Source organism: Nycticebus coucang, chromosome 6 (assembly GCF_027406575.1).
Source record: "Nycticebus coucang isolate mNycCou1 chromosome 6, mNycCou1.pri, whole genome shotgun sequence".
In the NCBI taxonomy this organism is placed as follows: Eukaryota; Metazoa; Chordata; class Mammalia; order Primates; family Lorisidae; genus Nycticebus; species Nycticebus coucang.
Window position 1 is genome coordinate 124,741,064 of NC_069785.1, and position 1,153,433 is coordinate 125,894,496.

The following is a 1,153,433-nucleotide window of genomic DNA, read 5'->3' on the forward strand; positions in this document are numbered from 1 at the left end:
CACAGCAACCTCAAACTCTTGGGCTCAAGTGACCCTCTTGCCTCAACCTCCTAAGTAGCTGAGACTGCAGGTGCCCACCACAACACTCAGCTAGTATTTCTCCTTTTAGTAGAGACAGGATCTGGCTCTTAACTCAGGCCGGTCTCGAACTCCTGAGTGTTACCCTTCCTCATCTGGCATTGTGAGCACTCCAGGAGATGATACTGGCAAAGCCCTCAGTGCGGTCCCCACCCAGGATCACCCAAGTGATCCTCCTGCCTCGGTATCCCAGAGTGCTAGGATTACAGGCGTGAGCCACCACAGTAGCCTCCTCTGTCTATTCTCAGAGGAAAGCAGATGGTGGGGGAAATGCTCCCAGGGAAGAGGGAGGTGGGATGTTCGATCAAAGGCTCTGTGGGGCTTTCCGACTGACCTGGAAGGACTTGGCTTGGCATCTACAACTAGAAAACGTAATTGTCTTAGGACCAGAAGCCTCCTCTGGGCATCCCCCTGCTTCGTGCTTTTGCAATTCCCTTCTGTCTCCCTCTGTTGGAAGGATGAGAACCCTCTGTGTCTCAGCTAGCTGGTGTTAGGATAAGCGTTAACAAGTTGATTCCTTCTCAAGAGCTCTGGTTTCTGGCCTGCACCCTGGGACATCCTTCCTCCTCTGGCTATTGTGAGCACTCAGTGAGATAATGCAGCAAAGCCCTTGGTTCGATCCCCACCTCCCCCAGGAAGAGCTCAGCCTGCATTAGCTGTTACCACCTTGCATCTCTTTCCGAGTTTCCTTTTCCCCACTTGTAAAAGGAAAGTAAACTTCTTTCTTAACACCTTCTCATCCATCCTTCTACATCCAAATCAACAAGCAGCCTTTCCCTTCAGAACACCTGTACCCACACGATGTCACTATGTCCCTCTGCCCTCTTTTTCCCTCTTTCCCCATCTCTAGCCCTTGGCTCCTTTTAAAACATTTCTCCTTTTGCTCCTGTGACCTCTCTTTCCAGCCCTCGCCACTGCCCCTACCTCTTTTCCCAAGTCCTACCTTTGGCCTCTCTGTCTCTCCCTCCCTCCCCTCTTCTCCTTTGCCGCTCATTATAAAGAAGAAATCTTTCTAAATATGCCAAAAATGCACTCATCCCCCAGGACCCCAGCCCAGCACAAAGAGCTGGTTCTTTCTGGCTGCTCCATGGGCCTCCTTCTTGCCCACTGCCTTTGAATCGTGGCCTCATTCACATGACTGGAAGGGCCAACAGGGCATTTTCCCATGTGGCTGGGCGCAGAGGAGGACCGTGGCAGGGACAGTGGGGGATCAAAGATGATGGAGACGGATGGCTTAGGATCTTCCCAAAGTTTGGCTTATCCTCAGAGGGGAAACAAACTGCTTACTTGATATCGTGAATAACTCCTTGGGCCCTAAAGGATCCTGTTAGATATGTGGGAAAGATTCAGGTTAGGAAGCAGGAAGATGGCAAAGCAGAAGGATGGCCACCCACATGGAACATTTGGTCTCAAGGACATAAAGATTTCACCTTCTTCCTGGGATGGGTTGGGATCCCTTTGGCACAGAGGTACAGGTGGGGCTCCGTGATCCCTGGGAGACTCTCTGGATGTGAATACCCTTGATTCTTAAGTAAGCCTAGAGCTCCCCTCTCTGCGTCCCCTCCATGTGCCCTCTGGCCAAGTCTCTGGTCCACAGGAGCACTGACCTATGGCATGTGCAGCTCCTCCCCTCAAAAGCCAGGATGACCTTGCTCCAGCTCAGTGCAGGAGAAAACACGTTCAGATGCAGCCCGGGGCTGGAGGAAGGAGAGTGGGGTGGAGGAGGGGAGCACCCAAGGCCTTGTGTCCCACATGAAGTCCAGCCTTCTCACAGAGGCTGAAGGACAGACACAGCAAAGCCAGCACACAGGCTCAAGAGGATCCTGCTCGCGCCTGTGGAAACTTCCCTTGGGGGGCAGGCCAGTGGGAGAAGGTCTTGGCCTCAGCTTTCCCTGCCCTTCTGTCCTCACGTCCTGAATTTCCCAATCTCTTTCCTGCATGTTCGCTCAACAACCTCCCCTCCCTTCCACACCCCACCCCACAGCAGCTGGGCTGTTGGAAGCTGGTGGTGTTTCTGAGTTAATCAAAAACTCCTGTACTTTGCTCTTGAATTGAGGCCATCGTTCCTTTGTCTCAGGGCAATGGGGTCAGCTTGTTCTTCCCTGGCTTAGACTGTGTTTAGAAGAGAAAAGGGGAAAGTAGGGGAAGGAGAAGGGCATTAACATTTATCAAGGCCCCTCTGCTAATCCTCAGGCCCTAGGCTGGGGGCTTGGCAAAGGCTGAGCTCACAGCTGTCCTCCTAGGTGGGCGAAGGTGTGAGGCCATAAAGAAACTTGTCCCAGATCTCATAACTAGGAAAGAGAACTCCTTGAGGCTTTCAGTGGAGTTTAGAGGGTGTTCCTCACCCATGATGGGGTTGCAAGAGTCCTTGAATGTCCATAGAATACAGACAGAAAGCTGAGAATAGCTGTGATGTTCCAGCTGGGAAAGAAGGCTGAGTTGGGAAGGGTTGAGGGGGGCAGGAACTGCTACAGCCTGGGCTCTTAACCAGAGGAAGAGCCCCAATTGGGATTTGAGAGGCCTTGAGATTGAAAATTATGGCTGGAGGGTGTTAAAGAGGAGGCCTAGAACTCTTCCCTCCAAAAGCCCTGGAGAATCCTGGTCTGACCAGAGAAGATCAGGACTTTGGAGGACATTGCTGGAGAGGTCAAGGACAAAAGTCTTGTCCCCATGTAGGCCAGGCGTGGCCTTAAAATGGGTGCCCTGCAAAGCAAGGGAGTCTTCTGTGCCTGCTCCCCTGGGCCTCCCACTCCCTGGGCATCCAGTGCCATGGAGGTGAATCTGCCTTCTTCCCTCCTAGACCCCAGTAAACACCAGTTCATTTTGCTTCCCTCCACTTCCTCCTCTCTCTTGTCCTCTGTCCCCATCCCTTGCCTCCTCCTCCTGCCTCTGCCCTAAAGAGCAAATTCCTATCCTGACCACAGCAGAGCTGGAATCTGGGAGGCCTGGGCCTGAGGGACAACAGGCCTGAGGGCAGTAGGGAGGCAGAGCAGGGGCCAGCAGGAGGAGGAAGAGAGCTAGAGAGATCGGCATCTCGGAACTTACAGAAAGGGGTGGGGTACAGGAGCAGAAGGAGGGAAAGAGGTAGGTCAGGACCCAGGGCACTTGGGTCCCTTACCCTGCCCTACAGAGGTAGCACCATGGTAGAGTGGAGGGGCAGCCTCAGTCAGGGAAAAGGCAGGTGGGGCGGAACAGAGCCATTCCTAGGCTACTACCCGGGTCTCCCAGGGGAGGGCAGGCCTTGCCTGAGGTTGGGGATTGGGGTGCTGGCTGGCTTAGAGTGGTTTCTGTAGGTGGCTGGAAGTGAATCACACCTTCTGTGTGTGTTGCATGTTTGTGTGTGGGTGTGCTGAGTCAGCATGCGTTGTCCTGCATGTCTGGGGACGTGGGTGTTACACGCAGGTGACAGGTTTAAGCATGTACGACCCGGGGACCATGAATGTATGTATGTCCTCTAGAGCTCAAGGAACTCCGCATCTGCGTAACTTTGCTACCAGACATGTGTGCGGGGTATCCTTACCTGTGTATCCCGCTGCGGTCAGGTGTATGGGGGAGAGTAGGTCTGTATAGGTGGGTGTGTCCACACAGGGACCAGGGAAGGATCATCGGAAGCAGCAGGAGCGAGTCTGGAATGACAGTTGTGCAGAGATGGGGAAGCACGTGGCGGGGGCATGTCCTGTGTGCACCAGCGTGCTCCGAGTTTCAGCAAACTCCAGTTCCTGAGTTTCCAGCTGTCCCAGCTAAACTGTGCACAGATGTGTGCTGCTTTGCTGCAGTGGTAAACAGACCTCCCAGGATTTTTCCAGAGCAAACGCAGAAATATTTTGCTGCCTGCTTTGGGCAATAGGAAAAAGACTGGGGATAGGGCTTGAAGCTAAGATTTCAAATCTGAGGGACCACAAATCAGAGAGAAACTGAAGGGGTGAGAGCACTCCCAAAAGCTCCAATGGCCTCCAGTTGTGGGGTCCTCCCTAGGGTTGGACCAGTTGGGAGAGTGACATCCACATTACCAATGTAGGGGCAAAAGCCCAAAGCTTCCCCCTTCTCCCTCTGAAGGTTCGCTGGAAATGAACTGACAAGAGGCAGAGAAACGGGAGAAAAGGCAGACAGACTCTATTTAACGTGCACAGCAATCTCAAGAGAATGATAAGCCAACAACCCAGAGAGATCCAGATGACTCAGGACCCTTCTTTCTTCCAGGGGAAGTGGAGATTGGGTGTAGGAGTAAATGATTTTTAGGGGGAAGTGAACAGACCCAGGGGAAGAAAGACATTATCTTACGAATTGTTCCTTCTGGAAATTGTATGGGGCCAGAGAACAAACAACCGTTTGGGACAAAGTCTGTCTGGGTGTGGTGTTCAATCTCTTCCTCTGTGATGAGTTTTTATCTCTAGTTAATGAAAATTCCAGGGCAAGGATGGAAGGCAATTATGTTCACCTTTGGTGGTCCTGTTTCTAGTTAGGTAAGGGGGCTTCAGAGAACAGCCTCATCCTATCTTTTGGGACAGGGAAGACACTGAGACCCAGGGAGACTTGGAGGTGGGGATCAGAGAGAACTTGAGGCTGCTTCTATGGTTCAGCATGTCTAAGTGCCATATTTGGGGATTTGTGTTCTGAGCCCTAAAACCAGGTATATAGGTCCCCCAGAGCCCAGGCCCTGTTGCGTCATCCTTCCGTGTCCCCCACACCACGATATGCCCTGGAACATTACACACCTATCCCCACAAACAGAGTGATCTCACACCCCACACACACTTCATCAAAGTACGCACACCGAGACAGATTACCCCTACCTCATCCCATCCCCCTACATTGTTCCAGGCCTTTCTAGACCAAGGAAGGGTCATGATACTGTTCTTAGGCTCCTTGTCAAAACAAATTATTTAGAACAGCAGTTCTCAACCTGTGGGTCATGACCCACAGGAACATTAGGAAGGTTGAGAACCACTGATTTAGAAGTTTAAAATAATTGGATCAGAGTCAGAAAGAAAAATAAAGAATTTGATGTGTTCCTATCCAACAGGATTGCCTTAGTTAATTTAACCCCTGTCCTCTGGGAATGAACTCTCCCTTTCCGACTATTCCCCTTCCTCTGTCCCTCTCCAGGGACAGAAGTGGCTCTTTTCTCAGCAAATGACCATGGGGGTGGGCCCTCGTTTCTCTTTGCCCTCTGAGGTAGGAGAGATCCTTGCATTTTCCTGACTTTCATTGAGTGATTACCCTATGCTAGGCAAGTGGGAGGCACAGGCTAAAAAGAGATGCTTTCTCTCCCCTTAGGGAGTTTATAGCTCAGCCACAGGAAAAGGACACAGACCATACTACAAGCTACTCTATGCCCATCAGGGGAGAGAAATACAGTGCACTAGAGTCCAGCAGTGGCAGAGTTCACTGCCAAGTGGGCTTCCTGGAAGAGGTGGCATTTGGACAGGCTTTGACAAATGGGCAACATTTTTACCTGTTCTAGCCATAGGGGTTGGTAGAGGAATGCAGCCTCTCTTCTACCCCATACAACTCTCTGGCCCATTGTCCTGGTTTATTGTATTCATAGCATATGCCTGAATTTATCTTACTTGAATATCTGTTTTCATCTGTCCCCGCCTCTATAAGGTAAGCTAAATGAGAAGCAAGGACCACCTGGATCTTGGTCGGGTCTTGTTCACTGTACTTAATGACAGTGCCCCTAGCATGTAGGATGGTGTCTGGTGCTTTCTAAGTGGAGGAAGGAAGGAATGAGGGAAGGAGGGATAGAGGGAGGAAAAAATAGGAAGGGAGAAAACCTCATGTGTCGAGGCACAGTACATGGAAAGGTCAGTTTGGCCTTGAAAGTTAGGTAGAGGAAGTAGATTGAACATACAGCCACGGACAGCCTTAGGTTTCTGAGCAGGACAGTGCCCCTGGGCCAGCCATTTAGAGTGCAAAAGTCTTGACTGTGAGACATCTGGGTCTCAGATGTAGCCCTAATACCTAATACCTAATATAATTGATAGGTAAATACTGAGAGCAACAGGAGTCAACTGTATGACCTTGAGCATTATACACACATGTGTAAACCTATTATAGCTTTATAACTTACACGCTAGGGGCAGAGTCAGGTAAAAACAGATATGCAGATAAACAAGATAAATTCAGAGAAGGCTTCTCTAGCTGCACCCTTGACCAGCCAACTGGAACCAATTCTAGGTGGAAATGGGTTATGGTACAAAAGTCTTGTCTTTGAGAAAATACATTCTCTATTTTTTTTTAATGCGTTCTCATAGAGCGGCCATATCATCCGTGCCTTTGTCTAAAGTACACATGAAGGGGACTATATAATATGCATCAGAGGGAAGCGCCTTAATCACTCACCCCTTCAGAGGAGCCTCCTCCTACCCCTTAGAGCTGAACCAAGCCAGTGCCTCAAGTCTTACTCTTGCTAGAAAACAGGCAACTTGATTTTAGGACCAGAAAGGTGGGTGGCTTTAGCAGAAGGGAAGGGAAGCCAGGGGCTGAATGAGAATCCTTTTGTGAGCTACCTGCCCACTTTCCAAAGCTAAGCGGGATGAAAGTTATGGGGATGTTTCATTATAAATCTCTTCTAGTTGGAGGGAGCTTTTTATCTCAGCAAAGGAAGACTCACCAGCCTTTCTGCCTCTGGGCCTCCGAGGAGAGGCTGCACAGTCTGCAGAGCCCTGGCCTGGGGCTGGGAGGAGGGATCCTGGGCTGTGGCCTTGACTCACAGAGACAAAGCATCTGGGGCCTTAAGACAAGTAGAGTCAGACACCTCAGGTCTTGGAGGGCAGGGGCAGAGTAGCAGAAGGACCTGGCCAGGAGAGTGTGGTGGGTGCAGGCACAAGCTTGGGCTCCGAACTCCAGCCTTGACTTTTCCACTGGGCAGCTCGGCTATCTCAGGCAGCTCAGTTCTACCACAGTTCAGTTCCACCACAGTGGAACTCAGGCTATCTCAGGCAGCTCAGTTCTACCACAGTTCAGTTCCACCACAGTGGAACTCAGGCTATCTCAGGCAGCTCAGTTCTACCACAGTTCAGTTCCACCACAGTGGAACTCAGGCTATCTCAGGCAGCTCAGTTCCACCACAATTTCCTCACAATTTCCTCACAAGTTCCTCCACAATTTCCTCATCTGGAAAGCAAGATCATTCCCACTCTGCTACTTCAGAAGGATGCTGTGGGGGTCAAACAAACTGAAAAGGAGAGGAAAGACGTTTGTGTGGCACACTTGGGGATGGCGAGGCTTTCCCTCCACATGGGCCAGAAAGGTCCCAGGCTCAGAATTAATTAGGAGGCACTTGCTTCCCCACAACTGCCCATCTCCACTGCTCACCACCTAGGTGACCATGAATCAGACATTCAGCTCTCTGAACCTCACTGTCCTTGTCTTTGAACCGGGAGGGAAGGAAGAGTCGGTTTTAATAAATAACAAGGTGCTTTCAAGCTCTGCACTTGTTCCCTGGTGCCTCCCCCATTTCCAGTCTCCAGCGTTCTGAATTCTTCCTTCTGTCCCATCTTACTGTCAGCCAAGGGGAGACTGGGGGAAAGGAAACTGACCTCCCAATTAAGGCACCTGCTGGCTGGCAGCTAAGAGTGCCTGCAGATGGGGACAGAGGATAGCACGTACCAAGTGCCAGGGACAGCAAAGGACCCAAATTGTACTTACAACTGCTTCTTTTTTCCTTTTGTTTTTGCAGCAGAGTCTCACTTTGTCACCCTCTGTAAAGTGCTATAGCATCATAGCTCACAGCAACCTCAAACTCCTGGGCTTAAGTGGACCTCTTGTCTCTCTCGCCTCAGCCTCCGGAGTAGCTGGGGCTACAGGCACCTGCCACAACACCCGGCTATTTTTTTCTTTTTTTTTTTTTTTTTTAGAGAGGAGGACTTTCTCTTGCTCTTGCTCAGGCTGGTCTTGAACTTGTGGGCTCAAACGATCCACCTGCTTCAGCCTCCCAGAGTGCTAGGATTACAGGCATGAGCCACCGCGCCCAGCATATAACTGCTTCTTACGTGAATCGGCAGGAGCTGGAGGCTGGGGCCACTGAAGGGAGGCTGGCTCCTCCTGCACGTTCTTCATTCATTCATTTTCATTCATTCACCTGCTTATGCAGCAAATACTTGTAGAACCATGACTATGTCTCAGCACCATCCTGGGTGTTGGGAATACAGTTGCAAGTATGTTCACAGTCTCACAGGTGGCGACAAGAGACGTAAACAGATGATTCCCACAACAGATGAGAAGTGCTGGGACAGCAGCTGTGTTGAGTGTCCCGTGAGTGCTGGGTGCTGGGGGTCTGTACCCAATTGGGGGGCAGGGGCAGTCCTATACTTAGACATCACAGTCAGCTTGCCGAGATGACGGGGAAAACACAAAAATTGCTTGGTGCCCAACAGCTTAGGAGGTGGTAAAGAAAAATGCCTGAGAAAGGTTGCCAGGTGGGATAATTAATGTTTTTGCCAAGGAGGAAAATATTCGTGTGTGTCGCTCAGCACGGAAGCACCTCAACTAACAAAGCAGCTCACAGAAAACAAGTGAAACTGCAGGGTTTTCCTCACAAAGATTTTTTGAAAAAAAAGGAAAAAGACAGCAGTCACAAACACACTTCCTCCAGGGGCTGAAAGATTTCCCACCAGATGAGGATATCAAGGCCCAGCTCAAAAGAATCTTGTTGCTCGCCCTTCCTACGTGACAAGGGCCAGCCCAGCTGATACGCAAACCCGGAGCCCCAGCTCCTGCCCCAGGTTGCTGCTTCAACATATGCACCCCAGATAAAGAGGTTTCTGCACACCGTGGCGGAGCAGGTTAAGGAATGAGAGGTTTCTATTTATTATTATTATTTTATTAATTTTTTTTTTTTTTGTAGAGACAGAGTCTCACTGTACTGCCCTCAGGTAGAGTGCCATGAGGTTACACGGCTCACAGCAACCTCTAACTCTTGGGCTTATGCAATTCTCTTGCCTCAGCCTCCCAAGCAGCTGGGACTACAGGTGCCCATCACAACCCCAGGCTATTTTTTTGTTGTTGTTGTTGTTGCAGTTTGGCCAGGGCTGAGTTTGAACCCGCCACCCTCGGCATATGGGGCCGGCACCCTACTCACTGAGCCACAGGCGCCATCCGAGGTTTCTAATTGGTTAGGGTGCACTCAGCAAATGTTACTTCTTTTTTTTTTTTGTAGAGACAGAGTCTCACTTTATGGCCCTCGGTAGAGTGCCATGGCATCACACAGCTCACAGCAACCTCCAACTCCTGGGCTTAAGCGATTCTCTTGCCTCAGCCTCCCAAGTAGCTGGGACGACAGGCGCCCGCCACAACGCCCGGCTATTTTTTGGTTGGAGTTCAGCCACACATCAGCCTCCTATTCAGGAGTCTCACTTTCTCAGGGAAGGTAACAGTTTCAGAAGGTTACAGTGTTACCAGTGGAAGGGCCAGCTTACTATGGGGAGATAACAGGGTTATTATTATTTTTTATTATTATTATTATTGCAGTTTTTGGCTGGGGCTGTGTTTGAACCCACCACCTCCGGCATATGGGGCTGGTGCCTTACTCCTTTGAGCCACAGGACCACCCTATTATTTTTTTTTTGAGACAGAGTATCACTATGTTTCCCTGGGTAGAGTGCCATCACAGCTCATAGCAATCTCCAACTCTTGGGCTTAAGCGATTCTCTTGCCTCAACCTCCCAAGTAGCTGGGACTACAGGTGCTTGCCACAACACCTGGCTATTTTGTTGTTGTGGTGGTGGTTGTCATTGTTGCTTGGAAGGCTGGGGCTCGATTCGAACCCTCCAGCTCTGGTGTACGGCTGGCACCCTTAGCCACTGAGCTACAGGCGCCAAATCAAAGGCAGGGTTATTTTTGTTTCTACTTACGTGAACTGTAAGTGTGTATTCCGAATCTCCAGGTGGCAGAAGTCTGAGTGAGCCACTTTCCAAAACTCATTGCCAAAGATTGACAGGGCTGCCAGTAAGTGCTAAGAAAGTCCCTCCAAACCAAGGCAGTTCTGTCTCCAAACCTGCTGCTCTTCCCCAGCTGTGAGTCCAGGGGCACTGGCCCGCGTGGGGGAGGGGGGGTTCTAGTCCTAGGCTTCCCTCTGTAGTTGGAGACATCAAGGGTCGCACTGGGCCAGGGCCCCCAGAGATGAAAGTTGAGGAAGAGTCTTCTTCCTTGTTGTTACCTCCAAAGTGCCATGGGGCTGGGGCCTACAGGGAAAGCTACAGGCAGGCTTGTGGCTGCTGACCTTGAACTCATTCTAAACACAAACAGATCATCCTCAGAGCCCAAGCAGAGCCAGTCCTCAGCAGTTAGGGGACGAAATGGAGCATGATAGAGCCACAGAAGTCTGGGGCTTCCTCATTCCTGACTGGAACAGGATGAGGCCTGGGTCTTGCCAACCAGCTTGGGCACAGGTGACTCCTCTTTGTGTCCCCAGGGCAGACTCAGCGCCAGCGGTCACCACTGCACGGGGCCTGGTGAGAGAGGGTTTGGATTTGCCACAGTGGCTGCCTCTGGCAAGGGCTGCTGGTGTTTGTGGCTCCAGCTCTGAGACCTGTGGTCACCCTGAGGGCTTTCTTCACTACTGCTGCCTCCGCCTCCTCGCTTCCCCTGTTTGCACCCAGATGTGAACACCCCTCTTGAGGTTGTCTGCCTCGCTACTTGCACCCCACAGGCGAGTCCTTGGCGGGCGAGCTCTTTTCCACTGTGGACCCCACAGGTCAGGGCTGGGGCTCCTCGTGCTGCCTACAGTGAAGAGTGGTCAGAGCACGTGCTGTCAGGGTGAGCCTGGACCTGAGTCCCAGCCTTGCCGATACTATTTACTCTTGACAACTTCTTCAACCTTTCCTCAATGATAAAATAGCAAAAATGTTTAGTTCACCGATGTGTTGTATTAAACAAGACCATCTGGGGGAAAAAGCCTCCCACTGATGTTAGCTCTTTTCCTTTTATCTTAAGCCAGATTCCTTGCAAAAAGACTCTGAGAGCTATATATGAGTTTAGTGGGGTGCTTTAGGGTTGAGCCCCTGTGCAGGAAATACAGGGAACAGGCTTGGGTTGAAGAAGACATTGGACATTGGACATAGGCCTCAGCCAACCCGAAGGGCTCTAGGGACTAGGTGGCCCTGCAGAGACATCCCACAAAGGAGCCAGGACTTTGCAGCCCTCACCAGCCTTTCACTGGATACAAGCTGTCCCTCTTACCTCAAGAGGGGGCATTACCCTGGGCAATGCATCTCCCTTGAGCTGAGGTCAATTTCAGAGGCACAGAGCTGTGGTCTTCTCAGCCAACACCCAGGGCAGCTGGGGCAGTGAGCCCTGAAAAACACTCTGGGCCATGCTCCGAGGTACTCACCATAACCTCTTGTCTCTCCCCAGACCCCAAACCTGATACCAGTTTAAATAAGTGAGGTAAATTTATTTATTTTTATTTTATTCATTTTCTTTTTCTGTAGAGACAGACTCTCACTTTATCGCCCTCAGTAGAGTGCGGTGGCATCACAGCTCACGGCAACCTCCAGCTCTTGGGCTTAGGCGATTCTCTTGCCTCAGCCTCCCGAGTAGCTGGGACTACAGGCGCCTGCCACAACGCCCGGCTATTTTTCTGTTGCAGTTTGGCCGGGGGCTGGGTTTGAACCCGCTACCCTCAGTATATGGGGCCAGCGCCCTACTCACTGAGCCAAAGGCACTGCCTCCAAGTGAGGTAAATTTAGTTGAAAAGAGAGGCGGGCAGGGAATGAGAAGACTGAAGCTCCTATTTGGGCCCAAACTCTTCCTTAGCTGTGGGATTTGGACAAATCTTCTACTTCCTCTTCTTTTCTTTTCTTTCTTTTTTTTTTTTTTTCCAGACAGAATCTCACTCTGTTGCCCAGGCTACAGTGCAGTGACATCAGCCTCCCTCACAGCAACCTCAAACTCTTGGGCTCTAGCAACCTTCTTGCCTAATCCTCCTGAGTAGCTGAACCTACAGGTGCCTACCACAATGCCCGGCTAGTTTTTCTATTTTTAGTAGAGATGGGGTCTTGCTCTTGCTCAGGCTGGTCTTGAACTCTAGACCTTAAGTGATCCACTGGCCTTGGCCTCCCAGAATGCTAGAATTATAGGCGTGAGCCACCATACTTGTCCAGGATTTGAACAAACCTTCTAATTTCTTTTACCGTAGTTTTCCTATTTTTATTTTTATTTACTTTATTTATTTATTTATTTATTTTTGAAACAGTCTCAAGCTTTTGCCCTGGGTAGAGTGCTGTGGCATCATAGCTCACAGCAACGTCCAACTCTTGGGCTCAAGTGATCCTCTTGCCTTGGTTTTTCCATTTTTAGTAGAGACAGGGTCTCTCTTTTGCTCAGGCTGGTCTCGAATTTGTGAACGTCAGCAATCCACTCACCTTGGCCTCCACTGCGCCTGGCCATAGCTTTCCTATTTTTAAATAGAATCTAATAATGTCTATGCCTTCCTTATGGGGTTGTGTGGATGACAAAATGCCAAGACCCCAAACTGGGAAGTGCACTGAAGCCCATGGCATTGATAGTCCATGGTGATACACAGGGTCTAAGTCAGTCCTCATTCCAGTTCCTCTTTCTTATGCTCCCATAATTTCACTCCTTTCTGTTAGGCTGTGTGTCCTTTTGTGAGGTGAGGAAAATAGGTCACCATAGCTGTGGCCCACCCAGAAGGCATTGGGATGCTCTGCTCCCAGGGCTGGCCAGAAAGCTACCATTTACAGATGACAGTGGGTGGGGTGTGCAGGCAGCTGGGGCCTGAGCCCAGGGAAGCTGTCCTTTGAGGGGGATTTGGACTCAAGCCTGGCTTTTCTAAGAGGTGGGAGGAAGTGTCGTGGCACCAGGACAGGAGATCGGGAAGCCAGGGCGCTGGAGTTTCCTTTGAGCGCCTACTTTTTTGGCTGACCGTGTCCCAGGGGTGCACCCTCTCGGCCGCCTTGTGCCTCTGCCTGTGCTTCTCAGGAAACCTCCACTGACACGCTGACCCACCATCAGCCTCCCCTCGTGGGCAGCGAGTATGCCCAGAAACACCCTTTAAATCAGCTGCTGCCTTTACCAGTGCACGTCTCCTACTGGCCCTTCGCAGACAAAAACCACGTTTCCTTCCCGGACCCCAGCATCATCCCTGGGTGTTTACAAAGCCTGGTTTTATTGCTTTTCTTTTCTATCGATCATGCCTCATTCTTTGGCCTAGAGATCATTTCACCCACTTTAATTCCTGCTTTTCCCCTCCTCACTCCCTTTTTCTCTACGCCTTTTTGGTGGGGAGGAGTGAGGAGAAACCCTCAAAGGAGACTGAATTTCCACTACCCTCTATGTCGGTGGTTATCAAACAGAGCTGTGCAGGAGAATCACCCAGGGAGCTTGTTAGATGCACAGACGTCTGTACCCCACCCCCAAGAATCCCTGCTTTACTGGGCCTCCACCCCCACCCAGCAGCTCTTTGCACAGCTGTGAATAATGGCCCCTGAGAGCCCAGTTGACTTAGAAGTCTACACTCCGGCATCCTGGAGTTTGCCTGAGCCAATTTGCTTCAGCTGTGTGTGTGCAGTAATGGAGGAAAGGAAGCCAGAATTCTGGCAAGATCACTCTAGGGAAGTGGTTCTCACAATGTGGCCCAGACCCAGTAATATCAGCACAACATGCAAATTTGTTAGAAATGCAGATTCTCAGGCTATGTCAGTCCTACTGAAATATAACTCTAGGCGTGGGGCTCAGCAATCTGTAATTTAATAAGCCCCAGGCCACTCTCACATACACTGAGATTGGAGGACTGGGAGGACTACAGCAGGAATTCTCCAGCCCCCATCTCCTTCATCCACACCTCAGAAGAGCAGGGAAGACCTTGACCCTCCCTCAGAACAGACCAGCCATTCCCACCACTGTCACTAGGGCCAGAGAACAAAGGTGAGGAAGCTTCCCAGCACAGGGACCAAAGTCGAGGAGGGAGTACAGAAGGGCCCCAGGGAAAAGTTCTAGAATGTAACCTTCCTGGAGTTCATAGAGACTGGAGACTTGGGTGACTTCATAGATCCCCAAGCAAAGGAATGGCACCTCTTCCATGCACAGGACCATCCACCCTAGAGGCAGGCTCCTACAACAGCTTCAGTGGAAAAAAACAAACAAAAAAAAACCCCACCAAAGTCCTGGAAAGTTAAGTTGCTTTTCCCAGGGCCTCTTAGCAAATGAGTGGCTAAACCCAGACTCTGGCAGAAGAAAAGTGATCTGAAAGAAATTTCCACCGTCTGAGATTGCAGTGGTTTATTGATTCCTTTAGTCAATCAACAAACAGGACGTACAGAAGGTCAGACCTGTCCCGTGTTTGTCTACCTGGATTCTCACATCAAGCCTGTGTGGGGGAGTTGATCTTGCCATTCTTCTGTTGGTGGAAAACTAAGATTCCCACTGATGAAGATGCTCTCCCAAGGTCCACAGCTGGAAGCAAGTAACAGAGTCAGGGTTTGAATCCAAGTGACCAGCTGTGAGCCCAGAGTTTGCCCCACAGCTGATTTCTCCCCTGAGAACTGACAAAATCCTAATGACCAAAGCAACAGCTCCTCTTGTCCCTGGGAAAGCCTGTGAGTGGTGACGCACCCCCAACCATTCCCCCAGGGACACAAGCCAACCCTGCTCCTAAGTGCCAGCCTCAGGCCAAGAGGATGCGCAGAAAGGGCAGAGGAGGCGGCACTGGAGGGAGGGGCGTAGGCTGTGCCTCTGTGCCTCACCAGGCTCGGGGCCTGGCTCAGGACCCCACTCCTCCTTGGGCCTCTAGCTCACTCCTGGCCCCACCCCTGTTCAGCACAGTCTTGGGCAGGGCCCCACCATTAGTTCCAGACACCACGTCGCCTCTATTTATGGGCTTTTTCTTTGCTTCTGCAGTTCTCCCTGGATGAATGCCCCCTTTCCCTGGATTTACAGCATCCTCCTGCAGTGGGGTTGATGTCACTTTAATGAGAGTTACAGCTGCCTTGACTGTGACTGCCACATTCCAATTTATTGCTTGGCCTGTGGGAGCCCAGCAGGGCTGCTCTCTAGCAGAGAGGAGTGAGTGGCTGGGCTCTCTGGCCTGGGACTGGGGTGGAGAAGGGAGAACTGTAGTCTGCTCCCTGACTCCTGGAATGGAGCCCAGCTCTGAACTAGGGCTCCAGGCTCCCTGGTGGAGCCTGAGCAATGGAGAACACTGAGGGTCAGGGTGATGGGGGTGGGAAGGGGGTGCAGGCTTAAGTCAACCCTATGGGTTTGGGAAAAGAGAGCTCAAAACTTTCCCAACCCATTCTCCCCGACTTACACTCCAGTGAGGACCAGAGGAAGGTGGGGCATTCACAGAAAGCCGTTGTTCTCTAGTTAAATCCAGATGTGGAGGGCGGGAGGGAGAGAGCTGGTGGCAGGCTGGGAAAGGGGAGAGGAGGAAGGGAACTGAGAAAACAGAACGCCAGAGATACCTGAATCCCTGCTGGATTTCCCTGCCCTCTCCTTGGAGTCCCAAAGTGTCACCCCAAGTCTACTTCCATTGTCTAAAATTAATAAATTTGAGGCTCCAATGCCAGTGGCTGAAGCACATGTGGAAAAACTGCTACCACTTGTAGAACAAGGATTAGACACCCTTCACTGTGCAGCAAGGCCTCCGTCTCTGGGTGGCCTTTTCCCTCTGCCCAGCGCCTCTGCCAGCAGCAGAACTCCAGCCCCCACCAGATAGACGCGTAGGGTAAGCAGCCCTGGGCATTGAATACGATACTTTATTTAATTCCCACAACAACCAGATAGGAATCATTATACCCATTTTGTGATAAGGAACTGAGGCTTTAAAACTTACAGCTTTATTTAAGTCACTTGCCCAAGGCCACGCAGCTAGAACATGACAGCCACAATTCAGACTTAGGGCTGGCCCATTCCCCAGCCCTTGCTATACTACCCATTTTGGAGCTATGACATTTGCCCATTTTTAAGAAAGCCAGAAGTTTGTGGGGAGTCTGACTGATACCATCAAATGACCAGGGGCCTACCACTTTGAGCAATCTGAAGTTTGCTCAACCTTGCCACAGTCGTGCTGGAGACAGACTCCTGGGAGCAAGACCCCAGCCATGTGTCTGTAGTATCCCTTCCAGCTTTGCCCACCCCTTTACCAGCTCTCCACTCCCTCCTCAGGGGTAGGAAGAGTCCCACTAGAGGAGGCCCACAGTGTCCTGGAGGATGTGGGATGCAGGTTACCCCAGAGGCTGCTGACCCCAGAGAGGGAAGGGACCTGTCCCTGCTGTGCCTAGCTCCCCATTGCCTCATCCTCCCCAGGCACAGGAAGTCCACCATCAGGTTCAAAGGTGCAGCTGGGAGAGGGAGCCAGGGGCTGCAGCAGTGTGGATGTCTCCTGCCGCCAGCAACTCTGCAGTACCCAACATGGAGGGAATACCTGGCCCTGGCAAGAGTCCAAGGCAAGGTGGGGACTCAGGCCTATGTGGGTACAGAATGCTCTGAAAAGCAGGAGCAGGAACTCAGACTTTGGAATCACATGGCCTGGGTGTGGTCCTAGTTCTGCCACACTCCCTACCTGACCTTGCAGCAAACCCCTCGCCCTCTGTAGAAGGAGGGAAATACAGTGTTATCCCCTGTAGCGCCAGTGGTATGAAGTGCGAGGCTGCATTTAAAGCATCTGGGCCAGTGCCTGCTATGGAGTAAGCACTCAAGAAACCTCAGCTATTGTTTTAGGTTCCATTTCCCAAGACGGCACTAATTTCAAGCGTCAGTCTCCTTGTGCTTACTATGCTAGAAAGATTCCTTTTGGATGAAACCACTGGGTTCCTGCAGATCTCCCGAAACCTCTCATTCTAGGGACCTAAGGGGCCATAGAAGTGTTAATTAGCAGAGCCTCTATACAGGCCCAGGCAGAGAGGGAACCTCATTAACATTAATTGGTGCTCTCAGATCTTTGCCCAGTCAGGAGCGAGCAAGCACAACCCAGGATGGCCTCTCTGCCCAGAGCAGCTATAGTGGACAGCACAGCAACCCCAGCCTCACAGGGCCAGGCACATGAGAGGCCAGGGTGCCCCAGGCCAGAGGAAGGGAGAGGGTTACCACCTGCTACTAAAAGGGCAGGAGCACGTTCCTGGCCACAAGGAGGGCACTTTGCTACATCTCAATGTCAAGGGCATGTCTAAGGGTAATTGCCAGTCTCTAGCAATGTCTCCCAGTCTAACTTAATGAGCCCATGAGGCCTATTTAAAATGCAAAGTCCCAGGCAATACTCTCAACAGTGATCCAGAAACCTGTATTTTTAACAAGCACACTTTTTTTTTTTTTTTGGAGACAGAGTCTTGCCCTTTCACACTAGGTAGAGAAAGTGTCGTGGCCTCACAGCAACCTTAAACTCCTAGGTTCAAGTGATCCTCTAGCCTCAGCCTCCTGAGTAGCTGGGACTACTGGTGCCTGCCATAACGGCTAATCTTTCTTTCTTTTTTTTTTGCCAGGGGCTGAATTTAAACCCGCCACCTTTCAGTATATGGGGCTGGTGCCTACTCCTTTGAGCCATAGGCACCGCCCTAATATTTCGATTTTTGGTAGAGATGGGGTCTTGTCCTTGCTCAGGCTGGTCTTGAACTCCTGAGCTCAAGCAATCCTCCCACCTTGGCCTCCCAGAATGCTAGGATTATAAGCATGAGCCACCATGCCTGGCCTCTGAACCACACTTTAATGAACACAGGTGTGATGTTTGCATGTCCAATATACTAAGTACAAAATCAGGTGCACAATAGGTATACGATAAATGCTGGTTGATGAATTGAATGAATAAGGGAGAGAGCGGAATATGAACAGACTACTAGAATCTGAGCAAAACATCTGCCTTCCTCCAGGAATTCCCCCCTCAGGGAAAAGATGGGCCTTTCATCTCTGGTTCTCTCCCTTTTGTACATAGGACTACCCTTTTCCTCCTGACCTTGCAAGTTGCTATCTAAATTCTATGGGAATTTTACTCCATGCAGAAGAAACCCCACAGAGTCCCTCTCCCTCCTCAAATCTGTCCAGAGAGATCAGGGATCCCTAAGGACTTCCAGAAAAATGCGAATGCACACAGTTTTGCCTATGTTGCAATGTCCAGAGTTCTAGACCCCGAAGCGATTCCTGATTGAGGAGTCCTACAGGGTGTCCTTTGACCTGCTCACATCCCAGATGTGGACGAAGTCACAGGAAAGACAAGGAGGAGGGTCTGGGCGAGAGGACAGGCTCTGGCCCTGAGGCTGGAGGCTAAGGTTTGGCTCTTAGGTTTCCTGCCCATTCTGGAGCGAGCCAAGAGTCAGGGCAACAGAATTAGGGCTGGAGGTCTGAGGGTCTTGTAGCAGGAAGCAGCAAGGTGACCCAGGAGTGTCATAAAGCAAGACTCCAAACTTGCTCCGGGACCTACAAGATAGTAAAGACAGCAAAGGGAGGCAAGAGAAAGAAGTTTTACTGAACCCTACTTGGTGTAGGCGCAGTGCTAACTGTACACTCCATCACGTTTAGTCCCCATCGTAGGCCATTAGAGTAGGCGTTAACATCGCCTCTTTAACATGAGGAGGGAGAGACTCACCAGTGTGGGGACGGGGCTACCTCTTCTTCTTCACTGGCCCGACTTCACACAACAGCCAGCAAACTGCAGAACCTAGCTGTCAAGATCAGGCCTTACAAACACCAAAGCCAAGATCCCGTGCCATCCTCACGCATGGGACTGGGAAAGGTGCAAACTCTGCAAACCCACTCCCTCCTGAGGGATGCTTCTTAGGCTGTGTCCTTAGTTGCTGCTAACAGCCCTTGTACATGTTCCATTCTGTTATTTTCTTCGCCCCACCCCCCGCAACCCCCGTGAAAGAATCTCACTCTCTTGCCTTAGGTAGAGTGCCGTGGCATCACAGCTCATAGCAACCTCAAACTCCTGGGCTTAAGCGATTCTCTTGCCTCAGCCTCCCAAGTAGCTGGGACCACAGGAGTGTGTGTGCCACCATGCCTGGCTAGTTTTTTTCTTTTCTTTTTTTGAAACAGAGTCTCACTTTGTTACCTTTGGTAGAGTGCCGTGGCACTACAGGCACCTGCTATAGCACCCTGCTGTTTTTATTTTTATTTGTTATTATCATTATTATTATTATTTGAGACAGAGTCTCACTTTGTCACTCTTATTAGAGTGCTATGCTATCACAGCTCACAGCAACCTCAAACTCTTGGGCTCAAGTGATTTTCTTGCCTCACTCAGCCTCCCAAGTAGCTGGGACTACAGGCGCCTCCTGAAATGCCTGGCTATTATTAGAGGCGGCGTCTCACTCTTTCTCAGGCTCATCTTGAACCTGTCAGCTCAGGCAATCCACCTGCCTTGGCCTCCCAGAGCGCTGGGATTACAGGCATGAGCCACTGCACCTGGCCTATTCTGTTATTCTCTTTTTTTTTTTTTTTTTTTTTTGCTTCATCAGCTGAAACAGCAGAATGTATGATTTATTGTATACTGGTTACACTCAGCCGCAAGCGAGAACAGAACGAGTCCAGGATGTCAGGTCCAGGGCAAGGGACCAATAGGACTGTTTTGGTGTGAACAAGGTGGGTCTCTTAGGGGTGGTCTTGGTGATTGGATGGCGATGAAGTCTTAGATCCTGTGAGAGCAAGTTCTAGACAGTAGTGTGCAGTCCAGCAGCTTGTACTAGCCTCCTTAGCCTCTTGGCGTTCCATGTTCCTTCTCTTGTGGCCTTCACGAGTGCACAACCAGGCGGTTTACTTGGACCTCTGCCTCATCTTTCTCCTTTTGCGCTTCAGCCTGCTCATTCGCTTCTTCCTCCACTTGGTTCTCATGGCGTGGAGGTTTCTAGAAAGATGGCGCTAAGGCCTAGAGAAAACCAAAGTTTCCCATTCTGTTATTTTCAAGAAATGAGAGAGGAGTCCCGAGCAAGTGGTAAGAACCAGATTCTAAACCCCTCTGCCTGCCTTATCCCTGATGGTCTCAGTCAGGTACCCTACCCCCAACCACCACCACACAGGGTCTTGGGGTCGAAAGTTGCTCTGGTTTTCTCTGACTTGTTCAAAGCATCTAGGGCAACCGTGAGCATGGAGAGGAACTTGGAGAGCTAGTGTCTGTGTACGTGTTTAAGAAGGGCGGCAAGCACAGCCCAGAGCTTGAGTTAGACTTGGGTTCAAGATCTGACCCTACCTCTTTCTGATGTGACCTTGGACAAGTGCATTCAGTGTCCAAGTTTATGTTGTTTTTTTTTTTTTTTTGTAGAGACAGAGTCTCACTTTATGGCCCTCGGTAGAGTGCCATGGCATCACACAGCTCACAGCAACCTCCAACTCCTGGGCTTAAGCGATTCTCTTGCCTCAGCCTCCCAAGTACCTGGGACTACAGGCGCCCGCCACAACGCCCAGCTATTTTTTGGTTGCAGTTCAGCCGGGGCCAGGTTTGAACCCGCCACCCTCGGCATATGGGGCCGGCGCCCTACCGACTGAGCCACAGGCGCCGCCTCCAGTGTCCAAGTTTAGATAGCTTGTCAGAACAGGGCTAGGATCCTACAAGTACCTCTCTCCCTTGGACACACACATTCACTTTTCTGAGACTCAATTTTTCTACCTATTAAATGAGAAATAATATCTGCCTCCCAGAGATATTATAAGAATTAAGTAAGATAATGAATCCAAAGTTCCCAGGCTCCACAGTAAGCAATAGATAAACAGTGACATGATTTCTCACCACTTCATTTTTAATAAGTGGGGTGTTTGGGGAAAGTAATTTGAAATTCCAAATAGAAGACATAGAATACGATAAATAATTTTTTCAAGCTGGGATGTGATTGAAGCATCTTTTTTCATCTCTCATAGAAATCAGAATAGCATCTATCTCAAAGGGTTGTTCAGGATTAGATGAGAGTTCATGAAAAGCCTATGATAGTCTCCTGCAGAATATTATTAGCACAGATAAATGTTCCCCATTATTGGCTATACTCCTGATGTGCACACACTATATGCTGGTGAGAGAAACTGTTCTCACTGAGGAAAAGGTGGAAAGTTTACATTCAAGTCAAGGAGATTTGTGTTGTACATGAGAAAGAACTTTCTAGTTGAAAGCTAGCGCTAAGATCCTGTATTTGCACAGTAGTAATTGAATCCCCTCAGGATATGACAGGGTCTTTTCCCTTCACAGACATTAAAAGAGAGAGGGGACACTCTGAGAAGCTGCTAGGTAGCTGGAGGCATGAATTAAAGTTTATGTGCGTAGCATTTGATCTCTGCAAAAAACATCAGAATCACAATTTGTAGTCTCCTACAAATCTTTGCTAGGAGATCACATAGGAGAAAAATAACAACAAACAAATGATTCAATGATTAGAATGAACTGTCAACTGTTTACACTATGGGTTGCTCTATGACTATTAAGATGTGTGTGTGGCAAGGCATGGTGGCTCACTCCTGTAATCCCAGCACTCTGGGAGACCAAGGCAGGTGGATTGCCTGAGCTCACCAGTTCCAGACCAGCCTGAGCCAGAGCAAGACCTCATCTCTAAAAATAGCTGGGCATTGGGGTGGGCACCTGTAGTCCCAGTTACTTGGGAGGCTGAGACAAGAGAATCACTTGAGCCCAAGAGTTTGAGGTTGCTGTGAGCTATGATGCAACAGCACTCTACCAAGGGCAACAAAGCTCAAAAAAAGCAAAAAAAGGGAAGAAACTATTAAGATGTGTGGACTATGGGTGGCACCTGTAGCTCAAAGGAGTACGGCACCAGCCCCATATGCCGGAGGTGGCAGGTTCAAACCCAGCCCTGGCCAAAAACTGCAAAAAAAAGACATTTATAAGAGTGGTGCCTGTGGCTCAAAGGAGTAGGGCACCAGCCCCATATGCCAGAGGTGGTGGATTCAAACTCAGCCCCAGCCAAAAAAAAAAAAAAAAAATGTGTGGACTGTGTCAATATATGGAAATACATGTATAAAGTAATATTGAGAAAAGCTGAACATAGGAATGCAGTAATAATTTCATAAGAGCCACAAACCTCAGAAGATAATTTGAAATAATTATTGATCAGATTTTATTTTCTTTCATGTGGCCTAAAACCATAATAATGCATCTTTTAAAAATGAGATGAATAGGTGGAGCGGGAAACCTTCAGGCCAGTGAAATCATCTGTATGATACTGTCATGGAATATTTATCCAAACCCACAGAATGCCCAACACCAAGAGTGAATCGTCATGGAAACTAGTCACTGGAGTGATTGTGATGTGTCACTGTGGGTTCATCAATTGTAACAAAGTTACCACTCTAGTGGGGGACGTTTTGTTTTGCTTTTTTTTCTTTTTTTGAGACAGAGTCTCAAGCTGTCGCCCTAAGTAGAGTGCAATGGCATCATAGCTCACAACAACCGTAAACTCTTGGGCTTAAGCAATTTTCTTGCCTCAGCTTCCAGAGTAGCTAGGACTACAGGCGCCCACCACAACTCTCAGCTACTTTTTTTTTTGGTTGTAGTTGTCATTGTTGTTTGGCAGGCCCAGGCTGCCCAAACCGGCCAACTTTGGTGTATGTGGCTGGCGCCCTAGCTGCTGAGCCACAGGCACTGAGCCAACTAGTGAGGAATGGTGATGGTGAAGGAATCTGCGTATTTAGAGGCAGACATATAGAAACCACTCAATGTTGCTGTGAACCTAAAACTGCTCTAAAAAACAAGGACTATTAAAAAAAAATTTTTTTTTTTTAGTGAGTCTTGCTCCGACACATGGGCTAGAGTGTCATAGCCTCAGCCTCGCTCACAGCAACCTCCAACTCCTAGGCTCAAGTGATCCTCCTTCCTCAGCCTCCCAAGTAGCTGGGACTACAGGCCCCAGTGGCTGTACTTGGCTAATTTTTCTATTTTTAGTAGAGATAAGGTCTCACTCTTGCTCAGGTTGGTCTCAAACTCCTGAGCTCAAGTGATCCTCTTGGCTCAGCCTCCCAGAGTGTTAAGATTACAGGCATGAGCCCTATCTATTAAAAATACTGTAATTCTTACTGGGATGTTAATTGGAAATCCACTAAATGTATATATTTTTATCATTTTGTTTTCCCATCAATAAACATGGTATATCATTTATTTGTTCAGAAAAATAAATCTTTAAAAAATAAGTTACAGTAGTGGGTGGTTCTGAGATCTGCAGCTTGGGAGAGGGAGGTGTTCCTTTTTCCATTAGATAAGGAACTGGGCCCTGACCCTCCCTCTCTGAGAAATGCTAGGCCCTTCTTAGACTTGCTGGCCTAAGTCCTGATGATACTATCAGTGAGATAGGAGCCAGAGATTTAAAGATGCTAAAAGGACTTGCAACAGCTGTGACAAAGAAAGAGAAACCAGCTAATGGCTCAGGGCAAAAATGGCCCCTATCCTGGTCCAACTTGCTCATATTCAGCCTCTTGATAAGAAGGTAGGGTGTCTCATGCCAAGCTATCACAGGTACCATCATTTAGCAAGAGCAATAAATCACTAGGCTAAAAACCCACCTGCTTTTTTTTCTTTTGAGATACCCAACTGCTTTTTTTTCTTTTGAGATAGTCTTACTCTGTCACCTCCTCGGTAGAGGGCCATGGTGTCACAGCTCACAGCAACCTCCAACTCCTGGGCTTATGCAATTCTCTTGCCTCAGCCTCCCAAGTAGCTGGGACTACAGGCACCCGTCATAATACCCAGCTATTTTTTGGTTGCAGTTGTCATTATTGTTTAGCAGGCCGGGATCGGACTCCAACCCACCAGCCTCAGTGTATGTGGCCAGCGCCCTACTCACTGAGCTACACGCACAGAGCCTACCAACTGCTTTTTTTTTTTTTTTTTTTTTTTTTTGGTTTTTGGCCAGGGCTGGGTTTGAACTCGCCACCTCCGGCATATGGGACGGGCGCCCTACTCCTTGAGCCACAGGTGCCACCCCCAACTGCTTTTTTTAAGGAATACATTTTATTTTTATTTTATTTTTTTTTGTGTGTGTGATTTTTGGCTGGGGCTGGGTTTGAACCCGCCACCTCCAGCATATGGGACCGGCACCCTACTCCTTGAGCCACAGGCACTGCCCAAGGAATACATTTTCTCAGGGCTTTGCACAAAGGAAAGGGTATTTACCCACTAAAATCTAGTCAACACAGGGCACACTCACCCCATCAGATCCTGCCCTCTTGCTGCAGGCATACTGTGTAAGGGCTCTGCAGACCAGTGAACAACCTCCTCCTTCTCTGAGGTCTCTGAGTGTGTGCCTTGGCAATGGAACTGTCAAGGCATGAGTGAGTGGGTGCAGGGGCATAGAGGGACAGATATCCGTGTCTCCCATGGTCTACAGCACGTTCTGGGATTCTCCAGGGTGTGGGAGCAGCACTGACACAGGAGAACAGAGCCTGTGGTTGGTATGTATACAGGTATGTATGTATGTATTTTTGAGACAGAGTTTCACTCTGTTGCCCAGGCTACAGTGTCATGGCCTCATAGCTCACAGAAACCTCACACTCCTGGGTTTGATTCTTCTGCCTCAACCTCCCAACTAGCTGGGACATACAGGCGCCTGCCACAACACCTAGTTAGTTTTTCTGTTTTTAGTAGAGACAGGGTCTTGCTCTTTCTAAGGCTGGTCTCGAATTCCTGAGCTCAAGCAATCCACTCACCTTGGCTTTCCAGAGTGCTAGGGATACAGGTGTGAGCCACCCTACCTGGCTCGATGTGGTCTTCCTTTATAATGAGGTAGCCCAGTGGGCTCTGGGAGGTCCAGATTCTCTGTGGACCACATGATTGGCAGGATTCTTGAGGCGAGGGACTGTGCCTTAGAGTCTGCCCCCCACAACATAGCACCAGGTGCACAAAGCTACAGTTAATAGCATTGAGCAACCTCTGTGTAGAAGGCACTCGTGCTGGGCAGCAGGTGGTTCAGGACACGGAGACTCTAAGGGCAGACAATGAAATGGAAACCCTATGTGCTGTGAAAGAAGGAGACTAGGCCTGGCTTCAGAATGCCAGGCTTCTCACTGGAGTGGTGCCACTTATAGCTGGCCCCGGTTCTTTTGTGTCTTCCTGTTTCAAACACAAGTGCTATGAAACTATTGTAATAAAAGGCAGTGTGAAAAGCACCTGAAGAGCTACCAAAAAAGTCATCTAAGGGCTTCTTTACCAGGCTTCCCAAACTCAACTGATGGTGCTATCCACTGCCCAAACCTGAACGAGGGGATATCCTTGACCTTTCCTTCTCACTTACACCCTAGTCCAAAGAAACATCCAACACTGCTTCCAAAACACAGCTGAAGTTCAGCACCTCCCTATTCCCCACAGCCACCACCACAGTTCAGATCAACTCTCATCTGGATGGCTATAATCCATGTCCAGAGTGATTTTTTAGAATACAAGTCTGATCATGTCACCTCCTTACGTAACACCTTTCAACGATTGCCTGTTGCTCTTAGGAAAACAAAACAAAGCTAAACCCAAACATCAACCTTGCCTATAAGGCCTTGAATGTTTGGCCCTTGCTCAACTCTCCCCCTATATCAAACCCAGGATACTTGGTGAAGTTTCTGGGAAGCTCTCCAGAATCAGTTCCTGTTTCCTTTGCCTGGAACATTCTCTTTGCTGATCAATCCTGCTTCATTTTTATTTTTTGAGACAAAGCCTTAAGCTGTCACCCAGGGTAGAGTGCTATGGCATCACAGCTCACCAGCAACCTCCAACTCTTGGGCTTAAGTGAGTGTCTTACCTCAGCCTCCCAAGTAGCTGGGACTACAGGCACCCGTTATTTTTTGGTTGTAGTTGTCATTGTTGTTTGGTAGGCCGGGCTGGATTTGAACCTACCAGCTCTAGTGTGGCTGGCGCCTTAGCTGCTTGAGCTACAGGTGCCGAACCCTGATTCATTTTTTTAAAAGTCTACACTGTACTCAGCAAAACCTCCCAAGAAGGCCTCCTGGTCTAGGCTAGTGTCCCCACTAGTTCTCCATAGTACCGTTAATGAGAGCTGCAGTTTAATTTTTGGTTTTGCCATCATTTATTTAAGGCCTGCTTAAATTTGGGGTTTTTTTTTTTTTTTTGCAGTTTTTGGCTGGGGCTGGGTTTGAACCCACCACCTCCAGCATATGGGGCCGGTGCCTTACTCCTTTGAGCCACAGGTGCCGCCCAATTTTGGGTTTTGCCATCATTTATTTAAGGCCTGCTTTTCCCACAGCTACAGATTTCATCTCTGGGTTAAAGCATTGCTGCGCCTGCCTTGTTCCACGGCTGTGCCCACAGGATCTAGCACAGTGACTCACTCTGCGTGTGCTAGATGAGTGACTTGAGGGATGAGTGAATAACGGAGTCTCCGGGTGAGTAGGAAAGGCCTCACGGAGGAACTGGCATGGAAGAGGCGATTTGGGACCTTCCAGAGTCATGGGCCTGGAATTCTGAGCTGAGATCTGCCTTAACTTGCAGCCCTGATCATAGAGGCTTCCTTTCCCTTCCTGAAAGTCATTGATCCAGCCCATCTCCAACTAGCTTCCCCTCTGCTGGTTTTCTGCCTGGGGCCCCAGCCATTCCCACTTCTCATCCCTTTCCACTCCCTCTCTGTCCCTGCCAGCTCTCTCTCCAATCCACTTTCCCACCACACCCTTCATTGATGTAACTGCATAATTGGGTGATGTCAGAAAGCTAATTTGTACTTCTACTAGGGCAATGAAGTATCTGGAGCTTTGTGAGTGGCCTTGAGAGGCAGAGGGAAGTACCCCTGCCCCACCTCCGTTCTCCTTCAGGCTCAAAGCACAAGTCTCCAGCCCTACCCAAAAGGGAGGGCTATAACCTAACCCAAACCAAACAGCTACCCACAAAAAGAAACGGGAAGAAAAATCTTTCTCCTGGTGCAAAGACAAGCTCCTCGTGGCACTCTCCCCATCGGTTTAGTTTCTCTGTCTTCTACAGGGTCCTGTCAGCACCTGTTTTCTTGGGCACAGACCGAGAGATGGTATGACAGTGTTCTTCCTGCCAAATTGAGGCAGGGAGGGGAAAAAAGCAAAGGGCAGGTGCTTTTCAAGGTTTTGATGTTCATTTCCCAGTTTCAGACATCTCAAGCCGCACAAAAATGAAAGACCTATAGGATAAAGAGAAAATGTATTTCCGAAAGCGTACATGTACGTGTGTGCATATGTATGTGTGCTGGGTAGGACCTGTGCAATCAAACGAGGATTTAGTATTTGAGACAATGGGAAAGCAACAGTATTAAATGATAATAACTACCATTTCCTGGGCTTGTGCTATATGCCAGACACTTTGTGAAGTGTTTTATGCACAATATTTCATTTAATTTTCAAAACAACTCAATGAGGGAAGCATTCATGCGCCCATTTTACAGATGAGGGAACAAGCTCATTGCATCACACACCTCAATAGGGGACCAAGCTCCAAGACTGAAACCCTGCTGCCCTTGCCGGGAACCACTACTGGCAACTGCTTTCCAAGAGCTAGAGCTGAGAAAGGAAAGGATATTGGTTTATGGTGTGGCAGAGGGCTTGACATTAGACATAGAGAACTTTCTGACAATGAGGTCTGTTTGGTTGTAGTCAGGGTAATTAGGCTTTTTAGAACTCTTCCTCTGTGGGCCTTTACATTTAAGATGAATGGATGCTTCTAAGCCTGGATGGTTTAAGGGAAGTGCTCTCTGTTCGCAGCATGGGGCTGGCCTGGCTGACCTAACCGACAGCCTCACTGGGACACAGGGCTGGCCTGTTTGACCTAACCGACAGCCTCACTGGGGATACGAGATTGCCACACTTGAAACCGTTAGATAACAGGAGACGATAGCACAGAATGTGTGCCCAAATGGGACTAGAAGAAAGCAAAGGCTATAGACAAGCAGACTACTGTGGTTAAAGGCCAAGGGCTTGGGCTTGTGGGGTGCCCATAGTTCAGTGGGTAGGGCGCCAGCCACATACACTGAGGCTGGCGGGTTCGAACCGAGCCTGGGCCAGCTATACAACAATGACAACTACAACAAAAAAAATAGCTTGGCATTGTGGCAAGCGCCTGTAGTCCTAGCTACTTGGGAGGCTGAGGGAAGAGAATCACTAAAGCCCAAGAGTTTGAGGTTGCTGTGAACTGTGACTCCACGGCACTCTATCCAGGGTGGTGACAGCTTGAGACTCTGTCTCAAAAAAAAAGCCAAGGGCTTGTGGTCAGGCTGGCCCACTTGTGTTTGAGTCACTGCTGGTTTTACTACTTTTGTGACCTTGGTAGCCTAACCTCTCTAAGCTTTGGATTCTTAGTCAGTAAAAAGAGGCTAACAATAGAACCTACTTTGGGTGGTTACCATGAGAATTAAATAAGATGAGCCATATGAAATAACATGGCACAGAACCTAGAGATAATAAAAATACAGTGAGTGGTAGCTGCTGTACTAATAATTGTTACTGTTGGAGTCCAGAGGCAAGAGAGAGCAGTGCCCAATAGAGCTCTAGGGAGGTAAGCAGCTGAGCAAGTCTTCTCGGGAAACCTGAGCTTCATCCAACCTTTTTTCTTCTCTCCTGCACATCGGAAGAATAAGAGTTGTCTTGGACCATACATTAAGTCTACAAGCACTAATGAAAGCTGATGAGTAAAAGAAAAGGTCCATACATACTTCTCACAATATCTGACATCACAGATAAGCAAAACAATCCTCGAATAATCTGCCCCCAGCCCACTAGCCTCAGGTTTGACACCCCTGGGTCTAGAGCTTGAAGAGCAGGTTAGAGGCAGATAGTGCTCATGTAATGGAGTGAGATTTCAAATTCCCCAGAATTTTAAAAGAAAATTCAGGGGCAGGCGTAGTGGCTCATGCCTATAATCCTAGCATTCTGGAAGGCTGAGGCAGATGAATCACATGAGCTCAGGAGTTTAAGACCAGCCTAGCAAGAGTGAAACCCATCTCTACTAAAAATAGAAAACCTAGCCAGGTGTTACGGCAGGTGCCTGTAGTCCCAGCTACTTGGGAGGCTGAGGCAGGAGGATGGCTTGAGCCCAGGAGTCTGAGGTTGCTGTGAGCTAGGCTGAGGCCATGGTGCTGTAGCCTGGGGAAACAGAGTGAGGCTTTCTCTTTAAATAAATAAAATAAAAATCTGGTTTGATTTATGGTTAAAGTAGAGAAGGAAGTTGATTATGGGAAAGAGGTGGGGAAAAGAGATGAAATCTTCCATCCGTGTTTCCGAATCCAAAATTTGAATAGCAACAAAGACAGCCTCTAGGACCTGAAAAAGACATCCAGAGCTTTTTTTGCCTATTTCAGGACTCTTGTTGGAGAGGGACAGGTAGGGGCCTGGGAACATGGCTGAGGGCAGAGCTGTTTATGGATGGGGGACAGGACCTGCAATGGGGGAAGTTAGGAAATGTGGGTGAGGCCCTCAGTGACAGTGTGGGCTGACTCATGCGGGAAGACCTAGCTAGAAGGCTGTATTGAGATCTAGCATCTGATGAGACAGTAGACCAGTTTTGGGACCCTGGGCATTTCTAACCTTCAGTGCTGCCAGCTAAGGGTGGGAGTCCCTAGGGTAAGAAATCTTAGTGCTAATCTAATTATTCTCTACTAGCCAGCTTTATCTTCCTAATGTGAAGATAAACTCCTTAGGGGCCAGGTGGTTCCCTAGGAAAGATGCTGTTTGTTTTAGATCCTCTATGCTTAAGCCTCTGACAAGTGCCTACTATCAACCTCTATATCAAGCTTGGAGTGGACCCTTGTTAAAAATGCTAATTCTCAGTTCTTTTCCCTAGAGAGTCTAATTCCCTAGATTTAGGGACCCAGGAGTTGTGTTTTTAACAAGTATTCGTATTCTTCAGGTAAGGCAAATTTGGAAAATCCTGAGTTAGATAATCTCTTAAATCCCTTTCCATCCTAAATTTAGGCAGCAGAGTGTAAATAGGAGGGGTCTGCGTAGATTCTAGCTGGACCCTGCAGTTCACAGTACCCTGTGCTGGGAATGCCCTAGAAGGGAAGGAGACTGCAGAGCAGAAGGGAGTTTCCACCCAACTGTGATCCAGACCCTTTCATAAAGGAAGTAAAAAGGAACATCAGGGAAAAATGGTTCTGAGCATCCTCCTGGGGCTTCCTGGTGCCTGGGTCTGGCAGAACAGTGTAGGTCTCAGCAATTCTCAGGAGGACGCTGAGAGGAGGACGTTGAAGTCCAAAGAACTTCTAAAACCCGCCTACATTGCACAGCTAATCAGAGGAGGCAGGAATCCTCATCTCCTGGTCTCCATCAGTTCACTGTTGGGCTGCAGGGCAGGGAAGGCATATTTTCTTGTGACATGTGGGAGACAGCCCTTGATGGTGGAGCGCCAGTGTCTCGAGTCTCTGGAAAGTCTCCGGGGTGACCTGGATTCTAATAGTTCCCTGCTTTTGCTCAGTCTGTTCCTGGAGGAAAACAAAACAAAATAAAACAAAAAAACGGTTCCTGGGGAGGTGAGCAGGGCTGCAGAAAGGCCTGAACGCGGCAAGTGAGGGACACAGAACTGAAAAAGAAAGCTACCCAGAGCTCAGGAACTCTGAAAGCCCGAGGGCCTAGCGCGGATCGCTGGGCTGACTTCACTGAGTGACCAGGGCGATCTGATGGGTGTGAAGGCCCCACAAGAACCTCAGCTCCCTGCTCTTTCCAACACAGGAGGAAGCAGGCGGAGAGCGCAAGGTAAGGCCTAATTTTGCAGAAGGTTTTTAGAAATTTCGCTGTGTCAGAGAAACTAAAAGCCCAAACAAAACCCCTAAAAATTCAAGCCCGGATGATTTCATCCACGTGGCACAAGAACCAGCCAAAAAAGGGGGGCGGGGAAGAGTCACCGGTCCCGCCCCCGCTGGGAGGAAGGGATTTGCCAAGAGTACGAGCTTCTGCCACAGGCCTGGCGGCGGCCGCGGCCGGGAGGGAGCGGGTAGGGAGGGAGGAAGGGATGGAGGGGGGAGGGAGGGAAGCCCTTCCCCACAAAGCCGCTGCGCAGCGGGGCCCTCTCCCCGCCCCCTGCCCAGCCGCCGCGGGCCCTTTAAGGGCCGGGAGGTGCGCGGTCTCTTTAAGGCAGGTCCTGTTGGGTTTTGTTTTCTGAAGGAAGTGACGGGGGGTAGGATTGAATGAAAAGTGCAAAACAGAGGCTCTGAGCGCCAGAGTCCGGGGCCGCGGGAGCCGCGGCGCTGGGCGGGCGGGGAGCGCGGTCTCCGATCCGAGCCTCCAGGGCTCGCGGCCGAGCTCAGCCCCGGTGAGTCCGCGCCACATCGCGGTCCTCTGGCGGCTGAATCCCCCGCGCTCAGACCAGCCCCCAACTTCGGGCCAAGTTTGCCGGCATCGCTCCCCGCCCCCAGGCAGCGCGCGGGGGCCGCGGAGGGCGGCGGCGGCGGCCCCCGGGGATGCGCCCGCCCGGCCGCCGCGGGGTCCCCACCGCGTGCCCCACGCTGCTGCTGCTGCTGCCGCTGCTCGCGCCGCTGCTCGGGGCGCCGCGGGGCGTAGGCGCGGGGACCGGCGCTCCCGCCGAGCTGCGGGTCCGCGTGCGGCTGCCCGACGGCCAGGTGACCGAGGAGAGTCTGCAGGCGGACAGCGACGCCGACAGCATCAGCCTCGAGCTGCGCAAGCCCGACGGCACCCTGGTCTCCTTCACCGCCGACTTCAAGAAGGTGAGGCACCGTCGCTCGCGGGGGGGGGTTGTGCGGGGCAGGGCGGGGTGGTCGCGGGAGCGCGGGGGTCCAGAGGAGGACGCGACACACGCGACACCTCCACGGTCACGCTTCTTTGTCCCGCTCCCCGGACCCAGACCCGCCCCCCTTCAGTCTATCCTAGGAACTTCTATGCTGCCCTCTCACCCACTGCTCCAAACTTTCAAACCCTGGTTCAAGATACCCAAACCCCTTCTCGCTGGCCAGCAGTCCCTTCCCCCAGCTCCTCCTTCCTGCGCTGGACCCTCCTTCGGAAGAGTTAAGGTTAACAACCCGAAAGCCCTCCTTGGAGTAATTTCTGTGTGCTCTGGTGGGAAACACCCTGGGCTAGCTGTAGCTGGTCCCGCATTCTCGCTGTGTTGCTGTGTGGTCTACAGCAAGTCCCTTTCCTTCTGGGGGCCTTGTTTTCTCACCTCTGTACAGGGCAGTGAGGTGACGGAGGCCTCCCAGCCCTGACACCTTAGAGCTTCTGAATCACCTCTCCCTGTTTCACTTTCTTGGGCAGACCTAACTGTCTCTGGTTCTTCCCAAGCCCCAGAGACGCTTTCTTTCCTCTTTGGTCTGGAAGGCTGGGATGGTTGATGGAACCTACTCCAGGAGAGACCCCTCCCTCTAGGAGAAGTGCCACCCTTTACCCTGCCTGGTAGGGGGGGAAGCAGACACCCTCCCATGCCCACCCCTTTTAGCCCAGATTGGGGGTAGAGGGTTCTGAGACTAGCCTCTACTGTGTGTGTGTGTATTTTGTGGCTAGAACCTTGGCCGGGCTCCCAAGGGGTTGGGGGAGGGTGGACTGTTCTGGGGGGTTATCAGGAAATGAGCCTGGAAGGATGGTGAGTGACTAAGAGTGACCCAGCCCCAGGAAACCTGGAGTAAAGAGGGTGGGTGAGTCCTGCTCCCAGCCTCTCTCCCAGTACAGAGGTCTGTGAGGCTGTGTCTCTGGGGGAGGACAGAGGTAAGATAGATTATTTAGCTGGGGGAGCCCAGAGCCTGAGCTCCCTGTCTCTCCTTCCACCTTAGGGACTGGGCGCTTGAGAGGAGAGGTCATGAGTCTGGGGAGTCACCTAGGGACCCAACAGATTGCCATAGATAGCAGGGGTGGGGGGGATTGCCAATGGACTGTGTGTGGGGGGGTGAGGCTTGTCTGCTGGTCTGTCCTAGGGTCTCTCAGTTTCACTGAGTAGGACTCAGGTGGATCAGTGGGGGATGAGGGGGGCAAGGGGATGAGCTTACAGATGGGGAGACTCTGTGGCCGGTTGTTACTCAACAGGCCTAAGCTAGGTTCTCAAATGCAGCTAGAGACAGATTAGTTTGTGGAGAGACAGAAGCTGATAGGGCCAGAACCCCCTCTGCCTTCCCCCCTAAACTTCAGAGGAATTTTATCTAGTGTGTTCTGTTCCTGAAAAATCTAAATTAGTGGCTGGATCCATCTAGACTTGGGGATCTAGTCATCCCCTCCCAGCTCTGTGGCCTTGAAAGTTAGCCTCAGGCCAGCCTGTGAGTGTCCTACCCTCCTGTCCATTGGCCTTCCTCCTGTGGCTGTACTGAGCCCAGGAGAGAGACTTCCCATTCCTGGGACCTCTGCAGCAGCCAAGGCTGTGGCCAAGACTGTGGAAGAGGCAACGGGGCAGGGCTGAGTTTTATAGCCTTTGGCTACAGCTACAAGTTTTTTATTGTTCTGATCTGAAGGCTGCCTCTCAGAGGGAGTCCCCAGGTGGCTGCTGGGGTGGGGGTGGGGTGCTGGGGATTGGGGCTGAAGGTACAGAGGGTGTCTGACTGCCCAGTTAGAGAATGCACTTGGAGCTGATTCCAAGTACCTCCTTTGAACCCCCACATTGGTTCAAACCTCCACCCAGGTTTCCAAAGTCTGCTTTTCAGGTTAGCCTCTGACCCAGAACCTGGCATTTCACACCCACCCCTGGCATCTCCAATTTCATCAGTAAGGGAGGGATTTGGGAGTGGAAGGCAAAGAAAGGAAACCAGCTCTCCAAAGTCCCCTCAACCTCAGGTTTCTCAGCTGGCCTGGGACAGAATGAGGTTGGAGATTACAGGAGTGGGGAGGAATGGCCTCCACCCATACCCAGTACACCATCTACATTGGCCAAAGCCACTTTTGTGCTAGAGTCCCTCTGGGGTGGGTCACCTCTCTTATGGCCCAATTAGTTCTCATGCCTCATATTCCTTGAAAGATTATCACAAGAAAGTTTTTTTTTCCTGGCAGTAATGGTTTTTTCCTGTAAGAAAAAGGCTTGGATGTTGTGTTTTTGTGTTTTCTGTACCAAACCCATTTGGGCTGGTTTGGGAAAAGTCCCTAATTTACTTGAAAAGAGTGATGCTTGCCATTTGATTGCCCTTGGGAGAAAACAGACCTGGTTTACCACTTAATAGCTCGTTAACCCTGGGCAAGCAATTTGATCTCTCCCAGTCTTCATTTCTTCATCTGTAAAAGGGGATAATAATAGCACATATGCTGTGGTTATTGGGAGAACCACACAGGCCAGTGCATGGGAAATACTCTGTATTCCAATTCTGTGTTATAAGGGCCTAAGAAATAGAAGCAGTTGGCTTTAATAATTGTGGCTCATGTTAGCATTTCAGCAAGGATCCTTTCTTTCAGCAAGGATCCTTTCTCTAAAGAGGTTGAATGATAGACCCAAGGTCACACAGAAAAGTCAGCACTGAACCTGGAAGGGCCTTGAGTCCTTCTTTGCAATCTCCTCCTTGAAGCTACAAAATTGCTGGCCAGGCCCCCAGAGCAGGAGCAGCCAGCCTATCCCAGGGCAGCAGGGAGTCCCCCAGGCTGGATGGAGGGAAGCCCGCTGTCTCCATGACCCCCCACCCCGAATCCCATGCTCTGTCTCTGGCCCTTCCCACTCTCCCTGTTTGCCTCTACCCTAGGCAGTGATCCAGCATAGTCTGACTCTCACTCTGGACCTAAAGCCAGCAAAGTGGCCAAGGTCATCAGCCCATTGTAGGACACACAACCTGGAGCCCAAGTGAGGCCTGCAGACTCCATGAGTAACTTGAAGCTATCAAACATTCATCCTGCGGTTACTGCAAACCCTGCCCTATGCTGTAGCCCACTGGACTGATGGAGCCCCAGCTCTGAAAGAATGCCATAGCCATGAATGCCGTAACTCAGTGGCTCCTAAACTTTGCTGCACATCAGAATCACTTGGGGAGCTTGGAAACATCACCACGCCTGGGCCACATAACATACTGATTAAATCAGAATGTCTGAGGGTGGGGTCAGGCAACAGCATTTTTTTTTTCTTAGAAACAGTCTTACTTTGTCGCCCTCGGTAGAGTGCCGTGGCGTCACAGCTCACAGCAACCTCCAGCTCTTGGGCTTAGGCCATTCTGTTGCTTCAGCATCCCTAATAGCTGGGACTACAGGCACCCTCCACAATGCCCGGCTATTTCATTTTATTTTGTCTTATTTTATTTTATTTATTTATTTTTTGTTGCAATTTGGCTGGGGCTGGGTTCGAACCTGTCACCCTCAGTATATGAGGCCTGCACCCTCCTCATTGAGCCACAGGCGCTGCCCAGGCAGCAGCATTTTAAAAGCACCCCAGGTGATTTCAGTGTGCAGCAAAATTCAGGAACCACTCCAGTAGCTGCTCCAGGGAAGAGGAGGGACTAGAACCAGGTTAGATTGTTCAGTGAAGATAGGACCCAAACTCAGCACATATTTAAAACCTATCATTCTACCCACCAGAACATAGTCCCAGTTTTGAACAACATCTCTACTTTAGTACTAATTCTGCCTGCCCTCACATTGAAAAGGCAATGTGCCAGGCAGCGCCTATGGCTCAGTGAGCAGGGCGCCGGCCCCATATACCAAGGGTGGCGGGTTCAAACCCAGCCCTGGCCTAACTGCAACAAAAAAATAGCCGGGTGTTGTGGTCGGTGGCTGTAGTCCCAGCTACTTGGGAGGCTGAGGCAAGAGAATCGCCTAAACCCAGGAACTGGAGGTTGCTGTGAGCTGTGATGGCACAGCACTGTACCGAGGGCGATAAAATAAGACTCTGTCTCTACAAAAAAAAAAAAGGCAATGTCCTGTACGTATAATTAGACTTTATACATATAATCACTGGGCATATCAGTAACAGTGACATCGCCATCTGCAGTCTGGCTGTGTGAGAGCCCTCTCGATACCCCACCCACCCACCGCAAGCTGGTGTCCTTGTCCAAGCTCTTTTCTCCTCTGCCCCCAGTCAGAGTGTCCAAAAGCTGGGGAGGAGATGAGTCATGTTCCAGGCAGCCTGGCTTAGTACTGACCAGATGGGGAGGGTGGGGCTGAAAGATAAGAAGAAAGTCATGTGTGACTGCATTGGGGTGGTGGGTACATCGGGAGGGGAAAGAAGGCTGCCTAGACTCTGAAAATGGGGAGCAAAGAGACCATGAGGGTCTACAGCTGGAGCCTGGGTGAAGACAGCCAAGATAAGAGGAGCCCTGTGGCTGCATGGGTCAGCTCAAGGTCACCCAAAGGGATGAGGACCCAGGGAGTGTGGAAACACAAGCCCTGTCCTGGGCACTTGTGGGGGAGTGGGAGCCAGAGGAAGCCAGAGGAAGGAGAAGTCCAGAATGCTGGAGTCCCTGCTCTAGAGGTCTGGGCTCAGGGTATGGGATTAACAGAGAAAGCCTGGAGACCCAGTGGAGATGCCAGAACGGGCACGTGGCCATGCTGCTACCTCAGGCTGTTGTCCCAAGGGATTACCACATCTCACAGATGTGGGACTGAGAAGCTTCTAGAACACAGTCTCCAAATCTGTGTGTGTCAGGTCCCCTGAGATTCGGCATGGAAAGTCTTCTTGGGGAGTAGAAGACGGTAGAGGCACTTTCAGGGGAGGCTCAGACCTTTCTGCAGCTCAGAGCATTTCCTCAGAGGCGTTACAAGACGTCAGAATGGTCAGGCTCTTGCACATGGGGCCCTTGGGTCTGACTCAGTCCCTTCTCTGCATCTGAGGAAATCCTCATTGGATCAGGGATGAGCAGCCTGAGGGTTCAGATGTGCTCCCTGGAGTTTGGCCAGCATCTCCCAGCCCTGAATGCCGTATCCGGGTGGAGTTTCTAGCAAAAGCGCCCAGGCTGGGGGGGCAGTTGAGCGGCCTGCTAGGAAGTAGTGGGGAGGGGTGGAGGTGGAGTTCTTTCCTGCCAGGGTTCCCTAGGCACAGAGAGGTGCCAGTGGATAAACTCAGGACAGACTCCTGTCTCCCTACGGCTATGAGGTGAGGACTGCATAGGTGTCTGGAGGTCACCCATTGAGGGTCACTGGATCACACACGTGCCTCCTTTCCTCCCGGCTTCTGCACACACCGTGAAGCAGGGAGGGCCTCTGTTTTGCAGACATGCAGACTGAGGCCAAGTTCTGAAGGGATTTTGACAAAATAAAACAGCTAACGATCAGGATTAGGACCTAGGGACCCTCCCGCTATGTCCTGACTGCCTGCCTGTGCTACCACGGTACTGAGAGTGGGTCCCTAGCAAAAGGCTGAAGAACCCTGGGAAGGGAAGGAAGCTGAGAAAACCCTCGATGCAGAGGGAACGGGTCTGCAAAGAGACCCAAGCAGTCTCACACTGGGTCCTTTCCCCCAGCCCATAGCTGCAGGTAGCAGATTGGAGTTCAAGACTCTTCCCTCCCCTGTGTGGCCTCTGCAGGAGTAGGGTGAGGGGGATGATTTTTAAAGTCTCATAGGCACTGCCGAGTACTCACTGTACATTTTTCTGCCATTTACCAGCTATGCGACTTGACAAGTCACTTAATGTCTCTGAGCCCAAGCTCTTTGCCTGTATAACAGGGGCAGTAGTTTGATGCCTGGAGCTTGGTCTGAGAAGTGACTAAGAGGCCACGTGAGAAGTGAGACGCCAGTGGTAACAGGCCCCGGAGGTACCTCGCCCCAGCTGTCCTTCCTCACACTGTTAAGAATATTGTCCCCTGGGCTTAAGGAGTAGGGCGCCAGCCCCATATGCTGGAGGTGGTGGGTTCAAACCAAGCCTCTGCCAAAAACTGCAACAAAAACAACAGAAAAAAATATATATATTGTTCCCGGGTGGTGGGTGGCGCCATATACCGAGGGTGGCAGGTTTGAACCCGGCCCTGGCCAAAATGCAACAAAAAAATAGCCAGGCGTTGTGGCGAGTGCATATAGTCCCAGCTACTCAGGAGGGTGAGGCAAGAGAATCTCTTCCAGGGGTCCTCAAACTGCAGCCCGCGGGCTACATGAGGCGGTGTGATTGTATTTGTTCCCATTTTGTTTTTTCACTTCAAAATAAGATATGTGCAGTGTGCATAGGAATTTGTTCATAGTTTTGTTTGTTTGTTTGTTTTTTAACTATAGTCCGGCCCTCCAATGGTCTGAGGGACAGTGAATTGGCCCCCTGTTTAAAAAGTTTGAGGATGCCTGGGAGGAGAGCGATAAAGTCAGACTCTGTTTCTTAAAAAAAAAAAAGAATATTGTTCCCAGCCACATTCTCCCATTCTGGGGACCAGAGCATCATTAGGAGCTGACATTCTCTAAGGTGGCAAATGGTTGCGTGGTTGCCGCTGAGGATTCAGATAAAGGGCAGGGAACAAGGGAGGTATCTGGGCTGGGAATCTGGGTGAGGGGGAAATTTGGAGCCGTGTCTTAGGGGCCCTGAGTCAGCAGGGCAGTGGGGTGCAGTTGATCCACATAAAGCCTCACATTGTTCCTGGGGCAGCCAGGACAGTGGTGACCTTTGGGGTTTGGCTGACAGAGCACTAGAGGCTCTGGGGGAGGTCTGAGGGCAGGGGCCACTGTTCCTGGCTAGTGATTGCAGTAATGCCCCTTAACAAGAGGCCTCAGTCTGGGGTCTAGCCCTGAGGGTATGCAGGCATCTCTTAATGGGGGCAGCCCAGGATGTGCTGGGCCTGGCTATGGGTTGAATCCCTCCACTCCATTCCTGCTGAGGAGCCTGGGCAGAGCAGCCAGGGCGCTCCTGGCTCTGCCGATGGGACTAGGACAGCCCTGCTTCTAGGCTGGCTCTCCAGGCCAACCCTTTCCTCTCCCCCTCCCCAGCCAAGTGAAGCTGGCCCCTTCTCTAGCCATAAACAGCCCCAGCCAGGAGCAGAGGAATAAATATTTAGATTGGCTCCGTCTGGGCCTCAGAATCACATACTCTGGTGTGATGGGAAAGAGACCAAGATAGCAGAGGAAACTCTCAGGGGGAGTGAGGGGGGGCAAGTGCTTCACAAGGGTCTGAAGGGATGGCCTCAGCTTGGGCTGTAACCAGCCTTGCTTAGGCATGGAGGGAAGGGGCAGCTTCATTTCCCATCCCCCTGGGTGGGGGTAAGGGATGGGGGAGGCCGGGCTGGTTGCAGAGTCTGAGACCAGCGGGCCTCCCCTCCCCTGCCCTCAAGGCTTCTGCAGAGGGGCTGAGGAAGGGCACCTCGAGAGTGGGGCAAGCTGGGGGCTGGTGCTGGAAAAGGCAGTGGGGGTGGTGGGGCCGCAGGGCTAGAGAGGGCGAGAGGAGACTGAGTAGGCTACAGCTGAGGACGGGTATGGCTGTGTACGCACAGCTGTGTGTGTGTGAGGAGCAGGGCTGGAGACTCCACAGGAGGAGAGCCGGAAGCTGTGAGTGAGAAGGGTGTGAGGGAATGTGTGTGGTGTCTCTGTGAGGTGGCTGAGGAGGGAGGAAGCAAGCTCAGGTGAGTGCCTGTGGCAGGAGAAGGGGAAGCTGAGGGACTGTGGCAAGGAGTGAGCATTGGAGACCACTCAACAGTCCAAGTCTGTGTGAGGAGGGGAGAGGAGCCCAGGAGCGGGAGACGGGGTTCGAGTCGCCTTGGCTGGAAGTAGACCTGCCCCGGGTAACGGCACTGATACCATTTCCACCGTTACTTCAGTGTGGCTGCCGCCATGCAGAGCTAGTGTGACAGCTTCGTCATCCCCAGAGTTCCTTTAGCCAAGCCTTACCAGGCCTGCTCCTAGCTGTCTGCCGCCTCTCAGCACGTTCACCCGGAGCCCTGGCACAGCTGGGCCCGAGCAGCCTTTTCTCTGGAAGACACAGCAGGTCCCAAGAAGACCGCGTGGCAGGGATGGACGCAGAGGATTGACTACCTGGACAAGGCTGAGGGGCGCTTGGGAGAACACGAAGATCACCAGAGTCAGGAGGTCTGGGCTTGTGGTCCTGGCTCTGCTGCTGTGTGACTCAGGAAGGTCACTTAATCTCCTCTGCTGGAAGCCCACTAGGCCATGAACTAGATGATCCGCTAAACCTTCTGGAAGCCGAAATAGCAGCTGTGGGCCTGCCAGCCTGTAGGAACCCAGCTACAGGGAAAATCAGGACGAAAGAGCTGTCTTCTTGTTGGAGATGCAGGGGCTGATGGAGGCCCCTGGATCACTCCTTCCTTCACGCAGCTAAGTGTTGAGCCCCAGCTGTGTGCTAGACGATGGGGCTATTGATTGAATGAGCCAGGGGCAGGTCACAGAGGGCCTGGATGACATGTTGCCTGGACAGAAGATGCTGGGTCCTGAGGATAGGGGCCTTCTGCCTGGACATTTAGATTTGATGCACTCTTGCCTGGGCACAGCCTCAAGCAGAATCCGATTCAACTATAAACCACAGATCTGTTCATGTCACCCCCAGGCTCCAACTCACCGATGACGTTCAGTGATGGGCAAGATAAAGTTCAGACTCCTTAGCCTGAGTCCTCAGACCCTGTGTCCTGTGGGTTCTGGTCCCCTCGCCAGCTACTTATTCAGTCACTCACTGTCTTCCCCTATGTCCCTACTACACTCACCACTTTTCTCAGAAAAAGCCTTCCGGGCTCTTGTTGGTTCACTCTTCCTCTCTTTATTAGCAGACATTGATCCAGTACCTGCTGTGTTTGAGGCAGCAGGAATGGCTGCAAATCAGATGCTATCCCAGCCTCAAGGGCTTGAGTCTAGAGGGAAAGACGAGATCATTGTGAACACAGCAGGATTTCTGCTGCAGAGCTGGGGCTGGGACTGTCCGACTCTGAGGGAAGGCTGGTAAGGGCAGCTGAAGAAGGGGTGCATGGGAACTGAGCCCTGAAGCATGGTAGTTGGATGGGCACAGGGCATCTGGCAAAGGATTTGGCTTATGGAAAGGCCCAAGACCTGGCATCTCCCATTTTGGGAACTGCAAGCTCTTCAGTTCAGTGCACAGGGAGTGCAAGAGGTGCTGTGGGCATGCATCTGGGCATGCATCTGGGGGTGCACTGTTACGTGAGGACAAAGAGAGCCTTTGAAGGACATAAGGTCATCAGAGGACAGTACCATGGAGGGATGATTGGTGGGGGTGTTAGGAAAACCTCATGCCTCCCTGTCTCCTGTAAATACCTCTTTTGCTAGAATGCCCTCTGTTCTTTAACTGTCAAGGATTACTGAAAATGTCCCTAACTCTGGGAGGTCTTCCCTCCCTCACTCCTAAACCCATCCCTAAGGGACGGGAAGTGGTCCCTCATCCATCCTTGGCCTCTATAGCACTTAGCATTACATCAGCTCAAGGCTGTATTGTGGTGCACTGACTTTGGTCATCAGGCATCAGGCTCCCTCTGAGCCCCTTGAAGACAGGGGCCTTTGTCTTGGCTTTGACCAACCCTCTGCCCAGCCCAATGCTTGTGAAGGCCCTGCCCCGCAATGGTACAAATCAGTGCCCTCCTGATGATTAGCTAATGACCTGCAAGCTCCAGAGGAGTCATCTGACCTAACTGGGCAGCAGGTGCATCTCTAAGAGAAAAATCATTGCTCCTGCCTCCTTGGTTCTGGAGTAGATTACAGTTGGAGCAAGGCAAACCTAGGGCCAGGAATTACAGCAATAAGATAGAAAGTGAGAGTTCAGCCCTCTATGGTGTGAGACCTTTCACTCATTTATTCTTTGCAACAATCCCTCAAGGTAGGTACTATTGATCAACTCATTTTGCGGATGTGGAAACTTAAGGTTGCAGAGAAGTTAAATAAATTCCCCCAAGGTTATGTGACTAGTTGCCACAAAGCCAGGATCTGAATGCAGGTGATACTGGCTCCAGAGCCCTTGTCCTTAACTACCATGCTGTCCTAGAGATTATTCCTTACTTACCACTGCAGGCAGGACGTTAACACACAATGACTGGCTCCCGGCATGCTTGCCACATCTCTGAGTGGCCAGGATTCTAGCCCTGATGGCTGTACACTCTAGTTCTTTTGGCAGTCTGCTCCTTTGGGAGAAGGAGCTTTATAGAAACCAGCCGTCTTGGGAGTCCTAGCCTGCACCTTGAGCCTGAGAAGCTGCCTCCACTCACTGCCATGGGCTCTTCCCCAACTGTGCCATCGCTTTGTGCTTTAGGCAAAATCCAGGAGTCATCCCAGGGGACTAGTGGGCAAGGAGGAAGACCAGGAGTCAGGCCTCTATCTGGCCTGGCTTAACATCTGGCCAGATGTTCTCTGAAGATCAGAGGAAAAGAGGGTCTTAGAACCTTTTTAGTGAGTCTGAGGTGCAGGGAGTAGAAAGTTGGAGGGAAAATATCATTTTACCATAAGGACATTTGCACTAGAGTGTTTATCGCAGCTCAACCCACAAATGGGTAAATCAACTATGGTATGTGTAGACCATGGAATACTATTCAGCCAAAAGAAAGATGGAGACTTTACATCTTTTTGTATTTACCTGGATGGATTTGGAGAAAATTCTCCTGAGTATCACAAGAATGGAAAAGCAAGCATCCAGTGTATTCAGCACTAATATGAAACTACATGCCTGCAATTAAAAAAAAATTAAATTACAGTAGGGGGAGAGAAAGGGAGGGAGGGGGAGGAGGTTTGGTGTGCTTTCACCCAACAGGTGCCATGTAGGGGTATATGGCACACCTCTTGGGTGAAGGGCTTAACTACAACCTGGACTTTACCTAACAGATGCCAACAACGTAGCCTGATGGTTGGTACCCTTATATTAATCTGAAATTTAGAAAAAAAGAAAGTTGAAACTTTTCTAAAAAGAAAAAAAGAGGCCTGTTAACCAAATCTAGAAAGTAGGGGCTGGCTGCTCCTCCTCAGGGGTCAGCAAGTGGGACGTAGTTTTCTGGAGAAGTAGAACCAAAAAGACCAAAGAATTCAAAGAGGTCCATGGCAAGGCAGGCAGGTCAGAAGGGTATTCTCGCTTCATCTTCCATGCTGTTAGTCACAGGAACAATGACTGGAGCTTCCACATTCTTGGGCCAGGTATATAGAGAACTTAGAAGCAGGCTCCTGCCTGATGACCACGACTGGGAGAGTGAACCGAATTCTAATCCTGCCTCTGCCGCTGGCTAGCAGGGGACCAAGGGCAGGGCTCACTACCTTCGAGTTCTGGTTTCTGTAGCTGAACATCAAGGGAATTAGACTAGCTGATTTAGGAGACACTTGTGCATTCTGGTTAAGAGAGCTCAGGCTTTTGCCTTGGCACCTGTAGCTCTGTGGCTAGGGCGCTGGCCACATACACTAGGGCTGGCTGGTTCAAACCTGGCCGGCCTGGGCCTGTGAAACAACAATGACAACTACAACAAAAAAATAGCTGGGTGTTGTGGCAGGCGCCTGTAATCCCAGCTACTTGGGAGGCTGAAGCAAGAGAATCGCTTGAGCCCAGGAGTTCGAGGTTGCCATGAGTTGTGACGCCATGGCACTCTACCGAGGGCAGCATACTAAGATTGTCTCAAAAAAAAAAAACACCTTACAACAGGAGGTAAGGACCATGCTTGTTACTGACCTTGGATTGGGTAACTGCACAAAGTCGTGGACTATGAAGAAACACAACCAGGATTTGAAAGCAGGCAGCCTGACTCAAAGCCTGAGCTCGCTCTCTCTCTTTTTCTTTAGAGACCGGGTCTCGCTCTGGCTCAGGCTGGTCTTGAACCTGTGAGCTCAGGCAATCCAGACGCCTTGCCCTCCCAGAGTGCTAGGATTATAGGCGTGAGCCACTGCACCCAGCCCATACAGTCTTCTCGACCTATGATAGCAATGATTTGTCCCTAGTTATAAACTTCAATAACTGTGTTCCCCACAGATAGGAGAGACAGAGGAAAGCTTCTATCTCAGTGACAAATCTTATTCCCTTTCTTTGACCCCTGGCCCTAGTCAGGTTCCCATTTTGGTAGCATTTTGTTGTCATTGACATTGTTATTTAATATAAAGCAGGGGAGAGGGGGGGAAGCTGCAACAGTTTCCTTTCGTCCTCTTGATCTGGTTTAAAAGTTCACATACCTCCTGCCATGGGACCCCTTAGCACCCCGGAGACTGCAGGGTACTGTGTGTGCCTGTGGTATCTGAGAAGATGCTGTGAATATCCACAGAGGCCATTTTCCAAAGAGTCAGCTGAAAATACCAGGGAAGTGGATTTCAAATCCTGCCTGGGGGATCCTGCCAGGGACATTGCCTGACTCAAACTCCTGCAGGGAAGTCTGAGATCAAGTCTAACCTGGCAGGAACTGAGCCCAGAAGGGAATCTGCTATGAGCAGACCAGCCTCCTGTCTCCTCTTGGCCAGCCTGAGTGAAAGATCAGATAGCCCGAGCTGGCGGTACCAGGAGATTCCAGCATCATGACCCAAGAAGGGATTTCCTCCTGAGAGGAAGCAGGGGTTACCATGAACTCTGTTTCTCACAGGTCTCTGGGATTATAAGGAACCTCATGGAACCGTTCTCCCTAGCTTGACCTCAGTTTCCCCTTCTGGAAAATCTCCCTACACGGTCCCACAACACATTGTTCTAGAGGTCATTTACGGCAACAGGAAGTAGGAGGAACTTCCTTGTAGAGTTAAAGGACTGCAGGAACACACAGGGATTACGAGATGACCGGCCCTCATGTGTCACTGATCACCTACGACAGTCATCACAGCCGGGGCTTCCTGAATGCTCTTGTGAGCATTCTTCTAAGCAACTACTCTGTCGTCCTCACCACAACCCTATCAGACAAATGTGTAACAATTCCTATTTTACAATTAGGAGAAGTTGAGGAAAGCCTGGGGCACCATAATACATTGCAGCTTTGGGCTGCAGCCGTGGGCCCCTAGCTGCCTATATCTGGACCCCAAGGAGAATACGCAGATTCTTCTAAAGGGTTTTTACTCTAGCAGGCACACAGTAGGCACTCAATGAATAAGGGCTTCTAGTGGGGGCAGGTGCTGGGGCACAGGCTTTGACAGGTGAGTAAGCACCCAGGGCTGCATATGCTAAGTACCAGGGCAGAGCCTGAGGGGGTCGTAGCAGAGAACAGCCATTGAGGCCAGGGTGCCCCGTGGTGGGAAGGCTCTTGACAGATTTAGATGCTAATTTCTCACTGGGAGTAGAATTAAGGTACAGAGATGGGTGAGAAGGCGGAAGTGGGGCGTGGTGAGCAGTGCAAGTGGGCAGAGCCCAGGGATCCAGCCCCAGGATTGAGAAGGGACCGCTATCCCACCTTACGACCCTTCTCCCTCTGCCCTGCTCGGAACTCCACCATCATAGTGTGAGTAACAGGAAGGAGATCTTGGGCTTTGGACATTGCCATTAGTAAAAACCCATGGGGGAAGGGGAAGTGGGGAGGGAAAGGGAAAGCTGAGCCATCCAGCTCCCTCAGGCTGGAAGCCTGGTGCCCCTGACCTTAACCCCATCCTGCCCCCACTAGCCTAGGCAGTCCCTGGTGGTGGCCAGGAGCCCAGCTGCAGAAGCACCAGGGATATCTTGAGGCCTTTCCCCAGCATACTGAGTAAGACTTTAAAGACTTACTGCACGCCTCCAGCATCATGCCCTGGTCAGGTGGTTGTGGGTACCCAGCCCTCCCCCCACCCCACATCACCTATGAATAAGCAAGCTGCCAAAAAGAGGTGCTGTTTTCTTTAAGGTGAAGCTCCATACCTCTGAAGATTTTTGAATTTTTGAAAATTTCTCCAGTGGTTCACTTTATCACTTTTCCAGGAGGCTTTGGAGCAATTTGTGTGTGTGCTTTTAAGTCAAGAGTTTAAATGGAAAAGATAAAAATTCCTAGACCAGCAGGAGGGAGATGTCTGTTGCCAGGCAGCTCTAGCCCTCCTGCCAAGGCCCAAGCTGAGCACAGGGGGGCTGGCAGGGAAGCCTTGCTCCCTCCAGCTGTCTCCCATCCTCCTACCCTCTCCTTCAGGATGTGAAGATCTTCCGGGCCCTGATCCTGGGGGAGCTGGAAAAGGGGCAGAGCCAGTTCCAGGCCCTCTGCTTTGTCACCCGTCTACACCACAATGAGATCATCCCCAGTGAGGCCATGGCCAAGCTTCGGCAGGTGGGTGCCTCCCCGGGACCTGCTCTGACCTGGTGCCCTGAGACCTTTACCCAGCCCGGGCCCACCCCAACCTGAGCCTCCCACCTAGCTCTCTACCTGCTGTTGTTGGACAGGTGCCTTCTCCCTGGGCACCCACCCACCCTAGAGCCCTGAGCCCTCCTATTTTGCTCCAGGATAAGCCTGACTTCATAGTCCCAGATCTCCAACTGAGCCCCAGCCCCCAGATTTCTTCAGTCCCTAGTCCCAGCTCTCTCCCACTTACACGGAGGTTAGGGAATTGGCCTCTGACATCAGATCCAGCACCACATTTCCTCCATCACTGATTAGCTGACATTGAACAAGTTACCTTGCCTTCAAAGCCTCGATTTTCTTCTTTAGAAAGTGAGTTTTGAGAGAAAATTCAGTGAGATAATGTATGAAAAGTGTTCAGCATAGTGTTCAAAACCTAAACCTGCTGAACTGCCCCTGCTTAGAATCTAGGCCTCTCCCCAGCCTCATCTAAGCTCCCCACCCTATCCAGCAGGGCCTGCCCTGGCCTCCCCACCCCCCGGCCCCTTTTCCTGCCCTTCCAGAGAGACTCTGTTCCCTGGATCCTGATCCAGAGGTCAGGGAAAATGGGCAGAGAGCATGCTGAGCCCAGGTAGGAGTGGCTCCTTTGCTGCACACAGAAAAACCCACGGGCCGTGCGGCAGGCAGAGGAAGTTCGGGGTCTAGAGCAGCTGCACATGGACGTCACTGTCAACTTCAGCCAGGGGGGCCTGCTGAGCCCCCATCTTCACAACGTGTGCGCTGAGGCGGTGGATGCCATCTATACCCGTCAGGAGGACGTCCGGTTCTGGCTGGAGCAAGGTCAGCCGGGTGCTGGGCACTGCTGGGTGCTGGGCAGAGGGGAAGTGGACAGGGGAGTCAGCAGGGGAGGAGGAGAGGGGAGTGATGGTTAAGTGGGTCTTTCATTCAAGAGGCATTTATTGAGCACCTGCAGAGATGTTTTGACATTGGGATCAAGAGATGTGACACCCAGTCCCTGTCTTCCCAGAACTTCCTGGGGGAGAGGTCTACAGCAGGCGTCCTCAAACTTTTTTTTTTTTTTTTCTGTAGAGACAGAGTCTCACTGTACCGCCCTCGGGTAGAGTGCCGTGGCGTCACACGGCTCACAGCAACCTCTAACTCTTGGGCTTACGCGATTCTCCTGCCTCAGCCTCCCGAGCAGCTGGAACTACAGGCGCCCGCCACAACGCCCAGCTATTTTTTGATTGCAGTTTGGCCGGGGCTGGGTTTGAACCCGCCACCCTCGGCATATGGGGCTGGCGCCCTACTCACTGAGCCACAGGCGCCGCCCATCCTCAAACTTTTTAAACAGGGGGCCGGTTCACTGTCCCTCAGACTGTTGGAGGGCCAGACTATAGTTTAAAAAAAAAAAAAAAACTATGAACAAATTCTTATGCACACTGCACATATCTTATTTTGAAGTAAAAAAACAAAACGGGAACAAATACAGTCACACCGCCTCATGTGGCCCGTGGGCCACAGTTTGAGGACCCCTGGTCTACAGAGTTAAATATGATATAGTGATGAGCTAAAGCTAAGAATTCTCCTAAACCAGGATGCAGTGGGCCAGGGAGGGCTTCTTGGAGGAGGTGGGACCTATGTGGCTATTCAGTGGAAAGAGTCAGCCAGATGAAAGGGACCTATTGCAGGTAGGGACACAAGACTGTGTTAGGCTCTGCAGAGGGAGAATCCTAGTCGCTTCCCCTCATCCCTGCCCTTAGTGAGGACACAGAAATGGGATATTCTATCACGGGAGCAGGGCACAGGCACCCATTCCCCGTGGCCGCCTCTCAGAAATCAGCTTCACACTGTTCTGATGCCAGCATCTCTCCCCAAGATCCTCAGGAATCCTCCTGGTGTGGCCCAGGCCTTCTGACCTCTATGCGGGCCCATCTCTGAGGACCTTTCCCAGGACTGCTGGCAGGCCCTCTGTGTAGAGGGGATAAGTCACCATTCCAATTCCAGGCCCCTGGTCCTTCTGCCTGGCCAGCTGAGCACTAGAGAAGTTCCTGTCCCTCCCAGGGCAGGGCTGGATTTAGAAATGGCCAGCAGAGCTGTAGTCATGCCCCCTTGCACCCCCCTGCAACACACTCCCCTGTGATCTGCATCTCATACCAAGGTGCAGGTTTTACGAGCACCCCCAAAGCTGGTCCTTCCCACAGCCACTGAGACACACCAGCTAGGTCCCTGCCAACACCTGTCACATGCACACTCTCCTGTCCACCCCAAGCCCTGGCCACCCTGAGCTCCCCTCTGTGGACAGGTTTGTGCTGTCCCTTCCCTGCCTGGCCCTACTCAAATATCGCCTTTTTTAAAAGAAGGCTTCAATTCCCTACTCTGTCTCCTTATGCTTCCATTTCAGCACCCTCCAGCATGGTGATTTTTTTTTTTTTTTTTTTTTGCAGTTTTTGGCCGGGGCTGGGTTTGAACCCGCCACCTCCAGCATATGGGGCCCGTGCCCTACTCCTTCGAGCCACAGGTGCCGCCCCAGCATGATGATGATTTTTTTAAAGCATTGTGTGACAGTTTGGCTGAGTAGAGGCCCTGAAGTCAGACAGACCTGGATTCCAGTCCTGACTTCACTTACTGTGAACCTTAGACAGATCATAAAACCTCTCCAGGCCATTTTTGCATCACTAGAACTGGGACGGCAGTATCTTCAGGGTGATAGAAAGCCGTACAATAGGTAGGGTCCCTGGCACACAGTTGGGACTCCATAGATGAGGGTCATTGTTATTTAATCTGTTTCTCCCCCTAGCCTGGTGAGGACCCTGACAGCCAGGTCTTACTCCTGGGTCCTTGTGGCAGCTAGGGGACAGAGGCATCTATAAATGCCCGTTGAATGACTGAAGAGGCCAAGTAGGGGACAGCTCCCATCATCCCCCCGCACTGATGCTTGTCTCTCTCCCCCAGGTGTGGACAGCTCTGTATTTGAGGCTCTGCCCAAGGCCTCAGAGCAGGCGGAGCTGCCTCGCTGCAGGCAGGGAGGGGACCATGGGAAGCCCTGCGTCTGCCACTATGGCCTGAGCCTGGCCTGGTACCCCTGTATGCTGAAATACTGCCACAGCCGCGACCGGCCTGCGCCCTACAAGTGCGGGATCCGCAGCTGCCAGAAGAGCTACAGCTTCAACTTCTATGTGCCCCAGAGGCAGCTGTGTCTCTGGGATGAAGACCCCTAGCTGTCTGGGGAGAGGGGTGGGCCTGGAGGTGGCTGCTCTGGGCCCACTGCTCCTCTCCCAGCCAGTAGAGGGGTGGCAGCCCCTCCTGATGCCTTACTTCCCTTTCTCCGCTGCCCTGGCCCCGAGCTTGGCCCCCTCTGGCCCCATCCTGCACGACTGTGAAAGGGGTGTGGCCCAGCAGGGGGTCACGCATGAAGGCAGCCCCCTCTCCCACCCTGTGCCTTCTTTGGGGACAGAGAAGAAGAAAAGGGCTCTCCAAACTTGGACCCCTCCCCTCCATCATCTCCCCTGACATGTTCACTTTCAAGCAGCCGGAATGTGATGGTCCATGAACTCGTCAAAGGTTTTAGACCCTAAAAGGAGTCTATGCCTATTCCGCCCACCTCCCCACACACATCTGGAAGGTGCTGGCCTCGCACCTTCCTTCTCCCCAACAGTGAGGGCATCTTTACCCTCCAAGAGGGAGTTGTTGGGGACACAGCCCCCATACCCAATAGGTGCATTCTTTTCATTTCCGCCCCTTAGGCTGCCTGTGGGGCAGGGGGACCCCCACCACGGAGACAGCTCACATGTGCCTTTCAGCAGACCTGGACTTCTCGAGAGCAGGCACCAGTGCTTTCCCCTCAAAACAGAAATATTTTTGTAAGCTTCTGGGGTGGAGAGGGAGCATGAAGTATGAGGAAAACTTGAATTCCAGATTTTTAATGCAAAGTATTTATCATTTGTACCAGAAATAAAAGTTTTAAATTTTTACTTGGCTGACAACGCCAGATGGGGAGTTTGGACAGACCTTTTAGCCAATGCTGCCACCTGGTGTCAGAAGTGTCCCTGTGGCCTATCTTGGCAGGACTTCTAGAGCACCTACTGAGTGCTCCGTCATTTGGGGGAAGGAGGAGGAGAAGCCTTGGGGAAAGGGTATTAAAATGTCTACTCTCAAGAAGACCTAGATGTAACCACAATAAGCCTGCTCAAAGGCAAGAGATAAGACTGAAACTCTGGGACCAGCCTTCAAGCATTCAGATCCAAGCCCCCCTGCTTTCTGGCTGTGCAGTCTGGGGTCAAGTTACTATACCTCTCTCTGCCTCAGCTCTCTCAGCTATAAAATTAGCTTCCTTGTGACACTTGAGTGAATTCTTGCATGGCAACTACCTAGCACACATTGAATGCTCACTGTTAGCCAATGTTAATATTGTTACTATTAGTGAAAAAAGCTGACATTCCTCTATCAAAAAACCCGAGACAACTAAATCAGATATCTGCAAGGCTCTTCATTCCAAAGTATCTTTTCAGTGTAAAGAGGCTGTAATAGGAAATGCTGGAGGGTTAAAGAGGGAGGTGCAGGTTGCATTTATTAGGGAAGGCTTCCTGGAAGACATGGTGTCTGGGCTGAGGCTGGATAACAGTTTGGCAAGGTAGAGGCTGTTCCAGGGGCTGAGAAAGTCAGAGGTCCTCAAACTGCGGCCCACGGGCCACATGAGGCAGTGTGATTGTATTTGTTCCCGTTTTGTTTTTTTACTTCAAAATAAGATATGTGCAGTGTGCATAGGAATTTGTTCATAGTTTTGTTTTGTTTATTTTTTTAATTTTTTTTTGTGTGTGTGTGTGTGTAGAGACAGAGTCTCACTGTACTGCCCTCGGGTAGAGTGCCGTGGCGTCACACGGCTCACAGCAACCTCTTAACTCTTGGGCTTACGCGATTCTCTTGCCTCAGCCTCCCAAGCAGCTGGGACTACAGGCGCCCGCCACAACGCCCGGCCATTTTTTGGTTGCAGTTTGGCCGGGGCTGGGTTTGAACCCGCCACCCTCGGCATATGGAGCTGGCACCCTACTCACTGAGCCACAGGCGCCGTTTTTTTTTTTTAACTATAGTCCGGCCCTCCAACGGTCTGAGGGACAGTGAACTGTCCCCCTGTTTAAAAAGTTTGAGGATACCTGCTCTAGTGGGTTCCACAGGGAACTCCTTTATCTGGAAGGAGGAGAGGAGGGAGTCACATCCTTCCTCAAAGATCTTAGAGAGGGAAGGGGCATGCAGGATAGTTCCCTTTACTCTGCCCCCAGCACCCCAGAACAGGCTGCTGCCATCCCTTGAACCCATGCAGGCCAGAGGGTTGGGGGAGCCAGGCTTGTTTGGCCTTGGTCAAGTTGAGGGTCAATGGGGAGATGGCCCTTTCAGATGGGCATGCCTCCCTTCGAATCTGTTTTCAAGGACCAGCTTCAGCCTTGCTGGGGGATCTGGGAGGGAGGTGTCCCTTGCCACCCCTGGCCTTTTCTTCCCTGCCCTGTCTAGGGCCTCAGTCCTGAGCTTGCTTCTACTCCAGGTGGGGGTGGGGATCTCCCACCCTACGTGTGCCGCTTGCTGAGTATGGAGTCCTTACATTTATATACCTTCTCTACTGACTTGCAAACCAAAAATAATGCTTTCTTAAAAAGTAATGTTTCTTCCAGAGTTGGAGTGTTGTTCTGATCTTGCTTGACTCACACCTCCCAGCCTGCCTATCCCCGGCGGTGAGGAAACTCTGGACACTGTCACTGGGCATCTCTGCCATCAGCCTTTTCCTGGTCTTAGAAGATGAGGAGAATTAAGCTTCCCTGAGACTTCAGGGCTGACCCTACACTCTGCAAAGTAGATGCCTCCCAGGGACCACATTCCAGAGGCTGTGATAAACCACCCTCCTCCCAACCCCCTCAACCTCACTCTGTCATACCACCTGAAATTCTGTGACAGTCACTTTTCTGCAGAGATTCTCAAGTTGCAGCGTGCACAAGAATCATCTGGGACTTGTTAAAAGAGATGTAAATGATCAGCTATTTGAGAAGCACTGAGATGAGGCTTTACTAACCCCAGAAGGCCTTTGCAGCCATGTTAGAACACCTCGGGGGTAATATCTGTACCCCTTTCTCTGGGTGCTTTAGGGCTTGCAAAGCACCTTCATGCAACTTAGCCCACTAGTTCCTCAAAGTGATCCTGTAACATTCTATAGATGGGGCTCACCTGTAAAAGCATGTGCCTTGCCCATTTAGATAGCTCGTCGGAACAGGGCTGGGATCCAACCCTGGGCCTTGTCCCATGCCACCTCCTACCCCAGACGGTTTTGTCAGGTTGGCCAGCCCAGCCTTGGAGAGCACAGATACCTGCAGGTTTGGGTGGGATAAGCAGTGTGGCACCCTGGCGGGGCCAGTCCCTATAGTAGCACTGAATTTGGGGGTGGGGAAGAGAGTGTCCAATGCTTCCCTGTGAACAGAGTTGTCAAGAACAGGCTCCTGATTGCCCCCTTTGCCAGGTACATAAGGTACCCTCGAGAAAGACGAGGAATCTAACCCCCGAGAGAAATGCTGGGCCAGGCCCCGCTGGCAGCCTCACCCAGGTTGGGCTGGGCCTCAGGGACTTTCTGTGGTTTTTCTTCAAGCTTCTCTCCCTTCAGAATTGTCAGCCATGGGAAAACTTAGGTGGGAACTGGGGCCCCACAGATGGGGCCCTCTATCCCAGTGTCATCAATGGACCTGGGAATAGTGGGTCTGGCTTCAGCCAATGAGAAGTGCTCACAGATGGGTGGCCCCCAGCGCATACCGTGTGCTCCCCGCTACTTGTGGCTTCAGCACTCCAAGGCTCTAGCTCTTCTGGAGACCCAGGGGTCCATCACCCTGCCTCCACCTCCCTCCTCTTTAGCCCTCGCTTCTTTCTAGCCTTCTGCACCTCTGTCAATAAGCAACACTTTCATTAAAGGCGCATAGCTGAGTGGACTCTGGTTTTCTGCAGAGACCCTAACTGATATCCACACTGGAATGTAGAAGGACGCACAGGAGAAGGGAAGAGGACACGAGGGAGGTGACAAGTCCAGGCTCTCTCAGCAGGGACTCAGTGAAGAAGGGCCGGACCTCAGGGGCTGCTGGTGGAGCAACTCGGGGAGCTGGGCCCAGCATTTCTGGGTGGTATCCACATCCCCTCCCCTCCGGGAAATCTAACTCCCAGGCCCTGGCTCCTGGTGCATGTCACGCTGTGAAAAGTCTTGATTCCTGAGCAGGGAGAGGCAGGGTGAAGGGACATTCCACTCCCAGCTCCCTCCTCTCCTGTATCACAGAAAGCAGAAGCTGAGAGGGAACACCAGGCTCCTCTCTGACTTCCATCCACACCTATCTTTCTGGATCCCTCCTGTCATAATGGGAGACTGTCCCTGTCCTCCCCTTCCCTCCGCTCTCCCCTCCCCCTTCTTCAGAGATGTGCCCCCCGGGGAAACTATTCCCCCTCTTCCATCTCTCTTTCCTGCTTCTTTCCCAGCAGCAGGGAGGGAATTCAGATCTTCCCATCAAAAACAAAATGAAGGCCAAGTGCCCGTGGCTTACTCCCGCACTCCTAGCACTCTGGGAAGCCCAGGCTGGTGGATTGCATGAGCTCCGGAGTTTGAGATCAGCCTGAGCAAGAGCGAGACCCCATGTCTACTAAACAGAAAAATTAGCCAGGCATTGTGGTGGGCGCCTGTAGTCCCAGCTACTTGGGAGACTGAGGCAGGAAGATCCCTTGAGCCCAAGAGTTTGAGGTTGCTGTGAGCTGTGATGCCCCAGCACTCTACCGAGGGCGACATAGTGAGACTCTGTCTCAATTAAAAAAAAAAAAAAAGAAAAGGACAAAATGAAGCAGAGAATACTTCAAACCCGGTTGCTTCTCTACCTCTACCCTATTGTTCCTCACTCCTTGATGAACTTTTTTTTTTTTTTGCAGTTTTTGCGATTTCTGGCCGGGGCTGAGTTTGTACCCGCCACCTCCAGCATATGGGGCCAGCACCCTACTCCTTTGAGCCACAGGCACCACCCATTCATGAACTTTTTACCAACACTTTCCTCCCCAGCAACCCCCAACCGTGGAATTGCCATTTAAAGCTATGCTGCAATCAGCTGTGATGTTTGTCACAAGTTACCTATTACTGAAACTGGCAAACTATATCCACCTAAGTCAGGCAGTTTCAAGGTCCTCCCTGTAAGACCATCATCCCCCACCCTCACTCACATGGTCCATCTCTTCTACTCAGCCCCTGCCTGTACCATGTGGGGCACTCTGAATGTCCTACACAGCTACCTGGCACTTGCTGATGGTTCCCTTTGCTTTCCCCCTATTAGCTGGGATCCCAGCTTAGACATCCTTTCCTCCAAGGAGCCTTTCCTGATGTCCCCAAATCCAGGTAAGGTGTTCCCCCACAGCCCATGGCACCCCCTGGTTTCCTGTTAGATTACTTGCTCAACTGGTCCACGGACCTCAACAGACTGTGAGCTTTCTGTGGGGGGTTCAGTGTTGGTTACTCTCCTAGCCCAGTGTATGACTCCAGTGGGCACTCACAGAGCTTTGAATGGATGAATGGCCACTGATCTCCCACGTGTGTGGGTGCAGACTTGGCATGGAGCTCAGCAGCGTCAGGTGCAGTATGGGAGGCAACCCCTTTTAACTGGCAGAGCTGTCTAGCAACAGGACAATAGGACAGACAACCCCACAAGGTCAGGAGCTGCTGTCACTGCAGTGACTGGGCAGAACACAGCTGGCTGACTCCAACTGAGATTCCATGGTGAGCTCTGCCCTTTGATAGTGAACAGGGTCTAAAAGACCCAACAATGTTCACATCTCCACCTTGCCAGGAACAGGGCCCTCACGTGTGGTTCCTGCAGCCATGGATGGGTACTCCTGGTTGGGGAGACCTCTTTAGTGTCTTGTGAGCAGGGGAGCAAAAGTCAGGGTCACACGCCCCATTACCACAAGAGGGCGCGCTGAGCCTAGACTTGCCCAGAGAGGGCAGGCGCACCACCAAGGTCTGAGGTGGACTGGGAGAACCAGGAAAGGGCTGGTTGAGGCAGGGCTCTGTTGAAGGTAGGGCTAGCAAGGTCCAGCCCAGGCCTAATGCTGGTCTCAAGGTCAAAAAAAGGTGATTGAAAGACACCATTGTTATTATGCTGTTTTTTAATTAAATGCATATTATTATCTATTCTGAATCTTTACGTGCAAAATGAATTTGTGTATTCTCCCCTCTCTCGTTTTCTTTTTTTTTTTTTTTTTTTTTTTTGTAGAGACAGAGTCTCACTTTATGGCCCTCGGTAGAGTGCCGTGGCCTCACACAGCTCACAGTAACCTCCAACTCATGGGCTTAAGCGATTCTCTTGCCTCAGCCTCCCAAGCAGCTGGGACTACAGGCGCCCGCCACAACGCCCGGCTATTTTCTGGTTTTTTTTTTTTTTGCATTTTGGCCGGGGCCGGGTTTGAACCCGGCACCCTCGGTATATGGCGCCGGCGCCTTACTCTCCCCTCTCTCAATGTGCGGGAAGGCTGGATATTGGATGGGGAGAATGTACTTGTTATGGGGGCATTCAGTATTAGGGATATCAGGGCAGGGGATAACTCTGTATCCTGACTCCTGTGTCCTTTCTCATCCATTCCCCAGACACAGTTGCTTGATCCTGGTTTCCAGGACACCTCTTATTTTGTCCCCTTCACCTGTGTTCTGCAAATGCCTACTGGCAATGGTGCCATCAAGATTTACTCTGAGGTGTGATTAAAAACAGTCCTGGCCTCTACTTTGCTTCTCTCTGCTTTAGGGGGACGCCTGAATTAGGATCTACTCCTTTTGATCATTCCAGGGAAGGGAGCCGACCCCCATATTGCACCCTCTTGCTCTGGGCCCCGTGGCCCATCTAGCAGAAGGAAGAAGCTAGGAGGGACTTGTTGCTTGGTGGCCTTCCAGGAAACCTCACTCTCCACCTTTCTCCCAGCCCTGACAACTCAATCCAGCTGATGACAAGAAGTGGGAGTGAACAGCAGGGCTTACAGCCAGGAAAGCCACTTTCCTCTGCTGAAGTCGGGAAAGGCCCACCTCCCTTCCTGCAACACCTTCTCCAGGGCTATAGACCATTTCCAGCCAATGCATCTAGAAGGGGAGGCTTCACAGATAGAGCCCTCTGTCCTTGAAGTAAAGGAAGATGAACATATGCTCAAGTAGAAATGGAGCCTGGGGAGCTAGTGACTCCCTAGAGGTGCAGCCAAGGGGGTTAGATGCTACTCCAAGAAGACCAGTTTTGGAACTACAGCATCCTGGAGTACAGTGGCTACTCGCTGCTGAAGAAGCCCTCCAGCTGTCCAGAAAGGGCGGGGTAAAAGAGGGAGGGATAATTTGCATTTTATTTGCATTCATTTGCATACAGCTCTTTTGATGTCCAAAGGCACTGAAATTTCCTGTCCTTGCTTCTCTCTCCCTTTCTTTATTCTGTTCCTTTCTAACCTCCAGGCAAACTTCTCTCTCTCTTCCCCATAGCTTTTCCTCTCCTAAGCAAACAGGCACATGGAATATCAGGCCCAGGAAGTTGGCACCTTCCTCATCACCTTTCTCCAACTCAGAACTCAAAAAGCTAGTTTCATAGAGATTATGAGGCCTGGGATAAAGGGATCTTTTGGACTCTCATTCTACTTGTCTGGTTGAAATGGAGCAGCAAACATGTCAGAGAGAGAAAGAATGAAAATTGTTTACCTTCCTCTTCTTCTGCCCCCATGCGTGATGCTATTTGCCTACCCAGCATCTTGAGGGGGTCAGAAGTGTATCTAGCTTCTTTCTATTTGAAGTTATCTGATAAGAGAAGGAAGGAGAAGAGAAGGGGCCAAGTTTAGAAATTGGAGAGCAAGGTTAAGAGCACTGACTTTGGAGTCAGGCAGATTTAAGTCTAAATCCCAACTGTGTCAACTGCATTAGCCTCCTTGAACCCCAAGTTCCTATCTTTAGAAGGGACTAATAATTGTTACCTCCTGACTAAATTAGATGGTGTGTGTTCAGCACGTTGTACAGTTCTTGGCACATAGGAAGCATTTGCTCTGTATTTATTCCAAGAGTAAATGAATTTCTGAGACCACTCTTTCCCCGCCTCCACTCCTTCCACATTTCCATCCTCTCACCTCCCCACCCCATGTTTGGAATCCAAAGCTGTGTTTTCGAAGCTGTGCCTCAGTACCCCCCCTCCAAGAACTCCATCTCCCCCTTCCCCCTGGGGGCCTCAGAATCCTAGGCTGCTGGAGCCAGAAGTCCTTTGGAAATGTCAAATACAGCTTTTCTGGCTTTTGGAAAACTAAAGCCCAGGGGAAAAATGTGACTTTGCACATAGAAAAGAGCAACAAGTCCCAGATATGGTGGTCAGAAAAGTCAGACCCTCTGCACATATGGCCATGCAAATGATATGCAAATAGAGATATGGAAATCACAAGCACACGAGGGTATATAAACTGTGTGCAGGCATTTTTCTAGGGTGATGGCAGGTGAGTGAAGTTGTAGATAAGAAAGGGACCTCAGGGAAGGGGCTAAACCTGAAGTGGGGGAGGGGAAAGAAAGATGGGGGAAGAGGAAGGAAGAAAAGGACAGAGGCTGAGAGTGTCCTGAGAGGAAACCTAGGAGTCACTGGGCCTCCAAGAAGCCTTTGCTGACCCCTTTCCCCAGCCGAGAAAACAAGAAGCTCCTCTCCTCCTTTCTTGCCAAGTGTGGAGGTAGAGAAGGTCAATGTGACTAGACTGGGATGGTGACTTGTAGGAACCTGAAGAAGCACTAAATACTTCTTATTCCTGGGCGGCGCCTGTGGCTCAGTCAGTAGGGCGCCGGCCCCATATACCGAGGGTCGCGGGTTCAAGCCCGGCCCCGGCCAAACTGCAACCAAAAAATAGCCGGGCGTTGTGGCGGGCGCCTGTAGTCCCAGCTACTCGGGAGGCTGAGGCAAGAGAATCGCTTGAGCCCAGGAGTTGGAGGTTGCTGTGAGCTGTGTGAGGCCATGGCACTCTACCGAGGGCCATAAAGTGAGACTCTGTCTCTACAAAAAAAAAAAAAAAAATACTTCTTATTCCTCCAGGGCCCCTGTGGCATCCAGTGAACCCTTTCTGATAGCTGTTGTGTGCCCAGCACTGTTCTTTGTAGGTGGGGGTTAACAACCAGGAGGGTAAGTGGTAAGAAAAGGCCCACATAACCTGCCACACAAGCTGTTAAGAACATTGAAGTGTCAGGCAGGCCAGTGGCTCATACCTGTAATCCTTGCACTCTGGGAGGCCAAGAAGGGTGGATTGCTTGAGCTCACTCAGCCTGAGCAAGAGTGAGACCCTATCCCTACTAAAAAAAAGAAAAAAAAATAGAAAAACTAGCTGGACATGGTGGCACAGGCTTGTAATCCAGAGAGGCTGAGGCAAGAGGATCGCGTGAGCCCAAGAGTTTGAGGTTGCTGCGAGCTCTGACTCCATGGTATGCTATATTCTACAGGATGATAGAGTGAGACTGTCTTAAAAACAAAAAACATTGAAGTGTCATGGCAATTTAGTAAAAGATCATTTACAACTTCAGAAAGGAGGGGGCATTTAATTGTTCATATATGGAATATAGCACAGAGCTTTAGGGCAAGAGCTCTGATACTTACTGGCTATGTAACATGGGCAAACTCTTAGGCCTCATCTTCTCCATCTGTAAAATGGAAATAATAATAATACCATGTACAGGGTATTATGAGGACTAATTGGGACCTAAAAGCACTGAAGAGTTGGTCAGCACAGAGCCTGGCACATAGTGAAAACTCAATAAACTCTGGGTGATATATAATAATAGAAATAATTGGGGCGGATAATGGACATACAAGTGGAAAGAGTATTGTAAACAAGGCAGACAGAAAAGCCTAGAACTTGTTCTGTGAGCAAGAAACAGTCCTTAGGACTAAGGTGAAGGTATGTTGACAGGGAGTCCTATCTGGAAAGGAAGACCAGGCCAGGTTCAGTGGCTCACACCTGTAATCTCAGCGTTCTGGGAGGCCCAGGCAGGTGGATCACTTGCACCCAGGAGTTCGAGACCAGCCTGAGCAAGAGTGAGACTCTGTCTCTACTAAAAATAAAGAAACTAGCCAGGCATGGTGGCAGGTTCCTGTAGTCCCAGCTACTCGGGAGTCTGAGGCAGGACAATCACTTGAGCTTAGGAATCTGAGGTTGCCGTGAGCTATGATCTCATGACACTCTACCTAGAATGATGGACTCAGTCTCTAAAAACAAAAAACAGAAAGGAAAGGAAGGCCAGACCCTGCCTTCCTGCTTGTCTGCACACAGTTTTCTGGGCTTCCATGGAGGTGGTCCCTCCACTTCTGAACCATATACTGGAGGAGAAAGGGATGAGCTGGGGCTCAGAAGATAAGTCTATGATGAGTGTTGTAAAGAGCACTTGAGTGGGAGTCCAGAGGCCTGGTTTTAGAATATCACCAGGAATTTTGTGCCTTTGTTCAAGTATTTTTTTCCAGCTCTGGAAGGTGGCTGTCTCCTCCAGCACTTGTAAATAATGCATCCACATCCATCCTCTCAAAGAGCCCCACAGCAATTTGGTAAGGGGGTGGGGGTGGGGGCCAGGCAAGAAGCAGTCGTCTTCACCTAGAAAATGTGCTAATAAGCGGAGACCCATCTAGATCCCACAGTGTGGTGAGGATGCCATGGGGGCTTGGTGAGCTTGGCCACCTGCTTAGCCCGGTATATCAGCCAGTTATGATCAGCACCTGTCCGTTTTATAGGGAAGTGAAATGAATTCAGGGAGGTGAATTGTCCCATGCCGCACAGCTGGGAAGCGGTTGAGAACTAAGATTGCAAAACTGATTCTTTCCAGCACACCTCCACGACTTCTCCAAACACCCCATGTTGCTTGCAGCTCTTAACACTTCAGGAGGCTGTCCAGAGGGAAGCTCCGGCTCGGGCTGGATACCTTGCCCGGTGTTCCTAAAAAGGGCGAGCTGGACAAGGAGTTCGGGCGCTGCGGCGCCATGGGGAGGGGATTGCCCTGCCGGGTTGGGGTGGACAGGTGTTCCGCGGGGTCGGGATCCGCCCGGGTTGCACCCCCGGCCCCCTCCCCAGGCCCCCAGTTCCCTGTATGCAAATCGCTGCTTTGCCTGGGCCCGGGGCCAGGCGCGGGGGCCCTGCCAGGGGGCGTGGCCGGCGGCCCCCGCCCCGCGCCGCGTGCTCACCTGGGGAGTGTGGCAATCCCGGCCGCGCCGAGTGCTGCCCGGGCCGGAGCAGCGGAGCGCGCGACGGCGGCGGCGGCGACGGCTCCGGCGGCAGCTCCCGAGGCGGCTGCGGCCGGGGGCGGGAGCAAAGAGACCCTGGCTTCCCAGGGGGCCCGGCTGGGACAGACGCGGGAGGCCTGGGGGGGCGCTGGCTTTGGCCCCGCCTGGGGCAGGATGGTGAATCTGGAGCCCATGCACACAGGTGAGGGAGGAGGGCATGCGCTCTGACAGGTGTCACTGAGCGCAGCAGGGGGCGAAGGAGGGGGACACTGGTCCGGGAGGGAGGGGGTCTTGCTTCCCAGCGACCAGGAGAGGGCGGTGTGGATAGCGGGTCGTCCTGGGGCGGGCGCGGGTAAGTGTGTGCCGGACTAAAGGGAGGGAGTCCGGGATAACAAACCTCGGGAAAGAATGAGGTGGGGGCTGACGGGGGTGATTCTCAAACCCCCGATCTGGGGAGCAGCAGTGGTCTAGGACCTGGGTGTGCTGAAGTATTGTAGTCTGGGGAGGTTGCAGGAGATGGGCGGTTCACTCACTCACCCAGGGGTGTGGACCTGGGAGTGTGTAAGTGAGGAAAATACGTGTATCCACATGTTAGGTGTTTGGTGTCCAGGCAAAATGTGTGAAGTGGAGGCATAGTGGACCCTGCTGTCAGGGGAGGGGGCTTAGCAGAGCGGGTGGGTGGGGCAATGACAGAGGCACACCTGGGGCAGGTGCTGAGCCGCCCATGTATTGATTAGGGCTTGTGCAAGAGGTGTGTCTGTCGTCCCCATGCGCGTTGGCAGAGGTTGTGAGGCAGACCCCAGAGGGGGCCGTGCTGTGGGCGCTGAAGATGCCGCACGCGGGTTCCAGGTGTGCCTAGATGTTTGGGAGGTGTGCCCACCCACTCGCTCTGTGGCTCTCGGCAGTGCCAGAGACTCAGGATACGGTGGGAAGTGCTTCTCTTCCTACACTGCCCATCAAAGAGGCCAGAGTTCAAAGGGGAGCAAAGCGCTTCAGAAAGGTGGACCCCAGAAATGGGTGGGAAGTTCTTTAGGACCAAGATCAGAGGCTTCCTGGGGGTTTTCCACCTCCTTGCCTCCTGGAGGCTCCTGCTCTGGGGGAAGTGGGAGGAGGTGGGACTGCTGGGACCCACAGGGAAGCAGCCTAGCCCCTGGGGGCTTGGAGGATGTAACAGAGAGACTGAGGGGATGAGGTTGAGGAGGGAGGGCTGAGCCCCTGGGTGATGCTTCTCAGAAGCCCAGACACCACCTCCACCCCATCATGTGGGCAGGGAGGAGGGATTGAACTAAACCCAAGGTGGGGTGTCTCCTGAGGATGGGGTCTCCATGTATCCTGGGCTACATTTCCCGATTCCTCTCCCTTCATCTTCCTGCCACCCCTCCTCAGCCCAGCTCTTCACTCTGCCTCCCCTCAGGGACGTCTGGTCCTCCCTATAAGGGTTCTCAGTCTGGGTCCCTTCAGTGGCACTTCCAAAGTTTGGGACTTTTCCTGTGGTGTGTCTCTGACTGGACCTCTATTAGAGGGGTCTCTGTGCTGGGTCCTCCTGGAGGGCTTTTCAGTTTGAGGTCTTGATAGGGTCTTTCACCTGGGCGCTGCTGCTGTGGGGACTGTAAGGGAGGGTCCCTCTTCCCTTGATGGAATGTGTCATCTTGGGCCCCTCTCTAGGGGGATGCTCTTTGCAGAAACTTGGTCTTTTTTGAGTCCTGTTTCCCCACCCAGAGTAATCCTATATCCTGCTGATTCTTGATAAATAGCACTTCTCCTGTGAGTTCCCAGTCCTGAGCCCTTAGGGACACTTCTCCAATTGATTTACTGGAACAGTTTGGATGAGGGTAGGAGGAGGAATAGGAGCATACAAACTAGGGTGCAGGCTTCCTCCAAGTCCCCCATTCAGAGGGCTCTGCTAACAGTGAGACCCTGAATCAGCCCTGTCTTTTTGCTCTGCTAACCAGAGTGTTAGCCATAATTCAGGTCTGCCTGGAGCCTCAGCACTTTGTATCTTATAGAGCATCTCTCAGCTCACACAGCGTGAAGATATGAGCAGACCTGGGGGCTCCCCAACCAAGGAGGGGCGCCCTCTACCCAGGCTAACACCAGGCAGAAGGGTACACAAGAGTCAGGGAGGGAGAGAAAGGACCAAGGGGAGCAGCAGGAAGGCAGCCAGAGGGGGAACACCTGCTTGGCTCCACCTCTTTCTTTGCCCCTCTCCTCAGTCTGAGCTGTTCCCCACTCAGCATTAGGAAAGAAGAGCTGAGTCTCACAGTGGATGCCAGTCAGAGCTCAGGAATGCTATTTGGTTTGGTCTGGTTTGGAAGGCTTGATTGTAACAGGGAAGAGAAGACACAGAGAGCCTCCCCTGGGGGAGAGCTGGGGTGTTGGCTAGCTCAGAAGTGGGAATGACGGGTCCCTTGCTAGAAGCGCCCCCCATCAGCAGGTATGTGAGGGAGGACCCAAAAGTCCCTTCCAAGACGTGAACATGGACACTAGGAGAGAAAGGGGTGGGGCCTCTTCTTTCCCAGAGTAGCCTGGACCCCAGAGGTCCGAGACACGTGGACACTCAGCCTGCAGCCCAGGGGAGGTGCCTCTGATGCTTTCCTCGGCGGTTCACAGATATTTAGAGAGGGGCTGCGCCTGGTCATGCCAAGGCCAAAAGCCCAAGGAGGCCAAGGCCAGCTTCAGGGTATGATGGTGCCAAGTGAGGAAGATGGTCTGCATCTGGTGTGTGAGCTCTTACACAGAGCAGCTGAGCCTCCCCAGGGAAGGGAGTGATGGCAAGGAACCTACTCAGTCGCTGGCTGAGATAAGAACCCAGAGAAGCCTGGCCCCACCCACACCTCTCTTGTTCACCCCCCCACCCCGGCAAGTGCTGTTGGACAGGTGAAGGGTTACAGCGTCTCGGCAAGTTTCGGTGTTGGCCCATTTTTAGGCTGAGACCCAAGAGCTCATCCCACCCATCAGTCTCAGCCTCCTACCCAACAGGAACAGGTTCTCACTATCTTAGCATCCTATAGGACTCGAGAAGAAGTTTTACAGGTCATCTCACCCTGCCCCTCCAGGTCAGCTCAAACCCCTGTCCAATCCTAACGTGCCACCATAATGCAATGGGTACATCAAATGGGTAGGTGTCATGGCACAGTGGGGGATCTTGGACTCATTCAAAATTTACTTTTAGAGATGACTGCGACTAAATTTTAAGCTAATTTTTTTTTTTTTTTTGGCCGGGGCAGGGTATGAACCTGCCACCTCCAGCATATGGGACCGGCGCCCTACTGCTTGAGCCACAGGCGCCGCCCAATTTTAAGCTAATTTAAAAGACAAATGAGATAGCTTCTGGAGGTATTTTAAAGGTGATGTAGGAAATGGGTGTTGGAGGAGAGTTTGGGTTCTAGGCATAAAGTTCCTTTCAGCTAAAGATTTGCCTTCTTAATTGTCAGCAGTTTAAAATAAGTTGATTCAGAGCCTGATCATCATCCCAGCATCACCACCTCTTAAAAACTTTTTCTGTCCCCATGAACACTTTTCCTATGAAATCAGAATTTGGAGAATGTTAATGGCTTCCCAGGTAAAGGACAAATTGCAATGGGGCTGAGACAGAAAACCAAAGCTATTCCTTATGATGGAGGAAGGGGTTAAAGGAGGGGCATGTGAAGGGAGCAGGAAGGGAAGGGGACCAGTATCTAAGCCTAAGTGTTTAATTAGTTCATTTATTAGGTGCTTACTTTGTGCTAGGAACTGTGCCAGGCAGTTTTTGTTTAGTATTTAATGTAGTCCTCACAACAACCCTGGTAAGTATATACCTTTATGCCCATTTTTTAGTAAGAAAATTTAAATTCATATTCAAATATGTAGCTGAGAACCCCCAGCTGGTTAGTGATGGCACTGAGATTAAATCCAGGTTTGTCTGATGTCAAAACCCATTCTCTGAATTCCAGCACTAGTGAAGCAGGTTAAAGCCACCAGTCGGGGAGAACTTCCTTGGACCTTCCCTGCAGTCTGGCAGCCTCTGACTTCTTTTTCTCAGCACTGTTGAAGAACCCCTGTGGCCAAGTGTGAGTGGAGCAGATCTGTGTTAGAAAATGCCCAGCTCCTGATGAAGGACTTCATGGGTGGGACCAAGGGGAGCCCATTGGAACAGAAGGCCAGCCGTGGCACAGACCTTTGCAAATGTGTCCAGGGGTGGCCCACACTGCCACTTTCTGGCAGACTATCCAGAAAGTTCGAAACTGCAGCAGGAAGGACTGAGGTTAGGCTCAAGAGATGCTTTCCTAAATGCAATGGGAGGCGTGGCAGGATATGGTTGCAGGGTCTCCCCTAGAGCTCAGTAACCACACAGTGCAGGTGGATTGTCTGGGGAGGGCCTCGCAGACCTCCAAGTATTTACAGAAGTGTCTTCTTTCAATTTGGCCCATCTCAAAAAATTTCTTAAACCACCGTGATTCCTAAGGTTGTCTTACATACTTCCTCTTCTTCTAAGTCTTTGGACCACCTCCCTTACCCCTGTTGTGCTTGGCACTGCAGCCACTATACCCCAGAGAAGTAAATCTCTGCCAGAGCCACATACGTCATTGCCTTAAAACAAACCACCACGACCAACAACAACAACAAAACCCAAACCAAAAACATTTTCTTGCCCCCTTTCCTGGGGCAGAGGAGGTCCACCCAGTACCTCATCCTGATCATCTGCAGATCTCTGGTGTCTAGACTGCCAACTGCCTGATTACCTGATGCAAATTAAGACTGCCTGCTTGACTGGGATTGGCTGGGGAGCCGAGAATGCAAATTGACTTTATCTGGTTAGAAAGAGTTAAAGTGCTGCCCCAGAGAAGGGGAGGGGGTGGAAAGGGGTCAACACAATTTGAATAAAATATTCTTCTGTCTTTAACACTTCAGTCTTTGGGTGATTTAATAAGGAGAGAAGCTGAGAGAGAGTGAGTTCAAAGTTGCCTCTTTCCTTCCTTCTGCTGACCCCAGAGGAGACGGGGGTCTAGGTGGTAGCAGCTGTCTGTTAAGGGTAAATGTTTAATTTATTAAAATGAAGCAGGGCAGAGAGGCCAGAGCAGCTGCACTTGGGGCTTGAGAGTTGGGCCTGGAGTAGGTAAGCTCTTTCTTGGCACTGACCCACTGCCATCCCTTTCTCACGGAGCAAGTTGAAGGAGTAGAAGAGAAGGTAAGGGTCCCCAAAAGATAGGATCTTCAAGGAGGAACATGGGAGTTAGGGTTTGATCTACAGCCAGTGGGCTGACCTCTGAGAACCAGACAGAGAGCTGAGGCAGGAACTGGGGGAGACAAGTAAAAAGGGCAAGCCTTGGTTTAGGGGTACTCTTGCCTGCCGGGCTGGGGTTATCATGAGACATAGAGCTGGGGAGGAAAGGACGGGGTAATTCTTAGGCTAGCTTAAAAAAAAATAATAAATTCCCAAACCTGAAAGGAAATGAGGATTGGGAATGAGAAGTGTCTCCCTCCACCCCTCCCCTTGCTAAATTTTTACCAGTTAAATCCTGGGGACAGAAGCGAGTGGCAATGAATGATGCAAAGGATGAGAGACCCTGCAGTGGCCCTGGAGAAAGGGGGAAAGAAAGGCTAGGAGAGGTGGCGAGCACGGGAGGAGGGGTGGGCTCCCCTGCTTATGAATATTCTAATGGTTGTATGTTCGGGAATCAGGAATTTGAAAGTCTGATGGTTGTTGTAATTACACATTCATCTTTGCTGTTTCGTTAAAGCCTCATATGTCATAGCAAGAAAAATTGTGACCTGTTATTAAAATCAGTTGTGTTTTCCCTGCAGATATCAAGATGAGTGGGGATGTAGCGGATTCCACGGATGCTCGCAGCACTCTCAACCAGGTGGAACCAGGTAAGGCAGGGTCTTCTTTTCTGGAAAATGGAACAGGAAAGCAGGGGATTAAGAGAGAGTCATTGGAAATTGTTGAACAACGTGGTATCTCTTCTTGCTTGGTCTTTCACCCACAGTCCGGTTGTCACAGAACTGGGTATTAGAAACTAAAGGAATTCCCTGGAGACATGGGATGTGACCCCGGATCTTTGAACAGTAGATATTAGTCTACAGAAAGACAAAACCTCTGGAACTAAGGAAAAGGCCAGATCCTAAAAGCAAAAACAAAACCCAAAAAAAGTTCAAGGTCAGTCATATTCCCAGCTTCTCTGGACAGGACAGATGCAGAGCCTGTCTTTAGTAGATAGGGGGACCAGGGCCTTTGAGCCCCAGGTATTTCAACTGTCCCACTCCAGGAACTAACCAAAGAGGACTGTGTGCAAAGGTTCCCCTTCCAAACAAAGTGCATGTGGGTGCTATGCAGGCTCAGAGGAGAAGGCTTGGTGCCTGGAGATGACTTCGCTTTGTAAAGGAGAGAAAGAGGACAGAAATAATAGAGAAGAAAGTTTCATAGCTCTTTGTTTTTAACCTCCATAGTTCAAGCCTTGCTTTGAAAGCTCCATATAATTAAAAAGAACTTAAAGGAAGATGAGTATAAATTGTAACACCACCAAATAACTTTAATAGCATCCCAACTAGTCCTCAATTAGTCTTTCATCTGGATCATTAGAGACATAGAAATTAGAAGTGGAAAAGAATCGATGTCCCCCAGAGCTAAAATCTTTTTTCAAGTTTTCTAGTGCAGTCTGGTTCTATACTTTCTTTCTTTTTTTTTTTTTTTTTTTTGAGATAGAGTCTTGCTTTGCCCCCCAGGCTGGAGTGCACTACTGAGATTATACCTCACCATAATATGGAACTCCTGGGCTCAAATAAGCCTCCTGCCTCAGCCTCCCAAAGTGCTGGGATTATAGGCAAGAGCCACCAGCTAGTTCCATTCTTGAAGCTAAAACACTCAGGATCAGGAACAAGATAATTGGGGGTCTCGGGAGGGAAGGCGTCGGCAGAATGCATTTACTACAAACTTTTCTGCTTCCCAATTTCATATTGAAATGGCATCTATGCTCACAGCAATATACGTGCATAGAGCTATAGTCTTGAAATTCTGCTTTGTGTACAGAGACAGCCGGACTGTGGGGAGCGTGGGCCAGTTACACTTGCGTTTCAGTTGATTTATTAGTTGAGTATGTTTTATTAAGGGCCTGTGGAGGGGGGTACCTGTCCTTCCCAGCTGAGAAGAAAATTCCTTTTAATTTTGAAAACCCGAGCAAGACTTTACCATTAGTTCAGCCACAGAGAGATGGGCACAGTCCCTGTGCTGACATTCTTCCCCAGAGAAAAATTAGAGTCCAGGAGCCATGATACAAAGTGGGGTTGCCCTTTCCTAGAAGCAGGCTGGCTAGTGCACACTCTGTTCACCTGGGCTCTATTGCCCCGGGTGTGGGGGACACAGCTAAGAGAGTGTCCATGAGGGAAGAAGACCATGCTTAGCCAGTTTGCTCTGGTGCTCTCGTTAGTTACCATGAGCAAGTCAGGGTAATAGTGTTGGGAGTGAGCGTAAGCCAGGAAACAAAGGGAGTTCAGACCTTGGTGAGGCTTAGGAAGACAGTCTGTTGTTGTAGACAGTCTGAGCAAATTCTGGCCTCCTATCGGGGGACTCCATAAGCTATGTACAGAGTAGGTTAAGGGAAAAAAGATGCAGACATAGTATCTGTCTTACCCAGGATTACTACCAGTTCAATACCTGACCTTACACCAACCACTTTGTTTCCTAGAAGGCAGGAACAGATGACCTTTGAAAAGTATAGATTTAGAATCAAACACACCTGAGAAGTTGGGCATGGTGTATTCTTAGCACTCTGGGAGGCTAAGGCTGATGAATTGTTTGAGCTTGGGAGTTCAAGACCAGCCTGAGCAAGAGCAAGACCGCATCTCTACTAAAAATAGAAAAATTAGCCAGGTGTGGTGGCAGGCACCCATAGTCCCAGCTACTACTCGGGAGGCTGAGGCAAGAGGATGACTTGAGCCAAGAGTTTGAGGTTATTGTGAGCTACAATGCCACAATACTCTACCCAAGGTGATAGAGTAAGACTTTGTTTCAAAAAACAAACAACTGATCTGGGTTAAAATTCATAGCTCTATCCACCTGAAAATTTATCCTTATCCCTTTTGTAAAGGAAGAAAATGATTGCCCAACTTAGAGGGTGGGTTAAGAGTTACTTGAGCTGATGTCAAAAGCCCTTAACACAGTGCTTGGCACATGGTAACTGTGATCATCATTATCCCTAATGGCATCATTCGAATTCTGTGATTCTTTAATGTATAGAATGGCCATCACTTCAAGCACTTCTGGACCACAGGTAGCTGGGGAAGGTTCCCCTTCACTCAGGCCAAGAGTGTCAGCCCTGGAGACTGGTTTTGTCCCCTTTGCCTTTCAGGAAAGGATTTTTTTTTTTTTAGACTTTAATCTTTTACAGGACACTGCAAGATATGAAATTCCACATAGAAATAAGAAACCCTTTCAGAGGATAGGCTCCATATAGTATGTATGTACAGTTTGGAACTGTTCAAGTATAGTCTTTGTGGGTGGAAACGGTGCTACCTGGGACTTCATGCTGTCTGGCTCTTCATCACCACTAGGTCTTTCTCTTTGGGGCTCTGTAGCTGGTAGCATCAATACTTAGGTGATCCTCAAATTACTGCGTTTTTAAGGGCAAGAAAAAAGAAGTAGCTAATTAAAGTAACCAAACTTCCTGGAAAGTCGTTCTGACTCATTTTTTTTTTACAGAGGAAAGCTCATTATGAGTCACAGTGGTTACCAAGTTAGTTAAATGGCTTCCTTTGGATTGTTAAAAGACAGATTTGTCTTCCCAGCAGCAGCTACATTAAGAGGTGGTTTGTCTCTGGGTTTTAAAGGAACTATACAAAGGTGACTTAGAAAGCCCCAGCTCCCTGAGAGCACCCTCTGTGCTGTATGAAATCCCCAAGGGGAACAAGGGATGGGTACTGGGGAAGGGAAGTGAATTTCCCCATCCACGCTAGCTAGGAAGGCAAGGAGGGCATTCTCGCCCAGACACAGACTTCCTGGCTTGTGCAGACCTGGCCGGCAGCTCATCCTTCCCTTGCTGTGGTCTGCAAGGAAGCTGAGGCACGGAGGATAGACTGCCCAAAACCTCGGTGTCCTATTGGCAGCACCAGGGACAAGACAAGGCTCAGGGCCCTTGTCCACTGCTCTTCCACACTCTGGCTTCTAGGACTCACGCCAAACTCCTTCCAGATTTCTGAACTATCAGCTATTCTCTCTTCCCTATCTCCCTACTTGTTGGTAATTTTCCTCCACTCCTAAGGCTGACAGGTTTTTTCTCCTCTTAATTAAGTGGTGGAAGAGAATATAGCCTTACCCACATTTAAAAAGCCCCCAGCAGCTCTGTAACTGACAAGTCCCACATGGCAATGTAGCCAAGCCTACAACTGCTCACCACTCAGTCAGATGGTAGCTGCAGTCCCAAGGGAGGAACAATGGGAGGCTCAGGAGGAAGGCAGGGAAGAGCTGTAACATTTACTCGGGCTCCTCCCCACCACCAGGCACTTGTAGGCAACTTTATATCCATCATCTCATTTAACTCTGACAGTAAGCTTATGAGATACAGACATTATTATCCCCATTTTTACTGATTAGGAAATTGGGGCTCAGAGTGAAAGATGAACTTGCCTCAGTCACACAGCTTGTAATCAGGAATAATCATACTCAGGCCTAACTCCATCAGCTTTTTTTTTTTTTTTTTTTATAGAGGTAGAGTGCAGTGGCTCAGAGCAACCTTCAACTCCTGGGCATTCCATCAGGTTTTATCTTGGGTCTGCCGTTAACTCCCTGCGTATTACTTTGGCAAGTGTTTCCCCACGTGGACCTTACTCTTCCCATAAAGGGGAGGTTTGGACTAGATAATCTCTAAAGGCTGGATTTTAAAGAATGTGTATGCAGTTCCGCTTTTCAAAAGTCCCCATCTGTTTCCACATCTTGCACTTTTGTGTAGACTTCCTCAGTGCCCAGCCTGCAAGCGCAGGCGTGCATGTGAAATCTCTCTTTCCCTTCCCCTCTTACCTCCCCTCCCTCCCCCACTTCCTTCGCCCCTCCCTCCTTCCCCCTCTTCCCTTCTCCATCCCCCTCCACCCCTTTCCCCTGGCTCCTCCCCATTCCATTTTTTCCAGTTTCCCTTTCAGTCCTCTTTCCTCCAACATTTCTAGCTGTCTCGCTCTGTTTGGGCTCCAGTCCTCTTCTCTGACCCAGTGTAACTAGCTAGGTAGTCATATAACCAGTATCTATGGAGGACCACTTTGTATTAGAACCTGAGCTCAGAAAGGAGAAGAAAGAGTCCCTTCTCTCCAGGGGCTTGCCTTTGATGTGGTTGCATAGATAACAGTGACTACTTGTATGTGTAAGGCTCCCTCGGTGCCTTTGGCCTTTACAGTGACTGTATCAGAGTAGGTGTTATTATCCCACTTTGCAGATGAGGAAATTGAGGTGGATGATGAAAATGTTCAGTGCTCTTCCCTAGGTCCCATACTTAGCAAATGATGACACTAAGCCTGAGTCTTTCTAGTGACTTCCTACCTAAAGACGGTGGTGGGAAGATGCGGGTCAACTTGGAGAACCAGGGACAGAGGACACCTGAGTGGCAGCATGGGGGCAGATGCCAAAATTATGGGGAATGGGCAGTGCCCGTGGCTCAGTGAATAGGGCGCCAGCCCTATATGCCGAGGGTGGCGGGTTCAAACCCAGCCCCGGCCAAACTGCAACAAAAAAATAGCCAGGTGTTGTGGCGGGCACCTGTAGTCACAGCTGCTCGGGAGACTGAGACAAGAGAATCGCGTAAGCCCAAGAGTTAGAGGTTGCTGTGAGCCATGTGACGCCATGGCACTCTACCCGAGGGCGGTACAGTGAGACTCTGTCTCTACAAAAAAAAAATATATATATGGGGAATGATGGAGAGGGGCTGGAGGGGAGCTAGGTTCCCCATAGGTAGACTGGTCTAATCCCAGAAGCAGATGCCCTGTCTGGGGGCAAAACATGCTGGACAGAGAGGTCAGCAATTCTCTTATGGTCCCAGAGAAAAAATGGGACCCTACTAAGTCCCCAAGAAACAAGCTGAAAATTACAACTAAGGGCTGAGGTTCTTCTAGGAAGGAGCAGGCTTATAGAGATGAGTGTGGTTTTCTGTCCAAATATTTTTTTGTAGAGACAGAGTCTCACTTTATCGCCCTGTGTGCCATGACGTCACACAGCTCACAGCAACCTCCAACTCCTGCGTTTAGGTAATTCCCTTGTCTCAGCCTCCCAAGTAGCTGAGACTACAGGCGCCTGCCACAACTCCCGGCTATTGTTTTTTTTTTTTTTTTTTTTTGGCCAGGGCTGGGTTTGAACCCACCACCTCCAGCATATGGGACCAGCGCCCTACTCCTTGAGCCACAGGCGCCGCCCCCGGCTATTGTTTTATTATTATTAAATCATAGCTGTGTACATTAATGCAATCATGGGCACCATACACTGGTTTTAAATACAATGTGACATATTTTCATCACACTGATTAACATAGCAATGTTAATAGTTATTGTGTTAAGACATTTATATTCTACATTTAGTAAGTTTCACATGTACCCTTGTAAGATGCACCATAGGTGTGGTCCCACCAATTACCCTCCCTCCACCCATCCTCACCCCTCCCCTCCCTTCTCTTTCCCCCTTCCCCCTATTCTTAGGTTATAACATTAGTTTCATAGTAGGGATGAGTACATTGGATACTTTTTCTTCCATTCCTGAGATACTTTACTAAGAAGAATATGTTCCAGCTCCATCCATGTAAACATGAAAGAGGTAAAGTCTCCATCTTTCTTTAAGGCTGCATAATAGTCCATGGTGTACATATGCCACAATTTATTCTGTCCAAATATTAATAAAACTATTCTTTTTTTTTTTTTTTTGTAGAGACAGAGTCTCACTTTATGGCCCTCGGTAGAGTGCTGTGGCCTCACACAGCTCACAGCAACCTCCAACTCCTGGGCTTAAGCGATTCTCTTGCCTCAGCCTCCCGAGTAGCTGGGACTACAGGCGCCCGCCACAACGCCCGGCTATTTTTTGGTTGCAGTTTGGCCGGGGCCGGGCTTGAACCCGCCACCCTCGGTATATGGGGCTGGCGCCCTACCGACTGAGCCACAGGCGCCACCCAATAAAACTATTCTTTAAATGGCAACAAGGACAAGAGGAATCTAGGAAGTACTTGACAACTGTTCCTAATTGAGGCACTTAAGTAAGCCTGAGTACACACACACCCCTCCCTCTACGATTAAATGACAGAGCCCGTGGGAAAACACTCACTACCCAGCAGAAGGTTGACACTTACTGAAAGCATTCAGGGGACACAGGAGATCCGGGACAAGTCCCCTTGCACCTGGGACTTGAGTTTCTTTATCATAATAGGGAGAAGAGGGAGCTATGGGAGTAAAATGAAGGGATAAGCTACATTGTCTTTAGGGTCTGTGCCTTAATTTGCACCTGCTGTATTCCTTACCTCTCTGGAAGTAAAGGATGACACCACAGGCCTCCAGATACCAAGGCAGAACTGATATGAATTCCTAAGGATGTAAGAATGCGGAGAAGAGGCCGGGCATGGTGGCTCACGTCTATAATTCTAGCATTTATTCTGGGAGGCCGAGGTGGGAGTACAGCTTGAATTCAAAAGTTTGAGATCAACCTGAGTGAGAGTGAGACCCCATCTCTACTAAAAATAGAAAAATTAGCCAGGCATTGCAACGGGTGCCTGTAGTCCCAGCTACTTGGGAGGCTGAAGCAGGAGGATTGCTTGAGCCCAGGAGTTTGAGGTTGCTGTGAGCAAGGCTGATGTCAGGGCGTTCTAGCTTGGAGCATCAGGTCTAAAAAGAAGAAGATGAAGAAAGAAAAATGAAAAAAGAAAAGGTGTATCACCCACACCTCTCTCTTCTTTAGAGCAGTGTTTTTCTGCTTTTTTTATCTCATGGCACTCTTGAGCCTATAGTTAAACTTCTGTGGCACACTTAAATTACGTTGATCAAAAAAAAGAGTGAGAAAATGGAATAGACTTGCTGTGCTTTGAACTTCTTTCAAAAATAATTTAATTAGTGATCTTTTAAATTTTTTGTGGCACATCTAACATCTTTTCATGGCACCCTGGTTGAACATCAATGCTGTAGACACATTTCAAAACCATTTCTGGATGGGCAGCGCCTGTGGCTCAATGGAGTAGGGCGCCGGCCCCATATGCTGGAGGTGGCGGGTTGAAACCCAGCCCCGGCCAAAAACTGCAAAAAAACATTCCTGGAAAACTAAATTTGCTATTCTTTTTTTTTGTGATTTTTGGCCGGGGCTGGGTTTGAACCTGCCACCTCCGGCATATGGGACCGGCGCCCTACAACTTGAGACACAGGCACCGCCCTAAATTTGCTATTCTTAAGAGATTTTTCCTCATCTAGTTGCCATCTCTGAGAAAAGCCAACCCCACAATTTCTCATGGTTACCTATTCTCATAGGACACTGTCCTCCGTGCCTGAAAGTCCCCCGTCTGTCACCTAAGAACCTCGTGCTGCTGTGTTAGGGTAGTGCCTCTTGTTCTGGCCTTCTCCAACCTTCTCCCATTGCACCTCGTTTCTGCCTTTGTGACCAGGGAAACTAGAAGCTACTGATTCACTACCCAGGCCTCACACTGGGGCGCATGTGCAGGTAGAATGGCTCCTGGTGCCAGGAATTGTCTGTCTGCCCCACTGCACGCAGGGCACCCACCGTAACAAATCAGACAGCCTCCACCGCAGCTCACGCCTGTACAGTGACAGCACTGCAGATGCTGTCTCGGCTACAGAGTCCCAGCCCACACCACAGAGTAGGCAGGGAAGGGTCATACTACTTAGGTGAGCCTTAAGTCGCCAACCCAGTCCTGACTGATGCCATTCTCTTTTCATCCTGGAGACCTCATTAAGGATATGGCTCTCTCAGCCCCCGCTGCCAACTCTGTAGCCACCAAAAGGACATGGGCTTCCTTTCTTTCCAACATAAGAGGGTATAAGCATGAGGGAGCCTGGGGCAGAAGGCACCCACCCATGAGCCATCCTTTATGGTCCGGAGCTCCTCTTAGTTTAGCAATGGTCCTTCCTTACAGCACTGTTTCTCAACCAACGAGAGGGTGGAAGACTGTTTGAGCTCCAATCCTCTTCTCTTCATAACTAGCTAGGTAGTAACATAACCAGCATCTATGGAAGACTGCTTTGTCCAGTCCTTCTGTGCTTGACAGTACAAGCTTGGACCTTTAACAGCACCTGATTCAACAGGAAGATCCCTCTGCTAGAGTGCTTAGACGTGCTATTAATATACCTGGTCTTGAACCTTAATAAACAGTACACAGACTAGCCTTGGTTGTTGGACTTCACCTTGAGCTGTACGCGGTAGAGGAGTGTGCATTGTGTATAAGGATGCCCCTTTGCTTTGTTATCCTGTGAACAGTGGATACATCTGACCCTGGGTACATCTTCCTATGACCTCCTTCACAATTCCCCCACTCCTGTTCTGGAAATGGTAGGGGGTGATGATGGGTGTCTCTGCAGGAGAAGGGATCTCAATTCATCCTTTGCCAGCAGGGGCAGAATGGTTAACCCCCCCCCCCCCCACACACACACACACTGTAGCCTGGGAGGCTGCGTGTGAGCAGTGTCCAGAGACTCAGCCCTGCACTAAGGCAAGTTTCCCCACCCCCAAGCTGGGAGTAATTGATTCTGGTCTCTTGGGTTCACTCTTCTCCTCAAAAAACAATTAGGGCAATGAACACCTGATGTGGAAAAGTGCTGAACAAGTGGAAAAGGAATTGTAAAAGAAATGTGTGACCAAATTAGGATAAGTCTTAGGGGCTTGAAGAGCAGCCAGAAGGCAGACAACTGAACTACAGTTACCATCTGTCCTGCCCCATCCCCAGCACACGGTCAGGCAGGGGAGGAGGAGTGCACCCACAGGAAGTTTTCCTTCCTCGGGGAGGGTTGCCAGGAGGGGCAGGGAAATGGGAAGCTGGAGTTTGGGGCCAGCATTTGCTAGTGGATCTCCAGAAGGGCTTGCCTAGGACAACCCACCCCTAGAAACTGTCACGGAGTGGAAGAGAGAAGGGGGTGAGGGAGAGGCTCAGCTCCCCTTTCATCCCTACTCCCCACAGACTCTGTTTTGGAGGAAAGGGACAGAGTCCCAGGGAAACTTGAAAGAGAAGTTGCATGAGGTCATTGGGCTGGGGCTACCTTCCCCCCTCATCAGAGCCTAAGGGTCTGACTGGAGGGACAGGACAGGGTAGGGGTTACAGCATGATCAGAGCCCTCAAAAGTGGTTAAATTTCATTTCTAGGGATTTCAGCCACCAACAGTTCGAAGTTCCCACCAGGGTTCTCTGCAGACTAGTGGGCTCAGACTGGTGGGCTCTCTGGTGGGCCCTCTTGGGTAACAGCAGGGGCCTGGGAGACTCTAGGAGGGCAGGCCCTCCTGCCAAGCCAGGAGCATGGGAAACAGCTGCAGGCATCTCCTAAAAGCACCAGTGCTGTTGTTGACTCAAAAAATAATAGGTGTTCATTTGCATGGCATTTTACATACAAGTTCCACGCAGCCTTTCATCTCTCCTTCCACTGGCACTGCTGAAGCCCCCCAGGTCTCGTCTCTTCTGCAGCCACTTCTGGGGGCTTCGTTGCAACCCCCAGACTCCAGATCTTCCCTGCCACCTATCCTTGTCTTAATCCAGCTGGAAAAACCAGCGACTGGCTGGTTTGGGCCAGGTGTCCCACTGGACACCTCAACTGGGGACACCTGGCTTGCCTTAGCAGGGGCTATGCCCACCCCCACCACCAACCCTGGGTGCTCTGTCTGGCTAGGAAAAGGAATGAAAAATCGAAGCCAGGGAGCCCAGAGAGGTGCTGGGAAGAGAGGAAACTGGGTGGTTGCTATGACGATGGAGTCTTGGTGCCCAATTTGCATAGGGTGCTGATTTCCATACTGCAGGGTGAATTTCCATATTCCAGCCTCAAAGCCTGGTGGGGTGGGGAGAGGGAGAGGGGAGAGGTCATTTGAAATTCAAATGAGGATGATTAAGGTTTTCTTGAGGAGGGAAGCGCGGACAAAAGGGGTTAAGCCGGCTGGCAAATGTCGGCTCCAGGGCTCAAAGTTATCAAAGGGAGGCGTGCACTTGGCTGGCTCCCCTCCCACACGTCTCAGAAGGCCCCTAGAGACCTGCTGGTGTTAGGACGCCTGCCTCACAGGAGAACCAGCTGGGTCTCTATCCCCTCCTGCACCAGGGCTCAGTTTACCCCCTCAGTGTCCTGAGGATGCTGAGCTCAAGGGCAGGAACACTGAGTGAGTTCTGGTCTGGTGTTCAGGTTTACCTCCCTCTGGTGACTGAGGACTGGTCGTCCTCAGGTTGTCTCTCAGTGAGGTGAGAAGAACAATTTCTGTACTTTCTTGTTTGTTGAGTGGGTGTAAGGACAGGTGGATTAGTCACCAACCTTAGCCGAGTCACTTTCCCTCTTGGGGGCTGAGTTTGTGTATCTGATGAAGGGTCCAAAGCTGAGTTTCTATGACCATTTCCAGCTCTGAGATGACAGCAGACACCCTCGGGTCCTTTTTACACACCGGTTAGCATTGGTAAGGCTCTTTGGGTGATGTGAATTGCTGTCCCCCTAAGATTCTCTAACGTGTTAGGAAGCACTCCCCTGCTCCTCCAGCCTGCTCTGACCTTGGGGTAGTTACTTAAAGGCTCTCTGCTCACTTTCCCCATTTATAAAATAGGAGGGGCTGGGTGCAGTGGGTCACACCTATAATCCTAGCACTCTGGGAGGCTGAGGCAGGAGAATGGCTTGAGCTCAGCACTTCAAGACCAGCCTGAACAATAATGAGGCCCCACCTCTAGAAAAGTTAGCCAGGTGTAGTGGTGCTCGCCTGTAGTCCCAGCTCCTCGGGAGGGTGAGGCAGGAGGATCATTTGCATGCAGGAGTCTGAGGTTGCTGTGAGCTAGGCTGAGGCTATGGCACTCTAGCCCAGGTCACAGAGCAAAACTGTCTCGAAAACAAAACAAACAGTAACAGTGCTGCAGTGAAGGTTAAATGAGTCAATATTCATAAAGCACTTAGGACAGTGCCTGTCAGATAATAATACTATTTGCTGTTACTAGTATCAGGAGGACGAAGTGTCCACATAGGGGGTACAGTGACTCATGAGCCATTCCAGGGAGTCTCAGACTGTCGCCTGTCTCCCGAGAAGCCTTCCCTGTGATATACTTGTACTCAGTACACTCTCGTGTCCACATGTGTCCAGGACTCCCAAGTTGAAAGTGCATTTCAGTGATGAACGCCCACAGGGAGGCCTCCCCGGTGAAGCATCCCTCAACCCATCGCAGACTTCTTGTGTTGATCCTAACTCAAGTTTGTCTTCACTGCTCAGAAAGTAGGGACATGGCAGGAAGCGGAGAGGGAGCCAGTGGAGGGGGTCCCTCCTCCCAGGACCGGGCGCTAAGAGATGGAACAGATTCACCAAGACTGCATGATTTTATAGTTCCAGAAAATCAAAAGTTCCTTTTTTTTTTTCTTAGAGTTTCTGCAGCAACTCCACATAAGGTTTTATTTGGAGATGACACCGTGCAGTGTGGACAGCCTTTGCTGGTAGGCAGATGTGGGTTTGAGTTTCTACTCAGTGGTTTATTAATCAGTAACCTTGGGCAAGGTAATTAACCACTCTGAGGCTCAAGCTTCCTCATCTGTAAAATGGGGATAATAACACCTACTCATAGGGTGGTTGTGAGGATTAAATGCTGTCATGGATATAAAATGTTTGTTTACTGCAAAGCTTCGTGCATAATAAATGCTCAATAAATGTCAGCTACTAATTAATCCTTATTATTTGAAAACATTGTTCTACTGCCAAAATGTTTGAAAATTCTCTGATCTCACCCTATTCTCCTATTTTATGGGAAAGGAGACAAGGTCAGAGAAGGGGGATGATTTTCCCAAGGTCACAGCAGGAGTTCAAACCTATCTTTCCGTAGGAGCCCCTTCCCTGCCCCAGAAACTTTTTTTTTCATTTTGTTTTTCTGGCTGTTTTGTTCTTTCCTTGGACAAAACCTCTCTTCTCACTACAACCTTCCCCTCAAAGCCCAGCACCAGACCACCTGCTGCTACCACATCTTAGAGGTCACCATTCTCTTCAGCTCTCACTTTCAGGGGGCTCTGTGACCCCAGCCTGGAGTCCCATGGCACTAGGCCCCTCGGTAATGGGGTATTGGCGCCAATGCAGGGCTCTTGTTCTGTCTGCTCCAGGCCCTTAAGTGTACACTTCCCCTGCGTCCCTAGCCCTGGGAATACCAGCTCTAGCAGGGAAGGGAATGGGTGACCCTGGCAGTATTACACCATGTGATGGAAAGGACATGGTGTCTCAACTTGGAAGGCAGCTTTGTGACATCTGAGGAGCCCTACCTGCTCTGAGCCTCACTTAACTTTCTAGTACCATTGGAGTTCTATACTTCCAGCCCTGAGATGTCATAGGCAGGGGCAAAATCAAATAAGAAATGGACTTGAGGCCCAGGCAGGTAGATTCCTTGAGCTCAGGAGTTCGAGACCAGCCTGAGCAATACCGAGAACCCATCTCTACTAAAAAATAGAGAAAGTAGCCTGAGGGTGGGCACATGTGGTCCCAGCTACTCAGGAGGCTGAGGCAAGAGGATCGCTTGAGCACAGGAGTTTGAGGTTGCTGTGAGCTATGACACCACAGCACTCTACCAGGGCCACAGAGTGAAACTCTGTCTCAAAAAATAAATAAAATTACTTGAAAGTGTGCTGCAAAGTAAAGGGTCCACAGCAGGGCATGGCATTGTGAGCTCTGCGTGTTGGCAGCACGTGCCCTTGGAGCCCAAACTTGGAGATCTGAATTCTTTCCTTCCAGTTCTGGCACGAGTGACCTTGGGTAATTTACTTAACCCCTCCCAGCCTCAGTTTCTTTATCTGTGAGACGAGTTGCGAGGAATGAATGAAATGAGAGCCTATCTGTAGCAACTTTCCAAAGTGTGAGTTGTTCTACAGAAGTGAGATAGCATCTCCCATCTAAGCTTTCTCGCTGCACAAAGGATATCTTTGTGCCCATGTGGGAGCCGGAGCCCCACTGCGTCCCCCCCCGCCCCAGGTAGCACCTCCTGCTCCTTTTCTCCCCATCCCTCTCCCCCCCATTTCTCTCAGCCCTGGGATGAGGCTAGCATAGAGGCCCCAAGTCTCCTACTGATCGGAAACCTCTGGACCTCTTCCCCTCCCGAGGCTGGGGTGGGGCTGAAGTGGTGCTGAGTTGGAGTAAATGTTGAAAGAATCACATGGGCAGTCATGGAGAGAGTAAATTCCAGGTAGTGGAGCTCTGGGATTTTGTCTCTGCTTTGCTTATCTCTTGTCCTCTCTGGGACTCAGTTTCCTCACCTGTAAATATCAGGACCAGGAGTCTCCGTGGTTCTCCTCTGGCACAAAAAAGTTCTGGTAGAAAGATAGCAGCTGCCAGGCACAGTGGTATGCCTATAGTCCCAGCTACTTAGGAGGCTAAGGTGGGAGGATCACTTGAAGCCAGGAGTTTGAGCCCAGCCTGGACAACGTAGCAAGCCCTCTTTAAAAAAAAAAAAGGAAAAGAGAAGAAAAATAGCAGCTGGGTGGGGTGCTTCTCTGAGATGTGCTTAGTGGGTACAGCCAGAACAGAGCTCTTATTCAACAGAGCTTATTTAATTTCCTTTGAAGTTGGGTTTTTATTGTTTTTCCAAAGTCAGGGGACTATGAGTCGAGATCCTGATGGGGAACTTGGATATCCTGGCTCCATTTCTTGACGCATAGCCTGAATCTCTAGACTCTCTTTCTGGAACCTGGTGCCATCTGCCCAGGATACTCCTTCCACTGACCCCTGACCAAGCTGCCCACTTTTGCCCCTGTGGTGGAGATGAAGGGGCAATGCTATAGCTCAGACTAAGAAGAAGTTATATTATATATATTTTTTGATTTGTTTATTTATTTTTTTATCAAATCATAGCTGTGTACAATAATGCAATCATGAGGTACAAGGTGCTGGTTTTATATACAGTTTGAAATATTTTCACCGAACTGGTTAACATAGCCTTCATGGCATTTTCTTAATTATTGTGTCAAACCCTTATACTCTATCTACACTCAGTAAACTTCACCTGTACCCATTATATTTCTTAAAAAATTAGGAGACCTTGGTGAGGAGTCTTTCCTTTATCAAAGAACAGCAGGAAAATTTGCAGTGGGAAGCTGGGAGGCTGCTGGGCTTCTCCTAACAGAGGGTACAGCCGAGCTCTTCTGTCCCCCTTGGCATGGTCCCAGGCCCCTGGTATCTGTGGCAAGGGACAGGAGAGCAGGCTTTGGGGTTCAACTTCATGACCATGCATGTGAAAGAAAGTCACCAGGACACTCACGAGGCCATGTCCCAGGAAGCCCTGAAGTTGGTCGTGTTGACTCTCCACTTGGCATAGAGAAATAGAAAAAGCTTTTTTTTTTTTTTTGTAGAGACAGGGTCTCACTTTATGGCCCTCGGTAGAGTGCCGTGGCGTCACACAGCTCACAGAAACCTCCAACTCCTGGGCTTAAGCGATTCTCTTGCCTCAGCCTCCCGAGTAGCTGGGACTACAAGTGCCCGCCACAACGCCCGGCTATTTTTTGGTTGCAGTTTGGCCGGGGCCGGGTTTGAACCCGTCACCCTCGCTTTAAATCATAAAAATCTCCAAATCCACAGACCGTCAGAGGTAAAAGGTACATGAAGGGCACCCAGTCCTAGCAGGTGGGTGTCCTCAGGAGAGTACCAGCCGAGGTTGTCAAGCCCTGAGTTTTAAGGGAAAGGAAAAAGATGCCAGGATCCACTAGTGATCCTGGGCGTGGCGGCACCTTTGTGTTTCCCATCCACACCCTGACACTTGGCTAGAGGAAAACTGAGACTCAACTCCTCAACCAGCACTCTTCCCACGCGCCATCCTGGGTCCACCTGGGTCCTGCTCTTCAGGTGGCTTTGAGAGTTGGTGTCAGGTTCTTCCAAGGTATTTCCTCGCACCTCAGAAGGAAATGGCAGGAATGGGCTCAGAAACTTTTTAAGTATTTAAAGAAATTGAAGGCTATGGAATTAAGCTATTTGCCCAAAGTTCAGTATGAAACAGCCTTTGGAGTGACCTTAAACTTAGTGTAGTTTGCTGTGTGTTCTCTGGACAGAATTCTGACCAATAGGCCACACTTGCTAGCTCCTTGGAGGAATCTCAAGTACCAAAAAAGGTTGGGCAGGGGCCTGGAAAAAGATGTTTTGACTAATTTCAGTGACCACACGGGATGTCTCTAGGTGTGCTCTGGTGGCTGGCTGCTCTGGAGGGTATCCAAAGTCCTGATGCCTTCATGACCGCTATCCCAGAAGTGCCAACAAGTCCCCAAGTGGTCATAAAGTATAATCGTGTTATACTGGAAAGCAGAGATGGTGAAGAGAGAACAGTCCAGAAATGGGAGAGGCTCAGCCCCATTGCCGGTGTTCTCTGCACTGTTTACCAGACAGAAGTGAACAATCCTGCTGGAACAGTTCTTGGTTCTCGTGCTGCTACCTCCCTCACCCAGAGAATTGCTCCCCAGGCAAACTCACAACCAGGGCTGCCAAAGCTATGCAAATCAGCCAGGCCTGCAAGGCTGGGCTGTTGGCCCTGCTCAGAGGTGGGAAAGCAGGCGGCCCTTCTAGGGGGCTGACGTCCAGCTCCTGGGGTTGGAGGCCTGGGCAGGAAACACAAGTCTCTGTTGTCCAGTGTCCTCAGGGTGCCGAGGGAAGAAGAGAGTAGGGATGAAGGCTGCTTTTGGCACTGGTCCTCTCCTGCACACTGATCTTTGGACTTTCTCCTTGCAACTCCATTGTGTATTATGGCAATCCTGGCTTAAAGAGATTGTATCAGAATCCTGGGGGGGGGGTCCCCCCCAATTAAATGTGCCTTTTAGTCTTTTTCAGGGACAAGAAACAGAGTCTTACTCTGTTGCCCCGGGCTAGAATGGTATGGTATCAGCCTTGCTCACAGCAACCTCAAATTCCTGGGCTCAAGTGATCCTCCTGCCTCAGCCTCCCAACTCTCAAGTTTTAAGATTTCATGCAGTTGATTGAAATGTACCAGGAATTTTTCTTGCCCTCTTAGAATCTGGTAGTACCGAATAGCTGAGACTGCAGGCTCCCACCACAACGTCCAGCTAATTTTTCTGTTTTTTTGGTAGAGATGGGATCTCACTCTTGCTTAGGATGGTCTTGAACTCTTGAGCTCAAGTGATCCTCCTATGTTGGCCTCCCAGAGTGCTAGGATTACTGATATGAGCCACTGCACCCAGCCCCTTTTAGCCTTTTTTGATCACTTAATTCACATTCTATGGACTGGGATATTGTCTTTATATTAATCCAAATGCCTTCAACCGCAGCTCTGCTTCTTGCTAGGAGATCTTTGGTAGAGATGAACAGTCCTGAGTCCTATAGGACCAAGGAAATGCTGCAGTTGGGGCCTTGAGTGAGTCCTCAGACCTTCTCCAAGTTTAAGAGGTGCCAACAGTGGAGTCATGCTAGAGTGGGAAGAACACATTACATTAGGGTTGGAGAAGAGGGTTTTTATCTCCCCTAGGGGTCATTCCCTATACACACCCATACTTTAAAAGCTCCATTGCTTTGTACAATCACCTACCCTTGTTGAGACTCAGTTTTCTCACCTGTAAAATGGGGTGAATAATAATCCCTCATCTTCCCAAAGGCCAGTAACTTGCCTGGATGATGGTATAAGGACCTTTTCAGCCCTATGAGCCAGAGTTCCAAGGTGTTTGTGCCCCTGCCGGCTTTCTTGCCATGGAGGCCTCATGATCCAAAGATTCCTGGGGATCTATAAGAACCAAAAGCGGCCTAGGGAGATCCCAGGCTGGTGGCCTTGCCAACTTGGCATGGATCTCACTCATTTACTCCAAGACCTTCAAATAGGGGATTTTGATGTATCCTTTGAGCCCTTTCTGTCTTCCCCTCCCCTCCCCTACCTTCCCCTCCCCTCCCCTCCCTTCTGTGTACTCAATCTTTTATTTGTGTGCAGAGCAAACAAGACAGAGGGAAATGGCAGAGAGAGTGCTTTGGTCCTCCCTGGGCCCCTCTTTGCAGGTGCTATAGGCCATGACCAGATTCCCAGAGGGGTAGAAAAAGCCCTGGTACATTTCAATCAACTCCATTGAATCCTAAAACTTTCGAGTCAGGGCAGGGTGGGGGACAAATTTTAGAGGTCACTTGAGATCCCCCTTTGATACTATTAATTGCCCCATTAATTCAAAAACTACCTCTGTCACAGCCCTGAAATAAACAGCCTCTGCAGGAACTTTCCCAGGGACTGGAAGCTCTGTCAATGGGAATCTCCAGGTTTCACTGTGAGATAATTCCAGTTGTCACAGAATTCTTCCTTATACTGCGATGAATCCTACTTCCACCATTGGCCTTTGTTCTGCTCTTTGGAGCTGCAGGCTAAGCCTACTTCACTTCCATGCCAGAACGTGGGGCAGAAGGAAGAGTCCATGGATATTTATTTTATTTTATTATTGTTTTTTTAAACTTTCTTTTTTTTTTGGCTGGGGCTGGGTTTGAACCCACCACCTCTGGCATATGAGGCTGGCACCTTACTCCTCTGAGCCACAGGCACTTCCCTGACATTTATTTTCTTTCTTTTTTTTTTTTATTATTATTTTTTTTTTGTAGAGACGGAGTCTCACTTTATGCCCCTCTGTAGAGTGCCGTGGCCTCACCCAGCTCACAGCAACCTCCAGCTCCTGGGCTTAAGCGATTCTCTTGCCTCAGCCTCCCGAGTAGCTGGGACTACAGGCACCCGCCACAACGCCCGGCTATTTTTTGGTTGCAGTTCAGCCGGGGCCGGGTTTGAACCCGCCACCCTCGGTATATGGGGCCGGCGCCTTACCGACTGAGCCACAGGTGCCGCCCCCTGATATTTATTTTCATACTAACTGTGCGCTGGGCAAAATGCCAGGTGATTTTAAATGTTCCCTCGTGAATTTTGTAAACTTTTATTTTGAAAAATTCCAGACATACACAAAATAGAGAAAACACTTTAACGGAAGAGCCACATATAGCCATGGAATGATTTAATCTTTAACATTTTGATTAACTTGCTTCGTCCATAACTTGCTTCATTCATTTTTCTGAAGTATTTTACTTATAACTTCATTTTTTAAATAACTTTATTATGGACACACACAAAAAAGGGAAGTGATACAATGAGACTCTATATACTTGTCACCTGTTCTCAGCAACCATCACATTTTTGTTGCTGGAATATTGTCTTGTAAACTGTAGACACTGTAATGTTTCAGATACATAGATATGGATGTACGCATCTCTAGAACATGAGGACATTTTCCTTGAGCACAATATCATGATCACACTTAACAAAACAAATCCCTTGTTTAATGCTCATGGCAATTTTGATGATAAAGTATCTTCAAATATGCAAACAAAATTTTTTTTTTTTTTTTTTTGGCCGGGGCTGGGTTTAAACCCACCACCTCTGGCATATGGGACCAGCGCCCTACTCACTGAACCACAAGCGCCGCCCTGCAAACAAAATTTTAATCACCTTATGTATCAAATATCTTTTTCTATTCTTGGTTCCAGTTGGAGGTTGGTTATTGATATCTCTGAAGAAAGGCATGGTCAGGCTTCACATTGTACCAAATGGTCATAAAAGTGGGGCATATCTGGGTAATTTGACTACTTTAGTTGATTAATATGAAGTAGAAAAGCGGGGTTACATTTCACATGATTGGTCAAAATAGAATTCCCTAACTAAAAAAAGTCGTTGGGTTATTTAAGAAAAATTTTTTTCATCACAGTAAAAAAAATGCATAATATAAAATTTTCTATCTTAACCATTTCTAAGCATATAGTTCCACTTCACTTATCTTTGATTTATATAGTTGATTTTTTTTTTTTTTTGAGACAGAGCCTCAAGCTGTCACCCTGGGTAGAGTGCAGTGGCATCACAGCTCACAGCAACCTTCACCTCCTGGGCTTAAGCAATTCTCTTGCCTCAGCCTCACAAGTAGCTGGGACTGTAGGCACCTACCACAATGTCTGGCTATTTTTTGGTTGCAGTTGTCATTGTTGTTTGGCAGGCCCGGGCTGGATTTGAACCTCTGCTATATGTGGCTGGCGCCTTAGCTGCTTGAGCTACAGGTGCTGTGTTTTTTTTTTGTTTGTTTGTTTTTGTTTTTTTGAGGTAGAGTCTCACTCTGCCATGCTAGGTAGGGTGCTCTGGAGTCATAGCTCACAATAGCCTCAAACTCTTGGGCTTAAGCAGTCTCTTGCCTCAGCTGCCCCAGTACCTAGGACTACAGGCACCCGCCACAACACGTGGCTAATTTTTCTATTTTTAGCAGAGTTGGGGTCTCGTTCTTGCTCAGACTGGTCTTAAACTCCTGAGCTCAAGGGGTCATCCACCTTGGCCTCCCAGAGTGTTGGGATTACAGGTGTAAGCCCGACCTATATAGTTGATTTTTTTTTTTTTTTTTTGGCTGGGGCTGGGTTTGAACCGCCACCTCCAGCATATGGGGCTGGTGCCTTACTCCTTTGAGCCATAGGCACTACCCTATATACTTGATTTTTTAACCTAAAAGCAGGGCTTTACATTTATTCCTGTTACATTTGATCTTACCGGTTTTGGCCTCCTGGGAGTCGACTGAAACATTTTCTAATCCTGATTCTGTCATCTACTTTTAGATGACTTCATTTATGTATTGCTTTATGCTCTGCTTTGAATCATTTCCAAATTTGATCAGCATCTATCCTGTTTATTAGCCTAAGTGGTTGATTAAAGTCTAAAACGATAGTCACCTTTTTCTGTGTCAGCCACTTGATACAGTGGATTTATTGGGAAAGATGTGTAAGTTCAGTCACAAGAAATCCAACTTTTTGTCCTAGTTCAGGTTCTCTGGGGCTATGTAACCCCAGAAAGGTGTTTTCCCCTCTGAAGTTGGACTGCAGTGTTGGACTCTGAAAGAAGTGCCCCTGGCAATATGTGTTCCGTCCTGTTCTGTCTTTTCTGCAAGTGACAGCCGTCTTCCAAGGAGGGAGAGAAGCCTTGGAAATAGAATGTGTTCAGGTTTTACAGATGGTGATGCTTGTAGTGTCTTAGTTCTGAACAGGTCAGCAATTTTTTATAGCAATTTCTTAGTGATTTGGATCAGTTACACGCATAATCATTCAGCACCAACTATGCATCGGACACTTTTTAAAATTTTATTTATACTTTTTTTTTTTTTGAGACAGAGCCTAAAGCTGTCACCCTGGGTAGAGTGCTGTGGCATCACAGCTCGCAGCAACCTTCAACTCCTGGGCTTAAGCAATTCTCTTGCCTCAGCCTCCCAAGTAGCTGGGACTACAGGCACCTGCCGCAATGCCTGACTATTTTTTGGTTGTAGTTGTCATTGCTGTTTGGCAGGCCCGGGATGGATTCAAACCCACCAGCTCTGGTGTATGTGGCTGGCGCCTTAGCGGCTTGAGCTTCAGGCTCCAAGACTATACTTTTTTTGAGGCGAGGTCTTTCTCTGTTGCACAGACTAGAGTGTAATGGCATCACCATAGCTCATAGCAACCTCAAATCCTGGGCTTAAGAAAGCCTTCTGCCTCAGTTTCCTTAGTAGCTGGGATTACACAGGCATGCTACCACACCTGACTTCTTTTTTTTTTTTTCTATTTTTTTGTAGACAGAATGTTTCTGTACTGCTCAGGCTAGTCTTGAACTCCTGGCCTCAAGTGATCTTCCCACTCGGCCTCTCAAAGTGCTAGTATTACAGATGTGAGCCATTGCACTTGGCCTCAGACAGACACTGTTTTAGACACTCAGGGTCCAAAGATGAATAAGATATAATAACTCTGGCCTCTGGGAACTCACAGCCTCTTGAGGGAAACAGACATACAAACCACTGACTCTAAAAATCTGTGATATGTGCTGTGAGAGATATAAATAAAAGATGAGGAAACAGAGGTGGGATTCCTTTATTTTGCACTTGATCTTAGCCAAAAGGCTGAGAAGCGATCAGGGATTCCTTTATTTTGCTTTGGCTAAATTTTATGGAGGATATGACAGTTGAGTTGGGTCTTGAAGGATAAGTATATGTTTTCTAGGTAGAGAAAAGGGAGAAAAGAGCCTTCCAATTAGAGGGAACAGGCCCTCACATAGTTAGAGGCCCTCACACAGGACCAAGCTCCACCTTTTGAGAAAGGGACTTGGATGTCTGGAACCTACCTCTGCAGTTGTACAATGCTTCCCAGTTTAAAAAGGATGGTAACAGCTTTATCTCACTCAATTCTCTCTGTATTCTTGGGAAGGGAATGAAGTGGAATTATGACCTTATTTGACCATTGAGGAAGCCTGAGCCTTCAAGAGGTCCCTGTATTGACTGAAGTCACTAGCTTAGGGGTAAAGGAGCTCAGACTTGAACCCCAGTCCTCTGATTGCAAGTACAGGACCCTTTCTAAGTGTGTCCTACTGCTCTGCTACATGACATCTTAAAGAGGTAGAAAAGAAGGGCAGAGCCTGTGGCTTAAAGGAGTAGGGCGCCGGGCCCATATGCCGGAGGTGGTAGGTTCAAACCCGGCCCCGGCCAAACACTGCCAAAAAAAAAAAAAGAGGTAGAAAAGAAGTTTCTGGTGACCATAGACCAGACCAGTGTTAAATACAATATGATCATTGCCTCTCTTGCTTTCTCTGGGGAAAAAAGCACCTTCCTTAGGGTTTCAAAAATGAACACATTTAAACATTCTGGGAAGTGTGGAGCAGGGGAGCAGCAGCGAACCCCAGTAAGCCAGATCACAGCCTGCAGTCTTTCCAGATACTACCTCCCAGGCCTTCCTGTAGGCTGGGTGGGGAGAGGTGCCCGGTGCAACAAGTCCAGCAGACCATGGGAGGAAAGCAGTAACATGAGGGCTGAGACAGTTTCCCCTCTGCCAGATCTGGAGGGAGAATCAACAGTGTCATCAGATAATATAATGCCTCTATTAGACTATGTCACCAGGTCTCCACTCAGACATCCAGAGCTGTGCAGGGTTGGGAGCCATGAGGGAAGCTGTGCTTCCTGAGGTCACTCTTACCTGCTTTGTAGTGGAACTAGAACGAGATAGGAAAAGCTCTGGAAACTCAGCCCTCACAAATGCCGGAGGCTGAGCTACTACACTCTGCTGTCCTGGGGGATCAGGGGCCAATCTCTTGACAGGCTCTGGCTGGCCCCAGCACGTCCAATAAGCCAGGGGAACAAGGAGAATTAGACAGAGACGCTGCTGCAGGTAAGAACAGATTCGGCGAAGTGGGGAAACTCCATTGCCCGGCTCCGAGCACAGCAGGTGCACCCTCCTGGGGATGGGCCTCTTGAGAAGGACCACTGAAAACTTCTGGGCAAAAGAAATTGTTGATTTTCTTGGCTGATGAGTTTTAACATTAACCTCTGAATTCTGTCTGGTTACCTTTTTTATTTTCTGGATGTAACATCATAACGGCCATTACAGAAATCAGAAGTGAAGCAACGTCTTAATTGCTCACAATCTGATGAGCTCCTCCAAACCAAACTGGCCTCCCTGGTGTTTTTCCTCCCTTCTGCGTCTCATTCCCATGTGTGTTACTACCTCCTCCTGGACGTACCTTCCCTGACTCCCAGGACACGCTGCTTTCCCAGTCCTCCTTCCACTTGAGTGCCCACTCTTTCTCAGCCTCATTGGTTGGCTCCTCTTCCCTGTCCCAACAGTGACCCTTTTCCCTCTTCTTCTGGATTCAGTTCCTTTGTCACTTGAGTCCTGTGGTTTTTAATACCACCTATAAGCAGATAGCTACCCAGTTTTTACTCCTGACCTCACATTTCCCTGAGTCCAAACTCATGTCCCCACTTCCACTGGGATATCTGATCGCCATCTCAAACTTAACACGTCCTCAACATTGTGGTTTCCCGCTCCAGCCTGCTCATCCTGATATACCCTTATCTCAGTAAATGGTGTGACCGCACATACCCTCGAGGAACTCCAAGCCCTAGGGATCTCCCTTGACTCTTGTCTTTCCTTTGCCCTCCACAACCTTCCGTCAGTCAGTCCTGCCCGCTCTTCATTCAAGTAGATTCTGAATCCAGGCCCTCCCTGCCTCCTCTGCCACCATTCTTTCCAGTCCACTTCCCTTTCACCTGGGCCATAGTCACAGCACTCCCATTGATCTCCCTTCCTGCTCTCTACCCTCACAAGTTTAAAGATTTAAGTCAGACAATCTTCCTCCTCTGCTCAAAACCCTCAAATCACATCCTTGGAGTGAAAGCCAAGGTCTTGGCGGTGCCTGTAGCTTAGCGGCTAAGGCGCCAGCCACATACACCCAGGCTGGCAGATTTGAACCCAGCCCCAGCCAGCTAAACTACAAAGACAACTGCAACAAAAAAATAGCCAGGCGTTGTAGCGGGCACCTGCAGTTCCAGCTACTTGGGAGGCTGAGGCAAGAGAATCGCTTAAGCCCGAGAGTTGGAGGTTGCTGTGAGCTGTGATGCCACAGCACTCTACGAGGGGGACATAGTGAGACTCTTTCTCAAAAAAAAAGAAGAGAGCCATAGTCTTCACCATGTCCCAACCACCAAATCCCACATCATCTTTCCTGAGGTCATTCACTCCATCCATACTGACCACATTACTACCCCTCTACAGGCAAGCCTGTTCTTGTCTCAAGGTCTAATCCTTCCATCTGGAGCCATCTTCCCCCAGACCTTTGAAAGGTTGGATCTTTGCTTTGTTCAGTGAAAATGTCACCTGCCCCGAGTGATCTTCCCAGACCATCTTACTCAAGAATAGCCCTGGACACGCCTTTTCCTCTTACCGGGCCTTACTGTTCCCCACAGTAATTATCTCTACATTAAGTTATATATTTGATCACTTATTCCTTTTATGTCTTATGTCTCCTAAACTACAAAAGAAGCTCCATGAGGCCAGAGACTTCTCTGTCTTTGCCAATATTGCATCCCCAGTGCCTGGTACATAGAATGTGCTTAGTAAATACTTGTTGAATTAATGAATTTGTTCTTTTTTTAGGTCTTTGAGAATTGCTCCTGGTTAGCCCAACTTCACAATGTCACTAAAGGATTCTTTAGTAATTTTGTCTGTCAGGCTGCACCCCTTTAGGCACAAGTATTGTAGTGTGGGGGCCCTTCCCATCTTTAGCTGCCCTCATGGATTTTATTTACTGTCTCAGCAAATCTGAAAATCAGGCTTCTATTCAGAGATCACTTTGTATCTCCCTGTGGCCTTCTTTGCCAAGATCCCATAGCTCTTCATCTCTTCTCATCATGCCAGGCCACTTGCTCTCAGAGATGCCACATGACCATACAGGACAGGGCTGTGTCTCCCTATCATTGTTTAGCACAGAGCAGAAGAGGAAGGGTTAAAGATTCAGAAGATTCTCTTAGATCTCACTCATTCATCCCTCAGGTGACTCTCGACCTTCTGATCTGTTGGGAACTGTGGTCATTTCATGGCCATTGAGGACACAAAAATGGATGTCGCTGTCTAGTTGTGAAGGAATTCATAGACTAGTGGGAGAAACACACAGATGGCCCATGAGTGCCATGTGACCAGTAGACGGGGCTCCCAGATTCCAGAGGGGAGAGGGACTAACCCTGTGCAAGGAAGCAGTGCACGGAGACCTGGTGATAGGAGCAGCGTGGCGTGTTTTTCTTTTTCTTTTTCTTTTCTTTTGAGACAGAGTCTCACTATATTGCCCTAGGTAGAGTGCAGTGGCATCACAGCTCACAGCAACCTCAAACTCCTGGGCTTAAGCAGTTCTCTTGCCTCAGCCTCCCAAGTAGCTGGGACTACAGGTGCCCACCACAATGCCTGGCTATTTGTTGTTGTTGTTGTTGTCATTGTTGTTTAGCTGGCCCGGGCCGCGTTCGAACCTGCCAGCCCTGGTCTATGTGGCTGGTGCCATAACCACTGAGCTACAGGTGCTGAGCCAGCGTGGCATGTTTGGACATAAGCACGTTTTCAGTGTGGCTGGAGCTTGGGGTACCTGGGAGGTAGTAATACCAAAAAGCTTTTCTGTTAAACACATATTTACTTTTTTAGCCCTATTTTTTTTTTTTTTTTTTTAAGACGGAATCTCAAACTGTAGCCCTGGGTAGACCGCTGTGGTATCATAGCTCACAGCAACCTCCAACTCTTGGGCTCAAGCAATCCTCTTGCCTCAATTTTTTAATTTTTAATAGAGGTATGGAGTCTTGCTTTTGCTCAGGCTGGTTTCAAATTTGTGAGCTCAAGCAATCCATCACCTTGGTCTCCTAGAGTGCTAGGATTATAGGCATGAGCTGCCATGCCTGGCCACCCTACAATTATCATAAAAGAATAAAGCTGAACAAAATAAAAAATGAAAGTTGAGGGAGGGGAGAAAACAGGACAGACACCTGTCTATCTGATAAATTAGGTGTCATCAGCCCTAGAGGGCTGCACTGGTGGGGACATCTTGCTGCAGAGAAATTCCTTTAGGATCCTTGGCTGGTCTCCTCTTGGTCTCTTGGTCCAGGTGGGGATGTAACGGCTGCTGCCTGCAGGGGTGCAGCATAGGAACCAGGCAACATCAGAGCACGCACTCTGGTCGGCGTGGCAAGCCCTTCTCCCACTGAACTCTGATTTGCCATGTACTTTATTTTAGTCAGCCTCCCCTCCAAGGTGACTCTTTTTCTGGCTGTCCACTTCCCTGGAGGGGACTTGTGAAAGACATTTCCAGGAAAGAGGAGGAGGATCGTGGCTACAGGGGAAGTTGATGTGTTCTTTTTTGAAAATAAAGACACACTCTTTTCAACATCCTATTTTTTTCTCTAACCTTCACCTTCTTCCAATCCCGCTAGCAACTAATGTTTTTTTTTTTTTGTTTTAATCTCTTCTAGGAAATGATCGAAATGGCCTAGATTTCAACAGGCAGGTAAGAGCTTGCTTGGGTCAGAAGAAAACATTTCTTCTATAAATTTTGGGAGTCAGGCGTGCAGCATACAATTATTATGTATAGTTTGGGGGTGTTAATTTGTAAACTCCAAGCTTTCAGGATTAAAGGACCCTGAGTCCAACCTCTTACCCCAACCCATGATCCAATATCTCTTCAGTGTCCCTTCAAAAATGTTCTGGGCGGCACCTGTGGCTCAGTGGGTAAGGCGCCAGCCCCATATACCAAGGGTGGTGGGTTCAAACCCAGCCCTGGCCAAACTGCAACAAAAAAATAGCCAGGCATTGTGGCGGGCACCTGTAGTCCCAGCTACTTGGGAGGCTGAGGTAAGAGAATCGCCTAAGCCTAAGGATTTGGAAGTTGCTGTGAGCTGTGATGCCACAGCACTCTACTGAGGGTTAGTAAGTAAAAAACCTAAAAAAAAAAGAGTTCTGATAAGTGGAACACCTGTTTAGGGTGGACTGCATGCTGGCTGTGAATCAGAAATCTAAGAAAACAGCTCTTTTCCTGTCGAAGCTTAGGTAAACTGTGTGCAGAAGAATTTATGGAGCCACAGAGGATGAAGTGCCTGGGTGTCCTCAGGGAAGTCTTGATTTAAAGGAAGAAGTGAGGGAGCAAAACAGGAACAAACAGAGCCCAGAAAGATGTATGAAGCCAGGCTCAGGAAGACAGTGTAGTAGACACGAGCTTGGTGCTTTGAAAGGAAACCAAATTGGGTGAGGTTAGTTTAGTAGGGAGAGCTGTGGGCAGGAGAAGGTGGTGTTGGAAAGATTGTGGGGTGGGTGGAGATGTATGTGGAGAGAGAAGGGTGAAGCCAAGGAAGAGAACTTGCCCCTTGAGGTTAGAGAGTGACGGGAAGACAAGGGGGTGGGAAGCAGGACAGGGTGTGATGTCTGAAGCAGACAGTGGGAGGAGGAGAGTGCTGGAAGAAGAATGTCAAAGCTGAACCCAAGCAGTCATAGGTGATTCTAGAATAAGGGAGATGGGCAGGAATTAGATACAGAGCCAGAAAGCCTGGATTTTTGTCCCATTTCTGCCACTAACTAGCTGTGTAACCTTGATCAAGTTATTTAATATTTTTGATCTGAGTTTTCTCAGCTGGAAAATTAATTTATTTCCCTAATTTGGCAGGGGGAGCACCTACACTCTGCCAAGTGTGGGAACAGAAGGAAAATTAAGACATGGTCTCTACCATGGGCGTATAGGAAGAGGTGGGGAGAGACTCTCAGGGGAATAATTACAATCCAATCTCATTTCTGCTTTACTGGAGATGTGTAAAAAGAGCCTGGAATCAGACAGAAGTGGGAATAGTTAATTCTTTCTGAGAGCTCAGAGTAGAGGAGGTAATATTTGACTCTAGCTCTGAAAGATGAGTAGGAATTTGTTAGGAAGAGAAGAATGGGACAAAGGGGGGCGATAGGGAGACAGCAAGAAGGGCAGAATGAAAATCCCAGTGTAGGGTGCACCGGGTAGTCACTAGGGTCTGATATGCTGAGTTCAGGTTTATTTTTTTTCTATTTTTTTTTGTTAAATCATAAACACATAGATCATGTATACATTAATGAATGGATGGGGTACAATGTGCTGTTTTCATATAAAATTAGGTGTGTTTACATCACACTGGTTAATATAAACCTCCTCTCGTTTACTTAATTATTGTGTTCAGACATTTATACTCTATACTTAATAAATCCGACAAGTACCCTTATGGTTATGATTATGGTTATGGCATTATGGTTTAGATGGAAGTCTAGGATGGGGCTGTCGGGTCATGTGAAGTCAACATTTCCTAAAAGGCTGTTAGCTCTGGATATACCCTTGAGAGTCAGGGAGAGGAAAAATCTTGAGTCCTAGGCCAAAACCTTTTAGGCAAGAAAATTTCATAATTTTGTTCTTGAGGATGCCGGAGAAGTTTGCTAAAAAATGAAGGGCAACTTCTCTCCCTCTCCACTTGAGACCTAAAATAGAGATAGACTTGAATTAGGGAAAGAGCTAGGTTAACTACACAGAAGGACTTCCAGTCAATAAAGTTTATTAAATACTGGAACAACTCCCGAGGGAGGAAGACTATAGCATCAGCTTCTCACTCAAGGTCTTTCGATGGGTGACATTCTTATCTCAGGGGTGATTTTGCCCCGTATGCTTCAAGGCAGGGGCATGAAGGAGGTTCCCAAGGATTCTATGCGCCTGAAGGATTGATTCTGTGATCCTGATCCTTGTGCTATGTGCTTTCTGCTCTGAGGACTCAGGATTCCCCAGCTCAGGGTCCACCTGTCCCTGCCCCAGGCCCTTGCACAAGGTACATGGGGAGGAGCCTGTGCCACACCAAGACCTGGGTACAGGGGGTGTCCCATGCCAGGACAGCCTAGCCAGGAGGTGTCCAGGAGGTGTTTGGCCACCTGTGTGACGCTGCTTGAGAAACCCTCGTGCTGGAGATAAGGCTGAGAACTGCCCTCTGGACCCGAGCAGTCTGCAGGGAGGCCCCCGACCCTTTGAATGTCTTTGGAGGTGTGGTTCACCCACAGATTAGCTTCTGCTGGGAGTGGGCCCCACTCGAGTTTGTTTTCTTTGGATGAGCTTTCTAGGGTGGGTTCTTCCCTCTCTCTCCTGGGAGGGGTTTGGAGTTCTCATCACCAGCAAGAACAGACATGACAGCTCTTTCCTTTAAAGAGGGTGGGGGGAATTTTGGAGGAAGAGACACTCAGCCCAGTCACACTCATTTACACACTAGGCTGGGGCTCTCCTCTGCTCACCTGTGTGCCAGCTCACCTGGTGGGCGGCCAGGACTTCTCAGATCTGGCTTAACAGTCACACCTTCACAGTCCTCAGCAAGGGAAGCAAACCAGTACTGGCTGACTGCCAGGCTCTGGGCACTGTATCTCATTTAATTCTCATGGTAAACCAGAAGGAAAGTATGACTATCCCCATTTTACAGATAAGGAAACTGCCTCCCAGGCAGTCCTGCCTTTTTCAGCAAAGGATTTAAGAGATGAAATAACTCGATGGAGGTCACACAGTTGGTCAGCTGGCTAGGCCAGGATTTTTGTTTGTTTTTTGTTTTGGGGGGCCTCTGGTGGGACATGAACCTGGGCCAGGATTTGAACCCACGTCTCTTTGACTCCAGAGCCCGTTTTGCCCACGATGCCTTGCTGCGCCCTCCTCTTTCCCTGCATGTGCACACCGTCCTTGGGGAGAGGCCTGGGAGCCAGAGCTTGAGTGTGACCTCACCGTGACTAACCGGGAGGAAATGGGAGGTAGAGGGAGTGGAGGGGGGAAGAAAGAATGGTCGCGTGGGAGCAGTCTCCGTGTCTGACACAGACAAGGGGTTGGCAGACACAAGGGAACAAAGGAGAGCCCATCTCAGTGAAGCTCCCTTTGGAAGGCCCCAGACACTGGTGCTACTCAGAGTTGCAGCCTGATGCTGGGTAAGCTGCAGTTTCAAAGTTGCATGAATGAGGAATGCTGGCTCATGGGGAAATTTCCATGCAGAGCCTGTAAACTTCCAGGTCCCAAAGTACCAGCAGGACCAGGGAGTCCTGATCTCCCAAGCAGCCTGAGCCTGTTTGGGAGATCACTGTGGGACGATCAAGGGACACTCAGTCCCCAGGACGATGAGGCAGAGATGAGGGGCAACAGGCAGCTCCCTGGATAGTGACTCAGAGTCTTGGTTCCAGCACCATCTGCCCCTCACTAGTTGCTGTCCTCATACAAACCTTTCTGAGCCTCAGTTTTTTCCTGAATAAAATGAGGTTTGGCTGAGCTGATCAATAAGGCCCTGAACAATCTGTGTGTCCGAGTGCTGTCTTTGTCATTCTTCTGCAGTATTTTGACTCGTTAGTTGGACTCTGAGTTCCACTCTCTCTCTCTTTTTTTTTTTCTTTGAAGAGAAATGAGGAAGAGAGTCACCCTGAGACACAGTGAGGGGGACTATGTCACATGGACTCTTTCCTTTATGACCTTGTGTGATCCAGTGAAAAGAATACAGGGGCAGAAACAGAAGGACCCAGCAGTCCAGATTTGGGTCCATCTATCTATTCTTTTTTTTTTTTTTCTTTTTTTTTGTAGAGACAGAGTCTCACTTCATGGCCCTCGGTAGAGTGCCGTGGCCTCACACAGCTCACAGCAACCTCCCACTCCTGGGCTTAAGCGATTCCCTTGCCTCAGCCTCCCGAGTAGCTGGGACTACATGTGCCTCCACAACGCCCAGCTATTTTTTGGTTGCAGTTTGGCCGGGGCCGGGTTTGAACCCGTCACCCTCGGTATATGGGGCTGGCGCCTTACCAACTGAGCCACAGGCGCCGCCCCCATCTATCTATTCTTTGAATGTTGAGCCACTCTTAAGGGCTGGATACAGGGGCATCATTTATAAGAAGCTAAACTGCATCACTACATAGTGAATTGTGTAAGAGAAGAAAGCTGAGTTCTGGAATTCTGCACAAGGATATCGCAGAAGGGCTGGTGTCTCAAGTGGCTGGCAAGGGAAGAGTAGGGCTTTGACTGGCAGAGAGGGTTGGCAAGAATATTCCAGGCCTAGGAGACAGTGGATGTGAAGGTTCACTGTTGTAAAAGGGCATGGCTCTGGGGGCAATGTGAGAAGATTAGCATGGTGTGAGTTGCTGGACTAGGAGGCTGGGGTTGTGGCTTGGGCCAGGTTATAAAGAACTTTGGACACTCAACAAAGAAGTTTGGAGCTTATCCTGTGGGCAGTAAGGAGCCACTAGGCGTTTCCAAGCATGACTGGTTTCATTTAATGGAGCACTGGAGGGGGTGTGGGTGAGGAAGGAAGGAAAGATGAAGGAAGGAACATAAGAGAAGCCCGATGAAGTGCTGGGGTGGCAGGCCAAGGGCGGGCAATGCTAAAAGCAAGGATACAGCAAAGAAGTTATGCACAGAGAGAGAGAGAGAGAGCCAGGCTGCCTGGGTTTGAATCCTGGCTTCTGCACTACCTGACTATGAGAACTTAGGCAAGATTGTCAACTTCTGTGTACATCAGAAGTTGTAAAGTGGGGAGAATAGCGGTATCTATCTCACAGGTTGTTGTGAGGGTCAGATGAGAGGGGGAGAGAGAGAGAGCGTCTTAGACAAGCGTCTAGAACATACACAGGAGAGAAGTATTTCCTATTATTAGTATTATTAGTACCATGTCAGTAGGTGTGGAGCGACCCAGCTTTGAAAGAGATTTCCCAAATAAGATCAGGGGGCTTTTGGGCGGCGCCTGTGGCTCAGTGAGCAGGGCGCCAGCCCCATATACCGAGGGTGGCGGGTTCAAACCCAGCCCCGGCCAAACTGCAACCAAAAAATAGCCGGGCGTTGTGGCGGGCGCCTGTGGTCCCAGCTGCTCGGGAGGCTGAGGCAGGAGAATTGCCTAGGCCCGGGAGTTGGAGGTTGCTGTGAGCTGTGTGAGGCCATGGCACTCTACCAAGGGCCATAAAGTGAGACCCTGTCTCTACAAAAAAAAAAAAAAAAAAAGATCAGGGGGCTTTTGGCAACAGATTGGCTATCAAAGGAGAGGGACAAATCAGACATGATCTGAGATTTCTCGCTTGGGATGTTGAGCATTAGTGGAACCTCAACCAGAGACCAAGTCCCATTTCACTCAACCTGAAACCCCACAGTTGTGTTCTAGGGTATCAGTCTCTAACAGCCCTCTTTTCTGTTTTTGTTTGTTTTTTTTGTCCTTTCAAGAGACCAAGCATTTGTCCGGACAATGGGAGGAAAAAGAAGGGCAGATAATGAGCTATATGTGCTCAGAACACAGGGAGAAACTTGGCTCAGGAGCCCGGGAGAGAGGTCAGGACTAAAGGTGCATATTGGGGAGTCATTACTGAATCACATCACATGAAGGGATGAGAGAGAATGAGGTCACCCAGGGAGGATGTGCAGAGTGGGAAGAGGACCAAGGACAGACGTGAAGGAAAAGGAACACTCAAGCGACAGGCTGAGGAGTAGGTGTCTATAGATGAAAATAAGGAGGAACAATTAAAGAGGCAGGAGGAGAGCCACACCCACACAGGGGAGAGTTCCATGAAGGTGGGGATAGCCACCTACAGGGCAGGGTGAGAGTGCATGGACATGCTGCCCTGTCTGAAGTCTAAAAGTGGGTTCGTGGGTGTGGCAGTGAGGCCAGCAGCTCTGGCCTTATTCTAGTGTCTGTAGGGTCCTCAGGGAGAGTCCATGCCAGGTTGCTGCAGTTGAGAGGTAAGTAGGAGTTAAGGAAATGATGGAGACTTGGTGGCAGAATTCCCTTTCGAGGAACAGGATGGTAAAGGGATGATGATGCTGGCCTAAGATGGAGAGTGGGTGAAGAGAAGGCTTTTGGGGATGGGGGAGGCTTGAGTGGGTCTGGGCCTGGGAGAGACAGGAGGTGCAGCATGGGGAAAAGGAAAGAGGATGTGGTGGGGGCAGTGGGAGGGACCGAGTGGAGGGTTTAGACTAGAACAGGAGGAGGGCTCTTCTGAGAGGAAGGAGGGCTGAGTGCCTTGCTGGTAAGCTCAGGTGCACAGGGGTAGCTCCCCTGGTCCTGGAGTTTCTCCACTGTATTTCCTGCTCTTTGGGGCAACAGGTACCTTCAGAACATGGAGAGGTAGGATTGGTGTAAAGGGCGTTGGGGAGTCCTCGGTGACCGGTGCACATCTGGGCAGCCTCACACCCACTCTGCTGTGGTGACTTCCAGATCTATCATCTACACCCGTGGGTTTCCACCAGACAGATCAAGGCAGCATTTCATGCATTTTGCTGAATGTTCTCTTCAAAGTCTTCAAAAGTTTTGTGAGGTGCGGTGGCTCACCCCTGTAATCCCAGCACTCTGGGAGGCCGAGGCAGGTGGATTGCTTGAGCTCAGGAGTTTGAGAACAGGCTGAACAAGAGTGAGACCCTGTCTCTACAAAAAATAGAAAAATTAGTAGGGTGTGGTGGCATATGCCTGCAATCCCAGCTACTTGGGAGGCTGAGATAAGAGGAAGGCTTGAGCCCAGGTATTTGAGGTTGCCGTGAGCTATGATACCACAGCACTCTAGTCTGGGGCAACAAAGTGAGACTCTGTCTCAAAAAAAAAACAAAATCAAAAACAAAAACAAAAGTTCCGTGAGGCCAAAAGAGAGTCTGAAGCAGTCCTTGTCCCCAAGATTGCTGCCCCTGGAGCTGCGAATCTGTAGTCTGAAGTTTCCCCTCTGTCTGAGGCTCGGCAGCAGGGAGCTCACCAGTGAGTGCCTCTCCCTGGATGCACACCAGCGTAGCCAGAGCAGTTGCTGCATAGGCCCCTGGAATAGCATTTAGTTTTAAAACATCTGGGATTTCCCTTCATTGTTTTCTCAAATGTGACAGAGCAACCACCATAATTTTCTGGCTGCTCCTGTTAAGCATTGATTTGTTGTATTTAATTAGCTCAATGGGGCCTCTTCTGTAGGATCAACAAAATTCAGCCTAGGATTTTGCATATCCAGAATGATGGCGAGGCTTCTCCAGGGAGGCCCATGAGGGATACATGGGGCAGCAGTGAGGGTCTGTAGTGATGGCTGAGGAAGCCTCCTCCCCCAGGGACCCCCAAGAGCAGCCTCTGGGGAGCAGGAACTGAAGCAGCTGAGCTCATACTTTCGCTTTGCTGGGTATTGGGAAGTCAGAGAAGAGCGTCCTATGGTCCCTGCTGCGGAGGAGAGGGAGGCCCTGACTATGCCAGTATCAATGGGTCTGGGTCAGGAGTCTGAGGGAGTCATGATGGTGTGTAGAGCCTCAGGGCAGTGGGTCCAGTATGCTGGGGAGACTCTGAGACCTCCCGTGCGAGACCTGCGCAGATGAGCATTAAGGACCACAAGACTGTGGATGGTTTCCTTCTGTGGCAGGATCCAAGTTCGGCTCTGCACTTTCGTGGGGAGGTAGGATTTTGGGGGGTGGCAGAGTGGGCTAAAAGAGCAAGGAGGAAGAAGAGCCAACAAGTCACACTTCACTCGACCTTAAACCCCACAGTTGTGTTGTAGGGGGTTAGTCTCTAACAGCCCTCTTTTTTTTTTTCCCTCCAAGGTACCAAAGCAATTAAAAAATAGGTATAGGAGCCTGACAGATAGTGCTATGATGAAGAGAGAGGGTTTTTTTTTTTAATTTTTTCATTTTTACATATACATGTGTTTATTAGGTTTCCATTTCTTTTAAGAGAGAGTTTTTTTTGACCCTAAGAACTTTTTTTTAAATCATAGCTGTGTACATTAATGCAATCGTGGGGACACCATGTGTTGATTTTATATACAATTTGAAATATTTTCATCAAACTGGTTAACATAGCCTTCACAGCATTTTATTTTATTTTATTTTATCATTATTATTTTTTATTAAATCATAGCTGTGTACAACAATGCAATCAGGACGTACAATGTGCTGGTTCCATGTACAGAAAAATATGGAACGCTTCATGAATTTGTGTGTCATCCTTGTGCAGAGGCCATGATAATCTTCTCTGTATCGTTCCAATTTTAATATATGTGCTGCCGAAGCGAGCACAAGAGAGAGTTTTGTACAATGGGCTTTCTAAGACCGCAGTGCAGAATTAAACATGCATCCACTAGGCACAGACAGATAGACCAAAAAGTACGCTCATAGTCAACAGGCAAGTCTGCAAAGAAGACCCAGAAAGGGCCAAGCCATGCCGCCCCCTAATAAACCTATTCTCAGCCTTATAAGAGCCACTGTCTCTTGCAACAAAGATTCCATAAAGCTGGAGCCCATAGCACAGTGGTTACAGCACCAGCCACATACACCGAGGCTGGCGGGTTCAAACCTGGCTTGGGCCAGCTAAACAACAATGACAACGGCAACAGAAAAAGAGCCGGGTGTTGTGGCAGGTGCCTGTAGACCCAGCTACTTGGGAGGCTGAGGTAAGAGAATCACTTAAGCCCATGAGTTTGAGGTTGCTGTGAGCTGTGTTGCCATGGCACTCTACCGAGGGTAGCATAATGAGACTCTTGTCTCAAAAAAAAAAAAAAAGGTCCATAAAGCCCCTTTAAAATCCTAAAATGAAATTTATAGAAAATGTAAGTGAAAATCAGTAAAATGCTCTAATTTGGATTTTTTTTTTTTTTTTTGAGAGAGAGTCTCACTGCATGCCCTGGGTAGAGTGCCATGGTGTCGTCCTAGCTCATAGCAACCTTAAACTCTTGGGCTCAAGTGATCCTCTTGCCTCAGCCTTTCAAGTAACTGGGGCTACAAGTACCCACTACAATGCCCAGCTAGTTTTTGTCTACTTTTAGTAGAGATGAGAACTTGCTCTTGCTCAGGCTAGTCACGAACTCCTGAGCTCAGGCTATTCACTCATCTTGGCCTCCAAGAGTGTTAGGATTATAGGCATGAGCCACCACACCTTGATTTGGATTTTTTTTAAAAAGGAGAAAGCAAAGTAATTTATACACGTAATAAAGTAATACATATTTTGGCAAGTAAATCCTTGGACATACTTCCCTAAAAGGTTTAACAAGATAGTAGGATGCTTACGATGCTGTGATAGTGAATGTGACAGACAGACTGATATTGGTATGCTATATTGGCAGCTCAAAAGCCATGATTTTCCAGAATGTTACACAACTCTTGGTAAGGCTTGAAACAGAATATAATCTTTCCTCATTTAACACAGAAAATGGTATCTGTGCCAGGAACAGTGGCTCACGCCTATAATCTTAGCACTTGGGGAGGCCGAAGCTTAACCTAGATTGGTTAAGCTCAGGAGCTTGAGACCAACCTGAGGAAGAGCAAGACCCCATCTCCAAAAATAGCTGGGTATTGTGGCGGGCACCCGTAGTCCCAGCTACTTGGGAGGCTGAGCCAAGAGAATCACTTGAGCCCAAGCATTTGAAGTTGCTGTGAGCTGTGAGGCCACGGCAAAGGGTGACAAAGTAAGACTCTGTCTCAAAAAAAAAAAAAAAAAAAAAAAGGCATCTCTGGACAAAGTGTATATTAAAAGTAAGCAAAAGGTATTTTATGTTAACATAAAAATGGAAGTAGGTTTTGGGCTTATATGATTATGAGCAAACTGTTCACCAACTCAGATGTCCCATTGAGACTTTGGAAGTCATATAAAAGTTAGAGGGGCATGGACAATGCTTGTCATTTGGTACTGCCTTCTGCAGCACGAGATGTCTAGAATACCTGCCCTCTGCCCCCAAAATGCGAGCTGAACCTTCAAATTACTAAAGCAGCTAGAAAAACCACCTTGCAGATTTCAGAAAGCATCTCCCAGAGTGGCTGCCATCCCCAGTGAGAATGGCTGACCTTAACCCACCAAGGAGATATAAGTCACTTCTCCTACCAAGAGGCAGAGGGCCAGATGTGACTCTGGCTGGAGACCTTCCATCTAGAAATACAAGGTGGTAGAAAATGGAAGCTCATCCTGGCACCTGGAAAAACACCCCAGGTGTTTTAGCGAGACCTTACTTGCTACCCAGTGAAGGAGACAGGTCTGAAAAGTTCCTAAAAATGGCAGAGTGGGGTGTGTAAACCAGTGCCACCTCTACAGGGAGTGTGCTGGGCTGAAGGCATCGACTGGTAGAGATCCCGCAGAATTTTCAGGCAGGAGAAAATCGGCCAGATGAAATGATTCTGTTCTCGAAAGTGATTTCCCCATTGTAACCGATGCAATAATGACATACTGTGCCTGTAGTCCCAGCTATTCAGGAGGCTGAGGCAGGGGGATCACTTGAGCCCAAGAGTTTGAGGTTGCTGTGAGCTAGAACACCACAGCACTCTACCCAGGGCAACAGAGCGAGACTCTGTCTCAAAAAAGCTACTCGGGAGGCTGAGGCAAGAGAATCGCTTAAGCCCAGGAGTTGGAGGTTGCTGTGAGCTGTGTGATGCCATGGCACTCTACCGAGGGCCATAAAGTGAGACTCTATCTCTACAAAAAAAAAAAAAAAAAAAATGACTGAAAAAAAAGTATTTACTGAACCCTGACTGCATGCCAGGTGCTGAACGTGAAATGTATTAGATACAACCTTTCATTTCTAACTCGCAGCAACTCAATGAGGTAGGTCGTATCTTTCCCCTTCTATAGATGAGAAACTGCTGCACTAAGGAATTGTCCTATAATCACACTGTTCATAAACAGAGAAGTGTGGATTTAAAGCCAGGCTTGCCAGACCTCCAGGGTTCTCCCCACTCCACTGCCCTGCTTGTCTTGGGAGGAGGCCGTGTGGTGTAGTGGTTGAGCCAGATTGCTGGTGTTGACCAACTCCACCGAGTCTCAGATTCCTCCTCTGAAGATGAGAATAATAATAGTATCTGCTTCCTAAGGATGTTGCAAGAATTAATAGTGTTCAGATCTATAAAGAACTCAGACTAGTGTCTGGCCTATAGTAATCAACCAATAAACATTAGCTCTTATTATTTTCTGATGAATGAGAACCCATAATTTTTTCTACCTCCCTTCTCCCTGTGTGGCTGCTCAGCTAACCTTGCACCAGGTTAAAGGGCTGTGGATGTTGCTAGAAAGGCAGTTTTTTACTGAGATCTCCCAAACTAAGCCCTGCCACCTTCCTCCAGCTCAGGCGAGAAAGCAGTTGGTAAATGTATTTGTTTGTGGGAAGGTGGGAATTTGTCCTCCTTTGCCAGCCAGGCTTAGTCCTTTGGCCTGAGGCTCAGGTATCAACTGTTTCCTGTTTGTAGCCCGGGCAGCAGCCCCAGTACTGGGTGGACCAAGTCTTGTGGAGAGGTAGATTATGAATAGCCAGGAGGAACAGGCAGAGATGTCTGGCTCTCTACAACCCTGTCCCTAACACTTGCTAGTTTGCCAGACATCGCCAAACATGACCAAAAAGCCCCTCCATAGCTTGGGATCTGGGGCCTGGCTGCTCTGTCCCCAGCACCGGTATGAGTGTGTACATGTACTCTGGATGGGGAGTGAAAATGGAATGTTCTTTGCCCAGGTGTCAGGTGAAGAGAGGTAAGGATGAAGAAGAGAGATGGGGGGTATCCAGGTCCTTTCCCTGATTCTGCAGACATCAAAAAGTGAGTTCTCTTTGGAGATCTCAGTGAGTTGGCGAGACTAAAATCAGGCCAGCTGATCCCCTTCTCACTCAGGAGTCTCTTTGGAGTAAGGGTCTTCAAAGGGAAGCTGGATTGGGCCCCAAACAGTAACAGAAGTTAATACCATTTATTGCAGCTTTAGTTTATAAAAGCCACTGGGCTGAAGGTTTTACAAGCAGTATCTCATTTAAGATACCTAAATTCATCCAGAGCAGTAGATTTTCTCATTCCCGTTTTCACCGATGAGGAATCTAAGTCTGGAGAGGTCAAGTGACTTGTGTAGAGCTAGGATTCAAACCAAGGCTGATGGGATGTGCCAGGCATTTTACAAAAGTTGTATCTTATTTGACATTACTTAATCCTTATAGCCTGGTGAGGTAAGCATGCGTCTTTGCATTACATAGCTGAGGAAACTATAGCTCAGAGAAGTTAAGTAACCTGCCTAAGGTGGAGCTCAGATGGCAGACGGGCTGTTGTGACTTTCCACTGTACAAGGCTGCTTTTGCGAGGAAAGAGCATGTGTAAGAGCTCCTGCACGTGAGACATGACCTCCTGTTACCTAGAGCCCCTCGTTGGACATGGGTCCATGTTTTTCCACGTTTCCAAAGCCCTCTCCCTCGTACCAACTCCTGCGGCCCTCTCGTGGCTGGGGCTTGCCGCCTGGCCTGGCAGAGATGGTATCTGCCAGCTCCGGGAGATAGTTGCCAGGGGAAGGGTGGGGTGGAGAAGGGTCTCCACCCAAAGAGGGTTCCCCTGGCCCTGGGAGAAGCCACCTCCCTGGGCCTGGGCCTGAGCCTGAGAAGTGTCTGGAGAAGAGAGTGGTGTTTGCCTGCCTGTGCCTGCAGGGCCGGGGTGGGGCCTGGCTTCTCTGTGCCTGGAGTCAGAGTGGGCTGTCTAGGCAGCTCCAGCACCAGAGGCAACTTCTCTCAGAATCCCAGCTTCAGCTGAAAATAAACTTTTTCTACCTCCAAATTCCTTCCCCCCATTCCATCCCCCAGCAGCTCAGGAGGCCATTCTCAAGACACAGGTGCTGTACCTGTGCAGCTCCTTAGCTGGTACCAGCTCACATTTGATTTTGTGTCCCTCTCTGCTTGATAACAAAGGATTTCTTGAAGCCCATAGGCTTTTTGCCTCCCAAGAACTGTGTGAAGTGGGTGTTACTCCCCTCACTTGCAAGCAGGAGAGCTGAGGCTCAGAATGGTGAAGTGACTTGCAGTCCAGCAGTAGAGCTGGGACTGACTCCATTTGTCTTTACTGAGCACAGGCACTGCTGGTCTGTTGTCGCTGAAGCCAGCTTGTTCTACTAATGACCTCTGCCCTCATTGTCCCCGCAGCCCCTGACCTCTGCTCCTTGTGTTCAGATCAAGGGTCGAGACTTTCTTCCCTCTCCCATGCATGGCCACCCAAAGCCCCTTGGCTCCCTACCTGAAGATCCTCAGTTCACATCCTGTTTTGCTTTTCTTTCTTAACAGCCCCTCCCCTGTGCTGGCATCTTCTGACATTGCCTCCCATAGACTTTGTTAACATGGACTGCCTCAGGGTGACCCAGCTTCCAGCCCTGCACAGGGCAGTGTGGTGGTTGTAGGTCTAATGCCGGCATCACACAGACCTTGATTTGAGCTCAACTCCAGCAACAGGATCTATGTATCCTGGTCACTTGATGCTCACCGAGCCTTAGTTTTCCCCTCTTTAAAATGGGAGGAAAAATAGCATGAACAGTATAATGATGTTAGGAGGAGGATGAGATGATCCTGTGAGTGTTAAGTGTCTGAGATAGGTCAACACTCAGAAACGTGAGTTATCTCTGTTGGTACTGCAATAATTTTGCAGCCATTTTAGGTCCAGTTGCCCCATTTCACATCCATCTGACTCTGGTTTGTCCTTTCTTCTTAGCTTTGCTTTTTGGCAGCTCTAGAAGAGCTCTGGTTCTTTCTTTTCCAGATGAGAACCCTGCTCAGATTCCCCACCATCACCCCCAGATGACCTTCCTCTGGGTGTTTTTCCCTGTGCTGTTGTGTTTGACTCAGCCCATTACTAGAGCGATAATAAGAAAGACATGCCAGACTTGGACTGTGCCAGGTAAACACAGGCATGCCTCGCTGTACCTAACAGCGTGGTGTTTGAAATGTACACAAATCAAAATTTCGTAAATGAAATCTTATATTCCTTCACCAAGAGAACCTGCATTTAAAGAAATATGAATCTTGTCAGAGAACAAAAAATGCTTTTTCAAGGGCAGTTAGAGCCAAACGCCATCTTAAAGTGAGTTGTATGTTCATCTTTGTATGTTTATATGTTTGTCCCCCGTGATGACATCTCAAAGCATGTGTGATCTTAACAAAGGACCCAGGCCATTGCTATGGCTAGACTCTTTAAGGGCTTTGAAGGAGGTTTTACAGACCACTTATGTAGCTAGGGATCTAGGCCTACAAAGATCTGGACTCCCAGTCACTGGGGGTAACTGGTGGTGCCAGCAGACACCAGTGTTAAGGCGCTTCTGTGTTCCTAGCTAAAAGGAATGATCAGGCCAAACTTAGACTCTAAGGCAAGCACCACTAGACCAGAGAGGGTTAACTAACACTACTCTGTCTGGGAGTGGGGAGCAGTGAAGCTGCCTGAAGGCAGAGTTGACCTCTGACATGAACTAGAACCAACTTCCTTCCTGAGCCTTGGTGCTTCCCCTTTCAGTTGACCTGGCAGGATGGGAAGAGAGCAGCTTCCTGGTTGAAGGGGCACTCCCCAGTGCCTGGCCATGCCCACGTGGCCTAGGAGAGGTGGGTACCTTTCTGGCATAAAGCACGGAGGGGAGCAGAGGGGCCTGTGGTTCATGACTTTGCCCGGGATATGGCAACTCAGCAAGAGCCTGGTGTATGTATGGTGGACTTCCCCCAGCCCTCCCTCAGGCAGGCCTCTGAGGGCATAGGATCTGGGGAGACCCACTTCTCAAGGGACCTCTAGTTCTCCTCTTTCCCTTGGTTCTAAGGACTTCCAAGTAGAGCCTAGTTGCTTATAAGAGCCAATGAAAATCCTCTTGGGAATGATGGAGGCAGAGAGGAACAGAGAAGTAGGTGTCTTGACTCTGGTTGGCATGAACCCTGACCCTGGCCTTCACCTTCCGATCTCTCCCTGTCAAGCACAAGTTCATCTTTCCAAGCTCAACTCAAAGGTGTCATTCTCAGGTGGGCCTCCAGGACCACCTTCTCCACCTTTGTACCTTGACAAGCTTCTACTATGTGTGTATATATGTAAGTGCGTGCACATGGGTTGGTGGCTTGGGGCCACCAACGCCCCTCTGCTTTTCGTGCTGCTCTAATCCTGTCCTATTTTCTTGTAGCCAGTGATCTTCAAAAACTCACCTTTTTTTTCCAGAAAGACAAGCTTGTTGGCTTTATGCAAATGAAGTGTAGAGTGGGCTCCATCCAGTTGGCTCTGGTAAATATTTCTCAACTGCACCCATTGCTGGCTGGGCCTGGGAGCTGTTTACCAAGGTAGCTCAGCCATTGGCTTGGTGGGAGTTGAGGCCCTACATCTCAGAACACAGAGTCTGTGTATAGGAGTCTGACCAACCCAGTTTGATGTTGGTAGTTGGTTCAGCTAACTATCTTAAAAGCCAGAACAGGGCCTTTTATAAATGCCCCTTAGAAGTAATGTGGCTGTCCTGGGGCTGTCCTCTCCTGGTTGTTTTAATGGAAATAGTGTGGCTAGGGACAGCTAGTGAGTCCGGATATCACTATGATTTTATTTACCTTTTTTTTTTTTTTTTGAGACAGAGTCTCCCTCTGTTACTCTGGATAGAGTGCTATGGTGTCATAGCTCAAAGTAATCTCAAACTCTTGGGCTCAAGTGATCCCTCTGCCTCAGTCTCCCAAGTAGCTGGGATTATAGTTGCCCACCACAATGTCTGGCTAGTTTTTCTATTTTTAGTAGAGACAGGGTCTTGCTCTTGCTCAGGCTGGTCTCAAACTCCTGACCTCAAGCAATCTGCATGCCTCGGCCTCCCAGAGTGCTAGAATTACAGGTGTGAGCTACACCTGGCTGTGACTTTATTCTTCAGAAACTGTGGAGACAAGTTTGAGTTGAGTGTGTAACACTGAGGTGAGCCTCATTCATGCAGACTCAGGGTCCCCAAGGCCATCTGTCTATTCCTCTTAGCAATGTCCCCCTAGATCCCCACTGTGCTGGCACAAGGGCGTTTTTTCCTTCCTTTTATCCTGTGTGTAGATACGTTTATGTGTCTGTAATACAATGTCTCATGACTCAGTCTTCACTGTCTGCAGTAAAATTTAAAAAGGAGAAAATGTTGTGCATTTTTACAATATTATGATATAATTCTTTCACAACTCAAGATTTTGCTTTTCTTGGTATTAAAATATTTATTGTATGTAATGAAATGATGGTCAGAGTAGGTGATATTAGTTGTTTTAATATTCTTATTTGGCAAAATAAAACAACCCTTTCTGATCTCTCAAAAGGAAAAGATTTATGGGTGGTGCCCGTAACTCAGTGGGTAGGGCGCCGTCCACATACACCAAGGCTGGCGGGTATGAATCCAGTCCAGGCCAGCTAAAATCAACAATGATAAATGCAACAAAAAAATAGCTGGGCGTTGTGGCAGGTGCCTGTAGACCCAGCTACTTGGGAGGCTGAGGCAAGAGAATCGCTTAAACCCAAGAGTTTGAGGTTGCCGTGAGCTGTGATGCCACGGAATGGCACTCTACCGAGGATGACATGCTGAGACTCTGTCTCAAAAAAAAAAAAAAAGATTTACTTGTCATGAACTCAAAAGTCCAGGAACCAATGATGTCAGTATCACCTATTCCTAATGTACAAATTCTACCGCTGACACCCCACTTCTCTGCCAAAGCTCTTGGAATTTCAAGCTGTCTACCTAGAAGGCAGCCCCTAGGTCAAGTGGGTTGAAATGTTAAGGCTGCATCGCCTCCCTGTGATCACTCTGCCTGCCTCTACTTCAGGGCTCAGTCTAGCCCCTGCATTCCATATTTGAAAAGGGTCATCACCCCAAATTCTTCCCCTTTCTATGTAAATATCCTGAATTCCGTATGTTGTACTTCTGATTGCCTTTCTTAAAACATTATAATACATGAATACTTTCTTGTTGTACAACATTTACTAATAGAGTTAAAAAGGAAGACTTCTTATCTCTACTTAATCTTAGTCCTCTTCCCAAAGGTAGCTCATTTTATCAGTGTAGTAAAGATATGTCTAAAAGACTTACTATACTGTACAATGGAAATGATGTTTGTGGAGTTTAAAAAATACCCACACATATATAAATTATACTTCATGTATTCTTTTGCAACTTTCTTTTGGAGCTTAAACATTATATTTATAGGCTCGGCACCTGTAGCTCAGTAAGTAGGGTGCCAGCCATATACACTGAGGCTGGTGGGTTTGATCCTAGCCTGGGCCTGCTAAACAACAATGATGACTGAAACCAAAAAATAGCCAAGCATTGTGACGAGCACCTATAGTCCCAGCTATTTGGGAGGCTGAGGCAAGAGAATTGCTTAAGTCCAAGCGTTTGAGGTTGCTGTGAGCTGTGACACCACAGCACTCTACTGAGGGTGACATAGTGAGACTGTCTCAAAAAAAAATTATATTTATAGATTGTTTCATGACAGTATATATAGAATTACATGATTTTTGTTAATGACCACATAATATTCCATTGTTTTAACATAATTTTACTTTTTCATTCCTCTATGGGTGGATATTGAGTAACTTCAAAACTTTTTTTTTTTTTAGCGGTAGAATTTGATTCTTTTTTTTTTTGGCCGGGGCTAGGTTTGAACCTACCACCTCTGGCATATGGGACCGGCGCCCTACTCCTTGAGCCACAGGCGCCGCCCTAGAATTTGTATATTAGGAATAGGTGATATAATTTCAAGGAATCACAATTCCTTGAAATTGTGCCTTTTTACCTTTAGGTGCACATACTTGGATCTGCCAATCACCCTAACTATGACATCCGCATGTGTATACAAGTATACATGTAACATTCAATACTCAGATGAGATCTGGCTGGGCCAGAGCACAGCGTGGTGATTTGTTGATCACATTTCCTCATCCAACACGTTTTCAGTGAGCAGGTACTATTTCTTTATTGTGGTGCTGTTGTGCCAGCCTCAAAGGCAATAACAAGATTTGCCTTCATAGAATGAATGTGGTCAAGGAGGGGAACTTCCTGCAATTCAGATATTCTGCTTCTGTTAATACAGCCTATCCCACGGATTTTCTAAAGATAATTATGTTGCACTGTAGTCAGTTAACACCTCTTAAGCTTTCTTTAATATAAACTGTTGCCTCGACTTGTGCAGTTGATTTTTACATTTAAAGTAAAGGATTTTTACATTTGATCCTTTATTTTATTTTGTGACTTTTTTCCCTTCCTGCCATATTTCAGGTTTTATTTTGAATCTTGATGTCCTTGTGAAGAGGACTAGCTGGCTCTGCCCCTCATGCAGAGATTTAATAAGTATTCATGCTTCATCCAAGTCACTAATAACATTCTTCATAAGACCAGGCCACGAGTGGGGTCCTATGGCATGCCTTTGGAGACATCCCCCTGGATGGCAATGACTCATTGTTAATCAGCCCTATCTCAGCCCACATGACCCCATCTTGACCTCCAAGGATAGTACCTAAATGCGTATATACATACTACAGTTACAGCATCTGGCTGATTCCCCATTCTAAGAAACACTCTATGAAAGGAAATCAGCCTAGCTTGGCATGACTTTTTAAGTCATGATGTAGTAGAAAGAGTCTGAGTCTGGATTCAGTCAAATTCAGATACTAGCTCTGCTAGGCCTAGTTTCAGAATCTAGCCCTACCTCTGCCTCTCTGTATGGCCTTTGGGAAGTAATTTGACTTTTCTGAGACCCAGTTCCCTATATTTTAGCATTGTTGAAAGTATTTATGCATTAATTCCACATCTATTGAATAAGCACTTGCTAAGTGGTGACTGTTACACTCTATGCTGGGTGAGCCATAGTCACTAAAATAAGTATGCAAAATCATTATCATGGTACAATTTTGTGACAGCAATAAAGACAGACCTCCCTAGAATAGGTTTTATAGACATTTAGCTCTAACCCTTGATACCTTGATAGACGTTTAGCTCTAACCCTTGAGACCTTGACAAGTATTAGATATTATATCCTACTTGTTTGTTTGTTTATTTATTTAGATAGAGTCTCACTCACCCTCGGTAGAGTGCTGGGGCATCATAGCTCACTGCAATTTCAAACTCTTGGGCTCAAGTGATCCTCCTGCCTCAATCTCCTGAGTAGCAGGGACAACAGGTGCCTGCCACAATGCCCCAGCTAGTTTTTCTTTTCTTTTCTTTTTTTTTAAATCATTTATTTTGGCATCACCACATTGATCTTCTATTTTTTTTTTTTTTTAATTGTTGGGGAATCATTGAGGGTACAATGAGCCAGGTTATACAGCTTGCGTTTGCTGGGTGCTCCCAAGACGTGTGTCACACATTGTGGCCCCACACCCCCCTCCTCCTTCTCTTTCTCTTCTCCCTTATTCCCCCTCTCCCCACCATGGACTAGCATCAATTGTCCTCATATCAGAATTGAGTACATTGGGTTCTTGCTTCTCCTTTCTATGTGTTCAACGCCATCCAAATTAATACAAAAGATGTAAAGTCATTATCCTTTTTAGTATTCCATGATATAATATATCAAAGCCTGTAATCCATTCCTGGATTGGTGGGCATTTAGGTTGTTTCCACAATTTAGCAATTGTATATTGAGCTACAATAAACAGAATGGGAAAGGATATTTGCAAATTATGAATTAGACAAAAGCTTGATAACTAGAATCTCCAAAGAACTCAAAGTAAGCAACAACAACAAAAAAAGCCAACAATCCCCTATATAATGGACGAGTGAGATAAATAGAACCTTCTCTAAAGAAGACAGATGAATGGCTTACAAACATATGAAAAAAAATGCTCATCATCCCTAATTATCAGAGAAATGCAAATCAAAACCACCCTGAGATATCACCTAACCCCAGCGAGAATGGCCCACATCACGAAGACTCAAAGCTGCAGATGCTAGGTGGTTGTGGAGAGAAGGGAACACTTTTACACTCTGGTGGGACTGCAAACCAATACAACCCTTTTGGAAGGAAGTATGGATAATCCTCAACTCAAACTAGACCCCCCATTTGATCCTGCAATCCCATTACTGGGCATCTACCCAGAAGTGTTTCTATTTTTAGTAGACACGGGTCTCATCTTGCGCAGGCTGGTGTCCCAACTCCTGATCTCAAGTGATCCTCTTCGCCTTGGCCTCCCCAAATGCTAGGATTACAGGCATGAGCCACCACACCTATCTTTATTATTTCCATTTTGTAAGTAAGGAAGCTGATATGTACCATTAGAGAGTCCCTTGGCTCAGATCCACTCAGCCTTTTGGTAACAAATTTGGTAGTGGCAGCCCCAGCTTTATAGAGTTTAGCTTAAACTGTCGTGTAGGTTCAACCAACCATGTGTGTAGGGCCCTGTCCCAGGCTAATAAGGGTATAGGCTAAAAAAAAAAAAAAAATTAAACCAAAGGGCAAGCCCAGTGTTAAAGAGAGCTTCATAGAGGTGAAGCTTATTGCCTCCTTATCTGAAGAACCAGCAACCTCACCTATTTAGATAAAACCCCACTGAGAGTAAGAAAGAAACAAAACCTCAAGACAGGCCCTTTCTCAGAGCCTCAAACTTCTATTTTGGAGACAAAGTTATACTGAGTTTAATGATTTAGTTTTAAGATTAGCCCTTAGCAAATAAAAGCTGCAAATTCAAGCTGGAAGAGGGATGCTAGAGGCAAGCATACTAATAAAAGCAGAGAAAATCCTGATTATGAGGAGGGAGGTAAAAGTAATCCTGGAAAAAGCAAGCTCAGAGCTGTAAAAACTAGTAGTCTGGGGCCATATAGTGCATACGCCAACAGAGGTCAAACACTTCAGTATCCCCAAGGGCATGGTTGCTTTTAAAAGGAGTTTGAAATTATAATTCTGAGTCAGTGACTAAATTATCTTTCAGGTACTCTTTAAAGGTAACTAGAGATGTATATAATACCTTTTAGCAAGATCGTCATTCAAAAATAAACCAATAAACATCTACCCAAAACTGAGATAAAAGGCTCTGGTGTTTCAAGGGATAGATTTCAGTGACTTTGAAAATTTATTTATTTGGGAAAGCTGTCTCAGAAAATCCTAGGCGTCTGAAAGGCAAGCTGAATTTTAAATTAGATGACTTGGGTTCAGATTGCAGCTCTCCTGCTAACCAGCTGTGTCTCTTGCACACACCTCTTACCTTTCTTGTACTGTGTTTCCCTCAAGTACAAATAACATTACCTGCCTTTTCAAACTCATGGGAGTATTCTGGCAATCCATGGAAGTGATGTGTTTGAAAGTGCTTTGTAAACTGTAGAACAGTGGTTCTCAACCTGTGGGTCGTGACCCACAGGAACTGTAGTTAAAGGGCCACAGCATTAGGAAGGTTGAGAACCACTGCTGTAGAAAGTCGTGGAAATTTACAAGTGAGGCCTAAGGGCCACCTCCCAGGTATTGCCTGTTGGGAGACAGTGACTCAAGGTGGTGAGACAGGTAGATGGATTCCCAGTTATTGCTTTAAATATACATGTATTATATATACATATGTGATATATGTGTATATGTCTGTTTATTTAAATGTGCCTTTAAATGTCTCAAGACATCCTTTTCACCAAGCAAAGGAGGAAATTCTACAACTGTGATGCCTTGTAAACCATAGTGTTATATGTAGACATGTAAAATTATGAACATTTACTGATTTTAATCTTATTTTTTCTAAATAATTGGCTTTTAAAAATCAACACTGCAGAAATATATGGCTTAGAAAGTGTCTACCTTCTTTTTCTTCCCGCATTTTTTTTTTTTTTTTGGCCAGGGCCGGGTTTGAACCACCACCTCCAGTGTATGGGGCCTACTCCTTTGAGCCTCAGGAGACAAAGTCTTTGTCTTTTTCTGAGATAAAGTCTCACTTTGTCACCCTGGATAGAGGGCTGTGGCATCATAGCTCACAGCAAACTCAAACTCTTGGGTTCATGCAATCATCTTGACTCAGCCTCCCATGTAGCTGGATCTACAGGTACCTGCCACAATGCCTGGCTACTTTTTCTTCCGTTTTACTTTCTTTTCTTTATTTCTTTCTTCTTTTTTTTTAGTAGCAATGGGGTCTCACTCTTGCTCAGGCTAGTCTCAAACTCGTGAGCTCAAGCACTCTACCCATCTTGGTCATTGCACCTGGCCAAAAAAATGTCTATCTTCTAGAGCCCCAAAGATTCTCTTCCCAGTCTACGATTAGCAGTTTGGTTTAGGGGCCTTCACATTATTTTCTGTGGCAGTTATTTTAGTCCTGCAGGCATTCAACAGAGAATTCCTGAAATAAATAGTCCTTTGCTGTAAAAGATAAAACTTTAGGGGTAGAAATATATTTTACATCCTAAAAGCTCTCCATTCTGTCTCCTCGGTTTCCGCTGCTTCAGCCTTCAGCGTGTCCTCCAGAGTTCTTGGTTAGACTATGGCAATGAACAGCTTTTTAACCAAATGCCCTGCTTACTCTCTTCAAATCCATAATCCACATGTCTGTTAGGATAATTGGGTTAAAACTAAAATCTCTCCGTGCCACACCCCTTTGCGCTAGTCACACTTTGCCCTCAGAGTCCAGGCTAAACCTCTTTGCACACCACGCAAATCTTCTGTCCTTGGATAGCAACGGTCCTGAATGGCTTAGCTCCTGAACAGGAGGCACTGTCCTACCCTTTGTGACTTTGGGCACACCGCTTCTGCTTCCTGAGTTGCTTTTCTTTGCCTTTTTCTGCCTGGTGAGCTCTTCATCCTTCGGGGCTGCCCAGAGGGACTTTTCTTCTGCAAGCCTGTCTCATCTCCTTCCCTCTTCTTAGCTCTCCTCCTCCCCTAAAATCTAAATCACAACCTTTCCTGCGCTACCCTGTACCTCCTTCTGACTGTTAGAATTATCACACTGTGAGACCGGGCCTGTAATCCTAGCACTCTGAGAGGCTGAGGTGGGAGGATCCCTTTGGCTCAGGAGTTCAAGACCAGCCTGAGCAAGAGCGAAACTAACTGTGTCTCTACTAAAAATAAAAAAACTAGCTACTCAGGAAGCTGAGGCAAGAGGATGGCTGGAACCGTGGAGTTTGAGGCTGCTGTAAGCTATGGTGATACCATGGCACTCTACCCAGGGCAACAGAGGGAGACTTTGTCTCTAAATAAATAGATAGATAGATAGATAAGTCAGTATATCACACTGTAGGAGATAACGTCTTGATTCCCATGGTCTCCTAATTAATTTGGGAACCCTCTATTCATGTTCGTGTCCCTAGTGCCTGTCCTGGCATGTGATAGATGCTTAATAAATGTTGAACTAAACTGAACTGAGAAGGGGACCTTTATGGGGCAGGACACCTCTGTGTTTAACACATGCCACGCAGAAGGCCACCTGCTCCACTGCTGCTGGAGCAGACAAGAACGCTTCACTTTATTTAGGGTGTCATAAGAATACAAGGGTCAAGGACCTCACCTTTCCCAGAGGATCACTCCAAAAGATGAAAATTACCATAGAAAACCATTGTTTTCATTTATCCAATACTCAGACTTAAAAGGGCAAGCTTCCAAGTCACACAGAAAATTGCAAAGAGAATCCCCTTCAGGGCTGTTGGAAACGCCACTTTCAGTAAGAAAAGTATTTACGCCACACCCGTGGAGGTGCTTACCCCGACTCTGTACCATACATGAAATCAAGGTAGCACACAGAAGAGGCAGGAGTCAACCAGCACATCTTAGTCGCTTCCAAGAGTCTAGAAATTCTGGGTGGGAGACCCAGTGGAGCTGCCTCACACAGGCAGAGGAAGGGGTCTGGAGCTCAAAAATCCGAGTACAAAGTCGGCCTCTCCTCTTCCTAGCTGTGTGATACAGGGAATGCTGCTTAAGTTCTCTGAGCCTTGGTTCCTACATCTGTAAAAATGGTTGGGTAAGATTACTTCCCTCACTAAATTGTCGTGAAGAATAAATGTGCATTTGAAAGTGCTTTTTTGTCTCTAAAATGCTTGAAATAATAATTTCTGTTTTTCTTGAGCTGATGTTCATGAAACTAATCTCTGTAGGGCTTTATAACCACGAGCTGCTCCTGCACGCGTGCGTGTGTGTGTGTGTGTGTGTCCAGAAGTGACGGGCTCCTGTACTTCATTGTACTGATTTCATTTGGAACCGAATAGTAAAATACACAGTGAAATGGAGATTTCGTGGCATGCATGAGCTTTCCCCTTCTGCTCTTCACCTCTGAAACCGCAAATATCAAACCCCTGCAGTCAATTCGTATATGTGAGAGTCAAGGACATACAGAATGCTGGCTCCAAAGCCAAGTGTGTTATTTCCGTATCAAGTAGACATGTGCTCCATCTGTATTTGAATCTTACCCTGCAGAGTTATTGAGAACTCTGAGTGAGGACCATTCTTTTGACTGAGACTAATTCTCCTTAGGGCAACAGGATGAGGGCTGCTACTGAGTTACTACCAAGTAGTAGAGCCAGGGTAGACACCAACATCAAAGGCTTTCATGGAAATAGCCAATTGGCGGCACCTGTAGCTCAGCAAGTAGGGTGCCAGCCATATGCACCGAGGCTGGCGGGTTCAAACCCAGCACGGGCCAGCTAAACAACAATGACAACTGCAACAAAAAAATAGCTGGGCATTGTGGCAGGCGCCTGTCGTCCCAGCTACTTGGGAGGCTGAGGCAAGAGAATCACTTGAGCCCAAGAGTTTGAGGTTGCTGTGTGTTCTGACACCATGGCACTCTAACCAGGGTGACAGCTTGAGATTCTGTCTCAAAAAAAAAAGGAAAGAAATAGACAATTAGACCTACACCACAGTACAGTAGAACTGAGTATTGGGTGGGGAGTTAGGAGAACTGTCCTCATCAGCTCCTGACTTGGTCTCCAGGCCTAGCTTGTGGGCAACTCTAGCAAGTTACTTTCCCCCTCCAGGCTTCAGAAGTCATATTTGTAAAATGAGCCCAGTGATGCCTATGTTTCCTTCCTATTCCAATGGGGAAGGAAGGGAATCAACACTTTTTTGAATATTTGCTATGCCCCTGACACAACCTGCCCCAAGCTACCTTGCGGAGTCTATAATTCTACGACCCCGTCACACATAGTGAGTCAGCATGGTGCAGAAGAGCTACAGAGTCAGGCAGACAGACTGAATCTCAACTCTTATTTACCAGCAGTGTGACTTGAAGCAAGTTTAACATCTGTACGCCTCAGTCTTTTCATCTGTAAAGTGGGTCTAGTAACATAATAAGCATACTTAAATGCTTATAAGTCTACTCCCACTCTCTCTTTTATACATTATAAATTTCTTAAGTAGATTCCACCTAGGCTTATTTCTCTTTTGTGGAGGAATAATCTAGGCCTAGAGAGATGAGTTAAGTAACTTAATATTAGATCATGCCACTAATTAGAGGCTGGGATGGGACCCAAAGTTAGGGCTCCTGATTGATTCTGAGCCTTGCGCTTTTTTCCTGGATGTCTTTGTATCATCCTCAGCTGGGAACAGCAAAGTGTAGCCTTCTGATTTCATGATCATTCCTTTTTATACACGAATTCAGGAAGCAAGAAAAGCTTCATCTTTCTTTGCTGTACTCTTTTTAACAAAAGGATTTGTCATACAAAAGTTGGATTCAGTCAAAAGACTAACTTAAAGACTAGGAAGACCACAAGGTTCCTTTAGGCTGAAAGTTCTCACTCCCGTGGTGACACTTCCCAAGAAATAGCCAACAGGTTTGGAAACAGTTCTCAAGAGTGTGATGTTTATCAAGTTACCCCACCTTCACCCTACCTCCTGCCATTTCAATTTATTTGGCTGCAGAACAGCCCTCTGTGTGGGCCAGTCTAAAGTTCTGTCCAAAGAACCTGAGAAGGTAGCTTTGTCCTCTGTCTACAAGGTAGGTCATCGGGAGAGCCACCAGACTGGTTCAAAGGGGATCAGAGTCAAAGAAGGCTTCCCTAGATACAGCTCCCCAGCAGAGGGGACACTGCAGATGTCCCAGGAGGGCTCCGCCACAGGTGCACTGTCTAAAATAGTTCAAGTCCTGGGCACCAGAAAACATTTGTGACCATGATCTGCCATGCTCCCCCAGCCCCCAGCCTCAGGACTTATATCCCAAAGGGAGACGAAAACTGTATAGGTTTATAATAAAGGGGTTTTTCACATATGTGTTAGCACTAGCAGTGCCATCTCCTAAAAACTGAAGCCAGAGCGTTAAATACCATGACTGTTAAGCTTGTAGCATTTCCAGAGCAGATGCAAGCAGGAAAAACGAAGATGTCTCTTTAGAAAGCTACTTGTCGGGGGTAGCAACTCCAAGTGGCTCCAGCCTCTGAAAAGAGGCTCTCTTCCATCCTTCCTTTGCGTGGAAGTTTGATGTTCTCAGGGTCATGGTCCCAGATTATATGCACATCTGTGCTGGTCTTCATTGATTTGAGTAGAGAATAGGGACTGGAGGAGGCCGTCTGCCTAGACACTATTTAGAAGCATCTCAGGATGTTTCTAAATAGTGTCTAGGCAGACGGCTTCCTCCAGTGGAGTCTCTCTCTCCTCCTGGCAGGAGTCTTGGGCTCTTAGGGACTAGCCAGGAACCCTGGAGAGAGGAGAGTCCCCCCAGGCAAAGTCACAGCCAGCATCTCTTGGGGCACTTTCAGCCCTCACACTGTTCACCTGGGGTAAGTTCCCTGCCTGCCCCATGCTACTACTTGGAATATATTTTTAGAATGTCTTCATGAGGAATGCATCTGCCAATCCTTTATAGATCAGTTACAAAACAGAAACTCTTCCTTATTGCTAAGGAGAAGAGTTGAAGGAGGGGGGGAGAAAAAAAGTCCTGCCTGTAATTGAAGGCAGGTTGGGAGATGTTCATGCTTTGAAACGCGCCTTCTTGTGAAATGTTTATGAAACACTTTCCACAAACGAGTTATGCAACTGGGACAACAGCTTTGATCATTTTCATCACCAGTGATATATTCATTAGTGTTAGACTGTTTTCCCCCAGAGGGGGCTATGTGAGAATGTCATGGGGAGGGGACTAAAGACAAGTCCCCCAACCCCACCAGGTCCCCAAAGCAGATGATCAGTGAGGTCCAAGTGTACTCCTGGGCCAGAACACCTCCTTTTCTGTCACCTGTTTTTCTGTCCCTGGAACATTTGTAGTATTGTTTGATAGAGAGGGCACCAGGGGAAGGTCATTGTCAGAGTTTTGCCAGTGCCAGTATAACTTTATATCCGTCTCTGGAGCTGCCTGGGCTTCTGTCCTCACACCGCCTGGCTGGGAGTTAAAGCCAAGTAAGAATGTATAAACGGCTTTCACCTCCTCAGAAGTTGCTCGCCTTCCAGAATGAGGCTGCTGCTCTCTAAAGTAGGCAATGTCAGAGAGTTCACTGGGATTAGAAAAGATAATCACTCATGATACCTTTTTACCTCCCTGGTCACTTCCCAAGACTCAGTATAATACCTTTGCACAGCACAGTGGGTGGAAAAGATCCTAAACTAACAAACCTTGTCTGGTAGGTGGACAGGACGTCCAATGGCTGTGACAAGGCAGAGCACTGTGGTGGCTCATGCCCCCACGGCTACCCCGAGCGAAGTCTGGAGAAATACTCCGCTTGCGTGAGAAGAACTGCCAAAGAAACCCTGGACATGATCTTGAGGATTCCAGGCAGGCTGGGTTTTGGTTGGGTTTTCACAAGTACGGGGGAAATTGGGTTTTTGTCCAATTTGCCTCCGGTTCTCACATTAGAAGTTGATGAGATCCAACAGAAGCCTCTCTGTCTCATCTTCTAGATCCACAGCCCACACCCAGTTGCCTGGAAAGGTTCCAAGCTTTTCCCCTCAACAGCTGCGGAAAGGGACTTTTTGGATTTGGGGGGACTTCAGTTCTCAGTTTCTTAGTTTCTGTGTCCCTGAGAGTGTCAGAGAAGTCTCCTGGAGGCCTCAGCACTTGCCCATTCGGCTTCCCCCCCTTCCTACATAGCTTGGAGCTTCCCCAGGCCATTGACCCAAGCCGAGATTTTAGAACTTGTCATCGAGAAAGAAGTTTCCTTGAATGCTTTTCAGTTTGTTTTGTTCAGGATTGTCTTTTGGGGGTGGGGGTGGGGCCCTACTGTCAGCACCTCATACCCAGGAGTGATGAATTGTGAAAAATGAAAGAGTAAAAGGTTGGTGATGCCAAAAGAAAAAACCAGAAGAATCATACATAGAAAAGCGCCAGACTAACACCCAAAGGACTTTTTTGTTATAAAATACTTCTTATTCACCAGGGGGAGATCTTGAGTGCCCCCAAACAAATTTGGAGGGCAATTGATTCAGGAAGCAGATGAAAGGGTGAGTTTTCTTTTATGATGGCGCTAGTTTCTGAAATTAAGTGTTGCAGGAAGCTCTGGCACGGATTCTAACAGATAGCACCCAGGTTGGAGGCAAAGCACATGTTTTCCAGCTCTGTCATAGCTGCCTCTCCTTATCTCTCCATTGTGCATAATGAGTCTATAAAGGAACCCTGCCACTTGCCTCTGAGCTGGAGCTGGGCCAAGCTGCCAGGGGCGGTTGTACCTGCAGGATTTCACCTCCAGTTTTCCATCCTCTCCCTCTGCAGCCCTTCCTCCACCCTGCCTCCCACCTCCCCTCTGGGATGGCAGATGCCCTGGGGCAGGAGGGGGATAGAGAGGGGCAAGGTGGAGTGGGAAAGATGTCCAGAAAAGATTTGCTTCAGTAAAATCTGCTTTTAGAGTAAAACCTGAAAGTGGTAGTGGTTTTGAAATAAGTTTATTGTCTATTTCTACTTTTTGAAAGCCTGCTAACAAAAGTTTCCCTGGAATCTGGGATGTGGAAACTCTTAATTTCTGGGGAAGTACTAGGATTCCGGAGTTTCTTAGACAGAGGTACTTACTAAGTGTGGAAAGGCAGAGCCAAAGGAGCATCAGGAGAGGAAAGGGGGCTCCCTGGAGACCACTTCTGGGGGGGGCAGGTCATGCTGTCACTTTCTGCCCCCACAGTGCTATTTTCCGTCTCTCTCCTTTTTTCCTCTTTGTTTCTAAAGCTGCAGACAGATCTGTTTAAGTGAGAAGAATGGTTTGCAAAGACTACTCCTGAAAGAACCATCTTCTTACCAATTTCTGTACTACAGGGCTTCATGGTGTTAGCTAGGTCTGTTTTACCTAAGAATGCTGCCGCAAACTGGACTGGCCCCGCACACTTGGGAATTGGTATTTGTAATACCATTTTAGGACTAATAGGGAGGAAAAAAAACTTACAGTATCATACAACACATGGGGAAGCTGAGTCCCATAGAGGCTGAATGATTGTTTGAGACTACATAGTGGCCAGGCGTGATAGCTCATGCCTGTAATCCTAGCACTCTGGCAGGCCGAGATGGGAGGATCACTTGAGTTTAGGAGTTCAAGACCAGCCTGAGCAAGAGTGAGACCCTGTCTCTACTACAAAAATAGGAAAACAAGCTGGGCATTGTGGCAGGTGCCTGTAGTTCCTGCTACTTGGGAGGCTGAGGGAGGAGGACCACTTGAACCCAGGGGTTTGAGGTTGCTGTGAGCTAGGCTGATGCTCTAGCCTGGGGGCAACAGAATAAGAGTCCATCTAAAAAAAAAAAAAAGACTACATAGTAATTTAGAGTCAGAGGACTGGAAACAGGATCAGCATAGCTCCCTGTTTAATATTTTCCTTCCTGTACCGCATGGGAGACCATGGGGAGAGAGGTTTTACTCACGTCTCTTATTCAATTAATATTCACTGGTTTCCCCCTGTTGAAAAGGCATTTCAGCTCCCTCCTCAGTCTCCAATGTTACTCAGTGGGATCTTCCTAACTGTTCTAGCAAAGTGTTTCTTTAATGATCCAAGGTACCATTTCCCCCTTCACAGGGATTAAGCACAAATACAGCTGTTAATCTGAAATTTTGACTCAGGTTAAACGAATACAGACAGGAGCGATTCCAGGGTTTCAGTGGTATTCCCAGCATGGATTAGGAAAGTTATTTAAAGTAGTGTGTCTATGGCCAAGGGTTTCCATCTGGCAGAGGACAACCAGATGTCCCAATCACAGGGCTTCTCCAGTATCTTTTGTGACTTCAAGGTCACTTCTCCCAGTGGACTTCCTGAAAAGCTGCAAGAGGGCAGTCACCCCTGGGGAGGCAGGAAGGTGGGCACAAGCAGTGCTTCCTGCCCTGCCTTTGGACACCTGGGAAGTTCACGAATGGGTGGTTTGTGCTGCCACTGAAGAGTAATGGAGATTGGAGAAAGTTTGGAAACCACCAAACTCTCAGGCCCCTCAGGCTGCAACTGCAACACTGGTTGTGAGGGAGACTTGTCCCCACCTGTAGGAATATAGGCAAAGGCTGTCACCAAAGCCACATAGGCAAAGACGGCCAGCTGCAGGGGTAGTTTGGCACACAGATGACGAAGAGGGTTGGAGAACAAAGGAGAATGGGGAGTGAAGGACAGTCCTCCAGGTCAGTGGTTCCCAGACTCTGGGGTTTCACAGACAGGGTTCCATGCAGGAAAATAAAAAACAGAATTTGGGGGAAATCAATAGAGCATTGCCTATTTTTTACTCTGCAAAGTCAGGAGTCTTTTTCTTTTTTTTGCAGTTTTTGGCCGGGGCCGAGTTTGAACCCATCACCTCTAGTATAGGGGGCCGGTGCCCTACTCCTTTGAGCCACAGGCGCTGCCCCCAAATTCAGGATTTTTAAAAATATGCTTTATTTTTGGGCGGCACCTGTGGCTCAGTGAGTAGGGCGCCGGTCCCATATGCTGGAGGTGGTGGGTTCAAACCCAGCCCTGGCCAAAAACCACAAAAAAAAAAAAAAAAAATATGCTTTATTTTTAAACACCATCGTTTTCTAAAAGAAATTTTAACACCTCGTCCTCCGAAGGGGAAAAAAAAGCATCATCTCATAATTTCTAGGAATTTAATCCATTAAGCTTTATTTTAAAAGTCACTATTATCTCAGTGAAGAAAGCAAAACCATGCTAGGTAGCAGCACAGCCCCAGGATGGTGTTTGGATAGATTTAAATGGGCTCCCCGTGTTGCAGATCAGCGCCCCACAGTGGCGCTCACGTGAGTTTCTGACCAGCTGCCCTGGCCCAGAGGGTACCCACAGGCAGGAGAATCAGGCTGCAGCCCACGAGGCCCTGGGCCAGCTCTGTCCTCTCCCAGCCTGTCACTCATCTGCCTCCATCTTCTGGCCATTTGCATTTCTGTCTGCCTGGGGACATCCAGAATTGACAGTCTCCTCCTGCCTCCACTTGCAGATTAAAACAGAAGACCTCAGTGACTCCCTGCAGCAGACCCTCTCCCATCGGCCATGCCACCTGACTCAACCTGCCATGATGTCCGGAAACCAAATGTCTGGGGTAAATGCCAGCCTGCATCATGGAACCCTGATATTCTCAGTAGGCCAGCGAATTTAACTCAGTCTCTCTGTGAGATGCTACACCTCCGCACTTGGCGCTGTGTGGATTCATATTGGTCCAGAGAAACCCCCGCAGGCCATGTGGGAAAGGAGATTTGGAGACCCAGGGGAGGGGAGGAGGTTCCAAAATAGTCCTCTTAAAGGTGAAGCCTGGCTGGGGATGTAGAGAGGTAGGTCTGTCTCTATTTCCCTGGGATAAAAAGGGACCAGTCTTGCCAAAACGAAGAAGCTAGCAGCTGTGCTGCTGGTGCCTGCCAGTCACGTTCATGGGAATCCCGTGAGGACAGCTACTGCTACCTCTAGGAACATTCTGACCCCAGTGGGCCCACTCTGCAACCCCCAAGTTTTGTGTCAAAGCCAAACTAGAAGGGTGAGCTGTGGAAGAAAGACACTTATCCTGATTCAGTGACAGCAAAGGCCTGAGAGGGCATTCACATGGTGAACCCATTTCTGGGGAAGAAAGAGCCACCCCATCTCCGGAAAACCATTCCTTCAGCTCTTCACTCATAAGGTTTACCAAGTCTTCTCTATATGCACAGACCTAGGCTCAGCCCCACGGGGGTACAGAGCTCTGGGTCATGGAGGACTCCCAGATGCCCCAACACGCGCATTATTATTCCCATGTTCTGGGCTGGTGGAAGAGACTCCAGTAGAGTGACTTTCTGTTTAATCAAATTGGTTTTATCAAGAAGAAATGGTTTCCTCCATCCTCTAACTCCCACCCCAAGGAAAAGTTCAGGCATAAGAAGTGGCCAAGCCATGGCTTTTAGCTTAATCAAGTGGTATGAAATTTTACCAAAACATTGGACAACTGGGATTGCACGTCATTTCTAGGATAAACCTTTGAATGATGGGAAATACCCAGTCTCTTTCTTCAGGGCATTTTTAGTCTAGTTGCAAGACAAGACTAAAACATACTGATTAAATCATAAGGCAGGGGTTAAATAACAATATGTTGCAAGGACAGCTTGGCTGAGTGCAGAAGCTGTAACAACACCAACATTGATGGAGTAGCTACTATAGGCCAGATGCTGGGGAAACACAGTGATAGAAGGCAAGGTCACTGCCCACAAACTCTTACAGTCTGGAGACCCATGGGACAGATGGGCAGCAGGCAGATGGAGCTAGTGTCCCCAGCTTGTAAATTCTGTGATATGTGTATATCTCTCTGTGTAGGACATGGCTTCCCTCCATCCACTCCAGCAGCTTGTGTTGGTTCCCAGCCACTTACAGTCCGTATCCCAGTTCCTGCTATCTCAGACCCCGCCTGGGCAGCAAGGTAAGAACCCTACAGGGGAAGGGGGTGTCCACAAAACCAAGTCCAGTAAAGTGCCGCTGCTGATGTTCGCTGGGGAGGGACTCAGGTGAGTTGTCACAGCCCTCTGGTATTAAGACCAGCTTGGGGGCAGGGCCTGTGGCTCAAGGAGTAGGGCTCCAGCCCCATATACCAGTGGTGGTGGGTTCAAACCCGGCCCAGGCCAAAAACTGCAAAAAAACAAGACCAGCTTGGCCTCCTCAGGGTTTGAGGAAGGGACCCCAGCAGCGCTCCTCTAGGCCCCATCTCCTTCTCCGCATCCTCTTCCCAGCCTCCTGCTCAATCTCATGGAGAACTGAGATGGAAGGTGCAGGAATAGTAGAGGGCTGGGCAGTACAAAGAAGGAGAAGCATCCTGGGAAACGCAGCACAGACACATCCCAATTCTTCAGCAATCTCTCCTGGACAGGGATTCAGGCTTAGCTCCTGGAAGCCTGGCTGCGATTCTATTGGGATAGAGCAGTGGTGCCACCCACAGGTTGTGGAATGGGTTTTGGGGTTTTCTTTGGCCGGGGAAGTTACTCCCTGGCCAAGAGCAAACAGACTAAACTATTAATAACAATAGCTAGCATTTCTTGAGCACAACCTGCCAGGACCTCTGCGAGTGAGTCTCCTGACATTTCCCAAAATAACCTTGTGTAGTCGCTGGTCATATTATGTCTCTGGTGACCTACTAGAAAGTTCATGGAGGACTCCCGGATGCCCCAACATTGGCGTTATTATTCCCATGTCCTGGGCTGGTGGAACAGGACCGTTTGACTGAGACAGGTGCTCGTGACCATCATACTGTGCAGCTTCTCCCACTCCCATCTTCACCACCTGTGGCTGAAAGTGATGGAGAAAATATAAACTCTCCTCTGTTACACAGATCCCACATAGAAGCTTTGGAAATCCAGAATCCAAACAAAACACAACTCTGCCTTCCATCCTAGCACCTACCCAAACTACAGTTTTTGTCTTTATTTTTCAAGGCATCTCAGAATATTAGTATGATGAAGGAGAAGATATTATTTGAACCATAACGCATTTATTTTGGCTAAACACCACACATCATACACCTGGCATGGGGAGGGAATAACAGTGTATTCAGTTTGTTTTTGGAAGACTGGAGAAGGATGTGGAATGGCTCAAGCATATAAGCAGTGAGGTCAGTGTGTGACACGGGGAAAAAAAATTCAGAATTTGGAGTCAGAAAAACTCATTGATTAAAAAAAAAAAAAGAAAATTCACTAAGCGCGTGTCCTTAGGAAATTTACCTCTCTGAGCTTTCATTTGCTCCTCCGTAAAAATGGAATAATAATAAAACTCTACTTCTCAAAGTGGTTGAGGGTTACTTGAAATAAAGTATGTGAAAAGGCTTTGTGCGTTTTAAAATGCAATACAATTTAGAATTGCTATTAGTACTCAAGCCTCTGAAGTCCTAGTCTGAGGTTCCTTACAAGAGCTTTCTTGCTTATAAATTTTAATAATGAACAATTAAGGCCAAACTTTTTGAGACCAATGAGCATAAAGGTCAATGTCAGAGGAGGCTGTACATCAGTGACCCCAGAGCAGCCTGGGGACAACAGAGGTCCCAAGTGCTCTTTTGCACGGAGAGATTAGGGTTGGCCTGCCGCACTGTCTGTTTGGGTGGTTTGATGGCTGCTGGGAGAATGAGAGGCCCTGTCGGTGGCCCTCTCAAGAGGGAGCCCATTTGACATGGCCACCAACCTGGCAGAGGCCTTTATGAGCAGCTTTACTGGAGGGGGAGGTAGAGGGAGATCCCCAGACAGGTGCAGTCCCCACTACTCAGTGGAGCTCCCAGAATTTGGCCCTTCCTTCCAAGTGCAGAATGTACTGCTTGGCCATGAGCCTCTGGCCAGTGGCTCGCTGCCCTTTAGAGCTGTGTGACCCCACATGTTTGGTCTGACATCTTTGCAGACTCGACTGGGCTTTTGTCACCATCCCAGCTACTGCTCCTACTTAAGCCTTCTGTAGTCACCCCTGCCCCCTCCTCTCCTGGGTCCCCTCAGCCCTGGGGATCAGATCCTTAGCCTTTGCCCCTCTCCAGACAGGCAGATAAGCAGGAGGACTGGTTTGGGGACTCCCGTTTACATCTCTGTTTATCCCTGTGTCTGATTTGCCTCCACCTGTATGTGGCAATGCCTGGCAGTGCCATGGGGGCCTCTCCACAGGCTTGATGTGGGTTGAAGGGCCCAGATTAGGTAGCAGGGGGTGGGGACAATTACCATGGTCCCAGAGTTATAGAGCTCTGCTTTCAGATGGCCTGGATTTTATTCCTCTGTTTCTTTGTCCCTCCCCTTTCACCCAGGTCTGCAGCCAAATCTCCTCCCCTTTCCGCAGCAGCAAAGCAGTCTCCTCCTCCCACAGACCGGGACTAGCCTAGCCTCCCAGGTAAACAACCACATTCTTCCTGTTTCCTCTAGGGATATCTTGTCTCAACAGAGTTTAGCCCACTGGTTTTCACCCGACCTCTTTAACAGGGCACAAGGGGCAATCCAAGCTACAGACAGGGAGACCGTTTACCCAGCAGCACAGGTGGAGCAGGATTAGAGCCCAGAGATCCCAACTCTCAGGCTAGTCTTTTCCGTGCCACAGATACTGAACCTGAGCCCTGAACAGGCCCCAGCATCACTCCCCCGAGAATCAGGGGTCAGCTAACTTCCCAGACATACCAAAGTGACCACCAGCTGTGCCTAGCTGCTCTCCAGCTCCAAGGGCAGGACTAGAATACCATAGCCCTGACGTCCGTACCACAAAGTCGGTATCTCTCAACTTTGGGCCACTATTCCAGACCACCTCCTGCAGTGGGGATGTGTGTAGGTCTAGTGGGCTGAAGTCTCAGAGAAGGGCTGCTTGCAGAGCTGCCTTGGTTCCACATAGCACCTTTTTGCCAGGGTGTATGACTTGGCGACACAGGCATGAACTATATTATCTTAGCTGCCACCTCTCCCCAGATCTAGGTGACCCCGTAAACAACCTGCACAGTTGCGTGAGATGGCTCTGCACAGGAAGATGTGCGGAATCGTTGGGAATGACTGCAGAGATCAGACTGTCTCTTCCACGTACTAAGATCTTCATGGCTCACTAAGGGCCCTGGCTTTAAGAGAGACCTGGAGAGGCCAAAGAAAACACCTGGAAAGGGGAGGGCGCCATCTAGTGGTTAAAAGAAATAAGGACATCAGAGTGGAGCTGCTTTTCACCTCCTCCTGGCTGCCCTCCCCAGAATCTCAAAATCATAGATTAAAGCTGGAAGAAATTTTAGAGAGTATTCAGTATCAATGCTCATATCTTACAATATTTGAGCATGGTGAAACTGGTAGCAGAGAGATCATGTAAACAATTATTAAGATCATCCTGGGGAGGGGTGATGAGGGTTCAGCTTAGTGTGGTGGGGATAAGAATGGGGGATGAATGAGGAGGTTTGGAAAAGTTGAATCAGTGCAATTTGGCCACTGATTGGATGTGAATGAGGGGAAGGAGAAGGTCTAGCAGAGAACTCAATAAGCATTTGTGAAATTAAGCACAAATAAATTCATGGAAAGGAAGTTTCACAGAAGACTAAAATTTTATTCTGAGGGTCTGGTCTATGTCCTCTCCTCCCTGAAAAACAAGACTAAATTTGCAGTGGTTTCAAATCCTTCTGTTCTAAATGACCCTTCACTAGGGAAAAGAGTCCTTTATGTCTCTTTGGTCCTTTTACCATCTTCATCCTAAGACTGCCTATCTGAATAGTAAATCTGCATATCTTAGAAGAGAGAAAAAGTAATATACTTTTTTTTTTTTTTGAGACAGAGTCTCAGTATGTTGCCCTTGGTAGAGTCCCATGGTGTCACAGCTCACAGCAACCTCAAACTCTTGGGCTTAAGCGATTCTCTTGCCTCAGCCTCCCAAGTAGCTGGGACTATAGGTACCCATCACAACGCCCAGCTACTTTCTTGTTGTTGTTGCCATTGTTGTTTAGCAGGCCTGGGCCAGGCTCAAACCCACCATCTCTGGTGCATGTGGCTGGCACCCTAATTACTGAACTATGGATACTGAGCCGAGAAAAACTATTATTAACCCTAGTCTAGGAAAAGAGTAAACTGGGGAGGAGAAAAGAGGGTAAATTTAGCCCAAGTTATCCACATGGGCAGTAGCATCTGAGCTGGACATAGTACCTGGACTCGTAGGCCTGGATTCCACTTTGTGTAATGGTCAGTGTCCTTAAGATTGGATTCATTCTTGATCCCACTGGGTACAACATGATTCTAGCTTTAAGGGTACATTTTCCTATGAAAATAAACTCAAGAAGAAATTTCTTATCAACTACAGATGAGATCAAGGTGCATTTAGACAGCACAGATTAAAATACTTTTAATTAAAAATAAAGCACTTTCATGAAGGAAAATGGTTTAGAGAGTAAAATGGCACTCATAAGATTTTGAAATTTTATGGAAACTCTGCTAACTTCTTGAATGTCTTCTGCTATTTTCAGTTAAGGCCTAGTGGACATCTTAGTTACCTTACTTTGTGGAAAAGAACAGACAAAACAAAGAACCTTTTCCTGGTCCAATTCGGAGGTTCGTTTTTGGAATCATTGTAAATAACCCTACTCACTCCTTTCATGGCGGAAACCTGAAAGAAGGAAGTAACCTACTCAGAATGAAAGAGTGAGTCATAGACTAAAACCCAGAAAGCCACCTCCCTATGGTGCTCCTGCTGTTTCTATTCCAGATATCTTAGTTATTTACAATACCTGCACAGAAACTCCAACTTCCGCTTCCATGCCATTGAAAAAATAGGACTCAAATGTATCTATACATAGGGATCTGTCATCCTCTATGTTGGTCTATTAGTAAAAAATATCAGAAAATGTCATTCAATCTGTTGATCTTTGTGCATCTGCTTGGCATGTGTTCCCTCTTAGGCAGTTGGGTGTCCGGGGCTGCCAGGATCCTCTTTAGAACCCCACCTGGAAGCATCCCAGCATCTCCCAGTACTGAAGCATCTCCCCAACTCTGGAGGGGCTGATGAGCCCAGAGACCTCGAGGAGCTGGAGAAGTTTGCCAAGACCTTCAAGCAGAGGCGCATTAAGCTGGGCTTCACACAGGTTTGGTTTGGGGGGAGATAGAAGAGATTGAGTTGAATGAGTAGGGAATGGGCTTCTCAGGGGCAGGTTTCAAGAGCGACCCGAGGCTCAGTGTATTTGGGGCTAGATTATCATGTCCCTGAGTTCCTTGACGATAGAGCACAGTTGCCATTGGTAGGGAAACGGAAGACATTGCTGGTGGAGGTGAGAAGACTAAGAGTCAGGCAGGGGGCTGGCTCTCCTGAGCACATAGACATGGTCTACTTGGAGTCTAGAGAGAAATAAATCAATTTTCTAGGAAGACTTGGAAAGAAGCTGAGGGCCTGGGAGAGGGCTAAGAGGTTCTGGTTGGGTATGTGATGGGTGCTGGCATGGTGGGGGAGTGGGCACAGAAGAGGAGGAGGCTGTCTCTCATGTCCCCGCTTCTCGGTCCCCATGCACAGGGAGACGTAGGGCTGGCGATGGGGAAGCTGTATGGCAATGACTTCAGCCAGACTACCATCTCACGATTTGAGGCCCTCAATCTGAGCTTCAAGAACATGTGCAAGCTCAAGCCGCTGCTGGAGAAGTGGCTGAATGATGCAGGTAGGCCTTGGGGAAATGAGGATGGGAGGAGCCCCGGAGGACTCCGGAGGGGAAGGGCTAGTTACCTGACGGTACTGGGGCTGATGCATAGCACCCTTTTCTTCTCCTCCTGAGTCTGGAACCAAGTGACAAATAAGACACAGGAGACAGGCAAGTGGAGATGAAAGCATCAGCTTTATTACTGAGAAAGCCCTTTGCAGGACATGGCTTTAGGTCTGTGGCCGTGAAGATTTGTCCCCCTCCCCTATTCCATATCCTACCCCAGACCCACCCAGCATAGACTTTAGGACAGCTCAGAGTCAACATTTGGGTCTACAGAGCAGACACCCAAATTGCCTATCAAGGAGATAGGGCAGTTGACCCTCTGAGGTCTCACAGAGAAGGGGAGATCATAGGCACAACACAAGGTCTTTTCTAATATTTGCTATGAATTCTTGAGTAGGTGTTCAGTGGACAGGCAGTTACTGCAATCCAGACTGGTCGGGAAAGCCTTACAATAGGAGTGGGGTTTACAGGAGGATTCAGTGAGGTTATGGTGGCTGGAGGGCTTTCCTGGAGGTCAAGGCTGTAAACCAGGGGAAGAAGCCTTTGGAATGATGAATGGATGAGTTTGGTGTTAGGATGGGGTTTTTCAACTTCGACATTATGGATATTGAGGGGCCATGTAACGTTTTGTCGTGGGGGTCTGGCCTTTGGATTGTAGGGTGTTTGCAGTGTTGCTGGTCTCCCCTAATTGCCAGTAGCACCTGCCCCAGTTGAAAGACCCCAAAATGTCTTTAGACGTTGTTTAATGTCTCCGGGGGAATGATGGTGGAGTATAATCACTCCTGGTCAGAAAGCACCAGCCAAGGCGAAGAGGGTGGGAGTGAGCCTGTCCCCAGGGCCGAGCTCTCTCCAGTGGATATCTGAGGGTTAGTGGCTACTGTGGAGGGGAGAGGGGCAGGTTGAGCAGCCAGTGGTGTGATCCCGGCAGAAGCAGGGGAGTGGGCAAAGACACTCCCCTAACAGGCCATCCCTTAGATGACTTTTATCAAAGTACCAAAGTGACAGATGTGATCGGAGGGTTGACTCTTTGGGAAAGAGCCTTCTAGATCATTTCTTGTATGATCCCCATCTGATGCTTGAATCTGAATCCTTCCTAAGGGATATCCCTCCTGTGGATCCTACAGACGTAGCCAACATTTGCCCTGACAAGAAAATGGCTCCAGCACCAACATTCTGCCACCAAGTGGCTCAGAATGGCTTTTGGCTCAGAAGTCCCTTTCACATGTTACTCTGCATTCACATCCAGGCATAGCTGTAAAAAACAGTCTCAGAAGGCTGCTTGTAGGAGCCCTGCCAGCACCCCCTCCCACCCACGCATGCGCTGATGTCTGGGCACCCCTGAACCATGACTGCAAACTCCGGGCGGGCTGCGGTGCGGGGCATGCAGGACCTTTGCCCAGAGCACCGAGACACAGGATGTTCAGTCTGTTCTGGGTCCCTTGCTGGGGGTGGGGCTGCTCCTGAAAATGCCACCCCAGAGCCGACTGGGAGGGGTTGTTGGACCTCAGGTCCATTAAGCAGGCCCTGGACTTGCCCCTTGCCCCCTTCTCTGAGCCTCCTTTGTTCCTCGCTTCCCTACAGAGTCCTCTCCATCAGACGCCTCGGGAAGCACACCCAGCTCGTATCCCACCCTCAGCGAAGTATTTGGTAGGAAGAGGAAGAAAAGGACCAGCATAGAGACCAACATCCGCCTGACTCTGGAGAAGAGGTTTCAAGATGTGAGCAGCTCCTTTGGGTGGAAGCGGGTGGGCCAGGCTGCACAGCACAGGCGCCCCACCCCCACCCCAGGCATCAACCTCTCCAGCTCACTCCCGCCCTGAGAAATGGGTGGAAAGTACATTGTTCCTTGCTGGCACCCAGGTATTTGAGGGAAAGGTTGCCCTTCCTCTCGGGTTCCAGGAACTTCTTCCCCCACTGACCCTTCTTGCCCTGACGTCTATTTAGGGCCCATTGTTTTCCTCACTGGGAGATTTAAAGAATGGGATCTGGGGTCCCAGAAGACCGTGTAGGGAGCAAAGCCAAGGCATTGTATATAAATTGTCTATTTTCTAGGCCGGGCTCAGTGACTTACCCTATAAGGACGAAGTGCATGGATTACTTGAGCTTAGGAGTTTGAGACCAGAGTGAGACTCCATCTCTACTAAAAATTGAAAAATTAGCAAGGTGTCATGGTGGACACCTGTAGTCCCAGCTATTTGGGAGACTGAGACAGGAGGATCACTTAAACCCAGGAGTCTGCCATTGCTGTGATCTAGGCTGATGCCACCACACACTAGCCTGGGCAATAGAGTGAGACTGTCTCAACAACAACAACAACAAAAGTCTACTTTTTATGTGATATATTTTGTATTTTTCTAATTATAAATGTAATGTAATAAATCCCCATTGTAAACAATTTGGAAAGTATGAGGAAGTAGAAAAAAATCCACCACCAAATGCCATCTGAATGCATCTCCTTTTCTTCCTTTTTTCCATGCGCAAATACTGTGCCTGCACATTTTTTTGAACTTGTAGCACAAGCTTATTCTTGAGCCTGCATGTGGAAGCTCTGAGTCCCGTGGGAGCCAGGGGGGAGAAGAGGGAGAAATCGGTGTGCTCTAAACAGCTTCTAGTCAGGCCATCTGACAGCGCCTCCATTGGTACCGTGTACCTCTGAAGACCCTCAGCAGATCCCCCAAGGCATCTGGCTTGAGGACTTGGTAGCCACATCCTGCTGGCAAGAAGACAAGAATGAGTTTTTCCTTCTTTTTAGGCTTCTCAGAGTGGTGAGTTTAAGGGAGGGTGTAGGAGTAGGAGAAAGGGGCCCAAATCAAAGGCCAGTGGGAGGCCTCAGAACAAGGGAGTGACCACCTTATATCTGCCCCAGGTCCTGGTGGGTCTCCATGTTTCAGCTTTCTCATTTCCCATTTTGAGGCAGGAGAGCAAGAAGGAATGACAAGGGAGAAGGGTATCAGGGCATGAGGAAGGAATATGGAGGAGAACACAGGTTCTGGAGATTCTGCCCACCCCACATAATTCATCCACAGGCTCCTCTCCTCACACGTGCTCCTGAAGGACGAAGTGGGGGAAGAGCTGGTACCTTTATGGAGCCTATACGCTGTAGCAGGCCTTGCACTTGGTAGTATACATACATTTTTTTCATTTAATCCTTACAATAATCCTATATGGTAGTCATGATTATTCTCATTACATAGATGATAAGACTGAGGCTCAGAGAGGTTAAGACTCTTTCCTGAGGACACACAGGAAATAACTGATAAAGCCAATATTCCACCCTAGATGTGACTATAAAGCTTTTGATCCATATGTTTTATCCTGCTTCTTTAGAACACTGTCCCCCACCCCCAGTTCCCTTGTCTTGACCATACTCTGTCCCTTTGGTCCCTGTAGAACCCAAAACCCAGCTCAGAGGAAATCTCCATGATTGCAGAGCAGTTGTCCATGGAGAAGGAGGTGGTGAGGGTCTGGTTCTGCAACCGACGCCAGAAGGAGAAGCGAATCAACTGCCCAGTGGCCACACCCATCAAATCGCCTGTCTATAATTCCCGGTTGGTGAGTGATCAGGAACCAAGCATCTGCCTAACATCTGGGGGACAAGATGCCTGGAGGGCAAAGAGTCTTCCCATCCTGTGAAAGGTGGTGGTTGGGGGATAAAGAGAGGCAAATAAATAACCAAATAAATGCAGTATATAGAATATATATGCTATGAAGACTAGAGAAGGGTGAAAGGATAGAAAGTGTTGGTGGGGAGATGCTCTTTTAAAGGGAGGTCAGAGAGCACCTCCTTGATAAGGTGGCATTTGAGCAGAGACCTGGAGCTGTAAAGGGACGACACAGATGGCTGTCTGGGAGGAGAGTGCTCTAGATGGAGAGATCAGCAAGTGAAAAGACACAGCATGTTTGAGGAACAGCAAGGAAGCCAGTGTAGCTGGGGCAGAGCAAGAAGGGGCAAGCACCGGGAGAGGATGTCAGGGGAGTAATAGCGAGCAGACCACCCAAGGGCTCAGCAGCCACTGAAAAGACCTTGGCTTTTAGTTTAAGTAAAATGAGAAGCCACTGGATAGCTGTAGGCGGAGATGCCTGAGCTGGTGACAGGGCAGCTGTGTGAAGTATAATCTGTGTGTAAGCAGACCAGCCAGGAGGGCTGCAGTAATCAGGCAGGGTAGGGGAGGCTTGGCCTAGGGTGGGAGCCTGTGGAGGAGGAGGAGGAGGAGTTGCATTCTGGATGTACTTTGCACAGCTACAAGCCGCACTCAGGTGGGGACTATGAGAAATGTGGGTTTTGGTCTGAGCAACAGGGTGGAAGGCACTGCCATGTTTTGAAATGAAGAAAACTGCAGGAACAGCAGGTTGGAGAGGAAAAGCTAAGAATTTGAGGTTGCTCATGTTAAGCTGAGCAGGCCTTTTAGGCATCCGAGAGGAAGTATCAAGGAGTTCTGTGACTCTGGTGTTCAAGGAAGAAGCCAGGGCTTGGAGTAATTTGGAATCTCAGGCAGACGTGGAAATTCGTGGAGCAAGATGTATCTTGAGATGTAGGGGTAGAAGGTTCTCCTTCTCTGAGGATGAAGATGGTTGAAGGTTAAGTTGGGAATAATGAAGTTGTGCTTGAGTCTTCCACACAAGGCTGAATGGGTGAAATTCAGTGTTGTCAGAGTGAGACATAACTGTCTCATAAAAGCTATATCGCTGTTGGCTGGGCACCCATAGCTCAGAGGTTAGGGTGCCAGCCACAGGCACTGAGGCTGCTGGGTTTGATCCCAGCCCGAACCTGCTAAAACAACAACAATAACAACAACAAACATAGCTGGGCATTGTGGTGGATGGCACACAATGCCCTCCCTCAGCTGCTAGGGAGGCTGAGGCAAGAAAATCACTTAAGCCCAAGACTTTGAGGTTGCTGTGAGCTGTGGTTCCATGGCACTCTACTGAGGGCAACAAAGTGAGACTCTGTCTCAATTTAAAAAAAAAAGAAAACTATATCACTGTTGATTCTTTCACTATCTAATGACCATCAACCATATATTGTTTTTTGTGCTGACTATTGGGGAATACAAGGATCAATACTATTTGTTCCCCGTCCCAGAGGACTTCACTGCCTAGCAAAGGAACAGACAAATAAATGGATGACCAGCAACATGATTGCTCATCTCTCTGCAATGTTGTTCAACTTTTTTTATCTCACAGCACACTTGAACCTATAGTTAAACTTTCACAGCACACTTAAATTATGTTGATTAAAAAAAGAGTAAGAAAAGGAATATACTTTCTGTGCCTTGAACTTCTTTTGAAAATAATGAATGATCTTTAAAAGATTTCATGGCACACCTAAGATCCTCTCACTATATACCAGTTGAAAATCACTGCTCTAGGAGAATTTTGGCACAGCAGGTGACAAAGGGCAGGTGGGAGGTGATACTTAGGGCAGCCTTCCCCAAGGTGATAATTTAAAGGTGGTGCTGAGTCAGAAAGGAGTGAGAGGCAGACAGGTGTGGGGTGGAGCCCTCACCAGGAGAAGGCGTGAAAACAGTGGCGTGGAGCAGAGAATGTGCCTCACATTCCCGAGACTGCATGTGGTTCCGCGTGGAGGAATGTGGAACGTGAGGCTGGACAGACCAGCAGGGGTTCAGCTAGGAAGGCATTGTGTACAACGTTGAGGAACCCAAGCTTTGCAAGAATCTCTAAAGGATTTCAAGGAGGGCATTGGCATGATCCGATCTGCTTTTTCAGTTGATCACTCTGACTGCAGGATAAAGGGTGGACAGAGTTTGGTTGCAGGGAGACCAGTTAGGACGTGAACTGCAGTTACCCAGGAGTAAAATAATGAGGGTGCAGCAAACCCACATGGGAAGAATGAGAGGGATGGGAGAGATTCCAGGGATAATTAAAAGGTCTTGGTTAATAAATTGAAAGTTGGGCGGGGGCAGGAAGAGCTATAATGAAAAGATAATCCTCTGAGATGACTCCCAGCATTCAGACCGGGCCGACCGGGGAGATGGTAGTGCTGTTTATGGAACAAGCAGATGGAGAGGAGCTGATTTGGAAGTGGGGAGGAGTCATGATTGCAGTTTTTTAATATCATTATGATGTACAGTGAGGCCTGCAGGATGCTCAAGTGGGAATGTCCCTGGGTCCCTGAATTATGGATCTGGAGGTCAGGAGGGAAGGCTCTGTCTCAACACAGCCATAGATGAGGAGTTACGAGCATACAGCTGGTGGCTGAAAGCCTGGGTGAGGAGGGACTCAGCTGTGGAGGAAGCAAGGAGGAAGGTCTGCGTCCAAACCCTGAGGGACACCAGCATTTGAGAGATGGGCACAGGAAGAGGATCGGGGAGGAGGCTGCAACCCAACAGGTTTGAGGGTGTTGGGCAGGGATGAGCCGTACGGAAGAGCTAAGGGAACGCAGAGGAAAGACACTGAGATCAGAGCAGGGTCTGGGTGGGCAGGGCTTTATTTGCTTGGAGAGCAGCTTAAGAATCAGCAAGAGTAGTATACCAGGCAGAAGGAAAAGCCTGTGAGAAGGCACGGAATTATAAAACAACAAGATGCATTTGGGGAATCATAAGCATTTCAGTCTGGCTGAGGCCAGAGAGGTTGCTGAGAGCTGGTTCATGGTGGGCTACGGAGGCTAAATCACCCAAAAGGCTGGAAGGAACCATTGACCATTTCAGGTTGGAGGCAATGTGCTATTCATTCATCATTCCTTCCTTAAATATTCATGGAGCACCACCAAGCACCCATGCTTGGTCCTAGGGATAGAGTGGCGTACGACACATGTGCAGTCTCCACTTACAATCTAGCCGAGAATACAGATGCCGAATGTGCTATTTGTGATGAAGTCTTCAGGGAAGATAAGCAGGTGTTTGAGAGACCTCACCTAGTCCCGGGTTCAGGGGCTTCTCTGATGAATGATGTTGAAACTGACACCAGGAAAATGAATGTCACCATTTGTGAGGAGAAGAAGCTGAGGTGGGGGTGGGGTAGGAAGGAGGGAGTGCGAGGATGAACATTCCAGGCAAAGGAAATAGTGTGTGCAAAGGCTCTGAGGTTGGTGACGGGGTGGGGTGGGGCGGAAGAGGAAGCATAGATGGCCGGAATGGGCTGGAAGCCAGGGGCTGAAGGTGAGCATGAACGAGGCAGCCAGAGCAGGAGGCAGGGGATTATCTGGGCATTGTAGGTCATGTTAAGGAACTTGGACCATGTCGTAGGAGCCGTGGATATGTTCAAAGGTGGGGCTTTGTTTAGAACTAATGGGAAATAGGTACTTGCCTTTTGGTTCAATTCCGACCCAGGATGCCAACATGGAGGGGAAAAGTGGGAGGCCTCGAGGAGCTAATGAAGGGGCCCTGTTGTCATCAGCATTCATTCAACACACGTTTACTGAGCACCGGCAAAGTTCCAGGCACCGCAGGAGGCACTGGGGATGCAGCAGGGAACCCCGTGGGCATCAGCCCGGCTTCATGAAGTCTGCAGGCAAATGGCGAGAAACATTAAATAGTTACACTAATGCTCGTGGTGCCAAGAAGGAAGAGCATGGAGAAAATTCCATAATCCCGTCTTCTCGGATCTCTTTGAGACAGTCCCTTGGAACTAGTACATAGTTTCTTCTGCTGCTGGTATAACATGATTTCCAGGATATAGAATTAATTTAGAAAAAAAAGGCAAAATGGTACAGATCAATGTGAGCAGAATATAAATACCATATATATAAAGTGTATACATACCATACCATACACTATACGTGTATAGTAGATAAATACCACGTATCTGTGTGTGTACATGCACACACGGTAAAACCTCTGTAAGTTGACCACCCAAGGGACTGTAACAAACTGGTCAACATATAGAGGTGGCCAACATAAGGAACTGGGCCTACTGTATTGGTATGTACATCCGGTGCATAACTGGTCCATGAAAATGAGGTCAACTAAAGGAGGTGGTCAATGTAGGGAGGAGGTCAACTACAGAGCTTCTACTGTATATAGAAAATTAAAAAGGGGGCTGGGCGGCGCCTGTGGCTAAGTGAGTAGGGCGCCGGCCCCATATGCCGAGGGTGGTAGGTTCAAACCCAGCCCCAGCCAAACTGCAACAAAAAAATAGCCGGGTGTTGTGGTGGGAGCCTGTAGTCCCAGCTGCTCGGGAGGCTGAGGCAGGAGAATCGCAGAAGCCCAAGAGTTAGAGGTTGCTGTGAGCCGTGAGATGTCACGGCACCCTACCCGAGGGCGGTACAGCGAGACTCTGTCTCTACAAAAAAAGAAAATTAAAAAGGGGGGAACCATTTATATGGATGTTTGCATATGGACAGCCTGTGTCCAGAAGGAAACAGAAGCAGCTGGTCACAGTGACTCAATACATTATTATTTCTTCAAAAACAAGAAATTTCTTGGGTGTGGCAGGAGGAGCGAGGGAGAGCAGAGGGAGGGAGAGTATTGATAACATCTCTTGCTACTCTGCCACCCTCCCAAACCATACCCCACACCCGTCTCCACCCTCACCCCCAGCCTACTGGCTCGTTGTATACGGAAAGGTAAACACAGGCGAGGAGAACCACTGCTGATTCACGGGGAGGTGAATACATGCTGGGTCCTGTTAGGATGGAATCTTCCAAATCGGGGAGGAGAGGAATATCAAATCCTAGGTCCCTGAGCAGAACTTGCCTTTCAGTATCCCTTGACGACACTGGGCTGAGCTTCCCTTGTCAGCAGGAGAAGAATGAGAGGGAGTGAAAGTGTGTTGATCTCAGCTCAAAAGAAGAGTTGAGTAACATCTGGAGATAATACAGCGGTTGATAGCTTCTTACTTCAGGAAGGAAAGGAACATACATGTCGCAAGCTGGCACTTATTACCAGCCCTTAGGTGGGACGCTTTATGGATATTATCTCATTAGATCTGAATTAGAAGAAAATATACTATTTTATGGATGAGAGAACCAATCTCAGTGGGGTTGAGTAACTTGTCCAAAGTCACAGGGATAGCAACTGGTGGAACGAATCCTTCTCCCCGATCTATTGGGCTCCAAAGTCCATCCTTTCTATTTCATATATATATATATATGAATGAGCCAGCCAGCATTTCATATATATGTGAAAGTCTCAGTCTGTTGGCCAGTCGCCCGGGCTAGAGTGCCATGGCATCAGCTTAGCTCCTAGCAACCTCAAATTCCTAGGCTCAAGCCGTCTTCTTGCTTCAGCCTCTGGAGTAGCTAAGACTACTACTACCAGTAGCTGTGGCACCTGGCACCACACCCAGCTAGTTTTTCTATTTTTAGTAGATATGGGGTCTACTCTTGCTCAAGCTGGGCTTGAACTCCTGAATTCAAGCAATCCTCCCTCCTCGACCTCCCAGAGGCAGGCATGAGCTACCACATCCAGTCTCTTTTATAGCTTACCCTGAGTTGTCCTAGGGTAGTAAAAGTGCAGGGGAGATTTGCGAATTGACTAGGAGGTTACATCAAATTATCTCAGATCCCTTGCTAATCTCAGAGCTGCTGATGCTATGAGGCCTCCAGAGGAAAAGGAAAGGTATCAGAGAGCAAAGTTACCTCCTCCAGCAATCTCTGGAGAGATCCATGGTCCATTCATTCATCAGGTGGGGAAGTCCAAAACAGAGTTTTGAGGGCTGGGCACTCTGCTGCTCTGAGCAAAATCAAGGTTTATTTTAGAAAGGAAGGAATGGAGGCCAGCAAAGAGGCAGCCAGCCTGCAGCACCGGCCGTAGCATGGTCCAAGAAGAAGCTTGCTCTTTTCACTGCCAGGGCACTTGGGCAAGGCAGCCTTTGGGCTGGCAGTGTCAAAGAAACCTTGCCAGAGGACACATGGCAGGGAGGGGAGGGCTTGGCATCAGCACCAGGGAGCTTCCAGAGCAGACTGGAACTAGAGGTGGGTGTCTGTATGTGGTCCAGAGGCTGTCCTATAAAAAGGAGGATGGAGTGGAGGTTTGTGACTAGGAAATTACTAAGGAAGCCAAGCCCTGGTCTCTGCAGAGTCTGAGTCCAGCGTCAGACCAACCAGAAGTTGGATAAGGGAGCAGGAATGGCCATTTACAAGCTTCTGTTGTTTTTCAGGTCTCCCCCTCAGGGTCTCTGGGCCCCCTCTCTCTCCCTCCTGTCCACAGCACCATCCCTGGAACAGGTGAGCTTTCAAATGAAGTTTCTGACTAACACTAGAATTGCTTTAAATGTGGGATATTAGAACCGAAAGGTACCTGAGTCAGCCTTTCCTAAATGTATTTCAAAGGATATTAAAATCCATGTTGTGAAAAAACGATTCTATGATCATTTAAGTTAGGGAAATGCTGACATAAGCCAAGTTCAGACAAGTGTGTGTTTGTTTTTTTGTTTTAATCGCAGCACTTCTCAGCACTCAAAGTGCACGGTGCATTCAGGATGAGCCATGTGCAGCTGAGGGGAGGCAGGGCTTTGCATACAAATTTTCTACAAATGAAATTTCTCTATTTTAAAAAACTGCTTGTAGAATTTCAAAGAAACTCAATGCAGGTAACCGTACATCCAAGGGTGCCCAGGACAGTTTCAGCGTCTGCCTGATGTCCTGACATAATTATCAATAGCATTTCCTTCTACTTTTCACAGTGTCTTAGTTTGGATGGTAAAATATATGTCACCCTATCCACAGAACACAGTTGGGGAGACACAAACACAAGAATGAATCCAAACCTGCCATTTTACAGAGGATGCAAATGAGTTTCAGGGAAGTAAAACAGGTCGGCACAGGCCACAGAGCTGTTTAGTGGCTGGCTCGGAACTGAGACAAGGCTCGGTCCCTTCACTCTGGGTTCAGTGCTCTTTCTAGAAGACTGTGCACTTTTTCCTTGTGGAGATGGGAGCACTGGGCAGGCTGGAGGTCTTTAATTGTGCTCCCAGGTTCTCTCTCTCCCTGGGCACTTTCCTTCTGTCCTCCTTTCCCCTTTCTTGTTCTTTCCTCCTCCCACCTCTTGGTCTGCGGCTGCATGTGCCCGGCCCAGGGTGTGTCCTAGAGACAGATGATTTTGGCATCTGTCCTTCTCACATTTGGCAAGTCTTGGACTTGCAGAACCAGCCACTCCACTCTCAAGGGCCTGGGACGCAGAGAGCATATGTGATGACAGCCCCTCTGGGGACAGGCAGAGGTTGATGTAAACAGGGTAGGAGGTGGGCCGATGGGTGGGGGATAGGAAGAGGGTAAGGCGACTTTGGGGATGCACTGGGAAATCAAGTGTCTGAAGGGCCATGTCACGAGGTCCCAAGACCCAGTAGCATGATTTTTCCCCTTGTTTTTGCCTCTCCTTGTCCTCAGTAACGTCATCCTGTTCCCCTGGGAACAACAGCAGGCCTTCGTCTCCTGGCTCAGGACTCCACACCAGCAGCCCCACTGCATCTCAAAATAACTCCAAAGCAACAGTGAATTCCTCCTCCAGTTTTAACTCTTCAGGGTAAGATGGAAGGAAGCGTACACAGACAGCCCAGCAGGGCCACGGGACATGTGAGAGGTGGGGTCAATGCCTTGGGAAATAAAGCTTGTCACAGAGTTGGAAAAAAGGAATGTGGGGGTAGGAGAGGGCTAAGTAGAGAGCAGCCTGGACTTCATCCCTAGGGAGTGAGGATTTAAAAAAGAAGCTTCAGCCAGTGAGCAGTCCTGGCAAAGAGCTGATGTCAACAAAGCCAAAATTTCCATCCTCACTTCGAAGGGTGGAAATTTCCAAACGCTGTAGGGAGAAAGGGCCAGTTCCTTCCCTGGGCTTAGGAGTGTTCCATTTCATGCCAGGAACCCAGTTCTTGGGATGTTCTGATGGACTCTAGTGCTGAGGCACAGAGAAAAGCATGGGCTTCAGGCATGGCTGACATGGGGGAGAGAGGAAGGTGGTGCTGCCTTCTGCTCCCACCTGGAATGTAGTGGGCAAAGCAGCCTCCTGGGCCTTAGTTCATGAAGGAAAGAATTTATGCTAAAAAGTATTTTGAGAGCTGATGCCTTGAGAGAGATTCTGCTCTCATTCTGAACAAAGCAGAGATTTGAAAGTTAGGCAGTCAGTTATAGACCTTAGCCTGTTGGAAGAGATGAATCCACTTATCCAAATCCAGGCAGTTCAGCAAGGCAGCCAGCTCTTACTGGCCAATGGTTGAGAGCCCAGAAAGTTGGGCGTCCTCACTTACTTTCATGGAGAGATGGAAAGGGAAAGAGGTGCAATGGAGGGGGAAAAGAGAGAAACAATATATATTAGTAGCTTTAAAAAATTGTTTTATGCCTATAGGCCCAGCTATTCGGGAGGCTGAGGCAAGAGAATCGCCTGAGCCCAAGAGCTGGAGGTTGCTGTGAGCTGTGATGCTATAGCACTCTACCCAGGGTGACAAAGTGAGACTCTATCTCTAAAATAAAGAAAATAAAAAAATTGGTTTTGAGACATTCATCACTTTGAAGGGTACAGTTCAGTAATTTCTTTTGTTTGTTTTTGTATTTTGTTTGTTTTCTGGTTTGAGACAGGATCTTGCTCTGTTGCCTGGAGTAGAGTGTAGTGGTATCTTTCTAACTCACAGCAACCCCATACTCCTGGTCTTAAGCGATCCTCCTGCCTCAGCCTCCCAAGTATCTGGGACTACAGGTGCCCACTACCACGCCTGGTTAATTTTTCTATTTTTTGTAGAGACAGTGTCTCACTCTTGCTCAGGCTAGTCTTAAACTCTTGGCCTCAAGTGATCTTCCCACTATGGCCTTCCAGAATGCTAGGAATATGAACATGAGCTACGGTGCCCAGGCTGCTCAATAGTTTTTAATATAATAAAAAAGTTATACAGCTATCACCATTATATAGTTCTGGAACATTTTCACCACCCCATACAGAACCCCTCCATCTGTTAGCAGTCACTCCCCACTCTTTTTTTTTTTTTTTTAAGAGACAGAGTCTCACTTTGTGGCCCTTGGTAGAGTGCTTGACATCACAGCTCACAGCATCCTCCAGCGCTTGGGCTTAGGTGATTCTCTTGCCTCAGCCTCCCAAGTAGCTGGGACTACAGGCGCCTGCCACAATGCCTGGCTATTTTTTTGTTGCAGTTTGGCTGGGGCTGGGTTTGAACCTGCCATCCTCAGTGTATGGGGCCGGCACCCTACTCACTGAGCCACAGGTGCGGCCCCACTCCCCACTCTTACCTTCCCACATCCCATTGGTAGCTTTATGATTGACCTGTTCCTTCCTTCCTTCCAGATCTTGGTACCGATGGAATCATCCCACCTACCTCCACTGAGACCAAAAAGTTTCTCCTACCCCACCCTGCCCTGTATTGCCACTGGAAGGAAGGGAGTCATGCCTTCTCTGTATGGACAGATTGTTTTCAGAAGAGTGAAAGAAAATCCCCATTATCAATGAAAACCCTTCTTCAGGAGCAAGGCCCTCCACAGATGCAAACTGTGATTGAACCATGTTCTGACTCTGAATGCTCTTGATACATAACCCTTCCTAGGAGTTTACCATTTTCACCTTCCTTGCCTGTGCCCTTACTTTCTAGTTTCAAGTACTTTAGACAGCTTCACTGTGGCATAGTCTTTCAGAGAAAGGACTTCTTGTTATTATTCTCCAACTCACCTCTGAGCTTTTGGGGATAGCCATTTGCCTGGCGTGCCAAACTATTAGAAGGTGAGACTCTGAAGTTAGCCATAAGCTCTGGACTGATCCCAAAAGCTGTGAAAAGATTTGAATCTGATATCTCCCCCCAAAGCCTTCATGTTTTCTCTGTTCAGAAAAGTTTTCTGGATGAATCTTCATTTCACTCCATTTTTTTTTTCGAGACAGAGTCTCAGTATGTTGCCCTCAGTAGAGTGCTGTGGTGTCACAGCTCACAGCAATCTCAAACTCTAGGGCTTAAGTGATTCTTTTGCCTCAGCCTCCCGAATAGCTGGGACTATAGGTGCCCACCACAACACCCAGCTATTTTTATTTTATTTAATTTTATTTTTGAGACAGAGTCTCACTATGTCGCCCTTGGTAGCACCCAGCTATGTTTAGAGATGCGATCTTCTTGCCAGGCTGGTCTAGAACTCTTGACCTCAAGCCATCCACCCACCTTGGCCTCCCAGAGTGCTAGGATTACAGGTGTGGGCCACCTCTCATGGTCTTGATTATTCATATTAGTTGTTATTTAGTGGAAAGAACACTAGATTTTTTTTTTTTTTGAGACAGAGTCTTATGTCATCATTGGTACATCAGTAGAGTGCTGTGGCGTCACAGCTCACAGCAACCTCAAACTCTTGGGCTTAAGCAATTCTGTTGCCTCAGCCTCCCAAGTAGCTGGCACTACAGGCACCTGGCACTATGTCTATTTTTTTGTTGCAGTTGTCATTGTTGTTTAGCCGGCCTGAGCCGGGTTTGAACCCACCAGCCTTGGGGCATGTGGCTGGCGCTGTAACCACTGTGCTATGGGAGCCGAGCCTCACTCCATTTTCTTTTTAACCTTGCTCCTTTCCTACATATGAATCCATCCATTAGTGTGTCCTCCTCTCCCCAAGTTCATTGCTCCATCCACCAGGGCTCCTCTATCTACTTCTGCCTGCATCTGTCTGCCCAGAGTTCAGGCGTGCTTGCTCTTTCCCTCTCTGTTTCTCCCTATCTAGTCCTCTCTCCTATCTCTTGGCTGCCGGAAAAGGAAGAACAGAAGAGCAAATACACAAAAATTATGCTGGCAAAATACCTGTATATAGCCCTTTCCTGTTTTTGCATTATGTTCTTCTTAATGTGGAATTTTCCAGCACAATGTTTAACTCAGGTGTGAATTTTAAAAATGTCTCTGTGATATTTTACTTTTTTTAAAAAAAAAAAAAAAAAAGGAAAAAATACCAAAGTGTGAAATACTGTGCTAGCTTCCACGGCACTCCCACGTGGGCTGGGAATCTTTGTTGACTTTTTCGAGAACATTGTCACTAGCGTCTCCTTTTCTGTGGGCCAGTGTGTAGAGGAGTAACATAAAGCCATTTCAGAAATGGTAACTTCAAATAGAAAAGACTGCATATCCAGGAATCTGTTGAGATCCAAAGGAATCTCTCTGTTCCTAAAAGAATTTGTATAGTGATTATAAAAGCTATTCCACTCTTGATAAGAAGAGGTTTAGATTTTATTGTTCTGTGCCTTTTTGTTGTGGAGGGAATATAAGAACATGGAATGGGACGGGAAAAATGCTTCAGATTGGTTCATAAAGTGTATGACTCCTACATTAATATAGGGCCCTGAAGAGTTCAGAGTTCTTACTCTTTGTGACAGAACAACCTTGAGGGAAGACTAGGCAAGAGATTAGTTTCCTCAGTTTTGGAAGGGAGAGAATGACGATTGTTAAAGGTGAAGTCAGTTTAGAGACTTAAGAGATGGAGGCTGAGGCTGATATCCTAGCTCAGCTATCTCAAATGTCAATTATTATTTACAATGCAAAACAATAAATATTTAAGGCAAAGGATAATTTCACAATCCTATATATTGGGCTTTGGACTGTGCTTTGACTTTTGGCAGGAGGTTGAGGGGCAGGGAAGCTATACTTGTGGTTTCCCTTAGATTAATACAAATTTGAATAGTTAACTGTTGCTGACTTAACATTGATCTTGGGAAAGGGAGGCCCTTCAAGCAGGTAATGGCTGAGGGGGAAAAATTAAAATCGGGTTTAAACATTTGTTGCAAATAATATCCACGTAAGGAATCAATACACAAATAGTTAAGAGTTAACTGTGTCTGATGCTTGAATGGGGCTGATGTTAAGGCCTCTATTTCATGCCATTACATGGAAGAAGGCCTATTGGTAGTGATTACTTTCTCAAGATCTAGTTTAAAGGGGCTGGGTGTGTAGCAAAGAGATAGAAGAACCTTCAGCAGTAATCTCAGCATACAAAGGGACTACTACAGCACCCGTGGGCCCATCTGTGCATATGTTTACATACATGTGTGTGTTTCCCCTGTATACTCACATGCTAGAGCTGAGCCTTTCCTACAGCAATCCTGGCTGCCTTGACATCCTGCTCAGGTGAGTGGTGAAAGTTGATCCCCTGCACTGTCCAAAACTCTGGTTTTCATGCATTTGCCTATGGTTTTATGAAAGAAATAGAATTATAGCCCTAGTGGTACAGCCTCTGGTAGCTTCCCTTCCCTGTTAACTTAGTTGCTGAACAGAGTCAAACTTGAAAGTGGCACAGATTCACTTTAATGTCTGTATAATTCTATAAAATCCATAATTCCAGGGATTAGCTTCTTCAGCATCTAGTTAGGGTCAAGAAAGAACATCTGGGTGCAGTGGCTCACACCTGTAATCCTAGCACTTTGGGAGGCCAAGGCGGGTGGATTGCTTAAGCTTAGGAGTTCGAGACCAGCCTGAGCAAGAGTGAGACCCTATCTCTACAAAAAATAGAAAAACTAGGCGGGTGATGTGGTGAGTGCCTGCAGTCCAACTACTTGGGAGGCTGAGGCAAGAGGATCTCTTGAGTGCAAGAGTTTGAGGTTGCTGTGAGCCAGGACACCATGACATGCTACTCAGAGAGACAGAGTGAGACTGTCTCAAAACAAAAAGAGCATCCAGGGGCAACAACCAGTCATTGCCAAGGGAGAAAGAAAAGGGAAAAAAGATTGCTGCTGCTGCTTTTTAAATGTTCTTTCTTTTTTTCAAATTTTCTTTTATACTCTGATGTTTAGTTGATTCAAAGCTGGAGGGCCCAATTCTGGGTTTCTAAGACAAAGTAAAGACTTTTGGTCTGACTCAGAGAATTCATTTATTAGTCTATTAGTTTATTAGTCCCATGACTCCTGATCCCCAGGTTTCCAGGGCAGTGACCTCCCTCCAGGTGCATCCTGCAGGCTCCTGTCATATTGTGCTGCCTCTTCTGCCGCTTCTCAGTGTAGAGGGGACTTCTGTGAAATTGAGACTTTTTGTACCCCCATACCTAACATTATGACTGGCACATATTAGCCACTTCAGATTTTAAAACATGGGCTAGGCATGCTGGCTCACACCTGTAATCCTAGCACTTTGGGAGCCCAAGGCAGGTGGCTCACTTGAAGGCAGGAGTTTCAGATTAGCCTGAGTAACAGTGAGAACCTGTCCCTACAAAAAATAAAAGTTAGTGGGCGGCGCCTGTGGCTCAAAGGAGTAGGGCACCAGCCCCATATACCAGAGGTGGTGGGTTCAAACCTGGCCCCAGCCAAAAACTGCAAAAAAAATAATAAATAAAAGGTAGCTTGGCATGGCAGTGCACACCTGTAGACCCAGCCACTGAGGAGGTTGAGGCAGGAGGATTGCATAAGCTCAGGAGTTTGAGGTTGCTGTGAGCTACGATGACGCCACTGCACCTCTAGCCCAGGCAAAAGAGAGACTGTCTCAAAAATATACATATATTTTTAATGGAATTCCTTCCACCCCCCCCACCCCCCAGCAAATAACTTCTAACACCCTTCACTGAGGTAGAAGCTGTGAGTACATAAGAATATAGTAAACATCTGTAGGAAATTTTATTTGTATGGACACAGCATATCTTGGTGTTTAAGGACATGACCTCCAGAGTTGTATTGCCTGGGTTTGTACCCAACTCTGTCTCTTAATAATCATGTCATCTAGGGAAATTCTTGAGTGCTCTTTGCCTCAGTTTCTTACCTGTGAAATGGGGATAACCTAACCCATCCGTAGAGTTGTGAGAATTAAATGAATACACACACACACACACACACACACGTTATATTAACACATATATAGACCAATGCCTGGTACATTCCACTCGGTGCAATATAGGCGTTATTTGTGGTCATTGTGATTCTTTTTTTTTTTTTTTTTATTTGTAGAGACAGTCTCACCCTCAGTAGAGTGCCATGGCATCACACAGCTCACAGCAACCTCCAACTCCTGGGCTTAAGGGATTCTCTTGCCTCAGCCTCCCGAGTAGCTGGGACTACAGGCACCCGCCACAACGCCCAGCTATTTTTTGGTTGCAGTTCAGCCAGGGCCGGGATTGAACCCGCCACCCTTGGTATATGGGGCCGGCGCCTTAGCAACTGAGCCACAGGCGCCGCCCGTCATTGTGATTCTTATCAGGAAAGTGAATTGGTGGAGAGTTTCCTATCCCCTGCTCTTCCCCAACAGCCTAGAACTTTTGGGGGTATACTATTGTTTTTTTTTTTTTTTGGTTGCAGTTCAGCTGGGGCTGGGTTTGAACCCGCCACCCTCGGTATATGGGGCCGGCGCCTTACCGACTGAGCCATAGGCGCTGCCCCGGGGGTATACTATTGTTGATAAGGATCTCACTGGGTGGGACAGGGATTGTGGCCAAAGATATATACATTAATAAAATTTAATCCCAGGTAATAAAGCTTGAACCTGAAATCCCAGCCACTCCAGATCAGAAAGGCCTAATATCCTAAGAAGAACTGGCACCTTCCCTTATCTCCTCAGCCTTTAGACTCCTGTATCTAAATACTAAAAACTGTCCTGTTGTGGAAAATGATGACAGCTAGAGGAAAGTCCCAGATTCAAATACTGGAAGGAAAAAAAATACGGCAATAAAAACAAATGGGGAATAGGTCAAGATTTGCATACTATCCATTTACTGAAATAGAGCCTTCCATGTTTTCTTTCTTTAGACCAGCAGTTCTCAACCTGTGGGTTGCAACCCACCTTGAACTATATTAAAGGGTCGCGGCATTAGGAAGGTTGAGAACCACTGCTTTAGACTATCATTACTTCTTACCTGGTCCATCTCAACACAAGTCTAACATGTCTTCTCTAATTCATTTTACATGAATTTTAGTTGACTGGCCTTGGAATGGAGATTCTCAACTTTGGTTACACACTGGAATTATACAGGGAGTTTTAAAAATGATTGATGTCCACACAGAGATTCTGATTTACTTTGGGATGTGGTCTGAACATCAGTTTTTTTTTTTTTTTGGGACATGATCTCAACTTGTCACTCATGCTGAAGTGTAGAGGTGTGACCAGAGCTCATTGCAACCTCAAACTCCTGAGCTCTAACAATTCTCCTGCCTCAGCCTCCTAAGTAGGTAGGGCCATAGGCACATGACACAATACCTAAATTTTTTTTTTTTTTTTTTTTAGAGAGAGAGTCTCACTTTGTCACCCTTGGTAGAGTGCTGTGGTGTCACAGCTCACAGCAACCTCCAGCTCTTGGGCTTAGGCGATTCTCTTGCCTCAGCCTCCCGAGTTAGCTGGGACCACAGGTATATGGGGCCGGTGCCCTACTCACTGAGCCATAGGCGCCACCCCAATATCTAAATTAAAAAAATTTTTTCATAGAGGTGGGGTCTCACTGTGCTGCCCAGGCTGGTCTCAAACTCCTGGGCTCAGCTGGCATTGGGATTTTCAAAAGCTTTTCAGGTGATTCTACTGTGCTATCAAGGATAAGGACTACTGTCCAAATGTGCACAAATCACTAAGAATTTTGTTAAAATGTAGATTCTGGGCCCAACACGGTTGCTCATGCCTGTAATCCTGGCACTCTGGGAGGCTGAGGCAGGAGGATTGCTTGAGCTCAAGAGTTCAAGATCAGCCTAAGCAATTGTACGACCACCATCTCTACTTAAAAAAAAAAAAAAAACCAGAATAATTAGCTGGCCATTGTGGTGGGCACCTATAGTCCCAGCTACTTGAGAGGTTGAGGCAGGAGGATCACTTGAACCCAGGGGTTTCAGGTTGTTGTGAGCTGGGCCTACACCATGGCTCTCTAGCCTAGGCAACAGAGTGAGACTCTGTCTCAAAAAAAAAAAAAATGCAGATTCTGACTTAGTAGATCTGGGATTAGGGTCTGGGAGTCTGTGTTTCTAACAAACTCCCAGGTGGTGTAGATTTTACTAGTCCGTAGACCATACCCTGAGTAGCAAGGGCTTGGAGAGCATGATCACACAATCCCCGAGCTCTATAATGTGGGATTTCTCTTATTCACATAATAGCAGGCCTTATCCTGGCATCACAGACTGGCAACAGAGGCATTTAAGGCCCTCTAACAGCAGTGGTAGAATGTGACTGATATCTGAATGGTTCTTGCATTTAAAAAAATGCATATTCCGGGCGGTGCCTGTGGCTCAGTGAGTAGGGCACCAGCCCCATATGCCTAGGGTGGCGGGTTCAAACCCAGCCCCGGCCAAACTGCAACAAAAAAATAGCCGGGCATTGTGGCGGGCGCCTGTAGTCCCAGCTGCTTGGGAGGCTGAGGCAAGAGAATCGCGTAAGCCCAAGAGTTAGAGGTTGCTGTGAGCCGTGTGACGCCATGGCACTCTACCCGAGGGCGGTACAGTGAGACTCTGTCTCTACAAAAAAAAAGAAAAAATGCATATTCCTAGGCTCCATACCAGACCTACTAAATTACAATATTCAAGTTACAGCCAGCACAGTGTAGTTTGAAAACACTTTCTAAGTGTTACAGATGATTGCCAAGCTTTAGGAACTACAATATGCTTCCAGTATAGTTTTCCAGGCTCATTTCCCACTATTTCAACCAACAAACATTATTGCACCTGTGTCATACCATATACTATGGAAACAAAGATGAAAACGGTGTCATCCTCACCTTTGAGGAATTGGCAAGATAAATGACTAAAACTAGAATATTTACTATTCCCCAGATATTGTCTAAACACACATCTGCTAAAGGTTTTCTCTTTCTGAGAGTGTCTGGGTTCCTCAGCACCCGATCATTGCCTGTCCTAATTAACTTCAGACACCCTCTTTATCCCATTTGAGCCTGCACACTTCTCTCTTCAAGCTTACTCTCCTTGGTATTAAAATAGACCCAACGTGAAACAAAACAGTAGTTGACATTTATATAGTGACTTCTAGGTGCCAACCCATGTTCTAAGCACTTATATATGTAATCTTTTAAAATTCTCCCAATAACCTATGAACTTGGGTTTTATTACTTATTACCATTCTGAGAAAAGGGAGAAATGCAAAGTTAAGTAACTTGCCCAAAGGCATACCAAGCAAGGTTTACCCTTAAGCCTATGCTTTCCTGCCAAGTTAGTGACAGAGCTGAAATTCAGAATACTGTAACATAATTCTCAGTGACCCTGGCACTTTCCCGGTTATCACTTATTTCTGTGCTTGTTTCACAATATAGATTCAAGTACCAGGGCAAGAATGATGTTTTACATCTCCTACGGTGCCTGCTTATTGTGTATGCACTTAGTAGGCATTCAATAAACGGTTATTGGCTAGGCTGTCCCACCGTGGGGAGAGGAGGAATGGAAATGGACTTAAACTAACAGACAACAGATAAACAAGATAACAGCCTGCAGGTCTCACGTCACCACTAGATCCCTCTCATCCTTCCCCGCCAGAAGGAGGAGGACCCTCCAGGCTTTCCGAAGGTCCAGCGTCCAGCTCTGGCTCTGCGCTCCCTCCTCCCGGCCAGCAGGTGCCCTCAGACCCCCGGCTTCGCTGCCGCCGCCGCCGTCACAGCCTCGCTCGCTCCCGCTCGCTGCGCCGCTTCCTGTCGCCGCGATCCGGGCCCCGAGCTGTGGGCGAGGGTTCCCGGTTCGCTCCTCTAAATAACAGCGCGGCGCCAGCCGTCCAGCCGCGGTGGGCGCGGACCGGTGGCCCCTTGGTGGGGAAGGAGGCGGGCAGACGCCCTGGCCTGGCTCCCGGGAGGGGACAGGGCCTCCTGCCTCTGGGCGCCCGGGGCCGCGGGCTGCCGGGATAACGGTCTGGCCCCGGGCTCCCGGGCCGGGCGCGGCCGGCAGTGGCAGGCACGCCCGCGCGGAGGTGCCATCGCCCGCCCTGCGCCACGCCCGAGTCTGCCGCTCGCCGCCAGCCACGCCCGCTCCCAGGCCAGGAGCCAGGTGAGCCCGCCTGGCGCTCCTGCTCTCGCATCTGGAGAGGAGCCCGCCCAGGACTTTTGAGCTGCAATGGCCATCTAAGTACTCTTCCATTCTTTTGACAAAACAAGAGCGAAAAGCCGAACCTCAGGAGTTCCCAAGGTCACAGAGTTGTATCTGCCATTTACAAATATTCTATTACTTGTTTGTAAATGGGCCACTGTTTGCTCCATTCTGCCAGGGAATTACGATTCAGAGAAGAGGACTCTAAAAATACTAATCGGCATATCCAAATGAGCTGATCCGCATTACTGGCCAGTGACCCTGGCATTTAAAAGGAAGTAAGGGCGGGCAGTTTTTTTCACTCTGGGTACTTTGTATTTCTGTCCCTTTTTCTGAAAAGTGGCCTGGGTGTTTTACAAAATGTATCTCAGAACTCCATGTCAAAACTGGACAAACCATAGAGTTCTTCAATCCTTTTTTCTTTCTTTCCTTTCCCTTTCTCCCTCCCTCTCTGTCTTCCTCGCTGTCCCTTCTCCTGCCTCCATTTTTTTCCTAATTTTTTTGTAAAACCTGAGGCTCTAGGTGAAAGTAATTTGCCCACACTCTTCTGGTTAGTTAGGGGCAGAATTGGTACTCAGGTCTATTATGGAAACCTACTAATTTCTTGAATGGAAATTTGCTTTCAGATGAAGGCTGTACAGAACTTGACCTTGATAAAGCCCTTTGTGGATAGCATTCTTGGGAGTGGTTTGTGTACTGAAGTGTGTTGGTCCACAGATACTATTTCACTTGTCAGATTAGAGTTAAGCAATTAAGTGTAGCCATGCAGAAAATTCCTGCTGAAATGAGACAGATATCTGAAATGTTTTTGACTTTTTTAATTTGTAGTTTCAATAGAGGAATCGCAATTGGTCGTTTTTAGATTTTAATCTCGTATGACTACATTGGCTCAGTTATAGTTGTTCTTGTCCTCATATAGTTGTCACCAGTAAAAATTCCAAAGTGTAGCTTTCTGACATGGTTTCATTTTTAACTGAATAATTGCCTTAAGCCCATTTTTGTATTTCAACAAAAACTCCCCTCTTTTACCTCAAAATCCTGCTGCTTTCCTCCTTGGTAAATCTCTGAGTTAGATGTCAGAACTGAATAAGACTAGGATCCCTTCCCCCTCTTTCCAAGAAGTCTGGATTCTTTGTTTAGTTCTATATTTAGATTTACCCCCCAAGTTTAAATTTTGACTGATAAACCTGTGGCCTGACTCCAAACCTCAGCTGAAGTTAGCATGACTTAAAACCACATTAAACCATCATGTGACCTCCAGCAGAAACCAAGGTAGTGGTGGTGTGTTTTTTCATGAGAACTTCTCACTAGGATCTATGTAATGCAAAGACATTGTGTAATATATGTGTTTTATTATCCATGTATTACCATCCAAGATCAGTCATCACTGGAGGGTTGTTAATGACATTTACTTATAAATGTGATGTCAGCCTGTCAACTCAGAATACAGTTCCCAGTTTCCAGTGTACAACTTCTACCAGTTGCCAACATGCTATCTTTAAGGAACATACAGTTATAAATATAGCCATACTTAAAATAGAAGATGCTTGGCTGTGTAGATAAGGAGGAAGTATTTCAATAAAAGTAATATGTTTATGCTATTCTGCAGGAGAAATGAGGACATATATACATAGTGACCCAAAGCTGTTTTCTTAGGGTGCATCCTTTGTTTTTCTGGTTTTGGTCTTTTCATCCTAGGATGGCACTAGCTCTGTGTCTGCAGGTGCTGTGCAGCCTGTGTGGCTGGCTTTCGCTCTATATTTCTTTCTGCCGCCTGAATAAGCATCGAAGCTATGAGTGGAGCTGCCGCCTGGTTACTTTCACCCATGGAGTGCTCTCTATAGGCCTCTCGGCTTACATTGGCTTCATTGATGGCCCATGGCCTTTTACCCACCCAGGTAGGTAGGGGATGATAGGGGATTTTCTCTTAGGGGTTTATGATTTGAGGGTAGTCTTGGATGGAATTTTTAAACAGAGTTTATATAACATCGAAGAAGAATTCCCATAAAACACCCTTTTGGTTTGCTTGTTTGTTTTTGAGACAGGGTCCTGCTCTGTTGCCTATGCTAGAGTGGTGCTGTCATAGTTCACCTCATACTCCTGGGCTCAAGCAAACCTCCAGCCCTAGCCTAAGTAGCTGGGAAACTACAAGCATGTGCCACTACACCTGGCTAATTTTTCTATTTTTTATGGAGACAGAGTCTTACTATGTTGCTCAGGCTGGTCTCGACCTGGCTTCAAGCAATCTCCCCATCTCAGCCTCCCGAAGTACTATGATAATAGGCATAAGCCACCATCCCCAGCCTTAAAGCAAATTTTAAACTGCTTGTTACTATTTAGTCAATCAGTATTGTACAAAACATAAACCCAATATCAACATCTTCTACTATCAACCCAAACACAAATAGAACTGTATTTTATCTTATTTTTATTTTTATTTTTTGAGACAAGAGTTTTACTTTGTTGCCCTCAGTAGAGTGCCCTGGTGTCATAGCTCACAGCAACCTCAAACTCTTGGGTTCAGGCAGTCCCCTTGCCTCAGTCTCCCAACTAGCTGGGATTACAGGCACCTGCCACAACCTCTGACTGTTTTTAGAGATGGGGGTCTTACTGTTGTTCAAGCTGGTCTTGAACTCCTGAGCTCAAGCAATCTACCCGTTTCAGCCTCCCAGAGTGCTAGGATTATAGGCGTGAGCCACCTCATCTGGCTAGAACTGTATTTTACATATTTTTTTGTAAATCTGTAATTTATGCTCTGTCGTAATTCAAAGGATATCATCTTTCCATGTCTATGTAAAAAGGATAAAGTCTTTTTTGTCCTTTTTAATTGTTCCATATTATTGTGTTTTATGCATTTACTATCACTGATTTAACCAATGCCTTATCTGGGGTAACTACATTAATTTTTAAATGACTAGATGGTGTTAAGTATTACTTCTTGAGTATACAAAAATTGCACCCCCTGGGTACAAATGTTGGCTGAGCCTGCCACGTTAAAATACTACAGATTGGGTGACCTTAACAACAGAAATTTGCTTTTTCACAATTCTGGAGGCTAGAAGTCCAGATGGAGAAGGTATTGGAATGTTTGATTCCTTCTGAGGCCTCTCCTTGGCTTGCAGATGGGCGCCCTCTCTCTATGTCCTCATGGTCACCCCTCTCTGTGTGTATCTATGGTCCTAATGTCTTCAGAGCCCACCCCAATGATCCTATTTTAACTTAATTACTTCTTTAAAGACACTTTTTCCAAATATAGTCACATTCTGAGGTCCTTGGGTTAAGGGTTTCATGATATTAATTTGTGGGGAGAACACAGTTTGTCTCATAACTTCCGTTAGATCCTTTTTTTAAAAAAAAGCTTCCCTAGATTTACATATTGAGCTTTGGGGTTTTCCTCAAAACTGTCAAACTGAGATGAAAGCAATTCTTTGGTTTTGTGTTGTATCTGAAGATTCTTCATGGTTTCAAACATAGCAGGTCCTTGTCACCTATGTTCTTGGACGTGGGAACACACTAACTTTTGGAGTTCTCTGCAGAGTCTACTTTCAGGGTAGGTTAGTACCACCAATCTCCCATTAAGCTAAGAAATTAATCTGATGTTCAGGACAGAATGACTAAAGACTCTGGAAATAGACTTTTAGCTGGTTTAAAAAGCACATGCCTGCCATTGTTTTTATCTTCTTCACTGATTCAGTAAGATTTGAAAGACCACTTAGGGGCCCTACGCAAGGCAGCACAATACTCAGTCACTCAATTTGCTTCTGTCTTGGTTTATTTCAGGCTCACCTAACACACCCCTCCAAGTTCATGTTCTGTGTCTCACCTTGGGCTACTTCATCTTCGACTTGGGATGGTGCATCTACTTCCAGTCCGAGGGGGCCCTGATGCTGGCTCACCACACGCTGAGTATCTTAGGCATTATCATGGCACTGGTGCTTGGGGAGTCAGGCACAGAAGTCAATGCAGTCCTCTTTGGAAGTGAGATTACCAACCCCTTGCTACAGATGCGCTGGTTTCTCCGTGAAACAGGCCACTATCACAGTTTCACTGGAGATGTAGTAGACTTCCTCTTTGTGGCTCTGTTCACTGGAGTGAGGATTGGTGTGGGAGCTCGCCTCCTTTTCTGTGAAATGATCTCACCCACACCCAAGTGGTTTGTGAAGGTTGGCGGAATAGCCATGTATGCGGTGTCTTGGTGTTTTATGTTTAACATCTGGCGCTTTGCATGGAAGAAAAGCATTAAGAAATACCATGCTTGGAGAAGAAGGCGGAGTGAGGAACGGCAGCTAAAACATAATGGACATCTCAAGACTCACTAGCTAAGACTTGCTTCAGACAATGGACTGGGTTAAGTCAGCTGTGGGAACCAGGTTGGAAATTAAACTTAAGACAAACTTAGGTTTCAACAAAGGGCTAAACTTTTTGATCAATTTGGTCAGTCTTCAAGTTGAGCATATGTCAGTATTAAGACAGTAACTTCTACAGTGACACACTTGTAGAAAGTGAGAATACTTAGTGGTAGTTGGGAATAAGGACTGGCATTTGTTTTCATTTGTAGTAACCCTGGGTCCTCTTGCCCTTGGGAGGTTCGATGTTCAGACAGCTGAGAAAGGAACTTGAAAAAGGTTAATGGTGTTTCTTGTTCCTTCAGGAAGCAACTCCTTTAACAAAAACTTATTCCTGCTTTCCATGTAGTAATTTATATAAGTTCACCCCCCATTTACTAAAAATGAGGGACTTTCAGGAAGAGCCATAGCTTTGGCAAGGTCAGGGAATTGGGTCTACTTAATTAAACAAAGGAGGTTAGAAAGATGAGAGTTGAAATTGTGGCAGTGGTAGGGAGTTACTTACTGAACTTCCCTATTCCAACTCTTTTGGAGGTCCCCAAGACCAGGACTAAAAGACTCAGAGAACTCAGCGTCTAGTCTTTCATAGTTTTGATTTATTATAGTGAAAAGATACAAAGAAAAATCAGCAGAAGGAAAAAAATACCTAGGACCAAGGAGAATACCTAGGAGAAACCAGGCACAAGTTTCCAGAATCCCCTCTCAGTGGACTTACTCAGGATGTGCTTAGTTCCGCTAGCCATAGTTCCTGACGACGTGTGAAATTGCTGTCTACTGGGGAAATCATTACAGCTTTGGTGCCAAGGTTTTTATTGGGGAAAGGTCATGTAGATAGCCTCTGTTGGGCACCTAGAAACATCAAGACTCTCAAAAGGAAAGCAGGTGTTCAGCATAAACCATATTGCTTGCACAGACAGTTTAGACCTCGTGAGCCAGTCTTATCTGTTAATGGCAGGAACTCTCCCAAAGTCGGTGTTCCCAGATGTCAGCTAAGGGCCAACCTTGCAAGCAGGCCTTTCCAAAGATAGCAGTTCAGGCCTGCTATGTTAACTCTCATATGCACAAAAACCACAGAGCTAGGGGTTTGGATCCCAGATAAATGAGGTGTGGGTAGATTTACCGAGTCCTGTTATACGGGTTCTGCCCTAGCAGGAAAACTGTGCCAGTTCTCAGGGCTTTTGTGTATTAATCTCCTAGGCATTTGAGGCTGTGACTAAATTCCATAGGGATTTACCATGTGGATTCCACTGGGTTTGAGATGGCAGTTCAGGTTTCAGCTCGGCTGTACGTATTACAAACTAAAGCCAAAGACTTTTAAAATGTGTACTGGCCTCAGGTTGATGGGGCTAATTTTTTTTTTTGTTTGTTTTCTTTCTCTTTTCATTTCAGATACATTCCCTTTTAGTTTTTCTTCTTTCTCTTAAAAAGGTGCCACTCCATGGTCAGACTAACATGACAAAGTCAGTCTTGGAAGGAAAAAATTTTTTTCTTAGTGTGATAATCTCTAGTCCCATGTACAAGAAGTAAGAATAGAAGCTTAGAATAAAGGGTTAAGAATCAAGAATTCTTGGGTTCTTGTAATTAATTTTGCTTTTCACTTGCCAGATCATTCGGGGGCAGGTTGTGTAATCTCTGCCTCAGTTTAAACCTATTGTGAATTGAATGAAATACCTTGTTGCGTATTTCAAGAAGATATTGTGCAGCACTTTATTAATGGAGGTCTTTAGGGCTTGTGTGAAAAAATGATTATGTATTTATTATTTATTTATTTATTTTTACCATGTTATTTAGACCAATAGTGATTCATTAGCTTAGCTGGTGAGCAAGTGTATGGTGCTATTGAAGTCAAGGCTGAAGGCCAGTAGGAAAGAGGCCATTCTACGGTCACAAGTATTGCTAATCTAGTGAGTGGCCTTGAAAATGGATGTCATCAACTACGGAAACCAGGCATGAGAGAGTGGTTGGAACTGTGTAAAGCCATTACTGTTAGGGGAAAAGCAACTTTAAAGGCATGGGTCTTTAAAAATAACTGTCATTTGGTTAAAAACTTTTGCCGGGCATTGAAATAATCTGACAGCGTCTCCACCAGTATCCCTAAAATACTGATGAGCTTCTTTCCAACAAAATTGTGGTCGAAGTAGGATGCTGGGGAATGCTGATTTTAGCAAAAGCTTAGTAGAAAAGAGTGGCTTGGCGCATGAGCTTAAAAAAAAAAATAGAAAAAAAAAGAAAAAGCTGGCTCTTGAATTTTGGCACAGTGCAACCTGTTTCATACTGGACAAATGAATAAGCTTAATTTGATACCAATTCTTTTCTCCCTTACCCCTCAGAAGTGAAGGGATTGCAGATCTTGCTATTTTGAAACACTATCATGGGAATGAACATAGTTTCTTTTTTTGAATTATGAGAAAACCGAATAATTGATAAGGGGAAGGGAATCCCACATTTCCCTGATAGTGTAACTCATAGCTATGAATAACCGTGAGAGAAAAATATGAACTGAAGCTGACTCAGCAGTTAAGATGCTGAGTCTTTACAGATAAACGAAGGGCTAATTAAGGTGTGGTCTGCTCAGACAAAATGAAGTACTAATTTGCACTTGGATTACTATGTAATAATAACTAATGCTGTTAAGGAAGGATTTGTATTTCAATAAGATTTGTACTAAATTTTATAAAAGTAAAACAACTTTTTATAAATCCAGAGTCTGTCTTTATATCTTTATTTTATATCTTTATTGTGGTTTGTCAAGAAGTTAAGGAAAAAAAGCCTTTTGGCCTGTAGAATGTTGAGCCATATTTATACTTACCATTGAAATTATCTGTAATCTGTTATTTATCATCAGTCATTAGTATTTTTTATTTTGGGGGTAATAGCTGACATACAGAAAATGGTTTGCAAAAAGAGGGGGAGAACTTTTGTTTTTTTTGTTCTGCCACCTGTTTGGGCAGTTGCCTTGATGATGATGTCAAACAAGTTATCAGACACATTATCTAAAGACAGGGTTCCTGTCTTCAAAACTGGACTTCCAATGCTTAAAATAATCTGGAATACATAGCTGGTACTTAATAAGCATGGATGAGAACGTGAGAATGTTTTGAATATCCCCACTGGAAAACCTCAAAGAGCATTGAGTCACCAATGTCACCTTTCTAGGGAAAGGACTACTGACCCTGGGGAGGGTGTTCTACCTAGATTGGCTCAGCTCTTCCTAAGGTACTCTATAGATTGAGCCTTCAGAACAATTTAGCTCCTAGCAGCTGTAAGGAGGCTTTCAGGAAAAAATTTTTAATGCTTTGTGGGTGACTACAGAGATTTTCATCATTTAAAAAAATTAGTTCTGAAATGAATAACCACTGGATTAATTCAATCCTTTGTTTACCATCTTCTGAAGCTTTCCCACAGCAAAATGCCCTCTTTGCTCACAGTTAGAACCTTGGGTCTGTTTAAGTTTGGAAGGATCTTGAAAACAGCTTGCCAAGAGGTTTTGTATGCAAGGAAGAGAAGGTGAATTAGGAAACTTTCCCAGTTCGTTTTTTTCCTGAAGCTTAAGTATTGAGGCATTCTTGAAGGAAAGAGGCGAACTAATTTTTGAGATGCATGATTTGATGAGTCATTGGGTCCAATTAATTTGATACTTAACACTGTAGCATTACTAGAACAGGGGAAAATAAGATATTTAGTACGTTTAAGAAAGGTTGACTACATTTGGTGGTAAGGTTGCATTTTGATCATGGTATACAGATGAATAGAATTCGTTCCAGTTATATGCAGACAACACAATTTAACTGGGATTCTTCAGGATAGAATCGTCATGCTAGGATACACCAGCAGGTGGCAATATGTCCTGATTTGATCATTAGGAAAGTGTCTTGGAACCCTAATCCACTTCCATTCTTTCCAAAAATAAACATTACAGAATTAGCTGGCTGTGCCCTGAACTGAAAAAAATCAAGCAATAAAGAGTCATCTTTGGCCTCTGTTTATCTCCCCCCGCCCCATTTTACCCCGTTCTAACGTCAGCCTTAGCTCATGCGTCTATTCAGGGATAATGATCCTTTCATTAACTGTTGTGGAATGACTTTTAGAAACAGTATTGTTAAGAGGTAATTGTTTCCTCTCTCCACATCCAGTGTTCATTTGATTTGATTTGCTACTTGATTTTTACAAAATGGCCGAAATCCCTTGCCACCCACACAGCTTTAAGCTCAAACGTCTGAAAAATAGTTGGATAAAAGGGATAGGAGGCGTTTAAAGACAGGATTGGAGAACTACGTTGAATTATTCAATCATAAAACTAGATGGATGTCTAAGTCTCTCTACCCAGTAGGAAAACAAAAGCCGAAAAAATATCGGGGAACTCTTCAGAGAGAACCGTAATGCTATTTGCCGGATAACTTATACTTTTTCTTCTCCCATTTCTTTCCACAACAAGCTTGCTAAGTCTCTATGGAAAGCACCATACTTTATCAATTTGGCAAAAATACATTTCATTTTGCCAAGGCAGCCTGAAAGCAATATTTGTACCAAGAAATCATGGCCCCGGTTCCCAAATCCTCTTCTCCCTAACCCTACACGCCTTCCTCCCCCAGTCCACCCGCGTCCTCTCCCAGGACAAGGCCAGCAGGGGCCTCAGGTGAGCGGCCACCGCCAAAAGCTCTCTGTGCTGGGCTCTCCTTCGCCAGGACGCTGGCCCGACCCTGGACGCTGGCTGGCTCGCGTCTCGGTCAGAAGCGCTAGATACGTGTTATCGGAAAATAAGAACGAGCACTTTTCCTTAAGGAATAAAAGTTTCCAGGACGAGGGGGGCGGGTAATTCCCAAAGAGCCTCTCGTGAATTCCTCGGGATCTGGAGGGTGCCTGGTGAAAGCTTTCTGCGAGCCACACGCCAACGCGCACATCTCTGGCTTTCACCGGGGCCTGGAGGTTGGTGGGTGGCCTCCAGGGGCTGCAGGTTTCCACCTCCTTCCGCCCCGCAGAACTACTTTTCGCTCCCCCCCCCAAGGCTCCGCGGAGGCGTCCGCGCGGGGGCGGCGCGCGGGGGCAGCGAGAGCCGGGCGGCGGAGGGATCGCGGGTGAGGCGGCTTCCCGAAGTCAGAGGGGAGGAGGCCAAAATAGTCGGCGGGGGAGGGGAAGAGCGAGCTCGCGCTGGACGCCGCCGGGGCCGGGAAGACAGAACCGGAACCGGAACCCGTGCGCGCGCCCGCAGTGGTCGCGCGGCCCCCCCACCGCTGGCGGCCTCCGACGCCGTGCACGCGCGCTCCCGCGAGGGCCCCCAGAACCCGGCGAACCGGCCCTGCGCGGGGAGTAGCCGCCGCCGCCTCCGGGGCCGAGGCTCCCAGGCCGGGCTGGACTGGAATCTCCCGCCCCTCGCGGGAACCGCCGCCTACCGGAGCGTTGGGGAGGAGCCGCCGCCGCCTCTCCCGACTGCGGAAGAGTCCGGGCCTGAAAGGGATGGGGAGCAGCCCACGGCGCTGAGAGAGCCGGGTCCCTGTCACCTCGGGCTGCAGGACCCCTCCTCTGGCGCCCGCAGGTTGTCTCGGCGCGCGGAGCCTGGTGGGGGCGGCGAGGAAGACTAAAGGGGTCCCTGGGCCGGGGGATATGGAACCGCGCGGGCCCGGCGCGGGACGTCCCGAGACGCGGCCGAGGCTGCGGCCACGAGCTGCCGGCAGCCCCAGATAGACAGCCGGGACGAGCGGGCCCCGGCCCTACCGCGGCGGGAGATCGAGGTCCCGAGACCCCCGTAGAGGAGCCGACACCCGTCCCTGTGCTGATCCCGCCCCAGCCACGGAGGGATTCCCGGGTCCCCTTCCCACGTCTCGCGGACTTCTCTTACTCTGAGCAAGTTTTCTCCGCGTACCTTCTGGAGGATTTATCACTGGCTCTGGGACTTGCTTTCTGGCTGACTTTATCAGCTCGTTTTGGGCGATCACTTGTTTTGCTCCATCCCGCATCCTTTGACCCCTTCCAATCGGATGTTCTAGATGACTGAATGGAGTTTTGAGTTGGACTTTTGTGTCCCTGACGGAGTTGGGCCTGATCCCAGAGCACTGGGGGTGGGGTGGAGGAGTTACTGTAAAATGCAAGTTGGATAAAAGGAGGACCTCTCGCCAAGGGCCCCAATGAGTGGCACACAGTCTACTATCACCGACAGGTAGGTATGAAGTTCCTCTTTCTCTTAGCCTCCCTGGATTTGACCTGATCTAGCAGGAGAATCTGAGATTGTAGATTGCTTTTGGCCAGTGAAGTTAGTTGACAGGCGTAGGAAAAGAGGGTTGTTTCGGAGCCATGCGATTAGTCTAGGGTTGCTGCCAAGTTATCCAGTGGATTGAATTTGGAAATGTAGTTTCTTGGAGAGAAACTTTCCCCTGGATTTTCAGAGAAGGGGTAGGTAAAACCATGATTGTGCATTGCTGTTCTGTACTCATCGTGGAACCAGGGGAAGGTCATTTTGGGTGAAGGTCAGTGCCTGAAGTTGGCTGGGTATTGGTGATATCTGTCATTTTTAGTCCTGCCTCGTAGTAGTTCTACACAGTTGCATTTTAGGAATTTCTCCCCGTGAACTTAATTTGGAGCCTGCTGCATGGTGATTTATGAACTTGATCTCTTTTAGGTGTTGATCTGCACAATGTTTAATTATTATCTAATAATTTTCCGGAATGTTGACATTACCAGTAAATCACAGGCCAGACTCTTGATGGAGCCAATATCCTCGAGCTGAAAGAAATGAGGGAAAACCATGGGTTTGCTTTTAAATATTGTATTTTAATATTTCATCTTCCAGAAATACTTGACGTTCAAGGAATATAAGACTTCTGCTTAGTATAAGTGTGGCAGGTGGATTTGTTGAGTTCTTTGTCCCTTAAAATACTTAACCAATGTTGCATAGTGGTGTGTGGTGAATTGAGCTAGATCGTATGTGGTTCCCTTACTTCTAAGAACTATTCTTTTGAATAGGTTAAGCAATGAGGATATTGGTTCCTTGACCACATTTCATTTCTCAGTTTAATTATGACTCTGTGTACTAATCCCAAATTTCAGTCAGCTTGCTTTATTTTTAAGTCAGCCCTCAAAGTATTACATCATAAGAAATACATCAAATAACTGAATGTAGAGGGCCAGAACTCTTTGATGAAAAGTGTGACAACACTGCAGAAAGAAGTTTAATTTCCTAATAAAGGAGTTTCACCCAGTTGAAAGACTCATTTGTTGATTTTAAAAGGGCCAAAATTCCATTATCATACCAGAAACAGAACTACTCCAGAAACAGAACTTCCTCTTCCTGTTGATGCTTTACAGTGTCACATGAATGTTCACCTAGAAGATTCCATAAAGTATTTAAACTATAATTATTATTTGCATGTTTTTAATAAGTAGGTTTTCACTTTTAAGAAAATAATTTTTAATTTTTCCAATACATAACATAAGTAGCAACAGTGGTTGTCCTGCTTTCTAGTAGTTAACTCCATTCCTTTCCTTTCAGGGTATTTTCATCTGAGAAGTCATTTTCATGAGTGTGTGGATACTTGTTTTCCTGGGTCATTCAATTCTTGCCCTTTCTGTTGAGCCCGTAGACAAGGAACTAATGTAATGTTGGTTTTCATTGAGATACTGTTGAGTTTAATTTGTAGAACAGAATTTAGGAGTATGAACTCTTTCCATACAAAAATCACTTTAAAAGTGCTCAAATAATAATTTTACTTTAGCATTGCTTCTCAGAAATTTTCTTCCTCTCTCCATTACCTTAGAAATAAAATCTTGGGATTTGTGTCCTTTTTATAACTTGGATGGCATGTAAATATTCAATAAGCATGCAATTACTAAAAGTCTGTTCTTTGCCAGGCACTGTACTAGGCACAAGAGATTAAAAGATGAATACTGTTTTTTTTTTTCTGTAGAGACAGAGTCTCACTTTATGGCCCTCGGTAGAGTGCCATGGCATCACACAGCTCACAGCAACCTCCAATTCCTGGGCTTAAGCGATTCTCTTGCCTCAGCCTCCCGAGTAGCTGAGACTACAGGCGCCCACCACAATGCCCGGCTATTTTTTGGTTGCAGTTTGGCCAGGGCTGGGTTTGAACCTGCCACCCTCCGTATATGGGGCTGGTGCCTTACCGACTGAGCCACAGGCGCCGCCCAAAAGACGAATATTTTTAATTGTTCTGTTTTGCAGTTTGTGGTTAATCTGCAGATTGATTTGGACATTGGATTCTTGAACTGGTTCAAATGCTATCTAATTTTACATATTTTTTTTTTTTTTTTTTTTTTTTTTGCCGTTTTTGGCCAGGGCTGGGTTTGAACCCACCACCTCTGGCATATGGGGCCAGTGCCCTACTCCGTTGAGCCACAGGCACAGCCCTACATATTTTTTTAAAAAGGAAGAAACTTATCTGCTTAATGTACTACTGAAACCTATTTCTTAGGAAGTTATTACTAGGTTATTTTTAAAAAATAAGAATTATTCTTATTTGAATACTTGATAACTCTTCACCCAAGAGTTCTGGTCCTTCTTATTCTTGCTTTTTCTTTATACATATTTTATTCTGTGAATATAAAGCATCCATTTGTTCTTTAGTAGAGTACTTGTTCCTGATTTGATTATATGTTGGGGTGAAATCTGGAAGCACTGGTTTAGTAGTATTTCTATGCCAGAGTGCCTTAACAAAGTGAAGAGTGCAGAACAGTTTCTAGCTTTCTCTCAGCCCCACCGCGTTCATCTTCTTTTTTCACTGTCTGGCTCCAGTATACTCTAGTACTCTAGGTATACTTTGCGGCTCTAGAAGTATTGGCAAATTAACAGTGCCAGGGTAGCTTTTTAGAGATCCTTTCAAGTTTGAAGTACTGTATGTGGTATAGCTTTGTTTTGTAGAGTATGCAGAATCACCAGGCCAGCTGTGTGAGTTAGACTCCTTTCATTGTGGTGCTTCTGACTACAGAGTCTGTCTGTCTTCAGTTGAAATCAGACTAGCTGGTTTTGGGCGTTGTTCTGTTTTGCAGTTTGTGGCAGGCGACACATGGCTGAACAAGATAAGAAGGGTTTTATTCTTGTGTTAGGGACGTGCTGGGGCTGGGATGGAATTCAACTATGTTTAGGCTCTGATTGGCCACTTTAGATACTCTGAACTCTTGTTATATCCTGTTATTATTTTGCAGTTAAATCAACACATTTACTGGCTCTTGTCTCTTTTTCTTCATCTGCTACTCCTCACTCCCTTTTCTAAAACTTAAAGCTGTTAACATTTTTAATATTTATTTTTTACTTTTTTAATTATAGTCGTTCTATGGCATTTAAAACTTAAAACTCAAACTATATTCATGGTTGCTATTGTTTTTGTGTATTGTATCTGAACATCTTTGAAAAAATCTAAGCGTTTGTGAATACCTTCCAGTCTCTTGCTTTGTAATTTCTGTGAGACCTGGAGACTATAGCTTTCAGTGTTTAAAATGAGCACCTCAAAAATGGTAGAATGTCTGATAGCTGTTTTTCATTCTGCATTATTGCTTCATTCAATCCTAAAATAAATCCTGATTGTTTCCAATTCTCCTGGATGTAGTCTATCCTTGAGACTTTAGGGATCCTGCGGCAATTGGAATTGCTTTTCTTTTCTTTCTTTTCTTTTTTTTTTTTGAGACAGAGTCTCACTTTGTCACCTTTGGTAGATGGCGGAGGAGTCATAGTTCACAGCAACCTCCAACTCCTGGGTTTAAGAGATTTTCTTGCCTCAGCCTCCTGAGTAGCTGGGACTATAGGCACCTGCGCAAAGCCTGGCTTTTTTTTTTTTTTTTTTTTTTTTAGAAATGAGGTCTTGCTGTGGCTCAGATTAGTCTCCTACCTGTGAGCTCGGGCCATCTGCCTGCCTTGGCCTCCCAAGTGCTAGAATTACAGGCATGAGCCACCCGGCCAGCCTGGGCAATTGGAATTTCTTCTGAGAGGTAGAAAGGAGGGAATACTTTTCCATTGGACTTATTGAATAATTTCAGGCCAGATTCTGTAATACTGATTTTTCTGGGACAATATAAGTAGGAAAGTTATAAGGGTTTTCCTTGAAATAGACTTTTGTTTTTCCTAGGGCTTTGAGATTTTGTTCTTATAGATTTATAGATAAACAGGGTTTTAGATACAATAAAGACATTTTAGCACTGAGTTGAGCGTCAAGTGATTTAAACAAACTTTTAAAATGAGTGTGGGAACCTGTGACTTTATAGCCTATTCCTGGTAATTAGCATTTTCATTCATTATACTTTTTCTATCAGAATTGCTATGTAAGTCTGTGATTAAAAAAGAACTCATGTTTATATGCTATTTCAAGTTTGCATCTGTAGTGTAGAATTTTTTGTAACTTTTTTTGTAAAGTCAGGCAATTGATAATTACAAAAATTGAAATTGGGGCTAAGGATTACAATGCTAGCAAAATTCAGTTTTGTCTTTTTTTTTAGTTTAGTATAAAATCTTGATTCATGTGAGTATACAATAGTACATTCACTTGTACAGTTTTATGTGAGTTAACATGTAGAGTCTAAATTCTTTTAAAAAACACAAAGCTATAGTTTTCCTGACTAATGATACATTTTAATATGTTCACTTCGTTCAGTCAGATGACAAGAGAAGCTTTATTTGAAATCTTTACAAAAATATGTTAACCTGGTGATACCACTTAACACACTTGTAGTTTATAGTTAATGATGTGTAGTTTTTTTTTTTTTTAAACGGACTTTCAGTTTAAAAAACGAAATTTGAGGTAAACATTCATAGAACCTGTGAATGGTGAATTTTACATATATACATGATTTTTTTTTTTTTTTTTTTTTTTTTGTGGAGCATTGTGATTCCAGGGAAAACACTTGGAAAATATTTGAGTGTACACATGTGGCTGCCTCTTCTAAAAGTAATCCAGAAACGGGTATGAATTGACTGCTGACTGATACAGGTCACAGAAACAGCACAATATCATAGTGGTTTTCCAGAGCGGCAGTCCCCAACCTCCTGGTTGCAGTGGTTTCTTATGGACCAGGCTGCACAGCAGGATTTTGAACAAATTTCAAAATCAAGTGCAACTTCATCTGTATTTACAGCCACTCCCCGTTGCTAGCTGATATCACCACCTGAGCTCCACCTTGTCAGATCTGCAGTGGCATTAGATTCTTATAGGAGTGGGAACCTCACTGTAGACTGTGCATGCGAGGGATCTAGGTTGTGTGGTTCTGAAGAGTATCTAATGCCTGATAATCTGAGGTGGAGCTGAGGTGTGATACTAACACTGACCAGCTGCTGCAAATACAGATTATCATTAGTAGAGAGGTTTGATTGCATGGAGAACATAATAAATCAGTTGCTTGCAAACTCATATCAAAACCCCCATCCCATCCCAGCCATGGAAAAATTCTCTTTCCTGAAATCAGTCCCTGGTGCCAAAAATGTTGGTGACTGCTGCTCCAGAGGTAATTGAGGTACTCTTGTATCAGGGCTATCTGACAAGGTTACCAGAAATGTTTCTTATGTATAATTGCTTATTTCCTAGAAATTGTCCATGACACAGTTTTAGGAATAGAAAGCTTAACTGCATTTGATCTTATCTGTAAAAACTTGATTTTGATGATGTTTAAAAGCTTTATTTAAAGACATGGTCCTTTCCCTTTTAATAATTAGGTGTTTTCAAAATAGTGCCATTCGGACTAAGTCTAAATCAGCAAAATTATAAATATTTTGCTTTTTTAGCAAAATACCATCATGTATGTAACGATACTCTATGGTAGTGTAATTCTTTAACATTTACAATATTTCACTTTTAGTATAGGACACATTACATTGCTATCATTTACACTTTTAAATTAACTCAGGAAGTGTAAGTCAAGATTATAAAATTAGAAAGGACAGACTCAAGATTTTAACCTAAATTTTCTGGCTCTCACGTCCTCAACTTTTTCACTTTAAATTATTGTCTTTCTATGTACTGAATATTATTTTTCTGTCCTACTTTACTTGAGTAAATTTCAAACTTGACCAAGTGAGGACTGGATTTTTCTCTTACAGGATACCTTCTAGTACCTCATCCATTCTAATTTTAAATATCTTTGGACGATAAAGCTCTGTCACTTCCTTAGGAGACTGAACAACAGTCTGATCTTGTCAGGAAGTTTTTCCTGATCTTTAGCTCAAGCTTTTCTTTTAAGTTGTCCTGTTACTTGTGTATATTTGCTGTACCAGGCTAAATAATGCTCTCCCCCCATTTTATGTTTGTGACTATAAATGGCTCAGACAGTTATCCACCACCTTTTCATTCTCCTATACTTATTCCTTACTTAGCCAAGTTATATGTTGTCTCCATCTTTTGTCTAAAAATCAGCCTCTCTTAATATTTACCCAGTCGCTCTCCTAGTGTAAAAAAATTTTTTTTGTTAGCTGCTCTCCCAGTACAAAACATGATATTCTGCATTTTATCTTGACCTATAGTGGAGAAGCAAGTTCCAATTTTAGTTTTATTGTGATTCAGGGGGATCTTTGATTTTATCAAGGCACAGCCCAAAATTATAGGTAAAGAGTTTTCAAGATCATTTTAATTTTAGTTTTTAGAATGGTGTAAGAGATGTCACAGTTAAATGAAAGAAATTTATACAAACAATATAATTACCAAATCAACTAATTACTAACATTATAAAGACTTCTTTACAAAGTGAGTTTTTCAAATATTAGTGCCCCTCATGTAACAAATATTATTGAATATGTGACAAAAGGGTAAGGCCCAGAAATACTAAATGTTAGAAGCCATTATTGATTAAAAAATCAATCAGAAGTGAAAATAAAGTATCTCTGAAGAAAGTGAAGAGATGTAATTGTCTTAAAGTACAATATCTATTGTAATATGGTAAGGTTCATCTGGAAGTTGTTACTTTGTTCCAGTGGTTTTTTTAGTCTGTGTTACTTTAAATTGCATGTCATTTTTCCCCATTTTTGTTTATTAAGTTTTACCTCATTTTTTGGGTTTCCTCTTATTTCCCCATTAGTAAAAAGAAATAGATCTATAATGTTTAGCAGTATTTTTCCCAGTAAAATGGACTGTGGCTAAATTTGGAATACTTTACTTTTTTGCCATTGTATTTACAAGAATTTTTATAGTGACAAGAGGCAGTAACAGAAAAGTACATATTTAAGTTATTATAAAACACATAAGGTTTTAGAGCTCTTAATATTTTATTACTAAACCTTTTTTATTTGGTACTAATTTAGTTTAAAATTCTCTAAGTAGATGTCCTTGTTCATTTGTATTTTGCTAGTAACATGAGCATTTTGGAAACATGACAAATTTAGAGCATTACTTTTTTACTCTAGAAGATAGGCATATATGAAAGCCAGTTGTAAGACAGCTTCTAACGCCAAAAGAAGTCCGTGAAGCTAGGTGCCTGGGATAATTTTCGCTTTTTGATTCTGTAGAGGCAATACATGCTGGTGTAGAGGTCAGAGGCTATGCCTAAATCTCATAAGCTTGTGTTGTTGACTTTGAGTACAAGAAGGAATGCACAGTTCACCTTACTGAAATTAGCATGCACCAGAGCTGCTGATAGATTCAAACCAAAACAGCATCTTTTACTAATTCAAATGGTGAGTCCTGGATTTTGAAATTGTAGTCACCTGATAGACCTGGCTGGCTTCGTAGTGTCTAGGGACAATCAAATCTATGGCCAGTAAAAAATTAGGTTTCCTGTCTTGGGACTGTGAGTAACAGTTCATGGAGAAATTGGATATATATAAGAAAACATGATTTAGTTAATTCTTAAAATTAGTCACTTGTCACTGCATTTTCTTTGCATTATATAGCATGTTATAGTCATTCAAATGTTTCGCTCTGAGACTGTAGTTTTGGTCAAATATTACATATAAATGCTGATTTTTTTAGGTTTATAGACCCAAAAGATCAAAGAAGATTTTCCAAGTCTTTCACGGCTTCAAAATATGTAGATTATTGTATTGTAGGAAAATTAGAGACAGTCAGCATGTGGAAGAAGAATTATGTCAGAAATTGACCATATAATGTAGAAAGTGCTATGTTGTCCAGAATAGTAATAGATCCCCCAAATGCACCTAATACACATAGGAATAGACATATCTTTCCATAGATTTTATGGTGGATTATCTGCCTGTGTTCTAGATACAAGCTGATATATTGTGGTTTGCCCAATACAGTCTCTGTGGTTTACTCAGAGGAAGTGGTTCTTGTGGGTGAAGATCTGATCTTTTCAGAGATTGTTGGTGGCACATGCGCTGTCAGCTGTTTCCTGTTTTATTGGCTGTTTGGGCAAGACCTTCTCAGGACTAGTAATGGTGAAGGGTTACTTAACTATTTTGTAGCAACAGGATGAATAGCTATAATGCTGTCTATCTGCTTCTCAGGTGATATGAGGGTTAAATTAATGCTTACTGAGAGCTTTAAGATCCTAAGATGAAAAGTGCAGACATGTTCCTAATCATTTGCAGGTTATTGCTCTATCAAGATAATTGCTTACTTGAAATAAAAAGATGTTCATAGTAAACTTGATTTCTGTAGCCATTCAAGTGTGTATGTTTTTTCTTTTAAATCACCACAAGGGTCATGGTTAGAATTTTTTCTTTTTTTTCTTCTTTTAATTCTCCTATATAATTTTACTTTGCGTGGGTTAACTTCATGGAGTAGATGCCTTGTCTCTAGTACTCGTTAAGGCTTGTTCACAAAACTTAACACTTAGAGCAAGCTACATACTTAGTAGCATACTTAACTGGCATACTAAAATCAGGAAATTGAGAGAATTTTGTTTTGAGATCAGTAGCTGCACCATCCATATAAAACCCTATGTTTGCTTTGCTGAAAGTGAACAAACTGATAGAATTGCATGTCATAATGCCTCATTTTTTGTTTTATTTTGCTTTGCATTTAGCCTTTGATATTTAAAAAAAATTAACTGAATATTTTGGGGGCAGAGAATTTCTTTAAAGTAAAATTGTGAACTAATATTTGAGTTCCTCAAGGGTAGGAGGATAGTTCTCATTAACTTTTAAGTAATTATTATTGGTTTTATTATATTTTATTCTTTTTTTTAATACTGAAAAGCATAAGAAGAAAAAAAATGGCCCAAATGATCCGCTACCCAAATGTTGCTGCTCAGGTTAAACAAATACAACACATAAGCATAATTCAAATCATATATAATGGTATAAAAAAATCTTACTCCTATTTTACCTCTATCCTTATATACTATTAGTTCTCAAAACTTCTGTCAGAGGTAAACATGGATTATTTTTAAAAATTTATCTTCCAGTGCATTTTTAAAGAATACCAGCCGATAATTTTAATATTCTTTGCATCTATCCCACAGTCAGTATGTGTGTCAGCTCTCCTAGGTTATGCTGTCATAGTAACACCGTCAAATTTCAGTGGCTTATACCACTGGTCCATCTCTTGCTTATGTTACCCTTCATGAATTATGGGGGTTGACGCTGCAGCAGTGCTTCATATGTCTTACTTTGGAACCTTGGCTGGAGGAGCATTTCTTGTCTGATACAGTGCCACTGCTATAGAAGAGAGAGAGAGCAAGAAAACTGCTGTAAACATGTAGAAGCTTTTACATGTCATCCTTGCGCAGAGGCCATGCTAATCTTCTCTGTATCGTTCCAATTTTAGTATATTGTGTATACTAGTATATTTAGTATATTGTGCTCCCTTCAGCAGCACAACATTTAGTAGCTTTTAAAGCTTTCACTTAGTCATGGTGTATAGCACATCAACTCATCTGTCATTGGCCAAAACAAAGTCACACGGTCAAGCTTATTGTCAGTGGGAGAAAGATGTGGCAGAGTAAGTCAAATGATAATAATAAAGGCTGTGTGATCCTCTTAAGGATGCAAAACGGGATTGAATAATTTGGAACAGTAAATATAGTCTGTCACAGAAGGTGCTCAACACATCGTTAAATGGAGTCTGTTACATTTGAGTCTGTGAATTTTTTTTTAATGGAAGATTTAGAACATGTCCAGAATATACATAATGGTATGATGACCCTCTATCTTTCCATCTCTAGCTTCAACAATTATCAATGTATGGACAATCTTGGTTCATCTGTTTTCTTTTCCCACTTCACATCCTCAGTGGATTATCTTGAAACAATTTCTGGGTATCATAATTTTATGCATAAATAGTTCACTAAATATCTTTAAAAGATGAAGTCTGAAAGTGTGATTTTTTTTTATTTTTTTGTAGTAGAGCATAACTGTCTAATAGTTTGAGGTAACAGTACTGGGGACCACAGGTGTCAAGTAGGAGAGGATGTTCATGGTATCTATCTAGAATTTGACAGCTAGAACTTGTTTTGATTTCATTTAGAGTATTTCTGGAGGAGGCTTGGAACAAAATGTTATCTACTTCTCCAACCTCTCCTTTGCTTTATTTCTCTGTGTGTGTCTAAGTGTGTATAGCAGAAGCAGGTAATTAACCTTTGGAAAAAATAACATTGCAACAGATTTGATTTGTAGGAGGTTTCATTTCTCTGTTGGAATGACACCAGTTGAAAGGAATCCCAGCTCTTAATGGCTCCATGTCTTTGGGGAGCTCTTAGTGATGTTATTTACTCTGGAGAAAAACATCAGAATCATTTATAAAAATCTTGTGTTCATGCTATTTGTTGTGCACAAGTTTGTATTATATCTTTACGATGATTTCTAAGCTGTAAAAGTAATGAGTCAAATTTTAGTTTAGAAATCATTAAAGCCACTTTCAGCTGCTCAGATTAGTTCATTTTGAATGCCTGAAAGTCTCCATTTTGACTCAAGATATTACAGATTTTATTAGCGTTCAGTGTAATCAATAAATCTGTCATTTCCATGGCTGGGAGTGTTAGTGTTGTAGATCTAGGGTCATCAGTTTCATAAGATATTCTTTTTGGGGATGGGGGTGTTATATAATAAACAGTGGGGGCTTGGCATCTGTGGCTCAAGCAGCTAAGGCGCCAGCCACATATACCTGAGCTAGCGGGTTCGAATACAGCCCGGGCCCGCCAAACAACAATGACGGCTGCAACCAAAAAATAGCTGGGTGTTGTGGCAGGCGCCTGTAGTCCCAGCTACTTGGGAGGCAGAGGCCAGGAGTTGAAGGTTGCTGTGAGCTGTGGTGCAAAAAAATAATAATAACAGTAAGAAAAAATAATAATAAACAGTGGCAATGGCTGAGTAGTGCGTTGGCTCATGCCTGTAATCCTAGCACTCTGGGAGGCCAAGGAGGGTGGATTCCCTGAGCCCAGGAATTCTGAGACCATCCTGAGCAGCCTCAGTAAGATGGAGACATCCCCCCACCCCAGTCTTTACTAAAAACAGAAATAAAAACAGAAAAACTTTCCCGGTGTTGTGGTGGCTACCTGTAGTCCTAGCTACTCTGGAGGCTGAGGTAAGAGGATCACTTGAGCCCAGGAGTTTGAATTTGTTGTGAGCTGTGAAACCGTGGGACTCTACCCAGGTGACAGAGTAATGCTGTCTGAAAAACAAAACAAATAAACAAAAAAACTTGAGTTTTCCTTGGCATTGAATTGATTCTGACTTTGTTACTTGGGACAGTATAGTCTATTTAAAATCAAAATAAGTATATTTTCACCATTAAGAATAACTTTTTGACTTGCCATGGGTTGTTATTTTCCTATTGTTGTATCATAGTTTAAATATTATTTTTCAGAGGTAATAGTTTGTCAGTACATGTTGAGTATTCCTAACCCAGAAATCAGAAATGCTTCAAAAATTCAAAACTTTTTAGGTGCCAGCATGCACCACAACTAGAAAATTCTGCACATAAGTACTTAACACAAACTTTGTTTCATGAACAAAATTATTTAAAATATTGGGCGGCGCCTGTGGCTCAGTCCGTAGGGCGCCGGCCCCATATACCGAGGGTGGCGGGTTCAAACCCGGCCCCGGCCAAACTGCAACCAAAAAATAAATAAATAAATAAAATAAAATAAAATATTATACAAAATTACCTTTAGGCTAGTGTATAAAGAGTATATGAGACATAAATGAATTTTTCCCCAAGATAATCTCATTATGTATGTGCAGTTACTCCAAAATCTGAAAAAAATCCAAACTTTGAAATGTTTCTTGTTCTAAGCATTTCATTTATTTCTTTTTTTTTTTTTTAGAGACAGAGTCTTACTTTATTGCCCTTGGTAGAGTGCTGTGACGTCACAGCTCACAGTAACCTCCAACTCCTGGGGCTTAGGCGATTTTCTTGCTTCAGCCTCCTGAGTAGCTGGGACTACAGGCGCCCACTACAATGCCTGGCTATTTTTTTTGTTGCAGTTTGGCTGTGGTCAGGTTTGAACCCGCCCCCCTTGGTATGTGGGTATGTGGGGCTGGTGCCCTACTAACTGAGCCACAGGCGCCACCTCTAAGCATTTCAGATAAGGAAGGGCTACTTAACCTGTACCTTTGTCGGGATAATATACTTGTACTTTGGTTGCGTTTTTCTAGTTACTGTATTTGCCCAAAAGCTGTATGTGATTAGAATCCAACCCTCCCCCCCTTTTTTTTTTCAGATAAAGTCTCACTGTATTGCCCTTGGTAGAGTAGCATGGCGTCATAGCTCACAGCAACCTCAAACTCCTTGGCTCTAATGATCCTCTTGTCTCAGCTTTCAGAGTAGCCAGGACTACAGGCTCCCGCCACAATGCCTGGCTAGTTTTTAGAGACAGCAGGGTCTTGCTCTTACTCAGGCTGGTCTTGAACTCCTGACTTCAAGTAATCCACCCTTCTGGCCTCCCAGAGTGCTAGAATTAACAGGCATGAGGCACTGCACCCTGCCCATGATTCGAATTCTTGAGACAGTGTGGTAAATTGGACGTGTTGTTGGATCGTGAACCCGGAAAAAAAAGAGAAGCTTCTTACCATGCAGTTTGTAGCTTAAAAGTATACAAGGACAATTCTGGTTCCAAAAATAGAAATTAAGTCAAATATTATATGGACAAACATTAATAATTATATTGATTTTGATTCCCCTGGTAGATTTTTTTTTTTGAGACTATCTTATGTCAAAGATAAAAGTAAATTGTAAAGGAAAAGATACTTCAGCCTTTTAATTTTGTGTGTATATGGGTGGGTGGGTGCGTGTGGGGTGGGGGGTGGGGCGGAGAGGAACAGTAGAAGGTAACTGAAGGAGGATGATAGAAAAGAGCTGGGTTTTGGTGTGTCAGACTTGTTCTAATACTTAATAGCTGAGAGAGGTTTGGAAAATTTATCTCTCTGAATAGCAGTTTATTTTTCTCTTCTGTAAAAATGGGAATAATAATACATGATTTGCAGAGTTGTTGTGAAGATTAAATGAGAATATATTTAAATACCTAGCTCATAGTAAGAGGGATCAATTAGTTATAGTAATTATTATTGTTTAAACCCAGAAGTTAGCTGCGTTTTTCTAAACTTTTATCTGTGTTTATAAAATGATTTTGAATTTACATGTACTTTCACCTGCTGCTGCAGCTAAGATAGTTTTTTCTTTCCTTTGCTGTGATAATATACCTTAACTTTTGTATTTCAAATTATTGGCTATTTTTAGAATTAAGATGTTTGACTAGATTTGAAAGAGATAGTTCAGACTGTGAACAATAACATCTCTAGTCACAAAATGAGTAAGATATTTATAATTGGCAATAAACTTTTAACCCTTGCCTTTGATCACTCAGAATTTTCCCAGTTCTATATTTATCAACATTAGTTCATTTGTTTATTTATTCAGTAAATATTGAATGCCTGCTTGTGTAGGTCATTGTCTTGGCAGTTATTTTGAGCCCTTGCAATGTGCTGAATTATATGTAAAAATTAAGACATTTACTGGACAGAGCAATGTTTACTGATCAGTATTGAAGGTTAATGTGAGAAGTCATTGTATTTCAGGGAAGTTGTGGTGTGAAATCATAATGATTAAATTGATCTTATTTTCCAAGTTAAAAATCACATATTGTGCTTTTGTTTCCTTTTTCATTTCAGTTAAATTATATTTTAGTGAGTTAGCTAGATTTAAATGGAAAAAACATTTCTGTACGTTGGAAATTAAAGAAGCTTAGATGTCACTTTTAAACAGAGGAAGTCACATTTTGTGGATTAGGTGTTGCTGTGGTCAGTATTTGAAGGAGAGCCTCTCTGCTCATAGTCAGCCTCTCTGAAGGTAGCAGCTGGTTAAGCATATACTTTGTGCATCCCGGGAAAATGTGGTGTAAGTGTGGCGATGATTTGGTAGGGAAGGACTCTGGAAACTATAGTAGTTTGATTAGCAAGATGATAGTGTTTAAATCATGACTTGTTGCTCTAATATTTTAGACTTTGAAAGATGGCAAAATTTGTTGTAGTTGATAATGAGCATTTCGAAAATAGATGCATTTAATTATATAGAGAAACTTGGAGTAGTAGGAAAGGATCTTACGTTTATTGAGCCCATATTAGACATTGGGCACTATCTTTTAAAATCTTCTATGTAAGTTAAATATTATCCCCATCTTATTTGATTTTGCTTTGTTTTATTTTTTGAGACAAGGTCTTGCTGTATCTTCCAGGCTGGAGTGCTTTGGGGAGATTAGGCTCACTGCAGCCTTGAACTCCTATGTTATCCCCATTTTAAAACTGAGATAAATGATGCTCCAAGAGGTTCACTGAGTTACTTAAGCTCACTTAGTTTCAAAACAGCAGGAAGGTTGGAATTACGACTCCAATGCCTTTTCTTTGTTGTTCAGGGAACTCCTGGTCTCAGACATGCCTGCATTGATTGGGCTCATCAACCTCATCTAGATTAGTCAGTTGATATTTTCAATCAATTGGATGAAAGCTGGAAAGTGGATTTTGTCATCAGCAACACTGTTGAAGTGGTTGTCTTTGCATTATAATTTTGTATCTTATTCTTTCTACTCTTAATCTCCTGTTTACCTATTTCCTTTTCCAGATTTTTTAGGAGGGATTTTTGTCACATTTCCTGTAAAGCCTTGACTACTTTATGTTTAGGTTTGTTATTCATTACTTTAAATATATGCACATTGTAAATGTGATGTCTCATCTGTGTTGCCTATAGATCATTTTCTATCTTAATTATTTTAAAGTTTTTTTTAAGAAGTGTAAAGCATATCTAAGTTATATATTCTCTGGTACTGTAAGAGCACAGTGCAGTAAGAAGTGACTTCTCAAAATTGTTACACTGAACCTGTAAGGGGAGAAAAGGGCAGCAAATGCGTACTAGGCAACCAGTCAAGTATAAATGATGTAAGTAAACGGGGTTACAGTTTTTTCTTTCTTTTTTTTTTTTTTTTATTAAATCATAGCTGTCTACATTAATGTAATCATGGGGCACCATACACTGGTTTTATAGACCGTTTGACACATTTTCATCACATTGGTTAACATAGCCTTCCTGGCATTTTCTTAGTTATTGTGTTAAGACATTTGCATTCTACATTTACTAAGTTTCACACGTACCCTTGTAAGATGCACCGCAGGTGTAATCCCACTCATCACCCTCCCTCTTCCGCCCATCCTCCTCTTCCCTTCCCTCCCTCTCTCCCTTCCCCATATTCTTGGGTTATAACTGGGTTATAGCTTTCATGCAAAAGCCATAAATTAGTTTCATAGTAGAGCTGAGGATATTGGATACTTTTTCTTCCATTCTTGAGATACTTTACTAAGAAGAATATGTTCCAGCTCCATCCATATAAACATGAAAGAGGTAAAGTCTCCATCTTTCTTTAAGGCTGCATAATATTCCATGGTGTACATATACCACAATTTATTAATCCATTCGTGGATCGATGGGCACTTGGGCTTTTTCCATGACTTAGCAATTATGAATTGGGCTGCAATAAACATTCTGGTACAAATATCTTTGTTATAATGTGATTTTTGGTCTTATGGGTATATACCTAGTAGAGGAATTATAGGATTGAATGGCAGATCTATTTTTAGATTGCTAAGTGTTCTCCAAACATCTTTCCAAAAGGAATGTATTACTTTGCATTCCCACCAGCAGTGTAGAAGTGTTCCTTTTCTCCACATTCACGCCAACATCTCTGGTCTTGGGATTTTGTGATATGGGCTAATCTTACTGGAGTTAGATGATATCTCAAAGTAGTTTTGATTTGCATTTCTCTGATTATTAAAGATGATAGCATTTTTTCATATGTCTGTAGGCCATGCGCCTGTCTTCTTCAGAGAAGTTTCTCTTCGAGTCCCTTGCCCAGCCTGCGATGGGACCACTTGTTCTTTTCTTGCTTATACGTTTGAGTTCTCTGTGGATTCTGGTTATTAAACCTTTGTTGGAGACATAACCTGCAAATATCTTCTCCCATTCTGAGGGCTGTTTGCTTGCTTTACTTACTGTGTTCTTGGCTGTGCAGAAGCTTTTTAGTTTGATCAGGTCCCAGTAGTGTATTTTTGAAGCTGCTTCAATTGCCCGGGGGGTCCTCCTCATAAAATACTTGCCCAGACTGATTTCTTCAAGGGTTTTCCCTGCACTCTCTTCTAGTATTTTTATAGTTTCATGTATCAAGTTTAAATCTCTAATCCAGTGAGAGTCTATCTTAATTAATGGTGAAAGGTGTGGGTCCAGTTTCAGTCTTCTACAGGTTGCCACTCAGTTCACCCAGCACCATTTGTTAAATAGGGTATCTTTTCCCCACTGTTTCTTCTTATTAAGAATCTGTGTTTGGTTAAGTGGCAATGGAGATAATATTTTCTTTTGCCTTGTTATAGTAGTGATTTTTCCTTTGTTATCATTCAGTTTATATTTTCTGCCATTTAAAGAAAAAAGCAATAGTCCTACTTATAGCTATAGAATCATCTTTTGAGCAGCACAACATTATTACTTCGAATCATTTCTTCTTCATAAATTATTTTTTCTGGTACCGAAACTCTGTGACACGAGTCTTTCTAGTCTAGTCACTTTTTATGGTGTAACATGGAGAGAACTTTCTTTTTTTTTTTTTGTAGAGACAGAGTCTCACTTTATGGCCCTCGGTAGAGTGCCGTGGCCTCACACAGCTCACAGCAACCTCCAACTCCTGGGCTTAAGCGAGTCTCTTGCCTCAGCCTCCCGAGCAGCTGGGAATACAGGCGCCCGCCACAACGCCCGTCTATTTTTTGGTTGCAGTTTGGCCGGGGCCGGGCTTGAACCCGCCACCCTTGGTATATGGGGGCGGCGCCCTACCGACCGAGAACTTTTTAAAGAGATATTTAGGTGTATATATTTTTTAACCTAACCCTTTTTGGCTATACATTGCTTTGTTACATTGTCTTAGGAACACTAGACCATCTAGAACAGAGAGAGGAAGATAATTGGTTTTAAAAGAGCCCACAAACTCTTTTATTGAGTAAGTACTATTTCTAGGTAGAAAAAGGCTAGAAAACTGTAATTTGAGACTATTACTATGTTTAAGATTTGCAAAGAGGCTGTGTACAAAAGGCAGCGGTCTTTGGTCTTTGAAGCATTCTTATAGATGCAGAGACTTTATAGCCCTTAGGGAGATCTACAGATACCCGCTACCAGAGCTGGGAAGCTGCTTTTTCCCATGCTTACAGCCTCTCTGTGGGGTAAAGGTCTGTGAGTTTTGCATAAATATTTACCATATCTTATTTTAGCTAGTATTGCTTCCTCACACTATAAGCAATGAGACCTTTGCTCGTCCAGCTTGAAAAATTTACTGTTATTGATGTGACTAATCTGGAGAATGTTCTGTCATCTTTGAGGGTTGATGAATTCAAAAAGTTAGATTGGAAAAATATTATGAGAGGATGAACAATTCATAGTCGATGAATAATTTGGTTATTACAGAAATATTTCCCCATATTCATTCTTACATTTTTTAATGAAGTTTTTAGTACACAAGCAGCATAATCACTGTAGTCTTGTCACACCTAACAAATTATGGTCACTTTTATATATTTGTATGATGATAATGGTAGTTTATGTTTGCATTTACTATACTTTTACAACTGTTTCCTCCTTTGGTAACAATAATAACCAGCTTCCACATTTAAAGCAGCATTCTAGGTGCTTTATAGATGTTACATTTAATAGATACAGTAATTGTACAAGGCAGATATTACTCCTGTTTTTACAGATGAGAACAAAAACTTAAATTCAGAGACATTCATTTACTGATTTGGTATTTCCCAGTAATAAAATTTTTGGAACCAGGTTTGAAATCCAGGTCTTTTTCCTCTTGGTTCTTTATATTTGCTAACTGTACCCAATTTTAGATAGTTTTTTTTTTTTTTAAGAAGTGAGAATTCAAACACAAATAGAAAGTATAAAATTCAAATGAGAAGATTCAGCCAAATCTTCAGCCATTATTTATTTAGTTTTAAAAAATATAAATTACAGGAGCAACTTCTGAATTGGGCTCTAGGGAATATCCAGGGCACTTTCATTAGAGTGTGGTATATTGTAAAATGAAAATAATGTGTAACTTCCAGACTTTGATAGTATGATTAAGAAAATTCCATTTAATATGTATTTAAACACATCTAATCTGTTTTATTAGTCAAAAACAGTCCAATAATTGCAGTTTCATCCGATTCAACCTAGAACCAGTCTATCGATGATTTTGTCATTACTTGGAGGATTCTCATTTCAAAATTTTGGGTTTTTCCCCCTGATTTCTACTGCTCCTCCTCATACCCTTTGGCATGTATTCTGTGCTTTCATTATTATCACTAGGCTTCTAACTCTTGTGTCTTACCTCATCTGGATTCTCTAATTTTCCTCAATCTTTTATTTATTTCTGGTTGAGTTCTTTGCTATGCTCTGCAGTTTTCTGACCTGCAGTAGGCGTCTTGGGTTGTTTATGATTTTTCTTTAGAGTAGCCTAGCAAAAGATATTTCAAGAGGTACCTTCTATTTTGACCTTTCTTACCCTTTCTTTACTTGGCAATAGTAACCCAACCGTTAAACTTCCCATTCAAAATTCATTTATTGAATAAAAATAATGTGCTAGGCACTGTAACATTTTATATATATTGTTCTACGTAATCCTCACAATGACCTTGTGAGGGTAAGGGATTCTGCTATATAATCATTTATAGCTAAAGAAACAGGAACTTAAGAAGTTTAAGTAGCCTGCCCAGTGAGTGGTAAAACTTTGGTTCTGGTCTGAATCTGACTTCCCAATCTGCGCGCTTAAACACTATGTTGTACTGGTCGGTAGATACAGTCAGGGGTAGGTACTGTTGCTGCCTTCTAGGAACTTCTGGTTAATAAAGGGAGGGAGACAGTTAAGGTGCAGGGTACAGGGAGGAGAATAATTATTAACTTTTTGGACAGATCAGAAGCAGCTCCATAGAGGAGATACTTTTGAATCTTGAAAGGTAGGATGTAGGTATCAGGCAGATGAGGGATTCAAGAATGTTTCAGGTAAAACGAGCAGTATGAATATGGATATGGAGGTGAAATAGCTCACCTTTTCTAGGAACTGCATGAGTCCAGTGTGACTGCAGTATGGAAGTTGACGATGGGCACAACAATTGGTAAAGTTGGAGTGATGGATGGTACTGGATTATGGAGAGCCTTTTGTGTCATTCTAAGGAGTTTGGATTTTAGCCTCTGTGTTGGTGGGGAACCACTGAAGGCCTTCAGTCAGGGAGATAGTAAGATCAACATTGTGTTATGGAAAGGTCATTAAGGGGCAATGTAAAGAGTAGATTAGTCTTGAGAAGCCATTTCAGGTGCAAAGAGACCAGTAAGGAGACATTTTTCAGTAATCTATCTAGATGAAAAATGATGAAATCCTAAACTGAAGTTGTGACATTTAAAAGAGACAAATAGAATTTTTAAGAAGATACTACGAATGCAGTAGGATGAAGAAGTAGGTGGTGAAAGCATGGGACTTTCTGGCTTGTGTGCTTGGGTGGGTATTGGTTTCATTTGGCAAGAAGGGGAACGTAAAAGGGAGGAGGCAGGGTTTGGTTTTGTTATTTTTGTTTGGTTGATGGATTAGATGGAGAATAGAGAAGAGAACAGATGTAGCAGGGGACAGATTTAGTTTAAGGTACTATATTATCTATTGATGTTTAACTGATTATCCCAAAACAATAAACTTGTACTATCCATTATGATAGCCACCAAGTAAATGTGGTTGTTTAAATTTGAAGTAGTTAAAATTAAAGAAAATCGAAAATTCAGTTCCTCAGTAACACTAACCACAGTTCAGGTGTTCAGTAGCCATGTTTATTCAGTGGTTACTTACTGGCTATTGATCATAAAATGTTTTAATTACTGCAAAAAGTTCTTTTGAACATTTCTGCCAAACATTTATTATTTCATACAATTTATTATGATCAGCTGAGTGGTTTTGATTCAGAGTTTCTCTTAAATTTTCAGTAAAGATGTCTGTTGCTAGAAGCAAAGGCCTCATTCATCTGAAGGCTCAACTTCTGAGGTGACTCATTCATGCTGGACACGTGAGTGTTGGTTGTTAGAGGGAGGCCTTAAGTGCCTCTGTTTGTAGGTGGACCTTTCTACAGGGATGTTTGGGGCAGCTGGCTTTGCCAGAGTGAGTGATTGCAGTCAGAGAGGGAGGTGGAAGCAGTAACAGCTTCTGTGAGATGATCCTCTGAAGTCACACTCCATCATTTCTGAAATACTCTATTGGTTACACAGATCAGCACTATTTATTCACTGTGGGAGGGAACCATACAAGGGCATGAATACTAGGAAGCAAGAGTCATGGGGGTCATTTTGGAGCTTTCCACCACAGATAACTTACAGAATATCTGAGTGCAAATGTCAAATGGGCAACTAGATGTATAGGGTGACGTCTTGGCTACTGCTGTTATTTTTGTGATGGTAGTTGGAGTAATTTGAATAGGTGAGATCAACAAGTGTGAGATTGCATCAGAAAGACAGTTAATAGAGTATCTTGGATCACATGTTTGAAGAGGACAAAGGCTCCTGAGGAGCAATTAGAGAGAAGCAGGAAGAGAACCAGGAGAGTAGATTGTAAAGGAAACATGAAGGTATAAAAGTTAGAAGTAGAATGTAATTAATGTTCCTAAGTAAAGAGTAAAACTTGAGAAATTCATTCTTCCAAAAAGTATTTCTTGAATACCTATGGTGGAAACCAGAGAATGATTGATAGATGAGTAAGACAGTCTCTAATAACATAACACAGCCTGTTTGGAAAAGTTTCTTTAAAGAAAGTAATATCATAATGTAGAGCCTCTTTAAAGTATAGGAAGGAATTGAGTTGGGTATTTTGGGGGGGCGTGTGTGTGTCCAATTAGTATAGATATTAAAATGGACATTTTAGGCTATGTTACATGGAGGATATTGCTAGGTCATGCAGTTTGTGATGAGTACAAGTGGTGAAAAAAGAGGCTGAAAGTTCAGTTAGAGTGGTGTTGAATGCTTGTTGAGGAACTTGCCTTTATCATATAGGCTGCTTTCTGAATACTACCTTAAGGATTTGCCATACTCTTATAACCCCTGAACTATCAGTTACTTAACGTTTTTTTTTTTTTTTAATTTTTCTTTTCCTTTTTTTTTTTTGAGACAGGGTTCCAAACTTTGTTGCCCTTGGTAGAGTGCTGTAGCATCATAGCTCACAGCAACCTCAAACTCCTGGGCTCAAGTGATCGTTTTGTCTCAAGCCTCCCGGGATTACAGGCACCTGCCAGAACATCTGGCTATTTTTTTTTAGAGACTGAGTTCTTCTTGCTTAGGCTGGTCTCCAACTCCTGAGCTCAAGCAATCCACCTTCTTCAGCCTCCCAGAGTGCTAGAATTACAGGTGTGAGCCACCATATTTGGCCCTACTTAATGTTTTTCTTTAACTAACATTACTTTTTAATTTCCAAAGGAAACTTCATTCACATGAATAGAAAACCAGTAATTTTTGCCACATATAGAAGCAACAGAAAAAAAATACGAACTATTGTTAATATTATTTTTATTGTTTGGGGTTCATTGAGGGTACAAAGAATTAGGTTATACTGATTACATTTGTTAGGTAAAGTTCCTCTTATAATTGTGCCCCACCCACCCCCAGAGGTGAGCTATCCACCGTAATCCCTCCTCTTCTCTCCATCCCTCGTTCCCCTGCCTCCTACCTTGAATTGATCTGAGTTTTTCTTCCATGTGGGTATATATTGGATGCTTTACTGGCTTCGTTATTAGAACTGAATACATTGGATTCTTGCTTCTCCATTCTTATGGTACTTTACTAAGAATGTGAACTAGCAATCCAGTGAACTGTTACTGAATTTAGAAAAAGCGTGAAATAGTCTGAGGCGGGTGTATTGCCTGAGCTCACAGGTTCAAGACCAGCCTGAGCCAGAGTGAGACCTTTTCTCTATAAATAGCTGGGTGTTGTGGTGGGCGCCTGTAGTCCCAGCTACTTGGGAGGCTGAGGCAAGAGAATTCCTTGAGCCCAAGAGTTTGAGGTTGCTATGAGCTGTGATGCCACGACACTCTACCAAGGGTGACAAAGTGAGACTTTCTCCCCACCCCCCACAAAAACATGAAATAAAACAGTGCATCCTTTGATTTACAGAAATGCCTACCTGAAAATAAGTTCCTCACTAAGAAGACTGCTTTTGTTCAGTTAGCAATTAAGGGGGTTTTGTTTGGGTATTGTTTGATTTATAAGTAAGATATGATTTAAGGTCATTAGCACATTTAAAAATTTTGATATTAACAAGTGCAAAGAATCTTAACTTTCAAGTATCCTGCTTGAGTACTTGAGCATAATACAGTTAATGGTCAGTTTTAGTCTACAAGCAAACACTAATAAAAATTAGTTCTTTTGTTCCAAGAAGCCATCTAAAGTAATCTGTAGAATCTGTTCTTCTGAGGGTGTCAAGTTATTTAATAGACGTCCATGACGTGGAAAAGGGGGTTTCTCATCTACTCTTTGCTGCCATCCACTTTGGGAAAATTCTTGGAAAATCTTGAAATTGTTCAAGCGTGTTTTATAATATTCACAGTATTTCCGTGAGTTTTTATAGGAAGCCTTAGTAGTCCTTTCAGAGAGGACGAAGAATCCAGTTTACCTACATATCCCATAGTTCTAGTTTTTTGTTTGTTTGAGACAGAGTTCTATGACGTCATAGCTTATACCAAACTTAAACTCTTGGTCTTGAGCAATCCTCTTGCCTTAGCCTCCCCAGTAGCGGGGACAACAAGCACCCACCACCATGCCCAGCCTAGTTTTTCTGTTTTTAGTAGAGACAGTCTTACTGTTGCTTTGGCTGTTCTCAAACTCCTGAGCTCAAGCAATCCACCTGCCTCAGCCTCCCAAAGTGCTGGGATTACAGGCGTGAGCTGCTGAGCCCAGCTCACAGTTCTAGTTTCGCAGTTATCTCGTTCACTTTGTTTTGTGCATGGAATACTTAAACTTGTCAAGATAAATTTACGTTGTTCACATGAGCAGATGTATTGTCAAGAAAGGCTTATTTGCAGAGCTTGTCTCAGTCATGCATATGATCCCACAAATTGAAAATTTCTTCCAGAAATATTTGAAATTCTTCCTGTAGCTCAAATGGTTGTATGAAGAGTTTTCCACTCTTTTTGCCAAACTCCAGTAGAACCTCCATAGATGACCACCTCCCTACTTTGACTACGTTCCTAAATTGACCTAATTTTCATAGACTAGACAAGCACTACATGTACGTATCTGTACAGTAGGCCTCATTCCTTAGGCTGACCACCTCTGTATGTTGACCAGTTATAGTCCCTTGGATGGGTCAACTTACAGAGGTTCTATTACTATTATAAGATTTGTTTTTTTTTTTTTTTTTGGGTAGAGTGCTGTGGCATCACAGCTCACAGCAACCTCCAACTCCTGGGCTCAGGTGATTCTCCTGCCTCAGCCTCCCAGGTAGCTGGGACTACAGACACCCACCACAATGCTCGGCTGTCTTTTGCTTGCAGCCGTCATTGTTGTTTGGTGGGCCCAGGCTGGATTCAAACCTGCTAGCTCAGGTGTATGTGGCTGACACCTTAGCTGCTTGAGCCACAGGCGCCAAGCCTGTTATAAGATTTTTAATGAATGTTCAGAGCTAAAATGACTGACAAAAGCCGTGCAGATAATCATGTTAGAAATGCTGCTGAAGTGCCAGGAAAGAGTATCATGCTCCATGTTAAAAGTTGTGAAGTATCTCAAGTTGGTTCAGTACATTGAAGAAGCGATTGCAAGAAGCATGTGATAAAGAGATGGTAGTTGTTTAGGAATTCATGGAGTCCTATAACATTAAGGGAAGCTAAACGTTGTCAGTTCTCAGAGGAAGTGACCAATATGTATTTAGGAAAAAGAAGGGGAGAAGCAATAGTTGAAATCACTTAGCAAACCTCAGTTAAGGCTCAGTGCCTGTAGCTCAGTGGTTAGGGTGCTGGCCACATACACCAGAGCTGGCAGGTTCAAACCCGGCCCGGGCCTGCTAAACAACAATGACAACAACAACAAAAAGATAGCTGGGCGTTGCGGTGGGCCCCTATAGTCCCAGCTACTTGGGAGGTTGAGGCAAGAGAATCACTTGAGCCCAAGAGTTTGAGGTTGCTGTGAGCTGTGATGCCATAGCACTCTACTGAGGGCGACATAGTGAGATGCTGTCTCAGAAAAAAAAGGCATATTATCTGCTTTAGGAGAGTTACTTCAAATTCCTGCCATGCTGTGGGTAATAAAATAATACAGTGAATGCTCTTTATGGAGTTCAAAATGGAGTTCCTTATTTTTCCATAGAAGTATTGACTGATCACCTTTTCTGTACTTGATCCTACCCAAAAGTTCAAGAAACACTGATCACCTTTTTTCTGGTTGTGAACAATAGGTAAAGTAATGTGACCACAATCTGACCTCAAAAACCTGCCTCAAGTTTCTTAATTCTGAATGTGCTCATCTTCTCCCGAAGATCACTTTTTCTAACATAGGTAGCTAAAAATAAGTAGAAAGGAAAATATATTTTATCAGTCATTGATAGACTGTAGCAGAGTAGAGTTGGGTAATGTTAAGCTGAATTGCTGTCCAACATTCTTATTACATCTGATTCTTGTAGTGCTTGCTTACACAAGTAGGGAATCACACAGCATGGGAAGGAAAGAGAAATCTGTGATTCTACTGTTTACATCTCAGAACTGTTGTTGTAAGTGATAGCTTTTAAAGTTTTCTGGTAGCTGGGTATAGTGGCTCACACCTGTAATCCTAGAGGCCGAGGCATTTTGAGCCCAAGAGTTTGAGGTTGCTGTGAGCTGTGTTGCCACGACACTCTACCCAATGTGACAAAATGAGACTGTCTCAGGAAAAAAAAAAAAGTAAAATAAAAACATAAAGTTTTCCTGTAGTTTTTGGAAAAATTTGCTAATAAGAGTTTTTTCAAGAGTTATAAAACAGCTCAAAAATAAATTTTTTTTATATGTTTTTAGCAGTAAATTAAGACCTAAAGTTTCTCATTGTGGAATAGAGAAGAAAGCTTATGTGGAATTTCAGATAGTATTCTTATATTTGAGTAGTCTTTTTATTAAAGGAAATCAGCATTTGTTTATTGCCTGGTACATCCTAAGTACTGGGCTGTGTGCTTACCACATTTAATTTTGACAACATTCCTGTAAAGCAAGTACTTAGTTTAATCATTTGTGAGAACTGAGGTTCAGTGAAGTTCAGTAAGTTGCTCAGGGTCACACAATCCATTTAATGGTTTTTCGAGGGTTTTACTTCAGTCTGACCAGTATTAAAAGCCATTCTTTTCTATATATGCTTGCTTTCCTTTTAGAAAGGTTTTTTTATAAATAAATGTCATCTGGCCCTTAAATTATTTTTGTTTGCCAGGATTTATAATACCAGTCATTCTTACACTGCTGAAAAACAGTTGGTTTTGTCCTTATTGTCTAGCTGTCTCTGTAACAGCATCATCTCATATTTTATGACTAACGACCAAAGTAATGTAGACTAAAATGTTTTATTTTTAATTAAAAACTTATAAATAAATTTCAGAGATAAAGGGGAGCTATTTTAGAGTGGGTGCTTATTGGTAAGTTTCAGAGATTTTAGTTAGTGGATTGGTGCTATAAGTCATTGAAACATTACGTTTATGGGAGGAGGGGAAATAAGGGAAGAGGGGGAGATGTGTGCTCCCACTTAATGGGCACGATGTAGGGGTGTACGGCACACCTTTTGGGTGCAAGACACAACTACGAGAGGGACTCTACCTAATAAATTCAAGTATTGTGACTTTGGTTGTTTGTATCCTCACATTAACCTGAAATAAAAAAAAACAAAATAAAAATTAAAAAAACATTACATTTATCATTTTCTAGAGATTCATTGGAATGATACAGTGTCAACAAAAGTAGTTAATTCTGGGGGTATACAAGAATGTTTTAATTCTAAGGTAATTAATTCTAAATTTAAGAAAAGGGAAAAAACCCCAAAGCTTTGCTTTCTTGGTGGTATTAAACAGAAATTCCAATTTAGCTGCAACATCTAATTTTAAGTTTTCTTTTTTCTCCCATTTTATTTCATTGTGAAATACTGTAAACAGAAGACAACAAAGAAAATACTATAATCTGTGTACTTACTACTTAGCATCATCTTTTTGGGGGAGAAGTGAAGGAATAAAAATTATAGATAAAAGTTGAGGCTTTCCTTAGTACTTTTCCCTGATTTTAATCTCGTCTCTTCCTCTCCAGAAGTTAACGCTGTGGTAAGCTTGATGTTTATTGTTCCCATGAATGTTTTTATACTTTGCCACATAGTTATGCAAATTTAAACATCATGGAATTTTTTACCCATTTTAAACTTTATAAAATTTGAATTCATGTTATATATATTCTAGAACTTATTGATAAAATATTAAAATATCAACAAACATCGCTAATTATAATAAACATTACTAATTATTAATGATAAATATTAATAAAATATATGGTATGAGGTAGGGATTGAGTTTTATCTTTATTTGGATAATTAGTTGTCTTGCTCCATTCATTGTAATTCCATCTTCCCCTGTTGATTTGCTAGTGCCCTCTTCGTCAGGTCTAGTGTTTCCATAATTTGAGTTTGGTTCTGAGCTTTCTGTTCCACTAGTTATTTGACTCTTTCTATACCAGCACCAAACTATGTAGGTTACTTTATTTAACTCTATAAGCATAGTAAGTCCCTTTACCTAGTTTTTCTTCTTCAAAATTTTCATTGCTATTCTTGGTATTTTCTTTTTCCTTATGGATATGTTTCCTCTTTTGTGACAAAGAAACCTAATATTATTAAATTAAAAAAATTATTGTTTACATGGATTTCAAGACAGTATTGGGGACAGTGTCCATAATAGCAGTTTCATAAGTGAAAGAGCAATTTTTTAAGGCTTTTCTGATGACAGTAAAAAACTGAGGGGATAATATAAAGCATCACTCCCTCTGAACTGATTGGGAAAACTAAGTTGATATTACTTAGATAGTTTATGATCTAATTTGTAGGGCACTAACTTGGATTATAACCTAGAGCAATGATGTCGTCAACCTTTTTATGTTAATGAGTATGAACTTTTAAATATTGGATATTTTGGTGAAACCCTTAAGGCCACTAAAACTTTCAGGGGAACATTAGATTAGTAATAGTAACTATAAGTAGTAGTGAAGTGAATACAATAAAATACTATAATAAAAATGCCTTATAGTTGTACATGAATCCACAGTTATCTCTATTTTGCTAGTCACATTTAACACTACAATCTGAGTTTGAGTAGAACTGTTTACTCTCTGATCTGCTCTGTTCTTTTTTTTTTTTTTTTTTGAGGGCCGTGTTTCACTTTGTCACCCTCAGTAAAGCGCTATGACATCATAGCTCACAGCAACCTCTACCTCATGGATGGACTCAGGCAAACATCTTGCCTCAGCCTCAGGAGTAGCTGGGACTACAGGTACCTGCCACAATGCCTGGCTAGTTTTTTTCTATTTTTAATAGAGATGAGGGGTCTGATTTTGTTTAGGCTGGTCTCAAACTCCTGACCTCAGGTGATCTGCCTGCCTCAGCCTCCCAGAGTGCTAGGATTACAGGCGAGGGCCACCCTGCCTGGCCCCTGTTTTCTTTTCTATTCAGGAACCAAGATATTTATGTGTTCTCAGAGATATACCATCTTTAACATCGGCTTGAAATTATTTAATACCTCTGACTTGTAGTTCTTTGTGCTTTACTATGCATAGTGTCATATACTGACTCAGCGTAAGTTCTTTCTGACAGACATTTCTATCAATACCAATGTGTTTTTTGTTTTTTTTTTTTTCTTTGCAGTTTTTGGCTGGGGCTTGGTTTGAACCTACCACCTCTGGCATATGGGGCCTGCGCCCTACTCCATTGAGCCACAGGAATACCGATGTGTTTTTAAGCAGTTTACTTGGCAGGATTCAGGTCTGCTCTCAAACACATCTAGGCAAGTGACCAGTGGAGTATGGGAATCCTTCCTTGGTTAACTTTCTGTATTGAGAGATTTGTTTATGGAATACTGGAGCTTATGTTTTAGATGTAAGATAGGTGCTTGAGTGCTTATCGTAGATGTAAGATACATGCTTTTCCCCACAAAATTTCCCAGTATTTTATAGTGAGCAGGCAGCATTTGCCATCATGTAGGCCTGAGTTCAGATCCTGGTTCTACCATTTGTTAGCTGAGTTACCTTTAAAAAGTTGCATGGCCTAATTTAGCTTTATTCTCAATATGTACTATAATATCTACTTCATGGGAGTTTTTTTTGAGACAAAGTCTCAGTCACCTTGGGGTTGAGTGCTGAGGTGTCATAGCTCACAGCAGCCTGAAACTTGGCTTAAGTGATCCTCTTGCCTTAGTCTTTGGAGTAGCTGGGACTAGAGGAGCCCGCCTGGCTAGTTTTTTTAATATTTGTAGAGATGGGGTCTTGCTCTTGTTTAGGCTGGTCTCAAACTCCTGAGCTCAAGCAACCCACCTGCCTCAGCCTCTCAAGTGCTAGGACTACAGGTGTGAGCCACCTTGCCTGGCCGTAATTCATAGGATTTTGAATGATAGTTTTGGTTATCGAATTGCAGCATATTGGTAATTTTTTTGTTTAAGGACAATCTAGCTGAGGGATCTAGCCCTAGAATTAAAAGTAATGCAGAAAAAAGAAACTATTCAGATTAAACTAGGCTCAAACAAGATTTTTTTCCTGAGAAGTAGTATTTTCTTAAGTATAACAATACTTTAAAATAACTGTTAAAAAAAAATTTTTTTTTTTTTTTTGAGACAAGAGTCTCAAGCTGTCGCACAGGGTAGAGTGATGTGGTGTCACAGCTCACGGCAACCTCAAACTCTTGGGCTTAAGCCATTCTCTTGCCTCACCCTCCCAAGTAGCTGGGACTACAGGTGCCCACCACAACGCCCAGCTATTTTTTTGTTGCAGTTGTCATTATTGCTTTAGCTGGCCTGGGCTGTTTCGAATCCGCCAGCCTCGTGTATGTGGCCCGTGCTCTACCCATTGAGCTATGGGCGCCGCCTAACTATTAAAATTTTAACTGTAAAATTGTAAACATACATAAAAGTTAGAATAGCATAATAAACCTTCAGTTTAGATTACAGGCAGTCCCAGGTTACACATGAGATAGGTTCTGTAGGTTTATTCGTAAGTTGAATTTGTATATTAATTTGAAACAGGCATTTACCTATTACTTGTAATAGCCTCTTTTCATAAGTGCAAGTTGTATGTAAGTTAGATGTTTGTAATTCGGGGACTGCCTGTAATCTTTTTCAACCATAAAAGATGTAAAGTGGCAAGTCCACTCCTCTCTCCCACTGTCTAATCTGATATACCAGAGGTAGCCACTATTAAGTTTCTTTACACAAATGAAATTACCCCATAGAGGTACTGTTTTGTTATTTGAAATTTTCATTTAGCAGTATACTTTTTATATGTTTTATTTCTATGTGATACCTATGCTCTGTGGCTATACAATTGTATAGCTGTATAATAATTTATTTTACAAATAGAATAATCATGGGTGATAGGACTTAGGGGCTTTTCCCTCCATAATTCTCTTCAGTGAGCAACTATTATTTTGATAATGGTGGCGATTAAAAAAATACTTTGAGAAAATAATTACCATATAAAAATTATTTTTAGGGATAACCATAGCTAGATGTCTTTTCTTTATTCTGAGTCTTTATAATTTAGTGGCCTGCATGGTTCTTCCTGCATCCTTCTCCTGTGATCATTTCAGATTGGAACCATTGTTAAATGTAGGAGGGATGCTATGACTTTTAAATATTTTTTTCTCATAAAAAGGAATTTCCTAGCTGGAACGTCTTAAAAATATATCTTACAGTTGCATTGCTGGGAGTATTTTATCCTTAGATAGGGAAGAAACATTTATTCCTTTTGATTTGATGACCTGTAAAGAGTAGGTACTTCTTCGAGATATGGTTGTGTTGCTGTGTATGGCTAAGTATGTGTGTGAACATTACAACACTTGCTAGAAACAGCTTCATTGAGCTACTAAACAGCTCTTGCTGATTTTTCTGCTTGGTTTACAAAGTTAAAGATCAATTTTCTCTTGAATGGATGGCCTTATTTTAGCTAAATATGGTCTTTATGTGTTGTGATAAAGGTGATTTTCCTTTATCATTAGCAACATAGCACAAAGTAACTTCCAATATGTAAAACTGACCTTGTGAATTTTAGTTTAATGATCTCAATTCTCATTTAGATGCAAACTTAAAAAAATGTAATATTTCTTAAATCTTATTTCTTTTTAAATTGTTAAGGATATATATGATAGTTACAGCAAAGAAGATGGTTTTGTAATTAACTGATTACCTTTAGTCATATATATTAAGGATTCAATTCACTAACATAGTTATATTAAATTCACCATACAATATATACATGTTTTAATACTTTGAAATTTCTAAGTATAAAAATTAGAAATTTTTAATTAGAATTAAAAATTCATAAAAACTATGAATTGGACATCAATTCATATAGTTTTAAAGGGTACACTAATAATTTGCTCTTGCCCACCACATCTTTTTCAGATTTGTCAAAGAAAGGAAGGAGATTGCTAATTTCACTTTAGTTTCTCAATCGGGATTAAGAATGAGAAGATAAATGGCCTAAAGAGCTAAAAGAATACCTAATTTAAACTTTAGCATACTTGTAATAACCCTATTTCTGCCCTTCCTCACCTATTGTTAGCCACTATATGTCTCAGATTTTAAGCAAAGTTAGTCTCTTCATCAACTCATTCTACTTTGAAACTTATAGAACAAACACCAAAGAGTGAATTGTTGCTATAATCCATGGGGGTCTTGAGATTGACGTCAAAACAGCAGTACAGCTGTATAAGCAGTGAGAAGAATATTTTTAACATCCTTGTTAGATCATTTTTTTGACCTTTCTTTTTATGCTTTCTTTACTTCCATTAAATAGTTAAAAAGAGCTTTATAATATTTTATCCCAAAGTTGTAATGACAGTTTTAATTTTAATATCCATACAGTTATTTTCTTGATTACTTTTTCCTTTGCAACTTTCCTTTCTGTATAGTGTTCTAAGTTCTTCTGATGAGAAGAGGTTTTGTTTTGTTTGTAAAAAGGGTTTGTTTTTTTGAACAAGGTTAGATTTACAGAAAAATTGAGACACTGGCGAGGAACATATACACCATATTCACTCAAATTCCTCTGTTGTTCTCATGGTACATTTGTCACTGTTAATGAACCAGCATTAACATTAATATTAACTAAACCTGCAGCTTAAACTTAAGTTTTTACCTATTGCTCTTTTTCTGTTCTGGGATACTATCTTATATTTAGTTGTCATATCTCCTTAGACACCTTTTGGCTGTAATAGTTTCTCAGACTTTCCTTGTTTTTGATGGTCTCAACAGTTCAGTGGAGTACTGGCCAGCTTTATTGTAGGATGCTCCTGTATTGGAATTTGATGCTGTTTTTAATGACTAGCATACAGTTACGGGTTGTTGGAAGGAAGATCACAGAGGTAAAGAGCCTTCATCATCTCAAACCAAGGGTACCCAATGTTAATAAGATTTGTGACTGTTGATGATGATCTTATCATCTGGCTGAAGTATTGTTCATTAAGTTTCTCCTTTGTCGAGTATTGAAGTGTTCTTTTGGGAATATCCTAGTGAGGCAAATTGGTCTGGTAATTGCTGGTGCCTTAGTTATTGAATAAGTTATCATAGCGATACTTCTCATTGAAATGTTAAATATTTTTACAAATATGTTCAGAGCTGAGAATTAAATGTTTAAAAAGTTCAGCCTTTCAGATTTTATTTTTGAAATAAAGGTTTATTTTCCTGTGAAATTCTAGATTTTATTTATCTAAAATAACAGGTTAGGTTTTAATTTTTTAAGTAGAAAGTTAAAGAAGCTGGTTGATTTATTAGTTATTTAAATTCTAGACACTTGGACTTACTCCTTTTATCTTTTAAAAAATAAACTTTATTTTATTTGAGATTCAGTTTAAGTATAGTAAAGTTCACCCATTTTAAGTGTGCCTTGATGAATTTGACAAGTGTGTTTACTTTTAACCACAACAACTGCAATTAACATATATAACATTTCCGTCATCCCAAAAGCCCTCTCTTAACACTTTTTTGTTCAGTGCCCTGAAACCACTAACCTGCTTTCTATCACAAAAGTTTTGGGTTTTCTACTTCAAGTAAATGAAATCATGTATAGTGTGTAGTCTTTTTGTGTCTGTCAGCTTTTTCATTAACCTGTTATTTTTGAGATTCATTCAAATTGCTGCATATAGCGGTAGTTTGTTCCTTTTTCTTAATGTAGCATGTATGCCATTGTGTGAATACACGAATTTCTTTATCCATTAACCTGTTGGTGGACATTTGGATTGTTTTTGGTTATTTTGAATACGTCTGGACGTTTACTTATGTGTTTTTGCACAGCATTCATTTTCGTTTCTCTTCAGTAAAAACCGTGAAGTAGGAATGCTAAGTTGTATGGTATGTATGTGATTTACTTTAGAAGAAGTTGCCAAATTATTTTCCAAAGAAGTGGTGTTATTTTACCACTAGCAATGGAATCCTCTAGCAGCGTAGAAGAGTTTCAGTTGCACTACTTCTTTAACACCCTCATAACACTTGGTATTATGAGTCTTTTTAATTTTATTCATTGTAGTGAGAGTGAACGGCATCTCATTGTATTTTTTATTTGCATTTTTTAATGACTAATGATGTTGAGGACTCCTTTTTTTTTTTTTTGAGACAAGAGTCTCCCTGTCACCCTGGGTAGAATGTTGTGGCATCATAGCTCACAGCAACCTCAATCTCTTGGGCTCAAAAGATCCTCTTGTCTCAGCCTCCCAAGTAGCTAGACTACAGGTGCCTGCTAGTTTTTTTATTTCGAGTAGAGATGGATTGTTGCTTTTGCTCTTGCTCAGGCTGGTCTCAAACTCAATCCACTGCCTTGGCTTCCAAGAGTACTAGGTTTATAGGAGTGAGCCACCACACCTGGTACTATCTTTTGTTTTCTTTTGTGAAGTGTCTGTTCAAATCTTTTTAAAAAAGTTTTGATATAAGATATAATAAATCCTTTATCAGGTATATGTTTTGAAAAATTTTCTCCCAATTTGTGGCTTGTCCTTTTATTTTCCTGTCTTTCATAGAGCAGAAGTTGTTGACTTTGATGAAGTTTAGAATCAGCTGTTTCTTTTATGTTCATGCTTTTGGGGTTCTACCTAAAAAATTTGACCTAACCCAAGGTTGCAGATATTTTTTTCGAAAAGTTTTATAGTTTAGCTAGTACTTACGTTTAAGCCCATGATTCATATCAAGTAAAGCCTGTATATGGCGTGAGGTAAGGATTAAGGTTTGTGTGTTTTGATATGTGTTCCAGTAGCATTTGTAGAAAAGGCTATCACTTTTCCCATTGAATTTACTTTGGCTTCTATGTTAAAAACTTAATAAACCATCTTTGCATAGTTCTTTTTATCAGCTTTCTACTATGTTCTGCTGATCAGTATGCCTATCTTGATTACCTTACCTTTATTTTAAATTTTGAAATAAGGTGATGTAAATCCTCCAACTTTGTTCTTTTCCTAAATATTGCTTTGTTTCTTTTTTTTTTTTTTTTTTGGTTGGGGCTGAGTTTGAATCCGTCACTCCCTGTCATGTGGGGCCAACACCCTACTCCTTGAGCCACTGGCACCACCCTGCTTTGTTTCTTGTACATCTCTGCTTTCCATGTGAATGTAGGGTGAGCATATCAATTTCTACTTAAAACATAATCAAAACATTTTGATTATGAATGTGTTGAATAAAGTGGGGAGAATTGATCTTTGAAATTGAGCCATCCAATTCATTGCCATAATTGTCTCCATTTCAGTGATCTTCATTGTCTCCATTTAAATGATCTTCAATTTCTCTAAAAAGGTTTTATAGTTTTTAGTGTCTTGCACATAGTTAAACATATGTATTTCATATTTTTTGATTTTGTAAATGGTATTTAAGAATTTTTAATTATTCATTACTAATATATAGAAGAAGTACCATTGATTTTTGTATGTTGAACTTGTATACTGTTTATTTATTTATTTATATTTCAGATTAATATAAGGGCACAATTAGGTTCCAGTGTTTACATTTGTTAAAGTCTCTGTTGTAATTGTGTCCTGCACCCAGGAGGTGTGCCATACACACTTACCATTGTGCCCTTTAGGTGGAAATATACCAGTCCTTCTCCCTCTTCACCCCCTCCCAACGTGAATTGAATTGAGTTTTTCTCTTGTGTGGGTCTGTATTAGTTTGCCTACTGCCTTCATATCAGTGCTGAGTACATTGGATACTTTACTAGGTAGAATGTGCTTTGATTCTATCCAGGTTAATACAAAAGATGTAAAGTATCTTTTTTATGGCTGAATAGTATTCTATGGTCTATATACAGGGTGTCTATTTATTAGACAACTATTTTAAATTGCACACAAAGTTTATGGACACTGCATGTTTTATTAATCCATTTCTGAGTTGATGGGCATTTAGGTTGTTTCCACATATTGGTGATTGTAAATTGATCTGCAATAAACAATCTAGTACAAATGTCTTTATGATAAAATGATTTTTTTTTCTTCTGGGTAGATGCCTAGTAATGGGATTGTGGGATCAAATGGAAGGTCTATGTTGAGTTCTTTGAAGATTCTCCATACTTCTTGCCAGAGATGCTATATTAGGTTGCAGTCCCACCAACAGTGTAAAAGTGTTCTCTTCTCTCCACATCCATGCCAGAATTTGCAGCCTAGGGACTTTGTGATATGGGCTATTCTCACTGAGGTTAGGTGGTAATCTCAGGGTGGTTTTAATATGCATTTCTCTGATGATTAGGGAGGATGACCATCCGTTCATATGTTTTTAGCCATTCGTTTTTCTTCCTTTTCATGTTGACTAATTTGAGTTCTCTTACAGATCCTACCTATAAAAGCCTTTGTCAGATTCATAACATGCAAATATCTTTTCTCATTATGACGATTGTCTATTTGCTTTAATTGTTGTGTCCTTAGCTGTGCAGAAGCTTTTCAGCTTAATCAAGTCCCATTTGTTTATTTTTATTATTGTTGTGATTGCCAATGAAATCTTCATAAAATCTTCCCCCAGGCGTACATCATTAGGAGTTTTTCCCATGCTCTCTTCCAAGGATTTTTATCGTTTTATGTCTTAGATTTAAATCTTTTCTTTATCTTGAGTCAATTTTTGTGAGTGGTGAAAGGTGCAGGTCCAGTTTCAGTCTTTTCCATGTGATTATCCACCTCTCCCAGCACCATTTATTGAATGGGGGCTAAACTTAGATAACAGTTCTATTTTTTAAAAATAGATTCCTTTGGAGTATTTACATTGCTGATATCTTTTTTAGACAATGTCATTTGTTATTAAAGACAATTTCACTTCTTTTCAATCTGTAAGCATTTTATGTATTCATTTTAGTTGTCTTATTTATTTGGCTAAATTGTTAAAAAAAAAAAAAGAAATGATGAAAGCTGACATGTAGACATATTCCCTTGTTCTCGATCTTACAAGAAAATATTCAATATTTTACCATTCAGTATGGTGTTAAGTGTCTTCCTCCCTCCCTCCCTCCTTTCCTCTTTTCTTTCCTCCTTTCCTTCCTTCCTCCTTACATCCATTACCCTGGGTAGAGTACCCTGGGTAGAGTACCCTGGGTAGAGTACCATGGTGTTCTAGCTCATAGCAGCCTCAAACTCTTGGCTTAAGAGATCCCCTTGCCCCAGCCTCCCAAGTAGCTGGGACTACAGGTGTCTGCTACAATGCCTGGCTAGTTTTTTTCTATTTTTAGTTGAGATTAGGTCTCGCTCATCTCCAACTCTTGAGCTCAAGAGATCCTCTATCCTCCCCCCTCTGCCTCTCAGAGAGTCAGAGGCGTGAGCCACTGTGCCTGGCCAGGTGTTTGTTTTCGTAGGTGCCCTTTATCATTTTGGTATATAATCTACTATTTCTAGTTTATGAGAAATTTTATAATTAACATGTATTGAATTTTAAGAAATACTTTTTTCTGCATCTGTTGAGATGATCATAATGGTTTTCATTTTTAAACTCATGATCTGGTGAATTACATTGAATTTTTAATGAACTATCCTTGGTTTCTTAGGATAAACCCCATTTGGTCATTATCTCTTATTCTTACTTTGTGTTGACAGATTTGTTTTGCTGATGTTTAGACGAAGATTTTTACATTCATGTTCATGAGGGATATTGGTGTTTAGTTTTCTTGTAATGGCATTGTTGCATTTTGATTATCAGAATAATGTTGACCTCAAAAAATTTGAAGTGTCATCTATTTTTATTTTCATCTGTCTTAAGTAGAATTGTTATTCTCTTCCTTTAACTGCTTGTAAGAATTCACCTGCAAAGTCAGCTGAGTGTGGAGTTTTCTTTGTTGCAATGTTTTTAACCAACAATTAAACTTACTATACGTTGAGAGCAACCAGTATTCTGACTTCTAACACCATAGACTATTTAATTAATTATTCAATAATTTATTTTTAATTTTGGAACAATTTTTGATTTACAGAAAAGTTACAGAGATTGTGCAGAAAGTTCCCCAATACCCTACGCCTAATTTTCCTTATTGTTAACATGTTACTTACATTACAGTGGTACTATGTTAGTACACTAAACTCCAGATTGGTATTAACTGAACTACAGGTTGTTATTTGGATTTCAGCAGCTTTCCCATTAGAGGCCTCTTTCTGTCACGTGATCAAGTCTGAGCCCACAGTTCATTGCTTTTGCGCTTCCCCAGTCTCTTCTGGTTTGTGGCACTTTCTTATTAGTCTTTATTTTTTATGACCTTGCCAGTTGTGGGGAGTACTGGACAGGTAGTTAGTAGAATGTCCTCCAGTCTGTATTTGATACTATATTTCTTAGACTGGGCTTATGCATTTTTTGGGAAAGAATTCCATAGAGGAGAGTGCCCTTTTCATCACATCACATCAAGGGTACATGAAGTTCTCATGATTATCACTGGTGATGTTAATCATGACCACTTGGTTAAGGTAGTGCTTGCCAGGTTTCTTCACTTTGAAGTTATTCATTTTTTCTTTCCATATTTTGATTTTTAGAGACAAGTCACTAAGTCCAACCCACACTAGGAAGGGGGAAATATCTATATGCATGATTTGAAATTCTTTTGTAAGGAAGATGTATGTCTTTCTCTCCATTTATTTATTTCAGTCATTTATATCAGTATGGACTTGTGCATTTATTTTATATTTTGAGTTCTAATACTGTGTTTTTGTGTTGTTGCTTACATTGTTCCAAGATTGAATATTATTGGAGGTTTTCAGATTGGTGCTTATGTCCTTTTCAGATGCCCCTATCCTTTTGTTTTTTAAACACTTCCTTGTGTTGTGGTACTACAAGATGCTGAAGCTCATCTTGCATTTTCTTTGCCCTAGCTATAGAATCAGCCATTTCTCTGAGGAGCTGTAGTTCCTTTAATTGGGGGATGGTATTTAAAAACCAAAATATAGGTGGTGGGTTTGCTCATTGCTATTGGGGTGCTATTGCTTTTAGGCCTTTTCATAGGGCAGAGATAGGTAATATATGTTTGTATACTAACTTGTATACGTGTATACATGTACATAATTGTTTCTGTATCTATCCATTTGTGTGTGTGTGTATATATATATTTATAATAAGTTAAGCATGAGTTCATACTGATGTCTCTGGTTATAATCCAGTACTACAGGGTTCACTCTTCCCTCCTTCCTTCTTTCCTTCCTTCCGTCCTTTTTTTTGAGACAGAGTCTCACTATGGCACCTCAGTAGAGTGCTGTAGTGTCACAGCTTACAGCAACCTCAAACTCTCAGGCTTAAGAGATTCTGTTGCCTCAGCCTCCCAAGTAGCTGGGATTACAGGTGCCTGCCACAAAGCCTGGCTATTTTTCTATCGTTGTTGTCATTATTGTTTAGCAGGCCTGGGCCAGATTCGAACATGCCAGCCCTCGTGTGTGTGGCCAGCGCCTAACCACTGAGCTACAGGCACGAAGCCATTCCTTTCCTATTCATTTCTTATTTGTGATTTTCCTATCTTGACAGTGAGAATCCTGGTTCCGACCACTCATGATTCATTCACTTATTTGTTCAACCCAGGTACACGTGAAAAGCAGTTTTCGAATTGTTAACTTACCCTCTGTGAGAAAATTTCCAACTGAAGTACAGTATTGTACAGTTTCTGTTATCATTAGTCTTACAGTTTCAAGTCAAAATACTATTTTACAAAGTTAGTCACCTCTTTTTTGCTGTTCCTTCAATGCAGTTAGATTCATTTGTTACAGTTCATATTTCTATCTTGGGTTCCATCTTGGGACTTTCTGACATACTAGTTGATGTTTTTTGTTGTAGTTGTTTGGTAGCATTTGTTGAAGTTCACTTTCTGTAGTGGGCAGTTCTGTGGATTCAGACAAGTGCCCTGTAATATATAGAACAGATACTGCACCCTAAATGTTCCCCTTCCCCAGTCCCTTGAAACTACTAATCTGTTTTCTGTCTTTATACTTTTGCGTTTTCCACAGTGTCACATGAATGGAATGATGCAATCTTTGGACTTTTCATCTGGCTTCGTCCACATAGTAAATACACTTAAGATTCATTTGTGTTGTGTAAATTAATAATTCATTCTTTTTAAATCATTGAATAGTATTTCATTGTTTGGATGAATCATAGTTTGTTTTTCCATTCCCCCATTAGAGGACATTTTAGTGGTTTTCAGTTTTTAGCAGTTACGAGTATGAGTTAAAGCAGCTGTCAATGTTCATTTGCAGGTTTTTGTGTGAATGTAAATTTTCAAATTATTTGCGTAAATAACCTAAGAGTACAATTGCAGGTTGTGTGTTAAGTCTGTGTTTAACTTTTGACTGCTTTTGTTCATTATAAAAATGGAATCCTGCAATATGTGCTCTTTTTAAAGTAATCTAGATTTTTTCTCTTAAAGTACTTACGACATTTATTTGTATGTTATATGTTCATTCTCATTGTTGATCGATATTATGATGTGTGTATATGTTCCTTGGAAGCTGATTCTTCATAGATCACTAAATGTGGTTGGTTGTAAGGTTCTGTGAATCCCTTCATAAAGTCACAGAACCCTGGGCTGTAATTTACATGAGTAAAGTGATTACTGGAATTTAACTTAAAATGAGATATATTCAGATGTTTTAAGGAATATGTTTTATAAAACTGAGTGCATGTTTCTCATTCTTTACTAATATATTGTTCCTATAAATTATGTGCATGCAAATTGTCAAGTTGGGTTGATAGTTCAGAAAAGGAAAGTACAGGCTGAGTCTTTTCAATATGGCGGTGCATTTGTTAGAGAACAGTATTTGAAGCAAATAACTGTTTTAGCAAAATTACATGGCTTCTAGGGATTAGAAAGAATGAGTGTGTCTCTTGTCCCTCATTCGACTGGAAGTGGCAAGGATACTAGTTAACAGAATGCCAGACATCATCATGCCTTGGGCATAGTCAGAGACCTGGGAAGATTTACAAAAGTCAAACACAAACCGACAGAGTAGCATGAAGAAATTTCAATCCTCCCAGCCTTGCTTACAAACCTAATTAGGCTTATTGGGGCAGAAAATATTTTTCCCTCCCCCATTTTTTATCTGTTTCTCTTCCACTCCCCACTTCCTGTCCCAGATTCTCTTTAAATGGGTAACACTAGCAATAAAAGGAGACCTTTTTGTGTGTATGTAAATCTTATTTGGTTTATTTGGCTTTATGGAACAAAGCAGGATAACAAAGAAATTTTAAGATATTTGAGGTACTCCATTTTTAGTATTATATTTAGAAAATTGCCAGTTTAAAAAGTATGCCATATTCAGAAAGAAAATCAGGTGGGTTTTTTTTTTTTTTAACTTTATAATTGGATCTTGTACAAGTATATTCCATTTCATGGGTGCTGTTTGGCCTGCTCTCCTAAAAAATTGTCAGCTAAACCTTTTCTTTATCATTTTTACCTATTTTTTCCTATGTGATCTTCTAGGGAAATGTACATGGATGCTGTTCTCTGTCTTTCCATTAGCAGTGCAGTGTTGGGCTTTGAATGGTAGATGATTGGGGGTGGGAGAAGAGGTGGGGTTTCTTCTTATCATCCCTCTTGTGGTCAGTAAAATCATCTGACAAATGCCTTTCCAAGGATGTCGAATGTATATATAAAGGAGAAGCTTAGGATTGGTAAGGGAGTAAGTAGTATTTTGGTGAGGATTTCATTCTCCTCTCCTGCGTGGAAACGAGGCTTTTGAGCTTTTACTCCTCTGCTGATTTGTCCGGTGATCCAGGTAATCTATAGCAGTCTTTGTTTTCTCGGCTGTGTATGAAATGGAACAAAATGGTAGAAAAATAGCTTCAGTGAAAGGGATATACATATGACAGGAATAAAATTTAAAAGGAGAAGGATAATTTTATATCCTTTATTATTTATTATTTCTTACAATAGTATTTAAGGATTTTTATTTTCATATTTTAAAATGCTTAATTTGACCCTAAAGGAAGAAATTCCTAGTTTTGAAAACCTGTGCTTTAATTGCTTAGCTTGAGAACAAAGGTTTTACCACCCATCATTGCAGGGATATCTTTATTCAAAGATGGGAAGCAGTATCCTTCTGTTACCTTTTTAGAACTGAATTGGCATATCGTCTCTTGAATCTTACTAGGTACTTTCACTTATTCTGTGAATTGTGATTTAATTATCTTGAGCTTCAGGATGATTTTTTTCCTTTTAATACTCAAGGGACCATAGATAGGGTATGGGGGGCAGGGATTAATCTTACAGTGGAGGAAGGGAGTGTTATTACAGAGTAGTCTTCCTGATTTTTTCCCATTTGAAACTAAATTGAAATATATAATCATTTGGAAAAGGTGACGGTCATGGCACCAAACACTCTTAGCAGTTTAAATTATTTTGTCCTTTGTTCGGTTTGTGGTATTTTTGCACTTGTCAGCTAAAATGTTGACTATAAATTTGAAGAAGCTGCCAAATGCTGTAATGGCATTAAAGCTGCATTCTGCTCTTTTCCTCCAATTATAGCTGTGAATACAGGAGCAGAGGCATGAATATGGAAAGAAATGATACGTGATATAAAATGCAGAAGGTATTTTTTTCTTCTGAAGGTGTTTTTGATGGCAGAAATTAATTTTCTTGCAGACAGAAAGACTTAAGACCATAATTTACAACATTAAAAAGTGGTGCTGCAGACTTCTCTGTTTAGAAAAGATATACAGAAAACATTCTGAAGCCTGCTATGAAGCTTTCAGTTAATTTAATTATCTCTGTCACAATGATGTGAGTTGTCACACTGTTTGTCACATTTTGAAGGCTGATTGATTCCTCAGTAGTAAGAAATTAACAAATGCTTACTGAACATTTACATCATGCTAGGTACTTTAGATATACAGTATATGAGGTTTCTAGCCAGGTAGAGGATATAACAACTCTTGCATTTGAGGTACCATTTTTGGTACTACTGTGTAAGTATTGGTTATATAGTTAGGTACCGTCATGTAGGTGTTTTACATAAGCTGCTACTTTAATCCTCATAACAACCCAGTCACAAAATTGTCATCTTCTTTTATAGATGAGAAAATTTACATTTTAGGAGGTTAAACAATTTATGATATTAACAAAGCCATGAAGTGATGAAGCCCAGGCTAGTCAGACTGCAAAGCTCTTTCCACTGTTTCCATGTGAGCAGATGAAAGTATTTTGTCATAATTATTTGATGTTATAGAGTAATACTAATGGAGTGAATAGGAAATAGGCATCCTAATTTATGCTGGGAACTGATTGGTAAATCATTATTATCATTTGTAGTGTGTGAGAGTCAGACTAGATAACCTAAATTTCAGTTCTGGCATTTTATGACTCTGGTGTGAGAGACTTTGATGTGTAACTTATGGAAACAAGTCTTATTACTTTAGCATTTTTTATTTTTTATTTTTTGAGACAAAATCTCACTATATTGCCCTCAGTGGAGTGCTGTGGCATCATAGCTCACAGCAACCTCAAACTCTTGGGCTCAAGTGATTCTTTTGCCTCAGCTTTCCAAGTAGCTGGGACTACAGGTGTCCGCCACAATGCCTGGCTATTTTTTGTTGCAGTTGTTCTTTAGCTGGTCCAGGCTGGTTTCGAACCCACCAGCCTTGGTGCATGTGGCCGGCTCCATAACCACTGTGCTACAGGTACTGAGCCAACTTTAGAGTTTTTATTATAAATATATTTAGTTTCCACTACTGATCCTGCAAATGTGCTCTGCTTTGGGTAGTGGTGATACCTAGAATGCTTATCAACTTCTAACATATTATATATAGCATACATTTATTTATTAAGATTATTGTTGTCTGTTATTTCTCTCCTCCCAAATACATCTATAGGACCTAGTGCCTCGTTACATACTATGCAGTTGCAAAGTATTCATCTTTTGAATGAATAATAGACTTGTATGGTACATTGGCAAATATATACAAATAACTTCAAACTTTTTAACACCAAAAGATTCTCTTGGGATTAAACTTATTTATCTTACTATTACAGTGATACTTTAAGAAACTAATGCATGTAAATGTCTTGAAAAGAAAGAAATATCTCAAGTTTGCTCAAATTTCCCCATACAAAATTATTGATAATATGGAACTTGGTAATCACGATTACCCAGTATTCTGTTTGAAAATACTTTACTAAAGCATTTTTAGATGTTTCCTCATGTGCAAAGTAAAATAGCAAATTTCCTTTTTGGTTTACTTATGTGTTGATTTATGTATACTTTCAAATGCTGTAAATTTACAGTGGGTAGAAAATATTCATACCATTGAATCTTTTACTTAAAAGATATTTCGGTGGTGTCCGTAGCTCAGTGGGTAGGACACTGGCCCCATACACCAAGACTGGCAGGTTTGAACCTGGCCTGGAACAGCTAAACAACAAGGACAACTGCAACAAAAAAATAGTTGGGTGTTTTGGCGGGTGCCTGTAGTCCCAGCTACTTGGGAGGCTGAGGCAAAAGAATTGTTTGAGCCCAGGAGTTTGAGGTTGCTGTGAGCTGTGACGTTACAGCACTCTACTGAGAGAGACATAGTGAGACTCTTGTCTCAAAAAAAAAATAAAAAGATATTTCATGAATTATAATTATTGATAGTTTTATTTTATTTGATTTAAGCATTAGGTTTTTTGAGATAACAGCTTTATTGAGGTATAATTGGTATATAATAAACTACATATGTTTAATGTATACAATTTGATAGGGTTTGATATATGTATACAACTGGGAAACAATTCCCATAATTAAGAAAATAAAGATATTCTTCACCTCTAAAGTTTACTCATACCTTTTTATATATACTTCCTCTTATCCCTCGTCATCAATCCCCAGGTATCTACTTATCTGCTTTATGTTGTTGTAGATTAGTTTGCATGTCTTTTACGTAAACGGCTTCTTTCACAGTGTGTGATTATTTTGAGATTTGTCCATGTTGTGGTGTGCATCAGTAGTTTTTTTCTTTATTGATGAATGATGTTCCATTGTATGGATGTATCACACTTTGTTTATCCATTCAGTGGTTAGTGAATATTTGAGTTGGTTCAAATTTTATACTATTAAGTTTGCTTTGAACATTTGTGTACAATTCTTTGTATGTACATGAGCTTTCATTTTTCTTGGCTGGAATGGAATGGCTGGATCAAGTAGCAGGCGTGTATTGTAACTTTTTAAGAAACTGCCAAACTTTTTCAAAGTGGCTGTCTCTGCAGCCTCACAGATGCTTGGTATTATTAGTCTTTATAATATTGGGCATGTTATGGGCATGTTATGATACCATATTGTAGTTTTTATTTGCATTTCATCTAATGCCTAATGATTTTGAACATCTTTTCATACGTTTATTTACTGTCCACATGTCTTCTTTGTAAATTCTCATACCTGTGGTCCTAGGACAATGGGAAGCCTGAGCTCAGGAGTTCAAGACCAGCCTAAGCAAGAGCAAGATCCCATCTCTAAAAATAGCTGGATGTTGTGGCCGGTGTCTTAGTTCCAGCTACTTGGGAGGCTGAGGCAAGATGATCACTTGAGCCCAAGAGTTTGAGGTTGCTGTGAGCTATGGTGCCCCGGCACCTTATTGAGGGCAACAAAGTGAGACTGTGTCTCAAAAACAAACAAACAAAAAAACCCCACCAAAAATAAGTAAATCTTGTTTTTAATTGAGCTTTTTATTATTGGTTTGTAAGAGTTCCTTAACATAGTCTGCATACAGTCCTTTATTAGTATATGATTTAGAAGTATTTTCTCTTGTTTCTGGCTTGTATTGTATTTTCTTAGCATTTTCTTTCTCTCTTTTGAACAACTTTATTGAAATATAATTCACACTTCCAAGTTTAGATAGTTTTTAACTTTGAATTCTAATTTCTGATTGTTTCTTTTATAGTGCTTTTGTTATATCTAAGAAATATTTGCATAACACATAGTCACAAAGTTGTTTATATCTTCTAGAAATTTTACAGTTTCAGGTTTGACTTTTAGGTCTGTGATACATTTTCAGGTAGTCTTTCTATATGGTGCGAAGTATAGATTTTTGCATATGGTTATCCAAATGTTCCAACACCATTTGTTTAAAGACTGTCTTTTCTTCATTTAATTGTTTTTGCACCTTTGTCAGAAAAGTTGTCCATGTATGCAGGAGCTTTTATTCTGTTCTATTGATCTACTTGTTTGTCTTGACCCAAACACTAAACTGTCGTGACTACTGTAGCTTTGTAAGTCTTGAAATCAAGTAGTGTTAGTCTTCCAACTTTGTTCTTCTTTTTCAAAATGATTGGCTCTTCTAGGCCCTTTGCATTTCCTTACGAACTTTAGAATTAGTTTGTTAGATTTCTGGGGGGTGGGAGGGGAAGCCTTTTGGGATTGTGATTGGGATTACATTAAGCTCAAGGCATCCCCCTGCCTTGGCCTCTCAGAGTTATTAGATTACAGGCCTGAGCCATTGTGCCTGGCAAAATATGAACTTTAAAATAATAAACTTGTTTTTCTGAGTTTATGGATAAAAATCAATAAAGAGTAAAATCATATAATTTTAGAGTATATTTCAGATTTAGTCTGAGAAAATACTAAGCATATCCCTGGGGGACTCTCATCTACTTTCCTGATTTCTGCTGTCTTTTTTTTTTTTTTTTTTTTTTAGTTTTTTAGAGATAGGTTCTTACTCTGTGGCCCAGGTTGGAGTGCATCATAGCTAACTGCAGCCTTGAACTCTTGGGCTCAAGGAGTTGAGCTTCTACTCCTCAGCTTCTACTCTGCTGTCACGTTGATATCCTCTAAATCTGAATTTCCAGATCAGACCTCTCCTCTGAACTCAAGTTCTCCACCATGGTGTCCTACAGGCACCTTGACAAATGTAAAACTGCTTCTTTCTCAAACCTGCTCTTGCATTTTTTTTTTCCCTAGTGAGTGGCATAATCAAATGTTTTGCCATCTAAACCCAAATCTTGGGAGCTCCCTTCAGTGCTTCATTATCTACGTATACGGGAGGTTCAGTGCTTACTTTCACAATATTATTATTTATTTTATTTTTTTTTTTTATTGTTGGGGATTCATTGAGGGTACAATAAGCCAGGTTACACTGATTGCAATTGTTAGGTAAAGTCCCTCTTGCAAACATGTCTTGCCTCCATAAAGTGTGACACACACCAAGGCCCCACCCACCTCCCTCCTTCCCTCTTTCTGTTTCCCCCCCATAACCGTAATTGTCATTAATTGTCCTCATATCAAAATTGAGTACATAGGATTCATGCTTCTCCATTCTTGTGATGCTTTACTAAGAATAATGTCTTCCACGTCCATCTAGGTTAATACGAAGGATGTAAAGTCTCCATTTTTTTTAACGGCTGAATAGTATTCCATGGTATACATATACCACAGCTTGTTAATCCATTCCTGGGTTGGTGGGCATTTAGGCTGTTTCCACATTTTGGCGATTGTAAATTGAGCTGCAATAAACAGTCTAGTAGAAGTGTCCTTATGATAAAAGGATTTCTTTCCTTCTGGGTAGATGCCCAGTAATGGGATTGCAGGATCAAATGGGAGGTCTAGCTTGAGTGCTTTGAGGTTTCTCCATACTTCCTTCCAGAAAGGTTGTACTAGTTTGCAGTCCCACCAGCAGTGTAAAAGTGTTCCTTTCTCTCCACATCCACGCCAGCATCGGCAGTTTTGAGATTTTGTGATGTGGGCCATTCTCACTGGGGTTAGATGATATCTCAGGGTTGTTTTGATTTGCATTTCTCTAATATATAGAGATGATGAACATTTTTTCATGTGTTTGTTAGCCATTCGTCTGTCGTCTTTAGAGAAAGTTCTATTCATGTCTCTTGCCCATTGATATAAGGGATTGTTGGCTTTTTTCATGTGGATTAATTTGAGTTCTCTATAGATCCTAGTTATCAAGCTTTTGTCTGATTGAAAATATGCAAATATCCTTTCCCATTGTGTAGGTTGTCTCTTTGCTTTGGTTATTGTGTCCTTAGCTGTACAGAAGCTTTTCAGTTTAATGAAGTCCCATTTGTTTATTTTTGTTGTTGTTGCAATTGCCATGGCAGTCTTCTTCATGAAGTCTTTCCCCAGGCCAATATCTTCCAGTGTTTTTCCTATGCTTTCTTGGAGGACTTTTATTGTTTCATGCCTTAAATTTAAGTCCTTTATCCATCTTGAATCAATTTTTGTGAGTGGGGAAAGGTGTGGGTCCAGTTTCAGTCTTTTACATGTAGACATCCAGTTCTCCCAACACCATTTATTGAATAGGGAGTCTTTCCCCCAAGGTATGTTCTTGTTTGGTTTATCAAAGATTAGGTGGTTGTAAGATGTTAGTTTCATTTCTTGGTTTTCAATTCCATTCCAAGTGTCTATGTCTCTGTTTTTGTGCCAGTACCATGCTGTCTTGAGCACTATGGCTTTGTAGTACAGACTAAAATCTGGTATGCTGATGCCCCCAGCTTTATTTTTGTTACAGAGAACTGCCTTAGCTATACAGGGTTTTTTCCAGTTCCATACAAAACGCAGAATCATTTTTTCCAAATCTTGAAAGTATGATGTTGGTATTTTGATAGGAATGGCATTGAATAGGTAGATTGCTTTGGGAAGTATAGACATTTTAACAATGTTGATTCTTCCCATCCATGAGCATGGTATGTTCTTCCATTTGTTAATATCCTCTGCTATTTCCTTTCTGAGGATGTCATAGCTTTTCTTTATAGAGGTCCTTCACCTCCTTCGTTAGGTATACTCCTAGGTATTTCATTTTCTTTGAAACTATGGTGAAGGGAGTTGTGTCCTTAATTAGCTTCTCATCTTGACTGTTATTGGTGTACACAAAGGCTACTGACTTGTGGACATTGATTTTATATCCTGAAACATTACTGTATTTTTTGATGACTTCTAGGAGTCTTGTGGTTGAGTCTTTGGGGTTCTTTAAGTATAAGATCATGTCGTCAGCAAAGAGGGAGAGTTTGACCTCCTCTGCTCCCATTTGGATTCCCTTTATTTCCTTGTCTTGCCTAATTGTATTGGCTAGAACTTCCAGCACTACGTTGAATAGTAAAGGTGACAGAGGACAACCTTGTCTGGTTCCAGTTCTAAGAGGAAAAGCTTTCAGTTTTATTCCATTCAGTAAAATATTGGCTGTGGGTTTGTCATAGATAGCTTCAATCAGTTTTAGAAATGTGCCACCTATGCCTATACTCTTCAGTGTTCTAATTAGAAAAGGATGCTGGATTTTATCAAATGCTTTTTCTGCATCTATTGAGAGGATCATGTGGTCTTTATTTTTGCCTCTGTTAATATGGTGGATAACGTTTATAGACTTGCGTATGTTAAACCAGCCTTGCATCCCTGGGATGAAGCCTACTTGATCATGATGAATGACTTTTTTGATGATAAGCTGTAATCTATTGGCTAGGATTTTGTTGAGAATTTTTGCGTCTATGTTCATGAGTGAGATTGGTCTGAAATTCTTCTTTTTGTTTGGGTCTTTTCCTGGTTTTGGTATCAGGGTGATGTTTGCTTCATAGAATGTGTTGGGGAAGATTCCTTCTTCCTCAATTTTTTGGAATAATTTCTGCAGTACAGGAATAAGCTCTTCCTTGAAGGTTTGATAGAATTCTGGAGTGAAGCCATCTGGACCAGGGCATTTTTTGGTTGGAAGATTTTTTATTGTTTCTTTGATCTCAGTGCTTGAAATTGGTCTGTTCAGGAGCTCTATTTCTTCCTAGCTGAGTCTAGGGAGAGGGTGTGATTCCAAATATTGATCCATTTCTTTCACATTGTCGAATTTCTGGGCATAGAGTTTCTGGTAGTATTCAGAGATGATCTCTTGTATCTCTGTGGGATCAGTTGTTATTTCCCCTTTATCATTTCTGATTGAGGTTACTAGAGATTTTACTTTTCTATTCCTCGTTAGTCTGGCCAATGGTTTATCTATTTTATTTATTTTTTCAAAAAACCAACTCCTTGTTTCATTAATTTTCTGAATGATTCTTTTGTTTTCAATTTCATTGATCTCTGATTTGATTTTGGATATTTCTTTTCTTCTACTGAGTTTAGGCTTAGATTGTTCTTCTTTTTCCAATTCCATAAGATCTCTTGTGAGATTGTTGATGTGCTCTCTTTCTGTTTTTCGAATGTAGGCATCTAAAGCAATGAATTTTCCTCTCAAAACTGCTTTTGCAGTATCCCACGGTTTTGTAGCTTGTGTCTTCATTGTTGTTATGCTCAAGGAAGTTAATGATTTCCTGTTTTATTTCTTCCTTCACCCATCTGTTATTCAACAGAATATTGTTTAGTTTCCATGCCTTTGGGTGGGGTCAAGCATTTTTGTTAAGAGTTGAGTTCCACCTTTAGTGCCTTATGGTCTGAGAAGATACAAGGTAAAATTTCAATTCTTTTGATTCTGTTGATATTTGTTTTGTGTCCCAGGATATGATCAATTTTGGAGAATGTTCCATGGGGTGATGAGAAGAATGTATATTCTTTATCTTTGGGATGGAGTGTTCTATATGCGTCTATCAAGCACAGTTGTTCTAGGGTCTCATTTAAATCTCTTATATCCTTGTTTAATTTCTGTTTAGAGGATCTGTCCAGCTCTGTAAGAGGAGTGTTAAGGTCCCCTGTTATGATGGTATTATGAGATATCATATTGCTCAGAGTGAGTAAGGTCTGTTTCAAGAATCTGGGAGCATTTAAATTGGGTGCATAGATATTTAGAATTGAAATGTCTTCTTGTTGTATTTTTCCCTTGACCAATATAAAGTGACCATCTTTGTCTTTTTTGACTTTAGTTGCTTTAAATCCACATGTATCTGAAAATAAGATTGCGACTCCTCTTTTCTTCTGAATTCCATTTGCCTGAAAAATTGTCTTCCAACCCTTGACTCGGAGCTTTAATTTGTCTTTTGAAGCCAGGTGTGTTTCTTGCAGACAGCAAATGGATGGCTTGTATTTTTTAATCCAGTCAGCCAATCTATGTCTCTTCAGTGGGGAATTCAAGCCATTAACATTTATTGAGATAATTGATAAGTGTGGTAGTATTCTATTCGTCTTATTTTGTGAGAGTCCATTGCTTAGTTTGATCTTTTGCATCAGCGTGGAGGTTTGGTTCTGTCCTTTAATTTCTGAGTTTTTACTTTGCTGCTGATCCATTGTGGTGGTCAGTGTGCAGAACAGGTTGAAGTATTTCCTGTAGAGCTGGTCTTGTTGTGGCGAATTTCCTCAATGTTTGTATATCCATAAATGATTTGATTTCTCTGTCAATTTTGAAGCTTAGCTTAGCAGGGTACAGAATTCTGGGCTGGAAATTGTTCTGTTTAAGTAGATTAATGGTAGATGACCATTGTCTTCTTGCTTCTTCATTAGAGAAGTCTGTGGTCACTCTGATGGATTTGCCCCTGTAGGTCAACTGGCGCTTACTCCTGGCAGCTTGCAGAATCTTTTCTTTTGTCTTGACTTTGGACAGGTTCATCACAATGTGTCTTGGAGAAGCTCGGTTAGAGTTGAGGCGACCTGGGGTCCGATATCCCTCTGAAAGCAGTGTGTCAGAATCTTTGGTGATGTTTGGGAAATTTTCTTTTATAATATTCTCTAGTATGGCTTCCATTCCTCTGGGGCATTCTTCTTCCCCTTCTGGAATTCCTATAACTCGTATGTTGGAACGCTTCATAAAGTCCCATAATTCTGACAGTGAACGTTCTGCTTTCTCTTTCTTCTTTTCTGCCTCTTTTACTATCTGAGTTATCTCAAGAACTTTGTCTTCTACCTCTGAAATTCTTTCTTCTGCATGGTCTAACCTGTTGCTGATACTTTCCATTGCATCTTTAAGTTCCCTGATTGACTGTTTCATTTCCTTCAGCTCTACTATACCCTTTTTATATTCTTCATATCGTTCATCTCTTATTTGATTCTGTTTTTGAATTTCCTTTTGGTTATTTTCCACTTTATTAGCAGTTTCCTTCATTGTTTCCATCATTTCTTTCATTGTTTTCAACATGTGTATTCTAAATTCCCTTTCTGTCATTCCTAACATTTCTGTATAGGTGGAATCCTCTGCAGTAGCTACCTCATGGTCCCTTGGCGGGGTTGTTCTGGACTGGTTCTTCATGTTGCCTGGAGTTCTCTGCTGATTCTTCCTCATGAGTGATTTCTTTTATCTGTTTCCTTGCCCTAATTTTCCTTTCACTTCCTCTTGGTCTTTAAGTTCTCATGCCTGTGGAATTTGCGGGTGGGTTTAGACGGATTGAACACATGTGACCACTTGCCGGTTTTCCACTGTTTTAGTCCTCCTCTTGGGGTCCAGAAGTCTCTCGCTGACTCCCTGTATCCTCTCAGAGGTGATGATAGGCAGATCCCACCAGCCAGAGATGCCTGGAGTCCTGTATCCCCAGACTCACGGTGCCCAGATGCAAGGAAGCTGTTACTCGGCTGCCATCTTGCTCCGCCTCCCACAGTATTATTTTTGATATTTATCTTCATTTCTTTGTTGCCTTTGATACGACTCTCATTTAGAGCCTTACAATTTTTTTTTTTATCTGTACTGTTATAATTTTCTAATTGGCTTTCTGGCCACTAGTTTCCTACCTTTGCCACCCATATCCAGAATAATTGTTTGCAAAGCAGTCTTTCTAAAATGCAAAGTGGATTGTATTACTGCCTGCTGTAAATCCTATCAGTGTTCTTGCATTGGCTCTAGCTTTGGTTCTTTGAGGTAGGAGTGTTATTTGACTATTTTGAGATGCTAGCGACTCCTCACCACCAAAATTTCAGTACCCATAGAATATGAACCCTAGGTTAAGAATGTTTCTTTCTACATACCAATATCTTCTGGTGTATGGAATCTTATTATGGATAAATCTTGAGGCCCACTCAGTTGTTCCCACTTTTACGTTTTTATTAGTAACTTACATTTTTTTTATTTATCTAGATGCTCCTATAGCTCTTTATTTTAAAATTTTAAATTTTGATGACTTTAGCGATATGTGTGTTAGTGTTGATTATTTTGTATCAGTTTTTCTAGGGTACCCTTTTAGCTTTCAGATTCAAATTATTATGAATTTTGTATAATTTTACTTTAACATATTTTTTAATACTTTTTATTCCAGTAAAGCATCGTTATTAAGACTCTAGAGCTATAAGGTCTGGGTTCGTATGTTAGCTTCTCTACTTACTCTCTGACCTTGGGCGAGTTCTTTAACCTTTCTGTGCCTTAGTTTCTTCGAGTATAAAATAGTGATAATAATAGTACTTAGCAGTAAATGAGTTAATATAGGTAATGAATTTTAAGAGTCCTAGCATATATAGAGTATGCAGTGACTGTTAGCCATTTGTCACTGTCACATTTTCCTGTCACTGTTCTTCTCTGTCAGTGTTCAGAAGGCCTGTGTGGTTCTCAGCTAAGTACTTGAGGTCACTGGGTTCCCTATGTTGTGATTTGGTGACATTTACTCTGTTTTCCCGTCACTATTTCCAGTTTATCTCCAGTAAGTATCCTAAATCTGGGAATGTGCCAGTATGTTATTTTTTCTTTATTTGCATTTTACCTCCTCCTGCTGTTCTGGATCTGTACAGAGTCCACCATTCCCCTTTTCTATCCACACACTTGGATATTGCCTACCTCTTCAAAGGATCAAAGGATAGTTGGGTCTGCATTTCAGGCCTGTAATCCTTATGTTTAAGTCTATCAAGACTTTGTTGGTATTGATCCAGAATTTAATGGATTTGGGAAGTATGTTTTGTAGTTAGTGATTTGAAGTTAGACTCGTGTCCTTCCTTCATGGAAGATAGATTTCTCCTCCTCTTTTTTTGTTTTTAGTGTTGAGAAAGATTAGCAGAATAGAATTACTTTTGCTCTCTTCCATCTTTACCTGGAATTTAGCACGTATTTACTGAAGGAACAAGTGGGTTGCAAGAATAGTGCCATTCAGGTAGAAACATGTTTCTCTTTAGATGTATAGCTGGCAAGTTGCCCATATGGCAAATAGATGTGCTTTGGGATTTGGGCATGCAAATTCTGCAGGATTGGGAGTTCTTTTTTAATAGTTTGTATTGGGTTATCTTTTCCTAAAACCATATAAAAGAGTTTGACTTTCTTTCTAGCTAAATATCTTATTATATTAAATATAGTTTTCTGAGTCTCATTCATGTGAAAACTTTTATTTAACTATAAAAACTCATGTAAAGAGAAGTCAGTAATGTTTTTGTTGTAATATGGTAGGTAGTCCAGAAGTTGAGAGCAGGGGTTCTAGTTAGACTATGAGGTTTTGAATCTAAGCTCTTTCATCTACCAGTTATACAGGGTGGACATAAAGTTCATGTGCAATTTAAAGTAGTTTAATATAGTAAATTGCACACAAACTTCATGTCCACCTTGTATAACTTGTTTAAGTTAACTTAACCTCTCTAAACCTCACATCTCTCTACAATAAAACAAGGATAAAAATGTTACATATCTTACAGAATTATTGTTAGAATTAAATGAATTAGTGCACATAATATTGTACTTAAAAAAGAGACCTTAAGTATGCAAGTAAAACCACTCACATACTAGCTATTATTGTCATGATTTTAATTATTATTATTATTATCATCATCATGGATAATGGATGACATATGTTTGGAATAATCTGCTTAGCTTGGTTTTTGACTACCAAATGCTACTTGAAGCTTTTGAGTGTTCTTCAACTAGCCATTCTTTCCAAATGAGTATTTTTCAGAGAAGCTAATTCTAGGAAATATGGGCACAGCTTGCTGCATTGTTCTCTACCTCTATAATTGATATTTATTCTAGCCAGTTCATCTCTTCTTTATATACATGTTCAACAGATTGGCTTTTCTCATAAGAGTTAAGAACTTTGTCCTGATGATGAGTCTATTTAAATTTGGGTTTAAGCACTAATAGAAAATCAAGCTGGGTTCTCATAATGGGGAATCTGACTATTCATCATCCTCCACCCTCCCAGGGTATATTCTTTTTCATGAACTTAATGGCTCTATCTAGCAGGGTCTTCCTGCTTTTGGCAGTGGAGGAGTACAAAGGCCACATTGAGCATAGCTGCTGGGGAAACCCTTTTTCCTTTTCTGGCCTGTAAATGCTTTTCTGTCTCTGTGAAAAGCCCTGACATCAGCACTTGGAAAAATCCAAATACTTGTGTTGGAACAGGACTGAAACACTTGCCTGGCAGAGACTAATGGCTGAACTGTGGTTCTAAGTTTACCAAATGCCTCTCAGTCATATTATAATTAAAAAACAAAACAAAACCTTCCACAAAACCTGGTGTGGCACAGTGGCTCACACCTGTAATCTTAGCACTATGGAAGGCTGAGGCAGGAGGATCCCTTGAGTTCAGGAGTTCGAGACCAGCTTGAGCAAGAGTGAGACCCTGGTTAGTAGAAAAAAATGTCCACCTTTTGTGGTGGACACCTGTATTCCCAGATACTCAGGAGGCTAAGACAGGAGGATCCTTTGAACCTAGGAATTTGAGGTTGCTGTGAGTGAGGCTGATGTTTTGATACTTTAGTCTGGGGCAACACAGTGAGACTGTCTCAAAAAGAAAAAGAAAAAAACCCTACAAAACCCTAAGTTCCAGATATTGTATACGGAAATTAGGGTAGAAAGGGCAACTTAACAGCTACCTCTCATTTTTTGCCTTTTTCCCCCCTCCTAAATATAACCTACCTTAAAGGTAATGAGAAGTTCTTGCTTGATGGGTGAGGTAGAGAAAATTTATCAACATTATAAACTTTGTATAGTGTTTTCTACATATTAGATGTTTCATAAGTATTTAATGATGTTTGGAGCAAAACACACATTGTAAACATAGACTGAACTTGACTTTCTTAGTGTTCAAATTTGTGCCGTATAAAGGTTTATTTATTTATTCATCAGTGTGCCCATTTAAATCAGATCATGCATCATACGTGGTATTCTGAATAAAATTTAAACTTGTTACCACGACTCACATTCTGATATTATCAGGCCCCATCTACTCCTGTCAGTCTTGTCTCAGTGCTTACTCTCTTTGTCATTCCTTATGCTTCAGCTGCAGTGGACTTTGTATTTCTTTTCTTTTTCTTTTTTAATTTTTTTATTGCAGTTTGGCTGGGGTTGGGTTTGAACTCACCACCTTCAGTATACTAAGTAAACTAAATTAACACATTTAGTCAGATCACATGTCTTATTTTTTTCATAGTGCTTATCACGATTTGAAATTCTATGGTGAAATTATTTGTTTGTCTAGAATTTACCTTTCTCCTGGGGAATGTAAGCTTCTTGAGAGCAGGGGCCTTACTGTGTTCACTGATGTAAGCTCCACTGTCAAGAACAGAGCTTGGCACAGGTTAGTGTTTGTATAATTTAGTGTGCATTGACTGCCTGTGGTACGGGACTTGGGTCAAAGTGACTTAAGCAGTAACACATTTACTGCCTGACCTAAGAAGTCTAGAGGTAGGCGTCATAGATTTGAGTAAGTGGCTTAATGGTATCAACGGCTCAGATGCTTTCTGTTCTTTTACTCAGTACCAACTTCATCCTAAACTAGGCCTTAAGGATGTTGCTTGCTTCTACATTCCTGTACAGTACAAGGAAGGGAAAGAAGTTTCATGTGAAGTTTCTTCACTCTTAAGAAATACTTTCATAGATACTGCCAGGTGTCCTTCCTTTCAGTTCTCATTGCATCTTTTCAGAACCAGTCACTTACCCAAAATGGAATTATTAACAGGTCAGGCCCATTACTGCTACTGAATAGGGAGTCAGCTTTTGCTGAGTCTTGAAGGGAATAGTAGATAGCTGAATAAAATTTTCTCTTAGAAGGAAGGCTTTGGTTTCTGGATTGGAAATAACATATCTTCTGTAATTCTAAATAAAATTTGTTGAATTCATATAGTTAACATATAGTAACCACATTAAAGATAAATGGACTGAACACCCCAGTTGAAAGATAGAGATTATCAGGTTGGTTGAAGTAGCAAAGCTCAGTTATATGGCCATAGGAAACGCACCTTGGAAAAAAGTTATGCCATGTTAATGTTAATCAAAGGAAAGCTACAATGACTACGTTAATACCATTTAAAATATATTTTAGAGTGGTAAGACTGTTACTACTAAGGATAAAGAAAGTCATTTCATAATAATAAAAGGATCAGTGAAAAAAATACATTACATTTCTAAACTTTTATGTATCTAATAATAGAGATTCAAACTTCACAAGTAAAACACTGACTTAACTGCCAGGGCAAATAAACAAAACCACAATCATTGTCATTGATATCAGTATCCTTCTCTCAGTAATTGATAGATGAAGATAATCAGCAAGGATATAGAAGACTTAACCAACGTTATTGATCAATTTGATCTAATTGCATTTTTGGAACACATAGCCAGCAACACAATACATTTTCTTTTTGTTAGAGTATATGGAAAATTTGTCAAGATAGACCATATTCTGAACTACGAAATAAATTTCAACAGAGCAAAAGGATTCAAGTCATACAAAGTATGTTTTCTGATTACTATGGAAATAAATCAGAAATCAGTAAAAGAAAGATATCTGGAAAGATACTGCTAAATAATTGGAAATTAAACAAGACAATTCTAAATAATCCATAGCTCAAAGTAGAAATCAAAAGGTATATAGAGAAGAATTTTGTGTTGGATGAGAATGTAAATACAACATATCAGAAGTTGTGGGATGCCACTAAAGCATTAAGTAGAAACTTGTAGCATTAAACATCTATCAGAAAAGAGGGAAGGTCCAAAATCAGTGGAGCTTCATTTTTAAGAAACTAGGGGGAAAAAAGCAAATTAAAACCAAAGTAAGTAAAAGAAAAGAGATATAAAAAGATCAGAGCAGTAGAACTAAAGTAGAAAACAAACAAAAAAAACAAAGAAAATTAAACCAAAATATAATTCTTTCGAGGAAATTAATGAAATTGTTAAACCTCTAGCCAGGATGATGAGGAAAAAAGAAGACAGTCATTAACAGTGTTAGAAACAAAAAGAGGTAACAGGATTACAGAGTCTACAGATATTAAAGGATAATAGAAGAACATATGATCAGTTCTATGTCAATGAAGTCAATAATTTAGATGAGATAGGGATGGAAATTTTATAAATTGCAACATATATACAATATATAAATACCAATATATAATGTTATACATGCATATATACAAAAATAGGAAAATATATAAATATATATCATTATGTGTAAAATTGTGTGTGTGACAATAGGTTGGGGTTTATCCCAGGAGTGCAACTGGGTTTCTTCCTGTCAGGGGAGTTCAGCAAGGAAGGAAAACTGAATGAGGTGTGTTGGTACTAGAACCAAATCAGAGATTAATAATATGAACTCATGTTTAGCTTAATATAGGTAGGTGGATATCTACAGAAACAATTACAGATATGTGTACATACACCAGTGAGTGTATACATATAAATTTCCTAGCTCTTTGACTGCTGAGAGGACCTAGAAGAAGTGGAGAAATTCCAGTAGCAGTGAGCACACACTCAGCCCTGGACCTGTGTTACTAAATACTATTCTCTAATAAAATGGCTCTTTGCAGAAATGGTGATCCCATACCTGGAATATGGAAAATACAAAATGAACCTAGAACACCTTAACAGTGCCCCAAACAAGGAAGTGCTTAAAAATTCCCAGAAGGGTAGGGGCATGCTGGTGGCTTAAGATGGACCAATTTCAGTGAGAAAATAAATGATACAGTATTGGATTATAACTCAGAATATAAAATAAACATACATAAATCTATACTAATATAAAATGATTGTATAAATACCTGGGTAAGAAAACACAAATCTTCCTTACCGAAAAATTCCAAATAATATATGTAGATTCTTTTCTAGGACATGGAGCTTAATGCTGTCAACTCCTGGTGTGGATTGCAATCAAGTGACTTGCTTCTTCCTGGGGTAGGGAACCTGTGGCCTTCTGGATCCTTGAGTACGATTTTTGGCTGAGTACCAATTTTACAGAACAAATCCTTTTAATACAGAAATTTGTTTCATGAAGTTTGGATTTGGTTGAGAGGCCATACGTGGGGATCAGGAAGGACACATGTGGTCTTGAGACAGCCTGCCAAACACTACCTTAACCAAATGACTGAGGTTAACATTACTAGTGATAAGTCATATTGGTAGCTTGTACCTTCATAATAGGTAATGAAAAGTGAACTTTACCTCTGTTGTATTCCAAAAATAGACCCACACACTTGTGGTCAACTGATTTTCAACAAAAGTACAAAGGCAATTCAGTGGAGAAAGGATGGTCTTTTCAACAAATGATGCTGGAATAATTGGATATCCATAAACAAAGAAATTAACTTTTATTCATACTTCATACACTGTACAAAAATTATTACAAAATATATTGTAGATCTAAAAGGAAAATAGAAATTCATTAAGTTTTTGCAAGAAAATGTAGGGGAAATTTATGTGACTTTGGGTGAGGCAAAATTTCTTAGGTATGAAACTAAAAATGTGACCAAAGACCCACTTTCTGCATAAGGTTGCATTGACATGTACTAGGAGTTAGGACTTCTACACATCTGTGGCGGGGATGTAGTTTAACACGTGATAAAGGCAGTGGTTCCTGATTTACAGTTGCCTTCATGTTGAGTACAGGAAAGCTGAGCCTCTCTGTGTGTGCTTGGTGCTTTGCACTTACCAATAAGACACACATCTGCTGCATCTGTGTAAAGCACATTCATCTGGAAATAGTAATAATTCTTACAGCTTTTTAGTGCTTATTCGATTTTTGGATAGTATACCTATAATTGCTGTTATGTAGATCCCAGAGGGTCTGTTATTTATTTATTTATTTTTTATTTTATTTTATTTTATTTTTTGAGACAGAGTCTCAAACTGTCACCCTGGGTAAAGTGCTGTGGCATCACAGCTCACAGCAACCTCAAACTCATGGGCTTAAGCAAGCGATTCTCTTCCCTCAGCCTCCCAAGTAGCTGGGACTACAGGCACCCGCCACTATGCCTGGCTACTTTTTTTTATTGCGGTTACCATTGTTATTTAGCTGGCTGGGTTTGAACTCGCCAGCCTTGGTGTATGTGGCCAGCACTCTACCCACTGAGCTATAGGCGCCGCCCTGTTTTTTGGTTTTTGTAATTTGCTTTTCCTTTAACAGAAATACAGTGAAAATCTTTCTCACTCACTTTGTGCCACACTTTGTCACTTGGGCACCAAAGTAATGTTATCCTACTAGGGGTAGGGAACCTGTGGCCTCAAGGCCACATTTCTCTACAGATCCTCAAGTGTGGTGCCTTGACCAAATACAAACTTCACAGAATAAATCCCTTTGTTAAAAGGGGTTTGTTCTGTGAAATTTGGATTCAGTCAGAAGACCACATGCAAGGATCCAGAAGGTCACATGTGACCCCCAAGGCCATAGCTTCTAGCTTCTTCAGATTCTGATGTTGTCTTTTCCTGAATGTTAAACTTGAGTCAGTGGAATTAAGATAGGAGATGTGTGTCCTCTTCTCTGTTTACCTAGTACCCACGCAAACTCCCATCTGGATTCCTTACTATAAATGAATTCATCCCAAGTGTGAAATCGGGGGGAGTGTAGAACTTGAATTGCAAGAATATTTGTCACAAAATTGTTTATTATGCCAAAAACCTGTACACAAAGCCTAAATATTTACAGAAGGGGACTGGGTCAAATTAATTAAATCAAGAAGTGTTTAGACCTCTGTTTCACAAATCTTTGTCTGATTTGGAAGTTCAATATATAAATAAATAAAAACCAAGCAGCTCTGATACATGGGGAGTCTAGAGCCCCATCTGTGCACTCTTGCTTTGTGAGTCCCTAGAATTGTATGGAGCACAGTTTGTTTTTCTCTCAGTTGCCCAGGCTAGAATGCTGTGGTATCAGCCTACTTCATAGCAACCTCAAACTTACGGGTTCATCCTGCTTCAGCCTCTTAAGTAGCTGAGAATACAGGCACCCGCCATGGTACCTACTATATTTTCTGTTTTTAATAGAGTTGGTGTCTTACTCTTGCTTAGGCTGGTGGTGAACTCTTGAGCTTAAGGGATCCTTCTGCCTCAGCCTCCCAGAGTGCTAGGACTGCAGGTGTGAGCCGCTGCACCTGCCTTTTATGGAGTGCAATTTAAAACCAGTGCTGTGGCTCGGCACCTGTTGCTCAAGCAGCTAAGGTGCCACGAACATACACCTGAGCTGGTGGGTTTGAATCCAGCCCAGGCCTGCCAGACAACAATGACGGCTGTAATCAAAAAATAGTTGGGCGTTGTGGCAGGCGCCTGTGGTCCCAGCTACTTGGGAGGTGGAGGCAGGAGAGTCACTGGAGCCCAGGAATTGGAGGTTGCTATGAACTGTGATGCCACAGCACTCTATCCGAGTGACAGCTTGAGGCTCTGTGTAAAACAAACAAACGAAAAAACCCCACTGCTGTGTGAAATACTAACTTTTGTAAAAATATGTTGATGTTTACTAAGTTGAAGTTATCAAACAACATGTCTAGTGTGGTATAATTTTTATGAAAAGAAATTTCATATATTACACACAGAAATCTATATATTGAGAAAAGATGGGGGATATATGCATAAAAATGGATATTTTTTCCCTTTATTTTCAGTTTCTGAAATTTTATACATGTACGTGGGTCATTATGAAAGGTTTGAGACACAAAAATCTAGAAATGTAAAATCCACCTGGATGGAAACTCAGGAAATGCTCCTAGTAAACACCAATAAGCCGAGCAAGTTGAAACTTGCACAGATGAATCAGAAAGGATGCTATTGGTTATGTATCACGGAAGTGAAATAAGGATCTCAAAACTTTCGTAGTAGCCCACATATTTCTTCTGAGAAAGAGACGTTCTTCATACTACAAAGGTAAACAGAACCATTGGTTTATAGGAAAGTTCATATTTTGGAGAGAAATAATCTCATTCTTCAATCCCTTGAGAGAAAAATTATTTTGAAAATGTTATAAAAGTAAGTCTAGGTTTTGATTCTAGCCTAGGCAACATAACATGACATGTCTTAAAAATGTGTGTATGTGTAATGGATCTATTTTGACATTATTAGAGCCAGTAGTCTTTATGTGTTCATTTGTTAGGGTAGCCACATTTTAGTAGTTAAGGGAGAAGATAAAACTGAATGTCAGTCCATTACAGAGTGAACTTTGTAGAGCCGTTATTGCCAGTTCTGAGATGTTTTAAGATGTTTTAATTTATTATTTTGTTTATCAAATCAAGTAATGTGTGGCCAGGTAATAAGAGAGCTTTCCTTACTCTAAGGGTCTGTCGCATTTTAAGTGCTTCAGTAAGAGGTGGTAGTATCCTAAGCTGTATTTAAGAAGTTAATTTGGGCTGGGCATGGTGGCTGACGCCTGTAATCCTAGCACTCTGGGAGGCAGAGGCCAGTGGATTACCCTGACTTCACAGGTTCGAGACCAGCCTGAGTGAGAGTAAGACCCCATCTCTAAAAGTAGCCGGGCAGGGAGGTGCCTGTGGCTCAGTGAGTAGGGCGCCGGCCCCATATGCCGAGGGTGGCGGGTTCAAACCCAGCCCTGGCCAAACTGCAACCAAAAAAAAAAATAGCCGGGCGTTGTGGCGGGCGCCTGTTGTCCCAGCTGCTCGGGAGACTGAGGCAAGAGAATCGCGTAAGCCCAAGAGTTGGAGGTTGCTATGAGCCGTGTGACGCCACGGCACTCTACCCGAGGGCGGTGCGGTGAGACTCTGTCTCTACAAAAAAAAAAAAAAAAAAGTAGCCGGGCATTGTGGTGGGTGCCTATAGTCCCAGCTACTTGGCAGGCTGAGGCAAGAGAATTACTTGAGCCGAAGAGTTTGAGGTTGCTGTGAGCTACGACCTCACACCTCTCTATAGATGGCAACAAAGTGAGATTCTGTCTCCAAAAAAAAAAAAAAGTTAATTTGAGATCTTACATTACATTATAGGGAATCATATTTTGATTTTACGGCAGAACTGAGCTCCTTGGTCCTTGTCATTCTGTGGTTTGTATTGCAAGGTCTAGAAGTTTAAACTTTTATAATAACACCATGAAAAATTCTCCATGAGTCATTCTGTCAGCTGTAGCTTCTGCTTTAGAGTCCTGATAGAACTAACGTTTTATTGCCAGCTCTGCTAACCACTTTTCATACTTTGGATCTATATGCTAATAAAAAAAGTACATCAGTCAGTTTATGGCATTGTGTAGATAATGTTCAAACCTTTTCTAATTTTTAGTTCTTTTAATGACTCTTAAGATAGGTAGACTAACTATAAATTCTAAGTGTTAAAAGAATTTATGACAGGTGGTTTTTTTGTTGTTGTTGGGATCATTTTCTACTTCTGGTTCTGTGAATCTTACTGTCTAGAGAACTAAAGATTAAACTAAGAGTTAAGCGGGAGTCAACTCCATGTAAATCCCTGTACTTAAGAGCTGTTACGTGTTGTAGACCAATGGTCTCTTAACTATTTTGATTATTATTTTGCGAAAAATAATATAATAGTAGAGCAAACTGATTCAGATTCATACAGTTTCAGATTTTTAAGTATTATGCTTTAGGCCATTTACATTATTTTGTAGAGATAGACAAATGAAAAGCTTGATTAACATGCAGCTCACGGAATGCCACATCACTCTGACATTGAGAAGGATATACGAGGCAATAAGAAAGTAATGGACTTTCTTGCTAGTAAGTGGGGCATATGTATGATCAACCCAGTTTCACTAAGTTTTGAAAAAAATCACTGACCCTACTTGCCAGGAAAATAGAAAGTTTAGATTGTAACCTGATCTTTTTTCTCTGTAGCATCTGAGAAGTTTTTTAACTTGAGTATTGATATTAATTTTATATATTAACAATACAACTTAATGAGTTAAATTGATGGTTTCATCACTGGATTTGAATTATACATTTCTTTGCATTTTACTGAGCTAAAAACCTCTTGGAATATTGTTAGTTTTTAAGTTTATCCTTTTTTCTTTGTCTCCTCTTCCTCCTTTTTCTTTCTTTCTTCTTCTTTTCCTTTTTCTCTCTTCTCCTTCTTCCCTCTCCACTCTTTCCTTTTTCTTTGTCTCTTTGTCTCCCTATTACCTCACCCAGGCTAGAGTATGGTGGCATGATCATAGCTTACTACAGCCTTGAACTCCTGGCCTCAGCCTCTCCAGTAGCTAGGACTATAGGTGTCTGCCACTGCACTCAGCTAATTTTTTTTAATTATAAAGAAAGTTTTTTAGAGATGGGGGTCTCACTATGTTGCCAGGGCTGGTCTCAAACTTCAAGCCTCAAGTGAGCCTCCTGCCTTAGCCTCCCAAAAGGCTAGGATTTCGGGCATAAGCCACAATGCCCAGACTTTATTTTCTTTTATATTTTACTTGAACCCTCACCACTAATGTTAAGATTTTATTTTGTTCTTCTTACTAGCTGATAATAATTGAGTGGTTACTATTTGCTAGGCAGTACTTCTTATTTCCTAATTTAAATCTCAAATTTGTGAGGGGGACACTAGTATCATCTCTGCTTTACAGATGACACAGAGGTTAAGCAACTTCCCAAGTTAAAACAGCTGCTAAACTGTGAAATTAGACTATGAACCCAGTTACATATTGTTTCGAAGGAGTTCCCTACTCCTATGGCCTTAAAATTATGTGGAATTACCATTGACTATAACAATCAATAATAATATTCCCATTCAACCCTGCCCATTTCTAATTTGGAGTAGTGTTATTTTTTGCACTGATGTTTATCATCATTTTATTAGGGTTAAGCCTTAGAATTCTCTTAATTGTTATTTAATTTGCAACGTTCTTATTCTTTGTCTAGTAATTCTCACTAGAATGGATTCCAATAAAATCGTGCTATATTTCATTGATTCCAAGGTGCAGGGTCCTCCATTTCCCTCACATCTTCATATCACTAAAATCAGGGGCTATCTACCCATGAGATTCTTGAACATCTAAATTTAGTAACAAACATTATTTGGCAGTTAATAAAATTTTGACCACTATTCAATGCAGGTAAAATTCTCTTAACCTTCTTCTTTTTTTTGAGACAGAGTCTCACTTTGTTGCCCTGGGTAGAGTGCTGTGGCCTCATAGCTCATAACAACCTCCAACTCTTGGGTTCAAGTGATTCTGGTTTTTTTTTTTTTTTTTTTTTTTTTTTTGAGACAGGGTCTCACTGTGTCACCCTTGGTAAAGTGCAGTGGTGTGACAACTCACAGCAACCTCAAATTCTTGGGCTTCATTCTCTTGCCAGATTCTCTTGCCTCAGCTTCTCAAATAGCTGGGACTATAGGTGCCTGACACAACGTTGAGCTATTTTTCTTTTCTTTTTTTTTTTTATTAAATCATAGCTGTGTACATTGATATGATCGTGGGGCATCATTCACTAGCTTCACAGACCGTTTACCAAGTCGAGCTATTTTTCTGTTGCAGTTGTCATTGTTTTTTAGGTGCCCTGGGCTGGGTTTGAACCTACCAGCCTTGGTGTATGTGGCCAGCAGCATAACCACTGTGCTATGGACACCAAGCCATCAAGTGATTCTCTTGCCTCAGCCTTCCAAGTAGCTGGGACTACAGGTGTCCGCCACAATGCCTGGCTGTTTTTAGAGGTGGGGTCTTACTCTTGGTCAGGGTGGTCTTTAACCTGTGAGCTCAGGGCAATCTACCCTCCTCAGCCTCCCAGAGTGCTAGGATTATAGGCGTGAGCCACCACGCCTGGCCCTTAACCGTCTTTCCTTCATTTTAATGATTTCTTATTTCTTATCATAACTAAACCCAGGGGAAAAAATATCTAATATCTTGGAAGAAAGGGAGAAGAGTAGGAATTAAGGTTTGAGTGTGATATCCCCATTTCTTCTCATGTGGTTTCAGAAGACTTCTCATGGGAATATATGTATTATTATCACAGTATAGCTCTTTTCTCAAGAAAATCAGTAAAAGAAAAATGTGACTTCTAGTAGACTATTTATTATAATCAAATATGTGATAACACAAAACTTTGGTGATCCTTTGCCCTTTTTTTTTTTTTAATTCGGAAGATAATTCTGTTTTTTAACAGTCCTAAAGGAGTATTTATGTATGTTTGTGTGTTTATTAGAAAAGCTAAACCTGGCTAAAATGGAAGTCTTTCTCTAGTATATTAATACATTATTTTTTAGTTGGGGGTACTTAATTACCAAGTCACCTTTCCTTCTATAATGTAGTAACATATTGGAAAGGTTATGAAGATAAAAATTTGGGGAGGGTTCTGGATGTTGCTACATAAGGCTTTAATATTAGAGCTCAGAACTAATTAGAGAAGGGCATTCTGAGTCAAATGAATAAATATATTGTGAACATTTATTAATAAAGCACTTATTAATAAAACCCTTGGTTAGGATTTCTGGGATATAAATGTGCTTAATGTAGGAAATCAAAACAAGGACTAGTCACTTTATCCCAGTGACTCAAATTCCTTATAACGCTGTCCTTTATTCATCATCAGTCTTCATATTGGTACTTTGAATTTGTCTGATACGTAGAAAAATACACACAAATATATTTGTTGGCTAAATGTTCTAATCATCAATATGATATTTTTCAAAAGCCAGAATTTCATTAGGTGCCTCTCACATTACGTTAGCATGCAAATATATAGCTGTTCTACATAAATATTTAACTAAAGGAGATTGTCATGATTTCACAGTTAGATCGTACAGTGGACAGAGACGTGAAAATAGAGGTTTTGTTCACCAAAATTTGTGTCATCAGACTAAAGTTGAACTGATGTGCTTAGAACATGACCACCTCTTTGCCTTCAGACCTGCCTATGTGCAGCAGCTGACACACACTGTGGATTATCTCCACTTCCTTGGCCTTCCTCCTTCCCTGAGTCAGCCCTTTCTGACTCAGTCTCCTTCATTGGTTGCTGCCTCCATTCTCATCATGCAAATTTCAGTTTTTTCCCCAGGATTTGAACCTTGGCATTTACTCTACTTGATGTTGTAAATTTCTGTGACCTTCAATAGATTGACTCAAATCTACAACTCTAGCCCGAGGCTTTTCTTTGGGGTTTTGACTTCCTATTTCTCTATCTCAATGTTTAGTTTATGGTAGTGGTTTTACAAAACTGTAGGATTATCAGGCGGTGCCTGTGGCTCAAAGGAGTAGGGCACCGGCCCCATTTGCCGGAGGTGGTGGGTTCAAACCCAGCCCCGGCCAGAAACTGCAAAAAAAAAAAAAAACAAACAAACAACAACAAAAAACCTGTAGGATTATCGTGGTGATTTTCTTAGCTGAAGCAGAAGGAACCAATGAAATACCCAGGAAGATTCTTGCATGCATACACACACACACACACACACACACACGTCATTATGAAAATTTTGAGATACATGAAAATCAAGACACATAAAATCTTTGAAATAAACAAATGAAGCCCTCCCAGCAACACAGTTAAGCAGAGCAGAAAGGATACTATTGACTGTGTTTCTTGGAAGGGAAATGACAGACCATAACACAATCTGTCCCAAAGCTTTTGTATGCCAAACACACACATGCACACATATACACACTCATCACATGCACACACACTCATATATATTATACACACACATACATGTACATACATATTTGTTTTAGCAAATAATTCAAAGTGAAATTCAGTGATTAGAGAAAAAATATTACTTTAATATTTTTACTTGAGAATTTCATCTCTTCTTTATGAGTATAGTAAGTAGATTATGATAAGCAACTGTGGAGGAGATCCTTGTTCATTCCAATTTTGTCCTTTTCTTTCCCCTCCTTTTCCATTCCCTTGTAAGAGAAAACCAGCTCAGGAAACTGGTTTACAGTCAGTAGTCTGTGAACTTCTTGGATTCTTCACCAGAATCCCCCTGGATGTTACAGTCCCTGAAGCAGCAGCATTATTTTGGGGTAGGAGTTTTTAGAATGGCTGTGAGGCAGAGTGGCTAAGGTTGGTAATTGCAGTTGTTATCCTTTGCAGAAACTCAGTTGAGAATCCTTTTCTGACAACTTTTATATTTATTTGTAAATTTAAAAAATTCCCATTTTCTCTTATCCTAAAGAGTCTGGACAGACTAGGAAGTCCTGTTTCTGAAGATTTGGTAGTCTTTGTAATATCTCCAGAGCAGTGTCCTCCTGTTCCCGAACCCCCTTATTGTCACTAACTATTGTGAGGTCACATGCTGTCATTGTTTAGGGAAGATTTTTGGGTTCTTTGTTTTTTCCCTGTGGATTAATTTCAATTTAAATAGGAGTAAAAGGGAATTGTAATTACTCTTGTATTTTAGAGTTATTTTTGAACTAAAACTACCTCCATGCCAAATATAATAGTTATTCAAGTTATCATTCATTGTTTGATTTCTTACTGTTTTTACTCATTGCCATTTTTAAAACCCCTATTTTACTAATGTTCTTAATAAAGCACTGCTGTTATTACCAGACTAAAAAGTCTTTACATAAAATGCTGTAGGTTGATATAATCTAAAAAGGACAGGTATCAATTGAAGAATAGAAGGATATTTGAGACCATTTTTCTAATCTTAGATTAGCATTTATATATAGCATCTAACTCTTACCAAGGAGCTTCCAGTAGTATTTCTTTAATGGAAAGATGAGGAAGAGATGGCTGTAGTCCATTCAGATTATGGAACCCACAAAAAAACAGTTAAAAAGAAAAAAGTAACTGGTTTTTTTACTTTTGGAACATATTTTTTAATAACTGATAGTACTCCAAAAGTATTTCTTTCTAGATTTCTTTTCTCATTATGCTTATGTATGGAATGAGTAGATTTCTGTTATTAAAGTTAAATATAAATAATCAAGGATTATAGTGACACAAATCAATAGCATAATAATCAGCACCTAGATATTTGGAGAAGTTGGGAGGGGTGATGGGTAGGAAGGAACTGTCCTTGCTAGGGAAACAGTTAAGTATAATATTTTAATGGTAAAATTTTTGTTTTTGCCTTAGTTTCTGAAAAATCTATAAAATGAAAATTTCTCTTCATAGAGTTATTTTTTGAGGATTAAATGAGCTAATATATGCGAAAAGTTTAGAATAATGCATGGCATTTCATAAGCCCTCAGATTTAGCAGTTGGCTATCATTATTTGGGTTCTTACAAAGAGAAGCCATACTCATGGACAAGTGATGGTAAATGCACCCCTAATTTAAGATTTAACAAAAAATAGTTAAGCTATTGTGATGTCCAACTTATTCTTCTTATTTGTTAAATCTTTTTTTTGGCAGTTTTTGACCGAGGCCGGGTTTGAACCCGCCACCTACTCATTGAGCCACAGGTGCGGCCCTTGTTTGTTAAATCTTGCTTTGGGAAAGTTAGCATAAGATTTAAATCTCTTATTCAGGTTTAGTAGAATGAATTGAATAATTATCTTGTAAGTAAAATAACTACATCTGTCTTTTTTTCTTCGTTTCAGGTTTCCCCTCAAAAAACCTATAAGGTAAGTTGTTTATTTGCACTTTGTACTAAAGTGTATGTTAAATTTTAATTGGAGGCATTCCTTTCAAATTATGGTAGATTTTTGTGGTTTTTGAGAACAATACATTTAAGTAGTTCAAAATTACAAAACATTTTCTTTTCTTTTTTTTGGGACAGCCTCACTTTGTTGACCTCAGTAGGTGCTGTGGTGTCATAGCTCACAGCAACCTCAGATTCTTGGGCTCAAGCGATTCTCTTGTCTCACCCTCCAGAGTAGCTGGGACTACAGGTGCCTGCCATAACGCCCAGCTGTTTTTTAGAGACGGGGGTCTCTCACTTGCTCAGGCTGGTCTCAAACCTGTGAGCTCAGGCAGTCCACCTGCCTCGGCCTCCCAAAGTAGTAGGATTATAGGCGTGAGCCACCGCACCCGACCTCAAAGTATTTTATAAAATTAAATATAAAAGGCGTTCCATATTTTTATTTTCTGGAAAACAACATTTTTAGTATAAAATGTTAGTTTTAGTATACTACATACTAAAAACAGTTTAGTATACTAAAAATAGTTTATCCTGAACAGTTTAAACTGTTTAGTATACTATATACTAAAAACAGTTTAGTATACTATATACTAACAATATTTTTAGTATAATCATCTTAATAGCTTCTTCAAATTGATATTTAAGGTCATTCCCTTAAAGAAATTTAAATTTTACTCGGGAGGCTGAGGCAAGAGAATCACTTAAGCCCAGGAGTTGGAGGTTGCTGTGAGCTGTGTGTGGCTACGGCACTCTACCGAGGGCCATAAAGTGAGACTCCATCTCTACAAAAAAAAAAAAAAAAAAAGAAATTTAAATTTATAATCTGTGATTTGAATTGTGATTGTCTTGGGAAGTGAAAGTGGATTGTTAGGTTTTGATGTTTTATAATTTGTGTGACTGTAACCGCCTTTAGTTAATAAGCTTTGACAATGGTTTTAGTCTTAATTACTAAAGAAAAAAATTCAAAATGTTCAAATATGTCTGTGTCTATATCCATATGTCTGTATTCATTTCCTAGGGTTAAATGCCTGTTCCTCAATATGCATGCTCCAGAATTTCTTCTCTTTCTCATCCTGATTATCACAAATATTATTTAAATGTGTGGAGTATGCCATTCCTTATTATTTTAGTACTTTTATCATTTTTGTGATAACATAGTCCAGTATACCATTGCTAAGCTTGGCATTTCAATCAATAATTAGCGTATTATAGTTATGATCTAACTTGTTGCCCATACATTATTGGATCAGCGTATTTGGCTAGGCCAGAGAAGAAATGATTAGTTTAGTGTCATCAGACCTGAAGATGATTGGCTAAGACTTCTGTGGCTAGAACTGTATAGGCAGGCTTAAAGTGAAGCTTTTCCAAGGTTTTTGTTTATTTTTTAAATTGTTCTTATACATGCTATATTTGTACAGTGATTTTGAACTTGACTATAGTATATGGAGGGTTGGAAAATGCACTTAAGTCTTTTTAGGAACTGTTTTCTTATCTGGTAAATGTAAATGATAGTATTGACCTGTAAAAACCACTAAAAAAAAAATAAGCACATGTCTAAGAATAAAATAGACTTTAATACTGAATACTATTTTTATTACTTTAAGGACTTTTTATGATCAAGTAAATAGAAGGTATCACTAAAACTCCTTGAAAGTTATAAATTAGAGATGCTTATGATACTATGTAAGATAAAATGATCTCCTGGTTTCTTTTTGTAAGACATACTTTCAGGATTTTTAAGTTTTATTCTCATAACTTCTTTTGTTATAAACATTTGATTGCTTTGATTTAATTTAGGCATGGAAGTATTTTGAACCGAGAGTCACCAACAGATAAGAAGCAGAAAGTCGAGCGCATTGTATCACATGATTTTGATCCTGCAGGTAAAACACTGTTTATTCTTCTAAAGAATATTAAGAGTAGTGAAGTTCAGAATAATAGACCTTAATCTACCTGAAACAATAAGTAGATGTTTAATCTGTTTTAGGACTCTCCCTCCCCTTTGCTGAATGCGAAGGGTTTATATGATTTATATTATATAAATTTTCCCTCCCCTTTATATTATATAAATCCTTTGCATTCAGGAGCAGTGCAAGTGTTTTGAACTTTCACATTATTGATTTCACTATAGAAGTATTATTATAGAGTGTATTATCTTTTAAATTAATGATAATAGGTTCAGCACCTGTAGCACCAGCTATTATGGCACCAGCCACATACACCGAGGGTGGCGGGTTCAAACCCGACCTGGGCCAGATAAACAACAATGACAACTACAACAAAAAATAGCCGGGTATTGTGGTGGGCGCCTGTAGTCCCAGCTACTTGGGAGGCTGAGGCAAGAGAATCACTTAAGCCCAAGAGTTTGAGGTCACTGTGAGCTATGACACCATGGCACTCTACCGAGGGCAACATATTGAGACTCTGTTTCCAACAACAAAAAAATGATAATAATAATAATTACAGTTGAATCTCCATAGTTGACCACCTCCCTACATTAATCACCTCAACTTGATCTAATTTTCATATATTACACATGCATCCCATGTACTCAATGGAAGTTTCTTGTGGTGACTACCTCCATATGTTGACCAGTTTGTTATAGTCCCTTAGGTGGGTCAACTTTCAGAGGTTCTACTGTATATGATGATTAGAGATTTTGGTCAGACCAAGGGCTTAATATTAAGGTAAATCATGGTATGAGCATTAAGTAGTATGTCATAAAATCAAGCTGTAACAATTATAGACGTTTGTAGTCATTTAAAAATTCAGTTGTGATCATGGTAGAGTATTAGATAAATTACAACTTCAAAAATTAGTGATTGTCTCATTTTAGAGTGAACAAATGAATAGATTTTGCCATCTTTAGTCTTTAGTCAAAAAGTATTCTAAATTCAGTAATCCCATATTCAACATATGTAGTGTTGATCTTTCTTAGAGTTTTATGTTAGCGGACTTTTAACTGTACGTTCTTAATTTTATGCACATAGATTGAATTCCTCTTACAAAATATAGGCTTTTTTCCCTTTTGCTTTCTCATTGTAAACTGACTCAGTATTTAATTTAAAAATGTTGCTTGGTAATTGAGACTGATACATGTTCTTTGTGTACTTATAATTAAGTTGTATGTCCCTGTGACAAAAGATAAAGTAAGTAAATACTGCAATCTCAGATGTATAACATAATGCATCTATGTTTAGACATTTTTATGTAGAAATATTTTAGATATTTAATAGAGAATAATGTTTTATATATTTAATTAAGATGTTTCATACTTTTGGTATTAATTGATCTTACATTTTGAAAAAATATTATAAATAATATCTAGGAAAGGAAAACTAGGAAGTAAATAGCTATAATTTTCTGCATCTTGAGTAGTTGGTAAAATGAAATCCCAATCATCAATTGAAGAGGCTTTAGTGGTGGAAATACATAACGTGTCACCTAAGGATCTCCACGAAGACAGAATTCTCTGATGCCGTAATCTGAATCCATGGGGTTCAGAGGCTTTCATTTATATGATTAGTTACTGTCTTGTTAATAAGAGTCACAGTTTCTGCCCTATATTCGTAAAAATATTATAATCTTGTTAAATTTATTCTGTGATGTACAAAGACAGATGTAGCAAAGTGGTATGCAGTGCTTCATAAGGAGATTATTATAGCTTTTAGTACTTCGGTCATCTCTACAGTTATCAGGTGTATACTATTGTAATAGTATACATACTATTTGTATACTATTAATGTGTTGTTTGAATGTGTTTTTATTGCACTGTCTTTTCTTTGATAAATCTTTAAAATATGTCATTGCCTGTGCTGTTTGTGACTGTTCTAAGTGCTATCATCTATGATGTTCATACTTTGTGTTTGCACGATTTAACTTGATCATGATTCATCCTTTTTCCCCCCATAAAATTTCCCCCTTCCATTGGTCTCCATATTTTCTATATCTCTCTCCTTTTCTCCCGCTCTTGTGCAGATAGCTCCTCCAAGAAGACAAAGTCTAGTTCAGAGGAGAGTAGATCCGAGATATATGGTAAGCTAATGTAGCTAACTCAACCTTGCCCTTTGGAACTTGCTTCATGCTGTTTCCTCCTTCTTCTACTTCTTCTTTTTTTGTTTTAAATAACTGCAGCCTTTCTTATGTCTGCTCTGCATGGCATGATCTACTGCAGGGAAAGGGAGCCTGGGGTTTTAATGTGGCTGTGATGTGGAAGCTCAAGGTTGCTAGAAACTAACATTTATAGATTAAGACTAGGCCACAGTACCCATCTTCTCTTTCATCTTATTTGTGTTAGGAAAGTGATTGTCTCTAATATGTTTGGGTCAGGTTCCTCCAAATAACATGGATGGGCTTTGAATTCTTGTCATCTTCTTCCCATGTCTCATTTGCAGTTTGGATTATGTAGAATTTAAGCAATTAAGTCTTTTCCTCTAAGTATAGTACTGGTGTAATTTAGATATATTAGCAGTTCTTTGGAATTTTTGTTCTATTTTTTGTTTATTTTTAATTGCCTCATCATCTGAAAAAGTCATTCTTGTATGATTTATTCATGATAGCAAAAATATGTAAGTATTTTATTTTCATAGCTTGAAGAATTTGTCTATGCTTTTCTGAAGTTTCCCTGAAGCTTTTTCTGAATGGGAAAATTTTTAAATGGTATCTTTAAAAAATAATCTTCACAAAGAGCAAGGTCAACATTAGTGGTCAACTTTTGCAACAGATGATTGAAATGCTAATATTTCTAGACGGTATCCTATCTTCCAAAGATAGAATAAACCATGTTTGTGAAGTTCATATATATTTTGCCTTTTAAGTAGTTTTACTTGCCCTCTTCCTTTCTTTTGGCTTCTAATTAGTATTTGAAAAAAGTATTTAGGAGAAGCATTGCCTGGAGCCAAGACTTTAAAATAATCTCTGAATAAATTACTTCTTTTTAATAAGATTCCAATTTGGCTTCAATGGAAAATCAAGTTTTTTTTTGTTTTTTTTTTAAGTAGAACCACTATGAAGTGTGTGTTTCCCCAGGTGTCAGTGTTTGCTAACTTTATATATATGAGAGGGAAAAAATATATGGAATTTCCTCTCCCACCTTTTAAGACATTTGACAATTTATATCTTCTGGTACTCCAACCCATAATATCAGATCCTTTTTTTTTTTTTTAAGAGATGGGGTCTTGCTATGTTGTCCAGGCTGGTCTTGGACTCCTGGCCTCAAGTAGTCCTCCTGTTTTTGTCTTCCCACAAATGTGAGGATTATAGGTGTGAGCCACCATGTCCAACCCTCAGATACATTTTAATATTCTGAAGTCTTGGTGTTTGGTTCTAAATCAGTTAATGTTGTATGTAGTATACATGTACATAGTTCTTTACTTGGGTTTTTATAACCAGTGCTTTTTGTATGTAGTTATACCTTTTACAGTAGTTCAACAGGAAATGTTGCTTGTGGCATTTCAAATGTATGCTTTTTTCTTTCCTTCAAAGTATTTGACTCTTTATATGTAAGAAATAGCTTTTTAATTCCTGGAGACTGTTTCTGTTTTATATAAAGAGCTTTGTATAGTTAATTCTTACCTTAGGAATGTGAACATTATCCGTATAGCTCCATTCTTTTCTAGTAGCCTTTGCAGTGTTCTATTTAATCTCCTTCATCATTTTTCTAGATCTGTGGAATATATGCAGAAGTTTGTGTGTGCTTTGACGAAGACTAACAATATAGGAATCTATGACTAGAAATAGATGATTTTTTTTTTTTAACCAGTGATAGGAATATTAACACTAGTTTAGACAAGTTCATTGGCTTGGTAGTAACAGAAACATTTTAAATGGTAATCAGGAAGTAAGGTGTGGCTTCTCTGTGTTTTTGTTTCTTGAGAGCACTTGAGATACCTTTTTTGGGAGGAACTGAGCCCATGAGTCCTTAGAAAGTACTATTCAGAGGGATGAGTTGACTATAACAGCGTTAGCATGCTAACATAAATCTCTTTGACATTATAAATATTTTACTACCTGTGTGAATAGGCTTCTTTAGATTGTGTGCAGTTAGCACAAGTGAAAAAGACTCTCTAAAGAGTCAATAGAAGCTTGGCAATACTGAAATAAATGTATGACTGAGTAGAGTCATAACAACCAGTGTCATTCTGCTTTATTAGAGGGTCTTATTATAAGCCCACTTCAAACTTTTAAGATTATACATTGTCTTCTCTTGGGGTAAAATTCATTAGCTGGGTATTGTGTGTGTGTGTGTTGGAGACAAGAGTCTCACTTTGTTCCCTGAGCTAGAATTCCATGGCATCAGCCTAGCTCATAGCAACCTCAAACTCCTGGGTTTAAAAGTAAGCAAATCTCTTACCTCTGCTTCCCAAATAGTTGGGACTATGGGTGCCTACCACAACACCCAGCTAATTTTTCTATTTTTAGTAGAGATGGGGTTTCACTCTTCTTCAGGTTGGTCTCAAACTCCTGAGCTCGAGGGGTCCTCCCACCTCAGTCTCCCAGAGTGCTAGGATTACAGGCGTGAACCCCTGCACTCAGCCCTAATACTGGATATTCAACATACATATTAGTTACTCACTTAGAAATTATTTATTTTAAACTTTCTTTCATTCTATTTTTTTTTTTTTTAGTTGCCAGTCAATATTTATTCCATTTGCCTCCTTCCCCCACCCCCGGACCTTTTGGAGTCTGTTGAATATGTATGAATGTGCTTTCTGATCTGCAGTTTTAATAATACTTCATTGTTTGTTTTTCTTACTAATGTAAGAGAGAACTCTTGTGGGTTACTGTGGGAAATGAGAGATTTAGCAAAGGGACCTTCCTAACTTCTGTCTTAGTGTCTTAAAGAGATTCCCACTGATAGTATTACATTTAAGAAAATAAGCCATGTCTTCTTAAAGCTGTCTTAGCATTCTGGGGCTGCCATAACAACATACCGTAGACTGTGTGGTTTAAGCAACAGAAATTTATTTTCTCACAGATCTGGAGGTTGGAAGTCCAAGATTTTGGTGCCACTGTGGTAGAATTCTAAGGAAGGTTCTCTTGCAGGCTTGCAGGTGACTGCCTTCTTGCTTTCTTTTCAAGTGATCTTTCCACAGTGCATGAAGGGATAGAGAGAGAGAAAAAAAAAAAAGAAAGAAAAAAGTAAGAGAAAGCTGTCTTGTGTCTTCTGTAGTCCTGTCATGAGGGTTCCACCCTCATGAACTTTTTCTAATCATCCTTGAAAAGGCCTCAGCTCCCAATACCATCACATAGAGGGTTAAGGCTTCAATATATGAACTGGGGAGTGAATCATTTGTCCCTACCCAGGGCAGGAGGACAGACATTTAGTCCATAACAGGAGCAAACTGCTAGTACTTGAAATATCCTGGTTTGGACACTTCAGTATAATTAAAAAAAAATCATATCTTTTCTTAGTCTTCTCATATCTTTAAAAAGAAAATTTTCTGGAAAAAAAAAAAAAAAGGAAAAGTTTCTGGTTTGATTCATGCCCCCACCAAGTTGCTATTTCTGTTTTCTTTTTTCAACCTTGCAAAGAGCATCCTACATGAACCTTGTGTGTCCTCATAAACGATTCACTTCTTAATCTCTTGTAATCTACCTTCTGAATTCATATTATAATATCTGAAAGGCGAACCAAAACATCCTACTTGAAAATCTGTTAACTTTTTTTTCTCAATTCTTGCCTTCCTTCTGAACCATTTGGAAATGCGAGTGTCCTTTCTTTAGTTTATTGTATTATATAAGCCTTTTTCTTTTCTCTTTGTAATTTTTGCCTGTTTCCTTGATTGCTTTTTCCCCTCTTATGTGTGTAGCCATGGTCCAAATTTCTATCTCCAATCTCCAGTCTTACACTTTTAGCTGTTTGCTGGATATTTTCATTCTGTGTGTTCCACGAACTCATAGTGATTAACATTGTTCCCTTCAGGTAGAAATCAATTTTTCTCTCGACTTCCCTCATTTGTCTTTTTAAAATTTCAGTAGATTTAGGGGGTACAAGTAGTTATGTGCATGGATTGTATGCTGGTAAAATAGGTGCTTTTGGTGTAGCCATCATCCGAATAGTGTACATTGTACCCAAGAGGTAGTTTTTCATCCTTTGCTCCCCCCTTCTGAGTCTCTGATGTCCATTATACCCCTCGGTATGACCACTCTTTATGCTCATAGTTTAGCTCCCACTTATAAGTAAGAACATGTGGAATTTGTTTTTCCATTCCTGAGATACTTTACTTAGGATAATGGCTTCCAGTTCTAATCCAAATTGCTGCAGAAGACATTATTTCATTCTTCTTTGTGGGTGAATAGTATTCCATAGTGTCTGTATCCCAACATTATCTACTTATCAGCTGATGGGCGCTTAGGTTGATTCCATGTCTTTGCACTGGTGAATTGTACTGCAATAAACATGAATGCACTTGTCTTTTTGATAAAATGATTTATTTTCCATTTGAGTAGATAAGCAATAGTGGGATTCCTATATTGAATGGTAGGTCTACTTTTAGTTCTTTGAAGAATCTCCATAATTCACCAACAGTGTATAAGAGTTCTCTTTCCACTATATTTGTGGTTCCAACATTTATTGATTTTTGACTTTTTAATAATGAGCATTCTGACAGAGGCAGTGTGCTATCATTGTGTTTTAATTTGCGTTTCTCTGATGATTAGTGATGTTGAGCCTTTTTTCATATGTTTATTGAAAAATGTCTGTTCATGCCTATTATTCCCCCCCCCTTTTTTTTTTTGGAGACAGAGTCTCAAGCTGTCACCCTGGGTAGTGTGCCATGGCGTCACAGCTCACAGCAACCTCTAACTCTTGGGCTCAAGCGATTCTCTTGCCTCAGTCTCCCAAGCAGCTGGGACTACAGGCACCTGCCACAACACTTGGCTGTTTTGTTTTTGTTTTTGTTTTTGTTGTTGTTGTAGTTGTCATTGTTGTTTTAGCTGGCCCAGGCCAGGTTCGAACCCACCAGCCTCAGTGTATGTGGTCAGCCCCCTACCCACTGAGCTACCGGCACCGTCCGCCTTTTGTCCCTTTTTAATGGGGTTGTTTTTTGTTTGTTTGAGATAGAGTTTCACTCAGTTGCCCTAGGATTGAGTGCCGTAGTGTCATAACTCACAGCAACCTCTGAACACTTGGGCTCAAGTGCTTCTCTTGTCTCAGCCTCCCAAGTAGTTGGAACTATAGGTGCCTACTACTACACCTGCTAGTTTTTCTGTTTGTAGAGATGGTCTCGCTTTGCTAGGCTGATCTCAACTTCTGAGCTTAGGCAGTTCATCTGCCTCGGCCTCCCAGTGAGCCACTGCACCTGGTCAGGGTTGTTTTTTTCTTGCTGATTTTTTGGAGTTCCTTGTAGATTGTGGATATTTAGTCCTTTGTCGGGTGTATTACATAGTTTGTGACTATCTTCTCCCAGGTTGTCTCTGTTTATTATTTCTTTTGCTCCATGACACTGTCATTCTTCCATTTATGTGTTATTTCCTCACAGTTGTCTTCGACTCCTGTTTTCCTTGTCCCCTGGGAGTTAGCTGTTTGTTAGGGCCCCTTGATTTATCATCACAATGCTGTTGGTGATAAACAACAGTTTGTTGTTTTCTCCCCACTCTCTTTGTTTTCTCTCTTTGTTTTCATCCCCACTGCCTTGTTCAGTTTTCCATCGTTTCATTATTGGACTATTTTAATAGACTCACAACTTTATTTTACTTCAACTTCACATTGATTCATTCCCTTTTTTCCATTCTACTAAATTCTGCCTTGGCCTCTCATATTAATATTACTAAAGTAAGGATTTTTACTTGCTAGGAAAGTACAAATAATTGTTAACATTTGCCATAATCTGTTTCCAGTTTATTCTACCTTAAACTGCTATTCCACTTAAAGGCTCCAGATTATCTTCTAGAATTTCATATCCCAAATATATCTTGGGCATTCCTCCTCCTATTACTTAGAATCCTATTCATCTTACAAGGCTCAGTTCAAATACTGCCTTTTTCCTAGGGCTTCCCTAGCTTTGTGTAGCTACTTTTGTTTTTGAACTTCAACATCTTGTTTTGTGTCTCATTATCTGTATTTATATTCATCTTTGCATGTCTCAAGATGCTTGACACATTGGAGGCACCTGTTAAGGGAGTTTTGAATGAATGAATGTTGAGATTGAGATGAGGTTTAGTAGAGAAAATTGATGGAATTAAGATGATCTTGACTTATCTTAATAGGATATCTCTTCCCTTTTGAAAAACTTTAAGGTAGGAGAAAATGTAACTTAAAAGAGAGACTTATTTCTGATAGTGGTCTAAAACGATGAAATCAGCATACTTGGAATATAAGGCTCCTCTTTTGGCAGGATTGTGCATTTAAAATCAAGAAGCTTCTTAATCAAAGGATTATCTGAGATCTTACTCATAAAACATGTATGTCTGGCACCAGTTTAAAAATGAGCTGTTTTTATGAGGTTGCACATGGTCTTTCTCCACACCCTTCCCTGAAGCTAATTCTTAAGAGGTGAGACTTGAAGAAGTTTGGTCATGAAATAAAAGGTAAAGCAAGACTAATGTGATTTCACTAAAGTAAATGTAGTATAAAAGGTTTATCATGTTGCTTTACATGTTTAACATTCCATTTTCATTAATATACTATCTGGTACTACAGTTGCAGCCTTTTTAAAAAGACTATATAGTGAAACTTTTTTCAGAATACTTTTTAATCATTTCCTCCCTCATTCCTCCAAAGTATTATAAATACTTAATCAAAATACAACCATTGCTAATTGTCTGTTGAGTAAGAAACAATCTCTTTATGTTATATTTTAAAATGCCACATTGTTATTCACAGAAAATAATGACTTGTTTTTAAGGGAAGTACAGTTTAGAAAGGATAGAATTTATATAAATTTAATAGAAGATCTTTATTTCACTGATGAGATGAAACATAATACTGATTTATCAGCTTCCAAGTGAAATATCACGATCCTTAAAAGACAAGAAGTAGGGCGGCGCCTGTGGCTCAATGATCAGGGCACCGGTCCCATATGCCAGAGGTGGCAGGTTCAAACCCAGCCCCGGCCAAAAACCACAAAAAAAAAAAAAAAAAAAAAGACAAGCAGAAAAAATTTCTTTGTAACTAGAGAAGTTATTTTGGGGTAGACGGGGAATCAAATTATTGCAGTTGGAATTTTGCCAGGGCAGAAAGTTAATTAGTGTTCTTATAGACATATTTCTGTACTTTGCATAGTCTTTAGTTTGCGTCCACCCTGGGCAACATAGCAAAATCCTGTCTCTACAGAAAATAAAAAATTAGCAGGGTATGGTGGTGTGAACCTGTAATCGTAGGTACTTGGGAGGCTGAAGCAAGAGGATAGTTTGAGCCCAGGAGTTCCAGGCTATAGTGAGCTATGATTGTGCCATTGTACATCAACCTGGGCAACAGAGTGAGACCCTGTGTCCAAAAGAAAAAAAAGAATTTTTTTTATGTAAAATAAATGCAATTTATTTAGTAACTAATTTATGAGCACCTATTATATGTCAAGGACTTTATAGTAATGGTAGAGATTCAAAGATATTAGGAGACTATACCCGCTTTCTAGTTGTTCACAGTCTAGTGCAAAAGGAAGAATTGCAATATTGATTAGTACAATGTACAGATACGCATTTGTTTATTGTTACCCTGTATGCACTTAAAAACAAATAGCTGTGAAAAAATATCTTCCTATGATACCAAGAATAATGAAAATGAAGATGTGTTACTATGACTAAGTTTCAAGGAAGTTTAAGCCACCTTCTGCCTGTCTTCATATAAAGTGCTAGGATACAACTCCTATCAGAGTGATTTTGTTATCTTATAGAAATCATATTGAGGTTTGTATACATTTGTATGGTAATTAGGATTAATAATCTTATGCCAGACAATAAGGGATTTAGCAACAAAACAAAACTTTGGACTGTATGTGTTGTAAAACCAGAAAAGGTAAAAATAATGAAAGCTATTTTTTTTTTAAATTTAGTGAAATTTGAATGTGGCTATTTTGGAGCTAGAGTCCACGTTTATCTTTTTCTTCTTTTATAACACACAGGGCCCATTATATGTACCACAGTCCAGTTCTTAGACATTGTCACTCTTTATCTGTTTGCTTTTCTATTGTTCTTTCCTGCTAAGATTTTATGTTCTTTGAGGAGATGCTAAGTAATTTTGTATTCTTCACAGCATCTACAGACTGCAGAGTTAAATAACTGGTATAGACAGATGTTCAGTGCAAATTTGCTAGAACAAAAGAAGTAGGGTTTTGGAGAGGGTCAAAAAAGATGTTCCAAAGATACGATAATTTAGCCAGTATTGGTGCTTTCAGATTATAAAGGGTAGAATTTATCCCTCTATAGTAGGTTTTAGTAGCTGTGGTCTACAAGTAGAACATTTCTCTCAAGAAAAAGGAAAAACAGTTTATTTGATTTTGAGTAAGAGGGAGCCTATAGATTTGAGCATTTGAGAAACTGGATTTCTGGATTTTCAATGGTAAGATGGCTTAGTTTGCAGTTAATTATTACCACAAATTTGAATGTATGCAGACAGCACATATTGATAGGACAGTATAGCATTATTTGATTTAATTTTATAGATTCCATGTTTAAGGTCTGTTTGTTTTTATATTGGTATGGTAATTCTCACATGTTAAACTATATGAGAGTCTCAGATTTGTAAGCAAACTTAGAATAGTAAGTGTGGATGACCTAGTGGAATTGGAGGGAAGAGAAAAATGAATAGTGCTTGTCTTTTTTTCTCTTTATCCTTTGTTCCTCATCTATTTTTGATGTAGAATTAAAAGGGAAGTTTATCAGGCTGAAACTATTATGAGTGAAGAAAACATGTTTGCAGTATTTGGCAGTAATACTAATATATTTTCCTAATCCAGTCTGTCAGGACCCTAGGCATATTTATAAAATTGTACATGATGGTATTTTTTCCTCTCTGATCACTTCCCTTTCAGAGCTTCTGTCCATCTTCAGACTCTTCTACTTTTCTGAATTTTATTAATTTATTAGCAATTTCTAAAAGTGTCCTTATGTGTCAGAATATATGCAGAGTTCTGATATTGTAAATAAGATACAGTCACTGCACCCTTGGAACATAACATTTAATAAGGGGATAAAAACAAAACCAGTTAATATGACCGATACTGTTAAGATTGGAATAAACAGAGGGTGTTGTGGAATTCTATAAAGGGGGAGCCAAGTCTGAATATTTAGGAAAAGCTTTTAAGAGCTTTAAGAGGGGGTGATTTATTTCTCAAGGATTTCTTGTCTCTCAAGAAGCTTGTTACAGAGGCTATCTGTACCAAGAAACTGTGCTCTTTAAATTTCCCTTCTCTGTTCCTTCTCCATCCAAAACTAATTTCCTTGTTTATTAAAACTTACAAATAAATGTCTAAGACATTCATTCATAAGGGTTGATCCATTTAAAGATCATTTGCATTAATGGTAGGAGTTTATTAACATAAAGTACTTAAAATTGATTTTTTTTAATGGGGATGGGGATTTGTATTTTTATTTATTTGTTATACTGTATACTTTTTGAGATGGAGGGTTTCTCTGTTGCTCCTGCTAGAGTTCAGTGGTGTGATCATAGCTCACTGTGACCTCAAACTCCTAGGCTCAGGCAGTCAGTCCCCTTGCCTCAACCTCCATGCCCCATCTAAGTTTTTCTGTGTTTAGTAGAGATGGTGTCCTGGCCTCAAGCTATCCTTCCCCTTTGGCTACCAGGAGGAGTGTGAGGGTTACAGGCATGAGCCACCACACCTGGTTTTGTAACTGAGTTTTAATGGGTGGCATAGATAGATGAGAAAATACAAGGTCAACCTCTCCCCAAGCATAATAAAATAATTAACATCTTTGAGCCCTATTCAAGTGAAATGTACCAACATAGCAAACTCTCTCTTTTTTTTTTTTTTTAGAGACTGTCTCACTCTGTCACCGTGGGTAGAGTATTATGGCATCATAGCTCATAGCAACCTCAAACTCTTGGGCTTAAGCAATCCTCTTGTCTCAGCCTCCCAAGTGGCTGGGATTACAGGCATCCATAACAACGTGGAGCTAGTTTTTCTATTTTTAGTAGAGACAGGGTCTTGTTCTTGCTCAGGCTGGTCTTGAGTAAACTCTTTAATTCACCTTTTATAGGCACTTGTAAAAAAAAAGTCTGCTTAAGAAACAGTAGCTGAATATCAAATCAGCACATTGTACTCCATAAATGCATTAATGTACACAGTTATGATTTAATAAAGAATTTAAAAAAGAAACACAGTAGATTAGCATAGTAACCACCAATATTAGGAACCTTTAATTCATTAATTTTCTGCTTTTGTGAGGTGGGGTGGGAGAACTGGGAAACATGGATAATAGCATGAAAAAATTTATATTCAGTGTTACAGTTGCCTTGATTTTTATTTTAAAGTCACATATCTAATTTATTTTGAAATCTCAAATAACTGTAAAGGAAGTCACAATTATATTTCCAAAAGTGAGCATGGATTTATAATATTTTTATAAAATACTGATTTTATTCTGAGGTTCTCTGATTTATTCATTTATTTGATTATGTGCTAGAAATTTATAAAGAATGTTTTTTTAAACTTGATTTTATATGTTTATGCCCATCCTATATAATAGTTTTCCTAATTTACTTGAAGGAAGCAATTTTGAACAGTTAAAAAAGATTGAGTTCTGATAGATTATTTTTTTTGCCCCCATTATATTTCACTGCTTTGTGGGAAGGGCCAGTTGGGAAATTCAAATACTGTTTGAATTTAGTAATCACTAGAATTGTGGTGTAACACATTTTTAATGTTCAAAATCAACTTTTTTTGTGGCAAAATTTACATAAAATAAGATGCACTAATTTTAAGTGTACAGTTCAATGATTTTTTGACCAGTGAATATACATATTTATGTAACCATTACGTCAGTTAAGAAATACAGACAGTGCCCCCAAAATGCATATACATTTTAAGAAAGGAAAAAACTGTTAAAATTTTAATACTTGATATGTACCAATAAAGTTTGTCATCGATATTATATCTTGTATTTCTTGTAATTGCAGAACTCAAGTATGACTTTAAGTATTCCAATTGTAGTAAAGATTTTTCCTTTCTGAAAATATATATACATTTTTGGGGCACCCTCTGTAGGCGTTTCCATTATCTCAGAAAGTTTTTTCTTTTCTCTTTGCAGTCATTCACACTCCCCTTCCATATTCCACTCCTAGGCAATTGCTATTCTACTTTTTGTTGATATAGTTCAATTTTTCCTCTTTTCTGTTGGAATTATGTAGTATATACTATCATTTACATCTGGTTTCTTTTGCTTAGCATGATATTTTTATGATTCATCTATATTTGTTGTATGTTTGAGTAGTCTTTGGTTTTCCTTCCTATGTAGTATTTCACTGTAAGGATGTATTACAATATGTTTATCCTTTCATCTGTTGTTGGACATTTGAGTTGTTTCTACTTTTCTACTTTTATGAACAAAACTGCTATTAACATTTGCCTAACAGTTTTATTTTTGGGGTAGTAAAATTTGTGGGTCATGTGTAAATGTTTGCTTACCTTTGTAGGAAATTTCCAAACTGTTTTCCAATGTGTTTGCACGTGCCCACCAGCAATGTTGTGAGAGTTCCTTTTGCTTGTTACTAAACTGTAGAGTTGTTTTAAAAAATATAATTTGGATACAAATCCTTTATCAGAGATTTGTATTATCAATATTTTCTCTTAGTTTGTGCCTTTTCATTTTTTTATATGTCTTTAGAAGAAAAAATGTTTTAAATTTTTGTCCAGTTTACCAGTTTTTTTCTTTTATGGTAGATACACTTTATACCCTAAGCCTGCGATCTGTGCCTACCCTAAGGTTTGGAAGATTTTCTTCTGAAAAGTTTTAGGTTTTATGTTTAGGCTCATGATTTGTTTTTGGTAATTTCTGTGTAGGGTATGGTTCAAGGTTCATGTTCTCTATATGGAGATCCAGTTATTCCAGTCTTTTATCTGCAGTAGTCTAACATTTTCATTATATGGTATCAGTAGGACTATATATATTTTTTCATTAATATACAATCTTTAACGTATCCTTTGATATATTAGACTGATTTGAAATATTGTGGCTCCTTATATAAAAATCTTTATTTAGAGGCCAGGTATGGTGGCTCACGCCTGTAATCCCAGCATCTGGGAGGCCAAGGAGGGTGGATCACCTGAGTTTATGAGTTGGAGACCAGCCTGAGCCAGAGCGAGACCCCACCTCTAAAAGTAGCCGGGCGTTGTGGCGGGTGCCGTAGTCCCAGCTACTCAGGAGGCTAAGGCAAGGGGATCATTTGAGCCCAAGATTTTGAGGTTGTTGTGAGCTGTGAGGCCACAGCACTCTACTGAGGGCAACAAAGTGAGACTCTTGTCTCAAAAAAAAAAAAAATCTTTATTTAAAAAAACTTTTTATTTCCTACCCATTATTATATGTTTTACATATTGACTTTAGGGAAATGGTTAGATTCTGCAAAGCTGAAAGTATGTGATAAGTTTCTGGCAAACACAGAATTTCAGGATCTTTATATCTGTTCTTTTTTTTTTGAGACAGAGTCTCACTTGGTTGCCCTCAGTAGAGTGGGATGGTGTCATAGCTCACAGCAACCTCATATTCTTGGGCTCAGGCAATCCTCTTGCCTCAGCCTCCCAAGTAGCTGGGACTACTTGGCCCCTGCCACAGCACCCGGCTATTTTTAGAGATGAAGTCTCATTCTTGTTCAGGCTTATCTCGAAATAGTGAGCTCAGGCAATCCATCTGCCTTGGCCTCCCAGAGTGTTGGGATTACACTTGTGAGCCACCATGCCTGGCCTTTTAGATCTTTTCTATGATAAAACAACCCTGGGTATTAATCGGGGTTCTCTTATACTTTGGGACATTTCTCTCCCTTTGGTTAGGGTCTTCCTTCTCTCACCTTGCCTAGGCAGTTTTTATTTGCATATTCTCTTGTGGAAATCTGGTAAGTATATGAAAAAGATGAAAGAATTGATTGAGCTCTACAGGCTCTTTCTTCATCTTTCCTACTTGTTCCTCCTGTTTATTTCTTCTATGAGCCAGGGTTTTTCTTGCCCCAGAACGCTGTCATTTCCCTTTTCCTTCCAGAGTAATAGTTGCAGGTACTGTGCAAGCACCTTCTTTCTTTTTACAGTCTATTTTCCTGAAAAGATTTGTTTTCTCTAGAATTTTCCTTGGGATGTTCCTACCTTTATGTCCTAAAACCTTTGATTTTCTTGGGTTAAGCACCAATTAGGGCACCAACTGGGGAGGATTTTATAATACAAATAAATAGTATAGATGTGAATGGGCTTTCCTTTTAACTGTTACATCTCTAATACTTTTGTTTTTTCTAGTTTGCCATAGGTGTTTTTTAATCTTGGAGCAATTTTGCTTTCCCAGTGAGAAACCAATATATGCAACTCTGTGATCTTCTTTTGTTTATTTTATCTATGGGTTTCTTGTGCTCCATGTGTTTCTCCCGATGGACTATGTATACTGTTCATTATTAGTACATAACTATTGTCTTTTTGTTTTCTCTTTCCTTCTCTCTTTACCCTGTGGTTCTTGTGCAGGTCTTGTTCAGCGTTGTGTAATAATCCAGAAAGATGACAATGGATTTGGGCTGACGGTCAGTGGAGACAATCCAGTCTTCGTACAGTCTGTCAAAGAAGGCAAGGCATTTTTGAAAACAATTTTGTCCCTCAGGAGCAAATAGAGTAAGAGTGGAAAAGCTTACTGGTGCCTTTTGCCCGGAATAGATTGTCAGTCATACAGACCGTTGTGCTAGGTTAGTCCGTAGTGTTATAGTTGTAAGAATGAATTTATTCCCTTTGATTTTCTTTATACTTCATAAAAAGAAACAGTTTTTAAAATAGTTTTCAAAATCATATGACAGATTACAGAGATGATATAGGCTCCAAAATATCATCAATTCTTTCCCCTAAGTGACATTAATACTCTTTACTGCTATAACCATATAATGGATACATCCTTTATGTTGGGTACTGTAATTTGAGGTAGGCTTTTTAAATCCCTATTTTATAGGTAATATTGAGGCTTAGAGTAAAAAAAAACAAACATAAAATCAGTCTGAGGTCACATAACTATTGAGTGGCAGGGGCAGAATTTGAACCTCAGTCTGTCTCATTTTATAGCACATGTTTTTAACCATTTTATTACACTGCCTTTCTTTTAAAATGATTATCAGTAAATGCCAGTGAATAACATTTTCAGTAATTAATTTCTCATGTAGATGGAGCAGCCATGCGGGCTGGAGTACAGACAGGTGATCGAATCATCAAGGTAAGGAAAAGAGTACTAGGGAATTTATGGTAGGATTAAAAAACAACTTGTATGATATTCTGATTATTATCACTTTGATTTTTACAGAAAGCAACATATCACATATGGTAGATCTATTGACTAAAAATTTCATTTGTTTTAAAATTAATATTACCTTTTACTGAAGGGCATAATATGAGGTTGGGAAAAAATGGAGTAGTCACTTATGTTCTTGAGTAGGAGAGTAAGACCCTATTGTAAAGATTATTTCTCTCCAAATTAATCTGTTAGCAAGACATTCTCATCAAGGTACAGGTACCCCTAATCTGAGATTCAAAATGATCCAAATGCTGAAACTTTTTGTGAGCTGACATGATACTACAAAGGGAAATTTCACACCTGACCTCATATAATGGGTCATAGTCAAAACTTTGTTTTGCTGGTTTGGCACATGACTGTAGTCCCAACTACAGAAGAGGTTCAGGTGGGAGGATGGTTTAACACTGAAGTTTGAGAAGTTTGAAGCTGTAGTGCACTGTGATCATGAGTGTGAATAGCCACTGCCACTCCCGCCCGGGCAACATAGTAGGACCTCGATTTTTAGAAAATAAAAAACTTGGTTTTATATACAAAATTATGAAAAATTTTGCATGAAATTACTTTCAGTCTATTTATATAAAGTGTATATGAAAAACAAATGAATTTCATATTTAAAGTTGGGTCTCGTCCCCGGTATACACAAACATTCCAAAATTCAAAAAAATCCAAAATCCCATACACTTCTGGTCATAAGCATTTCAGATAAAGGATACTCAACTTGTATGTGAATGGAATTGGAGTGATGGGTGTCAATCGTATTATTCTTCCATGAATGTTGCAAAGGTGCAAGAATAGCTAAAGAAAATTGGGTTCTGTATATAGGTATGTATAAGAGGAGATGCTGTGGTTTAAAGTTAAAGGCAATTGAATGTAGATATACAGACTTCCTAGTGGATCACAGCAGGTAGGGAGTCTAGAAGCAGGTCTTGGATTCTGATCAGTATAGAAAGATTAGGTTGGTAACTGTTTCTGAAACAGTTGACTAATTTGCTTATTTAAAATCAAATTATTATATAGGAAAAGATACCATGAACATATTTTACAAATAATAATTTGGAAGAAATGTTTGAAACTTATTACAGAGTATGATATCCTTAATTGTTAAGAGACTTACTAAGAAAAAATATTTTAATAGGAAAATATTTTTCTATTAAAAATTACATTTTTAAATTACAAATTTTAAAAATTACATTTTTAATAGAAAAGAATTTTATCAGGCATTTCCCCAAGTAATTGGAATAAATTACATATTAATGAGGATATGCCCTACCTTACTGGTAACAAAGAAGTAGACATTAAAATGATAGGTGAAAATATATATGGTTGTCAAAAAATTTAAAGATAAGCAGTACACCTTTGGTGTAGTTTGGGTTCAGTAAAATGGCTACTCTCATAAGTTTGTTGTGAGTATAAGGTAAAATCTGTTTGTGAAAATTTGTGAATTAGTATCAAGTCTTTCAGAAAGAATATAACCTTTGACTGGCAATTTTACTTTTAGCAATTTAAGGAAATAAGTGTGAATAAATATGAAATAATAAGAGTATGGGGAAATTGGTTTTGGCTCTGTTGCATTGAAAACTTGTGAACAATCTTTAATGTGCATAAACTGGGAGCTAAAGAAATTATTTATATTTCATCTGCAGCTTTGAATGAGAATAGATTAGGTCTCTGTGTACCTATATTGAAAGATATCCACAATGCGATGTTTGTTTTTGCAGAGAAAAAGGCAGATGTAATGTTTATGTTTATGTGTCTGGCTAAAAAAGTGTCCGAGATTAAATGTCATAGTTAACAGTGATTATCTCTGTTCTTCTGTTTTATATGATGTATTTGAAATGTAAGTATGACTTGCATCAAAAAAAATACAATTCATATTAAGTTCATGTTTGATGTTTTAATTTGTTTGCTTTAGTGGAGAATTTGGCTAACATTTCCTGTATTCAGTCTATCTGAAAAATAATTTTCTTTGTAAAGATTAGGCGTGTTGGGCGGCGCCTGTGGCTCAGTGAGCAGGGCGCCGGCCCCATATGCCGAGGGTGGCGGGTTCAAACCCAGCCCTGGCCAAACTGCAACAAAAAAATAGCCAGGCATTGTGGCGGGCGCCTGTAGTCCCAGCTACTCGGGAGGCTGAGGCAGGAGAATCGCCTAAGCCCAGGAGTTGGAGGTTGCTGTGAGCTGTGTGATGCCACGGCACTCTATCCAGGGCAATAAAGTGAAACTCTGTCTCTACAAAAAAAAAAAAAGATTAGGTTGTGTTTGAAAAACTAAAGGCAAATTGAATATTACTGTGGAAATACTATCTTTTCATCTTTTTTTTTTGTTTCCACAAATCAATGAACTAGTAATTAAAACCAAAGAGGCTTTTATCTTGAAGGATTTATAAATCCAAACCATGGTATGTTTTGTTATTTGTCTTGGCGAATAACATCATATTATTATATGATAATATCATATAATTATCATATTATAATTGGTTATATTATGTATGATAATTCCTGAAATTAATTCATCTATTGTCTCAATGGAATGTATCTGACATACTCTATTTTTATTTTCTCACAGGTGAACGGGACTCTGGTGACTCATTCAAACCATTTGGAGGTGGTGAAGCTAATCAAATGTAGGTGCATCTTATCTTAATTTTAATTGTTTTCTGTAACCCTTAAAGCAGTGGTTCTCAACCTTCCTAATGCCGTGACCCTTTAATACAGTTCCTCATGTTGTGGTGACCCTCAACCATATTTTGCTGAAAATAATTTTATGGTTGGGGGTCACCACACATAGGTAAACTGTATTAAAGGATTGTGGCATTAGGAACGTTGAGAACCACTGCCTTAAAGCAAGGTTCAGCAAACCTTTTCTGTAATAGGCCAATTATATTTTAGGCTTTGTGCATCCTGTGGTCTACTACTGGACCTTGTCATTGTGACATAAAGGCAGCCTAAGACAATATGTAAATGAATGGATGTGGCTGTTTCTGGAAAATTTTATTTACTGAAATGGTTGGTCTGAGGGCCTGATTTAGCCCCTTGGCTAGTTTGCTGAGCCCCACAATGATGAAAAGTCAGAGGTGAAAATTAAATTTGCTAATAATTATCTTTTGTCAACCCCATTTATATGGCTGATTATAATATCCTTGTCATTCTTGGTAATGTTGAATACATGTATGTGAAAAAAATACTGAGTCACCAGAGAGGAAGCAGGTTAAGAAATCAGGCACAATAGTTTGATGAACAATAGAGCCTTTTTTTTTTTTTTTTTTTTTTTTTTTTAATTTTTCTGAGACAGCGTCTCACTTTGTCAGCCTGGTGTCAAAGCTCACAGCAACCTCAAACTCCTGGGCTCAAGTCATCCTCTTGCCTCGGCATCCCAAGTAGCTGGGACTACAGGCACCTGCCACAACACCTGGCTAGTTTTTCTGTTTTTAGTAGAGATGGAGTCTTGCTCTCGCACAGACTGGTCTTGAACTCCTGAGGTCAAGTAGTCCACCCACCTAGACCTCCCAGAGTGTTAGGATTACAGGCGTGAGCCACCACACCCCTCCCCACAATAGAACTTTAGAAATCATCTAGCACAGAGATTCTCAACCTTCCTAATACTGCAATGTATTTTCATTGTTAAAAAGGGGTCACAACCCACAGGTTGAGAACTGCTGATTTGGCACAATCCCTTTTCCTCAGGTAAGTAAATGATTATATAATTCAGGATAATAGTCTTGTCTTAATAATATCTTCAGGCTTAAGAATTTATGATCTCAGGGACTTTATCTAACAAGTGCAACATTATAACCTAATCATTTGTACCTTCATATTAATCTGAAATAAAAAAAAGAATTTATGGTCTTCAGGTTTGTAGTTCTCTGGGGAGAAACTGAAGCTTAAATCAGTAGTAGTCTGCACCTAACCTCCTGTCACCTCAGAGCCAAAGTGGGCAGGCCAGGCCTCAGCTGCTCATAGGGCTCAATTTTCCTGTCTGTAGAGGGAGAAGAGAGGGTTCAGTGGCCCTGGGAGCTTTACTTGCAAGCGATGATAGGGAGGGGTCTTCTGAATCTCAGAGTTGCGTGAAGTTCAGACACCACACCTTCGTCTCTCTGGGCTTCTGTTGGACTTTATTGTTAATACTTTAAATGCATCTGCTTTCCAAAAGAGATTTTCTATTTTCTTTTTTTTGCAGTTTTTTGGGCATGGCTGGGTTTGAACCCGCCACCTCTGGCATATGGGGCCGGTGCCCTACTCCTTTGAGCCACAGGCACCGCCCGAGATTTTCTGTTTTCTAATTGCTTCATTTATTGAATGGAAAATAGCATGAGAGAGCAGAAATAAAGAAAAGAAGTCACATGAATGTCCTTCCACCTAAAACATAAATTCCTTTTTATTTGTTCTGGCCTAATTTGGGCTTTATGTATTTGTTACTGTATTTTTTTAAGGAAAAAAAAATGAGGCATCTTAAAATAAACAAAATACAATAAAAAAGACTTTGTGATCTTTTGTATCAGATTATTCCACAGCGAAGTAAACTACAAATGAGAGATAGTTGTTTGTAGCTACACAGAATCACTGTTTTGTTTTATTCTATTTGTTTCATTGAGTCCGTGGACATCTTTAGAATAAATTCAGTAAACTAAATTTTTTTCTTGGTCTTCTTAGTACTTAAGCAACTTTGAATTTTTTTCCTTTTATTTGGAGTACCAGGACTAATGGTCACTTTGATTACATAGTTATTAACTTAGTGTATTTTAACGGAAATGCAATGATGAAAATTAGATCCCTATACTGGAATATATTTGATTACTTACTTAACGAGTTGTTGTTTAACTTGTCATGTGCTAATAAGTATGTTCCTGTTGTCTCCTGTTGAGTATGAAAGGATTATGCAGGGCTCAGTGGCATATGCCTATAGTTTCAGCAACTTGGAAAGCAAAGATGGGAAGATCAATTGAACTCAGGAGTTTATGGCTGCAGTGAGCTATTATCATGCCACTGTGTTCCATCCTAGGTGACAAGAGCAAGACCTTCTCACTAAAAAACTTTTTTTAAATAATAAAAATGAAAAGTAAGGCCAGGTATAGTGGCTCACGCACATAATCCTAGCACTCTTTTTTTTTTTTTTTTTTTGAGACAGAGTCTCAAGCCATCGCCCTGGGTAGAGTGCCGTGGCATTACAGCTCACAGCAACCTCCAACTCTTGGGCTTAAGCGATTCTCTTGCCTCAATCTCCCACATAGTAGGGACTACAGGTGCCTGCCACAATGCCTTGCTATTTTTGGTTGCAGTTGTCATTGTTGCTTAGCAGACCCAGGCTGGATTCGAACACGACACCCCATGTGTATGTGGCCAGCGCCCTTGCCAGCTGAGCTACGGTGCTGCTGATCCTAGCACTCTTGAAAGGTCGAGGCGGGAGGATTGCTTGAGCTCAGAAGTTTGAGGTTGCTGTGAGCTAGGTCGATGTCATGGTGTTTTAGCTTGGGCAACAGAGTGAGACTCTGTCTCCAGGAGAAAAAAATATATATAAAAATAAAAAGTAAGATTATTTCTTTAGCTATGTAGTTATATATTATTTTCACCATTCTGATATAAATTTTATTAAAAAATTAAATACTAGGATTATAGCAAGAGATTATTTGGGCGTAGCTAAAACCTTAAAGTTAAGTATAAAACACTCCGAATATCCAAAACAGATAAAAATTTGTCATGTCTAAAACCTATGTGCTATACTTATAATAGAGCTCCCACATTTAGAAATACTTAACAAAGGGAAGAGCAAGGAAGGTATTTGGCAGACATACTCGAACAAGGAAGACTTGTTTAATAAATGATTTTCTGGTACAAAGTGATAAGATTGAAAAGCCTTAGAAAGTGTTTATACTTAAAATTCCTCCAAATCATAGCACCTGTAACTAAGTTTAACAAAAGCAATTTTTAGAACCCCACAATTCTGTAAAATAATTGATAATGAATTCTATGGGACAGTTAAGTTGGGAGAGAGTATGAAATACATTTAAAAGTTCTATTGAAATGTTTCAGAAAAAGATTTTGTCATTTAAAGGTCAGTTACCCAGAAAAGTCACTTATTTGAAACATCTTATTTCTTTTTAATGCTAGATAAATAGTGAGTATCTGTTGTTAAGTTTTTCTGATTAGGATGAATTTTGCTGTCTAGATCCTGCCCCCGGTAATATGTCTACTGAATTTCTGTGCACTTCTCTAATTTTTTAAATGAAAATATTTATTGTTTTTTCCTTTTTTGTAGAATATATTTTGGTCATACTCATTTTCTAAAGTTAATTTAAAATTGCAGTAGAATATTGATTTAAACTCTGCCTAGTTAGTATATCCTAAAATATGAAGATTTTTAAAAATTTATGTTTAAGAAATGAATGTATCTATTGGTAGGTGGTCTTCTCTAAGAAAATGTATTCTAAAATAAAAAATAAAAGAGATACTGTATTCTTAGTGTTATAAGTTTTACTTGCTTTTAAGTAATATCTGATCCTATGAGTAGTAGTTTGCTATCTGAAAATGGTATTCTTCTTTTAAATATTTTAGATTTAGTGCAGTCATAAAAGAGAAATGACAAATTGGATTGTTTTTCTGTGGAGACATGATTAGTAGCTGATGGAATTCTCATGTAACTAGATCTTTTAGAACTGTCAAGATCAAGTAATGAAATGCTATAAAATGTTTCCTAACAGTGCTGTTTTCCCTTCCCTTTCCTTTCTCCCATCTCCTCACTCCAAGCTGGTTCCTATGTAGCTCTCACTGTTCAGGGACGCCCACCTGGGTCGCCCCAGTTTCCACTTGCTGACTCTGAAGTAGAGCCATCAGTCACTGGACATATGTCTCCCATCATGACATCCCCTCATTCACCTGGAGCATCTGGGAATATGGAGAGAATCACTAGTCCTGTGCTTATGGGGGTAAGAGTAAGAAAATTTCCTAGTAAATGCTCAGTTGTATATGTAGGGGTGCTTTTGCTTTATTTTAAGAGTTTTGAAGTATGGGGCTGATAAACATTTTAATTTTAAGATTCTAGAAAATGACTTCCTAATGGAAAAATTATTTGATAATTGGGAATAATTGCACAGTGTTGTCATAGCTGATTTAATTTAACAAATATTAACACCTACCATATCCAAAATAATGTGCTGCCTACAAAAATATAATCTTGTGTTCAAAGTTCCTAGTCATCTTAGACAGGGGTTTAAGGGGGGGTTATTTTCTTTACTATGGTGTCCCCAATGTCTGAAATAATTGCTTAGCATGAAGTAACTGCTTAATAAACCTTTGCTGGTTGAAATGTAATTGAGATTATACAGGTAAATATAATACAAAGACTGAAACTAGATAAGTTCTATGAGGTTTCAAAGGAGGAAGAAAGCATATCAGGTTGTGATAAGAAAGGCCTTTTTTGGAAAGGCTTTATTTGAATAGGCTTTATTTAGGTGGTAGTGATGGGAAGGAAGGCAGCCCAGATAGAGAAAGTAGAATAAACAGAGATAAAGAGCCAAGAAAGTGTCAAGTACATATTTTCCGGAAGTAGCCAGGATTTTTGTTTGGCTGGTGCCCAAGGATGTATGTAGTAGGAGATGTACTTTAAAAAAGTAGATTGGGGTGGCGCCTGTGGCTCAGTGAGTAGGGTGCCGGCCCCATATACCAAGGGTGGCGGGTTCAAACCCAGCCCCACCGAACTGCAACAAAAAAATAGCCGGACGTTGTGGCGGGCACCTGTAGTCCCAGCTGCTCGGGAGGCTGAGGCAGGAGAATTGCGGAAGCCCAAGAGCTGGAGGTTGCTGTGAGTCCTGTGATGCCATGGCACTCTACCGAGGGCAAGAAAGTGAGACTGTCTCTACAAAAAAAAAAAAAAAAGTAGATTGACTACATATTTTGAAAAATCTCAACTACCAGTTTGATTTACCTGTAACTGGATAAGTAGTAAAGAGGCCATTACTTTTTTTTAAATTTTTTTTTTGAGGAGGAGTCACGTTGTGAGAGGACTCTAGGAAGACTAATGTGGTAAAATGCTCCATGGTTGTGAAACAAGGAGAAAATGGTCGGAGATGAGTTAGGGGACTGTCTTCATAGTCCAGCTAGGAAGTTCTGGGAATTTGAGGCATGCATGGGGATTGATAGTAAAGATCCAAATGAGGGAAAGTGTTAAGATATGATTTTTATACTATGACAACTTTATTTGTTCAACTAACATCACTATTTAATGTTCTCTTGATCCCCACTGAGTAAAAGTGAAATAGGAAGGCAGAAATTTTCCTTTAACTTTTTACCTTTGTCATGTCTGAAAGCCTGTCCTGTTAACCCAGGAATAAAGAAAATCCCAGTAGGTACTGATACTGGGAGCTGAGGCAGAACATTATATATATTTTTTCTCTATTTATTTTAGCTTCATTTTCCCTATATTGGTTGTCGTTTGCTTTTATCTTTTCTAGGAGGAAAACAACGTGGTTCATAACCAGAAAGTAGAAATTCTGAGAAAAATGTTACAAAAAGAACAAGAACGGCTACAGGTACTAAATTAATTAAAAATGGGACTATTGACAGGCCAGTAGAAACAAGACTGGTTATTGTCGAGTTGGTGTTTATAATCACATTCCAGCAGTATTGTAATTAATACTATTAGTTATTTTATTAAGAATGGACGTTTTCTATATTTTCTTGACATAAGTAATTCTCTAAGTATTTTTTATAACTTTTCAGTTATTACAGGAAGATTACAACCGAACACCTGCCCAAAGATTGCTAAAAGAGATCCAAGAGGCCAAGAAACACATTCCTCAGCTGCAAGAGCAGTTATCCAAAGCCACAGGCTCTGCTCAGGTAGCATCACGATTAAAAGTGCTACCCGACTTTTTGCAAGAGAATATTCTTATGGGAATGTGTCAGAGAATGTTGCAGTTCCTTTTTTAAAGTTAATTTTTCTAGCGTAGGACCTATGTCCTTTGTAGGATGCTACAGAAGTAATGATTAATGAAATAAATGTGGGCGTTTGTTTGCTTATTCATGATAATGATGTTTCTTGGTTTCATAATAATGTAGAAAAAAAGAATTGAGCACTTTTGCTTTGATGTGACAAGCTACTAAAATGTATTTAGGTACATATATTTACATTTATGTTTACATTTTTGTGGTTCAGTCTGCTATCTTAAAGTAGAATGGCAGTTGACATGTTTTTAATAGGGATATAAGGTTTTAAAATCACAGGCATTATGCTAAATACATGGACGAGCATTTTATTATTTAATCTGCGTGGCAACCCTCTGAGGGGTACTGTTGTTTTCCTCCATTTTTCGTATGCATTTAATGGAAATATAGACAGATTAATCAACTTAATCTGAGATTATGTAGCGCAAATGATAGAACTGGAATTGAAACTTAGAGAATTTAAAAACACACTCATACTCTTAATGACTGTATTTTTATAATTTTAAAATAGATTTCAATAGAATTTGCCACACAGGTAAAAGTTATGGAGATAATGGTCTCAGAATAGCTCAGCATTTTATACATGTGTATCAACCAGTCTTACATTCTATAATATTCAGATTTGGGATATGTAAAGCTCCTTATACTTTATCTTAAAGCAAAATGGACACACTGCCTATACATTTAAAGTAGGTAAAAGCTGTTGATTTGTCAACATAAGTAAAAGCCATGTATTCATAGAACTGAACATATCTCTGAGAGGTCCTCTAGCCTAATCTGCTCATTTTTAAGTTTAAAAATCAGGGCCTGAACTGGTTAAATGATTTATACATGGCCATGTAATGTGTAAGGCCTTGTGACATCCTTGTTTAGTGTATTTTTCATTTCACTTATGTTTTCATTACTTTTCAGTAATGACTATGGCTATGTTACGTATTGAGTATTATGCCTCAGTAATGTTGACCGTTTCATCTTACTGCCAAGTAAAGACAACATTCTTAATCCTGTTTGAATAGTAAAAGTGTGTCCTGATGGAAAAGCGTATAATAATTTATGTCATTACATTGTGTTTCAAAATTGGCAATTTATTGAAACTCTCATGCATTGGAAGATAGTTAACCAGAAATTACAACGTAATAATCTTAACTAATGGGCAGATAATATAAATCATATAAATTCACAAACAGTTGTATCTTTCTGCTATATTTGGAAGCTTGAACTTTTACTCTCTTCTCTAAAATATCACCTTCCCCATCTTCAAAGCCATGCCATTTTAGCAGTCGGAGAATCTAAAGTAGAATCAGAGCAGTTATTTATGGATTTTACTCATAGAACTTTGAGCATTCTTGATTGTATCAGAGTATCTAAGTTTTGGCAGTGTCCACGTAGATTGTCAAGCTACTCTTTTTCTTTATGCAATCACTAATGAAAGTTTTCTTTTGTGTGTTTGTGTGTGTTATGTGTGTACGTCTATATTCTGTTTTAGGATGGAGCTGTAGTTATACCCTCGAGGCCTTTAGGTGACACCCTAACGGTGAGTGAGGCAGAAGCAGATGCTGGAGATGGACTGGGCAGGACTGACAGTAGCAGTGGGGATGCTTCTCGGCCCAGCAGTGACAATGCTGATGTAAGCATTAAGTGTTGTGACTCTTTATCTTATTGTAGTCTTCCTTACAGTCTCTTTCCAGATTTGATTTTATATACATGAATTAGAGATGTGGTCTTATTACTTAATTTTTACTATCTTCATCTTTAGTATACCAATTTGTTGAAGAAATTGCTGTTATATATTGTATATGAACTTTTAATTCTAGAGCCCTTTCCTTTGAACTTCCATTGCCACCTATTTCTTTTACAGGGATGGAATTACCTAGCAGGCATATTGTTTGTGGGTAGAGAAGTTAATAATACCAGCCCTTTCTTACTGAATGGAGAAACCAACTTTTGATATCTTTAAGAGCGTGTTAATGTTCCATTTGTGGTCAGAGTGACTCAGTCTTGAATCATGGGGCACTTTGTCATTACAAAGAGGAAAAGCCTTAGTCCTGTTAGACAGACTTCAGTTAATAGCCCAAGTTTAGTAACAGCATTTTCTTTGTTAACCCAGAAACTGCCAGATGAACATGGGTATTTGTTAGAAAGATGATAATAACGTGTTTTTTAAGATGAATATGGTATAGCACTATAGTCATGTGAATATGCAAAAGCCGAGTTCAGTGTCATTCAGCAATACTTTGTAAGTAGCATACAATGATTGCAATATATAAAATATAAATAGAGATCACTCTCTATAAAAGTATTAAAGTATCACTCTTTATAAAAGTATAAACAGTGGTCTGAGCCACTGTTTCATAACTGTGGATCATGCATTTAGTAGATTGTGGCTAGTTTTTTTTTTTAATTTTAAAGAACAGCAAATAAGAATGCTTTCCATATAGAGGAGGCCTTACTTCTTGTGACTTTTTGTCATACACACGCATGCACGTGTGTGCTGTTAAAAAATGTGAAGTTTCTCTTTTATCCAAAGTTGTGGTTAAAAACAACCTTGACAGCCACAATCTAATGACTTAGTTCCTCATATAAGGAAAATTTGAGTGTTTTTTTTTTTTTTTTTTTTAATGAAAGATGATAAGAGTCTTGCAATTGGATTAGCTAAGGTTTTAATGGAAATTTTCCATTTTGGCTCAAGAAAAAATATTACAATGGCTAACATTTATTGGATATACATATCATACATTATGATAAGAATTTCACATTCCTTATTAGTTGAGTCTCAAAATAGACTTATAAAGTTGTCCCTAGTAATTTATAGATACTCTTTTTAATTCTCATAATCTTAATGAAGCAATGTCACCATTTAATTGATGAGGAAACAGGCCAAATAAATAAATGAATATTAGGGAAATTCGGGTGAAAAATGATTAAGTCCAGACTAGTCTGTAGCAAACTTGTTTAACTCCCACAAGTGTCTGAGGCTAAAGATACATCTTTTGAGTCAGTGCTTTTGATTTTTTTCATTTTCTTATTTTTAAAAAATAGTCTTTTGGTGGTATTTGTCATATTATTTTAAAAATCCCTACTTCGCATTTCTTGGAGAAAGCTTTAAAAAATGTTGATATTTTTGGTTGATATTTTATGTCTCTGTATTTTATAATTGTTCTCCCATTTTTCTTTTGCCATTTCTTTTACTTTTTTGCCAAAGAAATTGGGTCATATGTCCAGTAAAACAGCCATTTTCTTTTCTTTTCTTTTTTTTTTTTTTTTTGAAGAGACAGAGTCTCACTTTATGGCCCTCGGTAGAGTGCCATGGCATCACACAGCTCACAGCAACCTCCAACTCCTGGGCAAAACAGCCATTTTCTAATTGTATTTTCATGAGCTTGTCTAATATGTTCCTCTGTCTTTATTTCCTGAAAACTGATAGTTCTGTCTAGAGTCCTGACAAGATTAAGGTTTGATAGTCGTTTGGCAAGAACAGTTTATGGGTGGTACTGTGTACATCCCATCATATCATTCCATGATATCGTTATGTCATCAGGATGTGAATTTTTGGTTGACTTATTGTGGTCTTAAGTATATTTAAGGTGTTCAGGTGATGTCAACATGATTCCTTCATTATCAAGTTTCTTGCCAAGCCTTTATGTAATGTTTTTACATGCCATTGATGATCAAAATGCATTATTAAGATTTCAAAAGTATGACATAAGTTTGTCATTTTTTCTGTATTTATTAGGTGGAATTATTTTATAAAGAAGAATGTTACTTTACTAGCTATTAGGTTACCCTAAATTCTAGCTTATACAGGAACTGCAGGATTGTTTTTCTTCTAAAGAATCTTTTGGGGTGGCTCAGCGCCTGTAGCACAGTGATGACGGCGCCGGCCACGTGCACTCAGGATGGTGGGTTTGACCCTCAGGATGGTCCTGGGCTGGACCAGCTAAACAACAATGACAACTGCAACAAAAACATAATCAGGCGTTGTGGCGGGAGGCTGAGACAAGAGAATCACTTAAGCCCAAGAATTTGAGGTTGCTGTGAGCTGTGACACCACAGCACTCTATTGAGGGTGACATATTGAGACTCTGTCTCAAAAAAAAAAAAAAAGAAAGAAAGAAAACCTTTTAGGGCTGGTGTGTGATATCTTATGCCTGTTGTCCCAGATTTGGGAAGGCTAAGGCAGGTGGATCACTTGAGCCTAGGAATTTAAGACCAGCCTGTGCAACATAGCAAGACCGCTGTCTCTACAAAAAAATTTAAAAATTAGCTTGGTGTGGTAGCACATACCTGTAGTTCCAACTACTTGGGAGGCTAAGATGGGCAGATTACTGTGTGCAGGCTACAGTGAGCTATGATTGCTCCACAGCACTTCAGCTTGGGGCAATCATAAGAATAAGACCCTATTTCTTAAAAAATTAAAATTAAAAAGATAATAAAAATCTTTATCTTGATTCTTTTCAGGAGAATTCATACCCTAACAAACTCTAGAGGTGATAAGTGGCCCAAGTGAGGGAGGGGAGTATATGTTTAATATTTCAACTCATAACTTCTAATGTGAATTACCCTTTTCTAGTCCATTGAAGCCACCTCATGTCGTCCCCTGTTCTTATTGGCCTGACTCTTCAGTATCTTTGATAGCTTCTTTGCTTTTTGTGACCAGATCATTCCAATCTTATCTCTCTTGTCCACAACCAAGCGTCATCCATTTCTCTAAGGTGGGGCATACATTGACACTACTCTTCTCTCTAGCCTGCCTGTGTTGGTGTAGGGTTAGACAACATGTGTCTTTCCTATTGGCATTTATGCACAAGTCTCTGTTCCTCAGTTTTATTTGCTCTGAAGATTGGCTTCCATTGCTTTGGGGCGTTCCTCAACCCTCAAAAGTGAATTTTCTGCATGTCATATAGAGTGTATTTTATACACTTGGTTTTCTGTATTTATGATCGTATCTGTGAATTCAGCCAACTACAGAATCCATGTAGCACCTTTCACATGAGGTAGCAACAGAAAAATAGAAACTTAATTTTATTTGTATAAATAGAACAAAGTACCTTTTTACTTGAAGGGGTAGTTTGGGAAGGTAGGGTTAGGGAAGATAGATAAAGATAGAATTTGATTTTGATCTCATGAGTTTGTGATACGGGTCTACTTAGAGTTACTTTGTAGAAAAGTAACCCCTCAGTCCTGGAAACTGGGTAAAACTGTTTTGTTGGTTCTGTGTTGTTTATTAACATAAAACCGAAAAGCTGAGAGAATAAATGACTTGCTAAAGACAGAGGGAAAAAAGTCAGTGGCAGAGCCAGGTATATGAAAGATATTTAGTAGTTTTAAATATAATAGGAAATTCAGAACCTTATTTTTTCACATTAATTTTCATTATCATTTTTTGTGTGCCTGTTGAAGTGAACTGAAGATCTTTTTTTATTAGAGTCCCAAGAGTGGCCTGAGAGAGAAGATTTATCTAGAGGAAAACCCAGAGAAAAGTGAAACCATTCAGGACACTGTGAGTATGAGGTCTGCAGAGCTAGTGCTGTCTTTAGTGTTCCCTTACACTTCAGGTATGGTAAACAGATCTGATGTTCCTATATTCTATTTCTGAGAACTAGATATTTTTTAAGGAACTTAATGAAGATTTGAATAAATGGAGAGTTACTCTATGGTTAGTTAGTGTTGTTAGGTTGCTTAGTATTATATTGTTGTTGTGATAAAGCATACACAAAATTTACTCTTTTAACAAGTATTATGATTAAGAATAGCATTAAGTATAGTCACGTGTTGTGAACTTTTTCATCTTCCCCAATTGAAATTCAGTACCTAATAAACACTAATTCTACATTATCTCTCTCCCCCACATAAAGGGATTGGTACAATACTTTTGTTTTTTGTGATTGGCTTACTTCCTTTAGCATAATGTCTTCAAGGTTTATCTGTATGGTGTGGCATGTGTCACAATTTCCTTTCTTTTTATGACTGATTTCCATAATAGGTATGTGCCACATTTTGTTTATTTATTCATCCGGCAACCGATGCTTGAGTTGCTTCCACCTTTAGGCTATTATGATTATACTGCCCTTCTTTTCATTCTTTTAGGTGTATGCCTAGAAGCACAATTGCTAGATTTCACATATTCTTAATTGAATACTTTTAGCATTCTGACTTATTTTTTAGTTAGACTTGGTTGAAGTTTTATAGTAAAAGATTTCACAGCATTTTTGTAATGTTTTATTATTAGCAACATAAGGACTTTAAAAAAATCAAAGATACCACATCAGCAATAAACCCAAAATTCTGTTGGACACAATGGCTCATGCCTGTAATCCTAGCACTTTGGGAGGCCATGGTGGGAGGATCACTTGATGCCAGGGGTTTGAGGTCAGCCTGAGTAGCATAGCAAGACCCATCTCTACAAAAGAAAATAGAAAAAATTAGCTGGACATGGTGATGTGTTTCTGTTGTCCCAGCTACTTGGGAGGCAGGAGGATCACTAGGGCCTAGGAGTTTGAGGTTTCAATGAATTACGACAATGCCATTGTACTCTAGCCTAGGCAACAGAGCAAAAACAAATCAAAAATTATCCTGGGAGGCTGAGGTGGGTGGATTGCCTGAGCTCAGGAGTTTGAGACCAGCCTGAGCAAGAGCAATACCCTGTTGCTGAAAAAGTAGCCAGATATTATGGCAGGCACCTGTAGTCCCAGTTACTTGGGAGGCTGAGACAAGAGAATTGCTTAAGCCCAAGAGTTTGAGGTTGCTAACAGCTATGAGACTCTGTCTCCAAAAAAAAAAAAAAAAATCTGCTGCTATAAAGAAATTTCAGTTGTTTCACCTGATTTCCTTTTTTTAAATTATTAAGGCTTTGAGGTTAAAGAAAATAAGAGTGTAGTTAACAAAAAAAAGCAGAATCATGTTTAGCGGATGGAATACATAGTATTGCAGTACCCTCAAGGAGGAAACACTAGAGATACACATTATTCACTCAATTGATAGCTTGTGGATCCGTTTATATAGTTCAAGGATAGTTACTATCTAGGTAACTCCCAAACCATTACTTTAAAAATTTTTGGCTCTCTGGTCCTCCAGTTCGACAGACAGCAACATCTTCTCTCGCAGCCCCAGCCGTATCACTGAGGCACCATGGTGAAAGTGAAAGTCGGAATAAATGGCTTTGGCCGTATTGGGCACCAGGGCTGCTTTTAACTCTGGCAAAGTAGATATTGTTGCCATCAATGACCCCTTCAATGACCCCAACTACATGGTCTGTATGTTACAGTATGATTTTACCCATGGCAAATTCTATGGCACAGTCAAGGCTGACAATGTGAAGCTTGTCATCAATGGAAATCTCATAACCATCTTTAAGGAGTGAGATCCCACCAAAATCAAATGGGGAGAGGCAGGTGCTGACCACGTTGTGGAGTCCACTAGGGTCTTCACCACCATGGGGAAGGCTGGGGCTTACCTATACAAGGATGGCACATGGATCATCATCTTTGCCCCTTCTGCTGATGCCCCCATGTTTGTGACGAGTGTGAACCCCAAGAAGTATGAAAATATCCTCACCATTGTCAGCAATGCCTCCTGCACCACCAACTGCTTAGCCCCGTTAGCCAAGGTCATTTATGATAACTTCGGCATCATGGAGGGACGCAGGACCACAGTCCATGCCATCACTGCCACCAAGAAGACTTTGGATGGCCCCTCTGAGAAGATGTGGCATCATGGCCATGGGGCTGTCCAGAACATTATCCCTGCCTTGACTGGTGCAGCCAAGGCTATGGGCAAGGTGATCCCTGAGCTGAATGGGAAGCTCACTAGCATGGCCTTCTGTGTCCCCACTGCCAACATGTCGGTGGTGGAATTCACCTGGCGTCTAGAGAAGGCTGCCAAATATGATGATATCAAGAAGCAGGCATTGGAGGTCCCAGCAAGGGCATCTTGGCCTATACTGGGCACTAGGTTATCTCTTCTGACTTCTACAGTGACACCCATTCTTCTACCTTTGATACTGGGGCTGGCATTGGCCTCAATGACCACTTTCTCAAACTGATTGCCTGGTATGACAATGAATTTGACTACAGCAACAGGGTGGTGGACCTTATAGCCCACATGGCCTCCAAGGAGTAAGAGCCCCTGGACCACCAGCCCCAGCCCGAGCACAAGAGGAAGAGAAAGGCCTTCAGCTACTGGAGTGCCCCTGCCTACTCAGTCTCCCAGCTCACTGAGAGCCTCCCCTTGACACAGTTTCTACATCAGACTCTCTGAAGAACGGGAGGGGCCTAGAGAGCCCCACCCTGTCATGTAACGTCAATAAAGTTCTCTGTACTCTGCCGGTAAAAAAAAATTTTTTTGCAAGATTTTTATTCTCTTAATCCTAAGTGGTCCTCAGTTTTACTATTTACGGTCTTCAGATACCTCATACTTTATTATATTATATGTTTATGCCTTTATTCTGCCTTTTTTATGCTGAACTCGACTTTGTGAGTTGGCGAAGGGGAATCACTTGTTGATGGAGTGTGATCTGGCAACCTACAATTTAGTTCTACAGTTTTGGTATCTTTGTTTCTATATAGCAGTGTATGTTGTGAGATTACTTGAAAATTTTATTACATTATGCCAGTGATTACCAACCAGGAGTGATTTTGCATATCAAGGGACATTTGACAATATGGAAACACTGTTGTTTTTTTTTAAATAGACTCTCACTCTGTTGCCCAGGCTGGAGTACAGTGGCATCATCATAGCTCACTGCAGCCTCCAACTCCTGGGCTTAAGAGATTCTCCTGCCTCAGCCTCCCGAGTAGCTGGAACTACAGGCATGTACCATGATGACTGATTCATTTTTCTATTTTTAACAGAGATGGGGTCTTGCTCTCGCTCAGGCTGGTCTTGAATTCCTAATCTCAAATGATCTTCCCACCTCAGCCTCCCAGAGTACTAGGATTGCAGGTCTGAGCCACCATGCCCAGCCAAGCAAACATTTTTGATTGTTATGACTGGGAAGCTGCTGCCAGCATCTAACTAGTGGCTAGTTAGAGGTCAGGGATGCTGCTAAACATCCTGTAATGCATGGCACAGCCCCCACAGCAGAGAATTGTCTGGCACAAATTGTCAACAGTGCCATAGTTGAGAAACCCTGCATCATGCACTTACAAAGATGAATTAAAAATGAAAAAAATAGAGTTCAACAACTTTCGAGTGTGTATTGTTAATAGAAATTTTTGGTTAGTTCTTCTTAGGTGTATTAACCTTTCTGCTAACTTTGTCTTATCATTTCTGCCGTCACATTTTCCCTTTGTCTTACTGTCTTCATTTGCTTTTTGTGTCTGTGTGTGTATGTATGTGTGTCTGTGTGCGGGTGGGGGTGGGGAGAGAAAGAGAGAGAGACAGACTCATTCAGGCTAGAGTGCCATGGAATCAGCCTAGTTCATAGCAACCTCATGAGCTACGATGATGCCACTGTACTCAAGCCTGGGCAACAGAGTGAGAGTCTATTTAAAAAATAAAAAACAACCATGTTTCCATATTGTCAAATGTCCCTCATACTCCTGGGCTCAAGTGATCTTCCTCCCTCAGCCTCTCAAGTAGCTTGGTACTACAGGCATCCACCTCAATTCCTGGTTAATTTTTCTATTTTTAGTAGAAGACATCTCACTCTTGCTCAGGCTGGTCTCAAACTTCTGAGCTCAAGAGATCCTGCTTTCTTGGCCTCTCAAGAGTGCTAGGATTACAGAAATGAACCACTGTGCCTGGCCCACTTTTTAAAAATTTAAGTGTTTTGTTATAACTAGTTATGTAAGCCAACTTTAATTCTTTTTGTGACAAGGTCTAGGTATGTGTGAATTAATAAATACATATACAGAAAGTAATTAGAATCAGGTAACCAAGTGTGTAATAAATAGTGAAGGTATTTATTATTTCCAGGGGAAATGTTTTCTTTTCTTCTCAAAGAAACAATCATTATTGTTGAGATCATTTTCTGCTAAAGAGGTTCATGGCCTTAAAAATTTGAGAACCACTACTTTGAAACTAAAGTACTTCAAAGAAATTTTTTAAAAATACCACCAGTTAAGTGAACCATGTCTTTTTGATTATTTGGCTTTATTCTTTCTCTGAATTTGACCACCAGATAATCTTTTTGTTTCTTTTCTCTGAATGTTGCCAGGACACTCAATCACTCGTTGGAAGTCCTTCAACCCGTATAGCACCTCATATTATTGGAGCAGAGGATGATGATTTCGGTAGTGAGCATGAACAGGTAACGACATTTTTTTCAAAAAACAAAACAAAAAAGATTAATTTTCTGAGATGTCTTATTAGTTGCAAAAATGAACATTTTCTGGAGATTAAAATAACATTTGTAGGGATTTGATACTAAATCTTAGAGCCAAAGCCTCCTTGGTAAATTGTTTATTTTAATTTTGACCATTACAAATGACTTTGCTTTTAAAACCATAAATGGGCATTGATTTATAATTAAGTACCTCATTTCATTGAGGGTGGGAATGTTACTGAAAATGGGTTAAAAAAAATCAAATCCTCATTGTTGGTACAAGGGAATGTGATTGGCATGATTTTTGGCCTTTTTTCTTGTAATCTTGCTAAATTTTTGTATTTTGGAGCTTATAACTTATGTCTTGGATTTTCTCCTTAGACAAATGTGTTGTCTATAAAGAGATGATTTTTGTATCCTTACTTCCTATCTCTCTTTTATTTCTTGTTTTTGCCTTTATTGCATTGGCTAAGACTTCTAATATGAAGTTGAATCAGAGTACTGAGACATCCTTGCCTTATTTCTGATCTTCAGGAGAAAGATTCAGTCTTTCATCATTAAGTATGATGTTAATGACCCGCCTGGCAACATAGTAAGACCCGTCTCTACAAAATAGAAAAATATTAGGCAGGCGCATTGGCATACACCTGTAGTCCAGCTGCCTGGGAGACTGAGGTGGCAGGACTGCTTGAGTCCAGTGAGCTGTGATTATGTCACTGCATCCAGCCTGGGTGACAGAGCAGAACACTCTCTCTAAAAAGAAAAAAACAAAATGTGACATTAGCTATAGGCATTTTATAGATGTTCTTTATTAGGTTGAGGGTTTTAGATTAAGGAATATTCTAGTTTGCAAAGAGTTTTTATCATGACTAGATGCTGAATTGTTTTGAGTGATTGAGGTGATTATGGGTTTTTCTTTTTTTTCTTTTTCTTTTTTTTTTTTTAGGTCCAAACAAGCTTTATTTGTCAGAGGCAAGAGATTCTGGAGAACAGTGAGAGGAGCCTCTTAATTCTGTTCTGCCGCAGTTACAATTCTAATATACAACTTTTCTTTTTTTTGTGTTTTTTTTTTTTTTTGCCGGGGCTAGGCTCGAACCTGCCACCTCTGGCATATGGGACTGACGCCCTATTCCTTGAGCCACAGTCACCGCCCTTGGGTTTTTCTTAGTCTCTTAATGTGGCATATTACAACGTTGGCTATTAGAATGTTGAAGTAGACTCATATTCCAGAATGAACCCTAATTGGTCATGATGTATTATATGATGATGTAATACATGGTATCTGTTTTGTATATCGTTCAGTTTGATTTGCTCTTATTTTTCAGAGGACTTTCACATCTATGTTTATGAAGGGCATTAGTGTATAGTTTTTCTTATAATATCTTTGGTAATGTTGGCCTTTGGGTAGGAAGTGATCTTGTATTTTCTGGAAAACATTGTGTAGAATTGGCATTAATTTTTAGATTAACTTTCTTCTCTCATAGTTCTAAATGGGAAAAATCATATGGAAATTGTAATGCTAGTTTACTTGAAGTTTTAACTATTACTGTTTTTTTTTATTCTTACTGTATTTAGGGATATTACAAATATTCTAAGAGTTGTCTTAAAATCATACCACTATTTTTTACTACCGTTTCTGCAGTTAGCCCAAAAGAAAAGGAAAAACAGTTATTATTGGGCAAAAAGCCTTCCATTACATTTTTAGAAATGTTACTAACCTGTTTTTTATATACTGATTTGTGACAGCTAAGGTTCTTGATAATGATCTCCTAAATTTTCACTTTCCCACTTTCTTCTAACCTTTTAACCTTCTAACCTTCTAAACTACCCTGAGGGATGATTAATTTTCAGAAGGAGAGATTTCATAGCCTGTGTTGCCAGTAAAAAAAATTTTTTTTTTTTTTTTTTTTGCAGTTGTTTTTTTGGCCGGGGCTGGGTTTGAACCCGCCATCTCCGACATATGGGACCCGTGCCCTACTCCTTTGAGCCACAGGAGCCAACCTGCCAGTAAATTTTAATGAGGTTTTTTTTGTTGTTGTTTGTTTTTTTAAGACGGAATCTCACTTTGTCCCCCTCAGTAGCATGCTATGGTGTCACAGCTCACAGCAACTTCAAACTCTTGGACTTAAGGGATTCTCTTGCTTCAACCTCCCAAGTAGGTCAGACTACAGGCACCCACCACAATACCTGGCTATTTTTAGAGCCCTCTGGCCCAGGCTGGTCTTGAACTCGTAAGCTCAAGCAATCCACCTGCCTCGGCCTCCCAGAGTTCTAGGATTACAGGCTGAGCTACTGCGCCCAACCTTTAATGAGTTTTTAAAATTTGCATTTTTTTTTTTTTTAATAGGGAAAGCAAAGTGCAATTTGGATAGCTCTGTGTAATAGAGCATTTTGTATGTTGGAGTTACTGATGTATAATTATTCCTTCCTCTAGATCAATGGGCAGTGCAGCTGTTTTCAGAGCATTGAACTGCTAAAATCTCGCCCGGCTCACTTGGCTGTTTTCTTACACCATGTAGTTTCACAGTTTGACCCTGCAACCTTGGTAATATATTTTGAAGTTTAGCTGATTCATAGTTATTCTGTTGATTCATATATCATAGAACTTTTTCTATCTATAAGATGAGTGGATAAACTTCAAGTTTTGCAAGCATATAAGGATAGATATGAAAGATAATTAAAATGTTACTAATTTTTTTTTTAAAGTCTCGGTTACATGGTAATACCTACATTACTTTTGGTGACCAGCCTGTTGCAAACATTCCTACACAATGAGAATCTAGAAAATATCATTTTTCATGACTTCTCACTTTGTCTTTTCCATTCGTTCTCCACTACAGCTCTGTTACCTCTATTCAGACCTGTATAAACAGACCAATTCTAAGGAAACGCGTCGCATCTTCCTGGAGTTTCATCAATTCTTCTTGGATAGATCTGCAGTAAGTTGCCAAGTTAATATTATCTTTGCTTAAGTACATTTAATTATTAGTCTCTGTCTTCCAATCTTTTTCCCATGTTTTTAGATTTTATTGTGCTTTCTGATGTCTATATTAAATCTCAATTATTAGTTACTCCTTTTTAAAATTTTTTATTTTTTTGAGTTTTCACTGTTGCCCAGGCTAGATTGCAGTGGTGTCATCATAGCTCATTGCAACCTTGAACTCCTTGCCTTAAGTGATCCCCCTGCTTCAGCCTCCCAAGTAGCTGGGAATACAGGCATATGCCACCATGCCTGGCTAATTTTTCTGTTTTTAGTAGAGACAAGATCTTGTTCTTCCTCAGAGTGGTTTCAAACTTGAAGTCCAGCATGAGCTGCTATTGCTGGCCTAGTTACTGTTGACCGTGTTTTTTTTGTTTTTTGTTTTTTTTTTTGTCATTTCTAAATTAGTTTTAGGCATATGAATTCTCACACTGAGTTTTAGGGGTATGTATATGTGGGTTTTTACATGGGCATAATTAGAATGAAGGAATGAAAAGGGGAACACATATGACATGTATATTAAAACCCAACAGATAATAATTGAGGTCTAGGTGGGTCGTCTCTCGGAAGTGTGGGGGCACATGTTTAACTAAAAAGTGGTAGCAAAGATCTCATTCACATCTTAGTGATAACAGTGTTTTATTTTAGGAATAGAAGTGTTAATAAGGTTTTTGAGCTAGGAAACTTTATTATTAGTCTCGTTATGGGTAAACAGCAGCTAGCCCTTAACACATCTTATAGAATCAAGCTGCACATCCCTAGCCCTTTCAGATTTGCAGTTCTTAGATGACTGCATCATAGCTTCTATCTTCTAAAACCTCCATCACTTCCTTTCCTACCCTTTTCTCAACTGATAACGTTGATCTTACTGTTTCTGAGTAATTTAAAGTATATAGAAGAGAACTTCTGCTAGATACACACATAACCTACCTTCCTCATGCCACGTGCTTTACCCTTTCTTCCAATGCTATGGACAGATCGTCTTTTATCAGAGGCCAGGTAGGCCTTTGTTACCCAGGGTGTATTTCCTTGTATTTACTCAAAGACCTTACTCTAGCAATTATCCCTCCTTTTTCTTGAGGAACCAAGTTTTTCTTTTGTTTTCTACTGAGCCACTCACATTAGCATGCATACATTGTTATTTTCCCTATCTTAAAACAAACAAACAAACATTTTGACTCTACTCTCTCTAGCTTCTGTACCATCTTTTTTGTATTCTTTTACAAAGTTGCCAACATGCTTTGACAGTGAGGCCTTCCCAGACCAGTCTACTTAAAAATCTTACCCCCGTACTTCTGTTACTTCTTTAGGTTATTATGTTATTTTTGTTAGTAGAACTTACATGTTATTGATTTATTTGTTTATACAGTCGGCCCTCTATATCCATGGATTCCACCAACCATGGATCTAAATATTCAAGGAAAAGAATAAATAAAAAATACAAAAAATACCAATACAGTATAACAGATATTTACGTAGCATTTACATTGCATTAAATAAATAATCTAGAGATAAAGTATACAGGAGGATATGCATAGGTTATATGCAAATACTAAGCCATTTTATTTTATTTATTTATTTTTTCTTTTCAAAAAAGTTTATTTATATGTATAAATAACATTTACAAAGGCATATCCATTTTAATTTTTTACAGAGTATGACTTAACATCATGTTTTTTTAATTTATTATGTCTGTTTATAATGTGATGATAATATCCTCTCTTGTTGGGAGAACACAGTACATGTTTGGAACTTAGCTAAGTGCTTGAGAAACTTTATCTCATTACATTCTCCTAACAACTATGTGAAGAAGAACATCGTTATCTTAACTGTAGTGCAAGACCACCTCTCTGCCTTTTACTTCACATATTCTTAAGCCTTGAAGGCACATCCATCACTGAAACCAGTGATGTGCAATTGCTGAATGGGATCTAGGGCGTGGAAATAAGTTACCAGTAAATGTCATGACATTGACTGCTGTAAGGTCCTTTGTATCATCTTAGGGATCTTCAGCTTTGTCTTCTATGAGCTGTTTGGTAAGAAGTCCTCTTAGAAGGTCTTGCATGGATGTGTTTCATACTTTTCATTTGGAATATAGATATACTTTACACATATGCCTAGTTTTGATGCTTAATTAAAAAATAAGAGACAGTAGGGAGAGTCATATTCCGTATGTTATTTCTATGGCCTCTGATGAGTTCCCCACCTTTCTTGGATCTTAGCAGTGCCTCTTAGGAATATGCCAATTAAGAGAAATGGATGGTAAGGGGCATGGGTGGCAGTCACCTAAAATGTACAAGTTTTATGATTCTAACATCATAATCAAGCAGACCAAGGGGAAGGGATCTCATTGCAGAGTTAGATTTAGGAAGATGAATGGGGGCGGTTCCTATGGCTCAGTGGGTAGGGCGCCGGCCCCATATACCGAGGGTGGCGGGTTTAAACTTAGCCCCAGCCAAACTGCAACAAAAAAAATAGCCAGGCGTTGTGGTGGGTGCCTGTAGTCCCAGCTACTTGGGAGGCTGAGGCAAGAGAATCGCCCAAGCCCAAGAGTTGGAGGTTGCTATAAGCTGTGACGCCATGGCACTACCAAGGGTAATAAAGTGAGACTCTGTCTCTAAAAAAAAAAAAGGTAAGATTAATGGATCCAGGCTGATGGACTCATTAATATCAATAGTGCTCTTCCCTGTTTTGGAATTTCATACATTCCTGGACCTCCTTTGAGAACTAGTCAAGAACCTTATGCTCATTATTTCTGTATTACTGGATCCAAGTGCAATGAACTTGGAGAGGGTTCAAGGTTGTTTTTTAGATAGTCTACCCTTTTTATTCTTTTCCATTGTTCTTTTTTCATTCTTGATGTTTTAGAGTTTCTTCCTTTTATTATTTTCATCGTAGTTTTAAAACTTCGTTAAGCCATTCTTGTAAGGTATATCTGATGGTGTCAAATTCTTAGTTTTCCTTTAACTGAAAGCATCTTGATTTCACCTTCATTTCTGTGGGATAGTCTCTCAAGGTACAGAATTCTTGGTTGTATTTTATTTATTTTTGAAACAAGAGTCTTAAGCTGTTGCCCTGGGTAGAGTGCTGTGGCGTCACAGCTCATAGCAACCTCAAAACTCTTGGGCTTAAGCGATTCTTTTGCCTCAGCCTCCCAAGTAGCTGGGACGAGAGGTGGCCGCCATGAGAGGTGGCCGCCATGATGCTTGGCTATTTTGTTGTTGTTGTTGCAGTTGTCATTGTTGTTTTAGCGGGCCCGGGCCAGTTTCAAACCCATCAGCCTCGGTGTATGTGGCTGGTGCCCTACTCACTGAGCTACAGGCGCCTTCCGCTAAGCTGTTTTATATGAGGGAATTGAGCGTGCACTGATTTTGTAGCCTGTGGATACCAAGGGATGACTGTATTTCTACTCTCCTACTCTAAATACAAAATCCAATTGGACAGATATTTTTGTTTGTTCACTGCTATGCCCCAATATGGAACAGTTCTTGGCACGTAGTGGTCACTCAAATATTTGTTAAATGAATTAGAGTTCTGATTACTCTGTCATTGTTTAAAATATTATACTTTGTTTTTATTAAAATAATTTCATGAAGAAATGACAATATATTTAAGTATGTTTGAATTTTAGATTTCTTAAGGGAACTCTGAATTAAGTCAGATTTGATACTTATGCTTTTATATATTGACATTAAAGTATAAGAAGAATCATGATCTATTAATTATATAATTGATTAAAAATATAATGAATTATATTTTATGCTACAGTTCATGTTTGTTTCATATAAATATCTATATACACAAATAAGCTTTTATATACTTTCTTGCACTTTGGCTAGAAATGCTTTTAAGAAAATTGATTTGAGCTACTGTTTGGCAACTTCAGTTAAAGCTTTGAAATCCTCTTTGCTGTTCAGCAGTGACTTACTTTCAAATTTAAAACTTTAGATCTTATAGGAGTCCTTAAATTTTGGAATTAAAAAAATATGACTTAAATAGGTATACAATACAAACTAAGCATGAAGTGGTTCAGATATTTTCTCTAAACGCAAAATAATATAATGTTTTCCCCAAATTGATGAGGGAGAAGTAGCAATCTGGTAATTATTAAATAATTATTCTTGAGAAAATTTAGCTAGGAAGAAATAAATTCTAAGACAATCATTGGTTAGTTCAGTGGTGAGAACTATAGATGGTTACTAGAGTTAAGACTCAAAAACTCAACATTGACATCTAATACTTTTATCACTGGGAGTGTACCTGTTGTGAGGATTCTTTAAAAACTTTACATAATAAATGACTGGGAATATCGTGGTCTGCATTTTAAATACAGGGAGTAAAAATCATGGTTTTATGTGAGGATCCCAAATCTAGGAAATAAAAATTATGGTTGTGGTTATTCGTCTGAGTGAATTTTTCATGTAGTTGTATGCGCATGGTTTAGGTTTTACCTATATTAACTTAAATGATTCGTAACTGATTATGTTAACCAAAGATTCTAGAAAGCCAAAATCAATAAGTGTGACATAGAAGCATTAAGTAATCCGGTGAAATGACAGTAGATGTTTCCTTTCTAGCCTGATTCTTGAGAAAAGGGCTGATTTTTAAGTTTAAGTGATAGAACATTCCAGAGCTGTGGAATTTGAATGAGTAAATTGAGGTTGTAGGTAAATATGCTTGTAAGAATAGGCATCCAAATTGTATCCTTTTACTTTACTTATATATATCTTGAAACACCTTTGGAGCTGTTTCAACTTTTGTTTGCATTTTGTTTTAGCACCTGAAAGTTTCTGTTCCTGAGGAAATATCTGTGGATCTAGGTAAGTTTGAAGCACCAATATCCTGGACAATTATATCTCTATAGATATATAGCCCAGGTCATTTTGAAAGGTTTTATATGTCACCTGGTGACTAGTTGATCACCTTAATTGCAGCAGGAGAGCCTGTAGTACATTTACAAGTAAATGAAATCTGAAGTTTGAGATGAAATACATGAAATGTACTAAAGTACTTCTCTTTGGCATTCTCCAGCTTAAATTTGTGCCAAATAGCATTGGTATGTTGCCAGTTACATATTCCACAGAACGTACTTTTACATCAAACAATTCCTTTACTTTTCTTTATGTAGAAAAAAGACGACCTGAACTTATTCCTGAGGATCTACATCGTCACTATATCCAAACTATGCAAGAAAGAGTTCACCCAGAAGTTCAGAGGCACTTGGAAGATTTTCGGTGAGCTTAGTGGTAGATAAAACTTAATACAGTCATCCTGAATTAATTTGGGTTAGATAGGAAAAAGTTACACATTAAATACTTTGTTTAGCACTAGAGAATCCATATAGTCTTGTAACTATTATGAAAACATAATGAACATCTAGAATCAAAGGGTTAGAGTAGAACTGAGAGTCCATAGTCTCCATTCTGTATATTTTCAGGATCTGAGCTCAGTACTGTGTCTATACTAAGTGTATTCCTTGTTTGTATTCTTTGCGTGATTGCTTCTAGAATTGTTTCCTCTGGTGTCCCAGGTGACATGAACATATATGAAGAAAACTGTGACACTTTGCCTGTTCCTAGAAACTTAACAGCTATGGAGACTTGGATGAAATATCTCCAGAAAGAGGTAGTTTTCTTTATTTCTTTGTAAATTCAGGAAATTTCTTCTATTCATTCTCATTAGGCAGAAACGTAGTATGGGACTGACCTTGGCTGAAAGCGAGCTGACTAAACTTGATGCAGAACGAGACAAGGACCGGGTCACTTTGGAGAAGGAGCGTGCATGTGCAGAACAGATTGTTGCCAAAATTGAAGAAGTATTGTAAGTAGTAAAAGTATATATGCAAATGCATTCTCTATTGATGTGCTAATTATGCTTGAAGTACTTTTTGTAAAATTTGGTTTCTTTTTTTTTTGAGACAGAGTTTCACTTTGTTGTCCTCTGTAGAGTGTTATGGCGTTACAGCTCACAGCAATCTCAAAATTTTGGGCTTAAGCAGTTCTCTTGCCTCACCCTCCCAAATAGCTGGGACTACTGGCGCCTGCCACAGTGCCTGGCTATTTTTTTGTAATAGTTGTCATTGTTGTTTAGCAGGCTCAAGCTGGGTTCAAACCTGCCAGCCCCTGTGTATGCGACGGGCGCAAAGCCTGAAGTACTCTTTGCACAAATTTAGAAAGGGCTATTCATTTTGTCATAGTGCATGAGAAACTGGAATTTTTTTCTGATACTGTAGTTAAAGTTCTTTTTTTTTCTGGATTTTTTTTTTTTTTTTTTTTTTGAGATAGAGCCTTAAGCTGTTGCCTTGGGTAGAGTGCTGTGGCATCACAGCTCACAACAACCTCGAACTCGTGGGCTCAAGCGATTCTTCTGTCTCCACCTTCCAAGTAGCTGGGACTACAGGTGCCCGCCACAATGCCTGGCTATTTTTTGGTTGCAGCCGTCATTGTTGATTGGCGGGCCCGGGCTGGATTTGAACCTGCCAGCTCAGCCGCTTGAGCCACAGGCGCCAAGCCTTTTCTGTACATTGTTAAATGGTTACTGTAAAATTTCTAATCAGTGATCAAAAACAGTTTGAATACTTTCATTAGTTTCAGTTCATAGACCTTGGAAATATTTCTTGCTCTAAAATATGTACTGTGGATGACATGAGGGTGAAAAGGGGATTAGGGTTCTTTTGATGTATGATTTTAGGTGACAGATACTTAGGGTAGGACCCACAGTGCTTGGCTCTGTTCTGTTATTTCAGGTGTCGAGTTTAATAGCCACTCTTTATTAAACTTACATATTTCCTTTTTAAACTTCTTATTTTTTAGGATGACAGCTCAGGCTGTAGAAGAAGATAAAAGGTAACACAACTGTTTTTTTCCTAGAATTTTAAGAAAAAAAGTTTTCTTCTTTTATGCCTGATAATGTCTTTCTTTTAACTTACAAAATATAGATGGTGGTCTCCCTCTGGTGGCCTCTATTTTATCTGAGTAGCAGTCTAGTGTCATCTTTAGTAGAATCCTTTTCTGTGTGAAATGAATAGATAGTTCTTTATTTTTTACTTCAGTTTAAGAATGTTAGCATCTCGGAAATCATTTGATGTCTTTATTGCACCAATCCTTCTTCTCAGAAGTCTTATTTCACTTAGCCCTTTCTCCTCCAGTTCCACCACGCAGTATGTTATTCTCATGTACATGAAGCATTTGGGAGTAAAAGTGAAAGAACCTCGAAATTTGGAGCACAAGCGAGGTCGGATTGGATTTCTTCCAAAAATCAAGGTGAGATTAAAATAATTAGTCAGGCTTTAGTGCTTCTTTACATTTGATTGTGGTATTTTCCATCTTCTTAATATTAATTGATCAGCAAATTAGTGCTAGATATACTAACATGTATAAGATACTGTTTCTGTTTTCAAGAAACTCAAAATCCAGTCAGAAATCTAGACATAGAAGTTATTATTAGTTCAAGAAGTGCCTTATACTCTCCTTTTATGGTGCCTGTCACTTTGTGATTGTTTTGTGTTTTTAATGTTTGTTCAATTGTGAAGCTCTAAAAGGTCAAGGACCTCTATTATAATTGTATTCCCAGCTTTTACCATAGTGCTTTCACACCTTATGAGCATAATAAATATTTGTTGAGTAGATGAATGAATTATTTAGACTAAGCTCCTGCTAAATGTGTTATAAAATTACCCTTTTTAAAGAAATTGTCAGTTCTAAAGGGTCTGAAAAGATGTGTTGAATTTGAAATGTACACTCATTAGTATCTAATGAGGGCTGTGTATATGTGCTTTTATTTACATTTGATCAGTTTCTTTCCACTAACAATTAGAATCTCACTTCTGTGTTTGAAGACAGAAAAAGAAATGTACTATGTTATGTATCTTTTATCTCTTTGTACCTTAAATCTAGCAAAGTATGAAAAAAGATAGAGAGGGTGAAGAAAAAGGGAAGCGAAGAGGATTCCCTAGCATCCTGGGACCGCCACGGAGACCAAGCCGTCATGACAACAGTGCAAGTATGTTAAGTTTGAAATGTTGCGTTTCCACCATTCCATGTCATTTTACATTAGAGGCTTATTTTACTAGAGTGAATTGCTGGAGAAAGGGGTTTTTGAGATGAGTTTTGTTGAATTTCCAATGTGCCTTGTTTCCATTCATTATCACTTCTGAACTAAGTACCTCTCACATTTCTATGTAATTGTCATAAACATCTTTAATCGCAATAGAGTATTGGGTGTCTATAATGTAGTTTATTTACCTATTCTGATTTTGTTTGCATTTAAGTCATGTTTGTGAAATTAAAAGAAAAAAAGCATGCGCAGATCTCTCCACCACACTTTGTTTGATCTCTATACATACATTGCTCTCTGAATACTTGGACCATTTCTCCACCCTCTTCATTGTGCTTTATATCCTGATTTCCCTCTTCTCTACCCACCACTCCCCTGGCCTAATGGAAAGAGATGAGCCCATTACAGAGGGCTGCAGGAGAAATAGAGATAGTGGCCCTGTGGGGAGGGTAGCCAAGTTGAAAGGGCATTCTCATCTTGAGCAATACCACATGTGAAAATATTGGCATGGTGCAGTTGGGAATAGAGTTGTGATATAGTGGTGCTGAGTGTCCCACACAAGGAGGAATTCTTACTCAAATGCCAGTACATTCAGAAGGTGAAAGAAGTTTTCAGAAGGGAGACTGAAGAGATTGAGAATTTCATAGATGCTGACCATGACTTCCAAGGGATATGAAAGAAGAATGTTAGATTAGGAGTATACAAGGCTTTGTGAGGATTACAGTGGTATGGAGGTGAGACCTGAATGAGAGCCTTTAGCTCTCATGACTAGTGTGAACAAGGGTAATAAACAGGATGGGGATTTGCCTGGGCATTTTCTGAGGCGTATTATGCTAATGAAGCTGTCTTAGAGGAGCATTGAGGTGAGGACTTGCTAAGAGCTCACAAAGATAAAGAAAAGGCTTCATCTTCATCCTTGTAAATGAACGGAGCTCCGTGTGCATCTTTCTGTCTCAGTGTGCCTTCTGCCCTGTCCACCATCGCTCTCCTCATCTCTTTTTCTCATGGCCCTTCTTTTTGCTCTCCCTCTTTGTTCTCACCCTTGTCTTCGGCCGTCTTTTCTTTCGTTTCTCTCCCTCCCTCCTCCGTCCTCCCTCTAGCGCTGCCCCCCTGCCTGCCTGTGTTCTTTCCTCCCTTCCTTCCTCTGTGTGTTCATTCTTTTCTCTGTCATAATTCGTTATACATTTTCCTAGGGCCCACATGTTCCAGACATGTTTTTCCGTTTCTTTTATATTGTCTTTTAGCTATTTTGCAGCACAGTACTGTTGTTTTCTGTTCAGTTGGCAGAGCCATGGAACTACAGAAGGCACGCCACCCTAAGCACTTGTCTGCGCCCTCGTCTGTGAGTCCTGAGCCTCAGGATTCTGCTAAGTTGCGCCAGAGTGGCTTAGCAAATGAAGGAGCAGACACTGGATACCTGCCTGCTAATTCCATGTCTTCTGTAGCTTTAGGGGCCACTCTTTCCCAGGAAGGAGGTAAAGAGAATGATACAGGTGAGCTAATGCTATAGTTCAACTTAACTATCAAGATTTTAAAACAAACACACTGTGTGAAAAGTAGAGTGGCAGATTATTTTAATCAAGACTGTATCCCAATTTAATTTAGTTTTAACAATTTTAATATTCTAGAATTCATGGGCGGCACCTGCGTCTCAGTGGGTAGGGCGCTGGCTCCATATACCGAGGGTGGCAGGTTCGAACCCGGCCCTGGCCAAACTGCAACAATAACAACAAAAAAAGTAGCTGGGCGTTGTGGCGGGAACCTGTAGTCCCAGGTACTCGGGAGGCTGAGGCAAGAGAATCGTCTAAGCCCAGGAGTTGGAGGTTGCTGTGAGCTGTGATTCCATAGCACTCTACAGAGGGCGATAAATTGAGACTCTGTATCTTAAAAAAAAAAAAACAATTCTACAATTCAGGATAAATCTATGATGAATGATAATTTTTAGTTCTCATTCATCTAAAAAGTATTAAGCTCTGTCAGGTAGTTAGTTCTGTGCCACATGTTGTTGTGCAATAGTTATACACAGGTGCTTGCCATGTGGGGCTTAGTTTTGTGGGGGAGATAGTCACACATATTAAAAATTCAAATTGTCCTAGTCCAAAAAAGGAAAGGTAAAGGGAGCATTGAGGGAACTGGTTAATGGTTAGAGGCAGGTATGTGTGTGTGTGGGGGGGGCGGTGGGAGGGGCGAGGGAAGATCTAAAGAAGACCTTAAAGAAACAAGAGATGAGGCCGGGTGTGATGGCTCACACCTATAATTGTAGCACTCTGAGAGGCCAAGGTGTGGATTGCTTGAGCTCATGAATGAGACCTGGTCTTATAAAATAGCCTGGTGTTGTGGTGGGCAGGTGCCTCTAGTCTCAGCGACTAGGGAGGCTGAGACAAGAGAATCACTTGAGCCCAAGAGTTTGAGGTTGCTGTGAGCTGTGATGCCATGGAACTCTACTGAGGGTCACAAAGTAAGACTCTTGTCTCAAAAAAAAAAATGAGATGGTAATTTTTTTTTTTTAGATGTTAATGGGAAGCCAGCTGAGGGAAGAGGTTACTGTGTGGGAGAGAGATAGTACAAGTGAGAGAATAAAGTTTTAAGGAGAGAGAAGATGAGATGTAGTGTGTATGTAAAGGAGGTTTTAGTGAGAAGAGCAAGGGAATGTGAAGAGAAAGGAGGGTATGCAGTAACTGTTGTAGCTAGTTGAGGAAGGGGCACATTGCTGTACTTCCTACTTGTTATAGTGGGTTTCTGAAGCAAGTGAGCTTGGAGAGTAGGTGGTTTTATTTGGAGAAAGAACTGCCTGTTTCTTAGTGATTGTGGAGCTGGTTCAGTTCCTGGTGATGGCATCAGGGAAGAGACTGGGGTCACTGCGCTGACTTACGGGAGATCCCTAGGGATGAAGAAGCTGTGGAAACAGAAGTTTGAATAGCTTAACATAAACATGGGTTTTGAGGTCACCTCGTATGCTTTTAGCATGGAGAGGAAAACAGTCAGCAGCCAAAGGTTTAGTGATGCAGGTGATTGTTGTGAGGAGGAAGGACACGTGGCAATCCTAGAAAGTGGGAGTCCCAGCAGAGCAAATGACTTTACAAGAAGAAGGCAGGTAGTGGGACAGAGGTCACACTGAGCATCAGGAAGGCCGTCCCATCTCCTCTCTACCCGAAGTACAGAGGTCACACTGAGCATCAGGACGGCCGTCCCATCTCCTCTCTACCCGAAGTACAGAGGTCACACTGAGTATCAGGACGGCCGTCCCATCTCCTCTCTACCCGAAGTACGTAATGTATGACAGAAACACCAGTTTCTGTTTGGGAGGGCAATAGCGGAAGAGATAGGCGAAGAAGCAGGGGGGGATTTTGTCACATACAGAATTCTGAAGATGTTAAATTGAAAATATATATGCATTTGTATTTCATGGCTCCCATGACTCACAGAAATAAAAACGTAGTAGGTAAGGAATAAACAAAAACCATATAGAGAAAAGAAGTAGAGGAAGGGAATATGTTATCAGCAAATAAGAGATTTCAACAAGCATGGGAGATTGAACGTGAACAAGAGTGATTTGATGGGTAAAATGTAAAGGAAGCCAAACCCCATAATTTGTTTGAGGAGTCCAAGATAAGAGTCCAGTGTGCCCATTGGATCTCTGGAAAGACTTGGCTCTGAGTTGGGGTGTGTTGGGAGTACATAAATAAGAATATATGTAGAGCTGAAAACGATGAATTAATTGAATGTTTGCATGTAAAGCAGCTGTGTCAGCAGCTTTTGATCCCTATGGTGTAGAATATAATAAGCAGTCCCTGTTATTTGTGGAATAGAAGAAAACCGGTGTGTTCTTCTTTTGAGAAACTGAATGAATTGTGTAGGAAGGGTTGTCCTCACAGTATTCATGCAGTGGAACCTAGAGCCTGACCATAGGCATGCCAGTGACTTCCCCTATTCAGAGATCTCTCATCTGAAATGAACAGCTTTCCATATAGCATCAAAAGAAAGCCAAACCAGCTACCCAGTCTTTCATTCTTAAATATGAACATGGCTCACTTTTGGCAAAATTTGGTTGTTGGAGTCAAGACGTGACATAATACATAATGCCAAATGTAGCAGACAGTGAAAGAAAAGAATATAAACAGAGAAACTGTCCCTAGAAGAAAAAGGTAATTTGGTAACAGATAAGAGCTTAAGAAAATAACTCTAAATTAGATCGTATACTTGAGAACGTTAAAGAAGTTATTGCATCCATAAAGCAAGAATAGGAACCTCAAAGACGAAACATTTTTTAAATATAACTATTAAATACAGTGTAACATTGATTGTGTTAGTTATCAATGGATGTGTGATAAATTACCCCAAAACTTAATGGCTTAACACACAAAAAATTTATTATCTCACATTTTTGTTGGGTGAAGAACTCAAAAGCAGCTTAACCCAATGGTTCTTGGTTAGGGTCTCTCGTAACATTGGATTTAAGATATCAGCCAGTCATCCGAAAGCTTAACCAGGGCTAGAGAATTCACCTCTGTGCACTTAAGTGGCTGTTGGCAGGAGGCCTCAGCTCAGTTCCTTACCACATAGGCTTTTCTATAGAGCTACTTGAGTATTCTATGACCTGGTGACTGGCTTTTCCTGGGGTGATGCAAAGAAAGACCAAGACGGAAGCCCTAATATCTTTTATGACTTAGTCTCTGTAGGTAGATACTGTCACTTTTTCAAGTTAGAAGGAGATTGAACGTGCCCTCCCACGTTCAATCTCGCCTACACTTGGGGGAGGAATTAGGCTCCATCCCTCAGGGAGGAGCATATTAAATTTGTGAACGTATTTTCAAACTACTGCAACTGCCAATATTTAAATAAAAGAAATCCGTAAAAACATACAGAGAACCTCTATAAAGGTCCAATATCTATCTCTTTTCACAAAATGTCAACAGAGGACAAAGAGAAGAGGTAGTTTAAGAACAATAGGAGAAAGTTGCCCAGTGTAAAAAGGATATACATGTTTAGGTAGAAAGGGCTTGCTGAGAACCAACTATAATGGATGATTTTAAAACCATACCTAAGATGTCCTTGGAAATTTCATTGTACCAGGGACAAGAGATGATGTGACACAGCACATTGCTTTTCATAAACACTGAGTACTAAAATATAAAAGAGCAGTGCTTTCAACTTTCTGAAAGAAAGTGGTTTTGAACTTCGAATTCTGTAACCATCCAGGCTATTCATCAAATGTGAAGAAAGAATAAAGACATTTTCAGATATACAACAATCCAGTTTAACTGAAATGCACTTTTTCTTTAAAATTATATGAGGACACAATAGTCCAGCAACATTGGAGAAAAATTAAGAAGGAAAATACCATGGGATCTAGAAAAAGGGCAGGTCTAAGACAATGGTCATGTCATAGGCCAAGATTGGGACACCAGAACATCAGAATAAGAAAAAAGAGAATCTTAAGCAACGGATGATTAAAAAAAAGTGGAAGCTCTTTGGGAACTAATTTTTTGGTAACCAGTGCCTTTATTAAGTATTAGCATTCTGTCAACATGTGACTTTTGTCTTCTCAGGATCCAAGCAAGCTGGAGAAACACCAGCTTCTGGAGACTCCTTAGATGGCACACCTCGTACTCCCAATGCTGTCTTTGAATTCCCACCTCCTTCGTTAGACCAAGTACAGGAGGAAGAATATGAAGTAGAGAGGTAATTCAGTGGTGTAGCATACAGGTCTGGGGCATTGCTTAAGGCGTTTTGAATTACATGCTGTTCCTATACATGATAGCGTCTACCCCCCATGTCATGTTTTGAGAAAGAACTAAAACTTGTTCGTACTGAACTTCAGAAAGGCACAAAAATTTTCAATTTATTTTTGTTAAATCATTACAGTATCTCAAATAAATGTTTATAAAACTAGTGGGGTTTAACCCAGTTTTGAGTATCTTTGGTATAAATTTCTTAATTGCCATTTTGTTTTCAAGTTTACTCTTTACTTTCCATTGTTTTAGGGTGACTGAACATGGGACACCAAAGCCCTTTCGAAAGTAAGTAAATCTTAAGTAGCTTTAAATAAAGGTACAGTTTAAGAAATACAGTTTTTTCCTCTTAAAGTCCCAGTTTTAAAAGAAAAGAAACCTGTACCCAAATCTTTTCAATAATAAGAAAGAAAACTTTTAATAAACACATTATATATATTGAGGTTTGTCTAATACATATGAGCCATTGTGTACACGTAGGAAAGGATGATGTTTCAGGCTCTGCTAAGTCAGATTCAGAAATCTTGAATCTTATTTACTGTAAATTGAAGACTTATGTTGTTTCTCAAAAGTTCTTATGTTGAAATCTTCAAGTAGAATTCATAATTTTTTTCCTTCATAGGTTTGACCCCATAGCTTTTGGAGAAAGTCAAAGTGAGGATGAACAATTTGAAAATGACTTAGAGACAGATCCACCTAACTGGCAGCAGCTTGTTAGTCGGGAAGTGTTACTGGGACTAAAACCTAGTGAGATCAAGAGACAGGAAGTGATTAATGGTGAGTTTAATCAATTTGTTCTTGTTGTTACTGACATATGTTGAGTTTTATCAGAATGAAGCAAACTCTTTAGTCTTGGAGTTTGCCTCATAGTTTTTTCTGGCCTTTTGTTTTAAAAAAGAGGAAATTAAACTAGATAGATCCTTGAACTCTTTAACTTAAAAAAATTTACATGTCATCCTTGCACAGGGGCCATGCAAATTTTCTGTGTGTTGTTCCAATTTTCAGTGTATGTGCTGCTGAAGCGAGCGCACACTTAAAAAAATTTAAATGATTATATGATTCTTATTGATAATTTAGAAGGAAATAACCTTCAAACTAAGATTCATAGCATTATAGATCTTAAAATTGAAAATCATTGACACAACGTTTTTGCCATCACTTTACTTTTAGGTTAGTTACGTTTTTGCATAGATGGTAAGTGAGGAAACTAAGGCCCAGAGAGATTGACTCCGTCAAGATCACAAAGATGATAGGTGATAAAGGGAAAAATAAGATCCAGGTCTTCCTGTGTCCTAATGTGGTGTTCTTTACTTACCCTGGCATGTATGTGACAAGTGTCATGAATGTTGTATCTTCTGCTGTCCTTAGGATGTGATTTTGAATATATATCTTGTTTCTGACAACATTGAGACAAGTGAAATTATAAGTTTGGCTCCAGAAATGAGGGTTTATAGACAAGTTACATAACCAAAGTACTATTATTTCTGAGAGGGCTCAAGTTAAGGATATATGATGTTGCAGCTTACAATTTTCTAATAATGTATTAATAGATGTGATAGGGGTATATTATTGTTAACGACAGCTGGTTGAGTTTGAGGGTAATCTTTTAAGTACAAAATAATTTTGAATTTTTTTCGTTTGTGAGTGTTCAACTCTCAGGGCCAGTATGAAGGAGAATCTCATGGAATCAAAGTGACTTCAGAGACATTTCATCCCATTTGAATGATAATTTATTATAAGATTCATTTGCTGTCTAATTCCAGAAATAATGGCTATGTTTGTCCCATGGAATTATTCTAAGTAAGGCCAAATTCATATCTTCTTTTTTTTCTGCTTAGAATTGTTCTACACTGAAAGAGCTCATGTTCGAACACTTAAGGTTCTTGATCAAGTGTTCTATCAGCGAGTGTCTAGAGAAGGAATTCTGTCACCTTCAGAACTACGAAAGATTTTTTCAAACTTGGAAGATATTCTTCAACTTCATAGTAAGAGAAATTGGCTCTGATCTTTATCACTAACATGTATGATAGAGAAGAGATTGTGAATTTTTTTTCTGAAATTATGAGAGGAGATCATAAATAAATTATTGAAACTTTGACTGGATCCTCTTCCCCCACAATTAGGCTTTTATATTCAAAGTGTCAACATAGGATTTCAGATCTAAAGTCAGTGCCTAAGGTGAAAAACCTGATTAGTCAAAATTGCCCTTGAAAATTTCCTATCAATTACTGTATATATGTTTTAAAAAATATTCCATATAATTATGTATAAATGTCTAAATATATATTCTATGTAATATATGTATACATGGAAATAGTAATATGTAGCATATAATCCTATAATGGGATAATTTTCAGGAATTGTTTTACTGTTTTGTTGCTTGAAATACTTGAGTAAGTACATAAAATTTTTACCTTGTTGGCTTTCTCTTGTAGTCATCTTAAATTTTTATGGACAGTAATAGGATGTCCCTCCCTCTCTTTTGTAGTCTGCTGTTACTCTGTGCCCCTTAATTTTCAATATTTCTTCGTCAAGGATGTCATCTCCACTTACAAACACCTGCCAACCACATTGATGCCTTTTACTCCTTTTTGGGCACTCTTGGTTTCACCAGCATGCATTGACAAATTCAGACTTGATTATATCTTTTGCCTGTAAACATGCACATTTTGAGAGAAAGTGTTAGCAGAATTACTTATGTTATTTACATTTAAGTTCTTTTTATGCAATGATAGTTGGAGTCTTGAGATTAAGTGCATATTTGATGTAACTACTGTGTGGGAAATGTGCTAGTTTCTAAAAATGTTACTTTATGTTTTAGCACCTGTTCTTTAGATAGAGCTTGTGTCCAGATTTATATTAAGGGGATTAGAAACAGCTATACTACTTTGAAAATCTTTTACAAAAAACATTTGGCTATTAGTACTTTGCCAGTAATTCAGTCTAAAATTATTGTGTTTTTAATTTTTTCTGTTTTTTTTTCTTTAGTTGGGTTAAATGAGCAGATGAAGACTGTTCGAAAGAGAAATGAGACCTCTGTTATTGATCAGATTGGGGAAGATTTGCTGACCTGGGTAAGGAAGTATTCTATTTCTTTTAAATGTTTTTATAGACAGTGATCAGAGTCAAGGTTAAGAAACCTTTCAAATACACAGTTGTGTTTGTTTGCAAAGTTAACATAAAGCCACAAAGGGTCCAGAGTATGTATTCTCTTGGTTAATGTGTTCTAATAAGTGTTCAGTCAGACTAAGTTTTGTTTTTCATTAGATTAAAGATGCAGTCTTCTATTTTTGAAAGAACATATGACTTTAATAAAAATAATTTACCTGGGCGGCGCCTGTGGCTCAAAGGGGTAGAGTGCTGGTCCCATATGCCAAAGGTGGTGGGTTCAAACCCAGCCCCGGCCAAAAACTGCGCCAAAAACAAAAAAAAAAATTTACCTGATACAGAATTTAAGCCATCTTTTATCTAAGTCTCAGAATTATACTGAACAATATTAGAAAATTATAGAATCAGAACTACCATCACAGTAGTAGAAAAGTGAAAATTATTTAATTTTATTTACAATATAAGGAAAGAGTCCAGAGGCTATAGCAGTTGTTTGTCAAATTCTGTCTTTCTGTCTGACTCTTCGTTTTGATAGTGTGTGCTGGGTGCTGGGCATATAGTGGTGATCAGTACAGACTTGGCTCCTGCCCATGTGGTTTATAATCAATGGGAAGATAGTCTGTTGGTTATTTTAAGCATAATGAGTTTAACAGAAAGGGGAGAATTTAGATTGTCATGGCAATGTAGTTTAGCAGAGAGACCTAAACTAGAACACATATAGAAAACCTTCCTACAGGAAGGCATGTGATTTAAACTTTTTTTTTTTTTTGGAGACAGAGTCTCACATGGTCACTGTTGGTGGAGTGTGGAGCATCTTAGCTCACAGCAACTGCAAACTCTTAGGTTCAAGTGATTCTGTTGCCTCAGCCTCCCGTATGGCTGGGACTACAGGTGCCCACCACAACACCTGGCTGTTTAGAGACAGGGGTCTTGCTCTTGCTCAAGTTCATTTTGAACTCATGAGCTCCGCAATCCACCCATCTTAGCTCCCAAATGCTGGGCTTACAGGCATGAGCCACTGTGCCTGGCTGATTTAAACTTTTTTGTTTTTGAGACAGAGTCTCACTTTGTCTCCCACGGTAGAGTGCTGTGGCGTCATAGCTTACAGCAACCTCCAACTCTTAGCTTAAGTGATTCTCTTGCCTCAGCCTCCCAAGTAGCTGGGACAAGTAGCTCCTGCCACAACGCCCGCTGTTTTTAGATATGGGATCTCATTCTGGCTCAGGCTGGTCTTGAACTTTTGAGCTCAGGCAATCCACCCACCTTGGCCTCCCAGAATGCTAGAATTACAAGTGTGAGCCACCATGCCCAGCCTTGATTTAAACTTTTTAAGGAAGTACTGTAGTTGAGGCTGTGGATAATAGTAAAGTCAGTGGCATGGGTCACACAGGTTACACAGAAACTATTTAGATATACCCTCAGAAATGTACTTCAATATATTTATTACTTGAGGTAATGCTGCAAGATTTTGCTGATTCTACAATTAAAACTTTTTTTTAAAGATCAATGACTAGAAAGTTACTAAAACAGTCTTCATTTTCCTTCTTTCATTAATGGTGTGAGATGAAGGCCTAAAAGGCCTAGAATCTACTAATCCAACAATAGATTGCTGCTTAGCTATTCGACTCATAGAACGGGAGCAGGGAATCATAATTCATTGTATTTTTTTGCACTTTCCAAAGCATTTTCTGTCCTAGGCTCATTTGGCCTTAGGAGATTTAACTTCTTTGAAGCTCAACTCACTCTCTAGCTACTCTGTGGTAATGTGGCTGATGTTGTTCTTCATTTCATTAGCATAGCAGGGAAAGTTGTAATGGAGTTGTATTGTCTTGATCATCAGCTTGAAACAGAAAATTGAGAATTTTTTTAAGACCGTGGTTTCATTTTATAGAATGACATAGCATCAATTTTCACATCAAACTTTAATTAAAGGTTGTAAGTCATATGGACCTAAGATACCTTGATTCTTTTGTAGTTTCATTTGCATCTTCTATAAATAATGGTTAATGAAACTGGCCCCAGCCAAACTGCAACAAAAAAATAGCCAGGTGTTGTGGTGGGCGTCTGGAGTCCCAGCTACTCGGGAGGCTGAGGCAAGAGAATCACCTAAACCCAAGAGTTGGAGGTTGCTGTGAGCTGTGACGCCATGGCACTCTACTGAGGGCAACAGGATGAGACTCTGACTCAAAAAAAAAAAGATCAAGTGTCAAATGAGAGTCACCGTTTATAAGATACAGAAGTGCGATTGGTCCTCTTATCCCAGTCCATTAGCTTGCACTAATCTATACATGGCAAAATAAAGTGGATCACCCTGTGAACAGAGTGGGACAAAAAAATTTATTTTAGAATATGTGAAAAGAGTTGTATTCTTGACCAATGTGATACAAGCATAACTAGGAGATAGTGTGGGTTCAGTTCCATTCTACTTCAATAACGCAATTAACACAAATGTTTTGCTACAGTTAGGTTTATACTATACTGTAGTCTATTAAGTGTGCAGTAGCCTTGTTTAAAAAACAATGCATATGCCTTAATTAAAAAATGCTTTATTCCTAAAAATGCTAATGATTATGTGAGCCTTCATTGAATCATAATCTTTTTGCTGGTGGAAGATTTTGGGTTGGTGTTGAGAGCTGCCGAATGATTAGGTTGGTAGTTGCTGAAAATTGGGGCAACTGTGGCAATTTCTTGATTTTCAGCAATGAACTTTTTTTTTTGCAGTTTTTGGCCGGGGCTGGGTTTGAACCTGCCACCTCTGGCATATGGGGCCAGTGCCCTACTTCTTTGAGCCACAGGCACTGCCCTCAGCAATGAACTTTACCTTGTTGATTGAGACTTCCTCTCACAAAAGATTTCTCTTTAGCATGAGATGCTATTTGATAGCATTTTACCCACAGTAGAATTTCTTTCAAAATTGGAGTCAGTCCTCTCAAACACAGCTGCTACTTTCTCAACTAAGTTTATGTACTAGTTTAAGAGAAATGCTCCTTTGTTGTTACTTAAACAACATTCACAGCATCTTTACCAGGAACAGATCCATCTCAAGAAACCACTTTCTTTGGTTATCCATAAGAAGCAACTCCTCATTTGTTCTAGTTATATCATCAGATTTCAGTGGTTTGGTTACATCTTCATGCTCCATTCTAATTGTAGTTCTTTTACTTTTTCTACCACATCTGCACTTAGTCACTCCACTGAAGTCTTGAACCCCTCAGAATCATCTGTGAGGACTGGAATCAATATCTTCCAAATTTCCATTAATGTTGATATTTTGCTTTCCTCCCATGAATTACTAATGTCTTTAAAGCATCTAGAATTGTGAATCCTTTCTGGAAGGGAAGCTTTTCAATTTACTTATCCAAAGTCATCAGAAGAATCACCATCTATGACAACTAGTCTTAAAATGTATTTCTAAAATTCTGTGACTTGGAAGTTGTAATTACTCCTTGATCTGTGGTTACAGGGTTGATGTTGTGTTACCAGTGATGGAGACAACATTAATCTCCTTATACATGTCTGTCTGAGCTCTTGGGTGACTAGGTACATTGTCAGTGAGCAGTAATATTTTGAAAAGAACCTGTTTTTCTGAGCAGTTGTTCTCAACAGCAGACTTTAAATATTCAGTAAGTCATGCTATAACCAGATGTGCTGTCATCTAGGCTTTGTTCCATTCATAGAGCACAGGCAGAGTAGATTTAGCATAATTCTTAAGAGCCCTGAGATTTTCAGAATGGTGAGTGAGCATTGGCTTTAGCTTAAAGTTACCAACTGTACTAGCCCCTAACAAGATAGCTGGTCTGTCCTTTGAAGCTTTGAAGCTCAGTATTGACTTCTCTCTAAATTATGAAATTCCTAAATGGCATCTTCTTCCAATGTAAGGCTGTTATGTATATGTTAAAAATCTGTTGTTTAATGGAGTCACCTTCTTCAGTCATCTTAGCTAGATTTTTTAACTTGCTATAGCTTTTATATCAGCACTTGCTGCTTGACTGGGCATTTTTATCTTATGGAGACAGCTTCTTTCCTTAAACACCCTAAACCTACCTCTGCTAGCTTCAAACATTTCTTTTGCAACTTCCTCACCTCTCTCAGCCTTCATGGAATTAAAGAGAATAGGGCCTTGCTCTGGCTTAGACCTGGGCTTAAGGGAATGTTGTGGCTGGTTTGATCTTCTATCCAGACCACTCAAACTTTCCCCATTGAAACAGTAGGACTATTTTGCTTTCTTATCCTTCATGTATCCACTGGGGTAACTAACACTTTTCATTTCCTTTAAGAACTTTTCCTTTGCATTTAAAACTTAACTACCTGGTACAGGAGGCCTAGCTTTTAGCCTATCCTAGCTTTCAGCATTAATATTAATTAATAATTTAATTAATCATTTCTGACTTTTGGTTTAAGGTAAGTAATATGTGGCTCTTCCTTTCATTTGAATGCTTAGTGAAATGAACCCTACAATGGGTTATTAGCTGGCCTAATTCCAATATTGTGTCTCAGAGAACAGGGAAGCTGAAGGAGGGGGAATGGCCAGCAAGTGGAGCAGTCGGAACACACACACAGTGTGCCTATTAAGTCCATGGTCTTATGTGAGCATGGTTTAACAAGAACTAGTACCATCAGAATTAACTAATCGGAGATCCCCATAACAATAATGGATAATGAACAAGTTTGATATACTGTGAGAATTATCAAAATGTGACACAGAGATACAGAATGAGCACATGCTATTGGAAAAATGGCACCAGGAGACTTGTTTCACACAGGGTTGCCACAGACCTTTGGTTTGTGGGGAAGAAATGTTCTCTCTAATATATGATAAAATGAGTTATGCCTATATCTATAAAAGTTGAGGAAAAAAAGAATGGATTATCTGATCTGTTTTGCAGCTGTTACGTACAAAGGGTTAATTTAGAGCAGGCGTCCTCAAACTGCGGCCCCGCGGGCCACGTGAAGTGGTGTGATTGTAATTGTTCCCATTTTGTTTTTTTACTTCAAAATAAGATATGTGCAGTGTGCATAGGAATTTGTTCTTTTTTTTTTTTTTTTTTTAAACTATAGTCCGGCCCTCCAGTGGTCTGAGGGACAGTGAATTGGCCCCCTGTTCAAAAAGTTTGAGGACGCCTGATTTAGAGAAAAGCATTGGCTAGAAATCTTAAAAGCAGAAATCATAAATAGGCCTTCAGATTTTTTATTGCTATTCTTAAAAAATAGTTTGGGAGAGTATTTTTCCAGTGTTGGTATCTCAGGATCACCTTATGATCCTGTATGCAGACAATCCTAGATTTACAATGGTTCAACTTAGGATTTTTTTGATTTTTAGATGGTGCAGACGTAGTACACATTTGGTAGAAACTGTACTTTAGATTTTGAATTTTGATCTCTTATTTTTTTTCCAAAGTCTCAAAAAATAGACAACTAATATTTATAAATAAAAATAGAAGATAATTTCAAAAAACAGATCATGCCAAATCTTATAGACGATAGAAAAAGAAGAAATACTTCAAATTTATTTTACTTCATCTGGATATACCTGATATTAAAATTGGAAAAAATATATGAAGGGAAACTACAAACATATTTCACTTATAAATGAGGACACAATATTCTAAACAACATATTAACAAGTTGAATTAAAAATTATTGTTCAAATAATGTACTTCGGTCAAAATTAAATCCCATATATGTGAGAATTAGTCACTATTTTCTTTTCCTTTTGAAAATTTTGATCTCTTGTGATGTGGGCAGTGGCAGGGAGCCTCAGCGCCCACTCAGCCACAGGACCACGAGGATGAACAAATGGTACTGTATAATGTGCTGTGTAACTGTAGGCTCATGTAACTTTTCTGAGCACACGTTGAAGGTAAAGTAGGTTAAGCTATGATGTCTAGTAGGTTAAGTGTATTAAATGCATTTTCAACTTTAGATATTTTCAGTTTTTAATGGATTTATGAGATTGCAACTCTATCATAATTGAGGAGCATCTGAAATTACTTGTAAAAGTACTGTGGGACTACTTGAGGTTGAGGGAGTTATTTTCTTTTAAAAATTCAGCTACTCTTTGTGTGATACTTTGATTGACTAACATGCCAAAATGCTGCCACTCTCATCTTTATACCTGTTGAGTGTCATATTCATTATAGAATAAGAATACAAAGTTGGAGTGATTGATTAAAATACCACTATGTATATGAAGAAAAATACTCTTAAGTTTACCTACAAATGCACCACAAAACAACTTTTTACAAAATGCCTTTATGTACCAACTTTTATAAGTATGGCTTTGGAAATCCTCTTTGTAAACCATAAAGCAGTTATTTACAAATATAAAGGTGGTATTCAAAAACAATTTGTTTGACTTATAAGAGCACCTATTTATGAGTCAAGTGCTTGTTAGGTGTTTTATCAGAAACTTTAAAATCATTGCACATGCAGACTTAAACTTATAAATGAAATATTAGTAAAAAATGTCATTTGCAGCAAAAGAATTCATTAGGTCATGGATCCCCCCCAGGCCAGCTCCAGCCTCTGCACAGGTGAAGCAGCAGTAATTTAATTTTATTTCAACCTGGGAAAGTTATGACCTGATCATAGTTGCGATGGGTTTTATAGTGAGTAAGAAAGAAAGCTAGTATCCCAAGGATTTGCTTTACAAAGCAGTAAGAGTAATTTTTATAACGGTGTCAGGAGCTAAGAAAATAAAAATTTAATCTCAGTCTCTTGGCATTTTCATATTCTCCAAATGTCAGTCTTTTAATGTAATTTAGAAGTGGTATAGGCTGAAAGGTAATAGGTGTGGTAGGCTACAGCAAGAAAACATTGAATAAGTTCAGAAAAGGCCTGGATGTGTCAGGGTCAAAGCTTTTTCATGGAGAACCATTGGTAATCCACATAGATATGCAGTTCTGTGTTTTTGGTCGCTTGAGAATACTTACTGAAATGTTGACAGGTGTCTCTCCTTGTGCCTCGCTTTATATAAGCTCAGGTTCTCATGCTCCGTTGTCTTCTTTGCTTTCTTGGCACAGTTCAGCGGACCAGGAGAGGAGAAGTTGAAACACGCTGCTGCTACCTTCTGCAGTAACCAACCTTTTGCCCTGGAAATGATCAAGTCTCGTCAGAAAAAGGATTCTCGATTTCACACTTTTGTGCAAGTGAGTTGAGTGAGTCATGTAAGAAAAAAAATAAGGCAGATTTTTAATCAGTCACAGAATAAACAGGGCAAATGCTAAGACTTTGACAAGGATTACATCTGTGTTAACATTTTTTAAAACCATACATTTTTTAAATTACTGGGAAGTATGAAGATGATTTTGGGATGGTAAATATTAAAAAATGTATGTCAAGTTTAAAATACTTGACATAGAAATCCACACATTGCTGTGGGTATTTTATGAGGAAATGACCCATGTGCTCTGTGAAAAGAATATTGTCAAAGCTTGAGAATAGGCTTGTATCCCACCCAGGGAAGAATTTAATAGCAGTTACACTCATTGGAGAGTACTCACTGGTGTATACGTCATCGGTCAGTGAACAACAGCCCATGTCATATCCAGACTTTTTCCTGTTTTTGTAAATAAGGTTTTACAGGAATAGAGTGTATTCATTTCCTATTGTTGTATAACAGATTACCACAATTGTGGCCATTCATTGCAAATTTATCTCACATTTTATATGGTTTATGAGTCTGACTATGGTTTGTCTGGGTCTTCCCTTCAAGATTTGACCAGGTTGTATCAGTGGGACCTGCAGTTCTCCGATGCTCAGGGTTCTTTTCTAAGCTCACTGGTTGTTAGCACAGTTCATTTTCTTATAAATGTATAACTGATATTCGTACCTACTTGCTAGTTATTGGCTAGGAAGAAGTCTCATCTCCTAGAGATAGCCCATGTCTCTGCTATGTGGCCCTCTTAGGCAGTTCACAGGTGGATGTTTGCTTTCTTCTAGGCCAATATGAATGCCATTCTTTGACACAGATTTTTTTTTTAAAGGCTCCTCTGATTAAAGTAGGCCTACCCAGGACAATTTTCTTTTTCATTAACTTGGAAGTCATCTGATAGTAACCTAATTATAGGAATAATATCCTATCATACTCATTCACATGTTACATCTAGACTCAAAGGCATGGAATTATACAGGATGTGTATACTAGAGGATGGGAAACTTGTAGGCCATCTTTGAATTCTTTACTACTTAGAGCCATGTTCATTCATTTATATATTGTCTGTGGCTGCTTTTGTGCTGAATCAGTAAAGTTGGATAGTTGTAAGAGAGACTATGTGGACTGCAAATCCTAAAATGTTTGCTAACTGACACTTTATTAAAAAGTTTGCAGACACCTGGTATATGAAGTAGCATATCACCAGACTGGTGATCATTGTGGCTGCTTGGAATGGCAGATAACACATTAGCTAACTAACCTTGATGGGAATGCCAGTCATAGGAACATGTACCTAGATTTTCTGAATAGGTGAAGATAAAAATAATACAAGAAAATAAGAGTGGATTATGGATTTCTTAAACAGGTAACAAAGAAGCCATTCGTAGTCATAGAGGCTTCCTTCCCTCATTAGGTAATTAAAGGGGAAAGTAAAAGTATAGTATGGTGGCAATAATATGTCTTGGCATTTTTTTAAAGATCTGGATATAATAATCAGAACAGATGCAGTAGACACTTACGTAGTGAATACTTGGTATATGTTAGCAAATTATAGTTCTGATAAAAATTACACATATACTTATTTCACTTTAATTTTAGGATGCTGAGAGTAACCCACTGTGTCGTCGTCTTCAGCTAAAAGATATCATTCCTACCCAAATGCAGAGGCTTACTAAGTACCCACTTCTACTGGATAATATCGCCAAATACACAGGTACAGCATTTTCTCATTGAAACCAAAAAGATCAGGAACAACAAGAAACATGCCATGCTAAATTTAAATGTCTGTCTCTCAGCATTCTGGTGTCTGGAGTTGGATTTCATAGAGTATGAAAAGATTTTCTGATAAGATACAATCTAGTCTTCTTCAAGCTGTCTAATTGATTGTGCTTCCTTAGTAGTTCTATCAGAGGGTTTGGCAGAGCGTGTATGGATTGTGAGTCAGATGAGGCTCACTGCCTGTTTTTGTAAATAAAGTTTTATTTGGAACACAGCTGTGCTCATCTGTTTACATACTGTCTCTGGCCACTTCTGCACTACAACAGCAGAGCTGAGTAATGTGACAGAATTCATTTAACCTGCAAAATGTGATGTATTTATTATTTGGTCCTTTGCAGAAAAAGTTTGCCCATTCTTGCTCTAGCATGCTATATCATACTTGCTTTGAAGAAGATTTATAGTGAATTGAAATGCTATATATATATATACTTTTATTAAACAAAGTTAATGCGTTTTAGCTCTCCTGTTTTGTTTGTTTTTTGCAGTTTTTGGCCGGGGCTGGGTTTGAACCAGCCACCTCTGGCATATGGGGCTGGCGCTCAACTCCGTTGAGCCACAGGCGCCACCCAGCTCTCCTGTTTTGATACGTGAAGCGAATCTGAATTTCTCAGTTGAGCTTTAGGCTCTTATACATGGTGTCCATAAAGTTTGTGTGCAATTTAAAATAAAAAACCAACCCTGTACTTAGTTTTCATGAATAATTTTATGCAATTAAACTTCTATTTCTTGTGTCTGAGAATTTGAATGCATAGTTGGGAAATTTAAAATTATGGTAGCTGGTAACAGATGTGGTTCACAGTCATAATACATTAATTTTTGTATTGTTAATGTATCTATTCAGTATAGTTGAATTGTCCAGAGGATTTTAATTTAAAATATTTTGATATTCTTCATAGTATAGACACAATATCACTTCCCATACATTTTCCTTTTTTTAATGATAGAAATGTTATAATCTGTTTTCTTTTTTAAAATGCAGTATAATCACAAATTCAAGATATTTGTTTTGGAATTATTACAAATTTTGTTATTCAAAAAAATACCACTTAATAGGTTCTCTGGACATATTTATATAGTCTGTGCACTATTATGGGAGGAAGGGATTCCCGTTTATATAGCTTACAGAGTGAGTGAAACCAGTTCTCTGAAATGTGTAACATAAAATAGTCCTGATACTTTATGTAAAACAAAACTTTTTGGATTTAGGGTTCTATTCTGTGATAATCTTTTTGAACCTTAGAATTTATGTTTTAAGTACTGCCATAAGAAGTCTCACTTCTCCAAACACTACATGAATTGAGACTGCCATAGATTTTAGCTTGGCATACAGGGTCTTACTATGTTCTTGTAACTGGTGAAATAAAATAAAAAGAAATATCATTTATATGCATATGTATGTATATTTTCTAATTTTCTCCATTTTCCCCATATTTAGAATGGCCAATGGAAAGGGAGAAGGTGAAGAAAGCTGCAGATCATTGTCGACAAATCTTAAATTATGTAAATCAGGCTGTTAAAGAGGCAGAAAACAAACAGGTAAAAAGGAAAAATAAGAAGATACAGGATGACAGATAGAGAATATTAAACTGATATTACCTGGAGTCTGTAAACTAGTAATTCCCACTGTCATTGATAGCGAGGCCATTTGTTAACTATTTATGTAGTAGGTGGGTCCAGATCAACTTATGATAGAATATTAGATTTGTATTTGACTTTTTAAAATTTCGAGCATCTCAAGCTGCTTGTTTGCTCATTCAATCATCTATTCATTCAGCAAATATTTCTGGAGCATCTGCTGTATGCTGGGCATAGAGTACAGAGTGGTTGAGAAAATAAGCACAGTATCTGCCCACATTGAGCTTGTTTTCTAGCAGGATTGGAAGGCATTTAAAAGGATTGCAGTGCAAGTACTATATTTTGTATCAGTTGTGATAGTTGCTGTGAAGGAGAATTTCAGGATACCATGAGTGTATTAACTAGGGGGCCTGCCCTAGTTTGGGGATGTTAGACGGTGGCTTTCAGACAAAGCTTCTCTGCAGAATTGATACTTGGACTAATCTCTGAAGGATGAGTGGAAATGAGCAAAAGCAATGCGGAAGGGCAGCTCTAGAGACAGGGTCTACAAAAGTCTCAACGTAAAAGGAAGCACAGTCTGAGGAACTGAAAGATTAGATTATTGTGTATTTTGACTAAAAAGCAAAGTCAGAGTGAAATAAAATGAGGTAAAGTAGGCCAGGACCAAATCCTACAGGGCCCTTTGGATCACATTAAAGATAAGCAGTAGGAATCATTGTAGATGTGTACGAATATAGTTTTCAGATTTTCACTATATAAAGAATCGTTCATGCTACTGTATGGAGAGAGAGTTGAAGGAGGAAGATAGTGTGTGAAAGAGCCCAGTTAGTAGTCTATGGTAGCAGTCCAGGATAGATGGTGGTAGCTTAGAGAAATCAGAGAAGTGTTGAGAAGGTAAAATTGATAGGACTTAGTGACTGACTTGCAGAGGGATTTGAAGGAGAGGTAGTGTCAAGAATATATCCCCAGGTTTCTGCTTTGCGTATCTGAATGGACATGAGTGGAGAAGCCCCAGATTTATGGGGAAGATGATGAGTTCAGCTTGGGATATCAGGTAGAGATGTGCAGTATGTAGTTGGCTATATGGGCCCATCTCTAAGAGGAATTTGCTAAAGATAAAAATTTAAGATTGTGACTGTGTGGAGGCTAATTGAATCCATGGTCATGTATGTAATTTCTTAGGAGCGGAGTATGATGGTACCTCTGTTGGTAAGACAATAGGTAGGAAAATAGGTACTTTTTTTTTTTTTTGAGACAAGAGTCTCACTTGGTCACACTCTGTAGAGTACTGTGGCATTTTAGCCCACAGCAATCTCAAACTCTTGGGTTCAAGCGATCCTCTTTCCTCAGCCTCTCAAGTAGCTGGGACTATAGGTGCCTACCACAATGCCCGGCTGTTTTTTAGAGACAGGTCTTGCTCTTACTCAGGCTGATCTTGATCCTATGAGATCAAGCAGTCTACCTGCCTTGGCCTCCCAAGTGCTGGGATTACAAGCACGAGCCACTGCGCCCAGCCCTGGAAATAGGTGCTTTCAAACGTATTATTTGGAGTGTAAAATGATAAAGCCCAGGGAGAAATTTGGAAGTATTTATCTAAGTTAAAAATGTAAATACCCATACATCTATTGTTTGACCCAAGTATTCTGTTTCAAGTGGTTTACCCAAGAGAAATGAAGATATATGCCCACAGACTTATGAAGGAATGTTTATAGTAACTTTATCCATAGTAGCCCAAAACTAGAAACAGCTTTAGAATTTGTCAACAGGAGAATGAATAACTGTGTGGTGTAGACATGAAATAGAGAACAACCAGTGATAAAGAGGAATGAACTGCTGAGGTGAGCAGCACAGGTGAACCTCAGAGATACGCTTAGCAAAAGAAACCAGACACAAAACGTACACGCATGTGATTGTATTTGTACGGACTTCTAAGACAGGTTAAACTGTTCTCTGGTAGGAAAAAAGCCAGGCAAGTGGTTGCTACTGAGTATGTGGGGTAGAGACTAATGGGGAAGAAGTGCCCGGACACTCCCTAGAGTGATGGTATTATTTCATATCCTGATAAGGAGTTGAGCTTGTACGGGTGTATGCATTGGTCAAAGTTCATGGAAGAGTGCACTTAAAATGTATGTAAATTTCACTTTAAAAAAAAACAAAACAAAACTATTCCCTTGTTATTCATGCTAAAGTACTCATGGATAAAGTACTTATATCTGCAGTTTATTTTGAAATACGTCTAAAAATAAGATGGACTCATGGATGAAGGGATGAATGCGTGCATAGTGGAACACATAAAACGAGTGTTAGTTGTGGAATCTAAGTGGCGGGTACATAGTTGTTCAGTTTACACATTCAGACTTTTCTGTGTATTTGGAAGTGTTTATGATGTTGGAGGAAAATGCACATAGCATATACCTTTGATCCAGTGAGTCTAGAAACAGCTATATCTGCACAGGTGTACAAAGGAATATATTTAAGGCCATTTTATTACAGTATTGTCTGTTGTAGGACAAGATTGGAAGTAACTTAAGTGTCTATCAGTAAGTTATAAATAAACTGTAGTTCATTTACAGAGCTGAATGCTATGCAGCCATTAAAAAAGTGAGATAGCCCACTATGGATTAAAGTGGAACTATCTTCAAGATAATATACACGCCACATACACACAAGAAGACATACATAAATATATATTAAAACTACTGTATCTTGTTTTAAAATAGTATATAGGCCGTTTGACAATTAAGTTCACAAACTCATCCTAGAAAAAGTACTCCATTTCTGAGTATCACTACAGTCTCTTTTGAGTACTCTACTCTCCTTGGGAAGCTATGTACCAATGCCAGCACTTAGACTACCTTTCACTTGTTCACAAACTTAATTGTCACATCTTATATAGTGACAGCTTTGATAGTCATTCCAGAAATAGAGTTCCAAAATTGCTTCGAAGGGTGAACTAGGCACTGGTATTGGTGCATAGCTGCTGCTTCATTTTTTTTTTTCTTTATTTTGATTTGGTGTTGCATAGCTTCTTAAAGGGAGAACTTCAAAGGTGACCATAGGGATATCTGAGCAATGAGTTATATGGCACTTTTTCTAGGATAAGTTCACAAACTTATTGTGACGTCTTGTGTATATACATACAGCACGCACAGAGACAAGCATACTTATACGCACATGTATTCTATTCTATTTATACACACACATATTCTATTTAGAGAGAATTTTTCTCAAAGGATATCCATGAAATGAGTATCAGTGTTTGCACTTTAGAGAAAATTGGTAGAGGGTAGGCGGGTCGATAGGATTAGAGGAAGACTTTGTTGTGTGCCTTATATTACCTTCTGGATTTTGTATTGTGTGCATCATTTACATATTCAGGAAATAAATATAAGCGAGTTAGAGGCCAAGGAGTTTGGAAAGAAGATTGAGAAAGAAAGCCCGATGAAGTAGGAGGAAAACTAGTGCACTATCATTAAAGCCAACGGACGAGATAGTTTAAGAAAGAGTGGGAACTCAGTCGTGTCTAGTGGTGCAAATAGCTTAGTAAAAGGTAGATTCAAAACATCCATTTGATTTAGAAACAGGTCATTGATGACCAAAGCAGTAACCTTGACTCTATCCCGTCTAATTTTCAGCGCTTAGAAGACTATCAGCGCCGCCTTGATACCTCCAATCTGAAGCTGTCAGAATACCCAAATGTTGAAGAGCTCAGGGTGAGAGATGTTCTAATCATAATTTTTTAAATAAAATTTACTAAATAAAGACTTGGCAGGTGATTAATATCTCAGAGGAATATTTATCACCTGAAGGAGTTCTTGTATAATAGATGGTCTGTATTTATGATTTTATACTGCCTTTTAAATGATCTGTTTGAAAATGACTTTAGTCTTTCAGTAGAATAATATTTTACCTTACTTGACAGGATTTGGCAGGAGACTAAGAAACACTAGTTATTATTATTAAATTTAATTTTATTGTGTTCTACAGTTTGAATAAAAGTAGGACTGTTTACTATGAGAACTTTCCAAATCAGTAAGTAAAGCAAGATATTATTTTTTCATGAAGCATAGAAGTTGAAACCATTACAGGAATAATAGTAAAATATGTACTAATTTCCTATTGTGGTACCTGGGCTTTTGTATTAATTAACTTCTTAGGATTTTAAGTCTTTTTTGGTACCATTTCTTTAGGTGGTTTTTTGGCAGATTTATTTGGTGGCTGTTTAAAACACACTTTTGTTTAAAATAGACTTTTGTGTTGTATGTAATTAGCATGCTAATGTGCTTATTTCCCTTAACTTCTAAAGAAAGAGGTGTTTCTAGTGCTTCTAAGTCCAAAAAGTTGATTATCTTTTTGATAACTTACTAATATTTAGAGCAAGCCTGGATAGTACCTGGATTTTTCATGTTGAATGCTGTTCTTTAGAACTTTCTTTGGAATTAGACCCTTAGAACTCAGGGGCCTTTTGTAGACAAGTATGTATATCATCCTATATCATCTTCATCCAGTTATTCAAAGAAAAATCAAGGGATAGGTTGAGAATCTAGTGGCCAAATGTTTGTACCTTGATTTTCATGAGCTATTCCATTTATGTGGAGTGAGATTTGGAAGATAGTACTCCTGAATGTTTTTCTGCAAGATACCTTATCCTTTTTGGAAAATTTTATGCAGATTACTTTTACATGGTCTTTACTCCAGTTTTAAAAGCTGACAGATAGCAACAGTGATAGTTGAGTATAAATGATATCTTTTATATTAAGAATTTCGTGGAAAAGAGACTAAATTGTATAGAATTTTATCTCAGTGGGTGCTTGCAAATAATGTGTGTGTAATTCTCTTTATTTTGGCAGAATTTGGATTTAACAAAAAGGAAAATGATTCATGAAGGGCCATTGGTTTGGAAGGTGAATAGAGATAAAACTATTGGTAGGTCTGATATTTTCTGTCAATTTTGGGAAGAGTGGACAAAAGAGAAAGAATAGGAAAGTTTCCTTCTGCCAAAAAGAGGAAGAGGGCACCATTCACAGTAGTCAGTCCTGCTGCTAGTAATGCTACTCTGTGTTGTTTGCACGGTTATAAACGATCTGCTTTTGTTACTTTGTTATATGTGAAGTGTGTTAAATATTCATTTAGGGATCAGAAAACTCTGCCATGATTCAGTTCTATTTCTATGATTCTTTCATTCTGAGTCTTTATAAACTTTAAGTCAGTATCTCTCAAACTATCTGTGGTGAGGAACTGTTGTTTTTCATTTCCTATCAGTCATAGACTGACACTCTGTTAAAACACAACAAAAGTGAATTATTTAAAAAGATAATATACAAATCAATTTTTAAAATTTTAGATTTAACTTCTCTGATTTGTTATAAAGGTTATTAAACATATTTCAATTAAAGTTTATTAAGCATGTTGCAATTTTTGTGCTTATCTTTCCTGTATTTTTATTTCTAGATCTATACACTTTGCTCCTGGAAGACATTCTTGTATTGTTACAGAAACAGGATGATAGACTGGTATTAAGGTGTCACAGTAAGATTCTGGCATCTACAGCTGATAGCAAGCACACTTTTAGCCCGGTCATTAAGTTGAATACAGTGTTGGTTCGACAAGTAGCAACAGGCAAGTATGTCTACTGAAGAACGCTAATCTCCAGATTTACAGTAAAGTTGCATAAAATACTCAGTGCTGTTTAAATAACACAAGTGGCATAGAATTTTGTTACTTTCCTAGTCTTAGGCAAATTAAACTAAATTTATTTACTGCTTAGAAAGTAAATTAAGGGTTTATACCCCCAAATTATTTAGGATGTCTAAATTCTATGATATTCTGCATTCAGAAATTTTTATGCAATTACTTTGGTCTTTATTCTATTCACATTATTCACATTATTGATAGATACTTAGTACCAACAAAGAAAGTGCATTGGATTGGTGCCCGTAGCTCAGTGGTTAGGGTGCCGGCCACATAAACCGGGACTGGTGGGTTTGAACCCAGCCCAGGCCTGCTAAACAACAATGATAACAACAACAATAAAAATAGCCGGACATCGTGGTAGGCACCTGTAGTCTGAGCTACATAGGAGACTGAGGCAAGAGAATTGTTTAAGCCCAAGTGTTTGAGGTTGCTGTGAGCAGTGATGCCATGGCACTCTACTGAGGGCAACATAGTGAGACTCTGTTTCCAAAAAAAAAGAAAGAAAAGAAAGTGCATTGAGGTAATCCCAATGGAAAGTCTTTCTTTTAGGGTAGTATATTTTTTTATTTGGTGAAAAAAAGTGAAAACTGAAGGAGTGGTTTTTAAAATTCAAGTTAAGTTGTCAAGTTAAATTTTAACTGTACTAACAACGATCCCCTTTAAAACTTTTTCCTTCAGCGATGGCAGAATAAGTTGGTGACCTCTTTTCTCCAACATTCACTGAATATCAACTAACAACTTAGCAACAAGGCACTTTAAAATAAATGCAAAGAGCAATAGCATTTAGTTTAGTTAGTGATTTAGATTTTATACATCTTTTGTTTCTAATAAATTACTGTGAAATTAGTGCTAATTTTTATAGTTTGTGTTTTATTGACGTATATACAGCATCGCACACATTGAGTTGCACAAATTTTAAGTGTATACCTTGGTGAATTTTTACAAAGGAAAAATTTACAAAAGAAAAAAAATATCTAGATTAAGATGCAGAATATTGCCAAGACACTTGGCCTCTTTAGATTGCAGTGGTAATTTTTGTCTTGTTTTTTCCAGATAACAAAGCTTTATTCGTCATTTCCATGTCAGACAATGGAGCCCAAATTTATGAACTGGTGGCACAGACAGTTTCTGAAAAGACTGTGTATGTATCAGATGTAGCTGCCTTGCGCAGACTAATAATTTTATTGTCTCAAGCATAGTATTCTACAAATTTAATTTTACTTTTTATAATAGGGCCCTGAAAATCAAAAATTATATAGAAACCAAACACTTCCTCTGTATTATTTTAGAGATACTCTTCTTAAGAACTTTTATTTTGGTTTCATTCTATTGAAAGTATATTTTCTAAAGAAAATCATCCTCAGAAATGCCAAATGAAGTTTTTTAATGGGTAATATAGTCATAATCTTGTTACATTTTTCTATGAGGTATAATTTTGGAATCTTCTCTTAATAATATTTGCCAAAATAAACATACTCTTTGGCACAGTGGAGTGTTTTTTTCTTTTTGTTTGTTTCATTGATTTGATTTTTGGTTTGTTTGTGTGCTTTGTTTTCATTTTTGCTTTCTGACTATATTTAAAGGGCATTTCTTTTTTCCTTTCCTTTTTGTATTCTGAATTCCTTTCAAACTCTGAAGTTGGCAGGACCTAATCTGTCGAATGGCTGCATCAGTGAAGGAGCAATCCACAAAGCCAATTCCGTTACCACAGTCACCACCTGGAGAGTGAGTATTCCCTTGCATTCTAGTAGGACTTATTTTGTGTTTGGGGTGAGAAAAGAATAGGATAATTTTTCATTTTGTTGCAGTGACCTTTGGTACCTCATGAAACTAACAGTTTTCTTTCTTCTACAGAGCAGACAATGACGAAGAAGAACCTTCAAAATTGAAAGTAGAACATCATGGCATTTCAGTCCCTGGTCTGCAGAGTCCAGGTAAACTTACCTGATAAGTTTAACTGGAAGAATATACTCTGTTATCTGTTAAAATGCAAAGAAACATCAATACTGGTTTAAACTTTAATAATGGTTTATGCAGGTTCTGCTAAACCTGCTATTCAGTATTACGGACTTTACCTATTTATCTATAAGCCTTCTGTGTGTCAGTATAACACTTATAAGTGCTATATGTTTTGCTGAACTGATGATCTCTGTAGTTTATGTGGTCTTCCCCCCCCGGCCCCCAATTATTTCCTGAATGTTAAAAATTAAAAGTTTTGTTAAGATAGACTCTACTTTTTCCATTGAACAGATAGAGATTTGGGATTAGAATCTCACTTAATATCAAAACCTTCATCTCATTCACTGAGTACCTCTGGGAAGGTAAGCGATCTCTTTGTGGCTGAGAGACAGTTTGCAAAGGAGCAGCATGCAGATGGAACGCTAAAGGAAGTTGGAATAAATTATCAAATTGCAATCCCCGATCCACACTTGTCTGTTTCAGAAGAACGGTGGGCATTGGATGCATTAAGGAATTGTAAGTTTTATTCTGAACTTAGTACAGATACTTATGAAATATTAGAGTTGTATAATATATAAGCTATCACTTTTCCCTTCAAGAAATTTACAGTGTGTCTTGAGTATAGTTGGGGGTTTAGATTTAATAAAAAAGAGAAAATAAATCAGTCTAGTTGGGATAATGATAGAAACCCCTGCCCCCACCCACCTTTTTACATTAACATGCAAACAGTAACAGTGCAGGTATGTCAATATTGATTTGAGTTGCAGTGACCAGAGAAGGGAGGCAGGCATCAAAGAAAAAGATGGTTGTGATGATTACCTTGAGGGAGGGTAAGATTCAGATAAGCCGTGTAGAAGCATGGAAGCCATTCAGGCAAGAATAATGGTAGGACCAAAAGCACAGAGGCAGAGAACTCTGAGGGTGTTCAAAGAGCACTGCGTGGATTCGTCGGCCTGTTTAGGTGTAAGTTAGAGGAGTGTGAGAGATGAGGTTGGAAAGGCAGAACATGTACTGTGTTGAGCCTTGCTGTCTTCAGTTGTGAATACCAGATCGGGTCCTTTGGACTTTGAGGATGACATATCTTAGTGTTTTGAGGGCTTTTTCAAACTACGCATATTTCTCTAGCCTTCTTATGGAGAAGGTAGTGTTCTCCACAATGGCCCATGCTACCCACATGTGTGTGTGTGCACACAAACCCGTTTGATGCGCTGATAGCTGCCTCCCACCCCCACCCCAGCCTGGTTGAAAATCACTGTTACACATGGGAGGATAGCACATTTCTCAGATGTACTGAAGTGGGAAAAAGCCTGAAAACAATTGTTTCGTTTGTAGGGAACCATTTTAAACCAAGCTAATAAAGATTTATCTGACTGAGAACTGTGAAAGGATTTGAACAGAGAGATCTGGAGTGGTGCACTTACTAAATAAGCTATTACAGTTGTCTTGGTTTGAGGCTAAAAGGATTTGGACTACATGGGTATCACGAGGAATAAAAATAAAGGGCAGAATCAGCAAATGCTTAAAACAATTGACTTGTTTGAATGTGAGGGCAAAGGAAAGGGAATGCAGTAGAACCTCTGTAAGTTGATCACCCAGAGGGTTGTAACAAACTGGTCAACATCCGAGGTGGTCAACATCAGGAATTTCCTTTCATTGAGTATATGTGGTACATGTCCAGTCTATGAAAATTAGATCAACGTAAGGAGGTGGTCAACTATGGAGGCTGTACTATATTTAGAGATAATTTTAGTATTCTTGTCACAAATGGGAGTCAGAAAAGGACCACCACCTTCTCCCCTGTCTCGCTCTGTCGTATTTTATTTTGTCCTTTTTTTAATTTGGCAGGGATTATAGGCTCAGTTTTAAGACATGGGAAGATTAAGGTAATGAATGATTAGCCATTAAAAAGGAAGTGACTAGAAGGAAGTTGATGTGTTAGGGCTGGGACTTTAGAAAGTGATTAAGAAGAAAAGCCATGGTAATTCCTACTCCGGGAATGAATGTAGAACAGGAGCGCAGAGTCCGAGACTCAGACTTATGTGGACACTGCTGGCCTAAAGAATCAGGACAGACAGTAAGCCAGCAATGAAAGAAGGGATAGGTTATTTAAAACCTAATTTAGTCTAGATTCTCCTGAAGTAACAGTCTTAAAGACTTCTGAATTCTGTCATTGTGTGAGTGACCGCATAGCATATAGTTTGTCCATTCAGAATTAAATTGGTTCTTATTTTCAACAACCCAAAGAAGCTGTGCCATTAGTACAGTAATTTTGAAAAAACTGGTGAATGTTTCCTTATTCCTGGAAATTACACATATTACTAAATCACTGAAATTTTATTATAAGGCAGTTTTATTTTCTTATTCACCATTTAGGGAGATTCGTTATGTTATTATAAATAATAAAATAAATGTTCTAGATATTCAATGAAATTAGAAAAAATAATACCTATGTATATAATACCTACTACAAAAAGCAGGATTTTTTTGTTGTTGTTGACTTTAACACAGACCTAGGAGTACATCCTTAAAAAGTACCTTTGGGGTATTATTCCAGCTATGTGGAAGAAAAATAGAGGCAAGATACTAATTTTATAGGTGTTCAGAAAAGGAATACCTATTCTTAAATAGGAATTCCTAAATAGGTATTCCTTTTCTGAACACCTATAAAATTTTCCTATTAAATTTATAGGAATTCAGGAATACCTGAATACCTTCCTATTCAGAATATTTAGATCTTTTCTAGTGTAGTTTAATGTTAAATCTTCCCTAGAAATGTGGTCTTCAACCTCTGGGCCTGTTAGGAGCAGCTAGACTACAGAACTCCACCTGCCCCCACCCCCACCCCTGGTGGAAAAATTGTCTTCCATGAAACTTAGGAACTGGGTGATGCAGCAGGTGTTAAGTGGCGAGCCATCCAGTGAAGCAGCCTCATCTGTATTTACAGCTGCCCACTATACCCTGTGGCTCATATCACCGTCCAGACTCTACCAACCCCCTCATCCCGATGGAAAAATTATCTTCTGTGAAACCAGTCCCCAGTACCAGTCCCCAGTACCAAAAATGTTGGGGACCACTGCTCTAGAAAATGGTGCTTTATTTCATTTTTCAAAAACCCAGATGATTGTGTGAAATAAATATTTTGGCTATCTGTTATTCCAAGGCCGTTACTTTTAGAGATTATTGATAATTTAGCTAACTAATTTAAATCTGGCAGTCTGAGGTTATAGTTGTAAATGTGCTATATTTTTTTCCCCTTTTTTCCTTCTTTTGAAATCTTTTAGTGGGTTTGTTGAAACAGTTGCTGATTCAACAGCTAGGTTTGACTGAGAAGAGCACTCAGGAAGATTGGCAACATTTCCCAAGTTACAGGACAGCCTCTCATGGGGTACAGGCAGACAGTGGACTCCAGATCTCTGAAAATCCTAAGGTCTATCATCCTGGTGAAGAACAGATCCCCTTTAGAACTGGAACTGGTGACATTGCAACTTATGATAGTCCACGGACCTCAACTGAATCTTCTGCTCCACGGGATTCAGTGGTACTGGCATCCCAAGATAGCCAGGCAAGTAACATTTTAGTAATGGACCACATGATTATGACCCCAGAGCTGCCTACCACAGAACCAGAAGGGGGTCCTGATGAGAGTGGAGAGCACTTTTTTGATGCCCGTGAAGCACATAGTGATGATAATCCATCAGAAGGTGATGGAGCAGTTAAAAAGGAAGAGAAGGATGTTAATTTACGCATCTCAGGCAAGTTTTTTTTACATTTAAATTTTGATTTTAATCATTGTTAACTGTTCTATATGCTGAAATGGATGTTGTTTTGGTATCAAAGAGAATGTGTGTGTGATATTTTATTTATTCCTTTATTCAGTAAATAATTGCTGAACCTATTCTATGCCATATTTCACGTAGGTGATGAGAGAGATAGCAGTGAATAAAACACAGAAAAATCCCCTATTCTTATGAAGCTTAATTACTGGTAGGGAAAGAGGAATGGTAAATAAGTAAACAAATAAATAGATGTCAGAAAAAAGTACTAGGAAAAAAAGTAAGTCAGACTAATGGGACAGAAGGCAGTGATGGCAGGCATGGTGATCAGGGAAGAAGACTCTGATGAGGTAGCATTTGAGCAGAGACCTAAGTGAAGTAAGGGAGAAAGCCATGTTGATACCTAGGAGCAGAGCATTCCAGGAGACAGCAGAGGGAAGCAGGGGCTGTGCCATCAGAGCAAGCCTTTTAGTTATGCAACCCAGGCGGGAGATGAGGCAAGAGAGGTTTTTGGCAGAGGAAGTGGTGGCAAGATCAAATTAGTGACTTTGTAGTTTCCAGCTTTAACCTTTTTTTTTTTTTTTTTTTTGAGACAGAGTCTTACTTTATTGCCCTCGGTAGAGTGCTGTAGCATCGTAGCTCACAGCAACCTCAATTGGGCTCTAGCAATTCTCCTGCCTCAGCGTCCCAAGTAGCTGGGACTATAGGTGCCTGCCACAATGCCCGGCTATTTTTATTTTTTATTTTTTTTTTAATTTTTTTTTTCTGTGCTAATTCTTTTTTTTTTTTTTTTTTATTAAATCATAGCTGTGTACATTGATATGATCATGGGGCATTATTCACTAATGCCTGGCTATTTTTAGAGACCTCTGGCTCAGGCTGGTCTCCTGTGAGCTCAGGCAATCCACCCGCCTCCCCCTCCCAGAGTGCTAGGATTGCAGGTGTGAGCCAGTGCTCAGGCCTAGCTTTAAACTTTTAAAATGTTAATATTAAGTTATTCAGAAATTACTAAGTTTGCTAAGTTTAGCTTTAATCTGAAGTGAGAAAATTCTGATGTACTTAAAACTAAACTTGAGAAATAAGGCTTTCTCTTCTCCTTAGCTTTTCAAGTTGTCAGCATACTATACCATCTCTATTTTCTTATTTTCTGATGGCACTACTAATCTTACCAAACTGTTCTGTCCCTATCAATAGGAAACTATTTGATCCTTGATGGCTATGACACAGTGCAGGAGAGTTCCACAGATGAAGAGGTTGCTTCCTCACTGACCCTGCAACCCATGACAGGCCTCTCCTCTACGGACTCCATCCACCAGCAACCACATTCTCCCCCAAATGCTCATTCTGATGGGGCAGTCTCACCATTCACCCCAGAATTCCTGATCCAGCAGCGCTGGGGAGCTATGGAGGATTCCTGTTTTGAGATCCATAGTCCCTCCTCTTGTGCAGATTCACAAAGCCAGATCATGGAGTACATTCATAAGATAGAGGCTGACCTTGAACACTTAAAGGTACCTCATACTTCCTCTTGGAACTTGGTTATAAGAAACACATTTAGCAGAGGGGAAGTATGGAATGATTGAAATGCTGATATCAACAAAGTTGTTCAGGTTTTAGATTTGTCTGTGTTCTTTAACCATTATCCATAAGTAAGCCTGGATAAAAAACTGAGATTGGCTTTGTTTATCTTGTGACAGATCACTAGAGGAGACAAAGTTGTAGCTCTGTGAACTATGTGTTTGTGTGGGTTTCTAAGTTTAAGAACCTAAAAATGCTTAAGGTAGTTGGCTGGCCTTCATCAGATGATATGAACAATAAGGTGAGGTAGATGGGGTTTATAATTATGAATGTAGGTGTGGAATTGCTGCAACTTGCTATAACCTATTAATTATCTGTGACTCATTCCGTGACGTTGGTAGTTTCCCAGACGCTATGGAAGTAGAAATTGGCTTCAGTGGCTCCTATAAGCTAAAAACCTGGTCATGACTGGGATGTTTATATATTCGTAATTGAAGATACACTATTTCAAAACTGACTGTGTGGCAATGACAGAGAGAAGGACCCTCTCTGAAGGTTTGCCATCAATAGACATAGCTGCTAGATCTCAAAACATTTTTTTTTATGACATTATTTAGTTGAGAGGCTTTGGGGGCAGATTTAAACATGTCCTTACCTTTTTAAGATAAAGAGTAGTGTCCCTTAGATTTCTCTTTTAACTTCATGTATAGATTTTCCCCTCTTCTTAAGACAATATTTAGTATCATTCTGTGGCTGATGAGATGTCTAAAAGGTGATTGTGTGCCGGTCAATTCTTATAAACAGTCATGTGTCACTTATCAATGGGGATGTGTTTGTGTAAACATAGACTGTACTTACACAAGTGTAGCTGGAATATATATTTATATTCATATATACACTTTTTAAATATGGAAAACCAAATGTCCCAGCACCATTACTGATCTACAATGCCAGTATCAAGTACTGTGTATCAGTTTTCTGTACATGCAGCATGATAATCTTATGGGACCACTGTCATATATGTAATCTTGATGTGGCACGTGCCTGGATTTCATGACACATAATGTGGAACTGTTTTTCATGGTGATATCTAGGGATGGAAGAATTTCCTTTATAGGTTACTCAATTTTCGTTCTTTTTACATGGGAAAGTTTTACATTATTCAAAGGAGAAATGAGTAAAAGGAATAAAATTTATTTTTTTCTTCCCTTTAACAAAACTTTTAGTGATGTTAATGTTGAAATTTGGGAGTAATATAAAAAAGTCTTGGCTGGGTGTGGTGGCTCATGCCTGTAATCCCAGCACTTTGAGAGGCCAAGGCAGGGGGATTGCTTGAGGCCAGGAGTTCGATGCCAGCCTGGACAACAAAGCAAGACCTTATCTCTACAAAAAAATTTAAAAAATTAGCCAGGTGTGTTGGGTGGCGCCTGTGGCTCAAATGAGTAGGGCGCCGGCCCCATATGCCGCAGGTGGTGGGTTCAAACCCAGCCCCAGCCAAAAACTGAAAAAAAAAAAAAAAAAAAAATTAGCCAGGTGTGGTGGCACACTCTTGTAGTCCCAGCTACTCAGGAGGCTAAGGTGGGAGGATCGCTTGAGCCCAGGAGTTCGAGGTTGCAGTAAGCTATGATCACTTCAGTCCTGTCTAGCCTGGGCAACAGAGCGAGACTTTGTCTCTAAAAAAATGAATAAATAAATAAATAGGCCTTCTCTTCTGTTTTTAAAAGTTGTCTTTTTTTATGACATTCAAATAAAAAACCTACGGGTTTTATTTTACAGAAGGTGGAGGAAAGTTACACCATTCTTTGCCAAAGGCTGGCTGGATCAGCCCTCACAGATAAGCACTCAGGTATGTGAAAATTGTGGATTGCACTGGAGAACATTCTGTTAAGTGAAATAAACCAAGCACAGAAAGGCAAATCTTGGGTGTTCTCACTCAAATATGTGGGAGATAAATATTAAAAACAATTGATCTTTTTGAGATAGAGAGTAGAATGATGGTTGCCAGAGGCTAGGAAGGGTAGTGAGGAGGGTAGGGATAAGGTGGATTGGTTAATCGGTACAAAAATATAGATAGGCTGATCACAGTGGCTCACGCTTGTAATCCTAGCACCCTGGGAGGCCAAGGCGGGCTGATTGGTGAGCCCACAGGTTCAAGACCAACCTGAGCAAGACCAAGACTCTGTCTATAAAAAAAAAATAGGCGGGCATTGTGGTGGGCAAGTTTTAGCCATTTGTAGTCCCAGGTACTTGGGAGGCTGAGGCAAGAAGATCACTTAAGCCCAAGAGTTTGAGGTTTCTGTGAAATATGACACCTTGGCACTCTACCAAGGGCAACACAGTGAGACTGTCTCAATAAAAAAAAATGTATATATAGATAGAATGAGCAATATAGCACAACAAAGTGAATATCATCAACGAAAAGAGAGGAATTGAAATGTTCCTAACGCAGAGATATGATAAATGCCTGAGGTGGTAGATATTCCACTTACCCTGATTTGATTAATTCACATTGTATGCTTCTATCAAAACATTACGTGTATTTTGTAAAGATAACGCCACTATTGGGCGGCGCCTGTGGCTCAGTCGGTAAGGCGCCGGCCCCATGTACCGAGGGTGGCGGGTTCAAACCTGGCCCCTGCCAAACTGCAACCAAAAAATAGCCGGGCGTTGTGGCGGGCACCTGTAGTCCCAGCTACTCGGGAGGCTGAGGCAAGAGAATTGCTGAAGCCCAGGAGTTGGAGGTTGCTGTGAGCTGTGTGAGGCCACGGCACTCTACTGAGGGCCATAAAGTGAGACTCTGTCTCTACAAAAAAAAAAAAAAAAGATAACGCCACTATTATGTACCCATAATAATTAAAAAATTAAATAAAAATTGTAACTTGCAGACTCTAGAATCATCCTGCCTTGAACAGTACACTGAATGACACTATTTACTATTCTTTAAGGTGAAAACCTGAGATTCCATTTCTTTAATGACTTTAAAAACTGTTTTATTGCTAAATGTCATATATCGAGTGAAGGCTCTTGTCTGCCAACTGTTCCTTCTCTAAGATTAACTGCAGTTTTCAGTTGCCTTGCCATCCTCTCTCTTTCTTCATGTATTTTAAAGCAGAAGGCAGAGCAGTGAGAAGCCTGGTAAATCCGAGATTCAGCATGAGATTTACTCGTGCGGCTGTGACTCCCTAGTGTGGAGGATTGGGCCTGCTTAGGTCTTGCTATACTTGTCTCCCCCGGACTGCAGGTGACTCTGTGTTCAGTGCAGCAGTTTGTTGTACTCATCTCTGCTTACATACTTTCGAATGGGGCTGTTCTGATTCAGAAACAAAAATTTAGCCCTGCCCACAGATTTTCATGGGTGTTCTTTGCTGTGCTAATTGGTCCTTTTTTCTTAACGTGATTTCCACATATCTTTCTTCTCAGATAAAAGTTAGAGCCGTGTGTCCTGGAGGTGACTGCAGGTTGTTGGATTTTGAGCATCGGCCTTGTCTCATCACATCCTGGCTCCAGTGTGGATGCAGAGAGAGTTCGTGACAGAGGATCTGCCCGTGAACCACCTGGGGTTAGCCATGTCCCAAGGTGCCCAGAGCGGGACTAATTCTTCACAGTGTGGCAGCTGCACTAGTCTGTCAGTGAGGGAATATCCATTCTCTCACTCTCCTCTCCTCACTATTGAAAATTCATTTTGATTCAGAACAAAAACCAAATGTATAGAGCTTTGGGTGTAGGATATAAAATTGTACTTAGACATAAGGAAAAGAGAAAATCAGATGTATTTATTTGACTTCATTCCGTATTTGAAAGCACATTTTAATTTTTATTTTGCCTTGTTTTGTTCTAATTGAGTAGTGAGAGTTTTAGCTCTTTGTATTTAGTACACCCAAGGATCAGTTGCTCCCGAAGCAAAGAGGTCAGGATGGGGTATTAGGAGGTGGGGTAGAGAGGTGTGGAGGAAGTGGGAAGAGGGAGGGAGGAGCGTCTTGTCTTCATGAGACTCTACTCCATCCCCTCATCTGTCTGGCAGGCTGCTTTTTTGAGGGTGTGGCTCTTGGAGCTCAGGACTTGAGCTGTGTGCTGCCCAGTGGTCCAGAGTAGTTGGGCTTCCTCCCACCCTGAGGCAAGTGCCTCCTCTCTAGCTAGTGGGATGGGATCAACCCCCCACTAACAGGAACCTCAGTGCACTAACTAGCAGGCACTTGAAAATGGGTGTGTTTTCTTCTGTCGTTGTCTTTTCTATTGAGGGTTGGGGTTTGGGAGGGAGAGGAAAGCAAATTTTATTTTCTTGACTATAAATTTGTTATTCTTTGGTATTGTTTCATTTTTTATAATTATACATTAGACATTGGCACTTGTGAAAAACTGCCCCTGCAGACTGAGCAGGAAGTAAAAACAAATAGAAATGCTTCAGATGGTGGCAGGAAGGGTGGGATGGGAGTAGAGTTCAGGAAGGTTATCTGACGAATCACTACTGAGTCGAACCATGGCTTCATTGGCCACGGGTACTGCTGATTATAAGGCCAGTAAAATTTTTAGTACCTGGAGGTTTGACTCTTAATTTTTGCACTGATGGTGCCAAAGGGCTCTGAGTCAAAAAGGGAGCCAAGGGTGGAGCGCGGAAAGATGTGGTGGAGGGAGCAGAACTGCTCACGCCATCTCCAGAAACACTTCCTCTGACTTCGCTCCTGTAGCTCTTTCCACACTGGGCCGTGAGTGACCTTAAAAATTGCAGACCAGAACATACACTGGACACTGTAGGCAAGGTGTTGGTAACTGCCTGCTCTAGAACAATGAGTAGTATGGGCAGCACCCTGCAGAGGATAAATGTTTCAGAATTGTAACTTGAGAACTCCAGTTACATTGGCTTTCTGTGGTTTTCTTTGTGCATTAGGTATATATGTTTTGGAATATTTTTGCCAACTAAAATGAAATCTGTAAATTCTGTCAATAAACAAGGAGTTCATCCATTGCTCACATGTAGTGCCCTCTGAACTCTGTGGGTTGCCAGGATGTTTTTTTCTTCCCTGCAGTCCAATTAAAAAAAAGATTTTTCTCACCCCAAATGGTAAGGATTCCCACCAACTTTTACAAACACCACTGCAACTTAACAAGCTTATTTATCTGTGTAAAGATTCTTGTTTCAAAGAATCAGTCCTTTCAAAACTGATCTCTTTTTTTAGGTAGATCAAGTTGGATCTTTGGACCTCATCTATAAATTGGAATTATATTTTTAGTCATAAACCAAGTATTTAACTCAGAATGAGATTAAAAATTTTAGAAGCAGAAACTGATATATAAATGATGCTTGAAACTTGGAACTTCCATATGTCTTAGGAGGAACAAATAAAAACCAAATGGTTATATTGTGCTGCTAGAAATAATGTAGTCACTCCTATCTAAAAGGGTTACACCTGTAGCCACTTGACACTAACGCCACCAGGTGACAATTAATCAGGAGAAAAGTAAACATAATAAAACTTGCACCATAACTTCAGACACTACAGGGTAATTACGTAATTCTCTAGCACTCAATTAAGAAACTTCTAGGTTAGCAAAGCTTCAGTTTCTTTTCTAGCTCAAAGAGTATCTTGTCCTTAGTAATTATTTGCTTTTCTTTTCCTACCATTTAATGTCTCTTTAGAACTCTTATAAGGTTAATTGGAAAAATACTTTGAACATAGCTCTAGTACTTCCAAATAAATTCATATCTAGATTTTCAAACAAAGCCCCAGGGTGAAGTCTAATTCTGAAAAGATTTCAAATTTTTGAGTGTTCTTTTCTCTTACCAGTGTAACTTCTTCCCTTCTTCCTCCCATCCTGGCTTCCCACACCTTTTATTTCATTTTAGCTGTTATAATCACATCCATTTGACCTTAGCATTATATGTCTCTTTCAGAATGATTAAATTCATTACTAATTTTTGTCTATGAGTGAGACTGGTTGCCATGAAAGTATTTTTCTTTAAGTTCTGTGGCTAGAAGTGCAGTTGGAATCTACTTCTGTGGGTAAAAGGGTAGTATACAAAGCAACCTTCCCAGCGCAAGAAATCTGTGTGTTTGCTGTTGAAGTGACCTGCTATGACACTAAGCTCTCTTCTGGGCTTAATGCCTCCTTTGCTGTCAAGTGGGAAATTACATTTGGAGTGTCTCCTTCCTTTTCAGAGAACAGAGTTAATCAAGGCAAATCAGCAAGCCCCCAGAGTGCTATAATTTAAAGTCATTACTGCCTTAGAAGCCATATACTTTGCATACTTTAAAATCAGCTAACTTGGACTGCTTGTTGAGATATGTTGGTGTTTAGAACCTGAATTTTAGCTATTTATTATATTGCATGGGAGATATTTTTTATAAGCTTTTTAGCTTTCTTTTCCCCAAAACAATTTCTAAGGACGATTAGTAAGGATGAGTTCCCTTTTTAAGAGTTTCTTTATTTGTTTTTTGGGGAGGAAAGGGAGGAGCTACTATGATGGCGGAGGAGAAAAGTCCACCTTTTTCTTATTTTTAGAAGCTAAAGAAAATAATTGTACTTCCTGTAAATTGTCTTTTATGTGCACCTTGTCTTTGATGCTAAATTTGGTGTATTTCAGTGAGGCTTCCGTATTTTGAAATTGAAGCTCTCTTCTCTGCAATTGGTATATGATGTTATTTTGAACTACTAGAGCTTTAGGTCAGTATTTCCTTTCCTGTATGCCACAGAGGGCAACATTGAGAACTGTGTGTATAGGACTTCAAAATACAAAACTAGTGGGACCTCACAGTCAGCTTCCTGCTGGCTAGTTTTTTGCCCCTGATAATTACAAATTTTTGTTTTCTAAATCATGTTTTTTCTGATGTTTTTATCCCTTTCCAGCACCATCTCTTAAGTTGTTCTTTCCTAAAGAAAAGAGTTCTTTTTGCCTGGTTCCCTATTCCTTCCCCACCGCTACTGAGGGATTTTGATAATAAATTGGTAGGAAAAAAAAAAGTCCCTCCTAGAAGGAAGCCCTCCCTGCCATTCCCAGGTGCCAACTGCTAAGCAGATGTGCTGCAAAAATGGTAACTGTCATGTGCACACTGTTGGTTATTTTTAATAAGCCTCTTCTTACTAGAACATTTTATTTTCCTTGTTCACCATACAATCATGTACTCTTTAACAGAAATTGCTTTTAAAGAAAAATCTGGAACTGTCTTTAAAAAACTTTATTAATAATCATGTATTTTTACTGATCACATTTTGAAATGCCTAAAAGACTTTATTGTTCTAATTATCCAGATGTACCTTTGTAAAATAGCTCTTTTATGAATTAGCTGATAAGGCTGTATGTTTCTGGAACAAAATATTGGTCATCTAAAAACTTTGTTTTCTGGGGTCTGGGAAAATAGAAAATAAGAGTTCAAATATTAAATAAGCTTAAAGGAACCAAGTATGTGACTTTTTCTTTGTTTTCTTATTGATTTGTCTTACCCAAGCTATGTTAGAAAAGTTAAAGAGTTAGCGATCAAATCTTACTGGTAGTGACCCCCAAACGTCTTCCTGCTTATTGAAGCATCTTTACTAATGAGACTAGCTAGTCGATCTCTGTGATTTATAAACCTCCATGACACTGCTGGGATTGCCCTAGCATTTAGGCAGATTCATTGTTTTTTTTTTATAGCTGTGTTGAGATAATCACATATCATATAATTCATTCATTTTAACTGCGTGATCCAATGATTTGGGGTATATTACATTTTTAAATTTTTGGTAAAATATATATAAAAAATTTTGCCACTTTAACTACTTTTTTTTTTGGAGACAGAGCCTCAAGCTGTCACCCTGGGTAGAGTGCTGTGGCATCACAGCTCACAGCAACCTCCAACTCTTGGGCTCAAGCGATTCTCCTGCCTCCGCCTCCCAACACTTTAACTACTTTTAAGTTAAAATTCAATAGGATAAATGAGCAAACTTTTATGGCTTACTTGAGGATAACTTTGGTTTTAATGTTATACTAAATGAAAAATATGCTATCTTTATTATTATTCCTATGCCCCAAACTGGGCTTTTATGGATGCCATGTCAACTCAAAAGGCTGACTATATTTTCTGTAGTTTGATTTTCAAATATAGTTATAATTGGACTTATTCTTGAGATGGCATTTAAGTGTTCCGTCTTCTGGCACATTTGGCTGACAAAGCTAATAAAGATAACAAAGTGCTCAGTATTTTATAAGATCTTTCAGTTAAACCTTTTGTAAACTAAGAACATTCATATAGACTTTGCAGAAATTAACTTGTTTGTCCTCTTAGCTCTGTTTACAGACACACGTGTCTGGTGGAGCAAACGAGTACCCACACTGTCCCCTCTTGCTCTTTGATAGCTCTTCTAACAGGAATAGAGAAGACAAAACTCTGCATTTGCTTGTGAGCCGTGACTTCTGCCTTTTACTGTCTTTCAAGCCAAATGATAGTTCCCATGGTTTACCAAAGGTTTAATATCGATTTTAAAGATATAAAAGAATCTATCCTGATAAAAAAGTTGCTTTTTAATTGGATTTGATGTCTTCTTTTTTGTAACCTCTCTCGTGAACATTGCAGGTAAATAGCTGGATGTAGGCATTTCCCAATTTTTTCCCCCTGTACTATAAAGGATAATACTTGCTACTAATTAAAAACAGGGAAAATTAAAACCTTCCTTGATTTTAGCTGTTAGGAAATAGGTTTTTTTGCCACCTGAGACATCATCGGTCACTGGACATCAGTGGAGGCCTTGGTTTGAAATTGTTTGAGGTGGGTAGAACTTTCTTCTCTCTTTTTTTCCTCACTTGATTAGAATGCTTTTGGACCTACCCACAATTTCAGGCTTCCTTAACAAGCATTTTATTTTAGGGGATCTTTTTTCTTTGTACAGGTGACCACAGGGTTGAGGCTGCCTGAAAGCATTCTGATCAAAAACACTAGTAAGTTTACATTTTGGTAATCACATTGAAATCTCTGGAGCAGCATCTGTACAGAGAAATTTTTTTTCTACTGTCATTTTAAATATTAAAGGCACGTAGCATGATACAGTACAGTGTTGTTTAATCTTTTTGCTCTCAGTACCACTTTACACTCTTAAGAATAATTGAAGACTTTTTGGAGACGTTTATGTTCACATGGGTTTTATCTATCAATATTTGCTATATTAGAAATTCAAATTAGAAAACTTAAATTAGAAAATTAATGAAAACATTTAAAAATAGTAAACCTGCTATATGTTAACGTAAGTCAGGGATTTCTGAAAACTATTTTTCAAGGTAAAAAATACTGACAATAGTTTTGGAAAGCTCTTTAATGTCCAGTCTAATAGAAGACAGCTAGATTCTCATACATGTTTCTGCATGCAGTCTGTTGTGAAATGTCCAAGTATATAAAGAAAGTCCAGCCTTCCATGGACTTAACGTATTTTAGAAGGGGAGAGATATTTTAATAGCCTTTTCAGATAATTATGGATATTCTTCCTTAATACTAGAATGAGACTTGATAAGTGGAAGTTTCTTCAAAGATAGCTGCACTGTGGAATCCAAAATCATATCAATAAAGTTTTTATACTCTTATTATACTCAAAATCTACTTGTCTGTTCTATATTTTAATTCATTTAAGTGTGTGAAGAGGGTGGGCCCAGTGGCTCACACCTGCAGTCCCAGCAAGGTGTATGTCAAGGTGGGAGGGTCTCTTGAATTTGATAACAACCTGACAACATAGCAAGACTCCGTCTCTGCAACAAATTGTAAAAATTAGCTGGGTTTGGTGGTGCACACACCTATAGTCCCAGCTACTCGGGAGTCTGAGGTGGGAGGATTGCTTGAGCCCAGAAGCTGTGTAGCCTCTTTGGGATAAATTCTAACCTGGGTGGGCAGTCAGTGACAGCTGCCATCCAGAAGGGGCGTAATGTTTGCGTCCCATAGGGGTGTCTGCATTCTAATGGGAGTGTTTGGGAAAGATGCTGGATCTTTAAACATGAGTTATGATTAACTTACACTCTTAACTCTTTTCCTCTCTCTTTAGAGATGTTCTGAGCTAAATTACAGTGAGCTATCGTTCCACCACTGCACCCCAGCCTGGGTGACAGCAATACACTAGTATTCTAAAAATAAATAAATGTGTGAAGAACAGTATCTTTTATCCATGCATGATTTTGTAACATCCCGTATAGGTCAATTAGAAAATACTGGTTTACTAAATTATTCAGATATTCCAAACATCGACACATTTCTTTATATAATATTTAAAAAATCAAATTTGTCAGTAGAATAGCTGATCTACTCACGAGAGGTTCATGGTAGTAGGTCCAAATTTCACAACATTTGAAGTTTGTCTTGAGATCCTGAATTTTATCATTGGAACAAGTACAGTTTTTCTTGAAATGACAGACTCACTATTACCATTTTTTGAGAAAATATCTACCAGATACTCCAGTCTGAATAGCCACCATTTACCAGTCATTCTTTCATATTAAAATGAAAGTTTTAAAGTTCTTCTGTTTAAAAACAAAACAAGAAAAGTGGCTAGTGTAGTTCTCAGCTCAAATAGCAGCGGAAGTACTTTTTTTTCAGCAACAAGGGTTGCTTTAAAATGGTCCTTTAATATGCAGCAGGAGTGCTTCATGCATATGTCCCATGTCGTCACTCGGATTATTAAAGAGATACGTAATCGAGGGCTGAGATTCCATACAATTATTAACTTTTACTGCTTCGAGGACATTCTTAGGTGAAACTGGCAGTGTCTGTGTTGCACGTGAGCCAGCAGTGACTGTTAGTGAAATTCAGTGCCACGGCCTTGATTCGTGTTAAGGCCCCAGCAGCTGTTCCCTCTTCTGCTTCTTCGTCATCAGAGCAAATGTCCATGTGGAACAAAGGCAAATGGAGTCTCAGTAGTTTTATGGACATAGTTTTGACTCTCTAGACCTTCTAAAAGAGGCTTGGGCACCCTCAAACGTTTGCAGACCACACCTTGAGAACTGTAGGTGTAGTGAAAAGACCCTGAATTCATTTAATTCCAACTTTTCTACTTAGTTGCTCTGTGACCTTGATTGAGTTACCCTCTCAGTTTCCATTTTCTCGTCTTTATGAGGTAAATAATACTCAGCCTAACAGTTGCAAGGATTAAATGAGAAATTATCAAGCAGTAGTTGGTGTCTCCCTAATGTTTTTTTATTTTTTTATTTTTCATTCTAGGATCGTAAGTACTTAAAGTAGGAGAAGAGAAAATCAATGAATTTAGAGTATGTAAATATCTCTCTTGCTAATACAGCCACGTTTCATGTTTTATAATAGTTTTCTGTGTTTTGGGCCGCGCCTGTGGCTCAAGGAGTAGGGCGCCGGTCCCATATGCCGGAGGCGGCAGGTTCAAACCTAGCCCTGGCCAAAAAAAAAAAAAAAAGTTCATGGAGAATAGTTTTCTGTGTTTAAATCCAGATTATTTGGACTGTATGTGTATGTTCTTTTTTTAAAAAACTGGATGCTGACTTCTATAATCATCTGTTTAACCTGATTCGTCTTTTAAGTATAAAGAAAAAAATACCCTTGGGCGGCGCCTGTGGCTCAGTCAGTAGGGCGCCAACCCCATATACCGAGGGTGGTGGGTTCAAACCCAGCCCCGGCTGAACTGCAACCAAAAAAAAAAAATAGCTGGGCGTTGTGGCAGGCGCCTGTAGTCCCAGCTACTCGGGAGGCTGAGGCAAGAGAATCGCTTAAGCCCAGGAGTTGGAGGTTGCTGTGAGCTGTGTGATGCCATGGCACTCTACCGAGGGCCACAAAGTGAGACTGTCTCTACAGAAAAAAAAAAAAAAATACCCATTACGTATCATTCATTTAGTTAGAACACTGGTTTTAGAGAAATCCACATATTAGACTTGTGCTGTTTTGGTGCCACTGGTAGAAGGGAGTACAGTTTGGTGGCACAAGTATAGATGTTCCAGAAGCTTCTTAGTCATTAGGTGTATCTGTAATGGTTCTCATCTTGCTGCAGGCTTCCATCTCTGTGCAATATGCTATTACTTGTAGTTATCTTCCAGTTAAAGCTAGGGCTTGGTAGTTTTAAAACATCCTTATTCTCTTCCGATGTCTCATCTGCTTACTTTCTTTTTAATTCTTAATGATACCCGGTTTCCCCGAAAATAAGACAGTGTCTTATTTTAAGGTGTGCTCCCAAAGATGCGCTAGGTCTTATTTTCAGGGGACGTCTTATCTTTCCTGTAAGTAGGTCTTATTTTTGGAGGATGTCTTATTTTCGGGGAAACGGTAGTATGAGAGGTATATGTGGTCATTCATTTAATGAGCGTTTGTGTTTTGTCTTCCTAAAAATGTGTTGATTACTGTATTTCTCCAGTAAAAAGCACAAGTGATTTTCATATTCAAATCATAATAGTACTTTGAAACCTTTTGAAGGAAATGACTAGCGCAGACATGATGGCCTGAAGGCTAGTATATGACAGAATTTCCAGGATTCCACTCTGTTTTCCCTTCTCTCCATAGGGAAAGGGCCCATGTATGCCAGGGAGACTGAGGCAGACTGAGTTCTTTCTAGTCTCTGTGCTGATTTTAGCTAGTTGTCTAACCGAGAACAAGTCATTTACTGTACCTGGCTCAGTTTTCTCATGAGGAAGTCGGAAGTGATTCTCTAAGGCCCCTCTAACTCTGGCAGGTTGTGAAAGTTCGTACGTAGCACAGGAAAATAGAGACGGAGCTTACCCGTGGGCTTGCTAGGTAGTCTTGGGCATGCTCTATCTTTCCCTTAACTTTCCTGACCTGTGTGTTGGTGCAAAATAAGAGTATAATTTTAGTATCACTCAGTGAAGTCTATCTCCAGAAAGTCTTTTCTCCTATTCTTCTTTGCAGTATTCATCTTTCTTTTGATGACTTCCTTCAGTTCACTGTTACTTGCAGTCTGACGAAGCACTGGTTTCATCTCTTCTTTTGTTCTGGTCTCACTGCCAGTTTGCAAGAAACTTGGAGGCTTTTGTGGAAGAAGATCTGACATTCCCAGTTCAGAGGAGACTTGCGAGCATCGGCCGAGAAGAGGCTGGAGGTCTTGTCTCCACTCTGGCTTGTGTCCTGAGCGATGGCCTGTTCTGAAAGGTTTATGAAATTTGGAGACTTCACAGAGTGAGTTCCTGGAATGTCAGTTAGCTGGATTGATTATTTAGCAAGCAAATGTACCTTCTGAAAAACTGTTCCAGCCAGCAAGAGGAAGTCCTAGTTAAAACTTGGAAGCTTTCATTTACAAACCAACAGCTCAAGAGAAAGAAAAAGAGATGGGGGGACAAAACTGTTCCTATGCTTTGCCAACTATGGAGAGTAAAAGACTCAACTGTCTTTATTTTCTTTGTGGAAATTGGCCTCTTGGGATAAATTCTAACCTGGGCTGGCGGTCAGTGACAGGTGCTATCTATTATGGAGCCTAAGGTTTGCTTTTGATTGGGGTGTCTGCATTCTAACGGGAGCATTTGGGAAAGGTGCTGGATCTTTAAACATGAGCGATGATTAACTTACACTCTTCCTCTCTCTTTAGAAGTGTTCTGAGCTGGCGGCGCCTGTGGCTCAAGGAGTAGGGCGCCGGTCCCATATGCCGGAGGTGGCGGGTTCAAACCCAGCCCCTGCCAAAAACCACAAAAAAAAAAAAAAAAAAAAAAAGTGTTCTGAGCTGAGCTGCATTGAGTGCTGGGCATACCTAGGCAGATAAGCCGGAATCTTCCCATCTTGGGCCAGAAGACTAAAGAGTTGGCAGCAGTGACTAAAGCATTGATTGGTTAGTTGGTTAATTTATTCCCAGCTTTGTTTCTGAAACAAAGACTTGTAGGAAGAGCAGCTTGCTTGAAGATGTTTTGAGGAAAAAACCAAAATAGGGCCTTAGGGAGGGTAAAGAAGGGTCAAGATTAGATTCATTTACGGTATTTGTTACTAGGTCCTGTGATTTTCTTTTTAACCCCATGCTCTATTTCCCTTGTAGCCAGGTCATCTTGCTGCGTATCTCTGTAGCTAGAACACATGTATAAATCGCCTCCTGCTCTCCAATATGCCACACGCATGGGTACCCATCTGGTTGTATCAAAAACACTACTTTAATCATGCTACCTGGCTGCCTGAGGACCTGCAGCGGCTCTGTGGTTACTGCTGTGTGGAGACTAAGCTTTTCTTAGTCTCACAGGTGTTTATAATTTATCTGGCCAACTTAATTTCCCTCTACTACCCACTCTTAACCGTTGTCAACTCTTCTCCAGTAAGGTGTAGCCTTTTCACGTCTCCCCCACCTGGAAAAGGGACAATTAGGAGGCGGGAACACCAGTGGAAGGCTATTGTGATATCCAAACAAGAGGTACAAATTTGGTTAAGTGACAGAATCAAGGAAAAATGGTGTAGTCAAAGTAGACATTACAGGTGTTGGCCTGTAAGTTAACGTGCAGTGTAAAGGAGAGAGGTGAATTTAAAAAAAAAGATGGTTTCGTGGACCTAAGAGATTGGTGTTGCCATTAACAAGTAGGGACATTTGAAAGAGAGAGACGTTCAGGGACAATCAGTATAATTTTGGCCACAGTGAGTTTTAGGGAGCGGTGTTGTATCAATTTACAGATATCCAGCAAGAAGCAGCAGCAAATAGAGTTCTGGAGCTGAATCCAGTTGAGTCATACACATTAATTGTTTCCATTGGATAAAGGACAGGAACCTTGTGTTCATGAAATCTCAAGAATTCAAAGTACTCTAGAGTCCATCATCTGATGACTGGGTGAACAAAACATGGCAGAGCCATATGGTGGACTAGCCGGCCGCCAGAAAGGCGTGAAGTACTGTCCATGCTTTCTGATAAGCCTTGAAAACTTCATGCTGAGTGAAGAAGATAGTCTCAAGTTGTACGGCCACCCATTGCATGATTCATTTGTGTGAAATGTGTGGAATAGGTAAATTCATAGAAACCAAGGAGATTAGTGGTTGCCTGGGACTGGGGAGAAGGGGGGATATTAAAGGATATAGGATGAAAATAGACTAGAATTTTATGGGTGGGGGGGTGAAAATGTTCTGAAATCCTGATGGTTGCACAACCCTGCAAATATTTGAGAAACCATTGAATTGTATACTTTAAAATAGTGAATTTTATGGCATGTGAATTGTATCTTTTAAGCATAATTGGAAGAAAAAAAGTACCTTGAAGATTACCTACTCTATCCCCATACTAAGTGACTCAATGCCTCCGTCCAGCCTCTACTCACACTAGAAGTGGGCAGACATCCCCTGTAAGAGGAACTCACTCACTCACCCAGTAACCAGTTGTATTTTTTGAGACCTCTAATTGGCATCTGTGGCACAATGGGTAAAGAGCATGGCCTTTGCAATAGGAGACAGTGTTGGTTTTGCCACTCGCTAACTTGTGTGACATTGGCCAAGTTAGTTCACTTCACTATACCTCAATTTCATCCCCTGCAAACTAGAGGTAATAATAACTACCTCACAGGATTGTGTTGGTGAAAAGCAATGCCTGCGAAGTGCCTAGTGCATAGTAAACACTTTACAAATGATAATAGGCATTATTTGTTGTTATTTCTTGCCTATTCTTCACAATACGAAATACCCAGTGAGAGCTCATTTAACTACACTGTTTTGATTTCTTTATGGCCAAAAACATCTTTTGTACCAAGTGGGAAAACATAGGGCAATGTGTTGGAATGAGTTATGCAAGTGTGTATGTGTATGTGTGTGTGTGTGTACGTGTGTGTTTAACAATCTCAGCAGGATCTGCTGATGCATTTATGTTAGGTCAATTTTTCAGGGATTTTGTTATTCCCTTCAGGAGGCCTGTGAACAATACAGCAGGAGATGGGAGGTACTTTTGGATGTTGACAGCTGCATGATGTCCTGCAAGATGTCAGGGGAACCCAATGTTTAGTTTTAGTGTTTCTTCGCCATCATAAAGATCCAATGATATTAAAGTTGACAGCAGATTTATTTAGCATAAAGCAGCTGATCTGAGCCTTTCTAACACCTCTCCAAAGCTCATTGGTAACTATTTAATAAAAGATATGACAGAAAGATAGTTTGCAAGTGTGTGGTTCTTGGCCTACCATCCGACTCTTACCCTTGTTTTGGCTAAGATTAGAGAAGTATTATGAAATGATGTGGCACCAAATGCCTAGACAGGAGACAATTTATTTAGGTCCAATCAAGAAGATTTGTCAACTTTTTAGAAGCCATTTGTTATATTATGTCTAGTGCAATCCAGGTGTTAGCTGAAGATGTGTGGGTAATCACTTGTATTGCTTCATAAAACACTGTAATAAATCGAACTGTAGCAGCCTTCAATGGCTTTGCACCAAGGGGGCATCCCCTCCCACCACTCACTCCCTCTGCTTCCTACACCCAGCCCTACTTCATTCCCCAGATGCCATGAAGTGTTACTAGAGAAATGAAATGACCTACATCTCCCTGCCTGCTTTTTTAGCTGGTTTGTTTGTTTCCAGATGTTTGTAATGTGAAGTATTTCCCATAATCAATGTTGTAACCTTCTTGCTGATATTTATTCAGCTCTCCTAAATATACTGCATTAAATCATCTATGAGCTCCATGGATGGGAGAGTAAATCTGAATGTCTCTCTGTTCTCTAGAGACATCGTAATATTTCCTATTATCTGAGGTTATTGTTTTGCTAGGATATTAATGAGCAGTTTCTCTGCTGGAGTTATCATTGCTTTTTCTTCAGCCCTCAAACAAACAGTTTTGAATTAACATGGAAACCAAGTTTAATTTCTTGACTCATCTCCTCTGGTTTGCACTTCTTTCTGTTTTGTGCCGTTGTTGATAATTTGGTGCTCCCATTTGTCCGTTTCCCCTGACCCCGGCCACTGATAATAGAATTACCACCCTCCACCCCATTACTTTCTATTTACTTCTAAATTATTTTTGATCATGTGTACTGTATTTTCTTTATTTAGATCCAAGGTATAATTAGAGAAGAGAGCTGAACAAAAGAGGGTTTTTTTCCTTTGTTTCGCTCACCATAGGTGGGGTGAAACATGCTGTCTGGTGTGTCCATCTCCTTTGTAACAGGGGGCAGGGGATGGGGGGTACATTTGTATGCAGATCTAGATGTGTGAAGGTAGCTTGTTTATGTTACTTTGTGGCTAATGAGATTCTCCAGATATTGTCACTCTGAAGTATTGCTTCTATTTTTATTATCTAACATTTTATTAAATGCCAACCGTGTGCTCTGTTGAACACTGACTAGCATGGCTCTGTCTGGATGCAGAGTCTAGAATGCCTGTTTTCAGCTGTAGTGAGTCTCACGCGTATGTAAAGTTGTCACGCTCGGGTCACCTTTGACTTCTGCAGTTACTAGAGGTGCTCAAGGTGACTTGTATTCATCTTTTGTTATTGGTATATACTGAGCATTACAATTTTAAAGCAGTTTTTTCCTTTCTCAAAATGTGTACCCATTTTTTGGGTACTCCTGTGTGTGTTTATAGTAGACAGTGTGTGTCATCCTGGGGGATGTTTTCCAAGGACTTTCTATTAAACTAATAAATATTGGACCCTACCCGGAAAGAGACAGATCTGAAACAAGGCACACACATATATAAAACAAGGCACAAAATAAGAGCGAGATAATTGAAACACGCATTAGCTTTCTTTAAAAGGAAGGTTGATTTTTACTCCTATTCAATTGATAGGTTGAATTTTCAGCTATTTTGGTCTCACCTGTTTTTTGGTCTACAAAGAATATTTTGATGTAATTGTTTGGCCCAAGACAGAACTGGTGATGTGGCGCAGTTACAAAAGAGCCTGGAACCTTGAGGAGAACGTGTTTGGATTTTAGCTCGTATAAATAGTACAACTTGGTTTAGCGAGGCACTTTGTAATCAGGTTCTATATGTACCACATCAGGATGACTGTGGCGTTGTTCAAATATGACCGTAACTGAGTGTGTGGTTATTAAAATCAGAAAATACAACATTAAGGCTCATAATTAACTACTAAATAGGTTATTCTATTTTGTTTTTGGCCAGGGCTGGGTTTGAACCCACCACCTCCAGCATATGGGGCCAGCACCCTGCTCCTTTGAGCCACAGGCGCCGCCTAGGTTATTCTATTTTTGAAGTGAGGATAACATAACTCAGTTGAAATGAGGAACAGATAGGATAGTGGCTAGGAAAACACTTTGTAAAATCTGAGTGCTTTGCAAATTTATCCTCAAAATGCTTACTATTCCAGTTGTACAAATTCCTATATATGTATCCAAAGATATTCATGCATTCAGATTTATTTTATTTTTAACGAATAAGGTGCAGGGGCAGCAGTGTTGAGCTGAAGATTGAAGTTAGCAAGGTCGACCACCATGGAAGTGCACACAGGGCCTGTATACAGGAAGTCCGAGTTCCAAACTGACACAGGCACTTACGTACCTGTTCACCTTACGTACACATTCAACTTGACAAAGCTACAGGACCTATCTTGTTAGTAACCGGGACTGCCTGTGTGCCTCGGAGGAATGAGTGAGGTCCTGGAGGCAGGAACCACACCAACTCCTGTGTGTCCTGGCCCTGAAGACAGTGCCTGGCACCCAGGAGGCACTGAGTAATTGTTCTGTGCATTCAAGCAAAGGTTGAAAAAACAGCCCTAGGAATAAGCTTCATTATTTAATAAACTTTTTCTCCGTTCCCCTATCCATTTCTTTAACCAACTACACAATAAAACAGATAAAAATAAAAATTATTTATTTATTAAAAATAATTTTTACAGAAAAAATAAAAATTTTGTCTTTGGGGGTTGGGAAGAAAGACTTACCTTCTGTTTTGGTTATTACATGTATAGTTATTTGGGCATAGGTATTTTTGTTTGGCTCTATCTCTTTTGCTTTTATTTTTCAATTTAGTTTCTCTATTCCTCTTTCCTAGCCAAATTTTTATGTCACCCATAGTACCTCCACAGCTGCCCTAATTAATTAGCATTTGAGAAGCAGTGCCCCCATCAGACTGGGGGGAAGAGTGGCCTGGAATCAGTTTGCATCCGAAGAACCAGGTATTATTGTGTATGCTGAGCTATACCAAGTGCTTAATGCTTGAAAATGTTTGAAGAGAACCATCTTTTCTCTTAGCCGGAGGTGCAGTCTGACTCTGAGGTATAAAAGCAGTAGATATATTGAGATGCTTATTATTTTTATTCCACTTACTGCTTTCTTTTTTAAATGTGTATGTATGTGTGTAAGAAGTCATGAAAACGAGCATGATGTTCATCTATTCAGATGCTCTTATTTTGTAACTATCTTCCTCTCAAGTAAATAGATTCTCTTTTTTAACCATCAATGCTATTTACATCAATGCCATTTACACTGGAGTATGTCAATAACGTTACTTTTGTCAATAGAACACTTAGGTAATTATTGCCTTTTTTAGTAATAAGTATATTCACTGCATTAAAAAAAAAGGCCCAAATACATAAGGCAAGTTTTTACTTTCTTTTTTTTGTAGAGACAGAGTCTCACTTTATCGCCCTCGGTAGAGTGCCATGGCATCACACAGCTCACAGCAACCTCCAACTCCTGGGCTTAAGCGATTCTCTTGCCTCAGCCTCTCGAGTAGCTGGGACTACAGGCGCCCGCCACAACGCTCAGCTATTTTTTGGTTGCAGTTCAGCCGGGGCCGGGTTTGAACCCGCCACCCTCGGTATATGGGGCCGGCGCCTTACCGACTGAGCCACAGGCGCCGCCCTCTTTTTTTTTTTTTTGTTTTTTTGCAGTTTATGGCCGGGGCTGGGTTTTGAACCCCAAACCTCTGGCATATGGGGCTGGCGCCCTACTCCTTGAGCCACAGGCACCGCCCCAGTTTTTACTTTTAATAAGAAGTGTTACATTTCTCCAAAGATTCAAATTTCCTTTTAGCTGTGGGCCAAGGAGACAGAATGCAAATCCAAGAATTTAGAGTTGCTGGGTTCCTGGTGCCATCTCCTAATCCGCCGCTGGAGTACCCTCTCTTGACTATCCCGGCAGCTGGCCATCCATCTGCTTGTATACTTCCAGTGCTGGGGAGCTCATTATCTCCTGAGGCGACTCTTAAATTCTTTCTTATCTGAGCTAGAATTGGCCTCTTTGTAACTTCTATCACTGGTCCAGGTCAAGGAGCAATGCAGCAAAGTTCTTGACTATTTGAAGACAGCTACTAACTCTCCCTTTAGGTTTTTCCAAATTAAGGCAGCTGAAACGGAATTCTTTTAAAACTAAAACTTTTGCCCAGAATCTGGAAGAACAAGAATGGAAATGACTGTGTGTTAAACTCTTGCTATAGCATGAATCTTTTGCTATAATTGCAGCTAGCTGGTAAATTATCTCTTCTAGTTATTTCCAACTTGGGATAACCTTCTCTCCAGTACAGTTCTTGAATGTACCTCATCTCTCATTTAACTAGGATGAGTAAAGAATCTGTCCTAGGTGAAAAGAAATCTTATGATCTTATTCTGAATTCCTTGAGAGAGCCCAAACTCGTAAAAATAGCTCTGAGATAAAATGTAAAGGTTTTCCTTTAGGAGGGAAAAGTGAATGCATTAGACTACATATTTTGAAAACAGGAACCCTGTCCCCTGTAAGTGCCCAATAGTGTATTGTACTTGGCAGACAGAAGCAGTAAAGGAATAGAGTATATATACATATATATGCGCATGTGCACATACACGTATATATATACATATACCCATTGTTTTGGCCTTCAAATGCTTGTTTAATTATCTCTGTTATTTCATAATAATTTATAGAAAGACTTACTGCCACTGTTCGGACAACACTACACCCTGCATAAATCGCAAACCCCAAACACCTGGGGTAGTCTGACGACCAACGCCTTGTTTTCATATACTGGGGTGGTTGCAGCCAGCAGACAGACCTTTCTCTGTATCTTCCATTGCTGGAGTGATGATGCCCTGCTCCCAGGTAGAAAACGCCACTCTACCCCTCATCTTTCAGCTTCTTCCTCCTGTTCAGTTATATCGTTTCTTTGATGGCTATCTTATTGGAAATAGAGAAGGAAAATAGTAAAAAGGTGCACGGGTGGGAGATGGAGCTTCTTTAATCTTCGCTTAACATTTTGCCTGATTTGACTTAAATGACCTTCACCTATTCTTACACCTTCTGCCCAGTGTCCTTCATGAAGCATGCCTCCCTTCTGGATTTATTCTCCTGAATTTAGAAGCCCCGAGTTTTAACCCTGCTCGCTACTTCCTGAGGGGTTTATATCTATAATGTAGATAATGTCGTCTCCTAGACTGTGAAAATCAAGTGAGGAGAGATGCATGTGGAAGTATAAGGCTACTCTCAAGGTAAATGGAGAAGTAGCAGAGCACCCTACTGTGGTGGTCCTGTCAGAAGTAAGCAGAGCGCCCTACTGTGGTGGTCCTGTCAGAAGTAAGCAGAGCGCCCTACTGTGGTGGTCCTGTCAGAAGTAAGCAGAGCGCCCTACTGTGGTGGTCCTGTCAGAAGTAAGCAGAGCGCCCTACTGTGGTGGTCCTGTCAGAAGTAAGCAGAGTGCCCTACTGTGGTGGTCCTGTCAGAAGTAAGCAGAGCGCCCTACTGTGGTGGTCCTGTCAGAAGTAAGCAGAGCATCCCTACTGTGGTGGTTCCGCCAGAAGTAAGCAGAGCATCCCTACTGTGGTGGTTCCGTCAGAAGTAAGCAGAGCGCCCTACTGTGGTGGTTCCGTCAGAAGTAAGCAGAGCGCCCTACTGTGGTGGTTCCGTCAGAAGTAAGCAGAGCGCCCTACTGTGGTGGTTCCGTCAGAAGTAAGCAGAGCGCCCTACTGTGGTGGTTCCGTCAGAAGTAAGCAGAGCGTCCCTACTGTGGTGGTTCCGTCAGAAGTAAGCAGAGCGCCCTACTGTGGTGGTTCCGTCAGAAGTAAGCAGAGCGCCCTACTGTGGTGGTTCCGTCAGAAGTAAGCAGAGCGCCCTACTGTGGTGGTTCCGTCAGAAGTAAGCAGAGCGCCCTACTGTGGTGGTTCCGTCAGAAGTAAGCAGAGCGCCCTACTGTGGTGGTCCTGTCAGAAGTAAGCAGAGCGCCCTACTGTGGTGGTTCCGTCAGAAGTAAGCAGAGCGCCCTACTGTGGTGGTCCTGTCAGAAGTAAGCAGAGCGCCCTACTGTGGTGGTCCTGTCAGAAGTAAGCAGAGCGCCCTACTGTGGTGGTCCTGTCAGAAGTAAGCAGAGCGTCCTACTGTGGTGGTCCTGTCAGAAGTAAGCAGAGCGCCCTACTGTGGTGGTCCTGTCAGAAGTAAGCAGAGCGCCCTACTGTGGTGGTCCTGTCAGAAGTAAGCAGAGCGCCCTACTGTGGTGGTCCTGTCAGAAGTAAGCAGAGCGCCCTACTGTGGTGGTCCTGTCAGAAGTAAGCAGAGCGCCCTACTGTGGTGGTCCTGTCAGAAGTAAGCAGAGCGCCCTACTGTGGTGGTCCTGTCAGAAGTAAGCAGAGCACCCTACTGTGGTGGTTCCGTCAGAAGTAAGCAGAGCACCCCTACCTTGGTGGTACTGTTATTGAACAAACAAATACCAAGGACCTCTTTCCCCAGATAGGTGCAGCCAAAGTGATAGAGCCCAGCCACTGTGAAGATCAGTGGAAAATTCAAACTGAGAATTCTGGATGCCTACCCATGCCATGTGTGCTAAAGGCCCTTGGCCTTGACCCTTGAGCTGTCACAAGCCACATGCCCCTTACTCAAACTCCCCACCTGAGCCTAGTCTATGAGCCTGTAACAGAGGTAATTGTATGCAAATACCATGCAGAAAATAGCTGATGTCAGAAGAGACCAAAACTGTTAGAGGGAGAATGTACTACCTCTATATCTTTTACTTAACTTTGAACTCTTAAGAGGACAAGCCATGGAGATGCCTGGTTTTCTATTGTGTCTTTGGTGCCAGGCACATAGTAGGCACCAAAGATTTCTTGAAGAACTAATTGCCTTGGCGGCTTATCTCCTCTGCAGAGTAGTAAATGGAAACTGAGACATGTGATGGGAATGAATCAGGTTCTCACATTAGAGATGAGACCAGGGCTGCAGAATGAGAGGCAGGTTGTATTTTGATCAAGGATGATCCAAACGTTCATTTTCATTTTAGCATGAGTGGTATTCTTTATGCTTAGACTAATAAAATGGAGATGGCACTGGGAGAAGAGTGCTGCATGATGATGTAGTTGTCAAGTGGGGGTTAGGCTTTTTAACATTAGGTATAGTCTTTGTAGACAGCTGCTACGAGTCTTGGGGACTAGGTGACATCTAAACCACATGCATATATCTTTGTTTTTGCCAATGACACGCCATATCTTTGGGCAAAACCCATGCTTATTGCATCCTTTAACACATTAGTAAAAATTAAGGAATATTTCTTCTTCCAACTTCGAATCTACTTCAAGACTAGTTTTGTTAGACATTATCCTTTAGGAATGAACCATTTATAGGAGTTTGAGTTAAGTACACTGGCAACATGCATACATGGTCAGGTTCACATTCCTCCACTGTGAAACCCAACTTCATCTTAGGTCTGTAAAGACTTCAAGCTTAGCAAGAACCGAGTGGTGCCTGTGGCTCAACAGAGTAGGGCGCCAGCCCCGTATGCTGGAGGTGGTGGGTTCAAGCCCAGCCCCAGCCACAACTACCAAAAAAAAAAAAAAAGCTAAGCAAGAACCCATGGTTCATATTTGCCAGTTAGGTAGCCTTATCTGATTCATCTGGACCAATGACAGGGGCAAATTTGATTTGCCTGAATTGTGCACCTCACTGAACTCTCTACTGGTTTATTCATTCAGTGCATTTTTTTTTTTTGTAGAGACAGAGTCTCACTTTATGGCCCTCGGTAGAGTGCCGTGGCCTCACACAGCTCACAGCAACCTCCAACTCCTGGGCTTAAGCGATTCTCTTGCCTCAGCCTCCCGAGTAGCTGGGACTACAGGTGCCCTCCACAACGCCCAGCTATTTTTTGGTTGCACTTTGGCCAGGGCTGGGTTTGAACCCGCCACCCTCGGTATATGGGGCTGGCGCCTTACCGACTGAGCCACAGGCGCCGCCCCATTCAGTGCATTTATTAAGCTCCTACTGTGCCAGGCATTGGGCTGTTAATAGAGATTTATTTTTAAAGTCTATACTCTCATTATGAACTTAGGATGAACCTCCAAAGGGATCTTTGGAAAAGAAATGGTATGTAAATTTAAGGTCATGGATATACCTGAGGCAAATAAAAAGAAAGGAGAAGCCAAAGTATAAATCCACAGTGTGTTAGTGAGAGCAGACAGGAGCCAATGAGTAACCTTAAACTCTAATAAAGTGCAAGAGAGGTCCAGAGAAGGTAGTGATTAATTCTGATGGGAAAGGACTAGGTAATGATATATGAGAACTTCTAGTAGGAAAGGATTCCTAAACTAAGTTTTGAAGGGTAAATATGAGCTTGTATATCTGTGCGTATGTAGGAGTGGGGTGGGGATTCCAGGCAGAATTCCATGTGTTAAAGGCACAGATGTCTAAAATAGGATGGCCAGAGAACTCAAAGCAGCTTGGCATTAATAGAATATGAGATGGGCAGAGATGGGAGATGAGTAAGGCCGGAGAAGGAAGCAGGAAACTTGTATGCTATGCTAATGAGTTTTGGACTCAATTTTACCGTTCAAAGGGTCATGAAAGCAGGTTAAGCTAGAGTGTGAAGTGGTAAAGCTTGTTTTAGACACATCCGTCTGGCAGTCTTTTGTGGATGTAGGTGGAGAGAGCCAGTCCAAAGACAGGGATGTAGTAGACTATTGCAGTAATGTCTTAGACATGGTGACATTATGGTGGCATGTGCCATTAAAAAATGTGTGAGCAAGTTACCTGGACACTGTGTCCTCTGTTGGCCCCACTTATGAAGCTTCAGAGGGAACTTTGGGAGAGCCCTGGTAGGTAAATTTAAGATCAGCCATTCTCAGTGGATATACATGAGGCAAATACAAAGAAGAAAGAGACTAAACTCCTTCCTGCGAGCTCCAACAACCAAAGAGCTTGGACTCGCCAGACTGATCATGATGCTTAAGCACAATGAAGCCTGTTGGTCCAGCAGGGCATACGCTGCTGACTGACGCATGCTTCAGAGGAAAGGTTCTGGGGGGTGCCCCATTCCCCAACCCTCCTGCTTTTTCATTCAAAGCAGCAGCCTCAGAGTAGATCAGTGGGGCCAGCCTCATTGCCCTCTGACTTCCGCCTACTGTGGCATCCAGAAGTGATTCAGTCTGACCTTCCCACCCCTAGAGCTGAGCCTGGGAAGTTAGCTTGCCTGGAATTGAATTTTGATTGACAGGTGCCACTGATATTCTGGAGGAAGGCAAGTGGAGAACAAGTAGTGAGTATCTCAAAAGAACACAGCAGCTAGCAGCAGAGAGAGGAGCCAGGGTGGGACTAAAGGCAGCCTGCTCTGGCATCAATGCCCACTGTTTGACTTGTAGAGACTCCATGCTTCTAGGATGAGAGGCCTTAAGAAAAGAAAAGAGTCAGAATGTTCGTAGGAAGGGAAGAAACTGGGGCCCTCCCTAGGTTACAGCCAAGGGTAACTCCAGAGCCAGCAGCAGTTTCTGGCCTGCTGAAAGCTCCTCCCCCTTTCCTTGGATAATAGGATGAGCTCACTGGGCAAAAGGAAAGGATGAAGCATTTCACTTACACAGTATTTTTCTTTCCAAACACGCCTCTGTGGTCTCGCTGATCTTGCAACTGTCTAGTGAAAGGGGCCAGGGATCCAAGCTTGGCATTTCCCAGTCTAAAGTAACTTCAGAGATCATGGAGTCTGGTTCCTCCTCACTTTTGGAGATGTGGGAACTGAAGCTGAGGGGAGTGAAGTTGCCTTCCCAGCCCACAAGGATGCCCCTCACTCCTTCCAGCCCAGTGCGCCTTCCGCAGGCTTGCTCTACTGTGCTGTCCATTCGTCCATGTTGGGAAGGAGTTCCAGAGTGAGGGAATAGAGCTGGAACTAGAAATGAGTTCTGTTCCCAGTCAACCCAGGATGTGACTGGCTTGCCGATGATCTTCAATGTTCAGAGGTTTCTTCCTCTGTAGAAGGGGATTAATGCCGTCTCAACACCTACTTGCCAAAGTTGAAGGTTATCAGTAATCACACTTTTATAAGTCGTCTAGTCTTGGCACACAGTAGGTCTAAATAATGTTTGGCTGGAGAAATGGAGCCCTATTCCCATGTGGAGAATCCTCATCCCTCAAAAGCATCCATCCAGCCCAGTATGGAGGTGGGGGAGAGGAAGACTCCTGTGGCCCACCCTCCTTGAAGCAGGTCATCAGCCCTCCCTGGGGAATGCAATGCCCACCAATAGTCTCTCGCCCAGTGTTACCCTTTCATGCCCATCTTTTCATGTTATCCTTTGTTCAGTGTGACGGGAACAAACCCTTTAATGAGACTGGTGTGCTGATGGTCCAGTGTGAGGGCACAGGGCATTGAAAATGGGAGGGCCTGTGTGATCAGTTTGATCTGCCCAAGACAGGGACTGTGGGTGGGAAAAGAGGAGCCAATAGATTTTAGGGGGTAATATGTCTTTTAGGCCTCCTCCTATACTCTGGAACCCCCTATTCTCCAGCCTGCCAGTGATGGCAGCTATGGGGTACTAAAATGTGACCTCTGGGGTCCTCATTCATAGGTAATGAAAGTTCCTCCCAAAATGTCTGTATTCGTATAATAGTGCCCTGGAACTACTCAATGCAAGCTGCTGTTCTTCAGCCTCCTGGGACAATGTGGTCTTGTCTCTCCCCATAAACCTGCGGCTCTCCATCTCCGCACCGCCAGGGCTCGCACCTCCCGCGCGCTGTTCCCAAACGCCACCAGGGGGCGCCCGCTGCCCGCCGTAGCCGGCCGGGCTAATAACTCCTCGGGGCCGGGGTGGGCTGCCCCTTTGCGCAGGGCGGTGGAAGGTGCGGGTTCGCCCGGGTTCCCCACCTGAGGGCTGTACACCACAGCGCCGCACCGGCGCCGGCCTGGCAGAGTGCGCACCTCACCCCTGCCCTCGCCGGTCCCCAACGGGGCACCTCCGGCTCGGCCCCGCGCCCCGAGCGGCAGCAAGTTTGCCCCTGGTCGCTTGGGCCCTCCCCGACTCCGCCTGTCGCCGCCCCCGTTTCCCCTGCTCCCGGGCTCCGTGCACAGCCCGCGAGGCCCGGGACGGGCGCTGAGGGTGTGCTGGCCGCCCGCGGGGCGCCCCCCCGGCCGGCCGCGCGCGGGGCCGCCGCAGTTCCCGCACTGCCCGCCGGGCGGCGCCCCGCGCCTCGCCGCGCTCCTCCGGCGCTCCCCGCTCCCGGCTTGCTCGCAGCCGGACACAGACTCTGCCTTCAGCTGCCGGCGGATCGGGCTGGAGCCGCCGCGGCTGCTGCGGAAGAAAAAAAAAGGAAAACAACAGCCCAGAGGCCGGCCGAGCAGCGCGCGGCCCCCGCCTCGGCCCCCGGAGTGCGGAGCCGCCCAGGTAAGGGCAGCGGCCCGCCGCGGCGCCCCCGGCCCGCACCTTGGGCTGCCCTCTAAAGCCCCCCGAGTCCGATCCGCGGGGCCCCTCCCGCGCCGGTACCCCGACTTCTGACGTCTCCGCCACTCCTTCCCCGGGGGCCCCCGCCCCTGCGCCCTGCCGCCCCTCTCCCGCCTTCAGCCGCCCTGTCCCCGGCACGCGGGTCCCTGCGTCTCCAGATCCGCCGCCGAGCTCCCCGCCGCTCTGCTCCCCTAGTTCCTCCGTCCCCGTCTGTCCCCCTCCCTCCCTCCGCATCCCTGCCCGGCTGGCAGTCCTCCCGCTCTGGTCCTCCCCTTCCCTGTACAACTCCCAGCCCTGCCTCTGCCCCCTGCAGGGATGACGGTCCCTTCCCGGCACTGGTGCTTCCCCCCCACACCCCGTCACCCTCGGCTTCTCCCGGCGCCGGGGTTCGCCGGCCACAGTCCCCATCCCGGCTGAGCCTGCGTCCCGCGAAGCCCCCATCCTCCTTCCCTCGCTGCCATCCGCCTCGACTGCCCCCTGCCCCTGCGCAGGACTCAGGCCACCAGCACACCCCCCACCCCACACGCCGCCGTCTTGCCCTGAGGGAAACAGCGTCCTGTCAGAAACGACCCTCTTTCCCGGGACTGCTGGTGTTCCCACTTATCCCACCCTAGTTCGCCCGAGTGGGAAGTGAGGGAGAAACTCCAGAGACCTGCAGTGGGCGCGTGATGGGGGAGGGGGCGAAGGGGGAGGGGAGCTGATGGGGATCTCTCCAGTGAGGACTGGCAGGGCCCTGAGCGGGTGGCTCAGACCAGGACAGGGTGGACGGCGTGCTGGCCGCTGCTGGGACAGGGGGTTCAAGGCACTGAGGGCACCTGTGTCTCTCCCTGACTCCCTGGAGCTGAGCAAAGTGAGGGGAGGAGTTGGAGCCTGGGGAGAGTTGGCCGAGGGCCTTGGGATGGGGGAGGAGGCCGCGGAGGGGGCTGGGCCCAGGCGCTTCTGACCCATCTGCCTGGCAGCGGTGGGGCAATGCAGGCTGAGCCTTTCCTGGGCTGGACCTCGGGCTGCCCGGCTCCTGGCATCAGACTTGATTCTGCCATCTTACTCCTGGTGCTGTTGTCTGGCGATGCCACGCGGTGCCACCTCCCTGCCTCCCTCCAGTGGCTCTCATGGGCATGTCTCTCAAGGACTGGGTTGTCTGGAAAGAGGAGGAGAGCTCTGGGCTCAGCTGGGCCCCTTTGCCAGGCAGTGGGCATCTGTCAAGACGGGACCAAGAGGTCTGAGGACTGCTCAGGAGAACTGCATCCTGCCAGGAACAAAGAACTGACTTCACTTTCACTCTCTCTGGGTCACCTGGGTGGTGCGACACTTCTAGGAGCGCCCGGACACAGCTGGCATGGTATCTCTGGGGATTCAGGCTGCCTGGGTTGGCTGTGGGCGGCTGAGAGAGGAGCTCTGGCCTGCCCTGCTCCCTGAGTGTCTGCGCTTGTGTGGTGGGGCCGGGGGGCTGGAGAGGTTGGCTGGGTAGCCATCCCCCCGGAAAAGGAAGGCCCTGGGATTCCACGGGCCATCATCAGGCTGGCCTTCCTTGCTGAAGCTGCAGCTCATGCTTCATCATTAATCAGGTTTATTATTTTCCTCACTGGCTGCATGTGTTCCTCAAGGTCACGACCCTTCGGAAAGTTAATCTAATATGCACACATCACTGTGTCTGGGTTTGTTTGATTTTCCATATTTTGTTCATTTGTTCTGGCCAGGCCTTGCCCACCAGCCTCCTGCCTGTCTCACCAGCTTGCCCCCCCCCATCCTCTTCTGGATCTGCCCCCCAAGACCAAGAGGCAGTGCTGGTCCTGAGGGTGGGCAGAGGCAGGTGATGGTTGGTGGAGGTTGGGGGAGATCTTTGCTCTCTTTCACATCACCCCACCCTAGGCACCCTGCTCACTGGCAGATGTTTGCCCCCAGCACAGAAAGTTCTTCCAAGAGTCTGGGTCTGCTTCATGGTCGGGCTTTGCAGTTTGGTCTTTCCTTGAGATGAAGAGGGAACTTTTGTTTACAAGGAAAGAAGTAGAGTTGCTAGGGACACGGTTGGCTGCTTGGAGGCAGGGGGTCCTGGAAAGGGGAACTCAGCTGCTTCTGATGTGGGTTCCAGCCCTTCAGAGGTGGAAGGAAGGACTGGGAGACTGGCCAGGCGGGGGGCTGCTCAGAAAGCCATCTCGAGTGGGAGCTGGCGATTATGTGGCTGGGGGGTCAGCACCGTGCCAGTGTGTGGGAAGAACGTGTCCTTTGTCACTTCTGCGTAGCACTGATGCCTTATGGGTGTATCAAGTTCTGCAGTGTCCCAGATGCTTTTCAGAAAAATTACTTCCCATGGTCTCTACTACATTGCCATGAGCATTTGACGTGTACTGTTAATACAAACAGCCCTATTCAGAGGCATTATTGGCCACAGAGACTGAGGTTCAGGGAGGTTAAACGACTTAGCCAAGGCTCCATGGCTATGTCCATGGCCTCTGGACTGGACTGAGAAGTGCAGGGCTCTTGGGTGACTTTTTGTTGCTGTTTAAGGTCTCAGCTGCTCAGTTCCTCCCACCCTGCGCCTTAGTTCCTCCCCTTCGCTCTCTCCCATGTCAGTCCAGCGCTTCCTTCCTGTATGGGAGCTGATGGGTTTTGCTCTCTACCCCAGGCCTGGTGGGTTCTTTGTTCTGCATTTCCCCCGGCCCTTAGACTAGCTGCCTGGATATCCTGCCACCCTCGCCACACCCGGCTGGCCACCCCTCCATGCCTGGCCCTCTCTGCCTCCTGCCTCTCCCTGTGGAGAGAGCTGCAGGGTTCCCCAGGCAGGCAGCCTGGGCACCTTGGGTGTCCCCCCACCCCCAGTCCCTTATCTCTCAGCCCACCTAGTGCTTCTGGGAACTTCCAGCATCCTTTGCTTTCCTACTGCCACTGTCTTTCTTGGGCCTTTAGCTGCCCACCCTGGGTTATGGTACCACCGGCTTCCTTCTGGGCTCCCAGCTCCAGCCTCTGTCTCCAGGTGCCCTGCTGCTGTGGCTGTATTCCTACAAAAGGTGGCACTTCACACCAGGCTGCTGGACACAGGCAGAGGCCCTCTGCACCCTGGCCCTAGCTTCATGTCAGGCTGTGGCCTCTGACCTGTGTCCTTGCACAGGTCCTTTGCGCCCTCTCTTCTCTGCCCATCCACATCTTGCCCTGCCTTTGAGGTGCCACTGAAAGGGGTGCCAGCGCCAGCTGCCCAGTGCCTGGCAGACCTAGATTTCTATTCTTGCATCACTTTCTGCATGATCTTGGATGAATTGTTTAACTTCCCTGAGCCTTACTTTCCGGGCCTGTAAAGTGGAGATGATCTCACATGCCACAGAGGGTTGGCAGCATGGAGTCTGGGGGGCTGTGATCCATCCGGTGTGAAGGGCAGCGCCTGTGGGTCTCCGGGGCACCTCGCTGGGCGGCCTCCCAAGCTGGCTTAGATCTCGGCTCTTTCCTGGTGTGGATAATTACCTGTCCCCACTTGTCTCCCCACCCGGAGGGCAGATCCCTTGAGGCGGGAGGCCTTTGCCCAATGCCTTTCATGTCCTCCGACTCCCCATGTAGCAGGCCCTGGCTCTCAGCATCCCACAGATTGGCCTTATTCACAGATGTAAGAAGTAGTTGTTGCTTGATTATAACATTTTGGTACATAAAATAGGGTATACCTTACATTTACCAAATCCAATATGAAAAGAGGATAACTTATCCCGCAGTAGCAGCTGGGTAAATTATGGGAAGGAGGGAAGGAAGGAATCAATTGACCATTGTATTGACTGTGTACTCCGCTGATTTCACTCGGTCACCCCAGCTACTTCTGAGTGAGTTGTGAGGTTTTACAGATAAGGAAAGGGGCCCAGCACTGTCCCAGGGTCCCAGGGGCCCAGCACTGTCACGCACTCTGTCCCACATTGCAGGCCAACGTGTGCTCCGGGACTCCAGCTTCTTTTCCTACCCTTGGGTGTCATTTGCTTTAGGAAGTGAGAGGAGACACGGTAAACAGCTGAACACTTAAATTATTTCATAGAGCTCAGCGTGGGGTGGGTGGCTAGTGATTCCCTTGGTGTGGGGCAGGACCCTTCTCTTGTGCACGCTCGTGATTTGGGTGGCCTGCACACCAGGGTTCCTGCTCTGCTGAAACATGACCCCGGGGTTGATGGGCACCTACCCCAGGTGTTCAGACCTGACTGGAGTTGCCTGGGGGCTCAGTGAGGAGCCTGGGGGTGCACACAGAATGGGGGAGTGAGGATGTCCTGAGGCTTGGGCAGGTGAGCAGAATGATGGGGCAAGTGAGGAAGGAGTTCCGTGGCAGCAGTGGGGTGCCAGGGTGGACGGGGTAGGTAGAGCTGCCCGAATTCAAGAGGACTTCAGATGCCAAAGATAAAAGGCTCAGGTCAGTGCAGCAGGCTTGGGGGAGTCATTGAAGATTCTTGGGCAGAGGAGTGCTGTGCAGAAGAGGGGGTTGAGGGCTAGGCAAGGGCGACAGCTCAAGCTGGGGTACATTTGAATGACATTTCCAAGGAACAGCAGAACTTGCCGACAGATTGGATGCAGCAGCTGAAGGAGCAGGAAGTGTCGGAGATAACTTTGAGCTTTCTAGCCTCAGAGGCCAGGGGGAACCGCGATGCTGCTTTCAGAAATAGGGAAGCCAGAGCTGGAAGCAGGTCTAAGGCAAAACTGATGAGCACGTTGTGTTCCTGGATGTGCAGGAATGAGGGGCTGGAGCCCAGGGGAGCACCCGCAGAGCTCCTGGGCAGTCTCGTGCAGCGTGGCCTCAGCCCTAAGGTGCTAGGGTGTCTCTCACACCTACATCTCCCAGCCTCCTGCCAGCCCTCCTTGCTCTCGCTTCAGGGCACTGGGATCGCTGTGCCTGGCACTCACTGACTGCCTTGAAAGTTCCTCCTTCTCTGTCTGTCACCTCCAGGGACTGAGAGTGGCTTTTCCATCCACAAGGGCAGGGACCACGTCTGCTTTGCTCACTGTGAGGTTTCCCTAGTGCCAGCACCGAGCAGGTGTTAAGTCAATATTTGTCTTATTTAAGGGGCCTCAACTCAAGGTTAACAAATGTTTGTTGCAGAGATAAGTTTTCAGGCTGTGGAGAGTGAGGAGGGCTGTGTGGACCTTAGGTTTCTGGCACGTCTGGACAGTCCCTCTGTGTCATATCCAGCTGCTCTGCTTGTGTGGCCAGATCGAGGCTGGCCACCATTCCCTGCAGGGAAGCCATGGGCAGGCCCCGGACTGTGGTGAGGTCCCCACCTGTAAGTTAGGCAGCAGAAAACCAAGCAGTGACAGTAATGCTTTTCACCATGCTGGTGGGTGTTTGGCCTTGGAGGGGTGGCCAGAAGCTGGTGTGCAGTTTGGCCAGAAGCTGGTGTGCAGATTCTCAGCGGCAGCTCGGGAAGGGGCCAGCTAGGAAAATCCAGGTGACTCACGGCTGCCTCAGTTTTCTCCCCATAGACGTGGGTGCATCATGAATTCTGCCTCACCGAGTTTCTCATTCAGAGTGATAAATCCTGTGGAGGCTCTGGGGCCTCTGCCACAGCCCCCAGGAAGGAGCCAGGAGGGGCTTGCCCCCCCAGGACAGGGGAGTCCTAGTGATGGCCTGGGAGGGTGGCTGGAGAGTAGACACATGTTTAGAATTAGAGTTTAAGGGCCAGAGTTAAAGAGAAGGATTTAATGGAATGAGAAATCAATAGCCCAGAGGAGGTTAAGACGAGTAAGTGAGAGGCTGGCTGCAAGGCACACTTAATAAAAAAGAAAAGTTTAAGAAGGCTTGGGAGAAGGGGGCACAGCTCAGACAGGAAGCTGGAGTCGGCTGGTTTCTGTGCTCCCTAATCTGCGTGCTGGGGGGGCTCCTGCGGAGAGAGATTGTTTCCCTGGAATGAGGTCAAGGGCACTATCTGTTTCCCTCTCCCTGTTGGGGTGGCCTGGGTGGGCACCTCCGTTGCTCCCCTGGGGCCAAGGCTGAGGCTGTGTAATGCTATGCTCGGCTGCTTCTGGGTCAGGTGCACAGGATGTAAATCCCAGCTCTCTGAGGTCTGGCTTTGGGCGCATGTCTACATGAGCAGCTACTGACCCCTGTGAATTTCAGCAGGCATCACATGCTCAGTGAGTGGCACCAGTTGTTAGTGTCAAAGGTATTGTGTTTTCATCTTTATAGCATCTCTCCTAGCCCAGTCCAGTTCACAAGATTGCAGAATAATGTCCCCAGCAAGAGCATGCCCCAGTGACAGCATAAGAACGGGGCATCACCCTGTGAGGCTCGGAGCCTGTTTTTTTTGTTGTTGTTGTTTGCTTTTTAAATTTTTTTATTTTTGTTATTTTTTTTTTAGACACAGAGTCTCACTTTGTTGCCCTCAATAGAGTGCTGTGGCGTCACAGCTCACAGCAACCTCCAGCTCTTAGGCTTAGGTGATTCTCTTGCTTCAGCCTCCCAAGTAGCTGGGACTATAGGCACCTGCCACAACACCTGGTTTTTTTTGTTGCAGTTTGGCCGGGTTCGTATATGGGACCGGCGCCCTACTCACTGAGCCACAGGCGCCGCCCTGTTTGCTCGTTTTAATCAGAGAAGTCTAGAGTGGGTTTAGGGTGGCAGATCTGGGGTATAAGCCAAGGCTCCCGTCTACCTGGACTTTGTCCTTTACTGGGTCTTGTGATCCTCCATGCAGGAGTGAGAGGACTGGGAGACACTTGATCCAATTGCAGCATTAAAACAAAAACTGAGTATAGCTGAGCAGGCAGATGATTTTGATTCTTTAAAGCTGCAGTCCCCAGTTCCACCAGTCCGTAGCTGGCCTGTTAAGAGCCAGGCTGCAGAGCTCCACCTCCTCCCCACCCTTGTCCATGGAAAAATTATCTTCCATGAAACTTAGGAACTGGGTCACACAGCAGGTGAGCTGGGAGTGATCACACTCCCCATCCCTCGCATCACTGCCTGAGCACTGCCTCGCCCCCACCCCATCCATGGAAAATTATCTTTCATGAAACCCGTGCTCTGTGCCAAAGAGGTTGGGGACTGGTACTTTAAACCACTAAACCAGAGCATAAATGTCTTACCACAACAAATAAGCAACATACACCGGAGCTGTGGGGTTTGAATCCAGCCTGGGCCTGCCAAACGACGACAACTACAACCAAAAAATAACCAGGTGTTGTGGCGGGCGCCTGTAGTCCCATCTACTTGGGAGGCTGAGGCAAGAGAATCACTTAAGCCCAAGAGTTGGAGGTTGCTGTGGAGCTGTGACTACAGGGCACTCTACCCAGGGTGACAGCTTGAGACTGTCTCCAAAAAACAAAACAAAACAAAACAAATAAGCAATCAAGTTGATGGTTATATTAATCAGTTCGACATAAGCATTCCACATCGTTTATCAATTCAGCACATTGTACCCCATAAATGCATTAATGCGCATAGTCATGATTTAATAAAGAAAAAAAAAAGAAATGCAAAAACAAACAAACAAAAATCACTAGACCAGATACTTTGCTCCCTGGAGGCACAGTAGAGCCTTGTGTTTTGTCTCTAACACTAGGTGGACACATAGGCAGTGTGAATTCAACAATTATAACAATGTAGCTAATATGGGTGGCACCTGTGGCTCAAAGGAGTGGGGCGCCGGCCCCATATGCCGGAGGTGGCGGGTTCAAACCCAGCCCTGGCCAAAAACTGCAAAAAAATAAATAAAACTAAACAATATAGCTAATATTTATTAAATACTTACTGTGTGCCAGGCATGACGCAGAGTGCTTTGCATGTATTCTCTTAGTTAATCCTCTTAACTGCTAACTGAATGTTTGTGATCCCCTCAAATTCATACGTTGAAATCCTGACCCCCCAGGTGATGGAATTAGGAGGTAAGGCCTTTGGGAGGCAATTAGGTCATGAGCACAAACCGTCATGAGTGGAACTGTGTCCTATAGAAGAGACCCCAGAGAGCTCCTGCACCCTCTCTACCCTGTGAGGACACAGGGAGAAGGTGCCAGAAGCCCTCACCAGATGCTGCTATGTCTTAATGTTGGACTCCACAACCTCTAGCCCTGGGAGAAGTGTGCTTCTGCTGTTTGTAGGCTACCCAGTTATGATATTTTGTTACCCGGTTTGCAGATGAGGAAGCTGAAATTCAGAATAGATGGTCATTTAGCCGAGAGTCCCATAGCTAGTAAGAAGCAGAGTTGGAATTTGTATCCAGGCAGTCTGATTTCAAACTGGTGGTAATTCCTCTGTGTGTGTGTGTGTGTGTGTGGTGTGCACACGTGCAAGCTCACGTGTGTGTATAAGCTTCTATTAAATATGCCCCGCTCCTTCCCTTTTTTTTTTTTTTTTTTTTGAGACAGAGTCTCACTCTGTCACCCTGGGTAGAGTGCCGTGGTGTCATAGCTCATAGCAACCTCAAACTCTTAAGCTCAAGCAATTTTCTTGCCTCAGTTTCCCGAGTAGCTGGGACTATAGGTGCCAACCTCACACCCGGCTAGCTTTGCTCCTTCCTTAATTCACTCTACCTCTGGCTACCTCACTACTTCTCCTAGCCCTCATCTTTGGGCAAGGAGACCAAAGCCCATTTCTAGAACTCAAGCCCCAGTTCCAGCCTGTGCAGCCATCAGCAGACCTGGAGAACACGCTGTGGATCCTCCGCACATTCTGGGGCCTTCCCTTCCTTCGCCTGGTATCCGTGACCCCTAGTAAGAGGGTCACTGGCAATACCAGGGAATCAATTAGAGCCCCACCCGCACCAGCAGTCCCTGAATCACGTACTGGACTGTGCCACCACGGAGGCCATCCAGGCCCGGGCCTGCAGGGGAGGCATCAACGCAAAGAACTGGGCAAACCTCTAGTGAGCTGCTGAGGGTGAGTGCTGATTTGCGCTCAAGGGAGATTAGACTCCGGGAGGTTTACAGCAGCCCTGTCCTGGCAGGACCAACCTGAGCCCCATCTCCCCACCCCCAGCTCCAAGGGCCTGGCTTCCCCGGATTATTACCGAAAGTGTGATCTGCCTGGGGTCTCGGGCTCTCAGAAGCATGCTGGGGAGTGTCTTTGGAAGAGTCTCGATGATAGCGTTGTTGTGACAGTTTTGGTTATTATCCATCTTTCCTAGCCTAGTTCAGTTCATAAGATCAGACAATAATTCCCCTAGTGGGGTTGGTGATAGGACAAGAATTGGGGCATCTCTCTCTTTGGAGGCAGCAGAGGTGTTTTCAGAATTTTGGAAAGACTAAAGAGTAGATTTTGGGAAGTCCAGAAGACCCTGCAGAGTATTTCCTGGTGAGAGTCAGACCTCCACTCCAGGCCCCTTCCCTGAGCCTTCACTAGTACACCTGCCCCTGGGATGAAGTGACAATTCCATTTTCTGATGGGCAATCTCATGCTCCAAGGCTTAAATTTCTGATGATTTTCTGGTCAGAAACTTTCTGGTGTTCCCTCTACCCAAGAGCTCCTAGGGCCACAAAACTGAGATGCAGATAGGGCAGTTGGAATTATTGCCCCAGATGCAAAACCACATAGTTAACTGGATTGGGAAGTTGGATCAGGATCCGGGGCTTCGACCTCTGTCCAGGGCTCTGCTCACTCCCAAGCTTTGCAGCCTGCATGTTGAGAATATTACCCAGGATACGGTGGCGTTCGTTCAGTAGTGGTACTGCCTGTTTTATTGCTGGGAAAATGGAAACCCAGGGAGGATAAATAAATGGCAGAATCTTAATCTTGGAAGGAACTTGAGATCATTGTCCTGGACACCCTACCTGTTGCTTCTACGGATGGACTCTCCTGTGGATGGTTATCCAGCCTTGGTGGCAGCTGCTTCCTCCTTCACCTCCTTCCCTTTTCTTTTCTTTCCTTCCTCTCCCGTCTTCTGAAAGCTAAGGGCATGGAGCACTTACCACATTGCAGGCGCTGTTCTAGATGCGTTACATGTTGATCCTCTGACAGCCCTGTAGGGTGCTATTGTCTCATTCAGTAAGTGAGGAAATGGATCCACAGAGATTGCATAGCTTGCCCAAGGAAATGCACTTAACTCACTGGTAAGTGATAGAGACAGGATATCAATGAGCCAGCCTAGGCCATGCTCTTGACCTCTCATAGGGCAGGCCATCCCCTAGGTGGGCAGCTGTGAACCAGGCAGCATGCAAAGGCACCCAGCACATTGCCTGGCACAGAGAAAGTGCTCAGAAAATACCAGAAGACTTTCTACCTTAGATTGAGCCAAATCTGCTTCCCGTGGGTCCTTATTCATTACCTCAATACCACTTCTAGGGACCCCATTCCAGCCTTCACGATGTGAAGATTTCTAATGAGCAAGAATCAAAGCCAGCATTCAGTCACATCCTACCTGGTGTCCAAGACTCTTCCCCAAAGTGAAACCCTCTGGCCAGGAAGATGACAGCCTAGAGGGCTCAGAGAAACGTCCAAGGCTAGGACCTCCCTCCTGGGTGAGACAATTGGCTTGTCCATGGCCAGAGGGCTATGCCGAGGGTTGCCACACATCTGGTTCATTAGCATACCTTCCTAGAGCACCTCCTGCCTGCCAGGCATGGCCACAGAGCGGGTACAAGTGGGCATGCCCCAAGGCTGGGCCCTCACAAAATGTGTGCACAGCTATCTGCTTAATCTGACAGATGGTAGATTAATCCTGGGGTCCTGCATTTTGGGGGGCTGAGGACTAGGGGAATCACTGATCCTTTGTGCTGCTAGGAGTCTGGGTGATGCTGTACGCACATGCCAAAACTTCAGATGACCCAAATTGAAGAGCATGGAGTGGGCAGTTAGGTGGAGGAAGCTCCCCAGTTTATTTGAGCCAACACTATCCCACTCTCCTTTGGAAAGTAAGAGTCCTGCCAGAGTCCAAGGTAAATAGGCTGGAACAGACGATCTGCCAGGTGGGGTGTAAATTGGCAGTAAATAAGGCAGTCGGGCTGTCTGAGGAGCAAAGTCAGCTGAGAAAGTGCATTTCCCTCAGCACTGAGCTGCTGGTGGGTGACTGCTGGCCTCTCCCTTCCCCTCAGCTCCTTGGGGGAGGGGAGTCACCAAGGTGGATCCAGAGCTTGACATTGGCTGTAGGGGTGGGGGAGTGACCTTTGTCTGATGTTCCTGGGGCAGTAATGTGGCTGCTTTGGCTGCCTCTCTGCTTCCATCCTGTGTGTTATTACAGGTCCTCCCAGCAGCCTGAGCGGGGTGTGGGGAGGAATACTCAGAATGCCACCAAACCAGAACGTTGCCCAGCTGCCCTCTTCTCCTGTGGCCTGGCTCCTCCTTGTGCTCAGGGCCTCTCTAAGGAGGCCCAGCCCCCAGCAGGGTGAGTGATGGTAAGGCAAGGTCAGGCCCCGCTCGGAAGCTTCAGGGAGGTCATCAGAGGTCATTGTCTCTCTCCCCCATGAGACATGGGTTCCACTGGTGCAGGGAGCATATTTACGTCCCCCTAGTTAGGACGGTGTTGGCAGACCATGGGTGCTTAGTCTCTATTTGTTGACTGAATAGCTTTCTTTGTAGCCACTCCACAGCCCTGGATTCTGGAGCCCTAGACTAGCAATGGGCCTTGGCTCTGGAAAGCTTGGGTGGGCTGCGTTCAACTCACAGACGCATGGGATTGAAAGGCAGTTGTGTGGGTCATGGACTGGACTCTCAGGTCAGTGTAGCCGTAAGGGAGCTGAACCAGTACAAAGGGTAACCCTGGGCCTCGGCTCTGAGTACTTCACCCCCTTCAAACCCAATTGAGCCTGGCTTTGGGGGGTCATGGAGATGGGACACAGTGTCTGGTGAGAGCAGGGGTGGTGTGTGGGGTGACAGAGGTCTGGCTTCTAGATTAGGATGTGAGCACAGGAGGAGGCCCTGGGAAGACCGCGCCCACCATGAGCCTTGGGCTGTGTGCGCCCTGGATGCTCAGACCCTTGTGCAGTTAATTCTCATAACCTGGTGCAAGGAGGGAGCGTTGACCTGAGTGGAAATGGTGGGAAGTGAAGAAAAAGGCCAGGAATGACAGGAGACCAGAGATAGGATGAGGTCCCAAGGGCTGACGCAGCTGATAGCTGCAGCCAGCACCTGAACTGTAGAAACAGCTTTATTGCTACAGTATCTTAACAAGGTTGCTTAAATCTTTTTTATTTACATTTTTTTATTGTTAAATCATAGCTGTGTACATTAGTGCAATCAAGGGGTACAATGTGCTGGTTTCATATACAATCTGAAATATTCTCATCAAACTGTTCAACTCATGGCATTTTCTTAGTTACTGTATGTAGACATTTGTATTCTGCCTTTAGTAAGTTTCTCCTGTACCCATTCTAAGATGCACCGTAGGTGGGGCCCCACCCATTACCCTCCCTCCACCCTATCCTGCCCCCTCCCTTCCCCTTCCTTGGCCCTTTCCCCATAGTCTTGTGCTATAGTTGGGTTATAGCTTTCATGTGAAAGCTATAATTTAGCTTCATAGTAGGGCTGAGTACATTGGATACTTTTTCTTCCATTCCTGAGATACTTTGCTAAGAAGAATATGTTCCAGCTCCATCCATGTAAACATGAAAGAGGTAAAGTCTCCATCTTTCTTTAAGGCTGCATAATATTCCATGGTATACATGTACCACAATTTGCTAGTCCATTCGTGGGTCGATGGGCACTTGGGCTTCTTCCATGACTTAGCAATTATGAATTGGGCTACAATAAACATTCTGGTACAGATGTCTTTGTTATATTGTGATTTTTGGTCTTCTGGGTATAAACCTAGTAAAGGAATTATAGGATCGAATGGCAGGTCTATTTTTAGATCTCTAAGTGTTCTCCAAACATCCTTCCAGAAGGAACGTATTAGTGTGCATTCCCACCAGCAGTGTAGAAGTGTGCCCTTTCCTCCACATCCACGCCAACATCTCTGGTTTTGGGATTTTGTTATGTGGGCTACTCTTACTGGGGTTAGGTGATATCTCAAAGTAGTTTTGATTTGCATTTCTCTGATGATTAAAGTTGCTTAAATCTTGACACGTGGGGTAGCGATCACCCTTAAAGAGGAAGATCTGTGTGCTTGCCAGGACCAAGGAAAGTGGCAGGTGGAAACAATGTTGTTAAAGGAGGAGAAGTGGTTGGGGGTCACTCCCTGAGCATTTCCCAGGCTGTGGGGGCTCTGCTTCCCACAGCCCGCCCCCCACAGCTAATTATGTGGCAGAGCAGTGGGTATGGGGTGGGGTAGGGGGGATTGGGTGCTGCCAGAGCAGAGAGTCCTAGGAGAAGACGGCCTCTGTGGACCACAGAGAGCGCCTGAGAGCCGGAGAGTGAGCTGAAATCCTGGTTCGCCTTCCACCCCTAGGATTTTGGAGCCCATCATGGCCGGCACTGAGAAAGCCCCGGTGGCTCTGGCCGTGTGCAGACTCCAGTTCAGGCTGTCAGGTAGGATCTCCCGCTTTACACGGATGGCTGGTTGCCATGGTGCCTGCAGTGCTGTGTTGAAAGAGGCCAAGGGTGGGCTCCTGGGAGGGGTACTGGATCCACATGTGATGTCTGACATGGCACAGGGTGCCATGACACTGTCCACTCAGAGTTAGTTCAGGAATCTCGTTTTATAGATGAGAAAACTGAGGCTCAGATAGGGGAAGTGACTTGCCCACAATTGTGTGACTTCCATAATAAGGGTTTGGAATGGGGTCCTCTGGCCCCTAGTTCATTTGGTTTTGTGACTTTCATTAGATTTACAAAGAGCCTCTTATCAAACTAGAGGGCTTATCTCCCACGCCCTGCCTGGCAAGGGCCTAATGCAGTACCCCTGCTCCCAGGCCAGGCCCGTTTATGCTGGGCAGGCATGAAATGAGCCGCAGAAGCAGGCTCTGTCCTCAGGGTGCTGTGACTCTGAGAGGCAGGCACAGAAGAAACAGGGCAGGGACATTGTACAGACCACAGAGTGCAGTCAGTACACACCCATCAGATCCACACCAAGGTGAGCGTGTATTAAGTCTTGGCATTTAAGCTAGAAGGGGGGCAGAGCAGGACAGGCTGATAGCATTCCTCTGAGCAATCCAGGGAGGCTTCCTGGAGGAAGTCGGACTTTGGGGTAGAAGGGACTTACCTGGAGCATAGGGAGAGGCTAGTTTGAAGGAAGGTGGGGAGTAGCCTTGTGTAGCAGGAGGGTGACAGCAGAAGACTTGGACAGCCTGAGGTTAGAATCCCTCTTCCTTTACTCATTGTGCAGCCTTGTATACAAGTCAGATAACATATCTGGAGCCTTTGTTTGCTTAGCAATAAAATGGGGACAATAAAAAACCTAATCTCACAGGGCTTGGGGAAGAGCAAGTAAGATAACACAGTGAAAGGCTTCTGCAGCCCTCAGGTGAACTCACTATATACCATGTGAGTTTATATAAAATTCAACAGAAGGCCAAGTAGTGTATGGTTCTGGAAGTCAGGGTAGCAGTTACCCTTGGAAGGGGGTTCAACCGGGGCCTCAGAGGACTAACAGAGATGTTTGTGATCTGAGCGCTGGTTATGTAGAAATTCCTAGGGTTGTACACTTGTGTGCACTTTTCTGTTTGTACGTTATACTTCAATTTTAAAATATTTTTTTAAAAGTGCTTATAATGGGGCAGTGCCTGTGGCTCAAGGAGTAGGGCGCTGGCCCCATATACCAGAGGTGGTGGGTCCAAACCCAGCCCTGGCCAAAAACTGCAAAAAAAAAGTGCTTATAATGGTTAGGTTGTAAAGGCTAAAGTAGGGTCACTTGACAAAATGTCTAAAAGGAGACCTAGAATGATGTTAATAAAGTAGTAACTTGTATTTGTTGAATATTTTAGGCAGTTTGCTAATTACTTTACAAGGGCTTTCTCATGTAATCCTTCAACCATTCAGGTTTTAGGCCGGGTGAGGTGGCTCACTCCTGTAATCCTAGCACTCTGGGAGGCCACAGCTTGGCCAAGACTAAGGTGGGATTGCCTGAGCTCATGAGTTCAAGACCACCCTGAGCCAGAGCGAGATCCCCGTCTCTAAAAATAGCCAGCTATTGTGGCGGGCACCTGTAGTCCCAGCTACTTGGGAGGCTAAGACTAAGAATTGCTTGAGCCCAAGAGTTTGAGGTTGCTGTGAGCTATGACGCTACGGCCCTCTACCAAGGGCAACTAAGTGAGACACTGTCTCCAGAAACAAAACAAACAAATGAAAAAAATTTCAGATTTTACAAGTGGGGAAACTGAGGCTCATAGAAGTTATATAAATTGGTTGGAGTCACCCAGCCAGGCCGGGCTAGTGGAGAGGCTCCTATCAGGTCTGACCCAGAGCCAGCACACTGAGTCCAGGGAGTCCGAAAGACACAGGTGGTGTTTCCCTGACCACTCCTTAGCTAGCTGGGGGGTGTAGCTCCTGGGTCATCTTTGGAACTCTGACTGTGCCAGGGCTCTGCTGGGCTAGAAGCTTTCGTGGAATGTGCAGAGCAGCCCCAGTTCCCTCCTGCTCCCAATTTGGAGGTGCTTCCAGAATGGAAGTAAGTGGGAAGCAGGAGCTGGGAACACATTTGTCTAGAAAGTGAGACATGCTGTGTGCTCCTGAGGGTTGTGGAGGGGAAGAGGGTGCTGGGCGGAGGCTTGGGGCAAATGGTGTTTGACTCAGTTAAAACCCTCAGGCTGATCCCTGCCCGGAGAGAGAGGGTGGGTGGCAATATTCCCGCAGTGGACGGGAAGACAGAGCTGCTGCTGCTGCATGGTTTGAGTCCCCTCCCTGTCTCCCCAGAGTCTGTGCTGGGGGGTTATATCTTCATAGAGACCTCCTGCTTCTCAGGAGAAGCCTGGGGCACTTGCTCCCATCCATTCCAGGGATAGGCTGGGGCCTGGGAGGAAGGTGGGAAGTCAGACGCTTTTGTTACCTTTATTATTCGCCTGATTGAATCAGCCTGGCTCCCACTAAGCCACCCGTGGCAGGTGGCCTTGTCTAGGGAGAGAGAGATGGCATTGTGTTCATGTTTATATGCAACCAGCAAAGCAGATAAAGCCTTATTGTTGTCCAAGGTTTCCAGTCAGGTGGGAAAAAAGAGGGCTTGGTGGTCCACTCAGAGTGCTGGGGAAGATGCTGCTTTCCCAGGTAAGCCGGCTTCACCTCCCCAGGAAGGCCTGCCCCCATAGCCCTTCAGCTCTTTATATCCTGGCCCTTAGCAGGGGCATACACACTGTGAATAGAGTAAACTCATTAACAAGCCTTTTTGCTTATGATTGTTTATATCTTAAGTCTATCTTGAATATGTTGCTGTTACCCCTCCTGGACTGGAGGCTGACCAAGGGCAGGGACTATTGTGGACCCTTCCTCTGAGCCTCTTTTAGGGAACCCATTCATTGAGCAGGTGCCCATCTGCAGCATTCCAGTTGCCCGGTGTGGCTTTGGCTCTCTGCCTCAGGACCTTTGCACATGCTGTTCACTCTGCTTGGAATGCTTCCCTCTATCCCCTTTTCTTCTCTTGCTTCACTGCTTATCCTTTCCTCTTCCAGGAAGCCCTTTCCTACTCCCTCCCCTGGCCAGCATGAGGCCACAGCTCCCCCTGTACTCCCATAGTTCCCATGTATCTTCCCTGTGCAGCACTTCCACCCTGCACAGTGACTCCTGCTCATAACCCAGCCTCCTGCACTGGGCGCTGAGCTCTGGGAGGCCACTGGGAGGGTCAGGCCCCTGCAACCACTCCTGGGCCACACAGTCTAACACAGGGCCTGGCACACAGGGGGATCTTGCTGAATGTTGAACACCAAGAGAGGAGTAAGCCGGCCACTCTGCCTATCTGCATCAGAAGGGAGGCCCTTGGCTGTGATTCCCTCCAGCCACAACAGGCAGGAGTCCAGAGCTCAGCCTGGCCCCAGTGACTACATCTGTATCTGCTCACAGATGCAGCATAGCAGTGTCCCCCAGATGTGCCTGATGGTCAAACAAGTAAGACGCTGTGGGAGTGCTGGAGGAAGCAGAAAAGGTGCCGCCCAGCATACTTCCACAGAACAAAGCAGAGGTGACTTCAGTGTGCTCTGGGACTCCTGACTGAGAGGAGCCTCTGCCTCAACCCCACCCTCACCAGAACACCCATCATCCCCATTATGTGCAGGTTTGCTTTGAGGTGCTTTTATATCCAGCATCTCATTGAATCTCCCCAACAATCCTGGGAGGTGGGTGTTGTTGACTCATTTTGCAGATGAGGAGATGAAAGTTCAGAGTGGTTAAGTCGGCGTGCCCCAAGTCACACAGCTGGTCACCAGTAGAGCTGGAACCTGGTTCTCTTTTGTTTGGCATTTCAACTCCACCTTCCCCTCTTTCCTGGTGGCTTAGCCACCCACTTAGGAATCAGGGTGCCCTAAAATGTGAGCCCTCAGAGCCCCCCATTCTTGGTTAGCTCCCAAGAGTCCTTGACCTTGGAAGTGCCTGTGTCCTAAGTACAAGGTGCCGGTGCAGAGGAACGTCTGCCTTTGACAAATAGCCGTGTGGTCCCTGGACATGCAGAGCTAATTCAAGTGCAAACAGTGTATTAGTATTTATTACTCATGCTCCACTGCTAATAAAATTTGAGTTTAAAAAATAATGGTGAGCAAATGAATCGGTTGATGGCCTGTGGGGAGAGGTTCCAGGGGAAGGATATTTCATGGAGGAGAGTGACAGGGCCCCAAACTGTTGCAAGCTCTAGAAGACAGGTTTCTTGCTGGGGAGGGGGTGGGGGACTTATCCCTGGGGGCAGCTCTCCCCTCCACTCCTGTTTGGTGACTCGTTAATCTGTGCGGTAAAATTTGTCAGAAAGCACATTAGCCAACGGTGGCAGCATCTCCAGGCTGAGGAGGTGGCTGTTGGCTGGGTGAATAGCTTCCAAATATCTATTTCAGTCGTCTGCACCTAAAATCCTTGTTTTGGGAAGCCATTTCCTGCAAAGTCCCAAGGCCAGGATCCAGACAGAAGCCTCCATGTTCAACAAGTAGGATATGAGCAGGCTGGGTTCTGCCGCGCGGGGCTGAGAGTGAGGTTCATAGAACTAACAGAAGCCAAGGCACGTGCCACAGGGTCTGTGACGGAGGAGGACAGGGCTGGGATGTTAAGGGGACCCGGAGCTGAGTGACATGGGGTAAGGAGAGCCCTGGTTGTGAGATGCCTTTTCCCTTCAGGATGTGGCATCTCTGTCCTGTTATGTTCTCCAGAACATTGTAGGCTAGAGGACGTGTCAATTTCAGTAAGAGACTGGCTACTGTGTGACTTTGAGCGAGTCATTTAACCCGAGTAGGCAGGTGGACTCCCAGGTCTCCAGCACCCTGCTCACACGCTTGCCCATGCTCACATCGACCTCGAGGCTGGTACCAGTATCATCCTATTTACCGGAGCGGGAAGCAGCCCCAGAGCAAGGATGGGCCTGCCCAAGGTTGCTGTTAGAACTCAGTGTGGTCTGCCTCCGTCAGCACCCTGCGACCTCGTGGGTCTGACCCAAGGATGGCACACTAGTGACCTCTGGGTGTCACAAAGGTGGCACCTGTGGAGCAGGTGGCGGTTCCTCCCCGCCTTTTACTCCCAAATGAAGACCTTCCCCCACCCCTGTTCCTGATGCTCTGAGCATGGAGAAGGGCTGCAGTGTCCCACAGGTATTTCATCTCCCATGTGCCATTAATTGTCGGGACCAAGACATCTAGGGGTGGGGCTGGCATCTGTGGCTACGTTGACCCCTGGGCCTCTGATGCAAGGATGATTGCATGGTCTTGAATTTGGCCTCTGAGTCCCCGGTTGTTGCCCCAAGTCTCAGAAATAACCTGGTCACGCTGCTCTGGACAACCTTCCCCAGCCCCAGGCTGAATGCTCCGCACCCACCTGGGCCCACTGCACCCCCACCTCCTGTGATCTGGGTGCAGCTCAGGGCCCTGGTGGCCCTGCAGTGTCATCAGAGGATGTCCCAACAGCCAGGAAGCCTGGAGCCAAGGTCTCCTCAGGGGGGAAAGGGTATTGTTTAGACATTCTGTGTAAATTAGTAATATTATAACTGTTAATTGAATGTCCATTGATTGCCTGTCAGAGGTTTGATTTAATCTGTCCTTCCCCTGTGAGTCGTAGTGAACCACTTAAATAGTTTGCTCACTTTGCCTCGTTTTTCTTCCTCTAAAGTGGACACCTTCCCTGCACCCCCACTCCAAACTGGAGTTTCATTTCACTGGCTTCATAATTAGCATCTTTTGTTTTCTGGGGTGGCCATGGCCTCCTTGCAGCCACTCATCCCTCCCAAGTGGATTCCTATGACTCATCCTCAGCCAGAGTTTTCTGAAGTACCTGGAGGCTCAGGACAAAGACAGTTGGCCTGGTGCCTCTCTTTGGGGGATTCAGATGTTTTGAACTATTCTTTGGGCGGGAACGGGAAGAGCAATGGCTGAGGACTGCGGGGCCATGTCCTGGTTTCTCTGATTGCTGTGTTTATGCACTCATTCACCCATCCCTCTACTTGGCAGGTGTTTTATAGCAGCACCAACTTGCTGCCAGGCCCTGTACTGGGCACTGAGGGGCACAGTCCTGAGCTCAGCATTTTGTAGTGGAGATAGAAGTAAACAGATAATGCAGTGTAGGGTGATGTACCAAGGCAGAGAACCTCACAGAGAGCCCAGGAGATGTGGAAGAGAATGATAAAATCAGACTCGGTGGCAGGGAGGGCTTCCTGGGGGAGGTGTGAGCTGCACTGCAGTGTGAGCTGCGTCTCAGAGGACAAGAGGAGTTAGCAAAGGCAAAGGAAAAGCCATGTGCCACGGCTAGGGCGGAGGGGCCACCGGGCTGAGAGGCAGCAGAGAATAAGGCTGGAGGTTAATAATGTCTCCTGTAATGATAGTATCCTGCGCACTCACAAGTGTTGGTTCTAACAGCTTTCCTTGTATTTTCTCGTTTACTCACAAGTGTTGGTTCTAAGAGCTTTCCTTGTATTTTCTCGTTTCATCCTTACAACAGCCCTGCACGGAGGTACCATTAGCAGTGCTTCCGTAGCTGAACCCAGGGATGTGAACTCAGGCTGCCTGGTTGGGGGGTTCTGGCTCCGGCAGTGCCTCTGTTGCCTCCTAGTTGCTATCCTTACAAGGAGGTAATGCTAAGGGTTGGGTCATTGCCCTTGGGGTTTCCCTGCAGAGCTAGATTATGGAGGGTCTCACCTGTACATTGTGAAGTTTTAACTTTATCCTGAAAGCACCAAACGTCACTGAAACAATGTTAAACACAAACAGCTTGATCAGATCCGTTTTCAAAAATAATCAGGGTAGCTGCGAGGAGGCTGGGTGGGACCGATGCAGGTGGGACCTGAGAGCACCACCTGACCCAGATGGCCCTGCAAGGAAGGGCTGGATGCAGTGTGCAGGGAGGACAGGGCCCAGAGGTGTGGGGGAGCTAGAACCTTGGGACACCAGGGCTTGACTGGAGGTGGGTGGTGGGAGGAAGGCAGGCATTTTGGTGATTCTCAGGGTCTTTATTTGGATGGGTTCATAGTCAGCAAACAAGACAGGGGAGACGGGAGGACTAGACTGCAGAAGAAGCCCGTGGCTTTAGTTGGGTTTTAGACTGGTTGACTTCAAAGTGACTGAGGGACATCTATGTGGAATTGAAAATACACACCCAGAGCCCAGGAGAGAGATGAACTGGGGACACAGATTTTAGAAATAGGGCAAATAGGGGGTACACAGGCATGGGTGGGCTACTCTTGAAAGCATTTTGGATATGACAAGGGAGGAGCGCTGATGATGGAGTTCTGAAGGCCGCTTACACTGAGGGCCAGTGTGTCCATGAGAGAGGCCAGGAGAAGGAGCCACACGTGGAAGGATAGCCAAGAGAGAGGATCGCAGGGACCCAATGAGAAATCATAAGTATGGTCAGGCCAAACAGTGGTCAGCAGATTGGGCAGCTCGGACATCATTGGTGTTCTTCCTGGACACGAGGTGGAGGTGGTCGTAGGTCGAAAGGTGGACAGGCTCAGAGGGGACACGTGGACAGGTGGCCTCCACAGCCTGGCTATACAGAGGAAGGACCAGGGAAAGCCTGGGGCGGTGGCAGAGGTTTGAGGGACGGTTTCTTCAACAGTGAGAGGACTTAGCAGAGATGACGAAGACGGGGTGGCCAACTGTCCTGGTTTGCCCAGTTCTGAGGGGCTCCCTGGGATCAGTGCTAAACGTAGAAGGGTCCCAGGCAAACCTAGACGGTTGGTCACCTTGGGAGAGTTTTTTCCCAGTGGTAAGCTGGTCATTATCTAAGAATGGGCTCTCCTGAAGGAACCCCTGATTTGTAGGCCTTACTGATATCCGTGGTGGGTGTGAACATTCTTGCCACAGTCGATTTTAAGCTATAACATGATGTCACTACCTGTGGGCTGGGAGGAGACGTGCATGGCGCACTCCTGTGAGCCTGTCTGAGCCAGTCCCATCACATGCAGGCAAGAGTCGGGGGGCAGAATGGGGCCTTGGGGTGGGGGCGTGATTGAAGGAAGAGCTGACTGAGACTGGAGGGAGGAGGGGATGGGAGAGGGGAAGGGCCTGGGCCTGGGCACATGGCCATGATGGTCTCAGGCTGGGTTTGGGGAGTGTGGCGGGATGGGTGGGAAGGAGGGCCAGAGTTTTAAAAAGCCTGTGGGAGGAAGAGGGAGGGAGCAGACCAGGACCCCTACCTAGGGTTGGGGAGCAGTTGGAATAGCCTTTAGAAGTGGTATGTGGGAGGGAAGAAGCTGGCTGTCACTGGAAAGCAGGTGACACGGGAGCAGGATGGCTCAGGGACACAGAAGTACAGCAATTGACCATGGATTCAAGACTAGCCATGGAGGGGAGTGAAGACCCCACTTGGAGGGAGCAGCTGGAATGATGGATGTGAGGTGGGGTAAAGACCCCTCTGGAGGAGGCAGCTGCCTAGAGCAGGGGTGTAGGGAGGGGAGTCAGGATAGGTTTGGGCAAGCCCAGAATCGGGCACTGTGTGGCCCTGGAAGAACTGGTTTTGCCACGGAGGAGGCCCCAGTTAGTGGCCAACCTCAGACGTGGATGCAGATGTCTGCTCTGTGACTTGCCCGAACTGAGAGGGGAAAAATGAAGAAACTCCTACCATGTGGAGGAGGCCCTGGGGGGCGGGTTGTGGCAGCCGCATTAGGCCAGGTCTAAGGGTGAGAGAGGCATGTGGGGGTACAAGAGGAAGCTGCAGGTCACCCCTTAGGCACACCTGTCCTCCTGGCCACATGACTGAACACCCAGACGGCAGGACTCCCTGATGCAGCTATAGACGGTGACCTGGGGTGCAGGGGAAGGTGGTGCCGTGGGCTGTGGAGTCAAATAGATCTGGGTGCGTGTGAGTCCCGGCTTCAGCATCTATACCCTATGGGTCCTTGGTCAGGATGCTTAACCTCTCCAAGCCTTAGTTTTCTCATCTGTCAGAGGTGGGATATCAGCACTCACCCTATAGACTTAGATAATCTGTGTAAAGCTCTGGGCACCCTGCTCACTTATCCACTGGGCGTGGGTGGAGGTGGTTGTAGCAGTAAAAGAGCATTGGACAGGCCCCGAGGGGACATGTGGACAGATGGCCTCCACAGCCTGGCTCAGCTAATGTTCAGTGTGACCCCGGGGACATGTGGCGGTTCAGGCTGTGCCCACAGATGGTCTCCCTCATCTGTATCTACAGCCTCAAAAAAAATGTTTTTTTTTTTGCTTTGAGACAGCGTCTCACTCTGTCACCTTGGGTAGAGTGCTGCGGCATCATAGCCCACAGCAACCTCAAACTCTTGGGCTTGAGTGATCCTCTTGCCTTAGCCTCCTGAATAAGTGGGACTACAGGTGCCTGCCATGATGCCCAGCTAGTTTTTCTATTTTTAGGAGAGACAAGGTCTCACTTTGCTCAGGGTGGTCTTAAACTACTGAGCGCAAGTGATCCACCTGCCTCACCCTCCCAGTGTGTTGGGATCACAGGCGTGAGCCACCACACCCAGCCTATTACCTCAAATTGATAGGATGATCTCATCTCACTGTCACCACTGCCAGAGACGGAAGTTAGGCAGCCAAGGGATCCCACATTTTCTCTGAAGCCCTGGGTAAGCTTGCTGTTTAGTTAAAGCAGTGATTTTCAACTAATGTGCACAACCCAGGGATGTGGGGTGAGAGGATTTTAAGTTTTATCACAAAATTTTTAAAAAATGATTAAATTATTTTCAAAAGAAGTGCAAAGCATAGTAAGTATATTCTTTTTTTTAACTCTTTTTTTTTTTTTTTTTGATCAACATAATTTAAATGTGCTGGGGAAGTTTAACTGTAGGTCTAAGTGTGCCGTGAGATGACAATGGTTGAAAAACACCAAATCAGTCAGCGCCTGTGGCTCAAAGGAGTAGGGTGCCGGCCCCATATAGCAGAGGTGGTAGGTTCAAACCTGGCCCTGGCCAAAAAAAAAAAAAAAAAAAAAAAAATATAAAAAAACACGGTGTTAAAGGAACACCCTCCGTATCCTGCTGGTTGGTGCCTCTAGTGGGAGCTGAGAATTTGTAAGTCTCAGAGCTCAGGATCCAGAGCTGGAGTCCCTGTGGCAGCCTGTGCTCTGCTCCCTTCCTGTCCCTTCATCCTCCCCAGAGGGCTTGTCCCCTCTGGCATGATGTTTGCTTTACTTATTTGTTTTGTTTATTTGTTTATCACAAAATTCTGTCTGTCCCCTCTAGAATGTAAGCTCCCCAAGGGCAGGGATTCTTTTTTTTTTTTTGTAGAGACAGAGTCTCACTTTATCCCCCTGGGTAGAGTGCTGTGGCATCACAGCTCACAGCAACCTCCAACTCCTGGGCTTAAGCTATTCTCTTGCCTCAGCCTGCTGAGAAGCTGGGACTACAGGCATCCGCCACAACACCCGGCTATTTTTTTGTTGCAGTTCGGCTGGGGCCGGGTTTGAACCCGCCACCCTTGGTATATGGGGCTGGCGCCTTACCGACTGAGCCACAGGTGCCGTCCAGAGGGCAGGTATTCTTGTATCTTGTTCACTGCTCTGTCCCGATATCTAGAACATTTGCCTGGAATATAGTCGGCTGTAACTATTTATTGAATGGACGATTAGGTGAAAACTCCTGCAAACTTTATTCGTGCTATACACTGTCAGCTCTCTGGCTCCCAGATCCTTGCTCCAGAACCTTTCACTATGTACAGAGCCTGTTCTAGCCAGTTAGGAAATGGTGTAGTACAAACAGCTTCTTTTTTTTTTTTTTTTTTTTTTGTGACAGAGTCTCATTTTGTCACCCTCAGTAGAGTGCAGTGGCAACCTCAAACTCTTGGGCTCAAGCAATTCTTTTGCCTCAGCCTTCTAAGTAGCTGGGACTACAAGCGCCCGCCACAATGCCTGGCTAATTTTAGAGATGGGTCTTGCTCTTGCTCAGGCAATCCACCTGCCTCAGCCTCCCGGGAGCTAGGATTACAGGCCTGAGCCACCATGCCCAGCCACAAACAGCTTGTTGTAGGGCCGGGAGGAGGGAACAAATCATTCCACCTGGCATAGGACATGTCTCACAGAAAAGGTGACAAGGAGATGAGCTTTGGAGGATGAACAGGAGTTTTCTGAGTGGGCAAGAAGAGGAAGGATATTCCAGGCAGAGCCAAGAGCATGAACAGAGGTGCAGTGGCGTGAAAGGACCTGGAGTGTTCAGAGAATAGTGGGGAGTATCCAGATGGAAAGAATGTGTAGTGTGTGAGAGCTTGGGATGGAGGTTTTGCTGAGGTATTTAAACATGCCTAAGAAGTAGTAGCTGAGAGCTTAAACTCTGCGGCTAGAGTTCCACTTGGGTTCTAATTCCAGCTGCACCACTGACAGCTATAAAGCAGGATAATGACAGCGCTCACCTCAGACTGTAGTGAGGATCCAGTGAGTTAGAATAGATCAAGCACTTACGACCTGCGCCCAGGAAGTGATATAAAACATTATTATTATTACAACAGGAACTCGATGAATGTTGAATTTTTATGCATATCTGCCTGTACATTTGCTCATATCTACATTACCACACATTCCTACCTTGCTCCCACATAATAAGCAGTTCCTTAATATGTGAAAGTGATGCTGGGTCCTGCCTTCAATCAGCAGGCACAATTTACATTTTTCATAGTAGGCATGAACGGGCATGAACTTACAGGTTTATTTGGGGCAGTGGCTCATACCTCTAATCCTAGCACTCTGGGAGGCTAAGGCAGGAGAATCGCTTGAAGGAGTTCAGGACTAGCCCGAGAAAGAGTGAGACCCTGTCACTGCAAAAAAAGTAGGCAAATTAGCCAGGCACTGTGGCAGGTGGCTATAATCCCAGCTGCTTGGGAGGCTGAGGCAGGAAGATTGCTTAAGCCCAGGAGTTCAAGGTTGCAGTGAGATCACTGCACCCTAGCCAGGGTTACAAAATAAGACCCTGTCTAAAAAAAAAAGCAAAAGAAACAAAAAAATCCTCAAAGCGCCTGCTTGACTGGCTCCTCCTGGCCACAGGGCTGCATTTCTAATATGATGGGCCCAAGCCAGGGAGATACCAGAGACCAGGACAACAGAAGTAACTACAAAGAGATTCTTGGGGGATGGGGGGTGGGGAGGCATCAGGAGATAATGAATGCGGGAAGCATTGTGCATGTTACTGAGAAACTGTAGCGGGGTCAAAGGTGCCACAAATCAGGTCAGGCAGATGTTTTCACAAGAGAAAAAGGTAGATTAAAAAATATTGTAAAGCAGGAAGTGTTGAGCCATTGTCTTCCAGCATTTCAAAAGAGATGTATGAAGCAGGTGGTTGTGGGGCCCTGAGAAAGCCAAGAAGGTCAGCAGCACTCTTGTGAAGATCAAGTCGGGCCAAACTCACCTTGTCTGTTTTTCAAAAGCTTATCATACCCAAGTGTCTTAGACACTGGGTGTCTTAATTTCAGCCAGCCCTAAGCCAAGTCCGATGATGTCCGTAAGGAAAAGACGAAAAGCTGTCAGTTGCTCTGGGATGCAGACAGGTGGGTCGAGAGCTGATTACGGATCAGGGTAGGCCCAGAGAGGAGTCACAGTTGTCTGTTTATTGATTCAGTTCCTCACTTATTCATGTGGCAAATATCAATGGAGTCCTTCCTGTTGGTCTCTGGTGCTGCCATCAGAGACATCATCCTTGGTCCTGCCCTGTTTAACATGTCTTGTCGACGGCTTGGGTGAAGAGGGAGAGGCAGATTATCTAGTTTACATGTAGTGTGGGGAGGTGGGGGGCGGAAAGAGCAGCTCCACTGGCTGACATGATCAGCGTGTAGAATGGTCTTTAGGCAGAACAGTGGGCCCAAACCAGCAAGATGGAGTTGACCACATGCAAATAACATGAACACAGGGAGGCCTGACTTAGCCTCACTCAGGGCAGAGGACATGGAGACCGGCTGGCCACTAGCCCTGCCCAGCCATATGCCTGCTAATGACAGGTGTGCTCCCCCGACTCTGCAGATCACACCTGCTCTGCTCACACCGTGCCCAGTGCTGAAGGCCTCACTCTGAGACATGTTGATAAAATCCACAGTTCTTCCAGAGCGGAGCTGGCAAGATTTCAAGGGAACCACAGCCTATTTCCTGGGAGGCTTCCCCAAAGGAGAAGAGGCCAGGCAAGTGATTCAAGTGCTTGGAGGGCTGCAGAAGAGCCTAACTTACTTGTATCGCTGCCTCTTACCCTTTGCCCCCAGCCAGCAGACACACATGACTCCTGCTTCTCTCTCCCACGGTCTGGTTCCCTCCTCCTCTCCTGACCTGGCTCAGGCGTTCTTTACGAATGAGCAGGAGGGGGTGGGGTTGTGTCAAGAGGGGGTAGCTCGGGCTGGGGATGTTTTAATAAAAACCACCCTCTTGGGCGGCACCTGTGGCTCAGTGAGTAGGGCACCGGCCCCATATGCCCAGGGTGGCGGGTTCGAGCCCGGCCCCAGCCAAACTGCAACAAAAAAATAGCCGGGCGTTGTGGCCGTAGTCCCAGCTGCTCGGGAGGCTGAGGCAAGAGAATCGCGTAAGCCCAAGAGTTAGAGGTTGCTGTGAGTCGTGTGACGCCATGGCACTCTACCCGAGGGCAGTATGAGACTCTGTCTCTACAAAAAAGAATAAAATAAAAACCACCCTCTTTAATAGGGACATCATCTTGCTGTTTATTGGGCATGAAGAGAAGGCAGACGAACCTGCAGGTAGAACTCTGGGATCCCACCAGGCAGCGTCTGTGCTGCTAGGGGTGGGGGAGGCGGGACAGCAACACACGGGCCTCTTGGAAACTCTCCCCAAACCCCAAGGCAGAAGTAATCACCTGTCTTCCCAGGCCTGCAGACTCTGCACCCACCTGCGAGCACGCCTATCACGGTGCTTTATGGCTGGGTGCTTGTGAGACTTCCCACTGCACCGTGGAACTCCCTGTGCCTGTCTGCAGCCTCGGTCTTGGCCCTGCGCCGTGCACAAAGTACTTGCTCAATAATGGATGAAGGAGTCTGTTGTAGAATAAATATATGTTCGTCTCTGTACAGGTTGGAACATGTACTAGCTTGTTCATTAAAAAAAAAAACACACACACACAAGAATAAAAACAAAAACCTCAAAGCTTTCAGTAATTTTGTTTGTTAAGGGGATGGACCAGGGATGGCGGGCAGAGACATGTATCTATTTACCCCACAGCAAGAAAAACCACATGGCAAGTTCATGATTTATTGCAAAGGCCAAGGTTTAAAAACTTTGTCTTAACTATTTAGCCTTAATAAATAAGTGTGTTTTGATGTCACAGCCACAGACTCTCATATATGGCACTGTTCTAATGAGGGCAGAAGTCCTTCTTTAGAGATATGGAGAAGCCTGGTTTCCAGCCTCCTGTCCACAGTCTCTGGAGTAGCACATGTCCCTCTTACCATATGCCCGTCACCAGGGTGGGTCTCTTTCCCAGACGGGGCCACACATCACGTTGGCACCAGAGTGTAGTAGGAGAGGACCCATTTCTGGAGATGGTATCTCCTAGGGAAGGAAAAGGGAAGAACGGTAGTTGGTTACAGGCAGGTACTTGTTCAGGGAAGTGGTAAATGACCAGGAGACCCTTACCTCTGCTCCACCAGGCAAGTGTCCGATTCCCTCCTCCTGAGGTCTATGTTGTAAAAAGTGTATTCTGCCAGCACAGGCAGGGCCAACCAGTCCAATCCCTGGGACTTAACATTCCAAGCAGATTTCCCTTTTCCTTTTCCACGAGTTAAAATCATTTTTCACTTGAATAATGAGATTGTGTGTATTGCATTAGCCATTATCCTTGGCTTCCTTGCCACTTCGCGCTGGCTGGGCAGACTGCCCCAGGTCCCTTCTCTGCCTGAAGTACAGAGACAGGCTTGGTGCTCAAGTTTGCTGCTTGTTGGAGACCTTTCAACTGGCAGTCCTCCTGGGCAACCACCATCTTTCCCCAGAGGAGGAAAAAGCCAGGAGAAGAAAGGGGTGGGTTTCCCCATTGGCAAGCCAATGCAGTAAAATGACAAGTAAGTCTATAGGACAGCTCTGCGTATGTTGGGCTTAGGGCTCAGACTGTATCCCATAGATGGGCTGGGGTCCTCCCAAGGGACATACCAGAGAGAAGGCCTAGTGTCCTCACTGGGCCAAGGGCCAGGTTAGAGTTTTCTCCTTTCTTCACTGTCTGGGTTGGGAACTTCTGGGCAAAGGGAAGAAAAGGGGCGCTGACCATCTTCCCCCAAGCTCCTTGGGTGTACTCAAGTCCAGGGCCATTTCCAGAGTAGCTAGAGTTACTCTAGCTGGGGAGAGCTCCCTTGGGTTTGGGAGGACCACATGGAACACTCTATTAGGGGAAGGGGCCCCCATCATCCTGCAGGGTAAGATGTCTGGCAAATCCTAGGGCAGACTTCAGAGGATGAACTGGGTGCATCTCACAAAAGGAATAAGAAGTCACAAGAGGAAGACTTTTTGCGAATGTAATCTTAATTCGTTTTTCACAAAAACACAGTGAAAATAAATGCTATTGTCTCCTCTTTGTAGACGGACTCTGAGTCTAGTGCTCTGCCTGGGATACACAGCCGCCCCTCATGGCCATCTGCTGTGAGGGAAGCTGGCCACGGAGTTAATTAGAAGTATTTTAGGTTCAACAAATCTTATTTGATCTGGAGCTTAATTTGAGCTTCCATCAGCAGAGTTATTATCATTACCAATGTCTTTAAAGTGGTCAAATATTTAAAGCCTTGTCGATGTCCCCCAGCTGAGCAGGGTCACCAAACACATAAGCAAAATGCCTCCTTCAGGGGCCAGACAATGGTCCTCTGCAAAGGAAGTGTGTGCAGAGACGGTTTGATGGAGCTCCTAGAGGGGGGTAAATCGGCAGCCAGATAAAGGGAACCAGTCACTCTGATCTACTTGGCTTCTAAAGGCCTTTTCAAGGTTACCAACCAGAGGCAATTTTAAAATAATTGAATTACTGTGTGGCTGGGCTATGACTTTATCACAGTAGAAAAGCCATTTGGCAACAGGTAGCAAAGCTTGGGATGGATGATAACAAGAATGGAGTGTTTCCTGGACCGGGGCTGGGCCTGGGGAGAAAGGATGATGAGAAAGGTGTTCCAGGGTAACCACTGGGCTTGCAGGAGGCTCTTCCAGGCCCATGGGCAGAGATGACCAAGAAAGCAGCTGAGCAAAGCAGAGTGACTTTAATGTGAAAAAATGTGTGCTGTGATACTTTTTTTTCCTGAGATAGGGGCTTGCTCTGCTGCTCAGGCAAAAATGCAGTGGCATCATCATAGCTCACTGCAGCCTCAAACTCCTGGGCTCAAGCCATCCTCCTGCCTCAGCCTCTTAAAGTGCTAGGATTATAGGCATGAGCCACGCACCAAATCCCAAGCCTAGTGACACCTTTAGGGATTAATAATTCAAACCTCAGAATATGGGTGTAGCAAATGGACAGGATGATATTGCCAGGGTTTCTCCCTGAGGACCCTCATGGGGAGTTTGTAAACTGGGGCTTATTAACCCCTATGGGGTCACTGGTAGCGTTCAGGGGTGGGATACCTCCTGAGTTGCATGCAAAATTGTGAATACAGTGTAGCCATTTTGAGGTACAAGGTTAGAAGCTTTCATTAGATTCTTAAAGAGAATGAAGGCCTCATAAAATACAAGGGACCTCTTGTTTATCTGTTATATAGGCTTTCCCTAACCTGCTCCAGCCCCTCTCTCCAGCCTATTTTTACAACTTGCCTCACCACAGCCTGGGGTCCAGGCCTAGGAGTTACGTCCTAAACGTGCTATGCTAATTCAGATTTCTTTGTCTTTCCTAGTGTTTCTCTCTCTCTCTTTGCCTCCTTGCTCATCTGCTGAATTCTTGTTCATTCTCTAAGACCCAGCTTAAGCCTAAACATTTGCTGACCCAGCCCTCTGGACAGAACTGATTGCCCCTTCCTTTGAGCCGGCATCAAACCTTAGATAGGTTTATTGGAACACTTACTACCTGGCGTGTGGTGTGTTCAAACTATTTATCCCTGTGTCTCTTTTGCCCCAAAGATTAGGTACTGCTTAAGAGAAGAGGCTGTCCTCTGCATTTATGAATAAGACTTTTGAGTGAATGTTGAATAAAATTGACCCAAATAAATTGTTTCAACCAAAAGGACTGTAGCACATAGGTATTAAGAAAAATACTTTTTAAATTGTAGGAGACACAAATAGGATGATATTCCATGTTCATGGATTGGAAGAATTGATATTGTTAAGATGTTTGTACTACCCAATGTGATCTATTGATTTACTGCAATCCCTATCAAAATTCTAATGCTTTTTTTTTTTTTACAGAAATAGAAAAAAAATCCAAAAATGTATACAGAACCATAAAAGACACCCAAATAGCCAAAGCAATCTTGAACAAGAACAGAGCTGGCATCACATTTCCTGATTTTGAACTATATTATAGAACTCTAGTAATTAAAACAGTATGGTACTGGGATAAAAATAGACACATGGAACAGAATAGAGATCCCAGAAATAAACCCACACACATATGGTCAGTGCCTTTGTGCAGCACTAAAAGGCACTAAAAGACACGGGGACAGGATGGTCTTTTTAATAAATGGCATTGGAAAAATTGGGTCATCCACATGCAAAAGAATGAATTTGGGCTCATATTGTCTACCATATACAAAAATCAACTTAAAACCAATTACTTAAATATAAGATCTGAAACCATAAAACTTCTAAAAGAAAACAGGGTAAAAACTTCTTGACATTGGTCTTGCCAATGATGTTTTTAGATATGACACCAAAAGCACAGGCAATGAAAACAAAAACAATTTTATTTTAAAAATAATAAATAAAAGTAAAACAACATCAAACTAAAAAGCTTTTGTATGTCCAAGTAAAAATGAAAAGTAACCTATGGTATTGGAGAAAATATTTGCAAGCCATATACTTGATAAGGGAACTATATGAGAAACTCCTACAACTTAAATAACAAATTACTTGATTAAAAAATGGGTAAAGGACCTGAACAGACATTTCTTCAAAGAAGGCATATAAATAGCCAACTGGTATATAAAAAGATGCTCAGCATCACTGATCACCTGGGAAATGCAAATCAAATGATCTGTCATCTCACAGCTGTTAGGATGGCTATAATAAAAACAAAAAATACCAAGTGTTGGGTGGGGCGTGGAGGAAAAGGGACCTTGGTACTCTGTTGGTGGGAATGGAAATTGGTATAGTCCTTATGGAAAACAGTATGGAGATAAGAAATTAGAACTACTCTATCACCCAGCAGTCCCACTTCTGAGTATTTATCCAAAGAAATTGAAGTCAGGATCTCAAAGACGTATCTGTACTACCATATTCATTGCAGAGTTATTCCCAGTAGCCAAGATATTGTCCATCAATGAATGAATGAAATAAAGAAAATGTGGTATATACATGATGGATTATTATTCAGCCCTAAAAAGGAAGATAATCCTATGTTTGCAACAACATAGGTGAACCTAAGTGAAATAGGCCAGGCATGTAAAGACAGATTCTGTCTGATCTGTCAGATCTGTGGAATCTAAAATATCAAACTCAGAAGCAGAGAGGAGGGTGGTAGTCATCAGGGACTGTAGGGAGGGGGCAATGTTGTGTTGGTGAGAGGATGGTGCCTACAGCTAACAACAATAGTGCTGTGTACTTAGAATTTGCAAAGAGGTAGATCTCATGTTAAGCGCTCTTACTACACATACATGAAAATAATAAAAGTGAGAGTAACTTGGGGAGGTGATGGATATATCTATGGCCTGGATGGTGGTGATGATTTCACTAGTGTATATATGTCCCTAAACTCATGGAGTTGTATGCATTAAATACCTGTAGTTTTACCTGTCAATAATATCTCTATAAAGTGGATAAAAATACTCTTTGTTTTAAGCTTGGAAATTTCAGTACTGTTGTTATTAGGAAGTGCTGTCCTTTCACCACTTCCCTCCCCCTACTGATAATGTCCTTGGGTTTAGAATGGGCTAAATTTATGTCACTGGGGGATAAGGAAAGGAAGATTGTCCTGTGGGCCATCAGACCTCGTGTCATAAGGCAGGGGTGAGAGGTCAAGGCCAGAGACAAAGGGTTGGGAAGAATCAGCAGAGATGTAGTCATTGAAATGTTTGACCCTTTTCACCAAGAGGTCATAAGGAAGAAGCTGAAACACAGCAGGAAAGAAGGACTAAGGCTTGCGGAGCACAGCCCAGGCTCCCAGTATGGTGCTGGGAGTGAGCTGCTGGATGGAGGGTTCCTGTTTTCTCAAATTTGTAGCTGGGGAAACTGAGGCAGAGAAGACACAGTTGGCTAAAGATCTCACACCCAGTCACAGGTGGGGTTAGAACATGCTGCAGTGGTCCCTTTGCACAGCTTGGGCTTTGCCGTCTCCTGTGGGTGTGTTTGTGTGTGTGGGGGGTCATCATGGAGTCTGAGAGAATCAGTGGTGGTCGGGGCCTGGCACGTAAGGTGCCCAGCCCAGCTTCCTCTGCCTCTCTGCGGCGTGATAATTCAGCCAGGCTCAATCTCTGTTATACATCTCTTATCACAACCATACTCCTTAACGCAGTTAAGCCAGAAATGGAGTTCTGCTCACTCAAAACCACCTTATGTCTTGTCTTTTGAAGGTTCTTTTGGATGAAACAAAATTAAGTTATTTTAATTGAAGGTTATTTTCCTCTGATAAATTTTTCCTTATTATGAAATGATGATATGTGCTCATTGAAGAGAGTTGAAAAAATGCAGTGAGGTGAATGTAGGAGGATGGAAATTGTCCATTATTCTATCATGTATAATAATATCACTAACAATAGTAAGGTGTGTAGAGTGATTACTGAATTATAAGCACTATTCTGAGTGTTTTAACATATCATTATTATTAACCCTTCTTTATGAATGAGGACAACAGACTCAGAGAGGTTAAGTAACTTGGCAAAGGTCACACAGCCAGGAAATGATAAGGTTTATATATACACAGTTTTACTCCAGGGCCTGAGTTCCTAACTCCCTCTTTCTGCTGTGAAACATCAATAGCAATGAATTTTGAAAAGCAGGAGTTGAAACTGTTTATTGAATTCTACCTATGCTAGAATCCAGAAATCTAGATTATGTCAGTGTTAATAACTGTCAGGTAGGTAGGGACCACTGTTTGCAGGAATCTTTAGATAACAGCACCTAGAGGTTCTTTAACTCAGGCTTTATGAAGGCAGAGAGTGGTTAAGAACTGCTGGCACATGCTCCAGGATGAGAACTTTGTGTACAGAGGGAGGAGTGGAGGATGGAATGCACTCTCCCTCCCTCCTCAGCAAGGGCGGCAGCTTTGGCCTGGTTGCTTTATCCCTGTCCAGTGGGCTCTGTCTTGTGGTCTTGTGCCCCACAGCATGGCTGAGTACCTGAAGCTCTTCCCATCGGTATCCCTACTGCCAATGACAGAGAGTCCATGGTCTTCATAGGTTGATGGAGGTGTTGGCCCCGAGGCTCAGAAGTTCTGTGTTCCTTATGAGGGTACCTTGGGGCTGCATCCCTGATGGGGGAACCCCACATGTGGAGGAGACAGGAGGTTTTAGCAGGCAGGCGCAGACAGCATTAGCTTTGCCACTCCTGTTGAATCTGTTTTATCCCCTGTTGACGTGGGTCTGTCTGTGCAGTCTCACTTAGAGTCCTGGGCATAGTTTCCAGGGCTGCACCTCAAGAAAGATGGGCTAAAACGAGATTTGGTCCAGAGAAGTGATTGGGAATGGTTTTCTTTTGGAATGATTCCCTCTGGAATGGCAGAGGACTTCTGGAGGGACCGTAGCTCCAGGTGGTAGAGTCTCTGCCTGCCAGGCTAAGGATAGGTAGGGGGGCTTCTGTGCCTGCCCCTCCAACAGCGATTCCTTCTCCCTGGGGATCCACCTAGAGGAAGGGAACACAGTCTGGACGGGAGTCCAGCACCGTGAGGAAGGCTGGGCATGGCACGTCCCCATGGAATCCTGTCACTCAGAATGTGTCCAAAGTGAAGGATGAACACAATGCACGAAAAGGGCCTAGGACCTGTGTCCTGGCTCAGCTCCCCTGTTAACCTTGTGTTCTTTGGTTACAGGCACGCCATGCCCCACCTTCCAAAGTCCCCTCCCACTGTGTGGCTACTAAGAGTAAGGATGGAATTTGTCGGGGGCTTCAGCCCTCCGGGAACTGCACATGAAATGGAAATGCGAGAAGGCAGCTCAGAATCGTGCTGGAGGAAGCCAGGATGGCTTTGGCACCTCCCTAATCCCACCAGGTTTTGGGGCCGAGCACAGCTTCAGAACAGCTAGGTTGGGGTGGGGTGATGTTGGTGTTGCCCGACTGTCCAGCTTACACCTCTCGTGCACAGCTCCGAGTGCCTCCCCTGGGCACCCAGCCCCGTGGGCTTTGGCAACATTTTCTATTCGCTCGAGCCTTGCATGCTGCAGTCCCTTTGAACGGGCATTCCCACCTGCTTGAAGTCTTCTTCCCTTCTCTTCCCTCCACTCATCCCCAGGACCCCCTCCGTCGACATCCTTTCCACATCACCTCGCCCGGAAGCTGCTCCTAGACGTAGTCATCCTCTCACCCTCTCCGCCTCCAGAATGCCCAGGGCACTCCTCTGCTAGGGCTCTCAGCAGGGACACAGCTAGACTGTGAGCCCCAGAGACCTCACCTCGGGCATCTTCAGTGTCTCGGTCCATCCTAGCACGCAGTAGGTGGCTGCATGCGTCAGACTCTGGTCAGGGGGGGCCAGACACCCACACAGGCATAAAGCCTCACCCACACTTTCAAGGCAGCGATCAGATAACCAGAGGAAGAGGGTGTCAGAGGAGCTGGAGACAGTGAGGCCGAACAGGGAAGAAGACGTCCTCGTTTCCAGCCATTCAGGGATGCTTTTTGTTGTGACATAAACATTTGGTTTTTCCATGGAAACATCTGCCACGGGAAATCAGAAAATCTTTCTTAGGGAGGGACCAGACATTACATGAGCTTGTCATTATTATTTTTTAATTAAAAGATAGCAACTGCCTAGTGTTTGGTAAATTCAGGCCCCTCCCCATGGGCCTACTAATAGGCTGAAATTTAGGTTTAATGTGCTGAATTTATTTTTTATAAGAATCTGTTACTGAACCTGCTCGGTGGGAAGAGCCTTGTTAGAGCTTGAAGAAACTTCTCATTAGCGGGAGAAATGTGGCGGGTGAGGGGGAGTCTGCAGCCCAGGGCTGCTGGGTGCCTGCCAGGGTGTGCGGGGCTGCAGGGCTGGGTGACTCCCAAGGAGACATCTGGGGACTGCTGGCCAGGGGGAAGTGTGCGTACAGGCCCCCTGCTCAAAGCCTGTGGGTAAGAAGAACATCTTGTTTCTGGCACTGGAAGGTGACTCAGCCCTAATTAGAGTACGGGGCCCATAGGACTTCTAGGCTCCGCTGCCTCCCTTGTCCTGCCTGGTGTGTGCAGTACGCACTGTGCCACATTGTCAGCATTGGTGACAGCAGGAGTGTAGGAGAGGACCCAGAGCTGTGGATGTCCAGTGAGGGATCTTTAATTCTGATTCAGATTTGGGGGATCAAAGATGCACAGAGCCTCCATTGTGAAGTGGATTGCACTAGCTGGAGATGTGGGACCAAAAGGCTAAGGGATTCTGAGCAGAAGGAGCGGCCCCTGGAAGGCATGGCACGGTGGCACAGGGACCAGAGGTGTGGTCAGAGAAGGGCAGGCTGTCTCGGGACACTCGAAGAGGAGAGGGACACATGAGGCCAGGGAGGTGAGTTGGTGCCCACCAGCCATCCTGGGGGATTTTGACATTCCCTCCTAAGCAGTGGCCCGTAAGAGAGAGAATGACGTGATCCTTTTAACGTTTTGGGACCAGTGCTCCCATGGCAGCCAGGAGGTTGCCTGGAGAGGGAACATCTTACCACTTGTACGAAAGTTCCAGAGCAAACACCCAAGGGTGGGGGCACATCCTTGGGCCCCCACTCCCGCCCCCAACTCTGTGATCCCTTCATTTTATAGGCAGGATGCCAAAGTCCTGAGAAGTTAGTAATTTACCAGAAGTCACTAGCAGAGCTGGCTGGATTCGCAGGGCAGAGAGGGCCATCGTGCATAGGGCAGCTCCTCTGCCGGGGCACGTGTTCCCCTAAGGAGCCGGAGACCGTGGGTGTGGCGTGGCCCCAGGCTTGACGCAGCCCGAGGAGGCCTAGGGCAGCACGTGTAGTGCATGGCCAGGTCTTCCCTCTTGCTGGCTTTGTCATCCCAGGCAGCTGTGAGGTCAACGGGGCTCTGAAGGATGTGCCATTTCCTGGCTGTTCCTTATCAGAAGAAACAGGTCCCTGAGTGGTGTAGGCAGACAGTCGATGTGGACGGACACAAACTGATAAGGAAAGAAGGATACCGTGGGGGGAGGAACACCGAGAGGGGGATACCATGGCGGGGAGGCTGCAGAGCTCCTGCGTAGAGGCCCCTGGGGGTGCAGACAGGGTCGGAGAGGCCCAGCACCCTGGCTAGGTGATGGGCAGTGAACTGCTGCTCCTGGTGGGAGCCAGGGACAAGCTTGTGAGCTGCTGGGAGAGCTGGAGTGCAGAGGGGCAGCGGGCAGAGGTGGGCAGCTGCTGCAACGCGGGTTGCTGCAACGCGGTCCCCTCGGGACCAAGGAATCTCTTCTGAATGGCCAAGGCTGCCACCAGCCTACGTTCCCCCTTTGTTGTGGCATTTAGAAAAATCTCTCCCTGGATATGGAGGTGTGAAGATGTGGAATCAACAACACTTTCAGCCATTTTATTATCAATAAATTAGTTTTTATCATTGAAGCCAGTTTGAGTTGGGTTTTCTGTCACTTGCAGTGGGTCTGGCTCTAACTGCAGTGAAAAGCCATTAAAGAATTTTGAGCAGAGGAGGTGGGCATGGTCTGATTTACATTTTAACAAGATTGCTGTGGCTGCCTGAGGCGTGGGCGGTAGAGGGCAAGAGTGGGGGCAGGAGGCTGGCCGGGGCAGTGGAGGAGAAGGGGCTTACACTCGTGGTCACAGTGAAATGGACAGACGCACCGAGTGGTGGTGTGTCTCGGACGTAGTCTCGGGGACCGCAGCTGCAGGTCTGGGAGGGAGAGGCAGAATCGAGGGTCTGGAGCTCCTGGGAGGAGGGCAGGCTGTTAGGTGGGACAGAATAGGAGCAGGGCTGCTATTCAGTAGGGGGGTTCGGGCTGCTCTTTTGAGCTAGTGCTGATTAGGCACCTAAGTTGAGAGATCAGGCCAGCAGTTGGATAGCATTTGTCTCTTGCCCAGGTGAAAAGTCAGGGCTAGAGACATAATTTGGGAGTCATTGGGGTTGAAAAGGAGAATGAGAGGTAATGTGGAGTGGGAATATGAGGTCTGACAGTTGAGTTTTTGAACTCGTCGTAGAAAAAGTGTTGCGTATCTCCTTGCTGAATATCACTACGGTCACCTCTGGAGTACTCCCCTTGACCCTCTGGCAACCCTAATGATCTTCAGCAGTGAGGTATGTGCACTTTTCCCAGGATTGGTTTGAGAACTTAATTGTCTGACCTTGTATAGATATTAAGAAGAGGGCTGAGCACAGAGTCCTGGGCTTGGCCCGTTGTTCAGGTCAGCAGAGGTGGACATGGAGGAAGAGTGGTCAGAGGAGGAGGCAGGCAAGGGTGGCGTGTCATGGCAGCACAGAGGGGAAGGGAGGGAGAGGTCAGACACATGCTTCTGTGCTGCCAGGGAGCCACCTGGGAGAAGAATGCAGACCTGAGTGTGGATTCAGCAACATGGTGGTCAGTGCTGATGACAACATGGTCATCGGTGACCTGGCAAGCAGCAGCTGAGGAGCCAAGGGAGGAGAGTGACGGGGAGCGAGCAGTGAGTTCTCTGTGCTGTGCTGTGCTGTGCGTGGGAGCAGGTAAGCAGAGCAGGGCTGCAGGGGAATGTGGGGTCCAGTGGGGGCCTGTCATTTTCAGAGACAGGAGATGGTGGAACATGAGTGTGTGGTGCTGGGAATGATCTAGAATGGGGGCATATGAGGGTAATCTGGTGGGCGAGACTTCCAGAATGAAGGCCTTGGAGAATGAGCGGTTAGGACCCAGAAGACAAATGGTTTCTCCTTTGAAGGGAGCAGGAACTTGTCTCCCACCACAGAGAGAGGACAGAGAGTGCAGGGGGCAGAGTGAGGGGACCTGTAGATTTGATAATGGGACACAAACGAGTTCCTCTTTGCTTGTTTTCCCCATGGACTAAGAGACGAGGCAAAGGGCTGAGAGTGCCGAGGCTAAGAGGAAAGACCAGGCTTAGCTGGTCTCCAGGGACAGCTTTGCTGGGATCTGTAGGAGGGTCACTGGGCACATCTGAGGACCCATTTGAAGCTTGCGGTTCTTCATAAGGTGAAAGTGCAAGTAGTCAATCTGATTTTGTGGTTTTCTACAGGAATGCTCAGTTGCAGGTGCAGAAAGGATGGAAAGTTGGGTTTAGGGGGATTTGGGATTTAGCAGGTGAGTACAAAGAGGCAGGAACAGGCAAACAATGTGAGGTTACCTGCAAGGGAGAGATTTTAATGGGCTCGAATTGTGGACATCTCTTGCCAGACCAAGGAGTCTTATCTGCCTGTCACCCAAGCCAGTCAATGGAGAAGCATTTCACTTTAGTTTTTCTTTTTGAGATATAGTTAATTTTGCTGCTCTTGGTAAAGTACCGTGGTGTCACAGTTCATAGCAACCTCAAACTCTTGGGCTCAAGTGTTTCTCTTGCCTCAGCCTCCCAAGTAGCTGGGACTACAGGTGCCTGCCATAACACCCGGCTAATTTTAGAGACAGAGTTTGGCTCAGGCTCAGGCTGGTCTCGAACTTGTGAGCTCAGGCAATCCATCTGCCTACGCCTCCCAGAGTGCTGGGATTACAGGTGTGAGCCACCGCGCTGGCCAACAGTTTCACTTTTATTTATAGAAAATCTTAACAATTCTGGAGAATAGCGAGGATATCTCCTCAAAAACTGCTCTGCCCTCTTTGCCTTTGTTACTTTTTATTCTCATAGAAAAACATCAGTAATGTTATTATTCATTATAGTACTGTTAAACAGATTCCTCCTCATAGGTTACAGAGTTACACAATGTCTTCCTATCTTAAAGTGGTTATATCTTCAAAGCATTTTTATTGTAACTAAATTTATAGTCAACACTTCACTGGGGACACAGAGTGTCCTGGGTCCCTGACTGGTACCCTGGAGTCTTTTACCCCCTACTTATCTATGAAAGTAGCCTTGGGGCGGCGCCTGTGGCTCAGCGGGTAGGGCACCGGTCCCATATGCCGGAGGTGGCGGGTTCAAACCCAGCCCTGGCCAAAAAAAAAAAAAAAAAAAAGTAGCCTTGGAAGTGAATGAACAATCTCCAGATGTCAGCACGTAGGCTCATCCGGCCTTGTTAGGGCCTGACCAGCAATGCCCTGCTCATGGCCGTTCAGGTTAACAGTGGCTGGTAACACATCCAAGTACCACCCTAGATAGAAAACTCAGGAAATGAAGATTTGTGGTTGTCAGTCAACAGGTAGTGGGTGGAGGGCTTAGATATGGCTGCCTAGAGAGAGTGTGGAGCAAGAGCAGGGCCAGTGGTCAGACCCTGATCATCAGTATTAGAGGGGAGGGGAGCGGAGAGGAAGGGGCAGAGAGGTAGTGCGTGCACACCCAGATGAGAGAGTGGGAGTGCCCAGGCCGCCACAAGCTTCCAAGTAGTCACAGCAGGCTGGGCTTGTGAATTTCCAGAGCAGGACTGGGGGTGGGCTATATGAAGAGAGGGATTACAAGTCTCTGAACTTGGGGGAACTTGACCTGGGCCTGGAGAAATGAGAAATCTGGGGCGGCGCCTGTGGCTCAGTCGGTAGGGCACTGGCCCCATATACCGAGGGTGACAGGTTCAAACCTGGCCCTGGCCAAACTGCAACCAAAAAATAGCCAGGCGTTGTGGCGGGCGCCTGTAGTCCCAGCTACTTGGGAGGCTGAGGCAAGAGAATCGCTGAAGCCCAGGAGTTGGAGGTTGCTGTGAGCTGTGTTAGGCCACGGCACTCTACCGAGGGCCATAAAGTGAGACTCTGTCTCTACAAAAAAAAAAAGAGAGAAATCCGTTAATTTTCCAAGAGGCTGTAGGGAAAAGAAGGAGTGACCTGAATTTGGGGGTTATATTTGGAGCCAGCAAGCTGCACTGGTCTCCTCAGGACCCAGAGTTGTGAGCAAGAGATCCGTCTGGGGAGGGGCAGACAAGTTCGAAGGGCTCAAGGGACAGGCTGGGAGTGAGGACAACAGGGCCTGCTGCACTTCGGGGCCAGCTGGAGAACTGTAAATTGCACGCCCCATGTCACTTGTGCCCTGAGATTTCTCTGTCCACAGCAAAACAGAATGTGTCCTCCCAACACTGCAGAGTGGAGGAGGGGCAGGGGAGGGCTGAGAAGGTCTGAGTCCCGGTGGCAAAGTCAGGCTTTAAGACAGAGAAGCCACTTTGGAGGCTGGTGCGGGCATGGCTAGGATGGATTTGGGGGCACTTATATTTAAGGATGATGTTAAAGGTTTCATATACACCCACCCCCACAGTATCCGGAATAGCCCTGAGCTGTAGGCACCCACAGACTGTACAGAGGAAAGGTATGAACATATGAAGTCCACAAAACTTGACTTGGGCCCAAATGGGACCAGCAAAAATATCTTTGAATCTACAGATGAGTTTTCGAGCCCAGGAGGTCATTGGCAGAGATAGTTTATGTTTAGCCCTGGGTAGTTTGTGGTGACAATTAATCATTCTTGGCCACAAAAGCCCTTGCAGCGTCCCCTGGCATGTTAATTCAGAGTCCAGAGTGGGGGTGGGTTGGATGACAGTGTCTCCCATCCTTGTAGCCTCTGCACAGGCTCCTGGCGCTATTTAGGTTTTATTTCTCTCTTTCTCTCCCCAAACTGGTGCATGGTATCAAGTCAAGGCAAGGGGAGAGGTTTGGCTTCCGTTTCATTTTCCATCCCTAGAGAGTTGGGCTTAGTTGGAGAGCCCTCAAGGCGTCTGTTCCCCTCCTTCAATATGAGGAACGTCTGCTCTTGTAGGGGTGTGGGGAGGGCAGTGCAGGAGGAGCTGAGTGGGAGGACCACAACCACACTGCACCTGGAAAGGTGGTCCCTGGAAGTCACAGGCTGGACGGAGCTTGTTGTTTCTGAAGTGTGTGAGACATAAACCTCTGGGCAGCTTTAGACCACAGCTGCTGCCCACATGTCCTGCAGGCCACACCGCGTGGGTCACAGTTCACTTGTCACTGCGCTGTCTACCCATCTTTCCCAAGACTTCGTGCTTATCCTGCAAATGGAGACTCTAAGCCCTAGGAAGCCCCGTGCAGTTTCCCACTGGGATTCCAAATGCGGGGCCCAGCATGTGGCTTGCTGTTTGTTCTTGGGGCCAGGAGCTCCCCTTCTTGGCTGGTGAACCAGAAGCCCCAGTGAGGCAGCAGAGGCCAGGTGAGAAGGGGAAGAGCATCTCTGGAGCTGACACAGCAGGTATGGGCCTGGCTTTTGTTTTTCCAAGTCTGATTTGCATCAAGGTTGCTAAGGAAGCTTTCTACTGGTCTGCTTATTTACCTGATTCTCTCAGTAAAATCCACTCTGCGGCTGCGGCTGCGGCCAGATGCTTACGGCAGGCTGTCTTCCCTCACAATCCACCTGGCTGCTGACATACCCACTTCTGGGCAGTTTCTCGTTTGGCAAGTAGAATGGAGACGCTGCCAGTGCCTAGGTGGCTAGATGGGAGGAGGGGCTGGAAGAAGGCCCCCTCCACTTTCCAGGGAAGTAGAAAGTGTGCAGGTTCCTTTTACCACCCCATGGGGAGAAGCCTTGGGGCTTCCTCCTGCTGCCGTTGTTTGTTAAGGATGCCCCTGCCCACCGGGAATCAGTGCTGGGATGTGTCTTGTGGATGAAAGGAACTACCTTGCCCTGAATGTGAAAATCGAGGCCCCCCGCAGTGTTTACATAGGCACTTCCTTCCCATGAAGTACAGGTCATACTTCTGTTTGTTTGGAAAGTAGCTTGCTACTTGAAACCAGTTCTTCTCATAGCAATACATTTTCAGGTGGGGGTGAGGTGGCCATGCCAGCACACAGAGATCTGCTTGACGTGGGTTAAAGTAAATTATCTGATAGTTGGGAGGGACAAGTCTAGCTGAAGAGAAGGTGAAGAACAGGTTGAAGTATTTCCTGTAGAAGGAAGTATGGAGAAACCTCAAAGCACTCAAGCTAGACCTCCCATTTGATCCTGCAATCCCATTACTGGGCATCTACCCAGAAGGAAAAAAATCCTTTTATCATAAGGACACTTGTACTAGACTGTTTATTGCAGCTCAATTTACAATCGCCAAAATATGGAAACAGCCTAAATGCCCACCAACCCAGGAATGGATTAACAAGTGTGGTATATGTATACTATGGAATACTATTCAGCCGTTAAAAAAAATGGAGACTTTACATCCTTCGTATTAACCTGGATGGACGTGGAAGACATTATTCTTAGTAAAGCATCACAAGAATGGAGAAGCATGAATCCTATGTACTCAATTTTGATATGAGGACAATGAATGACAATTAAGGTTATGGGGGGGAAGCAGAAAGAGGGACAGAGGGAGGGTGTGGGGCCTTGTTGTGTGTCACACTTTATGGGGGCAAGACATGATTGCAAGAGGGACTTTACCTAACAATTACAATCAGTGTAACATGGCTTATTGTACCCTCAATGAATCCCCAACAATAAAAAAAAAAAAAGAAAGAGAAGGTGAGCCTGGGCCCCTGTAATGGTGCGGTCCGGGAGAACATCCATGCATTCATTCGCGTATTCATGCATTAATTCAGGATTCCTTTAGTCGTTTCATGCCCCAATTCCTCAACAACCTTGTTTGTTTTACCCTCAAAATATACTCCAGATCTTATCACTTGTCACCTGCTAGCTCCCGTCCTAGTCCATACCACCCCCTCTCTTCTCAACCCCCCAGGCCCAAGTCTGTTCTGCACATGCATGCCAGTCATCGCCAACCTTTTAAAATTCAAGTCACATCAAGTCATTCCACAAGGACAGCTCAAAGTGCTTCCAGAAGGCAGCACCTACCCACCCTCCACCCGCCACCCCGATCAATGCCACTTCCTCCTGCCAGCTCCACAGAGAGGTGGGGGTGAAGATTTCTTGGGCATGCCTGCTGTCTTAGAATCAGCCTGGTGTCCTTTTGGCCCATCTGGCCTCTCTAAGGCCCTGGATTTCCCAATATCCTGGGTGACACCTATCTTGGGAATGGGCTTAATCCTTGGTTTTTGCTTTGGGATTTAAAAAAAAACAAAAAACACTGCACCCTCTTACTTCCTGCATACACACAAAGGGAACATTTTTTAAAAAAGTCAAAACCATGCTCCATAGGTTCATAATTACAGTCATCCATCTCCTCCCCACTCCATCGTTAATTGTGACTGGAAGTCACGTTCCCACCCCTGTGTCAGTGGAGCTCAACTCTGGAGGGGGCGGGGGGCTCTCAGGCCTCCTCATTAGAGGCTCTCCCTCCCCTCATTCTGCCACGGTACCCAGGTCCTGGTCTCCCTGCCTGTGTGAGCTGACGCTCCCTGAGCTGTCCCGTCCAGGCTCCTCCTGCCGGTGGATGGCCCTGACCTCTGACTCCTTCTGCAGAGTTGGCCTGAGCAAGGCTTAAATTACTCTGACTCAGGGCAGGCGGCTTGTCCTTGGAGCCTGCTTGACAGCAGCATTCAGGGACTCATCCGTGGGTTCCTGGACACATTTAATGACTACATAGAATTCGGGGCCTGGAAGAGTTTGAGCAGGTCATTTTGTCCCTCCTTCGCCTCTGCTGTCCCTCTCCTGCTTTGAGGACCCTCGTGTTCAGCATGGTGCCCCTTTCCTCATCCTACAGTCTTCCTGCTGCAGGCCCTGGTTCTACCAGGTTTAGGGAGTGAACTCAGTGCCTCTTGCCGCCCAGCCTCCTCTCGTGGCTGCCTCCCCTGCTGCTGTCCTGCTGACCGCAGCCCCTTCTCCTGACCACTTGTTTACAGCTCCCTGGCTGCTCTGCTGTCTGGGTGATGGGAGTAGCCAGCCAAGACAATCTGAATTAATTCTGCAAGTAAAATTTCATCAGACAACCTCTCAAGCTCTTCCCTAAATCAAGACATCTCCTGTGTGCCCTGAGCCCATTCATCGTGTAAGTCAGCCCCTGAAATACCAGCCAGGCTCAGGCCAAAATGTCAGCTTTCCTCAGGCCTTCTTCCTCCAGAAGACCCTGAGGCCAAAGGGTCTTCTTTATCCCCAGATTTGCCACCCATAGAGGCTTCTTCTTGTCTGCTCTTTTGCTGGTGATGACACCAAGAAGGCATTAGCAGTGGCAGTCCCACTGAAGGGACCTGAAGCAGAACCCTGTTCTGACACTTATTAGCTGTGCAACTTAGAGCAAGTTACTTAACCTCTCTGAGCCTCAGTTTTCCTATATGTAAAATGGAAATAGTATCTCTTATAGAGGGCTGTGATGAGTTTAAATGAGATAAACCTACATGAAGTGTCTGTATTATAGCAGGTGCTCTATAAAGGTAAGCTCCTTTTCCCCCCATATGTAGGGAGTTAAGACTCCTTTAAATGTTTTCATTTCAGATAGTCATGCTAATATAGAGGCATTTACACACAACATAACTGATAGAAAATTAACAAGTGACTACATTATATACAAGTAGCAGTGACACGTATTTAATTGATAGAGACATTTTAGGTTCCTGTAGAAAGGAAGTGGGCAGGAGTGTTCACCTTCCCCACATGGTTCATGTTACATGGGTTGGTCTGGCTCTTGTATCTTTCTCTTTTTCTTGTTCTGTGAGTATTTGGTTTCACAGAGATTCGTGAGATCCTTGTTAAGCCTCACCATGGTGATGCTGAAGGATCCTTGTCTATTTGCTGTGTTTGCATCTCTGGTGACCTTCCCAGGCAGCAGCTGACCAGAGCCACTTAGGAGCAGGCCAAGGGAGAGGGAGACGCCTTCTCTGTAACCAGGTGGGGGTTAGCTGGAGACGACTTAGATTAGGACTCCTTCTAGAGAAGTCCTTAGGCTACGTGGTGGGAATTCTGCCCCAAGCCTGGCCTCATGGGAGCTGGGTGAGGTCCTCGGCCCCCAGGATTAGCGCTAGAGGTGCCCAGACTCCAGTTTCCCCTAACCTTCTTGGCCGTGGATGAATGCAGCCCATGGGCACCAGCACCTCAGTGGCAGTCAGCCTTTGCGAGGCTCTTACCTGTGCTGGGCACTGAATAGAGTGTGCCAGGCCAAACCTATTTCTGTCCACAGGGACTGCAGTCCTGACCAGCTTGGTGCTTAATTACAACTGTAGTTTGTATTTTCTCTGGCATTTCAAGAGAAAGTAACTTACTCCTTTTCAGACCAAAACTTTAAAAAAAAATCATTTTGGCCACTTTAATTAAATATTTCCATCCAAATGGACATAAAAAAAAGTATGACTCATATGCTTTTTTTTTTTTTTTTTTCTGGAGAAAGGGTCTCACTCTGTTCCCTGGGCTAGAGTGCAATGTGCAATGGTGTCATCAGAGCTCACTGCAACCTCACACCCCTGGGCTTGAGTGATCCTCCTTCCTCAGCCTGAATAGCTGGGACTAGAGGTGCCTGCCACCACTCCAGGCTATTTTTTTCTATTTTTTGTAGAGGTGGGTCTTGCTCTTGCTTGAGCTAGTCTTGAACTCCTGGTCTTAAGCGATCCTCACATCTCGGCCTCCCAAAATGCTAGGATTACAGGCGTGAGACCTACCTGCATGCTTTCTTAAAAAGCATGGACAGAACATGATTTGGTTTTTTTCCTTACTCAGGGTCCTTATTATAAACATCGGCTATTGCCCTGTGCTGTAATGAATGGGTTACTCCCAGGGGCAAGTAGGATGTTCTGTTCTCCCCTAGACCAAGTAGCTTAAGACTGCTGAACTTTATGAGTTCCTCATGCATTTTTAGGTTTTCCCCTTCTACTTTACCAGGTGCTTCTTACTTTTGCCAGAATGCTTGCCTCTTCTTTGTTCTGTACTAAGCATAAATAACCTACATCAGCATCACACCAGCAGCAAGAGGAGATGGCTTGAGAATGTGGCCTGAGAGTGTCTCTCTTGTACTTTCCGAGGCCTTTCTAGTTTCTTCTCTATCCTGCTCCAGAGAGTCGAATCCCTACGTAGGTGGTGTGACTGTACTGCCCATTGTTGATGCGTCACTGTTTTGAATCAAAGCCTGTAACTCAAGCGGATTTTAAGATCCATAGTAGACAAGGGAACTCACCTCACATTTGTTATGCTATCTACACAGCAGTGCTCTGGGCGCGTCAGGGACCCTGCTCAATATACACATCAAATTTATCAATGAATCTGCTTCACAGTGAGATAGAGAATTCAATTCATATATGGTGTACACAGAGTTATATGTCTAGAAAGAAAGTATGTTTCCATCAGGCATGGAAAAGGGACAGTGTGATAGTAAGAGTGAAATAGAGGCTCTAATTTTCCCTTCTCCATTTACTAGTTGGTGTGCCTCAGTTTCCACATCTATAAAATGGGGTAATTATGGCAGCTACCTTATAGGGCTGTGAGGATTAAATGAGATCACAGCTGTTAAAATTGCTGAGCACAATTCTTGGCACATAATAAATGCTCTGATGTCAATAACAATAATAAAACAGCTTAAATATTTAGTTTGGTGGCAGAGTGGTGGGGATGGCATGAGCTGTCTGGGGGATTTTCGGCGGGTCCTTCCCGTCTGCCTGCCAAGGACATCATCTTCTTCCTCCTCCTTTTCAGGCCTCTGGGGAGATCATTTTTGGCCTCAGCCCTAGATGGATATTAATGTGGAAATGAAATGTTAGGGCTGGAGATTTCCATAGCCTTTGAATAATAGACATTTGGAAAATTAAATATTTCTGTCAAGTGTACCGTAAATCTTGGCTGTTTAGGAAGGTGAGAAATTAACATCACAAAACAGGGAGAAAGTGAGTCTATCCAGCCCCCTTTGTGTGTGGTTCGTGGGTGGGGAGGGAGAGGAAGAGGGTGGTGGAGCAGGGGTGGTCCCGGGCTAAGGGGCAGCCCTGGGTCATCAGCTTGGTAGACACCCAGGAGCAGAAGGCTCTGATGGAGCGGCTCCTGCCTCCTGTTCTAGATCTGCGTTAGGGCAGCCCCAGCTGGTCCTCTTCCCCTTCCCTTCCTGCTTTGACCTTCCTCCCCACCTGCTCTCCAGCAAGACCTCTCTGTCATCTGCTTCAGAGGGTGCAGAGGTGCCACAGATAAGGCAGCAGTGATACCTTCCTTCTGCTGCTGGAGAGGCCACTCTGGGCCAGGGGGAGCCTATTCTGGGACTCCCCTGGGTACCTTGACTGGATCTGGCAAAGGCAGACGCCATGACAGGACCTCTCGTGCAGAGTGGATCTTCCAGACCACTCAGAGGGGGCAGCCCTTGTGTCCCTAGGGGTCAGGAAACAGCAAAGAGAAGGCAGTCTGGGTGAGGCCTCTTTACCTACTTCCAGAAGAACGTGACCACACCACGTCTCCTCCTTCTCCCCCGTGATGACCCAGACACATGCAACCACACTCAGTCTTGTCTGTGTTCCTTTTTCCTGCCTTCTCACCCATTCACACATCGGGATTGGAGTCTCAGCTGACGCACTATATACATCTGATGGTGGGAGTACGACTTAGTCACCAGTTCTTTGTGACCCACTTGAAAAGGGCTACAAATAAATCAAAGCACATCCAGGAGAGAGTGGCCAGGTGGTAAAGAGCCTCAGAAGCTTGTCATATTCTCCTTCTCATCATTATTTACTCAATGATTATGAATAAGTGGTTAGAATGGGCCAGATGTGCTAGATACCATGGAAATGTAAATAAGAAAGGGAAGAGTCAGCTCACTGTGTGCCAGCTACTGTGCTACATCCTTTAAACACATGAGTTCATTTAACCTTAACAGCCTTAAGATATTATTATTACCTATTTTAATAAGGAAACTGAGATTCAGAGAAATTAAATGATGTCACGGATGGAAGAGCTGAGAATCACACTGACATCTGATGAAGCCCAAAGTTGAGACTTTCAATCACTTGCAAATAAGGCCTCCTTGAAAAGTCAACAGGGTCCCCCCCCCCCCGCCTTACCTCTAAGGAGTGCATAATCTTGGGAAGAGCAGATGGATAATCTGGGGGAGCTAACTCCCTCTAGGAAGCATGGCAAGGAACCATGGAGGGTTCTTCCAGGAAGAGGTGATGCCTGAGCAGATCTTGATAGATGTGCAGAAAGACCCAGCCAGGGAAGGAAAGGAGGGAGGGTATCATGAGCCTGGGAGAAGAACTTGCACAAACACACAGAAGTGAGTGGAGACTTGTGTTCGGGTCAAGGCAAGCAGGCTGGAGCCAGGGTGCAAGGTAGAGAGGTGACACTTATCAGGTAATAGAGGACCCTGTACATCAGGCTGGGGGCTCCAGGAAGCTGCTACAGAGATTTATACAAAAGGGAACAGGTTGACAACCTCTGGTAGTAGCAGGGGAGGGTTAGTGAGAAATGTGTGTGGTTTCAAATGAGGTCAGGAAGTGGTCTATTTGGAGAGACTCTCCAGAACATAGAACCAAGAGGACTTAGTAATCACTGGGCATAGGAGTATCATGGGTGGAGAAGGGAGGAGCCAGGTCTGAGGACCAGAACGGGCAGCCTGCCCTCAAATATGCAAGGTCCAGCTGCTTGGTGGCAGCGAGGGACCCCATTTTGGCCTCATGTGGATGAAGTAGCTGCATTATGACCACTGGGCGGTGGGGTGTGTGTGACTGTTGAGTTATCAGTCATGCAGGTGGCACCCCGCTGGCCTAGCTCCCAGGAACGGGGCTTGTTCCCTCATCCTGTCCCCAAACCTGGGAATGGGTTCCCTGTTTAGTGGGTTGCAGAGGAAATAGACTCTGTCAGAAATATGGACAATCTCTGTTATTGGCCTATTTCCCTGTGGTCTAGGGATTGCTTGGCCAGTAAGCATTGCTTTGGGGTGTAGCTTCTCCTAGGTTACTAGCATATGGTTGTTTGGAAGGCACCTGCTTTGCGAGAAGAACTATGGGGCCCCAGGGGGTGTTTCCAGGTTGCCCCACACCCCAGCTTCTCTGGGCTCTAGAGAAAACTTCTGGGGTGTGGATGAACTCGGTACCCAAGGAAAAGCTTGTAAAGGAGATAAAATAGTCTCTACAAGTTTTGGTCCTTGGAAAGAAAGCGGGGTAGACAGCAACCTTAACTTTTTGGAGTAAAATGTGTTTTGGGAATTGACGACCATAAGCTGAGTTAGATCTTGGGCCAAGCTAGGGCAAGGTCACCCTGGTGGTTTTTAAGGGTCCTGTGGGAGGGGTGGTCTTCTGCTCAGCTACAAGACCGGGTCCTCCTGGAACTCTGTCCTTTGGGGTCTCCTCCATCCAAGGAAATGAGGTGTGGCACCCCAGGTTATCAGGCTCAGAATCCCAGCAGGGCCTGCTGTGAGCACAGTCAAGGTCTAGGCTGGACTCCTGATCCCAAGGATGTAGCCCGATGCAGTCCCCCACAGCCATGGAGAGCTGGCACTTCAACTTTCTATCAGGGAATAGGTCTCTTAGGAATTTCACACAAGCTCCCAGGAAGTCTTTTAAAAGCTGTGGGGGGTTGGGGGGCGGTGGTATCCTGAGCGACCCTGTGTAGTGGGAAAGTTGGGGTGGGGGAGGCGACGTTCAGGAGGAGTAGATTGTGGGTGGCGCTTGAGGAAGGGCCCAGGGCCTGGGCGCACAGCCGGGCTCCCTCTCCCATGTGTGCGCCAGGCCTCGGTTACTCTGGCAACTCGCCTGCTCAGACGGCACCGGGCAGCTGAATCCAGCCCCTTGTTACAGGGAAAATGCTCTCATTGAGGCCTCAGAGCGGAGCTTCTGCCGTTTATTGCAAGCGGCGCCACCAGCTTCCATTTGTAAACTTATTAGTGTGCGCGTGGTGGAGAGAGGGCCCCGGCATGCGGGAGGGGGCGACGGCCACTGCATTTTAATCAGGGCCACCCCTGCCGTCCTCCTTGCCCTGGCCCTCCTGCCCAGATCCCCCAAGTTCCTCCAGGAATGGGTCAGGTGCAGGGGTGGGAAGGGTCTTAGGACCCAGAGGTCCGGGAGACAGGTGCCTCCCAGGGAGGGGCCCTCTCTCTCCAAGGCCAGGGGCAGCCCCAGCCTGACCCTGGGCTGCCAGAGCCCTGGCCCACCCTCAGGGGAGGCTTGCTAACGCGGGTTGTCACTGGTTTCAGAGGGGCATGAGGCGGGCAGAGGGGGCGCGCAGGGGGCCTGTTCGCGGCCTGGACTGCGCACTCCTCACGGCTCGGCCCTCCAGGCCCCAGTGGGTAGACGGGCAGCGCGTGGGCCTCCGGAAACGGTGGATTGGACCCGGCTCAGGACCTCACACAAGGGCAGCTCTTTGTTTACGGCTCCACTCTCCCTCCCGCTTCCTCCTCGCCCACTCTTCCCTCTTCCTGTTGTCTGCTCCACGCGGGGTGGGGGCGGGGGTCCTGTCTGACGGCCGCTTCCCAGTCCCCGCCTGTCCTCCTGCGGCGGGGCCGGTATGTCTGTGAGTCTGTGGCATCCACGTCAGGGCCGAGGCAGAGATGCTGGACAGCGTGGGAGGATAAGCTGCTGAGCCCGCGTCATCCTGCCCCGTGGGAGAGCTGCGCCGCGCCCCCCCCACCCCTCGCTTAGTGCCCTGGCCGCCGCCATCGGCTGCCCTGCCACCGCCAGCTGCTGACCTCATTAGGGCTGGTATCATGGAGGATGGTTAAAGGACCAGAGCTAAGTGGCTGCAAAGATATTGACAGCCTCCCCAGAAACCCACTTTCCAATGAGCTGCATCCCCTCTGCCTTTAATTAGCAGGAGGGAGCTGGACAAGTTGTTACCACTACAGGGAAAACGATAAAAGATGGCTTTGTATTAGTGTGGCAAATTTTATTAAACCGAGAGAAAGGGTAACTGAAACATGACAGCCGTGTGTGTAGTGCCTCCTGAATTTGTAATAACCCAATCTTGTTCTGAATCATCCCTGCGTTGGCAAATGGAATATAAAGCATTTTACAGATCCAGTATGGTAAGAGGTACAACAGAACAGCCGAGGGGGGAGGGGCAGGTAGGGGAAGAGGGCCTCCAACCCAGGGCCGTGCTGGTGGTTGATGAGACTGGAGCAGAAACACAGGGTCTGACTTCAGGCTTTGTCTCACTAATTACTCCTGCCCCTGGCTCTTTTCTACATCTCAAGTCTTTCCACTTATAATTCAGGTACTATCTGGCTGCAGGAGAAAACTTACAGCACATTAGATGCTAGGGAATGGACAAAGCTGTCTTTTCCTAAAGAGAGTGAAAAGCGAAACAGAAAACCTAGGAGAAGTTGACATACCTGGCCCTTCTGAGTTTGGGGGGTGACTTTGGTGCTCAGGGGATGACTGCTTTCCATGCTTTAGCTGTTTTACAGGTGTCATTATTTCTATGATAAAGATCTGAGCCAGGCCCACATAGGTTAAATCCTATATCCAAGGTCTAATAAGTGGCACCTGGATTTGTACTTGGGTCCTTCAGACTCCAAAGCGTCTTCTTGGCCTATTACCCTAGGCCTCAGATTTTATTTGACAAATGAAAAGGCAAAAATTCTTCATTTGTAGGCAGGCCATTTAGCGAGCCATTGTAACTTTTAAGGGATTTCAAGAGATCTTCTGATCTAGGTAAGATCTTCCTTACTCTGCTTTTTCAGAGAAAGTGACTGGGTCCCAGAGACGTTACATGACCTGTTCAGAGTCATCCATCTAGGAAGTGACTGAGAAAGGAGACCAGACCTCAGATTCCTTCCTGCTGGGTACACCCTTAGATGTCAGATAAGTCCATGCTGGTTTAAAAAAACAGGGCCTAGTTAAGGGGATTGCAAGCTAATCTGTGGACCAAGTTAGGCCAACCTATCATGTGGTCTGGACACTCCAGAATGGAATAAGGAAGGCACTTAGCATATGCATCTCAGACTGTTTCAGCAACTTGCGGACCCCTTTTTGGACTTTAAGTTCAGTTTTCTGAATGAGAGGTAGTACAGTGCAATGGATTCATAATTGGTTGAGCAATTTATGGGTTGACATCAACTAAGAGTTTCTAGGAACATGTCATAGGGCTTTGTCCCTGTTGTTACCTCGGTATTTTTGATGTGTCGACTTAAGACTCAGAAAGCTCTCAGCAAGCTAGGAGAGGGTTGGAAAGGGGGTTCTGTGTTAGAGTTAGCAAAGTGAAAGGTTTAGGAAAGATCTGTGGATGTACGGCTGAGCGCCTTGAGGTCCAGGACTCGAGAAAGACATCACAGAGAGTGGCCAGGACTTCCTGAGCAGGGGAAGAGTGTGAAATGGTTGTCTCCATATCAGAGAGAGATGCCTCTGTTCACCCTGGGAAGTCCACATTCCCTTCTAAGACCCTTGTGCCAGGCCCTACATAGTGAGTGGGTTTCTGATGTCAACAGAAGGAGGCATCTTAGTTTCTGTTGGGCTTTTCAAAAGTCATCTGTCTTTTTTTTTTTTTTTTTTTTTTTGAGGCAGAGTCTCACTACGTCACCCTTGGTAGAGTGTCGTGGTGTCACAGCTCACAGCAACCTCAAACTCTTGGGCTTAAGCGCGTCTCTTGCCTCAGCCTCCCAAGTAGCTGGGACTACAGGCGCCCACCACAACTCCCGGCCACTTTTTTGTTGCGAACATCATTGTTGTTTAGCAGGCCCAGGCTGGGTTTGAACCCACCAGCCCTGGTATATGTGGCTGGCACTTTACCTGCTGAGCTTACAGGCACCAAGCCCAAAAGTCATCTGTCTTATTCCCCTCCCCCATGTCAGTCCAAAGACATCTCATAAAGATAGTTATCTAGCATAAATCTCCAACAGAGACTTATCCAGGCTTTTCTGGGGATATAATCAAATGTTGAATTATAGTAAGACAGTTCCTCCTGGTATCCTGCCTCAGTTCCCGCTGCTGCCCTTTTCTTGCGTTCTGTCCTCAGTGGAGACAGATGTATACCACCCTCTTCCCAGCCATTTTTTCAAGATTTGAAGGCTCACCTCTCCTCTTGCTCAATCTTTCCTGCCAAAGATGACGCTAGACCCTCGGAGGGATTTCCCTCCCCACTCAGGAGTGATTAACTTGTCCCTTTTCCCAGCATGGAGAGGAAATGAGCAAAGCACTTCTGTTAAAAAAGGAAGACAAAAATATGTAATACAACCCCAGGCTCCTGTTTGGGTTTGCAAAGTGGAAAACAAAACAGAACCATTTTCCAGGTACTTTTATGTTATTGCCTCTGTAATGTGCCCCAAAATATTTTTCAAGTGATTCATCCACAATCCAATAAGAACAACGGCTGTTGCCATCGGATGAAAGGAACTGAAGAGCATTAGTGAGCAATTGGATTTTATGAAGGGGAGATGGCACAGGTGTTTCGAGCCATTTGCCTGAGGCACTGAGGTCTGTGCCCCAGGCATCTGCGGCTCCAGGCGGGGGCAGCTGGTACTACTGCAAGTCGGATAATGGACTGACCGGCTACGCCCTGTGGTTAACGTGGGAAAGGGCTATTCATGGTGGAGGCTTTTCATTTCAGTTCATCGGTCTCCTGCCACTCAAGGATCTCTTTGTTGTCTGCTCATTTAAAAAGTTATTGTTACCAATAATAGCAATAACAATAATAATTCACATTTGTAAGGGGCTTTCTAGTTTGCTACATTGCCAGCTTTCCATTATGTGACTTGATCCTGATAACCACTCTGGGCTTAGAATAGATACCATCATTCCCATTTTACAGGTGAGAAAACTAAGACTTTGAGGTGTTCACCACTTTGTCCAAGAATAAGAGGCTCCCCTTGTCGTGCCCCCATTTCTATATATGGGAATTGTCTTGTGAATATTAGGGATTTTTTTGTTGAATTTGGGGGGAGGGAAGAGAGGCCTCCCTGAAAGTAGTGACTCATATTGTCATTCTCAGGGAGAAGAGGGGAGTCATTAACCAGGAAACAGGAGGGGTGAGGAGGACCCCGAGGTGGCAGAAGAGAAATTCTGGGCCCTACTTTTGTGAATACAGACTTGGAAGGGGATGGGGACAGGGAATAGTGGTGTCCCCTACATGGTGGGTGGGAGCTAGGAAGGGTGAAGTGGGAACCTGACCGGGTAGGGTATCACTGTGTCACAAAGGCCAGGTAAGCTAGGTCAGGGTCCCTCCTGGTCTTTTCCCATTTGTATTTCCAGGCTGATAAAAAAGTCTTATTTAATCTTTATTATCTCATTAGTTGTCCTTCTCAGCATTAAGGCCAAGGACCCACTTAGCAAAGGGGCTATATATAACTTTCCATAGCAAAGTTATATGAAAGAGTGTTGGCTGCTCTGGGTCCAGTCTACTGGTGGCAACAATAATGAGAAGGCCCCCAGGGCCAGGTGAAGCTTGGGTGACAAGCGTCAAAGTCAAAGAGCATGCTGCCTCACCTCAAGGGAGGAGCCTCTTTCCACCACCAGCCTCAGGCAACAGGGTTTGAAGATTTTAAAATCCTCCTGTGACAATCAGTAGTAGTTTATTAGTTAGTACTAAGAAGGGTTATAACAATATGTGAATTTCTCCATCCTATCTTCCTCTGTTTTCCAGCCTCCCTTTTTTTAAGCAATGGATTTCAGCTTTTTAGCTGTTTCTTCTGACATATACATGTCTCCATAGCTCTACGTAATGTGTCTTGGGCGGCGTCTATGGCTCAGTGGGTAGGGTGCCGACCACATACACCGAGACTGGCTGGTTTGAACCTGGCCCAGGCCTGCTAAACAACAATGACAACCACAACAAAAAAAATAGCCCAGCATTGTGGCGAGCGCCTGTAGTCCCAGCTGCTTGGGAGGCTGAGGTGAGAGAATCAAGCCCAAGAGTTTGGGGTTGCTGTGAGCTGTGATGATGCCATGGCGCTCTACCGAGGGTGACATAGTGAGACTCTGTCTCAAAAATAAATAAATAAATAAATAAAGTGTGTATTGCTATATTTTAAAGCATTGATTATACACATTATTGGTTGGTTTTCTAATCGTGGTCAGGAAGATTTATTCTCTTATGCTGCTGTCCCCTCTGGTACTTACCTCCCCCCAAACGCTATCATCCTCTCCGGACTGCTGGCTCTCTGAGAGTTTTTCCTGATCTCCTCATCCCTGGAATGCCCTTTGCCTTTTTGTGATTGGCAATCTCTATTTCTAAGGTTTTCCCATCTTCATCTTTCTTGGTTTACTCCGTTTTGTTTTGTTTTGTTTTGAGATAGTCTCACTCTGTAGCCCTGGGTAGAATGCTGTGGAGCTGGAGCTCACAGCAACCTCAAACTCTGGGGCTCAAGCGATCCTTTTCGCCTCAGCCTTCCGAGAGGCAGGAACTCCAGGTACCTACCATCACACCTGGCTAGTTTTTCTATTTTTAGGGGAAACGGAGTCTCACTCTTGCTCAGCCTGGTCTCGAACTCCTGAGTTCATGTGATCCACCAGCCTCGGCCCCGCAGAGTGCTGGGATTAGTGAGCCACCTCACTCCTACTCCACTGTTTTGATGGAGCACAGTCTGCAGGAGTGTCCTCAGCTTAGAGAGACGCACACAGGCTGAGGGCACGGTGGGGAGCACTCGCTGGGCTGGTTTCCTGGCACACTTGCCACACAACACTGTGTCTCTTCTCCCCGGGGTCGGATCTCCTGTTTCCTGTAGCCCACATGTTCCTTTTGCTTAGGGTATTCCCTCACCTTGCTGGAGGATTTTGATTTTTAGGAAGGCCAACTGATGTCAGGGCCCTTATACCTGCCACATTAGTAAGCGGCAGAATTGTGACTTGAACCGAGGTCTGCTGGTTTGAGTCGGTGTTCTGACACCCCCAAGCTGAGATCCCAGTGGCACCTCCTACCGGGCCCAGGGCAACCCCTCCCCTGGCCCTTACCACTGGTCAACCACTTGTCATCTCTCCTCCTTTTCCTCTTTAGCCAGCCCCACCGTGATGTCCATCTCTAACACCTGACTTTTGCTTGGGCCACGTGTAGGGCCTGGGCTGCCAGGAGAAATCTCTAGTCTCTGTGAAGTGATCTGGGATTCTTACAGTCTCCTGGGTGACAGACCCTCTTAGTGTGGGGGGCACAGTTTAGGAGGACCAAGGCTATCACTGTGGCACAGCCCTGCTCGTGACCTTAGAATGGGTAGGAAGTCACCGGAGGCATCCTGCCTCAGTCCACTGCAGCTGCTGTAACAAGTTACCATGGTCTGGACAGATTGAACAACAATGTACTCCTCGTAGTTCTGGAGGCTAGGGAGTCTCATGTGAAGGTGCCATAAGATCCAGAGGCTGATGGGACGCAGAGCAGAGAGAGAGAGAAAGCAAGCTCTTGTGTCTCTTAAGGACACTAATCTCCCTTCTTCTTCTTCTTTTTTTTTTTTTTTTGTAGACAGAGTCTCACTTTATGGCCCTCGGTAGAGTGCTGTGGCGTCACACAGCTCACAGCAACCTCCAACTCCTGGGCTTAAGCGATTCTCTTGCCTCAGCCTCCTGAGTAGCTGGGACTACAGGCGCCCGCCACAACGCCCGGCTATTTTTTGTTTGCAGTTCGGCCGGGGCCGGGTTTGAACCCGCCACCCTCGGTATATGGGGCTGGCGCCTTACCGACTGAGCCACAGGTGCCACCTAATCTCCCTTCTTTTAGATTCTATTCTCGTGCCCTAATTGCCTCCAAAGTCTCCACCTCCTAATACTGAATCACTTTGGGTGTTAATTTTTGCCATATGAATTTTGGGGGACACAAACATTCAGTCCATTAATACATCCCTTGTACAAAAGTGCCTGATAACCTTCACCTAGAAAAATTCAGGCCTGGGGTGCCGTGTGTTTCCACTGCTTCGGTGGCAGGCAGTTGTTCGTTTGTATGGAGATGTGAAGACTAAACACAATAGGTTTAAAATATATTCTTTTGAGACCGCGATCGGGTCCTGCCCGGACTTCTGTAAGAGCTGCACCACAACCGCGATCGGAGCCCGCCCGGAACCGTGGTAAGAGCTGCGCCCACTGGGCCTCCACACGCCCTGACCAGGAACTGCAGGACCCATGCAACCCGCGTCCTCCCTCCTGTACCCTCCCTGCCTCCACACGGGCCCGCTCGTCTGGCCAGGGACTGTGGTAGCCGCGTGCCCTCTGGAGCCGTCCCTGCCTCTGCGCGGGCACACTTCTACACTGCTGGTGGGAATGCACACTAATACATTCCTTCTGGAAGGATGTTTGGAGAATACTTAGAGACCTAAAAATAGACCTGCCATTGGATCCTGTAATTCCATTACTAGGTTTATACCCAGAAGACCAAAAGTCACAATATAACAAAGACATCTGTACCAGAATGTTTATTGCAGCCCAATTCATAATTGCCAAGTCGTGGGAGAAGCCCAAGTGCCCATCGAACCACGAATGGACTAGCAAATTGTGGTACACGTATACCATGGAATATTATGCAGCCTTAAAGAAAGATGGAGACTTTACCTCTTTCATGTTTACATGGATGGAGCTGGAACATATTCTTCTTAGCAAAGTATCTCGGGAATGGAAGAAAAAGTATCCAATGTACTCAGCCCTACTATGAAGCTAATTTATAGCTTTCACATGAAAGCTATAACCCAACTATAGCACAAGAATATGGGGAAAGGGCCAAGGAAGGGGTAGAGAGGGTGGAGGTTAGGGTGGAGGGAGGGTAATGGGTGGGGCCACACCTATGGTGCATCTTAGAATGGGTACAGGCAAAATTTACTAAATACAGAATATAAATGTCTACATACAGCAACTAAGAAAATGCCATGAAGGCTACATTGAACAATTTGATGAGAATATTTCAGATTGTGTATGAAACCAGCACATTGTACCCCTTGATTTCACTGATGTACACAACTATGATTTCACGATAACAAAAATAAAAAATATTCAGGCCTGGGTGAGGCAGGTCAGGGTGAGGGTGCCCTGGGGAGGAGGGCAGCTGAGAGCTCCCCTCAAGTCCCTTGCAGCTTGGCAGGTGTGAGCAATGGCAGGTTGTGGTGGGAGACAGAGCCCTTGTCTCTTTCACAGGCTGTCTTTGGGAGGGTTTGCCGGCTGCCTTCTCCTGACTGGGTTCTTTCTCTTTCTCCCTTCTTATCATCATCACCTCCTAAAGCTTTGCCTTTCTTGGGAAGCTTTCCAGGAAGAGTGGAAACAAAATGGCAATTCATGCCAGGAGTCACGCATAGCTAAAATCCACAGATAATTCCCAGGCCCTGCTGTAGCTATTAGTTTCGATCTTTCTTCCCCGCTAAACCCTCTCTCAGAGCTGCTAAAGTGAACAGCGCTGATTGATTTGTGTCTTTCCCTTTTTCATTTCCTCTGTCCCCCTTCTTCTTCTGACTGAGGGACAAATTAGTAATGAAATGACCCAAGTAAGGCCATTAAATGTTCTGCAAGAAGATTGAAAAGCAAGAGGCTCCTGTAATCCATAAATTAGATAATCAGGCCCAAAGCCAGTGAGAAGTGACCGCACTTCATTTATTCACTCATTCATTCATTCACACAGTAATCGTCCATTGATCTGAGTTCTAGGCTCTAGTGTTATGAAATCACAGTGTCTTATAGTTTGAGGTATTTAAAGCAAAGTGACCTCTTGTGGATTGTAATAACCCCAAGACCACGAACAGGTTGGTTTTGCTAGTGTGTTGTGATGTCCTGGGCCACCCCCTGCTGAGAGCCCCCATCAATGTGTGTTGATGCCGATACTTGATCAATAAAGCCGATCCTGCCCTTGTCATCTGTGTTGAGGATTTCCCCTTGAACACGATACTCAGTCAGACTGTTTATAGTTTGAAGAGCTGGGACCTTGGCACTTGGCTGCTGGGGGGAAGCAAGGAGTCTCTCAGTGCAACCCTCAGTGCTGTGCTTCCCTGAGACCATCGCAGCTGCTGAGGACCGCTGGCCTTGGCTCAGCTTTCTGAGCTCTAGCTAGTCCTTTGAGGTACAACTCAGATGTCTCCCACCGGATGGGAGGAGGTGTACAGGTGGATAGAAAGTCCCAGTTAGAGCACTTGGGGTTTGATGGTCGCTGAGCAGATACACAAGAGATACACAGACAAATGGGGCAAACCAGGGTTGGGCACAGGAGTGGGTGAGGCCTGCACTTGGAGTCCGCAGGCCCTGTCTGCCATAGACTGTGTGTGTATGGGCCTGAATTAGGAGCCAGGAAGCCTCACAGGCCCAGCGTTTGGCACTCAGAGACCCTCTCCCAGCCCTTTAGATCTGGAGATGGTCTGGACAGACAGCCAAGCCAGTGCTCTCCCTGGGTCCCTCCACACCCTGGAGGCCCATACCGAGCTTGCTACAGCAAGGTTCCTGGCAAGGCCTGGAGGCTTCTGCTGATTCATCCCAGTGACTAACAGCCTGGGGGCTGCTTCCTGGGGAGGCGCTGTAGCCCTGAGAGCCTCTCTTGACAAATCCTTTCCCCACACCAGTGTCTCAGAGGTTGACCATACAGCAGAGAATTTAGCTCACTGTCATATCTTCTCATAAGCTTCTTAAGAGCACGTCACACAACTCTCCTTGTTCCAAACATGTGTGGTGAGGCTCTGTGAATGCTGGTTACATAGAGCAGTGCCTGTGCTGTGTGATTCTGCTGAACAGGCAGAAAACAGTGTTGGGAGCGGCCATCCAAGATCAAGTTGCTGGGCTGGACTGGGCCTCCATGGTTCTAGGTCTTCTCCTAAAGAGAGAATGATGGACAGATGATCATCCATGACAACGATTGTAGCCAAAACAGCAAACACGTCAACAGGGCTTTCTAAGTAACAGGGACTGTGGAGACACCTGATATTTATATTATCTCAGTTACTCCTCACGACAACCTAGGCTCTCTTACCTCTTTACAGGTGAGGGAATGGAAGCACCTGGCTTGCTCCAGGTCATCCTTTATGTCTCATGTTGAATATCTGTTCCCTCGGGAAGGCCATAGCACCCCCTGCCTTCTTGGCGTTGCAGGGGTATGCACCTCGGCTGGTGATGACTGTCTTTTCCCTGGCACTCGAGGCTCTGTCAGGGCGGGAGCTGAACGTGTCTTGCTCACAGTTGAACCTGTGGTGCCTGCCACACAGGTGTGGAGTAAATGCTCAATAAATATGTCTGAATAAATGAATTCTTAAGAGTTTTGCTTGGTATTTTGCAAATACTTTGCTTTCCATTTTTCCAGGTGTTGGCTGCTGCTGAATGGTGTTTGCTTGTGGGCCTGTGCGTGTAGGTTTGGGGCGTATGCCTCCCCCACACACCCAGGCACGAATGTAGACACAAATTCTGCTTTTGGCTCATTCTCCACCATCCTCCCTCCAGAAAGCACACAGCTGTTCTGACTTCCTGCTGGGCATCCCTGCAGGTGTCGGCAGGACCGAAGCTGGCTGTCCAGCACCCTCCTGCCTTTCCCTTGTGCTTATGAAACAAGCAGCAGAAGGCCCCCTGGTATTGGGGAGGGACCCCGAGAAGTGGCTCAAAGGTGATCCAGATGGCACCCGCTGCAAGCAACAGAAAGGTGTAGCCCCTTTTATTTTCTGGAAGGTGACCATAGGAGAACCAAGTATGAGTGGCCATAATTTACTAGGCTCCTGGGTAAATTTGTATTTCATTCTGATTATTGAATGGGTCGCCTAATTGCAGCTATAAAAAGGAATAGTCTGTCTTCCCCATGAAAGCCCAATGCTGGCTGATTGTTGTTTAATTAGTTGATTCCAGTGGTCAAGGGGTGAGTTTGGAATTACAATTACAACTCCTATTATTTCAGGGAGATTGCTGAATTAATTAGTAAGACAACAGGATTCCTCATTGTTGACATCTTAAGAATCCATAATAATAACTTTAAAATTGATTTCAATAATAGAAGTTGGTAATAGATTTGTCTTCTCTGCTAGGCCAGGCTGGACTTCAGGAAGACTGGGGCCTCCCTTTCTGTTCCCTTCCTGGAGGGTGGAAGTATAGAGAGACAGCTGCCCTTCATTGGTGGGAACTTTGCCTGGTGAGGGGTGATAGGAGCAGGAGAGAGGGACCTGCCTACCTGTGCTGAGCTTTTTCATGTCCTGGGCAGGTGGAGACCAAAGGTAATGGGAGTCGAGAGAGGTCAGAGACAGAAAGGAAAGGGGCCAGCCAAGAATGCAGGATTTAATTCAAGGTCAATGAAGAGGAACCCTGCTTATAGCTCTGAAAGTCACGACAACCACCCTAGCTGGGGGCAAGTGGCGGTGCCCCCAGGGAGGGTTCAAGAGGTAAAAAGGCTGAGGTTATGCGTGGAGCTCTTGGAGCCAGGTGGGTCCTTGTGAGCCTATGTCCCCACGTCCCCTCTGTGACCTCCAGCTTGTGCTGGGCCAAGGACATGGCCGGCTATTGTTTTGTTCTGGGTGACCTCCAGCCTTCTGGTCAAAGTCTTGCCTGAGCTCCTGTCCAAGGTGGGGAGGGGAGCTGGAAGGATTCAACAAGGATTCAGCTCCCTGTTCCCCTCTGCTTCCCTGTCTAGTCATCTTTCCCCTTCCCCCAGGAGTCACCAGAAGCATCTTCTTCTCTGGATGTAATAGAGAAAAATTGCACTTTTAGCTTCAGCAAGAGAGGTGATAATGAGAATATAGGAGAAACTGTGTATCCAGGTAGTTAATATTTGAATAGCAGAAGGCCATATGATCTTTCTTTCAAAGAGAGTTTTCCACCCTATCCGCCCTATGTGCTGGGGAAGTGGGGCGTACGCGGTGCTGTCCTAAACTGGGTGCTGTAGGGAGTTGCTGTATCCTAGAAATATGGAAGCCTGGGCTGGCTGGGGGTCAGGTAGGTTTCAGAGGGCTGAGTATCTGTGGCCTGAGAGGAGAGTGTAGAGGGCAGGAGTCCTTTGGGAAGCACCAGATGGGATGATGGAAGTCTCTTGGTTTGGAAGGGGCCTCTTACTTCCGGTTCTGAAGGCAGTTGCCCAGTGCAGGAAGGATGAGAGCCCATTGTGGACACCATCTCCACAGTGTCGATCATACCCTTTCCCCACTGCCTATGGCAGTGGTGATCTGATCTTTTAGGGGCCAAAGAGGCTGGGGAGTTTCTTGGAAGGCAGATCATTAAGATTTAACGGGACATTTCCTGCCCCGCAGGGGGATTGTAAAAGGAAGCTGATTTAGGGAGCTAGGGGATCACAGAGTTATTTTGCTTGTCAGCTGGGAAAGGCCAGTCATGAAATTATGCCAGTCCCTGGCCTCCTGGCTCCAGGCCTCTCCAGCTGCGCCACTAGGCTGCTGCTAAGCTGGTCCTGAGCACCTGCTGGACAGAGCTTCTCCCTCCTGGCCACAGGGGCAGGTGCTATTTAACAGGCTGAGGCCTTAATGAGGAACTGTGATGCCAGAGCAGAGTCCTAGCGTCTAGTAATCCCTGTGCAGTTTAGACTTCTCATGGGCTCCAGAGGTTGCCCGTGGTGTTGGAATGGTGTCCCCATTTTTGTGATCTATTGTATATATTGTGAATGACAGAGCCTGTGGTTCTGTGGCTGTGAGTGACATAGTCTGACAGGCTGTGGTTCTGGAGCCCATGCCTTTCTATACCCTTGATCCCCCGCAGTGGGCTTCCCAAGCCTTGATCTGGCAGAGTTTTTTCCTTTGGGCAGCGTGAATTGAACAGTTGATGGAAGTGAATTGGAAAAGGGATGGTGGCAAGTGCCTGTGGACATGCATGATACAGAAATAGAGGTGAGTGGAGAGGCAGACAGAGGCAGGGAGACAAGGCAGACACAGGGAGAGGGGAGCAGGGCAAGGAGAGAAGCAAAGCCAGAGGGATGGAGATGGAAGGAGACCCGTTGCTCTCCCTGCAGCTAGGCTCTGGGCTCTGCATTAAGGAAGCAATATTTATGGTGAGAAGGAGCCAGCCACCCTGAGGTCAGGCCAGAGCCTTCCAGAATATGTAAAGAACTCCCAAAATGCAATAATGAGATGAGGACCAACCAATATAGAAATGCACAAAAGTCTTAAAAAGACACTTTGCCAAAAAAGACATAGGAGTTGCAAATAAGCAGATGGAAAGATATTTACATCATCAGTCATTAGGGAAATGCAAACTAAAACCACAATGAAATGCCACTATACACCTACTAAAATGGAGAAAAAAATTCAAAGTTTCTTTTTTTTTTTTTTTTTTTTAATGAAAATACTAAATGCTATGAGGATGCAGGTAGAGGGAACTAGGCAGGAGCCAAATCCCCAACGTGGGGGCATGCTTGGGTCTCAGGGAGAACAGAGAGTGGCTGGGTGGGCGGGGAGTAGCATCAGATGAGGTCAGAGAGGCAGACTTCACTTTGCATGCCAGGGAAGGAATTTGGATTTTATTCTAAAATGAGAAGACATTGGAGGATTTTAAGCAGGCAAGTGACACAGGCTGATTTATATTTGAAAAAAGTAGTTTTGACAGCTTTTTAAGAATATATTATAGGGAAGGAAAAGTTAAGATGCAATGAGTAGCCGTAGGCTGGGTGAGAACTGATAGGCTTGGACAGAGAGTGGCCCCAGGGCTGCAGATCTGTGTGGGCAGGTCCAGATCCGTGTTCTTCCAGGCTTCAGTAAGGTGTGTTTTACACACAGTAAAATTCCCTGTTTAGCGTAAGGTTGCGTGGCTTCTGACAAAGTTGTAAATTATGTAACCACCACCACAATCAAGATATGCAATGTCTCTCCACCCACCAAATCCCCCCAGGCCCCTTGTAGACACCCCCGACCCCCATCACCTCCCACTCATGGCAACCACTGATCCTTTTGTATTATTGCAGGTTTGCCTTTTCCAGAATGTCACATAAATGGAATCATACAACTCATCGCTTTCCGAATCTGATTTCTTACATTGGCATGATGCATCTGAGATCCAGTTTGCTGAATATATCAGTCGTTCACGCCTTTTTATTGCTGGCTACGATTCCATTTCCATGGAAATACCAGTTTGTTTATTCATTCACCAGTTGAAGAACAGTTGGGTTGTTTTCAATTTGGGGCAATTTCAAATAAGGCTGCCATGCACATTTGAGTCCAGGTTTTTATGTGAACATACGTTTTTGGTTCTGTGGGGTATCTTAGGACTGGGATCTGTAGGTCATATGGGAAATGTAATATACGTTTAGCTTTTTAAGAAATTGCCAACCCGATCTCCACAGTGGCTACGCCATTTTGCGTTCTCTCAGCAATACAGGAGCATTCCAGTTGCTCTGTGTCCTCACCAGCATTCAGTAGTGTCGTTAGAAAAAAAAGAAACTTAAAATTTTTTTCCCCATTGTAGTAGGTGTATAGCAGTATCTCACTGTAGTTTTAGTTTGCATTTCCCTAATGACTGATGATGTAAATATCTTTCCATCTGTTTATTTGCAACCCTATGTCTTTTGTGGCAAAGTCTTTTTAAGTCTTTTGTGCATTTTTGTTTTGGTTGGTCAACAACTAATTATTGCATTTTGAGAGTTCTTTGTATATTCTGGATATAAATCCTTTCTCGGGTAAGGAATTTATAAATGCTTTTTTTTCTAGCCGGTGCCTTACCTTTTCTCTCCCACCCTCATTCTCTTTCTCTAAATCAGAAGACCAAGTATATTTATGAAAATAGAACAATAAAACATAAGTAATTATTTTAGCACAGACTATTAATTTATTGTTATTTAGAAAATGATTCCAGAAGACATCCTCTTTGACATACTTACCTTGATGGTCCAGATTTTATAGTTTCTTTTTAAAAAAAATTGTAGGAAAAGACATATAACATAAAACTTGCCATCGTAACCAAAAATTGTAGGAAAAGACATATAACATAAAACTTGCCATCGTAACCTCCCAGTCGTAACCATTTTAAGCAGTGTTAAGTACACTCGCATTGCTGGGCAATCAAACTAAACACTCTTTTCATCTTGCAAAACTGAAATTCTGTACTCATGAAATAACAACTCCCCATCCCTTCTCAGAATTCCTGGAAAACACCACTCTGTTTTCTGCCTCTATGAATTTGACTACTCCAGGTACTTCTTGTGAGTGGAATCAGACAGTATTTGCCTTTTTGGTGATTGGCTCATTTCACTTAGAATAATGTCCTCAAGGTTCATCCATGTTGTAGCATGCATCAGAACTTGCTTTCTTTTTAAGGCTGAGTAATGTTCCATTGCATGTATAAAATACCATAGTTTGTTTATACACTCAGCTGTTGTCAATGCACACTTGGGTTGCTTCTATCTTGTGGGGGGAGGGGATGGGGAAGTGTTTCCTGCTCTTTGACCTAGCCTGGAGTGCAGTGGCACAGTCATAGCTCATTATGACGTTGAGGTCTGGGACTTAAATGATTCCCCTGCCTCAGCTTCCCTGAGTGTCTGCAACAACAAGTGTGTACCACCACACCCAGCTAATTTTTTTTTTCTTTTTGGAGAGATGGGATCTTGCTATGTTGCCCAGGCTATTGCAAATAATGGTGTTGTGAACAAATATCTCTTTGAGACCCTGCTATCTATCTTTTTGGGTTCTTTTCATTCCCTGAACAATGCCTTTTGGAAAGCAGTTGTTTTTAATTTCGATAAAGTCTAATTTATCCATGTTTCTTTTATGAATTGGGGTTTTGGTATTGTATCCAAGTATTCATTGTCTAATCCAAAGTCAAAAATGTTTTCTCCTAGAAGGTTTATAATTTTAGATTTTATACTCTGATCCATTTTCAGTTATTTTTGTATATGATGAGGAGTATGGATTAAGGTTTTTTTTTCCCCTTGCAAATGTGTACCCAAGTATTTCAGTACCATTTATTGAAAAAATATATTCTTCCTCCATTGAATTACTTCTGCATTAGATATGTTTCTGAGGTAGAATTGACAAGACTTGATTTTGGATGTGGAATATAAGGAGGGAGGAGGAATTAAAGGTGATGGAGTTTGGGCTGGAGCAACTGGTGGGTCGGGTGCCATTTCTAAGATAGGAGAGTCTTGGGGAGAAGTGAGTTTGGGGGCTGGGAATTCAGTTATGTCTCTTTTTGTTTGTTTTCTTTCTCTCTCTCTCTCTCTTTTTACTTTTCTTTGAGATAGAGTCTCACTCCGTCACTTTGGGTGGTGTGCCGTTACATCATCATAGCTCACGGCAACCTCTGCCTCTTGGGCTCTGGAGATCTTCTCACCTCAGCCTCCCAAGTAGCTGGGACTATAAGACACCTGCCATGACACCGTAGTATTTTTCTAATTTTAGTAGAGACCAGGTCTTGCTCTTGCTCAGGCTGATCTCAAACTCCTGAGCTCAAGTAATCTACCCACCTTGGCCTTCCAGAGTGCTAGGATTACAGACATGATCCGCCATGCCTGGCCTCCAGAGTTATGTTTTGGAGATGCTTGTATAAGAGCATCTATGTAGGAGGTAGCTGGACATAGACAGGATCTGGAGTTGAGGACAGAAGGTGCACACACATGTGTGCTGACACTTAGAGGACCACTTGCTGGATGCAGCCAGGGCAGCAGGTGCTCTCGGGCACCAGTAAATGGTGGGGCAGGAAGAGCCTTAGGGGAGAGCGTCAGACTGTGTCATGAAGGATGAATAGGAGTTTGCCAAGAGGGAATCTGGGGAATGGTATTTTAGGGGAAGGACCAGAATGTGCAAAGTCTTAGAGGCATGAAACATAGTGAGTTGAGGAAACTGCAAAGGTTTGGAGCAGCCAGAGAAAAGGTGAATGGGAAGCAGACAGGAGGTGGGGCTGGGAGAAAAGGCAGGGCCATTTCAGGAAGGGCCTTAATTTAGAGGAGTTTGGAATTTCACATGTAGGCACTGGAGGAATCAGTGAACAGTTTTCTCTAAGAGAGTGACAGTTGCTTCCTTCCTCGGGCGTGTGTTTTAGGTAGAGTACTAGGGCCTCAGTGTGAATTAGAGGAAACGGAAGAGTGAGGAGGCGTGCCTTCATTGTCACAGGTGCACCACCTGTAGGGATGACAACGGGACATTCAGGATGACTGCCCTCCTTCCGTAGTCTCCCTTCCCTCTGCAGCACAGCAAGGCTGGAGACTTTACCTGTCCCTAGGGATCCCTGATTAGATCAAGCCCCACAGGTCTGAGGGGTCTTTCTGTGCTTTAGCCTCCCCATACCAGAGGTGCTGCTGGGATCAAGCTGTGTGGTCCAGATGCTCAGGAACAGCTGGGGGCCCAGGGGGAGGAGGTGGGGTCCAGACGCAGGCGTCGGGGCTGATCCTTCATCCATCGGCCTAATCAGACCTTGTCTGCCCTGACAGGGATACAGATGTGGTGCTGCTTCTTCACGCTGTCTGAAATTGCTTTGTAATAACAGCAGGAGTTAGAGAGGCATTTTTATTGATTAAACAATCGAGGTGATTTATCTTTACAAAACTGAAAAAAAAGTGGTGTCTCTTTCTCTGTATGCATCACGCATGCTTATTTATTAGAGGCAACAGTCTCTGCTTGTAATCAAGCTGATGTTTATGATGGGGCTGCTTTAGAAAGCCAGGCCGAGATGATAGAACGGGAATCGGAGTGAAAAGAAGCCTCATGTAACGACACTGACAATCAGGGGTGAGAGGCCCCCGGGGAGGCAGTGCAGCCTGTATAGTGAGGGGTAGGAGGGAACCTCGCAGCCATGTTGACATGGAAAAAGGATCCCAACTGTCCCGTGGAGAGAAGAGCGTGAATTTCAGGTCAGATGGCTCAGGGCTTGAATCTTAGCTCTGCCATTTATGGCCCCATGTCACAGCGATAAAGTTACTTTAGATCCCTGACACCTCATAATGATACCTAATGAGACAGCACAGGTGGACTGCCTGGCACAGCCTCAGGCACGTAGATAGTATCGTGTTCTCTCCAGAACGGAGAGTGTTCAGGTTCCTGGGCCAGTGACTTGTGAAGGGAGCAAGTCGGGAGCTCTTGGGGTTACATTTCTGTCCTATCTCTTTCATCTTCCTGTTGACAAGGCCAGCCTGGCAGTGCTCAGGTGGTCAGTCGTCAGTCAGCTCTGCTCAGTCTCATGGGGTTTTAGGCCTGCGGGATGACCTGACTGTGTGCACATCAGCTCCAGAGCCAGGAAGTCTGAGGGGTGGCATGGGCACCAGGAGGCCAGCAAGGTGCCTTTTGAATCGGGTGGGAGGAGCAGCGCTTTGTCGGACAAGGATGCCACTGCCAGAGCAGCTAGCTGCATTATTAAGAGATCTTTCTAATTCCATCCTGATACGGTGTAATTATTCCAGCTCTGCAGGGTTCAGTATGAAAACCACTGTCAGTCACTTGGCTGCCAGGTTTGTCAAACTGTATTCATGAATTCAATTTATCACCCCGGACTGTTAGCTGCAGTGCACAGACTTGGGGTGGTGAGGGGGGTGGGCAGAGGTGAGCAACCTGGAGATCGCCAGAGAGTCTGCCCCTGCAGGTGTGTGGCTGAACTTGGCCTGCTCTTGGGGGACACCCAGAATGCAGAAGGAGGTGAAGTATCCTCTGGCCCTCTGGTTTCTCAGTGCTGGGGGCCAGGGTCTGTTGGGATCTTTGTGGTCGGAGTGTCAGGGTGAGTTGAGAACCCTGCTAGCCTCTCACTTCCTTACTGCCTGGCTGGCCAGGCAACCAGCACTTATCTGGGACTCACTGTGTACAAGAATAGAGGGGGCTGGGGTGGGGGGTTTCTAGAGTCTCACGGGGAGGAGAGGCCACAAGCTTGACACAAGGTCTGTCCCTGGGTAATTCAGTAGGGGTTCAGTGGATAGGGGGTTACTGTGATCCAAACTGGTCAGGAAAGCCTTCCAGCTGGAGTGGGGCTTGTAGAAGAGTTGGGTAAGGTATGGTGGCTGGGGGGGCATTCCCAAAAGTCAAGTCTGTAAGCTCAGGGGCAAAGTGTTTGGAATGAAGAATGGTTTGCCAGAGGGATAGTATAGGGTAGGATTGTTACCAGTTTGGGCCAGGTAACTCTTGGTTGTGGGGTCTCTCCTGTGTACTATAGGACGTTAGCAACATCTCAGCCCTCTGCCCTCTAGATGCCCGTAGCATCCTCTCTGGTCCCCAAGTTATTACAACCAAACATGCCTCTACACTTCTAAATGTCTCCTTGGTGGCAAAGTCATCCCTGGTTGAGAACTGCTGGTCTAGGTGATACAGGTAAGAATGAAATTGGCCTGGTCATGACTGGAAGGGCCTTAGGTTTCAGGTTAAGGAAGTTGGTACTTTATTCTAGAAATAGTGGGGATCCTTTTGTGGAAGGTAGTGCAGAGAGGCTGTGGTATCAGGAGACTCTATTTTGTTCAGGCTGGAACTGCCTTTTCTGCAAAGGGTCACAAACCTCAGGTGCCCTCTGGAGCCCAGCTCGGTGGTGACATAAATGCACCAAGCAGGCCAACCTGCAGACAGTAGTCACTATACAACTTGCGATGGGCCCAGAATAGCCCTACCTCATTACACTACTTACTTTGGTGGTTCTCCAAGTTCACCAGGCTTCTGAAGCCCAGAGTTTCTGATTCAGTGGGAGCCCAAGAAATTACATGTCTAACTAGTTCCCAGATGGTGATCAGGTGATGCTGATACTGCTGGTATGGGGACTGCACTTTGAGAACCACTGCACTACCAAGTTTTAACTCATTGCTCAGGCCAAACAAAGCACAGTTAGCAGCTTATAGGTGTATAGCCCTTATTTCTTCCTAGCAGAAGTCACACTCTTACCTTGACCACCAACTAAATGGTAGCAGCCTTTTGGGGGAGGGCTTGCCAGATATACCTGCTTTTGGCCTGAGATAAAACTGAAGAAGTTCTGGTAGCTCAGCTTGGGTTCTCCACAGTGCTGACCACCTGTGTCTCACTGAAGCCATCGGGTCCCTTGAATTAGAACCCCCGTGAGACAGGGCTCAGAACATTTGAGATGTGAACAAGGTCATTGAGCTGGCAGCAGCTGTTTGTTTTGGGGGCATTCCTGGTTTGCATTCCTTAGCTCACAGGGGGGAACTTGGAAAGCAAAGCACAACCATTCCCAAAGAGCTGAATCCTCTGTGGTCTCTCACTACCACCCAGCTCCTCCAGTAGCAAAAACTCCTGTCCTCAGCAGGGCACAGGCACGTTTGTCTCTTTTAATATATATTTAAAAGGTATTGATAGCCAAAAAGGCCAGAGGGGACACACGAGTCCTGCTTGGGCAGCTGGCATTTTCACACATAAATCCTCCTTTCTTACTTCACTCCAAGAAGGCCAGCGCAGGAAGGGACCTCAAAGGGTCTTTGACCAAGTCCTCCCAAGGAGCAGAGAGGGAGGTAAGGACTGCAGGGTAGGGAGTCGAGCGGATCTGAGTGCTTTTGACCAAGGCATCCTGCTGATTCAAGGACATACCTGTGGCCAAGGGCAAGGTCTGGGGCTGAGAAGGTGGGGGGTGTTTCAATGCTTTTCTCATCCATGTAGGATTAGTTTCCATTGGATTTTTCTTCTTTCTCTTCAGTGTTTCCACCAGAGCCTGCCCCTTATCCCCGGCCTTTGCTTCCTCTCCGCTGGCCTTAGCACCCCTGTCACTGGGTTCATCTTCCCTGGGACAAGCGCCAGCATATCAGCCTGGTGGCCTGGGTCTGCAGCCCCAGACGGATCCTAGTGGGGCCTCCCTGTAATCTGACGTGAGGTGCGACCTGCTGCTGGCATATCATCTTGATCATTGATGTATTTGTAGGCCAAGCACGGTGCTTGGAATGTAATTGGCACTCAATTGTACACGAATAAATGGATGAATAAATAAATATGCTTTGCTCAGTGCCTTGATTTGGATGTGGGCCTCTTCGTGGGAACCCCAGAGCTCACCGTACGGTGACTCATGCATGACTCAGTGGTCTGTGTCAGTGGGATCTTGGGCCCCTTGGAAGGGGCCTCTGCTGCAGGGTCCCTGCCTCTAGGGCCCTGCTAACCTTTCATTTGTGGGATGCTCAGTTGCTGGGCACTGTACTAAGTATTGCTTCTCTCAGCAACCACTGAGTTAGGTGTTGCTGTCTGTGGTTCATAGGCAGCTTAGATGAAGATGTTGCGAGTTTAAGGGACTTGACGTAACTAATTCACAGCTTCCTCCCTGCCTCTTGGCTGACTCTGACCTGAGGCCCAGGATATTCACACATGGCGACAGTCCCCACTAAGAGGTAGTATTTTCAGTGGTTAAGTCACAGGGGATCTGATTTCTTTATCTGCTTCCTTCTTAGACTGGAGGGGTAAACTGAGGCAAGTGATCTTACTGAACAGCCCAGCCACATCTGGAAGAACAGGACCATGGTACCTGCATTTACGGGGCTCTGCTCCCCTTGCACGCTCCCTCCTCTGGCTGTGGAAGATGCCACCTTCACATGTGATGCCTTCTGGCCTCACCTCTCAAGCTTGCAACCGGGCTTTGACACTGGCAGATGGGCCTGGGTGGGACTGTGCTCCTGGTTGGAGAGAAGCTGGTGCCTCAATCAGGCAGTCCTGTGGTCACCTTCTCTTGGCATCTCCATCCTCCAATATCATTTCATTGTAGCCATAGCACTAATAATGTCAGAAGTTCAAGTTGGAAGTATGGGGGAAGGTTTACATGTAGTGTAGACTCAACATTCTCAGCAGCTGCCTTCTGCCCCCGCCCCCTTCAGCCCTGCTCAGGCATCTCCCCAGGCCATATGGAGACACCCAGCTCTCTTCTCCCCGTCTTTATCCGAGGCAGCTCTGGTGAGTGTTTGCCTATGGATTAAAGCTCATAGACAAACCCTTTGGGTGTAAATGAAGGGCTGATGCTTACATTATGATAAACTACAAATTGGCCCATCCACACAGCCTCTTCACACATCCCTCTCTTCTGTATTCACCTCGGCAAGGGAGCTGTTATTCCTACCAAGAGTCAGGGGAAAGATCTTGGAAGAGTAATTAATTTGAGCAGATGTGTGTCAATGTCCTAGGAAATAAAAGCTGTCAGTAAAAACTACCTGTGCGCTCTCCGACCACGGAGCTCAGCCCCAGGCACACAGATGGACCTGTCTGTAGGAAACCCAATAGGTGGACAAAAGACTTCACTGTACAGAAGGATCGCTTGCAAGGTTCCTACAAATTGGAACTCTTTGGGTTTGTTTTACAGGTATTAAATATTTGACAGAGAGGCTTTAGGGACTGGAAAACTTTCTGTTCTAGGTTAAGAATCAGTGCCAATTACGGATCCTTCAGAAATGATGATGGTGCATCCCAGAAATTGTATGCAAGGCCATGGGGAAATGTAGTCTGCTCACCCAAACCACGTGTGCACATGCCTGCCATTGTCGGAGCCAGGGCTCCCTATGTAAATGTGCCTATTTATTTATTTATTTTTATTTTATTTTATTTATTTATTTATTTGCAGTTTTTGGCCGGGGCTGGGTTTGAACTCACCACCTCCAGCATATGGGGCCAGCACCCTACTCCTTTGAGCCACAGACGCCGCCCCCTGTTTATTTTTTTTTAAATGATGAATTCTGAGAGCAGGAGTGAAATTTCCCAACTGATGCCTGTTTGCTGGTTAGTACTACATTCCCTTGGGCTGGGAGATTTTCTAACTGAAAATCATAGTTCAGTGCAGGGGCCTTTTAAGATTTTTTATTGTGTGATGTTTCTCTAGTAGACTCCCTTTCTACTCCGCAAGGCTCCTATGTCTTACCTTGTCAGGCTTCAGATCTCCCACACCCCCTCCCACAGACTCCCTCTGAGCTCAGCATCTCCCCTCAACCCTCCTGGAGGAAGCAGAAGGCATCAGACTGGAGCCCCCTTCTCTGAAACCCTGCCTGCTAACCCGCTGGGATGCTCCCTCCTGAAATGCCACACTCAGGATCCCAGCCTCTCCCCTTCTCAAGGCTTCCACCTTGGGGCTATTCTGTCCTCTGTCATTTTTTTTTTTTTTTTTTGTAGAGACAGAATTTCACTTTATCGTCCTCGGTAGAGTGCCGTGGCATCACACGGCTCACAGCAACCTCCAACTCCTGGGCTTAGGCGATTCTCTTGCCTCAGCCTCCCGAGTAGCTGGGACTACAGGCACCTGCCACAATGCCCGGCTATTTTTATGTTGTCGTTGTAGTTTGTCAGGGGCCGGGTTTGAACCCGCCACCCTTGGTATATGGGGCCAGCACCCTACCCACTAAGCCACAGGTGCTGCCCTCATTTTTTTTTCTTCTTGCAGTGTTTTTGTTTTTTTTTTTTTTTGGCTGGAGCTGGGTTTGAACCCGCCACCTCCAGCATATGGAACCGGGGCCCTACTCCGTTGAGCCACAGGCGCTGGCCACCTCTGTCATTTTTGAAAAAGCCGCCAGCCATATTTCTCCTCCTCCAGCTCCTGTTCCATTTCTGCTCCCTTTTGCAGCCCAACCACTCAGAAGAGTTGTGGGCACACACTGCTTCCATCTTTCACCTCCTGGCCACTCTCCTGCCCACTTCAAGCTGGTGGCTGTCCCCAGCATTTCATTCAACAGCTTGTGAGGTTACTCGTAGCTGTGAAGTTACCCGCCCGGCTGTCCTCATCTCCGTTCTCAGTAGCATTTCACACTCCTTCCTCCTCTAGGCGCTGAACGCTCCATTCCCCTCGCCTCCCCAACCCTGGGTTCTTCTTTCTCTTCTCCTTTTCTGTTTATTCCCCCTTTACTTTTGTCTAAAAATTGAATGTCCCAAGTTGTGACCCTAGCCCTTCTCTATCTGCACCTTCTCGCTGAGTGAGCTCATCTGTTGCCATGCTTTAAATGCTATCTGTAGGGTGATGACTTTCAGCTTTCTTCACTGAGTGCTGGTCTTGCAATTCCATCCATCTACTTGAATTTTTTATTTGAAGGTCCTCCAAATATCCTAAATTTATAAAAAAGCACAAACTCTTGATTTCTCTTTCTAAATCTGTTTCTCCCTAAATCTTCCCCCTTAATGGCACCATTGTCTACCAGTTTGCAACATGTGTCTCAAATGTATACCCTTCTCTCCACCGGCCCTGCCATCCTCCAGCCCAGGACACCACCATGTCTTTTCCCATCTAGGGCAACAGCCCCTGATTGGTCTTTCTTTGTTCTTGGTCCTTTTTTTTTTTTTTTTTTTTTTTTTGGTTCTTGGCCGGGGCTGGGTTTGACCCTGCCACCTCTGCTTGAGCCACAGGCGCCCTACTGCTTGAGCCACAGGCGCTGCCCTGTTCTTGGTCCTCTTATTCTTTGTTCTTCACACAGCACAACATTTTAAACAATATACACTTAATGGGCGGCACCTGTGGCTCAAAGGAGTAGGGCACCAGCCCCATATACCGGAGGTGGAGGGTTCAAACCCGGCCCCGGCCAAAAAATGCAAAAACAAAAAACCAAACCACACCAAAACAACAACAACTATATATATATATACACACACACATATATACAACTGTATATATATATATATATACACACACACACACTTAAAATGTGTAATTTAAATCGTTGTGTTACTCTTCTGTTTAAAATCTTTCAGTGGCTTGTCACACCTTTAAAATAAAACCCTAACTGCTGGCTGTGCCGTGCTCAGCCCTCTGCTCTGGCCCACCTGATTCTTTCCTTGCACTCTCTCCTTGATCAGTCACCCTCCATAACATCTGTTTCCTGCCATCGACCATGTAACAGAACCCTGATTTTGTTCAGATAGAGGGGATATTTTTTCTAAGAAAGAGGTGACTACATTTTCAAGAAGGTAAGCTCTCCTCCTGTCCACCAAAGGTGGGCCCTGGCTAATTTCAGCTAATCGTGGTATTATGAACTCCACCCTCAGGACCAGTCAGCAGGTGGCTTGGTTCTGGACAGTGCAATTGAAGAGAATGTCTCCTGGTGACTTGTGCCCTCCTAAGAGAGTTAGGCATCAGGAGCCGACTCCATGCCATCCTCCCTGCTTTGTGGATGTTGGAGGGCGAGGAGGTGGTGAGTGACCCTATAATCAGGAGGGGGACGCCGTCCACATCCAAAGAGGAGAAACAGGTCTTTAAAGACATGGTTGAGTTTCAGAATCCACCACAGAGCTGACAACCTCTTCAAAGGGATAAGGAATGTCTTTATAGTTCTAGCCACATTCAGCAAGGCTGTCTGTTGCTAGCAGCTGGACATACCTCACCCATGTCCATCCTCTTGCTCGCTGCGTTCCCGCCCTCAATCCTGTCACACTCAGGAGACAGGTGTGTGCTGTCGCCTCGACTCTGAGCACTGTCCCTTCTGCTTTTAGCTCTCCGGCATTCTCCCATAAAGCTTTCTCTGCCCTGTTATTTCTTTACCTCTGCTGCTTGTTAGTTTCATTCGTGGCCTCCAGCACATTTTGAAATTATTTTTCTGTTTGCTTTTTTCTCCTCCTTTAGATTGTAAGTTCCACAAAGGCAGCCACCTCAGCTTGGCCACCACCCTAGGGACACTGCAGAGAGAAGCGCTGGCTTGTGGACTGATGGCGTGAATGGAAAAGTGATTTGGTTCCAGTTCCTCTTTCCGCCTTATCTCTGATGTCAGTGATATCTCACACTTTATACTTTAGTCCACGCTGACCTGTGTTGTTGTAGTTTCTAGAATGCTCCTGGGTTTTTCTCACATTTGGACCTGAGCCTATGCACCCAGTCTTAACAGCGCTCCTCCTTTGCCCAGACACTTCCCACTTTTCTGCAGGTCATGGTAAAGATTCCACCTCTTCCTAGAAACCTTCCTCCCCGACAGCGTGGCCTCAGGACTTTGATCTCACCCAGCAAAGCACTTACTAGACTGTAGTGTAGGTCCCTGGTGGTCTGATTCCTCCTGGACTCTGGGCCCCTTCAGGGAAGCCTTTTTTTATCACCATATTCCTGATACCCAGCCTGTGGTAGGTATTCAATAATTATTTGTTGAATTAATTCCTTTGACTAATCTTTTTGAATACCCACTGTGTACGTCACACATGAAGTGTTGTGGATACAGAGGTGAATAAGAAATTGTCTCTATTCTTCTAAAAAGGGAGACAGGCCTATTAACTGGTATTCTGCCGGGGAACTAGAAGATGAGGTGTTAGAGACCGCTTCCCAGAAGAAGTTGGAGTAAAGGTAGAGGGGGGTTCAAACCAGCAAAGTAATTTCCAAAGGGGAAGGATGGGTATTTATAGCTAGGTCTGTACGTCGACGTCTGTGTATGTAAGTCTAAGCCTATGACTATGCCGAGGTCTAAGACTGTGTTTAAGTCTGTGATGTGTAAGTCTCAGTCTATGTTTGTGTCTAAGTTTAAGTGTATGTCTAAGTCTGAGGGTGTCTATGTCTAAGTCTGTGTACAAGTCTAAGTCTATGTCTGCGTCTCTAAGTCTATACCTAAGTCCAAGACTATGTCCAAGTCTATGTTTATAAACAAAACATATGGAGACGGCCAACCAAGAGGTAAGGGAGGGTATATAGAGGGAAGATGAGAGTGGAGAGTCTGTGGAGGCTTCAGCAACCAGACCTGTGTCCCATCCGCTTCTCCCCTCACTTGGGGATTCTTTATGTTACGTACCAGGGGACCTCAGGGCCCCTGACTTAGTCAGTATCTGCTGACAGCCCCATACCGGGCCAGGCCCAAGTAGCTTTGTTCTCGGGACCCTAGTTGCCAGAGGTGGCTCCACTCACTTCTCCTCCTGGGTTCCCATCTGGTTCTGCTCTTCACCTGCTGGGTAATGGGGGTGAGTCCCTTCCCACTGTGAGGGGGTGATAACGCTTCCCCAGAAGGTTCTGGGGAGGGCTCGGTGAGCTAATGTAAGCAGAGTCTCTTGCCAGGCCAGTGGGTTGTGGAAGCTCAGCAGTTGTGGCTCCCTCTCCTTCCTCTCCCCCTTCTTGCCTGGCTCTCCCCACAGGTGTTGACCTGCCCTGCCCTCTGCCGGAAGCCCCCACCCACCCCAATCCCTCAGCCAAGCCCAGGGCAGGCAGCAGAGTCTCAGGGTGACATAAAGGCAATTTCTTTAGCTGCCTCTTTTTAAAGAACAAAAGTCAAACTGCCCCTTGGTCCTATCTGGCTGCCTCAGCCAAGTGCTGAAGTCAGTGCTTTGTGGTCAATGTTTAATGTTTGTATTGAGGGTCTGTGGGGTCCTGCAGGCTGTGTGCTGTATGTCCCATTTAGCACGGTTCACACTTTGTCTAATTCCTAATACGGTGCAGCATCCTAACTTCTTCTCTAAGGGCAAGAAAGGAAAAGGGAAAGTGTGGCTCTAGATGAGCCTCTCTATAGCAGCCTGTGTGAGACCCCCCTCCCCCCCCCCACAAAAGTCATTCTCCAGCCCAATTAGAAACCTGCTTGGCTTTTAGGATTGGGAGTGCCTGCCGACGAAGACTCCCGTTCCGAGCCCTAATTACCACTTGATGGAATGAATAAAGACGTTGTGTTTTCTACATTTTACTTACAGAGTTGCTGATGCGGTGAATGTTGGATAAAACGTCTCTTTTCCTCAGAGAGATTAAAAAATAAGTGCCTCAGCGACAGAGCCAAGCTGCTGTTTTAGCAACAGACTTTCCCTCCTGTTCTCACTTGGCGGTTGAGCTGGTCTGGACCTTTCCGTACTTTTTCTGCTCGTCTAGAATCAAAGGTGGAAGGGGCTTGGACCATCTGGTCTGGCTGATTAAAAAAAAAAGACATGGGCAGCGCCTGTGGCTCAGTGAGTAGGGCGCCGGCCCCATATGCCGAGGGTGGCGGGTTCGGACCCAGCCCCGGCCAAACTGCAACCAAAAAATAGCCGGGCGTTGTGGCCGGCACCTGTAGTCCCAGCTGCTCGGGAGGCTGAGGCAAGAGAATCGCATAAGCCCAAGAGCTAGAGGTTGCTGTGAGCCGTGTGACACCATGGCACTCTATCCGAGGGCGGTACAGTGAGACTCTGTCTCTACAAAAAAAAAAAAAAAGACATAAGTATTTATTGAGCACTTGCTGTGTCAGGAGTTTCTCCGTCCCTTATCTCATTACCTTCTCACAATAGCCTTGTGCAATGGCTTGCTGTACCCATTGTACAGACAAGGAAGCTGAGCCCCAGAGAGTTAGCACCTTGCCTGAGGTCATACTGCTAGCGAGTAGCAGAACGGTGATTTGAATTCAGCCTCCTGGTGCTGAGTCTGATTCCTCCCCATTGGCCCCAGGGGTGCTTGGTGAAGTCTGCCCTACTAGTTCTTTTCCCCTGACAGAGAATGGCAGAGTATAGTGGTTAACTTCCACTGCCTAACAAACTTCCCCTAAACTTAGTGGTTTAAAACAACCAATGATTGTTTTTCATGGCTCTGTGTTGGCTGGATGGCTCTTTTGGTCTGGGTCAGGTTGAGCTGGAAGATCTGGGATGGCCCGTGAGTATCTTATGTGGCGAGGGCCCCAGGGCCCCTCATTCTCTAAGAGGCTAGCCCAGGTCTGGCCTCTTCTCCCATGTATTCTCCTCATAGATGTAGATGTAGAAATGGACCTCCTTCCTTCCTCCTTGAAAATCACTTTGCTGGCTTGAACCGTGTCTCTTTATTCATTTGTGTGGTGGTAGAAGACTCCTAGCTGCAGAAGAGTGAAGCCTGATGCATAAGCACTTTTATTTCCCCTGTTATTTCATGTTAGTTAGTGTCCAATTGGCCAAAGGAAGTCACATGTCCAGGTTCAAGGGGTGGAAAAGAGTGTCCTGCTCTTGATGGGAGGGGCTGAGGAGCCCCATTACAAAGGGCCTACATTGCAGGGATGGGGAGACTTCGAGATCATTCTGCAGCCTGCCACACTCTTCAAAAGGCCATTTCACAGCTCCCGGTCCCATTAACTCCAGGCTTAGAGAGGGGACTCACTGATCTTCCACATCTGGACAGGATATCAGGAGGCTATTCCAGATATCTCAACTTTTTATTGATTTTTTTTAACATGTAAAGAATATGAAAAACAAAACTTCCATTTGGTGATTTATCCATGCTGTTATCTTTTGTGACTTTAATTTTTCGGGACTAACTGCTTCAGATGAACCTGGGAATGCTTGTAGAGAAGGTTGCTGCTCTGGGCTGGTAGCTCAGGAGATGGGGCCCCATGCCTTCCTCCTCCTCTGTGGCTCACAGCATGCTCTGACTTTCCTACCTAAACTTAACATGGTTTCCCTCATGATCTGGGAAATGGAGACCAGAGAGTTTTAGGCCCTTTGAAGGAAGGAGAGGTTCAGAAGAATGAGTCAGTGATTGAGTCTCTGGATTTCTTGCCAGCTCCATCTCTCAGCTTCTGTGTTCTTGGCCTCCTGCTCTCTCGCTCTCTCTCTCTCTTTTTGTGCTTCTAAGGCCATAGCGACCTGTTTTCAGAGCAAAAAACTGCCATGATCAGAGGTTTGTGGAAACCAGTTTTAAAGCAGCCTGCTTTGGGTATTGCTGGGGTGGGGCCCCCAGTTCAAGGTTGCTCTGAAACTCTTCGTTCCAACAGGGAGAGAAAAGGGCAGCGGCAGCAGCTGTACACACCTTGGGCCTTTTCCCCAGCTCAGCCTTCTTCAGTGCGTCACCCAGGAGCTACTCAAATACAGCACAAGGGAACCCCAGCCCAGGGCCCGTGACCCAAAGGTGAGGCTTTTGGTGTCTCTTGAACCCATTAACAGTTAGTGGCTGGTTTTAGGTTCAGCTCTTCCCTGAGTTGGCTTGAACACTTGGCACAGGGCCTGGTATGTGAAGCATGCTCTAGAAATGACCTTGCCCCATGACTGCCTTGCAGGTGGCTGAAACCCTCTGGGTTCAGGGAGGGTGGTGCTGGCAGCCCTGACTCAGATGTGTGTGGCAGGAGGTGTGGGAGCCCCTAAACCCTACCTCATTTGCTCTTAGAAAAATCAAAATCCCGAAGCTGCTCTTCTCACAAGTGGGAGCCCCCCAACCCCACCCCATTAGCCTGCTGGCTGTTCCTTGTGGCCGACTCCTGTATGCTGTCAGCCTTTATGGGTCCCGTGAGAACAAGAGAGTAAAAGGTTTTATGAGGCTTTTTTTCCCCTCTGTCTTAAAAAGAAAAAAAAAAAGTAGAGTGTTTCTGCAAATTAAACAAATGTCAAATCAGCTTGGGTTGCTTGAATGGCAGCCTTCCAGAAGCAGCGCCTCAGGCTAACCCAGGGAAGCCAGGGTTTCCCACTCTCAGGGCCTCCCAGCAACCCCACCTGGTTCTTGTTCTGCTCCTGGAGCAAAGGACTTAGGAGGGATTCTGGTCTTTGTTTTGCTACAGTCGGGGCTGGGGGAGAGCTGGGTCAGGAGTGCTGAGCCAGGGGTCCAGGTCTTCAGGGTTCTGGGAACTTTACCGGCAGCTTTGTGAACGTGTACAGAAAGTGCACTTAGGGGTCAGTCTATAGCTTTCTTCAGATCCTCAAAGAGGCTGGTGACCCTAAAAAAGATGGAGAACTCCTGAGTGCAGGGTAGATTGCCTGAGCTCAGGAGTTTGAGACCAGCCTGAGCAACAGCAAGACCCTCGTCTCTACTAAAAATAGAAAAACTGTCCAGGTGGGTGCCTGTCATCCCAGCTACTCAGGAGACTGAGGCAGGAGGATCGCTGAGCTCAAGAGTTTGAGGTTGCTGTGAGCTATGATGCCACAGCACTGTATCCAGGGTGACAGAGTGAGACTCTGTCTCAAAAGAAAAAAAAAAAAAAGATTAAGAACTCCAAGTCGTGAGAGCTAGCCTAAGGCCCACACAGGGCAAGAGACTTGATTCAAATCGGACGGTATATTAGTGGCTTTTTGTTTAAAGATTAAATCTCGAATAGTGAGGAAGGAAACCTTTTTCTCATTTGTTGGCGATTTGCAAGCAGCTTGTCTCTTAATTGATTGTGGACTTTTTTGTTTTGTTTTGTTGGTTTTTTTTTTTCCTAAGTTGGAATCACTCCCAGAAGTAAAGGGCTGAGATGAGCAAAATAAATAAGGGATAAACAGGCTCAACGTGTGGGGGAAGTAGGAGATGAAAAGTGACTGAGTTTGGGGTAAAAGTGACTCAGAGCTGAATGGGAGCAGAAGCAAAGCTGGACTGTTTCTCATCCAAGCGTAATGAGATGAAAAAAGAGCAGCAAAAAGGACCAACAGCGGCAGAGTTTTCTTGTTTTTTGGTACAGTGGACCTGAGGGACTGCCATTCTCTTTAAATGGAACCCCGCGCTTGGAGTACACCCCAATTTTTGCAGGCCAAGAAGATTGATAATGGAACTCTTCCCTTCTGGGCCACTGATCTTTGTTTGATTTTGTCTGGGTCCCATCCCCAGCTTGGTCTCTAGCCAGCTCCCTTACAACATTGTTCAGGAGGCCTTTGGGGGCCGGCTCCACTGATAGACCCCCTCTTACATGAAGCCCCCTCCTGGTTTCTCTGAAATGATAAGAATGTGGAAAACATCTCTTTGTTATTCTCAACTTTTGTTTCCTGGGGCCCCTCTCCCTTTGGAGGACAAAATAATAACAGAACTCTATAGGAATTTGACTTCCACCCCGCCCTTTCTAAGAATGTGTGGGTAACTAGATTGGGAGCCCCACCTGAAGGACCAGGAAGGAGCCAGCCTGGCATTTTCTAGAGATTGCCTCAGGCCGGCCTCTTTTCAGCCTTCTCGGGGCAGGCATTGGTAGCCCATTTTGCAGATGAGCAAGCAAGGGCTTGGAGAAGTGAAAGAGCTTGCTTCTGCAGGGACCAGAGGCTCTGAACACAGAACTGTCTCAGTCTAAAGCCTGGGTAAAGTTCTGACTCGGTCCAAGGGTATCTGCCCTGCTTTACTTTTCCAGCTGCATTGTATCTTTTAAGACTAAAAATCTGACTGTCACGTTCAGTGCTAAGTCTGACAATAGAAGCCTGAAAGCAGAAGAGGAGGAGGAAGGTGGCTGAGGGAGGGCCTTCTGAAGAGGAATGTCCAGAGTTGAGATCACAAATGGGTAGGCTCAGTCCCACCGGGAGACAGGCTTTGTGCAGAAATGCTCTTGTTTTGTTTTACTTGGAAATGACCTTGAATGGGGCTGCGTCTGTGGCTCAGTCGGTAAGGCGCCGGCCCCATATACTGAGGGTGGCAGGTTTAAACCCGGCCCCGGCCAAACTGCGACCAAAAAATAGCCGGGCGTTGTGGCGGGCGCCTGTAGTCCCAGCTACTCAGGAGGCTGAGGCAAGAGAATCACTTAAGCCCAGGAGTTGGAGATTGCTGTGAGCTGTGTGAGGCCACGGCACTCTACCGAGGGCCATAAAGTGAGACTCTGTCTCTACAAAATAATAAAAAAAAAAGAAATGACCTTGAATGCCTGGAGGCAGAATAGGCATTTTCCAGTGAGCTACAGGCCCACCCCTCCCTATTGCCACTCGCCTGCCAGCCCACACTTATTATATTGACCGGCTCTCGAGAGAGATTTTGCATATTTCTCCCCAGTTTTGTGTTCAACAACATCAGGTCGGTAGCTTCAAATGGTCCATTTCATTCATGCCATGGAAATCAGCAAACACTGCAAGTCAGGCTTTTTATTTATCCAGCTAGTTGTTTATTTTTTGAGAACCGAGTTTACCTGCACACTATTGCCTGCAGGCTTGTGCTTTCAACCCTTCTAAAAGCCTCTCCAATTTGTTCTAGGCATGTCTGCCCAAGTTGGTTTATTTAATTGGGTATTATTTACATTTCCTGACGAGCTTGTGTGGGGACTGCCACTGAGCCCCATCTTAAAGAAAAATAAATATGCACAGGCTGGGCTCAAAGACAAGGCCTTTACCTTCAAGCTCAATGCTCCTGGATGGCTTTGCTCCTGGGTTCTCAGCCGGGGGACAGTTGGCGAGGTCTGAAGGCATTTTTGGTCGTCACAAGTAGAAGTGGTGCTGTTGGTGCCTGGTGGGGGAGGCCAGGGAAGCTGCCAAACATCCTATAGTGCCCAGGAGAGGCCTCCACAATGCGGTTACTCAGCCCGAATGTCAGTGGTGCTGAGGCTGAGGAGCCCTGGCTCAGCCAGTGGTGCCCCCTGGACATTTCCCTGCCTCTCCTCTCCCAGCAAGAGATGAAAGGTGACATTCATCTTGGTCAGAAAGGGGAAACCACCATTTGGAAAAAGCTGACCGTTCCACCAACATGCCTTTCTAGGTGGGCTGGCAGGGCAGGTTTGAGGCCCAACTGGGCTTGTATCCAGACCTGGCAGAAGAAGGTCACAGTCATTGCTAGGCAGGGGGTGGGAGGGGTGTGACCTGAAGGCAAATAAGGACCCGGAAGGATTTCATAAGAGGAGAAGTATGGGAGTGGTGATAGGAAGAGCCCCTGTCCTTAGGAGAGACTGGCTGGCATCCATCATTAGCCCTTAAGCCAGAGGTGGGAAAATAGCATCAAGATGCAGATAGGAGGTTTATAGGGCTGCATCAGCAGCTCCCAAATCTGCCTCTCTTAGAATCATCCAGGGAGCTTTAATAAGAGAAGAAATGCGTACTTCCAGATCCTGCTCCAGACTGGATTAGAACAGCCAGAAGTGAGGCCTGGAACTCTGAAATTTTATTTATTTCTTTGTTTTTGAGACAGAATCTCGCTGTGTTGCCCTGGGTAGAATGTCATGGCATTGTATTTCACAGCAACCTCAAACTCTTGGGCTCAAGGGATCCTCCTGCCTCAGACTCCTGAGTAGCTGGAACTACAGGTGCCTGCCACAACCCCCGGCAAATTCTTTCATTTTTAGTAGAGATGGGGTCTTGCTCTTGCTTAGGCTGGTCTCGAACTCCTGAGCTCAAGCAGTCCACTGGCCTCAGTCTCCTGGTACAGGAATGGGCTACCGTGCCCGGCCTCGGCCCTTGATTCTTGCCCTCTTTTCCTCTCTCTCTTCTTCCCTTTCCTCCTGAGGAACGCCTCTCATCAGGTGCAGACACTTGAAAAAGTTCATCTGCTTGGTGCTTGATTTATCATCCAAACCTTCAGTAACTGATTTCCAGTCTCATAAAATATTAAATATATCCATATATTGAATATCACATTTTGATATGTTTTCACGCCTCATTTGCCACCGAAGTCAAGGACAGATTCACATTTTTCATGGCACGGGGCCCAGATTTGTCCCCATACAGTGTTTTATTATATTCTGTCACCACTCCCCTCCTCTGCAGACCTGCGTCCCTCTGCTTCCTGTTTGAGCAGCCGCACTGACGGCCCACTTGGCGTGGACCGTGGCAGGCCCGGGTCAGAATGGCCACATAGATCATCCCTGGGGAGAGCCATTTCCATGGCACTATAAACATTTGCAAGAGGAAGGACAGGGCTTCTGCCAGGCATCTCCAGGGCCCACCTCAGCTGGTAGCCAAGCCAGAGGCACAGCCTGTGGGGAGAAGCTGTGACTTCCTCAGCCCTGCAGGCACCTTCTTTCCATCCATTCAGCCTGCCGTGCTTTCTGCCATCATTTCATAGGCACCCACTAAGTGCTCTGGGATTTTAACATGAAAGTCAGTGGGCGCGTGAGCATTGCAGGTGTGGTGGGCTAGGGGCTATGAGCGTGGAAAGGAGGGTATGTGGTCCTCCCTCCACCCTGTGGAGGGGATGGGAAGTGACAACCGTGGAAAAGATTCAGAGAAGGGACAGCCCTTTGAGCTCAGGCTGCAACTAAAAGTAATTGTGCAGGAGGCAAAAGAGGGCAAGGACATTCAGGCCAGAGTGGTAGGGCCTGGAGCTGGAGCTGTTCCATGTGGCCAGGGTTGGAAGGGTAATAGAGGGGCCTGGTGGGAGGTAAGTGTGGACAGGAGGCAGGGACAGGTCATGGGAGCCACAGAGGTGAAGGAATTTGGGTTGTCTTCCAGAGACAGGAACTGCCATGATCTGGGGTGTGACTGGAGAATGGTCTGGAGTAGGGCGGGCCCACGGGCAGGAATGCTAGTTAGGAAGAAGGCGGCTCAGCAGTCCAGGTGAGAGATGAAGAGGGCTGAAGATGGTGGAGCAGGAGGAGGGGCTTCAGGAGACATTCAGGAAGTGGCTGGGCAGCAGGGACGGACATAGCATTGGTGGACTCTTGGGCTGGGCTCCTGCAGAAATATACCCAAAAGAAAGGATTTAGGTTGTGGGAGGTTTGGTGGCAATGTGAGGCCTTGGAGGGAAGGAAAGCCGTAAAAGGTGCGGAAAGGGTGCGCTTGGAGCTCTTCTCCGCCTCGAAGTCTCTTGGAGACTGGGGAATGTGTCTCCAAGGTGTCCCCTAAATTAGGAGCAAGAAGCTGGGGTCCCATTGCGTGTGCTGAGGGTATCCCCGTGTTTAGTGCCCTAGCACTTTGGTCTGCAGGAGGCCACGGCAGGTCTGAGGGCATGCAGCTCGGGGCTGGGGCACAGTGGGCATCTGTGTGGTGGGCGAGGGGCTGATTCCAGGACAGCTGGTCCAGTGGAGATGACATTGAGAGAGAACTGGGGGGAGCAGCCATTTGGGGGCAGAAAGGGGGTGCCTAATTCAGCTGGACCACAATGATTTGGGGTGGCTTCAAGACAGCCACATGGAAGCATCCAGAAGGCAGCTGAGGTCTGAGATTCAGAAGGGTGTTGGCATGAGACACAGAGTTGTGCTGCATTTGAGTAGAGATGCCATCAAAGCCATGGGGTTGGGTTATGTCACTTACAGTCACCTAAAGAGAGCAGAGAACATACAACTGAGGAAAGAGCTGGAACACAAGAATTTGTGGAGCAAGCTGGGGGAAGAAAGCCTAGGAAGTCAACTGAAGAGCAGCCTGAGAGGCAGAAGGAAAAACAAGAGCAAACGAGCCCCCAGAAACCAGGGAGGCGGTTACTGGGAAGGAGGAAGTTGGAAATGGCACACGCTGCCGAAGGCGGCAAGCAGAGGCCGCTGTATAAAGTTTATAATCAGGAAAGTGTTAAGGTCAAGGTGGCATTTCAGATGTAGAAGATTTTTCTGGATTGGGTGTGCAAGGTCAGAGGGAGGAGAAGGCTGATGCAGGCCTCTGGCTGGTCTGGAGGGGAGCAGTAGGCTTGGGAATTGGACTGCGAGGAAGACTCAGTAGGTCTCAAAATCACTGGGCTAAGGGGCTGGTTATAGAGGCTTTCCGGGCCAGCCCCACCACACTCTGATGGGAGTCTATGTTGTGCCTCTCCCATGCAAAAGCTATAAAATATGTCCAATAATACACACTTGCGCGCACACACACACACAATTTCTGTCCTAACTCCTACTGGGAGGTGACCTTGGTCATGACCCGAAACGCTTCTAAGGCTTCTTCCTCACTATGGAGGAAATAATGACCACATCCTAAGTCCTGAAATTCACAGGAATGATGCCTTTCAAAGGCCTGCACCTGCTGGGTTTTCAATGTGTGGATTTTAACAGGATGTGATCCCAGTGGCTGAGCTGCTGCCTCCTGCCCTGGCCCTGCTCCTCTGGGCCTGGAGCACCCAGCCTCACCCTCTGGAAGCACCTGTGTGTGCTGACCTTGAGTGCTCCCACCCAAGTCTGGTAGCCTGTGGACAAAAAAGTAACCCACCAGCAGGAGCCTTTTCTTCTTTTTCCTCTTTAGTTCAGAGCTAATTTGCAACCCACTGGCAGGGAGATGGGTGTATTTGATTTGCTGAAATACAATAGCAGATTGATTTTGTGGCCACCGGTGCCTGTTACAAATTCTAAGTGAAGTTTGGATCGCACCACAGTGGGGTAAAGACATTTTAATTGTGTGTCAAAATTAGTCTGGCTACAATTCGGAGGCCTGGGGTGGAGGCCCAACTGTGAGTGGTTCCTGGCTTCACCCCTCCCCTGCAATTGGGCTTATCAGGTCTGTCTCCGAGGTCAAAGCCCCTTGTCCAGGTCCTCTCGGCTCAGGGAACTGGATTCAGGCAGCTGTGGGTGAAGTTTAAGACAGCTGGGGCTTGTCCTGTCTCCCAGCCCATTCTGCGGCTCTCCCTGCCTTTGTCCCTCTCCCTCTCTCTCCTCCCTTTAGTCCTCTTTAAGGACTTGCCTTCTACCACTTTTTCCTCTTCTCTGCTTGATTTTTCCTGACCTGTCTTTCCTTGGTCCTCTCCATTAACAAGCTGTGTGATCTTGGGCACATCACTTACCCTCTCTGAGCCCCAGTCCTTCATTTATAATCCAAGGAGTTCAGGCTAATTGGTCTCTGCGAGATTCCTCCCCGTGTGCGCCCCTCTTTCCCTCCCACCCACCTTCCCCTGCCTCTCACTTCTTGGCCTCACTTGAGTTTTTATGGCAGTGCTCTGGGGGCAGGAATCTGCCCTCTCCACAGTGGGGATGGAGGCCCGGGCTGATTGTGAGCCTTCCATGGAGAGGGTTCAGTGAGGAGCTTCCTTGCTCCCCTCCCCTACAACAGCCACGTGATTGAAGAAAACATGAATGTTAATGATGCATTTAGCATTTGGAAGTTAGAGGGGTGATTAATATGTTGTAAGTTGTATATTAACACCTTCACGGTGGCATAATGAAGACAAAATATACACGCAGAGACGAGATTGTTTATTCTTGTGTGTAGCACTTCTGGTTGCAGCCTCTCAAGCCTCAGATGTCTGTGTGTGTGCTGGGGAGGGAGTGGGGGCAGGGACTGCTTTCTGGCATCCAGCTTCCTGCTGCTGAGACCTCTCACCTGGCTTGGGGACCGCCCATCCAGCTGGAGTGGAAGGTGGAGAAAGCCTGGGGTGCAGGGAACTTGGAGTCAGGACCAGATGGTAGGGGATGCTGTTATTCCAGAGCCTGGAAGACAACATGGTCTGTTCTTTTTTTTTTTTTTATTGTTGTTTGTTTTTTATTAATATTAAATCATAGCTGTGTACACAAATGCGATCATGGGGCACCATACATTGGTTTTATAAACAGTTTGACACATTTTCATCACACTGGTTAATATAGCCTTCCTGGCATTTTCTTAGTTATTGTGTTAAGACAATTATATTCTACATTTACTAAGTTTCGTATGTACCCTCGTAAGATGCACCGCAGGTGTAATCCCACCTATCACCCTCCCTCCGCCCGTCCTCCCCCCTTCCTCCCCTCCCTCTCCCCATTCCCCATATTCTTAGGTTATAACTGGGTTGTAGCTTCTGTTCTTTTTGGTCCTTGGAGCTGACTGTGTGTTTTCAAAATAGCAAGAGCAGATAAGAAATCCCTGCAGTGTCAGGAGCTTCAGGAACTCTGGGTTTGCCCAGGATTTGCCCAGTCTGCTGTGGGAGGTCTCCTCTCCCCAGCATGGGGGATCCTTGCTACAAGTTATGCCTGGTTAAGTCTCAGGCCTGGGTGTGTTGACTGGGAACTCTCTGGGCACTAGTTCCATATTGGTGTTCAGTTAGGCCATTAGATTGGAACCACAGGGTCGCAGAATGTCAGAGCGGGAATAGCCTTGGAAGAACATCCTGTCTAAGTCTTGTTATTTTCATCTGGAAACTGAGGCCCAGGGACCAGAAGAGACTTTGATTTGGACTGACCGCTTGGGCAGAACCAGGAAAGGGCTGGCTCTCTTTCATTGTACCTCTGGGACTCTAGATAGGAGTACTGAGCCTTGGAAACTATGAACGACTTGGATGACTCCTTTGGCCCTCCAGGAGGACACAGGGGAACTCTACTCAGTAGCTCCAGGGAATGAAATAGCAGAGAGGATATGGACACATTTGAATCCCAGCTTCGCTCATGATGGGCTGTGTGGCTTGGAGGCTGGGAGAAAGGCATTTCATCTCTCTGGGCTGTTTAGTATTCTGTCTGGTAATCAGGAAGAATAATATTGCGTGTGTAGTATAATTGTAAGGGTCACTTGCATCCTAAGCACACACGTTCAGAAACGATCAGCATTCATGTGTGTGCACACACATGCATGTGTCTGAAATACCAGCTACAATTTGGGCACGAAAGGCAGGCCCTGAAAAAATAATGTGAGTGCTGGCATATTATAATTGTTACTATTATCATTATTTGTTTTCATGGCCACCAACCCCGACCTGCGCTTCAGTATCTGTCTGAGCCATCCCCTGCTCTGGCACAATCCCTTACCACCCACCACTCCAATCTCGGTTCAGCACCCTCCTGTGTATGGTGTAAGTGTCCTTCCATATCTGTGGTCGCTGTGAGTTTGCTGTCCCTCTCCCTCTGACTATACGCTCAGCGAGGGGGAGACAGTACCTTCTCTCCCCCTCAGCATCAGTACTTAGTGAATGTTTCCTGAATCTAAGAGTGATCTTGCTCCAGGCCCGGTGAGGTGAGTCCAGCCTGGATTGGAGCCAGTGGGGGTAAACATACAGCTTCTCATTTTCTGAGATTAATCCTGAGTTCTGATGTGCAGTGCAGGGAGCACTGGGCTTTTGAGTGTACGGCACCCCCCCTCACAGTGACGGGGAGTCTGTGATGTGGCTTATCCGCTCACAGGGCCAGTTGGAACTCAAGTCCCTCTGTTTCCACAAAGCCTTCCCTGGTAATTCCTTCTTTTCTGTCCTGCTCCCGTGGTACTCGGCTCATTCTGCTGCTGATGCTTGTCATATTTTACCTTGTCCTGTCATCACTGACTTACTTATGGAAGCTACTTCTGCCAAGTTCTTTGCTGACACGCCCTCCATCTATCCCTGCTGGACACCTCTCCCCACGGTGAACTACCATAATATGCACCCATAGTAGACTCTACTAATTGTGCAGTCTAAATGGCATTTTTTTGCATGCATGAATGAATGGTTTCTTACTATATTTGTAGTGCGGGAGCCTACTTAGCTGTTACTTATTATAATACCGGTTTCTCTGATTATCTATTCTATGTTCCATGAAAACAAAGATTTTACTAAATACTTCTGTGTTGTTATATAATGTTTAATAGGTAGATAATTACTAATTGATTTTCTCAAATCGTCCATCCTTTTAAGACCTTGGAGCAAAATAAAATCTTACTAGCCTCGTTAAGGGGTGCCTTTGAAAGAAATGACTAAGCCTGAATCCCTGTGATGGAATGTATAGCATGTGGGAGTCCACCCAACAGGTGGAAGTAGTAGGAATTTTTCTAATCATTTCCTGAGAGGCACTGATTATTTTAAGGAAGGCAAAAGATCTTAGTTAAAGGGAATTAGTAGACTGGGCAATAGAAGTTGTAAACATATCCCTCATGAAGAGAGGGGCCTGGGCGTAAGTGTTAGTGTGAGTAAAACACATTTCCAACCAATGCCTCTCTGGGTTCTGAGTGGCGAGGATTCTGGGATTAACAGCCATTGGAAGCTGCAAGGCTGATCCCTGCCATGGGATCTAAGATGATGAGGATGATAGCTAACCTCTAGACATTGGAGTGGTTAGGAGAGCCCAGGTTCTATAATTGGAGAGGCCTAGGCTGTAGCCCAGCTCAGTCACTCCCACCTGCAGACCTTGGTTTGGTAAGCTGCTTACACTCCACATGTCTGCATTTCTTGCGTGGAGTGTCATCATAACTACCGTCTCATTCAGGGAGACGTGGCCCCTACCTGGAACTAGCACCCAGGTCTTATCAACTCTTGGCTTATGCTTTCTACACACTACAGCTGAGGGAAGGGTGGGGGGCTGTCTGTTGAATTTGCTGATGTTGGAAAGAGTGTTGGAGATACAAAGCTCTTGATAAGAGCCGATCCCTATGATCTGTGTAGGGCTGACGTGTGACTGTGTGGCACTGGGAGAGGTGCCCGAGAGGGCAGGGCACGCCGAGTGGTGTGTGCGTGTGTTTGTAAGTGTGTGCACACACACGTATGGGTTATGCTCCTCACAAAGGTGCAGAAATCATGGTCAGGGGTTAAGGTACGAGACAGGCTTGGAGGAGATCCCCTTCATGACTTTGCATCCCACAGATGCCGTGAGTGGCCCCAGGTCCTGGGGCAGGGAAACTTCTGAGTTCTACAAGAGCATCCATGTGGTCTCAGGGAAGGATTTACCAGCCCATGGTCAGGTGCAAGGAGAACTTTGTGCATGTTGCCCTGCGTAGTATCCAAGGATGCTGGCAGCATTTAAAAAGCGTCTTGATAATCCTTCTGGCAAAGTCACCAGCTCCCCTCTAGCCTAGAACTAGGGAATCTGAACTCAGAGACACTGTGTTCTGTTTTGACTCAGCAGCGGACAATCTGTTTTCTCCATGAGTTTGGTTTTAGCCTTTAATTACCAATCAGCTCACCCTCACATGTGTTCCCTCTTTCTCCCTGAGTGGGTTCTGCCCACATCCTCTCTAGCTTCCTTCGGCATGCCTTCCTGTCCGTAGCAGAGGGACAGGCCCTCAGTGTAGCGCCTGGCCTGCACCCCTGAGCTTGGCAGACCTGCAGTGCAGATGTAAGTGTAAGGAATTACTTGGGAGGTGGTCTCAGGAACCCCTGAGAGGGGTGGTTGTGGTTTTTAAAAGTCCATTCATTTGCCTGATAGAGAAATGGGGAAGAGATATGAGGAAGGGAAAGAAGGCAATAAAACCGTGGCCACAGCAGCAACTGTAGCTCAGTGGTAGGGCGCTGCCACATTCACCTAGGCTGGTGGGTTCAAACCCGCCCAGGCCACCTAAAACAACGACAACTGCAACAACAACAACAAAAAAATAGCTGCTGGGCTACGCCTGTGGCTCAGTGAGTAAGGCGTCGGCCCCATATGCCGAGGGTGGCGGGTTCAAACCCAGCCCCGGCCAAACTGCAACAAAAAAATAGCCGGGTGTTGTGGCGGGCGCCTGTAGTCCCAGCTGCTCGGGAGGCTGAGGCAAGAGAATCACGTAAGCCCAAGAGTTAGAGGTTGCTGTGAGCCGTGTGACGCCACGGCACTCTACCCGAGGGCGGTACAGTGAGACTGTCTCTACAAAAAAAAAAAAAAAAAAAAATAGCTGGGCATTTTGGCAGGTGCCTGTAGTCCCAGCTACTTGGGAGGCTGAGGCAAGAGAATCCTTTAATCCCAAGAGTTGGAGGTTGCTGTGAGCTGAGACACCACAGCACTCTACCCAGGGTGACAGCTTGAGACTCTGTCTCACACACACAAAAAACAAAACTGTGGCCACCTGGGGCGCACTCCCCCTGGGGAGCACATAGGGCCGGGGTGTCCAACCTGGCCATGTGTTGAATTTGTGAGAACTGTTTTTGTTTATCTGTGGTGTCAGATATTATAAAAAGTATGCACGGACTTTTTGTTTTGCTAATTCAGCTTCAGCTTTTCTTAGTGTTTGTTTAATGTCTGGCTCAAGACAACTCTTATTCTTTCAAAGTATGGCAAAGAAAATAAAAGGTTGGATACCCCCGATATAGAGCATCCTGAGGGCAGGTGTCCCATTGGCCACCAACTGGGGTCACAGCACTCAGGGCCTTCCCCCTGTATGTGGGCTGCCTGAACCCCGGAGACCAGAGAGTTCTTGGGTGAGCCAGAGGCGCCCCCAGGTGGAAGCCATTGGGTCAGTGAGTGTGAGGGAATGTGGACACAGCACGCCCCGCCCCGCTTCTCCTGGCCACTCTGATCTGTCTGCACACCAGACTCATGCTTGGCCCATCCAGGTCAAGGCAGCTCCTGTGGCCATTACCCCACTCACATCTAGATGCCAGCTACCCTTTTGGTTCCAGAAGCATTTTTATTTCTTGAAGAGACCACCAGTGATCTGACTTATTAAAACCACAAATAAATACACATTCTGGAGGGTTTCCACCATGCCAGGCACCATGCTAAGTCTTTTTCCTGCACATCTTGTCTTTGGTCCTCCTGAGAGCCCACGCAGTGAGTCTTGTTATTCTTATTGTCCATTTGAGGCAACTGAGGTGGAGAGTGGTGAAGTGACTTGCCCAGTTTCCACAGCTTGTAAGAGGTACCAGCTCTCCTGGATGATCTCAGGGTCTGCCAGATGGCACTTCACGGAGCCTTGAGCGGTTTGGGTGGGCTACCTCTGTGGGCCTCCTGTGAATAAACACAGGAGAATGATGTTCAACCCATCTAAAAGCCTGTTAATTACTTCCCAATGTTGTGGATTGATGGGGACTTGGGGCTTGATGGATGGAAGCTGCCTTTAAGTCAGACTCTGAGAAATGTCCCAGCTTCTGGCCTTTTTGATGAATTTGTCTCTGCCTGGCAGGGGCTGGCAGCTGCCTGGGCCCTGGCTCTCTTCTCTATTTCAGGAAGCCCAGCCATGCCAGCTCCTGCTCGTCACTCTCTTTGGGAAGTCCCCGGAGACCTCTTCATAACACATTGTACCTGTCGGGCCTGGCTGGCACACTTCCGCCCCTGGAGCCTGGTATGTGACTTTGCCACCAGGCTTTGTGATCCCAGCTCATAGGTGAGGGTCCCCTTTAACTGGATGCTCGGTTTTCGTTTTCATTTTAAAGCTGAAGAATCCTGGGGTAGGAGTCAGGAGATGTTTTTTCTTTAAGCCCCACTCATTGCTTGTGTCCCCTTGTACGTCTCTTGTCTGGGCCTAGTTTCTTCATCTGCCAAGTGACAGAATCTAGTATCCCTTCTAGGTCTGAAGCCTCAGGAGTCGGGGAGCAGTAGAAATTGGGTTACAAAGAGGACGGAGGGCCAACAGCTGATTTCCGAAGCTAGTCTCCTCTGGGACCCAGCTGTCTGCCTGCTGGCAGGTCAAGCACCAGGCCCGTTAGCTCAGTTCCAGAGACTTCAGATCCTGCTAGTCCTGAGACTTCAGTAAATTCCTGGTCTTACATCTCCATGGGAATGGGGGCTTGGGGAAGAGGGAAGAATACAGGGGTCTGTGCATGGCGGAGGAAAAGGGCTGTGGACTCAGCCAGATGCGAACTGCTGGATCTGGGCTAGCCCTGGGAGCAGAGGGGCCTGAGAAATGGACCAGGCCATGATGGATTGTGCTTGCTCTGCTCCCGGGTCAATAATCCCTTTACTAAGGGGTCCCTGGGTGCATCTTAGCTGGAGCTCAGTCATAAAGACAGCAGTGGAGAACAGAACTTTCATAGGGGGCCTGAGGAAGAACGCATTAGATTGCTCTTTCAAATTGGCCGTGACGGACATGTCTCTCCAGGAGCCATTATTAGCACTCATCTTTAGGTGGAAGTTGGCTGCTTACAGGGGTCCTCGAACTACGGCCTGCGGGCCACATGAGGCTGTGTGATTGTTTTTTTACTTCAAAATAAGTTATGTGCAGTGTGCATAGGAATTTGTTCATAGTTTTTTTTTTTAAACTATAGTCCGGCCCTCCAACGGTCTGAGGGATAGTGAACTGGCCTCCAGTTTAAAAAGTTTGAAGACCTCAGGATTTGACCCTAAGCTGTTAGCCAGTGTGGACAGAATGGATGGTTGGCCCTACAGTGTCTCAAATACTCAGGGAACTGAGTGGCCAGGAAGGAAGGCAGGGTGTTGAGTGGGCAATAGAGGGATGGGAGATGGGCACACATGTGGCATCAAACTCCTCAAGAGGCAGTCGGAAAACCACAGGTGGGCTCGGGAAGCCAGGTTGAGACGTCGAGGGAGCAGGTAGATTTCAGATGTGGGAGTGGGTTGCTCAGATTTTACCAGCTACCCCGTTCTGCCTCAGGCAGCGAACCCATGAGTCTCTTGTCCCATCTACCACCCACATCAAGCAGTTCTTAGTGGACTTTTACCCTGGACGGCTTTTAGTTGTTTTGTTTTCTTTTTAAGAGACAGAGTCTCACTCTGTTCCTGTTCACTCTTGGAGTGCATTGGTAATCATAGCTCACTGAGACCATGAACTCCTCGGCTTCAGCAATCTTCCCACCTCAGCATCCCAAGTAGCTAGGACTACAGGGACATGCCACCATTTCCAGTCAGTTATTTTTTTCCAATTTTTTAGAGACTAGGTCTATATTGCTTAGGCTGCTCTTGAACTCCTGGCTTCAAGCAGTCCTCCTGTCTCAGCCTCCTGAGTAGCTAGGACTACAGGCATGTGCCACCATGCTGGAGTAATTATTTTTTGTGGAGATAGGGTCTTGCTGTGTTGTTCAGGCTTGTCTGGAACTCCTGGCCTCTAGCAGTCCTCCCAGCTCAGCCTCCCAAGGTGCTGGAATTACAGGCATTCATAATGACCTTTTGTCCTCTCAAAGGGTAAGAGCCCCAGTAAGCTCTATGAGAACAGGGCTATGTCTGCGTAGCTCAGTATCTGGCACCTATAAATAATTGTTGGATAAATAATTGATTAAGCAAAATAATAGTTCATGAGTGGGGAAAGCTTTTAATGCAGATGTTAAACCATGGAAAATTTCTGGTTTAACTTCTTTAATATTTATTTAGCTCCAAGCATGGACCAGATATTCAATACTAATGGTGCCACTGCTATCACCACCACCACCATTTCCTCTGCTGCGCCATTTGTTGAGCATACACAACGTGTCAGGCCTGGTGCTAATAAGCCTTTGCAGCATGATCTTATTCAGTCCTTACAGTGGTCTTATGAAGTGAGTATCGTTACCCTTTTTTACTGATGGGGCTCGAGGAGCAGCTAAGTCTCTTGCCTGTGATCACATAGCCAGTAAGTGGAAATGCCCTTTTTCCAACCCAAGTCTGCCGGGCTCCAAAACCTACGTCCTTAGCCATTATTTCATCTTCCGGGCTGGTTGGGTCAGTGCTCAGAAGGACTCAGGTGCTCTTGTCCCTGTATCTGCCAATTGGCTGAATTCTCTCTGGCTGAGGGATGTCATGGGGAAGCTTCCACGAACCCCAAGTTCAAAGCCCCTGCCAAGTAGGAAAGGAACACCATCACTCTGAGCCCTAGGTGAGGTAAGGAAAGCAGGAGGTGGTGGGCATGGCAAGCCGGGAGGCTTGGTGAGTGATCCGGACAATCTCCTCCCAGTTAATCCTTCCACACAGTCCATTTTCTCGTCTCTGATCAGCTGAGTGCTTGGAGGCCTGAAGGCCCCCCTTGCTAGAGAGGATCAGGGGATCAGGCACTTGGAGCTGTCAGGGAGACATATTAGAATCATTTGAACAGGTAATCATAGGCTAGTGTAAGCTTGTTCAGTGCAAGGAAATGCATTGTCGTGGAAACCCCCTCCCAGATAATCAACGGGCACTGCATCTTAGGGACTTCCTGCGGAGTGGACACAGCCCTGGTAGTGGGAGGAGGCCCTGGGCAGGCAGGAGCCAGAGGGAGAGGTGGTGCTGGCACTCTGATGTACAGACGACAGGTTATGGGGAGCTGGGGTTAGGCTACTTTGCCTTAGACTGAAGGTTTGTTCAAAGATGGGTTCTAGTCCCATCTCCGTCATCTACTAACTATGATGAATTATTGTTCATAGGCCTTATTTTCCTCCTCTCCAAAGTCAAGGCACTTGATTGCATGGCTTTAGTTGGTTCTGACATGCTGTGATGCTATAATCCCTGGAGGCTTCTTAGCTGGAGCTGCAGGACAAAGGGCCTTTGTAATAATTAACATGGATGTGGGGCATAGCTGGAGCTTGTCTTTATGCGTGTCTTTTCAAATTATTATTAACTAATAAATATGCAGCCACCAACCACACCGAGGCTGCAGTACATGTTAGGTACATTATTTCATTTATTCTTCACAACAATCTCATGAGTTAGGTTTTTCAAAGACAAGAGGCTTAGAGAGGGTAAGTGACTTACTTATCCCTGGGTCCCATGGACTGTAGGAGGCAGAAATGAGACCCTTGTCTCAGCGGTTTGACTCCAAAGCTCCCTTAATCCCTGATCAGAGTTTTCTCATTGTTTTGGCCACAATCCCCAGCAAGAAATACGTTTCTGAATTCAACCCAGATTACTCACGGATAGATGCATATCAAATTGAGATACTTGGTTTCGTGGGTTCCGCTAGTTCCCAATTTTCCCTTATTTTAGGCTTTGCCTTTTGTGAATGTCTTTATTGTATAATTTCCTGTGGCTGCTATAACTAATGACACAAACTGGGTGGTTTAAAACAGCAGAAGTTTATTCTCCCACAATCCTGGAGGCCAAAAGTCTGAAAGCCGCTGTCAGCGGGTCCATGGGGAGGGTCCATTCTGTGTCCTTTCCCGCTTCTGGTGGCTGTCGGAAGTCCTTGGCTTGTGGCCCCATCCCTGCAGCCGAGGCTTCGTATTCACACTGCTCTTCCTCTGTCTGACATGAGAATGTGTGTGATTGCGGTTAAAGCCCACCTGATGACTCAGGGTCCCTTTCTCCTGTCACTGGCCCTGACTTACGCCTTACTCATAGGTTCTGGGGATTAGGTGGTGGACCTCTCTTTTTGACAGCCACCTTTTATCCCACTATAGTTATGGACTTGCTAATTTTTATGTATTCAACGTATTTCAGTCACTTTCTACTCACCATTCTTTTTGAATCCCTAATTGTCCCATCTCTGGCCAGTGGGCGGCCCTTGGACCCAGTCCCCGGGCTCTTCAGATGTGACCCCATCTGTCCATGAGCAGGTCCTTGCTCTCTGATACTAAATGTCCCTGGCTAACCTCTTGCCCCTGGCCTGGGGTTTCTCCAAATCTCCCCATTTTCTTTCAGTAGGGAATGGTATTTCTGTTATTTTCATTCTATTTCATGAAAGAAAAATACTAATTATCTACTAAATTGGTTTCAGAGACCTGCTTATGGGTTGTGACCCACAGTTTGAAAACCACTATAGTGGGCTATTCTGCCTTTCTTTACCTTCTTCACAAATTTAGGAACTTCCTTACCAACAGAAAGGGAGGTCCCTCCAAAGGCAGGGCCAAGTCTCCATCCCCTGGCTCTTCCATGGCCCCGAGACAGGGTCTGCACACAGAAGGCCCACATTTCCCCAGCCTTTCCTCACTGTGGCCTGCCCAGGCCCTGCTCCCCTCCCTGGAACCCTGATTTCTCTTCCGGCCCCTCTCCTCCATCCTTCTCTCCCTTCCCTCCCCCCATCAATGCCTGGCCTTCCCATTGCCATTCTCAGAGGCTAATGTGAAAATTGCTCACAGATGGCACCAACAATATGGAAAAGAGCCTCTCCCTCTTCATTAGAGTGACACAAGATAGTGTTTTTAGGTGATTAAATTGTTGTTGCAATAATTATGCTGAAATCCAAACATCTCATTGTGCTGCTTCAGCCTCTCATCAAGGGCCCCTGAGGCCCCTGTGGGGGCTCACAGAGGGTCATGGCCAGGCAAAGCCCAAGAGCTGACTGTCCAGTCCCTTCTGGGAGCTTCAGCATGGGGCCCTGTAGGACAGAAGTCTCCGAGCAGGGTTAGTTCCTCCCTTGGCAGCCCTTCCCTGTAACCAGATGCAGGGGTCCTGGACACAAGGCGGGTTCTAGCTGAGTGTGTCTTTGGTGGCCGCCCCCTCCCTATCATTTCCTCCTCATGCCACACCCAGACTCTGTGTTCTGAATAGTCGTGGTGGTCCTAGAGGGCTGTTAATCAGCCTTCACAGCCAGAATCCCTGTCCTCTCTGGAGTTAGCTGGTGCAGGGGTGAAGAAGGGAAACTTGGGAAGTCCTTTCATGTATGTCATTGCAGGACAGATGCTTAATCTCTTCTTTCTCCAGAGTCTGCATTTTCTGGTTCTGGATCCCTTTGGGAATTGCTATCCAATTCAACCTTCCTCTTTCTCCATGAGTGAAGAGCCTCCTTCCTTCCTTCCAGGACTCTGAAACCGCTTCCCCACTCACCTCCTGCCCTCCAGCTCCTCTCCCTGCCTACTGCCCCAGGAAAGCACAGAAAGGTGCTCAGAAATAAAGAGGGCTTTGAGTATCTGGTTATCTGAGTGGGAGGGCGGCAGTGGAAATTTAAGGAGCCCTAGAAAAGATGAAAAGAATTAAAGACTAGCAGTCATGAAACCTCATTTCACAAAAATATGTAAAAGTAGACTTAAGTTTCATCCTGGGGTCAGCTAAGACAGTGGGAAAGAGGGAAAATGGGCAAAGAGGGAGGTCAGGAGGAAAGGAGCAGAGGAAGGAATGAAAGGTGAGCCAGAGGGGAGAGGAACAGAAATGAGGGAGGGAACAGCCCGGGGAGGCTATGGGAAGAGGGCTGGTGTCAACAGACTCTGCTGCTTCTGTCCTCTCTGCCATCATGGGCATGCTGATTATTCAACTCTTCAGCTGCTCTTTCTCTTTGGATCCTTCCATCTTCCCTTTTAATAGGGACAGCCCCATCTGTCCGGTAGAGAAACATTTCGGTTGGGGTTTCAGTGGGCAGAGTCCTAGCTGGCTTGTGTACTCTTATTTTCTTATCCCCAGTTCCGGACAGAGTGCCAGCAACATGGCGGGAGGGAGGGCGGGCGGGTGGGCAGAGGGAGGGTGAGTCAGCACTTTCAGGTGGAAGTGTTCTGTTGGGGACTGGCTTCACTGGGGGTGAGACAGCGGCAGATGGGGTGTGCGGAGGTGTCCAGGATGGCCACCCCCTGCCCTGTCCCAGGCTGTGGTGAGCAGAGGCTGCCCAGTCCTTTTTCTGTTCAGATTCTACCCCTGATTAAGGGCCTTGACACAATATTTGAACAAATACAGAAAGTGAAGCTCATCTGCCAGGACGGGATTATATCAAGGAGGATGAAATTAAAGGCTTTTCATGGAAAGAGATCTCCAGGATAATTTGATGGAAGGCTTTAATTATTTCAAAGAACCCCCCCCCCCTTTAAAAAAGATGCTTTAGAAAAGAAGAATTAATTCATTTGGGGAATCACAGTAAAAATATTATGCAATCTTTTTGAGTCTTTACAGCTGTATTGATTTAGAGGGCTGCCGGCAGCCCAGCAAAGAAAGGCTTCAATTCTCTGTCCCCTCTCCTGTGTGCTGGTGGCAGATGAGGCCAGGCGCTGCCACCAGGGGAGTGCAGCCTTGGGAAGGAGGAGGTGGGTTTAGAATAGTCTTTTTTTATGAGCTTTAATTGACTTGGCAATAGCATTTCTTAGAGAAAGGCTAATGAGCTCCCCTACCCTCAGAAAAGAGAATGGCAAGTCTATGTGGGTGGGATATAAAATCTTCAAGAGGTTGTGCTGTCTCAAAGCCACACAGGGTGGTGGTTCTGGGACCCAATGGCCTTACCATCTTTCTGCTGTCACAGCAACACTGCTTCCAGGACAGATGCTGTTCTCAAGTTAACCTTGATCTAGGTTTTCCGTGGAACTGTAGGCTTCTGGAAACCCCCAGAGTTCAAGTTCATGCTGTCTCTCTGCCTGAACACCCCCTTGATCAAATCTCAAGGGCTCCAAAGCTGCTATCTATTCATTGCTCTGGACTCACATAGTCTGGACACCCTCTTACTGGACTTTCAGACCTTTCCCCCTTGTTCAGGGCTCTTCAGGAGAAGAACGGTAGAATCACATAGCTGGAGCTTTACAGGACAGACGGATGAAAACATTTGCCTTATGATCCATCTCCAGCCAGTGGGCTTGACGTGACTGATAGAAAGCCAGTCCTAGTGGTGGTAAGCTCTGACGGTCAGCACACTAATTCCTTATGTGCGAGCTGGCAACAAGAGGCCCAAGGGGCTCTTCCTCTGGTACACCCTGGGTGTACAGGTGCTGGTGCTTGAGGGAGTCCGGTGGCAGGTGGGCCTGGCCCTGTATGTACAGGTCTTGTCTTGGGAGCCCCAGGCTATGTGTCTGGGTGTTCAGTGCCCATCTGTGTCAGTAGAACACTTATCTGCTGCTGGGTCCTCAGGGTGAGTGCAGAGTAGGTATTTAATTAATATCACTTGATGAGTCAACATCATGGAGCCCAAGTGAATCTGGCTCTTCTTTCCTTCATAGGAAATTACAACCTTCACCATTTACTCACAGAACTGGTTTTAGATTGAAGCCTGCACTTTTCTGGTTTTCCTCAAAAGGGAAGCCCCCCAGTGTGGTTCAGGGGAGCACCCCCTAGTGGGCTCTGGAAACCTGGGCCCTCGTCCATCCCTGCCTTGCATTGATCCTCCCAGAGTCTCCACGTGCCTCTCGGCATGTGGGCATGTGGGGTCTAAAGTTTTCTCTCCTTCCCCTTCCCTACTCAACCCCATGCCACCAAGAGCACCAGAGCATCCCAGGCTGGAAGATGGAATGAGCCTGAGGTTGCCTGGCAGCTCCCGAAGACAGTCACCTCCCAAGATCCAAAGGTGCTGAAGAGCCATAGGGCAGCTGGGGTCCCCATGCAGCCCTGCTGGAGCTGTGCCAAGGTCTTGCCTCTGTCTCGTCTGGCGTGCCTGAGCCAGACAAGCAGAGACGGACTTTTCTGAGCTGACCCATCTGGCTGCCTGCTCCCCTTTCCCAGCACAAAATTATTCTTCAAATCCTAACTGATTTCCTGAGTGATATGGTCAAGACAAACACCTCCTGAGTTCATATCAGAGTGTGGCCAACACTTTGCTGTGCTCCTAATTTCTCTGAGCCTTAGTCTCCTTATCTATATAAAATGGGCCCAAGAGTGCTCACTATGAAGCTCGAAAGAGGAGACGCACATATAGTACAAAGGACTGTATCAGCGTGCAGCCTCGGGGGAGAGGAGCAGCCTGTGCTGAGGGGTGCTGATGAACTGCTGGAGGCTGAGGGCACATCCCAGGGAAGGATCCTTCGTGTGACATCTTTGGCCCAGGCCATGGATTCCCCTGCTTGAAGGAATCACTGATTTTTGCCCTAGAAATAATTTTTAGCTCATGACACGTGAGACCCCAGTTACCCTTGCACCACCGTCTGCTTCTTAGCTGCCCCTTCCTGGGAGGAAATGAGGAATGTGACTCTTCACCTGCTCACTTGTGTCCTTTTGGCTCTCTGGCTGCCACCTGCCCCTTTGGGTACTAGCACCCCTGGGAGATGTAGATTCCCTAGAGCCAGGAGCTGTGTCCCCAAGGGACCTCCTGCCAGCAGTGCCCCATCCCTGCTGGTGATGACATGGGATTGTCAGTGCATCCTCAGGGGCCCGGTCTGTTTCACTCATGGGTGGCGGAGGAGAGGGGATTTCTGCTTCAAGGGCCCCGAGGAAGGCCATTCCTTGTAACCTGAGTGGGTCCCGAGGCCTCAGCCATCTCCAGCAAGGGTGAGAAATTCATGCTTGATCCTCTGTTTTTTCTTATACCATGAAAAATAAATGTGAAGTAAAGAGGGTTTCAGGGGAAGAGCCATCCTTCTTCCCTCGCTTCCTTCCTTAAATATTTAGTGAGCAAGCAGTGAATGCCTTCTGCCGTGCGAGGGCACCAGGAGTGGAGCACACATCTGCTGCCCTTGTAGGAAGGCACAGCCTAGTTGGAGACAAGGCAACTGCCAAGCAAGGCAGTGACGCAGGCACGCGGGTGCTGACAGGGTGGCAAGGCTGTTCAGACCAGGGGGAGCCTGGTGAGGTCGAAGAGGACAGCATGGAAGAGGTGGCCCAGAGTTGGGCCGTGGAGAATGGGGAAGAGTTGGAGAGGTGGGGAAGGTGCGCGGCAACAGTTAGTGATTTGAGTTTGAATCCTGTCTACACCACCAAATACCCATGTGGCCTTGGATAATTCACCACCTCCTCTGAGCTTCAGTTTCTTCCTTTGAAAAATGAGAGCAATAACAGTGTATACTTCCTGGGGTTGTTTGAGGATTAAATGAAATAAACTACCTAGGGCCAGGCTTGTTCCGAGTATACCCATTTAGAGAAACAGTAGCTGCTGTCACTCCTACCGCTGCTGGCGTGGCCGTCTGACCACTGCCTCCCGGCTGTCGTCCTTACACTTTCCCTGCCTTGGCTCTGCTCTGAGGAGGCATATGAATCTCTCCTCTGATCACATGTGCACCTGGCTGTGTGCTCAGGCCTCTGGCCAATCTCCTGCCCCAAGCAGAGGAGGCCAGAGCCCCGCAGCAGGTGTGAATTAAACCCAGTTTCCCTCCTGCTCTGTTCCAATTGTCCTTCGAGGCAGATAGTTTCCCTGCCAGGCCTGCTGCTGTGTGTATTGACAGCTCCAGCCACCTTTTCCTCCCTGCGGTTCCCCATGCTGGGCGGCTGGGGAGCTGGCCTTTTGCTAGGAGGGAGGGGGGAATGCCCTCAGAGACAGTGTCTGGCCCCCTAAGAGCCTGACATTTTGTCTGCACCAGGGCAGAGGTCTCTGTACTAATTGGGCCTGTCCTGGGTGTTATAGCACTAATCCGATATCACTGAGCTGGCAGTTGGACCAGCAAAGCTTGGTGCAAGTTGCCCAGAACAGAGATGAAAGGTTCTTGGCCTTTATGTCTGGCTGGGGGCAGGGGCACCGTGGGCATCAAGCAGGGAGTGCCCCTTCACAGCCAGGCTCTAGGAAACCCCCTGAGCTCCTTCTGTAAGGAAGAGGCTGGGGAGTTCCCTCCCTCCCTGGCCAGTCCAGCTGCAGGCTACAGAGTCACCCTCTGCCTTGCTCTTTGTGGGCCCTCAGCTATCTCACCTGTCAGCCTCTGGGGTGAGCAGAAGGCCCTTGGCTCCATGCTAGAGTTAAGCCCCTTGGGAGTGGACAAACCAGGCCTCCAGTGACCTGCTCTTTAACTCAGACAAAAGACTACCTGACTGCTTTGTGGTGTGTTGTGAAAACAGATCGAAACATGCTTGAAGAAGTGCAGTGAATAAGAATCTCTTTGGGCTGCACGTGCTCCTGGCAGCCCGCTGGGAAGGGGAGGCAGCCGCAGGTTTGCACCGTCAACACTGCTGATGGTTCTTAGCTAGCAGCCATCTCCAGCCTCTCCTGCTCTGCCAGGAAAAGGTGAGAACCCAGGAAAGCAGACCCCTGCTTCCTCTTGCAAGGGCATTGGGCTGGGCTCTGAGTGGGTAGGACCCTGTCTCAGGAGCCGTGAGGTAAGGGGACACTCTCCAGGCAGAGAGCGTCTGTGGTGGTTCATAAGTCCATGTGGTTTTGAGCAAAACTGAGTAAATTATTTAAAATTAGCTTTGTTTACCTGCAAACTCTACTTCTTTTGCGCCTTTTGTATGCTGCTGTTGGCTGCCGATGAAGGGAAGGTGACACCTTGGACAGTACACTCAGCGGGTTCTGGAATCCCGGCTGCGGGACCTTGGAGAGCCCCTGTCGGGCTGGACCGTGTCCTCACCTGTATGATGAGAACTGTGTCTGGGCAGGCCCTGGGTTCATGGAGAAGCTCTCCAGACAAGTGGAGAGGAACGTGCTACATGGGGCTCCTGGTCCGGGGTCTGGTCCATCTCTCACATCCCTCAGCCTCTGTTCTCTTGTGTGAGAATGGAATAATCCTAGCACCTGCCTCTCAGGGCTATTGTGAGAAGTAACAGAGGTGCTTGGGAAGCGCTTAGCGCAGTGTCCAGCTCCTCGCCAACACTCAGCACCTGTCAGCTGCATTGTTTGCTTTGTGGTTAATTATTGTCACTATCTCGTCGTCCTTTCCAGTTCTGACAGTGCTGGCCATGTGGCTGATTGGGGATTCCCGAGCACGGCTCAAACTTTGGTCAGCGTGTGAATCACACGCGGACCTTGCCAGAGGCCGGATTCTGCATCTCTCACGAGCCCCCTGGGGATGTGGATACTGAGGACCATAGGCCACAATTTGAATCACCAGGCTGTGGATGCAACGCCTCGGGCATCGCTGGCCAGCGAAGGAGGGTGTGTCACCCAGGGCCAGGCCTCTGGGTCAAGAGGAGTCTCTTAGGGTTCAAGGAAAGATATGACAAGCCTGGTATGCTCAGCCTCCCCACCAGGAGGGTGGCACGTACACCCCATAAGAGTAAGAGGAGGCAGAGGCCTTTGGGGGCAGTGGGGTCAGAAGAATCTTCCTGCCTGGTGTTATGGGGGAGATTTTGAAGATGATTCTTCCCTTGAATTCTTAATTTTCTCATAATTTAGGACTGATTGTATGATCACCGCATGAGTAATGAGCTTGTCTCTCCAATTTTGCTGGAAAGCACAGCCAAGGGTTTTGTCTCATGTTGCCCTTCACCACAGAGCTTCTAGGAGGCACACGGGCTCAGTCTGCCCAGCAGATGCCCAGTCTTGGAGCGTAGTAGGGGGTGGGGATGGGAAGGTGGGCCCGAGAATCGGGTGGCCCCAGGTTTGGAGACCAGCACGATCACACACTGTTGCTCCAGGGTTGAGGGCAAGCGCCTTTGCCTGTCTAAGCTTCTGTATCTGGAAACATAAGAATGGCAGTGCCCACCACTGTGGACTGCGTCCCTGTGTCCCGCTCAGATTCCTGGGTTGAAATTCTAACTCCCAGTGTGATGGTTTAGGAGGTGGGGCTTTTGGGGGAGGGGATTAAGTCACGAACTCAGAGCCCTCATGACAGGAGACTCCTGAGAGCTTGTTCTCTCTTCCCATCATGGGAAGTTACAAGGAGAAGCCTGTGTCCTGGTCAGGAGGGCTGTCACTGTAGTTCGGCTACACTGGCACCTTGATCTCAGACTTCCAGCCTTCAGAACTGCGAGAAATAGATTTCTGCTGCTTCTGAGCCACCCAGCGCTGTTTTGTTACAGCAGCCCCAACTATGACGCCCACTTCTTGGATTTATAAGAATTAATTGAGAGAAACTGAATAAAGGACCCAGCTCACAGGCGGTGTTCCTAACCAGGGCTGCCTTCCCTCTTCTGTCCTCCCTTGCTTTCCTTTCTTCCCATATTTTCAACCGAGAACCTGCCATCTCGGGACCCTGGCGAGCTCCGTGTTCATCTCGGAGGGTCCTGCCTCTGGGCTAGCTCCCAGTTATGGGAGCAAAGTATCCCAGTCTGACACTTTGCTCCAGTCACCTGCTTCCCTTTCTGGCATCCCCCGTCTTGTGCCTCACTCCCACTCCCCCAATTATCTTGCTGAAAGCTTTGCTCTTCCAGGAATGGTACTCAAGTCCTACTACCCAGTGTACCCTGGGGGTGGGGTGGAGGAGCACGCCCTGAGCTGCAGGTCCCTGACTCCGAGATGAGCCCCTGTGCTGCCGCCAGCACCCCCAGACGTCTCTGTGCACTCAGGGTGGATGAGCTTTCTCCCCGTGTCTGTGTGCTGAGACGGGGCGCCGGAGTGTGCTTATCTGCTGCAGAGGGACGCCTGGGCTGGGACACTGATGCTAGTGCCTTATCACCAGCCTGTATCCTAACTCCGCTTGGAGTTCACCCATTGTTTCCCTTGCCCCTCACCAATAAGCTTTGAGGTCGGCTGGTTATGTCATCGTCCTCATTCTATAGAGGAAAAGACTTCGAAGTCACGTGGTTCACCCAGGGACGGTCAGATGGCTGCACCTTGGCCACCACCTGACCCTAAGTTCGGTGCCCTTTGCCTTGGGTGGCAGCTGTGCACGGGGCCACCAGCACGATGGGGAAGACTACAGTCATCCAAGAGCGTTATGTGTTCAGTGACAATGATTTCAGAGTTGTCTTGGCCTGGAGCTTCATTTAAGATGAAGTGCTACCAGCAAGGTAATTATCATTATGGGCGTATTTAAGGTACTTAAATATCTGAAGCCATGTCAAGCTTTTAGAGCTCTCTAAATCAGAGACCCAGTTAGTGCCTGGGGAGTCCTAGCCCTTCTCCCTGGGGAGCAGAGAGAACCGTTTCTGGGGATGAAGAGGGCTCCTGCAGATGGCCGGCCCCCATCTGTACCATGGGGGTACCGTGGTTGTCCCCTTTTTCTGTCAATGTGAGCACATGTGTGTGACATGTGCCCACCTCGATGGCTCTGTGTCTGAACCTCCACTGCTGCGTGTGCTGTTGCTGGTGTTCAATTAGGGGCCTTGAAGCTTTTAACTTTTACTGTTTATTAATAAAGATGAAATTGAAGCATTAAATCTGTACCGATTTGGCTTTTTAAAGAGGGAAATGAAAGTGACACTTGCCCTTGGTGAAAGGGGATGGGCTGTGTCAACATTAGAAGACCCTCGAGAAGGGAGGGGCGTAGGGGAAATGGAAATCTCTCCCCGATGGCTGACACCATGGTGCTTTGCTGTGGAAAACCAAGCATGGACAGAAAGGAGGCTTTGGGATTTTTTGAGAGAAGGGCCCCATTTCCAGCACAGGTACCAATGGGATGCGTGAAAAGACTACCGCAGGCTGGGTGTAGTGGTTCATGCCTGTAAACATAGCACTTTGGGAGGCTGAGATGGGAAAATTGCTTGAGGCCAGGAGTTCCAGACTTGCCTGGGCAACTTAGTAAGATTTTTTTCTCTAGGAAAGAAAAATGAAATAAAATAATAATAAAAAAAGACGACTGCAAACCTCTTGTGCATACTGAAGATCTGTGAGCATGGGGGTGGGTGAGGGGGTGTGCGTTGGGATGGCGAGTGTGTGGTGGTTAGCGGTGCAGAACTTGGAGGTGCCCCAATGTAGGTTCGAATCCTGGCGCTTCCTACATTGTAGGAAGCTGTGTAATGTTACAGCAGTGCTGTGCCTTTCTGAACCTCATCTCTGTAACAGGGCACTCTGGACCTGCCTTACAGTTTACATGTGGATTAAGAGCGATAATGTATATAAAGTGCTTGGCATCCTGCCCGAAATGTTGTAAGCCACCTAATAAATAGCAAGAGGGGGACTCCGGTGCCCTAAGTTTCATGATGCTGTCTTTTTGTCACTCTAGCGTTGTTAGAGTACTAGCTGTCAAACATGACAGCCGATGTGTACCAAGACCCTACTACCTGCCAGGGCTATGCCTGAGGTTCTGCAGCTGACAAACAGGGGAGCTGCCATTCAAACCCATGTCTCTCTTCTCCTCTCCTTTTGGAGAAGCTTCCCAGGTCACAGTAACAGAGGCCAGGAAAGGCCAGTGCTTTGAAGTCCCTTCCTCTCCCAGGGTCCTGCCCTCATTAGTCCCCTGCAGCTTGGAAAGAGGCTTCCCAGATACAAAGGGCTCTCCCAGCCTGCAACTGCTTTCCCCCGGAGACACTGCAGCAATGGTCTGTGCTCCTCTAGGGACCCATTCAGGGTTGAGTCTGTTGGACAGGAAACCTGTTGCTCTGTCTGGAAACCCCAGTGATCCGGGGAACTGCAAAGAGCAGAGTGAGGAGACAGTTCAAGGTTCCTCACTGGTGCTGTCCGGAGACCCCTGCAGGCAGGAGGGGGTGATTCCCCCTCGACTGTTCTTCTCACTCCCTCCTTCCTGCCAGTTTCCCTGTCCAGAGCCGCCAAACAGGTGACCTGCCTGTCTCTCCAGCAGGTAGCTGGACTGAGTGGTCTTTTGCCTCCTGCTGCCTGGGGAAGTGAGATGTGAATACCCTCCCCACAACCAGCCTTGACAGCAGGAGAGCCGAGCTCCAATCAGTGAGGCTGGGGTACCGTGAGTGGCCACAAGGTTTGTTTCATGCCCCCCTTCAGGGCAGGGCAGACAGAGGCAGCCGGATAGCTGGGTATAGGCAACCCCTGAGGCCTCGTGTTACAACCCAAGGTTCCTCAGCCTGCCATGAATTCTTCTCAAAGATGACATGGCTGGGGGATTACAAACCAAGCAATCCCTGCACCCCCCACCAAAGGGCATCACAGTTGGATAATTCTTACAAACATGCTGGAATGCCCAAAGTGCACTAAATCAGCTGTGCAAACTGAGAAGCAGAGGTCAAAGTCCCATTTGTTCCTTGGCAGTGTAACGTTGCAGATTCCCCAGCAAGCCTGGCACTGCTCACTGAGCCCTGCGTGGCTCCCCTCTCTCCGAACCGGAGCGTTTTTATATTTCTGTTGTTTCTGTGTTTACCTTGGGGCTAACCTGAGGCCTGGAAGCTGTACTCTCAGAAGCAGACCTTCCCACAGATTTCACAGTGCAGATGTCCTTGGTCATTCTCCACGAAGAGGGAAGAAGCTCAGCAGTGTCACTCGGGGCCTTTGGGCATCGGGTGACTTGAAGGGTGTTAGGAAAGTGTCCCCACCCCATCCATATCTTTCCTTGCTCCTGTCTCTGATGCCTGGTAGTAGCTACTATTTTAGGTTAAAGCAATTCTGCTTTATTAGAAAGGAGGTCCCCCAGGGAGGGGTAATATTGTTGAACTGCTATCAGTCATGGACAATTGAGTGTGAATTAATTAGTCTGATGCTTTCCTGTTTCCTGCAGAGTGAGAGGGGTGGGATGAGCTTGGAAAGGGCATGAGGTCACCAGGTGATTAAAGAGAAGACAGTGAGGGAGGCCAGCTGAGGACAGACGTGCCCCTGGTAACCAGATTATTTATTTGTTGTAAAAAGACTGTTTTTAATATAAACTTTTTCATGGATGTATATCAGACATACTGAAAAATGCATGAATCCTAAGTGTGCAGCTTTGAATGTTTACAAAATGAACACACCCTTCTACCCAGCACCCGGTTGAGAAATAGCCCCTAGTTGCTCCCTTAGACCCCCAGCCAGTCTCTGTGACACCAAGGTGTCCCCTGTCCTGACTTCTAATGCCATAAAGAAGTTTGGCCTGTTTTCAACCCCTGTGAGCATGAACTTATTGGGTAGATCCTTTTGTGTCGGCTTGCCTCTGTTCAGCATTTCTGTTGGTGAGAATCAGCCGCGTCGTTGATGTTTGTTCATTTTCATTGCTGCCTGGTGTTCCATTGTGCGACACCACCACAGTTTATCCCGTGATTGACGGGCCTCTGGATGTCTCATTTCTGACTGTCATGAACAGAGATGCTCTGGATACCCTTGGCCTTGTCTTTCTTCTTCATGTCTCAGGCTCAATGCTCTTCTCCTGAGAACCATCCTTGCAGGCCCAGCCCCAGGAGAGCGTGGGCACCCCTCTGCCTGTCCCCTATGGCCCTCTGCAGCTGTCCCTGAGGGCAGGAAGGTTGAGCAGCGATATTTCAGCTCCTAGGCCCATGTTGGGCACTAGTGGTTGCTCAAGAGCCTTGGCTGAGTGAGTGAATGAGCCAAACTCACCTCACAGTTTTGTCTGGGGCTCCCTTCTTATCTGAGTAAAGCAGTCGGAGAAGCTGTTCTGAGAACCTCAGAGATGAGTTGGGATTCTTCCCTAAAGAGGGTGCTGCTCTTTGGGTCTAGGCTCCCCTTGGGTCTTGGTGTCCCTGAGAATGGGGCTAGTGTCTGGGAGTTCCCCAGGGTGCCCCACAGAGACAAGATGATGCAAAACCAGAGGTGGGAATTGGTGGCCAGCTGGGAGGGAGGAGTCCTGATGAAGGGAAGAGAAAAAGTTAGAGAAAAAAGGAGAGAAAGAGAGGGAGCAAACCATAAACTCATTTTTCCTCTTTTTTCCAAATGCAAGACTGGGATGGGAGGGGGAGGGGTGCAGCGAGTCAGCCAGGCTCCGAGCTCTCGGGAAGCTGGAGTCCTCATGTCTGGGCCGTGTTGTTTTCACTGGCAGTAAAGGAGTAGAAGCAGGGACATGAGCCTATTGAAATGCAATATCAGGGTGCCCTGGTGGGACAGGCTTCCTTTTTTTCCCCCTGGTGCTCAGCAAATCCTCTTCACAGGCAGAATGAGTAGCTTCCCGTCTCTCTGGCTGAGCGGTGTTGATTGAGCGGGTTATTCTTTATTCATCCACCTTTTGCTGAGCCACATAACAAATGTACTGTAAATTTTGGTGCTTTGCAGAGTACCTGATCCATAAAGCAGGCCTGCCTTCCTCTAAAGTGGAGGCTGGTCAGATTCCACCAACGTCAAAACCATTTGGGGTGCGGTTGCTGTGTTTCTGAAATAAACATTCCCTGGTAGAGAAGATTCATACCCAGAATAATTATTTCTTGGAGTGATCGGAGGCTGAAACTGGTTTACATGCTCATTTGCCTCGGCTCAGTATTTTTATCTAGGGAGGTGTGCCCCACGTGCTTACAGCCCACGCAGTGCAGAATACTCTTCCAAGCTCCCAGCCCCTTTGCATACTGAATTGCACCTCCCATGCCCCAATTATCTAGTTCCTGGTCATGGCATCTAAATCCCCATCTTACACGTACATTTTATTAATTTATCAACTGTGCTGGACACTCTTCTAAGCTCTTTCACAAATACTGATGCCTTTAACCCTCCCAACTTTACAAAGGGGCACTAATTTAGTATCCTTGTTTTCTAAATATGGGAAACAAGGCCCAGAGAGGTTAAGTATTCTGCCTGAAACCACACAGCTAGCTGGTGGTGGACCTGGAATTTGTCCCCAGAGGCAGTCTGAGCTCTAAATGTATGCCCACACCCTGCTGCTTCTGTGATAAAAGGGCACAGTCAGCAGGGGCCACCTTTTTCAGGAATTAGAAATAATTTTCTGTGCCTTAACACTGTTCCCATCCAGGGTGGTCAGTGCCTGGCAAGTGGTCACAGGCCACAAAGCACACATTTGCCCTGGGACTCAGCACCATGGACAGAGGCAGAGGTGCGGACTCCAACTCAGTGCTCACATGGAGCCTTCTCAGCTCCGCTGTGGGCCTCCCGGGCCTGCTTTTGTGCTCTCCATCTTGCTGTACACACATTGCAGGTGCTTTTGCGACTCTGGTCTCATTCTCCCTTTCTCCTGACTTTTCCTAATTCTGGTCTCCTGGGGAGGTTGGTGCCCTGTCCCCCATGTCTCCCCTGGTGGTCTCTGTCGTAGGCAATGCCACCACCTAGGTGGGCATTTGCTCAGCCTGGAAGCCTGAAAGGGCATCCTTGTTTCTAGTTTCTTTATGACCCACATATAACCCCCAGGGCCTGTCAACTGTGCCTTCTAAAACGGTGACAGACGTCTCTCCCCCACTGCCTCTGCCTCACTCATGGTACTCTGATCTCACTCTCTCCAGGGCTTCCTCAATACCCACCCAAACAATGTCCCAGACTCCAGACTTAACCCCTCTAAAACTATTTCCATATTGCAATCAGGGTGATTATGATCATGCCACCTCTTTGCTTATAACCCTGCACTTGCACTCCAGCACCCTTAGAATACAGTTCAGACTTCTCAGCATGGCTGCGGGGGAGACACCAGATGACCCAGGGCTCCCCTCACTGCTTTCAGGTCTCAAAAAGTCCCTGTTTCTCTCCCCTCAGGCCAGGCGTGGGCTTTTCGTCCTCCCACCCCTCCCCTTCCCTTTAGCAGATTCCAATCTCAACTACATGTCCTTTCTTCTGAGCAATCCTCCCTGACCCATGAGTATGGCTTGGGTGCCATGTCCCAGCGTTCCCATGGCAACCAGGAAATGCTTCCTCCGTGATAACACTTGGTATTGGGATTGGAAGGCTACCTGTGGGTTGTTTGCAACTCGCATTATCTGTCCTGCACCAAGCTGTGTTCCCAGTACCTAGTACAGCACTGATTTGGGGAAGACAGATTTTAAAAAAAGAATCAAAAAGGTCAATGGGCGAGTACTATCCTGAGATGGATGTTGATGGAGCACAAACTTTGGTTAAGTGGTTTTCCTTCTCTGAGCTGTGTTTTCATACCGTGAAGTAAGGGGTCCGAGCCATGCAGCTGGGAGGTCCTGACATTCACCCTCTGAACCAAAGGTCCACTCTTCTTGTCTCTTTCGACTTCTCTGCCTGTCAGGACCCACTTCTTCCCTCTCCTGGGTGCTTCTGGCTTTCCAGGAGTGCGGGTGAGCAGAGTCCAGCAGCCTGACTTCCGTTGGGCCCTGAGGCGGCCAGCCGTGGCCTTGGGTTCTCCTTGTTTCCAGGACAAGAGCTCCTTGAAATTCTCCCATGTTCTCCTCACCTCATCTTGTTTGCTGTCAAAACATTGCAAATAGGAAGCGTTTCATGCTGCCCCGTCTCTGAATTATTATAATAATCAGAGGGAAGGTGTTAAATCTACATGCTCCTGAGGCCGCCCTTATGAGCAGAAGTAGGAGACTCCTGTGGGCCGTGGCCCCCTTCCTGGAACGTACCCCACCTTGTTCGGCACTGTGAGTGTTTAATTTTAATTCCATGACTGCTCAGAGGTGTCCCGTACTCATTCAGCAAATTTATTGAGCGCCTACTGTACACGGTAGGCATGTTCTAGGTGCTTTGGACACACAAAAAACAAAGCAGCTCCTCCTGCACATGAGGAGCCTAAATTTTCTTTTTATTTTGTTCTTAAACATTCTTTTAGCCTCTGCGAAGAGCTTACATTTGAGCAGGCTTGTATAGCCTTATAAATAATATTCTTATAGATAGCCTTATAAATAATATTTCTAATAATTTATATAGTTTTCATAAATATTTATCTACAATATTTATAACTAATATTTCTTAGAAATAAGAAATATAGTGGGCATATAATAAGCAAGGAGGTGATAAGTGCTATGGAAGAAAAAATAAAGCCGTACAGGGAGGATGAAAACCTCCTGAGAGTTGTAGATTTGCGTGGAGGCCTAAGAGAGCATAGGGAGTGTGTCAGCTCTTGGAGGGAAGTGTCCTGGTCTGAGGGCAGATCCCAGGTGAAGGTCCCAAGGTGGGAAGCGGCTGAGTGTGCCTGAGGCTCCGTGGGACCCGGTGTTGCGCGTGGACCCTGCACCTCGGGCGCCTATCAGAGCACAGAAGCTCCCGCCGCAGTGCTGCTAGAGGCCAGAGCACACCTGTGGACCTCCACCTGCTGGCCTGAAATTTGTCAGAACAGGGCTGCTTATTAAATCTAGTCTGGCTCTGTGGGGGGAGCCGGCAGGTCTGAGTCTGGCAAAACTGTTTGCAACCTAGCTCATTACTTATTAGCTTTGCAATCCTTGGCAAATTACTTAACCTTTCTGAGCTTCCAGCTCTTCATCTTTGAAGTGGGGGCTCTGACCTGTGCCTCAGAGGGTGGGTGGTTGTGGGATTTGATAAAATAACTTCGTGGAAGCAGCTTACTCAAGTCACGGTGCAGGTGGGCACCTAATAACGTTAGTGCCAGCACATCCCTTCCTCAGGTCTTTGGGCAAGACATTTATTTTCTCTGAGTCTCATTTTCTTCTTCCAGAAAATAAAGTATAATAATCCCTGTGCTGCCTACCGCCTAGATTTTAGTAATTGTGAAGTCTAACCATGTAGATAATAGTTTTATATAGAGATGACAAGCTTGTGTGTATGTGCGTGTGTGTCTGTATACATGATTGTGTGTGTACAATTCTGCAGGACACAAATATTTTTTATTTCACAAAAGCTTTGAGGGCAAGGACACAGTATTTTTGTACAAGATCCTATGCCTCACACACATTATATGCTCAGTAAATCTGTTGAATGAAATAGTGGTACGGAAAGGCTCGTTGCTGGGTTAAATGTATGCATCAAAATTAGTAGAACTGTTTGCTTCTGCGTAGCAGGAATGTGATACCGTGTGTGTGTGTGTGTGTTGGAGAGAGAGAGACAGAGAAAGAGAGAGAACTGCGTTCCAGCCACTGTATTAAGCACCTTGCATGCATTTCTCATTTGAAATTGCCAACAGCCCTGTGAGGTGGTACTATCATTATCCTGTTTTACAGATGACATAACTGAGACTCAGAGCAGTTAATGTTTTGGTCACAGGTAGCAAGTGAAGGTGCTAAATCTACATGCTCCTGGAAGGAGCATGGACTGGAGGACTGGAACCCAGCCTTCCAGGAGGAATGCATGCACCAGTTACTCTGGACACTGCCTGGAAGGTCACGATCCCTTTTCATGACCTGACCTCTAGGAGGACGAGGAAGGCTGCTCTTGCAGCCAGGCCAGTGGAAAAGTCTAGGCCTGTAAAGACACTGCTCAGGTCATCAGCAAACCTTCAAGAAGAAAGGGAGACCGTGAAGGGCTCACCTTTCCTTGCCTATAGTAGCTAATGAGGATAGTTAAAGACAAGGACTGTTCCCTGCCCTGAACTTGAATTTGTCCTTTATTTTGGTCACAGAGCGTGGTAAGAACGTGATGGAGATACGAGAGCCCTGGGCCTCATGCTTCCCACTTAGATACCTAAATCCTGGAGATGTGTGTGTGTGTGTGTGTGTGTGGATGCTTGTGTATAGCTGTGTCTGGTATGTATATACACATGGGATGTTGTGTGTGTGTCTAGTCTTCCAGACCAGCATAAGGGTGTCTTTCTTAAGTCTCCTCTGTGCCGGGCAGTGCTGAGAGTTCACTGCCTTGTGCCCTGGCTATGTGACCACTGTTCCCAGCCTGTGCTGGGTGTCTGATGTTACTGGCCTACAGACAGTGGGGGATGTCTTTTGTCATATTTGCATTCTTCCCACATGCAGCAGCTACCTGCTGAATGCATGTTGAGTATACACATAGTATCTGAGTGTAGATGAGCAAAGGAATGGCCCCCATACTGCCACTGCGTACACCAGCCTTGGTGAGCCCATCATCTTCAGATAACTTGTGGCGGGGGGTAAATCAAGGTGGCTGCCTTCCTATGGTGTGGCTCACTACAGGATCCAGAGAGATGCCGGGCGTCCAGGGCTTCTAGCCTGGCATAGAGAAGCTCTGGTTGTGCATCCTGGGTGATCCCCCTTCCTTAGGATATTTGGAATAGCTGGGCTGGGCAGCTGACTGTGGTTGTCTGGAAGAGCCTTTCCTCATCAGCGGTTCGGTTTGGGAGAGCTCCCTATCTGGCTCCTGCTTCCGTGTGTCCTGACCTGCTGGCTTCTCCTTGGGTCATGTAGAAAAGGAAAAGCGTTGGGAAGTTGCTCTTCTCTGTGGTTAATGTGTTCCATGCCCACTGTGTCCCCCTGTGCTCAAGTTCTGGGCAATTACCCTCCTGCTGGGTTTTGTTGCTGAGCACAGCAGGTGGGCCTTGTTTGTAATTCGCTTGCACCATTTACTCTGGGCTAGCACCATAAGGGCGAAGGATCCATTCAGTGGCCCGAGCCACAGATATCATTCCATGGCAGGGATGGTAAGGTGGCTTTGGGAGTCCAACTGCTTTTTTAGATTAAAGTAATGAGAGACTTAATCCATTGGCTGTCACAGAGCACTCACAGTCATCCACACTAGTGGAAATTCTGTACCTAAATACCAGTTCCCCCAAATCATGGTGATTGGGCTCCGGACAATAATAGCAATAATCACAATGACGGCTGTCAGGCATTGAGCACTTGCTTATTTGCAGGCACACTGCTAAGATTACTGAGATTGCAACTAAGCTTTGAAAGCAGTGGTAGCAATATCTATCATTTTCTTCATTTTATAGATGGGGAAACTGAGGTTTGGAGAAGTTAATCACTTGCACAAAGTCACATAGTTAGAAGTAGCAGAGTCCAGACTCAGGGAGCTCTGTTTAAAGTGCACACAGAGGCTGGGTGCCTGTCACTCAGTGGTTAGGGCGCCGGCCACGTACACCAAAGCAGGTGGGTTCGAACTCAGCCTGGGCCTACTAAACAATGACAACTGCAACAAAAAATATCTGGGCATTGTGGCGGGCACCTGTAGTCCCAGCTACTTGGGAGGCTGAGGCAGAGAATCACTTAAGCCCAAGAGTCTGAGGTTGCTGTGAGCTGTGATGCCACGGCACTCTACCAAGGGTGACATAGTGAGACTCTGTCTCTCTCGAAAAAATAATAAATAAATAAATAAAAATTAAGTGCACACAGCGTTTGAGCTGATAACCACTCCCTCCTACTGCCTGTAGGACAAAGCATGTGAAGTTCCATGAATGGAGGGGGTGGAGGGAAATCTCCAACATGCCATCCTAATTATTTTTTTGCGAGCATTGATATTAAGATGAGTCACTGAGTACAGGGAAGATAAATAGGATTAAAACATCCTCCATAGGTTCACTTTTATTAATTAATCAATCACACATTTATAGAGCTCCAACTAGGTGGAAAATATTGTCCTAGATGTTTTGTAGGAAACAAAGATAAATCACTCCTCTGTTCCGGGAATCTGAGACGTAGAGCCTCAGACATACATTCTAGACAAGACGGGGGGTGAAATGTTGGGGTAGGTTGGGAGAGAAATGCTGAGAACTAACCAACCGCGGAAGTCTGGTTTAGAACAAACCTTTCTTCATACCAGTTGCGTGTTATCAAAACATCCCCTTTGATCTTTGAATAACCCGGGAAGTAGACGGGACAGGTAATAGGTCTCCTAGTTTATGGGAAGCGAAGGCACAGAGAGATTAGAGGAGCTGGTCACATGGGGAACGAATGGCAGAATTGAGTTTGAACTGGCCGTCTGCCTCCAAGTCCAGACCCTCTGCTACAAGGTCACCCCCGTCAGAGTCCGGTCACCTCAGGACAGATCCCATCCAGGTGGCAAGTTCGATGATGTCCCATGTTCTTCTGAGGCTGCCTCCGGAGCTTCCCTCGGAGAAGCACACAGTCCACACTCCTACCTGACGCATGGCTGCTCAGAAACTTTCTTTTCTGGCTTGTGGGAAAATCCCCATACTCTGATGTTCAGGTGGCATCAGGTCAACTTCCTTTAGAGGCAGCTTTCCCTACATTTATATTCCCCTCACCTGTGGCTAAGTGTCCATGGACCCTTCCAAGCCATCCCATTTCCTTAAAGCACAGTTCTGGCCTGGCCCTCCTCTGTGCGGACACTTTCAATGGCTCTCTTTTGCTTATTAGTTAAGTTGAAACTCCTCAGCCTTGGTGTTCTAGGCCTTTGAGAGTCTGACCCCAACACCCACCTGTCTCTGGGCCCTTCCATGCAGCGTGCTCCTGCCTGGCTGGTTTCAGCACTGTCCTTTGGATCACCCTCACTTTCCCCAGCACACACCTAGATGGTCTCCCCGTCCAGCATGCGCTGCCAGGCTCTGTGTGTGGCCCACATCTTCCAAGGTCCTTGGTTTGGGGGCCAAGGAATGACTTTCCTCTGTCTCCCAGCACTGCTCGCTCTTTGCGAAAGCTGTTGTTGCTGTCAGGACTGCTGACTTCCTGCGTATTTTACTCTTCACACAAGAATATTGCACTTTTGCAGGGAGCTGCTTGAATGAAGACCCCATGTTGGCGTGTCCTCGTGGCCTGCCAGTGCCCAGCACAGAGCTGAATGGCTCCAGGGTTCATGGCTATGCTAGCTCGGCACTGCAGAGCTACTGGGGTCTGGGGGCACGCTTGGTCCCTGCCCACATGCCAGTCCCTTGTTGGAGGAGGACACACCCACAGCCTTTCCCCTCCCTCCTGGCAGCTGGAGCTGGGTTTCCAAGAGTATGTGCCCCTTCACCAAGGTCCCAAAGTGGGGTGGGCAGGGGTGTTGAGAGCAAGAGCAGCTTCCTCGCTTAGTGACGGTGGAAGGTGAGGGGCAGAGATTTCAGCCCCTGGACTTCCAACCCATAGGCTTACCTGGCTCTTCCTGTGGTTTCTGTGACATTTCCAGGCCACTGGAAGAGGGAAGGGGATGGGGCCTTGCCAGGCTCCCTTCCATGCCCTGTGGAAAGTGCAGAAGCTGGGTAGTTCCTGGACAGGGTGCCTCTGCATGTCTGATTGCTTGGGAGATGGGCTGAATATAGCCATCCCCAGGGTCCCTCCTCCCCTGAAGGAGGGCCTGAGTCCCACCAAGAGCTGGAGTCAGGTGTCTTTGTGGCTGCAGGTGGACTCAGGTACACAGGGCTGGGGAGAGTGCAGGTCTTGGGGTGAACTCCCAGGCTCAGCTCTGAGGAGCAGCTCCAGTGGTGCACAGTGGCTGGAGAGAGTGCAGGTCTGGGGTAAACTCCCAGGTTCAGCTCTGAGGAGTAGCTCCAGCGGTGCACAGTGGCTGGGGAGAGCGTGGGTCTCGGGGTAAACTCCCAGGCTCAGCTCCGAGGAGCAGGTCCAGTGGTGCACAGTGGCTGGGGAGAGTGCAGGTCTCGGGGTAAACTCCCAGGCTCAGCTCTGAGGAGCAGCTCCAGCGGTACACAGTGGCTGGGGAGAATGCAGGTCTCGGAGTAAACTCCCAGGCTCAGCTCTGAGGAGCAGCTCCAGCGGTGCACAGTGGCTGGGGAGAGCGCGGGTCTCGGGGTAAACTCCCAGGCTCAGCTCCGAGGAGCAGGTCCAGCTCCTTTCCAGGCAGCCAGAGCATCTAGGCCAGGGAGGAATATTCCAGAGAGGTCATCAGAGACATGAACAGGCCCAGGATTCACTAAGCATTTGAGCCTGGGCTTAGCTGTATTAGCCTCTCTTCCACAGAGGAAGGGAGACTAGGCTCAGCAGGTTAAGGAATGGGCCCAGGTCTTAGAGCCAGGCATTGAAAGAGTCTACATTTCTTTATGGTTTTTAAAATTGCAACCAGGCTTTCTAACTGAAAAAGCAATCCAACTTCTTAGTTAAAAATGCAAACACTTGGGGAGGGAAAGCAAGTCTCCCTCCTACCCTTGGCTGCAGTTCTATAATCCCCTCTCCAGAGGGTACATGGCTGGCAGCCAGTTTCTGCTCTCTTGGGCCCTCAGGGAGCCTGACGCCAGGCTGTGCCAGAATGGCTGGCAGTCAATGGTCACCAAGCTGGAAGGGAAGGGACTGGCATGGGCCCTGTGTGTGGTCTTCAGCACTTCCCAGAGGCGTTCTGAGCTTGGACAACTCCAGTAGAATAAGTGTCTTTCTCTGAATTTTGAAGGGGACACCACTCATATTGCTGTGGCCTTATATTTAAAGCATCTAGCTTCCCAGTCATCTTACCCCACAGCCCTGGGAGTGCTGAGGGGGCCGGGGCTCGGTTTTTCCAAGGAGTGTGTGGGTCTGCGAATAGCTGCTTTCTCACTTTCTGTGGCTAGGGCTTAAAAAAGAAAGATTCCGCCTTACTTTCTGACAGTGGTGTCTGAGAGACCAAAAACATTGATGTACACTTGAAGTGGCTGTGGACGAGACAGATGTGCTGGGGTCTTTTTTGGGGTGTTATGGAGCCAGTCCAAGGGACAGGAGCTCCATGTCTGTGCCCACAGCTGTCAGCCTTGGGACTCCCTCTTTGTCACTAACAACTTTGAGCGCTTTCCTCTGGCTTGGACCTGAGTACCAACACCTGGGAGACTACAGTGGCACCCCTCTGGCTTCCGATGGTGACGTTCTGATCACATGGTCCATCCTACCCTCTTCCCCAGGCTGAGAAGCCCAGCTCTTCTCAGAGCTTCGTAAGGAAGGTGGCAGTGCACACCCTCACTCCAGGGTACCCACAAGCTTCTGCTGGACAGCCCCTCTCCTCCAAACACACCAGGGGATTTCTGGCAGAGGAGAGAGGGCTGTGTATCTGCAGGTGATTAAATACTATCCTTAAGAGCTGTTCTCTCTAGGATCTTCTGCCTGCCCAGCTGACTCCTCTGTGGACCCTCCTGGAAGGTCTCTCTGCTCTAAGTGTGCGGCAGACGGCTGCAGCACCAGGCTATTTTGTTTCCAAACCTCAGCTCACATGGTCTCCCCCAGGGCCCAGCCTGGTGGCCTCAGATAAATGCCAGGTGCATTTTTCACCATTAGGAGCCAGGCCTACCCTTCACATCTAGCCCCTGGGCCTCATCTCCCACCTCTCCTGGCCCATGTGGCTGTGATTAGCTCTTTGTCTTCTCACCTCCAACTGCCTCCCTTTCTGGGGAGAGGAGGTATGGATGGTGTGGCTGTATCACTTCTTCTGCACAGGATGGGTCCAGGGCAGGTTAGTGGAGAAAGTCAGCTTTGGATGCAAGGCCTAGTCTTAGCCCTCGGGGTGCAGAGAGAGGGGACAGGCCCATCGAGAAGACGCTCTCCCTGCAGGTTCAGTGGACTCCCTCCTGGTGCTGCGTCCCACCAGAGGCCTCTGTCTCTTCACGTGTTGTTTTCTCCATCCTGATCTTTCTCCCTACTCTCTGCTTCTCCTTTCACAGGGCCTGGCCAGCTGCAGCCAGACATTTCATCCTAAGGGAAGCCCTCCCTCTCTGCCATTTGGGACCTCTTAGCAATGCTCGGTAGCAGCCTGTACTGTTCCTTCACCATCTGTGGCTGTGGCATCTAGTTGTCTGATATCATTCATGTCTTGATGTCTCAGACTAGAAGCTTCATGAGGGCAGGGACTGTATCCCAGGGCCTGGAAAACTACTCGCCACCCAGTAGACACTCAATGGGAGTGTTCATTGAATGAAGTGTAAATCACACAGGGGTATTAAGTGTACGGACGTGCTAGTCTTAGGGATGGAAACAGTGTACACCATTTCGCTTTGAAAGCACACTTCACTCATGCCTCACCTCCGTGGATCCTCTTAGCAACCCTGTTAGGTAGGTGGTGTAAATGTAATTTCCCCACCTTACAGCAGAGGAAATGGAAGCCCCCAGAGGCTAAGCGATGGGTCCAAGGTCACACAGGTGTCCACCTTGGATCTACTGATTGTTCTCCGTGGCCAGGATGAGGATGAGTGAGGAAGGAGGTCTCACCTCTTCCCAGGAAGCTTCTGAGATGGGGGTGATTTGGAGCAGCATTTTGGAGGTGAGAAAGCTGTGGATTAATACCTGCATGCAGGAGTGAGAGGCTGTCTTGTCTGAGGAATATGTGGACATGGCCCAGGGTGCTTTGTGGATCAGGGCTGGAGGGGGAAGCATTGAATGGGGTGGCGAGATGAAAGAAAGGCTGTTCCCATAGCCCAGTGGCATGATACCTGTGGTCTCTTGTGACACCTTTTCTAAGGAAACATTGTCATCTGTAGTTCTACTATTGTGGAAAGGAAGCTCCTAGAGGTTAACAGCCAGCTTAAGGACACATAGTGACAATTAGGACGTGAAGACAGACACCTGCTCAGGCCTCTAGTGAGGGCATGTTGTTTAAAGGTTCTTCAGTCTCAAATCTACATGGAAGGTGACTTGGAGGGGAAAAGACTGGGGATTCCTCACTTCTCTTACTCCTTTTAGGGCCTGAGAATTTGGAATTGGCTAGATATCTGCAGTTGTGGTGCTCAGGGGGCATCCTCCCCTCCAGTCGTGGGGCTGAGCTATCAGTGTAGCCACTGCTTTTCACCTGATCTGAGTCAGGCCAGGTCCAGTTCTTCTTGCTGATGCCCCTGTACCTCACCCACCGTATTCTAACTCATCACAAATGCCTGGGGACATCTCCCAGAGGCTGAGGTCGCCTGGCTGACCTTTTTGCTCCAAGGCACTCCCGGATACATTCTTCTGTTGCTCACTCCCCTGATTCAGCTGGATGTGCAGGTAGGGCCCGAGATGTACTTGTGTGTAACTTGGCTTGTTCTCCAACACCATTATAATCATAATCATCATCACCCTGCAACATTTCCTCAAGTGCAAACTGTGTGGTAGGTTCTGGGACACACAGAGAAGGAGGGTTTAGAGAGCGGTGTGGTGTGAGAACAGGGCCTTGGAGCGGATGGCCTGGTTCCTTCATTTACCCTCCACGTGATCTTGGCAAGTTATTCAGCCTCTCTGCCCTTGTGTTCTGTATCTGCAGGTGAGGTGAAAGACAGGGTATCTACTTCACAGAGTCTTTCCAAGGAGCAAATTAGACTGAAATAGTACTTTGCAAGCAGTAAACAAGAAATAAAGATTATGTTATCATAGAGTTCAGTTCAGTTCTTTGAACTGCAGAAGAACCTTAGAGATCATCTAGTCTAATTCCTTCATTTTACCGAATGAGAAACTGAGGCTCTGAAAGTTGATTCCTGGAGCTGGTGCTAGGGAGGACCCAACTTGCTGATTCCCAGGACCGTCCTGCATCCAGGCATCTTCCTACTTGTTGCCATGGAGACAGGATACCCACAAAGTGATACCCAACTATATCAGGCCACAAAGATTGATCCTTCCTCAAGGTGGCCATGGGTCCTGGGCAGGCCCGATCCCTCTGCTCCACCTTCCTCACCTCTCTGCATGCTCAATCTAGGCTGCTGGCTGCTGCTGGGAATCTTTGCCAGCCAGGGGAGTCCAAGGACAGTGCAGAAGCCCACATCCATTTGTTTTAAGGAGCCTGGAGCTTTGGGAGGAATAATCAAGATCTTGTTGCCCACAGCTGAGAAAAAAACCTGTAATTAATCTTGCTGTCCCTCGGATGTCCTCTGTCCTTTCTGCCACCACAGACCGTCTGGTGACTGTCTGCCTCTTTCCCAACCCTTCCCAGAAAATCACAATTAATGATGGTGTAGCGCTATGAAGAAGAGACAGGGGGCCAGTAGAGGGACGGTTGACAAGTCAGGAGCGGAGAGGCCATTTAGCACAAGCTGGCCGAGGGAGTCCAGACAGCACAAGCATGGCCAGAATCCAGCGAGCTCTCCGTGCTTAGAAACTGGCTGGTGCTTATGAATCAGCAAACATTGATTGGACTACTCAGTATCAGCACTACAGCAAGTGTGTCAGGTGATACATGCCTGAAAGAGATGGTCCCCTGCCCTTCTATAGTGCAAAGTTAAGTGGCCATTCATCCATTCACACTTTGAACATGCCTAGCAGCCACAGCCCCGGCACTGTCCATGGTGCTGAAGGCTCAGCCTCAAATAAGAGCACTAAACCAAGGCCCTGCCTTCCTGGGGCTTGCGTCCAAACACCAGTGTGGGACAGGGGGCCAGAGACCATTCAATGTGAAAGATACAATAAAGGATTTTCTAGCTTGGGGAAGCTGACCAGTCTTGGGATCGGAAGAACTGAAAATTAGTTTCCCCTTCTGGAAGAAGTGGGGACGTCTGGGTTTTGGTGTTAGGGTGAGGGAGTGTGCGTGGCAGGTAAATGTTCAAGCAGAGGTGAGAACTCAGAAGTGTCAGCTCCGGGACCACTGCTCCGTCCACAGTGTGTGTTTCAGGCTCCCCTGAGCTGGGGATAGCAAGGGCCGGGATGATCAATGGAGGAGAGTTTTCAAGGGTGGGGGAATCGCACCTGGATTATGAAGTCCTCATGGCCAAGAACACCAACTGTCACTCACAAATAAATACTACAACTAACAGACCATTTTCCACATGTATTTTCTGGTTGGATTCTTTCATTATTTCAACAGCTATTTTGTGAGTGCCTGCTGTGTGCCAGCCTGTGCTAGGCACGGGAGACATAGGTGGAAAAGTCCACATGGCTCTCTGCTCTTCTGGTGCTAATGACCCTGAATGTGGGCACTGTTATTCCGTGTCACTGTGGGCAAGGCTGCAGGCTCCAAGGGGTGTAGCTTCTCAAGAGCATTCACTTAATAAGGTCCAGAGCCAGATAAGCTGGGCTACAACCTGGGTCGATGGGCTACCAGGCTGGGTGGTAACTCTGCACACATTATGATGGGCAAGGTTACTGATGGATATCTAGAACAATGCCCTCAATTACATGGGAACATTCTGTGTTTGAGGCTCTCTCTTCCAAGTTACCTTTGTTTAGGTGGGCACTGCGTGAGACCTTTGGAAGTCAAAGCCAAGCTTGTATACTGGCTTTCATTTTACATCCGGCTAGCCCTTCCATCGTCAACTCTAGTCAAAGGAGGAGCATGGTGCTTGTGGTCACCCATGATTGGACACTCTTAGATCTGAACCCTGGCTCTGCTGCTTTAGTTGTATGAGCTCAGTTACACTACTAAACCTTTCTGTGCCTCAGCCGCCTCTTTTGTGAAATGAGAGGCAACGCTTTCTTATGGGGTGAATGTAGCAGTCACGAAGAGTTGGAATTTATCGAGTGCTTCCTGTGAACAGCTCTGCATTCCACAGTCATAACAATTCTATGAGGGAACTATTCCCATCCCCATATTACACATGAAGAAGTCAAGGTTTAGAGAAGTTAGCTTGCCCAAGGTGTAGAGCTAGTAGCAATGTAAGACCCAAACTCACGTCCTTACCTGTGACTGCCAGCCCAAGACCCAGGCATATAATAAAAAGGAAGTAGATGTTTGCTTCCCTCCCCTTCCCAATACATATTGCTGTGATTACCCTTTGCCTGCATCTGCAGCATTATGTCTGCTTAAGTCATTAGTTTTAATGGCAGCAAATATACAAAATGTACATGCCAAAGTGTGCATTTATTTTATGTTGATGTAAACTCAGAAAATGTCTTTTTGACACCATCTGTTCGTTAACTCATCCAGCCAATATTAACAGAGCACCTACAATGTGCCAGGTAGGGTGCTAGGTGCTTGGCACACTCTCTGCTATCCAAGCTTACTTTCTACAGGGAGACAGACGTCATTGTTGTCATAGCAGGATGTGTGCCCCAGTGAGGAGTGTTCCAGGGGTAGTGGCAGCAGTTGGGGAGGGGCGATAATGAGCTGAGCCTGGAGAAGACAGTTTGTGGGCCATCAGGGAATGGGACTGCACGTGCAGGGCATGGGAACGCAGTGAAAGGACGCAGCATGTTTGGGGCAATGGGGCATCAGCTCTGCTGAGTGTGAGGCCAGTGAGTTGGGGCCCAGATCATGCAAGGGTTTGTCTGTTGGAGTGAGGGGTTTGCCCTTAATCCCCTATCCAGGGGTCCTCAAACTACGGCCCGCGAGCCATATGAGGCAGTGTGATTGTATTTGTTCCTGTTTTTTTTTTACTTCAAAATAAGATATGTGCAGTGTGCATAAGAATTTGTTCATAGTTTTGTTTTTTATTTTTAAACTGTAGTCCGGCCCTCCAATGGTCTGAGGGACAGTGAACTGGCTCCCTGTTTAAAAAGTTTGAGGACCCCTGCACCTAGGCAATGGAAAACTACCTGTGACTTTGGAGCAGGAGAGGGCCGTTATGAAGTTTGTGTTTCAGTAAGAAGCCCCTGGCCACTGCATGGAGAACTGACTGAAGAGGGCAAGACCAAAGGACGGAGACCGCTAAGGATGCTATGCCATAGGTCTGGCCTGTTTCTGACAAATGTCTGTACTTGGACAGCCAGTGGCAATGGAGAGAAGGGTGTGGTGTTTCAGAGGCAGAGCTGTCAGGATTTGGTGACTGATTAGATGTGGGAGTGTGGGGATGGAGAAATCCAGGCAGAGTCTCAGCTTTCTGGCTTGGGTGACTGGTGGATTGTGGTTCCACCTACTAAGAAGAAGTAAAAGGAGCAGCAGATGGCAGGCGTGGTGGAGATGATGTCTTCTCTTTATAACAAGGTGTGTTGGAAGTGCTCTGGGACGTGCAGGTGGGGAATCAGGAGACAGGTGTGTAAGTACCATTGTTCTGGGCTTGAGATACTGATTTAGACGCCATGGCATTCAGGTGCTAATAAACCATGGGAGGAGGTGACCACCCCCGTCAGGGAAGGTAATGTTAATCGAAAGAGCATCTTGGTGCTATATCTCCTGGATAATTTCTTTTTTACCTTTAAATTATTAAAATATTTTCAGCTGAGGAAGGCCACACTGTTAGATCCTAAGACTGGATTCATCTTAACATTAAGATGAAAATAAGACCTTAAATTTCTTTGCATTTTTTGATGATGAATCTAAAAGCTTCATATTTCTGCTTTATAACAGTTAATTCAGATATAAAAGAAAAGCCATTGGAGCCAAGGACTTGGCTAGTTCTGGTTCTGCCTCTGGACAGCCGTGTGACCTTCAACTAGATACATCTCTTTTCTTGGGTGCAGGTCCCTCGTCTGTAATAGAGCTTGAAACATGATAAAGATGGCGGAAAGAACTTTGCAAACTGCTGAACCTTAGACACATGCAACATGGTGGTTCTTTCTGTTCTCCTAAGGTTTGGGAAGAGATTACTTCTCGTTATGCCCACGGGTACACAGCTGAGGCCCAAGAGCATCCCAGGACCTGAGGATGTTGTTGTCCTTACCTGTGGTCTCCAGAATCAGCCAAGCTTCTAGGCCGTGCATAATAAAAGTCATGCCTCTACGAACGGAGTATAGTTCTGTCATCAGATAAAATTTATACAGGCTAATCTGACACCTAATTAGCAGTCTGCATGATAATTATTTTACAGCATGCTGATCGGGCCATAAGGGGAAGACATTTGATGATTGTATTTAGTATTACTTTTATATAGCCTAACCAGATTTAAGTTCTTTGCTCTTTGCAAGATCATTGATATAAAGTCAATAAATACTTACTGAGACCGTAACATGCACCAAGCACTGTTCTAGGCCCTGGGGATACAGTCAAGCAAGATTTCTGCCCCTGCCCCACCTCTATTGAGCTTAAATTCTAGTGGGGAGACAGGAAATCACTGAATAATCAACTTTATCTATAATGAGTAAGAATGTCTAGCTTCCCTTGAGACTGTGTTTGCTTTAATCTGTCTCTGCACCCACACCCATGAATTAAAGAACAAAGATTCTGGGCCTGATATGCCGACAGCAGAGTTGCCTTTATTCCAGTCCTTTACCCTTTATTTTCCTCTGTCTCCCTCCAATAGGCAATTGCTCGCGGCCTTCCATTCATTGAACAAATATGTGTTGTGCACCTATTATGTATAAGTAGACTCTGGGGATAGGGAAGGAGACTCAAAACAGTCCTTGCCCTTAAGAAACCCACCCTGATCCCAGATGTAGACGCATAAAGTCAATAGCAAAAGAGGGAAAAGGGCTGCTATTAGCCGTGCTAGGATGCCATTGCTAACCCTGGCCTGTGGCGGTGGGGGAGCAGAGGACCACGCTTCAGGGAGCAGCGTGCACATGGGAAATGCAAAGCAGCAAGATGCTGGGTGTCGCTGGAACACTGAACATGTGGGGGGGCATGCAGGGGTGCCCCTGAACAACATAACACTTTAGGAGAAGTGTGCATATCGTAAGTACACAGCTCAGTGAGTTTTCACAACCTGAACACAGCTGTGCCTCCATCACCCAGACAGACGCACGCTCGTCTCCTGTCTACTGCTACCTTAACCATTCCAGGGGTCCTCAAACTCCGCAGGAGGCCGTGTGATTGTATTTGTTCCTGTGTTGTTTTTTCACTTCAAAATAAGATATGTGCAGTGTGCATAGGAATTTGTTCATATATATTTTTTAAACTATAGTCTGGCCCTCCAACGGTCTGAGGGACAGTGAACTGGCCCCCTGTTTAAAAAGTTTGAGGACGTCTGCAGCCACTAACTGGACTTCTAGCAGCACAGAACAGTTTTGCCTGTTTTTGCATTTTATGTAGATAGAATGACTTTATGGGTGCTTGGATTTTTTTCCTCAATATTTATGACATTCCTCTATGCACTTGCAAGGAATTGTCGATTACTCATTTTCATATCTGTATAACCTTCCATTGTGCAAATATGCACTGTATTTCTCCACGCTGCTGTTGGAAATTTGAGTAGTTTCGAGTTTGGGGAAATCCAAACAGGGTTGCCAGAAACATTCCAGTCCGTCTTCAGTGAGCACATACAAGCCTTTCTGGAGGTGTATGCTACCCACCTGGGAGTGGAGTTGCTAGGTCGCTAGAGGCGTGTAAGCTATAGCACACCAGTTTTCCAAAGCAGTTGCATCAATTTATGTTTCCACTAACACCATATGAGAGTTCTAGTTGTTTCACGTCCTAATACTTGATATTATCTTTTTTTTTTTTTTTAAGTCATCCTGGTGGGTATATAGCAATATATTATCGTGGTTTCCAGTTTAATTTTTCTTTCTTTCTTTCTTACAGCTCACAGCAACCTCCAACTCTTGGCCTTAGGCGATTCTCTTGCCTCAGCCTCCCAAATAGCTGGGGGGCTACAAGCACCTGCCACAGTGCCTGGCTATTTTTTATTGCAGTTGTCATTGTTGTTTAGCTGGCCTGGGCCGCGTTTGAACCCGCCACCCTTGGTGTATGTGGTTGTCGTCGGAACCACTGTGCTACGGGTGCTGAGCCTCCAGTTGGATTTTTCTGATGCCCAATGCTGTGAGCACCTTTTCACATGTGTAGAGGCCATAGGATGTGTTCTTTAGAGAATTGTCTGTTCAAGTCTTCTGCCCATTTTCTTGTTGGATTGTCTGACTAGGGGGTGGCTGGAGCAAACAATGCCGTTCTCCTAACCAAGGGCACCCGGGATTAGCATATCCAGATGCTCACCAGCCCCACCCTCACCCCAGTGATGGGAAGGCTCTGGCCCCCTACAGACTCTGGGTCTGCATGTCTGAGAGGTCACAGTGGGGGGACAATGCCTGTGCCACCTTGAGGAGAGGCAGTCCCCTCCAAAGTTCTGGATTCGACATAAGGGACCCACCCTCCTTGGGAAGGGGGAGAGGGGCTGATGGAGGAAGGATGGGGTGGGGGTTTAGCAGTTTTCGACAAGCAGCAGAGCAGACGTGGAGACCAGCTGATGCCCTGGGACATGTGCTTCTGTCCTCAGTATTTGCTGCAAATAAACCTCTGCCATCTGGGCCTGGGAGGGCCTGAGCGGGCCTGAGCATGGCAGTTTCTCCTGTGTTACCTTGGGTAGTCCTAAGTTCAGCCCCACTGGGGGTGTGTGTGTGTGACACTTTTACATAGGAGGAACCTGAGCTGAGACAAAGAGAGAGCCTCATGACGACCACACAGCTGGCAAGCGAGGAGATGGGCCCAACCCACACTGCCCCTGTGTGCCACATGGGCTATTTGGGACAGTGGAATTATTCTCTTGCCCCCCCCTTCTGTTTACCCACGGCTTCGGTTCTCTAAGGGCAGATGAAGGTCTTCATTTCTTTTCTTTCTTTTTTTTTTAATTATTAAATCATAGCTGTGTACATTAATGCCATCATGGGGCACCATACACTGGTTTTATAGATCGTTTGACACATTTTCATCACACGGGATAACATAGCCTTCCTTGCATTTTCTTAGTTATTGTGCTAAGATATTTATATTCTACATTTACTAAGTTTCACATGTACCCTTGTAAGATGAACCGCAGGTGTAATCCCACCAACCTCCCTCCGTGCATCATTCCCCCCTCCCACCCCTCCCAAGGTCTTCATTTCCAATGAGGTTCCATGAATCAGCCAACCACAGTCACTGCTCCCTGCCCCCTTGTTGATGGGGCTGAGAATTGAAACATGGGCTTTCTTGCTAGGGAGAGACACAGCTCCCCCAATCCCCCAACTCCATGGCTTTGCCTGGAGCCCGCCTGGAGCCCTCCAGGGCATTGCCAGAAGTCCTAGAGGGATGGTGGCCCTCCCCACACAGTTCCTGGGGGTGCTCCCTGGCAGCGTGGGTCACGGGTGGGGTGGCCGCCTGGGTGCAGGACTCACGTGCTCCCCCGCTCTCTCACAGAGTTATGTCATGCCCAGACCAGCAGAGGGCTCCATGAGGATTTATGGAAGATGCCCCGCGTCTCGGCGCCTTTGGCGCTGCTTCCTGCGTGGCTCGTGATGGTCGCCTGCAGCCCGCACTCCCTGAGGATCGGTAAGTGTGGCCCAGCCCCGGATGGTGCCCAGACCGTGCACTGGGCCCTCCTGAGTTTGTCTGGGGCAAAGGTGGTGGTGGTGGGCCAACCGACAGGCTGACAGCTCTGATTTGGTCAGCTGCTGAGCTCCCCTGGTGACTAGAATGAAGATGCAGCTGACTGTCTGGTGTGGTTGGTGATGGGCTCCGCCTAGCACATTAGTGAAGGAACGTGAGCATGGCCCTGGGGATGCCACATCCAGGTCTGCAGATAAGGAATCAATCTAAGAAGGCTTCCTGGAAAGCGTGCTGTCCAGTTTGGATGAAACCAGAAATCTGCTGGGTTACCCTGGCCTGGCTGCTTACAAGGGCCCTTGTCTGCAAAGTCAAACCTTTGCTTGCTGTGGCCTGGCTCTGAGAGGAATGAGAGGGTCACTTTAGCGTCTCCGTTGTCCCTGTTGCAGTGTGGACGCCCACTCTAGGTAATGGGCAGACAGAGCTGCCTTCAGCGCCATCCACATGCACATCCTGGAGGAGAAGGCTTTGGAAATTGATGTCTCCTCTCCTGCCAGGGTGGAGCGAGGCTCATCAGCTGCAGGTCAAGGCACTCTGGATCCTGGGTCCTAGGGACACAACCCCAGTTACAGTCCAGTCCGGCAGGCACAGTGTGGTTATCTGATGGCTCAGCAACAGAGAATTTGTCCCTATGGAGTTAGGACAGATGTGGGATGTTGGAGATGAAGTGTATGTGGGACAGTGTAGATGGTTGGCTGGCGCAGCAGTGCTGAACACAGGCAAGTAGGTTGTTGGCCATAAGAAGACCCATCTCACAGGAGGACCCCAGATCTTAGAGGGATCTGGACCCATATACAAGGCAGGTTTTCCAGACCGATAACCACATAAGGCCCCTTTTCCCAGACTGGGGCTAGGGTGTGAGCAAAGCCAGGAGCCTAGATCCTAAACCTGAATCTAAACGGCAGACGGACTTAGAACAGAGATGGTTTGAGGCTGAGTCCAGGGAACTGACTTAAAGCTCCTGAATTCCTCCAGCTGCAGTCAGGTTGGCACGTGGGTGGAGGTCAGGAGAAGGGGTGTGGGCAGAGGCAGGCCAGCCTCCGAGACCCTGGCCAAGCCAGGCATCACATGTCAGAGGCCGAGCCTGCAGGTCTGTGAGCTGCTGCCCGTTACCCGTGGGCACTTTTTTCTGTGCATATGCAGCGGCAGCTGATTGGAATCAGAAATGTGGACAGGGGACTCAATTCTCCCCCTCACTCTGCCCTTGATGCACTGCTCTGCATGCTTAAAAAAAGGGAATTAAAAACAAAATATTCCCTCCCCCTTCTCCATTCATTTCTACAGAAACATCAAAACCTAATTTAATTCTGCTTAGCGGCAATGCAAAACGGTTCATATCCTTAAGATGTTTAATTTATAAGATGCCTGCAGTTATTCAGCGTTTGCTGTGAGGTTTGGTCCCCCTCTAAATGAGCAGATAAAGTGGTAACCCATCAATTTCCATTTGTTGCTAATGGGGAGCAGAAAGGGATTGAGCCAGAATCAGCAGCACCTCACCCAACACTTGTTCTCGGGAGGGAAGTGGAGCTGGGCAGATCCCTCTGTTGGCTGCTACACCAACAACAGAAGGCTTCAAAGGGACCCCTCGTGCTCCTCAACCCACACTCTGAACAGTGCTTGTCCGGCATCATCCAGACTCTGCTGGCCCTCGGTTTTGGTTCATGCCAGGCCATTTCCAGCTGATTTCCTGCCAGGGACCCTGCTGGCTGGCACTGTCAGAAAGGGCCTAATCTTCAGTGGAGGCCAGGAAGCAGCATTAAACTAACAAAGAGAAAAGAAAAGAAAAGGCAAACAGCTATGCCAGGCCCCATTTCCCTGTCTTCCTCAGTTATCCTCCATGCTGGAGCCTTTAAAAAAGTCTTTATGGATGGAAAGGTGTTAATTAGATGGACTCCAGAGGGGATGCGGAGTAGGGCAGGGATGGGGAGAGAAGTAGGTCAAGAAAACACAGGAGCTGTGCTTAGCAGCAGGCGGCCTTGTGCCCAGGTGGGCTGGGCCCGCGCTGGTGGGGCTGGGGTCTCCCAAGTCGTTGAGAGGCTTATGGGAAAGGGAGGGGCTGCTACTCCTTCCACCTTCCCAGGGGTCACTTTTCCCTGCCTTTGGGTTTTTCTGGGGTTTCCTCCCTCCCCCAGCCTCGGAATGGATGGCTGTCAGAGTGGGGCTACAGGAAGGGACCAGGAATCTCAGAGACAAATTGCCCCATTTCCTCCACCTTGTCTGTCCGTGACAATATGGATGTTTGGAAAGAGGCGGCTGAACCCATTACCCTGCTTTGTGCCGGCTGTTTTTCATTCAAGTGAGGCAGGGGGCATGAGATACAGCCAAATTGTCTATTACAGTGCTTGGTGTTTAGCCCCTGAATGAGATTTTGGGTAAGAGAAAGGGATTTTATTTATGGCTGCGAGGCTGGCTGCATAAATCCCCCAAACTCTTGCACATATGTCAGCCTCTTCCATCATCTATCTTCTGAAATGTTTTTTGATTTTGTTTTTCTCCCTCTGGTCCTCTGAGTGATGACTGTGGAGCTATCAGTTAATAAATATCCCGAGAAGACCCCACCCCATCCCTGCAGCCCTCTGTTACTTACAGAGATCAGAGGTGGTTGTCATACTATCTTAGAGCCATAAAGGATTGTATGGGGCTGTTATTCAACCTGCTCATCTTGCAAATGAGGAAACGAGTCCAAAGGGGCAGCTGGCTCTAGAGGCCAATGTCCTTGACTCCTGTTCCAAGGTTCTCTTTCCTTTGCCACTGGGAAGCAAAAGTACCTTCAACAGTATGTGAAGATTATGTTCTCTTTTGTTACCTTCGATCCTGTTCAGAAAAATTTCAGGCGTTAATAAGCGTTGCCTCTAACACCTTAGATCAGTGATTTTCAACCCATGTGCCTCATGACTCGCTGGTGTGCAGCAAGAGGATCTTAGGTGTGCCACAAACATTTTTAAAGTTCACTAATTTCATTATTTTTTTTTTGGTGTTTTTTTTTTTTATTAAATCATAGCTGTGTACATTGATATGATCTTGGGGCATCATTCACTAGCTTCACAGACCATTTACCAAGTTTCACATATACCCTTGTAAGATGCACTGCTGATGTAACCCCACCAATCCCCTTCCCTCTACCACCTCCCCCCTCCCTCCCCTCCCTTTCCCCCTTCCCCCTATTCTTAGGTTGTAACTGGGTTATAGCTTTCATGTGAAAACCCTAAATTAGTCTCATAGTAGGGCTGAGTACATTGGGTACTTTCTCTTCCTAATTTCATTATTTTTGAAAGAAGTTCAAAGCACGGTGAGTATATTCTTCTTTTTGCTCTTTCTTTTGATCAGCATAATTTAAGTGTGCGTGGAAGTTTAACTACAGGTTCAAGTGTGCTGTGAGATAAAAAAGGTTAAAAACACTGCCTTCCATACCCAATTAAGTATTTGTAAGCTGAGTGAACACGGATACTTTCCAATCTTCCGCTAATGACTCCTTCCCCTGCCTCATATTTTGACCACACTGAACTGGTCACTATGACCCAAATATACCAGGGGGGATTGCTCCGGGGCTTACCCCTTCCTCTTATTCTTCCTGTGGTGGTCTTCCGCCCATTCCATCTGCTCTGCCTGGAAAACAGCTCCAAATTCTCCTAAGTCCCCCCCCCACTTCCCTTTCTTCCTTTTCCATCACCATTGGATTAAATGGCTCTTCCTCTGTAAAGTCTTTTCCCAGTATTATCATGTCCATCCCAGGAGAATTCATCTTTTTCCTACCATTTTCCCATTCCCCCACACATACATCTGTTCCAGCCCTTGCTGTGTTGTATCTAATTATTATGGCACTTTCCCACTAGACTCCGAACTCCATGGGAGTGTTATTCCCTGACATAAGGGCCTGGCACATGATGTGTGCAAAGGTATCACTCTAGCTCCACGAATGTGAAGGGTAGATGGATTCATGGCCCCTGGAAGACCAGGGTCTCTGGGGCGGTGCCTGTGGCTCAGTGGATAGGGCGCCAGCCCCATATACTGAGGGTGGTGGGTTTGAACCCGGCCCCAACCAAACTGCAACAACAACAACAAAAAAGACCAGGGTCTCCAATTATATGTTTGGCAATTGTTTTAAAGTGCTTTTTTCTGGTTTGACCTGTTCTGAAAGAGGTAGACTTATTGGAGGAAGTGGAAGAGAGAAAAAAAAGTAGAGTAAATGTCCGTTCTCTGTCTATTTGTCTTAAAAGAGAGAACAGGAACGGGCTAAAAATCCTGTTGGGTTTTAATGAAAGTTTTGGCTGTAATAATAAATGCAGGGATGTGATTTTTCATTCATTAACCAACTCAACAAATATTAATTGAATGCTATGTGTTAAGCACTGAGGATATGGTGCTCAATAAATAATAATATTAAAATAATAACTCTCACCTAAAAAGGCCTTACTATTGACCAAGCACTGGGCTAGATATTTCCCAAATTTCAGCCAATCTTCATGTTGGAATTAATGATCCTGTGTTACAGATGATGAAACAGAGGCTCAGGGTGGCACCTGTGGTTCGGTGATTAGGGCGCCAGCCCCAAATACCGAGGGTGGCGGGTTCAAACCTGGCCCCGGCTAAACTGCAACAAAAAATAGCCAGGTGTTGTGGCGGGTGCCTGTAGTCCCAGCTACTCAGGAGGCTGAGGCAAGAGAATCACCTAAGCCCAAGAGCTGGAGGTTGCTATGAGCTGTGACATTATGGCACTCGCGTAAGCCCAAGAGTTAGAGGTTGCTGTGAGCCGTGTGACGCCACGGCACTCTACCGAGGGCGATAAAGTAAGACTCTGTCTCTAAAAAAAAAAAAAAAGAAAAGAAACAAAGTCTCAGACAGTTGAAATAACACATCTAAGGTAACACAAGTACTGAAGTTCGAACCCATCTGTCTCCAAAGCTGTCTCTTTCTACTCTTCTGCAGCTAGGGACCCCTGGAGACATTTGGGATAGCCCATTATCACAGCAGTCACATTAAATATATCGGGTTCTGTCTGGTAAAGGAATTGAAATGTGGAATCACTATTATTCATATAGTTTCTTGGGGAATGTGGGGACACTTTTGCCTTCAAAGAATTCCTTAAGGGCACAAAGTCTAGCTGAGAGATGAGGAAACTGGGGCCTGGGGATTGCAGAGGTTTGGTGCAGGTGGCAGGGAAGCCCTGCTCAGCCTGGATACACTAGACACCCCAGTAGGTTATTGTAGCAATTTAATCTTCTTATTTATTTATTTATTTTTTTTTGTAGAGACAGAGTCTCACTGTACTGCCTCGGGTAGAGTGCCATGGCGTCACACAGCTCACAGCAACCTCTAACTCTTGGGCTTACGCGATTCTCTCTCCCTACTCACTGAGCCACAGGCACCGCCCTAATCTTCTTCTTGTTTAAGAAGACGTGACGAAGCAGCAAGAGCTTGGATTTATTTGACACTCTGCTTTACTAGGACCCCCAAGTACTTCACAACTATAATTTTTTACTTAGTTGGTTCCCCCCAATGAGCTCCAATCTTGTACAGAGAACATTCAACACAGACCATTCAGATGTTGTAAAGAGGAAGATAACAGGAGAGTTGGGGGAGAAGGAAGAACGAAGAACATTGGTCTCCTAAGACCAGTTCTGCTGTGTCTTTAAAATAGCAGGTGCACCAAGGTTCAAATATCCCAGCTGAGTTCTTTGCCTTGTAGACGATTCACTGTGGGGTTTTTGTTAGTAGTGGGCTCCTATCTGATAATGTTACATGTGATTTGCTTTATGAAATTTTGATAGGCATGTAACATTTCATCTTGTTTCCAAATTGAGTCACCCATATAGACCGTCCATTAGTCTTTCACATTAGTGACAAACAGAAATTGATGACTTTCTCCTCCATCCATCACCTAGAGAGGGAATATAGACAGATTTCTTGAACATAAATTTCCCCCCCCCGGTGAGCACCTCAGGGAGGCTGTGTCTTTCTTATTCATGTCTGATCCTCGGGGTCAAACACAGTATTTGGCCCTTAGTGGTAGGCTTAGTAAATGTTTGATAAATAAATTACCTATAGCAAGTGTTGAATCATGAGCTGACCTGTCAGTTTGCAAACTTCTTTTCCCCCAGGAATTAGTCAAGGCTCAAAAATGTCAACCAATTTTATCGTCAGCCCGCAAAATATATAATTAGGAAAGTAAATACTTCGCCAAAGATAAACGTACACCTGTATCCGTACGTATAAGGCTGTCTCTCATCTCCTCTCTGCTCCACCCCTGCCACTGACACATTTTTGGGGTGGATAAGGAGACTTGGTGGTAGTTACAGACGTGTCCGAACCCACATGCTGTGTTCTTCTTCCCTCAATCTTTGGGAGTATCACACAAGATGCTTTCTGGACATTTATTTTCCCTCACACCCTTTCCAGAACCCATTGTGAGCTACAACCTCAGCCCCTTCTCTTCTGCTGAAAAGTTAGGATGAATTAGGCCTACAGCCTTCATTTTACAGGTAGGAAATCCTGGGGTCCAAAAAGGTGAAGTGAATAGATAAAGGCCCCTTTGGGTCGTCCAGGACTCTTGACCATCAACTGTTTGATGATACCTGTGCCGTGATTTGCAGCGTACAGCATGTTCTTACACACGTTAATTCCATCTCCCCCAGGACCTGCAAGGCAGATAGAAGTGAACATACCTTGTGGCAAGGAGCTTGAGGCTCCCAGGGTTTGTGACTTGCCTAGGCCTGTGCAGAGGTGAGTGATCGTGTTGTCAGAGGGAAGAGTGGTCATTTCAAGGAGGTGAATGGAGTAGTGTCTGAGGACAGCCTGGCGGCAGAGTCCTGAATTACCGGTCAACAGTATGTTCTTGATAGGTGAGATCCGAAAGCCACCAGGGGCCAGTGTACCAATGCCTGAGACCTCACAAAATGAGCCTGAGCTGAAGAAAATGGGCAAATAATGGCAACAAACATTATTAAGTCTTGCTTCTCTAACATATCATGATTGATCCCTGAGAACAGTCCCAATGGCAGACACGTCAGATGAAGGCATGGGGCTATTGTTCCACCAGTGAAAGTCCTAGATACTAGAGCTGATTTCCATATAATTTTGGTATGTGGCTGCGTGTGTTCATTTGTGCTAGAATGGCCTGGTTTCCCCGGGGCTCTTGTTTCGTCCCTGAATGAATGTTATGGCCTGATTGTATCTACTTCCCTGTTGGATGGAGCAGGGTCCAGCTCTGCCTGGTAGGCTGGCTGGTGGACCTGACTGGTAATATTGGTTGAGCAGAGAGGAATGAACGTTGTATTAAGAAAACAGCAATGGTGATATTTCATCAGAATTTCAAAAGCCTGTCTCCAGCTCTGTGGCATGGTTTATAGAAAGTCTTAGGATGTGGAGTGAGTCATTAGCAAGCTCTATTTTGGGGTGTGGGGTGTGGGGTGTGGGGCGGAGAGGTAGAAATTATGGAAAGAGATTTTGGTTCCATGCACAAAAATGTTTACCAGGCAGATGGAATGGCCTTTTTTGGACATCAAGGTCTCCCTAGCTGGAGGCGGTCACAGACAGGTTTGGCAGGGATTTCAGCATCAAAAAGGGTGTTGCACCTGTTACCTCTAAGACCACTTTCAATCTTGGATTTGGCAATATAGTTATTTTCACCTTTTATCTCTCTTTTTTTTTTTTGAGACAGAATCTCACTATGTCACCCTTGGTAGAGTGTTGTGGCATCACAGCTCACAGCAACTTCCAACTCTTGGGCTTAATTAATTCTCTTGCCTCAGCCTCCCGAGTAGCTGGGACTACAGGTGCCTGCCACAATGCCTGCCTCTTTTTTGGTTGTAATTGTCATTGTTGTTTGGCAGGCCTGGGCTGGATTTGAATCCACCAGCTCCAGTGTATGTGGCTGGCACCCTAGCCGCTGAGCTACAGGAGCCAGGCCTGATCTCTTCTCATAGTCTCTTAGGGAGGCATTCCATTATCATTACATCCGCATTAATAACTGTTCACCTGAGCTTAGAATTGAGCAACTATCTGCTTAATTTAAGTCATGACCCTGCTTGGATAAGCCAGGTGAGACATCATAGCCCTGCTAATTCTTCTGTGTGTTGGTGTAGACCCAGCCTGTCTGGGTGCTTCCTTCCTCCCTGTGGCTGCTGGAGGAGGAGCTGGAGAAGCACAGACAGTGTGGAAGCTGATGCTAGAGCTCAGCCGAGGGCCTCAGCGTGTGCGAGTCTGGGTGGGATGTACGCGTGTGGGTTGTCAGAGCTGGCACATCCTACTCACAGCCGCGTGGCTCAGCTGCGGGGAAGAGGGTGGTCACACTTAGCTCTCATTAGTCTGGATAAATAGGAGTATATTCCCAATCGGCTTGGCGGAGGCTGGGGCTCGGCTGGTGGGGGGAGAAGCGCTGGGCAGTGGGATGCTGCAGACAGCTGTCAGGCTGCCCAGCAGCCCTTCCGTGTCTCTTCCCCTAGAGCTGAATGATGGTGTCTGGTCAACTCGCAGTGGGCTGGGCTGGTGAGGACTGTTAAGCCCACACAGATGAGGAGTGTTGTGGGGAGGGCCTGGGACATTCGGGGCTTGGGCGTGCATGTATTGGCAAGCACACTTGTCTGGCTGGGCAGATGGTGCTGTAGTGCTGGCCTTGGGAATCACCGAGGGGCAGTCGCTATGCAGCTCTGCTGTGAACTTGTGGAATTGACAGTCTTCCTACCGATACGACCCCTTTAGAAGAGAGTTTCTCCACTCTGACCCTCTGTCCCAGGGGCAGGTCTCAGCAACAGCCCTTTTCCCTCCTCTCACTCTCCCTCTTTCAGGTGAGGAAGTCAAACTGGATGGGAACATCTGGGGCACATGTCCCCCTATTCTCTCCCTTTTACCCTCACTCCCTCAGGTATCTTGAATGACTGTTCCCTGTGACTGAAATCTGGGGAATACAGAATCAGATATATTATAGGGAACTCCTGGGAAGTCCCAGCATAGTGTATGTGTTAATACCAAGAACTTGGGTTTGGGAACCAAACTGCCCAGTTAGGAGTTCTACCTTTGTAGCGTTCTATCCTTTGTGACCTTTGTCGAGAACAAAATCTCAGTGCCTAAATCTCTTCATTTATAACTTGGAATAAGAGTAGTCTCTGTTTCCTGTTTTTATGAGAATTCAATATGTTTCTACATAGAAGCACTTAGGATGGTGTCAGGCATACAGTAAGTCAGGCATACAGAAAGTGGCATCTATTATTATTAATAGTGAAAGACTTGGGACAAGACCCCCACTCTGTCCTGGATTACGACAACCCCCAATCAACCGCAAGAGACAACACTTGATGCAATCAGCAAGAGGGTTTTTATTCCAGCATGCTGGGGCTTAGCTCGTAACTCTCTCAGGAGCAGAGGAGTTAAGCCCCGAACAGCAGGTTTTACAAGCTTATAAAGGCAAAAACCACAAAGTAGGGAGGGGTAGCAGACATGGCAGGGGCTTTAACCACAAAGTAGGGAGGGGTAGCAGACATAGCAGGGGCTTTCTAGATAAGAAGAACTCTGGTTCATTACTTAACTGTCTTAAGACAAGATTAACAGTTAAACATTTGCTTAACAGTTAAACATTTGCTTAGCCTTTTTATCTGCTTTAGCTCGGGGCTATCTCCTGGAACAGTTACAAAAGGTCACATTCTCATGGTAGGGGGCGAGAGGCACTGCTTCAGGTCACATTCCCATGGTAGGGGGCGAGAGGTGCTGCTTCATGGCTGGTTCCCTCCCCCCCCACCCTTTTGGATTTGGTAGTACTTTCCTTCAACAGCACCATGGGGCCAGCCCGTCTCCATCCCAAGCCTTTCCCTGCCTGGAGCACCCTTCCCCGTTCACCTGCCAGATCCTGTCTCTTGCCTTTTTCTAAACCCTGCTTTGACCTCTGTTTATTCTAGGAGGTGAGAATTCCCATCTGGGCTGGAGAGTTCTCCCTTACAGAATCCCCAAAGTGCGAGGGAGTGGGGTACTCATGTGCTCACTGAGGGTTGCATAGTCCTTGTGGGTACTTACCAGCCCCCCCCCCATTTTTTTTTTTGAGACAGTCTCACTGTGTCACCCTCGTTAGAGTGCCGTGGCATCGCAGCTCACAGCAACCTCAAATCAAACTTTTGGCCTTAAATGATTCTCTTGCCTCAGCCCATCAAGTAGCTGGGACTACAGACGCCCGCCACAACGCTTGGCTATTTTTTGGTTGCAGTTGTCATTGTTGTCCAGCAGGCCCGGGCCTGGCTCGAACCCACCAGCCTCGGTGCATGTGGTTGGCACCCCACCCACTGAGCCATGTGCACCGATCCCTTACCACCCCCTTTTTTGAAGAAAAAGGAAGAGAAGTTTATTAATTTGCTGGCAAACGAGGATGATGACAGACTTCCATCTTAAGAAAAAAAAAACCAACATTGTCTTAACTACAACCAAAAATACAGGGTTTTTAAAGGGGGGCAGGTTCAGCTTCAGGCAATTGCTGTTTAACTATAGTTGATGGTCCTGATCAACCCCATCTCCTGTGAGATGATCCCCTGACCTCTATCCACACAATTCAATTTCCTTGAGCCTTCTCCTGTGGTAAAAAGAACAAAGACCGCTCCCTTGCCCCTCTGATTACTGGCCTCAGGCAGGAATGCAAGTTTTAATTCCCCAAAAGAGTGGGAGGGAAGTTTAAAAAGACAGCTTGTAATATATATTTTGCCCTTTTCCAGGCCCTTGGCTCTCTCGCATGTTCCCCTCTGTCATTTTTACCCTTCCATAGGTACAGGAGGAGGGCAGACACCGTCAGTGAGCTACTTCCTGCTGATCGGGGCGATGTTTTAGACGGGAGTTTTGTACTTATGCCATTGTAAGGCTTTGATGGTAGATTTACAGATATGAAGAATGCAACAGATTATCAGGGGAGAGAAATTACAACCTACAACTATGAACGTGAAGATTGACCAAGTGAAATGGAGGAGAATGTCTGATAAGAGAGATTTTTACCCTGTCTGGTATCTAAGGCCACCAATAGGACCGTGGGGTCTCACTGTCACCTTTCACACAGTGTCTAGTACAGAGCTGGGTTGGAAAGAAACCTCTTGAGTTTCTTGACCTCTGAGTACGGAGCTATTGTTGCACCTTGTAGATGACGCGAGAGACCAGCTTCTGCACATTCAGAGTGTAGGGAGATAAACTACATATGGGAATATGATGAACTCCGCCGCAGGGGAGAAACTCCGCACTAGGGACTTGTCTCTCCATCCCAGGGACAGAACCAGAGAACCAAAGAAAGAACAGCAACAATTTAGCATTTTCATTTTTTCTTCTTTTTTTTTTTTTTTTTGTAGAGACAGAGTCTCACTTTATGGCCCTCGGTAGAGTGCCGTGGCCTCACACAGCTCACAGCAACCTCCAACTCCTGGGCTTAAGCGATTCTCTTGCCTCAGCCTCCTGAGTAGCTGGGACTATAGGCGCCCGCCACAACGCCCGGCTATTTTTTGGTTGCAGTTCAGCCGGGGCTGGGTTTGAACCTGCCACCCTTGGTATATGGGGCCAGTGCCTTACCGACTGAGCCACAGGCGCCGCCCTCATTTTTCCTTCTTAAACACCTACTTTAGATCTCTCAAAGGGATGGCCCATCATCTGGGGCTTGTACGCCTCTTTACTGTGGTATCACAGACCCAAGGTTTTTTACTCCTGACAATTTCAATGAGATGTGAGTGGTTAGAGGCCCTTCGTAGGGTCCCTAACACCAGGTGGCCATAAAGGAGGCCAACACGAGTAGTGGTTAGCCTCTGACTCACTCACTTGACGTACTGCTTTACTCTACTTCTTTCCTCGTGGTTTCATCACTGTACTTACCTCGGGGTGCTAGAAGGGGCCTCTCATAAACTATTTCATAGGGTCTTACTTGAACCTGCTTCTAGGGGCTACCTTTATTCCACTTGCCTTTAAGTGGCAACACCTTATCCTGCTTTTAGTAGGTTTCCTGCATTGGTTTGCTTGCTTGCTGGGCTACCTCTGATACAAAGGAGGACCTGTTATCACTTCATATGGAGGAGGCGAGCCTCTCAACATCTTGACCTGTGGGATCATCAAGGCTACCGGATCCAGCTCCTTAGAGAAATGGCTCACTGGGTTCCCACTGGGGGATCTACTTGAAACTCATGGGCGACCACAGGACATTGTGCTGCAGATTCAGGTGCAGATGGCGGGAAGCAAAGACCTTTCTCCAGGAACCCACTCACCTACACAACTGCCTGCCCATCATCCCCACTCGGATGTCTAATGCATGCTCGGACTTGGCATGTCCACAGCCAAGCTCTTCATTTCCCCTCTAAACCTGCTTCTCCTCCTGTCTTCTCACCTCATTAGTGGTAGTGCCATTCTGTCTGGACATAGAGGGCTCCAGAGCTTGGGGCCATGCTCCATCCCATCTTTCTCTGACACCCCTCACCCTCCCCATCAGCAGTCCCTCACCTCTCCCTTCCAGGTCCATCCAGTACAGCCAGCTGCTTCTCACCTGCTCAGCGGTTGCTGCCTTGTTCCAAGCTAGTGTTATCTCTTCCTGGGTTATCGTGAGGCTTTCCCCCCAGTTTCCCTGCCTCTTTTGTGGCCTGTCACTTTTCATTCTCAAGTTGGCAGCAAGAGCAAGTCTTTGAACATGTAAGTTGGGTCATGTCAGGCCTGTGCCCCAGTCCCTCCCCTGACTTCTCATGTCAGAATAAAAGACAGAGTTTTGGGGGGGCCAATGCAGGTGGATTGCTTGGGCTCAGAACTTTGAGACCAGCCTGAGCAAGAGCAAGATCCCATCTCTACAAAAATAGAAAAACCAGGCGGGAATTGTGGCAAGCGCCTGGATTCCCAGCTCTTCAGGAGGATAAGGCAAGAGGATCTCTTGAGCCCGAGTTTGAGGTTGCTGTGAGCTATGATGATGCTACAGCACTCTACCCTGGGCGACAGGATAAGACTCTGTCTTAAAAAAAAGACAAAGTTCTCACAAGGAAAGGGCCCTTCTCCATATTCTATTGCTTTTCATTCTCTTTTCTTAACCTCCCTCCCTCTTGCTCACACCACCCACTAGACCCAATTCCCCCCGCCCCCTGCCCCAATTTCTTTGCTTTTCTTCCACGGCACCAGGCACCCTCCCACCCCAGGGCCCTTGCACCAGCTGTTCTTGCTGCCCAGCGCTCTGCTCACCCGCATGTCTGCACAGTTCGCTCTCTCACACCTGCAGGTCACATCCTATACCCCTGCCCTGTCCCCAACACTTTCTGTCCTCCTTTCCTGATTTATTTTTCCACAGCTTATCCACTTATCACCACCTGACATGCTGGTCCTATTTGTTTACTGAGACCGCCATGAAGAAAAATACTTTGTTTTGTTTTCTGCTATTTTTCTAGCACTTAAGACAGTGCCTGGCATATAGTAGGTGCTTACTAAATACCTGCTGAATGAATGAATGATGCAGACTCAAGGAAGGCCCCAAAGGAGCTTCAAATTGGAAAACTTTGGGGAGGAAGAGACTGATGGGTCTCACTTGACATGGAGACGGCTCTTAACATTTCATAAGTGCTCCTTGCTGAGAGCGGTGCAGTGACACTGCTGGCTCCCTGTACCCATATTCTCTGATCCCTGCTGCTAAAGCCCAGGTCCTGACGTGAGTCTTGCTCCTGTCTGGAGGACGCACAGCCAGCAGCTTAATGACTCAGCATCAGCCTGACACTTGGCTGTCAGTCTTACCGCGCTCCTCAGATCCAACACCAGACTCTTGGCTTATAACCTACCCCCACCTGTGTTACCCTTGCAGTGCCCAACTCTCTGTCTTGTCAGCAAGTCTGGAACTTTGATTTGATATTGTGACTGTGCCCAAGCTCCTCTTGGATCATGGTCAGTCTTCCAAGAGCCTGTACCCAGCATCTCCATTGGGATGCTGCCACCTGCTTTCAGCTCTTTCCTGAAACCGCCATTCCTGGCCAGGGCACCTGCCTGTGGTTTTTCAGGAGCCTTTCCCAGTTCTGACTGCTTGAGCTTAAAGTCACGAAATCTAAATGGAGGCAGGGACCTCAGATAACCCATCGCACCTGTGAACAGTCCTGACCGTCGTTTTTTCTTTGTGTTGAGCCCAAATCTGTCTCTCTGTGCCTGTGGTTCTAGCTCTGACTGCCCCTCAGGGCCTCTCAGCAGAGGTCTGGTGCCTTTCTCTGTGACGGTGCCCCTGAGACCAGCTACACTGTCGTGTCACGGCCCCCATCATCTTCTTTCTTTCAGAGATGGATTTTGTTCTTCCCATCTCATTGTTTGGATTCCACCCATCCTCCTGGTCACCGTCTCCCAAGTGGGTTTTCTTAGTTCCCCTTCCTAATTAGAACGTGGTCCCTCAAATTGGAGGCAGGCACTTCCCCTTCTCTGCTTCTAATCCATTATAGGCACCTGCCCCACCTGCCTCCAGGTTCAGAGTCTGCAAAACGTAGCCGCCTGGCTCTTTGGAGGTTTTGCTGTTAATACCCAGAGCTGAGGCTGCTCTTGAGACCCTATAGCAGGTTGCTCAGGGTCTAAAGGCACCTGTGTTAAGGAGCCAGGTGCAGCGGGGTTTCCTAAGTTGAGACACCTCTGTGGCTTCCTCCAAGCTGCTTTTGCCATTCTTTCTAGGACATAGTCTTTTGAGCTCAGAGTGGTGACACAGGCAGGGAAGGAAGTGCCACTCTGCTGGCAACACTCATAAATTTCCCCTAGCGGCAGGGATCTAACAACATGAGACTTTGAGCGTTCAGCTCACAGATGAAAGAACAGGGATTTCCCAGAGATGACAGAAAAGGGAAGCACACAGCCCTGGGGGCCCCAGCAGGAGGCTCTGTTACGGAGCTGCTCCAAGGAGGCACCAGCCACCAGCCAGGCTGGAGTAGGGTTGTGGTGAGTGGCACCAGACCTCTGGCCACACACTGGAGAAGAGGGAAACTTTCCGAAGGCCATAGGTAAGGAATTCTCCTTGTACTTCCTGGAGCTCTTGGGGTTTCTGAAATTAACAGGACCTTTATCTGGAAATGGTGGTTAAGTGCCCGTTGCCCCCTTAGAGCCAGTTTGGAAAACCTTAAGTGCTGAGGCATTGGGTTTGTTAAATGGAAGTAAGTGGAGTAGGTGGAGGTGAAATGGGACATAGAGGAGTGAAATGGTCTGTGGCTGCCCTCCTTTGGCGCTTTCCCTTTATTTAATCAGCCTTTTCTTCATCTGCCTCAGACATGACCTCCAAAGAGCATGATGCCCCTGGGGAGGCTCCCTCGCAGGGAAGACAGGCCACCCTCTCTGGCAGAGTCACTGCCATTGGCTTGTCAATGCGGCCTTGGCGGGGCTCCCTCTGGGTCTCAGATGAGTGCCTGTCCTGCCATGAAGCCAGGAGGATGGTCAGCTGGGGGAACATGGAGTTCACATTCAAGTTGGCATATCCCAGGCATCATGGAACAAGTCTGGCCATGGATTTAGAATTCATGTGGGTGAATCTCACTTACCAGCCGTGTGCCCTTAGGCAAAGTATTCAACCCATCACACTCTCAATTTCCCATCTGTAAACTGGAGAAAGCAGAGCTTATCATTAATTATTGCATTAACTGAGAGGAGCTAGGTGAAGTACTATACACAGCATGTGGCGTATGGCAATGGTGAATAAATATTCCTTTATGTTCTTTTGTTCCTTTTAACAAATAGTAGTTTGCTCAACAATTATGCCAAGCACCTGTATGGCATTATAGGACAGGGGAGTGGGGTGGGCTTATTGCTGTACAAACTCAGAACTGAATCGTAGTTTCAGCATGTGACCTGGGGCAAATTTGGCCTCCGTTTTCTATTATCCAATGGGATAATAATATTCACTTTATAGGATTGTTGAGGCTGACATGAGCTAATTTGTGGAAAACAGCCCAGTGCATGACCGTGGGAAGTGAATCAATAATAGCTATTATCTATCTTAATTATTATTACTATAGTTTCTTACCATAATGCATTTTTTTTTGTCTTATTCTGCTTGGTTTATTTTACTTATAATGACCTATAGTTGCATCCATGTTGCTACAAATGACAATACACTTTTTCTTCCCCACAAAGGTACATTGTTGGTTGACTATCTGATGCCTGTAGAGACTTTTAAAATAAAGCAAGATTTTAAGAACATGAAGGTCAGTAAATTATCCTAATCACTTATAGATATTAGGTGATATACTCAACTGTGTTAAAAGCCGGATATATCAATAGGAAGAAATAATGTGAACAAACAGTATAAAAGTCATTTTTTTTTTTTTTTGAAAAGCACACATGGGCTCATTTGCACACTCATGTACTAGTAGGGATGCTAGTGCTCAGCAGCCCTCCTTGTTCCATATTCCACTCACATCCGAATCCTGGATCTTTTTTTTTTTCCTCATTCTTTTTATTATTATTATTATTGTTGGGGATTCATAATGCATTTTTATAAATGTAGTGGCTTAAACAAGACTAATTTTTTATCTCCCCATCTGTAGGGCAGAAGTATTAACTAAGTAAAACTAATTTTCAGTAAGGCCGTGTTCCTTTCTGGAGGCTCTAGGGGAGAACCTGTCTTCTGCTCGCTTGGGGCGGCAGAATTCATTTTCTTGTGGTTACAGGACCATGGCCATCATTTTCTTGCTGGCTTTTGGCTGAGAACCATTCCCAGCTTGCAGGCTCACTGCATTCCTTGGCTCCTGGCCCCCTTCCTCCATACCTCTGTCTTCAAAGCCAACATCTGTGAGCTGAATCATTCTCACCTAGAGGCTTGCTGAGCTCAGCTGGGAAAGGTCCTCTAATTATAAGGACTCTGGGGATGAGATTGAGCCCACTGAGATGATCCAGAATCATCTTGTCATCTTAGGGTCTGTAAACTTAATCACACCTGCCAAGTCCCTTTTGCCACGTGTTTTAGTCTGTCTTTGGGGTAGCTATGAAAGAGATCCTGAGACTGGGTAAATTATTATAAAGAAAAGAAGTTTATGTAGTTTGAAGTTCTACAGGCTGGGAGGTTCAAGTGCATGGCCCTGGCTCGTGGTCAAGGCTTTCAAGCTGCATCACAACATGACAGAGAAGGTTAAAGAGGGTTGTGAAGAGGGGAAAACCCGAGGGGCATCCTGGCTTGGTAACAACTCACTTTCTCAGGAATAATCCATTCCTGAGAGAAGTGCAGGCAGCGGAGAGCTAGAGCTCGTTCATTCACCAAGCCACCCCGAGGGGTCACCCCATAACCGACACCTGCCCTGCCTCCCCACCTCCCAAGCCTGCCACCCTGGGGATTGAATATCAACATGCCTTTTGGTGGAGACAGACAAACTGTATACAAACTATAGCACCATAGAAGGTAACATGTTGACAGGGCCTGGGATTTAAGGGCGTGGGCGTTGTTGGGGCCATTATTTTGCCTACCACAAATGACCCTCTGTCTGGTTGGCTCACTCCTCTCATACACAGTGCCCGATGCAGGGGACTGTGCCCTTAGAAATTGTCCCCAGCCTGATCCTTGGCCCGTGTTGCCAGGGACCAGGCAGCCACAAGCACCAAAGCAAAGACATTTTTTCGACGGGTGGAGGGAACTGGACATATTGGCTACATTACCGCAATTGAGACTATGCCACCAAAGGAGAGACAGCCGGGAAGGGGCTGCCTAGCAGGAAGTGCTTCATCAAGTTAATTCAGTAATCTCGCCACTTCTACCGTGTCAGGCACTAAAAAGAGTAGCCTGCGAGCCCAGGGTGATATGAGGCTGCTTCACATGAGCTGTGCCGGGCAATGCTTGGAATGATGTGTTTATTTCCTGCTGTGGGGCCTTAGAATAACGTCCCTCCAGAGTCCCAGCAGTCTCTCTCTGTCACTCTGCCTGCCTTCTGGAAGGGGACAGATCTACCTGTGCTTTCTAGGCGGATACAGCCATGAGCAAGGAATTGGGAGGCCTGGGTATCCCTCTGTTGCCTGGTACTTGATTAATACTGACAGTGTCTGGTTGTGGGCTGGGCTCCCTGGGAAACACAAAGGCACACAATATTTTGCTGGTACATGTTCTAAATATAAAAAGGCCAGACCCCCAGACACGAGGGAACTGCAGGGCATGTGAAACAAAGGAGCTGTGTGCTCAGGTGTCAGCTCTGGAGTTGAGTGGCAGTGACTGTCGTGGTCCAGGGACCAAGGGCACCTTACCACATTGGGCTTCTTTTTCCCTTCTTGGCATTTTTCCTTTTGCTTCCTAGAAGGGAGCAAATGAGAGGGGGTGGGCCATCTCTCTCTCTTTTTTTTAGACAGAATCTCACTTGCTTGCCCTTGGTAGAGTGCCATGGTATCTTAGCTCACTGCAACCTCAGAGCCTTGGGTCCAAGGAATACTCTTGCCTCAGCCTCCTGCATACCCAGGACTCCAGGTGCCCACCACAACGCTGAGCTAGTTTTTCTGTTTTTAGTAGACCTGGGTCTCGCTCTTGTTCAGGCTGGTCCCAAAATCCTGAGCTCAGGCAATCCACCCACCTCAGCCTTCCAGAGTGCTGGGATTACAGGCATGAGCCACCACACCTAGCCGGCCAGCTCTTTAACAGGCCACATCAGGGAGATGGAATGACATTCCTACACATTGAACATCTACTCTGTGCCCGTCACTTTCTATAAATTACTGGATTTAATTTTTATAACCACCTCCAGAGGTGGGCGTGATAATGTCTGGTATGTGGGTATCGAAACTGAGGCTTGGGAAAACCAAGCCCATCCCACATGGAACGTGGAAGGCCCTGGGTTTGAACTAGATTCCTTCAGTGCTGACCCTGTGCTCCGTCCATCATACTAGGCACCTCCTGGCTGTGCTGTCTCCTTGAGACCCCGAGGCCCTGGCCAGTGCCTTGTGCCTCTGGAGGTACAGGGAGAAGGCAGGCCGGAGCCAGGGCCTCCCAGGACCCACGTAACCCTCAGTCTCTAGCAGAAGGGCAGAAACTGGCTTCTCTTCCTGCCCCTGCCCCTGCAAGTTTTTGCTTCAGACATTTGAGAGAGAGAGAAATGAACTCAAAATTGAACCACAGGAGTAGTGCTGAAGGTACCTTAAGGCTAAAAACAAGAGCAGAGGCTGTGCTGCTCAGAGGGCCAAGTCTGCATGCTGGCTTTATTTATTGTTGCTTATTTATTAGATTCCAAATGATGTTTAACCAGGAATCATATGGCAGTGATCTTTGATTACTTACGTGGCTAATGGCTGAACATATATTATTATCGCTATTTATTTAGCCCTGCTCAATGTACCAGCTGCTTTTCTCTGAGGAAAGTACCAAGGAAAGGGGCCAGGAGAATAGAGAATAGAGAAGCAGCTTGTCAGGTGGTCGCATAACCAGGAGAGGGGCTCCATCAGTAGAATTCTTTTTTGTAAAGGGCCAATTCTTAGAAATAGAGGGAGTTGGGATGAGAGTGGAGAGAATACATTAAAAGAGAAGAGTTTGAGATGAGACTTGGGGTTTGGGAGCCAGAAACATCTAGCTTGATAATAATAGCAAAATTTACTCAGAATATGCCTGGCAGTATGCTAAGTGCCATTCAGAATGCTTTAATCCCACCACCATCTCCATTTTATAGATGAGGAAGCTGAGGCTTGGAGAAGTTAAATAACTTACCCAAGGCCACATAGCTGGTGGGAGGCTAGAGCCCACTTTGAAATCCAAAGCCTGTCTGCCTCCTGAGCAGTGATTTTTTTCAGCCAGTGTGCCAAGAAAGGTCTTAGGTGTGCCTTGGAATTTTTTTTTTTTTTTTTTTTTTTGAGACAGTTTTAAGCTGTGACCCTCGGTAGAATGCTGTGGCGTCACAGCTCATAGCGACCTCAGACTCCTGGGCTTAAGCAATTCTCCTACCTCAGCCTCCCAAGCAGCTGGGACTACAGGCACCCACCACAATGCCCAGCTTTTCTATTTTTTATTTTTATTTTTTTGGTTGTAGTTTGGCAGGCCTGGGCTGGATTCGAAGCCGTCAGCTCTGGTATATGTGGCTGGCACCCTAGCTGCTTGAGCCATAGGCATCAAGCCAGAAATTTTTAAAGATCATTAATTAAATTATTTTCAAAAGATGTTCAAAGCACAGTAAGTATATTCTCTTTTTTACTCTTTTTGTTGAGCAACATAATTTAAGTGTGTTACAGAAGTTTAACTATAGATTCGAGTGTGCTGTGAGATAAAAACAGGTTGAAAAACACTGCTCTGGAGGGACCGTCTGCCCCTGATATTTCCCTGCCCTAATTAAAGCCTGGGCCCTTCTGTTCTTTTGGTTAAGCTTAACTTTTAGAGTAAACCACAGTGCTCCAGGAGCCCAGGGTGTGGAGGGTGCAGCTCTTCCCTCCTCTGCTCTTTCCCTTGGTACTTTGTGACCTGCTGGGGATGAGCCACAAGTGGTCCCTGGGGCCTGACCCACCCAGGGCCACCTAATACAAGGCCACTTTAGTAGACAGGCATGGAAGCCTTCCTCACCCATCTGTGGGTGATCGACATGGCTTCATCTTTCACATCTCCCTGCTATCCTGGTCCCACCCCATAAACACTCACTGCCGTATGCTCTGCGCCACGGACCCAGGAATCCTCAGGACACCCTGGCCTCTTGGGTTGCTGGCCTTGCTCCCTCTGCCAGGAATACTGTTCTCACCCTTCCTGCTGGAAGGATTTTATTCATCATTCAAGGCTTTGTTTGTATGTGGCCTCCTCTAAGGGACCTTCTCAGATGGTCCTTTTTGTCCTTGCTCAGAATGGAACTCTCCCTCTTTGGAGGTCCCACGTGTGGTGTGGGTGACTCTACCTCAGCCCTCACCCCATGCGGCACAGTGTCCTGAGTTTCAGCGTCCGACTCAGGGTAAAGACCCTGTCTCATTGCCTCTCATCTCCCAGCCTTGCTCAGAGGAGGCATCCGATCCACACTGGTTGGGTGAGCGCGTGGATGACTCATTGCTATCCTGAGCTGCTGTCCAAAAAGGCATTTGTTCCACCCAGGACCACATACCCACTGGCTTTGAAAATGGGGACATTGGGGCAGGAAACAGGACTAAATGAGCCAAGTGACACATCCTGAAATAGGACAGCAAGGAGCCTGAACATGCTGGACGGGGGTGGGGAGGAGGGAAGCTGTCTGGAAAGGAGGAAAAAGACAATTTGGTTGAGTACAAAAGAGGATTTTGGGCGTGCTCTCCAGGGTCCCTCTCCTGTAACACCAGCATGAGTGTCTGGCCTTTTCAGTTATAGCCAAATACGTCAAGTACATCATTTGACCTTTGGAAAGATTGTGTGCGCAGGGCCCAGCATCACAGGGGCTTCCCCCACTGCTGGGCTCTGAGGCCCACTCCCTCCAGGGAGGACCACCCACACCACAGTGGGCCGGCCTCAGACCTTTCCACTATCCTAGCCCATCCCTAGGGGCCCTGCCCTTCATCTCTGAGACGTGGCCAGGGGCTGCCTGGGGTTTGGCCTGATGCCAGGGGACTTGGGAGGGTATCCTCACAGAATTGCAGAAAGGGATCCAGGGCAAGGAGGGGAGAGTAGAGAGAGACTGCGGGAGGGGCAGGGGAGGTGACCAGGAAGGCTCAGTGTGCAGGAGGGAAACTTGGATGAGGGTTTGTGAACTGGAGTGTCAGGGCTCATGTCCCATCTCTGGGCCTCCGTTTTCTCTCACCATGGTCTCCGAGGTCCCATCCAGGACAGTTCCTCTCCCCCGAGGCTACAACAGGAGCGCCGTCTCTCTCCCTGCTCTTCTGTTCTCCTCTTTTCTCTCCCTCTCTTCCTTTTGCCCTTCTAAATATTTACTAACCACCTGGGTCTAGATTATCCCCTGATTAAGTGCCATTTGGCTGTTGGCTGCCTGTTCACTCCGTTTTACAGACACATTCAGCGAGGTGCTGAGGCCAAAGCCTGATTTTGGAGAGGGAGGGTAATGAGAACGGAGAGCCGCGGCGGCCCACTTAGATTGGCTTTTAATAAAGTTTCCAGCTAACCTAAATCATCCCCATCACAGGCGGCCTGGCCACTGCTGAGTGTATGGGTCAGCTCAAAGCTGCCTCCCGGGACTGAGGACAGGCAAGAAATAGCAGAATTGGGACTGGGGAGGGGATGGAGGTGGAGAGCCCTGTTGGAGAGGAAGCAGCGTCTCAGGCCAAGGGTCCCCGTTGATGGCAAGGGGAGGTAAAGGCTCTCCAAGGGGAGCATAATGCTTGCTCTTTCAGCAGCTGTTAATTAGTTGCAGATGATGAGATAATTCATAAAAATTAGCAGTGATTTCCTTCATTGTGTTAATATCACCGGGCAATAAAATTGCTGGTAAGGGTGACTTTTCTCAGCATCAAGGAGCAGGATGTCAAAGAAAATACAGCTCTCCACAAGAGCAGAGAGAGGAAAAAAGGAAAACAGAGCTGGTGAGACAGTGACGGGGGAGTGATTTCCAAGCTTTGGCTGGAATCATCAGAAGGAAGTCAAATTGAAATGCAAATCCTGGTGTCTTTCAGAGCACTGGCTGGGAAGAAATGCATTTGATGGTGTCACCTTGGCGGCAGCGAGGGCTTCCCTACTGCTCCGTGGAGGGCAAGATGGCGGCAACTGAGGCAGAGGCTGTAGTGTCACTGGGCAGGGAGTTGGCTCAGGCCCACAGGAGCATTCTTCAAAAGAGCAAACACCCTTGCTTATTTGGCTGGTGGCATGGTCCGGCCTTGACCCCTTCCATCTGCAACTCTTCATACTTTCCCCTTCTCTCACCAAGTTCTGCCTGACCTGGCCTAACATTCGTTTCTTGACTGTGCCAAGAGCCTTCCTAATTTAGGGCCTTGCCCATGCTATTCCCCTCAATCTGGCCAACTTCTACTTATCCCTTAGGTAAAGTGTCATTTCTGCAGATAAACATCCCTTGAACTGTATTTCCAGTGCCTGGCACAGGCCCCATGTTATACATGGGGAGGGAGGGATGGATGGATAAATGGTCTGTTCCCTGCTTAAATCCCCCATGCCCACATCACCTACACGTTAAGGTCCAAACTCTGTACACTGTGATCTAGCCCCTGCCTACCTCACCAGCTGCGTCTCCCTTCCAACCCTATGCTCTGCTGGAAGCTTTCTGCACACTCCATGTTTGCCACCGCTGTCACCACACCCAGAAGGCTTTTGTTTCAAATGTCTGCCTGGTGGTCAATTGTGACTAATTCTCCAAAACTCAGTGTAAGGGCCCTGCTGTCTGTGATGTGTTGTTCCCTGACACTGTTCTCTCTCTCTCTCATTGCTCACACCCTCCTGCTATAACATGCCTCATAAAGACTTTCATTGTAGCAGATCAGCTAATCTTTCCTGACCTCACTGTACTCATTTGAGAGCATTGACTAATACAAGTGGGTACTCTATAAATTGTTGTGTGAACACATGAATGAGTGAGCGTAAAGTTCAATAAATGGTTTTAGGTACTCTTTAATAATCAAGACCTCTGGATTATGTTGGCTTAGGGGAGATGGTGAGAAATACACAGATCCTTTTGAAGTAGAATTGACCAATCCTGGTAGGAGATTGCGTGTGGAGAATGAAGGAAAGCTCAAGAATGACCAACTTTATTGTCGAAAAGTTTGGGTGACTTAAAAAGAAAAAAGAGAATGACCAACTGGGTAGCAGACATGTTATTTATTAAGAAGGGTAAGAAGAGAGGAAGAGCAACCTTGGGGTTGGGGTGGGGAGATCTAGAATTCATCTGGCTAGTTTGGCGTGGTGACACTTTCCTGTAGAGTGTAGTCTGGACAACATAGTGAGACCTGATCCAAAAAGTGAGTCCTATTTGGCAAATGTTAAATTTGGTTAACATTTGGATGGTTGTAAGATATCCAAGTGGATATGCTAGGGAGTGAAGTGGACATAAGCTATTAGACCCCAGAAGAGTTTCAGATGGAGAAATAACAGGAGAGTGATTGGCACATAAGTGTATTGAGAGCCTTGTTACCAGGCAGTCCCCTAGGGAGAGGATGTATGGAGAATGGTGCAAAGGGCCCAGGACTGAGCAACCTGAACATTTTCTCAGAAAAAAAAGATCAACAAAGAGGGACTTTATGTAACAAATGCAATCAGTGTAACCTAATTCTTTGTATCCTCAATGAATCCCAAACAATAAAAAAATTATTTATATATATATGTGTGTGTGTGTATAAAAAGAAAGATGATCAATGACTTTGGGGCCCTTTGCAAAATAGATGTAGTCTAGTGAATTTCTAGTAGACTGCAAGACTAAAGTACACATGTATACCAAACTTAACCAACCGAAAGATTTTAACCAGCAGGAAAGAGTTGAAAGCTATGAATTTTGTGTCTGGGAGTGATATTAGCCAATGATAGTAGGCTGACCCTAGAAAAGTAGAGAATGGTCTTGAGAGACCAGCATGTCTTTGGGTAGACCAGCTGACACCTTGCTGTGCCAGTGTGGCCTGACACCCTGTCCTAGGTAAGTCGCCAGAAATCCTGGAGTGTCTGTTTGTTAAGCTAGGAAATGTGATTTATCCCTTTTGACGAGTTGGAAGATTGTCAAGGGGTACAACTTGAACCTGGACTTGCGAATCAGTGCAGCACATTTCCAGATGGTAAACAGTTTCTAGCAACTCTTTTTTTCTTTGCAAAAAGAAAGCAAAGTGAAACAAATGTAGTATGCATTTGATTTAATTGATGGTTGGTTGATCCAATCACTTATTTATTCTCAGTACGGACCATGAACAAACCACTTTAAGTCAAGGTTAAGAAGAAACAGAATGATAATATTGTATTTGATCCCCGACCTCTTAGAACTTGTGGAAACAATACTAACACATATGAAAAACTGAGCGACCGTGCAAGACGATTTTATAACTGCAGCAAGGCGAAACATATTTAAGTGCCCAATGAATGGTGTAGACAATAAATATATGGTACAAGAGCTTAGAAGCAGAACTCACCCTCTCTGTGCCGAAAGTAGTCAAGGAAAGTTTTTTCTAGGCTCACTGGGTCCAGTGATTTCTCTTGGAAGAGTGAGTAGTGAATACAGGACGCTTTTTGTAGGTGCCTCAGGCGTTTGCATGGTGACCCAGGGCCATGGGTCTGTATTTGACTATATCTTTTGAAGCCTTTTGAAGGAAGTCTGGTGGAAGGGAGTGGAACCTGGGTGCTGAACTTCTATGGAAGAGGACATTTAGATCTGCTGCCATCTGTTGGTGAGTGTGGAAAGGAAGCTGGAGCATAGTTCTCAGGTAGAGAGAAGGAAAGGTGCTGAGAAGAGGCAGGGGTTGGCACCTCCCTCTCTGGGACAAGTGAGCTTCGCAGTCTAGTTCATTGTCATTAAAAGTATGGTCCTTAGACCAGCAGCATTGGCATCACCTATGAGTATATGAACACACAGAATCTCAGCTCCTACCCCAGACCTACCAAATCAGCATCTTCATCTTCACCAAATCTCCAGGTGCTACCGCTGCTCTTTGACCTCTGAGAAACAAATGTAGGGCTCTTCTGGGAGACTTCCTAGGCCTTCCCTGCTGGAAAATCTGATTGGTGGAACTAGAATGAGACCTGGAGATTTATATTTTTAATGAGTACCCCCAGGTGGGGCCTGCCACCAGATAGGCTTTGAGAGCCCTGCGTTAGACTGCTCCATGGCTGCGTCCCATGTCCCTGGGACACCATGTGTACGCCTTGTTGTGAGTAATCTTTTCTGTATTGAAATCATTCTTTAAGGCCACCAACGAAGTGGGGATTTCTCTGACCTCCTCTCATTCCCCTTTCGCATCTTTGCTGCAGTTTGGGTTCTGACTCTATGTTTTGAAGCGCCCTCTTGATCTTGGTTTCTATTAGACAATTTCTTTCTGTTATTCTCTTGCTGCCAATTGCTCCTTCCTTGTTTTTTGTTTTCTGATTAGTCTTATTCCTTAAAGTCGTTGCTCTTCCCTTACCCTTTCTGGGCAGTCTTCTCCCCTCTGTGTTTATAATTACTGTTGCTATGTCAACAACTTCCAAATCGCCTGCAGCCCTGCCTCTTTCGCACATGTGATAACATATGTGGATACACTCAGGCCATGGACCAGTAACGCTGCCCTCAGAGGCAGCAAGAGGCCACAGAGCCAAATGCACTTGGATTTGAATCCTGCTCTCCACTTGTCAGCTAAGGAATCTTGGGTGAATTAATTTACTTTTGAGTCTCACTTTATGTTTACACTTGATCTTAGCTAAGAGGCTGAGAAGCAATCTCAGTTTACCTCTAAGGTGAGATAAATTATGCCTGCTTCAGAGGATTATTCTGGAGACTGAATGGGATAATGTATAAAAATGCTTGGCATGTAATAAACATTTGCTTCTTTAAAAAAAATTCTTTTTCATGATACCCTTATCAAACTAAGCCCAATCACTTGTACCCATCCTGTGCTTATTCTGTGTCTTTGCTCATTCTATTCCCTCTGCTTGGAATACCCAGTTTCACTGTCTTTCAAGGCTAGACTTTGTTGCTGCCGCAGCCATTAAGTTTATGATCAACCCCAAACCAAATCAGCTTTCGTACAAATTCCTGTACCTTTTAACTGTGATTTTTATGGCACCTAAATAAGTTTGTATCTTGCACGTTGGTCATTATGAAAGTTTTGAGATACATAAACACCAAGAAATGTAGAATCCGTGCTGACGGAACCAAGTGAAGCCCTTCCAGCAACAGTGAGAAACCAAGCAAAATTTGAAACGTGTGTGGGTGAATCAGAAAGAATTCTGTCGACTGTGTTTCTTGGAAGTGGAATAATGGACCATAGCACAGCCTGTCTCATGTATTACAATTATTCAAGCATGTGATACCTTCTTTGTAATACTAAAAGCTCCATGCAGGCTGAGCTTATGATCTTATAATAGTTTTATTCTCCAAGGGGCCTAGTACAGTCCCTGTGTACTATGCTAGGGAGGCTCCAGGGCCCTGCTGGTAGTAGCTGGGCTGCATCACCTTTCTGTGAAAGCTACATGCTGGTCTCCAAGATACACGCATTGTATGTGCTCACAGAGGTGAGCAGGGATGGGGAGAATGAGATTAGCAGACTGCCCAACACTAACTATTGCTGTTGGCTTTGGAAAACATTTGGGTATTTCTGCTTCAGATTTTTTTTTTAATTAAATCACAGCTGTGTACAATAATACAATCATGAGGTACAAAGTGCTGGTTTTATATACAGTTTGAAATATTTTCATCAAACTGTTTAACATAGCCTTCATGGCATTTTCTTAATTATTGTGTTCAGACTTTTATAGTCTACATTTAGTAAATTTCACCTGTACCCTTCTAAGTTGCACCGTACGTGTGGACCCATTAATTACCCTCCCTCCACACATCCTCCCTCTTCCCTCCCTTCCCTTGCCCATTTCCCCATATTCTTGCACTGAGATTGGGTTATAGCTTTCGTATGAAAGCTATAAATTAGTTTCATATTAGGACTGAGTACATTGGGTACTTGTTCTTCCATTCTTGAGATACCTTGCTAAGAAGAATATTTTCCAGCTCCATCCATGTAAACATGAAAGAAGTAAAGTCTCCATCTTTCTTTAAGGCTGCATAATATTCCATGGTGTACATATACCACAATTTATTAATCCATTCGTGGGTCGATGGGCACTTGGGCTTTTTCCATGACTTAGCAATTATGAATTGGGCTGCAGTAAACATTCTGGTACAAATATCTTTGTTATAATGTGATTTTTGGTCTTCTGGGTATATACCTAGTAGAGGAATTATAGGATCGAATGGCAGGTCTATTTTTAGATCTCTAAGTATTCTCCAAACAATTATAGACCACTATCACTAATGAATATTGATGCAAAAATATTCAACAAGATCCTAGCAAACAGAATCCAGCAACACATCAAACAAATTATACACCATGACCTGGGTTTTATCCCAGGGTCTCAAGGCTGGTTCAATATACGTAAATCTATAAATACAATTCTGCTTCAGATTTACCTTGCCCATTATGTTTTATCAGCACACATAAATATGAATTTACATTGCATGAGCGTACACCATCCTGGAAACTGAAGAAGGTGCTGCAAAAGCAGTGGGAAAAGCTAACTTAGGATTTTCTTTTTTTTTTGTTTGTTTGTTTTTTTGGTTTTTTTTTTTTTTTTTTTTTTGTAGAGACAGAGTCTCACTTTATGGCCCTCGGTAGAGTGCGATGGCATCACACAGCTCACAGCAACCTCCAACTCCTGGGCTTAAGCGATTCTCCTGCCTCAGCCTCCCGAGTAGCTGGGACTACAGGTGCCCGCCACAACGCCCGGCTAGGATTTTCAGTTGTCCGGAGATAATTCATAAAGTGCATCACCAACCCCAGCAAAACCAAGAGTTGGCTGTTGTGTTCTTCTTCTTTTGGCTTTCTTGCCTCCACACCCTTGATAACCATTAGTCAAGGGTGTGATATCAATCATCTGTCATTGATATCAGATACTCCCGGTGATGGAGCAGAAGCACTGTGTTTTTGAATTGATGCCAGATTAGTAGAATAATGATACCTTACATTTGTATAATGATGAGTAATTTCTAAAGAGCTTGGATATATGTTAATTTTATCTGCTTGACACCCTGAAGTAAATAGAGTAGGTCTTGCTATCCCATTTGACAGATGTGAAAACCAAGACTCAGGGAAGAGAAATGACTTCCCTCAGCCCTCTTAGCTAGACGTAGGCAGAGCGAGGGACCACACTCAGTCTGGTATTTCTACTCTTGGGTTCCACTGCTTTTTTCTATGTTACCATACTCCTTTAATCAACCTCCAGTTCTTTAAAATATTTATTATTCACTTGTAGAATTTCCAAGTGATCCTTCTTTTCCTTTTTTGTTGTTTTTGATGTCTGCCGAAATTCGTTATTTTCAGCTATTTTGTATGTTTTCCTTTCATAGTTTGGAACCAATTTATCACATTTAAAGTCCTTTTCTGGTTCGGTGCCCATAGCTCAGTGGTTAGGGTGCTGGCCACATACACCGGGGCTGGTGGGTTTGAACCTGGCCCAGGCCTGCTAAACAACAATAACAAAAATAACCAGGCCTTGTGGCAGGCATCTGTAATTCCAGCTACTTGGGAGGCTGAGGCAAGACAATCGCTTAAGCACAAGAGTTCGAGGTTGCTGTGAGCTGTGACACCACGGCACTCTACCAGGGGTGACATAGTGAGACTCTGTCTCAAAAAAAAAAAAAAATGAATAAAAATAAAGTCCTTTTCTGTAAACTCTGCTATATAAATCACCTGTAGGTCTGCTTCTATAGACTCGTTTTCTTTCCTGCTCAGATTTTGGTCACGTGGTTCTGTCTTTGAATATAACTGACAAGTTTTTTTTTATTGAATGTTGTACATTATATAGGCTGTATATACTGTGACCTTCTCAAGAACAGAATGAAATCAATTATATCCAATTAAAGATTGAACTGCGTCCTGGTGGGTTGTGTTTAGGTAAGATTTGGTTTACCTCTGGCTCACCCCTGTCCCTGGGCAGAACGGTTGGTTGAGAGCCTGGTGTTTACTGGGCTCTCTCAATGGCAGGCCCTGAATTCTAGGGATGCTCTGAAGTACCTCAAGATGGCCAGAAAAACTACTTCATAGACACTTTTTGCGGAGTGTTTTGGGCCTTCTCCTCCATTCAGCTTCAGAATTCTGTAAATGATTTCAGGGCACTGGCCACATATTTGAGGATGGTCAAGTTCCTAACTCTCTCTAGTCCTATGACTGCCAGAGTCTCCTGCCTTCTTTGTGCCCTGACCCCAGCGGCAGTTCTCTTGTCTGTACAAAGCCCGGATTCACAGCCTCCAATTCTGGGCTCAGAAATGACAAATCCCTCTAGGTTAGAAACAGGTACAGAACATCAGCTCACCTCTTTACACTTTCCCTTCTCTGCAGCTGTGTCCTCTCTGATCCTTCCTGCAGCAGCAGGTCCGCAGCACCTTGAAACAGATGGATATTGTATTCTGTCTAGCATTTCTGGTTGTTCTCAGTAGAAGTATTGATCTGCCACCCAGTAGCCCACCCTACCCAGAAGTGGAAGTCAGATGCTTATCATGAACCTGTAAAAGGCACAGGATTACAAGGGCAGTTGTCAGCAGGGACAACTTGGTAGGTGGCCCAGCCAACTCCAGGCAAACCCTCCTCAAGGCGTTTTCCTAGAGTCCCCAGGCTGCCCAGCCAGGAAGAAGGCAGGGAAATGGATGGGAGTTAACTGCATGCTCATGAGGAAGGCATTCATTAGGCTGAGGAATGAGTGTTCCACAAGCTCAGGAGGCCTCGATACTCCATCAGGTTTCTAATGATTTTGTCAGAGTGTTAATCCCCTGGGTGAGCAGCAGCATTTTGATATCAGCAAACAGACTGTATTTCAGCCCAGATAACCAATATGAAGTCCTGCATGAGAGCTGAAAATAATTGATCACATTTTAATGGGGTTGAGGGAGCCTAGTCAAGGATGATTTACATAAGAAGAAGGGTGATAGGGCATAGAGGAGGCGTGAGATGTGGGGGAGAATCAGGCATGGGGACTGGCTCACATGTGGGCCAAAGCAGAGTGTGCTTATGCGTGTGTGTGAAAGAAAAGGAAACTGTGTGTGCAAAGGCTGTGGCAGGGACATCACAGGACCCTTTCTGAATGCCCAGTCTAGACCAGGTCCCGGGAGTATAGAGATAAAGAAGATCAAAGTCTGACCCTTTAGGACCTCCCGGTCTGATGGTGGAGTCTGACGAGTAACCAGCTCATCTAGGAACAGCAGCCTTAGGTGCTGGCGTAGAAGGAGGCTGCTGCTGCATTGGGAGTTTTGAGCTGGGGACAGGGCTTGAGGGGGGCCAGGAAATCCTTGGGCTGATTTCTAAAGTGAGCCAGGTGGAGGGGCAGAGGGCATCCAGGCAGAAGGAACAGGTTGGGGACCCATGCTGCTACAGTATCCCAATAATGTGCACGTGATTCTACAGAAACAGGGAGTTTCCAATTCCTCTGCCATTGCGCTGGTCAAACCTTCATGATCTCTCTGCCTGGCAAGAGCCTCCTACCTGCCACCCACCTCTCATTTCTTGCATCTGGTTCTACAGGTTGAGCTCCTGTTTTCTTCCTAAAATACAGCTCTGGCTATTGTCGTTCACAGCCCAGGAACTTCTTAGGGTTTTTCTTGTTTATAAAATAAGTGCACACTCCTTAGCTCCTTGGTGTGCGTTAAGCCCCTCCACGATTTGACCTGCCTCCTCCTCTCCTTCATCATGTTCTTCTGCACCAGTGTTTTTCAGCCTTTTTTTTTTTTTAAGCAGTTCTGGCCAGGTCTGGGTTTGAACCTGCCACCTCCGGCATATGGGGCTGGCGCCCTACTCCTTGAGCCACAGGCTCCGCCCCCCCCCGTTTTTTTTTTTATTTCACAGCACACTTGAACCTGTAGTTAAATTTCCGCAGCACACTTAAATTGTGTCGATCAAAAAAATACATAAATAAGAGTAAGAAAACACTGTGCTTTTGAACTTCTTTCGAAAATAATTCATGATCTTAAACATTTTCAAGGCACACCTAAGATCGTTGAAAATCACTCCCTCCCCGACTGTGCACCCCTGTTCTAATCTAACTTGACCACTTGCTACTCCTGTGAACAACCAGCACTTTCCTGCCCCTGTGGCTCTTTTCATTTGTGGCATTCCTTGTACCCCAAATGGCTTCCCCTGCCAGCTTTATTTGATGCAAGTCTGCCTTTTACTTAATACCTAAATCACACATCACCTCCTTTCTGGAAATCTCCCTGATCCTCTCAATCAGAATGAATCATTTCTGAGTTACCTAATAGTCAAAATAAATCACACTCCACCTACAGCTTGGCCGTTTGTGTGTCTGTTGGTAGCTGCCCCCGCCCGTACCAGGGCAAACTCCCTGCAGGCGGGAGGACTCCCTTCTCCTCCCTGCAGCCTCCATCACACAGCCTTTGGCTCCTTATGCATTCCTGGTGCTCGATAAATATTTATTGATCAAATGAACAAATGAGTATTGAATGGGCTTCCCACGTGTTTTGCTCCAGGTGTCTCTTATTGTAATTAAAGTTTTTTTTTTTTTAAATCAATTTCAGGCAAAAAGCAACATAAATTTTATGTGAGGTTTGAGAAGCACTATAAAAGTGATTTATGGTTGGGTAGATCTGTACAAACAGGTTAGGAAAATGCTCAGAGTCAGCTTCTGCCTGCTCTTCCCATTACCCCAGGCCCTAAAAGCAGAACATAGCTACTCTCAGGAGCCTGGCTGAGGCCTGGTAGTCTTCAGGCAGCTCGCACCCCCTTCCCCATGCCCCTTGTGTGAGTGGCTTTACTGTGTGGTGTTGGAGTACTGGATGAAAATGCTCATTCCTGAGTATAAGGTGTTCATGGGTAGTATTCACATAGAATGCCCTGCAGTCTCAGGCTCAAGAAAGATCTTTTGGTGTGAGCTAATGCTCTTAGGCACATTTGCACCAGTGGTGATAGCTTTCTGCTTGTCCAGCCACTTTTTTTTTTTTTTTTTTTTTTTTTGCTGCAAGCCTTGGAAACCACATATAGGGTTCAAATCTGTGACCTTGGCCTTCTGATCTCATGCTCCTGCCAGCAGAGACAGCTGAGCCTGCTGAGCCCACTGGCTGCAGAAGGAACTGGCTGTGCCAATCTCTTTTTGTTTCAAGAGTCTAGTCAAGGCTGGGCAACCAGGCAGCCTAGCCGGGGCCCTGCTTGTCATGAAGTGGTTGTCTGGAAACAGGAGTTCAGCCTGCAGAGAACAGCACCTGAGCAGCCAAGATGGGTCCCCAAGGGGCCATTTCTCCCAAATGGGGACAGTAGCTCTGGGACGTGTGGCTTTTGCTTTTTGATGACTTTGCACCAATAGCCAGGTACCTTGGCCCTCCCCTCCCCACCAGCCAATGTTCCCAAGGCCCAGATTTAACTTTCTCTTATTTTAGTTTCAGGCCATTTCTTCTTTTAATGGTGTCCCAAGCTGCCTGAAATAATTCTCGCCCTTCTTTTATGTGGCTCTTTCTTGCATATTTATGGGAAGTTATCTCGTCCTTGTAGGCCCCGGTTCTCGGGGTTCCACATATTATGTTCATTTAACCTCCCTTTATAGGTCAAGCCTTCTAATTCCTTTAATCATTTTTATTGCTTTTCTTTGTATTCAATCTCCCTCCTTGGTTTCTCTTTAGAAGAAGGCCCAAGCTTCAGAATGTGTTGCAAGAGTGTACTGAATATGGGGGCAGTCAGGGACCCCTGTTTGGGGGACTCTGTACTTTCCCTCTGATGAAGCTCTGTGGGAGTCTTGGCAGCCACAGTTTTCCAAGTCATCTGCCCTAAACTTCACTTTCTCCCGGGACATTCTTATTCTCACCATGGCTGGATCCTCATTGGGATGGGTGGGCAGGAGATCTTGAGAGCTCCAAAGTTAAGGTTGGGAAGATTCAGGGTGGAAGGAGGAGGGGACCAACAGCACTTAGCACCTGTCATGTGACGGGATGCTTCATATGTATTATTTCAGTGAACTCTCGCATAATCATATAGAGATGTACGTTATTACCCCTCTTGAAAGTTAAGGACACTGCGGCTCAATGCTGTTAAATAACTTTCTCAAGTGCGTATAGTTAGTAAATGGCACATCTAGGATGGCACACAGACTGTGCGATGACCCCCTCCAATTTTTCCTACTCTCTGCAGCCTCCTTTAAAGGAAGTGGAGAGTAGGTTTTGCAATGGGAGCAGCATCCAGGCGAGGACTCTCATGTTTCCCTCATTCCTACTGAACCCAGGGCCTGAGGTCTAGTGGCTTCCTGCTGGCATAGAGCCGATGTTAAAAAAAAGTTCACGTTGCCTCAGCACTCGTCGCACAGTGGTTACGGCGCCAGCCACATACACCCAGGGTGGTGGGTTCGATCCCGGCCTGGGCCAGCTAAACAACAATGACAACTGCAACAAAAAATAGCTGGGCGTTGTGGCGGGCGCCTGCAGTCCCAGCTACTTGGGAGGGTGAGACAAGAGAATCGCTTAAGCCTAAGAGTTTGAGATTGCTGTGAGCTGTAACGCCATAGCACTCTACCCAGGGTGACATATTGAGACTCTGTCTCAAAAAAAAAAAAAAAAATCAGTAAAACAACAGATCATGACACTCACTGTGGCCATTGCAGGGATGGAGATTTGCACGGGAGCCCAGAGGCAAGGAAAGGCCCTGAACAGCCGGGGACGGGAGTGGCAAGGATAAGACTGGTTTTTCAGAGAGATGTCCCCGGAGCTGAGTTTAAAAGAAGAGTTGAAAACTGACTGGATGAAAGAGAAGGATGCTCCAAGGGGGAACTGCGCCAGGCATAGAGAGTCAGGGAGGCGAGACTGGAGCAGGATCCAGCCACATGTGGGCACCCTGTGCACCCTGGAAGGAAGCTAGAACTCTTGTGAAGAACAGGCAACTTTTTTTTTTTTTTTTTTTTTTTTTGTAGAGACAGAGTCTCACTTTATGGCCCTCGGTAGAGTGCCGTGGCCTCACACAGCTCACAGCAACCTCCAACTCATGGGCTTAAGCGATTCTCTTGCCTCAGCCTCCCGAGGAAAGAACAGGCAACTTTTAAAGAAGGATCTTAAGTAAGGAGAGTGCTTTGTCATTTGCATTTTAGATACACATAAATCAGCCTCCATGTCAGATGAAGGACATATTTGAGGGGGATAAAACTTTAGAGACATCGATTAAGAGACTGTTAAGATAGTCCATTTGTCCACCTATCCATCCATCTGTTCACTAATCCTTTCAGTAAATATTTTCTGAGTACCCAGTATGTGCAAGGTACTGGGGAAGTCCTAGGGGTATAGTCTCTGCCCTCCAAAGCTGACAGAGAGAGATGAGTAGTAGGCCTGGACCCCTCTTGAAGAGTAGACATAGAAGGGAAGATGAAGTTAAAAAAATCTCTTTGGGGTCAGCTTAGCAGATTTGGCCGTTGATTGGACGTGAGCTGGTGGACATGGGGGAGTCTCACGGGCATCTCCCATTTCCCACCTTGGATGGCTGGAGTGGCTGATTTGAGAGGGGGTCTCCCACTAGCATCTAAGTGGGAGACCCCCACAGAAGCTAAGAAAGCAGTGTCCTTCCAGGCAGCTCTGAGACAGGGTCACCAGCACCTTCCCTGTTTGCCCATCTGCCTTTTGTTCTATTCTGTAAAGATCCTGGAACTGCCACTGGGCGAGTGGGTGGATGTTCAGCAGGGGCAGACAGAGAGCTGTGGATGTGGCTGTGGTGGGCTTCAGGTGCCCTCGGACTTGAGCCAGACACCTGCTAGACAGCCCACTGCATGGGTCTGAAGCGTGAGGGAGCAATCTAAGCTGGAGGAATTGCTCTGGCATTGTCATCAAAAGAAACCACCAGAGCAGATGGATCGACTGGGGAAGAGGGGAGCAGGGAAAAGAACCCTGGATGGAACGTCTCGGTGCCTGGGTTTGAATCTTAGATTTGCTGTTCACGCAATGTGACCTAAGACGGGCTCTTCTCCTCCCTCCCCCGTCTCTGAAGCCCTCATCTGTAAAATGAAATGATCAGAACAGATCAGTGGTCTCCAAATTTATTTTTAGTGGTTGCATCATAAAATCACACACAGAATCTCAATAGGTGAAGAGTGAACTCCTCCGAGGGAAGCAGAATGTCAGAGACCTGGAGGTTGGGCCCCATTTCCCCCCCTTCCCTCCCACCACCCAGCTGCAGCTGCTTAGTTTGGAAACCAGAAATAAACAGGGTTCCTAAGATTTCTTCTTGGAGCCTGGTTCACAGTGCGGCCTTGGGTGTGGGAGGCGGACACTCGCTGTACCTAGGGCTTGAGCGAGTCTGGGGAGAAGAGGCTGCCTGGAGCCCCTTTGACCCACAGAAGCCCAGGGTCATAGTTATCTTTCAGTAGCCTGATTAAAATCCAAGCTCATTGTTTTCCCTTTTCCAAAGAAAAAGGACTTAGGCAGCACGCGCCATAAAACACTGCGCCTGTAAAGCTCCCCATTTGCTCCCGCAGCTCCCAGATTCTTGTCCTCCGGCTTCATCACAGGAACCTGATTATTTCCTTTCCCCTATCAGAGCATTTAGGACGGTATTAAAAAAAGAATCCTGCAGGCAAGCATGGTGGCTCATGATCATAATCCCAGTGCTTTAAGAGGCAGAGGCAGGAGGATTGCTTGAGGCCGGAAGTTCGAGACCAGCCTTAAGCAACAGCGAGACCTCATCTCTACATAAAATAAAAAAAAAAAAATGAGTCAGGCCTGGTGGTGTATGCCTGAACTGTCAGCTGCTCAGGAGATGAGGCAGGGGGATTGCTTGAGGTTGCAGTGAGCTGTCATGACACCACTGCACTCTATCCTGGGTAACAGAGTGAGACGCTGTCTCAAAAAAAAAGGATCTGAAGCCTGAGCCTCTGCCAGCCCTGCACTTTCTCACCCCTTTTGAGGGCTGTGCTACTTACCATCTGCACTCCAAAGGAGAGGGGCAAGGACTGTCACAGCCGCCTCTTCTTCCTGCCCAGCTGTGGGAGCATGGCGTGTGCTCACTCTCACCAGCCGGGCTGTTGTTCCCGTGGTGTTTGCTGGCCCTGGGACCACCCCAGCAGAGGTGTAAGTAGGCCAAGGGTGTCCATGGTGCTGGGCTTCCACATGGAGCCATTCTGCCCTCTTCCTTCCTGGTCAGCCGGGAGTCAGTTGACACTCCTACTGGGCTTGCACCCTCACTCTGGCCCCTGCTGCTGATGTGTCCTGCCGAGAAGGGCCTTCTGTGGCTTGCCAAGAGATTGTTTCGAAGACACAAATTTCACCCAGGACCCCATGAGAAAGACTCACTCCGTTCTCACTGAGGAGAGCCGCAGAGGTTTCTTTGCCCATATCAAGATGTCAGCTTTTCAGCGCAAAGGGCACTTGAGGCCATGCTTGTCAGAACTTTCATTTATGCAGAGAAGGAAGAGAGGTCAGCCTGCAGGGTCTGGCCTGCCACTGCCTCCAGGCCTGGAAGGCTGCCAGGGATGGGAGGCAGGGGTGGGCAGGGCTGCCTCTGCCTTGTTAGAGCGGCTGAGGTCCTGTCTTGAGCTGCAGCAGCAGCAGGCAGACACCCCTTGTGACCAGGGCGAGATGCAGTGTCATTAGCAGGGCAGCCTGGCTGGGTGTTGATTGGCCCTGCAGAGGCCTGGCGGGTTGGCAGATGGAGCCACCATGCAGATAACTTATCAGTGGTTCCAGCTGAGTGCAGCCACTGGAAGGAGCATTTCCAGGTGACAAGACCAGAGTGGGCCCAGGGGACCTCACACCACTCACATAGTGAGCCCTGCTCCATGGACCAGTAAGAGTAGGGCCCAGGCTCTCACATGTCTCCACCAGGGGCCTGGAGGCCTTCTCTCCCTAAGAGGCCTCCCCCTCTTCCAGGAGCAGGCCCCAGCTCTCCCACACCAGCAGAGTGATCAGGGCTGTCAGCCTCTGCAGATAGGGAGGGGGCCCTGGGAGCACCTTTGTCACTTGTCCTATAAATGACAATAGAACTAACAAGATCTAATTGGCTATTAAAGGAGAAAGCAGCCCCGTAAATGCTGCATGCTAATTAACCCTGGGAGTGCAGACTAGAGGAAGAATCTCTTCATGGGAGTGCATCTACCCTGATGGCAACCAGAAAAGAGATGTGCCCTGCACAGCAGACGTCACGCCACCGAGTCCAGCTTGGTGGGCCAGGAAAGGCAGAGCTCACCCCAGCTCGGAGCTCAGGGGTCAAACCTGAAAAAGAGTCTCAGACTTATCGAATTCTGTGTGCTCATTACACAGATGAGGAAACTGAGGCCCAGAGAGATGGTGGGACTTACCTAAGGCCATACAGCTGCTTGGTGGTAGATCCAAGATTGATCTCAGACTTTGTCAAGGTCAGTGTGGTACCACGTGTGAGGGTCCACCCTGTGTTAGCATGTTAGTGTCTAATGAGGGAGGTGATACCCACACAGAATGACAGCCCAGTGTGTCTAAACTTAGCAGTGACTGTGCTCCTTTGTCTGGGGTCTCAGGGAAGGCTTCCCAGGGGAGGTGAAGTCTGAGCTCAGTTCTGAGCAAGATGGTTAGATAGAGGGGTCAAGGGAGGGCATTGGTGGAGGAGTCTTGGAAGCTCAAATTTGGCAAGATTCAAGGTAAGAGAGCAGAGGTCAGACAGGGACTTGGAATCCTGTGTCTGCTGTGGAGTTGAGGCTTTCCTGGGAGCGTGGGGGGTCGGCATAGAGGGCAGCATTTTCACATTCCTCTTTTGGGAGAGAATAAGGGTGATCAGAATTGGGTGGGGTTGGGGGAGGGCAAAGGCAGGGACACCCGGAGGGAGTTGGTGCTGCAGAACAGGTGAGAGAGGCTGAGGGTCTAGCCGGGGGTGGACAGGAGGGAGAGGTAGGTGTCAAGGGCACTCTGGACCCTGGTGCCATCACCCATGAGAGAGCCCACTAGTACTCCAGGGCTCTGCTCTTTTCACTCCTTGTCAATGAACTTCCCAACTGATAGGCTGTCAGAGCCGAGAAGAAGCTTTTGGAAATCTTCCGGTCCAGCCACTTCATTTTATAGAAGAGAAACTAGATCTGGGCAGGGATATAATTGAGGTGGGACAGCCACACAACTGACACCTGGGTGGGACAGCCACACAACTGTGACCCGGGTGACCAACCCTGGGCGCCTGTCCTCACTGTGACAATCCGCTGATGTTTGTTTGCTTTCCCTTATAAACAAATCTGCCTCCTGCCTCCTACACCCATAGTTCTCTTCTTTTTCCCACTTTTTCCCTTTGCTTCCCTGACTGTATCACTCTGGTTCCACTCAGAGCTGTGCCACCCTGCTTTGTGGTTCAACAAGGATTAAGCTGCCAGTTCTGTCTTTGGAGAAGGGCTCTTTGGAGCCCTGAGCTGGTTGTGCTGATCCAGGGGACCAGTAGAGAGGCCACCACATCAGCTAACTCTGAGAGAGTTGTTTCTTTAGCATATCAACCACCAACAGGCAGAAGACAGTTAGCCCCTGAGTCTCTGAATGAGCTAAGAGGCGCTGCAGAGCCCCTGAGGGTGGATTGACTCCATGCAGTCCGGCTTCTGGGAAGGCATGATTCAGGCACGTTGGCCTTGGCATACTCCAGGAGTGTAATTCACGTGGGAATAGTGTGCAGGGGTGGGGCTGTCCTTTCTGAGCAAGGCTGGCGGTGGAGAAGGGGGTCCTGGAGGTACAGCTCCTGTGCCTGCCCTACCCCCAGCCCATTTGTCAACACCCCTCCTCCTGCTCAGGCCTGCTTCCAGCATCGGTGCAGGTGGGGTGGTTCAGCCAGAGCTAACGTGACATCACTTGCCTTTCCTGGCCTGGTGTGATGTGGTGTTTCTCCACTTAATCCAATCCATCTTATAATAAGTGCTCTGAAAAAGCCTGCTTTACTAAAATGAAACTCAAAGATGGTATACACCTACACACGGTTTAAGAAATACATAATGTCTGAAGTACCTTATAAGGTATGAACGAAAACATAACATAGTAAAATGCATTTCAGTGTACTGACCATACTACACTTAAGAGGGCAAACCATACCCCAGGGTATCTAAAAGCATCTAACTCCTGTTAAAAGCCACTGGCTTTGGGGCTAGAGAAGCTTGAGTTCAAATTCCGACTTCAGCCACTGATGGCTGTGTGACCTTGGGCAAGTGAGTTAGCCTCTCTGAGATGCATCTGTAAATTGCACATTTGGAACCATGGCTGCCCCTTGGCAAGATGAAAGCCTTTAATGAGATGCAGTATTTTAAAGCTCTTTCCACAGCGCTGGCTTTCCCCCCTCCTACTACTGTGTCTTGGTAATACTGTGATATTAACCTCTGCCTCACTTTTGTTCTATACTTCACCTTTGAAAATAATTTGACCATCACCACCTGCTGTTCCCCTCCTCACCCCAACTGTGTGCTCCCCCTGCTGCCAGCTCAGCAGTCCAGTTCCTGCTTCTCATCTGCCCGCCACTCTGTCCCCTCCCCACTTCCTGACTGCTGACTGTCCTGTGGCATGTTTGGCCCCACCATATGGCAGGGTGGGGTTACCGTAGACCTCAGGAGCCCATTACACCACCTTGAGGGCATACGTCTTTATACCAATCTTTAACCTATTTGGATTTGATTAGTGAGAAACAGAGGTTTAGTTTCGTTCTTCTGTACATGGCTATCCAATATACCCAGTACCATGAAGTGTCCTTAAGACCCCATCACCCTCCCTGCCGCAACAAGGAGGGGAGGAGAGATTCTGTCTGGCTTGGGGAAGATTTCCCAGCTAAGTTTGTTTGCGATATTGGCAGCTGTAGGCACATACTGCTCTCGCATTTTATGGTCCCATTGCCACTGGATGGTAACAGGACCAGCTGTTTCAGTCCGTCACAGCTGTATGTGACCCTCTGACCTGAGTGGTGAGGAACAGCACACTGGCCAGCTGTGTTCATCCTCCCTTTGTGACTCGCTGACCCAGTCCCCCTCCTCCAAAGCCTGGATCATTTTCTCACTTAAGGAAAGTGGCTCTTCCAGAGGTCCTGCCCTTGAGCAGGGAGGGCTGGTAGCTCCATAGCCCCATGAGGGGGCAAGGTCTATACCACAGCCTCCAGCCTTTGGTTCATTCATTCATTCAACAAATAAATATTTAGTACCTGCCATGGGCCAGGCACTTTTCTAGGCACTAGGCACAAATTGGTGAATTAAAACAAATAAGAATCTCTGCCTCCTGAGGAATATGAACAGTAAGTCAGATGTGTGTGTGTCTGTATAATGTGTTAGTGATAAATATTAAGGGAAAAATAAAGCAGGGATGAGAATAGGAATGGTCCAAGGAAAGGGGTGTTAAGATTTTAGACAGGGCAGCCCTTGCTGAGTAAGTGACCTTTGAGTAAAATCCTAAAGAAATGAGCCACAAGACTTGGTTTGTGTGGACAGAGAAGAGGACCAAGGACCAAGATTGGGTGCACTTCAAAATCAGGAGATCAGAGGGATGCACGCAGAGGGGCCAGCACAGTGGAATGAGTGGGAGTAGCTGGGGTTTGGAAGAGAACCAGATAAGCAACGTCTTCTGAGAGCCAAGGAAAGAGTGATAGGCAAAGACTGAGAGGTGGGCTCACTGCTCTGGGATTTTTGTTTCACTTTTTTTTAAATGCTCCACATTAAAAACTAAATTCCATAAGTCATGGTCTGGGGACATTTCTGTCTCAGTAGAGCTCCAGGCCCCAGCCCTGCAGAAAGCTAGAAGGAAGATTTATTTGTATTTAAAGCAAAAGAGAAAGATACCAGCACTCTTGCAAACTCATTGTTTTATTTTATTGCCACAGCCAAGTCCTGTTTAGGGAAGTATTTATAGAGCTGTGTCTATTTTAAGATGAAAAAAAAAATGAGGCACAAAGAGGCACCATAGCTAACTTTAGGTCAGAGACTTTTATTTTTATTTTGTCTTCCTATAAATGTTATTGGTACAAATGTAATTTTGTTGCATGCCTAGATGTAAAGTGGTGAAATCAGGGCTGTTAGGGTATTATCCACCACCCAAATGACATACAGTGTAACCATTAAGTCATCTCTCCTCATCCACCCCCTCACCCTTCAGTCTCCCTGTCTGTCATTCCATATGCCATGGCCACGTGTACACACTAGTTAACTTATAAGGGAGAACATGCAGGATTTGTCTGTGTCTGAAATGTTTCACTGAAGATAATGACCTCCAGTCCCACCCGTGTTGCTGCAAAGGACATTGATTTCATTCTTTATTATGGCTGAATAGTACTATTGTGTATATATACACCACATTTTCTCTATCCAGTCTTCCACTGTTGAGTACTTAGGTTGATTCCGTATTTTTGCTATCATAAAAAGTGCTGCATTAAACATGTGGGTATGAATATCTTTCTGATATAATGCTGTCTTTTCCTTTGAGTAGATGCCCAGTAGTGGGATTGCTGGATCAAGTGTTAGTTCTATTTTTAGTTGTTTGAGAAATCTTCGTACTGTTTTCCATAGAGGTTGTACTAATTTACGTTACTTCCTACCAACAGGCATAAGGGTTCCTGTTTCTCTACATCAGCGGTTCTCAACCTGTGGGTTGCGACCCACAGGAACTATATGAAAGGGCTGTGGCATTAGGAAGGTTGAGAACCACTGCTCTACGTCTTTACCAACATCGGTTAATGTTTTGTCTTTTTTGTAATAGCCATTCTTACTCTGGTGTAAGTTGAAATCTCATTGTGGGCTTTAATTTGCATTTCTCTGATTAGTAATGTGGAGAATTTTTTCATAGGCCTGTTGGTCATTTGTATATCTTCTTTTGAAAACCTTTGCTCACTTTTTAATTGGATTTTTTAGTTGTTTGCATTCCTTGTAAGCTCTAGGTATTAATTCCCTGTCAGATGCATAGTTTGCAAATATGCTTTCCCATTCTGCTAGTTGTAAATTCACTCTGTTGATTATTTATTTTGCTATGCAGAAGCTTTTAGTTTAATTAAGTCACCTTTGTCTATTTTTGCTTCTGTTGGCCTATGTTTTTGAGGTCTTAGTCATGAATTCTTGGCTTAGATCAATATCCAGAAGAGTTTTCCCTTGGTTTTCTTCTAGTATTTTTATAGTTTCAGGTCTTATATTTAAATCTTTAATCCATCTGGATTTGATGGGTAAGAAATAGGGGTGCCATTTCATTCTTCTGTAGATGGCTATCCAATATATCCAGCACCATTTATTAAAAGGAGTATTCTTTCTCCAGTACATATTCGTGTTAGTTTTGACAAAGATCAGTTGGTTGTAAATACGTGGCCTTAAATTTTGGGGTTCTCTATTCTGTTACATTGGTCTATGTGTGTATTTTTATGACAGTCTATTTTTATGGTCCTTTGGTCTTGAAGTCAAGTAATATGATGCCTCAGGCTTCATTATTTTTGCTTAGGGTTGCTATGGTTATTCAGGATTCTTTTGGGTTCCGTATGAATGTTAGGGAAGTTTTTTCTAATTCTTTGAAAAATGATGTTGGTATTTTGATAGAAACTGCATTGAGTCTGTAGATTGCTTTGGGCAATATGGCCATGTTAACAATATTTATTTTTCTAATCTATGAGCATGGGCTGTTTTTCCATTTGTTGATGTCATCTACAATTTATTTCATCAGTGTTTTACCATTTTCCGTATAGAGATTATTTACTTCCTTGGTTAAATATATTCCTACTTTTTTTTCATAACTATTGTAAATGAGATTGCCTTCTTGATTTGGTTCTCTATGGGATCGTTATTGGTATATAGAAATGCTATAGATTTTTGTACGTTGATTTTGTGTCCTGAAACTTTACTGAATTTATTTATCAAATGTAGGATTTTTTTTTGATGGAGTCATTATTCTTTTTAGGTATAAAATCACATATCTATGATTCTATTAGTGAACAGGGATGATTTGACTTCCTCTTTTCCAATTTGGATGGCTTTTATTTCTTTCTCTTGCCTGATTACACTGGCTAGGATTTCCAGCACTGTTGAATAGGAGTGGTAAAAATGGACATTCCTTTCTTATTCTAGTTCTCAGAGGGAGTACTTCCAACTTTCCCCCGTTCAGTGTGGTGTTGGCAGTGGGTTTGTCATATGAATATAGCCACCCATTGCCAACATCATACTGAATGGGGAAAAGTTGATTTTATTATTTATTATTTTAGGTATGTTCTATACCTAAAATTTTTAGGTATGTTCTATTTCCTTCTATGCCTAGTTTGAGTGTTTTTTATTAGAGATGTTGTATTTTATCAAATGCTTTTTGAAATGATCCTATGGTTTTAGTTCTTAATTCTGTATATGCAATGTATCACATTTATCGATTTGTGTATGTTGAGTCATCAACATTCCTGGTACACAACCCACTGGATTATGGCGTATTATCTTTCTGATGTGCTGTTGGATTAAGTTTGCTAGTTTTTTGTTGAGAATTTTTGTGTCCATGTTCATTGATGATATTGGTCTACACTGGTCTACACCAGTGGTTCTCAACCTTCCCGATGCTGCGGCCCTTTAATACAGTTCCTGTGGGTCGCGACCCACAGGGTGAGAACTGCTGGTGTACACGGTCTCCTTGTCTGGTTTTGGTCTGAGGGTGATACTGGCCTCATAGAGTGAGTTAGAGACAATTCCCTTCTTCTTCATTGTTTGAAACAGTTTCGGAAGGATTGGTATTTGCTCTTCTTGTTTGGTAGAATTTGGCTACGAATCCTTCTGGTCCTGGGCTTTTCTTTGTTGGAAATATTTCTGTTAACAATTCAGTCTTGTTACTTGTTATTCTTCAGGTTTTCTAGTTCTATTTCTAGTTTAAACTTTAGAGGTTATATGTCTCTAGCCTTTTTGAGTTTGTGAGCGTATGGTTCTTTTTTTTTTTTTTTTTTGTAGAGACAGAGTCTCACTTTATGGCCCTCGGGTAGAGTGCCGTGGCCTCACACAGCTCACAGCAACCTCCAACTCCTGGGCTGAAGCGATTCTCTATTTTTTTTTTTTTTTTTAAGAGTTGGAGTATATTTACCTTTTATTTCACAAGGAGGTATTATCAAACTTAAATGTATACATTATAGTAGTCCCAAATTCAAAAGTAATAGAATATGCCGTCAAAATAAAAATTCACATATTGAATGCTTTTGAATGTTCATTAAAGATGCCTTTAAATTTCTTAATAGAAATTATGTTTATATGCCCATACGTGTTAACTGTAATAGGTTTTTCTTTATATATTTTCTTTTTTTTTTTTTTTTATTAAATCATAACTGTATACAATGATACCTCAGCCTCCCGAGTAGCTGGGACTACAGGTGCCCGCCACAACGCCCAGTTATTTTTTTGGTTGCAGTTCAGCCGGGGCCGGGTTTGAACCCGCCACCCTCGGTATATGGGGCTGGCGCCCTACCGACTGAGCCACAGGCGCCGCCCTGGTTCTTTTTTTTTAATTAAATCATAGCTGTGTACATTCATGCAATCATGGGGCACCATACACTGGTTTTATAGACCATTTGACATACCTTCATCACTCTGATTAACATAGCCTTCCTGGTACTTTCCTAGTTATTGTATTAAGACATTTACATTCTACATCTAGCAAGTTCCACATGTACCCCTGCAAGATGCACCATAGCCATGATCCCACCAATCACCCTCCCTCCGCCCCTCCCCTCCCCTCCCTCTCCCCCTTCCCCCTATTCTTAGGTTCTAACTGGGTTATAGCTTTCATGTGAAAGCCATAAATTAGTTTCATAGTAGGGCTGAGTACATTGGATACTTTTTCTTCCATTCTTGAGATACTTTACTAAGAAGAACATGTTCCAGCTCCATCCATGTAAACATGAAAGAGGTAAAGTCTCCATCTGAGCATGTAGTTCTTAATAGTCTCCGATGGTGTTTTGGATTTCTGTGGGTATCAGTGGTAACGTCTTTTGCATTTCTGATTTTGTTTGGATCTTCTCTCTTCTTTATTAGTCCAGCTAGTGGTTTATTAATATTTTTTTCATTGCATTTCTGATTTTGTTTGGATCTTCTCTCTTCTTTATTAGTCCAGCTAGTGGTTTATTAACATTTTTTTCATTTTGCTGATCCTTTGTATTACTTTTTGGTCTCTATTTTATTTAGTTCTACTCTGATCTTATTTCTTTTCTTCTGCTAACTTTGGATTTGGTTTGTTTTCTGGTTCCTTGAGGTGTGATGTTAGGTTGCTAATTTGTGATCTTCCTAATGTTTTGGTGTACACATGTCAGGCTCTAAAATTACCTCTTAGAGCTACTTTTGCTGTGTCCTACAGGATTTGCTATGTTATCTTTCCATTTGCCTTCGTTTTAACAATGTTTTAGTTTCTAATTTTTTTGTTGGCCCTATGATTATTCAGGTGCATAATGTTTAATTTATGTGTATCTGTATAGTTTTCAAAGTTTGTCTTGGTGTTGATTTCCAGTTTTATTCCACTGTGGTCTGAGAAGGTAATTTATATGATTTTGATTTTTTTAAAAAAATTGTTGAGACTTGTTTTGTGGCCTAACATATGGTCTGTCTTGGAGAATATTTCATGTGCTGATGAGAAGAGTGTCTGTTCTGCAGTCCTTGGGTAGAATGTTCTGTAGATATATGTTAGATCTATTTTGTGCAGTCCAAGTCCATGTTTCTTTGTTGATTGTCTGTCTCAATGATCTGTTTAATACTATGACCAGGGTGTTAAAGTCTCCCACTATTATTTTGTTGCTGTCTATCTCTCTATTTAGTTCTACTAATATTTATTTTATAAATCTGGGTGCTCTGGGTTGGGTGCATATATATTTAGAATTGTTATGTCTTCTTGCTGAAGTGATCTCTTTATCATTATAGAATGTCCTTTTTTTTGTCTTCCCCACCCCCTCCACCCCCCCGTTTTAAATCTCAAGTCTGTTTTTATCTGAGATAAGTATAGCTACTCCTGTTCTCTTTTGGTTTCTGTTTTCGTGGAGTATTATTTTCCTCCCCTTTATTTTCACTCTCTGTTGTCTTTACAAGCAAAGCGAGTTTCTCATAAGCAGTGTACAGTAGGATCGTGGCATTTTATCCATTCTGCAGTCTGTACTTTAAATGGAACTATTAACCCATTTACATTCAGGGTCAACATGGACGTGAGGTTTTGTTCCTGTCATATTGTTAATTGTTGCCTTTGTTCCTTTCTTTTCCTCTGTCTTTGTGGTTTGGTGGAATTCTGTCGTTTTCCCATTCCTTTCTCTTCCTCCTTTGTGCTATTGTTTTTTTAGACCTGTGAGTTTTATACTTTCCTACGTTTTCGTGATGGTGAATATTGAACTTCTGTTTTCATGCTTATAACTCCTTTGAGCATTTCTTACAGGGCTGGTTTGCTGGTGACAAGTTCCCTCAACATTGCTTATCTGGAAAAACTATTTCACCTTCATTTATGAAATTTATTCTTGCTGGATATAAGATTCTTGCCTGATACTTTGTTTTTTCCCTTTGGGACTTTGAAAATGTTGCCTTATTCTCTTCTGGCCTGTAAAGTTTCTGCTGAGCAGTCCACTATTAGTATGGTGGGGGTTCCTTTATAGGTGACTAGACACTTTTCTCCCAGTGATTTTAAAATTCTTCCTTTTCCTTTGACTTTAGACATTCTGATTATAACATGCTGTCATAAAGTCCTTTTTACAACACCCCACCCCCCACACCCACCAACCCTCAAGTATCACAAGACCTTCTGTATCTGAATGTCTCTTGCTAATTGGGAAGTTTTTATCAATTATTTCTCTCAATCAGTTTTCTACATGTTTCTCTCTGTCTCTCTCCCACCCTTGGGAATACTGGTAATTTATAAGCTCTGTTGCTTTATGTAGTCCAAAATGTCTCAAAGGCTTTGTTCATTCTGTTTTTAATTGTCTTTCCTTATTTTTTGTCTGACCAAATTATTTCAAAATACCTATCTTCAAGTTCTGATATTCTTTCTGTACTTAGCCTCGTCTATCATTGAAGCTTTTGAATGTATTTCGTTATTCCTTCAGTGAATTTTTCAGCTGCAGAATTTGATTTTTTTTTTTAAAGATCTCTATCTCCTTTGTACGTTTCTCTTTCATATTCTGAATTGATTTTTTTTTGTACTGGTTTTCAGATTTATCTTGCATTTCATTGAGCTTCTTTAAAGTCAATATTTTGAAGTTTTTAATCTGGCTTTTTGAGAATTTCTTTTTGATTGGACTCTGTTGCTAGACAATTGTGACGCTGTGGTGTTTCCTACGTCCTTTCATGCTTCCTGTGTCTTCACATTGATATCTGTACAGCTGGTGTAATAATCACTTCTTCCAACATTTTGAAATTGCTTTTGCAGGTGAGGATTTTTTCCTGAAGATGTATTTATATTGTTGGTTGAATGGGATGCTTTGGCTTTGATTTTGGTTGCCTGTGGTAGTGTAATCTCTGATTTCTTCAGCAGTATACAGGCTTAGTGATATCTGTGATTTCCTTGGGGATTTCGTTGAGGATGTGTTGAAGTTTTGCTGGATATTAGGACACCAGGTGGGCCAGTTTCCAGGCCCCAGTGGTGGCATTGGTGGGACGAGTATGCCTCTTAGACCCTTGAGCAGATGATATGAGTACCTGTGTTAGTGGGTCCTAGAGGGCTGATTCTTGTGCCTCTGGTGGTTTGCTGAGATGATGGCAGTGGCAGTGGTAGGCTGGGAATGTGGGTAGGTTCTCAGGTCCCTGGGAAACTGGTATGAGTTGGGTAATGGCAATAGCAGTGGTGGAATAACCCATTGGAACCCAAGTGGTCTTTGCTGGTGGCTGCAATGGGTTTGATGGGCTAGTGCCCTATTAGTATGTGTGGGTGGGTGTAAGCTGTGGTGTTCTTGGTAGACTCAGTCAACCCAATCTCAGACTCCACAGGAAGGGATCCGGTGTCAATGCTGATGGACTGTGCTGGGAGATTTCTGAGCCCCCAGGTGGTGTACTTGAGTACTGAGGGGATGGGTCCAGTCCAGCAGACTTGTCTATAGGTCTCTTGGTGGTGCTTTCAGGCACTGACTATGACATACAAAGGTCATGTCATGGCCTGGTGGTCCCCAAGGCAGTGACAGAATGCTCTGCAGTAAGCTGTGGTGGCTACAGTCAGGGGTTTTAAATCAGTGTTGGCTAGTAGAACTTTCTGTGATGATGGGCACATCTGTATCTACTTTGCTAAACGTTGGATCCGTGGGCTACTGTAGCTATTATGCATTTGAAATGTGATCTTTCAGCTCGCTTTCAAATAACATTAGACTTAAATTAATGTAAACTTAAATATAAAGAGCTGTCTGTGACTAGTTGCTACCTTAATGGATAGTGCAATTCCCAATGGTCATATTCATACAATATTTAAAAAATCAGTTCTTCTGACCCAAGGCCTGGGGTCTTCCTTTCTACCCTCTGCTTCTCAGAAAGGTGATGTAATGTTCCAAAGGGGGAATGGTTGTCTAGCGCTGATAAGACTTGGGGAGGGTAGAGTTGGAGAAGGAGATAATGTATGAGACCTAGGAGGGGCTCATCTCAACTTCTAGGTTTGTTAGCCAAGTTCTCCAGGGTGTCCTGAAGCCTTTTCCCTCTACTGTTCGTCCATCCCAGGCTTTGTGGAGTGAGGGTGATGAAGGGAGGTTGTACCTGTTGTGTGTGACGGCTTCTAGGTCCTGCTATTTGTCAATGTTCTTCATGAAACTTGGCCTATCGCTAATCATGTCAAATCCTTTGAAATATTTAATGTTATTTCGATCTGTTTTTGGATGCTTAGAATGTACTTGGTATTATTCTCACTATTTCCATTTTGACTCTGTCCTGCCTCCAGAATCATTTTATAAACTCCTAGAGGTGAATTACACCACGTTTTATTTCCTGGTCAGGATGGATGCAGGATGGGTTGGTGAAAAGAGCATTAATCTTGATCATCTGTGTAGCACTAGAGCCTAGAATGGTGCTTAGGAAATTATAAGGCCTCAATCAGTGTCTGTGTAATAATTGAATTGCTAAATTTAGAATCAAATAGTCCCAGTTTAGATTTCTGGGTTTTGACTCACTAACTCTGTGGCCAGGGGAAAAATACTAAGCACTTTGAAACCAGTTTGCTCATTTGTCAAATGTGATAACAGTATTTCTTGTGGTGTTTTGAGGATCAAAAGAGATAATAAGTTTTGGCACAGTGTTTGGCACATAGCAGGTGCTCATTAAGTAATAGTATTCATTTATTTCTCTTATGATAATACATATTTGGTTATTCTTTACTAGACTGTGATCTCCTGCAAGTAGGAAGTATATTTTATTCCCTCTATAGCACTTACAAAATTCCCTGAATATACTAGGGTGTTGGGAATAGCTACCGGATGTATTGGTTGCTGGATAATTCTGGCCTCAAGAGATGCAGCTGAATAAAACATGACCCAGGGCCAACAGGGAGCATCTAGGAGTACCCATGTTTAGAGAAGTCACAGCCTCTATCTCAGTCTTGAAGCATGCAGGGCTGTATTTCAATAAAATGTAATTTATAGAAAACAGCACATGGTTTTCCAGTTATCTGAGCACCATATGTTGAAGAGACTATTCTTTTCCTGTTGAATAGTCTTAACATTCTTGTCAGAATTATCGGTCATAGATGTTTGGATTTATTCTGAACTCCACAGTCTGTTCCATTAATCTACATATCTGCCCACATGCCAGTGCCACACTGTTTTGATTACTATAGCTTTGTAGTTAATTTTGAAATCAGGTATTGTCAATCTAACTTTGTTTACTTTTATTGTTTTGGCTATTCAGGATCCCTTGTGATTCTATATGAATTTGAAGATCAGTCTTTCCATTTCTCTATACAAGGCCATTGGAAATTTGACAGGGATTCCGTTGAGTCTGTAAATCACTTTGGGGAGTACTGCCATCTTTTTTTTTGAGACACAGTCTCACTTTGTCACCCTCTGTAGAATGCCATAGTGTCACAGCTCCCAGCAACCTCCAACTCTTGGGCTTAAGCGATTCTCTTGCCTCAGCCTCCCGAGTAGCTGGGACTACAGGCTCCCGCCACAATGCCTGCCTATTTTTAGAGACAAGGTCTTGCTCTGGCATCTTGAACTTGTGAGCTTAGGCAATCTACCTGCCTCAGCCTCCCAGAGGGCTTGGATTACAGTGTGAGCCAATGCACCCTGCCTGAGTATGGCCATCTTAACAATATTATGTCTTCTCATCCAGGAACATGAGGTGACTTTTCATCCAATTGAGTTGCCTTTAATTTCAGCAATGTTTTATAGTTCTTAGCATACCAGTCTTTCACCTCCTTAGTTTAATTTATTCCTAGATATTTTATTTTATGCTATTATAAATAGAAATGTTTCTAAATTCCTTTTCATATTGCCCATTTCTGATATCTAGAAGCTCAAAGGATTTTTACAATGATCTTGTGCCCCACAATTTGCTGAATTTGTTTATTAACGCCAGTAATCTTGTTAATTCTTTGGGATTTTCTATCTGTAGAAAAATGTCATCTGTGAAAGAATGAAATTGGACCCATTTTCACTCCTTATGCAGAAATTAACTCAAAATAGATTCAAAACCTAAATACAAGAAAACTATAAGACTATTAGAAGAAAACCAAAAAGTAAATCTTTATGACCTTGGATGGGGCATTAGATTCTTACATTTGACATCTAACATATAAGCAATAAAAGAAAAATAAAATAAATTAGACTTTATCAAAATTTAAAACTTTTGTTTATCAAAAGACATCATCAAGAAAGTGAAAAGAAAGCCTAGAGAATAGGAGGAAATATCTGCAAATCATATATTTCATGAGGGTTTAATATCCATAATATATTAGTAAAAGATTTCTATAGTTCAACAATAAAAAGAAAACCCTATTTTAAAATGGGCAATAGATGTGACATTTCTCCAAATAAGAGATACAAATGGCCAATGAGCACATGAAAAAATGTTTGACTTTATTGATCATTAAGGAAGTACAAATCAAAATGAAATACCATTTCACACCCACTAGGATCGCTGTACTGTAATTAAAAGTACCCAGAAAATAACAAGCATTGGGGAGGATGTGGAGAAACAGAAACTTCCATGCGCTGCTGGTAAGATGGTAAAATGGTATAGCCACCAGGTAAAAAAAGTTTGGTGGTTCCTCTAAAAGTTAAACATATGGTTGTCATACATTTCAGCAATTGCACTCCTTATTACTCAAGTCAGTGAAAACGTGTCCACACAGAAACTTGAAAATGTTTATGGACGCATTATCTATAGTAGCTGAAGGTAGAACCAACCCAAATATCCATCAACTGATGAGTTAATAAGCAAGAATGTGGGGTACATATACAGTGGAATGTTATTTTGATACAGGCTATAACTTGGAAGAACTGCAAAAATATTATTCTAAGTAAAAGAAGCCAGAAGAGAGGACAGATAGTGTGTGATTATTTTATATGAAATATTCAGGATAGGTACATCTAGAGAGATAGAGATTGCCAGGGGATGGGGGAGGAAGGAATGAGGAGTTATTACCTAAAGGGTGCTGCGTATTCATCTAGGGGGATGAAAAAGTTTTGAAACTAGAGAGAGGTGGTGATTGCACAATATTGTGAATGCACTGAATTCTGTACTTTAACTTGCTTCTACGAGATGGCATGAATTGTATGAATTTCACTTCAGTTTTAAAAACCAAATAGGTGGCAAGATTATGATCTGTGAGCCATAATCAATATTTTTGAACAATGTTTTTCAAACTGCAGTCCAAGACCCATTAATGGGTTGAGAAATCAATTTAGTGGGTCATAACCAGCAATTTTAGAAAGATGAAAAAGAATGGAATAGAACATATCAGTGGCATCCTAGATAGTAAAGTGTTACTGTTCCAGGAAATGTTTGTACACACACACACATATTCACACACGTACATATACATATATGGACTCTGGTTAATAATGTGATACACATTTCTTTCTGTGGGCCACAATTAATAAAAGCTTGAAAGCCACTTTTTACACAGTCCCGGGGCCTGTTTCTTGGGTCAAATCCAATGCCAAAGTCTAAAGCTAATCCACACTTTTTACTCATTTTCCCCTGGTCTCAGTGACTGTTCAAATCCTCCTATAGACACGGCAGGGCCTCTAGGACATCTCACTTTGACATATGACCCTAAATACCAGAGGACTGCTGCCCAGCGTCTGGCCTTGTCTTAAGCTTTCCAGAGTTCATGGATGCTGGGCAGCCACCATGACCAAATCCTTTTGGTATCTACCCGGGAGAAATACAAGAACTTCTTCCTGCCTGTTTGCAGGGACTTTGATGATCTGTTCTGAAATCCATGCCTCTCCCAGGAAGGGAGGGATTGGGGCTGACACAGAGTCAGGCCACAGCACTGTGGCGTAGCTGTCAGGATCTGTTAGGATTCTAGGACTAATCCTGATCTCTGCCTTTTTTTTTTTTTTTATTGTTGGGGATTCATTGAGGGTACAAAAAACCAGGTTACACTGATTGCATTTGTTAGGCAAAGTCCCTCTTGCAATCATCTGCCTATAATTTTTTAAGGCATTCCCCACACCCCCAGCTGTCCTTTGTAGAATAGATTCCTTGTCTTTTGAACATTCCGACCTAGTTTCTTCTGGTCTGCTCCCAGAGTTGTGTCCATAGCTCTCATTTCCTGGTGGCTCCCACCTCTTCATTTCATCATTTCATCATGACTGTAATGTCTTTCTTAGGCTCGTGAGTGTGACTGTGCCTGTGTGTCTGGGTGTGAAACTCTGCTCAAATCTTCCCTCAGTCCCTCCCCTTCTGTAGACCTGCAGTCTTTGCACGGAGCCCATGGATAAGTCACCAAAGGGGATGAAGACTGTTGGTGGATTGTGGTATGCTCTGAGGTTTTAGGAGCACAGGAAAGTCCTTAACGGACTGGGGTTGATTTCTGGCTCAGGAAATGTTCAACCTTCTGGGATGTTTATCACACAATACACATAGGAAGTTCATTCCACCTAGTGTTAATGCAGTTTGGGAGATGGAGAGAGGGGAGCATACAACCAGGACCCTGGGAAGCTGTGACTGGAGTGGAACTGCCCCCTGCAGCCCCTTTGGGTGCCGGCCCATCAGGCCTCTGGGTTTCAGGTCTCTGGTCTGCAGGTGTGTGCTACTTGGTGGCCGTGTCTCCTACAAGCACTGTTTTTATTATTATCACTGTGTTAACATAACAGGTGCTGACAGCTGTACCATGGTAGTGTAGCCTGACACTGTGTTAGGCACCATAAAAGGAATAAATAGCTACAGATCCTCCCTGACTCTGGCAAAGATCCTGGAGCACCTCAGGGCCCCTGGGACTACCAAGCAGAGCCTTTTTGTCTTCATCAACATTGAAGCACCAGGCTTGCATGTGACTGCCAGAATAGGGCTTCTCAGGAGGATACTACAGTATGATCCCCATTGTCAGAGATCTGGAGACAAGGAGAAGTAATGAGAGGGCACCCCTGGGGAGCTGTGGAAGGGAGGCTAAGCGCCTGAGTCAGAGCCACGTGCTCTGGGAGCTGGAGACGTCAGTGTATCAGTGCACACTGCACTGACTGAGTTCCATTGTCCTGGCCGCCAACCTGCAAGGCACAGCCTCTGCTCAGGGCAAACCAATGAGGGAAAGGTCTGAGCAAGCACCCGCCATTGTGAGCTGTGTAAGCTCTGAATTTTGCCCCCTCCTAGAAGACTCCACACATGAATCAATGTGGCTCTATAACCTCGGAACCCCCTTTTGCTGACAGACTGGCAAAGGTAAAAAGGGGGAGACCAGAGCCTAACCACAGTTTCCAGGAAGCTTTTGCCATGTAACAAACCACCTTCAAAAATATGACTTAACCCAGTAACAGTCATCTATTTAGCTCATAGGTCTTTACTTTGGGTGAGATTTAGTAGGAAAAGTTTAAAAGGTTTGTCTCCCATGTAGCATCAGCTAGATGGGCAGTTGGACAGGGAGCTGGAAGATCTGTTCCAAGATGGCTCATTTACGTGGCTGGCAAGTTGGTGCTGGCTACAAGGCTGGAGGCTCTGTTCTCCTCCACTGGACCTTTCCATATAGGCCCCTCTGCTGGCTACTTGAGCTTCCTCACAACATGGCCACTGAGTTCTAAGACAGGCAACACACAAGAACCATACAGAATCTATCCTGTCTTTTGGACTGACCTAGCAGAAATCCCATAGTTTCATGGTTCTGCAGTCACAAGTCCTTCTAGATTCAAAAAGAGGGACTGTATGAGAGGTCAGAGACCAAAATTAAAAATTATTCTGAGACGCAAAATGAAAGGAAAACAGCATCCAAGTTCTATGTGGGCAACAGCGGCCCAGTGAGGGCGAGCTGAGTTCAAGAAGGAAGTCAGCCATGGGTAATGGTGGATGGGGGCGGGTTTAAAGGTCGGAAGGGTGGGGGTTGGCCCATTCACCTTTCCTAGGCAGGACAACTGATTTGGGCCAGTCCACGATATTTGGGTGGGTCCCTCCATTTGACTGTATCACTATAGACCCCCATCTGTCAACGGGAGGTGTGCCAGAGACGTGGTAAGAAGAACCCATGGGAGGGAAGACAGAGTTGCAGCCACATTAGGAAAATACAGTCTCCACATGAGCCATGGAGAACGAATGGCTAGATTTTGGTGCTACCACTTACTTAGAACCCCATGGGACCCGATGAAGTGGTAGTGGGTACAGGGACAGGATGCTGAGGAAGTGAACCTTTTCATGGGCACAAGAGACGATCCCAACTATGGTGTCTGATTTCCTTCTTCTCTAGCTGTGGTGAGAAAGGGTGAGAAAGGCTTTGAGCTGCTTCCTTGATGTATGTGAGAGGCCCTTTGTGAGAAATGCACATCCCCTCCCACCTCTAATTCAGCTCCATGGAAGTCCCTGGTGAATAGTCCTCATCAGGGAGAGACCAGAAATATCTTCCCTCTTAACAGCCAGGCAGAAGCAGCAGGAATGAGCACAGGGCTTGGAGGTGCTAGCCCTGGCAGCTGGCAGGCTGGCCATGTGGGTTTTTTTTTTCCTTTTGAATCTCGGAGCCTTGGAATACAGCCACATCCAGGGAGATGCCCCCAGCCTGGTGCTCTTTTAAGGGAATGTGAACAGGCTCCAGAGGACAGAGGCAGCTGCTGGTTCCAGAAATGAAGCTGCCCCTCTAAAGGTTAATTGCCCTCCACCGTGTTGGGGTGAATGCAGTTGCTGAGATGCACTGATATTCCTCCTGATATTCTGCTTGTTGGCTGCACTGGCAGGAGTCTTCCCTTTGCTTCAGCTCAGAGCCCTGCTACCATGAGGCGAGGACGGCTGTCTGGAGACACTGCTCTTCTGTTTCCCACCTCCTGTCCCCTCCCGCACTGTGAGTCTGGTTTGTGTGTTTGTAGACGCCAGCCAGCCAGCTGGCTCCTTGCTAATGGCCCAGAGCCTGAGCAAAGTCAGGGCAGCAACCTTTACCTGGTCTGGCTTGGGCACATTTATAAAACCCAAGAGTTTGGGGACGAACTGTGTGGACATGAGAGGTATAAAGAGTCCTTAGGAGAACCTGCTAGCTTGGGATTTCAGAGTCGGTTCCAAGCCATGTTTCTCAAAGGGAGGGCCAAGGATCACCTGTTTAGAATTTTACCTGAAGAAAAATGCAGGCGTCAGACCTCCTAACCTCAAATGTCTGAACCGAGCAACCGTGTTTTAATAGTTTGAGACCCAATTCTAGTTCCTACCCCCAGTCTAGCCTGGCATTCTAGCTCTAGCCCCAGGCCTGCTCTGACAACAATTCCCTTCCTCTCGGTGGGGTGGATTGTGTTAGATGCCAGATAACACGTGCATCTAGCGGGGATGTGTGTGTGTGTCCAGAAATTCCTGGACTAAGTTTTATCATCTGAAAATAGGGGTCTGTGTCCCCGACCCTTCTCTTCACCTTCTGCTGGAGTCTTGGAATTACTTCCTCAGGGATTCTCTGCAAATGCTGACTAGCTTCTAGAAAACAACAGGTCCGTGTGATAGGAGTACTGGGGAACTGATGCCATCTGGATTTGCAACACAAGATTTGAATAATAATCATACTTTATTTTCATACAACACCTTTGACTATCCCTGCAAATAGACAAATCTGGAAGTGTTTGTTCCATGCACAGACTGCTCTGGACAGCTGCTCACCCAGTTCCCGAGACCTTTTGCTTTTGAGGCTCTTTTAGGTTTTCTGCTTATTCCGAAGTCTCGGTTTTTCTGAACAAAGCAGAGTAGTGGAGAAGAAAGGGCCCTGAACGAGGAGTAGAATGACTAGATTCTCTCAGCTACCCGGGAGATTTGGAGCGCACTTTTCTGTTTGTTTTCCCATCTGCCCTGTAGGGATCAAACAGCTGGTGCAGGTGGGGGTGCTTTGGGAACCGAGAAGCCACACACCAGCAAATCGTTCTGGTTAAGAACAAGCGCTCTGGGCCTTGGTTTCTGAGTTTCTTTTAGGTCCCTGCTGAAGAATAGTAAGCGAGAGGCAAGGCAGGAACAAAATGAAATGATTGACCCCATGTCAAATCTTAAATTCTGGAGCCACAGATACAAAAGTTTCCTGTATTTCAATTAATCCTTCTGGTAACTTGGAGAAATAGGTAGGACAGATGTTATCTGTACAGCGAGGAGATTGAACTAGATAGTTTCTGGGGCCTCTTCCAGCTCTAAAATTAAATAATTCTATTATTTGCCAGATGAGAGAATGGAGTGGAACTGAGCTGAGGCACCAGGAGGTTAAGAGGTCCAGATGAGCCCACATGGCTCATTAATGACTAAAGTCAAGATGCAACTGGAGCCTTCTGGCCCTCCCTGGGTGCAGCTCTTCTGAGCGCTGCACTGGGTCACTCTGGCCCTGAGTGGCCAAGGGGACAATGGTCCTGAGTTTGGGCCCTGGTTCCAGCTTTGTGAAGCACCAGCTGTAAAGGCCTCTTTCTTCTGAGTACTATGATTTGGAATAGTCTTTCTTTGCAGATTGGAATGTTCTGGTGGTTTCTATGTGCAGGATCAAAGGAGACAAGGCAAAAAACACCCCTCCAGCCTCCTCCCCCAGTGAGGTGTAAAGAGGAAGCCTTGCCCATCCCTGCTGGCTTCCCTCTGAGCTCTTTGCCACCTCAGGAAAGCAGAATGTTGCTGCTTTGCCATTTTAAATGTTAATGATTTGTATTATTTTAAAAATCTGTTTGTGTGCCTGGAGGCTTCTTTGCCAGAGGCCCAGATAGTAAGGAAGTGGGTAAATAAATAAACCGGGAGCCTTCATCACACTCCAAGACTGTCATTCCCTGGAGGGCAGCTCAGAGGCCTCCCAGGCAAGCCTGGCTTGTCCCCCTCCCAGGTGAGGAGGGTGTGTCACCCCCTTTTCCGCCAAACTGAGCTGCAGGAGGCAGTGAGCTCCAAGTTGGTCTCTGATTCATCTTGCACCAGAGCTTATGTTATGTCAGGGAAGTGCGCCTTCCTCGAGAGACATTAAATATTAATGGTAGCAATAGAGGCAGAGGGTAAATGAAAGCAAGTTCTAAATGTTCATTTTAAGGGCAACAGCGAGTGAGAGTAGAATGAACTTTTCAAGAACAGGCAAAGGCACTGAGCCCTGGGTCTCAACCTTCTCAGTGTAGTCGCCGGGTTGAGGCCACATGTTCTGCAGTGCAGCTTCACTCCCGAGTCAGACACCCCCTGCACCCCTTTCACGTCTCTTTCACAGCTCAGGGTGCGCAGTAAGAAAGAGTAAACTTGTCCTGCGAGAGACCATCCCCTGGCCTGGGGAGGTCCTGGGTCCATTTGGGAACACTGCTGAGTTGCACATTGGAATTGGGCCTACTTTTCTTTCTTTCTTTTTTTCTTTTTGAGACAGAGTCTCGCTCTGTCACACTCGGTAGAGTGCTGCGTGGCATCACAGCTCACAGCAACCTCCAACTCCTGGGCTTAGGCGATTCTCCTGCCTCAGCCTCCAGAGTAGCTGGGACTACAGGCGCCCGCCACAACGCCCGGCTATTTTTTTGTTGCAGTTTGGCCAGGGCTGGGTTCAAACCCACCGTCCTCCATATATGGGGCCAGTGCCCTACCCACTGAGCCACAGGCCCCGCCCAGGGCCTATTTTTCTTAAAGGGATATCTCTCAGGATAACCCAAGTTCAGAAGGACAGGCCCTTTCAGAATCTAAGAGCAGAAATTCCCAGGGCAGGCAGAGGCCACCAAGAACTCTGTTTCCAATTTCTGACTACCTGGCAAAACCATATCAAATAGATGGATCCTTAATGTCTTCTGGGAAAGAACTTCCTCAAATGTCCATTGCAGGACTTTCCAGTGAGAAAGGTGACATGTAGCCCAGAGGAGACAGGAGGGTCAGTTCTGTAAGGAATGAGAAGCCTAGAAACCCTGGGAACAGAGTCCTACCCATACTATGGTCTGAGTAGCTGAGATCCATTCAAACATCCATGTACTCGAGAAGTATTTATTTTATGCCTGTGCTGTGCCACGCTGGGTAAGGCGGTCTGGATATAATGATGAACAGAGCAGACTAGGTCTCTGCCTTCCCCCAGCTTGCATCCAAGGGAAATTAGACAAGTCAGTAAGGAGTAACTAAAGGGTAGGGTAACTATTCTGATCCCAAGGGTATAGGATGCTGAGGGAGCCCAGGGTATAGGGGCACCCAGCCTGCCCCTAAGGGTAGTGAAAGGCTTCTTTGAAGAGGAGGTGAAGGGGGGAGCTGGGTCCTGCTATCCAGCCACTGATATGCTGGGTCGAAGGTTGGGCAGAGGGGACACGGTGACAGGAAATGAGACCAGACAGGAAGGATTTAAGAGAGGAGATGCTGTTCTCATGAAGGCCCCTAGCCAAGGCAGCCTGTAACTATTTCCGCTTTCAGGAAAGTCTCCAAACTCAGTCATTTCTGTGGATACTGACTCCATAGACCTTTCTGTGCCTCTGTCCTGAATTCATCCTCTGCTAAAATCCTGCAGAGACAGTGAGCTCACTGCCTCTTGAGACCACAGCCTGATTGTCAGTCAGCTTTTCCTGATGTCATGTCCAAACTGGAGCCTTAGCTCTCCTGCCGAACCCTAGTTGGGCCCCCCTGGACCCAGAGAAGGTGGATTCCTGCTTCTCCATGGTGGCCCTTCACACACCTGAAGTCAACAACCACGGGGCTTCCTGATCGTCTCTTCCCCAGGATGAATATTCCCTGCCCCTCGGTTCCTTCTCATATGATTTGATTTCTGCGTGTGACACTAGCCCGGATCCCTTCTTTTTCTAGTTGTCATTGTCCTTCTGAAAGGGGTGACTAAACTATCCAAGTGTCCTGCGTTAGTCTGGCAAGAGTGGAGACGAGAGAGGCAGACCCTTCCTCTGTCCCAGACATGCTGCTATTATTAACCCAGCCCAAGGCTGCACTTTTTTTTATGAGTAGCCATTTGTCACAGTTGGCTCATGGCAAGTGTGTGGTTCAGAAAAACAAATGAACAAATAAAGCCATGTCTTTCTCTTTGAAATGAACTTGTTCAAGCCAAGCGTCCCCCCGTGTATGGGTCTGCTATTGACTTTGTGAATTCAAATGCAAGACTTTACATTTTCTATCCAAGATTTCCTTTGATTTGTTTCCCTCAGTATTCTACTGGTTATTTAGAGTTTGGATTCTGTCACCTGATATGCTAAATGTGCCCCCTGCCAGTGTTGTGTCCTTTGCAGATCTGAGCCACATGCTCCGTGTGTTGTCATTCCTGGCACCTGCAGAGCCCCCCAACCCTGGCTGGTAAACTCTGTATGGGAACAGGAGGAAGACGGGGGGGGGGGGCTACCCTTGTGTCCGTGACACTGGGCTATTCCATCATTGTCATGTTATAATTGGCAAATGCAGAAAGCACCAATGTGTTTTGCACTTGGAGCCCTTTACTGGGCAGGGTTTAATTGCAATGGGATTTAGACCAGAGCTTGTAGGAGGTCATAGATATGCCTGTGTCTCCCATCCTCTCTGGCTACAGTGGATTTTTAAGGGAAGAGGAATGACAAGTGGGACTGGGGCAGGGAATCCGTGTGAGGTGGGGAAGTGGCTACAAGGGACTTGATGAGTTGTAGCTGCTCAGGTTGCCCTGAGAGATGTAGAACATGAATATTCATGGTTCCATTCGGTCAGGGAGCGCCTCTGCCAGCCTTATCTCCTCACTGCAGCCTGGGAAGAGAGGACACGGACAGCTCAATTCTCCATTTTACAGAGGGGGAAATTGAGTCGACAATGGATTCACTGCCCATTCAAGGTCCCACTGAAAGTCACAAATAGAATCGGGGCTGGAATCAGGTCTTGGGCTCTGATCTTCCCACCACAGAGCACCTGCTCCTTCAGCATTATGCAGAGGATGACATCTCTGCTCATGGCTCATTCCTCTTCCAGTGTTATTTAAGAATAACGGACATGACAGCGCATTGTAAACTAAAGCCTGGAGGTGCTAGCCGTGGTTTCTGTTGTTATGTCTGAGGACTTGCCATGTGCAGGACTCCACGAGGCTACGGAAGCGTGTGATAGTCCACCCTAGCTTTTCAGTAGGAACGGCTTTAATAATGTCAGGAATTCAGTCCACCACTCAGGGCTTTTTTGGAGAAGGGAACTTGCTAGTGCCTATGTCTGTTGCAACCTGGAATAAAAGTGAGACTCTCAAGCAGGAGAGGACTAGTGGAGAGCATTGGCTCACGCCTATAATCCTAGCAGTGTGTAAAGTGTGGCTCACTGTGTGCCTGCTCTGGGAGGCCAAGGCAGGAGGCCTGCTTGAGCTCAAGAGTTCCAGACCAGCCTGAGCAAGATAGGGACCCTGTCTCTACTAAAAATAGAAAAATTAACTAGGCATTGTAGTAGGTACCTGTATTCCCAGCTAGGAGGAGCATTTGAGCCCAGAAATTTGAGGTCACTGTGAGCTGTGATGATGCCACGCACTCTACCTGAACAGCAGAGCAAGACTCTGTCTGAAAAGATTAACTCTTTCCTTCCTGCCTTCTGTCCCTTTATCCAGTCATCCTTTTTATTCTATCAGCAATTATTTACTGAGCTCCTGCTGTGTGCCAGACACTGAGCTGGATGTGGTGGATACGCTGGTGAACAGGCAGGAGCAGTTCCTGACCGTTAGGAACCTAAATCTTCTGAGGGATGGAGGGAAGATTACGGCGGCCTATGTACTTATTGAAAAGTGTCAAGTTTGTCCTGGTGGGGGAAGCATGGAGTGTTATAGGATCACATAGCAGGGCCTGTGACCTGATGGGAGAGTTACGAAGTCATGACTCAAGCTGAGACATCAAATAAGGTAGGCAAGCACCTGGATGAAAGTGTGATAGTTACAGGGAAAGTACTTTCAAAAGCCTGGGGCAAGAGAGAGTAGATGTTTTCTTGAAATGCAGAGAAGAAAAAAAAAAAAAAAAAAAAGAAATGCAGAGAAGAGGTGGGAAAAGATAATCCTGGAGAGGTAAGCAGGGGTCAGATCATAAAGGGCCTTAAGAGTCTTTTTAAGGAGACTTGGACTTCAGCCCAGTATAAGGGAACACTCGTTATGAATTATAGGCAGAGATTCTTCCAGCCGCAGTGGGAGAATGAAAGGGAGGGGACAGGTGTTGTAGGGTCGCGTCTACTGATTCTGAAGTGCCTCTGGGTGTCCCAGTGGGGCTGTAGTCCCAATGAGGCTGTCTATCCTTAACTCTCCAGTGTGTGGGGTTGGAGATGAAAAGAGAGGTACAGGCTGGCAGTGTGAGCTCACTGTGTGCCTGCTAGCACGGGGCATGGATGCAGGCCTGGGCTAGGTGCTGGAGTCAGCTCATCCTGCAGCAATTGAAGCCAAGGGTATGGACGCCGTCACTGGAGGGAGGAGAGGGCTGGTGCAGACTCCTGAGGCCCTCCACCTAGGAGGGCTAGCAAACAAGTACAGCCTGCACACAATTGGGGAAAAGATGCCCCTTTTGGAATCACAGACCCCTTTGAGCATCCAGTGAAAGCTGTGGGTCCTCTCTCAAAAAACAAAACCAGAAAAGATCAAAGGCTTACGAACTCCCCAGAGAGTTACGTATGAACCCTGATAAAGAACCCCTGGCCTGAGGTGTGTCTCCACCCCACTTCCCCACCTTCCTTTCCCCATCCCTACTTGTCTGATTTCGATGCTTCTTCCTTCCTCTTCCCTCTCCATGTTTCCTTTTCTAAACATTGGTTTTCCCCACCAGTGCCTTCCAGGTCAGTATAGAGAGGGACATTTGCAAAGGGCTTGGGGATTGTTAAGCTCTGGTGACTCCAAACCACTGGAAAGGACATGTCACATGTTTGCAGCTCTGTTTCTTTTCTTTCTTTTTTGTTGACCCAAAGAAGGGACTCTGGAAAACTATGTTTAATGCATTACCCTGTTTCTCTGAAAATAAGACAGTGTCTTATTTTAAGGTGTGCTCCCAAAGATGCACTAGGTCTTATTTTCAGGGGACGTCTTATCTTTCCTGTGAGTAGGTCTTATTTTTGGAGGATGTCTAGAATCAGATTCAAGCTGGAGCCCAGAGGAGGATGTGTCCTATTTTCTGCTTCCGTCTCCCCAGTTTCTATCTCAGAAGTGGGACTATCTGCCCCTCAGCCCACCTGCCTCACAAGAGGGAGATGCTGAGGCATCCTGGTGTGAAAGGGAGCTGTGGGCTGGGTGTGGTGGCTTACACCTGTCATCCTAGCTCTCTGGGAGGCTGTACTGGAAAGGAGGTGTCACACATTTGCAGCTCTGCTTCTTCCTTTTTCTTTTCTTTTTTTGAGACCGAGTCTCATGCTGTTGTCCTGGGTAGAGTGTCATGGCATCACCACAACTCACAGCAACCCTGGGTTCAAGTCCTCCTCCTGCCTCAGCCTCCCAAGTAGTTGGGACTACAGGTATCTGCCACAATGCCCAGTTAATTTATTTTTAGTCGAGATGGGGTCCCAATCTTGCTCAGGCTGGTCTTGAACCCTGAGCTCAAGCAGTCCTCCTGCCTCGGCCTCCCAGAGTGCTAGGATTACAGGTGTGAGCCACCATGCCCGGCCTACAGCTATTTCATACCAGGTGCCTTGGATGCCTCACTATCTCCTTTTTGTGGAGCAGGTGGGATGAGGGGCAGATATTCCCACTTCTGAGATAGAAACTGGGAGTCCATACAGACTACTGACCCCCCCCTAGAGAGTGCAACATACACCCTCCTAAATCAGTGTGTTTAGACTTCAGGTATCTAACTCTGGACACGTGACATGTTTGTAAACCTCTTGATTTTCAGAAAACACTTATTAAAAATACAAGTTCCGGGCAGTGCCTGTGGCTCAGTCGGTAAGGCGCTGGCCCCATATACCGAGGGTGGCCGGTTCAAACCCGGCCCCGGCTGAACTGCAACCAAAAAAAAATAGCCGGGCGTCGTGGCGGGCGCCTGTAGTCCCAGCTACTCGGGAGGCTGAGGCAAGAGAATCGCTGAAGCCCAGGAGTTGGAGGTTGCTGTGAGCTGTGTGATGCCATGGCACTCTACCGAGGGCCATAAAGTGAGACTCTGTCTCTAAAAAAAACCACAAGTTCCGCTCAGTGTCGCCCACTGCTGTCACAAGAATAAACAGCAGTATCTGGTATACTGCAAGCTTTCAAGATAGCCTGAATTTAAAAAGTTGGTCCATTAATTGTATCTGATGGATATAAATTTGCCTCCTAGTTCACTTTGTGTCAAGAGCTAAAACTGTGAACCTAACTTTCTCTTCCTGGTGGGTAATAACTGAAAATAAAGATTTATTTTCATGCTCAAAAAAAAAAAAGGAAGGAAGAAACTGGGGAGACAGAAGCAGAAAATAGGATGCATCCTCTCTGGGCTCCAGCTTGAATCTGATTCTAACCCATTAAACATAGTTTCCCCAAACCCCTTCTTTGTGTAAAGCAGAGTGGATTCCAGGTAGAAGTCAGCAGAGGAAAGGTGCAGCGGGGGGCCATTCTGAGCAGAGAGAGGGCTTCCATGTAGTTCAAGAACAGGGTGTGTGGGGAGAATGATGCTAAGTGGGGGGCTGGGGCCCATCCTCGCAGTCCTACATACAAAAAGTGTGAGGAGAGGCTGTTCTGTAGACCAAGATTTTTGAAATGGGAGTGACCGTATTGAGAGGAAGGTTTGCAGAAGAGCATTGTGTGCAGAAGCCCTGTTGGATTTGTACAGGCGTAAAGATCACTCATTACCTTACATGCACTGAGTGTGCTGTGTGCGAGCTCAGAGCTGTGATACAAGAGATACACAGATAACTGAGACAGGATTCTGCCTTCCGAGAGTTGGCCGCACGGCTGGGGAAGCAGAAACCCCACGTGCTGAGTAGGTGGAGAGGAAGCTCGGGCCCTCAGCACGCCTCACCTGACATCTCCCCAGGAATGCTTCCAGCAGTTAGGGGAGAAGGAGGAATTTTCTCTCTGGTTTCCAGGAGAGACAGCCTTTCCCAGCCACCACCGTGACCAGAGCTCTAGGGATGTCTTCACAGGGGAGCATGGTTCTGCAACACAAGAGTCTCCCACCTCCACTTAGTGGCTCAGAGCCCTGGTCATAGAACCTATTTGCACAACCCTGGGCTGAGAGTTTAGCTCGGAGAGCTGGAGAGGGCACAGGCAGCGATTAGGATTCAAATCCTCTAAATACTTGCTGTGGGAGCCTCTTCATACCTGAGAGGGGAAAGAAGGCTGAGGCAGTGGCACCTTGGTGCAGTGAGAGGCAGTTTGGGCTCTGGCTGGGAGATTTCTCCTGCTGACTGAGGAACCTTAAACAAGGTCCAGATGCCCCATGCTCATCATAGCCCTGGTCACCTTAATGCAAGCCCCGGGCTGGGACCACCTGGCTGTGCTGATGCAAAGTAACTGAGGGATGGAAAGGAGGAAACAGCTGCACACACCTGGGTGGTGGCAATGCTGCAGGAATGGATGCTTCCAGACGCTTCCAGAAAGGGACAGCTGTGGGGCACCCTTTGGAGATGTTTACATTGTCACTGGGGCAAGACCTCAGTGCTGCCTGGGCTTCTTCCTGCCTCCTCATTCACTGAGCGTGCTCACAGGTGTGGCGAGCACGCCAGGGACCTGGCCGTGCTTAGACAGAGCAGGAGGACCCGGCCTACCTCTCTCCTTTGCCTCCGCCACCCCACACCTCCTAGCCTGTTTGAAAGACAGTATAAGACCCGGAAATCTGAACCTGAAAGTAAAAACACCGAGTTCCAGAGTTTGAGTTGTGATACTGGCTGTATGAGCCACCTCTTTGGTCCTCACTTCTTTACTTACACGAAGGGAAGTAAGAACCCTCCGCTGCCTGTCTCACCAGACGGCAGGAGGCTGCATGGGGTAATGAAAGAAGCTTAGCTTCTAGCCCTGGGCTTTATGGGCAAGATGGTGCTTGATCCCCCTGAAGCAGAGGCGCTCAGGCTCCCCTCCTTCCCTGGGAGCAGCTGGTGGCTGGCAGAAAGTCACCAGGCTGTGCCTAGCAGCCACAGCTCTGCCCGCTCTGAACCCAGGAGGCTGCCTGTGGCAGGAAGGCTTGAGGAAATTCCAAGTAGAATTAAATCAGTGCAACGGGTTTTCCCCTTAAGTGTCTGCCTAGACACTATGCCCAATTCTGGCAAAGAAAGATCTTAAGTCATTTGCTTGCTGCTTTGGGTGCTGAGACTTCTCCCTCCAGCCCACTCTCCTCCATGCTAACGCCTTCCTTCTGATAGGCTTAGTGGGCCTAGGCTATAATGAAAAAATACCAGTTAACTCCTGGCAAATTTCCGGACTCAAGCTTTTAAATGAAATGAAATAAGTCTAGTTCACTCCCAGGAGAAATGAGAAAGTACTAATTGATTTCTTGCTTCTAGTTCAATCCCAGTTTCTTGCGTGGCTAACTACCTGGGAAACAGACCGGGAGGTACCAACCGTTCCTGGACTGACTTTGGAATAATACCAGGTGAAGAAAATACTGAAACTAAGATGTATGGGAGGAAAATACTGAAACTAAAATGTATAGGGGAAAATATTAAAACAAAGATGTATAACGTATGGCTAACTAACCACAAAATTCTGCTTCTGTACAATGCTTGCTTGCTACCCCATCCAAATGCACCAGGATAGCCTGCATGCCAACCAGGATGCAGACCAAGCCTTAAAAACCTGACCCCTTAAGCACTCAGGGCTGCTCTTAGAAACCTCACGTTGGGATACTGAGGCAGTTGTCGGCTGGCTCTTCAATAAAAGGACTCTGCTGTAAATTTGGCTTGTTTAGCAGTGTGATCTTTGTGGAACTCCTGGGCACAACACTTCTTCCCTCTCCTCACTAAGAACAAAGACGGGTTCAGCCCGGGAACCACAAGACTGCAGTCCCCTGACTGCCACTGGAGTTCCTAAGGAAGCCAGCTGGTGCAAGTTTGTGTACCCCCGACCCCCAAATCTGTAAGCAAGTCGGAGCTTCCCAGCCGCTCCCTCCTCTCCCTGTCATGACCTGGGCATTCTGGAAAGAGCAGAAACACCTCCACCTCCCAGTAGACTAAGGAGTGATGTGGTCAAAGTCTCTAAGTCACAGAAGCATCCACGTGCAGGAGAGAATGGATACTCACCAATTTTCATTTTCCCTGAGGACAGAGTGGGAAGAAATAGGCTTAGGCAGCAGCAAGCCGGATTTAGGCTGGGGTGAGGGAAGAGCTGGGCGACCTTGGCCGCAATTATTTGCTTGGCTCCTTGCTTTTCCCCTCCTAGTGTTCTAAGTCAGGGACACTTAACCTCCAACTGCAAGGTTACAGCTTATCCTGTCTCAGCATGGCGCTAATCCTGCCCTGAGATGGAAGAAGGAGAGGAGGGAGCCCTGCCTGTATGCTAAGGCTGAGCCACGCGCACACTCATACCTAGTATGGAAAGCCTGGGGTGCTTTTCATATCACCTGGGGGGGCCAGAGGAATGTCCCCGGCTGTGGGCCTGCTGCCTGGGAGGGCCAGCGTGGCCATTGTTTCCTGTCTCCTGTCCCAGGGCCTGCCAGGACCCACTCTTTGCCTGGGCTCTTACTTCAAGGCTGCTAGGGCCTATTACCCCTTCCCCACCATCCTGCCTGCTTGCAGCCCCATTTGAACTATTTCAGGACTGGCCAAGCCCTAGTTTTTAACAAGAAGAGTTCTTTTTTTTTTTTTTTTTCGGTTTTTGGCCGGGGCTAGGTTTGAACCCACCACCTCCGGCATATGGGACCGGCACCCTACTCCTTGAGCCACAGGCGCCGCCCACAAGAAGAGTTCTTAATCATGGACAAGGCATGGTGAGAAAAAGGTGGCCTTCTAAGGGTTTTTATTTTGTTTTTAAAAAGAAAATACTTTGTTTTTTTACGGTACACATTAACCCAATATTTTGGTAATTTGCATAAAAGACTAAGTATATGATGAATATTTTGAGTTTTAAATAAAATACATCAGATTTTTAAGAAATCTAGCAAATCAGAGACTTCACATTCCTCTACTGATCCACACTAATAATTTAATAGCATTTTAGGGATGCTTAGATGACTCTGTAATCAAAAATAAAAGTTTTTAAAATAATAGACTATAGCAACTTCTGTCGCCACACAAAAAGTAGTATTTCTTTTTTTTTTTTTTTTTTTTAATTTCAAGCTAATGTGAGGGTACAAACAACTAAGTTATAGTGCTTTCATTTGTTAGGTAGAGTCTTTCTTGTAATTGTGTCCTGCACCCAAGAGGTGTATCATATACCCTTATATTGTGCCTATTAAGTGGGAGCACACCAATGCCCCCCACCCCCAAAAGTAGCATTTCCTGTAATCTGTCTGGCCTAGGGAACAAGAGTGTGTGCGTTTGTGTTGACCACGTGGAATCCTTCCAGAGATAACCTGATAGAAGATGAAGGTTTTAGAGTCATCAGATGGATCTAGACTTAAATCAGCTCTGACACTCACGGCCTGTGTAACCTTGGGCCAGCTATCCTAACCTTTGGATCTTGAGAGCTGCCTCTTTTGGTAAAGTCAGGCTGTTGCTAATACCTGCCTCCTGGTTGCTGTGAAGATGAGCTAAGATGTGGTCTGGGAGTCAGTCTCGGGAGGCCTGGCAAGCTGCTGGGACAGAGTAGTCACTTGCACTTGTCCTTTTTGTCATTCAGGAGTCCAGAGTTACCTGTACACATTCCTTCTATTACTAAAAAAAAGTATTTTACCTGAAATGGAAGCATTAAATAAGCTTCTCTCCCACCTTGGCACTCCAAATATTCAAAACCAGAGTTCACAAAATAGAAAATTAAGGGACAAGAACTAGACTTGTAACAGAAGGATCCTTCTTTTTGCATAAAGATTTCTGCCAGGGCGCCTGCACCGTGGAGCATTTTCCTCCGTGGTAGCTACTGTTATCCATTTGACAGAGACGCTAAAAGCTAAAAAAAGGCTTAAATGTTAGGAACCTTTGTTCCTAAAGATCAGTTTGAGAAAGAGATAAGATCCACGGCTCTCCACCAAGGGTGGAGAGTAAGACTCTGAAAAGAGAAAAGAAAAAGATGTGAAAGTAAAATTTGGGGAAAATTTGACTTAATTTATAACAACTAAAGTTTTTTTTAGGAAACAACTTTTACATACAGCACAGTACACCTGGAATGAGGAGCACCGCTCTGTGCCTGGGCTTGGAACGCGGAAAGTGGAGCACACAGTGCGCGTGCGTGCGAGTGAGCGTGTGCATGTGTGTGCGTGCGTAGGGGAGAGAGACTGGAAGGGAGGTAGGAACGGAAAGGGTGAGACCAGGGATCCTTGTCATGACCATTAAAACCACTTCTGCTGGTCACGGTCGCAACGCATTAAGATCTGCCCAGGCGGGATTGGTCATGAAATTGACCAGCTCTGCATTTTGTGTTTGACTCTGGTTTATTGTGGGCTGTTTTCTCCAGACATCCTCTGATGAGTCTTTGGCCGTGACCAAACTGCTACAGATTTTTCCACCACATTCCAGGTCTTAGGGCTGACTCTCCTGCAGTCCTGCGCCTATGGGGAGTAGGAGCTTTTGGGATGGTCCCTGGGGCTCCAGATCACATGGGGTTGTGCCCTGCTTTGGTCAAGATTAGCTCAGGACTAGGAAGGAAAGAATCTTTCAGGTGGGAGATCTCGTTGCACAGCCACGGGTGGTGGAGAAAGACGTGGAAGGGACTGGGGAGGAGGAGGAGGTGCTGACACCAGGGTAGACAATTGGGACTTGATCTTTGTTCTATGAGAGTGGGGCTGGGGATGGTCAGGGAAGGAGGTAAATTGAAGAGTTTAACTATATTTTAAGACGTTAGAGGCCAGATGTGGTGGCTCACGCCTATAACCCTAGCACTTTGGGAGGCTGAGGCGGGAGAACCGCTTGAGGCCAGGAGTTTGAGACCACCGTGAGCATGAGTGAGACACCATTTCTAGAAAAAGTTGAAAAATTAGCCAAGCATGGCAATTTGCTTGTAGTCCTACCTACTCAGGAGGCTGAGGCAGGAGGATCACCTGAGCCCAAGAGTATGAGGTTGCAGTGAGCTATGATGACACCAGTGCACTCTAGCCCAAGTGACACAGAGAGACTGTCTCTAAAAACAGAAAAGAAGTTAGGAATGCAGTATAAGTTGGTGGGTTGGAGGAGGGACATACTGGAATGAAATGAATTACGAGGTCCTGTTCTGTATTAGCATATGATGGGAAGGACAGAGATGATGAGGGTGGTTTTGTGAAGGAAAAGAGAATAATGGGAGGGCAGAAGAGAGAGCGAATTGTTAAACATGATTCTAAGGTTAGATGGGTTTATTCACTCATAGAATCACTCATTCATTCTTTTGAGTCATGGCTACTGAGCAGCACCGTGCTATGTGCTCCACGCCGGAGGGAAAGACCTGCTTTTCTGGAGTTGAATGTCTGATGGGTTGATAGACACAAAATTGGGCAATTATAACTGCTGTGGTAGTATGTGGGGGCCACTCTCTGGAGTGGAGCTTGAGGGATTGGTTTGGGAAGACTTTTTGGAACAGGTGACCTCTAAACTGAGAGCTAATAAACAAAATCAAATGCCGAGGCCAAAGGGAAAAAATATAGAGGCCAGCTGGTTGGCAAGCAGAACATGATTGATGACCTTCGAGAGAACAGTTTCGGGAGAATTAAAGCTATGGCAAAGGCAGTGTTTTAAAATACAGTGTATTAACAGACAATTTGAGGTACAGTGAGGCCAATGGATTAGGAGATAGTTGCCATTGAAAAGATAGTTTGATACTCTGAGTTCTCCAGAGGAAAGAGCACAGCCATCCATGGAACTTCGGGGAAGCTCCAAAGTCAGGCAGGTGTTAGGGGAAAAGGTGGGCAAGCGCCTTCCTGAGGTTTTTGTGGCAAGGAACAGGGAGTCAGGGTGAACAGATATGGGACTATTTTGAATTTCTATGACTTTGGGCACAGGGACTGTGCCTACTTGTCTGGTGCCTGGCCCCTGGCATGGCAGGTGACTAGTGGCCCAGAGTGTTGAGAGTCCAGTGAAGCAGCTGGTTGGGGTGTGGATTGGTTGGTTTGTATTCAGAAAGCACCCTCGTGGGTGAGTTGTTTATATCTGTAGAAATTGAGCTAACCCCGGAAGGGGCAGTCTCTCCAACATCACCAAGGTCCCAAGCTATCAAAGTATCCGAATACAGAAAATGAAAAACACTGTTAACACAAGCAGTTAAGGGAATTAATCATAGATAATATTTATTGGACACTAACACATAGATAATATTTACTGTGTCAGGCACTCTTCTTCTTAATTCACATGTTTTAACTCAGGTAATTCTCACAATGGCTTGAGGATTAAGCATTATTTTACAGATGAGGAAACTTAATTTCTGAGAGGTTAAGTACTGGATGTAGATCCCACAGCTAGTAAGTGGCAGGTTAGCTCGAAGGCGAGCAGTGTCATCCTGGGCTGTGCAGCTGCTGCAGAGGACGCCCAGCAGGCCAAGCCAGAGGATGTAGACCAGTGATTTTCAAATGGTGTGCCATGGCAATTTTTAAAGATTGTTAATTAAATTATTTTCAAAAGAAGTTCAAAGCACCGTAAGTATATTCTTTTTTTAACTCTTTTTTTTTTGTGTGTGTGTCAACATAATTTAAGTGTGCACAGAAGTTTAACTATAGGTTCAAGGGTGCCATGAGATAAAAACACTGGTGTAGATCCTTCATCCAGCAGTGACCTTTATAATTAAAGTTACACATTCTTTGCATTTATACATGGTACTGTTTTTTTTTAAAACTCTCCATTTGATCCTACTATTTCCACCATGATGGAGGGAGTGGCATTTTGCAGTAGGATTTAGGATTAGAAGGCTTTTGAGGCTCTTCCAAAGAGACATCTTGATTCAGTCCAGAAGGCTGATGCCCGACTTTGGCTCTCCTGAAAGGGACTTGCACTTGTCTCCCTGGGCAACATCAGCAGGCTTCCCCCTGACATTGCCCTTCCTCTATTTGCATACACACCAAGTGTCTCCAGGTTTCAGGGAATCTTTTGCAAGCCTGTGTTCTGTTCTTTTTATAAAGAAGGGGTGAAGAACAGTCTGTACTGGAGGCTTCAGAGCATGGAGTGAACCCAATTGAGATTCAATCGGTAATTATGTTTTCCTTAACGAAGTTCAGAGGACATGGTGACTAACAAGGCTTTATTCAGACACCAGCCACTCCTCATCTGTTAAATGATGCTTCATAGCAAAAGGATTTAGGATTTAGAAGGGTTCAAATTCCAAAGGCTGCTGTAGCCAGGGCACAAGGGGCTGACACCTGTAGCTCAAGCAGTTTAGGAAGCTGAAGAGGGAGGATCAACTGAGCTCAGGAGTTCAAGACCAGCCTGAGCAAGAGTGAGACCCCATCTCTACTAAAAGAATGGTAGAAAAATTAGCTAGCCATGTGGTGGGCCCAGGTAATCCCATCTACTCGGGAAGCTGAGGCAGGAGGATCCTTTGAACATAGGAGTTTGAGGTTGTTGTGAGCTAGGCTGATTCCATGGGACTCTAGCCTGGGTAACAGTAAGACTCCATCTGGCAAAAAAAAAAAAAGCTGAAGGCTACAGTGAACTGAAGAGGGAAAAAGGGGGTAATGAGGTTTGGGGTGTATGTCTTTGCCTCTACAACTAGCCTTCCCTCCTCAGTTTGGTAGTTAAGGCTTCAGTTGGTATTGGCTCTTCTCGAAGGTATCTTAGGGATTTCACTGGTGTCAGGCCTCTGGAGGTGTGGGGTGCAAACTATCTGCCTTTACCCTTGAAGGTGATTGGATTGATGCTGTTTAGCAACACTGAGCACTTCAGCAGGCCCAGGAGGGAACTGCAATGCACTGAATATTTGTGCACCCCTGAAAATTCATATGTTAACATCAGAAGCCCCATTGCGATGGTCCTTGGGACATGATTAGGTCATGAAGGTGGGACCATCATGAAAGGGAGGGATAAGTGCCCTTCCAAAAGGGACCCCAGAGAGTTCTCTCTGCTTCCACCTTCTGGGGACAGAATGAGAAGATAGCCGTCTCTGAACCAGGAAGCCACAGAACCTGGTGCCACCTTTTCTTGGACTTCGCAGACCCAGAACTCTGAGTAGTAAATTTCTGTTGTTCATGCCACCTAGTCTATGATATTTTGTTATAGTGCCCTGAACAGACTAAGGCAGACGGAAGGAAAAATAGAGCCCTTGAAAATCCCTATGCTGCTAGATGTTAAAAGGAGGGCCTTGGGACAGTTTGCAGCAAGAATGTCTTTCTCCTCCCCTTCACCCCCCCAGGACAGAGTCTTACTTTCTAACCCTAGGTAAAGTGCCAAGAGTCATAGCTCACAGCAACCTCAAACTCTTGGGCTCAAGCAATCCTCTTGCCTCAGCCTCCCGAATGGCTGGGACTACAGGCACCCGCCACAACACCTGGCTAGTTTTTCTATTTTTGGTAGGCATGGGGTCTTGCTCTTGTTTAGGCTGGTCTTGAACTCCTGAGCTCAAGCAATCCATCTGCCTTGGCCTTCCAGAGTGCTGAGATTGATTACAGGCTTCCATACCCACACTCAGCGTTTTTTTTGGTTTGTTTGTTGTTTTTGTGTGTGTGTGTGTGTTTGTTTGTTTTTTAAGATATGGCAGCTGATGTCTCACTTTGTCCCCTAGGCTGGAACTCTTGAGCTCAATCAATCCTCCTGACTCCTGAATGGCTGGGATGACAGGGGTGCCTCACCAAGCCCAGTTAATCATTTTTTTTTGGTAGGGATGGGGTCTCACTGTGTTGCTCAGGCTGATCTCAAACTCCTGGGCTCAAGTCCTTTTGCTTCAGCCTCTCAAAATGCTGGCATTATAGGCATGAGCCACTGCTCCCAGACCCAAGAATGGTCTTGACTTCTGATTTGCCACCGAGTTGTCTTGGCCAGACTTGCTGCCATCTAAACCCTCTAATCCCTTGACCCCTGTCTCCCTGCAGCAGGCACTTCCCTGCTGGGCCCATTCTTAATGCTTTCCACTCATCACTCTTTCAGGCTCCATTCCCAACCCGTTCTTACACTGACCCTCCACAAGAGGGTGGGCAGCTGACAGGTCTCCAGTGAACATTGCCCCTCAAGGGAGCTATCCCAACTGTCAGTACAGAGAGGGTGGGAAGGAACAGCCAAGACCTGGGAGCCCTGGATCTGTCTCTGACCAGCGTGATGGCCTCAGACAAATCCCTATACCAAAGAGGGTCAGGACCAAAAATCAGGAAACTGAGGTTTAGTGAGGAAGAGTTACTTGTCCAAGGTCATACAAAGAACCAAATGATAAATCCCAGGCCTCAGGACCAGATCCAAGTCCAAGTGTTGGCTTTCCCCCGTGAAGCCCTATATAAAGTTCCCCCACCCCATGTTTTTTTTTTTTTTTTTTTTTTTTTGAGACAGAGTCTGTCACCCTGGATAAAGTACTGTGGTATCATAGCTCACAGTAACCTCAATCTTTTGGGCTCAAGTGATCCTCTTGGCCTCAGCCTCTTGAGTAGCTGGGACTACAGGCCCCCGCCATACCACCTGGCTATTTTTAGAGACGGGGTCTCACTCTTGCTCAGGTTAGTTTTGAACTCTTGAGCTCAAACCATGTTTGCCTTTACTAATAGGGCCGGCAAGTCTTATCACAGTGCTAGGACATGGAAGTGCTTTATAAGCTGTGAAGCTCTATACCAGTGGTTCTCAGCAGGGATAGTGCCTGCTTTTTTTTTTTTTTAACACTTGTGCAGTTTGAGGTATAACTTACCCATAGTAAAATCCACTTTTTATAAGTGTAAAATTCTGTTGACAAATGCATAGAAGCATGTAACCATCACTGCATTCAAGATACAGAACAGTTTCCTCATCCCTGGAAATTCTTCTGTTACTTTGTTTTTAGCCTCTCTCCCTCCCCCCAGCTCCTAGCAACCACTAATCTGTATTCTGTGCCTATAGTTTTACCTTTTCCAAAATGTCATTTAATGGAATCATACAGTATGTAGCCTTTTCACCTTGCTTCTTTTGTGAATCATCTGTGTTGTTGCCTACATCAGAAGTTTGTTATTTTTTATTATTGTGTTTCATGGTTCTAATGCTCTAGCCATTCACCAGATGAAGGGCATTGTTTCCAGTTTGGTGTGACCATGACCTAGGCTACTTTTTTTTTACAGTAATATAAACTGAGGAGGCATTTTGTAAAATTGTTAGCTCAGTTTTGGTTTTTACAATGATTGGGCAGGGAGCACCAGTGGCATTTTATGGGCCGGGCCTGGTAATCAGGTACCCTTTAAGATTCTAGATAGTACAACACAATGAAGGCATTTCCTGCTTCCTGCCAGACTTTCAGGTGTTTTACTAGACATTCATGTATGTGATAAACCTGTTTATAAATCTCTAAACCTGGAAACTACATTATATTTGTAAATACAGAATATTTTTTGTCAGGATTTTGTATGCATTGAATTTTCCATTAATGGAACAACTTGGTAGACTGAGAAGATCATATTCTGTTTTGTTCTAAATTTTACCAACATTTGTGTACGATTTTGGAAAATCACATCACTCTTGCCAACTTGGCTTGTGGTGTTTGAGTTACCAACACAACACTCCTGTATTAGTAGGAGTTTGTCACCACTTTGTTCATGATGAGTCTACATAAAGGCACAAACATCTGCCCCTTTCATTACGTCTTCTAGTTCAGTCATGCTCTAGCATTTGCATAATGAAATGCTTATTATTTTATTATAAATGGCTTTTTATTACAACTGTATATATTATAGTTAGGGATTATGTGGATTTTTAAAAACAATTGAGTATGTGGTTACAGATAAATTTTATTTCAGATAGAAAGAGAACATTGCAAAATATTTGTTACAGAAAGGGCATGTTGACTCTAACAGAGCTGAGAAACAGCGCTCTTTACAAGAGTTAGGTGGTCTGGATACGTATCCGGCAGCACTGATAGTCCATCCATACCCTGAGTGAAAGGTTTGGGTGGGCAGTTGGAAATTTTAGGGAAATATTCATGTTGAAGAGCTTTCTATGGCCCAGGTCTTGGTCCACTTGACCATATCCAGAGGCATTTGGAAATATAGTTAGCTGGCAGATATTTAGGGAGCACCTGTTACCCACCAGGTACGGTCCCTGTCCACAAGGAGAATTCTAGTGGTGGAGATGTGGTGAGAGGATACACAGGCAAATAAATGGAAAAGATAATTTCAGGAACTGATGAGTGCTAAGAAAAAGATAAAAATAGGTAACACCTGGCATGACCAGGAAATCCTCTCTGAGTTAGACCTAATAGTAAGAAAGATATATACTGTTGCAAAGATCTAGGGGGAAAACATCCTAACCACAGGGAACAGCGAGGACAAATGCCTGAAATAAAAAGCATTTAGGCATGTTTCGAAGACAAAAAGATAACCAGATTTTAGGAATACAGAGACTGAAGGAAGAGTGGAGGGAGAGAGAGGCAGAGAGGGCAGCAAGGTCCAAATTATGAAGGGCCTTAGAAGCTATGGTTAGGTGTTAGGATGTTATTATTCGAAATGGAAAGCCTTGGAGATGCGTTAAGCATGGGAATGAGGTACCTGAGTTATGCAGCTTCAGAGACACAACTTTGGCTCCCCTGCAGAAAGACCAGTCAGGAAGCTGGTACAGAAGTCTAGAGGAGATGTTGGAAGCCTAGACCAGGGTTACAGCAATGCCCGTGGTAAAAAGTAATTGAATCAGGGGTGTATTTTGGAGGTAGAATGGCCAGGGTCTGTGAATATGGTTATGTTTGGAGTGTGAGGAAAAGATACTGACTTCTAGTTTTTTGGCCTGAGCAATTTGGAGGGAGATGGACTGTTTATTGAGATGGGGGATATTAATAAAGATGGTCGATATGAGGGGGAAAATTGGCTTCTTTTGGCCGTGGTAAGTTTGAAAGACCTATTAGATATTCACATAGAGATATCCATTAATAGTAGGGTACACAAGTTGAGAGATGCAGGCTAGAGATAATATACTTGAAAGTCATTAACAGGAGAGATTTTGATGAAATAGCAACAGTGGTAGCATCATAGTTTTTGAATTTTTCCAAATCCCCACATAAAGTTGAACAAGATAACAAAACCAAAATTTCATAAGCAATATCTGTGAAAAAAACTAGATGACAGGTTATTTCTATGAACTCCAAAATCCAATAGAGTTGGGTAGAAACCAGTAACAAATACAAGACTTGTCTGTTATTGTTGTTTAAACATGAAAAGCAAGAAGAAACAAAGGAAAGCTTTCTGAGAACAGAAGAAACTCAAAGTAGCAACAGATATTCACTGGAAAATGTGGTGGGCCAATTTGAGAATAGTAGCTGAAATTGGGAGGGGTTCTGCTACTCCAGTAGTAGGTGGATACAAGGAGCCCACCAGATGGATCAAAGGGGTTAATGCAGAGCAGTTCCCACATACTCTCAAAACTGGCCTGTTGGAGCTCCTTCCAGGATCCCCTCTAAAGAGAAACTGCTGAGAATGGAATAAAAATTGAATAGGGTGAGGATGATAAAGACAAAAGAAAGAAAAAGTCCAGAGAAAATTTGGAAAGTAGAATAGAGCCAGGAAATCTCAGAAAGCAAGTCAGCATGTATTTTTTTTAAACATTATATAAAACAACAGACGTGGGAGCTCTGTGGATATATGAAAGGGCATGTGAACGAAGCCTCCTTCCAAAATGTATTTCATATAAAAATGAAATGATTGATTTCAATTCTGTATATATTACCGTAAGAGAGAGAATAAGAATAACATTTTTGCTGATCACAAAAGCACATCAGAAAGACACGCTCAAACAGGCAAAAAAAAACAAAACAAATAAAACCCCCAAACCCTATAGCATCTAATTTTATGATTAAGCTTAAAAGCATTTTAAAATTTTAAATTATAAGTCATGAAAGATAACATAAATCAGAAGTAGAAAAACTTAGAAAAAGGTGACAGAATTCAAGAAATAATCAGAAGGAAAGCAATCAGTTCATAAGGAACACAAAAGCAAAATTTATAAACACTGTAAATAATGCTCATGAGAAATAAAAGTCATAAAGTGTAGGATATGTTTATTTCTCAATATTATCCTACATAAAGGAAGGAAAATTTTTATATCAAAAAGGGTGGGATTTCAAACTAATACAGCCTTTTTGGAAAGAAATATGGAGAATCCTCAAAGAAGTAAAAGTAAATCTTCCACTTGAATCCACAATCTCATTACTAGGTATCTCCCCAGAAGAAAATTCATTTTATCATAAGGACACTTGCAGTTGACTATTTATTGCAGCTCAATTCACAATGGCAAAGATGTGGGAAAAAACCAGCTGTCCTCCAACCCATGAATGGATTAATAAACTGTGGTTTGTGTATACCATGGAATGTTATTCAGCCATAAAAAGAGGGAGACTCTGCATCTTTTGTATTTACCTGGATGGATTTGGAGAACATTCTTCTTAGTATCTCAAAAATGGAAAAGCAAGCATCCTGTGTATTCTTGACAACTACACATCTACATGAGAGAAAAACAATTAAATTCAAGAAAGGGGAGGGAGTTCAGTAAGTTCCCACCTAGTGGGTATAAAGTAGGGATTTATGGCACACCTACTGAGTGAAGGACTCAACTACAACTGGGACTTTACCTTAATAATACAAACGATGTAACCTAATGCTATGTACCCGCATATTAATCTGAAATTGAAAAAAAATTAAGAATGAAGTGAATATGGTTTGAGAGAAAAGGACAAATATTGAAGACAGGCAAAGAAGATCTAATACATGGAGAATGGGCATCCCTGAAGCAAAAAATTCAAAGCGAAGTGACAAACCAAATTCTAAAAATTATAATTCAAAAAACCTCATGGAATTAAAAAAATATATAGTATAGCCTTTGTAAGTTGACCACCCAAGGGACGGTAACAAGCTGGTCAGTATACAGAGGTAGCCAACATGAGGAATTAAGCTTACTGTACTGATGCGTACATGTGGTACCTGTCTCATCTGTGAAAATTACGCCAACCCAAGGAAGTGGTCATGGTAGGAAAGTGGTCAGCTATGGAGGTTGCCCTGTGTATTTAAAGTTGTGCATAGAAATAGTACATTGTGTACCTGAGAATGTTGACCCAGAGGGACCAACACATAGTCTAGTAACATTACTGGGTTTTAAAGAAGAAAAAAAATCCTTTGGGCATCTAAGCTAAAAGAGTAAATGACTTATATGAGAAAGAAAATGATAATGTCATCAGACTTTTTCACAGCCATATGTTATGACAGAAGAAAATGGAATAACACATCAAGGTACTCAAAAAAGAAAATGCAAACATGAGCCAAGGATTTTACATTCAGTAAAATTGACCTTCAAGTAGAAGGAATACAAAATATAATTACATAGTATGTAAGAACTCAGAGAATATTGTTCCCATGAGCCCTTCCTCAGGAATTTGCTAGAGAATGAGTTTCAGACACTGACATAAAACCAGGGGTGAGCATTAAACATACAGTTACTCGAAGAACCAAGACTGTGGGTTAAAAGGGATATATTATGATCTGACAATATAGTATTAAAAATAGAGTGCGCACAGATGGAATGTGCAAAACATTTTAAACTTTTTTAGTAATCATAATTAGCTATTACTATTATTATTTTGAGGCTATTGTATATATAATGTGGAACAAACTAAATGAATAATTATGGGCCTTTCTAATTCTACATTTCTGTGTCTTGAGGACAAGAAGTTTCAGATCAAAAGAATGGAAATATAGAGTAGCATAGAAGAGGTAAGGTTGATGTGAACTTGAATTTGAATTTTTAACTTTATATATATTATATTCCTTCTACCCCACCTATGTCCACTGAAAAAGGACCATGGCCAAGAGGTACAGTGAGAATCTTTTATGCCAGATTATGGTGTGATATACCTTTTCCCATTGAAAGAGGAAGAGGGCTTCTTGGAGAAGTGGCTGATCCCAGGTCTGAGACTTAGGAGCCCATGTAAAGAGACTCCTAGTGGCCAAAGATGTCAACTTGAGCTTTAATAAGAATGGTAACAACAGCGGATTGAAACCTATATTTAAACGTGGATTTAATATGTTTACATTTGTGAATCCATATTGACATTTTAAAGATTATCTAATTGATCATATTCTGAGGATGACAGGAACACAAATTATCTGAAAAGTGGGTAAATTAAGGGAGATAAGCACTTAGCTGTCATTCTTTTTTTTTTTTTTTTATTGTTGGGGATTCATTGAGGGTACAATAAGCCAGTTACACTGATTGCAATTGTTAGGTAAAGTCCCTCTTGCAATCATGTCTTGCCCCCATAAAGTGTGACACACACTAAGGCCCCACCCTCCTCCCTCCATCCCTCTTTCTGCTTCCCCCCCCCAATAAACTTAATTGTCATTAATTGTCCTCATATCAAGATTGAGTACATAGGATTCATGCTTAATCTGAACCAAACCCCCGAGTAACCAAATAATGGATGAAGGGCAGCATCTTTGTATAAAATGATTCTAGTTGATATATGAAAACTAAAATATTTATGGATCTAGGCCTTAGATTTTAGACATTGAGCACCAGTACCTTCTAATATTAAAAAACGAGCAAAAAGCAGACATTATGTGCCCCCTGATGAAACAGCAGAACATCACTATAGTTTTAGCTAAAGGGATTGAACTTGAACCTGATCAATCCTCAGAATCCAGCTTCCAAATTCAGAACACAGAGACAGAGGAATGTGTTGAACTACATATAACCGTACGGACAACAGAATCCAGACTGTGAGAAACTCCGTAGGGCAAATGAACGGATAAATTATAAAGAAAGGAAAGAGATGAAGGAGGAATCTATAAATTGAAAGAAGACAAAGTTTCAGAAAATGGGCATCATTAGACAACAGTGTCTGGGAATGCACTTGGTTAATAAATAGTAGAAGAAAAAAAAGCCACAAAGAAGTGATTACTCTGAAAGGCAGGGAAGTGGTTAATTTTGAAGAGGGGATGGTGAGGGGAGATGGGGACATGGAAGGCTTTCTGGGTGGCCTGTAAAGTTCTGTATTTTAACCTGTGTAGTTACTGTAAGAATGTTCACCTTGTAATAATTTACTAGGCCATTTTGTGTGTGTGTGTGTGTGTGTGTGTGTGTGTGTGTGTGGAAACAGAGTTTGATTTTATCACTCTTGTCACAGCTCACCAACCTCCAACTCCTGGGCTTAGGTGATTGTCTTGCCTCAGCCTCCCAAGTAGCTGGGACTACAGGCACCCGCCACAATGCCTGGCTATTTTTTGGTTGCAGTTTGGCCGGGTCTGGGTTTGAACCCACCATCCTCAGTATATGGAGCCAGCGCCCCACTCACTGAGCCATAGGCACTGCCCCAGGCCAATTGTTTAACGTAGTTTTTTTGTATCTATGTGTTATTTTATAATTATCACATAAAAAAATCAAAACCAAAAATCTCTAAGTGTTCTCCAGACATCTTTCCAAAAGGAATAAGGGAGGAGGGAGGTGGGCAGAGGGAGGGTGATTGGTGGGATTACACCTGTGGTGCATCTTACAAGGGTACATGTGAAACTTAGTAAATGTAGAATGTAAATGTCTTAACACAATAACTAAGAAAATGCCAGGAAGGCTATGTTAACCAGTGTGATGAAAATATGTCAAATGGTCTATAAAACCAGTGTATGGTACCCCATAATCATATTAATGTACACAGCTATGATTTAATAAAAAAAAATCATCAGGAAACTATAAGCGGAGTTTGTTTATTTATTTGAGACAGAGTCTCACTCTGTCACCTTGGGTAGAGTTCCATGGAGTCATCATAGCTCACAGCAACCTCAAATTCTTGGGCTCAAGCAATCCTTCTGCCTCAGCCTCCTGAGTAGCTGGGACTACAGGCACCCACCATGATGTCTGGCTACTTTTTAGAGGCTGGTCTCAAACTCTTGAGCTCAAGCAATCCACTCGCCTTGGCCTCCCAGAGTATAGGATACAGGCGGGGGCCTATAAATGGAATTTACAGCCATGGGAATGAGAGAGAGTCTAGATAGGCAGAGAGTCCAGACCTGAGCCCTTGAGGACTCCACCATTTATAAGTCTAATAAGGAGAGATTGAGATGGGGCTACCATTGAGGCAGGAAAACAAAGCAACTGGTGTGAAGAAACATGAGTGAGGTATCAGGGAAGCTCAGAGAAGACAGTGTTTTAAGACAAAGTAAGCACTGGTCAGAGCTGTGACAGACTAGATGGAGCAGACACCAAAGACAGCTTTGGGGCAGTGCAGGTGACTGGCAGCTTTGCTAAGCCCTGTCTCCACTGTGGAGCTAGACGCCTCACACGCTGGGTGGAGGTGAGAATGGGAGGTGAGATGGAGGCAGTGAACAAAGACAACAATTGCAAGGGGGGCCTTGAATGACATAAAAGAGAGGGCGAGGGATGGTCAGGAAGGCCCTTCACTATCCTCGTTCCGTGCACAGCGTGAATCCTAGCCGGCCATGGTGGCAGATGAGATATCTTGTCTGTTCTGCTGAAGATCATCACCCACCACCCCACCCTGTCTCATGCCCACTCCTGCCAATGCAGCCAGTGGCCAGCTGGTGTTCTTTATGCAGGGCAAATGGGCCTGAAGGGCAGCAGGCATGAGGCTTGCAGGCAATAGTAGCCAGCTGCTGAGAGAGGATGCCTGTCAGATCAAAGCTATCTGCTGGGGTTTCTGATCTCCATGGCCATGTGCCTTGGCAAAGGTGCATTGATTCTTGCCTTGTCTTGTCCATGACACCCCTCCAAGGCTGTACCACAGCCATTTCCCATCCCCATGGGGCAGGAGGGGTGGGCACCTGAAGGTGAGGTAGGCCGGGGCTGTTGGAGACACACCCGGTGGCTTTGGCTTTGGCTTTGGCTTGTCGCAAGAGTAGCCTTTTGTTCACTGAGAGATCAGAGCCAAAAAGCTTGGAGCCAAGAAGTTTCACAGCAGGGCTCGATACCCTGTTCAAAGCCGTCTGGAAATTGAAAAGGAGCATCTGTAGCCCTTGATCCACACCAGTCCCATGTGCTCCATTCTCAGTTTAGTTACTGAGGCCCCAGAGTCCCATTCCCTGGCCACCCACCCTGTCCCAGGCAGAGGCATCCCAGCACGATGGCATGGCGTAAAGGGACCAGGTGTGTGGCATTCATGACAGTGCCGACCTCCTGGATTTGCTGTGAGAAGTGAGTCCCTGTGCTTAAAGTGCTCAGAGCACCTGTGTGCAGATGGGGTCAATCTGAGCGAGCAGGGCCTCTTGAGCTTTCCGCAGGCTCCACCCACTTTATGGCACCTTTTGCCAGGACCTCAAGAGACATCCTTCAAGACTGAGCCTGGGTCTCCTCCAGGCCTTGCTGCAAGGACCACAGCTCCCACAGAACTGCCACTCTGCACACTGGGACTGCTCCCTGCCCAGTGAGTTTGGAGGTGCAAGGGACCCAGAGGGCAGAAATCCTTTTCTACTGCTTCTAGAATTTCAGAATTCCTAGCTTCTCTGAAACAACATGTTTAGTCATCTCATGTCAATATCTACCTGCAGGAGCCAAAATTGCACATTGCATTATGGGGCACTTTGGAGGACTAAATAGACCCAGGGCGGTGTGTGTCTCTCAGCAGCCTTTCCAGTATCTGGTGGCAGTGCTCAGCATTTGTGTGAATTGTCACTGAACTGGTCCAATCACATGCCTGTCTAAGATCCAGGGGCGGGCCTGCACCAGAGGTGACTTCTGTGGCTCTAAACAGTCTTGCTAAGAAGATCACACACAGACCAAACCCCTTACCCTTGGTGTAGGACTGTGCTCCAGCCAGCTGACCTCACATGTGCTCCAACCTTGTCCACCAGGACAGCCCATCTGGTGGCCAAAACTGGTGTTTGGGAAACACAGATGGCTGGTTTGCATGACATGGAACAGCTTGGGATCTGGGACTACAGGGACAAGTGGCTGAACTTTTGCAGATGCAGCCAGATGTTTGGCATGATTTGGTGTAGATTGTCTCTTGATTTGGTGTAGATTGCCTACTCTCAGCCTCAAGAACTTTAAAAAAATGCCTGAGCCTGGTTGGACTCCAGAATGTACAGCCATTACACATGAACATAGCATGGACTTGAGGTTGGGCCACTGGGAAAGTCATATGCTCTCCAAGCATCTGCTTTGACTTGAAGACCAAGGGAACCTAGGACAATAACAGCTGAGGGCCACTGCCTTCCCCCCACAAGCGAGTGGCAGAGCCTTTCCCTAGAGTAAGGGAAAGCACTAGAGCATCCCCATGGGAGCCGGCTGACCCCACGTCACCCACAGGTGCTGGTGGCCCTGCCCCAGCTGGGACTCTGAGCATCCTACCTACCACACCCTCCACCCATGTAAGGCCCATCTGGGAGAGAGAAGGTGAACTCCAGGAAGTGATCCAGCATTGCCTGGTCACCTGGGAGCAACTGTCTCTGGGATCTGCCTGGGATCCTGACCTCCCTGGATTAATAGAGGGGATTGTCCCAGCCACTGTGTTCCCATGGAGCCAAGTGGCTATCAGGGAATGGGAGCCCTGTCCCCTCGCCCCTCTTGCACATCCGTCAATCTCCTCCTGGTGAGTGGCTCAGGTAGGGGGTCTGTAAAGTGCAGTGGCCCCTCCCACCCTTCTTCTGGCCGTGTACTCTGAAAAATGCTTTGGTTATGGTTCATCTCCAGGGTCACTGGCACCTTACCATAGAGGTGGCATCTTTCTTTAGTTTTATTTAAGTTCAAGGGCTGAGATTGCAGTGAGTTACCCAACCCTACTTCCTATTTCTGGGGTCTTCCAGCAGGGCCAGGAACCTAATCATCTGAGGGAGGCAAGGCCTCAGAGACATCGTGTGCTGTGTATGAAGTGCACATCCAGGCATGTTCCCTAGGGGGGTTCTGGTAGCTGCCTCAGAACCCCACTGCTGCCCTCTCCTGCTCCTTGGTATAACCGGGCATTTACCAGGTGCCGGCTGTCATTCTGAGCATCCGTATCATTAACTCATTTCTCATTCACAGCATCCTCCACTTCACAGTGCAGGGATTGGAGGCATAGAGAAGTTAAGAACCGGCCTCAGTTTTCACAGCTAAAAGGTGGCAGAGTAGGCAGAGGGCTCTTAACCATGGTGTAATCTTGCTTTCCTGTAAAGCACAAAGGTAGACTCCCCTCTTCAGGTGGCTTTTCACGTGACAGCTCCAGAGGACCTTAATCTTTCAGATCAAATATAAAATGTCTTCTCTCCTCATGGGTATCAATACACATGCATTCATACAAGTGCACAAAAGCACACATGCATGTCACATCAAGAAATAGTCACTGCTTTGTTTGTTCATTCAGACTACCAGAGCCCACTGGGCCCCAGCGAGCACTGTGGTGGATGCTGGGGCTTCTGAGAAGAATGAGATGCAATCCCTGTCCTGGGGGAGACCTCAAGCTAAAAGGAGACATGAACCTGAAAATATTCAATGGCTCTAGGGCAAGAGCAGTGATACAGGCGTGTGCTGACTATCATCGGAACACAGAGGAATGAAGTGGTCTGGGAATCTGGAGCCTGAGATTTCATCTCAGGAACTGAGAAAATTTGGTTTAATAGAGCCTTATAGTTGTTATCCAGAAGACCTGGATTCTAATCCCAGCTCTGTCCATTATTGGCTGGGGAGTTGTTACAAGGATGCTGTGTCTGAGGACCTGGAACAAAGTTCAGAACACTGAGGTCTCGTAAATGTTTTCTGAAATTTTCTTTGACCAACTGGCTCTGTGACCTTGAACAATTCTGCTAACATCCTTGGGCCTCAATCTTCTCATTTATAAAAGGGGAACAATAGTATCGGTCTTGACTACCTTTAAAACTGGTGAGAAGTAGAAAACTATTTACTATGGATGGAAGGGCTTTGACATGCAAATTTGATCTTCAGTTGTAATGCTTAGCCAGTGGGGCTGGCCTAGGGGTTGAGCCAGGGAAGCTGGATCTCCCTGATGAGGGCACAGTGACAGAATGGGTCCTTCAAGGGGCTTGGCCAAATGACCCTGGAGAGAGGGATAGACTGGCACCCTAGCTTTCTCTTGAAGTCAGTGGAAAGCACTTTGTGGTGATAGACTCTTTTCTAGATACTTCCTAATAATAACCACCTACAAGATTTCCAGGGGGAACAAGGCTGGTGAGAATGTTATGGAAGCTATTGGGTGTCTATTAAAGCCTGGCTCTGTCAGACTGTGCAGTGATCAGCTCCTGGGACTTGGGAATGTTCCAAAGGCTGCATGGGGCTCAGGCTGCCTTATTTCCCTGGGCTTGGATGCTGGGGCACAGCAAGACCCACAACCCTACCATCCCCCAGTTCTTGTCAATCAATTCAGCTTTCTGTTGTTTATCTGTTTTTCTTTAGAGTTTTAATTACTACTAAATAGGAAAAAAGAGCTGAAGGGCTGGTTCTGTGGCTGCAAACAAGGACAGAAGTAACGTTAGTTACCATTCACTCTGCCAAGTTCAGGGCTCAGCTGCGGCTGTAATGTCCCAGCAGTGACTGGGCAACTGGAGGATGAAGGGTCCCTTTTCCTGGGCAGATGACACAGGAGGTAACAAGAGGAGAACCAGTGGAAAGAGTGGGGCAGTGCAGGGCAGAAGGGATGGTATTTGTGTGAAAAGACTCATGGGGAGATTTATGTGGACCTTGGTGCTGGAAAAAGCGACGGTTCTAAGTGGAATATTAATGGAATCCATTTTCTTGCCATCTACTGCAGGAACACTTTGGAAGTGCAGGGGAAAAAAATCACTTTGCCGTAATAACTGTTATTTATATAAGAGAACAGCATTGAATATATCAAAATGTGAGGTTTCAAGGTAATAACTGGACCCTCAAAATCATCATTATCCATTTAAAAGGCAATTTCTGGGCTTGGAAATTGATGGAAAAAAATGGCCCAATCCTACCACAGTGGTAAATAAATTTGTGTTTCATTTTTATGATTTGATTTCATTCTGAATCTGATGGGACTTGATGGCTGAAGGGAATTGAGTAGGGAAGTAAATGGGAATGACCTTCCTGGTGCATCCTTGCCGATGTCCATACATGACTGTTGGGGAGAGGCCTCTAACTGCCATTCTGGTCTCAGCTGGAGGGAAGACAGCTGGAGGAGGTGATTGCTTCCTGAGTCCACTGGGCATCTTCTAGAAAACTTACCCCTAGATCCTATAATTCTGCCTCTCTCCCACTGGCTGGGTTAACCACCATGGTAGAATATGGCTCTGGATTTTTTAAAATTCAAACTAAATCTGTACTTTTTCCTTTCCAGAAAATGGGGATCGTTCTATGTATACTGTATTGTAGTTAGTCCTTTCACTATATTGTGAACAGCTTCCTGCGTCATTCATATAAACCTACCCACTTCTTCCCATATAACACCAGACTATAACTCAAGTAACTTTTCCGCTTTGGGTGGACATGTGGGTTCTTTCCATCACTGTACCTGAGTCTTTGTACATTTGCACGAGTGTTTTTGGAGAACAATTCCTAGAAGAAAGACTTCGGTGAAAGGGTATGAATATTTTAAATTAGAATCAACCAGGCATTGTTGACCTTGAAAAATGAGCACTGACAACCTCTGTCCTTGAGGTCAAATGGATTCCCGTGATGTCAGACCAGTGGGCAAAACTAACAGATCTTTTGGGAATTGGTGATTTTGCTCATTTAGGGACCAGGATAAAGCTTGAGAAAGACATAGAGCTGGTTTTGGAAGGTGGGCCATTTAGCTTCATCTTCACTGCTGGTGACAGCAGTGTGACTTCGGACGTATTCAAGAGGATGGTGATAACCTCCTTTGCCACCTCTGCTGGTGATAATAACAGCTTCCATTGAGTACTGACAATACTTGGGGCACCCGACACTTGCTATCCAACCAAATAGGGATTCTAGCTCTGCTGTCAATGAGCTCAGGACTTGGGTGTGTTTTTTAAATCCCTAGCTGGGAAAATGGGACCACTACACATAGTATAAAGTGCTATTTCGATGTCAGTGTCTTTATTAATCACGAATTTGAAATTGATTTAAAGCTAATCAAAGTATTCCTTTCTTCTCCCCCCACCTCCACCACAGGGCTCAGACCCCTGGGGCCCTACTTTTATCCTCCTTGCTTTTTGGCCGTGGAGAAATTGTTAAGCCTTTCTAAGCCAGAGTTTCACTTTCTGAACACTTGAGTGAGGCACAGTTAGGTAAGAGGTCCAGCCCTGTGGTGATCAGAAGCATCTTTAGCCAGATCACTTTCATCTATTCATAGTTTGGCACACCAAGGCAGATGTGCTCTGCTGATTTTCAGATAAAGGGTAGAAGGACAAGGAGGTAGGTTGGTAGATGGGAAGGTCAGGTGGATAAGACAGGTAGGTTGGTAGATGGGAAGGACAGATGGATAAGACAGAGAGGTAGGTTGGTAGATGGGAAGGGCAGGTGGATAAGACAGAGAGGTAGATTGGTAGACGGGAAGGACAGGTGGATAAGACAGAGGGGTAGGTTGGTAGATGGGAAGGACAGGTGGATAAGACAGGGGTAGGTTGGTAGATGGGAAGGACAGGTGGATAAGACAGAGGGGTAGGTTGGTAGATGGGAAGGACAGGTGGATAAGACAGAGGGGTAGGTTGGTAGATGGGAAGGACAGGTGGATAAGACAGAGGGGTAGGTTGGTAGATGGGAAGGACAGGTGGATAAGACAGAGAGGTAGGTTGGTAGATGGGAAGGGCAGGTGGATAAGACAGAGAGGTAGGTTGGTAGATGGGAAGGGCAGGTGGATAAGACAGAGAGGTAGGTTGGTAGATGGGAAGGGCAGGTGGATAAGACAGAGAGGTAGGTTGGTAGATGGGAAGGACAGGTGGATAAGACAGAGAGGTAGGTTGGTAGATGGGAAGGACAGGTGGATAAGACAGAGAGGTAGGTTGGTAGATGGGAAGGGCAGGTGGATAAGACAGAGAGGTAGGTTGGTAGATGGGAAGGGCAGGTGGATAAGACAGAGGGGTAGGTTGGTAGACGGGAAGGGCAGGTGGATAAGACAGAGGGGTAGGTTGGTAGACGGGAAGGGCAGGTGGATAAGACAGAGGGGTAGGTTGGTAGACGGGAAGGGCAGGTGGATAAGACAGAGGGGTAGGTTGGTAGACGGGAAGGGCAGGTGGATAAGACAGAGGGGTAGGTTGGTAGACGGGAAGGACAGGTGGATAAGACAGAGGGGTAGGTTGGTATATGGGAAGGACAGGTGGATAAGACAGAGGGGTAGGTTGGTAGAAGGGAAGGGCAGGTGGATAAGACAGAGGGGTAGGTTGGTAGATGGGAAGGGCAGGTGGATAAGACAGAGGGGTAGGTTGGTAGATGGGAAGGGCAGGTGGATAAGACAGAGGGGTAGGTTGGTAGGTGGGAAGGACAGGTGGATAAGACAGAGGGGTAGGTTGGTAGATGGGAAGGACAGGTGGATAAGACAGAGGGGTAGGTTGGTATATGGGAAGGACAGGTGGATAAGACAGAGGGGTAGGTTGGTAGACGGGAAGGACAGGTGGATAAGACAGAGGGGTAGGTTGGTAGACGGGAAGGACAGGTGGATAAGACAGAGGGGTTGGTTGGTAGACGGGAAGGGCAGGTGGATAAGACAGAGGGGTTGGTTGGTAGACGGGAAGGGCAGGTGGATAAGATAGAGGGGTAGGTTGGTAGACGGGAAGGGCAGGTGGATAAGACAGAGGGGTAGGTTGGTATATGGGAAGGACAGGTGGATAAGACAGAGGGGTAGGTTGGTAGACGGGAAGGACAGGTGGATAAGGCAGAGGGGTAGGTTGGTAGACGGGAAGGACAGGTGGATAAGACAGAGGGGTTGGTTGGTAGACGGGAAGGGCAGGTGGATAAGACAGAGGGGTAGGTTGGTAGATGGGAAGGGCAGGTGGATAAGACAGAGGGGTAGGTTGGTAGACGGGAAGGGCAGGTGGATAAGACAGAGAGGTAGGTTGGTAGACGGGAAGGGCAGGTGGATAAGACAGAGGGGTAGGTTGGTAGACGGGAAGGGCAGGTGGATAAGACAGAGGGGTAGGTTGGTAGACGGGAAGGGCAGGTGGATAAGACAGGGGTAGGTTGGTAGACGGGAAGGGCAGATGGATAAGACAGAGGGGTAGGTTGGTAGACGGGAAGGACAGGTGGATAAGGCAGAGGGGTAGGTTGGTAGACGGGAAGGACAGGTATGTAAGACGGAGAGGTAGGTTGGTAGATGGGAAGGACAGGTGGATAAGACAGAGGGGTAGGTTGGTAGACGGGAAGGACAGGTGGATAAGACAGAGGGGTAGGTTGGTAGACGGGAAGGGCAGGTGGATAAGACAGAGGGGTAGGTTGGTAGACGGGAAGGGCAGGTGGATACCACAGAGGGGTAGGTTGGTAGATGGGAAGGGCAGGTGGATAAGACAGAGGGGTAGGTTGGTAGATGGGAAGGGCAGGTGGATAAGACAGAGAGGTAGGTTGGTAGATCGGAAGGGCAGGTGGATAAGACAGAGAGGTAGGTTGGTAGATGGGAAGGACAGGTGGATAAGACAGAGAGGTAGGTTGGTAGAAGGGAAGGGCAGGTGGATAAGACAGAGGGGTAGGTTGGTAGATGGGAAGGGCAGGTGGATAAAACAGAGAGGTAGGTTGGTAGATGGGAAGGGCAGGTGGATAAGACAGAGAGTTAGGTTGGTAGATGGGAAGGACTGGTGGATAAGACAGAGAGGTAGGTTGGTAGATAGGAGGGACAAGTGGATAAGACAGAGGGGTAGGTTGGTAGATGGGAAGGACAGGTGGATGAGACAGAGGGGTAGGTTGGTGTATGGGAAGGACAGGTGGATAAGACAGAGGGGTAGGTTGGTAGACGGGAAGGACAGGTGGATAAGACAGAGGGGTAGGTTGGTAGACGGGAAGGACAGGTGGATAAGACAGAGGGGTTGGTTGGTAGACGGGAAGGGCAGGTGGATAAGACAGAGGGGTAGGTTAGTAGACGGGAAGGGCAGGTGGATAAGACAGAGGGGTAGGTTGGTATATGGGAAGGACAGGTGGATAAGACAGAGGGTAGGTTGGTAGACGGAAAGGGCAGGTGGATAAGACAGAGGGGTAGGTTGGTAGACGGGAAGGACAGGTGGATAAGACAGAGGGGTTGGTTGGTAGACGGGAAGGGCAGGTGGATAAGACAGAGGGGTAGGTTGGTAGACGGGAAGGGCAGGTGGATAAGACAGAGGGGTAGGTTGGTAGACGGGAAGGGCAGGTGGATAAGACAGAGGGGTAGGTTGGTAGACGGGAAGGGCAGGTGGATAAGACAGAGGGGTAGGTTGGTAGACGGGAAGGGCAGGTGGATAAGACAGAGGGGTAGGTTGGTAGATGGGAAGGGCAGGTGGATAAGACAGAGGGGTAGGTTGGTAGACGGGAAGGGCAGGTGGATAAGACAGAGGGGTAGGTTGGTAGACGGGAAGGGCAGGTGGAGAAGACAGAAGGGTAGGTTGGTAGACGGGAAGGACAGGTGGATCAGACAGAGGGGTAGGTTGGTAGATGGGAAGGGCAGGTGGATAAGACAGAGGGGTAGGTTGGTAGATGGGAAGGGCAGGTGGATAAGACAGAGGGGTAGGTTGGTAGATGGGAAGGACAGGTGGATAAGACAGAGGGGTAGGTTGGTAGATGGGAAGGACAGGTGGATAAGACAGGGGTAGGTTGGTAGATGGGAAGGGCAGGTGGATTAGACAGAGGGGTAGGTTGGTAGATGGGAAGGGCAGGTGGATAAGACAGAGGGGTAGGTTGGTAGATGGGAAGGGCAGGTGGATAAGACAGAGGGGTAGGTTGGTAGATGGGAAGGGCAGGTGGATAAGACAGAGAGGTAGGTTGGTAGATGGGAAGGGCAGGTGGATAAGACAGAGAGGTTGGTAGATGGGAAGGACAGGTGGATAAGACAGAGAGGTAGGTTGGTAGATGGGAAGGACAAGTGGATAAGACAGAGGGGTAGGTTGGTAGATGGGAAGGACAGGTGGATAAGACAGAGGGGTAGGTTGGTATATGGGAAGGACAGGTGGATAAGACAGAGGGGTAGGTTGGTAGACGGGAAGGACAGGTGGATAAGAGAGAGGGGTAGGTTGGTAGACGGGAAGGACAGGTGGATAAGACAGAGGGGTTGGTTGGTAGACGGGAAGGGCAGGTGGATAAGACAGAGGGGTAGGTTGGTAGACGGGAAGGGCAGGTGGATAAGACAGAGGGGTAGGTTGGTATATGGGAAGGACAGGTGGATAAGACAGAGGGGTAGGTTGGTAGACGGGAAGGACAGGTGGATAAGACAGAGGGGTAGGTTGGTAGATGGGAAGGACAGGTGGATAAGACAGAGGGGTTGGTTGGTAGACGGGAAGGGCAGGTGGATAAGACAGAGGGGTAGGTTGGTAGACGGGAAGGGCAGGTGGATAAGACAGAGGGGTAGGTTGGTAGACGGGAAGGGCAGGTGGATAAGACAGAGGGGTAGGTTGGTAGACGGGAAGGGCAGGTGGATAAGACAGAGAGGTAGGTTGGTAGATGGGAAGGGCAGGTGGATAAGACAGAGGGGTAGGTTGGTAGACGGGAAGGGCAGGTGGATAAGACAGAGGGGTAGGTTGGTAGACGGGAAGGGCAGGTGGATAAGACAGAGGGGTAGGTTGGTAGATGGGAAGGGCAGGTGGATAAGACAGAGGGGTAGGTTGGTAGATGGGAAGGGCAGGTGGATGAGACAGAGGGGTAGGTTGGTAGATGGGAAGGACAGGTGGATAAGACAGAGGGGTAGGTTGGTAGATGGGAAGGACAGGTGGATAAGACAGAGGGGTAGGTTGGTAGATGGGAAGGGCAGGTGGATAAGACAGAGGGGTAGGTTGGTAGATGGGAAGGGCAGGTGGATAAGACAGAGAGGTAGGTTGGTAGATGGGAAGGGCAGGTGGATAAGACAGAGAGGTAGGTTGGTAGATGGGAAGGACAGGTGGATAAGACAGAGGGGTAGGTTGGTAGATGGGAAGGACAGGTGGATAAGACAGAGGGATAGGTTGGTATATGGGAAGGACAGGTGGATAAGACAGAGGAGTAGGTTGGTAGACGGGAAGGACAGGTGGATAAGACAGAGGGGTAGGTTGGTAGACGGGAAGGACAGGTGGATAAGACAGAGGGGTAGGTTGGTAGACGGGAAGGGCAGGTGGATAAGACAGAGGGGTAGGTTGGTAGACGGGAAGGACAGGTGGATAAGACAGAGGGGTAGGTTGGTAGACGGGAAGGGCAGGTGGATAAGACAGAGGGGTAGGTTGGTAGACGGGAAGGGCAGGTGGATAACACAGAGGGGTAGGTTGGTAGATGGGAAGGGCAGGTGGATAAGACAGAGGGGTAGGTTGGTAGATGGGAAGGGCAGGTGGATAAGACAGAGGGGTAGGTTGGTAGATGGGAAGGGCAGGTGGATAAGACAGAGGGGTAGGTTGGTAGATGGGAAGGGCAGGTGGATAAGACAGAGGGGTAGGTTGGTAGATGGGAAGGGCAGGTGGATAAGACAGAGGGGTAGGTTGGTAGACGGGAAGGGCAGGTGGATAAGACAGAGGGGTAGGTTGGTAGACGGGATGGACAGGTGGATAAGGCAGAGGGGTAGGTTGGTAGACGGGAAGGACAGGTATGTTAGACGGAGAGGTAGGTTGGTAGATGGGAAGGACAGGTGGATAAGACAGAGTGGTAGGTGGTAGACAGGAAGGACAGGTGGATAAGACAGAGGGGTAGGTTGGTAGACGGGAAGGGCAGGTGGATAAGACAGAGGGGTAGGTTGGTAGATGGAAGGGCAGGTGGATAAGACAGAAGGGTAGGTTGGTAGATGGGAAGGGCAGGCGGATAAGACAGAGGGGTAGGTTGGTAGATGGGAAGGACAGGTGGATAAGACAGAGGGGTAGGTTTGTAGATGGGAAGGGCAGGTGGATAAGACAGAGGGGTAGGTTGGTAGATGGGAAGGGCAGGTGGATAAGACAGAGGGGTAGGTTGGTAGATGGGAAGGGCAGGTGGATAAGACAGAGGGGTAGGTTGGTAGATGGGAAGGACAGGTGGATAAGACAGAGGGATAGGTTGGTATATGGGAAGGACAGGTGGATAAGACAGAGGGGTAGGTTGGTAGACGGGAAGGACAGGTGGATAAGACAAAGGGGTAGGTTGGTAGACGGGAAGGACAGGTGGATAAGACAGAGGGGTAGGTTGGTAGACGGGAAGGGCAGGTGGATAAGACAGAGGGGTAGGTTGGTAGACGGGAAGGACAGGTGGATAAGACAGAGGGGTAGGTTGGTAGACGGGAAGGGCAGGTGGATAAGACAGAGGGGTAGGTTGGTAGACGGGAAGGGCAGGTGGATAACACAGAGGGGTAGGTTGGTAGATGGGAAGGGCAGGTGGATAAGACAGAGGGGTAGGTTGGTAGATGGGAAGGGCAGGTGGATAAGACAGAGGGGTAGGTTGGTAGATGGGAAGGGCAGGTGGATAAGACAGAGGGGTAGGTTGGTAGATGGGAAGGGCAGGTGGATAAGACAGAGGGGTAGGTTGGTAGATGGGAAGGGCAGGTGGATAAGACAGAGGGGTAGGTTGGTAGACGGGAAGGGCAGGTGGATAAGACAGAGGGGTAGGTTGGTAGACGGGATGGACAGGTGGATAAGGCAGAGGGGTAGGTTGGTAGACGGGAAGGACAGGTATGTTAGACGGAGAGGTAGGTTGGTAGATGGGAAGGACAGGTGGATAAGACAGAGTGGTAGGTGGTAGACAGGAAGGACAGGTGGATAAGACAGAGGGGTAGGTTGGTAGACGGGAAGGGCAGGTGGATAAGACAGAGGGGTAGGTTGGTAGATGGAAGGGCAGGTGGATAAGACAGAAGGGTAGGTTGGTAGATGGGAAGGGCAGGCGGATAAGACAGAGGGGTAGGTTGGTAGATGGGAAGGACAGGTGGATAAGACAGAGGGGTAGGTTTGTAGATGGGAAGGGCAGGTGGATAAGACAGAGGGGTAGGTTGGTAGATGGGAAGGGCAGGTGGATAAGACAGAGGGGTAGGTTGGTAGATGGGAAGGGCAGGTGGATAAGACAGAGGGGTAGGTTGGTAGATGGGAAGGGCAGGTGGATAAGACAGAGGGGTAGATAGGCTCTAGGAGGAAGGTTAGAAGAGCAAAGTTTTTTATCCTCCAGATACTTTTTCTGTCCTAGCCAGGAGGGGAGAGATCTATGCCCTCAGAGCCCAAGGACATAGAACATGGAATGTTAACAGAGGAAATGCCTTACATGTCAAGGCACTGTTCTAAAGAGCGGGCAGGGACGGGCTTATGCTTATCCAAAAGTATAAAGCTAGTGAATGATGCCCCATGATCATACCAATGTACACAGCTATGATTTAATAAAATAAAATAAAACCAAAAAAAAAAACCAAAAGTAGGGAATAAAGGCTTCATTTATATTCAGCCATTCTCCACTGCAGAGAAATCGAAAAATATTCATGAATCGTAAGCATTGGACAGCCAGATTCCTCAGAAAAGAGGCCAAGAGCACAGTTTTTCCCAGTTTCTCAAACACAGACCCCTCTTGAATTAATGAAGTCACTTGGTATTGGAGGTAGAGATTTGAGGATGGGGATAATTCAACAGAGTAGTTAAGAGTATAGAGTTAGAATCCTGGTTCCACCTCTGGCAAGCTGTTTGTCATTATGCGAATCACTTCCCCTCTCTGAGCCAGGGATAATAAGGTCTTTCTCGTAGGCTTGTTGTGAAAATTAAATGAGATAAATGCTTGGAACATAGTAAGTGCTCAGTACAGGGAAGCTCTGCAGGGTCTAACATCCCCTGAAATAAAAGCTGTGTGTTATTGCCAAACTCTAACAAGCAATTAAAATCCACAAACTCAAGGTTTTCTCAGTACCAGCAAACATTGCTGCCTCCATGTGCTAACAGTTCCTATTAAGTGCTATCGTCATCAGTTAAATTAACAAGGATTTAGTGGGCCAGCAGAAGGCGCTTCCTGGACACATCCTATTCATCTGCTGCCAGTTAGTTAACATTAGTTGGAAACTGATTAACTGCATGTCCCAACAGGTACCAGCAACTTCTGAGCCAGACCTCGGTGTCCCCAGCCTGTCTTGACGTGTCCTGGTCCCCTCCACTGATACGGGTGGACAAATGAAATCAGTGTTAGCAATGTAAAGACATCTGGAAGGAGCCCGGGAAGGGATGGGAAAATTCCAAAGCCCCACCAGTGGATTACCCTGAATTGAAAGCCATTCAGGGGTGTTAAGATGGTTTGAGGTTGATGAAAAACTTAGACAAATAGCAAAAATTTTAGACATCGCTTAAGAATTCTTCAGAACAGGGCAGTGCCTGTGGCTCAAAGGAGTAGGGCGCCGGCCCCATATGCTGGAGGTGGCAGGTTCAAACCCAGCCCCAGCCAAAAACTGCAATCAATCAATCACTCAATAAAAAAGTCAAAGTTAAAAAAAAAAAAAAAGAATTCTTCAGAACAATATGGGGTGAGGGGCCAAGAAGAGGTGTACAGCCTACTGAGGTTCCTGGTTCTATGCACTGCTGTTCCCATTTGTGGTATTTTTGCTTCGTGATTTATTTTGAGCACAGCTTTATATTACTGTTAATATTTTTAGCATTGCCGTTACTACTGTGAACACGATTGTCAGATAATTTCATCAGAATTGGATCAGGGTGTCTAGAAGGGAGCACAGGGCCTGGCACAAAATCTTTGTGTGAGTGTGTGTCCCTAGGCACACAAGCAAGTACACACACACACACACACACACACACACACTGGCCTTTGAGCCTCATCCTCTCGAAGAGTGCTTTCCAAACAAAACCCAGGGTAAGGGCCACGCGGGTTGGAATTCTTAACATGATGAGTAAACTTGACTGTTTGTAACCCAAGCCCACAACCCAGTAACTAAGTGGTTTAATTATGCTTATCACTGCTACCGCAAGCCAGGCACCTCTGAGAATTAATGCAATAATTCAATATCCTCTCTAAGAAGCACTGCTGGGGAATGTGATTCTGCTCTGAGGATCCACCTGCAGCCCCTCCATTCACCATGAGTCCCTGGCCTGCGTGTTTGTTTCCTGAGGTGGTCTCTGGGCAGCCAGCGGATGCGTTAATCCCTCTTCTCGCCCCACCTCCCTCCTCCAGCGCTTGGCTGTTGTGTCCACTGGAAACCTTCCCAGCCTCCCCCTTCCTCTTCCAGTCTCCTTCTACCCCCTGCTGAGCACTTTTAATTTGCCTGGAATAATTGATTCTGTCTTCTTCTTACACCTCATTTTCTCCTGGCTTTTATTTATCACCTTTAAACCTCTCTTTTATAGCGCAGTCTCAGTGTCCTGTGGGAAGAAAAGACTGTTGGGTACATGTCCTGGGTTGCAGTGTGGCCAGCAGGTGGGGAAAGGTCCTCTGCTACTGGAATCCATAATTTCCAACTCTCCCCCATGCTCTGGTGACCTCATGGCTGCACACCCAAGTTTAAAAAAGGGCCTGGCATGCAGGGGAGTCATAAGCAGCTGTAGAAGAGAAAGAGGAATGAATGAATGAATAGAGCCTGCCTTCTGCCATCTCTGGCGTCTGCACCTGGCTTTTTACCTGGTGGTGAATGCCCCTTCCCCCCACACACATAAGCCCATTCACATAAGACTCAAAACCCGTTTCTTCTCTAAAGCCTTCTTTGGCCACTGTTACCTTTTGGCATGAAAAAGACAAGGTTTGTATTAAAGCCTCTGCACAACAAATTGTCCAGGGTCCTTTGGGAGTTGAAGAACAGCCTGGACAAGCTGCAGCCTTCCGTCTGCCTGATATTGTAACTGAAATCTGCCTCTCTTTCCTCGCTAGCTATTACAAAGCCTCCACATCTTTCTCAGAACAACGTTGATGCTGTAGCCATAGAGCCAAGGCAAATGCATTAGAAATAGAAACGAGTAACTTTCTGATCTAGACTCTGTGGCTATTTTTAAGTTATTTAAGCTACCATCTTCTCCTCCTACTGATCCATGAGGATCAGAAATTGGTTGAGGTGGGTATATATAAGTGAGGTGGGCATATATAAGTAGGAATGTGAACATTTGGGATTTTGTCAACAGAGTGAAATCTGTGCTTGATTCCCCAGGGCAGTTCTGCCAGCATCCGCCCTAGTCAACCCCCACCATCACCACAGTCTTCTACTGATCTGATGTGGCTGGGGAGAGACATCACCCTGGAACTCTAGAGTAGCTGACCTCAGGACGCTGGCAGCTGTGGGGTCAGGCTAAAAGGAAGCCCCTCTCCTCTTCCCTGGGGCTGAGGTGCTGTGGACGTGAATTGGGGGAGGGGGTGGGCAACGGGGCCACATATCTACATGTTTTTGTCCAGCTCACATGTGGTGTCAAGGAGCTACAGAGATGGAAACAGTCCTGCTTCTGTCCCTGGGCCACCCACTATGGCTGCTGGGCTCAAAGCAATTTGTAGAGCTTTGTAGGCAGGATGAGAAGGTGTAAAACAGAAACACCAAAAGGCCTGGGTTTATCCAGCTAAGAATCAAGGGCTTAGCCATGCACTGTGAGCACAGACTCAGGACAGAGAGAAGGAAGATGGCAAACAACTCCAATGCTGCTTCTTGGTAGGGGGTGCTCACTAAGGCAACTCGCAGAGGACAAGCCCCAGCATCAAGGCGTTCAACATCTCATCTTTACAGGAGGGCAGTGGGCTTGGGGGGTGAGGGGAAAAGGTTCAGAATCTTTTTTCTTTTTGTTTGTTTTTTTATTGTTAACTCATAGCTGTGTACGTTAGTGCAATCAAGGGGTACAATGTGCTGGTTTCATATACAATCTGAAATATTCTCATCAAACTGTTCAATGTAGCCTTCATGGCATTTCTTAGTTTTGTAGACATTTGTATTCTGCATTTAGTAGGTTTCACGTGTACCCATTCTAAGATGCACAGTAGGTGTGGCCCCACCCATTACCCTCCCCGCACCCTAACCTACCCCCCTCCCTTCCCCTTCTTTAGCCCTTTCCTCATAGTCTTGTGCTATAGTTGGGTTATAGCCTTCATGTGAAAGCTATAATTTAGCTTCATAATAGGGCTGAGTACATTGGATACTTTTTCTTCCATTCCTGAGATACTTTGCTAAGAATATGTTCCAGCTCCATCCATGTAAACATGAAAGAGATAAAGTCTCCATCTTTCTTTAAGGCTGCATAATATTCCATGGTATACATGTACCACAATTTGCTAGTCCATTCGTGGGTCGATGGGCACTTGGGCTTCTTCCATGATTTAGCAATTGTGAATTGGGCTGCAATAAACATTCTGGTACAGATGTCTTTGTTGTATTGTGACTTTTGGTCTTCTGGGTATAAACCTAGTAAAGGAATTATAGGATCGAATGGCAGGTCTACTTTTAGGTCTCTAAGTATTCTCCAAATATTCTTCCAGAAGGAACGTATTAGTGTGCATTCCCACCAGCAGTGTAGAAGTGTGCACTTTTCTCCACATCCACGCCAAGATCTCTGGTTTTGGGATTTTGTTATGTGGGCTACTCTTACTGGGATTAGGTGATATCTCAAAGTAGTTTAGATTTGCATTTCTCTGATGATTAAGGATGATGAGCTTTTTTTCATGTATTTGTAGATCGTGCATCTGTCTTCTTTAGAGAAGTTTTTCTTCAAGTCCCTTGCCCACCCTGAGATGGGATCACGGTGTTCTTTTCTTGCTAATACGTTTGAGTTCTCTGTGGATTCTGGTTATTAGACCTTTATTGGAGGTATAAAACCTGCAAATATTTTCTCCCATTCTGAGGGCTGTCTGCTTGCTTTACTTACTATGTTCTTGGCTGTGCAGAAGCTTTTTAGTTTGATCAGGTCCCAGTAGTGTATTTTTGATACTGCTTCAATTGCCTGGGGAGTCCTCCTCATAAAATATTCACCCAGGCCGATTCCTTCAAGAGTTTTCCCTGCACTTTCTTCAAGTATTTTTATAGTTTCATGTCTTATGTTTAAATCTTTTATCCAGTGAGAGTCTATCTTAGTTAATGGTGAAAAGTGTGGGTCCAGTTTCAATCTTCTACAGGTTGCCAGCCAGTTCATCCAGCAGCGTTTGTTAAATAGAGAATCTTTTCCCCACTGAATGTTTTTAATTGGCTTGTCAAAGATCAAATAATGGTAAGTAGCTGGATTTATCTCTTGGTTCTCTATTCTGTTCCAGACATCTACTTCTCTGTTTTTGTGCCAGTACCATGCTGTTTTGATCACTATCGATTTATAGTACAGTCTCAGGTCTGGTAGCGTGATTCCTCCTGCTGTGTTTTTATTGATGAGTAATGTTTTGGTTATTCGAGGTTTTTTCTGGTTCTATATAAAATGAAGTATTATTTTTTCAAGATCTTTAAAATATGACAATGGAGCTTTAATAGGAATTGCATTAAAATTATATATTGCTTTGGGTCGTATAGACATTTTAACAATGTTGATTCTTCCCAGCCACGAGCATGTATGTTTTTCCATTTGTTAACACCTTCAGCTATTTCTTTTCTTAAAGTTTCATAGTTCTCTTTGTAGAGATCTTTCACGTCCTTTGTTAGGTATACTCCCAAATATTTCATCTTCTTTGGCACTACTCTGAAAGGAATACAGTCCTTGACTGTTTTTTCGTCTTGGTTATTTTTGGTATATATAAAGGCTACAGATTTATGGGTGTTGGTTTTGTAGCCTGAGACATTGCTGTATTCCTTGATCACTTCTAAAAGTTTTGTAGTAGAATCCCTAGTGTTTTCCAGATATACGATCATATCATCTGCGAAGAGTGAAAGTTTGATCTCTTCTGACCCTATGTGGAGACCCTTGATCGCCTTTTCTTCCCTAATTTCAATGGCTAAAACTTCCATTACAATGTTAAAGAGCAATGGAGACAATGGGCAACCTTGCCTGGTTCCTGATCTAAGTGGAAATGATTTCAATTTAACACCATTCAATACAATATTGGCTGTGGGTTTGCTGTAGATGGCCTCTATTAGTTTACGAAATGTCCCTTCTATACCAATTTTCTTAAGTGTTCTGATCATGAAGGGATGCTGGATATTATCAAAAGCTTTTTCTGCATCAATTGAGAGAATCATATGGTCCTTATTTTTTAGTTTGTTTATGTGCTGAATTACATTTATAGATTTACATATATTGAACCAGCCTTGACACCCTGGGATAAATCTCACTTGGTCGTGGTGTATAATTTTTTTGATGTGTTGTTGGATTCTGTTTGTTAGGATCTTATTGAGTATTTTTGCATCAATATTCATTAGTGATATTGGTCTATAATTTTCTTTTCTTGTTGGGTCTTTCCCTGGTTTGGGGATCAAGGTGATGTTTGCTTCATAGAATGTGTTGGGTAATATTCCTTCTTTTTCTATATTTTGGAAGAGGTTTAGTAATATAGGTACTAGTTCTTCTTTAAAGGTTTGGTAGAATTCTGACGTAAAGCCATCTGGTCCTGGGCTTTTCTTTTTAGGGAGATTTTGTATAGTTGATGCTATTTCAGAACTTGATATAGGCCTGTTCAACATTTCCACTTCGTTCTGGCTAAGTCTTGGTAGGTGGCGTACTCCAGGTATTGGGTGATTTCTTTCAGATTTTTGTATTTCTGAGAGTAGAGTTTCTTGTAGTATTCATTAAGGATTTTTTGAATTTCTGAGGGGTCTGTTGTTATATCATTGTTACCATTTCTGATTGATGAAATTAGAGATTTTACTCTTTTTTTTCCTGGTTAGGTTGGCCAAAGGTTTATCTATTTTATTGATGTTTTCAAAAAAGCAAGTTTTGGATTTATTAATCTCTTGTATAATTCTTTTGTTTTCAATTTCATTTAATTCTGCTCTGATTTTGGTTATTTCTTTTCTTCTGCTGGGTTTGGGGTTGGAGTGATCTTCCTTTTCCAGTTGCTCGAGATGTCCCATTAAGTTATTAACTTCCTCTCTTTCCATTTTCTTGAGGAAGGCTTGCAATGCTATAAATTTCCCTGTTAGAACTGCCTTTGCAGTATCCCAGAGGTTCTTGTAATTCATGGCTTGATTGTTGTTTTCTTCCAAAAATTTGGTGATTTCCTTCTTAACGTCCTGTATAACCCATCTATCCTTCAGCATAAGGTTGTTTAGCTTCCATGTTTTTGTATGGGTATGCAGGTTCCTGTTGTTATGGAGTTCAACTTTTATTCCATGATGGTCTGAGAAGATGCAAGGAATAATTTCTATTTTTTTAAATTTGCTGAGGTTAGATTTGTGGCCTAGGATGTGGTCGATTTTGGAGTATGTTTTGTGGGCTGATGAGAAGAATGTGTATTCAGTTTTGTTGGGATGAAATGTTCTATAGATGTCTGTTAAGTCCAGATGTTGAATGGTTAAGTTTAAATCTAAGATTTCTTTGCTTAGCTTCTTTTTGGAGGATCTATCCAGTACTGCTAAAGGGGTGTTAAAATCTCCCACTTCTATGGAACTGGAGGAGATCAAGTTGCTCATGTCTGTTAGAGTTTCTCTTATAAAATGAGGTGTGTTCTGGTTGGGTGCATAAATATTAATAATTGAAATCTCATCGTATTGAGTATTACCTTTAACAAATATGAAGTGTCCATCCTTATCCTTCCTTATTTCAGTTGTTTTAAAGCCTATTGTGTCTGTGGATAGGATTGCAACGCCTGCTTTTCATTTGCCTGGGGTATAGATGACCATCCCTTCACCTTGAGTGTATATTTCTCTTTTAATGTAAGATGCGATTCTTGTATGCAGCAGATATCTGGCTTGAGTTTTTGTATCCAGTCCGCCAACCTGTGCCTCTTTAGAGGACAATTTAAACCATTCACATTAATTGAGAATATTGATAAGCCTTACGAGAGTCCGGTGGACATTTTTAATCATTTTGTGACTGTGGAAGGTGGAATTTGATCAAAATTTTCTGGGTGAGTTTATTTTTGTGGTGGAGGATTATGTTGGTCTTTATGGAGGATAGGTCTGAGAATATCCTGGAGAGCTGGTTTAGTTATGGCAAATTTCTTCAACATGTGAATGTCATTGAAGTATTTAATTTCTCCATCATAAATGAAACTCAGTTTAGCTGGGTACAGGATCCTGGGTTAAAAGTTATTTTGTTTTAGGAGATTAAAATTCAATGACCATCCTCTTCTAGCTTGAAAGGTTTTAGCAGAGAGATCTGTAGTTATTCTAATATTCTTGCCCTTGTAGGTGATGGTTTTCTTTCGTCTGGCTGCTTTCAGAATTTTCTCCTTCATATTAACTTTAGTGAAGTTGATTATGATGTGTCTGAGGGATGTCTTATTTGGGTTGAGTTGTGCTTGAGTTCTGAAACTGTCTGCTATCTGACTTTCAGAATCTCTTGGCATTTCTGGAAAGTTCTCCTTCATAATCTCATGGAGAAGAGACTCTATGCCTTGTGAAGCCACTTCGTCACTTTTGGGGATCCCTATAAGATGAATATTGGTTTTCTTCGAATTATCCCAGAGCTCTCTGAGAGAGTGATCTGTTTTTACCCTCCATTTCTCTTCCTCTTTGAGAGTTTGGGAGCATTCGAAAGCTTTGTCTTCAGTGTCAGAAATCCTTTCTTCTGCTTGCTCCATTCTGTTACTAAGGGATTCTACTGTGTTTCTCAGATCTTTGAGGGATGCAACTTCTTATCTCAATGTGTCAAAATCTTTGGTCATTTGGTTTTCGAATTCATTGAATTCTTGAGATATCTTTTGGGTAACTGCTTGGAATTCTAATTCTATCTTATTTGCTATCCAGATTCTGAATTTGATTTCTGACATCTCAGCTATTTGTTTGTGCATGGGATCTTATGCTGTGTCTGCCCCATTGATCCTTGGGGGAGTTGATCTACTCTGATTATTCATATTGCCAGAGTTGTTCTGTTGATTTCGCCTCATGATTGTTTTTCACCATTGCCTCTGGCCGTCCTCAGAGTTGGGGAGGTGTCTCTCCAAGATTAGACCCCAGCAGGATCACTCTGTTTTGCTGCATCTTTGTAGGGAGTGACTCTGTGTAATTCCTCTGGGGCTGCCCCAGCCAGGGAGTTCTGGTTGTGGAAGCAGCTCCGAAGTGTGACACACCCGGATCCAGCAACAGGGTGGGAGTGCCCGGCACCCAGTGACTTTGGCACAGAGAGCCCAAGGCTCCAGCAGTCTCTGGCCAGGAGAAGGGCTCTGCGCAGAGGCAGGGAGGGCTCTGGAGGGCACACAGCTACCAGAGTCCCTGGCCAGACCAGCGGGCCAGTTTGGAGGCAGGGAGGGTACAGGAGGGAGAATGCAGTGTTGTGCGGCTCCCACAGTTCCTGGTGAGGGCATGTGGAGGCCCGGCAGGCTCGCACTGGGGGTTGCAGCACAGCTCTTATGGAGGTCCGGGCAGCACCAAGCCCAGGAGTTTGAGGTTGCTGTGAGGTGTGACAGCATGGCACTCTACCCAGGGCAACAGCCCGAGCCTCCAGTGTGCCAAAACCAGTCTCACTCTGCCTCTGAGGGTTAAGGTTGTTAGGCAGCTCAGTCCCCGCCTTTAGGCTGCTCAGTCACTAGGTTACTAGCTCCCGCCCGATTCTTGCTCTGTGACCCTGAGGGCCGAGCTTGCTGGGGCAGTTCTCTCACAATGGCTCCCTGCGGCCTACAGCCAAACACTATTAGCTCTGTCGAGCTCAGCGGCTCAGTCTGGGGCCCTAGACAATGCCCAAAGTTCTCCGCACTCCTGCTCAAGCTCTCCCCAAGACAGTTCAACTGAGTGCCAAGTCCAAAAACACGGAAACAGTTCACAGGTAAGGCCTTTCCGGTTTGCAGTCTCACTACTGCTTGTACTTGGCTGCCGCCAGGATTAAATTAATCAAACACATGCAACCACTTGCCAGTTTTCTACTGTTTTTGTCCTCCTCTTGGGGTCCAGAAGTCCCTTGTTGAGTCTCTGTATCCTCAAAGGGATGATTATAGGCAGATCCCACCAGCCAGAGATGCCTGGAGTCTTATCTCCCCAGACTCACCGTGCCCAGTTGCAGGGAAGCTGTTACTTGGCCGCCATCTTGCTCCACCTCCTTTTCCAGAATCTTTTTTTTTAAAGTTTTTGAGGACAGTCTCATTCTGTTACCCAGACTGTAATGCAACTCATAGTTCACTGTGGCCTCCAATTCCTGGGCTCAAGTGATTCCCTCACCTTGGCCTCCCAAAGTGCCATGAGCTCCCATGGGCAGGAGCCACCAGTCCAGAATTATCTTTAAATTTACTTTTACACTAGTAATTTTTTGCTGACAGATTACTAAGACAAATCAATCCAGTAGTGGATCCTAAGTTTAGGGTTGTTATATAGCATGTGCAAGAGCCATTTGGTTGTTTTTTATTTCAGGTTAAGTTGAGGGTATGTACAATTAGGTTACATTGTTTGTGTTTGTAAGGTAAAGTCCGGGTTGCAGTTGAGTCCTTCACCCAGGAAATGTGCCATATGTCCGTACAGTGTGCCTATGATGTGAAAGCTTACCAAGCCCCTCCCCGACTTTCCTTCTTGAATGGTGTTTTCTCTTTTCTGGGCCTATAGTTCATCTACTGGTTTCAGATTAGTACTGAGTACATGGGATGCTTGCTTTTCCATTCTTGAGATACTTTACTTAGGAGAATGTTCTCCAAATCCATCTGGTAAATAGAAAAGATATATATTTTGTTTGTTTGCTTAGCAGGCCCAGACCAGATTCGAACCTGCCACCCCCGGTGCACAGGGCCAGCCCTTTAACCACTGTGCTGAGAAAGATATTTTGTATTGGCTGAATAGTACTGTTGAGCAAGAACTGTGTGTTTGTGTGCTTTCTTAGCCATGCTGGGGGAGGGAAGGGAGGCCTGCAGAGGCCCTTTTGTCATCTCCTCATTTCACAGGTGGGGAAACTGAGGCAAAGAGGGTCAGTAACTTGCTAGCGTTCACAGGCTACATTTTGTAGCAAGCTGAGACCAGGACCCAAGGTTCTTGGCTCCCAGGCCGATAACTCTATAAACAATGGGAACTAAGCTACTTGAGCAGCAGGACGAGGCCTCTTTATTTCTTACATGGCGACTCCTACACAGTCATCTTTAAACACATGTTCATTGAATCAGAAAAATAAAATATTGAGATGTGGTCTTGGTACAGCCTGAGCCTGCCATGGATATAGAAAGGAATCTTCAGATTGGGAGCCTTTCTCTCTGTCATTCTTATTCCTCCTTCTGTGGAACACAGGCTCCCCAAAGTGAGGTACTCTGCATGCCGTTTTAGTAAAATAATGTAATAATAACCTATTGATTAGCTATTCCACAGTGGAGACTGTGCTCAGCACTTTAGGTAAATCCTTGCTTGTAATCCTCACCAGGTCAGGAAGTAGGCCTTGTTATCCTCATCACAGACAGGGGATGGAGGCTCAGAGAAATTAAGCCTGAATCACACGGCTGGCTAGTAGGGGCTGTGTCAGGATTTCAATGCAGCTTTGTTGGCTCCTAAATAATACCTGTGCCAGAAAAGCCTTGTGCAATGTAAATGTTAATTAGGGAGGCTTCTTTGCAATACACCTGCATGGAATTTGACCTGTGTGCAGAGGACACAGAGTGGGAAGACTCTGGTGTGAGAACGTCAGTGGAGAAAGAACAGTTCCCTCCATCTTGGCAGATCCTCCAGCCTTGCCCACCTGGGCCCCCCACTTTGAGTGGAATTAACCAGCTCCCTGTGACCCACTCAGAGCCCATGGCTGCAGGAGCAAGCAGAGCCATCCCAGTGGCCGCCCGTAGGAAGCACGTGGCAGGGAAGCTGTTGCGCAGAGGGCAGAGGATCAGGTAGGAGGTGCTACAGTGCCATCCCAATTTGAAAAAGAAACAAAAAAGCTACCTTGGTTCTTGGCTCTTTTCTTGGCCGAATCTCAATTCGCATCTCATCTGGGAGTCGTTTGCATAGGAAGCCCTATCAGTAGCTTTATGAAATAAAATAAATAAAATAAATGGGCCAATGAGGCTGCCAAGCAGACTCCCATAAGCCTGTGCTCTGATGGGGAGCTATCACTTTGCAGGGACCCCTCACTGGCAGGTATTGGCTGGGGTGAGGAAAGGGAGGCTGCAGGGTGCAGGCTCTGGAGCAAGCAGACAGGATGGGAATGCAGTCAGGCAGCCTCCTGGCAGCCTCACAAACAGCCTGGGTCCCCACCAGCCATACACCTGCAGACAGAGCTGACTTGAAGTCAGCAGTGTCTTCCCTCCAAGGTCCTTCTCCTCCCTCCCCATCCCTGCTGGCTTCCCAGAACAATAGGGTAACCCTGGGAAGCTTGCCCCAGGGAAGGTTCCTGGGTCTCCTAGCAGAGACTGCTATGGTTTGCTGAGAGGAAGGCCCAGGAGTCTGTATCTCTAGCACACAGCCTGGTGGGTGGGAAGCCCCTCTCTGAAAAGCCCTGCTCCATGGTGTGGGCTGCAGGAGCTGGTAAGATGCTGGATGTTCCCTGCAGGGTAACAGCACAGCACATACCCAGCCAGACCCTGGCTCTCCCAGGTCTGCGTGTGCATTCTCCCTGCAACGTGTGAAGAGGGGTGAGCAATTCCTAGGACAGGTGAGAGATAGACTCTCAGAGCAGCCAGGATCTGCCAGGGTTACTTGGCCAGGAAGCAGGAGGGTCTGAGTGAAGTGTGCTGCTTCACACTGACTTCAAATCCCTGGTGCTTTTGGTAGATCTTGCAAATGAAGCCACAGCACTACTAGCAGAGTTTCAAGGTAACTGGGAGGGAGCAGGGCACAGCCTTGCAAGGGAATCCCTTCAGTCCCTCCTGCCCCTTACGTTGTCTGATTCTGAGGTCCGGGGCAGAGCCACATCCAGAGTCCCACAGTCCACCATGGAGGGACAGACCCATACCTATGAGTTGCTACAAAAGCCAACGTGACCCCAGCTTGGGGTGGGAAGTGGGGGGATCTGCTCCTTCCCTGCTCTGTGCATCTTATACTGAGGGTTAAAGTTAAAGGTCATCCAGTTTAAGATTTTTCTTTTCTTTTAAAGTTCTCCCCCTTTCATTAATTGATTTTACCTTCTACCCTCCCTGTAGCAGTCAGGGAACAGGGAGCCTGCAATCCTGCAGAGGGGCCCAGCCAGACCTGTCTCCTGCTCTCCAGGCCAGAGCTCTCTTTGCTGGCCCAGCTTTCTGTTTGTTCTGCTCAAGGGCCACCTGTTGTCACCATGTGCACAACCTAGGCACGAAGTGTGGCTGTGATGACTCACAGCATGCTTCTAAGCCTGTTCACCCCCCTTCACGGTGAGGTCAGAGAAGAGGCTCAGGCCTCAGATGGATGATGCTTGGAGGTGCCTCCCCCAGGCTGTGTCCCCTCCCTCTGTCCACCTGACAGCCTCCAGGGAAGTGGAAGCAACAGGGTGCTCAGCAGGGTAGGGGCTTGTAAGTGAGGCATTACTGATCTCCCCATCATGTCTTTCTTAGGAGAGTGGCTGAGAACAGGATAGGTAGATTGGAGAAGAAGCTCCCAGCTTTCCCCAGAGCAGAACAGAAGTGCAGGTAAATGGAGGAATCTGGAGGGGAGCCTGGGGCACTGAGAGGCCTCTGGGTTAAAGCTGGGTAGCAGAAGCAGATACCAAACCCTGGGCCTGCAGCTGAACGATCAGGTAACAGTGTATGAGGTGGTTGGGAGCAGATGAGGAGAAAAGTAGGGTGATTTTGCTTAGGAAATAGAAAAGCAAACAGGTCAGGAGAAGCTAGAACCTCACCCCATCTAGTTATGTGACCTCAGACAAGCAAGTTAATTTCACTGGCCCTCAATTTCTTCTTCAGGGAAAATGAGAATCTGCACATCCTTACTGATAGGATTCTACCTGGGATCGCACCCAGCCTAACTGGAGGGGACCATCCCATCCTAGAAGGAGGCACCCCAGGGCATCTTCCAGTCCTCCAACCTGGTGCTGGAAGGGACCTCTGATCTCACCATGGAGGGGGAGTGAGCCTGCTCTGTTGGATAAAAATAAAATAGCTAAGCTAGTCCTATCCAGATATCAGGAGACTATTTCCCTGATGATACTGAATGTGAGTGAGATGCTAAATATCCTATTTTCTTTCTCGGAGAAACAGTCATCGTTTTCAATTCAACAAACACATTTCTTGGGAGTTATTCTACATCCAGCCCTCCGTTAGGTGCTTTGGGGGAATACTATAGGTGCGTTCTGACTCAGGCTCATTTTTCCAAAATTAAGAGGCTTGAGAAAAATGAAGGCATCCACCTCTTTTTCTTTTTGTTTCATTTTTTAAACAGTTTTACTTAAATGAATTCACAGACCGTAGAATTTACCTATTAAAAGCGCGCAATTAAGCAGTCTTTAGCATATTCACAGAGTTGTGCAAATGTCACCACAATCACTTTTGAAACATTTTCATCACCTTTACTAAAAGAAACCCCATTCCCCTTAGCTGTCACTCCTCAACGTCCCCGTTCTTCCCAGCCCTTGGCAACTACTGTCATCTGTGTCTGTAGATTTGCTGATTTTGAACATTTCATACGAATTATGTAAACTGGGTTGTCAGTTCATAGACATTTGGGTTTTTCCCACCTTTTGGCTTTTACGAATGGTGTTGCTGTTAGCATTCACGTATCATTTTTTATGTAGACCCATGTTTTCCGTTTTGGTGGGTACATATCTCAGAGTCTACTTGCTAATCAGATGGTAACTGTATGTTTAATCCTTTGGAGAAATGCAAACTGTTTTCGAAAGTGACTGCCCCATTTTACATTCTCACCAGCAGTGTATGAGGGTTCTACTTTCTCTATATCCTGTCACATGTGGTTGGGATTTACATTTTCCTAAGAGCTAATAAGGTTGAGTGTCTTTTCATGTGCTTTTTGGACCCTCGTATATCTTCTTTGGAAATCTATCTATTCAGGTCTTTTGCCCATTTCTAATTGGGTTATTTCTCTGTATATCATTAAGCTGTTAAAGTTCTTTCTATATTTTAGATACAAGTTCCTTATCATACACGCGATTTGCAAATATTTTCTCCCACCAGTGGGCCGTCTTTTCACTCTTTTAGTGATGACCTTTGAAGCAAGATATCTGAATCTGAACTGCAAAAAATGTCAGTGTTCATGACAATGAAATCTCATTAATTTGGACTCTGGCAATTTGGAATTGATAGGGTAAGAGGTTCAAAGTCTATTCTTTCAACAGTTACTGAGACTGTCTGTGGTCAGGGACTATCCCAGGCCCTGGGGATAGACAGGTGAATTAGGCAGAGTCCTGCCTTTGCAGCCACAGTCTGCTGAGAACAGAACACAATCACAGCCGATGGGCAGAGTGCTAATGGCAGAACCATGCTCAGAAGTCCTGGGTAAGGAAGCGCTAAGTCTGTTAAAAAAAAAAAAAGGGTTTACCAAGCAAATGAGCAATGAAAACTATTTAGGAAAATAAACTGCTTTTGAAGGCCACTGAAGGCTCCTGATGGCTTTTCTCTGCTAACAGAAGATGTGGTGGGCCTGTCCTCCTACCCACCAAGGAGAGTTGGTTTGGACGCCTTCTGCTGCTTATCATATTTAGACTCCATGATAACATGGTGGGTAGGCTGTTACTGTCACCATTTACAGATGAGAAAACTGCATTTTAGAGAAGTTAAATGACTTGCCCGAGGTGACAATCATTATTGTTGAGATGGGGACAGAGGTGTTCTCTTTCCAGCATCACGGAACTCCATTTTGTGTTCTGGATTCCAGACATGACTGAATCCAAGCAGTGTACACTTGGTGTCCTTTATAAGGTGAGAATGATGCTTTACCCTGGGACGGTAAAGTATGAGCCAAAACCAATGTATGGCATTGCTGGTGCACCATTGTGTTCTCTAGGGCACACCAGCCCGAGGAATAATAGTGTTGAAGGTATATTTTCATTCATCAAACATGTGTCTACTCTATACACCACGCTCCCTTCCCTCCTGCAAAATTGCTGGTTTTGCATGTCCCAGCCTGCTCTCACCCCTCTGGATCCCACTGGCCCCATGCCTAGCTCTAACTCCTAACCTTAAAGACTCCTCTGGTGTCCCCATGTGGGTAAAACATTCCCTAGCCTCCTATGCCAAATTTCACTCTATAGGGAAGGAGTTGGGCTGCCTTATATGCTCAGTATCTAAAGACAATCTCTCTCTTGTTCTCACTTATTCTTTATTGCTTGCTCCCTAGAACTTGGCTCTGAACTTGGCGGTGTGAGGTCCCTGAGCCAAGCTGGACTCAAAGTACTTACTCTTCTTGCCAGCTCTTCATATGCTCTTAAACTAAGTTCAAGATTACTGCCTTTTGTCTCTTATGCAAATAGACCCCAATAGCTCCACCCTATGGGTCTTACAGATTTTCCATTGATTTGTAATGTACACACAGCTCAGATTCTGATACCAAGACTTTTGGACACCTTTATTATTCAAGAGGCTGGAAATAAGTGGAGCATAAAGGCCACAGCACATGAGGCTGGGACACAGATGGGGCTGTCACTGGCAGTTCCTCTGTGGGCTTTCTATTGCCTGGATAACTCAACTTTCTCGCCTCTCACTGCAACACTCTCCAACAGTGACAGCCCAGACCAGTCAGCCCGCTTCCTGCTTTAAGAGCACAGTTTATCGGAGCTGATTTTTCTGCTCTTGGAGGAGGTACAGGATTTCACTCTTGAGTGAATTGAGTGTATACTCATCAGCTCAATGGCCCGTGAGTGTCTTGTCTCATCAATGCAGTGTTGGTGTGGCTGCCTCCTCTCTGAGCAGGGTAAGAAACTCTCAGAGGTGGCCTGAGAGGACATAGGAGGCATGCCCTTGACCCCTGGGAGCCACCAGCCTTGCAGAGATACTGATAAGAGTCCCTGGCTGCAGCCTGTAGGGAGACGGAAATACAGAGGACCTCCAGGCAGGGCACAGAGGTTTTGTCTGCTGAACCATAATATCTGCCTTGGGACTCCTGGAAAGTGCTGTGGCCTACTGGAAGGAGTGTGGGCTTCTTGCCAAACCTCAGGTTTACCTCTACCTGGCTGTGTCTTTGTGCAAGTCCTCTACCTTCCCTGAGCCTCAGGTGCCGTATCTGTGAGACGTGGGTAACAGTACTGCCTGCCTCTCGGGCTTGGAAGGCAGAAATACTGTATGGAAAATGCCAAAGATGGTGTGTGGCCCAGGGAGGGCTCAGTAACTATTAATTTTTCTCTCCTGAGAATCTGTCCACCTCCACAGCTATAAAAGGGAGAAAAGGTCCCTGAGTCAGGTAGGAAGAACTGAAACCGCCATCTCCCAGCATTTTATTTTCTTAGCTTTCAAAATAGCTTGGGGGTTGAAGAGGAGAGCTGCATTTGAATACTGGTTTTCTCTTCTGGGCCTGGCGCCACCCGCCAGGGTGATCAGAAGGCTATGGCTAAGTCTCAGTGGTCTGTGGAGGGAAGTTTGGTTGGAGGGACTCTGTGGGGTTCCCTCTAGGGGCAGGGTCCCTCCACTCCCACCCTGGACTTGATGTGTCCAGAAAACATCACTTCTCCACCTCTGCTCTCCTTGGAAGTGCCTCAGTGAGAGAGAGAGACTGCACATTCCTTGTAGTATGTAGCGTTGACAATGTAGAGGCTGATGCCATCACAGCAGAGGTGAATCGTGCAGAGTAAGTGGCATTCCCTGTGGCCCCCACCTCACTGGAGGAATTATCTCCATAGTCAAAATTCCAAGCATAAAGGACGGTTCTAGCTCTCCCTGTGCTGGGGGATCCTGTAAGGCTCAGCATAGTGCTGTCTGTGTCCTGTCCACCCGCTGGGAGCATTTGTCACACTGTCAGTGTAATAGAACAGACAGCAGGTGCACGGCCTCCCCTTCACCCCTCCGTTTGACTTTCTGCCTTGCCTCCCTGATCCTGAAGACCTGGGGGGCCCTATGCTTAACATCTGGAATTCTGGAGCTCTTAGAGAATTATAATGCAAACTATAATGGCTGGATGCTCCAGGGGACATCGTCATGCTTTACCTCTAACGTATCAAAAGCCCTAAGCCAGTAAATTTCATGAACTTCTTGTTTTTAACCCTAGAGTCTAGTAAGATGTTATTTGGCGTGGAGAAAAGGGTACCATCATCAGATTAATTTGGGAAATGTTTCACATTATACTCCCCTCTCAGAGGCTCACAGTCAGGGCTCCAGCGTTGCCCACCTCCTGTGGCTCCATCGCAGGGTCAACACTGTAACAGTGTCTCCAGGAAATCCTGTACTAAAGACAACTGCTTAGCTCTGTTTCTTGGAATTTCTTGGGCATCATACCTGGAACTTGTCATAATAGTAGACTGACTATCTCCACGCAGGACACTGGAGAGAAACGTTACAGAAGGAAGGGAAAGGGTAGTTAAAAATCACCATCAGCTGTTAATTGGTCTATATTAGGTGTAAATAAATGAGAAAATCTTGGTGCCTTATCTCATCACATCTCATGGGACACTGGTATTCCACAAAACAGTCTGGGAAGTGCTGCTCCTTGTGCAAATTAGTCAATGCCTAATTGCTAGGCACTTGGGACACAACGGAGAACAAGACAAACATGGCCTTGGCCATGAGGGAGTGTGGAGACTGGCAAGGAAGTATACTCAATCTGTAAGACATGAGTACGCACCCTCCAAGGGGGAGAGTGTCCAGGGGATGGTGTATAGCACAGGGATATTACCTAGTCTAGGCGGCCACAGATGGTCTTCCTAGGGCATTGCTATTGATTTTAAAGCCTGAAAGATGAATAGAAGAAGTTAAGCAAGCAAGGGATGGAGAGTGGGGAGATTCCTGGGCAGAAGGAAAAAATATATGCAAGTGGCCAGATTTGAGAGAGGCTTTTGGCTGCAAGTCCCAGAAAACCAAACCCAGAACAACTCAAATGATAAGAAAATGAATCAGATATGGTATATCTCTTGGATGTGGGACACAACTACAAGAGGGACTCTACCTAACACATGTGAACATTGTAACTTAGTTGTTTGTACTCTTACATTAATCCGAAATTTAAAAAATTAAAATAAAAAAAGAAAATTAATTGGCTCTACAATAGGAAGGCTAGAGGGGGCAGGGAGTGTGGGTGCTGTTTGTTCAGGTGGTGGGTCAGCAGCAGCAGCAGAGACACAGGCCCTTCCCAGTCTCTTCACTCCATTGTCTGGAACATCAGCTCAGATTGGCTGCTTCTCAGGTTGTGTACCATCAGTAGCATTTTTTTCCCCCAAGTCTAGCAGGAGAGAAAGAACCAAAGTCCTGGCCAGGTGCCATGGCTCACGCCTGTAATCCTAACACCCCGGGAGGCTGAGACGAGAGGATTGCTTGAGCTCACGAGTTTGAGACCAGCCTGAGCAAGAGTGAGACTCTATGTCTACTAAAAATAGAAAAATTAGCCAAGCATTGTGGTGGGCACCTGTAATCCCAGTTTACTTGGGAAGCTGAGGCAGAAGGACCGCATGAGCCCAGGAGTTTGAGTTGCAGTGAGGTATGTTGCCATCACTGCACTCTAGCCTGGCATAAGACTGTCTCAAACGAACAAACACAAAATAAAGATAAATAAATAAATAAAACCAAAGTCCTCCCTCCTCTAATTTTAATGGGCCACCACCCTGAACCAATTATTATCACAGAGGAGTGCCTGGCTCTGATTGACTTAGTTTGGATTCTTAAAAAAACAAACAACACAAGACACCAGTCAGGGAAATGGGATTACTATGATCGACTTAGACCAGAGGTTGGCAGACCTTTTCCATGAAGGGCCAGATAGTAAATATTTTAGGCTTTGTAAGCCATATGGTCTCTGTTACAGTATCCCCCACCCCCCCACCAGAATCTTTTGTTTTTCTTTTTGGATAAATTTTTATTGTGCATATTTGAGGTTTACACCATGATGTTATGGGATATACATGTAGATAGTTAAATGGTTACTATCTATCATTTCATTTACAAAAATTCCTTATATAACACAATTTCATTGTAGTCCTCAAATTGTACTTGTTCATCTCTAAACTTGGACATCCTACATATTTGCTGTTTTATATTCTTGAACCTACATCTCCCTACTGCCTCTAGTAACCACTGTTCCATTCTCTTTGTGTATTACAGTTTTTACTTTTTTAAAAAACGTGCTACATAGGCCAGGTGCAGTGACTCATGCCTATAATCCCAGCATATGGGGAGACCAAGGAGGGAGAATCACTCGAGGCCAGGAGTTTGAGTCCAGCCTGGGCAATATAGTGACACTTTATCTCTACAAAAAAATAAAATTAAAAATAAAAAAGACAGCTGGGCACCTGTAGTCCTAGCTGCTTGAGAGGCTGAGGCAGGATTGTTTGAGCCCAACAGAGGAAGACTTATTTCTAAAAAACGTAAAGAAATAAAACAAAAGATGCCACATATCAGTGAGATCATGAAATATTTTTTTTCTATGTCTGACTTGTTTTCACTGAGCATAATGTTCTCAGGTATATCCATGTCATGGCAAATGACAGGGTCTCCTCCTTTAAGGGTCAATAGTAATCATTAGATAAATACATCTCCATCTACTCCATTTTTTTATCCATTCACATGCTGATGGACATTTAGGTTGTTTCCATATCTTGTCTATTGTGAATCCGGCTACAGTGGTCACGGGAGTACAGATATCTTTATAAGGTGCTTGATTTCATCTTCTTTGGATATATAACCAGAGGAGGGATTGCTGGGTCATAAGATAGTTCTATTTTTAATTTTTTTATGAACCTCCATGCTGTTTCTCATAATAGCTGTACCTGTCTACATTCCCAGCAACAGTATTCTATCTAGGATTGATTTTCTTTCTTTTTTTTTTTTTTTTTGTAGAGACAGAGTCTCACTGTACCGCCCTCGGGTAGAGTGCTGTGGTGTCACACGGCTCACAGCAACCTCTAACTCTTGGGCTTATGTGATTCTCTTGCCTCAGCTTCCCGAGTAGCTGGGACTACAGGCGCCCGCCACAACGCCCGGCTATTTTTTTTGTTGTTGCAGTTTGGCCGGGGCTGGGTTTGAACCCGCCACCCTCGACATATGGGGCCAGCGCCCTACTCACTGAGCCACAGGTGCCGCCCTAGGATTGCTTTTCTTCACATCCTCACCAATACTTGTTATCATTTATCTTTTTTGATAATAGCTGTCCTTACAGGTATGAGGTGACATAGTGGTTTCAATTTGTATTTCTCTGATGATTAGTGATGTTGAGCGCCTGTTGTTGGTCGTTTGTCTTCTTAGGAGAAATATCTGTTTGGTCCTTTGCCCATTTTTATTTTTTAAATAAATCATAGCTGTGTACATTAATGCAGTCATGGGGTACAATGTGTTGGTTTTATATACCATTAGAAATATTTTCATCAAACTGATTAACATAGCCTTCACATTTTCTTAGTTATTGTGTTCAGACATTTATACTCTACACTTAGTAAATTTAACCTGTATCCTTGTAAAATGCACCATAGGTGTGGTCTCACCAATTACCTCCCTCCACCCATCCTTCCCTCTTCCCTCCTCTCCCTCTCCTCTTTCCCCTTCTTCTTGGGATATAGTTGGGATATAGCTTTCATATGAAAGCTATAAATTAATTTCATAGTAGGGCTGAGTACATTGGATACTTTTTCTTCCATTCTTGAGGTACTTTGCTAAGAAGAATATGTTCCAGCTCCATCCATGTAAGCATGAAAGAGGCAGTCTCCATCTCTTTTTAAGGCTGCATAATATTTCATGATGTACACATACCACAATTTATTGATACATTCATGGGTCGATGGGCACTTGGGCTTCTTCCATGACTTAGCAATTATGAATTGGGCTGCAATAAACATTCTGATGCAAATATCTTTGTTATAAAGTGATTTTTGGTCTTCTGGGTATATACGTAGTAGAGGAATTGAAGGATTGAACAGCAGGTCTATTTTTAGATCCCTAAGTGATCTCCCAACATCTTTCCAAAAGGAACGTATTAGTTTGCAATCCCACCAGCAGTGCAAAAGTGTTCCCTTTTCTCCACATCCACACCAACATCTCTGGTTTGGGGATTTTGTGATGTCAGCTAATCTTATCGGGGTTAGATGAGATCTCAAAGTGGTTTTTATTTGCATTTCTCTGATGATTAAGGATGATGAGCATTTTTTCATTGCCCATTTTTAAATTGGGTTATTTGTTTTTCTGGTATTGAGTTGTAAGAATTCTTTATAAAATTTGGATATTAACCCTTTATCAGATATGTAGTTTAAAAATGTTTTTCCCAGGCCAGAGGTTGCCTTTTCATTTCTCTGATTGTTGCTTTTGCTGCACAGAAGCTTCTTGTTGTGATATAGTCTCATTTATTTATTTTTGTTTCGGTAGCCTGAAATTTTATTGTGATATCAAAAGAATCATTGCCGAAGTCAACATCGAGGAGCTTTTCTTCTATATTCTTTTTTAGGAGTTCTATGATTTCAGGTCATAGAACTTTTATTCATTTTGAATTTCTCTTTGTGGATGGTATGAGACAAGGGTCCAATTTCATTCTTTTGCATATGGGAATCCAGTTTCTTCAGAACGTTTTATTGAAGAGACTATTCTTTCCCATGTGGATCCTCTTGCCTTTGTTGAAAACTAGTGGACATGTGTGTTTTGGTTTATTTCTAGGTTCTCTATTCTGTTCCCTATTAGTACGTGTTTCTGTTTTTATACCAGTTACCATACTGTTTTTATTACTATAGATTTTTAATATGATTTTAAATCAGGAAATGTGATGCCTCCAATTTTGTTTTTCTTTGTCAGTATTACTTTGGCTATTGGGAGTATTTTGTGATTCTATGTGAATTTTTTTTTTGTTTTTTTTAATTTTTGTGAAGAACGCCATTGTAATTTTGATAGAGATCCATAGATTGCATTAAAAGCTGGATATTGCTTTGGGTAGTATAGATATTTTAATAATATTAATTCTTCCCATCCATGAACATAGGATATCTTTCCATTTCTTTGTGTCATCTTTAGTTCCTTTCATTGATGTTTTATAGTTTTCAGTGTACAAATATTTCACCTCCTTGGTTAAATTTATTACTAGATATTTTATTTTTTGATGTTATCATAGGTGGGATTGTTTTCTTTTACAGCTAAGTTATTTGTACATGGGAATGCTACTGATTTTCGTATGTTTATTCTGTATCCTGTGACTTTTCTGAGTTCATTTATTAAAATGTGGAAAATTCCACGTTTTTTTTGTGTGTGGAATCTTTGGCATTTTCTATATACGGGATCATGTCATCTGTAAATAGAGATAATTTTGTTTTTCTTTTTCCATTTGGATGCTTTTTGTTGTTGTTGATTGCTCTGATACCTTCAGTACTATGTTTGAATAGAAACTGCCAGAGTGGGTCTTAATGGACAAACTTTCATTTGTTCTCCATAGATTATGATATTAGCAGTGGGTTTTTCATAAATAGCTTTCATTATGTTGAGGAACATTTCTTCTTTACCTAAACTATTGAAAGTTTTTATCAAGAAAGGATGCCAAATTGTGTCAAATCCTTTCTCTGCATCAATTGAGATGATTATGTGGTTTTTATTTTTCATTCTATTAACGTGATATGCCACTTTGATAGATTTGTACTACATACCAAGGATAAATCCCACTTGGTTATGATGTATAATCTTCTTGATATATTGTTGAATTCAGTTTGCTAATATTTTGTAGAGGATTTTTGCATCATTGTTCATCAGAGATACTGGCCTGTAGATTTCTTTTCTTGCAGTGTCTTTGTCTGGCTTAGGTATTGAGGTGATGCTGGTCTTGTAAAATGTGCTTGGAAGTATTCCCTGTAGCTCTATTTTTTGGAAGAGTTTAAGAAGTACTGGTAGTAACTCTTCTTTGAATGTTTGGTAGAATTCAGCTGTGAAGCCATCTGGTCCCGGGCTTTTCTTTGTTGGAAGGTTTTTAATTACTTCAATTTCTTTAGTTGTTATTGGTCTGTTCAAGCTTTCTATTTCTTCCTGATTCAATTTTGGTAGGTTATATTTCTCTAGGAATTTTTCTATTTCCTCTGGGTTATCCTATTTGTTGGTGTATAACTGTTCATAATAGTCCCTTATGATCTTTTTTTATTTCCGAGGCATTACGATTTCTTAACTTTGCCATCTTAGCACAAAAGTAGCTATAGGCAATACACACGTGAATGAGCATGGCTGTGTTTAAAAGTTTATTTATTAATATTTTAAAATATAATTTTCATGTGTCGTGAAATTTTTAGATTTTTTTTTGACCATTAAAAAATGTAAAAATAATTCTTAATATGCAGACTGTACTGAACACACACACACAATAACAACAAGAAGACAAATAAAAAGATGGCAGGCTAGATTTGGCCTGTGAAACATAGTTTGCTGACCCCTGACTTAGACTAACAAGATCTCATTCTTGGAGTAAGATTTCAGTCCCTAAACTATATATTTCTGTTGTTCAATGAAAGAGAGGTGGAATGGATGGGAAGTCAACCTTAGTATGATCAGCCTGGTGCTTTTGAGGGTCTGCAAGAAGTGTGTCTAAATGGTGGATCATGAGAATTACAACGTATGTGCAATGCTCCGTGGTGGAGAAAGACTCCACCAACAGTTCACAGGCATTATTTCTCCTGTCCGTGCCTGGGTCCTGCCATGACTCCCTTCAACTTAACCAATATATTATGTAATTAATTCTAGAAAATCGTGGCACTGAGCTGAGGAATGTCCTTTTCACTTCCAGGTAACACCCACACCCATGCATTTTTGCAGGGTCTGCCTGACAAGGGGCCTCCCACTTTTGTTGCTAAACCCAAATGAGTTCCTACAATTAGTCAGGTAGTCAGTAAGTAGTCATTGAAAAACTCACTAGGTTTGCAGCCCCCCTGGGTGCAATAGGGAAACAGAAGGAATTGAATCATCCTCCTTTATAGTCAAGGCGTGGTGTATAAAACAAACACACACAAATCTTCCCAATCCTGCCGAGCAGTACTGCCTAGGTGACAGTGGCATGATAAAACGACCTTAACTTCCAGCATCTGTTTATGTCACACAGTTAGAGTTAATGAGGGCTGACCCTCAGCAAAACTGGGAAGTCAACCAAAGTTCAGCTTCTGGCTTCAGCCATCCTTTCTGAAAACATTCCCTGTGTTGGCAAACTGTTTCCCAGGTCCTATCACTGTACCAGGCTCTGTCTCTTACCTGACCTTGCTCCATTCTTTATAGATAATAAGGATCTGCTCTTGGCCAGTCCTACTGAAGACTGGCTGACAAGGTATACTTTCTTTTGAATGAATTTCAGGTTTTTAATATGCATCTTATATATGCTTTTGTTTGTTTTGCCTAATTTTGTATTTTATGCCATGAGACTTTATCTCTGAGGCAGTGCTGTAGTCTGAATGTTTGTGTACCACCTCCTCCAATTCATATGTTAAAACCTGTTAGGACAATGACTGGTAGTTCTTAACCTCCAACTGGCCAGAGGTACAGTAGACAGAGCAATTTGCAAGCCACAGACTCATAAATCACACATGCAGCCTTTATTTGCAAAGCAAAGGTAAGTCTACAAAGCCAAAGCCCAGCCCAGAGAAGGGGCAGGTTGGTCCCCTGAGTAGGGACAACCCTTGGAATACAAGATTTCGTTCTTTCTATTATGGATGTGGTGGCTTAGCTTTGGGGTAAAGACCACTCCCTGTGTTACAGTTTTCCCTTATTCTCTCTGAAAACCCATTGCTGTGGTGAAACCACAATGCAGCCATGTCTACGCTTGGTCGTCCTTCTCCTACTGGTGGGTGTGCTTTGTGGAGGGGAAAATCACAACTTCCGTTGTTGTGTTTAATCACTCCTTTTCTATTGTTTGAGCCTGTGGAGTTTTGTGTAACAGACCCTTGCAGGCTGAGGAAACTCCACCCTTCACCCATCTCCTTGCTGAGGTATTCTCCTCCCCCGCATGCACCTAACAAACCTAACCGCCCAGTGGGTATTAGGAGATCAGCACCTTCCTAAGAGAGATTTGTGTCATGTAAAAGAGATCCCAGGGAACTGCCTTGCTCCTTCCACCATGTAAAGAATCAGCTAGAAGGTGAGGCGCCTGTGGCTAAGTGGGTAGGACGCTGGGCCCATATACCAAGGGTGCCGGGTTCAAACCCGGCCCCGGCCAAACTGCAACAAAAAAATAGCCAGGCGTTGTGGCGGATGCCTGTAGTCCCAGCTACTCGGGAGGCTGAGGCAAGAGAATCACCTAAGCCCAAGAGCTGGAGGTTACTGTGAGCTGTGACGTCACAGCACTCTACCAAGGGTGACAAAGTGAGATTCTGTGTCTAAAAATAAAATAAAATAGAATCAGAAGGCACCATGTACAAACCAGAAAGTGCACCCTTACCAGACATTGCCAGCACTTTGTTTATTTCTCAGCCTTCACAACTGTGAGAAATAAGCATCTGTTGTTTATAAGGCTCCAAGTCCATGGCATTTTGTTATAGAACCTTGAATGGACTAATACAGAAAATTGGCACCACGAAAACAAATACCTCAAATATGGAGGAGGCTTTGAACTAGGTAATAAGTAGGTACTGAAAGAATTTTGAGTTGCAGCCCAGAAGAAGCCTCCATCACCAAGACTGAGGTGTTAAGGGCAATCTAGGCAAGGGCTCCAAGAAGGAGAGCTGTAGAGAGGACATCCATCTTCTTAGAGGTTACCTAAGCATTAAGGAACAGAATGTTGACTGAAATATATGAAAGATAAAGGCCTTTCTGATGAAGTTTTAGATAGAAATGATAAATATTTTATTGTACAATGGAGGAAAGGCCATCCTTGTTATAAAGCGGCAAAGAATGTGGCCTAAATGTGTTTGTGTTCTAATGGTTTTCGGAAGGCATAACTAGTGAGCAATGAGGTTGGAGATTTTGCTGAGGAAATCTCTAAGCAAAGCATTGAAGGCGTAGCTTGGGTTTTCTGAGTGCTTGTAGTAAAATTCAAGAAGAGAAAAATTAAGAGAGAACATATAGTCAAAGGGGAAGCAGAACTTTAAAGGATTTGGAAAATTCTCAGCCTGATACTGTAAAGAATGTGACAGCATGCTGGGATGTAGCCAGACGATTCTTTGATAAAGAGATTGGTATGGATCTGCCATCACAATGGAATTCAGGTCTTATTATACAAGACAATGAAAGAATGCCTTTCAACGATCATTAAAGGCTTCCCTTTATCACATAAGCTACAGGGTGTGGCTCAAGTGATCCCCAGTATGTGAGGGCAGAGTTGCCTTCACCTCGATTTCAAAGGATGCCCCAGAGAGCTGCCGAGCTCAGGCAGAAAACTGCTGCAGGGGGAGAATCACCATGGAGACCCCCCAGTAGGGCAATGCCCAGTGGAGCCATGGGGCAGGGCTGCCCTCCTGATCCCACTGCAATGATTCTGGTCTGGAGGAGCTGCAGGCATGTGACTCCCACCTGTGAGAACTGTGATGTGGGTTGTGTCTAACAAAGCCACAGGGGCAGGTCTGCTCAAAACTGTCGGGGAGGGCCACTCAGAGCCTTGGGTACCCACCTCTGCCTCAGAGTGTCTAGAATACAGGAACCCTGCCCCAGTGGGCCTAGAGAGAAGAGCCTCTAGTCAAAGAAGACTGTTACCTTCATTTATTTTTGTTGCCATAACCAACTACCTTAGACTGGGTAATTTATGAAGACCAGAAATGTATTTCTCATAGTTCTAGAGGCCGGGAAGACCCAGATGACAGAGCTAACAGATTCTGTGTCTGGTGAGGGCATGTTCCATGGATGGCATTGTCTCTTGGAATCCTCAGATCATGGAAAATGCAGAAGAGACAAAAAGTGTGTCCTCACGTGTCGGAAGAGTGGAAGGGGCAGGAGAGAAAGGCAGTTCTTTGAAGCCTCTTTTATAAGGGCACTGATTCCATTCACAAGTGTGGAGCCCTGATGATCTAATCACCTCCCAAAGGCCCCACATTCTAATACCATCACCTTGGTGACCAGGTTTTAATGTGTGAATTTTGGAGGGACACATACATTCAAGCTATAGCAATTATCTTTGAGCCTCAGGGTTTTGGACTTGCTTGAGACCTGACACCCCTTTCTTCTTTTCTATTTATCCATTATGAATGGGAATGTCTATCTGATGGCTGTCCCAACATTGAATTTTTGAAGCACAGAGCATGTTTGTTTTCCCAGATTCATAGCTAAAAAACAATTTGCCTCAGGATGAATTGTACCTTGAGTTTCACCCATACCTGATGTAGGTGATATTTAGATAAGACTTTGGACTTAGACTTTAGTATTGATGCTGAAATAAGTTAAGAATTTTGGGACTTTGGGGATGAAATAAATGTATTCTATGTGTGAGAAAGACATGAATTTTGGGCAGCCAGGTTTAAGGTTTGTGTCCTTGCAAAGTTACTATGTTAAATCTAATCACCAAAGTGATAGTATTTGGTGAGGGGAGGAGGCTTTGGAAAGCAATTAGTGCCCTTATAGAAGGGCCCCAGAGAGCTCTGTTGCCTCTTCTCTCTGGTGAGGATACAGCAAGAAGGTGCCACCTATGACCAGAAACTGGGCCCTCAACAGACACTAGATTTCTTGGTACCTTGATCTTGAACTTCCTAGCCTCCAGAACTGTGAGAAATAAATTTCTGTGGTTTAAAAACTACCCAATTTGGGTGGCACCCGTGGCTCAGTGGGTAGAGCACCAGCCCCATATACCTAGGGTGGTGGGTTCGAACCTGGCCCCAACCAAACTGCAACAACAAAATGGCCGGGCGTTGTGGCAGGCAATTGTAGTCCCAGCTACTTGGGAGGCTGAGGCAAGAGAATCGCCTAAGCCCAGAAGTTGGAGGTTGCTGTAGCTGTGACACCACAGCACTCTACTGAGGGTGATAAAATGAGACTCTGCCTCTAAAACAAACAACAACAAAAAAACAAACAAGGAAAATGACCCAATTTAAGATATTTTGTTAGAGCAGCCCAAACAGACTATCACATGCAGAAAAGTAAACACATGGCTGGGCTGATTTGTAGCTGGGAGAGGAAGAGGCCAGAATCACAGTAATATTAACTTATGTTTAACCTTACTTTATAGTTCAAAGAGTATATACGTGCATGGTTTCTCACAAAACCCTGAGATAGTAAGGCTACCTTAGTGCTATCACCATTACGCCCATTTTCCAGGTAAAGAAGCTGAGGCTCAGAAAGACTCTTTCCCAGCGTTGTAGCATGTGTAGTATTAGTAGGACAGAGAGTTGACTGTGTCACTGAGCCACGCTGTCCCCTCACCTTTCTCTAGTCCTGCTCATCAGGGATACTGTGAAGATAAGTATAACTGGAAACTTCGACAAGCAACTGATTCACCTAGATGATCCCAAGGTTAGCTGGAACATAACTATCAAAGATTCTTTTCTTTTTCTTTTTTTGATTTCCTTGGGGTAGTGATAAATTAGTATTATTACATCACTGGCTTCTGTATTTAATAAACGCTTGTTGAGGATCTACCACGTGCCAGGCTGGGTGCTAAGTCCTGGAGATACCAAGTAGAGAACATTGTGTGTGCTTCAGCAGCCTCCATCACCATGCAGGGCCTAAGGGCCAGGGTGGAGAGTGGGAAACAGTGGATCATGGGAAAGGGCATCCAACCCAGGCCGGGGAGGCCAAGAAAGGAATTGGTCTGGAAGCTTGACCTTGGTTGGCAATTAGGGGAAATACAATCAAAGGAAGTGTGTGGGTGTATGTGTGTTACATAGGAATGAGAGTGTTTTATATTCTGGGATGAAGGAGACAGGGGAAGGTAGAGTCAGAGGAGAAGAGGGTATGAGAAGGGATGGGAACTAGAGTATTGTGGAAGGATGAGCCTTACACAGGTGAGGGGACCCTTCTCTGGGGCTAGAGGGAAAGTGAGTGTAAGTGTTGATCAACTCATTCACTCATTCAGTCATCTGGTCATATTAACTCATTAAACATTTATTGAATGCTATGATGTACCAGCATTAGCATGCCAGGGAATGAGGATATAAAGTTGAAAATAATAAATTCAATACATATTTGCTAAGCATCTGTCTGCTGAGTACTAGCCCGACAATTAACAGCAATATATATTAAGTGTTGATGATGTACCTGTTTTCGTTTGAAATTCCTTGCATATATTATTGTATTTAATCTTCTTAACAGTAGATACTAATGTTATCACTATTTTTAGATGGGTAAACTAAGACAGAGATTGGGTAACCTGCCAGAGGTCACTTAGCTGGTAAGTGGCAGAAATAGGCTTTGAGTCCAGTCGGCTTGTGCTCTGAAGCCCACAATTGTAACCACTGAACATACCATTCCAAGAAGTTTGTAGGTCCAAGGGGTAGACAGGTAATACAGAAAAATGATTAAATACAGCATATTTCTATTTCTGACACTATGGTTGACTAGACAATCTGAAATCTCCTCTCCTGTAAAGTACCAGCACATGCTAGATAAATATGGCAAACCTTTTTGAGAAGCTAGCTGAGCAAGAAGGAAAGTAAAAAATACCAAGAACCAGAGAAAAGGGGAAGCCACAGTGGGAAGTGTGTGAACTGATATTGTGGCAGCTTGGAATGGGGAAGTGGGGGTGTTGCTACTCGTGCTGTAAAATAGCCCCCATTTCATAGGTTCAGAGTGGTACCCAGGGCTCTGAGATAGGAAAAATAGTCCCCCCAAAACTTTACAACCATGGGGTACCCTTAAAGTATTTGAGGTTTAACTTTATGCTCTCTGCTAATTCAAGAATTACCATGTTGAACAATCTGTATAGAAAATGGTCACAGACTAGTAACGTGTGGAAGTTTCTGACAGAAGCAAAACAAAACCCTCAAATGGACAAACCTTCAACCCTGGCCACAAAGGGTTCCCACAGATAAAGCCCTCCCTGAAGATGAGCTCATAATTCTAAATTACAAAAACAACAATAGCAAGGAGGAAAGGAAAGGAACTTCCCATGAATGAGAGTCAGCAGATGCAACAAACATCACAATCAGACCCTTCACAAGTGAAGTTAATAGCACCGTGTGCTCGAGCCAGTCACAGGCTCAGGGTTTTCTAAGATAAGGAGCTCCACCTGTATGAGTCAGGGAAGGCCTCACCCTGGTCATGTTTGAATCTGGACTGAAAGATCAGTAGGAGTTTGCTAGAGGGCTTGCTGGGGAGGTCGCCTGAGGGTTAGAGGACTCCGTATCAGTCAGGGTTCTCCAGAGACACAGAACCAATAATGGGGAGGGGAGAGTTGAAAGAGGGAAAGATTGATTTTAAGGAATTAGTTCATGTGATCGTGGAACCTGGCAAGTCTGAATTCTGCGGGGTAGGCTGGAAGATTGGAGACTCACAGAGGATTAATGTTGCAGCTCAGGTCAGAATTTCTTCTTTTTCAGGGACCTCAGTCTCTTTTTTTTAAGGCCATTGGATGAGGCTCCCACACATTATGGAGGTTATCTGCTTTACCCAAGGTCTACTGATTTAAATGTTTATCATGTCTAAAATGGACCTTCAGAGCAATGTCTAAACTGGTGTTTAAACATCCATGCACTGTAGCCTAACCAAGTTGGCACATACAATGAATGACCACTAAATGGGACCTGATAGTCTGTATTCTATCTATGAATGGGGAAGCAAGGTAGTCTGCCGAGGGTAAGGATATCAGAGATGGCTGGGAGGCTGAGGAGAATGGGGACTCAGAGCTGGTAATGGTAGGTCCAAGGCAAAGGGCTGCTGGACTCTGTGGGGACCCAGCTGAGGGTGAGTGGGTGAGTAAATGCACGCATGAGTGAATAGAACCCTAAATGACAACAGAGATCCTACTGATGCCACACAGGTGACACTCCTGCCATGGAGTCGGGAGAGGAGATAAAGATGGGACCAGTCGTAGAGAGGTATGCAAGTGGGAAAAAGAGGATGGGGCACTCAGCCTTCCTTCTCTTTCCTTTCCTTCCCTTCTGCCGCCCTTGGCACCCTAGAGGGGCAGCTTATGTTTTTAGTACTTCTAACTTCATCTGAGTTGGTATTTAAGGAGGGCCTGTAACACGGCCGCCCCGTCTCTGAAGTCCTGGATGGCATCTCTGCACCTCTGGATTTCTTCTGCCTGTGGCCTGCTGACAAATTCAGAGCTCCAGCTGTCAGCATCTGCCATCAGTTGAAGAATCTGGACTCACACATGTGAAACAACACACAAGCCATACCAGAGAAACCCCTGGGCCGGGTGCAGTGGCTCACACATGTAATCCTAGCACTCTGGAAAGGCAAGGAGGGCGGATCACCTGAGCTCACGAGTTTGAGACCAGTCTGAGCTAGAGTGAGACCCCTGTCTCTAAAAATAGCCAGGCGTTGTGGCAGGCACCTGTTGTCCCAGCTACTCAGGAGGCTGAGGCAAGAGAATCACTTGAGCCCAAGAGTTAGAGGTTGCTGTGAGCTATGACACAAGGGTACTCTACTGGGGGAGACAAAGTGAGACTCTGTCTTAAAAAAAAAAAAGAACCCCCCTGAGTGGTGAATGGTGGGGTGAGGGGAAGGAGGAGGAAGTGGCTGAGAGATGCAGCTGGGGTCAGTGCAAGGGGCCTGGGAAGTAGACAGCCTTGGTTCTAGTGCTGATACTCCCCCTTTATTATTGATGTGACTTGGGCAAAACTAGGGCTAGTATTCCCTGCCCTCACAAAGTTATCTTAGGATCTGACATGTTCATGAATACGGACAATATAAAGCATGACAATAAGGGCGGGTGCTATTTGGGGATGCTTAATGTAATCCGTAAAATAAAGAAAAAGGGGTGGGGTGGGCACAAGACTCTCACACATTGTCCTAGCGGGAAGGTCTCTGCCAATACCTGCTGGATTCCAGAGCCTACAGGATGCACTTTCTATGCATTTCTTCTTTATTTATTTATTTTGAGACAGAGTCTCTTTATGTTGCCCTGGGTAGAGTGCCATGGTGTCACAGCTCACAGCAACCTCAAGGTCTTGGGCTTACGCGATTCTCTTGCCTCAGCCTCTCAAGTATCTGGGACTACAGGCACCCGCCACAACAGCCGGTTACTTTTTCGTTACAGTTGTCATTGTTGTTTGGCAGGCCCGGGCTGGATTCAAAGCGGCCAGCTCCAGTGTGTGTGGCTGGTGCCCTAGCTGCTGGCTACAGGCCCTGAGCCTGTGTTTCTTATTTAAACCTGATGAGAACTCTTGGTTCAGACCAATTAAGTAACTTGCCTATGGGCAAAAACTACATGGTAGTGTGGATTGATCTCCACACTACGTGATGCTACTAGGTAGCAGCAAAAATTTGCATTATCGCTGGAGTTAGGCTGAGCCTCTTTGTGCCACCTGTTTTGTCACTAGAATGTCCCCTGGTGTGCTGCATCATGTAATGGCTCTTGGGAAGACTTCCCCAAGTTTAACTTGGCTCTTGGGAAGACTTCCCTCAGTTTGACTGAGGACCTGGGTACCCATGGCCTTCTCACGAGTGTTAATAACACTTAATAAACGTGGCAGAGAAAGGTCAGCATCTGAGTGTTGTGCCAACAGGAGATAAACCTGCCCGAAACATCTGCTCTCTGTTATTGTTGTGCAGACGCGCTGCAATGTCCTCTGATTAGTTCATGAATTAAGTGGAGGGAGGCAGTAAAGCAGGCTGCCTGCTCGCATCTGTACTGTACCTGTGGGACCCTCCGAGCCCAGGCGCCAGGTTGGAGGGAGCTGCTGCCCCCAGAGTTGGAGGAAGTGCTATTCCCCCCTGGCTCAGAGGGAAGCTGAGTTCCAAACATTCTTCTCACCTGCTGGGCTTTGGAGAGAAAAAGCTCCCATCTTTTTTGCCTGACCTCATCAGGAATCTCTGATTAATGGCTTTAGAAGAAGGGACAGCTCCCACCTCTACTGCTGTCTCTGTCCCAAAGGCAGGAGGTCGCTGGATGTTCTTGGAGGGGAATTAAGCTGTAATAGTGATCTATCTCTGTGTAGGAAACTTAGCAGCTTAAAAACAGCCACCGTTTATTCTCTTACATAGTTTCTGAGGGTCGGGAATCTGGGAGCTGCTTAGCGGGGTTTTTCTGGCTCAAGGTCTTAGACAAGGTTGCAGCAAACTACTGGCGGCAGCTACCGTCATCCCAAGGCTCTACTGGGCTGAGAAGTGGCTTCCAGGCTCACTCAGGTGCCTGGCTGTTGCTTGCTCACTGTTGGCTGGAGGCCTTAGCTAGGGGTGGGTGGAACTCTCCATGGTGCTGCCCACAGCAGGGCAGCTTGCCGTCCCCCAGACTGGCACCAGAGATGAGAGAGATCTCTAAGATGGAAGTAGCAGTCTCAGAAGCGACACCCCGTGACTTCTGCCATATGCTGTTGGTCAGATTGGCCCCCATATGTGGGGGGTGGGGGAGCCGCAGGGTGGTGTGACTATCAGGAAGTGGGGGTCGTCTTGGGGGCTGGCTACTACTTAGACCTAGCGGGAACCGGTGCTGGGAGAGTCATGTAGGGAACCAGAAGCTTCCCCTAGGGGTCTGCCCTCCCGTTCTAAAAATACTGGTTTCTCCAGCAGTACCTCTGGGACAAGGTTCAAGTCCTTTAAATGGCTTAAGGGGCCCTTCATAGCCCACCCCAATACCTCCAGCCTCGTTTTCTGCTCTTGTCTCCAGTCACCCCAAATCCCAGCTGTGCAGACAATTTGCTGTCATTTCTCTGTGCCTGTGGACCCACAATTTCCTTTCTCCACCCAGCGGGGTTCTATCTCACAACCCAGCTGTACCATCTCCTCTTCTGTGAGACCTTCTGGGGCACCCTCCCCCCTTAACGGGGGCTCTGCAGGCCTCCAGGGTGACCTTGGACCTGTGCTGCAGCGCCACATTTGGCAGGTGTCGAGTGAGCGCCCACTGTGTGCCAGGCACTGTGCTGGGGCTGCAGGCTCCGCAGTGAACAAACAGGTAAAATCTCTACCCTCAGGGATGTACCGTCGTGGCGGGGGCTGACCGACAAAAGAGATGGACGTGTGGGGCATGTTGGATGTTGATGAGAGCCAGGGATAAAAGGATGAAAATAAAGTGGGACAGGCTGAGAGTGGCAGGCGTGGGTTGGCGGGGGACTGTTTCCTACCTTGTACTCTCAAAACTGACATGAAGCAGCAGAGACAGAGGAAGTGAGGAATTGAACTGGGAGGATATCTGGGGACAGTGTCCAGGGCCCATCATGTTCAATTATTCGCTTTTGTTTCCATACAAGTCTGTAAGCTCCTTGAGGGTAAGGACCATGAATACCACAGTTATGTCAGTGTTAGTTAATTTTGCCTCCTGCGACTTAGCCTGTTGTAAGGCTTGATGAATGAAGAACTTTTTTGTTTGTTTGTTTGTCTTTGGGGGTTTTTTTTTGTTGTTGTTTGTTTATTCTTTAAGAATGTTCTTTTGATGTGCAGTAGCTGTGAAGTGTCTGAGGGATACCAGATTGGAGCCCTAGCCCATTTCATAGACACTAGAAGAAACACAAAAGCAGATAAATTTGTTTTGTGGATTTAAGATTTGCTCCATATACATCCCTGTGTTTTATAGACAGGGATGAGATGAAAGTGAATTTAAATAAAGACTTTAGTCTGTATTTAATGATGCAGCTATTAAGCTGCATTTGGCAGTGTGTCACCTGACATACAGTTTTAAATCAGCTTTTTCCAACACTAAATTACCCTCCAGGTCTGCCAGTTCTAATGATAAATAAAGCAAAAGTCGACCTCATTATCATCAGATTCATGGAGTGGGTTACCATTTGGTAGATTAACTAGTTCTGCATGCTGAGAAACGAAGGCCACTAAATGGCAGATTCTGATGGAGAGGCAGGAGCTGGAGTTGCATTTGAGCCAAGTTCATTGCACAGGGGTCGATGAGCCCTGCTTCAAATCAATGGGACCTCAGCTCCCTCCACATTCTTGGAACCTGGCAGCTTGTGGTTGCCTTTGTTTGGCTTAGGCTGCTCCAAAGTACCAGACAATGAGGAGTTAGGGGAGGGAGAAAAAGCTGACTTCGGAGTAGTGTCCGAGATACCTTTGTGTATCAAGAGGACATAGAACCTTTCGCAGACTCAAGATGGGCTCCACATCTCAGGCCCCCACTCTCCCAGCATTCCCCAGGAATCCTGGCCAGTCCCCTTCTGAGGGGTCTGTCCAGCCCCAGCACAGGGAGCATTTGCTACTGGTCTGTCAGGCTGATGAGTTGAGAGCTAATGTGGTCCCACGTGTGCTCCAAGGCCTCAGTTGTGTGTTCCTGAGTGAAGGACAGGGCTGCAGGAAAGCAGTGAGAGGCTGGACATGCCTCTTCCTTAGCCTCTGACAAGTCCCATGGAGGTGTGAGGAGTGAGTCAGAAAGAGGGACCTTGGAGAAGGTGGCACATAGGCCACGTGTGAGCTGGGGGGAAGGAGGGTGAAGGGAAAAGCTTCCACAGGCCACGTGGCTCCTTACCCGGAAAAGCCCATGCAGTGTGAGCTGATCAGGAGCCAGGCAAAGGATGACGGGAGGATGGGTCCATTGAGCAGGAAGAGCCTTCCAGACAAGCATCCCCTTTAAATTGCAAGTCTCCTGGTTGGGGTGGTGGTGAAGAAAGCAAGTAAATTGGGCAAGTAATTAGTTGAATGCTAGCCCAGGGCAAGAAGACCTGGGTACCCATGTCCTCAGCCACACCATTAGAACATCAGAACTGTCCCAGTAGTGGGAGCCTGGGCCCAGAATCACGCAGACCTGATTCAGAGTAGTGGTGAAGTTGGTCATCTGGTTTAGGGACTCTATTTTTATTTGTCAGCATGTGTAAAATAATAACAGTAATAATAATAAGGCTCGCCATAGATGGTAGAAAATGGTTGTTCCTTGTTCCCCTAAATCATGAGACGAGAATCTTCCTCGGATGGAATAATTGTTTCTCTCCTTCCCTTCTTACCTCGTTTCCTTTCTCCTTCCAAGCCATCTAGTATTTATAGATCACTTAGCACCCAGAAGGTGATTTACTATACAGAAAATTCTGTAAGAAGCATTGTGATATACTGGATGTGGAGTTTTGGGAATAGAGACAATATCTGATTTTTAGTTTTAATCCTTCACATCTGCTCTGTGTCCTTCAGTTGATTTAATTTGGGGATGGCTCCTGAATACTTATCTATAAAATGAGAATTATGCTATTACACCGTAATCTCCTACGTTATATAAGATATACCTAGTACTCTGGTAGGCGGAAGTGGGTGGATCGCCTGAGCTTAGGAGTTTGAGACCAGCCTGAGCAAGAGTGAGACCCCCGTCTCTAAAAATAGCCAGGCATTGTGACGGGCACCTGTAGTCCCAGCTACTTGGGAGGCTGAGGCAAGAGAATCGCTTTAGCCCAAGAGTTTGAGGTTGCTGTGAGCTGTGATGCCCTGGCACTCTGCCAAGGGCAACCAAAGGAGACTCTGTCTTTAAAAAAAAAAAAAAGAAAGGAAAAAAAGAAAAGATACAGATGAGAAAAGGTGTGTGAAAGTACTTTGTCAACTATTTTTTTCACTTTTAACTTATTTCCAGTTGTGGCAAAATACACATAAAATTTACCATCTTAACTATTTTTAAGGGTACAGTTCAGGAATGTTAAATTCATTCATATTGTTATACAACCATCACCACCATCTGGCTCCAGAAGGCTCTCGATTTCGCAAAACTGAGATTCTGTATCCATTAAACAGCAACGCTCCGTTCCCCCACCTTCAGCCCCGGGTCAGATGTCCTTCTACTTTCTGTCTTCATGAATTTGACTCTTTTACTCTCACATGTAAGTGGAGGGGTATGGTGTGTCTTTCTGACGAGCTTATGTCACATGCGTAATGTTCTCCAGTGTCATCCCTGCTGTAGCATAGGTCAGAATGCCTTTCCTGTGGAGGGCTGAATACCATTCTGTTGCATGTATGTATTTTGTTTATTTATTCATTCCTTGATGGACGCTTGGATTGCTTCCACTTGCAGCTATTAGAATAACAGTGCAATCAAATATCAATTTGAGTTCCTGCTTTCAGTTCTTTGGGATCTATACCCAGAAGTAAATGGCATTTGAGGAGTCCCCAGATGGTTTTGCAGGCCATCCCCTGCACCATTCCCACCAGCAGGGGACAAGGATTCCAATTTCTCCATCTCTTCCACAGCACTTATTGTTTTCCAATTTTCTTGTTTTTCTGTGTGTGTGTGTTTGGTGATAGCCATGCTAGTGGGTGTGAGGTGGAAAGAAGGTACGATATTAGTGATTCCTACAAGTAATCGGTTTGATGCTGTGAAGGGACTGAGAAGCTGTGGGCGTGGGGCCCGGCAGTCTGCTGTAGCAGGCCAGCTAGGTGACTCTGACACATGCTCACGTTGGCACAGAGAAACACAAGCAGACGGAGCTGGGGGTGGCGGAGGCTGGACTATGGAGGCCTGGCCTCTGGTTAGGGAGTTGGGGCTAGGTTTATAACCCTCCAGGACCACTGGTGGCAACTTGACTAAGACGGAGCTTCTCGCCGCAGCTCACAGGGTCATGTAACCTCTACATCCCCTTTCGCACCCCTCTGTCCATTCTTCCCCTCACCCACTACACTCCAGCCTCTGAGCTCCAGCACCTGCCAGGCTCTTTCTTACCTTGTCCCTCCAATTGGAAGGTTCTTCTGCCTTCGGTCACGGCTCCTTCCTCCCTCTGATTCAGGTCCCAGCCCAGGTGGTGCCTGGTTACAGACACCCCTTCCTCGACCACCCTCTGTCACTCTCTCATACTACCCTGTTTTCTTTTCTGAATACACTGTTTTCTATCTGAAATTATCCTATGTTTATTTCCTTACATGATCATTTCCTGCCACCCCCAGCTAGAGCATAAAACTGTCTGGGTCTCTGTCCTGTTTCTAGTGCTGGAACAAAGCCCTGGCACATAGTCGGCGGCTGATGTTACTTTTTTTTTTAATCTAGCAGACACTGGCTTGCCTTGAAATAGTTCTGAATAGTGAAGTGACACCTTCTTGGGTTCCTTTCGTGGCTGTGTGTTGGGGTGATGGAGCAGGAAGACCCTGTAAAGGAGGCAATCTGTTAGGGGCAGGAGTTGAGTTGTGAAGTGAAAAGGACCTAGACTGCTGCTTCTAAAGTCGGGCAGTTTGCTCCCCCCAGGGGGCATTTGGCAATATCTGGAGGCATTTTTAGTTGTCTCAGTAGAGAGGGTACTACTGGCACCCGCTATGCCCTCACATGGCAGAAAGCAGACAGGCAAGCTAGCTCAATTCTGCGTGAAGCCTCTTTATTGAGACAGGGCCTTGCTCTGTCACCCAGGCTGGAGTAAAGTAGTGCAATAATAGCTCACTGTAAACTCAAACTCTTGGGCTCAACTGATCCTCCTGCCTCAGCCTCCCCAATAGCTGGGACTATAGTTGCACGCCACCAAACTCAGGTAATTTTTTTATTTTTGTAAAGACAGTGTGTTGCTATGTTGTTCAGGCTGGTCTCGAATCTCTGGGATCTCAAGGGATCCTCCCGCCTGCCTCTCAGAGTGCTGAGATTACTATACATGTGAGCCACCGTGGGCCTGCTCCAAACAGGATCTTAATCCCATTCCCCAGCGAGGAGCCCTCAAAGCTTAATCACCACTTAAAGGCCTTACCTCTTAACACTATCACAGTGACAACACCTAAATTTTGGAGGGGACAACTTCACACCATCCCATGAGGGATAGCACTGAATATCCTACAGTGCCCAGAGCAGCCCCCACAGCACAGAAGAATCGAGCCCCCATAGTGCTGGGGTTGAGACACCCTCACTGTAAACTAGAGTGATCATTGTGTGAACAGAGAGAACAAAAAAAAAGAAAAAAAAACAAGAACTATTTGCTCATCAGCAGAGTAAGATTTTGTCCCTATCTGCCTCCAGTTGTGACTTCAACTCTCTTTAGCAGCAGAGTCAGAAGACCCCCCGAGAATGAGAAGTGTCTCTGAGCATGTGTGTGGGGCGCCCTTGGTTTTTGCCTCTTCTCTTGTCTTTGCGTGGCGTAGCCTCACGCTCTGCCTTGCTGATCCTGTCTGTCTTGGTCCTCCCGCTGTCCTCATCCCTCCTCTTCCCCTGACCCCGGCCTGCCCTCCCCTCCTGCCTCCCTCTGCTCCATCTCTCTCCATTAACTGCCCATTATTTGTGGGCTCTACTAAATTAAATTTACTAGGTCTTTACTTCCGCGGCATATGGCATCTGAAAGGGACTGGTTTTCCTCCCTTGCAGTTATTGATATTTCTTTCCCCTGGCCCCTCCATGCATTTTACATATCCTGACAACGGCCAGCTAAGCGACTCTTCTAGGCAGAAGAGGAAACTCCTCCAGCAAAAGTGAGGTTACCTGGTGTGCTGGACTGTGATGCAGAACCTTAGTGATACTTCCTCATAGCCTGCTCCCCCACACTGGGCTGGGCCCTGGGGTGACCAGGACTTGGCCCTTCCCAAAGGGGCCACCCCACCCCCTTCTCAGTATCCCCACCAGAGAGCACCATAGAAATGATTCCCAGGGATACTCCTGAGGCACCTGTGTGCACCAGGTCAACAGGCAGCTTAGTTTCAAGGAAAAACTTCATGTATGATGCGTGTTTTATAGGAGGATAGACCTGAGAGGTGTTTGCTGGGGTGAAGTGTGGTGTTGAGACTCCTGCAGACTACAAGGGAGGCAGTGGTCAGGGAGGTCCAGCCTCAGATAGGTAACCAGGCCCCTGCTTCTAGCTGAGGCCCCTGTGAGGGCTTTGCCTGTGTCCCGGCATGTAGAGCAGTGACTATTGATACCAATCTCTTCCCTTACACTTAAGGAAAAGGACAAGAGAGAAATGACAGATTATCTGAACAGTTTTCGAATGAATGAACGCGTGAATATTCTGTTCTTACCCCTCCTTGGGCCCTTGCCTGGACTCTCCAAACCCCAGGGTCTCCTGGGTAAATATCCCCTGCCCTGTTCTGGCTCTTTCCTCAGAAGATGATGACAATGAATAAGAAGATTTATTACTTATGCACCGATCTCCTGGGAGAAAGAGGCAGACAACTCCAAGGTGGAAACAATCAAAGTAACAGCCTTTTGGATTTTTCCAGCCACATCTTTGCAAAGAAGTCAAAGTAGTTCTAATCTGTCATTTTCTCCAGCTTGCCCTTTTCCTTGGAGTAGAAGATTAGCATGGACCAAATGTCCCAAACCTCTAGCTGCCATCCTAACAGCCATTTCTGACCCAAGGTGCCAGGGTCCTGTGTTGTAAACGCTAGTAAGCATGGCTCTCATCTATTCACAACTGTGGGTAAAATGTAGAAAAGACCCCCACACACCCCAGTGATGTTATGCCTTAGGGCATAGGAGGTGACATGATGTGATGGTGCTATAATGTGATGAAGAGTGATGGGGGTCCGAGGGCAACAGGGAATGGTGTTGGCTCAGAGGTGAGCAGATTCTTGGCATGACACCTGTCAGCTGCCCAGCTGAGCTCGGGTTTCAGAATCTGCCAGCTACGTGCGGTTTGATCGCTCCACTCTCTGCACACCCATCACCACTCCCCAGGTAGTTCATGAGTCTTTGAAAGCAGAGGCTGGAGCTGCTTTGTGTACTCAAGTCTTGTGTTCTCAACTGTGCCTATCCCACCAGTGCCTGGGGTAAGTTACGTGCTCCATAAATGCTCATCAAATTGAATTACCCCAGGCAACGATGCTAACCCGGGCTCAGCCTCTTCTGGAGTTAAAGGCAGATCTAGCCTGGCATCTCTATGTGCAGTAGACCCATTAAGGCTCTCTGCAGCCTCCATTGCCCTCTGCCTCTTCTGCCTTCATTCCCACCCTGTCCCATCAGTTGGCCAGAAGATTGTCAACCGGCAGCCATTAGACAAGATAAATGGGCAGCTCCAGCTGCTGTTTCTTTGCCCCAGCCTGCTCCGTGTGCAGTGAGCCATGAGAGTGGATCTACCGGGTACCACACTGCCACAGTTGTACATCTGGGCCAGCCCAAGTGGGACAGTGGAGCTGTCACAGGCATAGCTGGGGACTCCCTGGTGACTGCTGCCAAAACAGAAGGCATGGGGACTGTCCTCCCCAAAAGAAAACCTAGAGGAAAAAGGGTCTACAGCAGTGGTTCTCAACCTTCCTAATGTCATGGCCCTTTGATACAGTTGAGAACTGCTGGTCTACAGAGAGATAGGAAAAGTTTAAGGAGGTGAACTGGAGATATCAATTACGTACCCAGAGACCTTACAAAGTGGCCATATTTTACAAGAAACTGAATGCAGATGTCATTGCTGGTTATGCCAGGGACTTTATTTATACATTTTTTCCCCAGGGATCATGTCCTTTGGTTAAACTGTGGGAGTATGAAATATTGAGGGGTGGACCAAAAGGCAATCATGCTGTCGGAGTTCACCAGTTAACTTGCTTCAGGATCAAGTGTTCTAACCTGTTGGGAAGGCGTGCGTGTCTAGCATGTGCCTAGCTGTGTGGTGAGCAGTGAGGGGGACACCAGGTAAGAGGAGGCGGGTACATCTCCACACTCGGGGTGTTCCCAGTGTAGACAGCGGTCCACGCACAGGGAGACAGAGCTTTGTGGTTCCTGGGGAGACCTGTGTATGTGCCCATCCTCCCCCAGCTTACCTGCCCCACAGCCCCTTTCAGCATGCCCACCGAGTCCCCATTCAGCAGGGACATGGAGCCCATTGCACATGGCCAGCCTGATCAGGTCAACTGCTTCCCTCCCACCATGTCCAGAAGATTGGCAGCTGTATTTCCCTCTCCCCCAGGGCAGCCTAGGAACATCTCCCTGCTTTGTTCCCTGATCTGCATCTCACTGGCCTTGTGCCTGCTCTTCTCATGCAGGGGTGAGACTCCAGGCCTCCAGCCTTGCCCTCGCTCATCATCCTCCATGCCCCCACGGCCATCCCCTGATGCCATTGTCTCGAGCTTTCTCCTGATACCGTTGCCTTGGGGGCAACTCCGGGTCATGGCCGTCGATGAGCCTCTGCTGCTCAAACCTACTTGTCCAAGTCCCATGATCTAAAAGCAGTATCTTATCCATGTCAATTCCACTCCCTTGTTCCCGCTGTTCCTGCTCTTCTGCACGTCCTTGTATCCATGTGTCCCAAATATTCCACAGCCTCGTGTCCCTGTTAGGGCCAACCCATTGGACACCACATTCCTGACAGCACCTTCAGCTCCTCGGTCCCTACCCTACCCACCCATCTCCTCTTGCTCTTGAGAGCTGAGACACATACTTTGCTTTTGTCTGTGCCCCAAAGCTGCTTTCAGAAACACACTGATGTGCCTCAATTTCAGCTGGGTCCAAACAGAAATACATTTACACAGCAGAAGAGATATTCTGAGCTTTTGCTTGAAGCCGTCTCTCCTATCTTTGTCATTCTTGCTCACAGAAGATGAAGACCTTTCCTCTTCTCAGAGAAAAGAGAAACTGTGCAGCCCAGTCTCTCTCAATCTGCCTTCCCATAGTTATTGCTGTTGTGTCCATCAAAATTAGACCTGTGCTATCCAATATGGCAGCCACCAGCACTTGGAATGTGGCTAGTCTGAACGGAGATACCCTGGAAATGGAAAATGCACACTGGATTTTAAGTTTTCATATGAAACCAAGAATTTAAAATACCTCTATGATTTTTGTATTGATTCATCATTAAAACAATAGTATTTGAAAACTGTGGTTAAATATTAAAATTGATTTTGTAATTGCACCTATTTCTTTTTTCTTTTTCTTTTTTTTTTTTTTTTTTGAGACAGAGTCTCACTCTGTCACCTGGACTAGAGTACAGTGGCCTCATGATAGCTCACTGCACCCTGAAGCTCTTGGGCTCAAGCGATCCTCCTGCCTCAGCCTCCTGAGTAGCTGGGCTACAGGCATAATCCCACCATGACCAGCTAATTTTTCTATTTTTTATAGAGATGGGGTCTCCCTCTTGCTTGGACTGGTCTTGAGCTCCTGAGATCAAGCAGTCCTCCTGCCTTGGCCTCTCAGAGTGCTGGGATTACAGGCATGAGTCACTGCACCTGGCCTAACCTATTTCTTTTGGTATTTTCAAATGTGGATACTAGAAAATCGAAATGCCATGTGTGACATGCCTTATGTTTCTGCTGAAGCCCGAGTGGGAATATAGGCTGAGGCACAGTAGCAGCGAGACCTGAAAAAGCAGCAGCTCCAAGACAGAAGAGTTTTTCTCTCACACATAAACCTGGAGGTCAGTAGTGCTGCGAGGCTAGGGGCTGGGGAGCAGTGTTGCATCATCAACATGGGGTCCGCATGTCCCCATTGTCACCATTTCCAGCCAGCAAAAAATGGGAAGGCACATCCAGGGCAAGGAGACAGCCCAGTGTCCCAGTCACTTCACTCCATTCATTAGTCCATGTCCAGCCCTGGCCTCCCAGGTCAGGGAGGCTAGTGAACACAGTCTGAGTTGGGCACTATGGATCCTGTTAAAAGTAGGGTATTGTATTATTAAAAGAAAGATGGGGAAGGTTCTGGGAGGGTCTTTGCCTATCCTCTTCCCCGCCTTATTGAAGGAGGAGCCGCCCCTTCTCTGCCCCAGGTGAACTGCACCTGTGCTCCAGCCTTTCTCTATCCGCCTTTTTGTAGGAGGCATTTCAGATAGCTCTCCCTCCTTCTAACATTCTCAGCCCTCCCTCCTGCTGATCCTGCCTAGGAGCCCTCTCTTAATGTGAACCCCCCTCCTGGGGCAGGTGCTTCTCTCCACCTGTTGTCCTAGTCCCTCCCCCTCCCTTCCAAGACAACCTCTGTGGCTCTATCCATTCACTCCTCACTTGCTCCTATGCCCACTGCTGTCTAAACGCTAAGCTCCCTAATGTCCCCAGTGACCTCCTAATTGCCCAGCCTCATGGGGAATTCTCTGTGTTTTATTAGACTTCTGCTCTCTTTGGATCCTGTGGTCTAGCCATTGCTTCTCAGTCTTTTCCCTACCACTCACCTCAAATGGTGAGTCCCACAGTCTTAGCCAGGTTCCTCCTCTCTCCTTGCCCACTGCTCTGTACCAGATCCAAGTCATCATTACACCTTGACCCTGAGGACTCTCAGGTCTATGCTTCCAGCTTGGACCATTCACCAGAGATACAGGCCAGTAACTTTGTCACTAAATAGCGTGGCCTCAAACGTAGTAAATACTACACTATAAAGTCATTCTCTTTGCCCTTCTCCAGAAACAAAAAGGACAACTTTGCTCTCTACTTTGCCCCCACTCCCATCTTCTTTACTCTGGGCAACAATGTCACCATCCCCATAGTTAGCAAGGCCAGGAGCCACCCACCCCTCACTGTCCGCCCCTGTTGGCTTTGATTCTGCCTGGTCGTTTCCCTGGAATCTTCTCCGTCTCTCTGATCTTCCTTGCCCTTCCCCTCAGGACCTGCCTCATTTCTCTTTCCTGGACAGTTAAAATAACCTGCAGGCCCATCTTCCCAGTTCATATTTCTTCTCTCTGCTCCAGCACATCTACAAGAGTGATAGCCCTAGAATGCAGATCTGATCATGTCATCACCTCTGAAAGTCTTCCTGCTGTTCTTCAGCACCTTCAGGTGCACCATTCCAGGTCCCCAGTTAGACACACACCATCCTTCATGCCCTGGCTTCTGTCCTCCCATCTGGCCTCCCCAGCCAGATGCTTAGGCCCCCTGCACCAGCTGAGCCAGTCACCCTAGGCTTCCTGGTGCTTTTGGGGGCTCTGCACACTGGAATGCACTTTACTTCCCTGCCTCTCTGGGAGACTCACTCCCTACTTATAGGCTTCCTCCTCTGTGAAGGCTGGCACGTGGCAGGCACTTAACATGTATGGGGTGGATAAAAGCACATGTCCCTCCCTAAAACTTCCCTCATCACCCAGAAGAGTCTGTCTTTGCTTCCTTAGAATTTTGAGACTCTCTTCATGAAACCACTTACTTGGTTTTACAGTAAAGGTCTGGCTCTGTCCCTGCCCCCAGGATGTCTTCAGGAGCCAAGGACTTGGTCTTAGTTGCCTGCAATGTCTCAGCACATGAATGGTTCATGTACCCACCAGCATAGTAAGACTTTCTCTTATCTCTTACAGTGTCACGTAGCTGTTAGTTTATATGACCATGTCCTCCTCTGGACACTTTGAAAGCAGAGACACAACTTATCTTTCACTATAAATGTAGTGTCTTGCTTAAGACAGGTGTTTAATAGGTATTTGATGAACTAGTAAATAAAGGAATGAATGAATGAATTCATCACCCATGTCAGAAAGCACAGGGTTAAGTACTAAGTGGACAGCACAGATGGTAGGTACCATGGGAGACTAGAGTGAAGTCAACATACACTAGAGCAGTTCAGTACTTACTCGGGCTGGGAAGAAGTGATCCATGAGAATGGGGGTCATAAGGTAGGATTTGGATATAGGTAAAGAAAAGCTGGGTGCTTTCCAGGAGGAAGAGACCAACTGGACAAGACACATGGGGTGAAGTGAAACACTCTGTTCAATGTTCAGCTCAGTGGTCATAACATCTAGTAGAATGTGGGCCTGGAAAGGTATGTTGGGACCTGATTATGGAGGGTCTGAGGGCCAGGCAGAGGAACTGAGTGGGGAGTAGCTGAATTAGTGCACGAGAAATTGGAGGCAGAAGACGGAGTGGGAGTGTTGCAGGAGAAAGCAAAGGATGGTGGTGGTGGTAAGAACAGTGCAGCCCTTAGTGGCTGAGCAGACTGAGGGAGCTGAGGAGGTGGCAAGAGGCAAGGCAGCTCTGCCAGGGGTCTGTGTGCAGATGAAACTGGGAAGTCAGAGACAGCCCCTCATTCTATGGAAAGGTCATGCATTACATTTGGGACATAAGAGTTTGGAAGAACCTCCCAGGGGACATTTCCTATTAGCAGCCAGAAATAAGAGTTGATGTGTAGATGAGAGTTGAAGGTGGAGGTAAGGGAGTTTGGAGCTATCTGCACAGAGTTGATTGTGAGAATCAGTAAGTTCTTTCAGGGAGAAAGTACACAGTGAAGAGACAGTGGATTGAGGGCTAAATCCAGACTGTGGGATTTGGGGCACACTCACAAGTAGGGCTATGCAGAAGACACAGGGGGGCTAGGGAAGAAGTGGGAGCCTGTGAGAATTTTAGTTCTCCCACATCCCTGCCCACACTTGGTATGATCAAGTGTTTTAATTGTAGCCATTCTGTTAGATCTGTAATGATGTCTCATTATGGTTTCAGTTAGCTTTTTCCAGTGACGAATGATGTTGAACATCTTCTTATGTCCACCCATGTAACTTCTCTGGTGCAATGCCTGTTCAAATCTCTTATCCATTTAAAAAATTGGATTTTTTTTATTATTGACATTTGAAAGTTCTTTATATATTCTGGATACAACTCCTCTATCTGATGTATGTTTTTCATGTAACATTTTCTCTCACCTTGTGGTTTGTCTTTTATTTTCAATTTAAATGATGCCCAGTTTATCAATTTTTTTTAATTTTATGGATTGTGCTTTTGATATCGTATCTAAGAAATCTTTGTCTAACTCAAGGCCATGAATATTTTCTTCTAGAAGTTTTATAGTTTTAGGTTTTACCTTTATGCTTGTGGTTCTGGTTCATTTTGTGTTATTTTTTGCATATTGTGTGAGATAGGGTTTGATGTTCCTTATTTTATTTTATTTTTTTGCTTTAACATATGGATAGCCAACTGTTCTAGTACAATTTGTTGAAAAGACCATTTTTTTTTTTTCACTGTAACTTGGTCAAAATCAGTTTTCCATATATGTATGGGTCAGAGTAGTAATTTTGAAGGAAGGAATAAAAATTGGCTTAGAATCCCTCAAAAGCCAAGACGCGTTTGGCTCAAACATTTATAAAGTACCTCCTGTTGTCAGGCGGGGTGCCAGGCACTGGGGATGGAAAGAATTAAACAGTGAAAGGAGTGAAAGTTGAAGTGATTGAAATGCAGGATAAAATGCATGGGTTTCTGTGGAAACCATTGTTGGGCACTTGCTCAGCCTCTTCTCAGAGAAGGCTTCCCCAAGGAGGGGATGTCTGGGCTGAGGACGAGTCCCGAGTGCATGTGGTCCGTGAGCAAAGGTTTGCGGGCATGCAGAAGCACTGTGTGTGTGCATGTGTGTGCAGGAGCTTGTGTGCAGAGCATCTGTGGGTAGTTTACTATTTCTGAAAGGTAGAAAGGAATGAGAAGGGAAGCAGAATAGAAGGTTCAAGAAGGAGAGTCAAGCCAGGTCTTGTCCACCAAGCTAAGGAATTCCATTTCTTTTGAAAGCTGCAATTTTTAAGCAGGTGTTTACACTTGAAAGTGCTTGTCTGGCAGCTTTGAGGGGGAGTGATTGAGGGGTGCTGGTGAGGGTCATGCCAGACTAGAGTCAGGAAAACCAGGTAAGAATGAATGAACCAGGTTGCAGTTTGGTAGTGGAGCTGAAAGGACTGAACTGGGACAACAGTGTTATTGAGAGAAGAAGACTGATTTGAAATACATGGAGGAGGTAAAACCAGAAGCAATTAGTGACTGGTTATGGGGAGGTGAGGATTTGGGTGAGGGCATGATACCAGGATAGCTGGTACTGCCATTAACTAAACTTAGAATATAACAGGAAGAATTTAGGAAGAAAGAGGGTCTTGATGAGTTTGAGATGCTCTTTGGACATTTACATGGAGATATCACGAGACCATTGGATGTAAGTAAAGCATCCCCAGGCAGGTAGCTGTGAACGAAATCACTTAGGAAGCTTCTGGGAATAAGGCAAGAAGAGGGCTCACCCTGGAAAACCTTGGAATGCACCAGTATTTTTAAAGAGTAGGCTGTAAAAGAGTATAATGGAAAGAATGGTTGGAGAAGTAGGAGAACCCTGGGAAAGTAGTTGCTGGAAGCCAAGAATGTTAAGGGTCCCAGACAAGAAAGAAGGCTCTGTATGCTCAGACACAAAGGAAACGTCAGCCCCAGGGACGGCCCAGTGAGGTGGTCCAGCAGCTCACGGGCCCAGGCTGCAGTTAAGGGCTGTGTGATCTCAGGCAAGTTCCTTAACCTGCCCCTTTCTTACTTTTCTCAACTCTGAAATGGAATAACAAGTTGTGTGAGGTTTAAGTGAAATAATAGAGATCATGTTCTTAGAACAGCATTGGGCAGGTATGAAACAATAATGCCAGGTGGTGATATAATTAGCCAAGGAATTGAAAGTCCACCAATTTTGCAAACATGGTTATTGATGTTGACTTTGCGAGGGCAGTTGCAGTGGGCAGTGGGCACAGAATGCAGATTGCAGGCGGTTGACGGGGAGGTGGGATGGAGTGAAGTCAGCAAGCATTGAGTAAGCATTTGAGAAGCCCGGCTTGCCTTGAAAGTGAGAGAGAAGGCAGAGAGCCGGGGACATACCTGGTCAGTGTGGTCAGTAGAGGGTCTGCATGGAAGGGGAAGACCTTGACCTTGTGTTAGCACAGGGGAATGGGCTGGTCTGGGGGATATCCTGCAGGGGGTGGCAAGAGGAGGCAGATGAGGCAGAATCCCAGGGAGTGGAGGGCAAGTCCTGGGGGCTCACCTAGAACAGCTCTTGTTATCTGAGTTATTGGGCAGGTGTGGGGCACAAAGTCGAGGCAGCTCACTGGGAGTGGCCTGCATTTAATTGCTGCGAGCTGGGTGTAAGGAGCTGAGACTGGGCAGTGGTAAGAGGTGAAGGTCCTTGTTACAGGCTGCGTTTTTGCCCCCCTAAACTCATATGTTGAAGGCCTAACTCCCAATACGTCAAAATGTGACTGTATTTGGGGAAGGAGACCTCAAAGAGGTAATTAAATTAAAACAAGGGTGTTAGGTTGGGCTCTAATCCCATTTGACTGGTGTCCTCACAAGGAGGAGATGAGGACCAGACATGCACAGAGGGACGGCTCAGGGAGAAGATGGCCATCTAAGGACACCAACCCTGCCAACTCCTGGAACTCGGACTTCCGCCTCCAGAATTGTAATAACATAAACCTGTGTTATTTAAGCCACCTGATCCGTGGTACTTTGCTATGACAGCCCCAGCCAAGGGACACACGTGATCTGTAAGGTGGGAGGACTCCCCACACAAGGCCAAGGGCTGGTGCTGGCCCAGGGTTGCACCCCAGGTGGGCATGAAGGTGTGAGTTGGTGGTGGGAGCCACCTGTACAGTGGTGTGATTTCTTCTAGCAGGGGACAGTGGGAATGGGGAGAGGGACACCGAGAGGACAGAGGTACCCGATGAGTCGATTGCAGATGAGTGTAGATGAGTGATGGTTGTGGGGCAATGGCAGGGGAAGTGGAATTCGAGCAGCCAGGGCCATCTGGGGAGCAAAGCTAACTGTCTCCCCAGGGCTCCAGCCATCTCTTTTTCTTGTTAACAGGGCTCAAACCGGCTAAGCCCCACAGCCCCTGGCAGTGTTCTAGATACTGCCTATAAAGACAGGCCAATAAAACCTCTTTATTCTACCTTTTAAAGAGGTAAGAGTTACAGAAGTGCTCGGAAATCTTCAGCAGTGATTCCTTGGAAGGACTGAAGGATTAGGAGGCTGATTTTCCTACTGGAGGGGTCATGTCTGGACAGTTGTGGAGGGAGGGCAAGTTCCAGTCCAGCTTACAGAGGTGAGCAGAGAGCAGAGGAGCCACTGGGCCTTCCACCCTGCTGCCCTGGCACATAGCAGCTACCAACAGCCCACATCTGCTATTGGCTGTAGGGGATGAAGTGACAAGTGGCCTCAAATTATTCATCCTCTCAGGAGCTAGTCATTAAGGGCCTACTCCATGTCCAGAACTGTGCTTTACAAAGACGAATCAAGTGTGGTCCTCACACTCGAGGAGCTGAAAAGACAGACAAATGGCATAATGAAAAAGTCAAAAGTGTTTTATGCCTCATGAAAGGTACAGAGAAGTTTCTGTGGGAGTTCAAAAGAAGGAGAAATTAATTTGGGATGGGGAATCTGGAAAGATTCAAAGGAAAGAGGGATTACTCTGGGTTTTAAAAGAACAGCCGTCCCTTGGTATCCACAGGGAGTGGGTTCCCTGAGGATATTCCAATGTGGGGGTGTTCAGGTCCTTGATAAAAAATAGCATAGTATTTGCATATCACCTATGCACAGCCTCCTATACACTTTAAATCATCTCCAGATTACTAATAGTACTTAATACAGCGTGGATGTTATGTAATACCTGTTACACTATATTGTCTTTTATTTCTATTATTTTTTATTATTGTATCATTTTTTATTTTTTATTTTTCCTGAAAACCCTCTTAAGCTACACATTAAGTCTTGAGCACGCTGTTCTCTTTCCAATTGGTTGGTTGACTCCAAAGACATGGAACCCTCTGATAAGGAGTACAGGAGGGGAGGACACTCACAGATGCAGAAAGAGCTAAATGCAGCTCCAAGGCAGTGTGCAGGGAAGGGTCTGTTGGAGTGGTGAGGGACTCACAGGAAGTCCAAGGGGAAAGAGAGCACTGTGGTTGGGAGATGGGAACCAAGGAGGGCTTCCTGGAAGAGGTAAGTCTAAGGAAAAGAAGAGGCCTGGTAGGGAAGGAGAGAACTAAGGAGACGGACATTGTCAGCAAAGGTATGGAAGAGGTAACACAGGCCAGGTCAGGTCCTTACATGGAGATTCTATCACTGTGAGGGTGGCTGGAGGGGACACTGTTGCTGCAAAGGTATGTGGAAGGTAGACAGTTGAGGGCTCGAGGCCGCTCCAGAGATCAATCCTTTAGGTAGTGAGGAGATCCTGAGGACCTTGAGTCGTTGTGTGTCACCTGCCCTCTCCTGGTAGTCCTGGCCACTCTCACTGGGAGTGATCTGGAAAGGTGCACCAGGCAGAGCCAGGCCTGCCGGCCCAGGGAGAAGTCCTCCCCAGACTGGACATGAGCATGGGATGAGAACACAGAGAGCAGTGTGGGTGGAGGTGGGTGCAGTCAGCGTAAGCTTTAGAACTCAGAACTGGGCAGAGTTCAGTGCTTGAGGGTCCCTGTCAATGCAAAGGACCTCCAGCTTTCTGGGTGTGAAGGAGGCATCTTGAGTCCTCCTGGCTTTGGAAGTCATTGTGCACCGAACCCCCTAACTGATCCCTGAATGTGTCTTACTATCTCAGCTCTGCCCTTGCTGTAGCCCCAAGCCTCCCAGCCTTACCATGGCTGCTGGGTTTCTCTGAAGAGCAGTCCCCAGGGCCAGAGGATGTGCTGGATCATACTGTTCCTCATTAGGCAGCAGCTGGGAAGTCTGAGCATCCCAGCCTAGCTGGGAAGCCAGGCTGGGGGCCGCGGAGCAGGCCAGGAGCATTAGCTACACATTAAGTCTTGAGCATGCTGCTCTCCTCCATCCATCTGGTCCTCTCTTCGGGGACTGCTGAAGAACAAGTGTGCTGTTTGGTAACTGCCTGTTGGGAACATGTTCCTCTGATGTCCCCAGAGAGCCTCAGCCTGCACCTTGGCTTTGGTGTCCACGGCCCTGGGATCCGGTTCCTTCTGTCATCCTAATTAATCTGATCCCCATGTGTTTGATGCCAGCTAACAGCCAGGATGTGGCTCTTCGCAGCCAGAAATTAATCACTGTCTAAGACCTAAAACCTAATGAAAAGTGGTGCTGAGGATGGCACGAGGTTTGGTGGGCAGGGAGGACAGGATTTGGGATCTAAAGTGAGTTGGTGAGGACCCGCCAAATAAATTGGAGTGCAGAGTCCTCAGAGAGCATTAGATACTGGGGAAGGAAAAAAGCAATAGGGTACTGAGGGGACCTCATATTCCCTTTAATGCAAGAGTCATTACCTACCTCCCACCTGGCCATTGTCCTTCTGTCTCAAAGCATGTCCTGGGAGTCTCTGTGAGCTGATCATGCCATGTTATGTGGCCGGCTGGTGCCCTATACATCCAGGTTTATATTTTAGCACGTTGCCTTATTAGGTCAGCTCAGGGTGCCATAGCCGAATACCAGACTGGGGGCTTTAAACAGCAGAAGTTATTTCTCACAGTTCTACAGGCTGAGAAGTCTAAGATCATGATCCCACACAATTTGGTTCCCAATGAGGACCCCGTCCCTGACTTACAGATAGCCACCTTCTTATTATGTTTCCACATGGTCACATGGTGGAGAGAAAGAAAGTGGGGCCTCTGGTATCTTGGCCTCTGATATCTCTTCTTACGAGGACACTCATCAAATCGGGGGCCCGTTCTATGAGCTCATTTAATGTTAATTACCTCCTGAAGACCCTATTTCCAAATGCAATTGCGTTGGGGTTAAGGACCTCAGCATATGAATTTGGTGGGGGGACCCAGTGAATCCCATGGCACACATCTTGAAGTTGTACTTTGCCAAATAAATAAATAAAAAGAAGGGAATAGATGGAACTAATAGGTCCTGGGACAGACCCTTTTGTGAGTGTGCCACCTCCTGTGTTACAGGCATCACTGTGCCCTTTGTGTGCTGATGAGCCAGAGGCAAGTCCAGTGTAATCTGTAACATGAACAACCAGCTCAAAACATTCCTGAGTTCTCAGATTCACCAGTGACATGGGCATTTTCCTGAGATTATTAATTAATTTATTTCATTGCAAGTTATGTGTAAAATCATCGGTAGGTTGTTGATGGGAAAGTTGGTAATAGTTGGCTCACCTGGCCCAAAGGAAAAGGCAGCTGCTGCTTCCAGTCTAAAATTTTCTCTGGGACGGAGAGAGAAGGGGGTGCAGGGAGATGGGGCAATTACCTGGGGGAATTTTCAGGGGTCCAGGGTCCAGAGTGGGTTTGCCTTGCTGAGGCTCCCTTTACAGTGCCTCAAAGGCGTCCTCCCTGGTACACCCCCTTCTCTGCAGCAAACCCCTGAGTTTTCATGAGAAGGAAGATGAGCCATGGGCAGCATCCGAGGTCTGAAGTCAGGCCCACCTGGGCTCACGCCCCTTCTCTACCACTCTCCCGACCTGTGGGCAGGTCACATGACCTCCCTGACCTCTGGTTTCTTATCTTCCTGTGAAGATAAACACCCATCTCACAGGTTGTTGCAGAGATTGCATCCATTAGGCACTCAAGGCCAAGTGTCACTCAAGGTCATGTGTCACTCACTGACTCAGTGTCTTTCCCACGACCTCTGCTAGAAGGTACTACCGATTCCTGATATTTCAAAGGTCTCTTTTACATGCCCTGTGGCTTGGCTAATCTTGTTAAAAATTATATTTTTTAACAGAAAAACATTATTTCCCCACATCAAATCTCATGTAGGACCCCTAATACCTAAAACTCACGGGTGTGGAGTTGCGCTTCTCGGAGCTGGCATGAGGCAGGAGACCCCAGTTGGCCTCCCCTCCACTTCTTGGAGGAGCCCAGGGGACTGCCAAGGAACATTATTTGGGAATCATTGGCTGTCCCACTTCCTTTGCAGTCCTAAGGTCCCCATCCTGGTACAGCATAGTGTAACTATTGCAGTGTCTGGAGTAACCACCTCATTCTGGCCTTGCTTCCCCGAGATTCCCAGACTGTTCAGCTACACATGAACAATCCTTTGGCAGGTGGTAATCACCTCACGAGTGCATGGACTTTACTAGTTAATTCTCAGAAGCCCACTTGATTGCCTGGGTCTTGCAATATACTTTTGTTGCCCTAGGGGTGGCCAGCCTGAGAAAATGAAATTTAACTGTTGTTGTTCAATGAGGTTAGGTATAGAAATAAATCCATAAATAAATTTATCGATTTGTAACATTCCATGTCTGGTTTTTGGTTTGTGAGATGGGTCTCAGTAGATGTGGGAATGATGTATAGAAAAGACATCGTGAAGCCAGGGTCTCTCTGTCCACACCAGCCTCAGAAAGTCAAAAACTACATGTCCTTGTGTTGCTTTTATGAGTCTTCAACCTCTAAAAGTTAAGGTTGATTTCTTTTCTATAATGTTTTTATTGCCATCTAATTCACATAGCACGTAATTCATCCATTTAAAGTGTATAGTTCAGTGTTTTTTAGTATATTCATAGAAGTGTGCAATCATTACTACAATCCGTTTTGGGTTGGGTTTTTTTTGTTTGTTTTTTTGAGAGAGAGTCTCTCTCTGTCATCCCAGGATAGAGTGCAGTGGCACCAGCCTACCTCACAGCAACCTCAAACGCCTGGGCTCAAACGATCCTCTTGCCTCAGCCTCTGAGTAGCTGAGACTACAGGCACCTGCCACAATGCCTAGCTAATTGTGTGGAGATTTTCATATTTATAACTTCTTTTCTATCAAGAGAATTTAGGATCTCAGTACCTAGACCAGGCGTCCTCAAACTGCAGCCGGCAGGCCACATGAGGCGATATGATTGTATTTGTTCCCATTTTGTTTTGTTACTTCAAAATAAGATATGTGCAGTGTGCATAGGAATTTGTTCATAGTTTGTTTTTTTTAAACTATAGTCCAGCCCTCCAACGGTCTGAGGGACAGTGAATTGGCCCCCTGTTTAAAAAGTTGTGGCAGGTGCCTGTAGTCCCAGCTACTCGGGAGGCTGAGGCAAGAGAATCACTTAAGCCCAGGAGTTGGAGGTTGCTGTGAGCTGGGTGAGGCCACGGCACTCTACTGAGGGCCATAAAGTGAGACTGTCTCTACAAAAAAAAAAAAAAAAAAGTTTGAGGACGCCTGACCTAGACTTATTTCCTGCTACATACCAAATACCATGTTGAGCACTCTATTTCATGTAATCTTCACAAGAGCCTGAGGGGCAGGCTGCCTCCACTTTCTTATAAGTGAGGGAAACTGAGGTCCCATAACTCTTCCTGTGAAGATAAACACCCATCTCACAGGTTGTTGCAGAGACTGCATCCATTAGGCACTCAAGGCCAAGTGTCACTCACAGGGCAGAGCTGGTGGGGCCGGTTAGCTCAGTTGGTTAGAGCATGGTGCTAATAATGCCAATGTCAAGGGTTCCATCCCTATATGGGCCATGAGTGGTGTATTTGCTGGGAGCAGTGGCTCCTGCCTGTAATCCCAGCACTCTGGGAGGCCGAAGTGGGTGGATTGCTTGAGCTCAGGGGTTCGAGACCAGCCTGAGCAAGAGTGAGTCGGATGTTGTAGCAATTGCCTGTAGTCCCAGCTACTTGGGAGGCTGAGGCAAGAGGATCACTTGAGCTCAAGAGTTTGAGGTTGCTGTGAGCTATGACACCACAGCACTCAACTCCAGGGCAAGTGAGTGAGACTCTGTCTCCAAAAAAGAAAAAAGGAGGGGTTGGCGGAGCTGGGATGTGAACCCAGCTCTCTGAGATTCCATAACACTTACACTTAACATGGCTTCTGGAAGTTGGGTGGCTATTGTTACTGCCCCAGTCCGGGCACCCCCACTGTGTAAGTCACACTGATTAAGTCCCTGTGTAGTGCTACTTACCTCCATCATCTTACGGAGTCCTTACACCAGTCCCATGAGGTGATCTAACTGTTCCTAAAGTCCAGTGAGGGAAAGGGCTTCAGAGAAGCCACACACCTCACCTTAGTGACGTGGCTCATCGGAGCCTGGGGAGCAGCGTTCAGCAGGAGCCTGCAGCTGCTCCTTCTCACCATAGATCTGCTCACAAGCCTGGCCTCTTGTAGCCTTCTCTTGACTCAGGGAGAGTTTCTCTCTGCCCAGAATACCATTTTCAAAGCACAGACTGTGCATGCACACCTATGTCCCATAATGCCACCGTGTTGGCCCCGTGATCTCCTACAGACAAGACCCCTGGTGGCCCATCATGGCATGACAGGATTCCTGCACAACAGGGTTCCTGTCCATATTGTATGAAGAGACTCGCTCAGGGGGATGGCAGGGTGGAGAGGGATTTGGGGGTGCCTGAAAGAGAAAGGTGGCAGCGGGGCCAGGCTGCAGAGGGTGGAGTACCAATTGTCTCCGTGTGTTGCCTGCCCACAGCTGCTATCCTGGATGACCCCATGGAGTGCAGCAGAGGGGAGCGGCTCTCCATCACCTTGGCCAAGAACCGCATCAACCGCGCTCCTGAGAGGCTGGGCAAGGCTAAGGTCGAAGTGGACATCTTTGAGCTACTCAGAGACAGCGAGTACGAGACTGCCGAAACCAGTACGTAGAATGAGGAATGCTGCCTTCGCCGTCCCTTGCTGGCAGAGGACAAGCTGTGGGTGTGAGCTACACCCACGGCTGGGCCTCTGATGTCGATATTTCCAGGGGAAGGAGAGAAGCATGAATGAAAGGCCCTGTGAGGATGAGATTCCCAGGTCTCACTGTAAATCTTATGCAGAGTAGAATTAAGACAGGATCCTCAGGCATTCATTCATCCCTTCATGTATTGATTTATCCATTTCCTGGACGTATGTGCACAACTCTTGAAATGCAATCTTGTGTGTGATTAAGAAAGAAGAGAGACACTTGTCCAAACAGTAGCTACATCACTGTACGTCTGATCACTTCTCTTGTCTTATTGTGTTGAGGGAGGGTTGTAGGAGGAAGCCACAACTTGGGGTAGAGTTTAGCCACTCTCTGGGTAACCAGGGACAGGACAAATCACTTACCAGAACCTCAGTTTCTTCACCTGTAAAATGGGAATGCTAGGCTTTATTTTGCAAACCCTGCAGGTTATTGTGAGATTTAAATTACTTAACATGTGGGGAAACCTGTTGATGGCAGTGTTTTACAGACACACGTAGTAGATCATTCAAGTCATACATACGGAGCCCTTATGTTATATTCTGCGCACTGCTTTTAATTCTCATAATAGCCTGAGAGTTAAGTGTTAGTACCTTCATTCTAGGAAAAAACTGAGGCTCAAAAACATTGAATAATTTGCCCAACCACAGAGCTAGTCCAGGGGAAGGCTAGTCCTGGACCTTGCAAGCCCAGCACACAATCCACTACTCTTCTCTGCAATCCTCTGACCTGTTTCTGGGATTACCTTGGCAACCTTACAGGGTTAGGTCCAAGTTATAGGGCTGGTGGCTTGGAGCTAAGCTGAAATGAGCAGCTTCAGTTCAGAGGGAAGGAGAAGAGCCACTTAGCCCAGACAGATGGCAGCGTGTATTCCTTAAGACTGAAGCATCCCTGTCATCTCCTTTTCTGACCCATTTAAAGCTTTAACAACACTCAATGACAAAAATAAATAAACATAATAAAACAGTTTGCTCAAGTATGTATCTGACATCTGGTCTTCCATCTGAGGATCCAGCAGTGCCCCAGCCTGGGCCGTGAGGATTACAAGAAAAGAAACACGTTCACTCTGGCCCAAGCTCAGCAGGTGGGGATGGTGAGGCTCTAGGAAGGGTAAGAAGGTGTGTCTGTCTGTCTCTCTCTCTCTCTCTCTCACATTAATGCTCTTGCAGCACCCCAGTTGTCCCCTTCTGCGTGTTTGGTTTCCCTGGTTTATTCCCCATGCACCTGTCCCATACTGGCTACCCAGGCCTGATTTAGTCTTTGTTTCCTCATTCAGGAACTTTTCTTGAGCATTTACTACGTTTCAGGTGTGATCCAAGTTATCCCATTCTGGGAACAACACAGAAAACAAGACAGATGTGACCCCTGCCCAGGTGGCTCACGGGCTCTTTTCCAAGCATAAGTCAGTGGTAACTTCCTTCAGTGTCTCTTAGTCTAGATCCCCAAGGTCTGGATCTCTCTGGCTCAGCTTATTGGATGGCTAGTCTTAGAAGTTGTAAGTATTGGCCAGACTGCCCAATAACTGGCCTTGGGGGAGTGTCCGCTTCTGGTCCAGTTGCTGTGGTTGGTAGTTCATGCTGCCAATCACACAGAACAGAGCCATTGGGGCCAGCTGGATCTCTGCCCAAGCTTCCTCCAGAAGAGGGCAGGGAGGAGCAGGGACCTACATAGTCATTCATTCAGTCAGCCCATAAATATTTCACTAGTGCCTGTTATATTTTATTCTAGGCACAGGTGATTCAGCGGGGAACAGACAAACATCCTAGTTGTCATAAAGTTAATTTCTAGTATAATGTAAAGGAACATTCATATTTTCTAGGATCTTCCCAATGAAATCAGAAATATTAGCAACAACTTCTTATGAATCTCCTGGTCCAGTCTGAAGCATCCAGAGGACAGGTCTCAGAAAAGGGTCCAGATTTCTAAGTAGTTCTGTAGTCTGTACTTCGAAAAAAACAGCTCCTCTTTCCTTTTCTTCGGTTCTTCAGCTCTGGAAAATGTCTGAGACAGCAGAGATTTGCCCATCTGGAGGCCTCCTTAGCAGATGTAAATTTCTTCTTCCCATGACTCATGCAGCCTGGCTTAGTAAAGTCAATACATCTAAAATATTAAGCCAGATGAATCGGCGGTAAAGGAAACTGATATCTTTATTTCACATTACAGAGCTTTGGGCATCTTTTTAATGTCCTTCTTTTAGACACCAAGTGTTTTCTTAGCAAATGGCCCTCAGTGCAGCTCTTACATCTCAGTGTGTTTGAGACATGATTTGCATTTGTCAGAAAAGAGGGCTTCTGGATCTTTCTACTCCAAAAGCCTTTCATCTGAAGCCAGAGTGTTCTGCCACAATGGGTTTTAAACACCACCCAGGTGGTTCAGAGAAAAGTTTCAGCCCAGCTCTTTCCAAAGTAAGGGGACAGGAGGCTGCTGCATCAAGCCCCTACCACCTGTTGGCTGTTGAGGATAGAGCAGGGGCTGGAGTCAGTGGCAATATTTTGGAGAAGGCAGGTAGGAAGGAGACAAGATCCCTGGGGGGAGAACAAACAGCGGCTCTGTGATCCCCACTTCGGGGAGATTATGTAGTATAAACATTAGGAGCTTGGATTTTAAAATCAGACTGATCAGGTTTGACTCCTGGCTCTACCACTTACTAGCTGTATGGCATGGACAGCTGTTTGACCATTATGAGTAAACTGTGCCTCAGTTTACTCATTTGTAAAACAGGGGTGATGGCTTGGTGCCTATAACTCAGCGGCTAGGGCGCCAGCCACATACACTGGAGCTGGTGGGTTCAAATCCAGCCCAGGCCTGCCAAGCAACAATGACAACTACAACCAAAAAATAGCCAGGCGTTGTGGTGGGTGCCTATAGTCCCAGCTACTCGGGAGACTGAAGCAAGAGGATCGCTTAAGCTGGAGAGTTGAGATTGCTGTGAGCTGTGACATTACTTCACTCTACAGAGGGCAACATAGGGAAACTCTGTCTCAAAACAAAAAAACCCAGGGGTGATGGTGATATTACCTCATAGGATGGTTTAGAACATCCCACAAGACGGTACAGATGAAGTGCTTACCACCGTGCACAGAGCGACCTTCAGTGAGCATCAGCTGTGGCTTTTGTTACTGACTTTAATCTCTCCCCCTCTCACGTCACCTCCCTCTCTCCTCGGTTTCCCACCGCAGCCATGCTTAATGTGGCAGTGCTGTCTCCAGGGCTCTTCTCAAGTGGCCTGCTTAGTGTCAACATCCATGGTAATTGGATATTCCCCTTCTCTTTCCAGTTTTCTGGAAAGAGAAGGGGAATATGTGTCTCTGGAAGCCATTGGGGGTGGGGCACCTCAAGCCTGCTGCTGCTCAGAGGCATAGGCTATGATTTACCTGAGCGAGTGGCCTGGGACTGATTCGCACCACTAATGAGTACACACGGGAGAGGCTCTGGAGCCCTGGACAATTCCCCTAACCCTATACCTATCGCCGCATGGCCAGGGGATCTGCTGCAAGGAGATGAAAGAGACCCTAGTGATGATGCTTTTGGTTGTGGCAAGTAGAGGCTCCGACTGAAGTTAGCACTGTAGCCATCCAACAGGGTACAGCCGTACCTTACTTTCAGCAATAGGTGGGTTTTCAAAAGCTGTGTACACATCACATTTAATAAATTGTATTCAGCCATGGCTATTTAAAGAATCAAAGATTCTGAAGTGTAAAGAAACTAACAAGGTTGGAGACTGGTGGTCAACCCCCTCGTCTGATGGTTGAAAGTGAAGTCCAGAAATGTAAAGTATCACACAGGGTATTAATAGCCCACTAGGAAACTGGAGAGGGGTGAGTAGAAAATCAGCCCCAGTTGTAGCTGATTCAGACAGACAGGTTTTCATATAGTGGGTTTATTCAACGTGAGGGTCACTTGTTTTTTGTTTGTTTGTTTTTTGAGACAGTCTCACTTTGTCACCACCCAGTAGAGTGTCCTGGCGTCATAGTTCACAGCAACCTCAGACTCTTGGACTCAAGCAATTCCCTTGCCTCAGCCTCCTGAGTAGCTGTGACTATAGGCGCCTGCCACAATGCCCAGCTATTTTTAGAGACAGGTCTCGCTCTAGCTCAGGCTGGTCTCAAACTTGTGAGCCCAGGTGATCCGCCTGCCTCAGCCTCCCAGAGTGCTGGGATTACAGGTGTGAGCCACCGTGCCCACTTGGGTCACTTGTAAAGCTTTCTCCACCACCTCTACCTTTCTGCCATTACTGCCCCAAGCTCCTGATGTTTAACTTCCAGACCCCCCATCCACAGCTCACAGATCTGAAATAACAGGGACGGGCAAGGCCTCCAGGGTCATCTCCTGTCCCACCTGGTCCATCCTACTCTTCCTTCCATATCTCATCTGCGTTTCTGCCTTTCTTTTGCAGAGCCCCACCAGGCATGCCCTCACAGATCAGTGTGTCTCCTGCAGCCAACATGTTAGAGCTGGGCCAAGTGTCCAGCCCTTTACCATTCAGACACCCCACTCTTCTGCCAGAGCCAGTGTTAGGTTTAATTTATTGCAAAGCCAAAACCAGGGACCTCCCATCAACCTCTCACCTCTACCTCAGTTTCTCTCTGTGAGGCCAGTTGTGCTATCAGCTGGCCACACTGTTTCCCCTTGGAACCAAAGAAGCCCTGGTTATTCCCAGAGGGAGACATAGTATCCAGGGTTTTGGCTCCGCACAGCTGGTCCTCCTGCCCGGGCCTCTGAGCTTCTCCAGGCTCCATGGGCACAACCTCTGGTGATTGTGGACTGCCACTAACAAGCAGGATTAACACCCCTCCCTCAGTTCAATAGATTGAATGGAAGTTGGGCATAAGGAAAAATGAGTAGGAAGCCAGAAGGGAAGGCTGTGCAGATAGTGATGAGTCACTCAACAGACAAGCCTTGCTGCTCTTCCTGATTTAAGCAGGTCGCATAGGCATGACATGGACTCAGAGCTTACAGATTGTCCAGGCTGACCCCCACATTGGACACGTGGGGAAACTGAGGCTGGCTGTCTTCTCCAGGAAGAAGAAAGATTCATATTCTGACATAAATCCTACGTGGCTTTTTGGAGGATGTGCAATGAGTGGCAGCAGGAGGGCAGAACTAGGATGTAGGTCAGGGGGTCTGGTAAGGCCTCTGGACTGGACCTGGGAGATTTAACAGGTGGAGAGAGGGCAGAAGGCAACCAGGAAAATGGTAGAACAGCAAGAGCAAAGGCTTAAAGAAGAAGACAGCAGAGACCCTGGGGACAGCAACAGGTAGATGGACATGGCTTACCTGGGGGCAGAGGAGAGGGAGCTTGGGGAGCGGTATGGACTACCTCAGCCCCTTGGGCTTATCTCCTAGGCCTCACCTTTCTCATCTGTAAAATGGGCTAAGAAGAGCTCTCGCTTCTTTTTTTTAGAGACAGAGTCTTACTTTATCGCCCTTGGTAGAGTGCCGTGGCGTCACACAGCACACGGCAACCTCCAACTCCTGGGCTTAGGCAATTCTTTTTTTTTTGTTTGTTTTTTTGTTTTTTTTTTTTTTTATTTTTTTTTGGGCTTAGGCAATTCTTTGGGGTAACTGGGACTACAGGAGCCCACCACAATGCCCAGCTATTTTTTTGTTGCAGTTTGGCCGGGGCTGGGTTTGAACCCGCCACCCTAGGTATATGGGGCCAGCACCCTACCCACTGAGCCACAGGCACCTCCCAGCTCTCACTTCTCGAGGATTAAATGAGATGATGCTGAAAGCCATCTAAAGCTACTACCATTTGACCCATTGGTAGTAGCAGTAAACTGAGCACAGTAACTCCCCCCCTCTCAGGGCTGTTGTAAGGATTTAGGGCGGTTAGTATGTCACTGTTCACATAGTGATTTGGGATCAGGCTGAGGGCCTTCTGTGATGTGCTGCTGGTGGGGGGCTGCAGCAGGGGACGATAGCAGCTTTTAGTCCTCCGATACCCTGGGGGGCTCCACCAGGCAGAACTCCTAATGGGGCACAGAGGCAAAGGTCCCTGGCACTGCTGCTCCGACATGAGCCTTTCCATTTAGGCCAGCAGTCCCTAAACATTTTGGCACTGGGGGCCGGTTTTATGGAAAACAGTCTTTCCACTGACAGCAGAAGTCAGGGGTGAGCATTAGATTCTCATAAGGAATGCACAACCTAGATCCTTCCCATGTGCAGTGTACAGTAGGGTTTGTGCTCTGCAAGAATCGGATGCACAGCTGATGTGACAGGAGGCAGAGCTCAGGCGGTGACGCAGGTGAGGAGGAACAGCTGTAAATGCAGATGAAGCCTCCGGGGGATTGGAGACCCCATTGAGTGAATAGTTTAGGCCGCTGTTCATTCCCAGAGAGTTCAGAATGGAGTGCACTCCTGAACACTGTGGCCCAAGGGAGAATATGGTTCTTTGGAGATGACTGGGGCAGTTGTTTGCCTTGCCCTGTGATCGTCAGGGCTCCGAGTTGTGCCCAGAGTGCCGTGTAAATGGGCACATGGAGAGACCTCCCCCTCCTGTTCCACTCCAGCTTTGGCATCGTGAACTGTTTTTATGCGAAGGACCCCGAGTCCTCCTTGCTCCCCCTGCTCCACATCTCAGCTCTGTAAGGCTGGGATTGCTCACCTCGTGGGCTCAGAGAGCAGCTGAGTGGCTTACCAAGCAGCACACATCAGTGATGAGGACCAGCCTCCTGGGCCCCCCCAGGAAGCTCCCTCCTGTAGAGGGGCTGCTGTCAGTGGCACCCAGATAACCGCTCTGGACAATCAGCAACACAGCCAGACCCTTGCCCTCCCTGCACTGCCTCTGTCGGAGGGAGAAAGTGTGTGATAACTCAGGAGAGAAGTAAGTTCCTCTAGCCCCAGCCCTTCTCATCCAGCCAGTTCCTAAGGAAAATCCAAATCCAGTCTGGTGCTTTTAGGGGAAGACCCTCCATAGGGTCACAGCAGCCCCGTTGTGGACTTCTGTTACAGCAACTGCTCTGACTGCTGCCTTCCAACTTCTCTGCTGCCTGGAAAACTTAGTTGCCATGGCTGTGTAATTCAAGTCTCCCTTCCCTGGCTTCCCTGCTGGGAGGCAGAGGTGAAGCACACTTCCCCTCCTTCCCACAAACTGCTCAGAGTTCCCAGTACACAGCCAGGGCCTGCCTGCAGAACCAGAGCATGGGGGCTTCCAGGGCTGTGGCTGGAAGTGATTTCCATTCCTACGGAGCAGGGCTTCTCTTATAGGGAACAGAAGACCAATCCCCAGATCCCAGGAAATCCCCAGGCCATGACTGCTGATAAGATCAGAATTCAGTTTCACTGGATTCATTTTCACTGGATTCATTTCCCAATTTCCTTTAGCTGGGACTGGATGGACATGACTTTCAGGACTTCACAATCCAGTGAGGGAGATGGACCCATGGACACATGTGTGAGGAGCTTAGAACGGCAGACACAGTCCACAAACCATTAAGGCCCAATGTGCTTAGAATCCAAAACTCTTGAGACATTGGAAAGATGTCACCACACTGTAAGTCATGTCACCAGCGGCATCTCATACTTAACGTATTCACGATTGTAAATAGTTCAATCTGTCTATTGAGATCCGATTTTGCTCCCAAATGAGTTTGATGAAAAACATCCAGTTTCAGAGCCTTCTGTATATTTTAGAATTGGGAAAAAGAAATAATAGCCTGCTATAAGAATTTATTTTTAGGGGAAACCTCCCTCTGTTGAAACCCAACATCTCTGGTGATGTTCTGTTCAGGGCAGAAGCTGGCCAGTAATTGAGAGAATAGGGAAGCTTCCCAGTCTCTTTAAACAACTGACTCAGAGCCACAGGGTCATACACATATATATAGAGAGAGATGCCTTCCTGCCCGAGGGCAAGATGTGAGCTGGGTGCTGGAGCATCTGTAGGAGTTTGCCAGGAGGAAAGGCAACAGAGGGCCTGGGTTATAGGCCCTAGACCATGAAAGACTGGGTATGCTAATGGACTCCTCAGAAAAAAAATGTTCTTAAGTGAATAAAATAAAATAGGAGGTATGACCATGGAAACCAATTATAAAGAAATGCAGTTAAAAAATTTTAATAGTGATATATTAATATATGTGCTTCTTCATTAATATATTAAATAGCCAAGCTCAGCACTGGGCCTCGCCAGCTTAATTTCGAAGTAATAATGAATATAAATGGTATTTCAAGATATCCACAGCACAGCACTGATATGAAACATGGGTAATTTCTTTTAGTGACGAAGTCACAGGTGCTATTAATATACCGAGGTTTGTCACCGACATTCAAAATGAAGCAAAATGCCGCCTTTCACTTAGAGGGTAGAGAAAATAATGACGTGCTTTTTCCCCGAGATATTCCCAGGTCCCTGATTTCTACCCACAGACCCCAGGCAGTAGCTTAAGAACCCCTGGTCTAGTCAGAGATAACCACTCAGGAACAGGCTTAGGCAGGAAAATCTGCAGAGTACAATCCAGGTGAACTGACTGGTGGGAGAAAGGTCTGGAAGGGGAGGGTCTCCAGGAGGTCAGGTGCAGTCAGATGCATTTAAATTTTACTTGCTCCTAGGAAGAAATTCTTTTATGATAGCATTGCATTTTTACAACTTGTTATAAAAGAAGTACATGCTTATTATGTAATGGAAACCAGAGTAATGAAAAAAGGGAAGACGATCACTCCATGTTCCAGTGGCCGAGGCAATCTCTACAAGCATTCCAGTTAATTGCTGTTAACTGGGTGAGGCCATGTGGCCCCGTGGTTAAGGCACTGGTCCCTGCGGTAAGGGATACAGATGTTGAATCTTGACTCTGTCCTTTAATGTTTTTGTCTTGTTTTTGTATATGTAAAATGACAATAACAGTAATAGTACCTGTTTCATTAGATTGTTTGAAATAATTCAATTCCTGTAAAGTTCTTCCAATTGGGTTGTAATTAACACTCGGTATATGTTGCCTTTAATAACATCTCATCACTCCTCGATGTATAACTATTCTCTGCTTAGTTGTAGCCTTCATGTAGATGTGTATAATTATACATCCTACTTCTTTCTTGTAACATTATTATATATAAATATTTTAAATACTAATATAAAATGTTCATAAGCATTTTAAATGCCCAAATAATATTTCATTTGGGCATATGACCCACATTTTCTATAGCTATTCCCTTATGATCAGACATTTAATTTATTTCCAATTTTCCACTGACAGTGTAGAGTAGGCTTCAGCGTGGTCCAAGAACTATTTATGGGGCACGTAACTCTGAGTTAGGCCCTGTTCTAGGTATGGAGGAGGCAGAGGTGAATAAGACAAGGTCTCTGCCTTGGAGGAGTGCACAGATCTGTTTCAGGATTATAATTTGCCTGAGAGTTTGGGGGATAGACTGGAAATGAAGACTCCTGGAGACAGAGTGACCACGTAGGAAGGCAAGTTGTAAAGATGAGGCAACCTGGGGCAGTGGTGGTAGGAGGAAGGAAAGGACAGCAGGTCGAACAGTCAGAATCTGGTACAATAAGTGAACTGATTTAGTGAGGGGAGGCAGGAAAGAGTCAAGGGTGACTATGGCTTTGAACTTGAGACATGAAGGGACATCTGGCAGAGCAGTTAAGATGGATCTTCAAGTTCAAGCCCAGGGCTACCTTATATTACTTGTATGATTTTGAACAAATTACTTGAATTTTCTAAATCTTAGCTTTCCTATCTGTAAAGTGGTGATAAAAATGAATCTTCTTCATAGAAGTGGGAAGATCAAATCAAGTTATGAAAAACGTATAACTAATGTGATACAATAAGGATCATAAGCAGAAGGGTCACCAAGCACGTTAGATACCATTCTAAGCACTTCGTCTATACTAACGCACTTCACCCAACACACTCTCACAACCACCCTATGAGAGAGGTGCTGTTAGCATCTCAGTTTCGTAGGTGAGGACACAGGCCCAGAAGTTTAGTAAGTTGCTTAAGGTCCCACAGCTCGGAAGTGACAGAGACTCAAACCCAGACAGTCTTGTATCAGAGTCCGAGCTTTTGATAACTGTGCTTTACTCTACCCATGTTAAGCATGAGATGCCAGAGGGAAGACCCTGTGGTGATGTTTAGCAGGTGGTTGGAACTTGATTTTGTAGCCCATGACATAGGACAGAGCGTAAGGTCATCTGGGCAGAGATGAGGGTGGACGCTGCAGTCCAGGCTAAGATTACCCAGGGAGAGTGAAGCATGGCTAAAGCCAGTGTTCAGTGCGTGGGAGAAGGAAGAAGAATCAGCAAATAAAGGGAGAAAGATTGACCAGGGAGCCAGCTGAGAATCAGGATTGGACAGGGTTATAAAATTCAAATGGACAATGTAATCAAGTGCTGTCAAAAGAGAACAAGACGAGAACAGATTAACAGGTCATGGCAACCTTGGAGAAAACAGATTCAGTAACTGAGATGGGTGGGAGGACCTCAGCTGTAAAGGCTTGAGAAGAGGGGGGATGGCTGCAGGGAGCAGCGCAGACAAATCGGCGTCTCGGAGAGAGCGGCATGAATGCTGGCTGGGGCCAGGAAACTGGACTCCAAATGCTGGGTCTGGCTTTGAGTAGGTGTGTGACCGAGGGTGTGGCACATAACATCTCGGGGGTGCTAGGTTCTTACAGGTCAAATCAGCACATAAGACCCCTCCTCTGGCTGTTGTAGGGATTTGGTGGGAAGATGAACTTAAAGCACTTAGCAGATAGTAAGAGCTAAGTTGGTTGAGATCACATGAGAAATAGCTCGAAATTTGAAGAGGCTCTTCAGAGGTAAAGCCTGACGATCACCACTTGTGCCACTGCGGATGATTCTGTCACTGTATTATCCTAATGAGGCCTCCTCAGGTTCCCTCTGCTGCAGCCTCTGTCTGCTGAGATTCTGGATGTTGTAGGATCCCTGCCTGAGATGTAGGTTAACAGAAGCCCTTGAAGGTCTGTAGTTCACATGGTAAGTTGCAGTGCTCAGATTTGAACCTTGGCATTCTACCTTGCCACCAATGACCCATCCGGGCCATCACTGGCTGTGTTGGCCAATGGTCAGGACTCTACTGTGAGAAAAAGAGCATACGGGTTGCAGCTGACTCAATAAGAGACCTTGTACTGATCCTTTAACCTCAATTTCCTGGCTTCTAATGTGAGTAAGAAGAAAATGTGTGTAGAGTTAAGCTTTGAGTTTTGCACACAGGATGCCTCGTCAGATGGGGAACCTGGACGCACTTTCTGAGGCAGTGCTTCTGATATTACAGAGTGTGCTCTGAGAATTCTCGTGTCCTCTCTGTGTTACCCCTTCCATTGTCAGCACTTTAAAATCTTAGATTCTCTCCTCCTCTTCTGAACATATGTCCCCTTCACGTATGTGTGCACTCAGCAGATATGAACTAGGCACCCACTGGCTAGAAATCTCTGTGCTGGACACTGACGCAAGGAGAGGTGTGGAGTGAGGATAATGTGCCTCAGAGCTTGTCTTTCAGAGGTCTGACATCTGCTGAGAGGGGGACTCTGACAACAGACTGAAATAGAAGCAGTTACAAGTGTCCAGAATAGAGGCACAGACCCTGGGCCTTGGGAGCCACAGGCAGGGTTATGTCCACTCAGAGGAACCCAGGAAGGCCTAGGGAGAAGGCGGTGTTTGAGGTGATCCTTGAGTGTCCAGAGGTGGGGGAGGAAGGGTACCTTCCTCCCGAGCAGGCACAAAATCCTGGGAGTGCTGTTATGTCAGGACAGGACAGGCTCCGGGAAGGGAGCCTGCCAGGCCCTGAGTGAGGGGAGCGGAGGGCATATTGACAAATGAGACTTCTCTCTGCCCCCCGTTCTTTCTCTCTCTGTCTCCCATTTTCTCTTCTCTTCTTTCTCCCACTCCCTTTGACCTTAGCTGCATCCGCTTTCTTCCTTCCTTCCTCTCTGTCTGCATGATCTTCACTCCCTGTCTGCCCTTCCTCCTCCCAGACTCTATATTTAGGGGCCTAAGAGATCGTATGCTGAGTGGCTCTTCTGTGAGCTAGGTCCCCAGCCTCTACAGCAGCCACGGCCCCCCCCCCAACACACACACACACACACACACCCCAGCGTGGAATCTTCAGGCTTCTCCATCAGCCTCTGTCCTTCAGCAACAGCCCTGACAATTTATATACCCTGTTGGCTGTGGCCGTATGTTGTCATAACCTGGGTCATTTCCTCATTTAATACTGTCCATAAACTCCAATAAAACTGTCCTGGAGCCCGGTAGTCCAGGGGGAGAAGGAGAGACACTGGTTTGTAAGGGTTGAAGAGGAGGCCCTGGGAGGGGCGGACAGGAGGTGAGGGCCAGCAGGTGAAGACCAGAGGACTCAAGGACGCGGCCCACACGGGACAGTGACTGAGCCTGACCTGATGAGTACCTTGCTTCCTTTCCTGTCCCTGCTGTCTGCTGCAGTGTGTCAGATCCTCCCCAAGGGGGTGGTCGCTGTCCTGGGACCATCGTCCAGTCCAGCCTCCAGCTCCATCATCAGCAACATCTGTGGGGAGAAGGAGGTGAGTGCTGGGCTGGGCTGGGGGGACATGTGTAGGCTCGAGCCTGGACCTGGGCCCAGGGATAGGGCTTCTGAGGGCTGGGAGAACCCATCAAAGTGGGGGTGATATCATTAAAGACAGTAACATCAACACAAATGCAAGACAAGCAGTCCTTTGTTGCACACTTACTCCGTTCCAGCATGTTCGAATGGAGGCATTTCCAGCTGAGTGCCTCTGAGTCTTAGGGTCCAGTGCCTCCAGTGGCCTTGGTGGCTGGGGTGGGGGGGGTGTTGAGGGAGAGGCCGGAGAGGGTAGTGGTCAGGAGAGCCTGGGAGGGTAGAAGTTGGAGTGTCCACACTCATGTCGACATGAGCAGCTCCATGGTTGTCTGTCTATAGAATGTGATTCTAGAGAGAATGCCTTTAGGGGAAGCCATTGCTACATTTTATTGCTAAAATAAAAGTTTGAAAGCCTCTGCTTTAGAAGTTCTCTGGCAAGGAGATTTTATTTTGCTTGCTTCTTCCTTCGTCAGTTACTCCTTCTAGCAGCACGTTCTGCCTCAGAAGCAGCTCTGAGCAGAGCCTCTCAGTTTTAGAGTGTTGAGACCATTTCTTCCAGCTCTAGTTTCCCAGGAGAAGGAAAGGGTAGGGGGACCTGACTCAGAGTAACTGCCCCCTTCCTATTCTGTCAGCGGCTGTCCCCCTCCTTTTTCCCTGGAAAAGACAACCTCGGAAGTTCAGATCTTCTGCCTCATGCTGGCATCTTTCCTAATCCTCCCCAGAGTCCATCAATCCTTCTTCAGATGTATCCCCGGGAGACGGTGGAATCTTAGGGGCAGATGGAGCTGGTGGTGAGGCTTGAGGTCAGGGATTGAGCCAGGGAGGGACATGAGAGGAAGCATCCATCTTGCTAGTGCCCTAGAGGCTCAGCCTTACAGAAGCTTCAGTCTAAAGAGGACCCAGTTCTTAGAAATAGGATGGTGCACCCACTGCAGGACAGTCTGGACGCCTCCTCGGCAAGTTGTGCCTATGGAGACGGGAGCACCAGTCAGGCTTCTGAGCACCCCAGGTCGCCTTGGACCTGCCTCCTTGATGCCACCACTGTCCCTCATGAGTCCTGTCTCTTGGCGAGTCCCTAAGGTTTCAGGCAGAAGATTTATCTTCCCTGTTTGATCAGCCCACTCTCAGAAATGTTATCTGCACATACAAGTGCCTCTATCCTGGCCCATCTGTAATGACCTTGCTCCTCTATAGCTGGGCTGCTCCCTGGTGCCTCCTCCCCACCCCTCCGCCTTCTCTCTGTGGGCAGGTACAGGCAAACAACTCCCCACCTGTTTCCCCCTCAGATATCCTGGAAGATGACTCTGAGGCTAGACCAGGTCACAAAGCAGCTTCTGTCCCACAGAGTCCTTCTCAGACGTCTGCCCAGGAAGTTAGACCTGGTGTGTAATTTCAATCTTTCTTGCCTGCTCCAAGAAACAGCTCAAATCTGTGGCAGGTTGTTTTTCCAGCAGCGGCTCTGATCTTCACCTTAGAGCAGTTGCCAAGACTTCAGCTCCCCCTTTCCTCTCGTCTGCGCCCTCCTCTCCCCCACTTGCCTGACACCCCTCCTCCAACCCCTCACTTCAGCACAGCCTCCTCTTGGGGATCAATGTTTGCTTTATCTCCACCAACATGTCTCTTAGCATTTCAGGGCAAAGGCCAGGCCTTGTGTCCTGCCTTGGGCCACCCGCCTCTGTGCCATGGAGTGGCCAGTTACCCGTCCCCTTTATCTGGTCCTGTTCCTCCTAGAGTAACCTTTCCTCTCCATTCAGATTGTGCATTTCTTTTAATATTTTATGAGGCTGAACTGCCTTACTCCCAGCTCCAGAGAGAGGCATGGAGTTCTCATGGAGGAGTTAGTTCCTTAAATGCTGCTGCCCTCTTGCAGCCCTGTGGCTGGCTCTTTCTGCCTTGCTGCTTCCCACTCTGTTCTGCTCCCCTCTCCTTGTCCCCAACACAAGTCCACAATGACTCCCTGGGATACATTTACAATTGCAAATCGAGTATAAATTGATCTTTATCCTGTAGAGAGAACTGACAGACAAATGGGCTGGGCTCTCCTTGTCTGGACCCAGTAGAGCCGCTGCCACGTCCCTAGTAGACCTCCAGGTGGCGCTGTGCAAGAGGCACCTCTCCAGCTGGCCCTCCTCGGGCCCCTCAACCCTCACCCCTACTCAGAGGTTCCTGGAGCTTCATGGGAGGGAGGGAAAGCGAAGGGGAAAGGAAACCAAGCACGTGCTACATCAAGTACTCAGCTACTATGTATACACACAGGTTTTCATTTTATGGTCCCAAAGTGCTAACAAGCACCTAGTTATCTCCACTTCTATGAAGTTCTAGGGGTGTCCAACCTTTTTTCTTCTCTGATGAAGAAGAGTTGTCTTGGGCCTCACATTAAATACATAAACACTAGTGAAAGCTAATTAGCAAAAAAAGTCCATGCCAGAATACAAATGCCTACATACAGTAACTAAGAAAATGCCATGAAGGCTACGTTGAACAGTTTGATGAGAATATTTCAGATTGTATACGAAAGCACATTGTACATTGATTGCACTAATATACACAGCTATGATTTAACAATAAAAATAAATATTTTAAAAAAAGTAAAAAAAAGGATCCATGCATAATTGTCGTGATATCCAACACCATAGATAAGCAAAACTATCCTCAGATAATTTGCATGTGGCCCGTGGGTCACAGGTTGGACATCCCATTCGCGCCCCCCCCCCCACCATCACACAGCAAAACCTGGATGCAAACCCAAGTCGATAAACTCCAAACCTACTTGTTCTTCACCTTCTTGAGCCCTCCCCCACCCCCCTGGAGGATCTGTTATTACGTGGAAATGTCTAGGGGCTCCGCCCACTAAGAGTGCTGATGGGCTCTGCTCTCCTGGGTGACCTGCCAGCTCTACCGGTGGGCTGGCTGGCTGCACAGACAGGACCTTGCTCAGAGATACTCAAACATCTATACCAGCTGGCCAGGCCACTTGCCCCTCTGGGACCCTTTTCCTTTCAAGGTCCATTTGTTACTCATTTTAGTCAGAGTATAAGAAGCACGAAATACAAGCAGGTAGAAAGACCCCTCATGACATGCACCAGGTCAGCTTCACTCACAGAATCATCTTTTCCAACTCACCAGGCTCTCCTCAGTTCTGATTTTTTTTTTTTTTTTTTTTTTTTTGCAGTTTTTGGGCAGGGCTGGGTTTGAACCCGCCACCTCCAGTATATGGGCCCAGCACCCTACTCCTTTGAGCCACAGGGGCCACCCCCCCCAATTCTGCATTTTTTTTGTTTCTGCTGGAAAATATTTGTTGCCCTCTCTCTATGATTCACAGGCTAATCCTAGTTGAATTCAGGAATTTTCTTCCTACTCTCTGCTAAATCTTTGCCTTGTTCTCATCTCAGTCTGGTCTCTGGCTGACTGAATTCTACTAGAAACTTAAAAGGACAAGGCTGCAGAATCCTTCAGAGACCATCTCAATATCTCCCAGATGCCTGGCAAGATAACCTCTGGGCTAGGCCAGGAAAAAAAAAAAAAAAAGAAAAGAAAAACCTCTGCAATTGTTTCTGAATAATCCATTCTAGAAAACAACTCACCCACCACCAGGAAGTTCTTCCTGCTGTCTACCCTCAACCTTACTTGCTTTAACACAAGTACCAACCCATGTTTCACTTCAGCTCTCCCAGCTCTGCATCCCAGAACTGAGGGTGGCAGAATGAAATCTAAGCGGATAGCAGCTTATTATGTTTTAACTTTCCTATTACCTACTAAATAGCCTAAGCTGCCGAGAAAGCAGCCATCACAGCCTCTTAATGTCTCTTTTCCTGGAAGAGGCAGTGCCTCCTGGAAATGTCAGTAATAGACACAGAGGAAGGTTGACACAGAGGGGAGCTGACTGTCCTAATGAAGCCCGAGCAGGTATTCATTTACCTGGCTCTAGTGAGAGGCTCTCTGGATGGCTTCTCACCTGCTGTGTGTCCTCCCCATATGCACATCTGCAAAGGAACCCCACACCACCCCCTTTGTCTCCCTGGGCACTCACCCAGGAAGACTGTCAGGAGCTGGTTTATGTACCTATTGGCTGGGCTGGGGGCCTCCTCTCTTAGTCCCCAGGGTAACATTTTTCTCTTCCTGCCATCTCTGCTCTGACTTATTAACTACAAATAAAATATAAGGATTATGCCTCCCAGAGCCATCTGTCTCACTGCCCAGAGCGAGCAGTTCCTCTGAGAATAAAGAGCTCGTCTTTTGCTTTCTCGGGCCACATCTAGGCTCCTAGACCCACAATACACGTGTCCAGGTTTCTCGCCAAACGTTTTTTCCTTCCTGGGTCTTCCCATCTGAAGTGTCCTCAGGAATATCATCTTGTCTCCTCCCGTGGAGCAGGTGACCTGGGTCCTGCAACCCCCATGGGTGTGTGGAAAGGTGTGGCAGAGAATCTAGCCTCCGCAGCTTAGTTCACTCATATCACTCTTTCTTTCTTTCTTTCCTTCTCACTCGCCTGGATCCTCCCTGCGGCCTGTGTTTTGCCCTTCTGCCAGGTCCCTCATTTCAAAGTGGCTCCCGAGGAGTTTGTCAAGTTCCAGTTCCAGAGATTCACAACCCTGAACCTTCACCCCAGCAACACCGACATCAGCGTGGCTGTGGCTGGGGTCCTGAACTTCTTCAACTGCACCACCGCCTGCCTCATCTGTGCCAAAGCAGAATGTAAGTTTCCCTGGGCTCTGCCCAGACGGTCGGGGCTTGTTGATTTCTCCCTGACTCCTCCTGCCCCGGCTGGAGGTGCACAGGAAGGGAAGGCTTGCCTTAGATCACAGGGCTGATCACTGGTGGTTGGGCCTTTCATGCTGTGTGTATGCGTACACGTGTGTGTGTCTGGGAGCACCCTTTGCCAGGACTCCCTGGGCTTGAGCAGAGCAGGGAAGAACTATGTTATAGGGAGCTGGCCAGCTGCCAAGCCCTTTTGCATCTGCAAACTCAATTCCTACATTTTCAGCCTCATTGTTAAGGAGATACAAAAAGAAAGAGAGAGAGGGAAAATATAAAATTGGATGCATTTGTACTTGATGAGTTGAAGAGCTTCTTCCCCTGGAGAGCAGGTTTTGCTGATGGAACAAGGTCCAAGGTCAATTCATAATAAAGCATTTTTTTGCAAATGTAGATTTTGGAAATGTGTTTTCCGTGACTATCAGACAATTTGTGACATAAATTTAGTGTTTATGAGATTTAGCTAATTTAAGCCAGCGCCTTCCAGCAAATCTGTGCATCTGTGTACTCCAGGCAGCAGCTGTGTACCCACATGTGGCCAGACAGGCGCTAGCCACTGGCTGCCCCTGGAACCCTGTGCCTGAGCCTCAGGCATCTGTGCCCTGCAGAGCTCAGCTGTCCAGGTCCTACCCTTCAGGACTCTGTGGGCTGCACTACAGGGGCAGTCCATCTTCCGTGACGGCTTGCTATGGCTTCACAGAATCACTCTGCCTTCTGAACTCCTCCCTCCATCCTGCAATCCCACAGCATCCAAACACAAAAGCCATCTCCCTGTCAAGGGTCAGAAGCACCTGCTGTACCAGATCTTTGCCCCTGGCTGCCTCAACATGTGCGTGAGTTCATTTCTTATTCAACACCGATTTATTGAGTGTTGACTGTGCAACCCAAGAAATAAAGTGAGTCCCAACTCTATTGCAACCACCCAGTGGGTTTGGAGGTGTTGGAATTGTACACGTTAACACTGGGGAAGTTGAGACTCCAGGAGGTGAAATGACTTGCCCAAGGCCACACAGCTCAAATACAGTGGGACACAAACTCAAATATTGGTCTTCTCACAAGCTGAGACCTTTTCCAGAGGCCTGTATCTTCTTGGTATCACCCCTGCCACGAATTTGACAAGGCACCAAGTAATTTATGCTCCATGTCAAACGTGTGGTGTGTTAGTCAAGGAGTAATACGGGGGTGCTGGGAGATGCTTCAGGATCTAGAGAGGGCTTCAAATAGATTGCAAAGGATGAAAAAAATTAGATAAATGGGGAAGAGAGGTAAGACATGCCAGATGAGAAGTGGGGGGCAGCAGGAATCCTGATGCTTGTGCCCAGGGAGAGTTGGTAGGAATCTAGAGTCAATACTGGTTAAAGATGGAAAGAGGCCAGGTGTGGTGGCTCACGCCTGTAATCCTACTACTGTAGGAGGCCAACATGGGAGGATCACTGGAGGCCAGGAGTTCAAGACCAGGCTGAGCAAAAGTGAGATGCCGTCTTTACAAAAAAAAAAAATAATAATAATAGAAAAATTAGCCAGGTATAGTGGTTCATGCCTGTAGTCCTGGCTACTGAGGAGGCTGAGGCAGGATTATCTCTTGAGTCCCAGAGTTTGAGGTTGCTGTGAGCTATGGTGACGTCCCTGTACTGTAGCCCTGGGCAAGGCGCCTGTGGCTCAGTGAGTAGGGCGCTGGCCCCATATGCCGAGGGTGGCGGGTTCAAACCCAGCCCCGGCTGAACTGCAACCAAAAAATAGCCGGGCGTTGTGGCGGGCGCCTGTAGTCCCAGCTACTCGGGAGGCTGAGGCAGGAGAATCGTGGAAGCCCAAGAGCTAGAGATTGCTGTGAGTCCTGTGACATCATGGCACTCTACTGAAGGCGGTAAAGTGAGGCTGTCTCTACAAAAAAAAAAAAAAAAAAAAAATTAAAAAAAAAAAGGAAATTGGAAAGAGAGGCTAATGAAGAGTAAGGAAGGGAGCAGAGACCCTTGAATAGCAGATTAGGGAGCAGAGACTTCGTTCTGTGTCAACTGCATGTCTTTGAACTCTGTCCCCTGAGGATTGTCATCAGAAGAAAGACAGTGCTGTTCATGGGTATGCCTCTGGAGAACAGCTGGCTTTGGGTACATGGAAAGGGCATAAGAGATGGAGAATTGAAATTAGATCCTAGGAGCTGAGGACCCTCAGCCTTGGAGAAAGACGTTCGTTTGGCCTGTGCAGGGGCACACCAGGCCTCTGCTCGGTTGTCACCCAGCCCTTGTTAGACTCTGTGTGACATGTAGAAGAACAGCACCCCGTCTCTGTTCCCAAAGATGGAGCAGCTTTGTGGGAGACCTAAGCAGAGCCTGTCAAGACGTCGTGATGAAGACAATAAAACGATGGGTCTGGGCTCCTAGAGGATTGGGGTGCACTGGAGTTCTCAGACAGGGGTTTTGTTGGCAAGAGATCAGTGAACATAGATTCTCACACCCTCCTTAGACCAGAGGAAACGGAGGCCCAGAAAGTAGCTTATCTTGCCTACAGTGCTGTAATTAGTAAGGGGCAGGATTTGAACCCACGTTCCCTGGATCACAGTCAGAAGCACCATCACCACTACAGCAGTATCCGTTGAAATGGTTTCCTCTGACTCTGTTTTGATGAAGGCAGTAGCCACAAGCCACATGTGGCTCTATTAACTTTTAATATGAATTCATTAAAGTGAAATAAAATTGAAAATTCAGTCCTTCAATCTCCCTAGCTACGTTACACATGGCTGGTGACACCCATAGTCAACCGCTCAGATGAAGAATATCCCCAACACTGCAGAAAGTTCTGTGGGACAAGCACTGCTTCCATGATAAGTGCTTTGAAGACAAAGAGTTCTATGGGGGGGAAAGTTTGGATAATCCTTCATTCTATTTTCCCCTCATGGAGGAAATGCATAAAACACATTAGCATGGATAGCCTGTGGCCAAAACAATTGCTTACCTCATCATCTTTCAAATAAGATTGGCTAGGAACCCTGAAAGGATGCTTGTCTTAAAGACACTAGTATCTCATGGAACACTGCATCCCACCAGGTGGTCCTCTTCATGTGGTATCCTTGTACCACTGAATGGAGCAGCAGAATGGATTCTCCTCTGGAACTGACTGCCACAAGGCCGCTTAGGTGGGGCTGAACTGGTACGCCCCCTGTATACAGCAGGAGTGTTACGAGACAGAGGGAAGGCTGTCTCCAGGTAAAGACTGTTCTACAGAATTTTAAAACACATAACAAATGTCTCACCAGCCTGACAGGAAGTTCTTTCTTGTATTCAGCCACAGTCCCTCTTGCTTTTCTGCTAAGCCCTGTTTCCTCTGCTTTGACTCTTCATTGAGCTTTGGGAAATAAGTTGTTCAGATGTTTGTTAAACATCTGCTATGTACTAAGCACTCTGCTAATACTGGTCCCTCTCAGCCCAGGACTCTTTCCATTAGAATGATGACATTTAGACAGTTCCTTACAGATGGCAAAGCACTTTCCCTCAGTTTTTCCGTATTAACTTCCTCTTCCCCAATCATTCCAGAGCTGAGAAAACAGAGTCCTGGAGCTGCTAAGGGACTTCAGCTGACACATGCAAACCTAGAACTTTAGCTCAGATCCTCTGACTCTCAAGCCAGAGCTTCCTCCTTCACGGCCCTGCCCACCCTTGTGTCGGCACAGACTGCCTCAAAGCGGTATGTCGGGGTGGGCTCTGCCTTGCTCTGCTCAGCTGCCCCCCAGCGGCTGGGAGACTCTGGTCCCCGCCCACAAGGGCCAGGGGAAGGAAGGTTGAGCAGAACAGGAGAAGTTCAAGGGCAAAGAGGATTAAAAATCTAATCAAAGGATGAGGAACTGAGGGACTGGAGGGAAAGGCAGCTCAGAGCTCTGAAGGAGATGCTCTTCCACCTTCCTTATTAATGCAGGGCCGAGAGACACTACAAGTAGAATTAGGAACAGAATGTAATTCTATTTTCCAGCCATCAAAATTAGGTTTAACGGAGATCATTCCATGGGGAATCATGCCACTTATTCTCCTGGTTCACAAAAGTAGATTTTTAATAAGCAGAGTTTGGACCAAGTAGAGATATATTGTGAATTACATTATTTTCCTTTAATGGGAAAAAAATCAGAACATCTACAAGTACCTGTTTCTAATGAGCCTAGGAAAGGAGATGTGGGTGGCCTGGCACGGCCATCCTGGCTATCCCAACGGAGCCTGTGGGAGTTGGGTATTTGGGGGCTTCCGAGGAGAGTTTGGGGCTCCCACTATGGTCCCCAGAGCCTTGATCACTGCCCAGCCCTACCACAGAGCTACCTGTTAAGACCTTTCAGCTGGACCCAGAGCCACAAGTGTGAGGTGCTGTACATTTCCCTGGTGTCTTCATACATGGCTAAATTATTATTATTTTTCTTTTTTTTATTGTTAAATCATAGCTGTGTACATTAGTTCAATCGCCTATACCCATTCTAAGATGCACCATAGATGTGGCCCCACCCATTGCCCTCCCTCCACCAAAACCTCCCCCCTCCCTTCCCCTTCCTTGGCCCTTTCCCCATAGTCTTGTGCTATAGTTGGGTTATAGTCTTCATGTGAAAGCTATAATTTAGCTTCATAGCAGGGCTGAGTACATTGGATACTTTTTCTTCCATTCCTGAGATACTTTGCTAAGAAGAATATGTTCCAGCTCCATCCATGTAAACATGAAAGAGGTAAAGTCTCCATCTTTCTTTAAGGCTGCATAGTATTCCATGGTATACATGTACCACAATTTGTTAGTCCATTCGTGGTTCGATGGGCACTTGGGCTTCTTCCATGACTTAGCAGTTATGAATTGGGCTGCAATAAACGTTCTGGTACAGATGTCTTTGTTATATTGTGACTTTTGGTCTTCTGGGTATAAACCTAGTAAAGGAATTATAGGATCGAATGGCAGGTCTATTTTTAGGTCTCTAAGTATTCTCCAAACATCCTTCCAGAAGGAACTTATTAGTGTGCATTCCCACCAGCAGTGTAGAAGTGTGCCCTTTCCTCCACATCCACTCCAACATTTCTAGTTTTGGGATTTTGTTATGTGGGCTACTCTTACTGGGGTTAGGTGATATCTCAAAGTAGTTTAGATTTGCATTTCTCTGATGATTAAGGATTATGAGGTTTTTTTCATGTGTTTGTAGATTTTGCATTGGTCTTCTTTAGAGAAGTTTTTCTTTAAGTCCCTTGCCCACCCTGAAATGGGGTCATGTGTTCTTTTCTTGCTAATAAATTTGAGTTCTCTGTGGATTCTGGTTATTAGACCTTTATCAGAGGTATAACCTGCAAATATTTTCTCCCATTCTGAGGGCTGTCTGCTTGCTTTACTTACTATGTTCTTGGCTGTGCAGAAGCTTTTTAGTTTGATCAGGTCCCAGTAGTGTATTTTTGATACTGCTTCAATTGCCTGGGGAGTCCTCCTCATAAAATATTCACCCAGGCCGATTCCTTCAAGAGTTTTCCCTGCACTTTTCTTCAAGTATTTTTATAGCTTCATGTCTTAAGTTTAAATCTTTTATCCAGTGAGAGTCTATCTTAGTTAATGGTGAAAGGTGTGGGTCCAGTTTCAATCTTCTACAGGTTGCCAGCCAGTTCACCCAGCACCATTTGTTAAATAGGGAATCTTTTCCCCACTGAATGTTTTTAACTGGCTTGTCAAAGATCAAATAACGGTAAGTAGCTGGATCCATCTCTTGGTTCTCTATTCTGTTCCAGACATCTACTTCTCTGCTTTTGTGCCAGTACCATGCTGTTTTGATCACTATCGATTTATAATACAGTCTCAGGTCTGGTAGCGTGATTCCTCCTGCTTTGTTTTTATTGCTCAGTAATGTTTTGGCTATTCGAGGTTTTTTCTGATTCCATATAAAACGAAGTATTATTTTTTCAAGATCTTTAAAGTATGACAATGGAGCTTTAATAGGAATTGCATTAAAATTATATATTGCTTTGGGCAGTATGGACATTTTAACAATGTTGATTCTTCCCAGCCATGAGCATGGTATGTTTTTCCATCTGTTAACATCTTCGGCTATTTCTTTTCTTAGAGTTTCATAGTTCTCTTTGTAGAGCTCTTTCACGTCCTTTGTTAGGTATACTCCCAAATATTTCATCTTATTTGGCACTACTGTGAAAGGAATAGAGTCCTTGACTGTTTGTTCAGCTTGGTTATTGTTGGTATATATAAAGGCTACAGATTTATGGGTGTCGGTTTTGTAGCCCGAGACATTGCTGTATTCCTTGATCACTTCTAAAAGTTTTGTAGTAGAATCCCTAGTGTTTTCCAGATATACGATCATATCATCTGCAAAGAGTGAAAGTTTGATCTCTTCTGACCCTATGTGGAGACCCTTGATTGCCTTTTCTTCCCTAATTTCAATGGCTAAAACTTCCATTACAATGTTAAAGAGCAATGGAGACAATGGGCAACCTTGCCTGGTTCCTTATCTAAGTGGAAATGATTTCAATTTAACTCCATTCAATATGATATTGGCCGTGGGTTTGCTGTAGATGGCCTCTATTAGTTTAAGAAATGTCCCTTCTATACCAATTTTCTTAAGTGCTCTGATCATGAAGGAATGCTGGATATAATCAAAAGCTTTTTCTGCATCAATTGAAAGAATCATATGGTCATTATTTTTAAGTTTGTTTATGTGTTGCATTACATTTATAGATTTATGTATGTTGAACCAGCCTTGAGACCCTGGGATAAATCCAACTTGGTCATGGTGTATAATTTTTTTGATGTGTTGCTGGATTCTTTTTGTTAGGATCTTATTGAGTATTTTAGCATCTATATTCATTAGTGATATTGGTCTATAATTTTCTTTTCTTGTTGGGTCTTTTCCTGGTTTGGGTATCAAGGTGATGTTTGCTTCGTAGAATGTGCTGGGTAATATTCCTTCTTTTTCTATATTTTGGAAGAGGTTTAGTAGTATAGGTACTAGTTCTTCTTTAAATGTTTGGTAGAATTCTGACGTAAAGCCATCTGGTCCTGGGCTTTTCTTTTTAGGGAGATTTTGTATAGTTGATGCTATTTCAGAACTTGATATAGGCCTGTTCAACATTTCCACTTCGTTCTGGCTAAGTCTTGGTAGGTGGCGTGCTTCCAGGTATTGGTCGATTTCTTTCAGATTTTCATATTTGTGAGAGTAGAGTTTCTTGTAGTATTCGTTAAGGATTTTTTGAATTTCTGGGGGGTCTGTTGTTATTTCATCATTACCATTTCCGATTGATGAAATTAGAGATTTTACTCTTTTTTTCCTGGTTAGGTTGGCCAATGGTTTATCTATTTTATTGATCTTTTCAAAAAACCAGCTTTTGGATTTATTGATCTGTTGTATAATTCTTTTGTTTTCAATTTCATTTAATTCTGCTCTGATTTGGGTTATTTCTTTTCTTCTGCTGCGTTTGGGGTTGAAGTGTTCTTCTTTCTCCAATTGCTTGAGATGTTCCATTAAGTTATTGACTTCCTCTCTTTCCATTTTCTTGAGAAAGGCTTGCAGTGCTATAAATTTCCCTCTTAGGACTGCCTTTGCAGTATCCCAGAGGTTCTGGTAATTTGTGTCTTGATTGTTGTTTTGTTCCAAAAATATGGTGATTTCCTTCTTAATCTCGTTTATAACCCATGTATCCTTCAGCATAAGGTTGTTTAGCTTCCGTGGTTTTGTATGGGTATGCAGGTTCCTGTTGTTATTTAGTTCAACTTTTATTCCATGATGGTCTGAGAAGATGCAAGGAATAATTTCTATTTTTTTTTAATTTCCTGAGGTTAGATTTGTGGCCTAGGATGTGGTCGATTTTGGAGTATGTTCCATGGGCTGATGAAAAGAAGTGTATTCAGTTTTTCGGGGATGAAATGTTCTGTAGATGTCTGTTAAGTCCAGATGTTGAATGGTTGAGTTTAAATCTAAAATTTCTTTGCTTAACTTCTTTTTGGAGGATCTATCCAGGACTGCTAAAGGGGTGTTAAAATCTCCAATTACTATAGAAGTGGAGGAAATCGAGTTGCTCATGTCTGTTAGAGTTTCTCTTATAAATTGAGGTGCGTTGTGGTTGGGTGCATAAATATTAATAATTGAGATCTCATCATATTGAGTATTACCTTTAACAAATATGAAGTGTCCATCCTTATCCTTAATTATTTTGGTTGGTTTAAAGCCTATTGTGTCTGCGAACAGGATTGCAACGCCTGCTTTTTTCTGCTTTCCATTTGCCTGGAATATAGATGACCATCCCTTCACCTTGAGTCTATATCTGTCTTTTAATGTAAGATGTGATTCTTGGATGCAGCAGATATCTGGCTTGAGTTTTTGTATCCAGTCCACCAACCTATGCCTCTTTAGAGGACAATTTAAATCATTCACATTAATTGAGAGTATTGATAAGCCTTTCGAGAGACCAGTGGACATTTTTAATCCTTTTGCGACTGTGGAAGTTGGAATTTGATCAAAAATTTTTTGGGTGGGTTTACTTTTGTGGTGGAGAATTACGCTGGTCTTTATGGAGGATAGGTCTAAGAATGTCCTGGAGAGCTGGTTTAGTTGTGGCAAATTTCTTCAACATGTGAATGTCGTTGAAGTATTTAATTTCTCCATCATAAAGCTCAGTTTAGCTGGGTAAGGATCCTGGGTTGAAAGTTATTTTGTTTTAGGAGATTAAAAGTCGATGACCATCCTCCTCTAGCTTGAAAGGTTTCAGCAGAGAGATCTGCAGTTATTCTGATATTCTTGCCCTTGTAGGTGATGGTTTTCTTTCATCTGGCAGCTTTCAGAATTTTCTCCTTCATCTTAACTTTAGTGAAATTGATTATGATGTGTCTGGGGGATGTCTTATTTGGGTTGAGTCGTGCTGGAGTTCTGAAATTGTCTGCTATCTGAATTTTGGAATCTCTTGGCATGTCTGGAAAGTTCTCCTTCATAATCTCATGGAGAAGAGACTCTGTGCCTTGATGAAGCCACTTCGTCACTTTCCGGGATCCCTATAAGACGAGTATTGGTTTTCTTCAAATTATCCGAGAGCTCTCTGAGAGAGTGGTCTGTTTTTGCTCTCCATTTCTCTTCTTCTTTGAGGGTTTGGGAACGTTCGAAAGCTTTGTTTTCAATGTCAGAAATCCTTTCTTCTGTTGCTTGCTCCATTCTGTTACTGAGGGATTCTACTGTGTTTCTCAGATCTTTGAGGGATGCAACTTCTTGTCTCAATTGGTCATTTGGTCTTTGAATCGTTGAATTCTTGAGATAACTTTTGAAATTCTAATTCCATCTTATTTGCTATCCAGATCCTGAATTCAATTTCTGACATCTCAGCTATTTGTTCGTGCATGGGGTCTTGTGCTGTGTCTGCCCCATTGATCCTTGGGGGAGTTGATCTACTCTGATTATTCATATTGCCAGAGTTTTTCTGTTGATTTTGCCTCATGATTGTTTTTCACCATTGCCTCTGGCTGTCCTCAGAGTGTGGAAGGTGTCTCTCCAAGATTAGACCCCAGCGGGATCACTCTATTGTTGCTGGATCTTTGTAGGGAGTGACCCTGTGTAGTTCCTCTGGGGCTGCTCTACCTAGGGAGTTCTGGTTGTAGAAGCAGCTCCGGTTTGTGACACACCCGGATCCAGCAACAGGGCTGGTGGTGGTGCGCACGGTTCTGGGAGTGCCAGGCGCCCAGTGACTTTGGCACAGAGAGCCCAAGGCTCCAGCAGTCTCTGACCAGGAGAAGAGCTCTGCACAGAGGCAGGGAGGGCTCCAAGGGCACGCAGCTACCAGAGTCCCTGTCAAGATGAACGGGCTAGTGTGGAAGCTAGGAGGACACAGGAGGGAGGACGCAGGGTTGCGTGGCTCCCGCAGTTCCTGGTCAGGGAATGTGGAGGCCCGGTGGGTGCGGGTCACGGGTCAGGGTCGCTGCACAGCTCTTATGGAGGTCTGGGCGGCACCAAGCCCAGGAGTTTGAGGTTGCTATGAGCTGTGATGTCACGGCACTCTACCCAGGGCAACAGCCCAAGGCTCCAGTGTGCCAAAACCGTCTCACTCTGCCTCTAAGGATTAAGGCTGTAAGGCAGCTCAGCCCCCGCCTTTAGGCTGCTCAGTCAGGAGGTTACTTTGACCCGCCCAGTCCTTGCTCTGAGACCCTGAGGGCGGAGCTTGCCGGGGCAGTTCTTTTGCAATGGCTTCCTGCACCCAGCTCAGTGGCTCAGTCTGGGGCCCCAGACAATTCCCAAAGTTCTCCACACTCCTGCTCAAGCTCTCCCCAAGGCAGTTCAACTGAGTGCCAAGTCCAATAACACCAAAACAGTTCACAGGTAAGGCCTTTCCGGTTTGCAGTCTCACTGCTGTTTGTACTTACGGTTGCCAGCATGATTAGGTCGATCAATCACATGCAACCACTTGCCAGTTTTCCACTGCTTTTGTCCTCCTCTTGGGGTCCAGAAGCCCCTTGCTGGCTCCCTGTATCCTCAAAGGGATGATTATAGGCAGATCCCACTGGCCAGAGATGCCTGGAGTCTTGTCTCCATAGACTCGCTGTTCCCAGTTGCAGGGAAGCTGTTACTCGGCCGCCATCTTTAATCTCTCTCCCCTAAATTATTTTTTTAATGCTTGCTTTGTTTCTAAGTATTTACATCCCTTTTGTGATTACATGTCTTATGTCCCATGCCTTCTGCCACTTATCGACTACCTATGTGATCGTGGAAATGTGACTTAACCTTTCTCTACCTTCTGCAGTCTCATCTATCAAATGGTAATAATGAAACCTCCCCTCTCCCCAGATGGCTGGGGGGATTAAATAGGACAGCACGTACAGAGTGGGTAACACAATGTCCACCTAGCACATGCTGGGCGGGCCAAGTCTTCCTTTCCGTCCTTTCTCAGATCTTTTTGAAAGAGGCCAGACCAGCACCTGGAGCAGGAGTCAGCTGAGGTCCGGCTCTGTCCTCCTACTAGTCCACTAAGCACGGAGAGAAGCAGATTTGATCTCAAGGCAGTTCCCACTCCTAGGGAGGAAGAGAAAGGCAGGATGGTGGAGAGCTATGATGTCACCACTACATTCTAGCCTGGGCGAGAGAGGGGGCCCTGTCTGAAAACCAGCTTTGGAGTCAAACCAGGCTGCCCCACCACTTAGGAGCTGTCTGCTGAGTGGATCACTCTACCTTTCTGAGTCCTCATTTCCTCCTGTATAACCAGGGGGCAGTGATGCTTGTTGGGTTCATTGGTAGGATGGTAACTGAGCCCCGAACATGATACACATTTAAGTGCTGTTGTTTCACCCTGCAGCTCTGGTTGTGACAGTGGAGGTGGACGATGAGGAGCAGGGAATGATAGGGCCTGGGAGAATAACTGGGGCGGTAGAGGCCCTTCCCCGTGCTGCCCCCAGGAGGCGCTGTGGGAGGTCATTTGGCTCATAATGACCCAAAATGAACTTTGGGTCTGTGTGCTGACACTTGGAAAGGTGACAGTCCTCCCGTTACTGGGCACTACTGTGTGCCGGACACTGTGATAAGAGTTTTTCTATTGTATAATCTTATTTAAATTTTAAATTCTCTTATTTAAGCCATATAACTTGTGATAACCGTCTAAGATGGACTCCTCTGTGAAAAGCATGAAGGAAAGAGAGATTAAGTGAGTCTTCAAGGTTACCTGATCCTTGCAACCTTCCCTCTCAGCTCCTCCTGACCCTGTGGAACAGATGGGAGGAACGCTGGCCTGTCCCAGGGCCTGTGACTCTGTGATCTCAGTCACTGGGTCTCTCCTGCCTCAGTGATTATGTCTTTACCTAGCGGACAGTTATGAGGATTGGATCAGCTGTGTATGAAGGCACTTAGGAAACAATGAAGGTTATTCTCAGAGCAGGGATGCCTGCCAGACCCAGTTGCTGAGGTCTAAGCAGAAAACATATACTCTGCAATCGGGAGGCCAGTGGGCGTGCAGAGGCCAGGGTCTTCCCTCACTGCCTCTTGCTGTCAGAGAAGGGACAGCCTCAGTGCTCAGTAAGGCCACCACAGGGCCTCCTGTGAGCAAGAACCCTTGACCTGCTCCTCGACCCCTCTCCTCCTGCTCTGCTGATCTCTCCTTCCCACCTGTTTCTGAGGCCAAATTTACTATGGGACAGGATAAAATTGAAGTGCAGGTAAAATGTATCATTCCAGAACTTGAACTTGTCCTGTGTCCCTTCCCTGCCTTGGACCCTCATCCCTTCTCTCTGGTTAGAATTCACTCCATGAGAGCATCTGAAGCCACACACTCTGAGGCATGGATATCTGGCCAGGGGAAGGGGAATGCAGGCTTACAGGTTTAGGGCACTGTGCACCAAATCAAGTCCATTTTATCCCATTGAATCCTTACCACAATCCTCCAAGGTGAAAATTATATGCTTCCTGCAAGATTTAAAAGCACTGATCCTCCTGGGAATAATTAGCATTATACCAAGGGAATTAGCCCCTAAGGAGGGAAGGAGGCTAGTTGAAACAGATGTTTGTTTTGTTTTGTTTTTTGAGACAGAGTCTCATTTTGTCACCCTCAGTAGAGTGCTGTGGCATCACAACTCACAGCAACCTCAAACTCTTGGGCTTAAGTGATTCTCTTGCCTCAGCCTTCTGAGTAGCTGGGACTACAGGAGTTCACCACAATGCCCAGCTATTTTTAGAGATGAGGTCTTACTCTGGATCAGGCTGGTCTTGAACCTGTGAGCTCAGGCAATCCACCCGTCTCAGCCTCCTAGAGTGCTAGGATTATAGGCGTTAGCCACCGTGCCCAGCCCTAGATGTTTTCTTTATTATTATTTTTTGATACCAGCATGCTCTGTGTCCCCTGCAGACCCATCACCTACATATCTGTGTTTTTATCTTCTGTCTGTGTCCAGCCCTGACCATCCTCTCTCTCCCTACCCCTCCTAATGCCCTACCTCCCTCCTTCCTCCCAGAACACCTGCCCAACGAGACTTTTCTGGATCCATCCTGCGCAGTCTGAGTCATACTAATAGGCTCCCTAGATCCCTCTCAGCTTTAGCCTTGGCAGACAGACCCTCTGCAGGGCCAGGAGCTCCGTAGGAGAGGGGCGTTGGGAGGCAAGTGGAGGAGGTGCAGGGGACAAGCTGCTTTTAACCCCTCTGGTGGCAACTGCGTTTGGTAAATCCCTTCATTCCATTAAACAGGTGAGGAGAATGACAATAGGAATATGCCAAACTGCACTGAAAAACTCCTGATATTCCTAATGTAACTAAGCCACACTTCTACAAATTTCCTCTACTGACTAGAATTAAAAAGTATCCTCTTCTGATTCATAAAATTAGAATATCTCTGGGCTGGAAAGAAATCAATGTTTTTCTAGTTCAGTTTTCCATCTACTGGTTTAACTCCCTCTACAATTATTCTCAAGGAGAGCTTCCATCTATCCTTGACTCCCTCCAAAGATGGGGAACTCACTACCTCATGTGCAGCCCACCACATCACAAAGGAAGAGTCCTTCTGTACACTGAGCTAGAGTCCATCTCCCTGTAGCCTCCATCTCTCAGTGCTCCTGGGTGTAATCCTTGAGGCTGCCAAGAGCAAGTCTGCCTGGTGACAGACCTCCTCCTCCTGCTCCTCGAGTGACATGGTGACAGTTCCCACCTGACATTGCTGCTTCTCTGCTTGTTAAGGTACCAAGTCTTTTTCGTCCCCTACAGACTTTAGATCAGTCCTTTCCAGCAAGCACTGTGCACCCTGCCTGCACTGAGGATGTGCAGAGAAGTTTGAAATGGGATCTCTACCTAGCACTGAAATAATTCATGTGTGTATTATATATTGTAAATATATACATATAAACAGAATGAAACTCTGTCTCAAATACAGACATACATACATACATATAAATTTACTATAAAATACTTTATAATATTTACTTTATAATAAGTTTAAAATCAAGGCTATCTTTTGTGGGTTGAATAATCCCGTAAGAGCTGGGAGAAGTGGGTGAAGGATGGAGAGTGGAGAGAAGGTTTAGGGGAGGATGTGGGGTGCAAAGCAGTTGGAAAGTGAGTGGGAATCAAGATTGGCTGAGTGCTTTTAGGTGACAGCACCATCTACATGCTTGACATCCTGTTAATAACCCTGTAAGATAGTCATTCTCATTTCACAGACAGGACGCCGGGATGCCCAGGGGTGGGCATGTCAGAGCTGCCATTCGCATCCCAACACTAGGTTTTTTGTGCCATCAGGTTAGGGAAAGAAATGACTCGATAGGGGATTCTGGGTGAGGTGCAGATGCCCCCTGCCCTGCACTGGCTGCCCTTCTTCCCTCCTTCCCTCCCTGCCCCTGCCCTACCCTGCCTTGCCTCTCAGCAACCAGGAATGTGTTGGCAGGGAGAGGGGAATAATGCTGTTCTTTATTTAAAGGGCAGCAAGCTGGGGAATGACTGCAACAAGGTCCCCAGTTTATCTGGCACCTGGAGGGATCAGCACACCTGCCAGCTTTAAAGGGATCGAGCATCCCCAGGCCGCCTTTGCCAGGAGTCACCATGCTGTGCATAATCCTGCCTTCATCCCTCGGGCTTTCCCGTCTCGTCCCACTGAGTTCATTGCCTGTCTGAAGAATCCCAGGGATTTGGCCTGTTTCCCAGCCAGACTCTAAATATTCTCCACACTCCATTCTAGGGCCCGTGGGGTTCGCCCGCGCTGCCCCTCCCTGGCTCACCCCCTCAGCTGCGGGCTCCCTCTTTCGCTGCCTGCCCAGGGTGTGCTGACACTCAGGAGCAGCTGCTCCGTGGCGCCCTTCAGCCCCAGATCAGGTGCTGAGACCTTTGTCCAGGCTGGAGTTAGCATTTCACATCAGCTCTCAGGAAGATGTGGGGAACATTCTCTCATTTTACATATAGGACAGAATGAGGCTGCCATACTAAACAAATTTTTATCCAAGTTGCCAAATACAATAGGGATGTGATTTGAATTTCATCATTCACTTAGCTCCAAATGCCTGGACCCTGAGCTCCTGAGGGCAGGGACTGTATCTAATCCATCTTGTCTGCCTGGTATCCTGTTTACCCAGTTACCTGGCACCCAGGACATGCCAGTGAATGTTGGTTGAACAGGTGTGTTCTTTCCTAACTTCATCTGCTTCCCCACACCTGCCCTTGGCACGCTTGTCGGGTAAGTAAAACTTAGAGAAATAACATGGAGACTGACATCCCAGTTCCCAGTGCTTCCTTGTATGAGCTCATTGAGTTCTCACCCTCTTAAACCCATTGCACAGATCAAGAATGGAGCCTCAGAGAGGTTAGATGGCTTCTCAAGGTCGGATAGCCAGGGAGGGCTGACCCTGAGTATGAATCCAGACCTAAAGCAGGACTGGAAGGAAGGACCCCAGTAGCATCAGTGCCACTGCTGCTGGTGACTGCTGGTGAGCGGCTGTGAAAAGCACAGAGGGCGGTGATCTTTACATGTCTTCATTGAAACCTTGTGGGGGAGGAAAGGAAAGGCAAACTCCATGCCGTGGCTTGCACAGCTGGGTTGTTTCTGAAGCCTCTTTGTAAATAACAGACCCTCCCGGGGCTTCTCCTGAATCTACTACAGCCTCCAACTCCCTAGAAAGCCTTCTCCAAACAGGTGACAGGAAGACAGGGCTTGGCAACACATTCCCAGAGGTCCTGTCTTCATCAAGCCAGGCCCTTGGGCTCCAACCTTGCTACTCTCTTCTTCTTGCTAAAAAACCAAGTGTGAGTTTCTCTCTTCTAAGTCCTGAGATATGTGTCCCTGGGCCTTTCTGGGCAGTGTGCCTGTTCTTTCCTGCTGAGTTTGTCCTCAGAGGCAGCCTGATTTGTGGGAAGAGGGTTGGATGGAGACCAGAAGACAGAGGCCAGAATTCTGGTCCCAGCCACGTCCCTACGTCTGTGCACTGGGCAAGTCATGTCACCTGGGTGCAACCACAGGAGGGAGGTGTAACACTCTTTAGGGCTCCCTCTCCCTGACCTTCTAATCTCTGAGGGTCGAATGGTGAGTAACTTGTTCAGGGCAGAATCAAGGTTGTGGGCAAGACATCTGAGTTGACTCTGCCACCAGTCTGGACAGAGACTGGCAGTATGGGACCTTGGACTACTGAGAAAATCAGCCCCTCGCTTGCCACCCCCGTGTGTGAGGCAAATTGCTCATCTCCCCTACCTCCCATTTTCCTCTGTGCTGGGGATTATATACTTCATAGGATTCTTGTGAGGACTTACATGAGATAAGCCATGTAAAATTTTTAGCACGTTAGCTGGAACACAATACACGTTCAATAAATGTTACTCTTGTCCTTGCTTGTAGGAGCAAATGCCTGCTTGTCTCTCTCCCTTGCAACTAATTCCTTCTCCACCCCATACACATTTGAGTACATGTCTTCCTCTGCCCTGTCTTTTCAGAGACAAGGCAAAATTAAGACCCCCTTATCCCAGTGACATCATTCAGGAACCCCTCCTCCCACCACGGCCCCTAGGTAGCAAGCTAGGGGCGGAGGAGGGAAGGGGGACACAGTCCCATTTTTCCATTTTTTGCAGGTTTTTTTTTTGGCCAGGACCCGGTCTGAACCCACCACCTCTGGTATATGGGGCCAGCGCTCTACTCCTTTGAGCCACAGGCGCCACCTATCCCATTTTTCCATTTTGTTCTGGGTTCACCCAGATTCTTGCCTGCTAAAGTGCAGTTCAAAGCTTGTTCTCTTACGATCATACTATAATAACACCTTTTTGTCTGGACATAGCCATGAGGTTCTGAGCAGTTCAAAGGATTTGGCTAGACCTGTTTTCTGGGTCTTAGGATTTGAAGATCCCCCAGGTCCAAAGTAAAAACAAAGCCTTGTATAGAGCTTGACATAACATTCATGAGAGTGTACCATGTTGAAGTCTCAGGTCTAAGTACTTTACACATGACCTTTAACTCTTACCATAGACCTATCAGCTGGCCACTGTTATTTCCACCTCTCTGATGAGGAAACGGAGGCCAAGACCACTAGCCACGTGAAAAGGTCCTGGAATTGGGAAAAGATATCCAGACATGGTGGTCTCTGACCCTGGGTCTTGGCCAGCATGTGTCCTGCTGCTGGCGGCCATGGGAAGGGGTGGGGATTCCCTTGTTCTGCCCACGAAGTTTCCTGTTCCTCTATAGAAGAGCCTCAAAAGCATCTGGGTAGATAATGGGAGCCCTTTTGTTCTAGATGGGATAACTGAAGCCCAGAGAGGCTGAGAAACCCACCCAGGTGATGGTGTAGCTCCTTGCACCAGCAGTGGGACCAGACCACCATCCTGTGTCCAGCCCAAGCATCTGTCCTGTTTTTGCCCAGATGTCTCTTGAGGCGACTGTACGGAGACTCAGGGCTTCATCCTATCTCCCCTCCAGGCCTTTTAAACCTAGAGAAGCTGCTCCGGCAATTCCTTATCTCCAAGGACACACTCTCGGTCCGGATGCTGGATGACACCCGGGACCCCACCCCACTCCTCAAGGAAATCCGGGACGACAAGACAGCCACCATCATCATCCACGCCAATGCCTCCATGTCCCACACCATCCTCCTGAAGGTGCGAGCCGGGCGGGGCGGCCATGGTGGGTGCTGAGCCTCCTTCCCTCCCTTCCCCTCCCCTCCCCGTGAGTGCCCTCTGTCCCTTGTGTGTCCTCCTGACAGAGCCCTGGACAAACTTCTCCCTGTGCTTCCGTTTCAATGAGCAGTTCCAGAAAGCTAAAAGGAGAAAGTAGGTGACGGTGATGTCCAAGGAATATTCAGTACTAGGGGCGAGAGGGTAGCAGGCAACAGAGCTTCAGAGACACCAGCTGAAGCTAATTGCAGCCACGGCTCTGCAGAGAGTCCACAGGGTCCCAGGACGGGCCAGGGTGGGGTAGGTGCTGGATGGGATGGGGCAGACGCTGTGTGCCAAGCAGTACAAAAGTGTTTCCATATTTTGACAACCAGGACAAGCACAGCAGTGCATATTTTGCTGAACATTGTGTCTTTAATCCTGGCACAGTGTACACAGTCACCAAGTGCTCCTGTGTGATTTCTCAGTGATGACAAAGAAGGTGTAATAGCTTCCCTCTGGGAGATGAACGGATTTGTCTAAGGCCCAGGCAGATGAGGAGCAGAGCCGAGAATTCTCAGTCCTCTCTCACCTGCAAATCAGGCGGTTTCTCCTGCGCTCCCAGACACAGAGGGGCAGGGTGCTGGCCCCTTGAATTCAAACATAGTCACCAGAAACCAGGACTCTATGAGTGAGGCCAGTCCGAGAGAGTGAAGTCGGGTGCCCGGCCCACGTGGGACAGATAGCTGGGCAGCCTCTCAGTTACCTGGCACTAGTTCCTGGGCTGGTGGCTGGGCCAGACATGCACCTTGGAGGGAGTGGACCCCGCTTCCAGGCTCCTTGGCAGCTCCGCCACCCTCTCCAGGCGCTCTGGCCTCTTCCAATACCGTTTTAATTGCACATGTAAACGCAACCTGCCATCTTCCACTGGGGGAGTGAGGCTCCTCCTTAACCTCTGCCAAGCTGTGAGGAGCCCAGCATACACTTGCCTGATTCTGTTCCCCTCTCTCTCTCTCCCTTCTCCTCCCTCCCTCCCTCTTCCCTCCCTCCCTCCTCCCCACCCCTCTTCCTCCTCTCCACCCCCCTTCCCCAGCTAGTTTTTGTCTCAGAGTTAATAAGATATTTGAATGAGTTCTCTCAGTACTGAAGGCTGTCCCTTCAGCCCGTTGCTATAGTAATTTTCCAGCGCTCCAAAGCCACATCTGTCTGGGTGCGTAGACCCACTCACACTCCGTGTCACACGCACGTTCAAACAGAATTTTTCTCTTTTCTTCCTTTTGCTCCTCTTATGCCTGGAGCTATGATCAGTGAAGTCATTAAGGATGAAAAAAGTTTCAAGGGAGGATACTTACAGGCTCGGGGTCCTCCTGAGGGAAGGTGGGAGCAGGGAGGGCTTCCGCTTAGTAGAGAGATGTCCCTACAGCCTCGTTGTGGAGGGCAGTGTTGAATGGACAGTTCACCATGGGTAGCTGGAACCTGCCTGAGCAGCCCCCAGGGAGGAGTCTTTGAGGGTCAGCCCCTCACCTAGGAACCCACGGCACTTAGTGTATGAGAATGAGCTGTTGACCCCCAATAATATGACTAGTTCATTGTTGAAATGATGGAAAGGAGAGAAAAGCACGTCAAAAAAAAAAAATTATTTACAATCCCATCACCCAGAGCTAGCCACTATTAAATTTTGATGTCAATCCTTTCTGCTTTACAGACATATTTTTTCCCCCAAATTATTATCACACTGCACAAACTTTTCTGTAAGCTGCTTTTGTAATTCAATGCTGTGCAGTGTCCCCACGCCATTAAACATTTTCCTACAAATATTTTAATGGCTGTATCATTTCCTATCACACAGATGTCCATAATTTATTTAACCATCTTTTATCATTGGAGACACAGGTTGTTTCCAATCTTTTGCTATAATAAATAATGCTCTGGGGTGCACATCTTTGTACGTAAATCTTTAGGGCACCTTCATGAATATTTCCTCATCATGAATTTCTAGAAGTGGAATTACTGAGTTAAAGATATGCATGTTTTTAAAGACTTTGATGTGATTTACCAGATTGCCTTTTGGAAAGCCTGTAACAGTTTACACTTTCACCAGCAGCGTGTAGGTATCTTTTAACACCCCTTGCTAATTCTGCATATTTTCATTAAAAACGCTTTGTGGTTTTTCGTTTTGTTTTTCTCTGGCTGTGCTTTTTGAAGGAAGCTCTGCCTATAGCAATTGTTATTAGCAAATGGTTATACTGAGTTCTCCTGACCATCTCTCCAGATCCCACTGGGCAGCTCCAGCCCCCTTGACCTTGGAGCCAAAGTAATCAATGTGCAGCAAGGCTTTGGGAAAGTCTGTTCCCTTTGTTCTCTGTCCTCATGCTTCCATGAGGCTCCATACTCCTTTATCTGGGGTGGGGGATACAATAAGACATTTTCGGCCACTGCAAGGATGGGCTCCGTGTGGGAAGCCGAGCAGGCCCAGAGCCCGCGGGGCCTCTGGGGAGACTCAGTGTGCACCAGGGAGCCCAGCCCCCAGGCTTGCCAGCACTCTGCTGTCTCTTGATTTCAGGAGGATTTGCAGAGTAATCCCTGACTTTATTGAGCTGCTGTTCCAGCAACAAACTCCATGTTTACTCAGAATTCAGGTCTTAAAAACCAAGGATCTCTTGTCTTTTATCTCTAGGACAGCAGATTTCACAAAATGGGTTTTAGCTATCTGACCGTGCTCTCTCACGGTGCCCCCATCACGTAAGTGCTGGACTCATGTCGGTGGGCAAGTGTTGGTCTAGGCAGCGTGACAGGCAGAGGTCTGAGTGTGTGTGGTAAGGCTTGGGATGGAGGGTGGTCATCCTGTCATATCATCATCTTGGAAGTGGAGGAGGGAATGTAACTTTGCTTGGAGGAATAAGGAGCCTCACAGGGGACAGAGAAGTCCTGGTGTCCCCTGAGTGCCGTTGCCCCATCCCTAGTCACTAAGCCTTTCTGCCCTCTAGTATCCCAGGAAGGATGGTGCAATAAAAACCCCCTGCCAGAATTTGGGGTAAGAATGGCCACAATGTAATTTGAGTTCCTTGGGAGACAAATACTATGTAAGAAAAAAATGTGATCATCCCTGGTCTCATTTCTCCTCTATCCACCTCGATAGTCATGACAAAAATGGTCTCCCCATAGCCCAGGGCTGCAGGATACATGTTGAAAATCTAACCAACTGTCAGGAGGGATGAGGGCCGTGGAGAAAGCTGGGCTCATTATTTACCTGATCTACTTGTCAGTTTCTATCGTACCTGTCATGCTCAAAGCCAGGCACACTGACAGGGAAGGCTGGTTAGGAGTATTGATGATGGGTACAAAGATCAGACTCAAGGGACACTCTTCTGGAGCAGCGATTCTCAACTGGGGAATGAAGCCACACCAGTGCACTGTGATCAAAGGTGAGGCATGTCATAGGAAACTTGTTTCTTACTACTAGAGTTTGTAAATTATTCATTTGTTTCCTATATGACTACACACTTAAGAATTCTCTTATTAAGAGTCTCACCTGCATTCTGACAGGGGTGGGGTTGATAGGGGCATTGCCTGCAACCTGCAGACCCTCTTTTGTATGCCCCGGCCCCTGAGAGATTTAGCTGTGTCTGTCAGTCCATCAAAATCACGATCTTGGGGGGCAGTGTCGTTGGATAAAAGTGCTTAAATTAAGCGACCTGGCTTTACTCTCATCTTTTCTGTTTGTGATACACATGATCTTGTACAAGTTACTTACCCTTTTGTTGTGTCAATTTCTTCAATTTCTTTGCCATAGGGGGTTGGGGGAGGGATAAAAGTGCCCACTTTGTATAGTTAACCCATGTAGAATGCTTTATGGTGCCTGGCACATACCTAACAGGGGGTGTTAGCTGTTGTTATTGTTAATAGTTGTGTAGATGATTATTACAGTCTGTTTTATTATGGGCTTCATTTCCCTAGAAGTCATTTTGATTACAGTACTATCTGGTTATATCCCTGGGAATGTGTCCTGTATGAGAATATCAGCTACTATGCATGTCACTGCTGTTGGGGGGAACAGGGTGGAGGAGGAGAGACCCTGCTGTGAAGACCAATGTTTCTGGGCTCCACCTTGAAGATCAAGGGCAACATGAGAACCAGCCAAGGTGTTCTACCCTGCCAAAGGGCAGCAAGTCAGACAAATGGCAGATACTTGGAGCCCTCACTGCTCATTTGCTTCAAGTGGGCTTTTGTTTTCTTCTCTAATCTTTTTCTCTTCACCTTGCAGGCAGCTGAACTGGGGATGGTGTCAGCCTATTACACATACATCTTCACTAATCTGGTAAGACATTTTCATAGCTCACCTCCTTGCCATAGGGAGTGTTGTGAGTGGTCAGGGTCAGTGGATTATGACAGAATGAAGCCCAGAGGATGGGGTGTGGGAGAAGTAGACACAAAGGAGCAGAAGCTGACTGGAGAGGGTGAGTGTCCTACAAACATGTCCAGGAGCCCACTGGGATTCTCATCCCAAAAGTTGTTAGTCTTGGAAGCATGGGGCTTGGGGGAGTGTAATGCCTCCATTCAGACGCCGCTAGCTACATGGTGCTAATTCCTCTGGACTGCTGAAGGATGGGTGAGCCTCCTTGGTAGGTCCAGTTACTGGGTTGCAGTCCAGTTTCTATATTGTCAGACCCTTGTGCTCACTCAGAAGTAGGAAATCTAGGAGATGGCAAATATACATGCCTCAGATACCATCTTTATCAAATTCCCTTATTCTGCAGATGAGAAAACTGAGGTCTATAGAAATTGTACAGAATCGTGTTTGAGCACTAACTTTGCCACTTACCAACATGTGCCCTTCACCAAAGTACAGAGCCTTGGCAATCTTATCTACAAAAATAGGGACCAGGACAGTTACATCATGCAGTTCCTATAATTTTGAAATGATAGAATTTAACCTACGTGGAACCATTTTGACATTGCAAGCGTTAAGAAACGAGAAAGATTATTGTGACATGTGGACATACTGAAAGAGAAGAAAGGACTTCAGAAAACAAAGTTTTTTTAAAAAAAATTATAATCTTTTATTTTGAAATAATTATTAATTCATAGGAAGTTGTAAAGGTAGTACAGAGAGGTCCCCTGTACCCTTAACCCAGATTCCTCCAGTGGTGACAACACTGGACAGCACAACATCAAAACCAGGATGTCAGAATGGCAACTCTATGAACACATGTAAAGATGTGTACCACGATTCATCCCCATAAATAGCTCCTTCCTGCCACCACCCTCCTCCCCACCATCCCTAACTCTCAGCCTCCACTAATCTGTTCTCTGTTTCTGCATTTTATGATTGTGAGCATGTTATGTAAGTGGAACTCTACAGTGTGTGACCTTTTGAAGTTGGTGTTTTTTACTCAGTGTAATGCCCTTGAGACCCATCTGAGTGTTGGATTTTTATTACCGAGTTTTACTTCGTGGTATGGATGTGCCACGGTTTGCTTAACCCTTCACCTGTTGAGAGTCATTTTGTCTTTTCCAAATTCTGACCATTACAAATAGGGCTATTACAATCATTCAGAGAAGAGGTGGATTTCATTTTATAAATCACTTGACAAGGCTACCTCTTCATTCACTCATGCTTTTGAATACCTCCTATGTACAGGCATTGGGCTTTTGGGATTAAAATGAGAGTTAGAAACCAAGCCAGCCTTGGAAAAATCAAAGTACCTATTATAGGGCAAAGTGATGAATTCTACTATTAGATGTGTTTACAGGATGCTCCAACCTCTAGAGTAGGGTCTGCTTGCTCAACGTAGGGCTGTCAGGAGAAGTTCCATTGAATAAGGGGCCTTGAAGCTCTGCCCTGAAAGATGGGTGGGGGGTTTTTTAGGTAAACTAAAAAAAGACGAGCATTCTTAGATAAGGAACAGCATATTCATATACTTAGAGATGAGAAGGTCCATGGCATAGCCACAAAACAGTGAGTCTCTTAAAACTTATGGACTATTCCAGGAATATGAGTGCTGATTAATTGTTACTCATTAATGTGTTCCCATCCAGCCTTGAAACTAACCTGTTTAGAGGATTTAAAGCAGTAAGGGAACAATATTAGCCTCATAGATTTTATTCTTCAATCTTGAAAAAGGTTATCCAGAATTGAAGACATCTTTGGTGAAAGCATGCAGTGAGGTAATTTAGGGGATCAGGCAAGTCTCCCTCCTGGACTTAGGGAGAAGGTGTGAGGGTTAGGAGAGGCTGCCCACCGTGGCTTGGACTCGGCGTCCTTGTTCTTTCTCAATGATAGTTGTTCATGAATAATCCTTTCTTGGGGCAGCTGTGACATTGTTAACCCTGAAGCATCCTATAAGCCAGGGGACCTCAAACTACGGCCCGTGGGCCACATGAGGCGGTGTGATTGTATTTGTTCCCATTTTGTTTTTTTACTTCAAAATAAGATATGTGCAGTGTGCATAGGAATTTGTTCATAGTTTTGTTTTTTTTTAAACTACAGTCCGGCCCTCCAACGGTCTCAGGGACAGTGAACTGGCCCCTATTTAAAAAGTTTGAGGACCCCTGCTATAAGCCTTTGCTGTCAGAGTTGAAATAGACCTTAGCGGAATCCAGATATGCCTTTTCTTGGGAGTAGGAACTTATACCACACCAGGCTTGCCAGGGGATCATTCAGCCTTTGCTTGAACTTGAGCAGATACAGCTAGTTCACCACTACCATAAAACTGCCTGCTCCATTGTTAGAATTCTTTTTGTTGAAAACTAGCCTGCCTATAGAAGACAAATTATAACATATTACACGTGCGCAGCTTAAAAAACGTCCTCCAAGTGAGCACACCTGTGTAAGTAGCACCCAGCTCCAGAAATAGAACATCACCAGCACCCCAGAAGCCCTCCTCCTGCCCCTCAAAATGCACAACAGATGAACTTCTTTGTGTGTGTGTGTGTGTGTTTTCCCTATCTAACAGTGCTGCTACAAATCAGAGCATTAATATGTAAAAAGAGAGAAAAGGATTAGACTATTCCCAGAGCAAAGCAAAAGCATTTGCTTAAAGTAAGGAGGCATCTGGGGCAGCCTGGGCAAGTTGGCAGAAGAGCAAAGAAAGATTATAGTGTAGTTGTGCTCCACTGGGGGAGCCTGGGAAACAGAGGCAGAGAGAGGGAAAAGGCAGGCGGGGGGCTGCCTGCACCAGGCCAGCCTGGCAGGGAGGCTCCCTAAATTAGGTGGCAACGTCAGCAGAGGAGGAAGGAGCTGGGCAGTGAGGAGTCGCTGGGGTGATTTAGCAGAGAAGCCATTCATTTGGAAGATGAGTTCCCAGGACAGTAACCAGAAGAAGGCGGAATCACTTGGCTTAGAGATTTTTAAGAAGACAGCATCACTCTGTACAGCCATCCCCTGTTCCCTAAAATGATAAGAATGATGACGAGGACAGGGTTATCTAATGGACAGAGCACTGGCCTGTGGAGTCAGCAAAACTGGAGTCAGGTCGGTGGGAGAACTCGGGTGAGCCACACTGGTTCTCTGAGCCCATTTTTATCGTTTTTGAAAAATGAGGATAACAAAGCCACACAAAGTTATAAGGATTGACTGAAATTATATATGCAAAAATACATGATAAAGAGTGAAGTACTAGATGTTTCTAAGGCTTTGTATTTTTTTTTTTTTTTTTATGTTACACTATGATACTTTCAGCTTTTCTCCCTTTCGGGTGGACCTGGAATGAGACGTGCTCTGGGAGCACTCCTCAGTCAGAGAAGTCTTTGAATCTGGAATTAACAGGACTCATACTGTTTGTAAGTTTGCAAGGGGAAATCAGAAAAGTAACTATGACCGATGGTGGTGGAATAATAGTTAAGAAAATAGAAGCAGCAAATTTAATCACTGAGAGAATATTCTAGAAGCTTCTCATTAGTACCTTGGTTTTCTAGAAGGCATAGCCCTCCAATAGGAGTAAAGGCTCTTTTGGGGACCACTCTTCCTGCCCAGTTGCAGTTGAAGTTTTAGGCCAGAGAGAGAGGGTTTCACCCAGTGGGTGATGAGTTATCTTTGGGCCTCCTCCAATCCCTTCTCCCAAGCACAGGTGCCGACTGGGTTTTAATTATTATTTATGCCTTCTCTGATTCCGCTGGGAGCCCAATCATGCCCCATCTCTGTGATTCCTGCCCCAGTGATGCACCAGGTTCTCAGACCAGCCTTTAGAGAACAAGCTGGGGAACCAGGAAGGCACAGACGTGACGCCACCTGCCTCAACAGATAATATACATACTAACTGGCTCACAATGTAAGTTAGTCAGTGCAAGACGTTTTAAGCAGTCTAGTTTATGCTTCTCCTGGGCTAAAAGGAATGAGAGATACTTATTTTGCTGCCCAGCTTCTAATGGTCTGTAAAAATGACTCCTAAAATGCCATTTTATTTATTTCTAGAGAACGAACAGAACTAGGTGGTTTGGTTATTGTGTGTGACTGACCCAGCCATTGTAGGGTTTATTTGTGTCAATAATTACTGAGATTGATCAAATGCCCATACCTCACTCCCATCCAGGCATAGAAAACTGCATCTATAACAAAGGAATTAGGCTGACTTCTCTGGATTCTGTCTGTTGATTACCAATCACAAGAGTTGGGACAAAATTATCCATCATGAATCAAACTTCTAAACCGTCAGGTCATTTGACCATCGGGTCTGGCCAGCAGGGAGCGAGTGTGTCAGTTCTGGGCATCGGGTGACACAGGTGACTGATATAACACAAGGAACTGAGTCCAGTGAGAGTGGAGGTTTCTGGAGATTGGGCAGCAAACACGGGCAGAGCCAGGGAGAAGCCAGGCCTGTCTGGGGAAGAGCCAGGTCTGTGGATCCCAGGGAGGTTGCGCTCAGGGACAGACACAGTGACAGAGAAGTGTCAGGTAATGGGAGAGACACTCCAGCAGGAGGGGAGAGATCAATGTACAGGGACAGACCCCTCAGAACAGAGGAAGGGGTCACAGACCAGAAGTGTTCAATGTTGAAGGCACGTCGGGAACACATATCCAGGCCTTTTGTTTATATTGTCTATTTCAAAATGGAGTGTGGGGTCATTTCTACTGGTGTTAGAAATTGGATCAGTGGGCCGGGCGTAGTGGCTCACGCTGTAATCCTAGCATTCTGGGAAGCCAAGGCAGGTGGATAGCCTGAGCTCAAGAGTTGGCTGCTCGCCTCGGTCTCCCCCCGCCACCCACCCACCCACATTGCTTCCTCCTGCTTCTTTCCATTCATCTGACCTCTGGGCAAGTACATACCCTGGCCAAGTGCTCTCAATTTGCCTCTCAAAGTCTTGTGATTTGGACACTAAGAGCTAATCCTCTGCCCCTGGCTCCCACCTCAGCAAGATGCCCTTCCTGTCTGTTGATCAGAGGCTAGCTCTGCTGGGAATGATTCCTGATCTGTTAGAACCAGAAGCTGGAAAAAAAGTTGTTTCACTTACAGGGCCGGCACCCCACTCCCTTGAGCCACAAGCACCGCCCCAATTTTGATTTTTTTTTTTTTTTTTTTGAGACAGTCTCACTTTGTCACCCTTGGTAGAGTGCTGTGATGTCATAGATCACAGCAACCTCAAACTCTTGGGCTCAAGGTATTCTCTTGCCTCAGCCTCCTAAGTAGCTGGGATTGCAGGCACCTGCCACAGTGCCTGACTATTTTTAGAGACGGGGTCTTGCTCCAGCTCAGCCTGGTCTCAAACCTGTGAGCTTGGGCAATCCATCTGCCTTGGCCTCCCAGAGTGGTAGGATTACAGCGTGAGCCACTACACCAGGCCCATTTGAACCATTTTAAATCATACTCTTTAGTAGTGTTGAGTACACTCAATTATAGTATAACTACCACCACTGCTGAGCTCTGTGTCTTTTTCATCTCCCCAAACTGAAACTATACCTGTTAAATAATAAATCCCCCAGCCCCCTGGACACTACCATTCTTATCTTAGGTCTTGCTCTTTTGTCCTGCCTAGAGCTCAGTGGCATCATCATGTTCACCATCATCTCAAACTCCTGAGCTCAAGTGATTCTCCTGCCTCAGCCTTCCAAGTAGTTGGGACTACAGTTACACACCACCATGCCCGGCTAATTTTTGTGCACATTTTAGAGATGGGGTCTTGCTAGGTTGCTCAGGTTGGTCTCAAACACCTGGCCTCAAGATAGCCTCCTCTTTAGCCTCTCAAAGTTATTTTCTAAGGTTACAGTAGAGAGCCACTGCATCTGGCCTTTGGCGGCCACCTTTTAACTTTTTATCTCTACTCTAGGTACTTCACAAAGTGGAATCATGTAATATTTGTCCTTTGGTGTCTGGCTTGTGTTACTTATATTAATAAGTATTACTTGTTATTTCAGATTCATAGGTCAGAATTTCCTGCCTTTCTAAGGCTAAAATAATATACTATTTTATATATCTGCACCACATTTTGTTTATCCTTTCATCCATTCCTGGAGATTGGGTTGCTTCCATATTTTGACAATTGTGAATAATGCTGACATAAATATGGACAAGTAAATATCTGTTCAAGTCCCTGATTTCAGTTCTTTTGGATACATGCCTGGAAGTCAAATTGCTGGATCATATAATAATTATATGTTTTGTTTATTGAGGAACTGCCAAACTGTTTTCCAGAATGACTGCACCATTTCCCATTCCCACCAGCGATGTCCAGGGGTCCCGGTTTCTCTACAACCTTGCTAACGCTTGTCTTTTTCCTTTTTAAAAAAATAATTGCCATCTTGATGGGTGTGAAGTGATCAGATATGTTTCTTATTTCTATGTGAAAGTTTGCAAATTGAAAGGAGCAAGACTACGTGGCTAAAGTTGAGAGTCCAGCTGATTAAGAAACTTTATCAATGAGAAAAAGGAGCTGGTGTGTAAAAGTCAAGTCCTCACAGTCAGTCAGTACTGGTAAAGGTCCCCAGTTCAGGAGCTCACAAGCTGTGTGGCCCTGAGACTCTTGGGGCTTCCATTTTTTCATACGTAAAATGTGAATATAATAATAATAATAACTGTCTTTTAAAACTCTTGGGGCAGCGCTTGTGGCCTAGTCAATAGGGTGCTGGTCCTATATACCGAGGATGGTGGGTTCAAACCCAGCTCCAGCCAAACTGCAACAAAAAAATAGCCAGGCATTGTGGCAGGCACCTGTAGTGCCAGCTATTCAGGAGGCTGAGGCAAGAGAATCGCCTAAGCCCACGAGTTGGAGGTTGCTGTGAGCAGTGTGATACCACGGCACTCTACCGAGGGTGACAAAGTAAGACTCTGTCTCTACAAAAAAAGTTTTTAAAATAAAAAAATAAAAAATCTTGGTAAGAATTAAAAATTAGCTATTGATAACATTGTATCTGGTAGGTCATACTAGCTGCTGTAACAGATAAACCCCCAAATCTTACAGCTTCTCACAATGGAAGTGTATTTGTGACTTAGTTGAAGTCCCAAAAGTTTGTTCCTAATCAGTAAATAGCTGTCCATAAGGTCTTTCAGAGGCCTAGGAGGTAGGAAAAAATCATGGGGGATCACACAGAGGAGGGTTCATGGATTAGGCCTAGAAGTGACACAGATTATTTTGTTTGTTTGTTTATTTATTTATTTTTGAGACACAGTCTTACTCCATTGCCCTGTGTAGAGTTCTGTAGCATCACAGCTCACAGCAACCTCAAACCCTTTGGCTCAAGCGACCCTTTTGCCTCAGCCTCCCGAGCAACTGGGACTAGAGGTGCCCACTGCCATGTCTGGCTGATTTTTCTACTTTTACTAGAGACAGGGTCTTACTCTTGCTTAGGCTGGTCTTGAACCCTAGAGCTCAAACAATCCACCTGCCTTAGCCTCCCAGAGTGCTAGGATTACAGGCATGAGCCACCGCACCAGATGACACAGATTATTTTTGCTCACAGTTCCATTGGCTTGAACGCATCACGTGGTCACACTTACCTATAAAGGATGCTGGAAAATGTAGTCTGTGTGCTCAGGCAGAAAACAGAATGGGCAGAGGAAGCAGTCTCTGCCATGTTATTATTAATAATCATGAGTCGTCATCACACATCTCTTTGACGCATGCTAGATAAACAAGTAGCATCCTTAGTCCTGATTTGTCTGTTTAGAGGATAACTGGTCCCAGAAGTGGAGATTAGCACATAGTTATTAGGGTGTCAGCTCCTGATACGCTCTTGTCCCCCAGGGCAGGCACAGGACAGTTGTGGGTGCAGTGTGCTTATTCTGCTCTTTATTCTGAAAAGGAGGCTCTATCTTCCCATCGGCCTCTCAGTTTGGCTGGAGGAACCTTTTTCCTGCAAGATTGATTGAAGTTTGGATTGAGGATGTGAAGAAGAATTAAGAGCCTTTGGGCAAAGCTCAGTCTACCATTAAGACAGCAGAGGTGGTTGATGCCATCTGAAGAGAAGAGGTGAAGGAGGAAGCTCAATTTCAGCTAATAAATCTGGAGGGATTATCCAGCTACTAATGAACCCAGGGAGATTTGCAGTCACTCTCTAATAGAAAAGATAAAATCACTCTAATCTATTGTTGGAGAGCACAGATGGGCCCTGTGCCAAAGGAGGGAGCTGCTGCTGTGGCCAAGAGCAGCCTTGAGATTTAAGCTGAGGGTCAAAAGTCATGCAACGTTAGTGAAAGGTGGGAAATAATTGAGCACTAGAAGCAGAAGGCTCTGGGTTTTGCTGGCCCCGGGCTGCTACGGCATTGCAGGAGGCACAGCTAGCTGATGCCATCACTGCCATTTCATGGCCGTGCCCAGGCAGGGCCAGGACTCCCTACACTTGGCACCACCAGCTCGGCACTGGAGGGAGGCTGCCATTTGTGTGGTATCTAACAGTGGGCACCCAGAATTCTTCTTTTGGGAACTCTAGAGAGAAAGGTCTGAGTGCTGGGAAGGCAGGGGCAGGGACCGGGACCAGCAAGGGCCTCATCACATCCAAGGCTCACCCTGGATGAGCAGTGAAGTGGCTTGTGACTAGTCCCAGTCCTGCCACTACCCCACGGGTACATAGTAACAGGGGTAGCTGACACTTACTGAATACTTTCTTTGAGCAGGGTCTGTAATAAGTGCTTCATAGTTATTTTCTCATTTAAACTTCATGACAGCTCTAGCCAAAGGTATTGTTTTAATCTCCATTTCAGAGATGAACAAGCTGAGGCTTGCTTGAGCCTTCTAAAGCTTCGGTGTCTTGCTCAAGGTGGCAGAGCCAGATCAGAAATCTCTTCTCTCTTCTGCCTTTATCTAGGGGAGCCATTTTTCCTCGTTGGGCTTGTTTCTTCCTCTGTAAAATGGTGAGTTTGTGTTAGGTGGTCTCCGAGGGCATTTCCAGTCCGGGACTTGTTTCATCCCATACTTGGTTGGAGGCATTTCAATCACAACACTCTGGGGTTGGGAATGTTCCCTGGGGAGAAGGGAGAATGACTGATCAGATTGGAGGCCCCATGTGACCCCCACAAGCAGTTCTGTTCACCCGACAGCTCCTCAGATTCCCAACTCTAGCCAGGTCCCAGTAAGCCCTGCAGAAATAACCCCTCCATGCCCCAGTCTCTATCTTATTTGGGCAGAATGGATATTTGCCTCTTCTGGGTTCATTGTCAGCAGACCAGAGTCTGTGTTTATTTTGCCAAAGGTTTATCAGAGAGATTAGCCATGAGTAATTGAAATTACTAAAATTATTACAGAAAGGGGGCCCAGGGCAAATAGGGAGGAAAGAAATCACCAATTCCACGAGGATGTGGAAGTGCACACCACCCGCTCTTCTGCCCCTTTCTTTGGCTAGCCAGCCCTATCCATCTTTTGAGTCTTACTTAAATGTCACTTCCCCAAGGAAGTCTCCCCTGAGTCCCCCCACGCACCAGGTTGAGTCTGCTGTCACGCTCCCTCTAAGCACCCTGTGTGCTGTATTTTGCAGCCTTCGTCTCAAGTAGGAATTCCTTCTTCTGTGCTAACTCCCTTCACCAGACTTTGAGCTTCATAAAGCCAAGGCCATCTGGCACATACTAAGCACTCAGTAAATAATGAGCAAGTGAATGGAGCATTTCATAGCATTATTGAGTTCTTGAGCAGGGCAGCCAGGTGACATAGGTCATCTCCTCCCATCCAACAGGAATTCAGCTCTTATTCCAATTCCTAAATGGAATGGCCAACTAATCCCTAAAGCACAGAGAAGCCCAGCCTGCAGCTCAGTCAGGGAGTGCTGGCCCTGCACCCTGTTACCCAGGTTGTCTTGATACTTCCGTAGTGCACATAGTAACTATTGCAATTCTTTTCCTCCCATTCTGAGCTGGACATATTTGAAATTAAGGCTGTGCAGGACCATATGGAGTGGTTTATTTCAGGATCCAAGAGAGATGGTTGATGGCATGGGATCTACTGAGGGAGGGTGATGTCAAAACCTAAGGACCAGGGTTGGCACCAAGAATGACCATGGAGGTGGGAAAGATTGAAAAGTGCAAGGACAGTCAGGCCAGTTGTGCTGAGTGGCCTGTCACCTGAGGCTGCTTCCTCCACTGGCCCCTGGTCAGCCTTGGCTGTGTGACTTCCTTAGGCCAACACCTGGAAGTTGACTCATGGAGCTAGAACCCAAGGGTTTTCTAAATAAAACCTCTCCTTCAGGTTTTAAAAGATCATTATGAAGTTATCTATCCCTGTCCCTTGTCCCATGGCTTGGCATTTGAAGGTGAATGAGCCTCCTCACAGTGTTGGCATCAAACATCAACAGAAGCAGCCAGGGCCTCAGATAAGAGCAGTCTTTTTTTTTTTTTAATTTATTTATTTTTATTGTTAAATCAGAGCTGTGTACATTAGTGCAATCAAAGAGTACAATGTACGGGTTTCATATACAATCTGAAATATTCAAACTGTTCAACGTAGCCTTCATGGCATTTTCTTAGTTACTGTATGTAGGCATTTGTATTCTGTATTTGGTAAGTTTCGCCTGTACCCATTCTAAGATGCACCGTAGATGTGGCCCCACTCCGTTACCCTCCCTCCACCAAAACCTACCCCCTCCCTTCCCCTTCCTTGGCCCTTTCCCCATAGTCTTGTGCTATAGTTGGGTTATAGCCTTCATGTGAAAGCTATAATTTAGCTTCATAGTAGAGCTGAGTACATTGGATACTTTTTCTTCCATTCCTGAAGGAGCAGTCTTGAGTTTTAACCTGGGCCTAGGGTGGCACCTGTGGCTCAAAGGAGTAGGGCACTGACCCCATATGCTGGAGGTGGAGGGTTCAAATCCAACCTCAGTGAAAAACTGCAAAAAAAAATAAAAAAATAAACTGGGCCTAGCTGTATGTAAGATCACTGATTCTGAGCTGGTATGCTAGGGTCTTAGGTGGGCAAAGAAATTTTTTTTTGGGGGGGGGATTCATTGAGGGTACAACAAACCAGATTATGCTGATGGCATTTGTCAGGCAAAGTCCGTCTTGCAATTATGTCTTGCCCCCAAAAGGTGTGGCACACATCAAGGCGGGCTATGAAAATTTTTAAAGACCATTAATTAAATTATTTTTGAAAGAAGTTCAAAGTACAGTAATTATATTCTTTTTTCGATTTTTTTTTTTTTTTTTTTTTTTTTTTTTTGACACAGAGTCTTACTATGCCACTCTGGGTAGAGTGCTGTGGCATCACAGCTCACAGCAACCTCAAACTCTTGGGCTTAAGCAATTGTCTTGCCTCAGTCTCCCAAGTAGCTGGGACTACAGGTGCCCGCCACAATGCCCAGCTATGTTTTGGTTGCAGTTGTCATTGTTGATTACCAGGCCCCGGCCGGGCTCGAACCCACCACCCTTGGTATATGTGGCAGGCGCCAAGCCCACTCTTTTTTTTTTTTTATCAATGTAATTTAAGTGTGCCGTGGAAGTTCAGCTATAGGTTCAAGTGTACTGCGAGATAAAAAGGTTGAAAACACTGTTAGATGAACGTGTGGCAAGCCAGTTGACCTATGGGACTTTGAGTTTTTCCTTTTACAAAATGAAGATAATAATGTTTGTCTTGTAACCTCATTTTGTGAAGAGCTCAGAAAGGTTCTAATCTTCGGTGGGTTATTAGTAAATATATTTCCCTTTGCTCTTTTTTCCCCACTTCCCTGAGGAGTACTTCCATGCCCAATTTTCCTGATTCACTGCCTGTAGCTTCCCAAACTTCAAAGCTGTTATCAGATACTTTTCAAAATTGGCCTCTCACCTGAACTACAATTCCCAGGATGCGTGTGCCTTTTCCGTATCTTCCAGTCCTTCAATGAAAGTGCAACAGACACACACACACAGCCCTACACCCCACAGCCTTACGTACGTACACATGCGTGCACACACGCACATACACACGCGCACAGCCAGCCAGAAGCTACACTCCATCAGTTGGACAACTTTCTAGTGCCAGTTGATTCTAATGTGTACTTTATTGTAAAATTACTAAGAGTATCCACATATTTCAGCTTTATTGAGCCTTTTAGGAGAGGCACTCTACATAACACAGTATACTTTAGTGAATAAATATGTTTTTAGTGCAACTAGGAAAAGAGTAATGGACTGAGCACTCCCCAGGTGTTGGTCTGAGCTGCCAACATGCCACTCCCACCCAAAGCAAACCCTGAGAGATGGCAGGTCTGGCAGTGACAAATGTGTCTTGGCGTCCATGGCACAAACAGCATCTTAAAGAGAAGCTATTCTTCCAAAACCGTTCTCCAAAGCTGTTAAACCCTCCTGTGCTTTTTCTCTGAACAAGGCTGTTGAGAAGGAGAAATGGCAGGGAGAATCAGAAGCAGATTCAGAGGGCAGTGACTGACGATTTATTTTTGTGTTTGCATTTGGGGAAACTGGGGCTAATACCTGGAAGCTTCTTGGCACAAGTTATAGGATTAGAGAATGATTATCCAGCCATGATTAAGCACTTCCCTTTGGAGAAGTCTTAGAATCAACTACACTTACTCAGACAACATCTATTAAGCACCTGCTGTTTGGTGGTGAGGGGGGAGGTACAAGGACCAGTATGATGTGGTCCAGCGGGGTATATCATGACGCGCTCTTGGTCTGTCGATGCAAGGTGCAGAGACCAGAGGAGGGGGGCATTTGGTTTTTCTGTGGGAGCTTGAAGAAAGGTTTAAAGACAGGGCTTTTTTTATGGAAAGATGGGTTAGAGATGAGAATGGGAGAGTGATGTGTAGGTAGAGGTAAGTTGCCTGTTGTGTGTGGAGCCAGAGCCAGCAGAAGAAGCTTTGGATGAGATGACACTCTGCCTGTCATGCAGAGTAGCCAGACTCTTTTCAGTGTCAGAGCTGGGATGAGTAGGGCCACGGATTTTTCTGGGCTGTCCCACTGACTGACCATGTGTGGTCTTGCACAAGTCCCTCCTCCTCTGGGGATAGGCTAAGGCTCTCCAAAGGCCATTCAACTCTGAAATCCTGCCGCGTTTATGGATTGGATGAACATGTAACAAATGACTGGATGGATCTTGGGGCAGCCTGTGTTCTGTATGAAGGAGGCGTCTTTCCTCTTCATGGTTTTTCGATGTCCTCATCTGGATTACCCATCTGCCCAGTACCCTCAGCTGTCCAGATCCCCCAGAGTGGGGCAGCACCCTGGTCTTGTGAAATACCTAGATCTCTCACACCCCCTCCCCAGAAATGCCTGCCCTGTGTGTGTCCCCACCCACACTGTAGAGCCCTGTTAGGTGATGGGCCTCCCCAGTCTGAAAATCCAGTGCGTGCCAAAGTGTGAATGGCCCCGACAGCACGGAAGTTTCTTTGATCATGAGAGCATCTAACTAATCTCATCCTTTGCGCAAAGAACTGAAGAGGGACAGTGACTTGGCCAGGCGCTCACAATGAATCAGGAGTGGAGGGAGGTGGTTTCCTGGCTCAGCCCCCACACACACTGGATCAGTGTGGAGCAGTTACTGTGCTGAGTGTTGTGGACACGGTGATGGATAAAGTTTCAGTCTTTTAGGAGGTCAGACTAGAGTGGAAGAAGAGCCCCAACATTATTATAAATCAATGCGGGGATTTATTATAAATCAATAATAAAGCTATTGAAGATATGCATGGGGCATTGTGAGGTTATCAAAGAAGGGCCTCTGGACTAGCCCAGCAGGTTTGTCAGAGGCTCCTGGGATAGGCCACACCCAAGGGGCCATAAAGAATCAATAGGAGTGGGCGGCGCCTGGGCTCAAAGGAGTAGGGTGCTGGCCCTGTATGCCAGAGGTGGCGAGTTCAAACCCAGCCCCAGCCAAAAACTGCAAAAAAAATAAAGAAAGAAAGAATCAATGGGAGTTAGCCAGATGGAGGATACCCACAGTTAACATCTCACCTGTCTCAGATACTTGTGTTTTAACCAAGGAAGTAGCTAGCATGGGAAGTTGGGGAGGTAGTGAGGAAGGTATTTGGGGGTGGGGGTAGGGAGAACCTTTCAGAATTCATGTTACTCTACACAGCCTTCCCTGTCCTGTGTTTGGCAGGGGAAGAGAAATCGCATGAGTCCCAGGTAGACCCGAGTCAGCACCTTCAGCTTGTCACAGATGCCTGTCCCAAGCCAAAGATCACAAATGTTCGTGACCTTTGTGGAATTACCACTTGGATACCTGTCTACAGATGTCCCCCCTTCAAGGGGATGGACACCACTGACCTAAAATGAGACTATAATCCAGAGCTTCACTAGGACGAGAAGGGAGGTCAGGCCGGTATCGGTGGAGTGGCCTTGGTATCCTAATCAGTATCCAATAGGTGAACTCTATTGTGCCAGCCTAAGAGGCTGCATCTGTCACTGATTCTAGTGGCTCTGTAACCCTGAGACTCCAGACAGGAGAAACTCCTGGCTGGGGGAGGAATGCTGCAGGGAGCCGTGGCAGCCTGAGATGCAAACCGTGCTCTAACTTGCTAGGTGCTGGAGACTGGCTTCAGCTGCAGCTCCAGGTGACCTCAGGCTGCCCCCAGGGCCCTGCCCTTCTAGTTGCCAGCATTTACAGGTGGTCACTATTTCTTCAGAACTTCCGACATCTTCTCTGTCCTTACTCTAAAACAGGGGTCCTCAAACTGCGGCCCGCGGGCCACATGAAGCAGTGTGAATTGTATTTGTTCCTGTTTTGCTTTTTACTTCAAAATAAGATATGTGCAGTGTGTGTAGGAATTTGTTCATAGTTTTGTTTTGTTTTTTTTTAACTATAGTCCGGCCCTCCAACGGTCTGAGGGACAGTGAACTGGCCCCCTGTTTAAAAAGTTTGAGGACCCCTGCTCTAAAAGAACCTGGACAGGGCTCTGGACCAGGTGGCATTTGAATCAAGCCGTCACCTTGCATGGGTTGGTTGGCTGCTCACTGGAGCAAAGGCAGAAGGAAGAAAAGGCCTCAGAGATGGGACCCTTCCCATGGGGAACCCAAGTGACTAGAAGAATTGCCCCGAGATGCATGGAGGCTTCCCCAGGAACTGCCGTATTTATGATACTGCATTCAGGTCCCTTCATTTGGTCTCAGCCCACAGCAAGAGTTGGTCTCAGCTGAGGCTGGTTAATTAGTATATCCTAGGGATGGGGGATGGGGGGTGGGGGGTAAGGCACCCTTGTCAGTTATCCTGGAAGAGGAACTGGGGAGTGCAGGATCATTGAAAATGAAAATGAACCAATTAGGCTTTGATCCCTCCCCCAGTGTGGGTGGGGCAGGAGGAGCCAACTCCTAGTCTGCCAGTGAACTTAGGTATCTAGGGAGACAGAGCAGGGTGGGGTGTGAGAATGGGACGAATATTTCCAGGAAACTGGAAAGGCACTGAAGAGGCTTTCGTTCGAGAAGGGGGTGTTGAGACCCTGGTGGAGGTGAAGAAACCCTGCTTTGCATCAGAGGAACCAATTATCTGACAGCCCCTTTGCTGATGTTTGACAAATAGCGTAATAGTGTAGCTAAGTCCCATGGGACCTCCAGAACCAAATTGGAGATGTTTGTGTATCTTTCATTTAATGAAAATTGAAATGCACTCCTTGTATCTGCCCTGGCGCGTGCGCGCGCGCGCGCACACACACACACACACACACACACACACACACTCTCACACTCTTTCATGCCCATGTGTGTTAGTGACTGGGTGCATTAGACTGTGCATGTAAAATAAATCAAATTGAAATAAGAACTAGGCTCTGGGGACCACTCTAGTTCAATATCTCTGGAAACATAATTGAAATGCCCCCCACTTTGACTGCCCAGGCCTTCTCCCTAATAGAGCTTTGAGAGAAGGGGAGCCTGCCTTGACCTCTGTCACAAACTCGTTAAAGATTCCGGAAGTCTTATTAATTTAATGAGAGCTGCCTCAGCTTTCCTTCTGTCTACTGATCCCACAATTTCCAATTATCCACCACCAAGGGACTCTGATAATAAAAACCCACCCATTTCCTAAATATCATAATAATAGTTGCTCCTTTTTCTGAGGACCAGCAGCGAGCCAGCCACCATGCCCAGCACCTTCCATTTAAGACCTTTAACTCACGAAAGAACATGGCAAAGGAGGGGTTCCAGTTCTACTGGTAGGAAAGTGGGGTTCATGAAGCTCAAGAGCCCTAAGGTTCTTCAGTCAAGTGGTAGATGTAAGAAGATTCCTTTCACCTCCCAGCCCACATCTTATTCTCATCAAACTGATCTTTATGGCTTTTCTGTGTTGTATTTATGTTTTATTGCTGCACAACAAATTACCACTAAATTAGCAGCTTCAAACAGCACCATTGATTAGTGCAGGTTCTGGAGGTCAGAAGTCTGCTCAAGCTGAAATCAAGGTGGGGCCAGCTACATTCACATCTGGACTCCAAGATCTTCCAAGTTCATTCCTGTTGCTGGCAGAACCCACTTCCTAGTGGTTGTAGGACTGAACGCTGTTTCCTTGCTGGCTCCAGGCTAGGGAAAGTTCTCAGCATGTAGAGGTCACTCTTGGGTCCTCACCCCATGACGGCTTTGTCTCATCAACAGGAAACCTCCCTCTTGCCCCTCTCTCCCCTCAAATCTCTTTGGCTTTCTCTTCTGCAACCAGCCAGAGAAAATTCTCTGCTTTTAAAGGACTGTTGGGTCAGGCCTACCTGAATAATCTCCTTCTTGAAGCCAGCTGTGCTGTATAGCATAACCTACTCACAGGAGTAAAATTCGTCACAGTCCTGGGGAGTGTGTGTGTATGTGTGTGTGTGTGTGTGTCTTGGGGGTTCCCCTTAGAATCTTACCCATCATGCATGCTAACTCTGTAGATTACTTTATTTCTTTTACTTTCCCCCTGTCCCTAAAGACAGGTCTAGCCAGGGCATCAGGAGGAAGGTGCTGAGAAATCAGTGTATCCCTGGTAATGCAGCTGATAGACACCATGTCATTTCTGCCAGCCCAAGGTAGGGCTCTGGGCAGAGCACATCTATTGGCTTCTGATGGTGATCTGTAAACTGGCTCCTGAGCAAAGACTGATGCCCAGGGCAAAGGGGGAAACTGAGGCCTCTTGTGACTGTTGCAGCTACAAGGGAGCTTGAGGCATTAAGGAATTTGGGCCTTGCTGAGAAGAGTATTTGAGATTTAATGAATGTTTGGAAAGCACAGGGAGACTGAGAATAAAAGACATTATGGCAAATCGTATTATTATTATTATTACATTATAAGTGCTATTGTATTACAAGCACCATTAGGAGTAGCAATTGCTGTTATTATTAAGCAATCCAGCTTCTCCATCCTCAGCACTAGGCAGTGTCAAAGGCATCAACAGTTCAATTAATCACCATCTGGGGCCTCCCCTCACATTCACAGCCCAGCAGTAAGCAGGATGCCTGCCCATCCCTCTGAAGTCTCCAGCCATAACTCACGTGGTAGACGCCTCTTTCATGAATTCCAAAGCTGGATTGTGCTCTTGGCTGAGAGCACATTTAATATTTTCCTAAAACCCATCCTGATCATATCGCCCCCTTGCTTAAAACCCTTCAGTGCATCCACCATTGCAGTCAGGATAAAGTCTGGACTCTTAACGTCACGCATCATGCAGGCTCTCCCGGAATTACCTCTTGGCTTACAGTTCACTTTATCCTAAGCTTTAGCTGCCCTGGGGCACTGCATATGCCCTTGTTTGTCTGTGAAATTCATCTTCCCACTTCTTCATCTGGCTGACTCCAGCTCATCCTCGGGGTTTCAGCTCAGGAAAATCAGGGAGAAGGACCACCTCTCGGGCACAGCACCCTATACTCACCACTCCCCAGAATGTGTCTCCCTCTTGAGTCTAAGCTCCTGAGGACAGGGATGGGGTTTGCTCATCTAGTGCCTAACACAGTGTGCATTCTTGAGGAGGACTCCTATTTTTGTTGAATGAAATAGGGAATGAATGAAACTATCTAAGATCTAAAAATCTGTAAAGCACATCTCCTGCATCTGGGAGCCCAGTGGTTTCCTGAGCGCAGCAGAGTCAGCAAGGCACGCAGCCCTCATGGACAGCCCATTATTTCATCCTGCTGTGGACACAGGGTAGGCAAAGTCAGGAAAGAGGCAGAAGCCACTGTTGACAACTCCCATAGCCCAGGCGAGATGGGAGTTTTGTGTTGGGTCTCTAAATGCCTGAAGCTAATGCATGGGACCTGGCAAAGGAGGGGGTGCCTGACATGTAGACAGGCAGCCTGATCCGAGGGCCCTGAGTGCAGTGGACCTCAGAGGTGAGAAATCAATGCCTGAGGAAGGAAGCAAGACTGCAAAAAAGCAATAGCTGTCCCCAGCTAAAGGGGAGAGCCCAGTGTCTACTGTTTCTCAGGCCAGTTAATGACACAGTTAGCAACTACTTATTTAATGTCCCAACATACAAAACAGTCTTGTAAATAAAAAATGAAGGTAGTTACAGCTGCTACCAAGGAGGTGGGAGGGCTTTCTGCCCGGCCTCTGCCTTATTCTTCCTGGGAGCAAGTGACCAAAGTCTTTGTAAAGGTAGTTCCACCCTGATGGCACCACTGTTACACGGCGTTCGCAGGCGAACACGAATTCATTTAATGGATGTGTATTGATTACTTGTAAGCACAGGCGCAGAGTAGAGGGCAGGGAATAGAGCATTGAACAAGACAGAGTGCGGTCTACCTTGGGAGTTTGTGGATTCTTGTTGAGAAAGAAAAGCAGAGAGAAGACAGGGTTCCTGGGAGGAATGGGTGCGCACGTTCAGGTCCTGGGAGTAAATGGATAGGAAACATGGAGGGAGAAGGATCTAGAGCTGGAAGATTTAGGCCAAATCTCCCATTACATAGAATTCATTGACAGGTATGAATTAGCCTCTCAGCTGCTTCTGTCTTCAAAGACCTTATTACACAAAAAGCAATCTCCCAGCCTGCAGAGAGTACAGGCTTTGATGCAGATAAATAGAGAGACAGAAACCAGAGTTAGGTGGAGAGGGGAGAGAAGGGGAGGATGGAAAGGCACCCAGGAGATTCTGGATTTCTGGTGGGCTTCAGGCCTTTCCTGTGAAAAGCTAAAAGGGGACTCATGAGACAAGGCTCTGGGACACGTCTTCTGCCATGTGGTGGGTCCCAAGGAGGACTAAATAGACACAGCTGTGAGGAAGGACCTTGGGGAGTTGAGAAAACCAGTAGCTGGTGGGATGAGATGAGGAACAGCATGACAGGTGCTCCCTTCCTAAATGCATTCAGTTAACAGCATTGACTTTTTTCTACACAGGCTGCACCAGAGTAGCTCCTGATAATGTAAGTGCTTTTGTTTCAAATAGCAACTAGTCCTTGGGGGACAGCTTTGAACCAACTTGTGATCAAAAGCTCTAAGTGATGATAGGTGTATATACGAGGTAGCACAAGCGAGTGGCCAGTTCTGCCTGGCCTGGGTGATGAAGGAGGTCAGGGGAAGTGTAGACGGGAACCATACCATGGAAAGACCCATCTGTCTAGCTGAGGAGTTGGTTTCTGTCCCGTATGTAATAGGGAGTATGGGGTGGGCAGTGAAGGTGCATGATGAATTTATAGTTTAGAAAGATCCCTTTAGCAATTAGCATGGAGAAGGAACTGGGGAAATACAGGGCTAGAGGAAAGGAAACCAGTTAGTCTGTAGGCCAGGAACAAGATGATGAGGATCTGGGTTGAGATACAGGTGATGGGGACAGGGAACCGGGTGGAGTCAAGAGATGAGAAGGACGGAGAATTTTCTCCAGTTACAGTGACTGCACATGCCTGAGATGTACACAGTGAGAGAATTGAGCAAGTGGAGGATGAGTTCCAGATTCTGGCTTAATTGACCAGTGGATAATGGTGATATCCACAGCCATGGAACCAAGAGAGAGGCTGGATAGGGTGGAGTTCAAACTTGCAGAGTGATATAGTCCTAAAGACATCTTCCACTATTCCAGCTTCATAATAATAGGTTAAGAAACTGGAATCTTGTTCTCAGGACCCCTGGGTGAGAACATTTGGAGTTGTTAGTCATTAACAATCTCAGCAAGGGTTAACACCATCTCCTGGTGGCCTAGCCCTGGGCTGAGCACACAGTAGGGAAAATAGAGTAAATACTGGTCTTATAAACTAAGGACTTGGATATTCATTGCAACTGTCTTTTAGGGAAGACATTCCTTCTTCTACAGAGTGGGAATATGAATGAAACCTGACTATTTCCAGGTCTGGTTGGGAGGCCCCAAGGCAATACGTGAAAGCACCTTATAAGCTAAGGAGAGCTGTGTCACTGGAAGTGGTCGATGTCACTATACTCACTAATACATTGATATGTATTAAATTATTTTGATCTGGGTAACGTGAGGCTGTGAGCCTCCTCTCCCAGGCAGGTAGGGGCCTGGGTGAAACATGTAACAGAGGGTCAGAGGCTAAAGCTTGGGCAAGAGCAGGCAGAAAATAAGGAACTGTTTGAAATCCCACCGTTAAGAAATAGAGCCAGTTCTGGAGTGAAGAGCCTGCAAATAAGGATAGTCACAACCCAACTGAACCCAAGTGGCAGAATTGGGAGAGATTCCAGAGGTCATAGAGGCACTGGGGTGACCCCTTTTCATAGGATGCCTGTGTTCCCAGGCAGGAAGGGAGCTGTTGAGATTTGGAGGCCAACTGGGGCCGAGCAGCCTTATGCAGAAACTTGGAGATGGCCACCTTTCTGGCACAATCTGTCAGACATCAGGCCCCCCCCCTTGGCTGCCTTCTTCATTAGCTACTAATGATCTGAAAGTACAGGCGAATGCTTTCCTTGAGCTATTTTATTTTAACTTCTAATAAACTCAAGGATTCTATATCATACATCCAATCTACATAGAGCTTTCCTGTATATTATCTCTTTTGAGTCTCACAGCAGCACTGGAGGTATTATTTCCCCCACTTTTAAGTAAAGAAACTTGTCTAAAAGAGACAAACATGAAGATATTTCAATTTAAAAAAACTCAATAATTGGGTTTTGGAATGTGGGATTTCGGAGAAGAAAATCTAGGATGAAATACCACTAGATGGTATATGAATTTAAAATGTTCTAATTCCAAATCCATACCCTCTCCCTCTAGCACAGTTATTCTCCTAACCATTTAATTAAGCCAAAAAGGCAGTTTTTGGATTCGCTGACTTTCTCGAGGTGCCAGAGTTACAGCAATGAGTGAGACAGCAGTCCTCTGTACCTCCTGGGAGTTCACAGGCCAGCAGGGAAGCATTTGTGGCTCAAATAATGATGACCGTGGAGAGATGGTCATTATCATAGGGATGGCTAAGACTGCTGAACACCTCTCATTAGAATGTGGCCAAGTTCAGGAAGCGACATTGGACTGCCTGCTTCTCTGTGCCATCTTAGCCGCACACACCTCCAGTTCCTTCCCTCCTGCAGCTCCCTGGCATTTGGTCTTATTCCTTCCCCAGGCTCTTCATGCCGAACAGACATGGTGTGGGGCAGACCTCAGTCTCCCTTGTTCTCAGGGGAGTGCCTTCCGCCTGGCGCACAGCTGGTGGTCCATAAATTGTAGCAGCTATTAGCATCATCATTGTTTGTGGTTGGAAGTTCTAGAACATCAACTCAAGCTTTCTGCGCAGACACACATAGCCACATCAAGCTAGGAACACCTTCTGGTGTCTTCTTCGGCAAAACTTTTCTCATTTGGCAAGTAGCCAGGAGTCACTTCTTGCCAAACGAGAGGGAGAAAGAGGAAACAGAAGCCCTGGTGGCAGATACTTCCCTCCAGCCGGGGCCCAGCTGGAGCATGTGGGGCAGCTCTTTGATAACACCACAGTGCGGAGGAGGGACTGTACGGTGCATGAACTGCCCCCGAAGGGTAGACGTTCTTATCCACACTTCACAGGTGAATAGATTGAAAGCCCAGAGACCTGCCTGAGGTCACTGCCCTGTAAGTGGCCAAATCAGGATTTGAACCCTGGTCTGTCTTACTTCCAAACATGCTCTTTCTAGTACATGCTGCCGTTTGCTGATGCTGTATTGCATAATGCCCAGGGCACACCATTCATACTATCATTCATATAAATGGTACCTGGGGCTCGAACAGTTCAGCCACCAGCTGTCCCAGAATCAGAAGCATGATCTTGTTAACTAGGGAGCTATTGCAAAGACACAAGGTTGGAATGGAAAGGACAGATTCAAGAGACATTCAGGGGACAGATTGAACCAAACAGGCAATAAAGTGGGTGCAGAGTTAAAAGAGGTAGGGAGTCGAGGCTGTGCCTGAAGTTTCTAGCTTAGGCAGCTGGAAGAATAGTGACGCGCTTACTGGGTTAGGCTATCCCGGAGACGGGGAAAGGGGACTGTTGGGCAGAGAGAACATCTCAGAATACTCGCCCCACTTCTGCATTTGGCCTGGGTTGGAGGAAGGACTTGACTCAAAGAACATTTAGACTGGTGTTTTAATTTTGTGCTTATGTCCTTAAAGTCAAGCACGGGAGCCTAGCCTACATCGTTACAAGCTCTTGTGCCTTCAGCTCTTGTCCACTCCGCAGTGTTGGCTGCCCCTAATCCGCAGTGATGGGACTTGGCGGCTCAGCCCAGGCAGAGTGTGTCCCCTGCTCTTCAAAGAGGACACCTCTTCCCCTGCACCCCTGACTGTTGCAGAGGCTGGCCACAGGTCGGCTCCTCATTTCCCTTAGTCCTCCTTGCTCCGTAACACGTGGCACCACAGTTGTGTCTTTCTTGGCACGTGAAGTCTGTATGATGTTAGGTGGTCCCACTGGCAGCCACAGTAACTGCACAGTTTCCCAGTCTCTCTTCTCCCTGCAACAAATCTACCTGAGACCTGGGACCTCCTCTGCAGGCCTGTCCCCAACCCAGCCTCGCTCCCAGCCTGCCCTTGCTCCTGGCCCAGGTGGATGAACAGGCTATAGGTCCATAGAAAGTTTCTTTTAGCTGAGCCGTGAATGGATGCCTGTCTGTAAACCAGGACATTGGACTTGTCACTCCTGCTAGAGAAAGTAAGGGGCACTCAGTGACCTCCATCACCCACAGTAAGTGTTCGACATAGCTCTCAAGCCTTATCCACGAGGCATTTCTTCATCTCAGGGTGACAGCTCCCTCTATTCATTTACGGCTGTGACCTGACCTTAAACTGTAGTTATTCGGATCCTCACATATCACTGTATACACAAGGATTTGCACACACACATATACAGGTACATTTTTAAATTTTTAATGTGAAGGCCCAGTGATAAGAAAGTAATCTATGAGGAATCTATTGTTTAAAATGCAATATTGCAACTCCCAGAGGAGAGTAGGGTTGGTGCAACTTCCACTGATGTTCTTACCCCTTCTGTGGGGGTAAGACGATGTGATAAGACGGCATGGGCCACAGTGAGGACCCCGAGGCATTGAGACGTCTTCAATCAACAGTCCTTCAGCCAACACTACCGAATAGCTTCTAAGTATCAGGCACTCGGCCAGGTGCAGCGTGGAGTTCAATCACAAGGCAGGCACATCCTTGCTGTCTGGAAGCACACTCATGGACGAGTAATGGCAGCAGCGGGGCTGTCACGAAGCCATGACACTTGGAGTAATAGGAGACTTGGCTTGGTCCTGCTCTGCCACTGGCTCTACCAGATGGCTGTTTGCTCTGTTCTTGACCCTTAGTCCCCTGGTGTGGGGACACTGGGAATCCACTCCTGTTGGCAGCAGGGACCCTTCCTGGGATGTTTATAAGAAGATCATGGTCTCCTTGAGAACCTGTTCCACCCCAGCCTTCCTCCCACTTTACAAAGGTCACAGACAGCCAGGCAGTGTGGCTGGGGGACCTGAGTGAACCAGATGCACCTTCCTAGGGCTGGAGATGGGCAGCAAAAGTCAGGCAACCTTTAATCCCCTCCAATCCTGAAATTTGTTAATGTTATAAAATACCTCTCCAGGAAAATGTCCCCATCACTTGATTTGGCATTCATAAGGCACGTTTCTCTGAGTATGCGTAGAGTAGCATCTAAACTGTGGACTACGACTGTGAGTCATTCATGGATTTTGGAGGGAAAAAATTGTCCTGTGGCAAACATGTTTGGAAATTTCAGGGTTAAACAGAATTAAGCAAGCTGTTTCAGCCTTTAATATGCTTATCTGCTTTATAAATCTCAAAAAGGCCAATATAATATGCCATGTTTTCCTACCTTAATTTCTAACCTTATGAGAACACGGAGGCTTATTTTTGTAAAGTTTCTGTTAACATCTGGAAAGCTAATGTCTTGAGGAACACACTTTGAGAAATACTAGTGTAGGAGATTTTCATTGTATATAAATTGGTGATATTTCCATATTCTTTTAGAAAGTCGCCTTCACCAGCAGCAGGAGAGTCTGGGTTCAGGTCATAAGAAAGAGTTTCCCAGCTGAGAAATGGAGGTAAAAGAGCCCCTCCTTCCTGTCCTGTGACAAGCTGTCCCACTAGGCATTATAAATAGAACGAATTAGCAAGGAATCTTTTTCAGGAATCTTTTTATCTTAAGCTGCCTTTGTAAGGAGGCTATAATTGAGGGATAAGAAATTAGGAGTTAAGAGGCAGGAAGACATACTGGCTGACTTCTTGATAAACTACCTCTAAGTGTCTGTAGTTAACTCATTCACTCTTAACTCCGCCCATAACGTGCATTTGAAGGAAGCACTTTCCTAACTTAAGTTTCCAGAACAAGTGGAACTAAAGAAGTAGAGGGCCAGAGGCTTCCTGATATCTATTTCAGTAACCATCCTATTCGCCACATAGGATGCTAAGCCTTTGTATACAGCGTGCTTTCCCTTGAAACAGCCTGTAAGGTTGCCAATGTTACTGCATCTATTTTACAAAATGAATAGCCAAAGGCTAAGGTCACCCAGCCAGTATGGCACAGAACCTGGGTTTGAACATTGAAGTCCTTATACACTATATCCCCTTGACTGCACATGGGAGTCTGTGGGCATCCAAGATGTGGGTGCTTTCTTGACATGGGCCTCCGTCCTTCAGGCTATGTGTGGGGGGAAGAGTTGGAGGTGGGGTGATGTGTCGCCCATGTTGAAAAGGAAGCCGGGGAAAAGAGGACGTTCTCTAGTACCCACCAGCCATGGCCAGTGAGGCCCCTGGGGTTTGGGGCAGCAGCCTGGCTGTGTGCCCCAGTGGTCTCACCATTGCCAAGCATGTCTCTTCCCGTTAGCCATCTGCCCTGGGTTCCTGCTGGTAGCCCACAGCTCATGGGCAAGCGAGAAAGGAGGTAATGTCAGCTCAGGAATCAATACATTCTCTGGCAGGCCTGTGTTTCCCTGATAGGAATGTGGCAGGATCCAAAATACACTATGTTCTCATCCAACTCCACTCTGTCAGGGGCTGGGGGCACCAAGGGGGCTTCGTAACTCCTGTCTGGGAGAAGCTAATGAGGCCGGGCTCTGGGTGAGCGAGCTCAAGCCCCAGGCCTCGGTGGAGGCTGGAAATGTTAGCAAGGGAGTGAGACAAGTGCTAGCAGCCAGGAGCAGTTAAGTCTTCAGAAAAGGAGTCTGCCCAAAGGAAAGCAATGCTTCAGCCTGACCAGAAAGTAAGCCCAAGACACGTGCCATCAGGCCGAGTGGCTGATGGGTTGATCTGGGGTCTGTAAGTACTATGTGCCTGGGGGCACAAAGCTTGGAACAAATGTGTGATGACTGTGACTTCAGTGTGAGAAGATGGCCTTTGTTATGTTGTGATTTTTGGTCTTCTGGGTATATGCCCAGCAGAGGAATTACAGGATTGAATGGCAGATCTATTTTTAGATCTCTGAGTGTTCTCCATGTATCTTTCCAAAAGGAATGTATTAATTTGCAATGATTCAATAAAAAAAAACAAAAGAAGATGGCCTTGCCCGCATTTCAAGGCATTTTTCCGGGAATGGGTATCAGTGAGGTGAATAACCCACACCCTCCTGCCTCGTTGCCCTGTGACTGGCCTTGGTGGCGCTCACACCTGCAGGCTAACACTTGGCCTTGGCCAGGTGGTAGGGTGAGGACTGGATGAAGGTTGTTGGGAGAACTCTCTTGAACTTCTGAATGTCCCTATCCCAGATGGGTTTCTCTGAGCACCTCATCTAAAATGAGAGCCTCCCACTCCCACCCCTCGTAGGTGACAGTTTGTGTCCTCATTGTCCCTCCCACTGACTAGCGACGTCCTCAAGAGCAGCAGGTGCATCTTCTCTGTGCCTAGACCAGTGTCCAGCACTCGGTAAACACATGAATACTTGTTAAATGAATGAAAAAAATAATTACAAAGGAGTGCACAACCCTACCTCCAGACCTTCAGGTCAAGAGTTATAGAAAGTAAACTTGATCTTGGCACTTCTCCTCTGGCAGTCCCCGTGGGTCCCATTACCCACAGGACAAAGTGCAGGCTCCCTAGCCTGGCGTCCAGGCCCTCATAGTCCAGCCCCCCTGACTGTCTAGCTTCATTTCTCACCATTCCTTCCCTACGTGTCCTGTGCGCCCATTCACACTTCAGGTGCATAAGACTCAGGGACCTGCCGAAAGTGCAGACTCTTGGGGTTCAGCTCCCCAGATTCATATTCAGAGGGTGGTAGATGGGGTGCAGGAATCTTCATTTTTTAACAAGCACCTGGGCGATCCTGATGATAGAATCACACTTTAAGGAATGATGCTTTCTGAAAAGTACACGATGGACAGCTTTGTATGCACAGTGAATTCCAGCTGCAATAGCCTTTGTCCACCCACTCCTCCTCGAAAATACCTGTACATCCTTTCAGACACACCTCAAGCATCACTCCCTCCATGGATGCAGGCCTGCCTCCACCGGGCACATGGGTTTCTTCTCTCCATCCAGGGAATTTTGGATGTACTTTGCTTACAGATCATTCTGCTTATTTTTCTTTTTTTCTTCCCCGCCCGACCATGATACTATTAGATCCCAGAAAAAAAGAAAAAAAACATTCTTACCTCTGGAGCCCTGGTTCCCACCAGAGTGTGTTTATGTCTTAGACTAGAATGAGGTACCTAGACCTGCTCTAACGTCATCCCTCCCTGCCCTTATCTCTTCTTAACCATAATCTCTGTTTCTTACTGCCGAAGGAGTTCTCGCTCCAGAGAATGGACAGCCTCGTGGACAATCGTGTCAACATCCTTGGATTTTCCATTTTCAACCAATCCCATGCTTTCTTTCAAGAGTTTGCCCAGAGCCTCAACCACTCTTGGCAGGAGAACTGCGACCACGTACCCTTCACCGGGCCCGCGGTAAGTACCCACTTGGGCTTCAACCTGGTGTCCCCTCTGTGGACCAACGTCTGGGTAACAGCCCTCCTGGAATTCAGCCGCCTTCCCCCTGCTCCAGTCTCATAAAAAGAGATGTGTGGAGGTGCTGGGATGTGGTTGTAAGGGATAAGGTTTGGGAAGCAGTGAGCTCTCAAACAACAGACCTGGGCAGGGAGCTGTGTGGAGGCACAAGCTGTCATTTGGCGATGTCTGCAAGTCTCCTGTGGCCAGACTCCTGATATTGCTATTGCCAAGAACTTCCTGAGGGAGCCATCCAGGGGTCTTATGATGGAAGGGGCTCGCTCATCTGCTCTCTCATTGTTCAGATGAGGAAACCGAAGCCTAGGCTGGAATGAGGTGAGGGGGAGGGATGGGCAAAACACCAAACCTGCTGCCCAGTAAAACCAGGTTCCCAGACCCTGGCCCTTTCCCACCTCCTACCCTGGACATTTCCTGAGTGGGAGCCTCCCCCAGAGGCTTCCTCCTGCCCTCCCCCCACCCCCCACCCCCCACCTTGTGCTTCCTTACCCTGTGAGCGTGAGACGGAAGCCAACCTCCCCTGGCCATTCTCTTGTGGGCTGGATGTTCTTCCTCTGTGGGGCCGGTGAAATACACCTGCTCGTGCCCATGTGTTCAGAAGACCAGGATTGTGTGGCTTTCTGTGCCCTGTCCTAGCCCTGTTACATACTTTGTTTCATTTTTTAAAAGCCCAGTGATACAGCCCATGGGATACTCAGAACCAACTTTCTGAAGTAACAATGTCTCCATCTTGCAGAGGATAAAACTGAGTCCCCAAAAGGCCAAGTAAATAGCCCAGCATCACACAACTAGTGAGTGGAGGAACCAGGATGGAACCCAGGCCACGTGGCTATCTATATTACCACTGTACCATTTTTCCCCTCTCTAGGACCATCATTTCCTTGCCATACTGGACTGTAATTGGGCCTGGCAAAATGAATACATATGTGTTGCATAGCAACATTTCAGTCAATGACAGACCACCTATACATGAGGGTGGCCCCAGAAATTATAATGCTGTATTTTCACTCTACCTTTTCTCTGTTTAGGTACACAAATTATTTATCATTGTGTTATAGCTGCCTATAGTCTTGAGCACAGGGACATGCTGTAAAGGTGTGTAGGCTAGGAGCAAATAGGCTGTACCATACAACCTAGGTGTATAGTAGGCTACACCACCAGGCGGTGAAAGGTGCCCTCGAGGGTGTAGGTTTGTGTAAGCGCCGCCTGTGATGGTCACACAGTGACAGAACTGCCTAACAATGCATTTCTCAGAACTTGGTCCCTTCATTAAACAATGCATGCCTATAGTCAGTAGCTATTTGCAGAGTGAGTGAGTGACCAAGTCAGGTCTAATAATGGATTGGAGATTAAAATGGAAAAGAATTAGGCATAGGAGATGGCAGTGGAATCGGGTACCTTTCTGGAATGGGAAACTGTCCAGTGGGTTTTTCAAATAGGAGTGATGCCTGTCTTTGATAAGATATGCCCGAGGCAAAGATGTGTCTAGACATCTAATTAGAAGTTAGCCAACGTGGAGTTCCGGGGTGGGCCTTCTGCAGGCAGGGCGGGGACAAAGTGACCTTTCACAAAACTCTGTTCCTTTGCCATTATGTAGCCTGGTAGAAATCTTAGGAAGTAATGGGTAGATAAGTGGGTCGGAGCCCATGGAAAACTCAGGAAGCTTTGATCTAGGAAACTGAACAGAGGAAGAGGGTTTGAGGATGGAGTTTCATGGAAGGTTGATAGAGCACATCCCACCCTGTGATTTTAGACCTGAAAGAGATAATATCCCACAGAAAGGATTGAGGAGGCATCTGAAGGAAGGGGGCCTTTAGCCCCATTAGTTGGCTTTAGGGACAGTGAAGATGTCCTCAAGCACAGTGTCACATGCAAAATCAGACTCATCCCTTCAGCAGCACAAGCCCTGTTCTCTTAGCCAAGTCTGCAGTTCTTACCATTGTCATGCCAGTGTTTTCATAGGTGTTGACCTACTGAAAGGCTCACAGCAGACTATAAGGAAGGAAAAAAATCTGCCTCCACTTCTCCAACCCAAGCCTTACCTCACTTGCTATGTGGCTTCATGAAATAAAAGGTCCCAGGCTCTATTGCCAGTTTCTCTCTGCAGGTTTCAGCCCTTGAATTCATGCCCACATTGGCCATGAGCAGGCAGGTGAGAGACCCTTGGTACTTAGTGGGATCCTTTGTGGGACCCAACAGAAGGGCCAGGGAGTCCCTCTCAGACAGCTGCAGGCCAGGTTTGGCTGTGATCATACAGGCTAAAAAGACCCTGGCCTTGGAGGCAGTGGTCTGGATTCCAATACTGGCCTGGCCATTTTCTTGCTGTGTGATCTTAGGTAACCTCTCTGGGCCTCAGAGTCTTTATCTGCAATTTTGGGCAGGTATGCTTGATCATCTTAGAGGACCGTTGTGAGACTGAAATGGGGCAGGATCCCATCTTCAATTGACGGTTATTCATGGAGTAAATTAATGTAACAACTATATGCCAGAGGCTGAGATAGGTATTAGTAAATATGCCAGTTGGCGTTTGCTACATAAATGCTGTGTAATAACAAACCACAAGATCTCATTAGCATATATCAACATAGCATATATTTATATAGCTCATGCATCTGAGGGTCAGCTAGGGAGAGCTCATCTAAGCTGGCCCAGTTGGGCAGCTCTGCTGGTGTCTGACCTGGACTGGTCCATTGGGGCAGCTCTGCTGCACACACCTCTCAGCCGTCCCTGGACAGCAGGCCAGCCTGGCATATTCTCACAATGACTGCAGAAGGGTGACGAAGAAAAGGAAAAGACCTAAGACCTCTTAGATTCAGGCTCCCAGAACAGGTACGCCCTCATCTTGTTGGCCAAAGAAAGCCACACAGACAAACTTAAAAGCAGAGAGCAAGGAAATGAACTTGTTTACAGGGAAAAAAGGTGAAGTCACAGGACGAAAGTCCCGAATGCAGAGTGGGGTGAAGGATGGGGGCCCATCCTGCATGCATAGACTGTACGGTGAAGTAGGACCAAAGTCTCTGTCCTGGGTACCCGCCAGTGGAAGCAGGATCCACCTCCACCTCCGGGAAAGTGGCCGAGGGAAGCCTCTGAGTCCTGGCTGCAGAGGGCAAGGAAGGCTTCCCAAAAGAGAAGGATACAGATACATCAGCGCTGGTTCTCCATGAGCCAGACAGCGAGCAGGTCTGCAGCCCGCTGTGGGGAGGGCAGGGCCATGTGTGGACTAGCTCTTTGGGCCTGGGAAGGGCACCCCGCCTCGTGGAAGCATCCAGGGCAGTTTAAAAGATAGAAGCCCAACCTCACGTGTCTCCTTCCCGGGCACAGAAGCGGCACCTGTGACCATCCAGGGGACTGTTCTACACTTGAGGGCTGCAGTGATCTCAGAGTGCTGACCTTAGGGGACCTCTCAAGGCTTGAGTCTTACACTCACTCCCTGAAAACGTTTGGGGGACGTTCTGTGAGGGAGAGTGTTCTCTGAGGCACCTCTGTGCTGGGGTGGAGAACCAGAGTGAGGAAGGGCTTAGCTGTCCCGTCTCAGGGCTGTTGGGGACGCTGTGAGGAGAATCAGCGGCAGCCTCCGGCCTGGAGCTGTCCCTGTGTGCCCACGGGTGCTGCTTCCGCTGCAGCCAGCTTTCTCTCCACGAAGCCCCTTTGGCATCCTTGCCAAAAAAATGGACCAGTGTTGTTTTCTGCTGAGGAGAGTGGGGTGCTTGTCTGTTAGATTTCACATCAGGACAGAGCTGCTCCAACCCTTCTCACCTTGACCCTTCTGGGGGAACTCTTAAAGGTCAAGAGTGGCCATTTACCCCTTCTTGACAAGCACAAAAACTGAGGCACAGCAGAGCTAGGTGGTGCGCCGAGGGTTTCCCGGGGTCAGCACTCTGAGGCAACCTGGACTGGAGTCTCCATCTGCCTTCCAGCACTGGATACTTCCACCATCGCCTCTGTGGCCTCCTGGGGGTTGGGGGGGGGGGAAGGTATTACGGACACTCTCCCCTCCGAGTGTGGGAAGGAGGCTCACTGCAGTGACAGACCCTCTCAAGGCTTCTCAGTTTAGCGATTACCTTTTGAAAAGCCGGGTCTCTGCCTGTCTCTTTGGGGGCTGAGAAATTCTCAGCGTGAACATGCCAGCTCTTCCAAGTACCGGGGAGCTGGCGAGCAAGGAGGAGTCAGTTCCGGGAAAACACAGCCTGTTTCGTCTCTGCCACTGAGCTTTCTACAAAGGCTGCAACCAGCTCTGCCTCGGTGGGGATGCTGTCTCTTCTCCTCTCTGTCCTCCCCTTCTCTTCCTCCCAGAACATCTGTTCTCTGTCTCTCTCCCACACACACACCCTTAGGGTTCCCTGTTCTTTCTCCATCCTTGGCATTTTCTTCTTTGCTTTGCTTTTTTTCTCCCAACTTGTGTCCAAGCCTCTCCCTCTCTTCCTCAACTTCCCGGTCAGAGCTTCAGTATTCCAGGCAGAGCTTTCTAGAAAAGGAGCCCAGCTCTAATGGCAGCACTGAGAGGAAGTGGCTAAAGGAACAGGTAACCACAAAAGAAAGCTCAGTCTGCCTCCCGGGCCTTACCTGCCGGGTGGCCGACTGCAGGCACGAACTGGGATAGTGTGAGCAGAAGAGGAAGGAATACTGTGAGCAGAGACACATCATACCCACAGCTTCACACGCCATTCCCATTAATCACGTTGCAAAGAACAAAAATCGTGGAAAATCATTAAAATTACAGATGGCTAGATTAAGTAATTAGAATTTAGGCTAAAGCAGATGTTTGTAATTAAGTGTTTATTTCACTGAATAAAATCCAGATTGTAAGAATGATTCCATGAGAGTTTAATGGTGCCTGTCCTGGTATTATGTTGGGTGGGGGTAAAGTTTAAGCTAGAGAAGTTCAGTGACCAATGGGTATTCAAGAGTATCCCGGGAACCCAGTCACCCTGGGCTTGGGGAAAGATGAGGGTTACAGGTGTGTGTTTAGAAGATATCCCTATTTTTATTTCAGGAGAGGGGGAAGGAACTCAGCCACCAGTCTCTGAGTCAGAATTGATTCATCTTAATTTATACAGAGTCTTTCATTCCCCTAAACAATTTGCAAACAGCTCAAAAGAAAATAACAATGAAGAACCAAATGAAAATATAAAAACAAGAGAATGGAGGGTTCATTGCCAAGCAACATTTTGGTGCCAAGAAAGAAGAGAGGATTTTAAATGAGGATTGAGCCCTTTGGGGGATTTAATATTTAGAAGAGACAGAGACAGGAGAAGCAGAGATAAAACCAAGAGGCGCGCACGCACACGGGTGGGGAGCGGAGACTCCAGAAAGAGCGGAAAGGGAATGGAACGGCAGGAACCCCTCCCTCCCCAGGAGGGCCCAGAAGTGGAGACATGGACAGCGGGCTTTTGTAACAGAAGCCACTTTCCCCCGACCGCAGTCCCAAATGCTTTCCAGAGCTAAATGAGTAAATAATAGCAGAGAGAGAAACCAATTAGGACAGCAAAAAAGATGCTTCGAGATGGAGATCCGAAACGAGATGGAAAAATTGATGAGGCAGAGAGATGACAGGCTCATACACCATCGGAGGTGAAATTGGGTAAGGGGAGGAGATTGGTGATTGAGGGAGACAGACAAGGGTGTGAGGGGTGGGAGGCGAGTTCTCAGGAAGGTAGTTTGGAAGGTCCAGGTGAGAGGCCTGGGCAGTTTGCCAGGGGCCTGTTTATGGATGGAAGGTGTTTGGGGTTTAGGAGGTGTCAGCTGGAGCCAGTCCAGGCTGAACCATAGAGAGGACCCAGGAAGCCTGAGCCCCCTGGGGATGCGGGACACGTGTCCCTGCTCTGGAGGCCACACACAGGTGGAGAGGAAGTGAGAACCTTGAGGACTTCTCCCCGCTGCCACCCTAGTTGGGTTATTACTAAAGCACTAGAAGAATCTTGAAGCCCCTGATGTTAAGGATGCCAAAGAGCATTGGGAGCAGACACACGCGGATCTCTCAGCATCTAGATTGTGCGCTGATGAGAGCGCATCAGCCAAGAAACCCGCATCCCAGACGGAGTGGGACCAGCAGCAAGCATGTGGCAGGTACAAGCTCGGGGCCTGGTGGGAGGATGTGAGAACACTGTGGCGGGCTCCATCTACGAGCCTGCCATGTGGGGGTCCCCCAGAGACCAGCACACGGCTCAATGGAGGAAGGGCCCTGCAGAGAGTGGGTGAGACCCAGGCCTCTCTGGGCCGGGTGCACAGTGCCCTGAAAAGAGCACCCAGTTAGGGTGCTCTTGGCTTGCAGCAACTGTCTTATGCATAAAAAAGAAATGTGTTACAGTGTGGCTTAGCAAGACTTCAGCGAGATGTGTCTGGACACCCAAGTCTTTCTCTCTCTGCTTTGTTGCCTGTGGTGTCAACTCTGTGCTCAGGCCAGAGCCAGAATGGCTGCAGTGATTCCAAGCATCACAACCCAAACCCAGACATGTCCAGAGGAGGAGGAAGGACTGTCTCTCTTTGGAGACAGGAAACTTTCCTGAGAAGCAGATCCTCAGTCATTATTCCTGCCCAGTCCTGAATCCTGTGTTGATGGCAGATGGGAAGCCTCTTGGGCCGCTCAGGCTGACCTGGAAACTGGGGCTGGGTCAGCCTCCTGAGTTCCTGGCAGCCTGGGGGAGGGGTGGGCGCCTAAATGAAATGGGAGGAAGAAGGAGAGACTGGGTGGTAGGGAGGCCACTGCTGGTTAGGGATACCCCAGGCCCTCAATACCAGTTAACCAAGAAGGGGCTAATATTAGGGCAGTCAGTCGGGCCAGCAGGCCCACCACTCCTCCTGCCCCCAGCCCTCACCTAAGAGTCCAATACTCCTGTCTGCTGTTGAGTAACAATATTTTGAAAGGTTGTTCTCAGTTGTCCTGGGAGACTAGGCACAGGAATAAGCCGGTTAGAGCAGTGGTTCTCAACCTTCCTAATACCACGAACTTTTAATACATTTAAAAGGCAGTCATGACCCACAGGTTGAGAACCGCTGTTGGAGCAAAGACAAACCCGGCTCTCAAGGGGAGCCTTGTTGGGCAGTGAGATGGGATGGCGATGCTACAGAGAGGGGAGGAAACCAGGCTGGACAAAGGGTTCTGGGTTCTGGCCTTGTGCTGTCTTCCTTTGTGACTTGGGCAAGAGGAGAACTCCTTGAGCCTCAGTTTCTTCATTCATAAAATGAGAGCGTCCGACCAGTTGTTTTCTAGACTTCCTTCCTGTTCAAACACTCTGCAGTTTATCTTAGAATGGAGAGACGAATGGAGAGGCGAGGGTGAAGGAGGGAGAGCAAGTGGCTCACGGTGTTGTTTAAATAGCCAGACTGAAGGAGCTGGAGGCCAATATCAGTCGGGGTACCTGCCTCCCCTTCCAGCAGATGTTTGTCTAAGCCAGAAAAACAGAGTCTGTAGCATTCGTAATTTCCATATGTCCTTTTGGCAAGGAAATGTGAGAGGCCCATTAATAAAAGAGCCACATGTGCTCAGGGGGAAGTGAATTATGTGCAAAGGACAAGGACAGGGACAGGCTTGCTGAGGAGCATCCAGCAGGTGAACCTGGAATCAGATAAAGAGGGGGCCAGGCAGCACGGGGAAAGAGCAGGGGATGGAGGGAGAGAGCAGAAGATGATGGATGGAGGGGCTCAGGAGGTGGCTGCTCGGCCCAGCTCAACAGGACTGCAGAGTTTTCCACTGGGCCCCATTGTGGGATTAGGGTACCCTTATTTGTTTAGTTTTAAGGTCTCAGGTGGCCTTAGGACCAGGGGACAGACAGGAACAGAGGTAGAAGCAGAGGGGACTCAGTGGCCTGGTAGGATGTCACTGTGGACAGTCGAGAGGTGTTGAGGTCCATGGTAGCTGCCAGAGAGTAAGGTGGGAAGAAAGAAAAGAAGCAAGGGAGGGAAGCAGGGAAAGAGAGGGAGGAAGAAAGCATACGCTGGCTAGGTAGTTTTGCATTGCAGGTGAACTTGGACAGGAGCAGAGAAACTTGATTGGCTGATTTTCTCTGTAATTGCTTTTTAAGAGATTATCCAAAATCAGCTCCCCCAGTTGCTATCACAGGCCTCTTGGTGCAACATACAGTGAAACGGGGCAGGAAATAAGGTCATGTTCAGCCCACTTTCTGCCCTTGAGGCTCCCGGTTCTTGCTAACTCCCTGGACCAGGCTCGAGGCCTGCTTCCTGAGCACCTGCTAATGCCTGTCTGGACCTGGGGGTACACAGCCCCTGCTCTCAGGAATGCTGATCCCTGGAGCTTATAGTTGACATGGCATTCCTACAGACATGGGAGGCAGGGAGCACTGCTTCTCTGGTACAGATATAAAAGTTGTCGCTCACGCGGACAGGTTCAGTAACACGTCCATGATCACTCAGCAGCACAGCGAGGGCCAAGGATCCAGACTCGGGGTTTGGTATTCGTGCCTTCAACTTCTTTACTCTGCATCTGGCTTACACTGTGTCTAGGGAGCATGAAAATATCCACAGTGGCATTGCTCCCTCCCATCTTAGAGGGGCCAGTGTCCCAGGCCCTGGCCAGAAAGGGGACTGTCATATGGAACTGCGCTCTGGCAGCCTTCAGTTGAAAGGGGAGGCTTGGAAGGGGCGATATTGAGCTGCCCATGGTGGAATGTCGTAAGTCAGTAGAAAAACTTGCTTTATAGCAGTGGACTCCAAGCCCCCCCAACAGCACTGCTCCCAGGAGGCCTCTGCCTGCCCTCCTTGGCCGCCCTCAGGGCTCTGGTACAGTGTTGACTATGTCATCGCTTACACTCGCTAGCTTTTCCTTGTCAGGGACCTTGTTTGCATAAACACAGACAGTGTGTAGATCACACATTCCCCAAGGACAAAAGTCTTCTTTCAGTTCCTCCCACCTCCACCCACACACCCCAGTCTTCCCATCCCCAAAAGCTACAAACATTACCTTAACTCATTGGGCAGCTTTCAGCCAAGAGTAAATTTAATACAAGTTGAGAAGTATGTCTTGGGGGGCCAACCCCTTGTCAGGTCCCATGGTAGAGGCTGTTCAGCATTTGGAGATTAAGGTCCTACATGTCCCCTACCCTGAGGAGCTTGAAGTTTAACAGAGAAGATGAAAATATGAACACACAAATGGCTCGGCCCTCAGCGGCATGATGCCTGCCCTCAGGTATCTGATTTATTGCTGTCTCCTGGTGGGCTCTGCACCTTCCACCTCCAAGTCTCTGCTGCTGCAGTTGTCCCTCTGGAAAGCTCTTCTCTTTCCCCAGCTTCTCCCCACCCCATATCCAGGAACTCATCTACAGAATCCTTCAGAGCTCCACTCCAAGAAGTACGTTCTTGATCTCACAGCCAGATAATCTCCCTCTTTGGTTCTCCCCACCCCAGACCTCTTATTTTAAATTTCAGAATATTACAGGGCTACAGACATTTTTTGGTCGTATCATTTGCTTCTGCACATTTTAAGTCAACATTATAAATGTGTCCTTTCCCTGGAATATATACATTGCACAAGTTAGGTGTGAATTTACCCTGTTCCTTCCCTCACCTGCTTGGTTTTCTTGGAGTTTTATTTCCATGTGTATACCTAAGTGTTGATTAACTAGTTCCAATTTAGCATTGAGTACATGTAGTGTTTGTTTTTCCATTCTCCTGATGCTTCACTTAGGAGAATGGTCTTCAAGTCCATCCAAGTTGTTACAAAAGATACTAGATCACATCTTTGTTATGGCTGAATAGCATTCCATGGTACTTATACCACAATTTGTTAATTCACTCATGGATTGGTGAGCACTTAGGTAGTTTCCACATGCTTGAAATTGTGAATTTTGCTGCTATAAACATTTGAGTGCAAACGTTCTGATCCATAGGTCTATGACTCTATTTTTTTTTTTTTGCAGTTTTTGGCCTGGGGCTGGGTTTGAACCCATCACCTCCGGTATATGGGGCCGGTGCCTTACTCCTTTGAGCCACAGACGCTGCCCTATGACTCTATTTTTGTGCCAGTATCATGTTGTTTTGGATACTATGGCCTTGTAATGTAGCTTGAAGTCTGCTAAAGTGATGCCTCCAGATTCGTTCTTATCATGTGTAGTTGCTTTGGTTATTCTGGGTCTTTTCTGGTTCCATACGAAGCGTGGAACTATTTTTTCTAGGTCTGTGAAAAATGACGTTGGGAACTCAGTCTCACTTTATCCTGATGTGTGTCCTGTCTCCTCCCCCCGCCCTTCCCCATCCCTCTGCACTCTATCCCAGGAATAGGATATTAAGTGGTCTTTGAGCTTTGAACTTGCCACATGCTTTATATGTACTCATCAAGTTAAATAGTGCAAAGCGGACTGTGACAGCAGATACATCTAGGAAGAAACAATATCCTGGGGTCTTCTGGAGGAGGCCGCCTTCAGCCAAGACTCCTAGAATGGGTAAATGTGAGGGGTGTGGCCAGGTCCCTTCCTCCTCCTGAGATAAGCATCCCCGCCCCCTTCCTGGGGATTCTTGGGAGCAATGGAAGTTGCTTATCTCCCTGGAGCAAACAGAGAAAAGGATACATCGCTTTGAAATTAATTATTTGGGACCCAACGGGCTAGCCTGACACTTCAATATCAGAGAGGCCTTTGCCACTGTTGCCTGCTGTGGTGAGCCCCCCAACTATAAGCTGAAGTTGAACTGGTAGAGAGATGGGAGGTGGGCCAAGCTTGACAAAGATGCACCCTTATTTCCCCTTTCTTTGCCTTTCTCTCTTCCTCCTCCATTCCCCTTATTTTCCCCCTCCCCACCCCTCCCTTCCGCTGTTTCCCCCACTTCCTCTCTCCACCACTCCCTCTCCTCTCCCAGCTCTCCTCTGCCCTGCTGTTTGATGCCGTCTATGCCGTGGTGACCGCAGTGCAGGAGCTGAACCGGAGCCAGGAGATTGGTGTGAAGCCCCTGTCCTGCGGCTCCGCCCAGATCTGGCAGCACGGCACTAGCCTCATGAACTACCTGCGCATGGTGAGGAGCAGCTGAGGCCCTGCTCGGCCACAGCCACCCAGCCTGGGGGGAGACACCTAGTTCAAGGTGTAAGAGCCCTCAGCTCCGAGTTTCCCTAGTAGATCACAGCCCCAGTCAACAGGATCATGGCTCACATTTGCTCCCTAATAACCATGGAAGTTTGTTCAGAAGGCCTTTTTGAATTCTAGGCTTGGAACCTGGCCCCTTTGTTCAGTAGTGGACCCAGCAAAGCTCCATGGGCAAGGGCGGTGCTGCTGGAGACTGACCTATCCAGGAATTTCAGGCTTAAGACTTCCAGCAGCCTAGTGCTGAGTTTTCCCAGGGTCTACCTTCCCAGGGTCCGCCTCCTCTGGGGGTTGGGTGTGGATCTCTACCCCATGAAGAAGGTGTCTCTTGTCAGAGAACCTGGTGCAGAGTGTCTTGGATTTTGCATTTACAGGCAAATGTAGGCTCATCCTGACTTCTTGCACACTGGGGGTGGGTGAGGTGCTGCCCACAGGGTGTAGGCGCTTTGATAGCCAAGGGCCTGGTGGAGGGTCATGACTGTGCTTGGATATGGGGCATCTTTCTCCTGCAGCCCCAGCCAAGTCTGAATTGTCCCAGGGACATCATATGTGTTACCTCTAGGTGCTGTGGTGGGAGGCGGGCAGGGGAAGGGCTCTTGATGGCTTTTCTTGATGGGTACCCTCGGGAGTGCCTGTGTGGAAAGCTCGCTTGGAGCCGAGCAGAACATGGGGCCTGTTTGGTGCTGTAACTCACTCTCTCTTGGACAGGTAGAATTGGAAGGTCTCACCGGCCACATTGAATTCAACAGCAAAGGACAGAGGTCCAACTATGCCTTGAAAATCTTACAGTTCACGAGGAACGGTTTCCGGCAGGTAAGCCTAGCTGTGCTGCCGGGATGTAAAGCATCCCTGCTTTCTGTTCCCTTCTCTGTTCCCAGCACGTTTCTTTGATGCCACAGTGCTCAGGATGGCCTCTTGCTCCCAGTTATCTCCCAGACATCCTGTACCCTGTGCAAGGTTCCTGGTCCACAGTGGTCTAGCCCTTCCTGCCACCAGATCAACCCGTGCCTATAATATTCCTTAGCACTTTAGGAGGCTGAGGTGGGAGGATGGCTTAAGCCCAGGGTGAAAGACGGCACCCCCCCCCGGGGGAAACCATGTACCCCAAGGGGGCAACTGTGCTTTGTGGGGCACAAGGGGAGGCCAGGGATTGTCAGGAAAGGAAGGAATTCTCAGAGCTTCTCTACTCTTATGTAGTATTCTACCCGCTAAGTCTCACCCTACCCCCGGAACCTCTGTTAGCCGCTGGTAAGGCACGGACTGGATCCCAGGTGGGCTGAGGCAGCCCTCCAGCACTGGAATGGAAGCGGTTTCCCTCCTGTCAGCTCTTGTCTGCCCAGCCCTCAGCCCCTGCCCCCTGTGCCAGTCACACACCTGCTCTCCTGTCTGCTACCCGTGTCCCCGTCATCTCAGAGACGCTTTGTCCTTCCCGGCTCCTTTCAGCTCCCTACTCTTTTTTCGTTCTTCTCTACCCTATCCTCTTCCGTCAGAGGGAACAGGGATCTTACAGCCACTCCAATGTTGCTTTGAAAGGCTCCTGCCTTCACTGTCACCCTAGTAACCAACTCCCTATCATGCAGCTAGCTTTTCTACAACCTTGGAAAGGGCTGGTAAGCAAGAATCAGGCACATTGAAGTGGGTAAACAAGGGAATGCACTACTGAAAGAGGTGCAGAGTCACCTTTTCCGGGAGACTGTGAAGAATCATCGTCATCACCACCACCATCATCTTAGCCGCTTCCATTATTTGTTAAAATGTATTTGAGACAGAGTCTTGCTCTGTCACCCAGGCTGGAGTGCAATAGCATCATCATAGCTCCAGGAGCCTCCAACTCCTGGGCTTAAGCCATCCTCCCGCCTCAGCCTCCCAAAGTGCTAGGGTTATAGGCATGAGCCACCGTGCCCAGCCAGCTTCCATTTTGTAAGCACTTAACATGGGCCTTCTACCCTGTTGAATGGGTCATATAAATACAATCCATTTAACCCTACAAAATAGGTACTGTTTGTTAATCCTTATTTTACACTTGAGGAAACTGAGGCTCAGAGAGATTCACTGACTTGTCCCTGAATAATTAGTATTGGCAGAACTGGTTTTAGACCCCGATACATCTACCATTGAAGTCCACGTTCTTAAACATTATGCCAAATTATGCATCAGAATCTTGAAAAGGCAGATTTTTAGACTCCACCTCACAGGAGTTGGCTGGGTAGGCCTAAGACAGAGCCCAGAAACAGATGCAGTCATCACTGCATCTTGGAGGCCCTGTCACGTTACCTCCCGCTGTTCTGTCCCCACATCTGAGAGGCTCTAGTAAGCCTTTCTTATAAGGCCCAGTGGGTGCTATCTAGGAGGCCAGTGATTGTGCTGGGCTACAAGACCAGGTCACCCTTCCTGGAAGATAAAACAGTGAAAGGAAAGAGTCCCAGACAGGGAGAGGAAGTGGGTCCAGGTGCCTGCTCTGTCCACAACTGCTCACAGCCCTGGGCCAGAGCTGTCTGCAAGCAACAGTAATATCAATCACTGATCATAATGTCTCAGATGGGGCAGGGGCAGGTAGGCAGCCAGAAACCACAGGGTTAGCATATTATAAAGTGGCATTTACTGTCTGTCAGGCACCATGCTGGGCCTGGGGAAAAGAAATGGAGAAAGTGTGCAGAGAAAAACCCGGCCCCTGTGCTAAGATAGAGCTCACAGTCTGGTGAGGGAGCCTGACATAGAAAATAGTAAGTACCAATTTGGGTTATTATACTCAGATTATGCCCTTAAGCTCATAATACCTGGAACAAGGGAAGCTGCCAGCCTGTAGGGAAATTGTCAGGCAGACTTTTCCCTGAGCCCCGGTATCCTTGGGGGATAGAAAGTGAAGAACAACCAGATGATGCCACAGATGATGTCCTGGACAGCATTCTTTCATGAACCCTTTGCTGAGTGCTTGTTATGTGCCAGGCTCTCTTCTACGTAGAGGTTTGTAAAAATGGAGAAAGTGTGCATTTGTGAAGCCTGTGTTCTAGTAGGAGACAGGCTGTGGGTAAACAAATACATATAGGACATAGTGCTGGGAGTGGTAAGCACTCGGAGGGAAAACCTAAAACGCGGAAAGGAACAAGGGAATGGGAATGGTGGGGGAGAAGTTGGGAAGACATAATGCTTAAGCCAAGCCCGACCCCAGCATACTCCATAGAAAACACCAGCGGTGACAGAGCCAGCTAGTCGCCCTGATCTCTCCCTCCACTCAAGTCACAGCTTTGACCTCTTTACCTTGATTCTGCTTCTCCGGCAGCTGCCACTCAGTCTGGCTTGTGCCAGCTACAAGGCCACAGGATTGCCTGAGTCATTAAGAAGACTGCTCAAAATGTATTTGAGACAGAGTCTCAATCATCAGCTCCCAGGGCCCATCCTTCAGCCTCCCCTGTCCCCCAGCCAGGGCCAGGGAGGGATTTAGCCCTGAGGCATGCTAAAATGGGCTGCAGCTTCTTCACAGAAGTATACATTAGTGGTACAAGGGCAGGCTTCTCCAGCGTAGGTGTGCATTTGAAAGGGAACAACAGGCTTCTTTAAATTAACTTGTACATCCCTGGGCCCCACAGATAAAAATTCTGATTCAGTCCAACTGGCTGCATTCCAGGAATCCGCATGTTTTCAACTAGCAACCAGATAGACAATTGTAATGCCTGTAGCCCGCAGACTAGTCTTTGACAGTCAGTGCGCTAGTAGACAGCCTCTACTCATAGAATTTTGGCTTGGCCTCCCCACATCCCACTCCCATACTTCTGAGCTAAAGTTGAATGGAGTCCACTGCGTAAGTGACCATTAAGAGGATGTTTTTGACCTTCAGCTACCCTAAGGGACACACACTCCTCGTTGCACTCATGAAGTAGATGGTGATTATCCTCTTTATTACCCATTTTTCTTCAACAAATCTGGTGAGTGTCCTGCCGCTTTCCTGTCTGGTGCAGGTGCCGCGAGTACCAAGTCAGAACGATGCCTGATGTATCCTGGGCACAGATGTAGCTTTGCAGCGCTGGTCCCCAGGTCCCTTCCCAATCACCGCCCAATCTTTTTGCCTCTTGCCGGGTGTCCTTCCTGTGCTTATTACAGGATGAAGAAATGGTGTGGGAAGTGCTAATTAATTGGGCTTCTCTTCCAGGGTGGGAAGAATGTATCTGTGCTTTAGCGTTCTCCCAGTCCCACCCAAGGTGAGGCCGGCAGGAAAGGGGAAAATGACACGGAACCAAGGAAATAATATCTTTCGAGTACCTTTTTGCATAGCATGTGGGCACTTTGCAAAAATCACTTCCAGTCTTGAGGATGACCCTTTAAGGTAGATAAATTCACGTTTTTCCCAATAAAAAAAGTGAAACTCAGGGAGAGTGAGGAACTCGGCCCTCGTCCTGCTATTAGCAAGGACTTTGAGCAGAGTGGGATTTATGCTCTGGATCTTGGGTTCCTGCTCCCAGGTGTTCCTCGCTTTCCTGGAATCCCTAAATCCCCAAACCAAAACCCTTTTACCCAGGTCTGCTGTTTCGCTGCCACCTGCTGCGAGCCAGGGCGGCTCTGGTTCCTAATGACCCTCTGGCCTGGGCTTTCTTTTATAATGGCGTCTTCTCGTTTGGATTGGGTTTTACTCTCTGTTCCTGCCTGGGTGAGTGACTATTAAGAGCTGGGTTTGATTATTTAGAAAGCACCATGCAGGGACTCAGTGGGTTGTAATTGGTAAAATGTCTGAACCAAATACCACACTCTCTGCCGGTGGCTGATTAAAGCATATTACCATTTTAAAAATAGTCTTTCAAGAATTCAGGGTTATTTTTTACCATTTAAAAAATTACTATTTTGATTCTGTTTGGAGAGGGTTTTCCATGTTGGGACTCTCTGAAGTTTCTACTGGAGACTGTGGTGGGGGAATAGGGTGGAGAGAATATTCACAGGTGTCCTGTAACATTTCTGAACCAGGAACATCTCCCAATTATTTATTTATGTGTATAGAAGTGCACAATGTTGGCTTGGCGCCTATAGCACAGTGGTTATGGCGTCAGCCACATACACCGAGGCTGGCGGGTTTGAAACCAGCCTGGGCCAGCTAAAAAACAATGGCAACTGCAACAGAAAAAATAGCCAGCTTTGTGGTGGGTACCTGTAGTCCCAGCTACTTGGGAGGCTGAGGCAAGAGAATCATTCAAGCCCAAGCCTCACCTCTGTGAGCTGTGACGCTATGGCACTCTACAGAGGGCGGTATAGTGAGACTGTGTCTCAAAAAAAAAAAAAAAGTGCACAATGTTGTATCAGCTCCATCCCCCAGGTTTTGCCTATGTGAGGTCTCCATTCTCCATCCCATAGTCTCTCTTCTTATCCCCCAGATGATGTCCTGGACAGCATGTGTTCCTTCCTGATTTGGAAGGCAGCTGTGCTCACCAGTACACCACCAACGCTTCCTTCCCAATTTGGGAGAAATCCTCTTTGAAAGAGGCTAAGGGGAAAAAAGAAGCATAACATTAGAAGGCCCTTAATTTTTTTTCATTTAACTTGGTCTAAAGATCAGAGATTCTGAGCAGCCCCCGAGCGACTTTGTTAGCGCTGTTATAAGATGAGCACAACTTTCATCTGAGGATCGGAAATGGCTTAACAGGCTCTAATTAAGCCTTCGAGGTTTGACATCCCTCGTTAAAGATGCGAATCTCAGCTCTTTCTATTGGCTAATGGTGTATCACAATGGGGAGGCCTCGGTTTTCTCTCTGTGAGCAATGAAGATGGTAACCCCTCAACAATTCATCTGGCTGAAACCAAGGATTGCTGAAACTAGATTCACGTGGCACACCCCGGTGCTGCCTGTAATTACACAGAAAGCTGGCTCTACTGACATAATCATAATAGCGAACATTTACTGTTGCCTACATGATGTATTATGCTGAGTGGTATATGTATGCATTTAAAATTTCTCAGCCTTGTATCAACCCTGCATCAAAGCTATTCTCTCGCCTTGTGGGTGAGGGAGCTGAGACACAGACATAAAGTGTTGTATCTGTATTCACACAGCCTCTACGTGCCAGACTTCAGAGCTGAGCTGCATCTAGCTGTCGTCAATGTCCAAGGTCTTTCCATTATGCAAAGTTGCCACAGAACATGTTGGAGGAGACCTTCGGGCCTCTCAGTGACTCCTCCAATGCAATTCAAGAATGTTCTATGCCGTGCCCCTGAGAGAGACAGCCACCCAGACTCTCCCCCAGCATGTCCTGGGCTGGAGAATTCACTGCCTCTCAAGGGACACATTCCCAGTTCTGCCAGACAGTGGGTCACAATCTGTCTCCTAATTCTGCCCCAGAGAGCAACTCAGACTAGTATGCTTCCTATTTCTTACTAGTTCTTCAAATATTTAAAAACAGTTTGACCCTTCCTTCCTTCCTTCCCTCCCTCGCTCCCTCTGTTCTCGCTTCCTTCCTTCCCTCCCTCCCTCCCTCTCTCCTCCCTCCCTTCCCTCCCTCGCTCCCTCCCTCTGTTCTCCCTTCCTTCCCTCCCTCCCTTCCTTCCTTCCTTCTTTCTTTCCTTCCCTAATTTAGCATAACATTTTTGACCACCTTTCCTGTGTCAACGGGTGGGAATGAAAGATAAATGAGTCACAGTCACTTCAAGAGCTCATGAAGGCAAAATTTGCAGCCAAGCACTGCTGTGCTGGGGCTATCAAGTCCCTTTATTTTTCCTTCCCCAACGAAGGACCCACAGCTATTGGTAACATGATCATACCCTCCAAATCTGTCACCATTAATGCTTTTTGGTTTCTGTTACAACACAAGGCCCAATTGGACACCAAAATTCAGATGGGCTAAACATCCCAGAGCTGAGAACACCCAGGGAACATTAGTCTCGTCTAACTGAACACTAACTTTCTATTTGCTGCCTTCACTTGTTTACAGAAATTTAGTTTTCAAATGTTTGATTCATTCTATTCTCTGGGCCCTGGGATCAATTAATTATTCCACCTCCCTTCTTCCCCAACAGATACACAGGGTTCTTTTCACATGAACTTTTCATAGAAACTAGACGTGAGCCATGCTTTCCTTGGACCACTGATTTATTTCACTCTGTTCCTATGGAGATGGAGAAACTGGCAGGGCCAGCCAGGAAGGGGCCAGTGCAAAGCCTTGTGAGTAAGCTGATAACCATATTTTGTTTTCCAAAATGGATATAACCTCAGCTTTCAAGGAGCTGGTTCTTTGGAATGATTTTAATGCAGTTCTGACCAGAGGCAGAGGAGGGATGAGATGGCTTTTCCAAGTCACATTTGTACACCAAGAACTCATGGATGTGGTGTTCTCTAGAAGGCTCATAAAATCTACCTCCAACCTCCAGCAAGGTCTCCACCTGTTGCTGGGAGGTCAGGCTGCCTTCCCTTAATCTCCTCCCCTGCCATCTTTCATGACAGAAGCCCTCTCCCAGGCAGCTCTCCCTGACGGGGGGTCAGGATCTTCCAGCATTAGCAGCAGCTGAACTGGCTTTGCTCATATCCCTGAGCAGGGGGAAGGCAGCCCCGTTTCTTACCATGGCCCTCTGCAGCTGGGAACCCCAGGAAATTATTTCCATAGCTCTGATGGCAATCTGAGCATACCTGCCAGTGGAATTCATGCCTATCCTCACCTCCAAACCTCTTCCCTCATTTCAAAAGCAAACATTATACATAGAATGACAAAACCATAAAAGAGGCTCTGCCTGTCCCATGAGCTTCTGCCCTGACATTGCTTTCACATGGGTCAAGGAATAGGGGGGAGGGTGTCGTGCTCTTTGTGGAGAGGTCCTACTGGCATCTGCGCCCTTCCCCCAGCTGCCACGATCACCCCTGTCTCATCTGTGCTAAGCAGAAGAACCATTAAGGCTCAGACAGGTTGCCAGCGGGGGGAGTGGCTCAGAGTATATCATGATTGCTACCCTGTAATACATTTTCAATTTGAGGAAGGAGTTTACCATAAATATGCAGATCCTTTGAAGCTGCTTCTGCCGGGACCTGGCTCAGAGCACTGGAGGAAGTGGGGTGGGGGAGGTTGATTGCTGGGAATCAGCAGTCACAGTGCCAGCGCCTCGGCTGGGGGACAGGCCTCAGTGGGCCAGCCGGGGAAGCTGCCTGGCTGGTGATTCCCCCAGAGCCAGCTGGAGTGACTTTGCTTTTGATGAAGACAGTCAGAGGCTACAGATGCAGCTGGAGAGAGCGGAGGAGGAGATGGGTAGTTCGGGGGCTGCTTTGAAGGTTACTGAGAAGTCACTGATTTCTTCCTTTTAATTAAGGAGCCGGGAGAGGAGGGGAAATTGGCATAAGGTTTAAAATAGTTGACAACATCTTACGGAACATCTTAAGTTCTTAAAGTTTGGAGGTCAGCTAGTCCAACCTTCCTACCAGAGAAACACCTGTGAGAGTGTCATTCCTGGGCTTAAAACCCCCTCAGTGGCCCCTGTTTGCACTTAGGGTGACACGTGCTGGGTGCTGCTGTCCTGGGAGCCTCCTCTCCTGCACTAGCCCCTCAGACACCCTCCCCCCGCCACGTAGTACCAACTGGTGTGTTGGCCATGGACACTCCAGGCTCTCTCCCCGCATGGGCACAGGTATCTGTGCCCGCCCCTGTTTCTCACCTGGCTGTTCCTACTCTTGTCTCCAAAACTCAGCTCAGAAAGCCCTCTCCGGCCCCTGTCCCTCTGTTTACATGCTCCCCATGCCTGCCTCTCCTGTAACCTTCTAGGATGGGGACTTCTTGAGTGTGGGGTCAGCACTGGCTTGGAGACTGAACACAGAAGTGAATGAGGGGCTTGGGTATGTGGGGCCCATATCGCTGAGACCTGTGCAGGGGGCACTCGGGATGTGACTTCCAGGCTCTAAGGAGCTTATCACCAATGGGGACACCAGAGCCCTGGGGCCCTGAGGATTTTGCCATGAGAGTTCTCTCGAGCTCCCCAACTTGTTCAACGGAGACTTCCTATGACAACCTGGCATTTCAAAACCCACTGGCAGTTGGGATTTGAAAATTCAAAATGGAAAGCCCCTCCAATTGCTGACACTTTTCTCCCCACTGCCTGTCCCCTTTCTAAGAGTAGTGCCTCTCTATTCCATTAAAAGACCCTTAAAGAACTTTGCCTTGTAAGCAAATCAGGTTTCCCTGGCCTCCCCGAGGAGCACGGTCAAGGGGCAGATGAGCTGGCTCTGGAAGGGCTTTTGCTCCCTCCCGCCTCCCCGGCCCACACAGGTTGTTTCGTGCTCCCGGAGCACAGCAACTTCCTGCTTATTGGCTTTGATGGAAAATTCACTGACTTCAGAAGCTTATTCACACATCAGCCAGCAAACAAATTAGAGCTACTTAAATTTATGAACTGGGGGGCTGCTTTCGGGCGGAGGAGCGGAGTTTTATATGCTGCTTCATTTGAAATGTATTTCTTATAAGGTGTGGGATCACACTTCTGCCTGAGATCAGCCTGGGGAAGCCTGCCAGTTTCCAGTGACTCCTTTTCTGCACCTCTTCAGCCAGCTCATGCCTGGGAGAGCTGGAAGAGGTAGGGCTGTTAGTTCAGTCTCAAGAAGCTGCCTGTCAGCCAGCTTTGAAGAGAGGCGGGGCTGGCCAGGGCCAGAGGCATGAGGTTTGCAGGCAGGGCAAGCTGTGGGGACAGAAGGAAGACGGATCAGGGGAGGTAAGCGGGAGCCACGTGTGGGGCAGTGGAAAGAGCGTGTGAGGCTGAGCGGCCAGAAGCTCAGGCTGGAGTCCCAGCTCTTACTGTTTCTAGCATTCTGTTCCTGAATTTCCTCCTCAGTAAAGTAGGGAGGATGAGCATAATAATATCTGCTTTATGTGCATCATAAAATTATTGTGAGAACAAAATGAAACATTGTTTATAGCTGTGCTTTGAGGATTCTACTATACTGTGCAAATTCGAGTTCTGTCATCTCACAGGGAGGTGTCTGTCTATATATCTCTCTGCCTTTGTGCACGGTGCCCCTGGAGCCTCGCTTCTAGCCTGGCTCAGGGCAGAGGGAAGAACAGAGCAGGGGCAGAGACGCTCAGGTCACACTGGCCAGCAGGCCCCTCCCAAGTTAAGAACGGCCTCCCCGTGGCCCTCCTCTTCCCTACCTTTCTCCTTCCTCCCCCCTAACCTCTGTCTCCTCTACTCCCCAATGTGGCAGCTTCATCCATCCCACGTGTCAGTGGCTAGGGAGGGTGGGAAGTCCAGAGACCCAGAAGCTACAGCTCCACTCCTAGGAGAGTCCACAGCACCTCAAAGGCCTGCTTAGCATGACACTGCTCAGACAAGAGCTGCTAACACCCCCAAAGCTAAAATGTCTCCATCTTCCCCGAGCCCTGTAAGGCCCAGGCACATGCTGGCTGCCCCCTGGAGCCTGCTTCAAGCCAGGCCTAAGGATAGGCCATCCTCAGCTCGAGGCTGAAAACTCAGAGGTTGCACCCTCCCCTGCCTTCCAGCATTCTACTCACCCCAGTGTCCTGTATTCCTGAAGGACAGCAAGCGACCAGCTTCCATCTTCCCAGATGCATCATTAAAACCACTAATTCAATTGGCATCTGCCATCAGAGCTCAAAGTTATGTCACTAGTACAACCGCTTTCCCAGGGTTCTTCTCTACCTGGTGAATTTAACAAATGAAACCAGGCATATGCCCTGACTCTGTCATGTTCCTTGGCAGTAATTTTCTCGTAAGATGAAAAATCTTCAGCATGCCTGAGCTCTCTGTTAAATCTTCTTCGCAGCTCATTCAGAATACTGCCTGGCTTCCTGGAGGTGGGAGAGGGATATGCTGATGAGTCTTCCTATGTACTGATGCTGCCATGCACTTACCATGTGTCAATTTGAGGAAGGCCAATTTGATCATCCCCCAAAATGTTTAGAAGAGAGTCTGTGAGATTTTGAACTATATAAGGAAAACAAAGGAAGTGGGGGATAGGCAAAGGAAATGCTTAAACTCATGGAGTGCTTTTGTCCAAAAAGAAAAGTGACCTGATCATCTTTATAGCCCTGGGGTTGTCCTCCCAGTGGGGAGCCCACTAGATCCTGGAGGGCATCCTAGACAGAGGGTGGTGTTTTTACTCAGAGCCTTTGAGGGTGGCTGAACACCACTCCCACCCTAGACAGTGTTTTATTTGTCACTGAAGTCTCCGGAAACAGCCATCATGACTGTCTCCTCTTTGGCTGGAGAAGCGGTAGGGCTAGATCGAATTCTGCTTCATGCCCTGGAGGTTTGGGTTTAGGCTTGGAAGTCTGGGCGCATCTTGGCAAAAGCCAAACATTCAAGCTCAGACAAGTACAGTTGATCCTCGTTACTTGTGGATTCTGTATTTGCAGATTCGACTTCTTGCTAAAAATCTTATTTGTAGCTGTAAGATCAATACTCACCGTGTTTTTGCAGGTGGGCATAGAGCCGCAAAAACTTGAATCTCCCAACGTGCGTGTTCCCCACAGAGGTCAACCAAAGCCACATTCTGCCTTCGCATTTCAGCGCTCATAGTGTCCACAAGTGTCCCATTCTATTTAGTGCCATATCTTTTTGCATTTTCGTGCTTTTCCTTGGCAATTTTTCTGTTTAAAATGATCCCCAAGCATACTGCTGAAGTAGCATCAAGTGTCCCTAATGCCCAGAAAAGCTCTAATGTGCCTTACTGAGAAAGTACCTATGTTAGATAAGCTTCATTCAGGCATGAGTTAGAGTGCTATTGTTCAGTATTAATGAATCAACAATACATGTTAAATAAGATGTTAGCAAGCAGAAACACACATAAACAAACTTACGTATTGACTGGTTGACAAGAATGTTGTGACGGAGGCTCACAGGAACCTAAGCTTACATTTCCCCTAGGAGCAAAGTTCAGTGTTTTCCAGTTGAGTCTTCGTGCCATCTTTACAGAACAGAACTACCATAAATAAGGAGACTCGACTGTCATGAGGTCCAGCCAGGAGAGATGACCAGGAATGAGCAAACGCATGAGTTCAGTTTCCTGCCGCGGCCTCTTCTCTCTGCATTCACTGCCCTCTCCTCCTCTCTCACAGCGTCCACTGACCTCTGTGCCCCATGGTGCCCGCCTTCCTCCTGGTCCCCCTGATGTACGAGTAAAGCTTAGAGCCTTCTGGGGCCAGGAGGAATAACGAAGGTCCTCTAGACCTGCGTTCCAATCAGCTCCTTGGGTTCCTGCAGATGCATTCTCATGAAGTAGAGTCTGTGTTTGAATGCCTCCAGTGTTGGGGAACTTAATACCTAAAGGGGCGGCATATTCCATCTTGGAAAGCACTTGTTATTAGAAAATTCTTGCATCTGTTGGGCAGAAGATTTTCTTTTCTAAAGCCTCTACCTGTGGTCCTTAGTTGTATTTCTTGGGTTCACTCATCTATTCCTTCCTTCTCATGACTGCCTTTGCTTTGTGGGGCTCAGAGAGGGCTATTTTGCGGCAGGTAAGTGAGGGGCCTTCCTTGCATCCCCACCTGCTTCACCTTCATGTCTGGGCAGCCGTGCCACTCTGGTGGTAACCTAAGACCTTTTAGAGTTGTACCTCTTAGGCCTGTCTCCCCTAGGCTCTGCTTCACGGCACCTTGGAAAACTACACCATTTCATAAATATACCCAGGATTTTCAGGGATTCCTATTGGAGCTATAAAAGAACTAGCTTGTGTCCTCCTTTTACAGGTAAGATAACAGAAAAATAAAAAGAAATGACTTGGCCAAAGGGATTTCATAGTTCAACATATGTATATTGAGTACCCATCATAGGCCAGGTGCTGTTCTAGGAGCTGGAGCGCCAGTCAGAATTTGTTCTTGCCGTCTCCCCAGATATTTAGTAAGTGCCGATTTCATGCTAGGTGAGGGCAAACATGATGGAGTTTCATCACTCATGGAATGAATTATCTAGTGGAGAAGATGAGCTGGAAACAATTACTTAACTAATTACATGATCACAAGTGCCATGAGTGCAAAAAGAAGTAGTTCAGGACAGTGTGCGGAGTGCGACAGGTTTCTTGGCTGAATCAAAGGGTCAGGAAGGGCCTCCCAGTGAGGAGATGTTCAGGCTGAATCTTGTTGGATGAATGCACACCCCAGGAGAAAGGGGGTATGTGAGGATGCTGAGTGAGCCTCTAACAGGCCATGTTGGTTGATGGCAGAGCAGGGGCAGGAAGCCTGAACTCCCAAAGCTTGACTTACTCCACTGTACCCTGCTCTCCCCTTTCTCAAGCTCTATAGAATTACCCTCTTCTAACTATGTAACTCAGAATCAAACACAAGGAAAAGTAACTTAGGACTGTGGGAAATCAGGCAGGAATGCTTATGACAAATACCAGTGGATAGAGAATAATGATTCAAATGTTTACTAAATGTTTATATATTCACAGCCCAGAAAAATTAATGTCTTGGGGCGATGTAGCATAGTGGGCCTGCCTGGGTTTGAATCTGCATTAACACTGGAACTTTGACAAGAAACCCAGCCTCCCAGAGCCATGGTTCTCTTACCTATAAAACAGAGGTGATAACAGGACCTCCCTTATAGTGTGGTTAGGAAGGTTAAATAACAAATGTAAGGTGTTGTCAAGTACCTGGCATGTGTAAGTGTTGAAAAGTATTATTATGGGGGCAAGACATGATTGCAAGAGGGACTTTACCTAACAATTGCAATCAGTGTAACCTGGCTTATTGTACCCTCAATGAATCCCCAACAATAAAAAAAAAAAAGAAAAGTATTATTAGCTTGTAGAATTTCCTTATAATGCAGTAAGTCCTTTAGTTACAACAAGTGGCCAGGACTAAGAGTTCACTGATGCCAAAATACAGTTCTTAAGCATCAGTTATGTTCCAGGTACTTAGGTAAGGACTGATGGCAGAGGAGTGAACAGGTAGGTGCGTCCATGCCCCTTGTGCAGACGCTGAACACTTTTTGAGCATGACTTACATTTAGGTTGCATTTTAGGACGCAACTGTATGTAACTGAAACCAAAGCTTTTGAAACAATAGTACCCCTGCAATATGCATGGTATAGATTTGCTTTTTAAAGTGCACGTTCAATGTGCATTGTATAGATTTGCTTTTAGTGGTCTTGACCCACTAAATTGATTCCATATCCCACTAATGGGTTGCAAGCAACAGTTTAACAAAACACCACCTTAGACCAGCTGAGCTGGGAGCTTAATAAAGTCTAGGTAGGGTTCAGTTGCTGTGGAGTCTTTCCTGCTTTCCCTGGACTTGTTTTTGATCTCTTACTTTTGGCATTCGCCATTGCTGTCTTTTGATCCTGGATTTTCACAGCATTCTGTGCACAAGCACATATTTGATGGCTTCCCTAGCTAAGAGAATGAGGTCTTTGGTCAACTTTAGCAATAGCCTTTGCTCCCCAGATTGCCCCTTCCAGCCTGTGCTGAGGTCTGTCTTATACTTTGGTGTCCCATGTAAGCTAAACTTGTATGATTGGAGTAAACGGTGACACCTTCATGCTGGGTGTTCACCAGGGAAACATATCACAAGCCTGTTAAGTTGGTTTTAAATCAAGGTACAGACTTAGAAGAGACTTTGAAACTCTGATCTTAGTTTATTCCTAGCATCTCTGGTTAGTGTTTCTCAAGGCGACACTAATCCAGTATTATATGCATCCTTCCTAATGAGAAAGTCCAACTTAGAACCCTGAATCTGAGGTTGAAAAAAAGAAAAGGGGGGTCATTGCCTATGGTGCGTCCAAGTTTGGATGGCCCTAGAGAACAAGGGTCTGGAATAGAAAGAGCCTGCATTTGGATCGGCCTTTAAACTTTTGTCACATCCATGATTGTCCTGGATCACCCCAATATGGGGAAAAAGAGGAAAGAGACTGTTACTATCTCACAGGGAGCACAAATGACTTCCCAGGGCCGCCCAGTAGAGTGGCCTTTGGTCAGCTGCCTTCCTGCCCATTCACAGTAGTACAGTTAGCTTACATGCTCGTGGCTTGCGATAGCTTCTCAAAAGCCACCATATACATCATCTCAGTTGCTCATCAACAACAACGCTGTGCTATGGGGAAGCAGGTTTATTTCTTTCCATTTTACAAATAAAGACGGTTCAGAGATGTTAAGTGACTTACCTGAGGTCATACAGCTTATGCGCAGCAGAGGAAGAGAAAACGGGTTTTCTGATGCCTTCTGCCTCCCCTTGTGCCAACCTTCTAAGCAACTACCCTAGGTCCTGGCCAGGCTCATTCACATGGGCTCTTTTAACGGACTCCTTTCAGGGATGTATTGTCGACAAACAAGTTCAAGGTAATCAGAGAGGCATGTGGGAAGGCCCAAGTGTTAAGGTCAAGGTAGCCCGCCCCTGTCCTAACTCAACCAGCTGGTCTGCAGCGAATAGACTCTTTGAGTTCAAATGCTAATTCAATCACCTGTTAACCTTGTGATCTTCGGCAAGTTGATTGTCTCTGAGGCTTCATTCATTCATTCATTCATTCATTCATCTGTACAAATCTAACGAAAACTTGTACAGATGTGCCTACATTAACTACCATTATTGCTGTCTGAAGTGCCTGTATTAAGCCTACATTTCTCAGGTGGGAATAATAACAGGGTTGTTTGTGCAGAATCAGGGAAATTTATGTAAGCAAAGCACATGGCTGAGTGCCCAGCAGGCAAAGGTGATCCATAAGTGTTTACAAAATCTTACTCTGAAGCAGAAGGACTTAGCCTGCCTTGGAGTTTCAGCAGCCTCACTAGAAGCTGGATCCTGGCCACGCCGAGCGCAGAGAGCAATCGTCTAAATGTACCTAAAATATTAAATGCTATAGCGTTGTGTGCACACCCACGGATGCAGGCAGGGATGTGAGGAAATCCCTCAGGGCTTTAAAAATGAATCTCTTTTTACCTACTCGGGAGAGACCAAAGTGGCAAAATGATAAGGCTGCGTGACTCTAGGCAGGAGTGACAGGGCTGTGAGCAGGTAGGATGGCCAGGGCTCCCCCTCGGCAGCAGGGCATGCGGGTCCCTCTGGGACTGGCCTGTAGGAAAGGACCTGAGGGTTCAGCTCCTGTAGCAGGAAGGGAACAGAGGGGGGAACTTGGTGAAGCTGGTGTCAGCGCTGCCAACATACGGGCCACTGTGCCACCCTGGAATGAAGGGACTGCTCCCGTCATTATCCTCTTGACTCTATAACACGTATCACAGCACATGCTTTGGGGATGGAGAAACCATGGGTTTGAATCCCCATTCTGGTATTTACCAATGTGTAACTTAACTAGGACTTAAGGACGTTTTAAATCTGTAACATGAGTGTAGCAGTTTCTTCCTCTTACAGATGTGCTGAAGATTAAGTGGAATAATACATGCAAAGTTCCAGTGTATCTATTCACCTAGATCTCATTGAACATCTGTAAGAAGCTAGACACTGCGCCAGGCTGGAGGAGTAAAAGGGCAGGCAAAACCAGCTACGATCCCTGCTCTCATGAAGCTTACAGTGAAAAAGGCAGTAAGCAAGTGTCATATTAAAGAATGTTCTGAAGGCAAAGAACTTGGTTCTGGGGAAATTTTGACTTTGGGAAAGGCTTTTTGGAGGAAGGGATCTTTGTGCTGAGGCCTGAGGGATTCACAAGTGTAAGCAAGATCAGGGTTTGGCAAACTTTTTCTATGGAAGTCCAGATGGTAATACCGAGCTTTTGCAAGACCACACAGTTTCTGAGCAAATCTGCTGTTGTAGATGAAAACAGTCAAAAAGCATAAATGGATCAGCCTGGCTGCGGTCCAGTAAAACTTTATTTCCAGAAACCAGCAGGGAGCTAGATTCAACCTGGTTTAGTCCTTGGTTTACCAACATCCGAGTTAGCTGAAAGAGGGCTGGGGGGCGGGGGCTTGCATGGCGTGGGCAGAGACCCCAGAAGGAAGGGGCTCCCTGGACTTGAACAGGTGAAGAAGGGAGGTGGGGCTGGAGCACAGGCATGAAGCTAAAGAAAGTGTGAGGTGATGGGGAAGAGGGTCTGAGGACAGGCTTCTCCAGGGCCATGTAGACCATAGTAAGGATTTCGATCTCTAAAATGAGTAAGAATTGAAAGGTTTTAAGCAGGGCGTGACCATATGTGAGATTTTTGAATAGATGACTGGGCTGCCTGAAGAATAAAACAGAGGCCCAGAGTGGATTCTCGTCTCGGGGATGTCTGGTGGGAACTTGGACTAGGGTGGAGGATGGGGAGCGGTTATGCTAGAGGAATTAGTGGATAGTAGGTCAGACACCAGGTGACAGTGTGCCAGCTATGTCAGGGTCTGGCAGAGGACCCCTGTGGTCATGGCCCCCGCACAAGCACTTCCTTGTGTGTTCCTGGGGGAGTGACCAGCTTGCCAACCTGGGGTCACAGGCAGACTAAAGCCAGGTCTCGGACACTCATTCAGGCTGACACTCATACAGTCATCACCTTTCCCAAACTGAGTAACCCCTGTCCATGTCACAGAGCTCAGTCACTGCAGCCCTTTGCCCCTATCAGCCATCTGTCTATACTTTTCCTTTCAAGCAATTCTTCCACTCAGGGGTCTTAAACACAGCTCCCAGAAGGACAAAGGCTCACAGCCAGCCATCCTTAGAAGAGGAAAAAGTGATGACTCACAGTGAGAAAAGAAACAGATGCTGTGAGAAGTAGACAGATTAACTTCTAAAAGCACAGAACTGCTGGCAAGTGACCTCCACGTGTCAGTAACCCACAGGGCAGCGCCATAGCACAGCACAGTGTAACAGCTGGGCTTACTATACTGCATAGTAAGACAAAGATGCTCTCTGTTTAAGAGGATGGAGGAAGAAATAATTCCTTTGGAAAAGATTTTTGAAAATAATGCTTTTGAATACATAATTTAAATCTCCAGAGTTCTAATGCTTAAAGGACCAAGATTATTATTAATTTATATTCATCTGTGTTCCCTGGGGAAGTTGGGTAAATGATACTTCCTGTGCACACACAGATACATCCCATATCAATTATATGTACCTAAATTTTCATATTTGAGCACGCTTATCATAAAATGTTTCTTGTAATAGCATTAGAATCCGTAGTTAGAAAGACTGTACATTTGTTTTAAATATACTGATCCCAATTCATCAGCACATTGGCCTTGTTTTAAAGACTATTTTTTTCTACTTATCAGCTCTGTGACTTGTATAAACTATTAACTTGTCTAGACATCACTTTCCTGACTAAGTGGAGAGGCAATGAGATTCATACACATAAACTCCTAGTGTCCAGCACGTGCTGGGACACCTTGCCCCAGCCGGCAAGAGCCCATTGTACACATCTGGACTTTGTGTTTGCTGAGATCATGTTGGCAGCTTGAAATCAGCCACGGTAGAGTATTTACACCACAGAAATTAGCAAACGCTACAAACTAGGGCCCCCTTTCTTTTTTTATTTTCCTCGAGAGCCAGTTTTTAGACACTTCCTCGCTCACTCTGGGGAGGCACTGAGTCACTGTTCATCTCTGCACCTTGTCCTTGCCTGTCATCCTGGGTGTCCTCTGAGTTGCTTTCTGCTCTCGTCCAGCCTGCCCTTCACCTGGAGTTTCTAACTTAGTCAGTGTGGGGTAAGCCCCAAGAATTTGCATTTCTCCTGCTAATACTTCCAGTCTGGCAACCAAACTTTGAGACATTGACCTAGTCTGTTTAATAAACTGAAGTCCACTGCATACAGCACAGAGGAGATCCCACCTCTGTCTCAGGCAATGACATTAAAAACTAATGAGTACCATCATACACCATCTCGTTTAATTTCCTTAAGAATCTTATAAGGTGCTGGGCACTGGGCTCATGTCTAGCACACTGGGACTTCAAAGCAAGAGGATCCCTTGAGCTCAGAAGTTCAAGATCAGACTCGGTGCCCATAGCTCAGTGAGTAGGGTGTTGGCCATATACACCAAGGCTGGCAGGCATGTTCGAGCCTGGCCCAGGCCTGCTAAACAACAATCACAACTGCAACCAAAAATAGCTGGGCGTTGTCGTGGGCGCCCATAGTCCCAGCTACTCAGGAGGCTGAGGAAAGAGAATCCCTTAAGCCCAACAGTTGGAGGTTGCTGTAAACTGTGACGCCACAGCATTCTGCCAAGGGCGACATAGTGAGATTCTGTCTCGAAAAAAAAAAAAATTTTCAAGATCAGCCTCAGCAAGAGTGAGACCTCATCTCTACTAGAAACAGAAAAAAAGAATTAGCTAGTGTTGTAGCAGGCACCTGTAGTCCCAGCTACTGGGGAGGCTGAGGCAGGAGGATTGCTTGAATCTAGGAGTCTGATCTGAGATTGATGTGAGCTAGGCTGATGTCATGGTACTCTGGCCTGGGGCAAGAATGAGACTCTGTCTCAAAAAAAATAAAAAAATAAAAAACCCTGTAAGGTAATAATTACTATTTTAATCCCCAACTTATGGATTGGGGAAACTGAGGCTCTGAGGGATTCATCTGCTTACCTGAGATCACATACCTCATAGCTGAGAACCCAGGTTAAACCCAAGTTGATTAACTCTAATTCTGGGGCCATGGATTGGTTATGCAATGTTCAAGGGTAAGTAGAGGCTGAAATCCAGCCTGAATTTTGCATTCCCAGCGGTAAGCTGGCAGCCCAGAGCAGCTTTTAAAAAAATCTGCATTAAGATACTGTGTATGGGCTAGCAGTGGTGCTGTCCAAATCCACACCCTCCCTTCCCTTCATTGCAACCCCTGGGACCTCTAAACTGGCAGAAAGGCAGAGCAGGTGGGAGAGACAGAAAGTCCAGAGAGAGCCACAGAGAGACATTATCCAAAGCAAAATTGAGACAGCACATGTAGGCGTGTGGAAGCGGCTTTTGAAACAGCTGTTCCTACTACAGGAGCTTTTGGGGGCAGGTGTCAGCAGGGTGGAGCAAGGGGATTTGGCTGAAGGCAGAGCCACAAATTGTCCGTGATGAAAGAGCAGTATCTCCTGCCTACCCCTGACACATGTGTGGCATTGAGGGTGCCCAGTGGGTGGGGCAATTAGCCCGTATCCCAGGGCACTGGGCTCTGTCTCTCCCCTTCCCTCCCACTGTCTTTCTGCAATTAGATTGCGCTGGGTAATAGCTGCCAAGCCGCTTTGTTGGATCTGATGAGTTTATTAATTTCTTTGGGACTAATGGGAGGGTGGGTGGGAGATTCATTTCCTGACTGGAGCTTGGGGGCTAATTAGTGTCTCTGCCGTGTCCCCAGAGGTGGGAAGAGGGAGGGGCATCGCTCAGGCTGCTGGATCTGGCTCTGGGTAAAGCATTTCTGCCTCTGGCTTTAGCAAGATCTATCTTGTGCACTGGGGAAGCCCAGGGAGGCTGGAGCTGGGGCTTCTTAGAGCAGGTAGTTAGTGAGATGGGCAAATGTCTGGAGGATGCGGGACACTGAGGTCTCACTGTCTTGTTAGTATGAAGCAGAGGTTTACCGTGACAGAAGTTCAGTCCCATCCCAAGTACCCCAATGCTGACATTCAACTCAATTGCTCTTTATGTTCCTTCTGTCCAAATACAGCCCTTCCCAGCCTAGGAGACTGTCAGGGGTCAATTCTACCCATTTTGAAAACAGGGAAACCAAGCCTCTGAGAGGACAGTCATTTCATCTGACTTTGCAGTGTCCAGTGAAACCAAGGAGAAGAAAGCTGTGTGTCTGGAGTTCTTAACTAGAATGCTGAGGCCCCTGGAAGCCATTCCCTGGGTGGCCTGGCCTGCTTAAATGAAGGGCACATTAGCAGCCTCCCAGCAGAAAGACAGTGACAGAGAAGCTCCTGGATTAGGAGGCAGACCTGGGTTCAAGTCTGCACCTCACTCCCAGCGGGGGTGAGGGGGTGGAGGGAAGGTATTAAACTTCTCTGAACCTCAGTTTCTCCCAGATAAGATAGAAATACCCAAACTACCCTAAAGTATTGATGTGAGAATCACAGAGAGGACAGAGCCTGACCATCTATCACAGCAGGTGTGCAGTAACTGTTGCCCTTTTCCCTTTCATTTGGAAATCCAGTGGCTCATCCCTCATCCGCCCACCCCTTTGCCCTGCAGACAAGGAGGAAGAAGGGGAAACTCGGGCAATAATGTGGCCTGGCTGGTTCCTTTGAGAGTTCTGGAGGCCAGAGGAGGGCTCCCTGCCTTGTGCACTGTGGACAGCAGCAACCTCCCCATAGGAGCCAGTGGCTTTCCCTGCTTCTGCATACCAGTCCCGAGGTGCTGGAGTATAAGCATAAACAATGCCTATTCCTTCTGTCGTGAGCCACACGGGCTAGTGGGGGAGACAGACAGAAACAGAAATGTGCAGTTAAACACTGGAGGAATCGGACAGGGTGGCTATGGAAGACTCATCTGTGATTAAGAACTCAGGCGTCTCAGCTGATGGGCTGTGAGACCACAGGCAAGTCGGATTGGCCTCCATTTCTTTTTTTTTTTTTTTAGAGACAGTCTCACTTTGTTGCCCTCAGAGTGCTGTAGCGTCACAGCTCACAGCAACCTCCAGCTCTTGGGCTTAGGCGATTCTCTTGCCTCAGCCTCCCCAGTGGCTGGGACTACAGACACCCGCCACAACGCTGGGCTATTTTTTTGTTGCAGTTTGGCCGGGGCTGGGTTTGAACCCACCACCCTTGGTATATGGGGCCAGCGCCCTGCTCACTGAGCCACAGGCGCCACCTGGGCCTCCATTTCTTTATCTGTAAAACGAGGCCTGCTATAGGGAATGCATGAAACACTGCTTGTAAACTAAAGAGGAACAGAAGCATGCACCGTGCCCTTGCAGAGGCGGAGAGCTGCCTACTCTTTCCCAGGGGGCATCTGCAAGGAGCCTTGGGAAGAATTCTTTGATCATCTCCCCTTTGCCCCATCAGAGGCCCATCTGTTGCCCTATGGTCTCCTGAGGCTCCAGCCTAGAATTGGGAGGTCCTGGTTGACTCTGCCCTTTATTCCCTCCACCCTCTCCAGACCAGCAAGGCAGGGGCTGGTTGCTGCTCCCTGGGATCCTCAGCCCTCTGGGATCCCAGACACTTCTTGGTTGTTGCTAGAGATTCCGTAACAGAACCCAGAGCCCAGCTGTGGAGTTAGACCCACTTGGCACCCATGGGACTTAAGAGGGTTTTCCAGAGAAGCTGCTGCTGCTGCCTGGAGATGCCTGGCAGAGGTGGATGTGTGCATTTCATTGGGTCTTTAGCCAGCTGTCAGCCATCTCTCCTGGCTGCCCCCATAAAAACACTCAGCAACAGCAATGATGGGCCAGGGGCTCCAGCTAGTAGAAATATATTGAGATTTTATGTATATACATGTGTGTGTATTGGAATGTATGTGTGTATGGTTTTTAAAACATGTATATGGTTTTTTAAAAAATTATAGGAAGCGTTGCACTAGGAAAAGCAAATCATCTAAAACTCACTGCTATAAAGTTTAGGTTTAGGTAACTTTCTAGAATGGAAAAGTGATGAAGTTGTAGAGTTTTGTCTGGGGAGGGGTTGGGTTAGGTCTTTAAGACAATGGGATAATCAACAGCTATGCAGTGTGCTCTTAAAATTTGGTAAAAGAGTATATCACATACGTGTATTAAGTGCTCTTATCACAGTAAGATAAAGGAAGCAAACAGCAACAGGAAGCAAAAGAAAAAGGCAATGTGGGAGGAACAGAACGTTTATTGAGCGCCAGGTTAAATACAATCTCACCCAATGAAGTTTCTTATTATTATCCCATTTTACAGATGTGGAAACCCAATCAGAGGTTCAGTAACTTTTCTAAGGTTTCAGAGTCTAGATCTCTGCTCCTGGGTCTGGGTGCATCATGTGACATCAGACTGGAAAGTGCCTGATCTCCGAGGTCAGAGAGGCTCTGAGAAGAAGGGGGGCAAACCTCACCATCCCCCCTTAGTACAGGGAAACTGAGGTTCTGCAAGATTTAAATAACTTGCCCAAGTTTTCACAGCCAGCAAGCCAGTCAACCTGGACTAGGACCTGGGCCATCTCTCTTCTGGTTCATTCGTTTAACCATTGGGTGAACACTTATGAATGGGCCTGGTTCTCTCCAGTGTACCATGCCAATTCCTACTCGATAATCAGTGATTGAAAGATGAAGCCAAAGAACTCGCCTCAAAATAACGCGATCCCACGTTTCATTCCCTCTGTGAGAGCTGAGTTCCCTGAACCTCATTCCATTTCTGATTTTTCACTTTTTTCTTCCACCTCTCCCAAGTCTTCACTTCTTTCTTCTCTCAGTCCCACAATTCTGTGTAACAACCTGCAACCCTGTACAGCCCCTCCCCCCTATTCTATGCTCCTCCTTCCTTCTATGGCTTATGTGCGGTCCATCAAGAGGCAGGGCCTGGCCTCTGGCTCCTCCTGCCCCTGGAGGCCTTGCAGGACCTCAGCCCCTGGTCTACCCAGCCTCCTCCTTCCTCCAGTTCTTCCCAGCCCTCTCCTGTTGGTGTCCGCAGATCGGCCAGTGGCACGTGGCAGAGGGCCTCAGCATGGACAGCCGCCTCTATGCCTCCAACATCTCTGACAGTCTCTTCAACACCACCCTGGTCGTCACCACCATCCTGGTAAGAGGGGTCCCCTGGGCTCCCAGCTGCAGCTCCCTGGGGTGCCTCCCCAGCTCTGAGTGCTCACAGGCTTCCCCGAGGTAGAAGATGGGAGCTCTAATCACAGCCCTGAGGCCAATTTATGGCGCTGTAATTACACTTGAGATGCTGTTTCTCATGGAAATGATATTTGATGAGTTCTGAAGCAGATGGGGAAGAGGGATGGGGTAGGGAGAAACCACGGTTTGTGGATGCCTATTTCAGGGGCACCTTGACAGCTGTGTACAGCTAAGGTTGGGGGAGCTGAGTGCAGCCTACTGGGGGGACCCTCTGCCCTTTCCAGCAGCCTACCTTATTTGGTGCCTGCTGCGATAAACAAATGGGGACCTTTCCCACCACGCTCCCCAAGTGAACACCTGAACATCTGTGGGTTTACATGGCCTGTTTCTTTATTTCCAGATGGAGAAAAGAGAGTTTAACAATCAATTTATAGGACAAGGAACCATGTGCCCCTTTAATTTGATCCAATTCTATTTAATAATTACCAGGTTCATCCTCCACCCCCACCCCCCACCATATGTGAGGCACTGTGCTCTGTCCTGGACACCAAAGATGAGTAGGACTCAGTCTCTGTCCTTGAAGAGAATATAATTTAGTACATAGGATAAGTCAAGTGCAGACACAGCAAGGGAGTTGTCTCCCCCCAAGACCTCATGCTTTAAAAGATTTGTCAATTAAACCAGCCGCATGTATTAAGCAGTAATTAGTTTTTTCCTCCCCCCTCCTCCTCTTAACTAATGAAAAGCGTACTTCCCTGCCTGACACAGCATCTTGTCGGCAGGAGGTAGCCAGTGTTGCCACACTGATATCATTTCAGCCCACAGCAAAGATGATACGCACGTTGGTCTGCTCAGCCTTGCCATTGCCGACTGCGCAAGGTCTGCAGATGTGGCCATTTATTTTAGGCTGTTGGAGATAAGTCACAAAAAGAGCTTGGGGACCTCCATCACTCCCCCAACAAACTCTTGGGGCCTAGGAACCCTGGGCTGGAATCATTGATTTACTGTAGGCAGTGGGAGATAAAGGCCAGGGAAGATGCACACACCTAGAGCTGTGGCCGTGGAAGGAAAGAGTTCCTTTCCCAGGGGAGGGTAGCAAAGCCTTAGGAGAAGAAGGGTCCTTTAAGCTAGGCTCTGAAAGACAGGGAGCAAGTGGGAAGGAGGAAGCAGGTAGAAGAGGGCTTGGAAGGTGTTCAGAAAATGCTGGAAAGTACAGTGTTTTCCCTGGAAATTGGTATTGGTAGGGAAGGGGTGAAGCATATGCCGGAGAAGCAGGTTGGGTCCACAGTGCACAGGAACCTGAATGGCAGGCTATTGGGTTTCCCTTTCACTTGATAGGAGACGGGCTCTCTGAAGATTTTCATTCATTCATTCAGTGAACACGTATCAGGTGCCACTGGATGGGTGGGACTGTTGTAGGTACTCAGGATCCATCAATGAACCAAAAGGACAAAAATCCCTGCCCCATAAGGAGCTTCCCTTCCATTGGGAATATTTGACGGACATTAAAAAGATATACAATCAAATAGTAAATCTGAGGATGGTGAGGCCAAGGGAGAGATCTGAAGAGGTAGAGCTGGGGAGGGAGTTGGGAGCCAAGAAGGCAGGTGGTGCTGATACCCAGGCCATCAGGGCAGCCTCACTGGAAAGGTGAGCCTTGAGTACACCCCCGTGGAGGGGAGAAACGTCCCCACAGAGGGAAAGGACAGAGAGAGCAGTTCCAGCTCCTGGGGTTTCACTCAGTCCTCGCCTCCTCTCTGTCTGAGCTTGGAGTTTCCTGGAATTTCCTTCCTTACAATCCTTCAGTGGGTGCCCAGGCCCTACTGCTCCTGAGCTTGGGATATAACCCTTTATAATCAGCCCCAGTCTGCCTCACCTTCTTTCTCCCCTTGCAACTTGGAATCCAGGGGTGCTGGACCTCCCAACCTTTCCTCATCTCTCCCTGCCTTTGCACTTGCTGTGTCTTGGGTAGCAGTCCCTCCAAGTGGTGTTTCCAACTGGAAATATCTATGCATCCTTCAGAGCTCTGCTCGGATGTCACCTGCTCTAACTCCTGCCTCCTCCCCATCTCTAGCTTTTGACACAACACTCTTTGTGGCATTTCTCCTATTCAAGATTATTGTTTAGAGAAATGCCTCCCCCTTCTAGGGCGAGAGCTCCTCAGTGAAGGGGGAGGACACAAAGTAGGGGTTCAATAATTAGAATCTGAGGAGAGGAATTCCTTCCTACAGGGTAGGAGGTGTCCCTTGAAAGTCAATAAGAGTTCCAGAGGAAGATGAACAAGTGGCTAAGCTATACCTCCTGCCTCTCAGAGCCTGGAATTAGACTGCCCTTGGAGCTTTGGAACAGACACACAGCTACGTTGAGACCACAGGGTTGTGTTTCAAGGCTGGGAAAGCCACTCTGATCAGTGTGTATGCACGTGGATGCATGAATGTGTGAGTGTGTTCACATACACACGTGCTCATGAGGGGCAGGGGTGCTGGCAGGACACGTTAATGTCACGAAGTGACATTTAATAACGTAGTAAGTAGAGCTCCAAGAAAGGTTAGGTGGGGTTCTTTTCTCGTGTGTGTGCACACGCATGTGCCTAAGATGATTAATCCAAGCCACTAACACTTCCTAGGAACGTCGATCTTAATTCAGTCCCCAGGTGACTGTTGGTGGGTCTTCCCTGGCTAGTGGTAATCTTGAGTGACTTATCCCTTGAAACTCAGCATATGTCCATGTCGTCTCACACTCCTGCCAAGGTATACGCAGGACATCTGGAATGATCTGTCAGTTAAAACCAGCAAACACATAGAATTAGCTGCAACGCCCATTCCCTGAGCACTTCTGCTGTGTCGGACCTCATGTTAAGACATTTTTCTGCAATATGACCTCAGGTTCTTGCAGCACCTCTGCCTGGACGGGCCTCCTCCTCGAGGCCTGCATTCAGCTCCCCACATCCCCCCAGTGCCAGTGAGCCCCAGCCTTTCTTTCACTTTGGCTTTCCAATGCGCCTTCTTTCTCCGAGTTCAGCCCTGTACATATTTACTTTGACTGTGGCAGTGAATTTTAAATTATCTTGAGACTGGAGACTGTTTGGGGAGGAGAATTTTGTGATACTCCTTGGGACAATTAAATATAACCTGGGACGTTACCAATCCCATATGGAAACTCTCAGCCAAGCCTTGTCCATGAAGCCGTTTCTGTGCTTTGTACTCACACAACTTGGAAGTGCTTAATGCTAAGGAGTACCAAGGAAGGTGATGAGTCAGACCTGGCCCCACTGACATCCTCCTTGGAGCAGGAAGGCATCCAAGAACAATTACGGGGGCAGGGGATTCTGAGCCATGGGTTGGCCCAGGAGGAGGCAGTGTGACTCCAGGGGCAAAGATGAGTTAGAGGGGTCAGGAGAGTGGCGGGAGAGGAGTTTGGGCAGGGAGAAGCCCTTGTGCTGAGGATGGTGTGTGTGCAAGGCAGGCAGAATGGCCCATCTCATTGACGTGACAGTGGCATCCGTCAGGAGTCAGAACCAGCCACCTCCGTGTGTAGTTCCCCTGCCTTTGGCTTCCTGCTCCCCACTTCATCACACTCCTTCTCTCCAGTGACCACTGCCCATCTGGCCCTCCGTCTTCCCCCAGCGAGCCCGGAAACCCCTTGCAGCTTGAGTTCAGCACGTTTCTCTCTCAGCTTTTAGAATCCTGGTGCTCAGCCTTGTCCCCTCATACCTGTCCCCAAACCTGAGTGTCACTGTTCCACACTCAGGTTCTCCACTCCCAGCTGCCCACCTGTTAGTGGCCAGCCTCCTCTCTTCAGCTGAGCCATCTCTTCGCTCTGTTGTATCCCCTGGGCAGTCCTGCCGAACCTTCCCACACACCAGCGAGCCCAGAAACCCCTTGCAGCTTGAGTTCAGCATGTTTCTCTCTCAGCTTCTAGAATCCTGGTGCTCAGCCTTGTCTCCGCATACCTGTCCCCAAGCCTGAGTGTCACCCCACTCCCAGCTGCCCACCTGTTAGTGGCCAGCCTCCTCTCTTCAGCTGAGCCATCTCTTCTCACTGTTGTATCCCCTGAGCAGTCCTGCCGAACTTTCCCACACACCAGCCTCCAAGCCTACCTGCCTGCCCTGTCAGCATGGCCCTGGGGGCTGGCACCGTTCCCTCCTCCCTGGCTGCGCCCTCACACACATGCCCTCCACCTCACCCCCGCCCCATCTCCTCCTCTGTGTCCCGGGCCCCTGCTCCACCAGCTGCACTGCTCTTCCTTCCAGCTCTGTGCTCTCCTTCTCCAGGGATTTTCCCTTCTTACCTGCAAATAGACTCCCATCTGTCCCCTCCTAAAACTCCATCACCTCCACCCTCCCTCCACTCTGCTGCCCGTCAAGCTACTCTCCCACGCAGGGAGTCACGGACTCACAGGACCGGGTGGCCCCTCGGGGATCCTCCAGGCCTGAGGAGAGGTCTGACTGCTGATGACCAGGCAGAGAGGCCACCGCCCTATGCTGCCCCACCCTGCCACCCTCACCTGCTAACTCCTGGAAATGCCAGTCCACTCAGCTCCTGGGGCCGCGCTCACTGCTGGTCCCAACAGGGCCCTGCTACCTGCACTATGCCCGTCTCTGTCTCAGAAAGGTGGGCAGGGTCACGTGACGAGCTGCCCTTTTCCCGCCCTGCCTGGTCTGTGTGGAGACGCTGGGAACACCTTCAGTCTCCTCCCTGCTCCCTCCTTGCCTCTGTGGCCACATTCCCTGATTTACGGCCTTCCTGGCTGCTGCTTTGTCTTCTGGGCTCCTCTCTGCTCCACACTCAGGTTCTCCCCAGGGGCCCCTCCAGATGCTCTCCTGCCCTTTCTCCACTCTCCCCCTGGGTGGTGTCACATACGCGGCAGATTCAGCCTTCACCTCTATGCAGAGGTTTCCAGTCCCTGTCCGCCATCTTACCTGGCTCCACATTTTAGACATCCCGTCAGTCCTTTCCTCCTGGATCACCCTCCAGCCCCTCAAATGCAACATGTGCCAAATCCCCAGGCCAGTGGTGACAATCCTCAGTCAGCCACGTGCGCCCCAAGTGGCGGGGACCCGTTCCTCTCCCCCACACCCAGCCAGCCAGCCAGCCTGTCCCTTTCTGGGGGATGGATGCCTCTGACATCCTTCCTGCCACACTGAGGCTCAGGGTTCCATATCTCACCTCTCCCCAGATGCACGCTCTCCTTCTGTTTGGCCTTCTTTCCTCACAGCCTTATGTCTTGAAGACCACAGGTGTTCCCCCAGTGTAGCCCCTGTGAGGTACCCTCCTCTTCCTGGCGCCCTAGGCCCGTGCATCTGTACAGACTTCCGCTCCCCACCTCTCCTCACAGCCCACACACCAGCTACCGGGCACGTCCTTCGTCCCCCAAGTAGGCCACACTTGTTCTTGCTGGGGTCCTGGCCTTGGTGGTGATTTCTGCTGCCTATAATGCCTTCCCTTCACAACACCTCCCTCTCTGAATGGTCTGTCCTTCCTCAGAGCCTGGCTAAGGTCCCACCTCCTTGTGGAGCCTTCTCTGGACATTTCACCAGACAGAGCAGCCCCTCTTCCCATCACCCTTGGGGCCTGGTCATGCTCTGTCTTAGACTACAGGACTACCTGCTTATGATACACAGCCACAAGTCTGTGTGGAATAAAGGGACAGGAGGAAAAAAGAGAGAGAGGGATGGAGAGTGGGGCCAGCGATGACCTTGTACAAAGTGGAGAACCCGAGCCTCCCTGCAGTGCGAGCCCCTGTGTGTTCCTAGTAGGAGAAGCGCCTTGAAGGAGCAGGCTGGGGAGGGGAGCTAATTGGCACCCCCCAAGGACCCCATTACCCAAGCCACTTCCTTTCTCCACCCTGTCTCCCCCCACCCTGCACCCTGGCCCTGTCACGTGTGGCTGAGAAGCCAGGGCTAAGATGAGGATGACAGCTGCCCAGTTTTGCTGCAGGAAAACCCGTATTTAATGCTGAAGGGGAACCACCAGGAGATGGAAGGCAACGACCGTTATGAGGGCTTCTGTGTGGACATGCTCAAGGAGCTGGCGGAGATCCTGAGATTCAACTACAAGATCCGCCTGGTCGGGGATGGCGTGTATGGTGTTCCCGAGGCCAACGGCACCTGGACGGGCATGGTCGGGGAGCTGATCGCCAGGGTAAGGCCAGACTGGAGGGTGGGCTGGGAGGGACTGGAAGGGAATAAAGCTATGCCGTCTACTTACAAACTCTCCCTTTATTCAGCTAATCACTCATCCATTTTTCATTTATTTGTCCATTCGTTCCATAAACCCCAATAATGGGCTGGCACCAAGCCAGGTTCTGGGGGTGCACATTGGTAAGTGATGCTACCATGATCCTGACCTAGAGAAAGTCTTTGACCTCTCCCAAGGTCAAAGTAAGGGAGGCTTTGACCAATGAACATGGATTAGGGGTTTGCTTTCCATTTTTTTTGGGGGGGGGGATAATCTAGATGCTTTTTGTTTCTTTTGTTTATTTTATTGCTCGTAGCTCTCTCTGGGAGCATTTGGGCCCTGCAAGATAGAACAACACCCATGTCCGCTGACTTTGATCTTTCAGAAGTGCTGTCTGGGGAGACAGGACTAAATAACAGGGGCCAAGGGATTGACAGATGCAGGATTTGGTCGCAGTTGTGGTTATTTTGTTACTTCTTGTGTTATCTTCTGCTTTCGTTAAATGTCCTTTTATGGACCAAGGGCCATGGTGCACTTGGACCAGCTGTAGGTTTTCAGTGCAAATCTGGAGGCTTGATTAAAATGCAGGTGAGCGTCACAGAATGTCAGTCATCTGTTGGGTTAGAGCAGAAGTATAGGAAGTTCTTCCGGGGGGAAATCTCTTGTTTTCTTGGTACACACCATTAACAACCATAAAAATTAATTAAACCATTGCTAATTCACTGTTTATATTTCCACATCAGAGTTTTTATGTTCAAGATAGGTAATGAGGGCCCACAGCAGAGAGCACAGACTTCGGTTCTTATTGTGACCTCAAACCAACCCCGTTGTCTCTCTGGATTCTCAGTAGTGCAAAGAGCCCCTACGCCCCCAAGAATGTGCCAGTGTGCAAGGTGTTGGACCTGCCTTATCTCTAGGCCTCTGCGTACCTTTTAGCTGGATGTTATCCCCACATTATACATGAGGAAACCCAAGTGCCAATGACTCGTCCCAAGTTACAGGGTTGGTATGAGACAGAGCTGGGATTTGAACCCAGATCCCTTTATTTGTAGAACTAATATGATTTTAATTCTTTCTATGTACCAAACTTGGAGCATAAGATAAAATTTTAAAATCCTAGTCTTCCAGGATTGAAGGTATTAAATAAGCAATCCTTAGCAATGCACTGTGAAAAGTTCTACATGGATGAGCCCTACGGAAAAAGCATTTAAGAGCTGAGGAAGGAGGATGCCTAGGAATTTGCCTGGATGTATAGATAACATCTGCAATGACCCCAAAACATCAAGCCTTAGTCAGGGAGCTGTGAACCACCCCGAGTGACTGGAGTCCAGAGGGAGCTGGTTCAGAAGTGAGGCCTTGCTTGCAGAGAGAGGCTTGCACGCAGAAGGCTGACGTGTCAACAGAAGGCTTCAAAAGGCCTAGGTAGCCCCAGAGGACTGACGTAGGGTGGGGATGGCAGGGTGAAGGCTTCATCAGAGAGCCCTCTGTGGTCTTTGAGACTCTGTTTTTGAGATTGAGCCCGTCCTGGTAATGGTACAGGCAGAAAAGGATTTGCTGCCTTTCTCTACTGAATCTTCCAGACCTCCTCCTGGAACATTCTTCTTACGGTCAAGGCGCAGCTCAGTAGGTAGGCCATAGAAAGCTTCCTTACCTCCTTACCGATGTCCTCAATCACCTTGAACCCATTTCTTCAGCCTCTTGTGCTGCTTAATGACTGGTAGGGTGACTTCAGGGACAGCGGTGTCAGTGCACAGCCATCTCGTTGTTAGTTCCCTAATGAGCTGTGACAAGGACTGGCAGGAGCGGGAGAGGAGTCTGGGACTAAAGCACATGCAGTCACATACAGAGTGACTTGGGCAATCAGACAGGGATCTTAAAATTCACCCCAGGTCGCCTTCCAAGCAAAACGACCGCTGCTTTCTCAAGACTGGGCTACCAGTTGTTCACTAGTTAAGTAGGCCATTCATTTAATAAACATTTATTGAACACCTTCCATTGTTCTAGACATTGGGAATGTAAGGGGGGACAAAGTAAACATGAATACTACCCTCATGGATCTTCCAGACTAGAGAGCAAAACAAAGATCTGTGAGTGGTCTCATTAATACATAACTCCACACTGTGGCAGGTTTGGGGCAGAGGGGCGGAGTGCAAGGAATTGTAAGAGGATGTGTAGAGGTGGGTAGGATCCAGTCTGGAGACACAAGGGGTAGGGAAGGAAGGCTTCTCTGGGGAAAAGATACTTGAGCTGACTTCTGAAAAATGGGTGGGAGTTCCCCGGGGCAAGAAGAAGGAAAGGGCTTTGCAGAAGGCTGTCAGGATGCCCTGGGCAAGAGGGGGTGCTGCTGAGACTCCATCTTCCCCAGTCTTAAACCTTTGAAATGGTGGGGCCACACCTACGGTGCATCTTAGAATGGGTACAGGCAAAACTTACTAAAGGCAGAATACAAATGTCTACATACAATAACTAAGAAAATGCTGTGAAGGCTACGTTGAACATTTTGATGAGAATATTTCAGATTGTATATGAAACCAGCACATTGTACCCCTTGATTGCACTAATGTACACAGCTATGATTTAACAATAAAAAAAAAACTTTGAAATGCCTACTGAGATGTTCCCCCTAGGATTGGCCCTGAGGGCCGAAATCATCCCCTGTGACCACTTCCCTAGGTGTCCAGGAAAGTTTCACAGGCTATAACAGCAGAGGGTCCCCTGTGAGATTCTTGGGGCTATTGCATGTCCCAGCTGGAAGAGATCTTAGAGGTCATTGTATCTTAATCTGTCTCTTATACAGTCGAGGGCATGGAGGCTCAGGGAGGTTACATGACCTGACAGATCACACAGCCAGGAAGTTCAGAGCCAGCATTCATCGCCGGTCTGTGTGACTTCAGTGCTCTTGATCAGAGAGGGCACAAATCTTCATGTTCGACAGACCTAAGTGAAAATTTCAATTCATCCACTTACTGGCTGTGTGTTCTTGGGCAAGTTATTTTATCCTTTTCACTCCTTCCCCCAAGGCTCCTGTGTTCATCTGCAAACATGTTTTTGTAAAGACTTAAAATAACACGTACACACACAGAGTACTTGGCATACAGGAAGTATAAGAGCTGTTTTGGGCCAGGCTCCTTAGAGAACAGAGCCCAAGGCAAAAGCTTACCTGCTAAGTCAAAGAATGCAACTTCCAAGGCCAAAGCCACAGGAGTGAGGGGAGAGGGGAAGGGGCAGGCAAGAGAGCAGGACATGTACAAAGGAGCGTGTTAGTGTGCTGGCTGTAGCTTCGCGTGGAGCATAGCTGATTGTCTGCAGAGGCCTATGAGACCGTTGCCCACTGCAGGAGGGAATACGTATCTGTGTATCTCCTTGGCTGAAGTTCACACCACAACTGTCTACCACAACTCTTGCAGCGTCAGGCGTATCACTGAGTGGGTGTGAGCCCTGACTCTCACCCTGGGCAGTGTGCCTGCAGCTACAGAAGCAGGATAGGGCTGTTTACCATGACTCCTGAGTATTCTCCCATCTCAGCAGCCTACAGAAGTCTTAGGGCTGGAGTCACATGGTGCAAAGTGTGAGGTGAGGCAGCAAGGTTCAGCCAGAGCCTACACAGTGGGCCAGACAGCCCAGCTGGTGGAATGCCGGTGATGTGATGTGCAGACAAGGTTGGCCCTCAGGACAGTGACAGAACCTGCTGAGCCTCCCCCACCCCCACTCCCAGTTAAGATGGGAACTTCCCTTAATGGATACAAGAACACAGTTGGTGCCAGGCCCTCTTCCTGGAGAGTTGTTGGTGATATTGAGAGCAAATCCTCATGGCCAAGCTCACCCTGGTTTGGCCCAGGAGTGATTATTACCAGGCTCTTTTAGGGACCCCACGCTGCCTCTCTGTGCTCCCTTCCTGTTCAAGGGCCATGTGTTCCCCAGCACAAAGAATACAATTAAGTTAATTGTCCGTCAACAGCTGAGAGTGGAAACTACTTTCTGCAACCCATGGGGTGGGGAAACCTGAGATTTCTTCTGGGGGTCCCGGGATGCTGAGCCACTACCAGGGTGCCAGAGCTGGAGAGTTATCCTGCAGGCGAGGGCAGTTCTCCCAGAGCTCTCGCTCGTGCAGAGCACAGAGAGTGTGCAGGGAGGAAGGGAGTGTGTACCAGGGTGAGGGGCCAGGGGTCTGTGTGTACTGAGCCACCCACCAGCTTCCCCTGAATAAAAAGTACAGCTGAACTGTAGCGGGAGCGCTGAACATTTGCTGTAAAAGAGAGATTCCCCAGCAAGGGGCTTGGGACTTACCAAAGAAATGTCTTTCTATGGTGAGTTTGAGAGAGGGAGTAGCCGCCGGTGTGTCTGCGTGCTCTAAGTTAAAGTATAGAGGCCTGGGGTTCTCGCCAGTGGCAGTTCTAGAACCTCGGTCCTTGTACATCTGTTGGCACCTGTTTACCCAAGATGGTGGCTGCTGTGGTTTGACCCTGTCCCCCTAAAGTTCGCACGCCAAAAACTTAATCCCCAATGCAGCAGTTTGGGAGTTGTGGCCCAATAAGAGGTGACGGAGTCATGAGGGCTCTGCCCCCGCAACTGGGTTAATGTGATTATCTTGCAAGCGGGTTAGTTACTGCAAAAGTGGGTTGTTCTAAAGTGAGTTGGATCTCTGGTGCCTCTGCTGTCTCATGCTCTCACTTCTCTGTCACTTTCCACTGTGGGTGACCCTCCCCAGCCCCAGCACCATGCTTTGGACTTCCCAGCCTTCAGAACTGTGAACTAACTAAAATTCTATTGTTGCAAATCACCTAATCTGTGACACCCTGTTATAGAAGGAGAGAACAGGCTGAGACAGTGGGTGTGGACACTGGTGTGCTGGTTGTGGGGGAGTATCCAAGCATGCTTTCTGCACAAGCATGAACGTGGTCAGAGCATGTCTGGGACATCTGGATGGTTAGCGGCGCCAAGGAAAGCAGGTCTAGGAGGAGAGAGGGGGATGAATTTAATTTTAGAAATGGTAACTTTCAAGTACCTTTTGGACATCCAGGTACTGATGTTCTGCAGAGAGTGGGCTTCAGCAAGTGAATGGGTGGGAGCTCCTAAAGATGGAGTAGGAAAGGAATCACCTGTGGAGAAGGGCACACATTCAAGAGGGAGGAAGAGGAGAGAGGAGGGTAAAGAGGTTTTCTGCCTCTTGAATGGCTGTCCAGAGAAGCATTTGTTGGACTGAGCAATACAGAGGTCATTGGTAAGAGCAGGCTGAGCCGTGAACGGCTTGAGATCCAATTGCAGTGGCAGAATCAGCAATGGCACACACGTCATGGCAAGATAAAGGGTTGTAGCTAGGGGGAGCTGTGGAGCTGGCAGACTAGCTGTAATTCAAACTGAAATAGCTCAGAATTGAGAATGCGTCTCTTTATGGGTTGGGGAAATACGGGGACATTCATGTGGCTAGAGCAGTGTCAGAGCTGGGAGTGTCAACAAGAGGAAGGCAGGATGGAAGGTGAAAGGGTTTTGGAAACACTAGCACTTCTCCCCATAGCAGATGACTGGGAACCCCTGCAGTCAGGCAAATATCTGCCTGGCCACTTAGTAACTCTTAACACTTGTACAGTGATTTAATTTCTAGAAAGTGCTGTCACAGTCTTAGTTCTTTTATCCTTCACAACAGCTCTATGAAAGAGATGGCATGCTCCCATTTTATACCTAAGAAACCTGAGGCTTCAAAGTACAAAATGATCCATGCAGTGTCCCACAGCCAGGGAGTGACAAAAGTCCAGTTAAACCTAGGCACCTGAAACCAAGTCTCTGAAAGCCAGCAGCTTCTCCCTGCTGGAATTACAGCCTCATGTTCCTCCGGCCACATTGCCCTAAATTGGCATTAACTTCTGAGATGTCCTTCTGGGCAGGTAATTGGAGGATGCGTAGAACGTGGCACCCAAGTTCAGCTCTGGCCACAAAGACATTATACTTCATCTATCAAGCAAGAGAGCCAGGAAGGTGACCTGGAGGACCCATTCTGCTCTCATTATGGGTGTGGGAGGCATTCTTGGTTAAGTGCTGAGCTCTGGTACCCTGGAAGGAGAGAAGCTGCATTTCACATCTTTAGGTCCCTGCTTGGGAGAGAGTAAGGCACTTTTGGGAAGTGATAGAGCCCTTCTCTAGATCCGCAATGTAGAACTCTGTTGGCATTCATCTCCATGTTGGCAGAATGGCACATTTAAGTTCAAAGAGAAAGGGCTTTGGAAGGCTTAGATTCAAGGCTCATAAGCCTTGGACATCAAACAGCTCTTACCAATGACATTTTGACGAATTAAGTGTAAATGAAGCTGAAATGCCTCATTCCATTTCCCCTCCAGGTCTCCTGGGAGGAAGGATTGTGGAGGGAGGGAGTTTGCCTGAGAGCGGGTAGAGTGGGCTGTCCATGGCCTCAATCTACTGGGAAGCTTGTCCAGGGACATTCTGCTGAACTAAAAAAAATACAACTAGTCCCTTGAGATCACTTTTCACCTTGAGCCAGAGACTATTTTAACTGCGCATAGGTCACAGAATTCCATTCAGCATTCTTGAAAATAAAGATACTGATCCAGGGGCCCACCGAGTGCTCGAATCTTTCTCCATGTGACCGCCAAGCTCAGAGAGGGCTTTACTTTACCATCTCCATTAAGGCTCAGTTCTGCATTTATTCAAATCAGGAAGACATGGGCTTCAGTTCTATTTCAATGATTCATTCATTCATCAAAGTGCCTAGTTTCTGACAAGCACCACTTGGATCTGAGGAATTGCCCACGATGGGTTCAAGATCAACTCAAAGAGACAGACAGGTAAACCAGGCTTTACTGTACAGTGTGACTCATGCTGTATTAATGAGGGTTATAATGGTGATACTAACAATGGCTGGTGTGTATTGAGTGTTTCCCCTGGGCTGGGCACCTGACTGTATTAAGTCGATCCTCACAATAATCACATTACAGGTGAAGTCACCCACAGGTAAGGAACCTGTTCAAGGTCACATGAGTACTGAGTGGCAGGAGTAGCTTTGGTGGAAATGGAAGAAGATATGGGATAGGAGCAGGAAAGGGCTCACCAAGGAAACAGTGGTTGAGCAGAGCATTGAGGATCAAGAAGGATGTCTTGGTACAAAATGATACTCCAGGAGTGGCAGATGCTGAGTGCTGTGGAGGCCACTTGGGAGGGGGCGGAGAACAGGGCTGCAGGCAGGAGCTGGTTGTGATAGGATTGATATGTTTGGATATTTAAGTCATGTCCAGAGGGCTAGAAGGAGATATCCAAGAGCAGGTGGTTTGTCTGTTTTTTTCAAAGAGGGGAGTGACATGATTGGCTTTGGTTCCAGAAGGTTACTGTAGCGGGCGAGAGAGCCCCGGACTGGCAGTGGGAAGGCCAGCTGCAGCTTTACTAATTAGGCAGCTGTCTGTGATCAAGAGGATGGGAGGGGGCCGGGATTAGGCAGCAATCGTGAGGATGCCCAGGAGAAGATGATAGCAGTGTCCAGATTTTAGCAGCTACGCCCAGGACCAAGTGCGTGGGCAGCTTCCTTTTTCACATTGGCCTTTAAGCATGGGTTAAGGTGATCCTGCTTCTCAGGGGAAGAGGGATGAGCTCTTTGACCCTGGGAAATGTCCTTTCTGGAATGGCTTCTTGAGATACCCATGCCAAGTAGTGATTCCTACATGCAACTCCCTGAGACCTCCAGTGTGGGGGAAAGGAGGAAATCCATCTTGTCTGGCTCATTATTCACAGACAGTTGTACTTGAGAATAAAAGGGCCAGAGCCTTGGCCTTCACCTTGGCCACAACCACCTTCCTCTTCCTTTCTCATGAGTCCCCCCCTTTACAACACTGCCTCATTTTGAGGTCCCTAAATGTTCTTCTCTGTCACTGGAGTCCTTTCACTCACCTGACTGCAGCCACTGTTGCTTTCTTCTGAGATGACCATGTCTGCTACCCCACTGCACCAGACTCTCCTGTCTTTCCCTCCCTCTGGGATCTGTCCCACTCTCCCATGCAGGAACGAGGTGGACGGTCCCCAGGAGGTTGCAGCTGGGCCTTCAGTTCTGCAGCCTTCCCTCTCTTGCTGAAGCCCAATGACACCCCACCTGCTTCACTTGAGAGCTTCCCAGTGGCTTCAGACTGTCCTTCCAGGGATTCCTGTGGCTTCATAGGGGATCAGAATGAGGCCTTGTCTGCTCCACATACTTGGCCACATCTTTTCCTAGTTCAAAGCTGAGTCATCGGGAGGAAAAAGAGGAGAAGAGGGAAGAGGCTGATAGTTCCTGACGAGACCTAGTGCCATGTGGGACCCTCACATGGCCCATGAGGCAGGTTCATGACCCCATTCAACAGATGAGGGCGTGGAGGCTCAGACAATTGATAACTAATCTGAGCTTAGTCACACAGCAAGTGCCAGAGCCCAAACTCAGACCCTATTTAGACCCCAACTTCATGTTGCCCTCACTGTACCAAGGGGACGTGTGAGAACAGGTGGCTGAGCCAAACGGCGACTGAGGTTGCATCTTCCCATTTGCTGAAAGAATGGGGAGGAAGGAACGGGCTGGTCCAGCAGAATGGTAATACAGGAGGTGGCTCTGAGTGGCCAGTTTGAAAGGGACACTGGCAGACCTTATGTCTTCTACCCCCTTCTCTGGAAGGTGGGTGCTGTTATGACCTTAGCCTTTGTATAGACTAAGAAGACAGAACCCTGAGAGGCTGGCATCTGGAAGTGTGAGGATTTTAAACCAGACCCCGTTCCTTTAGGAAATTTCCCACTGAAAGAGCAGACAGATGTAAGCAGAAATCATTTTAACGAAGTCAGCTAGGCCAAGCTCTCTGTTGCTAAAGTCCATCCTACCAAGTAGGTAGTAGGTGGGATAAGTGACTTGTGGTCGGGGACCACTGCGACGGATTCTTAGTGGAAGTAGGACTGGCGGCTCCCAGAGGGACAACGTCGTATCTTACTCATCTTGACATCCGTTTGCACCTAATGCAGTACCTGACACACAGGAAAATGTTAAATACTATGAGCACCTCTAATCCGAGAAGCTGATATTCAGACTGTCCCGACATCTGAATACCTGGAGTGCCAACATGATACCACACGTGGAAAATTCCACACCCCTCCTTGGGACAGTCTGCAGTGAAAATACAGTCAAAACTTAATTTCATGCACAAAAAATTTAAAAATTTATAAAATTACCTTCAGCCTGTGTGTCTAAGGTGTTTATGGGACATACATGAACTTTGTATTTAGACTTGGGTCGCTTTCTCAAGATATCATTTTTTATATATGAAAATATTCCAAAATGCAAGAAAAAAAAATCTAAAACTGGAAGCCCTCCTGGACTCAAGCATCTCTGATAAGGGCTACTCCTATTCCTTTAAATCACATAGGATGGTGTACCTGTGCCAAGTAGTCCTTGTATAACCCAGGGAGAGCTTCCTCAGCAGGTTTATATCAACCAACTGTCAGACTAAGGCTTAGAATAAGATCAGCCTTTTGGTTTATTAATCAACAGTGATTTAACACCTGGTATGCGTCAGTTACTGAGCTACAGGTGTGGGCTAAAAGGACCAATCCAGGTGGGTTCTGTCTTTGAACACTTATAGACCAAGCAGCCTGAAGGTAGAAGTCCACGCGTGTAAAAGAAACATTCACAGGCCTGAGGACATCAATGGGGGATCCAGAGCAGGGCAGGAGAAAGGAATGATGTGTAACAGGCCCGTGAAAGTACATGGCTTCGATCTCTATTTCCCAGAAAGCAGCCTGGAACAGTTCTTTCCCTGGGATCACAGGGCAGGAGCCCCCGAGAAAGCCAGCCGCAGCTCTGGCAAAAGAGCTCAGTATTTTGCCTGCCTGCCTGCCTTTTGGTGCCTGTGTTCGTTGTTTTTTGCTGAAGGAGTGGCTAGGAGGGATCCTCAAGGGTGCGAAGTTCAGTTCCGTTCAGAGCTCTTTCAGCAGCTTCAGATCGGGAGCTCCTTCAAACTCCATGGGCACCTGCAGGCAGCCTTGGAAAGTCGTCAGAAGGCTCACGTCTTGGGAATGATTTCCACCTTCCCCACTGAGTGCCAGCTGCTAAGGGGAGTGGAGGGTCTGCAAAGGAAATGAAAATGTATGAATTAAAGGAGTCTGATAGCTTTCTAAGAGATCGGCTTGCTGTTAAGCAGAAGAGACAGACAGCAGGGAACTGATTTGGGTCAGGGGCAGGGGAGGAAGCTGCAGACAGTGGTATCTTAATGTCTTCAAAGAAAACTCTAGTCCCGGTTGCCCATCTGCACAGGGGAGGTGAGGACATTACTTGCAGGCTCAACCAAGTAGCAGGCATTTGTCTGAGATCAGGGACTCATTCCAGAGCTCCATTTCAGCATGTGGGGTCCTAGCCACTGCCTTGTTCCCCAGAGGACGTTCTCACTTGCCACCCAGTTTTAGGAATTCAACTTCTGATTGTTCCCCAAGCCTGAGTCTCTGAGGCTGCTCAACTTGCTTCTTGTAACTCTATCCTCTCCATGAGTAGGAATCCCATTCCTGCACCTGGGGCTATTCCCCCTTTTTATTCTACTCACGTACTGTCCATCATTTGCCAATCTTTCCTGCCCCTAGTTGCATTGATTTCACATTGGCTGTGGCCTCAGGTTGAATAAAACACAGTTCTTACTTTCACAGACCTCATAGTTTATGTATGTATAACCTCCAAGTACAGTTGTGCAGGATGCATGCTGTGCAGGGGTGAAAGAGGCCTGAATCCCTGTCCTCACTACTCACCAAGCATGTGTTCTCAAGTGGGGTTGTATCCACCAATAGGCTTTTTTCCCTACAGAGTTGCCTCTAGCTTACCAAGCCATGTGCCCCCTAAGTCTGCTGGGAAGCTCAGTTGTTTTTTTTGTTTGTTTTTTTTCTTTTCTTTTTTTTCTTGTAGCTGTATACATTTGTTTGTTTTTTTGTTTTTTCTTTTTTTTTTTTGTAGCTGTATACATTAGTGCAATCGCCTGTACCCATTCTAAGATGCACCATCGATGTGGCCCCACCCATTACCCTCCCTCCACCAAAACCTCCCCCCTCCCTTCCCCTTCCTTGGCCCTTTCCCCATAGTCTTGTGCTATAGTTGGGTTATAGTGGGAAGCTCAGTTGTTGTAACTCATACAACGGCCCCAACTAAAGTGGGAATGAGGCCCTGTACATAAAAACAATTTGAGACCCTAGCATGTGGTATATGTAAGACAGAATTATGTGCAAAATTCTACAGGAGCAGGAGAAGAAGGAAGTACTTTAGCTCGAGGGAGCCAGGCAAGTCTTCAGAGCAGAGCTAATGATAATTGTTGCTACTGTTTATTGAATACCTACTATACCTACTATAGTATAGTATAGAATACCTACTATAAATACCTGCCAGGCATTTATCATGCCTCGTTTGCTCTTTATACAACAGTCTTATGAGATGAATATTATTATTCACATTTTTTTTTTTTTGTTTTGCGACAGAGTCTCACTTTCTCGCCTTGGTAAAGTGCCATGGTGTCACAGTTCATAGCAACCTCAAACTCTTAGGTTCAAGCAATCTTCTTGCCTCGCCCCCCCCCCACGCCCCCCAAATAGCTGAGACTATAGGCACCTGCCACAATGCCCGGCTATTTTGAGAGACAGGGTCTTGCTCTTGCTCAGGCTGGTCTGGAACTCCTAAACTCAGGTGATCCACCCACCTTGTCCTCCCAGAGTGCTAGGATTATAGGTGTGAGCCACTGTGCCCGGCTGATTACTATTCTCATTTTATAATGAAGACACTGAGGTTGACTTCAGCTTAACAGAGAGGCTAACTCAGGGTCACTCAGCTAAGAAGTGATTGATCTAGAATTCAAAGCTGAGCCTGTCTGGCATCAAAGTCCACTGTCATTCTGACACACTGGGGTGCTTCTCAGGGAAGCAACAGTCAAGTTGGACCTTAATAGACAAGTAGGAATTTGACCAACAACAAAGGGAGAAACAGTTGCAGACAGAGGGAATTTGTGGGGTCTGACATGTTTAAGGAACACGAATAGTGTGATGTGGCCACGTCCAAGGTTGAAGAGAGGTCAGTAGCTTGAGGTGATGCTGGAAAGGCAAGTCTAGGTGAGGTTGTAATGGTCATCGCAAGGAGCTGGAACCATCTAAAAATGTCTCCCCACGGATGTTTTTAAGCAGAGAAATTATACAATTAGATCTTTAGGGTAGAAATAAACTCTAGAGCAATGGTTCTCAAAGTGTGGTCCTTGAAACAGCAACATCAGCACCATCAGGGATTTGTCAGAAATACAAATTCTGAGGCCCCATCTAGACCTACTGAATCAGAAACTCTGGTGTGGGGTCCAGTAGTTTGCAATTTAACAGGCCTCTGGGCAATGTTGGTGCATGCTCAAGTTTGAGAACCACTGAGGCCCGAGGCAGCTGGAGTTTGAGAACTGCTGATGCCCAATGCAGTTTAGAGGATGGATGGAGTGGGGAAAAACTAGAAGCAGATAGACCAGTGTAGAGGCTGCTGAATAATTCAAAGGGGAACTTGAGTGATGGCAATGGCAGTGAGAGTCTAGTGGTGATGGATTAAAAAGGCATTTCAGAAGCAAATGGACGGGGCTTGGTTACTGAATGGGGAGACAGCAGGGACTGCAGGCTGATCCCTGCTCTCTGTTTGGGATGACAGATGAGGAAGTCATTAGTGGCACATAGGAAGATGGCAAAGATAAGGCGTAGATGACACGGGTACAGGATTTCAGTAGGAAAGACGGGTGAGGAAGGCCAGTGAGAGGGCAGAGCCAGGCCTGAGCTCCATCTGGAAGTTGTTGGCAGTGGAGGCAGTGGTAAAATTGGAGGAATGTGGTCACCCCTGTTCTCACACCCTCTTCCCTCCCTGCTGGTCACCCCAACACAAATCCCTACTCTGTCAGTTATGAGACTTGGACAGGTCACCCAGCCATTCTGAGACTTCCAGTGTCTTTTTTTTTTTATTTATTATTATTATTTTAATTAGATCATAACTGTACATTACTGCAATTATGGGGTACAATGTGCTGATTCTATATACAATCCAGAATGTTCACATTAAACTGGTCAACCAGTGTCTTTATCCTCAAAATTGAAATGATGGAACCCACCCCGAGGTTATCCTGAGACAACCTTCATGGACATTCAGTGCGTGTTAGCGCTGCTCTTCTCCTTCCCTCCTCTTCTAAGGCTCTCTCTGCACCACCTGCGCTGGCCTGACACTCCATCCTTACACACCCGCACGTGTCTGCCTGGTCCCCCATGCAGTGATCATCTAGGCACCCGGCCTTCCCTCCCACAGACTGGCCTGGCCGTGCCGCATCTGGAGACCACAGCAGCGTAATTCCTCAGCATAGAACTGGGGCTCACATACCCAGCAGCCTCCCAAGGTGACAAGCAATGATGGTGGCCTGCCGCACTGTCCACAGCTCCTCTCTTCTTGCCCTCTGCAGGCAAAGGGGACACAAGGAGCAGAAATTCCCTCCAGGGTGGGAGTGTCTAGGCTGCCTCTTGTTAGGTAGCAAGGTAGTGGCTGTGGTGGCAAGTCCATGTGTCCTCTTGGGCTTAGAGAAAAATATTTTGAGTTGGAAGTCAGAATCTATCCTTGAACCTTAAATTAGTACCTGAATCTTCCTGGGCCACCCTTGTTTCTCCTGTTATAGGAGCATAACCATTTCCCCTAAGCCCTGCCTTTCATCAGCCACCATTTCACCAGTGTCCTTTTGATCTGGAGAAACTGGCCAAGGGTCCCAAAGTCCTGCCTCCCATCACTCACCCTCACCACGGTGCTCCCTCTCTCCTGGCCTTCTCTTGGCTCCTTGGATAAGGCACACATACTTCCAGCATGTGGCCTTTAAATTGCAGGTGGGGCTTGCCCTTCCTTCTACCCAAAACCTGTCTCCCCAAGTCTCCGATCTCCTGTCCCATCTCATTATCTACATTGAAACCAAGTGCCGCCTCCTCTGAGCAGTGTTCTTTTTCTGCCTCCTAAAGGATCCCCATGTTTGCCAGGCGCTTTCTACCACATTACCCTGTTTTATCGACCTCAAAGAAATCATTACCATCTAAAATCAGCTTGCTTACTGCAGGACTGTTTGTTTATTGTCTGTCTCCCTTAGCTAAGGTGTCCGTTCCCTGAGATCAGGAGCATGCATCTTGTTCATCCCTCTGCTGGTCACATCTGCGGCAGGCCCCAGCGTGCAACAGCTCTCAGTAATTAAGGCATAGATGGGCGGACGGATGCTGTGAAGGCAGGTGTGAGAGAACTAACCATTACTCTAAGCCCTTGACCCCAAGGAACTTAGAGTCTGGACAGAACAGCCCAATGCTGAGAACAGGTTGTAGGTTTGGGGAAGATCATCTTGTCTAGCAATAGGGGAAGCACAACAGCAGCCCAGATGTGCTGGTGAATTCAGCAGGTGGGGCTGCCCTTGCTTGGTAGCCATGGGCCTAAACGCTGTTCCTGTAATCCCTACCCTCCCCCCTGGCCCTCCCTGGCCAGGCCTCCAGCTCGCCCTACTGCACGCTCAACCCCACTCCACTTCCCATAGCAACATTATTTTGTTTCCATGGGCTGGGACGGTCCAGGTTTTGTTAACTGGCTCTAAGATTGACCTCCAGTTTCCTGTTTTGTTCCCCAAGTCACACCAACTCTCTTTTCTCTCTAAGCTTTAGTTGGCCTACCTGGGCATCTCTTCAACCCTAACACACACACGTTTATAGCCTAACTGCCTTGAGAATAAATCTCCCCCATAAAGCTTGCTGGCTTGGTCTTGAGTTGGTATGTTGGTGAGGAGAGGTGACAGCAGGCGGAACAGTGCAGCGCCCACACTGCCCATCTGGACTTCTCCGTCATCGCACCCAAGACTCCCATGCACTGTGTTCAACTTTGTGGCTTCAACGTGACCTTTTGCTTGTCCCTTGGCTGGAAATTGCTCCAAAGATAATAAAGGGCATGTTTCTACGTGCCAGATGGTACTAATCATTGCATTACAAATGTTATCTCATTTAATCTTTCAATAACCTTACAAAGTAAGTATTATTGCCTCCCATTTTAGAGATTATAAAACTGAGGCTCCAGGGTTAACCAATCTGTCCAAAGCCAGGTGGCTGGGAAGCGGCAGAATGAGGATTCAAACTCGGATTGGCCCACCGTGTGTCCTCCTCATAGCTGTGCAGAGTCGTCACCGCGTCTCGCTTCCCTTGTGGTACCTCAGTGGTTCCTGCTGCTTTAGCTCCGTGCTCTTCTGCTGACTTCAGGCTCTTCCCATTCTCTGCCTAGTCATGAATAAAGAGCCCTGGAATTTAAAAAATTCCAAACATGGCGCTTTCCCCTGCCCCCTGACCGTCCCCCACCAGAAGGTCTTGTGGTGCTCTGCACGCTCATGGCCTGGCCTGGCCTTGCTGGCTCTCACCTCCTGGCCGGCATCATTATATGCTCTGTGGAGCTATGCACAGATGATTTTTCTTATCATCCTATAGCCTGTCTGGAGCAACCGACATCCCACCAGTTGTCAGCATGAGAGCCAGGCCTGGCTAGTCATGCCAGGGTGGTGTTGGCGGCTAGGGAGGCAACCATCGGCTATTCTATTCCACCCTTTCTAGAACATGTGGGATTATTCCTTATCTTCTGCAGCCCTCAGATAGGCTTCCTTGCTTGATGACAAACGTCTTTCCCAGCTACACTGACATTTGCTATTTAGGCAACAAAGGCCCAGATCCTTTGAAATGGCAGCATGTAGTCTGGTCAATGAATCTGGACTGTGCAGAAGACCCTTATCAGACAGATTCATGTCCAATCCAGGAGACACCCTGAACAGACTGGCCGTGTCCTGGATGCCAGCACAACAGCAGACCAGCCTGTGGCTGGCTGTCAGGGAGAGGCGAACAATGGGACCCAGCGGGAGATAAAAACAGAGGGTAGGTGTGGTCAGCACGTCCAGCACAGGCACATGTAGTGTCAGTCCAGCCTACGGTGAAGGGGAATCAGTGGGAGCAAATCAGGTGGGAGGGCTCGGCCTTAGAAAACCCCCCAGGCAGAATGGCACCGCCCAAAGCAGAGGCAAGGGCTCTAACACTCAGGGAAATGGAGAGAAGTGTCTATCAGTCAGGGGCAGCGTGGTAGTAATAATAGCTACGAACATATATTGAGCACTTACGCTAAGCTAGGCCCCGTGCATTAGCGCATTTAATCCTCACGACAAACCCCTAAAGTAGGAACTAATATCATTCATACCTTACTCATGAGAAAACAAGTTTAGAGAGGCTAAGCAACCTACCCGAGGTCACACAGCAAGCCAGAGGCAGACTTAACCCCAGGGTCCTCTGATGGCTTCCAGGGCATACTCCTGGGTAGCTCATATAAAACACTGTGAGGGCATTGCCACTGAATCTGGGACAGATTGGTCCCCCTCGTTAGGATTTTAGGACCTTTCTAAGGTAGATCTGGCAAGTCTTGGAGGGTGAGTACAGCTCCCAGCAGGGAGGTAAAACTTCCCCCAGGGCTTTGCCTGGTGTTCACAGTAGGCAGACTTGGCTCCCTTGAGAATCTCACAATCTGTTCAGCTATTTGGACCAGACAAGGGATCTGGACTGTTCTCCATCCCAATGTAAATAAAAATCCAGTTAGAACATCCAGATGTTCATTTTACCCCTTCTTGAATTAGAAGCCACCCAGATGTGTGAACAGAGTACACAGGAGACTGGCGGTGCCTGAGCTTCCTCTCCTGCACGTGTGAGGCCACCACTGTTAGCAGAGTCCCTGCGGCTCCCTGCGGCTCCCTGTACTTTCCAGGCTCCGCACCCATGGAATCAACAGGGTATTCGTGGAAGGCCTGATAGTGGCCTTCTACTTCTACTTGGGCAAAGCACTCAACTGAAACAAAATATTTTATTGAACTAGACATACAGAAAAGTGGACAAATCATAAGTGTCAGCTTGGTGAATTATCACAAAGGACATCCCTGTGTAAGCCCCATCCAGGTCAAGAATTATAACATTACTTGCACCCTGAAGACCCCTTAGTCCCCACCCATCCCCCTTCCCCCTTTCACTCTCTGCCTCCTCCCTCCTCTCCAAAGGCAACCATGATGGTGAATTTAACACCACATAACTTTGTTGAGGCTCATTTCCCTCATCTGTAAACAGGACATGGCTGACCTTAGGGCTTGTTGTGGGGCACAGATACAATCTGTGAAAAATAACTTTAGGGATAGTATTATTGATGGACATACGAGCCCTGTCAATGAGGAAGAACACTGCTCTGAAGAGCCTGGATACACTTCATCACCCAGGAAGGCTGGTCAAAGGTTTACGATGATGTCTCCACCTCTCTCACGCAGAAAATGGCAGGGATCTCTGAGAAAATGCCCTACTGCCCTTTGCAGTGGTTTCGACTTGTGCACATACTGATGAGATGTGAGAAGGAGGCCAGATGCCATCCGCGTCATGGGGTGATTGGTCAGACCCCCGCTTGCCCTCCTGGGGTAGCGGGGCAGCTCGGGCCGATCCTTGGGGCTGAGTCTGGGCTCGCCTCCCTTTTGTTCAGCAGGGCTGGGGGCAGAAGCTGGATTAGGAGGGGCAAAAGGGAAGTCCTGGACATTCCCTGTGGCTGTCAGCAATGCTCTCAGCAGTTGGTACTTTATTTCACCCAACAGAAACAGTCCTAATGACAGGCCTGTGAACCACACCATTCCTAATTACAGGGCCGACAAGTGGGCGGGAAAGTGAAAGACAGCGCCATTGGATGGTGGAACTGTCAGGTTCCTCCAGCAGCAGAAGCTGCTGGCCTGAGCTTGCCTGAGGGAGCTTTGCACAGGCCCCTGGACAGGCCTGGAGCCCATAGCCTTGTGATCGTGTAGGGCTGGCTAGGTCAGTGCAAGACCTTATTCATGAGCTTGGGGCTGCCACTGAGATCCCCACCTGGGTCAGTTAGCCTTGCTCAACGTCAGTGCCCCAGGCTGTGTCCTGGACCTTACCCAGCTGCTTAGGGACGGGAGACTGGCAGGAGAGGGAGCCTACGGGTGGACATTCAGTGCCTCTTCCCACATGGCCCGTGGATGACTACATTGCCGTGTGGGCTGGAAGTGTATCAGTAAAAGGGACATTTGGATTAGAAAGGAGCATACCCTCCTGAAAACTCAGATAGGACGCTATTTCTTTTCCTTATCTGATGTGTAGATTATTGGTCAGTTGTAAAACCAGGTATGATGGCAATGGCAGTGGTGGCAGTGACGTGGGGAGGTAAAACTCAAGCTTCTCAGGACTTCCCGGGGGACACCGTAAGCTGCCTAGACTCGAGCTCTCAGTTCTGTTTCTCTTTCACATCCCAGCTATGTAAATACATATATAATACATACTGGTTTTCCAAATGTGGCACTTTGTACTCTTTTCAAAACTTACACTGAATTTTCTGTAATAATCCTTTTAAAAAATAACAACATTGAAGTTAATCCTTTAAGTTGTAATAAATGAATGGTAAACTGTCTCTTCCAGAGCTATTCCTGTGTTCTAGACACTATTCTAAGCGGTTTTCACTTATTCATTCATTCAACCACTATAACATATATATTATCACTGTCCCCATTTTCCAGATGAAAAAAACTGAGGTACAGAGAGATTAAGTAACTTGGCTAAGATTATGTGGCTCAGCTGGCACTAGAGTGTATGCTCTTAGTCAAAACACTACACTCCAAAATTGTTTTCCCATTTGAGAGCTAAGGTAAGAAAATAGTATTAACTGGGCTCTTCTTTCTTGGGTTCATGTATTCATTTGATTGTTCTTTCATTCAACAAATATTTATTTTGTGCCTATCATTTTCCAGGCATGGTTCTAGACTCCTGAGATACCAGGTATATGAGGCAGACAGGAGGAGGTCTCTGCCTCCCAGAGATTGCATTCTAGACAAATCAACAGGTCAATCAATAAATAAAAGAGACAGTTTTAGATTTTGATTCTTTCTGTGAAGGGAAAAAAGCAAGGTAATGAGCCAGAGAGTGTTGGGAGAGGGGTCCATTAGATGGGCACTCAGGGAAGGCTGCTGGGTGGCTCAGTGTCTGAGCTGGGATCTGAACGCTGAGAAGCAGTGGCCAGGCCAGGCCTGGGCAGAACATTCGTGGAGGGAAAAAGAGTAAATGTGTAGATCCCAAGGTGAAAGTGACCTTGTTATGTTCAAGAACCAGTCGGAGGTGTACAAGCTAGCTCAAGTGTGGTGGTGGCTGCAGGGCGCCCATAGGCCATGGGGAAGAGTTAGGATTTTGTTATCTGCAAACTAAGCCAGGGGTCTGAAAGTCTAAAAACATAAAAGAGAAAAGTTCACTTCTATTTTTTTCAATTCAAATGGAAATAGAATGGTTCTTCAATTATGAATGTGGGCCACAGACCTTAGTGGCATTAGCCACACCTGTGACTCTGTCACTGATGGTGTTATTGTAGTGTTCTTCTTAGCCCCACCTCTAGCTCCGACTTTGTAAAGCAGCACACATGTCACAAAGCCTGTAAAAATATTTTGATAATGGGGCGGCGCCTGTGGCTCAGTGGGTAGGGTGCCGGCCCCATATACAGAGGGTGGTGGGTTCAAACCCAGCCCCGGCCGGGCGCTGCAACAAAAAAATAGCCCCGGCCGGGCGCTGCAACAAAAAAATTGTGGTGGGCACCTGTAGTCCCAGCTGCTCGGGAGGCTGAGGCAAGAGAATCGTGTAAGCCCAAGAGCTGGAGGTTGCTGTGAGCTGTGATGCTACGGCGCTCTACCAAGGGCGATAAAGTGAGACTCTGTCTCTACAAAAAACGTATTTCTATGTAATCCTTCAGAAACGTTTTACAATAAGTGGTTAACAGACATCACCAGACTGCGGAAGGGGTCGGTGGCTTAAGAAAAAGATGGTGGCAACACAGAGGGGACGACACCACCTGCTTTAGCTTTTCCAGAGACTTTTCTGGCTGCAGGGGAGGAGGAGCATCTACATGCGAGCTCCAAGGCCTTAACCCTCATACAATAATCACAAGAAGCAGGCATTATTTCACCCACGTTAGAGATGAGGAGACTGGAGCTCAGATTGCAGGCGGTAAGCTCAGCTGGGGAACGGGATTCAAATGTGTGTCTGTCTGACCCCAAAGAGCCAGAAGGTCTGTAGGCCAGTGAATGGGAGCCCCCGTAGAGAGGTCAAAGATAAACAGAATCCAGCACCCACTTGGCCTTGTGACCCCGCCAGGGCCTCTGTGCCACATGACTTCACCCACAGAGGAGCTGCCAGCCCCTCCTTTCCTTAACTCTGGTTCTTTCCTGAAATCTGCCCTCCTAGGCCAAAAATACAGCCCTTATGCTGAGCCAACTAAATATTTCATGGGGATTTTAATTTAACTCTAAAGAAATTCATCCAACCCTGAGAGTAGACTGTGACCTCGAGAAATAGCACCAGGGAGCACTTGGACCTACAAATGACCTTGCCACTTCCCCAGGAATGTTAATACTCTTCTGAGCCTCTCCTATTGCTGTGACTAGGCTCGGCCTGGTGAACACGGACGGATCTACAAACACAGGCTCACGCTGGTTTGCAGAGACTCTGGCTGGGCCCCCTCTGAACAGGAAGCAGGTCTTCTTTGGGAGTTAGAGGTGGCGGGCTGGGTTGATAGTGTATTGGCACACAATTGGGGGCTGTTGGCTATTCCCTTATCCTTATCCTGCTCTGCAAGAAAGGAGAAGTGGTGGGCTTGGCATCAAATATCCAGTCTCCCCTGTGGGCCAGGACAACACACATTTTGCAGGTTCCATGTGACCCCTAACAGTTCTCCTCTGCCAGCCCACGGCGGGCGGAGTGGGCAGACAGCTGACTCATGTAGCAGGAGAGCAGATGTGTGTGTCACCAAGGCATGTTATTATGAAGTCTAAATGATGAGTCCTGCCGATGCACACATGAGCCAGGAGTGGGAGTGAGCCTCCCCGACTCCTTCTGATCCATTGCCCCAAGCTGGCAGCTCCGGTGACCCCAGCGAGTCACAGCAAGTTCCCTGGGCATCTCAGTAGGTGGGGGTGTGAGTGGGAGGGAGAAAGACGCCCAGCAGGTAAATTGATCAAAAGACAGGAAGTGAGCAGAGAATCTAGTTTGAAATGGGCTGAGATGCAGATGTTATTCTATACAACTGCAGGAAGCAAAATGACAGGGGTGGGGGGGCTGGCGAGCATGGGGAATCAGTTCCTCTGGCTCAAGCTGGGCCTGTCACCTCCATCCCTTGGGGGGATGGGGCTGTAATTAACACCCCTCTGCTGACAGCTGCCTCAAGCAGGGGAGAGTGGTCCTTTCTCATCTGCTTGGGGCCCCCAGTGACACTGTCCAAGGTGTTAAAGGAACAGTGTCTGGGCTGGGGCAAGAGGAAAAGAGAGCCCTCTAGTGGGGATTTAGGGCTTCAAGTCTTCTTCAGGCTGGAGGATGGGCACTGTGATTGTGTCCAGAGCATGGCCTGAATCTGTTTCTACTGTTCCAGCTTCCTAACAAAAATCCCTCCTGCGTACAGACATCTGTCAGAAATCTGCCTGATTCTGCTGCCAGCAAGAAAAAGCTCGAGGGCGGACCACGCCTAGGGGCCTCCTGCCCTTACTTGGCAACGTTAGCTGCACAGGTTGTTAGTTAGGCACGTACTGTGTGTCCACTTGGGGAAAGAAAGCCACTGGTGCCAAAAAGGTTGGGGACTGCTGGCATGTGGCACAGGGGTGGTACGGGCAGTGCCTAGCTCCTTTGGCAACTGACAGGAGGGAGAGCTGCTTCCTGAGAAGCTGATCAGAGAAGATTTTATGGAGAAAGCAAACTTTGAATGGACCTTGAAGAGTAGGTGGAACTAATATTTAGGCTGTTTGCGTGCAGTAGATATAACTGCAGGAGATCAGCTGAGCTAGCCTGGCTGGGGGTGGTGGGAGAAGAGCGATGGAGATAGGGATGAACTTGCAGGAGGGGAAGACCATGAGGGCCAGACTCCCAGGCAGGAGTCCAGAGAAGTGGGAGTCATGGATTATTTTTTAAGAGAGAAGATGTGTATAGTCACCATGGTGTAAAAATGAAGTCTTCTCGAAAACTATTATTAATCATCACCATTTACTGAGCACCTACTATATGTTGGGCAATGTGCCTTGGCATTACTTGTATTTGCTCATTCATACTCATAACAGCCCTGGGTTGGCAATTATTATTTCTATTTTTCAGATGAGAAAAGTGAGCTAGAAGATATAAAACCTCCCCAGTGTTACACAATTAATACCTGGCGGGGGTGAGACGTGAACCCAGTTTGGTTTGATGCCAGTGGTGCGGGTGATGTCACAAAACAGAGCAGGTGGAGGGAAGGAGAGCTGGGTCCTTGACATTGGCCTTTTTGAGGAGGGCCAGGCAGGGGCTGGAGAGGATGACCAGCTGGGAGGCTTGGCAAGACGGGAACCGAAAGCACACCTGAGTCATTGTAGCACAGAGGTCATGGTGACCTTGGCTGGAGTGGCCTTGGTGGAGTGATGAGGTGGAGACCATATTACCTGGAGGGTGGTGGCATATGTGACAAGGAAATGGGGAGAAAAGTGAAAAGGGCCATTGCTTGCTTCTCTCTGATCTGTTTCTCTTCACTAGAGCTAATTGAATTTCTTGTAAATTTAGGATGCAGCCTCTGAAACCAAACTGCCTGGGTTCTGAATCCTGGTTCTGCCACTCACATGCTGTGCAACCTTGGGCAAGTTACTTAACCTTTCTGTGCCTCAGTTTTCTCATCTGTAAAATAGGGATGGTGAGGTTTTGTGGATACTGAGTGAGGTAATATAGATAAAGGGCTTAGTTCTGGGCCTGACACACAGGAAAGGATATAGGTGATAGGAAGGTTAATGCCACAAGTCCTAGCCTGTAGGACATCCACTGTGTAAGATACTTCAGGGCCTGCTGCTTGCTCCCCAAGGCATTGCCTCTTCTGCTTCCCGCCCCGTCTCCATCCTCACTCTACAGCTAGCTCCTTGGCCCTGTGGGCTCCAGCCACCCTGGCCTTCTGCCAGCCTCTGGAAGGCACTGAGCTCCCTCCTGCCTCAGGCCCTTGACACATGCTGTCCCTTCAGTGGGAATGCTCATGCAGGCCTCACAGCTAGCTCCTGTTTAGGTAGCTGAGGCCAATCTCGGGACAGCCTTCTGTATCTCCTGGGCTCTGTCACACTCCTGCTCTGCCGTTCTGTGTGACTCCCTGTAACACTTAGCAAGGGTAGAGTTTTACAAATTTTTTTTTTTTGAGACAGAGTCTTACTCTGTCACCCTCAGTAGAGTGCTGTGGTGTCACAGCTCACAGCAACCTCAAGCTCTTGGGCTTAAGCCATTCTCTTGCCTCAGCCTCCCCAGTAGCTAGAACTATAGGTGCCCGCCACAACGCCCGGCTATTTTTTGTGGCAGTTGCCACTGCTGTTTTAGCTGACTGGGGCTGGGTTCAAACCTGCCACCCTCGGTATATGGGGCCCATGCCCTACCCACTGAGCCACAGTCGCCACCCTACAAATAGTTTTTGACAATCCAATGACTGTCCACCTCCTCCACTAGTCTATAAGCTCTCTGCCACTGGGGACCAGGCCTGTGTTTGTTCACCAGAGTATCTCAGAACCTCGCACACTGCCTGGCCAGGGCAGAGAATCAGTAAAGAGCAGTGAGGTTACACTGGGCTTTAAGGAGGAGTGAGTACAGTGGGAGGGGGCGGAGGACACTGTAGGCAGCCCCGCTCACTCCGAGATCCCCCTTTTGAGGGCAGGCTTCCTGGGGGCTGCAGTGAGCACCATAGCCCCTGCCAGTCTCATCCCAAATCCTCAGTTGGGGCCAAAAGTGAAAGCCAGACTTTCTGGTCTCCAGGCTCCTTCCTGTCTAGGTGCTTATGGATAATGCCAGCCTCATTTTCACAGCCTCAGGCTGGGCCTTGCTTGGAATTCTGTTAGCCTTTCAATATACAGGGGATCTCCAGAGAAAATTACTTTGGAATGAAGATTTCCAGGAATGCTCAGTACAACCTTGTTTTGTGTTGCATTTTCTCATTCCAGCTGTAGCCTCCCAAGCTTTCCAGAGTTAGGTAACACAATTACAGAGTTAAATAAATGATAGCGGAAAATGCCAGGCAATCGGCAGCCGGAGCAGCGGGTGGAACAAGATGTGTGCAGGCCTGGCTTGCAAAGCAGCAGAAAGCTGCTGCCATAGGGGCAGCAGACGGCTCCCCAGGGGAGAAAGGTGGTGGGAGGAGACTGGATAAAGGTCAGAGAGGAAAGGTCTAGAAGCTGATCAGGGGCAGCATAGTGCATCTGAGAGGATTAAGGAGGGAGGGAGGGAGGGAAGAGAGGGGGGCACATTTAATCTGCTCTCACCAAAGGAGAATCTGTAGCTAAGAAGAGGCTGTACGGCCCTGCTCGAATGACTAAGTTCCCAGGCTGGGCATTTTAAGCTTCTCTCTGGAGTTTTTTCTGAGGCTCTCCTGCACCTTTGGGGAGCCCACCTCTGGCAGCTGGTACCTCAGTCTGTCTCCTGTGATCATTCACGCGGCTGTGACAATGGGGCAGTGTGGGTCTGCAGAAACAATCACACCCCAGGCGCAGGTCAAATCCGTACAGCTCTGGGTGTGCTCCAGGTCACCTGGAAAGGTCAGCAGGAGCCTTGGGAGAGTGGCCAGTACCGCGCACACATACAGCAGGCCTGGGTTAAGATCTGTTCCTGAGACCCTTGCTGATGTGGTCATCATTGTCAAGTTCATCCATCATCAACAGCAAACACTTATGGATACTTCCTTTGAGCCAGGCCCCAAGTGCAGCATTTCTTGGCAATTGTCTCATTCGCCTTCTCTGATTCTAGGAGGTAGGTACTTTTATCATCCCCACTTTACAGATGAGCAGAGGTGTAGAGGAAGTTAAATGGCTTGCCCAAGGTCACACAGAGGTTAGGAGGCAGAGACCAGACAGGTCTGTCTCGGCCGCTCCATCTGCTGCCCTCACAGCTCCTGGTTAGTGTGGCACACTGCACACTCAACATGGTTTATAAGGCTCTGCTGTGACTCTCACATCAATAGGCAGGTATTGCCCCATTTTACAGCTGAGAAAAACAAGTCCCAGAGAAGATAAGTGAGTGGCACAAGGACATATGGTGGGCAAGAGGTAGAGACAGGTCTCCTGACCCACCCATCCTCTTGTTACGGTGGCTGTGGGTGACCGGGGTGGCTAGGCGTGGGAGGCAGAGCAGGGGCAGCTGGAGGGCAGAGTAATGGTGCTGGGGCACTGCTGAGTGGGAGGGAAAGAATTTTCCCTCAAAGCGGGCAGCAGCTGTCTACAAGAGAAGCAAGGGACCCAGGAAGGCTTCACCGCTTCCCATGGCCCCAGGTCTGGTGCTGTTGTCAGGGAAGCAGGGTGGAAGCAGCAGGCCCCAGCTGATGCAGACCAGAGAGCTGCTGAGAAGACGCAGCCTCCTCCCAGCCAAACCCAAGTCCCAGGAGAGGAGCAGCGGCCACGCCAGGCCTTCCAGCTTTGATAGCAGTGGTGGCGTTTGCATGACCCCTATTAATCTCCATGAGGGAAAGGAGGGTGTTTTCGAAGTCACCTCCAGGCTGACTTCTGTCTGGCCTCCCCTTGTAAATTCCACAAACATCTAGGAGATAAAGCAGTGGCTCTCTCAGAGGCAGAACAGAAAGCTCTTCAAAGAGCACTTTCAATCGCACATTGGGAGGAGAGGAGGCCTTCCTCTGGGAGGGAATGCCTTGATACGGCCTCCTGCGTGTGCACATCCCCTACGACATGGCTGTGAACACGGGATGCACGAGGGACTCTCTCCCAGCCCTTCATAGCCTTCTCCCAGCAACCCTATGCTCTGGCCCCGGGGGTCCTGACCTTCTCTGGTTTCCCACCCCCTGGGTTATAGGTGCCTGTTTTGTTCCTTTGGATGGTGCAAAGGTGTTGTGCCTTCCAACCTTTCTGGATTTCTTTCCTTAAAATAAAATGTCCTTGCCTTGGGTCCCTGTCAGCTGCTGCTCTTTGCTGACTAGTCTGGTAAACAGTTTCCTCCTCAGAGCATTCAATACTGCTGACTGCCGTGGTCTTCTTAAGCCAAGCAGAGACCACTTACACGAAGCTCTACCTCTGTTAGCCTGGCAAATGAAAGCTTGGCATTTAGCTGGGAAAGAGCTAAGAAAGCATCTTGCTGCACTTGTTCATTTTACAGTTGAGGAAACCATTCCAGAGACTGGAATAACTTACCAGAGGTCAGGTCATGATGAGGTTGTGGCCCAGTTGTGAAAAGAGCCACGTTTGAAGTTTCTTTTTAATAAAAAAAAAAAAATTACCTATATATACAGAGGGTGCCGAAGAATGTATATGCATTTTAAGAAAGGAAACAAATTGTATTAAAATTGTAATACTCAGTATATACCAATCATATTTGTTACTATTATAATTGCATAAGTCGAATGTGAGTTGAGTATCACAGTTTTAATACAGTTTCTTCCTTTCTGAAAATGTGTGTACTTTTTAGGGCACACTCTGTTTTTACTTAAAATCATTCAGAAGGTCAACAAAACAGCTGTAACTTTTCCCCCCAATTACAGAGCGGTATTCAGTTAACAGAACAGCAATTATTTCATAATTCATCCGAGACAACCGAAGATGAAAAACTGCTGTCCCCATGTATAATTAATTTGTGCTGGGCATCAACAAGAACCTGCCTTACATGTCCATGCGGAGTTACAACCCCCATCCTGAACCAGGTCAGAGCCATGCACACGGTCAGTGGTGTGTTAACTATACTAAAAAAGATGCTGTACAGTTAAAAAACAAATTTTACACAACTTCATATTTCTGTATTTTTTTTTTTTTTTCAATTTTTGGCCAGGGCTGGGTTTGAACCCACCACCTCCAGCATATGGGGCCAGCGCCCTACCCCTTTGAGCAACAGGCACCGCCCCACATTTCCATGTTTTTTCTTTAAAAGGAGAGTGGTATATAAAGGGATTAAATGCTTTACAGTAGATGAGAAAAAAGCTGCTGTAGGACCAACTTACATCCTTTTCCTCCTCCTCCCCTCCTCCTCCTCCTCCTCCTGGTCTGCCTCTTTTTCTCTGTTCTTGCTTTTGTCAGCCTCGATTCCCTTTTTGGTGCATTAGGCTTTCCTTCAGCTTGGTTTGCAGCAATATTCTTTTTGCATTTTTCCCTCGGCTTCGCGGCCTGCTTTCTGTAAGGCTACTGTCAGCCCCAGCGGTCCCCCACATCTCTCCCAGTTATCACCCTGCATAGGCCAGGCGTTCTCCTTTGATTTGGGGGCGATACTCAGAAGAGAACAAGAAAAAGGCTGAAGGAGGCCTCTGGGGCGCACTGGGATCCTTGAAGTTCTTTTTTCTTTCCTGTTTAGGAGAGATGTAGGTTTTCCTTTCTCTTTCATAACGGGCCTTGCGCACCTTTGCCGTGCCTTTAAATTCTCCTTTCTCTTGAGCAGAAATGGCCTTCCACCTCTCTGAGCACTTCTTAGAAAACTCCGAGAAGCCGACTGAAGCACCTGGGTGCTTCTTGTGGTCTTTCTGGCAAGTTTGCACGAAGAATTCAGATGATATTTGGCCTCCTGCTTCTCGGGCTTGCCCGGCGTGTTTACTTACCTTTCCTCAGCAAGGCACAGTCACCCTGTGCCCGTCCAGCCGTCTTTGCCTGGTGTTGCATCAGCAGAGCTCAGAATATTTTAGTGGTTATGAGAGCAGAAAGCACACAGTGAGGGTCAAATCTTCTGATGTCCCGTCCCCTGCTCTTTCCACTGGAGAGTGTGCCCCTGCCCCAGGGGCCGGAGAAGCAGAAGAGCTGGGAGGAGCCATCCTTGTGCTCCCCTCAGCCTCCCACACCAATGATCCCCATGTGTTTGTAGTCCCAGCCTCCTTTCTTATTAGTTTGGTTTCATAGCACATCATCTCATCTGAAGGTTGCTTTATAGCATAATTATCTTTGTAACTAAGGTAAAATAAAGTGAATGCATATCTTTTGGAATAATCTGATCCCACATGATTGTGGCTGATACCCCACTGCTTTGAAGTCAAAATAGATAATTTTAATTTTCTTTTTTTCCTTTTTTATTTTATTTATTTATTTATTTTGAAACAGAGCCTCCCTATGTCGCTCTGGGTACAGTGCTGTGGCGTCACAGCTCACAGCAACCTCCAACTCTTGGGCTTAAGCGATTCTCTTGCCTCAGCCGCCCATGTAGCTGGGACTATAGGCACCTGCCACAACATCCAGCTATTTTTGGTTGCAATTCTCATTGCTGTTCTAGCTGGCTGGGGCCAGGTTTGAACCCACCACCCTTGGTATATGGGGCTGGCGCCCTACCCACTGAGCCACAGGCACCGCCCCAGATAATTAATTTTCTATACTGAGTCAGTTTAATATAAAAAACAACCACCATACACCTTCCACTTTTTCTTTCTTTTTTTCAGTCCATCACTGTCCTTTTCCACTCCCTTCGTTGCCTCCTCTGTCCCCAACTTCCTCTTGCTTGGGGACAGAAGAGAGACTGGGGCTGGAGGGAATGTGTCCGTGATGTGGGCTTGAGACAGTTTTTCTGTTGGTTCAACTTGGGTAGCATCTACTTGTGAACCCACAAAAGTGTCTCGTCTGAGCTTGGGACAAACTTCCTGGGCACATAGTCAGTCTACATGCAACTAGGGAAGAGCCCTAGTGGTGGGAGACTGTCCGTTTCCAGATGTCTCTCCATATGAACATGTGGAATTCTGGCATAATGTCATTGTTGGCCAACTTTTATAAACTTGTGAATTGACTTTCAAATTTTAATCCAAAGTTTGCCTTTTTGGGAGGCAAGCTGGATATGGGGGAAGAAACTTCAGAGCAGAGTTTATTTATTTTGGTTAATTGATTTGGATTTTTTGTTTATTTATTTTTTTGAATCTCACTCTGTCTCCCTGGGTAGAGTGCCATGGTGTCATCATAGCTCACAGCAACCTCAGACTCCTGGGCTTAAGCTATCCTCTCTCTCTCTCTCTCTTTTTTTTTTTTTAATTAAATCACAGCTGTGTGCATTAATTCACTTATGGGGTGCAATGCGTTGGTTTTATATACCATTTGAAATATTTTCATCAAACTGGTTAACATAGCCTTCACCACATTTTCTTAGTTATTGTGTTAAGACATTTATCTTCTATACTTAATAAATTTAACATGTAAACCCTTGTAAAATGCACCGTAGGTATGGTCCCACCAATTACCCTCCCTCCAGCCAACCTCCCCTTCCCCTCCCGTCCTTCTCCTCTTTCTCAAGCAATCCTCTTGCCTCAGCCTCCTGAGTAGCTGGGAATACAGGTGCCCACCACAACACCTGGCTAGTTTTTCTATTTTTAGTAGAGTGGGGTCTCATTCTTGCTCAGGCTGGCTTGAACTCTTGAGCTCAAGGGTTCCTGGCTGCCTTGGCCTCCCAGAGTGCTGGGATTACAGGCGTGAGCCACTGTGATCAGCCAATTGATTTGGATTTTTTTCCTTTAATGACCAGAAAAAGGGCTGGGTGCTGCTGTGTGTTTATCTCTTGTTTATTTCATTTTTTCTAATCTTTGCTTCCCTTTCTTCATTCACACCATTTAACTAGTTTCCTCTTCTCAGTTTCAGGCAGGGCATGCTCACGAAATTTATAAGCTGACTTCCCGTCAGTGCTGCCATCATGGAGGGCTGAGGTTCTGAAAGGACCAAGTGAAGGCGCTAACGATCTTCTAACCAAAACTTACTCTCTAACCCGAAGGTTGATTCACTCAACAGCAGTAATCAGTGCACTCACGGAGAAATACAGAATGAGTCGTCCACATTTTCTATTTTTTTATTAAAAATCTCTTTCATCTGCACTCTTCTTTCTTTTAAGGATGGTCCCACTTTATAAAGCCACGAGTTTGGCAACCTGTGCTGATCATGGGACTACTTTGTGGGCTGGAATCTGCACTGGGAAGGGAGGACTGGGGTTGAGACGTAGAAGAACCTGACCTTTGCCGTTGGATTTATCCTTCCTATACACAAATCATGATTCCCTTGTGTGTAAACTGGGAGCCAGCATGTCAGTCACCCTAGTCTCTTTGCAAAGATTTAGAAAGAATTAAGTGTGCATGTGCGAACATGTACTCTGTACTTATTCAGAGCTGACTGGCCTGTTCGTGGCTTGTTGGGTGACACTTCCCTTTTCCTAATTTCTTTTTTCATCTTTTGCATCCATCTTTCGAAGCATTAGAAAAAGGAGTTAATTCATGGGAGGCCAGTGTGAGATAGAGTGCCTAGGTTAGAAAACGCAGCTCTTAACTATGAGTTAAGAATTAGATGATTCCAATGCAGGTGGCTCCATGGACTGTATTTTAAGAACCGCCATTAGAAACTGTTAGGAAGGACTCTAGCACACGTAATTCTACAGCCTCACTTTGTGGATGAGGTTAACCCCAGAGAAGTGAGGTGACTAGCATAGGTGGGTCAGTTAGTTAGTTAGTTAGGCCAAAGCCGGGACTGGAACTGAGCACCAGCTCTGGGTTTTCCCCTCTGCCCCATGTGCAGGAGAACAGACCAGTAGGAAGTGGACTTGTGTCCAACAGGATAGATTTAAATCAGATCCAAGAAAGAACTTCCTGACAGAGAAGAATAGTGAGGAAGCCGATAGCATCTTCTTTCCCAGAAGGCCTTAATTTGGACCAGACTGTCATCAAACACAGGCATTTGAGTACAATCTGGAAGCAAAGAGAAAAGAATAAAACCTCTTCACAGCACGCTCTGGTTATTTTACATTAGCAGGATCAGAGATCTTCCTTACAGTTCTGCTGATGGCACCTGAATTTTAACCCAGACACAGCAATTTAAGTGGTGGCCAGTGGTCGAGGAGGCCTGAACTCCAGCCCCAGCCCTGGCAAGGGTGACCTTGGTGACTTTGAGCCTCTTGCTCGATTTCTTGGCTACTTTCTCACAGTGAAAGCCAAGGGGTTGAATTAGATTGTTTCTAGTTTCGTGGTTCCAGCATTTCTACCCTTGATTATAACTCCCCCCCACCAAAGTATCTGACACACACGAGGCACTCAGCAGGGTTTTTTGACTGAACATGTGACTAAGTTGAATAAACCCTACTCAGTATTGAGAACCCAGGCACACACCCTATCTGCCAGTTTTCCTCTCGTGAGCTCTTCTCCTAGGACCTTTTGAGACTGTATCTGAACAATCTGGCCATGATTCCCTCTGTTTTAAAAATTATTTATGTATTTAAAGGGATATAGCCACAAATGAACACGAGTTACAGCTTCAATATCTATGTCCTTTAGCAAGTGATCATTCAGACCTGGGATGGGCTGTGTCCACTTCAAGTCACCTGCTGATCTTAGAAACCAAAACAGAGTCACACCTCTGTAGCGACACCCTCTGGTCACAACCCTCTGTGCCGCATCTCCCAGGGTCACCCCACTGATGAGCTCTCCGTGTTCTTTTCAGAAAGCAGATCTGGCTGTGGCAGGCCTCACTATCACGGCTGAACGGGAGAAGGTGATTGATTTCTCTAAGCCATTCATGACTCTGGGAATTAGCATTCTTTACCGCGTTCATATGGTAAGAGACTTATTTTATAAGCATTTATGTCATTAAAGTTATTTGCATGCAAACACTGAGTTATATGGTAATAATGAATGACTCATAGAAATATTTAGATTTCAAGACTTAAATGCAAATGTGCTGGGCTATTTTTTTCTCCCGTCAGCTGCACGAACTTGAAAACAAGAGAGATGGAAAAGTCATGCTGTGGGCTTTCCAGTAAAAACTGCTTCCGCTTCACTGCCTAGTGAAGGCCAAGAGCAAACATTCAACACTTGGCACACAGTGTGTCTGCGATTGGCCCCACTGGTCACTTGCTTCCTTCTGGGCCTGCAGCCCAGATAAGTCACCCCAGCATTCTTAAGAATGTTGCCAGCTCCCAAGGCTCCTGTATTCACTCTGAGCATTACGTCTAGTGACAGAATATAGACTCTTTTCTCTCTTATCTGTACTGATGGATAAAGAGTCAATAATCCAGCATCTTTTATACCTGGACTGCCCTTTCTTCTGCATCCCCCTACTCTACCCCCCAAAAAAGACTTCTCTAGCTAGGTAGGACCCCCATAGGCTTCATGGTATGGAAGTGACCCCCAAGTGTACTGGCTAATAGGAGGAGCAGAGAAAGAGCAGCCTAGCTGGGTTCCATCCACCAGGTGCATAATCATTAGCCGACTTTTCCTGGTTTACCTTCCAGATCAGAAAAGCCTTCCGCTCCTCCTTTCATCCCCGCTGGTGCTAAGAGCATCATAGGGATTTCCCCAACTCACTACTCACTTCCAGGGTCCACAGTTCAGCTGCCGTGGTGTACTCCAGGATGTAAACTGTACCATGAGGCTGCTCGCCAGGGAAGGGACCAAAAGGTCGCCCTACATCCCTGCTGAAGAAGTGACCCCTTCTCAGGCTCCCAATCCCACCCCTAGAGAAAGGGGTAGTGTGCACCCTGCAACACCAGCCTGGGCTCCCAACCCTGCCATGTGGTTGAATCGTGTTATTGGTTGAAATAAATTGTGTCCCCCCTACCCCCTGGCAAGCCAATATATACGTTGAAATTCTAACCTTCCGGACCTGTGAATGTGACCTCACTTGGAAATAGGGTCTTTGTGGATGTAATCAAGTGAAAATGAGGTTGTATTAGATTAGGGTGGGCCGTAATCCAGTGACTAGTGTCCTTATGAAAAGGAAATTTGGACACAGACACATAGGGGAGAAGGCCACATGAATTCAAAAGCAGAGACTGGAGTGATATATAAGCCAAGCAACACCAAGGTTTGCCAGCAACCTCCAGAAGCTGAAAGAAATGAGGAAAGAGCCTGTAGAGACAGCCTGGCCCTGCTAACAGCTTGATTCCGGTCTTCCAAACCCTATGGATACTCTAAATTGGATTGGTGACCAAGTATTTCCTACCATGCAAAAACCTACGTCGACATGAGTTTACCTGCAGTAGTTTCTGGGGCATTAAGTTTTATGTGTCAGCTTGGCTAAGCTATATTGTATAGACATCTGGTCAGCCACTAGCCAGGTGTTGCTGTGAAGGTATTTTGTAGATAAGACTAACGTCTGCAATGAATTGGCTGTAGGTAAAGGTGATTCCCCTCCATACTATGGGAGGGCCTCATCTAATCAACTGAAGGACATAGCAACCCAAACTGAGGTTTCCTGAAAGGGAATTCTGCTTTAAGTCAATAGCACAATACATGATCTATGTATTTATGACTTAATAATAATAAAAAAAAGTCAATAGCACAGAAATCCTGCCTGAGTTTGTAGCTTGCTGGTCTCCCAGACTTAACTAGCTCCCACAATCACACGAGCCAGTTTCTTATTGGTTCTGTTTCCTCTGGAGAACTCTAACTGATAGAGTTTTCCAATCTGGTTGAGATTCCAGCCTCCAGGACTGAAGCACCAGTGGGCCACGTAGCTGCTCACATTCAGATCTGACTTACAACAGGGGGGCAAGCAGAGTGAAAAAATGAGTGCTGGAATGAACAGCGTACGCTAAGCAGAACTGACAGTTTATACATTTATTCAACAAATATTTATTGAGTACGTTCTGGGGGAGAGACATTATACTTAGAAAGTACCAACAAGTCAGCCGGGGAGAGAGCAATCCCAGATGCATTAACCCAGAGGAGACCTGGTGAGAATAAGTCTGAGATGAACTTTGCCGTATCTGAAACAAAAGAGGCCTTAGCAGGAACTGCTCCTGCTAACACATGAGTGGTCCCTGACCTTTTTGGCACCAGGGACTGGTGTCATGGAAGACAATTTTTCCAGGGCTGGGTAGGAGGATGGGGATGATGTGGGCATGATTCAAGCACATCATATTTATTGTGTACTTTATTTCTATTATTGTTACATTGTACTATATAACGAAATAATTACACAACTCACCATAATGCAGAATCACTGGGAGCCCTGAGCTTGTTTTCTTGCAACTGGACAGTCCCATCTGGGGTGATGGGAGATAGTGACAGATGAAGCTTTGCTCCCTTGCCCGCTGGTCACCTCCTGCTGGGTGGCTGGTTCCTATCAGTCCACCAGCTGGTAGCAGGGGGCTGTAACATTATTGACTGGTAGGGTTCACTATGAGAGCTTAAATCTAAAATTATATGGAGAAGCTCTCTCTAATATAATAGTGTTAAGGTAACAAAATTAAATACAAATGTTTGTTATTTTGTGATTTTTCTCTAATTGATAGTTATTGGTGAGCAAAATTATGGTCATTTTAATCTCCTTTATAATCTACAAGGCTCTAGAATCTCTTTCCTACTTCTGTGTCTGTGAGGTCACCTGACTGATGAGTAATTGTCACTAAAGACTGAGCATCTGGTGGCAATCAAACCTGTGTGCAAAAGTAAAAATAATTAACTCAAAGTATAAACGTCTAGTTAGGAATTATTGCAAATGCCTCCAAAATAATAAGTGATGGCAAATGTGTCTCTGAAGTCTGAAGTTAACCAGAAATAATTTGTGAATTTCCAGCAATCTAAGATGATCTAGGCTTTTTCATGGACATGGGTCATCAAGAGCTCACTGTGGGGCTATTTTCCTTCTTCCCAACATCAGGGGATAATCTCTGCTTCTGCTCAGGCATCCCTAGAACCAAAATAGGAATGTTTGGCTCTTTTTACCACCTACTCCCTGCTACTCACAGGCTAGCTAAGGATTCTGGCTTTGGCATTTGTTACAACAGTAATCCATTCTGCTTTCTCAAACTCTCTCTGTTCCTAGCATCCAAATCACCATTTTCTCTTGGTATTCCTTGTGCATTTCTGGTTAGTGCCTTCTCATCATGCCTGTTGGCTCCTTTCTCTCCTTCTCTCCCTTCTTTCTTCTCTCTCCCCCCTTAAATGTCCACAGGCCTTTTCTGTTCTCATCTGCCAAATCTCCCCTGGATAGTGTCACTCCCAAATCTGTGACTCTCACTCCCTCCCTTCCCCCTCCCCTCCCCTCCCTTCTTCTTTCTTTCTTTCTAGCTTTCCTTTCTTTCCTTTCTTCCCTTTCTTTTTATCTCTCTTTCTTTTCCTTCTTTCTTTTCTTTGTTTTTCTTTTCTTTTCTCTCTCTTTTTTTTTTTTTTTGAGACAGAGTGCCGTGGCATCATCATAGCTCACAGCAACCTCAAACTCCTGGGTTCCAGTGATTCTCTTGCCTCAGCCTCCCAAGTAGCTGGGACCACAGGTGCCCAGCTCAATGCCTGGCTAGTTTTTCAATTTTTTTTTTTTTTAGCAGAGATGGCATCTCACTCTTGCTCAGGCTGTTCTTGAACTCCTGAGCTCAGGCAATCCACCTGCCAAAGTGCTAGAATTACAGACGTGAGCCACCGTGCCCAACTGCAGTAGTATATTTCTAACCCATCACTACACAACCCATCTGGACATCTCACAAGCACCTCAGAACAGTCTCACAAACTGCATTCCGTAAGCTTCCCACTCAGACTTGTCCCGGCCCCTCCCCTCTGCCCATCTCAGGCAGGGGCACTCTCCCTGGTAACCTGCACCCTCATTAACTTTCCTTACCTCACACGTCCAGTTGGCCATCTCATCTCCTAAATAGTTCTCCAATATGCTGTGTATCCCCACTTCTTCTGCCTCCTAATGTCTAGGTTCTCCTAATCTCTAACCCAGACCCCTGCCATTCTAGTGGTCAACGTCCTCCCTGAGGGCTGGGTGATCCTTAACCATTACTAGATGCCCACCAGAAGGCCACAGTTACGAACATATTCGCTCAAAAGCAGGAGAGCGAGAATCATGGGCTCTAGGGCTAGACTGCCTGGGTTTCCTCCCAGGTCTAACAATTATTAGTTGCACGCTGCATGTGCCTCAGTTTCTTTATGGGTAAAAATGGGTTGTCATGAAAATAAAGTGAGAATACCCGTGTAATGCACTTATAACCGTGCCTGTCATAGCACAATGAAGTGTTAGCTGTTACCCTTAACAAATGTATATGATTTGCTCCTTGCTGTAATCTATCTTCCATACTGCAGCCTAGGAATATTGTTGTTTTTTTTATTAAATCATAGCTGTGTACATTAATGCAATCATGGGGCACCATACACTGGTTTTATATACAATTTGACATATTTTCATCACACTGGTTAACATAGCCTTCCTGGCATTTTCTTAGTTATTGTGTTAAGACGTTTATATTCTATATTTAGTAAATTTCACATGTACCCTTGTAAGATGCACCGTAGGTGTGATCCCACCAATCACCCTCCCTCCACCCATCCTCACCCCTCTCCTCCCTTTTTCTCCTTTCCCCATATTCTTAGGCTATAATTGGGTTATAGCTTTCATATGAAAGCTATAAATTCGTTTTGTTTTGTTTTTTAACGGATATAATCCTATCAGTCTCCTACTTAAAATCACAAGAAAAAGCTCAACCTTTTTAGCATGAGAAGGCCGTGTCACCCATCCCATTTCCAGGTCTTTACCTGCAGGTGCCTCTCCCCCCTCCACACCACGTGCTTCTCATTGCTTCCCCTCAGGTCGGCCTCTTCTTGTCTCCTTGTATAGGTCCACGCTCATCTTTTTGCTTCTCAGCCACCCCGGCCTTCTATACCCAGCTCAAGTAGCACTTGCTCTTCAGCATGACTCCCCTAGACGTAGCCGATCGCTTCTTGCCTAGACTTCTGTCGTAACACTTTTATGATGCATTATATTATTCTTTATCTGTCCCTAAGTAGACCCCAGTGAGAGAGACAATAAGAGGAAGGCATTCTCTTCCCAGACTGTAGGTCATCATGATATGATATTTGGTGTGGAAAAATGGGGTTATCCTAAACATGCAGTATTTACCTGATAAGTACGGATGGATGGAAAGAAGGGGGAAGGGAGGGAAAAGGAGGAAGAGAGGGAAGGAGGGAGAGATGGAGGGAGCACTACTAATTCAGAGACACTCATGGTAGGCAGTAAGTACCATCCTTTGTGGCTCCTGGTTAGGCAACATGGACCCCCTGTTAGGGCCAGTATTCCAGGCAACAGGATGAGGGACCTAGGTAGATTTTTTTGTTTTCTTTCTGACCTTTAATCCCATTAGTCTTGAGAACAAAAATAAATGGGAGGCAAATGTTTCAAGCATCCCAGACACATCTTCTGCTCAGGCCTGGCCATGGCTGCCACTTAGCCTCATTGCTCTCTCCCTCTGATGCCTGTATATCCTGCACAGAGCAGAGCACCCCCCTGAGAAGGCGCCCTGGCCTTTACAATCCCCTGGTACTCCCAAATGGAAGTCAAGTGACAGAATATCTGAAGTTCGAGGGCACATCCTCTCATCTTCTCTTACTGGTAAATTCAGTATTTGTTATGGCACTGCAACTCAAAGGGCATTTTGCTAACTGGGTTTTAATGTATCAAGGCATACTTTGAGCTCTCAAATAGCTGTGTCAAGGAGAGACGAACACAAAAAAACAAAAACATTTATATCTGACGTTAGAGGAGATCGTGTCATTTTCTGTCTTTTTTTTTTTTTCTGCAGCTGCAATTTGTCTAATGATGTTTTGCTTAGACTAACATCAAAGTAAGTTTGCATTCCTCCAGCACACCCTGCCTGTTATAGCAAGGCATCGTCAGAGTGTGCTGGAAGCCAGCCTGGGACTCAACATGTGGCCTGTGTAACTCCTGCATGGACAAATCCCATCTAAACAATTTAGTATTGACATCTGCAAGGAGGTTGGATATATGTCCAAGATTACACATCGACTGACATGTCTTAATGTATGAAGCACTTCCACGTAGACTTTCTGTAGCAAGTGCCCTCAGGCAGGTGGTACAATTCTTGTTTTATAGGACAGAGTTGTGAGACTCCTTGAGCCCAGTCAGAGGAAAGAAGAAAGGCAACCCAGTGGCATAGGGGGTGTGAGGCCAGGTCTTCTGTCTCCAAGTTCCATACACTTTTAACTGCCTGTCTTTATGGTATCATGGGTATATTTCTCTCAGTGTCAAGGCCACGCATTAAATGATCTTTCAACATCTTTTTTAATCCGAGGATACTATCTGTGAGTCCCAAGCCAACCAGAGCATCTGAGACTACCTGGAAAATGTGAGCTTCCCATTTGCCTCCTAACCTGACCTGCTCCACCTTTGACTAACAAATGGGGAAGTTTTCTGCTCTGTTCTTTTTCTCTTCTCCACTCCCAGCTAGAGTCTTCTCTCTCAAGAAGTCAGACAGTGATTAAAAAGTGACAGAGAAATAAACGCCAACATTAAATTAATGCACGGCACTTGCCGGATGTATTACCCACTTTTCAAGAAGGTCTGTTTCATTTCCAAAAGACTGTCTAGAAAAATGGAGAACAATGCTAAGTAAACCACCGAATCATTTCTAATACTGCTTAATACTCTGTTATAAGAAAATGGAAAATGAATAGTGTTCTATTCCTTAAACTAAGTAACATGATAGCCCATATAATGGAAATATGGATCTCTGAATGTATAATTATTTTAATACTGTTATTTATTGAGTGCCTCTCTCGAGAAGCTCAGGTGCTTTTAACAGCATTATTTTAGTAATCCTCACTCTTCCCCCCACACGTACATTAGGGTGCTCCATTGTACGGAAGAGGAGAACTCCACCCAGAGAACTTGAGTGGCAAGTCAAGGTCAGGGCCAGGGTTCAAAGTTAGGTCTCCTCACACCAGATTTCCAACTAGCAAAGTGAAAATGGATTCGCTAGCATATGAGTTGTATAGGGAACAGACCCATCTGGAGGAGGAATTAATTGCTTGCCTCGTTTTTTACTCTTGGAGTCAGAGATGCAAAATGTAGACTAAACCAATATACCAGCAAGACAGTCCATTGCAGATGGCAGGCTGTCCATGGTTAGTCTGGTGGGACAGGAGAAATCACCTATGTCTGCCTTTCCCAGAAGGAGTCATGGGGAGACTGTTCTCTCCCCTCTTCAGCCCCAGAGAATATTCCTGACCATTGACCACTGCTGGGAGTTGACTATTAACAGGAAACCTTCCTATAAATTGCCATTTAGTCCTAAAGACTCAAAGGCACAAGCCAGACATGGCAGCCCTTTGTTGTGAGCTACGCTGGGCCAGGGAGAGGGTGACACGGCTACATGGCCCTCACATAGATCCCTGAGACCCTGCCATGCACCTGGTCCACTTGCCAGGGGCCTCTTAGGGAAGGCTGAGGTGGAATGGAGTTCTGAATGTTGGAATGCTGGCTTCTAGGAGTTATTCTTCCAGAAGAAAGCTTAGTCTTACCCTAATTGCTTCCCTGGAGAGCCCTGGGGTAAGCCTCATGATTCATCTAGCACAACCCTGGAAACTCCAGGAGTTACAGAAAGTGGTTATAGCCAGATGGCTTTCTTCCCCCAAGCGTCTTTATCACATGTCACTGGAGGTGAGAAAATAGTATTTCTTGTCCACCGAGGAAGGCATCATGTAAGAGGAAGTTCCCTACTTTGTCACGCACCCCTTCTCTCTTCCCCTTCACTCACAGCTACCATCGACAGAGGGGAGCAAACATACGTAACCCTTGCTCTGTGTTAACTCATTTAGTTCTCAAAGCCCCACAAGTAGCTTTTAAGAGTACCCTCATGTTACAGAAGAGGAAACAGAGATCTAGAGGTTATGTCACTTGCCTAGGGTCATTTGACTTGTAAGTGGTAGAGCCAGGACTCGATCCTGGGCAGTCTGGCCCCAGAGTCTGGGTTTTAATTCACCACTGGACGTTCTGCATGTCTGGCGCTGGTGCCCCTGTGCATTGGACTCTAGAATCTGGGAAACCAATTACAATCTATAGTTGTGTCTGGTACACAGAGTGAATTAATAGTGAATTAACAGATTTTTTTTTTTTAGGGATAAGAGGAATTTTTAAGATGTAAGAGACGTCTAATGCCACTTAATAGCTCCATTGGCAGCTCCACTGCTGTCATTCAAAGGACGTCAACACGCCAGGGCTGTGATCAGAGGGTGGCACTTTGGGTCTGTTGCATCATGAAAAAGCCTGAGAGATGCTGACTCTGGTGTTTTCAGTCTGAAACATGGTCCAAAAGTCAAAGGAATCAGTTCTAATTTTAATGCCCTCTAATTTTCAAGTCTATCAGCCGGGCTTGACCTGTCTTCAACATTTGGGACATAGACTATATATAACCACTTGTCTGCTTCCAAAGTGGTCGTGTTTACTAGAAGGGACTGGCTCGACTTGCAGTCAACAGAGATGTTTATAAATCAATCCAAATGCCTAGAAATACAGCAGTCACAATAAATGATGAGGAGTATAAATAAGTAATGTTTGAGAGTATTTTAAGGGGACGTGTAGGTTGGATTCTGCTAGCATTAGGGAGAAGGCGTGGGATTAATTAGGGAGGTTATTGGAGCAAGTTGCAAGGATTAAAAGGAGAGGAAGGCGCGGTGCAGCTGCATTTGAGGGAAGGAGAGGATGGCATGCCTATGGCATAGCGTGATGAATGAGCACCAGAGAAATTGAAGCCATCGCCAATGATTTGAGTGCAGCATTTAACCTCCCTGGGTCTCAGTTCTTCCATCTGTCAGTACAGAAAATTGGGTATTGAAATCAAGAGTAGATAGAGAAGCACTTTTGGTTCGTCAGAAGAAAAGCATCACTATTACACAGGCTTTGGGTTAAGAAAAATCAATTATTTCGTAGAAATGCCCATGGCCTATGACACCCGATTTGCCCCGAGAGCCAGGAACTTGGATCCATTTTTTGGGAAGGAAGCAATCTAAAGCATCCATGTAGAAAAAAAAAAAAAAAGGTAGAATCTTGCAAGGATCATACAGCCAAAGACCTAAGCCAAGGCTGTATAGGCCCAGACCCAAATCTCAAATGACTGCCGGTTCCTTGCTCTTCTGGTTGGCGTCAGTCAATCACACGTAGAATCAGATGTTGCCTTGCCAGTGTCCCTGATCAGTTTCTCAGAGAGCTGTGTTTATGCCTTGGTTTTGGTTTGTGTGATGTTTTATGTTTTATAACTTCAGTCTCCAGAAATTTCTCCCATGGCTGAGCATCATTCGTTATCACCCATAACCAAATATGGCAGCTTTAAATAGTGCTGTCATTTTCCTCAATTTCACTTGTGATATAATCAGGTATAGATTTCTGACATTGAGCATCTAATGGGCTTTCAGATTTAGAAAGCCAGCAATAAAAATTTTGTTTTCTTCCTGGGTATCTCTCAGGTGAGAGACACAGAGTGAAACAGTCCTGAGTGACAGGGCACACAGGATTCACGTGTGTGTGCCTGGGGGCGCTCTTGGGTCAGGAAGGACTCCAGGGGCGGACCAGGCTGATGATTTCTGCTGCACGAGGTGTACAGTGTGAACAGCTCCTCACCCTGCTCTGGATTCTGTGTGTGCCCTCTGCCCTCTCTGTGTCTTCCTGTGTCTGCCACTGGCTTTGGGGACAGGGAAGAAGACATGGTCATCCCATTTTGGACATGGGGACGACTGATGGTGGACTTAGATTCTGCTGCTCTGAAGTCTTTGCCTCCTCTTAGAGGATTTACATGACAATAGGACCAGGCATGCTCAAATGGTCTTTTGCCCATTCTTCTCCTGTTCCCCTCCCTAAGTTACTGGGCTTTGTTCTTCAAATTGTTTCATTTTCCCAGTGATACCTGAGTATTCTGTGCAGACAAAGCACGGATGCTCCATGTAGCAGAGAACTTGCAGTTAGTATCAAAGGGCAGTTCCATGTTCTAAGCCAGTGCTTCTCAACCTTCCTAATGCCGCAATGTATTTTCATTGTTACAAGGGGGTCGCGACCCACAGGTTGAGAACCGCTGTTCTAAGCCATGTTGTAAAAGAAAACCAGCTGACACCACCCCAGAGGTCACTGCCACAATGCTGAAAGGTCACAGAGCCCAAGAATGGCTGCCACTCTGGCAAAAGCTGAGCTAGTGACATCCACTTGGTGCACCCACTGGGCTGGTGCTCCAAAGAGGAAGGTCAAACTGTACCCAGGTAGTTCAGCAGTGGGCCTGCCGGCTCCCCAGGAGGGGATGGAAAACCACCCAGAAGAGAAGCTGAAAACCACCCATGATCGTGGCTGTACAAATAGAACAGGGCCAGGCAGAATGCCTCCCTCCCACCTGCCTCCGATGCAGCCGTGGGAACAGCTGTTGTTACTCGGAATTTCTCAGCTTCTTCTAGCTTCTTATGGATAATGAAAGCTCGGAAATCTGGTTGAGTTTAGCTCAGCATTGGCATAGGTAGTTCCCTTTTGTGTTTCTGGGAACCACAGTATAAAAATGACAGACCCATGGTAGATTGTTCCATGACAGATACAACTTTGAGTTTGAAAGTTTACCCGTTCAGAGCACCCCTGAGCTTCATGCTGACTTTCAGTCCTGTCTGTGGACTTCCTAGATTCCTGGGATCATAAAAGCATAGAATTTTCCATTTGGAGTGGTCTGTCGGGAGCATCTTACCCAGGGGCTTCATAGTAAATGAAAGAAACAAGCCTGGCACAGCAAAGGCAACAGCAAACAGAAGGGCTAGGACCCGAACCCAAACTTTCAGACTCAAAGCCCTGTCTGTAGCAGGCAGCCACCCCTGAGCTGCAGCCCGATGGGAGCTTGGACCCAGTGTGGCCAGATCACCCCGTTTAAAAAAAAGCCAGAAATTTAGGTTTATATGTGAAATCTGCTTCTAATCACTTCACGTTTCTAACTAATACAAAATGGGTAAACACTGCTGGGTGGACGGAGCAAGTCTGTGAGCTGTGGGTAGTCTGCAGCCTGCAGATACGTCACCTCTGATGCAGTCCAGCTCCAACTGAGATCAGAGAGGCTGAGGACTTGCCTAAGATCACACAGCTAAAGACGGAGAACACATGATTTAACTCCATCCTTCTCATTCTGTTTTGTTTTCCTGTGAAAAATGCAAGGACCTTGGCATCCACATTTTTTTTTCTGGCTCCATTCTTTGGCTCACATGACTCTGGTTGAACACATCACTGGGCCTGGGGCAAACCATGTTTTCCCATAGCATAGCAGTATGAGCCCTGGGCTTTGAGTCTGAAAAGGTGGGTTTGAGTTCCAGCCTGTCCACTTACAAGTTGTGCAAGCTTGGGTACATCCTGGACTGCCCTTTGCCTTGGGTTTCTTCACTAGTAAAATGAAAACACTAATCTGGGCCTTCCTAAACCATTTTGAGGTTTACATGGAAAGGTCTTATTGTGTGTGAGATCACTCCAGAAACAAAAAATAAAGATATCTGTTGTGTTAGCACCCTTGTGGGAAAGATGTGAGTGTCAGAGAGGGAATCCCAGCACTGCAGGCATCAGCAGCTCAAATACGCTTTCTGGGCCACCCCTGGAGGACACCAGGTGGCACATCAGGGGCATTGAGGGCTGTTCCACGTTCCCAGCACAAAGCCTCCCTTGTCCTAGGAAGTGAGGTGGCCGCGCTGCTGTCCTGTTTCACCTCCTGAGATCAGGGCTGGGGAGGTGTTATGGAGCAGCCCTTGTCACACCTTCAGCCCCAGGATCATTTAAACCAATCACCCAGCTCCCAAAGAAACGCAGTCTGGGGCCAGAACCACGCTCACCACACCCTCTACCCTGCCTTGACCGAGAGCTGTTTTGACCGAATGTGTACAGTGAATCTTGTTTTTATCTCCATTTCAGGGACGCAAGCCCGGATATTTCTCCTTCCTGGACCCATTTTCTCCTGGCGTCTGGCTCTTCATGCTTCTAGCCTATCTGGCTGTCAGCTGTGTTCTCTTCCTTGTGGCTCGGTACTCTCCTCTCCCCTTCCCTGTCCTCACACCGCCACCTTGTGCTCACCTCGGGGAACTGCATGGGGAGGGGTGGGGAGGAGGAGAGAGGCGGGTTGAGAAGACCTTGGTGCCAAACCAGAGGGATGGGAGCAGGACTAGGGACCTGAAACGCTCTCTGCCCAGCTGTTGACCTCAGACGTCATGCTATCCATCCAAACATTCCCCACCGTGCACAACACGATGCCGACAGGTGGCCTTGTCTGGTTGACCTCTTGCACCCCTGTCTCTTGCCTCCTCCCGCTTCCCCTCTTCACACCTCCTGCTTGTATAGGAGGCTTGGGAAAGAGAAGAGGGTAGCAAGAAGAGCGCCCTGATTCAGCACTGTGCATTTGGCGGCCCTGGCGTCTGTCCTTGCCAGGATCTGCCACAAAGTGCTGAATGACAAGGAACAGTCTGCAATTCCAGAGTAAGGGGACTAGAGGTCAGGGTGGCACAGGCCAGGGAACAGGCCTCCTCTGCAGAAGCTGGATCTGCCTTAGGAGGGTGGCAGGTGGCTTAAGGGCAGGATGGAAGGAGGCATTTGTGAGTAGCGTTGAGACAAATGGGCCACATCAGAGGAGGGGGAATAAGCTCACCTTTGTTACCAGCAACCAGGGATTGCACCGACCCTGTGGGAAAACCTGAGGAGCAGCCCGAGACTGTGGCCTCCTCAAAATGTGTGCAGGGAAGGTTGATTCTCTCTGAGCCTATGGGCTGCTGGACCATCCGGGGCTTCAGGAGACCCAGCCTGCTCTCCAGAAGTGGAACAAGCTCTGGCAGGTCCTGGACCACTCACTCAAGTCCCTCCCAGCCCTAAGCTCTCTGCAGTGAAGGACCAAATAGGGCTCATGCAGGAGCAGGAGCTGCCCAAGATGAGCTTCTGGGACCTGCCAGTGGCTGTCTTAGCAGATGTCTCTTCACTTGTCGTTTTACCTCCAGGCCACAGTGGCGGGAGCACATAATTTTGTAGTGTCTGTTCCGTCTCTGCAGTGTGGGATCTTCCCCACGAGTGTGTCCATTCAGTCAGTCCAGGGGACACGGGCTCTGCCCAGTCAGGAGGTGGAAGCAGGGTCCACGGGGCAACCCCCGGGGCAGTCCCATGAAGGCTTGTATGACCCTGTCTGTGCCTTTCGGGTGGAGGAAAAGCCAAGGTCAGGAGAGTCACCAGGGGCCCACAAGATGCAGCCAAACAGAGAGAAGCCCTGCTTACAACCTGGCAGTTTCCACGGGCCGCTGGGTTTGCTGCCCGGGCACTGTCTACCCCCATGGGGCGTGCAGGCATTGCCGCTGTTAAGGAGCTGTTGTCAGTGGGGGCTGTGAGACGCGGGAGCTCGCACGCTGTCTGACACGTCCCCTCTCCACATCGCCACGCGGCTGCTGCTGCTTCTCCACCCTGCCAAGCTGTGCCTGTGAGCCTGGATCCACTGCTCTGTCAGCCACACTTGTCCCCATGGCTCTCAGGTCACCTCATGGGCCCTGGAAAGGGTCTTGAGGCTTGGTTATCAGGCATACACACACACGCCTGTATCACCTTGCCTGTGGCAGCCTGGAGCTTTTTAGCCAGCCCCAAGGTGTCTTCCCGCCCTCCCCCAGCCCCCAGCATTTAGCACTAACACAGATATTAACTAAAAACTTTTCTAAAAGGATAACCACACAGCATATGAACGAGATATCTGAGCCAGGGTATTCTCTCCTAAGATAGTGGTTTTCAGATAGGGTTCCAGGGGGTGTGAAGGCTCTCAGGAGCTACCAGGGACTTCGGGGGTGGACTGGGGAGAGGACCAGCAGCCAGAGCCTTTTCATCCAGACCACTTTTAAAAAATCTTTTATATATTGTACTTCTGGGTAAGATTTTAGAGGGGAAAATGCTTGAAAACTACAGTTCTCGGGCAGCCATCCCCAAGCCAGGCAATTGTCAGTCATATTTAGGGAGCTCTGAAACACTTGAATCCCCAGGTCCCAGTGTCCCAGAATCTCTCTGGGGCTGCGGCCTGAGAATCTGTGTCTTAGAAGGGTACCTGGTCCCTCCAGCGGTTTGTACACTTGGGAGCCACCACAGTGAGACTCCATGAGTGCCAGCACAGAAAGATGGAGCACACCCCACGGGACACTGGCGGTGCGGGCACATCTGTGTTCCATTCAGCTGTGGGAGGCACTGGTGGAAATAGGAGTGAGGGGCTATAAGAGTGCCAAGTGCATCTGGGGTTGAGGGAGGGGACGGGTAAGACCCTGGAGCACACAGCACCTCGCCCTGCTGGGTGGGCGTGTGCCTGTACACGCACATCTTCTCATCCAGGCTGGCAGGCTTTGCATGGGAGACAGGCGTGGCTGTAAACATGTCCCTGGCAGGCAGGGGGAGAAAGGGCATACTGGACCCCCCAGACACTGCAGTCCTGCTCAGAGAGAGGGCAGTGCTGAGGCTGAGAGGGACTTGGGTCGGGAGATAAGTGTTCCCTGCCTCCCCCAGAGGCAGACAGCGTGGAGTAGCCCTGCTCAGCCCTGCGTACCCCTCACACTTGCCTGGGGGGCCGTAAGCAACAACTCATGCCCAGGCCCCACTGGACAAATTAAATCACAATTTCTTCCAGTGGAATTCAAGCACTTGTATTTTTTTCAAAGCTCCCAGGGGAGTCTGAAATGCAGGTAGGGTGAGAACTCAGCCTTGGAGACTGTCCAGGCCAGTGGTTCTCGGTGTGAATTCTGGACCAGTGGCATTGACATCAGCTGGGAACCTGCAGATTCTTAGGCCTCACCCTGGACTTACTGATTCAGAAGCTTCCACAGTGGGGTTCAGCAATCTGTTTCAACAAAACTTGGTGATTCTGAGTCAGGGTCAAGTTTGAGAGTTACTCCTCTGAGCTGAGCGTTTTCAGACTGCAGTTCTTTGGGACTCCCGGGTCTCTCTCTGATCACCCTGTGGTAGAAGCAGCGGCTTCCCAGATGTCCATCCTTCCAGTCCATTCCAGGAGCTCCATTTTCACTGGTCGTGTTATTAGAGTCACACACCAGAATTTATCTGGGGAAACCTAGGCTAACTGCTTCATTTTTCATTGTGAATATCCAAGTTCAACAAAGGGAAAGAGCTTGCACAAGGCCACAAGGCCAGTCAATGAAATGCAGAGGGGAGGCTAGGAAGGCCAGCCCCTGTCGGTCTCCCTGGCCCCTTCCCTTCACCGCCTCCTCCCCTGCACTGGTGCACGTTTCTTCTCTCCCGCAGGTTGACACCCTACGAGTGGTACAGCCCACACCCATGTGCACAGGGCCGGTGCAACCTCCTGATGAACCAGTACTCCCTGGGCAACAGCCTGTGGTTTCCCGTCGGGGGCTTCATGCAGCAGGGCTCCACCATTGCCCCTCGCGCCTTGTCCACACGCTGTGTCAGTGGCGTCTGGTAAGGCCCCAGGCAGAGGCAGGCCAGCGTGAAGTGGTGGTGGAACTGGGTTAAATGGGGCAGGGATGCTAAGGGGACCCTCTAAATAAGCTCTGCTCTAGCTACGGCAGGTAGGAGCCCTAGCAGGCCAGGGGAAGGCACTGAGACCTCTGCCTTTCACAACAGACACTCAGGGAGCTGAAGCTCAGGAGGCCCCGGCCAGTGGATGAGACGCGCTCTGCCCTCTTCTCCTCCTCTGCCTCTGGGTCTGGGTATGGAGTGGGGCCAAGGGAGGAAGGGAAAAGAATGAGAAAACAGCCTTGATGACCTTCAGCAAAGCAAGGATAACTTCCTGACCTGAAAATGACCTAGCTTTGAGAAGGCATATGCAGATTTATGCAAATAGCAGTCTGCTAGCAGGAAGTCCCCTCAGGAGGAAGCCAAGCCACATCCCACCCCTCTGCCAGCTTTCTCTGGCATTGTCCCTCTGCACCTGTCTCTGGGGCCTCTTGGCCTGTCTTCCTCAGCAGGTGTGGAGAATGCAGACTCCTGGTGGCATTGAGCAAATGATTCAATGTGTGTGAAAGCTTTTTGAAAGTTTGAAAGTGCTAATTAAATGTGGACACTATTTGGTCTAAGTATTATTAGACCAATATGGGGCAAATGAAAAAATTATATATATAATATGTGTATATATACATATCCTAGAGAGGCAAGTTAGCAGAGCACAGATTTTTGATCTCTGTTAAAAAGCCCACTATAAGTTTGGCTGTCACAGAGTGCGTACAGGATTTACAACCTTGATCCTTTTCTCCCTTTTGACACCTGTTTAGCCAGAGTAAAAGGCAGACTGGTGTTTCCACCACTAGGCACTGGTGTGCTGGGGCAGGGGAGTGGTCTGGGCAGGGTTCCTGGAGGAATCACTAGAGCTTGGGCTGTCAGGGGGGTGAAAACATCACTGGGACAGTGAGTCCTTCCCATCTGGGGTTTTCATTTTCCCTGACAAGCAATTAATGTAGTAGGATTTAAACTGGGCAAGATGCATACTTGTTACCGGATAGTGCAGAACAGTCACTGAGCAGATCAACATGGAAAACCAGGGCTCATGTCCCCAGGAAGGAAGAAGCATTTCGGCAGGGACAGTCATGAAGCTACTTCAAAATTCAGGGAATCTGGGCATCTGGGCAAGAGCCCTGGGGAAGGAGTAGATATTAGCTGAGGGCTTTTCCCTCCAGAGGAAGGCTTATTCCTACTGGAGCACGTAGGCCCCCTTACCCGCTTCACCCCCACCCCTGAAAATCCTTCCTCCAGAATCCAGCCTTCCTGCCTCCTGCCCTGCCCTTAGTCCAAAGACTGGGTGCTGCTTTAATAGCTGGCCTCGGGTGGCTGGCTACCTTCAGAGCATGTGTTGGAAGGGGGCTAGCCACCATGAGAAACCACCATGACGGGACCTCTGCAGCCCCTGTCCCCATGTCCTTAGAGCCCCTCTGCCTCACCGAGTTCTCAGCTATTAACTCAGTCAGTTTCCTGGAGGAATGAGAGGTCAAGTACATGGGGCCATCACGGCCTACCTTGGCCTCCTTGCCCAGAACGAGTGCTAGAAAATGCCTTGTTGCTCACAAGAATGCCAGCTTTACAACTGATAACGACAGTGTGACGCAGGAGCAAGGCTCACTGAGCCCTCCAGTGTGGGCAGCCTTCTCAGCAGAAGTGAGGGGACCTTGTACTGAGCCACTATGCTCACCCATCTGTTCCCTTATGAGCCACTCAGGGTGGAGCAGATGCCAGAGGGCAGCCATGGGGTTGAAGGAACCTCTCAACCAACTCTGAAGTCAAGTCCACACCCAGGACTCATGAACCCACCCCCTAAGCAATGTAGCTAAGCAGCTATAGAATGCTGGCTTCCTCCTGGAGGTGGCCTGCCTGGGCCACTTCCCAGGCTGGTCACCTGGGAAACACCTTCCAACAGGTGGGGGAGCTCAGGCAGGGGTAAGGGAAGCAGGTCTTGAGCATGAGGGACACCTGCACTGACAGGTCACAGATGGGGGAGGCAGGAAGGAGGTGGCGACTGACTTCATCCCATATTCAGTCCGATGGTCTCTCTGTCCATCTCTCTCTCTCCCATTCATCTAGCCCTTTACAGAATACTGATACTAATGACATATTACTTCACTGGATCTCACAACTCTCCAGAGACAGCCAGAGCAGGCCTTATTATCCCCATATATTTGTTAGATAAGGAAGTGAGCTCAGAGCAAGCTGGTGGCTTTCCCCACAGGCCCACGGGTGACAGAGCCAGAAATAAAAAACAGTTCACTTCACTGGTGGTCAGTGGACTCCCCTTTGCTTCACTCCTGGTGGGGCAGCCAGCCGGAGTTCTTGGCCATGGTGGCCAAAGGGGCAACGGGACTTCCTACTGAAAATCCACCTGGCAGCTGCTGAGTGCTGTGGCAGACGATACGTGCTAATTGGCAATGTCTTCATCATGGGGAAAGCCTCGTGAATTCAGACTCCACTGGTTCAGAATTTGCGATTCTGCAACCTAAACTGTGCTTAGATCCATCTCTGAACCCCTTGGATTGGGAAGCAGATCCATACTGTTGACCAGATGGGAGAAGGCTTGTTTAACCTACTGATGTGAGCTCACTGTGTTTAATGGCTTCAGCATATATTGCTGCCTGTACTGCCAAGTTATTCTAATTTTAAATGAGTTCTATCGACTCAATACAACAGTCTTCTAGTCTAAAATACCATGACCATTGTGAACGTCTTTTCTAATGCCAGCATTTCCGCAGTTCGAAGATGCTTTTACCAGTTAGTCTTAATTAAAGATTTTCTGCTGTTACAATTTATAGAACTGGTAGTGAGATATGAATTTATCAGTGTCTTCCTTGGCAAGTTACTTCACTTCTCTAAGCCTTCATTTCCTCACCTATATAATCGGGATAAGAATTTGCCTCCTGAGTTGTAGGAATTCTGAGAGATAGTGGACACAGCTCACGGTAGATGCTCGGCTCACAGCCGTGCGCATCTGAAGGCGGGCTTCAGCGCGACGCAGGGAGCCATCCCAGCTTCAGCTCTGAACAGAGCCATCAGAGCTGGCCCCTGTAGCTCAATCACTAGTTCATTTCTCATAGTCTCATATGCGTGACTTGTACCTCTTTTGGAATAACAACCCAATAATCACTTCTTTTAGGAAATTAAAAAAAAAAAAAAATCAACTACTTCCAGGCAATGCTCACAAACTTACTTCATCTCTGTTGACATCCTACGCCCAGCCTCCTTTCTCTTCTCCCACTACGTTGCAAGCGCCTTGAAAAGGGAGACGCCTGGTCTACCCTGTGTCATGGCAGGCCCAGGGAGGGGAGTCAAGACTCCCGGGAGTGCTCGGGCAGTGATGGCTTCCTGGTGTTTCCTGCATAGGTGGGCTTTCACGCTGATCATCATCTCATCCTACACGGCCAACCTAGCAGCATTCCTGACTGTGCAGCGCATGGATGTGCCCATTGAGTCAGTGGATGACCTGGCTGACCAGACCGCCATCGAGTATGGCACAATTCACGGAGGCTCCAGCATGACCTTCTTCCAAGTAAATACCATTCGGTTGCTTACCATCATCGGGAATTGGGCAGAATAAATTTGAGATGTTTTTCCACTGGAGATAAAAACATCTTTCCTCATCTCATTATCTCTTTTTGAACATCCAGTTCAGGGGTCCACCTGGGACTCATTTTTTCCTGCTCCATGAAATACCCCAGGGTTTGGGTCCCAAAAGGACTTTGGGTTAATATCAGCCTGTCTCAAAGTGTTGTACGTGTATGACGGGTGGTATTTGTGATGATTTTAGGTACAAGGTCATAGAACTATTTTTTAATTGCAGTAGTCTCATGTTTATTTTAATAGGAATTAGAGAGAGAAAAAATATATATCTGCAGTGAATCAAACCTGTAGTTTTATTTATCTTACTGCATTGGATAGAGCTAATATATGCATTTAAATTTTTAAAAGTGAGCTAAATTATACAGGTACTACTTAGAGCACGATTTAAATAATGCACAAATGACTGGAGTTTGAAGAGTATTAGATTAAGGTGAACCGGTTTCATCGATTCCAGACTAGACAGGTATCCGCAGGGGCCCTGCTGGCTACTTTGGGCTTCCCTCGCAAGGCTCAGGAGAAGGCCCTGCCACAATGATGTCTTTGCGGAAAGACAAACTGATTGTTCTCCAAGGCCGACAGAGCCAGGCCAGGCAGAACAGTAGTTCTCATACGCTTCAAGATCTCTAGGGCATCAGATTCCTCTTGGGGTTAACAGATGCCTAACCAACCTAAAATCCAAGAAGTTCATTGGCACGGGAAACAGGTCCAAAGCCTTCAGTTTTCTGTTGGTACAGAGACCAGTGGGTTTGAATGGACCCCCAGACTTCTGCCTTGTTATTATTTGTGAAACAGAAGCCAGCACTGGACATGTGATTGGTCATTTACTTTAGGACGGACAGAAAATATCCAGCACGGCTGTGCAGAGGGTGTCTGTGCACAATTCCTGAAGGCAGCTGAGTGTACTGGCCTTACTGCCCCAGCCTCAGGGACAGCAAAGGGATACGGCCAGAATTTCAATTCTATCAGAAAATGGAGTTTGGCCATGGAAGACCTCTCAAGGGCCGATGAGGCAAAACTGATCATCAAACCAGTAGGCAGAATTGACAGTACCGTAGGCCCCTGCTGCTTCCCGGCTTTCTGTGAAAGGCATCAAAAGCTCACCTCCCTCCTCTGCTATTGTGCAGGGTCAGGGAGCCTCTGGCAGTGAGAGACAGGAGGCAAGAAGTGATAGACTGTAATGAGGGGCAGAGCAGCAGAGGGGCATTCTGAGGCCCACTTTGATTCTTTCCCCTTTTCAACCAACATTTCCTTTCTCTTTTCCCATTCCTGCTTCCTTGTGTCTTTTTCCAGAATTCCCGCTACCAGACCTACCAGCGCATGTGGAATTACATGTACTCCAAGCAACCAAGTGTGTTTGTGAAGAGCACAGAGGAGGGGATCGCCAGGGTGTTGAACTCCAACTACGCCTTTCTCCTGGAGTCCACCATGAATGAGTACTATCGGCAGCGCAACTGCAACCTCACTCAGATTGGGGGCCTGCTGGACACCAAGGGCTATGGGATTGGCATGCCAGTCGGTATGCAGGAGAGGAACAGCCTCTTGGATAGCTTCCTCCAGGCAGGGTCAGGGTAGCTAAGACCACTGAATGCACCATTAAATTCAGTAACTCCTACTGCTAGCCCCAATTTAACAGTGGTTTAAAAAGAAAGCATTCTCAAGGTTTTTAAAAAAACAAAACAAAAAGACCTACCTACTTCCATTCATCAGTGATTAGTACCCAAGACTTCACTATAAAAGATCTGGTTGTATAGTTGATCAATTATTCTTTGATGAATTGATTAATTATCAAAGGGCATATGGATGCCCTTGGCAGACACGTTAGGCCTTTGCTTCCTCCTCTTTCCTGGTTCCTGCCTCTTGGCCATTTCTCTGTTGACTGACATTTCTACAAGCAGTGGAAAGAAGGCAGAGATCTGAAAATTCAAATGAATTGATTTTGCTATTTGTTGGGGCCCCTGGTGAAAAGTTTACTGCAAAAAGGGACTGGCATGATTCGATGAGAGAGTTTTCGAACTATTTGTGAATCTCACGTCCCCTCAGTGTGGGTAACTGAGAACTGGCAGGAAAGCTCTGATGTTCAGCTTGCTGACTGGGTTCCATCCGGTTTTGTTATAGGAAGGTAGAGATGTTTGGCTTCTAGAAAGGCATTCCAGCCGTGCTTTTTAAAGGACATTCACACTCTGGGCCCTCCCCTGCTGGTAGTACCTGCAGCAGAAGAGCAGGGAAGAACAGGTATAGCTGCTGTGGTGGTTTTGGAGGGGATCTGGAGATGTTCCCTGGGTGATTCTGACATGGACCCTTACCCCCATATACATCAGTGACAGCCACTGTCATGTCGGGTTGTCCTTGTACGAGGGAGTTCTTTTTACAAGGCAACAGAGGAAGAAGCAAGATTCAAAGCCACCAGATCACACGAGAAAACTGATCTATAGCATGCACAGCTTTATAGTTGTATCATACATCCCTTCCACTGATCATGGCCTAACTCAAAGCTCTATAAATTGTAGGATTCGCTTACACCTGTGGAGTATAGTGAGTATGGACTTGGTATCAGGCAGACATGGGTATGCATCCTAGTTACTGAGTGTGGTACCTTAGACGGATTATTTAAACTCTCTAAGCATAAGTTATTTCATTCATAAAATTAGGTTTCTATTACCTACCTCATAGATTTATTATGAAGATTGAACCCAACAATCTGGTCAGGTGCTTTACCTTCGTGTGTCCCGCATAGCCTGTCTTGGGGAATAATTGTGTCTTTCCCATCTTTTCCAAAGTTTCCTATGTCATTTGATAAAAGCAAATGAATGCAGGCAATAATGATAAAAACAAATGAACACAGGCAATAATAGGGTTCAGCCTTGAACTTTGTAAATTCTGACACTGGTAGTTCTACAAACTGGAGGGCTCACTCAAGGCACCAGTGAACATGTACGCCCTCTATTTGCTGGCATATTTCATCGATGTCCCCTAATATTATAGATTATTTGAGAAATTTATTGGCCAACATTTTGTTTCAAAATGGCGGAGTGAATCACAAAATAAACGTAAGGTGCGTCTTGATAATACTGTGTCAAATTTAGCAATTATAATTTTTTTTCTTGAGATAGGGTCTCACTCTGTCAGCCTGGGTAGAATGCTGGAGTGACTTAGCTCACAGCAACCTCAAACTCTTGGGCTCAAGCGATTCTCTTGTAGTCCTCAGCCTCCCAAGTAGCTGGGACTACAGGCACCCGCCACAACACCCAGCTAGTTTTACTGTTTTTAGTAGAGTCAGGGTCTCACTCTTGCTCAGGCTGCTCTCGAACCCCTGAGCTCAGGTGATCCATCCTCCTTGGCCTTCCAGAGTGCTAGGATTACAGGTATGAGCCACCACACCCAGCCAGCAATCACAAATTTAGCCTAAATTTCAAATGCCTCAAGAGTTTTCATGGAACGGAACTATAGAGACTTGAGGTAAAACAGACTAACTAGACATTTTTATCAATATCCAAGGGAAAATGGAGGGAAATATCTGTTCCAAATCTGACATGATGTTATTTTTGCATATCTCAATCATCCCCCACTCCACTGTGAGATACATGTGCTTATTCCCATTCTATACAAGACAGAACTGAGATTCAGAGTAACAGGTTATTTGTCCAAGATCACAGACTAGACAAGAGACTCTGGTCTTGAGTCTAGACTAGGATGCCTTCCCAAATCTAGTAATTCATTTACCAGACCATGTTGTCAAATGGATCCAACCAGCTAGACAGGACAGGATATGTGTGAGAATATACTGCAGGCTAGTCTAGGCTCTTCCATGAGGTTGAGAAGAATATTACATAGTCCATTTATGAGACAGGATTTAGGGCTAGCTGGGGTCATGCCAGGAAAGGTAAACACACATATCATTTAGATGTTAAGTGGACAGTAATGGTAACATAACTGTGTACCATTATGTGTACCAGTCTTAAGTGGAAGGTCAGGGCATAATTATAGATTAAGCAATGTGGTTGGACTCAGGAAAATAAGACAAACAGAATATGGAACAAGAGAGAAAATTAATCAGAGGGGTTAGGAGCAGAGTAGGCAACCATGGAGTGAGCAGAATAGTCCTTTCCATACAGCCCCTGGTGTGTTGTGAGGTTGGGTTGAAAGTGTCTTGAACCTGCTTGTCCTGCCTTACTGGTCCAGACAGTTGTCTCTGAAGCTGGAATGGTCATTAGTCCCCCCATCCAATGACATCTGTTATATAACTCATTCAATGTATCCCTCCCTGCAGATGTGTTATTGAGAACCTACTCTATGTGAGGCTCTGCTGATGTTCACCCAGTGCTGCAGGCTGGAGCTTTGTGTGTCTAAGCAAGAGTTGTGTCAATAGCAAGGAAGGTTCTCCCATTGGAGTCCTGGGCTGTCACAGTCAGAGGAGACCTGGGTGATGTTCTAGTTCTTTGGCTCTGGAGTGTCGTGCACGGCCCCGCAGCATGGGCATCATCCTGGGGCTTGCTAGAAATGCAGACTCTGAGGTCTCACCCTAGACCTACTGAATCAGAATCTGCAGGTCAACAAAATCCCCGAGTGGTTCCTATGCACATTCAACTTTGAGAAGCACTCGTCTGTTTGTTCCAAGCTTCTGCCTGAATCCTTCAGCGTAGCCTTTTTTCTCTGGGATATCTGCCCACATCAGGCCTTCACAGAGCTTGAGCAGGGAAGCTGGGCAGCTGAGTTGTTTGCCAACCTCTTGGCAGCTTTTTCTCAATGATCTTAGGCCTCAGCTTGTGCTGGGACACTGAACTTTCCATGGTTTAATATAAGCCTGTTTTTGTGATTAAACCTAAATTTTACAACCAATGCTCCTTGACCATATTCCATTAGAAAAATTTAAAAAGAATTGCACTGAACAGAAAAAAAAGCTTTCTGTTTGAGGAGGCCAGAAAGAGGGGGGAAATGTGAGGATGAGCAGGCCAGTGGGTTCTGGTACATTCAGCAACAGCCCAAAGGGTTGGGGACATGTGGGAACAGGGACCTTCGCAAGATGGACGAGAGGAGGTTTCTGTCACACCCTGGGCACTTCTTTCAGGAGTGGGTGCGTGCTCTGAGTAAACCAATTTTCAGGTATAATGTAGTGAGAGTTACAAGTACATTATCTGAGAAACTAATTTAAGGTGAAAGTTAGATAACTGGCTAAGAGGTTTGAGTCGCAGAAAGACGAACTGTGGCCTCCTGAGCGTGATGGAAAGCTTTGCAACCAGAGTCCTGGGTACCAATGCACAGGTCGATTCACTTGCACAGACATCTTTTTAAATTTAGAAAGTGCTGGCACCCAGCTCAGGAGGGGAGTGGCGCAAGTCCCTGGAAAGACATTACTTGGCCCATCCTGGGGTCTTCGGCCATTGGCTGGACATGATAGTTAGTGTGGAGAGAGGGAAGTAGAGAAGACAGAGCCCCACATGAAGTCAGAGCTCCCTCTTCCCCGCAGAGGAGACGGGCGTAGAGAGCCAGGGTCTGGGGTGCCCCCCGCTCACCGCTCCGCCTCTCCTCTCGGGAGGCTGAAGCAGAAGAGTGGCTGGAGGCGTGCCGGGAGGGGAGCAGAGCAATCCGTAACAGGCATTCTCACCCATGTCCTGGGCTCTCCTGTGACCCTGCAGGCTCGGTTTTCCGGGACGAGTTTGACCTGGCCATTCTCCAGCTGCAGGAGAACAACCGCCTGGAGATCCTGAAGCGTAAATGGTGGGAAGGGGGGAAGTGCCCCAAGGAAGAAGATCACAGAGCGAAAGGTAAGGGTGCTCCGACTCCCCACTCCCGACAGGCCCAAGTGGCTTGCCTCTCGTGCTCAAATTTCTAGGTCCCAGTAATGACCTCGAGGACACACTGAGAAGCCTTGGAAGGAACCCCGGGCTAGGACGGGCTGGCTGGGGTCAGCTCTGTCTCGAGGTTTTACATAGCAGCCACCCAGCGTTCTTCAGCGCCCACCTGGCTCACAAGTCCTAGATGCTCTGTCTTCACAATGTTTCCCAAATCCAGCCACCTCCAACCCCAGCATCACCGCTTCCAGCCTGGCCCATGCCCCCACCATCACCTCACACCTATGCAATCACAATAGCTTCGTCTCCTTTTCCCATGTCTGCATATCTCCACTAATAGCCAGAGTGATCCTTTTTAAAAATGCAAATCTGAATGCATTTTGAAATTCCCCTGCACAAACCTTCCGATGGCTTCCCATCTCACTGGGAATAAAATCCAAGGCCCTGTGTGAGATCTGTTCCCCACGGTCCTCCCTTCTTCTGTTGCCCAAGCTCCTCAGCTGGCTCTTCTACCCCAGGGTCTGTGCACCTGTTCCTTCCCTGTAGCCTTCCCTAGGAGCTTCCCCAAGGAGAGGTCATCACTCTCACCCTACACATCTCCCCATCACCTTAACCCTTCCCTATTTCTCTTTGCAGACCTCATCACACATATTTTCTATGCGTTTATTCATTTACTTTACTCCTTTTAGAATGTAAGGCTCATGAGGGAAGGGGTTATCTTCTTCATAGGGCCGGCACGTGGATGTTTTGTTGTATGAATGAATGTTAAATTAGGGGAAAGCAGACTGAGATGTGTAGCTGAGAAATGTCAAGGGCTCCTGAGCACCCAGCACTTTCTGTAGGGAAAACCCCTCTCCTGCTTTGCCCAAGACAGCCTTGATTACATCTGTTATAGGTTAGTTTGTGCCTGTTAGTTATTTCTAGATAAATTTTATTCTCAAAGTGTCCTGGTGTGGATAATAAATCAATAAACCCTAGTAATCTATTGCTCCCTTATTAAAATATGCAACCCATATACCTGTACACACTGTTGCCAGGAAGGCAGCTGAGAATTAAGATGAAGGTGCTCGTGTGTTTGCCTTCTCTGCTCAGCATGAACGATTATCCCTGATGAGACAGAGAACGTAGATCTCTATCTTGCAAGGAAAGGTCTCAAGGATATGGATCTGTGGTGAACAAAATTCTTTTTTCCTGGGTGGATACCCAGTAGTGGGATTGCAGGAGCAAATGGAAGGTCTACTTCTAGCTCTTTGAGGACTCTCTGCGCTTCTTTCTGAAAACGCTGTGCTAGTTTGCAATCACATCACCAGTACTTCCTCTCTCTGCACTCCCACCAGCACCTACAGCTTGGGGACCTTGACTTGGGCTCTTCTCACCATAAGGTTCCGTTGCACTTGAATGTTGATAGCAGCTCAATGCACAATTGCAAAGATGTTGAAACAACCTAAGTGCCCATCAACCCTTGAGTGGATAAACTGCGGTGTACACACACACACACACCCCTACGGATACACACACACACACACACACATATATACATACACCATGGAATACTATTCAGCCATGAAAAGATGGAGACTTTCTAGCTTTTACCTGGATGAATTTGGAGAACATTCTCCCAAGTAAAGTATCTCGAGAATGGAAAAATAAACATCCCATGTACTCAGTTCTAATCTGAAACTGGGAGATAAATAACTACGGGACCACATGAGAAAAAAGCACAGTGAAATTCAAGGAGAGCAGAGAGGAGAGAAGGCTTAGAGAGGTCCCACCTATTGAGTACAATGTAGGGGTACACGGCACTTCCTGGGTGAAGTACACAACCACATCTTAGACTTTGGACTTTACCTTACAGACACAAATAATGTGACTTAAGAGTATGCACCTTCATACTAACCCAGAATTAAAAGAAAAAAGAATATTGAGCTGTGGGGCAAGTCCTTTGTCATTTGAAGGAAATGCTGCCCTCAGAGGAACCCAGTGAGGCCACACACCTCTGAACTCTTTGCTCCTCTAAGGTCAGAGCTGGCCCTGGGCAGGGCAGTGGACACCAGTGGACACAGAGCCTGTGCAGATCTCATTCCAGTCCCATCTTCCCCAGTCACACATCTGTGAGCCTAGGCACATTAGTGAACTCTGTTGACACCTCGTTTCTCTCTCTGTAAAATGAGCATGGTAACCAGTATACCACGCGGTTGCTGTGAAGGGAGAGTGGAATAGCTCAGAGCTTGGCTCATCATAAGGGCCCAGAGAAAGCAGCAGCTATTGATCTACACTCCAGAGCCGTGCTGTGCTGCCCTCAGAACTTCAGGGCAGTCTCATTCCATTAGCCATCTGCAGGGGAGTTATTTCCAGTGGTCAGCCAGCCAGCCATTGGGTCAACAGGGTCGTGCTGAATGACAGTGAGGTGTCCCAGCCCATCGTTTCATGCTCCTGGGAATAAGAAAGCCCTGTGGGCTTCACAGATCTTAAAGTGATTTCTGGAAATAAAACCGACACATTTGAAGTGATTAGCAAACAACCCTCGATACTAGCTAAGTTACAGTTCAATACTGTGGGGTGAAGTGCAGAGGAGACTATGTGTTCAGAGAAAAAAGAAATGGGAGCAAAGCAGACAAAAGTGTCAGGACACTTGTGGGTTGGATAGAATGAACTAGATCTTAGAAACACCCAGGACTGAATAGGGTGTGTCCCCAGGGACAGTGGGAAGAAGGTATCGCAGGCAAATAAACACTTGAGGAAGGAAGTGCCATGGGCAGGGCTGTGTCCCCAAGCTCTGTGACCTTGACCTAGACCCTCCCTCTCTCATGTGAGATCTCACACAGAGTCCATTAAACTCCTGCATATGTGTTTGTTCACTGACCGTTCTAGGTTGGTTATGTTTCCTGAGGCAGTTTTGAAAGGGTTCAAGATCATGCATTGCTTCAGATGGCCTCTGCTGTACAGATGCCCTTGTGATCACAGCCACTCTGAAACATCTGTGTGCCCCTGTTTCCTTCATTGGAAAAGTAATAGTAGCACGGGCACCTCCAAGGGCTGTTGTGAAGAGTCAATAAGATAAATCTTATGAAGCTCTCAGCAATAGAGAGCTGTTACTAATTATATTCTGAAATCTAGGCCTGAAGGAGCAATTAAGGCCCAATGAGGGGTCTGAGTAGTATCCCCAAGCTGCAAGTATGCCAATCTATCCTGTGCTCCTTAAGACTGAATAGCTTTTCAAAGATCAACACTTATGACATTGATTTTGTGGCTGATGACGTTTTCTCCCCCATAGATAATAAGCAACTCAAAGTCAGGGAGTGTATCCTATTTGCTTTTGTATCTCAGCACTCATTAAGTCTCCTGACACCATTATTAGGTGAAAGAATGAACAAAAAATAAGCAGATGAATGAATGAATGGGTGAGAATCTTCAGGTCCCTCTGACTAGGTGCCACCTCCACTCTTATCCTATGTTTCTTTTATCCCAAAGAGAAGTCCCAACATTCCAGGTATTAGCCTGGAAAGTGTTCATGTAGCTTCCACTGCAACCAACCAAACAGTATTTTAAACTACTGTGTTTCAAGAACTGTGTGAGGCTCTGAAATTGCCAAAAGGAATATGACATGGCTCTGCCCTCAAAAGGTTTAAAACCTAGAGAGAGGCGCAGATAGTTGCCACAAGAGTTGCACTATACAGTATTTTAAAAGAACTATATAGAATTTAAAGAAAGTATCTGGAAGCCCCTAGGAGGAAGTGATTAATTCTGGAAGTGGTCAGGGAAGGCTTTACAGAGACATTGGCCTTGAAGTATTGTTAGGGAGTTGCTGCCTTTGGAATATTGCAGAGTACAAGTTGGTTTGAATAAGTAGGATGAGGATGGAGTTAAGAGAATGTTGAAGGTTGGGCAAAGCCATTTGCAAACACTCTTCATGGGAAGAAGCAACATCGGAGAAGATTGAATGTGAACTCTTGAGATTTGAGACATAGACTAAAACAGCCCATCATACTTGGAATTTACTTAAAGTCTGTCTTCTATTTTGTCTTAAAAAGAATGTGAATTTTGCAGTTTATTCCATAATAGAGAGGCCTGTTGATTTAATGTAAGAATGTTTTTACAACCCAAGCTCCGAGTAAAGCCAGTGTCCCAGGTAGATGCCTCATAATCATGCCATAGCATTGCCAGACACCTTGGCACACCGACAGTGCACGGGACTGGATTTGAGAGAATTAGCGCTAGTCATCAAAGGTTCTATTGTGAGATGTGCTGTGATGGAAACAGGTGCTGGGGGATGGAATTCTGAGCTCTTGGTGGCATTCTTGGTCTCAGGGGATAGTCATTGCCTTAGGAGAAACTGCGTCAAATTTTCAGCTTTGAATTTCAAAGTATGTTCTTAGAACTCACAGTAGAGGCAATGTTCTTGGAAGGCAAGGTTTTTAACTTGCTAGGGAGATATTTTGGAATATAAAAAGTCAACACTTGAAGGGATGTGGGCATAAAATTGAGGCTAGAAGTTAGAGAGTGGAAAATAAAAAAATAAATAAATATAATAAAGAGAGCCAGGCCACCAAGTCTACAAACCAGATAAAAGGATGCCCCGGCCAGGACAGGAGCTTCTTGGTGGAAAAGGAGACTTTAGAATGTGGCTGGTCCCTCCCCTGCTGGGAGCTGGAAAGTGTCAGATATCACCCCTAGAATTAGCCGAGGATCCCAGCAGTTATAAAGAGATATATGCATGCTTCTGGAGTGTGGCAAACTCAAATATGTCAACAGTGGAATGGGAGCATAAGAGGTGGCACATATGGACCCAGGGTAGGGAGGTCCCAATGAAAGGTCTGAGTTTTCCTGGGACCCAGACAAGGATTTTGGAAATCTAAGTGGAATCCATCGTCAAACTAGACACTTATCCCCGCCTACCTGCTGTGACATGTAATGGTCCTTCTTCCCAACCCCAGACACAAAATACAACGTGGGAGAGGGGGAAATGGAGAAAACATTGGATTAATGGAATTTAAACTGAGATGACTGAGAAGTCTTTACATTTTTGGTGGTCAGTTTGAAATGGAAGGTTGAAGTATAAATTAGGTTCATTTATAGAGAAGTAAACTTATAATTTTTGCAGTTGTTGGCTTTGGAAATCCCCCCTCCCCCCGACCCCACAGTGGTTTAGATGAGTCCAAAGACTAACAAGCAAAGTTCTGGATAGAGGGAGAAAGGAGATAGATTCCCAGGAAAGATGGAAGGCGTGCACAGGAAGCTTCTCTCCGTTGTACTTTAGGACCAAATGTTCCCTGGCATGAGGAAGAGAATGGAACAGATGAAAGGGAAAATAAACAGCAGAAGTCACCCCACGCAGGTCCCATCCAACAACCAGTATTAACCTGCCCCTCTGTGATCATCCTTTGGATCATCCAAACTCCACATTAATAAGAGGCAGTATCTAGGAGTGGGGCTGTCTAGAAGATGCTGTGTAAATCACCAAGAAAGCCAGGCCTTCAGCCGCCATCCAGCCACAGCAGCTAGTGTCAGTTTAATGTGTGGCCCCATTTTTGCCATGGCTCAATCCCAAGCAAACATTTTGGAGAGAGGCTCATAGGCTTCTTGGCCAAGTGAAATTCCACGTGAACTCCTCCCAGCCAAGCAAGAAGCACCAGCCTGCAACCATATCTAGCTAGATCTCTCTTTGGCAAATTAGCCAACAGACTTACTACAGTCTGTAACTCACTGCTCATGGGATTCAGAAAAACAGGATTGAGTATGACCCAAAAGATCTCTTTCTGTAAGTCTTTACGTGGCCACCAAGAATTGGGCCACAGGAACATTTTTCTCCTTGTGTCTCGAACAAAGGGCAGGAATTTTCCTTTGCTTTCCATAGCATCTCCTAGGTGATCTTTCTTTTTATAATTTTAATCAGCTGGCTTCCACATGTGCCTTGAGAGGAATAGGTAACAGGCAAAGAAAGACAGAGGTGAAGGGAGCTGTGAGGGGTCCTTTGTTCCAAGACCTCAGAAATGGAGAGTGACTAAAGGCACTTTGGTTTTAATTAGAATGCACCAGATAACACACAGATGCCTCACATAATCCTTTTCTACTTTGTCATCCTATTAAAATGTGAGAAATTCATATTCTTCTTAGTAAAATATCTCAAGAATGGAAGAAAAAGTATCCAACATACTCAGCCCTACTATGAAACCAATTTATGGCTTTCATATGAAAGCTATAACCCAGTTATAACCTAAGAGTATGGGGAAGGGGGAGAGGGAGGGGAGTGAGAGGGGAGGATGGGCAGAGGGAGGGTAATTGGTGGGACCCCCACCTATGGTGCATCTTACAAGGGTACATGTGAAACTTAGTAAATGTAGAATATAAATGTCTTAACACAATAACTAAGAAAATTCCAGGAAGGCTATGTTAACCAGTGTGATGAAAATGTGTCAAACGGTCTATAAAACCAGTGTATGGTGACCCATGATCGCATTAATGTACACAGCTATGATTTAATTTTTAAAAATAAATTAATTAAAAAAAAAAAAAAAGAAAAGGTGCTTACCATACTTCTAACCCAATAGTACAGCTCAAATATCACTGTCAAATCCCAGAGAAGAATCCTAACACTGGGACAATGTCACCACTTCTGACTCTCTTTACTGGGTCTTACTTGGCTCTGGTAAGAGCCACAACATTACCCCTCCTCTTCATCTCTGACCCTCCCCACGTAGAGTGTGGTGACCATCCCCACCTAGAATGTGGTGACCATCTATCTACTTTCAGATGTCGCTAAAAAATGAAATGGCAGATCCTGTGGAAAACTGGAGATTACAAAAAGAGGCAGGCTTCATTCCAAGCTGTTTCATCTTCTTTTGCCTTTTCTTTTCAAAAGCACTTATTTTATTTATTTTCTCACTCAGCTCCTATAAAAAGAAATATCGCTAGCCATTCATAGATGCAGGCCTCCCCATTCAAGGAGATTGGATTACTGTACGCTTTGCAGAACAATTCCAAGACAAAAAAGTGGTCGGTGAACTCCAAGGGAATTAAATACCTTTATCTTGAAAAACACAAGCTCACAATCGGGCTTCAAAGGAACATAAATACACCACCAGGCTGTGAAAATCAGGGTCCCCTTTCAAGAGTGGAAAAGGGGCCCGTGGCATTGACTCTCAGAATCCTTGGAGAACAGGAAATTTGCTGTCTGGCACAGTGGGAATGAAAGTGTGAGACATCTTAGCAAGAGTGGGAGCGAATGATGGGGGTGGAGGGACAGTGGGGATGCTTTCCTGTCTCTTTTTTCTCAGAGGGGCCCTGTGTGGGGATCCCAGTTCTCTGGTTTCTTTGGAAAGAGCAAAAACTGGAGACCTGAATATGGGACTTTAGATAGTGTCCCAGAGAAGCTGCAGAGGACGCCTCTCCCTAACCAATTGCTGAGAGACAGAGAAACCCCTCCAGGGTTTCCAGAAAGCATGACCAGGAGAGGCAAATGGTGACCTGGCCAGTCCACCACAAAAGAGGTCAGAATGATAAAGACTATAGCCCACCTTTGTCTGGAAACTAAGCCAAAATTCAGTCAATACATCATCAATTCAAAGATTTGATGCAATATTCTAAAGGATAGAAGGAGATTTTTCTAAGCTGAAATAGACAGTATCCCATCCCCGTCCCTCCACCATCCTTGAGGGGCCAAGGAAGGATTCCAGTTGTCAAGATGCCAGGTGGAGTTCTATAGTCACATCCTGGCAGTGTGAGTGGACATGGAGTGACAGGGGGGGCAGGGAGTGGATAAGGGGAGGTGAACCGCCTTCCGTTTGGATTTGGGCACTTCCACCTGTCAGCCATGGAATCTTGGGTAAGTGACCTAAATACTCAGTTTCCTTGTCAGAAAAATAACGTTAAGATTAGTGGCTATTTCCCAGGCTAACTGTAAAGACAGAATCGAAATATTTAGCATGGTCACCTTGCTAATGGTAGACACTTGTATTCAACACTCACGAAGATCAGTTATCTTTACAAAGAGCATGAGCTTTGGAAGCAGATTTACAGCTACATAGAAACATGGGCAACTTTTAGTTCTCTGAGCTTCCATTTCTTTTCAGTGTAAAATGGGGCAGTGAGCCTCCTTTACAATGTTTTTAAGGATCATTGAAGGAGGTAGCAACTGTTTTTAAAAAGTGAGATACTTGAGCTCATATTTTGATATTATAAAGGGTGTCTCCCATAACTTGTGTTCTAATAAATTGCAAAATGTATCAAATCCCTCTCCTATCCCTCTTCCCTTTGACGTCCTTTTCCCTACTTTTCTCCCATTACTCTCTCCAGAATCTGCTAGGTCTAGTCAACGATGTCATGGTAAATACAAGAAGGGATGGCAAGCCTACTATTTCACAGCTCGGCAACACAAATGCGATGGATCACTTTGCATTTCCTGGGGAGGTCATATAAGTCCATTTACAAGTGGGCATGTGAAGTTTCTATTTACAACACATAAGAGGGTGGAACCTGGACCATCCAATATGTTTACAAGAATATAGGTGAATATGGTTCTGAAGTAGAAAGTGCTTGAAAGCCAAACTGGTCCAGGAATCCATGTTCTTGCCAGCTGTTATCAGCGTGTCAACATTGCCCAGAGCTTCTGCACCTAGCATAGGTGCCCCGCTCAGGGGAGCTACGTATTCAATGAAGGTTTGTTGACTGACATCCAAGAACAAATACACTGTGTCTTGCTGAGATTGCAGCCCTAATCTGTCCTCTTTCTATATACGTGAATTCCATGCACCTGCCTCTGTGGCTCCCGTGACTTCTGCCTCTTTGCCCCCCAGCCTTCAGCTCTGCACTTCCCTGTTCAAAAGGAGCTTCCCCTTTGTGTCTTAGTCACAAAATTCTATGGTGCTACCTGGAGACACGTGAGGGTTTTAAGGGCTCAGTTGTAAGTGCCCCTCAGTTGTAAGTGCCCCTGAATCTAAGAAGTGGTTATTTAGTCAGAACTAAAAGAAGAGCAAGGGGATGGGCAGCGATTCAACTCTCTTAAGAGATACTCTCTTCCGGGGCACCATTCCCCTTTGTAGTTCTGGAGACAAAGACAGTTACTCATTTGCATTTTTGAATTTGAGATTATGGGCAATCTGTGTGTGACACCAAAGTTAGTATTTAACCAGACAGGAGTTTGTAGGGAGTTTGATTCCATTTCAGCCAATGTAGCTTGATTGATGGGGCCTAGCAGAAGCTCAGAGACTGAAGTGTCAAGAGAGAATCCCAGTTTTGAAGCCATCTGTCTGGATGGCTTCTGTGTGGTCCCAGCTGAAAGGAAAGGAGGAAGTGACTAGCTGGCTTCCCTGTCCCTCTTGCAGGTGCGGAGGCATCTGTGGGTGTAGCAAGAGCCTCGAAGGCCCCGTCTGATTAATGGCTGTGTGCTGTGGCAGGCACTTGACTCCAGGAGGATGACTGATAACAGTGTTAAATGGAACTGCTGCTCCCTCCGAACTTTCCTTTCCTGCTCCCCACTCCATCTGTTTCTCCGCTCTGACTCTGCCAGCAATCTATTCTTGTTTTCCCTTCCCAATAACTTCCTCAAGGCAGGAGTGGTATACCAGCCTCAGACCTATGAGGAGGGGGCCACTCAGCCAGGAATCAGCACGCTGGACCCAACACCCATGGGTAACTGGCCCTGAAACACAAGAAGCTGGCGGAGAGAAACGGCTGTGTGTTTTACTGACTCACACTTTCTTCCAGCTTCCTGTTAAAACCCCAAGAAGTGTTCCCTCTTCTGAGAAGCTTTCCTGAATCTAATCAAAATTATCCTCGCACAGACCACATGCCCATTTCTAACCCTGTTCTACACCCCCACCTAATATGGGTGGTTCATGTCTTAGAATATCCATGTCAATGTTCAGTCCCCTTCAGCTGCCACTCCAATGCAGTCTTGACCAGGCTGGAGTGTTCAATAAGGGTGGTCATGTTTACTATTATTATATTAAAACTAAATTGGACTAGGTATGAATACATATGGATCCAAGCTTTTGGTAATGCAACCTCCACCTCTGGAACATCTATATCCTATTTCTTTTTGCTCACTCTTTCAACAAACATTTATTAAGCTCTTGTTGTGAGCCAGGAACCATGGTTGCGGGCTTACAGAGCTCAACAAGCATAGTTCTTCCCCCCAAAGAACTCATTGTTTAGTGGAAAACCCAGATATACAAACTTAACCTAATATATTATTTTATGCATTATTAGACTAATATACAGTCTATTATTAGAGAACCACAAAAGGGGTATCACTAATAGAATCATGTAAGATCAGAGAAGGTGGCCTGGAGGAAGCGGTCCCTGAGCTAAGTCTTAAAAGAAAGGCTGAGATTACCCAGGTGTCTGTCTGGGGAGTGCGGGTGGTTCCGGGCAGAGATACTGACAGGAACACAGGTATAGGAGAAAGAGCGACAATGTGTGTGCTGGAAACCATAGACAGTTCTGGGCTACTAGACAATACATGGCGGTTAGATTTTTGCATTGCAGAAAGATCACTCAGACAAAATATGTGGAGGGTAGAGTTGAAGAGGAAACAGCTGTAAGTAGAGAAATTGTTTTGGAGGCTACTGCAATAGTCTGAGCAAGAGATGGTGGGTACTTGAACCAGGGAAGTGGTAGCAGGGATAAAGAGGAGGGCAAGAAGTTGAAAAATATTCAGGAGGTAAAATCAGCAAGTTTTGATTATTAAGAGCTAGTCCACATAGCCGGGCGCGGTGGCTCACGCCTGTAATCCCAGCACTGTGGGAGGCTGAGGAGGGAGAATCGAATCGCTTGAGTTCAGGAGTTCGAGACTCGCCTGAGCAACAGTGAGGCCCTGACTCATGAAAAAAAAATGGAAAAACCCAGCCGGGCGCCGCGGTGAGCACCTGTAATCCCAGCGGAGGCTGAGGCAGCAGGGTGCCTGCAGTCTGAGTCTGAGTTGTGGTGAGCTACCACGCCCACTGCACTCTGCTCAGGGGCATAGGGTGGGACCCTGTCTCAACAAAAAAAAAAAAAAAAAAAGAGCTAGTCCACAGAGGAGAGGCAAGATACCAACTGTAGAAAAATAAGGAGAAAATCAGCAAGCAAAGGAGGTTGAGAAGATCAGAAGAAAGCGGGGAGTGATCATTGGCTTTATAAAAAGCCATGAAAGGGGGTGTGGTTGACAAGGTCAAGTGCTAAGAGAGGTTGCACAAGATCAGGTCTGGAGAATTTCCAATTGGATAGAAACAAAATGTTCATTGGTGACCCAGGCAATGGTGATTTTAGTGGAAAAAGCTTTTCAAATGTCCACAATTATTTTCAGGGTCGGAAAAAATTAATCGGTTTGAAAATTCCAAAAGAAACCCGCAAAACTAAATTATAACACACGTTTAAATATCTCCAACGTGTATCATTGTTTCAACGTCTTTAATTTTTAAATGTAATAGTCATAAAAACTTCATTTGGAAACAATTTCTGGTTAGGTTTTTCCACTTTGCAACATTCCCTTGTATGCACAATGATGCCCGAGAAATCACAGCCAATCGTAAATTAATTGTTTCTTGCTGCTTTGTAATATTAGAAGCACAATTTTAAAAATACATTTAACATAAGATGTCGGTACATTTTCTTCTACTCGCTTTTCTGTGAGATAGGAACTCTAAATTTAAGTGTTTTTAAGGGCTTTTAGAAGGTCTTAAAATAGTTCTGATAGAGACAACTCTCAGAAAGCTTGGCCCTGGAAGGAAGGAGCGAGAAGGGGTGTTGATTAGACAGAGCAGGAGAAGGTAAGGAGGATTTTTTTTTTTTCCTTAAGGAGGGAGAAATATGAGGATGTGTATGGGCTGTGGGAAGGAGGCAGTGGGGAAGAGACTGGAAGAGGACAGGGTGGTGACCAATGGGGAGGCTGGGGACGCAGCTAAAACATGGGTTGCAGAAGATCTAGTGAGGGGAAAGAGTACCCCACACACGGAAGCGAGAGGAAGGTGAGCCCCTTTCCCCCTCTTTTTCTATCTCAGGCAGAGCTATCCCCCAAGTAATCCAGGAGTCTTGTAGCAGGTGTATCTCAACAGTCACATGGCAACTCCCATTCCTCCAGCTGCTGGCCATCCTTACTATTACCCTTGTCACCTGCCCTTTCCTGGGAATCTTCATCCAACCTCCCTCCACAGGGGCTGGCTGGAGAAACTCGTCCATCCACGCTGCTCAGACAGACATCCTAATAGCTGATTCTCACCACCATAAACCTGTGGGTTGGAGCATCTGCCTCCAGATCCCAACCAGATCCTTGACGCAGTCCCTCTTATGTGGCTCCTTTGTCCCCTTAATCTTGTGGATCCCGGATACTCTGACAGTCAAAAGCTTTCCACCCAAATGACCCCAGGTTAGGGCAGCAGGTGTTAACATAAGATGTGGGTGCATTTTCCTCTATTTTTATGTGAGACAGGACCTCCAAATGTGTTGTTAAAGGTTTTAGCCCTTAAGGTGGCATTGAGTTTTATAATGTTTTTCATTATTTGAAATAAAGGATCCCACGTGTACACAGGTACTTAGGAGGTTGACTGTATGTGGACTGTCAGTGTATGCTGTTAGAAACAAAACAAAACACATATCCATGTGGGGCTTTGTGAGAGGAAACTCAAGTCATCTCGAAATGGCCAGGTAAGGCTATTTTTCCAGCTCTCCAAAGTGCAGAAGGTGCATCATATTTCTGCTTCTGAGCTGTGGCTCATCTCCTGGTGTTGTATGAGGCTGACTGTCCCTAACACTAACACAGCTCCATGTTCTGTGATGACACTACTGATCAAATAAGCATTGAAATGTGCAAGCAAGGACCGAAGCTACCCTCTTGGCATTTCCTGGATAAAAGCTGTGTTTTGATTGATGTGGCCCCTGTTGAATTAGTGTTTTGTGTATTTAAGATATACCCCCTAAAATTAGGGTTTCTCTTAATGTCAGGAGGAAAAAATTTAGTTACATAGCTAGACTGAATGATTGACACTGCAGAAACAAAACAGCCATGTAATTCTATAAATATTTATTGAGTATATACTATATGGAAGGTCGCATGCTAGGTAATGAGAATACAAACAGAAAATATGCCTGACTTTGAGAAATTTTTTAAAACTTAGAGACAATGCTTCCAAAAATACCAATTTGTAAACGAATTTTAGGCCTACCTAAGAAAAAAATCACCTAAAATACAGATTCCTGGGCCCCTTCTCCAGAGACACTGATCCAACAGGTCTGGGGTAAGACCAGGAATCTGTGTTTCTAGACAGTTCTGGTAGCAGCCAGGTTTGGGAACCACTAGTTGGGTGGGATAAAGTTTTACTTTACAAGTAAGTATTTTAGTAACGGGATGTTGCAGACAGGTAAACATAATTTCTACTATCCATGGTTTGGTTAAAACAGTTGCAAACATCGTGCAAACACAGTGTTAGGAAGATTGAATTTACAGGTGTTTTGAGGTTGTGTCTCTATAAGGTAAATCAGATTTGACCTGAGACCTTTCCTTAAGATGATCCTCCCCTTCCACCCCCTTTGTAGATTTCCTACCAGTTTCCTTTCTTTGCAGCAAGATCTTTATTCCAACTGCACTACAGTTTTTGAACAGATAATTAAATCTCCTCATGGAATATGTGCCTAAAACATCTATAAGACTCTAGTTCTTTTGCTTAAATGCCTTTGACATTTTTGGTAGAAGAATTATGTCTCCTTGCTGTTTTACAATCTTTTTCATTTGTTGTTATTTTTTTACAGGCCTGGGAATGGAGAATATTGGTGGAATCTTTGTGGTTCTTATTTGTGGCTTAATCGTGGCCATTTTTATGGCTATGTTGGAGTTTTTGTGGACTCTCAGACACTCAGAAGCAACTGAGGTAAACTTTGAAAGGGTTGGCAGATGGGGTAAAGTTCCCAGGCTCTTCTTGCACATATGAAAGTCATTTCAGACAAAACCTATGAAATCCTACTGGGGGGTGGGATGCCCACAAGTAGCACAATGCAGAGAATCTCAGTTCCCAGGGTAGGACTTGTTAATTCTTAGTTATCCACCACTTACTAATTATACAGCCACAGAAGGGGCCCTTAACCTCTCTGGGCTTCAGATTCTTCTTTCAAACAGCCCATCAAATAGCCGGGCGTTGTGGCAGGCGCCTGTAGTCCCAGCTGCTCGAGAGGCTGAGGCAAGAGAATCGCCTAAGCCCCAAAGCTGGAGGTTGCTGCTGTGAGCCGTGTGACGTCATGGCACTCTACCGAGGGCGATAAAGTGAGACTCTGTCTCTACAAAAAAAAAAAAAAAAAGAATGTTTTATGAACCAAAAAGCCTAAGAGAATTAGAATTTCAGATGTAGGGACGGCACCTGTGGCTCAAAGGAGTAGGGTGTTGGCCCCATATGTCGGAGGTGGCAGGTTCAAACCCAGCTCCGGCCAAAAAAAAAAAAACAAAACAAACAAAAAAACTCGATAATAAAATGAGCTCATTAAAAAAAAAAAAAGAATTTCAGATGTAGTGAATTAAAGAAATAGAGGTGAAAGAACCAGGTTGCTTATGGAAAAGACCTCAGTCCTTCTGTTTTGAGTACTTTTTTGCCTTACATGTAAAGATCCTTAGCGTTATCCCAACTCATGTAAACCCAAAAATGGTATCTTCCATCTCAGGGATTATGAATAAATTTAGTTCCCCGGATATGACGTAGAGATGGGGTTAATGTGCACTTTACACAGATTGAAGAGTCTGAGAAGAAATCCTTATCCAATTCTTCTTCCATTCCACCCCAGAGAAGGCACACAGATCCTTAACATGTTAATTGCCTTTTTAGAGTTTCTTAAAGTACATTCGCCTCTATCTCAGTCTCCCAACTCTGGGTCCTCCTGAAACCTTCTTCCCAACTGGCAGTGGAGAAACATGTCATAACCGTACACAGTGACCCTGAAAGTCTGTGGGGTCCAGCCCCATATAGGACGCTGGCATGACATGCCTGCCGCTCCTGTTCTGTGCTCAGCTTCTCCTATTTCCCACACAGGACTTTCACGCTCACACCCATGCCTCAAGCCCCTCTGCTTCTGTAGGCATAGAACATCCTCTTCCCACAATTCCAAGAATCTAGAGTGACCCAGATTAAAACCCCCACCTAAAAATTTACCCACAGCTATGGCAGAGGCAGCAGGAGACGCCCCAGCCCTTCCTCCTTCTTGATCCTATTTTTCTTCAGCTACTCTAAGACTGTCTTCTTTGTCCCCTATATATGTTTTTGTCTGCTCTTGCCCCCAAGCCCATAAATATGCTCAATTTTGTGCCATAGTTTAAAATAATAGCAAGATTATTATTATTCTCACCCTATTCCTCCCCTTTTCCAAACCAAGGCAATCTAAGAATATCAGTCTCTCTCTCCCCACCCACCCTTTGGCAGGGCCAGGGCAACTTGGCTTCTCCCCAGCCCTAAATTGAAAGACTATTGCTAAAAGTGTGACCCTCCCTAAAGGACAAAACCAAATAGAATCCATTGGCCTTACTGGCCCTCAGTGTGCCCCTTGATGGTGTGGACTGTTTTTCCAGAATCTCTCCTCACTTGCCTCTCAGGGCACAAAGATTTCTGGGTTCCCCTTACATTCTGTCCTCAGCTGTACTGGCTTCTCCCCTTGCCCTTTCTTAAATGGTGGTGATACTTAATTATGCCCTAAGACCTAGTTCAGGTGTTCCCTTCCTGGTGAACCTTCCGCATTTCTCCTGCCTTACCCCCCTGGACCAGTAGAGTTGATCATTTCTTCTCCTTCCCAACACCATTGTAACTTATGCCTGGAGCATTTACACACTGCTGCAATTATTTTCCTACTGACCTTCCTCTTTGACATTGAACTGCCTGAAGGAAGAACTATGCCTTTTATCAGTTTATTTCCACTGCAAGTGATAGTGCTTGACACAGAGTAGACAGTCAATGAATATATTCTGTTCTATTCTTGTCTCATGTAACAGATAAGGCAGGAGTTGTTCGTGTTGCCAACGTTTTTCTTAGAAGCACAGAGAGGTTAAGTGACATTCCAAGAGCCTCTACTATGTGGTGACAATGGTGGGTCTAGAATCTAGGTCTCAAATCCTAACAGGCCATATTCCATTAGGTGACACTGCCTCTCTGTAAATACTGCACAGTTGGTTATTCTTCTGGACATACATTGACAAATTCTTAGGAGTTAGAGCACTCCCAGTAGCTAAAATGAAGAATAAAGGCAACACTAGCTATTTGGCTGTGGTGGAACAACTGTCCCATTGATATAACTGGACAAAAGAACAGAAGACTTCTCCTCCCATCGTGATCCAAGAAAAGTGTCCTCGCCAGCCCAGTGTAGAGACCTCAACAGAACTGCACGGGCTTGGAGTTAGAGAGGGTTAGGTCCAAATTCTGGCTCAGCTATTTGTTAGTCAAATAATTTTTTGGCAAGATATGTAACTTCTCTGAGCCTCCATTTCCACATTTGTGAAATGGATATAATAATGGGGAGCGTAGTAATACAGGTTCTCGATTCTTCATCCATATTTCTGAAACCAAAGCTTGCAAAGTTGCAAAGTCTTTGGAAGTGTGAAGCAGATGCATTCAGTGACAAAACCTGATCCATGTTTTGGTCTTTATCTCACGCTCTGTGAGCGTACGTACCTGTTGCTACAAGTCTGCCCCAGCCCTACTGGGTGTGACACGTCATACTGTTTGTGTATTGCATTCCCTTCCTAAAGTTCAAAGTGTCCGGAATATTCTGAATCTTGAAACTCAGCCTGAGCCAAACATTTCGTGTTAGGAGATTATGGACCTGCCCTGGTCATGGTGGCTCTCGGTTTAGTGATCATTTGATCATCTCCAGTTGTAACCATTTGGCTAAAAGAAAGGAAAATCTGTAGCTGGAGAACAGAATGTTCATGGAGACAGGTGGCTGTTTCAAATGCTGGAGAGACTGACACGTGATGGAGGGGTTATTTATTTAGTAGGTAAGGTCCAGATTTAGCTGGGATCAGTGAACCAACATTTCAGGGATAGAAAATGGTAGCACAGTAGACGAAGCAGGATTTCATGGAAATGAGCAAAAATGCTGTGTGCCCTTTCCCAAGACGGTGAGATCATCGTCTCTGAAGGCGGCCAGGGATGGGGAGACCAGCTAGGGTCTTGACCATTACGGAATGGAGGGCATGTGAACATAAAAAGGGGGTGTGAGTCAGGAGATGGTTTGAGAGGCCTTCACATCATCTTCACACCGAAGGTGACACCATTCTGTGAACTCAGCCCCCTTGTGCAAAGTCCCACCGCACCCGCGGGGGGGAGGCTGGACTGTGACCTCGCTGTGTCCCGCAGGTGTCCGTCTGCCAGGAGATGGTTTCTGAGCTGCGCAGCATCGTCCTGTGTCAGGACAGTATCCACCCCCGCCGGCGGCGCTCGGGGGTCCCCCAGCCCCGGCCCCCCGGACCCGAGGAGCGCCGGCCACGGGGCACCGCGACGCTCAGCAACGGCAAGCTGTGTGGGGCGGGCGAGCCGGACCAGCTGGCGCAGAGACTGGCGCAGGAGGCCGCGCTGGTGGCCCGCGGCTGCACGCACATCCGCGTCTGCCCCGAGTGTCGCCGCTTCCAGGGGCTGCGGGCGCGGCCGTCGCCTGCGCGCAGCGACGAGAGCCTGGAGTGGGAGAAGGCCACCAACAGCAGCGAGCCCGAGTAGGTGGGGGGGCGCAGAGCAGGTGGGGCGCACACCGGCCCGGACTTGTGCAGCGGCCACGCTTCTCTCCGGAGTCTGGATCCAGTCACCTTCCAAAGGGTCAAAGAGCCTGACGCCCCAGCCAGAGACAGAGCCTGGCCGGGAGCAGGGTCCACTCTCTACCCAGAGACGTTGCACCCCAGTGGCAAAGGATGCTCTGCCTCCCTCGGGGGCAGAAGGACCCATCTTCTCCAGGGGCCTTTGTCCTCTGCCCAAACAGTGCAGAATCTGGGGTGGGGGTCCCTGCCCAGACAGGTCCAATGAGTTGGTGGAATCATCAGCTGAATTTCCCCCTCGGAAGGGGCCATTGTACCCTCGGGCTAGTTCTTACAGAAAAAAAAAAAGAATTAAACCCAACAGGGAAGTTTTTCTTTTCTGGATTTGTATATTTTTTGTTTTTTCCACTTTTTTTCTTTGTCATTTTCTCAGTTCTGTTGATTTGCTTTGTGTTTTTGGAGGGGAAGGCTGGGTTAGGGAATGGAAGTCTCATTCCCACTCCTTTTTCTGGAATTTTAGCATATGGAGTGGCCAGTGCATTAGATTTCAGGTGCTGAACTCTCCTCTCCGTGTGGTAATTGAGGGCCTGCTGGAGCTTAGGGAAAGGGTCCTGGGAAGAATCAGGTGGAGAGTCTCAAAAGCCCATTAAAGTACTTTTTTAAATGCCAAAAAGTAGTTAAAAATAGTCAACTCTGAGAGACCTCAAAATACCTGGATCAAGAGTTAATCTGTCTTTCTCTCTCTCTCTCTCTTTTTTCTTTCACTATTATTGGGTTTAATTTAATCTTTTGTGAGTATGGTCTCTGAACAAAGACAAGGGAGATAATGCACAAATCATCCTGGCTTTGGTTTAAGGAGCAGAAAGGATAAATATCATTTTCCCAAACCATGGCTTTGACTTCTTTTGGAATGTGCTGTTGATAGCGGAGGAAGGACAGCGTCACCCTGTTGGTATGGTGCACACCTTGTCAACTGCATCTCTTTTTAACCAAATTCAGTGGTTGCCTATGACCAGACCCCCAAGGCTATCATGGATTGAGTGGTTTCTTGCTACTTAAATGTGAGATCTGGGGTGTGTGTGTGCGCACGTGCGTGTATTCATTAAATGGAAAGACCTTAAATAATCAAGAATTTGCTGGGTTCCTGAGAGACAGGTGGATTCACTTAGCCTAGTATGCAAGCCTGGGAACCAGGACTCTTGAGTCCTAACCTCAGCTCGGGCAGTAGCCTCCCCTTTGTGTGACTTCTATCCTCAAAATAGGAGTTCCTGATGCTTTCACAGATTATCAGATGACTGCTAGTTACTGCTCTACTTGCGAGAAGTTTGCAAGGCCAGAGCACACATCTAAAGGGAGAGGTGAGCTCCCCAGCAGCTGCCTGACCTTTGCTAAGCTTCACCAATTGAGAATTTCCTGCAGAGAGTTTTCATTTTCCGATGGAAAACAAATTCTATGCAATTTCTGATTGTAAACTTAGAAAATTCAGAGGGAGAGAGAAACGAATGGCCAGCCGCTTCCACCTCCACCTTTACCAACGTTGCCACCACCTGGAATCAAACTGTCTTCACATTGTTTTTGTTCAAATGTACCACAATAAAGACATCTTTGGAAGATGATGAGCTTAATTCATGTTTTTGCTGGTTGGGGAGGTCAGCATCCTCTTTGTACCAGGACAGACAGTTAGAGCTGCCATCCTGGGGACCAAATGGTACCCTGATTATTTGAATGAAGGATGCCAGTTTTGTCCTAAGCTGACCTCTTCTCTCTCATGAGTTTGAATCCTTTTGCTTTTTTCTCTTTAAACCATCAAATGACAGTAAGCTGTGCAAGACACTGGTGTATTTTTTTAACCTTGCCTCAAGCCTCACGGAGAAGCGTGGATTTGCTGGGAGGGGCACCCAAGGCCAAGTGACTGCAGACCCCAGTGGTGCCACTCTGTTCCAACCCGCAGCTCCATCTCATGCTTCTGACGATGTGGTTCCTACTGTCAGATCACATTTGGGGCGGGAAGGGTTTTTTTTTTAAAAACCTTGTTTTTATGAGCAGGATATCTTAATCAATAGCAAACTTTTTTTAATGGATTAGTGACATAAATGTCCCCCTGCATCATTTATAAAGTCTGTTTCTTTCACCGTGTCGGATGAAGATAAGACTGACAGCACTAGACAGTTTCTATTAGCGGCTGAGCCCATCGCTGCCCCTCACTCAAGCTGGTGAGTGAATCTGCAACCAGCTACTCTTCCTGGGTTTGTTTCCCCTTTTTATCTGTCGGTTGTTGCCTTTCTTTTCCATTCTGTATTTTCTATCTGACTCTGTACACTGTATAAAGCAGTTTTTTCTTGTCTGTTTATCTTTCTTGAACTGGAATTTACAATAAAACAGAAACAAACCCTGAAACATTAGTGATGGATGAAAGCTGTTGTGGTTTGGAAAGTATGTCTAATATCCAGGCACTAGACTCGAAAAGCCAATAACAACATAAACCCACTTTGGGTCTTCCCCTCCACCTGTCCTCTTCTCTTTCTCCCTCTCTCAACCTCCCTCCCTCCTCCCCCACCCCCTTTGGCTGGCTCTTTGTTCAGATCTCGGAAAAGTCTAGGTGGCTTCTTTCAATTTCCAGGCCTGAGAGTCTGAGCCAGTCCCCATTCCCCACCCCCCAAAACGGATACACATGGTAATCAAGTGCAGGATTCATGTGGGGTTTTGTCTTCCTAAATGCACTTTCACAGAATAGTCATCTATTGATACCTAGGGTAACTCTAGTCAGATACCACCCCAGATTCCACTGGGAGCTTGAAGATTACATCAATTAAAATATAATACTTTGCTTTATTTCTTTTAATTGCTTTGCAAGGCCCCAACCGTCACAGGATCCCCACCTCAGAACCCAGGTGGGTGTAAGTTGAGCATTTAGATGGCCGAAAATCTTTTGGCTTCCTCTCATCCACTGCGCATAGGAGAATATTCATCCTGGGAACTTGCCAACCAGCCCTCTTATTGGTTAGGTGAGACTGAAATATCATGATAACCAATCCACCTGGGGCCACTCTGTGAACGTCTATTAGTTTTGGATTCCAAGGAGTTTAATTTTCTTTTGGAATCCAAGGGGGACTTCCCCATGGTGTAGGAGTCAAGTACAGGAGGCTAAAAAGTGGGCTGGGCAATTTCAGAAATGGCAGATTGGCGGATTGAGGGAAGCTTGAGAGAGCCATTTGTGGCCCTCCCACCAATGGGGTGTTCACGGCAAGGTAAAATAGTCTGGAAATGATAAGGGAGATTTGATTTCTGGACTGGTCTGCTCTCTTGGGGTAATAACAAAGAGGCCTGTTTGGAAAATTCAGAGAAGGAATCCTTTCATAAAGATTTTGCTTAAAGCTAGCGCTACCTATGGGGCTTTCTCAAAGAGAGAAACTAAACCTTTAGTTGTCTTAAGCTGTGAGTAATTCCCTTACCTTTCAGTAGAAGGTGACTTTCTCCACGGCCAAACAGAGTGCCCTCAAGGGCTGACAACCTGGTCATCCTGTACCTCCAAGATGGTCACTGACTTGCTTTCAAAAGACTTTTCCCGTAGGAGAAAATCATGACTGAAGTGGCCTTGTCATAATTTGAGATCAATCAAGCAGGAGAAGCTTTGCTACTATTGTTAGTATGTTATTGGTCAACATTTAAACTCACACTAATTCCCAAATCTGAAGAATGAATGAGAACATAACAAATAATACCATAAAAAAAAATAGCAGAATTTGTGCCAAGACTAAGAAAGAAAGAACTCTACAAAGGCAATAAAGTGGACAACAGCCTCTTTGATCAGAAATGGCAGAAAAGTTGAGACCCCAAGAAGGGCCATAAAGAAATTGAGCACACAATACAGCCGTGTGTCAGCTAAGTGTGTGCATATAAATATTTCACTGGAATTCACTGAAGCATGTCGGGAAATTGGTGCATTATGACTCATGTAGCAATTGGAGACTTGGCCTAAGTACAGGTCAGACCAGGTCAGGTACAGTCGGTATTACAGAGGATGGAGGTGCAATTCATCAGTGCGAAGATCCTCCTGCTGGAAAATCGGTTAAAGAATCCTGCCCTCTCTGGTATTCCTTGTGCCCAGTTTAATGTTGTCACTTGGCCATGTCAGGGAGCAGGTACTGAAAGATTGCTCATCCTACTGAGGCTTTTTCAGAGATTTGTGAGTAACCTGGAGAGGGTAATTGCCTTAGCACCTAGGACCAAATTAGATTCCAAAGGAAATAACAAAGAAGTAGAAACAGCCATCTGAACTCTGCCCAGAAGGACAAAACTTACCTGTAAGAAATAGGGGGAACCCTCCCTACTCTTACACACACACACACACACAAAATAACAAAGCACTAGAGTTTGGAATATTAACAAGGTTGAAGTTCAGAGCTCAAGATTCTAGGTAGTTAAGAGAGCAAAGGAAGGCTTGGTATAGAAGCAAGTCCAGTTGTGTCTTTGGGTTGTTAATTTTTTTCATTAATGTCTGGGAAAACAAGATTTTGCTTATCACCCTTGGAATGCAGTATGGTTAATTCATGTTGATGAATTCAGCACTCCTCTGATAAAAGGTACATTGTTGTTGCTGCGGGTTTTGTTTTCACCCACACCATTTAGAGGAGTCCTGTTTGCTGGCAAGGCTATTTAGAGATTCTCATGACTGTCTCATGCCTAAGTTGTTTTAGCGGAATTAGCTGCAGACACAAACAGCCTCACTCTACAGAATACAGAGACACTAGCTGAAAGGGGCCACTGGCTCTTAAAAAAAAAAAAATCAAGGAGTTTAAAAATTGGAGGGAAGGAATAAATACAGAACTCAAAGTGTGAAAATTAACACAGAGCACAATGCCCAAATTTCTGATTTTCTGATGTGCAGGAACATTTAGAACTGCCTTTCCTCTCACTCCATTAAACCGTCCTGTTCTCCAGGAGACTGCCCGATTAGATTCTTAGTAGCTTTTCCAGCGAAAATAACAGAACGTTCCATTTCTATATCATCTGTAATTCTCTAATACCAAGTGGGCTAGAAAGCTTTTTAAATCACTAAAACTTGATCAAATGGGAAGGTCAAAGGACAGAAGTGACAGGCAGGTAAACAGCATAGCCTGGCGTTAGCCAGAGACCATGTGTGCCCACAGCCCGAAGGTGGTGACAGGACTTTAGAACTAGCTGAGAGTACAATAAAAAATCGTTCTGTGGAGAGAGGAAGCTATTTTTCTTGGCTGCTTTTTCTTTTCTTTTTTATATGAGCTACACTGGTTGTAGGGGTCGTGTGCGTGGGTACCAGTTCACCACAGACCTGTGGGTTCCTGTCTGTGTGTGTGCGAGTGTGTGGGTATATGGTGTGTGAGGTGTGTGTGTGTGTAACAGTTTAGCACAGACCTGCAGGTTCTTGTCAGTGTGATGGGTGGTGTGTGTGATGTGTGTGTTGTGTGCAAGAGTGTGTGTGGGTATGTGTGGTGTGTGTAAGCGTGAGTGTGTGTGTGAAGGCATGTGAGCTTGAGTGAGTGTGTGTAGAGTATGTGAGTGTGTGGTGTGGGGTGTATGAATGTGTGGTGTGTGTGTGAGGTGAATGTGTGAGTGGAAGAGGTGTGTGTGTGTAGCAGTTTAGCACAGACCTACAGGATCTTGTCAGTGTGTAGAGGGGGTGTGTGAGAGTGAGTGGTGTGTGTGAGTGTGTATGAGAGTTTGGAGTATGTGGGTTGTGTGTGTGTGGAGTGTGGGGTGTGTGAGTGTGTGTGAAGTGTGTGAGAATGTGTGTGGTATGTGAGTGTGTGTGGATGTGTGGTGTGTGTGCACACATGAGTGTGTGTAGAAGGGCACATGAGCTTGAGTGTGTGGGAAGGGTGTGAGTGTGTAGAGTGTGTGTGTGAAAGTGTGAGTGTGTATGAGAGTGTGTGTAGAGTGGGGTGTGTGTGTGGAGTGTGTGAGTGTGTGTGGTGTGTGGATCCGTGGTGTGTACACTCATGAGCATGTGTAGAAGGCCATGTGAGCTTGAGTGTGTGGGAAAGGTGTGAGTGTGTAGAGCGTGTGAAAGTGTGTCGTGTGTAGCGGTTTGGCACAGACCTGCAGGTGTCTGCGAGTGCTCCTTTTGTCCATTTCAAAAGACAGAAGACACTTCCCATGATCACTTCAGCCTTTCTCTGCACTTCTGGTACACTGCTGGGCTCGGTCTTCTGGCTTTGACAGGCTTAGTTCTCACTGAACAGTCTTGACATAATTTGTTTCTAAGCCAGACATACGTGGATGCCTGGGGTAAACCACGTTTTTCCCCATTCCCAGCTGAGCAATAACACACCTGAGCTGACTTCTCAAAACCTGTTCCCCTCCATCCCCATCAGCTGCAAAACAAAATCTCTCCTGCATTAATAAGTGACCGAACGGTTGTGCCGCCACCGTGATTGAACATGGCCAGTGAGCACAAGGACAGTGAGGGCTGAATTTCACTTATACTCGTTAACAGCCCAGTCCATGTTAGACAGAAAACAATTTTAAAAAATCGTCAATGACATAATCATACTTTGTGTGGTTGGATTGGCTAATAAAGTACAGAATCCAGAAGCATCCTTATTCAGCTAGCCTATCTTTTGTTCCAAGTAAAACAGCAGATCGCTGAGGCTGCCGTTGTTTTCAGAGTTCTCAGGCGCTCTCTGACCAGGCCCTGCTCATCCTGTCACCTCCCGCTGACACTTTGCTCACCTCCCTTCCACCCTGCACTGCAGTCAAGCTGTACCCTTCACGCCTCTGTATTTGTACTATTTATCCTATGCTTTTCTTCTAGAACTTTCCTCTGGCAGGTCTCCCCTCCTAGAATGTTTTTTCCATTCAGCTCCCCACTACCAATTTAAATACCATCTCCCTGTGACATCTTCACTGATCCTCATCACCAAGAGAGGAAGAAAAACTTCCTCTCCCGAGCACTCTCAGCCTTTCTTGGTGGCCCTCGTCACTTTCTACAGTGGATTACAAGTGACACGTGTGCTGATCACCTTCCTCCTGCCTACCAGAGTGAGGCCTTCAAAGTGCAGAGAAAATGCCTTTTTCATCTGTTATCTTTCACAGCATGTAGAATTCCTGGCACCTATTTGGTTCCCATGAATGAATGAGGCAAATTCAGCTGAGAGCAACTGTACATGAAAAGGCTGCAGGTGTGAGACTGAGTGGCAGGGATATGCTAATACACCCTTGATTTAAAGCAACTGTGCAAAGAACAACTTAATAATTTATACCAGGCAAAAATATGACTTCATTTATTTTGCCGGGCATGAACCTAGTGGGGGAGACAAAGTTGCTAATATATGTAGACTGGTAGAGAGTTGGCTCCAGCTGTAGGGATGAGGAAACATGTTCTTCCAGCTGTCTCCACACCTTCTGTACAGGTTAGAAGGATTCAGCCAGCTTTGGAAAAATCAATCAGCCGCCTTCTTCCCCGCTTTGCTATCTCCAAAAAGTGACTTGTGCTCCAAAATGAAATTACCAAAATGTGGTTCCATAGGTATCCATTTCACTGTCAGCTCCGTAAAGCGGTGCTTGGCTCAGAACAAATGCAGCCTTCTTTACCAGAGTAATCCGAATAAACCCTCAGTGTCCTCCTTCCTTGCCAGAAAAACAGACAAATTTCCACCGGAAAAGGGAGTTTGTTTTTAAAAAGTGAAAACATCATCACGGTTTGAAGGGCAACAAATTACAGTTCTAACATTTAGAGGCATGACCAGACTGGGAAGTCTAGCCGGTTTTGACAAGTTTAGAGAGATGCTGCTGTTTCCCTAAGTGTTAGTATTTAGATCATAGAAAAAGAAGAGGCACTGAGGGGAGGGACCAGCAGTTCTTCAGTATTGCTAATTTACCAAAAATATTCGTTTAATCCTCGTGATCGACCCATGAGTTAAATCCTGTTATCTTCATGAGAGAAAAGGAAGGGTTTGGGAAGGGAAATACCGTGCCCAAAGTTTCACGAAAGACAAAGGTTCAAACCCAGTGCTGTTTCCATTGCCAGATTATTTTCCATTGCATCACATCACCTGATCCTATCTGGGGCAGGGTTGGGGGGGAATGTTGTTCCAGAAAGAATTGAACCCAGGCAAGGTGTTCCATGTGCTTGCTTTTTATTAGCTAGGACTTTCATTTTTTGTTTTTAAAGCAGAAAAATCACTTTGATCCTATCGTTTTGCTCATTCCTAATGTTTTACATGAGTTTTTGAAACAAACTACTTTCATAAATGCTCCGTGAGAGATACTAAGTATACTGCTTAACACATAGAATTTTACTAGAGGAATTTTTATTAGGTTTTCTGACAATGTTTCTTATTATTAATAGCAATGAGGGTTTACAGTTTTAGTGTAGTGCAGATCAACTACCCCGAATAGTCATTTAGTTGATACAAGCTTCCAGTTGTTCTGACTTTTTTCCCAGAGAAAGAAGGTCCAGTTCAGTGATCTGAGATAACAATTTAACAGGATAATTGTATATGTTATATAAGGTGCTTACAGAGCTACCAGTTGGCCACACGGACTGCTAGTCTTCCAGCAGTCAGTTGCTCCATTTCATTTAATAGATCAGTCCCCTACTATTAGGATCATCTCCACACCATTGTGACTAAAAAGGCAACTCTATCAATTCAAATCAATAAACCTTTATCAAATGCTATGGTTGTGTTGGTGGGAAGAGAGGTGTCCGGGTATGTCTGTGGGGTACAAAGATGGATGAAATCATGTGGTAAAAGCAGTGGGCTTTTTATTCTGTGTAGCCCCTAGAACTGAGAGTGCCTATTTCTGAGATACAGAGTACAGATCAATGAAGGGAAGAACTTTTTTTTTTGAGACAGAGTCTATGTTGACCTCAGTAGAGTGCTGTGGCATCACAGCTCACAGCAACCTCAAACTCTTGGGCTTAAGCGATTCTCTTGCCTCAGCCTCCCAAGTAGCTGGGACTACAGGTGCCCACCACAACACCCGGCTATTTTTTGGTTGGAGCTGTCATTGTAGTTTAGCAGGCCCAGGCCGGGTTCAAATCCACCAGCCTTAGTGTATGTGGCTGGAGCCCTAACCACTCAGCTATGGGCACCGAGCAGAAAGGAAGAATTTTTAACAAAACAATGAGTTCCCCATCATGGTAAGTATGCAAGTTCATGTTATCAGAGATACCTTAACAAATTAAGAATATCAGAGAGAATTCTTATGTATTTTATGGGAAGTCAGGCTAGATGACTTATGATGATGATTATATATGAGTGATATAATAATAATACTATATAACAGTAGCTATATTTTATTGAGTTTTTAATAATTTCCACATAATGTGCTCTGTTTCATATATCTTATTTTTATATTCCCAAAAGATAGATATTATTTTCCTTATGTTACAGAAAAGGAAATGATTTTACTTTATGAGCATTAATTTAGAAGTCCATGGTGGAACTAGGATTTGAACTCTATTGCCTGGCTCCAAAATCCCGACTAATTTTAGTTTAAAGTCCTTTCCAATCCAGCCTTGAGATGTTCTGATGATCAGGCATGGGGCCTGCCTTCCAGTACCATTTAAAAGAAGAGATGAACTACAATGCAAAGGGGGAAATAATATGCAAAAATATTATCTTGTTAAAGGTATTAGCACCATACAGTTATAGAATAATAGATGAAAAGAAGAAATTTAATGACTACAAAGGCGTACTAGGAAATTATATAATTATATAATCAACCATCAAACTTTAAATCACAAGTATTTATTATTATACAGTAAAAAAAGTGTTCCTTGAACACCTACTATATATACATTTTTGTTATACATACTGAAAGCACTTAAAATTGAAGGAACTCACTTTCTGAATCATGTTTGGTCCCTGAATCTTAATTTGGTTTTGTGACATTTCTGTTATAGTATTAGTACTTAACTTGGGGTTAAAGGTTTATTTTTCCCATTAATAAGGTAATACTCATATAGTATAGAAAATGTGAAAAATCCAAAAAGTAGAAGAAAAATCTCCAAATGTCAGTACCTAAAAACGCTATTAAAATTTTGTTTTCTAGTCATTTTTTGTGATTTTGATTCATTGTTCTGACTGCAGGCTACTACCTTATTATTTAACTTCCTCTTCATACAAATCAAGCTTATCCCGATAAAACTCTGAGCTACTGGGAGGTGGAAATTAGGTAGCACACTTCTCTGGAGCCCCTGCAGCACCAAAAAAAAGAAAAAAATAATAAGCCTTGCTAAGTGTAGTAGGTGCTAGAATAATTTATAGATTAATGAATTCATTGCTGATTCATTTATCAACAAAAAAATATAAAACAAGGTGTTTCCCAGGAAGCATTTAGAATCTGTTTTGAAAGTCAAGTCTAGCTGTGTGAAGTATTCTAACCCAACAGTGTATGATTAAAAAAACTTGGGGATTGTAGGATACTCCTTAAAGAAGTGGTATGCAGCGAGGAAAGATGGCCTGGGATATGTCTGAAGTACGTGCCTGAAGAATTTGAGATTATGTTTTCCTAACCATCCAGTAAGCCCCCAGAAGAAATGGGCTTGTCTATCTCAAGACAGTTTCCATTCTTCTGCCCGGTGCCAAGCGGTCTCTCCCCTGACTGTCTCAGAGGACCCACTGTATTCTGTACAAGCCAAAGAAACCAGAGCTCTCGCTCTTCACAGGGGGAATTACCCAGCTAGTGTTTCCTCTTAGCTCTGGGACAAGGAGGGACTTCTAGGCTACACAGTCATGCTCTGGATATCTTTCTCCCGTGGTAAACTTACTAGAAAGGGGCTTTAAAACTTTGTATAGTTCTCTCTCTTTTAAGTTTGAGTCTGCTCAGGTGCAAGTGCTGAAACAGGACTCTCCACGGCTGGTTATCTGATCACTGTGGTCTCGGGGCCCCCATTGTACAGTTTGTGTTGAAGCGTTTTGGAGCTGGGTAACTTGCCTTGGCTCTGCTGGGCAGCATGGAGTGACACTGCAGGGGCCTTGGGGCTTCTCAGATGGCCTGCATTCGACAAATAGTGCCCAGCTGATCAATAGGGCCATAGCAATCAGGTGGATGTAAGCAGGGCTGGATTTGAAGGATTTTCACGTAATCCTATAAGAGAATTACCCTGAGTGTAAAGAAACGAATAACACCCAGCCACATTTGGCACGCTCTAGCTAAGGCAGTGGCAGTTTGTCAGATGGGATGTACGCCCCTTTAACAGCTCTTTTAATTCCAAATGAAATGAAAATTCCCTTCTTAGTAGTCATTAAGGTTCCCATTTTATTTCTCATTATTAAACCATGAAGTTGGCCAAAACATTTAAATTACACAAAATGAAGAGATTTATGAACAAATTGGAGTCTAGGTGAAAAACTGAAGCCTAATCTCTAAAGATTAAAATACAATAATCAAACTATGGGTGGGGGGGTGTAAATCTTGGAGTAAACAGGAGGAAATGTTCTTTCTTATTTCTCCCAAAGAACTAACTCTTTAAAATTGAGTTTTTAGATGATAATTTCATGCTTGGTAATACTCACATGATTTGAGAAATGTTGGAATAAGACTTATATGGTATTTCAGTCTCCTTGTAGGACTAGAGAAGTATGTCAGATTGATAGCCCTAAGCAGCCGACAGCCTCCTACGGTGGAAGAACACTGTGATGAGAACAGCATGGTTTATTTCAGATCCCTCTTGCCCTAAAGACAGAACCCTGCTAGGTGGGCAGCTAGTGGGTCAGAGATTAAACTTATTTGATCTTCAGTTTCTCCACTGAGGCCGTCATGCCCGAGGGAAGGATGTTTCCAGCTAGCACAGTGTCCAAGGGTGAGGACAGGGCTAAGTCCCTGTTTGCCTTCCTTATCAGACACTGCCTTCTTCCTGGAGAAGAAAGCTGTTGCAGGGGAAAATTTGAATTGGTAACTGAGAGATGAAAGTTTCCTTAGTTGCCATCCAAGCCACCAGCCATTGAAGGCATTTTAATTTAAGACCAAAGGGTGTCAAGGACATTCATAATCCTAAGTTTCTTTTGGTTGTGAGGAGAGGAAGTTGCCCATGAGCAGGTGAGGACATCAATTGTTCCTGGAAAAATCCATTTGCTTAAATTGAACACCAATACTTGTCCTGAAGTATGATCTGGAGGTTGGTTTTAATAACTGCAAAATTCCACTGTCCCCCCAAACACTGCCTCTCCTCATATCCTTGGTGTGGTACCTGAAATTGCCAACAGTAGAGTTATTTCTTTGGGTTAAGGAGGTATACACATAATATTCAGTTAATCATCATAAGTCAGTTGTTACCTGATAGCAGGGACAATGTGACAAAGAAAAGGTCAACATTTATGGAGGGTTTCATAAGGCCTGGTGCCAGAAGACCAGTCCCAAGATCCTTGTGGGCTGTGGAGCCAGCAGGTGCTGTGGGAAAGTTGTTCCCAAGACACGGGTGCAAAGTAGGGAGGTCAGAAGGAAGGGAACTAACATTTTTTTCATGTCCAGGCATAAAATGGCCACTTTTGCGTAAGTTATCATATTAATTCCTCAAGATTAACTCTCAAAAGTAGTTTTGTTAACCTCAGCTTAAAGATGAAGACTTGAAGGCTCGGGAAATTCAAGCATTTTGCTAAAGTTCACAAACATCTCCCAGCATGGAGGTGAGCTCAAGTTTGCCAAGCTTCAAAGATCCTGCCCTTTCTTCCACATCACGCTGACTCCCTGGAAATGAAGGAATTCGGGGCTTATTTCACAGTAGAGTCAGCTAGGACTCATTTCCGCAGCCACAGCCTAGGTCGGAAACTTAAGTGTAAGAATCCTCAGTTTCCTTAAATAAAATCTTCCAAGATTGGGATAGAGGTGGGCTCTACATAGGACTGGATTTGATAACCCTAGATTTCCCTCAAGACTCATCTTCCCCTTGGAATTTCGTCACAAATCACTGTTTCCATCTTTGTTTCTGGTGTCACTTTTGCTCATTCGCAAGTGGGAGTCAAGTGGATTTAAGACTTCTCCCTTAATTCTCTGCAGAGCTGCAACAAGGCTCAAATGGCAAAACAAGGTTTAACTAAAAGGCTCAGAGATAACAAAGGGAAAATAGACACAGTAAAAGGTCAATAATTGGGCTCAGGAGTGGTGACTGCCCTCCAGAGCATCGTCCATCCTCATAGAGCCCCTTAACAGCCACCTCCCTGCCTAGCTTCCAGCTGCCCCTGTGTGGCAGAGGCCAAAGCTGCTATCCCAAGCAACTGAGAACATCTTAAAGCATGTTTCTGGAGATTCAGGCCACCGTCTAAAGCAGCGGTTCTCAACCTGTGGGTCGCGACCCCTTTGTAACAATGAAAATGCATCATGGCATTAGGAAGGTTGAGAGCCACTGGTCTAAAGCCATCAAATTTTAAGCAACTTCTTTCTCCCTGCAAACGGGTGCCAGTCTTGATTTATTTATTTTTGGGTAGCACCAAATTCACAACCCAATCTGAATAGAAAAAGGTATGTAGCATGGGAAAAGAGAAAGAACTTTTTATAATTTGTCAAAATTCTAATACCAGTAATTCATTTGCCTTTTACCTACAAGTGCTCAAAGCTCTGGTAATAACTGATGTACTTTACCATAGTCAATAGAACATCGTTGAATGAGTTCTTCTCATGAATTATCTACTTCATTTAGAATAGGACTATGTTCTTATTTAGAAAGCGAAGCTACCAAATTATCTTTTTTCCCAACACTTGAAGATGTTCAAAACAATAACGAAATGATATGTCATACCCGTCAGGTAGAGTAAATAAATAAAAATTTGATAGTACGAAGAGGTGGTAAAGATGTGAGATATTAGAAACTCTCAGACATCTGCTGTGAACTGGACAGTCCTTTGATCATGTCTAGTAAAGGTCAAGTGAGAAATCCTCTGTGAACCATCAATCCCATATCTTGTAATATACTCTGGAAAAATTCTTACAGATGTTCACAAGTAGGCATGAACAAGAATATTCACTGCAGCAGTTTATACTAGCAAAACAGATAAAACAGAAACAGAACAAAAACACCCTGGAAACAATTTAAAGGTGTGCCAATAAAGGGATTTTTTTTTAAACTACAATTTAATCAATATAATGAAACAATTCACAATTGTAAAAGTGAATAAACCAGCTCTACATACTTCCATATGGCTAAGTCTTTACAATATGAGTGAAAACCCCAGAAGCTCAGGTGAGCTACACTGTCACTCAAGTTTAATCATTGACCAGCAAAAACACTTGCTCAACCCTTCTTTCAAAGCAATGTACTTAATTATACAAACGTGGCCTCAGGCATTTGAAGAGGCTGAACTATTGATTTTAGGTGAGCAAAAAAAGCTTTTCTTTAAGGGGCTCATGACTTGGGAGCATTTGTTATATATGGAGAGAGCCACTCCTTCTAGCACTGGTGAATACAAACAGATGCCAGCAAGAAAAACCAAAAAACAACTCCCCATCACAAATGCATCAAAGCAGCAGTAACCTAGTTCAAGGAGTGCAGGTAAGTGGTTTTTAACGAGAATGTCTCAGTCAACAGAAATCTGGACTCAAGAACTCAGATTGCACTGCTGTTACCAACCAAAAAAAGGATAGAGACGTTTTTTGTTTTGTTTCCTCTACTCAGGTATAAAATCTACTCAAGATTAACAAACTAATTTTTTTCCCCAAATGATTTTTAGGCCTATGTGTCATTTGAAAAGGGAGTTGTCTAAAATAGAAAGTGATTGGAAGAAGCCAGGTGGAGGGAGTTGGGGGAGCGGGGGTGAGAGTTACCTGCTAATTAAATTGTAGAAATACAGAGATACAGCAGTGACATGGGATAATGGAAAGTCAGAACTCAGTCCATTCAGCTTCTACCACTTCTGAGCTGGTGGTGCTTTGGGGACTTTTCTTTAATAACTCTAATCTCCAATTGAAAAATAAAAATACTTGACTTGGTGCCTATAGCTCAGTGGTTAGGGCACCGGCCACATACACTGGGGCTGGTGAGCTCAAACCCAGCCTGAGCCTGCTAAACAACAACGACAACTACAAAAAAAAAAAAAAGCTGGCCGTTGTGCTAGACGCCTGTAGTCCCAGCTACTTGGGAGGCTGAGGCAAGAGAATCACTTAAGCCCAAGAGTTTGAGGTTGCTGTGAGCTGTGACGCCATGGCACTCTACCAAGGGCGACATAGTGTCTCAAAAAAATAAAAATAAATATGAAAGAACCTCTTGCAGTGTTGCAGGGAGAATTCACATATGTCAAGTTCATGTGTACAGGTTTTGCTAAATAAGTGCCTGAGAAACAGTAGCGTTATGGTGGTGGTAATTAAACTTTTCCAGGCTGTTAATAGCTGCATCCTCCTTCCAAAATATTTATGGTACTCATGGGAAAGAAACAGAAAACTCGACAAACTCATCAAAAGCTGTCTGTAAAGCATTTAGTGGTAAACTGAACTTCTTATATTCAGGTGATCACTAGCTGGTCTATTTTGTTAATATCGTTTCTGTTTTCAATTTACTTTATTGTTTGTATATTGATCATCAGAGAGCTGATTATATGGACTGAGAACTAATTATACTGAACCCCTGCAGAATTATCCTTATGGCATTACCCTTTGGGGGGAGGCTGTTAGCTGAGAAGAAACCCAGTGAAAGTCACCGGCTCTGTCATAAAAAACATTTTTGACCATGAGGTTCACTGCATCCTACAGTGTGCATCCCCAGATCTCTAGGGAAAAATATCTATCTGATTTTGGAGCTGAAAATAGCTAAAAATCCCTTCAGCAATTTGGTTTTATCCTGCAGATACTGGGAACTGACAAGGTTCTTTTCACTTTTGAATCAATATCTGGAGAGCTAAATTTGAAGTCCATCTGTAAAATGCGTGTGTCATCACTGTGTACGTTTTTAACCTTCACTCTGGGGTCCCTTTTGTTCCTGCCCTTTTTTTTTCTTTTCCTCTTACTTTCAGCTAGAAAAACACATATACATAGATGCACAGTTACATTGACTTACATCTATACAATGTTCCATACTAAATTATTAAAGAAATTATGCAAAAATGATGTCACTCCAGGTGGCTAAGAATAGATTAATAGAGAGCCGACCAGTCTAAAGTTTTGATTCTCCCATAAAACCCTTATAGACACAAGTTTAAATGCAGCTCTTACAAAGGCAATTAAGTTCTTAACTCTCATCGAGATTCTAAGAAAGTGTTTTTTCCACCACATCATTTATAATATACTGTTGCAACTCAGGAATTGAGGCGTTAAAGTGCTGCTTGAGACCTGCTGGGAACTTGCTAAAAGAAAAACGTTCAAAAAAGCGATTTTTTTTTTTTTTTTTGTTCCATTTTCCTAGTGAGATACTATCTGGGATGGGGTAGCACTGTTGATGTGTAAGCAAAAGTCTATTTTGTATGCTGCAAAAAAAGACAAAAGCAACTCCAATCAGAGACATTAAGCGAGATGATTAATGGGGCAGAGAGTCAAGACCTCCTCCTTCCATCCTTCTGATCTTTATGCTTGAAGAACCACTGCAACACTTTTTACTTTCCTTTTGCTCTCTGGTGTGTCTGCTTTTCTTAGAAAAAGAATTATATATATAAAGCCTTGCTCTAGGTTCAAGGGTATATCTTAACTCACTCAAATCATGTTCCTGGTCCCTGATGGACAGACATGTACGTAACTCAACAACATGACCAACAACAAGGTGAGGGGCCTCAGTTCTGAACCAGGTGCATTTCCCCCTTTTAGGAAAGGCACACTGATCTCCCCTTGCTGGGGTCTGTTTCCCTTCATAATTCTTCTGCTAATTTGGTCACAGTTTACTTTTTGCAATTGTTTTTAGGCCAAATCCTGGTGAGGTGCTGTGAAGATGGATGCAATTTCATGAGGAAAGAATGTTCATTTTTTAACCTAAAAGAGAGGTGAGGAAAGGTTCCTTCCTTCACACCTCATTTTTCTCAAAATGCTGAATTGACTTTCTTTTTAAATTGTACAATTAATGAAGTAAAAGGGAGAGCAAAGTCTTGTGAAGGAGAGGTCTATGGAGAAGTTTCCCAGGAATTTGTAGGAATTTTAGCTGCCATAAAGTAGGACACAGTAGTCCCCATTTTTATCCCTAAAAAAATATCTAGCCTATGGTGTGTTCATTAATCCTTACTTCTTTTGGGATGCATTGCCCTGATGATCTCAATACAGCCTCATGGTTAAGAGACAGGCTCTGGAGTCAGGCTCCTGGATCCAAACCCCAACCCTACTACGTTCGACAAATTGCTGTGCATAATTTCACTAAGCCTCATTTTTCTCATCTGTAAAATGGGAATGATACGAAGAGTACCTACCTAAGTGCTTTACGGGGATTGTGTTATTTAATCCTTATTACCACCTGCAGGAGGCAGCTACTCTAATTAAGCTCTGTGTGCTTTAGTTTCAGCATCTTCTTACCTTGCTGGCAATGAGAATATGAACTTCCCATATCACAACATTCCCAGCAACCTGTTTCAAAGTTTTGCGAGTGGAAAAACATATTGATCTTTCTCTTATTTGTTTGTTCACTGTATGCATATTTACAGAGTGCTTATCTGAGCCACTTATCTACAGAGATAGATGTACATTTTGGAGGTAGACAGCATTTGGCAGAGTCAAAACCAAGCTTCATGTTAGTAATTGGTGTGGAAAGTGACTCTGTTTACTAAAATGGGGAAGATGAGATTGGGAGGGGATGAAGGGAGTGGGATGAGAGGTCCCACGGGGGTCTGTTAAATTTGAGATGTTTAGGGACCATCTCAATGAAAATATTAAAGAGGCAGTTGGATATGCAAATCTGGTAGCCCACAGCTGTCCAGGCTGGTGATTTAGAATTCATCCTGCCCTTTGAGCACTTGCTCAATGTTTTTCTATTAAAATAAATCTGTTTGGAAAAAAAAAAAAGAATTCATCCTGCAGATGTTATTTAAAAACAGGGCAATATTGGGCAGCACCTGTGGCTCAGTGAGTAGGGTGCTGGCCTCATATACTGAGGGTAGTGGGTTCAAACCCAGCCCTGACCAAACTTTAACAACAACAACAACAAACAAATAAACGAACAAACAAAAAACAGGACAATAGATGGCAAAACCTAGGGAGAAACCAGACAGAGAAAAGAGAGAAGAAAATGGTCTTACAATTGAACCCTAAGCAACTCTAACATTTGGAAGTAGGATTCAGGAGGATGTGCTAGTCAAGCAGACTAAGAAGCAGCCGTCAATGTAAAAACAGGAAAACTGGAAGCAAATGATATCCCAGAGGCCAAAGCCAAGGGCAGGGTTAAGCGAACCCATTCACAAATGCTACTGTGAACTTAACGTAAAAATAGAGATGTGCCCGTTGGCAATCTTCACAAGAACAGTTTCAGTGGAGGGTGGTAGAAAAACCAGATTGGAGAAAACTGAAGAGTGAATGGTGAGAGACGCAGCAGAGATAACATGCGTAATGACAATTTTAAACAAATTTTGTTGAGAAAGGAGCATAAAAATAGAGCAGCAGGGAAAAGGATATAGAATGTGACGTCAAGGAGCAGGGAAACACCACGGCGTGCTACGTGGTGATGAGAATGACCTAGTAGGGAGAAAGAGATTGGTGAAGCATGAAAAGAGGTGGAAAGTCCAAGGCCGGGAGCGGGTGACAGCAGAAAACATTCCAGAGCACAAATGGCAAAACTAGTCTTTGATAGGTGAAGGGATGCAGCCTCCATTCTAGCAAGTGGAGAAATGGAGGCAAGTGTACAGGGTTGGACAATTACCTTTGCGAACTCATCCTAGAAAAGTGCTACATATCTCATTGCTGAGTATCACTACGGTCCCCTTGGAAAGGCTCTCCTTTGCCATCAGGTGACTGTAGTGATTTTCAGCAATGAGATTTACAGCACTTTTTCTAAGACAAGTTTGAGAGCTTAGTTGTCTGACCTCAACTTTTTTAGGCAAGGAGTAGGAAGATATGAAAATTCATATTGGTGGTGTTTATTTTTCCTGATGAAGCTGAAGTCAGCTCAGCAGGAAAGAAGATGAGGGATATAGGAAGTCTGAGGACAAAGAGAGACATCTTGAGGTCAGGAAATTAGAAAAGGTCAGTAAGAAGAAAGGGCGGAACCGAGTGGCTGCTTATAGCTGGAGATGAAGTTAAAGTGCTGCCCATGGGCTTGGTCATGTGACTGTCCCTGGCAGGGTTCAGCTCCTCTGGTACTGAAACAGTTGGGTTCATCTGAGGTTTGCCATGCAAGATGGACACAGAAATAAAGAAGGCTCTTTGCAAGGAAGTGAGTATATTGCTGAACCATGGGCATCTAAACTGTATGGCACCTTCTATAGTGACTGGTGTATAACAGACAAGGATGAACTAATAAAACACCAAACATCGCCCCTTACATGATGTCCACAATTAATTTATAGTCATCAACAAAGTTCAAAAGTAGAAATCTTGTGAGTGGAGAGATTATTTGAAACAGGGACCCAGGTTCTGTAAATTCTTGAGTCTTAACCTGACATAGCCATACACACATAACCAATTATTTTCTTCCCCTTCCCGACTATATTTGCTGTACATACACAGCACATATAAATACACACACACATATATATATACATACATGTAAGAGGCAAGGACATTCATTACTTTTGTGAGGTCTTTGCCTTAAAACATTTCCTTGAGGAATCTAGGATTTAATGTAGGTCATATATGTAAAAAGTTATTTGTCAAAAGCTGTAATAGAAGAACGTATGAAGTACTTGGGAGCATAATGGAAAGAACAATTTAATTTTGTCTGGTAGGTGGGGATGTCTTCACACAGAAATTGACATATGAGCTCTGACTTAAAAGGTTTCATTGAGGTCTTGATGTTCAATAGAAACTCACTTGAGAGAATAGAAAGAACTTATAATAACATTTATTGAATGTTTACTATGTGTTAGCCACTAAGAACTTTACATGCTTTAGCCATTGAATCCATGAATAGGTTCTTTGTGATCTCCATCTTTCTGGTGAAGAGTAGAGATGTTGATAACTCTGTTATAAAGTGGTCTCCTGATGGGACTCAAAGCCAGGTCTTCCTGATGCTGAAGCCCAGGAAGAAGGCATAGCCCCAGCAAAGGCCCAGGAAATATGCAAATGCCTGAGATGCCCAAGTAAGGGAGAGCATACAAGGGGTGGGGGTGTGGCAAAGGGGTGGGGAGGCAAAGACTAGAGGAGTAGGAAGAACAATGGAAGATGAGCCGGAAAAGTCAGTCATGCCCATTCCAGTCCAACGATGAGTGCGTTCATTCCCCATTGTGCAGCAAACTACCCCAAACTTAGTTTGCATAAAACACCCTCTCATTATGTTTATTAATATGGTGAATCAGGAATTCACAGAGGACACAGTAGGGTGGCTCGTCTCTGCTACATAATACCTGAGGCCTCTGCTGAAAGTGCTCAAAAGCTGGGGGTGACTTAAAACTGGGGACCAGAAACATGTGGAGGCTCATTTTGTCCTATGTCTCATTATCGATGTTAGATGTTGGTTGAGGCCGTAGCCAGAGTTGTTGGCCAGGGTTCCTTCACATGTGTCTACATGGGCTTCCTCACAGCGTGGTGGCTGAGTTCTAAACACAAGTGCCCCACCACCACCACCACCAATAAGGCGGTAGTACATGGCATTTTACTTCACTGAGGCAGTCCAAAATCTCATCCAGGTTCAAGAAGAGAGGACACATATCTCATCACTCAATGGAAGGAGTATCAGAGAATTTGTGGACATTCTCCAAAACTGTGAGAACCCACAAAAATCAGTAAATGAGGTCATTAAATAAGGAAAAGTCGTTAATGTAATGGAAAACTGGTCCACTAACACGGAGGTGATGTCTATGGTTATAGAACTTCTCCATGTGAAATGTATGGGATAGCACCATCAGCGCTTCCAAAGTTCCTCCTGACCCGTTCCTTTTCTCATTCCTTTCGCCTTTCAGTAGTCTATTTTATTTCCTTTGTGTAAAACTTCATGGGAGAACAGCCAAGCTTAAAAAATACAGGACTTTTAAAAATTATAGTGAAAAATAGCTATAAAATTCTAATATATAAATAATGAAGTAACATATAACAGGAGAATTTTATATTGGAGAAAGTTATCTTCCCAGTGCCTCAAAAGTTGGCCGAATCTTTTGGACTAATACTGGCTGCGATATTTGTAATTGTAAGTAGTGTTATTTCAAAATTGCTGCAATTATTTAAAATGACATATTCAAAGAGCCCAATGCAACCACCTAAGGTAGGGGAACAGCTAAACCTGGCAAGACAGATGGATACCTATGAGCAATATTTAATCTTAGTGGCAAGCCAGGCTCATCTAGGACAAGTTCCTGGCTTGGAAGCAATGCTTACTGGGATACAACCTTGTGAGCTAAATGTTTACAGAGAGAGTGGAGGACAACAGGGTACCCAAGCAGCTGCGTTGTTATGAGCCACTGTTTAAATCAGAAAACATTGCTATGAACACTTTGGTTTGGCCTACAAATGATTCTTTAAAGTTTAGCTCAATAATCACTAGTTCGATTATGTTCCAACATTATTCATTCATTAATTTATTCAACAATTATTTTTTTACCAACAATTTTGTCAAAGTATTGAACTAGTTACCGAACATTGTTAGCAAAATACTGATCTGGAAGTATATCATTTTCAGAAAGATTCCCTATTTTTATATATAAATTTTTTTTTTTTTTTTTTTTTGATAAAGCTGCCCAGGCTAGAGTGCAATAGCATCTGCCTAGCTCACAGCAACCTCAAACTCCTGGGTTCAAGTGATCCTCCTCCCTCAGCCTCCTGAGTAGCTAGGATTACAGATGCTGGCCATAATGCCTGACTGATCTTCTATTTTTAGTAAAGACAGGGTCTGTTTCTTGCTAGGCTGATCTTGAACTCCTGAACTCAGAGGATCCTCCCACCTCAGACTCTTCGAGTGCTAAGAGTCTAGGTGTGAGCCACCACATTGTAGGTGTGGTAGCCTTTAATGATTAATCTTTACTTAATAAAGAAAAGTACCTTGAGTTCACATAAAAATATATTTAGAAGCTAGATGAGTAAGTACATGAAAAGTTAAGAACAATGGTTTAGTTACTATTATTAGTAAGCCCAAAATGCTCTCTAAAATTTTCTCGTTTCTCATATCCATTCCCACTACATTTCTTGAGCAGAGTCAGCTATTAGTAAAACTACCAAAAAAGGAGTAGACTTCTATTTCTACAACAGAGAACTAAACAATATTAACTGTCTCCATTTGAAGAGAATTAAAATGCTAGACAATTTTTTTTTAAATATGCTTTAAAAAAAGTAGGCATCAGATAACTAATAAAGAAATGAAAAGAGCCAAGATTCAAGGGAAGACAAAAACTCAGAGAGGCACTGTTGCTGTTTTCCCCTGGTAGTGTCTGCTGATTCAAGAGACTACTGAGAGGCGTATAAACTAAGCAGTGCTTTTGACAATCTTCTGGGAGGAGAAAGGCAAAACGGACACAAAATCTTGTCCAACCCCTGAAAAGGAAGGCCCTAATAACTCGCCATGTTTTGGTTAGGTTTTAAAGAGCTACTTTCTACTTCTTAGAAGAAAGGATAAACTGGAAGGAGATGAGCTCACTAATATTTTGAATCCAAATTCAAATAAAGTCTGAAATTGGATTAAGGTATTGCAAGATGATTTGTGCTCCTAATTGCCCAAAACAAATATAGATCCTCCTAGGCCTCAAATTATAATTATAATTTTTAACTTACCATAGATCTCCTTTAATCAAAACTAATCAGACATGTGAAGAGATAAGAAAACATGAAAGAAAACCAAGAGAAGCATGTACAATTGAATCATATCCACAAGGGTTCCAAATAATAAGATTTGAGACACAGACTTTAAAATAACTATGATTAAAATATTCAAAAAGAAAAATGAGAATTTTGGCAGCAAGTCATATATAACTTGTAAAATTAAAAAAATTAAGAACCGAATGGATGAATTGCATAGCCAATGACAGACAGCCGGGGAGAGAACTAATGAACTGGAAGATAAGTTAGAAGAAAATATCTGTAAAAGATGATGAAGAGGCAAATATATGAAAAATTCCTAAGTGAGTATAACAGTTATAGGAGACATATAGAGAAACTTGTGTACACATGAACAGAGTCTGAGAAGGAAAGAACAAATGTATCAAAGCAAATTTGAAAATATAGTTGATAATTTTTTTTCAAAACCGATGGCCTTTCACTTTCAACAGGAAACTAAAAAATAACAGAATTATATTTTCAAAGTATTGATTAAAAATAATCCCACCAATCTATAATTCTGAATTAACAAAAATATCATTTTGAGAGACAAAGATTAAGTGAAGTCCTTTATTCAAGGCAAATAAAAGTGAGAGCCATCATCATTGCTAGTCCATTCCTATGAGAAATACTAGAGGGTATTTGTCACACAGAAGGACAATGATTCTAGAAAGAAGGTTGTAGATGACAAAAGAAATAGAAAACAATAAAATTAAAGTAATATAAGGAGAATGGCAGACCAGGAAGCTCTAATGTCTTATTTCCACACAGAAATAAAACAACAACAAAAACTGGCAAAGGTGGTTGTTTCTCTCTTTCTATTTCTTTCTCTCTTTTTCTTTCTCATTTATTTGTTTGATCTTGACAGTCAAGAAAAGAAGCTGTTTGACCAAACTCTCTTTCTCATTTATTTGTTTGTTCTTAGTATTCAAAAAAGAAGCTGTTTGACCAAACTTTGTAGGCATTCTGAAAATAGCCAAAGGTGATCAAGCAACACTCAATCAAGAAAAAATTATCTTCAAAACAGTAGGAAAATTTTGTAACATTTTACATATCTTTGTCCCACCCCCTTCCTGGTGTGGTAGCGACATCTTGGTTCTGACCAGCAGCAAAGCAGTCTCTAGTTCCCCTCCTTGAAACTGAGAGATCTGAACAGACTTTTTTGAAAATTATTATGTTACAAAATGGCTGAAGATACCTTAAAGACTGACTCAGTCATCTCTGTCTTGCACAACTCAGAAAACAGATGGGATTACTGGTGGGCACTGCTAGGAAAGGCTATAAAGGGAATGCAAACCCACAGATGCCTGAGGCAAGAGATTCTGGGTGGTAATATACGACAAAGCATCTAAAGTCCAGAGGAAAAATAGAGACAAGATTCTGGAAAATCAGAACATTCAAAAACTGAATATATGGGAAAACTCTCCCAGACAAGATGCATTCTCAGAAAAGTCTTCAGAAAACCTTAAACTTTCATGTGGGGCTTATCCTTATGCTCAGAGAAAATACAGCTAATCTGTGAAGGACTGCCCCAGCACAGAACCAATCATTAAAGACTGGTGGTTGTTTCTCTTTTTCTCTTTCTCTTCCTCTTTCTCTTTCTCTTTTGTTTGCTCCTGGAATTTAAGAAAATCTCAATCAAAATATTAGCTGAACATGAATTTAAAAACCCAGAAACTTAAAAGTACATATGACAAAAAACAATCTTTCCAAAAATAGTTTCCAAACAGACTAGCAAAACCTTCAATAATTAAAACAAAAACAAAAGCAGAAAAGTAGCAACCCTCAGAGAAAAGGAAGAACATGATTTCCAGTGTTACCACATTATAATAATCAAGTGTTCAATTTTCAACAACAGCAAAATCACAGGCATACAAAGATACAGGAAAACATTGCTCATTCAAAGGAATAAAATAAGTTAACAGAAGCTATCCCAAAGGAAGCCTAGACATCAAACTTACTAAAAAAAAAAAAAAAAAAGACTTTGAAACAGTTGTCTTAAATATCTTCAAATACCTAAGGGAAAACATGGACAAAGACCTAAAGTAAATCAAGAAAACAATATATGAACAAAGTGAGAATGTTAACAAAGAAGTAGAAATTACAAAAAGGAACCAAACAAATTCTGGAGCTGAAAAGTACAATAACTGAAAAATTCACTACAGGAGCTAAAGAGCAGGCAGAAGAAAATAAGTGAACTTGAATTTAGAACAATTGAAATTCTTGAGTGTGAGAAGTAGTAAGAAAAAAGAATGAAGGAAAGTGAACAGAGTCTGAGGCACTTGGTCAAGAGGACAAGGAATGCACTATGGGAGTCCCATACATAGAAGAGAGAAAAGGGCAGAAAGATTATTATTTAAAGAAATACTGGCCAAAAACTTCCCAAATATAATGAATGATATCAACCTAAAAATCCAACCATCTCAATGAACTCCAAATAAGATAAATACAAAGATCCACACCAAGATACATTAGAACCAAACTTTCAAAGGTCAAAGACAAAAAGAGAATCCTGAAAGAAATAAGAAGTGACTCAGGCCATACAAACAATCCTCAATAAGATCATCAGATGATTGCTTATCAAGTTTGAAAGTCAGATGACATTGGGATAACATATTCAAAGTATGAAAAGAAAATAACCGTCAACCAAGAATGCTATATCCGGTAAAACTGTCCTTGTAAAATGAAAACAAGATAAGACATTCCCAGATAAACATAAACTGGGGGTGGGGGGATTTATGACTGCTAGACCTATCTAAAGGAAATGCTGTGGGAAATTCTTTAGGTTAATATGAAAAAAGCTTGGCAGTAACTCAAGCCATATATAAAGATACAAAGATCTCTGGTAAAGTAAATATGTAAAAAAATATAAAAAGCCACTTAAAAAAAAAATATATATATATAAGCCAGTAATATGATAATCTTGGTTTGTAACTCAAGTTTTTATTTTCCATAGGATTTAAAAGTCCAATGCATAAAAATCATAAATCTACGTTAATGGTATAAAGATACAATTTGTGATATCAATAACATAAGTGGGGACAGAGCTGAAAAGGGATAGAGTTTTGTATGGCATTGAAGTTAAGTTGGTATCACCTCAAATAGATTGTTATAATATTAGGATGTTATACACAATCCCTATCATAACCACAAAGAAAGTATCTACAGAATATACACATAAGGACACAAGAAGGGACAAAAAATCAACTAAACACAAAAGCAGTAATGGAGGAAATGGAAAACAAAAAAAAGTGTAAGACATGTACAGAAAAAGTAACAAATGGCAGAAGTCCTTTCCTATCAGTAATTATTTTGAATGGATTAATCTCCCCAATAAAAAATCATAGATTGGCAGAATGAATTAAAAATAAAATTAAAGGCAGTGCCTGTGGCTCAGTGGGTAGGGTGCCGAACCCACATACTGAGGGTAGCGGGTTCAAACCCAGCCCTGGCCAAACTGCAACAAAAATAAAATTAGAATTCAATTATGCTTTCTACAGGACACTCAACTTTAGACAAAGACACAGGTTGAAAATTAAAGAATATAAAAAGATATGCCAAGCACACAGCAACCAAAAGAGAGCAGAAGTGGCTAGACTATGAAATAATATCAGCCAAAATAGACTTTAAGTCAAAAACTGTTACAAGAGACAATATCAGCAGTCTTTTGGAGGAGCAGTTCCAGCAGGACAAGCTTCTTGAACGCACTGAATCAAGACCAGGCCAGTGCACCTGAGCAGATGGCTATGTGCCAAAGAGCCAGAAGGTAGAGTTCTACCTGAGGAAAACCAAGGCCTGGAAAGACAAATAAATCTTCCTCATGTCTTCTTTCATGTAATAAAGGTAAATATTGTTCATAAAAATTAGCATTATAGGGTGGCTCCTGTGGCTCAAAGGAGTAGGGCACTGGCCCCATATGCTGGAGGTGGTGGGTTCAAACCCAGCCCTGACCAGAAACTGCAAAAAAAAAAAAAAAAAAAAATTGGCATTATACATAGTATCTTATCATAATGGAATGAAACTAGAAATCAATAGCAGGAGGAAAATGAAAAATTCAAAAATACAATGTATAAATTAAACACACTCAATGGATCAAAGAAGAAATAACAAGGAAAATTAGAAAATATGTGGAGGTAAATGAAAATTAAAATACAACATACCTAAAATTATGAGATGCAGTGAAAGTAGTATTAAGAATTTATAGCTGTAAATTCTTAAAGAAGAAGGAAGATCTCAAATCAACAACTTCACTTCCTTGACTAGGAAAAGAACAAACTAAAACCAATCTATGAGAAGACAGGAAATAATAAAGACTACAGCAGAGATAAATAAAAGAGACTAGAAAAACAATAAAGAAAATCACAGAGAAACCACAGTTTGGTTCTTTGAAAAGATCAACAAAATCGATAATCTTTAATTAGATTAACTGAGAAAAATAAGAGGACACAAATTCAAATGACAGTGGGGACATTTCTACTGATTTCACAGAAATAAGAAGGATTACAGATGGTCCCCAACTCATGATGTGTTTGACTTAAGATTTGTTGACTTTGCAATCATGCTAAAGTGATACATATTCATCAGAAAATACACTTTGAATACCATGCAATCATTGTTTTTCACTTTCATTATGGTATTCAATAAATTACATGAGATATTCTATCCTTTATTATAAAATAGGCTTTGTGTCAGACAATTTTGTCCAACTGTAGGCTGATGTAAGTATTTTTGGCACATTTAAGGTAGGCTAGGCTAAGCTAAACTATGATTTTTGTTAGATTAAGTGTATAAAATGCATTTTCGGGCGGCACCTGTGGCTCAAGGGGTAGGGCGCCAGTCCCATATGCCGGAGGTGGTGGGTTCAAACCCAGCCCCGGCCAAAAAAAAAAATGCATTTTCAACTTATGGTATTTTCGATTTACAATGCATACAATTTTATTAGTATGCAACCCCATCTGTATAAAAGGGCACTAGGAATAGTCATGTACTAACACATTGGATAACTGAATGAAATGGACAAATTCTTAGAAACATACAACTTGCCAAAACTAAATCATGAAGAAACAGAAAATCTCAATAGACCTACAATTCAAAAGGAGATTGAATCAGTAATTGCAAACCTCTCAACAAAGGCAGAAAACCAGGACCAGACAGAATTGTTAATTGTACTAAAAACTTCAAGAGTTATACCACTCTTTCTAAAACTCTTCCAAAAAATTTACTAGGGAATACTTTCTAACTTATTCTGAGATCAGATTGTGCTGACACCAAACCAGATGAAGATACTATAAGAAAACACAGACCAATATCTGTTACGAATATTGATGCAAAAGTCCTCAATAAAATACTAGTAAACGTAATTCAACAGTTATTATAAGGATTATATACCACAATTGAGTATAATTTTCCCCATAATGCAAAGATGGTTCAACATATGAAAATCAATCAATGTAATTATACCACAGTAATAGAATAAAGGAAAAGATCCATGTGATCATCTCAACTGATTCAGAAAAATGATCTAAAAAAAATTCAACACTCTTTGAAACACTCAGAAAATTAGGAATAGGAGAAAACTACTTCAACATAATACAGGCTACATATGAAAAAACCTACAGCTTAACTTTCTAGTTACTGGTGAAAGACTGAAAGCTTTCCCTCTAAAATTAGGAACAAGACAAGGATGTCGCCTTTTGCCAGTTCTATTCAGTATATTATTGGAAGTACCAGCTAGAGCTATTAGATTAAAAACAGAAAAAGAAAAAGACATCTACATTTTAAAGGAAGAAGTAAAATCATCTCTGTTTCCATATGACATGAGCCTGTATGTAGAGAACCCAAAAGATTTCCCCTTGAAACTATTAGAACTAAAAAACTCAGCAAAATCATCACGTAAAAATAAGTTGCGTTTTATATACTATGAACAATCGGAAATTGAAATCAAGAAAACAATTCTCTGTACGATAGTTTAAAAAAGAATAAAATACGTAGGAATAAACTTAATTGGGAGGAAAAATCTACACCGAAAAAATACAAAACATTACTGAAAGAAATAAGACAACAAAAAGGGAACTCAAATATCAACCAAATCAAACATTTTTGTATTAATTCACTTTTTGAAACTTTGAAAATGTGGCCATTAGAAAAATGTAAACTATATAGGACTTAACTTGCACCATATTTATATTGGACAATGCTAATCTCCCAACAGAAATGTGTTAATAAGTGTACTACAAGTTGAGCACAATAATGTTTATAGAAGAGGTATTGATACAGCCAAAAACTGGAAACAACTCAAATGCCCATAATGGTGGGATGGATAAGAAGAGCATGATATGAAATACTATTTAGCAACAAGAATAAGTAAACTACAACTCCATGCAACGAGTCGATGACTCTTAAGATGTTCAGAAGTTATTTCATTTAATTTTTATAAAGTTTAAAAACTCAGAGAAATAAGCTACAATATTAGAAGTCGGAATATTAGTTAACTTTGAGGAAAAGGGTGAGTACAGGGATGAAGCGAGGCTTTGGGAAATTGGGGAGTTACATAGGTGTTTGTGATAATTTATTGAGCTTTACATTTATGTACATTATGTCTACTTTCCTGCATATATGTTATTTTTCACAATACACCTATTAAGGGATTCATATCTGAGTCACAGCACCAAAAAAAAAAAAAAACAAGGGGATTTGTGAGGCTTCTAGCAATTTGTTGCAAATGATTTCAATAAATGTAAGACTTCCTTGAAAATTACGCTTTTTGTCATGATCTATCTATGGGAAATTGCAGAAAAAGCAAAGTGAGTTGTTTTTTAAAGACCACATTCTGCCCGGTTAGGAAATACTATGCTTTCTAAATAATCCTAGGGATGATTCTCCAGCTTAAAATTTTAAAAATCTCTGTCCTTTGCTTGGTCACTAAGCTTGGCGTGATGGTCCATTTCCTGACAAATTTGTTTACAACAAATGAAGTATAGACTCTGTGAATTGCAGAAGTTAAAAGAATCATCTCTTAAATTTTTTGAGTTAGGATTTCTTTATGAATCTGGTGGAATCTATGGCACTTCTTCTTGAAAATGTATATGTGTATTATATACACGTTTAATATATGCAATGTGTTACACACAATTTTGGGGTGGTTCATCATGCGGTTTATTCAATCCATGTTATTTGGTAGATAATGGTCTAGGCAGAAAGAGGTCTAGAGACACAGCTGGTCAATGGAAAAACCAGGACTGGTGTTAAAGACTCTTAATTTCCAAACCAATCCTGATTCTTTCAAGAGAAGCAGCTGCCTTTCCCTTCCCCCGTGTTCCCATCTGTGCCCTGGTGCTATCCACGTGGACTGTTCATATAATTCTGTGCTTTTCCTTTTGCCTATCTTGGGAGAGCCTTCAGCCACAAAGATGATACCTTTATCCCCTTTTACAAATAATATCACCACTTGTATTTATGTATATGCACTATCTTTCCAACTGCATTGTGTGATCATGCCATATTTATTTTCCCCCCCAAACCACCTAGCAAAGTACAAAGCACACGATCATGTAAAATGAACATTTGTCGAATTAAATTTGACATGCAAATATTTGACTGAAACTTCATGATAGAACTATGTCTCATGATTGTGGAGTTATTATGAACTCAGCGTCTAATGTCAGACTGACCTAAAAATGAATTTGGCCTGTGCTGTTTACTAGCTGTATGCTGCAGGATTTACAATTTAACCTGAGTCTTGCGTGGTAAATCTGAGTGTACCAAACAGATTTCATAAGGTCATGGTGAGGATTAAAGAAAATACAGTAAGCTATTTAAAATACCTCAAGCGGGGTTGGCATAGTAAAAACTCAGAACAATATTAAGATATAAAAGGTTAAGCTTATTATGGAACTTCAGAAGATACAGGTCAAATACGGTACATGTTATAAACGTATAAGCAATTAGAGCAATCAATTGCACCTGGCTGCCTTCCGCTTCCCATAACAATACGTCTTAGAATTGTCCTTGATCTCTAGAAGCTTGTAATCCTTGTGGAGGGAAACAAATGTAGTCCTCGCAGCAACACCAGTAAACTGAGCAAGTTGAAACTTGCACAGTGAATCAGAAAGGATGCTGTTAGATGAGTTCCTTGGAAGTGAAATAATAGACCATAACACAGTCTGTCTCAAAACTTTTGTAAAGACCTACGTAATACCTACAGGGGCGCTGAAGCCTAAGAAATGTGCCTCAGAAAGTGTTTTTCAAATTGCAAGTTGTGGCTCTAAAAAGAATTTAATGGATTTAGGTCAGCATTCTTTAAATGAATAAGAAAGAATAGAATAGAATTTATCAGAATGTATCACATGTAATCGCAGTGAGTAAATATGGCTTTGTGAAACTTTTCATTCTTCTGTTATGTACTAGACCATAACGTAAGATATACTTCTTATTGTGAGACATAATTCTAGCAGTTTCTGCCTTTGCTTTGTCTACTGCAATGACAGGGAATTAACCAGAACTGACTAAACAGCTCCAGTTTTTCCAAAGTTTTTCCTTATTGTTAGGGTGCACCATATGAAATTGCCACATGTAGGCCAAAGTGATTGAAGCATCAATAATTTCTAACCAAATGGCCAGGAATTTGCTTTTCTGTTACTTTCTGTCACTTTAGTTCAATGTCCACTCTCCCCTTTTCCTATATGACAGCCCTTTAGAAATAATGAGGAATTAAACACATAGATCTGGCTCCTGCCATCACAGAGGCTTACCTGCTTATCAAACAGACCAGGATATAGCAATCATGATACTTTCAGTCTCAAGGAAGTAGAAGAATAATGTTTCAAGCAAATGGCTTAGCAGAGGGAATCCTCATAGAATATATCATACATGAAGTTTTGAGAGTACAGAGAAATAAGGTCTAATAGAAATTTCTGTGATGGGTGGTGCCTGTGGCTCAGTCTGTAAGGCGCCGGCTCCATATGCTGAGGGTGGCGGGTTCAAGCCTGGCCCCAGCTGAACTGTAACCAAAAAATAGCCGGGCGTTGTGGCGGGTGCCTGTAGTCCCAGCTACTCAGGAGGCTGAGGCAAGAGAATCGCTTAGGCCCAGGAGTTGGAGGTTGCTGTGAGCTGTGTGATGCCATGGCACTCAACCGAGGGCCATAAAGTGAGACTCTGTCTCTACAAAAAAAAAAAGAAAAGAAATTTCTGTAATGATGGTAATATACTTCATCTGCACTGTCTGATTTGACAGCCACTAGTTACACATGGCAACTTAGCACTTGAAATGTGGCTAGTGCCCTGTGACGGTGGAGATGCAATTTTAATTTAACTTAAATTTAATTAATTTAAATTTAAATGGCCACGTTTAAATGCGACTACCAGAGTGAAAAGAGCAGATAAAGAAGAAGGGAGACAGTGGCAAGAGATGAGGCTGGAGAAGTCAGCAGGGTGCAGACCTGGAAGAACCTTCAGGAGCACCTTAATAATTGTAGACTTTATCCTGAGAGCCGCAGGAAATCTTGCTAGGGTTTTAAGCTCCAGGGAATGACACGATCAGAGATAGGAGTTTTAGAAAGATAATTTTGGCTGTCTGTGGGGAGATTGATAGGAGATAGGTAGAGACATTGATCCTGTGCTTTGTAAAGGGAGAGATGGGAACAAAAGAGGCAGAAAAGTGACTCAAGAATATTTCATAGAAACAAATACTCACGTACATATTTGTTACTTATGTACATTGTATATATTATTTGTTTATAGTAATAACTCACACTTCTATCTTTTTCCTACTTGATTACAGGGTATCAAGCCTCCTAAGTATCCTGGGTATCCCTAAAAGTACCTGAGCTCAGAAATAAGTCAGTCAACCAGGTATCCAGGCACATCCACCTTGTTCTTTCTCCTCTCTGTATATTTCACTCTGCTATTTTCATGACTTTACCTCTAAAGTCATGCCAACGGTCATGCCCATGATCCCAGTGCTCCCAAAGCCATTACTTCTTTTTTTTTTTTTTTTTTTGCAGTTTTTGGCTGGGGCTGGGTTTGAACCCGCCACCTCCGGCATATGGGGCCGGCGCCCTACTCCTTTGAGCCACAGGCGCTGCCCCGAAACCATTACTTCTTACGGTGCCATAAAGGAAGGGAGAGGAAACCTCCCACCAGAGCGAGCTAAGACACAATGCTTGTCTCATCTTCTCTTTTACCTCGAGAGAATTTTATTGAACCTACTCCTTTAAACAAAACAAAATGACAAAACCAAGTCCCCAGGAACTGACGATGGTAAGTAAGTTGCCATTGGGTCTCCCCTAAAGAATTTTGTTTTCTGCTCGCCAGGAACCCTATATACACGTGTCCACAAGGCACATCCCCCACGTGTCTCCCTGACACACCACACAAAGTACACGCTATGCATGAAGACCTTGTCAACAACTGGAACTTCAGCTGGCATGTCCATACAGAGCTGAGTTCTCTTCAGGATCAGCCAACACCCTTCCTATTCTCTGAGGGTTCCTACAAAAGAAATGGACGAAGATGCACACAGCAATCTCGTCCCAGCAATCAGGTAGACTATTAAACTGTATCTGGTGAGGTAGCAAAAGTCTGGCCTATTGTCATGTGCGTGAACTCCCGTGCCTTCACATCTCAGCCTGGTCGCTTTTGTTAACTGGGTGGTCTTCGGAAGATCAGATCACTTAACCTCTCTGAACTTCCGTTTACAATTCTACAAAATACCAACTTTTGGAGAGTTTTAAAAATTAAAAATAAGGCAAAGTTGGTGCTTGTACGTTGGTTTGCATTAAATGAAAGTTGCTATTGAGACATTGGTGCTGGAAGCTCAGGATGTCACTTGTGAAGGGGGCACGGAGAGGCCACCCTGCCACAACACCCTCGTGCATAAGCAGTTTGGGGCCTTTCTGTGTTTTTTTGAGACAAGAGTCTCATTCTGCCACCCTGGGTAGAGTGCCTGGTGTCATATAGCTCACAGCAACCTCAAACTCCTGGGTTGTAGTGATCCCCTTGCCTCAGCTTCCTGAGTAGCTGGGACTACAGGCGCCTGCTACAACAGCTGGCCGGTTTTTCTATCCTTAGTAGAATGGGGGTCTCGTTCTTGCTCAGGCTGGTCTCAGGCAATCCACCTGCCTCTGCCTCTCTGAGTACTGGGATTACAGGTGTGAGCCACCAGGCCCTGCCAGTTGGGGACCTTACTAGATTACAGTTTAGGGGTCACCTAGTATAGTTTCCTCATTTTATGGATGAGGGCACTGAAGCCAGACACTGGGAGTGACTCAGTCAGGGCCACACAGCAAATTAATAACAAAAACCAGGCGAAGATTCCAGGTGTCTCCACAAAGATTCAGCCCAATACTCCTTTCTGCAAGGCAGCAGCCTCTCAGCTGCCCAGACGCGGCTGTGGTCTGCCCATGTCGCTCTAATATGACAATTTATACCCCTCTTTTCGTCTGGTGTCCCCAGGAGATGCGGTGCGTTTGCGGAGCAGGCCCGGCCGGAGCCGCCTGCCCTGTCGCCATAGCAACCCCGCGCGGTTGGGAGGACCCGCTCCTCCGACGCCCCCTCCCACGCACGCAGCGGACGTGACACGTGCGGCAGGGTCACGTGTTGTTGTTAGGTTGGGAAAGCTGCTTCCGGGTCAAAGCGGGACACTGGGCTCCCGCGGCTGAAGTGCGGGACGAGGTGAAGCGGCGCGGGTCGGGCCCGCCGGGAGCAGGCCCGAGGCTGAGCGGCGGCGACGGCAGCGGCCGGGAGGGGGGAGGAGAGGCGCAGCCGGAGGGGCCGCCGCGGCAGCTCCCCGCCCCCCGGGCTGAGGGGTGAGTGGGGCGGCCGGCGGCTCCGCGGGGTGCTCCAGGCCCGGGGCGCTCCCCGCCGCGGCCGGCCGACGCGTGCAGGGCCGTCCTGGGGGCGCCGAGATGCGAAACCTGGGGAGGGACTCGATGAGGCCCGCCTGGAGCAGCTGCGGGGACGGAGACCTGCGCTGGTCTGGGGAGGATGGGCCTGGCCTGACCTGGGGCGGGGCTGGGAGGGCGCTGGGCTGCGAGGCTGGTTCCGAGGTGGAGGGGCGTGGAGGGGCGTGGGGGAGCCTGGCCCAGGCCCTGGGAGAATCCAGGCTTCTCCTTGGGGGATGGGAACACGCCTCCTGGACGGCAGGAGATGGAGATGTGTCTGGGCTGCACGGGTGATGGGAAACTTATCTCCGGACTACTGAATCTCCCCAAAGACATGTCCTCGGGGAGGTTTAGTGAGGAAAGGGAAGGCATTCCTGGGCTCCTGGGACACAACAGGCCTGCTCCGTCCACGGTCTGATAAAAGGATGTGGTTGTTTAATAAAGGGGTTTCGGAGAATAGATTCATCCCAAGTTAGGAGACACTGAGAATGACAAGGTTGGAGTAAGATGGGATCTTACCCGAGGGTTCCTTGTCTTGGGATCCTGGGGAGGGGACGGGAGAGTCAGGGTCTGTATGGAGCTTCTCTGTTGAGAATGGGGAGTGCAGAGCTGTAGGTCTACTAAGAAGACATTCTGGGAATTGGTGAAGGGAGGAAATGTAGTGTTGTCTCCTTTTGGGACGCAGTGAATCCAGAAGTTGTACTTGAGGAAAGTTGGTTGCAAGTGTTGAGCTGTCTGCAGGCAGTGGAAGAAAGGAGGGGCTCTACTCTGAAGTTGCTAGGCTACAAGGAGCTTGTAGACACCGCCCAGGGCTGTGCAGGGAAGCGTACAGTGTCTTCAAATCCAAATACAAGTTTAGTTTGGGCTTCTCCTCTATTCACTGTAAAGACCTATGAAGCTCTTAACTTGGCCTCCACCAGTCCATCTTGAGCAAGGAGACTATGAATAGGTGCTGAGTACTAAGGAAAACGTACAGCCTTTGGGTCCTGGGGCGTTAGGGTAGTAGCTTTCAAACTTTCTTTTTTTCTTTTTTAAATCGTGCTTCACAATAAGAAGTACAGCTTACATCATGATCTAGTACGTACAATGAACGAAAAGTTTCCCAAAGCACTATTTACTTATTACCTGTGATATATTCTGGTAATCTTTATTATATTTCATTCTCTTTCATTTAAGAAAATGCTATTGAAGTACTCTAAATTGATTTGTGGGTCGCAACTTGCAGTTTGAAAAACACTGTTTTAAGGCATATTTCTTAGGCTTCAATTAGTGTCCCTATAGTATAAGCTTCTAAGGACCAAGGATGATTCCAAGAAGATGGATTTTTATGGGAGGAGGAGGGCAGCCAGGTTTGTAATTGACTGCTCCATTTGTTTAGATGGGGGTCCTCAAACTGCGGCCAGCCGGCCACATGAGATGGTGTGATTGTATTTGTTCCCGTTTTGTTTTTTTACTTCAAAATAAGATATGTGCAGTGTGCATAGGAATTTGTTCATAGGTTTTTTTTTTTTGGGGGGGGGTTTTTTTAACTATAGTCCGGCCCTCCAACAGTCTGAGGGACAGTGAATTGGCCCCCTGTTTAAAAAGTTTGAGGACCCCTGGATGATTATAACATGTAACATATTTGACCTAGGTTTTCTGAAGTTCCGTTATCTTAATCTTTGATATCTTAATGTCACCAGATCATTTGATTGAGGTAATGGTCTCTGTGTGGTGTTTTTTCTGTATCCATTCTGAGAAATAGGAGATGCCTAGTTCCATATAGTTGTTATCTCACTACAGCATAGATAAGGAAATTTCATTTTACTGTTCCAAGTGTTGTATATTGATTGCTTTTCTGCTGTTTAAACCATATCAAACTTTTATTACTCCAGTAATTATTGTATACTTTTTGCTACATGAGTAAAGGTATGTGATTGTGTCTTTAGTATACACACACAGGGTGTAAAAAGTTTGTGTGCAGTTTAAAATAGTGTGTGAACTTCATGGCCACCCTGTATTTTTTAAATTTAATTATAAACTTAAGTATAACTTTGAATCAGTATCTTAATTCCCCAAATGAAAATGTTAGGTGAAGTCCTTAGAAAACAGTATAGAGCCCTTCAAATGTTCCAATGTTAAAGTCCTTTGAAAAGTTGTCATATAGCCTATTGCTGCACAAATTGAGTGTCAAATGATGTTACCTAATTTGAATCGGTAAATTTATAGAGTATGCGTAGAAGACCACTTTTTGTTGAGGATGAGTTCATATTATTGATAACATAGAATTTAAAGGCATAGTCATTAGGAAAGAATTGCCCATGTTAAGTTTTATCAGTCAAGTCCGTTTTTGGTTAGATGCCTTAGGAAAATGTTGTCATCTTCAAACTGTGTGTTATCTATTTTTCCAGCCTTTATTGACTGTATTTTGGTTACCGATGAGTGGTGTTGTCTTGGCATGTGTTAGCCATCCTTTTAAAATTATTTCTTTAATCGGCTAAACATTATTAATATTTGTTTCAAAATATTTAACTTTAAAGAATGTTTATAGAAGATTTTGTCTTGTGGTGTTTAGAACATTAAGGAAGATCCATATTAATTTTACTTCTTTGGGAATCCTGTGTACTTGTCAATAAACAGTTATAGAGAAGTTTCCCTGAGTGATTGTGTGTGCTTTTTTATGGTTTTCTTGACTGTCAGATGCTTAAGTGTGTCCACGTATAGCAGGCTCTTTTCCTCCTGTAATTTTTGCTTTCATACTGCCATAGGTTCGGAGGTCAGATACTTATATTTGTTATATAGTACTTTCTTTTCATTTTTTTTTTTTTTTTTTGTAGAGACAGAGTCTCACTTTATGGCCCTTGGTAGAGTGCCGTGGCCTCACACAGCTCACAGCAACCTCCAACTCCTGGGCTTGAGCGATTCTCTTGCCTCAGCCTCCCGAGTAGCTGGGACTACAGGCGCCCGCCACAACGCCCTGCTATTTTTTGGTTGCAGTTCAGCCGGGGCCGGGTTTGAACCCGCCACCCTCGGTATATGGGGCCGGTGCCTTACGACTGAGCCACAGGCGCCACCCCTTTCTTTTCGTTTTCACAGTGTGTGAACTGTGTGACATATATTTTGGCTAAGCAGCCAAATTCCTGACCTTTTAGTCCTGCCTATGTTTTAAATAAGTGAGCTCTTTGGTGCGGCGCCTGTAGCTCAGTGAGTAGGGTGCCGGTTACCTACACCGAGGCTGGCAGGTTCGAGCCCAGCTGGGCCTGCTGAAACAACAATGAGAACTGCAACCAAAAAATAGCTGGGCGTTGTGGTGGGCACCTGTAGTCCCAGCTACTCGGGAGGCTGAGGCAAGAGAATTGCTTGAGCCCAGGAGTTGGAGGTTGCTGTGAGCTGTGACACTATGGCACTCTACTGAGGGTGATATAGTGAGACTGTCTCAAAAAAAAAAAAAAAAAAAAAACAATAAGTCAGCTGTTCATATATTTTAGGCCTAGTCATCTATACATGTATATGAGAAAAAGTTCTAAAAAGTAACATGAAACTGACACCAAGTCTTTTGGCTGTGATTGTTGCCTTTGCTCTACATGTGATTAGTCATTAAGGTTTACCATTCTTCCCTTTTCAAACTTTCATTTCTTTGGCATTAGAATGTAATAATCTAACTATTCCCAGTGTCTGTTTCTTTTATAGCTGCATGTGAACACACTTCCAAAAAGTATTGGTCTGATTATTTCATTTTTCTCCTCAAAACCATTGCCTGCTTTCCAGGGCCCATACTGAGTAAAGCCCATACTGTTTAGCTTGACATTTGTGGCCTTCTGGAACCTTTTCCCCCTTTTTTCTGATATCACCATTTCATTCCTAAATGCAGATGCTCTGCCTGCCAAGACCTCTGCTGCTCCCACCTTCCTGTGTGTGTAAGACCCCCTGACAGTCTCTGTGCAGCATGTGTTCCTTTTCTTTTTCAGATCTCATTCACCATCTCTTCTGTGAGGTCTTTCTTACTTGTGTTATCTGTACTCCTTTCTTGTATTGCTCTGTATGGTTGGTGCACTCCATTTTTATACCTTTTAGATTGTAAATGCCTTGGGAACAGCAAGCCCAAACGTTTTCTAATCTCTAGGACACCCAGCACAGGTTCACAGCATGATTTATAGAACAAGTCAGTCAGAATCGACTGAATTTATGGTTAAAAATGCAGATCCCTGAATTCGACTTCAGACTTACTGAATCAGAATCTCTGGTAGAGCCCAAGCTGCCCAGATGATTTTTCTCCATAGTGAAAGTTCATAATTACTGTTAACTACTACAACATTTAAAAAGGAACCCCTGACCTAGCATGAGGCTTTAAATGATAGTGGCTACACAAATAACTTTTGAGCAAATGATGTTGAACTGAGCAATATCACAGTTCAGATTGGTTTAATTTTAGAGCCTTAAAGTCCCCCTATATTTGAATTTTGGCTCTGCCACTCAGTAGCTGTGTGACCATAACCTCACCTTGCTTCAGTTTTCTGATCTGTAAAATGGGATAATAGTACACCTTGTAAGAGTATTGGTGAGAATTAAACAAGATGATGTATTTAAAAATCCATCACATGGCACACAGTAAACTCACAATAGGTTTTATCTGCTATTGTTATGATGACGACTAGTATAACATCGATCATCAAAGCACTGAAAAGCTGGGCATGGTGGCTCATGCCTGTAATCCTAGCACTCTGGGAAGCCGAGACGGGTGGATTGCTTGAGCTCGGGAGTTCAAGACTAGCCCGAGCAAGAGGGAGACCTCATCTCTACTAAAAAAATAGAAAAAAACCTGTCCTGGCGTTGTCGCAGGCTTCTGTAGTCCCAGATACTGGGGAGGCTGAGGCAGGAGGATCGCTCGAGAGGCCTAGTTCCATATAGTTGTTATCTCACTATAGCATAGTTAAGGAAATCTTTCATTTCCTTAAGAGTTTGAGGTTGCTGTGAGCTGTGATGACACCACAACACACTACCCGGGACGACAGAGTGAGACTCTGTCTCAAAAAAGAAAAAACTGGTTGTGAGAATAGGTTCTAAATCAGTCATTTAAAAATTTTTTAAATTATTATGGGTACCTAATAGTTGTATATCCTTATTGGGTACATGTGATGTTTTGATACAGGCATCCAGTGGGTGTTATCAAATCAGGGTAACGGCAGTATCCATCACCTCAAGCATTTTATCATCTCTTTGTGTTAGCAACATCCCAGTTGCACTTTTTTAGTTATGTTAAAGCATACCCTAACTTATTGATTGGAGTCACTTTGCTGTGTGATCAAGTATTGTTCATTCTGGCTAACTATATTTTTGCACTAATCAGCCATCCTCACTTTATCCCCCACTCCCTCCTTCCATTCCCAGCCTTTGGTGACCATCATTCTGCTCTGTCAATTATTGTTAATAAGCAGATTATTTATGCAGTTTCAAGAACTCATACAGTATTTTCCATCTTAGGCTGACAATTTGTGGACCTGTATGGTATTTAAAGCCATAAAGTGTCCGGCTTTTTTAGGAGAGTTGGTATCAAATTAGCACATTAAATTTTTTCTCCTTTATTTCCCCACTGCCCAAAGAATACAGTGTAAACTTTTAAATGGAAGACCTTTACCTCTTACCATCTGGCCCTGCCATCCTGCTCGGCCTTCCATTCCTCCTCTCACGCACACTCCCCAGCACCTCCTGCACATTTCTCACTTTATCTGACTTCCTTTTAACACGTCTGTGCCTGCACATGTGCCTTGTCCTTTTTTGTCCAGTAAATTCCTTCTGCTATCTTGTAAGACTTAGTGTTCTGTGGGGCTGACCTCTCGAGGGAAGACAGTTACTCCCTCAGCGTTTTCTCAGTGTTTTGCCCAGACTTGTGCATTACCTTTGTGTACATTTCTCTTCTGGACGGGAAAAGGATTTATCCTTGGCACACAGTCCCAGTACCTTGTCTGTAATTGGTCCACCTCTGCTGAGATCAGTTCTCCTATTTATTTGACTTCCCTCTTCCCCTTTCAGAATAGTAACTACAGTTTATTGACCTTTACTGCATGCCTGGCACTTAACTAGATGCTTTAAAAACTTTATTTCATTTAATCTTCACAATAACCCTAGGAAATTGCTATTAATAGCTTTTATTTTATGAGAAAGGAAGCAGGCATAGAGAGGTAAATTAACTTGCTCAAGTTGAACAGCAGAATCATAATTAACTCAGTGAAGCCCACGTTTTTAATCAGGGGGCTTTTCTAAAAACAGGAGATTTAAGCAGGTGACACATTTCCCGCACTCAGGATCTTAAGGTTGTGTGAAACTTTAATTAAGAATTCATTAGTCATCCTTGGGAATGTGATGTGTGACAAGTACTGTTGTGAAAAGCATTCGTTTTAAAACTGTTCTTGGGGTCATGCTTTTCCAGGGATTTTCAAAATTTTTATTTCTTCTCTTTCTGCCTTACTCATTGGCATACTTGATTTTCATTTCACTGTCAGAAAGTATTATTTTATATCTGTTCAAAGTAAAATTCATTTTTCTATTCATCCAACAAGTATTTGTTGCCATGTCTGGGGCACTGGTCTGTATGACACTAGACTGACACGTTCCTGCTATTGTGGGACTTCAAGTTCTGGTGGAGAACAGACACTAAACTAATGGTTGTGGTAAGTGCTATAAAGAATGGAAGAAGGTGAGATAATGAGGGATTGATGGTGGCAGTGGTGCTTTTTTGAGGAGTGATCAGATGCAGTCTCTTTGAGAAGGTGACATTCGTCTTTAAATTTCAGACTTAAATGCTGAGATGAAGCAACCTCCCAAGAGCCAAGGGACAGGGTAATTTTGCAAATGTGAAGGCCTTAAGAGGAAATTAGCGTGGCTCATTGGTAGAAAGCCAGGGAGGCTGAAGCCTAGGGGCCTCCAGGAGGCCTCAGGATGTGGTTAGGGACGTAAGCAGAGATCAGTGTAAATGAAGCCTTGAAGACGATGATGAAGAGATTGGATTTTATTGTAAGTGTGAAGGGAAGCCATTGAAGAATTTAGAGAACATGAATTCAACTTAAGTTTTGGAAAGATCGTTTGGCTGCTTTGTAAAGAATGAATCGAACAAAAGTGAAGAGAGGCGAGGGTCCTAGCAAGAGGTTGGTGGTGGCTTGAACTAGAGTAATGGAGATGAAAAGAGCTGGGGTGTTTTGGATGTGGTGTTGATAGGTCTTACTGATTAATTACGTGGGGGTGTATGAGGAAAAGACAAGTCAAATACAGCCTCCGAGATGGGAGTGAGTAGAAGAGAAGCAGGTTTGGCCGGGGAATTAACAGGGCTATTTTTGTCCCACTGTGCCTCTTCTGGATCCTACTATTCTGAATTTTGTGTTTTTTATTCTCTATTTTTTCTTTACAATTTTTGTCACATATGTATGTGACCCTACATAATAGATGCTTTATTTCTATGTTTTTGAATTTCGTATAAATAGGATTGTACTGTGTATGTTTTTGTGATTATTTTACTCATTCAGTATTGTTTTTTTTTTTTTTTTTTTTGTAGAGACAGAGTCTCACTGTACCGCCCTCGGGTAGAGTGCCGTGGCGTCACACGGCTCACAGCAACCTCTAACTCTTGGGCTTACGCGATTCTCTTGCCTCAGCCTCCCGAGCAGCTGGGACTACAGGCGCCCGCCACAACGCCCGGCTATTTTTTGGTTTCAGTTTGGCCGGGGCTGGGTTTGAACCCACCACCCTCGGCATATGGGGCTGGCGCCCTACTCACTGAGCCACAGTATTGTTTTTTAATAGTCATTATGTCACAGGTATAACAAACTGTCAATTGTTCCTTTCTCTTGCTGTGCAGCATTTCATTTTATGAATGTATTATTTATCCAGTTGCCTGTTCTTAGATATAAGGGATTTTCCCTCAAAAAGTTTTGCAGTTTCAAACAATGCTGTTGTGATGGGCATTCTTACCACAGTGTGCGTGTCCCAGTTCCTGCAGGGGGTACCCTAAGAAGTGGGCTTGCTGGATTACAGGGTCTGTGCGTCTTCAGCTTTATTAGGCAGTGGTTAATTGTTCTCCAGGGTGTTTGCACTGGAGTTGATGCCCCTACTAGCTATGTAAGAGTTTCTTTTCTTTCACATTTTCTCCAGTAATTGTTATTTTCAGAATTTTTGAGTTTTGCTAAATTATCTGAAATAGTATCTCATCGAAATTTTGACTTTCGTCTCTCTGGTATTGATTTTGAGCATCTTTTGTATGTTTTTATTAGCCATTTGAATTTTATCGTCCATTAAATATCCATGTCTTTTGTCCATTTTTCTATTGGGTTGGTTATTTTTTTCTTAACTATGTGTTTTTTTGTTTTGTTTTGTTTTGTTTTGAGACAAAGCTATCGCCCTGGGTAGAGTGCTGTGGCGTCACAGCTCACAGCCACCCCAAACTCTTGGGCTTAAGCAATTCTCTTACCTCAGCCTCCCAAGTGGCTGGGAATACAGGCTATTTTTTGTTGCAGTTGTCATTGTTGTTTTAGCAGGCCCAGGCCAGGTTCGAACCCACCAGCCCCAGTGTAAATAACCGGCCCCCTACCCACTTAGCTACAGTTAACTGTTTTTAAGAGTTCTCTATATTACTTAAGAATGTTTGAAGTATTTATCTGTTTTTTTCCATTTTCTGGCTTGTCTGTTTCTGTTTGTAATGTCTTTTGATGGTCAAAAGTTTTTCATTTTACTGGTCAACTTTTCCTTTATGTATTTTTAAATGTTTTGTTTATTAATAATTTTCTAAATTAAGATCATAAAGCTCCTTTCCTGTTAGCAGAAATAACTGTTTTCTTTTCAGGGAGGTAAAGTTTGCTTCACATTTCGTCTGGAATTGAATTTTTTTCTGTTACAGAGATTGTTTCATTTTTTCCTCTGATTGTTATGCCCTGTCCTAACACCGGTTACTGAGTAGTTTATAATCTTCCTACTGATCTCTGTGCCACTTCCTGCCATATTTACATGGGCCTATTTCTGGGCTTTGTTCATTGGTCTGTTTTTCTTTCCTCAGAGTTATTTCCCTTACAAAGTACAGTGGATTCTTGTTATTAATAGTTCTTTGATGTAAAGTTGCCGTAAACAGTGATTTGGTGACTATGAAGCCATCCCCTCTAGGGGACTATCTGGTTGTTTGTGTGATCCTCTGGTCAATGACCAAACGATCAACATATGATCTTGTTTTATATGTATTTCTGTTCAGAGACATCTTATTTAATATATACTCGTATTATTGCGCCATTACCGTTGAATTCCTTCTGAACAGCACTGTCATTCATGCCGGAATGAGGGTATCTAACCATGCGTTTTTCTCCATAAGGCACATCAGAGCCTCCCCATGCCTTAGAAGCACTAGCATTTCAACATTGTCCTCGGGGGCCTTTTTCAGTAGTGAAATCATCAACAAAACACAGAAAAATATGAAAACCCTGGCATTGGACAAACCACGAAAAGGACACTAGTGTACATTGAGAGCTGAAACCAAAAGGCAGACGTCACCGTGCTCTTCCTCAGGTGGGAATGCAGGCTTTGAGAACTCTGACTTTGTGTCACTCTGTGGGTATCCGCACAGCAACACAAAAATGCTGCAAGTATGTATTTTGGAGTAACAGTTGTCTTTTCACAGAGGGTGTGACATAAATGTTATCCAGTAGGTGAACTTGCGACTACAGATGTGGACGCTCTTCATGAATATGAAGAATGAGGGTCAACCTGTGAAGTACTGGGAGAAAGATAGTTTTTAGGAAACCATTAGCTTTGTTTTATTCTTATTTCTTTTGTCTTATTCTTTTTTTTTTTTTTTTTTTGGTGAGACATGGTTTCACTCTGTTGCCCTGGGTGGAGCATCATCATAGTTCACAGCAACCTCACACTCCTGGCCAAGCCATTTTCTGCCTCAGCCTCCCAAGGAGCTGGGTCTCTAGGCGTGTGCCACCATGCCTGGCTAGTTTTTCTGGTTATTTTAGTACAGACGGGGTCTTGCTTTTGTTTAGGCTGGTCTCAAACTTGTGATGTTTTGTGATCCTCTCACCTTGGCCTCCCAGAGTGTTGGGATTACAGGCATGAACCTCCGCACCTGGCCAGGGAGCCACTAGCTGTAGACTTCCCTTGCTTGGTCACACCTGCACACATATCTTCATAGCATGTTAAGAGAACAGTTGAATGCAGTGAATCTTTCAAGCACTAAGTATTCTGACAGATGCCATTGTCTCAATACACTCCTTTTTGAGGGCACTCTTTATTATATTTATAATCATAGTACCGTTATTTAATTCATAGGTAAATGTTTGAAGCAAATAATTTTAGGGAAGAATTGCAATTCTTAAAATATTGAAAAGAAGTCTAAATTATTAAACCTTTATAATTGTAACTCATATATGGTACTCATATTTTTTCATAGACATTATTAATAGCTTAAGGTGTAAGTAAGTTTTATAAAGGCAAGTATCCTTTAGAAGTTGAAATTTAAATATTAACTCTATTAGCTTCTCATTCGTTTTGTGACTTTTTTTCTCATGAATGTTAGTAAAAGATTCTAAGTAAAAGGTACATGAAGATTGTATCCATCATAAATCACATTTCCCACAAAGCTTTTATTGAGACTTGGCCATTTCATCACGATTTAGGATTCTCAAGTGAGAGTTATCTACATTAATGTGATAAGTGTGCTATGAGAGTAAGAGCCAGAAATTTTGGACTTTACCTATACTCTTCTATTTTAATAAGGCATTTACCTTATTACTTTATTTTTTAAAAAATATTTTTATTGTAGTAAAACATGCGTAGCATAGAATTTACTATTTTAACCATTGTCAAGTGTACAGTTCTGCACCATTACGAACTTTCATGTTGTTATGCAACCGTCACTACTATCTGTCTCCAGAGTGTCTTCGTTTTTCCAAACTGAAACTCTATAATGTTAAGTAGTAATGCCCCGTTCCCCTTCCCCTTTCCCCAGCTCCTAACAGCTATCTACTTTCAGTCTCAATGAATGTGCCCACTGTGGTCCCTCGCGTAAGGGGGATCATACACAGTTCTTTTGTGTCTGCTTCATTTAGCGTTATGTCCTCAATGCCCATCCGTGTTACAGCGTGTGTCAGAGTGTTCTGTCTCATAAGGCTGAATAACAGTCCATTGTACATACATTATACCACATTCTGTTTATCCATTCGTCCACCTTGTGACTCCTGTGACTGGTGCTGTGAACTTTGGTGTACTATGTACAAATGTGTTCTACTCAGGCTTTCAGTCCTTTTGCATATATATATATATATATATATAGAAGTGAAATTGGTGGTCCTATAGTAATCCTGTGTTTGATTTTTTTTATTTTATTATTTGAGATTCATTGAGGGTATGAAGAATTAGGTTATACTGATTGCATTTGTTAGGTAAAGTCGCTCTTATAATTGTGTTCCGCCCCCAAAAGGTGTGCCATACACTATGACCCCATCCCCCTTTCTCTTCCCCTGTCCCTGCTTCCTCATTCCCCTACCCCCGTCACCTTGTATTAGATCATCTAATTTTTTGAGGAACTGCCATCCTGCTTTCCATATCAGTTATACCATTTACATTCCCACCGGCAATGCACATACGTTCATCTTGAGTTCCTAAGCAGCGCCCATTGTTCTGAAGTGTTAACTTGTACATATATATTGTAAGGTATAGCAGGGGTACAAAAATCATATATTCAGTACTAAATCTATTATAGCTGTGATTTTTTTTTAATTTTTTTATTAAATCATAACTGTATACAATGATATGATTATGGGGCATCATACACTCACTTCATAAACCATTTGACACATTTTTATCACAGTGGTTAACATAGCCTTTCCGGCGTTATCTCAGTTACTGTGCCAAAACATTTACATTCTACATTTACCAAGTTTCGCAAATACCCCTGTAATATGCACCACAGGTGTGATCCCACCGATTCCCCTCCCTCTACCCACCCCCCCCCTTTCCCACTTCCCCCTATTGTTAAGTTGTAGCTGGGTTATAGCTTTCATGTGAGAGTCCCAAATTAGTTTCATAGTAGGGCTGTGTACATTGGGTATTTTTTCTTCCATTCTTGGGATACTTTACTAAGAAGAATATGTCCCAGCTCCATCCATGTAAACATGAAAGAGGTAAAGTCTCCATCTTTCTTTAAGGCTGCATAGTATTCCATGGTATACATATACCACAATTTATTAATCCATTCGTGGATCGATGGGCACTTGGGCTTTTTCCATGACTTAGCTATTATGAATTGGGCTGCAATAAACATTCTGGTACAAATATCTTTGTTATGTTGTGATTTTTGGTCTTCTGGGTATATGCCCAGCAGAGGAATTACAGGATTGAATGGCAGATCTATTTTTAGATCTCTGAGTGTTCTCCATATATCTTTCCAAAAGGAATGTATTAATTTGCATTCCCACCAGCAGTGCAGAAGTGTTCCCTTTTCTCCGCATCCACGCCAACATCTCTGGTCTTGAGATTTTGTGATATAGGCTAGTCTCATTGGAGTTAGATGATATCTCAAAGTAGTTTTGATTTGCATTTCTCTGATGATTAAAGATGATGAGCATTTTTTCATATGTCTGAAGGCCGTGCGCCTGTCTTCTTCAGAGAAGTTTCTCTTCAAATCCCTTGCCCAGCCTGTGATGGGATCCCTTGTTTTTTTCTTGCTGATGTGTTTGAGTTCTCTGTGGATTCTGGTTATTAAACCTTTGTCAGAGTTATACCCTGCAAATATCTTCTCCCATTCTGAGGGCTGTCTGCTTGCTCTGCTTACTGTGTTCTTAGCTGTGCAGAAGCTTTTTAGTTTGATCAAGTCCCAGTAGTGTATTTTTGAAGCTGCTTCAATTGCCCGGGGGGTTCTCCTCATGAAATACTCACCCAGACCAATTTCTTCAAGGGTTTTCCCTGCATTCTCCTCTAGTATTTTTATAGTTTCATGTCTTAAGTTTAAATCTTTAATCCAATGAGAGTCTATCTTAGTTAATGGTGAAAGGTGTGGGTCCAATTTCAGTCTTCTGCAGGTTGCCAGCCAGTTCACCCAGCACCATTTGTTAAATAGGGAATCTTTTCCCCACTGAACATTTTTAATTGGCTTGTCAAAAATCAAATAGCGGTAAGTAGCTGGATTCATCTCTTGGTTCTCTATTCTATTCCAGATATCTACTTCTATGTTTTTGTGCCAATACCATGCTGTTTTGATCACTATCGATTTGTAGTAAAGTCTGAGGTCTGGTAGTGTGATTCCTCCTGTTTTGTTTTTATTTCTGAGTAATGTCTTGGCTATTTGAGGTTTTTTCTGATTCCATATAAAACGAAGTAATGTTTTTTCAAGATCTTTAAAATATGACAGTGGAGCTTTAATAGGGAGTGCGTTGAAATTATATATTGCTTTGGGTAGTATGGACATTTTGATAATGTTGATTCTTCCTAGCCATGAGCATGGTATGTTTTTCCATTTGTTAACATTTTCAGCTATTTCTTTTCTTAGAGTTTCATAGTTCTCTTTATAGAGATCTTTCACGTCTTTTGTTAGGTAAATTCCCAAATATTTCATCTTCTTTGGCACTACTGTGAATGGGATAGAGTCCTTAACTGCTTTTTCAATTTGACTGTTGTTGGTGTATATAAAGGCTACCGATTTATGAATGTTGATTTTGTAACCTGAGACGCTGCTGTATTCCTTGATCATTTCTAGGAGTTTTGTAGTAGAGTCCCTAGTGTTTTCCAGATACACAATCATATCATCTGCGAAGAGCGAGAGTTTGATCTCTTCTGACCCTATATGGATACCCTTGATCGCCTTTTCTTCCCTAATTGCGGTGGCTAAAACTTCCATTACAATGTTGAAAAGCAATGGAGACAATGGGCAGCCTTGTCTGGTTCCTGATCTGAGTGGAAATGATTCCAATTTAACTCCATTCAATATGATATTGGCTGTGGGTTTGCTGTAGATAGCCTCTATCAGTTTAAGAAAAGTCCCTTCTAGACCAATTTTCTTGAGTGTTCTGATCATGAAGGGATGCTGGATATTATCAAAAGCTTTTTCTGCATCAATTGAGAGAATCATATGGTCTTTGTTTTTTAATTTGTTTATGTGCTGAATTACATTTATAGATTTACGTATATTGAACCAGCCTTGAGACCCTGGGATAAAACCAACTTGGTCATGATGTATAATTTGTTTGATGTGTTGTTGGATTCTGTTTGTTAGGATCTTGTTGAATATTTTTGCATCTATATTCATTAGTGATATTGGTCTATAATTTTCTTTTCTTGTTGGGTCTTTTCCTGGTTTGGGGATCAGGGTGATATTTGCTTCATAGAACGTGTTGGGTAGTCTTCCTTCTTTTTCTACATTTTGGAACAGGTTGAGTAATATAGGTACTAATTCCTCTTTAAAGGTTTGGTAGAATTCTGACGTGAAACCATCTGGTCCCGGGCTTTTCTTTTTAGGGAGGTTTTGTATAGTTGATGCTATTTCTGAACTTGATATGGGTCTGTTCAACATTTCCACTTGATTCTGGTTAAGTCTTGGAAGGTGGCGTGCTTCCAAGTATCGGTCTATTTCCTTCAGATTTTCATATTTCTGAGAATAAAGTTTCTTGTAATATTCATTAAGGATTTTTTGGATTTCTGATGAGTCTGTGGTTATTTCGTCTTTGTTGTTTCTGATTGATGATATTAGAGATTTTACTCTTTTTTTCCTGATTAGGTTGGCCAGAGGTTTATCTATTTTATTGACCTTTTCAAAAAACCAGCTTTTTGATTTATTGATCTGTTGTATTATTCTTTTGTTTTCAATTTCATTTAATTCTGCTCTAATTTTGGTTATTTCTTTTCTTCTACTGGGTTTGGGGTTGGAATGTTCTTCCTTTTCCAGTTGCGTGAGATGTCCCATTAAGTTGTTAACTTCCTCTCTTTCCGTTATCTGAGGAAGGCTTGCAGTGCTATAAATTTCCCTCTTAGAACTGCCTTTGCAGTGTCCCAGAGGTTTTGATAGCTTGTGTCTTCATTGTCATTTTGTTCCAAAAAAATGGTGATTTCTTTCTTAATCTCATCTCTGACCCAGCTATCATTCAGCATAAGGTTATTTAACTTCCATGTTTTTGTATGGGTATGCAGATTCCTGTTGTTACTCAATTCAAGTTTTATTCCATGATGGTCTGAGAAGATGCATGGAATAATTTCTATTCCTTTAAATTTACTGAGGTTATACTTGTGACCTAAAATGTGATCAATTTTGGAGTAAGTTCCGTGGGCTGATGAGAAGTATGTGTATTCAGTTTTGTTGGGATGAAATGTTCTGTAGATGTCTGCTAAATCTAAATATTGGATGGTTAGGTTTAAATCTAAGATTTCTTTGCTCAGCTTCTTTCTGGAGGATCGATCCAACACTGCCAAGGGAGTGTTGAAATCTCCAACGATTATGGAGCTGGAGGAAATCAAGTTACTCATGTCTGTTAGAGTTTCTCTTATAAATTGAGGTGCATTCTGGTTGGGTGCATAGATATTAATAATTGAGATCTCGTCATATTGAGTATTACCCTTAACAAATATGAAGTGACCATTCTTGTCCTTCCTTACTTTTGATGGTTTAAAGCCTACTGTATCTGCAAATAAAATTGCAACACCTGCTTTTTTCTGATTACCATTTGCCTGAAATATGGATGACCATCCTTTCACCCTGAGTCTGTATTTGTCTTTTAAGTTGAGATGTGACTCTTGTATGCAACAAATATCTGGCTTGAGTTTTTGTATCCAGTCAGCTAACCTATGCCTCTTTAGAGGACAGTTTAAGCCATTCACATTGATGGAGAGTATTGATAAGTCTGGTGGAATTTTGGGTATCGAGTTTTTCAAAGGTCCAGTGGACATTTTTAATCCTTTCGCCAGTGTGGAAGTTGGAGTTTGATCCGAAGTTTCTGAGTGAGTTTACTTTTGTGGTATAGGATTGGGTTGGTCATTGTGGAGGATAGGTCTGAGAACATCCTGAAGAGCTGGTTTACTTATGGCAAATTTTTTCAACATATGAATGTCATTGAAGTATTTAATTTCTCCATCATAGATGAAACTCAGTTTAGCTGGATACAAGATCCTGGGTTGAAAGTTTTTTTGCTTTAGGAGATTAAAAGTTGATGACCAGCCTCTTCTTGCTTGAAAAGTTTCAGCAGAGAGATCTGCAGTTATTCTAATATTCTTACCTTTGTACGTTATAGTTTTCTTTCGCCGGGCTGCTTTGAGAATCTTCTCTTTCATGTTAACTTTAGTGAAGCTAATTATGATATGTCTGGGAGATGGCTTATTGGGGTTGAATCGTGCTGGGGTTCTGAAGCTGTCTGCTATCTGAATTTCAGATTCTCTAGGCATGTCTGGAAAATTTTCTTTCATAATTTCATGTAGAAGGGCCTCTGTGTCCTTGGCAGCCACTTCATCATTCTCCGAAATTCCTATAACCCTTATGTTGTTTTTTTTCGAATTATCTGAGAGCTCTCTGAGTGAGTGATCCGTTTTTGCTCTCCATTTCTCTTCCTCTTTGAGAGATTGGGAGCGTTCGAAGACTTTATCTTCAATGTCAGAAATCCTTTCTTCTGCTTGCTCCATTCTGTTACTGAGGGATTCTACTGTATTTTTCATATCTTTGAGGGCTGTAAGTTCTTGTTTCAGTGTGTCTAAGTCTTTGGTGGTTTTGTCTTTAAATTCGTTAAATTCTTGAGACAATTTTTGAATTTCTCCTCGAATTCCTAATTCCATTTTATTAATCTTGTCTGCAAACCAAATTCTGAATTCGACTTCTGACATCTCAGCCAGTTGTTTATGAATGGGATCTTCAATCACATCTGCCGTATCTTTTCTTGGGGGGGTCGATCTATTCTGGTTATTCATGTTACCAGAGTTTTTCCGCTGATTCCGCCCCATGGTTTACTCCCTTTGGTTTTTCCCCTGGGGTTTTATCGAGGGCCCGTACAGTGTTGTGGCCTGAGAAACTGGGGCCCTGTCTGGTGTGGTGGAGCAAAGTGGTTCTGTCTTGTTTTCAGCTGGTTTCTGTTCGATCTTATTGCAACTTCTACTCTGGCTTGAAGTCTCAGCTGTGTGGAAAAATCAGCAATTAAGTCACCCCGCCTGCCCACCTCTGGCCCCAGTTGGAAAAGGAGAAGCAAACCTTCCTACAATCGCACACCCAGGGCACCGCCTGAAGAGTCCTCAGTCTATTAGCCCAGTTCAAAAGGTCCGAATCAACTGTCTCAATCGGCACTTGTCTCAGGTGGAAGGGTTCAAGAGGTCTCTGGGAACTGGATCACAGGGGCCTGGTGACCCCTCTGACACAGCTCACCCCAGTGCAGCGTGGAGTCAGGAGGAGCCACCCAACAAACAGAGCAGTCTGAGAAGGTTGACGTCTCCTTCCCCACTTTGCCCCTCCGTCGAACCCAGTCACTGGTATCTCTGCAGATGGCTAACCCGGTTGCCTGCAGTGAACAGACACTCCAGGGGTTTGCACCTGCCTGAATCGCAAGGAAGTCTGCCAGGCCCCCGCAGACTGCCGCTATCTAGCAGGAGGAGATGGGGCCTGACATCTTTGAGTGTTTGATGCAGGTGATGGGAAGGAGGTGTTCACTCAGGCTTAGCCCCGTCCCTGATGCATGCTGCTAACAGAACGGAACAGAACAGACAACTTTGTGAGGTTCTGTCTCTGTTCCTGTCGTCGCCTACAGGAGACGGGCTGTTTTGAGTTCAAACGTCTTTGCTGCTGGAGAATTGCGTCTGAACACCTCTCTGGGTCGGCCCCGCCCTGGAGGCTTCCGGGTTTGTGAGCCGTGTCACCGGTGGCCTCCTCTGGTTGCCCAGGGAGACAGAGGGTGTGGCCTCAGAATATCCAGAAGTGAGCGTTCTGCCGTTAAAGAAAAAACGGCTGTTGATCTACCTCTAGGGAACTGCTGCTCTGGTGTGGGCACTCAGGCGACCCTTTTCTCCTCTGTCCCGCGCCCCAGAGTCAGCACTGAGCGGCCGCAGTTTGTGCTGGGTCCACACCCCTTAAGAGATCCCCCAAGAATCAGAACTCTTGGGGGATGGGCCCCCAGACCCCGATTGGGAGTGGGGCAAGGGGAAGCTAGAGTTTCATTCAGTTTCACGCAATACTACGGTCCGGGGAGGGCTCCTGCACTGCACCGCAGGGAAGTGCCGCCAAGGCTTGATTTCCCCTCAGCAGAGTGCCCTCTCCTCGCTCACATGTCCCAGAGTCAGCGCTGACCTGACGCAGCTCAGGCACTGTGCACTCCCCTCGAGAAATCACCCAAGGAGCCGAACTCCTGGGGGATAGGCCCTCAGACCCCGAGTGAGAGTAGGGGTTCTCAGCTCTCAGCGGGGAGGCCAGAGTCTGATTCAGTCTTGGGCCCCGTATGCCCGGGGAGGGTTGCTGCACTGCACCGCAGGGAAGTGCCGCGAGGCGTGACTCCCCCTCAGCCCGGTGCCCTCTCCTCACTCGGCGCGCCTCAGAGTCAATGCTGACCAGTCGCAACTCGGGGACTGTCCACTCCCCTTGAGAAATCACCCAAGGATCCGAAGTCCTGGGGGACAGGCCTCCAGACCTCAGTGGGCGGGAGGGGAGAGCCGGGGATTCAGGGTTGCCGGCAAAGGATTCCCAAAGTTTTATTCAGCCCTATGTCCGGCAGGAGAACACCACGGCACCCCAGTAGGGGAGGTAGGTCCAGTTTTTAGAAGGTCTGTCCCGTGGAGTGTAGTGGGAGGGCCTTTAATTTCTGCCCGCTTGTTCAATTGTGGGGCTCTAGAGCCGGTCTCATGGGGGAGGGGGACTCCCGTCCGCTTGGTGGTGGATTTTGTACTTTTGTTTGCGTCCTTGTGATCACAACTTGCCTCAGCGGTGTTGATGTGCGTTCTTCAGCCTTCTCTCTTGGTGAGGCTCAAGTCCACCAGGATACTTACTAAATTCCTGTCCCTTAACTCTCCTTCTGGACGGGAGCCTTTGTTGAAAGCTGGCTTCAGTCCGCCATCTTGTCTCCCACCCATATAGCTGTGATTTTTGCAGAAGAATTTAACTTGGGTAGGTAGCAAATATTTCTGATTCTGGTGCTGATCTTTTGCTCCATAATGTCACTTCTTCCTTTTGGGATCCCTGTGGAGAAGTAGATATGATTATGTATTCAGCTGTAAGTGTGAAGAATTTTTATTTATCAAGTACTTTGATTTCAGAGTTTATTAATAACCTGATTTTCATATTTTATTAAGTGTATTTGATGTGCACAATCAGAAGTGATTAGAAAACTTATTAGCACATTTACTGGGTGCAATTAATATGCAAAGATTCAGTCTATGATCAATTAAGCATTAGGATATGGTTTTTATCCTTAAGAGCTATAGAGTTTGAGGTCTATAAAAAATTACATCACTGTGCATTCAAATAATGGCATATGGGACAAAAATGTAAAGACGACATGCCAGTATTTTAGGCAATAATAGATACCATGAGCTCAGCTCAAAAGAAGCATCATTATGGCAAGAGGTATCTGAAAAGGTTTCATTTTTGGAGTATCTTTTGAGGAAGGTGTTAAAGGATGCATAAAATTTAGAGAGGTGACCTAGGCAAGGTGTAACAAGGAGTAGCTCTATAAATATAAAGCATTTTTAGTGTACTTAATAATTGTCATTTTTTAGCATAGTCCTGGGACTAAAACCAATTAGATCAAATCTATTTAACAAAAATTGCAGGTAAATCCTCCAGCCTTATGTTCATGTTACTGTGTTCACTGGATGGTGATGGGAGTAGTAGTAGGGGGTAGCAGTAGCAGTAGAAATACTAGTAAGTTAATAATAAGCTTTCTATGTGCCAGGCACTGTACTTAAAATACTTCTCCCTGTATTATCACCTTCATTCTTCAGTAGCCCTATAACCTAGGAGGTAAGGGTTATCACCACTGCCTATGGATGAAAAAACAGAGTTGGAAAACTTAAGTAACTTGCCCACAGTCACACAGGAGTGGAATCATTCAGGATTTACATCTAGGCAAGCTAGTTCCAGAAGCAGCACTTGTTACCATTGGGTAATATCACTATACCACTAAATGTGGAAGGGGCTAGTGTATTTTTTTTTAACGGCTTTCACAAACTCTCTGCGTGGCTGATGTTTTAACATTCTGGCAATCCCTGGTTTGTAAACTGCTTTGGAAGGCTGCAGAGTGATAAACTAGCACTCTATTTCTAATGAGGCTTTTCCTTAACATGACGATGGCTTCTGTAGCTGCTCATGGGCAAGAGATAAAGGGGTAGTCTGTTCTGCTAGCAGCTAAGTAATGACCTTACACTTGTTTGTTCACAGTGGAAAGAAAATGTGGGTATACAGTTTGCTTCTGATGAAAGTTTATTTTAAAAAATTTTCACTTTTTTTTGAAATATGGAGAAGTCAAGAATACCTTTTCCTCCACTGGTGACTAGACCAGTCAGTACTGCAGCTTAGGTTTTTGATTCAGTTACTTTGATGTGGTTATAAGAGGTACATCGGCTATAATGATTTTCATAAATTGTTTCGTTTCTATGATTTGTGTGTAGTGCTATGTGCTGTTTACGTGAAATACTCCTTTTTCAGTAAACATGAATGGCTCAGTAGATTAGGGCTACAGAATGACTTAGCATGCTGGTAAGGCCACAGAAACCTGAACAAGTCTCCTCAGTTTTGTATCCTGTAAATAGAGATAAGTTAGTTTCAGAGGGCGGTTGTGGAAAATTATGAAGCTTTAAAATGATTGTTAATCTCAGTGTGGGGACACTTGGTTTGGGATCATCTGGTCACGGTATCAAATCCTGCTTTGAGTAAGTGCAACTTTAAAGCCTTGGAATTTTCCCACATTGACTCTGGGCCAAATGGAAAGGTAGGGTAGATGCAGAGTTGTTTATGAAGGATGTGGGGCTGGGTCGGGGAGGGAGGGAGAATTCTCCTTGGAAGTGGTTGAAGTGTACAGTGAAGGTTAAACCTCTCTCGCAAAGTGTTTTTGTTCTGTATTTCAGAATGCCTAATTTAATAGGGATAGAGCCAGTTGGTTTAAACCAACAGTTTTGGATAATGAGAGACTATGGAAATCAAGAAATAAGTGTTTAGAAATATTTTCACACAAACAAGTACTCAGTCTAGTAATATTTTCTCAAAATTTTTTCTCTCAAATTTCTCATCAAAATCACAAAATTCTTAAGGTAGTGGACTTGGATCAGAAGTTTCAAGTGCTGTGTTTACATACAGCGGACTACAAGTGGGAGAGTCAGTCATATACGCTAATGTGCAGTTGCAGAAGAGAAAATTTGGTCTCTTAACTCTAACACAGTGATTTTCAACCTGTGTGCCACAGCACAAGGTCTTGGGTGTGCACTGAAATTTAAAAAAATCATTAATTATTTTTGAAAGAAGTTTAAAGCACAGTAAGTATATTCTTTTTTCCTACTCTTTGGTTTTGATCAACATAAGTGTTATGTTTTGATCATTCTGAACATTTGATTTAATTGATTTTTAATCATTATTTTTGAAAGAAGTTCAAAGCACAGTAAGTATATTCTTTTTTTTCTACTCTTTGTTTTGATCAAGTGTTTAAGTGTGTTGCGGAAGTGTAAGTGTAGGTTCTAGTGTGCTGTGAGTTAAAACAGGTTGGAAAACACTAGTCTGAGACGTGAAGCGCCTTGGGTGTGATGGTATTCAGTAGAAAATGTAGACAGCTCTGAGGCTGTTCTTCTCACTGATAATATCGAGTCATGTTTAAATATCTTTGTCACTAATACAATGAAATAAATAATTTTAGGTAGGTATTTTAATGTTTGTGCTTTTATGAAATGTAGTATTATAAGGAGAGGGTGGCAGTGCCCAACTAATAGTGTAATTCAGGGAATGATTAGGAGTCTGTGTTCACATTTCATTTCACAGTGTTGGATATTTTTTTAATCTCCTACTAAGAAAAGTTGCTGTGCCACATTACTACACTTGAATGCAATGTTGAGAAAAGAGACTTTGTGACTTAGGGTGTTCTTAGTAGGGTGTGAAATCATGATGGCCTGGTGTGTTATGATAAGGGATTTATCAGCTACAGTCAGGTTTTGCACTTGGAATTCTAAGAGTTAAGTCAGTGAATTGACTAACTGTAATTCTATAGAATAATTCTAAAAGTTTATTAGAATTCGTTTATTTTCCTTTTTATCCAAGAAAGCTTCCACTTAAATATATTACATAATACTCAAGGGCAATAACTGAGATAGAATCACACCTTTAGGGTAATAAAATTAGAGGGGCCGTACCGAATGAGGCTGTCCAGCGTAATTACACTGACTTGGACAGCATCCCTGAAGTGTTTATGTAGGAGAGGTAGATGTCATTCATGACTTTGGCTACAAAATTTTATTAATGGAATACTTTATGAACCTTAAAAATGATCATTAGATATGTATTTACTGACATGGAAAGTTTTACATGAGCTATTTAGCAAAAAGGCAGGTTATAAAACTATATATCTAAAAGCAATTTGATCTTTGTTTTAAAAATGTCAATCTACATAGCCTGGAAACAATGGCGTAGAAGGACATAGGCCGTAAGGGCGTCCTGGGGCGTGATGGGCTTGCCAGATGTGTTGACTGAAGACACCTGGTGTGTCTGTGGCTCCCAGTGTGCTTCAGATGGGAAAAGCTTTCGGTAATAGTATGTTCTTATTTACGTGATTAGCTTAGCTAATAAAAAAGGAAACCACATGGTGGGGGTTACTGGTTTTGCCATTGTTGTTTGCTTATTTTCAATTGAAAATTTTACAAAGTTCAGAATGACTGTAGCATTTTTAAGGCAAATATTTAGGAAAAAGCTTATCAATAGATCTTTATTCATTGATTTATTTAATCTTTTCTAGAGGAAAAAATATACAACATACATATATGCTTTCTCAGAGTAGTTCTGTTTATTGGGGATACACTTAAGCTGAGGACCAGAAAGACTAATGTACAAAACAAAAGAAAAATACCAATTACCTAAAATGTCCAAGAACCTGGCAGAGTTTGGATACAGAGAGAAATTGTTCCAAAAAAGAAAGTGTTTTGGGGATGAGTTTAGGAGTCCACAAAGTGAAAGTTAAATGAATTAAGAAAAAAAAAAAAATCTGAAAATGACAATGCTAGTAACCTTAAGATAAGGTTCTTTGAAAATCTCCAGGAAGTTTTCCTCTGTAGGCTTTGTTTTGTTATTACTGACCTGACCCTCAGACACAGCCTATAGATTTCTCTTTTCTCCTTCCTTCTAAAACTTTTTTTTTTAAGGTTAAAAGAACATTTCTTTAATTTCAAATTAATATGAGAGCACAAATGTTTAGGTTGCATTGTTTTCAATTCTAAGGTAAAGTTCAAGTTGTAGTTGAGACCTTCACCCATAAAAACTCTTCCTTAACCTTGATTTTCTCCATCATCTCTACCATCGCTTACATTTTTATGTAAGCCTCTCAAAGGCATGATTGATACTCTTTAGTCTCTATTTATTTACTTGATTCCCTAAATACTATGGTTTCTACTCCCTTGACTGTACTGAAAGTGCTTCCCTGAAGGTGAACAAACTCCTAATTGTCTATTCTTCAGGAATGTTTAAAATTCTCATTTTTGATCTCTCTGTGTTCTGCATAAAGTCACCCTCAGTCACCCTCATCCTTGCATTCTGTTCACAGTTACCTATCAGAATTTTTCTTTTATCTTTGCAGGATAAAGTCTAGCCAATGCAAGGTCAATCATGATCTGACCACCATGACCTCTACAGTCGAATGTCCTGCCTCCCCCAGCCTCACCACACATAGCTTGTTTTAGTAAGCCTTGCTCTGGCCTCCTGTTCATGGGCTCCCCCACCTTGTGTCCTAATCTTCATCTTTCAGAATGGCTCAGAATTCATCTGCTTCCTTGATCATACTTACAAGACTAAACCATGTGTTTTAAGTCACTATTTTTGTCTGGGTTATTTAGGTGTATGTTATGTTATGTATTTCCTTCTTGGTTGAAGACACCCTGAGTGTGGAGTTTGAATTTTATTCATTCTAACTTTTTTTAGTGTTCAGCATAGTATTTGGTACAGATTTAGCTTCGGTACGTTTGTTTGAACTAAATGAAACTTAGTTCAGTGGGGGCACACATTTTATAAATACGTGAATGGACATGTAAGGCTCATTTGGATCACATGGTAAGGTGCAAAAAGGGACAGCAGAGAAAACCAGAAGTATTTGTTGACTTCATTTTTACTAAACAATTGGTAAGGATATTCTTATTTTCATATTGTCTCGTGAAGGAAATAGGTACTAATGTGGAGAGCAGATCACTGGAGTGAAATGTCATCTGACCAAATTAAACTAAAGGTGAAATTGTGGAGCTTTTGGCCAGAATGATTAACCTAAGTTTTGTTTTCAGATGTTTGGTAGTGACATATTGGCAGATAGCTTTTAGAGTGTAAGTTTTTCTGTCCCTGTCTGAGGAATAGATGAGATTGATTTGTTGTCTATGAAAGGGTCTGTATCAAAGGACTGAAAGTCGTTTTAAACCCCAGAAGAGTATTTGCCTATTCTCCATTTTTATGAAAGCTTCTTGAAGATTTAGCCCCATCCTAAATGAGTGCACATTTTGAATTCTTTTGACTCTTTTTTTCAATAGTGTAAATCAGTTCCCTACTATCTACTGTTTCGGTAACTTGAAACTTGCAAGAATGGCTTCCTGGCGTAGGAAGCGACTCTTCCCTTTGTTAGTGTCTTGTCAGAGGGAACAGGGTGGCCTGAAGCTCCCAAGAATCCCAAGGCATCACCACCTCTTGGTGTGATTTGGCTCCAGAGTCAGAATAATTTAGGTAAAATTTGAGTTGTTTGGATGAAAGATTTGGGTAACTTTTATTAGCAATTTTCACTCAGCTAGCCAAGGAAGTGGAACTGTGCAGGACTGAAGGTATCCTCCAGCCCTTCTGGACAGTGCAGCGTGGAGCTTTTGCTTTGCCCTTGTTAAAACAGGGTAAAGAGGATCAAAATACTGCTCTGGCCCTGTCATCTACCCACCTTCACTTCAGTCTTTCCTCTCAGTTTCGTTGCAGTTTAATTGTAAGCCTCTGGTATGTTTTGTTCATGGGTGCTTTTTCCCTGCTCCCTGATACTGTTTTACAGAAGTGTTTATTTCTGTCTGGCTATTTCATTTCTCTTTACTTTCTCGTTCCTCAGTTTCTTTTAAAATTAGTTCCAGCTACTTGGGAGGCTGAGGCAAGAGAATCGCTTAAGCCCAAGAGTTTGAGGTTGCTGTGAGCTGTGATGCACAGCACTCTACCAAGGGCCACAAAGTGAGACTCTGTCTCAATAAAAATAAAGAAAGAAAGAAAACAAACTTCAAACTAAGACAATTGAAAGCCAATTGAAAGCAAAATTTTAAAAAAAATATTGTATATTTCACATACAAAAATTCTGTTTTGGAATTTTTTAAATAGAAACTTTATGAAAGTAAGGGAATTTATAAGTCATTCACAAATTATTAGGCCATTCCTACATCGTTACTTAAAAATATTTTACATTTTGAAAGGACAGTGTGTGCATCTGGTAAGTTCAAGTTCGAAAGGGTAAGCAAATCTCTTTTCTGCTGTTATTCCTCATTTCTTCTCTTTGGAGTTAACTGTTGGTACTATTTTTTTCTCTTTTCTCTGCAATCCTGGAGATAATCTATGCATATACAAGCAGATGAATGTTTTTGTAAGATTAAAAATTTATAGTTTGACACTGAAGTAGCATTTATATCTTTTGGCAGCTGTAAGGCTAGTAATATCCACACACTTTGAAGTATAGTACTCTACATTGTTTCTTCGCAAAATAAACACTGATCTTAGATACCTGCATAAGGGTATATCTTCCAGTACTAATGGTCAGACATGGCCTATTTTCTCTGTTTTCAGTTGTGTTGCATTTCATACTAATTTTAACCTGACCCTTTTATTGAGAACATAAAGTAAAAATTGATAGCCACTGAAAGTACTTAGGTGCCTGAATGCTCTGTTCTGATATTAGTCCACTTGGCAAAAATGTACTTAGCATTTTATCCTTCAACTTGCACTTTATCCTGACTTTTCTCAAGCACTTTACAAGAGTATATTATAGTCAGGATTTGGAGGCACAGAAGAATCAAGCTTTTCACGGGCATGCTCTACAAGGCAGGAATGGAACCAGCAGCGCCACCCAAGGTTCCTGGCTCCCTGGCTGTCAGCACCAATTCATAACAGTTCTACCAACGCATCAGGACTCTGCCAGCTGTAGAGGTGGTCGGATGCAATTTGACCCCTGTTATTTCCAGAATGTTGTAGATTATCCTCCCACCCCCCAAAAAGCCTTTTAAAAGTCTCCAGTTAAAGATCTTTTCCATCCCGTATTTCCTTATTTTTCAGTCTGTTTGGTTTTCAGCCTTCCTTTCCCACCTAGTGTTCCTCCTCAAACCACCCCAACAGCCTTTGAGTAGATTTATGTTACCAATTCATTTTGCAATCTTAAGGTTCTAATTCAGAACCCATGTATCAATGTGTACACTGTCACATTTCTGAAAGGCTAGTCCAATAGAGTATCTTGGAAAATGACCAGTGAAGGTGCTGGGTGTTGCTTTTCCGTCTTAAATAAATAAATAAAAGAGCAAGAATTAAAAAAAAAAATCCCGACATTTTAAAGAGTTACTAAACCATGGGTCATGAGGAAAAACTTTTAAGTTCCCGTGTTTGCTTGCTTAGTAAGACTTATTTTTACCTTGAATATGTCTTTAATATTGCCATCCCTCAGTGTGTCTATATTTAAATTGTGTCTAAGATTATTTTCCTTAAATTGTATAGGTTTGAGTTTAGGTGGTTCTAGAGCAGGCGTCTTCAAACTTTTTAAACAGGGGGCCAGTTCACTGTCCCTCAGACCATTGGAAGGCCGGACTATAGTTTAAAAAAAAAAAAAAAACTATGAACAAATTCCTGTGCATACTGCACATATCTTATTTTGAAGTAAAAAAACAAAAAGGGAACAAATACAATCACACCGCCTCATGTGGCCCGCGGGCCGCAGTTTGAGGACCCCTGTTCTAGAGCCTCTAGATAAAAGATGCTACTCAACCATTATTTTCACATGACAGCGAACCCTACCCACACACTTTTTATTCTTTTGACCTGCCAATTGTATGGGAGACAGCAATGCAACTTTTTTGTTAAACATTTCTAAAAATTCTATTGGCATTCTGCTTGAAACAGGTCTTTGATAAGAGCTGTGGTGCCTGTCGCTGGTGGCATAGCATCTGCTCTATGTTGTCTGCTGTTGACGGTGAGAAGTTTACACTGAAAAAGAACCTTTCCACCTGAAGTTCCTGAAGCCATAGATGAACGCAGGACAGTTCAGTTTTGACACACTGTTGGAATAGAGGGTGGCAGCCATGCCATTATCGCTCCGTATTGGTAGAAAGAACCAACTGTCTTATGCTAAGGCAGGCTCTTTCCTTAAGCTCACATATGAGACTCCTGAACAGAGGGCAGCCCTGTATTTTCAAGGTGACTTGTGATACACACATTGTGAAGCATATTTCAGAATCTAACCTCCAGTAGATCATGCAGATGAAACTTGTGTTCAGTGGGTAGGCCTGGGTTCAGTGAGCAGCTATGTGGGCATTTGTGAACTGATTTCACAAATGGTCCTACTAGTAATTTAGGAAATGGGGCAGGTTTAAGGTGCATATTTATATTCATGCTGTTTTCAAATTCTTATTACAGACCTGAAAGGCAGGATTAGACTATCCATAAGTAAGAAAATTAGAGAGAGATTAGATAACTAGCTTATGTTTTATCCAGCTTTAGTAAGAGCCCAAATTTCCTATCCATGCGCTTTCTCACGTACTATAGCCTCCTCTTATAATGAATAACATATGTATATTTTAGAGCTTTACAACAGCCTCGTGTTCCAAATAGTGCATTTATTTAAGTGTTTTGGAGCTCTTCAGCAATCCTGTAATCCTGTAGATCAGTGGTTCTCAACCTTCCTGATGCCGCGAGCCTTTAATACAGTTGCTGTGGGTCGCGACCCTCAGGTTGAGAACCGCTGCTGTAGATGTTAATATCTTACTTTTAAAGGTAGATAGAAATTTGAGTCTCAGAGAAATACTCTGACTTGCCTGGCAGCACAAAACTGTTAAGTAGTTAGAACGGGGTGGGGCTTAAACCTACCCTCCACCCCGAATTCTCTGTCCTTTCTACTCAGCTCCCTGGAGGTCAGTAATTTTAATACTCAGCAACATTTATTGATCCCTTACCATGTATAGTATACTATGTCAGATGCTATTAATTGATTCTGAAAAAAATATAAGTATACAATTCCACTCCTCTTTATAATTTAATGGGGAAGATAGGATAAATCACATCGTGTGTGGTATAAACTCTACACACAGAAGTCAGCCAGCACAACTGTGTGAAATAAATGTAACTAGTAATGGTGAACAGTTGGAAGCCTTATCTGGCTATTATCAAGTAGCCTTCTGAGAAGCTTTTGAATGGTCATTCCTGCTGGTTTCTTCTAGGAAAAGTACCAGTAGTCATTTTCAGTCTCTCTGAGGCTATTGTTTTCTTCCTTGTTATATTACCTCTTTAACATATGCAAGAATACTGAGCAGGTAGAGGAGTTACTGAATGTTTCGATCCTTAGCTGAGGTTAAACAGAAAAGACTCTACCCAAACTCAGAACCAAAAGAAATGACGTTCTGTATTAGTTAGGATTAAGTCTAGTTGTAAGTAACTGAGAAGTTGAAAACAATAGTGGCTTAAATGAAATAGATTACTTATCTGTCACTAAAAATTTCAGAGATTTATACCAGTATGGACAGCTCAGTGCCAAGAAGTCCTCAGGGGCTCAGGTTCCTTCCAGCTCCTTGCTCCGCCTTCCCCGGGGATATACATTGTACTCATTGTCCGGTGGCATCAGTTTTCTAGGGAACAGAATGGAGAAGAGTCAAAGGTGGAGAGCAAATGGCACACTCTGGCTGTTGTTAGAGGAGATTTCCTGGAAGCTGCCACAGAATGTTTCTGTCTCATGAGCTAGAACTTAATCATATATTCATTCCTAAGTAGCTATGCACAGTTAAAGGTTCCTTTACCATGGAGGAACAGAATGGATTATAAGGGACAGATACTAAAGGATTCATAGGAGCTATTTAGCCTGGAATTCAATCTGTAACTTCTTTTTCAGTCCTTTTTCCATTTAACCACATGACCTGTGCACCAGCAAAAGCTTTCTTGTTATCCTTGGTCAGAAGTGATCACCTCCTCTTCTAAATCTTGTAATACATCTTTATAGCAGATGTCATGTGCTGAACTGTTATTGCTGTCATTTGTCTGCATATATAGCTTCCCTAAACCATAAGGTCTCACCACCGTGTACATTTCTGGGGGCAGTGACCACATATTATATGCCTTGCAATTCCTGGTCTAGTGGAATAATTGGTCTATAAATAATTGGTTTTCAATAAATATTTCTTACATGAGTAAATAATTTCGATGATTTCTTGGTTTCTTATAGCATTTTAGGTAAGAAAGATGGATCAACCTAGTGGAAGAAGTTTTATGCAAGTATTATGTGAAAAATATAGTCCTGAAAATTTTCCTTACCGCCGTGGTCCTGGGATGGGAGTCCATGTCCCAGCCACACCTCAGGGCTCTCCCATGAAAGGTAAGAAAGGTAGGACCTAAAACATTTACTGACTGGAACTTACTTAGGAAGTTAAATCACAGTATTGCTTTGTTTGCCAGTGGGTTTCTTTATTTTGAATTATGAATCAAATCATCTTTTCCCCTTATTATGATTTCAGGGTTTTTTTTAAGACTCGGACAGGACTAATTTTCCTCCAGATTATCCAAGAGGCATTTACTTGTCCTTAAAGAATAATATGTGACATTATTTCAAGTGCATATATTTTTTAAGGAACTTAGAGGGTATAAAAACATGTAAGACTGGCCTGTACTCTCAAGGACCTTACAACCTAAAAGGATTATAAGACATTCATATTTACAAAGATATAGCAGATAGTTTATGTTGAGCCCAATAAATGGCACAATGATTAGGAAAGAAATCTAGGTGAGAGTTAATTATTATTATACGATCAGGGAAGGGTTCAACATTGTGAGACTTAAACTAGTCCTTCAAGAATGCAGAATTTGGTTAGGCAGGAGATAAATTCTAGGGAGGGATTAGATGTGAGCAAAGATCTATAAATAGAAATGTGCAAGATGTACTTTTGCTTGTCTGTTACCTTGATGTTATAATGAACAACTCTTAGAAGTAGTTCTTTGTAGTTTTGGGAGATTAAGAAAAACTCAATTAAATTCAAGTGTGTGTGTGGGGGTTCAGTAAGTGCCCACCCAGTGGGTACAGTGCACAGGAATGTGGCAGTCTTCCTGGGTGAGGGCCACAACCAGAACTCAGACTTTAACCTTACACATGGAAACTGTGTCACCTACTCATATCCCCTCCTATTAATCTGAAATTAAAAATTGAATCAAGGTTTTCATTCTTATGTTCAAAGCTTAACAAGTGTTTGCTGTTTTTCAAACAACTATCTTATCATTCTGTGTAACCTAGAATGGCAGAGAGATGTGGACTTTTTACTTGGTAGTTTTTTTCACCTTAGGATCCATTGCCATTTTGAGAAATGTGATACTAACAGTACTAAGCTGAAAAACCATATAGTTTGAGGCCTTCATTAATACAATATTACCTTCATGAGTCCTTGTTTTATACCACATGGGAAAAGGGTGGTTGAATTCTCATGTTTATTCTTTTCAGTAGAGATATTAAGAGTGATTTTATTGACACGTGTTTTTTGAACCAGGTCAAAGAGTTGTTACCTCAGTTGGCCAAATTCACTGAATAGTTTAAGATACTGAAACAATTTCTCCCATTGCAATTATATTTTAACAGAAGGCCAATTTTCATAAGGGACAAATTCTACAGTGATATGAAACAGGAATAATTGAGACAAATATGAGCAAGCTATAGAGTTTTGAATTGAATCTACTTAAGTGAGGAAGATTTCTTGAATAATATGAACTTGAAGAATAAAAGTGATTTAGCAGATTAAATGTCTAATGGATTGAGATAATTGTCAAAGGTAACAAAAGGTAAAGATACACATCAGATAGAAAAGAGCTATCCAGAATACTTTTGAACTAAATTTAAAAAAGAAAGAATTGGGACCCATAAGAGGGTGGTGGTCACCCACACATGAATGTTGTGGATCTAGTATTCAGGTGACAAGAGGATGGCGTGGCTCTGTTGTTGGTAGTTGCGATAAACAACTCTGCCAGGAGTTAAAGCCTAGAAGACTTATTTGGAGGTTTTGGTTCAGTACCTTTGAACTCCTCCTAGGCAGTATCTGGCTGTCTCCCCTTGGAATCCAGTACCCTTTGATACCATTATATCCTGTATTCTCAAGGTCTTTGAGTAATTTCATACTGTTTGACTTTTGTTACTTGACGATTCTTGGGGGCTGAACTCAGTATGTAGACAAGAATTAGACTGATGGAGAAAGTGTTTTGTGTCCACTGTGATTCAGATCGCCTCAACCTCCCAAGTGTCCTGGTGTTGAACAGCTGTGGAATAACCTGTGCAGGAGATGAAAAAGAAATCGCTGCCTTCTGCGCTCACGTGTCAGAACTAGATCTTTCTGACAACAAACTGGAAGACTGGCACGAGGTAAAGCTTTTATATTGCTTATATTTTATAAGCAGGAATAACCATTGTATCCTTGTTTATGTTATTCTGTACTCTGCTGCGTTCTGTTGGCACTTGAGATTCTTGTCTGTATGTCTCAAGATAAATAACTCACCTCTATTTGTGGCAATTTTTCAATTAACTTTGTTATTGCTAACTTGTTTTTCACCAATGTGAAAAGCACTGAGAAACTTCATTTCAGGTATCAAGAGGTTAATGAGTCTACACAGATTTAGACTGCTAGCGATTCATTAAATTCTCTACTGTTTCCCTAGTTTACTATCCCATGCTCATCTCTACTTCTACTTCAATATTTATTTATTTTTTTGAGACAGAGTCTCACTATGTCGCCCTCAGTAGAGTGCCGTGGCATCACAGCTCACAGCAACCTCAAACTCTTGGGCTTAAGTGATTCTCTTGCCTCAGCCTCCTGAGTAGCTGAGACCACAGGCGCCCACTACAACACCCGGCTATTTTTTTGTTGTAATTGTCATTGTTGTTTGGCAGGCCCAGGCTGGGTTTGAACCTGTCAGCTCTGGTGTATGTGGCTGGTGCCCTAGCTACTGAGCTACAGGCACCAAGCCTTCTTCAATATTTATAACTATAAATTGATGTGAAATTGCTAGAACTTGAAACTAAGGTTATAAAAATATTTATTGTTGTTTTTGAAATTTATCCCAAATATTTTAGAACTTTTCTTATATTATCATGTCCTTTTGGTGGGTGATATAACTGATGGCTTTTAACCTCACAGTAACTCAAAGTACACAAATGACAGTATTACCTACTTGATTATAACGTTACCTGATAGAAGCTATCCTGAAGAATAAGGGGGAAAGTGCTTCTTTTTTCTTACTTCATTCTCCTGCCTTAATTTAGAGTCTTTGTTGGAAAAGTTTTCTAATGGACTTCCCTGGATCAGGCTGTCTCCTCGTTCCTCTAAGCTGTCCTCCGCTGGGCTACCACGGCTGCTTTTGATAAATGAGACATGATGGTGACACTCACCTGCATGAAGTCCTTCGGCTATTTTTCAGTCAGTGCCTAACAGCTAAGGCCCTTAATCATGTGGCCCTTTGCTATATCTAGAACTTTCTTTCCATTTTTAGCCATGTACTTTTATTTGCAGCTCATAATAAACTCTTGACACAAAAGGTTTCCTTGGTTTTATTCATTCTGAGCCCAGTGCTGTCTGTCTTCACTTGTCTGCCTAGCTGCTTCCTATTTTTCCTTTAAGAGTTGGCCCACGTTGCTATTCCTCTGTGAGGTTTTCTCTGGCTCTCACTTATCCCAGATCACCTGCCCTCTGCTGCTATGAAGGGATTTATCACGGTAGTGTAATTACTTGCTTACTTGACAGTTTTTCTACTAGACTGTGAGCTTATTCAAAGTGGAGATTTTTATCTTTTTTTATCACTAGTGCCCAGCCTACTAGGTAGTCAAATGTTTGTTGAGTGTGTTAATGAATAAATGATTATATCTAAGGATTGATCAAGACCTCTTACTCTTAACTTTTCCTGTGATCTTTAAGAGACTTACTTAATCCTTTAGTGCTTTAGTTTGCTCATCCATAGGACAGGCTTGCTGATAAAATTAATCATTGAAAACTTAGTAGATGTTGAATACTGTACAAATTCCAAGACAACTTTTCCGGTCTAAGAAAAATGTAGATATCACTTAGTTTTGTTCAGTTTTTCTTATATTTATCTTTTTCATAGTCTTTTTCATACCAGTTTAGTCTGGTAACTGTACTATTATTTTCATTAGAATTTTTTTTAATTCTTTGAGATGCATGTCACCTGATTTCTAAGTGGTTGATTAATATGTGCAGATTTAGAGGGGTGTTCTAAGAAATAACTTCTATCTGTATATATATTTACTTATTTGTATACTTGTCTGAACAACTAGTATAGTTCACTGTTCAACAAATTACAGTCTGTGCCTTCTTGGTCCTCAGAGAAGCTTCCTAGCCATGTGTGCTCTGTCCATACTGCGCAAATGGCAGAAAGAATACTCCATTTATCTTCTTTCTCCTCCACAGTTCTCCCAAAAGAACCTCTGGGGAGATTTGTGGCCTACATGGATGACAAGTCAGACCAAATTTTCTTGTGAAATCAGTTCAGCTCCTACGTTTACATATGGAATCCCCTAATTTGGTTCTTGTGCTTTGACATAAAGTTTTTGCTAACTGGTGGGAACAGTTTAATAGTGATGTATTTGCTATGTATTGCTATTTTAGAAGGAAGTTGTATGTAATACAGATCAGTACACAGAGTTTGCATTAGGTAATTAAACATTTTTTCTGCTTAGACAAAGGCCTGTATGAAATACTTCTCAGACCACATTGACAGACAGCCAGAGGTCACATATTACTCGTAATCTATTTGCATTCACTTTGTATATTCCTGCATATGCTCAGTAGTCTGTTTTCAGGCAGTTTTTAAGTAAACATGTTTTGCTTCTCCTTTCAGGTTTCCATTTTCCAGTTTACGTTTGTTTTCATCATTCCTTTATATTTCTGCCTTATCAATTATAGTTGGTCTTGGTCTTCTAGAACGTATATCACAACACGGGGAGATGGGAGTAAGACTGACGGCAAAAGAATATCGACTTTTTTACAGTTGAATAAACTCTTTGCCAAATGCCAAATAGGTTACTGATTTCAAGACATTACATTTCAACCCCATTACAACCCATATTTCTGCTCACCAAAAAGATCATTTGTTCCTAGCCATTAACTAACTTTATTTCAGCCAATATTGATATAACAATGTGGAACAAAATAATATAATTTGTTCTGTTAGTTTTTTGAATGGTCACTAATGTTGTATGTTGAGTAAGTAGCTTTAACTACTGGCTGCTGTATATCCAAGATGAAGATAAATATGGGTGGGAAACAATGCTTTTGGAGCAAAGATTGGTCGCATCTTCCTAGAATTGGGCACCTATGACGTAAAAATAATGCATTTTTTTAGCTTTTGACTTAAACTTTTAGCTGAGCAGATTTTTGTCTGACCTTTCCCAAAGTATCTTCTTTTTTCTCCCTTCCTTATCAAAACCATTTTATAAAAGAAATAAAACCAAATAGTTGAGAAGGAGGGGGAATTACCCACTCAGGTGAGGCAGAGAATAGCTGAGTATAAATTATAGATTGTTATCTTAATACCTTTTCCCCATTTTTGTTAAAGCTTTAGTTTCTTCTTTCTTAGAAGCCTGAGTGGAGGGGCATCTGTTAAATCACAGAATTGTGGGGACGTCAAAGGTGATCTCAGCTCATCCCCGTGTTTCTGCACATGAGTGCGTTTAACTCATTCCAGCTGGAGGAGTCTTTTTATTTTTAGACTTCTAAAAAGGAAAGTCAGTATACTGCCCTAGAAATTTACAGAGTGTTTGTGAGCCTTTGCTATTGGGAAATTTTTCCATTGTAAGTAAATATATCTGTATAGTGAATATTATATTTTCCTGAATTTTTTTTTTTTTTTTTTTTGTGGTTTTTGGCCGGGGCTAGGTTTGAACCCACCACCTCTGGCATATGGGACGGCGCCCTACTCCTTGAGCCACAGGCACCGCCCTATTTTCCTGAATTTTATCATTAATTTGAAGTTATCCACAGAAGCTTTTTTATTTCAGTTCTTTAAAGAAAATATTTATTTCTAACATTTATTGTTTTTCCTGCTTAAATTAGATTCTAGTCCAGTTTTATCTTTTGAGATATTCCAGGACTAACAGTAATTATTCTAAGTCTTTATTCTCACTGTGCCTAAGTATAGATGCAGACTATGAAGATTACACCATGTGTTTGCTACCCTTGGGAAATCTCCCAGAAATTGGTTAGTCCCGCCCCCCCACCCCATTACCCATTTTTAAGTATTTTTCTCTTTATTATAAAAATAAAATGTGGGTAGTGGTGATTAGCAAGGGTTTTATGTTTTGTTTTTATCTGTCTTTTTGGTCCCCCCTTAAAAGAAGTTACGTATAGCTGATCATTATATTCTATACGAAAGTTCTTTCCATCATTGGTATTCAAGTCATAGAATCCAGTGAACTATTAGCTGTGTTTTGGTCACAGATTCTAGCCATATACCACAAAATGTACCATTTAATTATGTAAGGGATCAAACAAGAGTATGTGCATTTTGATACAAATTCCTTACACTTTATGTGGAAGCCTAGTGTATTTTCTCTCAAAAGTAGCTCATTTGTTCATTTGTAAAATGAGGATAGAAGTGGTGTCCACTTGTAAGAGTTAGTGTGGAGCAGGTGAAATGGTGAATGTAAGGGCCTTTCCCTCTGGCATATTCCTCTGAACCTTCTTGGAATTAATCTTACTTCTTACTGATTGTAGAGCTCCTGGACTGAATGTCCATAGTTAGATCTGCTGTAAAGAGCAGGTTACTTTTTCTTCCTGTGGTTCTTCTCCCTGCATACCCTCTTGTTTTTACCTCTGGAGCTCTGCAAAGAAAGCTGCAGGTCCCAACCTATGGGTAGGAAGCTTGTCCTACCTATGCGCTTCTGATTCAATAGTTAAGATGGAACCTGAGAATCAGTATATTTTTAAAATTCTACCATTGATTCTGGTGGATAGCCAGAGCTGATATACTGTACATACAATATTGTTAATAGTTATATTTATGAAATGATTTTGTGTCCGTAAGGTAGTCAGTAAATGTAAGTGCCCACAGTATAGTAGTGAAGTAGGTAAGTGCAGGTAATGAAACAAGTTGCAAAAAATGCTCTGTGCTGGGCGGCACCTGTGGCTCAGTGAGTAGGGCGCTGGCCCCATATGCCGAGGGTGGCGGGTTCAAACCCGGCCCCGGCCAAAACTGCAACAAAAAATAGCCGGGCGTTGTGGCGGGCGCCTGTAGTCCCAGCTGCTCGGGAGGCTGAGGCAAGAGAATCGCGTAAGCCCAAGAGTTGGAGGTTGCTGTGAGCCGTGTGACGCCACGGCACTCTACCCGAGGGCGGTACAGTGAGACTCTGTCTCTACAAAAAAAAAAAAGAAATGCTTTGTGCTAAATGCATTACACATGTATCTCATTTAATCCTACCAACAATCCTGTAAAGTAGGTGATACTATTTCCCCTATTTTACAAATGAGGAAACTGAGATTTGGAAAGGTTAAGTAACTTGTCTGAAAACACTTAGCGAGGAAGTATTGGAACCTGGTTTGAACCCAGGTTTTCCAACTCTAAAACCAATCCCAACTACTCTTTTCTACTCCCTTTCTCATAACATTTAGTTAGCACGTTGCCTGGCTGTTGGATGCTTTATACATTTATTGGGCATCCGGCATTTATTGCGTACTTATTTACATTAGGCCTTCTCACAGATCATGCCAACTCTTTTTCAGTTACCTTTATTATTTTTTTTTTCTGGTTATATTTATGATGTAGTAGTCATGGTATTTTGGAAAGAACAATGACTCAGATTTTTAAATCTCAGATTTGGTTTTTGTGACTATGAAACCTTAGTCAAATTGTTTAACATCTCTGAGCCTCAGTTTCCTCTTTATTAAAGTGAAAGTGGCATTATTTATCCTGTAGTTTATTTTGAGAATTTAATGAAATAATCTATATCAAAGAGATGTATGCTTTTCGGTTTTAAGTAAATATATTTTAAAGTTTGGTACACATTTGAACCAAACTGAAACTGTATTCTGAGTTATTGTGACTATGTAGTCAATTTTGAACACATGAATTATTACCAGGTGATTTTTAATAAGCCTTTCATTAGCCTTAATATTGTGCTGACAATGAGGGGAAGGAGACATTCAAAGAGAATAAGATGACCCAACCTCAGCTTTTTAAAAACTTACAGCCTAACGTGTCATCCAGGGATGTCCAAATTTTTCACTTCACTGTGCCACATTGGAAAAAGAAGAGTTGTCTTGGACCACACATTAAATACAAAAAACACTAATAAAAGCTGATGAGCAAAAGAAAAGATCCGTGCATAATTTTCTTTATATTCTCCACCACGATAAGCAAAAAGGTGCTCACAGAATCTGCATTTGGCCTGTGGGCCGCAGGTTGGGCTCACCTGATTGTCTTTTCTCCATTTAGCAAAGAGAATGTCACATAGGGCCGAAGCAGAAACCTTGCTAAAGGTGATGTAGGAGATCTTTCTTTTGTACCGTAAGTTATGTACCAGTCAATTAATTATTGCCAGTATTGCACAGAAAAATTATTTGCCAAGATTTGTTGAAATCACTTATGCTGTTCTATGAGTAACATCACAGAAGGACTCCCTGGTGTAAATGGCCCTTTGCCTGGAGACCCACTCAAGCTTTCTTAAGCATGATTGCTATTTTAAGAGCTCTGATTACTGCCTGATAACACTTTTTTTTTTTCTCCCCAGGTCAGTAAAATTGTGTCAAATGTTCCCCAGTTGGAGTTTCTAAACCTGAGTTCCAATCCTCTGAATTTGTCGGTTTTAGAAAGAACATGTGCTGGGTCCTTCTCTGGGGTTCGCAAACTTGTCCTCAACAACAGCAAAGCTTCTTGGGAGACAGTCCACACGATACTGCAGGAGTTACCAGAGTAAGCCCAGTGAGCATGAGGGCGAGGGAGCTGTGATGCCCTCTGTGTTACTACATAGGAGTACTGCTGATCTCCCATCTCAGAAATATTAGAACTGCAAAATAAATGGAGAAGGAGGTTAGAAAAATGAGGTCACTGGAATGAGGGTTTGAGGGTAATCTAGTAGCATTTCCAGTGGAATATGTGTTCAGTGTTGGTTAACACCAAGACATAGGATATGTCATCCTTGGGCTAAAAAATACTCCTGAGAAGCACTTATCACTTCTAGATCAACTCAGCCTTACTCCATTTTAATCTTCTGATTACCTGATGTAAGAATTAAGCCTCAACCCCTTTCTTTGGAGGGAAAAAAAGGCATAGTATCTCTAAAATGTTAGGTGGGAAAATGGACCGGTATTCTTTTCAATAATTTAAGAAAGAAATTATACTTTTATCAGTTTGGGAATGTTTATTATGTTTTGTTTGTACCTATCTTTGTATGTGTACATAAATGTACAAAGAAAGTAGTTTAAAGAAATAATATGAAGCTGTAGTTTCTTTGACTGTCTAAATATGGAAATTATCTTAAGAATCTTCTCTTACTCCATCTTAATCTCTCATCCCCACTCTAATGAGGCTGGCTTCTCACTGCCTACAACATCCAGCATGGGGCAGAACCAGCTTTCCAATGCCAGTTCCACTTACTAACCATGTGACCTTTGATGAGCTACTTAACTCCTTTGAGCTGTTTCCTTGCCAGTAAAATGAGCATAATTGTATTACTTTACAGAAATAAGAGTAAAATCTACATACACTGCACCTGGCATAGGCCTGACACAGGGTAGTTATTATTTCTGGTTCTAAACATGTGTTATGTTGTTTCTGACATTTTCTTTTATCACCTCTCAACTACGTAGGTCCAGCCTTTCTTCAAGGCCTTGCATCCTTTCCCAGTTATTCTAACTACAATTTCAATTTCGTTCCTATATGCATTGCTATTATAATCAGTACTGCTTAATTTAGTACTTAATTTACTTAAGCACAAAATTAGTGTTACCTTAGATCATTCTCTGCCATTCATATGTTGTAGGTTTTGTCTTCTCAGATATATTGTGTCTTCAGGAAGACATCTTTATATTTTTTCTGCAATACCTAGCTGAATCTCACATCTAGTAGGCCTATTTATTATTTATTGAATGAATGAAAATAGGTATAAAGTAGAAACTAAACTGCTTTAAACAATGAAATATTTCCTTTTTTCTCTGCAGTTTGGAGGAGCTCTTCCTGTGCCTTAATGACTATGAAACAGTGTCTTGTCCTTCTATTTGCTGTCATTCTCTTAAACTACTACATATAACAGACAATAACCTCCAAGACTGGACTGAAATACGAAAGTTAGGAGTTATGTTTCCTTCACTGGACACCCTCGTCCTGGCCAACAATCATTTGAATGCTATTGAAGAGCCTGATGATTCATTGGCCAGGTTGTTTCCTAACCTGCGGTCCATCAGCCTCCACAAGTCAGGTGAGGTCCAGGCTTGTTCTCATTCTGCACGCAAAGTGATCTGAGCTTATTCTTGAATTACAATGAAAGTATGTTTCCTTTAGTCACAGCTCTACCTTTTTATAGGATGAATTTCCAACACGACTTGCAGGTGTCTATGGATTGGTTAAATTTAAGGCATTCATTTCCATAAATGCTCTGTTAAATATTAAATGGCATAGCATTATATTATCAATTTGTATTTTATACATTAAAGGGGCCATGCATGAAAAGAGTGAAATGAAATTGATGAATAGAATAGTAAAAGGCAGAGTAAAAAGAGTACAAAGATCTACAAACTAGACCATTGGACTTAGTTTAAGGAACCCCCAACCTGCTGTGCCTTTTCAAATGCTCACTTTTCTGGCATCTGTGATATAATTGTCAGTTTATTGCCATCTGATCCTGAATCACAGGAATGAGTACATTTAACTTATTTTTTAATTTTTTAAAGAGCAGTTTGAGGTTTATAGCAAAATTGAACAGAAAATGCAGATCATTTCCATATCCCTCCATGCCCATACATACACAATCTGTTCCCCCCGTCAGCATCCCAGGCAAAAGTGTACGTTTGTGCTGCTTCAGTCATTAAACCTGTGCTGACACGTCATTAACCACTCAAAGTCCGTGGTTTGCCTTTAGTTCACTCCTGGTGTTATACATCCTGTGGGTTTTTTAACAAGTGTGTAATTACATGTACCCACCATGGTGGCACTGTCACAGGAGTTTCACTGCTCTTAAACCCTTTGTGCTATACTTATTCATCCTCCCAGTTCTGGCAACCACTGATCTTTTTACAATCTCCGTAGAATTGCCTTTTCCAGAATGTCATCTACTTGTAATCGTCCAGTATGTATCCTTTTCACATTGGCTTTTTACACTTAGTGGTGTGAGTATAAGTCCTCTATGTCTTTTCAAGGCTTGATAGCTCATTTCTTTTTAGTGCTGAATAATATTGCATTTTCTGGATATACCACAGTTTACTTTATCCAGTCACTTACTGAAGGACATCTCAGTTGTTTCCAATTTGGGACAGTTACAAATAAAGCTGATAGAAACATCTGTGTGCAGGGCTTTGACTGGACATAAGTTTTCAGTTTATTGGGGTAAATAACAAGGAGCATAATTGCTAGATTATATGGTATGACTGTTTCATTTTTTTAAGAAACTTCCAAACGGTCTGGAGAAGTGACTGTACAGAGAGGATTGCAGAGAGTAGGACACAGCGCCACTGTTCATTTTGGCAGTGTTGGAGCCACTGTTCATTTTGGCAGTGTTGGAGAGTTTTGAGCGTTTTTCTTGCTCTTTTGGATTTCGACCACCCTAATAAGTATCTTACAGTATCTCGTTGTTTCAATTTGTAATTCCCCATGAGGTATGATACCGAGCATCTTTTCACATGCCTGCTTGCCATCTGTATATCTTCTTTGGTGAGGTGTTTGTTTAGGTCTTTAGCCCATATTCTAGTTGGGTTGGGGTTTTTTTTCTTATTGTTGGATTTTAAGAGTTCTTTGTATATTTTAGGTAACAATATTTTATGTGTCTTTGGCAAAAACAGCCTCCCAATCTACTGCTTCTCTTCTCATTCTTGACATTGTCTTTCAGCCTTTTCTTAAAACAACTACATAATTAAAAATAACTGTAACCTACAACTGAAAAATTAGTTTAATTCACCATAGAAAATTAGTTTAATTCACCATAGAAGATTATAAGGGTGGGAAAGTTTAGAAACCAATATTTTGCATAAGGAAGTTGTTTATTTCAAAATGTGGCACCCCTCGAGCTAACTGTTCTTCCTCCTCGATGGAGGTGCCATTGTAAGGGCAGAGATGGTTGTGACTCAGGGTGTTTATGCATCAGAGTCCACGTGGATTGCTCCTCTGCCTTTACCTTCGCTGAAGGTCAGTAGACACAGGTGAGACTACATGGTTCTCTGAAATGGATCTGGTGTGTTCTAAAACTGACCAGCTTCATTAATATAGCAATATTTTTCCTACTTGGAAGTCAGGTATTGTTCATAGCCATAGGGAAAGTTTCATGTAAAGACTAAAAATCTTAATTTGTTGAATAGTCTTCTTACCCAAATGTTTGATTTTTTTTTTTTTCTATTTTTGTTTGTTTGTTTTAAATTTGGGTCTGACTCCTCTGTCACCACAGTGAAAACAGCATAAAAATTACAACACAGTTGGCCTTCCATATTCGTGGGTTTCACATCTGTGGTTCAGCCAACTGTGGATCAAAAACGGTTGGGGAAAAAAGGATGGTCGTGTTGGTACTGACCATGGACAGACTTTGTTTCTTGTCATTATTTCCTATACATTATCACAACTATTTACATAGTATTCTATAGTATTAGGTATTATAAGTAATCTAGAGATGTTTTAAAGTATACAATAGAATGTGCATAGGTTATATGCAAATACTATGCCATTTCATGTAGGGGACTTGAGCATGTGTGGATTTTAGTATCTGCAGAAGTACTAGGACAAATCCTCCACAGATCCCAAGGAATGACTGTATTTAGTTTCTGGTTCTATTGACTCTGTCTCATTCTAGAATTTGTAAGGTAAAAATTTGAGTTATGACAGTATCAACTCTGATCAGTAGTTACCTTCCATGAGCCCGTTTGAATGAAATGGTTGGTCACGTCACTTTCTTTTATTATGTAGTTATAGCACACATCCTGCTTATTGAAACCACCATGACCCCCTTTATAAGCCATTTTGTAGAAATTCAGTTGATGAGAAGATGTTGGAAAATAAGACTCTCGCTGTGATTCTGGGATCACAGAGAAGAGGAGGCTATGGGGAAATGTTATGGTGCTTAACTATGTTCCACTCCTTCCTTGGATACAAATTTAGGCGCTCTAGTTGATCATGTTAACAGTTCAGAAATTATAAATTGAAGTACTTTTTTTGCCATGTTTCTCTTCTTATTTGTGTGCTTTTATAGATTTACTCATGCAATATATTTCTTAAATTAGGTTTGCAGTCCTGGGAAGACATTGATAAACTAAATTCATTTCCCAAACTTGAAGAAGTGAGATTGTTAGGAATTCCTCTTCTGCAGCCGTATACCACTGAGGAGCGAAGGAAATTGGTAGTAGCCAGGTCTGTTGTCCTGATTCTATTGCATTCTTTTCACGGGGCCTTAATGTTTCATTAGAGGCACAACACGCTCTTAGGGGGAGTGCACTAGGAGTTCACCTGTCTCTTGAGCAGACTGTGCTTGAAGAAGCTGCTTCTGTAGCTCCAAATCCTGGACAAAAGGGAATGCAACCAATATGAGGAAAATAAGAAATGTGATTGGACTACAGAGACCACTGAACTATTTCCTTGTAAATCTATTCTATTTATATGCTTTTTAAGACTCAGAATATTTGAAGTCTTGTTTGGGGTTATAAATTAAAAATATGTAAATTGGGATAATTTTTATTGTAGTTGTCCTTGTTTTTAAAGTGTACAAACCTGAAAATGGGGCTATTTCATTAGTGTAAAATATGAGAGAGCAGCGTCTTTATTTTCTTCTTGAACATAGATTGGCTGAAATGTGACTACCACCATTGCCATGTTCTTCCTTCAACTCCCCTGTCTCCTGTGTCTCAGCTGCTGCCTGCACACACTTTAGGAATTTCCCATGAGTGATTTTTTTATATGAACTTTTAACAGAAATAAGATTTTGGCTAAAATGGAAGGGCCATAGATCTATGCTTTGTTCTCTTGTGTACTCTTGGGTAGTAGTTTTAAAAGGGGGGCGGTGGGCTTTCAGATTCCCTGAGGTACAGCGGTTCTGTAAATAGGGTATTGAACTTTGTGCTAGCTGATGCCTACTGTGTGCTTGCTGCTTTGCGGTTGTTAACGTCCATATTAATATCTCTCCATAGAGATAGATGTCAGCGTACTTTTATTTTAAGAAAAAAATCCTGCTATAGTCCTTGTACTTTATTGTCTTTACATGGTTTTTTTGCAAATATAATAAGGTAATTCCTGAATTATATAACCCAGTTGTATCGACTGCTCTTGAGATCTGTGATGTTCAATATGGTGGCCACCAGCTATGTGTGATTCTTAGTACTTTGAAATATGTTTTGTCTGAAATGAAATGTGCTATTGGGATAAAATGGATAATAGATTTCAAACTAAGATTTCTTAGTTGACCACCTCCCTAATTTTTATACACTGGACGTGCACCACACATACGTATCAGTACAGGAGGGCTAGTTCCTTACGTTGACCACCTCCATATGTTGACAAGTTTGTTTCACTCTTGGTTGGTCAGCCTAACAGAGGTTCTACTGTACTTTGTATGAATAAAAAATGTAAAAGTTCATTTAATGTTAATTACATAGATATATTGGGTTAAATAAAATAGTAAAATTAATTTCACCTATTTTATTTTTACTTTCAAAAATGTAGCTGCTAAAGAATTTTAAATTGCTTATGTGGCTTTGTTATAATTGGACAGTGCTGCCTAGAATCTTATTCTGAAGAGTAAAGTATGATTATGAAAGGTCAAAGTCACTTCTAAACATTAGATTTTTTTTTTGCCCTTTCATTTTATACCACTTTAGCTCATGTCAGTGGTTGTACACAAGCAGAACTATATCGGTTTTGTCCTTTCAAAAGAACAAGACTGGATCTCAAACCAACTATTTTCTTTTTAAAGCAATACATTTTTAATATGTTAAAATACCTTTATTTTGGTTTTAACTTATAGATTACCATCAGTTTCCAAACTTAATGGCAGTGTTGTTACCGATGGTGAACGAGAAGATTCTGAAAGATTTTTTATTCGTTACTATGTGGATGTTCCACAAGAAGAAGTGCCATTCAGGTAAAAAACTGACCCATGGGTTTAGCAGATAACTTGAGAGAGTGTTGAAGCAACTTAAGCACTACTGTTTTAGAGTAAAATCTAGTTATTGGATTGCTCTTAGACATCTTTGATAATAGGGTTTTTTTTTTAAAAAAAAAAAAGGAAGAAACACAAAAGCAGACCAATTTTATCTCTTTTTCACAGTGTATTTCTTTTAACCTGGCTCATGTATTAATAATGGTTAGGTAAGTACTTGACTAATTCCAACAGTTTCCATTGCTTACTTCGTACTGTTGATTCATTTTTGATCCTCTTCTAAGGAGGCACATTTTTTACCTGTTCCCAAAATTAGTCTCTTCATTCATGTTGCATTTATTTTCAAGAGACCCTGAGTTCTACTGTTTGGCAGATTTGGCAAATGTGCAGTAGATTCACAGAATACGAGAAAAGGACTGGGAAATAGACTTGAGGAAATATTAAAGGAACGCAGATGGTTGAGTGTAAAGAGAAATGCTGAGGGATAAATGAGTAATTGTCTTCAGGTATATGAAGTGTTCATATACCTGAAGACACATATATACATATATGTATTACTTGGTGAGGAAATTACCTTTAATTTAATTTAAGTTAGTAAATGTAAAAGGAAATGTATCAAGTATGATATAAGCAAATATAAAAAAAAAAATACCTCCCCAAAATGGTTGTCTAGGTGTTGGTAATTAAAATGAGTTACCAGAAAAGTTACCTGCTTTCTTTCCTTACTGACTTTAAGAATAATAAGAACACCCATTTGACAGGGGTATGAATACCCATTCATTGACACTTCACACAAGCAGGGTGTTGGAAGTTAGGGCTGAATGTGGATCACATTAGTTGGTGATACTAATTCATTCTTGTGGAATATTCTTGGCCCCAAAGTTTTCTATTATTTATAGACTTATGGGAGTTGACATTCTGTTACGTTCAACCTGTATAAAGAGACTTTGTGGTATTATAAGTAGTGTTTTAAAGCCAAAGTATTTAAAAATACTAGATAAATCAAGTGAAGAATTTTGAAGGTAATGTTTAGAAATTAACTTATAATAGCCATCTAGGGGAAAATAGATATATTAGGTTAAACTAAATGAAATATTTTTAGGTAAAAAATGATTTAGTATCTATGGTTTCATTTGGTTTAATCTAACATATTAATGGAAGGAGTAAATATTATTAGGGTTTGATCGGAAGTCTGTCATTATAGTTTACTTCCAGTCTGCTATAAGAAGTATTTTTAATGTGTGTGTGTGTATAATGTTTATACCTGTATACACAGAGATATACACACACAGGCGTGCATTGCTTAGTGATGAAGATATGTTCTAAAGTACGCATTGTTAGCCAGTTTCTTTGTGGTATGAATACCATGGAGCACACTTATCCAGGGATGTTCAACCTTTGGCTTCTCTGGGCCACATTGGAAGAAAAAAAGTTGTCTTGGGCCACACATTAAATACACAAACAATAACGAAAGCTGATGAGCAAAAGAAGTAATTTCATGTTATCTGCCATCACAGAGAAGCAAAAAAGTCCTCACATAATAATCCTAATTTTAAAGTGGCCCAGAGAGTCTTATAAAATCTTCAAGCAAGTCCCAAGTTTGTGATCACTAGTATAGAAAATGTACATATCTAACTAATAAAACATAAAATTAAAATTAGCCAACTTAAAACTAGTGGGATACTTAACATTGCATTTGAGAAACTAATGTATTAATATCTGGTTTATGGAAGTAGTTGCAATTCTCAGTGAGTTGTCAAGGTGGGCATCAGATATTCTGGTTCTAATTTTACTCTGAATGTGCTTCATTCCTGAAGATAGTTGCTTGCAAATGTAGGTGCTGCCAAAAAGCAATGATGTGAGTAAGGCATGACCGTGAAGCAGCAGGTGTTTGCCTCCCTGAAGACAGGGTCTGATTATCAGAGTCCAGCAAAGAGACATGATCAACTGTGTCTTTAAGTTGAATGTCAAATTGCAGCTCTGTGCTTTCAGTTTGAAAATTAGCAGGTAACATATTATGTCAACTGAAAATGGAGTCACAGAGTACATCAAGATATTGATTATTTTCCTGGAAATCTTGAAAATTGTTTTCAGATTTTTGTATCAAATCCCAGCCTGTAATCCTAGCACTCTGGGAAACTGAGGTCGGAGGATCTCTTGAGCTCAGGAGTTCAAGACTAGGCTAAGCAAGAGCAAGTCCCCATCTCTATTGAAAATAGAAAAATTAGCCGGGTGTTGTGGTGGGCGCCTGTAGTCTCAGCTCCTGGGGAGGTTGAGGCAGGAAGATTGCTTGAAGCCAGTAGTTTGAGGTTGCTGTGAGCTAGGCTGATGCTATGGCACTCTAGCCTGAGGCAATAGAGTAAGACTCTTTAAAAAAAAAGGGGGGCAGTGGAGTGAGGCTGCATATTTTGCTGTTGGCAGGACTGTGTTTAGCCAATGAATGCATAAAATTGCCTTAAATTTGAGCTTGCTATAATTACAGTTTTACTTGGAATGCTGTTATAGTTTGAAACATTGTATTGATAAGTTGGTTTTCACCTTGAAGTTGCATGTTTGACTCCTTTAAATGAGTGGTTGTATCCACTAAAAATGCTAAATCTGTAAGCCAGTTTTCGTCATCAAGTTCTGGCACAAATTCGGTTTTTGATACCATAAACGACTTGATAATATGTCACAAATCATAAAGTCTTTTCAACATTTGGCCTCAATTTAGCCGTCTTCTGAAAAGCATACGATGTTGCTATAGCCAGCATCAGTGCTTTTAAGGAATTCCTGGAATTGGCAATGATTCAGTCCATTGGCCCTTACGAAATTCACAGTCTTGATGATGATTAGCATGATGTTACCCATTTTTAAAGCTTTTGCACATAAATTTTCTTGATGAACTATACAATGATACTTCATCAAACACGAGTTTTGGGTGAAAATTGCATCACCTGCTATTAATGGCACAAGTCCTCTCTTACCATCGCTGGCACACCATCAGTAACTATAGCGTATATGTTGAGAGTGGACAAAGAAAATCATTTTTACTGCTTCATATAAATCTCTTGATTTAGTTGCCTTCATAGCACTAAAGAAGTCATTTCTTTAGTGAAATTATATTCGTCATTAATGCTTACAATAAAAATGGCAAGTTGAGCCATATTCGTAGCATCAGCGCTGTCATCCATTGTCAAAGCATAAAATTTAAAATGAGCAGCTTTACTCTCCAAGCTTCTTTCAATAGATTTTCCAATTTCTTCAGTTCGCCTGGCTATAGTCTGGTGAGACAAACTGATTTTAGAAATATCCTCCTTTTTTTCAGGGCAAATTATATCTGCCATGTAATTTTCATACGTTGCTTAATAAACTCACCATCAGTAAATGGTTTCTTTCTTTTTTTTTTTTTTTTTTGCAGTTTTTGGCCTAGGCCTGGGTTTGAACCTACCACCTCTGGGTCTCATCTTTATGCTGAGGAGTAATTGACATCACTTTGGTTCTTTTAAGACACATACTTCCTGAAGAGTTAAGTGGGGATATGACAAGTAATTGTCCTCAAGTTTTTAGTGGTGCTGCTGTCTTTATGGTACCTTTTAGGGAAGCAGTGTTTAATGTTTTGGTTGAAAGGGGTTCATAGACTGCCTATTTACTCTAATCCTAAAGACTCCAGATCAATTAGCTACTGCAAAATATTCATACCGTCAGACTGTTTAATTACATTCTGGCCTTGCTGTCAGCCCATGGAATCATGCCTGCTTTCCCACGTTCTAGTTGTTAAAGCTCCTGTGTAGTCTTTTCCATCCTTCTTGAACTTGAAACGAGCAGCTGATTTTGGTGTCTCCTGCCTGCATCCTTAGCCTGTAGAGACCTTTTCATAGACTGGAGCACTCTTGCATTTTCAAGACCTTGGAATGAGAAGTGTTCTCTGGGTTCCTTTTGGGTTTGTAGGGAGAAGAATAGATAGAGGACATGGCTGACACCATAATTTCCAAATATTCTTATATCTTGAAGTTTTTTAATTCTTCCAAGTTATCTCCTTTAGCATAAGAATGCTGAATCCAGTTTCCAGGTAACCAACTAGATAAGCCTTTAGAACCACCCTCAGCCACTGAAGGTAGCTTTGGAATTCAGAATCTTTGTTAAGTGTACTTGTGTTAACAACGTTTCTTTGGCAAGGGTACCTATGCTAAAGCTAGATCTAAAATTGCCTTTTGTTCCTCAGTCTAACACACTTGGAGTCTATTCCTATACTTATTTTTAAGTAAGCATAGGTTTATCCATATAAATGACCAAAGTCTTGTAATGCTTTTGGTGTTTTTGTAATTAACCCCACAGGGCATGCTGTTATCTGATGCTTGTGGAATAGGATGTATGTGTGGGAGGATGGAGCAAATGGGGAGTTCCTTTACTCTTGGAAGGGAACTCCTCAGGCACAGAGATTTTACTACCCTTTCAGGAAAGACAAGGGAGGAGGGCCTCTCTAGCTACCAACGGGGCTCACATGAGAATTACGGATTCAGGGTACGCTCGGGCAGCTCCTCAGAGCCCTCCCGTGTACCTCCATTCCAATCCTCTTTCTCTCTTTTCTAGTCAGTGCACCAACTTTCATATAGTGGTGTCACTGTGGATGGAGATTTAATCAACTTGTTATTTAGCAACCTGGAGCATCAAACTCATGCATTCATTTTTATGGGTACCTCAGCTCTGTTGCTGTAAAGAGAAAAAGGTCCTTTTCTGAACAGTACTGGATTTCTGTCTGTGCCTTGAACCTAGTTTGTAGGGATTTGACTGTGATATATTTAAGCTGTCTCTACCTCAAGACAGCAGATGCTCTATATTGTCTTGAATTCTTTATGCCCTGCATAGTGTTTATTCTTGACAGCACTCTCTCTGTCACTTAGGTCATTCCACATGGCCATAGTGATAATTGGTTATTTCACTGCTCCATGAACAGAATCCCTTCCATGAACACTAATATGATATTCAGGGGCACTTTCTAGGCCAGAAACTAATCCCATATTGCCCTTAATTACCTGAGGGACTATTGCCTGTAATCCAGTCCCTGGTACTGATTTCTTAGTGCAAACAACAGAAATCAACTCTGGCTCACTTAAGTAAGATAAGAACTTTGTAAAAGAACTGCCTAGGAGATTAGAGAATTAGACTTGGGCAGGAACGCTGGGAAGCAAATCACAACCGAGCTTTCTGTTCTCACCATGTAGACAGTATGCTCCTGACACTGGTCACCGGGCAGTCATCAGTAAGCTGCTGGACAGCATTGCCCTCAGACACTTGTGGCCACGCCTTTGCCTTCTTAACCGTTCTAATCTGTTGGAAATAATCTTTGTTCAACCTTTGTCTTTGATTACCCCTTAAGATTTAAAATTCCATTTACAATGGAATTTTTAGACAGGTTTGTGTCACCTTCCCATGTTCTAGCTTCCAAGGAGTGGAGAAAGAGAACAGCTGCTCCTCTTCAATTTCTGTAGTGGGAAGTGGGTCCAGCTTTTTATCTCTCTTTGGTTTTCTGCCAATCAGAAGGCCGTTCACATAATGGAAAGCCAAAGTCAACATATATCCATTTTAGTACCTGTTTCCTAGTAGTTTTTCATACAAGTCCCCTGGTGGAAGTATTCATTTACTCAGCAAATATCTTTTGAGCTGATGTGCCAAGCACTGTTAGGCACTTACAAAGGAATTATAATAGCATTCATGCTGATGGCAAGAGGGAATGATGGATTTAGCATAGGAATGCTGAATCCAGTTTCAGCATTTGTATTAAAATGATTATGAATTTGTATTAAAATGTATTTGTTTTAAGAATAGTATATAAACAGGATATTAGTATTATATTGATTATTCTTTGTCATCTAAATTATATGTGTACCCTCTTCCTAAAATACCAATGAATCATGAATAGCACAGTTACTAAAAAGTAGAAATTTGACCCTGTAGATAATTCAGTGTTTCAAACAGAATCACCCTTGAATTTTAATTTCCAGATAGGATGGAGGTATCCCTTTAATTTGGAGAAAATATTTCTTTTCATTTAACCATGAAAACAAATCAGCGTTCACCATGATTTTCATCTAAATTGTAACTTGTGCACCAGCCTTCACTTGGTGTGGCTCCCTGAGCTTCCTTCCCCTTCCATTCTCCTCTCCTCATGTGAGTTAAACGTGACATAGCTCTGCTCAACTCGGACGTAAGACAGTTACCCACAGTGTCTTTTAGGGCATGAATAATGAACAATTATGATCAGCTAAATGTCCTTTGTGGTAGCAAATTTATTTTGTGAGTCAGTTGGGTTATTCACCTACATCTGTTTCCAGTGATTTTTGTTCTGGCAGTAGAACACTTCAGAGATGATCCAGAGATTTACATATTCTGTTTTCCTATCCCAGGATAAAATGTAAGCTGTGGTTATCTGAATCATTTGAACTCTTTATGATGAAAAGAATAAAATGTTTAGGGGACTGAAGGGAGACATGCTTATTAAGAGTCTTATAATTTCTTACAGGTGCTCAATTCTTCTTTTTGTTGCTGTCTACTGATAGGTGGAGCTGGAACTTAGCCTCTCTACTGTAGCTGCTTATGGTAATAATGGGCAAACACCAAATATTGAGCAATCAGCCATCTGTTTCGTGTATATTTACTTTGTGAAGCAACAGAAGATAGAAAATCTATGTTTTTGGATTCCTGGCCTTTGAACATCATGTTTGCTTTTCCAGTCAGTAGACTTTGTCTTCAGTAGGCTTCCCCAGAGCCCTGTGTCTGAGTGGCCTGAGTGGCAGTGGTATGCTGTCACACAAGACGTTGAGTGTGTGCCAGGTGATTGGAAAGGGGTCCTCCCTGTTCAGTTATTGGGACTATGGTGCCCTACCGGGAGAACTTGTAGGAAATAACTCCAGATTCTAGCTGGGTTTCAAAGGATGGTTTTAATTTATTTACTGAATACCTACTAGGAGCGATGGCACTGTACCGGAAGCTGGAGATAAAGAGACAAAAAGTAGTGCTTACTCTCAGGAAGCCCCCATCTGAGCTAAGCTGGAGAGCTGCTTCCTTTGCTGGACCCTCCTTGTGCTCCCAGCTGCTAACAGTGGCTACTCCAGGACTTAGTTTTGGAGCCTCTTCTCTTCTGTACTCATCCCCTACACACTTTTAGCCAGTCCTGTGGCTTTATTTATTCTAATAAGTGCCTGATTTTATGCCCCTGAATTCTACACTAGTATTTCCAACTGCCTACTTGATAGCTCCATCAGGGTGTTTAAACCTAATGCGTCTTAAATCAAACTTTTTTTTTTTTTTTTTTTTGAGACAGAGTCTCACTGTGTCACTCTTGGTAGAGTGCTGTGACATCACAGCTCACAGCAACCTCTAACTCTTGGGCTTAAGCAATTCTCTTGCCTCAGCCTCCCAAGTAGCTGGGACCACAGGCGCCTACTACAATGCCCGGCTATTTTTTTTGTTGTTGTAGTTGTCATTATTGTTAAGCAGGCCTGGGCTGGGTTCAGACCCGCCTGCCTCAGTGTTTATGGCCAGCACCCTGACTATGAGGGCCAAGCCTTAAACCAAACTTTTGATCCCTTCTCCCCGTTCTCCTCCCCCCACCGTATCTGCTCCTGTGCAGGTACTGTTCACTTGTTTCAGAGTGTCTCTACTTCTAAGGTTTACCTGTAACATGAAATGGGCTGTCCGTATGAACCCCTGTCCCTGGGAAGTACCCTCCAGAGGCTGCAGGCTGATCCTCCATTTTCCTCCCTTTTTCTGTTCCCCTAGTTGGAGTCATCCTTGATTTCTTTTCCCATACCCCATATCTAGTTCATTTGCCTTTTTTTTTTCTCCTTTCAGTTCTACTTTCAGAAAATGTGAGTAGAATCTGACTCCTCACCATTTACTCAAGTCCAAGCGCCCATCATCTCTCACCGGTGTTGTTACAGTGGCCTACCAACTAGTCTCCCTCATCCATTCTCACTCCCTGTAGCCTACACACCACGTAGTGGCTGATTTATAAGAACTCAAGTTTATACAAATAGAAAAAACCCTTCTTGCTGTTTCTCAAACACATTAAGCACACTCCCATCTAAGGCCTCTGTGCTTTCTCCCCTGTTAGGGATGCATCAGCTTACCTGCCTGACACCTGAGTGGAGATGCCTTCTCTGCCCACCCTGTCTGCATAGCGAAAACTGTCTCCTATGATTTTCTTGCCCTGCTTTTATTAAATATTTTTCTTGCCGTGTATCAGCATATATATGGCATGCGTTTCTTGTCTGTTGCCCGTCTCCTCCCACTGTACTGAGAGCTCTGTAGAAGTAGGAGCCGTTTCTGCTGTGTACTTGCAGGGCTCCCTGTGCCTAGAGCAGCGCTTGTAGGTACCCTGAATAATCAGTGTGCTCTGATACCTTGAAGGAGAAGGACTCGGGTCTGCTGGAGCGGGTATTCTCCTAAACAATTGAGAGTTAATGGGCGGCACCTGTGGCTCAGTGGGTAGGGCGCCGGCCCCAAATACCGAGGGTGGTGGGTTCAAACCAGCCCCGGCCAAACTGCAACAAAATATAACCTGGTGTTGTGGCGGGTGCCTGTAGTCCCAGCTACTCGGGAGGCTGAGTCAAGAGAATCACCTAAGCCCAGGAGTTGGAGGTTGCTGTGAGCTGTGATGCCACAGCACTCTACTGAGGGCAACACAGTGAGACTCTGTCTCTAAAAAAAAAATTCAGAGTTAATGTGGTGAAGGTGAGGGAAGGGCAGGTGTGAGTACACGAGAAGTAAAGGCACAGATAAGCCCTTCTGTGTGGTGAACCACAGCACTTGCTTAGGACTTGGGATAAGCAGTGGGGGGAGTAAAGGGAGGAAGGCGGGAGCCAGAGTGGGCCGCCGTGGACTTTGCTAGGCTGTGCGGGAGAACTCCAGTTTTTTCTTCAAGTGGAGAAGTTACCTGAGCAGATTTTGATTTGTTTTTAAAAGGAGAAGCTGAGAGAGATCCAGAGACCTAGTTAATAACAGAGATTTTAGTAAAAGGATGTGGGTGTTTGTGTCTTTTCAGACAGGTGCACATGTTAAGACTGAATTTCACGATAGGATTTAAAGTGGTCCACAGAAAACACCTTGTGAAGTTCTACTTGTTTTTTTGATATTGATGGCCTTACTTTTCTCTAGGGATATATAAAGATCACTTAGAACGAAACCTCCGTGTTTCTGGATCTGGCGCGTGGTAAAGTGTACATGTTTATTATTTTTGCCTTGCCCTTTATCAGATGCCCATCCACATTGCCTGTATTCATCAGTTTTTTTTTTTATTTTGTGTTTACTTTATCTATTTCCTCTTGAGAGACTGAATTTAAATGGCTTCTTTAGTACTTAACTAGCACATAGTCTTCCTCTGTTTAATTTTAAGAGGGAGAAAGAGAAAAAAAGAAAAAACATGCAACTTTTAGAAATCAACGTATCATGTATCTTTGGAACTCAATGATTTCTTTTTGTATTTGAGGACGGTGGAGGGAAGGACGTGCGTTGCTTTGGGATGTCTCTTTTTTCAGACTTTAAAGTTTTGCTTCTCATAAAGGAGAGTTTTAAGAGCACAGTTCCAGTAGACAATTATGTGCTGGAAGGAGGAAATGCTGTGATCAGAGACAGAGTGGCAAGGCCAAAAATAGGTTCCTTAAAAGCTTTTTCTTTCCTTTGGTAGCTCACATTCTGTTTGTCCCGAATAAACTAAACTGTGTCCTCGGAAATCCTTTATGATGTCAAGGATTATATGAGGAATTCCGCAAATGCTGATTTGATTGTCATTAGTGGTATGCTTTTTAAAATATGGAGAGTATGTTTTTTCTGCTTAAGACTAATGGCTTTTTCTAAATAGAGCCGATTGTATCTCCGTATTATTGTGAGAGCAAGGCAGCAGCCTGTATTTGGACACCACCTCAATGAAGGCTTATTTTGTCTTGGATGCTAGAGAAATCCTAGTGTTCTGTGTCCGTTATCTCCTGTTCCTTCCAGACAGAGGACCTGCTGTTGGGAAGGAACATTTCTATACTGGACATAAGTCTCCTGGGGTTCTCCATATTGCCAGGCTCCATCATCCTCTGACAAGGGCCGTGACACAGCACTCCTCACATTCAGCTCCCAGTCTGATGAGAAACAAAAGAGGCATTCTCCCCAGTCCTCAGGGAGAGCCTCTGAAATGTTAGCTTTCCCTGTCATGTGCAGCCTTTGTCATTCCAATTACCTTGGACTTTATTTTGACTTCTTGCCACTTTCCCAGCCCAGTAGAAGATAGGCTACCTTCCTAATCTTGATAGGAGTTACATATGTGTATCTGAATATACCCACAAAGGAAATACCCCCCAATCATAGTGTTAGGGAAAATTATCTTTGCTGTCTGAACTTTTGTTTGTGCCGAGGCAGGGAGCCAGTTTTATCTTTTTGTTTGTTTTTTATAATTGAAAAGAATACTCAGAAATGCTGAGAATAACAAATAAAAGTTCATGTTCACACTGTCAGAATTGCTATTTTACTCTACTTTGAATTTAGTTTTTAATTAAAAAGAAATAATATTAACAGATAAAACTGGGATGACCTTTTTGCCTCTACTCTCAGTCCTATTCCTTACTCTGTGAAGTAACTCCTGGCAAAAATTTGATGTGTATTATTGATAAAACTTCACATTTCTATTTAAATGTAAAATAGTCCTTTACATTCTTTTTTGATATGAATTAGTATTTTTCAGTCTGTAGCTTTTCCATCTTTTTACCTATATTTTGTTAAAAAGAAGTTTAAAATTTTAATGTCAGGCTTATTAATCCTTTACTCTGTGGTTTATTCTTACCGCCTGTTGTAAAAGAATCTTTTTCTTCCCAACAGTCACCTAAAATAATCTTCTAATTTTTTCTAAAGATGTTTTCACATTTATGACTTTGATCTACCTGCAATTTATTTTTATATATAGTTTCTTTCTTTCATCTTTATATAAAAGCTAATCCTTTGACAAATTATTATGTAGTTTCAAATAGAGATCTAAGGTCTCCCTGCCGCCTAGTCTTATGTGAATAATTGGTATTCGGCATTGATCTGTAAAGGCCTCCGTGGCCACATGCCTCTTTCTTTCTACGCATTGTTCTGTTTCAGGACGCTGCTTGGTTCAGTTGGTGCACTTGGCCACCCTTGTGCTATTACAGCTTTGCTAAATTGTTCTTCTAAATTACCTTACGTTGTCATAATTCTCAATAAAGGTGAATTACTCCACCTTATTGTAATTTTTCAGATTATTTTAGTTATTATAATCCCTTTTCTCTTTCATATGAATTTTAGCCTGTTGCAATATGGATTCTGATTACATTAAATTTCATTGACTTATTTGGGGAGAATTGACATCTTGATGCTACTATGTCTTAACTGTGAATATAGAATATCTTTTAATTCAGAACATTTTTTACTTCCTTCAGTAATATTTTCTAATTTTCTCACGATTTTTTTGCACGTCGTTGTTAAATTTATTTCGAGGCATCTTAAACATTTTGTTGCTATTTATCATTTTCCTGATGGGTAAAGACGTTGAACAGCTTTTCATGTGCCTCTTTGCTATCTTTAAAGCCTCATCAGTAAAATTAGTTTTTATATTTTTTGCCCGTTTTGATTGGATTGTTTCTTTACTGCTGAGTTTTGAAAGTTCTTGATAATAGTCTAAATATTAATCCTTGGTTGGATATTGGGGTATTTTCTCTTAGTACTTAGCTTGTCATTTTGTTCTTTTTCATAGAATGAAAATTTTTAATTTTGATGAAATCGGATTTATCAAGTTCGCCTTTTATGAATTGTGCTTTTATTTATTTAATTAATTTATTTTAAGACAGAGTCTCATTATGTCACCCTCAGTAGAGTGCCATGGTGTTACAGCTCACAGCAACCTCTAACTCCTGGGCTCAAATGAATCTCTTGCCTCAGCCTCCCAAGTAGCTGGGACGACAGGTGCCCACCACAGCACCCGGTTATTTTTTGGATGTAGTCATTGTTTGGCAGGCCCAGGCTTGGTTCGAACCTTCCAGCTTCTAGTGTATGTGGCTGGCACCCTAGCTGCTGAGCTACAGGCACTGAGCCGAATTGTGCTTTTAATGTTAAGAACTCTGTCTAGCCATAAATCATGAAGATTTTCTTTATTTTTTAAGCTTTATAGTTTTACATTTTACATTTAAGTCCATAATTCCTTTTGAGTTCATTTTTGTGCAAGGTGTAAGGTTAGGTTGAGGTTTGGTTTTTGGGGTTTGTTTGTTTTTTTGCCTATAGTTGTTAGTTACTTTAGCACTATTAGTTGAAAAGGCTGTTTTTCCCCATTGTGTTGTTTTGTACCTTTTTTAAAAAATCAAGAGAGTGGGTGGCGCCTGTGGCTCAGTCCGTAAGGCGCCGACCCCATATACCGAGGGTGGCGGGTTCAAAACCCGGCCCCGGCTGAACTGCAAACCAAAAAATAGCTGGGTGTTGTGGTGGGCATCTGTAGTCCCAGCTACTCGGGAGGCTGAGGCAAGAGAATCGCTTCAGCCCAGGAGTTGGAGGTTGCTGTGAGCTGTGTGATGCCATGGCACTCTACCGAGGGCAATAAAGTGAGACTCTGTCTCTACAAAAAAAAAAAAAATCAAGAGAGTATGTGGGTGTATTTCGGATTCTGCATTCTATTCCATTTACCCTTTGTGTCTGTTGCACCACCCATCTTGATGACTGTAGCTGTATTGTTACCTTTAATTAACATAGACTTACTCCTCCCAGTTTATTCTTCAAGACTGTTCTAGCAATTTTAGGGCCTTTGCCTTTCCATATAAATTCTGGACTAGGTTTGTCTGTGTCTACAATAACAAAACAAAGCAGGAAGATAAGGAAAAAAAAAAACTTGTAGGGGTTTTGATAGGAATTTAATTAAACATACAGATCACCTTGGACAAGGTTGGTATTTTTACTCTGTGGGATCTTCCAGTGCTTGAATATAATGTCTTTCCATCCAGGCCTTTGGTTTTTTCTACTAGCATTTTATAATTTTCAACATATAAATCTTGTATGCCTTTTGTTAGGTTTACACCTAGGTACCCTCATGCGTCATGTGTCATTTAATGACAGGCAGATGTTCTGAGAAGTGAATCACTAGGTGATTTTGTCCTGTGAGTATCGTGGGGTATACTTACACAGCCCGGGTGGTGCCACCTTCTCCCCCTGGGCTTTACGCTCCTAGTCTGTAAATCTGTACAGCATGTTTCTGTACTGAGTACCGCAGCCAGTTATAAAACAATGGCAAAATATTTGTCTAAACGTGGAAAAGCTCAGTAAAGGTACAGTATAAAAGATCAAAAACACTTGGACACCTGTATAGGACACTTAACTGTGAATGGAGCTTGCAGGACCAGAAGTTGTTACAAGTGAGTCAGTGATGACTGAATGTGAAGACCTAGAACATGATTGTAACTATTGTAGACTTTATAAGTACTGTATAGGAGGCTATGCTAAATTTATTTTTAAAAAATAATTTTGCTACAATGACTACAACATCACTGCCATAGGAATGTTTCTGTTCCCTTGTAATCTTCGGGGACCCCCTTCCTGTGAAATTCGTCTTTGACTGAAATGTGGTTGTGTGGTGTATGATTGTATTTCATGTCATTTGCAAATATGGAAATTTTTGTTTCTTTTTTTCCAACTGTCTGGCTTTATTTTTTCCCGCCTTTTTACAGTGGCTAGAACTTTTAGTACTATGTTGAATAAGATAGGCATCCTAACTTTGCTCCCCATTTTAGGGGAAAAAAGCATCAGTCTTTTACAACAAAGTATATTGTTAGCTTTGGGGGTTTGTAGGTTTTCTTTATTAAGTAGAGGTAGTTATCTTCTGCTTCTAACTTACTGAAAGTTATTATAATTGAGGGTCAGTCTTTTTTCAAATGCTTTTTCTGCATCAGTTAGTATGATTTTCCTTCTTCAGCTTGTTAAATTAATTGTTAATCTGAACTAGACTTTCACACATAGAATAAGTCGCATTTAGTCATGGTATAGTTTTTATCCATTCTTGGATTTAGTTTGCTACTATTTTGAAGATTTTTGTGTTTAAGTTAATGAGAGAGATCAGTATGTGCCTTTCTTTTAAAAACTGTCTTGTGTGCTTTAAACATCAGGGTGCCACCAGCTTCATGAAAGGAGTTGGGACGTGTCTCCTGTTTTCTGGGAAAAAAACAGGTGTCATACCTTTGTTAATTATGTTTTAAAAATGTATTTTAAGTCACAGTAAAATACATATACCCTGTTTCCCCGAAAACAAGACAGTGTCTTATTTTAAGGTGTGCTCCCAAAGACGCGCTAGGTCTTATTTTCAGGGGACGTCTTATCTTTCCTGTAAGTAGGTCTTATTTTCGGATGATGTCTTATTTTTGGGAAAACAGGGTAACAAAATCTGCCATCTTAACCATTTTTAAGTATATAGTTCAGTAGTGTTAACCACATTCACATTGTCATGCAGCCAGTCTCCAGAACTCTTTTCATCTGCAAAACTAAAACTCTGTAACCCATTAAGCAACAACTCCCCATTCTATCCTTTGAAATTTCATATGAATTTTAAGATGATTTTTCCATTTTTATAAAAAAAATGCCATTGGAATTTTGATAGGAATTGCTTTGAATTTGCAAGTTGCTTTGGGTAGGATAGACAATATTAAGTATTCTAATCTATGAACGTGAGTATCTTTCCATTTACAAGGTGCTCCTCTGCTCATGGTGGGGTTATATCCTGATAAACCCACTGTAAGTTGAAAATATTAAATCAAAAATCCATTTAATACTCTTTAACCTACTGCACATCATAGTTTAGTCTGTCCTACTGTAAACATGCTCAGAACACTCACATCAGTTTACAGCTGAGCATAGTCGTCTGGCGACACAGTGCTCTGGGGACACGAGTAGTCTGCCGTTGTCCTGGTGTGGCTGACCTAGAGCTGTGGCTTGTGGCTCACGGCCAGCGCCAGAACTGCGAGACAGTATCAAACTGCAATTTGCTAGCCTGAGACAAGATCAAAAAATACATTAAGCAATAAAAAAAATTCAAAGTATGGTTTCTACTGAATACATACCGCTTTTGCATCATCATAAAGTCGAAAGCATCCTAAGTTGAACCGTCGTATGTTGGGGACTGTTTCCCTCTCAGCACTGCCTTAGTTTTGCACATCTTGCATGTTTTAATATGTTGTACTTTTTTTTGAGACAGAGTTTCACTTTGTCACCCTGGGTAGAGTGCCATGGCATCAAAGCTCACAGCAACCTTAGACTCTTGGGCTTAAGCGATTCTCTTGCCTCAGCCTCCCGAGTAGCTGGGACTACAGGTGCCCGCCACAACGCCCGGCTGTTTTTTGGTTGTAGTTGTCATTGTTGCTTAGCAGGCCTGGGCAGGGTACGAACCTGCCACCCTAGGTGTATGTGGCCGGCACCCTGCCATCTGAGCCATGGGGGCTGCCAATATGTTGTATTTTTATTTTTGTTTAATTTTATGTTTTTTGAAAATTATTTTATTTGAATCTTCTTCTTTGGCTCTTGGGTTTTGTTTGTTTGTTTAAGGCAGAGTCTCACTTTGTTGCCCTTGGTAGATGGCCGTGGCGTCATAGCTCACAGCAACCTCAAACTCTTGCGCTCAAGTGATTCTCTCAGCCTCCTGAGTAGCTGGGACTGCAGTTGCCCTCCACAAAACCCAGCTATTTTTTAGAGATGGGGGTCTTGCTCTTGCTTGGGCTGGTCTTGAACCCATGAGCTCAGGCAATCCAGCCAATTCCACCTCCCAGTGTGCTAGGATTATAGGTGTGAGCCACCACACCTAGCCGGCTCTTGGGTTATTTAGAAATTAAATTTTCAAGTATTTGGGGATTTTTATGTTATCTGTTATTATTTCTACTTTGATTCCATTAGGGTCAGAGTACATACTCTGTGTAGATATCAATATTTGAAGTTTTGTTAATGTTTATTTTATGATCCGTCTTGGTGAGTCTTAATGAGTGCTTACAAAAATACGTGTTCTGCTGTCCTTGCACGGAATGTTCTGTACAGTTAATTGGATCCTTTCTAGTGATTGTTCTGTGCATATCTTCTCTGTGCTTGCTAATTTATTGTCTAGTAGTCCTCTCATTTGCTGAAAGGAGATGGAAGTTTCTGGCTTCTCTTACTTGGTAAGGATGTAATGCATTTGACATCCACGTATTTGTGTTGATCCCTGGTGAGATCCTTTTGACTGCTCAGCCTTATTCCTTTATGTAGATGTAACACAGTTGGTTTAGCCACGTTTCAGTTGAAGTACATTTGGGTTATTTCTGGGTTTTGGCAATGTAGTAATAAAGCTGTGATAAACAATCACCTGTCTGTTTCTGTGTGATTTTATGCTCTTATTTCTCTTGGGAAAATACCTAGAAATAGAACTCCTGAGTCATGTGGGGAACGTATGTTGAACTGGCTGAGCTGTTTTCCAAAGTGACTGTACCACTTTGCTTCCCCACCAGCAGCAGGCGAGAGTTCCTGTTGCTGTACATCCTCATCAGCAGTTGATATTTTTTAGGGTTTTTAAAAATGTATGTTTTTGTCTTTGTTTTTAGTCATTCTAATATGTGGTTTAATTTTCATTTTCCTAGTGACTGATGATGTTAAGCATCTTCTCATGAACTTATTTGTTACCCAGATCCCCTCTTCAGTGAAGTCTCTGGTCAAGTTTTTAGCCCATTTTTGTATTGGATTGTTTCCTCATTGTTGAATTTTAAGAGTTCTTTGTATATCCCCCATGTGTGTCTCTTGTCAAATACATGCTTTTGGTATTATAGCTAAGAATTTTTTTTTTTTTTTCCTGAGACAGGGTCTCACTCTGTCACTCAGGCTGGAGTGCAGTGGTATCATCATAGCTCACTGCAGCCTCAAACTCCTGGGCTCAAGCGATCCTTCTGCTTCAGCCTGCTGAGTAGCTGGGACTACAGGTATATGTAAATCTGTAGTAAATTAAACCATGTAAAATGCCACCACACCTGGCTAATTTTCCTATTTTCTATAAAGACAGATCTCACCCTCTTGCTCAGGCTGGTTACAAACTCTTGACCTCAAGCAGTCCCCCCACTTTAGCCTACTAAAGGCTAGGATTACAGGTGTGAGTCACCTCGCCCAGTTTAAGAAATCTTGAAACCAAGACCACAGAAATTTTTCTGGTATTTTTTCTAAACATGTTGTAGTTTTAGATTTTTCCATTAAGCCTATGATTAGTTCATTATCATTTAGGTCTAGGATATGGATTAAGTGTTTTGTTTTGGGGGTATGGGTATCAGTCTAGTAGTATGCATTGATAAGACGATCCTTTTTCTATTGAATAGATTTTATCAATTAATCATGTAAGTGGACTCTATTTCTGGATTCTCTTTTTTCCCCATTCATCTGTGTATCCGCCCTTTTGGCTCTGTCACACTATCGATTACTGTAGCCTTATGCTAACTCTTGAAATCAGGTAGTGTGGGCCTTTCAACTTGGATCTTCTTCAAAATTATTTTGGCTAAAGAAAAATAATAAATAAAAGAAACAAAATTATTTTGGCTAGTCTAGTTCCTTTACCTTTATGTATAAATATTTGGATGAGCTTATGGAAGTCTAGAAAAAAATTCTCATGAGATTTTAACTGGCATTGTGTTGAATCTGGGGAACACTTTGGGCAGAGTTATCTTAATAATATTGATGCTTCCCATCTGTGAACCTAGTATATCTCTCCATTTGTTAAATATTCTTTTATTTCTTTTAGAAATTGGTCTTTTATATATTTTTATATACAGATTCTACACATATTTCGTAACATTTTACTTAAATATTTTATATATCTTGGTTTTGTGTTATGAATAGTACTATTTTTAATTTCAATTGTTCGTTGCTAGGTATAGAATTACAATTGATTTCTGTATATCGACCTTGTATTCTGCAACCTTGCTAAATTTATTTAGTAGTTCTAGTAGATTTTTTTAGATTCTTTGTAGACAGTCCTGTTGTCTATGATTGAGCACCGTGTCTTGTCTTTTTTTCTTTTTGTTCCCTATTTAGGAAAATATCATTTTGTCTTCTCACAGTAAAAGTTCTGTTGGCTGTAAGTTTTTGCTCATGGCCTTTATTAAATTGACATTTCCTTCTATTCCAAGTTTACTGAGAGTTTTTATCATGAATGGGTGCTGAATTAAGTCAAATGCTGTTTCTGCATCTCTTGAGATGCTCATACCATTTTTCTTACTTAGTGTGTCAACACAATGAATGACATTACCTGAATTCTTGAATGTTTAACCAGTCTGAATTCCCAAGATAAATCCCACTTGCTTATGATGTGTTATCTTTTTTTATATGTCTGTGAGTTTGATTTGCTAATATTTTATTAAGGATTTTTGTGTCTATATTCATGAGGATTTCAGTCTGTAATTTTGTTGTAAGGTCTTTGTCTTGTTTTGATATCGGGGTATTGCTGCCTCATAAGATGAATTTGTGAGTGATTTTTCCTCTTCTCTTTTTAGAAGAGTTTGTGTAGAATAGTATAATTTTCTTTTAAAACTTTTTTTTTTTTTTTTGTAGAGACAGAGTCTCACTGTACCGCCCTTGGTAGAGTGCCGTGGCATCACAAGGCTCACAGCAACCTCTTAACTCTTGGGCTTACGCGATTCTCTTGCATCATCCTCCCGAGCAGCTGGGACTACAGGTGCCCACCACAACGCCCGGCTATTTTTTTGTTGTAGTTTGGCCGGGGCTGGGTTTGAACCCACCACCCTCAGCATATGGGGCCGGCGCCCTACTCACTGAGCCACAGGCACCGCCCTCTTTTAAAACATTTTATGGAATTTATCAGTGAAGCCACCTGAGCCTGGTTGTTCTTTGTTGGAGGTTTTAACTATGAACTAAATGTATTTACTTGGCATAGCATGATTCAAGTTATCTGCTTTTTCTTGAAAAAGCTTTAGTAGTTTTATCTTTTTTTTTTTGTGGTTTTTGGCCGGGGCTGGGTTTGAACCTGCCACCTCCAGCATATGGGACCGGCGCCCTACTCCTTGAGCCACAGGCACCGCCCTAGTAATTTTATCTTTAAAGGAATTTATCCATTTCCTCTTAGTTGTTGAATTTATGGTCGTGTAGTTGTTCATAATATTTGTGTATCGTAAGCCTTTAGTGACTAGAGACTTGGGAGTGATATCCCTTCTTTTAGTCCTGATACTGGCATCTTCTTTTCTTTTTTTTTTTTTTTATTTCAGGTTAATGTTATGGTACAAACAACTAGGTTCTAGTATTTACATTTGCTAGGTGGAGTCTCTCTTGCAGTTGTGTCCCACATCCAAAAGGTGGGCCATATACCCTTACATTGTGCCCATTAAGTGGGAGCATACCAATCCCCTCCCCACCTCTGCCTTTATCTCCCCTTCCCCCCAATTTGAATTGAATTAAGTTTTTCTCTTATGTGGGGGTATGTTAGGTTACCTACTGGGTTCATGTTAGAATTGAGTATATTGGATATTTGGTTTTCCATTCTTTTTTTTTTTTTTTTTTTTGTTGTTGTTGTTTAGAGACAGAGTCTCACTGTACCACCCTCAGGTAGAGTGCTGTGGTGTCACACGGCTCACAGCAACCTCCAACTCTTGGGCTTACGCAATTCTCTTGCCTCAGCCTCACAAGCAGCTGGGACTACAGGCGCCCGCCACAACGCCCGGCTATTTTTTTTGTTGCAGTTTGGCCAGGGCTGGGTTTGAACCCGCCACCCTCAGCATATGGGGCCGGCGCCCTACTCACCGAGCCACAGGCACTGCCCTGGTTTTCCATTCTTAATGATATTTACTAAGGAGAATGTGTTTCAACTTCATCCAGGTTAATACAAAGATGTAAAGTCTCCATCTTTTTTATGGATGAATAGTATTCCATGGTATACATTTACCACAGTTTGTTATTAATTCATCCCTAAGTTGATGGGCATTTAGGTCATTTCCACATCTTGGCAATTATAAATTGAGCTGCAATAAACAATGTGCAAATTTTAGTGCAAATTTTTTATGACAGAATGAGTTTTTTTCTTCTGGTTAGATGCCTAGTAATGAGATTGCAGGATCAAACTGGAGGTCTAATTTCTTTGAAGATTCTCAATACTTCTTTCCAAAGAGAAGCTATATTAGTTGCAGGCCCAGCAACAGCGTACAAGAGTTCCCCTCTCTCCACATCGACACCAGCATCTGCAACTTTGGGACTTTGTGATGTGGGCTAAGCTTACTAGGGCTAGGTGATCTCTCAGGGTGGTTCTGATTTGCATTTCTCTGATGGTTAGGAATAATGAGCATTTTTTCATATCATCTTCTTTTCTTGATCTCTCTGGCTAGAGGTTTATCAAATGTATTATTAACTTTTCAAAGAATCGGCTTCAGGTTTTATGGGTTTTTTCCATTTTTTTCTTGACATAGTTTTATAACTCTGTTAGTTTCTTCTTCTTGCTATATATTTAATTTGCTCATTTTTTCTAGTTTCTTAAGATCATTAATTTGAGACCATTTTTCATTTCTGGTTTAAGCATTTAATTCTAATTTCCCTGCTTTAGCGGCATCCTAGAATTTTTGACATACTGTATTTTCATTGAATGCAAATATTTTCTAATTATTCTTGTTCCTCTTTGATTGATTGGGGGGTTATTTATAAGTGTGTTTTTTATTTTCCAGATATTTGGGGGTTTTCCAGTTATCTTTCTGTTAATAATTTCTAGTTTAATTTCATTATGGTCAAAGAACATTCTTTGTATTTCAATTCTTTTAAACCTGTAGTGATATGATTGAGGTGTGCTTTTGGCTTAGAGTATGATCTGTCTTGGCTAATATTCCATATACACTGCAAAAAAAGTATATTCTGACATTTTTGGCTGGTGTGTTGTATAAATGTCACATCAAGTTGTTAGTGTTACTCAAGTCTTTTACATCATTGGCAATTTTCTGTCTGTTTATTTTATCAATTACTGAGAGAAGAGTGTTGACATCCCAACTATAGTTGTGGATTTGCCTGTTTTTATCAGTTTTGCTTCATGTATCTTTTTAGATACATACACATTTAGGTTTGTCATATGTCTTTGTAGTAGAACTCACCTCTCCCTAATGGTTTTACATTTGCCTCTAACCAGCTCCCCAGATTCCTGGTCTAGAACCAGCTTTATTAGTGGATTTCAGAGAAGCTGCCCTGCAGTAATTTTAGAGATAGATAGTGCAGAACTAGTCCTAAACAGCAGGCGATTTGATTCACTTCTTTTTACTTCTTTTACCTAGACCCATTGCTCTGAAGAGGCAGCCTAGAACAGCGGATCTGCAGCTGCTTTTTTTTTCATTTTTATTTCATGCTCATCCCAACTCTACCCCTGTTTCAGGAAATGAACCTGGTGTGGTTCCTCTCCCTCTCGTGGAGTGAATTTATCTCCTTGGCCCTGTAGAACTTGAACTCTTGACTGCTACCATAACCTGCTCTGGATTTGAAACCCAACGGTCTTGTGGTTTCAGGTCTATGATTTATATTTCTGTTCAGTTTTTGGTCCATGGAGAAATGTAATATTTGACCCTATCTCTTCTTGGATTTCAACTTTTTATATTTTATCCATTTTACTCTGAGTTTGGAGTAAAAGTACAGTAAAATGTGAACAAACAGCTTTTGAACAAAGTTCTAATCATATTGATAAATGTGGATTAAAATCATTTTAATCATATGATATTCTATCCTATGAATAGGTCACATTCTGTTCATTCTCCAGGTAATTTTGGTAAGACTTGACTTGAAGAATAGTGAGTTGAAACACATATAGTTCTATAAATTAAGCCCTGATGAAAACCTACATGGAAAATACAAAGTTCAGGTCAAGATAATTTGCTTTGTGTGAAAGGTAAGAATAATTAATTTTGGAGGTAGGCGAAATGCAAATGTTTGAGGAGGACAAGTGGAAAATGTCTGTGGCTTAAGCTAATGAAAAAGAATGGGTTCTGTGATAGAAGATTATGAGGAGAAAAGAAAACAGACTCCAGGAGTGAGTTTTGGGGACTAAGTGTAGGTGGTAGAAGAGGAGTGAGAGATTGAGATACATTATTTGAAGTATAGAAAGGAGAGGAGAATTTCTAGAGTAGTATTCATTATTGCTGCAAACCACCAAGAATGTGAGAACTAAAAAAACAAACAACAAAAAGATTAGCCTGAGAACAAGACCTGAGTTCTAATCTTCACCCTTCTTTTCACTAGCTATGAGGCTTTGGATTAATAAACTTGATCTCAATTTTTATATCTGTAAAGTATGTAATAAATGATTTCTAAGGTTCTTTCTACCTCTAAAATTGATGTTTATATGTTTTAATAAAAAGAATATTGGTAACCTTGAGAAAACTATTTCAATAGAGTATAAAATCCCAGTTATAGTATGTTAAGGAGGTTTCTTTAAGGAACCATGATATGAAAAAGTGAGAGAAAGCATATTCTAGCAAGAGAGAGAGATTGGAGCAATCGGAAGGTGTTTGGAAGATACTTTTGAATCCCTCATAGTATCTTGGAGAACAAAGTAAATCCAATGAATATTTTTATTCTAGTTAAATTTCAGTAATTTGGCTCAACCAACTAAATCAGGGGCTTTTTCGTATTTTATTTAGTACATTTCTTAAAAGCTCTATGTAGGAAAGATTTATTTCAGAGTTGTATAGCTTTATTTAGAGTAATGACTTAGGTTGATTCAACATGGGTCTGTATTTGAAGAATGATACTGCATAGATTAACAGAACTGTTACCTTACAGGCCACCGTGTGAACACACCTCCAGGCCCTTGTAATGGATAAACAAAGCATCTTTGGGATACTTGATCCCATTGTTGTGTTAGGCACCTGCAGAAAAATGTAAATCCCTTTATTTTTCTCTGAGGTGCTTCTTGAGATTGTGGGCTGCCGCTTTTATGGGTTTAGAGACATGATGTCCAAAGGTGAAAGCTTTCTGCCACTGAAAAGCCTGATTCTAGGTATATCTCAGTTTTCCAGTTTCCTAAAAATTGTGTAAAATATGTACTGTTTGTATTAGTTAGGAGAATTTATAAGGCTGTTCAGAGCCGAGAATGAATTAACCTTTTATCTCTATCTATTTTTGGGCTTTAGATTTTATGATACATTTACCCTCAGACTAAGATTTATGGCAGGAACCTATAGTCTTTTTCAAATAATGTGCCAAATCTTCTTTATTCTGGAATCATACATCTGTGACTGAATTGAGAAAGTACTCCCAGGTCTTGGGAATCAAGAGTGAAGATGAGCAGGAAGGAGAAGCATGGCCGCCGTGCTGCTAACATCTGACCATGGGCCACATCAGGAGCCCTGGTGTGCAGACTGCTTGGTTGCACTAGGAGCAGAGCTAGCCCAGCTGCACTACAGATGGCTTCATCCCCCATCTTCCGTTTCTTAGTATCACGTTCAGCCCCCCTCTACCAGTAGTCTGATGTCTAACCACTCATGATTCAAAGGCCCTTAAAGTTGAAAGAAGCTTTTCTCTCAGTGGGTGTTTTCATTTAATAGGAAGGGAGAAAAAAGCTCACCACCAGTTTGCCTGTGGGTGGTGTTCTTCATAAGGTTGTAGCTAGCATTTGGTTTCCATTTATCACAGTTGCCCATGGGGTCTTGCTGACCTTTATTCTGTTTGTAGTAAATTTTGTTTTACCTGTGATTGGTCATTTTGTGTTAGACAGTCATGGCGGAAAGGACCAAAGGACCTCTGAACACAAGTATGGTATATATTACACAATACACCTTTATCAATACCATCTTCCAAAGTAGGTTTATAGCATTTTGCCCACTTCATAAGCAGGGCTTTCTACATATTAAATACTTGTTGGTAGCCAGATGAAGATATACACTGAATTGAGATCATTAGTTTTGAAGAATGCTTAGTCATCAGAAACCGTTTGTCTAATACCATATCTTTGGGAAGACACTGGAATTGATGCCGAGAAAAGCTCAGGTACACGTAACGCAAAGCGTGCATAGAGTTCAGTTTGGGTAGATTTGTGAATAATGAATAAAATAATCTAAGCTGGAAAACTAGGTAGAAATTGGTTTCTAAAATTTACTGGTTTACATTTAGTAAAGTTTTGATTTCTTAGGTTTACTGATTATTCCTGCTTATAACTACGTGGGAAAATAAGAAAATTGAGAGTAAACAGATTATCTTGGGATATTGTGATTTTTATTTATATAACTTCAAGGAGCATATCAGCATGGACAGTGAATCACGACTCTTAACACTTTTCTTTTTTATATTTAATAGTGAATATTTCTTAGAATCCACATCCAAAATCTAACCCATATACGAAAGTCTACTGGCCTTACCAGTAAATTAACACATGTTGATTTTAAGATTTAAACATGTGAATGGGAAGATGCAGAAAATGGTAATGGTCTGGTAATAGCACAGAGTAAGGTTGGAAAATTATGAAGGACCAGATCCTCAGGGGCCTTTTATATTCATTGTGGTAATTTTCTGTTGCTGCTTTAATAAATTAGTATAAACTTAATATGTCCTAGTTTCTGTAGGTCTGAAGTTTGGGCACGGTGTGACTCAGTTGAGTTCTCTGCTTAAGGTCTCACTAGGCCAAGGTGTCAGCAGGGTTCTTGTTTTTTATTGGAAGCTCTGGAAAGGGATCACATTTGCTGGTTCCTTCAGGATGGTAGCTAAATTCTGTTCCTTCTTATACTTTTCACATGGTCCCCTCTATCTTTAGGCCAGAAATGATATGTCAAGTGCTTGTACTTTGACTCTTTTGTGATTTCTGCTATTAACTGAAGAAACGTCTGTTTTTAAGGGCTCTTGTGATTAGGTTAGGCCAGCCTGGTTATGGAGGCCAAACTTCTGCATACCACAGTCATGCTGCAGAGTTGATTCTTATGGGTAGTATGTGATTTTAAATAGAGGAGTGGTATCATCAAATTTGTGTTTTTCAGCAATCACTATGGCTACAGTATAGGCAAGGATTATCTTAGGGTGACTCTAAAAGTTATGGAAGAACCTTAACTATTGTAACAAGAAAGGGATTTCATACAGTGAATAAAGTGCTTACAAAATCTTTTGAAGAGCTGGGGAAGCATACTTGCGCCACCTCCCTAGAATTGCCTCTACGATAAATAGTACCACGGGAGCCCACCGAGAGCACTGCTGCCTCTGCCGCCCAAATCTGGTGGAGGAAAAAGCAGCAAGCCGCTGTCCCTGGTGCTGACCACACCACCTTTGCTGTGACTGAGGTCAGCCAGCTGCCTCCAGGGCTGTTGGTTCTGGAGCACACTGCTTAAACTGTGTTCTGATCGTTAGGATCCTCTACCCAAACGGCTCCCACCCTGGTCTCCTGCCTCTACCACCTCTCTCCCCAAGGCTGACTAAGATTGATAGAGTGTGGAAAATACATTTTTCAGCTTTCCAGTCTTTGATATTCAGGAAGGCCTAGGAGGAGGAGGTTGGGACAGATGATGACAAAGCTCTTCTGGTCAGTGCATCCACAGGCAGCACGGCAATCTTGGTTACTAACGGTAGTGGCTAAAACTTACAAGGCAAGTGGGCAAGAGCAATGCAGGTGGATTCATGAGATTCACTGGAAGAGAATTAGACATGGAGATCGACTGAATGAGAGATGTGGGGAAGAAAGAACAAGAATGACCGCCCAGCTCCTAGCTGGGCTAATCAGGAAGTTTCTGTGCCATTGACTGAGATAGGAAAGACTGCAAGGGAACACGGCTGGGGAGCGGCAGTGAGTTATTTCTGAATATATTGATTTTGAGAAAGGACTTCAGAGTGTCCTAATTTATAGGTATACTTGCCTCTTTTTAGCAGGTAGAATAATTTCTGAATATAGGTCATAAATTTATGTGCAAACATGTTTAGGGTTAAGATTAATATAGTTGGATACAGTGTCAAGTATAAACGAGTCTAGGAATATACAATTATTATTTAATATAAGTTTTAGATAACTGTGTTTAATTGATTCAGGCCTTACCACTAGTTCCTTTATCTCATTGTTGAGTAGTAGCTTTTTGCTTTTTGTTTTTTCTCAAAAGGACTCATGGGTGCTCTGTTCTTTCTTGTTTTAGAATATCTACTTGTTAAATTTATTTCTGAACAAAACTTGGTATCTTAGTCCATTTTCTATTGCTAAAACAGAGCACCACAGACTCAGTAATTTATAAAGAAAAAGAAATGTCTTTCTAATTGTTCTCCATGCTAGGAAGTCCAGTATCAAGGTGCCAGCGTCTGACCAGGGCCTCTGTGCTGTCATCCCCTGGGGGAGGCGGCAGGGGCAGGAGAGGAGCCGCTCCCTCTAGTCACCTCTTCAGAACCCACCTCTCAGCACCGTCGCTCTTTAGACTAAGTTTCAAACACACCTTCAAACCATAGCCCTTGGCTAGGTCTTGGGGCACCCTTTCTCGTTTGCTTGTCATTTCTGTGTCTGCCAGTGTCGTGTTGTTTTGCTCCTCAGTTTGTTCCATCAGTCCTGCAGCCCTTTCATCTCGTTCTGTGGTTTGTCTCTGAGCTCTTATATTTTATGTTCATGTACTTATTTAATTTCCAGACTTTTGGGTCTTTGTTGGGCATTTTCTTTTCCTTTATTCACATTTTCTTTCAGATTAAGTTCTGTCTTTGCCATTTATTTGTTTATTTATTCCTGCTCTGGTCTCTGCTTAGTTGTCCTTCTGTGTCTTACCCTTTTGGCTGCTCTCCACACCTCTCTTTGCTGAAATATAGATTCAGTAACCTCTGTTTCACCCCTTTGGCATTGTTCCTTCTTTGACTCCTGCACAATGTGAGAGCCAGTCTGGTACAGTAGTTTGAAGGGAAAACATCTCTGGAGTTGGGTTCAGTTTTATGTGACCACCTGGGTTCTGCTGTCCTGTCTGAGATTTTGTTAAATTATTATAACCTAGCTTCACTTACTTGATACGGTGGACAAGAGGGACCCTTGAACTTTGAATCATTTCATGTTTACAGATGGGAACTTTGGAACATTTCAAGTCTTGGGAGTTTTGTTTTGTTGTTTTTTTAATTAATTAATTTATTTATTTGGCCTTTTTGTTCCACTTTGTTTTGTTTTGTTTGCCATTCTTAAAATCCTGGCAGTGGGATATAGACGTTTCTGGTCCCCAAGGTTTTTCTTCAACTTTGTTTTTCTTCAGGTGGGTTTTTCTTCAATCTCGCTGACTCATTACCCGCTTGGTCCACTTTTATCTGAATTAAGAAGTATTAGAACACTCAAGATTTTATCTCCATATCTTCTTTATCCATAATGGTTTCTGGGGATTTGGTTAGGATTCTTGCTTAGCTGAACCACACAGAGCAGACCTTTTGGTTCCCTTTCAGTGGTTATGGCAGTGAAGTTGTGGCCTCTCTTCTTTTGTTGGTTGCTGCTGGTGATCACTGAAAGAGCTGAGTTACAATACTGATATGAAACCAATGTTTAAGCAATTACATACCCACATGAATGATAAAACACAAATATAGTCTAGCAAGGGGTAGGAGGAGAGTGAATGGTGGGAGGAGGGAGGGCAGCTGCTGGGATCTCACCTAACGTGCACAAAGTGAGGGTGTTCAGCACACCCCCCCGGTGAAGAGCCCAACTACAACATGAACTGTACCTTGGAAGTGAGAACAATGCAACCTAAACATTTGTTCCCTCATATTAATTTGAATAAATAAATAAGCAAATAAAGAGCTGAATTAATTGCTAACATACAACTACATGTTTTTGTTTGTAAGTTATGGATTCTCTGGGCCTCAGAAACTCCTGGCCTCCTTCCATCTTCTCTCTGTCCTCAGGGACATGTGCTTAGATATCTGTCTGTCTTGATGACACCCAGGAAACCAAGCTCTGCAGAGAGATTGGGCTTCTCTCTGTTACCTTTGTAGTGTCTCCTTTTCTGGGTTTCACTTTGCTTTCTACCCTCTTCCCCTGTACACAGCAATGTGGTTTTACTCTGGCCTCAACAGAGCAACTGTATTCCGTCACAGGAGTCACAAGAGTCATCTGCCCGATAGATAAGATAGAAGTGATATTAGAATAAGATGGTAGAAAGATGTTGAGAGTAACAGTGCAGTTTACCTGTAGTTCAGAAGAAGTCTGTAGTTTATGTGCTGGGAGTTTAAGCTGACACTGGTTTTTTGTTTGTTTGTTTGTTTTTTGTCCTTCTAGGTATCATGAACTGATCACAAAGTATGGGAAGTTGGAGCCTTTGGCAGAAGTGGACCTAAGACCCCAGAGCAGTGCAAAAGTAGAAGTCCACTTCAATGATCAGGTGGAAGAAATGAGCATTCGTCTGGACCAAACAGTTGCAGAACTAAAGAAACAATTAAAAACTCTAGTGCAATTACCTACAAGCAACATGCTACTCTACTATTTTGACCATGAAGCACCCTTTGGCCCAGAGGAAATGAAGTACAGCTCTCGGGCATTGCATTCCTTTGGCATTAGGGATGGAGATAAAATTTATGTGGAATCCAAAACAAAATAGCCTCTACCAGCCTTGTAAAAACATACATCCGAGGACTTCTTACAGGGCGTTTGTTTCCAATGTGGTTTCCTTTAGGAGGGGGAAGATTGTTTTTGTTTGTTTTATTTGATTCTGTTTAGGTTTTGGAGGGGTTTTGCGTATTTTTTTCCCCCCAGAATGGATAGGGGGCCATTTGGGGTATTTTCTACCACAGATTTCTTCGGCGCAGCCAGCAGAATTGGCCACATCTCTAGACCATGTGCCAAGGAAAGATGACAAATCACCGACTTCTTACTGTGTTCACTGGGGTTTGCCTGCCACTTGGTTATTGTTGCCGTTTATACACTTGTGAAGGTAGCAGGAACAGGAGCCCCTCGGAAGGGGATCTCACAGCGTTTAAATCAGGAAGCAAGGAGTCTGCACAGGCAGGGCCAGAGCTTCTCTCCCGCTTCTTCCTTTAGCCCCTCCGCTCCTTTCCTTTCTGGTTCAGCTTTTCAGTTTGACTTACATTAGTGTGTTTATCCAGTAGTTTTATTCTGTTTATAATTAACTTATTTCTCAATTTGGGCCTTTTGTTTTTTCTCTCTCTCTCCTTTTTTTTTTTTTTTTTTTGGTTCTCATTTCTCCCTTTTGAAATAATTTAAAGTGTTTTAAGCATTTTTCAACATGTTTCTGATCTCAGGTACTCAGTAAGAACCTATTAGAATCTTCAAGAGGAATAGATGGAAAGTTAAAACTCCTGGAAAACTTGCTGCTGTTCTGGAAGCGCAGACAGAGCAGTCTGATCTCTTCGTATGTCACTGACTGACTTTTAGTGTCCCTCAGACATTATATCAGCCACTACTTCCCTAACATGAAATATGTCAGATTCCAGAGTTCTTTTTTCTTGGTTATTGAATGTATTTCCTTGTGTCTTTCTTTTTCCTTACTTTAAACTATTGGGAATAGAGGCCTGGCTTTATAAAGAATCCAGTAGAATGGTAGGTCTGTGTGCCAGGAGAGTTGAGAACTAGCTAGAAAACTATCTGTGGGATGTGTGAGGGAGTCAAGTGGGAAATGAGGGAAAGGAGCTTTCTGACTTTTCTGCCCTTGTCCATCCACTCGAAGCCCTTGCTCTTGCACTTTGCATTACAAATGGGAAATTTTAATCAAAGGGAGCTCTGATTCCCGGGTCTGCCCTGGGAATTTGTGATGTCATTATTGAGCAGGTTTTCTTTTTGTTTTACATTTCAATTTAGTTGCTCCTACAAAAGAAACTCTGCCTGACCTATGGGTAAAGTATAAGCGTCAGAACTTCAGAATTGCCTCTAATTCAGACATTTTGCAGAAGCACATTTAAAGCACTTTTCTTTAAGAGCTAGTTCCTTACCTGCTCTGAAATCATTTTGTGAGTCAGATGTCATCCCTTTCTTTACTCTGTATCTTTCTTGGTCCACCATCTTTGCAGATGGGAGACTTGAGAAATACTTAGCATAACTGGGGCACAAGTTGTGCTAGTGAAGTATTTTTCAAAGAATGCAATTATTATCTGATTGCATTTTACCTTTTGACCTTTGCTATATGAGTCCACCCCTCCTACAAATTTAATTTTTTTACGAAATTTTTAGATGACCCTTGTAAATTCTTCATGTATGGGGAGTTGTGTTTATTATTGGTACTTTAAAATTTTTCCTATGCCGTGTGGCAGATGTTTATTCTCTTAATGCACTTCAGGTTCAGAATCTATAAAGCCTTTGACCCAGGCCTACTGAGTCAAATCTACATTCAGTGTAACATTAAAGGTGGAAACCAAAGGGATTGAGAAAGAGGAATGAGGCCTGTTCTCCTTCTGCTGCAGACTTTATCTTTCAAAATCATAAAAAATGAGCAGTGGAGATCCAGGCTGGGCAAAGACAAGAATAATTATTTTGTGAACACATTTTCCTGACAGATTTTTGGACGTAGGAGAAAAGTGTAGCAACAGTGTCGTGAAGATTAAAACTGTGGGTGCTTTGTGTGGGTACGCGTGAGTGCAGGCGAGTTTGAGAGAGGAGCAGTGTAATCAGGCCTGTTGCTTTTGTCGGCCTGGGAAACAGATGCACTCTTTATTTTTTGAAGTTCTATGACCCCTAACTGTCCCACAGCAGAAGGCAGAGCAAACACTTATGTTATGCTTTAATCATAAGTGGAATGGTCACAAGTAATAAGATATTTTATATATGACAAAGTTTTATGAAATGCTTTTTTACTCTTAACGACTTGTTTCTTCTGTTATTACGAAACACAGTGTTTATCAACTGCAGGCCTGATTCTTTTATTATACAGTTGCATGTAAAGGGAACTTCTCATTTAATTCAGCAGATGTTGGTATTTTTAGGACATTGTAATTGATGGTTTTAATAATTGCTGAATAATTTTTGATTAAGAAAGTAATATAATTACTGGCCTTTTCAAGTAACAAAACAGAAGTAAATGAGAAAAACTATTTGAGCATGTGTACTTACAGATTCATTTGGGTGGCTGAGTAAAGATGCTGCTTTCTAAATAAAATTGGTGCTGTGTAGACAGTTGTAACCAAAATTATTTTTATAACAGGCCTAAAAGAGAGAAGAGACTGTGGACCTTTGAGTCTCCACGTTATGCATAATGGATGGTCTGTAGCTTCTCTGTGTTTTAATACTGACTTCGTCCAGATTCAGTGAGACCATATTATTAATATTTACAAGGCAAAATGCTATCATAGCCAGTATTACAGATAGGATGCTACAGGCAGAATGTATAGAACATATCTTTTCTAAACTAGAATTTCTTCCCAGTTATAAGAAAGGGAAGGAGTCATAAAAGAAAGCCAAATCGAAACTGAGGTGTCCTTTCTACATGTGGGTGCATAGCTCTCGAAGCCAGAGTAGAAATCAATTTTTGAATCTGGATTGTCGAAATATCCTAGTTTGCTTTAAGGAAAAAAAAAGTCCAGAGTCATGTGTCTTCTTTTTATTTAATGTTTCTGTTGTCTCCGCAACCTGTTGCCACCATTGCCGTAAGTACATTAAAAAGCAACAGACAGTATACGCCCTTTGTGTTTTAAGACCTTTTGGTGAAAATTAAGCCCCAAACCTAACTTGAGCTACATGTAACAGGGTGTAACAGGGCTGAATGCTACAATGCTATGTTTTTTTAAAATTGTTATCTTCTTTAAAAAAGACAAAAATTCGGTTCTAACCAGACAATTCAACTATGTTGCTAAACCAGCAGTGTTAGGAGCAGAGAACACTTGTTGCACAGAGCTGTTACCATTTGAGGCTCGCCGCTGCTGGCTTTGGCTAAGGCACCTTGGAGGGTGGCTTGCTACATGGACGTGCTAGGCTCTGGGGCGTGTAAAACACGACTACAGAATTACTAGGTTGTTCTAAGTAATGTCATTTCCGCTTATGAATTTGAATTTTCCCTTCATTTCATGTTAGATTGAAAATGCAAACAAACTGCTTTCAAGAACACCCAGAAGCTCTCTGTGTTACCAGATGTATTGTGAACACTCTACTATTTTTCATAGGTGCTTCCTTAAAATATACATCCAATGCAGTGATGGAGAGGGGCTGGACTCTCTCAGGCTCTTTACTTGCCAGTTGTCTCCTGCAGTTAATGGAAATATATATTTTGCTTTAGAATATAATTTAAACATGAAGGTCTATTCTTTGCACTTTTTATTAATATTATATATAGAGAGATATCTTTAAAAAAATTAAAAATCCAAGTCCATTTTGTCTTTGTGTTCTGATTTTTTTTTTCTGGAGTGTGGGCCCAAGGTATATCTTTATTTTTATGTAGCTAAAAATGTGCATCATTTCTCTATTTGATTTCTCTGGGGAATTGGCCTAAATAGTAAGAGTCCAATCGTTTTAAATTCCAAATTTAATTGGAATTTTGCCAGCGTTGAAAACTACAGAGCAAAACTTCATAGGAAATGTGCGTTGCTTTGCCGTTAGCAAAATTTTATCCTCCTGATAAGCTCTTTACTTCTTCTTTACCCTTTGAGGGTAAAACCTCTCTTTTGAGATATTTGGTATGACCTTTTTTGAGTAAGATTGAAAATCTTATGTGGTGAAATAAAAGTTTACCAGTTCTTATTCAAGGGCTACTTTTTTTCCTTTGAAAAACAATTTTCTAGAAGTATTTGAGTTTGGGGCATTTGAACCCTGCCCACTTAAACAGTTTCTTGGTGAGCTGTTATAAATTAACCTTGTACCAAGAATTAAGGTCTAACAACTATATTTCTATACATAAGAGACAGAATTTATTAACTTCTTTAATGCTTCAGAAACATACAGGTGTTGTTTAAATTTGAGATTATTTTTGCCTCCTATTCAAGTTTCAAAAAATTGTAATTTTAACCTCTGTGTTAAATTTTTGTAAATTACTACTTATCTGAGTGCTTGCAAAGTAGACATATATTAAGACATCCAATAATTACTGGATTGAAAATGTGGTGACTTTTTCTAGTTGTTAGAATGCATATAAAACAAGAAGGTTGACCTTTGAAGTCACATTTCTCTTGCCAACTAAGTTTTCCAAGTTCAAAGAAGTTCCCATTTGATCTTTGCAACAATCCTGTATGTCAGCACTCTTATCTCCATTTTCTTGCTATTAAGGAAAAGGATGCACAGATTGGTTAAATAACAGCAGACGTCACATGGCTGGTAAGTGAACAGGTGGGATTTGAACCCTGGCGATTTGGCTGCAGAGCGCGTGCACTTGACAGCTATGCTTAGTGCTTGCTGCTGAGAGTCTCCATACCTGCCCCAACACACACTTCAATTGTTAGTCTTTACTTTCATTAAAACCCTAAAACGAGATGTTCCTCGATAGCCATTTGCTAAATTGATTCACTCTGTAACAGAATCATGGATGTAGCTTATAGCCTTAAATCCAGATGTGAATATGCCCTTATGCTATTTCCAGAGTTCTCCCTGCTCCTCTGAAGTGCCATATTGGACACTCATGATGCATGCTGTTGACAATAATAGATGAACCAATAATACAGTGCAGGAAGATGGAATTTGGATTTTATTTTAACCTTGGGTCGTTCTAGTAGAGCCTTACAACTGGATTTCTGTTGACAGCCAGAGGTGAAGAGATCACACAGTTTCAACTCAGACTTTATCAGAGAGGGATGCTGTTCTAAGTGAACTGAAAATTGGTGTTTATAGAGGAGAAAAAAATAAGTTTATAATCTGTGAGCCTTTTTTTTTTTTTTTTTTGAGAGTCTCAGTATGTCACCCTCAGTAGAGTGCTGTAGCGTCACAGCTCACAGCAACTTCAAACTCTTGGGCTTCAACGATTCTCTTGCCTCAGCCACCTGAGTAGCTGGGACTACAGGTGCCCGCCACAAAGCCTGGCTAGTTTTTAGTTGCAGTTGTCTTTGTTTTAGCAGGCACAGGCTGGGCTTGAACCCTCAAGCCTCACTGTACTGTATGTGGCCAGCACCCTAACCACTGAGCTACGGGTGCCGAGCCAATCTGTGAGTCTTTATCAAAGATTTTGTTATTGGAATACACGAGGCTATCACACTATTGTTCCTCCTTAAAATTCAAGAGGGAACATCATGAAAAATACAAATACTGCTTTAAGAACAGGAGACAGGTTATCTCTGATGGTCTGCAAGATCTAGATTTGTCAAAAAAAAAAGACGGTGTAGTTTCAGTTCGTTTAGTCACTCTAAGTAATAAAGGTGTTAATTACGAATGAGATTAGGGGAGCCAGACATGAAAGAGTACAGAATAAAGACAGAAAAATGTTTTTTGAAATACTAGATACATTTGAGGGCAGATGTGACCCTTCTTCCACTGTCAGGATACAACTAGCACATGAACTGACTTGGTTATGTTAAAATTTTGTTTGCTTTTAAGTTTCAATTTCCTTACATAAAGATGTCTTAAAAAGCCATTTAATTTTTAAGTAGATAATATTCAGATGGTTCAAAGATTAAACAGTATAAAGAGGTATACACTGAAAAGTCCCATTCTAGGCCTGTACTCCCTTTATATCAGCTTCTCGTGTATCTTTCCAGAGTTTACATAAATAATCAAAAACAAGAATATATTCTGCTCCTCCCCCTCTCATACAGCAAAGTTAACATATTACACATCATACACCTTATTTAAAATGTGACTTGGAACTGTGTCTATAATGCTACGTGGGAAACCACCTTATCCTTTGTTTACAGTGTCACTGTTCCTTTTATCGATGTACCGTAATTTATTTCACCAATACTCTATTCAATGACATTTGAGTTTTTTCTATTCTCTCTCAAATCTCTTTTTTCCCCCCCCCCACTCTTCCCAATTTGCTGCAGTAAACAATATGTTCTTATACATGTTTGAAATGTATCTGTAGAATACCCTCCCAGGAGTGAGCTTGCAGGATTAAAAGGTCAAAGCGTTTGTGATTTTGATAGATATTACCAAATTGTTCTCCATTGAGGTATATAAAATGAATATTTTTCTGGTTTTATTGTCACATCCTTGCAAAGTGAAAGACTTTCCTGATCTTGATAGTATGATTCTTGGTTAGTGTGACCAAGACAGCCTTTTCCCCAATTAGTCATGCAAACCCAGGCACTTGAATTCAACGCATAACAGATTTGGTGAGCCAGACACAACCATCTATTTTCTGGAACTTGTAATTTTTAATCATTGGTAAGTGAGATTCCATTTCTGCAGCAGAAGGTATATATGGATTATTTATCCTTAACAATGTTTATCCTTAACAATTTGTTTCAGCTGAATGCCCTTGAAAAGTGATGGATTAATCACCCTGAAATCCTCTGCTTTGGAATAAGATTTAATCAGAACTGGTTCTTGCCTACCAGGGAAATCTCTTCTAGAGCAACTACTTGGTGCTCCTTGGTGGACAAGGAATATCAGATATCTGCCTCCCACCCTCCCCTTTCCCAACTTTATTACTAATATGCTTCTTATTAGTATAAGAAAGAAAGATGTTAGAATCAACCCAATTGTGATTTTCTTGGTATGTCAGTCCACTTAAAATTAGCTATTATAAACTCCTTGGCTAAAGGTATTTAAGTTGCTTTCAGAAAATGTTGTCGTCTTCGTTTAAATTTTTAGAGATAAAAATCATTTGTTGAATTCTTAGGTCTAGAAAAAGTTGCTAGTTAGTTAATAAACATGAGTGTCATGCAATTTGGGTTTCAGAGAGCCAGTGCCATAAATACATTAACACCCACCATAGAGACCACCCTTCACGTCCATACTCATCTGTCTTTGCACAATTCTCTACCCCAGGCCTCTTTGTCACTGATTTTCCGATCTTTTTCTTGCTAGGTCCTCCCTTGTCCAGCTGTGTGATTCACCACTGCCTGAGAGTTTGTACATACCTTGACTTCTCCTTTGACACAAAGTACATGACAAGATAAATCACCCAGAGCTATATGTTGGAAAGATTTTCCCTCATCCTTATCTTTCAAGGCCACCCTGAGTGAGGTGAACGTGTAGCCACCATCTGCATTAGGCCTGCACATACACACCAAGCCAGTCCATGCATACACCAAGCTTAGGCATTTTCTTGCTCCTTCAGCTTGTATGCATCTCCCCTCACGTGGCCATGTGTATGATCTGAATTGGGGATGGGGTATTGGTGCAACGGTGGCAGGTGACATGAAGTCTGGACTGCACAGGCAGGTGTCTTACTCATAACCAGTCCCAGATCCACCATTTTCCACCTTATGACAGATTGCTGCTGAGTCCAGCAGTGCCCAGGTGATGATGGGAAATTCTGAACACAGAGCCACTATCTCTTGATCGAATGTTTCATCAGAGGACCTAATTCCAGGCCAGAAGCTGATTTCCATGAGCTGTGTCCTTCTGTGCTGCAGATTGCATGACCTTTTTCCAGAACTTTAGGGGCCTGGGTTGGAGTTCTCCCACTGGTGTCGGTAACAAACTCTTTATCTTTCATCTTTTTGCACCACTGACACTTCCAACATCAAAGAGCCTCGTGAGCATGTGGCCCAAGTAGCAGAGCTGCTTACATCGAGCCTGTTGTTGCTACAGAGCTCTTTCATTCCCTCAGCCCAGCTCAGAACTGGCTTCGCTCCATACCACCTGGAATGTGTGGCCTTGACAAGACAAGCCTATAAAGAAGGAAGAATCTCTTTAGAGAGAGGCTACTAGATGCAGTAATTTATCTTTTACTTTGGGGAGGCTGCCCCAGCATGTTCTTGACCCCTGGGTTCCTCCAACTTTTCTGAAGTAGCAGCCCTGCATCTTTGTAGGATTTACCTACCACCTTCTAGAGCACGTGTATCTTACCAGGGCATCCAGCCAGCTAGCCATCACTTGCTCTGCATGCCCAGTCTGTGGATGTTGTCAGAGAAGTGAATCAAGGCGATGTCCGCGTAGGTCCCAGATGGCCCAGGGCTTTCTGCATTATATTATGAGAGAAGGTAGGAGACTTAACCGCAGTCATGGGAATGTATATTGCTGTCTGTTCCATATGATGTGAGCTATTTCTGATACACAAAAGTGTATTTGCCAAGGGAATGGCCACTTGCCATATATATTGGAAACTATGTTAATTGGCTCTAGCAAAGACACTGCATTAGCACAGCAGCTGCAACTGGGATGACTACTTGGTTGAACTTACCATAGTGTCCACTGCCATTCTCCAGGACTCATCCTGGCCAGTTCAATGTAGGTATGATAGACTTTACCACCGCTCCTAAGAGTGCCACTGATCTTACCATGCTCCCCTCTGGATGCAATCCTCTTGCTGAGGTTTCCCCTTGTCTTCCTTACTATGATGGTTCTTACTCCGCAGATTAAGAACCCAATGTGTCTTATATCAATCCCAATTATGTGTTGGGGCTGGGAAAAAAAGAGTTCCAGCTGGATCTACAGTCCCTGTGGGCTCACTCCATGTCAGATCTGGCCACAATTCCTTTCATTCTTTGGGCCCTATGTGTTCCCCTTCTAGCAGGGTCTCTGGGTATCATTATTAACTCAAATCCCTTGACCAACAGTCCTCAAAAGGTCTAGACATTCCCTTTCCCCAAGTCTATAGTCACTTGAGTATGTGGCCAAAGGTCTCTCTGGGAGAGATCCTTGCCATACACACTTGCCAAAGTGTTGAAGAGTCTGGCTACTTTTTAGTTTATAGGTTCCAGATTTGAAAATTGACTCATATCTAGAAACTGAGCGGGGATCATGATTTTTGATTGGGGCAACTGGCCTTTCTCAACCATCCTTGCTCTTTTTTATTGATAGTATAAGGGAACACCCTTATACTATCAATCAACACCACTATCAAGCAACACCCTTGCTGGCTGCCCATCCATTTTGCCCTTGGATGCCGTGCTCTGTTAGTCATGTTCATAACTCTGCATGGGTCAGTCCCCCTTGGCTGCCCCTACTGGCCATTATGAAAGTATGACCCATTCTGGCCGCAGGCAGCAGAGTGATGTCATCTGGCTTCTGTTGCTTCAGGGGCCTGTCATCTCCATTGCTGTCAGGGAGCCAAACTCTTGTGACCGTCTTTCCTGGTATGAGCCCTGGCAGGCAGAGGGGCATCATCACAGCTTCCTGGTGATGCTGGTGCTTTACTCACCAGCATGTTCCTGCGGCGTGTCTGTCCTCTGGGCCTTCCGTGAAATACAATTGTCTGGTGGATCTAGCGGGCTCCCATCCCTCAATCTTCAATCCTTTCTTCTGCCATCTGCCACAGTAATTCAGATATTTCAGCCTTGCTCAGTGCGAGCCATTACTTTCTCCAGGCTTCCAGGAGCAAGTTCACACCATCCCCAGAGTTCTTGACTTGGTGTGAAAGCCTGTATCTCTAAAGAGTTCTCCTAGGTCCATAAACTCCCCCTATTCTATCTTATGGCCTGATCTCTGTGACTGAGCACCTTCAGAACCGAGTCCCCTGGGTCTTCCCCCACTCCCGTCCCATGCCGTACATGCTGGCTAGACCGTGCAGCTCCTTCGGGGCATGACCTTCAGAACCCAGTCCCCTGGGTCTTCCCCACCTCGCGTCCCATGCCGTACATGCTGGCTAGACCTTGCAGCTCCTTCAGGGCATGACCTTCAGAACCCAGTCCCCTGGGTCTTCCCCACCTCCCGTCCAATGCCGTATGTGCTGGCTAGACCTTGCAGCTCCTTTGGGGCATGGTCCTTATCTTCTCTTAGCAGGCCCCACAATGTCCCTGGCTGGGTTGTGCTGCAACTTAGCCCTGATTACAGGCCTAGCAGTCAGGAGAGGAGGTGGGAACAGCTTTTGAGGGACCACCTGTTGCCCTGAAGGGAAGGTCCTCTCTGTTGTCTTCCTTTGCTGGGAAAAATTTTAGCTCTTACATGGCGTGAAGTAGGATGTGTCTGAAGACTCGGAAGTTTTAAGAATTAAATCTTCGGGGCCACTCACAGTGTCTCATGCCTGTAATCCTAGCACATTGGGAGGCTGAGGTGCATGGAATACTTGAGCTCAGGAGTTAAGTTCAGCCTAAGCAAAACCGAGACCCCATCTCTACTAAAAATAGAAAGACTAGCCAGATGTTGTGGCAGATGCCTGTAGTCCCAGCTATTTGGGACGCTGAGGTAAGAGGATTGCTTGAGCTCAAGAGATTGAGGTTGCTGTGAGCCATGAAGCCACAGCACTCTACCCAGGGTGACAGAGCGAGAGACTGTCTCCAAGAAAAAAAATCTTTGGAGGCATCTACTTGAATATCTCAAATACATATAAATAAAAATACATATGTAAGTCTTTGTGTACATGTATATATAATAAGCTATATACATGTAAGTATATACATGTGTATACTACACAGTTTCCCCAGCTAGGCCCTAATTTTGGTATAATAGAGCTACCTCACTTGAGCGCCTGAGTTCTGTCACTTAACAGGGCTCTCAGAGCAAAGACAGCCCCTTAGAGAAGTCCTGCTTTGGGTGGAAAGTGCCAGAGACCCCCACCTTGCCCAGGCATTCACGGGGGCCTGCCCATGAAGAGTATAGCATGCCCAAGGCTGAGGCCGAGCCTGCAGGCGCTCAGAGCTGGAGGCTGTTGGCCACTCACGGTCTCACATCTTCCTTGCAGGGAAATCTGAGTGGTGCCCCTCACATCTGTCACAACCAGTAACTGCATCATTTCAAACTAGCTCTAGTCTGACAATCTCTTTTATAGAAAAGGTATAAGAAACTTAAGAAAACAAAACCAAACAAAAAACATTCAGTACAGAAGACCCATTCTCCTTGTTTGGGGGGAATTATATGTCTTTTGGTTTTGTTTGAGCTATCTTACCTCTTGCCTAAAAAAGCAGCATCAATCTATGCCAGCCTTACAGAGCATAAAAATCTTGGGGGACTACCTCCAAGCCACCCCACAACTCCCCCGGTTTAAATCTTGTCAGGAATCTTTGCCCCTTTTACCCTTTCAACAAAATAAGTCCTTCTGCTGACTCAGCAGGGAAAGAGATAGATAGATATATATATATATATATATATATTTTTTTTTTTTTTTTTTTTTGTCATTTGTCCAGCTGTCTCCACTGAGCAAATACCCAGAACATACACTCACTGACCAGGTTCCCAGCCCAACAAGTGATCAGTCAGACCAGTCTCTCCCCAAGAGTCTCTTGCTCCCAGCTGGAGTGTCAGAGGCATTCTGATTCATTTATGCCACCATTTGTGTATCGGGTTATGCCCAGATGGCATTTATCCCAGTAGCAGTCCTCCCACCAGAAGGAAGAAGCCTCTAAAATGGGTCAAAAGGGCTGAGATATAAATATCCTTGAGTGCATGAAAAGAAAAAATGAAAGCAATTAGTATGTCAGTAGCCGTTTGTACAGGAGAGCCAACTATTGCTTGAAAACGTTTAGGCTGATCCTGCACTAACATTTTAGTAAAGGCTCGGCAACGAGAATGCTTCTCTAGGTGAACCTTGGATTTGAGCTTAATTTTATTTTAAACGGTCACCGCAAAACAAGATTTTCTGTTATATAAATATGGGCCTTTTGGAGGAAAACAGTCATTTGACATCTGTAAGTAAATATGTACAGGGAGTCATAACACCAGAGACAATAAACAAATGTGTGAAAACTATTAAACTACCACAGATTTTTGGAAAAGATACTGGGTCATTTCAGCTAAAGAAATTAGTTCCCCAAACACTCTTGTCCATTTTAGGACAGCTTACTTCAACCTAGAATTCCATCTCTTTCCTACAGTCAGCATTGAAATGTCTGGCTGCAGAAAATGTGGAGTAATTTTAAAATTCTCATTGATTTACAAACGAGTTTCTTTGTGCTACCTCGAATTACTTCCTCCATAATAAATTTCATTTTAAACGTTTTGAACAGGAGATTTAGCTTATGCCTCAGCCAGTTTTTCTCATTCCACATTTACCAGATGCTCAGAGCAGCGAACGCATCAAGTTTTGTTCTCTCTCTCTCAATGCCTTTTTGATGATTTACTTACTGCAAATTTTTATCACCAGGGGTCTATCTTCCCCTGCTCCCTCCGATCACCCTCACTGGGCACCAGGCGAGGTTTCCAGGGCAAAGTTTGGGTTTTCCCCTATGAAAGCTCATGCCTCCTTCGGTTTATTTGCAAAGTGCCCCAGCCTCTCACCTGCACGGAGGGGTATCGGAGAAAAAAGAAGGAATGAGACGTGGACACGTTTGGAAAAGTTGCTTTCAGCGCTTCATGCAAACCTGTGAAAAAATAGAGGACAGCCGATTTGTGGCCACTGCTCAAAACCAGAGAAACAAAAAAAGACTTTAGCAGAAAACCAACTTTATTTAAAGGTTAGAGACAGCAGCTTTGTTTGGAGTTTTAATCCCATGCCGGTGGATGCTAATTCTGTAACATTATACAGTTGCCTTCTTTTGGGTACAAAGGTAGAAGGGGGGGGGGTTCTTTTGTGTTTTCAGTGCAAAGTGATTCTGATCAGAAAGGACCAAAGTTTCAGCTCCAAGTACCTGACATTTCCATCTGAATCTACTTTTTTTTTTTAGGGGGGAAAAAAAGGTCTAGTTTTTCAGGAAAAGAACCTCTCTACGCAATCCTGAAACTGATCTTTTAGATTTACTTTTCCTTAATCAATAGAAACAACCTTGATTGCAGCTCAACCCTTACTTGACTCTGGCACAGGCACTAACTTAATTTTTGGTTTTAAGAGTACGGGATTCAGCCGTCATTTCAGGAATCAGAAATAATTGGCAGCAAGTTGAGGAGAGTTGACATGAATTCCTGTTTTACCTAATTTTTCCTGGTTTGCCGAGATTTGACTTACTATTTCTAAGACTCAGTTTCTCCAGTCTCTACAGAACAGGTTAGTGACATTTTTCATAAATACAAGTATCTAAATGAATCTTTCTTACTGCTCTCGAACAGTTTCCCTGAGGGCTCGGGGCTCAAGCTTGTGCCTCTGCTAAAGCTGTGGGTGATCTCTAGTAAAGTATTTTTTACCATTTTCAACAAAACTGACTAATATTTAATATGTGTTTGAAATGTCAGCGTGTAAACTTGACAACTACAGATTTAAAAATCTCACAGAATAAGTTCATTGCCTTTCTCCGAAAGTTTGGCCAAAGACTTGTGATCATTTTGAATGATAAAAAGAAAGCTTTTCTTCTTACTTCTTTTTTATTTCAAATTAATATAAGGATACAAATGTTTAGGTTACATTGTTTTCAGTTCCAAGGCGAAGTTCAAGTTGTAGTTGACCCCTTCACCCTGGGGTCATGCTGAACAAGGGTTTTGATTTTTAAGAATAATGTCAGGAGCAAACTTCACGGTCTAGCCATACGATTTGGTTCTTCTGTCTAACTTGAGCTTGCGTCTGTCCTCACACCGCAGCTTTGCAGGATGGCACAACCAAACATGCTCCTGTTGAAGGGGAAAGCAAACAGCTCAACCGATCATAAACTAACATGAAATCAAGTCCATTTTTGCAATGTTTCTTCTTTAATTAACTTGCTGGAACTAATGACTTGCTCGTGCACTGGATTCTATTTTTGTTATAATTCCAAGGAGCAATACTGGAGTGCTTCCTCTTTATTACCAATGTATCTATGATTCATTACACTAAGAAAAGTCAGTGGACAGAGTCCGAGACTCCCCGTGAATCTGGCCAGTACTTAAAAATGATGGATTCTATGGAGAAGGTGATGGGGAACTCTCCTACCTCGTAGAAACACATTATGTTTTCATCGACTTCCTTTGATGCTGATGGAAAGCCTTTGAGAAAATTAAGGAAGCCAGGTCTCACAGAGGACATGGTTTCTGTTCTAGAGGTACAACCCAGCACCCACAATGTGAGAGCCGGGTCCTATTTTTCAGCTTTATTAGATGCCGAGTAGATGGCTTTTCCTTTACTCATTGCTGGCCTCATTGATTCTATATAATTACCTGACAATTTGAATGATCTCATTACACTTCCTAACTGGCTTCTTCTGGCAGTCTAATTTGTTCATAAAGTGTGGAGCTTAGGAGGACCTGCCAGCACTCAGGGAATTTCTTCCCAACTCAAAACTGTTGATGCTGTGATGTGAATTTGTTCTGTGATGGTTATGATATGTCTTGGGATTTGCTACCAAACACACCTGGTGTTCTATTTACTGTGGCAAGCTGGGGATTTTTTTTTCTTTTTCTTTTTAGAATTCCAGGATGAATTATTCATCATTACTTAGAATTTGGGTCTCTTTCATCTTTGTGCTTGTACAGCACCAAGGTGAGTACCACAGAATTCCATAAAGCTCTTGATTAGCATGCTCTTGAATTTATAAAGAGACGCTTTTATTGGAACCATAATTGTAAAGGCAGGTGTACATGTATCTACAGATACAACAAGAAAAATGTAAATGAAAATCTGTTGTCAAGGGTAAAACTCATTAACTTTGAGTGATGTTGACTCACAGTCCCACTTTTTCTTATTTAACTGCGAACACCATTTGTATATACCAGGTTGCCCTGTGTTAATGGAGTAGACCTTTAAAATAATGCAAAATATTTTCATTAAAAGTGCATAGGATAGGTGCGTAGGCACCCCCATATTTCATCATAGATTCCTATTAAAGCATGTACTTCACGGTGGATTCTTAAAGCATATACTTTAGGGTGGCACCTAAATAAATTTTTATTATTTAAAAATATATAACTGTTGGCAGCATGGCATATCCATAGTATCAGAGTTAGTAAAGGATGGAATATCACTACCCATGCTCGTCCTAGGCTGAAAATTTCATAAGTAACATGTTTCCAAGATTTTCTTTCTTTCACTAAATAAAATGTACTTTCCGGGCGGTGCCTGTGGCTTAAAGGAGTAGGGCACTGGCCCCATATGACAGAGATGGTGGATTCAAACCCAGCCCCGGCCAAAAACTGCAAAAAAAAAAAGAATATACTTTAATTTAGCCCAAAATTAGGAAGTTATAATGGCATTGATGTTGGTGCCTTGTGTATCAGTAACCTTTTAATGGCCAAAAAAATCTAAAACTACAAGTGAAATAAGATAATTATCTCCTTCCTGATGACTCCTGTGTAGCGTTGCCCCCGAAGGGCCCTAGACCTTTCTTTCTACTGTTGTTTTTGGAGTTTAGATGAGAAAGATGGGACAGTGTACACAGATTTTAAACTTTTGCATCCAAAATTCTAAAGCATCTTTATTTTGCTGGTTTGTTAGTTTTAGCTGACACAAGTCTGAAATGATCATATCTATAAGCCCATGGACAACGCTAATATTTTTCCAGAGTTGGGTGCATATATATAGTTCAAACATGTAAATCAGAGTGGGGAATCCCGCAGTAATGAAAGAGTCCCAGTGACTTCCATCTCCCACCCCCGTTTCAGGAAAGTACATTTTATTTATTTATTTATTATTTATTTTTGCAGTTTTTGGCCGGGGCTGGGTTTGAACCCGCCACCTCCGTCATATGGGGCCGGCACCCTTCTCCTTTGAGCCACAGGCACCGCCCGGAAAGTACATTTTATTTGGTGAAAGAAAGAAAATCTTGGAAATACGTTACTTGTGAAATTTTTAGCCTAGGACAAGCATGGGTAGCGATATTCCGTCCTTTACTAACTCTGATACTATGGATACGCTATGCTGCCAACAGTTATATATTTTTAAATAATAACGGCTTCTTTTTTTTTTTTTTTGTAGAGACAGAGTCTCACTTTATGGCCCTCGGTAGAGTGCCGTGGCCTCACACAGCTCACAGCAACCTCCAACTCCTGGGCTTAAGCGATTCTCTTGCCTCAGCCTCCCAAGTAGCTGGGACTACAGGCGCCCGCCACAACGCCCGGCTATTTTTTGGTTGCAGTTTGGCCGAGGCCGGGTTTGAATCCGCCACCCTCGGTATATGGGGCTGGCGCCTTACAGACGGAGCCACAGGCGCCACCCAATAATAATGGCTTCTAAGGTGGCACTTACTATAGTTTCAACCCACTCCCTTTTAGAAAGCAACCCCGTTTTGATTATATGCAATATGTATTGAGTATTTACAATACTAGATATTTCTTGTATTCTTCTTAAAATTGAACAGTTTATCTGTTCTTTCTTTTCTATTCAAAATCACAAACTAATTAGGATTCACTCACGAAGAGAAGAATCTTGCAAACTTGCCTCACCTTTGGAGCAGAGAGAGAAGTAAGGGTCAGTCTTTGTTCACGGCCACTGTCTTCTCTCTCCTCCATGAGAGGTTAAAGGTTTTCCATTCTCTAGGCAGATTAGCCAGCGCTGCCCAAAATACCAATTAATCTTTCCATAAAAATTGTTATAATTCACTGTGAATTTGAGCCCTCCTTAGTACTAGGGCATAAGTCCTAAAAAGTTCCCCATGAAAGATAAACTATGACGTGACTTGATTTGTTACCATTAATTTAGGAAAATTCATCACCTTTCGAATTTAATAAGTACCTGTATACAGTGCTGTCGTAGAGATATAAAGAGATTTTTTTTTTTAAACATCCTACTTTCTAGGAAATTGGAATTTTTTACTATTATGTAAATAGCAATGTTAGAAGACCCTTTTCCACCCACGGATTGTAATGTGAAACCCAGCTGGTTGGCTGTGCGCCCCTGTGTTTAAACTAGCTGCAGCACATCCTAAAGGCTGAAACAATCTGGTCTGTGTCTTAGAATCTTTGGGGGTTTAGGCAAATGATGCTTATACACTGAAAACCAGACTAGTTTCCCCTCTCTCCTCTGATGTTAGCCCTTGGCAAGAAAGTCGCTCTCCCTCCACACAGCTCTCCTCTTGCCCTGCTCTAGACTCGGCGAGTGGGGGCTGCTCAGGGGCTGCCTTCTGGCCTCTGTGCTCTGTTGTTTTTTTTTTTTGCAGTTTTGGCCGGGGCTGGGTTTGAACCCGCCACCTCCGGCATATGGGGCCAGCGCCCTACCCCTTTGAGCCACAGGCACCGCCCACCTCTGTGCTCTTTTTGCACAAGCCGAAGCCGGTTGCTCACTAGTCTATCAAGCCCATCAGTGCCCAGCGCGGGACCTTCCCAAGGAGAGGGCCCGACAGGTGAACGGGGCGACTGGGTCTGGCTGACAGCAAGAGCAGCGGCGACCTCAAGCACTGTGTCCACTCACTGTCGCTGAGAACTCACCCACAATTTTTAAGAAAAGAAACAACAACAAAAAGGATGATGTTCTCTTGTTTTAGTTTCATTCAAGAGAAGAAAGAACAGAGGCAGAGAAAACTGACACCCAAAACGTAGATTGTTTCACGGATGCCATCGGATCTGACCCTCAGGGTCGCAGACTCTGGGGAATTTGTCTCATTCTCTCGCCAAACTGGGCCACACCTCGCGAGAGTTTGGATGGGAAACTTGAGAGCAGCAAGCCCAGGCTGCCAGAAGGGGTGACCTTGCCCCGGGAAGAGTGCCGTGTATGTCTGTGTGATGACTCTCACCTGTGACCAGGAAACGTCAGCGCTCTGTAGCCCCTCCCCAGACTTCTCCGGGCCCAACTACCTTGCCCCAGAGGATCCTGTGTGTATCTCTTGTAAACAGGACCTGGGCATAGAGCTTCTTATGGGGCGTTCCCTCAATCAAGGTCATTCACAGACCAGTTACTACAAACCGCCTCCTCCTACTTTTGACCCGGTTCCAGCTGTTGTTTATTTCCTTCTGGGATCTGTAATCTTCTATCTAATGCAAGAGGGCGGGGACTCCTTTCAGAAAAAGACACGAGAGTGGAATTCTTGAGATAGAAGGAGCTTCAGAGCCATGACCATGCCCTACCTAGAGGCTGCCTCTCAGTACTCTGAGAGCTCCAGGCAGGGGTAATTTCGCAACCTGCCAGCCAGTTGTAAACCATGACTCACCAAGAGTCATGGAAGCCTAGGAAAGAAGCATCCAGTGGCAAAATGGGTGGCAAAATGGCATCACTACCATTTGCCTCTTTCACTACTGCAGAAGACGATGGTAGGTCTAGGGGGAGTGCCACGGCAGCTGACTTGTGTTCAGCATGCAGCCCTGACCAAAAGAAGCTGGCTTAGTTAAGTAGGAGGGAAGTCACTCACCAAATGGAAGAGGGAGCTGCCCTCTATCTAACCACCGTCTCTCTTGACAGCTCAGTCCAGGGAGCTCATGTATCCATTCTGGCAGAATGACACCAGAACCCCTAAAGTAGACGATGGAAGCTCCTCTGAGATTAAGTTGGCCATCCCAGTTTTCTTCTTTGGCGTTCCTTACCGCACGGTCTACGTAAGTGGAGACCCATCCCCGCCGTTGCTCTGTGGCCCTCCCTGGTGTTTGTCATTGAGAAAAGCCACCTTCCAGGGCTCCAGGAAAGGAGGATTTATTGGCAGCTGAATGACGAGTTCTGAGATTTCATGAGCTGATAGGTTTCATGCTTAAGAAATTCGAAGGTATATTTACTGTTCATAGTTGAGGAGTATACAGGGCAATAAATTGCTTTTGTAGGTGATTAAACAGAGAAGAGAAGCAGAGGTCCCAACACCACAAACATTTCTGCTACTCAACAAGATAAAAAGATGCAATGAAACACAATGGGAGGACTATCATTTTTCTTTCCCTTCTGGGGGTGGGAAAACTTTAGGCCATCTGCTGTTCTTGGGCTTCCTACCAATTTGGAGCAGAGTCGCTTCACAGTAGAGGGATAATCAACTATTATATGATAGTTGTTTGCAGAACTGGCCACCCTCACTAGGTCTGTAGATAATCCAGAGGGCCCTTCTGTCAAGGGTAGAAATGGTACTAATACAGTCAGAGCTCTCCTGGGCACCTGTGTTCCTGGGTTATTGAGATGTGCACATTGAGAGGAAGATTCAGGGTGCTCAACCTGTCCTTATCCTTGGCTATAAAGAATAGGGGGGAGTCACGTGTACATTATGTCACATCCTATCCTGGTCTGTGTCCTGTCCTGCAGGAAAAACGGAACTCTAAGCACCTCCACCTCTGGTCATCTGTGCATCTTGGACCTCCACATCCTCCCATGTTCGATTTCTAGGTCAGGGCCGATTCCCATTAGAAATAGTTTCCTCTTGCATCAGCAAACCAGTGGTTCCCCACCCCCCCACCTCACCCCACCCCCCAACCCCGCCTAAAGCTGGAGCTCCTGCATCACCTGGGCACTCATTAGCAATGTCACTCTCAGGCCCCACCCCAGCTCTACTGAATAGAAGCTCTGGGGGGATAGCCCAATAATCTGGGTTTAATGGGCCCCCCAAATGGGTCCAGTGCCCACAAAAGTTTGAAGACCACTGGCCTTACCCATGGAATATGAATGAGACACAACGTGAGCCGTTACCAGTTGCCTCTGCTAGTCTCTCCATTTTAATTACATCGATTGTTCCCAGCAAACACTTCGGTCTGGCGTCCTGGAAAGCCTTTCATGCTCTGCTCACAGCAGGGCCTTCCCACTCTGTGTCTGTAGTAGCTTGTTGTAAATTTGGGGATGTGTCGACCTGATTTTGGCGATGGGAAGGGAGTGCCAGACTTCCATTCCAGAAGCCTTAGCCTCCCAGGCCTCTAGAATAAATGTATTTAGTTATATTCTTCTTTCTCCTCCATTGCAGTATGTGACATAGAATCTGAAGAATTCTTTTTTTGCCCTTGCAGAAGGAGGCGCCTTAGTTTGAGGCAGACTTGCTTAAGGGTAAAGTGTTCCCTGCATTTCCAGCACTTTGAGTAGGACAGTCTTTTTCAAGCCTCCGGGTTGTTCCCCATTACTCAAAGAAATAGTTTAGAAATAGTTTCCAATAGCCAAAATGCCCTTGGAGCTCAACCTTTGCTTCCAGACACAGAAGTACCCTTGGCCCAGGAAGTGATAACTTACCTCTGGGGTCTGAGTCACTGTTAATGTATATAATGTTATTGATTAACAGGAAACACACAAACAATTAGCATATATAGGAAAATAATCTCCAGGTTTTCTGTGTCCGAGAATTGCAAGTATTCCTGTCACAGGCATTTCTGCAGCTGAAGCCATACAAGCTACGAGGTTAAATCCATTTGCTATCAACACCCAGATCTGCTAACACAGGGAGAGGCTGAACTGTTTACAGGTCCTGTGTAAACAGAGGGAACATGTTGGTTTGTGATTTGCTGTAAGGTTTTGTTATTTAATAAGTTTACGAAGCCATTTACAAATCATGAAGAAATCACCATGAGATAGTTATTTATTCACACATTGTAAAGTATTAATGTCTTAATTTTTATGCAGCGATTGTACAAAGAAGCTATCAAACTGTACACATGCTGGAAAGGAAGTGGGCATCTGTAGGTCTCGGCCTTGCCTGTATTCTGAGTACTGGAGTAGGTGTGACATAGCAGTGGAGGTCTTCTGCACATCTTATCCAGAGCAGCCTCATCCTCTCTTTGACACATCTGCTTTGTCAAAAATAGTAATCAAGGCTAGGCATGGTGGCTCACTCCTGTAATTCTAGCACTCCAGGAGGCCAAGGCTTGTGGATTGCTTGAGCTCAGGAGTTTGAGACCAGCCTGAGCCAGAGCAAGACCCCATCTCTACTAAAAATAGAAAAACGAGCCAGGTGTTGTGGCAGGTGCTTGTAGTCCCAGCTACTTGGGAGGCGGAAGCAAGAGGATCACTTGAACCCAAGAGTTTGAGGTTGCTGTGACCTGTGATGACACTGTGGCACTCTACCCAGGATGACAAAGTAAGACTCTGTCTCAAAAAAAAAAAAAAAAATAAGGAATCAAGAATCAAGGCCTAACATGGGACTTATGGGACTTCTCAATTTTTTTATGTAACTTTGCTTACATGCTTGTTTGTTTGATTTTCTTATTTATTTTGCATCCATGACTTTGTCTTTTTTGTCTTTATTACTCACATTGCTCCCCGGCTGGCCCAACATGCACACACATACCCATAGTACACACTCACATACACCCCGCACCCCCACCACACACCCATACCCAGCACACACACACACATCCACTCCCATGACACACACAGCCCAGCAGCATTTGATAAGTGTAAATAGAGACAGAATAGAGAACATGAGAGTGAAACTGCTTATTAATAAGAAACAAAACTGACTATAGATTGAAAGTGAAAGAAAACCAATGAGTGTGTCTGGAAAGAAACGAAATTCTTAGTTTGAGCAGCGGAAGCTGGTGTTTGGGGGTTCTAAGTCAGTAGTTTAAAAGTTGTTTTCATTCCTATGATCAGGCGAATGTCTGTCTTGGTTTGTGACTCCGAAGTTGTCATGGTTTCAGATCCACTCTGCAAAACCTCTCTTATGTTTGCAGGTCAATAACAATGGCGTCGTCTCCTTCAATGTCCTGGTGAGCCAGTTCACACCGGAATCTTTTCCTCTGACAGATGGGAGGGCCTTCATTGCCCCATTTTGGGCCGATGTGCACAATGGAATTCGAGGAGAGATCTATTACAGAGAGACCATGGACCCTGTCATCTTGAAAAGAGCCACCAAGGACATCAGGAAGTACTTCAAAGACATGGCAACCTTCTCTGCCACTTGGGTTTTCATTGTGACGTGGGAGGAAGTCACGTTTTATGGAGGCAGCAGCACCACACCTGTAATAATTCACATTTTCCACTTTCCACTTCATGTCCTGACATCTAATCCTTGTCCATCTTCACTACCGTGAAGGAGGCTCATAGTTAGAGCTGAGGAATGTCAGTTCCCTTGAGTTAAACTAATGGGTCTTGCTACCCACTTTCCAGGAAACAGAGGGAGATAGATTCGGAAGATATGTCACTGTTATCACAAATCATGATGAATGTCTAGAAATTGCCCCTCCACAGTTGCCTTGCAACAAGTAGCATTCCTATTTTGTAGGAAAGTGGTTAAGGCATTGAGATGTGTTTTGGGCCACCTGATCACAGGATAAGGGACCCACGTAGGAACCCAAAGGTCCTTTTCTCTCAGAGGCACAAATCCTTCTCTCCATCCTTAATTTTCTCCCCTAGCCCCCATAAAACCTGGTTGGAAGAGAAAAATAGAGTCCTGGATTTGGGCACAAATGATCTGGCTCATTTTATCATGTTACGATATTTTTTTTTTATTGTGATCAGGGTTGAAAGTATTCATATTTGATGTTAATTAGAGTGGGCAGTTTCATGAATAAAGTTTCAACATCTGCTCTGAAATCCCAAATGAGCAGTCAAATAAGAAAGATTATTGCTGGCATTATCGTAGAGATAATCAACTTTCTACATGAAGGGACAGAATGCAGTTTTCACAAAAGCCCGCAGCTGATTTGGGTGACTTTGGCAATGGGGAGGTTTGAAGTTGCAGACGCATTTTCGACTGTATCATTTCTAGTAAGCAAAGGCACTCAGAAATCTGCCCTCCACATTCTCAGGATTATTTCTAATTCCATCTGTTTTCCGATTTCCCTGGCAATGAGTCCGTTGTTTTAGCGGTGGAACAGTAAACTACCGAGTTAGAGAGAGGTGGAAAGTGCTGGGCTTGCAATCCATAGCTGTCCATCTGTGGACTGTGCTTTAGCACCTTCTAGCCGGAGCACCAAGAAGCACTTTATCGCTGAGAGGTTCTGCAGAACAGAAAGGCACAGGTGTAGACAGTGGATGCACTGGCTAGAAATAACCTCTAAAGCAGCATTTATTTTGCTCTGTCATGTTGTGCATCTCTAACGACTCCTGGGGTGATGTTTTATGTCCTTTAAACCTCACAGCTTACAGTGTGAGAATGCAGGAGGCCAGCAATCAATACATTTTAGTCAGTAGGGAAGAAAAAAAAAAAAAGAAATGCCCATCAAATGCTGACCAGCATTTTCAAAAAAACTTCCATCAGCAATAAAAATGGCAAGATAATTTAGATGCTTTCTGGTTATACGTTGGAGTAAATTTCTGAACCAGGTGAGAACACTTTCTATGAGGACAAATGAGGTAACATTTAAGTGCTTTGAGCTCCTTGGAGAAAAAAAGACGATCTAGTTCTCCAGAGCTGCAGAAGTATCCATCCATCCAGCCCATGAAATTGGCCTCACCTCTTGCAGCTCAGGGTTCCAGGTTTCCCCTTTTGCACAGAGGGATACATCTCATCGGGCCAAGTTAACACTAGGGCATGAGAGATCTTTCAAAGGCAGAAAGTCTCATGGAAGCCCATCAGAAAGGGAAGGAATGGGCAAGGGGGCATGTTTGCTTCAAGGAAGAAAAACTGTGGTAGGCTATTTTTACAAAGCATTTAACCCTCACGGAAATGTTCCCTAACAAGTACTATCTCCACTGTCAAGGGGAGGATCAGGCCCAAAGAGATGAAGTAACTTGCCCAAGTGGCAGAAAAAGGGATTCAAACCTCCTAGTAGGCAGCGTAGTGGTTCAACCCTTTAACTCCTGACTCTGAATCCTAAGCTCTTCTTTCCTCGGCTCCATCCTCTAGGTATCCTTGGGAGTCCTTTCCAGCAAAGAAAGCTTTAACAAGAATTGAAAAATATGATTTTACAAAAACAGAGCCAGAAGCGTCTTAGAATGAATGTCAAATTCTGTAGTGCAGGGTGGCAGTCAGCCCCTGGGCTGTCACTGGGATGGCGAGTTGGTTTGGAGGTGACTTCTGAGGTTGGAAATGGGTTGCTCTCAAGACCTGCTTGCACCAAAGATATTTCCAGCTTCATTTGGGGAAAAGGAATTCATCTCTGAAGGAGAAGGCTGATCTGAAAGAGGGTGTAGCTTTAGTCTTTGTGTGACCTTGACTTTGCACCTGTCTCTTGAACCTAACCCTGCTGGTGACCTTAGAGCAATTTTGATCTGATTGGTCACTTACCTCTGTGTCCCACTTTCCTCCTCTGCTGAAGAGAGGGAAGGCGCACATCAGCAGCTCTATCATAAACGCCATCAGCTGTGGCAGCACCGAGCTTGGAGACAAAGTTCTTTACAAAATGGGCTTTTCTTTACTCGTGCCTTACTTCCTACCTGGGACTGTCTAAAAAGGGAGGTTGGGGCTTCCAGGATCCTCTACCCCAGTTTGATTACACAGGATAAGGATTTGGGTCTTCCTCCTTGTCCGACAGAATGTTATCCAGGAAGGTATCCGCCAGCTGCGAAAGCGCTAGGTTTGAATAGAAAAAGGTCACTGCAGCCTCTCCTGTTAACTTGTATTTTTTTAATTGCCTGAAAACATCTGGCAAGAGTTTAACAAAGAGAAAATGTAAAGAACGGGGTTTATTTCCGAAAACCGTTTGTTACAAGGTTTGTTTGAATTTATGTAACATCTCTGCCCTTAAAAGTTTAAAATTAAGACAGCATGTGGTGACATTGTCTGAAAGAGAGACTGAGGGCTCTGTCTCCAATCCCATTTTCTGTGGTTGGGTCACTGAGAAGTTTCCAGCAACCCATTTCCCTTAGTCCTCAGTTTTCTTAGGCATAAGATGGGAATGGGGGGAAAAAGCCCCACCCAACCTAGAGTTGGTCTGAAGTACGTATGAGTGTTGGCGATTTTGCAGACATAAAGTGATGCACAAATGCTCACTAGAGGAGTAATTTCTCCCCACAAAGTGCTTGGTCACAATCACTTTCCAACTTCCATTTTTAAAAGGGGAGACTTAGAGTCAGGATCTGCCTTGTTTTCCAGGAGGGCAGAGAGCGCAATCTACATAACCTATCACCTGCTCCCTCTCCCCCCAGGCCCACGGCCCTCCTAAGGGGACAGGTGACCACCTCTCTGTCCCTGGCTGGACTCCTTCCTGTTGTTAATGCTCATGCCGCCATCTACAGGTGCTCTTGTATTATCACAAGCGCAGCCAGGTCTGAAATCTCTGTCTGGTACAAATCAGAGATGGAAGCCGGTGCTGAGTCAGACTCTGGCTTTATTTCAGGCAATTTCTCTTTGAGTTGCACAGCCCCACTTGTCTTGCTTCTCCCACCGGAGGCGAGAACAAATTCAGGGAGGAGGCAGAGCTCTGGGCTGCAGAGCGGCTCTGCGCTGCTTGCGGGCAGGTGAGGGGAGGCCCCCTTGGGGAGTGCCCTTTCATTCATGGGGCCACGCGTTCCCATCCTGTAGGTGAACACCTTCCAGGCTGTCCTGGTGTCTGACGGCTCCTACACATTCACGCTCTTCAATTATTACGAAATCAACTGGACCACCGGCACAGCCAGTGGCGGCGACCCCCTGACGGGGCTTGGCGGGGTGATGGCGCAGGTAGGTGGCTCCCCACTTCACCCTCCAGCGTGTTCGGAACGTTGCACTCTCTGCTTAGGTAGCTCAACATCCTGGAGGGAATCTTGCCAATAGGTGGGCTAGGAGGCTCGTGCCCATCACAGGTACCCTGCCCTGGGTGTGGGATGGATGGGACAGGCCTTTCTCAGCTGGGATGACGGCTGCAGTGACTCCAGGAAAAGCCAGCTCTTGGTTTCAAGTGTGCTGGATTCTGACAATAAGGCAGCTGGGCCAGTTAACCAATGGGATAGTTACAGTACTCAGAAGTCTTCTCTTCCCTTTGTGCTTCAGGCAGGATTTAATGGTGGAAACCTCACCAATTTCTTCAGCCTCCCCGGGTCAAGAACCCCTGAGATTGTGAACATTCAGGAGACCACAAATGTCAATGTTCCAGGCCGCTGGGCATTTAAAGTGGACGGGAAGGAAATTGACCCAGCCAATGGCTGCACCTCCAGGGGTAAAGCTTTCCCTCTTGTCTGCGCAAAGCTGGGTTTGTTTAGATTAGATTGACAGGCAGGCTTTTAAGCCATGGGGGCGGACTCCTTCGTGAAGCCTTACTCTTTTGACATCTCTCAGCTGGGTAATGGGGATCAAGGTAATTTTAGCGTGCACATTCATCACTCCGGGAGCTGAAACCCTGCATTTGCCACAGTGCGGCTTTGGCAGTCCTTGCCTGAGGTGTGCGCAGCTATCAGTTCTGAGCAATTCTGAAAAGGATCGGGATCTAGAGCGATTTCTCAGCCAGAGGGACAAAAACGAGCCTTCCTGCTTGACATTTTTGTTGTTGGTGCTACTCCCTCCCCCTTCTTGTTTTCCTTCTCATCCTTACTCTCACTTTGCCATCTGCACTTTGTAGATCCATGGAAGTGGGCGCACGGCCAGCATTGCCAAGTCCCTACACGGGTAGATCAGTATTTCCGAGTATGACTAGAAAGAAAGAAAGAAAAAGTGGCCTAGTCTTTAGGGCAACCTCTCTTAAAATCCTCCCAGCAGCAGTAAAATATGCAGGAATTGGGAAAGAATCAAAGCTGGCTTAGGTCTCTGCTGTAGTTGAACCTTGATGGGTTTCCTTTACTCTGGCATCCAAAGTTTGAAGCCTTCTCTATCAAAACATCCTCTGGATGTGCAAAATAGCCATGGGACTCTCACGGGAACATCCCAATTATGGGATTCCTGCTGCTTATGTGTCCAAAAATATTCAGAAAACAGAACTTTTGATAATAGTTCTGCTCCCACGAGTGGAGTCTCTAAAAACTACTAGAAGCAGAAAATCATGCATCTGTATATATTCATTTATCCACCCATCCGCTCATCCTTCCTCTAAGCCATCCACCCATCTCTGCAACCCACCCACCCATCCAGCCAGACACTGCATCTCTCTGAAGAACATTTTGAGAACCCCAGCGGGGTGCCAGGTAGTCTGATAGGTGCTGGAGATGAAGGTGCTCTAGCCACCCATGACATTACCCTGATAGAAAGACAGCCACTAGAATGATGACACGGCGTAGATAGGATAGACATGAGTGTAGCGTGCTGTGGGAGCACAGAGGAAGGCCTGGGCAAAGGGTTTCTAGGTCCTAAGAAGGTTTGTAACAGGGATGAGATCTCTCCTGTCCCTCAGATGGAAAGCTGGCCTGCACGTCTCAGCAGCCCCGAGAGGCCTCAGGCGTCCCCCATGGCTCAGCCTCCGTTTACTTATTGCACAGAAAAGGAATATTCATAGGGTCTGGGACACCTGTGCCCTTGGCCATTCCTTGTACTGTGTTATCCAACCTCTGCATTAGCTCTAAGGACAGTCACATGTGAAGCTGGCCAGCCTAGGCACCCTTGCCTCTGTGCACTGTATAAAATCCCACCTGTTCAGAATAGCAAATCAATGTTTTGGAGCTAAGCTGGCATTTAACTGATGAGGACAGAATCTAGTTCCAGAGCTCGCCAGGATTTCAGAGATGCGCCTTCCACCCTCCCAGAGTGTAAATGCAACATTGCTTAAAGTCTGTGAGAGACGCCAACCCAGTAGCCCAAGAGCTGTCTCCCCTTTATGGCCTGACTCTTACCCAAACACCTCTTCCTGTTGTCCAAACATCACACAGCTGACTGGCTGTGGCCGTGCAGTGTGGGTTCCCAGTGATGGCCTTTCACCTAAGTCCTGGGCATAAAGCACCATGATAATGGAAAACTTCGTCCCCCAGAGCTGTGAAGCTGGTCAGAGGCCAGCTGTGCACAAAGTCTCCATGCAGACTTCATTGTTTTTCTCCTGAGGTATGGGTTTGGGTTTCATTGGCAGGACCAGCTCAATATCCTTATCCAGACTGCTGTGCATTTTTACGCACCTCTGGGCATATATCGGTCTAATGAGATTGGATTTGGGCCTGGGTTATAGCAGGCAAAGTGTTGCTCCTTGCTGTTTTATTATATTATCATTTCACAAACAAAATTATTTTGAAGAATCTACCATTTAGTCCAAGCCTCCTCTATTCAAAGGCATTTTTCTCTCATTTATTGGAAGCCTGATAGAGCAGAGACTGGACGTGATACTGAGCAGAGGCTGTTCCGATATATTGCAGCCCTGCACTGGTGCCAGAGAGCATAGTGCTGATGCCACCCCCAACTGGGAATGTGAATAAATCCATGATCTCATTTTGGGGCCTTTTTCTTAACAGGTATAAAACATAATTGCCTGTTGAGATACAATTATTCCTGTTCAGCAGATAGAGAAAAGATTGTTACTGAGGTCCCGGGTTTTCTGCCTTACAGGCTGGTGCTATTTACTAGATAGTCAGTTTTATAAAATCTTGAAACATCTTAGCCAGCCCTTTCAATCTACAGTTACTACTGGTACATGATGTTATTTACATTTCTTAATGTTGTGTCTTTGATACTTCCCCATTCAGACTTGCTCAATTCACAAATGCTTTTGCCTCTGTCAACGTGTGTTAGCTTTTTTATATCGCTGTTCCCTGTAAGACAGGGATGAGAAAATAGCATTATCCACATTTTACAGGTTCAGAAAACAGACATGTGGAAGTTAAGTCAGTAGTATTAGAAGTTGATTTCTTGACTTTGACCTCCAATCAAGGATGTGATCCCGGCCCCCAGCTCAGAGATGTTTCTATTTCATTTTAAGGTTGAAGTTAGCAACTGGCATGGTTCAGTCTTTCAGTGGGGGAGATTATTTATGACTAAAATGGTTTTGAAGACTAAATATCTACCAAATAAATAATAGTGAATCTTAAAACAATTAGCATATCTTTTAAAACCATTCCTCCCAACCCCTGCCCCATTTTCCTCCTGACCTAGAATTTGCAAGAAGTTCTGTCCAGTGGGGAAAGAGAGAGGATGCTGGACTTGGACAGGGCCTAACAGTAGGCCCAAGGGAAAAAACTTGTGGAGGTAAATCTTGCCTGAGCAGCATCTATAGGATTCCTGAGCCTTTGTAAGTGCCAAGCAGATGGTCAGCCCTTTCCAGAATCTTCCCAGGAAGCTTGGATTTACACTTGTGTATCTGACTCCAGTTTTCTGCTGCCGTCCTTTCCTGGCACATACTGGGTCCCCAACACACAAATGAATGAGCAAATTAGCAAATAAACAGTGTTGCTGAGTTACCTGGGTAAACCGGGTCTTCCTTCCGAATACCCTGCATCATATTCCTGAAAGGAAGGAAATGCCTCCTGAGTGTCATAGCCTTTCCTGTGGAGGAAGATGATGTGACTTTCCTGGCGTGTGGTTGTGCTCACCATGTGGAGACAATAATGCCAAAGGCTTAGAGTGGATTCAGACAGACTGGGCTCGGAATTCTGGCTTCACCACTGAGTTTCTGAGCCATCTTGGATGAATGACTTGCCTCCTCTTAAGCCTCAGTTTCCTTACTTGTCAAACGGGGCGACACTTCCTGCCTACTAGGGTTCTTGTGTGGATTAAATGGTATGATGGAAGGAAAGCATTTAGTCCAACCCCCAGCGCAGAGGGTGAGTGCTCAATAAATGTTGGCTCTGATGTCGTTATTCCCCAGGACAGTTCCTTCGGCGAGGGGAGGTGTTTTGGGATGACCTGAACTGCACCATCAAGTGCCGCTGCCTGGATTTCAACAATGAGATCTACTGCCAGGAGGCCTCCTGCAGCCCCTATGAGGTGTGCGAGCCCAAAGGCAAATTCTTCTACTGCAGCCCCGTGGAGACCAGCACGTGCGTGGTGTTTGGGGAGCCGCACTACCACACCTTCGATGGCTTCCTCTTCCACTTCCAAGGCTCCTGTGCCTACCTGTTGGCCCGACAGTGTTTGCAGACTTCCAGCCTCCCCTTCTTCAGCGTGGAGGCCAAGAACGAGCACCGCGGGGGCTCAGCTGTCTCCTGGGTGAAGGAGCTCTCGGTGGAGGTCAATGGCTACAAGATTCTCATCCCCAAAGGGAGCTATGGAAAAGTCCAGGTGAGACCCTCTCCATACTTCATGGGGAGATGGAGAAGCTGGAGATTCTTCAGTGGGGGGAAGACTTCCTCAGCTCTGCTGGTGCTGCTGTTTGTCTCTTGACAGTACCAAAGAGATGCGTGGTTCTCCCTGCCTTGCAAATAGCTTATAAAACATTTTACGGGGCTAAGTTTTATTGATGCAAGAGCTACTGTAAGCTCTCTCCTCAACATGCCTATCTGCTTTTGAACTTAGAGTACATTTAGATACTCATTCCCTCATAAACGCTGGTACACATACACACACACACGGTAAATTTAGTTTCTTGTGGCCTTGGCTTGCAATAGTTGTAGCTACACAGCCATGGACATGGTGCAGTCACAAAGTGCAAACCCCTAATTCAGTACAGCTTATGATTAACAATCCTCACCCCCCCCTTCCCCCATTCTGTTTGCCCAAGAGTGGCTGCTTCATTTTCATAGAAACCTCCAAAATGATTGATGTCTCCAGAGGTATCACCCATGCAGGCACCTGAGCTGGCCTGGGTGACTTCCTCAGTGAAGGCTGCTGGGTGGGAAAGTCTGTGAAAGCTTTGCCTAGACACTCCTCAAACAGAACCCCCCCGCCCCAGACACACACATATACTCCTGCTTCGAATGACGGAGATCTTGGGTCTCTGCTCACCTGTTTAGCATATGCAAATGAGTCTTGTCACCATCCACCTGGATTTCAAGCAGGGACATCCACAAAAGAGGGAGAGCAAAAAGCCACTAGCAATTACTCAATTTGTGGAGACCACAATTTTCATAATGTTAATGAAGGCCTTGTTGCAACCATGTATTTACTCAAGCAATAATAACCAGGGCCACGCAGGGTTGATTGCTGCAACCCTGTGCCATCCTTAACCCCCGTGCATGGAGGTCATTACAGAGATTACAAGTCAGAAGTGATGCCAATTCAGGGATTTCTTTTTTTCTTCCTCTCTCTTTTTTAAGGCATTGTAGTTTTAAATGACGTAGCCCGTCCATTCAAAGGCAGGACCAGGAAACTAATTCTGTTTTTCCTGGCTCTGCCTTTTCCAAGTCTGTGCCATTCGTCAGTCTCATAATGAGGAAAGTGAGCTATGACTGTGGCTGAAATGCCAATTTACTTGTTATTTGGTTAGTTTGCTCCAGGGACAGCTCTGTATATCAAATCAAACCTGAGAGTTTGGGTACAAACATTTGGAGTTTTTCCCTTTTAAATTTATATTGCGCTGCTGAACACCATACTTATCCTTACAGATAGATGCTGGCATCTCGAGCTAGAAGAATTTTTCACTCGCCTCCTCCTACTGGCTTGTATTGTGGGGCTGATGTGTATGATATCAGGAGTTGAAAAAGAAAGCTTCCTACTTTCTATTTTGATTAAAATTCTTTTCTGCTCACAGTCAGACTTTTTTTTTAAGAAAGAAAAGGACCCCGTCATTTCTTTCAGGTGCAGCAGCTCTGCTAATTTTGCGTGGCTGCGTTCCATTGTCCAAGTGCAGGGCACGCATTCCTCAATTTTCTGCAGCAACGGGGAGATGTGGATGTGAATGTAAATGTTTCAGAAAGAAAAGGTTATGTGACTCCAACTGCAAGCTAACAATGGCTTCCTTTTCCATTTGCCAAATGGTTTCCAAGCATCTCTGAATACAGCTGCTCTGGTGGAGAGAGTGGCTCAGTAGACAGCAGAGTCCCAGTCCAGGGCGATGTGGGGACAGGCAGGGAGCAGGCTGGGGAGCAGGAAGGAGCCCAAGACGCCTGGGAGGAGCTGACTTCTTCAGCCATGTGGTGCCAGGCCAGAAATGGCCACTAAGATCTGTTCTTCCCAGCCCCAGAACTTTCTCCAACCCTGTTTCCATATGCTGGCGTTAGGAATTATGTTCTGTGTATGGATCCCCCTCATTGAACTGTTTTCAAACAGCAAAATAAATAATTTAGGCTTATATAAGCTAAGAAAACCAGCCTCACTAAGAATCCATATATAACAAACATCTCTTTCTGAACCCAGTAGTTTAGGGTGCTCTGGTGAAAAGGGGGCCATGGTCAACTAGCACATGGTGCTGAAGAGCTCAGGCTCTGGGGTCAGCTGCCCAAACCCCTGCGTCTCCACTGCCAGGCATGGGGCCTCTTGAACTTCCCTTTGCTGTAAAAGTGGGGCAGCCCCGTCTAGGAGGTGGGTCCCTGGGCTGTAGCCCAGCCTTGGCTGCCTCTACTCAGCATTAGCATGGAGGCAGCAGGGAACCTTTGGAGCCCAGCCAGTGTGAAGTCAGGTCCTGTCACCTGCCTATCACACCAGCCCTGATCCTCAATTTCCTCACCTGTAAAAGCGGAAGATGATAAGGCCTCTCCGAGGCTGCCCTGAGAATTAAATGGAACAGCCACACATGCCTGGCACACAGTAGGCACTCGGTGCATGCTGGTTCCATGTGGCCCAGGGCACTTCCCTTCAGTTCTAAGACCCAGCTTCTGAAGTTCTGCTTCCTCTCCTCGCCTTGCCCTTGATGGCATCCTCAGAGACACTGTTGAAGAGGGAAGTGGGTAGAATGCAGAGAGAAGACGGGAAAGCGTGAGGTTCACCAGCCACTGCTAAGCCAGGGCTGTGTCAGGGCAGTTCCCTGGAGCTTCCGCCCTGAGCTCTGTGGGGCACAGTGATTATAACGTGTGAGAGCGAAAGGGGGTGTGAGGAACATTTAGGCCGGAAGAAAGGAATCAGCGGAGACCCACAGTCACCCAGGTATAAGGCCAGCCAGCAGGGGACAAAAAGAGATGCGTTCAACCAGGGGGACCATGGAACTATCCGGAGCCAGCCAACCTGTGGCTTCTGCTCTGGGACACATAACTTTACCCCTTAAGAGCAGGAAAACACACTCAGCAATTGATGTATTTGACATTGCACCCACCTTGGGGAAGACCTCCCTTTCTACATGCTAGCACAGAACAGTGGATAATAATTGCTCAGTATTCTCACTAGCTGACCTTCCTTTCAGTATGGCTTTTCTTACCCTTGTTGGCTAATCCTCTGCCTAGCAGATGAGAATAAATTAATTAATTCCTTTTGTCTTTCACAGGATGATTTGTTTCTCAAGCCTATTTTTCTTATCCCCTTCCCCCTATTGCTTATGATTTGAATGTTGCTACCTCCCAGAAGCCATATGTTGCGATCCTAACTCCCAAAGTGATGGTGTTAGGAGGCCGGGCCTTGGGAAGTTGTTTAGGCTGTGAGGATAGCACCCTCATGAATGGGATTAGTACGTTTACTAGAAACCTAGAGAGAGCTCATTTGCTACATCTACCATGTGTGAATGCAGCTAGATGGGGCCATTTATGAAGCAGATACTTGGCCCTTACCAGACACTGAATCTGCCAACAACTTTGATCTTGGACTTCTCAGCCTCTAGAATTGTGAGAATAAATTTATGTTCTTTATAAGTCCCCTAGTTTATGGCATTTTATTATATCACCCCAAACGAAGACAGAATATTGCCACCAGGAGTGGGTTGCCACTGTAATAAATGCCTAAAAATGTGGTAGCAGCTTTGGAACTGGGTAATGGAAGAGTTACCACAGAGGCTGGAAGAGTTTAGAGGCACAGGCTAGCAAAAGCCTACAGTACCATGACTGAGTGATTAGGGGTGATTCTGGAGAGGCCAACTACTAATCTCTAGAGACAAGATAGGCGCAGTGCCATCTGCCATGGTGAATCTCAGGAGCAATGGACAATCTATTGTCTTATTTCCTAAACAGCTCAAAACATAGCAACAATGTATAGCCAGGTAAGACCCTTGTTTTTCCCCATGTGCCAGAAACAAGAATGGGGCCAGGACAGCTTATGCACACTTATAGTTAAGCCCCCCCCCCCGCACCCAGGGCTGTTCTGAGACTAATCCTTCCATCCCAGACCACACATGTGAGTGTCTACAGGTGTTTAGCATTGTAAGTGCGAAAAACAAAATCAACTCTCTCTCGGAGGCTTATCAAGCCACTTACTCATGTGACACCCAGTTTTACTCTTGATTCTTCCCCCATTTCTTATTTCCCACTGCGAAATCTACCAGGTCCAGCTGAGTGTACCCCATATACACTTTTTGTGTCTGCATCTAGTTCGGCCCTCGCCCTCAGTGCCCCTTAGGACATCTGTGGCTGGTGTCCTGTCTGGTTTCTCTGCTTCTAACCTTGATGTACTGCAATAAATCTTTCATGCCGGACAGAATAGAATTTCTAAAATGTAAATCCGACTATGTCATTCCCTTGCTTAAAAGCCTTCAGGGACTCTCCCTGCAGAATAGAAAACCAAGTTTTGTTTGTTTTCTTTTTAACATGACTTACAAAAGCCCTGGAAGATCTGTTTTCAATATAGAAGCCAGAGCTGTTCTTTTAAAGCAAAAGTCAGGTCATGCGGAGCCCTTGCTTTAAACACTCCCTGGACTCTCCCCCTCTGGCTGCAGAGGCCAAGGTCTTTAGCTGACTGGCCCTACTGGTCTGTTCTGGCTTTTGTTCTCCCTGGCATCATTGACCACTGCCCTCTCCTGCGCTCTGTGCTCCAGCCACACTCTCTCCCACCCTGCAGTTCGCAGGAGCACCCAGGTACCATCCCCCCTCAGGGCCCTCTGCTCCCTCCTCGTGAGCCACCCCCACCCCAGTTAACACCAGGGCTTGGCCTTCATCTCAGATGTCCCCTTCCCAGGGAGCTCTTCGCTGGCCATCCTATTTAAAACTAGAAATACTTTCCCTGGGTCCTTTTTTTTTTTTTTTTTAGCATTTCCTGAGTTAACACTTGTCTGACATAAATATTTCACTCGTTTATTTTCTCAGTTGTTGCTCTATTCAGTTACAATAAAATATAAATTCCCTGAGGAATTTGTGCCTATTTCACTCATTGCTAATCCCCAACACTTAGAACAGTGCTTGGCACATAAAAAAGGCCTGAGTAGAAATTTGCAGAATGAATAGACCTTGCCTGTGTCTCCGGTTTCATTTCCAGCCACCCCTGCCCTCTGCAGTCCGCTACGACCCTGCTGACTGACCCGCAACCCCGTGCAGGTGTTTCCAAGCCCCCACCCTGCCTTTATTTTCTTGTTCTAGAATTCTCTGCCCCACCCCCACTCTTCCTTTAGCCACTACTGTTTATCCTAGAAGACCCAGATCAGACTCAACTGCCTCTGTGAGTCTGTGCTGTGTGCTTCCCCCAGGCTGGATTAAATGTTTTGTCCTCTCACTGCGTCATCTGTTGATTCGTGTTTAAAACAGTATACTCAAAACACCTGCGTGTGTTCTCCTTCTTTAGTAGACTGGGATCTCCTGGAGGGGCAGAGGCAATCGTGTGTCTTAATCCTTCTCAGCTCCTGACATAGTGCTTGGTACCTACCAGGTGTTCAGATTTGTTGTTGTTCAATGATTACATGACGTTGTCCTGGTATGAGGCTGTTACAGGGTAAAGCCCAGAGAACAGTGCAACAGTTCAAAGCGGAACTGTGTCCGACAGGAGAAAAAGCACAACTTCCAGTTGGAGGAGGGACGGGAGGGGGCGTAAGGGTCTTGAAGAGGTCCTGGTAAGCATGTGACTAAAGCTGAGACTTAAAGAATGGATATTTGGAGGAATAAGGAGGGAAAGGGAGGTTACCAGTCTTTGAAGAAAAGACTGGAAGCTAGCCCAGAACCGGCCAGGAAGGGCTGATGACCCCGTAGGGGAGGTAGTGGTGCTAGAAATGCCACGGCGCTCTCAGCCCAAATGCACAGTGCTCGGGCTGGCCCACAACCAACTTGCTCACCAGAATTTTCTCTCAGTCCTTTGCCTTAATAAGAGGTGAGCCCCCTGGAGCCTGGACGTGTGGGGTGGCCTTTCTCTCTGGCCCGCAGTTGCTTTTTCCTCCCTCCCTGACTTCTGCTGGAAGCCATTGCCTGGCACCTGCTTACCTGCTTTTTACTATTACTGTTGTTGGCAGGTTAATGACCTGGTGACTTCTTTGCCCGTCACCTTAGACTTGGGGGCGGTGAAAATCTACCAGAGTGGCATGTCTACTGCCGTGGAAACGGATTTTGGGCTCTTAGTGACTTTCGATGGCCAGCACTACGCCTCCATTTCCATCCCAGGCTCCTATTTAAACTCCACCTGTGGGCTCTGTGGGAACTACAATAAAAACCCGCTGGATGACTTCCTGCGTCCAGACGGCAGGCCAGCCATGTCCGTCCTGGATCTGGGAGAGAGCTGGAGAGTCTACCATGCAGACTGGAAGTGTGACTCCGGCTGTGTGGACAACTGCACTCTGTGTGATGCCACCACAGAAGCCCTCTACTTTGGCTCTGACTACTGTGGCTTCCTCAACAAGACGGATGGCCCCCTGTGGGAATGCAGCACTGTCGTGGACCCCACAGCCTTTGTCCACAGCTGCGTGTACGACCTGTGCAGCGTGAGGGACAATGGCACACTCCTCTGTCAAGCTATCCAGGCCTATGCCCTCGTGTGCCAAGCCCTTGGCATTCCAATTGGAGACTGGCGAATCCAGACTGGGTGTGGTAAGCTGGCGTCCCGTCCCTAGGAAAGGCTGTCCCTGCACAGGGGGCAAGGATAGGCTTCCAGTGCTCCTCCAAATGTCCTTGTTAAAGCCTGTGGCCTGAGTGTGAGGGGGAGGTTGAAGTATCATAAAGAATGAACTGTGAAAGGATCTTTACTTTGCTCCCCACCCGATATCTTAGAAAGGAAAGAAGAACCCACTGATGAGCATCCGTGGTCTGGAAACACGGTATGTGTGCAGGAAAGGCTGGGCTGGAGGAAGTCCCTCCCCCCAGCAGGGGACGGCAAGCCCAGAGTTGAGCGAGGACGGGGGTTTAACAGAGCCAGGTGGCTGGCTTCATGGCTGTTGAGTAAATGCAGCTGCTGGCCGGGCTTATCAGAATCAGCCTTTGGGAAAATAGTTCACCTCCCAGACTGAAACTGCCACAATTGTCCCTTGGCCCTTTCTTCTCCCCTTTCAGACCCTCTAGGGTTTGTGGCCCATGGCTGCTGGTCAAAGAAAGGGCTGCAGGGTATGGCATACCAGTAAAGGAGCCCTTTTTTTCTGAAATGAATGTGAAGAATGGTTAGGAAAAGCCCAAACTTTGGGGGAAGATCCAGGCTCTTTTGAACTATACTTTCATATTAAGCATTTTGTACCACTTGTGTCTATTTTTTCCTCTACCCCACTTAAGCCTCTCTTTCTCCTCCTATTATATAAAATTCAGAAGCAAACAAATGGATTTTGTTTCCTTCCCGGTCCCTGGTTTTCTCCATTTGAGTAAATAGAAAATGGTAATCCATGCATTTTGAGTGCTCTGGTAGTGAGCAGATTGAAAAGTTTGTGTAAGTCCCAAGGCCAGAGGGGGATTCCTTCCCAGCAGTATAGGTTGGATTCAGGTAAAGCATCATGGATCAGATTCAATTCTTTGAGTACTGGCCAAACGACTAAGCCACAGTATATTTCTCATGCTGTGTGATTGACCAGCCTCTATGATGGCACGGCATCCATATTTTTACTCAAATTGAGACCGAACCCATCTTCGTTTTGGTCCTTATCCAAATTGTCTAATTAAAATTTTACCTATGAAGGCTACATATGTTTTCTGGTGATACCCCCTTTTCCATCTTCCACATTTCTCTCATTGTAGTGGGATGGATATTTAATTCAGAGAGGTAGCTTGCTAGGCCCCTGAGCCCCTGCCTATTGGATTCAGCCAGACTCATGCTTTTAATATAGTCTCAGACGTAGTTACAATAAGAATTGAAAAGTTTCTAAGGCCAGAAGGGCCTTCAGAAGACATCTTATTCTGATGCAGTCTTCCGGAGAAACAGGCACACAAACTCTTTGCAGATAGCCAGTGTTCTTTCTTATTTTTAACATCCCAGGGAATTCATTCCCAACAGCCTTCCTTGGTCACGCTTAGGTATTTTAAGTACCTCCCTGTTAGAAATTTCATGTTTTCAAATTACTCTTCTAATGGTTACATTTTTCACTTCTCCTGGAAGTTGGATTTATTTCCTTTTAAGAATGGGCCACGCTCTTTAAAATCAGATCAATTTATATGTCCATCAGTTGAGGCTCCTAAAAGTTCTCGAGGGTTGTAGATCACCAAATAATAAAACTATATTGAGTAATCAGTAGTGTAGCAAGGACAGCAACGGAAAGTTTAATTTCAGCCAAGGTAGCAAAGTCAAATAAAAGTTCACAGCGTAGCCACGTTGCTCAGTAGTCACCAGAGAGCACTTGACTTGCACTTCACAGGTGCCACCAATGGTCTCTCCTCCCCACTGAGCGCGCCTGGCCCTTGCTGTAGGAGCTAAATGGTCCAGAGGGGGCGCTCTTTCTCCTGGCCCCAGTGCTGGCCGGATTCTGAGCCAGCCTGGCCCTCACTGTAGGAGCTAAATGGTCCAGAGGGGGCGCTCTTTCTCCTGGCCCCTGTGCTGGCCGGATTCTGAGCCAGCCTGGCCCTCACTGTAGGAGCTAAATGGTCCAGAGGGGGCGCTCTTTCTCCTGGCCCCAGTGCTGGCCGGATTCTGAGCCAGCCTGGCCCTCACTGTAGGAGCTAAATGGTCCAGAGGGGGCGCTCTTTCTCCTGGCCCCAGTGCTGGCCGGATTCTGAGCCAGCCTGGCCCTCACTGTAGGAGCTAAATGGTCCAGAGGGGGAGCTCTTTCTCCTGGCCCCAGTGCTGGCCGGATTCTGAGCCAGCCTGGCCCTCACTGTAGGAGCTAAATGGTCCAGAGGGGGCGCTCTTTCTCCTGGCCCCAGTGCTGGCCGGATTCTGAGCCAGCCTGGCCCTCACTGTAGGAGCTAAATGGTCCAGAGGGGGCGCTCTTTCTCCTGGCCCCTGTGCTGGCCGGATTCTGAGCCAGCCTGGCCCTCACTGTAGGAGCTAAATGGTCCAGAGGGGGCGCTCTTTCTCCTGGCCCCTGTGCTGGCCGGATTCTGAGCCAGCCTGGCCCTCACTGTAGGAGCTAAATGGTCCAGAGGGGGAGCTCTTTCTCCTGGCCCCAGTGCTGGCCGGATTCTGAGCCCACCTGGCCCGCACTGTAGGAGCTAAATGGTCCAGAGGGGGCGCTCTTTCTCCCGGCCCCTGTGCTGGCTGGATTTGGCCACTTAGCACTCAGGGTCTGTTCACCTTGTTGTCCCGCTCTCTTCCCCTCCCACGTCAGTGTCCACCGTGCAGTGCCCCAGCTTCAGCCACTATTCAGTGTGCACCAGCAGCTGCCCCGACACGTGCTCAGACCTGACGGCCTCGCAGAACTGCGCCACGCCTTGCACCGAGGGCTGCGAGTGCAACGCCGGCTTTGTGCTCAGCACCAGCCAGTGCGTCCCGCTGCACAAGTGCGGCTGCGACTTCGACGGCCACTACTACACCATGGGGGAGTTCTTCTGGGCCACGGCCAACTGCACGGTGCAGTGCCTGTGCGAGGAGGGCGGGGACGTGTACTGCTTTAACAAGACGTGCCGCCCCGGGGAGGTGTGCACGGTGGAGGACGGCTACCAGGGCTGCTTCCCCCGACGCCAGACGGTGTGTCTGCTCAGCCAGAACCAGGTGCTGCACACCTTCGACGGCGCCGCCTACGCCTTCCCCGCGGAGTTCTCCTACACCCTCCTCAAGACCTGCCCCGAGCACCCCGAGTACTTAGAAATCGACATCAACAAGAAGAAGCCGGACGCGGGGCCCGAGTGGCTGCGCGGCGTCCGCATCCTGGTGGCTGAGCAGGAGGTCAAGGTCGGAGGAATCGGGGCTGCAGAAGTCAAGGTAAGACTCCTTCTTCCCCTGGAAGGGTTTTCTGCTGAGTCATGCCGAGCAGAGGCGCCAGAGTTTGCCTTTCTCTTCAGGTTGGCCTTTCTGCCTCAGCCTGTGAGCGGATTCTAAGAAGGAGGTGGCTCCAGAGCGAACCTGTTTGCTAACAATCGGCGCCCACTTAGACTCTGTGAGGCGGAGAAGTGGAGTGAAGCTGGATTTCCCCATTAGATGGATAGAGCGAGACTAGCTCTCCATGATAGCACTTAACTTATGGAACTCTTGCTACGTGCCAAGCACTATTCTAAGCCCTTCATAAGCAGGGTCCCGCTTAGTCTTATAAGCCTCATTTAACAGGTGAGAATACTGAGGCACAGAGAGGTTAAGTAACTTTCCCAGGGACACACAGCCAGGAAGTGGATTCAAGCCCAGGCAGGCTGGTTCCAAGATCTGTGCTCTTAACCCTTGTGCTGTACTAACTCTCATACCTGCAGATGGCAGCCCAGATGGTGATGTAGGGGGTGCCTGCCATGGTGACATGCTCTGAAACACCCATCAGTAGGCATCCGGATGCACAGATCATTAGTCCTAGAAGGACTCCTGGGACTCAGCCAGTGCAACTCCCTGTTTTCACATGAAGGTCCCACAGGGCTGAGGGTCCTGCTGTGAATTGTGGCAGAGCTAGGATGTGGGGGTGGGGAACCCCCTACTCCCAGCCCAACATGCATTTCCTGATATCACATGAAGTCTAGTTTAGAAAACAAAATTCAACACATTGCCATCCAAGGAGATTGTAAAACACACATCACAAACCAAAAGGGCTGTTTTCATTCCCATTGCTGCATTAGCAGAGATTAACTTGTAATAAGGCTGGTAGGAGGCAGATGGGTGGGTGGACAGCTAGATCATAAGCTACATACACGCTCTCTGCCCCCAAGGAGCTGGAACACAGGAAAAGTAAGATGGGAAAGGGAAAAAAGGGTCCCAAAAGGTGAAGAAGAAGGGGCTCCACTTGTGAAAGGTACTGAGCAGAGATTCAGGTGGCTGGAGGAAGCTGTGTTATCTGAGACGAGGTTGCTACCATTTCAGTATTGTTTGTTTAGGGTTAGCTTAGGGTCTAGATACATAAAGAGCAAATGGGTCGGATCAGGGACGTCCCAACAGAAAGAAACAAGGAAGCCCAGAGAAGAATAATTGGTGTTTTGAAAAAACAATGGGTGTCTGTGTTGTATTTCCCAAAGGGCCAGTCATGGGGCACAGCCACGCCTTCAGTCCATAGCCTGGGAAACGGTGGGTACTTTGTGCGTCTCTGGAATTGAGGAGGGTGATTTGATTTTTCAGCTGAATGGTCAGGAAGTGGAGTTGCCTTTTTTCCATCCTTCGGGGAAGCTGGAAATTTATCGAAACAAGAACAGCACGACCGTGGAGTCCAAGGGCTTGGTGGCCGTGCAGTACTCAGACGCGGGTCTGCTGTACATCCGGCTGTCCACCACTTACTTCAATTGCACCGGGGGCTTGTGTGGCTTCTTTAACGCAAACGCCAGCGACGAGTTCTGCCTCCCCAACGGCAAGTGCACGGACAACCTGGCAGTGTTCCTGGAAAGCTGGACCACTTTCGAGGAGATCTGTAATGGGGAGTGTGGGGACCTGCTGAAGGCCTGCAACAACGACTCGGAGCTGCTCAAGTTCTACCGGAGCCGCTCCCGGTGTGGCCTCATCAACGACCCCTCCAACAGCTCCTTCCTGGAGTGCCACGGAGTGGTCAACGTCACGGCCTACTACCGCACCTGCCTTTTCCGCCTGTGCCAGAGTGGTGGCAACGAGTCAGAGCTCTGCGACGCTGTGGCCCGGTACGCCAGCGCTTGCAAGAATGCCGATGTGGAGGTGGGGCCCTGGCGGACCTATGAGTTCTGCCGTAAGTCGGGGCCCCGGTGGGGTGGGGCATAGGTGCCACGCTGGACCCTTTTACTCAGCACTCCCCCTCCAGGTGGGAAGACGCACAGGGCGATGTAACTTCACTGTCCACGTTTCCTAGGCAGAAGGTCCTCCAGCATGGAGACCAATCCAGGCTTTTTCTCACCTTTCCTTTTGTTTCTTTTTGAGACAGAGTCTCGCCTTGGCACCCGCAGTAGAGTGCCCATGCTGAGAATCACTTGAGTCTTTTTGTTTCTAATTGCACAGTACCTCTCCATCGTAGCACAATTAGCCACCAAGTCACCATGTTGACTTGAGGTTTTATCTAGCAGAGGGTAGAGGCACCACCTGTCAAAGGACTAGAAGTTTTTTTGTTTTTTTTTTTTAATTTTTTTTTTGTAGAGACAGAGTCTCACTTTATGGCCCTCGGTAGAGTGCCGTGGCCTCACACAGCTCACAGCAACCTCCAACTCCTGGGCCTAAGCGATTCTCTTGCCTCAGCCTCCCGAGTAGCTGGGACTACAGGCGCCCGCCACAACGCCTGGTTATTTTTTGGTTGCAGTTCAGCTGGGGCCGGGTTTGAACCCGCCACCCTCAGCATATGGGGCCGGCGCCTTACCAACTGAGCCACAGGCGCCGCCCAAAGGACTAGAAGTCTTTGTGATGCCTTCTCCCTTGGCAAAGAAGGGCCCCATTCAGGTGGATAGGTGGTGATCACTGGGGTGCCTTCCGGGGTATAGAGATTAGCGCTGCTCCCTGGGGCAAAGCTGACAATGAGTATCAAGAGAGTCCTGTGTTGCTGGGTCCCCAGAGTATCTGACCTTGCAGCAGGGCAGTGGCATTACTAGTAGTAATTAGAATAACTGCTGGGAAGGTCTGATATATCATACCCTTGGTTATCCAGAAGGCCACAGGGAGGAATGACATGAAAAACCATCACCCCCGTGAAAGTTCTCTTCCCTACCTCTGCTTATCTGTCTTCTGCTGTATTTCTTCCTGTCTGCATTTATTTGTTTCTTAAACTTTTTATTTTGAAATCATTTCAAAGTTCCACAGAAGAAATTTGTACACACATTACCCAGACTGACCTGTTGTTAACATTTTGTCCTGTGCTCTCTCATTCCCTCCCCTCTCTTTTCCTCCGCTTCCTCCTTTCCACCTTCCATTTGAGAGCGAGTCTCCGACATCATGCCCTTCACCCCTGAATATTGAGTGGGTCTCCCCTTAGAATAAGGGCTATCACTATGTAGCCACAGTACAGTTCCCGGCGTTAGGAAATTTAACATTGATACAACAATTTAACTCCCATATCTCGATTTTGTCACTTGACTCAGTAGCGTCCTTTGTGGCTTTTTTTTTTTTTTGTGGCCTGACTACAGACCTAGTCTGGGTTACATGCTGCATTTCACTGTCACATCTGCTTAGTTTCCTTTAACCCAGAAACAACTCTTCAGTTTTCTTTGCCTTTTATGACCCTGCCATTTTTGAAGACTACAGCCTCCTCCTTTTTATTATTATTTTTAATTTTTTTTATTTTTTGCGGTTTTTGGCCAGGGCTGGGTTTGAACCCACCGCCTCTGGCATATGGAGCTGGCGTTCTACCCCTTTGAGCCACAGGCGCTGCCCGCCTCCTCCTTTTTATAATAGCATGGCCTTCCATTTGGTCTTGCTGCTTCCTCACGATAAACTTCAGCTGCACATCCTCATGCAGCCACTCATGCAGGTGACACGTGGTTTTCTCGTGGCATCACAGCACATGCTCTGCCAAGCACCATTTGTGGGCAATATGCACAGGGATCCCGTGGGCAGGGTGCCATTGCTGTGCTTTCCCCCTTGCAATTAATAAGCAATCCGTGGGGAGATGGTTTAAGATCGCGCAAATATCCAGCTGTTCATCTAAGTCCCCCTCCTTGATTTAGTGGCATTGTTAATTATTTCATGTATCCATCTTTAGTGGATGGTTTCTGACTCTGGCACATCCTCCTCTTTTGCCAGTCAGCTGTGGTCATTGTGACAAGAGTCCTTTCCTTTTGTCTTAATGGTGATCTACCTGTCTGGGTGTCTGCCTGCCTCTCTGCCTGACAATCAATCATCTTATCAACATAGACATGGATTCCTATTTTGTCCAGTGGTTTATATTTCATATTATGTGTGTTAGTTATTTTTTGTGTTAAAATTGTTCCCGATTTGGCCTGTGGGAGCCCCTTTAGACGGCCCGCTGTGTCCTTTTCTCAAACTGCAATCATTTTTTAAAGCCCTTTCTTAGTTCAGGAGATAACAAAATGCTCCACACTCATTTCTTAATCTTCCCAGCCCCAGACTGGACTCAGCCATTACTCCAAGAGGCCCTGGTTCCTTTTGGTGGGGGCTGTTATTAAAAAAACAAGCTCTGGGCAAGTGGTACCCACTGATCTCAGGCGTCCTTGCTTTGCTTCTAGGCCCTTTGAATAGGCAGAAGTAATAACTAAAAAACACACACGTGCGAGGCAGCGGTGCCTGTGGCTCAAAGGAGTAGGGCACCAGCCCTGTATGCCGGAGGTGGAGGTGGAGGGTTCAAACCCAGCCCCGGCCAAAAAAACTGCAAAAAAAAAAAAACCCCACACATGTGTGCCTATGTCTTTTTAAATCTCTCATTTCTGAGCTTGGGGAGTCTGAGAACTATGTAGGGGTTGGGTGACTGTCATCTCAGAAAAGGGCAGTCAAATCCCTGGTGAACCCTACCTGCCCTGCCCTGGAGAGGGACTCATAGCAGGTGTATGCCCCCAAAGCTGGAATTCAGGAGCATTTTCCTAAAGTCACCTGTAGCAGGAACACTCCACCGTTTCTAGCGGCCACCTGTCTATGGGACATTATAATACTTGCCCAAAGCCTTTTTATTTATTTATTTATTTATTTATTTTTTAAAATATGGAATGCTTCACGAATTTGTGTGTCATCCTTGCGCAGGGGCCATGCTAATCTTCTCTGTATCATTCCAATTTTAGTATATGTGCTGCCGAAGCGAGCACCCAAAGCCTTTCTAAATTCACCTCCCAGCATGCTCTTTTATCCTGTCTCCAGCGCACCCAGCACCATTTCTGTTCCTGCACCCATGCCATGCTTTCTAGTTGTTTCATTCACGGTACAGGATTACCAAGTCTCCCCCATACCAGATCTGTTCTGTTGCTAGGCCGTGTCGCTGCTGTCCTGTTAGACTACTGCCTGACAGGAATGTTGCTGGATTGTTTTGGTACGGAATGGGGCAGTTTGGTGACATTGTGTGTGCCAGCTTAGCAGGGCATGATGGTGATGTTCCCTCTCTGCCCACACGTGATGGTTACTGAGAATTGCTTCTCACCATCCCTCCTCTGGGCCAACACAGCTAAAGGAAGCTCTTCTAAGGGCCTTTTTAAGAGAGAGATGTGGGCAGAAGCAGCCACGCGGAACATGGCTTCCTTGGGCGGAGGGCCAGGGCTCCCACTTGAGACAGCCCCCACGATGTCCTGTGCGGACCCTCACATCTCCAGGTACTGAGAGATTCATCTGGTCAGGGTCAGCTCTGCCCACTGGACTGGGCAACAGCTGCATTCCAGGAACACAGTCTTCTTTGAACCTAGAGAGAGACAACCACAGCTTCTGTGTTCAGATATTTTTAACCAGCCCTCCCATCAGCAGAGCCAGGCTGCCCAATTAAGTAATTTCACAAAGGCATTTCCCGGACTGGGGGAAGTTTTATTACTCCAGGTCTGTATGTTCCAGACTTTCAGACGAATTCAGACAACACAATAAGTCATACAGTGAGAGCCATTTAAATAAGTCGTGTTATTTGCTATCATCATAAATCTGCAGTCAGTGTTATAACATTCATAATTTAGGGACAAATGTGAAAATTCCTCTATCTGGACATATATAATCAGTGCTGAACTAGCCTTCAACTCCAAAGCTGTGTGGTATGATAGTCAACAGGAATGGAGAGAGTCCTTCAGCCCAGAGGAAAAAAAGATTGGCTTCCAGAATGCAGAGCAGAGCTGTGGAGTTGATACTTGTGGGCAGAGCTATTATTGCCATGCAATTTATTTCTCTGTAGCGCCTTTATGTCCTTGTGTTGTAAAACACCATTAAGAAATGATGGCATGCGTAGAGCCAAAGAAAGTTTTAAAGGAGAGATCTTATTTTCCCAGAAGACCTTCTCAGATCTCAGACTTGCAGGGGATTTCTCCTGTGCCCCTGTCAAATTGTGACCAATCAGAGTAACAGAGAGAAATGAGAAGCTTACCTAGAGCTTCACGGTGAACAGCACATGCTGAGAACATTGTGTGTGCTCTGGGTTTTGCCTCAGAAACTTGAAGGATTCAGGGAGGACATGCAGTCTAAAGTAGGCTTTGAAGGGTGAGTAGGATTTGAAAGGTGGATGGTCCCGGCAGGGGAAGAGTGCACAGAGGAGGTGGGCGTGACCATGTGCCGAGGGTGGGGAGGAGCCAACCAGAGGGCAGCAGGAACAGAGAAAGGAAAGATGAAGGGAAAGAAACAAGTCAGTTTGTAGAGTGAAAACTCATCCATATGTTTGTGTAGAGGGGAAGGGCATACTATTTGTTGAGACTCTACCATGGACCCTGCTAGGTGACTATGGTTCTTAGGTCATGAAAGAGGAAACTGAAGCTCAGAGACGTTCCATCACATGCCAGAGTTAAATTAGCATCCCTGTCTCTCTAGCCCCAAAGCACTTGTTTCCTCTGGTGCCCCACACACTCCTCCAGAGCCTTTGCATCTGGAGGACTGGATTTGAGTTCCTCATTGGCACTTACTCGTTATATTTAGTTGAATCATTGACCTTCAGATTCCCACCTATAAGGTAAGAAGGAGCAGATTGCCCTTACTTTCCAGGTTGTTGAGATGTGGTACACAAAGGGCCTCGGAGGTGCTCAACATGGGCTCTGCAGACTCAGAGCTTTCTACAGGAAGGATAAGTGTCCCAGCATGGGAGTGAGGGGTTTGCTGAGCCTCAGATCACAGCATCCGAGGCTGTACAAGGAGTACACACATGTACACACACACTTCCGTCTCTGACCTCTGTCCTTGTTTCAAGCCTTTCTTCTCCTTGACCACCCTCAGCTCTAGAATGCCCCGAGAACAGCCATTTTGAGGAGTGTGTGACCTGCACGGAGACCTGTGAGACCCTGGCCCTGGGCCCCATATGTGTGGATACCTGCTCTGAGGGGTGTCAGTGTGACGAGGGCTATGCTCTGCTGGACAGCCAGTGCGTCACCCGGAGCGAGTGTGGTTGCAACTTCGAGGGGCATCAACTTGCCACCAATGAGACCTTCTGGGTGGACCTGGACTGCCAGATCTTCTGCTATTGCAACGGCACGGACAACAGCGTCCACTGTGAGACCATTCCCTGCAAGGATGATGAGTTCTGCATGGAGGAGGGCGGCCTGTACTACTGCCAGCCCCGCACCGACGCCTCCTGCATTGTCTCGGGCTATGGCCACTACCTCACCTTTGACGGCTTCCCCTTTGACTTCCAGACCAGCTGCTCCCTTACCCTGTGCACCACGGGAAGCAGGCCGAGCTCAGACTCTTTCCCCAAGTTCATTATCACAGCCAAGAATGAGGACCGGGACCCATCCCTGGCCCTGTGGGTCAAGCAGGTGGACGTGACTGTATTTGGCTACAGCATCGCAATTCACCGGGCCTACAAGCACACTGTATTGGTGAGTAGTCACAGACTGACCTGGGGACATCAGGACAGGGGTCAGCAAGACAGGCTGTTGCAGGATCAGGTGGGTCCAGAATCCAGGTGGGCCTAGTATCTGACGGCAGAGAGAGGCCCTGAAGATTTTCTGTCACTTTATCATATGCTAGCAGGGCCAGCTCTTGAAAGGTTTCTCATTGTAGTGGAATATGCTGGAGAGAGCACAGACCTGGATTAGAATTCTAGCCGGGCAACCGCTGTGTGGCTTTGCACAGACACTTGCTAGAAAGGCTGCTCCATCTGTGACAAAGGACGTATGTCTAGCACAGACTAAGCCTCCCTAAGTGGTGCTGTTGTCCCAAGCCACCCCCTTCCCTTTCTTGAGATCACAGCGCCGTCCTGTGCAGGCCCCTCTCTCTCTCCCAGTCTCCGTGTTGGTACCCACAGAGATCATGAGTCTCATACGTGCAGCACCAGGGCCCACCTTCCATCCCGTTGCTCACCCTGCTTCAGCAATCTCTATCCTATCCACCCTTTTTACCCAAAAAGCACTTGACCATGAAGACGGGAGTAGAAGGGGTGAGAAGTTCTGCACATCAGGCCCCAGCCACGTCTTGGAGCGTGACAGGAAGCCAGCAGCCTGTGCGCTCGCTTTCCACGGAGCTGAGTTAGGGGGGTTGGCGGTTGGCTTTTTGACATCATTCTCCCAGGTCTGCCATAATTTTTCTGTCTCTGAGGGGACTCTTTATCTTGTATGCCCTCTCTTAAAAATTCTGAGCTAAACTAAGTGAACTAGAGCTCCCTGGGCACCTATATGATTTTCTTTCCTTCCTTGGGATTTCACACCCTCCTTTTCTGACAAACAGAGGTTCCTGAGCTTCTTGAATTATCTTCCCTTTAGTATTTATTGGGGAATCTGCCTTCTTAGCATTGAAGACAGCAACCCCACTGTGCCCATTCTTCTTCCCTTTCTTGGCTATTATGACCCTAAATTCCAATTGTTTTCCTCTGCACGTCTCATAACAGCTTATTCTGGCACCTGTTATTGCATTAATCATATTGTATTTTTTCATGATCTTCATGCCTAATTCCCTCGATTCCGATCATGAACTTCTTAAGGGCAGGGACCATACCTAATCCATCTTTTGGCTGAATCAGAGTACAGTGCCCTGTGCCTGGTGACACTCCAGTGAATGAATGAGATGCCAGAATGACCCCTTTCTTCCAAGGTTCCTGTGACTTTCATCACAGTACCGGTTACCACTTCAACAGTCTGAGAGATTAAATTGCCACGTCGGCAAGTTAGGACCGTATTTGATGCTTAGTTTTCAGTCACATAAGGTATCTAGCAAATGTCTGGATAGTTGGAACTGCCCATCATAATAACTTCCCTCTACTCTATTTTCACCGTATGTTAAAACAAATCTATCGATCATTTTGTCCGTGTGGCTTGCATCACGTTTGTCCTTTTCTCCTTGTCTCCTTATCTGAGATCTTTCCACCCTCAGAATTTTAAGTTTTCATGTAGTTACTTACCTTTTTGACATTGAACACTCTTCCACCTTCCTACATTTCAGGATTTTTCTTTTCTTTTTAAATAGACTCTGTCTATAGGTCCTGTCCCATCTACATTCTTATGAATTTTATTTTCTGCCCTGTTACATGCTCTTTGCATTCAGGTTTATGGATATGAGGCTGAGCTTGTAATTTTCTTTTCCCAGCTACTTTTCCAGATAGGCTGTTGCATCCTCATGAGCACTAATTCTTTTCTCAGCCTGTCCTTTCTCTCTGCTTCAGAGTAAGGGATTCCCTACTCTCCTCCTTCCCCACCTTCCAGGCGTGTGCCCTGCTCTAATCCCAAGAGAAATGCACTCTGCTAAAGTCAAGAGCCAAGAGAACCACACAGCTGAGTCCTTCACTTAGAGAAGCGGATAGGGAAGGCAGGTGTCAGTTTCTTAAGGCTGCTGTAACAAAATTCTACAAACTGGATGGCTTAAAACAACAGATATTATTCTCTCTCAGCTCTGAAGGCTGGAAGTCCAAAGTTAAGGTGAAGGCAGGGCCATGCTCCCTCTGTGGCTCTAGGGGAGAATCTGTCCTGGCTTCTCCAGGTTGAGGGCAGTCCCTGGTGCTCCTTGATTGGTGGCAGCGTAACTCTAGTCTCTGCCTCTGTCTTTACCTGGCCTCCTTTTCTCTGTGTCTCCTGTTTCTTGGAGTCCAAATTTCCCTCTTCCTTTAAGGACACCATTCATTGGAGTTAGGCCCTACCCAATCCAGTATAACTTCCTCTTAACTTTATTACCTCTTCCAAGACCTTATTTCCAAGTAAGGTCAACATTCACAGATATGGGAGGTTAAGACCTCATTATATCTTTCAGTGGGAGACCCAATTCAACCTGCACAAGCATCACAGAGGAATGGATTAAAGGACAAGTGGACTCCTTGTCAGGGTCCTTCTTTCTAAGTCACCTGCATGTTCTAAATTTTCAAGCTGACAACAGAGTACATTGTAGCTTTCAAGCCCTTGACAAGAAGACCAAGTTCAGGATGCACTGAAGGTTCTCTTCTTTGGGGGTTGGGGGATAGATTTAGCAGTTACTCTGAATTATTAATATGCATTGCAGGTTCTGCTTATTCAATGATTTGCATTTGTTTTTCCTGTGATGTTATTATTAGTCACCATCTCTCCCTGAGCCTGAAGAATAATGGCCGTCAGAGTGACAGTGAAATAAAGGGCTGGGCAAAACACAGCCCAGAGCACGGGTCACTGCTGCTGCTCTCAGAAATAGAGGGTGACACGGAAGTGATTCCTTGGGATGCTTCTGGTGCTCATGAGGATGCACAGAAGGGTCCTTCTGTGACTCTGACCTTTCTTGGTATTCAGCTGCACTGTAGGACATGGGGAAATCCATGAAGCCCAGGGAAGCTGGAAATTAGCAGGTTCTCTATAGACCAGCAGGGGAGTGGGGCCGAGCCGCGGAAGGGAGCCTCTCCCAGGGGCTGGCGCTGCAGCAGCCCAGTCTTGGCAGATCGATTGTCTTTCTCCCGCCACCACCCCCAGGCTTCAGGGCAGCCAAGTCTGACCCAGCTCAGGCCAATGGGGAGGTTTTCAGGGCCCTGGAGACCTATATCTTTATCCCTTACTTCCAGTGCGGTAGCCATCAGAAAAGAGTGAGGTTTTGAGCATCACTCTGGCTTGGTTTAGCTCCACTGCTGCCTATGGAGGTGTAGAGTTGCTCAGCCCTGGGGTGTAGAAAAATAAATCAAATCCAGCTGCAGTCCTAAGAGAGCCCAGAGTCTAGGGGGAGTGACAGACATGTGAATAGTGAATGTCAGTGTAATGTGAAGGGCTGTGAGAGCACAGAGGACGGGTTGCCCTAGCTAGGCCGAGGGGCTTCAGCCAGGGCTTCCTGGAAGAGACAATTTAGAGCTGAGCCCTCAAAGAGCACATTTGCCAGGCTGAGAGTGAGATGTGGGCATCTAGGAAAAGTGAATGTCGGTGAAGACTGGGACAGGGGGTGGCAAATGTAGGGTGCATGGGGTCTCAAAATGTTAGAGAATTGTTTAAAGAAAAACTCTCCTCTAAAATTCTCATATGTTGTTTTATTTCTAATACTTGAACATTTGAAATACACTTCCCCACACCGTTCCCCCAGCCTTCTTCCTGTCCTCCCCTGCGGCCTCCTCCCCATGCCTCCAGCTCTGCAGCTGTTCCAGACTGTCCCTTTCCCTCGGCCCTCCTGTCCCTGAGCCCCCTCCTCCCTTGCTGGGAGAGACTCTGGGCAGTGGTACTGGGTACTCCGGTACTGTCTGAGCCGAGGGTACTCCTTTCTCAGGGTTCTCTTGGCAATGACAGAATTTGCAAGCCTTTCGCTCCATCCAGTTACATTGCCTCCCTGAGGCATTGCCTCCTGCATGACACCAGGTAGCCAAGGAACATAGAATGCAAGGAAACTTCGGCAGAAAAGCCAGCTGGGGCAGATCAGCCTCTGGGCCTTCAGCTTTGAGCTTATTAGCTATGAGCTTTCAGGACAGGTCAGAGTCTCCCAGGCCTGATCTCACACCTCCTCCCACCCTTCAGCACTGTCACTTAAGTGGCTGTCAGAGCATCTTCAGCTCCTTTCTTGCAGGTACAGAGAATGAGGCTCCTCTTCTCCTTCCTACAGCCACTCTTCACCTGTGCTAACTTGTTTTTTGCCTTCGTGGGATTCTTGCCGGCCTGTCATCTCCTCTCCTCCTGACTTCAACCTTTCCCTTCCTGCAAGGTCCTTCTCTGCAGCCATAGACTTGCTCACACACTCAGCCACAACCGAAGGCAGCTGTGAGGTGTGTTTCAGTAGCACCCAGGCTGGGTCTGGGCCAGAGGTGGAGGAGAACAAGAGAGGAGTAAACACAGCAAGCTCCCGGTGCCCAGACCAGGGAGTGATTCATTCTCAGCACGGGCTGGAACGGTCTTGCCTTACTGAAGAGGCAACCCTGGAGCGGGGACTGGAGGGCAGGAGGTATGTTGCTGGGTGGAGAATGGCATCCCAGCAGATGGAACGGCAAAGCAAAGTCATCCTTCAAGAAAAAAATAACCCAAAGACACTAATACATGGGCACCTAAAATAAATCCAGGAAAGAGGTAGAAATGGAAACACAGGCGTTCTAGGTTTTGGTATTTTAGTTTCAACTTTAATTGAATTCTTATTACCCTCTCATTACCTTGGAGAAAACAATTAGAACTCCTAGGGGAAGTAATGCTACATAAACAGAAGGCACTGAAATAAACAGGTGTATTAGTGCACCAAGGATAGTCATTGAAGTCTGTTCAAATCCTAATAATGGTAGTTGACTGACATAAACAGCACTGCGTGCCAGGACTGCACTCAACCTGCTCAAACTTGCCCCTGGGACTTGTCTTTCGAGAGACTAATCATTCAAAGAAGAGTCGGGAATTCTCTGGGCCAGCCGTATTTCTCCACTTCATCTCTCCTCTTCCAGGTCAACGATGAGCGGCTCTATCTGCCCCTGAAGCTGGGACAAGGCAAGATAAACATCTTCTCTTTCGGCTTCCACGTGGTGGTGGAAACTGACTTTGGCCTGAAGGTTGTGTACGACTGGAAGACCTTTCTGTCCATCACGGTCCCCCGCAGCATGCAGAACAGCACCTACGGCCTGTGTGGCCGCTACAACGGCGACCCTGACGATGACCTGGAGATGCCCATGGGCCTGCTGGCGACGAGCGTCAATGAGTTTGGGCAGAGCTGGGTGAAGAGGGACACCTTCTGCCAGGTGGGCTGTGGGGACCGCTGCCCCTCCTGTGCCAAGGTGGAAGGTTTCTCCAAGGTGCAGCAGCTGTGCGGCCTGATCCCCAACCAGAACGCCGGCTTCTCCAAGTGTCACAGCAAGGTCAACCCCGCCTTCTTCTACAAGAACTGCCTGTTTGACTCCTGCATCGATGGGGGCGCGGTGCAGACTGCCTGCAACTGGCTGCAGAACTACGCCAGCACCTGCCAGACTCAGGGGATCATGGTGACCGGCTGGAGGAATTACACGTCCTGCTGTGAGTCCTTCCTGTCCTCTCCTGCCTGCTCTCCTTCGTTTCATTCTTTTATTTTTTGTTTTTATTGAAACGGTCTTTATCTGTCACCCTGACTAGAGTGCAGTGGCATCATCATAGCTCACTGCAGCCTCAAATTCCTGGGCTCAAGTGATCCTCCTGCTTCAGCCTCCTGAGTAGCTGGGACTACAGGTGCCCGCCACAGTGTCCTGCTAATTTTTCTATTTTTGGTCGAGACAAGATCTTGTCAGGCTGGTTTTGAACTGGTGGCCTCAAGAAAACCTGCTAGGGGCCTCCCAGAGTACTAGGATTACAGGTGTGAGCCACCACACCTGTCCTCTGTCCTCATTCTTGAGTGCCGTCCTTGCATGGGACCACGCTAATCTTCCCTGTATCGTTCCAATTCTATAATACATGCTGCCGAAGCCAGCACATATCTCCTCATTCTTGATTGTGTGGGGGGCCAGTCTTCTACCTCCACAGAAGTCAGAACACATTGAGTAGGCAATTTAAGGATATACCCTTTGGAATTGCATTGGTTATCTGAAGCATGATATGTAAGCCTCCCATTTCCTTATCTGTAGGATGGGGTTAATACCCCTTATTTCATGGGTTACCCTGATGATGAAATACGATCATGTATACAGAGCACAGCACATCATACATGGCATTTGGACTCAGCAAGTGCATGGTAAAACATTAACAAGAAATGAATGGGAGAAGAGTTACTTAGTTAGTTCCAGGAACTCATGGGGCCATCATTGTGTTGATCATTTATGTGCCTTCTCTAAGTGTGTTATTCTGTTTGATTCATGTCTGTCGTGCTTCAGTCCTTGTGCTTGTGACACATAGTGTAATATTAAGAGTACATTACAGAAGTAATTAGAGCCCCTGGATTCTAGCCTTGACTCTGTCCTTAAGGATTTGTGTGACCTTGAGCAATGTGTCTTCTTCCTGGAGCTCAGGTTCCCACTCTCTAGAGCCAGGGTAATGCTGCCTATGCCATTTGTGCTACAGAGAAGTCAGGAGGATCAAATTAGGGAATTGAAAGGCCAGCACATTCTGCATGCTAAGTGGCATGGTTATATTAATGGCTAGGTCTGAGCCAAGCCCAGTGCTAAATACCTTATCAGCATGATTTCATTTATTCTTCTCAATAACTGAATTAATAAGGGAGAAACTGAGACTCAGAGGAGTTAAAGAACTTGCCTATGGTCATATAATCTCTGCGGCAAAGTCATGACTTGATCTTCTAACCTGAAGCCCCTGCTCCCAGCCCCTATACTTTCTTGGTGTCCTATGTACGAGCATAATCTGCACATAAGTATAGGAAAAAGTTGGATGGAGAAACCACTGCTGGTCATTGGCTAACCTACACTGGTCTGTTTTCCCATCTCAAATCTTAGTGCTATAGTAAATTTCTTTTAGAATTTCTGACTGTAAAGAAAAGCTACAAACTGATCCTGAATACAAAGAACTCTAAGTAAGTGACACAGCAGGGTCCCCAAGGAATCAACTCCCTTGTTCATCCTGGAAGATTGAGGTGAAAAACCAGAACAGTCTTGTGGTTTACAGTCCATTAATTGCATTCATGTAGACCGTGGAGGAAGCAGGGGAGGGGGCAACGAGGGGAATAGATGCCAACCCCATTTCATCCAACCTCAGTCCCCAGTGGGAGGATGGTCGCTGTAATGGTTACTATACAGACAGATTGGCCTATAAAAGAGCTTGATTCTAGATAAATCCCCAGAGCTACTATGGATTTGTTGACGTCAGCCCACAGGACAAGAGAGCTTGCGTTCCTCTAAATCAGAAATCCAGGCTCTGAGGGTGGCGCCTGCAGCTCAAGGAGTAGGGCGCCGGTCCCCAGAGTTGGTGGGTTCAAACCCAGCCCTGGCCAAAAAAAAAAAAGAAATCCAGGCTCTGGACCCAGAGGCCTAAACGTGGTGCAGGATGGGAAACAGTCTGGTAGGGGAGGCTCAGCCTGTTTCCTCTTGAGACCTGTGAGAGAGGGTTACTCCCCTCTTTACCTGCAGCAAAGCTGTGCTCACTACCTTCCCACCCTCGCGGTGGCTGGGATGAGGACACCAGGTAGGGCTGCAACTTTGCTTCTAGCTGCAACAAACAGGGAAACGCAGAGAGGAGGCTAATTTTTAAGAGACTATTGCCAGAAACTCTCACCCCAATTGATGGAACTCAATTTCTGTCACTTATGGGAAGGAAAAGGAATTGAGTTAACCAACCCCATAACTTTACCTCCAAGGAAGACCAACCCAGTCCCATAGAGCCTGGCTAAGGGGAAAGGGTGTGAGCATGGTTTTTCTTGTTCTCCTATCCCTTCCACCAGGTACCCTGTGCTCGTCCCTCCTCCATGTTCCCTCCAAGCCTTGGTAACGTTCTCTCCACACTGGCTAACTGGTAGTGGGGAGCTCTGCCCATGGCACTCAGAACTGTGTCTGTCTTTCACCTTGGCCTTGTCCGCCCACCAGCATATCCCCAGCTGGCACAGCAGGACTAGCAGGTAGCTTAGAATTGTTCCCATCATTGGGAGAGGTAGGCCTTCTCCTACCTTGGCATTTCAAGACAGGACAATGATCCAGAAGTTAGAGCACCCGAGAAGATGGTGGTAATGGATGGCAAAAAGAAAAACTAAAATAAGAGGGGAAACAAGCATACTTTAAAGATAGTATGTGGGTGGAGATGGGCGTGGGGTCGTGCAGTGAGAGGCAGCTTAGTTTTCCGTTTTGAGTTTCAAAAGCAGAGAGAGAAAAGCTGTAGGATTGGAGTCCCAACTCAGCCATTCAGCTCAAGAATAGGCTAGTTTTTGATTGTTTTCATGGGACTCCAACCTCTGGGCAGTGAGGGCAGGACTGATTCTTCCCCCTACCCTCCACCTCCCATTCTATTAAAAATGAACCCAACTCCACACTTATACACACTGAGATAGAAGAAATGGCGCTTTCAGGAGAAAAGGGGTTAAACCATTAAACTTGAGCTTTATTGGTAACAAGGTAGAATGCTAGTGTTTTTCAATGATTTGGCTGTTCCTATCAATGGGATAATTTATGACTCAATTACCTAATCGGTAAACACATTGGAAAACCTCTTCACCCAAGTTGAATAGATAGGCTTAGAGGGGAGAAGGGAAGGTAAATTGTCTTCATTACTAACCCCTCCCTAAAATTCATTAGCTGTGTCTATCATTCCTTCAGTCCCTTAATAGGGGGCTTACATGAGAGTGCCAGATGGTGAGAGTATAGTAAGAGAAGAAAATAGTAAAGAGATGACAGCTCCTTAGCGCTCGCTACGTGCCTGGCCCTGTTCTGAGTGCGATCTGGTACTCACATGTTTATCCTCACGGCAACCCTGCAAAGTCGGGACTATTCATAGTCCTCTTTTCTAGAAGAGGAATTAAGAAACTTTCCCAAGGACAATGGCTTGGGTAACATAGAAAGTGGCTGCAGAGACAGTGCTGTCCTGGCTATGCAGTGCTGCCCCTGTGACTCTGGACACCCGGTGCCTGACGTCTGGTAAGTGGTCAGTCCAAGGTGGTTATCATCAGCATTTTCCCTTCTATCAGAGGCAGCTTTTACTACTTGAGAGCCCTGGATTTAAAGTCCGATAATTAGGGTTTTTCTTACATATTTCTCTGCACATCTAATAAATTCTTTTTTTTTTTTTTTTGAGACAAAGTCTCACTATGTCACATTGGGTAGAGTGCCATGGTGTCACAGCTCACAGCAACCTCCAACTCTTGGGCTTAAGTGATTCTCTTGCCTCAGCCTCCTGAGTAGCTGGGACTACAGGTGCCCACCACAACGCCCAGCTATTTTTTTGTTGCAGTTGTTTAGTTGGTCTGGGCCGGGTTCAAACCCACCACCCTCAGTATACGTGGCTGGCACCATAACCACTGTGCTACAGGCGCCAAGGTTAATAAATTCTTTAAAAAAAAAATTTCTACTAAAAAAAAATTTCTACTACTACTACAACTACTATCATTAGTACCAGAGGGATTATTGAAGTACCAGCCCCATTGTATGAGGAGCTTTACAAATTGTATCTCATTTTATTGTCTTGATTTCTACTTAATGATATAGATCCTATTGTCCCCATTTTATAGGTGAGAAAACAGACATTTAGAGAGGGTAAGTACATGAGCAACCTGCCACCAGGGCCACTGCTAGTTAGTGGCAGAACCAGGCTTCAAACCCACATTAGTCAGATTCCAAAACCTTTGTCCATTCTGTTAGCCTTGATTGCTTTTCAGGGGGGGAGCCATTCATCCTGCCGCCCACCCAAGGCACAAATGCTAACTTGCTCTGCTGGCCATGGCAGAGACACATTCTTGATCCTGGTACCAACTCAGGTGCAGAGCGCGGGGCATTACTCCACAACTCCCAGCTCTTTATGTGTGGGGGAGAGAGAAGCAGTGAATCGGTATTGGGAATTTGAAAGTTTGTTTTCATGAACCAAATGTTTCTTAACCATCTGCCACGTTCTCAGCATTGTTTTGTGACCCATAGGAGAATAAAAAAGATAAAATATGTGTTTATAGTCTAGTTGGGAAAATAATCCCCTTTTGAAATACCTTAAAGAATAATGAGCATCTCTAAATTGGTAGTACCTCTTCCCGATATTACAATGTCTTGTAGACCTTCAGTCACTGTTAATGCTGGTACTTGCATAAGTTCAACCAGTTAAAAATAAAACAAGTTCATACTGGCACAGGAACAGAAAGACCAACCAGTGGAAAGATGAGAAAGACCAGAAACAAGTCCAGATGCTAAAGAGGAAATGGTACATGTTAAAGCTGGCCTTTCAAATCACTGTATGTGAATGTGTATTTATTAATTATTATTCAGTGAATAAATAGTAAAGGGATGAAGGAAAAATTAGCTGTGAAAAGGCTAAACCCCTCCTTCCTTTTTCATTCCAGAATAAAATCCTAACAGAACAAAAGTTTTATAAAAGTACTAGAAGAAAACAGAGCAGGTTTTTTGTGTGTTTTTGTTTGTTTTGTTTTTTGGTAATCTTGCAGCAGAGAGGATATTTCTGAACATAGCATTTGAAGCTACAAGGGAGGCTGGGCACAGTGGCTCACACCTGTAATCCCAGCACTCTGGGAAGCTGAGATAGATGGATCACTTAACTCAGGAGTTTGAGACCAGCCTGAGCAAAAGCGAGAGACACACACACACACGCACACACACACACGTCTCTACTAAAAGTAGAAAATAGCTGGGCTGTTGTGGCAGGCGCCTGTAGTCCCAGCTACTTGGAGGCTGAAGTAAGAGGATGGCTTGATCCCAAGAGTTTGAGATTGCTGTGAGCTATGACGTCACAGCACTCTTCCCAGGGTGACAGAGTGAGACTCTGTCTCAAAAACAAAGAAACAAACAAAACAAAGCTATACGGGAAAACTCAATAAATTTGATCACACTAAAATTTTACATCTCTGCATGGCAAAGATATAATCAGAAACAAAAATTGTACAACAATTTTTAAAAAGTAGTCAAAAGACAAATGGCATTTTGTAACACATATAACATACCACAGTCTATTTTCATTTAAAAAGAGCTTTTACAATTTAATAATAAAAAATTTCAATGACAAAATCTGCAAAGGATATGAAAAGACAAGTCACAGAAAAGGGCATATGAATGGATTATAAACCAATCAAAAAGATGTTGAACCTCAGAAAGAAATGCAAACTAAATAAAGAGATAGCACATACAACATTTTTACCTTTTATAGTACCAAGAATCAGAAAGTTCAGTAATGAACAATTAGCAAGGACGTAGGAAAACAAACCTCATACAGCCTGATAGGAAGATGAATTCGTACAGCCTTTTTGGAGGGCAGCTCAATGGCATTCGTATCCTTTGACTGAGGAATTTATTCTTCAGATTCTCTTACTCATGAGGGCAAAGATATATGTACAGAGATGTTTCCTGCAGTATCAGCATAAACTACTCACACCAAACAGCAGTGCAAAGACAATAATTTGAGGCTAAATGGAAGAAATCTTGTCATGAAAAAGCAATGAGCAGAAATGTGTATATATTATGCTATTTATTTTATTTATATAAAAAGTGAGCAGGGAACACACGCATGCTTGTGCACACACACACACGAACGGGTGCTGGTGCAGCGTAAACAATTTCTAGGAGAATTGTCTCTAATTTGCTAACAAAGGTTGCCTTTTCATCAAACTTTAACCTGCATGGTTCTCATTTGTTACTACAGGCAGGTCTTATGGGAAAGTGCTGGCTGGGTGCACAGGTTCGACTACAGGTGTGGATTGCAGGCCCACACCTGTAATCCAAGCACTCTGGAAGGCCGAGGCGGGTGGATTGCTTTCGCTCAAGAGTTCGAGACCAGTCTGAGCAAAAGCAAGCCCCTGTCTCTACCAAAAATAGAAAAATTGAGGCAGGAGAACTCTTGAGCTCAAGAGTTGGAGGCTGCTGTGAGCTGTGACATCATAGCACTCTACCCAGCTTGAGACTCTGTCTCAAAAAACAAAACAAAACAAAAAAAAACAAAGTGTTTTTAAAAATTGATAATATATTTGGTTAACCTATAACCACAGGAATCTCTACATGTGTTAAAATCCATAGAACTGTGCACTCCAGAAGTACATGTTACCCCACTAGATAATCTTAGAAATAAAATAACCCCCTAAAATACATACCGTATGTGTTACAGAGTTAGAAGTTATATAATAGCAGTAATGTTTTTGGTATATATCTATTAAGATAATGTCTCCTGGAAAACGTTTTAAGCAACCCTGCCTTTTAAGGATTGGCTAATTCTTAGTGAATACTGTCATCTCGGGCACCGTTCTGAGCACACAAACTCAATCCCTTGCAACCAGCCATGAGCTGTGTGCAGGAGCTGAGGCCCAGAGAGCCTACATAACTCAACTGCTGCTTTCCATAGAAGCAGCTAGATGCATTTGGAAAATGGCAGGATACGATTGACATGCCAGTTTCCACAGGTGCACAGTGAACCTTTGCTTTCTCGAAGATCGTTGGGGCTCCAGGGTCTACTGTGGATAAAGCTCTTGTTTGACAAAAGGTTCTGAAGAAGTTCTGAGGTGACGATGAGTTGGCATGATTAAGACTGGGGAGCTGTACGGATAAGACGGGACTCCCACCAGGACTTGAAGAACAAGGGATTTGGGCAGGTTGAGAGGGTGCAGAGGGCCATGGCCAGGGGAGGTCAGTGAGTGAGGCTCTACAGGCAGGAGGGAGCGTGGGTGCCCTGTCATGGGGTGACAGGCCTACGTGAAGTGGAGATCACATTGGAGGTGGCCTTAGGATGGCAGGAAACAGAAGCTCTCAGACTGGAGGCTGAGCAGAGGACAAAGATCCCCTGAGGGGCCAGCACCTCGCACCTGCACTCGGTGCTGAGCCCGGTGGAGGCGCTGCTGAGCAGAGGGCAGGGGCGGGGCGGGCAGGCCCAGAGTGGGCTTCAGGCCCCGGGCCGCCCTGACCGCTGGAGCCCTGGCCACCGAGAGCAGGCCAGTTGCGGCGCCCGCGGGTGTGGGAAATCTTGACTTATCTCTTCTGTTCCAGCCGTCACCTGCCCCCCCAACAGCCACTACGAGAGCTGCGTGAGCGTGTGCCAGCCGCGCTGCGCCGCCATCCGCCTGAAAAGTGACTGCAACCACTACTGCGTGGAGGGCTGCCAGTGCGACGCGGGCTACGTGCTCAACGGCAGGAGCTGCATCCTGCCGCACAGCTGCGGCTGCTACGCCGACGGCAAATACTACGAGGTAGGAGGCGGCCGGCCCGGGCCTGCTGGCCAGTGAGCGGGTTCCCTCCAGCTCTCAGCGGTGGGGGCCAAACTGACCGGCCAGCCTCGCCAGAGATCGGTGCACGTGGGCTGCCCGTGGTGCCCTCGCACACTGCGTGTCAGGTCTGGAAAAGCACCTGGGCCTCCCCTCCCCCTCTGCCCTCCGCCCTCTCCTACTCGGCCCTCCCTCTCCCCCTGCCCTCCTCCCTCCCCCATCTGCCTTCCTCCCTCCCCCTAACCCTCCCCCTCCCCCTCTGCCCTCTTTGGCCCTCCCTCCCCCACACCCGCTTTCCTCCCTCCCCTACTAGGCCCTCCCCCCACAAGCCCTCCCCCTTTCCTCCTGCTCTCCTTCCTCCCCCCTCGGCCCTCCCTCCTCTCTCGGCCGTCCCCACCCCATGCCCTCCTCCCACCCACCCCCAGCCCTCCCCTCTGCCCACCTCTGTCCTCCTCCCTCTCCAGGCACTGCCCAGTCCTCACTCACACTTGTGTTTCTCTCTTGTCCATGCCTACGCCTGAGCCCAGGCCCCTCTGATTTCCTCTCTTGTAAATCTTAGTTAGCAAGCTTTGGATATGGCTCTAGTTTGGAAATACCATGGCTGTAAATCTGACGTTTGTAGCTGTCTTAGCGAAGGACGTTTTTCACTGGAAAATATGAAGCTTGAGGCTGGGCCCAGCGGCCTTCCCTCTGTGGCTTCTGAAGCTCTGTGAGAATAGCTAAGCATACCCTCTCTGTGTAGGTCATTTGTCACCCCGACATCGTCCCCCAGAGTTTGGTCTGGACTGTTTTATTGCTGGTGACCTTGCGTCCCACCCTCTGCTTCTCTCTCTGTGGGGCTTAAACTCAGAGCTGATGAAGCTGGCCCTTTGTAGGGATTTCTCAGATATTAGCTCACTAAATCATTTTACTTTTCAGACTTTGTGATTTTTCTTCATGTTCCATAATACTAAGCTAGGAAAGCTCTTGCCTAGAAAAGGTACGAAGTAGCCACCAAGCACATTTTGTGTTTAAATGACATCAAAACCTTATGCTGGTGAGTACACAGTTGAGTATCTGCTATTTGGGAATCAATATGCTGGTGGTATTGTAGGGAATGAGAAAGCAAGTTCCCAGCCTTAAGGAACTTAAAAATCTGTGCAGAAAGAAAAAAGAATGTACTTTAAAGAACAAAAGAACAATTACAAAATAGCATATCAACAAGTGAAAAATAATACCCCGCAGAGCTAATCAATTTTAAGCGGAAAAAGAAGAGTAGCATTTAAAAGAAATCTAATTAAAGCGTCTGAATTGGAAATCAACTAGGCAAAAAATAAATAATGTCTCCTTTTTGTAAAGATGCATTGCTTGCTCAAGAACAACTAAGTTGTCTTTACTGTGGGAATAAATAAAAGGAATGTGGAAGTTGACTTCAATTTCATTTTCTGTGGAGAATTTATTTAAATGCTGTATTAGAGAGACAGGTAAGGAGTGAAGTAAAATGGCAGAACTAATAAAAGCTGACTTCTTGGGAGAAGTGATGTTGAAATGAGCCCTTAGAAATATTATTTGAAAGGAAAAGGCACAACATGTGGAAGAAAATAATAATAAATTCAGTTTTCTCACAATATGAGAGAAGATATAAACAGGCTCAAAACTGAAAAAGCACTCTGCTCACCAGCCCGGAGGTTTACCAAAATGTATCTATCTGTCACCTGCGTAATGCACCCTTAACAGAGATCCTGAGTGTCAGGGTGGCATAATGGAGTGACACCTGGTTTCATCCTAGCTGGGGGCGTGACCCTGAGCAAGGTGCATCATTTCTCCACGAATGAAATGTGGCTAATGATACCAACTCAGTAGGGTTATTGTATAAATAATGTATGCCAAGTGCCTAGCCTAGAACCTGGCATCTAGTCATTCAATAATTGGTAGCTGCTATTGTTATTGTTGTTTTGTTATTCTCGTGAGAAACATTTTGTAAATAAAAAAATCCAGGCACGTTAATGAAATGATGCATATAAAAGCTCTTGGAACTCTCAGTTACTCTTGGTGTAACTCTTGGCAGCTATTAGAACTACAGGATAAACATTATTACCAGTTTTTCATCAGAAAGTCAGTGGATTCTGACAATAGCTTATATCCGGGAAGTATCAGACTCACAGAACAAATAATCCACATTCTACTTGCCACAACTCAAACAAGCTTGGGGGATTGTTTATAAAGAGAATTTCTTTGGAAATAAAAAGAGAATTTATCTAATCATTAGCAGGTAGGGTAATCACCCAGCTGGCGTCATGTCTAATGAAGGTAAAGAAAGTGGCATCAGGCCAGCCGCTTTACTATAATGCAAGAGTCGTGATGAAGTTCTCTTGTGGATGAGTTATTTACCCATGATCATCTCCACATACAGCAGGTTATTTTTCTCTTTCCACCAATGTAACATCTGACTTCTTATCAGAGAGAGGTCAGACCATCCACTCAGTTACTCTATAAATCTGATAAGAGAAATGAAGTTGATTTGTGAGGCTGCTGGCACCCAGAATATGTTATATAGGTCTGAAGGGAGAGAAGGCTTGGTCCCAGGAACTGCTTCACTTTGAGGATGAAAGAATCAGTCACAATGCCTTGAAGTGCCCTAGATGGAGGAGACGTTCACCCTCGGATCTGAATCACATCTGGAGTTGACATCCAGGCTTTTCACAGGTTTATATTTAAAGCAGAAAACTGACCAGAGAGAAACGTAGGCCTTTCTGTGCTGGTGAAACATCTTGTCTGAAGAGCCCTATTTCAGTCCGTTGAGTGCCCACATAATAATGTATTGAGTGCCCACATCTCCAGGACACAGTCTGCTTGTCGGGACCACATGAACAATTACAACTGATGTCCAACAGTTTCCTGAACTCTTAGGCTAGACCAAGTGCAAGATCAATAATACAAACTCTAAATAGAGTTGTTTCTGCAGATTGTTGCCTCTTTGGGAAGAACAGAAAACAATAGCTGAATCCAACCAAGGCTATGCTATGTTGTAGGTATTTTATGTAATTTCTTCACCAGCTAAAGGAGGAGGAGCAGTTCTACTCATAACAGCAGCTACTATTTATTGAGTGATGACTTCATGCCAGGCAATGTGCTTTACCTGTCTTATTTACTTTAATCTTCACAACAGCCCTGTAAGACATTATCATCTCCGATTTAGAGGTGAGCAAACTGACATTCTGGGAGGTTAGTAACAGTGCTTGGCACTCATAGGGAGATAGAGCAGGAACCAAAACCCAGGTGGTCCTGATCCCAGAACTTTCCTTTCTTGGGCTCTAGCTGTTCACTGGCTCTGTCCTATTCAGGACATGCAGAAATGAAGGAATTTTCAACAGAACTAAATTAGATGTAGACTTGGATACAGGGGAAAAGCGAGGATTGGGAAATGATGAAATGGCTGATCATAAGAGTTAGTTATCACTATCTAAGGTTTGAAGAGCCAATTTATCATTCTTGAGTGAATTTAAATTTCATCTTTGAAGTGGAGCTTGTACTTGTTGGAAGTGAGATTCCCTGGTAAAAAATTTCTACCAAATATTTTTCCACTTCCCCTTGTCCCTCTAACAGCTGCACGTTCAGATCGGCTGTGATTAGGTCCATGATCCAGCCATAACAATTCCAAAGTTCTTCTTGATTGAAACCAATAAAGTTTAAATTGTGTATTGTTTGGCACCTGAATCGCACGGACCTGATGTAAGGTTTGAATGGAGGCGGCCTCTTTGCTGCTGGCTGTAGCCGATTCCAGCGCCCGTAAGGACACGTTAGTCGTGCCTGGTGCCACAGGGTCCAGGGGACTGGGCTTTGGGTCCCCGGCCCCAGGGCAGCCTGGGTTTAATGCAGATGGCGCTTCTCTTCCAGCCCAAGCAGCTCTTCTGGAACAGCGACTGCACGCGGCGCTGCCGCTGCTTCCGGCGCAACCTGATCCAGTGCGACCCGCGCCAGTGCAAGTCGGACGAGGAGTGCGCGCTGCGTAACGGCGTGCGCGGCTGCGTCAGCACCAGGACGTCCTACTGCCTGGCGGCCGGCGGCGGCGTCTTCCGCACCTTCGACGGCGCCTTCCTGCGCTTCCCCGCCAACTGCGCCTTCGTGCTGTCCACCATCTGCCAGAAGCTACCCGACATCTCCTTCCAGCTCATCATCAACTTCGACAAGTGGTCGTCGCCCAACCTCACCGTCATCTCGCCGGTCTACTTCTACATTAACGAGGAGCAGATTCTCATCAACGACCGGAACACGGTCAAGGTGACCGCGCCTGGTTTTGACTCATAAAGGGGCCCAGGGGACCAGGGTTTGGCAAGAGGACCGTGCGTTGTGGCTTTCCCAGATAACCAAGTTGAGGGATGATAGGCTGTTGGTTCCTATGTACCTTACACGGATGAGCAGATTTAAAGAGCCAGAGGAGAAGGTTTCTAAAGCCCAAGAATGGGCCTCGTTTCCTTTGCTGAAGATGCCAAAGGCTTTGTAGGAAACTCCCAGGGACTCAGGGCCATAGTAAATAATGGGTATTCGTAGAGCTCCAGGTGATAAAATGGTACATAAGTCAGTTATACTCCAGGTTAATTTCCAAAAAGCATCTCATTTGTTTTTAAGAGCCTTTAAATTTATTCTTGGCTCAGTCTGCCTGTACTAAGACCCACCCTCCTTTTCTGCTGTCCTTTCTATAAGCTAAGAGAAAACAAGCATTTGCCCATAAAAACAACTGCCTAATGGGCGGCGCCTGACGCTCAGTGGGTAGGGCGCCAGCCCCACATACCGAGGATGGCAGGTTCAAACCTGGCCCTGGCCAAATTGCAACAACAGCAACAACAACAACAAAATAACCGGGTGTTGTGGTGGGTGCCTGTAGTCCCATCTACTCAGGAGGCTGAGGGAAGAGAATTGCCTAAGCCCAGGAGTTGGAGGTTGCTGTGAGCTGTGACGACACAGCACTCTAATGAGGCCGATAAAGTGAGACTCTTTAAAAACAAAACAAAACAACAACAACAAAAATCTGCCCAAGTAAAAATCTGATGGCGCTTGCAGCCCTATCAGAGGGCCCCAGGCTGACATACTAAGTGAAAGGAAACAGGAGGATGAACATGGTGAATTTCTCTTTAGTTGGCTCTTCCTTAGGCCCATTGCCTGGTTTCTTAATAATATTAGTCTTATATGTAACCGATTGTAAATCTCCCTTCAGCCCCTGTCTGACTTAGATCCCTCCATTCCTTCTAGGTGAGAAGGTCATCTGCTCTAATGAACTATTGACAGTTACCCCAGCCTCTCAGCTAAACAAGCCTGGTACCCTTGAAGGGTGGAGCCAGGCCCCAGTGCTGTGAGCACAGATAGGGAGGGGTGGGAAGAGAGCGGTACTAATATTGTCTGGAATCCCGTATTACGCGGTAGTAATATTGTCTGGAATCCCGTGTTCACTGTGTTTATTTACTCTCCACCAGCTCAAGATGATCAGGTATTGAGTGTATCTTTATGAAGAGCCATCAAATAGCTTAGGAGCTAGCTAAAGACCAGAATACTAGTTGAACCTAAAAGGAAGAATATGGATTTTAATACTGGTTTTTAACTTCAATAAAAACCCTTACTGTTTTTGACATCCTCATTCCTTTTGCAAATTGGCCTGCATAGGCACAGCAGCACTGGTCCAGCATGCTGGAGTTAGAAAAAGGAAAATGACAACTTAAGAGAATAAAACTGAAATCATTGCTGAAGAAAATACTCCAAGCTAGCCAAAATAGCAAAGACTTGTTTTTTAAAAAGGTGTCTGCTGTGGGTGGTGCCTGTGGCTCAAGGAGTAGGGCACCGACCTCATATGCCGGAGGTGGTGGGTTCAAACCCAGCCCTGGCCAAAAACTGCAAAAGAAAAGGTGTCTGCTTTTTTTTTTTTTTTCCAAGAAATAATAGTTACTATTAATAATAACCTGTGGGTAAAATTTTTATTTTGTGAGTATGGGGAAAGCATGTTATATTCAGTCCCAAGGGCTAAAAAAGAAAATGTTATAAAGCAGGAAAATGACAATTGCAGAAAATACTGTGCCTATAAGACCTCTGGGGGGACCTCCACTTTGAACATTATAAACAACAAAATGATAAATATGGCAGTGATCCCCAGATTCATTTTAACTGTGTTAGACTCTCCTTGGTACAGGATTGAGATTTCATTTTCAGTAATTGGTTTATGCTGGGGAAGGTTTTATCTAAAAAATATAGCCATTCATTGTGGCTTTTCTAGTGTTTTCTTATCTCTTCCCCCTCCTTCCTTTAGGGGAACTGTGGACAGTAAGATGAGTGAGTGCCCTTAAACTCTAGCGTGGGGATTGGCACACTGTGGCCTATGACCACATCTGCTTGCTGCCTGCTTTTGTAAATAAAGCTTTATTGGAAGATAGTAATGATCATTTCCATATTGTTATATATTGTCTATGGCTGGTATGTGTATCAGGCCCCAAGAACAGAGCATAATATTTGCAACAGAGATCATAAAGCCTAAAATGTTTTCTCTGACCCTTCCCTGAAAAAGTTTGCCAGCCCCTGGTCTAAGCATAATCACTCCATTTTTTCCCCCTCCAACAGGTAAATGGCACACAAGTGAATGTTCCATTTATAACTGGTTTGGCAACCAAAATCTACAGCAGCGAGGGGTTTCTGGTGATTGACACCAGCCCTGACATCCAGATACACTACAATGGTTTCAACGTCATTAAAATCAGCATCAGCGAAAGGCTACAAAACAAAGTATGTGGCCTGTGTGGAAACTTCAATGGGGACCTGACAGACGATTATGTGACTTTGCGGGGGAAGCCGGTCGTGAGCAGCGTGGTGCTGGCCCAAAGCTGGAAAACCAATGGCATGCAGAAGAGGTGAGTGTCCGTGTGGTGCCAGACGCTGGACTCTGTGGCCCAGATCCTCCCACATACGTAAATGAGGAAAGTACTTTCCTTAGCACTGTTTTTCCTCTCCCACAGGGCTGAGTCAAAGGTCTTACAAGCTTTTAACGATCAGAGGCCCCAGTAATTTCTTGAACTGCAGAGGAAGGAATTAGGCTTAGACAATATAACAGTAAATTTTCATGTCATCCAGCTCTTGGCTAAACAGAAGAGCATGCCGAGGATTAGAACTCTGAAACCTTGACTAGCTGCTCACCTGGGATCTGGGCAACCCAGATGGAATTAAGAGTTGACTTAGAAGAAGAAGGGGGCGGCGCCTGTGGCTCAGTGGGTAAGGCGCCGGCCCCATATACCGAGGGTGGCGGGTTCAAACCCGGCCCCGGCCAAACTGCAACCAAAAAATAGCCGGGCGTTGTGGCGGGCGCCTGTAGTCCCAGCTACTCGGGAGGCTGAGGCAAGAGAATCGCTTAAGCCCAGGAGTTGGAGGTTGCTGTGAGCTGTGTGAGGCCACGGCACTCTACCGAGGGCCATAAAGTGAGACTCTGTCTCTACAAAAAAAAAAAAAAAAAAAGAAGAAGAAGAAGGGCTGTTATTTGCTCCCTGTTCCTGGGTCTAATTTTGTGTCCTTGACTCTTACCAGAAGGCTCGATTGTGGTGGGATAGGTAGAAGTTGGTGGGAATCAGGAAAACCTTTTTTTTTTTTTTTTTTTTTTTGTAGAGACAGAGTCTCACTTTACTGCCCTCGGTAGAGGGCCGTGGCCTCACACAGCTCACAGCAACCTCCAACTCCTGGGCTTAGGCGATTCTCTTGCCTCAGCCTCCCAAGTAGCTGGGACTACAGGTGCCTGCCACAACGCCCGGCTATTTTTTGATTGCAGTTTGGCTGGGGCCGGGTTTGAACCTGGCACCCTTGGTATATGGGGCCGGCGCCTGACCGACTGAGCCACAGGTGCCGCCCAGGAAAACCTTTTTACAATTAGAAATCAGGCCTGCTTTCCCTGGCCAGCAGATACAGAGTAATCTGACTAAGTTACATGGTATTCCAAAGGTCTTTAAAACCTTTTTACAATTAGAAATCAGGCCTGCTTTCCCTGGCTAACAGATACAGAGTAATCTGACTAAGTTACATGGTATTCCAAAGGTCTTTAATTTAGGGCCCCTCTGGGCTGCTCAATTGTGTTGACACCTTCCTGGACGTATTGAAATGCTTTTCTTCTCTGTTACTTTGTTTGTACGATGGCTTGATCCCTTTGTGCTTAAGTAGTTAAGTACCCATTTGTCTAAATAACACTCCTGAACTTCTAGAATTTAGAATTTCTAGAATATCACACTGAATAACGTACCATGTATTAGACTATCCTGTGAATCGTGTGACCCAGAGCTATCTCTTCTTTCCTGGTTGAAATAGAAGCTAAAACAGTAAACAGTTTACATGAGGAAGTTTTGAAAGTGGCAAAGACAGATTCCTAATTTGATGCTTTCTCTAGAGTGCCACACCTTGACCCACAGAGAGAAAAAAGACAACTTTGCACGTTTCAGCCATTCTGACATTTCCGAAGATAATCAAGGCTCAGTTTTTCCTGAGGAATTATGATTCTGCTTGAACGTTTTCACCCTCTCTTCCTCCCTCTCTACTTTCCTCCCTTCCTTCCTTTCTTCTTTTATAAACCATCATCAGCTGGATACCAATTTTCTTGTGACTATTTTGCTTTTGGTCTCTGATAGCTAAACTGGTTTAGGAGGCTTGTGGGACTTCCTTCTAAATATTTAATATCACCAACTATCATTATTATTATAGTCATTGGTTATTCTATCAATACCTGTTAATAGTTATACCAATTACATCTATCAGTTATATCAAAGTATTAACGATTTTTATATATCCCCCTTTTATGAGGCACTTTGGCTGTCAATCCATTATTTATTTTACCCCAATTACATTTCAGTGATACAGACGATGGGAATTACTGCTTTAGGTTCACCTTCTTAGAGGGATAGGTGGAGAGACCAGTCCATCTGACTTTCCAGTGGTCACGTAGGTAGTGATGGCTGGAATCAGAATGCAGCATTAACGTCAGGGGTAGAGGACGTGTACCTTCCCCTGGAGATCTCAGATGGCTGATTTTTCTCCACTTAGTCTGACCGGCCTTCTTGCCCCCAGCTGCAACGAGCTGCAGTTCTCCCAGTACACAGCCATGTGTGACAACGTTCACATCCAGAAGATGCAGGGGGAGGGCTACTGCCTGAAGCTCACCGACATGAAGGGCTTCTTCCAGCCCTGCTACGGGCTTCTCGATCCCCTCCCCTTCTACGAGTCCTGCTACCTGGATGGCTGCTACAACCACCAGAAGTTCCAGCTGTGCGGCTCCCTGGCCGCCTACGGGGAGGCCTGCCGCTCCTTCGGGATCCTGAGCACCGAATGGATTGAGAAGGAGAATTGCTGTAAGAGAATTATTTTATTTCTGTGGATTTCTAAGTGAAAAGAACAGCGTGGCTGGTAGCATTGATTTGTATAGAGGTGACGGGTCTAGCAGTAAATAATCCTGTTTACTGCTGCCAGGGTTGGAGGGAGTTGGAGCAGCAACAGGGGCACTTCCAGTGATGCCTAACCCACTGGTGGTGCCTGGAGTTCAGGAAACCAAGGGGAAGAAAGGGAAAGCGTAGGCAAGCAGCAAGTTGAGCAGGAATTGCATGGGCTATATCTGCCTGGGTTGAAAAGTATATTAAATTAGCTGATAAGACGTGTAGATTCTTTTACTTTTTTCTGTAGTAAGAAAATTATTTTGATGTTTATTTCCATTATTCATTTTTTTACATGTTAACCAAACAGATACATGTTAACCTAAAACAGACCCATGACCTCTAGCATGCATAATATATATAAACACATATACATAGGTCATCGACATATATTAATATTTAAATGGTCACTCCCATTAATATGACCTACAGAACATGTGTTCTGTACCCTGACATACAACCCAGTGTGTATACAGGTACTGCTATCAAACAGGCTCATTTCTAGATTACACATTGGTAAACTTGCAGACTAACCTGATCAAGTGTAGGAATATAATTAATTCAGAACCTTAAGACAATGTCGTTAATTAAAATATGTATTCAGTGATTTCAGAAACTGTTATCAAGCAAATTACTAATCTCTGTTGGAAATTAACAGAAATGTTTTATATAATAATTATCATATTTTGCTCTGCTGTTTCTATAAGCAATACTTTAAATAACTTTAAAATTAACCCTTATGGACTTTAAAAATGGTCTGTAATTTTTTATATCAATACCATGCGCTAAGCAGTTACACCACAGGAGCACTGATGGTCTGTAATTTTTAAAAGATGCATGGTTTTATTGAAACCTCAGAGCTTCCCTCTGTGTAAGGGTGTGTTGTGTTCGTCATTTGGCAGATGGACCACCACGTTTGTTACCGAGTTCTTCTTCCCCGTGGAGTGTAATGACAACATTGTCTTTCTGTTACTTTCTTTGGTCATTCTCAGACCGTGTTAATCAACCGTGACATTCACTGAGTGGCTGTTGTGTTCTTCGCCCTGGGTCAGGTTCTGAGCACACTGGGCAGGCTGAAAGGGTCTTCATAAAAGGAAGCTTTTATATGTATTTAGATGATGCTGAGGGATTTTCTTCGGTCATTTTTCCATAAATTAGGACAGGTTGATCCTAAGCCATCTATGTATTCCCACCTAATGCAAATTGTTACTTACTAGAGGGGCATGGTGGTGGCTGAATCATGGTATGGAGCTGTGTGACAGCTTGAGATTTTTGTTTTGTTTTTAAACTTTTTCTCTCTTTCTCCCTGTGTGTATGGTGAGAGCATTTAAAATATACTGTCAGTAATTTGCGAGTATACAGTATATTGTTACTAACTATAGGCACTGTGACATACAATAGATCTCTTGAATTTATTCCTTCTGTCTAACTGAAATTTTGGATCCTTTTTACATTTTTTTTTTTTAAAACTCTTGAAGCCAACTTGGCTCCTGCTGGGATTGAACAGTTGTTTCTTTAGCACTAACCATCATATCCCATGATGAACAGGAGGACTTTCTATCTTGATATGAACAGAGATTCTTTAAATAAAGAAATGAGGATCTAAAAGAAGATGCTCCCAATTAGTGGTTCCCAAACCGAGGCGTTGAGTATCTTGCAGGTAGTCTCATCTGTTTCAGAAATGTTGCTCGTAATAACACCATGATGGTACTCCACATGAATTTTTATTTTACTTATAATTTTACTCTTTTGGCAAAACAATGCAGTGAATCTAAGTCAGTACTGGTGAGTTGCATGGAGGTTTTTGGTTTTTCTGTTTTTGTAAAATCCTGTAGAAATTTATAGGGGAAAGGGAACTGTGATTCAGTAAGAAGCAGCCCTGGTGTGGGGGACCTCTCTGGGATCTTACTGGCCCTAAAATTGTTCATTATTGAAAAATGCTTATTGCGCACCAATGGTGAGGTGGCTGGATGGTGGGAATATAAAGATTAATGATCTGGATCCTGTTTATAAATATTAAGATATTAATGTAAGTAGTTGTAATACAACGTACTAGGCGCAGTGGTCATGGTAGACCTTGGTAACCGAGAGCATCTGTGTATCAGTCTCACCACTTACCTTCACTTGTGACCTCGGGCAAGTTGCAGCTGTGAAATGGGGATTATAATAGTTAGTTCGGGGAGCATTTGTGAGGGTCGAGAGAGATAGTCCAGCTAAAGCACAAAGTGCAGTGCCAGGCCCACCCCCAGCAAGCATCCAGTGACCAGCTGCTGCCATAATTTTCTGGAAGGTTCTCCCGTCTGTCAACTGTAGCTGCCATCTGACCATTTCTAATTCGATTAAAGTGGCAAGCCCAGAGCACAACCAAATGCTACCTCACGTAGGTGTGAAAATCAAGTTGTACGTGTTTCTGTGTGTTTTCCTTTTTAGCAGGAGTGGTTGAAGATCCTTGTGTGGGGGCAGACTGTCCCAACAGAACCTGCGAGCTGGGCAACGGCGGGGAGCTGTGTGGCTGCATCGAGCCACCCCCCTACGGAAACAGTGAGTTACTAGTGCCACCTCCACCCAGAAGAGCCTGTGGGAGAGGCCTGGCAGTGCATAGCAAAGTGCTGGGAAGGGGTCTTGGTGAATCACATGCCATAGGTTAGAAACTTGAAAGGTAAAGGCTCAGCACCTGTAGCTCACTGTGGCAGGCGCCTGTAGTCCCAGTTACTAGGGAGACTGAGGCAAGAGAATCGCTTAAGCCCAAGAGTTTGAGGTTGCTGTGAGCTGTGACACCATAGCACTCTACTGAGGGTGACGTAGTGAGACTTTTGTCTCCAAAACAAACAAACAAAAAAAACCTTAAACGGTAAAGCTTTCGGAAGCATTCAAGAACAGGAAGCAACCAGCCTCTTTGTTCACCCCTCATAGCTGCCTTCTTCTCTTCTGTAAAGCGTAGTACACAAACTGTACACGAATGGAATCAGCCTGTTCCATCTGAGGCCATGTTCAACATCAGACAGGTCTATACTCATCTTTTGGAAGTGCAAAGACATAAAGGTGGTTTGATGCCAATATGAAAGAATTAGGCCCAGAGTGCCAGGTGCCTTAAGACTCCTTTAAAGCCAGCTTTATCCAGCCTCATGCTTTTTGGTCCTGAAGAGACAATTGAAATGTTTGAAGCAAACCATAAATAACTGGGGCTCTTGGTCTTGTTCCTAACTGTAGCTCCCTAAGTGTGGAAATGGCCTTGTCCACAGACAGCTTGAAGCAGAGCTGTTTTGCCTCCCAGGTCTGCTCCCATTCCAGAGCCAAGCAACTCAGAAGCATGTGCTAAATTTAACGTCATTGGAGAATGAAAGCCTAATTGACTAAAAGGCTCCATAGGAGGAAACGAAGGCTTCACCTAAGCAGATAAAAATGTTTTTCTCTGTGTCTATAGTGCTTATTAGCCAGTGTTTACATGCACAGAGAAAATGTAAATTGGTGCATCAATATGTCAGAAAAGCAAGGTCCAAGTGCTCACCTGGGGGTCTCTAGGAGAGAGGTCTGAGCTGGATTTAGCAGGGGCTTCGAGTGTGGAGTGGCCAGCGCTGCTCCCTAAAGTCATCTCTGCAGCCAGGCCACGCTGTGCCAGATTCTGCGCGTAGCTTACAGAAAAGTAGCCACCACCAATGTGTGTGTGGAGGAGGGAGAGAAGCCTGGATTTATAAAGAAAAGGCAAAAGCCACTTTATTACCATTTCTATCTTTAAAAAAAAAAAGTCCCTGCCAATGTCCTGTTATTGCTTTGAATGAATTCACACACTCGTTTGGTCTGATCAAAGTATAATTTGAAATGCTGCGGCCTTTGCGTGGAGATCATTGGCCTCTTCGGAAGGAGAATGGTGACGGGATGCCTCACCCCCACCTGAGCAGGAAGGCTGACTCCCACTGATCTGCCTTTCATAATAACTGTTCCCACAGACTCACATGACATTATTGATGCAGAGGTGACCTGCAAGGCGGCCCAGATGGAAGTGTCCATATCTAAGTGCAAACTCTTCCAGCTCGGCTTTGAGAGGGAGGGCGTAAGGGTCAACGACCGGCAGTGCACAGGCATCGAGGGGGAAGACTTCATCTCCTTTCAGATCAACAACACCAAAGGGAACTGTGGCAACATTGTGCAGGTGAGGAAACGGGGGCAGGCAAGTGGCAGCCCTGAGTGTTTGTACATTTATGATCTGTAAAGCCAACTTCAGAGTGAGCTACTTAAAAATGTGCTCCTCGGAGAGCAGCAGAAGGCCGGTGCATCATGAAGGACAGCAAGGGCAACGCTAAGTGGTGGATTGAAAGGGAAGAGCACAGTCAGTCATGAGTTTCCTTCCTTGATTTGTGTTGCCTGCCGGTTCTTTGTCCTGCATGTGGACAGAATCCTTACCTGCCTTTTGTTTCTGTCGTAAGTACAGCTGGGCTCAGCTATTTTGCAGGATAAGGGAGTCCCAAATGTCATTTGGCTACAGTTGCACAGTGAAGTCTCAACTTTACATGTCAGATTATCCCGTGTATAGATGAGCAAAGCCTCCTGCTTCTCTCCTTTTTCCTTCCTGCTGGGTGTCTTTTATTCAGAGCTGTACTCATTAACCCTTCCATCAGAGGGTGAAAAGAGTAAGGAGGTGAAACTTAACACTTCCTCATTTTGGTCTGTCTGGTGGAAGACTTGGTAGAGGACAGATTTCAAACTGAGTGTCGAAAAAGAAATGTAATATTATGGCAGTACTTCATGCTCTTCCTAGCTTGGGTTCCCAAGGGTAGCTGTGGGGTGGCTTTAGTTAGAATTCAGTGGTAGATGAAATCACCTCGGGGCATTCAAGGTTATCAGCCTCAAGGGTGCTCTTGACATCCACTGTGCTGCTTCTCCGCACACACCCCGAGTAAATGCTGAGGTAGCATCATGCTGACTTATACGGGCCTCTGTAGTGTATATGGAATGAGGCCCTAGCTCCACTTTCAGGGGCATGCATTTGAAATGCAGGCCACACACACATGCACACACGCACATACACACACACACACACACACACACACACACCCCTAGATTTAATGATTTCTGACCTCCCCTTGCTCTGCAGTCCAATGCCACTCACATCATGTACAAAAACACAATCTGGATTGAAAGTGCCAACAACACCGGCAACATCATCACCAGGGACCGCACAATCAATGTGGAGTTTTCATGCGCTTACGAGCTGGATATCAAGATCTCCTTGGATTCTGTCATAAAGCCCATGTTAAGGTAAAGGCTCTCATGGGCTGTGCTCATTGCTTTTTTCCCTTGACTGGGGTTGCATAATCAAAATTGCTAGCATTTGTTGTGGACACTCTAGGAAAAAAACATAATTCACATTTCTTGAACCTAAATGCTTTCGACCAGCATTGTTGAATAGAACTTTCTATGATAATAGAAATGTTAACCCGTACTATCCAATATAGCAGCTACTTGGCCACTGAGCACTTGAAATGTGCTTTTCATTGTTTAATTTACTAAGTTTTATTTCTCCATGCAGCTAGCAGGTACTCTTTCAGATAGAACAGCCTTAGACTTTATGCTTTGTGTTTCCTCTGCATTTCAGCTTGAAAAATGGTCGGTAATTGAATAAGTACAGTTGTTTTGAGTTCCCTGCCTCATGACCGTTTCCCTTTTTAAGTGTCATCAACCTGACAGTTCCAACCCAAGAAGGCAGCTTCACCACCAAGATGGCACTCTACAAAAATGCCTCCTACAAACATCCTTACCGCCAGGGTGAAGTCGTGTTGACAACTCGAGATGTGCTGTACGTAGGGGTCTTTGTGGTTGGAGCTGACTCCACACATTTGATCCTAACGCTCAACAAATGCTATGCCACCCCCTCCCGCGACAGCAATGATAAGCTCCGTTACTTTATCATTGAAGGAGGGTGAGTAGCCTCTTAATAGAAACCAGTCTTAGAACTGTTAGTATAATACTATCTACATCATTTTAGGGAAGGGAAGGGAAGGGGCACTAATAATTGTCTGGCTACCTACAAGGCCAGCATTTTACATCTATTAATTCATCTAATTCTTCTAAGAATCTGTGATGTAGTTAAGCCTTGTTTTACAAACAAGATCAAATCACTTGCTGAAAGTCACACGGCAATTTAGTAGGAGATCCCCCAAGTTCTTGTGGCATTAACTGTGTGAAGTTTTATTCTTAATGTGATTGAGAGGGGATTCTGTCCTGCCTACTCTGAACTGCAATTTGAGAGGAAGGTGAATTCTGCAAATGGATGTAACAATGAGAATAACTAAAGGTTTACAAATAGGATATTTACCAAAACAAAAAAGAAATTAATAGTCTATAAACTCAGTAAGTTTCTTTTTACTCAGCACTATGTGCCCATTCTCTAGTATGTTTGCTCAAACATAGTGGTTATGCGACATGATCTATTAAAATGAACCAGAATAAAGGACTACCGACCAACTGCAGTAAGAATAATTATCTTTACTTTTCAAAAGCACTTACTGGTTATGTCTGGCAGTTTACACATAATATAATAGATTTTACAGTAATTCACTTTAACAGCTTTATTGCATACATAACTTACATAAAATAAAATTTACTTGCTTTAAGTGTAAAATTTAATGATTTTTAGTAAATTTGCAGAGTGCAAGCATCACTATAATCTAATTGTACAGCATTCCCCTCTCTCCAATACAATAATTTCTTTCCTTATTTGAATTTCTTTTTAGAAAAATTTTATTGATACATAACAATTGTATGTATTTATGGGGTACATGTAATATTTTGATATATGCATAAAATCTGTAATCAAAGCATGGCATTTAGGATATCCATCACCCCAAGTGTTTACCATTTCACTGTGTCGGGAACATTTCAGATCTTCTCTAGCGATTTTAAAATATATGGTAAGTTATTGCTAGCTGTAGTCACCCCACAGTGCTGTAGAACACTAGGATTTAATTCTTTCTAAGGAATTAAGCACACTAACTAACCTCTCTTCATTCTCCCCACCACCACCCTTCCCAGCCTCTGGTGACCATCATTCTACTGTTTAGCTCCCTGAGACCCACTTTTTCATCTACCTCATGGGAGTGAGAACACGAGATATTTGTCTTTCTGGCTATTTCACTTAACGTGGTGATCTCCAGTTCCATCCGTGTTGCTGCACGTGACAGGATTTTATTCTTTAGGGCTGAATAGTAGTCCACAGTGTGTCTAGACCACATTCCCTTCATCCATTCACCCCCTGACAGACACTGATGTGGATTCCCTATCTGGGCTAGTGAATAGCGCCACAGTAAACATGGGGCGAAATATCCCTTTGATATACTGATGTCCCTTCCTCCGGGTGTAACAGTAGTGGGATTACTGGATCAAATGGTAGTTCTATCTTTATTTTTTTGAGAAAACTCCATCCTATTTCCCAAAATGGCTATACTGATTACCATTCCCTCCAACAGTGGGAACTCTTAGTTCTCTTTCCTCTACATGGTTGCCAGTATTTTTTTTTGTCTTTTTCATAATAGCCATTCTAATTGATTTTTATATATGATAAGAGATAAGGTTCTAGTTTCTTTCTTGTGCGTATAGATAACCAGTTTTATCATTGTAACCAAAGTGAGATGATATCTCATAGTGGTTTTGATTTGCGTTTTCCTTACGATTAGTGATGTTGAGTATTTTTCCATATCCTGTATTCTCCTTTGTGTATGTTTTAATGGGATTACTGGGTGGGGGGGGGAGGGGTGTTGTTGCTTGTTTTGTTTTGGATTTTTTTTTTTGCTGTTTGGTTGTTTGAGTTTCTTATATATTCCAGATTAGTACCTTGTCAGATGAATAATTTGCAAATATATTTTTCCTTTCTACAAGTTGTTTCTTCACTCTTTTGATGGTTTCCTCTGCTGTGCAGAAGCATTTTAATTTAATATAGTCACATTTGTCTATTTTTGTTTTTGGTGCCTGAGTTTTTGGAATCTTAGCCACAAAGTATTGGCCTAGACCAATGTCCTGAAGCATTTCCCCTGTGTTTTCTTTTAGTAGTTTTAAATTTGGGGGTCTTACACATAAATTTTTAAACCATTTGAGTTAATTTTCATATATGGTAAGAGATAGGTTCTAGTTTCTTTCTTTTGCATATCCAGTTTTCTCAGTTCTATATATTGAAGAGCATGTACTTTCCCCAATGTATGCTATTGGTGTATTTGTTGAAAATTAGTTATCTATAAATACATGAATCTATTTCTAGGTTCTCTATTCTGTTCCACTGGCCTGTGTATCTGTTTTTATACCATACCATGCCCTTTGGATTACTATAGCTTTGTAATATATTTTGAAGTCAGGTAGTGTGATGCGTCCAGCTTTGTTCTTTTTGCTTAGTATTGCTTTGGCTATTTGGGATCTTTTATGGTTCCATATTAATTTTAGGATTTTTTTTCTATTTCTGTTAAGAACATCATTGGTATTTTGATAGAGATTGCATTAAATATATAGAGTGTATTGTATAGTATGGTCATGTTAACAATATTAATTTTTCTGATTCATGTGTATGATGTCTTTCCATTGGTTTGTGTTATCTTTAACTTATGTCATCAGCATTTTATAATTTTCCTTATGGAGGACTTTCATATCCTTTGTTGAATTTGTTCCTAGGTAATTTTTGGTAGCTATTGTGGGATTGATTTCTTTTTCAACTAGTTTATTATTGTGTATAGAAATGCTGCTGATTTTTGCATATTGGTTTTATATCCTGCAACTTGACTGAATTTGTTTATCAGTTATAAGAGGTTTGATTGGAGATTTTAGGTTTTTCTATTTATAAGATCATGCCATCTGCAAAGAGACATAATCTTACTTCCTCTTTTCCAATTTGGATGCTCTTTATTTCTTTTTCTTCCTCAATTGCTCTGGCTAGGACTTCTAATAGCATGTTGAATAAGAGTAGTGAAAGTGGGCATCCTTGTCTTGGTCCAGTTCTTAGAGGAAAGACTTTCAGATTTTTCCCATTCAATAAGATGTTAGCTGTGGGTTTATCATATTTGGACATTCTTATGTTAAAGTGTATTCCTTCTGTGCCCAATTTGTTGAGAATTTTTATCATGAAGAGATGTTAAATTTTATCAGATGCCTTTTTCTGCATCTTATGAAGTGATCATATGGGTTTTGTCCTTCATTCTGCTGGTGTGGTGGATCACATTTATTGATTTATGTGTGTTGAACCATCTTTACATCTCTGGTATAAATTCCACTTATTCATGGTGCATTTTAATGTGTTGTTGAACCTGGTTTGCTGGTGAAGATACTTTCATCTGTGTTCATCAGGGATATTGACCTATAGTTTCTTGTTTTTTTTTCCCCTGGTGTCCTTATCTGATTGTGGTGTCAGGGTAATGCTAGCCTCCTAGAATGAATTAGGGAGAATTCCTTCCTCTTCAATTTTTTGCAGTAATTTGAGAAGAATTGGTGTTAGTCTTCTTTATTAGTTTGGTGGAATTCAGTAGTAAAGCCATTCAGTGTTGGACTTTTCTTTGTTGACAAACTTTTATTACTGATTTAATCTTGTGATTCATTATTTGTCTGGTCAGGTTTTCTATTTCCTCCTGGTTCAATCGTGGTAGATTCTTGTATCCAAAAATTTATCCTTTTCTTTAGATTTTCCAGTTTGTTAGCACATACCTGTTCATAATAGTCTCTTAATCATCCTTTGTATTTCTGTGGTAGCCATTGTAATATCTATTTTTTAGTTTCTAATCTTATTTGGGCATTCTTTCTTTTTCGCAGTTAGTCTAGCTAGCACTTTATCATTTTCATTTATCTTTACCAAAAAGCAATATTTTTATTTTGTTGATCCTTTGTTTTTGTTTTTAGTCACTATTTCATTTAATTCTGCTCTGATTTTATTCTTTCTTTCTTACTACTAGTTTTGGGTTTTTTGTTTGTTTTTGCATTTTTAATTCCTTGAGGTGCATTATTAGGTTGTTGAAACTCTTTCTACTTTTTTGAGGTAGATGTTTATTGCTATAAACTTCCATTGTAACACTGCTTTTTTCTGTATCCCATAGGTTTTGGTATGTTGTTTCCATTTTCATTTGTTTCAAGAATTTTTTATTAATTTCTTTATTCACCCAGTGGTAGCTTAGGAGCATGTTGCTTAATTTTCATCTATTTGTACACTTTCTAAAGTTTCTCTTCTTATTGATGTCTAGTGTTTTTTTCCCATGGTGCCCTAAGAAAATACTTGATATGATTACACTTTTTTTTTTGCAGTTTTTGGCCAGGGCTGGGTTTAAACCTGCCACCTCCAGCATATGGGGCCAGCGCCCTACTCCTTTGAGCCACAGGTGCCGCCCAATATAATTACACTTTTTAAAAATTTGTTGAGCCTTGTTTTGTGGCCTAATGTGTGGTCTGTCTTAAAGAATGTTTCATGTGCTGATGAGCATGTGTATTCTGCAGCTGTTGGATAAAATGTTCTATAAATGTTTATTAGGCCCATTACATCTAAAGTGTAACTTAAAGCTAATGTTTCTTTGCTGATTTTATGTCAATGATCTGTCCAATACAAAGATTGGGATGTTAGAATTTCCAACTCTTACTGTATTGGTGTTTCTCGCTTCCTCCTTTTAGATCCAGTAATATCTGTGTTACGTATCTGGGTGCTCCAGTTGGGTGTATACATATTTTGAGTCATTATATTCTCTTGCTGAGTTGATCGCTTTATTATTATATAATGACCTTTACCTTTTTATCTCTTTTTATAGTTTTTAAAATGACGATAAGACTGTTTTATCTGAAATAAAGATAGCTACTTAAAGACTGTTTTATCTGATCTAAATATAGCCACTTCTCCTTGCTTTTGGTTTTTGTTTGTATGGAATATCTTTTTCCATCCTCTTACTTTCAGTCTGTATATGTCTGCACTGGTCAAATGAATTTTTTGTAGACAGTGTATAATTGGGTCATTAAAAAAAAATTCTTTCAGCCAGTCTGTCTTTTAGTGGAGAACATAATCTGTTTATATTCAAGGTTATTATCAACAACTAATGACTTATTTCCGTCATTTTGTTAACCGTTTTCTGGTTGTTTTGTATATCCTTTGTTCCTTTCTTCCTCTCTTGTTGCGTATCATTGCTGTTGGGTGGTTTCCTACAGAGGTCACATTTGACTCCTTTCCTTTTTCATTTGCGTATCTGTTTTAACATTGTGTTTTATACTTGCATATGTTTTCATGTTGGTAGATATCCTTTCACTTTTCAGATTAAAGTTTGCTTAAACATTTCTTATAGCGTTGGCCTAGTGATGACAGATTTCCTTAGTTTTTGCTTGTCTAGGAGAGACTGTATTTCTCCTTCATTTTTGAAGAATAGCTGTGCTGGGTATAGTATTATTGGTTAACAGGTTTTGTTCTTTTAGCAGTTAAATATATCACCCCATTCTCTTCTGCCTTTTGTCCTATAATGTTTCTGCTGAAAAATCATCTGTAAGTCTGAGAAGAATTCCTTTATATTATATGTGATTTGACTTTTTCACTTGCTATTTTTAGAATTATTTCTTTGTCTTTGTCTTTTGACAGTCTAATTATAATGTGGCTTGGTGGAAACCTTTTGGGTGAATCTGTTTGGGGTCTTTGAGCTTCCTACATGCGATGTCTATATCTCCTGTAAGACTTGGGAAGTTTTCAGCTGTTATTTCATTAAACAGATTTGCTATGCTTTTTGATACTTCTCCTCCTTCTAGAAATCCCCAAATTCAAATATTTGGTTACTTTATATGGTTCTATATTTTACATAAGCTTTCTCTTTTCTTTTTTATTCTTTGTTTATTTAAATGGGTTATTTCAAAAGACTTCAGAAATTCCTTCTTATTTTTTATTTGGTCTGTTTTTGAGGTTCTCAATTGTATTTTTTTATTTCATTCATTGTATTATTCAGATCTAGGATTTCTGTTTATGACATTTAGCTCTTTGTTGAATTTCTCATTCAGATGATGAACTGTTTTTCTTGTGTCTTTGTATTATTTATCTGTATTCTCTTGGCTCTTACCAAGCTTCTTTAGTGTCATTATTTTGAATTATTTTTCAGGCATTTATAAATTTAATTTTTTTTTTTGGCATCTTTTGCTGGAGAATTATTGTGATCCTTTGGAGATGTCATCTTTCCTTGCCTTTTCAGGTTTCTTGTGTGTTTACTGATAACTGTGCATCTAATGTAACAGCCACTTCTTTCAATTTTATGGATTAGCTTTCACAGGGGAAGGCTTTTTTCTACAGAATTATCTCTTGTGTTGGTTGGGTAGGGGGCTTTGGCTTTGATTCTGGATGAGCACAGTACTGTAGTCTTCATATTTTTTTTTTCCAGCTGTAATCAGCATCAGTTGCTCAGTTGTTAGTGGAGACTGTGGTAAAGCTTTGCTAGGGATGGGATTTCAGGTGGGCTGGTCTCTTCCTGTTTTTAGAATTCTTTGTCTTTGAATTTTTACAGTTTAACTATAATAATGCTTTGTTGAAGAACTTTTGGGTTGACTCTATTTAGGATCTTTAAGCTTCAGTGGTGGCACCAGTGTGATTGGTGAGCAGCCAGGCATGCTGCTCCTTGAACCTACTGGTAGCAGGTCTGGGTGGGCCAGTTCTTGTGCCTTCAGATGACTTGCTCAGGTGCTAGAAGTGGCAGTGATGGGCCAGGTAGGAGAGTGGGTCTTTAAATGCCTGGGAAGCTTGCATGATATTAGTGATGTCATTAGCAGTAGCACAAGCAAGTGCCAGCAGTGGTGGCAGCAGGCTGGGTGAGCCAGCCCTCAGGCCCCCAAGTGGTAGGGTTGACTGAGTGCTGGTGGTGATGACAGATTGGCTCCTAGAAGTCATGCATGATCACTAGCAGTGGCAGGCACAGCAGATCAGTCCCCAGACCCCTGGATGATGTGCGTGGACAGAGGCAATGGCAGGTTGGGCACAGTAGAATATGGCCTACTAGAGACCCACTGCTTAATTTTTCTGCACACTGAGGAGTCTCTCTGGGCTCCAAGTTGATCCCAGCTAGACTAGCTGCTTCACTTCCCTCTGCTTCCATGCCTAGGGGTTCCCTGTCACTTCCCTGCCAAGAATCCCAGTGTTCTGTCTCGGGTCCTCTATTTGACTTGTGATTATCTGCTTGCTGTTTTGTTCCTCCTTTATGGAGGAGATGAGTGCTAGGTGCTTCAAGTAACCTGTCCTGAAGCTGACAATAGTTGTTAAAACAGGTGACTATATTAATCAAAATTCTTTTTAAGTGGTAGAGACCAATTCAAGATAACTTATACAGAGAAACCCAAGGCATTTAATGATTACAAAACCCAATCCTGGGAGTGGACATGGCTTCAGGGATGACTGGATCCAGGAAGCCGGATGCTACCAAGACTGTCCTCTCCCCCGTCCCTTGTCTGTCTCGCTCTCATTGACCTTGCTAAGCACAGGCAATCCTGGACTCACATTCTTACAGCCTTGTAACCACTGCGGGGAGAGCAGTTTTAACTCTAATTCCTAGGGAATTCTAGAGTGAAAAATAATGGTTACCTGTCTTGGATCACTTGCCTATCCTTTGTTGAGGGGGGGCGCAGTATTGCAGTTGCTTGGCCTGGGTCAGTACCCACACTTGTATTGGGGGGGGCGAGGCTGTAATTAGCTTCATGCCTGGGGGTAGGGGGGAGAGGAATGGTTCTCTTGTAAAAGAAGGGGGTGGTTCTCGGAAAACAAACACTATTTTGCAGATGAAACAAGCTAGGGAGGTTAGTAACAAAGCTCACCCAAGGACACCAAACTATCAAGGAGCAGAGAAGGAACCCTTTTAGGCATCAGGGAACACTGACTCCCTAACTGGCCAGGCATGGCACAAATGAAGCTCGGGTTGCTGAGGTGTGTTTGGCATTTTCAGCAAAGGCCTTAGCAAGGCATTTATCTGTCCCAAGTGGTGTTTGCTTCCTTAGAGGCAAAAGGAGGGACTTGGTGACCACTCCGTGTCTTGCAGGCCTCGCTGTGTGGGTTAATGTCACAGCTTTCTTTTTCTCCATGTTTTTTCTTTTCCCTCCCCTTATCATATTCCTTTCCCAACATGAAAGGGCTGAGATCTGAAGCACTCTGTATATGCATACCCAGATTATAGAGCTTGTGTCTCCTTTGAAGGACACAGTGGCATTTAGCATTTCAAAAATAGTTTAATAGACTTGACCCAGAGAGGGAGAATAAGCCAGTGAGCATGTTAATAAATCTCAGTGTACCCCAGGGTCTTTCTGAATAAAGGCCTTCATATTAAACGAATGTTGGGTGGGAAGAGATTTTGTCATATAGGAGAATTTGAATCCATCAGTCTTTCTGACCTTTCTTGGAGAGATGTGATTATTATTATTTTTTCTAGTGTATAATAATGAATGAGCAGCAAAATGGGTCCACTAATGTATTCTGGGGGTCATTTGTTCCTCCTCACTGTGTGGAGGGCAGAGACAGCAGCATCTTCCACCAGTGGTTCACAAGTCTAGGGGCATGTAGGCCACTTCTCTTCCTGTGCATAGGCAGAGGGAGGACAGGTGTTCCCTTGCTAACGGACAGAATAGTCTAATGCTTGGCTTGGCTCACTCTAAAGCAGCCGTCCTTCCTCCCTAGACCTCAACCTCCAGTCATCTCCCTGGGAGAGAGTTGGTGGTCTGGTTAAGAGGGAAGGTCCTCTTCCACTTTAGAATCTTTGAACCAGTTTATGTTATCCAAATGAACAACAGTGACAAGGAAAAGTATAGCATGTACGTTTTTGTTTCAAAGCATTTGTGCAATGATTGCATTTAGAAAGCACCTTGAATTTTTCCTAGAAGACTAATTACAAAACTTTTAATAGGTGTGAATGCAGAAGGATAACTTAAGTTTTTAATTTGCCTTATCAGGAAGCTATTTAATCCTATGGGCTAGGGAAAGGAAACATAAGAAAAAGAGTCACCCTTTTCATCTTTACAATTTTAAAGAGCTTCTTGGCTCCTTTGGGCCATCCTAGTCCAAGGCAACAGAAATCATTCATTCATTCATTTATTCAACAAAGATTTTCTTTTTTAAGAAAATTTATTAATATGAGGGTACATACCATTAGGTTATGTTGTTTATGTTTCTGAGGATAAAGTCTGAGTTGTAGTTACGGCCTTCACCCAGGAAATGTGCCATAGACCTGTAATTGTACCTGTTAGGTAGGAACTAACCGAACCACTCACTCCCCCTTCTTGAGTCTGAGTTTCTCTCTGATATGTGCACGTTGTTCTTATTCTACAAGTTTCAACTTAGTGTTGAGTACATGGGATGCTTGATTTTCCCTTCTTGTGATAGTTTACTTAGGAGAGTGTTGTCCAAATCCATCCAAATTGTGACAAAAGCAAAAATATTCTTTTTTTTTTTTTTTTTTTTTTTTGCAGAATAGCACTCTGTGGTGTGTGTGTGTTTATAGTTTACAAACAGTTTATTAATTCATGTGTTGAAGGGCATTTGGGTTGATTCTACAGTAGGGCTGCTAAAACATTTGAATACAAATGTCCTTATGATAAAATGACTTACTTTCTTTGGGGTAGATACCTAGTAATGGGATTGCAGGATGAAATGGAAGGTCTACTGTTAGTTCTTTGAGGACTCATCGTATTTCGTCCATAACAGCTGTATTAGTTCACAGAGACATCAACAGTGCAGGAGTGTCCCCTTCTCTCTGCGCTCACACCAGCAGCTGTGGCTTTGGGACCTTGTGGTCATTCTCACTGGGGTTAGGGGATATCTCAAAGTGGTTTTGATTTGCATTTCTCCAATAATTAAAGATGATAAGGATTTTTTCATGAGTTTGTTGGCCATTCATCTGTCCTTCTGAGAAAAGAATTCGTACATGTCTCTTGCCCAGATTTTAATGAGATTGTTTGCTCTTTTTTTTGTTGATTTGCTTGAGTTCTTTGTAGAGTCCAGTTATTAGTCCTTTGTCATATTCATAGCACACAAATAGCTTCTTTCACTATGAAGGTTGTCTCTTTGTTGATTGTGTCCATGGCTGTGCAGAAACTTTTTAACTTGATCAGGTCCCATTTATTTTCAGCAACGATTTTCAAACACCTACCACATGCCTGACACAGAGAGGAATATGACCTGATTACTGTACTCAAAGAGCTCAACAGAGTGCTTTTGGCAAATCCAGGAAAGACTATCTGTTCCTGCCTGGCCCAGGTATAATTAGGGAACATTAATTTATTTGTCTGTTTTTATTTTTTGAGACAAAGAGTCTCACTTTGTTGCCCTGGCTAGAGGACAGTGGCATCATCATAGCTCACTGCAAGCTCCAATTCCTGGGCTCAAGCAATCCTCCTGCCTCAGCCTTTTAAGTAGCTGAGACTACAGGCGCCCACCACAATGCCCGGCTAACTTTTCTATTTTTAATAGAAATGAGATCTCGCTCTGGCTCAGGCTGGTCTCAAACTCCTGAGTTCAAGCCATCCTCCCGCCTCAGCCTCCCAGAGTGGTTAGGGGCTATTTACAAAGGGGTGGTTCCCATAGATTGGTGTTGCTGTAAAAGAGAAGGAGTTAAACATGGGAAGAAGGGCAGAAAGACCTTTCCGGTGGGAGAAATGTTGCCTGAAAAGACACTGGAGCAGAAGAAATTATGATACATTTGGAGAACTCTAAGTAGTTGAAGCAAGATATTTGTGCCTGAGGGATATCTTGGCTGTTACTGCCTGTTGGCTCAACACCACGAGCCAAGGAAGTTGGGAAGAGAGGTTCAGCTACATCAAAACCATCTACAGCTCAGCCTTGATGCTCTTCCTCTGCTTCCAGCTCCTGCCTGTTTTAATGCGTGGGAAGACTTTCCAATAGGCTTTGAGTCAGGGGCCCCTGCCAACATAGATAATTAACAGAAGAAAATACAGAAGAATTAAGAACTAATCTTGTGTCTGTTAAATTGATATCAGTAAAACACAGCATTATGAGGGGCGGAAGGAGAAACGGAAGCGTGGGAAGTTGAGTGTGGTCCTTACAGTCATTCTGGTTTCAGCTGCAGTTAGGATGCTAATTCGAGGTGGTATTTGATGTTTCGAAACAAACTATGAAAATATGAGGGAGTGATAACAAACCCACGTCGTCCAGAGGTCACTTTCAAACGTGCAGACATTTTTCCCATTTATGACAGTTTTATGTGAAATGTGAAACTTGGAAATGAAGATGAGGATTAAAGTGCAAAAGGGAAAAATGTGAAGCAAAGATCCTGTTATTTTTTCTGACTAGGTGTCAGAACATCAAGGATAACACCATCGGTATCGAGGAGAACGGAGTCTCCCTAACCTGTCGCTTTCACGTCACCGTCTTCAAGTTCATTGGGGATTATGATGAAGTTCACCTTCACTGTGCAGTGTCACTCTGTGACTCAGAAAAGTACTCCTGTAAAATCGTAAGTGGGAGTGTAAGAATGAAGTGCGTATCGTTACTTCTCAAGGCCCTAGCGTCCCAACATGGGGATCATGAATGCCAGGGGGCTGAACTGGAATCATCATCAGATGCTGGGGAGTGAGTAGTCATCCTTGGGGGAACCCTGAGAAAGAACATGTGGGGTGATGTTTGTTTTTCTCCTCTAGCTCCAAAATGTCAGCTGGTCCTTGGACCAGGGTTTCTCAAACCTTGGCATTATCAACATTTTGAACCACCACATAATTCTTTGCTGTAGGGGCTGTTCTGTGCATGATAGAATGATAGAGACTTCTGCAGGGATGGCTGGGTTGAAGTGACAAACTAGTCATTTCTGCATATCAGCCTTCCATCCCCACCATTTACGGCTGTGTCCTGAAGATCTGACTGTCCTTGTACTTGGCCCCAACTTTTAATGTTCCAGCTTTAAGTTTACCCCATGTTTGCAGAATCAGATGTGAATTATGGTCAGAGCCACACGCAGATGCTGCTGCATACATTAATGTCCGATGAGATACAGCAGTCCTCGTTCCCAGTCAGGGAGCCTCTTTGAATCTAATTCCAGCATGGAGAGTATATTTAATTCTGTTCAACATAACGACTAGGGTCCCCGCGGACTCAGTGATCAAGAATGCATTGGTTCTAATTAATCTAAGCAGCAATAGAGCTTGAGGCCAGAGCCACTGCCTCTATTCAAGGTGGAAACGTGGTGAAGAATAAGTTACCAGCTTAATCGTGCAAAATTTCCCCCCTGGCATTCTGTCTTTCAGACTTGCCCACAAAATTCCAGGATCGCCACAGATTATACAAAGGAACCTAAAGAGCAGATCATTTCAGTGGGACCTATTAGGAGAAAAAGTATGTATGTTCCCTAAAACACACTATAAATGATTAAAACAGTGGGATTGGAAGGCTCAGATGTGTTTCACCTATGACGTGAGCTTCGTGGATGAGGAACTTGGTGCTGGGGACACCCATGTGAGAGGACGGCCTGCGCCCTTCAACAGACCTTGTCACTGATGTTAAAAACCCAGTGGCATTGGGCTTTTCTTCATATTCTTTCTTCTTCAAAGCCTGGCCCTGAGATACCAGTTAAAGGGATGAACTGTCTGTAGCTAATGTGCCCGCCTGCTCTTTCCCAGGGCTGGACTGGTGTGAGGACAATGGAGGGTGTGAGCAGATTTGCACAAGCCGGGTGGACGGGCCCCTGTGCAGCTGTGTGACCGGGACCCTGCAGGAGGATGGCAAGAGCTGCAGAGGTAGATGGTCCTGCGCTTCCAGGCGGGCAGTGAGGGCACGCAGGGGGTCTGTACCCTGAGAAGGGGAAATTCAGAGTAGCAACCGTCCTATACACATTCCAGAAATTAAGAAGGGAAAGATGAGGACAATACCTGTGGAATTCTAGTACTTCATTTTTTAAGAAAAGCCTTTTGGTTCCTGCTGTTTCATCTAAAACTGCAGTTCCCAACAGCTGGGCCATGGACTGGTACCAGTCCTTGGCCTGTGAAAAACTGGGCCGCACAACAGGAGGTGAGTCCGGGGCGAGTCGGCGAAGTTTCCTCTGCATTTGCAGCCGCTCCCCGTCACTTACATCACCCTGAGCTCCAAGTCCTAGCACAGCAGCTGTGGAGTTAGGTTCTCATAGCAGCACAAGCCCTCCTGTAAACCACGTGTGTGAGAGACCCAGGTCGCTCTCGCCTTGTGAGAATCTAAGCCTGATTGTCTGAAGTGGAGACGTGAGGCACTTGACTCATCCTGATGGAACTACCACCCGCCCTACAGGAAAAGTGTCTTCCCTGAAACCAGTCCCTGGTGACTAAAAGGTTGAACTGTGGATCTAAAAGATGAGCATAATTTAAAAAAATAGTAAATTATACAACCATTTAAGGGCAATATATTGGCCCTATATCTGCTTGCCATGTCTACATGGGCTGGGGCTGGGGTTGGGATGTTTGCTGCAGTGAACAAGAAAACCTTAGCATGTAGGGTTCCCTGATGCCCTGTGAGGTCAGCAGGACTCTCCTAAAGGTTGAGTCAAGTCTGCTTCTTTGCTGCCTTAGGGCCATTTGGATAAAGGGTTTTTGGCAGTAAAATCTCCTATATTTAGTCAAGTATTGCAAAGACGTCTGACCCCTAGCAAACAGGTATTTTGTTTCTCCATAGGACTTACCGTGTTCCTCTCTGTTCACAGCCTCTAATTCTTCCATTGAGCTTCAAGTTTGGATGCTTCTCCTCATCATGACCCAGATTTCATTATGGCATTTTGTCTATAAATCAGGCACGACCTCATAATTAACTCAAGGTTGCTATATAAAGTACTGTAATTTACGTACTTCAACTCCCCGTAGGATAAAAAGTGTGTGCCCTTAAGTCAAAACCTGTTTGAAAGTGTCCAGCATCTCCGAGTGATACCACCTGCCTCCGATGGTCAGCGGTGTGGCAGTGAGTGACACCGGGAACTCCTCTTCCAGGGTGTGCTACGGGGCTTCCAAAAGCCAGCCGTGGAAATTACATACACGTATCTTGCCTAAAATTCCAAAACAGTTGTCACTAGAGACTTTGATTCACACGAAAAGCCGATAAAAGGAAAAAAATCTTGTTAGAAAAGACTGACCATAAAGCTGACCAGAGAAATCTGTCAAGCCAGTGCTATTTCTGGATGACAGATTTTACAGCGATGGCCTGTTGGAGCAGTTTGGAAGTGATGACTGGAAGGTGTGACTCCCTCTAAGGAACCTTTCTGATTTGGAAGTGTCTGACCCGTGACATGCACGCGTTGCTCCCATCTGTCTGTGATAAGCCCCTTCCATCCACTGTGTCCTTCAGCCTTGCCATGGCAGCTTTGACCTCTGGGGACACTGTTGACCTGGGCAATGTGACTCACCTCCCATTCCTGCCCCCCCCAACCCAAGCCCTTCTCTTTTTACAAATCAAATTAATTTTTAATGCGTTTTATCCTTAAATAAATTTGCGTTCAAGTATTCTCATTACTTGGTGGCTGGAATCATTCTTATTGATGTTAAGCTTTGTATACTAAATAGCATGCTGTGATTTAAAAAAAAAAAAAAAAGCTATAGCAGCAGCAGCAATTGGACCAGGTTGGCCCTGCCAGGCAGAGCGTTAATTCACGGTTACGGTGCTGTTTCCTGCCTACTCCCAGAGCATCAGCAGAGCACTGTGGTCTGTGTGGGACAGAACCGGTGGCGTCCGCTTTTGTAAGTGGTATACAAACACACGTTTGCTGTGATTAACTACAAAATGGAGGGCCTGCTAAATACTGTATATATTCCTGAAGTGCCTCTCTTTTTAAGGTCAAAACCCACTTCAAGTTTATTTTGAAGTTGTTTTGGATCGAAGCTGATAGCATTTTGTATTTTTCTGGGAACTCTGAAAAGCCGAGCAGAAACACCTAGCGTTCTTGAATGTGGGTGTGGGTGCGGGTGCAGTGGCCATTGGCTCAGGTGTCAAAGGGGCCAGCCTTAGACTGTCAGTGGGACACAGCGGGAGTCTGCACTGGGCTGCTGTGTTCTCATAGGCCCTGGGGAGAGAAAACAAATCCTAGCTTTTATCAGCAGTCACACCAGTTGTGTAGCTAAGAGGGCATCGGGTATTGGTGCGTAAAAATACGTGTCTGCTTCTGATAGGACACCTTAAGATCTTTTGGGAAAATGTTGATCGTGGAGAGATGGATTAAGGATTGAAACCATATATTCCACTCGAGACACAATACTTCTTCCTCACCACAATAGAAAGTGATGTCATCAGCATATTCTGGAAACCCAACTCTAGACTAACCTACACTTCAAGATCAGAAGGTTCAGATGAGCTCAGGCACCATGTCCATTCACACTCTTGAAGGCTTAGGTTTTTGAAATCAAACAGATTGAGTTGAACATAATATCTCCTTTGACTTGTGTTCCTCAGATGAACTTGAACTAAAAACACACAAGGAGGAAATGATATATTACTTATTTGAAACTCCTCTTTATTCATTCTCATATCAAAGTCACTAGAAATTACTCAATTCAAAACTATAGGGTTTTTAAATAGCTTTTTAATTAAGTCCTTTCTCGCTACGCTTTTATTCCTGGCCTTTGCTTTTCTCACTTCATTGGCGTCCTTCTCTTGTCTATCAGGGTATGCCAGGTTCTGATGTTATAACAGAAAACTCAGAATCTCAGTGGCTTAAACAACAAAGCTTTCTTGTTTATCCAAGTAGACTCTGCTCCTTGTTGTCATTTCAAAATGGGGATTTGAAAGGTGTAAACGGTGCCCAGAGACGAGGCTGCAGAGGAGATGTTCAGGCCAGGTTTATTGAAAGGGGAGGGGGACCTGCCTGGGCAGTGCAAAGATGGCGTCTGTGCCCAGGTAGAGACCACTTTTTTTATTGCACAGCTTGCCTGTTGGGTTAAGGTCTTTTGGTGGCAATGTCACAGGGAATGGGCTAGCCAGATCCTTTGTGTCTTTGTCCTAGGAGTAGAGCAGGGGGAGGGGGAAAGAATTTGTGTGTGGCTGCGTTCGGCCCCTCCACAGGGTTGATAAAGGCTTTACTATCCCTGGATGCTGCCAGCTCAACAGATGGCTTCAAGGGTCGACTCATCTAGGGAAGAGGGGCTGGAGGATCACACCCCAGTTCTTCCATGCTTCTGCCTACAAGTGACACATCTGGCTCTGTCCCCATTTCATTGCCCGGTGTGGGTGAAGTGGCTGTCACTAACGTTCAGAGATGAGGAGGTACAGACTCCCCAGGGCCTTGAAGGGAGAACTGGAAATCAGTGGCGCTGGCTCTCACGTTGTCTTTGAGTCTCTTCTATCTGGAGTAAAGACAGATGCTTCTACAGAGCTGAAAACACAGGAGCTCCTGAGTGGATTTCTGAGAGGCCAAAGAACTGGGAGATGACCCTGACTTCCATAATTCTGCTTCCAACACAAATCATTCAATGCTTCAACACCTTGATTTTCCTTTCTGTAAGATGAGATCATGAAGCTCTTCCCCAAATATTCTGATGTTGCAAAACGATACTGGACAAATGTAAGCCATATGATAGTGTGTATTAAGATGACCCCAGAACATTGGCCTTCCTTGGTGCTCAAAATGATTTCCATCCGGGAGGTGTGGAGGGAAGAGCATATACGTAGCAAAGGTTCAGAAGGAAGCTATTATTTGGGAATCTTGTCTTAGCATTTGTCTGACATCAAAAGAGACACAATTTGGGGTCTGGCATTTGTGACAATTTGTGGGTATTCTATACTTAGTTTCTTAAGAGCACAGGTATGCGCTCTACTCAAAATACCAGTGGCAAAACTTGAGAGCACTAATTGTTTAACATTGTCTAATATTATAGCTATTTTTAGAACCATTTGACATTTAGTGAGAGCTTGAAATCGAATAAAATTTCTTCCTTACCAAAGGAATTAAGTAATTTTCACAAGATGACTATCATAGGGCCAGGGTAATAGAGAATTACTTCTTTACTAATTCTGAATTAATTAAGCATCTACCCCAGGCTGAACCTCCTAGCCTCTCTCCCCAAATTCAGGGTCTTTCTATAGCTTGTGTTTCATCGCAATTGGTTTTGTCCAGAAGAACACGATGGAGGTTTTTAATGCCCTGTGCACTGGCATCTGCAGCACAGCTCAATGAAAAAGAAAATCAAACAGTACCCTCTAGTGTCTGCTTTTTATATTTGCATGAAACCCATATATTGAACCACACCAATCAAATTATGATTCACACCCCCCAGCCCATCGCCACCTCAAACCTTAGAAGCAGAACATTACCAGAATATAGCTTTAGAAAACACATCAAATGCCAAGGACATTTTCTGGAGAACAGTAAGAGATTTATTTTTATGCACGCAGCAAGCCTCACTCCAGGAAATACCAGCTCTTGGCATCCCATGCAAATTTTACCCTTAATATCTATTTTTCCAACGTGTTGACAAAAATAGCTGTCAAGAAAAATTAAGTATCTCTTTAAAATGTTGAGAAATAAACAAACTGATCAAGAAAAGCCCATGAAATATTTAGTGGCTTTTTTTCCTCCCAGCAGAATGTGAAACACTTTCGTATACATCTAGCGCACAACAGCAATAACTCTGGTCTGACTAATGGAAGGCTCTGTTTGTGATGGTTTAATTATGTTTGCTGAAATACGACTCTCATATAAGACAGCGTCTCCATGACAGAGGGACAGAGCTCTGTGTCTATAGATAGAAATAAAATAAAAGACTCATCGTTCCATGAAGAACTCAGCAATCACATTCTATTTGCTAAGGAACCAAATGGAGGGAGATGTTCACTGTACATTTTGTTGTGTGTTTCTGTTTGCATATAGCCTCTAGATTAGCTCTTGTTTTATTCATTAGCACAAATACTTATTGCAAAGTATTTTTGAAATTAAGATAGTCTAGATATCAAAACAATACCTTATGCCAACCTCTCCCTCCTAACTGATGCTTTACCACCGTGTTTGATATTAAATCCTAAATCATGCAGCATTTTGACAGAGAAATTACAGGACTAACGTTAAGTTGAAGTTACACGTGGCAAGAAATACTGACCAGAGAAAAGCACAAACACATTCATATATTTGCACTTGTGTGTGGAAGTTTATTTAGCAATTTTCAACTTCTAATAAGACATACTAGAATGATAGTGGTCTTTGGAGCCTTATGAGAACCAAGATACTTTGAAACAGAATTCTTGATTTTCTCCCCCTAACTCTTGAATTTCTTTGTAGAATACTTTATGATATTTCCTTATTTTAGTTGAGCAAACATATATAATTTCACTGAAAAAAGAACATTTAGTTGCTTTAAAGCTTAAAAATCTTTGCATTGGATCTACCCAGAATTAGTAGAATTTTAAAAATTTTGACAACTATATTCACATAGAAATTTGCTACTAAGTCAATTACATGTTAATCATATAACATGATTAATCATTTTATTTTATTTTATTTTATTTTTGCCTGGGGCTGGGCTTGAACCCACCACCTCCAAGATACGGGGCAGGCACCCTACTCTTTTGAGCCACAGGCGCCACCCCTGATTAATCATAATTTTAATCATAACATAAAATTAATCATAATTTTCCTTTAATCTACTACAGACTTTCTTAACAGGTCACCCTGATTCTTAAATGTGGCTTTTTATAAGTACATGGGTCATTCAAATCAAGGGGTTATGAGTGGGTATTAATTCATGCTTTCCATGAGTTTGCATTGATGGCTGTATTGATGAGGGATGTCTGCCTGCGTAGGGGAAGGAGTCTGCTCTGCTGAAGAGTACTGATGAGAAAGTAATCTGGCAAACTAATTCAACAGAGGAAAATGATTTAATATGTAACATGGAAGCATCTAGGTGTCATACCAAAATATTCAAGGCATAAAATGAGAAAAAGAGCTGTGGATAGCACATAACACAATTTTTGCCCTTACATAAACACTCTGCACGAACTTTGTGCCTCCATCTCTCTCCTCTTCTCATTCATGAGAGGGACCCACTTCCAGCTCTCTTTGCTCTAAGCTTTCTCTTTGTTCTTTTTTTTTTGAGACAGAGTCTCATTATGTCGCTCTGGGTAGAATGCCCTGGTGTCACAGCTTGAATCAACCTCAAACTCTTGGACCCAAGCGATTCTCTTGCCTCAGCCTCCCGAGTAGCTGGGACTACAGGTGCCCACCACAATGCCCGGCTATTTTTTGGTTGCAGTTGTCGTTGTTTAGCAGGCCCGGGCCGGGCTCGAACCTGCCAGCTTTGGTGTATGTGGCTGATGCCCTACTCACTGAGCGACGGGTGCCGAGCCTCTCTTTCTTTGTTTTTAAATAAAATTTCTGTCTGCTATACTGAAAACAAAGAAGACACCCTAAATCCTAAATGCTTGCTTTCAACCTCCAAGAGAGAAGAAGTATTCTGAATGTTATTTAAGATTAGCAGAATTGAAGCAAGTCTAGAGATGCGTGGCCACTATAGACTTCATTCATCTCTCCCACATGATAGCATCTTCTAATTGTATTTTTAATCTGGTCTTTTTCATTAGTCAACTTTAACCAGAACTCAGAAAGTAAGTTGTCAGGGTGACACATCCCACCACCTTTATATTAAACATCCTTTGGGGACCACAGTGAAAAATTTACCCAAGGATTGTAATCAGTTTAAATGTACAGTCTTTAGGTAGAATGCCCCCAAAGCACAGGCTGTCTAAATCATAGGGAAATATGTCTCCATCCTACAACTCTAAATATTTTTATTATGAAAGATAGTTTCAATCATAACCCACAAGGACTTTGTAATAATTCCAGGCACTCTACTCTAGAAACACAAATTCAGCAAAAGTCAACTTTCCTGGTAGGCCTCCCAAGAGAGATCCTTAACTCACACAAACAAGAGACTTTAGCACAAACTATTAAATACATCCATTTCCCCTGCCGTAGGGTTTTTAATACCTTGTTGGGAGGATGAAACCATAGAACTTTAACATCTAGGTGATTTGATAAATTTCACAATAAAATGGTGGGAGAGATCTGGTTGTGTTTCTAAATCTGCAAAAAAAAGAATCATTCTGAGGTGATCTAATGTTATAGAAATTGCAACAATAACAACATATTCCTCATCTCTTAGTCTACTCTTAGAAACTTGAGTCACTGATCACCGACAAACTCTGCTCATATTGTTTAATTTGCATAAACTGAAAATGTAAGCATTTTCATCATTTCCTACACATTATTTATTCCAAACCTATTTAGAGCTTTTCCATTTTACCAGAAGAATGTAAAAGTACATGAGTTGGGAAAATGAGAATGGCGAAACCTTTTAGCTTTGCAAAGGTAGGACAAGAACATTTCATTCAAATATGTAACAAAGAGCAGCTAAGGATGGTAGAAGAAGACAGAGGGCCAGGGCTGTGGTGAGGCCCCAGAACTGCATCTTACTTCTCCTGAGTTAGGCAGGTTGACCAGATGCAATCGAAGGTATCTTCCTCTTCCAAAAATCTCAAGAAAAAGAAATGTTTACTTTTATTAAGACTCCTGGGCAGACTTTATTTAAAGGTAGAGAAAATGATCTTAATTCTGAGATATTGGGAAATACTCTCAGAGGGAGAACAATGACTCTCAGACATAATTCAGTGAATAAAAATCTACCGCAACCAAGAACCAAGAAATGAAATATACAGAATTATCCCAAGGAAGAAAGTTTGAATTTAACAAAATATTTCCTTGTAGACACTAAAGTAACGTACAGGAGAAAACAAAGGGCTTTGATTCTATTACCTACCTTTTTATCATAAATTTATGATTTAATAAATGAAAAAAATTAAACTGATCATCTTAAAAAATGAGTAATTAAATATTAAAGCAAATGCATAGGATATATTAAAAACACCAGTAATTCCCTAGGATCTTGTAGAACTATTTCCTTGACCATTCCCTCTAGCCAAAGGGGAGCTAAGATTCTGTCTTATTTCTGCAGCTCTGTGTGCGTGTGTGTGTGTGTGTGTGTGTGTGTGTGTGTGTGTGTGTGTGTGAACTTAAGGCTTAAGGCAAAACTTAAGAGCTCCAAGGGAAAAAAAAAAACTCATTCTGATGAATCTTCAATTTTATTGTATTTAGCTCTAGGATTTTATTCTTCAAAACATGTAAATATTTAGCAAAGGTTCTATTTTATTTTCCCTCAGTTAGATGGCACCAGGAATCTATTATTCAAAATCCATTCATCTCCATCTATTAAGCTTTCAGATTCTCAAACAACTTCTGTGGCTTCCTCTGCCAACTTGTCTACTTTTGTCACAGTAATAACACCTGAGATAAGGGAAAGAAATTCTGACTTTTTTATGAAAGAAATATGGTCCTCTCAAACTGATCTCAAAGAAAAATGGGACCCCAGCCTTTCATTAAACCACATGACGTAGAGCACTTGGCAAGTACTGGATAACACAGTCCTCTGAGGCACAGAGAGAAAGAAATTCTCACGATTAAAAATCTGCATTTTTGCCTTTTTGTTGTTGTTTAGGCAGAATTGATTAACTGAATCTAACTTCTCTTTAAGAGCAATTTTGAAAAGAACAAATTGCTGCTCTATTCCTCTTGGGAAAAAATGTTATACCTTCATGGAAAATGTAAATTCATGAGCCAAATACAAATTCCAACAATGGCACCAGCTTCAACCTGGGACTGTAGCTATCCTTTGAAATCGCCATAAAGTGTAAACTCGATGGAAACTTTGAGCCTGATTTGTGCAGGTTTAGAGCCTGCCTGCAGATTCCTAGGGTGCCCCTTTGGAAGCATCTCTCCTGCCTATTTCTCTTCTGTTTCACTGGTCATCTGTGCCTTGACACGCCAACCCAGCTCATCTGGACTATGTTAGGATTTAGAAACAGTTTTAAAAAAGAAAATCATCTTAGTTGATCCTAAAGATGAGTCTTTCAGTCAATTAAACAAGTAAGACTTTTTAGAAAAGGACTACAGTTACTATTCACTTATTGTGTACTAAGCCCTATGGTAAGGGCTCAGCATCTTTTATTTCCTTTTAAGTCCCCTGCAATGATTCTACAGTGATTTCCTGATTTTATAGATGAAGAAACAGCGATTCAAAGAGATTAAGTAACTTGCCCAAAGTCATTCATTTCATCAGATTGCACAGAAATTTTGCTGTTGAAGGAATGATTGTAAGGAATCTTGTTGGGGCATCTTAGTAAACAAATAAGAGTGGAATTGACAGTGACACTGTCCGTTTGGATAAGAGCAGTCAATCAGATATCCTATTGCCAATGGAGGGGTTACCAACTTTTAAAAGGATTTTAGATTTTTATAAAATTCACTTCCCACCAAAATTCCTCAAACATGAATTAATTTTTCATGTGGTGTAGTAGCTCAGAACACAGATTGTAGACTCAGACAGTCTGGGGTAGTTCCACCACTTACCAGCCAGATGTACTTATTCATTCATTCATCAACTATTTATTGACCGTCTTGCTAGTACCAGTGATAAATAAACCAGATATAGTTCCTGCACTCATAGAATTTATAGTTTAGTGGGGCAGACAAATAATAAATAGGTAAACAAAATATTTAAGATGTAATTACCAATGGAGAAAAGCCCCATGAAGATAACAAACAGGATGCTATGGGGAAATGGAGAACTCATGTAGATAAAACGGTCAAGCAGACCTCTGAGATGGTTCCATTTTAGCTGACATGTGAGAGAAAAGAAGAAACCAGTGAGGATAAAAACGAGGGCACCAGAAGAGGCATTTCAGACCGAGGCCAGAGTGAGGACATAGCCCAAAGTCTTCAGAGCAACATGTTTGCAGCAATGAGAAGCTATCAGTGTGGGTAGAATGTTCTGGGCTGGCAGGAATTGGGCTGGAGAGGTAGGCAGGGACCTTGTCAGCCATGAGAAAGGGTCTGAATTTTATTTCAGGGGCAACGGTAAGCCACAAGAAGATTGTAAACAAGAGAGTAGCAACATTTAATTTACAGTTGAAAAATAATTCCAAATGCGACGTGGAGAACCGATTTGGAAGGAGAGGAAACAGGAGGAACGCATGGAACATTATTCCAGGGCTGCAGAGTTGGCCACAGTCCAGAGACACAGGACCTGGGGAGAAGTGGATGGCTTGGAGCAATCCTTTGGAGCTAGTAGATGAAGTATGAGTTTTGGGACTGAGTCACGCGTCATGGATTTGGAGGGAAAAGATGGGAATCAACTAGATTCTTATCTAGTTTATACAACTAGATGAATGATGACATCATTTACTGAAATGGGAAAAATTTGGTGAGAAGTCGTTTCAGGGAGAAAGTCAAGTGTTGAGTTTTATACATGTTGAGTGTGAAATGACTGTAAGAGATCCAAGTGGAGGTGTCAAGTAGGCAGGAAGCTAGATGACAGGAGCTCGTCAGATTAGTCTGCGGGTGACAAACCACATATAGACCTCATATACGTTTAGATGGTATTTTACACTTAGGACAGAATTTAGAGAGAGAGCGAGAGAAGAGAGAGAAAAATAGGAAGGCCCTCAATCTCAAGAGACCTCAGAATCTATGGGACCAAAATTAGAGACTAGGAATAAAGGGAGAAATTAGCAGAGGAAACTGAGATACAAGCAGAAAAAGTCAAGGGGAACTCAAGCAGAAGCTGTGGCGATGCCAAGGAGCTGAGTATTTCAAGCAGGGTAGGGTGGCTACTCATTTCGAGCACAAGATGATCTTAGGCAAGTTCCTTAACCTTTCTGAGAACCTACAAAATCTATAAAATAGATTAAAATGTAAATACTGCTTATCCCCCGTCGTTGCTCACAGTGTTAAGTGAAATCGCAAATCTATGTCGCTGGACAGGTGACTCTGTGCATAGTTAGTGTACAGTAAGTTTTTTGAAATCTTTCATTATCTCAACATCATTAATTATTCCTGTATTATAAATGTACAGAAGATTGGTTAGTAGAGAGTTGTGTCTATGAGAATGCCAATTAAACTAGCTTTTATTATTTCTTGTTCCTTCCTGATGTTATAAATCATTAAAAAGATAGTAGAATACATTTCTGCTCAGTGTCTGTGAAACGCTGTACCATTAATGACTTCTAAACCTGCTTTACTTCTCCACCATTCCTTGATATAATTAATATTTAGCTTTCATGTAAGGGGTATGAATGTTTTGTTGTTGTTGTTTTTTCAATTAATTTTAACTACATCCTGAGGAAAGACCAAATTAGCAAAGTTATTAACATCTTAAAACACTAAGCCACTTACTGCAAAAGCTTTCCTACAGAAATCTCTTCTGGGAATAGTCTCCAAAAAGCTCGCTAGTTCTCTGAACGCTGAAGTGCAATTTAAAAGGAAAACCATCCACCAGGCAGGCTTTCCAAGAAGGCAGGAGAAATTAAAAGCTGCTTAAAAAACAGCAAAGCGTTCATGAAAAGGAAATGAGCAGCTTTAATTTATTAAAAATCATGTAAACTTCATTTCAGATCCATTATTATTGCACTTAGATTGTTTCGCTAAATGGTTATCAGCAGGTAGAAATATAAAATGAAAATTTGTTCTTGACTCATGAAAAAAACAGAAACCGCTTTCAAAACAGTGATTCTCACGAAGTCTTTTTAAGACGAAGTGGACGGATACCAGGGATGTTAGCCTGTGAAAATTCAACCAATGAAAATGTCAAGATTAAATTTTCTAAATTCACAAAATAAAAACTAAGAGAAATAAAAGAAGGACCGCTCCCCTATCATTCTCTCGACAGACCATTTGGAAATTTTCCCCGGTTAACTGAACATAAGCACCTCAAACCTTTTATGAGGCGATGGAGACCATTTTATAAACAAAAGTAACAGGTAATTCCCCATAAAAGATCTTACTCATTTGTTAGTATTTACACAGTGAATTTAGAATTAGTGGATAAATATTATGAAAGACAAAGGGACATGTCTGTGAACAAATATAACATGAATTGGATACTTGAATCCTAACTCTGATTTTTGCACTAGGGTGTGTGTGAACTTGAGCTGAGCAAGACACTTGTGTCTCTTCCATTATGTTCCTACTCACATAATCTTTCTTCTTTCAATCTCGCTGTGTTCCAACGACTTGTTTAAGACAATAAGAATATAGACATACGGCTCAGTGCCAGTAGCTCAGTGGGTAGGGCGCCAGCCACATACACTGAGGCTGGTGAGTTCAAACCTGGCCCAGACCTGCTAAACAACAATGACAATTACAACAAAAAATAGCCAGGCATTGTGGCGGGCACCTGTAGTCCCAGCTACTTGGGAGGCTGAGGCAAGAGAATCGCTTAAGCCTAAGAGTTTGAGGTTGCCGTGAGCTATGATGTTATAGCACTCTACAGAAGGCCACGTAGTGAGACTCTGTCTCAAAAAAAAAAAAAGGAATACAGACATAACAACAAAAAAGGGTATTATTTTAGACATAGCTGTGAGAAAAAGGGTAAGAATATAAAATAACATGAAAAATTAGACATGGTTTTGCATGCCATGGAATGCTACCTAAGTGCTAAGGATAAGCTACTAATTTGATTCTAGGTTATCTGGCAAACAATCCAAGTCACTCAATTGAGGGTCTAAAGGATACAGATGAACTACTTAGGATAACTGGTACATGATAGAGAAAGAAATAGGTGTGATTATTCATTAAGCCCAACCAATGATTCACTTCTGCTGGGATCTTCGTATCCACGGGAGGCACCTTTTGTTGGCTATGGCAGACGTTTAAACCGACTATCAAAATAAATTGAACTAGGAACCAGACTGGCAAGTTGCTGAATTACAAAGAATAGTATTAATGTAATTGTTCCCATACTAAGCACAAAAAGAACTAGCTCCTACGTGTTCTCATAAAGAGGACGGAGCATTGTAACAATAAGAAGCCGCCAATTCAGTGAGTACTCTCCGTGTGCGAGGCTCTCGGATCTGCTCTGCGACATATATTATTATGTCATCAATTCCGTCTCCATTCTAGTTGCTGCCGTGCGTTTAAAGGGGCCATTTCTTTCTCACAGAGGCCCTCAATACAGGTCAATGGCATTGTGCCAGGGTTGAATTATGTATTGTTTTAAGCAGTTCTTGCACAGTCTGGGGACACAGCTTTCTAAAGATGTGGCCTACTTCTGGTCTAAACTAGAGCAAAACTGTGGCCACTTAATTATCTTCAGCAGAATTGTCTGGAGTATGTATTAAAAGTGTTTCCACTGATTGAAGTGATGCCATGATACTCTCCTGATTCCTAACTGAATCTGGATCCTCAGAATTATGACTAGGAGAAAGCATTTTAATGTGAGCAAAGGTGAATCTTAGGCACCCTCAGCTGGGGAACTAACTGCTGCTTGGAAGTGGTTTTTATCAATGGTCTCCAAATGTTTTGATTGCCCAGTAAGAAATTTTTTAATCATGCCTTCCCAATTCTGTATTTGTGCTTAGACACAAATTAGATGTCAGTACTAGTTTGCTAATACGTGCTGTATATTATAAAGATTCATACTTTGCTTAAGGATTGGTTTTCAAATAATTATGATGTAATAGTATTTTAGTAGGAGCTAAATGACAGAATAAATTTCATTATTTCTAAAGATTTTAGATATTTACCCAGGAATTTTGTAATCATGAGGTACATATTAGCAAATTAACACGGTTTTCTAGTGTGAATGTTGTCTTTGCTTATGAATGTAATTTCTAATTTGTTCAAAAAAATTGAGAAGCATGATCGTAAGTAATCAAAGAAAATGTCCAAATATTTACTTTGCAGAACTATAAATGCTTAGTTAAATTTTTGTTGTAAAATCTTTCATACATGCATAAGAATATATAAACAGTTTAAAGAACTATGATAAACTGAGTGCTCATGTATAAATCATATGGGTTATGCAACAGCAAGTTACTAGTACCTTCAAACTTTTTTGTACACACCCCCATCAAATCTAAGCACATATTCCTCCTTAAAGTAAACATCATATTAATCATTCATTGGTTTTTCCTCGTAATTATAATACCTATATATGTACCCCCAATGTATAACTTCTTTTTCCTTTGTTCAAATTGCATATAAAAGGGATCATATTGTATGCATTTATGGACTTGCCTTTTTCACTCAATATCATCATTTTGAGATTTATCCATGCAAATGAGTATAATTCTACTTCATTTTTACTTCTGTTCGCTATAGTGATAACTCACAATTTGTTTATCATTCTATATAGACAGTCATTTTAATTGCACCCAGTTTTTTTGTTTTGTTTTGTTTGAGGCGGAGTCTCACTTTGTCACCCTCGCTAGCGTGTCATGGCATTATAGCTCACAGCAACCTCAAACTCTTGGGCTCAAGCGATTCTCTTGTCTCAGCCTCCTAAGAAGCTGGGACTACAGTCACCCGCCACAATGCCCAGCGTTTTTTAGAGACTGGGGTCTCTCACTTGCTCAGGTTGGTCTCGAACCTGTGAGCACAGGCAATCCACCCGCCTCGTCCTCCCAGAGGCTAGGATTATAGGCGTGAGGTACCATGCCCAGCCTTTGCTTTTGTTTTTTAATAAGCAGAGCTGCCATGGGCACTTTGGTCCCTGTGTTCTGGTGCACAGATCTAAGAATTTCTCAAGCTTGTCAAGGAGTATATTTTCTGGGTCATAGAGAAATATACTTAGTAATTTCTAAGTAATTTCATTACTTTAGGAATGCCAACAATTTTCCAAAGTGATTGTATCAACTTAATTGTCTTAACAACAGTGCAAGAAGGTTTTCAGTGCTCTGTCCCCTCCCCCATACTTGGTTTTGCAGGGTATTTTTTTTTCAGTTTCTGCCGATCTGTTGAGTTTAAAACAGTGTCTCATATTTTTAATTTAAATTTTCTTGATTATTGTTGAGGCTAAGTATCATCGCATGAATTTCTGAGCCATTTTTTCCTCTTCTATGCCATCTGTTTATCTTTTGTTCATTTTTAAATAAGTTGTTTGTCATTTTCTTACTGAGTCATAGAGCTATTTTATATTCTTGACTTTAGTCTTTGTGTTTCCATGTCCTGAAAATATATTTGCCCAATCTGTGATCTGTTTTTACTCTTTCTATTTTTCTTTTCTTTAACAGTTCTTAGTTTTAATATAGTTGATTTATCAACTAATGGTTTGTGGTATGTGTATGTGTGTTTGAAGAAATCCTTTTTTCCCCTCAAGTTTATGAAGCTATTCTCCTAAAATTTGTAAATTTCATATTTTATTTTTAAATCTTTGACCTACTAGGATTGATTTTTGTATGAGATTGGGATACAATTTATCTTTCCATTTAGTAACAAATAGCCTAAAATCAATCTATGTAATAGTCTATCCTTTTTCCATTGTTTTTTAATCCCTGCTTCGGATAAATGGACTTTTTCTAAACTCAATATTTTATTTATTCTTTCATTGGCCCATTTATTTATCCCTGCCCTAAAACCACAGTCTTTGTTATCACTTTGTAATAAATTGTGATACCTAGAAAGGCACATCCTTCTATTTTGTTCTTTTTGTAAAGAGCATTTTGGCTCTCCTTAGGCATTTGCTCTTACGTATAAATTTGAGAATCAATCATCAAGCGCCTCATGTTCCTCATGTCAAAACAAATACAAAAAACCTGTTGAAATTTTTATGAGAATCGCATTGAATCCAAAAATCCATTTGAGAACTGGCACCCTTATAACATTAATATTTCTTACCTACGAATATAATATTCTCTATTTAGTTTTCTTAATGTCTTTCCAAATATTTGCAGTTTTTTCTTCCCTAGTTTTCCTAAATATCTTTTTAAAATTCCAAGGTATTTTATTTGGTGTTAATGTAAATACTATTTGCTTTTTAATACATTTTCTACTTATTGCTGATATTCAAATAAAATTGCTTTTATATATTAAATTTCTTCCTAGTAATCTTAATTAGCCCTCTAATTCTTTTTTTTTTTTTTTTTTTTGGCTGGGGCTGGGTTTGAACCCGCCACCTCCAGCATATGGGACCAGCACCCTACTCCTTGAGCCACAGGCGCCACCCTAGCCCTCTAATTCTAATGATTGATCTCTAGAATCTTTGGGTTTTCTGCATACACAATACTAATCTGAAAATAATAACAATTTTGGTTTTTTCCATCCCAGTTTTTACACTTTTTACTTGTTTTTCTCATCTTACTGCGTTGGGCAGGAAATCTCGGCCATTGTTTCATAGGAGTGACGGCAGGTGATTTGTTTGTTTCCTGATCACAAATGAAAACTTCCAGTGTTTCTCCATTAAGTATAACCTTTGCTTTCCATTTTTTTGCATGTGTTCTTTTTATCAATTCATGAAAGGTCCCTTATATTTGTACTGTGATAATAGTTTTCATTATGACTGTTGAATTTTTTCAAATGCTTGTTTCAGCATCTATCAAATTGATGGTATGATTTTTCTCCTTTAACTTATTAATGCAGTATATTGCTGAATTGATTTTCTCAGATCATGCTAATCTTGCATTCCTGCAACTGAGAGAGACTCACGAATCAAGTGAAGGAATCAGTGTTAACAAATGTGTTAATTATTAGTAAAGCTTAATTTATTTCCTTTGATAGCTAAAGATAAAAAAATAAATGGAAGTTTGAAGTTTTCTCAGTTCCCCTCCCCAGGGGGTTTAGGGTCCACTCATGTGGAGCAGTAATTCTCACCCACAGGAGGGTAGTGGGGGGGAGCCTGCTTCACTGGGGACAGGCCAGTCTCTGAGGTACAAAAGATGGGCTTCTCCACTAGTGGAAATTTGCCAAGACAGTGATTTACAAAAGGAGTGTGTGTATCTATCACAATCTCTGGGAGAGGCAAGAGATTTTCATGTTTAATTATAGGAGACCCTGGTATTAAAAAGACTGAAAAAAAAACTATTTATATAGACTGACAGAGATTGAAGACTACACGTCTCAGCTTTACTCTGTACAAACGCTCTCTTTCCACAAAGCTGCTGACAGATGCTGTGTGGTTGATTCCTGGACGTCAGCTAGGCTCTGCTGCCGTGCAGAAAGAGAGCCACCACTTTTCAGACAGTTAAGCTGAGAATAAGTCCTGTAACCTATATTCTCTATATACATCAATCATTGCAATTCCCTGCCCCACCACAGTTCCCAAATCTTCTACCTACCCTCTTTTCTTTTTTTTTCATCTAAACTAAAAATTGGGAAAGGTTTCGAGGAAGCCAGGGACATGTGACCAATGGCGCACAGGGCAGGAAATGGCCTTCGTTTTTCCATATCTCAGTCACTAAAATGGATGTTATAAAAAGTAATTTAAATTACCGGTTATAAGATATGAAAAATCACCATCTATGACAAATACCACGCAGAGATACTTAAGTAGATTCAAGCGACACATCCTTGCTTTTCTATTTCAGGGCCCAACGTCTCAAATGACGCTTGAGCAATTCGCTCCAGAAAACACAGGCCCGTGCATTTAAATCGCTCTTATCAAGTATTTCAGAAGAACCATGTCAGTAAGTTGTTTGCCAGCAAATACTGCAACCTGCATTGTAGACCAGACTCATTACACTTTAAAAGGAAGAGAAGTAAAAACTACTTACAGGAATTTCTCCTGTTCTGTTCTTGCTGCTCAAGCATGCAAAACAAGAATTCCCCTTTCCACTTTCCCTGGTACAAAGGGTCATTCTTCCATGACCCGCCAGCAACTTGTCTTAGTTCTTGGAATAGTAAATTTAAAAAGACAAAACTGAATTTTAGACTCAATGACAAGATTATTTTTGATAAATAAAAGGTAACCACAAGCAAATAAAACTTAAAACCTACCAAATATTTCTCAGGTTTTCTTCCAGATGAGAGTATGTTTCTTATATGGTGTGTTATATAGCAATGACTTCCAATGGGAAGTGTGCCATAAGAGCATCTTAAGTGTGCTGAGAAAAATTTTAAAGATAATTAATTAAATTATTTTTGAAAGAAATTCAAAGCACAGTGAGTATATTCGTTTTTGGGTTTTTTTTTTTTTTTGCAGTTTTTGGCAAGGGCTGGGTTTGAACCCGCCACCTCTGGCATATGGGGCCAGTGCCCTACTCCTTTGAGCCACAGGCACCGCCCCTTTTTACTCTTTTTTGTATCAATATAATTTAAGAGTGCTGGGAGAGTTTAGCCTTAGATTCAAGTGTTCCCTGAGAATAAAAAAAAAAAAAAAAAGGTTGAAAAACGCTGTTATACAGTGTATATTTTTTAAGATTTTATATTGGAGGGGACAGGTATTGGGGACTGTTGGTCAAAGGATACAAAGTCTCAGTTAAGTGAAATAAGTTCAAGAGCTCTAAGGTACAACATGGCAGACAGTTCTAGTTAATAATAATGTATTGTATTCTTGAAAATAGCTAAGAGAGCATATTTTAAGTGCACCACTAAAAATGTATGTGAGATAATGCATATGTTGACTAGGTCCAACTAACAGCCTCCCCATAATATATTTTAAAACGTCATGTTGTGCAAGATCTGACAGTTAAGTTCACAAATTCATCTTAGACAAAGTACTACATGCCTTGTTGCTGAATATCACTACAGTCACCTTCAAGATTCTCTCCTTGGAAAGCTATCCAAAAATGCCAGTGCCTAGGTCCACCCTTCAAAGTAATTTTGAAACTCTTTTTCTGAAATGGCCATCAAAGCTGTTGTTGTATTACCTTTGATGTCCTGAATGTCATCAAAATGTCTTCCCTTCAATATTTTCTTTATATTCAGGTAAAAAAAAAAAAAAAAGTCATGGCTCGGCGCCCATAGCTTAATGGTTAGGGTGCCAGCCACATACACCGGAGCTAGTGGGTTTGAACTCAGCCTGGGCCTGCTAAACAACAATGACAACTACAACAAAAAAATAGCCGGGTGTTGTGGTGAGTACCTGTAGTCCCAGCTTCTTGGGAGGCTGAGGCAGGAGAATCGCGTAAGCGCAGGAGTTTAAAGTTGCTGTGAACTATAACACCATGGCACTCTACCAAGGGCGACACAGTGAGACTTGGTCTCAAAAAAAAAAAAAAAGAAAGAAAAAGAAGTCATTGGGGGACAGATCAGGTGAGTAGGGAGGGTGTTCCCATAGTTATTTGTTTACTAACTAAAAACTCCCTCATAGACAGTGCCGTGTGAGCTGATGCATTGTTGTGATGTACGAGCCATGAGTTGTTGGCCAAGATTTTCGGTTAAGATCTTCCTATTTCTCTATCGATGTCGAGCTAATAATTTCAATAATTTGATAAATTTGTACTGGCCACCACCCTGACCTCTCTTTATCAGTGGTGTTTTCTCTCCCCTCATAAACAAATTTAACTCATTTGCACACTTCCCTTTACTTCATGGCATTACCCCTATACACGTGGACTAACGTGTTCCTTATTTCACTTCCATTCTCACCAAGTTTAATAAGAAATTACAAACGTTTGTTCCTTGCTCTAATTCAAGCTCGGACATTCCCAGGATGGTACACAAAAACACACAGCAATAATGAACATCCCTCAGCAAGACACTGCTGCATCTCGCCACAAACCCAGCTGGGAGAGGTTGACGCACTGTTAATGAAACTTTACTGAGCTGTTTGTACAGTGCTGCTAACATAAGCCCGTGCCGTGTGTGAAGGCAGGTTTGCAAAATTGTCGGACCCCAGACATGATTAATACACATGGTTTTTATTTGTCAATTACAAGAAATAAATACAATTTTTTAGAAAAAATAGATGTCATCTTCTCAAAGAAGTCTTCCCTGAGCCCAGAGGTGGAGTAAAGGCCCGCAGCAGTGTTACCTAGCTTCTCCTGCTTATTTCTATAAGAGGACTTACCACATTCTACAGTAATCGTGGGTTAGTTGTCTGTCTTGCCCTAAAATATAATCTCCCTCCACAGATATTCATTCATCTATTTGACTCTCAGTACTTAGCATAGTATTTGCTTGGTCCATGGTAAGCATTCAGTAAGTACCTATTAAGTTAAATTAAATCTCAAAATTTCATAAGACTGCTGATTAATATAGCAGTATATATAATTAAGTATAGTACGTAATTATTACAGCATGTATTACGTATAGATAATTAATTATCTGAAATAAATCCCTTATGTTATGAACTAACCACTCCACTCATTCCCATTTCCCGTCACCCTGGTTTTCAAAGTAGTCCCCAAATCCACAACATGAGCATCATCTGGAAAGTAGGTAGAAGGACAATTTTCATTCTCAACCTGCTAGATTAGAAACTCTGGTGGTAGAGCCGGCAGTCTGTGGCTTAACAAGCCTGTCAGGTGTTTCTAATGTATGGTAAACGCTCTAAGAACCATTTCCCGCTATAATTTTACTATCCAAACAGGTGTATTATATTATATTCAAAGCTCGCTAATATCCTAAACGCATGCATTGATGAAATCTCTAGCTGAGTTTACAAGCTTGCATGATGCCAAAGAGACCTATTCTAGGCTGCCTGAGATTGCTGAAGATATATAAAACCTACCTTGGACATTAGACTTAATTTTACACGTGCACAGGTTGTCAAGAAAGTAAGAGGCTGTTATCAATTTAAAAGAATGACCAAGGCCAGGCACTATGGCTCACACCTGTAATCCTAGCACTCTAGGAGGGTGAGGCAGGTGGATTGCTTCAGTTCAGGAGTTTGACTGAGCAAGAACGAGACTCCATCTCCACCAAAAACAGAAAAATTAGTGAGGCCTTGTGGCACAGGCCTGTAGCTCCAGCTACTCAGGAGGATGAGCTAAGAGGATCTATTGAGACCAAGAGTTTGAGGTTGCTGTGAGGTCTTATGACACCATGGCATTCTACCCAGGGCAACAGAGTGAGACTGTTTCATTAAAAAAAAGAACAACAACAACAAGAAAAGGTAGGCTGGGTGCAGTGGGTCATGCCAGTAATCCTAGCACTGTGGGAGGCCAAGGCGGGTGGATTGGCCTGAGTTCACAGTTTTGAGACCAGCCTGAGCAAGAGCGAGACCTCATCTCTAAAAATAGCTGGGCACTGTGGTGGGTGCCTGTAGTCCCAGCTATTTGGGAGGCTGAGGCAAGAGAATCACTGGAGCCCCAGAGTTGGAGGTTGCTGTGAGCTGTAACAGCAGAGCACCCTACAGAGGGTGACAAAGTGAGACTCTGTCTCAAAAAAACAACAAAACAAAACAACACACAAAAAACAAACAAAAAAAAAAAGATGACCAAATAGACTTCAGACTTTCAAACCGTGTTCCTCGGAGGCCTAGAATTCCTCACTACCTCTGCAGGTGCTGCTGCAGACAGACAGTCGGGGCTGCAGCCTTCCCCCCCTCTCCACTGCAAATAGAGCATCTTCTGTTTGCTTCTGTCTTCTACATCAGGACTCTCCGTAGAATTCCGTGTGAAAAAAAGGATTCAAGATCTGAAGCCAAAAGAATCTTCAAAACCACTGCCAAGCGTCTTGAACATGTGGAAAAACTTGCTCAGCCGTTAAAAGGTTTCTAAAGTAACTCCAACACCTTTCAAGCAATCAACTGTGCGGTGAGTCAGAGTGATCTGTTCTGAACAAAACAGTACCCACTGTGCAAAGCAGGACTGGTTTTTCATGTACATTATGTCAAGTGTCTTCACAACTGCCATGTGACATAGGCACTGTGACTGCCATTTGGCAGAGGAGCGAATTGAAGCACAGAGGTTCAGCAACTGGCAGGAGGGTCACAGAACCCGCACGGGAGTGGAGCCAGAGTCCATCCTGTCTATTCAGTCCGCCCCCACAGGCTACGCCCGCCTGAGGCAATGCCTTAAGCTGCTTTCCCATTAAAGTGCTGAGGTTTCCAAAATGATATCTATTTTTTCCAAAAAGTTTCATATATATGTACGCATACACACATTAGAATGCATTTCAAAAATCCCCATAATATCCCCTTCGCTGACTGTCCTTCTGGGGGATGGGGCAGTGGCGTTCTAGCCAGAATGTCGCCAATTGTCCTGACACCCAGCCCAAGCTCGTCTCTGCCGTAGATCAGAGTCACCCTTACAGACGGGCGGTTAACTGTTCAGATGATTGCAAATGATCACAGCATGGGATTTCCACATTTGGGAGATGTCTGTCAAAATATGCACGGGCCCGCGACAGTGTTTCACACATAAGAGAATCATTCGTCAAACATGTCATAGCAAAAAAAAAAAAGGCTGAGAACCAATTGTTACTTGAGAGGCTGTATGCAGGGGTTGTGTCGATTTGAATTATCAGCCAGCCAGAGGGCAGAGTGACCCAACCCGACTCGTTACTATGCTAAAACGTCTGAAAACTAGAGATAACAGTACAGAATAGGTTTTGTTGTGTGAAGGGTAAAGTTGTTTGTTGGAAAAAAATACCCAAAAATTAAAAAGTAAGAGATGGGCTTCAGCTACTTGAAAGAGCCAAATCTTTCTATAGTAAAACATTCCTTAATCATCTTTAATGCAGCCATCCAGGCCACCCTAATTCCTAATAGCATTTGCAATTTTTATTAATGATTCTTTTTGAGACAGTTTCACTATATTGCCCTCGGTAGAGTGCTGTGGCATCCCAGCTCACAGCAACCTCAAACTCGGGCTCAAGAGATTCTCTTGCCTCAGCCTCCTAAGTAGCTGGCATTACAGGTGCCCACCTCAACGCCCAGGTATTTATTAATGATTCTTGAGGAACACGGATGCTTCTCTGTACTTCACTTATTACATCAGACTGCCATCCATGCTGATATTTACACACAGCTCCTCCACATGCAGATCACTTACAGAATCAGGATGTAAACCAAACTCATTTTTTCTGTAATATCCCATCATGCAGTGAAATGTTTGGCTATTGGAAGATCTACATCAATATTCTTTTTATACAATGTAAGCAATTATTTCAACATCTTTCTCAGTATTTAAAACATACTTTATAATATATATTATACTTAAATATATTTTCATTTCTAAAACCCAAGCTTAAAAAAGACTTACATTTTTTTTAAAAAAAGACTTAAAAAAAGGGTTACAACAGTGAAAATAGCAGAATAAGAACCTCCAGAACTTTTCTCCTCCATAAAAGCAATGAGCATACTGGCAAACTTGTCAGAGTCCACTTCTTCAGAACTCTGGAAATTAATCTAAGGCTTGGTGAAATCAGGGAGAAATAGTTGCATCTTGGCAAGAACAACTATTAACAACAATTACAGCCTATGGCCTTCTAATTGCCTGTCTTCCTCTTCCGTCTCTAGTTGTAGGGTAGCTATGAAAACCAAAGACTCATAGTTATGGTTAAAACCAACAGTCTGTTTACCCAGGCCACAGTGCAGTGAAGTATTCATAGCTCACTGTCACCTTGAATTCCTGGGCTCAAGTGCTCCTCTCACCTCATTCTCCCAAGTAGCTGAGACTACAGGCACACACCACCACACCTGGCTAATTTTTAAATTTTCTGTAGAGCTGGGAGTCTTGTTACACTGCCTAGGCTGGTTTTGAACTCCTGGCCTCGAGCCATCCTCCTGCCTTGGCCTCCCAAATTCCTGTGATTATAGGCATCAGCTACCACATCCAGTCCTCCTATTTTTTGAGATGGGGTCTCACTGTATTGCCCAGGTCAATCTCAAACCCCCTATCCTCAAGCTATCTTCACACCTCTGCCTCCTGAGTAGCTGAGATTATAGACCCAAGTTACTGCGCCTGGCAGTTATGGCTTTTTTATTTAAGTCGTTTCCTTTAGGAACTGTCAGCACACTGTTACTGGAGTATGAAGTTGTAACTGCATGGACTATGGACACTCAGTATGTAAGTCGCACTATTGCAAAATGTGTGTATTATCCCAGTCCTTCCACATGTCTGCACTGCTGCTGTTCCTATACCTGAGACATTTTCTTTGATTGTTCCTTCTGTACTTGCTTTTTATACTTTGGCCACTTAAAGGAAATCTGCTGGGCCATGATTTTCTTCAAATCCATTCCAAGATGTATATTTGTTTTTTAATTTTAAGATTATAATTTACTCATGGAAAAGACTATGTTTAACTCTGTAAAAAATTGCTAACCTTCCAAAGTGGCTGTCCCATTTTGCATTTCCACCAACGATGAATGAGGGCTCCTGTCGCTCCTTGCCTGGCATTTGGTGTTGTTGGGTTTTCTTTTTGTTTGGGATTTCAGCCGTTCTAATAGGGATGCAGTGGTATCTCCTTTGTTTCAATTTGCAATTCCTTAATGAGAAATAATATTGAGTATCTTTTTTTTTTAAGTCATATACACATAGATCATGAATACATTTGTGCATATGTGGGGTACAATGTGTTGATTTTTTATGCAATTTGATGTGCTTACATCAAACCAATCAACATAGCTTTTGCCTCATTTACTTGATTATTGTGTTAAGACATTTATGTTCTGCACCTGACAGATTTGACTTGTACCCTTGTAATATGCTCCATAGGTGTGATTCTGCCGTTTACCCTCCCTCTATCAAACCTCCCCCTCCCCCTCCCTTCCCACTCCATTTCTCTCCTTCATCCTGGGCTATAGTTGTATTCTGTCTTTCCTAAGAAAGTGTGAGTAAATATAAGTTGGTTTCATAGAAGGACTGAGTACATTGGATACTTTTTCCTCCATTCTTGAGATACTTTACTCAGGAGAATATGTTCCACGTCTCTCCATGTAAACATAAAAGAGGTAAAGTCTCCATCTTTTTTAAGGCTGCATAGTATTCCATGGCATACATATACCACAATTTATTAATCCATTCATGGGTCGATGGACACTTGGGCTTCTTCCATGACTTAACTATTATGAATTGAGCTGCAGTGAATAATCTGGTGCAAATGAATATCTTTCGATATGTTTATTTGCCATACAGTACATTCTTTGGTCTGTTTGGATCTTTTGCCCATTTTTAAATTGCTTTGTTTTCTTACTGTTGAGTTTAAAAGTTGGAACACGTTTTTGTTTTATTTTGTTTTGAGACAGAGTCTCACTCTGTGCCCTGGGTAGAGTGCTGTGATGTGATAGCTCACAGCAACCTCAAACTCTTGAGCTCAAGTGATCCTCTTACCTCAGCCTCCCAAGTAGCTGGCGCCTGCCACAATGCCTGGCTAGTTTCTCTATTTTTAGTAGAGACAGTGTCTCACTTTTGTTTAGGCTGGTCTTGAACTCCTGAGCTCAGGCAATCCACCTGCCTAGGCCTCCCAGAGTGCGAGGATTACAGGCATGGGCCAACATCCCCAGGTGGTTTTTCTATTTTTAGTAGAGACACGGTCTCTCTTTGCTCAGGCTGGTTTCAAATTCCTGAGCTCAAACAATTCACCCATCTTGGTCTCCCCAGTGCTAGGATTACAGGTGTGAGCCACTGCACCTGGACAATTGGACTAGTATTGTGAAATTCAGTGTCCAAGCATTTGTCCCTCCGTTCCTCAGCGCTGTGGAGAGATGTCCTCCTGCCTCTCTCTGCGGCCCCTTCCTGGCTTTTTGGAAGCCCCACTGTTCCCTTCCAGGGGTGACCTCTTTCCAGGCCTCCTTCACTGGCTCACTTTATCAGCCACATCAGCACCCTCCCCGTGGCCACAGTTTCATCTCTCACTTCCATGTCATCAGCTCCCGATCTGCATCTCCCCCCAGGATCATGGGCCTCTGCCTCTTACCTGAATGCTTGATTTATCCCTCTCAACATCCTTTGGTTGCCCCAAATGCAGTTTTTCCACAATAAAACTATTCTACGTTCTCTTTCACCCTCTCTTACTCCCACACTCCAGTGTCCACTTTTTTCCCATTAATGGTATCACCCCCAGCAGCCAACTTCTGTCAATTTTTCCTTAAAAATATAGCTCATATTTCTCCTTTCCTTTTCCATTGCATGGAAAAGTCTTATGTAAGTCTTCCTGGAGGTTCTCCCTTTCCAAATTATCCTACATGTGCAATTCTTTTTCTAAATAATATCACTCACTATTTAAAATCTCCAATAGCGTACCTATTGATATAAAATAATATTAGCCTCCATAAACCCAGCGCTCACTGTCCAGCTGTCCTGCCCAATCAGGTCATGGTTACCGCACATCCCTTGGAACACCTTTAGAAGGCTGGTTTATCCCAAGATACCTGTGTGAGGTCAAGGGTGAGGCAGTGGCCATGGTATGCCCTGTGGAAACTGGAGCACACAGGCTCTGTTGCTGGACCAAGGAGTCCACCTTGGTTGTCCCCCCAGCCAATCAATGGAGAAGCAGATGAGAGGTCAACAGTTTCACTTTTGTTTCCAGAAAAGCCAGTGATTCTGGAGAGCAGCAGGGCTATCTCCCCAGAGAACGACTCTGTCCTCCTGTTTCCCTTCATTACTTTTATTCTTATAGTAAAAGTCAACATCAGCAACGTCATTACACATCAGAGTATATGCCAGATTCTCCCTCGTAGGTTAGAGAATTACAGAATTTATTCGTATCCTCAGTGGTTGTATCTTCAAAGCAGTTTTACTCTAGACTAAATTTATAGTTAGTCAACACTTCACTGGGTGCACAGAGTGTCCGGGGTCCTTGACCGGAACCATGGAGTCGTTTACCCCAACTTACCTATGAAAGTAGCCTTGGAAGTGAATGAACATTCTCCAGACGTCAGTGCGTAGGTCATCTGGCCTTGTTAGGGCCTGACCAGCAGCGTGTTGAGTGAAATGGCCCTTCAGGTTAACAATGGCTGGTAACAGCTCCATACCCATCACACGCGTTGCCATCTTTTAAACGTTTTATTTTAGCCTTTTTTTTTTTTGTCATGGTGAAAAAGAAATTAGATTGTATTAAACATTTCATTTCGAAGTAATTTCAGACTTATAAGGTAGTTCTTTCTACTCAGACTCCACAAATGCTAACAGACTTACCAAACCAACCTTCCTGGTTTAATCATTCTCTCCCTTTCTCTCTCTCAATGTTTGGACGTCCTGCTCCTCGAATAAGGGTTATACAGGAGAACACACCCACCTTCCCACCTTCCTGCTGCCTGATGCTGTGATTCAGTTTTTCAGGGGTAGGCACCCAACCCAGAGCTTGTAGTATGGGGACTGGAGAAGAGTTGGGCCTCTTTTGTGCAAGAAAGCCATCGATGTCAAACACAGGAGGTGCTGCTGGCCTGTCCTTGCTGTGTGCAGGAAGCCAATGTGGGAAAGAAGGCCATGGGCACTTCAAGGAGGCCAGTTACTAGACGTACAAGGACATTTGGGGCAGAAATTCCCTTGTGTGTTTACTGCCGCGGGAGTCAGAAATAATTTCACGAAGACTGGGAATTAAAAGATAACCATGACGTATGCCACATGCCTCAAGAACTCATTTTTAGGTGTTGCAGGAAGATGAACTCTAGCACTGATATTCGGGGTGGGATAGGAGAAAGGCCTGGTGGCCAACACAGGGACTAAGAGGGCATTAGTGCAGCTGCGTGGAGAGTCAATCTGCCAACATACTGAACGTGTTTTCTTTAAAATGTCTCTTAAGTTTATCACGTATTCTCCACTGCTGTAATCAGAGCCTCATCTTAGCACCCATCGTGTGTGTGTGTGAGTGTGTGTTTTACGTGTTTGTTTAAAGATCTGCTTCTTCTGCTGGGTGATAACCTTCACGAGGACCATTTATCTTTGCATGTAATAAAGGACCTGGTAAGGGCAAATATAACATCGTGTTAATGTATTAATCTCAGAGTCAGCTGGACTTTTGAATCCCATCTGTAACCAGTTTTTAATACCTGTGAAATCTTAGCCAAGATGTTTTGAGGGCTGGGGAAACTGCAGCTTTCTGAATTCAAGCTTGTTATTTTTTAAGCACCAAAGGAGGCAAAAAAGCTTCATCTTTTTCTTCTGTACCCCTTTTAATAAAACGGTTTGTTCTGCAAAATATGGGTACTGTCAAAAAGCTGTACTTAAGGACCTAGAAGACCACGTCTTCCCAAGGCCACAGATTCCCCACCTTGTTACCCTTCATCGGGCTGCTGTGAAGAGTAAATTAGATTATACAATTAAAACCTAAGTGGCTGGAACATAACAAGATTTAATAAATGTTGTGTGTTGGTAATTATAGTTAGTATAGTGTTTGGCTCATGGTGGGCATTCAACAAATGGTCATTATTATTATCATCTTTATCATTGATAATAATAGTTTTCTTATTTGAATGATGTCCTAGTAGAAATAAGGGATCTGGGGATGATATTCTGCCCCATGTAGGTAAGTGGGATCGTGGCATAACACTGAGTAAAAACAGTTATATCTTTGCACATAGATGGCACAGTTGGCAAGATTTGGCAATGGCATTTTAACTCCTTCAGTAGCAATCTCATTGACAGTGTTGTAGTGGCTCCTTGCATCAGGAAAGCATCAAGAAAAACCTTCCAAACACCTCTAATCCCACCAGCAGAGTTCTCTGGAAACTTGTGTAATTCAGCAAAACACAAGTAGGTGATTTGAGGTAGAATATCAATAAAATACATAGAGAGGAGAAATTGACACATTAGAAGTGTAGATAAAATCAATTTTGTTTTCCTTCCTTTTCCACCGTCAATGCTGTATTAAGGGGGAATTAGTACCTGGGAGCTGGTGGTTAAGAACAGGACGAACAAACCATCAGACCTTACAGCTGCTCTCTTCCAGGGGGTGGTCAGCCACCCCCGTTTACTTAGGCCTCTAGGCCTGGCTTGCTGCTGTCCTTTCTGCCTCCACTGCAGTCAAGTGCATGCACATCACCTATCCAAAGCCATGGCCATTCAGGTCTCTGACCTCCACCCCATCTCAGCTGTCACTCACACGGTCAAACCCTAATCACCTAAAGAACTGTCTCAAATCATCTTCCTTTAAGCATCACACTCCTGGACTACTATGTCCTAGCCTTCCATTGCATTTTCTCCCATCCCAAGGATGCTGGCAGAGCCTCCCATCTGTTGACCTTACCAGTTTTCCTCTGCCTGTTACATCCCTCTTGTCCCCGCCTCCCTCATCACCTGACTTGGGTTCTGTAGTACATTACACGAGCACTCTCCTCCTAGCATCCTGTGGCCAGCTCTTCCTGGTTGAAAAATGTCAACCAGGGTTAAAAGTAAAGTTCTGGGTGCTACATGCCTGTGACCCAGAAGCTGAACATTGCTAGAGAAAACCATATGCCTGTCCCTATTGGTTTTTCTTGGAATGGATAACCAAAAAACTCAAATGGGCAGTTGTCTGAGTCCATTTTCTGTTGCTTATAACATAATAATTGAAACTGGGTAATTTATGAAGAAGAGGAACTTATTTCTGGATGCTGAGGAGTCCAAGGTTGAGGGACCACATCTGGTGAGAGCCTTCTTGCAGAAGGGACTCTGAAGAGTTCCAAGGTGGTGTAAGGTGACAACGGGGAGGAAATGGAGCATGTTAAAATGTGCTAGCTTGAGTCTCTCTTCCTCTTCTTGTAAAGCCACTCTGGATAACCCTTGATAGTGCATACATCCATGAATGCAGTAATCTATTCATGATGGTGGAGCCCTTAAGATCCAGTCGCCTCTTAAAGGCCCCTCCTCTCAATAAGGCCACATTGGGGATTAAGTGTTAACATAATTTTGGAAGGTGTATTCAAATGATAACAGCAGTCATGTCAACCAGACAACCCTAACATATCTTCCAATGAATTTACTCTTCCTGTCCCCAAATCAATTATTTCCTAACTTAATCTCTCCCCTTGAGCCTCTAGCACAGCGGTTCTCAACCTCTGGGTCAAGACCCACAGGAACTGTATTAAAGGGCCACAGCATTAGGAAGGTTGAGAACCACTGCTCTAGCTCCTTTTACCTGACTCATTGTTAATTCACTAAGGAAAAAAAGCAATCAGATAAGCCATTCCTCAGTCTTCTCCTTCATCACATCTACCAAGCTGTGTGCACCTGTGCCCACCTCCTCCGCCTTCTCCTGCTGGAGTGGGCAGTGCATTCCTGCTCCGTGTCCCAGACCCTCTTTGCCTTCTCTATAATTTTCTCTTGTAATACTTCCTATTGCTCCTTGCACCATCAATCTCACTGTCTTGAGTGGATTATTTCCATCAGCATAAAGATATGCCTTACTGTGTGAGTCATTACAAAAGTTTTGAGATACACAAAAATGAAGAAATGTGAAATCCATGCAGATGGAAACAAACGAAGCTCTCCCAAGAACACTGACAAGCTGAGCAAGGTCAAACTTGCACAGGTGAATCAGAAAGGACACTGTCGATTGTATTTCTTGGAATTGAAATAATGGACCATAACACAGTCTGTCTCATGACTTTTGTAGGCTCCACATGCCTCTCCACCCTATTTCTCTGCTTCCCTTCAGGAAAAAAGTCCTTAAAAGAATTATGTATTTCCAGGCAGCGCCTGTGGCTCAAGGAGTAGGGCGCAGGTCCCATATGCTGGAGGTGGCAGGTTCATACCCAGCCCCGGCCAAAAACCACAAAAAAAAAGAAAAAGAATTATGTATTTCTACTTCCTCAATGCCCATTCTTTCTTTAACCCATTTCAATTAGGTTTTGGTCTTTATCCTTCCATTACAACCATTCCTAATGCAGTCTTTATGACTGGAAATATTACCATCTCCAATAGTGCTTTCTATGTCCTTGACTTACCTAACTTCTCAATAACATTTGACACAATTCTTTACACTTAACTTTATTGACTTATAATTTACAGACAATAAAATGCAGTTTCATTAATTTTGGCAAGTGTATACATCTCCATAATGACCCTCACCACAATCAATGTATAGAAATTTTCCCTTTTCGATGGAGGGAGGAGGGTGGGGCCTTAGTGTGTGTCACACTTTATGGGGGCAAGACATGATTGCAAGAGGGACTTTACCTAACAATTGCAATCAGTGTAACTGGCTTATTGTACCCTCAATGAATCCCCAACAATAAATAAATAAATAAATAAATAAATAAAAAAGAAATTTTCCCTTTTCCCCAGAGTCATCCTGGGCCCCTTCCAATCAATCCCCCAAATCACCCTAGACAACCACTGGTATCTTTTCTATTACTGGATTTTAGGCTTTTCTTACTTAGTGTTTCATATTAACAAAATCATATATTATAAACCCTTTTCCCTTTTTTACTCAGCATAATGTTTTTGAGATTTATTCATGTTTTGGGAAATATCAGTAGTTCATTCCTTTTAATTGGTGAATAGTATGGATGTTGTAGGGGTAGACCACAATTTGTTTATTCATTTATCTGTTGATAGATATTTGGGATGTCAGTTTTGGAATCCTGTGAATAAAGCTGTTTTAGACATTTCATAATCAGTCTTTTTGTACTTTAAACATTTTAAGATCAGTTTTAGTGTGAAAATATATGTGGGGACATATATTTTCATATCACTTGGATAAATTCTCAGGATTTGAATTGCTGTATCATAAAGTAAGCATATATTTAAATTTATAAGAGCTACTAAGCTGTTTCCAGAGTGATTGTACCATTTTACATTCTCACTAGCAATGATGAGAGTTCTAGCTGCTCCACAACCTCACCAACACTTGGTGTTATCAGTCTTTTTCTTTTGGTCATTCTAATGGACAGGAAGTGGTATCTCATTGTAGTTATAATTTGCACGTCCCTAATCACTAGTGATGTTGAATATCTTTTCATGTGTTCATTGACCCTTTGTGTACCTTCTTTTGTGAAGTGTTTGTTCAAATCTTTTGTTATTTTTTATGAGTCACTCATTTTCTTATTGAGATGTAAGAGATCTCTCTCCATTTTAGATCAATTCTTTGTCAGATACATATATTCTAAGTTTTTTCTTCCTGCTTTATGACTTCCTTTTCATTTTCTTAATGGTGTTCTCCAAGAAACAGAAGATTTTAATTTGATAAAGATCATTGTATTCTTTTTTTCTCTCTCACAGTTCATAATTTTGTGTGTTAAGAATTCTTTGCCTACTCCAAAATCTCAAGGACTTTATTCTGTATTTTTTCTGAAAGTTTTGTAGGTTATACACTTACATTTTGGTCTATGAGATAATTTGAATTCAATTTTGTGTATGGTGTGAGGCAGGGATGGAAGTTCTTCTTTTCCAAATGGGCATCTAGTTGTTCCAACACTGTTTGTTAAAGACTGTCTGTTCTTCACTTAATTACCTTGACTGCTGTGTCCAAAAATCAATTGATGACATATGGGCCTGGATCTAAGTCTGGAATGCATTCTGATTCATCGATGTATGAATTTTGGCACTTTTGTTTCTTGCTTGTTTTCTGTGATGTAATATTCCCTTGGTTTTCCTCTTTGGTGTTTCTCAGTCTCTTTCTTTTAAATGTCCTTTCAATAATTCAAATACCCAGGACTTAATTCTAGGCCTTCTTTCCGTTTCCCTATCTACACACTTTCCCTTCACCAAAGATGAGTAGGTGTTAATTAGAAAAATAGAATTGAATCAGAAGAGGGAAATGGAAAGGATGGAGAGGGGAAAAGTAAAATGTCTTAGAATGACCAGCATATGCAGAATCCAGTAGGTTAAAGAGAGCATGATGCATGGAAATTAATTGAATACAGAATGTGAAGGAGGAAAAAGGCAAGAGATAATTCAGGGGGAAGTTTAAGAATAGTCTTGGCCATGCCAAGTTTGCACTTAAACTTGAGAGCAATGGGAGAAAGGTCAAAATCAGATGTGTGTGAAAAAAATTCAATGGTTGCATGTAATAAATAAGTATGCAGTCATCAAAATGAAGTTTATAAAGAATATTCAGTCAGTTAAGACAATTGAAATTATGTATCATTTGAACCACAAAATCTATATGAACTATAAAAATTTAAAATTAATAGGAACATTTAAAAACACTGAAGGAAAAATATACCAAATTATTAACAGTAGTTATTCTTGAGTGTTGAGATTGCAGATGGCTTCATTTATTTCCTTTTACTTTTCTATATTTTTAAGTTTTTGCAATTAACCCATATTAAATCTGTGATAACACGTTTTAAAGCATGCTAAAAAATGTCATTTTTAGAAGAGGTGCAAAGTTATGGTTAAGAATAAGCCGTCAGTTTCTTGTATTGCAACATTTGCATCCTATAATTTTATTTATTTCTATCCTCAGGTTCATTGTTTGGTAGATCTTAGGCACAGTAGATGAAGATAGAAAAATTGATGTGATCTCAAACAATCAGCTGGTGAAAAACCAAGTTTCTTAATTAACAAAACTATTTGGGACATAGAAATCACAACACTCATGTCTGGTTTTAACTAGTATAGACTCCTGGTGCAAAATCATGGTTTTTAAATAATTTGTTTATACTTCCCAGGTTTTTGATATTATGGTAGATATGAATGAGGGTATATTTTTGAAATGATCTGATCAGTTAGTACAAGCATCCTAGTTATAGAAATACAAATTACTGTTATTATTTTTTCACCTCACACTATAGTCTTGTGCCAGCTTTTGAAATTTCATATATAAATTTGCTTACAAACTGGCGAGCCAAATGGATAAAGCAAAGGCAGCGAGCCAGGCAAATTTGCATCTGGATTCTCTATAGGACTCAGGAAAAGTGTTGCCTTGCAGAGGCAAATTAGCAGAGGGAAATTTATTTGTGTAGTGCAGATGGTTGCCTCAAGAACCATTTATAATGCAGATTGCTATTCTAGTGTGCCATTCCCATTAGCTTACAACCAGATTCATTTTGCCCAAGTTACAAATGGATGAAAGGCCTGTTCATTTCAGACTTTCGATAATACATCTGTATGTATCTTAAACAATATCTTAAAATATAACTGCATCAATAACCCAGGAAGTAAATAAGGATGTGTGAATGAGTGTAACCCAAGTGTCTGCCTCTCTCTCACACAGCACAGTCCCCTGACATCTTTGGGAGCTGGTGTCACCTTGGCTTCTGAGTCAGTGCTTGCGACAGGTGCTGCTTGATCCTCTCTTCTGTTTTCTGCTCATTCTGTATCTGCTTGTTTCTTAGAACCCCAAACTGTCTCGTTATAAAGCTATTACAGTCAAGAGAGGCCCAGTGGAGTTGTGTTCAGATAGATTCGGTCTGATGGAGATCACAGAAAGCTTCTTGGAGGAGGTTCCTCTTGAGCCAAGATTGGGAGAAGTCAAGGGAATAAACGAAATGCGTCCAGTGAGGGACAGCATGGTGTACTCACTAGTTCAGGCAAAAGGAGGAATCTGGAGCCAAGAGGCAATATATGGATAGCCAGCAAAAAGTGTGATTGGACTCACACAAGTTGTTTGGGTAGCTGAACTTGAGAGATGAAATAGGGGACGCAGGATGAAATAGTTCATGCAGGAGATGAACCTGGAGATGTGACTAGATCCTCATGGGACCAGATCATGTAGTGAGCTGAATTTTATGTAACAGGCACTGTTTGCAGAATTGAGTGTGGTCGACAACTATTTTCCTTTACTTTATACTTTTATTATTTCTGGCTGCCTGATTTGAACCTGTCTCTATCCTTCCAAACCTTCCCTTCTGTTTGGTCTTTCTGCCCCTGGTGATCTGGCAGTTTAGTTCTGCCTCACCTAGTTAGCAGGTGAGAAGTTCTGGAGAGCACTATTAAATGCTTTCTATACTTGTCTCATGTTCTCCTACCTTCAACTCTTGACAACTGCCTGATTTGTTCTGTATTTCTAATTTTTTTTTTCCTTTTTTTGAGACAGAGTCTTACTTGTTTGCCCGGGTTAGAGTGCTGTGCTGTCAGCGTAGCTCACAGTAACCTCAAACTCCTAGGCTTTCAAGCCTTCTGCCTCATCATCCCAAGTAGCTGAAACTACAGGTGCCCACCACCACGCCTGCCTAATTGTTCTATTTATAGTCAAGATTGGGTCTCACTCTGGCTGGTCTTGAACTCCTGTGCTCAAGTGATCCTTCTGGCTTGGCCTCCCAGAGTGCGGAGATTACAGAGATGAGCCACTGCACCCAGCCTGTTCAGTATTTCTAAAACCAAATATGAAAAAGAATGAGATCATTTAGATCATTGCTCTCTTCCCTATCTAGCAGAGCTTTCCATGACAGACTATTTCATGTGTTACTAGCCTGACTTTGGATCGGTGCTCTTGGGTCAGATCCCAGCCCTGATGGTGGCAGGAAGGGCAATTTGGCTGAGGGCGCACAGATCACACAGGACAGAATGTACCTGCCAAAGTCTGTTCCCTCAGCGGGAACTGTAAATAGGTCATAGGTGAAGTAGGCACTGTCTCTGGCAGGAGGTTGGCCCAGATCTAACACTTACTAGCCTTGAGTGAGTAATTTAGCACCAGACCCCCAAACTTTAGAGCACCTTAGAGCACCAGACCCCCAAACTTTAAATCGAGAAGGAGAAATAGGTAATTTGCAGAGTGATTATGAGAATTAAAGATGACATAAAGTATCTGCATCATACCAAGCATACAACAACAGTGACACACACATATCAAACTCTACATTTTTAATTTTTTAAGACGTGCAGAATTTTTAACCCAATTTAAAATGGTCCTTTCCCTGGCCATTACCTCTACTAAGGAATGTCTTAAGTTTGTTCAGATTTTTCCATTTTATAATTAATGCTGCAGCAAAGTTGTCATCAATATAGTCGTATCTTTAGAATTATTTTGAGATAAATCCTGAGGATAGCTATACTAGAACAAAGGACATATATATTTCTACAGATTTTAATGTATTTATCAAATAGGGTCCAAAATAAATTACTGTGTCCTAAAGATGTTATGAATTTACCAGTTATCTTGAAGGCATACCTAAATTAAATATTATACTTTTTTCTTTTCTTACTAGATATAAATGGGATCTTATTAATGTTTAAATTTGTGTTGCTATAACTAACAATTAGATTTTAAAATGTCTGTTTTCCTTTCATGTGGCTGAACTGCTTATGTACTTTCTGAACTACATATATACTTATGAGATTACAAAGTATATATATTATATGCATATATATAACACATACATCTATCTCATGTCATTATAAAATTTTATGTGTAAGTTCATTTATTTATGGATTTTACACACTATCATACTATTTTAAATTTCTGTTTTTATGTGAGAGTTACATTTAAAATCACTCTAACATATGGATGGAATGATGTTTTGTTTTGTTTTTTTTCTTTGAGACAGAGTCTCACTACTTCACTCTCAGTAGAGTGCTCTGGCATCACAGCTCACAGCAATCTCAAACAGTTGGGTTTAAGTGATTCTCTTGCCTCAGCTTCCCAAGTAGCTGGGACTACAGGCGCCCGCCACAACGCCCGGCTATTTTTTTGTTGTTGAATTTTGAGGATGGGGCTGACTAAGCCCATTGTAGGCTTTGTTCTAGAAGGGGAGGAGGAAGAGATGAGAAAAGGTTTGTGTGAGGCCTTGTATTCAGCCCTTCCAAAACCAAATGAGGCTCTGAACTAACCCAATTTGGCTTCGTAAAAGATTGACCAGCTGGTATTTACCCAAAGTCCAGAGATAGGGCAGGTTCCAGGGTTGGCTGGGGGTGGGGGGATGCTCACATGTCATCAAGAACCTAGGTTCTCTTTGCTCTGGAACCACTTGGTGTGCATCACTTCAAACCCAGTTCCCTTCTGGGTTGTAGGACACCTGCTAGGTCCATGCTTACTTCCTCATTCACATCCAGCAGAGAGAAATGACCTCTCCCTGAGCCAGTCAGACAGAACCTCCATCTTCAGTCTTTTGGGGCCAGTTTGCAACCCCTCCCAAACAATGGCAGGGCTGTGTCCTCGAAGCAATCGCTGATTGTTTTGCTAACCAGGGCCCATAAGCTGAGCTCAGGTGCTCCCCAAAGCTCTTTGCTGTAACACAGCAGGACAAAGGAGTAAATAACTGAGGAATCAGCTACTCTAGCCACTAAAAAATTTGCTCAGAAAACAGTCATATCTTGGCTGAAGTGACACTTTAACCATACATTTATTTTGAAGTTCACTGAAATAAAAGGAATTATCGTCTTTCTTCCACTCAGCGTCTAAAGTAGATCTTTGCAAAGGTTATGTGCCATCTTGGATTTTTCTAAGATTTCAGGCCATTTATAAAATAGTAAGATTAAAATATAAATAAGAAGTATGTACTGATTTTTTTAAACTTAATTGGGAGGAAAAAAGTCAGTTGTCAGATAAATCATTTTTAACTAAACACAGGAGCTAAATATTTATGGCAATATATATGTTTAAAGACAGGCATAGAGAGATTCCTTCAATCCAGGGAATCCTAGCTCCCTGCCTAGGGAAGACCCTAACAACTACAGCGCATAAACATTTAAGCATAAAACCCATTAGAGACTACCAAAGTTATCTGGAGGAAATTTATGTATCGGTGTGAGATCATTGACATATATAGAATAAATGCATCCTTTTCTCTCTTTAAAATTTATGTGAGGAAGTAATACATGCACATTGTAACAAAAATTTTAAGCTTCTTTTTCACTCAATTTCCCCAGAATCCTTCTTCCTAAAAGCCTAAGGTTATTGATTTCTCGTATGTCCGTGTCCTCCAAATTTTCTATATATGTGAAAACAGACGCACCCTTTATAAAAATAAGATACAATATTTATATTGTTAATATACACTGTATGTTAACATAGTATTATATTAAAAATACACTGTGTTCATACATATAGAGTGACCTGAACCTTGAGGAGCTAAAGGAATGTATCTCATGATCTTGAAGAAGAGGAGAGGACAGAACTTGAACTTAGATGAGGGCTGGTGTAGGAAGGCATCGAGGATGCACCCAAGAAGAGTTAGGAAGGAAAGTGCCACAGCACCTGAAGTGAAGGAAAAGTAACAACAAGAGGTTAAAGTAATTCAGATAAAGAAGGCTGGGGCCTCACAAGTGATCTACAGATGACTTTTAATCTTTCAATAAGTTAGAGAAAAACTGAGGAATTTTACCATGCCTTTGAAAACAAAGAGATATTCATTTGATTAATGGTGTTTTGTTTTATTTTTCCTATTGGTATACATGGTTCATGAATGGCCTATGTTTGAATACAAGTCTTAGATCCTAGCACATTCCTTTGGTTATAGTTATTGCCACAGTTAAGATTCTCAGGAGTCACCACTAGATGGCGCTGTTTGATGTTCTGCCTTCCAAGAAAGAGAACCGTGATCTATTCAGTGAGCTCTTTCTGGAAAAAATTTAGAACACTTGCCCTAAAACAAGATTTGTGTTTAGAAGAAAAACAAAATTACTTATATTGATACAAAATAATGAATCAAGGTACTTAATATACTTAAATAATGTTAATAAGAATAGGCTGGGTATAGTGGCACTCACCTGTATTTTGGGAGGCTAAAGTAGGAGGATTGCTTAAGGTGGGGAGTTCAAAATTAGCCTCCTCCATGCCCAAATCAACAAAAAATAATGAGGTGAGGTGGTGGGCACCTGTAGTCCCACCTAATCTGGAGGCTGAGGCAGGAAGATATTAGAGCCCAGCAGTTTGAGGTGGCAGTGAGCTAAGATGACACCACTGCACTCTAGCCAGGGTCACAGGGCAAGAAAAAATGATACCTGTGTAAGCACTGGCTGGCTTGAGAAATAAAATACAGTGAAATTAATCTTTGAAGTCAACTGTGCTCCCACTCTGATCTTCTCCCTCCCTTTCCCACTTGGATAAACCACCATTATGAATTATAAATTACCAGCTACTTAAAAAATAGTTTTACATTTTATGATGTGTACTCAAACTATGCAATGTTTAATTTGTTCAAGTCTTGAAACTTACATGAAAGAATTCATAATGGGGCAGCACCTGTGGCTCAAAGGAGTAAGGTGCTGGCCCCATATACCGGAGGTGGCAGGTTCAAACCCAGCCCCGGCCAAAAACTGTAAAAGAAAGAAAAAGAGAGAGAGAGAGAATTCCTAATGTATTTATTTTTCTGTGATTTGTTTTTTTTCACTCTCTCTATTTTTGAGATTTATTCATGTTGATATGTATAGCTCTAATTCGTTTTTAAAATTGGCATCATGTTAGATAAGCAGACTAAAATTAATTTCTCCATTTTGCCGATTTTGACTTGCTTTTTTACATTCAACATTATGATTTTAAGATTTTCATATTCAATCATGCAGCTAAAATTTAGATAGATTAAATATCCTTGATATATAATCTGTATCTAATAATTTCAATTCAATCTTGGGGGTCAGATCCTTTAGCTCTCTCTTTTTTTTTTCTTTCTTGCTGACTGGTGTTCATTTGGGCTTATTTCTCCCACGTGTTTTGGTAATTAAAAAGAAAATGTGGGCCAGGCATGGTGGCTCACACCTGTAATCCTACCCCTTTCAGAGACTGAGGTAGGGGGACTGCTTGAGCCCAGGAGTTTGAGAGCAGCCTGGGAACATAGTGGGATCCCATCTCTACAAAAAATAAAAAGAATTGGTCAGGTATAGTGGCATGTGCCTGGAGTCCTAGCTACTTGGGAAGCTAAGGCAGAAGGATGCTTGAGCCCAGGAGTTTGAGGCTTCCGTGAGCTGTGTTCACACTACTGCACTCCAGCCTAGGTGGCACAGTGAGACTGTCTCTTAAAAAAAAATAAAATAATTATGACTACATTTTCTTTTAGTGGAAATTATCTAAAAACAGTGTTTTGTTTTTATTTTTAACATCCATGCTATTATATCTTAAATAATTAGCCATAAGGGGTCTCCACTTACCTCATCTAGGGATCATTTCACCCACTGCTCTGTCTGGCTAATAGCCTTTCTCACTGTCTTTAGCAGGGGTAAAACCCTGTCTTTTTCTGGGGCAGGGAAATCCATGGTGTGTTATCAGCTCCGATAATGAATATGTTGAAAAGCCCAGTGGAAAGCCATTGCCATTGCCATCTTTCACATGAGCCACATTAAAAGAGTCGGTTTGCCCCTCTCTCTACTGAGCAGATCTCAATCTTGGTGGTGACCATAAAGATCTTTCTTATTTGGTCCCCTCAGGCATAATTTGATAAGCAAAGTAACATTAGTCACAAGTCAGACGGAAATTCTTGCTTGTCTTCTCAATGCTGATGATGTGCACAAAACCAGCAGAGTAGCTCATATCAGTGTGGGCTCAAGGGATCCTCCTTCCTCAGCCTCCCAATTATAGGCAGCTTCTACCACCAATCTTAAAAAACCACTTTCTTTTTTTTTTTTTTTTTGTAGAGACAGAGTCTCACTTTATTGCCCTCGGTAGAGTGCCGTGGCCTCACACAGCTCACAGCAACCTCCAATTCCTGGGCTTAAGTGATTCTCTTGCCTCAGCCTCCCAAGTAGCTGGGACTACAGGCACCCGCCACAATGCCCAGCTATTTTTTGGTTGCAGTTTGGCGGGGGCCGGGTTTGAACCCGTCACCCTCAGTATATGGGGCCGGCGCCTTACCGACTGAGCCACAGGCGCCGCCCTTAAAAACCACTTTCTTAAGAAGATCATCTATATGTCCTTCTCTGTGAGGGCACACTAGCACCTGTTTTTTTAGGGAAGTCATGAGAGGAAGCAGCTTGCTGGGGCCAGGCATTTTGCCTGAGCTGATGTTTTCTATTCGAGAGCTTGGGTTTTAGTCCATTTATATTTAATGTAATTAAAGGTGCACACTGTTGGAGGATACAATACACCCCCAGGTGAAGGGTTTAACTACAATTTGAACTTTACCTTGGAAGTGAAAACAATGTAGCTGAGATATTTGTACCCTCATATCAATCTGAAATAAAAAATTAAATAAATAAAAATAAAAATTGAGGTAGTGGCTCATGCCTGTAATCCTGGCACTTTGGAGAATGAGGCAAGAGGGAGACTTAAGCCCAGAAATTCAAGGAATTCAAGGTTAAAGTGAACTATGATTGTGCCACTGGACAACAGAGCAAGACCCTGTCTCTAAAAAAGAAAGAAAGGAAGGAAATTGAAGTAAAACTTATATAAAATCAATCATTTTGAAGCGTATAGTTCAGTGACATTTAGTATATTCACAATGTTGTGAAACCATGACTTCTATCTAGTTTCAAATGTTTTTATCACTCCAAAAGGCAACTGCATACTCGTTAAGCAGTTATTCCCCATTTCCCCCTTCTCCAACCCCTGGCAATCCCTAATCTGCTTTCTGTCTCTGTGGGTTTATCTATTCTTGACACTTTATATATGAAATCACGCACTATGTGATGTGGCTCTTTTCACTTAAAGTTAGTTCTAGATTTTAAAGTCATTCGCAGCACTCCATTTCAAGCCTTAATTTTATATTAATTAAAACTTTTTAGTAGCAAGTAAGGAATGACAGCTTGAACTAGCACCTATCCCTAGATCAGAGAGTCACACTGTACATGATCAGAAAGAGTTCCAGGAAGAGGAACACTTCAAATAATCTCTCAGTTTTATACTATTAACACATGCCTTGTCATCCTCTTACCTCAGAGGATGTAATAGGGCTCCCTCGGCTTTCGCTTGCAGTCACATCGGTACATATTACACAACTGGCCCTGCATACAGTTCAGCCTCCATATTACTTCATATATACATAATTTTGTTGCAATATAAATAATTGCACTAGATGCTTTCAAGTTTGCTTCAGGCTATCTCAAATATGTTGGCTTGGGATTTCTCTATTTGCAATTTCTCACTGAACTCTTTCTAATAATCTTAGTCAATTGCCATCTAACACAGTCCCACAAGATGAACAAAAGAAACGGTTCATTATTGGCATTTCCTTAAGTGTATTCTGTAGGATGTTTTCAGACACTGGGGTAGGCAGGTTTGGGGGGAACAAAAATAGTTATCAATATTGGGGACATGCTGTATTAAGAACAAAATCACGGTTTCTTTATTACAGGGTTTCTCAGACCCTTTCCTGTAACTATATAGGCTACAGTTCTCAATGAATGGGCTCAAGTGTTCAACTATTCTCAAATGTCTTTGGCTATGGAATCCTTTACTGACACATCACATCATGGCACCAGTATCCCACAGACTATTTTGGGAAATATCTATTGGCATTCAGTGTTGCCTCTAATATTCCCTAACTGTGTCCCAATTAAATGTACTTTATTTATAGAGGAATGATCACTGTCCCACAAAATTTAGAAGCATATACATTACATTTCCAAGAAGCCCTTGTTAGGGGCAGGGTTGGTTTAGAATCTGCCGATGAAAGGCACTTGTGTGATATTCAAGGAATAGAAGAAATGTGGAAGTCGTTATTCACTAGCTGTGACGGGTGGACTCTTGGGCAGAAGGCAAATAAAAAGTCTACAGCAGCCTCCAGGCAAGCCTCTGGGACCGTAGGCAGCTGCCATCTAGGGCAGGTCACTGTGAGTCCTACATTCTTTACATTTCTGGAAGCTCACAGAAATTCTCCACAACCTTCACTCCCTCCCAAGTTTCCCAGTAGTTTTTTTTTTTTTTTAGATAGAGTCTCAAGCTCTCGCCCTGGGTACAGTGCTATGCTGTCACAGTTCACAGCAAGCTCAAACTCTTGGGCTTCGTGATTCTCTTGCCTCAGCCTCCTCCAGTAGTTTTAAAAGCATCTAAATGCACCTACTCAATCTATTCTCATTAAACATTGATAGTAGTTTCTGATTTGAACCCTAACTGATAAAGAATATGGTATCAGTATTGGTCCCAGAAACAGATCCCAAAGGAATCTCTACTGACCTTGACACTACCAGAAAACAAAACACTACAGTCATCCATGAAAAATCTTTTCTTAAAGATTATTATTACCCACAGCTGAAGCAACAGCACTTTATGGTGGATATGAGGATGGCAGTAACTGTAAGGTGAGTTATCCGCTTCAGAGTGTACTGGAGATCTCACTAGAGAAAAATGATAAACTCGGGACTTTTAAAACCTTGGTTCGAAGTAACTTTAGGGAGTTCTTTGGAGTTACTTGATGAAAATCTCTTATCTCTTCCAGTCTCCATGATTGATATATCTGAAAAGAAAAAAAGAAAGGATTTAAAGTGTGCTACTGAGGGTTACAGAACTATAACATAAACTGTGTTCTGTCAATTCTCTTATGAAAAAATTAGTGCGTTGATAGAAAAAGAGTGGGATCTTAAATATTGAGAGGACAACATTTGTGTAAATTTCAATGAAACTGAGAAACCTGAACATCTGAACTTCTCCCTTCTGGCAGAAAGAGGAGAGAACTCCTTCCCATCTGAGGTTAGCCTCCTACATGCAAAGGCCTACAACAGTGTTTTCCAACCTTTTTTATCTCACAGTACACTTGAACCTATTTCTGCTGCACACTTCATTTATGTTGATCAAAAAAAAAGTAAAAGAAAGAATATAGTTACTGTGCTTTGAACGTCTTTCAAAAATCATCTAATTAAAATTAGACCTTTAAAATTTTGGCGGCACACCTAAGATGTGTCGTAGCACCCCAGTTGAAAATCACTACCCCACAATGTTCTCACTTGAAGGGCTTGGTCAAATGCATTCTCACCATCTCCCATAGCTTCCTGACCTATAACTAGAGCAGAGGGTCGAGAAAGTTTTTCTTTTCTTTTTTTTTTTTTTTGGTAGAGACAGAGTCTCACTGTACCACCCTCGGTAGAGTGCCGTGGCCTCACATAGCTCACAGCAACCTCCAACTCTTGGGCTTAAGCGATTCTCTTGCCTCAGCCTCCCAAGTAGCTGGGACTACAGGCGCCCGCCACAACGCCCGGCTAGGGAAAGTTTTTCTTAGAGGAATGTTTCATAAATGTTTTAGGCTTCCAAGCCAGATAGTGTCCATCATAACCATTCAAACATGTGGTTGTACAAAAGCAGATATAAGCAATATATAAACAAAAGCATGTTTGTATTCTGATAAATTTTTATTCATCAAAACAGGTGGTTAGCTCACAAACCACAGTTTACTGATCTCTTCTCTAGGGGGTTTGTATACAGCTAACCTAGAAAGGGATAATTACTAAAAGGATTGAAATATGTTGCCAATTTATATGAAAAGGAATCTGGCAATGAATTCTAAGAGCAGAATTTATTGATAAGGAATTTATTTATTCGATGTTTAGCTTGAGCAGCTGGAAATTAAAACTACTCTTAACGAACTGTTGGTGATCAAAATGTCCTATTCTGTAGGTCACGAGTCAGGCTCTTTCTAGATGATGCGTAGCAATCTATAAACTTAAGACAATGACAGTCAAAATGCCTTCAGGATTTTCATGTGGAAATTGACAATCTGATTATAAAATCCATATGGAAGGGGCCAGAAGAGCCACAATGATCTTTAAAAAGAACAAAGTTGAAGGGCTGATTCTACTGGATGTCAAGTCTTGTTAAAAAGCTTCTGGAATGAAGGCAATGTGGTACTGGAGTGAGAAGAGCCAGTGAAAGCAACTAAATGGGGTCCAGAAACAGACCTCATATATATGGACACTTGGATTATAGACAGTGGCGGCACTGCGAGCCATGAATAACAGACAGTTTCTCAATAAATGCTTTTGGGTTGATTGGATAGGCACAGGGGGAAAAGGAATCTTGATCCTTATCTCACACTGTACATAAAAATCAGTTCCAGGAGGATTGTAGATATAAATGCAAAAATAAGACAACATTTTAAGAATAAGAGTGCCTTTGTGACTTTAGGGTAAACAAAGATTTCTTAAGTAGGATTCAAAGAGAACCAACTATAAAAGATTTAAAACTTGACTACATTGGGCGGCGCCTGTGGCTCAGTGAGCAGGGCACCGGCCCCATATGCCGAGGGTGGCGAGTTCAAACCCGGCCCTGGCCAAACTGCAACAACAAAAAAATAGCCGGGCGTTGTGGCGGGCGCCTGTAGTCCCAGCTACTTGGGAGGCTGAGGCAAGAGAATTGCCTAAGCCCAGGAGTTGGAGGTTGCTGTGAGCTGTGTGATGCCACAGCACTCTACACAGGGTGATAAAGTGAAACTCTGTCTCTACAAAAAAAAAAAAAAAAAAAACTTGACTACATTAAAAGTAAGAATCTTATTTAAAATAAGCATAAAAATCAAATAACTAGGAATCAATGGGACAAAAGATATGTCATGCCAGCAAGGCAAAGAAAATCTGAACTACAGTTTGGAAGAATGTTTATCAGCAACATATAAAAATTGATAAATTATATGTCCAGAATATATAAAGAATAGCACTGGTCCTGGGGGACAATGAAACTAAATAAGTAAATAAACTCAGTTATTGAGTTTATTGGTGTTAAGCAAAGGGAGGCAGCCCTGACAGCAATTTACACTGAAACCAGCCCTTACAGATGTTAGAGGTTAAATTCTTGCCATCCTGTGGTATTGGAAACCTCAAAATGAGCATTTAAATTAGAATGATCTGGGATGAGAAGTAACCCCGAGGGCCAGCTGGAGCAAATTAAATTTCTCCATAGAGAAATTCATCCAAGTCTCAAAGAATTCCAAAAATACAAATCTTGTGCCTCATTTATGAACTGATTCTTGGCTTTACAGTACTATTCTCACATCGTAGAACATCCTCTCCTCTTTGATATTTGTCATGCATTACAAAGGCAATTCCCTCCACCTTCTATTCTTACCACCTAACACCTTGAATTCCCTTTTCTGCTTCAAGTTTTAGCTTGAGCTGTGAAATTTCTTTGGCTCCCTTTTAGAGAGGAGGTCAATACCCCTTCTGTGTCCCTGACTTTGTTTTAGCATGTTTTGCATTTATAACCCAAACTGCCCCCGGCCCTGCCAACTCATGGTTATGAATGACGAACACCACATCAACATTAATAGCCTAAGTATCACAGATTAATTACTGCTTTACCCATCAGTCCCACACAAAGCTTCCCTTAGATATTTCTAGAGATTTATGGATGTGTCATGTACAATATGAACAATCCTGTGCTCTGCTGTTGGTAGGGGAGTCACATCACCAGCTTTCTGGAAAAGTGTTGTTCCTGACCCAGACTCCTAATCCCAAGCTCCAAAGTGGAGAAGCATATAGTGATACCCAAAGCATGCAGGATTATTTTGTGTTTATTTTAACCATTGCTGACATGTCACTAGGTGATAGGAATTTTAGCTCTAATTTTTTTTTTTTTTTTTTTTTTGAGACAGAGTCTCACTATGTCACACTCGGTAGAGTGATGTAGCATCACAGCTCACAGCAACCTCCTGGGCTCAAGTGATTCTCTTGCCTCAGCCTCCCAAGTAGCTGGTACTACAGGCAGCCCGCCACAACACCCGGCTATTTTTTGTTGCAGTTGTCATTGTTGTTTAGCTGGCCCTGGTCACATTTAAACCCACCAGCCTCAGTATATATGGCTGGTGCTATAACCACTGAGCTGCGGACGCCGAGCCAGGTCTATTATGATTTTATGGGACCATGATATATGATGATGGTCCATCATTGACCACTGTGTTATTATGTGGCTCATGACCATTGATGACAAAGCTGTAGTAGTCAAAACAGCATAGTATTTGCATAAAACACAGCATAGATTTGCATAGACCAGTGGAACAGAATACAGCGCCTAGAAATAAACAGACACATATTAATCAAATTTATCTTTGACAAGCCCACTAAGAAAACACAATAAGGAAAGGACAGCCTGTTTAATTATTAATAAATAGTGCTGGGAAAACTGGAAAGCCACATGGGAAAGAATGAACTTGGACCCTTATTGCATAACATATCCAAAAGTTAACTCAAAATGGATTAGAGACTTAAATGTAAGACCTGACACTGTGCATCTCCTAGAAGAAAACATGGATGAAAGGCTCCTTGACACTGGCCCTGGCAATGAGTTTTTGGCTATCACGTAAAAAGCACAGGCCTACGAAAGGAAACAAACAAGCAGGACTACATCAAACTAAAAACTTCTTCAAAGCAAAGGGAAGAATCAAGAAAATAAAAAAGCAACCTATGGAACGAGAGAAAAACCGAATATCCTATAAAGGGCTGTTTCCCCTGTCGACACTCACCCAGGCTGGGGGTCCACAGGAGATGACCCGACAATTGACGCCCAGGCATGGAGCTAAGAGGGAACACGGTGATCTCACAGTCGCTCAGGAGGATGGCACACAGGTTGGCCGCGTTCATCTCTTGGTAAGAGAGAACAAAGGCGCCAAAAGCCTGACGGTGGGGTTAGTTCTCTCTCTCTTCAGCCTGTATCTCCCCTTCATCTTCGCTTCCTCCATTTCTGCTTACCGGACCCCACCTTTCTCCTTTCTTGTGCCTCATTTTATAGTATCTGCTGTTGGAGTTCGCACCAAGCAAGTTTCTCACACTGTGCCGCTCCTCCGTTTCCTCCAGAACCTCCTGTGGCATAAGGCAGCCCCTCCAGGCTCCCCCCTTTTTTAGGCAGGAGGGATTCCAACAGCAGGTCTGACCTCATCGGGGGCTTACGTGGATCTGCTGGTAGCTAAGAGGCTGGGAAAACTTCCCTTCTCTCTTCTCCCCGCTGGTTGTCCGTCTGCTGGGGACAAATGGCCTCATTTGACAGTCTGGATGTGCCGCTCTCCGGCTCTCTTGAAGGCGGCTTTTGGGAAGGGAGGCAGACAGAGTGCGAGGGTGTCAGCCATTCCCTTTGCTTCTTTTTACCCTTTCCCTGCTTTTGGCACTGTCCCATTTAAGTAAAGTGGGGAGTTCCCCCTCGCCCACCGCACACTGTAAACTGCGGATCCTCCTGACATGCTCTGGCGGCACTTTTACCTTCTTCCATGTGTCCTGTACCTCCATTTAAGTACTTTCTCTTTGTGTAGGCCAGTGAACGGCAGTGGTGTCCTTGCCCCCCACCCCAACTCCCATCCCGTACTACTTGGGACGTCTTCCATTTTACTTGGGAGCTCCATGTATAGGGATCTGATCAAGATTTTCCACCAGCCGAGAGTGGCTTTTATATTTTTTGTCTATTTTTTATGTTTTACCTGCAGTTGTTATGTGTCAGTCTTTTACTAAAGAACAAAAGCACACAGATTACAACTCCAAAAACTCCTCTGTGCCTCCAGCTGTAAAGTCCTGACCAGGGCCTTACAGCCCTTCTTACTGGCATTAGCCACCAGTGTCCGTGGTATCCGGAGAGAGGCAGTTTGAAATTAAGTGACTGGGAGATAACTGGCACCTGTTTACCCCAATCTTTAGGCCCAGGTGGCATCTAGTATTGGACCATCAGGGGTCCTCAAACTTTTTAAACAGGGGGCCAGTTCACTGTCCCTCAGACTGTTGGAGGGCAAGACTATAGGTTAAAAAAAAAACAAAAACCATGAACAAATTCCTATGCACCCTGCACATAACTTATTATGAAGTAAAAAAACAAAACGGGAACAAATACAATCACACTGCCTCACGTGGCCCGTGGGCCACAGTTTGAGGACCCCTGAATTCTAGATTCTAGAATTTGTGCTGTGTAGCCTACGGCCAATTCAACCCAGCAGCCTGCCAGGTTGGCACTTTTCCCAAATCCCTCTAAATATGCCCTAGTGACCCTTTCATTAACCCCCCTTATAAAGAAGGAAGAGGAGCCCCCCTCCCCAGGTAAAAGAGGAAAGACTGTCACCTAACTCACAGCTGGTGCCCCAGCTTCCTCCCCACCCAAGCCTCACAAATTATCTCTTGAAACTATGCTTGCTGAAGCTTTGCAGGAAGACTCTGAGCCTGAAGAAATTTTGCAGGCGTTTCCTGTTCAAATTTCTGAATGCAGAAGGGCCCCCAAATATGTTGCCCTCCTATTTAAGCTTATGAAAACTCTTGGGGCGGCAGCTAGAATGGTATCCAGAATAGCTACACCAGGGCCTTCATAATAATATCTCTAATAGCAACATCGTGACCCTTTCTCATTGGAGACTTCTAGTTAAAACTGTTACTACCCCTGCTCAATATAGCATTTGGTTACATGAATTGGAAGAAAATTGTCTCCATATTGTCAAAAAAACCACTGGAACTAGAGATAATGGTATTCTGTTTGATATACTTGCTGGCCCAGGCAAATTTTCCAGGACAAAACAAGTGCACCTGGATCATAGGGTCTTCCAGCTTTGGTCCTCTGCACTGTAAAAGGCTGGTTTAAAAAGTGCCTGGCCCTAGTTCCCCTGCAGGCACATTTGGTAACATCATGCAAGGGCCTAAAGAACCCTATTTAGATTTTATCAATCACCTTTAGCAAGCTATAGATCGCCAAATTGATCACCCAGATGCTGGTGAAGTCCTTTAAACCAGTTGGAACATACCAGTGCCAATGCTGATTGCCAGCAGGTTATTTTGACCATTTTCATAAGCAAGCTTCCTGTTCTAATAACTGATTTCATCAAAGCTTGCCAAATTGTCTGTTCTGAATGCTTCCAGTGTGAGGCTGCTGCACAGGCCCAAGCTCAAGGCCTAGCCACAGCTTTAAATACTAACAAACGATGCTTTAAATGTGACCAAAATGGACATTTCCAAAGGTCCTGTCCCCTTCAATCTGATAACGAGCCACAAAAATCCAATCTCCCCCAAAAGATCTGTCCCAGATATAACAAAGGCTTTCATTGGGCCAATCAATGCCACTCTAAATTGGATGATAAAGTCAATCTCTCCCTACGGTGGAGAAACTGGGGGAGGGGAGCTGGTTCTAGTGTCCACCCCTCAGTTCTCACACAGGGCTTCAGAGGCCACTGCCCCATTAGGGCAGACAGGCACCCCCCACCTCCAGCGCCTTTGACCAGTCTCTTCCTTACAACCTTCAATTCCAAACAGCCTTTGCTTTTCCTGACTATAAATGACAATTCACTGGTATCATAGATACTGGTGCTGATATCACAATTATTTCCACCAGAGATTGGCCTCCTACTTGGGAAATGGAGGCCTCTTTGACTACCGTCACTGGTGTGGGAATAATCCAAATTCCCTCCTGAGTAAACGTCGCCTGCCTTTTGCTGGGCCAGATGGGCAAAAGTCATTTTTAGAGCCTTAAATTCTGAATATCCCACACTTTGTGGGGCAAGGATCTCTTGTCCCAATGCAAAATAGAAAACTCTACCAAATCAAATTTATCTTCATGGCCACTGACATCAATCACCCATTCAAACTCACCTAGAAATATGACTGTCCAGTTTGGTTGGATCAATGGCCAATAAGGGGAGAGATTAAAACAAGTAAAAATTCTTGTTCAAGAACTTCTAGGGTGGCGCCTATGGCTCAGTGATTAGGGCGCCCGCCCCATATACTGAGTGTGGCGGGTTCAAACCTGGCCCCAGCCAAACTGCAACAAAAAAGAATAAAAGTACATACATTAAAAACAAACAAACAAACAAACAAAAAACAACTTCTAGATGGTCACCCTGAACCTTCCCCCAGTCCCTGGAATACCCCCATTTTTTCTGTTCTTTAGCTGCAGGCACTTACTCTTCTGCATCAACCAAAGCTCAGTGTTGTCATATTTCCTAGCCTTGAGAAAGGTTAGGAAATATGCTTTGTTTTTGTTTTTTTATTTTGAAAACTAAGTCAAGGTTAAGGGGAAATTGCAAGTTTAAAGATCTAATTGCAATTCTAGAATCAGGCAGCATTTCATGCTATAGAACAGAATTCCTGCTCTTCTGGGCTTTATAGAAGGTTTTGTTTTTGTAAGGTGGGAACAAAAATAACCCCCAGAACAACAGAGACAAGCAGATTGCTTAACATCAAACGACTTAGGTTACTTTTTTTGCTAAGGTTTAGAGCAGAAGAGACCTCCTTATTTTGATGACTCAGATTGAGCTGTTTTGGATTGGTGGCTGTGAATCTCCTGTTTTCAGGAAACACTGGTCTGGGGGGTCTATCTATTTCCTTACAGTTTCAGTTTAATCATGTGGCACTTAGCATGAGAGATTCCATTTTAGTTTGATCTGGTCTGTTGGAATCTAGTAAAGAAGATGAGTAAAACAATGGCCTCTCATAAAATGTAACAGGTGTGAGCCAAAATAAAATTTTAAGCCCCACCCAAGCCAACTGCATGGACCCACGTCTTAGCCAAGGGAGCCTCAGAAAAACCTTAAAGCTGGTTGCCAGGCATGGGGAGAAGGCAGGACAGCCCTGACTAGTTATCCCTCCTCCCTTTTGGAATTATTCCCAGATGATATTGACACTCCAGGCTCAAGAGCCCACATTGAGAACCATTACACTTGAGGCTCCTGAGAAGGTTGATTTACAAGTGTGACCACCAAATTTCATGTTTGGGACAGCTAACTACCACACACACACACACACACACACACACACACACACACACGAGAACTGCACACTGGCACACCCAAGCAAAACTCTAAGAACCTACAAATATTCCTGGTACTCTGCAGAGATTTTCCTTGCCTTGTTAAATGAAATTTATGGTAGGCCATTGTTTTTGGACAGATCACATCAAATTAGAATGGAGTCTTCAATGCTAAACGCCACTTAATGAAACTGCACTTTGAAAGAAGCCAGTTCTTTAAACAAAAAAACAAAAACAGAAAAACAAAAACAGGGTGTTTATACTAACCAATCTGAAAGTGTCCAGTTTACCTGAGCTGACACAAACCAGTCAGCTTTAAAATAAAACCATTTGTTTTAACCCTATAAGTAACTTTGAAATAACTTATTTCTGTTTACTCAGCCCTTTTCTGCCCATAAAGCCAACTTCCTCTGTTCCCCACATGGGAGCTCCTATTCTATCTTATGGATCATGATGCTGCCCTGATTCATGAATAGTAAATAAAAGCCAATTAGAGTTGTAAACTAAATTTGTGATAACTGTGAATGTTTAAAAAAAAAAAGACCTGCACTATGGTAAAGGCCTCTCAGTCCATTTCTTTTTCTTTTCTTTTTTTAATTAAATCATAGCTGTGTACATTAATGCACTCATGGGGTACAATGTGCTGGTTCTATATATAATTTGAAATATTTTCATCAAACTGGTTAACATAGTCTTCACAGCATTTTCTTAGTCATTGTGTTAGGACATTTATATTCCACACCTAGTAAATTTCACATGTACCCTTGTAAGATGCACCCAATCGGCACGTTGTCACCCTGTAAAAGCTTACATAAACCGGTTCACCCAGGTTCCAGCCACTCAACGCCACAGACCCTGTGTTGAAAAACATCTCCACCTGCCTGGCAAGAGGAGAGGGCCTCCGACCTCTGTGTCAGAGGCCACTTCGGCCAGTTCTCCGGCCGGCGGCTGCGGGACCTCACTATTTTAGGGATGGCTGAATAAATACTGTAAGCCTGCTTGGTAGGACTATCAAGACCAAGCACCCGTGCCGGTTAAAAAGCAAGTAAACAAACACACATGACGCAACTCCATTCTGCACCACCTGAGTCGCACAATCGGGTTCCCGCCCACCCTGCCCTCCAGGAGCCTGCCGGGGCGTGGCCGCGGGCTCAGCGCCCACGTGACCTCGGAGAGCCGCGCGCCGCCGGGTCGCGCGATCCGCCGTCATATCAGCTTATGCCTCCGGCCCCTGATTGGCTGACTGCGCCCGCCGCGCCGCGCGTGGACCCTCGTTCCGCCCCGCCCTGCGCGCTCGCTGACTGCGCTTCATCCCTGTCAGCCCCGCGAACCGAGGCGCGCAGAGCAGCCGAGGACCCTGCCAGGGAGGCGCGGCGGGTGGACCGGGAAGGAGGCGGAATACCTCTGAGGCGGCCCGGGCGGGTGAGGCGGAAGGCGAGCGGCAGAAAAGGTGAGCGAGAGAAGTTAGGAGGATGTCGCCCGCCTGGGGGAGATGGGGGCGCGCCGGGCCCTCCTGGTTCTCCGCGCGCCGCGGGCGTCCCCCGAAGGCTTTCCCTAAATGCCGGGCGGCGGACGGGCGCTGGGAGCGCCGCCGAGAAGCCGGCCCTGCCCCCGCGGTGACCCGTAGCAGACGCTGGCAGGTGGCCGGACATCCTACCGCGGGCTGCGAGGGCTGCGCCCGGGCGAGCGCCGGGCGTTGGGGACGCGCGGGCCTGGCCGGCCGGGGCTGCGGGACCTCCGGCCGAGGAGCGGCCATTGGCGAGAGCGGGGAGTTCGGGTTGGATGGGGAGGCCTGGACGTGGAGGAACCGACGCGTGGGGGCCTGAAGGAAATGCAGTGTTTGGAGTTGGCCAGTGCAGATCTCTTACCCAGGCAAGTCTGGCAGCCAAACACTAACGCTTTACTTTTTCCTTCATTCTTTGAGAGATTTTTTTTTTTTTTAAGGGGCAGAGGAATTAGGCTGAAGAATTGGTGGGAGTTGTAACCTCCTGACCGTTGCAGTACAAGCCTCAGTTACTTGGGCCTAATGAAATTCGGGTGGAGGGACAACAATTTAGGGCTAGAACAGACTAGGAGAGAATGGGAAATAAACCTATTACTTCAGCATTGTAAAAGGAAGACTCAGGTATCCTGCCATCCGTAGGTTGCAGCAGCGAAGATTTGGAGGTGGTATAGGTGAAGGAAACATTCCCTCAATAGATAAAGTTTCCAAACTGGGAAGTTTGTGGCAGCCTGGTACTTTTAGCCAAAGCCTTTAATGCGATTATGTTTATATCATTTTTAAGTTTTTAAGTTTTAATGATAAATATCTGTTGATTATAAATATATGACCCCTGATCATTTATAGAGTGCTTTTCCATTCATTATGTAATGTAGTTAGGATGAAATTTCCATCTGCACATGAAACATCTTGAGAAATAACATAATGTAACAAAGAGAACAGGCTCTGGAATGTACATCACAGTGGTTGTCACTGAACAAGTTATTTAAACACCCTGACCTCGGGTGGCGCCTGTGGTTCAAAGAGTAGGGCGCTGGTCCCATATGCCGGAGGTGGCGGGTTCAAACCCAGCCCTGGCCAAAAACCACACACACACACACACACACACACACACAAAAGAAACACCCTGACCTCCGTTTCCCTATCTGTATAGTAGGGATATAGAAGTACTCTCCTGCAGTTGTGAGAATTAGATAAGGCTATAAACAAAAGTGCTTAAAATAATACTTGGTTGTCAATAAATGTTAGCTATTGTCTATGCTTTTTAAGTGAAGCAAAAAGTTAATGATAGACTCGGCTGTTCAAAGCCCAATATTGTTCTATTGATAATTGTATTTTAAGAAAAGGTTTCTTTATTTCTGCAAAGGTAAAATAATATTTGATATCAGCTTCTGTTTTAAGCAGGGGTATGTATGGCCTGTGGAGCCTCTTATTCAGGGTTATCACTCCTTAAACTTGCATGCAAAATTATGTAAGTTTGTAGAGTTTTTTTTGTTTTTGAGACAGAGTCTCACTTTGTCACCCTGGGTAAAGTGCTATGGTGTTATAGCTCACAGCAACATCAAACTCTTGGGCTCAAGTGATTCTCTTGCCTCAGCCTCCGGAGTAGCTGGGACTACAGATGCCCACCACAATGCCCAGCTTATTTTTAGAAACAGGGTCTCTTGCTCTTGCTCAGGCTTGTCTTGAACTCGAAGCTCAAGCATTCCACCCGCCTCGGCCTCCCGGAGTGGTAGTGTAGAATAGTTTAAAATTAGGTTGTTGATGAGTTGAGGTAGTGGTAAAGAGGGAGTAGAACTTGGTGAAAGTCCATGGACTTTGCAACCAGTGTATGTGTGTTTGCATCCTGCTCCAGTATGTATTTATTTTATGACTCTGGGCAAGTTACTTAAATTTTCTGGGCCTACCTTCTCTAAAATAAGAATAATAAATATATTACCTAATTCTTGGAGTTTCTTGAAAGGGTTAAGTGAGTTAATACATGCAAAATATTTATAGTGCCTAGTATGTAGTAAATATTAGCTACTGTCAATTATTTTTCAAAGGAGAGTTAAAAAGCACCTTTTTTGTCTTATATGACATTAATTTTGACTCATTCTCAGCTCCCTTATCAATAATAATAACAGCTCTTATTTATTACCTTGTATGTGTCAGTTAGGGTCTCTGAAGTTCACAACAGTCCTATACTGTAGACATGTTACCTCCATTTTACAGATGGGGGTTTTTTAATATAAACTTGCCTCAAAATTTAATGGCAAGGTCCAGATATTATTGATTTCAGAAGATTTTATGTGTTAGACATCAGAAATTACAGCTCTATGCTAACAAGTACATAATTACTATATTTGACAAATAGAATTATTGGAAACTAAAATTCTACACTTAAAACAGGTTTAATTTCAGTGTCTAATTTGCCTTTAAGTTGACTATTCCCTTCCAGGCACTGGTTTACTGTTATAGCAATCATGTGCAGGAAATAGGCAAATTAACACAATTAGCATAGTCTTCAGGTAAAAGCAACATTGAAGAGCTTTTTTAAGTTAGGGACTCATTAAGGTTTTTGCTTATATCTGATATTTAAGATTGAATGCAGAAAATTCCTAGGTAATGTTTAAATCTTTTTTGCTGTATCTGGGAACTTACTGAATTAGGGTGTGTAGCACTGTAGGTAACACGCAGATTAGTCTGTCAGCTCTTAGCAACCTTTAGTGGGGTATAGCATCCTTTCCAATTACTAAATGTGTAGTGAACTTCTGCTACACTGCCTCCTTGACCATCTTCATACTTATGAGTTCAACTACTATCTGTATGCAAGGCTTGCTTTTGAATTTCAGCTTCATATTTACATGTGGCCTACTTCTTGTGCCTGGAAACCCAGGTGAGCTACAGGTAATTAGATTTTAAGATCCAAATTGAAACCATCATTACATAAACCACTCCAGACCTACCCTACCAGCATCTGTCTACGAGCTGTGCCCATATCTCTACTGCAGTTATCATGACACCACCATCCACTGAGGCAAGCTACAATCTCAGTCATCCTAGATTTTTACTTTTTCACATTCCAACATCTGCGAGTTAGTCAAGTCCTGTGGATTTATTTCTTCCTTTATTTCTTCCTCCGCTGCCTGAGATCAGGCTGTCATTGTCTCTGGTGTGTCAACCACAGGAGCCACCAGACTAATCTCCCTGCTTCTGATTGGTATTCCATATTTCTAATGGAATATTTTTTATGAAATATGGATCTAGTTATCCCTTTTTCCATCAGAAATCTTTAGTGTTTTTCCCCATTGTGTGTGATAAAGAAAAGTCAAATTCTTAATAGCATGGTGGATCCTTTCATAGTCTTAACACCAGCCTTCTCTTATCAGGTTCTTCCCTCTGCCTGACGCTGATCACACTGTTTCTTGGCCACCGGCCGCGCAGCAAGCCATGAACTTGCCACGACCTGTGCTTTGCACTTGCTACTTTATTTGAAATGGCTAACTCTGACCTTTTCTTTCTGGTGATGTCCTTCAAAACCCAAATCTAATGTCATATTCACTAAGAAGCCTTTTACTGGAAGCCGAGGTACTTGTGTTGTCTTCTGATTTCATAGAATTTGCATATACGTCTTTATTATAGCACTTGTCACATTGATGGAATTATTTGTTTGTGGAGTTGCCTTAGCTTTAAAACTGATCTACACTGTATCTTTTTAAATCTTTGTATGCTCAGTACCTAGTGTAGTGCTTAACACTTAATAAATTATTATTCGAATGAATTAACAATAGCATATATGATGAGGGATATATGTTACTATCTGGCATTTTGTGTTAATTAAATTTTTCTTTTCCCCGACAGCGAGAAAATGTTCATAATTCATATCATAAACAAAGGGCTAAACTCCCTAATAAGTAAGGCGCTTCTAGAATTTGACTTTTATGAAGAGACTAAAATTTCAGTGAGAAAATGGGCAAAGGATAAAAACAGATAAACACAGAAAAAATATAAATTATTCTAAACATAAATGTTCATCTTCATTTGCAATAAAGTAAACGTACATTAAGTATACACCAGGATATACTTTTTTTCCTATTAGATTAATGCCTTGCAAAAGTTTGTTGGTATCCTTTGTTGGTAAGATTGTAGAGAACTAGGTACTATCCTACATTGTTTCAAGACTTACAAAATAGTACAACCCCTAAGGACAGCAATTATCAATATCTATGAAAAGTAGGAATGCAGTAACTCATTGCTCATTGACATAGCTCTTCTGCTTGTAGATATTAACCCAATGCGAGATTAGACATTGTAGCCCTGTTTTTTTGTTTGTTTGTTTGTTTGTTTGTAGAGACAGAGTCTTACTTTACTGCCCTCAGTAGAGAGCCATGATGTCACATGGCTCACAGCAACTTCCAGCTCTTGGGCTTAGGTGATACTCTTGCCTCCAGTCTCCCGAGCAGTTGGGACAACAGGTGCCTGCCACAATGCCCGGCTATTTTTTTGTTGCAGTTTGGCCGGGGCTGGGTTCGAACCCGCTACCCTTGGTATATGAGGCCGGCACCTTACTCACTGAGCCACAGGCGCCGCCCCATTGTAGTCCTATTTGTAATAGCAAAAGATTGGAAGCTACCGATTGGCTATCGGGTTCATAATCCCTTAGCCACAATTTGGGAGTGTGGAAGACCCTGGAAACCAAACTGTTATTTTGTTTTGTTTTAAGTTCAGTGCTTAAACTCATTTGATGACAGACCCTGACTCATCTGATGCGGTGCCTACTAGGCATTCCTGCCTGTTTGCTGGTACTGGTGGTGGTGTTATTCCTTTGGGTTTAATTGCATGTGAAAATAATATGGTATGTGAATTGTACCTCACTGGAAAACAATGAGCAAGAATGGAACATCTGTCATTAGTTCCAGCACAGAATATGAAGTAGTTGTGGGAGCTTGTGGCTGGTGTGTCTGTCTGACATCCTCCTGAAGGAGAGAGCGTGGGAACTACCACCATGCATGAGATCATTTGACCTCTGGTAGTGCTCAAAGGTTTTATTTATTTCACCTTAGAGCTTGTGTGGTATGATTACTCTTGTCCCTAGTATGTGTGTCAAGAAGAATCATAGTTTAATATCATAGCTGCTGGAGGCACTGTTAACAGATGGCACTAATAAGAGCCTGACCAAAAGTAGTAAAAGAAAACACAGAAGACTCAGATGTCCACAGGAGGCTTTGAAAAGCTCTCAGATTTTCCTGGGATTCTAGAATGATTCCCAGAAGCAGGGCAGTGTACATAACCAAGAAAGATGGGAGAAGGTGCTGACTCTAATCTTTAGCTGACCTTGAGGGTTTGTGCAAGCAAAATGTGAAGGCTAGGCAAGAGTTGTAGACTGCCCACAGAAGTACTGAAAACGGCCTAACAGCACCTTCTCAAAGGATTGGAGACTTAACTGGTTCACGGCATTTGAGAACATTTTTCCAGTCATTAGTAAGACTTCAGTGTCTGCACATAACAAAAGATACAGGGACTATACAGTTAGTCCAGGAAAGTCACTTAAATGCACAGAGAATCCCTGGGGTGGAGGGTGGGACATACAGAGAATCTGATTTCCAGAGTTACTACATTGTATTATTTAAAATGTTCACTTTTTTGCAAACAATTATGAAACACAAAGAAACAAAATATGGCCCAAACACACAAAAAGGCAATCAATAGGAACTGTCCCTGAGAAAGCCCAGGTGTTGGACTTACTGGACAAAGACCCTAATCACGTACTATAAACATGTTAAAAGAGCTGAACAACAGTTTGTGTATACAACTAAAAGAAACTTATGTGAACAGTTTCCCACCAAGTAGAGAATATCAATGAAGTGATAGAAATTATTTTTAAGGAACCAAATGGAAATGTAAAAATAGAAAATGACAATAACTTTTTAATAAAATTAAAAATTAACTGTTTAGCCTAACAGCAGATATGAGCTGACAGAACACAGAATTAAGAATCTGAAGATAGGTCACTTGAGATCATATAGTCAGGAATAGAAAGAAAAGGGAATGAAGAAAAATGAGCGGAGCCCCAGAGATTTGGTGGACCCCATGGAGCATAGCAGCATAAGCACAATGGGAGTCCCAGAAGGAGAAGAGAGAAGTGTGTTCCGAGTGCATTGTAATAAGTAGGGGCTCCAAACTGTCTGAATTTGATGACAAACATTAAACTGCACATCCCAAGAGCTCAACAGTAGGGGATGGGGTTTCTCTTTGTGGAAGTAAAAAGGTTCTGAAACTACACATTGGTAATGATTACATAGCTCTGAGAATATGCTGAAAAACAAGTGAATCATAATCTTTAAAGGGGTGAATTTTATGGTATGTGGATTGTACCTCAAAAAATTACTTACTTAAAAACAAAAAAAGGAGGATGTTCTTTATATAGAGATGGAAATATCTCTAAAATACTATTAAATAAAAGAAGAAGGGAACTTCCCGGTGTACATAGCATGGCAGTTTTGTAAGGAAAGAGGGAAAGAAAAGTTAGTAGTTGTTTGATCTGACATTAAAAAAAGACAGAAGGATTCATGAGAAACTGACAAATATGGTCACCCAGACAGCTGGAGTGAGATGACATTTGTATTTACAGATATGTGGGTGAAAGCCAAACTTCTTTTTTTTTTTTTTTTGTTAAATCATAGCTGTGTACATTAGTGCAATCGCCTGTACCCATTCTAAAGATGCACCATAGATGTGGCCCCACGCATTACCCTGCCTCCACCAAAACCTTCCCCCTCCTTCCCCTTCCTTGGCCCTTTCCCCATAGTCTTGTGCTATAGTTGGGTTATAGTCTTCATGTGAAAGCTATAATTTAGCTTCATAGTAGGGCTGAGTACGTTGGATACTTTTTCTTCCATTCCTGAGATACTTTGCTAAGAAGAATATGTTCCAGCTCCATCCATGTAAACATAAAAGAGGTAAAGTCTCCATCTTTCTTTAAGGTTGCATAGTATTCCATGGTATACATGTACCACAATTTGCTAGTCCATTCGTGGGTCGATGGGCACTTGGGAAAGCCAAACTTCTCATTAGTCTTTTTATATCAGTTTCTCATATTGAACTATTATGATTTTTATTTCGTGTCTTTTTTTTTTTTTTTTTTGTAGACAGAGTCTCTCTTTGTCCCCCTGGGTAGACTAATGCTGTGATGTCATAGCTCACAGCAACCTCAAACCCCTGGGCTCAAGTGATTCTTGCCTCCCCAGTAGGGAGTACATGAGACTAAGGCACCCACCACAACACCCGACCATTTTTTAAAGACAGAATCTTGCTCTTGCTCAGGCTGGTCTCAAACTCATAAGTTCAAGCAATCCATCCACCGTGGCCTCCCAGAGTGCTAGGAACTATAGGAATTATTAAAGTGACTTTCTAAATTCCTGTGGGGATTTAGTGGGAGAAAACTCATGGGGAATCTAGTGGAGGAAATAGGCTACAAATAAATCAATAAATATTTCCAGAATTTTCCTTTCTTGTAGGCTATTTTATTTCATAAGTTGATCTTTGCTTACACAGCTCAATATGTAGGAGATAAAGGCCATTTGAATACCTGAGTCTACTGAGAGTAGGCAGCTTGCAGACTGGTTTTTTGTTGGTGGTGTTTAAAAATCTCAATTACAAATGAGAGCATCTTATTACTTAGATGGTGAACACATTTTCCTCTGCAAACAGTGCAACAAAGAATGAGTGAGAAGATCATAAGTGATAGATTACATGCTTACCATTAATGGCACTGGACTATACTTTACCAGGACCATGAGTATAGAACAGACTTAAGTATTTTTTTAATTGACCTGAAGATTTTTAAAGTTTAAGCATCTGGACAGGAATTGGCAAACTTTCTGTAAAGGGCCACATGGTAAATATCTTTGGCTTTGTTGGCCAAACCCTTTCTGTTGCAGTGACTCCACCCTTCTTTTGTAGTAGAAAACAGACAATGTCAACATCTGTGTTCCAATAAAGCTTTTTTATACAAACAGGCTGAGTTTGGCCCGTGGGCTGCAGTTTGCCAACTCCTGATCTAGAATGTTGATTGGGGAGAGAGAAATAAATGTGTTCTAGTTCTTAATCCGAAGAATACTTCTTGGAGGCCGAGCACAGTGGCTCACGCCCGTAATCCTATGACTTTGGGAGACCGGAGGCAGGTAGATTGCCTGAGCTGGGAAGTTCAAGACCAGCCTGAGCAAGAGTAAGACCCTGTCTCTAAAAATGTCCAGGTGTTGTTATATAAGCCTGTAGTTCCAGCTATTTGGAAGGCTGAGGCAAGAGGATCACTTGAGCCCAAGAGTTTGAGGTTGCTGTGGCATCATAACACTCTACTGAGAGCAACAAAGTGAGACTGTGTCTTTAAAAAAAAATGAATGCTTCCTTGTCCAGTATACTAGCTATACCTGTAATCCTAGCACTCTGGGAGACCAAGGTGGGAGGACCTCTTGTGCTCAGCAGTTTGAGACCAGCCTGAGCAAGAGCTAGACCTGTCTCTACTGAAAATAGAAAAAATAAGCCAGGAGTGTTGGTACACATCTTTAGCCCCAGCTACTTGGGAGCCTTACGCAGGAGGATCACTGGAGTCTGGGAATTTGAGGTTGATGTGAGCTATGATGCCACTACACTCCAGCCTGGGCAACAGAGCTAGACCCTATCTCTATTTAAAACAAGAGAATACTTACACCTTGGTTCAGGGAGTGTCATGAGAACAGGTAGTCCCTGATTTCTGTGATTGTGTTGGCAGCATAGATATCTTTTAGAGAGTTTATCTTATTTTATCTTTGTTTCTGTCTGAAATAAAAATCTTGAAATGTGGGTTCTTGAAGGAGGGAAATGTAGCTGAAACTTGAAGCACTAAAATGCGTATAGGTCTGGGCTTAATAGCTTGATGACCTTAGAGAAGAATGTCCCAGCCTCAGTTTCTGTAACTGAGCTTTAGTGTCCCTTTATAGGATATGAGGAGATTGAACTTGACATGGTATTTTAGTTGCTTCTCACTTTGAAGAGGATTCTGGTGGCAAGAGACTTCTACCACATCTGATTGTTCTCAAATCAGGAACTTCAGATATATTTTCTAAAAAATTTTTTGCTCAGAAAATTGTAGACATGGTAAATAAAGTGACTGTTAAATGTGCTTATCTTTCAGGGGCTAAGATGGATCTTGTACTCAATGCTGCTGATTATTATTTTTTTACGCCATACGTATATCCAGCCACGTGGCCAGAGGATGACATCTTCCGACAAACTATCAGTCTCCTGATTGTAACAAATATTGGTGCTTATATCCTTTATTTCGCCTGTGCAACACTGAGCTATTATTTTGTCTATGATCATTCATTAATGAAACATCCACAATTTTTAAAGGTATGAGATTTTCTTAACTATTTTCTAACTATTACTATAGTAAAAAAAATCTGTGAGATTTTCAAATTAAACTAGTTATACATAATTAAATTGTTTTGAGATTAGCCCCAAATGAGTTAGATATTTTTGTGAGTACTAATCCCTCTCTCCTTCCCTTAACTTAAACAAATCTAGCTTTTTATTTATTTATTTTTTTGCAGTTTTTGGCTGGGGCTGGGTTTGAACCCCCACCTCTGGTATATGGGGACAGTGCCCTACTCCTTGAACCACAGGCACCACGCACAAATCTAGCTTTTTTAAAAACCCATAAATCTGGTATCTTATCTCGTTAGATACATAGAAGAGAGCATCTATGCTGATATTGAAGAAATAAACATACACCTTTACGTAATTATTTTTAATATATGACTTTTACAAACTGAAATGTTTTTGCCATGTTGTGGATTTTTTCTTGTAAGGGAATTCAAACTCATTTTAGAGTGATTTAGAAATTATGTTTGCATTTCAGTTATTCGTATTTGTTACTTTAAGGACCGACCAATATCCAAAAAATAGGATGGGGATGGAAGTTAATTATGAAAGAAATGATTATTCCATCATAGATATTTAGAATACAGATCTTGTGGGAAGGAGGAAGATTTTAGAATTTAACACATTTATTTCATTTGCTCAGTACAAAAGGAATGTCTTTCTTATCCATTTCCATGTATTAAAATTTTAATAGGAACAGTTTGGAGGTAAACTCTTTCATATAAAAGACATTTTTAAAATCCTGTTCAAAACAAGTTTATGCTACTTTTGTGCAACATAGATTTTGTGATTTTTAAGCATTGGAAATTTCATTTTCAGAATCAAGTTTCTCGAGAGATTAAGCATACTGTCCAGGCCTTGCCATGGATGAGTATTCCTACCGTGGGCCTGTTCCTGCTGGAGTTGAGAGGTTACAGCAAATTATATGATGATGTAGGAGAGTTCCCAAATGGTAAGTAAGTGCCAGGAATGTCAGCAAAACTGGTCTGGGTTTCTTTAAACAACCAAATGTCCAAATGTGCATCTTTTTTTCTCTTCTCTTCTCTTTATTGTTTTGAGACGGAGTCTCACTCTGTCTCTTTGGGTAGAGTGCCATGGCGTCATAGCTCATAGCAACCTCAAACTCTAGGGCTTAAGCAATCCCCTTGCCTTAGCCTCTCGAGTAGCTGGGACTATAGGTGCCACAACAACAGCTGGCTATTTGTAGAGATGGGGTCTTGCTCTACTCAGGCAGGTCTTGAACTCCTGAGCTGAGGCAATCCACCTGCCTCGGCCTCTCCAAGTATGAGGATTTACGGGCATGAGCCACCTTGAGCCTGGCCCTTTTTTTCTCCTTTTAAATAATTATAAATTATTCAGGTTTTTTAAAATGTTCTATTTCCTTATTCATGTCTTGCCACTTATATATATACCTTTCTTCAGTTCTGTCAATTTTAAGTCTGTTGTAGATGAGATTGTGCCTGAAGGAAAACTGGAGTGATTAGCTCTACATCCCATCATTATTCTATTTTTGTTACTGCATTGAAACTTCTAAAAATAAAAACAACAACAACAACGTGAGTAGTATAGGTAATTGTTGAAAATCAGAAAATAAAGATTAAAAACCTTCTCATCCTCCTCCTTAGAAACCGTGAATCTTTTGGTTTCTATCCTTCCTCTGTCTGTGCCTGTAGACTTCACTATTTACACCAATGAAGTCCTGCTATGCAGACTGATTCGGACCCTGAGGTTTTTTTCTCTTAGCAATATGTGTGCCCCTATTTTCATGACAGTAAATATTGATGTTATACAATAGTGACAGCATTTTATTTTGTGGACATCCGTAATTTGGGGGAAGGATCTCTAAAAGTTAGACCTTCAGGTTGTTAGAATCATTTTTTCTTTGCAAAACAGTCCTGCAGTGCTAAATTCTTGTGAAGTGAATTTTAAGATACATTTTTAGTATCTAGTATATAGAAAGTAAGAGTAATAGTATTTATTGAGTGTTGATATGTGCTAAACTCTTCCCATGTATCAGTCCAGTTTTTCTACAACAAATCTATGAGGTAGGTGTTATTACTATGCTACTTTTATAGGTAAGTAAATGAAGTATACGGAGAGTTTCAGTAACAAATTGGGGTTGGATCTATGACTTGAGTGAACCCAGGTTTGCCAGCACCAATACCCATGAAGGAACAAAAAATTATGTATTAGGGTGATGAATTAGCTGGGCCTTGAAAAATAGGTAGGATTATGAGTAAAAATAAGGGGAGGGAGGGCGTTCTAGATTCTTGGAAAAGTAGGAGAGGAGGTACAGAGGTAAGAGCTCCAAGACATTGGGGGAACATTGAGTAACCAGCCCAGTTAGAGCTGAAGTACAGGAAGGATGAGGTTGGAAATACCAGCATGGGGTGAGTTATGGAGTGAATACTAGGCTTAAGGTATTAGTGGACAATAAAGTTTTAAGCAGGGAGATAATATGTCAAGATAGATTGTAGGAATAGTAACATGAATGAAATGAACTCAGTAATTTCAATAGTAAAGATGTCGTAAGAGTATCCTCTTCTGTCTCATCAACATCTTTATGGTTTAATTAGGAAATACCTAGGTGAGGTATTTCATGTACTTAATGAGAAGGTAATGAGGAAATGACCAGATTCCAGGGAGTCAAGGGAGATGAGTTTATATTGTTATAGTCTAGAATCCTATTTTTCACTTAGATGGACAGGTACGTAGTAAAAAGTAAACTCTAATCCTGGGAGCCCACTTTTGGTGACTCTGTTTGCTGTTCTCTCCTCCAGGCTGGTTCCAGGTACTGGTCAGTGTGGTGTCTTTCCTCTTTTTCACTGACATGCTCATCTACTGGATTCACAGAGGCCTTCATCACAGGCTGGTATACAAGGTAGAGTCATTTGTAGGGGAAAGAAAATATACTACACAGTTCAACAACGTATGATTATCAGTTCTCTTCTCAGTTTCCAAGAATTTCCTCTCACTATATTAAACGCCCAAGTAGACATAGCCATGACAGGTATTATTAGGTTCATTTTGTTCATATTCTTCATGAATCTGCCTTAAAATTTGTCTGTTTTTTGGTAAAAAAAAAAAAAAGAAGGGCATTTTATAAAATGATTTTGCTAATTTCAAAAGGATTTTCTAGTTAGGTGATTTCCACCACATGAGTATAGAAAGCTAAGTGGAATGTTATAATGTTACACCTGGTAAAGTTTTGTGGTGCTAACTGTGTCCTTTTCTTCCGTAGCATATACATAAACCTCATCATATTTGGAAGATCCCTACCCCATTTGCAAGTCATGCTTTTCACCCTATGGACGGCTTCCTGCAAGGTCTACCTTACCATATATACCCTTTTGTTTTCCCATTACATAAGGTGGTTTATTTAGGTTTGTATGTCTTGGTTAATATCTGGACAGTTTCCATTCATGATGGTGATTTCCGTGTCCCCCAGATCTTAATGCCATTTATTAATGGCTCAGCTCATCATACAGACCACCACATGTTTTTTGACTGCAACTATGGACAGTATTTCACATTGTGGGACAGAATTGGAGGCTCATTCAAAAATCCTTCCTCCTTTGAGGGAAAGGGACCACTTAGTTATGTGAAGAAGTTGACGGAAGAAATGTGCAACAGCCATTCAGAAAAGGGTGGTAAAAATGAAAAATTACTCAATGGAGAATTTACAAAGACTGAGTAGATGATTGCCCAATTATTCTTAAATGTTTTTAATAAGGAAAAACACTCTATGTACAGCCAAGATGCATAGCGTTGGTATCATGTGTAAATCAGCATTTTGAGTACTGCTGAGAAATGATCGTGAATGGTAATAAGAAGATGAAGTGAATACCAAGATTTTAATCTTGTGCTTAAAACACCAGATATTTATCCAAGGGACAACGTGTTTTCTAGCCAGCACATCTGTTTGTACAGCCTCAACAGCAATTTTAAATAAAATAGAGAACAAATTATTTAGGGTACTAGGATTTATCCTTTTGCCTTAATCATCCACGTTCATTAGGAAAAATTTATTGTGCTTAATAATACTGAGACTAAGAACCATAACCAAGAAATGCTAATATAAAAATTGTTCCTTGTTTCAGGAATGGTTAATTCTTCAGTATTGGCAGGATAATGACTGTTTATAGTGCTTTGGAAGTGGAAACATCAGTGTGAAAAAAACTTGGATATATTAGCCATGTAAGTGACCTGATTGATAGCACGTGTATTAAGACTCTCATCTTCCTACACTTAGGAGGCTCATTCTTGAGATATTATCAAATACTACATTTTACTGATGAATAAGTAAATTGGAATTTGAAAAATATTAATACTACCATGAGTTAATACACATCTGGGTTTATGTAACTGAAGGTTTTGATGGTTTAAGACCATTATTTAATAATGATAAGGATATGTGAACCTGCATATATTTAGGAAAAGAAATTTGAGGCCCAGGTAATATATTTGGTAGTCCTAATTTTTTAATTAATGCACTGCACTTTTGATGTCTCAAAGTTACAAGCCTGTAATTATTTTATAAAAGGAAATAATTGTGAACTATTTGGACTCCTCACTTGTATAGGTGACTTTGTTTTGAAATCTCCTTCTCCTTCTCCTTCCTTTTTCCCCAATTCCTCTGCATAAAGATTCAACAAATACTTTCATGAAGAAATTTGTGTTATAAATATATTGGGAAAATGTGGTTTGTAAAGGCATTCTATAAACTATTTATGCAAAATCAATAAAGTGTGATAATTACTGTTATTAAACTGTATCAGTTAAATACTGTCATAGCACAAAGTATTCTTTGCACAGATTTTTTAATTGCCAAATTGCACCCATAGAAAAATGTGTTTTAGAACATCACCAGATAACCAATGTCAAGGAGAGAAAGAGGTGGGGTATCACATTCTTTTTATATTTCACATCTTTATTAGATTTGACTGTTTTAGCAAGAGACCAGTCATCAAATTTAATGCCCAAGATCTAGAAGAAAATGTATTTTGTCTTTGAGTTATTGTTACATAGTGTCTTTAATGTACCAATTAGTATTTTGTAACAGATAAATTCAGTTGAGTGTTTTCCGCTAATCCCCCCCGACCAGTGCTCTATTTTGCCCATGAAAAAGAAGAAAATTAAGGAGAGGTAAACTTTGTTTCCTAATAATAACAGCTAATATTTACTGAGCGTTTCCTCTTTGCCAGGAAGTAGACAAACTTTAACATGAACAAACTAAGACCCAGAGAGGTTAACTATTCCAAGGGTTGTTTCTCTCTCCTGTGAAGTCCCCTGTGGACACTTGTGCTCAGTGGGCAGCTTTCCATGTTGTTCTGTGACCTGTCTTTGGGCTCTGCCTTTGAGTCTGTCGAGCCCTCTTTGTTGAAGGAACACATAGGGAAAGAAGGAAAAGATGGTGCATGGAACATTTGTATGGTTCAGGCTTGGACGTGGTACATATATATCCCTTCTGTCCACAGTCCAGATAAAACTCAGTCATCTGACCTGCCTAACGGGGAGATTCTGGGAAGTGTGTTTAGCTGTGTGTCTGGCAGGAGAGGACACAGTCTCTTGAACAGTTGGCCACTTGGCCACATCCATGTCGTTTATTCCCCTCTTCTGGAGGACAATGAAGGAAACAAAGATGTTGTGATGGTGAATTAGCTCCAGAGTATTTCACGTTGGACCTATGACGTTAAAGACACTAAGACAACCGGTTTAAGTGTTAAGGTTTCCTCCACATTCCTGTTCCTGTGTAGCTAATAAAGAAGAAAGGACATGAATTGGAGGGGGAGGCCAGCTCCCTCAAAGGCATTAGGAATTAGTTTTAAAAATTGGGCTTTTCTTTGTGTTGTTACACTTACAAGATTCTTTATACGGTGAGAAATTCTTGGTCAGATGTGTGCTTTATTGATTTACTCCAATCTGGCTCCCCCCCTCATTTCCTTAATATATTTTGATGAGGAAAAAATTTTCATTTTGGTTAGGGCTGATTTTTCAGTTTTTATCTTTGGTAGTTATTGCATTTTATTTCCCACCCTAAGAAATCTTTGCCAACTCTAAACAGGCCTGGAATTTTCTTTGCGGGAAGATGTTTGAGGATGAGTTTAATTTCTTCACAGATAAAAGACTTTTCTTCTACCTTTGTAGAAGAAAGGTTTTGATCCCCTGTTTACACTGTAAGAAATGTGTTCACTTCATTTAAGTCATAAAAATTGTTGCCATGAAGTCATTTGTAACATTCCCCTATTTTTCTTGTAGTGCCTATAGGATCTGTAGTGATGTTTCCTATTTAATTCCTGACCTTGATGATTTGTTTTCTCTTTTTCAAGGTTAGTCTGAAAGAATATCAATTTTATTGATCTTCTTAAAGAACCAACTGCTATGGGCTGAATGTATCCCCTTCCCATCTTACATGTTTAACTTAATCACCAGTGTGATCCTAAGAGGAGGGACCTTTATGAGGCGATTACATCATGAGGGTGCAACCCATATAAGTGGGATTAATGCCCCAATAAAAGAGGCTTCAGAGAGCTGCCTCCCACTTCCCCATCTCTTGCCATGTGAAGATGCAGCCTGTGTCCCTTCTAGAGGACACAGCATTCAAGGTGCCATCACCAAAGCTGACAGTGCCTTGATTGTGGACTTGGCCTTCAGAACTGTGAGAAATAGATTTCTGTTGCTTGTAAGTTAGCTACTCTCAGCTACTTTGTTATCGTAGCCCAGTCTAAGGACATCATCTTTTTGGCTTTGTGTTGCTTTTTCTCTATTGCTTGTCTTCTTTTTCATTAATTTCTGCTCCTATCTTTTTATTTCCTTCTAATTGCGTTTAAGTTGCTCTTCTTCCTTAACTTCTTCAGACAGAAGCTCAGATCATTGATTTAACTTTTTTCCTTTATGAACATTTAAAACCTACAGTTTCAATAAGCACTGCTGCTACTATGCGCTACATATGATATGTTGTGTTTTCCTCATCATTAGTTCAAAGTATGTTCTACTTTCAATGGGATTCCTTCTTTGACCGATGGTGTGGTGGGCTCGTATTGCGTTAACTTACCCAAGACAAAGCTCTGCTTCCCAGAAGGGCTTTCCTGCAGGTTACCTTGGCTACGTTGTGATAGGGATATATACAGGCCACACGAGTGAGATTGAGCAGGTGACGGTGGATTAGCAGCCATCTTTTTATGCTTGGGGAGATGGAGCAGACCATAAAACTACTGCAGTTCACTTATGTGTTGTCATTTACCACCTTGGTCAGCCTGAGGCAGCCGCTGGGCCCACAGCTGTGACTCCCTCCCTCCCTCCCTCCCTTCCTTTCTGTCTTCCTCCCCTTCTGTCCTCTTCCCCTTCCTCTTTCCCTCTCTGTTCTCCTCCCTTTGCCCTCCCACTCCCCTTCCTCTTTTTCCCTTTCCCTTTCTCTCTCCAACAGGGTCTCATTCTGTTGCCAGGGCTGGAATGCAGTCGTGTCTCCATAGCTCACAGCCTCCTCCAACTTCTGGGCTCCAGGGATCTTCCTGCCTCGCCTCCTCAGTAGCTAGGAACACAGTTGGGCACCACCAGGCACGGCTAATTTTGTTTTTTTTCTAGAGACAGGGTCCTACTATGTTGTTCAGGCTGGTCTCTAACTCCTGGCTTCAAGTGATCCTCCTGCCTCAGACTCCCCAAATGCTGGGATTATAGGCACAAGCCACCACACCCAGCCTATAGCTCCTTTCTGATCCTCCTTCAGCTTCTCCAAATTCTGAGTCTGATACATGTTTAACTCAGTTTAACATGTTTAACTTCACCTTCATGGTGAAGGCCTCCAGCCTCTGGTGCAGGACAATCCTGCCTAAAGTCGATGCTTGGGGATGGTGAGAGAAAGAGGTCCAGTCTAGCATCAGGTTGTCCTGTTCCACCTCCTAGGTCCAGTCTAGCTACATCAGGTTGTCCTGGTCCACCTCCCGGCTTCTGGTCTGCCCTTGCCTCCCCGACCTCACATTCATCTTTCCTTCCCGACTTCCTGCTCCATGTGCCTCCGATTCCAGCAACAGGCTCAGAAACAACTGCTTCACATAGATGGTGGAAGGAGCTGTCACAGTTGCCTGTGGTCAAACCCCTGCTTCCTTGGAGGAATGCTAGTGAAGCATTTGACACTGAAAGTGGTTCCAGAGAGGGGGAACCTTGACAGTGGTTTCTGTCCACTGGTCCTGTTTTACCTACAGTTGGTTCTCCTACACAATGAGATTTTCAGTCATTAATGGCCTTGTTTGTAATAGTAATAGGGCATGGAATGTCCGTGTTATGCATTAACAAAGCAGTTACCTTAATGATCACTTGTAGATACCTGTAAAAGGCAGGCCTTGGAAGAACCAAGTATTTGCTGCACACATTTTAATGGAAATAAAGCATAGGGTAAGTTTGGTTGATTCCTTCTAGGTATGCTGAAGAAATTGGGCAAAGAAAATGAGTTCATGACTTTAAATTCAGGATGAATTAAGAAACTCCTCAGCTTTTATTACTGCCGTGAAACAAACCCTCATCTCTTACAAGTTATAAGACTAAGATTTCTTTCTTTCTTTCTTTCTTTTTTTTTTTTTTTGAGACAGAGTCTCAAGTTGTCGCCCTGGGTAGAGTGCTATGGTGTCATAGATCACAGCAACCTCTAACTCTTGCGCTCAGGCAAGCAGTTCTCTTGCCTCAGTCTCCCAAGTAGCTGGGGCTAAAGGTGCCTGCCACAACCGGGTCTGGATTCGAACCCACCAGCTCGTGTATGTGGCTGTTGCCCTAGCCACTGAGCTACAGGTGCCTAGCCAAGGCCAAGATTTCTGAAAATCACCTCAATTTGCTACCTGCAAATTGATGAGATTTTTTTTGTTGAAGTTATGCCACTGATTGGGAAAGAGTGGGGCTCTGAAAATGGGATAGGGATATATGTATAGGCAAATTTGTATAAAACTAGGTACCTTGAACCCATAAATTATTCTGAATCAATTTTGGCTGTAGAAGAGAAAATTACGTAGTAGGAAAAGTGTACTGGGGCAGGACTGTTTAACAGAAAGACATATGGCATAGAAATAATACGGGTTCAGATACCGGTTCTGAGCTTATGTTTATGGATTAAGCATTTCCAATATTGTAAATAGATGCCCTAATTGAATACCTATTTTGTGCAATGCATTTTGCAGAGACCTTTACATGCATTGTCTCAATCTTCCCCCCAAAATGAAGGTTAAAGTAATTTGATCTTCTCCCCAAATGAGGGTAAGGTAATTTGTCCCAAATCACAGGGCAGGTGGATGGCAACATCAGGATTTGACCTCAGGCATCAAATTCAGGTCTGTTTCATTTGACCGCCAGTGGTTATGCCCCAGGATACATTGCTCTCATGTAAAGATGACCTGAAGTAGCCTTTGCAAAGCACCTATGTCAGTGTCTGCTGGTTAGTCCTCAGCAACTGGCTGTCTTTGTTATTATTCCTTCTAAATCTGCTAACTTAAACCCTTTTAACATTTTATTTTACTGCCCGCAGGTGGTGAGGGTCTTCAAACTCTGTTCAACTCTCAGTACTATAAGTCACTTTCTCTACCTTGTTTCCCCGAAAATAAGACAGTGTCTTATTTTAAGGTGTGCTCCCAAAGATGTGCTAGGTCTTATTTTCAGGGGGACGTCTTATCTTTCCTGTAAGTAGGTCTTATTTTCTGAGGATGTCTTATTTTCGGGGAAACAGGGTAGGTTCAAGCCCCTGTCAGTAATTCATATGTTGGGGTATATAACTAACATCTTAATTCTTCAAGAACCTTTTATGAAGTCGCAAAAGGTTAGACATGTCTAGGATATGAGGGATCATGAGTTCAACCTGGACTTTCAGAAGAAGAAACCGGTCCAAAGAGATGAGGTGAATTACTCAGTGTCACATGGAGGGTTCATAGGCTGGCATGGTAACTCTGCTGAGAAGGTCAAGTTGAAACATCACTAAAGCAGGTGTTCATGTTCCCTTTGTCTAAAGCAGTGGTTCTCAACCTTCCTAATGCCGCGATCCTTTAATATAGTTCCTCATGTTGTGGTGACATCCAACCATAAAATTATTTTTGTTGCTACTTCATAACTGTAATTTTGCTACTGTTATGAATCGTAAGGTAAATATCTGATATGCAGGATGTATTTTCATTGTTACAAAGGGGTAGTGACCCACAGGTTGAGCCCAGTGGTCTAAAGCAACTCTGCTAATGATAATATGAGGGAAACTCCAGTTGTAAACGCTCTTGCAGTGCTGGAGTTGTGGGAAAAGTAATTTCTTGATGAGTGGAAAATCACTTACTGGGTAGTTAGGGATAATCGTCACAAAATTCTACTGTCATGTGCCGCCTTATTGGAAATGAAGGGATTTATTTGTTGGAATTCTAAGTTAGGAGCTGGCAGGGGAAGTTGCTCTACTCCCTTAGAGGTGCCAAGCCAGTAGCCAGTTGAGTAGAAACCAGAAGTAAGGTACTCTTTATTTTTATTTATTTATTTATTTATTTGAGACAGAGTTTCACTTGTCACCCTCATTAGAGTGCCCTGGAGTAAAACTCACAGCAAACTCAAACTCTTGGGCTCAAGCTATTCTCTTGACTCAGCCTCCCGAGTAACTGGGACTCTAGGCGCCCACCACAATGCCCAGCTATTTTTAGAGACAGGGTCTTGCTCTTGCTCAGGCTGGTCTCAAACCTGTGAGCTCAGCAATCCATCTGACTTGGCCTCCCAGAGTACTAGGATTACAGGTGTAAGGTACCTTTATTTTTTATACACACACACACACACACACAGAAGACCTAGGTAGGGCCTGATCTTGGAACGTGGTTAGAACTAAGAATAAGGATTCAAAGTGGTGTGGAAATGTTTCCTCTCTTCCTCTTTCTCAGTAATTCAGTCCTAAAGCCCTTAGGTGGGGGCAAGGCAGAAAATGTCCACCCCTGTCACTGACAGCCAAGCATGGGGGCTAGAGACAGCTTTGTGTTCCAGGCACTGTACTGTATGCACACTACATTTCAAGACAAGTAAAGGTCTAAGTTCTGTATTTAATTGATCTTTAAAAGGCACTGTTTCAGCTACGGTAGTTGAGGAAGCCCTCTCGGAGAAGGTAACATCTGAGCAAGAAAGAGCAGGCCATGTGGGCATCTGGAGAAGAGCATTCAGGGAGGGTATGTTTCAGATGGAATAAAAACGGCTGCCTCAACCTGGGCCTGGTAGGCTTGGAGAGTTCTAGAAATGGCAGGAAGCTTATAATAAGGACAAAAGTGATGCCAGAAGGGACAAGGTGTGATCTGGTGGACTGGAACACAGAAGAGTAAAGGACCTGGAATGAGAGGAGAAAGAGAATTTGCATTTCAAGACAGCACTGCAGTCTTGAGGGGCCAGTCTCGGAAGTAGAGAAATGTGCACACCTGGGTCTCCCTGGTCATTAATACCTTATCTTGCTTAGTCACTACTCAGCACCTTATCTTGCTCAGTACTCAGCCAGGTCTTTGTTCCTCACTTAACAAAGGAAAGCCAAATTTTCTGTCTCCTCCTTTTCTCATGGAATGGTCTTCCATATTAGACATTAAACATATAAATGAATAATTACTGATAACTGTGCCAGACACGGATATTAAAAGTACAATCACTTTGAAAGCCTAGATGAAGAGTAAATGTAGATTCTTGGAGAATTATTCACTGTCATGGACTCTGAAATTGCATCCTTTCCAGTGGAGATTTCCCTCCTCTGTTTTGCTTGTTTTGTTTTGTTGTTTTTCCTGGCTGAGGCGAGCACTGTCCAGCGTCAGACTGCAGGTGGAGCCGTTAGACTTTGCCTGGCGTTGGAGCAGCAAAAGCAGAAGCATCCGCATTTTGTGTCTAGACAGAGGACGTGCACGGAATCATAAAATCTCCAGGCTGGAGGGATCCCAAAAGGTCATCTACTGCCTCCCTGGCCTTTAGAAAATCTTGCTCCTAAACCAGCCTGGAGGTGAGGCATCCTGCCTGCTCTGCTCCTTTTTGCTGCGTTTAAAGCTCCGCTATTTCATTCCTGGCCGTTCATTTTAGGCTTAACAACAACAAAATCAAAATATTCCAAATATAAATCCACTATGTGCACGTACACACATCCCTTTCCTGAGGGACAAAATATCCCTTTTGGTGCAGTAGGTTATCAGAATGCTTCTCAACGTTCTGATAGTTCAGTAAATGGTATCTTTGGATTCTCATAAAAAAAAAATTCTATTTGTGTTAGGTTAAGATTTCCCAATACTTTAAGTCCTGACTCAGAGGGGAAAATATCCTTATAAAACAGCAGGATTAAAAATCATCAGGGCAAGATTTAGAAGGATGCAATATCGCCATAGGCCCAGGGAGACACATCATTACTTGGGTCTCACCAGAAGACAGTATATGAAAAGATTTTTCTCAATTATGTAAAACTATCATGATCCTGAAATTTTTCTTCTGTAGTTAGTCTGCAGTCTGTTTTTTCATTAGAAATCACAATTTGGTCTTTTTCTTTTTTTCCTTTGGAAAAGCCTGGGTCTATGAGTTACTAATGCCACATTTAGGGGCATAATAAACATTTTTTTAGATTTTTAAGGAAAATATTTTAATGATCTTCTACTAATCATAATACTCAAAGCAGGTTACAGAATATATGTTCAAGCTATTTAGCAGATCTGTAAAAAAATATATATATATATAGCCAGGAGTTGTGTGAATGAGATCCTGAATACCTTTTCAATTAAATTTACATCCAGCATCTTATAGCAAGAGAGCAACACAGCTGTCTCTGCGGGTTATAGCCTTTTGCTTTACGATGTTATAAAAGAATGTATTATATGAATGAGGAGGTTGGTTTGGAAGCAGCAATTAATTAGCAGAGGGGTGAATACCCGAGGACCACCTTCCCATAGGGATACAAAAATCCTCAAACACAAATGTTCAGGTGACCTTATAATCATTTAGGTACATTTGTTCATTTAACAAATAATTTAGATTACCTAGTATAAAGCAGTAAACAGTTAAACAGAAATAGTGAAAAATTTGATAGGAAATGGATGGTAGTTCTACAAGATCATAAGTCAGAAAGACCAACCATGGCCTGGGGAAAGGGCTCCCCCCAAAAGACGCAGTACTTAACCACAGGTCTGGAGGTGACAGGTAGGAGGGCCAGCAGAAAAGGGTTCCAAGTAGAATTGGATGGAAGAAGGTTAAGACTGCAGGAGGTTCAGCATGGCTGGAATGTAGAATTCTGGAAGCAGAGCGGGGAGAGGTGGAGGCTGGAGAGCAAGGCAAGGCCAATCCTGGAGCACTTTGCTGGTCCTGCCAAGAGGTTTGGTTTTATCCCCAGAACAATGGAAGATGCGGAATAAGGCGTTCAGTGAGGTGATGGAATCAGATTTGTACATGAGACATACCGTGCCTGCTGGGTGAATGGTGGGTGGCAGAGAGATGGATTCGGGAGTTAGCAGCATGTGGGTGTGAACAACAGCCATGAGGGACGTTGTGGGGAGCGGGCTGTGGCTGGCAGCCCCCCCACCACTCCCGCCAGGCTGGGAAATGCTCAGAGAGCGACCCCCAACCACTTCTCCTTTAACAACATTCCTTCCACCTGCCAGAAGTCACGTATCCCATGCTACCTTCCTTGTTATCGGCAAGTACAGTCTTTCTTCTTTAAGGTTGATATCTACCCCATGTGCTAAGATTTAGGCAGCCTTGTTAAGATCCTGTATAAACAGGGCTGTTCCCACAGTTCAGGTGCTGGCTGAGGCCGCCAGCCACGTCTGTCCTGCTAATGCCACCCTAGCTCTCGTCTCCTGTCTTTCATGGCTTTAGCAATTTCTCACCATTTCCACTCAGGTCATCTGTCCCTCCTCGTGCCGATCGAGAGAGGTCCCCTCTCTCCAGACAGTTTGCCAGAGGATGTGGCACAGAAAGTGTGTGACGAGTGAGAAAAGGGCAAGGACAGAATCTTAAGGACTATGGAAGAGTCAGGGAGCAGAAGAGAAACCCAGGAAGGGTTTTAAGAGAAATCCCATAAAGGAACTGAGACGCAGCCAGAGAGGCGAGGCTACCTAGGAGAGGGGTGCTCTGCAGAAACCAGGGCAAGAGACTGTCTCCAAAAGGAGGAAACGTAGTGGGAACGAATGTCTGAGGAGCAGCTAATGCGTTTAACACAGGGAGGTCATGAGTGAGCTTGATAAAACCAGCTCTGCAGAGTCCGGGGAGCTGCAGCCAGAGGACGGGGCAGGAACCGAGGGCTGGTTGGTGAGGGAGCGGAGGTGGCTCTTGTAGAAGCAAATGTGGGGACAGCAGGAGCCAGTACTGGGTGGGAGGGGTTGACCAAAAAATGAGAAATTGGGATATTTAAGTACTGAGGGGTGTGACCAGTAAGTGGGAGGGGCTGGAGGAAATCCAGATGGAAGTTGTTGGAAGGTGAGGGGGGCTGAGGCTCCAAGAACAAGCAGAGTGATCGCTTTGGATGGGAGGAAGACTGGGCTTCAGCTGGCCAGGCACGCGGTGGAATGTGTGGGCTCGGCTATGGTCTGAGAGCGTTCCTGTCTGGTGACTCTCGTTTTCTCGGTGAGCATAAAAGGTACTGGGGGAACCTTTTCCTCTATACTCATTGTGAAAGTCTATAATCCTTGTCGAGCAGTTGGGTTTTTTTTCAGTCTGGCCGGGGCGGGGTTTGAACCCACCACCTTCAGTAGCTGGCGCCCTACTCCTTGAGCCACAGGCACCACCCAAAGAGGATGTTTTTAAAAAGTGTTCATGGAGTTGACAAAGGATAGAAAATTCTTAAATGTTGTGAATTTTTAAAAGCAAATTTAGGCTGGGTGTAGTGGCTCAAACCTGTAACCCTAGCAGTCTGGTAGGCTAAGGCAGGAGGATCGGTTGAGGCCAGGAATTCCAGAGCTGCTTGAGCAAGAGTGAGATCCCTGTCTCTACAAAAAATAGAAAAATTAGCTGGGGTGCACATATGGAAATCAAACTCAATGGAAATCAAGCACGTGGGAGAGGGAAAAGAGAATGGACAAAATCACACCCAATGGGTCAATGCCCACTGTCTGGGTGAGGGGCACATTTTAACTTTGACTCAAACTTTACACAACAATTTATGTAGCAAGGCATTTGTACACCTCGCCCCCGCCCCCAACATTCTGATAGTTAGAAAAATTAGCTGGGGACAGCTCAAAGGAGTAGGATGCCGGCCCCATATGCCAAAGGTAGTGGGTTCAAACCCAGTCCCGGCCAAAAGCTGCAAAAAAAAAAAAAATTAGCTGGGCATGGTGGCACATACCAGTAATCCCAGAAGCTTGGGAGGCTGAGGCAGGAGGATTGCTTAAGCTCAGGAGTCTGAGACTGCAGTGAACTATGATGACGCCACTGCACTTTCAAAACAAAAAGGAAAAAAAAATTAGGCAAAGGTAATTCATAGCCAAAAGCGGGTATGAAGGTAAGAGAGTCACTGTGAAAATTGTGCCTATTATAATAGCTATGTTTATAATTGATGGTGGGTGCACAAAACATGTGAATTCAACATCTTACTCTAATAAACATTTCTGACCAAACCTGATGATTAGGCAAAATGAAACGATTCACCTTAGGTATCTAAATGTAAGTTTATTTTTATCTGAGCAGTTGAATGAATACATAACCACTAATCCCAGTAGGTTATCTGAGAATCAGCTTAATAAACTGTATACATCCAGATGACAATTAACATAGTAACCTGAACTTAATGAGATAGATTAAATGCTGGCAATGAACAAGTGTTTTCTTTGTATGTAAGTGCATATGAGTAGCACAGCATGGTCCAGTAAGAATATATACAAATAGAATCAATGATGTTTGAAGAAATTAGATGGAATAAATAAATCATACTCATATCACCCTGGGGGGAGGGGGGAGGGCAGAGGGAATCTTTGCTTCCTTATCTTCACATCATTACACAGAATCCAGTGTTCCCAACCACAGAGGGTTAATCCTCTCACTGAAGCCATCTTTCTCATGGTATTGTTTTTGACAGGAGGAAGCTCTCTAGTCCTTTAGAAAAGGCCCTCTAAAGCATTAGGAGGGTGCCTCAACAGCGGAACCACTGTTCTCTTTGTTATAGCTCAATCTACAATTGTCTCCTCTTTCTAATGCAGGTACATAGACCAGAAAATGGGAAGGGGCTGCCCAGGATTCTACCCAAAGGTCCCCCCAAGTAATGATGAGAGCACTCCTTCACAGCCGAGCTCCTTGTGTAACCTGTCTGCAGTTTCCCTATGATTAACTGTCCTCTACAGTGAAGGTGGATGTTAACTGGAAATCCACAAGCGTAGAAGGGTATGGGAGCTCCCCACTTGTTCCATTTTTTTCATAGTATTCAATTTTGTTTATTTTAAGCTGCTTTGTAAGGGTGTAACTGATACCAAACCCTGCCCATATTTAACGTGTACTACGAGATGAGTCTGGACAGGTGCGTACACCTGTGAAGCCCTCAGCACAGACCAGGTGATGAACAAAGCCGTGACCTCCAATAGTTTCCTGTGTCCCTTCGTTTTGTTTTGTTGTGGAAATTCTAAATGACAGTGACTTCAGATTTGGGACAGGAAGTCCAAATCTGAACTCTTTTCCTAGAGGGCACCACCCTGGTTGCTCAGAATTGTGGGTGCCCTGAATCTCATAGGCCAATACTGGCCATCCTCGGGTCTGAATTACCCTGGGCATCCCCCTCATCCCTCCTGCTCTATTTCAGACCAAACAGGCTGTGCAGTTGCTACTATCACTGGAGGGAGCAGGAGTGACCACCAGGGAAGTCACCCTCACGCACTTCCTTCCTCCTCCCTCACTCCCCTGTGGAAACCTGGCTGCCTACATTCCTCTTCCTGAGGGGTCTTCTCATCAGCCCTGCCTGCTCCTGCCACCTCATTCTTGACCTTCATTTAATTACCCTAAAATGGCAGGCTTGTCCTGGCATGGTGCATCTTAGGGGTGTTTTGTGTGTGTTTGATGATGTATTCCAAGGGAAGATAAAGATTCCTGGGGAGCCCTCTTTTTTCTTTGCCTCTTTCCGGCTGCCCCTTCCTGGCTCTGCCTAGTGTAACCTCAGACGTTGCAACTCACCATTGTGATGAGGGTTAACTCTTTGAATTTTGGCATTCATTAGACAGACCTGGACTTGATCCCACCTGTTGCCACTTGCTAACTTTGAAGACTTAGGAAAGATATTTAACTTGTATAGTCCTCATCTTCATCATTAGTAAAACAAGACTATAACACCAAGTATTATTATGGCACTATTACAATGGCTGACAGATAATAGGTGTTCTATGCAGCTGTTAGAAGGGATCTGAGGTTTCATATTTACCTTTTACACTTTTATAAGGAAGCAGACCATGTTTTTTTTTTTTTTTTTTTTTTTTTTTAGTTTTTGGCCGGGGCTGGCTTTGAAACCGCCACCTCTGGCATTTGGGGGCAGTGCCCCAGACCATGTTTTTTTTTTAACCTCTGTGCTGTATAAAACATTGCCTTTGTAGATATCAAGTGTACAAGGTGAAAGGCATCTTTATTTCTCTTTTCAACCGTAAGAAGAATCCTGTCCCTAACTACTCAAATGGAGATGAGCCTTAAACCAAACTGTATTTACCTGAGTTAATGCATTTTGACAATCTCGTTTTGAATCTTGAATAACCCAAGGTCAAATGCCACCCTTCTACAGTTAAATAAGTTGCATGAATTTCCTACATAGATGGAAACCCCGATAAGAAAGGACAAGGACTCTAGGCATTAGTATTTTCCACAAGTTTGTCATCAAATGAAAGGCAATATTGAACTTTCAGTCCTCTCATTTAACCGACATTTATTAAGCTTCTCCTAGGTGACAGCCACTGTGCTAGATGCTGAGACCATTGTGGGAAATGAGGCAAGTGTGGGCTCTGCCTTCATGAAGCTTGAAGTGTAGTAGGGAGAAGCCATCACCGAGAAACCAATCCAATAACCAGATGTGGACCACAAAAAAACTATTCACTGTAAGCCAGAATAGTGGGAGGGGGACCTGGTTAAGATGGTGTGACAGACCTTTCTCAAGGGTGGGAATTTGAACTCAGAACCTAGAGCCGCAGTTCTCAACCTGTGGGTCGCAACCTCTTTGGACTGTACTAAAGGGCTGCGGCATTAGGAAGGTTGCGAACCACTGACCTCGCGGATAACAGATGAAAACCAAGGGAAGAGGAAGGGAGAAATTGCTGCAGTAAGAGGAACCTACCCATGGGCAAGACTGAGGCTGGGAAGGTCTGTGAGCTGACCAGGAGAGGAGCAGGACGACGAGAACTCGGGGGGCGTGGACAGGTCTTTCCTAGGAATAAGTCTCTTCTTCTGTCACCTCCCAGAGTCTATCTCAGGAGCCCATTCAGAAAATGCTCTTAGAAAGCCCCGACCTACATATTTAACCATTTGGAAATTGAAATGTTATCAAAACAAATTGGGAGTTTCGAGAGACTGTATCAGTTCAGGCAGGTGATTTCAACCTTGTCCAACCTGACTTGGTAACCGGAATTGCACTTTTCTTTTTCAATTGCCATCTTTTAGTGTAGAAAACTGCTACACCTCGGACCCCTTTGCCTTAGGAATCGCCTGGACATTCCGCAGCAAGAGGCACATTTCATGGGTAGCCCGTGTTCTCTTTCATCATGAATTGTAATGTATTCGTAGCCTCTGACATTTTCTCTCGCTCTTTTTTCTTCAGTGTTTTTGAAAACAACATTTGTAAGTTCTTGACAATTTAAAAAAATTGTCCTCAGGCTAAATGAAAACGTTTTTAAAGCATTTGACAACACTGTCATCTTCATTGTTTGGCTCCTATGCAGCTTGTTATTTGGCTGGGTCAGTTCAACCTGCTCTGGCTTTATTTTTCTTTTTTGCAAATTCAAATCTCCTACTCTCTCTTCCCTGCCACCTACACTTGTGGGGAGATGTGTACCCACAAACTACAGAAACTGGACAACACTGCTTCCAAGGTCATGTGCCCTTCCCCTGGCACCCAGCCCTGTTCCAGTCACCACTCCGCCTGGTGGTGAGAGGCAGCCTGCTGTTTCAGACCCTGGGAAGGAGCTGCAGGGCCCAGCACTGTCCTGGGAGGGAACAGCCTCAGTGCTCAGCCCCCTACTGCTCCTTCCATTCATTCTTCTCTGAGCCCCACTTCTCCTCTCACATGGACGTAGACACACCCCACTGACTTCAGCAACAAGTCAATAGATCCTCTGGGAAGAAAGAACTCTATCACCGTCCTTCATGGGTCTTTAAAAGATAATAGTGATGATAATGAAAGCAGTAACCTCCTCCATCATTTTACTGTTACTGAGTTAGTATGCATAAGGCACTTCTTAATGCCTGGTGCATATTAAATGGGCAATATATATTTAATATTAGCAAGTGTGACTGTTCTTGTTATCGTGTGGTACGCACATTCTAAGTCCCAGGGCACTATGCTGAATCCTTTCCATAAACAATCTGATTTAATCATTGTCAAGAACCCCATAAAGCAGTAGATATTTTGTACCCATTTAGAAGAGAAGAAATGAAGACTCCTAGAACTCAAGTGCCCAAGATGGGATTCAAATCCCATCTTTGCAGCCTGAGTGTCTATCCTCTAAGTTGACTCCATTTATCTTCAGAAAGGAAATGATTTAGGGATCATCAGTCTGAAAGATTCTTTTGGGCTTGAAATTTCCTCAGTGTGCTCCAAAACTCAGCCCTGAAGTCACTATACACAGGGAAAATGGGAAATTGTAGCTAAACACAACTTTATTTATAAAATACTCGTTACAAAATTTTACAAAGAGATGACCAACATTTAGAGAATATTTTGTGAAAGTTGTAATGAATATTTTATAAATAAAGATACATTGAGCTAGAATTTCCCATTTTCCCTCTGTGTGGTCACTTCAGGGGTGACTTGGGACACCTACATAATGAAGACTTAGATGACTTATTAAACATGAAGTGCATCTGGATGGAGTTGGGGGAGAAACAGAAGAAAGGAATAAGAAAAATTTATTGAGTATATATTTAGATTTATATTTATTGAACAGCTACATTAATTACTTCCATATATGTACTGTGTATATGTAAATATTCATATAAAGTCCTTAGGTGTTTTTCTTCTTCTGTTTCTGTCATTTTTCTTAGAAGTCAATTTGCACAAAGTCACCCACTTAGCCAGTGGTCAATTCAAAATTCAAACCCAGGTTGGTCTGGCCTCAGAGCCCAGTCTCCTGCACACGATTCCAGAGTTGTCCATTTATGCTCCAATTTCATAATCTTGATCCATTGCAAGTGCTTCAATAACAATTTCATAATTTTCTACAAAGACACTAAACTGGTGTATCAAAACCAAGGAGGGCTGGAAGACGGCTTCCTTGGAGAACAGTCGGAGAAACAGCCAGGCGGTTGTGTTTGGGGGATGCTTTTTCAAGACAGAACTGCCCAGAGGTGTGAAGATGGATGAGCTGACCTCTCAGGTCCTTCCCAGTCCCAGAGCTCCAGGATTTATTTGCCAATGAAAATGTCAGGCTTTTTCTTCCATAAAAAGATGTATGATGGTCTGAGTACATTCCCCACATCCACCCCTAACTCCTTATACATGTATCTGATTAAAAAGCAAAGATGAAATCAGCAGGAAGAATTTCTCCAGGAGTAATGAGGTTTTCCTGAGACCAGGCAGCAGGGGGTGTCGGGGAGTGAAGAGGGAAACAGTGTGGGAAGGGCCAGTTGATCAGGTCTGAAGTGGGGGCAGGACAAAGGATGCAGTTCCGCTAGGAGGCCAGCACTTTGCATTCATCAACAGGCATGAAGTGAAATCCAGTCTCTGCTTTTAAAAATATATACTCTAATTGAACAAAATGAATGCACACGAATTTGGGAAGTGTGCATTTTTAAGCAGGAGATAAGTCCGCCTTGAATCATAAGTCATTCAACAAATACTCATTGAGTGCTTACGCTGTACTAGACGCTGTTCTGGGTATGGGGGACACAGAAATGAACGAAATTCAGTTCTAAATCACTGTCCGACTGGGACAGGCAGAAAATAAACAAGGTAAGTAAAAAAAAGCATCTAGAAGCTTAGTCAGCATCGAGTGCTGTGTGGAAAATAAAGCAGAGAAATGGATAGGAATTTTCCCTGGCGGGGCTGGGAGGTTGCAGAGTTCGATGGCGCTGTCAGGGTTGCCTGGCTGGGAAGGAGAAAGCCGAGCAAAAGGGCTGAAAAGGAGAGTGAACAGTAATGACATCTGGTGGAGGAGAATTCCAGACAAGGGGACATGGCACTGGTTGTGCTCCTCGGTGGGTGTGAAACGTTTGGCCAGGTATGGTGACTCACACCTGCCTGTAATCCAGCACTCTGGGAGGCAGAGGCAAGAGGATTGCTTGAGCCCGGAGTTGGAGACGAACCTGAACAAGAGTGAGACTCTGTCTCTACTAAATAGAAAAATTGGTGGTGGGGGTTGGGGGAGAGTGTTCCCCCTACACTGCTACAGTTCCAGCTAGTCAAAACAGGAGGATCCCTTGAGGCCAGGAGTTTGAGGCAGTACTCCAGCTTGGGCAACAGAGCTAAATGCTGTCTCAGAAAAAGGAAGGAAGGAGGGAGGGAGGGAAGACAGGAGGGAGCGTTGGGGATGCTGAGGCAGTGGAGAAGAAGGTGGAGTCAGAGGGAAGAGAGGCCGGATCCTATAGAGCGCTGAATGGATTTCAAAGGATTCTGGCTTTCACCTGGCAGGAGATGGGACGGATTGCAGTTACCAAGCAGAGGTAAGACATGATCTGACTTACACTGTAACAGCCGTGCAGGGAATAGTCTGGGAAGGGAAAAGCAGGGAACCAATTAGGTCTCCCTCATTGCCCATTGCCGCTCTTAGGATTTCATAGAACACTGAGTTCCCAGCTCTTGTGCTTCCTCCTGCCCTGCAGGTCTCTGCTGCCTTTCCTCTTGTCTCTAACCAGGTGACTCAAGCATAGTCCCCTGTCCCCTTGGTTGGCATCTCCTCCTCATCCTGCCTTTTGCTAATGCCAAATCTTCACCCTTCCTCTCCAGCCCCAGAAGAGATGAGGCCCAGCCTCTTATTTATCAAAAAAACCCTGCTGTCCTAGCACTCTGGGAGGCCGAGGCAGGTGGATTGCTTAAGCTCAGGAGTTCAAGAACAGCCTAAGAGCCAGACAACCCCCTCTCCCCGTCTCTACTAAAAAACAGAAAAATTAGCCCAGGTGTTGTGGCAGGCACCTGTAGTCCCAGCTACTTGAGAGGCTGAGTCAGGAGGAGCACTGAGCCCAGAAGTTTGAGGTTGCTGTGAACTGTGACGCCACAGTACTCTACCCAGGGCATAGAGTGAGACTCTGTCTCAAGGGGGGAAAAAAGAAAAGGAAAGAAAACTGAGGTTCCTGCCATGAGCTTCTCCCTCCCTCCCCTCCTGCCTCCATCAGAAAGGACATCTCGGGACCCCTATCTCATTTGTGAACACCCTTCCCTCTTCTTCAGGGTCTCAGGGAATAGAGCGCCTCTTCTCCTGTTCAAGATACGCCCCCACATTCCTTTCTCTCCCATTCTCTCTCATACACACACCCTCTTCCCCACCCCCAAATCAGCGGCCATGCATTCTCTCCTATTCCCCTTTGGAACTCTCTTCCAGCCGTAACCTCCTTTTTTTCTATAAATTTGCCCTCATGCTTTCTGTGAGCTCATTGCCCTCAGCCTATAAACATATCCAGACTTACCTAGTGGGGAGAAAGTCTCTCTTGACCTCGGCTTTACTTCTCAGCCAAGCATCCTGAATAGCCACGGTGTCCAGGTACTCAGTCCCTGCTTAGTCGCTGCTTCCTCACTGCCCACCTGGCGTCTGACTCTGCCACTCACCTGCTTTCAAACGCACCTCTTCCAAATTTTCAAAGCCAACCCTGTCACGTTCTAATTGAGCCTTTTGACACTTTTCTTTTTTTTTTTTTTGAGACAGGGTCTTTCTTGGTCACCAAGGCTAGACTGCCATGGCATCATCATAGGTCACAGCAACCTCAAACTTCTGGGCTCAAGCCATCCTCCTGCTTCAGCCTCCTGAGTAACTGGGACTACAGGTGCACATCCCATGCCTGGCTAATCTTTTCCTTTTTTTTTTTTTTGTGGAGACTGGGTCTCACTCTTGCTTAGGCTGGTTGTGAACTCCTCCCAAAGTGCTAGGACAACAAGAGTGAGCCCCCGCAACTGGCCTCCTTTGGGGTTTTTTAATCCAGATCTTTCTAAATTCTCTGCCTCCTTGACATGGTTTATGTTTGTCCTTCTAGACCTCTGGTCGCTACTCATTGTCCTACTTCACATGGTCTTTCTCCTCTGCCAACTTCTAAAATGTTTGCATTCCCCCCCGGGTTTCCATCTGGTCCTCTGACTTATTTTTCTACACTATCCAACATGGTCACATTTTTAACGCTCATCTCTCTGTGCTGATGGCTCCTAAATCTAAATCTCAAAGACTGACATTGCTGCTGGACTTTGGACTCCATCCAGCTGAAGTCTGCTGGACGCCTGCCCTGAGATCCGCACGTGGAAACCAGCATGCTCGGGTGCTGCCTCACTGCCTCGCGTCTCCCATTTACATCCTGTCCCTTTGTCTCCTTTCTCTGCGTCTGGCATCGTAATCCACTTGGCTACCAAAGTCAGAAAACTAGGACCCATCCTAGAGTCTTCTAATTAATGCCACTACAACATAGCTTTTTTTTTTTTTTGAGGCAGATACATGTTACTATACATTTGTCAAAACTCATAGATATATAATGAGAGTGACCGAATATAAACTATGAACTTAGGGTATTAGTGACCTGTCATCGTTGGTTCATGGACAGTAACAAACACACCTCTCCGGTGCAGGATGTTGACTGTGAGGGAGAGTGTGACGTGTGGGGGCAGGGAGTATATGGGTACTCTCCGTTCCTTCATTCAATTTCCTCCTCTGTTACACCAGGAAGTCCAAACGACACAGCCTGAATGGGGGCAAAGAACGGACCAAGAATAAGGAGTTCGTATCAGAATGGCTCTAAGGCCCACGTGCTGGAATCTGTTCTGGGACATGAGTCTTGGTTGCGAAGGTGACAGGCCCGACCCCTCCTGCTGAGGGCAGAAAAATGTCCACTGCCCACAGCACAGCAGCCTGGGAAAGAGGCTCCCACGTGGGATCCTGGGAACACGGGCCACTGCAGCCGTGCAGACCATCAGATAAATGTCTGCTTGTTGGAGAACACTTAGATATCTAAAAATAGATCTGCCATTCAATCCTATAATTCCTCTACTAGGCATATACCCAGAAGACCAAAAATCACATCATAACAAAGATATTTGTACCAGAATGTTTATTGCAGCCCTATTCATAATTGCTAAGTCATGGAAAAAGCCCAAGTGCCCATCGATCCACGAATGGATTAATAAATTGTGGTGCATGTACACCATGGAATATTATGCAGCCTTAAAGAAAGATGGAGACTTTACCCCTTTCATGTTTACATGGATGGAGCTGGAACATACTTTTCTTAGTAAAGTATCTCAAGAATGGAGGAAAAAGTACCCAATGTACTCAGCCCTACTATGAAACTAATTTATGGCTTTCACATGAAAGCTATAACCCAGTTACAACCTAAGAATAGAGGTAAAGGGGTAAGGGAGGGGAGGGAGGGGGAGGGGGGCAGAGGGAGGGAGATTGGTGGGATTACACCTGTGGTGCATCTTACAAGGGTATATGTGAAACTTAGTAAATGTGGAATGTAAATGTCTTAGCACAATAACTAAGAAAATGCCAGGAAGGCTATGTTAACCAATGTGATGAAAATGTGTCAAACGGTCTATGAAACCAGTGTATGGTGCCCCATTAATGTACGCACCTATGATTTAATAAAAAAAAGAAAGAAAAAAAAGTCTGCTTGTCCTTGGGACTGTACTTCTTTTTCAGCAACCTAGCCCATCTCCATTGTCTTCAAAACCCATACTTCTTTTTCAGCAACCTAGCCCATCTCCATTGTCTTCAAAACCCAGTGCCATTCGAACATCCTCCGCCATCCAGCCCAAAGTCAGTTTCATCATCCACCCCATGGACCAGCCAGTCTGAACCACTCACTGTTCTCTGACCTCGTATGAAACTGGCCGTGTTCCGTTGGTGCTATTCGCTTTATCACGCTTGCTCACCCCCTCAGCTCCTCTTAGCCAGTACCTACCAATCTTGCAAGGCCAGCTCAAATGCCGCCTCTCTCATGATGCTGTCTGCCATCACCCCAGCCACAAGTGGTGCGTGAGAGGTGGGCGGTGCCACTCAGGGCTCCTCCGCTGTGCTGGGGTCTGTGGTGGGCACCTGTGGGCGTCTCTCCCTCTCTGGTACCTCACGTTTTTTGGGTTTGGGAGCATCTCTTGCACAACTCTGCTTTCTCTCACCAGCTGGTTCAGTACAAGGGAGCTGCTCCTTCCCCCTGTTCACTGACATTCCAGTCCCCGTCCTTTACATAGGCTGTTTCTCTGCATGATCATCTTTCTGATTTTCTCCTGGTGGCCTCTGAAGATCCTGGTACACTGGGGGCATCACAAGGCGGGGAGTGGCATTGGGGAGAGAGTCAGATCAGGGGGTTGCCCAGCACATCCATAGACTGTCATGGAAACTGTGTCCCACAGACCGAACCGCATGGCTGTGCCAAGGAAAATGGAAGATGGAAGACCAGGGGAGGGGCTTTTCAACAACCAAGGCCATAAAATTGACTGTAAATCAGCTAATGTAGAGGCGGGGGAAATGGAAAGAAGAAAACAAACACAAGTGACAGTGTAAAGGGAGAAGCCCTTACCTATGATCCATCTATCCCCACTTCCCATACAGAGCTCTGACGTTCCTCTGAGGAATCGCCTTTACCACTCATGGCCATGTGGCTGAGTGGCACGTGTACCCCACACTTGGCCAGTGAGAACGCTGGATGCCCCTAAGGACTGATTTGGGGTGGGCCTGTGACATGAGCCAATAAAAGACCCATCTGGGACTTTTGCTGGTGCTATCAGGAAAAAGATTCTTTTTTTCCCTCTTTTCCATTTTTGGCTGGTGGGGTCAAGCTACAGAGACTTTCAACAATGGAAACAAATGAAAAATGAAACAAAAAAAAAAAGAAGAAGAAGAAAACAAAAGTCAGAAACACAGCCCTGTTGGCATCTAGAAGACTTTAGATCTTTACTGTGCTTGACATTAGTGAACTTCCCAATGATGTCAACCAATCTGATTTACCAAACCACCATTATGAATTATAAATTACCAGCTACTTAAAAAAACAGTTTTACATTTTATGATGTGTACTCCAACTATACAATGTTTAATTTGTTCAAGTCTTGCAACGTACATGAAAGAATTCATAATGTATTTATTTTTCTCTGATTTGTTTTTTCCCCATTCATTCTATTATTGAGATTTATTCATGTTGATATCTATAGTCTAATTCATTTTCTAAAGTTGGCATCATGTTAGATAAGTAGATTAAAATTAAATTCTCCATTTTGCTGATTTTGACTTGCTTTTTTACATTCAACATTATGATTTTAAGATTTTCATATTCAATCATGCAGCTAAAATTTAGATTAAATATCCTTGATATATAATCTGTATCTAATAATTTCAATTCAATCTTGGGGGTCAGAACTTTCAATTCTTTTTTTTTTGTTTCCTGCTGACTGGTGTTCATTTGGGCTTATTTCTTCCATGTTTTAGTAATTAAAAAAAAGAAAATGTGGGCCAGCTATGGTAGCTCATACCTGTAATCCTAGCACTTTCAAAGGCTGAGGTAGGGGGATTGCTTGAGCCCAGCAGTGGCACTTTTCCCAAATTCCCCTAAATATGCCCCTAATGACCCTTTTGTTAACCCCCCTATAAAGAAGGAGGAGGAGCCCCCCAGGTGAAACAGGAAAGACAGTCACCTAACTCACAGCTGGTGCCCCAGCTTCCTCCCCACCCAAGCCTCACAAATTATCTCTTGAAACTATGCTTGCTGAAGCTTTGCAGGAAGACTCTAAGCCTAAAGAAATTTTTCAGGCTTTTCCTGTTCAAATTTCTGAATGCAGAAGGGCCCCCAAATATGTTGCCCTCCCATTTAAGCTTATGAAAACTCTTGGGACGGCAGCTAGAATGGTATCCAGAATAGCTACACCAGGGCCTTCATAATAATATCTCTAATAGCAACATCGTGACCCTTTCTCATTGGAGACTTCTAGTTAAAACTGTTACTACCCCTGCTCAATATAGCATTTGGTTACATGAATTGGAAGAAAATTGTCTCCGTTTTGTGAAAAAACCCACTGAAACTAGAGATAATGGTATATGTTTGATATGCTTGGTGGCAGAGGCAAATTTCCTAGGACAAAACAAGTGCACCTGGATCATAGGGTCTTCCAGCTTTGGTCCTCTGCACTGTAAAAGGCTGGTTTAAAAAGTGCCTGGCCCTAGTTCCCCTGCAGGCACATTTGGTAACATCAAGCAAGGGCCTCAAGAGCCCTATTTAGATTTTATCGATCACCTACAGCAGGCTATAGATGGCCAAATTGATCACCCAGAAACTGGCCAAGTTCTTTTAAACCAGTTGGAACATACCAGTGCCAACCCTGATTGCCAGCAGGTTATTTTGCTCATTTTCATGAGCAAGCCTCCCGCTCTAATAGCTGATTTCATCAAAGCTTGCCAAGTTCTCATTTCTGAATGCTTTCAGCATGAGGCTGCTGCACAGGCCCAAGCTCAAGGCTTAGCCACAGCTTTAAATACTAATAAAAAATGCTTTAAATGCGGCCAAGATACACATTTCCAAAGGTCCTGTCCCATTCAATCCAATAACTAGCCACAAAAATCCCATCCCCCACAAAAGATCTGTCCCAGATGTAACAAAAGCTTTCATTGGGCCAATCAATGCCACTATAAATTGGATGATAAAGTCAATCTCCCCCCACCGTCGAGAAACTGGGGGAGGGGAGCTGGTTCCAGTGTCCACCCCTCAGTTCCCATGTAGGTCTTCGGAAGCACCACCCTTGCCGCTGCCCCATTGTGGCAGACAGCCACCCCCCGATCCCACCCCCAGTGCCTCTGACCAGTCTCTTCCTAACAACCTTTTGAATCTGTTTTTTGGGCTGCCAAAATCAATTCCAAACAGCCTTTGCTTTTCCTGACTATAAATGACAAACAATTCACCAGTATCATAGATACAGGTGCTGATATCACGATTATTTCCACCAGAGATTGGCCTCCTACTTGGGAAATGGAGGCCTCTTTGACTACTGTCACTGGTGTGGGAATAATCCAAATTCCCTCCTGAGTAAACATCGCCTGCCTTTTGCTGGGCCAGATGGGCAAAAGTCATTTTTAGAGCCTTAAATTTTGAATATCCCACACTTTGTGGGGCAAGGATCTCTCGTTCCAATGCAAAATAGAAAACTCTACCAAATCAAATTTATCTTCATGGCCACTGACATCAATCACCCATTCAAACTCACCTGGAAATCTGACTCTCCAGGTTGGATGGATCAATGGCAACGAAAGGGTAGAGATTAAAACAAGTAAAAATTCTTGTTCAAGAACAACTTCTAGATGGTCACACTGAACCTCTCCCCAGTCCCTGGAACACACCCATTTTTTGTGTTCTAAAAAATCTGGCAAATTGAGGCTCATTCATGAACTGAGAACAGTTAATGCCCAAATCGTCCCTGTGGGAGCTCTACAACCTGGAGTTCCCAACCCTGTTCTTTCCCCCCCAAATTATAAATTAGCCATTATTGATATAAAGGATTTTTCTTTTCACTATCCCCTTTGTCCCTCAGATAAACACAGATTTGCCTTTTCTGTTCCCACTGTAAACCACTCTGCACCACTTGAATGTTTTCTTTCTTTCTTTTTTTTTTGAGATAGAGTCTCACTATGTCACCCTCAGTAGAATGCCATGGCATCACAGCTCACTGCAGCCTCAAACTCTTGGGCTCAAGCAATTCTCTTGCCTCAGCCTCCCAAGTAGCTGGGACTACAGGTACCTGCCACAACATCCACCTATTTTTTGTTGCAGTTGTCATTGTCGTTTAGCTGGCCTTGAACAGGTTCGAACCACCAACCTTGGTGCATGTGGCTGCCACCATAACCACTGTGCTATGGGCACCAAGCCACTTGAAAGTTCATTGGAAAGTTTTGGCCCAAGCCATGGCAAACAGTCCTACCCTATATCACTTGTTGGTGGCCACTGCTTTATCTCCTACTAGAAGCCTTTCATTCATTTCATAGAAGTTTGTTGAGTAATAGATTAAGTGGCAATAGCTTATTTCCATATTCATGGTCCAGCTAGACATGTTGGTGGGCATTGTGGCTTATCTCTGAATTCCTTGGGATGGCTGGTTGGTAGAGAATCTTGCTAATAATGAATAAATCAATTACCCAGAGGGTGACCAGTGGGTTGTCACCTAATGTGCACAATATGAAGGTGTTCAGCACACCTTTTGGGTGAAGGGCTCAACTACAACTTGAACTTTATCTTAGAAATGAAAACAATGTCACCTAAACATTTATACCCACATATTAATCTGCAGTTAAAAAACAATTACCCTGACCAGTGTGCCTGGATGAAGAAAGCACATGGAAATGCTGACCCCTGGGATGTGCTATTAACACACTGAAAATTGATACTTTCAACAAAGACTATTCTCTTCAGGGTTAATTTATCACTATTTTGAATTGCCAAAAGTGATTGCACATTTTCAAATCTCGGGAACTTCTGAGTCCCCAAGAACAGAAGACCACTTGTAACATGCAAAAGTTGAAGGATGAGGTATTCAGTGTGGATCTGCTGTCTCATTCTAAACTGGGTTGGCTGCTGCAGGGACAGATGTTAACCAACATTTTATCTCTGTGAGGACAGATAGTTAAATTTTATAAAGAACAGAATCAGCAAGGGGAATTATTGAAAGACAATTTCTACAGGAATGCAGCAGCTCTGTGTGATACATCAAGTCAAAATGACTTGAATATTTCTTTACAAGGTGAAAATAAGGAGATATGTAACAAAAAACCCCAAACATTAAAAACAAAAAAAGCTAACTTTTCCTCAACATATTTCTTCTTCAAAAGGAAATTTCAGATGAACATTTTCCCCTATCAGCAAAGACTGAACCCAGGAAAGTGACCTACAAGATAGCCTGAGAAGCTGGGCTGAAGCAGTGCAGCTACATAGTTCACTCTGCCCACATGCTTTTACGACATACCTTTCATGTTTATCTAGTTAAGGTTTTGCCATGATTATGAAGATGTTTATCTCAAAAGACTTTGGGCCATTTGGTAACACTTAGGCAATAAGCATTGTTATACTATTAGAATAAAAGTTACTTTTGTGTTGTTTAAGTATTGTTAGTTACATTGTTAGAATGAAGGCTGCTTTTATGTTGTCTTCTTTGATGATTCCTTTGGATAAAGTTAAAAATTTCTAGGTTTGTTTCCTTGTATCCCATTATAAAAACTATTAGAATTGTGCTGAGGCTCAGAGCCAGTAGCTCAGTAGTTACAGTGCCAGCCACATACACTAGGGCTGGTGGGTTCAAGCCCAGACCAGGCCTGCTAAACAACGACAACTACAATTAAAAAATAGCTGGGCATTGTAGCAAGTGCCTGTAGTCCCAGCTACTTGTGAGGCAAGGCAAGAGAATCACTTGAGCCCAAGAGTTTGAGGTTGCTGTGAGCTGTGATGCCATGCACTCTACCAAGGGTGACATAATGAGACTCTGTCTCAAAAAAAAAAAAACAACAACAAAGAATTGTAACTGAAGCAGAACAGAAGCAAGAAGCTACTCTAGATGGTCTCCAGATTGCTGGCTCAGTGGGTGGACCTGACCCTGCCTCTGTATTTGGCTGACAGTGCCAGGTGGCTGGACTCCAGGTAACAGGTCATTGATGAGCAAGATGATATATATGAAATCATTTGAAGAATATGCAGCTGCTTAGACCTATTAATTAGAGAACACAATGAAAGGTTCACTGACTTTGAGAATTATGACATCAAACTCAAATTCGCATTTCAGCTTCACCTACGCCCCTAAAGAACAATAGGTGGAATTTATTGAGCTCTCAGTAGATGACATTTAAAAGTCATTGTTTGATATGTAGAAAGATCCAATTGAAATATGGAAAAGTGCAGAATACCCTGCCCCCAAAGGCTTTCTTGTTCTTCAGCTGCTTATTACAGCAAATCTCCATGCTCTTAAGGTCACAAATGACTGATGCACGTCTAGAGAATCAACTGAAACTGCAGACCTCCACGCTGCAAGCAAATATTCCAATGCTTTCCAACAAAAAGCACACAGAGCAAAGTCATTAAAAGGGTAGCTAACTTTAGAATTAACAAACAGTCTTCACTTTCTGAAATTATCAATGTTGGGGCCTAACGCAGTCTCAATCAAACCCTTTCCCCCTCTCCTCCTCCTTCTCTCATCCTAAGACAAAGACACAAAGAATCTGGCTAGCCCCATCCCCTAGAAGTTCACGCCAAAGGACCCTACCCTGACAGGCAACCTGTGGAATGTGCCCACCCCCCATGGCCCCATAGAAAGTGGTCTCTAACTGCCCCCCCCAGGTACAGATACCATCTTTGCACTATCCAGGTGGGCCATGCAATAAACCCTGGCTTGAATGTTTCCTCTGCAGCCTCCTCTCTGGGCACTACTGCTTACAGCTTTCAATCAAGTACATAGTAGTCAGATTTCTACAAAACAATATACATTTTAAAATATATCTAATTGAAATTTCTTGAATGCAGCCTTATTTGACTGCAGTTAAATTAAGATGGCCTTCCAACATGAAAAGTTTCCCCACCCCTGCACTATTCTATGTAAATTGGAAATATAACTACCAGATGTCTTTGCAAGGGCATATTGGATCATGTTATATTCTCCCCTCAAAAATCCTTCATTTTATCATTTATTATTTATGTCTATTATTTAGTTAACAGGTAAAGTGGTTTTCCCCCCTAACTATCAAGATGCTAGTGAGAAAGCACACATTCAAATGCCTGCAGTAATCAGGGAAATAGCATAATGTAGCTAGCTTGGGAAGACCAGTGGCAGTCCTACTAAAGTAAAAGGGGCATGGGCTGTCCAAACAAGGAAGCCAACTTGGCTGCAGGCACTTACTCTTCAGCAGGAAACAAGGCTCAGTGTTGTCATGTTTTCTAATCTTTCCTGAGAAAGATTTTTTGTTTTTGTTTTTGTTTTTATTTTATTGTGAAACTAAGTCAAAGGTTAAGGAGAAATCGCAAGTTTGAAGATCTAATTGCAATTCTAGAATCAGGCAGCATTTCATGCTATAAAACAGAATTCCTGCTCTTCTGGGCTTTATAGAAGGTTTTGTTTTTGTAAGGTGGGAACAAAAATAACCCCCAGAACAACAGAGACAAGCAGATTGCTTAACATCAAGCGACTTAGGTTATTTTTTTTGCTAAGGTTTAGAGCAGAAGAGACCTCCTTATTTTGATGACTCAGATTGAGCTGTTTTGGATTGGTTGCTGTGAATCTCCTGTTTTCAGGAAACACTGGTCTGGGGGGTCTATCTATTTCCTTACAGTTTCAGTTTAATCATGTGGCACTTAGCGTGAGAGATTCCATTTTAGTTTGATCTGGTCTGTTGGAATCTAGTAAAGGAGATGAGTAAAACAATGGCCTCTCATAAAATGTAACAGGTGTGAGCCAAAATAAAATTTTAAGCCCCACCCAAGCCAACTGCATGGACCCACGTCTTAGCCAAGGGAGCCCCAGAAAAACCTTAAAGCTGGTTGCCAGGCATGGGGAGAAGGCAGGACAGCCCTGACTAGTTATCCCTCCTCCCTTTTGGAATTATTCCCAGATGATACTGACACTCCAGGCTCAAGAGCCCACATTGAGAACCATTACACTTGAGGCTCCTGAGAAGGTTGATTCACACGTGTGACCACCAAATTTCATGTTTGGGACAGCTAACTACCACACACACAGACAGACACACATGAGAACTGCACACTGGCACACCTAAGCAAACCTCCAAGAACCTACAAATATTCCTGTTTACTCTGCAGAGATTTTCTTTGCCTTATTCAATGAAATTTATGGTAGGCCATTGTTTTTGGACAGATCACATCAAATTAGAATGGAGTCTTTAATGCTAAACGCCACTTAATGAAACTGAACTTTGAAAGAAGCCAGTTCTTTAAAAAAAGAAAAAAGAACAAAAACAGGGTATTTACAGTAACCAATCCAAAAGTGTCCAGTTTACCTGAGCTGACACAAACCAGTCAGTCCCATCTGTTTTAACCCTGTAAGTAACTTTGAAATAACTTATTTCTGTTTACTCAGCCCTTTTCTGCCCATAAAGCCAACTTCCTCTGTTCCCCACATGGGAGCTCCTATTCTATCTTATGGATCAGGATGCTGCCCTGATTCATGAATAGTAAATAAAAGCCAATTAGAGTTGTAAACTAAATCTGTGGTAACTGTGAATGTTTTAAAAAACCAACCTGCACTATAATAAAGGCCTCTCAGTCCATTTTTATCGGCTCCTTGTCACCGTGTAAACGCTTACGTAAAGCGGTTCAACCAGGTTCCAGCTTTGCACGTTTCAGCCGCTCAATGCCACAGACCCTGAGTTGAAAAACATCTCCACCTGCCTGGCAAGGGAGACCCAGTCAGAGGCCACTTCGGCTACGTCTCTCTCTGAGAGCACTATTTTAGGGATGGCTGAATAAAGACTGTAAGCCTGCTTCGTAGGACTCTCAAGGCCAGGCACCCGTGCCCGTTAAAAAGCAAGTAAAAAAATACACATGCCGCAACTCCATCGCGCACCACCGGAGTCCGGGAACCTGGTTCCCGCCTTCCCCGCCTTGCGGGAGCCTGAGGGGGCGTGGCCGAGAGCCGCCGCTTCTATCCGCCCTTGTAGCCACTTATGCCGCCGGCTCCTGATTGGCTGGCCGCGCCGCGCGTGGGTCCTCGCCCCGCCCCGCGCGCTCGCCGGCTGAGATTTATCCCTGTCAGCCCCGCGAACCGAGGCGCGCAGAGCAGCCGAGGACCCTGCCAGGGAGGCGCGGCGGGTGGACCGGGAAGGAGGCGGAATACCTCTGAGGCGGCCCGGGTGAGGCGGAAGGCGAGCGGCAGAAAAGGTGAGCGAGAGAAGTTAGGAGGATGTCGCCCGCCTGGGGGAGATGGGGGCGCGCCGGGCCCTCCTGGTTCTCCGCGCGCCGCGGGCGTCCCCCGAAGGCTTTCCCTAAATGCCGGGCGGCGGACGGGCGCTGGGAGCGCCGCCGAGAAGCCGGCCCTGCCCCCGCGGTGACCCGTAGCAGACGCTGGCAGGTGGCCGGACATCCTACCGCGGGCTGCCAGGGCTGCGCCAGGGCGAGCGCCGGGCGTTGGGGACGCGCGGGCCTGGCCGGCCGGGGCTGCGGGACCTCCGGCCGAGGAGCGGCCATTGGCGAGAGCGGGGAGTTCGGGTTGGATGGGGAGGCCTGGACGTGGAGGAACCGACGCGTGGGGGCCTGAAGGAAATGCAGTGTTTGGAGTTGGCCAGTGCAGATCTCTTACCCAGGCAAGTCTGGCAGCCAAACACTAACGCTTTACTTTTTCCTTCATTCTTTGAGAGATTTTTTTTTTTTTAAGGGGCAGAGGAATTAGGCTGAAGAATTGGTGGGAGTTGTAACCTCCTGACCGTTGCAGTACAAGCCTCAGTTACTTGGGCCTAATGAAATTCGGGTGGAGGGACAACAATTTAGGGCTAGAACAGACTAGGAGAGAATGGGAAATAAACCTATTACTTCAGCATTGTAAAAGGAAGACTCAGGTATCCTGCCATCCGTAGGTTGCAGCAGCGAAGATTTGGAGGTGGTATAGGTGAAGGAAACATTCCCTCAATAGATAAAGTTTCCAAACTGGGAAGTTTGTGGCAGCCTGGTACTTTTAGCCAAAGCCTTTAATGCGATTATGTTTATATCATTTTTAAGTTTTTAAGTTTTAATGATAAATATCTGTTGATTATAAATATATGACCCCTGATCATTTATAGAGTGCTTTTCCATTCATTATGTAATGTAGTTAGGATGAAATTTCCATCTGCACATGAAACATCTTGAGAAATAACATAATGTAACAAAGAGAACAGGCTCTGGAATGTACATCACAGTGGTTGTCACTGAACAAGTTATTTAAACACCCTGACCTCAGTTTCCCTATCTGTATAGCAGGGATTATAGAAGTACTCTACTGCAGTTGTGAGAATTCGATAAGGTTATAGACAAAAAGTGCTTAAAATAATACTTGGTTCTCAGTAAATGTCAGTTATTGTCTATATTTTTTAAGTGAAGCAAAAAGTGAATGATAGACTCAGCTGTTCAAAGCCCAGTATTGTTCTATTGATAACTGTATTTTAAGAAAAGGTTTCTTTATTTTTGCAAAGATAAAATAATATTTAATATCAGCTTCTGTTTCAAGCACAGGTTTGTAAGGTCTGTGGAGCCTCTTATTCAGGGTTATCACCCCTTAAAATTGCATGCAAATTAAGGTTATGGGGGGGAAAGCAGAAAGAGGGACGGAGGGAGGGGGGTGGGGCCTTGGTGTGTGTCACACTTTATGGGGGCAAGACATGATTGCAAGAGGGACTTTACCTAACAGTTGCAATCAGTGTAACCTGGCTTATTGTACCCTCAATGAATCCCCAACAATAAAAAAAAAAAAAAAAAATTGCATGCAGAATTATACAAGTTTGTAGTTTTTTTTTTTTTTTTTGGAGACAGAGTCACCAAAAAGTCACCTTCCCAGTTTGTCACCCTGGGTAAAGTGCTATAGTGTCATAGCTCACGGCAACATCAAATTCTTGGGCTCAAGTGATTCTCTTGCCTCAGCCTCCTGAGTAGCTGGGACTACAGATGCCCACCAGAATGCCCAGCTAAGTTTTAGAAACAGGGTCTCTTGCTCTTGCTCAGGCTTGTCTTGAACTCCAAGCTCAAGCAATCCACCCGCCTCGGCCTCCCAGAGTGCTAGTGTAGAATAGTTTAAAATTAAGTTGTTGATGAGTTGAGGTAGTGGTAAAGAGGGAGTAGAACTTGGTGAAAGTCCATGGACTTTGCAACCAGCGTATGTGTGTTTGAACACTGCTCAAGCATGTATTTATTTTATGACTCTGGGCAAGTTACTTAAATTTTCTGGGCCTACCTTCTTCTGTAAAATAAGAATAATATAGTACCTAACTCTTGGAGTTTCTTGAAAGGGTTAAGTGAGTTAATACATGCAAAATATTTATAGTACCTAGTATGTAGTAAATATTAGCTACTGTCAATTATTTTTCAAAGAAGAGTTAAAAGGCACCTTTTTTGTCTTATATGACATTAATTTTGACTCATTTTCAGCTCCCTTAACAATAATATTAATAACAGCTCTTATTTATTACCTTGTATGTGTCAATTAGGGTCTCTAAAGTTTACAACAGTCCTATACTGTAGACGTGTTACCTCCATTTTACGGATAGGGGTTTTTGAATATAAACTTATCTCAAAATTTGATGGCAAGTTTGAGATATTATTGATTTCAGAAGATTTTATGTGTTAGATATCAGAAATTACAGCTCTGTACTAACAAATAAATACATAATTACATTTGACGAATAGAATTATTGGAAACTAAAATTCTACCCTTAAAGCAGGTTTAATTTCAGTGTCTAATCTGCCTTTAAGTTGACTCTTCCCTTCCAGGTGCTGGTTTACTATTAAAGCAATAATGTGCAGGAAATAGGCAAATTAACACAGTTTGCATGGTCTTCAGGTAAAAGCAACATTGAAGAGCTTTTTTAAGTTAGGGACTGATTAAAATTTTTTCTTATATCTGATGTTTAAAATTGAAAGCAGAAGATTCCTAGGTAATGTTTAAATCTTTTTTGCTGTATCTGGGAACTTACTGAATTAGGATGTGTAGCACTGTAGGTAACACCCAGATTAGTCTGTCGACTCTTAGCAACCTTTAGTGGGGTACAGCATCCTTTCCAATTACTACATGTGTAGTGAACTTCTGCTACACTGCCTCCTTGACCATCTTCATACTTATGAGTTCAACTACTATCTGTATGCAAGGCTTGCTTTTGAATTTCAGCTTTCTATTTACATGTGGCCTACTTCTTGTGCCTGAGAACCCAGGTGAGTTACAGGTAATTAGATTTTAAGATCCAAATTGAAACCATCATTACATAAACCACTCCAGACCTACCCTACCAGCATCTGTCTACGAGCTGTACCCGTATCTCTACTGCAGTTATCATGACACCACCATCCACTGAGGCAAGCTACAATCTCAGTCATCCTAGATTTTTACTTTTTCACATTCCAACATCTGCGAGTTAGTCAAGTCCTGTGGATTTATTTCTTCCTTGATGAATCTCTGATAAATATGGCTGTTCTCACTGCTGCTATCTGAGATCAGGCTGTCATTGTCTCTGGTGTGTCAACCACAGGAGCCACCAGACTAATCTCCCTGCTTCTGATTGGTATTCCATATTTCTAATGGAATATTTTTTATAAAATATGGATCTAGTTATCCCTTTTTCCTAATCAGAAATCTTTAGTGTTTTTCCCCATTGTGTGTGTGATAAAGAGAAGTCTAAATCCTTAATGGGGTGGTGGATCCTTTCACAGTCTTAACACCAGCCTTCTCTTATCAAGTTCTTCCCTCTGCCTGACGCTGACCACACTGTTTCTTGGCCACCGGCTGCGCATAGCAAGCCGTGAACTTGCCACGACCCGTGCTTTGCACTTGCTACTTCTATTTGAAATGGCTAACTCTGACCTTTTCTTTCTGGTGATGTCCTTCAAAACCCAAATCTAATGTCATATTCACTAAGAAGCCTTTTACTGGAAGCCGAGGTACTTGTGTTGTCTTCTGATTTCATAGAATTTGCATATACGTCTTTATTATAGCACTTGTCACATTGATGGAATTGTTTGTGGAGTTGCCTTAGCTTTCAAACTGATCTACACTGTATCTTTTTAAATCTTTGTATGCTCAGTACCTAGTGTAGTGCTTAACACTTAATAAATTATTATTCGAATGAATTAACAATAGCATATATACGAGCGGCACCTGTGGCTCAAGGAGTAGGGTGCTGGTCCCATATGCTGGAGGTGGCGGGTTCAAACCTAGCCCAGGCCAAAACCAAAAAAAAAAACAATAGCATATATGATGAGGGATATATGTTACTATCTGGCATTTTGTGTTAATTAAATTTTTCTTTTCCCCTACAGCGAGAAAATGTTCATAATTCATATCATAAGCAAAGGGCTAAACTCCCTAATAAGTAAGGTGCTTGTAGAATTTGACTTTTATGAAGAGACTAAAATCCCAGTGAGAAAATGGGCAAAGGATAAAAACAGATAAACGCAGAAAAAGTATACATTACTGTAAACATAGGAAATGCTCACCTTCATTTGTAATAAAGTAAATGTAAATTAAGTATACACCAGGATATACTTTCTTTCCTATTAGATTAATGCCTATCCAAAAGTTTGGGGGTATCCTTTGTTGGTAAGATTGTAGAGAAATCCTACATTGTTTGAGGACTTACAAAGTATTACAACCCCTAAGGACAGCAATTATCAATATCTATCAAAGGTAGGAATGCAGTAACTCATTGCTCCTTGACATAGCTCTTCTGCTTGTAGATATTAACCCAATTCAAGATTAGTCATTAAAATGTAGCCCTATTTGTAACAGCAAACGATTGGAAGCTACACAAAGGCACTTGGGTTCATACTCCTTTAGGCACAATTTGGGAGTGTGGAAGGCCCTGGAAACCAAACTGTTATTTTGTTTTTGTTTTAAGTTCAGTGCTTAAACTTATTTGATGACAGACCGTGACTCATCTGATGTGGTGCCTACTAGGCATTCCTGCCTGTTTGCTGGTACTAGTGGTGGTGTTATTCCTTTGGGTTTAATTGCATGTGAAAATAATATGGTATGTGAATTGTACCTCACTGGAAAACAATGAGCAAGAATGGAACATCTGTCATTAGTTCCAGCACAGAATATGAAGTAGTTGTGGGAGCTTGTGGCTGGTGTGTCTGTCTGACATCCTCCTGAAGGAGACAGCGTGGGAACTACCACCATGCATGAGATCATTTGACCTCTGGTAGTGCTCAAAGGTTTTATTTATTTCACCTTAGAGCTTGCGTGGTATGATTACTCTTGTCCCTAGTATGTGTGTCAAGAAGAATCATAGTTTAATATCATAGCTGCTGGAGGCACTGTTAACAGATGGCACTAATAAGAGCCTGACCAAAAGTAGTAAAAGAAAACACAGAAGACTCAGATGTCCACAGGAGGCTTTGAAAAGCTCTCAGATTTTCCTGGGATTCTAGAATGATCCCCAGAAGCAGGGCAGTGTACATAACCAAGAAAGATGGGAGAAGGTGCTGACTCTAATCTTTAGCTGACCGTGAGGGTTTGTGCAAGCAAAACGTGAAGGCTAGGCAAGAGTTGTAGACTGCTCACAACTCTTATTGAAAATGGCCTAACACACAGCACCTTCTCAAAGGATTGGAGACTTAACTGGTTCACGGCATTTAAGAACATTTTTCCAGTCATTAGTAAGAGACTTCAGTGTCTGCACATAACAAAGGATACAGGGACTATACAGTTAGTCCAGGAAAGTCACTTAAATGCACAGAGATTCCCTGGGGTGGAGGGTGGGACATACAGAGAATCTGATTTCCAGAGTTACTACATTGTATTATTTAAAATGTTCACTTTTTTGCAAACAATTATGAAACACAAAGAAACAAAATATGGCCCAAACACACAAAAAGGCAATCAATAGGAACTGTCCCTGAGAAAGCCCAGATGTTGGACTTAGTGGACAAAGACCCTAATCACGTACTATAAACATGTTAAAAGAGCTGAACAACAGTCTGTGTATACAACTAAAAGAAACTTATGTGAACAGTTTCCCACCAAGTAGAGAATATCAATGAAGTGATAGAAATTATTTTTAAGGAACCAAATGGAAATCTAAAAATAGAAAATGACAATAACTAAAATTTTAAAATAACTGTTTAGCCTAACAGCAGATATGAGCTGACAAAACACAGAATTAAGAATCTGAAGATAGGTCACTTGAGATCATATAGTCAGGAATAGAAAGAAAAGGGAATGAAGAAAAATGAGCGGAGCCCCGGAGATTTGGTGGACCCCATGGAGCATAGCAGCATAAGCACAATGGGAGTCCCAGAAGGAGAAGAGAGAAGTGTGTTGCGAGTGCATTTTAATAAGTAGGGGCTCCAAACTGTCTGAATTTGATGACAAACAGTAAACTGCACATCCCAAGAGCTCAACAGTAGGGGATGAGGTTTCTCTTTGTGGAAGTGAAAAGGTTCTGAAACTAAACATTGGTAATGATTACATAGCTCTGAGAATATGCTGAAAAACAAGTGAATCATAATCTTTAAAGGGGTGAATTTTATGGTATGTGAATTGTACCTCAAAAAATTATTTAATTAAAAACAAAAAAAGGAGGATGTTCTTTATATAGAGATGGAAATATCTCTAAAATACTATTAAGTAAAAGAAGAAGGGAACTTCCCGGTGTACATAGCATGGCAGTTTTGTAAGGAAAGAGGGAAAGAAAAGTTAGTAGTTGTTTGATCTGACATTAAAAAAAGACAGAAGGATTCACAAGAAACTGACAAATATGGTCACCCAGACAGCTGGAGTGAGATGACATTTGTATTTACAGATATGTGGGTGAAAGCCAAACTTCTCATTAGTCTTTTTATATCAGTTTCTCATATTAACTATTATTGTTTTTATTTTGTGTCTTTTTTTTGTGGTTGACAGAGTCTCTGTTTGTCCCCTTGGGTAGACTAATGCTGTGATGTCATAGCTCACAGCAGCCTCAAACCCCTGGGTTCAAGTGATCCTCCCCTCCCCATTAGGGAGTAGGTGAGACTAAGGCGCCCACCACAACACCTAGCTATTTTTTAGAGACAGAGTCTTGCTCTTGCGCAGGCTGGTCTCAAACTCATAAGTTCAAGCAATCCACCCACCTTGGCCTCCCAGAGTGCTAGGAACTATAGGAATTATTAAAGTGACTTTCTAAATTCATGTGAGGATTTAGTGGGGGGAGAACTCATGGGGAATCTAGTGGAGGAAATAGGCTACAAATAAATCAATAAATATTTCCAGAATTTTCCTTTCCTATAGGCTATTTTATTTCATAAGTTGATCTTTACTTACACAGCTCAATATGTAGGAGATAAAGGCCATTTGAATACCTGAGTCTACTGAGAGTACGCAGCTTCCAGACTGTTTTTTTGTTGGTGGTGTTTAAAAATCTCAATTACAAATGAGAGCATCTCATTACTTAGATGGTGAACACATTTTCCTCTGCGAACAGTGCAACAAAGAATGACTGAGAAGATCACAAATGATAGCTTCCACGGTCAGATCAAAAAAGCTGACCATGACGGCACTGGAGTATACTTAACCAGGACCATGAGTATAGAACAGACTTAAGTATTTTTTTAATTGACTGAAGATTTTTAAAGTTTAAGCATCTGGAACAGGAGTTGGCAAACTTTCTGTAAAGGGCCACATAGTAAATATCTTTGGCTTTGTTGGCCAAACCCTTTCTATTGCAGTGACCCCACCCTTCTTTTGTAGTAGAAAACAGACAATGTCAACATCTGTGTTCCAATAAAGCTTTTTTATACAAACAGGCTGAGTTTGGCCCGTGGGCTGCAGTTTGCCAACTCCTGATCTAGAATATTGATTGGGGAGAGAGAAATAAATGTGTTCTAGTTCTTAATCCCAAGAATACTTCTTGGAGGCCGAGCACAGTGGCTCACGCCCATAATCCTATGACTTTGGGAGACCAGAGGCAGGTAGATTGCCTGAGCTGGGAAGTTGGAGACCAGCCTGAGCAAGAGCGAGACCCTGTGTCTAAAAATAGCCAGGTGTTGTTACATACACCTGTAGTTCCAGCTATTTGGGAGGCTGAGGCAAGAGGATCACTTGAGCCCAAGAGTTTGAGGTTGCTGTGAGCTATGATGCTATGGCACTCTACTGAGAGCAACAAAGTGAGACAATGACTTAAGAAAAACAAAAAAAAGAATACTTCTTGGCCCAGTATACTAGCTATACCTGTAATCCTAGCACTCTGAGAGACCAAGGTGGGAGGACCTCTTGTGTTCAGCAGTTTGAGACCAGCCTGAGCAAGAGCTAGACCTGTCTCTACTGAAAATAGAAAAAATAAGCCAGGAGTGTTGGTACACATCTTTAGCCCCAGCTACATGAGAGGTTGATGCAGGAGGATCACTGGAGTCTGGGAGTTTGAGGTTGATGTGAGCTATGATGCCACTACACTCCAGCCTGGGCAACAGAGCTAGACCCTATCTCTATTTAAAACAAGAGAATACTTACACCTTGGTTCAGCGAGTGTCATGAGAACAGGTAGTCCCTGATTTCTGTGATTGTGTTGGCAGCATAGATATCTTTTAGAGAGTTTATCTTATTTTATCTTTGTTTCTGTCTGAAATGAAAATCTTGAAATCTGAGTCCTTGAAGGAGAGAAATGTAGCTGAAACTGGAAGCACCAAAATGCAAATAGGTCTGGGCTTAATAGCTTGATGACCTTAGAGAAGAATGTCCCAGCCTCAGTTTCTCTAACTAAGCTTTAGTGTCCCTTTATAGGATATGAGGAGATTGAACTTGACGTGGAATCTAAGATGCTTCTTGCTTTAAAGAGGATTCTGGTAGCAAGAAACTTCTACCACATCTGATTGTTCTCAAATCAGGAACTTCAGATATATTTTCTAAAAAATATTTTGCTCAGAAAATTGTAGACATGGTAAAGTGACTGTTAAATGTGTTTATCTTTCAGGGGCTAAGATGGATCTTGTACTCAATGCTGCTGATTATTATTTTTTTACGCCATACGTATATCCAGCCACGTGGCCAGAGGATGACATCTTCCGACAAACTATCAGTCTCCTAATTGTAACAAATATTAGTGCTTACATCCTTTATTTCGTCTGTGCAACACTGAGCTATTATTTTGTCTATGATCATTCATTAATGAAACATCCACAATTTTTAAAGGTAAGAGATTTTCTTACCTATTTTCTAACTATTATTACAGTAAAAAAAGATTGTGAGATTTTCAAATTAAACTAGTTATACATAATTGAATTTTTTTGAGACTAGCCCCAAATGAGTTAGATATTTTTGTGAGTATTAATCCCTCTCTCCTTCCCTTAACTTAAGCAAATCTAGATTTTTAAAAAATCTATAAATCTAGTATCTTATCTTCCTAGGTACACAGAAGAGAACATCTGTGCTGATATTGAAGAAATAAACATACACCTTTATGTCATTATTTTGAATATATGACTTTTACAAACTGAAATATGTTTTTACCATGTTTTGGATTTTTTCCTAGTTAGGGGATTCAAATTCAGTTTTATTTATTTATTTATTTATTTATTTATTTATTTATTTATTTAACACAGAGTCTAAGTATGTTGCCCTCACCAGAGTGCCGTGGTGTCACAGTTCACAGCAACCTCAAACTCTTGGGCTTAAGCCATTCTCTTGCCTCAGCCTCCCATATAGCTGGGACTACAGGTGCCTGCCACAACGCCCGGCTGTTTTTTGGTTGTACTTGTCATTGTTGTTTGGCAGGCCCGGGCTGGATTCGAACCCACCAGCTCTGGTGCATGTGGCTGGCACCCTAGCCACTGAGCTTGAGGCGCTGAACCTCAAACTCAGTTTCAGAGTGGTTTAGAAATTACGTCTCCATTTCAGTTATTCGTATTTGTTACTTTAAGGACCAACCAAGAACCAAAAAATAGGATGGGGATGGAAGTTAATTATGAAAGAAATGATTATTCCATCATAGAAGTTTAGAATACAGATATTGTTTAAAGAAGAAAAATTTCAGAATTTTACATGTTTTTTATTTGCTCAGTAGAAAAGGAATGTCTTTCTTATCCATTTCCATGTATTAAAATTTTAATAGGGGTGGTGCCTGTGGCTCAAAGGAATAGGGCACCAGCCCCATATGCTGGAGGTGGCAGGTTCAAACCCAGCCCCGGACAAAAACTGGAAAAAAAAAATTTTTTTTTTTTAATAGGAACAGTTTGGAGGAAAGCTCTTTCATATAAAAGAGATTTTAAAAATCCAGTTCAAAACAAATTTATGCTATTTTTGTACAACATAGATTTCGTAATTTTTAAGCATTGGAAATTTCATTTTCAGAATCAAGTCTCTCGAGAGATTAAGTACAGTGTCCAGGCCTTGCCATGGATGAGTATTCCTACCGCGGGCCTGTTCCTGCTGCAGTTGAGAGGTTACAGCAAGTTGTATGATGACGTAGGAGAATTTCCAAATGGTAAGTGCCAAGCCAAAGTGGTCGGGTTTCTGTGCCTCTTTGTTTCTTTCTTCTCTTCTCTTTGCTTTTCTTTATTTTTTTATTTTTTTTGAGACGGAGTGTCACTCTGGCTCCCTGGGTAGAGTGCCATGGCATAATAGCTCACAGCAACCTCAAACTCCTGGGATTAAGCCATCCCCTTCCCTTAGCCTCTCGAGTAGCTGGGACTACAGGCGCCACCACAACAGCTGGCTATTTGTAGACATGAGGTCTCACTCTAGCTCAGGCAGGTCTTGAACTCCTGAGCTCAGGCAGTCCACCTGACTCGGCCTCTCTGAGTACTAGGATTACAGGTGTGAGTCACTGGAAGCCTGGTCCTTTTTTCTTCTTTTAAAATAATTACAAATTATTCAGATTGTTTTTAAATGTGTTATTTCCTGTGTTCATGTCTTGCCATTTATATACTTTTCTTTAGTTTTGTTTGTCAATTTTAAGTCTGTTGTAGATGAGATTGTGCCTGAAGGAAGACTGGAGTGATTAGCTCTACGTCCCAGCATTTTTCTATTTTTGTTACTGAATTGAAACTTCTAAAAACAATAACAACAACGTGAGTAGTATAGGTAATTGTTGAAAATCAGAAAATAAAGATTAAAACCTTCTCATCCTCCTCCTTAGAACCGTGAATCTTTTGGTTTCTATCCTTCCTCTGTCTGTGCCTGTAGACTTCACTATTTACACCAATGAAGTCCTGCTATGCAGACTGATTCGGACCCTGAGGTTTTTTTCTCTTAGCAATATGTGTGCCCCTATTTTCATGACAGTAAATATTGATGTTATACAATAGTGACAGTATTTTATTTTGTGGACATCCGTAATTTGGGGGAAGGATCTCTAAAAGTTAGACCTTCAGGTTGTTAGAATCATTTTTTCTTTGAAAAACAGTCCTGCAGTGACTAAATTCTTGTGAAGTGAATTTTAAGATACATTTTTAGTATCTAGTATATAGAAAGTAAGAGTAATAGTATTTATTGAGTGTTGATATGTGCTAAACTCTTCCCATGTATGACAGTGCTAAACTCTTCCCATGTATCAGTCCAGTTTTTCTACAACAAATCTATGAGGTAGGTGTTATTACTATGCTACTTTTATAGGTAAGTAAATGAAGTATACGGAGAGTTTCAGTAACAAAGAGGGGTTGGATCTATGACTTGAGTGAACCCAGGTTTGCCAGCACCAATACCCATGAAGGAACAAAAAATTATGTATTAGGGTGATGAATTAGCTGGGCCTTGAAAAATAGGTAGGATTATGAGTAAAAATAGGGGGAGGGAGGGCGTTCTAGATTCTTGGAAAAGTAGGAGAGGAGGTACAGAGGTAAGAGCTCCAAGACACTGGGGGAACATTGAGTAACCAGCCCAGTTAGAGCTGAAGTACAGGAAGGATGAGGTTGGAAATACCAGCATGGGGTGAGTTATGGAGTGAATACTAGGCTTAAGGTATTAGTGGACAATAAAGTTTTAAGCAGGGAGATAATATGTCAAGATAGATTTTAGGAATAGTAACATGAATGAAATGAACTCAGTAATTTCAATAGTAAAGATGTCTTAAGAGTATCCTCTTCTGTCTCATCAACATCTTTATGGTTTAATTAAGAAATACTTAGGTGAGGTATTTCATGTACTTAATGAGAAGGTAATGAGGAAATGACCAGATTCCAGGGAGTCAAGGGAGATGAGTTTATATTGTTATAGTCTAGAATCCTATTTTTCACTTAGATGGACAGGTACGTAGTAAAAAGTAAACTCTAATCCTGGGAGCCCACTTTTGGTGACTCTGTTTGCTGTTCTCTCCTCCAGGCTGGTTCCAGGTACTGGTCAGTGTGGTGTCTTTCCTCTTTTTCACTGACATGCTGATCTACTGGATTCACAGAGGCCTTCATCACAGGCTGGTATACAAGGTAGAGTCATTTGTAGGGGAAAGAAAATATACTACACAGTTCAACAACGTATGATTATCAGTTCTCTTCTCAGTTTCCAAGAATTTCCTCTCACTATATTAAACGCCCAAGTAGACATAGCCATGACAGGTATTATTAGCTTCATTTTGTTCATATTCTTCATGCATCTGCCTTAAAATTTTACTGTTTTGTGTTAAAAAAGAAGGGCATTTTATAAAATGATTTTGCTAATTTCAAAAGGATTTTCTAGAGGGTGGTGCCTGTGGCTAAAGGAGTAGGGTGCTGGCCCCATATACTGGAGGTGGTGGGTTTAAACCCAGCCCTGGCCAAAAAAAAAAAATATTTTCTAGTTAGGTGATTTCCACCACATGAGTATAGAAAGCTAAGTGGAATGTTATAATGTTACACCTGGTAAAGTGTTGTGGTGCTAACTGTGTCCTTTTCTCCGTAGCATATACATAAACCTCATCATATTTGGAAGATCCCTACCCCATTTGCAAGTCACGCTTTTCACCCTGTGGACATCTTCCTACAAGGTCTACCTTACCATATATACCCTTTTGTTTTCCCATTACATAAGGTGGTTTATTTAGGTTTGTATGTCTTGCTTAATATCTGGACAGTTTCCATTCATGATAGTGATTTCCGTGTCCCCCAGATCTTAATGCCATTTATTAATGGCTCAGCTCATCATACAGACCACCACATGTTTTTTGACTGCAACTATGGACAGTATTTCACATTGTGGGACAGAATTGGAGGCTCATTCAAAAATCCTTCCTCCTTTGAGGGAAAGGGACCACTTAGTTATGTGAAGAAGTTGACGGAAGAAACGTGCAACAGCCATTCAGAAAAGGGTAGTAAAAATGAAAAATTACTCAATGGAGAATTTACAAAGACTGAGTAGATGATTGCCCAATTATTCTTAAATGTTTTTAATAAGGAAAAACACTATGTACAGCCAAAATGCACAGCGTTGGTATCATGTGTAAATCAGCATTTTGAGTACTGCTGAGGAATGATTGTGAACGGTAATAAGAAGATGAAGTGAATACCAAGATTTTAATCTTGTGCTTAAAATACCAGATATTTATCCAAGGGACAACTTGTGTTTTTTTAGCCAGCACATCTGTTTGTACAGCCTCAACAGCAATTTTAAATAAAATATATAAGAAGGTAGGATTTATCTTTTGCCTTAATCCATCCATGTTCATTAGGAAAAATTTATTGTGCTTAATAATACTGAAACTAAGAACCGTAACTAAGAAATGCTAATATAAAGATCGTTCCTTGTTTCAGGAATGGTTAATTCTTTAGTATTGGCAGGATAATGACTGTTTATAGTGCTTTGTAAGCAGAAACATCAGTGTGACAAAATCTTGGGTATATTAGCCATGTAAGTGACCTGATTGATAGCAGGTGTATTAAGACTCTCATCTTCCTACACTTAGGAGGCTCATTCTTTTTTTTTTTTTTTTTTTGTAGATACAGAGTCTCACTTTATTGCCCTCAGTAGAGTGCCGTGGCATCACACAGCTCACGGCAACCTCCAACTCCTGGGCTGAAGTGATTCTCTTGTCTCAGCCTCCCGAGTCGCTGGGACTACAGGCGCCCGCCACAACGCCCAGCTATTTTTTGGTTTGCAGTTCAGCCAGGGCCGGGTTTGAACCCGCCACCCTCGGTATATGGGGCCGGCGCCTTACCGACTGAGCCACAGGCACCGCCCAGGAGGCTTATTCTTGAAATATTATCAAATACTACGTTTTACTGATGAATAAGTAAATTGGAATTTGAAAAATACCAATATTAGCATGAGATAATACACATCTGGGTTTATGTAACTGAAGGTTTTAATGGTTATTGTTTAAAACCATTATTTAATAATGATAAGGATATGTGAACCTGCATATATTGAGGAAGAGAAATTTGAGGCCCAGGTAATATATTTGGTAGTCCTAATTTTTTAATTAATGCACTGCACTTTTGATGTCTCAAAGTTACAAGCCTGTACTTATTTTATAAAAGGAAATAATTGTCAACTATTTAGACTCCTCACTTGTATAGGTGACTTTGTTTTGAAATATCCTTCTCCTTCTCCTTCCCTTTTCCCCAATTCCTCTGCATAAAGATTCAACAAGTACTTTCATGAAGAAATTTGTGTTATAAATATATTGGGAAAATGTGGTTTGTAAAGGCGTTCTATAAGCTATTTATGCAAAATCAATAAAGTGTGATAATTACTGTTATTAAACTGTATCAGTTAAATACTGTCATAGCACAAAGTATTCTTTGCACAGATTTTTTTTTTATTTTTTTTATTATTTTTTTTATTTCAGCACAGATTTTTTAATTGCCAAATTGCACCCATAGAAAAATGTGTTTTAGAACATCACCAGATAACCAATGTCAAGGAGAGAAAGAGGTGGGGTATCACATTCTTATTATATTTTACATCTTTATTAGATGCTGCTTCAGATGACCAGAATCTGAGAAGGGTGAGTGATCAAATTTAATGCCCAAGATCTTGAAGAAAATGTATTTTGTCTTTGAGTTATTGTTACATAGTGTCTTAAATGTACCAATCAGTATTTTGTAACAGATAAGTTCAGTTGAGTGCTTTCCACTAATCTCCCCCTGCCCAGTGCTTTATTTTGCCCATGAAAAAGAAGAAAATTAAGGAGAGGTAAACTTTGTTTCCTAATAATAACAGCTAATATTTACTGAGCGTTTCCTCTTTGCCAGGAAAGTAGACAAACTTTAACATGAACAAACTAAGACCCAGAGAGGTTAACTATTCCAAGGGTTGTTTCTCTCTCCTGTGAAGTCCCCTGTGGACACTTGTGCTCAGTGGGCAGCTTTCCACGTTGTTCTGTGACCCGTCTTGGAGCTCTGCCTTTGAGTCTGTCGAGCCCTCTTTGTTGAAGGAACACATAGGGAAAGAAGGAAAAGATGGTGCATGGAACATTTGTATGGTTCAGGCTTGGATGTGGTACATATATATCCCTTCTGTCCACAGTCCAGATAAAACTCAGTCATCTGGCCTGCCTAACGGGGAGATTCTGGGAAGTGTGTTTAGCTGTGTGTCTGGCAGGAGAGGACACAGTCTCTTGAACAGTTGGCCACGTGGCCACATCCATGTCGTTTATTCCCCTCTTCTGGAGGACAATGAAGGAAACAAAGATGTTGTGATGGTGAATTAGCTCCAGAGTATTTCACGTTATCCCCACGCCGGTTGTCTTAGTGTCTTTAACGTCATAGGTCCAACGTGAGTGTTAAGGTTTCCTCCACATTCTTGTTCCTGTTTAGCTAATAAAGAAGAAAGGACATGAATTGGAGGGGGAGGCCAGCTCCCTCAAAGGCATTAGGAATTAGTCTCTGCCCTCTCGCCCTTCTCAGATTCTGGTCATCCGAAGCAGCATTATGTTGAGTAATCCTAACATTATTTTATACACAACTACCACATTCTCTTGTTCTCTATTAGAGGAATTCAGAGAATATTCATGGAAGTGAGGATCTAAATTCCCTTGTATAGGTGACTTTGAAACCTTTTATAGTTATGGGACAGATGTGAAGATCAAGGTTACGTGTTCCTTATTAATGGTAGAAATTGGGAAGATGGTGAGAGAACACATTTTAAAAACCTGGGGACACTTAGCACCTGCGTCTTTCTTCCTGTCTGTCATACTGAACGCTATGAATTTGCTACTTCTCATCCCCCTGTATCTTGTTCCAGGGACAGATGTGAAAGGGAATTATGAGTTCTGTTTTTGACACATGGAATTTGCGGTGCAGATGGATAACATATAGAGATGATGTCTGGGAGGAGATAGAAACTAGAGAGACAACTCAAAGAGATTTGGAATTAAACCAGAGAGAAGAAAAGTTTGAAATCATGCTGTCGCCACAGAGAACATAGAAAAAAAAATACCCAAGGAAACTAACCAACTCAAGGGGTGCTAAGGTCTGAATATGTCCCCTGAAATCCCTATATTAAAATCTGATTGCCCCTGTGATAGCATTAAGAGACAGAGCCTTTGGGACATTATTAAGTCATGAGTGCCAGAGCCCTCATGCGTGGGATCAAGGACTTTGAGAAAGATATGTAAGGGAATTATTTTTCCTTCTGCCCTTCTGTCTTTTTATCACATGAAGACATAGCCTTTCTCCTCTGCAGAGAGTGCAGCACAGGGTGCCATTTTGGAAGCAGAGACTGGGCTCTCACCAGATGGCAAACCTACCAGTGTCCTTCCTTGTACTTCCCAGCCTCCAGAACTGTTGGAAAATAAATCTCTATTATTTATGAGTTGCCCAGTCTAAAATATTTTGGTAAATGAGCATGAACGGGTTAAGACAAGGAGAAGAGAATTTACCTGGTCTTTCTGGCTTCTTCAAACTTAACAACACTTGATTGGGAATCTCATTTCAGCACTTACTGCTTTCTGTCATTTCATATTATTATGTACCCCTTATTTCTTCTAAATGAGATCTTTGAAAAGTAGAGATCATATCTGAATCATCGTTGTGTTAAAGCATGCATCCTTACAAACTGTCCAAGACGTGGTTATGGTTGAATAAGTATTTTGCTGAATGTTTTAATGAAATGGAGGAAATGTCATTCTGTTAAATATATATTTCATGAGCCCTAAACAGACACCAAACACTCCACTATGTATACATTTTTAATCTGTTCTGATACTTTCTCTTTTTAGCCAACAACTTGTCATTTATTCATTAGCTCACATTTGTGCAGTGCCTTGGGAGACTCCAAGAAGAGGAATCAAAGATGGTCCCTCCATCAAGGGTAGTGTAGACTCTATCCTTTTTTTCTCACTCAAGTTATAACATTCTGGAAATGAAATCCACCAGTATCCCAGATGAATCAGTAATTCAAGAAACTGATCAGAGAGTCAAATGAATCTGTATCCCCAGTACTAATCACAGTACTCTGGATTAAAAAAAACAATCCTCAAAGTTACTGATTGATTCCACCAAAAGGTGCAAAGCTAGGAGAATAATCCATAGCTTCATCTCAGAGGAGCCTATAGTTGCTCAGAGCTTTGAAGTTAAGTTTGAGTCCTGGCCATGCCGCTTTCAGGTTTCATAACCTTGGTTTCTCCATCTATAAATAGAGGAAAATACTGCCTATCTACTAAGATTAAATAAGTTAGAAGCACTCAGATGTCTATGCAGGCCATTATTCATGTAAATTGTGCTTCATTCTTGTTCTTTCTAGGTTCAGTGGTTATTTTCATTACATCTCAATGTAGAAATCAATGGCAGCAGGTAAAAGTCTTGGTTTCACCTTAAAAGTAGAAGGTGAAGGACACTGAAGTGAAATTGAGATAGATGATGCAGAAATCAGATAAGGAAAAGTAAAATTGATGTGTTATTTACTGTAAATTTAAGGAGTAAAACACATAGATTATTTGTTATGATGTAAAAATACATTGGTATAGTGTTTTTATATTGCTTGAGCTATAAACCGTAGGCCAGTCTACAAGATTTGGAGATAAAACAGAAACAGCTTCCTGGAAAAGTAGAAAAATTTCTTGAGAAAGATAAGAAGGAAGTGTTGTGAACTGTGTGTCAACAAGCTTTATTGTTGGTATGAAAAGAAAAATCCTTAGTAAGTACTTGTTTTGATCATTGTTTATTTTATTAAATCACATTTAAAATATAATTTTCCTTAAATCTCTAAGCTCAACTTGAAGATCTCGTAAGTATAAAAAGTTGTAAGAAAAAAAGAAATTATATTCTAATTTTGATGAATATGTTTCACACACCAAATTCTCCTAAATATTTAACACCATTTACACATTTTATTAATCACATTTTCTTGACCATTTGATAAGAGACTTAATGTTTTGAGTCAGGTACCAGAAAGGCAGACTTGTGTACTTGACAGATTTTTCTACACATCTTGACAACTCATGATTTAAATGTACTGGAACACAAAATAGGACATCAAAAGTTAGCTTAAAAGTATTCATACCACAGCTTTTTATTCAGTTCTTAAATCCTTTCTCATGTCATCTTCCATCTTAAGATTATAGGCTGGGCATGGTGGCTCACGCCTGCACTCTGGGAGGCCAAGGTGGGAGGATCACTTGAGCTCAGGAGTTCAAGACCAGCCTGAGCAAGGGTAAAATCTCATCTCTACTAAAAATGGAAAAACTAGCTGGGTGTGGTGGTACATGCCTGTAGTCCCAGCCACTTGGGAGGCCAAGGCAAGAGGATTGTTTGAGCCCAGGAGTTTGAGGTTGCTGTGAGCTATGACACTGTGGCACTCTGTTCGGGGGCAACAGAGTGAGACTCTGTCTCAAATAATTTTTTTTTAAGATTATAATTTCAGGCGGCGCCTGTGGTTCAGTGAGTAGGGTGCCGGCCCCATATGCCGAGGGTGGCGGGTTCAAACCCAGCCCCGGCCAAACTGCAACAAAAAAATAGCCGGGCGTTGTGGCGGGCGCCTGTAGTCCCAGCTACTCGGGAGGCTGAGGCAAGAGAATCGCGTAAGCCCAAGAGTTGGAGGTTGCTGTGAGCCGTGTGACGCCACGGCACTCTACCAAGGGTGGTACAGTGAGACTCTGTCTCTACAAAAAAAAAAAAAAAAAAGATTATAATTTCATTAATTTCATTGATTTAGATGAAAATGCAGCCCTCTGACATGCTACTAAATACAAAAACAAACCTGGAGCACTGTGGTAGTGACTTTCATCTGTCCCTTCATTTGGATTGTTTTCTTTTTGATCAACTTAATGAAGTATGATTTACATACAACAAAATGTACCCATTTTAACATACTTTTCAATGAGCTTTGACAAATGTGTACACCCTCAATCAAAATAATAGAACTTCTCAGACCCTCAATCAAGATAATAGAACTTTTCTGGTAAGAAAAGTTTCATTTCCCTTTGTGATTAATGTCTTCCAGCCCTAGGTAACCATTCACTTTCTGTCACAGGAGGCTAATTTTACCTGTTTTAGAATTTTATATAAATTGAATCAGACAATATGTACTTAAGTTTAGTTTCTTTAGCTTAACATGTTTTGAGGTTCATGCCATTGCACATATATATATATATATATATAATTCCTTTTTATTGCTGAATCATATTCCATTGTATACCACAGTTTATCCTTGTATGGTATTTGTTGATGGATATTTGGGTTATTTCCAATGTGGAGTTAGCATAAATAAAGTTGCCACAAACATTGGTAGCATTTATTCATTTGTCTTTGTGTGGCTATGTTTTTATAAGGGCAATTCACTTTTCTCCACATCCTCATTAATACTCAGTTATGTCTGTCTTTTTAGCCATTCTAGTGGGTGTGAAGTAGTGTCCCATTCTGGCTTAATTTGCATTTTCCTATAACTAATAGTGTTAAGCAACTTTCTCTTCCTTTTTTTCTTTTTGATATTGGTTTAATGTCTTTTGGCTGTTTTAAAAATTGGGCTTTCCTTTGTGTTGTTAGACTTACAAGATTCTTTATACAGTGAGAAATTCTTGGTCAGATGTATGGTTTATTGATTTACTCCAATCTGGCTTCTCCCCCATTTCCTTAATATTTTTTGATGAGGAAAAAAATTTTCATTTTGATTAAGGCTAGTTCATCAGTTTTTATCTTTGGTAGTTATTGCATTTTATTTCCCACCCTAAAAAATCTTTGCCAACTCTAAACAGGCCTGGAATTTGCCAGGCACAATATATTTTTATTTATTTATTTTTTTTTTGCAGTTTTTGGCCGGGGCTGGGTTATAACCCGCCACCTCCAGCATATGGGGCCAGTGCCCTACTCCTTTGAGCCACAGGCACCACCCCATACACAACATTTTAATGGAAATAAGGCATAGGGTAAGTTTGGGTAATTCCTTCTAAGTACACTGAAGGAATTGGGCAAAGAAAATGAAGAGTTCATGACTTTAAATTCAGGATGAATTAAGAAACTTCTCAGCTTTTATTATTGCCCTGAAACAAACGATTATCTTTTACAAGTTATAAGGCCAAGATTTCTTTCTTTCTTTTTTTTTTTTGAGACAGAATCTCAAGCTGTTGCCCTGGGTAGAATGCCATTGTGTCATAGATTACAGCAACCTCCAACTCTTGGGCTCAAGCAATTCTCTTGCCTCAGACTCCCAAGTAGCTGGGACTACAGGTGCCCACCACAATGCCCGGCTATTTTTTTGTTGTAGTTGTTGTTGTTTGGCAGGCCCTGGCTGGATTCGAACCTGCCAGCTCTCGTGTATGTGGCTGGTGCCCTAACTACTGAGCTACAGGTGCCGAGCCAAGGCCAAGATTTCTGAAATTCACCTCAATTTGCTACCTGCAAATTGATGAGATTTTTATGTTGAAGTTATGCTACTGATTGGGAAAGAGTGGGGCTCTGAAAATGGGATAGGGGTATATATAGGCAAATTTCTATAAAACTAGGGACCTTAAACCCATAAATTCTGCCGAGTCTCTTGGCTATAGAAGAAAAAATTACATAGTAGGAAAAGTGTACTGGGGCAGGACTGTTTAACAGAAAGACATATGGCAAACTAATATGGGTTCAGATACCGGTTCTGAGCTTATGTTTAGGGATTAAGCATTTCCAATATTGTAAATAGATGCCCTAATTGAATACCTATTTTGTGCAATGCATTTTGCAGAGACCTTTACATGCATTGTCTCAATCTTCCCCCCAAAATGAAGGTTAAAGTAATTTGATCTTCTCCCCAAATGAGGGTAAGGTAATTTGTTTCAAATCACAGGGCAGGTAGATGGCACCATCAGGATTTGACCTCAGGCATCAAATTCAGGTCTGTTTCATTTGACCGCCTGTGGTTATGCCCCAGGATACATTGCTCTCATGTAAAGATGACCTGAGTAGCCTTTGCAAAGCACCTATGTCAGTGTCTGCTGGTTAGTCCTCAGCAACTGGCTGTCTTTGTTATTATTCCTTCTAAATCTGCTAACTTAAACCCTTTTAACACTTTATTTTACTGCCTGCAGGTGGTGAGGGTCTTCAAACTCTGTTCAACTCTCAGTACTATAAGTCACTTTCTCTAGGTTCAAGCCCCTGTCAGTAATTCATATGTTGGGGTATATAACTAACATCTTAATTCTTCTTCAAGAACCTTTTATGAAGTCACAAAAGGTTAGACCTATCTAGGATATGAGGGATCATGAGTTCAACCTGGACATGCAGAAGAAGAAACAGTTCCAAAGACATGAGGTGAATTACTCAGTGTCACATGGAGGGTTCATAGGCTGGCATGGTAACTGCTGAGAAGGTCAAGTTGAAACATCACTAAAGCAGGTGTTCATGTTCCCTTTAGTCTAAAGCAGTGGTTCTCAACCTTCCTAATGCCGCGACCCTTTAATTTAGTTCCTCATGTTGTGGTGACATCCAACCATAAAATTATTTTTGTTGCTACTTCATAACTGTAATTTTGCTACTGTTATGAATCGTAACGTAAATATCTGATATGCAGGATGTATTTTCACTGTTACAAAGGGGTCGTGACCCACAGGTTGAGAAACACTGGTCTAAAGCAACTCTGCTAATGATAATATGAGGGAAACTCCAGTTGTAAATGGTTTTGCAATGTTGGAGAAAAGTAATTTCTTGATGGGATAATCGTCACAAAATTCTACTGTCCCAAGTGCCACCTTATAGGAAACAAAGGGATTTGTTTGTTGGGATTCTAAGTTAGGAGCTGGCAGGGGAAGTTGCTCCACTTCCTTAGAGATATCAAGCTGGTAGCCAGTTGAGTAGCAATCAGAAGTAAGGTACTCTTTATTTATTTATTTTTATTTTTTTGAGACAGAGTTTCACTTGTCACCCTCAGTAGAGTGCCCTGGAGTAACAGCTCACAGCAACCTCAAACTTTTGGGCTCAAGCTATTCTCTTGACTCAGCCTCCCAAGTAACTGGGACTACAGGTGCCCACCACAATGCCTGGCTATTTTTAGAGACAGGGTCTTGCTCTTGCTCAGGCTGGTCTCGAACCTGTGAGCTCAGCAATCCACCTGCCTTGGCCTCCCAGAGTGCTAGAATTATAGGTGTAAGGTGCTATTTTTTTTTTTAATAGACAAGACCTATGTAGGGCCTGATCTTAGAACTTGGTTGGAACTAAAAATAAGGATTCAAAGTGGTGTGGAAATGTTTCCTCTCTTCCTCTTTCTCAATAATTCAGTCCTAAAGCCCTTAGGTGGGGGCAAGGCAGAAAATGTCCACCCCTGTCACTGACAGCCAAGCATGGGGGCTAGAGACAGCTTTGTGTCCCAGGCACTGTACTGTATGCACACTACATTTCAAGACAAGTAAAGGTCTAAGTTCTGTATTTAATTGATCTTTAAAAGGCACTGTTTCAGCTACGGTAGTTGAGGAAGCCCTCTCGGAGAAGGTAACATCTGAGCAAGAAAGAGCAGGCCATGTGGGCATCTGGAGAAGAGCATTCAGGGAGGGTATGTTTCAGATGGAATAAAAACAGCTGCCTCAACCTGGGCCTGGTAGGCTTGGAGAGTTCTAGAAATGGCAGGAAGCTTATAATAAGGACAAAAGTGATGATGGAAGGAGGCCAAAAGGGACAAGGTGTGTTCTGGTGGCCTGGAACACAGAAGAGTAACACAGAAGAGTAAAGGACCAGGAATAGGAGGAGAAAGAGAATTTGCATTTCAAGACAACACTGCAGTCTTGTGGGGCCAGTCTCGGAAGTAGAGAAATGTGCACACCTGGGTCTCTCTGGTCATCAAAATACCTCATCTTGCTTAGTCAGTACTCAGCACCTTATCTTGCTTAGTACTCAGCACCTCATCTTGCTTAGTCAATAGTCAGCACCTTATCTTGCTTAGTACTCAGCACCCCATCTTGCTCAGTACTCAGCACCTCATCTTGCTTAGTCAGTACTCAGCCAGGTCTTTGTTCCTCACTTAACAAAGGAAAGCCAAATTTTCTGTCTCCTCCTTTTCTCATGGAATGGTCTTCCATATTAGACATTAAACATATAAATGAATAATTACTGATAATTGTGCCAGACATGGATATTAAAATTACAGTCACTGTGAAAGCCTACATGGAGAGTAAATGTAGATTCTTGGAGGATCATTCACTGTCATGGACTCTGAAATTGCATCCTTTCCAGTGGAGATTTCCCTCCTCTGTTTTGCTTGTTTTGTTTTGTTGTTTTTCCTGGCTGAGGCGAGCACTGTCCAGCGTCAGACTGCAGGTGGAGCCGTTAGACTTTGCCTGGCGTTGGAGCAGCAAAAGCAGAAGCATCCGCATTTTGTGTCTAGACAGAGGACGTGCACGGAATCATAAAATCTCCAGGCTGGAGGGATCCCAAAAGGTCATCTACTGCCTCCCTTGCCTTTAGAAAATCTTGCTCCTAAACCAGCCTGGAGGTGAGGCATCCTGCCTGCTCTGTCCCTTTTTGCTGCATTTAAAGCTCTGTTGTTTCATTCCTGACCATTCATTTTAGGCTCAAGAACAACAAAATCACAAATAAAAAATTGCAAATATAATTCAATATGTGCACGTACATATGTCCCTTTCCTGAGGGACAAAATACCCGTTTTGGTGCAGTAAGTTATCAGAATGCTTCTCGATGTTCTGATAGTTCAGTAAATGGTATCTTTGGATTCTCATAAAAAAAAATTCTATTTGTCATAGGCTAAAATTTCCCAATATTTTAGGTCCTGACTTAAGGTGTGTGGGGGGGAATGTCCTTATAAAACAGCAAAATTAAAAACCATCAGGGCAAGATTTACAGGGGTCCTCAAACTGTGACCTGCGGGCCACATGAGGCGGTGAACTATATTTGTTCCATTTTGTTTTTTTACTTCAAAATAAGATACGTGCAGTGTGCATAGGAATTTGTTCATAGTTTTTTTTTTATAACTATAGTCTGGCCCTCCAATGATCTGAGGGACAGTGAATTGGCCCCCTGTTTAAAAAGTTTGAGGATGCCTGAAGAAGGATGCAATATCACCATAGGCCGAGGGAGATACATCATTATGTGAGTCTCACCAGAAGACAGTATATGAAAAGATTTTTCTCAATTATGTAAAACTATTATGTTCCTGAAATTTTTCCTCTGTAGTTAGTCTGTAATCTAAGTCTGTTTTTTCATTAGAAATCACAGTTTGGTCTTTTTCTTTTTTTCCTTTGAAAAAACCTGGGTCTATGAGTTACTAATGCCACATTTAGGGGCATAATAAACATTTTTTAGATTTTTAAAGAAAAATATTTTCATGATCATCTGCTAATCATAATACTCAAAGCAGGTTACAGTTATATGTTCAAGCTATTTAGCAGGTCTGTAAAAAAAAAAAAAAAAAATAGCCAGGAGTTGTTTGAATGAGATCCAGAATACCTTTTCAATTAAATTTACATCCAGCATCTTATAGCAAGAGAGCAACACAGCTGTCTCTGGGGGTTATAGCCTTTTGCTTTACGATGTTATAAAAGAATGTATTATATGAATGAGGAGGTTGGTTTGGAAGCAGCAATTAATTAGCAGAGGGGTGAATACCCGAGGACCACCTTCCCATAGGGATACAAAAATCCTCAAACACGAATGTTCAGGTGACCTTATAATTATTTAGGTACATTTGTTCATTTAACAAATAATTTAGATTACCTAGTATAAAGCAGTAAACAGTTAAACAGAAATAGTGAAAATTTTGATAGGAAATGGATGGTAGTTCTACAAGATCATAAGTCAGAAGGACCAACCATGGCCTGGGGAAAGGGCTCCCCCCAAAAGATGCAGTACTTAACCACAGGTCTGGAGGTGACAGGTAGGAGGGCCAGCAGAAAAGGGTTCCAAGTAGAATTGGATGGAAGGAGGTTAAGAGTGAAGGAGGTTCAGCATGGCTGGAATGTAGAATTCTGGAAGCAGAGCGGGGAGAGGTGGAGGCTGGAGAGCAAGGCAAGGCCAATCCTGGAGCACTTTGCTGGTCCTGCCAAGAGGTTTGGTTTTATCCCCAGAACAATGGAAGATGCGGAATAAGGCGTTCAGTGAGGTGATGGAATCAGATTTGTACATGAGACATACCGTGTCTGCTGGGTGAATGGTGGGTGGCAGGGAGATGGATTCGGGAGTTAGCAGCATGTGGGTGTGAACAACAGCCATGAGGGACGTTGTGGGGAGCGGGCTGTGGCTGGCAGCCCCCCCACCACTCCCACCAGGCTGGGAAATGCTCAGAGAGCGACCCCCAACCACTTCTCCTTTAACAACATTCCTTCCACCTGCCAGAAGTCACGTATCCCATGCTACCTTCCTTGTTATCGGCAAGTACAGTCTTTCTTCTTTAAGGTTGATCTCTACCCCATGTGCTAAGATTTAGGCAGCCTTGTTAAGATCCTGTATAAATAGGGCTGTTCCCACAGTTCAGGTGCTGGCTGCAGCCGCCAGCCACGTCTGTCCTGTTAATGCCACCCTAGCTCTCGTCTCCTGTCTTTCATGGCTTTAGCAATTTCTCACCATTTCCACTCAGGTCATCTGTCCCTCCTTGTGCCGATTGAGAGAGGTCCCCTCTCTCCAGACAGTTTGCGAGAGGATGTGGCACAGAAAGTGTATGACGAGTGAGAAAAGGGCAAGGACAGAATCTTAAGGACTATGGAAGAGTCAGGGAGCAGAAGAAAAACCCAGGAAGGGTTTTAAGAGAAATCCCATAAAGGAACTGAGACGCAGCCAGAGAGGCGAGGCTACCCAGGAGGGGGGTGCTCTGCAGAAACCAGGGCAAGAGACTGTTTCCAAAAGGAGGAAACGTAGTGGGAACGAATGTCTGAGGAGCAGCTAATGCGTTTAACACAGGGAGGTCATGAGTGAGCTTGATAAAACCAGCTCTGCAGAGTCCGGGGAGCTGCAGCCAGAGGACAGGGCAGGAACCGAGGGCTGGTTGGTGAGGGAGTGGAGGTGGCTCTTGTAGAAGCAAATGTGGGGACAGCAGGAGCCAGTACTGGGTGGGAGGGGTTGACCAAAAAATGAGAAATTGGGATATTTAAGTACTGAGGGGTGTGACCAGTAAGTGGGAGGGGCTGGAGGAAATCCAGATGGAAGTTGTTGGAAGGTGAGAGGGGCTGAGGCTCCGAGAACAAGCAGAGTGATCGCTTTGGATGGGAGGAGGACTGGGCTTCAGCTGGCCAGGCACGCGGTGGAATGTGTGGGCTCGGCTATGGTCTGAGAGCGTTCCTGTCTGGTGACTCTCGTTTTCTCGGTGAGCATAAAAGGTACTGGGGGAACCTTTTCCTCTACACTCATTGCGAAAGTCTATAATCCTTGTCGAACAGTTGGGTTTTTTTTCAGTCTGGCCGGGGCGGGGTTTGAACCCACCACCTTCGGTAGCTGGCGCCCTACTCCTTGAGCCACAGGCACCACCCAAAGAGGATGTTTTTAAAAAGTGTTCATGGAGTTGAGAAAGGATAGAAAATTCTTAAATGTTGTGAATTTTTAAAAGCAAATTTAGGCTGGGTGTAGTGGCTCAAACCTGTAACCCTAGCAGTCTGGTAGGCTAAGGCAGGAGGATCGGTTGAGGCCGGGAATTCCAGAGCTGCTTGAGCAAGAGTGAGACCCCTGTCTCTACAAAAAATAGAAAAATTAGCTGGGGTGCACATATGGAAATCAAACTCAATGGAAATCAAGCACGTGGGAGAGGGAAAAGAGAATGGACAAAATCACACCCAATGGGTCAGTGCCCACTGTCTGGGTGAGGGGCACATTTTAACTTTGACTCAAACTTTACACAACAATTTATGTAGCAAGGCATTTGTACACCTCGCCCCCGCTCCCAACATTCTGATAGTTAGAAAAATTAGCTGGGGACAGCTCAAAGGAGTAGGATGCCGGCCCCATATGCCAGAGGTAATGGGTTCAAACCCAGTCCCGGCCAAAAACTGCAAAAAAAAAATTAGCTGGGCATGGTGGTACATACCAGTAATCCCAGAAGCTTGGGAGGCTGAGGCAGGAGGATTGCTTAAGCTCAGGAGTCTGAGACTGCAGCGAGCTATGATGACGCCACTGCACTTTCAAAACAAAAAGGAAAAAAAAATTTGGCAAAGGTAATTCATAGCCAAAAGCGGGTATGAAGGTAAGAGAGTCACTGTGAAAATTGTGCCTATTATAATAGCTATGTTTATAATTGACGGTGGGTGCACAAAACATGTGAATTCAACATCTTACTCTAATAAACATTTCTGACCAAACCTGATGATTAGGCAAAATGAAACAATTCACCTTAGGTATCTAAATGTAAGTTTTTTTTTTTTTTTATCTGAGCAGTTGAATGAATACATAACCACTAATCCCAGTAGGTTATCTGAGAATCAGCTTAATAAACTTTGTACATCCAGATGACAATTAACATAGTAACCTGAACTTAATGAGATAGATTAAATGCTGGCAATGAACAAGTGTTTTCTTTGTATCTAAGTGCATATGAGTAGCACAGCATGGTCCAGTAAGAATATATACAAATAGAATCAATGATGTTTGAAGGAATTAGATGGAATAAATAACTCATACTCATATCACCCTGGGGGGAGGGGGGAGGGCAGAGGGAATCTTTGCTTCCTTATCTTCACATTGTTACGCAGAATCCAGTGTTCCCAACCACAGAGGGTTAATCCTCTCACTGAAGCCATCTTTCTCATGGTATTGTTTTTGACAGGAGGAAGCTCTCTAGTCCTTTAGAAAAGGCCCTCTAAAGCATTAGGAGGGTGCCTCAACAGCGGAACCACTGTTCTCTTTGTTATAGCTCAATCTACAATTGTCTCCTCTTTCTAATGCAGGTACATAGACCAGAAAATGGGAAGGGGTGCCCAGGATTCTACCCAAAGGTCCCCCCAAGTAATGATGAGAGCACTCCTTCATAGCCAAGCTCCTTGTGTAACCTGTCTGCAGTTTCCCTATGATTAACTGTCCTCTACAGTGAAGGTGGATGTTAACTGGAAATCCACAAGCGTAGAAGGGTACAGGAGCTCCCCACTTATTCCATTTTTTTCATAGTATTCAATTTTTTTATTTTAAGCTGCTTCGTAAGGGTATAACTGATACCAAACCCTGCCCATATTTAATGTGTACTACGAGAGGAGTCTGGACAGGTGCGTACACCTGTGAAGCCCTCAGCACAGACCAGGTGATGAACAAAGCTGTGACCTCCAATAGTTTCCTCTGTCCCTTCGTTTTGTTTTTTTGAGGAAATTTTAAATGACAGTGACTTCAGATTTGGGACAGGAAGTCCAAATCTGAACTCTTCCTAGAGGTCACCACCCTGGTTGCTCAGAATTGTGGGTGCCCTGAATCTCATAGGCCAATACTGGCCATCCTCGGGTCTGAATTACCCTGGGCATCCCCCTCACCCCTCCTGCTCTATTTCAGACCAAACAGGCTGTGCAGCTGCTAATATCACTGGAGGGAGCAGGAGTGACCACCAGGGAAGTCACCCTCACGCACTTCCTTCCTCCTCCCTCACTCCCCTGTGGAAACCTGGCTGCCTACATTCCTCTTCCTGAGGGGTCTTCTCATCAGCCCTGCCTGCTCCTGCCACCTCATTCTTGACCTTCATTTAATTACCCTAAAATGGCAGGCTTGTCCTGGCATGGTGCATCTTAGGGGTGTTTTGTGTGTGTTTGATGATGTATTCCAAGGGAAGATAAAGATTCCTGGGGAGCCCTCTTTTTTCTTTGCCTCTGTTCCGGCTGCCCCTTCCTGGCTCTGCCTAGTGTAACCTCAGACGTTGCAACTCACCATTGTGATAAGGGTTAACTCTGTGAATTTTGGCATTCATTAGACAGACCTGGACTTGATCCCACCTGTTGCCACTTGCTAACTTTGAAGACTTAGGAAAGATATTTAACTTGTATAGTCCTCATCTTCATCATTAGTAAAACAAGACTATAACACCAAGTATTATTATGGCACTATTACAATGGCTGACAGATAATAGGTGTTCTATCCAGCTGTTAGAAGGAATCTGAAGTTTGATATTTACCTTTTACACTTGTATAAGGAAGCAGACCATGTTTTTTGTTTGTTTGTATGTTTGTTTGTTTGTTTTTTAGTTTTTGGCCGGGGCTGGCTTTGAACCCGCCACCTCCGGCATTTGGGGCCAGCGCCCCAGTCCACATTTTTTTTAACCTCTGTGCTGTATAAAACATTGCCTTTGTAGATATCAAGTGTACAAGGTGAAAGGCATCTTTATTTCTCTTTTCAACCATAAGAAGAATCCTGTCCCTAACTACTCAAATGGAGATGAGCCTTAAACCAAACTGTATTTACCTGAGTTAATGCATTTTGACAATCTCGTTTTGAATCTTGAATAACCCAAGGTCAAATGCCACCCTTCTACAGTTAAATAAGTTGCATGAATTTCCTACATAGATGGAAATCCCGATAAGAAAGGACAAGGGCTCTAGGCATTAGTATTTCCCACAAGTTTGTCATCAAATGAAAGGCAATATTGAACTTTCAGTCCTCTCATTTAACCGACATTTATTAAGCTTCTCCTAGGTGACAGCCACTGTGCTAGATGCTGAGACCATTGTGGGAAATGAGGCAAGTGTGGGCTCTGCCTTCATGAAGCTTGAAGTGTAGTACGGAGAAGCCATCACTGAGAAACCAATCCAATAACCAGATGTGGACCACAAAAAAACTATTCACTGTAAGCCAGAATAGTGGGAGGGGACCTGGTTAAGATGGTGTGACAGACCTTTCTCAAGGGTGGGAATTTGAACTCAGAACCTAGAGCAGCAGTTCTCAACCTGTGGGTCGCAACCCCTTTGGACTGTACTAAAGGGCTGCGGCATTAGGAAGGTTGCGAACCACTGACCTCGCGGATAACAGATGAAAACCAAGGGAAGAGGAAGGGAGAAATTGCTGCAGTAAGAGGAACCTACTCGTGGGCAAGACTGAGGCTGGGAAGGTCTGTGAGCTGACCAGGAGAGGAGCAGGACAACGAGAACTCGGGGGGCGTGGACAGGTCTTTCCTAGGAATAAGTCTCTTCTTCTGTCGCCTCCCAGAGTCTATCTCAGGAGCCCATTCAGAAAATGCTCTTAGAAAGCCCCGACCTACATATTTAACCATTTGGAAATTGAAATGTTATCAAAACAAATTGGGGGTTTCGATAGACTGTATCAATTCAGGCAGGTGATTTCAACCTTGTCCAACCTGACTTGGTAACCGGAATTGCACTTTTCTTTTTCAATTGCCATCTTTTAGTGTAGAAAACCGCTACACCTCGGACCCCTTTGCCTTAGGAATCGCCTGGACATTCTGTAGCAAGAGGCACCTTTCATGGGTAGCCGTGTTCTCTTTCATCATGAATTGTAATGTATTCGTAGCCTCTGACATTTTCTCTCGCTCTTTTTTCTTCAGTGTTTTTGAAAACATTTGTAAGTTCTTGACAATTTAAAAAAATTGTCCTCAGGCTAAAGGAAAACGTTTTTAAAGCATTTGACAACACTGTCATCTTCATTGTTTGGCTCCTATGCAGCTTGTTATTTGGCTGGGTCAGTTCAACCTGCTCTGGCTTTATTTTTCTTTTTTGCAAATTCAAATCTCCTACTCTCTCTTCCCTGCCACCTACACTGGTGGGGAGATGTGTACCCACAAACTACAGAAACTGGACAACACTGCTTCCAAGGTCGTGTGCCCTTCCCCTGGCACCCAGCCCTGTTCCAGTCACCACTCCGCCTGGTGGTGAGAGGCAGCCTGCTGTTTCAGACCCTGGGAAGGAGCTGCAGGGCCCAGCACTGTCCTGGGAGGGAACAGCCTCAGTGCTCAGCCCCCTACTGCTCCTTCCATTCATTCTTCTCTGAGCCCCACTTCCCCTCTCACATGGACGTAGACACACCCCACTGACTTCAGCAACAAGTCAGTAGATCCTCTTGGAAGAAAGAACTCTATCACCGTCCTTCATGGGTCTTTAAAAGATAATAGTGATGATAATGAAAGCAGTAACCTCCTCCATCATTTTACTGTTAATGAGTTAATATACATAAGGCACTTCTTAATGCCTGGCGCATATTAAATGGGCAATATATAAATTATTAGCAAGTGTGACTGTTCTTGTTATCGTGTGGTATGCACATTCTAAGTCTCAGGGCACTATGCCGAATCCTTTCCATAAACAATCTGATTTAATCATTGTCAAGAACCCCATAAAGCAGTAGATATTTTATACCCATTTAGAAGAGAAGACATGAAGACTCCAAGAACTAAAGTGCCCAAATTCACATGCCTGTTCCATTTTAGAGCTGGGATTCAAATCCCATCTTCGCAGCCTGAGTGTCTATCCTCTAAGTTGACTTCATTTATCTTCAGAAAGGAATGATTTAGGGATAGTTCTTGTAAAAGTTTTGGATATCGTCAGTCTGAAAAATTCTTTTGGGCTTGAAAATTCCTCAGCGTGTCCCAAAGTCAGCCCTGAAGTCACCATACCTGGGGAAAGTGTGAGATTGTAGCTAAATACAACTTTATTTACAAAATATTCATTACAAAAATTTTGCAAAGAGATGACCAACATTTAGAGACTATTTTGTGAAAGTTTCTAATGAATATTTTATAAATAAAGATACATTGAGCTACAATTTCCCATTTTCCTCCTGTGTGATCACTTCAGGGGCGACTTTTGGGACACCTACATAATGAAGACTTAGATGACTTATTAAACATGAAGTGCATCTGGGTGGAGTTGGAGAAACAGAAGAAAGGAATAAGAAAAATTTATTGAGTATATAATTGGATTTATGTTTATTGAATAGCTACATGAATTACTTACATCCATGTACTATATAAATATTCATATAAAGTACTATATAAATAGTACATATCCATGTACTATATAAATATTCATATTCAAATATATAAATATTCATATAAAGTCCTTAGGAGTCTTCTGTTTCTATTATTTCTTTTTCTTAGAAATTAATTTGCACAAAGTCATCCACTTAGCCAGTGGTCAATTCAAAATTCAAACCCAGGCTGGTCTGGCCTCAGAGCCCAGTCTCCTGCCTACGACTCCAGAGTTGTCCATTTATGCTCCAATTTCATAATCTTGATCCATTGCAAGTGCTTCAATAACAATTTCATAATTTTCTACAAATACACTAAACTGGTATATCAAAACCAAGGAGGGCTGGAAGACGGCTTCCTTGGAGAACAGTCGGAGAAACAGCCAGGCGGTTGTGTTTGGGGGATGCTTTTTCAAGACAGAACTGCCCAGAGGTGTGAAGATGGATGAGCTGACCTCTCAGGTCCTTCCCAGTCCCAGAGCTCCAGGATTTATTTGCCAATGAAAATGTCAGGCTTTTTCTTCCATAAAAAGATGTATGATGGTCTGAGTACATTCCCCACATCCACCCCTAACTCCTTATACATGTATCTGATTAAAAAGCAAAGATGAAATCAGCAGGAAGAATTTCTCCAGGAGTAATGAGGTTTTCCTGAGACCAGGCAGCAGGGGGTGTCGGGGAGTGAAGAGGGAAACAGTGTGGGAAGGGCCAGTTGATCAGGTCTGAAGTGGGGGCAGGACAAAGGATGCAGTTCCGCTAGGAGGCCAGCACTTTGCATTCATCAACAGGCATGAAGTGAAATCCAGTCTCTGCTTTTAAAAATATATACTCTAATTGAACAAAATGAATGCACACGAATTTGGGAAGTGTGCATTTTTAAGCAGGAGATAAGAAGTCCGCCTTGAATCATTCAACAAATACTCATTGAGTGCTTACGCTGTACTAGACACTGTTCTGGGTACGGGGGACACAGAAATGAACGAAATTCAGTTCTAAATCACTGTCCGACTGGGACAGGCAGAAAATAAACAAGGTAAGTAAAAAGCATCTAGAAGCTTAGTCAGCATCGAGTGCTGTGTGGAAAATAAAGCAGAGAAATGGATAAGAATTTTCCCTGGCAGGGCTGGGAGGTTGCAGAGTTCGATGTCGCTGTCAGGGGTGCCTGGCTGGGAAGGAGAAAGCCGAGCAAAAGGGCTGAAAAGGAGAGTGAACAGTAATGACATCTGGTGGAGGAGAATTCCAGACAAGGGGACACGGCACTGGTTGTGCTCCTCGGGGGGTGTGAAACGTTTGGCCAGGTATGGTGACTCACACCTGCCTGTAATCCAGCACTCTGGGAGGCAGAGGCAAGAGGATTGCTTGAGCCCGGAGTTGGAGATGAACCTGAACAGAGTGAGACCCTGTCTCTACTAAAAATGGAAAAATTGGTGGGAGGCGGGAGACGGCGGATTGCACTGCTACAGTTCCAGCTACCAAAGCAGGAGAATCCCTTGAGTCCAGGAGTTTGAGGCTGCACTCTAGCTTGGACAACAGAGCTAAATGCTGTCTCAGAAAAAGGAAGGAAGGAGGGAGGGAGGGAGGGGAGAGGAGAGGGGGTTGAGGATGCTGAGGCAGTGGAGAAGAAGGTGGAGTCAGAGGGAAGAGAGGCCGGATCCTACAGAGCGCTGAATGGATTTCAAAGGGTTCCGAAGACTTTCACCTGGCAGGAGATGGGATGGATTGCAGTTACCAAGTAGAGATAAGACAGGATCTGACTTATGCTGTAACAGCCGTGCAGGGTAAGGGTACAGGGTGCAGGGAATAGGCTGTGCCCTGGGAAGGGAAAAGCAGGGAACCAATTAGGAACCAATCAATCATTGCCCATTGCCGCTCTTAGAATTTCATAGAACACTGAGTTCTGAGCTCAGGTGACTCAAGCATAGACCACTATCCCCTTGGTTGGCAGTTTCTGAGGCAGATCACAATAGAAAACCACATAAAGAAGAACCAAGCAAATAAAACACACATCCCAGAAACAGGATTCGTATGCAAAAGCATCTGGGGTTAGATCGTTACTGAATGTAAGCAGTGAGTTTCATTCAGAAATGTGCAAAAATTAAGGCAAAGACAGAAACACATGTTCTAACTTATGTCTGATGAAAAGAATTACACACCTTCTTCTACGTGATTTCAGACATGTTGTTCCTCGGATTATGTATTTATAGCCATGGGATCCTACAAGCACTGGATGGGGGTGAGAAGGAGGTGGGAAGGAAGAAAATTTCCAAGGGGTAAAAGAAATGTCAGGTAAATTGAAAACCACCCCAGGACAAAGGTGGCTGTTTCTTCTTTTTTTGAACACTGCGTCCTGCCCTGTTCTACATCAACCTCCAGCCCTCGGCCCTCCCACAGGTCCCCTTAGCACCTGGTAAGGTAGCCTGCGACTCTGCCATTCCCTCCTGAGACGGGGAGAGAGCAGACCAGGAGACCAGCACTTGGGAGAAGGCAAACTGAGGCCTGTGATGCTGGAGGAAACTCTGTTCATCATCAAATTGTAACTTCTTGGTAGAGGAAGTCACTTGATCTTTTCAGCCAACTCTGGGAAAAGCAACACATCTATTTAGTGCCTTGACCTGAGATCACCTCTCCATTCAGTACGGTCGTTCCTCACCTCCCCAAAGAGATTTGCTTGCTTGGAGGAAATCAGCCTCTAGATTGCCAGCAGCTTTGTGAATCTTGCTTTCTCCCCTATAATCTGGTTCTTCAAGTTAAAATAAAAATTACAGCCCCGGGAGAAAAAGAGAGCACATAAATAAGATGGTGCAGCTGATGAAAGAGGTTCTATAAATAAGGTAACATTTTACTTGCCAAGTCACCATAATAAGACGCGTTTCAAAGCATTTACCTGTTAACAACTGTAACAAAACGTTTCCAGTACATGGGCATTATAAAATTTTTGAACAGTGCAGGCAAACACAGATCACCACCCCTGAAAACCACCGTTAATATTTCACGGTTTAGTCTTCCCCTCTACTCTGATGGTCTCTAGAGCTTTCGCTGTCTCTTTCTCTGTCTTTTTTTTTTTGAGACAGAGTCTCACTTTGTCGCCCTCAGTAGAGTGCTGTGGATCATAGCTCGCAGCAACCTCAAACTCTTGGGCTCAAGTGATTCTCTTGCCTCAGCCTCCCAAGCAGCTGGGACTAGAGGCACCTTCCACAACGCCTGGGTATTTTTAGAGGCAGGTCTCTCTCTGGCTCAGGTTGGTCTCGAACCTGTGAGCTCTTACTCAGGCTGGTCTTGAACCTGTGAGCCCAGGCAATCCGCCCACCTTGGCCTCCCAGAGTGCTGGGATTACAGGCGTGAGCCACTGCGCCCGGCCTTGCCATCTCTGTTTTGCAGAATTGGAATTATAAAGTACATAATGTTCTGTAACTTGATTTTTAAAAATCATTTATAAGAACTACTTTTTTCGTTTTGAAACACACACAACCACAAGGGGCTCAAGCTCTTAATATAGAGCATGTTGATATGTAGCTGCAATTCCTTCCTGCACAGATACTTTCTGGGCACCACCAGGCTCCCTGCTGGGCCTCCCCAGACCTGGTCTCATGGAGCTTAGCATCTAATGGGGAGGAAGGATGCTAACTGACCCTCAGGATGGGAAAACGCCTCTGCGGAGGGCCTGGGCATGCCGGGTTAGTGCCGGCTTACAGGAGGCAGCAGTGGGAGGGCTGCCTGCTGAAGGTCCCCCCAAACGAGGTTATTATTATTGGGTTTGCTGGTGAGACACATACACGCTTTGCACAGCCATCTTCATCGTATGGATGACAGCGACAGTGCAGTTTCCATCTCCTTGATTTCCCATGGAGGGGTCTGATTCGGAGAAACAGAAGAAATAAACAAATGTATCAACGCCTCCTAAAAACCACTATTAGTATTTCAGTTTTAGTCTCCCCAGCTCTCTGACGGCCTCCCCACCTCAGTCCCCATCATAAACGCCCTGTCACAGGAGACGGTCACTCTTTCCAAGTGCCGGCTCCAGAGCAAAGATGACCATTTTTCTGGCTGCCCAGCAATCGCCCCAAGAGCTGGGGCTGCAGGGGGCTGTGACCAGCCCCACTGATGCCCACCTCTGATGGCTGATGAGGAGAACACACCAGGCCTACCGGGCCTTCTTGTGTGTGCACTTTGCTCCAATCCCTCTTTTTGTTTGGAGAGGGGTTTGGCGTAGTATCATGTACGATTTCAACAGTCAAAACCTTAGGAGGTAATTTTTATCTCTCTCTCTTTTTTTTCTTTCTTGACGGAGTCTCACTCCCTCACCCTGGGTAGAGTGCCATGGCTTCATAGCTCACAGCAACCTCAAAGTCTTAGGTTCAAGCTATCCTCCCACTTCAGCCTCTGGAGTAGCTAGGACTATAGGTGCCCACCATGACACCCAGCTAATTTTTCTCTCTCTTTTTTTTTTTCTCTCAGTAGACACAGAATCTCACTCTGCTCAGGCTGGTCTTGAACTCCTGAGCTCAAGCAATAAACCTGCCTCAGCCTCGCAGAGTGTTAGGATTATAGGTGTGAGCCACCGTGTCTGGCCAGTACTTTTTATCTTCAAAGAACTCTCTGAGGAGTAAAGGTTCTAAGCCTTGTAAAGATTAAATTAAATATGACACTCAGCTAAAAGGGTCATCATAGAGCTATACCTTCAATAAAACCTCCTCAAAAATTTTGTCAGATATACTGACTCTCTTTTGTCTCAAGCTTCTTCTTTGGGGGAACCAAGCAGGTGGCACATAAGGGACAGATGCTCACACATTTACCACTATCAGCATCAGGCACATAAACAGAGTTGCACTGCTGACTGTCCCCAAGCTTGTGGTCCACCAGAGCGTCTGATCCTCTTCACCTGCGCACCCAGCTCTCTTCCCTCAAGATGGGTGCGGCTGAGTTTCTCTGCCTGCTTTGTCCCAACTGAACAGCAAAGTGGCGGTTTCTGAGCTAACCACTTCTCCAATCTAATGAGCCAGTGGAACCACAAATGGCAGTTGCTCTAGATTTATGTGTATGTGGGGGTGTTATCCCTAAAAATAATGAGAGCTCGTGTCCACGGGGGCTCTGTAGTCAGAGCAATAATTTCAAAGCTGGATATCAGGAGAACTAATGAGACCATTTAACGAGTGTGATAATGTGGTTTGTGTGTAAAATTAACAACCCTGTGATAGCTGAGCCACAAACACCCTCCTGAGGTCAATCTGGAAGTCACAGAGAAGATGGGCTCTGTGAAGCCGTGTGCCAGATGTGAGTGGGAAGACACTGAAGCCCAGGGATGACCAGCTGCATCTTAAAATTAATATTGTGTTAAATTAGCCCCCATGTAGATGCTATTTTGGAACAGCTGCCTGGCCTATTTGCAGAAGCAACAGGAGTTGGGAACATGTGGGCCTACCTTGGGACTGTTCTCCCTCCTTTGGTTAATCAGTGTCAAACACGAACGGCAAAGCCATCTCCTTAATAATAACTGGAGACACCATTTACTGAGGGCTTTGATGTACCACACTCTGTGCTAAACCCATTGCACGCATTACCTGCTGTAGACTGGACCTCACAGTGAGGTTGAATGCTGCTCTCATCCTCTCTGACAGATGTGGAAACTGATGCTCTGAATGTGACTTGCCCTAGCTCACAGGCAAGTGGGTGAGCTGAGGTTTCTTACCTGGGTCTGGCTCAAACGGAAGTTCTCTTGCAGAGATCTTCCTTCTTACAAAGAGTCCATGGTGGTCTTCCTTCCAAGAGGGGTGGGTGTATGGGATGTGTGTATGTGGTGGGCGTTCTCTGATATATTGCAACCAAAATCAAAGCCCAGAAATATTTCCAACCACAGGTCAACATCTGTTGTTCTGATGAGCTGGCTCAGAGGTATCTGCGTTTTGTTTTAGCAAGATCTATTCCTGATCCTACCACCAGCAGCAGAACCGTAAGGAAAAACATTAGGGGCAGGTACTTGTTGAAATGCAGCCAAGAAGTAGAAAAAAGTCTTACAGAAATGAATCCTCCCCGCAGGACATCTGGAACAGAGAAGAGACATCTGTGACCTTACCCAAATGGCTTGGTGTCCTGGGCCATGGGAGGCCACTCGGATGGGCCACGCCTCCCACCTTACACAAATGAATCCTAACTCTACCCTCCTCCCTTTCTTCCCCATGCAGGAGGGACCCCGGAGCCTGTCTTTCTGAAGCCTGTTTCCCAGGGCACCTTGGGGTCAAGTCCTGCCACACACGCCGTGTCGTGTTGCACAACCAGGCTGAAGCCAGACTCTGCCAGCGGAGAAGTGAAGGCCTTTCAGAGACTATCAGAAATACGGCCAAGAAATCCATCCCTTCCCTTTGAAAGGAGAAGAAAGCAGTCAGTTGACAAGGAAGGAAAGCTCCTGCCAAGGAGTATAACCCAACTCCCAGTCCCAGGGCAGAAGGGAGAGAGAAAGAGTTAAGGAAGAAATGGTCAGAAACTTATGCTCCTTTCTGGTTTCACAAACAAGATCCCCTGGCTGACCTTTCAGGCCAGCTGGGAAATTCTACCACGCAGAGAGCATGCAAATAGGACTGTGTCTCTCTGCCGCTCTGTCCCCTGCCAGCTCCAAGACCCACTGTAACCCCCTGGGTCCTCCTCTGTTACACCAGGAAATCCAAACGACACAGCCTGAATGGGGGCAAAGAATGGACCAAGAATAAGGAGTTCGTATCAGGATGGCTCTAAGGCCCATGTGCTGGAATCCATTCTGGGCCCTGAGTCTTGGTTGCTAAGGTGACAGGCCCGACCCCTCCTGCTGAGGGCAGGAAAATGTCCACTGCCCACAGCACAGCAGTCTGGGAAAGAGGCTCCCACGTGGGATCCCGGGAACATGGGTCACTGCAGCCCTCCAGACCATCACATAAATGTCTGCTTGTCCTTGGGACTGTACTTCTTTTTCAGCAACCTAGCCCATCTCCATTGTCTTCAAAACCCAGTGCCATTCGAACATCCTCCGCCATCCAGCCCAAAGTCAGTTTCATCATCCACCCCATGGACCAGCCAGTCTGAACCACTCACTGTTCTCTGACCTCGTATGAAACTGGCCGTGTTCCGTTGGTGCTATTCGCTTTATCACGCTTGCTCACCCCCTCAGCTCCTCTTAGCCAGTACCTACCAATCTTGCAAGGCCAGCTCAAATGCCGCCTCTCTCATGATGCTGTCTGCCATCACCCCAGCCACAAGCGGTGCGTGAGAGGTGGGCGGTGCCACTCAGGGCTCCTCCGCTGTGCTGGGGTCTGCGGTGGGCACCTGTGGGCGTCTCTCCCTCTCCGGTACCTCACGTTTTTTGGGTTTGGGAGCATCTCTCGCACAACTCTGCTTTCTCTCACCAGCTGGTCCAGTACAAGGGAGCTGCTCCTTCCCCCTGTTCACTGACATTCCAGTCCCCGTCCTTTACATAGGCTGTTTCTCTGCATGATCATCTTTCTGATTTTCTCCTGGTGGCCTCTGAAGATCCTGGTACACTGGGGGCATCACAAGGCGGGGAGTGGCATTGGGGAGAGAGTCAGATCAGGGGGTTGCCCAGCACATCCATAGACTGTCATGGAAACTGTGTCCCACAGACCGAACCGCATGGCTGTGCCAAGGAAAATGGAAGATGGAAGACCAGGGGAGGGGCTTTTCAACAACCAAGGCCATAAAATTGACTGTAAATCAGCTAATGTAGAGGCGGGGGAAATGGAAAGAAGAAATCAAACACAAGTGACAGTGTAAAGGGAGAAGCCCTTACCTATGATCCATCTATCCCCACTTCTCATACAGAGCTCTGACGTTCCTCTGAGGAATCGCCTTTACCACTCATGGCCACGTGGCTGAGTGGCACGTGTACCCCACACTTGGCCAGTGAGAACGCTGGATGCCCCTAAGGACTGATTTGGGGTGGGCCTGTGACATGAGCCAATAAAAGACTCATCTGGGACTTTTGCTGGTGCTATCAGGAAAAAGACTCTTTTTTTCCTCTTTTCCTTTTTTGGCTGGAGGCTTTCAACAATGGAAACAAATGAAAAACAAAACAAAGCAAAGCAAAAGTCAGAAACAGAGCCCTGTTGACATCTAGAAGACTTTAGATCCTTACTGTGCTTGACATTAGTGAACTTCCCAATGATGTCAACCAATCTGGTTTCTTTTGGCTTTAATCAACTGGGCTGGAGTTCTGTGATATTCAGTTGAGTCATGACTAACATAAGGGCTGGTCAGTACAGGGCATACGGGGGACCAAAGAGCCAAAAATGCTGTGATCTGGGGAGATCTGGGGAAAAGGCGATTACCACCATCAATGGTCTAAAACACAGAAGACAAAGCAGTGATATAAACACTAATATTTAGAAAGCAATATACATTGGAAATTTTATTTTTTTTGAGACAGTGTTTCATAGCTCATTGCAAATTCAAACTCCTAGCCTCAAAGGATCCTCCCACCTCAACCTCCAGAAAAGATGCTCCCCATCATGCCAAGTTAATTAATTTTTTGTAGCGAGGGGGCCTTGCTATGTTGCCCAGACTCGTCTTGATTTTCTGGCCTCAACCTTCAAGTGATCCTCCTACCTTGGCCTCCTAAATTGTTGAGATTGTAGGTGCAAACCATAGGGCCTTGCCTAGGCCTAATATTTAGAAAGCAATTATACTTTTTATGAACCCAAACTCAGGTAAACTATTCACCAAGGATTGATAAGTTCAGAGCAAAAAGTGGGAAGGTAGAGAAGATGATATAATTCTAACAACCAGTAAAAAGAGAAATTAATTCAGTTGCTATGATACTTCTGCTTTCTCCATCGAGTGGTATCTTCAAACTGAAAAGGATGATACCATAAAAACAGGAATGAAGATGACAGTTACATGATGATCTAGTAAAAAAGAATTGACTCACTGAAAATGTGTTCCCATCTCCAGGCCTGTTTGGACAACACCATCTTCAAGCATTGGAGGAACTCGCAGGTATGAACTCAGTAGCACTCTGGTAATCTTGAGAAAATCACAGAAAAGAGGAGAGATGCCAAAATAAAGTGTCCCAACTTTGAAAAAGGAAAATAGGGCGGGGGGAGTTTTTTGGAAACTTCATGCTGAAAAGCTAAACATCAGTCCCCAGCAAAGCTCCAGAGTCGATTGTTAAACAACCAGATGTAAATACTTTAAAAATGAATGCAGTGGTCACCAGAGGCTAGTTTGATTTTTATATAAAAAGAAGACATATGAAATGAACATCATTTCCCAAGTCGTCTTTTTTTTTTTTTTTTTGAGACAGTCTCACTATGTCACCCTCGGTTGAGTGCTGTGGCATCACAGCTCACAGCAACCTCAAACTCTTGGGCTTAAGCGATTCTCTTGCCTCAGCCTTCTAAGTAGCTGGGACTACAGGTGCCTGCCACAAGGCCTGGCTATTTTTTGCTTGTAGTTATCATTGTTGTTTGGCAGGCCCAGGCCGGATTCGAACCCACCAGCTCCAGTGTATGTGGCTGGCGCCTTAGCCACTGAGCTACAGGTGCTGAGCCCCACAACTCTCCTTTACTACACACCCAGGGCCCTTCGTCATCTGCTGCTTGCCTCCCTCTCCTTCCTGGTGCCCTCCTGCCCCTCCTAGCCTACCCTTTATCCTTCCCCACTACTCATATAGCACACACTCATTCTGCTAAAGCCACGCCCGTCTTCATTCTGCTCCAGAAATGCTCCAAATTCATTTCTACCACAAGAGTTTTGCTCTCACTATTCCTGCAACTTGCAGCCCTCTTGCATTCCATTTTAGCACAGCAAGCCACCTCCCATCTATTAGATCTCATCTCAGTATTACCTACTGGAGAGAAGACCGTTACAGGCAGGCACGGTGGCTTACGCCTGTAATCCTAGCACTCTGGAAGGCTGAGATGGGTGAATTGCCTGAGCTCCGGAGTTTAAGACCAGCCTGAGCAAGAGCGAGACCCCATCTCTACTAAAAATAGAAAAACTAGCTGGGCATGTGGTGGGCACTTGTAGTCCCAGCTAGTTTGGGGAGGCTGAGGCAAGAGGATTGCTTGAGTCCAAGAGTTTGAGATTGCAATGAGCTATGGACTGAGACTCTGTCTTAAAAAAAAAAAAAAAAAAAAAAAAAAAGACTATTACTTTTCAGCCTTTAAAAAAAGGCAATCCAGGTAGCACCTGTAGCTCAGTTGGTAGGGTGCCGGCCACATATACGGAGATTAAGGGGTTCCAACCTGCCCGTGCCTACTAAACAACAATGACAACTGCAACCCAAAAATAGTTAGGTGTTGTGGCAGGTGCCTGTAGTCCCAGCTACGTGGGAGGCTGATCAAGAGAATTGCTAGAGCTTGAGAGTTGGAGGTTGCTGTGAGCTGTGACGTCACAGCACTCTACCGAGGGCCACAGCCTGAGATTCTGTCTCAAAAAAAAAAAAAAAAGGATATCCAGAACATCCTTGTAGTTTAAGATGACACTTTTAAAACAAAGTCTCTTCTAATGATGACTTGAGCCCCTCCACTCAATGGGAGACTCCACAGAACCTGTAGGATTTTGTTTGGAATTGACGTTCTCTATCGCAATTTTGTTCCTGTTTATTTTAAATTTTCTATTTGTTTCATTGGAAAAGAAAGGTAATGCTCAGTTTTAAATGCTAAACGTGTACACGTTGTTTTGTTGCAGTGAAACTGAATGTGTATACAGAGGGAATAAAAAAGAAGATAAGGAAAAGAATGAAATCCTGGAATATGCAGCAATAAAGAGGAGCCTCGAGGGCGTTATGGGAAGGGAAATAAGCCAGTGCCAGGAGGAAAAGTGCTGCAGGGTCCCACTTGCCCGAGTGTCTGAAATAGAGAATTCAAGAGTGAGTGGGGGTCAGGGCAGGGAGGAGGAGGAAATGGGGCCTTTACTGCTCTACAAGCACAAAGTTGCAGTTAAGCAAGTTGAGTAAGTTCTGCTGTTCAACAATAATGTATTCACTCTGGGAGGCTAAGGCACGTGGGTCTCTTGAGCTCATGAGTTCAAGACCAGCCTGAGCAAGAGTGAGACCCCCGTCTCTACTAAAAATAGAAAAACTAGCCAGGTGTTGTGGTGGGCACCTGTAGTCCCAGCTGCTTGGGCGGCTGAGGCAAGAGAATCAGTTGAGCCCAAGAATTTGAGGTTGCTGTGAGCTAGGATGTTACAGCACTCTACTGGGGGCAAGAAAGTGAGATTCTGTCTCCAAAGCAAAACAATAATTTATTGTACACTTGATGTCTTTTGTGAGAGGGTAAATCTCATGGTAAATGTTCTTACCACAGTAAAATAAAATAAAGACTTTAAAAAAATAACTCCCATTCAGTTTCTTCTGATTCCGTGATCTGATTTTATTTTCTTCATAGACCACCTCTCTGTCTGAAATGATCGTACATGTTTGTTTTCTTGTGTGTTCTCTCTTCCCGCTCCCTAGAGCTCTGCTGTCTCATGCAGCAGCCATGAGCTCCGTGTGGCTATTGTCTGCTCAAAATGTGACTAGTCCTGACTCGGGTGTGCTGTAAATGAAGATATACACTGGGTTTTAAAGAATAGGTATTTAAAAGTGCAAAATGCCTTACTCCCTCATGGTCAAGATTGATTTTACCTGTTTCCTTTTTCTTTTTGTAATGTGACTACTCAAAAAAATAAACCCATATATATACACAAACATATATATACACATATATATTCAAATTTAGAATTCTACTTGGTACATAGAAGGTATTCAATTAAAAAACTGCTGGTTGAGTTAATGGACTCCTTTGTTTTAAAAAAAAAAGTAGTGTGGCTAGATTGGCAGAGCTTAGAAATGCTGTCTTTTCTTTCATCCATCAAGGCAGTTGACAAAAGCTGTTATTTCTTCATAGCAAATCCAAAGATAATTGAAGAGTTATGCCCCAAGGATGTTGATATGAGGTCACTGGGATAAGCTACTTTCAGAAAGAGGAGACACAAGTCCAAATTATTGGGTTTTACTGAATCTAAGTCATCATCTGTTATAAATGCATTACTATTTTATATACGACTAAGAAGAAAAAGTACCAAATAAATCCAATTTTAGGATGTCAAAATGTGGGGGAAATGTGTGTCTTAAAATGTGTTCATCCTCCCTAACCGTCCAGCCAGATCCCATCAAGACTACATATGGGGAGGCTGAGATTTTTGTTTCTCTCATCTCCTTTATTAATCCCTCACTTCATCCTGGTGGGAGGAGAGTTTTTTGTAAGACATAGTAAAAAAGCCAATGTTTTTTAACATAGTCACTCTTTGAAAATAAGATAGAGGAGATGGTCCAAAGGCTATACTGGGATTGTTTCATTCTTAAGACTCTGGAACACTTAAGTATACTATGACAAAACCTGGGGTTTCATCCTTCCTTTCAGGGAGGATCCAGGAAATCTTGGGCACTAAGTGAAGGGGTTAGGACCATGAGGCTTTCAAGGAATGAAATGAATAAAAACTGTTTCAGAAGAAGGCAATGCTTTGGAACACCTTTTGGGCTCTGTGTGGTTGTGGTGAAGTGTTAGTGAATCGTTTTCTTTCTTGTAGGGGATTATGCCTTCAGCCTTTCATAGACTGCTGGGACGATGAACTATTTTGGCTGCTACAGATTAAGAGAGACATTGACAAACGGGAAAACATCCAGACCCATAATTCTCAAGCAATGGTTGTGGGTGTGCTGGGGTCTGGGGGGGGATACCTGAGCAGGTGGGCCTTGGAGCTCTCTTTTATGAGTTTCCACTATTTGGCTTCCACATGGGTCTTCTTTTTTTTTTTTTTTTCCACATGGGTCTTCTAAGAGTGCAGGGATGCCTGGGCTCTTCTCAGACTTTAAGACACTTTGCTGATAGGTCTATTTTCCTATCTTTAGAGTTAACTATTAGAAAATGACGGGTTACAGTTAAAACTAACATTTATGATCAGACGTCATCCTCACTTGAGGATTCCTGGGACTGAGAGCTCCAGCCTCTTCTCTGCCCTTCCTTGAAGGTCCCACGTCCATACAAGATTTGGTTTTCTATCTATGGGCTACTTGGCTAAAATAATTTCAAAAGCCAGTCAGTTGAAACAGTGATTCTAAAACATGGTCAAACCCTGTGATAACTTGATCATACAACATCATTGATAATAACAGTACAGATTGTTGGGTTTCTTCCCAGGCCTATTAAGTCAGAATCTCAGGCTAGTGTCCAATAACAAAGCTGATTGACTGGAAAACAGGTGAGTTGTCACTGGAAGTGTCCAGCGCTGATCAGATTTCAGACGATCAGATTTCAGCAACATCAACTCAAGTTCCTTTATTGCGTGTTGCTATGAATTAGAGAAACTCTCTAATATTACTTCCAAACCTATGAGTCTTGGATTTTATGATTAGACTAGAAATCACGATTTCTCCCCCAAATTCTCTGTCTTTAGCCCCAGTGAACTGCAACCATAGGGGTCCAGAGACTCAATGGAGTGTGAAGTGTCTCAGGAATATTTCTGGCACTTTCACTGGAGTAAGACTTCTTCATGGTAACTGCGTTGGTTCTGATATATTTCCCAAACAGAAGAAATTAATGTAACCAATTAAAGAACAGAGAGAAACAATGCAAGGATAATGCCAACTCATCTTTCAGTTGAGAAGATAATAAATTCTTACATTTGACTATGGAAGAGCTATTGATACCTTACAAACCTAATAATGAAAATTAGCAAGAGCCAACTCAGCAGGGGTTACATGTTTTCCAGCCTCCTCCCTCTCTCACGTTTTCCGCTGCTTCACCCCCTGCAGGGATGGGTGACAAACCCTAAGACTAAACATGTCAGTCCCTGTACCTCTGCCTCTCTCAGCTGTAGGATTTAATTTCATAGGTTTGTCCTGCCCTCTGTCTGAGTCAACCCTTACCAAGTTGTGGACACCTGTGTCCCTTCATCCAGCAAATATTCATGGAGCCCTGGGTATAAAACAAGCCCCATATGGTATGATGGGAATAGAATGGGAAGGACATAATCCCTATTCCGGTGAGAGACAAATGGGAGATTCCAGCAATCAAGCGTTCATAAATCCAATTATGAGCCATCCTTTATATCAGCCTTGACTTACTCCCACCCACAAGCCATTGGCTGGTGCACGTTACACTCCAGTTCCTATGCTGGGATAGCAGACCTGCCTTAAGCCTTGTCTCCTTTAGTTGAAATCCTACTAACCTATCTCATTTCTTTCTCTTGGGATGAAACCTTATATTGGAGAGGCCCTTTGCCATCTCCTCTCCCCACCCCATGGTGGCCACCTGTCTGATTTTGTCGTAAGGTGTCCTCACACCATTCTCGGAGTATAAATGGAATAAGAGTGACCACAATAACTTGATTTGTGTATTATTAACTGGGATAGGTACGGATCCCAACATATTTTATGGAGTTTTAACATTTTCAACTTTCACCCTTGGATCCCCGGCACGCTAGGGCTTGCTGGACCTGGAGGCAATCTACAAAATTAACTGGACTCTGACCTTGAAATTGCCCTTCTTTTTGAGCAGGACTTTTTCCCAGGGCCACATGGCTCGTTATTTCCTCCGTTAAGATAAATTCTTGATCTTGGTTCCTCGTGAACATTGTCTTGTAATGCCCAATTAATTGACCATATGTGCTGAGATCATCAGGTACCTTAACACACCCACTGCATCAGGCCCCTTGGGGGCATTTGATGGCTTCAAGTCAAGTTCAAATTTGCCAGACCTCCATGGATGCAGCTATTATTTGAATTATGCCCCCAACCCCCAAAAAAGATACATTGAATGTGACTTTGTGCGAAAATAGAGTCATTGCAGATGTAATTGGGTAGGACAAAGGCATGTTGTGGGTGGGGTAGGCTTCTAAGCCAACACAGCTGGTGTTCTCCTAAGAGGAGGGGATTTGGACACTGACTCATACAGATGGGAGACCACGTGTGGAGGAAGGCGGGGCTGGAGTTGTGCAGCTGCAAACCATGGAATGCCTGGGGCTAGTGGATGCTGGGAGGAGACAGATTCTCCCCTGCAGGTGTCAAAAGGAGCATGACCCAGCCAACACCTTGATTTTGGATTTCCATCTTCCAAAACTGTAAGACAATACATTTCTGCGGCTTTAAGCCAGTCAGTATGTGATACTTTGTTACAGGCGCCACCTTCCCTCTTGCCTATCCCTAAGGGACTTGGAGGTGGGAGGGCGAGACCGCAGCCCTGCTGTGTTGTGAAACTTTGCAGCCGACTTTAGTCCTTTTGACCCTTCGGCTGGGCTACTTATCCCACAGCCACCTGATTCTCACTCCTGCTCACTCCCTTTCCCATGGCCAGCTGCTATGACCCTGGCAGGCTTCTCAGTTTATCTATTTGATTTGTGACAACAGCAAAGACTTCCAGTCTTCCTGGCACACATCTTTCTAGGGACATAAAGAAAAGTGACTGCTTTTGTGTGCAGGATTCATTCTCCTCGAATCATCAGGGTTGTGGGTTGCACGAAGAGGGGGAAAGAAACCAACCCAGTTAGGTAACGTGCATCCATCCTATTCCAAGATAACAGATGCTCACTATCAAAAGTACATTTGCTTTTAAGCTGTTTCTCTGCTCGTGGAGCTGACCCATTCCCCCTTCCCCACCTTGTGAAAACAGGTAAAGAGATAAACTGTTGCTTCAAGACTACAGCAATTAATTTATCTACAGGGTAAATGGACCTAACAGCATGGCTTCAATGAACACTTTATATGGTGTACGAACGTGTAAAACTCAGAAAAGCTAAACTTCTCTGTTGCAAGTTTAGAAACTGTCTTGAACTGGCTTAGGAAATAAAGGAATTTATTATTATTGTTTTTTTTTTAGAGTCTGCGTCCAGAGCAAGGGCCAGAAGAAAGGGGCTGGAAGAAGAGATAGGAGCCATCTGGATTTGCTTTCCACCTTTGTCTCTGCTCTTCTCTCTACAAAGAATTGATTGATTGATTGATTGATTGATTGATTCATTCATTCATTCATTCTTCTATCTCAAGACCAGCTCTCTTGGTGCATCGTCTGTTGGTAGAAAGGGCTCTCCTATTAATATGTTACAGGTCTAGCCACTAACCTTGTCTCAGCGCCAACCCCCAGTTCCTAGGAAGCGTTCTGATTGGCTGAGCTTCAGACAAGAGCCCTGCCCTGCACCAACAGGTATGGTGAGGTGGGAGGAGGTGCGGAGGGTGTGGAGCTGGAATGCAGCTGCCCAGAGTGCCCCAGGGCTGTAAATGTCAGTGTCAAGGAAATGGGCTAGCTAGGCAAACAACACTAGGAGTATCTTCTCACAAGATGCTCCAATAAGCTTCTCTAATGAGCCACATGGTCACAATAGTAATGTCAAGAGAAGAATGGAAATAGATAATCAGCTTTCCTGGTTCTCCATAGGACTCACGTAGCCTTAGGGGACAAATCCTAGTGACGGACACCAGGCTGTACTTTGGAATTGCCCCTCTCTTGGCTTTCTCCCGTGGGATAAATCCTCTGGCAGGAGACCCCTCCGTCTTGTAAGCAAATTGGCTCCTATTCATACCAATAAGCTATTGTGCTAAGAAATGTGAAGGTCATGGAGATCCCCAAGTATGGGCCCTGTATCTGGAGCTGAGGAAGGAGTTGGGTTAAAGGTGGGAAGCAGTTTTTCCCACTCAAAGGATAATTTCCGAAGAGGATGAATTAATTGCCAAATGCCTCCTCCCTTCTAGAGAATACAGGGGTGGGTATAAAAACCACAATATATCATATAGAACAATCCCACATTAACATTACGATGGGGGCAAATCACTTAACCTTTCTAAAACACAGCTTCCCTTTCTGTGATGTGGTCATCACAGGAGGTCCCCACAGAGCTGTCAAGAATTAAATGAGATCATTCAGGACACGTGGTCAGCCCAGTGCTGGATACTCACCAGCAGCTGTGAGTGTTACAGCCACGTTTGACAGAGCCCCTCTTACTGGCCTCTCTGGAGCCCTGGCTCTCCTTTCTTTCATAATTTTATTATCTGCAGTGGAGAAGATACTCCACAACAGGAACCCTCAAGTCTCAGTGCAGTTCTGGTTTTTTTTTTTTTTTTTTTGCAGTGTTTGGCCAGGGCTGGGTTTGAACCCACTATCTCCAGCATATGGGGCCAGCGCCCTACTCTTTTGAGCCACAGGCGCCGCCCTGTACAGTTCTGTTTTAACCGCAGATGTTCCCCTCTGTCCCCACATTAGGATTAGGAGGAAAGTCACCAACCTACAAGTCAGCCTTCCCATAAAACTATAAATACTGAGGAGTCCTACAGTCTGTGACTCTAGCTTCTCTACAGCTGAGCTGGGTCTGCAGGACTGAGGAAGAAGTTTAGGATGCTTTGGAAAGAAAACAGAGGATAGCAAAATATTATTAGCACTCCAGTAAATCAATCACAGATGGCCTTCAAAAATTAACCCAAAAGCAGAATGCTCATTTTCAGAAAGCGCCTGCCTTCTTGAAATAATCTGGAAAAGTACCAAGAACATCTCCCATGTAAAAGTGATTCAATAGTCAATGCTCCAGCTGGGATTGCTGGGAGGAAAAAGCTTTTGTTTTTCTGTCTTTGCTGCTCCCATGTTCCCTGACAATGATAGACCAAGGACTGGTGCAGAATGATTTCATGAGATGTGGTTTCGTGTGATTCCCAGAGGCTCTGCCTCCCACCCTGGAAAAGGAGCCACCCTTCTCAGAGTTGGGCTTCTCTGCAGGAAGGTGCAGAGGGGAGGTTTGTCTCCCTGGCTCCAGGATGTGACTGTCACCCTAAGGGCACCTAACTGCCTTCCCTGTCTGGCCTCCTGTAGCCAGTGGCCCTTCTCCACTGGAGTTGTTTATTGTGTAATTAATGAAAGGTAATAGCCCTTGCAGATGCTTTACCAGGGAGCCCAAAATTTAAACTCATGCTGCTGATTAGAACAGACTCTTCTCTCCCACTCTTTAATTACCCAGTGCTGTAAAACATTTTTAAAGCTCACAGAGCCTCCCAGAGTATCCTGGGTTATTAATCTCAGCATCAGCACACACTTCTGTCAATGAACATTCCTACAAAAGCAAAACAAAGCACGAAATCGCTTAAGGGGGATGGAGAGGTATTAAGTTTTCCCTTTAGGTCTATTACCTACTTGCTCTCAGAGGGGAAAAACCTTGCCCAAGAGCTCCTGGTTGGCTGAGCAGAGCCAAAGCATTGCTTCTGTTCAGAACTTCCAATACATGGTTAAAAATCATAGCTAATGGTTCATGGCAATAAATACTTCAAAACCACTTGCTTTGTGGCCTACCAGATGGTTGCATTTCACACTTCCAACTGTGTCAGACTCCAAAAAACGCAGCGACTCAAATTTTGTGGTGGGGTTTATGATCCTGGAATAAGGGTTGGGTTCATGGATGGGAATATAGGAGAGGTTTTTCTAAATTAAAAACAAAAAATGAATGGAGTGAGTCCCACTTGCTTTGTTGAGTAGCATAGCCCAGTCATATGCATATTGCTGTCAGGCAATTCAGCAGCAAAAATTCCAGTTAGCCAACACGGTCAGCAAAAGTTCTCATGTTTTATTCACCTCGCCCACTCTGCCTCCACCCCCACTGCAAATCCTGCCTCAACTCAGTCACCCTTTGTTTTTCTTGTTCCCTTCGGGGACAGACTCAGTGACCATATCTTCAAGATGGGTCAACAGACTCAGAAACCCTGGCGTGTCCGGCACAGACTTACAAAGAGGCCAAGTAGCGCTGAGAGGCAGCATGGTCTGGAGTCTTTCAGATTTATAGTCTGGGTTTCTGGTAGGTCCATTCCTGACTGTTTCCCAGGCTTTGTGCTGAAAGGGATCAGGAGGGTGTGTCATTTACATCCTTTGTTGCCTTAGTTCTTTATTTTAGTAGCAGTATCAATACCTAATTTACTAAAGAAAATTAAATAAGAATAAAGAAGTGAAGCCAAAATTCGAAACCTACATATACATATAAACCATCTTGAATCTTGTAATACAGATAAACCCCTAACATTTTTAGCATTTATGCTTCCAGGCTCTCTCTTGTACTCTATGTGAGTACGTAGACGCACATAAGTATTCATAATATACTTTGGGACATCAGGGTCCCCCTGTAGCTACTATTCTGAAACTTGCTTTTTTCACTTGACAGTGTACTGTGGACATTTTTCCAAGACTGTATAAAGCTTCTGCACTCAGGTCTGGGTGTTGACACACACAACACCAGCATCACTAGCAAACAGAAGGAGGTTCTTCCCCACAAGATGCCCATAGACGTCAGAAAGTTAGGTGGCCGGCCGGGTGCGGTGGCTCACGCCTGTAATCCTAGCACTCTGGGAGGCTGGGGCAAGTGGATTGCTTGAGCTCAGGAGTTTGAGACCAAAAGGATAGTTTTTTTTCTGATGACCATGGTGGATGTTTCTGATCTCAACTCTGGACATTCCCCATCTCATTGCTTCTCGGCCTTTTGGCTGAGATCAATTGTGGACGTTCCCCATCTCAGCTCCGGTCTGGTCTGGCTGTAAAGATGGGCTAGGAAGGGAAGGATCATGACCCCATTAGAGGTGGCACGTGAAAAGGCTGAGCTCGGCCCCTCCTTGCGTATCTGCAAGAAAACAGGGAAGATTGACAGTAAAGCTCCGGGACAGATTCCAAAGCGGAGGTCTTTGTTCTCACCTATCCTCAGATAAGGCCTAATGTCCAGCCTCAAAACATAAATCAGGGGAGCTGTGCGTGCTGCCTCTCTTCCCACTTAGCAGGAGAAATGTCACATCCTTGGCAGCCCCTGCTGCCTCTCTCTCAGTCCATGAAGCCAGTTGAGAGAGTTTTAGCAGCTAGGAGGCTCCCTCAGCACTGCCAATTCGCCTTTCCCCAGACCCGAGGGAGCTGCCACCAGCCTTGTGTTCTCTGCCAGCAAGCCCAGCAAGGGAGCTGCTCTCCAGAAAACACTGCCTCCTAGCAGCCTTCTACCCGACAGGCGACCTGAACCACAAGGGCCCTCCTCCTCCTCGGTGCTCCAAAGAGTCCCCTGAAGCTCTAGCAATCAGCAGTAGCCTTTGCACAGAAACTAATGCACACGAGCGACACAGCATGGTGCACACAGCTCAGGGACCTTCAGCCCAACGTGCATTCTTTAGGTGTTCATTAGTGCCCTGGCTCACTCCAGCCAGCAGGAGTCACTCCAAAGGAAGGGGCCCCTGGTTAGTTTCCTGCTAGGTCCCACCCTCATTTAGCCACACCATCTTCCTTCTCCCCACCCTTTTACACGACACTTGACCAGCCTCAGAGCAAATTAAGTACCTTCCAGAACTCTCTGCTGTGGTGGGTTGAAGCACTTGTAACTGAACTCACTCCTCACATCTACCCTGCCCCTGCCTCAAACCTATCTCTAGTTCTTTTTTATTCCTGTTAAATACACCACCCTAAAAGTACTCATCCAGATAAGAACCACAGGATTATGGAAAAGCCCTCCCTTTCCCACCTCTCTTTCTTCTTTCTATTTTCTCACCAAATCTGGTTCATTTTAACTCTTTAAAATTGTTGTTGTTGATGTTTTTTAAAGTCATTAAGGCTATCTTTTTCTTGTCAAGCCCAATTCTTCATTAGTTTTCACCTAAATGAAGTTGACGGTGGCAGGAGAGGTTTCATCTGTCCTGGGGACGCTCTGTCCCTGCTTCTTTTGGTAACTGTACTAGTTTATCTTTTAGGGAAGTGTCCTTCCTCCATTTCATGTGACTCCAGGGACCCTCTTGTCAGGATGTACCCACTGTCCCAATCCATAGGAGTGGGCACATGACCGCAGCCTGGGCAATCATCGTCCCCACCACCCCCGGCCACAGAGACAAGTCAGAGTGTGTTCACAAAATTTAATACATGACTTATAAAAGGATTCTGGGAGAAAGAGGGTCTCTAATTTCTAAATCAAGGGTGATAAGGATGTAAGGCCTGGGGTTTCTAGCAATCATCATTCCTGCCATGTTGAGGTCATCTCTGTGAGGAATGAGAGAATGTAACACACAAAAAAAGAGAAAACCAGCACATTCAGAGAAGGAGAGACACGCAATGACCTTCTCTGATCTGGATTCAGCTGTGCTGGGAACCCGTGGGCCCCCTTACGTGACTCTCTCTCCCTCACCGTACTCCCCAAATCTTTAGCCTAGCTAGTTTAAATATACTGGGTATGCGTGAATTGTAGCTGGAGAATTGACCAATCCATCTGCAGAGGGTTTCCCTGCTTATGGTCTCACCCTCCCTGACACTAACAGTGTGCACCTTATAGAATGCATTATGACTTATAAAAAACTTATAAAACACAAATACAACTGTTATTTCCTTATCAAAGCAACATCAGTGACTCAACATGATCTCTAAGATTAATCCAAACTCTTTATTACAACATGTCAGGCTCTTCCGTCTAATTGCTTACGTTCTTTCCTTTTGTTTTGCTCCGTTGCTGGGGCTGACCTGCGTGATCGTAGCTCACTGCAACTTTAAATTCCTGGGCTCTGAGCCTGCGTCAGCCTCCTGAGTAGCTGGGACTACAGGCATACACCACCACTTCTGGGTAATTTTTCTATTTTTTTCTAAAGATGGGGTCTTTCTATGTTGTCCAAGCTGGTCTCAAACTCCTGGGCTCGAACAATCCTCTTGCCTGGGCTGGGATTACAGCATGAGCCTCCACACTTGGCCCCCTCTCTCGCTTTTTTTTTTTTTTTTTTGTAGTTTTTGGCTGGGGCTGGGTTTGAACCCGCCACCTCCGGTGTATGGGGCCGGTGCTCTTCTCCTTGAGCCACAGGCACCACCTCCCCCTTCTTACTTTAATCATTACCTCCCTGTCGTCTTTGTGCTATTACTTGTTGTTACCACTTCTTACTCTATAGGCCAGCCTTGCAAACGTTCTGGTCATTTCTCGACCTTGCCTCCCTGTTCACACACGCTTTCCTCCTGACTTTGCTTCTTGTCTATGACGTGAGCTCAGACCCATGCTTCACAACACAGCTGACTTCTTCAGGTAGAGTTTGCCAATCTCTCTTTTGTGCCCCAATATATCTTATGCATACCTTTTTTTGCTAGAGACAGAGTCTTACTTTATCTCCCTCGGTAGAGTGCTGTGGCGTCACAGCTCACTGCAACCTCCAACTCCTGGGCTTATGTGATTCTCCTGCCTCAACTTCCTGAGTAGCTGGGACTCTAGGCGCCCGCCACAATGCCCAGCTATTTTTTTTGTTGTTGTTGTTGTTGCAGTTTGGCCAGGGCTGGGTTCGAACCTTCCACTCTCAGTATATGGGATCAGTGCCCTACTCACTGAGCCACAGGTGCCACCTGGCTATTACTTTTTACATGACAGTCTCAACCACTGGACTAAAACCTTATTTGGGGTCAAAGTTATGTCTTGCTTGACTTTGAGCTCATAGCACTTAGCTCACAGACTGCTATATACTAAGCTTATAGTCAATGTTTGATGAGTGAATAACTGAAAAAAAGAAGGAACAGAAGAAGCCAGCTAATAAATGCACCCTGAGGATTGTATAGCTCTGAAAGATTATGTTGACACTCATGTAAATAAAGCTGCCTGGGACAGGCAGGGCCCTAGTCAGCTGCCTCTCCCTCCCCTTTCCTATCCCCAGCTCCATCTAGTCACTGTGCCGTCCTCAACTGGAGTGGATGACTGATGAAGAAAATTGAGTTTATCTCACTGTGATATTGTGAAATGAAATATATCTTTGGTCTTCCTTCTTATTTCCTGGCACAGAACTCCTAAAATCCTCAGAATCTCCAAAGTGATTTTTTGTATGCTAATGAATTGGCTGAGGGATGGCAGCCCCTAATTGTCTACACCTGAAGGAGGCTGGTCACGGGAAAGACCAAGGTGTGATTAAAGGGTTGGGACTTTCCGCTCCCAGCCTCCAGGGAGGGGAGTGGGACTGAAGGTTAACTTGATCACCAATGGTCAATAATTTAATAAATTATATCTATGTAATGAAGCCTCCATATAACCCCCAAAGAACAGGGTTAAGAGAGCTTCTGAATAACTGAGTACTTGGAGGTTTCCAAAGGCCGTACTCCCAGGGAGGGCATGGAAGCTCCACACCCCTTCCCAATGCCTTTTCCTCCATCTCTTCATCTGTTTATTTTGTAATATCTTTTATAATAAGCCAGTAAGGGCAAGGAAAGTTCAATTGTAAGAAGGGGATAGTGGGGACCCCAATTTATAGCCCACGAGTCATAAGTATTGGTGACAACCTGTTACTTGTGATTGGTGTCTGCAGTGGTTCAAATCTTGTGGGGTTGAGCCCTGACCCTGTGGATCTAGATTCGATCACCAGGCAGACGGTGTCAGAATTGCATTGAATTGCAGAACGCCCAGCTGGTGTCAGCTGGAGCAGTGATTGCTGGCTGGCATGTGGAGAGGGGAACCCAGACAACTGGTGTCAGACTGTTCTGTGCTGTGGGAGGATAATAGAAGAAATTGAGTTTATTTTTCTATACCCTGAAGTTCACAGATACTCAAAACAATGGATAAAAAGTTACTTGCTTGGCTTTTTTCGTTCAACATCATTCCTAGTAGGCCATCATGCTGCAGAGCTGGTCAGTATCCACTGCATCATGAGGACCAGGACCCCGTATGTCTTCTTTGCAGTGATGTCCCCAGGCACTGAAAAGACACCTACTAAATATTTACTATGTGACTGAATGGTCACATATCAAAGGCAGAGCAGCAACAGTGTCAGCACTTTGTACCACTGTGTCATCGTCCCCTGTCCAGACATATGATTCTATTTCCTAAAACCTGTCGACAACTATTGACTCCCCTGGCATACCATTGTTATTTCCCAAGCCTGGTTACAGCTGAGTCCTCAGCCTCTGACTCCAGCCCTATCAGCCCAATCAGAAAGTCCTGTGGGTCAGTCTGCAGCACCACGTGTGAGATTATCGCTCTTTACTTTTTTAGGTGACAACACCTAAAGACTGATGTAAGGAGGTCGTTGGCATTCAGGTCATTATCTTAGGTTACTTTCTCACATAAAGGTAAATGGGGTAGAATCTGTCCTCAGACCACCAGCAACTCACCCTGCCAGGGAGCATCAGAGCACAGCAGCCCAGTCAGGGGCGCTAAGTGGGGCTCTAACTGGTGCAGTGGAAAGCGTCAATTCTGAGATAAACAATATATTTATACACAAATCATTCATAAATCAATATATTTATACACATATCATACCCTGGGCTTGAGGGTCCTAAAGGAACTTGTACACAGTTAGAGGGGCAGGAAGGTAGAGGGTTTTATATTATAGCAAATGCAAGTAAATGAAGTCGTTGGGACAGAGAGTCATTATGTGAAACTAACTTCACAAGGCTACTAAACTGAGAATTAATGAAGTTAAACTCAATAAGAAGGTGGTCCTTTTGCCTTATAGGTCACATGGATGGTGCCTGTGGCATGGGAAAAAACCAAGGCCCAGGGGGCACAGGAGAGAGACGGGCCAAGCTTTAGTCACCACCGAGCTCACCCAGCTAACACCTCCTTAAGACCCCCAGGGAGGGGCAACAGGGACCCTGAGAAGGAAGCAACTAGATGGTTGGGAAGGCAGGTGGATGGGGCTCAGAGCTGAGAGCCCAGGGGTGTCACGGTGCGGACGACACCAAGCCAGATGTACAGTGACTGTGCATGGGGCTGGGAATGGGGACTCTCCCACTAGATATCCCTCGGGAAATTCCCAGCAAGTGGGGTCATGCAGATTAAAGCAGCCTGCTATACGGAGGAAGGGAGGAAAGCAAAAGCCCTTGGAGCCGCTTGCCTTGACTTCTGAGTACAGGTGCTTCTGCTTTCTAGCTTTCACATGAGCAAGACCATTACCTCTCTAAACTTGGGCTTCCACATCCCCGAAGTAACAATCACAGCGCCTTCCTCACACGGTAATACAGGGACTGATCGAGATGATTCATGAGAAGTACTGAGCACCATTTCTGGCAAATAGTGTATTTTTATATTACTATTTCCTTTATTTGCAATACCAAGTTAGTATTGGCACTGAGCAGGCTCGATGTATTAGCTGAGACCGTGGCCAAAAAGAAAGAACAACTATTCTTTGTCCAGTGAACATTTTTGAGTACTTTCCCGGCACTTCTGCCAGGAACTTGGACAAACAGGATGGGAGAACGGTTAGCTGGTCACAAACCCAGTCCCGCCCTCCCCTGGGCATCACCTTCAAGGGCATGCTGGGGCCTCTGATCCTGAGAACAGCTCTGCAGAGTGGGCAGGAACCCACCAGCTCTCGGGGAGCTGAGCTCCGTGTCTCCGTGAACATGGCCCTGGAGAGCACGCTGGAGGTAGAGCTGACGTTGCGTCTTAAAGATGCATTTTTGCATCTAAAACCCA

The 1,153,433-nt window shown here is 44.5% G+C and overlaps 9 protein-coding genes, 4 non-coding genes and 1 pseudogene across 37 annotated transcripts; 9 read left to right on the plus strand and 5 right to left on the minus strand.

Moving 5' to 3' along the window:
- Nucleotides 1-31,130: 31,130 nt before the first annotated feature.
- Nucleotides 31,131-49,879, plus strand: OAF (out at first homolog). Its single transcript, XM_053596130.1, has 4 exons — nt 31,131-31,631; nt 45,760-45,894; nt 46,563-46,743; nt 48,856-49,879. Exons 1-4 carry the CDS (start codon nt 31,368-31,370, stop codon nt 49,119-49,121), a joined length of 846 nt encoding a protein of 281 aa, XP_053452105.1. The 5' UTR covers nt 31,131-31,367; the 3' UTR covers nt 49,122-49,879.
- A 329-nt stretch (nt 49,880-50,208) lies between these two features.
- Nucleotides 50,209-144,212, plus strand: POU2F3 (POU class 2 homeobox 3). Of its 5 annotated transcripts, none has more exons than XM_053596125.1 (14): nt 50,209-50,685; nt 50,965-54,295; nt 65,928-65,996; nt 92,051-92,085; nt 123,505-123,606; nt 124,842-124,944; nt 127,291-127,373; nt 129,889-130,071; nt 130,494-130,635; nt 132,262-132,398; nt 134,071-134,232; nt 140,740-140,806; nt 141,968-142,103; nt 143,868-144,212. In XM_053596125.1, the coding sequence occupies exons 2-14, from the start codon at nt 54,124-54,126 to the stop codon at nt 143,905-143,907; spliced, it is 1,431 nt and encodes a 476-aa protein (XP_053452100.1). In that variant the 5' UTR covers nt 50,209-50,685; nt 50,965-54,123; the 3' UTR covers nt 143,908-144,212. The 5 variants fall into 5 exon arrangements, with proteins under 5 accessions (XP_053452100.1, XP_053452101.1, XP_053452102.1 ...); XM_053596126.1 differs by having other exon boundaries at nt 50,209-50,680; nt 50,959-54,295; XM_053596127.1 differs by lacking the exons at nt 50,209-50,685; nt 50,965-54,295 and adding an exon at nt 60,186-60,345.
- Nucleotides 100,487-100,593, minus strand: LOC128589337 (U6 spliceosomal RNA). The gene has a single exon (XR_008380931.1). It is a non-coding gene; the product is annotated as a U6 spliceosomal RNA (small nuclear RNA).
- An 8,137-nt stretch (nt 144,213-152,349) lies between the features above and the next one.
- On the plus strand, nt 152,350-156,928 carry TLCD5 (TLC domain containing 5). Of its 2 annotated transcripts, XM_053596131.1 has the most exons (3): nt 152,361-152,471; nt 154,209-154,408; nt 156,291-156,928. In XM_053596131.1, exons 2-3 carry the CDS (start codon nt 154,210-154,212, stop codon nt 156,827-156,829), a joined length of 738 nt encoding a protein of 245 aa, XP_053452106.1. In that variant the 5' UTR covers nt 152,361-152,471; nt 154,209; the 3' UTR covers nt 156,830-156,928. The 2 variants fall into 2 exon arrangements, with proteins under 2 accessions (XP_053452108.1, XP_053452106.1); XM_053596133.1 differs by lacking the exon at nt 154,209-154,408 and having other exon boundaries at nt 152,350-152,471.
- A 5,204-nt stretch (nt 156,929-162,132) lies between these two features.
- On the plus strand, nt 162,133-319,710 carry ARHGEF12 (Rho guanine nucleotide exchange factor 12). 8 transcript variants are annotated; one of them, XM_053596117.1, is made up of 42 exons: nt 162,543-163,010; nt 183,214-183,293; nt 231,332-231,355; nt 233,170-233,255; nt 235,351-235,407; nt 248,988-249,086; nt 249,668-249,717; nt 252,358-252,415; nt 256,533-256,711; nt 258,236-258,313; nt 258,504-258,623; nt 260,215-260,355; nt 264,154-264,228; nt 268,885-268,977; nt 271,427-271,537; nt 271,833-271,931; nt 276,750-276,792; nt 277,101-277,206; nt 277,655-277,792; nt 278,785-278,817; nt 279,120-279,234; nt 279,868-279,973; nt 281,308-281,520; nt 285,577-285,709; nt 286,012-286,047; nt 286,382-286,536; nt 287,598-287,744; nt 288,748-288,833; nt 295,890-296,015; nt 297,620-297,734; nt 299,235-299,335; nt 303,010-303,087; nt 304,225-304,300; nt 304,826-304,993; nt 306,122-306,209; nt 306,707-306,793; nt 306,923-307,002; nt 307,319-307,543; nt 310,309-310,779; nt 311,995-312,311; nt 314,095-314,164; nt 315,739-319,710. In XM_053596117.1, exons 2-42 carry the CDS (start codon nt 183,283-183,285, stop codon nt 315,747-315,749), a joined length of 4,605 nt encoding a protein of 1,534 aa, XP_053452092.1. In that variant the 5' UTR covers nt 162,543-163,010; nt 183,214-183,282; the 3' UTR covers nt 315,750-319,710. The 8 variants fall into 8 exon arrangements, with proteins under 8 accessions (XP_053452091.1, XP_053452093.1, XP_053452096.1 ...); XM_053596116.1 differs by lacking the exon at nt 183,214-183,293 and having other exon boundaries at nt 162,133-163,010; XM_053596121.1 differs by lacking the exon at nt 183,214-183,293 and having other exon boundaries at nt 162,150-163,010; nt 281,473-281,520.
- On the minus strand, nt 172,421-172,521 carry LOC128589410 (uncharacterized; annotated as a pseudogene).
- Nucleotides 286,681-286,788, minus strand: LOC128589430 (U6 spliceosomal RNA). Its single transcript, XR_008381009.1, has one exon. It is a non-coding gene; the product is annotated as a U6 spliceosomal RNA (small nuclear RNA).
- Nucleotides 319,711-339,585: 19,875 nt separating the features above from the next.
- GRIK4 (glutamate ionotropic receptor kainate type subunit 4) lies at nt 339,586-805,547 on the plus strand. Of its 2 annotated transcripts, XM_053595471.1 has the most exons (21): nt 469,591-469,701; nt 476,388-476,475; nt 614,426-614,534; nt 621,426-621,590; nt 634,072-634,169; nt 638,737-638,902; nt 656,304-656,482; nt 660,741-660,794; nt 687,907-688,068; nt 698,932-699,084; nt 699,858-699,962; nt 722,532-722,639; nt 728,617-728,820; nt 760,311-760,424; nt 772,512-772,621; nt 775,860-776,033; nt 779,436-779,601; nt 780,963-781,188; nt 785,306-785,434; nt 799,184-799,302; nt 802,762-805,547. In XM_053595471.1, the coding sequence occupies exons 3-21, from the start codon at nt 614,432-614,434 to the stop codon at nt 803,116-803,118; spliced, it is 2,892 nt and encodes a 963-aa protein (XP_053451446.1). In that variant the 5' UTR covers nt 469,591-469,701; nt 476,388-476,475; nt 614,426-614,431; the 3' UTR covers nt 803,119-805,547. The 2 variants fall into 2 exon arrangements, with proteins under 2 accessions (XP_053451447.1, XP_053451446.1); XM_053595472.1 differs by lacking the exons at nt 476,388-476,475; nt 614,426-614,534 and adding an exon at nt 339,586-339,728 and having other exon boundaries at nt 469,570-469,701.
- An 11,920-nt stretch (nt 805,548-817,467) lies between these two features.
- On the plus strand, nt 817,468-914,688 carry TBCEL (tubulin folding cofactor E like). 6 transcript variants are annotated; one of them, XM_053594534.1, is made up of 9 exons: nt 817,468-817,623; nt 847,131-847,324; nt 867,367-867,516; nt 869,399-869,538; nt 875,911-876,092; nt 877,340-877,596; nt 880,598-880,724; nt 882,331-882,447; nt 910,652-914,688. In XM_053594534.1, exons 3-9 carry the CDS (start codon nt 867,384-867,386, stop codon nt 910,968-910,970), a joined length of 1,275 nt encoding a protein of 424 aa, XP_053450509.1. In that variant the 5' UTR covers nt 817,468-817,623; nt 847,131-847,324; nt 867,367-867,383; the 3' UTR covers nt 910,971-914,688. The 6 variants fall into 6 exon arrangements, with proteins under 6 accessions (XP_053450509.1, XP_053450510.1, XP_053450507.1 ...); XM_053594535.1 differs by lacking the exon at nt 847,131-847,324; XM_053594532.1 differs by lacking the exons at nt 817,468-817,623; nt 847,131-847,324 and adding an exon at nt 837,546-837,730.
- A 10,909-nt stretch (nt 914,689-925,597) lies between these two features.
- Nucleotides 925,598-1,001,468, plus strand: TECTA (tectorin alpha). The gene is given in 23 exon segments (XM_053594531.1): nt 925,598-925,661; nt 929,508-929,641; nt 932,672-932,959; nt 936,406-936,543; nt 936,853-937,018; nt 940,574-940,986; nt 946,934-947,504; nt 950,156-950,748; nt 952,075-952,648; nt 957,739-958,340; nt 963,305-963,866; nt 971,441-971,640; nt 975,532-975,915; nt 978,238-978,530; nt 980,689-980,993; nt 983,502-983,612; nt 985,019-985,221; nt 986,164-986,327; nt 986,740-986,988; nt 998,329-998,491; nt 999,276-999,363; nt 999,648-999,764; nt 1,000,697-1,001,468. Coding segments are annotated over 23 exon segments (6,483 nt in total). The 3' UTR covers nt 1,000,798-1,001,468.
- LOC128589318 (U6 spliceosomal RNA) lies at nt 955,549-955,655 on the minus strand. The gene has a single exon (XR_008380912.1). It is a non-coding gene; the product is annotated as a U6 spliceosomal RNA (small nuclear RNA).
- On the minus strand, nt 964,191-964,296 carry LOC128589442 (U6 spliceosomal RNA). The gene has a single exon (XR_008381016.1). It is a non-coding gene; the product is annotated as a U6 spliceosomal RNA (small nuclear RNA).
- A 45,038-nt stretch (nt 1,001,469-1,046,506) lies between the features above and the next one.
- Nucleotides 1,046,507-1,066,705, plus strand: SC5D (sterol-C5-desaturase). 5 transcript variants are annotated; one of them, XM_053593904.1, is made up of 6 exons: nt 1,052,310-1,052,483; nt 1,061,689-1,061,906; nt 1,062,756-1,062,888; nt 1,064,717-1,064,817; nt 1,065,178-1,065,262; nt 1,066,037-1,066,705. In XM_053593904.1, exons 2-6 carry the CDS (start codon nt 1,061,697-1,061,699, stop codon nt 1,066,066-1,066,068), a joined length of 561 nt encoding a protein of 186 aa, XP_053449879.1. In that variant the 5' UTR covers nt 1,052,310-1,052,483; nt 1,061,689-1,061,696; the 3' UTR covers nt 1,066,069-1,066,705. The 5 variants fall into 5 exon arrangements, with proteins under 5 accessions (XP_053449876.1, XP_053449879.1, XP_053449875.1 ...); XM_053593901.1 differs by lacking the exon at nt 1,052,310-1,052,483 and adding an exon at nt 1,046,507-1,046,916 and having other exon boundaries at nt 1,065,178-1,066,705; XM_053593900.1 differs by having other exon boundaries at nt 1,065,178-1,066,705.
- A 29,260-nt stretch (nt 1,066,706-1,095,965) lies between these two features.
- LOC128587584 (lathosterol oxidase-like) lies at nt 1,095,966-1,110,528 on the plus strand. 3 transcript variants are annotated; one of them, XM_053593906.1, is made up of 5 exons: nt 1,095,966-1,096,091; nt 1,104,839-1,105,056; nt 1,106,215-1,106,347; nt 1,108,183-1,108,283; nt 1,108,735-1,110,528. In XM_053593906.1, the coding sequence occupies exons 2-5, from the start codon at nt 1,104,847-1,104,849 to the stop codon at nt 1,109,188-1,109,190; spliced, it is 900 nt and encodes a 299-aa protein (XP_053449881.1). In that variant the 5' UTR covers nt 1,095,966-1,096,091; nt 1,104,839-1,104,846; the 3' UTR covers nt 1,109,191-1,110,528. The 3 variants fall into 3 exon arrangements, with proteins under 3 accessions (XP_053449881.1, XP_053449880.1, XP_053449882.1); XM_053593905.1 differs by lacking the exon at nt 1,095,966-1,096,091 and adding an exon at nt 1,096,221-1,096,513; XM_053593907.1 differs by lacking the exon at nt 1,095,966-1,096,091 and adding an exon at nt 1,099,747-1,099,829.
- The last annotated feature ends 42,905 nt before the right edge of the window (nt 1,110,529-1,153,433 follow it).

Excerpts from the sequence above, each read along its gene's own strand:
- OAF (XM_053596130.1), top strand. The coding sequence starts at position 31,368 with ATGCGCCCGCCCGGCCGCCGCGGGGTCCCCACCGCGTGCCCCACGCTG. Across the intron at positions 45,895-46,562 it reads CCATGGCCAAGCTTCGGCAG|AAAAACCCACGGGCCGTGCG; the intron begins GTGGGTGCCTCC and ends TGCTGCACACAG. Across the intron at positions 46,744-48,855 it reads CCGGTTCTGGCTGGAGCAAG|GTGTGGACAGCTCTGTATTT; the intron begins GTCAGCCGGGTG and ends TCTCTCCCCCAG.
- POU2F3 (XM_053596125.1), top strand. The coding sequence starts at position 54,124 with ATGGTCCATCTCTTCTACTCAGCCCCTGCCTGTACCATGTGGGGCACT. Across the intron at positions 65,997-92,050 it reads TCTCAACCAGGTGGAACCAG|GAAATGATCGAAATGGCCTA; the intron begins GTAAGGCAGGGT and ends AATCTCTTCTAG. Across the intron at positions 130,072-130,493 it reads TTAAGCTGGGCTTCACACAG|GGAGACGTAGGGCTGGCGAT; the intron begins GTTTGGTTTGGG and ends CCCCATGCACAG.
- TLCD5 (XM_053596131.1), top strand. The coding sequence starts at position 154,210 with ATGGCACTAGCTCTGTGTCTGCAGGTGCTGTGCAGCCTGTGTGGCTGG. Across the intron at positions 154,409-156,290 it reads ATGGCCTTTTACCCACCCAG|GCTCACCTAACACACCCCTC; the intron begins GTAGGTAGGGGA and ends GGTTTATTTCAG.
- ARHGEF12 (XM_053596116.1), top strand. The coding sequence starts at position 162,979 with ATGAGTGGCACACAGTCTACTATCACCGACAG. Across the intron at positions 252,416-256,532 it reads GGTGGTGAAGCTAATCAAAT|CTGGTTCCTATGTAGCTCTC; the intron begins GTAGGTGCATCT and ends CCTCACTCCAAG. Across the intron at positions 264,229-268,884 it reads GTGAAACCATTCAGGACACT|GACACTCAATCACTCGTTGG; the intron begins GTGAGTATGAGG and ends GAATGTTGCCAG.
- GRIK4 (XM_053595471.1), top strand. The coding sequence starts at position 614,432 with ATGAGGACCAGACATGCACAGAGGGACGGCTCAGGGAGAAGATGGCCA. Across the intron at positions 656,483-660,740 it reads CCCACACCATCCTCCTGAAG|GCAGCTGAACTGGGGATGGT; the intron begins GTGCGAGCCGGG and ends TTCACCTTGCAG. Across the intron at positions 781,189-785,305 it reads TGGGATTGGCATGCCAGTCG|GCTCGGTTTTCCGGGACGAG; the intron begins GTATGCAGGAGA and ends GTGACCCTGCAG.
- TBCEL (XM_053594534.1), top strand. The coding sequence starts at position 867,384 with ATGGATCAACCTAGTGGAAGAAGTTTTATGCAAGTATTATGTGAAAAA. Across the intron at positions 867,517-869,398 it reads TCAGGGCTCTCCCATGAAAG|ATCGCCTCAACCTCCCAAGT; the intron begins GTAAGAAAGGTA and ends ACTGTGATTCAG. Across the intron at positions 882,448-910,651 it reads CAAGAAGAAGTGCCATTCAG|GTATCATGAACTGATCACAA; the intron begins GTAAAAAACTGA and ends TTGTCCTTCTAG.
- SC5D (XM_053593901.1), top strand. The coding sequence starts at position 1,061,697 with ATGGATCTTGTACTCAATGCTGCTGATTATTATTTTTTTACGCCATAC. Across the intron at positions 1,061,907-1,062,755 it reads AACATCCACAATTTTTAAAG|AATCAAGTTTCTCGAGAGAT; the intron begins GTATGAGATTTT and ends TTTCATTTTCAG. Across the intron at positions 1,064,818-1,065,177 it reads ATCACAGGCTGGTATACAAG|CATATACATAAACCTCATCA; the intron begins GTAGAGTCATTT and ends TTTCTTCCGTAG.
- LOC128587584 (XM_053593906.1), top strand. The coding sequence starts at position 1,104,847 with ATGGATCTTGTACTCAATGCTGCTGATTATTATTTTTTTACGCCATAC. Across the intron at positions 1,105,057-1,106,214 it reads AACATCCACAATTTTTAAAG|AATCAAGTCTCTCGAGAGAT; the intron begins GTAAGAGATTTT and ends TTTCATTTTCAG. Across the intron at positions 1,106,348-1,108,182 it reads CGTAGGAGAATTTCCAAATG|GCTGGTTCCAGGTACTGGTC; the intron begins GTAAGTGCCAAG and ends TCTCTCCTCCAG.